Raw genomic sequence first — 900,000 nt, 5'->3', positions numbered from 1 at the left:
TAGTTTTATGCATTTTAGCCAATACCTGCTTCACAACCACTTTGGTGGCAAGGAGGTCTAGGGGGGATAGGGTCATAGCCAGACAGGAACGCCTCCGCAGCCCGCGTGTTACCCACGCTCAGCTTCTCACTGCAGGGTGCAGCAAACGCTCCAGACCTGCTGTGGAAACTGTAGTCCTCTATTTTAATAACTGTCACCTGAGTTAAAAATTATGCTTAGCTTAAAAATGCAAACAATAATACTACTTCTAAATTTATTTGGTTAATGAAGTCGCTATATAATTTTAGCACATTATTTTTTTTGTTATTAATTGCTTACAGTGAAAAGGGCTAAATTCAGAATAACTCTCTGTTTCAAAGACCTAATTGCCAAGGACCTAGCCTTAATATTAACTAGGATAATTATTATGCAAAGCATACCCACCCAGAATGTTTGCATAGCTATCACAAGCGCTTTCATAAATGATGCTTTAATTAGTCTTAATTAGAATTTGTTTAAGTCAGCAGGGAATGCAGAGCCCGTGAAATGATGTATGTAATAAGCATCAGGCTCACTTTTTACTTGGGGAATAGAGCTGACAAAATCACATCACGTTAAATTGATTCAGTCAGAATTAAAATTCTTATGGTATTAATTAAATGGGGGATCTCATTAGCCGGCTGCAGGGTGACAGAGTGACTCTTTGGCGACCAGATGTGAAGAAGCAGCATCGAACAAGAGCGCCATTAGACCAAAAAGTCATCCTATCCGAGTCACAGGAGCAGTGGCGATAGGCTTGGTGCAAAGTACTATAACTCCGGTATCAAGATATCAGAATTTTTGAGTGCTTTTTCACTGATTTGGCTTCTTTCAGCTGGTGCGGCTCCATCAAGCAGGCGTCGCAGCAATTTTGGAGCCCGGCTGTTGGCACGGGGGCCCGTCCTCCCGGCGAGGTGGGTGCTGCTGCCCCGGGCTGGGCCGGGGATCCCTGGCGTTTGCCCCATCTGCACCGCCTGTTTGTAAACCCGCGATGTCAGCAGCGGTTTTGCGCGGGCGCACTTTTTACTATTTATAAGGCAGATCCGACTTTGCGAGTCTCGTCAAGGATAGATGGTATTTACCTCCAATTAGCATATGTTTTGTGAATGGCAAGGGGCACACGCTGCTGCTGTGTACACTTTTGTCACTGTTAACGATGCCGTGTTTTGATTTCTGTTTCCTAAACTTCAGTGTTTAAAAATGAAGCCTGCTCCTTGCTTGTAGCTGAAAGGTGAAGCCTCAGCCCCGCGCTGGGAGGTGCCCAGTGTGTCCTGAACACCTGGATGTCCCCAGCCCCTTGGTAACCCAAGGGACAGGATGGGATTGGATGGGAGGTGATGGGACAGGATGGGATGGGACAGGACAGGATGGGACACGATGGGATAGGACAGGATGGCATGGGACTGGATTAAATGGGACAGGGCCGCTGTGTAACCCCTGGCACCCACCAGCCCCATCAGCAGCTGGCTGGCGCGCTGGGCACCACACTAGGCTTGGTCCAGCATCAGTCTCAGTGGGGGGAGACTCGCTGCCTTGTGCTCGGTTTGCTTTGTGTTGCACACATCCTGCACGGAGCCGGGCGAATGTCCAGGCTTTTCCTGGTGGCAGTCTGGTGGGCACGTGTCTGCGGGAGAAGAGGACTTCTCCTCGTTAGGTAGAGTTGCTCCTCTGCCACCAGGGAGCTCACTGCTCCACTGTCCTGCAGAGGGCTGGCGAGGTGTTTCGGGTGCGCCTCGTGCTGCTGTGCCCGGGGGCTGGGCAGTAGCTGGAGGGGCAGGGCGCTGTGTGAGGGGTTAGAGGGCAAACTACTTGGAAAAAGCACACAAACACAACAAGCAAGAGAACCCAAGTAGCTTTCAAAACCTGAGAACCTGAGCTTTCAAAATCAGGTCTACAATTTCAGTTTTTCCACAACTGCTTTGTCAGTGAATCGCACTAACCGGGTATCTGAAAGGGCTTTGGGGTTGGTTCCTCTACAAACAAAGGACAGAAAGGGAGAGGGTGTTTTTGTAGATCACAGTGCTGGAGGCATGTATGCACACATTTTTTAATTTCGTTCAGCAGTGTTTAGGAAACGTCACTCCAGAGTCAACTCCATAATCCCACAAGAGGATTCTCGGTGATCTCAGATGTCTGGAGCATCGAGACCCAGGTGCCAGGTGCCCTGCTCTAACCGTGGGCAGCAATTTTTGATGGGAGACTACACAAGGGCAAATGGAGTTACACGTGCAGTAAGCATGGCTGCTTGAGATGCTTCACTCCTGGGATTTTTGCAGCAAGGAGTGCAGCAGCACAGCTCGAGGCACAGCAGCTCTGCAGGCGCGGCGTGCAGGCCAGCAGTGGTGGTGCAGGGCGCTCCTGGGCCGTGCTTTCTGCGGACGTTTGGAGCTGTGGCATGGTGCCGCGCCACACCATCAGCACACAGACGTGAGTCCCATTCATGCTGGTGGAGCTGTGAGCTAAAGCATCTTTCCACGGCTCTCGGCTACCAGAAGCAGGTCCCTGTCTGGCACCGCCTGGGAGCTCGGCCCCCCTGCTGTGGGTGGGCTCAGGGAGCAGCAGCTCTCTCTTCACAGCCACGTGCCGCTGCTCTCCAAATCCCCCCTTCTCGTGTGTAGATATACATACAAGTTTTTCTGTTTCTCAAGGAAATCATTCTAAAAATTGGATTGCAAAAATCCCAGAGCTTTTTTTCTCTCTGTGTACGTGACAGGGCTTCCTAACCATCGCCCCGACAGTTATTTAGAGCTCCTGGAGGAGATGGGTGCTGGCCGCGAGGCAGCGGGGGGCCCAGGGGACAGGAGAGGATGCCTGCCTTCCTGGTGCCAGCCCTGCCTCTGCAGGTGGGGCGGTGGCGGCGGTGCCCAGTCCCCGTGCCCACGGCTCCAGCCTCTGCTGGCGGCCGCCCGCGGCACCAGGCTGCTGCTGCATGGGCTGTGATTGCTGTACCCCAACCTGCGCGCCTGGGGGCAAAAATCCTCCAGGCTCATTAGTCCGACTAGCCTCTTGTTCCCAAACCTACTGCCTGGAAATGCTTGGGACTTTACCAGCTTACGTCTCATCAGTATTCAGCTTCCCTGCCAAAGCATGAGAGGGGGGAGGAAAGATAACCATAAGGACAAGAGATAAACCAGAACTCAATAGAAAACAAAAACAAACACTTCTGTGTCTGCACCGTGGACGACTTCTGCCATTTAGATAACCTCTGTGCTGGGCCAGATCTCCTCCCCGCCGCTCCCGGTGAGGCTCGGGGAGCAAGCACGGCCGTGCCATGCCGGTCCTTGCTGCTCCTTTGGGACACCCGCACAGCCCTGCGGTGCCAGGGAGCTCCGGCTTGTGTCCCCACTGCGAGGTGCTGCAGGTCCCAGCCGTGCCGTGACAATGAGGAGGAGCTGATGGTGGGGTGGCAGGAGGAGCGCGTCCCTTGTGTGGGATGGCACCTCGCAAGGTTTCTGAAATTTGAATGAGTCGTCCCTGCAACCAGCTCCCTGCAAACCCGCTGCCCCTCCTTCCTGCTCTCCTCGCCCATACGGAGAGGTGCCCAGAGCTGGCGGGCAGGCAGGGCTGCCTCCTCCTGCTCCTGCACCCATCCTGCCTGCCCCCGCTCCTGCTTCTGGTCCCGGGGAAGCCAGGGTAAGGCCCGTGGTGTGCACGGTCCTGAGCACAGCAGCCGGATCCTAAGCCATGCTTTCTTTTCTCAGCAGATATTTTAGGACTTCTTCAAAATCAAATAGAGTTTTTTTTTAATCTAGTCTAAACCTACTAAAACATTCACTATTCTTACTGCCTAATACATTTATTCATGGCCTATATATATTCTCCACTATAACTAACCTCTTTTTTCATGTCTTCATTTTTAATAATATTGCTTATGTGAAAATTGCTGGATAAATTATTCAATTCTCTCCATAATCTAGTATATCTGCAGTAAAACTGCTAACCCGGCTCTGTAAATACATTCACAATAATTCAGGTTTGTCTCCCCTGCTTATTTGTCTGTGTTTCTTTCCTTCCTCTCCTTCCTCCCCACTCGGGGCCATGCTCAGCCCTCCGTCGGGGCGGTGCGGCGGACACGCGTGTTGTTCCCTGCGTGGTGAAGAGGAGCCGCCACGCCGACGCGCAAGTTAATAGTTACATTTCAGATGAAATTTCATTAGTGTTTATAAGTATGGAAGGAGCACGGGTAATTAATTACTCCCGTAATCAGGAGCCCGCAAAGCTCAGTCACCTGCCACGAACACCTATCCGCAGGGCTGGCAGCCGGCTGCCGAGGAGGGGAGCACTGCGGGGGCCGGGGCAGTGCCCACCCGGGGGACGTGGGCTCCGAGGGGGGACGCGGGGCGCAGGCAAGGGCAGGGGCCCAGGCTGGAAAGCGTTGTGGGGAGGGAAGGCGTCGCGTTGGGGGTGTCCGGAGGGTGCCTGGCAATGGGCTGGAGGAAGCACGGCCGAAGGCTGGAGCAAGGAAAATGGGCCCTGCGGAGGGAAGGGCTGATTTGGGCACTCTGCAACACTACTATGTTTGCCAGGGGTTTACCATGTGTGTGGTCCCTGCTCATTATGGACTGTGCAAATTAAAAATGAAATGGGTCGTTCCCTTCCCTCTCAGCCAGGGCCCCGTGGCTGATGCTCGAGCCCGCCTCCTCGACGCCCAGAAGCCTGTCTCACCTCCTTCCCCACGTCCTCCATCGTTTAAAGATGTCGAACTATAGCGATACGGCCATTTAAATAAAAAAGGGCAAATAAAACGCTGAGAGTCAGTTTGATCTAACTCAACCTTTTCAAATGACTACGCTAATTTTCGACATATGAATTTAACTGTGTGTTTGCCCCCCAATAAACAGGACGAATAAACACTATATCATTTTTACACTTGAACTGTATTATGATTTTAATGCAGGCTCAGGTGAGACGAGGTCAGAGGATACAATTAAATGGATCTGGTACCATCTGGAGATTAGGGTCTCTTTAACCATGCTTGGGTGATTTATCCATCAGCAACTCATGTAGTGCTTCATAAAAATTGGTATCTGTTTAAAAAAAGATGTTCAAATACAGTGTGTTTTTAAAATTAGAGACTAAAATATTGTGCAGCTGCAGGCAAGCGGTTTATTTCTTATCCACTGAAACAGAAATTCCTGTATAGGAATAAAGCTGCTAATTTAAATTGACTGCACTTACTGATATTTATATAAGGCTTCTTTGTGCAGGGCAAAAGAAAAACAACAACAAAATCCCACACCCTTTTCAGTGAATGCCTAATGAGGCAGACTTCAAGGGGTTCAAAATTCCCTGAGTGAAGGATGATTACCTGCTTTCCTAAAGGGGGAGAGGGGTGTCTTCAATACTCGTTATTCCCACCTTCAGCTCGGTGATATCCCTTCTTGAAAACCGTTAAAGAGGGTGTGCCACAAGAACAGTTTTATTATGGCAAACAAAAGTTGTGAGCCTTCTACTACATTTTATTGCAAGGCTGCTAGTAATAGTGGATGGCATTCAACAGAATTTATTTTGTAATAAAACAAAATGGGTGTAAAATCAAATATTTAAACTGTCAAGTTTCAAAGCAAATGAGTAGCTAAAACTCAGTTTAATAATTGATCCATCAATGTGTGGATCAAAAGCTAAGGCCAAAATTAAACAATTATTTTTCTGAAATTATATTTGATTAAAAATTTCCTGAAAGGAAAACAATTCAGCCATTCTTCTGGACAGTAATTTATACAGTTTAGTGATCTTGCTGTCAATAATATACAAATAGCACTAATATATTACTATAATGCTTCATTTTCATTAAGACATCTGCCAAGATCTCAAAAACCTTTTCCATTTGGGACTTGACTTATAATTGCATAATCCCTTGGGGGAGCTTCAATATTATTTTAATCAATTTTAACCACAATACACAATATGGATGATTACATTGCAATGTCATTTCCAAAGTTACTTTCCCCCATTACTCATTTGCAAGAGGAGAGGACACTAGAAATATTTGTGAAACGTAATCCAGTAGGGAAACAAATGACGGGCATGCAGAATGCATTTCTCTGTCTTTCAGAAGGATGACAGAACGAATAAATACAAATGTCCATCTGCCAGGGGATGCAGTGCCCGCTGTGCTCGGTCCCAAGCCTGACCGAGACTGGGGCCGGCCACTTCTCGCCGTTCTCCTGCTTCTCCCGGCCCCGTCCCGCAGCAGCAGCACCGGCGGGCGCCGGCATCAGTAGCCCAAGCAGACGGAGCTCGTCGCTCTTCCTCCTCTGCCTGGGGCTGGCACTGGAGGCCGGAGGGTGGTGGAAGAGGCACCAGGAGGGAGCTGTGCCCGCGGGACTCAGCTCGCAGCCACCGGGGAGGGAAACCAGTGGAGAGGGAGGGTGCTCCAGGGGCACTTCTCCTGCACATATTTAACGTGCCAGCTCCCTCGCAGCCCAAAACCGCCGTCAGACGTGACCTTGGCAATATTACAGTGGTAATATTTTCACAAGCATGACCTCCTCCAAATCTGGGTCTCCAATATATTCTGAGCAAACATACTTTCCTCCCTGTCAGGCATACTGTAGATATCTTCTTTCTCCACCTGTTTTTGCCTGAGTGAGCGTATTCCTTGGATATATTTAGGTCTTTCAGATCAGGTGCATTATGCACACATGTTGTGGATGAAGAAATGACAGCTGTATTTAATCGTCACCACTAGGCTGGATGTGGTTTCTTTATAAATTTTGGTGTTAATCTTGGAGAAAATGTTATTTAAAGTAACAAAAAAGTTATTTAAAGTATTCAAAGATGTTATTTAAGAGTAACTCCTTGTTAGATGATTTTCTCTTAATTTCTGAGGGGTTCCTTGTCAATGTGCTGATTACAGAAGGCGTGGAGCAGCTGCCCGGTGCAGCAGGTGACAAGGGGATGGTTCCTCCTGTTCCTTAGGGAACAGCAGGCTGGTGACACCACCGCTGGGACTGAGGTCCCTCTTGCACAGAAGGATGGAATCGATGTCTTCGCTGTGTGAGCAAACAAAACCAACATGCCCTGAACTGGTTTAAGTATTCATTGAATAATTTATGTAATGATTTGCAATAAATACATTTTTGCTGCTGTGAAGCCATAGGGCACGGAAAGCAATGGCAGAAATATGCTCTCTTCCCCTTGCCCATCAGAGACGGTCACTGGGGTCTTCCGTACGCTCCAGAGAGCTGCACCATCCATTACCAACATAGTTGCCATTAATAGGCAGAAATATCCAATTTGAATGAATCTGTAAAAATCACTTTAATCTAGAGCTCCGGTCCAAAAATCAACCGAGAGTTCTTTGCGTTAAATAATTTCCTGGTATACTTAACAAACTCAGAAGTGTCGTCTGTGGTATAAAGTAAAAACTACAGTGACCCATGTAGCCTAAATTCATCCTCTACAATTGTCTGCCAAAACCTTCAAAAACTGTAAAAAAACACTTAACACTAAAGTTATTAATGGATGTCAACCCAATCCACCACTTTTAAAAACAAGGACTGTTTGTAAAAGTTGCATTGCAGTCTGTAACCAGGAAAAAGTATTGTTCTTTACTTCAAATCATAGATTTAGAGGGCTCTGCAGCCAAGGAGTACTTCATAGGTGAAAAGGAGATATTCTGTGTGAGCCAGCGCTGAATTCAGGTGCTGCCTGTCACCACAAGAAAAATATAAGAATCATTTTTCCATTTTTTTTTTTTAAATCAAGGGAAGACTCAGAATGATCAGAAACTTTCCTCTGTGTAGTGTGTCTAAGCCAAAGCCACGATGCATTGCATCAAGAAGCCCCGCTGCCACCCATCTTATGGGACTGCTGAGCTGGCGTTCAGATAAACCAAAACGCGAGAATGAGGAATCAGTTCCTGATGGGAGAGAGAAAGAGGCTCATCTTTTCTTCAGAACTGGTGGAAAAACAGGACTGGGAACTTAAAAGCAGTCAGAAACTTGCTCATTTGGGGTTTTCCTAAGTGCTTCCAGTTACAGTAGCCTCTGGATCAGGTTTGAACTGATTTTAGGACTTCTCACCTTTGCCAGTATGAAATGTGGCACCTTTTGCATCATTACATCTAGGAGACTGATAGCAGGCTTGTTTTTTCAGTGTGATGACAACATCTAATGCTTCTGTTTTCCTGATGTCAGTGCTGAATCCTGCATATCTCATTAAAACTCCAGCTGAAAGGAACTGAGCTGGCTAAATGCTTATTAGTCTTTTTTGCAAAGTGGAATACCTATTTTTATTTGTGTGTGTGTGAGAAGCTCCCTAAATAAAACATAATACCTTATTATTTAAAACAAGAATGCAAACTGAAAACTTGTGCAGCATCTCCACGATGACATGTGTGGTTTGGTTGCATAAAACATTTCATTCTCAGAGAACAGTTTCATTGATAAAATAATTCAGTTTATAATGGCAGTCAGCACTTAAAAAAAATTAAAAAAAAAATACGAGGAGCTATTTTGCAACATGGAACATGAAAAAAGGAAACTTTCGGTTCCAGCAAAATGCTTTCAGCCCGCTCGGTGCTCCGGGAGCGATGCAGAGCGTGACCACAGCTCCCTGGGGACATTCCCTTTCTCTCCACACCACAGCCCCCTGCCTGCCCTGCTCCTAGGGCTCAGGCTCTCGAAAGGAGAAGTCAGAACTACCGGGTAAACAGGGAGAAGTCTGCGGTGGCCAGGCATAACCACAGAGAAAAATCATTAAAAAGTCATTTCCATCAAATGGAAGTTTTACGAAAACATTTCTAAACCCAACCCATAGCACTTTGCATAATTCCTTCCTGTTTATGAAAATGAAATCCCCGAGAAATCCGTGCTCGAGCCCATATGGTGGCTGATGTGATATTTGGCATAATCGCTGAGGAAAGCACGGTGCTGCTAATTTGCCTTTCTGCCCCTGGGACGGGTCCCCTGGCACCGCCGCCTCTCGCTGTGCGGACGCAGGACTTTGTTCCGCCGAGGCTCGAGGCTCGGGGCGGGGAGGCCCGGAGACGAGCCGCACGCTGTGCTCCCTCTCCTCGCTCCGTCCATCGCCTCGCACCTGCCGGGAGGCGCGGACACGTCCCCAGGGCCGCAGCACCGGGGCGAGGGCAGCAGCAGCCCCGGGCCGTGCCGGGGGTGTTCACGGGGGCTGCGGGGGCCCAGCCCCGCTGCCACGCTGCCGCCGAGCCGCCGCGACAAGGGTTAAGGGAGTTTTGACGATTTTACTGCATGAACACTGTCAGTGAAACGCATTTTGAATCCCTGTTTAAAAGACATGTAATTGCCTCAGATTCTTTATATTATCATAACTCTTCAGAACTGATTGATTTTAGGTTTATGGAAAAATATGCAAATGCGCAGAGAACGACACACATTCCTCATCGCGGGCATAAAAGCAGTTCACAGAGAATCCGTCTGATTGAGTTTGATTACTGAACAAAATCTAATTATTTTAGATACACGTTCAGGCTTTTCTGGAGAGGCATACTGAAGAGAAGAAATATTTGGTATACGTGAGTGCTGTTTGCCCGCTCAGGTTTGTTTATTCACATATATTTTGACAGTCCAGAATTTTAAATAATTGATACTGGCGTTCATTCTTCAGCGTCAAAGAAACAAACCTGATTGCACAAGGCGCGGTGCTGACGTGCTCGTGGGTGCGTGCCCTGCGCCTCCCACTGCAAAAAAACCCGGCGGCGCCTTCGCAGTGCCTTCTGTGTCAGACCGGCCGGGCCTGTCGTGTCGTGTCGTGTCGTGTCGTGTCATGCCGTGCCGTGTCGTGTCGTGTGGTTTCATGTCGTGTCGTGTTGTGCCGTGTCGCTCCTCGTGGCTGCTCCACCACACGGAGGGGAGCGCGGCGAGGCGCTGCTGTCCCGCGTGTGGCTGTGCTGTGCTGGCAGGTGGGGAGCTGCCGAGCCTGGGCCTGCGAGTCTTTTAAAGCAGCTCTGAATAATTAGCAAATCCCTCCTTCTCATAAACAATTATCATCCTCTCCCAATTACCTACTCAATTATGATCTACAAAGTCTCTCGCATTGAATTAAACCATATGTTTTCCACAGTCACTTCTAGTAGGAACACTCCTGTCCGCCTGCTCCCCAATGCACAAACTTTTTCTCCCCCAGCTCCCCCCGACAGACCTGTCCTGCAGCAAGCAGCAGCATGAAGCACCAAAGCCTGTGCTAGGAGGGCCGCATCCACCCGAGCTGTGCTTAGCCAAGTCCTGAACCTCCAGCGCTCTCCTTCTTCCTCCTTCTTTCACCTGCATTGGTTGAATCAGGCGCTAACTTCGGGCGTTTTCTCCAGCTCAATAGGCTGGCATGTCTCTGGGGCGCAGGGAAGGCAGAGATGCTGCTGCAGGTCTCTGTCTCTGGACAGACTTCAACAATTACAATTATTAAGCATCAATATTGTTCCATCAAAACCCCTCATCCTTACATGTGGGCCTCGCTGAGGTCAGCATCGAGAAAGGGCAGGCTCTTCCCCTGTCAAGAACAACAGGAACAGTGTGTTCTTTGGTCACTAACCCTTTTCTTTTCTCGGTAACTGTGAACGTTTATCATCCGCCCAAGTCATTTCCCCTTGTCTTTCAAGAGAATTTTTCCGTGTAGCTGAGTACCGCTATTGGGTGCTGTTGGGACATGAGGGCTGCCCGCCCCTTAAGGAAATTGCTATGTGATAATTAGGTGTAGAGCCCCTCAGATATACCCTGTTATCAAATACAAAAGCATTACTTATGCATTCTGCTGTGAGACCCATCATTAATTAGGAGTTTTACATATTAATTGCAACACAGAAAAAAAAGCAGTTTTCCTCTCTTTGTGAAGCACTGAGGGATGCTGAAGGTGCATGGCTGCACTGAGTAAAGCGGAGTGGAAGTCTCTGGCCTTTGGGTACAGCGGTGAGGCAGCGCTGGGACCGGCCGCGGGCAGGAGCCCCCCCAGACCCCGGCGCTGCCGCGCTCCCCCGGTACCCCGCAGCCCCCTGCACGCTGCCTGCACCCCTCGCTGCAGCCGAGGCAGGCTGGTGCCCGCACCTGAAGCCTACTGCCGAGGAGACAGAGCAAACCACACAGTATGTCAATAAGGATTTGCACTGCATCATCTGTGCCAAAAAACTAACTCCATCTCCTCCACTTCAGTACAAATTAGAATTTATATGCAACTCCCCACTTCAGGTGGGCAATCCAAAGAAATTAACCTCAGGAGAAAATTGCTTTTTTCTGGCTTAACACATAGCTTATTATCATGTCAGGCAGAAGAGACAGTGGGGAAAATGCAAAATCACAGACATGATACAACAGTGCATCCATATATTCACAACTGAAGAACAATTTATTAGGAGAAATGTTTAAAACCAGAAGAGCAGAGTTCATTCTTTATGGCAGCAGGCAGAGACTAGCAGTCAATCCTGTGGGCTAATAAAAGGCAGCAAAACTCCAGCCCAAAATAGTATGTCTAGGGGAGAAGATGTACTTATGCTGCTAGTACTGACTTACAAACATGATGCTGTTTTCTGCAACCATCCCAAAGCACTTTACAGACTTGGCAAAGTTTCCTGCATCAGGAAAAATAAGAATCAGAGTGAGCGAGTGCAAGTCACCTGACGACACGAGTTGCATTTATGCAATCGATCGGGATATCTATCAAGATAAGCCTGATGTCACTGCTAACTAGGAGAAGGCTAACTAGCAAACGAGGCTTGCTGCACAGCTCTGAGGCAGGCAGAGCTGAGGACATGGGATGAGTGGTGAGGAAGTTTGTTCTCCAGGGGCTCAGGGGGGATTTCTCCCCCCCCTCTCCCCGCAGTCTGAATCCAGACATTCCAACAGAAACCATTTCTGTGGTGTATGCCTGGGAAAGGGACAGGGAATGTGGTTACAGAAACGTGCAGTGCCTTTAGGTGGTGCAGGAAGAGTGTCCTGCCTGCCGCCGGAGGGGACAGGTCCAGGGTCGCACGCAGGCCATGGCGAGGGCAGGAAAGCCGCGGTGCCGCCCGCAGCAAGGGGACAAGCCCAAGGCACAGAGGGAAGCGCCGCGGTGAAAGGTGCCCGACCCGCAGCCGGACAGGCTCCTGCAGCCCAGGCTGGCAGCGGGGCACAGCCAGAGGCGATGTCCCTGCTGTGCACGGCATCGTTCCCCGAAATAACAAACCGCGGGTGTTTGGCTTTCCTAACAGCCTAAAAGGGAAAGCTTGACCTCCACGGTGCCGGTGGAGCTCGTTTATCCCCAAACATGTGTTGAGGGCTGGATACTGGCTAAACAAACTTGGCTCTCCTGTGGTTTGCCCGCCGGTAGGGCTGCAGGCACACGGTTGTTTCTTTCCGTAGGCACTTCAGCAAACGGAGCGAACAGCTCACCAGAGAAAAGTTGTCACATTCACTGATTCATCAACACTTCTCTGGCGGCAGCGGTACCTGTGCCATCTGTGTTGAGCACTTACAAAGAAACCTCTCTGCAACTGCCATACAAATCAGGGGCACCATCAAGGTCACCCTGAAGGGAATTTCGGGACACAGAGAAGATGTTCGGCGGCGCGGCGGTAAGCAATAACAGCATCCCCGCGCACGTCCTGCCGCATCCCCGCCTGCTCCGCCCCAGCCTGGAGCAGCCCAGGCCCCGCTGGGAAATGTGTATTATGCCTGGGTTAATTTACTGATTAATCTCTAGTCAGTGGTTTGTGCTTTCCCCAGATGGCCAATTAAAATTTACAACTGGCAGAGCAGTGCCCTGTTGGCAGGCTGCTGCGGGGCCGCGGCTGCAGGCAGCGACAGAAGGCGCGGGCCCGCTTCGCCTCTCCTCCCTCGCTGGTGGGGCAAGCTCGGGGTGCTGGGCAGGCTCGGGGTGCTGGGCAGGCTCGGGGTGTTGAGCAGGCTCGGGGTGGTGGGCGGCATGGCCCCCGCCCGGCCCCAGGACCGAGCACACCAAGCACCCCATGGCCAAGCACCCCAAGCACCCCAAGCACCCCGCTGCGGGCGCGTGGGACGCACACAGCTGGCCGTGCGAATCACACCGCAGCGTGTGGGGCTGGCAGTGAGTAATGCTGCGATGCGTACAAAGGATGGCATACTTTTACAGCAGTAACGGAAGGAAAACTGAGAATTTTGTCATTTGGCATTCTGTACAGACAGTGTTGGAGCATCCAAACACACAAGCATAGCGCAAACCAGAAACAGGCTATTGTCTGAGTCTTTGTTCAAAAGTTACCTGTGTATGGGAGTCACCTAGGCTGGAAAACTCCAAAGCAAATTATTAACTGAGGCCAACTGATTTCCTTAAGAGCCCAAACATAGCCATGATGATGGGTGATATCACGACAATTTGCTATTTTCTATAACTGTCCTCATAACTCAGAGCAACACTGAGAAACACGTTGTGAAAATATATTGTGAAAAAATGCTGCTTCTGCAAGTGCTTCCAGAAGATACCACAGTTCAGTATTTTAGAGCAAAATTTCCCTGCTGCTGCTTTTCTTTTTTTTTTCTTTTTTTTTTTTTTAAGAAGACTTCATGAATATTGATGGTAAACATAATAACAGCAATACTCAGGAGTATAGTCAACTCTTGCTGCACAATTCACATAATTCCCCTTAAATTAATGGCAGTTACATGTGTGCCCTGGATAAAGACTGCACCCCCATGGAAGCAATACCAAACCTTCATCTCAGTCTACAAAAACACAGCAAAATGCCCACTGCCTGTCAGACAGGCAGAACCGCAAGATCGGGCGCGCTTGTAATTGCTTTGAATTTTCCTTTTTTTTTTTTTTATTAAGGTTGAATTTTCTTATGTTGAATTGCAGAATTGCATGTACTTGTATATGTTCCTGCTCCACAAAATCTTTGCCTCCGTGAGGTAAGCACCTGAGCAAAACCCGTTGTTGATTACATTCATAAATTCCCAGACAAACGTCCTCTCCTCTCACCTCTTCAGCAAACCTACCGGTAGGGCGAGGGCAGCCCCTGGACGCCAGCACCCCACCAGGATGGGGCAGGGGTGCGTGAGCAGCCAGCCCTCCACACAGCCCTGTGGGGGCTGCATCCCTGGCCTCGTCCTGCTCCCTTGCACGGCTGCCTGCTGCGGGGCCTGGGGTGTTTATTGATACCCACGGTGTTTTGCCCAGTCTCACCCCGCTGTGAGCTGCCCAGCTGCCGTGAGCTCGTCCATCAGGACGGCACTGGCATCACGAGGGCATCCTGGAGTCCTCCTTCAGCACAGAGGCACTTATGATGCTGTGGAATTGCTCTCCCGGCTCTGACTGTGGATGGTTTACCCCAAATGTCTGATTTTCAGTGTCTAATGGTGGGAACCCCACCACAGAGCTGCTCAACTCATGCGCTGAAAGACACAACAGCACTGAACGGGTTGCTGGTGGTGAGTAGCCTTTGTTAAAGATGTATCTTGTCTTTCTCTCTGCCAAATTTCTTTTGACTTCTTATAAATCTTATTTTTTATTATTTTTTATTTTTATTTAGCTTCTTAATTTTATGGGCTTGTTGAATTGCAGTTGTCAAAATCTTGTATCACTATTTCTCTTCTCTTATAGGATGAGCATAAGCATTCTGGCTGAAATAAGTACGTGAGAATCTCAGATCCACAGCCTCCTCTGAAATGAGCATTGTGACAATATTTTCCTCTGACTTGAGATCACTGGAACAGTGCTGGAAAACAACACGAAAGGGGGATGAACATGGTTTGTGTGAGCATTTGCGATTCAGTATCAGAAGACGTTTTGTACTGGGCTCCCTTTTCCAAGGCTCTCCAAGGAGTAAAGATGGAACTACAAAACGCGAACATCCGACAGCAGGAGTGGCAGCTGAGCAGTGCAGCCTGGCCAAATTCCTAGGCTCTGCAATACCTCTGGTTTTTTCCTTCTTGAGACAGCACACCCTGTGGTGACCAGGCTTTGGCAGTGAGAGGTTTCTGGCTGCAAGGTGCATCCAGGATCGCTGCGTGGCCCCCAGGCTTGGGGCCAGGCTGGTGTGCTCTGTGCAGTTGTGGTGCCTGCTTTGCCACCCCTTAGCCAGAGAAGGCAACTTGCAGAGATGAAAAAGCAATTTTACTGCATATTAATGAGTCGGTTCAGAAGTGCTGTGCTTGTTCCGGTTTCCAACACCTTGACATACAAACACATGCCAGTATTTTGCTGAGCGCATGCCCACAAAGACCTGTGTCTGTCCCAGTGGCTGAGACCCAGCCCTGTGCTCCCAAGTGCTCCTGCAGTGAATGTCAGTGGGGGAATCGGGGCCGGGCACCACCACGGTGCCTGGTTTGAGGACGCCTTTGCCCTTGGGCTGGGCAGGGTGCTGGGGAGCCAGCGGCAGGGCTCAGGAGCCCAGTGGTGCTGCCTCTGCCTCGCCAGCCCCGCACCGAGCCCTGCTGCTGCCTGCGCCGTGCCTGCGCCTCCCGCTGCTGCAGGCGTGCCCTCAATTAGCCTCTGTAATTGCGGTGCGCTGGGTGAGGAAGCAACCTGCTCCCTGCGAGCCCCCGCGAGCATGGCCATCACCCTCACAAAGCACCCGGTGAGGGCTGGAGTGCAGCTGACAGCAAACCCCTGTGCCAGGCATGTCCCTCAGGGGAGAGCGGAGCCTGGAGAAGCAGCAGTGGATCGCCACTGCCGCAGCATCCAGAGCGTGCAACGCTCCTCACGCAGGTCATGCGACAAAAGCACCTGGTAGACAGGTGCTTGATGCTTGAGATACAGACGGTCAAATGACATTAGGGGCTGAGGGGAGCTGGGAGGTCCCTGGGGAACTTGAGCACAGGGTGACTGACCCCACAGGCGACCAACCCTGCAGGCAGGAGCAGGAGGAGAGCTGCTTTGGGTGCAGCTCCACTGCCAGCAGCTCCGCTGCATCCAGCCCGGTGACAGCAGTGTGGGAAGGCAGAGGTACCACGACAGGCAACCACGGAGTGGCTCAAAGACAAGTGAACACCAGGAGGTGGAGTCGAGCAATAAAAAACAGTGGGCTGAAATTCAAAAGACACCTTTGTCTTGTGGAGCGTTCCTAGTGGTCTCCCAAGGGACGTGGTGGAAGCTGCATCACCTGAATAGCTGGAACTGTGCTGAATGGGGCACTGGGCACTTGTTTGATCTCTGGAGAGAACAAACCTGCATGGGCAAGGACAGCAGGAAAGTGGACACAGTAAGTCTATCCTCAGCTAATTTCTGACTGTGGAAGTTTCTGACTTCTCTGTTTGGAAGTGTTTTAGAAATGAGAAGCAGCTCCACGTGGTCCCAGCACCTGCTTCCCTGAAATTCTCATGGAAGAGGCACGACTTCTGCGTGCTGCAACCACACCAACAGCAAAGCCTGGCCGAAGCAGAGGGGCATTGGACGTGTCCTGTGAAATGCTGGATTTCATGGCCCATACGGTGCTTGGTTGTGGCCTTTCTGAAAAAACACATGATTTGATGCCACAACAGGAGCAGCACACGGGCAGCAGTGCCAGCACCAGGTGAGGGCACGATGGGGGCAGGAGGTTGGCTGCTGCCCTGCATTCTGGCAGTCAGAGCAGCTTCCAACTCCATCCCTGGCTGCGGCACAGCCCCTCCGTGCTGCAGATAGGCCTCCCCCAGGCAGGAAAAATGCAGGAATGAGTGTGCTCCTTGCTGTTGGACCTGATCCTACCCGGCCCTGAACATGAGGGAGGAAAGGGAGACAATGCAACAAAACACAGGCTTTCTGTTGTCCTCACATTGTCTCTTTAACACGGTGTAGCTTTCTGAGAGCTAGGAGGGCAGGATTCATCAGTCCTGCAATGGGAATGCCAGGCCTCCTGCCAGGACAGGCAGCTACCCTCCTTTCAGAGAGCCACTCCCCGAAGAGGAGCAGAGCCGAGGTGCCGTGCCCTGCTTCGCCCCGGGGAGCACCTCCAGCTTCGGCAGGAGGGGCTGGTGCTGCCTCCACGTGAGGCTGCGCCTGGCCCGAGTCCCGGCTGCCTCGTGAATCACGGGCTCTGATTTTTCCCTTTTTCTTTACGGCTAAAGAAGATCAGTATTTTGGAAAAATCCAACACATGTTAATATCGTGACCTGCACGGTTACTGTCAATAGAGATGGGCTGGTGATCTTTAAAAGGAGATTTTCTCAGGGTGAAGGACAAACATGACATTAGAGTCATCAAACTCCCTACCTGACAAGGACATATAAATTGTAAATGGTCGGGGGCACAGAGATCAGGTTGTCTTTCTTCCAGATGCTTCTCCATCACAGCAGTGATCTGCCACCTCTCATCTGCATCTCGCGCAGTGCCAGCAGCGGGGAGAGGACCAATTAATGGCAGGTTGCACCCTGGTGCCCACCGCTGCCTGCGGCTTCCAGGCGCTGAAAGGGCAGGCTGTGCCTGACACGCAGACGGGCAGAGGGTGAAGACCGTAGCTGCAAGAGGCAAGAAATCTTAGGGCCTGATCCTGTACCTATTTACATGTTAGGCACCCTCCTGGCCCCTGGTGCAGCTGGAATTCCTTAAAGAGAGAAAAATATTTTATTTTTGTAACCTGTTCATTTATGTGCTTATTTAGGCACACGCTCAGTTGCATTCAATCAAGAATCTTTCAATTTACCTTTTAAGAATTTCCTTCCAGAATAGCACAGTTGGAAAAATTTGGATTTTTGTAGCATCCCCGAGCAACCAGCCCTTGCAGCCCTGACAAGTTCGGCTCTGGCTGGGTTAGATTTATGTGCACAAGATTAAGCGACCCTTTCCTGAGAAGAAAGGAACCAACTAGGTAGGAAACAAAGAGAAAGTGAGGAGAGCAGAAGTTTTATCATCCTGTTCTTACGCACAGTAAGTGGAGGCACGCAGTGCTGTGGAGAGAGGCAAAGCCAAAACATGGACTAAGAGCGAAGCCTGCCTGTCCATCCTCCGGCTGGTACGCAGGGGGGCCGTGAGCTCCGTGCCGGTACCCCTTTGGCCATCCTGCACCCCGCTGTGCCCCGCAGGGGGGTCTCTCCTGCACCTCCCCGAGGAGATGTGCGTCCGGGGGGGGGACACCTTTGGCCTCCAGGGCCAGGGGCCTCCTCCCCCGACACAGCCGGAAGGATCGTCCTGCCACAGGGCTCCGGTTTGGTGAGGAATTAATCCGGGCTTCCAGCCCTCGCAGCAGTGAGCCAAATGTCTTTATCTGCCATGTAAATGCAATAAAAGGAAATACGCACAGGATTACAGAATTTACAGCCTTGAAAGGAACAAAATCGTATAAAGTGTCACTTCTATATAAAAATGTTGCCTCCGTCTTCAACTTATGTAGCCCTCCCCACAAAGATGTGTATCTTATATAAGTCTTGTACATGTCTCATATATATCTATGTATATATATATATACGTATTTTCTAATGAATTACATCAAAGGACATTGTGGTCTTCATTCTCCCAGATCTGGCAACTTATCAATGCTATCCACATTTAATTAGTAGGCATTTCTTTTCCATGAGCATATTTACTTGAATTCCTTGTTCCTACGGCAACCCAGCGAGTGCTACAGCTCCAGGAACAGTCTAGACTAACCTAAAAAAGAATGGAGATTAAAGAGCAAGCTCAATATTAAGATTATGCTGCAAAGCCTGAGCTTGGTGAGAGCAGCATTACAAAGCAGGCTCAGATAAGACTCTTATTTCAAGGAGCCTATTTATAGCATTACAGATTTGTATTTATTCAAGGGTACCTATAGTATACAGGCTGCGAGAGACGACTCATTTAGCACTAAGTTCTCAGTAATTGGCTATCAACTCAGGTAAGGGATTTTTTTTTCCTAATAATTACAATCCATTTTCATTTTAAAATACCTACCAAGGGAATAGCTAAGCAATATTCACACCATTTGTATTTACAGATGCTCTCCTTGCTGATGTAGTTGTAGTTTTAAAGCATACAAAATATCTAAATTATCTAATGGCATTGCAGCTGTTCAGAACAGAAAATATTCTTTAAAAGAAGACACACATTACCACTTCTTATTTACAGTCTTACCATTCTTATATAAGGTTTCCTTACATAGCGTGAGTGCTGAATACAGTTATAAGAAGGCTGATACAAGATAAACATACTACACGTAAGTCCTTTTGTCCTGTCCTTTCCTTTCTTTTTTTTTTTTTTTCAGTTTTTAAATGCCCCTTTTTTAGATTCAAAAAGGAAAATGAAGAATAAATATAAAAAAGAGAAAAGGGCCACTTATCAGTTACAGAGTAAACCATCTCATTTAAAGATTTTTAATATATATGGTATTCTGATTCTTTTAAGTAAAAAAAGTGCATTCTAAATAGTCTCACGTCTTTTGTTTTAAACCCTGTTTGCACAATTTAACTTCAGACAAGATAGATCTGTTACAAGACACCTACAAACCGTTAAAGAAATTTTTACACAGAGACCCAGAATGTATTATGGACTTCAGAGGTTAAAATTTATATATATATATTTATGGGTGAAAGTTTAAGGCATTCGTAGGGGAAGATCTCTCCAATCAGCATAATAAGGACAAAGATGTTAGGAAGCCTCTAAATTACCTGGTGTGGAGGAAGGAAGTGAAACTCTTCCCACCTGACCTTTCAGCACTGTTTTATTAACTCTAGGTTGCAAGCAACAAGTTTAACTGAGGGGTTTCTAGGTGGTGGCTTCCTTTGTGTTCAGACTTTCAGTGTAGAAAATGTTTTAGTGTCAATCATCCAATCTGGAGACATCTGCACCAAACTCTCATTGTGCTTGAGCTTAGCTTTTGTCTCCCTTCCACGATGGTCCTCTCTTTGTGTCAGAGCAAAACATTTAAATCACACCACTCATAACACGTACCTTGTCGGCACTGAGCTGCGAAGTCATCAGAAAAGCAGATGTGAAATATCCCTTTGGTAAGCAATCACTGGGAGGTAATTGACTGTATTTATCCTTTTAATGCCATGAGTTTAGAGTCAAAAAATTACTACTTTTACAAAAATAACTTTCAGGTGCAATCAACTAATGCAAACACATTGAGGAATCTTTTAACTCCCTTTTGCTTGCGAAGTGATGGGAGATAAGAGACTGTATTTCTTACGCATTATTACCAGCTTCCAAGCTTTAGTTTCCCTGCAAATATTAGCCATCAAATGAATTAATTAATCTCCACAACCCAACAATGGCACGCTTTCCTCTGTAGTCTGTGACCTGAACCCAGCAATCCTGGGTGTCCTCCTGCGCTTGTCTGAAGTGCGTTTTAATACCAAAGAACACAACAACTTAAATGCCATTCCCTGGTTTTATGAAAAAGCAATATCAGAGAGTAAATAGGGCAAATACCAACAAGGAGGGACACACAAGTTGAATCGAACAATAAATTCAAATAATATCACTAAATCGAAGAGTAGAGGCAGTGTCGGTAAGCTCCTTTCTCCCAGTGAGTTTTCTGGAAAGTCTGGGAGCCGAGCAAAGGTCTGAGCACCCCGCTCTCCTTCTGCTTTAACAACAACAATCAGGACTGGATTGAACCTCTTCAAATAATTCTCCAAACGGAGATAAAGCATAAAAGAGAGAGAGAAAAAAAAATCCAGCATATTCTTTTGCAACCGGTAATAAGCTTACGCTTGCAATAGACTTGTTAAATAATCAGAGTTGAATTACCTCCTCTCCTACCACCACCTTTCTCAGCTTTTCACTTTGAAGTCGCAGTTTAATGGAGAGGAATCAGTGAAGGAACACACGGGAGAGGGCCGGCCGGAACACCAGCCCTCGCTCACAGCGGATTTGTGCCCTGGTGGCCGCATGTGCAGCCCCGGAGTGCTGCAACTCACCCGCAGCCGCCCCAGCTCCTGGGCACGGCCCCGCACGGGCGCGTGGCTGTGCCTGGCCCTGCCCCAGGCCCCGCACACGCGTGACACACGCACACCTGGCACACGCGTGCACACGCGCACCCCCGGCCCCGGCTCTGAAACAGAAGGCACAGAAAAAGGAATTGAGATTTGCAGATCTGATAATGAGCCAGTTAATGACATAAATGATACCTCAAGAACCTCACTAAACCATCCAGGTCCTACAATTTAATCTGTAATAAATACTCCTGCATCATTGCGAGATGGCTGCTCATAATGGCAAATGAAATATGCTGGTATGATAGGTACAATAAATCTGGATTTTCCTATGGTTCCCTCAGGCTAGAACAATATGTAACCAGAGTGCGCACTGTCAGGATGAGCAGATCTCAAAGCCATCATAAAATCTAAATGGGGACTAATTAGGAGGCCCTTCCCTTCTAGAGTTACTATTTCTATTGACATTTTCCATGCATGAGCCCCTCCATAACATCATAAGTCACCAAGATAAGAACTCCCTAGATTATAGGGAAAAAGCTTTAATGGAGAAGTTGAACTCAAAGGCGATGCATAAATTTTCCTTCTGATACCACGGGAAGTCTGTGTTCAGTACTTTCTTTACAAACTTTCCTCCCCGGCCCCGGCTGTGGCTGCGCCGCCCCCCAGCGCCCCGGGAGGTGCCGCTGTGGTTGGGGTCACCGGCACCCCCAGGGCCCCTGGGTGCTGAGCTGCCCGAGGGACGGGCTGCTGCGGGCAGGGGGCACACACCAGCCCCACTCCGGCCCCAGACCCCACGCGGGGGGTTCGGAGCACCAGGGGCTCCCCCTGGCCCGGCGGAAGACACGCCGCAGAAAGCAAGATTTATTGGCTGTTTACAGCAGACTTTACGTTCAATTTTCCCTTGTCACATTCGCACAAAGTAATTGCCCTTGTGTGTACGTGCATATTCCTGTTTGCTGAAGGCGTGGGCACGTGTCCTTGCCTGCCTCCCTGATGAATTGCCTCAGGCCCAGCCTCCAGCCGGAGGATTTAGGGACCGTCTTGCCACTGCGATGCCCTATCCCATATAAATGATGCGTGCGGGGTCTCCGTCCCTCACTATGACCACCGTGATCTGCAGAAAAGTGCACTGAGAGCAGGAGAGGGCTCTCATGGTGCATGCTTTTCCCCAGAGCGCCCTCAGCAAGCGCGGGGCTTTGTGCTCTGCCTCCTTCGCCAGCACAGACCGCTCCCACCCCGCACCCAGCGCTGCGATGAGGCTGGCCCTACACCTCAGGAACATTCGTTAATACTGAGCTGAAATGTCTGAAGCACTTTGGCAGTCGCTGGACTGAGGGACAAATGTTTTCCCTCTAAAGGACCCGCGGGAGCACAAGCGGAGCGTGGCTGGCAGAGTCCTGCACAGACCCGAGCGCAGAGCGATGCAGTACAGGCAGATAATGCTCAGCAGACCACGTCCAGGCGTGTGCTCTCCTCCTGCTCGGGGTCACCCTCGAAGGAGCTGAACGCGTTTTATTCTGCATTATGACTTGGCTTTCTCACCCTAACGGAGAAGCGTCGAGGAGCCTCCAAACCTGCCGGGAGCGAGCGCACCTCAGCCTCCGGCACACTGCATGGGATGCTCAGCGCCACGTGTCCCTTCTGCCACCACACGGGGCATGGCACAGGGAGCCCGCTTGGCATGGGAAGGGACAGCCTGGACCTCTCAGCGGCAGTGGAAATGGCCCAGGGTCGGGGAGATCATAGAATACCCCGAGCTGGAAGGGACCCACAAAGATCATTGAGTCCAGATCCTGGGTCCCCAAAGGACCACCAATAATAATAATAATAATAATAATAATAATAATAATAATAATAATAATAATAATCAGAACATGTGTCTGAGAACGTTGTCCAAATGCTCCTTGAATTCCAGCAGGCTCAGTGCAGTGACCACTGCCCTGGGGAGCCTGTTCCAGTGCCCACGTATTTGGTATCAGCCTCCATGAATCAGCTGCTCAGGAAAATTGGGTTAAAATTTCATAATGTTTTTCAGAGGGTTTGGTTTTGGAATTCTTTCACATGGGCTTGGTAAATTTTGACTCCTTAGAGGTTGGATTTTCTAATCTCTTTCCTTTATTTAATTTTTAGAATGAATGAATTTATTTTCACTGTGGTGTTGCCACTACTTTTTTAAATGGAAAGCACAGTTTTCATCTGACATGTTCATAGCAGCGGGAGTAGCACAGAATTATTGGCGCAATTCATTGGTACCCATAATCAATAAGGTGCTTGAGCAAATTCAGTAATTCAAACTGACTGTACAATTAGGATATATTTAACAACTCAAAATCTGTGTGCTGGGCAGCTCTGAAAGGCTGCTAAGGGCTCTGGGCGTGTTGGAAGTGCAGTCGGGCAGCCTCTGCCGGCACGGCCACCGCCTTGGTGGCACCTGGGGCATCAGCTTCTGCCTCGCCACCTGCTCTGCATTCACACAAGGCTGATGGAGTTTTGGTATGCAGGAACCAGAGCTGTGATTTGCTTTTTAAGTCTGTCCATTTCTGTGAATTAGGATAAAAACAGAGGAATGCGATGTGTGCCAAGCATATCATCAACGACTTATTCTTCTGTAGCCTCAAAAAATATATTAAGAAAGAATCTGCATGAGCTTCTACAAATATTTTCCCCTTTGCATAAAAAAATAAATAAAATAATTAAAAAATACCCTGAGAAAAAATTGTAGCGAGGTGACTTGCATTGTATAGAATACATAATGGCTCCTACCTTTGATGACATTTATCTTTACTCATGAGGGAAGACCTAATAATATGAATTATCAGGTCCCTCCTCACTCATGAAGAATAATGTCATAAAGGACCGACGCCATCATACATTCAATGTGGTCTGTACTAATCCTTCTATTGTTAGAGCAGGCTGATATCTTATGTTTTCATTGTTTTCATGCTATAAAGTAAGCCTGCATGAAGTGGTGTTAAAAATGCAATTCTGCCGGAGTTTCAACCTGATTGAAATGCTGGAGTTTTCACATGTAATTATCTTTGATCTTCCAATGCACATTATATTTTTGAAAATTACTGACATAGGTAAACAAGCATTTTCTCAAAAACAGCATTCCTGAAGGATGAGTCTAAATACCCTTTTCTCAACTTTGTGTTTACACAGAGTTATACAGGGGAAATGAGCCTTCAGAGAATTATTAGAGGGCAAACGAGAAGCAGCCAAGTTTATGAAAAAATAGCACAAAAATGACTGAGAGGATAGAGATCTATATCCTAAGTCAACTCCAGTTCCATTTCATTTTTTTACAGGAAAATCATTGGTGGGTGCGATTCGCTCTGTATTTTCTACCGGGGCTTGGCTGAGGAGAGAAGCAGTCCCTCCATTGCTCAGAAAGCACCAGCAGGGCCCCACTGCTCCACTGCCTTGTGCTTGGGGGGCTGCTGCGTGGGCATGAGGACGGTCCCCGTGGGGCTGGGCCCCCCGCGGCTGCTCCTGGCACCCCCTGCTCCTGGGGCTGGGGGCGCCCCCCGCCACCCGAGGCGGGTTCCCCGGGATCAGGCAGGGAGCTGGGAGGGGGGTGCTCAGGCACGCAGACTGGCTGCAGAGCAGCAGCAGAAAGGCTGCACATCGGGCTCAAATTCAGATCGTTTTTATAGGAGGGTGGTGGAAAATGGATGCCTCGTTCTCATAACTCTCCCTTTAATGAGTATATTGTTTTATCTGCTCATCACTTTCTAAATACACTTATAGTTAGGCAAGTGGTTAAATTACTGCCAAACACAGCATATTAGCTTGCCAGGACCGTATTTCAATCATTTGTGCTATCGCTAATGTAAGTACTGGGAACAGTTTAGATCTACACACAGACACACTTTTATTGTACCGCCAGGGAAGGGGATTTCCATTATGCAGCAGCGGGACCTCACCTGATCGCAGGCATGGACCGAGCCAAGCTTCAGCCGAAGGACTCCACCGAGGCATGAGAAACTGCTTTGTGTACGTTTCCTAAGAGTCTGTGCAGTGCAACAAAGAGCAAGGTACAACGTGTGTCAAAGAGCTGGAGGGGAATGGCAGGGAGAGAAGGGGGATGTGCCTCACTGCCCGCCCCACCGCTGGCAGCGTAGCCGGGGAGCTGCGCCTGCGGGCTGTTCTCTTCCCGCACGTGGGAAGGAGGACAAGCTTCTCCCCTTCGACACCATCAGCAGGGAGGCAATATGTGTGTTCATCGCCGCTTGCACGTGCTGCATCCACAAGCACCAGCCCCTATTCGTGGTGCCCCCTGGTCCGTGCGGAGCCCACCGCCTGGCTCGGGGCCGGCCAAGCAGCCAGCAGGCTGCCACCCACAGAGCACGCCCTTGGTGGCCTGGCAATAAGCACTGTCTGTTTATCTCGCGCTTCTCCTCTGAGGATGTTGAAGAGACTCTCAAAAAATGGTATTTGTAATTGCATACGAGATTTCCATGGTGGAGCCAGAGCTATTTTTCCAAAGTTGTGCTCAGATACTTTGAAATGACAGTGCATAAATATCAAAGATAAACACCCAGTAGCTTTCCACTGAAAGGGTGTGAATTCAGGGAAACAGAAAATAAATATATTTAGGATTAAATGCAACACAAGTTCTTGGTCAAATAGCTGTTGGGTTTAAATGGATCTGTAACTGCTCACTGGAAGGTACGGCAGCCAGGAACAACACTTTGCTCTCGCTCACCGACCATCCGCTGGTATGGTAGCTCGGGCCTCTTACTTAGGTATTGCAGTCATCAGCTCATATTATACAAATGGGGACGAGTAGGTTTGTTCACCAGAGGGAAGCAATTCAAACCCAACAAAATAAATAGGAAAATTTGTGAGCCATTTCCCCTTCCATAAATTTCCTTCTGGTTTGAGTCTGGTTGCTCCCGAGGCAAGCGAAGGGCCCGCGGGCGGTGTGGGACGGCCCGGGGAGCCAAGCAGCCGGGCGAGCTGGCACAGGGTGGGCTCACACCGTGCCCTGCGGTCCCCGAGGGGCTCGGGCTGCCCTCGGAGCCGTGCCACTGGCTGCAGAGCCCCCTGCCTGTGGCTCGGCCCGGCCCTGTCCCCAGAGCAATCCCCTGCCGGCCTTGCTAACGAAGAGTGATTTTCAACAGATATAAATCAAAATGACTGTTTAGCAGTGCTGATTAGCTTGAAATGAGTACTTCTGGTGGCACAACAGCATCTAAACATGACATATCTATCTCGGCTACCATGGCATGGCACATCTCATTCAGTCAGCGTGCCCATTTGTATGTGCCCTTCAGTGCCTCCAAAGGTTTAAAATGGGAAGAAAAGAATTTTATCTCATACTGAGGATAATCCTATTTCACATGCACCAAATCTATACTCCAGCGAGTGTAATTCAGGATCAGAGCACACGTTCCTGCGGACACAGGCGTACATCATCTCACACCCGAGGCTGCGCGAAGCCGGCACCTAACAGGGCAGCTGACCGGGCATGGCCAGCCTTGTGCTGCCGCGGCTGCCACCGCGCTCCTCTCTGTCCTTCCTGAAGAGTAACTGAGCAAATGAACTCGCTGCACAGTTGCCCTGAAAAAGCGAAAGCATGAATCCTGAAGGCACGGAGCAGAAACAAAGAGGTCACTGCCTTAAAAAACGCAGCTGGTGCTGAGTGAAGCGCGTGGTGCTGGGGTGTCGGGTGTCTGGGCACTACTACCAGCGCGTGGGGCAGCAGCACCCGGCCGGGTCTCTGCACCAGCCTGCTGGCTGTCGGGAGCACTCGGGCTGGCCCCCAGGGAAAGACCAACAGAGACCCCCCTCATGCACAACGCAATTGGAAACAAGTGGGGAAATTGGTGTTGCTTAGCAATTTGCTACAGCACGCTCGAGTACTGGGGAGCAGGCAAAAGCATCGTCAGAAGCTCCAACATTATTATCATTACCATTTAAAGGTATCCCAGATGTGCAGGGCACTTTACAGACAAAAGTAATTGATGGGTCTTGCCCCTGAAGCTGAGATAACACAAGATCCAGCCACAGCTAGCACTGGGCAAGGGCTGCAGAGAGACGGCGTGGAGGAATGGACTGCGCACGGAAGGTGGCTGGCTGCACCTACTGTCACGTTCCAGTTTGCACTTCACCCTGTCCCAGCTGAAGCCATGGGAATTTTTTTCTCCAGTTTTAGTTGAACACGCGAAGGCAAGGAGCAGCTGCTGATTTACATCATTTTGTACCTCCCTACCCGAAGCTGCCGAAGTGCAGGCACGGCTGCCGGTGCGCGGTGCTGCTCTGAGCCAGCAAGCCCTGCCACCGATGTGCACCTAATTACTTTGTTACCCGAGTGGCTGGCAAGTTCTGCCGCTCTCTGTAGGAACGGTGACATGTTCTGAAGGACTAATTAATGGCTCTTGTATTTTGGGATCACCTATTGTGTGAGGGTGTCCTTCTGCAGGCCAGCCGTGCGCGCTGCGAACTGTGCCAGCTGCTCGTTGGAAGAGGTGGATTTTTACCTCCTTGTGCGGACAAATCAGACTGAATTACTTTAGCAATGGTTTAGTATTTATGGTACAAAAGTGGTTTTGAATATTAACGGCACAGTACACTTTCAAATGCAGTGCATCGGGGAAGCTGGGCACTTCTGCCTGATGGCCCCGTCTCTGCTGAGCTGTGCTGCAGAGCCGCAGCGAGGTCTGGGCCAGGCCTGGGCCAAGCAACCCGGAGCCTGTCCCCAAGCGCTCCGGGGCTGGAGCAGCGAGGGTGAGGGTGCTGCAGGCATCTGCCCTGCAGACATCGCCCCTCAGCCCACCGCAGGGTGAGGGCAGGCGTCCCAGCAGGGTGAAAACTGACGAGCCCACCGGGGTTGCAATAGGGGTAGCGACACAAAGGCAGTGTCCTGGGATATCTGGGGCTTGTACGCTGGCCTTACGGCTCTTCGGGGCTCTGCAGTCTGCGCACCGACGCTTTGCTACAAAAGGAATAAACATACCATTGTATTAGAGCAGTCATGGTAGTAAATCGCTGAACTCCTTTAAGTGTCTCCAAGATTGGGACCCAAAAATACAATGCAAGCTTGATCCAGAACACATCTGAGATAATGGAAAGCTTCCTACAGCTTTTATTGAGTTCTGGACTGGCACCCAGGTCGTTGTTGTGCTGTTTTGTGAAATTACTGAGATTTATGTCCGGCTTTCTAATACCAACCTGACCAAAAAAAAAAAAAAAAAGAAAGAAAAAAAGACCCGCCTTTGCTCAGCTCTGTGTCTGGTGACCGCTGCTCCCCAACCAAAGATTTTAATTTTTTATCCTGTTCATTTTTTTTTCCCCTTTGCACAGATATTTTTTCTAATTTGGTGATCTCAGCAAGATGTTTTGGATGCACTTGACAGAGCATAATGTATCACCTGTCGAAAGATCCTGTTTTTTAAGAAGTTAGGAAATTACTGGTGTAATCAGGCAGTAAACACTTGTCCGGGGCCGGGGAGCCGCCCGTTGCTCTCGGGTGGTCTGGGAGTCTGTCCTCCCCGAGCCTGCGCGAGGGCAGGGACCGCGCTCCGGGTGCTGACAGGAGCCTGACAAGCGGTTTATAAACCAGGCCTGCCCTGCTGCTTGGAGAAGCTTTATAACTGATTGTTTTAATACCAAAGTGACACCAAAGGGGGGTCAAGTAAATAAATATGCATGCCTCACCAGTTCAAAATAATAAAATTCCAATGTGTGCAAGCCTGCTTGTTGAACATATGTTTGCGGCACGGCTAAGCCATCTGGCTCAATGTCAAGCATTTACACCAACTGCAGTCTTACACTACCTGACAGCAGAAAAGCTTTATTCCCTTGGTGTTTGGGCACAAATGGAGAAATATTATTGAAATGATTATCTGCATCAAGACTCAGATTTGGTTTGACATTTAGCTGGCTCTGTTTAATCCAAAGGGTTGTCTGAATGAATAAAGAGAAGGGTTCCTCCAGAAGATGCTGCAAGCAGCCAGGGAAAGCCAAATGATTAATGAGACTGAAAGGCTGGGTGGACCCTGCCCACCTCCACCCAGACCTCGGTGCCAAGAACTGCATATGAAATTAGTCTGAGGCTTTCTGCAGCTTGTCAGGAGGATGCTCGCGACCGGAGGGGCTCTATTTTTGGACCTTAAGAAAACAAAAGAAATAGCCACGGTGCCTCAAGCCGGGAAGGAAAGCTCTGTGTTCTAATTAAAAACAATCTCTGGAAAGTCGTAGGTCATCATCATCACACCTCGGCTGAGCAAGACGCACCCAGGGCCTGCCTCCCTCTGCCCCTGCGGCCCAGGGAGATGGGGAGGTGGTCGGCAGAGGAGCCGGCATGGGGAGCAGCGTGCTCCCTGCGTGCCCACTGCGTGCCGTGCACCCCGGCCCCTTGCACCACGGCTTCTGTGTGCTGGCAACACGAAGGCTGCCAGCGGCCATCCTGCGGGGAGCACGGTTTCGTTGCAGGCAGGGTGGCCCAGTTCTCCTCTAACATGGGAGTGGAGAAAAAGAAAGAAAAAAAAACAACTGAGAAGTTTTGAGCGAGTCAATAAAAAAGAGTGTGAGCAGGATCTGTTTGAAGTCAAGGGGTTGCTGAAGGCTCAGTCTGACAAAGACAAATTTATCTGAGAAATCAGACATGCTATATTTTAAAATAAAATAGGATGGAGCTGCAAAGCACAAGATGATGATCAGCGTTACGGTCCAGAAAGTAGTTCTCCTTGGGAGTACTAGAGCGAAAACTCCTTCCCCCTTCCCACAGGAGAATGTACTGTACTGCTTTTTTTTTTTTTTCTTTTTCTTTATATTTCCACTTCTGATTGCTGATTTGGATTTAAAATTAATTTGGTGATTTGAGTTTAATAAGAATGTTAGACATGATTTCCTTCTCACTCTTACTTTTAATTAACTTTTTAATTGAGATTTAAATGAATTCTAATGAACAGAATTGGTACCCTAATTGATTTGTTGCAGCAGCATAGTGAGGGATCAGTATGCTGGCAGCATTTTGATATATTACTCTGTGATGTCAAACAGTTTACAGGTTAATTTTTTGGCAGAGGTTACTTAATGTCAGCAGAAAACAATAATTTATTTTTGATTTATTAGTAAACAGTTCCTCGGAAGTGAATGGTCTATGATTTTTAAACAAACTCATGTTTATGCACAGCTGCCTTTGCCACCTATTAACGTCTCATTAGAAACTTGTTCTGGGTGTTTGTACGAGAACGAACAGGTTTCACCCAGATGTGCCCAGAGACAAACAGGTACGAGATGATTTGTAGTGCAGCCACAGGCAGGCGGGGTAGATGGAGTCTATGTACAGTCGGAAGGAGGTTTTCAGCAGCAGCTTTGGTTTTCCTGAGATACTGGGATCTTAAAAAACTTTGTCCCACAAATGACTTGCTGAGAATTTTAGTTCTTAGGGGATAACCCTTTCATGGTTTTCTCAGATAAATCCCTGAGAAAATACATTCTTTTATCGTGTTAAGAACAATGAGCAGATGAGGACACGCACTGTGACAGAACTGAGCATGGGCTATAATTCCTAACTGCACAAATCTTGTGTTTTCCCCTATTATGATCCAGACAGGCAAACTGAATATTTTTGAAAGAAAATGACCAACGCATGATTAATTGCAAGCTCGCAGATTTTGCAGCTTCAAGAGTAAATCAACTGCTAAGAAGTGCTAACTTGCTAAAATATAAACTAATTTTAGTCCCCAGATATTAAAACATAATCCATCTTCTTCCTCCACTGGGGAAGCTAATTAGAAACCATGACTGGCACAAGGGGAAGAGGCTGAGAAAACTGGGGTTAGGTCCCCCAGTCTGAGCAGAGCCTGGCCAATTTCGTCTACACATTCCAAAGCAGGTGATAGCCCAAAACCGCATCTGGGCACTGGCATCCCCCACGTGCATGGGAACAGGCACAACAGCTGTCCCTGGCTGGGGACAGCTGCTCCAGGATGGGTTATTTCTCCTGGATCTCCTGCCGCTGCCCGGGTGCTGCCTTCTCCCCTGGCTCCAGCCTCTATTCCTGCCTCAGAAAATATCTGTGCCCAGCTCAAAGGGCTCAATTTTCCTCTTGTCCTAGGTGTAAATCAGAATGATGTTGGACCTCTATTGGTGTAAATGCAAAGCTTTAGAGAAATTACTGCAGTCAGAGGATAAAGCAGGATGTATGGAAAAGGAGAATGGGGACAGCGTGAGAAAATAGGATGGAAGAGAGAAATATCACCTGCAGCGTCCAAAATGGTTTGAAATATAAGATGCTACAAAACTTAAAGAATCGAGTTTAAAAGTTTCAATCTATGGTTTGTAAGTAATTTATGTGAAAATAATACTCAAAGACTTGCACTTTTTTTTCCAAAATACCAAGCAGTTGGCTGGTGAGAGCCACCCCTGGAGAACAGTAAAGGCTGCATTCCCCGGTGGGCGCTGGTCCTCGTACAGGCGATGCAGGCAGAAGGCTGACCCTGCTCCGGTGCGCCCCTGGATCGAGGACGGTTTAACAACACTGATGTTCTAGAGGATAACAAATCTCTTAATTACGTGCTTTCAATATATGAGCAAAGTATAAAAAATGCCATGTAGCCCTTCGGTACCCCTGGGTGCAGTGCTGTGCACCCGAGCGAGGCGGGAGCAGCGCGGCTCCTCGGGGCAGGCTTTGTCCTCATTCTTCGTCCGCCCGGCCCGAGGACATGGGGGCTCTGGGGGGCTCTGCCCCGCGGCCGGGCCGGCCTTTCTTAGGGTTCTGACTTCCGTGGGACAGGGGGAGGATAAGTTCACACCCAGCAGAGTCCCACGCTTTGGAGACGTGAAATTTTCAAATCACCCCCAGCAGCACCTTATGTCTGGTGTTATCTAAATAGAATAAATTGGCAAGTTGAAGGAGAAATGAAAATTGTTGATATCCCTTTTCGTTTCTCTCCCAGATACTGTGATTTTTCAAACATAAAATAATGAAACTCATAATTTGCTTCAATATGTTCCATTTGGAGTATTTCATACATCACAAACTTGAGATTAAGGATAGAGCCTTTCTCAAATGCAGCTTAATTTTGTTTTCAACTTCTTAAGCTTCTGTTAACACCTTTTCTGTAATCAGTACAGTATCTTTTGAGTTAATTAGTTCTGGAAAAGAATTACTAGTATAATTTGTGGTGGGACCTCCCCCCCTTTCATTCACCAGACAGAACAGCATCTGATTTAGATAAAAAGAACCACTGGAGGCTTCTTTAGTGAAGAGAGATGGTTAGATATGAGCTCAGATACATCTTCAAACCATTTATCCCTCCTTCAGCTCTGTAAGTGGGGAGAGCCCACGTTTAGCTGGCATGAAACATACATTTTAATAACCGTCGCAGAGTTTCCTTCTGAACTGTTTAGGTTCTGAAACAGGCCGTGTCCAGCCCTCTGACACAGCAAGCACCCGCCGTGCGGTCAGTGCCAGCCTTCTGGCGGCCGCCCGTCCCATGGCACGTCCATGTGGGAGCCCACGTCGCGCATCGGGGCCGCCCCTTCGTTGGTGCCGGTGGGCACCAAAGGCTTGGGTGGCGCCTCAGATTAACTCAGAGAATTCAAGTTATTTTCCATGTCTCGCTACCTGTCATAAAATCCTAACTTCAAATCTGGTATCATTTCTAACTGGAACTGTAGGTTAGCACAGTTCTGTTTGAAATTTGTCTGGAGGCACCTAACAACACGAGTGACGTTTGTTCGATGCTGCAAAAGGCTCCATGAAGCCATCCATGAAACTGAGCTCAGTTTTGGGCTCTCCACAGACCTGCATGGGGCTTAAATGTTTAAAATTAATTGTGTGTGTCATTGGTTTGCTGAAGAAGGCTGGGTGTTAGCAAAGCTAGAAGCCCCACGCTGTACCTTTACACTTAGCTTCAATTTCAGTGGCTAAAGAATCGGTCCTGAGTGAATGACGTCCACCGGTCTTATCAAATTCTCCGTGTGTCCATGTACACCGGTATATTTTAACATACAAGAACTGTCCCCATTGAACTTTCAAAACATCTCTTTGACTCACTGTCAAGCTCAATAACATCAGAGATCAATCGGTAGTGCATAAATTTACCTTCAAAGAGGCCCAAAAGCTAACATGTAAGATGATGAGCATCCCGTTCTGAAGTGTTTCATCTCCTAGCAGGGAACAGAAGGGACAGTTAGAATCTCCTGTGCCTCCCATGCTGATGAAAGCCCGGAGATGAAGCTCTGGTGTTTGGCACAGGTTGCTGATGCCAGCTGTAAGGACGGGGCCGGGGCCAGCAGCAGGCGGCAGGGGCAGGCTCGGGCAGCCAGGTTTTGGCAGGCTCCTGGCGTGCCCTGAGGCTGTGGGGAGGGCCCGGTGTGCTCCTGACGGGCTGGCAGCTCCGGGACCCACCGGCGGCCACCAGTGCCCCTCGTGCATGCTTGCCTGGCTCTAAGACATAGCAGAAATGTGATGGTATTGGCTTCCAATGCTAATACTTTGAATTAAAATGATTAATTAAGTCTCCATGGAAACCATTTATGTAAAAAATAAATTTCTCTCTCCATTTTTCACTATAAAGCCTAGATACAGCGGTGCTTAATCTTTCCTTTTTTACAGAGCTGGTGTTTCTAAGTGCGGTTACACTCAACCTTCCTCCTTTGAATGGAAGGAGGTTTATTCATAATTTGCAATACTCTGGGAAAAGCCTGGGTATTTGGCAAGATACACAATGTAGTTGACTCTGACTTAGTTAAACGGTTATGCTGAATTAGCAAATAAGCTGGGAGAAAGTTTGCAACAACTGGAAAAAATAACTGTATGAAAACTGGCTACTAGCTGTGTCAATGGAAATAAGTTTTGTTAACCCATAATTGAAAGTAAGGATCTAATGTTTTCTTATACCATTGTCTAAGTTTTCAGAACCCTTATAATTTCTGAAATGTTACTGACAATGAATAATGGAGTACACAGATCAGAGCTCGGTTCAGTTTTCAGACAGTTAAGAATTCAGCCCAAATCACTGGTGCTTCCTTAACTTGCGAGGGTCAGGGCTCTGCTGACGTTCGTTGTACAGGGTCAGAGACAAGAAAATGATGAGCAAAAGGAGAAACATCCTCCGAATTCTTGCTGCCCCTTGAGGTAATATAATTTGTTAGAAAGAACGCAACAGCGAGAGCTTGTTCTGCACCCGTTCCCTGCAGGGGGGAAGCAGCCTGTGCTGCCGGGCAGCTCTGCTCGGAGGCAGGTCTGGGGTTTGGGCACCACATGCCTGCCCCGCTGCATCCCTCCTACTCCTCTGCTGCATCCCTTCCACTCCTCCAGGGGACCTGTGCGTTGGGATCCACATTTCTGACCTCAGGCTGTGGATGGCCGTGCTGCTCTGCAAAGCCCATCAAGCACAGCAACTCCATCTCTGTAGGTCCAATAGGTTTTACCTATCTATTTATTGGAAGCTACCTGTTGTGTTTCTGTTGTCTGCTCCTCTGTTTTTTTCCAGGCTGCTTTCTTTTAAGGCTGGATTATTTCGTAGGATGGGCTGTGGTTTTTTTTTTTTTTTTATATTTGATCTTCTTTAATTTTAAAATAGGCACACTCTGCATGTGCTCTTGCAGTTCACTGCTTCATTAACCAAAGCGTATCTTCTGTGACTAGATCCTTCCTATTAGCACCTAAAGTTTGTTTAACAAAGGGCTATTGCAATTTAACTGCCGTGTTCCAAATGGTCCTGCAGCATCTCCCATGGTCCTATTTCAGCACTAAATGCATTAGTAGAGTATTTAAATATGAGAGCATCGTGATAGACCCCTTTCATTCTCAGCAAAAGGCTTACCTTTCTGCTAGCTTTTTTGCTAGCAAACAGCTACAGAAAACCATGTACAGCAGTCAAGTGACTTGTCTGGCTTTCCTTCGAGCTTCCTGGGACAGAGGCATCCCACCTCCCACCATAGTGGCCGTGGAGGGTTCCTTGTCCCTGTACTCCGGTACTGGTGCTGGTGCGGGCGCAGTGCCGGCTTGGCAGCTGGTGCTCCCCGTGCAGGATGTGCATGACCTCCACACCAGCCCACTCATCCCAGCATGGAGCATGATCATTAGAGAGGTGTTATTTAATTTATTTTTTACATACTACAGTTAATTACACCGTCTCTGATTGTGCTGATCATTTCTGCTCCCCCCCAGCCCAGTAATCAACACTTACTCGCAGGTCTTGCGGCAATGCCAACGCGCAGGACACGGCGACTCGATATGCTCCTGGTGTGAAGCCAATTCAGGCAGCCGCTCTGGGATTTTCCTCATGGATCCCCGCTCCCAGTAAAGGGATCTGGCATTTCCATTTGTCCCACATACCCCAGGGTGCCTGGTGCTGGGCACCGGAGGGCTGAGAGGTGGCTGAGTCCCTGCCCGGCTCCTGATGGCCGTCACCACCTGCACCCGCGCGCCTGGGGCTGCCAAGGGCTCAAAGGCAGCCCGGAGGCTGTGCCCATGGGGAGCTCAGCCCGAAAGGGTGGGCGCCTGCGAGGACTGAAGACAGGAAGCTAATGGCCCGAAGCATTTATGGCTCTCCAGTCCTCACACCGCTCCTGTCCCGCTGCGTCCCCACAGCCTCGGTGCCTCGCCAGGAGTGCCCCTGCGCAAAGCCCGCGATTTCGTTTCATGCTCTGCACCGCTCTCAGTCTCAGCGCAGTCACAGCCTCAGCATCCTGTGCTGCAAGTTTTCAAGATTATTTTTTTTAACACGCCTTTTTGCCAAGGCATGAGAGCTAGAAACTGAAAAATGCCAGGAAACAGTGAGGCTGGAAATGAGCAGAGTCACACAGACTATGATTCTTCAGAAAGAATCATTATTCAAAAAGAATAAGAAAAAGGTGTCTATTTTTTCCTTCAGCAGCACAGAAACCAGTAGATGCCTCCAAAATGATTTCAGCTCGCCTTGGTGATACGAGTTTACTTACCAGGAGGGTTTCCTCATGTACGTATCACTTTTTTTTTTTTTCTCTTTCTTTTAAATGATGCTCTGTAACTGCATACATGATATCATCTGCCAAGGTCTTTCGAATTTCTGCTCTGCATTAAAGACAAAGAATTCTCCACAATTAATGTGCTTTGAGGGTTTCCTGTCACAGGAACATAATTAACTCTTTGCTGGCCTAACTAATTTCTGCATTTTAAAAAGTAGCCTGATAATGACAAAAGTGGAGCACTCAATCCACAGGATAGCCATTAACTGCACTCAGTTATTGTGCAGTCTCAGTTCAGACCACAATTACTGTCAGAGAATTGCACTGGAAGCTACTCCGTGTACGCAAACAAGAATACTATTCATTAAAGGCCACTTTCAATAAAATACAATCTGTATTTTTAATGAATATTTGAGAAAGAAAATACGATCTCGGGTTCGGAAATCTGCAATACAGTTATTATTCTTTTAATAACAGACTTTCTCAGGTACAGCTACTGACAGGTGCTGTAGAGGCAGCAGAAATGAGATGGCTGGTGTGAGAGCTTTGGCTGCAGAAATGAAAAGCAGAGCTCGCGCTGTACTAAGCCCATGTTAAATAAGGCTTTCCTAGAGCCACCTACACCACACACAGCTCCCCCCCCTTTCCCCTCAGGGCTTTTATTGACGTCCCCGGCCTAGGACACTCCTCAAGCCTCCCGTGCCCGGCTGCACACCGGAACGCGGAGATGCAGCGCAGCAGTGCCCGGGCACTGCCGGGACAGGAGCGCGGCAGAGCACGCCGCCGCCTCCCCTTTGGCGAAGCGAAAACCCGACGTATCCAGAAAATAAACGAATACGTAAATAACTAAAATCTCGGTTTTTTCCCCGCGGCCCCCGGGCGCTCCTCGGGGCCGCAGCCCGGCAGCGCCAGGCTCCCCCCGCTCCGCGCCCGGGGCCGGCCGCCGGCGGCGGGGCTGGCGGCGGCGGGGCCGGTTCCGCACGGCAACATTGCCCTCTTTTGGCCGCTTCCCGGGAGCGGGCGACGGGCACGGGGGCCCCGCCGGGCCCCGCCGGGCTCCGGGCCCGCTGCAGCGCGTCCCGGGGGCGCCCACGCGGCTCCGGGCTCGTCGGGGCCCGGGGTCGGGGAGAGGGGCCGGGAGAGCCGCGGGTGAGGCGGAGAGACCCGGTAACTGAGAAGCCGGAGCGTTCTGCACGAGTGTCTCCCTGTGATGTTCTCTCCGCGCTGCTCCGTTTTGTTTTATAGATAGGCGAACGCAGCTGGAAATCACCAATCCGTCAGCAGCATTTGCTACGTTTTTATTCTTAAATGTGTAGAAATGTGCATATAAGCAAGGTAAAATTACCACATAATAATGCATTCACTATCTGTAACATTTGGGGTTAAATACATTGCAAGAGGATATATCTGCCTGATCTTATTTAACTCAATCTATTCTTTAAAAAAATGAAATAAAATAAAAATAAAACCAGAAGTAATTAGTGCAGTCGCATGGCCTGGCTCCTGTCCTGCACCCCGCAGCAGCTGGCACCGGCTGTGCCGGGCTGGGCACAGCGCCTCCCCTTCTCCCCTCCCGGCAGCCCGGCGCTGCCCCAGCACGGCCGCGGCCGAGGCTGGGGGCTGCGGGCTCGCACCTTCCAGGGGAGCAGAGAAGGGTCCGCAGCACTTCTTTGTGAACCTGTTGGCACGGAGCAGGCTTTTTCCTTCTCTTCTGCACGTCAGACTTTTAGCCAGCTGACTTTTTAAAAAGGTAAAGCAAGCGAAGTAAAATGCACAGCGTATGCATGCGGGCGAGGGACGGAGCACGTCGGTGCAGAGCTCAGCTCACACCCTGTGCACTGCTTTGTCAGGCCCGGGGTCAAAGGCAGTTTTCACTTGTTTGAGGAGCGCAGTGCCGGAAACAAACAGGGACCTGAGTCAGGACTGCATGCTCTGGGCACACAGTACTGGGGGTTGTTTATAAAAGATGTAACTATATGAATTTGATAGGCTATATTTTAGAAGATGATGCTGGCTGTGTGTAAGTATGTTCAGACATTAGCAGACCAAATGGCTGCTCCTCCCTGCACCCTCGGGTCACTCTCTGACCAGGGCATCATTCAGAGCCATGGGGCTGTGCTGGGCACTGCGGGCTCCAGTTCCATGCGCGGAAACCCACACCTGATACTTCAGGGGACTTCCGAGGCAATTGCGCCGTGTCTCATAACTCAACTGGTACGTGGCCTTCCTGACATCTTTCTTGTCTTAAATATGCTGGGCAGTCTGTGCTTCTGCAGCACAGACTGCCCGGCACAATGTCTGGTGTATGCCCCTGCAGGCAGGAAGGTCTGCAAGGGCTACTGGCAGCACTTTTATTTTTATTATTGTAAAGCAGCCTCAGCGTCGTGCTACTGATTTTGTGGATTTTTAGCCTTTTGGCTAAAGTTGTAAATTGGTTTAGAATTTGTTTCCAACCTTCCCTTCAAAGAACAACCAGAACTGGAGCTCGGCAGCAGTGTGGCTGGGCTGGGCTGCGGCTCAGCCGATGTGAGAGCAGGCGCAGAGCTGCGCCGGGCAGGGGAGCGTCGGTTCTGTGAGCCTCCAGGTCCAGCAGGGCCCCGATCCCCTGCACCCGTCCTGGGCTTGACAATACCCAGGAGAAGAAAGCAAGAGTCCGGTGTCTTTGTCCATCCTGACAAGTAATTAAAGGTGAATGTGTAAAAAACAAGCAAACAAACAAACAAAACAACAGCAAAAAAAAATGGAACTTCTTAATGATTACATGGGGTTACATGGTAGTATTTCTTCTGCACAAGTAAGAATTGATTAAATTATGAAAGAAATCAGTAACGATTCCAGTGTGGCAGTTTATATAGCTGAATATGCAGAGTAGCTAAAGAGGGAAATTTCTGTGACTGCAGAGCAATTACCTCCCGGGGAAGTAAAGAGTGACGTGGAGGGAGGAGGGCTGGAAGGATGGCGAGCCTTTCTCTGCATAAGTGGTCATTTCCAAAATAACTTTTGTTTCCCCAATACCAAAACTGTATTTAGTTAAGAGTTTACAAATGAATATCTTAATAGTCATGAAAAGGAGAAATAAAAATATCATTGTCAGTGTTAAATACTAGCATGGCTATTTAACTTAATATGACGGCACATGCCGATAAATCGTGAGCGATCCCTCCCCCTTTCTCCCTAGTGGGATAAACAGGGTTTGTCACATTGAGAGAATATTCTATAGTGCAGGAATAATCAGAACATATTGTTGGACCCAATTTTCTATCATTTACTTTTTGATAGCAAACAAAAGTAAAGCTCGGTACACAATTTAGTCATGGGTGGAAAGAGAATTAGCCATATAATGTGGACTACTTTTGAAAGTAAAAGTTGAGAGATATGTGGCTTGCACTAATTCACATTGTTCGTTGCCCTTACTAATACGATGAAAGGATTTTGATTTTCATTATTATGTACTTTGCATGTTGCTTGTATCAAATCAATGGGCTACTTACCTCCTTGCTTTTCCTGCAGCAGATCTAAAAGGCTTTCTGAAAGAAAACCGAACTCACAGAGACAAAGACTGATTCTTCATCCGTCTGACATGTCACGCCAACAAATGGGTTTTTGTGCACTCTGTCAGTGTCTTAATCAGAGTGTCACACCAGCCCGCAGCACCTCCGCAGCTCGGAAACCTCTCCCAACACTTAATCCTTCAACTTGTATACGTTGTAAAGACATTCAGATGAGGGCCGATAATACAGGAGATTTACATGTTTCTGTCATCGCTTAGATTTGTCACACATCATAACCGGGCGGCCTCCCCGCCCTGGATCCGGGGAGAGCTGCTGGCTGAGGGGAAGGGGGCAGGAGCAGCTTTGTTCTGTTCTGGCCGGAGCATTTTGCTCCGGCGAAGCACCTCGCCTGATGGGTTTCACATGCCGGCTGCGGAGGGCTGGCGCACGAAGATGGATTGCGCGCAGCCGGTGAGGGGGGAGGCCGGCGCCACGTCCCTCGCCCTCGTACCGCCTGCCCCAGCCCCAGCTCCGCGGTGCCGGTGCCCAGCCCAGGCTGGGGCAGGTGCTGGGGCTCGGGGGGGGGTCTATGGGCCAGCATCACCCCACGCTGCCCCGGACACGAGGAGGGGCCGGCAACGCCTTCTGTGCAGGAGCTTATGAAGGCGGGCGTTAACTCGTTAGAGTGCTCGCACACCCCATCGGCCTGGCAGCAGGGCGGCGCGGTGCTGCCCACAGGGCTCCGGCCACCCCTCACCTTGTGCTCCCTGTTCCCTGTGGCTGGGCGGTCAGGGAGGTGCATTTCCCTCGGCTTGGCTGTTAGGCTGTGCAAATGTAGACGGCTACTGCAGCAGCCTCCAAGTGCTTTAAAGATGCCACAAGCAAAGGCCTGGGTGGATTTGAGTTACACCAGTATAAATATGAAATAATTTGGTGCAAAGGAGCAGTACTGCAGTTCCCAGCATTTCCTCCTGCATTCGGATGAAGGAGACATGCCTGTGACTTCCCGGTTACACTCAAACGTCCACAGATTTCCAGCCGCATTGCTTCTGCCCAGGTTATGCTCATGGCAAATTCCCAGGTTTGCTTGTTGGTGCATTGTGATGAACTCACCTGTTCAAGCAGGCTTCTGCATTTCAGACTTTTTGCTGACAGTGCAGCAATTCCACTCCTAAAAGGAGTCATGGGGGATTGGCAAACCTTACAGCAAGCATCAAAGGTTCAAGGAGCACCACGGGGAAGCATTAGTGCGAGTCATCCCGTTTGTGGCATGTGGGATTTGTGTAGGACTTACAACAGCGAGTGAAAAGTACCAGGTACTGCATCTGTACGCACCTGCTGCTAATGAAAAGGAAGTCACCAGGAAACCAGTCCTCGTGGGCAAGCACATCTGATTCCTTCTGCAGGACTTTCAGTAAGGCTCTGGGCACTCGGTAGAAAAAACAAATGTCTGGAGGGAACACATGAAACCAAACTTTTATTTCCTTTTTCAGAATTCCACCAAAATACCAGTTAGAGCCCCATTTTGCTCTTCCTGTGTGGTGAGTGGCCCCGCCAGCCTTTCAGCATCTACTTTATTGTTGTCTCCTAAAATGTGTAAATACGGCCAGCTCAGTGCACCACACACAATACTTAAATCGAGCTGCTCTTTGTCTGACATCCAGTTTGTCTGGCATCTGACATTAGCATTGCTAAGTACCTAATTGCTAAGTGCTTACCAATTCAGATATTGTACCACCACATCATTCATCCCGTCCAGCAGCCAAAAAAACAAAAAGGGAAAGCCAAGAGAGGCGAAAGACTTCCTAGCCAATGGGGTGCTCCCTGAGAAATAAAATATGCTAATGTAAAGGCTTCAGAAACGGGAACGCCAAGAAGAAAGTATTCTGTACGGGCTCAGATACGGAGCCGACGACTCGGGGCTTCCCAGGGGAGCACGCTGCCTCCGTGCCCCTGGTGCGGGTGATGTCCTCGGGGACACTGATCTCGCGGGGTGCCCTGGCCATCGCTGTGGTATGGGGACATGGCCACGGGTGACCCTGACACTTGTGGGGGAGGCCCAGAGCATCCCTGTGCACCCATGGCCCAAGTGCTGCCAAGCCCCATGGGCTGCCTCCCGTCCCATCCTGTCCCGTCCTGTCCCGTCCCATCCCCAGGGTCACCGGTGTGGTGGCACCAGGCAGACCCGCTGCAGGGGGAGCCCGGCCCTGCTCCAGGCTGCAGCTGTGCTGGGCTTGTGCTGGGTGCCCTAAAAAGTTGTAACGCACGGCAGAATAGAGGGTAACATCTACTCTGTGCAAACGTAATGCTTACATGTAATCACTTGGACACATATTTTAAAGTACATTATGCAATACATAAAAAATAATGATTTTGAGACAAATTAAGCCATAACAGCCTCAAATCAGTTTGCCTACACAGTTAATATGTTGATTAATGTCCTGTTAGGACTGAGACACTCATTTTTATCTCATTATTCAACTCAGTGTTTTCCCATAGCTATTGAATAAAAATGTAATTATTGCTCTAAATTATGTTATTATTAACTTTCACATGGTGTTTCTTGATAAACAGCAGCACAAACAGAGGGCTGCTGGTGGTGAGGAGACAAGAATAAAAATACTTAAACAGAACTGTTTACTAGCAGGATTTTGCATGTTAGCATTACAAAAACTACACGAGTAAGAAGTGGACAGTGTTTTAAAAGCACACAAACACACCACAGGAATGGAGTGCTTCAAAAACCGACATGATGGATCACCACAGTGCTTTTTTTCAATTGAAGTGCTCCTGACGTGAAAAATACTGGGCCACCCTCCAGTGGGCATCAGCCTGGTGCGCCCCGGCCCTGCAGCAGCGCCTGCCCCGTGGTGCTCACGGGCACCGCACTGCTCGCCCGCTGCCCGCCCTGGCATCGCCCCACTGCTCACCCACGGACACAGCAGGGAAACCTAAAATACGGGGAACCCAGCACGGCATTACATAGTCAGTGGGTGCTCCCACAGCGGAGGGCTGCGGAGGCAGAGCCCTTCGTCATCGGACTAACAGATGCATTTTGTTTCCATTCCTGTCTCTTATCCCATATTTATGGGGCAGTGTGTTACCTTGTCAGTGCCAGAGCTCTTCTACCTGTACATGTAAGTCATACGCGCTTGTCCCACGCATCAGTTTTCTTTTTCTTCATTCACTGAAATTGTAGCTTGGCTCTAAAATACACAACTGTTATTCAGAATGATAGCTATTGACATGAAAAATAGCACGATGGTCTGTTTTAGCACTCATTTTCTTTTTAGAGTTACCAGAGTGCAATTTAGTTGACAAGTCGAGAGCTTAAAACCCTTGAAAATGAAAAAGAAAGAAAATTTTCTTTCAGCACTTAAGTTTCACGTGGAAGGAAAACCAAGGTTTTCATGTTTTTTGATCAATTATAAAATATTTTTTTCAGCTTTGTTTGTTTGTTTATTCAGTCAAACAAAGCAAAATTCAAAATAAAGAAAACATCATCCCTGGTTCTTGTTTGATCTCTCTTTCTGGACGGATTTTTTTTTAATGCTGAAGGGCATGGAGACTGCAGTTTCAAACCCACTCCTTGTCTGGATGTTCACTTGAAGTCCTGTAAAAAAGGAAAAATAAAACCGTATTCCTAAAAGAGAATCATATCTACTGGGGGACCTCAGCTCTTCGAGAACCTCTGAGGCACTCAGGCTGTCCCCAGCAATTCCTGAACTAGAGCTGCCCGACGCCTTCGGGCCGTCCCGCTGGTGGCAGCGGGGCCGAGCCCCGCGGTGCGTGGTGCCTGCCTGTCATCCCCCGAAGGAAGAGCCGTGGGTGCACAGCCGTTGTGGAGGAGGTATAAGGGATGCTTAGCTTGATTGAGAAAGGTTAATTACATGTGAAATGAGACTGGGATTCAGACTATGTTTGCTCTAGATTTTGTGTAATGTTATATCAACATTGGGATTCTCTGTTATTCTATTAACAAAATAAACTCATTTTGTTTGGTTTCATTTTACTGTTGTTTTAATCCCACTGAACATTTATACTGTTATTTAATTTTACTAAACATGTGTGGATAGTAAAATACCTACAGAATTAAACTACCCAAGGATATTAAAGTGATCCAGTTCTCATAGAGATTTGATCTGCTAATTAGCCACACCAATTTTATGGATCATTGCAGCGCACTTAAAATGTATTGTTATATGTTCATAATCTTTTCTTAATGAGCTTTTATTGAGAGCATAGGCCAGCCTCAGTGCAATGTTCAACAGAGGGGTTTTTTTTCAAACCCTGTGTGCCTGCGCCTAGTTAATCACAGCACTGTGCCGTACGAGGAGCAACCAGCTCAGATTTATTAAAACGGGCCCTGATGTGCAAAACCCGGGCGGGCGGCAGCCAGGGGGAGGCACGCAGCCCCCGGGGGACTGGCAGTGTCCCCGGGGATGGCGCCCATCCCCGCAGCAGCCCCGCTCCACGGTGCAGTCCTGGGACCATGGGTGGTGGTCCCATAGCACCGTGCTGCTCTGCGTCCTGCTCCAGTTAGGCACAGGAAGGTTTCCAGCCATGTGCAAACCTGCTCGTGTTTATTCAGCGTGTCAGTGCTGATGTTTCTGTACATAAAGGGACAGGTGAGGCTCGTGAGAGGGCTGGGGATGCTTTATGCCTAGGCAGGCGTGCTGTGCGGGCCACGGATCTGCATGCTGGGGTGTGGGCCTTTCTCCATGTCTGGGTTCCTCAGCCTCCAGCCGCAGAGAAGAAATCCATTGCCAGCCCCTCGGCACAAAGAACAGAAATCAAGTTTAAGCTTTCTTACCACCAAATATCATTTCAAGCCTTAGCATGCATGAATTAAATTTGGAGGCTGCTAAACGTTGGCTGTCCCTCAGAAAGGAGGGAGATGAAGGAATGGGGAGGACCTGGTGACCGTGGATGTTCAGATCCGGCGGTTACAGCCCTCAGTACGGGACTTGCTCCCGGCAGAACCGAGGCTGACCCCACATCCAGCAGCACTTGTCCCACAGCGTGGCGCAGCGCAGGGCCCGTGCCCTGGGCTCATTGTGGCCAGGCTGGCAGCCAGCTCCCTGCTCGGGAGTTCTCAGCACCCCACACACCTGCAGACCCGGGGGTGATGTCCCCACGTCCCCCCCTGCACACATGAAGGCGAGGACGGTAGTGTTCTGCAAGCCACCGGCACCGCCCGGCTGCGTGGTGTCGGTCCCTGCCGCCTCCAGCGTGGCCAAGGTTCATCCTGCTGCAAACGCACAGGGTCCCTGGAACTGGACAGCACTTCCTAAAAACCACAGGAAGTTTTGTCTTTTTTTTTGACTCCTGGAGTTCAGAAGTGAGGATTTCTGGGGAAGCACCTCCCGGCAGATGAGCTGTGGCCTCTGGGCCTGTCCCAGCCTGGCGCGGGCACTGGGCACCGGGCACTGGGTACCGGGCACCAGCACGGGGCTGAGCTGGGTGCTGCGGCTGGTCGGGGTGCAGGAGGGTCAGGGTGCCCCCTGTACCACCCTGGGGTTACTGCTTAATTAATTAGGATGAAAGAATCGAGACTTAAGGAGCGCACTGCAGATCACGGAGCGAGCTGTTCGGCGCTGGCGCGGGCTAATTTAACAATTCAAGGGTCACTACCTGCAGAAGTGAGGACACAGCTTACAAGCATGCGGATCCAGCCAGTTACAATGTGCGCATCGGGATAATGAACTTAAAACAATTGCAATTAACAGGCTAAGACAAAGGATTAAAATTAAAAATGAATGGTGCAGTGCGTGCGGCTGGCTTGTAAAACAGCACTAAGCCAACTTAATCCATTTTAATTCCGAGTGGAACCCGCGGTGCCGGTGAAGCGGTGGCGGGGTCGGGTTCAGCTCCTGGGGACGCGCGATACATCCACCTGTGACAGTCCTTCCCAGCGTGATAAAGTAAGGGAAGTCTCTCAAGAAGTGCGCCCGACTGCGGGGCGTCCCCGGGGAGCAGGTGTCAAAGTTGTCCATCAGATGCCTGAAAGGGAAGAAGGGGAGCGCTACTCCGTGCTATTGTGAGACAGTTGTCATTGACTGATCAGGCCTTTTAAGCAAGCTTTCACAGTCAATGAAACCACCTGAATAGATGAAAGCCAGACAGCTTCTGACAAACAAGGGGCTGTGGAATATTCATTGTGCATCTGCGAGGGAAAGATTAATGTATTAGAAATTAAAATGGGGCCGGGACGTATGATCTTGCTCTAACACTTGGCCAGACCTGTGTCACCCATTGCTAGTGCCTGAAGTCGACAGACAATCCTGCCAAGGTAACGGGAATCATTAAGCATCCTGCTATTGTGCACGGTGAATAATAAAACTTTCCCCCTATTCTTTGCCCGGAGCTGACAATGAATAATTCTGGAGCTATTTGCAATGTTAACAGCACCTATCTTGCCCATCCATTCCTTTACGATAAGGATGGAAATATGCATTTCAACAGTCTGTACAGATACTGATTCACAGGCATTTCAAAGGACACCTGTCACTCAAGTGAAGGACCTGTCAGTCTCCAATGTATGACGGTGCCAGGAAAATGGCGAAAAAGATTATCTGTACTTTATTTCTTTTTTCCTCAGATTATAACACTGTTACATTTGCCATCAACTGACAAGTGATTTACACTCGCAACTGTAATGTGTTTAAGCTAGAAAAAGCTATTCTCTTAGGCAGCCCTTATTCTTTCAAGGTTTACAACTGTATCAAATATACTATCGCAAATGTGATCTAGACCATACAGAATGCCATTATGAGAGATATTAGAAGCATTTAATCTGTTTGCTAACATAAAGGTGACATTGATAAAGCCGTATCTTTGACGTCAGGACCAGGCTGGCTAAACCTACCTTTCCAGACCACAGGGTCAGCTGCAGTCCTGGAGGCGTGCCGGAGCGTCCCCAGACTTCTCCGAGCCGGGCACAGGGGGTGCCCGGAGCTCCCTGGGGCCTCCCAAGGAAAAGGGCTGACTGGAGCATGTGGCCAGTCTCCTGCAAGCAGGCAGGTGAAGGACAACTGGAAGTGGAAGCGGGCTTTGGTTTGGAAAAGTGTCTGGTTTGAAGAGGTGTCCTGGTGCAGGACAAGGATGAAGCCCTCCAGCAGGCGAGCTCCCGGTGGCAGCACGCCCCATGGGTGCCACCCGGTGCCACCCGGTGCCTCTGGGAGCGAGGTACCCGCGGCTGCGCCGTGCGAGCAGGTGGAGCCGGAGGTGTAGGAGCTGTCCATGTGTCAGCTTGTGCTGGGGAGCCCCTCACAGTGGGAGAGTTTTGGTCCCATAGCCTTGGGGTAGGGCCAAAAGTGTAGGCACGTCATCCCCGAGAGCTGCTCCTGCACCTGGGGTCCGACCATGGCAGCACCGCATGCACCGACAAGGGATGGACCTGCAGAGAATGTGTGTTCACGAGGGGTTCAGCTCCCGGATTCAGCACCATCATTTCCTGCAGGTCCTGGTCTCACCTCTTACCCAAGAAGCAACCAGAAGGATGAGCCCTGACATCCAGCACTGCCGATCCCAGCGGGGGACACCTGGCTGGGCTATCCAGGTGGCAGAAGATGAGAGCAAGTGGTGAAAGTGAGCGGAAAGCTTTGGGACCCCTCCGAATGCCTCAGTGCAACCTGTGGAGCAGCCCCGTGCACCTCTCCCCTCGCTGCCTTTCAGCAGTGTGGGCTGGAAGGTGTCAGCCTGCCGTCCTTCGCAGCAGGTTGTGCTCGGGATGAGATTTGGTTCAGAAGTGAAAATGAGTTTGCTGCTCCTCTTCTGCTCCCTCAGTCGCACACCTGAGCCATGCAGGCAAAGCCATGCGGGTCACCTCGGTGACATACATGGGGGTGTCCATGGGGCCACGGCCAGGCTGTGCTCCCATGGATGCTGAACACAGATAACACAACCAGCAGTGTGCCTCTAGAGCAGTTACTGCCCCTGAAATACACATGCACACACATAGTTATGTATTTATATTTTTATTTTTCCCCACACATTGCCATCCATGCCGTCAGCACCTTCCCCTGTCGCAGCCCCCCGAGGCCAGCCGTCCCGCAGGTGCCTGCGCCGCGGGGATCCGAGGCTGGCAGTGATCCTCGAGCGGCTCGGCAGCTGCTGCTGCTCTGCTCCGGATTCTCCCAGGGAATAAAAAAATAACACTCTGTTCACATTTATCTTAAATATTTTCCAGATTATTTGCTTCAAATTTTTCCTCGACAATCTTCCTATTGTGGCTTTTAAGTGGACTCTGCAAGCAAAGAGGCTCCACTGGATGAATGTTCACTTTCTTTCGCCATCCAGTAGGCAGAAAATACCGCAACGTGACTCAGAGCTTCTGTGACTGTGTTCGAGTTCTTTCCAGTTTAGAAACAATTTTAGCTCCAGAGGAACAAGCACTGATGTGTTGTGCGTCCCGTCCATGCGGGCAGCAGCCCAGGGACCGGCCATGCCAGGCGCTTGGGGGGGCTGGGGACGTGCTCAGCACCACGGGCGGGCATCAAGGCCCCGCACCAACCTGCCCGGCTCACCCAGCTGCCGTGGCCATGCCGGCAGAGGCAGGACGGGGGGTGCCTTCAGGTGCCCCGGGGGGCTGAGCGTCTCTGGAGCTGCGCTGAGCACCGGGTCCCATGCAGTGACCTGGGCAGTGTGGGTGACACCCAGCCGTGGCTGACCGGGACACGCTAACCAACCTCGTTTGCTCAGGTGGTGAAACACAGATTTATTAACGACTGAATCTGAACCTAAATGGAACAACTTGGAAAGAGGCAAATGCAAGACCCTTGTAGCTTGCAAGAGGGGAGGTTTTGTGCAAGCCCTGGCGCTGCTGCTGGTGCCGTGCTGGTGCAGGGCCCCTGTCCCTTGGCACGTCCCCGCAGACCGCTCCTCCCTGCGAGAGGCACTGTCCTCCCACCAGCCCGAAGATGCCTGTGCCGGACAACGCCAGCCTTTTCCCCGGCTCCCTGAAGCCCTGACTCACAGACGGGGACCTACAGGGGACGTTGCTGCCGCCCTGCAGGTGCACAGTGCCTGCCTGCAGCCTGCCAACGTCCCGCCTGTCACCAGCAGCTCCGCACACGGGTTTTCCCAAGCTTTTTGGTGTCGGATCCAAGCCTCCTCCATCATTAACGTGGGGCCACTTCCTACCCTCTGCTACCTCACTTCTGACACCAAATTAATTGAGTCCGTTCTCCATTTTGCCACAAAACATGGTAACCTGAATTTGTAGGGCCTGCTGAAGCAGAAAGAAGAACAAATTTAGCCACTAGTCATTCGCTTGGGAAGGCATAGCGATTTCTTGATTTACACAGTAAATTTTTAAAACCAAATAAGGGGAGGAAGAATGCCCTGAAATGAATGGCAGGCATGTCTTTGTAAAGGGGCACCAGAAAAGCCTCACCGCCATCAGCAGATCATTTGCTGCCTGATGACAAGGCAAAAATGCTGGTGACAGAAGTGATAGCACCGGTGACAGTGGCACCAGCAGCTACATGAAATGGTTTCCTGGCGTTGACCATCGACTCCCTGGTGACAGGGCCCTGTGTCCCACCTGGGGACTTCCACTGCACACACCATTTCCATTAGTTGCCCAGGATAATTTACATTAATTAGGGGGAGAGCGGAGTTGCCCTCAAAGCAGAACCAAGATGTTTTTAAAATGCCATTGCTCAGGGAAAAAAGCCAATGTGGGAGAGAGGGAGTGGGAGAGAATCTCAAGAGTCAGAGGATGCTGCAGAGTAGGGTGGAAATCTCTCCTGGGAGAAAAAGTTTAAAACTAACCTGGCTCCCCTCCCTCCCTGCAGCTCCTCTTTTGGGATGCGCTGGAACATATCTGCTACTAAATGCCCTCAGCAGCTTGCAGCAGGCTATTCTCTTTGCTGGTGGTAGCTATTTCTAAAGTAGCCAGGTGGACTGGAGGGGAGCTATTAAGGTATTAAGGAAAGCTGGTGAAAATGTGGTGCCTGCTGGACATTTTTTAAGGCAGAGCACAGGTTGACCCTCAGACTTGCAACCTATCTGCAGGCAAAATTTGCACTGAAATCAGAGCACATTTTTGCATGTTGCAGGGATGCCAGATCAGGGTCATGGTTGCAGGGATGGTAAATGGCACCTTAGCATTTCATATTTATTCTCTCTCAGTGACTCCCATATAAAATTTGCTCAGCATAAAAGTCAGAGCCAAAGTTTTATGACTACGAATGCTGCAAACTTGACCTCATACCTGAAAAATCATGCGGTGGTCTTTTTGCTTTGCACATTGCCAGCAGTAAAGATTTGAGAATCAGGACCTGGCAATTTCATTGCTAATTCATGAGAGAAGGAAAAGCAATTTGCTCGCTTCTCTCATGGCCAGATTTTGCTGTTGAGATTCCAGTTTGTGCGAGATGACTCATTTCTCTGCTGAAGCCGGCAGCTTAGGGAGCGTCCCGGCGATTCCTGCAGCACCCTGCAGCACCCTGCCAGACGGCGCAGGCGTCAGGGGCGGCTGCGGGGGGGGGTCAGGCACAGCTCGCACCGCGGGGCTGGGAGCGAGAGGCTCCCTGGGATCCAGAGCAGGACCCCCAGGAATGCCTTCTTCATTTACCTTTGCCTTAACGTGAAACCTCAGTGCTCCCTGACTTAAATATCTTGCAGTTGGTCCTAGCTTGAGGTTCTGATTTAGGTTTTGCCAGAGAGCTTTCAGAAACATTTTTATTATTTTTTTTTTCAGCCCTCAAGGTGAGCACAGAGAGCAGCACAGGAGCCTTAGGACAATTGAGGGCCTTCTTGCGAAGGTCTCTTTCTGGGTCTTCTTGGAAAGCAAGGTTTGATGTTTGGGTTTTTCCCCCGCCGGGTCACAGTCAGCTCCGCAGGAAGGAGCGCTTGGAGCCGTATGAGTGACCAGCAGCTGTGACGATGCTGCGTGTTTGTATTTGTGTTATCACATTTGACGCCAGTCCTTGTGTGTAAGAGGTGCAGCACTGCCTGGCTGCATCCCAGCATGCGAGGGTGCCCCGGGCAGACCCACCTCCCGTGGCACTGGGGCACATCTGCTGCTGCTGAGCCCTTGTCTTCGGCTACGGGTGCAAACCCGTGCGGGGCGGAGGGACTGGACCATGCGCCCCCCATGGCTCTGCCTACGCTTTATTACAGACTCCCTGTATCTGGCTGCGGGATTTATTCACATTCACACTTGTCCCCTCCCTCCTATTTCTGCACGTGGTTGCCTGTTTCGGAGCCAAGGAAGCCCAGGCAGATCACACTCGGCACCAACGCCACGCTCCTCTCTGGTGCAGGGTGAGGACGCGCCGGGTGCACACCCGTGACTGCCACCACGAGGTCACCTGGCAGGCACAGCTCTGCTCTGACCTGGCACGGCAGGGACTGGATTTTGTTTCAAACGCTCCGTGAAATCCTTGTGATGCCAAAATTTAATTTTTCTGATGTTCATTTGTCCAACTTCCTTGAGTGGAGATGAGTCGTGAAAGATCTACTTTCAAGATACAGTGTTTACAAAACAGTTGATATTTGTCCAGCGGCATGAGAGGGTTGAATTGTCTGATGGAAGTGGTACTTTGAAACAAACAATTTTTTTACCTTTAAACATTTTCAGTTAAACAAGGGAGTCGCAACAGTTACAGGCTACACTTCTGTGTTTCATTTAATGTGCTCACTGTCTGCCAAGGTCAGAACAAGTCCCATGCCCCCATTTCTCACGTAGATAACATGCTTTTGGGTGCTGTTGGGGCTGGATCCCAACCTGACTGAAGTCAGTGCATCCCCCCTATGTCCCCACCACACCCACGGGTGCTTCACGCCTACAAATTGTGGTGGAAACACCCACACAGCCCCAGGCATGAGCAGTGCCGCGGGGAGCAGCCCCGCAGTGCTCGGGTTTGGGGCCACCCGCAAAGCCCTGCCCTGGCACCTGCACCCACATTTCGGGCAGAGGGAATGTGTGACAGCAGTGCCGAAGCACCAGCCCGCCCCTGCCAGCACACACGTGGCAGCACGGGGCTGGGTGCCCGAGTCCGTGTCTGGCCCTCGGAGCTCGCCCCCTGCCTCCCTGCAGGCCATAGGTCAGGTCTGACGCCTCTTTTTTGGAAACGGTGACCTGCAATTGTCACCATGGAAGTGTAACCGCTTCGATGAGGCCCCGGCAATAAAGGGCTGCACTGTTGGGCTGCCTGGGTTTTGTTTTTGTGCTCCTTCCAAAAAGCAGCACATAATCGATCTCATTATGCAACAGAACCAAAAAGGAAGAAACGATGAATCAGGTTGGAGCAGTGCCAGTGGGTATGAATAAAGTGGATTTTGTTCTAAGGAAGTGGTATTTTTCAGGCTGTCTCTTTGACCTGCAAGCAGGTTTTGGGGTCCCCACAACGACGTTTGCACAGCGCCTGCCTGTGCCGGCGGCTCTCCCCCGGCCCGCGGCTCCCTGCGGGTGCTGCACAGGACCCGTATCCCTGTCTGCCTCCTGGCAGCATCTGCTTGTACACAAAAGTGCAGAGCAACATGTGTTGTAGGTTAAGAAAACACACAACGATCCCCTTTCCAGCCGATTTATTCTCCTGGATGAGTGTGGAAAGCGATCTCTTTTTATTTCTCTAGATCTTAAGCTTAATAGAACAGTGAATTCAGCCTCTGTCCCACTAAATTATCCGGCAAGGGCTGAACCCTATTTTTCTTTTGAAGAAGAACAAGGGCACTGAAATAATTTGTGGATCTGGGTTCCTAATATTAAATAATTCTTACCATTTAAAACAGTTTTTGTAGGAAATATTTTATAGTTAGAGAAATAGTTTTTGACATTTTGGGGGGGAAAAGAACAATGGACCGTTTACAGGTCTACACAGTAGATTAATGAATCTAATTGAGTCTGTAGGGAAATGCTTCAGTTTAACTACTGGAACTAATTTATACATTCAGTACATCGTAATAAGTCAATTTAAGTTTCTGGAAATAAAACTGGATATCCTGGGTATAGATTTGAACTATAAATTTCTGCAAGAAAGGAGTCTGTGTGTTCATTATACATTGTAAAATTACCATATGGACCTGTCAACACTTCTTAGCACAGCTTTGTAATAATGTCATTTAGTTTAACATTGTAATGTGCCAACTGAATTAATGCGTATGACACAATGAATGCCTCCCAACCGCTGGTTCTGGGGAGGTTTGCAACTTTTAAAAGATGTTTCTTATGCAAAAGAGTTTTGCCTGTATTTACACAGCTAATATCTGGCCTTTGATCAGGTATTATCAGCGTTAATGAGTGTCAAAGAATTGTTTAACTCCCAGCAACTACTTCTGAAGTTTCAGGAATGAGGACCGGTATGTTACAAATACAACAAAATCCTAATCGCCAGTAGCTGGACATGGTGCCCGTGCTCCTCTTGCCAAACTGCATCTAAAATCACACGTTATTTCTCTTGCCATTGCTGCCCGATTTCCCCCTCGCCCTACTGTTATTTATTGCTCTGAAAGCCGCTCTGGTGCTCCTCTGTTAGCCGTACTGCTGATATGAAAGACGCCCATTGTTCTGAATTATTTTATGCTTGCTACACTTCTCATTCCCCACTTTCTATAATTTTGTCATAATACCCTTTTCATTCATTTATTCAAAATAGGAAAAGTCCTCGGCAGTGAGCGGAGTTAGAAACGCGCAGCGTGCTCCGGTCCGCTGCTCCTTACGAGCTATATTAGGCGCTGGTGCGCTGCCGAGGTGGGAGCCTCCAGAACCAAATTTAAACCCGCGGTGCGTCTCGCCAGGGCTGCCTTCCGCACACTGCCAGCCCGAGGCAAGCTTTGCCTGCACCGAGCGGGGACGAGCTCCGCGTGGGAGCCTCAGCGCGCGGCGTCCTGCCCGCGCGGGCTGTGCCACGTCTGGCTCCCAGGCGGCCCTCACTCCAGCAGCGGCCTCAGCCCCGGGGCTGTGGGACAAGAGCTGCCCCGCGGGGCTTTGGGCTCCATGTCCCACTTCTCAGCTCTAGGGCGGCCCAGCACTGCTGCTCGGGGCTGCAGACCAGCCGGCAGCCCGCGGGTGAGTGCCAGCACTCTGAGCGGCGACCTGGCGTGAATGGCACGGGGCAAAAAGCTGAAACACCCCTCCTGAGAGGTGCCTCCAGCCCCTGCAGGGTATTCCCATAGCGGGAGCTGGGATTTAGCGGTCCCACTCACCAGAGCTACCCTGAAGGCAGCAGAGACGGAGGGCGATTGAAGGGAAACTCCCCCTGCACATCTCGGGACAGCCCCTGCCATGCTTACTTCTACCCCCCTGAAGTCAGAGGGAGTTTCTCCTGGGCGTGCTCTACATAACCTGAGTCACACCTTGCCCTTTGTCCTTTATTTGTCTGCTTCTCTTCTTTCATCCCCTCCTCCTTACCTCTACCAGCAGCCTTTCTGAAGGGACACTGGAGACTCACTGCAAAATACTGCAGTGTGTGGCTGGGTGACGGGTGGGGAGTTGGGCTGCTGCTCCAGGGTGGAAAAAAGAACTTCCCAACCCCTGTGCAGCTGGGCCACGGGCACCGAGGTGGGACAGCCCTTCCCTCCCCATGTGCGGCCATCCCGGCTGCCTCGGGCAGGACGACCCTAGTCCCGTCCCAGTGGGGGCTGCCCAATTCCCCCCAGGACACAGTCTTAAGGATTAGTCGAACAGCTAAAACTCCTGCCACCATGAACGAGCTGAACAGGCTAACCCCTGGAAATAGACAGGATCTAGGATTTGGTTCTGGGATTTTCTTACCCAGCAGCACAAACCCTTGCAGAGCTGTCCCGGAGCTGGGGAGCCCCGGGGGGAGGTCCTGGGTCAGTGCCGCAAGCCCGCGGCTCCGCTCCCCTCACCACAGGTCCCCGGGCTGGTGAGCGTGGTGAAACATAACGATTTTTTTGTAATTAAATACTGCAACTAAGGTTTCACATCACTAATTACATATTAAAATCCAGTAGTTATTTACATTTCTGCACTCTGATTTCTACTTAAAGCTATAATGGTTAATGTCACTACTTATGCAAACCTGATGGCATCTGCCTATAAAAGGATGATTATAAAAGATTAGCGCCTTACCTATAAATTCATCTCACTAATAAGCAACATGCTCATGATTGAAAGTCAAAGAGACTTTTTAAAGTAGTTAGATGTTTTATTTCCTTTTAAAAAAATGTGACGACAATGAAACAAGTGCTTGAGAAGAGTGTGTATGTCAGAAGTATTAGTGCCGTGCGTTCAATAATTCTGGAAAGAGTGATAAATAGTGGATCCTCAATTACATCTTTGCTTTATTCCCCAAGTGACTTGTATTTTGGTTGATATACAGTCAATGTGATTGCCATTGTTTCCCAATGCAAGGAAAATGCCCTTCATGAAAACATTATTAATTACATAGAGCTATAATTGTAGGGAATGCTTCAGGAGAGGCAGGCGGCTGACACAGAAGCAGGCCCTGTTTGTGCAGCACTAGACTTTGCCTGGATCCCTCGGCCGGATCTTCATGGCCTGCACCTTGCATCTTCAGTTTCTTTGTGGCCACAGACACAGCTGACACCAGGACAGAGGCAGCACGAGCGGTGTTGCAGTGGCAGGAGGATCGTGGCCTTTATTTCCAGAGGTGTTTCCAAATAAAGCTGTGCCTGTACCGCCCCGGAGTTTTGTGCCAAAGCTATTTCTCTGGTTCATGGTGCTGATCAGGAGCAGCAGGAGCAGCAAAGGTTCCCAGAGGTTTCAGCACAGCGGAGGGGGCTCAGCCCTGTCGGATGCTGGGTGCTGCGTCCTGTGCCATGAGCTCAGAGCTCAGCGGTGCTGGGGGCACGGCCGGGGGTCCCCTTGCTGGGGGCTGGAGCAGCACCACGAACACAGCAGCGTCCCACAGCTCCTCGCAGCCAGCTGCTGGGGCCTCCTCCAGGAAGGGCATCAGTGGCAGTGGAAAGCCACCTGGGAAACTCGGGTAGTCCTCTGGTCCTGCGTGGCTGTGCTGTGACGGTGCCTTTCAGGAAGAAGCCCCAGGCTTTGAGCTGGTCCACAAAACCCAGTGTTATGCAGAGAGCCCTTTCTGTCCCCAGACTCCTCGCTGGGCAGACCTTTAATGCCTCCTTCACACACTGTGTCATCCTCTGCAGTGCACAGGCAAGTATCCGTGCTGCCAAGAGCACAAGACAACAGGTCTGTCTCCATACCTTCATTCCCGGTGGAACATCGTGGCTGGAGCTCCAGAGGTACAACCCCTGCTGAAATTGGTTTGGCTTTGTTTGAAAACTTCCACTCACTGTCCCTTATAAACCATTTTTTTTCCATTTATCATTTGGTCCTTGTTTCCCTTTAATACATTTGTAATTGTACATGCTCAAGGATATTTGCTATGCTTCATGCTTCGACATCTCCTGCGTGAACCTTACCCAGGTTAAGAGAGGTCACTAGTCAGTAATGATTTCCCAAGAGCCCCAAAACAGAATCTGTTGGGGTTTTTTTGGAATGTCTTCTATTTAATTGACCACCGAATCAGGCAGACAGTGTTCTGTGAACAGCCTACTGGTACAAGAAACGTTTCACTGAATTTCCATCCAGGGAGTTTTCCTTCCCACAGAGCAGCCCTGCTGCATGTTTGCGGGCAGTGCCCACAGCACCCGCCTGCTGCTTCCTTTCCCCCCCTCTTTTCCTCTATCTCTTTTTAATTATGAAAATCAAGGAACCCAGAATTCCCATGACAGCTGTGACTACATTCAGACTTAACCATAAACTATGAAGCAAATGCTTGGTTTGTAGAAAATCATGTTCTATAACATATGCTTCTCATTATGGGGTAAATTTGCAAAAGAATAAGGCTCATTTCTTTTGCAGGTGCAAAGCGAATGCATGCATTTCCTACTACCTGGTTTGCACCTGCAGCCCAGCATTTGGAGATGCAAGGACCGAGGCATGGTTGTGTCGGTACGGCAAGGGAGGGGAGCTGCCTCCTGCACCTCCCTCTGAGACCTCGCAGCCACTGCCCAAGGAGGAGGCCCCGCCTCGCAGGTCCTTCAGTGCGGAGCCTTCTGCCCACGCCTGGCCAACGTCTGCCCTGGTGGCACCGCTCAGCACGGTCTGGAGCACCAGGCAGATCTCCTGCTCCTTCACAGCCCACCACGGGAGAGCTGTCCCCGCAAAATTGCAGGAGCAAATTGCTGTGGATAATTCTGTAGAGAAGTGTGTTGAAAAAAGATTTCATTATGATGGCCCCTCTTTGGTTCTTGCAAAATGAGATTACCTCCTCCTGCAGCACCAGCCAGACGAATAAGTCTAACCTAAGTCTACCTTGCAAGAATCTCCTTGGATAGCATATTTGATCCTCAACACTCCATTTTTTTCATTTGAAATCTATGCCAATTGGGATTGGAAATATAGAAAAACAAAGTATTAGATGCACAGAAATATGCTTTCTTATGTACATTACAAAATTGCTTAATTCAGTGTAAGACCAGAGTTGCCATTAGGTATTGACTAGACAGGTGTTAGCAATAGCCTGTGTCTCTTTTTTAAAGGAAATCAATATACAACACAAATGCAAAATCAAAAGGTTCTTCCCCAGATGGCATCATCTTACCAGCGCTGAACAAATAAGCACCACATCACCTTTTACTGCCTTCTGGCCCGTTCATCTTACTTGAATTTCCTGAAAGTTCCAAGCTCACACCCTGGATGTGCAGGGAGGACGGCATCCACGACACGCGTGAGCTTCTGAAGATCACGGTCCTGCCTTCGGCAGAGCCACCCGGAGGCACCTGTGGGGACAGATGTCCCCGGCTGCTGCCATCAGCCGTGCTTGGTGCCTGTGGGTTCCTGGCACACGGGGCAGCGCGAACACCTCAGTCCTGTCATCCTCTGCACAACCACACAAAGGCCAGGAGTATTTTTTGTACAGCACACCTCTGAGGATGAGTGGCTTTCAGACTCTCACAAGGACAAATAGGAGCAGCCTGTTTGTTTCAAGACTTCTCAGATGGATGATGGTGTAATCCCGATAGCCGAAAGAGAAAAGTGTTTTATATGCTGTATCTTCTGTGTCCTCTGTGTGCTCCATGGGCGCAGGAGGACCGACGTCCCCTTGCCTGCCCCAGCTGTGCCGCAGGACTGCCTGCGCACACTGCGCGTGGCTGCGGGCGAGCCTCTGCTCCCCGGGGCCCCGAGCCTCAGCACGGGCAGGGGGCTGCGGGGCTAAGGCCAAGCACTGACCAGCGCGAGCGTCCACCGCCGAGCGGAGTTAAAGCAGATCGGCCGGACGGATACGTAATCTCATTTTAATGACTAAGCCACGGGGGTGTGCTACCTCCCTGGAAACTGTTCCATATGTTTAATTATGCTCACTGCTAAGAAATTACATTTTCTTTCAAGGCTGGATTTGTCTAACCTCAACTTCCAAGCATAATTTTAAATGAAGAATAAAGATTATATTTTTAGGATGTGTGATCATTTGCTCAGAGGAAGAGTATAGAACGCATATCAGGAGATGTTGCCTCATTAGATTAATTAACTTGTGCAGGCAAACCCTTACACGCCAGTTCTAGAAGGATCGCAGAGCCCTCAGCTGCCAGAGCTTTTGGGGAAGCGGGGCGTGCGGGGTCCTGCAGGAACACCCAGACTCCCGCGAGCTCAGAAGGGCAAAGCCCAAAATCCTCAGCACGAAGGAATACGCAGCTTTTCTTTCTGCCCACGCTGCCCCTCAGGAGGTCCTGGCGGCTGAAGACGGGTGTCCCTGCGGGGAGCACCCTTGCCCTGAGAGCTGGAGGGTTTCGGGTCCGGCCGCCCCCACCCCTCTGCCTCCCCCCTTATCGGCTGCCAGAGGAACAAAGGGGACGAGGCTGATAACGTGCGTCCCCTGTCCTGCCTTCCTGCGGCTCGCAGCCCGCTCCCCTCCTATTGTGGGTAATATAATTCAATGTCAAGGGGGCTTATGTAATATTTAGGCGTGTATTACACTAAATTAATCTTAACATGAAAAATCTTTTGATTACATAGTATGTTTTTGTCATTGATTGATTAATTCATTTATTCATATAGTAATGCTATGTCCGACTCCTATTTATATTCAGTTGTAAGAGAAACTTCCTATTCGTGTCAGGGGAGATGAATTAAAATGGTTATCACTGGTATTTTCTAACCTACTTTTTGTAAGGGTCCTTTTGCAGCACCTACTTTCTCTGCTTCCTTTCCCACGCAAACCGCCCGCCATGGGTCCCTGCACTACCAGCCTCTCCGTGCCACCCAAGCGACCAAGCCCACACCGGCGTGCCGAGCTGTGCGCCGGAGCGGGGCAGGCAGGACAGGACGGAGGTGTGAAGCACCGTGTGCCCTCGCCCTGCTTCCCTGCCCCGCCACCTGCACCCTCCCAGGCCGCCGAGCCCACATCCCCGGTGGGGCAGCCACGGACACCCACGCAGCCAGGCTGAAAATTGAGGCCGGCGTGACACCTGGTGGCTCACGGGACCGCGCCACCAGCACCCCGGCGTCTTCGCATCGCCAGCTGTCGGTGCGGCAAGATTTGTTCCCTGGCTGCGATGCTGCGGAGTTGAGCAAGTGAGAAAGGCTTGGTTGCCATGGCATGGAACTGCCCTGACATGGGAGAGATTTTTCTTAATTTAAAAATAATGTTTAATTAATTGTAATTCTTTTACGGGCTTAACCATGCCATTAAGGCAGAGCTGCTGAGGGCCCCGCAGGGAGGAAACGCCAGGGATGTGTGGGCCCCTCGCATCCCCTAGCCCCCCGGCACCCAGCCCCGTGTCCCTTCGCCCAGCCCTTCTGCCGACTGCAAAGCTGCAGCAGCCCAGCCCCAAGCACTGTCCCCTGGTGCGGGGACGGAGCACACAGCTGGGGACCTGCTGCTCCACCAGTGCCCGCCTTCCCTGCACGCTCACTAACAATAAAGCAGGCTAAAATTATCATCAATATGTTATTTTAATTTCACACACAATAATGAAGCCATTGCAAAAGTGGTGTGTACACATGAAATATACCTTCTGCTATTTATATGTGTTTTTCTAAATTAAAGGGAATATAAAACCGGTGAGAAATCAACTTGGAAGCATTCCCCTTTCGGGTAGAACAAAATACATCGAGCCAAGCAGTACTAGCACAGAAAAGAGAGCCCACTGAGTGGCAGCTTCATGTCTTGCCACCATTCGTGCCGGCAGCAGGGAAGGTGAGGCTCTGGGCCCTGCAGCCTTGGGTGCCTGGCAGGCAGAGGCAGCACCGGCCGTGTGGGGACCCTGGCACGGGAGCCCCCCAGAAGCTGTGCCCTGCTCTGCCTGTGCTCAGCCAAGGGGATGGAAAATGAGCAGAGGGTGCACTGCTGAGCTAGAAACCACAGAGGGCTGGAGATTTTTATGAAACTCAAAATAAGCCAATAAGCATCCGAGGTGGTGCCAGAGGTGGCTTCAGCACCTCCAGAAGTCAGAACTCACAGGCAGGCTCACGGGAGCCCAGGTGCCCAGCACGCCGTGTGGTCTGGCTGCAGCAGGCTCACATCGGCCATCAGCTGGGAGACTTGTGGCTGAAGGGGGGTGCCGGGGACACAGGTGACATTGGGGGTGCTGGGGACATCGGGGATGCTGAGGATGCTGCAAGGGCTTGGCCAGCCCTGTGGCGTATGCTGCTGCTCCCTGCGCTGACTGCACTCAGCCAGTCCTTCCTGAACGCGTCCGCAACCGATCCTTTTTGAATACAGAGCAAGAGATAAGCAGTACTTAGTGTGTTTGCAGGCCTAAGTTGGAGCTGACTGACAGATGAGAGCTGTTGCACCTTTCCAGCTGATTTATGCAGCAGGAAATCAAGTCAGCTAACGAGGACTTGGCTACCACCTTCTCATTTCACTCTTAGCCTCCTGAGCGGAGATTTATGTTTAAAACTACTGTGCTTTGCTTTATTTGAAAACTGGTGTTGTGGTTTTTACATACATACAGTTCATTCTGTTCATCAATATTTTACATATGCAGGTGTACATAATCTTCATTTTTATGCAAATCTCTCTGCAGCCAGACAGGTGCGTTTTCTGATCTCTATTCATCATCAAGAAATCCAATAACTTGGCTGTGTACTTACATCTGGTTAGGGGTTGACCCAATGTGCACTTAAGCATGGATTTCAAATATGGGCAGCAGGGAAATAGCTTATTTCCCCCCTGGCCTTTATAAAATTAAATGCAAAACCCCCCAGTGTTAATGCAATGTTAATGTTGCAAGATCAAGCATTTAAAAGTCAGGGAATTCCGTAACTTGTGGTGGCTCCAGCGATGTTGAGCTGATACATCACCCATCCCATGTCTTTTGTGGCATATGATAAAGAGTATTAGAACGTTGCTAGTACTTCAGCTAATACCAAAATAAAGGAAAGCTTAGTAGAAAATGCCATGTCTACTAGGAGGCCCTTCAAGATGCCCTTCCTTGCTATAGATAATGGTCTGACAAAGCGGTTTTGAGGAGGTAAACTGGGTTTTGACAAAGCAGTGTGCTCGGGGCTGAGAAGTGCCCTTTCACCATGGTGATTTTCCAATTTTCTTGCACGAAAACAGCTCAAAGGCAGAGGCCTGGGGAAGGTGCTGGGGTGCTGCTGCCCTCCAGGCAGCCGTGCTGCCTCCCGGCCTCCCCCTGCCCTGCGCGGCGCCGCCTGTGCCACCGCGGGGGGACACCTGCTGCACGGCTGGTTCCAAACACCCTAACTCTCCTTTCTCCCTTTAACGATATAACAAAAAAGAAAACGAAACAACAACCCAAACCAAACTTTGCTATGGGGGAAAAGCCCTGAGCTGTTTTCTCGCCAGCCCCACTGCCGGGCTGTGCCTGAATCTCTTGAAGCCTAGTGCTCGCAGGCGGCAGTGAGGAGTGTATCCACACGGCAGTTCAGTGCTGTTCTCTGAATTGTAATGCTATTGTTAAATCAAATCTGTTCAAATTCAGAGAAAGGCATCTGTCCTCATTGGGGGCTATAATGGAGCATGCCAAACCTCAAGCATGGTAATGATTCTGCTATCGCTGTTTCTTCAAAACACGTCTCTTTGTTTTTGTTTTGTTTAAGTGGGAAGAGTGTGTTTCCTTTATTATCTTGGAAATACATGAAAGAAGATCAAATTAATTCTTTGAAAGAAGAGGAGCAAAAGGCCATGTGGCTTTGGGAATGGGCCAGGTATGAAGCCCTTCAACCTAAAGGGGGAACATTTCCTAAAGACAGGCTTTAAATCCGCGATGGGTTGGCTCCGCTCCTCTCCTGGGGGCTGAGGCTGCGTCGCTCGGTGCGGTACCTGGGCTGGGGCAGCTCTGGGGATACCGGAGGTGCCAGGGATTCTGAGCAGCGGCAGGTGGGCTCCTGCCCCCAGCGGGCACCGAGCGGCCCTTTGCAGACTGCGCCTCGTCAGCCCCGCTCACACCCAGCAGCAGAGCGGGTGCCTGGTTCCGCAAACCTGGGGGGCCTCAGGCAATGATTTTGGCAAAATCGTGCAGAATCATGGCAAAATCGTGCCACGTGGTGACCGTGTCTTCATGTACAAGCCTGCACAGGTCTCAAACGCCGCTCTTTGGCACTCCCAGACGCCGATGTCAGCCGGAGAGCAGCAGGCGCTGGCTGCCAGCTCCGTGGGCCCTGCGCCTCCTGCGGGGAAGGGGAACGGCTCCGGCCCCACCGGCCTCTGAGAGGTGTCAGCAAGGTTTCGGGTTGGTTTTGACTGCAGCTGCTTCAGAGCTGCAGTTCCTATCGGGCTGCCACATACAAAGTACAGGTCGCATGTTACGGCTCTGATATCTTATTAACTTTTACAGGTTCCTTTGAATAACCAAAAAGACAGAACTGCTTTTGTTTCCTGCAATTCAGCAACTCCTCCCCCACCAGAAAAGAAGGGAGGGAAGAAAACCCTTATAACTATACAGTGGTCTACTGCTCGGATTAATTTAGTTCACCAAAACAGTGACCATTGTCAAATGCCTTGCATCTCCATGGAAACAGTTGCCTTGGCCATAGACAAAGGTCTGCCTACAATACAATGCCATAAGAGTTTCTGAGGATGTGGACCCCATGTTTAAATCATAGTGCAAAGGTATAAGGGTATATCTTATATTATTCCTGCCTGTCTGCTGCAGCTGCTACGCCTTCATTCCAAAATAATATTTTTTCAAATGAAGTAGCAGAAAACAGCTTTACATTTTTGTTATCCCTTCAAGCACAAAATAAAAAATGCCTGTGCTGCCACTACCTGATTCAATCAAGTGGAGTACATTGGATACCCACAGGCTACGAGTACTGGAAAAAGCTGACTTGTATTTTAATTAATAATGCGATGCAGTGTCTCAACAACTAGGCCTTTGGCAATATGCTGTGCTTTGTTCATTATTTGCTGTAAACAATTTCCAAGCAATGCGTAGACAACCCTATTTTTTAATTTCTGCTAATTCATAACATTATCAGAATGCAGGATTTTTCTTGTGCAATAAAGCAAGTGATTAAACCTCCTTTCTAGCATGTGAAAGATTTCAGACTGGTTCGCTGCGTGACCAAAAAACGGAGAGCTGCTCAGCCCAGTTCCCAGTACCCTGCAGGGCAGCTGCTTGGCGATGGCCAGAGTGGGGAGCAGGCAGCGGCGAGCGAGCAGTGGCTCTGGCCCCAGCGACAAGCTCAGCCCCAAGCTGGGCAGGTCCGGGGGCTTTGGTGGCCAGGATCTGTGAGCAGGCCCCCAGCCTCCAGCGCCTCCCTGAGCTCTGCCTCTGCCGCACCTCCACGTCACGACCTGCCCGGCGCGGGCACAGCGGGCCATGGGCTCAGCAGGAGAGCCTCTCAGCCACACTGACATTTTCTTGCAGAGAATAACTCATATTTGGAAACAGGCTGCACGCCTCCTAGTCTGCTTTCCCTGCTATTTGGCAGGCAGGGAAGGCCCTTCCAGCTTTTGCTGTTCTGCAAATCCTCGTGAGCACAAATAGCAGGCTCCCTGCGCACGGCAGAGCCCTATTCTTAATTAACGTCTCTTTCCGGGGCCATCTGCTCAGCGAGGATGGGGCTCAGCCCCCCCAGGCCCCACGCATGGCCCAGCCCCCGGGCAGGGTACCGGGGGTCGCACACCACGCGCACCAAGCACACCGCTGCTGCTGCCTGCCCCGTGCGTGCCCCTTGGTGCGGTGCATGCAGGTGTGCGCTCCAGGACAGCACGACACGAGGCCGAGCCGCCCCTGCCTCCCGCGGTCCTGCCCCACACCTCGTGCGGCCCGCTCCGACGCGAGGCACGTCCAGCCCCACGTGCGCTCCGCTCTCCCCAGCGTGAATCAGCCCTTCTGCAGGCTCCCCGCTAACGATTTGGCAGCAGAGTTGCTATCCGATGCTACCAGGTAAGAGGCAATTGGTCAGAGCGCAAAGTAAAATGTCACCCAAATGTCACAGCAATTTCCTAAGTGTCCACAAAATGGCAGATGCTCCCTCTCAGTGGCACATGGGCTTCTTGGAACAGCAGCACCTTGCTGGTACCTGCCGTCCCCGTTGTCATTGCTGCGCACTAGCAGTGGGTGCTGAGGGACAGAGCTGCCACCGTGCTGGAAGGAGAGGCATTATCCCACCAGGAGAGGCCCCTCCTGCTCAGCGGAGCAGCTGTGTCCGTCTCAGCCCCCGCCTCTCCCAGCTTGGCTGGGGAGCCGCTGGTGTCCACTCGGCAGCTGATGCAGACTGTTTCTTCTATCCTTGCTTTTCTTCCCCAGCTTGTTCTGGGCTGCCAACACCCTTCACCCAAGGCTGAACGAAGAAACAAGTCCAAGCTAACTTTAGCAGGGTGAAGCTGAAAGGTAGCACGCTGACACCAGCAGCAAGCATGCACAAACTGGTGCCCGCACTGGCCCCCGTGGGGCTGGGACACTTCACTGCTGTGCACTCTCATGTCCATGAACCTCTCTCATCTCCTAAGCCAAAGGCACTCCTAAGGCACTCCTAAGGCACTGGATTAAACACCGTGGTCACCAAAAACAACCCTGGAGCCTCTTAAGCATTTCTCATGCTCCCTCCAGGATGGTTGCTCCCCAGCCTCTGCCACAGCTGTGGAGATGCTCTCTGAGGTGCACTGGAGTTCAGAGCCACGTGAAGTCCTTCCTGGAGGCTTCCAGGACCTGCTCATGGTCAAGGACCAGGATCTGCTGTACTCGTAGCACCACTGCCCCACACCTTCTTTGGACACCTGAGGTTGCCTGGGCTGCAGGGAGGAATAGGTGGGGAAGAGGGGAATTGCCTCCAACTTACTCTGTTCCCAAGCCCCGAAGGGCTGTGAGCAGGCAGTGAGGTCTCCCTGCCCCGGTCCTCGGATAAGGGGGACATTTTTGTACTTCTGACTGGTGCAGGGCTGGCTTCCACTGAAGATGACTGGGCCAACCCTGTAACAACCAGGGCTCCTGTTAGAGAGCTTGCTCTTCCTTTTGGTGCTGTGCCTCCTGACTAAAGGTTTCCCAAGGCAGCAGCATTCACAGAGTCCAGGTGGTGACCTGGGACAGGGCTCCAGTTCAGTGTCGCCTTCTCCTGTGCCTGGCCACCTTCATACAACCCATTTCTGGTACTGCACTTGCTTCAAAGGACCAAAGATGCACTCCAACAAACGTAGCCATGATAGCATGCTTGTGAGGTGGAATCATCTCTGTAACTGCTACATTCATGGTGTCTTGCTGTGCCTAGCACTCCGGGTACAACACGCACTGCTGATGTCTGAGCTGGAATATTTCTGAAGGCGCTGGCAGAGCCGCCCAGACTGCTCTCTCCTGGCAGCACACTTTCTTGGACATGACCTCATATGACTGAAAACACGTTGCACCAGGAACACCTCTCCTTCTATCCTGCTCATCACCAGAACGTATGCAATACAACACAACGGTGACACATGCTCACAATGTAAGACAAGTGTCAGAAGCAGCGAGCTCTGACTGCTCTGATGAATATGTAAAAATATCACTAAGAGCCACATAGGAAAATGGACCAGAAATAAGAATATGTATTCTGAAATAGCACACCATCTGCTGCATAAAAAATCTTACACAACCACAGCCAATCCATTGGTACGTGGTGATGGAGACAGATCTCCTCTTCCCAAACTTCTCCAGTGGACTACTCTAAAGCCTGGAGGAAAGCTACATCTTCTGCATGAGCAGAAGACCCAGCAGAACGTTCCTGCCATAAACGTTTTGTTCTTTCATCTGAGCCCTGCACTCAGCTGACAATGACCACGCTGTCACTTCCACCGCAGCATCAGCACACAGCTATAGACTTGGTGGAGGTAAAACCCGGGTCCTGTCCAAGTCCTAGCAGAGATCCCATTTATGTGGCTAGGAAGATGCAAATTCTCAAGCCGAGGTTGAGGCCAGCATGTAGAGCTGCAGCTGAGAACCGCAGGCAGTTGTTGTGCTGTTGTCTTGCCTGTGATCACCCCATTACTTTGTGCCATTAATTCATCAGATCCCTTCGTGCTTGTATGTGCATCTAATTCTTGTAACTTCCGGATCAGTTTTCTAAATCTCTCTATAAAGTATGCATAAATAGCTATACTTTCTATTTTGCCTGCTTAGCGTACTAAGGACTCCAAACACTGCTTTAAATGATTTGTCAGACACCTACGAAATGTGCATTGCCATCAGAGCGGGTTTGATGAGCTGCAGTTTGATGAGAGCCCCCACCACCGCAAATACAGGAAATGGTAGTGTTACAGAAGGCACAGCCCTGTGTGGCAGTGCTGTAATTACACAACTCCGAACAATTAAGTGCTTACTGATTATGTGTTGAGAGGAAGCTTAACACCATCAGATCATATCATTGCTGATTTATTGAGTTGTTATTGGACACATCCTGAAGCTCTGACTGTCCTTACTTGATCAAAACTCCTCATTTACCTGAATAAAGATGAAGAATTTTGCCCTACAGTATTTCAGGCAATAGTGTATAATCTCAGAACCTTTTCAAATGCTATTTATAATCCTGAAGCATATTGTTTTATGCTTGTTGAGTTTTATAAACAACTATTCTTCCTGCAAGGATAAAAATAAAGTCAGCCAATGGCTTCTGCATTTAAGTCAGGTCACCACAAAGTGCAATAGGCAGGATTTTAAAAGGTCTGTTTTTAGAATTTATTGAAGACGAAAGAAAGATGTCTCTTGAAAGCCTACTGATTTTGTGTGCACCACAGTACATTATGTATAAAACAAGGTCATGTATGTATTATCTTTATGTCATACATTGGGAATGAAATGAAACAAGGCTGACAAGCCATTTTCTGTGTGTTTCTGTTAATATCACAAACTTAATTTAGGTGCTAGAAGACTCTTTGCTTCGAACTTGTCATTGTCAAAAAAAGGTACTAGACAATTGTAAAGAGAACAAGGTAAGTGATCTTCATTATTATTATTATTTATTCCATCTCTTCTCTTTTTCCCCATTAAGCATTTTACTTGGAAATTCACTGGGGAGAAAATGGGAGGAAATGCATTCTGCTTTCCCATCTGAATATCCTTAAGTCACATATGTTATAATATATTTGCATTTTTAAATAAATACCCCTCACAAAAACAAATTAGAAATGATTATTTATGTCTTATGAAGCTATGTTACCCTGCAGTGCTGTCAAAAGGTCAACCATTGCCTCTAACTTTGCTGTGCATACAATGACCTGGAAGTACCATCGATAATGACCCTATGGCTGCAAGTCTTGAAGACTTAATCATCTGACATACAAGGAGCCCTAAGGCTCTTGTACTTGGCATTTGCCTTATTGAAATGTACACAGACAATATGCATTTTAAACAATTCAAAACTGCGTGCCTAAAATAGTCATTGGGCCACAGATCCCTTTCCGAAGCAGGCTTCTCGCTATTTCAGCTCTCTCACTTTGATGAGCAAGTCAGCTAACGAAACAATCTGATGCATCTGGAGCTAGAAACTAGCTGCATTTATTATTGGCATTTGCTCCATATTGCAAGGGAAAGTTATCATCTGCGTCATCTGGAACTTAATTACTATCTGCCACCAGCCAAATTTGATTTTAAGCCTCTTTAAGAGAGAGTTCATAAAACACAACAACAAAAGAGGGGGGACCAGTGGGGAAGGAATTCTGCGTTAAAGAAGAAACCCAACCAAACCCCAGCAAAAGCAGCCGCCCTGGAAGCCTGCCTTAGCTTTGCTGGGTCAGCGGGTTCTGCCCGCGGGGCTTGTGCCAGGCATTAAAATGGATCAAAAGAAAAAAAAAAAAAAAGGAAGGAAAAAAAAAAAACAACTACAAGGAGGGAGATGAAAACTCCCTTGAATACAAAAGCTAAAGTCAGCATCAGCCATTACGATCACGAAGGACATTATTTAATGATCCCCTGTTTGGGGACACTTTTGCAGGACCACCGTGTGTTGCTCAGTGAGGGCCTGGAAGGAACAATGTCCGAAACACAGCCATGGGCAGGCTTTGCTGGAGAGTGTGACCTCACCTGGAGAGCTGGCAGAGGCACAGGGGGGACTCCCCACCACCTGCTGCAGTTTCAGCCCTCCCACCAGATAACCAAAAGCTTCTACGGCAGAAGCCGGACCCGCAGGCTCCCCTTCTCTGCAGGTCCGTGCCAAGCCCTCCAGGGGCACCTCCGCCATCCTGACGAGGCCGCAGCCCGCACCCAGCAGGGACGAAGCCCCTCCTGGCCGCTCGGGGCTGTGGGAGCTGCCCCCACCCCACCGCCCGCTCCCCACGCCCATCACAATGCGCAGGAGGATGCGGAGATGTGCGGGAAAAGAGGCAGCATATGTCAGCGGAGTGGTGGCTGTGTTCTGTTACGTGTTTACCCTCCTACATATCTTCTCGGAGGCTTGAAGGAATTATTCTTAATGCAGAAAGAGACACGAAAAAAGTCAGAAAGAAATCTTCCCTGTTCTACCTACCCTTGAAAAATATGCCAAAGCGATGTCTCTTTCTGGTATTTCACATCGCTGGGAGTCAGGAAAACTAGCCCATGCACTTGCCATGTCTTCTGTTTTAATAAACTGCACATTAGTTTCATTCAGCAGCTCCAGCCTCTGGCTATCCATTGTACTGTATATTAGTTTTAAATACACATTGCTTGCAATAACACTGGAGCAGGAAGCTGTGCCTCAAGTTAAGAAATGGTTAGGATTGGTTTACATTTGCAGTCTCATTGAAAACATTTATTCAATCAAAGGGAAAAATAAATGTGGTCCCTCCGCTCTGTCAAGTATAAACTGTTATTGATCCCCTAAATGAAATTTGTCCATGCTGATCGATCAAACACATTATCTTTTTTTCCCCAGTCTATTACCAGCAATTGGAAACTCTCGAGCATCAATAGCAGCTTGCCCACACAAACTGCAAACTTAGCCTATCAGCTCCCAAAATGTGAGTTATTCCGGTCCCCCTCCTTTCTCTGCAAACAGCTGGACCCCTGCATGATGACTATATTTTTCCCGAGCTGAAGGTTAGAAAAAATTAAATTTGATAAAGCGCTGGAAATCATTTGTGTCGTGTTAAACTCCAGCCTCATGGTAATGGCTGGGCACCGGCTGCAGGGCTGGCGCACACCCTGGCTCTCTCCTGCAGCCCCTGCTCGGGCTGAGCCGTGCGGGGCTCAGCCTCTGCTCCTGTGGCTCCAGGAAGCCGCTCCTCAGCCGCGGCTGGTTGCATTCCTTCCAGTCCCTGCCCTTGAGCCGGTCCCCTGTGAGTGCCATACGGCTCCCACTCCGCCAGAGAGCAATGGGATGGGGCACATCCAGTGTGTCTGGGCTGAAAATGCAGACACAGAGCATATGGCACTTTAATGGGTCACAATGTTACCTACCAGCCCTCTACGTGGTGCTCCTCATCTTCACAACATAGAGAAAAGCTGGGGAGGAGAGGAAGTTCATACATGCTTTTCTGACTAACGGGCCTTTTTGCCTAAAGGACGGCTGTGCAGACAGCGGTGCTCTCTTGACAAGGAGAAGACCAGGGACAAGGGGTACAAGCTGCACCGGGAGAGGTTTCACCTTGGTGTAAGAAAGGGACGTGGTACAGTCTCCATCACTGGAGGCTGTTAAGATGCGATCGGGCTGGGTGCTGGATAATCTCATCTAGGCTCCCTTTTCCCATGAAAGGTCAGACCCGGTGACCTTTCGAGGTCCCTTCCAGCCTGGGCTGCTCTGTGGTGCTATGATTCCATGATTCTATGAATTAAGTAAGGATGAGGAAATATCGTGCCACGTGAGCTGGTTTATTCCAGGGTTCGACAGATTCCTCTCCCAGCAGCAGCCAGTGCTTTCTGCAGGGGAACCTCCGCCACCCCAGGGTGAGGCGCATCTCACGGTGCTCTCTGCGGGAGGGTGCTCTGGTGGGCAGTGCACACGTGTGCACGTGTATCTGTACCCACGTGCTGCGGGCAGCACTGCTCCCGCGTGTACAGAGAGCACCGGGCCACCCCACTCTGCTGGTGCTCGCAGCACCACCACCACCTCCCGAGGACGCAGCCTCGGTGCACCTTTCTAAATCAATTTGCTTCAGAGACATTTTGAGGTTGTCTGAAGTGAACTCCCAGCAGCTCAGCTGAGCACCGATCTTCAAAAAGAACTTAATTTCAGGTAGGCTGTGAAAAAAAGGTAACTCTTGTCTCTTAATAGCCATCACGAGGGGCTTACTCTCTGCTGCTGTCAATAGCTCATATGTTTGTCTTCTGTCTTGCTGATAGGTAATAATTTTCCAAGCAAGCTTAGGGAGCAGTGACTCTTTATTAAAACTAATAAGGGTGAGAGTCACGGGTTTTTAAAAATCACTCAGGAAATTATTACTGACAACTCTTTCTTGACTCACCATGTAGAAGGAAAGCAATGAGTAGTTAAAATGCCTTTCAAGAGGTAAGCTCATGGTTTTGCTGCCACATACACTCAGGACGTAGAAAACTTTATAATGTAATTCCTTGCAACAGTGGCAAACAAATACATTGTGAACAAAATCATCCTGAAATTTCACCTGGAGTAATAAAAGCTTTGAATGCAAGTTTTGTTGCAAGTGGCTAATTTCAATTAAATGACAGAAACAGCACATTAAGGAAGTAATTAACAGCGAAATATTTGGGGTGCTTTTAGCATCTGCTCAGGTACTGAACATTCAAACACAGAGGAGCAGTAGTGCCAGACGGCACCGACAGCGTGAGGTTGGGCAGAGCCCTCGGCCGGGCACGCAGCGGCTCCTCGCGCCCAGGGGCAGTGGGAAGGGGGCAGCTGCAGGGCCTCGTCCTCCCTCGTCTCCCTGCTCTTAACCCAGCGTCCGGAGCCCGTCTCCTCTCCAGATCCCAGACCAGTGACACCGCAGTGAAAGGACGCCCTGCCCTGCTCACGTGGGGGAAGCTGCCCCCGGCCTGCCCCGTGCAGGATGCTAGCATGCAGTCAGGGCTCTTTTTGCTCCCAGACTGAAAACTTCAGCCAGTGACTCCCAAATCAAGCTCGTATCTCCTGTTTCAGTGTATCTTGCATATCTTTGTAAAAAACAAACAAACACACACTATCTTGCCACAGCACAGGATCGGCTCCGTCCCCAGACAGCCTGACTGTTAATTGCCCTCACAAACCTGGGCTGTGTTTCAGCCCGCACCGACCCAGCTCGCATCCCCCGGCTGCACTCCACCACGCGCTCTGTTCCCCAGGGAGGCACAAAAGCCCTGCCGGGAGGTTGCTGCTCCCCACCCGTGGAGCAAGCCATGGCAAACCTGCCCTGCCATGAGGAGCTTGTCTGGAGCTCTGGCTACTCCCACAGCTGTTTTCTGAGCTCTTTCATGCTTCAAAATCTCCTTCCCGAGGAGCAGAGCCCAGAGCTGGACATCGCCCTGCTGTGACCTCCCCGCCACCCCCGTTCCCCCGGGCGGACGCCCTCACCCCTCACTGAGCTCCCGCTCCCCAGGTGCCCGCCTTGGTGCTGGGCACTCCTTGGGGCAGCATTTAGCCCAAAGCTCCCTGCTGCTCTTTCAGAGCTCAGCAGGAGCCCGTGCGCCAAACCCTTGCCTTCTGCAACTGTACGAGCTGGTCTAATAAAGGCGATGACCTCTGCCTGTGCTTCAGCTGGGAATGTGATCTCAATGAAGTTACTTTTATCAATCAGACTTTTAACCTAATAAAAAAGATGGGGAAATGACATAAAGACCAGTTTCTTGCCAATATTGTTGCATTACATACTATTATAACAATCTTCTGTGAAAAAAAAGAAGATGAACACGTGTGGCAACATCCATTTCTGTCCTGAAGGATGTTGGCCGAGGCGCTGCCTTATTGCCGCCCGGGATCATCCCTCCGGAGGCAGCCATCCTTTGCTGTTACTGGCCGGGGTTCACCTTGGTCACCCACGGGGCTCCTCTGACCAGCCCCACAGCGGGGTTTTCCACCTGTGCCATTTCATAACCGGGCTATCATACAAACAGCGGCTTGATTTCTACTTCATCACTCACAGAGGGAAAAAGAGCCATTTTTTTTAGAATATTTTAAAGTGTTGATGTTGCCCTTGGAACAGCAGAAGCACATGGTGGTTCATGTACATGCTTCTAAGCCACTCATGGTGCCCCCCCAGCATGGAAAATGGATCCCACAAAGCAGCTCAGCCCACTTCTGCCCAAAGGCCGGGCCATGGCACCCCAGCTGCTCCGGGGAAGAGATGGGGGAACACACTCAAACCCGAGGGGATGTTTCTGAACCATCTTTGAAGACCAAAACTTGCTCATTTGTCAGGAGCTGTGAAAGACTGCTGAAATATGGGGAGCAAGAGGCTTTGTGGCAGCAACATCTTCATCCCCAGTCATCAACCTACCAGATTCAATGCTTTCGTGCTCAGTTGTATCTGCAGACTGGGCAAGAGTGCCAGCACCTGACATTAAAACTACTTTATCTGCACCGCATGCTGTCAGGCGCTTCATTTAGAAAAATGCATGGGCTTTTTCTGCTTTCTTATTTTTGCACGCCTAGATGCAATTACTTTGGAGAGACAGCAAGGTGTTCCTGCTGTCAAATGGCTGGGGCAGGCCCCCCTGACAGCGCTGCCTCTGTAAATTATAACTTACCAACCGGAGCCCCATACCAGCTAATTTGCGGTGGGACTGACTGGGAGCGTCTCCAGTGCTGGATTCACAGGAGGAAGGAGGACAACGGAGAGGAGGAATAGGATGCACTCCCTGCATTTCACTCAGGTGTGTCTGCACTTTGGAAGTGAGCAACATGACAGTGCAATCACAGTAATTCGCAGTATCAGCCCCACAATCCTATAAGGGTTTTGCATTAGTATTCCACTTTTCCACTGCCTGCCTTTTGTGTTTCATTTCCAGGCTATGGGAACGTAAGTCCCCCGGGTTGGCGGCAATGCTAGTAGCAGCCCAAAGCAGAGAGGTCAGGGGCATGGGTTGCCACACATCCCCAGAGGGCAAAGAAAAGTGGGCTGGAGCTGCTGGAGGCACTTGGCTCTTTGGGGAAGGAGCCCAAGGCTTGTTCTTGGTGTCATGTAGGTTTAGGGGCACCTTGTGACAAAGTCCCCTATGTCCCACAGATGCTCCGAGTTTCTGCTAACAAAGACAAAAGGAAAACAAAACTCCCACGGGCAAGGTGACACTCGTGGTGATGCTGGCCTCGATTTGCAAACGGGCTTCCCCAGCCCCTGTCTCTCAGGGGGCAGCGGGGACAGCGCTCAGCAGCACGCAGCAGGTCCCGGACCGCTGCGGGTCCCCGCCGCCCCGAGTGACGGCCGTTGGCTCGTTCTTAACCACAAAGCCAAAGTGGCGTGGACTAAGTCCTGAAGCTGGACTTAAAAAACAAAAACTTCTAACTTTTCATATGCCTCTTGCTTTCCTCCAGATTGTCCAGCTATGTAAAACAAAGGGAAGTGATTATGTTCCTGTGCCCTTTTGCTTGTGACTGCTTTGGCTTTTTAACAAATTGTCACAAAATGTGGACCTTCTTCCCCAGAACACCCCCTTTTCTCTTTACCTTTATTTTTGGCCATGTGCCTGTTCCATTTCCCATGCGAGTGCCAAGTCCTTTTACCTTGAAGCATTGCACAGCTCTCAGGATCCAAGGAGCAACAAGAGGAACCTTTCTCCCACCTGCATCATTTTTGCAGGCGGATTTGTGGGGTGCCAGGTGCCCGCAGCAGCTCCAGCAGAGATCCCTGGGTCTGGATTTGCAGAGGTAACATATTTAAACTTTTTTTTAATTCTAAGCAAGAAGAACCATGCAGCATGCCGCGAACTCCTCTCGTGCTGCCAGTTTTGCCATCCGGGTGCGCACCTCTTGCTCCCAGCGCTCCAGCTCTGCCTCCCTCTGACACCCTGGGCTCGGCAGAGGCCTCCCAGCGCTGAGGGCCAGAGCACACCCAAAAGAGACTTGGCGTTACCGGGCTCCCAGCATCTCCTAACTCCATAACTTATAATTATACAAGCTCTATAATTACAGAGTTAGCTTTGGAAAAAAAAAAAAGGAGAGAGAAACCCAGCAAAGTCAGTCAGGTTCTATATATGATATTTGCTGGTAGATAATTCAATTATTGTAAAAAATTATTTTAAACATTAAGATGCACAAAGTTCAGTTTTTCCCCGTTTCTACTACTACTATCATGCAAGCTATTGATAAGATGTCTAAATTTATTGCAGAATAATTCTGCAGGAAAAGAGATAAAAGGTTCCTGAATAAAATATGAGGCGAGAGCTGTAAATTGTAGCAATGCATATCATTTCATTCAAATGTAGGAAGCAATTACCATCTGCTATACTCATCAGTTCCCTCCTTTATGACTTAATTATATGTTTAATGCTATCAGATCAAGGAAAGGGCACAATAGATGAATGAGTGAAAGAAATAGAAAAGATTCAGCAACAAGACAAAAGGCAGATGAAAAGTAACCCAAGAACAGAATTGATTTCATTTGTTGGGAGAGAAGTTAATTTAAATAGTATATTCTATCATCTCCTGTGCTGTGCCGAGATAATATAAATCATGTGTTTGTGAATTTGCTTCATACAATTTTAACAAAAGCATTCAAGTTTCTGAAAACCTAGGGTCTGCAGGTTTTGATTTATTTATGAAACGAGTAACATTTACAAAGAAAGAGCAGTGACTGACAACCAAAGCATTTAAATTATTATTAACAGTACTTTGCTGTACAAGTATCAGATGACAGCGGAAAAGCTGACAAGCCCTTCTTGTTCCCTCCCTCTCCGGGTTAAATACCCAGGGCTCACTGGCGGGCCCCCCCCCATGGGACCTCCTGCAAGTGGCCGGGTGCCGCAGCGGCTCCTCCACGCTGGAGGGGGTGCCCACACCCTGCACCCTGTGCTCCTGCACCCCCTACCCCTGCTCTCCCCACAAGTACAAAGTTGCCCTCGGTACCACCCTTTCCGTCCTGCTCGTTCTTCCCTTCCCCAGGCCCTGGCGCTGCGTTGCGGTCCTGGTCTCCCCAGGTTAAGACAGACCACATCTCCCGCCTTTATCAGCGGAATAACCATTCACACATTGCAGAAACCTCCAGCACCACATGTTTTGCACTTACACACTTGCAAATCATCCTACCTTTGAAGGTCCCGGTAGTTTAAAACGTTTACCAGCAAAGCCCGACAAGGTACGTGCCTGCTAAATGTCCCTGCGCTCAGCAGGCTGCATACGCACTTACAGCCCGGCTCACAGTGCTGCCTGAACGAGGCAGGGTGACCTTGGAGGAGGTGGCGCTGCCCCAAACCCACACCTCCTGTCCTGCAGCAGCCCCCGGAGCACCGGAGAGGCCAGACCCCAAACCCTTGCTCATGGAAAACCTCGCATTTCATGTGCCATGTGCCAGGGTGGGGCAGTGGTCCCACCTGCAACCGGGGCTGCTGATGGGGCTGGCACGAGCAGCAGGTGTGAGTGGGGACCCCACCAACACAGCCCTGACTGCTCCTTCCCCTCCGAAAGCTGAAAGTGCCTTCTCCTGACATTTAGAAAGGATAAATGCTTGATTTAAACTAATCCACTTTAGCCAGACCTAGTCTGTAGGAGATTGTTTTGACAGAACAGCGCGGCACCCACCAAAAGCCCGGTAAAGCGGTCGGAAGGAGAGCGCCTGGCTCCAGCGCCCGGCCTGCCTCACAGGGTGCTCGCTGTGCCCCTGGGCCTTGCAGCACATCCCCTGCGCTCAGGGGAGCGGTTCCCAGCCCCGCAGCCTGCAGGGCCTCTGCCGGGCAAACCCTGCCACGGGCAGGGGCTGGGGAGCAGGGGGAGAGCGGCCGCAGGGGGTGCTCAGGGGGGACTCGATGCCCGAGCCGCTCGCGGAGGGCAGGCGTCTGTTTTCTGGTTATCCCCAGAGCAAGCAGTTGTAAGTGCCTCTGTAAGACAGCTCTCCCCGTGCTGCCGGTCTTCTTGCTGCTTCTGCCAAATTCCAGTCCGGGGGAACTGTGGCTGGTGGTGCTGGAAGAAGACAACCGTGACCAGGTCTGAGGTCCTCTTGTCTCCCTGGTCTTTGTCAGAAAAATTGGTTGCCTTCAGATGCCCTTGTTTTCACACCAGTTATCCTTTGAACCCATCTGAGTACACTTTGAATATCCAAGGCAAGGCAAGGGTACCACAACGGGCAGCCCAGAGCATCCAGAATCCCAGGAGAGCAGCCACCACCGGGCTGGTTATTGTGGTATGCTTCATGCGGACGGAAAGTTAAACAGGTTCTCTACTGCCTGCTATAGATAAACATACAAAGGCAAACCCACGGATGGTTTGAGATGGACAGAGGGGTGGGAACATGGGAAACCCACGAGAAACCCAAGCAGAAGCCATCCATGCGGCACGGGTGAAGGCAGCCCTGTGGGTCCCGCCCGGGCTCCCACCTGCAGCTGGCAGAGATGGGAGCACGGCTGCGACGGCCCCACATGATGCTGCCCCTAGCAGAAGGGCAGCCGCCGCCTGCATTAACTTCATTTCCCCAGGGGTTTTACGGTATAGCCCCACGTTGAGCCTATTGCATTAATCTGTCCTTAATGGCGCTGCACACTCAGGTATTTCATTAAGTGATTTCGCTTTATGTATGTGCTCTCACTGATGCTGATGGGCCTGAGAAACTTGCCATTGATTTCAGTGGGAACAGTCTGCTCCTCTCCGTGTGAAATGCAGTCTCTTTTCCAGCTGCTATTGGAAACAAAAATTGAGGTACGGGTTCTCTCTTCCCACATTTCCAAGCATTTACAGAGCTGTGCTGGGGCGCAGCAGTGAGCTCCGTGAAGGGGAGGCTGTGAGACAGCAGGGCGTTTTTGGAGGGGTGATGTGGAGGGGTGGAGAGAGAAAGGCGTAGTGCTGAGGGATGCGAGGGGGCCCAGGGTGCTGCGGCGGGGATTGGGATGCCACGCACCGCTCAGCTGGAGCCTCGGCCAGCCCATCCCGTCCTCCTGGCTCTGAGCAGCAGTGGCAGCACCTCCTGGCCCTTGCCCCAGGCCCGTGGCTGCGGTCAGCATGGGAGCGAGCAGGCGGCTTGTGCAGTGCTGCCGCCCAGCAGCCTTCCAACCGCAGCCGGCCACAGAGAGAAGCAGTCATGGAATCGTGTCATTTGCTTAAATATCGCGTGGTGGGGTTAAAACACAAAAAAGTGTGTAGTCTTTTAACATACTTTCTGATGCCTTTAATTTCCCTTACTGGTTTCAGTAATGTGCAGGTGGCAATTACACTGCTGTCTAAAATTATGGGGTTGTAGGAAATAAAGCAGTAAGCCCTTTTAGAAAACCCAGGCAGAGCTGGAGTTAGACGCAGTTACAGGCACAGAAGCAGCCCCACGGGCTGTATCTAGAAGTGCTCATCCCAGGAGTTAAACATGATGAGCTCTGAGCGTTCCTTCAAAAGAGTAAAAAAACAAAAAATCAAAGTTTTTTCTAGTTTTTACTTGAAGTTTGAATTCAGGTTGCATTCAGATCATAGCATCACACTGTTCCTTGCAAGCTCTAATGATACGGTGTTTGTCTACACGTGATTTTCTCTCTGGAGTACATGAGGTGTGCATGACATGTACCTTCTTCCAGCAGCTGATGGCCCCCCTGGGGTCTTCCACCCTGACAGACCAGACCTACAAGCAGCCAGGAATGCACTGGGGAGAAATTACGCCTCCCAGGGGATGCGTGGCGGGGCCAGCCCTGCCTCCCTCGCTGTTGGAGCAAGGGGCAGGGCCCGCAGGCGCCGTCCCCAGTGCCTGGCTCCAGGCTTGGCGCCCACGCAGCCGCCCGGGTGTGCGGGACACTGGAGGTTACCCCGGGCCTGGTTCCTTCTCCAGGTTCTGCCCAGGCGAACTCTGACGGCTGCTGACAGACCACATCACGGCGCCAGCACCTCCGGGGTGATTTCCGTGTCTAAAGTCCAGGCTGGCAGGTGCTCTTGACCTTAATCCCCACGTGTCCCACTTCCCCCTCTACAAGGTGCCAATACTACTTTATTCCTGCTGTAAATACTTCGGGTGCTTAGCCCCGTGGCAGACTGCCACGCCAGCCCGCCCTCGGTCCTCCCAGCACTCGACCCCGCTGCGCTGGCAGCACTCTCCTGAGCGCAGGCTTGCGTGCAGGACAATACATCCGTCACAGCTGGCACCAAGGCTGTGTGGTGGTGAACAAAACCCACATGGAGATGCTTTGGCTCCAGAATCAGGTCAGGGCTGGCTGAGCTGGAGGTAGGGGATAACATTTAGTGAAATGGCCTCGGTTTTGGACCTTCCCTCCGCTAGCACTGCTTTACTCTTCTGTATTCCCACGGTACAACAGAGCACTGGTGGGTTTGGCTGCCAGGAAGGGCAAAGGTCCAGAGGACAGCTAAGCACAGACAATCCCGCTCTGCACTTGCGGCTGCGGGGCTGCCCTGATGCTGTGCTCTTGTTCCTACATGGACACATGCAGACCATTGCCTTTGCACAGGATGGCCTTACAGAAAGCACATGCATGCAAATATGCGCTGGGAAGTCTACAAAGAAAGAACGCAGTTTTATACTAATTCCCTTAATTTATTCACACCAAATGTCAGTGCGGTGTCATATAAAAATCTTTAATGATTTTAAAACAAATGGTCCCTGAGGCAGGAAAATAGTTATAGTGTCATTTCTAAAATTAATTTAATTCCTTTGGAATAGAAATAAAAAAGAGTGCCTGCTCAATTTCATATGCATTACAAATAGCATTAGAAAATATCTGAGGACTCACCCAGCCACGACCGAGCAGGGTTTCCCAGCCTTGCTGCTGGTCCCCTCGACACGTGGCCGCCGGCCCCTCGCTCTGCCCGCGGGCACGGGGCCGCGTGCTGCAGGCACTGCTCCCGCTGCCGCTCCGCACGCCATAAAGAGCACCCGGATTAATTAGTACCTGTTATTTTCTTTACACAGTAGCAGAACCTATTTTTATTACATTTCTAAATGACTCATAATTGTGTATCTTCTTGCCATATGTGCACAAGCTCAGGACAGCATTGCACTGATATTCTGGGCCTGGAATCCTTCCTCTCCGAGCTCATGGGATGATCATATATGGTCCCGCTTTGCTGCCCACCACCCCGCTCAGATGCTGCCGTACCTACTCACCATATGCTGTGCTGGTCTCACGCTGGGGCGCTGCTGGCAGCGGCTCCAACGGGCAGCCAGCCCCCTGCCCCGGGGCCGGTTCCCCGTCCTGGCTGCAGGCTGCGCTCAGCCGGTGGCCACGTGCCTTCCCGCAGGCACCAGGGCAATGCAGCAAAGGGAAGATAAGCAAATGTGGTTAGAGCTGAGCTCAACCCAAGAAACCGGTAGCAAAACCACAGTTCCTCAGCTAGAGCTGCCATACAAACCCGAGGTTTAACCGGCTGCATGGCAGCTCTACCGATCAGCTGGGACCTCTGGGGAAACACGTGATAAACACAGCATGGGCACCAAACGTTCAGGTCACATCACCACCCCCAAGCCCATGAGCTTATCTCAGAAATCAAGCACTTTTTTTAAAGATCACACTATGATACTGATTTTTCACCTGCATTTTTAGATGCTTTGTGTGCCTCACCAAGTCAGACCTTGCTGCCAGACCTCCTAAATGCCCTGAAGGAGATGGATTTGGAGCTAATAGTCCTCCACGCTGCTTATCTGTGCCAATTGCCTTCCAGCCTCTACCCAGCCTTCCAGATCCTAACTAGGATCTAGATTTTTCCTCTTCCCCAGCCCTGAAATTAATTACATATGCCTTGGTGGTCCCTCACCGAGAAGCAAAGTAACCCTGATATTTCCTAAATGTAAAGAGTTTGTCTTTGCAACCCAAAAGAACTGATTTTCTAGCTTTTAAAATGATGGTTTTAAATAAAAGCACCATTTATCCTCTGCAGATTGGCCCTCTGAAGTCAGAAGCTCTTCTGTGCTGCCACTGTTGAAGCTGCTGATTCACCTGCTCCTTTCCTCCGCTGCTCCCACGGGCTATCTCCCCTCAGGGAAATGGTTAACAGGAAAACTAGGCGAAGGAAAATTGCACTTCGCCAGATTCTGGACAGAAGCCTAGAAGGGGCAGCGTGAGATGGCACTGCAGAAATCAGCAGCCCCTCCCCGGCAGCAGTTGCGGGGTGGCTCTGCGGGCAGGGACACCTCCCACTAGACCAGGTTGCCCAAAGCCCCATCCAGCCTGGCCTTGAACACCTCCAGGGATGGGGCATCCACAGCTTCTCTGGGCAACCTGTCCCAGTGCCTCACCACCCTCTGAGTAAAGAATTTCTTCATCATATCTAATCTAAATCTTCCCTTTTTTAGTTTAAAACCATTCCCCTTGTCCTATTCCTATATCCCCTGACAGGTGCTCCAGCCCCTTGTACATCTTCATGGGATCAGTCAAGGATATCCCTGCCTGAGATCTGGTCCTTGCAAGACAAGGCAAAGCTGTCTGCTAGGGAAAGCAAAGGGAAGTGTTGGCTGTAGTAATTTTCAGCACATTGAATAAAGAAATGCTTCTGCTGCCTAGGAGGCAGCTTTGCTAAAAGGCTCTGTTAGTAATTCCACAACACCTGTAACTGGAGAGTTTGCTAGGGTTTTCCCACCTGTAGCTGAGATGACAAAAATGTGCAGTGCTTTCTTCCAGGCACAGAACAGTACCGTTATCCATGCTGCTGTTACACGGAGACTGAAGCCTTCATTTCATGTCCTACATGCATGGTTGCAGCATTAGACCACCTGTAAATGCAGACTGATATTAAATATAGCAACCCGCTTAGAGAAAGGTGTCTGTGATTAATAAATTGGATATTTGTTCCATAATTTCACCTTGTAAGTACATTTCTGGGAAAGCACAGGCACAGAGTACTGAAGGGTAAATCTCTTCCCCAGCCTTGCCATCATGGTTGTGATCAACCCATGTATCGGGCCAGGAGAGGAGGTGGGCTGCTGAGTATTTTCTGTAAAAGTATGCTAGTAAAAACAGCAGAGCTAACCCATACCTCCCATTGACGCGAGCATCGTTATGGGCACTGACAGGGAAGCATTAGGAGTAGTACAAAGGTGGGAGATTTCCTGAAAATTGCCAGTGTGGATAATTAAAAAAATACCCAAACACATAAAATTATGTTCAGTGACTCAGTCCACACACTCCCACTCTCTCCTCCCACATGCCTTCTGATGCTCTGGGAGAAATTAAGCGCTTAAGGTTTTTTCATGTTTTGTACTTACAGCCTTGCATTTTCTCTCTCCTTCTCATCTAAGGCTACCTTCAGCATGACAGTGAGTTTGCAAACCTACTGGAGATGCCTTCACCCATCCCAGCTAACCCGAAATGCTTCTGCAGAGAAGACTCACAGCAGCACAGCTGCATTTTTAAGATAATGACTTTACATTGCTTATGGTTTTATTTAAAGTACCCAATTCACAATGGGCTTTTTAAAAAACCGAGCGATCATACAATTACCAGTTCCAAGGTTCTGAACAGGGCTCAAATTTATTGTGAATTATGTTCATTATGATTTTGATGGACTTTTTGCAGAATAATGTGGAATCCTTTTGCTTGTCTCCCACCTGTGTGGTTGAAGTAGTTCACAAATTGTTTGTGTTTTTGCAGTCTGTTGCTGAATGCTTTGTTAGTGGAGATATTTTCCAGAAATGTTCTCATGGTTCTCCTGGAAAACCTGAGAAAATCACACACACCTGACGCGATGCGAGGCTCCTCTAGCTGGCATGCTGGCCTTCGCCCGGAGCCAGCTCTTCCCATAGCATCCAGAGGCTTCTGTATGAGAACAATCACATTAAAGTCAGGAACCTAGAGGGAAAGAAAAAGGGAAAATTGCTCTTAAGTACTTTAGTTTGTTTTTATTTCTTCCAAATCCATTACAATATATGCAGTTTTATTACGGAGGTAACACTATGTTTAAAGAAAAAAAAAATCCAAAAGCATAGAAGGCACAAGGTGCCTACATCTCTTTTGCTTTAATTAAGAAAAAGGTAAACAAATCTGCTTAAATATATATATAAAAGATCTGGTGTCAACAATTCAGTGTCCTTATTTCCAGCATTGCTGTGAAGTAAGTTAAATACCATGACTTTGAATTAGTGGCTGCACTTAAACTGAGGTGCCAGGTTCTAATTATTAACAGATTCGATAGCATCCATATGACAGTAGATTACATTTCAAATGGAGATTTGACATTTTAATTTCAGGTGTGCCTTTAAATTTATTCAGGTGGAAAATAGAACAAATGACCATCTCCAAATATATCATTAAGCCATATGTTCTTAGCCTGACTCTTCTTTCCTTTTAGTTTAAAAACTGGGCTAAAACGCAAGAGTACTCAGAAAAAACTCCAATCCCAGCGAGCTAAAACGCTTGATCTCACCCAAGGTGGCCACTGCACCTGGCTGCTTATCAACAGACAGGAGTTTTTGAGCTTTCGGGAAGCCTGGGGACTGGACAGAGGTGTCTGTATGCGGCAGCACGCCTTGTAGCGAGGGCATGTGTGACATGAGCCGCCGTGGTGCCAGGAGCTGGACATCTCCCACGCGTCAGGCACCTTGCACATCTTCAGCCTTCAAGAAACCTGTCTGCATAGGATGGGGCTTTCCAAGCACTGCCCAGCTCTGAGGCACAACCTCTTCTGACTCACAGAACTCCATCGGCGGTGTCTGCGTACTTGCCTGCTAAGGACAACTGTTCCTCAGTCACAACTGTGTGATTCGCTAGTCCTTGGGACAGGCCTCAACAAGGATTTTCAAGCTCGTCTCCACGCTGCAGTGAATATGCCTTGCAACAGGTCTTGTGTTCCACGATCCTTTAAAGCATTCTTAAAAATCTGTCCCTGGGGTCATCAACTCCTTCCACACTGGCAGACCTCTGTAGGATGGGAATAATTCTTCAGACATGAACATCAGGAAGATTTGAACAAATAGCATGCTGGACAGATGATTGATTATCATTTCCAAAGCCACCAGTTCCATCTACAATATGTGCAATTCAGCAAAATAATGGGGTGATTAACAGGTCAGGGCATTAAGTGCAGGTAGCATATTAGCTGGTGACATGTGGAGGGTCAGTCAAAGACATTTGTCTGTGCATTGGAATAGGCTATTATGGCTCCACACACACAGAAGCACATAGTTTTAGCTCTCAGATCTCTCTTGAAAGTAACTTTTGCAAAAAGTCTGATTCATTTTAAGCCACTGAAAAGTGGTACTAGTACTCACCCAGGAGAGCCCCCCAATCTGTCTCCTGATGGAGCCAGAGGCGTTGTAAAATTAAAACAAATTTATACTAAACTCTTAGAAAAAAAATAAAGCTAGCTAAACTTGGGACACGTGAAAAGAGGAAAGCAGTGTCATTTCCACTCTGTTTAACATTTTTGGACAGAGCAAGCCAACTGTTGGAAGCATGCCCAGCCACGACCTGGGAACTTGTTTTTTGCCGTAGCACAGCCCTTGCTGACCTGGTGTGGGGCTGGCTCAGGGCCGGTGGTCACGGCGGGGAAGGGGCACACCGTGGGGGTCTGCTCCCACCAGGACTTGTCCCTGTGGCCGTGGAGCAGCCAGGCTCTCAGGGAGTCCTTGCACCCTCGTGCTGAGCGAGTCTGAGCTCGGCCACGAGCGGCTCTTGCTCCAGCGCAGCACCGCACGCTGCTGCCAAAGGACACGGCACGGGATTGCTGGGCTTGTGCCTCGGTGCCTGAAACTCCGCTGGAGTTGAATAGGAAATGACAGCGCTGGTGTAGGTACTTCAGTGTCCTGTGGAAAATAAATAGGCAATTAGAGCCGTGTTACAAAACATTCTGGGACATCCAATAACACAAATGGAAAATGTATTTCATTTACGTGTTTGCAGAGCACGGCTCACCTGGGCTGAGTCACTAGGAAATCCCGACAGACTTTCCCACACGGAGCAGGCTGCGAGGATTCGGAGTCGCTTCACTTGTTGTTTACACAGAAAGCCTGCACGGCGGTGACCAGCGCCCCGGTGACCAGCACCCCGTGCCAGGCAGAGTGCGGCCTGCGAGCCCTGCCGAGCCCCGGCCTGCTGGCACGGCCCGGGCAAGTGCCTCGGCCCGGTACCGCACCGCGCGGCGGGGGCTCTGCGGAGCCTAAGGACAACTGCTTTGGTCCCTAACGATTCTTCTAAAATTAAAGACTTTCGTCAACAGTTCCCGAGCTATTTTTGCTGTACTGCCAGGCTATAAAGAGGGCAAAAGCACCACCCTGTGGCTAGAGGAGAAATACTTTTCTCGACGAGGCACTCGGTTGGACAATCGCGTTTGTTCTTGCAGCAGCTGTTTTCTGAAAACACTGCCCATGTTCCTCGCTAAAAAGTGCACGTACCTCCCCCGCCCAGAGCAGCATCAGATGTGCCGGGGGATGCCTGCTGGCTCCTCCAGGCTCCTGATCCTGCAATGGAAACGAGGTAAATGCATCGCGTTACTCTACGATAAACAGTATTTTCAGCGTAAGCCCTTAAATCCGGGCTCTGTTGATAGTCCACCAAAGACGTTCTCCCAGGAAGGCCCAGGGCTGGTGCCAATCTCTCAGGCTGATGCAAGCGGGTGTCCCGTGGGCAGCCCCTGCCCTGAGGCAGCTCACACCAGCACCGACGGGCACGGCTGCCTGTCCCGTCATCAGCCTTGCTGGCTGCCAAAAAAAACTCGTTGCAGTGGTTTTGCATCAGTTTCCCTGCATGTACAGCTATGGAAGATCTCGCTCTGACCACCCTCAGTAGGAAGGACCAGTTTCTCAGTTTACTACCCCTACTGCATTAAAACAACTTTAAAATATCAGGCCCTGGTTATTTGCTTCTTCCTTTCTATGCAGGGTCAGCAGAGGTGGCCTGGTGTCCCAGCTCCTTGCTACAGGCACCCGTGTGCAGTGGGGACACAAGATTTTATTTTGGATGCAGCAGAAACAAGATCAGGAGTGCATTTTCAAATAACCTATGGGCTTTTGAAATTGCTTAGGAAACCATTTTGATTGGCAAGTCTAAACAGTACATTACGTATTACTGATTACTTTCCCCAGCTAGCAATAGATTACTGATTATTTTTACTTTCTTATGCATCATGCATGCGAATCGCTCAGCAAGACAATGACAGACTGCCTTATGGCGATCATGCTGACTATCTTTACATGACATATCGTTTCATGGCCATCAAACTACCAAAACATCGTCACTCATTCTCAGGACAGGACTGTCAAGTACAATGACCGCCTGGTTACCCCGGATTTCATGGCAGGTTTTTTTAGATCGATCCATTCCTGTGACCACTCTCGTTAAAATATTACGTAAGGAACAGGCATTTCCTGCTATTAGCTCTTTTAACATTTAGAATATTTTTAAAATATTAACATATTGCACGAGCAATTGAGGACATGTAGCATGCACTGCCTAGTGTCTTCCAGGACAGATGAAGCTTAGCTCAAAGGAGCCACCGCAGCGGTGCACTGGGGTGACGTGCTGCTATACATATTTAGGGAACAGCTGGGCCTTTCTCTCCCACCTGCAGAAACTTCCAAAAGACTTTACTTCCTAAGTTACTTAAACGATTTTGCAAATTTTATCCAACATCACTCAGAGGACAGGAGAAAAATCAATCGGTGGAAGCAGAACCTCCCAAAGCGAAACTCGGCTCCTGCGGCTCGCCGAGACACAGGGCAGGCAGGAGACGCACGGTGAGGCGGCACCTCCATTCAATTCAGGTCGCTGCCCATGGAATGAAATACAGGAGCGACTTGACGAGGCAGAAGTGTGACTGCAGCCAGACAAACGTCTCCTAAACCGTGTTTGAAGACATTTGTCTCAATTCCCGGTGGCTGCATAGGTCAGCCATGTCCCGGTCCCCCAGTATTTGCTATTCACCAACATGTGTGTGCCCGGTCCTGTTCACGCAAATATTAGAGGAGCGTTGCCTTTGGTGCTAATGTCCACTTCCACATGCAAACAAAGGTATACATGATTGCACACCTATAATTCATCATATATTAGCCAGCACTTGTGATACGTTTATTAACGGTTCTAGCCCTTCAGGCAGGAGGCAGAGAAAATAATGTATAACTTAGGAGAGCAGTCAAGTACCTCAAATATTAAATAATTATTTTGAACAGGCTTTGAACACCCTACCTTGTGAGCTGAGCACATACAGAAGTATATATTTACAAAAATCTGGATCCCTTCATGCATTAATTAGGATCAGAATAAAAGGTTGAGCTCGCCTGCTAATGTATTCATGGTGGGGCTGTCATCCTTGAAATACAGAGCGAGCAGCACCGTGAAGAAATGGCTGGGCTACGCGCTGTGCGCCCCGGCCTGGGGGCTGCCTGCAGCCACGCTGGATTGCAGCAATATTTTGGGGAAGACCATGCAGATTTCAATATTTGGAAGGAAAGAGGGAGAAAAAGATGTGCCAAGTAGGCAGGGGGCTGCTGGCAGCTGCTGGGGAGGGAACAGTGCAGGGAAGTGTTGTGGTGGGTGAGATGGAGGGGTGGGAGCGGGGATGTCAGATGAGGAGTGCCTTCATCGCAGAGCAAAGCTGAGGACAGGGCCTCCGCAGCACTGATGGGTGGAGGTAAGAGGTAGGATGGCCCTGGCAGCAGGGCTTGTCAGAAAGTCTTGGGTGGAAGCTTCTCATCAGAGAGCACCCATTTGCCCCGTCCTCCAGGAACTGCTGCATGTTGCTAAAATTTAATTTAGAGAAAAAAGGAAAACCAGCCCTAATTAAATTAACATGCTTATGCCAATGTTGTTGCACCATTGTTTCTCTTCTAAATTTCCTCCTTTAATAATTCTGAAAATAATTTCTCTTGTATTCTGCTTCATGAAAACGCCTAAAAGTAATAGTTAAATTAATATATTTTGAAGTTATTCTAAATGTTTTGCTTTTTTTTCTGGAATTTTCTTGCAAAGCTGGACACTTTTGATAATAATTTGAGCTCAAAGACATTGAAATCTCAAAATCCTCGGCAAAGGGAAGCCCTCCCCCTCTAGAAAGCTGTGCTCGTTAGGCCAGCCCTGACGCGGGAGATGCACGGGATGGTGATGCCCTGGGTACCACTTCAGCTGCGGGAGGAGAGGAGGGGCACTGACCTGGGCTGTTAGCAGGAGGGCCAGCTGGGCTGAGGACGCAGAAAGGTTGTGTACTCCGTATTTCTTCGGGTTTAGTCAGGTAGACAAGGAAAGATGCAACGCTGCCTGGCACCGGAAGAATGCCCTGAAAGCTGCCCAGCACCGGGAAGGAAAGCACGTGTACCACCAAGCACAGCAAACAATGCTTCCACTCTGGTGTGGTGTTTCTGCTGGCCTCCAAACGTAAGCTCTCCTTGCCGTAGGAAGGCCAGATGTGGAAGCCGAAGTCTTTCTTTCTTAGAATCAGCAAATCGCCCTGCCAGGGCCCTGCCGCTCCCGAAGCAGCTGGTACCTGCACGGTGCTATCTGTCTGGTTTTCTTCACAGAGAGATGTCGGGACAGCAAATCGCCTCTGCCTTCGGTGCCTGCCGCGGGTCGAGCACCGTTTCTCCATCAGGCGTGTTGGCACCTTCCCGAGCTAGGCACCAGCCGTTCCCATCCCTGCTGCTCACGCCTCCTCGCCTCCCCGGCCCAGCAGAGCCAAACGCCGCCGACCACCGACCTGCCCGGGGGGTCCCGCGCCGCGACGGCACCTCCGAGCGTCCCCAGCGCTTCGCCGACAACTTGACAAATTTCCTTTAACTATTTTGATGTAATAACGTAATTAGGTAAAAGGGTTCAGCAACCGATTGCGTTTCACTAATTTCAACCATCTGCTTCAACATTTGTTCCTGTGTGTGCCAGATTTCAGAGTGTCTTTGCTCTAATAGTAATTAATGAAACTGTTAATAAGCTACATATATCATATTATGCTGCAATAATTTATCAAAGGATAATGTTATGAGACAAATTATATATAACAATTATAGAAAACGGCTTACATTACTAAACGTTGCACACTGCTAACTAGTTTCTTTACTCTTCTCTTCTTAATGAATTCCCTAATTAATTTAATGCATACTTTATGCATAATTTGAAATTTAAAAACATCTCTGGGTCAGGTTTTAACCATCCTCTTTTACATGCTGTCTGCTTCTACAAGACACATATTAGCAAAACATGACCTCTATGCAAATTACAGAGACCCGCTGCTATTTCCATTCCCAATCCCGGCGCAGGCGCTGGGGCGCACTCCCTCCCGCGTCGGAGCCCCGACCGCCCTTGCTGGCATCCCGGCATCCACGCTGCACAGCAGCACACGCACCCGTGCGTGGCCCAGGAGAGCCACTGTGAAAGTAGGTCACTATTTATACCAAAAAAATAAAAAAATAAAAAAAAAATAAATGGCTGTTCTAATCTTTTATTACATAACCAGCTCCGTTTTGGGGAAAGCTGTTCTCAGTTATAGTTTGTGCAAACAGACATCTAAAAATAGAGCTTCTCCACCATCATACATCAAAAATCACCCTGTCCCCAGAATAATGGGGTCAGCTTAAACATCAAGACATCTTTAAAAATGGAAATGTAAAGTTTAGTGTCTTAATCTTCGGATGTTTAAGCCTCCAACACATAGTTTTCCAATATTCGCTAGTTCTCTACATCTACAGCTTGGCAGCTTTACTGCAGAACAAGACCATAAACTTTCCTTTCAGAGCCAAAGCTTCTATTCTTGTCTGACTGTAGGACTAACTATTTTGTGTTGGGATTTCAGGAAAATCACCAGCACCCCGGCATTCCACATAAATTACAAGCATACTCCAAGTTTAATGTTTCCTATTTTTTTCTTCCTGAATTTCCTTAATAAGAGATAGAAGATACCGCTGAGCAGGACCTCACTCACCACAGACGTTACAGCGTGGTAACTTACGGACTGGACCACTAGCAAAATCCACAGAGAAGGGTGAAACTCCTTTTTGGCACACACAGGAGAAGCAGAGACTTGGCTCAAGTTTTGACACTTGTCTGTGACTTGCCAACTTACCGTAGGACACATCTGTGTTTAGGTACTGCACATACCTGCTACTTCATTACAGTAACACCATGTTACACTTTATTATATGTTATTTAATAAAGGGCTGTGAATTTTGTCTAGGAGCAGGCTCTCGGCGATGCAGAGGGCAGATGTTTGTTTCTGTAGCACAAACATTTGCTGACGCACGAACCATCCGCTCTGCTCCTCATTCCAGGGCTAACTTGTTCCACTGCTCGCTATGGAAAACTTCACGGGTTCAAGTTTCTGGACGCAGCGACGCTGCGCGGACGGAAAGCAGACGCTGCGCCATGCCGATCGGCGCTCGACGGCTTTGTGCTCTCTGCAGGCTGTGATGCCTGAAGCCTCTCTGCAGGGCTGCCTGTAAATACAGCCCGCGCTTTAATATCGAAAGGAGAGAAGCATTTCCTCCCAGCAGTAACAACTGTTCGGTAAGCAGGAGCACCGACGTGTTTGGGAAGGGCTGCACTACGAGCCACAGACCGCAGGACAAGTATCGCATCGGCCGCCCGTGCCCCGTGCCCGCCTCCCCCGAGCTGGGGGAGCCCCTGCCCCATGCCGCGGGGAGCACGGCCAGGTCAGCTCATCGCCTGCACGTCCCCCGCGTGGATTCCTGCCCCGTTACTCACTGCCTGGAACCCAGTCCGGCGCCCCTGCCAAAACACGCTCAGCGCCTGGCCAGGGAAAGCAGGAAGCAAGGCAAAACAAGTAGCTCCGCCACGTGGTTCTCCCAGCCCCTGTGCTCCCAGATGTCCCGTATCGCACTGAACAAGGTAACAGTCTGCTGCAGCACATCCTGCTGCTGAGCCCTTCCTACCAGCCCTCCAGTGTGGATTCTCTGATGCCTAATAGTGTGGGTGAGCATTCGCCTTTTCGTTCAGCGGGGTGCTGAGCTGGGGCTGTCTGTCCTCCACTTGAGCACCTAAGGTCTTTAAGGTAAGTACTGCTCTGTCAAATTCAGTAAAGGTTAATCAGCAGATGCAAAAGCTAGCAGACCTCAGAGAAGGTGCACGGACACAGAGAAAGATTTATCATACATTCTTAATTAGTATAATTAATAGCTTATGGAACTCAATATCTTAATAAACAAACCATTCACAAATAAAGTTATTACGGTGAGTTGATTATCATTTGGTAGGCACGATTGTATTTCAGAAATGAAAACGTGATTCGTAACTGGGAACACATACGAAGGTACGGCGTGAGCTAGATGGAAAGAGCCAGAGCGCTCAGGTGGCTTTAACGACCGAGATGCCTGGGGTGCCGGGAGGAGAAGGCGGACCCGTCTCATGCACCACCACTGAGAAATGTGTACAAAATTTAACCTTCAAATGTAGCAAAAGTGATGATAGGATACATACACCAATTTCTGAGTAAGATCCTTAAATGCAAAGTTTTCCCTTCTTCTACTGGCATTCATGCTTATGTACATCTAAACTGCTGCTGTCCCCTTCTGTGCACAGAGCAGGGTTTCTTTAAACGAAGGTGGTTCTCAGCATGGCTTGCTTAGTGCAGTGCCCGTGTCCATATCCATGTCAGAAGTGATTAAGTCATCAAGTAATTAAGATATAGCAGATCCTGCCTTATGGCAAGAGGAAGAGCCTGATGGCTTTCTGAGCTATCCATTTGCACTATTTTCTGCTATTTTCAGCCAAAAGGGCCCTTGTATTCTGCATGGTATGATTAACCACAGGGGTCTAGTCTTGCCATTTGTGGACCACAGTGTTGTCTTCAGCTATGTTTGGTCTCTTATGCTCCAGAGCAGAAAGACAAGTTACCAAGCCAGCCTGTCTTTAGTATGGGATCATTCCTCCCCAACTGCTCTTCGGACAGTATTTTTTAATACATTAAGAAAATATTATACAGAGAGCCAGAGCGATGTATTGTAATGTTACCTCACCTTCTGGCACACCTCTGGCTGGAAAAAAATGTAGAGTTTTCATCTTCAAGTTAGCTTGCTTCTGTGCTTTTCAGTCTGACACTTTAGATTATTTTAATGATGGAGTAGCCTTGATTAAATAATTTCTCCCTACAGAAGCAGCTGTCTTGTGTCAAGGAATCTGTTCAAGTATCTGGAACGTTTATATTTGCCAAGGAGGAAAGCCAAGGCGTTGAGCTAACAGTGGGAATGCCTGACCATACCCAACCAGTGACGACTTTGTCGTAACTCAAAAAACTGAAGCTGAAGCTTGGGGAGACATTACAGACCTCCCCTTCCCACGGGTCAGACATCGTGGGGACAAGCCCAGGGGCTAGGGAAGCTTTTCCCTTCCCTTCCCTTCCCTTCCCTTCCCTTCCCTTCCCTTCCCTTCCCTTCCCTTCCCTTCCCTTCCCTTCCCTTCCCTTCCCTTCCCATCACAGAGCACCCCGCAGGGTCAGAGGGGACACGTGGCCCCGCAGGGACATCGCACCACAGCAGGACCCCGAGCACTCCTGCCGCTGGGACACGCAGACAGCAGCAGCAAGGGAAGAAACCAGAATAAAAACAAAGAACTGGTGCCAGCGTGGTAAAGGAAACCACAGTCTGTGGTCTCTCTTAAATCTTTACTTCTAAACTGAAGGTATTATTTGCGTTTAATCTTGACTCAGAGCTATCCTAGTCTCAGACAGCTACTCATTTTTTCCCTTTTAACAATCCCTTTGCAACCTTATCCTTCACTCCCTCTTCCTGAAAGTCCTTAAATGTGTACCACCCGCACAAACAAATCCTGCTGAAATCAGATCTGCCTGGCACGTCTGAGTGAGCTTGCTTTACAAAGAAAAGTCTTGGAAGAACAACAGAATTGCCATTTATTTCAAAAAGGTATGCCTTAGATCTCACAATGTAAACACAGGCTGGGCTTTGAAACTACTATTTTTTCTTAAATATGAATAGGAATGCAATTTTTTTCCACTTATTTATTTCTTTCAGTATTCATATATGCACTACAGTGGGTTGAAGACTTAAAAAATGCTTTAAAAATATGTTGTTTTGTGATTTGGGATACTGTGCATTGCTCTTGAATTTGTTAATACCAGATTTTAAGAGAGCTGCAAAATATTGACTTGAGCTTTTCCCTCTTCCACATCCGTACCCATATCCTGAGTTTTTGCAAGCGGTGCCCATACACCACGAGCGGTGCCCATACACCACGAGCGGTGCTCATACACCACGAGCGGTGCTCATACACCACGAGCGGTCTCAGCTCTTTAAGCTGACCGTGCCTACAGGCTGCACCTGCCATGACAGCGACCGCCCAGCGCCGTCCCCGCTCGCTGGCTGCCCTGTGCATCGATGGATGCACCCCGACCCCACGCGGCACGTCTCCTGAACACCCTGGGCCCACGCAAGCCACCCTACGCGACCATCTCTGCAGAACAGCTTCTGCTGACGATTCAGCAGGCTTTGTCCACACGCAGCCTGGGGGCCTGGGCAGCGGGGGACATGAGGGGACACCGCACCCAGGCGTGCCCACAGCCGTAACCCTGCTGTGCCATAATCCACAGCCACGGCCGTGCAGACCAGCAGCACTGCCCTGGGGGTGTTTACGGAGCTCCAGGAAGCCCACCGTGTCCTCACCCGCTGCCCAGGGCAGGAGCAAGGCAGGTGCTTCCCCAGCCCTTTTCTTAGCCCAGGCTCAGCAAGCACGGCTTCTGTGCCAGCTGCCCGAGCCAGCGCCGTGCACTTGTGGCTCGCGTGCCCCGGAATTAAAGCGGCGTGGGACGAACATCCACATGTTCAGCAGAGGCTTAACCTACACGCTGCGGCGACAACTGCCACGTAAAACACACACCAGCGCTGCTCCGGGACCGGGCCGTGCCACTGCCAGGCAGAGCCCTGGCCACATCCGTGCTCCCCCCCGGGCTGCCCCGTCACCCGCCGAGCACCGGCTGCAGTACCTAAACCAGACACCTTGCATCCTGTTCCTCCTCCTCACCCGCAGAAACCCCGTGGGCTGGCCCGGCAGCGCGAGGGCCGCTTCGTGCCTCCCCCGCGAGCCGCTCCCGTGCGTGCTGCGGGAGCGCTGCGGGGAGCGGGGCTCGGCGGGGGCAGCGCCGTGCGGCCGGGCGGCGGGGGGCGGCGGGGGGCGGCGGGGGCCGCGGGCCGGGAGGAGAGCTCCGGCTCGGGCAAAGCCCTGCCTAAACGGTTAACAGCCGGGAGGACGCGGGAGGTAAGAGCCCGGCAGAAAGTTTGCTGGGTAATGGCCTGAAATAGTTTCCTTATGCGAGGAGGTGTTGAGTTACAGCGCAGGCTTTGAGGGCTGGGTGGAGAGAGGGAAAAAAAAAAAAAAAAGAAATCTGCCCCGCCACCTTCCTTGCTGTCCGGGCAACGTGTGCAGCAGCCGGGCCGGGGCGCGGGGCGCGCTGCGGGGCCGCTCTCCCTGCCCCGGGCCGGCCGCAGGATGCCACGCAGGCAGCGGCCGGCGGGCGGCCGGGGCTGAGGCTCCCCCCGCCGGGCCGGGCCGGGCCGGGCCGAGCCGGGCCGGGCAGGGCAAGGCAGGGCCGGGCCGGGGGCCGCACCGCCCCCCCCACGGGCCAGCGGCCCCGGCGCCGCCCGGGCGGACGGGGATCGCGGTGAGGATGCACAAGCTCCGGAAGCTTTTCCGCGGCAGCGGGAGAGCGCTGGCCTTCGTCTTCGTGGCCTCTGTCGTGTGGCTGCTCTTTGACATGGCAGCGCTCCGGCTCTCCTTCGGCGACGCCGCCGGGCAGCGGGCGCTGGCGGCGGCGGGACGGGGGCAGCGGGAGCGGGGCCGGCTCTGGCGGGGCCCCCCGGGGCCGGCGGGCGGCGGGCGGCGGGACCCCGACCCCTCCCGGGCGGCGGCGCCGCGGGGGCCGGGCGGGGGCCGAGCCGCGGAGAGCGCGACGGCGGCGGCGGCGGCGGGGAGCCCGGCCGGGGGCGCGGCCCGGCGGGCGGCGAGCGGCACGGCGGGGCCCCCCCCGGGCGGTCCGCGGGGCCCGCGGCCCTCCGCTGCGCCGGGCCGGGGAGCGGGGCCGGGGCCGGGGCCGGGCCGGGCGGGGGGCTCCCTCGAGCCGGCCGCGCCCCGACGGGACGGGCGGCCCCCGGCTGCGGCGGCCGCGCGGAGCGACGTGGCACCGGCGGCGAGCAGAGCCCCGGCGCAGGCTGCGAGGGCGGCAGCGGGCACGGCACCGAGCGCCGTTGCGAGCGCGGCCCGGCTGCCCGGGGCACCGCCATCCACGGCAAGCGCCGGGGGACCGTGGGACGAGGCCCGGACCCCGGGCCTGCCGGCGCCTGAGCCCGCGGAGCAAGCCGGGGCTGGGGCGGCCGTGCCGCAGGGAGCCGCGCACGGGAGCCCGGCGCCCCCCGGCAGCCCACCGCGGCCGCCTTCCCGGGCAGCGGGGCGGGGAGCCGCGCCCGGGCACCGGGGAGCCCGAGCGGGAGAGGCAGCGGCGTCCCCTGCGAAACGCTTCGTCCTCATCAGCAAAGCGGGGGCGAAACCCGGCAGCAGCGCAGCGACCCCGAGCCTCGGGTCCGTCGCCGTGGGAAACTCCTCGCGGAGCCCCGAGCCGCGCCGAGCACCGCAGCTCCGAGCCACGAGGCACGGCAGCGCCCTCGCCACCGGCACCACCGGCAGGGCCGCAGCACCGCGCTCCGCAGCCCGCGGCTCCCCTGGGGCGGCAGGGGCAGGGGCAGCGGGAGCTGCCGGGGGGGCAGCCGAGCGGGGCAGGCAGGGGGCGGCGGGCAGCAGGCGCGCAGCCCGGCCGGGGGGCAGCCCCGGGACACACAGGGTCTTGGCCGTGGACGCAACGCTGGCCCCCAGAGACCCCCAGGCTCCCGGGCAGTTTGGGCATCCTGTGGCGGTCCCTGACGACAAGCAAGAAGAAGCTAAAAGCAGGTGGAAGGAAGGAAACTTTAACGTCTACCTCAGCGATCTGATCCCTGTAGACCGAGCCGTGGCGGACACCAGGCCTGCCGGGTAAGACGTGCTTCCCTGCGCAGGGGCTGCGCCGCGCTGCCGGGGGGCTCCCGGGGAGGGCAGCGGGCGCACCGAGGCCTTGGCTGCGGGCATGGCAGCAGTGAGAGGAGCTCGTTGCTAACTTTAAAGCTGGGTAAAATTCCCAGCTCAGCTATTCCCTGCTGTCCAAAGAGGTTGGGGCGCATGAGGGGCTCGGGCCTTTTTGTGCCTTAAAATGTTTTATTTGTCTTATTGCACCGAGCACTGCTTTGTATCGCTCTCCGTGCGTTTGGTTCCTCAACCACTTCTGCACGCCACCAACGTGCCCGGGCAGCTGAAGCCCTCCCTGCCCAGGAGCACTGGTGCTCTCATGCCTGGAGCTGCCGCTGCCTGTCCCTCTCCCCCCGCGGAGCTACCCCGCTGGCCTACCACCTAAAGGGCACGGAGGGGACTCCTGGGCAAAGCCACCTGACGAATGCTGAGACAAGGACTCGGCACGTGGCTGCCTGCAGCTGAGGCAGCGCTGGGATGTCCGTGGGATTGCTCCTTTTTCCCCCCAGCATCGCTGGCTGCTGCATGGCACTTTTATTCTTGTGCTGCCCAGCACCACGTGGGTGTGCGCTGTCTGAGCTCGGGACCCGTGGGCAGAATTGTGATTTGGTAAGCAATTGCTTCACAGCCATCCCCCTGCAATGCGTGGCTGAGTCTGCAAATGTCAGTATTGCACTTTGAAAAACAAACCAACCCCCTGCCGTAGTCCACATACAAAAGCAAAGCAAGATGTGGGCAGTACCTTGCCAACAGAAGGGGCAGACGTTCACAGGGCTCCTTTCTAGAGCAGCTGTGCCTGAATAACTGCAGACAAGGTCTAGAACAGGTGCAAATTCAGGTGAATCCTCCTGCCCCCACCATGGGAGCAGTGGCACGGGCTTTGTGCTGTGACCCGTTCCCCATCACACAGGACAGTACGCAGGTGTTCCTGTGCCGCTGTCGTTACTCGCTTTGTGAGCCAAGGTGGAGTCCTGGAGAGGCAGGAGCAAGGCAGGGAAGGAGCTGCAGCACCTTTCCAGCGTGCAGAAGATGCCAGCTATGGGAGCCAGCTGCATACAGAAAAAGAGCCGACGTGGCTCAAAACCAGACTTGAAAGACGAGCCCTGGAGAGCTGTCGAGCAGAACACCTGCCTTCCAGGAGCACCCACCCGCCTCCGATGAATCAGGCACCTGTCAGGAAGGAAGGCGTAGCCGCTGGGGTATCCGGGATAACACCTTAGCCAAACAGGGGCTGGTCCCAGCACCCTGGCTCCGGGACGTGTGCTGCCACATGGGGTCAGGCTGCACCCTACGGATGGTGACGTGGGGAGAACCCGCGGGCACCCCAGCGCTGGCAGGAGCCGTGCAGGCTCTGAGCACGCAGCCTGTTGGCACAGGGAAAGCCGGATGTGAAGGCCAGCTCACCGCAGTCTGTCTCGATCTTGCTGAGCATTACTGACCAGCACTGGTGCATGCTGAGCGCCGTCTCTCTGCAGCGATGCATGCAGGCAGAGTCCCGCCCACGGAGGGGCAAGATGCAAAAGCCACGCAGCCTGGGTTAAATGTCCCAGGGCAGCCGTGACATTTGCAGGCAGAGCACTCGATGCAGAGCCTGGTTCAGGAGCCCTGCACCCTGCCTCAGCCCAAGTGCTGGCAGCACAGTCCCCTGTATGCCCCAGGCTTCTCCCAGGCTACCACGGTAGTTTCCCTGGAACAATCAATTTATCTGGCTTTAGATAGGGACCCAGATTTCATGGCTTGGCAAAAAAAAAAAAAAAAAAAAAAAAAAAAAAGGGTGCTGCAAGCCACTGTACAGTTCAGTGAGTCAGCCCTGGGTGCCAGCAGGCGTGGCATGCTGGCTGCGCTGGGCAGGTGGGGCAGAGCAGGGCTGCAGTGCCAGGCTGCTGCCGGGCTCGGGAGCAGGAGACCCAACGTAAAGATCTTCCAAAGCAACTTCAGCAACGTAAGAGCCTGCACTTGATTGACTTCAAGGATGAAGTTAGCCAAACATAGAGGCTATGGACTGTTTTTCTTTAGAAGCCTCTCTGGGGGTGGAATTCCAACAGAATTTGACTTCTGCTTAATAGTAGTTATATATATTAAGCATTATACATACATATGTAATATGTGTATTTATGTAATTAGCAAAGAAACAGAGCCCAAACTCATATAGAACATTGTGAAATATCTTTAGCTGTGGGTCAACAGTAATGAACCCACCACTCTGCCTAGAAGGCCTATTTTTTATGTAATGGAGAAAAAGGCACTCCTCACGTTGAGGTTGCCTCAAAGAGCTGCTTCAGCCTGTTGCAGCCACTTCCCTCCACCACGTGCTGCCTTGGCCCCGTCCTGCATCCTGCACGGCTGCCCCTTGGAGGCAAGGGCCCGGTGCTGGGGAAGCTGCCTTGTGAGGGGTCTGTAATTCGGGGTCTATTTTCACTTACCCAGAGCACTCCTGGTTAGCTAACACCTCTGAGTTTTCTTCAAAGCACCGCGCATGCTGGGCTGTGTGGTGCCTTGGTGTCAGCATCTGGGCCGGCACCAGCCGAACCCGAGGGCCCCTTCATCCAGACGAGAGGAAAAAGTCACTTCTCTGTACAGGCCCACATATATATATATGTGTGTATATATATGTATATGGCCCTGTTTGCTGTCCGCTGTTGATAACAGAGTGAACAGGAGCTTTCATTCACCACTGATAAATTCGTTTTCTGCATCCGCAGGCAGGCTGGTGCCTGTCCTGCCTGCAGGAGGTCTGCTCTGGAAGAAAGAGAGGAAAACCTGTTATCAGACCTCAGCTTATGGATGAGAGAAAGCAAGTCCCAGTACGTCATGAATATTCTGGATAAAGCGGCGCATTTGGGGGCGAGCAGCTCTTCCTTGAGGCGTCCCGGGCGCCTCGAGATGCCCTTGGAGATGGATTGCTGCAGGAGCCCAGCTCCCCGCAGGCAGGCAGCGAAGCGGTGCTTGAATTGCAAATAGCGATGAGAAAAGCTGCTCATCGACCTTTTGTTCAAACACTGCAGACACAGGCCTGACCCAGCCGTTGCGTTTTGGGCTGTCACAGAAGAAAATGACAAACTCACAGGCAGGGGAGAGATGTTATCGCTCCCTCAGCCCCCGGGACGTGTGCTGCGGGCGGTTTGCGGGGGACGTGGGTGCTGCTCGCAGCCCCTGGGCAGGGCTGGGGCACGGCCGGCGGCGCTGGGTGTTCCCGGGGAGGTGTGGGTGCTGGGCCATGAGATGCAGGGTGCTGGGGGAGCGGACCCGCCAATACCGGTACACAAGAGGCGGATTTTTGGGCATCTTCCTGTCCTGCACGGCAGTTAGGTGCGGAGGTTGGGCCGGGAGACCCTTCCTCACCATCTGCCGGCTGCACAAGTTGCCCTGCCGAGTGGCCCCTCATGGAAATGGCCATACCCTGCACTCTGAGCGTGCTGCTGACTTTTCCCTGACAAGGCAACCTCCTGAAGCCCGGGGTCCCACGCCTGCAGGTGCTCAGAGCATCACAGCAGGGCACCCTGTGCACAGGGGTCCTTTCCCCGCAGGTGTCCCCAAGACCAGGGTGCAGAGCTGGGAGCGGCCTCGCTCCCCAGCACCTTCCTATTGCTCGTGGGAAGGAGATGTTGTCACCTGGGGGTGGGGAGGAAAAGAGAGGTCCCTGCGGGAAAGAAAGGGTGGGTGCATCCCGTCCCCGCAGGGCTGCCCCCTGCTCTCCCGACCCAGCCCCGTGGCGGGCCGAGCCCCCGTGTTCCACGTTTCCCGCTTCCCCCTCCCTGCGCATTTCGCAGCAGTGCTCAGCCCGGAGGCGTTCAGGGCACAGCAGCTGTGCTGCCGTTGCAGGTGCTCCGAGCAGCGGGTCCATGACGACCTCCCGACCACCACCATCATCATGTGCTTCGTGGACGAGGTGTGGTCCACCCTCCTGCGCTCCGTTCACAGCGTCCTCAGCCGGTCGCCTCCCCACCTGGTCGAGGAAATCATTTTGGTGGACGACTTCAGCACGAAAGGTAGGCGAAGCTGCTTCTACCTTTATGAAACTAATATAACTTGAGGCCAAAATACAATTTGTTCTCCGTAATTCAATTCTGAATTGCAGGAAGAAATCGCATTTTCTTCTTTCGATGTATTGAAGTGCTTACGCAGCCTGCACACACACGAGGTGTCCTGGCTCGAGGGCACGTGCGTTTATAAAGATGTTCTCGGCCTTCTCTGCACAGTTTCCAGATGGGTGCACGTGGTTTTCAGTGCTGGTGGCAGGCGCACACGTCCAGGGTTGCTCAGATGCGGGGGCGGTTGTGATAAAAGCATTCAGGATCTGTCCCTGTCTGCATGCACAGTGACTTCACTTGTGTAGTCACAGACATTTCACATCATATCAAACCTCTGCTGTGTAATACTTTGGCTCCCTGCTGTCTTCAGCCCTTACAATTTTTAAAATGATGTAATTTTTCAACTGCTGGTTCTTCACTGAAGGTGCTGTCTCGACAGCAAGGCTGATGGCAACACATAACGTTTTCCGAAAGAGCCCATAATGCAACAAGGCAATACATGTGAGAGACAAGGAAAAGGGCTCTGTTTGCTCATTTCTTAAATAATTGTTAAACATGTTGATACCATCTCCTCTCCAAAATGTCTCTGCAGTTTTCCTCTCTACTTTCCTCCTGGCTTCCCTAGGTGTCTTCTCATGAGCCAGTGAAGCAGCAGAAACCTCGCTAGCACGAGTGAGTTACGGGGAGCCGTACTCTACATTGCTGTCACCTAATAGCAGCAGCAGTGACCCCCTGCAAACGTGTCTGCAAATGCTTTGCTCGTGGAGCCTTTCGAAACCTGTGGCTGGCAAACGGCTGCGCCCTCCTGCAGACACAAAGCAGGGGTGGGACTGCCCGCGGGGGAGCTGGGCCCTGCCCACACACCGTGTGCCGGGGGCAGACGGAGGCAGCCCCGCGTGCCGGCCCCGTGCCACCTTCCTCACACCCTCTTTGTCCTGAGCGTTTTCCACCAGCTGTCCCCACAGCATGGGAAGCCGTGGCAAATGTGACCTGAAAAGCAGTGATGTGCCACAGCACACCCTCGTGCTGGGTCTTCAGATGTGGTGCGTAATACCAAGAAATTTGTAAAGCACACACACAGAAAGTTGTTTTAGCCAAAGGGAAAAAATTGACAACCAAATTTTAATTGCAGTTATACTGCAATTAAAAATAAAAATATTTTTTGGAGTCTCTGACCCAGTTAAATACCCAGTTAAATACCCATTTTGGATGATGAACTACCCCAGTTTGCGCCCCAAACCTCTGGACTCCCGTATGTCCTGGAGATGCCTCCAGGAGGACTCTGCCCGCGGCTTCCCACACCTGGAAGTAGGCATAGGACAGGTACATCAGCCTCGCTCTCTCCTTCTCCACAGAGTACCTCAAGGAGAAGCTCGACGCATACATGTCACAGTTCCCAAAAGTGAAGATCCTGCATCTCAAAGAGAGGCACGGTCTGATACGGGCCAGGCTGGCGGGAGCGCAGGTTGCCAAAGGTAAGGCGAGGCCCGGCCACAGGCCTGCACAAGCTCCCCGCCGCGCCGCATCCCGGCTGCCCGCACCCCGCTTCGCTGCCCGAGCTGAGCTCGCGTGGCGGGTGGCTGGACACCGTGCTGAGCAGACGGACAGACACCGTGCTGAGCAGGCACCGTTCTGCAGCCCTGCCCTAACGGCACCAGCCTGCAGAGCTGAGGGGCTGGAGGCACACGGGTGGCTGGGAGGAGGGCATTTTGGTGTGCCAAACCCAGCAGCCAGGCAGAGGCTGTCTGGCACCTGAAGGTGTCAGCAAGCGGCCATTCGGATCTGCAGCTCCACTCGCTGTAGCTCTGCTTCCCGGAGAAATTTCGGGAAGTGCCGGGGTGCGGGGCTGTGGCACCGTCAGCCCATGGGGTGCCCGGGATGTGAGAGCCTGATGGTGCCCGTGGCTTCTGCCCACAGGTGACGTCCTGACCTTCCTGGACTCGCACGTGGAGTGCAATGTGGGGTGGCTGGAGCCGCTGCTGGAGAGGGTCCGCCTGAGCCGGGCCAAGGTCGCCTGCCCCGTTATCGAGGTCATCAGCGACAAGGACATGAGGTAACACTCTCACAGCACCGGGAAACCCAGAAATTCCTACCATTGCCCTGAGAAAACCTCTTACCCTGGCCATAAAAATGTTAATTTTAAAAAGACATACGTACAAACATTCTAACCAGCCTTCCACAGTATTTCACAGGAGATATGCAATATAGCTGACTTCTACACAGTCAAATTAACATTAGCAGCAGCCACGGCCACTTTATTTACTGCACACACCTTTTCACTTTTTCATGAATTTTAAGCAGGATTCCTGATGAAATTTGTTAGAATCTTGTTTTAATTATGTACAGATATTCCTCTTTGCTCATTAAGTGTGACATTTCAATCAGGAATGTGACTCAGAATTAGTCATCTCCATCTTTTCTGTGTTTAGCTACATGACCGTGGATAACTTTCAACGTGGGATTTTTACTTGGCCCATGAATTTTGGATGGAGGCAGATTCCACAAGAGGTCATTGAGAAAAATAAAATCAAGGAAACTGATATAATAAGGTAAAGAAAGTGAATCTGAGAGGTTTGTGAACCAGCCTGTTCTGCTGTTACTGATTTAGCAACAGAGGCTTCTTCCAGGCCAAGCATTTTGCTGGTAAGGATGGTGGATGCAGTGGCCCAGCGCAGCAGATCACCTCACCTCACCAAAGCCCACCAAGTGTTTCCTGTTCCTGCAGCCCCGTGGGTGCATCGTGGTGCTGCCGGGACGTACCGTTGCGTGCTGTGCCACCCTGTGTTTCCCTCCCATTCCCATTACAGAGTTCAGGCTCCGAAACACCATCTTTTTAATCTTGCATTTGTCAGGGGGCACTGAAGGGACAAATCCTATGGTCCATGCTGTAAGTGCAAATTTGGGCACCATCCCCGAGCATTCAGTAACTGACATTTTCTTGATGATTCCTTTGTAGAAGCAAGGTGAAAGGGACGGGTATTTTGTGACCGACTGATGTGCCACCTTGCTCGTCTGTTCCCAGGTGCCCGGTCATGGCGGGTGGCCTGTTTTCCATCGACAAGAAGTATTTCTTCGAGCTGGGAACATACGACTCAGGACTGGATGTTTGGGGAGGTGAAAATATGGAGATTTCATTCAAGGTACGTTGCTCTCGGCAGCCTGTCCGTTATCTCAGAATCACAGAATCACAGAATATTAGGGACTGGGAGGGGCCTTGAAAGATCACCTAGTCCAGTCCCCCTGCCGGAGCAGGAACAGCTAGGTCAGGTCACACAGAAAGGGTTTTGAATGTCTCCAGAGGAGACTCCACAACCCCCCTGGGCAGCCTGTTCCAGTGCTCTGTTACCCTCACTATGAAAAAGTTTTCTCATACTTAAGCGGAACCTCCTATGTTCCAGCTTGCACCCATTGCCCCTTGTCCTGTCATTGGGTGTCACCGAGACGAACCTGGCCCCATCTTCCTGCCGCTCACCCTTTACATAGTTATAAACATTAATCAGGTCACCCCTCAGTCTCCTCTTCTCCAAGCTACTGTATGTCTGGTTTGGGTGCTTGGGGGACCCTGTCCCTCCTGGCAGGGCACAGCCCAGCGAGCCCGCTGCTGGCCCCCTCGCTGCTTCTCTCCTGGCGTGCGCAAAGCCAGAGCACAACCCGGGCCCGTGTTTCTCTCAAAGCAACCTCTGCTCCTCAGGTCTGGATGTGCGGAGGAGAGATTGAGATTATTCCGTGCTCCAGAGTTGGGCATATTTTCAGGAATGACAACCCTTACTCCTTCCCGAAAGATCGGATAAGAACAGTGGAGAGGAACTTGGCCCGTGTCGCAGAGGTCTGGCTGGACGAGTACAAGGAGCTGTTCTACGGCCACGCGTACCACCTGGTCCTGAGACGCCTGGATGTGGGCGACCTGACCCAGCAAATCGCGCTGCGAAAGAGGCTTCAGTGCAGAAGTTTCAGGTGGTACCTGGAGAACGTCTACCCGGACCTGGAGGCTCCCCTGGTGAAAGCCAGCGGGCTGGTACGTACCCGAACCACTTGGTGTTCTTCATTTAAAAGTGCTTTCAGCTAGAGATGCGGCAGCATCCTGCTGCGCCTGTCTCTGTACGCCTGGCATGTGGTAGCACTTTTGAGTACCCAGCCTGTCACGGCGGTCGGGATCCCGTAGTGTGTTTGGGAAGAACTAAAAGCCCCAGCTCCAGGGTCTGACTTCCTGCTGGGAACCTGCCCGGGGTCCAGCAGGGCACAGCACGGGGCCGCTGCCACCACCCGGGGCCCTGCATGCCGCGGGGCCGCTTCGGCACAGGCAGGAGGGGAATGACACCGGGACAAAGCGTGGCTGCTGAACCCGGCCCGGGCCTGGCCCCTGGCAGAATATCAGCTGCTGCTTGGAGCATCCTGAAACCTGAAATGTGCTGCTCAGAAAACAGGCTCGATTGCTTGCAATTTATTTATAATTGCAATAATGTACGTTAAATACCTGGTTTGTAAGACAAATTGCAGTGATGCCAGGATTCAAAACCAAAGGGCTTGCTGCCTTCCGTGCCCGCCCCGTGTCTCCGAGTGTAGCCACAGGAGAGGCTCTTGCAGAGAGGAGGTGGCCAGGACCCGGTGACCACGGGGCTGGCAGTGAGAACAAGCACTGCCTGTCCCCTGCCTCCCTGCCAAGGCATGCATCCTCGAACCTCTCCACAGGCTGCTCAGGGAGCCGGGGAAAGCACAGCAGCCCTTTGGCCACGCTTCAGGCTTGTCTGCAGGCCAAGGGCGTAACGTGCAGGCTCCCACTCACGGGCATCCCTCGCAGCCCAGCCAGGCTGCCTGCTGGCCGCGGTCAATGCTGCAGTTCCATGGCCGAACCGTAAAGGCGCTGGGCGGTGGCTCTGCAAGCACGGTGAGACCTCTCACTGCTCATGGAAAAGGCGTAGAAAACCCCTGGGGTTGGGCACGTCAGCACATTATGAGCAGCTCATCCCTTCGGAGGCCACCGTCCGTCCCAGCGTGCCCACAGCCTCGGTCGTTGCCTCCCGCAGCCACGAACACACGTGCTGGGCACTGCCCGCAAGGGCAGCCCGTCGGCCGCTGGTACCTGGCCCCCTATGCTTTCTTTTAGGAAACACCATTTGGGTTAGAACAAAGGTTTCAGTGAAACACCGGCATAGTTGACTTTTTTTTAAAAATGGTGACTTTTTAAAAAAAATGATTAGCAGTAATAATCTTGAGAACGTCAAAAAAAATGAATTTTTGGAAAACATCTACTTTTTCAGCTCTTTCACTCAGAGCAATAAAACCTTATGTCAAATCAGTGCAAAGCAGTCAGACCATGTATAGAGACCTTTGTTTCAATAGAAGCAAAATCTCCACTTTTCAGTTTTGTGTTCATGAAAATGTTCACAACGGTGCCTTGCTTTGTCCTGATTCAGGTCACCTGAATGGCTCTTTTATCTTCATTCTCAGAATTTAATAGGGCAGAAAATCTGTTTTTCAGCTAGCTCTGCAAATTCCAGCTGTGCTGAACTCTAACCAAATTTATTTGAGAACTTTTTTTCTGAATAGCCTACTTATTCACTGGGATTAATTCAGAAATTCTTCAGCAATCTACATTTGCAAGGAATCAAAGACAGGCCTGGCCTAACCACAGCTGCGTTCCCCCTCGGGTGACGGTGCCGGGGCCGCCAGCCTAGGTGACAAACAGGCCGGTGGGGCAGCGAGCGCGTCAGGTGCAGCACTACACGCAGAAATCCCTCTGCTTCCTGCCAGGGGAAGAGGGAAGGCAGGTCCCTGGGGGTGGCAGCAGTAGGGGGGTGGCAGTAGGGGATGGCGTCCCCAGGGGGGCCGCACTCCTTCCCGGGGTGGCAGCGAGACAGGGGTCATGGTGGGCAGCTGGTGCTCGGGGCATCTGCAGAATGGGAACATCAGCTGTGTCCAAAGGAATCCCAGGAAAAAGCCCGTCTCATCCAGCTGTGGATGCTCCCAGAAAGGGATGGTTTCAGGCTTCTCATGCAAGAAAAATGTGTAACAGAGCACGTGTGCACTTACACACCCCACCAAGGACTGTGACACAATGCCTCTGCTTCGCTCCGTTGGCAGTATTAATCAGTGTCTGTATTGTAACAGCCTCTCCTCTTTCTTGACAATTTGTGTCTAAATTTGCATTTTGTTATTTTCTAGCTTGTTAACATAGCCACAGCAAGATGCATCACTGTGGAAAACACCACTCTAGCTTTTCAGACGTGTGATGTTAACAACGAGGTAAGGATGCCCTGCGTACTGAGCACACAACAGCACCTCCCCACACTGACCTCACCTCGCCTGCAGGGCTGATGCTGACCGTGCCGTCCTTCCTGCCCCAGACGCACCAAGCGGAGCTGGGAGCAGCGAGGGGCAGGATTTGCCTGCTTGCAGGGGCTGTAGCCAGGCACAAGCTCCCTGCCCCAGAACTAGCAGGAAGGTCAGATAAATCCATGAGCCTGCACGTGAGAATGGGGACAGACACACACAAACCGTTGCTTAGTGTGCTGCGGTAGCACCAGCTGCACCCCGCTGAGCGCTCGCCCCGGTGCACCAGGGGGAGCGGGCACTGCCAAGGGGCACACAAGTGCTGGGTTCGGGCTGCCCTGGCACGAGCTCTCTCCTGAGCTCTGCCAGTCCCTGAGATGTCCTCTCCCGGGGCACAGCTCCCACGGTGGGTGCTGAGAGCATCGGGCGGGTGGGCTGCGGCAGGGCAGCGCGGGGCGCAGGCTGACAGCTCCCTGCCATCCCTCCCACAGGACCAGAAATTCAACTACACCTGGCTGCGGCTGCTCAGGCACAGAGACCTGTGCGTCGCCCCAGCAGGCACCACGGGAGCGCTGGGGCTGCGGCCATGCGCGGGCTGGGAGAGCAGCCTGGCCTGGCAGCACAGCAGCCTGGCGGCGGCCCGGCCGGAGCTGGTAAGTGGCCTCGGCGGCGGCGGTCCCACCACGCACACGCGGAGCGGCACGAGCCCACCGTGGGGCCCAGAGCCTGGGGGCCCGCTGGTCTCACCAAAGCCAGCTGTCACCCAGAGATGAAGGCAGCCCCTTCGGTCCCCTGCCCACACGGCCTTTCACCGCCTGGCTGTAAACCTGCGCTCTGCTGTAGGTTTCACCACCCAACACGAACCGTAGCCTGATGCTACTGCACAGCACGGCCAGAGAGCGAGATGGAAACTTGCTATGCCAAGGCACTCGCTCCAGCGGGGCTTTGCCATTTGCAGCACAACAATAGCAGAAAGTCCTGGTTTTACATAGAGGCGATCAATAGCACTTACGTGGATATTACTTGATATCGATTGGCATTCAGTTCACAGTGTTGTTTTTCTAACTGAAAACATTTATGAAAAGGAAGAAAATGGGTACTTACATTTATTACCTGCACTGCAAAAAGACAGAAAGTCATGGCTATATCTGTGTCAGCCTTCTGTAAGTGGCATTCTCCCTAAAAAGCTATAAAATGGCATACTTTACAACACTTAATTTAGGAAAGAAAGAGTAGCTGTTAAGTAGCACACTCATCCTATAGACAAGATCCCATTCCTCTTTAGTCTAAAAAGATAATACTTTCAAAGCCAAAACACTGCAGCATCAAGGCTGACAAAACCCATGATATTTTGTGAAAAGTACAAGAAAATTGTCCTCCACTTAGGAGTCCAGAGAGCAGTACAGGTACACAGTCAATCGTTGTCACCTGTTCCAGACTGAGCTGGTGTTAGTCATGTCCGAAGGTCCCAGCCAGCACGGGGAAAGCCGTGGTGCCCCCCGAAGCCCGGCTGCTCCAGAGGGGCTGGGTGCGGGCAGCACCCGGCCGTGCCCGTGCCCCGGCAAGGCTGGCCCATCGCCGGCTGCAGCGGGTCCCCGAGGGCATGGGCACTGCCACTCTCCCCAGGGTCAGTCCTGTCTGCTGGTCCCAGACACCCGGTGCTGCCGCCCTACCTGTGCTGGTGTGCAAGGCACGGCTGGAAATAGGAGCCAAGTGAATGTGCCAGGCTCTGATGTGCTGCAGTTTTACCATCTCTGCACGGTCACTTTATTCATCTCAAGTTGCGGAGCTGGCTGACCTCTGTGCTGGCATTCACGGGACAGTCCCTGCACGAGCAAAGCGGCGGGGCGGTGTCACTGCCACCGAGCCCAGCCCCTGCACGCTGCTGCCCCGGCAGTGACAGAGCCGCAGCCCGGCCGGGTTCACGCCGCGCCTCCTGAGAAGCCCTCCTGAGCTGTGTCCAAGGGTGGCAGCAAGCGAGGGTCAGTGTGTTTGCATCAGCCTTACTGGCCGCAGAGTGGGAAATCTGGAGAAAAGCTCAATTGCTGAGGAATCATAGAATGACGGAATCATTTAGGTTGGAAAATACCATCAAGATAATCAAGTCCCACCACCGACCTGACTTGCCAAGTCCCATCACTACACCATGTCCATTAGTGCCATGTCCACACGTCTCTTAAATCCCTCTGGGGATTGGGAATGTGGGAATTACGATGCTTTACCTTCTGATACTGCAGTGATTGTGTCAGATTAATGATGGGAAGCATATTTGCCACTTATAAAAAGACCCGATTTTTGCCCAGACAACAATTTACTTGTCCTTTCAGGAATATTCCATCTAGGTATTAGCCAAATGATTGTAAGAACCATTGCAATGCTAGGAAGTGAAATGGAGCATCCCTTACCTTCAGCAGCACTGATCGTATTGCCTTGCTGGCCACATGGGTTAAGTAGATAAAGATGAGCAGATGTGAAAACCAAAAGGACTGATATCACTCAAATTCTTCATTCTTTCATAATCCAATTTACTACCCCAGCATTTGAAGTTCACTGCTGAATTACCTAGTGTCCTTTTCATTGCAGTAAATGTGCTTTGAGTTCATTAGCAGAGAAACTCCAAAACACAAAAATCCATCTCCTGCCATACGTTTCCCTATATTGCAAATACCATCTGGAGTGATTTCCTTTGCATGGTAATTGCCACTCGGACAGGGAGAGAACTAATCTTCAATTTCCAGGGAGCTAAAAGCCACGAGGCACAGAAGGTATGGTGTAATCGTAGCTCAGCAACAGGTGTAAGTGCTGGATCCCACCCAAAATTCCTTTGAGTCAGCAAAGAGACCTCGTGTTAGGGAAATGCAGAAAAAAAAAAAAAAAAAAGCATATCATAAAGAATCAAGCTCTCTCAGTAGAAAAGCAGAGCAATGTGCTTTCTTGGGCTTCAAACAGCATTTGCTGCGTGAGTCCAAGGACCTACCGTCCCTCTCCCCTGCAGGCGGACCACCTCGTTTCAGAGCACCTCCAGCCGCCCGCCTGTCTGGAAGTGGATCCGTCTCTCCAGGCCCTGAGGGTGAGCGCCTGCAACTCCGCAAATCCTTATCAGAAGTGGCAGTTTGGCAATTACTATGCAGACTGAAGGGAACACAATCGAACCAGAAACAGCGTGCTTTCATCTTGTGAATTCAGCAATGGCATCTGTGGGACTTGTGACAGCAATTACAGAACTGGAAGTTCATTTCCAAATGGTAATTGAAATCCGTAATTTAAACCGGCATATTGAGAGATCAAAATACCAAGAGTAGCACATCTGGTTTAACAACGTTTGAAATGTGGGTTTCCTTCAACTGTGAGACACTTTGGCAAAAACTCAAATAATTTTTCTGTTACTAAATGGAAACATTTCCTGAAGCCCCCCCCCCCCAGCCTACTCTAAGCAAACGTTCAGTAGTTACCTCCAGACAACGACATAAGCTAACAGAAATAATTCCAGGGCTCTCCAGTCTGTAAACAGTAAATTGGGCCATTTGTTTTTCAACGGCCTGGGGAAATGGAAGCTTATTGAGCAATGCATTACAAAAATCCATCCGACATGCCCATGCTGGGCCTGGTGGCAGGATCCTGCCCAGCAGGACCTGTTGCCTCTGACAGTTAAGCATCAGAGTTCACTTAGGAATTGATTGTGCATTGAAAAAGCCTGTTCTTGATAACGCAAGGCAAGCGTGGGTTGATAGCCAGCTGGGGCAGCGCCCCCCACCCGCAGCCCTCATGGTGACGGTGCAGGTGGCCCCGTGGGGCCTGGGGCAGGCAGCAGCCCCCAGCAGGACGCTTCATAACCCATGGCCGCTCCCTGCCATGATCAGGATGGACAGAGGCACCCACGGGAGCCAGCAGGCACTTCTGGTACACAGGCGGCCGTGAGGGCGCGCAGGCCTTGCACAGGGAGCGTGGCACCGTGGAGTTCGCCCCTCACCGGCCCTCGTGTGGCTGGGCCGTGCCGGGCCGTCAGGCCCCGCACACCACAAGTCCCTCTGAACTTGGTGTCACAGGCAGCTTTTGTTCCTACTGTGAAACTTTCATCTCCAAAAGCTATTCATGTTTTTTTAAAGTCTGGATTAGACAGAACAAATTCAGATGTGACAAGACATGAGCTCTGATATAGGTGACGCTGCAGCGCCACAGAAAGGACATCGCCAGCCCGGTGTCACACAGCTCCCAGGGGCTCGCCACAAGGAGCTGCCACCCGCACACGGCGGTGTCGCCAACAGGAAGGTGGTGCTGCTTCCCCGGGTACCAAACGGGCTTCTCCAAAGACGGGCCTTCTGCTTTGCACCTCGGGATCTGCAGGACTGAGCACTGCCCTGGCTCTGACGCTGCTGCTTACGATGGCCGAGCCTTCACCATCCAGCATTTGCAGGCTGATACAAAGCAACTCACATCTCTCCTTTGATTTTTCAAGTGGCACCAGCATAATGTTACCTCTCACGTCAAGGATCAATGCTGACAGCACTTGACAGGCTGCGTCTGCCAAAATATTGACTGGCCTAACAGATTTTCACAATTGGCTCCTGTTCCAAATGTCTTCCTGATTTTATCTCCCTCCTTTGGTGCTGCTCGCCTGCAGTCACTATCAGAAAAATTACACAGATGTTGTTTGTGCAGTCATGTTTTATCAGGAGCATGAATTTCATTAAATGCTGTTTGCTGACATTCAATCATTTGTCACTGAATAGGCAGCGAGTGTTCTCATGTCATGGTCACATCACATCTCCAGGCTTGTCACTTGCACTTTTATCGCCCGTTGTGTAAATGCTCACTTCGATGCTGGTATCTTTTACTTACAGACCTGAGCATGCCTTCAGGGACTGCTGGCCATGAACTTGGCGGCGCTGTTGCACAACACCCAGAAACACCCAGATCTCCCCATCAACCGGGTTTTCAGAAAGGAGAGCATTTTCCCAGCACGCTCACAGGCGCGTGGGGCACGTGCCTGCCCATCCCCTAACCTAGCACTGCGAAAATAGAGAGGAATTATTTTCAGAACAAGTCTGGGCCTGCTGTTATAGCACCCTAGAGCTGGTCACCCTTCTCACCATCCCCACTCTGTTTTCTGTGCAAAATTTCCCCATGTGGAGCAGGGGCGTTTCCAGGGTCCTGTAGCACACTCTCCCCCCAGCTGCTCACAGCTCCTGCTCCAGCTCTCTGCAGACGTGCTTTGGGCAGAAGCAGCCCCTGCTCTGTGCTGTGCCCTGGGGTGGGCTGGGTGGCAGCACCCATGGGAGAGCATTCAGCTCAGTACTGCTCACTCGCTGCTGTGTGCCCCTTGATTTCCGTTTTCCAGCTCCCCTGAGGGTTTGGCAGGAGGTCTGTCTGTAGAAGAGGCCCTCAGAGCATCCCCAGAGTTTACATTTTACTTTCCAGCCACCAAGCCAAGCAGGAGAGGGGGGTCATTGCTCTCAGATGATCGAATTTGCTTTCCACAGAAGCAAAAAACTCATCCAAGCCTCAGTGGGAGGCCATGCTCAGCTGGAGCCTGACCCTACAGTCAGCACAGCAAGCGTCCCCACCATGCACGGCCCTGGCAGCGCGGGGAGCGGTGCGCTGGCTGGCTCCAGGAGCGCAAGCCGATGTTGCAGACCGGCAGGGACAGACACGGTAACTCCAGAGACGTCTGCCTTTTGTGCTACAGCTGCCCCTGTCTTCCACCCAAGCCCCCACTGCTCCTCCTGCAGACACCTGCATGCACCTCCCCGTGCCATACACATCCAGGCATCAGCCTTACCCTCAGGTTTTTGTTTCACCTGGGGTCTTTGCCGTTTTCTTCCCCATTACACTCTGTAACTGCGGCTGAGCACATCTGCAACTGGCCTGTTGTCCCGGCGAGCAGAGCTGGCCTCGCTGCAGGCCGGGCTGTGTGCCGGGAGGTGACCGTCGGCAGGTCATGGGGAGCTGTCGGCGCGCCCCGTCTCTCCCAGACAGCCCAGTAACAATCTAATCGTTAGGAGAAACGTGTCGTCATCCTTACAGGAATCGCTGAGAGCAGAAGTGGGTGGGGGTGCGGGGCAGCTGTTGGAGAGCAGGCGAACAAACTGGCAGTATAAGTTTATACAAGCAAACCTCTGAATTTTTGCGAGCCAAAGAGCAAATAAACAATTCTGAATAGTACAATGAGGACTGTGTTTTGTTTGTACAATACAGAATTGCCATTTATTATTTTGACGTTGCCAATAAATAATTGCCTTTATGTGGAACAAAAAAAAAAAAAAATCAAAGCAATATTCAGTGCTGCTGGAAATGTAAAACTAATAGTTTAAAAAAGCAATTGTGGCTAAAGGAGGCCTGCAGTTGAAGTCACAGCCTAACCCCCATTCTTACCTCCTCTCCCTTTTCAGCTTCTCTCAACTTTCCCCAGTTCTTTCTGGGATGACATCTGCAAAGCTTAGTTCCAACTCAAGACAAAGCTTTCTGTAAAACAGTTTGAAAGAGACTAAATGAACAGCACTGTAGTTACGCAAAGATTTTTCAAAATGGAGAAAGGCTGTGTTCAGATGACAAAAATAAATCGTGATAAAAATCTGCCCTGCCTTGAAAAAAGTCTTTAAATTTTGCATCTAAACTTACCCTGGAAATTGAGAAGAAATGTATGAAAGCAAAAACTCACCATCCAAACTGCTGGCATTCAGGAGAACAGATTTCTGGTGCCAGCCGGTTTTATTGGATGCCCAGGTGGCATGCGTGAGCTGCACCAGTGTGTGTCCGCGCTGCACCGCGCGGCACCCATGCAGCACCAGAACTGCCCCGGCCTTCCGACAGCCACAGCAGACTTACTGCCTTCTCGGGTGAGAGCTTGCTTAATTCCTGCCCGCTGCACTTACCCAGGAATGCAGCCAGCCCTCCGTCCCACCAGCACAACGTGGAGCTGAAAACGCGTATGGTGGTTTCTAGCACAGCACGAGAGGCACCGGATGGCAGCAAGGACAGACAGCAAAGGAGCGCGCTGCAGTTGCAAACAGTCGTGGCGTTTATTATTCACCCTGTGCTGCCCAGCGCCACTGGGACAGCTGCACTGCCCACTCGTTACCAGCACGGCTGCTGGCATGGATCACCTGTGTGCCTGCAGCTACAGAAGCCCCAGCTCATTCCAGACATACCAGAGTTTGAATATGGTTACAAAAAAAAAAAAAAAGGATAGAAAATAAAGGGTAAACTTCAAATCAAATGGTATTACACTTAGTGAACTGATTATTCTCCTGTTCTACGGATGCCTCTGCCTGCTGGCAAAGTGAAGCACAGAAGTTAACATTTTCACAATGTTTTATGAAATCATACAAAAAGCCAAAAAGCGGTGACTTCATGTTGCATGAAGAAATATGTCGGGGGGCGGGGGGAGGGAGACAAAAACCAAAGTGAACTGTTGTCTCAGTAAGCAATTCTCCACCTCAGTTTATAAGTGCATCATGGATTCAAATTCATCAATTCTTTGTTTGGTATTTCCTTTCCTAATCTTCCGGTAGGAGATGGTGTTGTACCGGGAGTAGCTGTGTCTGGAGATGTCATTTTTTTTCCCCAGGCTGGGCTGCTCCCCAGCTTTCTCCGCCTGGGCGTTGCAGCCGGGGCTGGTGGGGGGCGATACCTCCTTGCCGCTCTCTTGCTGCTGCCGACGGGACGCCTCGCTGGTCTCCTGCATCTCTATCACCTGCACTTCGTCCTCCTCGGTGTCCTCCTCTTCTTCTTCCACCTCCTCCTCCTCCTCCTCCTCAGCATCGTTCCCTCTCTGCTCGGCGGTGCCCGCGGGGGTCCCCGCCACCTCCCCGCTGGGGCCGGCCGCTGTCCCCAGCGCTGGCTGCCCGCCGCCCGGCCCTGCAGCAACACAGAGGTGTGCGGGTGGGGGCTGCCCGCCTGCACGCCCCGTGCCGCCCGCCTGCTGCCTGGCACCGCTCCTCCCGCCTCACCCCTCCAGAGGCCGCCCGCGTTGGGCGTGCGACATCTCCGGGCTGAATCCCACCGTGCCCGCCCCTGTCTCCGCAAGGCTTCGCACGCTCACAGCCACGTCGTTCACGGCCACCTGCCCCTGCATTTTTTAGTGACCGCCCCTCCTGTACCACCTTCCTGGGAGCCCTCCCTGCAGCCCCCTGTTAACGAGAGGCGGTGCGGACCTGCGGGCCGTGCAACGTGCCGCTCCTGCGCCCCAGGACCAGAGGCGTCGCGTCTGTCTGCATGCACTGCATCTCTGCTCACCCTCCTAGAGCTCAGCTGACACGTACCCCCATGTGGGGCCCTGCTACAGTGCCTCCGCATGAGCCGTTTCACTACTTTGGAAGGAAGGGCAGTCCCAAAGCTCTTTGGTTATTGGCCTGGGCAGGTACCAGCCCCTGACGTTTCCATCAGCTGAACTCCCTGTTCTGGAAGGGCATCAGAGGTGTTGCTCAGGTGTTTCATAACCCGCTCCATACCCTGTGCCACCTCCTGGCTGCTGCTAGCACCCCTGACGCCCCAGTCAGGACGTTCGGCCCCACGGGAAGGTTCGGCAGGACGAGCTGCTCCCACCCACCCCAGCTGGGACCAGAGCTACAGCCCCCAGGCAGGCTGCGGTGTCACGGGTGGCACCCCGAGCTGCAGCTCACCCGCCTGCACCCGTCTGCGTGGCCGTGGGGCGGGGACCCCACCGCAGCCTTCCCAGGGACATGGGCACACGCACGTCCCTGCTTCAGAGGTGGCGGGCGACACTTGGATGGCTATCTGGTATTTGTCCTGTTTGGCACATCTCTGCTCCAGTGTCACAACAAACAGTCTATTCAACATTTTGCCTGTGGAGTCCTGAGTATTAATTAGACTAAATTGGTTAGGTACTAAAAAGCTGCCTGCAATTTAGAGATAAAGTGCTTGTGGCTGAGATGGATGGGGGGCTGTGCAAGATCGTTTAATAGGTTTTATTGTGCACTTGTAAAGCAGCACAGCTGGAGTGTAGATGTCAGCTCCGAGTGGGAAAGCCACCATCATGATTCACCTCCTCAAAGCCCATGCAGTTGCTAGGAAATATTATTTTGCCCAGGACAAATGTTCATACATTTTTTTTTCTTTTCTTAATCAAAGCAGCACCAGTTTCTGTTTACAAGGCACGACCATATATCTTTTATAGCTCTGTTCAAATGACTTTAAGCTTTGCCAGCACCACGACAACTCCTCTGAGTTGTTAATCTGCTCTTCCATGAGGAGAGGTTCAATATTTATGCGGCAGCTGACATATAGACACACCAGCTTATCGCAGCCTGGTGGGTGCGCCAATGGAGGGAGAGATGCGGGATGGCTGTGGCCCGAGAGCATCCCTCTGGCATTTGGGACATCTAAGAGGATGTCCCAAATCTTCAAGAGGACTTCACCCTGCACCATCAGTATGCAGGTCTGTCCCCAAGGCCATAAAATACTCCTCCTTTTTCAGTGACCTTTCACATGATATAACTAAATATGCTGATAGACACTGACTGTATTTTGGCGTACCCACAGAGACAGAGAGCGTGCCGTGCCCCCAGCCCTGCTCTGTGCAGGGGCAGGGGGGGGCAGGCTTGGCTGGAGCATGCTTTTCTGTTTCCACCCAGGTGCGAGTGGAAGGACACAGGAACAGCAATTTTCTGGTAGTTACTTAGGGATCAGGGCATTTTAGACACGTCATAAATTGTGAAGGAAAGAGTTTGGGTTCTGAGGATGCAAAATTCAGACTTACAGCCATCCAACAAATCAGCAGGTAAACGTTATCCTGCATGGAGCAGAAGACGAAGCATCTCCCATCCTGACAGGAGGGCTGGAGACCCCGTGTGTCAAGGCCCCAGGGTGCTTCGACCCCACAGTAAAGGTGTCATGCACAGACCGCGGGAGGAGAGGCAGCAGCTGCTGCGATCCTACAGATGGGAGTGAGTCACCCTCCTCTGCAGCACGAGGGTTTGAATGAATTTGAAAAAGATTAACATCTGTATAATATCATCTCTGAAGGCTACTCATTGCTATGCCTCAGAAGAACAAGTCACATCACACGGCATTCTTCATTACCTTCCTCTGACTCCTGGCCACCGGTTCCTGTGTCCTGGAGATCAACTGATCCCTGCTGTAGCGTCGCATCATTTTCCTCTTGCTTTTCTTTAGGAAATATAAAGCATGAGAAATGTACTTATGGGGCAGTTAGTGCCAATAATTAGGTTTTAATGGCTGCAGATTGGCAGCAGAATTCTAGAGCAAAGTGAAAAAATTGCTTTTTTTCTTTGGTCATATACTTTTCATTTCAGCCTCTGTAACCTCTAGCTCAAATCTGTCCCCGACCCTCCATTATTCTGAGCCGTTGTTACTACTAACTGTAGCTTTGGAGTTCTGAATAACACACATAATACATGCCATTATTCATAAGGCTATACATAAAACAGAGGCTTTTCTGTCCAAATACTCAAATAAAGGCAGCATCATACTTTACCTTCGCGTTGCTTCTCTCCGTCAAAATCTCCACACACACTGTCCTCCACCAGCGAGTTTCTACTTTCCTCCTGATTTCCTTTTGCGAGCGGCGCATCAGGGCTGGTGTCTGCATTCGTGTAGGGCCCCGTCCCGACAGACCTCGCGATGTCATTGATGATGCCAATGACCTGGAGCGGTCCCTTCTCAGGAACCACGCTCCCGTTGCACTCGGGCATGCTGGGCACCACCGGCACGTCCTCGCTCATGCTGAGCACCGTGCCCGGGGCACTCAGGCCGTGCACCTGCCGGCCCCGTCCCGCTCCGCTCGCGGGCTGAGCCGCTGCTCCGGGGGTGTCCTCGCGGTCACCGCGTGTCCCCTCTGTGGTGCGGCGGCGAGACGGGGCCGGCGGTGACAGCCACGGGCTGGCGGGGGCTCGTCCGCCGGCACCGCCACCGGGGCCCAATCAGCACCTCGCCCGGCGCTCGGGCTGCTCCGGCCTCACAATTAGATGCGCCGCTGAAATTTACATAAACAAACAATCTGAAGCAAGGCAGCTTTTGTGCTGGCATGTAGAGCGGGTCTTTCAGCATGTCAGCCCGCGGTAATACACAGGGATTTTGTATCCTGCACACAACGGCCCTTTGTGCTTCCCCCTGCGACAGGAGCACCGACTGTTCTCGCCTCCTAATCCGCGGAGGGTGACCTCGCTCCTGCCACCGCCGTGTAACCGGCTTAACGCAGCCCCCGGTTCCTGCCCCGTAAGCCCCATGGGCTGCGGCCGGACAAGGGCCTCAATTCGCGCTGCCAGCGTGGTTTGAGGGGCACGTGTGGCCCACGGCTGGGCCCGGGCACATCCTGCGTGATGCCCAGTGCCTGCAGAATGTAACGTGCCTCCGGGAGGCAGCTTTGGGCCGCGGCAGCTGAAATGCTCCTTAAAGGAACGTGAAAGGGGCAAGGCAAAAGATAAACACGTCGTGAACCAGCAGACGGACCTACAAGCTAGCCGGGGTGCGAGGGTCGCGTGAACAGCGCTGGCCATTTCCTGACCACAGCTGAACTCATCTCAACTCTGCCGAATGAAGCCAGGTTTACATAAGAACGTAATCGCCTGCTCTGAATGATGTTTTGTTTTCATACAATACAACATTTTTGACATCTTTGGGCTTTGGGATTTGGAAATCCTCTTGTTGAGATCAGACCTTGATTAGAAACAGAGCCAAAACGCTTTGACTGTTCTTGTTCATCTGTGAGTTTGCATCTTTTAATCAACAACTTTTCACTGTGCTGTAAACGAGTTTGGTGTAATTGATTTAAAAAATCGATCCTTGGTTGGAAAACTTTGTCCAAGACAAATGGATGATGACATTTGGAAGCAGTTGGCAGCGCCCAGTTGCAGGTGCCCTCATGAGGAGAGGGGTGGGTACGTGGCACAGGCTGACAGCTGGAGGGCAGAAAGATCATTTTCTGTTCTTCCCAAGCTATTTCCACAGCCCTGAAATAATCTGAAGAGCCCTTGCATGTGATTCCTTATTTGCCAGGTCCTGTCCCTAGGGTTCCCGTGGTCTGGAAACACCATTGAGAAAGGTCTGGCGGCTGGGAGGCACCTCAGCACCTCAGCACCGCGCTGCCAAGGGGAGCAGCAAGGCTGATCCACAGCGTGCGGGAGGCAGGGCTGTGAGCACGAGCAGCGCGGGGTCCCACGGGTCGGGGCGGCCCCTGGGAGCCGAGCTGTCCCCCGATCCCGGTGGGGGCAGGACAGGGACAGGTCCTGTCCACCTCTGCCCAGCACCTGCCTTTCTTCCTGTTGCAAAAAGCTCCGGGAACATGTTGAGATACTTCCTGGTGCCATCTATTGGTGACACAATCAGCTCTCACCCATTCACAACGTCCCAAATTAGCGGCTCGTGGTTGAAGCTCCATTTGCATGAATCTATTCTAAACCATTTTCCGAGTGACCTTTTAAGAAGGAAGTTTCCATTCAACAAGTCCTCCTTTTTTCTAAAATTTTGTAAGTAGCACCTGTGATTGCAGAGACACCAGAGCACAGCAGGAATTTGAAAGTAAGTGAGCCTCATTAGGGCCACAGTAACTCAAATTCATATCAGAAATATTAAGAAGCAGGTGCTGCAGGGTATTTGCAGGGTTCTTTAGGCTCATCTATCATTAATCGCCTACCCCCCCGTTTCTGCTCCAGTCACACATTCCTAGGAGCAGCAGTGTCCCCACCTCCCAGCCTGGGAGGAACACGTGCACCGTAGCAGGTCTCTGTAGCAGGTCCACAGCAGAAGCTGCGTAGCCCAGCTTCACCGCTGGGGATGCAGTGCCACCCAAAGGACAGGGCAGGGTGGCTCTGGAGACCAGTGTCCCGCAGCTGCACAAACCAGGAGAGGTTCACCCAGAGACCGAGCGCTGTGCATCCTTTCAACAACCTGCAGCGAGGCATTTCCATTTTGTCAGCTAGATAAATACCTTACGTTTATGAAAAAAGTATCTTGGGATTCCTCTCCCACAGAAGATTTCAAAATCCTAACTTGCCACCCCACCAAGGGATGAAAGGAAACGTAAACGTGTGAGTCGTCCCCAGCCGAGCTGTGTGAGAAGGCACACGCGTGCGTGCTGTCCTCGTGTGCGTGCTGTCCTCGGGGCTGGATGAGGCTGCCTCCTGCCGCTCAGCGCCAGAGGGGACGCCGTAGGAGGAGCAGCTCTTTGCCTCTCTTCCAAACAGGAATGCGTTCAGGAGTGGCAAAGCAGGGGCACACTACCTGCAGGTCATGGGCACAAGCAGAGTAGTTCAAGTGCTGACACCCTGAAAAACAGACCACTGCTGCTTGCTTTCTGGGAAGCCCGGTAAGAAGAGACCGAAGCGGTGGCTGACGGTGGGAGAGCATCCCACCTGGCCACAGGCACCGCCGGCACAGGTCCCGTGCCAGAGCCACGCCAGCAGCAAGGAGCTGCCCGCCCCATCCCCGTCCCCATCCCCGTCCCCATCCCCGTCCCTGTCCCCGGGCTGCCACGGTGGCCAAGGGCCCGGCGCTGCTCAGGCACCGGTGCGGTCCCAGCCGATTTTCACGCAGGCGGAGTTGGAGCTGGACACAAGGGAGAAGCAGCTGCAGGTTCCTCCCACCGCTGGCAGCTCTTTATAAATAGAGCCAGGCAAAAACATGTTTCGAGGCTACACAAACATTTCATTTGCACAAAACGGAAGTCATCACATTTCTGCCTCTTTAACCTTTTAAGAAAAATATTTTTGAATGAACAAGGCGAACCTTACCAAAGCTGTTCCAGCTGCAGATCCCCCGAGGCAGAACACTGTCTGGTGCCACGCTGCCTTGTGGTCCCGGCCACTTCCATCAGGTCTGTCCCCACTTGCTCAGGGCAGTCCCACATTGCCGGCAGCAGCCCCGGGTGCTGCCTTAGCTTTCCTGGCCCAGCCCGGCCGCAGGTTGTGCACCTAGCAGGAACAAGCAGGCACGCGGTGCGGTGCTGAGACACGTGCGGCAGCGCTGGGGAATGCAGCGGGCATGGGGCACGACGCAGAGGGGTGCAGGGGATGCATGGGCACAGGTGGAGACCCCATGGCTGTGCACAGCTCACCCACAGTCAGCCAAAGAAAGGAGATGGGCAGAGCTGGCCTTAGGGGCTGCAAAGAGAACAGGAATTAGTATCTAACATGCTAAAGGCACCACACATAGCAGACACCCTACTTCTTTTTGTGTCAGTTGGGTCCAGATGAATAATTACATCAGATTACAGTGTTAAGAATTGAGTGATATTAACAATGAATTCTTGGCTTTATGCATGTGCAAGGCGTGCTTGCTATTTGAGTTGCAGAGGCAGGCAGGAACATAAGCACGTCCCGTGATCTTCTCACTGCTACAAGAGCTAGGTGCCACCAGCTGCTACGGAACACTTCTAAAACAGCTGCACGAGAAAGGAAATGTCTGGTCTGAAAGCAGAAATTACCAGAGCAGAACCACATGCACGAAGGCAGAAGAAATGCAGCCATCCCTGAAAAACAGTGAACTGGCCACCGAAACGAGAGGTGCCTGCCCCAAGCAGAACTGAAATGGAACAAAACCAAGGGCATGCAGAAACTCGAGTCTGAGACAGGGAAATGCAAAAGCCTCACATCTGTCAGTAGCTTCCAGGACTGGACCTGTAATCTGCGAGGGGTGAGTTTTTGTAGGGCAATACAGCCTTGAAGCCAGCATGCTTTTCCACTGCACTTGAAATTTTCCCAGCAGAAGCCAGAATGCGCTTCATGGCTTTGTAGAAAAAGCTTCAGCAATATGAATTACAGGCCAAGAGAGCCGAGCACAGTAACTGCAAATTGGGAAGGTCACTAAAAAGGGGCACGGTTGACTGGAGAGCTGCAGGAGCGTGGAAGAGGTGAACAGGTCTGAGGAGCAGCAGACGAGGCACTGCCAGGCCCTTGGAAAACCACACTGAGCTGACAACAGCCATTGCCTGAGCAGCAGACACCAACCCATGTAACCAGAGGGAACTTCGCTGCGCCCCGCTCCCGCCGGCTCCCCCCTTAGCACCGCAGCACGGGCAGTGCGGGGCGCGGAGGCGCTGTGCCAGCCCTGCTGCTGGAAATGCCACCGCATGCTCGCTCCCATCACCATCACCTCAGGCAGGACTTCTGCCCATTTACTGCTAAACCAGGGGCTGATAACGTGACCTTGTCCTTCCTGTGGTTTATGCACGATCCGGGGCTCAGGGTCACTCTGACCCGGGCACCGGGCAGGGCAGACTTTAGACTAAAAGAGGGGAGATTTAGATTAGATATAAGGGAGAAATTCTTCACTCAGAGGGTGATGAGGCACTGGCACAGGCTGCCCAGGGAAGCTGAGGATGCCCCATCCCTGGAAGTGTTCAAGGCCAGGTTGGATGGGGCTCTGAGCAACCTGGTCTGGTGGGAGGTTGGCAGGGGGCTGGAACTAGATGGTCTTTAAGGTCCCTTCCAACCCAAACCATTCTGTGATTCTTCACCGAGAGGGTGGCTGGGCACTGGAACAGGTTCCCCAGGGAGCCTGCTAGAGTTCAAGAAGCATTTGGACAACGCCCTCAGACACAGGTTTGATTTTGGGGTGGTGCCGTGTGGACCAGGAGCTGGACTCGATGATCCTTGCGGGTGCCTTCCAACTCACGTTATTCTGATTCTGTGACTCTTTGATTCTTTCTGTTGTCAGCTCGGATTGTCCCCTTTATCCACGGGGGAGAAGAAAAGTCAGTCCCCTGGCTCTCAGGAAACCAGGCAGCCCCATAAGCGCCGTGCTCAGAGCCAGCACGTCCCCAGGAGCTGCGGCTGGCACAAAGGCTTGCAGCGCCGCACGCTCCCCAGCCAGCACGTGCTGCCCCATGCCCCTGGGCGTGCTGGCCCTGGCCTCGCCACAGACCCAGCCCATGCCACTGCAGCATCCCCGTGCACGTCCCGGGAGCACAGCAGGAATTGCTCCCAGCTGCTCCCTGCAAGAAGCAATGCAGTTCTAGAAGCTTTCTCCTTCTTTTTGCTCTCTCTTTAGTTTGCCTGTGTGTTTCTTCTTCCCCTCAAGAGGCTGTGGCACCTTTGATCTCCAGCCACACTGCAGAGCCCCACAGAGCTTGCCGATCGCCCACATCCTGTTTTTGATCAGCCGCGCAGCTCATGGCCCTCAAAACACCGTGTTGCGGTCACACATCATGTTGTAGCAACCCGAGTGTCCTCTCACCACCACTAGAATAGCATCATTTATCTAACTGCCTTTCTTACGCTTGTTGGGTGCCCAGGCTCACTGGGCCTTCCCAATGCTAAAAGCAGGCACGTATCTCCCAAGATAAGGCAAACTAACTTTCCATACCAAAAGGAGTCACTGCTCTGGGCCATACAGCTGCCCTCATTTCCACCAGAGATGCAGCCCTAGGGAGCAGAGTCCATACAGCATTGTAAATACCTTTTATATAAGATGAGGAGAAGGATGCACGAGAGCAGCGCACCCTATCCAGCCCCCGCCTCTGCCATTGCAGTCTTTATAAACCAGCTGCAACCAAGGCAGGAGGCAGCGTTAATGCAGAGCTCATTTCTGAGCAGTTGCAGGAGGCAGAAGGTGAAGCACACCCAGCCTGGCTGCTGCACTGCTGTCAGCCCGCAGAGTCCAGCCAGCCCCGCTCTAGGCGAAGGGCTCTGGCCTGACTTTGAGCAGGCACTGATTTTCACCCCCACGAAAAAGCGTCTGTAGCACAGGTGGGCGAATCTTCAGCCTCCGTTCATACAACCAAGACTAGGAATATTTGCTTCTTCAGACACAAATGCCTACGACAGCCAGGGCCCCGAGTCCTGGGCCAGACGGACAGAGGTGTGCTCTGCTGTGGCAGAGCAGGACCCGCCAGCGGCTCACGGCGACGGGCAGCTGGAAGCACCCCGGCTCTGCAGGCACGCAGGCTCTGGGCAGCTCTCTTCCCTTTCTTTGAGGTCTGATAAAGACCTCAAACAGTATCCTAGGCTTAGGGTAAAAGCAGAGTAACCATGTAAGATACTGTTCTGTGCGGGTCTCTGAGCATTTGCCTCTCTCGGTTTGACCTCGCAAGGGCCCTTTGCTGATGCCTGTGTTTCCCAGGAAGTCCAGCAAATAACAACATACATTTACTTGCAAGTGAAAATTAACACATCTAAGGAATTCCTAGTCTGTTTCTTAGCAACGCTATGCACCAAGGAAGAATCTTGACCCTGTTGAAATATAAGTATTTCAAGCATTTCATTCAGACTCTGATACAGACACAAAACTGCAGGTACAGTTAGCTCAGGCATAACTTAGTAAGAATAAGTAAACAGATTAGCTAAGTTAGACATATTTCCACTAATAAGTTAGGCATGTTACTTGGCATGAGTTACAAAATAATAACATTTGCCTTACCAAATTGCAAAAACATGACTGAGTTTAATGTCTCTTTTTAAGTGTCGGATCTCTTTGTTCTCTTTGGGGTATTAATCAACCTTCGCCAGATTTTCTGGTTACTGTGGCCACGGTTGCTTTCACTTGGACACCCGTACATCTGCCTTTAACTCCAAGTTGTCCCCGTGGAAATAATCTCTGCTTTTCTTTCTTCTCTCTGCCGCCATGACTGGCAAAGCGAAGCTGTTTCTTGAGGCAACAGCTCACAAGCCAAAAACCCGGTGTCCAGAAATGAGCTCCAGTGAGACTCACGGCGACTCCAGGCCCCAGCCCACCCGTCTGACGAGGATCAGCCCCAGGCCCAGCTCCATGCCCAGCTGCCGGGGCTGTGCCTCCCTCGGGGGCTCCCCGCCAGGCCTCCAGCAGCCCGCGGAGCAGTGTTTATCGATTGCAGGAGTACCGGGACAGGCTGTTTTTATCTGGGGTTCGTCTCCACGGAAAGCTATCGGTTTCAGTCTGAGGTTTCTGAAAAGACCAGGAAATCCTGCCACAGCAATATCTGAATTGCGAACAGCTGCACATTCTTCTCGGTCAACAGACAAACGAGGCACACAAGGCATTTAAATTACATTTAAAATTCTTCCAGTTGTACCTGGAAAACACAATTAGGCTGCTTGCTCTGACCTAACAGCCTATTTCTGTGTTGCCTGAGAGGAAAACAAAAGTTCTCTGTTTCTTCACATTTATCTCCATATTTATTATAGCACCTCATACGAGCTGTCAAGTGAGCCCTCACTGCCTGCAGTCTCTGCCTCCGGCCCAGGCGAGCGTGGGCAGGCACCAAGCACAGCCCGCAGGGAGCCCCCCGGCCAGCGCCTGCCTGCACCCCCACCAGAGCCAGCCTCGGTCGTCCCTGGGGGAGATCCTCTGCTCCGCTCACCTTAAAGAGGTCAAATTAACTCAAACTGTGTGCTTAGATCACTGCATGCTGACGAGCATTTTCTCCAACCTGCTAAAAATCCAGTAAGCTGATTTGACCGCAGTAATCTCAAGGGGTGATGGTGACGACACCCGGCACTGAAATGACCTGTCACTGAGCTGACACAGCACAGAGCATGCTGTTTCTAGCAAGCATGATAGGAATTGCACAAAAAAGCTCTGTGGCTTTGACAGGGCTCCACAGAGCCCCACCGTACCCTTCGCGGATTTGGTCATTGTCACCAGCCAGTTTTCATCTCAGAACATCTCCCCTGGGGTCTGCCGTAAGCTCCGGGCTCCATCCTGTTTCTAACGGGACTTTGTCACTGACTTTAGTGGAAGCGCTTGCTTTATTAGACACCTTTGAGGACCCTGACTTCAGTAACAGGAAATAAATAGCTATAAATCTTGCATTCAATTAAAAAACATTATTAACACTAAAGTATGCTGAGGAAGTTCTGCAAAGGTTCTTCACATCTCGGAGTTAGTCGTTTTTCATGTTAATGAAGAAGTCCACAGTGCACTCTGATTAAAAATTAAAATTAAAATAATTAAAAACCCCAGAGCATTTTAAATACCATCAGTCCCACCATAAGGTTGTGTGAGGAGAGGAACAAATGCAGCCTTGAGTTTGACCTGCTGCAAGCCTCCAGGTGAGCTGCCGCGCATGTTCCCTGGCCCTGCTGCGGGCTCCTGAGCAGAGCCCCAGACTTCATGGACAGCACACGCCGTGTCAGACCCGACTTTCTTCCTCTTCCAGCGCCCGGTGAAGGCCTGGGATGAATTTCAGAAGATGCTTTCGTACGCTTGATCTCCTGCTCTTCCGTGGGAGTGTCCCAAAGCTACTCGAGCAGCCGCTTCCCTCCCAGAGGGGGGACATGGACCCGCTGCTGGCCAGGCTGATGCTGCGGTTCCTGCGCAGGGAGGACCTCCCGGCCACGCCGTCGCCGTCCCTGGGGAAGAAGCACTCGTCATCGATGCTGGACTGGCGGCTCAGGCTCTCTGCAGCAGAATCATCGAAGGCGCTGCTCTGGTAGAAGCTGTCCTCACTGTCCACAGTCATGGAGCTCAGCCGGCTTCGGGAGCTGCTCTCACTGGAGAAGCGAGGCTTGATCGGAGAGACAGGTCCCGGTGTGCCACAGCCACCAAATAAGTTGGCCTCTTCCAGCTCCAGCGTGTCCAGCAGAGCATTGTCATTCACCTCTCCTGGAAGCAGAGGTCAAGGAGGAGCATTATTCAAAGGCATCTGCTCAAGGCCAGAGAGCTGGAAGCCTATGCAAGCAGGGATGGCCTCGGGCTCTGCAGCAGCTGTCCCAAAACAGCGCTGCAGGGAGGTCAGCATGGCCATTCCTGTCCCTCTGTTCAGCCGAGGCCATCAGCTGTGTCTCTCATGGGTTTCACCCTTCCCCTCCGCCCTCCCAGCCGGGGCGACCTGAGGGGTGCGGTGGTGTTTCTGCGCCACGAGGGAACGGGGGAGGATCGCGCCCAGCATCCCTTCTCACCCCGCATTTCCCAGCTGTGTGGGGCTCTCTACCCCTGCCTTGCCCCGAAATGCAGAACCAAAGTTGCTCCCAGGGCAACCTGTAAATAAGGGGAGGGCTTTGTTTGTTTGTTTTTAAGTCCAGAAAAAGAGAATGGAAAAGAAACTTTGCAACCCACATGAACTCATTTCCTAGAACTCATGCAAAAGAGCCTTTAGTCTACATCAGCAAAGCAGCATCCAAATTCATTAGACACTGAAAAAAAGGCTTTCCCATGGGCCAGCCCCATGCCCTCATTAACAGGGGAAAAAGCAAGCAAATGAAAATCAGGTTAAAGGAATGCTTGCTAGTGATCAGCCCGAGTTTCCACAGAAGGTCTCAGCAGTGCTGTGGTTTCCGACCCGGAAAAGACGACTTACCATGCAGCAAGCGCTGTTCCCGTAAGTGCAAAGAGCGGAACTCCACCCATTTCTGCTGCAGAGTTTTCTGTGAAGGATAAAGAGGGCTACCTGTCATTCACACACTTCCACAGAGGTTTAAAACACTGCAGAAGAGAGGGTTCTCAGGCAGTACGCTTCACCTACGGGAAGCAGCTGTGTGCCCTCGTCTCACCAGCATGACAACAGTTGTCCTGGAGTTTCGCAAACTTCCCCCACAAAGCACAACTGCCCTCATGCCCTGAGCGCTCTGGCCGAGGCGCTTCACATATGAGATTTGCAAAAGTAGAAGGCTGAAATCTGGAGAGCATGCAGCATGCATTCGGACAGCAAAACTAGAAACCAGTTTCTCAGGGGGGCGGCACTGCCGACCTCTGTCAGAAACCTGCGGCAGCCCAGAGCCGGCTGGCTGCTACCAGGGCCCCGTGTCCCTTGCTCCTGGCTCTGCCAGCAACACAGGCACATCGCAGCCAGCGATGCCCTGATCCTGCAGTTGGGAACACATCACCCCGACTGTCCTTACAGCCTGCAAGTGCTGACATACCATCCTAACAATGAGCAACACTTAATTTTTTTCCTCTGTTGCAGATGATCTTTAGATAAAGAAAATAAAACGCTGCATAACTGATTCAAAACCAGGCAGGTTAACCTCTGCCTGGAGCAGGTGCTTCCTCAGCGACCTGCATGAACTCGGTGCACCTCAAACACGCAGCTAGGCACCCTGACAAGTCATATTTATACATGCAAACTGCCCAGGCTAAGCTTGTGTGGGCCATCTTGCTACTCCTTGCACATTTCTCCCCTGCTCCACACTTCAGAAAAACCAATCAAGCACACACACACCATCCCAAGGGTAAAGCACCGCCACCCATCCAGCACCCAGACAGCCTCCCCTGCAACACAGGAGCAATGACCGCTGTCGAGGAGGGCCTGAGACACCGCCGTGCTCCCCACCTGCCTCTGGGTGACCACGGCGGCAGAGCAGGGCTGGCGGTGCCCGCACCCAGCACCGCGATGCCCCCGCTGTGGGCCAGAGGTGCTGGGGAGTTGTCCAAAGACGTTCTTCACCCCTTTGGGACCCAAGCAAAGCAACCTCCTAATGATGGTTTCTCCCGTCTAATTAGGCCTCATTAGCAGCTCATTAACTGGCACATGGCACATGTACCTACTCGCTGCTGCCAGCTGCCCGTTCGGCCCAGCTGCTGAGCACCTTTACGCAGGGCGTGCTGGTGGAGCGGCCCAGCCCTGCGACGGCACCCACCAGCACGCTGCTCCCTGGCTGCGGTTACATGGCTCCCAGCTGCTGAACACATCCCGTGGTGAGACATCAGACACAGTCACAACCAAAATTAGGTTCTTTCCACTGCCGCCACTCTCCTGATCACGCAAGGGCCAGGCCCACACCCAAATTCTGCACTGCAAGAACTCTCATTGCAGAGATTTGGCACTTCTGGGAAACAACTGTTTTCTAAAACCTGAAAGCAGAGAATATCACAGCAGATTTGGGTTTTATAAATTCTCTGAATGGGGGGTGGGAGGGGCAGCCTGTGTCTTGTGACTGTGCCATTATTTCGTGAAGCTGCCTAAGGGAGAAGCCCGGGCGGCTTCTCACGGCGGTGGGGCTGGGACCAGCAGGCGGGCGGCAGCAGCGGGGCTGAGCGGGACTGGGAGCACCACGGCACAAACCAGGGCTGGCACTGCCGCCACTGCCAGAGCAGTGCCTCCGCTTCAGCCAGCACTTTGTCCTCGCAAACTGCCCCGGGTGTTGCAGCAGGTCCTCTTAGTGCCGGTACCCCTCAGAGGTTTCAGCGGGGCAGCTCCGTCAGGCTGGCAGGCGAATGCTCTGTGGTGGCGCCTGTGACAGCCCACACAGCCTGGTGCCCCCCTCGCACGGGCACAGAGATGAAGTCTCTGGCATGTTCCCCACTCTCTCCAGACTTGGTGTCCAGCCAGGTGGTCTCAGCATCCCTGCTTGCTGCCGTGGCTCCCGCCAGCCCTGGGCACAGGGGATGTGGTCACAGCGCTCCCCATGAGCCCAGCACTGCACCTGGACCTGCGGCACTGCCCCCTGCATCCTGCCCCGCCTGCTGCAGCTGGCAGCCCCTGCCTGCCTCCTGCACCACGCGTGCCACAGCGCAGCTCTGCACCCAGACACCGAGCAGCCCTCCGGGCTAACAAAGGTGTCCCTACCTCCTGGTGGTCCAGACCAGGTTTGAGTATTGCCAGCAGTCCTTTGTCCCCCATCACCCTAAAGCTGAGAGCATCTCACAGCCCATGATTAATTTTACCTCCTTCAGAGAGAAAATAACAGCCAGCTGTGGGGCAGTAGCACCTAAACCCAGCCCAGATATCTCCAGAAGCATCCTCCATAGCCCATCTTAGTTTAATGAGTACTGAAGGGCCTCATCCTTCCTCGTTGTATCCTCGCTGTACAGTCCCCACGTAGCCATTGCATTATCTACATCATAAAAGTCATATACCAAGCTACCGTGCCCTGTGCTATATTCTCATAAATTCAGTGCCAATCAGATCAAGGTTCCTCATCAATCTTACAATTTGATATTTTAGGGGGGAAAGAATACTCCAATATTTCTACGCATAATGTTTTGACATTTTCAAAATGTTGTTTAAACTTAACTGTTTACTTAGAGTACTAGTTAATTTTTAGTCTGACAAAATTTAAGAAGAGGTCGAAGCTATCAGACTTTTTTTTTTTTATATATAATTTTTTCATCATTTGACCTAATTCAAAACAAGGCTATGAAATGCTGTCAAGATGAACATTTTTTTCTTCCCTAAACCAGGGCAGGGAAAGAGCTGGAGAAGCTCAGCACCCCAGGCAGGGAGAGCACTTGAACCCATTCAGAAAATGCCCAGGGACTCAGGGAGGACCCCCAGTGCTGGAGGTGTGTGAGTTGCTGGGATGTTAGGAGGAACCAGACCTCCAGGGCGGTCGTGGCGTGACTGCCTCAGCCAGCACCGCGGTGCCATGGCCTGCGTGGTGCCGCAGCGCGCTCAGTCCAGGCAGTCCTGGCACCGTCCGTCCCCGTGCGCCCGTGGGACCTGGCAGCTGCAGCACCACCCTCGGAGGTGCCGTGGCTGGCGGTGCCAGCACGGAGGACACGCGGGTGCCATCCCCCTGCCACGCCACCCGGCCACCCCCACGAGCAACGGCCCCACAACAGCCCTCTGCTTTGCGCAGCAGAGAAGCGGCTCACTGCGTTACCTTCAGCAGCTGCAGCTTGGTCTCGAGCTCCATCTTCCTCAGGTACATGGCCCCGTTGACAGTCTCCAGCCTGGAAGGAAGAGGCGCTTTGGGTACCGGCGGCCCCACAGCAGCACGTGGTGCCGCGGTGTCCTCGGGGAGGGGATGCACGCAGGACAGGGGAGGCCCCGCGTGCTGTCACCTCTCCTCAACAGCTGACTTCAGCAGCAGTGGTGTTGGTGCCAGATGGGCAAACACACGGTGCGGGCAAGAGACACGCACGTTACAGTCCTACGCGTCTGAGACAGCATGGGGCTGCTGGTTAGCACAAGAAGGTTTCCTGGTTTCCAGTGGGACAGACTATTAAACTCAAAACACTCTGGAGGACAGATGCCTACCTCAAATAGTTCCCCGAAGACTTTATCAAGTCTACTATTTGCTTGTGACTAAACCCATCAGTGTTCACTCCGTTGATATTGGCAAGGATATCACCTGTTAGAGATAAGCAGAGGCTGTAATGAGCATCTTCAGCAGACGTATCCCTTCCACTTTCTCTAAAATAAAACTAATGGGGATAAAAAGCAAAATAGGGCCACCCATAGTGGGAAAAAAACGCTAATAGTTACCAATTTGAAGGCCAGATAAATGAGCAGGACTTTCTTCTTGGATTTTGCAGACACAAGTGCATACCTCCAAGGAGTAATCATTTTGGTTTGGAAATCTAATAGTCTGTAAGTAACAAAGCAACAGTATTACCAATATTAAAGTCATGATAACAATTTAATACTTAAGATACTGTCATACAGCCTAATTTGTTTTCATAGTCTTTTTACACCTTTCTAAAATGGTAAGTCTGTGTTGAGCAGATTATATGATCGTAGAAGTGTGAGCACTAAAATGTTGCAACTTAACGATTAGAAATAGCTTTCTTATGATTAGAGAACAGTAGGCACCTGACAAATGACTGTACATCGTTTTTGCAAAATCTAGTTTTAAAGCAAGTTGATTATTCATTATCAAAAACTCAGTGACTTCAGTCAAGAACATCTATTAGCAGGGATGCAAATTGCTTTCTGGTTTGCCCTACAACTGGAAGGATATTTCATGTTCCCAGTCACAACATGGCAGGGCATGGCCTTGGCTTTTCAAATGATTGACTCCTCCTCATTGTGAATGCCACATTAAGCCAAGTGTTGCCAGACAGACCAGTCAACAATAACAACTGAAAAGATTAACCTACCTTTGCTCTTCTGGTCTCTTAAACTCATTATCTACATATGTCCCTCCCTCCCCTTAAAAAGTGCTTTATATTTTTGACTTATACATTTATATGTATGTTAAATAACTGTAAGCAAAATCCATCATCTGATTATCAACTCTGACATTCATTTAGAAAAATGCTAAACTAAGAGATGTAACCCGAGCAAGTCTTATCATGACAGGAAATGTCTTTTTAGTTACATGCAAATATCACTATTCAGCCACATCCTCTACCAAATTTTAATACTGAAGCTGAAGTTCCTGAAAACCTATGACAGCCAAATCTACCCTAGATATAAGAAGTCATGTTAGATTCTCAAATTTCTCGGTCCACATGGAATGAAGACTGGAATGAGTTCAGAGTTTATCAGGCCAAATTACACCAATTCAGTGCTTTCAGACTTAGACCAACAGTAAAACTTTCAGTTAAACTAAGGACACCATGAGAAACACGAGGATTTTGAAGGCCTTCACATGCAATACAGCAAATACAGCAGGCCAATTATTTTGGAGTAGATACCTAGGTTTTAGGTGGCTGCAGAGCGGGGAGAGACATGGGACTCAGAGTGCCTTCCTGCAAACATCTGGGCACGTACAGACCCATACTGCATCCATCTCGCCTCCAGACTCCAGTTCACGAGTGGGAAGTACTAGTAGAAGCAGCAGCTCGCGAGAAACTCTGGCACTCAGCCACCACTGTAATTCTCATAAATTCCCTGCAGATGGTGGACCTAGAGTTTCACATCATCTTATTCTGGTTTGCTTAAATTTAAATTATAGTAATGGAACTGCAACTTCTAAATAATGGATTATTTTTAGTACCAGACAGATGCTGTCTTTTCAGAGCCTGGACTTTCTAGTGAAATGCTTGCACCGAATGTACGTTCAGGAAGAAATATGCCAAGAACAATTAATTTTAACCAGAATGTCACGTATAATGAAAATCCACCCTGACAATTTATACAAAAGCCCAATAATTGACTCAATTATCTTCACTTCTGAAAGCTCTCTACTGAGCTGAACACTTCCACATTCATCATTCAGAAAATCAAAGCTTAAAAAGTTAGGTTTTTCCTAATGCACTCATTTCACTGAAGTTAGTATTTTCCCTTTGTGTGTAGATAAAGGCAAGTGCTCTGAAGATGCGCTGCAGCAGCAGTAAATGAGACCAAAGGGGCAGCGTGGGAGGTGTTCTCATGCACCGCCGGGACAGAACAGCTCCTGCTCTCACAGAAGAGGCGTGTGGCTCGGCTGAGATGCCTAATGCTTCCTTGAGGGTGCTTCAAAATGCGTTGTTCATATGCTCTGCAGATGTTCCCATGTGGTTTATTTCACACCCTCAGTTGTGCCCCGAGGCAGTAACCACACTGCCTTGTACAGCAAGCACAAGGTGTTTTTTAGGAAAAGAGCTGTTTGATCTCTCTCTTTTTATATAAAAATATTTCCATACAAAATTCTCTGAAAAATATTCAGCTAGGGAGGAAAGAACATGTTACTTGAGGTTTCTCCTGCTCTCAGCGCTCTGACTTCTGGCAGGTCAGAAACTCTTATCTGCGACCTTCGCTATGAAAAAACATCAGAAATGCACCCCATTTCTGCATCACTGCTCTATTAACATAATTTGGAGGATGTGACACTTAAGAGTTTGCACCAGATTTTATTTTTAAATGAATTGACTCGTCATTTAAGGCTTACCTGTATTTCAAACCCAAACGTCTCTTTGTCATCTTTGAATATAGCAACAAGGTGTCTGTAAGAAAAACACTCAGAATTACACACAGCCCCCGGGGTGCACGCCCTTTCTAGCAGGGTCCTGTCCCCGTCGCTGCCCCGCTCCGCGCTGGCAGGGGAACCAGCACGCCTCGCTCCCCGGGCCCCAGCCTGGCCGGCTGCGCTTCTCCCAGCGCACGCGAGTGGCCGTGGCTGTTACAGAAGGGAATCTTCCTACCTCTGTGGCCTGGAGGAGTCGCCCAAGGAGCTGGATCTGGTTAAAGCGAGCTGGAACCAGAAATGGGAGAGGAAAAGGGTCAGGAGGTTCGCAGTTCCGTGGGGCACTCTCTAAAGCAGGTGCTTTGGAGGAGGCGCAGGGCGCGGAGCCGTGCTGAGCTTGCACCAGTCACCATGGGCAGGGCTCAGGAGCCCAGGGGCCGCAGCCCTGCCCCGGGACAAAATCGGGGGCAGGAGAAGCATCTCCCCACTTTGCACAGCCACTGGAGGCTTCCTGAAACGGCCACACATGCGGCACGACGAAACTGTGAGCAAACGGGGCACAACTTCAGATGAAAGCTTGCACTTTAAAATAGAAAACTGCCGTCAGTCAAACGCGAGCATAAATGCTCAGAGCGTCAGGCAGAGCCAAGTGCAGGACTGCAAGAGCGCTCAGCACCGCCCTCAGAGCTCTTTTCAATGCTAGCAGCAAGCTCGGCGAGGCGCAGGTGGCCACAGCACGTTCTGGTGCAAAGCACGGCACTCGCCTGCATGAGGCCATAGTTCAAGGAATTCATTTATTATGTTGGAAATTAAACCCTGGAAAAATGAGCTGTTGCATTTTCTCCAACCTTCTAAATGCAAAATGAAACACTACTGTGGTGCTAACATTACAGAGTAAAAAAAAAAATAAAAAATAAAAATAAAAACACACACACAAAAAAACAGGTACTCTTAGCACATAATAATATTGATTCAGTTGTTCTCCTCCAGTGAAGATCGAGGTATCCTCACTGGGAGACAGTACTGCAGTGCCAGTTCCACATTTATTTGAAAAAAAAAAATCAGTGTAACTACTCAAGACAGTAGAAACTGGAAGAACAAGAGGCACAACCACTAAAGAGAAACGCTGCATTCAGTAGGGCTTCAGAGATGGATCTCCCATCACATTAACTCTAAAAGAGTGAGGCTCCAAGATTAAAAGCCAGGGATTGCCATCACTTCATTAAAACTGTAACGATTACCTATATGGTGCCTAAATCACGTTTCTGTTAGGCTAAGACTTCACCTTTCTTTCACACCTTTCCCCTAAAAAATCTGTGGGCATTTATAAGCTTAACACCTATGAGAAAAAGCAGAAAGCACACACACACGCTAAGAAAACTGCAGCCAGCTCTCAGCAGTTTCTAGTGGTGGCCACATAGCATTTCCAAGCTGATGCATGGCCATGGCAACAAGCACCTGGCATCCCTGCTCCAGGCAAGGCAGACCCATGACTAAAGAGGCCTGGAGAAAAAAAAAAAAGATCAGTGCTAAATATTAATTCTTCCTTTCACTTTTAGTGAACAACAAATAAGGAATTACTTTATCGATATATAAAACATCCCAAGCTTCAATGGCATAAAGTCATGCCACTGTAAGACCACCTATAAAACCTCCATTTCATAAATATGCATTTACTTGGAGAGAGAAAAGGAGAGGAAGGAGAGGTGACATTGTAATAATAAACTGTGCGTAAGGTGGGAGAGTTCACTGCAGGCGTAAACCTGGGCTGCTCAGCCCCACTAGGCGAGGTCTGTGCAGAGCAGTTCCCATGCCTGATGTACGTGCTGTAATTTATCTTTAACACACACACAGTGGTGTCACGGCCATTATCATTTGTTTATCTCTACATCTGGAGCAATCGCCACGCAAAGTGCTCCTGTCACTGCTGGTGGTGGCTGAACCAATGCACTGACAGCGTTCCCAGCATTTGTCTGGTTCTGGCTCTCCTTTATCTTCCCAGGCTTGCACAACGAGATGGATGGAGTGCGTTTCTGTTACTGCGCAAAGCAAAGCCTTAAGTGTACAGACATTGTGTTCCGGTTTTCTGATAATACTTTGAAATTATGTGTTACAAGCGCTTTCTATTTAAGCGTATTCACACTAGACAAATAGACAAGCTAGAATTGCTCAGCTGGCAATTTGCAGCAGCAGCAAAAGAGTTTTTTTCGACTCTGGTTGGAAACTACAGAATTTTACTGTTCTGCACGAAAAACACAGTGAAATAGACAGCCAAAGTAGCTACAATAGTCATAGCAAAATACTCCAAAGTCTGGGAGGAAGCAGCTCACGATACATGAGCTTCCTGCCAGAGATGCAGAACAAAGGAAAGCCCAGACAGGCCACCATGCCGAAGCAAACCCAAATTTAAGGGTACCCCCAGTAGCAGGAGCCTCTGTGCCTTGCAGCACAGCTGCAAATGGAGAAGAAAGGCAGCCTGGGCAGGGTACCAGATGCAGAAGCTCTTCTGGCCCCCAGGCGCCTGTGGGCAGCCTCCTCCCACATCTCCTTGCAAGAGCACCCTGCAAGGTCACTGCAGGCAAGATTTCATTACAGCCCCAAATCCCCTTCGGCCCGCGGCAACCACTCCAGCACAGGGAGACCGCGCAGCAAACCCCAGGGCGGTGGCAGCCCAGCTCGTGCCCCCAGGGCTGCGGCCGGGCTGCGAGGTGCCCTACCTGCTTGCGGCCCCGCGGCAGCGTGCCCACCGTGCTGGCCAGGTGCTGCAGCCGCCTGCTGTCCATCTGCGGCCCCGGCTCCCCGTGGGACGCGCACGCCGGCCCCACGCCGAAGCCCACGGCGGTGGCGTTATGGTTTTGCTGAATGAGCTTTCTTAAAGACATGCCAGCGGAAGGGTGCCTAAAGAGGCATTGCTGAATGCTGGCATGTCCGAGGGAGCTCAGATACGCTCTCTGAGCGATCAACAAGTATGAAAACGGAAAGCGGGCCATGTGACTTGTGGTTTAGGTGCACATTACATAAATCTCTTCTTGCAGATCACCAGGGCTGCTCAGCATGTTTTGTGCTCACAAAAGAGTTAAGAACTAGGCTTGGCAACTACAGAAATCTGCTTAATTTTTCCATTCCTGCACACAGTAATAATTTTCACTGAACAGCTTCTACTTTCTGCAATAATTTGTCCTTAAACAACTGTTTGCTTTAGACACTTGCTTGAATTCAGCTTGCTCATTCTTTCACTTGCTCGGCATCCCTTGCTTTGCTCAAATTACCTTTGGGCAGAGACAGGAAAATAATATTTTTTCTGGACAGCCGTGTCGATGTGTGACTTTCCAGCCACAGGGAGAGAAGCAAGAACTGAAGGCCACAGCCTGAAAGTAGAAGCTGAAACCATTGCTCTGCTCTTGCTCCATAACGTTGTCAGCAGAGCGCTGACAAGGAGAGAGGGTTTGTGAGCAAACAACAACATAAGCACGGGGTCAGAGGACAGGGACATGAGGTGCTGCCCCAGAACCAAGGGACAAGCACGGAGCCAGGATGAGTGCGGCCAGAAGCTCTCCTTGCCACCGCTCCTCACTGGCTGTGACGGTGCTGGCTGGGGGCCGAGGCAGAGCCACGGGAGCTGCGTGCGGGTGAACCGATGGGCAGCAGCAGAAGCACCGTGCCTGCAAGGCTCTGCACACTGAGCAAAAAGGGGGCAATGCCCGCACCCCTCCTTGCGCACGCCTTGTGACGATGCCCCAGCAGGGTGCCGCGTGGGGCAGTGCTGCCGGTCCGCCCTGGAGCAAGGTAGAATGGGCACCTTGGCAATGCCTGCCCCTGCCAGAACATGGTGCAGTAGCTTTAAATTCAAGTTTTGCACAAGATTCCTTTATTTGAAAGGTTTTTATCTCAGCAACAAACGTATCTGGGAGGACTCATGACTGTTGTGGAATTTGAGGCTATTTTGTTTTTTCACTCCAGTGATCCTGCAACCTGTAGTTCATTTCTGCTTGGTTGTTAGCACCCTTGAGGCGCTGATAATCTTCAGGTGGGTTACTTGCTCCTTGGGTGTTACGGACAAGCCTGGGAGGAAACACAGAACAAGGTCTGTCTCAGCTTCCCTTTGGCGATAGGGAAGTGGTTCAAAAGGAGAACTGGAAGCCCGGGAGGACCAGTGCTGCACTCTCGCTCCGCTGGCTGTGCTGGCCACCAGCCCTCCAGGCAGCCCAGGAGCAGCTGGCGGCCACAGGCAGCGAGCCCAGAGGCCGAGCCCAGAGCCCAGAGCCCCCTCTCTGCCCCAGGTAACGACTGCGGGGCCGCTCTGGAGCTGATGGGAGCCCTCTGCCCCTGCCAGCTGCTGGTGGCCAGCACCAGTAGGAGCGGTGCACGTCTGCATGGGATTCACCTGGAAACCTCATTTTTCGGTTGAGAAGGCTGGACAAATATCAGGGAAAATAACTTTACAAAGGAACTGAGTGTGTCACAGTTAACTCTAGCTTGCATTTGAATCTTTGAGGGGAGTTTTGACCCTTAAAACAGGGAAGCAGTACAAACCCAAAAGTGGCACTCCTTTTTCTCGGCAGAGACGTCTCTCGTGCCTCTGGAACACCGCAGTACCGGAGCTCAGGCACCCAGCCTCCCGGGACGAGGCAGGCAGGGGTGCAGCAGCGCGGCGCTGGAGCGAGCTCTGCTTGCTGCTGATGCTGTGGGAGCTGGGTGCAGCCCGGCAGGAGCTGTCACAGCATCTCAGTTCAGAGCGGGTCTTAATGCCTTTATGAGGGCTCTGCCTTCACAAGTGGCTGCGGAGGAGGAGCACGTATGGGTGTCCGGCTGCGGCTGTGAGTGTTCACACACAGAAAAAATAAAACCTTTGAAGTAAAGGATTACGAAAGAAGCAGTATGAGTTCTTAAAATAAGTATCATTTTAAAAAAGAAACCTGTGTCTTCTCTTATGCTGTAAACAAGTTCATTTTTGGACTGTGAAGCACTATAAATCACACCAGGATCTGAGAAGAAACTCAGGGTAAGTAAAACCATGAGCATGGTGGGATGGGCCATTCAAACTCAAAGATAAGTAAAATTTGACTCCTAGCATAGTTTTTTTTCTGGTGTTTTTGTTTGTTTGGTTGTTGTTGTTGTTCTGCTTTGTTTTTTTCCACCAAACAGAACTCTCCCAGAGCCAGGCTGGCAGCAGTAGTTACAGCGTGTGGCTGGGGGACACTGCCAGGGTGCAGCTCCACCACCGCCAGGTGACACCGATGGTTCACCAGCCAAAGCTTGGCCCTGCTGGCCCCCCGCAGCCTGGCAGACCTCCGCCTGCCTGACACACCCTGAATTCTGATCTTGTAATTTATCTTAAGCTTACTGAAGACAATGGCTAGTTTGAAAAGTAAAAGCAAAAGCTGCCATGACCTTAAGCTGCACCAGTCATTTTTGTCAAAATTGGAGCACCTCCCAGGAGATGCAGGGAGGTCTGCCCCTTCCACCAGCCCTGCCAGCTGGAGCAACCTGAGCACGCCTCTTGGCCCAGCAGAAGTTGCATGAATAAGCCCCAGGTAAAACTGAACAATCAAGACTCTTCCTGCCTATGCTCCAAAAACAGAGATGACAAGAAAAGACACAAGTGCATTGATGACGTTTCCTGACATGTCATGCTGCCTCCCAGCCCTGCAGCTTGGATTCCTGGACCATGTGCATGGGCTTCTGCAGCTAAATGGTGCACATATCCTGGCTTTGGGGGTAGGTTGTTATGTCAACCCTGAATGATAAGACTATCAGCACGCCAAAACTTTTGTTTCCCAATACCAAAATTCTAGTCTATCAAAAGCCAGATAAACCCCATATTTTGCAGGTGATGTGTGTGATACAGCAGGCAGGAAAACAATATTTTCCACTTTTAAATAAGTACTGACAATGCTTTGGGATACAATGGTAAATGAAAGGATTTTTATTTTCATTTCATAGAAGTCCTGATTTCTGGAGATGAATGAGCTGCAATGCTCTGTGGAGTTAACCCTCGTGAGTTTGAATGTCTGTGTGAAGGATGGTGCCTACCTGTATCTCCCTGGGGACCTTGACAAACGTCATTTCTTTCTTCAGCCAGTGGTTGAGTTACCATCAGTACTATTAAGTATAACCAGTTTAAAACGCAGCCACTGAATGTTTTTATATTTGGCAGGTATTTACAAACTAATCAAATGCCCTGGAGGGGAAAAAAAACCAAACACCTTTCTGGCCCAAGCTCAAACTATTTCAGTTTGTAATTGCTGTCAAAGTTCTGTGGAAGTTCATGTTTCCAGTCAACATTCCCTCTTTATCCACTCCCTCTTTGTCATCCCAATTTCACCTCACGAGCTACCCCGTGCTCTGCCCTCCACGCCAGCAAGGAAGGGCGCTCACCAGAGCAGAGTGGCTCAGTGTCGGGGGACAGGGGCCCGGGGCTTTCCCCTTCCAGGGGCATGCATTTGTGCCCCTGGAATTTTAAAAATGGTGGAAAGTTCCCATCTTAAGCCTCCATCCCTTGAAAAAAAGAGCATCTTACAGAGCAGGGTGCGGCACTGCTCTGTCCGTGCTGGCAGCGCAGGCATCTCCCACCTCCTCTCCATGGAGCTTGCTCAGGCGAGAGAAAAAAGGAAAAGGAAGAAGGGGGAAAAGGGGAGGGGGAGAGGGAAGAAGGGAAGAAGGGAAAAGGGGGAAAGTATGACAGGAGGAAAGATCTCCCATTTTTCCTGAGCAAAGTGATCTGTGCCCCAGGGATGGCAACAGCTCAGTGCCTAAAGCAGGCTGAGTAATGCAGGGACTGTGGTGACTCAAAGCCTCTTCCTTCTTCGCTGCTCACCCTCACCCCGCTGAGTGCCTTTGAAAACAAACAAAGTGCATTTCAGTTCCTCAGGCAACCCTCTTTTACGTTTCTGAAACCAAGTGACTCATCTCCAAACAAGCCAAGAAGAGAAACAAATTAAATCTCCCATCGGGACAGGGTACGGGGGACCCGCACCAGCAGCCCCACCACCCTGCCCATCATTTGCCGTGAGGACATGGGACACTCTTGTACCTCCGCGTGGCCTGGACAGACACGCGGCACTGGTTCCTCTGTGCTGACAGAAAGGGCAGAGCCAGCGGCTTCTCCGGTGCCATCTCCTCAGGCCTGGCCTGGCTTTCCCAGGCACGCCCAGGCCCGGCCTTTCCCAGCAGACATCTATCCCTCATATTCTTCACCCTGCTTCCTTGGTCTAATTCACTGCAAAGTTCTAGCTGTTGTGAAAAGAAACTAACAAACTCACGTGACGTTAAGGGACTGATTTTGCATTTCGATAATTAGATGGACCACCACGGACTTGGAAAGGGTTTGCATGCATAGCACAAAACCAGAAGTGGTTCTTAAGTGATCTTGCTGAAAAGGCACCAGGAGGGTGTCCCTGTGAGACAGTCTAAGCTGAGTGACTTTACCTGCAGTAGTACAGACTGGTTTGATGAGGGTGTCCCCATCCTGGGGCCTGCATGAAATCTGCTGCGTGGTTTCAAACAAATAGTCTCTCTCTATATTTTTCTAAGACAGTTTTCTATGTTATGTATTTTCACACTTTAAAATACAGAAAAACCACAAAAGCCATTTTGTATAAGTGGCTAATCCTTTGTGCCACCAGATTTTCCACTTGACAAGTAGCTGGCAAGCCATGCAATGACTCAGAATAACGGTTTGCATACCCAAATGAGTATCACCCCATGTGCCTCTCCCCTTAGCTGCTAATCTATCCCATATGCTCTTCTCTGCTTTCCTAACCAACACATGAAATTTGCAGAATACTAACAATACTCATGAAACATAAGGCTGATTTTCAAGAAATCCTGAACAGCCCTCTTGCTGAGTTGAAATTGTCCTGAAAAGCTTAGATTTCTAACCTTCGTTTCCATGGTTTTACATTAGATTTTCAAACACATGCAAAAATGCAAGATAATGATCCTCAGTAATAGTCTTGGTGGCTTTTTTTATAGCCAGTAAATTTCTAGCACCTCTCATCTAATTTATCAATTAAATCAAAAAGGTGTTTTAAAACAGATCTAATTGAATGCAGCTTCAGCTGCATGAGCAGCAGTCCAGAAGTATGCCAAGTATCTATCTGTACAGTTCATTTTTAAGCAAATACATACCAAGTACTTGGCAGTATATTTAATGAAAATAACTAGTTGGAGGAAAACAAAATCCTCATTTTTTTCAATGCAGTATAGAGATTTGTATGGTTCCATCTGATATATGTTAACGTGTATGTGTATAAAAACATAGAGGAAGATTTTTATATTCACACAAGATGACAAATCAAAGATACACAGTTTGTGTGCAACTTTGCACTGACCTTGGTGTCCTCCCCATGAAGGCAACAAGAGCTTTGCCAATCCATGCTAGAGAAATCCTGAAAGACAAATTTGATTGTTTGCTGTCATCTGACCATTGTAATAAACCTCTGGGTACACCAGGATTTCACAATGGCTGTGCACCACTGCGCAGGTGTTTGGGTATCTAAGAACAACACGTTTATGATATCAGGGATAAAATGCAGGTTGATATGTTTCTCAGCAAGGCTGTCATGTAAAAGATTTCTGCTACCTATCACTGGAGTACATCTGGGGGACACAGCTTCACATTTCTACCAGCTCTCAGGGCATTCAGCTGCATGACTATGTAAATAACTGCTTATAACAATGGAAGATCCCCAGACAACTTCAGTACCACTGTATTGTAGCACCCCACCTGGTTTTGTTTTATTAAAATATAATTTTAATGTGTCCACCTTATATACTCTTCAAAATAACCTCAGTGTTTAAAACATTTTTTTTCAGTGTTACATTCCCTACCCCCCCCCCCCCCACTAGCTCAGTTGAGTATCAATTTCATATTAAACTTTCCCATAATTTTGCTAGTACCAAGACATCAAACCAAATGTCTCCTATGGCACAGTTCTGAAAATTCAGCTTCTTAGCTATTGCATTCCACACTAGAGGAGAAGACCTAGGAAAATTATGTAAATCTCATTAAGCCTCAAACCTGCTGTTGTCCTTTATGTTACCACCGCAACAAAATCAGCACAGAGTAGTTTTCAGGGCTTTTATCTACTTGCTTTACTCCCGCTGCAGTGGACTGTTCATCCACGAGAGGGCCTGAAAAGCTAACACACTTATTTTTACCCTATGATTTTTTTATTTTTTTTTCTGTTTCACAGGAAATAAATTTCTAAATGGCAAACATAGCTGCTACTGTTTTGGTAGTCCTATGAAATGAGTGCTTCTCAAGAGTACTCCTCTACCTCTGGAGGCTTCTAGAGTTACAGCAAACGTGCCCAGCACTGAGCAACTTGAAGCAAATCTTTCAGTAAGCTCATAACCATCCCACTCGGAGTGCAGAAATCACCCCTTCCTTCCCCTTAGATGCTTTATGGAAAGGATTAGCACAAAGCAGGAGAATAATGTATTTGTAAGACACATCGTATCAGGTCTGGAACATGAGCTTATTGAATTATTACAGGCATACTTAAAGTCCACTGCAAAGCTTTAGAATGTTATTTGCAAAGAAAAACTTTATAAAAATATTGCAAGGAAAAAATCCAAGCATCTTTCAGTTTCTTTTACATGTACTTTGAACCCAGGTTCCAGTGAGATGCCAGATCCTATTCCCGTTATGGTATTAACGACAGCAATATCTGAAGTGTATTCTTTAATATTAAGTGACAGAACCTTGAAAGAGAGTCCCTTGCTTCCAAAGAGAGCCCTCAAACTGTGAGGCAGATGGATGAAGTAGTGCCCTCCCACCCAGACTGTTGCAGACACAGGACACATGGGCAATGACAAACAGGGAAATGTAATTGCTACCAAACATGTAAGACGTAATCAAACACAATGAGAGAGGAAGAGGTCCTGCCTTCACAATATGATAACACTATGGCCTCTTCACTGGTGATTGTTGGGTTTGGGTTTTGGTTGGTTAGTTGGTTTTGCTTTTGTTTTCTTGCTATTTTTCTTCCTTTTAGTTTTCTTTATGGACCACCTACACATTTCCCTAGCTCTCCTGAACTGACACACTTCCTGTGTTCTCACAGTCCAGCAGGCTCAGGAAAGAATGAAATGAGGTGCTTCAGCTTTCCAAAAGCCCGAGTCATTTGCTGGTGGGACTCTGCCATTCCCATAGCTGTGGGACAACCCCTGCACCCAGCCCCCAGTGCCTGGCAGGGGCTCGGCAGATGTTGTGCAGACATGGACTGCTCCTCCTGTGCGCAGGCATGCGAGTCCCTTACATGAATTAGTGCACATGTACACACTACCCTTCAGCCTCTTAAAGACTGAAATCTTTAAACTTCATTACAGAATCATCTAGGTTGGAAGAGACCTCCAAGATCACCTAGTCCAACCTCCGACCTAACACTAACAAGTCCTCCACTAAACCGTATCACTGAGCTCTACATCTAAACGTCTTTTAAAGACCTCAACCACCTCCCTGGGCAGCCCATTCCAATGCCTAACAACCCCTTCAGTAAAGAAGTTTTTCCTAACATCCAACCTAGACCTCCCCTGGTGAGCTGTTCATTAACAACTTCCATTACAGAACGAAGCCTCTATGCACTGCATGCTGCACCACAGTGATTTCTAGTCAGTCACTGCTGTGCATTCAGCTCAGTGTGTGAGCAACAGGGACAGGAAACACCAGCTACAGATCTTGGAAGAGAGTCACAGCCTCGTGGACACAGAGCAGTGGTTAGCATCTCACCGTGGCTTTGCAGCTGAGTTCACCGTTAATCTAACTGAAACACTCAGAATGCAGGGGGAAGCATTCCCGGGACCAGAGCTCGTGTGAAGCCACCCACTGCTGAAGAGCCCATCCTTCCAGCTCCGAGCTGCCGGCAGGGCTCTGCCTGCACTCTCGTTACCCAGGCAGGAGGAAAGCAAAGGGAGGTATGCTCTGCAGGATGTGGACCTGCAGCTCCATGCATCTGCAGAGCTGGCTCTTCACCTTTGACTCCAGGTGTACACCGATGACTCCATTGCAGTCCATTTACCTGAAGACAAGGACACGGAGCATTAGCATTTTCTCTTTTAGACCCCAAGCACACCAACTAGTTTGTCCTGAACACCTCCCCACATGAAAGCCCACATGTTGCTGACGTGCTGATGTCAAGCCAGACGCCGAGCACAGCTGCAGAGGCTGGGGCGCAGCGCCCACACACGGGAGCGCCCGCTGTCCCATGGGATGCGCTGCGCCTGTCCCATGGGATGAGCATCACCTGTCCCATGGGATGCGCTGCGCCTGTCCCGTGGGATGAGCTGCGCCTGTCCCATGGGATGCGCTGCATCTGTCCCATGGGATGAGCTGCGCCTGCCCTGCGGGATGAGCTGCACCTGTCCCACGGCTGCCCACGGGGCTCTGCTGGCAGGCAGCGGGCTCACACCCGCCTGGTGACAGCGGCCCACACCTGTGAGCAAGCCCTGTGTGGCTGAAGGTGGTTGCTGCTGTGTGCCTCAAAGCAAGCACAACACATGTCACTGACAGCGTCACACTTGAAAAATCCTTGAAACGGGCAGTTACCAAAAAGTAAGAGCACACTTAGCTGAGTTCCTGTCTGTTGCAGGACAGAACTGACAAGCAATTGCCTACAAGACAGTGCTCACTGTAAGAAAGCAACAGAAGTCCACAATACCTTTCAAGAGTCATGAACATCTCGTTACTGCTTTACAGTAGGGTGGTGGATTTTATGCTGATGTGCCTTTAATTGGAACACGGCTGGACTTAAAACCCCAGGTTATGGCTATGTAACAGGGATTTTCAAGCAAGGACTTCAGAACTGAAGAACTTAAACAGCTGGGAGGATGGGGTCCCATGACCTCTGTATTTAGTGAAGCCCAGCCAGCGCTGACGAGCAAAGCGTGCCGTGGTGCAGGAGCACGCACGGCCCAAGGCCATGTCTCCTCCCCGCGGGAGCCAGAAGGCAGCCCCTCATCTCAAGCCGGCTGCTCCGGCATGGAGCAGGCTGCGGCTGGCCAGACTGGAGGCGCCAAGGCACACGCAGCTCACTGGTTCACCACAGGGCTCCCCTGCTGCCCACCTCCTTTACGGAGTAGAGGCTGGTGCGACGCACCGTGCATTGCCACGTGCAGGAGCAGCACGGGCGGGACTGGCGAGCAGCATTCCTGCACCACTGCTGCTGCCCGCTGCCCTCCCAAGTGGGAGCCCCCACGGCACGCGGGTGCCCCTCCAGACAGAGCCAATTCCCCCTTCAGGTGCCGCAGGGAAGGGTGAGCAGCAGGGATTTGGCCTTCCCCAGCTCCTGCAGATGGACAGGAGCACCGTGCTTGGCAGTGGCACCCCCGGCCAGCATGGCCACAGCACAGCAGAGCCGGGGCTGGGGGCACACGCTGCTGCGGGAGAGCTTTGGTCATGCTTGACACCTTCGCTGTCTACAGGCTGCCTGAAACAGCCCTCATAGCCCTCACAAAATGGACATAACAAAGAGAGGTTTATACTTCGTGGGAACACAGCGACAGAGTGTGCTTAATTTATTAAAATCTCCACATCTTTCTGAAAGTATATTGGTATGTAAAATATGCATACAAAATACAACATTTCAACAAATTATTTACATCCAGGGGCAGCTGAGATTTCAAGCAGTAACTTGAGCAATAGTTTTAAAAATAACTTGCTGCAATGTACACTAAATTAGGTATTTCACAATATGTAGACTGAATTTCATCCCTTTACTGCTATACTAAGTTCTAAAATATTACAGTACTTCCAGATAAAATATTAATGCTTCTTTAAAAAAAAAAAAAAAGACGACAAACTGGTTTTTTTTAGATTGACAAAACACTACACATTTCTCTTTGGGGACTGAAAACCACAGCAGATTTAGACACAAATGTGATAGCTACATTCAAAATACATTCAGTCTATTTATGCCAAAAAATACATTCATAGCCTTTGGTTACAATTTATTGCACATTTCTTATATTCTGTAGAAATATATTGTACCTCTTAATGCTTTCACCCTCCTCTGCCCTCCCTCCCCGCTCCCCGTACATTCATAAATTGTGCTGCCTGTTCGAACAGAACACGGATGTCTTTCCCTACAGGTTTACACGTACCGGAGTGCCACAACGCGACACGACGGTCCCCACCGCATGGCTTCAGATGCCAGACACGCCGCTCGCAATGCCCCTTCCCAGGAGCTGCTGCGGGCGGGGGCACGGCGCTCTGCTGGCTGGCCAAGGAGAGCTCTGCGGAACTGATGCTAGACCAGAGAGGGAGCTTTGAGTCTCGGTATTCGTAAACATACGCCACTACACAAAAACGCACGCACGCATTTGTACCTGTTGACTGAGACCCATGCCACAGGGTGTCATCCCACCAGTCCTCTCAAGGAACTCTGCTGCGTCAGCGGGACCACTGCTTGCCCTACCCAAGCAACACCTGCCACAGCAAGGAGCACTGGTGCCAAGCACTTCCATGTCGTGGTGAGGCACTTTGTAGGATACTGTCCTCAACAACGACATGTGAAACAAACAAACAGAAACCTTCCTTCCCATTAGCAAGGACGTGCTGGGGCCTGAGGGCAGCCAGAGCCCATCACCAGTCACCGGAGATCCTGGCAGGTACAGACAGCAAGAAGATATTGTGCTGCCCAACAGCAAGACCTGTTGTAGGGACTAGATATGCTTCTACACAAATTTATTTATAATTCCTGAATGTATACCCCCTCCCCCCCCCCCCCCCCAAAAAAAAAAAGTGACCTAACAATGGCTAAAATATAGGATTACATGAGGGAATGATCTTGGTTAAGTGCAAATGACTATTAAAACAGCAAAGTGCAAAAGAGATTACAGTTTGAATTTCTCGTAAGGTATCTTTGTGGGGGGAAGACTTAAGGGAACAAAAAAAAAGGTTCAAGAGAAAAAGTTCATTAACTAACTTTCCCTTTCAATTCATGTTCCGTGCATTAAGTTTTAGGTTGTTATTACAAGTAAGTTAAAAAAATAGTAATTCCCCCAAACCAGAAGAATCATTTAGGAAGGGCTAAATACGGTCACTAGCCTTGAGCATCATCAAGCTTGAAAAATTCTATGAGCTTCAGAATTTGTGCTTTAACTGGAGATTAGCAGGAAATATACTAATCTCTCTCTTTAGAAACCAAAGGCTCCCTAAAAGAGGAAAGAAATAGCTCAGTATAACCTCTATTTTTAAATTTGAACATGACACATCTACATTGAGAGAAAAGGCAACTAAAACAAAGGTTTTGTTTTGTTTTTAAAAGAAGCACATGGTTTACAAACATTTTAAAGCCCAATACAACAGTATCAGCCACTTGGCTCTGTTATGTTAAACTCTGGTTTACTAAAATATGTATTTACCTCTCGAAAACAAAACAAAACAAAACAAAAACAAAAACCAAGTCAATGCAAAAATATCGAGCAAAATGAAAAGCGAGGAAAAACAGACCATAGCTTCTGGTGCCACGAGATATACACAGGACAAGATTTGAAGTGTTGACAGGCTGGAGCTGCGACCAAGCCAACCTACCATTTAGCCCAGCATTGCTTCCCCTGGCTCCAAAGCAGGCTTTTTCAAATTCCAGGACAGTGATTTGCAGGGACTCTATGGGGAAAACTGAAAAACCATAACATAAAGATCCACTGCCACATCTGACTGAAAAAACAAGAAAGAGTAAGTGGCATTTTCAACTTATAAAAAATTGTATATGTTGGTTATTATATATTATGTTGGTGTCCAAAGCCAGACTGGAATAAACAAGTAGGAGGAGCAGGCTGTGATCCAGGGCAAATGACAGAGGAGAAGCAGAAGCATCTCCTTGCTGTGCCCCACAGCACGTCACCACAGGGGCTGCCCAGCGGCCTGACACCCAAAAGCCCAATATTTAATTTCATGGTGAGACTTCAGTCTAGCACAAGTCCTGACCCAGATGAGCTTCTGCACAGACACCAAATTCTACCAGTGTGCAATGAAATTTACAGGGAAAAAAAGCCCCAGCAACAGTGATCTGATATGCTTCAAGGGCATAGATACTTTCAAAGGATAATATAGGAAAAAAAAAAAAAGTGCATATTAGTGAATTTGAAACGAAGGAAAAGTCCTTACAGAGTATTCTGATCACTATTCCCATGAAGTTCAAAGACTGCCTCCATTTTAGGAAAAAAAAAATGTAAAGGTCATATAAGGTAACCTTAAGGTCTCCCTCGGTCATCTTGCATCGTGTACATTTTGTACAGCAACTGATCAACTTTCCACTCCTGAGTCCTAGCGCCTCAAGGCTGCTGCAGACATCACCAGCACCACTGCTGAGGCGGTTCCTTCACACTGCTCCTCCCTGCCACCACGAGCCCGCTCAGCTGCAAACCACGCCGCCAACGCGAGACCGCATGGCTGCCAATGCAGGGCTGGGTGTGCCTCACACAAAAGGGCTTCTGCTGCATTTTACTTACGGCACTTTTTGTTTTATGATTGCTTCCTTCAGTTATTTCAGTGTTGTTTTAAAGTATTATTTGTGTTTTGTGATTTACAACTTCCATGTTCATAAGCAATGCTGCAATTTGTGCTGCCACACCATGCTGTGAGTAGCAGACGTTCAAAAATACACTGGAGCAATTTTTAAAGTTCCTCGGGGTAATTGTTCACATCCACTGTGTAACATCAGGGGGCCCAGTAAGACGGCTCTGAAACTTCAGTAGCTTTACTCTTTGGTATGTTCTCCTCGCTGTTAATTGTTTGGGCATGCTGTTTGTAGTGCACATTTGAACACACTGCTCTGGCTAGTCACAAATATTTGATTCTCTTTCCTCAGCACAAAAACTAACTGCATCTGTCAGTGTTGAGAGTTTTGGACAGACTGACCATTTCATCCAGGCACCTTCCCGGGTCCTAAAGCAGTTCTGAACAGTTCATCTCACCTGCACAGCTTAAATGCTTTGAAGAAGCAGCCCTACATCAGCATAGTGCTTGCAGTTACTCTATTCCACTGCTATTGATTTCAGACACCCTATTCTACAATTTCAACACAAGCTGATTTCAATCCATGAGAAGTTGCCTTTTCCCACTGTACACACCTGTTGAACTCTCCTGGTGTAGTTCATGCAGTTGAAGCATTTAAGAATTAAAACTATCAGACGACTTCGATTACATCTCAGAAAGCATACCAGAAAAAAAAAATCCACTAGTAATCTGGTAGAAATGTTCTTCGCCATTCAGCTAACAGACCATAACATGAGGCAAAGACTTGCATTGTTTAACACAAGCAGAAGCGAATAAAAGTTATACAAGAAGGTAAGTTTCACTAGAGCCTATTTACGTGGCAACTAACACCCATAAGAGTCCATAATGTCCTAGAGTTTGTGCATCAGGATGAACCATGCGATATTGATGCTACCAACGTCCCACTCGCTGAAAGTTCAAACCATTCTTCCACGTAGAAGCCCCTGTTCAAGAACTTTCATATCAAAACTTGATCTTAAATACCATAATCAGCTAATAGCTTGCTTCCACAGAATTAAGTGGGTGCTACACCAAATTTTTGCAAAGCTTTACTCTGGAGACATCTCTGGGTTTAACTTCCATGGACTGCCTAGATTTAGATACCTAAAGAAACAAAGTACTTGTGAAATATATAATGCTGGCAACAAAAAACACTAGAATAATATATTCAAATGTGTGGACCACAGATTGGGACAGAAGTCACACAATGCCAGAACATGGGGGCATTTTGAAGACACCCTGCTTTTCACAGCTTGCAGTACTATGGAAATAAGATCAGGGACGTTGAAACTTTCCACCAACCTAGTGCTACCACAGAAATTCATAGGAAACTTCTGAATAGGATGCATTGACTTTTTGCAAGCACATCAGCACTTCACATTTACATTTTATCTGGTACCTAGGCTGTGACAGAAAGCAGTGACCCAGTCCAGAGTGCAGGTACCTCGGGAACAGTAGTGTCAGGCATCGAACGCTCAGGTGGCAGGGAGCACACTAACCCCGAAGCCGCAGGACAGCCCAGTGCACGGCCGCACACCCGAGCCCCATGGTGGCGATGGCAGCGTGCCCCGGGGTGAGGTGGGCTCATCGCCCACGTCGCCACCACAGGAAGCGAGCCCTTCTGCCAGGCTTCCGCTGCTTTCCAAGAACCAGCTTTGTTAAAGCTTCCCCCTAAAACATCAAAAGGCACTACAAAACGTTAACAATGATGGATTGGCAAGATGCTGTTTAAAAATATACATTTTCTCAGCTACGGTAAAATTTCTCCCATTCCATCTCTGTGTATCTATCAGAAAATTATTGCCCGCATTTTTTTCCCTACTAACTGTTAAAAAGAAAAATTGGCCCTTGATCAATATGTTCAACTCAGATGAAAAGAACAAAATAATTCCAAATCTTAACTATAACAATATATATGAAATCAAGACAATAAAAATAAAAGTTATTTAAAAAAACAACTAGATACTTTTGTTCATAATATACACGCTTAGTGGAATTTTCATCTTATTCACTTAGGTATTGATAAATACAGTATTTAAAAAAATCATTTTACTTATAGCCCCTTTTCAGATTCCTGCGTAGAAATAAGTAAAAAGCTTGAGTAAATTTGGTCTTTTACTTCATTTGAGGATAAAATGTGTGGTTTTTCTTGCAAACACTTTAACCAATCCTGGCTGTTTGCAGTAAGTTTTGGGTTTTGACTAAGCTAAAAAGCGCAATAGCAAAAGGTATTTTTACACTGTGGTAGTGTTTAAAGCTCCTTTCTGCCATTCGACCTAGTATCTAAAATACTTTTGAAAACCCCCACAAACCAGGGACTTGCTGTACAAAACAAGAACTACAGGTCAAAAGCTGCCCCTGCCAGTGGCCAAATATGAAGCTAGATGTCAGTGCTCTGGTCCGGGCACTTAAATACTGAACCACATTATGTGAGGTAGACCAAAAATGAAAATAATATCACATGTTAAAAGATGAACAGAAGAATGCATTCCCATCTTCCTTCAAGGAGTTCTGTTAGGCTTTGGAGTCTTCCTGCATGCAGAGCTGTGAAATTGTCTTCTTGATGCGGAGCGCAGTCAGCCGGGCAGCTCCGTTAGCGTACCAGCACTCGCGCATTATCCGGCCCATCACTCGCAGTGCCTTCAAATCACAAGTTAGGAAAACAGGTCAGGAACAGAACCATCGCCTGCTGCTTTCAGCTGCTTACATGCAATACTAGAAGATAAAATATAGCTCTCTGAAAAGATAGAACAACAGCAATGCCATAAATCAAGACCTACATACCACAGTCAAAGAAAGAAGTTCAGAATTTGGTGCTAAGACAGTTTCCTACGCATTGATCTGGGAGCTGAAACAAGCCTAGACATCTGAATGCATTTAAACTGAGTGGAGGCTGGGCACGGGCTTCCCTCTGTCTCACTGAAAAATTCTGTCTTTATTTAGGTAGGTTTTATAATAAACTGGATAACTGCTTTTACCTCACAGCTTTGCCACTGGTTTGGGATATTTGGTCTGAGCTTCTGCTCACAAACTACCCTTCTCATATCTTCTATCGACGGATCAGAAGGCACAACATCATAGTAAGGCAGCTGGTATTCCTCAGTGATTCCTAGGAAAGATTTATTGTTTAGGGCACACAAAATGCACAATCGCTGCTCCAGAATAAACTCTGATTGTTTTTATAGGCAATGAGAAGGAACAGGGACATTTGGGGCCACCTTGTTTCTTGGTGCAGAACAAGTGCTCAGCAACAGGTTTCTGCCTCCACATTCTACCAGGGTAATTGAGAGTACGGGGCCAGGAACATGGTTCCTTTAATTGTGTTTGGTTTATTTAGGATGAAAGCAGTCTGGACAGCAAAAAAAAAAAAAAAAAGGGCAGAAAGCTCACCTCCAATGCAACACCTTCGTGCTACCTCCCAGTACACTAGCCCAAGAGAGTAGATGTCTGCACGCTTGAAGGACTCGAATATGTTTGTGTTCATTGCATCATCAAGTATCTCAGGAGCCATATACCTTTAAAGGACACACAGGTCAGTTTGCTAGAGCCAGCTCGCACAGATAACTGCGGCTGCACTGCCAAGTGATGGAGCCAGGTAGCAGCCAGTCCTACTGTAAGAAAAGGGAAAACTGAAAATCCTTTTTACAGTAATTCTGAGTGAAAGCAAGAGTGCTGGACTCAGTGAAAAACTACACTGAGACATTCAGGGAAAGTGATTCACACTGTGCAGCGCAAGTGCTTGCTGCACCCTATGCCACCTGAAGCCCCCCTGACATCCAGAGGGGGGCTACAGCAGAAAACTGGGCAGATCCTCTGCTGCAGGCAGCAAGCCTCGGCCTTGCTCTGCTGACTTCTCACCCTCAGCTGCTAGCAGCATCACTGACAGACATGCAGACGGGAAAGGGGGATGCCATGGCCGCCTCGTGTCATTGCAGCGCTGGGAAGGACGTGTGGGCTGCCCCAGCGGCGCGCGCAGTGGCCTCCTGTGCCCAGTGCCACCAGCCCATGCTGACCACACTGTCCTGGCGGCACTGTGCCCACTGCACCATGCTGCACCCACCGCACCGCACCGCAGCGCGCCCACTGCACTGCACCCACCGCACGGCACAGCACCACCCCGCCAGCGCTGGCAGGGACGTGCCGGGAGCCTGCGGGGAGCTCGTTGTGCTGCCTGCCCGCACCTCCTCGTCCCCACCCGCGGGTTCTGTGGGATGTCGATGGTGTTGAGCACGGAGTCGTGCTTCACAGCCAGCCCCAGGTCTGCGATGGCACAGCTCTCGTTCCTCTTCACCAGGATGTTCTTGGATTTCAGGTCTCTGTGTGCGATCGCTGGCTTGCCTGCTCACAGAAAAGAACTGCTGTCTGTTCTGATGATCGCAGTACAAATTTTAGTATAATGAGCAAGTAAAACAAAAACAGTTTTATTCAGCTTTGGTGCTATACCTTGTAAAAAACATGACAGGCAATTTTGTTCCAAGTAAAGCTCTGATCAATGCTATCAAATTATTTTATTTTATTTTTTTAAAAAAAGGAAGGCATTTTTGTTCAGATATGTCTATTTCAGAAACAAAACTGTAAATTCCCACTCCAAAGTCATTTAGAGAATCATTCATTAGCACACCCCCCTAATAGAGCTGTTCCCACAGATGCTCACTTACAAAGGCTGGAGCAGACAGGCAATGAGTGTTTTTTGAAACAGACACAATTATCTGCAGCACTACCCAAACACAGTGGTTAGCTTTGTGAAGTGGCTGCTTCATTATCACATCAATATCAGAGGAGAGTTTTGTTTATCCGAACAGAGACCGGCCCAATATTCTTTCTGCCTGACTGGCAAGGAAGGGGTGTATTTAGGCTATCCCAAATTACAGCAGAAACAGTGCCAAAGATCAGAAAATCTGCGTTTTAAAAGCTAAAAGGACCACAAACTCAGTTGGGAAGATTGTATCCCTAGTCTCTATTTATCATGTACCATGTATGCTTATGCTAATACCATTTCTGGTGGTGCAATTGTGTAGGATGCCCTGCTGTACCAGCTAAATAATACGTGCTCTACCAGCACCACCGGGTCCCGTAACATACCTGAAGGGCAGAGGGGGAGAAGTGCTTACCCTGCGTGCCCACGATCTCCATGTGCAGGTGTGCCAGGCCACTGGCGATGGACAGCGCCAGTCTCACCATGCCCTCCACTGTCACTGTGCCCCTGTTCAGGTAGTCGAACAGGGACCCTTGTTCGTGGTACTCAGAGACGAGCCACAGCTGGGTCCAGGTCCCGTTATCTGCCAAGAGGATGCGAGATGGTTCAGCTTCATAAGAAATGTCACCAAGAAAAGTCCTCCCCGCCTTTTGGCCAGCACCCACCCCCTCGGCAGATCCGGATGAGGTCCCAGCACGCCCAGAGCGCCGCCCGGCCCTGCCGCCCCTGCCCCGTGCCACTCGTGCCCCGTGCCGGTGGTGGCAGCCCTGGCTGGGGACCTCTGCGGCACTCACTGCAGCTGGGACCGGGGCAGCAGAGCCAAGCCTCAGGCAGACACTGAGCGCCCCGCGGTATGGATATGCTGTTGGCCAGCCAGCTTTAAATTGTGAAACTGAATGAGGAAATGCAATTATACCCTTGTTATCAGCAGCAATAAAGCCCAGGATATTTTCATGTCTCAGCATAACCGTCTGATAAATCTCTGCCTCCCGAAACCACGACCGCTCATCTCTTGAGGAGAAGATTTTCACAGCAACATCTTCCCCACACCACTTTCCACGCCAGACTTCGCCAAAGCGGCCTTTTCCTACGATTTCCTGCAGAACAATAGTCCTTGCAATTGTTCTTTGTACGAGCAGAGGTAAGCCTAGTTTGAAAGGAAAAGATGGGCGTCTGTGAAATAGTTCGGCAATTTCGCAACTTTTGCAACAAGGTGTTTTTTGTTGTTGTTGTTTTTTATAAATAGATGTTGCTAAGTCCCGTATACTGTTTACCGCAGCATTTCTCAAATATATTAAACATAAACTGACTTTTCAGATTTGTATGAAGTTTAGAGCATTTTCTTCCTCTCAGAAAAGGATTATATACCCAGGTGCTAAGGAACATTGAGAACAATACCATCTAACATTGTCCTCACTTGGAATACACATACTCACACTCTCTCCTTGTGGCAGCAGCCTTATCAATGTCAGTTGTGTGCGCAAAAGTTAAACACATACGAATTAATAACACTCAACCTCCACTTGGTTTCTTATGTGTATTCTTTTGAATAGCATTTCATTTTTACACATACATAACTGTACTTATGATCCTAGTTTTCCATCGGACCATGCCTCAGTCAGTACATATCCCAAATAGTGTTCATTTACTGAGCACCTGTCACATTGTTTTGCGTGTGTGTGTGTTTATTTATTTATTTATTTTCCCTGATTATTTGATACGATTTCCCATGCTTCATTTTCAAAATCTTGCTCTAACAAATCTGGAACTTTCTATCATATCTGGAATCTTTTCTATGGTATTTTTGCCTTTGTTTTTTCAAGCCCTGCCTTGTTTGATTTGATACTGTATTTGTCTTAAAGCAAAAATTTTTATTTTTCTTAAATCCAGACAGCCTGACTTTTAACAGAGCAAAGTAATCAGCAAGAAAAATTACAGTTTGAAGGTCAGCTTATTCAAATTTATTCAAATTTCTCCTCTGGTTTCCCAGGCACCTAGTACCCACTGCTGCCTCTGTACAGCCTTGTCCTGGCTGCTGGTGGTCACCCTGCAAGCATCACGGCCGGGCCACAAGGAATGCGCTTGCTATTTGCCCAAAATCAGACTAAACTGCACCAGTGCCGGTAGATTCTTCCTCTGCCTCCACTGCAGGCTGGCACAAAGACAGCCCTGTGGTTAGCTCAGCTGCGTGTGAGCAGTTAAACCCTCAGGGTAAACAAAGTTTACTCATTATATCCACAAAGAAAGATTGGGGAAGTATAATAAATTGAGCCTGGAGGTATGCAGTTCATGGAAGATATAGTCAATTACATTAAGCATCATTTGCACATTTTTCACCTACAAATAAAATTCAGCACAATTTATGTATTTTTCAGATAAATAAAAATTATAGTTACAGCAAATTGGGCCACATACACCAGATGTGCCACCAACACGATGAACTGGAATTTGGGATTTTGTGATTCTTTGATTAGGCAAGTCCTCAATAGCAGTGGGGGCCTCATAGCAGGAAGGATATTACAAATGGGGAAAACATTAAAAATGTTGGCATACTGCTCAAAAGAAGTATGCGGAGTAATTGTATTTTGGCACAGTCGGGAGGAGGTCAGTAGCGGCTTTCTGCTTCATCCAGTTAACGGCAGTACTTTCTGCGCCCGCTATGACCTATTAGCCAGCAATGGCTCTTTTAGCACAGGCAACACACTTCTGAGTCACCTTTTTAACCTTCGCACTGGAGGAAGGAATTGAGCTTTTGCTACCCGACAGAAGAAGAGCAAACAAAGCCCAGTCAGCCCTCCTGGCCTCCCCCCTCGCGCAGCCTGTGCCAGGCATGGGAGCCCGTGGGTGCCCCTGGGGCAGATCCCAGGCGGCCGCGCTCAGAGCACGTCTGCCATCGCTCTGCAGGGCAGGCGAGCGCTTGGCTCAAGGTCACCAGCGTTTGCTCTGAAGCCCCGCAAGGACCCAGAGACAGGGCGAGCATGGCAGCCCCACTCCCCACGGTGCCGGGGGGCACAAGACACAGCACACCCAGCGACACCCACGTACCGGAGCCGGAGCCAGACGTCGTCATGTCGTAAATGAGGTCCTTCAGCGTCTTGCCCGAGTTGACCAGGTTGCACTCGGAGAGCGGCTCCTCCACGTTGGGCTGCTTCTTCCTGCCGTAGGCGCAGCGCCGGCCCTGGCAGGCGCAGGCAGCCAGCACCGCCACGAGGGACAGGACGCAGACGGGCACGGCCACCGTCACCGCCAGCACCACGGGCCCTGCGCTGGCACGGCTGGGGGACTCGGACGCTTTTGGGAGAGACAAGGGAAGGGGTGGGGGAAAACAGACAGCAAGTGAGGGACTGCTGAGCGGATGAGACATCGAGGTTTAATTATTTCCCTGAGTCCTGCTGGCAGCAGGACAGACCAAGGCTCTGCACACATCTTTGCGGGTACCTCAGGCTCAGGCCAACACCACCTTACCGCTGACCAGCGTCACCACAAACACCGCGGATGAGGAGACAGGACCGGCCCGGCAAGCTGGCAGCAGGGCAGACCAAAATGCAGCCAGGCGCCAGGGCTGCCCCGGCACAGGCTGGGTGCGAGGCACCCATGGCGTGGCTGGGACTCGGCCCCGCACCCGGCACGCCCGAGTGGTGCCACACACCCGATCAGCTCTGCCATCGGCGGCACCGGGCCCTTCCCTCTCCTAATGGCTCGTGTACAGATTTCTCAATGCACTGTCCCAGCTCAAACCAAATCCTTGGAAGAGCTGTTTCCCTAACACTTAATGCATAGGGGGATACAAAGGTATAGTAAATGAGGCAACAAAAGGATTTCTAAGACAGAACACTTTGAAACTTGTGTTCACAAAGTTATATTTTACAGGTGTCAAGAAACGGGACTGTTCTACATCACTTTCCAATTTAAAATTACAGGGGTAAAAACATACCAAGATGCTGCAGGAATACATTATTATGGTATTTACTTGCACTTGGTCTCCTTAATGCCCGCAAAATTGTGAATAAGCTAAAAAAAACAACCACTCTGAATCAAAGCACACTGAATCACAAGTTCCAAATTGTGGGCCTAAAGGCTACAGAAGATTCAAGAATCATCAACTTCACACCATACAAAGTCACTCCTGTAGTAGTTCTAGAAAAAAAAAAAAAGGCCCTCTTTCCGTTTCAGAAAGTGCTAGGCAGTGAGTGTGTTGCAGTTTGGGAGCAGGTGAGACACTACACAGAAGCACTCTGGAGCTCAGACAGTGCTCTGGAGTCTCAGAAGCCTGACGAGTTCCCTGGCTCTCAGTACGGACAGTTACTTTCCTCCAGTTAATACTCTGACTGAAGCAGTTTTTCTTCAAAGGACAGTGTCAAGGCATGCACTCCATGATTCAGAAGTGCCAGGATCAGCAGTTAGCTGTGCAAAGTTAATTTGGTCCTTTTTCTTCTCTCCCTTACTTTTTTAACACAATGCACTTGAATAAGAGAAAAGAAAAGAAAAAGTTAACAACAGACCCGTGTCTATTCACAGAATACAATTCAAACCATTCTGAAAGCAAAGTCACTACATCTTGCCCACGGGCTTTTCCTTTAATAGTCTTCAACAGGATGTTCACAGGGTTAGCTGGCAGATTCATAAGAGGATTTGCAAGCAGGATTCCTCCTTGTGGCTGCTGCTCATTAACCGATGCGCTGTGATTTCCTAAGCTGTTTTTGACTGCATCCACATGCCAGAAAGTTCCTCCGGAGGACTGCTGAAGCGCAGAAAGCAGGTATCCTTTATCTCATGAGCTTTGGTGCCGCAGCTGGCTCTGGGCACTGTGGGGCTGTGCCTGCTGTGCAGGCACGCAGGGCTGAGCAACTGCTCGCCGCTCCACGCACCAGCTTTGTGTGTGCCGGGCCCTGGGAAGGGCTGCCCAGCTGCACGGAGAGGTGTGCACCTGGTGCGACGAGCCAGGGCAAGGAGCAGGGGCTTGGGTGGTTGGTGTACCAGCCACAGGACTTCCAGTGCATTGCCCTAATCGATGCCCCCGCACACAGACCTAAGCGGGTTCATTGTGTGTCAGCAGGGGCTGGTAAAGGCAAACATGCACAAGGCACTTCGAGATATCCATTCCTTCCACCAACTGCTGAAAAACAACATAAAATGAGAAAATATACAACTTTACTGTCCTTAGGCCCATGCAAACAAGATCAAAAGGAAAAAAACTCGTGAGGCTTTGAACAGCAACAGTCGAGCAGCAGGAAGAGACACTCAGAAAGGTGCTTCCGTGTGCGGTCTTTGGAGACGGGCACACAAATTCAGTGCCCACGAACTGAAGTGACAATCATCCCTTCCTGCAAGAAGCACTGACAGGTGGTCCTCCTATGAAATATTTGCTCCAGCTGCAAGTGACCTTAGGCACCTGCCATGCTTGTGGGTGCTGCCCCCGTGGAATGGCTATGGGAGGCAAAGCAAGCAGTAGTCCTGATGGGACATTCTTCACCCGCGCCTCCTGCTCCTGTCTGCAAGCCTCCATCGCACGCACACACCTGCTTCTGCCGGACAGACGTTTTACTTCATCACCACGTGGTCTTCTGCAAGCTCACTTCTGCCCCTTCCCATCATGTACATTCACTGCTCTCACGTATCCTCCTCCCGGTCCTTCCCTTTTGTCCACTTTCACAGCATCCTCCATTCTAGAGCACTATTCTTGCCAGAAGCAAACTTCTTCAAAATCTTCCATTTAATTCCTTTTTATTTTTTTTCTTTCAAACCTTGTGAGTTCCTTTGCAAGCTTGGATGTCACAGGTGGCAAACCTGTACAGGCAAAAAGGGTAACAGTTACTGTTGGCTTTCTTTAAATCTTAAAATTATATACTTATCTATGTATATACAAAAAAAAACTTTCCGTGGTTTCCTGAAACTGGGTGATGAATGCAAGCACAAAATACTTTGAGCAATACACAAAACACTCTGAGCAAGGCGAGTGGTGAAATGTGCACTCCCACAACCACTTCTTTCATTGCAGGGCATGCTCCTGACTCACACAATGAACCTAAAAGAAAGCACCAATTTTGATGGGATTTTAATATTAAAGCCATACTATGGCAGTCTCTATGTCTACAATTCTATGTCATACATTCTGCAAATCTAGGTTTGGTGTACAGATTTGCAAACAGAACTAAATGGCACAGCAATCCATCTGGGGCTTCTGGAGTGGGGACATGAAAATTTCTGAACTTTCAGTGCACTGGTTATACATTGTACGAAAGAGGTTTTATGGCAGAATTTTGGAGCACCAAAAAAAAATCACTCAGCATGTCTTTAAGAAAAAAAACAAAACTATTCTTATCAGTAAAAAAAATGTCTCAAATTGTAGCACCAAAGTGACCTGACATTTTTACTGAATATAAAGCATAATTTGTATTGCTAAACAATAGCAGTGCAGGCTGAGAGAACTTTGCATAACTTAATTTTTAAAGATATTTCCCTCTCAGTACGGTGCTTTGGGAGCCAGGCAAGCAGTGGGGCAGGCTGGAGAAGCTGGCAGGTCTAGCAGGGACACAGCGAGTACAGCAGGCCAACAGGCACATTTTGACCTCCTTGGGCACAGAGCAAAAGAAAACTTACCTCACACAGGAGGATGGGCGAGGGGACACAAAGATGCTCACGGCCATCCTGGGGACTCAGAGTGAGACGTCAGTGAGGCAAAAGCAAAACTTAAACACTCTCACATCCACTCAGGAAGGTAACATCCAGAATCAGGAACACAAACAGATGCCAACTTAGGCATGACTTAGGCAGTAACAGTTGTTCAGAATAAAATCAAGCTCAGTGATGCTTACAGGTCTCCTCTGGGATGCTGCTGAAGTTGAGAGCGCTCAAATGCAGGAGGCGAGGTAGCGGTGAGACTGGGAGCTGAGGCATCCAGGGCAGTTTGCACGGGGTCTCCACCAAGTTCCTGGGAAATGAAGAGATCCTGACTGTCTAGAGAAGGTTCTTGGAAGGAGTCAGCTGGAGACCACATTTGTCCTCCCTTAGTCTACTGGCTGTACCAAAGCGTAGATGAAGGCTGCTGGCAACTACTCAAACCCCTTCCAGTTCTTCACAGAGCACACACGGGAGACTTGAGAATTGCCAGCGTTGTGCTTTCTGCTTCACGCTCAGTCGCAGGCCGTCTTCAAGTGCTGACCCCTCGCGGCACGGCGTCCTGCAGGAGGCACCGCCACCGTGCCCTGCAATGTCCCGCTGGTGCTGGGCTGGGACACCGCCATCCCCATCCCCTGCGGCTCCCCACAGCAAAGCCGCATGCCGAAGGAGTGATGAATAGCACAAGCGCAAAATACACAGCGCACAAGGTACAAACAGTAATTTAAGACAAAATCACCAAATAAGTGTGGTAATGTTTACAGCAGTTGTGCAATGTTAAACACTTTGGGAAATAAGAAAATCTCTCATGACTACCTAAAACTATTAAATCAACACCATTAATCAAAATGTTTTGCAATCTTATTTCTAATGTATTATTCAGTGACTTACTGATCAAGAATAGACCCTGAAGACATGTTGCCATGCATGAAACAAAAATAGCACATCTGGCAATCTTTAGCAATTTCACAATATGGTACAATTATATTCCAAGTTGTGTAAATAAAAGAGTGCTTTTAGGCAGAAGAAAAAAAAAAAAGAAAAAAAAAGGTTATTTTTCCTCCAACGGAAAAGACATTCTCACACACAGCAGCATTTTCCTGTTTTTTAACATATAATGGCAACCTTTAGACTTCTAAAAGCCCTAAACTATTCATATTTAAGTTCCTAAACTACTCAGGTGGAAAAAAATATGCATTCTTTCCAATGCTGTAAGAAAATATATTGTATCTAATGCAGAGCTCTAATCAGATGTACAGAGTATTTTTAAACAATTTCAAAAATACATAATTTGGACTAGAGACTAAAATCAAGTTTCCCCAGTCTCCACCATGACTGCAAACTCTACCATCCCTTTTAGGACATTCAGAAATCATCTAGGAAAGGTCTGCTGAAGGATCTGGAGATTCAAGCAAAGCCATCAGGGATACAGCTGCAAGACAAACAGATGCATTACCTAAATTCCTATTTCCCCTACTCCCTGTCCCTTCCCCTGCCTTCTCTTCAAATGGCTGTGTTCTTACAAATTCCTCTGGAGAACATGAACCTGGGACAGCCAAGATGTTCAACAGCATGTGAAATATTTGCCAAATTACACATTCACAGAGCAGCTATGACAGGCTGCAGCTCTGCCTACAGGACCTTTTTCAAGGAGAACTTCAGATCGGTCCAACTGGGAGATTATCCTAAGAATTGCATCAGTGGTACAGCACCAAACTGGATGAACATGGAAAGGGAACAGGTTTAGTGCATCTCATGCGGTTATTTTAATCTCTGAGCAGCTCTGCACCACACTACAATCCATGCTGAGCAGCTGTGCTTTGAGTCACAAGCAGCTAACCTCCTAATGGCCAGGCAGAGAACGTGTATAATTTAGAGGCTAAGGTCTTCAGGACAGCTGCTACTGGATCCAGCGCTCCTAAACAGGTCCCAGCGATCACGGCTGCTCCAGAGCTTCCTGGCCAGCTCAGCCAGACACTAGCAGGCTGCAGGGCCCCGGGGTCCAGGTGGAAGCTGGTCAGCAGCAGCTCTTCCTCCCCCTTCCTTTTCCAGTCCTGACCTCTGTCCTGATGTCCGTGCCACAGCGGACATCATCTTTTTTGTCAAAAACTCAAAACAGAAAACAATCAACTAAATGAAGTTTCTGCTATTGCACTGCAGCAGAGTAGTAACACAAGCTGTTAGTGTTGGCATTGGACTCTGGTGCTGGCTTCCAAACCCATCAGTTCAGAAGAAACAAAGTGGCCTCAAAGAAGAGCAAAAATATATACCAAAATATTTCCCTTCCTCTTTTCTTTTTGCTGCATTCCCCATCCTCCCTGTTTTTATCCATCACTAAACATTTTAGAAAAGTTAGTGAAATAATTGTCTTTTGTCTCTTCGCTCTCTCTGCACCTTCCTTCTAAGCTATTCTTGATGATGTTAGTACTGGGAAAACAAAGAGAAACCTTTACATTGTGTTCAATAACAATGAATGCCAAGAATAAAGAAAAGGGAAAGCCAGAGCTTTGCCCTGAACCCTGACCAGCAGGGCAGCCTGCTCACACATCTGCCCTTCAGGATCCTTTATAGCCATGTTCCTTAATATGGATTTTTTTTTCTCCTTTAAGTTACAGAAAACAGTTACTGCTTTTTCTTACATTTAAACAATTGAACGTATTTCCCTTATAATATATTTTCAAATACTTGATTTCATTCAGAAAGGTATTAGTTGAAGGCTGATTCTCCTAATTTTCTGGATTACTGTGTACCTTATGAACTAGTACAGCAGTATCTGACTTCTTGAATATAAATAAATCTGTGCATTCCATTCACCTAAAAAGGTTTTAATGTCTTTAGGGATTTTCAAAGAGGTAAATATAGTGAAAAGTAATTATTTGTTCATTAAAAAAAAACAAACATGCAGACGATATTAAAAAAAGAGAGAGAAATATTGCCTGGTAATTAGTCTAGCTAGTACAAATCATCTTTCTTATCAATATGAATATGTCCAAGGAATTTTTGTTCTTAGGATTTGTTCTATATTCCACTTTCTTTCATCCTGCTGTGTACCTCTGTAGGTGATATGAGTGCCTTTTGTGACTGCACAGTTTGGGCAATGACAGTAAAGAGAAGAGCTGGCAAGTTACTTATAATGCAGTTTGTTAATTCCACTGGTATCTTAATCTTGTTCCATAAAGCCTCCCCACTCCTCTGACTCATTTTCCATCATATAAATACAGAACAATACATTTTTCATCTCAAAGTCTAGAGATGCTGCACCACCAGGACCCCAGAGTGAGCACAGATATCATTCTAGCAGTGTGGCGCTTTTTGCTGGAACCACAGGGGTAAATTTGAAGAGAGAGGGGAAAAAAAAAAAAAGCTTTAGAATTAAAGCTTTTACAGAGACTTTTTTGTTGTGTTAGCTTTTCCCACCAACTCACAGGTGTGTTATTGTACAGTCTGAACACATCACCAACTTCCTTCTCATAGAGGTCGAGGTTTTCTTTAGGCAGTCACTGAAAGCAGGCTGGTCTGAAAGCCCATAACCCTGTGACAAGTTTGCAAAGCTACCAGTGCCCATCCAGCCTCAGTTTTCAGTATCTGTAAAGACAGAGACTTAATATTCAGCATCACTAGGTGTTTTGAGATCAAGAGTTTAGAATGACAGTCATGTGAACTTTTCCCACGCATCTATAAACAGACAACATGCGAGGTCAAGAAAGCCCTGATTCCTGCACCTGGTAACAAGCCTAAGAAGTCTGAACCTTCAGGCTTGGGTTCAACAGTTATTGAGTCACCGCCTCCACCGAAGGAGGTGACTGAAGCCAACACCAACATTGCTGCTTTGGAGAAGAGATGGGAAACAAGTTCCCCAGCCCGTATGTATTGAGCCATGCTGGGCTCAAACACCGCCCTGCACCATAACCAAATGTAAGCATTGAGTTATGAGAACCTCCAGCCACCTGTCCCAGGGCTGCAGGTAGAGGTCTGTCACCTATAAACAGGCTTGTGAGGGGGCAAAAGCCCTCTCACAAGCTGGGTGGGGACAGATCACAAGGACCATCTCCCTAATTTGAAATACGGTCTGATAGCCCTGTGAGACACCAGTCTACAACTTGAGGAAGTCTTCAAGATCTTATTAGCAAGTCCTTAAAACAGTCTGCAACATGCTGAGGTGAACACAGGCAATTTCTCGTAGACAGACACATTCATCGAAAGAACCAGCAAGGAAGCAGCATGCAGGCCATTTTCTGTAGACCTGATACGACACCCCACTGACAGAGAAAGGTCCTCTCGGGTCACCGGCTTGGGCAGAAAGTGTTGTAGTTTAAATAGAAGAAAACTGGAAATAAATTCAGGGTAACACAGAAAAACCCTAATTATTGAAAACCAGTCCTGCACTTTGAAATATATAACCTGTTAATGCAAAAATATTGCGATGAAATCCATGACAAGTATATAAAAAGCAGATATGAAGGTTGCATCTGCCCTTAGAAATGTTTATTTTCTTACACATGGTAAAAACCCCAACTCGGAACAAGAGCAACCTCCTCTCGCACACGACACAGCAAGGACAGCTCTGCTGCTGAATGAGGCACGCAATGCCACCTGCAGCCTTACCGTGGAAATTCATGCACGGGCAATCAGATAAAAAACAAATTGCTTTCTGCCCCAGAGATCCTCACGGTGCACGTCACTTTATTGTTTCCCAGTCACTCTTGGTATTTCACACCACGAGCCCTTGGTAATTAACACGCAGCCGAGCTGAAGCGGGTGGGCACGAAGAAGAGCTGCTGGAGAGGCCTGGGCCCCCGGGCTGGCGGGGGCTGCAGGAACTGGGTGGGAAGAGCCTGCAGAAGCTCCTGCCTTCTGGCAGGGATGTGCCCTGCCCTGGACCTTCCCAACACTTCTCCTCAGTGAAATTTAATCCTGCCTAATGGCAAATTTTCCATATCCATGTGTTCTACTCTTAAACCAGGATCTGCAGAGTGGAAATACATGTTGATATACATTTAACTCCCATATTAAGATGTCTGTACCAGGCACCAAACTATTACTCTTTTAAAGAGAGGGTGGTTGTAGGCGGGCTGGCCTAAATTAGCATCTTGACAAAGCAGCTATGTGTTAAAGACCAGAGAGCCTGCATGGCCAAGTGAGGCACCAATGGACAGACGCAGTGGCTTGGTTACCTGCCACCGCTGGCAAGGGACAGCCAACACGAGAACAGCCATTCAGGAGGCGTGTGGTGATGTGCCAGAGGATGAAGTGACACTACATGTGGGCTGCTGGACCAACCACTTCTCTCTGGGGACTTAGATGAGCACACCCTGAGCAGAGCCCTTTCACAAGTCCCGGCTGTGTGAATCCTAGCCTGATCCTTACACAGCAGTGGAAATGAAACTTTTACCACTTCAGCAAGATCCTGGACTGATCACTAAACTTAGAACTTCCTCTGGTTTGCTTTATTTTGTTAATCACACCAGCTGATAGTTGCAGTGCCTACTGGTTACTTGCTACGGTGCCCCCATTTTACATTTCTTTCCTCAGTGATGAGTCCAAGACCTCAATTATAATGTCCAAGTATTACATAGGACTGAAACGAAAGAAGAAAAGATGCAAGCTGAGCAAGGAGTAGCCTAAAAGTTGCTTTGGAAACAGAATCTCACTCAGCGAAGGACCCCCCCCACCGAGGCAGCAGAGGTAGCAGCAGCCAAAGCCTTCCCCGCGGCCCGCAGGCCTCCCTCCAGCTCAAGGCCTCCTGCAGCACAGTGGGCCCGACACAACCCCATCTCCTGCGGCCCAGCTCTTTCGCCTACATACTCAGCAATACCCTTAAGAAAGTTTATTCTTGCCTAAATAAAGCTTTCAAATAATGTTAATTATTTGGAAAAGGGCTGTCCAGCAAGACCAGCAAGCAAATAACATTGGTGCTGTAAACTTTTGACTAACGTGAATTCCCCCAAATGTTTAGAGCAAAGGGCTCAGGCTAAAAATTAAGTAACTTTCTCTGGTACTGAAACACGTAACCAGAGGTTTTGCAACTACTAGTTCAAGTGTTAGGAAGACAGACAAGCCTCCACTCCATCTAAAAATTACAGCTTTCTCCCAAGTTTCCAGCATCCCAACCCGAACAGGTACAAGCTTTTGCTTCTCTAGAGCATAACTACTATTAATATCTCCCTTCTGTTGTTGACCAAAAGACATATACCCAAAAAACCCTTACTCCTTAGGTCAGGGTGGACACAGCGGAGCAGCCCCCCAGCCAAGAGGCCGCTACCCAGCCCAGGTGCTCAGGGGATGCTCGTGGGAGCCAACCCCCCTCCGGCAGCGCCCAGCCCCCCAGTCAGCACCAGACACCGACAGTCCCCAGGGCCAGCCCGGCCACACTCCCTTTGGGTGATCCCACAGGCTCTGCAGGCTCCCACCGCTGCTCTCCTCAGGTGCAGGTACCTGGGCCACGCACACATCACCTGCGGCAGGCACAGGCACTGTCCTGCGGGGTCTGCAGGCCCTCAGCCAAAAACATCTTCAGCATGGAGACGACAGCAAGGCAACAATGAACTGAAGAAGAGAAGTAACACAGCATGCGAATGGGCTTGAAAAACCAGAGTGGATTGCATCTCCACGGATAAGAGATTTAAAATGCTCATCCATCCATCTGCACACCACTCAGTCAACTCGTACTACCACTACTTGCATAGTAGCGAGTGTCTCTGCTGACATGGCACTAAGTGTCCCCTAAATGGGTCTCCTCGCACGCCATCACCCCCTCCCCCCCCAGCTGCAGTCTCCCAGCCCTCCCTCCCCAAGCCCATCTCCTTCAGTGCCCCCTCTAGGAATCTGACTTTTCAGGAGTCCTTCCCCTCACTGACAGCTGAGTCTGCCCTCCTGTATCTTAAGTATCAAATGCTCACAGAAACGGATGGTTTTAATTCTGTTAGCTACTCTACAATAGCAGATGAAGTGCAAATTACAACTGTAAATTATGTATTACTTTACATCTTTCTTATCTGTAACATCTCTCACTACTGTAACTATACATATAAAGGTATCGTTTGTTGAAGTAGTAGATTTGACAGCTGATTCAAAAAAGCTTGGATAAAGCACAAGTTTTACTGGAGAGAAAAGTGAAGTATATTATCAATAATTAAATCTAAAAATAGTGTAAATATATGTTTTTAAAATGGACCAAATCAACTTTACCACACAGTTCTGAATCTGACAGACCTGAGTATTGCACCGACTGTGTAATATACAGAGCTCCTGGAAGCATAAATCTTTTTCCTCCCTCTCAGTGGAACCAGGAATCTCACACCTTCCTGTGTCTGCTGGGCAAGAATCAATGATACCGATTTAACACAGAACAAAAGCTGCCCTACAAGCCGCTAAAATGAATTGCAGAAGCCAAAAGCTGAAGACAGACTTACAAAATTGCTGAAACGTAAGTATTTCCCCCAGCAATGACTTTGTATCCTGCGTCTCTCCTCGCCCCCGCCAAGCCAGCCCTAGGTACCACACAAGCCCACGTCACTCCTGTCCCCTGCCCGTCACAACACAGCTGCAGACGCGGCTTCCAACACAGCGACGTGCCCGCACGACCTGCAGCAGCTGCTGGGCGATCCAGGCCAGGAAGGCAGGACGCAGGCTGCGCAAGGGGAACAGGGAGAGCAGCTCCCCACGTGCCGGGGCTGCTTCATCCTGGTGCAGGCTCACCGAGCATCCAGACCCTCATCTGGCCAAAAGCAGGGGCTGGGTTTCCCACATGCCATTCACAAGTGTCTACAATTGCCTTCTTTCCACACCTCCCTAGTCTGAATTCTTACCCAACCTATCTAATGCAGATCTTCTACACTGGCTGCAGAGACGTTTTAAGCTGTATATCTTAGGCTGTAAGGTCCTCATTATCTCCTGGCAAAGCACCAGTTAACACATGATCCGCTTGCTCAGCAACACAGGGTGCTCAGCTCCCCAAAACCACCAATTCGCAGCTGCAGTGAGTTGCTGATCCATGCCACATGAGAAGCCCCTGTATGCCAGCCAAAACCTTCCCAAGATCTAAACTAATGCCAAGTCAAACCACAAACTCACTTAAGATGCCCCAGCCTATAAAGATCTGTAAGGTGATAAGGCTGTTTCCTCCAGACACCTCCTTTTGTCTTCATGGTTAACAGCTCCTGGGATACAAAAGACAGTGTCTGGAACATCTAAGACAATGTGAGAAGTTTCCTTTTCCCCAAACGTAGTCACAATTTAGTTTTTCCTGAGTTGGGAAAAAACAGCTTTTGCTTTTACAGCTAGCCTTTAAAATCCAAATTAGCTGCTCTCACAGCCGTGCTCTCTGCCCAAGGTTTCTGCAGCTCCCATGCCATCACAAAGCACTTGCACATCACTTTGCATTCAGGCAGTACGTACCTATGGGCAGGCGGAGGGTGATGTTGTTGCAGAAGTCTGTGTAGCAGCACTCGGTTTTTGTGATGTTTTTGGAACTGTGGCAGAAGACTTGAGCGTTCAGCTCCGGAAGGGAGACACAGGACTTGACCACTTCTTCCTTCCCGTTGGTCAGCATGACCGAAGCCCAGCACGCTCCCTCTGTTTGGCAGGTGAAGTTTGTGTGCTCGCACAGCTGGCACACACACTTGAGACCTGAAAAATACAATTCCATTTTCCATGAGAAGACTGGGGCCATCTCGCCAAGGCTGGCCCTTTGGTCAGGAGCACCCATGGGCGGCCAGGGCCGGGCACGACCAGCAGGAGCCCACACTGGCCAAGGGGCTTGGGGCGGCAGGAGGCACCCGACAGCAGACATCCCCAGCACCCACTGCTGAGCAGCATTTGAACCGTGTGCCCTCAGTCGCAGGAGAGCTTACAGCATCTCTCACACATGGTGGAGAAGACTGACACCCCTGAACAAACTTCTGGGGAAGCTGTCTTTTGCTTAAATGGGGAGACAGAGATTTGAGTCTTCAGCTCTCACAGACTTGGTGCAACATCTGTAAGTCTCATGACAAGCACATGTGCACACTGCTCAGTGTCAGAACGTATATTTAGCCACAGCATTAGGTACTGAATTTTAAATAATATCAACAGCCGCCATTTATGTGACTGTGGACTTCCCAAAAAAGCATCCATTTCTCATCTGTGCCAGCCAGGCACCTGCAGGCTTCCAACACGCAGCCTTGTGGAGAACCGGCTGGCTCGGAGCAATGGGACTGAGGAAGCACCAAGGCGCGACGGGACGCTCTGGCACACACCTCCCTACAGGCACACACAGGCAGCAGCGACGGCCTTTTCTCCCCCACGTCCTCTGAAACGATGCACTTTTTTCAGACGTGCAAATGGTTGCCCAATTTCTGTTTGTGCAAAAGTCAGGTGTCTGCTAAGTATTACATGCTTTTAACCATATCGTCATGTGCTTTTATCTGATTTTGTAAAACATTTAACCAGTAACTACTACATTTTCAGGCTTTATCAGCTCTTTCTTGGAAGAAGGGCAGTGAACCTAAGCCATATCATCTCAATGAAACACCAGATACTGACAGGTTTTTTGCCTTCCTTGTTTTCTTCACTTGCTCAATAAGAAAAAAATTTTACTTTCTTCATGACAAGTTTAGGAACCCATATTAGCAGTGATATGGTAAGCAACGCATCTTAACATTGGGCTGAATGCAGTTTCTACAGGAAACCCTTCCTTAACTGCACTTTATATGATTATTTTGTTTCTGGTAAAAGAAAAAAAAAAAGAAAAAAAACATTTTAGAGTACAGAGACTTGATCTCTTCTTTTGACTTAGTTCCTACCCTACCACAGGGTTCCCAAAATGCATTCTGCATGCCTTCACCAGGAAGGCCACCACCTTCACTCTGCAAGATCAAACACTTCTCTACCGACAGGAGATAAAGTCTACAAAAAAAAAAAAAAATCCATGCATCCATTCTGTTTCTTTGGGAACTAGGTGGAGGCATGGAACACGTTTTCTTTTACTTAAAGATAACAGACATCTCAGAAAGGAAAGTCATGAGATGACTAGAATCTAGAAGGGCCACCAGGAACAGACGGGCTTTCTCTGATTGCTAACTAGCGCTCAACGAGGCAGTGCAGGCTAACAGATGATGCATTTCTTATTATGTTGCATTTCCCTGTCCAAACTGGGAGCTAAATCAGACTCTGCCATTGCCCCAAGCTGGCAGCCGACAAAAGATTAATTTCCATGAGAGTGCCCCAGCCCTCCATGCAATTTATCGTGTCCCACACCCATGTGTGAGGAAGAATGCGAGGTGACCTACAGCTGCAGCAGGACTAACGGGGACTCGCAGCTCAAGCAGCCTCTTCGGGTGAGCCAAGAAGCCCTGACAGATGTCAGTATGAATCCAATTTTTGTTTCTGTAACACTATTTGTTTTCTTTACAACAATCTTCATCCTATGCTACCCTTCTGAAATAACAGCTTGTAGTGTTTATCTTCATCTCGGGCCCGCAACAAACTTCCTTGGCACCATATGTTCATGTTTATCCTGGATGCAGGATATGCCAGGAACCGTATCACTGCATGTCTGTTTCAGTGTTCTCTGCGCAGGGGAGTGAGCGCAATCACCCAGCAACAGGAACAGGTGAATCTTCGGTACAGACATAGTCCTGGAAGAGATGCCAGGAGCAAGACTCATCAGATCCAAAGAAAAAAGAGACCTGGCAGAAGAGAAACAGACATCGTCATCAATGCTGCAAAATAAAAGGATTACTTGAGGAAATGAAAATAAATGACTGTTGCAAGTGTCTTCAGTGATTCAGATATGCCATTATGCTCTTTTCCCCCACCTTCTCATGGGCTAAAAATAAAATAGGAAATGGTCTTTCCAATGTCATCCACAGTAGATAACTGCTTTATCTATATCCTGACATTTTGTGGATTGCTTGAAAGGAGAGCTAATCAAAACTGTCACTGCAGTTCCTGAACAGCTCCAAGGGCATTCCGCTGAGCACCATGAACACAGGATGAGAAAAGAGTGTGTAAGAGGCTCTGCAACCCCACTCTGACCAAGCTAAGATTGTCTCTTATTTCCCGAATAAAGGGTCTTTATTTCTTCCCCCTCGAGCCTGTCTGCAACCAGGGGTGGCTGGAAGTCACAAGTGCAGACTGGTCTGACGGTCAGCTCGCTTGCAGGAAAAGCAGAGTGCCACCACAAGATCAGTATTTCCTACTGCTGTATTCAGAGACTGCCCGAAAGAAAGAGTCTAAGCCCATTTTTCCTATTTGTTCTGAATATTTTGCTTGAAACTGACTTGTCCAATTTACTGCCCACAACTGAAAGTTCATGAACCTATGGAAATAAGGGCTATTCCCCACAGAGCTGCTTCTGCAAGAAGCCATTATATCAAGTAGAACAAAAAGAAAAAGCTTTTTGGTAAATATTGTCAGTACAGCCCAACCACAATGTCATTGCTTCTGAAAGTGAAAGGAGATGACAAGCTGGGAGGAGCAGGGAAAGGAGCACAGGGAACTCGATACTCCCAGAGAATTTTTTTGCTCTCTGGAGACCACGAAGTCCTGGAGCCCAAGGCGGCTCTACCAGCACTCCTTCTCATTCAGAAATACCAAGGACACAGAAGTCATGAAAGATACACACGAAGTTTTGATGGGAACACTAAGTTCAATTTGGAAGAGGTGGAAGAGCACAGAGAGCAGAACTTGTCCACACCCAAAACATTACATCCTAAAAAAACATTACAACATGTGTGTGTCCTGCCACACGAGCACTGCTGTCTTTTTCAGCACTCCTTTGAAAAAAGCTGTGAACCACTGCTCTAGCAAGAGCAGTCTCCAGCCGGTGCTTCCCAGCCCACTTCCTTCCAGCTCTCTGTTCTGGTCCTGACTCTCAGCCCATGCCCATCCCCACCTCCCCGTCCCTTTTCCCCCTCTCAGGCAGCTGCAGGCCCCCACTGCCATCTCATCACAGGGACCTCGTCACGGGACTGCCTGCAGCTCCCCTTCGTGGCACCCTCTGATCGCCTCTGTTCCTCCCAAGAGGGCTCACGCTCACAATTCACGCCCCACCAGTTCTCAAAGACTCATCGAAGCATCCTCCCTGTCCACACATCTCTTCCTTCACAGTCTCCCAGCTCCTGCTTTATTACTTGCTCTCAGTCACGCTTTCTTTCCTACCAGGTTGCCAGCTGCAGCATTAGCCCCCCTCGACCTGTCAGTCCCCGTTTCATCAGGCCCAGTCCCATCACTCCCCACCACGCGAGGTCTGGCGCTCTCCCTGCGGGGCAGCGCAGCGATGTGCTGGCAGGCACCAGGGAGAGGTTTCCCTGCCCTCAGCAATGCCCTGCCGCTCTGCACCAGCCTGCAGGTCAGCTCCTCCAGCCAAGGCCCCTAAACCGAGGTGCCCCGGGACGGAGCAAGTCTGTGCTGACGGATGTCCAGGAGACACCCGGGTGAGAACTGGAGCAGCAGAGGGGTCAGCAAGAACAAAGGCTCCGCACATTTTTGTTACTGACTAGATGCAAAGGGGCTCTACCGAGGCTTGAAATCTGCACTGCCTGCCCCCTCCTGCCTGCAGTTCAGGTTTTCCTGGTGTTGTCTCTTCTGCCACTGCTCACCCGAGGTTAAATGCTGCCCAGTTTCAAGCCCTTGCTCAAACAACAACCAAACCAACTACATCTATTCGAAGACAAGATTAGAGTCTGAATTGTGGGCAAGATGATACTCTTTCCTCCTAGAAAATATACATAGATCTCTTTTAAATGTAATCCATCCAGAAGCAGGTATCCAACATGGAAAAAACGAACAGAAATTAAGTGTTTGGCAGACATTACAATAAGAAGTGCCTGTCAAGTTTAACAGTCTGAAATTATAGGAAAGTGATAACGTCGCTGATCTCTTGAACAGTCATCCATAACGTTTACAGAAGAAGGAATAAATATCTCAAAAACTGATACATCTAAAGAAAAGAAAGGAGAAAAAAAAAAAAAAACAGACATGCAAGATTTCCCAGATACCTGCCTGTGCTACTTTAGAGCTCAGGATAGAATACCCAAAGCAGATTCAAGTATCTGACCTCATTTCCAACATTTATGTACACCAAGAATCCACTGTTAACAGAGCAGAAAGATCACCTTAAAACATAACCACGGCAGTGCATGGCAGAGCATCCGCCATCAGCTCTCGCCATGTCTGTCACAGCCTTGTGCAGCCTCCTCAGCCTCCCCCCCGCCAACGCTCAGGGACAGGCGACTCGCCGGAACTCGTGACCTATCCATGCTGATCCACTCTGTTTGTGACAGCTTCCTCTATTATCCTTCTCTTTTTATGAGAAGAAAAAAATTTGTCCATATTCAGTTCTACAATCCAGTGGCTACATAAGTCAAGCTCTCTCACTACACATCCAGTTTCTGCCCTCCTTTCCCCCGCGGCTGTCCCAGAGGGGCTGGCAGGACGCTCGGCGCAGCCCCCACGGACCGGGGGCAGCAGACGACAGACCTGCCCTGCCCTGCCCATCGCACCCAGTGCTCGAGCCGACCTCGCTCCTGAGCTGCGCTTCCTCCTCCAAGTCCCCACCTGATGGTGCGGCCGCGCCAGCGCTGCCGAGAAGGCCTGGGGAAGGCGCGCGGCGCTGCTGGGGTGCCGCGCCAGCGAGAGGTAGGACAAGGGGGTGGCGAAGGAGTTAAAGGAAAAGGATCAAAGAGGCAGGAGGAGAATGCGTTCCTAACATTTCAAAATAAGGCACTCAACGCAGTAGCTAACGCGACTCCGTTATTTACTCAAGCGTGACAACATTTCCCTTAAAAGATTGCATTCTCGTGTTGAGAAATTAGGAGAAAGTGGACAACTGAAAGGCTTCCCGGCCTCGCAGAGCTATGCCAGGCATCCAGGCAGGGTTACCAGCGGCTACCGGGAGCTCCCCAGGGCCCCCCCAGACCAACGGTTCCCCCGCGCCCATGGGCAGGGATCCCGACAGCAGCACGTGCTGCTTCCTGCCCTCCGCAGAGAAGCGTGGTGCTTGTCCAGACCCACACCGACGGCAGGACAAACAAACAGCCTGGCAGGGAACAGTCAGGTTGGTTCACAGACCGCCAAGGACACAAGGAAAGAAACTTTTAGATATAGAGACCACACGGAACAGGTGCCCCCTCGTTTTAGAATTTTTAAGCCATCAGTAGTTTTTAAGGATTTTTTTCTCCTGTTGTTGCAATAGGAATTGAGGCTATCCAGTAATTTCTTGGATGTGACCCACTGTGAATCAAAGAATTATTTGCTCATCAGAGCAGAAAGTAACCTACATGACTTATATAAGAAAACAACATTTTTTTAATTTATTTTTAGTTTTCAGGGCAACCTTTAGAAAATGCACAGTACAGGCAAACACCCTGTGAACCTAACTTACGCAGCAGGAAGAACTGAACCAGCACTGGATTCCAAACAAATTAACACAAAGATGCACAAAAGGCTTTTTTCTCTCAAGTGTCAGCTTCAAATACATGAATCACTAGTTATCTGAGGAACAAGAGTGATGTTACATGTAAACAACAGATGGAAGAAAGAGTTTAGGCACCAGCTTAATGAAAGCAGCTAACAACTGAAACAAGTAGATAGATGTAGTGCAACTTCAAAAGTTAAATGGAAAAAATAGAGCATATATTTGGCATAAGCTGACTAATAGTGTGGGGCTAGAAGTATAAGCTAAGAACTACGGGGAAGATGGAACTTGCTACCTCCTCTGGACCACAGGCTTTACATTTAATACTGACTCTTTACTGTAAAGATTAATGCAGCATCAATCTTCCATTAAGTCATAATCTGTCCCTATCCACAAAAGTCAGCAGTTTCACATTGTGATTACAGGGCAGTAGAGCATTCAAAACGAAATTTGAAAACAAACATCAACTACGTGAAAAGAAACTTTGCTGCCATGAGGCAGAGCTGTTTCCATCTTTTAACCAGGGGTTATCCTGTTTATCTTGTAACAGCTAAGATAAAAGGTAGGGAGAAAAGCTGTCAGTTTTCACAGCAAGAGGCCGTTATCTCTGCAGAAATGTGCGGTGCTCAATGTGCTCCAGTGATCTGGAAAGGGGCACCGATAATGAAGCAGTAAGACCTGCTGAGGACAGAAAAATTACACCTGACCTCAGAGCATCACAAAGGAGCCTCACCGCGCCGAGCGACCCGCAGCCAGAGGAGAGTGAAACCAGAGGGGAGAGAACCGGGGCCGTACAGCAGCTCGCTGCTGCCACAGGGAAGGCTTGCCATCAGGAGGTGCCAGCAGACCCACCGCCACCGCCCAGCACACGGGGTCAGCCCCAGCTCCACTCCGAAGGGCACCCGGGAGCTGGGAAGGGGCACTGGGCAGGTGGCAAGGGGGACGAGGAATTTAGAAACTAGGCTCTTCTCTGTAGCTTCATAGAGAAACTTTGCGTTGTATTGAGAAGACGAATGGGATCAGCTGATCGTCATTTCTCATACCTCAAAAGCTCCTGGCACCACAGACATTCTTAACAGCAATTTTACAACGAGCAAGAAGCGCTCCTCCCTTTCATGCTCCCTTGCCCCTTCCCCAAGAGGTCTTATTGCCGACATTTGGGTGGCAGTGTTGGCCTAGTCAAAGAAGTCATTAGACAAATCCACCTCCACAGACAACAGTTTCACAGACACTGCTGTGCACAGCGGTACGGCACTTGCAGTCCTTGACCTGCGAGCCGTGAGGGCTGCGGCGTGCCAGCTGCGAGCGCGTCCCCTCCTCTCCTGCCGCGGCTGCTGCAGGAGCAGCGGTGGCCGGCTGCTGCCTTGGCCCGGCCTGCTGCGACCAACCGGATGCTTCCCACGCACCGCCGTGAGCTCCGGGTGGAGGAGAATTAACTTGCAAATATTGACCGAAATCTGCAAGTCTTTACACGCAGCTTGAAATGCTTATTTCCCTCCCAGAGCACTGCGCCTGCTCTTAAGGGCAGAGTTCTCCATTTCCTACAATAAGCTGCACTGATGGAAACGATAATGTGACGCTGTCAGTATATTTTCTTGAAACTATTTCTTCAGAAGAGGAAAATAGAGCCTTGAAAAAATGACAGTTCTTTAAAAAGTCTTGCTGTTTGGACTGCTATGAAATATATGGAAAAGCGCTCTTTCTGGAGAGAACTCTGGAAAAAAACATATTAGGAGCAATAGCAGATTAAAGGTCCATTATGTAAACATCCGGCAAAAAGGACTGCTATCAGACTAGAAAAAAAAAAAAAGAAAGCTGTTGGAAAAGGAAAAGTAATTTTTCCAGAACAGAGGAAAATGTCCTAGAATTAGGGACATTAAATAGTCCCACCGTTTTCATTTCTGAAAAATAGGTATGGAAGTGATTTTAGTAGTACATGCAAGTATCTTGATTTTCGAAGCAGGATACTGAGTGCTCAAGTCCTCACTCTAGAAAAGCTTAGCAACCATGACAAAACACAGTGGACAGAAACTGAGGGCAGGCATTAAAATTAATATCAGCTGGGCAGGGTGAGGGCAACCCAGTGAAATTATTTGTTGCTGCAATAAACTGTGAAATGACATTCACTCGCTTCTCAGTAGCTTCAAATGGACAAGGCATCCTTTGAAATGTCCTTTGTGAAACACCAGCTATGCGACACAACACTAAGGTAACTGGCGAGATGTGGTGCGATACAGCACAGACCAAAAGCCTCTGCTCAGCCTGCAAGGCGCCGAAGGGCGCTGCGGGGCCGGGGCGAGGCCGCGGGCGGTGCTGCGACAGCAGGCACTGGCAGCCCCAAAGGCTGAGGTGCCGTCCGTAACGGAGAGCTGGTGGCACCGAAAGGCAAACACAGCCAGTACGTGAAAACAGCTTGAAGAGGTATTTTGCATTCAGGAAGTCACACTGATTGCTTTCTATTGCCACACAGCTCCTCTCCAGTCAAATGCAGCCTGCCTTTTCACAAAGAGTAGATCTTGCTGGAGAATGAATGAACGTCCTTAGAAGTCTGACTTTTGAACATGAAAATTTAAATGTTTCAAAGTTGCTGCGAATAAGAAGAGCAAAGTATTTCAAAACAACATTTGGAATACTAGAATGTCTCTTTTACTTAACTGCCATTGGTTTTGCACAATTCCACGTCATTCTGACACGTTTGCTGTTAGAGAAGTAAATGGGATGTGAGTTCTGCACACACTGCTCTGATTACCTAGAATCAGCTTCCTGATAAAAATGGAATCAAGATAACCATCGACTTTTTAATGTACTTTATTTATTCTTGCCATCACCAAACTGAAGATGTACCAACAACAGGAAGATAAAAATGCTGACTGCATAAGAAAAGCATAACTTGCAAAGGCCATTTATTCTGGAAAGAAGTGCTTCAGAAGTTACATCCAGCAGCAAAAGTCAGCTACGTCTGCATGAAGTCTGAGCTGAGCACAGCCGTAGCTACATCCAGCCCTTCAGTGGGAAGGGAACAACCTGCACCTCTGGGAGGCACTGGGATTGCAGCATCACCAACAGCATTCAGGACAGCAGAGGTGTGCTAAAGGGACAAACACTGCCAACTGTACCAAGGCGACGTGCACATGCTCAGATTCATTGGCATATGTCCGAAGTTGTCAGTACGAGCTGTGTTCTTCCTCCCCAAAAGGTATTCATGACATCTAGTTTTAAGCATCTAACTTGGGCTCCAGTTAGGATGCTGCTCTCTGCATGATGAGCAGAGGCAGCGAAGGATAATTCAGAGCCTAATAGCTCTTGAGGTACGAGAGAGGAAATTACATTTTTTAGCTGGGATGGAGTTATTAATCAAGTGTCTCTTTGCTATCATCGGCTCGCTGCCCAACACTTTCATGTCACTGTTTGGTGAACTACCAGGTAGGTTACCAGAACCTCCTCAGCCAGGCGCGAGCTGAACACCTAGCCTACAAAAACCATCATGGAGAAGAGCCCCTACCCCTACACCCTCCAGTACCCAACACGGAGATGACTGTGATACTACCCCACCGCACCACTGGGGTTCGGCACGACATCCAAGACTCCCTTTTCCACAAATTACAGCTGACTTCTCAGTGCCATAACCCAAGAGACCTCGAGGGCCTCGGGCAGCACCCTGGCAGAGCCCCACACCAGCAGCCACGTCCTGCAGCTCAGTGCCCCCCCGATGTGCTGCACAGCACACACGGGGACCACACAGCCCTCGTTCCAGCAATGCTCCCCAAAATGACAAAATATCCCAGCCAGATTAAAGCTTAGAATAATCGTCTGCAAGCAACTGGTAAGGTTCTAAAGCCTACTCCACAGAAAGTAGAACCAAATTACACCCACTCACCCCACATATAGCCTTTTATCTAACGTGCTGCCAGAATTATCAGCAGTCACCCTGGTAGCTTGCAGAGTCAGGATTTATGCTCAAGAAGACCAAACTAGTTGACCATTAAGTACTTGTAGTTCTCATCTGTGCTACTTTATTAAAGCTTTTTTTATTATTAAAGATTTTAACTAAAAGCTACGAAAAAAGAGCTTCTGTAGCCCAGAGAAACAAGAAGAAAGCATCATATTGGTAATTTGTTACAGAGCAGTGAATTAAATCATTTAGTGGAGAAGTACAACTGCTTGCTGTTACAGGGCTTTTTCTGAGGACTTGCTTTTTTTGACACTTGACAACACGCGGGCTTTTTGATATTAGTGGTTAATAAGGAGTAAGCAAACCAAATTCTGCAGCTGGAATGAAGGTGTGTTTTGCAGAATGCAGCTGTCTGGACTTGTCAGTGAGACATCCACACGCATGTGCAGGTGCTGGTCTGCAGCTCTGTGGGTGGGCAAGCGCTATACCTACACGTGTTCGGGACTTCAGGCTTTACACAAAGTTTACGTTCTATAGGAAGCACTGGAATAAACAGACTGTGCTAAAAAATCAGTCTTAAGTTTCACAGGGCATTTGAGCAACTGCTTATCACAATGCAAGTACATTTTACAGGATGGGAAAGACAAGGATGCAACGGTTGTTTGTTTTTTTAGTACAGTACTACTCATGTAGTAAAAGTCCGTGTAGAATAGTTTTATGCTATTTTCATGCATTTATCGTTATCTAGCAGCTTTCAATAGCAATCTGTCTTGCTTCTCATTCTTAAGCAAATAAAAAGTTTGTGTTACACCTGGCCATAAGAAGCAGCTGCTTGTGTGTGCGCGCTCCCTGCTCTGCTTTCAGCTGTGCAAACCGATGTTGCTCCCAGAGTCAGGGCAAAGAGCCGTGCTTGCCCTTTCACACCTAACCGAAGGTACAGGCATCTTCGCTGTGCTACAGGGATAGTTCATGGCATGCGTACTTTGCTTTTGGGAAAAAATTAAAATTCATATAAGTGGGAAACAATCTCTCACAAACTGAGAATACGTCTAAAGAGGCTCCTAAGAAAAGTGAAACAAGGCAATTCAGTGCCAAGCGCTGCCCAAGTCCCACATGCCTGCACCGCGCAGAGTAACACATTTCTTTACTGCAGTCCACACCCTTGACTCTGGTTTATTTAGAAATGCTACAGCACACTGAGCGCTCCTGACTTGCCCCAAAACGATGCCGTGATGAGCACAGAAGAGAGTGCTAAACGTTTAACACAGCACAGATTGAGATGTAGGACAACAGTGTCAGGCGTACGGAGTTAAAATGTAAGAAAAGCAGCACCAGCAGAATGCAAATTTTGAGAGAAAGAATAGGGAAGCAAAAGTTTACCAGCACACACTTAGTAACGTATCTTGATCAGGCAGGTTTGTAGTGAAACGTGGGCAGTGCAGTGTCGATGCAGAGCTGAACACCTGATACAGCCCTGCTGGGGAGACCTGAACACCCTCCCTAGGTACGCGCAACTCCACCTGGTGCCCCTCTAAGGAACTGTGAAGAGGATGCCTGCCTGTCCAGGCCCATACACGTGCATACTAGCCCGGAGCTGGACTCTGAAAAGATAACTAACAGGGCGGGGAAAATGACGGACAAAACCGTTGTGACTTAAGAGATCAAAGCAACGCATGATCGCTGAATATGAACAACCAAAGCCAACGAGGTCTGTTAGCATGGTGGATGGTCACCAGAGGCAGGTGGAAGGGCATGGTGGAGCACTGGTGATGCTTCACTTCAGGTGTACCGGGGGAAAACAAGCGTAGCATGGACTGACTGTTTCTGTGGTTCACTTCCACACTTACATAAATAAATCCAGACAAAGAGAAGATGCGTCAGATTTCATGTCTCTTGGAAGAAACAAGGATTTACTAGATGTACCATACTACACACTAGACAGAACTACTCAAAACCTCAACAACCAAGCCTTGTTACTCCTCCCTTCCCAGAAGAAGGGACTGTACGAGTACTTTGACGTGGGAGCAGCAGCAGCCCTTCCCTTCAGCTGAGTGCTGTGACCACCTCTCTCTGCAACAGCATCACCAACATCTGCCGACTCCTGTGGCAGAAGCGTTGAGAGAAAAGGAAACTGGAGTAAGGCTAAACAGAAAAATTAAGACCTGTTCTGGACGTCCCATGCCACCAAGGGAGAAGAAGCTACGACAGCAGACTCGAGATGCCGCAGGCTCAGCGCCCCTGCCCAGAGCCCTCCAGCCGGCCGTGCACTTTGCCCCACGCGTGGTGTGATGGGATGGGACCTGCGATACCCAGCGTGGGGCACCCACCGGCGCCTCGAGCTGCCCTGAGCCCCCCAGGAACGCTGAGCAGAGCAGGGGGTGCATCCTGAGGTGCTCTCGGGGTGCGACCCGTCAGACACGGCTTGCGAAAAGCCAACCATCGGGAACTTTCGAGACACCGGTACCCAAAGAGCGTGGGCTGGAGCCCGCTCGGGGCCGGTTATTCCCCATAAATCCCAACTGACCTATTTCTCGCGCGCGCACGTTGATCATAATTAAATGCATTAAGCTCCTTAACCTCCCGAGGAACGGCGCTGACCCCGGCCGGGCACGGCGCAGCTGGGAGCGCACCGGCACGGAGGCAGGGCCGGCGGGGGGGTCCCGGGGCACGGAGCAGCCTCGGGACCGCGCATCCCCGCCCGTCCGCGCCCGCTGCGGCTCCGCCACCGCCCCCGGCCCCGGCCCCTACCTGCGCACAGCGACACGGCGGCGCCCAGCAGCGGCAGTGCCCGCAGCGCGGAGCTCGGCGCCCGCCGCATCGCCGCGCATCCGCGCCGGGAGCGGGGCCGGGAGCGGGGCCGGGAGCGGGAGGCAGCGGGAGGCAGCCTGCAGCCGGGCGCCGGCCCCGCCGGGTCCCCGCCTCCGCCGCCCGCCGGGCAGCTATAGCGGGGCTGGGCGGGGAGGGGCCGCACCGGACCGGCCTCGCCCCTCCCGCCCGCCCCCGCCCGCGGAGCCCTGCGGGGCTCGGCGCTGCGGGCAGCAGCCCCCGCACCGCTCCGGCTCCCCCCGCACCGCTCCGGCTCCCCGCGGGGCTCCCCCCGCACCGCTCCGGCTCCCCCCGCACCGCTCCGGCTCCCCGCAGGGCTCCCCCCGCACCGCTCCGGCTCCCCCCGCACCGCTCCGGCTCCCCGCGGGGCTCCCCCCGCACCGCTCCGGCTCCCCCCGCACCGCTCCGGCTCCCCCCGCACCGCTCCGGCTCCCCGCGGGGCTCCCCCCGCACCGCTCCGGCTCCCCCCGCACCGCTCCGGCTCCCCGCGGGGCTCTCCCCGCACGGCGGAGGCGCGGCGCCTTCCCGCAGACGCTGGCAGGCTGCGGCGGCTTTTCCCCGTACACTTGCGTTCTCCAACTTCTGAACTGTTTTCAGCGTTTCTCCACTGCTCCTTTCTCTCTTCCACATCAAAAAATAAATAAAAAAAAGCCTTGCAGCCCCCAAAGCTCTCCACCCCACCACACAGCCCTGTGGGCTTTTAAAAAAGTTCTTAGGGGCACCATCATAAATCAATTACATTTCAGGTATAATCAGGTACGTTCTAAAAAGGCGAGAGGAGCAGACCACATAGTATGGTTTGTCTTTAGGCACTGTACACGTGCCAGGAGCTGTTTTAAGGGGAAGACGCTACCAAGAGCCCCCTTGCCCCTGCGCTGCTACACGCAGCTCCAGACTGTGCGTGTTGCTAGTTAAGCACCACTTTCCCTGTAGTACATTTTTACTACTATTATTATAGATGTTATAATAATGACATCTCTATTAAGCCTTTTGAACACGACATAAATTAGCGTGGTATCAACAGCACAAAATTTAACCTGCTTACAATTTGTTTAAAAAAAATGAAACTGAAGTGAACTCAGGCACCCGAACAGCACTTGCAGCCACTTACTTTGTTTTACCTTCCCTCAACCTCAGTTCCCTCTCTCAATCAGTTTCAGAAGTTCATCAAGTAAAACAAATACGGTGGTATTTTACTTCCTTAACCAATCAACTCATTAGTCGTGCTGTTAAGATGCTTACAACTTCTTTCTTTTCCCAGTTTTTGAATGCTGAAGTTAGTGGCATTGCCATGTTGGCCTGTTGCAGCCTACCTTGTTCTACCTGATTCTTTCAGCTGAGCTGGAAGAGGTTCCACGATGATATTTTTCCCTCTGGGGATTTAAAAGTCTCCATGCATTGATTTTATTCCTGTACTTTCCTTAAGTACTCGTTCAGGGCAACAACACCAGCCATATGCAGAAAGGCCCTTCCCGGCTCCTACTTCCCCGTTTCTCCTCCCAGCTCCTGCTTCCCTGTGCCTCCCTCTGACTTGCTGGCTCAGCCGCTTCCATCCAGCGCCACTGAACAGCTTCTGGAGGCAGTTACAGGAGGAGTTTCGGCAAGGTCCTGGTGCTTTCTGGAGAGAGGAAAAGGAAGAGAACAGCACAACACACAGTAAGAGGAGCATGACTGCCTTCCGCACCGGCTACACTTGCATTCAGACAGACCACGGGGAAATGACCTGGGTTATCAGGTAATGCTGCAGCGGAGCATCCCTTTGTCCCCCCGTGCCTTCGGCTGCAGGGGTGTCTGGCCTTCCCTTCCCTTCCCCTCCCCTCCCCTGTGAACACTGCCCCTTGCCGAACGCGTTGACCTGAAGGACAGGGGCTGTCAGGTCAGACAGGCTGACTTCGGATCCAGTGAAGCAAACTCAACATATTTGTTTGTTTCAGTGCTGTGGGTTTGTTCCCTTTATTTTATCATGTGCTTATCTGAACTAATGTGCTCAAATTAGTGTTATTTGATTGCAGTGCTTCTTCATGATTACTAGCACAAGCAAATATCACTTGACTAAATACTTTTAGAAAGAAAATGAATTAACCTCTACCAACAGAGAATTTAAGATACAGAAAAAGTGAAATCCAAATAGCCTAGAATTACATAGCTGAGTTGCAGAGCCATTGGATAAGACAAAAAAATAGCTGCTGTTCTACCCTTTTTTTTTTTTTTTTTTTTGTAATTGTCATCCAGTTATATCCAGGTAAGGTATCTGGGACTTCCATGGCCCCCATCATCAGTTGAATGCAACGGCAATTACAACAACCTGGTTTTACCAAGTCCAACATCTTGACTGAAAAATTACAGGTAATATCAGATTGAAATACCACACAGCACCATACTACACGCCGTACTGCCTTGTACATAGAAAGCAATTAGAAAACACATGCCAAGGTCTAATTAAAACCAGAATGCAGGCGTGGATGTCAAAGCAATAAAATACTTATTGCGGTTGCCCCCTGGAAGCAGGGAGCTGGTGAGCACTCGCTGACTCCGGCGTGGATGTGTTGAACGACATCCGTGCACGGAGCCCAGGGTCGCGCGGTGCCCCCCGGGACCCCTTTGTCTGGGGCCGCCTGCTGCCCCGCGTGGAGGCATGCGCTCCGTCCGTGGGCGCCGCGAACGCTAATCGTCAGCTCCCAATTAGCACTGCTCTCTCCTCTCCTCTTTTGTTGCTGTTGTTCTTGTTCTTCTGCATTTAAGTCTGGTTTGCTTGCTTTAATTTCTCTTAATTGCAGCACACAATGGAAGAACCATGCTTCATGTTCTAATCAGCCATGCTGAAATCAGACTCCATTTGTCCTAATTAGTTTGTCCTTAGTGCACCATGTTTTTTATTACGTGAAATTTGTGAATGTTAATATTTTTTAGCTTGATTTTCAGAAAGGCAAAGTGCCTGACCTTGCATTGAAGTCAATGGGAGCAGAGGTTATAAATAGCCGAAAACACTTGTCTTGTATGTACCGCGAACAACAAATTACAGAAATTTGAATTGGGTGTACTTCTGTCAGAGATTTTGTTTTGTTAACCCTTGCACTTTCATCACACAAATATGAAGCGGCTATCAAATCTAAAGTAATTTAAATAGAACGATGCAGAACCATAGCTTTAATTTTAAAGTTTATGAAAATATCCCACTTTCTGTTCCTGCCTCCCCCCCAAAACCACCTTTTTTTATTTTTAAGCAGCATCTACATTATTCCTTCAACAGCACAGATACTGAGTTTTTCTAGTATTCTTTTGGCCCACATTATGGCTTTGGGTTTTGTTTTTTGTTCTTTGTTTTTTAAATATCTGCTTTCCCTCTTACACCTGCTATCATAACTACATTTTTTTGAGAATCCAGAATACATAAACATTAAAATATTTAAAGTATCCCGCAGTAAGTCTATTTTAATTATGTATTGTAGCAACCTTAATCCCTTCCTTGTGATTCCTCCTTTCCCCACCATCCCTAGTCACCTAGGAGCATGAGTTTATCTTTACTCGTTGACACCAAGAGGCATCTTAAGGAGATAAGTCCAAAAAGTGACACCTAGAATTAGTACGTTTCTAGAAGTGTCTAATCAAATCCCTACTCCTTCCAAAAAATGAGGAGTGCTCTAGAAGGTTTTCAAGGAAACAATAGGCACCCTAGAAACACATACAGAACCCATTTACATAAATAAGTTATGTGCAACCAGTCAGTACGTTTGGTTATTGCACTGAGATAAGAGTATGATGAAAGTTTCTGGGTTTGGTATGTTATTCTATTGCCAGGTTCTATATGACTTCTCCTTTATAAATCCAATAATGTCATCTATCAGTAACTACTACTTGTTTGGATCAGACCTAACCAAGAGCATCAGATTGAGATGATGCACAAAGATTACAAAGTTTGTTTTCTGAATATCAACGAAAGAGTGTGGTTGCATAGCTTATTACTGTTGAGCCACTGCATGACTAACTCTATATCACACGTGACCACCTATTATAAAACTGAGAATTCAGCTTAAAAGCCAGAATGTTCTTGGTGCTTTCCTTATTCTTCACCAAGATCAAAGATATGACAAACTGAGGCAAGGAAAGCACTGAGAGTTGTTATAGGCAGATTTAAAATCAGTGCTTACCAGGAATAACATTAGCTTTCTGCATTCTGACAGAGTACCTTCTTCAAGTGTAGATGATGGATCTCTCAGGTTTGGTCAAGAACCCAGGGAGTCGGGGGACAGGACACAAGTGACGCTGTCATTTTCTAGCTCCAGTTTGAAATCCAGTTCTCTCTTTTCCTTGTTTGCAAAGAACTTCCGAATTTGTATCCTTGTACTCCTGCCATTCAAAGGCAGTAGCCTACATGGAAATCCCATGGGATTATTTGCACCTAGCAACAGAAAAAAAAAGAGAAAATCACAGTAATATGGACCACATATTAGTTATTTTGCCACAGGCCCAGTAGTTGATGATGATGAAATTAAACAACCAGAGAGCAGCAGAGCTCAAGGAAAAGCTAACTACACATAAGCACAGTTGTTTTAATTTCAGAAGTCCTGTCCCTAACCCGGGATAGCCCTGTCCTCCCGGATACTTATGGGAGGAGCAAACACCACAAGTTTGACCAAAACTAAGGAAGATAAATTGAAATCCTAGCACCTCCAGGCTTCCTATTTTCCAAGACAGTTCTCTCTCTCTTTCTTTTTCCCCCTGCTCCAGCAACCTTTTAATCTTCTAACACCGGTTAGAAGAAAATATTACGTTTTGGGGGTGAGGAGATTCACAGAAAATTCTCTCTCACCTGAATATACTCCATTTCAGAACGTTTTTATTTTCATGACTTGATGAGAACTGGCTGGGCAGATTTGCATCAGGAGCAGCAGCAGACAAGCAGAACTAAATTAATTTTGAAAAGGAAGTACTTACATGAGAAATCCCACTTGCAGTAAAATTAGAACTTTCTGGCATACAAGGAGATTGGGTTTTGTTGGATTTTTTTTGTTTGTTTTTTTAAAGATACATTAATAACCCAGACATGCCACACATGCACCTTGAAGGTCTGAAATACATCAAGTGACAGCATTCCCACGCACTGCTGTGCAGCAGGTTTTTTGGGAGACTGGGGTGGGGGTGGACCTGTTTAAAGAGAAGCTCCTTCCCTGGGCTCCCCACCACCACCATTCACCCTGAAAAAAGAACTTTTCCTTGCTCAGAACTTGCTGGGAGTTAAACGAATGCTGCATTTCCCTTCAAAATGCTCCAGTGTTCATAGAGTGGGTGTTATTTCTAACTACAAACAAGGACGCAAGGAGAATAAATTTTTGCTAGAGAGAATTGTTCACTTGAAATTGTATTTTCTGCCATGATACCAACTTTGTTCCAAGACAACATCTATAAAATCAATGGCACAGAACCCTGCACAAGAGGCGGTAAGTTATTTTTAATACACTGCTGAGAGAAATTACATGGGGGAAAAAAAAAGTAGATAAATTTATGGGTGCAAACCAAACAGTATTTGGTGTTTTTTTGTTTGGTTGGTTTTTTTAGTTGGAATTATGATAGATGACAGATGATGCATTAAGGCAAGAAAGTTTCAGTGAAATATACACTTAAAATCTAGTTCCATTAAAATGTATAGCTAAATTTCCAGCCATATTGAAGAGAATTTCATCATCTGAATGTAGCACCCCGCTGTTTGAACAAGTAGGAGAATATATTGCATCTTTCCAAGCCCACCTATATTATGTGTTATTTTACACAAGTTGTATATATAGCTTTTAAAATGGTGGGTTTATTCATTACATGCATTTTAAGAGTGGAGGAGTGCCATGAACTAATTGATGTACCTGTCTACGATGTACCTGTTTATTAGCAGAACTTGTCCCAAGGGATTTCAAAGCCTTCAGCACTGACCACACTGTCAGAGGCTGGATGCGTTCGGGTCGGTGTTTAGGGACTCGAGCACAGACAGCTTCCTTCTAAAAGAGGTTTGGTGAGCTCAGGAGAAGATGCCAGACGTTTAATAATCAGAAAACATACTTTTGGCAACAAGTAAGGTATGTTTTGTGGGACAAAAGTCCTAGTCATCCGATAGACATGGCATTAAGAGAACAAAGGGATGGAAGAGTCCCCTCTAAACATAGTGACACTATATATATAAGCTCTAGAGAATACTAGTGGGGTGATGGACTAACAGACTGAATAATTCAAACAACTGAAGACTTGTTTATGAAAAGCAGTGTCATAGATACTGGTGTGAGAAGGCTGGAGTATTTTATTTGGGACCTGAATACCTATCTATCAGAAAACAGAAATTCTAAGGCTTGCTGACAAAAACAAACAAAAAACCCACAGTCCATATCACTTAGAACATGGATATTGGCAGTGTATTAATTATCTGACAAGTTTTTCACTTTTTGCCTAGTTTATATTTGTATTTATGAAATAGAAGTAGTATATCAGATTAGTAATAATATTGTTCTATAGTACTAATTAGGCAAAGTGCTCTACCCGGATTTTTCATACATCACATGGCAGTGCTATTGATGTTATCTATTTTAAATAAGGCCCCCTTCAGAAGATCTGATCCTGATAATGTTGTGTGTCTTCGAAACAAATTTCAGACCTTTTGTTTCTCTGTAGGCTATTAAAATTAATTGTCTGGGTACTTAATACACTATTATATTTTGTAGTATAGGATACTTAAATGATCCGGAACAACGCGTTTCAAATTGTCCATTGGGTTTTGAACTCTTATTTCAATTGGCTTCAAGGAAATAAATGTATTAGAATCAGTATAACCACTACTGATACAAAATCACAAGCTGCTCATGTTGCAGAACTGTTTTGAAACTGAATTTTAAGAAGAGCCAGCCCCAAACTCATTGGTATCCTTTCAACCTTCTCTCCTCTTAGTCCTCCATTTTTGTTTGCCTCCAGCACTTAACCTCACCCACAATTTAGGAAGCACCTAGGGTTACTACAATACACAATAAAGTCCATTGCTGAAACAGCAGCAGTACGCATAAATGCCTTTTTACAAAGTTCATGCTCTGAACATTGGCCTTTTCTTGTTTTCCGAAGATTACCAGAACTGCTTTACTCTACAGCCATAAATTTGGTAACTTGTTTGGGATATGATAAACACAGAAAATACAATAACTTGAATTTAAATTGTTAAATTGTGTAGTTTAAAATTGGAGCTCTCTGCTTGTGTCCATGAGCACAGAAGTGGAAACGAGAAGCAGCAAGCGCCCTCCGTCCCCTGCCGCCGCCAGCGCAGACACAGGCAGCGGCTCCTCCACGGACGGCTGAGCTGAGGCAGAAATCTGCATGTGTGGGCCTCTGGCTGAAGCTGCCCAGCACTTCAGGACCTACCAACAAGCTCGTCTGAGGGCCGAGACGGGAGGAGAGCCAGTGACCCACATCTCGTGACGTTTCTGGAGCTTTCGGTGATTTGCAGGTTTGGGTCCCCAGTTACCCGGGACTGCTGATCTTTCACCCTTTGTCCCCAGTCTTCATCAGGCCTTTGACACACCAAATGCCAGTGGAGAAAGAAAAAAAAAAAAGGAAAACAAAGGCATGGAGAATAAAAACAATAAAAAACCACTTTGAGGCAAATGTGTTCCCCAGTTAGATGTTTGCATGGCATGGTTCATAGTAGGACAGAAATAGCATATCCTAGGGATTTAAGAGTCTTTGGAAATGGGTAACACCATAAAAACATCTGCCAACTGGAAGTACTTCTAGGGTTGGCTGGAAAACAAGAATTTTGTTTTGTAATTTGTTTTGTTCCACATCAGGAGCAAACTAAGACCTATTGAAATTTTGTGCAAGCAAAACAGAATAAAATGCATAGACAAGAGCCAGCAGGTCAGTAGTACCACTTACCTTAGCTCTCTACATCCCAGGTCCATGTCCTAACTTCAGAGCAGTCTTGCTGTGTATTTGTCTCCCACTCTGTTCATCCAGTAGTCTGATGAAACCTTCCAAAACTGCCATAAGAATGATACATTTTTGCAAAAATATTACACTGTTGATCAAGGCAACTGAAAAAGAAAAGCCAAAGAATTCCCAAACTGTTCCAGGACCCATTTTAACATTCTCCTGGTGCCTGGTATTTGTAGGGAGTGCACTGAACTGAGCTAGGTAAAATCACCAGCACACGAAACAGCTGTTAAGTTGACAAAGCAGCCAGCGTGACAGCAGCTCAAGTGAAGCAGCTCCACTCCGATTTCACCTTCAGACCACGACGTGGGGCAGGCACACTTTTAGCATCCAAATTCGGTGATCTAGCTCAACCCAGACCCCTGTCAACAGCCCAGACTTCCTTCCGACACAGTCAGTACGGGGTAACGTGAACTCCTCCGGCAGAGGTAGCAGTGACTCAGAAAAACACACCAAAATACTCTTTCTAGGAAAGAAGTTTTACAAGAATAGCAATGGGAAACTCTCTCTTTGCCACCAGACCCCCAAACCCGCGGGACGCCAGAAGTGCCACTTTTACCTCCAGGCCTGCCAAGCCTCCATGAAGCAGTAAAAGAGCACAGCTCCACGAGGGGAAACCCAGCCTCGCTGCCCAGCTGCAGCTCCTACGAAGGGGAAAGCACGTGAACGACAGCAGACACAGCACTCCCACGTTCCTAAAAGAGTGGGGGAGAAGCTGCAGCAGGGTTGCCTGTGGTCATGGCTGGGACTGACTTGTTCAGCTTTGCCAGTGACCAGGAGATGAGTGGCAAACGCACCTCAGGAGAAAACACGAACCGTGCTTACGTGACACGGAACACAGTTGGCAGTCACAGCTCAGGAAGCGAGATCCCCGTGCCATCGCTGTCTTTTCTCCAAAATCATTTGCTCACTGTGCTGCAGCAGCTAAAAATGCCAGCAAAGCGTTGGTCACCACCTCAAATGGCATCGCTAGCAAAACAGCGCTGTTTTACCAGGATATAGCCTTGGTGACTTCACCCGAGGTGTGTATGTCTGCAGTTCTGGTCTCTGTCTGCAAGAACTTTGTGGTGCTAAAGAGCACAGAGAATCACAGAATATCCCTAGGTGGAAGGGACCTGCAACCACCGTCGAGCCCAGCTCCAGGCTCCGCACAGGAGCACCCAAAAATCAAAATTCAAACCATACATCCGAGAGAAAGGCAGCCAAAATATCCAGGGGACAGAGTATCTACCTCATGCAAAAAAAACTAAGTATCTTGCACGACTACAGCCAGAACGTACTTTGTTTTCAAACCCCGGCTGGCCGCACTAGCACCGTGTCACACAGCAGGCCGCGAGACCTCAGGAGGCTGCGGAAGCAGATGGGATCAGCGAATTCAGAGGAGTTAGAGTAACACACGGGCAGCAGGTCCATAAAGAGATATTAAATGGGTATTAAGAAGGCAAGGCAGGAGTGTGACTTAAATTACCTATCCCTAGCACAATAGGGATGCTGGACACGAACGAGGGCATAGAGTGCAGGCACCAGGCACATGCGCGCTCCATCGCGCCTCCTTCGCTGCTTGGGTTACTGGTTTGGACAGCGCCTTGCTCTGACCGGTGAGGCACGTTCCTATTTGTGAGTGACTCACTGAGCTTGTGCATTCCTCTAGGCGAGGATGCGTACAGCCAACTAGCCCGTAACTTAAAGGTATTGCCGGACGCCTGTCCGTCAGTAAACGTCCACAGAAGAGCGCGTGCTCAGCGCTCAGCCCAAACCAGCAGACAGCAGCTGGTTGCTGCTACACACTTCTACCCCCCTCCACCCCCCCGTATCCACCCCCAATGCTGCTTTTTGCAGCTTTGAAATCCTGTTAAAAAATAGCCTTTGAATCTATCGAAGTTTGTATTAACCCGAGTTGGTGTCTTTTTGATGAAGGGAGCCTCTTGGGACATTTTAGCACCATTTAGACGTGGAAAGCAGCTGCTTCATCACTCACACACTTCACATTATAAGCCCTGGTATAAAACCCTTATCTTGCTTCGACACACATGTTGAAACCACAGCACTGGACAACCACCCTCCCTGCAGGAAGGCAAGGGAGAGGCTTTCTCCACCAGTGGCCTCCGCGCTCACCCTGCCTCCCCGCCTGCTGCGACCCCTGCCTTGCCTCAGGGCAGGGAGAAGGCACGAAGGCTGCACAGCATTGTCTACCAAACCCTGAGCATAAGAAGATGGTAACTTCAGTTGAGAACAAGCAAAGGTATTTATTACAGCTGTAGGTATAAATAGAGTCCCGAGGAGCTACGCTGCCCCAGGCCGCGGGTTCGCGTACCAGCGCCGCTCTGCAAGGCTCCGCTCCTCGGTCCCAGCGTGCTCGGACAAACGCCACCACGCGTGGAGCAGCGCACGCAGCGGTGACTGCGGTGAGAAGGCGTACAAACGTATTTATTTATACAAGTCTCTCAAGTCAGATAGCTGGCAGGCACTTTGGTGTATCGCGGTAGACACCATCCCCACGCGGATCGTGTTCCTGGACCACTAAGGCGTCTGACTTGTACAAAACTGGTTTGACCCAGCGAGCAGACGTCCCAAGCCTCTTGGAAGATCCCTTTTGCAGTCTCCTTCTGTGAAGGAAGTTTCACATGGCTTCACTTTCCGCCACACAGGCTCTGGAGGTAGTGACACAAGTCCATAACCAGCGAGGAACTGCACTCTCCAGACGAGGTCGCAGCTCCGGCGCTAGCGGTGCCTCTTGCAGCCTTCTCTTCCATCACGATGGGCCCAGACGGACGTGAACTGTGCACGGCTGCCCTTAGCTTTCCCTGGCATTCTTTGGCGTGTCTTGGCATGGCTTCTTGGTTTAGACACTAAAAAATGTTTTTTCTTCCAACTGGGAATAAAGTGAATGCGTTATTCCCAGGTGAGAGCATCTGTCAACGGTACATAATTAACTCTACATTTGATAAAATGCTTACTTTTTCCACACAAATCTTGGCTTTAAAATATGGAAGTATTCGGTGTTTGAGAAAGATTTAAATTTTCTCTATACAAACAAGCAGCACCTGTAACATCTTTGTTTCCCTTCTCCAATGCCAACACCTGTGCCAAGGCTGATCTTTTTGCTCAGCAAACATTTCTCCCCACAGGGAAGAGAATTCCTCCTTTTCTCTCTCTATCAAAACAGTTTAATCCAGGTAAATAAGAAGTCTGGAAGGCTTGATAGGGATTTTCATGGAAGCTTTCAGCACAGAAGGCCCATAAGAAAAGTTACAAACAATTGAGAGGAAGACTTCAGTCACGTATTCCCAGCACACTAAAACAAGCCTCCGACCACAGGCTTCTTTAGGCAGCTGTCCTGATACACATTTGTCAAAGTGCAAAATAATCCTAACTAGTAATAAACAAATCTACTGCATATGAAAAAGTAGGTTTTTGGGGGTTGCTTTTTTCTTAGAGTACCTCTTTTTTTTGCCTAGCCTCTCCCATATAACCATCAGTGTTACCCATGTGCTGATGCCTCGATGCTTTTTTTTTTTTTTTTATTTTTACATCCATTTACTTCTCTTACGAGAGCTCTGACATACAGCCCGGCCCTGTTTGAATGACAACACCCCAGGTCCGTGCTGGCAGTGTTCAGCGCAAAGTTGCCGGCCACATGAATAATTCAACATCAGCTACGGAACGGCTTGTGCCATCTCCATAGCAATAAATACTGCGACGCCCTGAGAGCAGCAGATTATATATAAGCATTCCAAATCTCTTTAGAAGATTAGATTTTATGGGAGTACTAGAGGACCATCCATTAATAAACATACAGGAAAAATACCATGGGGGGTACAGGGCGGCTGTCTTCCTGTACCTCACTTGGAAACTCTGAAGTGGCTTTCCCCTTGCCCAAGCCGTGACACCTTCAGGGGAAAGCATTTCTCCTGTTACTGTTCAAACAGACCCTTGGAAGTGAGACCAAAGATAACGCCTTGCTCTCACCAAGTTTTTACTTCTCCAATCCTGGGCGCACCACCCTCCAGTTCCCAAGATGAATATTCAGAACACTTTGCTATTTCTGCTGTTTTGAAAGCACAGACGGTGCCACAGCCAGCAGCTGGACGTTAGGAAAGCACAATGCTGAATGACTTGTTGCTAACACTAACAAATTAATTCCTACGGTATTTTTCCCCACTCAGAGGTGTTTTTTTGTTGTTGTAAATTTGAATGTTCACCTAATTAAAAAAAATAGTTAACATTGCCAGTTGTTCAGTCAAAGCCTAGATCAAAACTAGTTCATTTGCAGGGCACAAACATGGATTTTGTTTAAAAGAACCCCCTGGACATCCTGATCTGCTAAAGGAAGCTACCAGCAGCACCACCGATTAAAGTCATCTGCTCTAGGGCACTGAATGTCCAGCACCGAACTACTGAGGTTCTACTGAGGTTTGTGTTCTTCCTTTAGCTGGTCGTCTCTGCTTTACGGACAGGGAAAGATGAGACTGGAGTTCTAACTTACGCTAAAGTTCCTCTATCAAGTCTGTATCCAGACTCAGCAGAAGACAGTGGTTTCCAGAGCCCTGTCCTGGAAGAGCCCCTTGGAAAGCTGTGCGCCTCCTCCCAGCAGGCCTGGCACCCCACAGCATTCCAGCTGGGTCCAACACAGATGACAGGACTGGTGCCCAGCGCTGCACTCAGAACATCCATACTGCCGAAACGGCGGGATAAGATGCTACAGAGTACACGGAGCTGTGTCCAGACTGAACTCATGTCATTCTTCTACATACACAGTACTTTTCAGAAAATGCTGCAGCACAAAGAGATCAAGTATTTGATGTAACCATCTTTCCTAGTATCTGTCAGATGCTGTGATTTGATATTTTACTGTTTGAGAAAGGCACAATGAATTCAGCCAACACCGTCAGTACTGTTAATCATCAATGTGACAGATTGTCTCTCTGCTCCAATACTTTTAGTAGTAAACACAGAGAGGTGAAAACTCCAAGTAAAAAGCCTAGCAAACCCTTTTTAAGCTCACGTTGTTCACTGAACTTTGCCTGAGGCTTTGCCCCGTCTGTCCATAAAGCTACCTCCCTCTCACCTCCACTTCCAGAGGTCCCTGGCTGTCCTCATCTGCGCACTGCGGCAGTCGGGGACCTCTGCGAACAGGCTGCCTCGCGTCCCGTTTGGTTTAAGTACCAGCGCCTGTTCTGTCATACAAATGTATATGGAAGAAACGCATGCGTGCACCAGGCAGCTAGAACCAAGGAACCTCAGGCAATAATCTGTATCAGAAGATTATCGCTAACTTAGCTACTGATTTTGCAGTTGCGACGTTCACTGTTACTTCCACTCACATAACACCTTCAATCCAAGAGATTGATTCATTTGACTCATTTCTGAAATACTCTCCTTCCCAGGCCGCAGCTGTTTAACAGTCAGCCCAGCATGCGTATCCAAAGCAAACCAGAATGCATTCAGGCAACAGAGCCTTTGACCTCCTATTAAAAAACAATATATAATTCTTTTTTGGCAGCACTAGATTTTGTCAGATTCTCGTGAAGTATAATTAAGAGACCTAGCAACTGCTAGCAATTCTGTTTTGCAGAGCTATACTACTATGCAGTCTCTTAAACCCATGAAGTGCCTATCTGCAAGCTAGGCTGCTATTTCTGCACTAGTAGAAATGTAGAAAAAGGCAAGCCACTCGGTCATAGAAGGACAAGGAAAACTGGGACTGAAAAGGAGAAATTAGAGGAAACAGGAGAGCAGAGCCTGGCAGCCATAAAGCCAAGAAAGGAACCTTAAAGCAAATTTTGAATGCAGAGATGAAACATGGCTTAATGGCTCATTACTTTTTAGTTTCTTAGATTACCTGGAGGATTTCAAGCCAACAAGGAGTTTTTTTCAAAAAAGATAAAAGGACACCGTCACTCCATAGTTACTCTTCCATTTGGAGTAACAAATGATATGAAAATATCAAGAGGTACAGGTAGAGAACACAGTCTTCCTTCCAGGTACAAAGCTGAATTCTTCCCCATAAGATTAAGGGACATCACATTCCCTCCTGCAAGACATGCTTTAGGAGGTTTGCATGGACGCAGTTGATGTCATATCCAAAAAGTACACCATTTCCGTGCTGTACTATTTTGGGATACAGTCCAGCACAGGAAAAAACACACCCAGACAAACAACAGTCAACAAGCCTCAGTACCTTGGTTTTAAATTTTTGTTGACCTGAACCAACTCTACCTGGGAGCATGTGACTGGAAATACCCATTGCTGCATTAGTATACATTTGTTACTAATAGACAGTAACAGAACTAAAAACACTCTTTTGTTTGACTTGAAAACATTCTATTTAATTTATACAAATAACTACTAAATAGAAAAAGTAGATTAAAACAAAATAGTTATTTTTTTCTGGCAGAGTTTAAATGCATATTATATAGCTTAGAAGAAATAAAATGCATTCTCCCCACAGCATTCATGACCTAAAATTCTACTTAATTCCTCCACTGCTTTCCTCTTCTAGATCAGTAAGATACTAGACACATTGCCATGTGGGTAACAGCTATATATATGTTCCATATTTGAACTGAAAATTGTTACAGACCACACACCTACAAATGTGAAGCACTTAAAATGTGACTATTGAGTTGTAATATGATAATACAGAAAACAATTATGTTTCAGGTTATAGTGTTACAAAAACATTTGTGTAAGAAATCATGAAAGAGGCCACATAAAAATAAGCTTTAACTTTATGCACTTATTTTACAGTTTAAAAAACTGGCAAGTGCACTAGTAATAAATAATTTGCAAGTTTTGTATAAACGAGAAATTCCTAATGTTCAGCATTATTGTAAACATCAGTACACATGTAAAATGCAGCTAAAATCTGACAGTTACATTTTCAGTTTACCAAATTCATTTCCTATTATTCAGGCATAGATCAATGTAGTATACAGCCAATCATATTTTTGGCAAGTCATGTCATTAAAATTAACAGTGACAGTGCAAGTAAGGAATGCAAAGAATTCCTAGTGCAATAAAGAAGAGAAGCACAGGCAATATTGCTGATTAAAATTTACCACTTCCATGTGTTCACCCTGGGAGTGATTAGGAGAATTAAAAAAAAAAGGGGGGGGGGGGATAGGGGGGAAGTAGCTGTTCAAAGCCATTATTTAATGCCCTGATCTTGTCTTAGGATTTCTCTGTCTTCCTTCAGGCCACTACCTTTGCAACAGTACATCCAGCATGAGTCTTTACAGCTTGACCATTTGTGAAATGCCCATTGTAGTCACTGAGCAAAGTCCATATGGTTCTGATGTCTCCCAAACAGATGGCTTGGTAGAAACTTCTGCCTCTATAAGAAGCCACATGGGGACCAATTATATAAACTGTCTAGCCAGACTACTTCTGAACCAGACAAGTGCCTTCCTGTCAGGAGAGCACCATGAGAAGGTCAACAGTCAGCTTTCAGTTTATCTAAGGAATTATCAATTTTGGTCAAAGTCTTTTTGATTCGCAGGGCTGTTAGTCTTGCTGATGGATTTTGATACCAGCATTCTTTCATCAACTTGGCAAGAGATGTTAATGTCTGGGAAAAGAAGAAGAAACAAGACACGTGTAAGTATATAAATCACGAGTCAGAAAAGCAATAGATTGGGTTGTTAAGCACTAACACAATATGGTTTTATTGCCTCATTATTAGTCAATTTTCAGAGTCTACAGATAACTTACTGCTATTTGGGTATTTGAAATACACGAGTTTCAAGTGTTGAGAAGTAGTTCAATAACAAAAGAAAAAGTAACTAGTAACTAGACAATGGGTTGATTGCAGTGTCAAACTAGCATCATCTTTAAAAAGTCCAAAAAAATTGTTTGAAAAAACACTATAGAATCTCTTTTCAGTGAAACTGATTCCTACAAGATGAATGACGAAAAGCCAGAGAAAGTACAGATTTTTCTGTCTGATTTCATCACATCCAGAGCAGCTTCAGATGGCTGGGATTCAGAGCTGGCTGATGTGGGAGCACAGGTCACGGCTCTACAACCAAAACCTAACATGAGACTTATCAGCAGTGCAGGCCCTAGCCAGATTCAAACCAAGCTCCACAGTTTTAGTAATAAAGAACACAACAGCTGATCAACCTGAGGAGTCCAGACTAATTCTGTTGAAGAAAAATGTTTCAGCAGCAGCCTTTCAAGCAGAACAGTCCCTTATCCTGTAGGCAGGAGAGGGATCAAAATTCTGTTGTAAATCTGCATGCTTACGAGTCACAGGAAGGCCTACACAGGCTACCGTTCCTACTGCAATCTCCTCCTTGGAGAGTGAACAACAACATAGAGAGAGCAGCTTTAAAGCAATTAATTCATGTTACTGAAGGGCCAGTCTGTGAATAGCTCAGATTTAACAATCAAAATTTTGCTCAATGCATTTTCTTCCTTTTCCAACACCAAGGTCCACACATGTAGGCTTCTGAAATCTGTACAGCTAATGCTCCTGGCAAGTAGCATTGAGATCATTTCAATTTCAAGTGATAACCGAAAATAGCTTGCATGACTACAGCTCGGAAGAAGAAAGATCAGCTCATACATTCCGCAAACCATATACAGGCATATCCACTTACAGGGTCTGAGAACCACCTGTTGGGAATGTTCGGCCTTTGCTGATCTACACAGACCACTTTTCTCATGTCTTCAAAACTGGGATCATTTGGGACCAGGTCATAAAATGGAGGTTTATAGTCTTCTACAATACCTAGTGAGATACAAACAGGAGAGGCATTATTTACTGTCAATGAAACAGCATCTCTGAAAAGAGAACACTCATGATCTAACCACCCAAGAAGCACAAAAATATTTTTAAAATAAATCAACACCACCATGTCAAACTGTCACAAAAAAACGGAATAGCACTTACTACTATAGGAAGAGTTTTTCCTACCCAAAACGTTAATCGGCACATACTATAATACTGAAGATTAGAAACCATATCCATTTTGCAGATGCTTGAGCTGAAGTGATGAGAAATAAATTCACTTGCCAGAAGGTCACCTTCTATAATGCACAGAAGTTTAGCAACTACTAGAAAACTGGGATTTCTACTAGCAAAGTACAAAAATTTCCAGGTCTGCATTGCTCGTTTGTTTTTAATAGGCTCATCATACACTTTGCCTTATTTTATGATTCATGACGAAGTCCAGAAAGGATACCAGTATCTACAGACACTCAACACTGGTAATTCCTGGTAATTCACGTACAATTTCTTGTTGTTATATAGTAAAATGCCTAGGGTAATCAGAACATACCATCACAAAACCAACCACCTGGAAGTCTGTGGAAACCAGTATTTGCATTTTCACAGACTCTGCTTTGAAAAGTGAGGAAACAAAAAGCTGATGTGTGTGCTCTCAACTTATCACCCAGGTTACATAAAACTGGCAGGCTAGAAAGCCTTTTGCCTACTCACTGAGGCATGTGCGCAGCACTGCTGTTTTATCAGTGGATTAAGCTCACAAATGATCCAGGGAACTCAACTTTCTTAGGAAGCCAATTTAAAAACTAGTGTTCATAGACAGACATTTGGGCCAGCAGCTCGGAGAAATACTGAGTGAGTGCGGCTCTCTGTGTACAGTAGGAGCATGGGCAGAACAATGCTAGAACTACTTCTTAGCAGATGGCAGCTGTCCTATAATCAGATGCACAAGACATTCAGGGCATTTTCTAAGAACCTTTTTCTACTTTAGTATATCCAAAGCAATAGAAACTTCACTACAGTGGTTGGGATTTAGTTTTCTTGTTCTGTTAAGATGAAGATGAAAATCCCATAGATTCTCTGTAAAAATCAGTAAATCCCTATCTGCGAAGACTAGTCAAAAGAGAACCGCTCTTCAACAAACTGCAAGTCACGTAGAGAACTGTAGGTCAGTTCAGAGATCTGGCTACCCAAGCAAGCTACCAGAACGAACAACGAATAGGCTGCAGGGTTTGCCTTACGGTGTTCTGATATGGATGCATGACAGACTACGTATGCTACATGCTGCATGAAGCAGCATCACCTACATTTTCAAGCAATTCTTAATTGCATATACTGAACATCATCTAGAAGGCTGAAATCTTATTTTTACATTCCTCCTGCTTCCTCCCAGAACACAAAATGAAATTTATTGCAAGAACTTGAAACTACAAAAAAGCTCTTGTGTATCTGCATCATCTGAAATGGTAGAAAAAGTAGTGTTGTTTTTTTTTCTAAACACAATTCAAATGCAAAGCCTCAGAGCTATATCACACTACTCCGAAAGTGATGCCAGGGTCATTAAGACATTAATGGATTACCTTTATCACTAGGAGCGAGTCCGGCTCTATTTTAATTCACTATGTTCATGTGGTCTTTCCAACAGAGTATATGGATGGCTACTTCAGATATGACATATCACATACGAACTGAATTTGGTCTAGCCTTTACTCTAATAGAGTAATTTTGAAGTACTCTGATCTACCACAGCCAAACATCACAGACCCTGTGGGATCACCGCTGGCTCTGCAACAGTTTGTCTGCTATGCCAGCAAGCCACTATAACCTCTAGCCCACACCACTACTCCTAACAAAACTGTCGTTCTGAACTGTGACACGCTTCCCTTTCCCACTTCCAGAGGAAAGAAAACAAGCCTCTTACTACAAGAGACACCCTTGAAGTTGTTCAGCATGACCTATAGCTTGCTATTTTCTGGACAGTTTCAAGATGACTTTTGTCATTGACAATAGGGTGTTGTTTCTTTCCCCGGGGCAGCTGTCTTTTTGCTGTTCAAATCAATTGGAACTCAGAGCAGCATTTTTTCCACCTTTATTCTTTGTGGCTTTAAAGAAAGCTTATCCTATGCACTTTTTAATATACTGCTGGAGCAATGTAAGATCTACCCAAACACCTAAGTAACAGATACAGCCTTGCAGATACAATGCTGATAACATACCAGTGGTGGCTTTGAGCAGCAACCACCTTTCGGTTTGTGGCATTAACATCAAGGTCACGATACTGGAAATGACACTGAAGGTCCACAAGGAACTGAAGTGCGTGTGTCAGAGGCCAGGTAAACAAAGATGCCACAGCACTGTGCACTAGGGAAGGCACACATTCAGCAGCAGTGGACAACCGCTCTGCGGAGAACAAGCACTGCTCACAGAGTAAGAGACGTGTGGGGCTTAAATCACACTTCTGAGTACCGGGAGAGATGCTGAGGGGCCCCTACCCAAGCACAAAGACAATCCACAAGTACTCTTGGTTGCGGAGGAGTTTAATAACACATTTTCCTCCTTATACCAAGCCACAACAGAAAAGTATTAAGAATCACTATCACCTTGCAGATCATTAGAGAAAAAAAACAATCAGACTCACTAGTCAGATTACAGCAACTTAAGAATCTCCAAGAATGGATATGCAAAACCAGGGCGACTCACGGGAACAGACTTTGTCTTTCCACTCGGTACATGATAGACAGCAAGTATCCACCAGCATAGGATAAACAGCAAAAATGTATAGCGCACCTAAATTACAACTGTCTCTTGCCCCTCTAACACATGCTATCACCTGGTTCACACGAGCACACTACCTTGACCTCAGCATGCTCACTCCAAGTGCCAAAGTCTTATTACAGATCAAACAGGGTTATCTGAATGACCACCTGATGAAGTAACGATTTCCACACAGCCAGCCATTCGGATTTTTGAGAGAAAAATGTTTACTTCACCTCAAACCAGTGCAAGGAAATGAAATTACTTCTGGCAACAGCTAGAAATACAAAACAACTGGAAACACGTACGGTTAAATTAGTATTACAGTCGCCTTAAACTTAAGACTTTATTGACATGACTAATGTCATGAAGTAGCCGTATTACTGTTAAAAGTGCTTCCATGGTAGCACCAAGCTCAGTCTGAATTAAATTACTGAAGCCTTTATTTATCTTCTTTGGTAGGTCTGCAGTCCATGCCGAGTTTCATACTATCTTTGTTAAGCTGTAAACACGATCTAAACCTCACTAAATGGCACTATATATTTAAATATTCCCTATATATATGTTGATATATGTGCCCTTTCATGAAATTTTCATTTGAGAGGTAACTAGGTAAGCCTGTGTGTTATCTACCATATACACACACTACACAAAAAAATTAATAGATAAAGAGTAAGACATGTAATATTCCAAAAAGGTTCATTAGCCTCCAAAACAGCACTGTAACAAAACAGATTTCAGATGAGCTCCTTAAAATTTAAGGCTAGCAATAAAAACAAACATATCAAAACCTTACGTATGAAGTTTGGTCATGATGTAGACTGCTAGGTCCAAACAGAAGATACTCTACATGGTGCCCACCTAGGAGCACGTACCCCTTAAGCACTGCTGGTCCCACCCCTCACACCTATGAACACCATCCCTCAGAAGACAGCAGAGGAGCACAGTGCACGCGCTCATCTCATGCACAGGTTTCCATCCTTGTAACAGGGAGTGCTGCCTACTACAGTGAATTCATCAGCCCGTCCTACCATGGCAGCTGGTAGACCACAGATCGCTGAAACAGGCAAAGCACAGAATGCAAAGCTGCACTGAAAACAATGAAGTTATGGTTCAAATCCTCAAGGCACTCCACCTGACGTGAACTGCAACCCAGAGGTTTTCAGACACTGGGAAATGCAATCAGCAACGCTTTATAACTGCCTACAACATACATTTGCCAATGAACAGAGTACAAAAAAATTAACACCATGAATTCACAGGACTTTCCTCCTCTCTCCAGTTAACCACATACACCTTAACGTGAGGTCATCATCCCTCTTTGTGATTCAGCTGACATGTTCTTGTACCTCCTCTTGCTGCATCCCTCTTCAAGGAACTCCTCTGATGGGGCAGTAAGAAAGGTGGCAGGATCACAAGCTATGCTCTGGCCACAGACAGAAATCCTGTGGATGTCCCCTTCTGCTCCTAGTGTCACTCCCAAGGTTACACCCAGGAGCTGCACACCCTGCAAGTTAAACCCCAAAACAGCTGTCCAGCCACACAGATTAGCCTGGTCTTTTGATCTCAGAGGAGAATCCATTTTAGATCTCTTTAGAATTACTGAAGGCTTATAAGGACGCTTCAATTAGTTCCTGAGCCTACCCACTGCATTTTACTACCTTTAAGTCAGCTTTGTTTAAGCACCTTTTAAATATCCTAGAGAAGACAGACAGGTGCTTGGGACAGAGCTCAAGTCCCCAGAGAACTTCCCGGCAAATTTGGAAGGTCCACAGATCTTCTCAGAAGTGCCTCCTTCCAAGGGCCTGCCTTCTCAAAACAAGTCTCACTGCAGTGATGGTGGAGACAACTAGCTGCTTGGTGGCTGCTGTACTGAGAACTACCTTTGGCAAGGAAATAATACTTTATTATTTTTTTTAACTCACGGGTAAATAATTTTAGCCAACAACAAATAACATATGAAATGAAAGGTTCTTGTTTAGAAGTCCTGTATTGTAACAGAATAACACCATCTGTTTGCTACTAGAGAACCTACATGCTCCCTGCAGTCCAATGAAACACCAACTGGACAGGATTTCCACTGCCTTCAGCAAGCAGAGGGCAGATGATGCCCAAGAAACAACATGAAGCGAATAACTTAACTTCCTCTGGCATTGGAGCCAGGCTTTGTTACTCTGCATTAGCTACCGTGAGTCTTCGCTGTCCTGGCTTACGGCAGCCTACCCCCATCCAGTCAGTGCTCGCTCACACCCATCTCTCTCCAGCAAAAATGCTTACTCTGTCCCCTTCGGCTCTTGGCAGGTGCCTCCTGGGAACATCTGCAAAGAAACCTTAATCCTCTCCTCTACAGTCTTCCCTCAAGTTTCTACTTGCAATAGTTCCCTCAAAAAGAAGCCACAAACTACCGCCTGCCATTCTGACCATGCTTCCTTTGTTGGGGTTCATGCTTGGACCAGCTGGCACAGGACATCTGCGCTGTGGGGTCCCAACCGCCAGCATGGCTTCAGACATGCCACAGTAACACAACCGAACAGCCATCTTTCCTGAAGCACATTTTTTGTTTGATGTCGGTAATGGAATCCCAGTTTTGGCTTACATGGGAGTAACAGAAGTAATAAACAAATATGAAGATTCAGAATTTCCTCAGATTTAAACATGTTACAATTAACAACTTGTCGCTGCCAGCATCTGCGCACGTGCCTGACGGACATCTTCTGAGTCCCCAGAGAACAAAACCCAAGGGACAAAAATCAGAAAGGACTTAGACACTGACAAGGACAAGAAAAAACACACCAGCAGATACCCAGCTTCAAGGTTCTTAAATTCAGATTCCCTTGCCAATGAAATAATGCAACACTGTGCATTACAAAACAGAAATTTCAAGACCACTTTTTCAATCAGAATTGTACTTCAACCAAATCCTGCTTTGTGAGTCTGTTTAACTCGGTAAATCAAGAGCATCCCTGAGTTCTGATCACTTCACTTCTTAACTTTCTACATGTTTTCCTTCTCTGTTCCATAGGTACTGTCATGGGAAATAGACGCCTAGGAGCATTCACTATGGTTTAACGGCACACAGAAAAGTTCAGAGATTTCATGGGTCTAAAATTTTAGCTCAACCATTTGACATAAATTGTTTCTCATCGTTATTTCAGATTTAGCAAGGGACCCTCCTTCTCTTCCTTAAAAGAAGTGAGGCAAAAATACTTCATCGTGGTACCCAACTTAAATTCTAAAGAGGCAGCAAAACGTCAGGAATATAAATATTTTGGAGGCCCAGTATTTTGCTGTACATTCTACGTATTTCAGTGGCAGATGTTTTGCAGTGAATTATTTGCTTAATACATTTTAAAAACAGAGACAGGAGTCCTAAATACTTACCATTGCTAACCATGCGTCTAGCTACTTCCCAAAGGACCAGCCCAAAAGCCCAGATGTCGACCCTTTTGTAAGAGTCGAAGCAGTCTGCCTGGATGGTTTCGTCCAAGACTTCTGGAGCCATATAGCGTTTGGTACCCACACGGGGATTGTTCCCCACATCCAACTGATTCGTGCTTTGGGAGTGCATAACCGCAAGGCCTGAGCGACAGAAAGAAACACAGTTAAATTCCCTTCAAAACTACACATTTAAAATCGAATGTGAGCAGTGACACCCACCAGACAGTTTCTTAAAAGGAAGGAACTGAGAGTCCAACCGTCCAAAGATCAACTGGGTCAGCTCCAAACCTGCTGTCAAAAACAGCCACTGTGTCCATAGACTTAGACCAATTATCTCCTAAGGGATTACCATTAAGCATGTTATTGCACTGTTGTAAAACGTTATTATAGGAACTGAGTGTTTTGCAGCCACTGGATGTCACCGGCGCTCTAGGCACATATATGCAGAAGGCCAGGCATCTGTTACTTAGAAGAAAACAATTTTACCCAGCATTCAAATTTATTTATAGAACTTTTGGGTAGGCGGTTATAACCAAACCGTGGGGAAGAGAAGAAAAACACTGCATGACGGATATACACAAGTTAAAAAAAATAAAGCTGAAAAATAAAACCCACCATATTTGTAGTAGCTTGAAAAATAAACATCCTCAAAGTGATCTAGAATGAGTCAGTCAAAACCACTCTACCTGGTTTCTACTAATTACCAAACATTTAAGCAAAGAACATTATGTGAGGGACTAAATTACTGTAAATTTGGAAACACACAAAGTACTCATCTTGCCATGGTAAACAGAGAGCACTGCAAATTGAACAGCAACAGGTGCATGACATAACTAAGCAATAGGGAAGAAACAGACTGTGATTTCCTCAACAACTCTTGCAAGAAGGACATATACTGTTCACATTTAACATGATTTTATTTTAGATGAAACTTAAGAAGCTTTTACTTCAGTCCCACAAAGCACTAACCTATCTACAATACAGATTGTATTTCACAGTAACACAACCTGGAAAACTCTCTCCTGCAATTTAAATGCCCTTCAGGTAATTTCAGGTTGCTAAGAAAATGCTCATATCTTTCTAGAAAGATACCATTCTATTTTTATTTTTTTTTAATCCTCAATAGGTACTTATTATTATTATACATACGTATGTATATTTAATCTTCCACACTGGAAACAGAGGTTAGAAAAAGAGTTCCCGTCAAACTCTGAACATGTCAAGACTCTGGAGAACTTAATTGTTAAAAATCATAATGCTCCATCCAAATTGGGCAAAACAGATCCAATAAACTGACAGGTCAAAGGTTTAGGGCTGAGGGATGCAAGTCAGCATCCTGTACGCTACAAACTAAGAAAGTGTTGCAATAAGGTCAGGGGACAACCATGTTGTAATCAGGTTCTCATCACGGTGGCATCCATGCTGCTTACAAGAGCTAGGAAGCAGATATTGCACTGCTTCATTTTCCTTTCACCTCAGGAGATGTCAATGCACATTTAAATCAAGGGAGCTCTTGAAAGATAAATCTCTGGGGCGGGGGATTGTCAGGGGTACGTATTAAAACACATTGTTTTCAGGATGCCAAACGAATCACCTTTAGCATACCGGAATATCTTCCAGGAACAGAAATTGAGCAAATGCATTTTGTTAGCATTCCTCGTGCTTTCCTTACAAATACGATACAAATACTAGAGCTTGCTTCAACCTGATGTTCATGACTCTAGGGGGGAAAGCGAGGGTGGAGTGGAAGGAGGGAGTAAGAAGAGGGTTGAGTTTATTTTTCTTTTTATACAAGCTTTATTCTGCCATTTCTCAACTAAGACCTGTTACCACACACATTTGCTTTACAAGCAGAATTAACTAACTACAGGGCAGAACTTTTCCAGGTCTATCAGTGGCCACAGATTGAAGTGAGGTTGACATCTATCCTTGGACTTTATCACAGTTTCTGTTTAGCTAGGACATACCTGACACAGACAATTTTGTAACTGCAGCTCTGGATACTTGGGGTGCTGTTCGAGATGCTAGCACCCAGCACGCTTGCTGAAGGACAAGCAAAGCAGCCGATTCACAAAGCTCTTGCATTTACTGCCAGCCAGAAGGACTAAGACTGAATGGCAGCAAACACCAAGCTCCAGAAGTGGAGCATCTGAACTGCAGACAAAACTCATACTCCAAACAATAGACATATGTCAAAGCAATTTTATTCCTCAGTTTTCCAAACCAACACATTCTTATAGTGGGTACATTGCAAATCCAGAACCTGGGGTGACTGACAGAACCAAGTCCAGCTTAGCTCTGGGCAGCTGTAGCGAAACTTTATCTGCTCTAATCAGTCTTTAAGCATGATTTTTTTTACATAGCCCATTTGTTGATACAGAAGAGAAGACCACCGGAGAAGGAAAAAAAAGACAAAGCTATAGAGGAAAAAAGGGCATGAATATATCCCAGAAGCAAGAAAAACCTTCGATAAATCTTCTCCTTACATATAAGTAACAAAGACTGCATCACAAGAGCATACATTAAGTTTTCAAGTTTAAAAAAAATAGATATTTTATCATAAAAACTAAAACAGGAAACATTTATGGCTGTGCTATCCCAGAAAATCTCTCATATTTCTGAGGCTTCTAGATAAATGTAGTAGGAGGGCTACAAAGATGATCAGAGGGCTGGAGCACCTCTCCTATGGAAAAAGGCTGAGAGAGCTGGGGCTGTTCAGCCTGGGGAAGAGAAGGCTCTGGGGTGACCTCACTGCAGCCTTTCAGTACTTAAAGGGATGTTACAAAAAAGATGGAGAAGGACTCTTTACTTGGGTAGATAATGGTAGGACAAGGGGGAATGGGCTTAAACTAAAAGAGGATAGATATAGACTAGACATTAGGAGGAAATTCTTCACTGTACGGGTAGCAAGACACCGGAGCCGGAGCAGGTTGCCCACAGAAGCTGTGGATGCCCCATCCCTGGAGGGTTCAAGGCCGGGCTGGATGGGGCCCTGGGCAACCTGATCTAGGGGGTGGCGTCCCTGCCTATGGCAGGGGGTTGGAGGTAGATAATCTTTAATGTCCCTTCCAACCCGAGCTATTCTATGGTTTCACATGATCAGTGTGGTGATAATCAACGCCAGTATGCTCTAGCCTCTTCTCAAGTGTGAATTATGAACTAAAAGCCAGTCTGTGAAGTTTTGCATTTTTCAACATAAGGCTCCATATTTTTTAATTATTATTTTTTATTTATTTATTTTTTAACTTACTATTCCCTCTGCAAATTTAGATAGGCCAGCCCTCTGTGGCCCAGGTGTGTGGCTTTTATGTATTTCCTGGGTGTACCTCATGACCCACAGGAATTATGCACTGGAATTATCAAAATCCCACTTACTAATACACTTCTCATCTAGCCAGTGACTTCCCTGTACTATTATTCTACCACTATCTTCTCCCATGCGTTTACAAAATAAGTTTTGGCAGACAACCCCCCCCCCCCCCCAATATGAACACACTTGCAACTCATTCTCAGCATCCTACCAGCTAAAAGCCTAAAACCAGCTGGTCAAGGGGAATTCAGTTCTGGACTCCGTGAATTACCTTGGAAAAGGCTCTAGCTAGACAGATGTCAGTAAGACGTACAGAGCTTGGAACAGTGAGTGCACGATTCTTAGACATGAAGCAGGAGGACATTTACTTCAGAAGCAAAGTGAACCCTAACAACTGCTACCTGCAGAAACCTATGAATGGCATTCAGCAACAAAAACCCCAAGAACAAGTCAAAAACAACGGAATTATTTCTGAACTCAGACACTGTACTGAGCCTCTTCAGTAGTGGCAGCAGCAGAGCAGCATCTCTAAGTTGTAAGTGCCATCTAGCGGCTGTTATAGTCCTGCAGGGTAACATCAGAAAATCTTAAGGTTATTTTAAGGTTACTTCAAGGCTTTTCAGGTTGGAGTTATCTAATATATTTATATTTATAATTATATTACTGCAGGAACACAGAGTATATTAGCACTGAAATGAACTCACCTAAATCTGCTATGCAGCACTGTCCATTTTTCTTGACGAGGATATTTTTGCTCTTCAAGTCCCGATGAGAAATGGCAGGCTTCCCCTGGGTTCCAAATATCTCAATGTGCAAATGTGCAAGACCGCTAGCTATGGACAGTACTATTCGCAGGCAGCTGACCGTGTCCAGGGTAGTGAGCTGCAGGTAGTCATACAGAGACCCCATTTCATGGTAGTGGGTAATTAACCACAGCTGGGTACTAGAGTTTCTGGAAGTCATATCAGATGCAATAAAACCTAAAATAAATAAATAAATAAATGAAGGAGAGAGGAAGAAAAAAGATGACAGAGCTCCTTCAAGACTCTCCTGAGAAAAGAATCAATACCACTATGCCTCTCCTGTAATTTAAAACTTAATTTAATTAAAACTTGTCCTCCATCATACTGCACTGAAAACAGACTGCAGGTTATTACCATGATCGAAAAAAGAGATTATTTATTCTGGAACTTTAACTCAAGCCTACACACAAGAATATCCATATCCTATTTTTTTTTCAGACAGTCACACCAAACAATTACTTGCCAGGACCACATACTTGAAAAAAGGTTTTAAAATATATTTGTTTTTTTTTTTGTTGTTGTTGTTTATTTCTACTCTCCCCCCCTTCTCTTCCCTTCCAAAGGACTTGGCAGGTTTAGCTTCCAGTTAAAGAAACCACCAGGTAGTAGCACATCTGCTGTTGTCCACTCAACAGGATTACACTGCAAAGCAGCAATAAAATTTCATTTCTTATTCGAGGACAAGTAGCAGCCAGTGTAAGCTTCTGAGAAAAGGTTTAGAAGTGTTTTCATGTAAGCTTCAGATCTCAGACAGACAATATATGTTGTACCAGCTTCACATTTACATTCAAGGTGAGTCTCTGGAGCACTTCAACAATCAGCCTTCGCATGTCAGAAGCTTACTGTCCCTACACGAAATGTCACACCCTTCAAATCAAACAGATTGAAGAAAGCACATCTCACCACAGCAACAACTTCCACTCCAGTGATCTGATTGTTTAAAAGGCCACACAGGGATGGCTGCAGCCTGACCTCTGAGGCTGCTCCAGCCTCCAAATGCCTGATCTCCTTAACTGCACACCGGCCCACAACGGAGCCGCAGAACACAGAGCGGCAGATGGCTAAGGAGAGCTTGGCAGCGCCAGGAGATTAGCCTACCAAAAATAGCAGGAGCAGCAGCTCTACTTCAAACCGGTGCGCACGTTACTTCCGCAGTGAAGTAAGGCAGCGCACCTTTACACATCACAGCTGTATCTCAGTGATTTTCTAGAAAGGAAGAAAGGAATTTCTTTTGTGAGCCCATGAACCTCAGCACTGTCTTAAAACTGAACCTAATATTCAGGCGCAGCTCCCTTCCTGTTACCTCTGAATTTGAGTAGGCACGCTGTTGGTCTCAACATCTTTAGCTGGGAAGCAGCCGAAGTTTTACTCTCAAGACAGAGAAACAAATCATGTTTATTAAAAGCCCACATATGACATTTGTCAGAAAGAACACCCACTACTTTCTCTTCTAGAAGTCAGATTTCTCCACAATGCGACACTTTTGTAATCTGCGATATTGTTTAATATTGCATCTAAAAAAATTCTATAAAATAGCCAACAAATTTGACAGTTATCAAGAAAGACTGAACACAAACAGAGGAACATGGGAAGTGCGTAACGTAATTTCAGCCAAGTTAGTTGCTCTCTGGGGAAGGAAAGTTCAATAACTCACATTTCAGGAGACCACTAAATTATTTTTGTAGTGACAAAGGAATTGCTTCAGGAACCAGAGAAACATCTAGCAGGGCAAGCTACAGAGCCAAGGAATATTCTCAGTCAGGAAACAAGAAAAAGGAGCCCAAGTAAAACTGACTGAACTAAGACAAATTGTGAGTGAGGTAAAGCCAGTAAATAGAAGACAAGGTGTTACTTTTATTTGTAAGTGTGGCACACCAAAGAAGGCCGTCTCTACCAGGAATCAAAACGGCTATTTAAGTTTCAGCCACAGTTCACACAACAAAAGCAGCCCTTTTCTAAGCTCTTGGAACTGAGCACACAAGGTACGAAGGATGCGGATTAAAAATCATCACGTTATCTTGTTTCCTTGCAAATATATATTGAAGTTTAAACTTCAATTACAGTTTAAATTAAACACCAACGACGACTTACCAGTTTGACCCAATCTCTGAGCAGAACAGTTACATTAAACAGAGAATAATGAATTCATACCACAGTTTATTCAGGCACAAGGAAAAAGATTCAAATATTTAAGTCTCCTTGTAAACTCCTGCCCACTCTTTCTCCCGGTTAAACTAAAGTTACAACAAAATCAGATCCACTAGAACTTTTCCACCTACATACTGCACAACACCCTACTTTGCCATTTTGCTACCCCACAACAAGAGCTGCAAGGCTGAATTCTTAGCATGAGGGTCTGTGGCACCTCCCTTCATCTCTATATCCTATGCTGCCAACAATGAACTGATCTCGTTGATCATCTCTTGCAAGACTATTTCTGCAGAAGAACAATGAATCATGGCTGCTGAGACACTTCCTCGTTATGGGACTCAGATTTTAGCACCTTCCTGGAAGTTTCCCCCCTTAAAAAATTTCCTTCAACCATTTAATGCAAATACAGGAGTCAACTCCTGAAGACTGCGAGGTATGTGACAAATTTGCAGTACTTTACAAGTTAACTGTTCAGTTATATCACCTTTATGAGCAACATAAATATGGTTGTTCTACTCACCTAAAATGTTTTCATGCCGCAGCAATACAGTGTTGTACAATTCAGTTTCCCTGAACCAGGATTTTTCATCCCTAGAAGAGAAGATCTTCACAGCAACATTTTCTCCTTGCCACTGACCCCTCCAGACTTCGCCATAACGTCCCTTTCCTGGTCAGTAAAAATACACAATAATTAACAGTTGTAATAACTTTGTATTCGTTACCGTCCTTTGTCTTCTATAATATTAACGGGACAATATGTAAAGACTTATGCCATTAAACCCAAACAAGTTTCTAACAAGCATGAGCTTGCTGTCAGTATGCATAAATACTTAGGCACACGCACACACACGGAAAATATCGTGTGTGTTATTTGTAGCACAGCTGAATAAGGCCACAGGACACAGCTAAAATTTTATTTTCTCTACAACCCAACATAATTGTCTGTTTGCCTCTAAAATTTTCCACAATGCATTCTGTGCAATAATTCCTTTTCTGCTTTGTCTAGAAAGAAAATAGCAGTTCACATACAATTCCCTGAAGCCAGGTTACCTCAGCCTCATGATGCTGAAAACAGCCAATAAGTTTATACAAATATACCAGGGAATTCTGAAGTCAGGAGGACAGAAGAAACGCATACACACACACACCACAGACCATAACCAAAACATCAGTCAGGCGGGGATCAGTACACACTGTCTGCACGCCAAGCAAATAGTTTAAAATAATATATGAAAGTATTAAATGCCCATCAGCAAAGCAGCATCCCAGAGCAGGCACAATGGAAAAGTTTCTGGTCGTCATCATCTTCATGGCAGCTGGAATACAACAGCCTGAGCGTTCACATGCAGTGCGTTCTGTTGGATTTGACAACTATAAACACCCAAATTCTGCCCATCATCGCTGTGCCATTCAGCGTTCCTTAAAGGCTCATATCAATAAGCAGCAGATAAAACCAAATGAACAGAGATACCCATCACTTGATGTCTCAATGCTGTCAACCCAGAAGAGAATTCCTGCACAGGCACTTTTATCTCCTCCTGCTATATAGGCTAAAACACGTGGTCTCTGGAAATATCGCCAGCCTGAGTTACCTCAGGAGCAGGCATAATTCCAAGGAGAGACAGGCAGACACACACACCTCCATACTGCAGGCTAGATACCTCTTAATTAAGATAATCGTACATATCACATTCTACAGTTTCTGATGAGGAGAAGTTACACAACCACCCAGGATTTAATGCAAGTGTGAACATGTGTGCCTGCTCACTACATACCAGGAGCCAGAAGCAAAGAGACACTGGCAAAACGTAGACCAAGTCTCTACAGACTCACCACAATTCAGTCACTGTAGTCTCAGGCTTAATTTAAGACCCTGACAAGTTCAAACTTCTAGTGACTTACAATAACATCTTAAATGCTTCCAAGTTCAAGTCACTGAAGAAGCAGCATAAAACGTTTAAAATGTGGTGGTTTTTTTCCCCACCTAAAAGAATCAATCATCATCACACCTCCTCCATCTCTCTTGCACCAGTACAGCATCAAGGCTCAATGTCGCTGCCACGGGACACCTTTGACCCAAGTGCTTCCTAAAATTACTAAGTTCAATTTTAACACCATTCAATTAATACATACATGCTGAAGAAAAATGTAATAGACCCTTAAAGTTAATACTAAAGTTCTGCAAAAAAAGTAGACTCAAAAGAGTTTTAGGGAAGAATTACTAGGAATTTATTCATTCTTAATTAAAAAGAGATGAGAAGAAGCTGCGCTCTTTTGGGAGGGACAGAACAGCAACAATACACCATTGCACACTCCCAAAGCAACGCTGCAGAGCAAGTAAGCTACAGAACATATCAGAAAGACAGATATTTTGAGATTAATATTTGACAGTCTCAAAGTCCTTTTGAAACCACTGTTAAGAGTGGAAGGCTGCAGCAAGGAGTATCAGAGACAAGCCAACTCTGTAGCCTGCGTAAAATGAGGGTTTGGTCCCGTGGCTCTAGGATCCTTGCAGGAACTGAAAGTCAGGGCCCCCTGGTGAAGTCAGGATGGTGAAAACTGCCTTTTCCTTGACTCCCTGTTGTCAGAACATTCACAAAGGAGTACAAGACTCCCATGGTAATGCCTTCTTCAGCCTGAGAAGACTTAAACCCACATCGTTTATGTTCCAATTCTAATCACACATTTTCAAAATGCTATTTTAGCTACGTTGCTTGGTACTTCAACTCCAGATCCAAAGTCCAAATGATGTTTTTCCAGTTCTAAAGCTAATTGAACACCATTTAATGATTCAAAAGCGTTTGACACTTTCAGACTACAAATGGATCTTACTTTTCTTAAGTTATGGTTTATATAGCTTATAAAGTGCCCAAACATGCCTGGTTTGTGTTTTCCAGACAAAACTTACTGAACAAATCTCATTTTTTTCCATATAAAGCACAGATTATATTTGCCACTCTCTTCTGCATAGATCTGAAAGGATTTTTTTCACCCCACTTACCAAAAAGAAATATATCCTGTAAGCTGAAGCATGAAAAGTTTCACGTTATACACACAACTGAGAAAATGGTAATTAGGATGCAAGATAATTTTCTACCTGCATTTGTTACCAAGACTCAGCACTAGACACGAACAAGACTTCTACTAACCTACACACTCTACAAGTGTGATCTGGCGAGCCACCGTTCTTTGCACCAAGAAAGGAAGTCCAGAACCACTGCCAGATGTGCAGGAATGGTCCAATAAATCCTGTTCAAAAGGAAAATCAGAAGATGGAAAACAGGGTAGATCATGTTGTAATTTAAATATACAAAGGTAAACCTCTTCACAGGACAGGTTAAGTCAAAGCTTATTGGTATCTCAATGTCTCTGGTGACACTATTTGGCCACTCAGGACCAAGATATACTGTTGCCACCACTGTAAAGATGGGCAGAGAACACTCTTTGCAAGGTTTTACCATCAGAGGGACCATACCCTGCACAAAAAAGAAGAGAAGGGGACCTACAACTTATGCATAACCAGTTTCTCTTGGAAATCTTATGGACAACACAACAAGGAACAGCAAACAAATAAAGCCCTGTCTCATTCTCAGATTTCTTATGTCTCTATCTTATTTTGCATTACAGCACAATTTCTTTCCAAACAAGCTTAGTTTGTTTTAAGAAGAATTAAATAACATTTACTGCCTGTGAACCTGGAAGCTCACTTGCAGTGTACAAGCTATCCCCTATTAGGAGATTCTGCTCACACTTTTTTCAGCACTTTGTCCTTTCACTTAGCTTATGACGATCTCTTGACTCTGTATGTCACTTATCCGCCAAAGAAAAACAGCATTTGCTTTTGAATGTTCATGCAGACTTCTCCCATTCTTCCAGTTCCCTGTGGTTTCTCCCTATTAAAGAGGACTAGAAAGGCACAGCACCACAAACGTGCTCTTACTAATCAGAGCTCAGGTCATGTCCCAGCCCTACTGATCTGGGGCATCGGGGATTCTCAAAGTCTGCTTTATGCATCCCTGTGAATAGACATGCGTTGGAAAGCCACTGAGAACTTTTAACTTTTTTACTAAAAAAACAACCAAACAAAAACCCCTGCCACAGCTAGAAGTTCAGAACCGAAACGTGCAATATGACTTGCTTCTTCCATGCCTTTGTAACATCTGGCCCGCAAACATACACTGGAGCTCAGCTTCCTGCTTGGTTGAAGCACTTGGGCAGGGAGGGCAAGCTTCAGTTTTTAAGCACACATTTAAGGCCGCTGCCTCTAAGAGGCTGAAGGTTTGTCCAACCATTTTGCTCACCCTCAACCAGAGGGCAGCAAAAAGCTTCCAAGCTGGAGCTGCTCCGCCAGGTGGTGGCACCCAGCACCCAAAACTGAAACTCTCCCGGAGTAGAGCTGTCCTCTTCGCTCGCTCCTCACTCTGCCGCCTACCCGGTACCATTACGCTTTCCTAACGGCCTCCTCAGCTCAGCTGCCAGGCACGCGCCCCTCCCTCCTCGCACATGAACTAGCTTTTTAAAATCTTAAGTTTCTGAAGTGGCTCAAAAGAGAGAACTCCAAGCGTGCCTGTGGCACTACAGCAGTTCCTCTGATAAATTTCAAGTCCCCTGCAAACTAAAATTTCTTTTAAAAAAACATAATTCAAGTAGTTTATTGTAATTCTCCTTCATTAAAACAGCTGAACCACAGCAGATGAATACACCCTCAAAAAAACTCATCCTGTAGTAGATAAATCGTGGAAGATTTATCATTAATTTATCAATTAAATCATCATTTATCACTAAATCATTAGGAAGAAATTCCTCACTCAGAGGGCGGTGAGGCCCTGGAGCAGGTTGCCCACAGAAGCTGTGGATGCCCCATCCCTGGAGGGTTCGAGGCCAGGCTGGATGGGGCCCTGGGCAACCTGGTCTAGTGGGTGGTGTCCCTGCCATGGCAGGGGGTTGGAACTGGGTGATCTTCAAGGTCCCTTCCAACCCGAGCCCTTCTGTGATTCTATGGAATGTTTTGGCCCACACTATTCAGGATTTGACATAGCTAAGAACAACTGAGAACAGTTTTGAAATGAACAAGGTGATGGGACTATTACCTGCATCACCTACACAAGACATGCAACTGATACCCCAGAAAACCTTTCATGACTTCTTATGAGTTTTATCACTTTCTGGTATTTTTAGTGCATGGAAACCAGACTTTAAGGTGTAAGCTCAAAAAATATGAAAAAGATTCTGATTGAATGTTAAAATATTATTAACCTTTTAAGTGCTAATACCGAGCTACTTTTATAGCTGGACTTATGTACTAGTTCAAAACATCAATAAGTGGGTGCCCTGTAGTACTGGACTTTTTCTTTAAAAACAAAAATAGGATAGAAACGCATAAGCATAATCAACTGTAATATTCCCAGCAAACTGCACTACGAGGCTTCAGCTAGATCCAGTGAAATCCCATTTCTCTTAACAATTTTTTAATGAGTGCTCAAGAGAAAGATCATTTAAGAGTGACTGGAGACCGTTATTTTGCTTTCTAATATGAACTGAGAGCTCATTTTCCTTCCTGCTTGTATCAGAAAGAGACAAAAACTTATCTACAACAATGACTGTAAAAACAAGATTTCAGGAGGCCCCCACTCTTTCCATTCTCCATTAGGAAGCTGAGGGCTGTATTCATTACACTATGGAGACTAATCCTACACGTAAACGAACCTGATGTGTAACAAAACTAGAGATTTAAAGCACACAATGGAGAAGAAAAATCTTGACCAAAGACTTAGATGATGTTTAGATGAACATTTACAGACAAGGAACTATCAATTTTTTATTTTTTTTAAACACATCAACACCCAAGAGGCACAGCAGTGACACTACAATCATAAAGCTACAAGGGTTTGATAGCTGTGAACAAAACTGCTCTATTAAACAAAACAACTTACAGTTAGCAACTTTTCCTATTTCTTTTGAAAGGAATTTGATTTATTCTTCCCAGGCTTTAATCACTGTTTTCAAGGAACATTAAATGAGAAGTGTGAAAGGCCTGCAAATGGAGTGGAAATGGCCTTGCACTGATAAGAGAGCCAGTAAAAGCTGGAAGTCAGTGCTTAAAGGCAGAATCAGTTGTACGCATGCCTGGTTTGTGGTGAACACATCAAAACTGACTGTTTTAAAACAGAGAATCAAGCCTTTGGGACTAAATAAAGAGAGCCAAAGACATTTTAAAAATTGCCAAGTATAGCTGATATATGGCCAACCTGAAGCAGAACAGCAGGGCAGTAGCATGAAGCTGCTGCAGTTTACAGCGTACTCGATCCTGCAGTTATCAGGGTGGCCACTGTAAGGTCCCTACAGACCAGTATCTTATCTCTGATCATACCCCAAAGCAACGTCCTTTCATTACAGTACTAGTCACGGAGTGAACTGGGTGATTAGATACATCATAAAATCACAGAATGGTTTGGGTTGGAAGGGACGTCAAAGCCCACCCAGTGCCATCCCCTGCCATGGGCAGGGACCTCCCAACAGCCCAGGCTGCCCAAATCCCATCCAGCCTGGCTTTGGGCACCATCAGGGCTGGGACAGCCTCAGCTCCTCTGGGCAGCCTGTGCCAGTGCATAATCACCCTCTGAGTAAAGAATTTCTTCCTAACACCTAATCTAAACCCACCCTCTTTTAGTTTAAAGCCGTTACCCCTTGTCCTATCACCACACTCCCTGACAGAGTCCCTCTCCATATGGAGAAGTACATAGGGACTTTGGGGTATTTGAGTGTTAGGCTATTGTAAGTGAATTAGAAGCAAGTGTGGGAGCACTGTAACATACATGAGATACTTTCCTCTAATGCCCTTCCAACCTCCAAGCACATTAATATCAGGGACAGGACCCCCTCTGCTGGATTTTTGGGGGCTTCTTTCGGTGGTTAGTTTTCTGTCTTAGGTGATCAGCAACATACAGTCTTCTCATCTTGTTTCGTTGAATGTATACAGACCTGCAGCATTCTAGAAAAATCTTCGGTCCAATGGAACTCCTTGCCAGTTACCAGTTTGTCACACCACCTTCTACATTTTTATCCTTGCTTATTTTGATGTCTCCCCCCATCATTATACTGCAGAAAGTGGAAAACTAATTCCTATCCATCTTCTGCAGTGCATCTCTCCATACTACACCCTTTCAGAAGAACCAGGTCCTTCCTGGATGAAACGCTGGTTTACTTGCTCCCTACGCAGACTATTTCAGAAATGCATACTGGGGTCATCCAGATGACTGGGAGTCTGACTACTATCAGTTTTAACTTACTCTTCCTCAAAAAAGAATTTTACCTGCTCCAGTGGTATCCCTTACTGACCGTCTCAGATGTATTTGTCAGGACGTACTATCCTGTGATGAAAGCAATTCTTCTAGCTCTTATTCACAGCAGTATTTTCTAGAAACATCTCTGCCCCAAAAACAGAAACGCAACAAAGTTTCCAGCTCCCCAGAATAGATTTTTTTTAGTGGTCCCATAGATCCATCTTCCTTTTTAGAAATGCCCACAGCTGGGTCTGCAAAGCAGTTGTCAACTTCAGTGTGAGTAGGTGCAGCAGTTTTCTGTGGTATGTTTCTGGACAGTCAAAACTGCTCCCCTACCTGGTGGTAACCAACACTTTCTAGCAAAGACAAAAACTGAATATGGAGTTTACTTAAGTAAGGAATAACCTTCTTTCTCCCACTAAGAGAATTACAGTCCAAAACACAAAGAAAATAGCCATCCAATGTATACAGCAGCATATTGTTAAAAGCATTTGTTTTGGAGTTCTTTTTTTTCCTCCTTTAGCCACTTTTCAACTCTTCGGTGAAGGTATGTTATGGAGTAGAAGCACCAACAAGGGAAATACTTCCGAAACTCTTAATGTTTGAAGAGGCTCTAAAGATTTTATCTGAGAAATATAAAGAGGAGAGAATTTCTCATCTATCCATGAGGGGATAGATGAGAGGGTTTGGAAGCGAAGAAAGGTCATATTTTTACCGTGCATAAAGATTACTTACTGCCAATGTACTGTCCCCAACATTTGATGCAATGAGTCCCTCAATTGTGCCATACTCTGCATCTCTAGAATTTAGCCTCTCCATATGGCTTTTCTGTATTCTCCGGATGATCAGCACAGCTACCGCAGAAAAAAATATCAACACTATCACAGGAGCCAGTATAACGATAATTAGTGTTTCCATGCTGTAACCTGCAGCTTCTCCTTGAAGGGTTTGCCCTTGGAAAGGAAAGAACAAAAAAAAAGTTTGAGAACTCCCAGAGAATGAATGTCTTTTTACAACCAGTAGTGCTGAGAACGTCTGGGTGGCTACCAAGTTAAACTAGAAGAGAGGTTGGTCCTAACACAGCCAAAGTTCTGTTCTGTAGTTCCACTACAGTGACTCCTTGCACAACTGCCAGAACTACCCCTGCCCCTCCAGATCAAATCCCACATATGAAAGGGGAATTAGCAACCACAGCCCGCTCACAGTCTGCAGCTCAGCTCTGCACTTCAAACCCCACCATTCACTCGGCAATACAGATTACTCAACCTATGGACATCAGACGTACGGCAGCAGGCTCCAAGACAGAGAATGAAAGTAGGAAGAGACTCACTGTGTTGTTTAAACCCTGATTTTCACTAGCACAGAAGCCATCTCACTCCCATTACATCAGATCAAAGCTAACCATTTTTCTTTCTCAAAATTCATTATATAAATTAACCTCTCACCTTTAGAAGAGGGCAACTGTGCAGTGATATTCATATTGCACAGGTATCCTTGGCAGCACTCGACTGCTTGGTCAGGAGATGGTGGTGTTTTGCACGTCATTTTCCCTTGTTCGTAGACTTGGAAGCATCCTTTCTGGTAAACCTTAGCACCATCATTAATGCTTAGAGAAGCAAAACATTGCTGGCCTTGGCAACGATCTCCATTCCCACAGGACATGCCCTCACACACACATTCGTAGTGGACCATATTCAGCTTCAGCTCATCGTCTGTAAAAACAGAGAGTTGAGAAAGAAACACCATCATACTCTTTTAGTTTCACATATTTAGTGATAACAGTTATTTGACAATAAAATCTTCTGTTTAAGAGAAGAAATATCAGTTGCAATTAGCACTGAAGAGCCGCCAAGTAGGAGCTAATGATACTGATTTATCTGTTTCAGCAAGACAGAAGTATGAGCTTGCACCATCAAAGAAATACCAATCTTATCTGTCCCACTCCAAGCATTCAAATTTCCAGAGTTCAGTGACATTTAACATTGCCTCACACATGTGCGCATGACTTCGGGTATCCAGTACAGGAGGGTCATCTACACAGGAACATTCAGCAGAGAAAAACTAACAGTGTAAATTTAGAGCAGATTTGCTAAACCACATTGTATGTCTATATGGAAATGTTTTTTCTCAAGTATTCTCGAAATGACTAACTAAACCAAATTAAGGCCATTTAAATTCCCAGTAGACACAGCAACACAGGGCTTGGTGGATTTAATTAGCTTGCCTGAACAGTAAAGTTGGAACAACTCCCCCAAGAAGACAAGCCTTTGAGAAGTAGCTTGCGAACCTGAATAACCATGGACATAAAAAGCAAACAAAAGCAGCACATACTATCAGCAAGTACACTGCATCCCTTCCAACTCTAAATGCTAAGAAAGTGGAAGAACTTTCAAGAAAAAAATAGTATAAAGTTGGAGACTTTTTTCCCAAGTATCATCAGCAAAACGTCCAGAGACCCTCAGCTGTAAAAAAACAGTGCCCCTGCGCAGAGCTGCGCACACGGCTGCTCTCAGGAATGGCACGTGCCTTTAACACACCTCCCAGAACACCTGGTCTTTTCGGTCTTTGACTAAAGGAGAGCACACCTCTCAACCAGTGAATGAGAAACACTGACAACTCTTCAGCACCCCGGAAAACGCAGATGTGCGTCGTGGTATACGGCACAGGGCTGCTGCGCGCTCACAGGTGACTGAGGAGAGGCCTACTGCAGGACAGCACACACGGCACCGCCACACACAGCCCACGTGTACACACGCGTGCAGCGGCTCAACTCACGTTCTTTCTCAGTTCTAACAAAGTTTCCAACCACAAATACGGTGGGTGCTCCTAAAATAGCAGCAACGTACCACCACGTGTTTGACTTTTTCAAACCTATCATTAGAGCCTGCCCACTGGGAATATAACTCAGTTTCTTTTCCTCCCCTCCTCCCACAATGAACAAGTACACAAATACAAATTTTCTATTTTGGAACCACTAACAAAAGCTAAATTAGGGAAAGTGTTCTGAAATCAGGCAGCATCCATCACGTTGATTTCAAGTGCCGTTGATTTCAAGTGCCGGTACACAAAAACCCAGACTTAAACGTCCTGACTAATAACTTGCTAATTTTGTGGAACTTGAAAAAAAAGACGTCAGACAGATTCCTATAATCAACGTTCTGTTCCTTCTCCGCCCGCAGCAGCGGCGGTGTACAAGTGGTGGTGTAAAACCCAAGCCTTTAATCGCAGCTCATCTGCCTGGAATCACTGACGGCATTCACAGCCAGAGGCCTGAGGGATTTTCTCCAGAGGCACGGCCACGATCTGCCAGACAAGAGCTGTGCCTTCAGTAAAGATCTCTGTCTAGCCCTCTAGTAGCGAGGGTTTCAGCGCCGCCCAGCGAGCGAGACATCTCTGCGTTAGCCAGCCAGCAGGCGTGCGGGCCGCAGCAGCCCGCAGGCCGCCGCCAGCCAGCCCTGCTGGTCAGTGACAGCAGAAAGGGCCGCCCCGCAGCGCACACCTACTCGCCTTCACCCGAGACATCCTCAGGCTGCAAGGAAAATTCACCTGGCTTGCAGCCTGCTCCAGCGCAGCGCTTCCCTCGCCTCGTGACCCAAGGACGCTTCAAGACTGAGGGAAACTCGCACAAACCAGAGGAAGAGCTCTGGCGGAAAGCTGCCTCCCCTCACACGCCGCTCTTTGGAGCGGCTCTGGAACCCCAAAATGGTTCAAGAAGCAACCGCACCGGCCAGTTCATCTGCCCACACAGAGCAACCTGACATCCCTTATAGGCAGTGAACTAACGCACTGCAGCCCTGGACACACACCCCATCCTGCGACCAGACTGCTCCAGTCTGAAGGCAGGGGAAGTGGTTCAAAAGACACGCGGAGGTGGTAGGCAGAGCCACGTCGCGCAGCGTGACGGCCCAGTAACGCTGACTGTGCACGTACACGTGCACTGCTACAGATCCCAGCACATCAACGGCCCCATACACATAGTTACCTGCTGCAGAGAGCCCACGCGTACAGATGCTCCTTCGTGACAGTTGTTACTCCTTGTGCCCAAACTGCTCCTGTGTTTACTCAGGTGGTTCTCCAGCTGCATGGTGTATTACCACCTACCAGCTGGTCCTTCCATCGTTAATGCTCCTGCAGCGCCACTTTCCCCTAAGCAGGCTGAGTTTTACTCAGACCAGAGCTGACTCAGGCTGCAGACGCAGCCCCAGCACCGTGCCCCCTGCCGCTGTCTCAGCGGGCTGCCAGCTGCGCCAGGCCTGCAGGTGGGAGCCCGAGACAGTCAGGCACTGCTTCCGTGCATGCTTACTAACTAAACACCGTGCTGCACCAAGATGTTCTCAGCGTGCACAAAGCCAACTCCAAAGCGTTGCTTATTCTAGCAGTATTTTCACAAAGTGAATCCAGCCGTACATGCAAAGCACAGCTTTGCTGGCATACAGCAAATCCACAGAAGAGGCAGTTGTGCTGGATGCTGCCTCTCCACAGCTCTCATAGCTATGCTAGCAAGTCTGTGGGACAGGTGTGACCAGCAAATGCCACGGGCCAGCTGCAAGCCAGAGATGATGGCTGAAACGCCCAGCTCCCCCAGCGCACCCGGTCAGAGGAGCATACCTGCTGCATACCTGCTCCACAACAGCTCCAGGCGCGGACGGCTGTCAGGCCAGCTAGCAGCCAGGCAGTACACGCGGGCAGGAAGCCAAGCTCAGAAATGCTTCCATTACCTGAACGCATGTGCTGCGTATATATTTGTTTCGTAATGCAGAGTCGCACTGCTGCACTTTCAGTCTATGTATATTGCGTACACCTAAAATCTGACTTGCCACACAGATTCACAGGAACTTCACACAGAGCTTTGTATTCAAGTAAATTTCACACACAGTCCATCATTATGGAAGTGTTGCAGCTGAAGTTCCTCTGTTTTGTTTGCTTATTCACTTTGCAAAAGTCAACAGTTAGAGTGCTGACTCTAATCATCTAGGTATTTAAACACCACAAGATACTCCACATTGGAAATTCCATTTTACTGATTACAATGTTTAGCCCTCTTTAAAGAGGTCCTTTTTGTGACTGCACAGAATATGCTATGCTGCACAGTGCTCTTGTGGGCAGGCACAGCCCAGCCTTTCCAATCTGAATCCCCATGACACCAAAACAGGAGATTTTGGGAACTGGGTTAACTATGGAAATGTATACATGCAAGGAAACAAAGATGAGGAGTGTTTACTTCTATGTGAATTTTGTTTCACAAGAACAGTTACTAATCTACGCAGTTTTATTTCATATGTTGTATCCAACTCTCGGATTGTAAACATTTTGGTAACTGTTTGAACATCAAGTTCTACTCTCTAAAGAGAAATACACTATAAAATGTTTCTAGGAATGCACCTTGATTTTGAGATGATCTCTTCACATCTAAAAGAATGCTTTGTGTTCTAACCGAACAGCTAGTAAAATAGGCACTAGGCCACCTTTTCTTACTCTTACTGAAGCAACAGCTTCTTAAAGTTTTTTTGATTTCAGTTAACTGTAATTTGAAATAAACGCTACGTTAGCTATGTGATATGATCAGCAAATAACAAGCTAATACAAACCATACAAAAAGTCAAAACATGCACCATAGTAAGAGTCAGTTTTCTTTCTGAACTCGGTCTCTAATTAAAGTACATACTAAAGAAGGGTTTTACAGTAACAAATCATTTCCTCCCAGCAATGCAGCACCATTGCATATCCTTTCAAAATTTCAACTTGCAGACAGACCCAGTACAACAATAGTACATGCATTAATATTTAGAGAGAACGCAGTCAGGCGAGTGCTTGGAGGGATAACCTACATGCACCCACAAGACCTCCTCATACGTGGCTGGAAAATATAGGCAGGCGACCAAGAACTGAGGGAGGTATGCGAGCCTTGAATCAACCAGGCCGCAGCTGAGACCTGACTGAATGGCCATGCACATTTAAGAGAACGACTCTGGACATTTGCATCATCCATCTCAGGCACGGGGGATCGCTCCTCCCAAAGGGGATGACTTCCAACCAAATTACAGAGGTTACAAATCCTACACCAAGTCGCAGAGCTGCTGAAAGCTCTAGGAGGGTGAAAAAGGCTTCATATTCAAAGGTCAAAATGTTCAAAAGCAGCTGTATTATTTTTCTTCTTAAATGACTAGGATTAGGGGTAGAGGTGGGATCTGCTAGGGCTTCATCCCTTAATTAATTGCAGACAAAGGAAAGCAGACATGCAAAATTTAAAATCACTTGAGTCCATTCAGCTGTACATTAGACAACTTTTTTTTGATGGTTATCTTGCCTTTATGATTCCCTGTGTACGATATTAAGTATAGGCATTACATTATATAGAAAGTACTGTGCTTTAATAGCGGCTTAGTTTGCTGGGAAATGAAAAAAAGCTTATTTCCGTACTTTACAGGGCTAACAAAGTAACACAGAAGTTGGAGCCATAATAAAAACTTTTATTTTATAAGTATTTTCTGGACAATCAAGTAAGGAAAAGACATTTCTGCACTTGGAATTCTACCTAGTTTTGCCTTTTTTAAAAAAAAGTCATATTTATTTCCACCTTCTGAAGCCTGCTAGCAATGCAGGAACAGTCAAGCATCAACACCCAAATGATGCCTGAAGATATGCCCAGACATTTTTGCTCACGGAAAAAGGGTAAAATAACAGTCAAGCCCAACTACGAGTGAAAGGAAAAGAACTGAACTGTGAAAGAATAGATTAAGAAAAACAATGAGGAGGCTTTGCAACTTTGTTATTTTGTGCATATATCAAAGGAAAGACAAAGTAACTGTTCTCCACCAAAACAACCCTCTCTAAACAATTTCAGGAAAGCTCATAGGAAAGCACACAGTGCCTGGTACACAAAACCATGCTTGGGAGCGGGCAGCAGAGGATCGACATCCATCCATCCATTCATTCCCCGGCCCGCCGCAGACCACCACGAACAGGGCTGTGCTCCTGGGCTCAGCCCCGCCACTGGGGCTTGCAAACGCCAAGCAGCACCGAAAGGCATTTGGCAAACAAAGCAGCAAGCTCCTGCATTGCTGTGACGAGGCTTCCTCACCAACCAGGCAAAACCTAGATGAAAAAGCATCAACGAAAGTTTGCTGAGGGGTTCACTAGGTATTTCTGCCTCCCCAAATGCTTCTGTACAACCAGCTTGGAAGTAGGAGACCGCTTCCAAAGAAAATAAAACAGCATTACTACTAGCACACGTGAAGAGGGGGAGCAGCAACATTAATGAAATGCACTAGACAAGTAATTGCTCATAGAAAATTCACCACAGGAAGTCTGGGGGGGAGAAGGGAAGGAATAAAGCAAGGAAAAGGAAAGCAAGACTGTCGCGCCTCTTCTACAAGAACTTTCCCAGGAGCTCTCACCAGGGAGGGAAGCGCAGACCCAGGCGCGCAGTCACTGGAGCTGCTTCCCTCAGCACTGCCGCCTCACACCACGAGCAGGAGGCCGCTCTCCGCAGACGTCCCTCCAGCTGGCACGGGTGGATGGCCACGGGACGACAGCACCTGCACATCTCCTCTCTGCACACACTCCTGCCCCCACGCTACACTTTCCACAGCCCCTTCCAGCAGCACATCTGGTCCAGCTTTGCCTTTGCTCCCAGCGCAGGCACAATCCTATACCTCTGGCTTTAGGATCACAGACGTTGCCAGGAAAGAAGGAACAGAAAAGGAATGTCTCGGCTTGGATTTAGTAACTCTTCTCTTCCTGATCACCTACTTGCATCTTTTCAACACGACAATAAAGTTCTCACCTCTAAAACATACTTTAAAAAAAAAAAGAGAGAGAGAAGTCAGATCAAACAACTAAGATTTTAACACCTGTAGGGCAGCTTTGGAAGGTAGAGTGGTTTACTTATTTTGTCCTATAGGCTGCACTACACAGGCAGTGCAAGCGTGTGATTACACACGCTATACAAGTAAAGTTAACCAGAAATTCCAACAAAATTAGCAGTTTGATTTGTTTTCCACTAACACCTGTCCAATGTTCCTCCCTGTTTAAGTTTTGTCTTAATTGTCTATTCATAGGCATGACTGAAATCAAACACTAAACCTCCGCATATCTATTTTCACCTTTCACTATCCCTTCTAACAATTCCACTTAATATTCTCCGCCTTTTATTCTTTGCATCAGCATTTGAAAGCAAACATATTTCAGCAGAGTATTTCAGAAAGAGGTTTGACAAGGTAAATAAAAAAGAACATCATCTGCCCCATCCCTGTAAATAAACACTTCCAGGCCAGGCTGGGGCTTTGAGCAACCCAGTCCAGTGGAAGGTGTCCCTGCCCATGGCACGGGGGTGGAATCCGATGGACTTTAATGCACTTTCCAACCCAAAGCATTCTGCAATGCTATGATCAATACGCCACAAACACTAGAGTCACGTCACAAGCCACTTGAAATGCATTTACAACTGAGAAAGAACCATCTGCAGAAAACGTTTACTCAGTACTGAAAAAAGGCTGTTTGGAAGCAGCCATCTCACACAACTTCCAGAAGCCTTCAAATGAACCATCACCACCTCTCCGTGGCAGTGGAAATACCCTTCTCCCACGTTGCTGAAGGAAATCTTAAACGCACTGCATGTCTTAAAATCTTTACAAGCACACAGCTGAATACCAATGGATAACCAGCCCCTCTGCATTTCCAAAGACTTTACAAAAGCCGTCATGGAAAAGTTATCAAACCCCATACTAAATGCTCCAAACAGAAGAATCTTCCTCGAGCTTTAACAACCTCGCTTTAAGAATGCAACTGCACCGGGGCCCACAAGCTGCAAAGAGCTGCTCCTTACATACAGCAAAAGTTGGCCACCCAAGTCAAGTTTCCCATTCCACTCCCCAGGCCCTGCTAAGACCTATGCCAATCGTACATACTATAGACTTTATACGTAAACAGGCAACAAGTATCCTCTGAAGCAACTCAAAATGGAGAAGCAAACACAGCTCCAGCAGCAGCAGCTACGGCACCGCCACCACGGCACTCACCTTGCACACTGCGGGGGGGAAACGCCAGCAGCAGCAGCACGGGAAGAATCATAACTCCATCTATCATCGTAGGCCTGGGGAAAGAGAAGAGACTTGAGAGCTGTGTACACTTTCACTATCATCTCAAAACGTAGCCACCCCAAAGTCAGTGTTTCTCAATGTCTCATCAATTCCTTATACAAGACTCAGAACAACCAAGCTTGGTCTTGTTTCCTAAATGAGTTATTTCCTTCATCTACAAACCTTGTAATTTACTGCAATTTCTTAAATGTGATTGGTTTTTTTAAGAGTCAAATATCATTTGCAGCTATAGTGCATATTTAGAGGCGTGCTAACAAAGACGTGAACCCTTACAGAGCCAAGCAGGCACATGAAGTAGAAGATAGGCTCTTTCAACCAGGTTAAATAAGAGTTAAATTACTGTGAACTTAAAAGAAAGTTCTGTAAAACTGTGTATTGTTTGGGCTTTGAGAGAAAACAAAAGATCTGAGCCAGAAGACTCTGAATAACTTTCTTTAACCAGCAGAAACCAGTGCTAGATGGCAAGAAAAAGCAAGCTGTCTTTAAGGGAGAAACCACTCTTGGAAGTTTCCAGCTTCATGCCTCTTTTCCAAGGGCTTCCCTCTCAATGACCTAACTTCATTTCTCTGCTATTGAAGATCGGTAACTACTTCTTTTCTGAAAACTCAGAGTGTTTCCAGCATACCAGCAAAGGCACATGTTCCATCTAAAAAAAGCAAATAAAGGAGTGAATTCTCTTGCATACTTCAAATCTTTTCCAGGATACTTGGTCTTTACAAGAACATGAAAGCTCCTCTTTTCACTTTGAAGTAAGAATTACTTAACAGGCTACTGAAAAGAAACTCTTCTGTCTCTTATATTCTCCACTGAAACGATCACCATTGCAAAGGAACAGAGATTAACTACAATCAGCCTTTGTTGGGACTGAATCCAGCAAGCAGAGCCAGACAACTCAAAGTCCCTCCCGTCCTGCGCTGCTTCGCTCCTACAGAGACACTCCGGCCTAACCACGTGCCGTACGACTGCCACCAAAACAGCGGGAAGCACTACGCTCAAAGCCACTGCTCTTGACCAAGGCACCGAGTCATTACTGTTCCTCTTACAAACAGCATTTACGTTCAGTTACTCAGATTAATTCTAATTAAGCAGATGAAAATTGAAGAAAAAAATTGATTTGCCATTTTTCTTTCCGATATCTTCTGTTGTTGCCTTTTCAAATCATTAGCAGGCTGCCTAAGTGCTTGGCGACTAAAGCCAAGCCATTTACTTCCGTATTTATTTCCTGACATGGATTTGTTTTGTAGAATAAGGGAAAGATTTCGGTAATTGCTTCATCATCAGTTAAGATTGTCAAGAATTTATGAACCCGAGTGCATGGAGCTTTAGTTCTTACGGAGGTTCTTTGCCTAAAGGAAGGACCGAGCAACGCTCACCACCTCACCTCTAGCAAATTTAAACTCTCGCTTTAGCACCCGCTCCCTAGGTAACATCGCCTTCCTCGTTCCTGACGCGTGGCCAACGCGCTCTTAATGTGCATCAACGCATATTATCGGCCTTCAGCAGTCACACTGGAAACAGAGTAAAACAAAGTCCTATGCAGCGTGATCACTGAGCAACCAAGCAGCAGGAGGTTTGAACTGGAAGGAAGCTGTCCCCGAGAGCGGCTAGCCGCTCAGCGCCCTGGGTCAGCTCAGCGGGGCCCCGCCACCCGCGGCCGGTGTGGAGCAGGAGCGACGTCGCGCCCCCCCCACACCTCGCCTAGGCGCTTTTCTCAGCATTGCACCTGGAGAACTTCCTGCAGGCCCAGACGGAGGTGGCTCAGGAGATGCGCCCTCTTTCTTTCAACACGTCGATGGCTCAGAGAGCGGAGGCAGAAGCTTTGATTCCGAGGATGCCGTCCCGCGGGGCCCTCGAGCAGGAGGAGCGGCGCAGGAGGGGGCCTGGCAGCGGGACGCGAACGCGAGGCAGAGGCAGCGCCAGAGACAAAGGAGCTGAGCGAGCGGGGCGACGCTACCAGCAGCACGCTGCTCTGCCAGGAGTGCCGAGCCGCTCCCTGGCGTCCTACCGGTCTGCAGCTCGTGGCTGCATCCTCCAGCGCCTGGTTAAGGACAAGCAGCGCTCACTGTTTCCTCACGGCAGGGCACCGTCACACCGCCCCGTGTGCTCAGAGACCCACACGCGCCGCGGCTTCGCCCACTGCCCCTCTCCTGCAACCATCGGCGCCCGCAGGCCCTCCAACAGCCAGCCACGTCAGCCCGGCGCCCGCCAGGAACAGGGCGCAGCGAAGGGGACAGCGAGGGACTCGGCTGAGCTCTGCTAGGAAATGAGATTAAAGGCACGGAACTGAACTGAAGGCAGGCTGGAAAGAAGGGATTGAAAGCACGGGAAGCAGCCTGCATACTGAAACCAGGAAAAACGCGCACGTATTTGTTTTCAAACAATTTATATCAAAAATGACTGACAAAAAAAAAAAGACAGAAACATCATATGGAAGCCCTGGCCCTTTATTTCCCAGAGGGACGAGGAGGAGGGAAACCCACGCTGCACCCCCGCGAGGTGGCCGCCCACCACCCGCAGCGGCTGCTCTGCATCTCAGCAGGGGAGCAGCAGCACTGGCACAGTGCTACAGCTGGCCCCGCACGCCCCGAACACCACATCCCCCTGCCCACACTCGTGCACCAGGACAGAGCCAGCGTGGGCTGTAGCAGCCAGCAGTTCATCTATCTGCAAGCGTGACAATTTTTAAGCAGACCTTGGCAAACAGATTAAATAAGGAAAAAGGCCACAAAACCACGATGACAGCAGTCGTTCCTGATCCGTTGTCCAAAGCACTGCGAAAGGTTCCTGCGCAGCAGAGCCCAAGGATGACTTCACAGAAGAGCACACCCAGAAGGACACCAGGACTTCTGCTAAACAAGCGCGCGCCGCCGAGGCTGGCACCGGGACCCGCGTGCGGGCAGCACAAGCGGCTGTGACTCAGCCGGCGGAGCCTCGGCCCGACCCCGTGCCCGGCGGAGGCCTGCCGAGCTGCCGGCAGACCACCACTGCTTGTGCCGGCCTCGGCGTTAAACCCTGCTTCTGCAAAGCTCCGGCCCTGTGAGCGCTCCTCTTCCCGGGCGTCTCAGAGCACCCTGTCTGCTTCTGCCGCACGGAGCCGTGCCAGCGCACCCGCTGCATGGCCTCGGCACGGCGCCTGGGGAGCAAGGAGCCGCGAGCGAGCCGCTGGCCTCCACCACACAACTCGCATTTTCCTTCAGAAGTGATCTGAGAGTAAGAGTAACCGCTAAGAATTCAAAAGCGGCCCTTACCTACGTTAAAACCTTGACGGCTCCTTGCCCCCTGCTGCAGGAGAGCAGGACATTTCGGGCGGGATTAGCGGGGGGAACAGGGGCCCGCCACCAGCCCCTGCCAGCACCAGCCCCAGCCTGCGCTGACCGCGCAGCTGAAGCCGTGCCAGGCACCTCGGAGCTGCCGCGGCCCCTCGCTGGCTGCCATTCTGCGCCTGTTCCATCAGCGGTTAAAAATAAGCCCGGGGAGCCGGCCGCACGCGGCAGCCGGGGGCGCAGGGACAGGGGGGGACCCGCGGCTCCCGCCCGCTGCTCCTTCGGAGGAGACCCAAGGCCCGCACGCAGCGCCACGGCCGCGGCCAGGCTTCTGCTCCGCTGCGTTGTCAGGTTATCCCGGTCCCAAACCCAGCAGGGAGAGAGCTTAAGGCTCTGCCTCCACTGCTTTAACAAGAGGCTTATTTTTAAAGCACTTAATGTACATAAGAACAAAAATCTGTCTCAAGTAACACCAGCAAGCATGTCTCTTCCACTTACTATTTGTTTAGAGAAAGAAAATAAATCTGAACATAAAGAACAAAACATTCTTGAATGAATCTCCATAGCAACGTAAGCACACAGACTCAAACACCAGGTGGTGACTAGTCCACGAGAACTTCTTCTCAGGGGAGGGAGGGGGATTTCACCCAGACAAAGGAAGAGGAACTAGAAAGCAACCAGCGAATAATGCACAACGTTTATTTTCCTTTCTAGGCATATCAATCTTCACTGTTACTTGTCTGCAACTCTTCGGCATGTCCTACGCTGAGAGTCATCACAGCTGCAATAACCACTAGATGGCATTCAAAACATGAGTACCTGGGATTCCTGCACGCCGTGCCATGCTTCCTCCCACCCCGATCTCAGAAGCCGTATGGCAGAGCTGGACACAGGATTCTGGAAATTCCTGTCTACGTACAGTGAAAAAAAATATTTCACATTTTCCCCTAGAAAAGCACGTAATTAGAAAATCTGAAACTTGCTACAGGTCCCAATAGGGAACCACTTGTAAAGCGGCAGCGAACAGATCCCCAAACATCTGCGGGACTGCACACAACAGAGCGAACCTAGCTGCAGATCGGGCAGGTATTACTAGAAAGCCAGCTCTGGATTCCTAAGAAAAGATCAAGTGAACTTTTCAGGAGCATAAATAAGCAGGAATATGTCAGAAACCGTGCAGTTAAGAGTACTCAGTTTAACATACAGATGCACAACTAATTCTTGTAGGTTCAAGAACTGACAGAATTCTTGGTTTCTATTCATCAAGTCCCAAAATTTTAAAGGATCTGTTCTGAAAACCCTGCTCCCCACGCCTTTTCCAGTTCCGCGGCAAATACATATCCCTTCCTCTTTTCTTCCTAAGACGACCATTTGTCTCCTCCCCAGACCCTGCTCTGTGGCCCAGTGCGGCAGAGGAGGCAGCCCCAGGACGCAGAGCTGGGGCTGACACCGACACGGGCTGCTGGAGGCTGCGTTTGGTCTCTGACACCACCGCCCTGGTAGAGCGAGGAACACGCCAGATGAGAGAGCAAGTCCAATTAGAGAAGAAATTTCAGATTGCATTTCATCTTAATACGACACAGACATGGGAACACAAACTATTAGAGGAGTTCAGACTTCTCTGATGAGATCAGAAGCACCCACATATCACTGACAGTCCTGGTGGCAACTGGCCAAGAGCCCAAGGGCTGTACATATTTTGCATGTACCTCGCCAGATTTTTATCAAAAGAAAACATCCACAATACCGGGTTGTAATTCTACCATCCACGGTAGCCACACACAAGCTAAGTTCATCAACAGCCATGTCTTTAAAAGGAAAGATGTGCGTTGAAAAGTAATAATTCACGTTTGGTTGACTGAATTGAAGCTCACACGCACGAACAAGCTGCCTCAGAGCAGCACATAAAGGCACTGAGTGTCACAGAGTGGCAGACGTGGGTGCTCCGTCCTTGCCAAAATTCAGCAAGACGAAAACTCAGCCACAAAGCCTGCCTGGTACCCACCTGCAAGCGCACCGGGCACACATCGGTACTTCACAAAGGACTGCCACCTCGAGAGGCTACGTGCTTCAAACGGCCACAAACTGCAGGCCGTGAGCATGCAAGGTGCTGGCTCCCCTATCCCCACCACATGCAAAGCAAAGCCCTGACACTGCTGAACACAAATAAAGTCGCCAGGAGGCGAACAACCCATAGAATGTAAAACATCAATGAAAGTTACAAGTTCCTTCTTACCAAGGTATAGCTCTGAATATCCCCATGCACAGCCAACCCCTAGCGTTTTAAAAGGAAGACGTAACCACGCACGAGAGTAACTTACAGAAATAAAATCCTGCTCAGTCTCCCTCCCGGCATACGTAAGTAAGAATACGTGTGTCACCCACTGCCCTCAGCTGACATACCAATCACAGACATTGTTTCTAACTTGTTCTCCCACGCTGTACATCCACAATGTCTGGGGAAAAGAAAAACAAAAAACATTTATCTAAGAGGAAAAATATCTTACCTAGGCAAAAGCGGGCCAGAAGCAGGGAAGCCTTCACTGCCACTTGGAAAGAGGACAGAAGAGGACAAAGCAGGAGCAGCAGCAGCACCAGCGGCTTGGTGAGCGGCTGATGGAGGCCTGGGTCACACCAGCACCCACTGCTCCTGCGGCAGGGGTGACCCCAGGACGAGCAGGGCAGCCCAAGGCCCAGGGTGCACAAGGGGCACAGAGAGCCCAAGCCCCAGGCCGGGTCCCCACGCGGGTCAGCTGGTGAGCAGCTGGGATCACAACCCTGCGCGCGGGCAGCGAAACCTCTGGGGGGCTGAGGGAGCCATTAGGGAGAAGGGGCCTGTCATCAGAGCAGAAGCCCTGGCGGTAGGCAGACACTGCACCCGTGTGGCTCTCGGGGGCAGCCTGACAGGGAAGGGCTTACTCAGGAGATCACAATCACAGGTGTTTTTATATCGATCTGAAAGTCCCAACGTGTATCACTGCTGACCGCTGCCTCTGAAGTCACACGTGGGTCCTTCCCCACCGCTTACTGCCTTGCAGGTAAGTAAGTTCTCCAGCGGGCAGCTATCAGGATTAACACCGCACCACGGATAAGCCTCCCTCCGCAGGGCCTGCACGCAGGAACATCCCCGGGAACACTCCCTCAGGACGGCGCTGCACCTGGCTCACCCACCACCTCATCGCTGGGAGCACCCTGAAAGTTCGGGACGGTCCCACACGCGCAAAGGGCCAACTGCACGTGGGTTCGTTTATGCAGGCAAACAGCAAGCGGCATTTGCAAGCAATTTCATGAGACAGCCAAGCGTGACGTAGCTTCACCTCCGTGTCTCAGGCATCGGGCAGGTATTGATTTGAGACATGCACGTCAGATACACCTGTTACTGTTGTTTCTCACATATTTCAAAAGCTCATTAAGCACCCTAAGCATTAGACAAAGATGTTGTTTGATTACACTACACACATTTTATTGCTGCACAGGTATTACATGGAACACGGCTGCTGCTAGAGGGGAGCACTGCGCTCTGCAAGCGCCACGAAAAAGGCTATTTTGTAGTGTGCGGTGGAAATTCTCACGGACATTTTCACTGTTAAAAACAATTGAGAATTACAGACAACCTTGGGCACCACTCACTGTGGTGAGGCCGTTCCAAATGCCCACACAAATCGAACAATTTCCATTAACATCTGGCAGCTTAATTTGTGCCAGGACCTTGGGCACAAGAGGCAAAAAAAACACCCACCTTTCCAATCTTGCTACCAAACAGTCCTTTTCCCACCAGAACTGTTCTTTCTCAGTAGCCAGTATCTGCTGTCAGATCTCAGCACAGAACTTTAATAAACTCTCTCCGCCCTAAACACAAAACCTGGATTTATCCACTATAGCTGTGCACAAGATCCAAACAAATATTTTCAACTGACAAGTTATCAGAAGTTGTATGTAAAAACTCTTTCCGTATCATAACATTTCCATTAAAAAAATGCACACTGACAGCTACCTGCTTTTAGCTTATTTGAAGTCAACCTCTTTCAGACTTGGCCTGCTTTCACCCAGCAGGCAACGCTTTGTAACGAAGATTTTATCCATGCAGCATATGACAAGAGTTCAGCAGAAATGCACTTTCGCAGCTTGCAGGCATTTCATACGCACTACCAAACACTGCTTATACCCCATTCTGGGCGTGTTTGCCTTGGCAGATGACAGAAACAAGAGGTATGGGCAGAATCACCAAGCTTAATTCGTATCTGCACAGAAGGGGCATGCGCTTCAACACAAGATCAAAGTCAAGTTTGAGCAGGGTACGGTTTCGCAACCGGCTGGGACCAGCGTAAGGCAGGGGAGCCAAGTCCGGCCCTGCAGCCCTGTCCTCGGCTCGCCGCCGTCACCGACCACACTCCTGCCCTTCCCTCCTGCCTGCAAGGCCGCAGGGTGAGCTGCCCGGGAGCCCTGGTCACCGCTGCGCTCCCCCCGCGCATCTCGCTGCCGAGGGCCCGCGGCCCAGATCCCCACCTCAGCTCGCTGCCAGGGACCTGCCCCCAGATCCCCACCTCAGCTCGCTGCCAGGGACCCGCGGCCCAGATCCCCACCTCAGCTCGCTGCCAGGGACCTGCCCCCAGATCCCCACCTCAGCTCGCTGCCAGGGACCCGCAGCCCAGATCCCCACCTCAGCTCGCTGCCAGGGACCCGCGGCCCAGATCCCCACCTCAGCTCGCTGCCAGGGACCTGCCCCCAGATCCCCACCTCAGCTCGCTGCCAGGGACCCGCAGCCCAGATCCCCACCTCAGCTCGCTGCCAGGGACCCGCGGCCCAGATCCCCACCTCAGCTCGCTGCCAGGGACCCGCGGCCCAGATCCCCACCTCAGCTCGCTGCCAGGGACCCGCAGCCCAGATCCCCACCTCAGCTCGCTGCCAGGGACCCGCGGCCCAGACCCCAGCACAGCTCGCTGCCAGGGACCCGCGGCCCAGATCCCCACCTCAGCTCACTGCCAGGGACCTGCCCCCAGACCCCACCTCAGCTCGCTGCCAGGGACCCGCGGCCCAGACCCCAGCACAGCTCGCTGCCAGGGACCCGCGGCCCAGATCCCCACCTCAGCTCGCTGCCAGGGACCTGCCCCCAGACCCCAGCGCGAGGTGGGGGCAGACAGCTCCCGTGGCAGCGGAGCCGCGGGCTGGTCTGGAGTCACCGTGAAGACGCTCCTCGGGTCCCCGCGAGAGGAGGAGACCGAAGGGAGCTCTCCATCACCACTCCCCAGCTCTCCAAATAAAACAGACTTTGAGCAAAGATAACAATCTGCCAAATAAAGGCACTCAGAACATCTCTCCAGGGCTTTGTTTGTTTCGTGCTGCTTCTAGGCTGAAACCAAGTTCCGTGCCTGCTGCTCACTTTCACTTTCCCTTCACCACCCAGCTGCCTCCCGACGGAGGCCGGATTCAAAGCCCTGCAGCCAGGCTGCTCCGCTGCTGGCAGGCCGCAGCCCCAGAAGGTACAAATACCTGAGAAGGTGCAAACGGCCACCCAGAGGGACCGCGGCAGGCTGGGGCAGGGGGCCCACGTGAACCTAAGGAGGTTCAACAAGTCCCATTCGGGGTGCTGCACGTGGGCCAGGGCAACCCCAGACGTGAGTACAGACCAGAAGAGCTCCCTGAGAGCAGCCCTGCAGAGAAGGCCTTGGGGGTCCTGGGGGACAAAAAGCTCGACACGAGCCAGCAGTGCGCGCCTGCAGCCCAGAGACCAACTGTGTCCTGAGCTGCATCACCAGAGGGGTGGGCGGCAGGGGAGGGAGGGGATTGCGCCCCTCTGCTCTGCCCTCGTGAGGCCCCACCTGGAGTCCTGCGTCCAGCTCTGGGGACCCAGCACCGGAAGGGTGCGGGGCTGTTAGAGCAGGTCCAGAGGAGGCCACAAAGATGCTCAGAGGGCTGGAGCACTTCTCCTTCGAAGAACGGCTGAGAGAGCTGGCGCTGTTCAGCCTAAAGAAATGAAAGCTTCAGGGTGACCTCACTGCAAAAGGGGACTTACAAAAAAGATGGAGGGCTACTCTTTGCTCAATCAGATAACGACAGGACGAGGGGGAATGGTTTTAAACTAAAAGAGTGGAGATTTAGATTAGAGGTTAGGAGGGAATTCTTCGCTGTATAGGTGGTGAGGCCCTGGAGCAGGGTGCCCACAGAAGCTGTGGATGCCCCATCCCTGGAGGTGTTCGAGGCCAGGTTGGATGAGGCCCTGAGCAACCTGATCCAGTGCGTGGCGTCCCTTCTCATGGCAGGGGGCTTGGAACTCCGCGATCTTTGAGGTCCCTTCCAACCCAAGCCATTCTATGATAAACAGGTTCCTTTTAAATGACATTTTGCTCTCGAAAACCTGAACAACCGTGGTCAACTTTGGGAAAGTTTCAAAACATCAGCACGATAGGGTACAGCAAAAATATCTCTGCACTGCAGCTTTACCATATGGTCAAATGCTTCATCACCACGCTGGACTGAAACCAGGCATTAAAACCACCGCGCTTATGTCAAGTTCCTAGCCCTAGAGAAGTCCAAGGCTGTGTCACGGTTTGTGAACTCTGCTGTGATACCAAATATTCCCACACAGCCCTGACCTGCACTTTGTTTTTAAACTCTTCCAGAGAATTACGTTATAATTTCACCAAAAATACATGAATGTTGAAGTTGCAGCATAGATAAAAATCGACAACTATTAAAGTAAGAGCAGGACGTTTAAAGTCTTTTTATTAACTTTTAATATCATCAGATTGCCTATCAAAAGTTTTTCTGAACACCTCAGCCAACATAAAACATTTCTGAAAACAAGTCTTTAGCTCTGGACTCAGCAGGGAAAGTCCTTTCCCCCCCTCAAAGTCACAGCAGTTTGATTTGTTTTCCTCCCTTCCACCCCCACGTTTTAAATACACATCTTAGTCTCGGGCTGTTACCATGTTTTGGTTTATTTTAGTGTAGTGGCTAGGGCCTGATTATATAACATGAACAGTATTTAATGATCACCTCTCACCCTGGCAAGCCCAGCCAGAAGAAAATGCAGTCTGAATCCTCCAGATGTATTAAGCGGTGTCTCACTGCGGGCTAGTTCTGTTTTCACATATGCAGGGACTTTAAAAGGTGCAAATGCCTTTTATTTTCAGCCTCTGATGTTATCAAGCTGGATCATTTAAGAGCCAAACACCAAGTAAGGGAATTCAAGGAATGCACCAGAGCGCTCGGGCACTGTGGTCACTCGGTGACCCCTTATCTATTTCGGTGTTTCACCCCCAGTAAGGAACCTCATCCGCACATCAGTAGTCCCAGCCCGGACTGCCTGCCCGAAAATCTGAACCTCCACGACTACTGTCACATTGTCTGCAATGTCAACACAAGAACACTACTTATGACCCTTAGCCCAAGCATCCTAACCAGAATGAAACTCATGGTATTTTGACACAATTCAGCTGAAAAAAAAAAAATATATATATATATATATATATTTTAATCCATTTAATTGCTCTGGCAGAATAACTGCAGCTAGACCCAGCAAACAGAGCTGTTCACTAACATGAAGCCACCAAACCCAAAAAAACCAGCAGGACAGCGAGCTTCCCACCTCCGGCTCGCCCCGATGGGCTACGCGGCACTAGCACGGCGTTCTTCAGGAGTGATGGGCTGCTGCAAGCAGGGAAGGCTAAGGGACGTGAAAAAGTCAGGTGATTGTTTTGGACACACTTTAAAGCTTAACTACGCCAAGATATCAGCGAGCCAAAGGAAGCCAGATACAAATTAACAAAATATTTTTAGAGCAATCAGACTGAGAACAGAAGTTCCTAACGCTCCATAGGCACGTGTCCCTGAGCAGCCTTTTGTTTCACCAGATTCTTTCATTAACTATTACTTCTGGAGTCCAAAAAGCTGAACGTAATTAGCAGTCCAGAAAGAAGGAAACACCCTGCTACATGAGAAAGCAGAATTCTTCAGAGATTATATTACACCACCACAGAGTTCTAGCAATATTGTTCTACAATTTGGTCTTGCCTGTTCGGACAGGCCAGAGCCATTTTCTTCTGTTCTTCAACACAAAGTACAGAGATCAGATTACACCACAGGCACGGTGGTCCATCTTCCTGCTTCAAAGCAGAGCCATACCAAGGACGTGCACCAGCCCAAAGACCACCTGAGCTTCTGCCCCAGCAACTCTTCTGCTTCCAGGGACATCGTACAAGCAGGACAACACCTCACAGAGGCGTACAGAACTTCGTTACATCTAGAAACATGACACTGGGAGTCAACCATCGCTTCACGATGAAGCGACTCAAAGATGAGTTGAAGGAACTCGTAGCGAACAGCTTTATTCTTCGCCCTGTCTTAGAACTCCAACGAGATCCCTGTCCCTCCCCGAGCAGTGGCACTAACCTGGTTACTAATGATTTTACTGGTGATCTTCACACCACAGCTTTACCCTTTGCTCAGCACGACTCTGCCTCGCTCCTTTCCCCTTGCTCTGCTCCTGCTGCCTCAACGCATCCTGGAAGCTGTCCTCCTTTCTCACCCAAGGTTTCATAAGGCTCTGCAACCTCCACCATGTCTCCATCTCTGTTCCTCTCGAGTCTCACCTGTGCCGGCCTTGCCTACAAACACTGATGCAGCTACCATCCAGACCTGTACGCTGAAAGAGCCTGAGTTGTTCTCCAGCCCAGACCTTTCCTTCTTTCCAAATTACTATCTCCTGACATTCCTTAATTACCATTTTAGCCACACTCTTCTTGATCTTCCAGGCGAAGATCTCTGTCCCTCCTGGTAAAAGGAATTAGGAATTATCTTTTCACAGTCCCAACAGACATTCATTGTTGCCATAGTACACAACCCTCAGTCTAATAATCGGGCACCTTGTCACTGCTCCCTACAACAAATTCTAAATATCTACAGTTCTGACTCTTCTTATCGGAGCTCTGTGCAATGTCTTCCCTTTCTGTGCTATGTCTTCCCTTTTCATCTATTCAGCTATAAGCTTTCAAATTCATGCATCCCACACGGCCTTGCCAAACCTGACTGTACTTGTGTATTTTCAGAAAACTGTTCCATACATTTTAATTGCTGCTAAGAGATGCCAGAAGTAATCGATCAAATTACTATCCACCAGCTAAATTACTGTGACTGCCCTTGCACATACTTCTAGCTGCAAACTGCAAGTCTGGAGTAAAATGCGAGCTAAATTTCTCTTCACAGGCAAGCGCAGCTTTGGATTTCTGAATGAAAGACCATCAAGAAGTCACTCATCCGTGATCACATACAAACTAAGCTGTGCTCTCTTGATCAAAGCGAGCTTGTAACATACATCCACTGGCACTTCCCAAGGCTCAAAATCTCAACACAGAGGATCCATCCGAGATCGTTGTGAATCGTAACAGACTGAATACAAGTCAGGGAGAACCTTCTCCAGCTGCTTCAGAGAGGAAGTGCCCACGTCTGCTCTGAGTCGAGAGCTCACCTCACTAAATGGGACGCAATGGATTAAGAGACCATTCTGAATCCAATACGAGAGAAGCATCTTTCACAGAGAGGGCGACCACAGACCTTTTTTTTTTTCCGGTGTCAAGAAGAATTCAGCATAAATCCATTTTTCTCAGAGATGAGAGTACATGAGTTATATGAGTGAATATAGAAAAACTTCCAAGCAAACTGCTCCCATAAAAAGTGCATTTCCAAAGCTACAGTGAACTAGATTTTGGATGCCCTGGATAGTTACTCTATCAACCCCTCAGTGCAGCTGGTAATATCGATGAAGAGGTCCAACAATCAGTGTCAGAAGGTTTCCTCCTTAGGTCTGTGGAAATGCAAAGGATGGGTCAAGTCAGGGATCAGCAAGGCCAGACCTACCTCCACAGGAACCCACCCACTGTTCACCTATCTCCTGGCCATAAAACAGACTGAGTTTCACAGTGCAAAGCTTCCCACTCAAAGAGAAAACAAAGAAGTCTCGGGTTCCCAGCAGCACGGGTCTAGCCCTGAGAGCTCTGCGGGCTGCAGGAACACGGCTGCGGAGGTGAAGCGTCGCTGCCATGCCTGCCTATGGGCACGCACTTATGCCAGGAACCATCCCAGCCTGGCTGGACTAGACGCTAAGGAAACCACAACAAAATGGACTGAGGGATCTGAAGCTATTCTCAGAAAATAGGCCAGACCGGGCACGAAAACATCTGGGCTTGGCTTGAATCACGAACCACATGAGCGAGACACCCCAGCACTGCCTCCGGGCAGCCAAGCGGAGGAATGCAGAGCCGCACAAAGGTAGACGGCAGAGCCTCCTAGACCCAGGCAGTCTTTCCGCATCTTCCACATCTCCTGCAAACATTTGCAACAGCCTGCTTATTCTGAAGCAATTCCTGCATCCCACTCCTGTAGGGTTTCCAAGGACAGAGCTCCTGTGGCACCAGGCAGTGCTTGCACAGTCACAGCCACTCTGATAACCAGCTCCAGGCACAGACTCCTACTGCTGGGGCAAAACCAAGGCAAAACAGGCTAAATCATTACAATCCTAGCCTGTGTTAACGCATGCATCCAGCTGGCTACGACTGCACGCACACCAGCCGTCTGTAAGGCTTACACCGACACACACCAGTTCCCTCCACACCCACCACCGCACAAAAACAAGCCCTTGTCTCAGCAAAGTACGCCAACTGTGACGTGGACGAGTCATCCCGATCCCAAGCAGCAAACACAGACATGACTTCAGACACCTCCGTAACTTCAGTGAGTCAGCGTAAGCACAAGTAACTTCAGCTTTATGGTACTGAACAGCTTAAGTCACCTAGGATCTCTTACAGTAGCTGCTCACCAAGGTAAAAAAGACTGAAGGACATCTGAACCACATTTGAAGGGGCAGATGACAGGGGAAGCTGCCCACTGACCAGAAACTTCTGTTTTCTAGTCTCAGCAATGGATTTTTTTTTTTCCAAAGGAAGAAATTAGCAGAACTGGAGCAGCCATTTAAAAAACAAACTGCTCGTACATTTTCAAAATAAGCATGATGGGAGGAGCAAGTCAGGAAAAGACAGGGGACGCACATTTATGTACTTACCCTCACAGCACGGAAAGCCAGCAGAGTACGACGCGCAACCTGTAGGCCAGCACGGGAAGCTGCATTCCTGGCCACCGTCTGTACCCAGTAAGCGTCCCAGCAGCTTTGCCCAGCACGTGCTGCTGCTGGGAGCTGCACAGCAAGCAGCCGGCACCTTCGTGCCCCCGGAGGAGCCCAGCACACGCGGGCCCAAACCACCTCGCAGCGAGCAGAGCGCTTCCGAAACCCCACGGGTGCCCCAAGGCGGGCCGGACACCACAGGGGCCATGAGACCATCCGCCCCCAAAACGTCCGCGAAGTCCGGATTTACTGCGGCCGCTCCACCCCAGCCTCCCGCACCCAGGCACGCGCCACCTCGCGCGCTGCAGGTGAGCAGGCAGGACCGAGGCGCGTTGGCAGGGGACAAGGAAGGGGACTAAGAATTAACTTTTAACTGGGGAAAAATGAAAAAAGAGTTGCACACCCTAACAAACCCCACTGCTATCCGAGCAAGTTAACGTTTAGTTTTCCTTTAATACTTCAGTCTCTGCAGCTGTCTCCTCTCGCAGTTGGCACTGATCACTGCCAATCTGGGACTTATTTCCAGTGAAGACAGCATTGTTTTATTGGCTACTTAGGCAGAGCATGCACCATTAATGGAGTTTTTATCTCTCCATTTTCCTGTCAGTACAGAACCAGCCAGTCTGACTCTGTTAACATTAAGAATGCTTATTTTTTTCCCCTCCATTCACTATCTTCAAGCCAAAACAACATCTGGAACTTCAGCTTGCCGTACAAAGAAGGGAGACAGATTAAAACTGGAAAAAGCTACACATCAGTTTCCAGAGCATTACATGTTTCTGCTTTTATCCAAGTTTCCCACATGTACCTTCCAAAACAGCCCTGCTGGGAGGGAAGAAAAAGTCCCTCACACAGACAGCACAATGTAAAACCTTTTCCACTTCAAAATAACCTCAAAAAGGATTATCAGAAAAATAACAGGAACAAAACTGATACGAAAGTTTAGAGTAAGAATTTACCATAGCTCTTTAAACAAAAGAAAGGTGACATACCAGTGACCTAGAGAAGGAAATTAAACAAAGAAATACTACTGGTGTGTGTTGCTTGATAAAGTAATGGAAAAAGTACTGGCGCCATTGCAGCACACATGTATGTCCCACTTAAGTGACACTGGAGACAGCTGCCTGGTAAAGTGCGCTTTCTGCTTAGATCACATCCAGCGGATCATGAAAATCAATATAGAGAAAAAACAGAAAGCCGGGCCGCAGACACGCACAGGAGTCAAGCATGTACCAACTAGCACCAGCCTTCTCTGGAGGAAGACGTGCCAAACAAACACAGACTAGTTTTTCCAACAACATTTATTTAACTCTCAGTAGTTAATTAACAGAAGCCACGGCTGCTGGTTACTCTCTAACCAGCCGGCGCGCCGAGGACCAGGGACTCGCGGCTCGCCGCGGGAGGCGGGTCGGGCCGGGCTCCCCGCAGCAGGCCGCGGGGGCACAGCGCTCGCCCGGCCCGAGCCGGAGGGGCTGTGGCGGCTGCCTCCAGCCACCAGCGGCACCGTCCTGACGGCAGGACCCCGGCAGGACCCCGAAACCCGGCCCCATCGGCGGGAGCGCCGGGCTGCGCTTCCTTCTCTCCCCTTCCTGCTCAGCGGCGGCCGTGAGCGGGGGAGGCCCGCTCATCCCCAGCGGCAGGGCAGGCCCCCCGAGGAACGGGCTGCGGGAGGCTGCCGGGCTGCTGAAGCGCTGCCAAGCCCGGTGCTTTTTTCAGCTGACAATCACGTTAAGTGAATGCGAACCACCAAAGCAGGCCACAGTATGCGGTTTCAGGAACAAACAAAATATATGCTGGGAATTTCTACATCCAGCGGAGTTTTAACGTAACGCTGAGTGGAAACCAATTGAAATAGCTCCTAGCTGATAGCGGCGTGATGGATTCCGTTCAGTAAGGGAAGGACGGAGTGCCGACCGCTGCACCGTACAGCCATTTTAGCAGAATCTCACAGCAATGAGATCAGCTTCAGACAGACATCTCCTGCCAACTTCAGTCAACTTCGGGAAGCAGCAACAGCATGCACTCAAATGCTGATTTGCTACTGAACGCCCACAAAAAAAAACCACCTCTGTGTAACGCTTCAGAAATTAGTACGGGTTTAACAGACCTGTGCTTTACAGCAGCTGTCGGCTGTTCCCGGGGCACCCACTGACTCCGCAGCCATTTTCTCTTTCGAAGGAAGGACGGGGTAACACGGGTACCTCGGGAGCCCCAGCACCGCGAGCAGCAGCGCCACCCGCGTCCGCACACAGCTACACGCTGCTAAGCGCAACAGGCCAGCTACAGCCAAGGGTGCACATTTGTCATCGCTGCCTTAAACATATCAGCCATCTGTATCCATTGTATGAATAGACAAAAATTACTAAAACATCTCCGTAACTCCCAGACTTTCCTGAACAACGTGAACTTATTTGACAGTTGGAGCTCGTAAGAGCAGTCATCCCTGCCCATCTGCGGGTCATTTACCTTGTGTTTGTGCAGCATTTGCCACAGATGTGGATAAGACTGCACTCATTTGGTCAAAGCCCTAGCACATCTTACTCTTCGCTGATGGAAGGGACTTTTTTGTCCTGCCAGCATTTTTCAGAAAAGATCAAGTAATATTTCTCAGAATCCCAGAAGAAAAATAATCAAGACCATGGCTAGCTGAGTTTGAAACTCACAAACCACTACAGCATTAAGTTATTTGTCGGTCAGATTTGTTTTCCATGAATAACCATTTACACAATCAAATAAAACCTCTCTGCCTAGAATTTTCCTGAATAAAAAGAACATTGCACCATTTTCTTAACACCTAGTTTACAGCAGGACATTAAACCAAAATTTAGATGGCTACAAAAACTACATGGCATGAATCATCTAACTAAGAAAAAGCACTTTGATTTCTCTTCTTATTGCATGCTTTGTCACCATGATCATTTGCACTCGCTTGAAGACTTCCATAGGGATCATTTTCACCCCATTTTCTGGAAACTCCCCTATCCTTACCTTTTCATTTGCCTTCCAATGCACAGACACTCTTTTTGGTCACCTCCTGCAGCTACCTTCCACACTACTTGAACTCACACACACGACATAACAGATGATTTTCAGCTTGCTTACAAAAGGTTTAGACTGAACTTGTGTTAACGTCCAAGCAAGAAGTTAATGGAGGTAACACCAACTGGTGCCTGAAACATGTACTCCTCCAGCTGCGTACCGGACAGCAACTTGGGGCCTGGGGTGGGATCTCATTCAGGGCACTTCAGCACAAGACTAATCAGAGACAACTGCCTTCCTCCTCCACCCTCACGCTTTTTTAGGGGGGTTTAAAATAGCTTTTATAACCGAATGCAGTGCACAATCTAACCACTTTTTGTAGCAGAGTTCAACACCCTTTGTTCTTTTTCCTTATCACCTTCTGAAGAGCACAGCCCAGGTGCCAGTCAGTTGTGATCTTTAGCTATGACCCTAAGCGTTTAACAACACAGCATCTGGGTTTTGATGAAGGTAAGTGTTGCTGGACACAGGTTAACACTGGTTTGGAGACTTAAAAAACACTGCTGCAAGAAACATAATTCTTAATAACAGATCTTTAAATAATAGCCCTCTATAAGGGATGACTTCTTACCTGCAGCTGTTTATAGGGACCTGAAACTGTGCGTTACCTTCCCGCTGTCCTTCTCAAGCAGTGATTAAACCATACATCTCATTTCTGCACTTTGTCCGTTTTCTCTCATTAAAGTCCAGCAACTGCCATATCCCTGAACGGCTGGACGTAGACAACCTCGCATTAGGCCCACGCGCGAGCCAGAGCGCATAAGGCAGTTCTTGCCTACAAACCCCAGAGAACACGAGCTCTGAGCGAAGGCTCTGCTCCACAGTCACATCAGCACAGCCTTGGTTCCCCCGGCACCAGCTGCACAGAAAAGGGTTTTAAAAGCTGCCCCAAAGATCCACCTGCCACCCCCCGCAGAAGTCTGAGCTGCCACCGCAGTGCTACGGGGCACCAGCAGCAACGCCAGCTCTGAGCCACGGCACCAAAACCAGCACCACTGAGGCTCCCGTCAGCAGGGCTGCGAAGAAATCAAACAGCTTCAAAGTGCTTTTGTGGTAAGCTTCCTACGGGCAGAGTTGCCAAACTAGCAGTGCTGGGGAGGGGCGATTTGTACAAGCGAGGGATCTTTGCAGGTCTGTACTGCTCCACAGGTAAAAACAATCCCTGGCCACCTGAAAATCCAGCCAGTCTACACGAGCTGCCTCAGGCAAGCAGCGCTGCCCAGAATTATTTTAGCACTGTACAGAGCATTTCCATCCTTCCTAGGCTGTTCCAGCTCTCCGCACCACAACGCCGGGGTGGTGCTATGCCACGCAGGCTTCACAGAAGCTCCCTCCTAGGCTGGTAAAGCTCCCTGTGGTACTGCCACGCTCCCTCAGGACTTCATTCCATTTCATCCCTATCTCCTCCCTCAAACTCAATCTTATTCTTAGAAATGCATAAGTATCGGTAAGACTATTTCACGGCACTTCATAACCCCAGCCCTCCCTCCTCAGCTGACGCGCAGGATAAATCCCCAGACCACCCAGCACTCCCGATAAGCCACACTCCCCCTTTTGCAGCAGCCACTTCACTTGAACAGAGAATTCTGCACTGCGGATGGGTGCACAGGACGGAGGTTTCCTTGGGCTACCACCAGGAAAAAGGCAGCTACAGAAATCCAAACTGAACCATCCTGAGTAACTGCGTTAGCATAATGATTCAAAGAAAAGCTGAGCAAAACTCAAGGTCAGAGAACACTATTTGGAATTTTACTTGGTTTTCTAGAATTCCCCAACTAGCGTGCTCTGTCTGCTGAGATGGACTGTTCATTTCAGGGTTTGGTGTGTATTTACCACTGTTCAGCCTGGAAGTGCTTCAACTGATTTAAGTTACCAAGTTAAGTCACAACTTTAATAATTGATTTTACATCTGGTTTTCCACTTATATTTTGTTCTTCTCTGACAAAATGTTAATTACTGTTCAACATAAGTGAACATATCGATAATACTAACTAAATACGGACATTAAAGGCCATTTCCCATGCAAAAGACAACCTTGTTACTAACAAGAGGGGATAGAAGGTAAGAATACCACTTTTTACTGTTACTGAGAGCATGCTGTGCTGGCGGGCAGTAAGGGGCACGGGCAGCCCCCAGAGGTGCTTACCCCAACCCACAGTTCGAGCAAAAGGGACTCAAAAAGTGCGTGGGGCAAGAGGCAGCAAAAAAGCACGAGCACGTTGCAAAGGAGGTACACAGCACGGGAGGGAGCAGGACCCAAACAGCAGCTCACATGAAAGAGCAGCCCAAGTCACAGCTGTTCGGGGAAGTCTGCTTTTTACTGCCCCGCGTACATCTCACTACACAGCCCGAAACAGCCCCACGCCTCCGCTTTAACGCCCAGGAACTCCAGTTTCTAGGTTTTACAGCTTACATTTTACTGTAATAGGAGGCGATGCAGGAGAATAAGTTATCAAAACAAATGCAACGAAAATGCTTCAAAAATCTGTTCTTTATTGGAAAACGAGTTGTGCAAGCAGAAGATCACCGAGGCTGCCGCCGGTGCACTGGACGCAGGGCGGCACACCAGCAGGAACCGAGCCCGCGATGCTGCTGGCACTGCCCAGGGCACGGGGGCACACCGCAGAGGTGCCCCGCCGCCTTCCCAGCTCCGAACGGCCAGTCTTTGTAACAGGATGGCCTTCCAAGATCAGAACATCAGAGTCTCCCTTTAACATTTAGATACTTAAGTATTTCTTTGGTCGCTCAGGAAATTGATCGAATACTGCGTAAGAAAATCCATTCTACCTTTATTACGAAGAAAAAGCCACAAATCCCGGTTAGCTATACAATCCTCAACTCTTCCCCTTGCTGTTGGCTTGCTTATTGACACAGCAGCTGCCGTAGCCCTCTTGAACAATAATCATTAACCAAAGAAGGACTAACTTTTTTCTTCAGTTCTTTGAACAAAAGATAATTGCAGAATCTGCTGCAACCCTAGGAACAATTTGGGTAAAAACTAGGAGCTGCAGCAACTTGTCAATTAATACATTTAATAGACACCTTGTTTACCCAGTTGTGACCGGTACATTGAGAGCATTAAACCAGACATTTCTGGCTTGCTTGAAATCCATTTTTGGGTTAACATGCCATTGTGAACTGAATTTGGTACATCCTTCCTTGGATGTTTCAGCAGCACCAAAAGAGCGCACACAAGCCATTCAAAGGTGCCAATACCTTCCTGCAGAGCCTGGAGCACAATACAAAGAATGAGAAAACTCCCAGTGTAAAACTAAGCCCAAACACAACTAAAAAATGAACCGAATCTAGGCTCTTGTTATAAGAGGGCACCACCTTCAGAAGGGGAGTTTTAGGGAAACTGCTCCCAAAGCACCTTCAAGAGCTAAGGCTAAGAGGCACGTTTTCAGTATGCAACCTGTTTACACATCAGCTCTTCCAAATACAACACGCTAATTTTCAGGAGAATCCTTTCCTTCACATACAACCAGACACTCGTGAAACCGAAACAAGATCATGGCAGAAGCCCTAACACTTTTTTTTTTTTTTTGGAAAGAATATTTCAGAACTTTTGGGAGAAAAACAAAAATTTCATGCCCTTTTACACTCTTGGCACACCAAAACCTCAAAGGTTTCCATTTGCAGCTAAGCGTTCATGTCTGTCCGGCGCTGTTTTTATTTCTTCCATACCCGCACTGGTGAGCACGTCAGAAGGGACCTTTCCGTGAGCAGCCTCAGGGCCATCGCAGGACCCCCGCCGCTGCTGAGCCCCGGGGAGGCGGGCACGGGGCCTCCCGACTCCTCACAGGCAGAGCCAGGGATTCCCTTGCGCCTCCCGCCAACAAAGAGCTGGTCAGGACAGGCCTTGAGCTGTTTCCCGTGCTGTCAGGGGAACTGCTCGGGTGGGACGATCCCGAACCCAACGTACAATCCCACACCACCACGTTTGTTCTGACTTCCCCCTGAGAAACCTACCGCGGTGTCGTGGCACTGCAGCTCACCAACCGGCGTGCACCAACTCACACGCAGGAACCACGAGGCAAGCGCAAACTGAGAAACGCCACCTGCAGCCTCTAGGAAACGTCTTCAGCTACTGTTCTACCCGTGTCCACAAAACGCAATGTACGTGTATGCACAGAGCTGAATCGCACCAAACCGCAGCTGACAGCTAGCACCTTATTTCTTGAAGGATGCTCAGCCACGTCTGGCCTTCTGCGGTTCACCCCTCTCTCCTGGTTACACACGCAGTCCCACCAACCCTGCTCTGACATCCTTTTCACCACTACCCCACCAGGCATTTACATCCATGAAAAGACAGTCAGAAATTCCAGCTCAGTTCCCCCAAAACTCTCACCTTTAAAGGTCTGACGAGAAGAGACCTCTGCTCCCAGCACGAGGGTTCTTCACCCTGTAAACCCTGCAACCACGGGGCTAGGGCTGCTTTCAGTTCCCAGGCTTTCAAATTTCAGGCTGAAGACCCAACAGAAAGCAGCTTGCATTGGCTCTCCAAGCACCGGGCTGACTCCTGTCCCCCTTCTCCCAGGCAGCTGCCTATGCCCACATCCTGCGGCCCTCTGCCCAATGTTCTTGCAGGTCTCCCCAGCTCCTGCTGAAGGAGGCTCCTCTGCTCACTCAGATTGCCCATGAAGTCCTCCACAACCACCAAACCCTACAGAGAAGTCCGTCTTGTTAAGAGTCTTTCATAAAGGAGCAAAAAGAGCACTAAGGGTGCTCGTTAGGGAAAGAGCTCTCAGCTAGGCACCATCAAGGAAAAAAACCTTCAGCACCCACCCTGAACTGGGAGGCTCCAGCGGCCCTACTCAGATGCATCCAAATCTACGAGTCACACTCCTCCCCTCCCTAGAAAAACTGGAGTTTGCTCACTGGTTTGGCTCTCAGCTGCCTTAAGGCACACACCTGCCTGAAGAAGGGCACTTGCTTCTCCTTCCAGTTTGTCCCATCGCAGCCAAGGCAGACCGTGAATCTGCCTCCTCCCCTCGCCCCGGCCTACGAGGGAACCCACCAATTTCTTCCACCAGGCCTCTGAAGAACCGTCAAGCACCACGAGACTCGGCAGAAGAACATGCACTGGGAACACTTGCCGAAGGTGCACGTTAAAGGCTCGCCTACCCAAGGGAAGAGTTGGGATGCTTCTCACCGTTCCCTGCTCGGCAGCACAGGCGCTGCAGGAAGCCGGCTGAGGCCGCATGAGGGCTCCTGCTGCCGAGCAGAAAGGGCTACGAAAGGGGAGCAGCAGCCTCTGAATTACATCTGCTGCTCAAAACGTCAACAAGCCCTCAAATCCCTTCCTTCTGTCTGGATCGGCCGTGGTGCTGATGGGCTGTGGCTCCATTAACCCAGCCCTGCAGAACCACCTCACGTTATTACCCTGCTCCCATTTGCTTTCCTCCACTCCCCAGAGCTCTATATCCGGCAGACGCTTATTTTAAAGCTAAGCCAAAACTATTCGAATGCTAACATTTCATGGCCTTCAGTACTCTTGTTTACATGCAAGAGGGTCTTTAAGAGCATCTGCATGGGGAGCCAAACCAACGTAACTGTAACGGGTCTACACATCGGAGTTTCACAAGTCCCCAGACCAGAAATAAAGTGAGCTTTTCTCCTAGCGGATCCCTTGTTAAAGGAGGCACAAAACTGCCCCGCAGGCTCACACGTCAACTGCTCGCTACAGACTCCAGGAACTGCGTAAGAAAACTGACTGCTTCTAAAAGTGAGCTTGGGCTTACGGCTCGTAAAGGCACATCGCTTTGCCCGTCCTAATTGGGAAGCAAAATTCCCTCAAAATCATAGACACTGTTTACATTAGAGTCCAATAAATATTTCAGCGTCTGAACTACATCCAGGATCAGAACCTTAACTACGATGAAGACTTTTCCCACTCATAAAAAAGCCACTTTTGCACACGGCATGGGAATACCGTATTTCTTTCAAACAAATGTATTTTAATGGAGCTTAAGTTTATTTCCATAATTTAAAACTAGTCATACTGATGCACTCATTCTTCGAAATATTGCATGTGTGAGAGAGAGGTGAGGAACGCGTATGGGGGAAAGGTCTAAATAGCTTCAGATTTTAGAACAGGTTTCGCAGAACAATTAATGCAAGGTCTGCTTCAGAGGTAAGGACATGAGTCTTACATGTGTGTGAGATGCCTACTCAAAGGCTGAAAAAACACCTTATTGTTTAGGCAAGCTGGAACAAGTTATTCATTTAGGTTATTCTCTGCTAAAGGCTGATGCAAACACACGCAAAAGTGTCTACGTGGCATTTCTGGCACATTTGCAAAGGCTTAATTGACAATCAACTAATTTGAGGTTAAAAGAGATAGCAAAGTAAAGCCAAAGAGGTGTGGAAGAAACGTTGAAGAGCACACGGACGGTCCTGACAACAGGAGCCATGAGAACGGACACGGAGGAGAGACCAGCCCCGACGTCTGGAAGAGGGGAAGCGGCCGGCCATACCACGAGCCGTGCTTCGCCAGCGCCGCGCGTGCGTGACGCGGGGACGGGCTGCGTGCCCCCGGCCCCCTGGCAGGCCTGTGAGAGGAGGTGCTGCTCCCCCGGGGACGTGAAGCAACGTGCGTGTCCCTTCCTGGGCAGGGACGGGCTCGAGTTCCACAAAGCTCCTCTCGTGTCCTTCCACCTCGACCTGGGATGCACACAGGTTCTACCATTCAGTCCAAAAACACCGGTCAAGCAGAATAAAAATTACTTAGATCAGTGTCCAGTAATTAAGAATGAACATCTAGAACAAAATTTTGGACTGTTTTCCAACCATTTACTGTATTTTTCTATTGTAACCACATCTATGAAAAGCACGTCCCTCCCTTTTTTCCTTTCTACAACAAGAGATCAAGTGTCAGCACTGTTTCCATGAGCTACCAGTACATCTACGTTTTTTTAATCACTTAACTTGAGCCAGCAATAAAAAACTCAATTTAAAATTGCTTTTTTAAAATGTAATCTCAATTCCACTCTTAAGTAGATATGATTTAGCTGATTTAATACTCAGACTAGTGCACTGCAATTTGTAACTCCTTTCACTCTGACAGCAGAAAAGAGGGAGTCACGCATTACAGTACCCCGAGATGGACGGCCCCATAAAACACACCGCCAAGTCGTTCCACAGCCCAGGATTTGTCCAGTCCTCGCGATCAAAAGCCGGTGTTTCAGCAGGCTGCTACGCTGAGCTCCAGCTGCGACACCCAAGCACCGGCGAGGAGCAGCTTCCTAGCAGGTAAACAGCAGCAGCAAAGACATCACGCCTAACGAAGTCAAGAGTCTCAACACACAGCCTGGACACGACTCTTACCAATAATAAACAACCTGCAAATACCATCTATCTTCCCTTCAACGTAACACGATACAATTAATTTACCGTCTCTTACACCGAACCATTATCTTTTCATTTTATTTTCTCTTTTAAGATTCCGCCTTAAAATGACTTAATTGTTCCAGTCCACCCACACAAACACAAGAGAGAGCTTTATTGCAGTGGGGAGCCCTAAATAGCACGGTCCGTTTTAGGCTGACACAAACACGCATTTAGTTTAGCTCTACATTTGTTCCTCGGGAGACTGCAATCTCCCCCCTGCTCCCCCCAACTGCCATCGCAGGAGGTCGCCGAGCCCCGCGCCCGGCTCGGCGGGGGGACCCGCGGCCGCGAGCGGAGCCGAGCCGAAGGCAGCCCTGGTGACGACCAGCGGGGCTGCACACGGGGCGCCCACAGGCGCTCCACACGGAGGTGGCAGGCGGTCCTCCCCCTCGCCCCGACCGCTCACGCCGTCAGCGACCCCCCCCTCAGCACCAGCACGCGCACGAACCGACCCCAGCTGGAGCTAATCCGGCAAAGAGATGGAGTTTTACCAAAATTAACGCCCTTACCCAGTTCGTCACGTGGCGCACAAGTGCCGGAATAGGAGACAGAACAGCACGCGGGAGGGACGAGCCAGACTCCTTACCTGCCCAGCAAGAAGGCTTGTGCAACCACAGCGCCAACTGCGCCCAACTGCTCAGCCAGGAACCCCGGGCCATTCGGAGCCGAGGGTTCAAGGGGCCTGCTGAGGCACACACATTCATGAAAGCAGCCATCAGCAGCTTGCAGGACTTCAAAAGGAAGCCACTTCGAGCCTCCAAGCTATCCACCCAGCCAAAGGCTGCTGTCGAAAGGCTGCCAACCTGCTCCTACTGTTACAGGATTCACGCCAGACAAACGGCAGACCTGCAATTAGAAGAGGTGTTTGTTGGACTCTCTTCTGCAGCTTATTAGCGGAGAGGCGAGGTTTGTAGCTTCTTGCTCTCAGAAATGCCTGACCTCCGCCGAGCGCAGCTAGCTGCAGCCGCCCTGCACCAGGCCCTCCTGCGCGCTTCCATTCAGCGGGGTTGGAGCTCTGGCTTCAGCACGCTGCGGAAGAGCACCCCAGGTACGTAGGGCGTGAGGTTCAGAGCTGCGGCACCACCTCTGCTGCTGTAGAGAAGCCTCGGTAACAGCCGTCGGCGCTCTCCCCTCTCCCCTACCTCCAGCTTTGCCCAAGCAGACCTCAGATTCTTCACCTGCCTCATCCACCAGCCGAGGTGTTCCCTGCCCACTGACTCCCCCGACCAGCTGCTGTCCTGCCTTCTCCAGGACGGACGGGAGCTCACTTACAAGGAACACCACAGACGTCCACACGCATCTTTTCAGCGGCACCACAGGTAACAGCGCAGAACCGTGGTCTGCCACTCTCAAAAACGGGGGTAATGCTCACCCACAGAAGTCACTTTTACCGGTGCAGCCACCCAGGTGCCCGTTCGGGTCAGCAGGAAAGAACAGGACAGCAACAAACCAAGCGCCCGGCCCGGCAATAACCTGCCGCCCCCGGAAGAGGCGGGTGGCTGGTGCTTCGGAAGAAGCACGAGGACACACACGCAGAGGTCATCCGTCCTCCCTCCCTCTGCCCCCACGCTTCAGAGACACATTCCCCAGCCTGAAACTGCATCCGGACCACCGCGTTCAGAGGTCCGCCCACAGACCCACGAAGACATCTAATTCCTTTCTCGAAATAAGAAAACCCTCGCCAGCGTCCCACAGCAGCCATTCCACACTCACACAGGCACCGCGCAAACGCTGCATTTTAGAACCGCCGACTATTGCCTGCACGATACTCCCCAGCTCCTGCACCACGAGGAATGACGTACAATCATCACCTCCCGTCTGCTCGCGGTTCAGTCACCAAAGACCTCTGCAGTACTTCCTTTCAGACATTTCCCTCCTCGGCAGAAGTCAGTTGGCTTGGACGCGCTGCAGGCAGCTACGCCACCTCACAGACCCGTAGGGCAAAGCTGAGCAGCCCCACGCAGAACTCCCTGAGTTACCCTAAGAGCTTAGGGAGCTACGCCACCTTTGCACTTGAAAGAAGGGAGCACAATCACTCGAGGCCAGGGACGCTGGTCCTGGGGCTTTAGGGGCGTTTCAGAGGGGGCTGCAGGCTGATTCGCAGGCCCAAGGAACGCACGAGGAGTTCCCATCGGAACCGGGCAGCTCTCGGGGGCCCACCGCCTGGCCTGCCCGCACAGCCGCCAGGCCACAGAGCAATACTCCCGGCCAGCAGTGGCTCGGCAGGCGAGGCGGAGCTCCGCCAAGCAGGATGAATTCAGCACGAAATGAAAGCGCAGATCAAAGGAGCCCTGCTTAAAGGAGGGATCATCTAATAACCGGCTGAGACAACGACGCAGCACCTGATGTTGACTATTCACCAGCGGATGAATCATAAGGTCAGTTCTGGCCTTCCGGGGGAAAGTCAGCGTCTGAACTGCTAATGAAGAACACCATCAGCTTTCTGCAACGCATCGCTCCTCCTCCCACGTTACTGGTACCATCGCTGCGCCGCCACCGCTCCGTCCAGAGAACAGCTAGCACCCCACGGAACGAGCATAAAGGCCGCATTGATGACCCTGGCCTCTATAACCATGGTTCACTGTAGATCTTGTTATTCAAGTAGAGTTTTGAGAGCACCTACTGAACATCAGCAAGGCTTACAAATGCAGATCACTGCGAGACAGAACCCTGCGGACACCGAGCTGCATGCCCCCAAGTGCACGGGGCCACATCTTCAGGCAGGGATCACCCACCAGCTCCGACTGGGTCACACGCTTGCTCGTACTCCAGCCTGGCAAAGAAAACTTTCGGTATAGCTGCTTTGCCATTTGCCTACAGTTCTTACCTACTTTTGAACGCATTACTCTAAAACTGTGTTTTGGCTCCAAACATAGCCAAAGAAGAGAAGAAAAAAGGAGTTCCTTGAAAGCATCTCCACTAAATTCCACACATTTTGTAGTCAGTGGCACTTCCTAAATTAATGATCTCAAAAAAAAATAAAAACCAACAAGAAAACAAACCTTGAACTGTTGTGAATTCAGGTTTCCCAACGCTGCTAAGAAATACTGCCATTCCTCACCTTACAGACGCATACAGTTATGTACAACATCTAAATGACTTTTCAGTTCAGACACATTAAGGACCTGTTTAGAGCAGGATTTAAAAGGTGTGTTCAGACAATGTCAGGTAATGCTGTAACTAACGTGCTCTTAAGCTGTCTCAGTCTCGCCTACCCCCAGGTCTGGAAGCAAATAAGCCGTCCCTGAACACACTCGCACACCCTCATCAAGCCAAGCTACAACAGATCCCGGTGGATCTCCGTGAATTCTCACACACAGAGGCTGGAAGAGAGCAATTATCGTTCAACACCACCGCCGGCATCTTCCGCAGCTGTGTATGCACACAGACCAGTGGGCTAAGTTTTTAACCCGTTTATGCACAGAAGAGATAAAAGATACAAGAGCAGATGCCGGGATCCCCTTTTGAGAGTTCCAATACCTAAGAACGGGAACAAATTCAAATACCTTTTCCCCCTTTTGGCAGGGGTGAGGCGGTTAAAAGGGGGCCTAGTTATTTTAGGACGGCTGTCCCTAGATCCTATTTTAGCATCAGACTTTCGTTATATATTTAAGCATTGCTTCAGAGTACCAGCTGGCAAACAGAAAATACACACCGCCGTGCTGGCATTGCTTCCCTGCCTCTGTCCTCCTACTGCCCCGGGAGCTGCCCTGCTGCTGCTGAGGAGCCCGCTGCCTCGTCCCTCCCAAGAAGCACGCTGCACGTGAAAGAGCGAGGCGAGGCCAGAGCAGGGGCTGAGGGGGGCGGTTAAACCGTTTTTATCCCTCTCCCAGACTCATTTGCATCCCTCCCCAACGAGCCGTTTGATGTGCCTGCCGATGCTGTGTCTGGCAGTTCTGGCAAGGTGACGCAAGGCTCCGTCCTCCCCTTGCCGGGCGCAGAGGGCGGGCAGCCCAGCGCCGCCTGCCTTCCCCTCACCAGCCCCTTGGGCTCCCTGGTGGGTTCCCTCACGCCTGCACTCACCAGCACAGCCGGACCGCCGGCAGGGGCGAAACGGGAAAAGAACCGGCTCCGTACGCTGGAGGACAAACCTTCATGGGAGAGCTAGCCTTACAAATAGATAAGTTTGGCAGGAAATGGTTATATTTAGCCCTTCCCTTTCACCTCGGCTCCTCAGCGCATTCGTGCTCTCCTGCGGAAGGGTCCTTCTGAACGGTGCTAGAGGTCAGCTTTAACGGACCACCTCAGCGGAAAGAAATGCAACCAACTTAATACGTGTTAACAGAGACCAGCGTAAACAATCGTCAGAATATCAAATATCCAGCTACTAAGGCATAAAAAGAAATCTCGTATCTCAATGTGTTACATAGCCAGCTCCAAGACAACGCTGCCAAAATTACTCCACGAGTTAGGTCCGTGGAGGGCGAGGCTCAACTTCTGCAGGCACCAGTAACGTCTTCACCAGCGCTGCTCTAAGTAACGCAGCTGTGGTGTTCTCCACAGGTACAAACCTTAGGTAACGGCCCCGACAGCTACGCAACCAGAACGCTCCCAGCTCCCTCGGTGCGCACATAACATAAGCCAGGAGGAAGGGAGCTAGCAACAGTTGCCGTACAACAGAAGCTCGCAGGAGGCAGCGGGGGGTGGCTCTGGAAACCTCATCTGCGCCAGGCCGGTAGGATTTCCCGTTCCGAGGGGCAACTTTGGTACGTGTAGTGAGAATTAAAGCCGGAGACACAGCGCGCAGCTTCCCCCCCGCAGGCTGCTCCGGTACCGCACGGCCTCACCCTCCGCACCGCCGGCCCCGCCGCGGCGCAGCAGGTAACGGCTGGCCGAGCGAGGGCTGAAGCGGAGGGGGTCAGCGCGGCACCAGCCCCCGGGGCTTGCCTGGAAGCCGGGCCAGCAGCAGGCAACGCGGGCCGGGCCCGGCACGAGCGGGCAGCGGCAGGCTCAGCACCGCCGCGGGTCCCCGTGCCGCGCCCGGGGGCCGCGGCTGCCCTAGGACGCGCCTCCCGCCCCGGGGCGGCCCCGCAGCGCCGCACGGCCGGCAGCCAGGCGGGGCCCCGGCTCCCCGCAGCTCCCCGCAGCTCCCGCCCCGGGCACCCGGGGCCCGCCACGGCCGCGAAGCGGGGCCGGGCCGGGGGGCGCTCGCAGGGCGGCCGCTCCCGGCGCTCCCCGGGTGACAGCGGCAGCCGCCGCTCCGAGCCGCGGCCCGGGGCGGGCCCGCCCCCGCCAGCGCCCTCCGCCGAGGGCCGGGGCGCGCGGCCCGGTGCGGCCCCAGCCGGAACGGGGCCCGGCGGGGCCCGGTGCGGCCGCAGCGCCCCCCCTCCACCCCCCGCGGGCTGCCTCCCGGGCCCGGTGCGGCGGGGCCGGGCCGGAAGCCGCCGCCTCGCCCCCCCGCGGCGCCGCCGGCGCTGCCCGTGCCGGGGGGAGCAGCGCGCACCCGCCCCGGGCCTCCCCCGGCCGCGGGCCCGCAGCGCACGGGGGGCCGCCGGGTCCCGGGGCCGCTCCCGGCCGCGCCCACGCGAGGCCCGCCCCGTGCCCGCGCCCGGCGCCCGCTCCCCCGCTCCCCGCCGCCGGAGGGGCCCCGCGCCGCCCCCCCCCGGCCCCGCCGCGCTCACCTCCCCATGGCGGCGGCGGCAGGCGCAGCTACGGCGGCGGCGGGCTCGCCATGGACGGCGGGCGGCACCGCGCGGCCCTGCCCTGCCCGTCCCGTCCCGGCCCTGCCCCGCCGGTCCCGGCCCGGCCCGGCCCGTCGCGGCGCTGCCCGGCCCCGCGTGCCCCGCGGCGCGGCGCTGACAATGGCGCGGGGCGGGGCGGCGGCGGCGGGCGGGCACGGCCCCGCCCCTCCGGGGGCCGACGGGCGGCGTTGCGTCACTTCCGCCCGGCCGCCGCGCCGCCCCGCCCCGCCCGCCCCCTGCCGGCAGCGCGGGGATGCGGGGGCGGGGCCTCGGCGGGGCGGGGCGGGGCCTCGAGCGGGCGGTACCGCGGGTGGGCGGGGTCTGGAGTGGGCGTGGTCTCTGGTGGGCGTGGTCCCGCGCAGGGGCGGGGCGGGTGTCGCGGGGCCGCCCCCGCAGCAGAAGCCCGTTACCAGCGGTACCGCACCCCGTTACCAGCGGTACCGCACCCCGTTACCAGCGGTACCGCACCCCGTTACCAGCCATGTACCGCACCCCGTTACCAGCGGTACCGCACCCCGTTACCAGCCATGTACCGCACCCCGTTACCAGCCATGTACCGCACCCCGTTACCAGCGGTACCGCACCCCGTTACCAGCCATGTACCGCACCCCGTTACCAGCGGTACCGCACCCCGTTACCAGCGGTACCGCACCCCGTTACCAGCCATGTACCGCACCCCGTTACCAGCGGTACCGCACCCCGTTACCAGCCATGTACCGCACCCCGTTACCAGCCATGTACCGCACCCCATTACCAGCGGTACCGCACCCCGTTACCAGCGGTACCGCACCCCGTTACCAGCCATGTACCGCACCCCGTTACCAGCGGTACCGCACCCCGTTACCAGCCATGTACCGCACCCCGTTACCAGCGGTACCGCACCCCGTTACCAGCCATGTACCGCACCCCGTTACCAGCGGTACCGCACCCCGTTACCAGCCATGTACCGCACCCCGTTACCAGCGGTACCGCACCCCGTTACCAGCGGTACCGCACCCCGTTACCAGCGGTACCGCACCCCGTTACCAGCCATGTACCGCACCCCGTTACCAGCGGTACCGCACCCGGTTACCAGCGGTACCGCACCCCGTTACCAGCCATGTACCGCACCCCGTTACCAGCGGTACCGCACCCCGTTACCAGCGGTACCGCACCCCGTTACCAGCCATGTACCGCACCCCGTTACCAGCGGTACCGCACCCCGTTACCAGCCATGTACCGCACCCCGTTACCAGCCATGTACCGCACCCCGTTACCAGCGGTACCGCACCCCGTTACCAGCCATGTACCGCACCCCGTTACCAGCGGTACCGCACCCCGTTACCAGCGGTACCGCACCCCGTTACCAGCCATGTACCGCACCCCGTTACCAGCGGTACCGCACCCCGTTACCAGCCATGTACCGCACCCCGTTACCAGCGGTACCGCACCCCGTTACCAGCGGTACCGCACCCCGTTACCAGCCATGTACCGCACCCCGTTACCAGCCATGTACCGCACCCCGTTACCAGCGGTACCGCACCCCGTTACCAGCGGTACCGCACCCCGTTACCAGCCATGTACCGCACCCCGTTACCAGCGGTACCGCACCCCGTTACCAGCCATGTACCGCACCCCGTTACCAGCGGTACCGCACCCCGTTACCAGCGGTACCGCACCCCGTTACCAGCCATGTACCGCACCCCGTTACCAGCGGTACCGCACCCCGTTACCAGCCATGTACCGCACCCCGTTACCAGCGGTACCGCACCCCGTTACCAGCCATGTACCGCACCCCGTTACCAGCGGTACCGCACCCCGTTACCAGCGGTACCGCACCCCGTTACCAGCCATGTACCGCACCCCGTTACCAGCGGTACCGCACCCGGTTACCAGCGGTACCGCACCCCGTTACCAGCCATGTACCGCACCCCGTTACCAGCGGTACCGCACCCGGTTACCAGCGGTACCGCACCCCGTTACCAGCCATGTACCGCACCCCGTTACCAGCGGTACCGCACCCCGTTACCAGCCATGTACCGCACCCCGTTACCAGCCATGTACCGCACCCCGTTACCAGCGGTACCGCACCCCGTTACCAGCCATGTACCGCACCCCGTTACCAGCGGTACCGCACCCCGTTACCAGCCATGTACCGCACCCCGTTACCAGCCATGTACCGCACCCCGTTACCAGCGGTACCGCACCCCGTTACCAGCGGTACCGCACCCCGTTACCAGCCATGTACCGCACCCCGTTACCAGCGGTACCGCACCCGGTTACCAGCGGTACCGCACCCCGTTACCAGCCATGTACCGCACCCCGTTACCAGCCATGTACCGCACCCCGTTACCAGCCATGTACCGCACCCTGTTACCAGCGGTACCGCACCCCGTTACCAGCCATGTACCGCACCCCGTTACCAGCGGTACCGCACCCCGTTACCAGCCATGTACCGCACCCCGTTACCAGCGGTACCGCACCCGGTTACCAGCGGTACCGCACCCCGTTACCAGCCATGTACCGCACCCCGTTACCAGCGGTACCGCACCCCGTTACCAGCCATGTACCGCACCCCGTTACCAGCGGTACCGCACCCCGTTACCAGCCATGTACCGCACCCCGTTACCAGCCATGTACCGCACCCCGTTACCAGCAGTACCGCACCCCGTTACCAGCCATGTACCGCACCCTGTTACCAGCCATGTACCGCACCCCGTTACCAGCGGTACCGCACCCCGTTACCAGCGGTACCGCGCCCCGTTACCAGCGGTACCGCACCCCGTTACCAGCCATGTACCGCACCCCGTTACCAGCCATGTACCGCACCCCGTTACCAGCGGTACCGCACCCCGTTACCAGCCATGTACCGCACCCCGTTACCAGCGGTACCGCACCCCGTTACCAGCGGTACCACACCCCGTTACCAGCCATGTACCGCACCCCGTTACCAGCGGTACCGCACCCCGTTACCAGCCATGTACCGCACCCCGTTACCAGCGGTACCGCACCCCGTTACCAGCCATGTACCGCGCCCCGTTACCAGCGGTACCGCACCCCGTTACCAGCGGTACCGCACCCCGTTACCAGCCATGTACCGCACCCCGTTACCAGCGGTACCGCACCCCGTTACCAGCCATGTACCGCACCCCGTTACCAGCCATGTACCGCACCCCGTTACCAGCGGTACCGCACCCCGTTACCAGCCATGTACCGCACCCCGTTACCAGCCATGTACCGCACCCTGTTACCAGCGGTACCGCACCCCGTTACCAGCCATGTACCGCACCCCGTTACCAGCGGTACCGCACCCCGTTACCAGCCATGTACCGCACCCCGTTACCAGCGGTACCGCACCCGGTTACCAGCGGTACCGCACCCCGTTACCAGCCATGTACCGCACCCCGTTACCAGCGGTACCGCACCCCGTTACCAGCCATGTACCGCACCCCGTTACCAGCCATGTACCGCACCCTGTTACCAGCCATGTACCGCACCCCGTTACCAGCGGTACCGCACCCCGTTACCAGCGGTACCGCGCCCCGTTACCAGCGGTACCGCACCCCGTTACCAGCCATGTACCGCACCCCGTTACCAGCCATGTACCGCACCCCGTTACCAGCGGTACCGCACCCCGTTACCAGCCATGTACCGCACCCCGTTACCAGCCATGTACCGCACCCCGTTACCAGCGGTACTGCACCCCGTTACCAGCCATGTACCGCACCCTGTTACCAGCCATGTACCGCACCCCGTTACCAGCGGTACCGCACCCCGTTACCAGCCATGTACCGCACCCCGTTACCAGCGGTACCGCACCCGGTTACCAGCGGTACCGCACCCCGTTACCAGCCATGTACCGCACCCCGTTACCAGCGGTACCGCACCCCGTTACCAGCCATGTACCGCACCCCGTTACCAGCCATGTACCGCACCCTGTTACCAGCCATGTACCGCACCCCGTTACCAGCGGTACCGCACCCCGTTACCAGCGGTACCGCGCCCCGTTACCAGCGGTACCGCACCCCGTTACCAGCCATGTACCGCACCCCGTTACCAGCCATGTACCGCACCCCGTTACCAGCGGTACCGCACCCCGTTACCAGCCATGTACCGCACCCCGTTACCAGCCATGTACCGCACCCCGTTACCAGCGGTACCGCACCCCGTTACCAGCGGTACCGCACCCCGTTACCAGCCATGTACCGCACCCCGTTACCAGCGGTACCGCGCCCCGTTACCAGCCATGTACCGCACCCCGTTACCAGCGGTACCGCACCCCGTTACCAGCGGTACCACACCCCGTTACCAGCCATGTACCACACCCCGTTACCAGCGGTACCGCACCCCGTTACCAGCCATGTACCGCACCCCGTTACCAGCGGTACCGCACCCCGTTACCAGCCATGTACCGCACCCCGTTACCAGCCATGTACCGCACCCCGTTACCAGCGGTACCGCACCCCGTTACCAGCGGTACCGCACCCCGTTACCAGCCATGTACCGCACCCCGTTACCAGCGGTACCGCACCCCGTTACCAGCCATGTACCGCACCCCGTTACCAGCCATGTACCGCACCCCGTTACCAGCGGTACCGCACCCCGTTACCAGCCATGTACCGCACCCCGTTACCAGCCATGTACCGCACCCCGTTACCAGCGGTACCGCACCCCGTTACCAGCCATGTACCGCACCCTGTTACCAGCCATGTACCGCACCCCGTTACCAGCGGTACCGCACCCCGTTACCAGCCATGTACCGCACCCCGTTACCAGCGGTACCGCACCCCGTTACCAGCCATGTACCGCACCCCGTTACCAGCCATGTACCGCACCCCGTTACCAGCGGTACCGCACCCCGTTACCAGCCATGTACCGCACCCCGTTACCAGCCATGTACCGCACCCCGTTACCAGCGGTACCGCACCCCGTTACCAGCCATGTACCGCGCCCCGTTACCAGCGGTACCGCACCCCGTTACCAGCCATGTACCGCACCCCGTTACCAGCGGTACCGCACCCCGTTACCAGCCATGTACCGCACCCTGTTACCAGCGGTACCGCACCCGGTTACCAGCGGTACCGCACCCCGTTACCAGCCATGTACCGCACCCCGTTACCAGCCATGTACCGCACCCCGTTACCAGCAGTACCGCACCCCGTTACCAGCCATGTACCGCACCCTGTTACCAGCGGTACCGCACCCGGTTACCAGCGGTACCGCACCCCGTTACCAGCCATGTACCGCACCCCGTTACCAGCCATGTACCGCACCCCGTTACCAGCGGTACCGCACCCCGTTACCAGCGGTACCGCACCCCGTTACCAGCCATGTACCGCACCCCGTTACCAGCGGTACCGCACCCCGTTACCAGTGGTACCGCACCCCGTTACCAGCCATGTACCGCACCCCGTTACCAGCGGTACCGCACCCCGTTACCAGCGGTACCGCACCCCGTTACCAGCCATGTACCGCACCCCGTTACCAGCGGTACCGCACCCCGTTACCAGCCATGTACCGCGCCCCGTTACCAGCGGTACCGCACCCCATTACCAGCCATGTACCGCACCCCGTTACCAGCCATGTACCGCGCCCCGTTACCAGCGGTACCGCACCCCGTTACCAGCCATGTACCGCACCCCGTTACCAGCGGTACCGCACCCCGTTACCAGCCATGTACCGCACCCCGTTACCAGCCATGTACCGCGCCCCGTTACCAGCCATGTACCGCGCCCCGTTACCAGCGGTACCGCACCCCGTTACCAGCCATGTACCGCACCCCGTTACCAGCCATGTACTGCACCCCGTTACCAGCCATGTACCGCGCCCCGTTACCAGCGGTACCGCACCCCGTTACCAGCGGTACCGCACCCCGTTACCAGCCATGTACCGCACCCCGTTACCAGCGGTACCGCACCCCGTTACCAGCCATGTACCGCACCCCGTTACCAGCGGTACCGCACCCCGTTACCAGCGGTACCGCACCCCGTTACCAGCCATGTACCGCACCCCGTTACCAGCGGTACCGCACCCCGTTACCAGCGGTACCGCACCCCGTTACCAGCCATGTACCGCGCCCCGTTACCAGCGGTACCGCACCCCGTTACCAGCCATGTACCGCGCCCCGTTACCAGCGGTACCGCACCCCGTTACCAGCCATGTACCGCGCCCCGTTACCAGCGGTACCGCACCCCGTTACCAGCGGTACCGCATCCCGTTACCAGCGGTACCGCACCCCGTTACCAGCGGTACCGCACCCCGTTACCAGCCATGTACCGCACCCCGTTACCAGCGGTACCGCACCCCGTTACCAGCCATGTACCGCACCCCGTTACCAGCGGTACCGCACCCCGTTACCAGCCATGTACCGCACCCCGTTACCAGCGGTACCGCACCCCGTTACCAGCCATGTACCGCACCCCGTTACCAGCGGTACCGCACCCCGTTACCAGCCATGTACCGCACCCCGTTACCAGCGGTACCGCACCCCGTTACCAGCGGTACCGCACCCCGTTACCAGCGGTACTGCACCCTGTTACCAGCGGTACCGCACCCCGTTACCAGCCATGTACCGCACCCCGTTACCAGCGGTACCGCACCCCGTTACCAGCCATGTACCGCACCCCGTTACCAGCGGTACCGCACCCCGTTACCAGCAGTACCGCACCCCGTTACCAGCGGTACTGCACCCCGTTACCAGCGGTACCGCACCCCGTTACCAGCGGTACCGCACCCCGTTACCAGCAGTACCGCACCCCGTTACCAGCCATGTACCGCACCCCGTTACCAGCGGTACCGCGCCCCGTTACCAGCCATGTACCGCACCCCGTTACCAGCCATGTACCGCACCCCGTTACCAGCGGTACCGCGCCCCGTTACCAGCGACGCAGCACGCGCCCAGAAGCAGCCCAGCAGCTGCCCCAGCCGCCCCCCCCGCCGCGCAGCAGGTCGCCCCGCAGCCCTCCTCGAGCGCAGAAGCCCGGCCGTGTTTTGGGGCTGTTGCCGTGGGAGCCCGAGCCCCGCGTGCTGCACGCACCCTGCCTCCGCAGCACCTTAACTGCCGAGTAACGCCGCGCCGCGCCGCTCTCTGAGTGTGGAAACAGCTCGAACGCTGTAACGGTGACAGAGAGGAAACTTCTGGAAGACTGAGGAATGGCTGGAGCCCAGGCCAGGCACCTAATTTAGGAAAATGAGTTCCCTTTACACTGCCGTGTCTTTCTAATTGAGCAGGAGCCCTGCCATTCTCATTAGCACGGCCTTGACTTGGCACGTGCAGCAGTTAGCAGGGTTAGTCAGCACTCTCGAAGCAGATCTAATTCAAGGAAATTTGCGGGAAGTTTTCTGTGCCAGCGCAGCTCTGTGTGGCTGCAGTGAGGGGCCGAGGCTGCAGGCGAGGTGCTGGAGCCTTCGCTGACCCTTCCCTTCCCTTCCCTTCCCTTCCCTTCCCTTCCCTTCCCTTCCCAGGCAGGGAGCAGGGACCTGCCCGGCCCCGCACAAAACCCCTGCTTTGTAATTACCTGGAGCATGGTAAAGGTTTTAAACTCTTTTAGCATTATTAAAATCAGTACATAAAAGCTTTGCTTACGTGTCGGAGGTGAGCTGTGGTACAGAAATAATAAGCCAGATGACCTTCCATGCTGCTGCTTGTCATGAATTACTTTCTTTTGCCTTGGGGAAATTTCTAAATAAATACACATATATGTACACGCATGCAAATAGGCAAATCTTTCAGTTGTAATACGGGGACAGTTAGATCACTGCCCTTTCTCAAATACACAGCACAGCGTAATTCTGAGTGCAGCTGCCGAGAAAACCCCGGAAGCCCTTGGTTCTGAAGTGACAGAGCTTGTTTCAGTCCGTGTGTCGCAGCCCTGGGCTGCAGCGCGCCTGCCCCACGGCTGGGTGGCTCAGCCCGCCGAGCCGCAGGCGGAGCAGGCAGCACACGCGGCCTGTCCCAGCAGCTCCGGTGCGTGCGTGCGGAACTCTCATTAACTTCTCCAAGGAAATGTAATTAGCGCGAGGGCAGGGCTGAGGGCAGGGCTGAGGGCAGGGCTGAGGGCAGGGCTGAGGGCAGGGCTGAGGGCAGGGCTGAGGACACGCGCTGCCCCCGCCGTGCCGGTCCCGGACAGCTCCTGTGTCCCTGGCCGGGCCGTTGGGGTCCTTACGCGGCCCGTCCGTGGTCCCGCTGTAAAGCCCCCGTGCTGTGGTGCCAGGCGGGTTTCGGCGTGAGGAGGGAGAGTCCAGTCCGCCCCCAAGCAACGAACAACAACATATAACTGCTACTGACCCAGCGTTACACAGGTTGCACACCATTATGAAATTAAGCGAGCCGCGTCCTTGCCTCTGCGCTTGGCGGCACGCCCGTTCCCGCTCCGTTCCCACCAGCCGCCCTCGCGCTGAGGCCGCTCCGCGCCCGCCCGCGCCGGTCCGGTGTCCCCCGGCACCCGCCCCAACGCGCCCCGGCGCTCTCACGGCGCAGCTCGCTCCGCGCGGCTGGGCGGCGCCTCTGCGCTCCGGGCGCCAGGCGGGCACGGCCGCCCGGGCCTCACGCGACGAAACGCTGCTCTAACAGGCGGTGGCACCGGCGGCACGGAGCGGCCCCGGCGGCTCGGCCCTCCCGGGCCACGCAGCGCTGCTCCCGCCGGGCGCGGGCCGGCTGCGGGCCGGCGGTCACCTGCGGCGCCGCTCCCAGGGCCCGGGGCCGCCGCGCTCCGCTCCCCGCGGGGCTGGCAGCGGGAACGGCTCGGCCCGGCCCGGCTCGCCTCGGCCCGGCTCGCCTCGGCCCGGGGCGCGTCCCCCGCCCCGCAGTGCGCCCCCGGCCCTCTGGGGGTCCCCCTGGCGCCGCGCAGGGCCCGCGGCAGGCCGGGGCGCTGCTCCCGCAGGGGGCTGCCGCCAGGCTCCGCCGTCCGCAGCCGGCCGCCAGCGAGCGGCAGCTTTCCGGGCGGGAGAAGGGACGCGCAAAAGGCGGGGAACGGAGACAAAACGCTCCGGAACGGCCCCGCGCTCCGGGCGGACGCGGGGAGCCCCCGAGTGGCCCCGGCTCGGGGCGCGCCGAGCTCTGCCCGGAGTCCCCGCCCCCGGCCGGCCTGCCCGCGCTGCGGCACGGAGCGTGGGGCTCGGCGCCCCTAGGGCTGAGTCGCAATTAGGGCGTCTCGGAACACATGTTCACACACGGTGCAGACCAGTTATGTAGCTCTGCTGGCGCAGGACACCGGAGGGGCCTGCCTGGCACTACTGGCCTTTCCTTTTGATCCTGACCTTTCCACCCAGAGGAGACACAAAGCATTGCTGCCTGTGAGGAGCACGCGGCGGCTGGGGCAGCCTCCTGCCCGGGCAGCGACCGGGGGCCGGGCTGCTGGCGGCGGTGTCGGGACACCTGCGAAAGTCAGAGCTCGCTGGGGCAGGAGGAGAGCGCTACGATCCAAGCTCAGCTTTTTTAAAACGCCCTTTTCTAATAAGAAGGAAAATATTTTTCAAAGTAATAAAGTTCCTGCGCAGAAATCTAGCCGTCGTGTTCTGGAAGTGTCGGCTGCGGATGGCCCTGACGAACCAGTCGGCGTTCGGCTGTTTTGCCGACGTGGCAGTTCATCACAGTGGGTGAAGAAATGTATTTGCTTTCGGTGAATTGGTCTTTTACAGCGGGAGAATGGTCTGCGCCAAAGTTGCCAGCCAGCCCAGCCAGCAGGGCCCTATCCAGGCCCGTTCCCCTTTGAAATGCAAACGCTGCTGGCTGCAGCACGGCACGCGGCCTCGCCAGTGCGATTGCACGGCCTCTGGTTCCCATGGGTCAGCCCCAAACACCTGGGTTTTAGAGCCGCCCGCTCGGGTGCCAGTTGTTCCAGCAGTTAGCCATTAACTCTCACAGCGACGCCTGCTACCTGCCGCCGCCTGCGCTGCCGACAGCCCGGGTCGTGTCGCGCCGCTCGCGGGGCGCGCTTCGGCCTGACGCGCTTCGGCCTGCTGGTTTCACAACCTGCCCGCGGCCCCACGGCCAGCGCCCGCGGCCCCACGGCCAGCTCCCTCGCTCGGGGCCGCCCCGAGGGCTGGGGCTGGCAGCGCTCCCCCCACGCCTCCGCAGCACCGAGGCTGCGAGGGGCCCGCTTCCACCCTCGCCCGCTGGCCGAGTGCCGCTGCAGGGGGACTGCGCTTGCTTCGGCTGAGCCAGCTGGGATCTCAACCCGTGTAAGTGAGGGCTGGGTCTGCGTCTGAGGAGTAATTTATCAAAGTTTCTGTCCCATGAAATGTAGCAGCCACTAAAAGTCCCATTTCAAAATCATCAGAAAAATCACAGTAGTGCTTACCAAGTGCAGTTCTGCTGCTGCCGCCATAACGAGAACTTTCGTGCTCCTGAGTTGCAGGAAACAGAATTGTGCTGCAAGTGGATGAGAGTACAGAACGAAGAAACTCACAGTCACAGTGCTCCTGCAGCTGCTAAAACAGGTTGGCTTTTATGAGCTTTTTTTTTTTCCTTTTTTTCCCCAGCACATTGCAGCTTACAGAGCCATTGGGTTCCTGTGCTGGCTCACATATTTAACCTACACGCACTCTTTTCAGAACAGCTGGAATGATGGCGTTGAATTGAATTGCTGAAACGTTTGAATACACGGACATGCAGACAGGGGTGGGCTGGTGCGAGGCCTCGCGTTGGCCCTGCGTGCCGGGGGCTGTCCCCACTGCCCTGCTGGGGTCCCGCCGGCCTGGCCGTGCCACGGCCCGGTGCCGCCGGCCCCGCGAGCAGCCGCCGGACGGGCACCGCCACCGCAGTCCCGGGCTGCTGGCCGCGGCTGGCGGTACTGACGCAAGTGCCCTCGGCAGCAAACAGAGGAGTCTAAACAGCTGCCAAGCACTGGCACCTCTGAGGGTTCAGAAAAGAAAAGAAAAGGGGGGAAAAAAAAAAGAAACAGTCACATTGATTCATTCACAAGCTTCCCTTTTTCTGCCTTTTTTTTTTTTTCATGTAAAGCCTCTGTTTTACCCATCCTGGCACATCACATACAGGCTGAGAAAGAGTCAAAGTCACAAAGCTCAGCTCTGTGATTATGAAAAATATATGACCTTCTCTTTTCCTGACTTGTACAGGGCAAATTATTAACCCAGCTCTCTCTGTGCTAACTTCACATGCAGTTCATTCAGTTTTCTAATGAATTTATAGTTTTGAATGGCTAAGAACCTCATCTGTTTAAAATGCTCAATTTTCTAAAAATAGACTATTTAGAGCGCTTCTATTCCACTCTGTTTGGTACAGGAACAGAGGAAAGTAGAGGTTTTCGTGTCTCAAGCTAGAAAAGGACAAGAATTGGAAGGTCAATGTTGTGGATGACTTTCAGGGTGATGAACTTATGCCTACCTGAACTGAACGTTGGCTGAACATCACGCTGCAGGGACCGCAGTCATGGAATCAGGCTTAGCCAATCTGAAATAGGTTTCAGACAAAGTGGGGTTTTCTGGGATAGTTTCATCCTTTATTGTACACGCCTCATCTGCATCCAGTAAGTGGCTGGCAATAACACTTAAAAATGACAAGGGACATGCCAAAAGGGTGCTTTCAGAAGGCTACTGCACTTCCTGAATGGCAAAAGCCCCGTGCCCCTGAGCCCCACATCTCGCACAGCACCGGAGGTGCCGTATGCCCGGAGATCCCTCACCTCGGTCTGCAAATGAGGCACGAACTGTGTCTGGCATCAGCGGCCGCTGGAGATACCAGGTCAGGACACCTCTGTAGGCAGCATTTGGTCTTTTTTTGTGTTTCCATCTCAAAATATTTGGATAATGTGAGGTTTGGACAACTCATTTTGAAAAAATGGAACCAGTGTAAGTTCACCACTGCCTGGAAGCCCCTAATCCTTGGCAGGGTGCAGGAAGCTGCTCAAGCAGCCCCACGGAGAGAAAACTCAAATCCTAACAAAGCCGGCACGCGGAGCAGTGCAGCAGGGGCGGCCAAGCCCAGCCACCCTGCCTGGGGACCTGCTCGTCCCCTGTCCCCGCGGGCACCCCGCCAGCACAGGGCACGTGGGCAGGAGCCGGTGGCACTGGAGAGGACAGGGCTGGGACGCGCTCGGCCAAGCCCCCGTAAGCAGCCTGAAGAAAAGTTATTTCTCATCCAGTTTTTGAGCTGTGATTGGCCTCGACAGGCACAGTGGCTTGGTGAGCTCCACAGAGGCCCCATGCCCTGCGCCTTGTTGCTGTCCAAATCTCCTCCCAGCCCTCCTGCCTCTGCCTGCACCCACAGGCACAGTGCCTGTCACACACACCCGCAGGCCCAGCGAGGGAAGGACGAAGGGATAAAAATATCCCTGAAAAAAAACAAAAAGGCAAAAACCCTAGGCACCATCTGGATTCCAAAGCCTGGAGAGCAGGAAAATACCAGGCTGGAAGGGAGCAGGCGCAGCGCTCGGAGGAGCGCACGTGCCGGCACCGGGCGCCGCAGGGTGCCACAGCCGGTCCTGAGTGGGGCAGCGCCGCGGGCGGCCGGGTCGCAGCACGCCGGGCAGCGCCGTGACCGCTCGCACCGCGCTCCAGCCGCTGTGGGCCCGCAGCGGGCGGCCGGGGAGGTGAGGGCAGAGGGGATGGGGCAAGCCGAGAAGTCAGCGGCGGTGACGTCCCCGTGGGTTGCGAAGGAGCAGAGCAGCTAACTCTGCAAAAGAGAGCTCGGGGTGCAGGCAGCTTGGTGACAGACCTCACGTCCATCTCCGGTCACACGGGGCAGGAACAGCGGCCGGACGCGTAGTGTCCGGGTGAGCGTCCACAGGGCGGCCCTGCGTGGCCGTGCGCGTCAGGCAGCTGCCTTCTGCCTGAAACAAGCGGGTTTGTGACAGTGCGTCACCCCGGGGGGAGACGCGTCCTGACAAGCTCTGGTCACTTGCATGTCCCCAGGATTTGTGGTGTCTCGTTTCTTCTCAGGGTGTTTCACTGACTTCTCCCAAAGCCATGAACAGATTTACAGCAATACTAAACCAGGCAAAGAGAAGAACCAGGCAAGCTGTTGATAAATTCTACATTTTGCCTGCCTTGATTGCTATTCTGGACCTGTACCTTCAACACAGGGACAGGAAGGGGCAAGGGCAGGGAAAGCTGTGTACTGGTGGCACATTGCCTTGTTTTATCAGGTGAAAACGACCCCAAGTGCTTTTCCTGCTCTTCTGTGATGATCGCTAGAAATCAGCACTGGAGGAATGCACCAGACATCTCCTAGACTGGGCATTTTCATAAGCTTTCTGCTAACGAACCGCAACTGATGACTTAAAAGCTGCCATGGACGGGCATCGTGCTCATCGGCCAGTGCTGCAGCATCGCGCGTGTCGGCAGAGCCTGGGCACCGCGTCGCAGAGGAGGTATCACGGGAGAGAAATCAGAAAGGAGCCGACTTGAAGAGAAACTGCTCAGGCTTGTTTGGAGCAGACATCACAGCAGCCTGGGCAGGACGTGGCGGGCAGAGCAGCTCTGATGTGCAAGGGCTGACGTGCAGTGTCTATTTTAAACCAGCATTTAGCAGAGTAGAGGTGTTGGACGTGTGCAGGAGCGCTGGCTCTCCCGAGCTCCTCACTCGCTCAGAGGCTGTCTAGATTACCATATGCTATCCTGCCGTGTACCTCAGCCCGCTTTATTTGTCATCCCTTAACACATATGCTCGCAGCTCTGCTGCCTGGCACTCGGTAAGTCTGAATTTAGCTCTAAACCAGCCACAAACACACACGCGCTCAGGGCTCCGGTCTCTGTTTCTCACCGTCCTCACTTCCCCACCTGCCTTGCAAAGAGAACACAGTCCTGCAGCGTCTGCCACCGCGGGCAGGACTGCCGGGGGCACAGAGACACCACGCGGCGGGGGAGAACGGCCCCACCGAACAACCGAGGGCCTATCTAAGGCATCTCCAACAGCAAGGACAACAGCAAGGACAACAGTCACAACAGAGGAACCCAAGAGTGAGAGGTCTTCATTACTGACCAGAACCTGACCAGGCAGCGAGCCAACCCGCACAAAGACAAGCTCTGAAACTGCCCCAAAACGTACATGGCAGCGGCAACTGCTGTCCCTTCACTTCAGGATCAGTTCTGGGAATCCAAAAGCACAAGTCAACCGTTTCCCTCGGGCTTGTTTACTTACAAAGAACACGCTCGTTCCTTTTACCTTGAACGCGGCAGGGACAAACAACACCAGGAACATTGCTTACTCACAGCTTCTCAGCCTGCCTTCCCAGGCAGAGCTTTGTCCCAAGGGGATTTCTGCCTCTGCTCACTCCACAGGGCTGCTCTCCAAAACCTTGCCTTTTGCCTCTTGGACACCTGTAGCCCTGTGAGGGTGCTGGGTGACCCTGCCCAGACGCAGCGGGGTTGCGCTCAGCCCAGCGGCACTGGGCTCCCGGCAGGGAATATGCGATGCTGTGCTCTGGCACTTCTCCAGTACCTGAGATGTGCTGGTGGCCTCGGCCCCCGGCCCAGCCTGTGGCACAGGGCTGCTCCTGCCCCATGGCAGCACCCAGCGTGGTGCCGGGAAGCCAAGGGCTGGTGGTCACACCACGTCGAGCCCATCACACCACAATGTGCCCGTCACACCACAATGTGCCCATCACACCATGCCGTGCCCATCACAGCACAATGTGCCCATCACACCATGCCGTGCCCATCACACCACACTGTGCCCGTCACACCATGCCGTGCCCATCACAACACAATGTGCCCGTCACACCATGCCGTGCCCATCACACCATGCCGTGCCCATCACACCACACTGTGCCCGTCACACCATGCCGTGCCCATCACAGCACAATGTGCCCGTCACACCATGCCGTGCCCATCACAGCACAATGTGCCCATCACACCATGCCGTGCCCATCACACCACACTGTGCCCGTCACACCATGCCGTGCCCATCACAGCACAATGTGCCCGTCACACCACAATGTGCCCATCACAGCACAATGTGCCTGTCACACCATGCCGTGCCCATCACAGCACAATGTGCCTGTCACACCATGCCGTGCCCATCACAGCACAATGTGCCCATCACACCATGCCGTGCCCATCACACCATGCCGTGCCCATCACACCACAATGTGCCCATCACACCATGCCGTGCCCATCACACCACAATGTGCCCATCACACCATGCCGTGCCCATCACAGCACAATGTGCCTGTCACACCATGCCGTGCCCATCACAGCACAATGTGCCCATCACACCATGCCGTGCCCATCACACCATGCCGTGCCCATCACACCACAATGTGCCCATCACACCATGCCGTGCCCATCACACCATGCCGTGCCCATCACACCACAATGTGCCCATCACACCATGCCGTGCCCATCACACCACAATGTGCCCGTCACACCATGCCGTGCCCATCACACCACAATGTGCCCGTCACACCATGCCGTGCCCATCACACCACACTGTGCACAACCCCATCCACCTCACCTGCTGCAGGAGGCGGTACCAGCAGCAGACCAGCATCTCTGCAGGCAGATCACAAAGTGCCCTTTGGATAGCGAATTCAGGGCAATTTCTTCCTGGGCAAGTGCAGAACCAGTGAAAACCCTGTATTTCCTGAGGTCTGCTCTTCAGCTGATCTCCTCTGAGAGAGGTCTTACATTTTTGGCAAAGGAGAGATGTGCCATGGCTCTGCGAAAGGTGTGGCTGCAGCTGGGTCCGCACTGGCCGTCCGCCCTGCGCACTCCACTGGCAGCAGGCAAGGATATCACGCATTGCAGCTGGGTCCACTGGAATATTATTTTTAGTTCTTAAGTAAATATTTAGCTAAAAAGTCACCTGTGCACTCAGGAAAATTATTTTGTCATGAGACAGTTTACAACAGCGCAAGTGCAGAACTTGCCAGACATGTCCAAAAATACTTGGCTGCAAGTGTGAAGAAGGGGAGGCAAGGAAATCCTGCATTTAACAGACCGAGCCAGCAACCTCTGCCCACAGGATCACGCTGGCTCGGGGCAATACCCACCCTGCTTCACCGCAGGGTCACTGGCATGATGACAGCTGTCTGTCCACCCACCATTCTGCCAGATCCTGCCTTTCCCTCCAGCCCCGCTGAACTTGCTCCCAGCGCGGGCTCTGCCCGGTCGCAGAGTGCCAGCGGCAGGGCTCGGCTCGCTGCAGAGCTGGTGTTGCACCGTGCCGACACCGCCGTGCCACAGCGCGGCCAGCACCCTCCTCCTCTGAACCTCTGCAGGCTGCAAGGCAGTGCTCGAGCAGCTGGGAAGTGATGGAGCGGGGTGAGAGACTTGTGCAATTCCTTCTGCATCAGCTAGGCTCCTGACACAAGTAGATGATTTTTGTGCCCACTCATCCACAGACTCATCTGGGCTCTGAGGCGCAAGCTGTTCTTTCTGCTTTGTGCATCATCAACAGCAATGGGAGCTCTGCAAGCCAAATTAGCCTCAGCAGTGGCTGGGTGACAGCTCCGACTGCAGCACATCTGTGCGGAAGCCGCGGGTCCCCCCCAGCCCCGCTCCTCCAGCAGGGTGGGACCTGCCGGCAGCGGGGATGCTGACTGTGCACCTGGGGCCCAGATCCCGAGCGGGGCGACCTCGCGCCACTTCGCCAAACGAGCACGCGCCAAAGAAAGCGGCAAACCCACGGCAAGCCAAAACTGGCCTCAGCTCCACCACGGTGCTTGCAGCCAGCATTTGCAAGTAGCAAACCTTCCTGTTGTAGTCTCCAAATGGAGTAATGCTAAGTGGACAATACTGTAAAGAGCCGCATGACAGTCCCTATATTAACTGCAACGTGCCGAAACATTTAATGCTACGCTGAGAGCGACGAGCGTCTGTGTGAGTGACACAGTTCAAGACTGCAGGTAGCACTGCATGTGCATCCCCAAGGACACTTTTTCTGCGTACCTCTCATCGCAATCTGATGCACTCTGAAAGGAAAAAGAAAAAGCAAATCCATATTCTTCGGGAGCGCTGTGGAGTGTCAGCAATAAGTCATCTTTGGCAGGAATATGTTAACAGCATCCAGAGAGGAGAGAACTTCATCTGAGCAGAAAAACCATTGCAGCCTGACTTTGGTACAACTCCAGCAAGTCTGAAATGTTCATACGGGCTCTGCTCCAGCCCTCCTCAGATCCTTCCTGATCCCATCTTGGGCAAGACATCCAAGTTACACTTTTCTGTACAACTGGTTTGTAATGCTTATTTGACTTTCCATGGTGTTTTGCAATGTTAAGGGCTTGGACACGTACATGCTTTCAAATGTCAGAGGCATCCCCGCTGCCAGAAGCCCCACCTGCAGATACGCTGGGCCGCTCTGGGGAGCCGATCGCACCGTGCTCAGGCCCAGGATCCATTCCGGGGCCCCTCATGCCCTGGCACGGGAACACGCCACGCCACGCCACGCCACGCCAGTCTCGGAGCCAACACACCGTTTGCACGAAGCCACCACACACGTGTGCCGGCCCCGCAGCCCCGCGCCGGCCAAAGGGCAAGTGGGCGTGCGGCCGGAGCTGCGGGCGAAGGGGAGCCGGGGGTAGGAGCGACACACCTGCAGGAACAGCCAATGCGCGGCTCTGGGACCACAACCGGGGCAAACAGCAGCGCTGGCCCGGAGGAGGAACGTCTCGCACCTACCTGACAAATGGGAGCAGGAGGAGGGAGGTGGTCCTGCTGCCCTCTGGGGTGTTGCACAAAGCGGGGAGAGAGTATTTAACCCCCTGCAGAGCCGCCTCAGATCTCTTCCTAGCTCCAAAAGCTAGCAGCTGAAGAAATAGCAGGGTGTTTTCCTTGCCTTTTCTGCAGGGTATCGCTTTCAGCTGACTCTGGCAGAGCCGTCATGACTGAAACAACAGGTTACTCTGGGTGAGTCATGGGAGAGGCTTTGAATTTGTTTTAATAAGACAAGAAAAATGTTCTCTGGGTTTTCTTTAAGCCTTATTTGTAAAATTGGCCTGTATCGCTATTTAGTTGCTTTACATCTATTAAAGCACTTGGAAAAGCAAGGTAAACCAACCTCCTGCCATCTGCAGAATCTGAATTTAATTTGCACTTATACTGTTAGGCAATTATTTGGGACAATACAAATATAAACTCCTGATTTGCTAAGAGCTTAATAAGCTGTCACATGTGATGCAGCACAGTACATTACCTGTTAGATACCTGCAGCAGCATTATATCAAAGAGCTAAGTTTGACAAAACTGATGACAAATACTGAGAACCCCTTTCTGCCAAGTATGTAGGGACAGTAAAAACGGTGCTGAAGGGGCTCCCAAAAGCAGCAGCTGTGAGGAGGACGAGCACTCGTGAGGCTCCGGCAGGAAGGCAGCTGCCCGCCGCCCGCTCACCCGGCTCTGCCCCTCTCCCCGCAGCGGTGGGCTCGTCCTCATCAAAAACCCGCACCTGGACACGATGGAGGAGGACATTCTGTATCACTTGGACTTGGGAACAAGGACGCACAACCTGCCTGCTATGTTTGGGGACATAAAGGTAAGTAGCAGGGGCAAAAGCGAGGCAGCAGCTCCCAGGCGCAGGGCTCTCCATCCCCTTGTCCCGCGGCGCTGCCGTCCTGTGCCGGGGCCCCGCTGCTGTGGGTGCGCCAGCTGGAGGCAGGATCTGGCCACCTGCAAAGGGTCTCGGTGGCTTGTTTTGGACAGAAGGCCCAGTAGAAAACTCTCCTTTAAAATACCTAACATTCAGTAAAACCTGAGGTTATTTTGGCCTCCCTGTTAGAGGACAGGCAGGAAGCACTTGTCCAAAGCATCCGAGCTGAGCTTTGTGTGCTGGAGACAGGGGAAAGAGGATGTCCTATTTTTAGCTGAGGCCAAAGCACAAAGCTGTCAAGCACAGGCTGTCGGTGCTCCCATCCCACATTAAATCAGAGCAGGGGAAGCGTCATGGAGCCACAGGGCTCGAGGAACCCGGCACAGCCATCACCATGCGTGGGCTCCCCCTTCCCTGCAGGTCGGCAGCGCTGCCCACGCAGCCACACGCCAGCCCCGTCCTATGTTTAGGGAGCGGTTTTTGTTTTAGTATGGAAACTGAGAAAATTTGTCCCTTTCCTCCCTGACTCTGTGGCCTTCGTGTCATCAGCAGTGCTCTCTAATTGCAGTAGACACTGCTGATAGAATAAATAAAATGACAAGCTACTCTAACATCTGGCTTTGCTTTCCTTTGCTGTCAGTAGGAATACTAACAGCTTAAATTGGCCAAATATATTACAGTGAAATTACTTTAGATCTTCTTGACTTGGAGCTGACACCCAGCTCTGTGCAGCTGTATGGCTGTCTCGGCCCAGCGCAGTCACAGCCCCAGAGGAGCACGGCTTGGCTTTCACGGCAGCTCCGGGTGTTGAGACCCCGGTTGCTCTGCTGCCCCTTGGCTGCCCGTGAGGAGGCAGCGCTCGCTGCTCGCGTCTGGTGCAGCTGGACACTGCCACGTTAGGACTGACTCGATACCCATTTTAGTGAAAAATACCCACAAACTCACATTTTACACCTAGTTTGTCTGCGTTGGCGGCAGTCCGAACAGGATGAAGGCGTTTGCCCAGTTCATGCACAAGGAGCTGGGGCTCGAGGGCAGTGGGGAGGACCTGGCTGACATCTGCGCAGGGACGGACCGCTACGCCATGTACCGCACGGGGCCGGTGCTCTCCATCAGCGTAAGTACCGCGAGGCGATGCTCCGCGAGGCTCCGCGAGGCTCCGCGCGCCTTCCAGCCCCGGCACCATGGCCCCGGCCTCCGGCACAGCCTCGGCCCAGCCGCCGCCGGCCTCTCCCCTTGCCTGGTGTTCAGCCATTGCCACCACCACAGTCCCTCAGCCACGGTTGTCCTCTGCTTGCCTGACACTTCCCGCTTAAGAGGCGCAGAGCTCAGGATGAGCAGGCACGCATTTTGCCCATCTCAGCGGTGTGGCAGTTCACCAGGCAAAGAGCAGTTCCCATCACAAATGAGCTATGAAATATTGCCGACAGTACTGCACTGGCATGGGTTCCCAAGTGAAAACCTTGCCCCGTTGTTGGTTCCTCTAGGAACAGTGGTGTTTTTGGCACTGCGCAGGGGAAGGAGCACGGGCTGCAACGGCGGGTGCTGGCGCCCCAGGGCCCGCTGCTGCTGCCGCTTTTTCGGGCATGGGATCAGTCTCGCACCCGGTTCACAGGAGGTGGCACCGCTCAGGTGGGAGGGATCACGTCTGGTTCCTCTGACAGAACCGAACCAAACCTGACTGACGGAGAAGCCTGAGGGACTCGATCTGGCAGGATCCCAGGGAAAAAGCCCTGCAGGCTTTTCTCTGCCCCACCTGGCAGCAGCTGTGCCGGGCAGCAGCCGTGCGGCAGCCACCGCCCTGTCGGCACGAGCCTCCCGAGCGCGGCGCCCAGCGGCTGCCAACACCGCGAGTTTGCGAGTTGCTTGGAAACACGGACGAACTCGAACGTACCGGAGGTAGGAAGACGGCTTCCTGCTTTGAATATTTACAGAGAGAATAAATTTTTTAGACATTGGCAAATAGCTCAGGCTGACGTTCCAGAATAATAACATGCAAAATGTTTTCATATTTAAAACGTGATAGAAGACTGTAGACCATCAGCCTCACAGCCAAAAAGAGACGTTGCAATATGAGAGCTGACTGCCAATGTGCTTCTTCAGATACACTTCCTTCAGGATTTTGAGCATGATGGAGATGGCAAAAAGAAAAAAACAGAGGCCTTTCTCATGAAAAAAAAGGCTGTACTGCCAAATACCTTTTATTTTTAAAGGTGAAACCGAGAAAAGGATGGTGACTGAGCAACAGAGCAGAGACCTGAGATGAGACACGAGGGAGCAGAGAGAAGGGGCAGCCCCAGCAGCCAAGGACTGAGGGGGCGGCACCAGCCCCTGCCCAGGGGGCCGAACCCATCCGTTGTCCTTGTGCCCAGCGACGTGGGAGAGGTGCTGTGGTGTGGGCAGGGACAGCTGGGAGGCACCCAGAGGAGCGGCGGCTCAGGTAGCTTTTGCCAGATCTCACCATTAAGAGCATGATCAGGACATGACGAACAACGAAGGTCAGCACGTGGCATAAGGATGAGCGGTGTGAGGAAGCGCTTGGAGCATTCAGCTGCCGGGGTGCATTTGTGGAGAGCACTTTCCTGAAGGAGAGACACCACCTGTGCCCCACGTAGTGGTCCCTGGGCACAAACACCAGCTCTATGGACAGGAACCTTAAAATCACCAAGGGGAGGAGAGGGCTAGATGCTTTACCTGGGCAGGCTACAAAGACGTGAGAGGTCTCCTGCCTCAGAAGACGCCTGCTGCTGGCCTCATCATCAGGAAGAGGCCACAGTGTAATCCTGAGCTCGCAGTGGTCAGGTACCTGCCACCTACTGTGCTGTCACAAGGAACAACCCTTTTCTTTTTTTTCCTCTCAACAGCACGGGATGGGCATCCCTTCCATTTCCATTATGCTTCATGAACTAATCAAACTGCTGCACCACGCAAAATGCCGAGACGTTACCATTATACGCATCGGTACTTCTGGAGGCTTAGGTAAGCTGCCTACGGCCTTTTTCCAAGCAAAAGGCCATTAATAAAAAAAATTCTCAGCAATGGGTGATGTAGTTATGAGCTTTTGCATTTTGCCAAGTCCTCAGATATCAAACACGAAGATAATATTTTATTTTCAGGTTAAAACCCAGGACACTTCTAGCGACTGCTTTAGCAGATGGCACGTTTTCGTTATGGCTGCCAGGGCAGCAGTGCTGCTCATGCCTGCGCAAGCTGGTGCTGGGGTGTGGTCTCTGCAAGCCAGAAGCAATTAAAATGCTGTCACTCAGCACATTCCCACAGTCACTTACCATGTGCTGATTTTCTGCATTTTACTTATACATCTGTGCCACTGCATAAATTTCAATTATTCTCTCACATCTGTTTTGCTAAAAATAAAAATTAAAAAAAAAAACTCACATAGGTACCTAGTGATATTTTTCTGTCACGCTGAAGTCTTACAACAGGTCACAAGTGCCACGAGCGCTGGCTTAGCCTCAGCCTTTATTTTCACAGGGATCGAGGCCGGCTCCGTTGTGATCACGGACACGGCCGTGGACGCCTCCTTCCAGCCGCGGTTCGAGCAGGTGGTGCTGGGCGACGTGGTGGTGCGGAGCACGGACCTGGACAGGGACCTCGCGGAGGAGCTCCTCGCCTGCAGCAAGGAGGTCCCCGACTTCCCCACGCTCATTGGGCACACCATGTGCACCTACGATTTCTATGAAGGTAAGCGCGCTCCGGCTGTTCCCCTTCCCCGCGGACACCGCGCCGAGTGTTCCTGCCGTTACGCAGGCAGAACCACCCATGCTAACGATCCTACGGGCGGCAGGAACTGCCCCGCTGCTTTGTTCGTTAGTTCGGAGGCCAAGGCGGGCTGCACCTTCAGAACCTGCAGTGCCCACGTCAGCACTTTGCCAGGGCACGGCCTTCCCTGCCAACCGGTCGCCCCGCACTTGGCAGTTCGATCTGTAACATCAACTGCAGGGCCGGTGCTGCTGCGGTCGGGGGGGTCACGAGGACCCATCTGGGCAGCGGTGGCTCCCCGGGGACAGTGCAGGTGCTGGGGACCTCTGCCATGACATGGGGAGCTGCGTGTGGTCAGGAGCCCTCCAAAAGCAGGCCGAGAGCCTCGCCCTGGCAGAGAAACATCCCCTTGCCAGCACCCCTCCCCTTATCCCAGCAGATGGGTTGCGCTCAGCTGTTTCCTATAAGCCTGTAACTTCAGAATCACCAAACACGAGAAAAATGTCAGGAAGTGTGCGATGTTTATGTAAACAAACTTCGCTTACTCTGGAACTGTTTCCTTTGCAAAATGAAATGCTGATTACAGAGTAGATGAAATGTAATAAATGAAGAATTAATAATCTGAGAACTATTTATAAACCTTTGGATCTGCTTGCAAATGCAACCATCTGCATATTGCTCGAGGCCATGTTTTATTTAAATAAAAAGCCGTTAAGAGGATTAACAGTAGGAAGAGCAATAAAATGCAGCACTCTGCCCAGGTTGGCACTGCCGCAGGTGTATGTTTTGCTTGCACAAAGGATGTTGTGTGCTGTGCAAGAGGTGTAGCTGCACAGGCCCACCGCACGGGAAGGCCCACGGTGGGAGCGCCAGCGCCCCAGGGCCCGGCTCCGCAGCCGGTGCCCAAGGGGGGAATGCCACTCGCAAACAGCTCGGGCTGCCTGCACCCACAGCACTCCCTACAAAAATAAATAAATAAATAAACCTAAATTAAAGGGACTTTCCTCTCCCTGATTTTCCCATTTTCACAGCTTGCTATGCTCCTTCCACAACGATCTGGCACTGCTAGGATTTAAGCTGGCAGACCTGCAGCTGATGTGCACTGCAGACCTCAGAGGAGCTGTGAGGATTTGCCCCAGCAGAGTGCGAGACACCCCCTGTACTGAATCTCTGTGGTTAGTCTTCCTTTTTACAAGTGTTAAAACCTGTGTAGTTTTCTCCTCTATACAGAGACATAGCACACTAGCTTTCAAAGTTCAGGTTAATTGGAACATGAATTAAGTAGCTATGCAAAGGGAAACTTGGTCGGCTTCAGACAAAACGTGGGCACTGCAGGGCTTTCCAGCTGAAGCTACCCCCAGGTCACTGTGACAGCAGCCCTGCGAGGACAAGCAATGACAGCCCTTCATTTCCTTTCAAGGTCAGGGGAGATTAGACGGAGCGTTGTGCTCTTTCTCCAGTGAAAAAAAGTTGGAATACTTAAAAAGAGCTCACGAGGCTGGCGTGAAAAACATCGAAATGGAGTCCACGGCGTTCGCTGCCATGTGCGGGCTGTGCGGTTTGAAAGGTGAGTCCCTGCCGCGGGCTGCTTCCCGGCCGTACCTTCACCCAGCGCGGGGCTTGCGTTTGTTATGAGATCCAGATGACCTGAAGGCCAAAAACACATTCCTAACGATTTCCACTAGAAAAAGTACTCTAAAACAAATCCCATGGCTCAGTAAAAAACAGGTTTGTTTTAAAAGGCCTGAGCGTGTGTCAGACAAAAAAAACAGGTAAATCCCCTCACCCCTCCCTGCTGGACACGCTTCTTGGCAGCAGAGGTGCAGCTCTGCCCCCCATCTTGTCTGCCCACGGCCCCCGCAGCGTCCTGGGGCTTCTGCTGCAGGCGAGCGCAGGGAGGGCAGCGCGAGGGGCTCTCCCCGAGGCCTGGCGCCCGCCATAGCACAGGGGCTCCTGTCTGCGCGGTAAAGCAGCACTTGGGCCGCCTTGCAGCTGCTGTTGTCTGCGTGGCGCTCCTGGACCGCCTGGAGGGGGACCAGATCCGGGCACCCCGTGAGGTGCTGCGGGAGTACCAGCAGCGGCCTCAGCGCCTGATCGCCGCCTTCATCCGGAGACGCCTGGGGCTGCACCCACCCGCGGGACCCGCACTCCCCTCCAGCAACTGAGGGCACCACCGACCGGCACGGCCCGTGAGCGATGGCCGGGCCCCGGTGCCGCCAGCACCCGAAGCACACACCGGGGGCACACAGGACCAAGCCCCGGCACACACCGCAGGCGAGCACACCTTTTCTGGGAAGCCAAAAGGAGGGACTCGGTCACAACGCGCTCCCCCAGGGCTGAGCAGGCGCTGCTGCCCGCGAGCAGGGCGGCTGGGTTTCACCAACATCGCAGTGCCAGAGCTGTGGGCCTCAAATAATTTGAACTGCACCAACATCATCGAGCACCCAAGGAGAGCAGCAGCCAAAATTCACTCAGGAGATGAGTGTGTCACCGAGCTGGCTCCTGCTCAAGGAACATGCAGGTCCTGCGGGGGTGGCTCCTGCCCACCCTGCCCCTGGGCAGAGGATGGCTTTGCTTCAGGCACATTGCCGAAAGCTACATAAATGGCATAGCAAAATTAATTTGCACTTGTGAACGTTGCTGTTACACACTGCTGTTACGACAGGCGTTCAGACTCACATTCATGCAATATGGAACGGTGCTTGAACCTCGTGTGGCCCCAGAGCCCAGCAGGGCAGGGAGCACACGCCAACATCTGCACCAACCTGGTGTCACCAGCTGCAGCCACTGGTCCTCCACACCCTCTGCAAACCAGCACACACCCAGGATACAGACAATGATCTCTAAGTATCACCATGAGCTGTAAAAGACCAAAATGCTCCTAGGCAGTGGGTGGAGGGGCTTTCACAGGGGTGTGTGTACAGCCTGGCCAACTTCCTACTGAAATTGCTTCCAGTTTTGAAGGCTCACTTACAAGGTCGCTTGCAAATTAATTTTGACAGCTTTAGAACTATAAGATTTAAGTGTTCTGATAAATACATTTTTTACATATTGAAAAACTTCCAGTTCAGGAGATTCTTCCGAAAGCTCGGTTCTGCCCAACTCGCCCCTTGGCGCACTTAGTAACTCTACACTTAGTGTAGAGTTACTTGATGTGTCAAAAAGGAAGACAATCTGATTTCCGTGCCAGGTGAGGAGGTATGTGGTAGCCAGCAGTAAAATCTCTCTCTTGGTGTTTGCCTTATTTGCACCATGGACTCTGCTGATAATGCTGACAGGCCCTCCTTGATCCTCATCCTCAATTTCTCATTTGGGTAGCGAGGAATTACTGTCTGCTTTGCAAGGCAGTGGTAGGTATGTGATCCATTAACGTTTATAAGGCATTACAACATTATGCTAATGAAGTTCTTTTTAACATCTAGATACTCAGATATGGATGTTCTGATATTTATTGTCCTTTTTAGTTAAGCTGCTAACTGTAACTTGTTTACATACAGAATAAATTTCACAGTCATCTTATGTAAGGCTTGAAAATGTAATCAGTTACAAAATGAAATGACATCAGTTTCCCTTTCATTTAATAGAATCATATTCCATAGTTTCAGCTGCAAAATAAAGATCCCAGATCTGAAAATGGTATTTCTAATTCATAATTTATTCTGAAAGAGTAATCACCAATATGAAATTGCTTGCATGATTGGTTTGCAGTAAATATGATGCAGCAAATTGGTTTCTAAATATAGACAAAGGTTAAGTTTCTTCTTATAGTAACCAAGGAATAATAGGTACATTCATGATAACGAAGATTTTATAATTAAAAGAACCAAGTTCTCAAGCAACCTGGAATGAATTATGTATCATAATTACTACGTATCATAGTGCAATCTAAAGTGACTGTGAAGCTATTTTGGATTTATGCTGTCATTACAAAACAGAATTCCTACCTAAGTTGATATATATCAAATTGGCCAGTAACGTCTGTGGGAGTTTTTCATGTACAGGTGACCAATTTTCCAGTGGAGGGAGACATGGAAAATTCTGCAGGATTATTCTGTAGCAGCCAACACCCACCAGATTTCCATAAAACCTTCACCAAGGCAGGTGTAAAATGGTGTACTGAGCACTGTATAGGAAAGGCACATTGTTTTTTTAAATGATTGTACACAGTGACAACAGAGTAGTTCCACTACACAGTCTATAGGAAATTTATTTAAAGTTTTTGCATAATGGCCCACACTACACCCCTGAAGCTTCTCTGTTCTGATACATGATGTGCTCTACCTTTTAAAAGCCGTAGATTCCATATCTCTTCTTGGAAGTTTCAGTGGAGGAATTTTGGGTAAAATTTCTTTTGCGTAAAGTGTTTTATGAAGTCCAGCTTCTCGAAGAGCTAACTCAACTCGAACTCTAGGGTCAGAAATGATCTGTTAAAACAAACCACAGCAATGACGAATAGAAACAAAACAGTACTTTCCTCATTTGCACAGTGTATCTTACAGGTTATCTGTCAATGTATATATTCAAAAAGTTCTAAAAGGCAATTACAACTGTTATGGTCATAAAATAAAGCCTTTAAAAGCAGAGAAACTCTATAATGAATAAGCGTTATCTCACTGCACAAATTTTGATATAATCCTTTTTAATATCAGTGACAACAACCTATTTTAATAGAGTCCTGGTTTTCCATTCCTCAGCAAAACTCTAAGGGCAGATGAGAAAACTGAGTGACTTTTAATTCAGCCTACTCACTGAATAGATTTTGACTTTTCTGATGTTCCCCATCGGCACAACCCTGCTTTCAGCACACAACTTCTCATCTCTTCCTGTTTGCTTCTATGGGATCTGAGTGCTTCAAATGCATTTATGATTTTTCCACAGCACTGCCTTGTGACTACATGTCAGTACCACTTTCATTTACATAACAACAACTAAGGCCCAGGGAAATTAATGCTAAGATCTGTCAAAAGTTTAGCTGACAACATTTGTAAGCCCCTTTCAATTCTTCCTTACGTGGGTTGCAGCAGGAAGCACAAAACGTACAAGAGTCGCGCAGCTTTCAGTTCCAGCTCCACCAGCGACAGTGCCCAGAGCTGCTGGGAAGACCGACACTGGGGAACGTCACTCACAGCTGCTGTTGCTCTGGGATGGAGCACGCGAACATGCTTAGCAGGAATAGGGACTGCAGTCTGGACAGTATATACGACTGGCTGAGATTGAAACAGGCAGAATACACTGAGAATTCAAGTATTGACCTCAAATATACGTTTGGATAGCATTTTCAAGCTAGGCTTTTCAAAACCTCACAGCATCAATCAGACTGGGGTAAATTTTCATAGCCAAACAAAAACTACATCTCTTGTATTTGAAATGATTCCCTGGAATTTGGAAATTATGCAGACAGAAAGAGAAATGCTATGATGTAGTTCTATGGCATAAAATTTGTCCAGCACTCCCTCTTTTAAGACATTTTAAAGCTTCTCAGTTTCAAATGCATAGATTGAGCAGATGGGAAACGATAAAGGAAACAAAAAAAACCTTCCCTATGTTGCTTCATTACATATGAAATAGAGCTCGCACTATTCTCAGCAGTCTGAGTGACCTGAAAACAGGAGTGCAGTTACCTCAGTTTCCTGGTTCATCTACACCTGGCTGGTTTCTTCTCCTTTAGCCATTGCGTATTACATCCCAATTGGTTTTCAGTTCACCAACAGTGAGAAGACAGTCGAGGTACTAATTTTCAGCTTATGAAGAGATACATAATATGGTTCCAAGGAAAAAAAGTACCCCACAATTAAGTTACCTGTGACATAGCTCTTTCTTACAGTCAGGAGGACTTTCATGCTGAGGCACTTCATTTCAAGTACTTAGTACAACACTAACTGGAACCAGTTAAAAGGAGGCACTTTTTAAAGTAAATTCCTAGAAGTGTAAAACGGGTGAGTTTTGAAACGAAGAAACAGCAAACAGATCACTCAAAACACCCAGTGCACCCAGGAAGTGCCCAGCTGGCTCAGCTCAGTCCATCCATCTAGCCCAGTAGCCTCAATGGACACAAATGTCTATTGTGTACGCTCTTGCTGTGCTCCTCCTGCATCTACAAAGATCTGGTCAGAGAGCTTACTCCACCTATTACTCCTCATGTTTTTACTTTTAGACATATTATACTCTATGTTCTACTGTTAACATCACTATTTCAGCTACAAGATCACTATCATATATTGCTCTCATGACATACTTGCATACAACAAACTGTACAGTACCATTACAATTACCTGCTCTTCACTGAACGTATGCAACTTAAACAGTGGCTTTTGAAGAACAAACTCTTCCTTGGTTCCAATGCCCATCCGAGCTTTAGATGCCACTGTATCAGCCACTACTCTAGCTGGATCTAATTTTGCAACAACAGAAACCTGAAGTACACAATATGAAAATAACAGTTACTTTATCTGTTTAGACATACAGTGAGAAAAGGTCTTATTAATAACACACACCCTTTCAGAACGCTATCATTTACCTGGTTTAGAAATTCCGAGAGTAGACTTAAGCCAACTTGTCTCCATGTATAAATATTGTAAAGCTGACAAGTTGAGTCCAGAGCATGAGTATCCCCTCCAGGGATGCTGAGCTAGGTCTCAAGACCAGCAAATAGCATTCTGCCTCACACTGCATATGCTCAGAGAGCACTCAAATCCTGAATAAGCACATTGCTTTTCCTCAACGTCTGCTGAGGGCCAATGTCCACCAGCAGCTCAGAGGCTCTCTGGATGCCTGCTAGCAGCAGAGCACCCCCGAAGCCACATGCTGTCAGCGATCTCTAAGAAAGTACTGTAGCAATACAGAACAAGAGGGGAAGATGCAGCTCGTGAACACAGTAAAACTTTCTAAGACTGCACGCTGAAAATGGTAGGAAACCCACTCTGACAGAGGCTGGTACTCAGGGAGATTTTTTCCAGCTTCCCAGTGGAGACAATTTAATTGGCTGCACTTAATATAGCAGTGGGCATGCCTGGCAAGTACCGAAATGTTATAATGTGGAGAATTGCCTGTTATGTGGGCAGGCTGAACACACAGTAACCTGCATGCTTGTGAATGCCGATTGTCAGTCCTTAAAAACTGAAAATAAACTTGAAAGCTGAATGGCGGCTTTGTGTTAATATACTCAGATACAGGCTAAAACTACTTGGGAAAATATAGAAAGATGCATGAGCAAACTAATCAGTCAGGACAGCAAATGAATGGCTAAAACAAGAAAAAATATTTAAAATAATCTATAATTATTTTTTCCACATCTCTTTTTAATAAAACGTCATCTTCATATTTACCCTGTAAATATACAAACTTTATGACTTCACTGGAGATCTTATTTTTTTTTCCCACATAAGACAAAGGGGCATATTTTATGAAGAAGTATTTCATCAGTGTGAAACACAAAGAATAAATATTGATTGGAAAAATAATGAAGCAGGAGCTCTTCCATCCTGGTCAAAGGCAATTCTAGTAGCATTTTCTCATTTGATACGAGAATTGGGTCAGTCAGTTCAGATCATGACTCTCAATCAGCCTGCTGTATATATAAATATGCTGTAAAAGGCAATGCAATTCAACCAGTAACTTAGAAAAGACATAAAAGAGTTCTTTTTTAAGAAAATGCACTGACAATCTAAAATCATAGTTAATACGACAAAATATTTAATTGGCCAGATTCTTAATGTATTACTGACTGGAAATTAATTTGAATTTAACAGTTTAAAAAATGACTGAACTAATAGACCAATGGTCCCTCTGGCTTATTTATTCCTGTTATGCTCCCACAGAAGATAGCCTGCAGTATTTGAACTCTTATGTTTTTCTTTCTTCTTGACTTTGTACTCCATAACGCTGAAGTGAAAGCACCTAAAAGGCCACAAACAGTCCACAGGGGACTGAGGAAAAATTTCACTGGCATGCATGCTGCACTGAGATGGTTAAACCTAAAGCCAAAGGACATGCTGAAGGTCATGGCTGCACCACTGTATTTTTAAGTACAGGTAGTCCAGGGTAGAGAGCTGCTGTATTAATTCTGATTAAATTATCCAAAATCAGAAGGGTTTAAAGAGCACCTTTTCTCCTTCCCCTATTTTCCTTTGGCTGCACATCCTGAAGTGCAAAGAATTTGAACTCCGGATTTTTCTTTTTAATTTTTGAAGTAAAAACCAAGGAGATAAGATACAAAAATATATATGAAGGAAACATTACATCTTCAAAAGTCAGCAAGAGAAAAAAAGTAACTTTGTACTTTTACTATAGCAAATGTTAGCAAGCACTTTCTGGGATGTCCTTTTGTTCTTTTCAAGATAAGGTGTAAAAGTTTCACAGCTTTTCATTTAAATTTCATTTAATTTTAAATTAAATTACTCATAAACCTTGCCTGAGACTCAAGGCAGACTTAAGATTTTTTAAAAAAGATAGAAGACATATCCACAACATATCAACAGCTTCTACAGTGTAATTTGACATCTTAATGTTCCTGTTGTCAGAGTTACAAAGCACACATGACAGAACTAATGGCAAACTTAAAGTACATTTTAACTTCATTTATTTGCTTGTGACTATTTTTTTAAAATCTTCAATATGACGGTATGTGTTTGTATCTTTACTGTGTATGAAAATACTATATATAATATAAACACCTTTTGTCGGAGTGCTTCAAGGCATTTCTCTTTTTCTTCTTCTTCACGTGCTTCTTGAAGGGCTTGTTCCTTTTTCTCCAGGAACCGCTTGTCTAGCAATGCTTGTCTAAACTTTACCCTGTAAAACAGCACATATACAAGTAGAAAAACACTTGGCCACTTTTCATTTCAAAATTGTTACTTTCAATTTGAAAACTATCCTGATGTTCTTTGTGTCCACTTAAAAAACAAGATGGTTCATCAAAACACCTGCAAAATGCAAAGAATGCTTTTTCTTTTATATATAGAGACATACAATTTTATTTATTTATTTTAGAAGTTGGCTAACCTTTCAGACTTCATTTCTAAAGCCTAGCTTTTCTCTAGCAAGCTTATAGCACTATTACTCATTTTTTTCCATTTTCTTTGCCAAGTAGAAATGTTCTGACATCTGTGTATGGTAGCAGAACTCTTTCCTATAACCCTTTCCATTAAAAGAAACAAATTGCTCCCAATCTCGTTACTGGAAGAAGCAAGAAAACTTAAGAATTATAAACTTCCTTAGAAAGAAAAAAATGGAGGTTAGCATAAATAAATTTAAAACTTTACCTATTACATTATTTTTGCTGATGAACTTTTTGCAATAGGTTTTTATTGCCTCGATAATATTACTGTGACCATATTTCCTATTAGTTCTCAGTCCACTGCCAAACTCTGTTTCTTATGAAGCTGTAAGGATATTCTTTGTCATATCACTGTTAGTCCTTTGACAGGAATTGCCATTGCCACACTCTGCATACAGAGTTATCCTTCTTTCCCCCTTCAAATTTCAATTTGCCTTTAGAGAACTGGAGAAGAAAACGCTGATTCAACTACAGTAGAACTAGTATATTTTTATAATTCTCAAAACTTTCATAAGTTCAAAGGAGTACGTAATTTTTGCTATGAACAATTTGTCCGAAGAGAATGGTAAAAAGCTGCCTGACGATGCCCAAGAGAGGCTTTCTGTTTATCAGTGTAGCCGTTGTAGTTTAGTCAGATGAACATTTACAACAGTAATCTTCACTGGTAATTTCATTCCAGGGAGAAGGCTTAAGCTGGTTTTCATACAAAGAAAATTTAATAAAAAGAAGAAATACTTTTTTTTTTTCTGAAAAAAAAAAACAAAACCACAAAAATTGTATTATATTGAAAATCTTTCACTGTGCTTGAGCTGACTACTATGATATGAGTTTTAAAATACTCCAGTATTATCAAATATGAAATTCAACAACTTGAGAACTTCTGTAAATTACTAAGAAAGAAAACTGAGGGGGACTCACTGAGGTCTAATTTCAAATACTGCTTCTCTTCTGTAGGAATTTTCATACATGCAGGAGCATAAAACCTTACTAAAGCCAAATGGAAATAATTTATAGTGCTTCCATACGCACTATAAATATGTATAAGTGATAGCAAATGATTAACAAATTAAACAACAGGCAGACGAAGGCAGAGAAAGGACCTACCACCTTGTTGCTCTGTAAAATTAAGTACAACTAATTTTATAGAAAAGCTAAAAAAAATCTTAATACACAATTTTGACTTTAAGTACCACTGTAAGTAACAATTTTAATAAATCATCAGCTGAAAAATGGGCTTAGCTGATTAGGTTTGGTAAAACTACCTTTTAAAGTATTGTGGGCATACACATGTAATTTTTTATAAGCAGAATTTCATTAAAATTATGCTTTAAGACACTGTCTCATAAATATTCAATAGGAAGAATATTCAATAGGAAAAGTTTTTATTATGAAAGCTTTAGCTGGAACTTTAAAAAAATGGGTCATAATATAGATAGCATTTTTGGTCTGTATCACAACTTACCCTGTTCCCTGTCGTCGATTGAATAAATATCTGATAAAAAGTAGAAAGCATTATCCAGTGGTTAGGTTACAGCACGAAGGCTAGGAAGATCTATTTGTTCGTGTTTCTACCTGCAGTAGGCTGGATTGATGCATGATGCTGCCAAGGCTCCCAGCATCTGGGATATGCAGTGCTTTACATACCCATGTGAAGTTTTCAGAAGTAGTCTCAAGTTCCCATGACAAAAACTGATGGGATAGATCCTTTGCTAGTTTATGCTGCAACCCAAGTCAGAGAGCTGTGGTTGTGTCAAGGTACGCAGCCTAACTCAGCCCCGAGCTCTAAAGAAATTCTTAAATGTACGGAAGGGTTTCCAGCACAAGCTTGCGGCGAAGCTGCTGTAAGCATCGGCTCCACCAACAGCATCTCATTTGTCTGATCTTCTGAATGGTCTTAAACATCCAGTTCTCCAACGATTTTCTGGATTCTTTAGGTTCTATGGCCCTTCAACACGGAGCACTGAACAGAGAGAGAGGGAGGACGTCGGGGGTTTCATGAGATCCGTGCTTCTGAAATGGGAAAACCTCGAGAGGCAACAGAAGAAAGGCTGTCTGTCTGCCAGCATTCTCAGGAGGGAACCGCAGCAAACAGCACAAAGTAAAGGAGAGATGCAATAAGAGATGAGCACCTTCACCCCCTGCATGTGATTAACAGAGCAGCACAGCAAGGAGCTGCCAGTGCTCCATTTCTCATGGTTAGTGAGAAAATTCCTGCAAACAGCAATCCTTTCCTCCTGACTCTCCCAGCTCTGCCCCATGAATTCAGGGCTAGGACTCAGCACAGTGACTGTTTTGTTTTTTTTTTAATTTTATATTTTATAAACCTGATTACTTAATTTAAAATTAAATGTAGAAACAATTCAGGATGAGGGCAGAACATTTTTTAATATCTGATTGCACATATTAGAAATTCTACACGTTTATCCAGGCTACATCTTGTATTTGGAATAGTTGGTTAGCTCACGCATCTAAAAATCTTTTCCGTTCCCTGAAAAGCCACAAAACGTATCAGATCAGAATTGCTGTATTAGCCTGTCCCATCTTTTACAATGAGCTCTGCAAAGACCTGAAAATAATTTGTGGTCTGGAACAGGTTAAACATGTAAAAATTACAATTAGTTTCTACAGAACTGCAATTCTGCACTGTGAAATCATTATGCCAACGTGTCTACCTTAGTTCAGTACAATACATGCCTCATACCATACTAGTGGCCCTACAGAACCTAGTAACAGAAACATCTCTGTTCTTCTTTGATTAATGTTTGTGAAGGCTTTGAAGATGAAAAGCACTAAATTATTAAAAGAGAGCATTTTTCTTTAACTGTTTTATTTTGTACGGTATGCCAATTTATGAAAACATAAAACTAAGCACTTACTGATTTTTGATTTGTAATAGCCTGAAGATATGATTACTTCCTTCCTGCTCTCCTCAATGAACTACGCCAATTCCTTATATTTTATTCTGATGTGTTTATTAGAGTAAGAAAAGAATATTCCTCAACTGTATAACATAGTGCAGTACACGAGTTTAAAGAAAAGTCATTTTCTCCTAATCAGTTCTGCTGTAAACTCAGTAATTCAAGTACTTGTGTTTCCTTTGCTACTAGCTATGATCATGCAGGTATGTTTCAGGAAAGGTATAGGTATATTTGTAGCATAAGGACATGTATATTTAAACTCAGCTGTCAGCAAGACATCACAACAAAAGATCAAAGTAGTGTTTCCCAACAAATAATTAAGACCAAGTTTAGTCTTCTCATACCAATGGAACTTTATCCCTATTTTAATTACATTTCTCCATGCAGTCTGGTGGGGCTCTTTCTGTAAAAAAGACAAACTTACGATTTGAGAGCAATTATAACCAGACTACATACAAAAGTCTTTTTATGGTACTTCTTCAGCAAGTCATTAAAGGCCATATTCTGCAACGACTGCTTGGCAAGGATTCAAATGTGAACAGGTTCAGCCTGTTCATCAAATGAGTGAACAGTAGCTACAACTAATGCACGTCTGCATTTTAATTTCACCCTTTGAAACATACTGGTTCTAAAGTATACAGAAGCCATCATGAAAACTTTCTCATTGGCATTCATTAAAATCCTAAATGAAGGTTGCTTGAGAGGAAGAGACCAAACAGTTCTATGGTACAGTACAGTATTAAATATCATATAAATAACTGAGGAGTGCTAATGTGAATAAGAGGCAATAACATTTACTAAGTCTAGGGTCTAAATACTCAAAAGAGAGTAATAATTTGATTGTCTCAAAATTTGGGGGCATAGTTTAAGACTCTCTAAAAGAATAAAAAATATATTTGAGGCTACAAGTGCTCAATGTACTCCTCTCACTTCCCTCTCAAACAAAATCAAACCTGACTACAAATAATTTTGCAAAAAAATAGTAAGGTAGAAGGTCTTACTACACAGCTACAATAGAAACAGCATGAAGGGAGCTGCTTTTAACGCGAGCCCTACTTCGTTTACAACAGTTTATTGCTTACATGATTCTAAAACTTTGGTTGATTTGAATTAATTCAAACTAACAAATAAATTACTTCCAGGATAGAACCATGATACAATCCCCATATATAGACTGGGGTAACTGCCAAACAGGAAGAAAAAAAATCACTTATTTGAATGTGTTTTAATTTAGAAGGTTGGGAGATTAAGACAAATTATATGGTAAAAAGCTCCTATTGATACTATATTCATATTTAATTTCTTTTACCGTTCTCTGTCTTTAATTGCTTGTTTAGCCATTAATTTTCTTAATCCCTTCATACGTTGTAGATCTTTCTCTTCCTGTTCTTGCCACTTGAGCTGTTTCTCAGCCCAGTACTTTTTGACCTGGAGATTGAACACATACAGTAAACAAAATAAGAATCATTCCTAAGCCAAGGTAGTGATATCAAATAAAGTTAGAAAAGTACTAAGTTAAAGAAAACCCAATTTGATTTTTTTTTGAATGAAATTTGTACTTCAAAACAGGCTGTGCTAACAAAAGATATAATAGAATAAAAAGAGGGTACGGATTCCCCCCAACAAATATAGTAAAATTGGACCACAGACACTTTTGTTTGACCACTGCTTTCAGTTCTGCAAATGGAAGGGGCTACCGCTTTCATTTGTTCCTTTCCCTCCTACTATGCCATCAAAACCTTTAGCTACATTGCTTGAAGAAGCGAATGTTGCCTGAGTTAAAATAAAATGCCCCAGGTTAGCTCAAACAACTGTACCCATGCTAGTCCCGTTCATTTTGGCTGAGGTGGAGAGCTTCCTGAGGAACAGAAGGAAGCCTATGAATGTAAGTATGCAGCTTTTCCAAAGCTGGGTGAGAAGGAAAGGCCTCAGCAAGAGGAAAAAAAAAAAAAATCAGAGTAGGGAAGCTTATCTGTAAAGAGAAGGGTTTTTGGATGTAAAAAGAGGAATCGAGATTTGAAGTAAATATCACTCAAGTGAAAATATGAATTCTTCACTTGAATAAATTCCTCAGGATTCCTAAAACCAGTGCAATTCTTCAAAGACAGCTGGTGGAATCTGCAGCAAACTTACGATTACTGACTTGCTGTGACATATGTTACAAATGCTACCTTAAAAACACGAACGGCTGCAGTAGCACACTTCCCAAAGTTCTGAATGATGACTTGAGCTAACATCACAAGCCACTGACCAGCTTGGAAAGCTCCTAAAACAGTTTTTAGACACAGGAACAAGAATCACCTTCTCATCTTTGAAGTGCTGGCTTCAGAGTTTTTTTGTTTGTTTGTTTTTACAATTTTCAAGAACATTTGAATTCCACTGAAATTCAGCAGCATGACTCCAACACTGTGTTCCTAAGCTCGTGTTAGATGAACCTGCTCAGGTACTGGCAACAATGCTGGAGCTGTGCAGTTCAGGGTTTGTAGGGACCTTGGGAGGTCATCTAACCCACGCAGCACGATCGGCATCGATCACACCGCTCCCCTCTGGGTAACATCCCTGGAATACAAGTGTACTTATTTTGCTTCTACCATAATTATTACTATTAATCTTCACCAAGTCTCTCAACTGCCGTAGCTAGACTGCTAGCAGGATACTGCTCAAAGTAAGCATTAAGTTAGATGTGAAGTACAGTATCTATAACATGATACAACATTAGCAGCAACTGTAGTAAAGACATACTCTATCCCCTTTATTTTTCAGCTATATTTACAAGAAGAGGTTGTCTGTCCCCATCACAGAGGTGAGCCCCTCTCACCTCAGACCCTGGCAGAAGCACAGACCTCCAAATTCCCCTCCTGTATGAGCACCCTTCTACGCTGCTCAGCAAGCCGAACGCAGCCCTTGTCTTCGCAGAAACCCCGGCAGCACAGCAAAACTTCCTGAGCATGCTACATGCAGACGAGTGCCCGTGGTTGGTATCAAGCAACGCTCTCAGTTACAAGTAGTTGCATTTACTAAAGCTGATGACTGCACGTAGCCACCTCTGTGAAGGCCAGGCAAGGCCCCTGCACGGGGGAGAGCACAAAGAGCCCTGGCTGCCCCAGCGCTCGGGTGCCATGGTGGGGGCACCTCCACCCCCTCCTGCCACACATCAGTAGTCACTGAAAAGCAAACCAGGCCTGCCTAATGCCCAGAATTATTAAAAAAAAAAAAAAAAAGGAACAGAAAAAAAATATATTTATGTTGTTCTGACCCCATTGTCTCAAAAAGGAACATTTTCATACGTAAAGAGAAGAGAAACAGTAATGATTAAAGGTTCGTTGTGCTTGGACTTATTTTCATACAGGCACTGGTGGAATGGGATGTGGCTTTTCAGATGGAAAAGAGACAGCTTACAGGGAATATGGTAAGAAGCCTACAAATTCACAAGTATCATGAAGATGCTGGATGGGGATCAATTCTGTCTCTTCCAGCATGAAAAGTCAGAGGCTTCAAATGAAATGAGCAAGAGCCAGATTCGGAGGAAATAAAAGACAGTTCTACAGGCAGTGCATGGAAGACTGGCGGAGCTCCTTGCTGACGGATGCAGAAAGCTCACAGGTGTTTCAGGAGAGACCAGGCAAATACCTGGAGAGCGAGCCCCTGCAGAAGGGCTCCTAAATCAACAAAGCACATCACCATCAGGAGGCATAGCCACAGACAGGGCAAATAACTGGGCAGGAAGGAAATTGTCACGTGTGTTTCCTCTATTGTTATGTGCGCTGCTGGAGACAGAACAGAGGGATTGTGTGGTCTTGAGGCTGGTGCCCGTGCCACCCCTCTCCACTTCCAGCACGCAGAACAGGCTGCAGGCACCAGCGCGAGACCTCAGCTGCTTACTGCAAACCCCAGTGCTGGGGGCACGGCTAGCTATCATGGCTCGGTGCAAATGGCGTGGTGCGGCACACTATCCCAGTGCTGACTGAGAAATCCCTTGGCTCCTTAGACCATTAAGACCATTTTTGGAAAGAATTTTGTATGATGAAAGAAGTATGATTTTCGTAAGAACACTGGAATTATTTCAAAATACTATCATCTGTAATTCACTGACAAAAACAACATCATGTTTCTAAAATTTGAAGTGTAGCTGGAAAGATAGAGAATAGAAATTCTGTAAAACATGCAAATATTTAAGAAAATCAGAAATTTTAATAAACATGAAAATGTTAATTATAGGCTTAGTTAAAATTATACCTTAATAATCTGTTGATTTTAAAATTAGATACATAAAATTCCTTTAGAAAGGTTGCAAAGGCCTGAGACCTTATCTCACCTCCATATCCTCTGCATCTATAATACAGATACCTACTTAAAATAAAATTTCCTCAAGGGATCATCTCACATAGGAAAAGAATTGCATAAAATGGCAACAAAAATAACTTATGTATCATCTACTGATCTATACTGAATTTAAACCTCTCCTGAAGATGTCAGTTGGAAATTGGAACAGGGCTATTAAATACTATTTGGAATACTTATATTTATTAAATAAAACACTCTCTATTGCAATTATTCCTGTTTTGTATTCCACATTATCTGAAGGATTTCTCATAATCTCTAAATAGAGACCAATGGATATTTCTGAATTCCGTACTTAAACACATAGGAAAAAAATAATCTGATCTGCAATCTAATTGGGCAAACATAGCATCTGTATCTACGATTCATTGTCATTTTACTCATTCTCAGGTCTGGAAGTATTTCACACACCAACATACCCTGTCTACATTATGAAGTAGGCAGAGCGTGAGCACTTTTTACACAGATCATGGATATTTTACATATTCCTTTTGCTGTCACAGAACGCTCATTAGAGAAGCAGTCACAGTATTATGTTAGCAGCCCTTTTTAAGGATCTAAGATGTAATATACTCAAATGAAACATATGACTACTGACCCCAAACAGCTGCTGTTCCATCTGTGCAAAGGACTGTTCCATATAGACATTGTACGCAGGCAAGAGAAAATTGGAAAATTTGCCCAACTAAAATATTTACACATAAAATTAACATTGCTGGTGGTCAGGTCAACACGGCCTCACAAATCCTCTTCCCTGCCTTGTTGTTTTAGAGCTACCTTCCACTATAAACATTGCCTGAGTAAAGACAAATAAGCAGAACAAGCTGCAACAAAAAGTAGCAGCAAAGTTTCTCACAACCTAAGAAGTAAACTATCATTAAATATGGGCTGCCTTTCTCTCTGTAACTTCATGTCCAGCGCTGGTGGTGAAACCACAAAAGCTCACAATCATACCCTCCAACTGAGGCAACTTGCACATTATCCATCAAATACCAGTCAAAATTAGGTATTTGAGATGTCAAAGACATCTCACCCTAAAAACTCTTATATGGAACATGAATGCAGACAACAAATGCGGAAGTTCTCATAACTTCTGGTTTTTGCTTACCTTATAACTTTAAATCCAGAATCTAAGAACAGTGACAACACCTTAATCAAGAACAATTACAAGGAAACATATGTCAGTGTGGAAAGGTCATATATGCACTACAATTTTGTAACAACATACATTCTTAAATAATAAGGAAAAATAGAATAAGCTTAAGGATAAATAAAAGAAATTAAAATAAGGATAAAGACATGAGCTACCCGGTCAAAACTCATAGCTGACCCCGCTTTGTGCAGGAGGTTGGACTAGAGACCTCTTAAGGTCCCTTCTAATCTTAGTCTTTTATTCCTACAAAAAGTGAGCATTCTGTGTATTTTGAAGGAAAAGAGAAACATCCTTTGAAACTGACTTTTGGGCAATTAGTTGTAATTTTTCTATGTGATTTAGGATAGTTTGACGGGAGGACTGCACTCTGCCAAGAATGTATATTTAGTCTTTAAGATGAATTGTGGAAAAGGAATAAGATAGGTAACCAACACAAGCAGAAACTTCTTCAGTTAGAGGAGAAACTGGATAAATATAAAATGGGAATGTAGCGATGACCAAGAACGATGGACTTACAAATCAAATAAAATCGATTAGACGTTAAGCAGCTTCTCAAATTTCAGCCCTGGACACTTGCAACAGTGAGAATTAATGAGCTGACAGTCTACCTGGAAACAAGAAGGCTTCAGCAGCTTCAGCTTCTTTTCTCCAAGTATCAGTTTAATTCAGGTGCTTCTTTGCAGAACTATTGATACAACCGAATTCAACAGTTATGCAAAACTACTACCAGGAACGCAATAAGCAACAAGAGCTTCTGCTCTTGACCTGTTTGACAGGGCATGAAGACATGCTTATTTGCACAAAGCATGGGAAAGATATTGAAGTGCTATAAAAATAGATAGGGAAATGCCTAGAAGAGTAGATTTTTTTTTTTTTTTCTGCTAAGGCAGTCATTTTCAGCAGCCTGCAAGTCATCTATTTTGGTCTGCTATAATTTCTTTTCTGCTTTTAGTAAGCATTGTAAAGTAAATTGTTTTAGTAACAACTCAAGCAAATTGCCGTAAGAATAGATAGTCCTTGCAGGGAAGACAAACAACAACAAACCTATCACAGCAATAGATAAATCTACTGAAATGAGAATCCATCAGTTTCTAGGGAGTCTAATTGCCCATGTTAGTCCCATCAGTAAACATTTGCTCACATTAAGACATGTTACACAGAAACATGGCAAGTAAATAAAGACGAGAAGGCAGTCTAAAGAGAAAACATGGTAATATATATGAAGATTTCATTTTTCTCTCTCTTTGCCCAGGCTTTCTGCAGTGTGACATAAACTAACGTCACTAAAGCCTTCAACATGCATCATGAAAGTACCCTACTTAGAACAGTTTAGCCTTTTCTTTTTTTTCTGCTTTTAACTGGTATACTATGAGGACACAGTTTTTAGCAACCCTTCTTGCAACCATGCCAGCATTGAGTAATCCCATTAAACTATTCACTCATCAGCATTTGAAAAAAAAAAAAAAACTACAGAAAAAAGAATCCATAATATTCTCCTACTTATTTTTTCCAGAAATAATTTTGCAGTCTTAGCATATATTCCATAAGTGGACTCTAAGCAAGACAGATTTAAGTGTAAAAATAATTAGAACAAAGGGTACAATTTTAATACTAAAAACTCCTGAATTTGTGCCATATCCTTAAAATAAAAAAGTCAGAGATACATAAGTGACAATTTGATTTTCTAAAAGCCTTATATTCACTATAGTGGATTTCTGAATTTCTGTTAAGACAAAGTTTAGACTTTTGCATCAACGCCATTTCCCAAGCAGTCACCATGTAAGTACTTAGAATAACGTTATATTGACTTCTGATATCGTGAAGTGGTTAATACTATCATTGTACTTCAGGCTCACTTTTAAGGTCCTTCTGCTGCAAAGTGCAGTGCGGTATCTTGCAGACAACATACTGTAAGGCTCATTTGCTGCATTGCAGCATACTTAACTGCAGCATTGGAAGCTTTCATAGTCCTTGCCACACTACTAAAAAGCACAGATCTGTAAGAATTAGCCTCTGTGCAAATTTTTTGCAACATCAAGATAGTCACAAACACTGTCCCTGTGTGTGCTTTTTTTTTTTTTTAGGAACATAAAGTAACAGATGTGCAAGTACAGGCAGGCTTTAAGCTGAAATGGACAGAAGCAAGGCTCAAACCATTTGCTAATCTCTACACTAATACTAAATACATTACAAGAACACAAGGTAGTTAGATCAGTCAAAGATTTTAAAAGCAGGTGTACATATTAGCAAATGCAAAAATGCTTAAAAGTTTATCATACTTTTTCTTTCTCCAGAGCTCTGTGAATCATTTCCTGTTCTTTCCGTAGCCTTTCTTTCTCATCTTCCTTTTCTTTTCTTCTAGCAGCTATAGCAGCTTCTACTTTAGCTACCTCCTCCTGTTGCGCTCTCCATTGTAGAACCTGAAAGAAAAGGTTGACAAGACTATGTTTAGACAGTTGTGCAGTAGAATTTGTGCAATATTGTGATCCTGCAAAACTGAGACTGCTACGGAAACCCATGTGATCATTTTCTAAAACAAAATTTGCAATTTTATGAGCAATATAGAACCATTTAGTTAGCACTATCTTTTCATATATTAAAATCTAATTCACAATTGACTGGTGTATTATGCAATAAAACCACGTGCAAAGAGATTAAGTAAAATTGCTAAAAGAATCTCAGTAACATCAGATCTTAAATTCCCTTTTAGCACTTGGACTTTCAATAATATGTTAATTTCTTGATGAACCTGTCATTTTCTTTAAAAGAAGAGATCTAGAATCTATGTCACTGTGGCTGCTAAGGGCGGTAGGGTATCCTGTACTTCTATTTCCCAATGTAGATGTTACTACCAGTTACTGACAGGTACTGCCAGTACAAACTGAATGGGAACAGAGTTACTATTGTTCAAAGCAAAATGCAGCTAATCAGGTCATTGCCATCTCTAACTTAAATTATGGACACGCAATCATGATTAAGCTGCTGCAGTTTGAGAACTGACGAATTATCACCTGAGCCTCTGTAATTATCCTTGGAGTTGGGGTGGCTACGGTAAGCGCATTACTTGCTCACTGCAGTTCAGGTACTTTATCATGCATCAAGTAGGGAAAAGTGAAATCAATCATAAAAACAGCAAACCAGAAAAAAAAGATTGAAATGTGGATTCAGGACAAGTATTAACACTGTGGGTGTAAAGTAGCTGTTTAAAGAGGAAGAGAACTGAGGAGCAAGCTAACAAATCAGCTTCAGGACTAAAAAAGAGCAAAATGCACAAAGACTACCCATCATTTCCATCTCCAGCCCCACAACTTTTCCATCCATTTGCTCAGTTGAATAGCTACAGGCTGACAGACCCCTCAGAAAGGGAGCTCCATGTGACCATCACTGTTAGAAGCAAATAAAGCTTGCTTTCTCTGGCCAGCACAATAGTAAGAGTTCACAGAGCTGTCTCTTGCTGATCACTGTTTCCTTTTTACACTTTGCCCTGTATGCTTATGACTGGTCTTAATGTCTGACTAGAAAGTATACCCCTAGATTGCAACTCTGTTTTGGTACATCCAAGCATCTGTTTCAAAATCCCTTGTGTCTACAACCTGGCATTCTCTAAAAAGTAAAACCTCATTTGCACACTTTTTGTCACCTAGTTGGTAACGTGTGTTGTGGGAATAAAATTCTGGGGGTGATGTCCTTGCAGTCTGGTGACAGACAATGAGCTGTTTAGTTTGGAAGAGCCCATCCTGCCTCACGCTTCCCTAGAACTGCCTGTCACAGAAGCAACAAGCCAAATGAAAAACATGAAGACAATAAAGCAGGACACACAATTACACGTTAGCTTTTCCAAGCATGCACAGATATGTTTTCAGACAACTTGTATGAATGAAGACCAACCCTAACAGACCAGAGGCCATTCACATCCTTCAACTCTGGCATTTCCGTGGCAGCACTTAGCTTCCAACCAGAACGCTGCCGAAAGCAACGGATTCTAAGGAAAGAGCCTTCACCTTTTGTCAGCTTTCAAACTGCGCAAGGCGAATCTAGTATCCCTGGTACCCCCCCCATGATGTGGGGGTATAATCTTATGCCTGACAACTTGCTCTTCCACGGGAGTGGAGGCATGCACTGCTGCACATCTGCCCAGCCACTCCCAGACCCCTCACGAAGCGCACGGAGCAGCCTGTGGTGCTGCACAGCACCCATCTTAACAGGCTGCTGCACGCTACCGACGTTTGTCAGGGGATGGAGCGGACCCCTTAGCTCAACATGCCAAAATCCATTGTTGATATACCCGGACACTATATATTGGCTAAACAAGACACGTCCTCAGTAGCTGTTAATAGGTAGTGACTTACTTGCAGAGTTCTCAAGCATTTGTTCGCAGTCAGCAGGGATCCCTGACTTACCTCAGCCTTGTCACAAGCAGTTACATGCTTATCTGCTATGCGCCGGTTTCAATAGGATTAACAGCATCTCCTTTTGCTGGCTGGCCAGCTCTTTTTGCAATGGATTTCTCAAGTGTTAACAGACCTCCGTATTCCTCAAACAAATGAGCCCTTTCAGACATTTTTCGCCTGGTTTTCTATACTATTGTAAGCACTTTCATTCTGAAATATTTCATACAAATGAAGTATAAGCATCTTTACTGCGTTTCACTAGCTGTATGCGCAGACCATTAATTCTTCCATGCTTGTGGAAGATTTTTCAAATTCCAGTGAGTTTCTCAGCCAGTGGCATCTCTGAGCGATGCCATGTCTGCCTCACTTTGCCTAAATAACACTTCTCGTTCTCCGTAGTGTCCCAACAGCCTTAACATTGATATGGCTTTTCTTATAGGGCAGGCAAGGTAATAACATGAAAGGCCTCGGTGGTTGTAAAATTAAACTCTCTCTCAATTAAAAGATTCAAAGATAACTTGTTAAAGAGATATTCTGCCTGTAATTAATGCACGTGCATAGATTAACAGTCACTTTTGTCCTCCTTAATCTTTAGCAGTACAATGTAGCTTGCTACCATACCCAAATATAAATAGTAACTAGCACGTGTTCATGTTTTAATAAAAACTACTGAATTTGGGGGTGTTCCAAGCAACTTTCCTTTGCATTGTTGTTCCCCCAGAGTACATAGAACATTTTCCAGCTTCAGTTCCATTCCCAAAGTTAGGGATTATAATTCAGGTGAGCGTCTTAAACTTTTAAACTAGTTACAAAAATGGAAGAAAAGTAACTCTCAGTGCTAGCCTGTTAATATCTGTGTTTCACCTTCTGAAATCTCACTTCTCTCCCTGTGGCTAGGAAAATGTAGACAACTCAGTAGAAAAAAAAGCACAAGACCTTGAAAACCCAAATCTCTCTATTTCCCTCCCCTCTACTTTATTTGGGCAACACTACTTATTATTTTATGGGGCACTAGGATAGAAACAGTGATAAGCTGTGTCAACAAGCATTAATAGTACTTCATGAAAAATGTAGTGGGGTGGTTTGCAAGGAGGGAACAGAAATGTGTGCACATGGAAACTGCAGCTGGGTAGGGATGCCTGAAAATATGCAAAATTGATCAATCAGGAAACATAAATGGGGAAAACTGCATATTTTGAGAGTGTGTAGTAACATAGGCAGTCAGCATAGAAATATTTTTTTTTTTAAGCTATTCTTACAAAATTCTTTTGAACTGAAATTCAAAATCGTACACTAAGGAAAGAAAAAATTAAAATATTACTGCTGTATTCCTTAGCACAGATGTTATTCTTCATAAGTGATCTTTCTCCTCAGAATTTTGAAAATGCTATCTTAGCAGAATCTTATATCTTGGGTATATAAGTAAAAAAAAAAATTAATGAAAGACATATTTAGTAGAGCTTCTTTGGTGGTGGTAAAATTAAAGAAAAAAGGCAAATCTTAAAAAATAGTCCTTTAGCCTGTCAGAGACGTAAGTATGTTAAGTTTCTGTAAGATCTGGGGAGCACACTGGACACTTGTGGGATGCACAGAGCGCTCCCCCCCCCAAAGTAAGTCTCTGTTACTGAGAAATACTGTATAAATTGGCCCTTAGACTTAAGTACTGTAATATAAATAGCTCTAAGCATCTGCATTAAATATTTTTTTCCATAAACCAGAACTAAATATGACTGATCCTACTTGAATATATACTGCATATGAATCGTCTACCTAAATTTCCTCAAAACAGGTTATTGAAAAAAGTACTGGGCAAAAATTTTTCCTTAGTTGTATATAGCTTCAACACCCTACTCCACCCCCCAGTAATATCGCACTTTTGGTCATCCAAAATACATTAATGAATTCAAGTAGTATGTTCCAAATAGTTTCTAAATTATTTAAAATTACTTTATTAATAAAGACTGTCGTATCACAAATACTGTGAGCCCTCAGCTGAACGTGGATCTCCCACATCCTAATTCTTTATTCTGCACAAAGAAATATGAAACCATGCCTAAAGTTAAAATTATTCCAGGTTGCAGAAAAAAATAAAAACCAGATTAGCTGATATAGGAAGGAACCTCTCAAAACCATCTAGCCCACCTCCTTGCTCAAGCAGGGTCAGCTACGGCAGGCTGCCCACAATCATGCTGAATCAGAGTTTGAGCATCTCCAAGAACTGAGACTGGACTACCCAGTCTCTCTGGAAACCTGCACCAGTGTTCAACCACCCTCTCTCAGCACAAAAGTGTTTTCTTCTGCTCAGATGGATGTAGTTTCAGGTGTTCTGGTTTGTGCCTTTTGCCTCTCGTCCTGGAAACAGGCACCACTGAGAAGAGCCTGGCTCCACACTCTTCGCACCCTCCCTTCAGGTGGATGAGGTACGTGGATAAGATCCGCTCTGAATATCCTCTTCTTCAGGCTGAACAGTCTCAGCTCTCTCAGCCTCTCCTCATATGAGAAATACTCCAATCACCCCACTGCAGCTGCTCCAGTAGGAAAGAAAGAACAAAACACTTTTTGATTCAAGGACCCGTATCCAGCCATCACAAAAATTAAATGAGCATCCTCATTTTTAGACTTGTTTGAACCACCGTCTTCTCATCCCTTGACACCATAGCTGTTCCGCTTGAAACCACTCTTTCAGCGTTAAAAACATTCACTTGGGAATGTCTTCTCTGTTGCCCACTGTCTTTTCTTTAATATTAGAGAATTGCCCTGGTGTAAGAGGAACACAGTTTCTCTGTAGTTCAGTCTTTACATTGCTTTCCAGCACCAGTTCCCACACTCAGTTCTGAAAGACTCAAGTCTTTCTCTCCTGTCACGAGGCCATTATTTCCTAAGTTTGTTCAAAAGTTGAAACATGAAACAGACAAGTGGATGCTCTAAGATTTATGCTAGTCCCTCTGAACTAAGTGGCGTGAGAAAGGATTGTGTGTTTAGCTATGTTTAGCATAACGGAAGTGTATTTTGTTGAGGAATATGCAAAACAAAGATTACTGTGGTGTAGTTCAGAGTAGGGGCACTACCAAAAAAGCAGGAAAGAAAGCAGGTAAGACAATCCAACACACTTTCTTGGGAGAGTGATGTCTAAGCACTGAAGAGAACCGCGGAAGGGAAGGAACAGCCACGTACTAGGGATAAGACTTATTCAGACATTTATTGCAGGGTTTTCTACAGTTCTGACTAATAACAAATTCAGCCCTAGATGAGGTCTAAACAAATTGCTCAGCATGGCAAAAATGAAAAATGGATAAATGACCTAAACCTCTCTTATATAGCATTTTTTGTTTACCAGATGGATCCCACAGAGGAAGCCAGTGGGTTTTGGGTCTAAATCATGCAGAGGGAATGGCAAACTGATTACAGAATTTCTAAGCTACACACGAATATGAAAACCATTAGGTAGGCAAAGAAATCCATAGCAGTACAATATTCTGAAGCAAGAAAGTACTAAGGGAAGTGCTTTCAAGAGAATGGTCCAGAAGAACTTCACAGAATCACAGAATCATCTAGGCTGGAAGAGACCTCCAAGATCACCGAGTCCAACCTCTGACCTAACACTAACAAGCCTCCACTAAACCATATCACTGAGCTCTACATCTAAACGTCTTTTAAAGACGAAAAGAGCTAATTAAAATTTCAAACCATCCATCTAAACAGAAGTACGGAACAGTGATAGAAATAGCATGAGTTACACGAGACAACCACCTAAGAGACTTTTAGAGGGAAGCTGTCAATTTTCATAAGACCCCATTTTCTGGAGCTTAGCTGCAATATCTGAATGAAACCTCCCACACACTGTGAAACCTGTGCTCCAAGCAAGGTCTTTGCCTAAATGGAAATTTTTGTTTAGCAATTTTGACAGCAGTCTGCTCATGCGTTTTAGCAGCATAAGAATCTAAAATAAAATGCTAAAGTGTTTTTGTTACTACACTAATAAACTTAAGCAGAAATGTTTTGAAAATGAATGTGAAAGAACATACAGTAATTTCCACATCACTTTCAAAACAGATACAAAAATATATTCACAAAGCTTTAAAAGCTAACAACAAAACAAATGAAATCTGCCAGAATGCTACTTAGACTGGAGCTAAAATAAACTGCTGAGGAATTGAAAGGAAATTTAAACTTCTGTAATAATATCACTATTTGAGATATCCTGAACTTAAATGAACTAACAGAGTCAAGTCATCTAACAAAAAATGCTTTAAGCTTACGTTCTCCGACATCGTGCTTCACATTCCTTTTAAGCTCTCTACAATAATGCAGTAAGTGCCAATGTAAGCAGGCTCAAGACACACTGCAGTTTCAGTTTCCTCCAGATCTAAGAATCCTCTTGGTGCTTTACTGATCTTCTCCAGATATTAGTTATCTACTAACCAGAGATCTTTTTTAGTTATTTGATTTCAGCCATTAGTTAGCATGGTGAGCCCATTAAATTGATCTTGCTTTAAGTTAACTGAAACTTCAGGGGAACTTCTGATTTGTAAATAGATGCCGAGACTGGAGTTGTACCAACAGAGTCTGTCACAAAGACAACTGATTAAAGGAAAGCCTCTAACAGTAGAGATACTAAAACTAGTCTAGACACAGCTCAGACTTCCTTATTCATTCATTTTGGTTAGCAGTTATTTCCACGTCACATATGTTACACATATCTTACGACAAGCCATAATCTCTCCCTACCTCTATGCAAATAGCTCGTCTGTTAACGACTTTTGATTCAAGATAGAAATCAATATTAGGGCATAATCTAGATTTTCAACTGGTTTCATACAAACAAGCGAGTATAACCAAGCATCAAATATACAACTTCCCTTAGCTAACAGAACATTAAGCACGTAAAAAGGTTTCTCAGACGGAACTAATATACCACCCTATACCAATAATTCAGTTCATATCTCCACTGCTTTCTACAGTGCTATCTATCTACACTGCCTTAAATCACTACTAAATACACCCATTTACTTAGTGGGTATAATCTGCTTTCCATTTTTATCTAATCTAGTTAATATTTTTCAATGCATAAGCCCATTGCAGATCAAGGAAGTAGGTAATAAGAATGACAGAAGGAAGGAAGGAAAGTTTTGTTATATTATACTTCCCCACGATACGCATTTACTCTTTTCTGGAGGCAGCATGTGATGTTATTTTACATCATCACGGCCCCATCCCACATTCATCCAATCCATGCCTTTTCAGTAAGGTGAAAGAGGAGTCACCTCCTTTAAAAAGTGATTAGCTATTTCAACAAAAAAGGAAGAGCTGGTAACAGCAGAAAAAGGCTGTCTGCAAAATATTTGTAAAATGTTATTCAGTAGGTTGGCACTATGCCATGTATTCCCCACATGAAGCGTTAAAGTAATTTAGGATAAAGCGTTCTTAACAGAGCGGAGACAAATTAATATGTTTTGTTATGAAAGAAATTCCAAAAATTAGGTATCGAACAACTGAGTCCAATGTCAAAGTATTTCAATTTTTAAACCACGTTTGAACATCATCCTTCTGCTAGAGATTAGTTCTAGTCCCACAGCCTCACCTTATTTTGTGGGCCAGACTGACTGTGAAGGGAACTTCTTGGGACAATCACCCGTGGAAGATGGCACAGGCCAGAATGAAAAGATTCCCCTGTTCATATTGTCACAGCTTGAAAAACAAGGAGCTAGACTACTTTCACTTATGACGGACAAAGGATATGGTGGACTGCCTCTTACAGAAACCAAATCTGCATCTGTATTTACCTTGCAAACTAAACTTCACTGCGTGTTTGTAGAACACGGCACTGTGGGAACCCAATCCTATCTGAGAGCCTCTGGGCGCTGCTGCCAAACAGCATCAAAGGGCAGGCACTGAAGCATAGCATAGTAGTTGAGGAATCTCAGTGGCATGCATTTCCACAAATTTAATATTTTTGCTGTTTAAAAGTGACTACCTGACGTTCAATTTCCAGGGTTCCTACAACATAGGCTTGTCAAGAAAACCTACTGTATTAATCTGTTTTTTCCTCCAGAGGTAACATCATGTAGAACATAAGAACAAAAACAATCCTGAACAATAATTCTGATTCCCTAAGGTAGTAATTTTGGACCACAGAATGCACAAAAAAATTCATGTGTTCTTGATTGCATTCTTTCATTCCTACTAGTACAAAATCAGAATGGTAGAGTTTACTGTATCAACAGTAAATGTTTTGTTTAAATACTAAAAAATCCTAGTGGTTAAACTAATACTAAAAATACACTAAAAATGGCATCCCCTATTGCCTGTTTCAAAAAGAAACTTGCATTTTAGCAGTAAAAGTACTGCCAACATTAAGTTTTGAAGGTTTTTAATTACAACCGGCATTTCAAGTACATTTCACAGTTCATATATTATTAGCGGAGCTCTTGCCAAGTGAATTATTAAATTGCTGCACTGAAGAAAATACATATGAATCTATTTTCAGTTCATTATTTCAATATTGCATATTACAATAATGTAAAGTACACTACAAACCACTAAAAATAATTTATTAGTTCTTTCACTCTAAAGTATGAATAGTAATAACATATTTAGCATGTACTTAATACTACAGATATATCTTTTAATGACAAAACTTTGGGAAGATTTTCCTTAAGAATTCCCACTATGTTAACACAAGCTAATGTTACACCATGTAAGGTCTTCTCTTTCAAGAAACATTGGCTTACATTAGAAGCAGGTTAAGTTGCCTTGGATGATACCAAGGCACTTGGCACCAAGCTCCTTCCAGCAGCTAAACTACCTAGAGCTGGACAACTAGGAACAGAGGACAACTGACGGGTGTAAAGACGGCCTGTACAGTGAAGGTCATGCAAGAAATAAAACCATCCTTTGAAAACTGAAGCAAAAATACACTACAAACCAAAAGGCCGCAGAATGACTGGGAGGCAAGGTGACTCAGAATGGCTATGCAGAGCTCCAGCACAGTATTCTGGCAGGCTGCAATGCTACACAGATAAAACAAGCAGATAGGATTCAAATTCTACACAAGGATTCCCGATAAGATTAACATGCATGATAGTCGATACTGGAAGTCATAACTAAAAGGGAAAAAAAATAAAATCCTCTGAAATCCCTCTTAATTGCCAGTTTGGATTCAAATCATGTCGACCTTGACTTTTTTTTTTTTTTTTTTCATATTTTTAAGATAAGGACTGCAGCCTCAGAACAAGCTGGTGACCCAAGGATTTCCATTTACAAAGAAAAGGCCATTTTAGAGCTATCCATTGTGTTCTGAGAAAGAGAAGCAAGCAAAACACATGTAAAAGGTGATTAGGAAAAGTGACAAAAGGCTATAGGCTAAACGAATTGTAGGATTGCAACATCAAGTCTTCAGTAACGATATTCTCAGTTCTGTTTTTACTGGATATATCACCCTATCAATGAAGATGATATATTAAAATTTGACAAACTTCATTTCTCCAAACAAGAGGAGGTCATTACTTTTTTTTTTTTTTAAATCTATTATAGCACTGGCCAGAAAATGAAGTCAAACTGAGACCACTAGAAGATTAACATAGAAAATTCATAAGAAGGTGACTTTCACTACCAGCAGCACAGTCTTTTTACTTGCAATACAGCTTAGTCATTAATACTTCAGATGAAAGTAGCACATGCTGATCTATGTCTCCTGCCTGAGCAACTCCATTCTCAGGTGGGGAAAAAAATAAAATAAAATAAAATAAAGATCTAGTCTACCAAGGATTTACCCAGATAATTTCTATTAAGTTTGATAGAAGTTTAGCACAAACTCCACTTGGGTTAATGACATAATAAATCCCTTGGACTCAAATATTTTCCAAAGGGAACAAGACAGCAGCACTGTGTGCTACAGAACTTTATGTATTTATATATACATATATATATATGTATATTTTTCAGAGGTAACTGATTATAAGGAAACGTATATTCAATGAGTATTGAAAAGCAGTGAATTTCATTAAAAAAAGTATTTTCAGACTTGCTTGCATTCACCCACAATTTCCCATTACAAAACCTACCTTTACCACTCACACTTTTAAGACTTTCTGCTGGGTGCTAGGGAAAACAAAATTAATACATGTTGCAGAACACTTGCATCTCCAGGACAGAATGATTACAGAGACAGAAACACCAAGTTCACAGCACTTGCACAGCAACCCTGACACTCATAGGAACGGATGGTTGGACACACTCTTTATTGATTGTTTGGACTTGCAGAAAAAGTCTGACATCTAGGAATCACTGAACCTACTGGTAACGTTATGCCCATGTGCAGTAGTTTCAACAGCTCTCAGCCATACAGTACTCACAGCATGGGAACTGAAGAGTAAATTTACACTTATGCAGTGGGCATTTCATGGTTCCAGTTAACGACTTGTTTGCCAGGACTCTGGAAGTCACAGGCAAATTCTGCTTCAAAGCTGAAGCCTCCAAGGACACTGGGATGAATTATAGACCTGCTTGTGATGTATAATTGTATCAGAAAAGAAAACAAACCTGCACTAATCAGCTCCGCTCCACACACACACATCGAAATAAAACTGACTGTTATTCTTGGAAATAAAATAAGATTAAAGTGTATGCATATATTCCTAAATGGAAAGATAATGAGACAGGTGCCTTAGGGTGTGAACACTAGAACTCATAAAAGGGAAAAAAATTGAAGTGTATATTAAGAACAATTCCTTGGAGTCTAAAATATTACTCAAGGGCTGAGGAGGGGGAAGCTTATCAAAACAATGTGAAATAGCCATCATTTTTTAAATTTAGAAAGTCCTTTTTTATAAGCATCATACACACCATTTTCCTTTTCTTATATTATCAGTAACCTTATGAACTGACATGAATGTTTAAAAAAAGCAAAAATCTGTCAGTTACTAGCTTGCTAGTAAGCTAGTAGATTATGGTACTAGCTATGGTAAGAAATTCAATTTTAGCAGGGAGGGTTCCACACTAAATAGCATTATGAAGTAGAAATATTTAGAAAGAATCATTGCTGTTGACATATTTTAGTTCAAGTGGTGGTAGCAGTGCAGAAGCCCGCGCTGATGAGTTACTGTCTCACGCCAACAGGTTAAGCAACATGCTGATCAGGCATCCTGCTGTCTGTGCTCTGTGATACAGTGATTAAAATATTTCTGGCCTCTAGCTTCTCAACTAACACCAAGCATTCAAAATCCTTGCTAACATCTACTCCTGGACACCCAGAGGGTTGGCTCCTGTACTGTTGTTTTTCCAGACAGTGAAATACAGATCACCCAGCCTGCTGTGCCAACAGAAGAGCTCACTTTAGGAAGCCAGGTGGTAATAGAAGTAAGGGAATATCCAGGTTATCCTTCTCCTGGCCTGTTGAATATCTTGTCCCATGCTCATGATCTCTTAGCCTTCCCTTATTTACTAATTTTGCCTCATTCATCTCCTCGGTCCCTTCCTCACTTTACTCCTCTGCATGCTTCTGTTCTGCTTCTTTCTGCCTCATACCAGAGAGCTTTCTCTTAAGATAGGTTTGGTGGGTTAGTTTTGTTTTTTGTTTCTTTTTAAACTGCTTCTCACTCTTCACATCACAGAGTCAACACAAGGATGGACCTGGATTCTGTCGCTATCCCATTCATAACATGATTAAATGACCTTGATTCACAGCTAGTTTACAGAAGTTAGAAGGACAAATCAGTATGCAAGACAGTGACAGGTTGTCCTGTAGTTCGCCACTGGGTATAAGATGGCTTCTGTGAAGCTAAACATATTAAAACTGCAAAGCGCTGAGTTATGAAACCTGCTCATCAATGTGCAAGTTGGCCCACACAATTTTGACACATGCTGATGTACAAAACTGCAAAAGAGTAAAATGAAATACAGACTGTACTTTTGACACTTAGCAAAAACAAAACACCGGCCACTCTAACACAGAGCTTATAGGGCAACAAAGACTCTGAAGCAGCAGGTCACTGTCGCAGTGGTTCAGCAGTGAGAGCGCTGCTCCTTTTCCTCAGGGAGGAGACTTCGCGCTACCATCATGGTGAAGGACTCATCTGTATTACTTTCAGAAAGAGGGCATCATCTCCTGAGACCACATAGTTAATACATGAAGTAGTTTACAACATCAATGGTCAATGACAACAGTAGTTGTGAACAACAAGCTATCATGATATTAACAGACAGTGGTCTGAAATCTCCAGTAACTTTCAGCTCTAAACAAAACAAACAAAAAAACCTGTTCCCCCTCCTCTTCTAGAGTGGGAATTCTTTCAAATCTTCTGAAGAAGAACTGAAATTACCTCTAGACTCCATAGGGTCCCTTGAATGACAAACCAGGCAAACGGTACAAGCTAACAGTATTCTGTGCTTCTATCTGGCTTACAAAAAAACTATGAAAAATCCTTGATTAGAGCATTTGGTAATAAGATAATTAAGAAATAATACATTTGCAAGTTTGATTGTTTTTCTAATCACAGAGTGAGTTTTTCTTCTGACATCAACAATGAAAGTTAACACCTCTAGTAAATTTTGACTGGTACTCTTGAGAAGCTTGTGCTCCACAGGCTACCCTCTGCAAGAGGTCTGCAAGAAGTAATGGAGAAAAGCAAAACTGCTGTCATTAGGATTAAATTTTGTCCCACAAAAGTCCATATCCACCACTAGAAAAAAATGTAATTTGAAAATCAGAAAGTGGATAAAAGTAACTTTTCATCATTAATAGAACCATAGACATTTTTTTCAGCTACAAAATGCTTACATCAGAAAAAGGGAAACAGAAGAAAATCATTTGAAAATAATCCTCTGTCAAAGAAAGACTAGTAAAAAGACACTATTTTCAGTTAGGAAATTTAGTCACTAAGGCTGGGATTGGTACCTATAAACCTTGTGATGCTGCAGAGAACCAGTTTCAGTTCCTCAATCAGATGACAGGATGAGGGGGAATGGTTTTAAACAAAAAAAGGGGAGATTTAGATTAGAGGTTAGGAGGAAATTCTTCACTCAGAGGGTGGTGAGGCACTGGAACAGGTTGCCCAGAGAAGCTGGGGATGCCCCATCCCTGGAGGTGTTCAAGGCCAGGTTGGAAAAGGCCCTGAGCAACCTGACCTAGTGGGTGGCATCCTTGCCTATGGCAGGGGGTTGGAACTGGGTGATCTATGAGGTCCCTTTCAGCCTGAGCCGTCCTATGATTCTACGATTCCCTGAAGCTGAAAGTATGTCTTGAGCAAAGATACCGTGACAATACGTCAACGGTTTACTCTTCACAGCTTGTCCTGGTATTTCCTCTCTCCTGTCAGTCAGTATTATTTAGAAATCTTACAGTTCTTGACAACAGGAGTGTCAACATATTATTAGCAAGTTTAAATATTTTGTAGGCTTAAATATTCACTCATACATAACCTTAAACCGCACTTCTATTTACAATTACTTTGTACTGCATATGTAAGGATAGCAAATTAAGCTCACTTCTATTTCTTTATGCAGTGCTATGAACAGTGTCTTTGATATTTTACTACTTCTGGAAAGTACTACTGCATATTATTTTACTTGCCTGAGGTGGTACTTTCCTAGCTGAAGAAGGAAGATTATTCTCCAAAGAATATAAGGTTAGGGTGAGCTGTCTGCTTGTCTTACTATCCATTCCCAAATAATTTGGGGATCATTGGACAATTTCAACTAAACCTGACAGATAAGTGTAAGTCTCAAACATATTTATGATCTTACAAGCTTTGATAAACCGAGCAGCCAGGTGACTGAGACAGATATGTCTCAGCTGAGGCACCATATGCTCCTCTGATTGAAGTTTTGGGGCACAATGGGTTGTTTAAATGGAATTGTGATGGTATTCTCAGAAGAACAGACAGAAACACGTGCAACTGTGTTGCAGTACTGAGCCCTGGGGGACTCCACTAGTGACTGGCCTCCAACTGGATTTAACTCTATTAACCAAGACTTTGGGCCTGGCTGTCCAGCCAGTTTTTAACCCATCGAAGTGTACGCCAGTCCAAGCCATGAGCAGCCAGTTGCAGTACCTTAATGTTGATCTCCTGTAATAGTCAACTCATTCAAATCAGTGATTTGACTATATTTGACTATTAAAAAAAAAAATCACTGTTCTCATTATACAGGAAGGGAGAAGAAGAAAGTCAATCTGCAACATGCTTTGCATAACTTGTAACATTTCCATTAATTCCATCGAACTATCCTTCTTTTGAAATTAATTTATCTTAGTTTCTGTCAGGATAAGGAGAGCAAAAATTGCTCTCCAAAAATTAACAATCTGTTGCAAGAGATTTTAGCACTGGAGTGGGGATTAATCCTGGAACACAAAAGATTTAAAGGAAAAGGGATACATTGTTTTATACGAAGGAAGAAAAAGCACCCTATGCATCATACTCGGGAGATTCAACTCCCGTTTCATCTACTTTTGTAGGTCTTCCTTTGACTGTCCTTTTTAAACTGTTTTATATGAAGGTGAAAATAACTGGATTACAAATATTTTCATAAATTCAATTCAAAAATAATATTCTGAATGCATGCAAACATCAACTGAATTTATAAATGCGGAACAGCAAGTACTTCAAGCCATTAAAAACCAACTGTGAGGCAGCACACTACTAACCCTCTTAGAAGATCACTCCCACTTTATTACTTAACTGCCTTTTGACAAAGAACAATGCACTTCTCTTTACCTTGTTTAGGAAGAGGAATTTCACTAAAACACAGCATAGGGTACAGAATGCTGAACCTGGATAAATCCACGCACTACGAAGTGCACCAAACATAACATGGGCCATTCACCATCACTCGTTTAAGGTGTAGTTCTCCCACAGTTCTCCATGGAGTACTGACTGGAAGCAAAGGGAAAGGTGTCTATTCAGAGCCTAGTCTTCTCACATTCTATCATCAACAGCTGCTTAAACAAGCCATTTTGATTTTCGTGTATTTTTGTACAGTGTATGCAAAATGGATTTAGCAATCCTTTGTATTTCTAGAATTGTTTAGACATGTAGATCTTACAGTGTACGTGCCATAGCTTTGTTTTACAGCTGCTGAAAAAAGGCTTATGCATACTAGGGCTTTCTCTGAAACCTGCTGGTGTAATGAACAAGATCTACATCTCTCACGTTCAGGATACAAACTCTTCACAAGCATACCAAGTTAACTCTACAGCTAAATCATTATAACAACTACATTGTTCCTCCGAGAAAGTGGTTTCAGTAAGATTTCCTTACATTAAACTTACAGAAATGCAAAATGCTAAGACAATTAATGGCAAAAAAGGGGGATAACACTCCTATCCCCTGCTTTCCAGCTCTACATTCCTTCCTTTGCAGAGGGAGATTCACTTTTTTTTAATCTTGTCTTACGGACCCTCAACACGATGGGTTTTTAATTGGTGCACATTTAACTCCCTAGACCAAGAGTTACTTTTTAGCTGATAGTTGCCCACAACCACTTTCAACAGTATGACTTCTGTAGTTGCACACTTCAGAAGTGTGGAAAGAAAAGTCTGAAAAAGGAACTATAACTGGGCAAAGTATAAGTTTTCAAATGCATATATAGCTGCCAAAACAAAAAACATGGATATATTCAGAATAATCTTCTTGAAAAACAGCATGCCCAGTTTCAGCTTCCATCTTCAGCTGCAGAGCTGATCAAAAAAGGGTCACAATGATATCTTTCTTTAACAGCAAAACTGTACTTTTTTATTCCTCTCTTCTGAGAAGCAGATGAATTGATTCTGATCAGGCTTTCAACTTTTATTTTATTTTTTTTTAAAGTCACCTTTGAAAGCATCCCTTGAGATGTGTAGGCCTAATAGGTGTAAGTTTCAAACAGCTCCAGGTTACTGGAAACAAGAGGTCACAATCTAAAGACTGAGGCAATGAATGCAACAGTGAGAATCTTAAGCTACATGGAGATAACATAACACTTCCTTGGTACTTTCATTGGGGGGGGGGGGGGGCGTGTGGGCAGTGACTGGCTGATAAAATTCACAATTCTGGAATAAGTGTCCCTTCCACCTCCTCTAGCGCAGGTAAGAGAAACAGCAATTCCAGAAAGGGAGGCCTGGGGTCAAGACAGAACTCTAGAAAAGCATTCCTCACACCACTTGGCACCAGGCTGGCTATAAAGTCAGGTACCCCCCACTCAGTCAAGCCCAGAGAGCTTCTAACCCTAAACTGTTTGAATTCAAACCTTCCTATGTCAGAAGACTCCAGGAAGAGGGGAGGGCAGTCCTTCGTATTACTATTACAGTGAAAAACTAAACTCAAAATCAAAAATCCTGATTAATCACAGTTCAGGTTTACTGTGATTTTCAGGTCTTTAGTACTTCATGGAAAAGTAGGGGTTCAAAGATAATATTGATCAAGTGAAAATAATACATCATATATGCTTTCATATGATAATTTCTGTGCAAGTGGAAAATCAGGGAACAGTTCAAACAAATGCCTTTCATGCCGAGAAATATGATTCCCCTTATAAATGCCTTAGGCATCAACATAATGCTCTCCTCTTGTGTCCAAGCTCCTCCGATCTTATTTAGAAAAATACCCTTAGAAAAAAACAGGGTTTGTTTGTTTCAAATCTTGTTCACCTCTTCACACAGCAAATCTCCTTTCAGGATACTGTGAAACTTCTATAACAAGGGCAAACACAATATGGGATCAATTTTTAAGAATACTTTCCATGCCTGAAAAGTAAACAGAAATGAAGACAGATACTCATTATTTCTCTGAAAACAGACTACCCTTTATCTAATAGACTGGTGATAGTGATGCTGAATGGAACGTGTTTCACTGCCACTTATGAAGATTCTAGTGTTAAACCCAATTATGACAAACCTCACACAGTACAGGTATTAAGCCCACTTTGCTAAGGATGAAACCAAAACACACAAATATTTTGTGATTTGCTAGAGTAAAAAATGAAAGCAGAGTCTGACACCAGACCTCTACTCGTGGTGGCTTGTTTACAGTCTCTCATTCTAAACAGCGGAACAGATCTTGTTCTTCCAATACAGAAATACCAGTTCAAACTCTTAGATGGTGCTCAAAATCCACCAATAAATGTGATAACAGTTCATGCAGAGATTATAGCCACAGCATGAAACTAAGAGTAAGGCCTAAAACATACTAGGTAATCAAATTCTTAATAAAAAAATACAAACTAAGTTCAAGAGTTGGTAGGAATATGACACTAACAAGGATCCCTATGAGTAATGAAATGGAGAATCTTCAAAACCATACTGTAACTTTTAAAACAGTTTTTGCTTGCATTCATTTTGAATTTGGCAGTACAAAACAGATGTGCTTGTGTTAGATTTATAACTGAACCTACCTTGGCTTTCAGATCAGCACAAATCTCCTGTTGCTTCTGTTTGTTATTAGCAGACGCTACTTCTTCTTCCTGAGCAGCGGAGGCTTCAGTAACAGCCATCACCGCCTTCAATAAAAAGGCTTTCCTAGCTTGAATCCAATTTAACATCAAAACTCTGTGTTGATTTCTAAGGAAATTGTAATGATCCCAAGCTCTCTCATGAACAACCTAAAAAAGTAAAGCATTTCAGAAAGGCTTAACACCATGTATTAATACTGTATTTTGCAAACCTTGAATATCATTCGTATAATTATTACATCACCAACATCCCTATGGAATCCACAATTAGGGCCTGAAAGTATTCTGCCAGGTATTAGGTATACTGCAGTCTCCCAGTGTCAGTAGGCCATGACAGCATTCCAGTATTTCCCTGGTGTCTGCCCCTATCACATGGTATTTCAGTATCCTGATAAACCACTGTTCTTTCCTGAACTATACTTCTGGAATAAGAATAAATGAAACACATTCTTGCCATAGAGTACACACAATGCAAGTTAGATCCTTTCAATACATCTTCAGAGATGCTGAACACTTTTAGCGTGATGCTTTTCATAGAAAGTTATGATCTCCTACAGAAAAACAGACCACCACTTAAAGCAGTTGTACAAGTGTAGTACAGAGGAGAATTAGATTCACTTTTTCTTTCTTAACAGGAAATTTGGAAATTGATTTTTGGCTTGACAAGCAGCATACTGCCACTACCAATATACAGTTTTTAATCTTAAATACACCTCCTTTGGCCTTATTCATTGAGATTCCAGAGGACACTCAAGCTTCACAACACTGACAGAAGTAGTAACAGGTAAGGCTCCATAGTCTGAGGCATTAGAAACTTGGACCTGTCTTACATCCCAAAAAACTACCAAAAACTACCAGTTACAAGGATGAAGATTACAGGGATGAAGATGGCCTTCTGCCCACGAGTCCCAAGGGCAGCATCCTTGGTGCTCACTTCAAGGCCTTTGGCAAGGGCATGCTGACTCACCTGGTGCCTAGCTCATAGGTTTTCCTCTTGGCTCACAGATCGATGAAGGTAAAGTGGTACTGCTACCTCTGGAGATTTTTTTTTTGCTCACGTGTGTAGGCCACTGTATCAGAGGTTCACATTGCCATCACTGGTCTCTGAAACTCAGGTGAGCCTTACCGGCAAGCAGCTAAACCAAGCTAAGAAACTACTGAGCAAGAAATGGGATGCAGAGTTTGTTCTTCTAAAAAGTAGATCTCTCTGATGACCTGCTACCAGATCAAGCACTCAGTCCTAGTCCACTGATCCATTCTTCAGAAAGAAGGAAGAATAGGAGGCTCTAAATTTAGTTATGCTAATGTAACAAACATTTTAAGAACAGATTCTCAGTACTGTTTTAACATTTCTGTATTTGTCATGCTGATATACATACCACATTCAATGCAGAATGATGATTTTTAAATTTTAAGTGACCCTCTGAAGAATTAGGGAGGCCCATTAATAATGGCTATGTTTAAAAGTATGCATACATTATACAAAGCATATAATTCTTTAAACCAGTTCTCACATTCAAAAGTTCTGAAATCCACAAGAACTTTACTTTTGGTGAAATTATGCTATTCATCAGTGTCACTACACTGCCACTCCTTTGCACTAGGCACTCCTCAAACATAAGGAAGTAGATGGTCTAAAAATACATGCAGAGATAAGAAAAGACTCCTACTTTCCCTATGACATCCTGAAATGTTCTGGCCTTGAACTGGGTTTCTCTATTAGCTGCTATGTGCTTATTCACTGTGGAGTGTAAAACGAATCAGTAATCAATTTGAAATGCATTATGAATGTAAAAATAGCCTCTCTCTGAGAGCAGGAGATAAGTTTCCACTCTTCCTGCTATATATGTGCCATAGAGCTATTAAAATTACTATTCCTACACAGTGTGACAATGCTATACATCCTTATAAAAGATAAAAACAACAAGAGAAGCAGAATAGTAAGACATAACTATAAAATTGTATAGCATAAAGCAATGTTCGCAAACTAGTTTTGTGAATTTGGCAGTAAGGGGTTGTGGAACTGTAAAATCTCCACGGTGCTTATTTTGAAGAAGTGAATGTTGTTTGTTTGTTTGTTTTTAAGACAGCAACATCTCTCATCTTCTCTGTACAGAATAAAATCTATAGTTAAGAAGTTACAAAATAAAAACCTTTGATAAACATTCTTTAATATAAATGTTCACTACATGCTTTATACAAGAAAGTATATAGTTGAACTAACAACACTGACCAGATCATGCCTAGATTTGTGAGGAAGGTATCTCTGCAGTACATCAAGGTACAAAGTCCTTCTTCTCTGAAGATCACTTGGATACTGATTGACAACAGTCTGAAAAACCCACTGATCTTCTTCTTTCCATTCACTGTTCCTACAGAAATTCAAATTCAACACAATCAGCTCCAAAGTAATTTAACATTTTAAAAGGAGAAGTTTGATTCTAGGTGTTTGAAAAAAAAAAAAAAAAAGCCTAAACCTTCAGTGGGCTCTATGACACAACCCTATAAACCTGATATTGGATCAAAGCTGGGAAATACAGATTTTCTTTAATGATACAAGCAAACGCAGACTGCCTTTTTAATGTGACCTTTTATTGTTTTTTGTTTTTATTATTTTTTATTAGGGAATGACATTGTGTTTCTCAATGAAGTTACATTAACGAATAGTCATGCAACACGGAAAATACAGTGTGAAAAAGGAAGATGATCGGTTTCTGCCACTGAGCGCTAATTAAAAGATTAAAGTGAATGAAATAATATCTGTATGCAGCTAAATGAGGGATTAGTTAAAAAAAACTTATGACAGCCACAGAATCATGGCAAGACAAAAGATTCCTGTTTCTTTTAAGTAGGAGGTGAAATAATTAGTATGCCTGCATGCATTTCAGAAAATTAGAGTAGCAAGATGTAACAAACATCAAAAAAACTCAAGGACAGTAACACAAGTTTAGAGGTTAGATTTTATCCTCAGTCTGAACACGTTGCCATGTAGGCATTAAATATCAGGCTTTTGTCATCAGCATTAATATCAGAGCAGCAATACTAAGTGTGTCTCTATCCTAGTGATCTCTTCTCAAAAGTGACTACAAGCCCAGGTATAATTAAAAGAAGGTAATTATATGAATCTACGCCCCACACCAAATTCCTGCAGCCTCCAACTGTTTGCAGCTCTCGGACTTCCTGAGCCAGCAGCAGTATATCGATATGTAACGGCCCTGAATTCAGTAAGATGTTAGGACAACTTTATCCTTATGTAGGCAGAAATACCAGGCATTTAGAAAAGACGACCAAGTTGCTGTTTTGTGAAACAATCGTATATAATATTAAACTAGATTTTATGATACGATCTACCATTATCTCTAAAGAGAGAGCAGTAGAGAAAAATATTTTAAAAATCTATTTAATACAGTTTAACACAATTTTTGTTTAAAGAATGCTGTGCAATAAAAACAGCGTATAATCACCACTGTAAAATACTCTGGGAAACTGAGGAAGAATATCCCTAGATCTGCTCATTTAAAGATATGGAATGCTTCACCTACAGACATTCCTCAAGAATGAAGACAAAATAACCCATTTCAATAAACCATTTCCCACGTAATGCACTCTCAGGCAAGGGAACCCAAACTCTTGATGACACTTTTCACATTCTCCCCCATCCCAGCCCAGCACTTTCCACTGTTGCTTGCTTTGCCATGAAGTTGGCATGAATTTGGACTGAGTGCCATTTATTTTCACCTACCTAATAGCATTCATTTTGTAGCTTTTTTCAAGCAGACAGAAGAGTTTTATTTTTACCTTTCTGGTCTTAGAGATGATCGGGTAGGAAAAAAGAAGGATTTGACCTTCACCCACCTTTGTGGAGACACCTAGTGATCAGATCTTCTTCCTTCTCTTCCTTCAATTCCCCATTTCATGAAATCAAAATGTTTCTTAGCTTACTAGACCATTTTCAGCATAGAATCATTATTCCATGATCAAAATGGTGGCAACATATAACCAAATTAAGAAGAACATTAAAAAATTTATTCCATAACTATGAACACCCTGTTTCTTGCCCTCCATGTGTGCTTTCCCTACATTGTTTTTCTTTGAACAAATGTTAAAAGTTACTCTCATCTTTACACAGATGACACAACGAAGATAACTGCATAACGAAAAATCACACCCTACTTCCTTCAATAAATTCCAGCAACGTTATTAATGCCATTAGTGCTACAAACAAAACAAAACAGAGCTCTGCAATGGTAATATGTGTATAGAGAGATTCCACCTTTAACTTTTTGGTTTGTTTGTTTCTTTTGGGGGTGGGGGGGGACACAACATGAAGCGTTAACTCTTAGCTGATCCTCTGTTGTAGTGCGTTTGTGTAACTTATCTGTTTATCAGAGTAAAACGAAAGCAACACATTGAAAATTAACAACCGCGATGACCAAAGTGTCTGCAGGTAACAGTACCACGTCACAGCACAAAGGTAATACACTGATACTTAGATCTTTGCTATTCCAAAGAGAAACATTCACAATCTGCATTTGCTGACAGCTTTAGAGTAATTCACAAAATGTGGCTTGTAATAAAAAAAATAAAAATAAAAATTCAACAGCAGCCTGACTAGAATGAATGAAAAGGGTGCCACCTGCACAGACCCAATGAACTGGCACAGGTAGCGTGGCATACGATGTAACACCCAGCCACACCTCACCTTGCTGCCCACTGACTTCCCCGTTTACCCAGGACTTCAAATATTTCTTCTGTGGGGATGCTTTACAGTCCAGTAGTGCACACTCAGATGGAAAAGCTCCACAGCACTTGTGCAGTTACAGATTTAGGACTAAAAATACTAGAGTAATAAACTGGACTTTGAGACTGATTAATGTTAGAATTAGTACAATTGTGCATGGAGCTATATTTCCCTCAACAACCTTATCTGAGATAATTATATTATTCTTACTCTCCACCCATTTTCTTTTTGCTTCTTATAAACCATGCGGAATATCTGACAAACAATTTGTAGGACACAGCTGTTTGCTATTAAATCCAGCATTATGAGGAGAAATAGAGACTGCTTTGAAATGGGGGAAAGAAAAATATTTAGCTCCTGTAAAAAGTTTATTTGCAGTGACTGACAACTACCAAGTAAGTGCTAGAGACAACATAAAATGTGGAATCACATTAGCAAATGCAGACATTCTCTGGTAATGAAAGTGTTTCTTTGTAGGTGATTGCTTAAATTTCTCATGAAAGACAATGAATATAGATGTCTGAGCAGAGGGTTTTCTCATATGCTAAGAAGAAATAGTGCCCAGGAGAGTAAAATGGGATTAAGGAATCCATTAAACAGGGAATGGTTGCAGTAATAACTTGTAACCTTCAGGTTGTAGGGCTTGAACAGCGGACACAGTTCCCCAAAGATAACGGCTCCTGAGCTTTGATAAAGAAGTGCTACTGGGAAGATGTGTTATTTTTGCAACCTTTACTGCCTCTGCAGAAGATGTCTTGCAACTGATCCTCAGAAATGAGTGCTTTGAAAAGCTCCCTGTAGAGAAAAGGGAGGAGTTTAATGAAATCTGGTCATTTATTAATTTTAGGATCTGTGTGATGTATGGGTTTTCTGAAGAGTAACTTTAATGAAGAAATTAATTATTCTTTGCCATGCACGACTTAAATATCTGACTGCAACTGACGCTGAGTACCATTTCTTTTTCTTAAGATAACACATCATTCTTTCCAAACATTCAAATTCATGAACAAATATAGGTCTTACATCTACAAGAGTGAGGCAGAGTAAGATACATCTCAATCAGGAAACATCACACCACAAACTTGAGAGCAGGGAACAGCACAGGTTCTGTGCTCAGAAGGCTGGTCTTGCGACCTGCTCTGCCTCCAGAGCACATGGGCAGGCGCACCAGTTCCTGCACCAGTCTCCGCCTCAGTTTTCTCATCTCTGCAAGGATCCTTCTGACTTGTATGTTGCTCTAATGGCCAGCTAATGATCTCAATTTCAATACCTCAAGTAGACTTATAAATAAGATGGAGAGACAGATGTCCTCTTCGCTCAGACAGATAATGACAGGACAAGGGGGAATGGTTTTCAACTATCAAAGTGATTTAGATTAGATGTTAGGAAGAAATTCTTCACTCAGAGGGTGGTGAGACACTAGAAGAGGTTGCCCAGAGAGGTTGTGGATGCCCCATCCCTGGAGGTGTTCAACCTGGAGGCCAGGTTGGATGGGGCCCCGGGCAACCTGATCTAGTGGGTGGCGTCCCTGCCCATGGCAGGGGGTTGGAACCAGGTGGTCATTAAGGTCCCTTCCAACCCGAGCCGTTCTGTGATTCTGTGATCTCTGTACTACCTAGGAACAAGATGGAGAAATTGAGAGTGGTGGATACTCTGGGGAGCTAACAGCTACAGCTAGAGCTGCAAGTAGTTTATTGTGAGTAGGAAAACACTGACTGCCAGTGTCTTGATTTGTCAGCTGTGCCAAGCTTTGTCAGCTGTGCTTAGATTTTGTCAGCTGTTCATAGACAAACAGCTAAAAAAAAGCATTGTCCAGCCCAAAACAATCCAGCCCAGCATGATCCATTCCAGCATATTCACAACCATAAAATGGACAGAATTACAAAATATCCTGCCTGATTAAATGCAAGACATTCCCTTACTTAAAACTCTTGTAAAATTCCAGAAAGGAAGACCTCACCTGAAAAGAATCTGAAAAGCACCAGCACATTTTAGACAAATATTTAAGTTAGCGTCATGCTGCTTCAGTGACAGGATATTGACAAACTTATACAAGGCTGAATGTACAACCAAATTTTAAATATACTACTTGCTTTTCTTATATACGTGTATATATATATATATCATTCTGCTACTACAAAACACTTCATTATTTTGTTTCAGAACTGAAGCAGGGCGATTATCTTATATTCAACAGCCCTGAGGCAGCTGTTTCCTTTGAAACACTTACCCAGGGTTAATCCTCAGTTTTACACACCCTGCAAAATACAAACAACTTGGAAGAGAAGTTACCCTCTCTGCCCTATAATCTCCACATATCCTCTGCAATAGTTGGGACAACCTGAACTTGATGCACTGCTGTGTGGTTGAATCTGCAGACAGACTGCAACAATGCCACCAAGAGATATGTTAACTTCTCTATACCAAGTAATATGTTAACTTCTCTATCAATTGAGTCATTGCTGGTTGTTCAGCAGGAACATCCTGTCAATAGACCCAAAAAGAGGGACCAGGTTTACTTGACTTAGTCATAATATTCCTTTCATTTGACGTTGGTGAAGATAGTGCTAAATATGTAGTACTCAATTCATCTTTCAGTTATTCAAATAATTCAGACATCCTTGGAAATTGTGGCAAAAATGTAACAGTGCTTAGAGAATCATTGACTATAACACATTGGTTACAAGTCCACAATTTGTGGGACAATTTCATCCCTGCCCCCCCGGAAAAAAAAAATTGTGTTTCAGCATCAATAAAATAAGTGGATCTGGATCGATCAAACATTCTAATCCTATTTCTTATGTTTCTAAAAGCAATAAACATTGTAGCATGTACTCTAGTAGGACTGAAAAACACACAAAGAACATAGCAGATCAGATTATCTTATTCTCATTTTTCTTCTTTAGATATTCTATGCACATTTCCATTTTTTTTGTTGCAGAAAGCCTGAACAGTTAAACAATGATATATGTATTAACCCAGTGCTTTTTTCTGTACATTCACACATATGATGACAGAGAAAGAATGACAGAAATAATCCTCAGATCCTTGGGGAAAAAGTTACAATTATGTTACTACATAATCATATTGTTCTACTGAGCAACTTCAAATTACAAGAACGAGTGAAAATCTATTGCAATTGTATTGTTATTTTCAGGTAGACAGCAATGAGATAACTGCAAAGATATCACAAGTGCTGCATTAGTCAGTAGGGTACAGTGGATACATAAGGTCAAAAATCTACATCACTCAATTTTTCACAGTATTATCTGTTGGATCAAGGTTACCTTGATGAATTATAGAATCATTAAATCCTGTATCTTTGCAAACTCAAAATATTTCCATGCAAATTTTCCAAAACAAATGTAAAAAGTAAAAAAATTGTGTTTTATAAACCCCGTATCTCAAAAGTAAGCGATTCTACAAGAACAAAGCAAATTTTGCCTTTTGTATTGAAAACATTTTAATGTTGTGGATAAAATCATAGAAATCAAAATGAGCAATATGAGAAATAAAGATTTCAAGAACAGAAGGCAAACAAAAAGATCAAGATTTAGCTTTAAATTCCATACCCAAGACAATTGCTGATGATTCATTTATGATTTTATACCTTCCCATCTAATAATACTAGCATACACAGACCCAAATCAGGTAATTTGTCCCAGGCAGCCTACCTGCACACCCCTCTAGCAGGTTGGTGCCACTGCCATTTCCACCAGCTTTTCTTGAGCCACATTCCTCCCCTCTACCCCCATCTACATAATAATAAACTATTCTGAATCTACATACGGTTTCATATTTATTTGTGATGACAGTTACTGCAATGAACCAACATTCTTGAAGAGATTGGACCTGTTTATCAACTTTATAAATAAATACATTTAAGATCTCCCTCAGAAAGGCTGTACTTTTCTGACTTAAATTTGATAGTGTATCACACAGAAGGAATCACTTCTACCCCTATAAAAGTGTGTGAAGAGGACATTTGACACACATCAGATTGTTGGTTTTTAATTCACAAAACATTTCACTTATTATTTCAGATGAGTTCTTTAGAAAGGACTGCCTCAATCCTCACAGCTGTGCAAACAGTTACTGGCTTTAACCCCACAGAATTGGGCAGTGAGCCAACTATTTTCTGTACTGAATAAAATAGAACCAGCTATCATGGTAAGGGCAACTGCAGGATCAGTAGATTGTAAAATACTTTATAGTTTATTTTTTCCCCAGTAAAAGAAATCTAGAAACAGGTATCATTACCTATATATGACTTTTAGCTGTTGATCAACCTCTTGAAGCTTAGACCAGTATTCATTTGCAAGCTTACAGTACTCCTTGATAATTAAGTTCTTCAAATCTGGATAGGGGAACTCCAAAGATAGTAGAGCTGAAGGAACTTCATGGAAAAGTTTGTTTTTTTCTTCAGAAGAACGCACTAAAGCCTGTGATGAAAAATGCTACTCAGACTACTCTGCATTATATTTTTTCTCAGAAACTGTTAACTAAACTTACAAGGAAAAGCTTACTTTTCTTTTATAGGCTTCAAGCTCTCTTTCCACAGTCAGACTTTCAAGGTTAAGAAATTCCAGAATTGCTTCCTGTTGCTTCTTCACAAGTTCAATCTATTTCATGAAATACATTACTGTTACTTCGTATTGCTAGAATATGAAATTTCTTATTTGGAACAAAAAGCTTGATTTCCAGTTTCACACTGCTATGCTTTTACAGATTTTAGTGAAAAATTTGCAGTACCACAAATGCAAAGCTTACTGAATACTCTGAGTTATATTCTTAAAATATTGCTTTTAAATAAATAAAAATGCTAAAAAGACAATGATTAGAAACTGTTAAGCTAAAATACCAACCTGCTGTAACATGTCAACTGGATTGAACTTATATTTCAGACAAGAGTCTTCTGAGAGGTAATGCTGCATTTCAGACATCCAGAATTTCAATTTCTCTCTTAGTTGCCAGATAGGAGCTACAGTATTTGTTTGGTATGCATCCCATTCCTTTGATAATTTATGCTCTATATCCAAATGAAACATAAAGCTTTCTCAAACACACAGAGTATTATGTAGCACTATACTTCCTAAATCTAAAGCTGTCGTGACAGGCATTTAAAAACACAAACAAGTAATCAAGATAATTTTGACTATAATAAAGAACCAAGACATGAATTGAAAAGTCTTACCCAAGTCCCGTATATCCAAAAAAGAGTCATACTTATGACTTCCTTCATCAAGAACAATCTTTGCTTCTGCTTCTGCTTTTTCCCTGCAAGGTATTAATGAGGTTTTTTTGTTTGTTTGTTTGCTGTAATACAGAAGATTTAATTTCTTATTTATTAAATTGACAAGAACGATAAGCTTCAAATACTCTGATAATTGACTAAAAAGAGATTCTCTGCCTGGGAATCTATTAAGGTCAGGCGTTTTACAGAAAAGTAGTAGGGAAGCCACCCTCTTTTGAGTAAAACATGCTGTTATTGATCTGCTGTACATGCAACACGTAAGCTAGTAGGCCTAGGACAACAAAGCTGTCTGCAGTTTGGTCAGGAAGTTACAAGTATTTCTGGAAAAAACAAAACAAAACATAAAAACACCTGCAGCAGGCCACCAAAAGTATTCTTTCCTGAAAATTCTGAGATAAGGTACATGCTTACATCATTCAAAAGAAGAGAAAACAGCTTCTGCAGCATGAACACAATAGAATAGAATAGTTCTGTCATAAGAGCCCTAGAAGGGTCAAGTCCAACTGCCTGACCACTTCAGGGCCAACCAAAAGTTAAAGTATATTATCAATGATGTTATTCAAATGTCTCTTGAATACTCTGTTCACCTTTAGCAATGAGAGGGTAATTCTGTTCTCATGAACAATATTAACGTTCCCTGTTATAACTGTAAACAACATATCTAGAGACACACTGACACTTAAAAGGATTAAAAAACATCTGAAAACTTCTGATACTCCTACAAATACAGGCTCTTCAGATTCTGATAGGTCAGCTAAACAGCTGGAGATCACGGTATGTGCCACTAAGTACATGCAGAACATCCACCCTGTTCTGCCCTCCTTTCTTCTGTTCTCTTTGCATCTACTGACCCCTTTCAATGCAAGCCACAAACTCTCCTGCCCTGCACAAAGATTTATCTTCGGTTAAGATATTTTAATGTTTATACTCCTAATGTCCCTTTAATCAAGTATGCCACACCAGAATCTCTGTCTGCTGATGTATTCCTTTAATAATAACTAATTAAGATTCCTCAGGTCTTACCTGTTCTCACTCAGTCTTTTATGCTCTTGCCACCACACTTGGCGATGCTGTTTCAGCAGCATTTGCTCTTTGTTAATTTTTGAAATTTGTTCTGTTTTTTTAATCTGCAGGAAAATAAATGCTTATAAGTATTTTCAAGTATTTTCAATACCTTTATCAAATGCCTTCATATCAAAATTTAACTACAGAATGGTGAACCTAAAGGCTCTTTGCACAACTGTTTTTTCTGAAGAACAATGGGTTGAAATGTAATGAATTTCCATGAAAAAAAAATATTCTACTTCAAATCACAATTAAAATGAAAACTAGGAAATGGACTGTATTTTTTTCTTCCTTTTTCTCCTTTTCTTTTCCATCCCTGTTTCTGAGGTGATAGAGGGGAGATTAGTAAGAGAAATAAAAATAAACTCTTACAGGTGGGAAGATGAAAGAGTAAAAATGTTTCTTTCAAGAAAAAGAATTTCAAAAATTGATTACTGAAAACAGGGTGCTTTCCCAAAATCTATCCATTTAAAGATACTCTGAAATTGTCTGATGGCTTCACAAAGACATTGTTTCCAACTTCAGTTAATAATAGGAAGACAAAGATAGATGGAGTTACCTCTTAAACTAGAAGAAAAGCCATAAAGGCTGATGGAATAGCAGCCAGATGATTCTGGCCAATCAACAATGAAGGAAGAAGGAAAAGAAGTCTGTGGCTGCTGTGGCTGCCAGAAGCCCCTGAGCTAGGCCAGTTTTATTTTATCCTCCTGCCATCATGACTGTTTCCTGCCTCTCAGTGACTAATCAGGACAAAGCATGATTTCAGCTCAGCAAACATTTGCTCCTCTCCTGCTACTTTTCTTGCTGCCCAGCCACAGCCTTCCTCTTTACCACCTGACCCCATCCCTCCCCAGCCAACTACTTCTAGTTGCAAAACCCCCCTCTGTTTCCAGAGGCCCCCATAATTTACCACCTATTGTTATTTTTATTATTTTTTAATTCCTCCTCCCCAAACCTTCCTTTATGCTATAACTTTCTACTGCAGAACGGTAGTGAGCAAGGAAAAAAAATTGGAAACTCTTGTCCCAGTTCATAACAAGGAGTAAGGAATAAAGATCTCACTCCACATCTAGCCCAGGAAAGAAACACCATTATGAGACATAACTGCTAATTTTTCATTTGTCTCAGGTGGAACTAATTCACTCTTAAAAATGCTTAGTCAATGTTCCTGCATAGTGAAAGCTGGACAAAGCCACACACTGCCCCCTCTGCCTTCACACGCACAAGAACAAGGACTGCAAAACCCCTGAAAGGCCACATCTCCGCTCCCTCTGCCTGCTGGGTGGGAGACACCAGCAGGCTTCCCAAAGAAGGGAGCTGTGAAGCATTCCCGTACAGCTCTCTTCCACAAGTACTTTTCTTCCTTAAGCGGACAACAATTGATTTGTCATTTGCTTATGTGGTTCCACATCCACGGAGAGGTAACCCAGCACTTCAGAACTTGGATTACCTGAATCAGCACCACCAACAAAAACAAACAGGTGGGAACACATTTTATTCTCTGTGGAGCTTTCAGCACACGTATTTTATTACTTACTCAGTTGGAAAACACTTGAAAAAAGGTGAAATACCAAAAGACAAATGATGAAAAATTAGTTTCAAAGGAACAAACCATTTAGTGAACAGCTGGAGGAGCGCTTGGATGAGCTACAGTCTTCCCATACCTTTGGGTTTGCTATTTAATGAGCTTGTTCACAAAAATATCCCATGTTTCCCCTGTTGAATTGTAGGTAATGGAAGCAATCAGAAGCCCTCCCTCAGAATGGCACAAAATTAAAAAACAAAAATAAAAAAGGAATCCACCAACTCTCCAATCTTTTACATAAGTGACACTGACAAGCCAGGTAATACACATTCATAGAGGAGACACTGGCAAGCAAGACAGAAGGACACTCAAGCACAAATCTCTGAACAGCTCCCTCAAGTTAACAGGACTTTCTAGCTTCTGTTTAGGACCGGTTCTATGCGTGGAGGTCTGATATTTGTCAAAGACGCTGTACGAGCTCCCCACCACCACGAGATCTCAGAGCTCACAACACCCAGACTGCCGGTTGCGTGCCGGCACGCGGCAGCTGGGCAAGCTTACTGGAAGCGCAGCGCAGCCACGCAGCGGGGGCCAGCCGCAGGCCACAGCTGCTGAGATCGGCTCCGCTCCAGGCGCGCACCACAAAGACCTCGGAATGGCTCCACACCGCACCGAGGCCCACCAGGACCCAACAGTTTCATTGTCATGGCACATGAAAGCTAAACCGTTTGTCAAACATGCACTTCTGAGGTAAACGAGCTGTGTTTGTACGCTGAACCTAAGCTAATAAACCAGCCCAAATCCAGCTTCGCTGGCTGCATCAACGGCCCGGCTAAACTACCACCCCGATAAAAGCATTCCCAGGCAACTGGGAGCCGACATGACAGAGTGAGGGGGTCTCATACAGTAATTCTGCTTTGAAATGTGACCCAAAGAAGTGACGCCTTGATCAGCAGACTAACATCCTATCTGATTAAAGTAAAAATCTTCCTTGAAAACGTACTTTGTCACAGTATCATTGTGTCAGTATAAAACCTATAAAGCTTTGGAAGAATAGAATGTCACTTTTATAAAGTCTCTTTTCAAAGCTGTGGCGTACATTACTGATTTTAGTATGATGTTAAAATAAGAATGGGGAAAATTTTGAAGAAAAAAGGGTAAGAATATATGAATATATTCTCCCTATAATTTTTATTATTATTTTTTTTTAGCAGGGAATACAACAAACAAGAAATATGCAGACATAAAACAGCAGTCTGCATTTTTGCATTCACTTTCCCAAAGGTAGTTTAAAGCTCAAGAAATTGCAACTGATTCACGTGTGAGAGGTTTATCTGCTGACAGTTCTGGTATCAAGTTGTCACATTCCATCTACCTGTTACATAGACATATATTAACGTAAGCAAGTTTGATCAATGCTTTCTCTTAAAATACTTGAAGATAGACTCCTTTAGGTTTCCTTATGAGGGTATTATTTCCTGTATTATTCAACTTTTTTTTTTTGTTTTGTTTTGTTTTTTTAGGTACTATAATGATGAAGGTCATATGCAGTATTCAAGAGTTAGCTATATCTTAACCTTTCTAATTTAGTCTTCACATTTTCTCTATTATTTGGTCCTTCTTCTACAAAGGTAGAACTCCGTCATAACCTGTTTGGTATATGCCTAATGTAAAGATTGTAATGAGGCTGTCTGGAGAATTACCAGTGTTCATCCTGTCCTCCCCCATATTTAAAAACTGGCTGCATTTTTAATTTACTTACTCGGTTTTACAAATTCTTTTCTTCACATTTTATTCTAATTAACTTGTACATAACTGAAGACTTTGGGTCTATCATTGTCAAAAATGTTTCCTTCCCTGTAACCCCATTCTTAATACACCAAACCACCTTGCTATTTTCAACTTGTATGGTATCACCCACTGTGGTTTTATTATCCATCACTGATGGATTTATTAAATGTCTCTGAGATCAGACTTACAAAAAAAATTAGCATGTGAAATTACATCACTGGATGAGTGCTTAGTCTTTGGCGCTTACTCTGGATACTGGATTTGGTACTTAGTCTTCTCTCCAGTTTGACAGCACAGAATTTTGTCTTCAGTTCTGCTTGTCACCCTGCTTTGTCAACACATTATAAAACATCATTCCTAACAAAAGCAGCGGTAAAGCTTTCATTGAACTTTATTAGTATTAAATTAAGTTAATTAAATTAAAACTACCTCTTATTTACTATTTGGAACATACTGCAGCTATTTACACCTTTCTGTCCAGCTCTAAATTTACATTATGTGGCTATAAAATTCTTTATTTCCTTCTCAAGCTCTACTTCAGTTTGACTTTTGGAAATCTTCACTTCATGTCTATATTTTTGGTTTAATTTCTTTCCAGAGCAATCCCCCTTCATTCCCATAAGTTCTTCATTATCCCCACTATTTTGAGCTGGTTATCTAATGAGTCTGGATGAATTTCCTCTAAGCACTCAAATATAAATGTCTCCTGTCTTTTTGGGAAGCAGATTCCATGTATTTTGCATCCCTGATTCCAAGAAATTTCATAATTCAACATTGACGTTTCCAAGTCATAGTAATGGTGTTATAAACTTGCATCTTTTGCCCATCGGGAACACTGTTAAAACAATTTGTTATTCCTATTCATTGTCAGATTCTTTGAGGGCAGTGAAAAAATGTGATCATTGTACTTAAAAAAAAAATTGCTATTAGAAATAAAAAAAAAGTACCTTTAATTGAATTTTTGCTGATGCCATTTTTTCTGTTGCAGCAAGTTCATACAGATGTTTGTAGTCAGTGGGTTTATACTTCTGGATGCATAGGCCATTTTTCATAGAAGTCACCAGATTTTCTAGTTATCACAAACATTTACAGTCATGTCAAATTCAAGAAATACTTTAAGTATGAGCCATAAAATGAAAGCATTATGCATAGAATTTAGAAACAGTATAATAAAAACATTAACTGTTTCCATAACAAGGATTTGAGTTGCTGAATAAGAATTTGAAACAAACTTAAGCTAGTAGAAGTCATCAAGGTCTCTTCATGCAAGATTAATTCAATGCAAACTTTACATTTATATTACAGGTAATGTGTTTGATGTGTCTTTTATTTTAAAGATATAAATAAATATTATATATCTTGTATGTATATATTTTTGGGTGTACACATACACATAAATCCATATTAATAAAAAATAAGCTTAGGTAGATATGATTTCAAAATATCTTTTCACTATATTCTGTAACAAAAATTGGCTAAAGCCTAAGATACAATTATATTGGTCAACAAAAATACTTGAACATTTGCCCAAGCACTGTAAGCATACATATCCCCAGTAATATATCATGTAAGCTAGGATGCTTATGGGGACAAAGAATGAGACTTTTCTTTCCATCTCTTTTTAGGTACCTTTAACAGTGAAACTTGCCATTAGATATTAGTTTTTTTTTGTTTGTTTGTTTTTGTTTTTTGTTCTTTCTCCATTCACTAGTAAGCATGTAGTGTCTGGAAGCAGTATGTCTAATAAATGGTTTTGCAGAAGGATCCCATATAAAATGCTAAGGTAAGTCCTGCAAAGCTATCTCATGATCCTCCTTCAAGTCTCTCCTAAGGATTCTCATTTGCCACATACCTGCAGAAAGCTTGACAAAATGATCCTAAAGTTGATGTTTAATTATGGAAAGATTTTTTGTGTTAAACATCAAAATACTACTGCAGCTTCCATATGCAACAATTAATTGCACAAAATATTTCAGAAATAGTTTTATTCTAGCAATCCAAAATAATTACATTTGAACACGATCACATACATACCTACATCACTAATCCTTTGAGGTGTAAACAATGTTCCATGGTCCAGTTCACACATTTTAGTTTTTATTTTTTTTATATCTGTTGAGAAGCAAACAGATATTTTGAGAATACCAACACTGTGAATGCAATCTAAACATACATATACAATGAATATGCATAGTTTTGCTGAGGAGAGAAGATATCTTGCTGAAAATGTGACTGGACGGAAATTCTATAAGTTCACCTTTCATTTTAAGGAAGATTTCACTTTTTTGTACTAAAAAAAAATCTCTTACATTGTTTAGCAGCTGATAAAAGGAAAACGAATTATTATTTCTTTGATGAATCTGCAATGCTGTCACATAGGAGGTCAATTTCCCTTGTGCTATTCACAATGTAACTATCATATTCGCCCAAATGTAAGGTAAGTTTTTTTAGCTGTTCTTTGATTTTTAGAAGTTAAGCCTGAAGAGATCTCTCTTGTTATAGTTACATACTTTGGTTTATATGTGGATCCCTGTATACTCCCTTTAAAAGTCTCTCCATTAGCACTTGGCAACCCAAGCCAGCTGTTTCTTCAACAAGGGCTTAATTCCTCACGAGCAGCCATGACAGGCAGCGTGTATCACGTATCCACAGCATCTTGGGATAAACCTGACATTTAAGGTGTAATAAGATCTACAACGAAGTTAAAAAACAAAACAACCTTAATGTCTGAAAAACATACTTTCACTTAGACACACAAGAGCACCATCACAGGTCTTACAAAGAATACATGCACACAATAGGTGGCCACAAGGTGTTTCCACAGAACTGCGCCAACAGCGGAGGAACGCCAGAAGGGGAGTCGCGTTTGACCGGTCCCCCCGCAGGCCCTCTCTCATTCCCAGCCCGACCTTACCCACGTTTCCTAGGCACAGAGCTCCATCCACTTAGGCACAGCTTTGGCATTTGTCTAGTCCCACAGCAAGTAGCAACATGGCAAATAGCTGACGTGCAAACTCTGTTCATTTGTGTTTTGTGGAGTTATTTTTCTGCTGTTCTAATGAGTTGAACCTGCTTATCCATACAAATCCCAAGGATGGCCCAATGCATCACGAAAAAGGGGAAGAACAGCAGCAGAAGCAACTGAAAGAGAACGACTGACAAAAAGCAATTGGTTTCAGTCAAGCCAAACTGCAAGACTGCAACCAAAGATAGTATCGTATGTTCCTGCGAGCTGTATTTCCTCCTGACAGCATTCTGCATTGCAGGATCGTCAAAAACAGCTAAAGTGTAGAAATCTGATCTAGATGGACAAGTTTCTTTGAAGGAAGTTCCATTATTACTGCAAGAAAATGGTAAAGTGTAGCTGAAACAGTCTGTCATTCCAGTGGCTCAAAGCCAGTGTTTGATGTTTGATCTGTACATGTTTAGTTAACAATGCAAGTTAAAAAGCAAAGAAAAATCATGACCGCCAGGTTCTGTACATTCAATATTCACTGACCACTCCAAGTAGAAAATAATGAACTCACTGATGAAGTGTGACATTTCTCAATGCTTCTTGATTCAAATTCTTCAATGTTATTGAACACTATCCCTTGCACTAAACCAAAATCATCAGTCTAATGCCACCTGTCTTCACCCAAGAGTGACCATTCATCAACAACAACGGAACCTTTTTAAATTTGTTCTGAAAGAAAGCGATGGTATCAGCTGGTCAGAAGCTACACGCAAAGTCATCTGATCACAGAGGCTGGAATTAAAGACAGTTAAAAGTAAGTAAATATGAAAATACATTTGGGAGTTTGCTCCCCTTTTGAAAGATTAATGTGTCCTTTACAATCAGTAGTCAACTGCAAATAAATTTACAGTCCTACCCCAAAGTCTACACACTCCTCAATGAAAAAAGAAAGCAAATAAAATGAGTTGGCACATGCGTTTTTTTGATCTGATTTTCCCTCCTTAAAGCAATTATTTGGTTTTAACTTGTAACAATGTAACACTGCCAAATTCATCCAGACAAACGAGGTAGTTCTCCATAGCAGAAGCAACTTTGTTGGCCTATTTGTCATGATAATTTTTTATCTCTACACCAACTTATCTACATATAATTCTCTATCTGCGTATATGCTTCTGCATATGTACATACGTTGGAATTGATTTTTAAAAAAATCACATTTGCGCTGTCTGTAAATCCTCAAGGTAAAGATATAAAGAACACAGTAACATGGGAGTTGCACCTTCTGGTTTCAAGATGCCAAAGACAGTTTAAATGTTGCTTCCTTACTCTCTAAACAAATATATTGTTCTGCTGCTCCTTACAAAGGCCAACTATGCACAGGTTCATCTTTAATTCTTGGAAGAAATATAACTGGAACAAGAAATGCTCAACCACTAACACACAGATCTTTAAGCTATAGGCAGATCAATTCAAAAAGGCTTTTCAAGAAAATCATTTCCATTGCGGTTGTTTACAAATCTGTATATTATGACAATGGAAGTACTAAATTAAACATAATTCCTTAGATTTCCAGCCTCCAATATTTTCTTCCTGAGAGGAGGAGCAAGTAGACATCATCATCATCTTCACGAAGTTTTGTAATTTTTAAGATGGAACAGGGGGACCTAATTTAAAAAAAAAAAAAAAAAAGTGAAACCCTGGCATAATTTATTGTGAAATTCTGTAATACTCAGCATTTTCTGTAAACTCCAGCAGTTATGTGACACACAATCTTCCACTGAATTTATGGCTGCTAAAGCTGAACAGGAAAACTTAAAACAATAATAAGAGCTCAATAGTTACAAGATGTATAAGAAAACCTGAAGTTTTTTTACTCATCTTTTTAAGGCTTTCAGTGTCAATCACGAAACAAAAACAGTTTTTCTTTGCTTAATTTTACTGTTCCTTTGAAGAAGAAATTAACCACATACCTGACTTTAGAAAAAAAGGAAAAGCATCAAGATATACTGAAATTCTTTATTTTAAACCTGGTACTCCTGCTTTGATTGACCAGTCTAAGACAGACTTTCATATGCTTCTCTCTCAGCAAGATCATAGGTCATCACAGTTCCTAGCCTCATTCATGAGGATACTAATACTCAACAGTGCCTTGATATTACTATAACCCTACGTATATTGATACTGGCATAACAGCGAGGAATAACTGTCCCATGTCTCTTCTAATACCATCAGATGGACACTACATTTGCATAAAACCAAGAAAACAAGGGTGAGTAGTGAGTACCAACGCAAGGATTCTGTAGGAGTATGACCATGGTCGGGCAGAGCCACTTGACCTCCACAGATCAGCAGCATGATTTTGAAACAATGGCAAGCTGTTCAAAACAACGGCAACGTTTAAAAGAACAGCAAGTTCTCTTCAGAGATTTGGCATGCTGTGGCTAATATTGACATGGCAGTGTCGATTTCCTTAAGCAGAGGTATCAGCAAGGATACCATATTCAGAGATTCTGCAAACAGAAATAAATCTGCATTAGACCTGAAACAGATTGTCTGCAGGTGCTTTGTGGAACCGTTCTGACTTTTTAGATTTGTAACAGCCCAGTCACAGCAGCAGCTTTGGCCAAGTTGCCAGAATCCCTCAAATTGAAAGCAGCAAAATGTATCTACAAAGGGAAACACAGCAGGGGATAGTTTTAACTATAGACTAAGACATCGAAGTTCCTTACAACATCAAAATGAAAGATTTGTAACAAAGATTTGTAACAAAGCAAGACAGCTTTTCTTTGCCTGCTAGCTCTTGCAGTCCTCGGCATCCAATGCTTAAGTTAGAGAGGGAACTCAGTGCTATATACAAGTACAGCGGTACCAAACAAACAACCGACCCCAAGGGATTCCCTTACTTGGCTCTTTTCACAAGGTTAGTCCTTATAAAGAGCATTTAAGCCTCGGTCAGCAGTTTTACTGTCTGCAATCATCAGTATTACTGATGCTACTTTCTATTGATATGGGCAAGCTGCTATCAGGCAGCATTCTTACAGCATGCAGTGTCGGTGTCGTGTCGCATCAGTAGTCCGAGGAAATCCCTGCTGATCTCCATCGCCACAGCCAAGTGAAAAGAACTGTGATTCAGCAATTCCAGAGAACAAAATCTACTTCCATTTTTCATTCTTACAAGCATAAGCCATGGACAATCACATGTAGCAGAAACATTTCCTACTTCCCCTGCATTCCCACTCTAGTTCACAAAAGCAATGCAAGTATTCGAGGGGACATTTTGCTTTTTAACAAGTGCTACTGGATTTTGTGTTTCAGCACATCTGACATTGCTGTTAAGCACGCTTCTCCCTTTGCACTTGAGGTGACAATCAGTTTTTTTTTTTTTTTTTTTTTAATTTTTTAACCTTAAAAGAGTAGTTTCCTCTACCAGAACGTCTTCATGAAATTCTGAGATCTGTTAGTATTTTGTCTAGTTAGACTCTGTGTTTAAAAGGGAACGGAAATCAATTCAGAGTAAGGCTTGGTATATTTTCATCATAATAACAGCTTTACCAACACTGAATTATTTGTAGGTTTAAAGATAACAAATGTATTTCATATCTGTGGGTTAATTCTCAGGGTGCTTGCTCCATCCACCTCTACCCTGCAAGCCTCCTATAAGTTTCAGTTCAACTTTTGCACTGATAAACATCACAGATTACCCATACTTTACATTTCATGGTGAAAGTGATTAATTTTAGAGGTTTGCAGCTGCTTGAACAGAAATAATGAGTTAGAGCTAATGAGTAAAAGTATTCCTTATATTTTGTCTGAAAAATAGGTATATGAAAAAAGAGGCAATCTAAAGAATTTAAAGAGTAAAAGTCTCAATTTCAGTAAGAATTCAGTGACTTAAAAATCTTCACCTTCACAGATTATGACAAAATAACTAATTCACATGCTTGTTTTCTAAAGTAGAGTTACTCAATAATTAGTACTTCTTTAAACAAGAGTAACTTCACTTTCCTGCAAGCTTTCTTGCTTGAATACTCAGAATGCATTTTCATTTTGGGAATAGGTTTGTCTCTGTGGGCTTTTTCATCAACCGGATTATTAACATACATAAAATGCAGCTTGGATCAAGAACGCTATCCAGGAACTTGGTTAATCTATTTACTATCTGTGACCAGAAAAATTAAGAAAAGATTCAATAAGGTTGACACCTTACCACTTAGCTGTTGTTCAGAACAGAGCTACAAGGAAATTTGGGTACCACTCACAAACGAGAAAAGAAGTTTCCCTTCCTTTAAACATTGCATCCCAGTGGTGAGGGATAAAAAGGCAGAAAGAAGGAAGGAAACTTAGATTTCTAATGCCTTTTCTGAAGCGCCTCCTAAGCACCGAGCCATAAGGATTCCCACATATCCACACACATTAAGGGATAATGTTTTCTCTGAATGTTTTGGAGTACTGCCTACTGCTCACACCAAATACCCTACAGTAAAATGAAATATATTGTGAGTATTTAATGCAAAACACTTCATCCAATAACTCAAATTCGAAAGAGAAAAAAAAAAGTCCATCTGGGTCGCCTTTCTCAGCTCTGCCCTGGGTTGGTGATGAATCAGAACAAGAAGAACTCCAGAAGTACCCCGGGGGCAGCAGCACTAGGAGGCACTGACTTGGTCTGCAGTGCCCATAAGGCTTTGACCCAAACAGGTAAGGCATGCTGTGCTAGCAAACCGATCCTGAGGGGTACCTACAAAACTGTGAATGCTTTCACAGAAAGCAGGTGTCACGTAACGGTGTCCTGCCGGGAACACGGCCGGGTGGCTGTGCGGCACTGTCCGGCGACCGCATCACTGGCGCCCGCGGAGCTGGCCAGCCCAGGGCGCCGCGCTCCTGCACCACAGACGGGCGCGAGCTCGACCCCAAGCTAGCAGTCGGCACAAGCCAACACCTTCCTCTGCTCGGCCTGTAATCTGCAACGTGCTCCAAAGCCTCCAGTCAAGGGCAAGCTTGCCTCCAAATACCTTAGATGCAATGAAGTTCAAGTGCAGATTTGTTTTCAAGATCACGCAAGGACAGGCTGAAAGCAGAGCAGCTGAGGTGCCCGAGCACCGCCTGGATCACCCACGGCTGACGTCGGCAGGGACCTCTGGGCCCACCTGGCCAGGCACAAGCAGGGGCACCCAGAGCAGGGTGCTTGGGACCACATCCAGGTGGCTTTTAGAGATCTCCAGGAAGGGAGATTACACGTCCCCCCGGGGCAGCTGTGCCAGGGCTCTGCCTCCTGCACAGCAGAGAGGTGCCCTAAGCGCACGTGGAGCTACGCCCTGTCGAGGTGCAAGCGAAAGGACTGGCCAGGAGTCATGAGCATCAGCCGGGTCAGATTATGTTCTCAACGTGTCTCACGGATGACAAGCTTCTCCTAAGAAAAGGAACTATGCCCTTTTTGAAAACTAACAACGGACACTAGTAACCCTAGCAGCAGCATAGCTACCCCTCCGGTTTTATGTATCCCTTAGACCAATTGCCAATATCTCTTCTCTCTACTGAGATGTTTCTGTTTAACAAAACTTCACATACTCGCATTGGCTTCCATTCCTTTGGGAAGAAACAAGGAATGTATGTCTGAGGGAACAGAAGTTATGCAAAAAAAAAAAGTAAACAAAAAAAATCATAATGCTGGCGATTTTTCTGTAATTTTACTGTTTGATTAAATAAGAGCTTATTCCCTTGCAACTTATCTATTCCTCTCTTCTGTAATGATGTCATACAGTTGTATTTGATCTCAGACTTTCAACAGAAATTATTTTCTGATATCACAAATACAATGTTATGACCACTAAAACACTGGAAGTGAATATATTAAAATTATTTCAGAAAGGGCAGGATCTGTTTAAACCTGTATTTAATCTTCAGTAACTAGAAAATATACCAAGGAAAATGATAAAAGCAGTGCAAGTTACATTTATTTCTGCTTTAATGCAGATACATCTAAAAACCTCTTCAATGCTATAAAAGTTCATCTAAGCTTGAATTCAGATGCCCTGCTTCCAGGCTTTGTTCTAACTTCAATACAGCCTCTAGGCTGGAAGCCTTGATGCATCTTAGAAACAAAAAGTACAAAAGATGAAAGAGACATTGAAAAGAAGCCATCAGTACACAGAAAACTGTTCCCCAAGCCTGCCAAATCAGCCATGTCTACAACCAGCCATGACTAAAGCTTTTAGTAACAGCATAAAGCACAGGGTTTACCAATGCTCCGTTTCTGTTCTGGTTGATAATTTAGTATTTCACTACAATTCAGAACTCTCTAAGAGAATATGAATATGTCCTCTAAGAGAGAGATTATGCCTCCAATTCAACTGAACAACTTAAGCACATTCTTATCGTAATGCAAATACTCGCTTGTACCTAAAGTACATGACTTAAGCATATTTTAAAATATGGGAATAGCAAGCATTAAGACAAGATCCTGCTCTCTTTCATTTAAATAGAAATTAAACTCCACAAATGTTAGTCAGCACTTCTGGAGCAAGCAAAGCCTGCACATGCTGCTATTCGTGATGATTCATACTCAGCTAAGGTCCCAATTCCACAAGCATGAATACTCCCAGAGAATTTAACCATTGACTTTAAAGAAGCCGAGACTTCACCACCTCGATTCAACATGCCATTTACACACAGAAGTCTTTGCAGATTCAGACCATGAATGTCGATGTTTCTTATCGGCTAAAGTGCTGCTAATCAACAGAAAAGCAAAATTATTGTGGGGCTGGCATTTCCTGATCTGCACATGCTACTTAAAACAAAACATTTCAAGCGGGTTTTAAATCAGTCATGTTATTAAATGTACCAGTCAATAATAGGAAGCCATATCAACTTGACGCAAAACACAATTTAACAGCATAATCAATAACATTTTAATAGGTACACATTTTGTGTGAATGAAGGCTGCTTCACTTTGCAACAACAGGTGTTAGTATTTCAAGTCAATTACCAGTTAGCATACACAGTTAAAAATAAGACCCAGAAACAAACCGCTGACTTCATTTAAAACCTCGGGAGTCGATGGGAACTGCGGTTATGGACTAGGACAGATGTTTCCTTACAAATTCAGGAAAAAAAAAACAAACACAAGTCCCTTAATTTCAGTGCTCTCTCTTTCAAATGTCTGGTGATCTCTTAAATTCTAGAAAAACACCTCCACATTGCTCGGCTTCTGCATGTTTCCATTCAAAGGTGAGGAACGGTAACATGCAGGTATTTGAACTCTCTGATCCCAATTACTGTTAGGGAAAAGAGGCAGAGAATCACTCTTACTGTACAGGATGGAGTAAAAACCAAAAATAACCAGCTTTATCCTTTAATCAGACCCATTCTCTTCTGCTAGTTGAACTAACTACCTGAAAACGGCACCCATTCACAACGTTTTAATCTTAAAGATCTTGCAGCTGTCGATCCCTTCCCCAGAAAAAAAGCACACCGGACAATACTTTTATCATTCAGTGTCAAAACAGTCGCTAGAGAAGTCACGGAGTTTGACTATCATTCAAATCATCCTTCCCCAAGGAAAGCATTATGGATCTGTATGAAACTGACGCAGAGGACCGTGTCTCTTCTGGGAGTGTACGCTTCTAATACTTGCCTATGGTATAATCTCATCGCTTCCCCATTAAGTCAAAAAGTGCAGAAAAGAAAGATCAGTTTGACTAAAATTTAAAGCAAGCAGCTCTGTGACACTGTAAGACAAAAAAAAAACAAACAACACTTGGTTTGTCAGTTTTTTGAATATCGACACTATTTCCCTTTTATTTCTTGGACTATTTTAATAGATCCAAGATAAAATAAACTTAAAGAACGCTTCATGGGATCCGGGGGAGGGAAGGAGACAACAACAATCATGTAAGAGGAAGTCAAATTTTTAAAAGTTGACAAGGGACATAGGAAGGGTAGGAAATGAAGTCATGTATGCCTGCCAGGCAGCTCGCAATCAAGCATGCCAGGTGGCATTTTGCAATGTTGTTTTGTTGTTTAACACATACAGGCCAAGTGCACCAAGTCAGCCAGCTGCAGACAGCACACCTGTCCGTTTCAAAGCTTAATTGAAAGTGGATTACCTCCACGCATAACGTCAAAGGTGTTAAAAATTAAACCATGTGCTTTAACATATTTAAAGATTTATTGGAAGATGCGAGTTTATCCCTAACAGTAGCCTACACGGTTCTCCATTATTCAGGAAACAACAGCACAGTAAAGGTACCGCAGGATTGACCTGACTCACAAGGCATGTCTGCTCATTCACTACCTGCGCTGGAAAGTAGGGTATTTGCAGTGGCGCGGCGAACAGCTCACCGCTCTGCAGCTCTGGCATTCTTCACATGAAACATGTAAATCCGCATTACTCATTTAGCACAACAGAAGTAGAGACACTGCAATAGAAAACTGTCATCATCGCTCCCAGCACTACAACACAGTGTCTTGGCGCTGCCCGACGCCTTTTTTCTATTAATGAAAAATAAAGTCAAAGCAGCATTTGAGGCACTATAAAGAGACAAATCAGTGAAACAAAATATTGCGATTTCATTATCTCTTAAGACCCATCAGTTTTGGAAACAAGCATTTCAGCCACCCACATGAAACTGATACAGTCTTATTTTTGTCTTAAGCCAGAAAACATTTGAGTCATATGAACAAAGATGTGAAACAGTACAGAGAACTTCAAAGAAAAAGTAACCTTCCTGCTTCGGATTTCTTCGCTTAAGAGCACTAATGGAATGATGTTCCTTGTCCAAAGTTTAACCTGCCTTCTAAGTGCTAAAACAAAGAAAATAAACCCTTTGTGCTTTTATGCAACTAGAACACGTAACTTTATTTCTTATACTTTTTTTTAATCACAATCACCTTGGTAACTTAGCAAAACGCATTCCAACAGTTGGCTCCTAGAGCCAGGCAAGGCACAGCACTTCAAACTGAACCTGTATGAAAACACTGAAGTTTTCAATTTCCACCATTTGAAAGATATTTCAAAACAGAGTCACATTATCCATACAGGTCATTCCAAATTACGCAAGAAAAAAAAATCTGTTTATTTGCATATAAGAGTCTTGGTGCCACTCTTCTTCCCATGCACTTAGATCTTCTCTTAAAGACTGCTCTGCAAGAGAACAATCATTCTAGTTTGGATCCGGAAGATCACATAGCTGCATGCGTAACTTAAACACACCAAAATAAGAGTTTTGTAAAATGTGGATCAGCATTATATGCTCTTGATACCACACAGTTACACGAGAGGCAGTAAACCATATTTCTAAGAGAGCTAGCATACACCAAATGTAGCAGAACAGCGTGTCCTGTAAGTACCGTCACATTTACTAAGCCATCAGATATTAAAATAAATCAACACCAACTAATAGCAGAAGTTCAGCAGGAGACAGCTGAAGTAGCACCAAGTATGCAGAAATCATCAGTTCACTCAGGAAAAAAATTACTGACGACTGGATTTAAAAATTCTGTCCAAAGTATCTGGAGTACTGTGATTAAATCACAGCCCCATTGATCACCAGGTAAACCACCGATGCAATTTTGGCTCCAGTGCTGCAAAACGAACAGTTAGAAAGATACCATTTTCAGAGTCACAACAGTTTTATTTTCATTAACTACCTAAAGCCCAAATTATCGGGAAGGAAACAGGAGTCCAATTCTTTGTTTTACGGAATGAAACAGGTGATTTTAAGTTGTCCTCACCTTTTGCCACATGCTCCTGTCTTTGCTCTTGCCTTTTGTGGAGTATTTTAAGTTTAAGAATTTCCACCTACTCCCTTTTCATGCTAGCTTTGTTACTGCTATTTTTAATTCAAAAAAAAGAAATACGGAAAAGTTCACAGACCCACTGCTGGTGTCTTCCTCCCCACAGCTCTGCTGACAGACCAATCTGTGTAAACATTTCTTAAATGACTTCAGGTAGAAGCCAACTGGCTTCGTTCACACAGCGAGTATAAGGGTACAGCAAGAACATATGGTGTTTGATTAAGTCCCACTCCTCCTTAGGCAGAGATACTTTTTCTTGTACACCAACAGAAACCACAGTTCTCTCAGCTGTGATGATTCACACATTTATGGTCATACTCACAAGCAGTTCAGCAGCAGCCCTCTCCATGTTTAACAGTCTGCTTCACAAGCCAAGCTGAAGGTGAAGACACACAAACAGGGCTAAGAGCCACTGCGGGGAGGAGGGCGAGGAAGCAGGACCTTGCAAGTTAGCGCTGGCACCACAGACGGCATCACCTTACCTTTACCTAGCCTAGCAGATTTTTGCCTGACACTAGGATAGCTCAAGTCAGAGAAGTAGATTTGTCTGCAGCCTAAGAGACAGCAAGACAGAGGGACAGATAATCCATGTGATTTAGAAGCCACTGCAGCTTATTTTGTCAGAAAGATCGGAAACACATTGCGCAGCTTCTGCCATTTCTGCTATGCCAACTTTGCAGAGTTTTGTGCAGGGAAGCATTTGGCACACCCTCACTTTATATTAATGTATAATGTTGTCAGATATCACACAAAAAAACAAACAAACATGTTTTTCAGAAAGGTTCTTATCTACAACCCTTGGAAAAGTAGAGTCCATAAATAAAAATAAATCTTTTTGCATATGTATCTTTTGCTACCCCTTTATTCATAAGGATCTCTACATTGTTTGCCTGAAGTTCTGCATCCCTAGATTGACAAAGTAGATTACAGTTTGGTAAATTTCTCAACACTTTTTCCAGGCCACAAATACAGCCTAGTTCTATCCTGGGCAGCTTGAGAATCGTTGCAGTCAGCAGGAACTGCAAAGTATCTTCGCAGGCCTTCACCTGTCCTTGGGCAGACACTGGTAACTCAGCTCTCCAGAGCTGTTGGTTTTTTGTTTTTCCTTTTGTTGTTGTTGTTTGTTTTTTTAAATAGGTTGCTAGTTTCCACAGAAATTACTTACAAGCTCAGGACATGAAAACGCAGAGAACAGAGTGGCTGCTAATCATTTCCTTTACAAGGCCCCCCCCCAGCTTCTCTTTGCACCCCCTGGCCACATCTTCTGTTGGCTGCGGCTGAGCTGCTGCTCCGTCACGAGCAGCCCCGACTTCCAGGTGCGCGTGCGATGAAGCCCGATCCCCCAGGTTGCTAGCTTCAGCAGCAAAGCTTACGTGAGGACTCCCCTTCACTGGGCACTTCTTCCCCGCTGCCCACTGCCGCGCGCTGCTCCCCCGCAGTGCCATCAGAACCACCCACAGCGCCGGGCTGCGAGCTGGGTCGGTTATGTTCATACAGGAGCCTTCCGTCTTGCCGAGGAAAGGTTACTTTTCCTAAACCTGAATCAACTTGGCAACTGTGTTTATACTGTGGTCCAGCAAGCTGGCGTTCCGCAAACCTCACTTTTGCTGAAAGAGGTGCCCAGGGCAGAAGATCCCGCATCACTGCCAAAGGGCAGGTCCCCGTTCCCTCTGCATATGGCCGCGTGCAGATAGCGCAGTGCGGGCATTAAAGGCAAGAACAGTGAGCTGGATCAGGAAATTGAAGAAAAAAATCTATGTTGTGGGGACGTTTCTGGGAAAACTGGATCAATTTTGTATGCTAGCTCACTGCATAGTTGCACAATCTTCTCTGCTGGCACAAGGAAAGCTGGAGAGGTATCGTGACAGGGTAGCACTGTCCCTTTCCACTGCAGCCAGACTGACTGCAGTCTGGGGCTGTGCACTCAGCAGCTTGGTGATTGTGCTGAGCACTTTGAAGCATCAGGTATGAACATTTGATTCTAGATTCTGCAAAGCCATGAAAGAGGAAAGAAAATAAAAAAGGTAGAAATGCAAATAAACAGGTAGCTTCCAAACAGTTTTCCCTGTTTTTAAAAAATTATTTTTAAACAGGAAGGGTGAAATCTTTACTGACAGTAGAGCAATAATTTTATATGCCACCATCTGAAACAGTATTTTTGTAAAAACTCTCACTGAAACAGCAAAATGTCACTCCACTTCTTCTTCAGAAATACATCTTCTATTAGCTGCCACAGTTCAATAACAAAAAAGCATGGGAACATTTACTGCTTTTTAAACCAAATGAAATTACAGTTTACAAATTACCCAAAGTCAATTGTATCATGATTGACTGAGTTGCTGTGACATCAACACAATGGCTTGCAGTAACTTTTGAAATCAAATTGTAGGTTTTAATGATGGGGGGAAAAACCCACACATCTAAATGATTTCCCTTGTGAATGCTAAACAGCTGCTCATTTGTTCAGTTAGCCTGCCATGAGCATTACTCTCTCCTCCAGTTATTTTCTTCCAAACCTTTGTAATTTCGGCATCTGTAAGAGATTACAGATAAACAGGTTCCAGAAAAAAAAAAAAAGGACAAAGACAACACTGTTTTTGTGAGCGATATTATGTTTATAATCCCACATTTGTAAGGAGCAAGCCTTCTGTGTCAACAGTTCCCACTCTTTAACCACAGACACAGTTCCTGTGTGGTTACATCAAATGAGAAAACCTAGGCAATCTTGCAAACAGTGAAACAATCACTAAAATTAAAGATTGTCACAACAGTGCTTCTGCAAGGACTGAACATCTGCAGAATAAAAAAACCTCCAAGCTGGATTAAGTTCGGGATAGATTAAATGAAGCAGAAAAACATATTCACGACTTGGAAGACTGAAGAAGCACATAAGCAGCAAAATAACCAGCAAATACCCGTTAACTAAGCGGCATGTCTAAAAAGCTGGAAAACAAGTACAATCCTTTTAAGAGATCAGATTTAAGGCTCAGAAAAAAAAAAAGGAAGATTCAGAAGGAAAAGATGCCATTAGACTCTTTATAAGATCTGCAAACATAATGGAATCAGTGCCTTCCAGATGACACTAAGAATGAAAAGAAAAAGATATCTTACTTTCAAGTCACATCCTGAAGAAGATGAATAAAGAGAAACAGTACTTGTTTGTTGTTGATCCCAAAATTGATATAAGAGTTTAAACAAGTATTTGACAAAGCCTACTATTAGCTAATGGAATAGGAAATCAGAAGAATCAGTACACTATGCAGCTCTTTGTGTTGGCAAGATGAAACAGGTTGCCTTTCCACAACACATTTTGTCCCTACTGGGCTTGGGACAGTAATAAATGGGTGGGAATTGATGACCTGTGGTACACAGCAGCCAAGTTAGATAATGTACTGGCTGCTCTGGGTGCCAAAACAAATAAGAAAAGCTATGACTGTATGACTAATACCAGTTAGAATGAAATTGCTGTTCTTCACCGGTAGTCATTTAATGTATTTGCAAATCTGACAGGACCTCAAGATATTATTTTTTAATTCTCCATACTTCTATCATGCCAAAACAAACTGGCTCAAGATCACTTTCTCATTCTTACCATTATTTCTTGCTCCCTCCCATCTTGCCCTAGCCGCTGACTCCCAAACACGGAGAGAGCTTGCAGTGCACTGGCTCTGCGGGGATGCAGGGCGCGTGGAACGGCCTGTTCCGAATAACGCTGATGGTTGCAGCTGTCCACCTGGAGCCACCCAGAAGCTGAAAGGCCAAGAGATGGCATTACGCCACCTTTCATAGCCTGCCAGTGAACTGTGCCTTCCGTATTCACAATAATGCTCAGAAATGGCTCAGTTTGCCAGGGGAGGCCAGTAAGCTTCTTTGTTTTCTACAAGCTGTTACGTGCAGAAGCTAGGCCAACATAGCAACATCCAAATTATGGGTTAAAACCAGTTTAGACTGATTGGAAGATGATTTAATGAATCCAGTACACCTCTGGTACAGGCAGCCTTACAACTAATGTAAGTCATTGCTCCCACAGGTTCTGTGCTTTCTCCTCCCTTTATTCTAGGTCCATTTCTTCTGACCTCACATTTTGTATTTCCTGTTCTCGTGCTCACCCCTCTGCTTTGACCCTTCCTCTCAGCGCTTGCCTTATTTCACCCTCGTTATTCTTTGTTCTACTACATTTTGCCTATTATTCCTTGGGACTCCTGCTCCCCATTCCTAGAAGGAGGCGACTATTCTGGCTTGGTAACTTTTTATATCCATTTAACGCAATGCAAATAACGACGCTTTTCAGGGCAGCAGGGAATCAAGACTTCTGTTTACACATGCCAAGCGTTTTCCCTTTGGCACATGCCCATACTGTAGCAGTACCTGCAGCACGAGCCCACACAAACGACAACCAATATTACAGGGATTAAGAGTTACACCAAACACCTACATAGTTTCCAGGGACAGCAGGTTACATTTCAAACGGGAAACCAGGGGAAATTCTAAGTTCGGCCTGACTTCCCACGTGCGGCCGTCCCCCTGCCTTTTACCTGCGGCTCCCTCCCGAAGAGGGGCCGCGGGCACTGCCCCACACGCAGCACCTGCACGGACTTACACCCCGTGGCAGCACGAAATGGCGCGCACCCCGCCCCCTCCGCAGCCGAGAACGGAGCTGGGTTCAGAAGAGCCCGCAGCGAACGCGCGCTGCCCCGGCTGGCAGGGCTGGTTTCGTGGGGGAGCCCTGCGCGGCCCCTGTCACCTCTGCAGGGCGGGCGCTGAGCAGGCCGGCCCCGGACACCAGGGCAGCCGCCCGAGAATCGCGCCCCAAACCCACGTCCGCCCACCGGGGAGCACGCGGAGCCCCCGGGGCGCTGGGCAAGCACCGGGCGGGGTTAAGGCAAGGCGGCACGGAGCGCCGCGCGGGGCAGGCTGCTGGGAGCGGGCGGCAGCGCTCGGGGCCGGCCGTTACCGCGGCACCGCCGTGCCGCCCGCCGGCGTTGGGGCCGCGCTACGCGAGGCGGCCCGGGGCCTCCGGCCCCCGCAACGCCCCGGGACCGCCCCCGGCGCTCGGTGCCCGGCCGTGCCCCTCAGCCCCCGCCCGCCGCCCCGCTCCCGGCCCTCAGCGGCGCCCCCCGCCCACCCGCAGCCGGCCCCGCCGGCCGCCTCCTCCCCGCGGGCACGGCGGAGGCCATTTTGCAGCGGGGGGCTGCGGCCGCTCGGGGCGGGGGCACTTACCGGAGCGGGCCCGCGGGGGTGCGCGCCCGGCAGCGGCCCGGGCCTCAGCGAGCCCCCGCCGGCAGCTCCCGGCCCGGCCCGGCCCGCCCCTCGCTCCCGCGCCCGCCTCACGGCATCGGTAACCACGGCAACCTCCGCTCCCGCCGCCACTGGCGGGCTCAGCGCGCGGCGGCAGCCAATGGGACGCCGCCGTGCGCCGCGCGGGGCCAATGGGCGCGGCGTGACGCTGCCCGAGGGGCGGGGCGCGGCCAGGCGGAGCGGGCGGCGGCGGCGACGCCGGCGCCACCAGCAGCAGCACGGCCCCGCCGCTCCGCCGCCGCCATGGGCACCCCGGGGTAGGGCCCGCCCGCGCCGCGCGGGGCCGCCCGCGCCCGCCGCCCCCTCCTCCCTCGGCGCGGTGAGCGGGGAACCGGCGGGAGGCCGCGGGGGCGGCGGGGAGGGGGGGGTAGCGCGGGGCAGGTGAGCGCGCACCGGGCCGGGGGGCGCCCGGAGGCGGGGGGGGGGGGAGGCGGAACCCGGGACCGCGGCGGCCGCCGCGGTCCCGGGTTCCGCCTCCCCCCCCCCCCGCCTCCGGGCGCCCCCCCGGCCCGGTTTGGATGCGCAGCCCTCGTCCGCCCCGGAGGGCCGCAGCGGGCGGGCCTCGAGCGCCGGGTCTGGGTTCGGGAAGCGGCTCCTCGCGGCGGCCCGCGGACCTTTGTACCCGCCGGGTTCGGTCTCCTCGCGCGCGGCGATCGGCGTGAGTCACCGCCCCGGGAGGCGGCCGTCGGGAGGGCGAGGTGTGGCCGGGCCCGTAAAAGTAACGCGTTGTTAGCCGGGGGCGCTTTCGGTAAATCGCCCTCGGGAGAGGCGGCGCGGTGGCGTTTTCCCCGCGGGCCGGAGCGCCGTGGTCCAGCACGGGCCCGCCGAGGCGGCGGCACGGCGGGGACCCGCTGCGCGGCTCTGCCCCGTCAGTCAGAGCGGGGGGGGGGGCGGGGCGCCCTGCCCGGTGCGCGGCCGGGCCCGCGCCGCTCGGCGCGGCGGGGGCAGCGCGGGAGCTTCGCCTGCTGCTCGAGCGGCCTGCAGAGCGCCGTCTCGCTGCTGAGGCAGGCTGCTGGCAGCGCTTCGGCGTAGGTAGAGCGGCCGACGGTCCTTTCGTGTAAAAGCGACGCGTTTGTTGTAACTCCCACCTGGTTAGATGCTAAGGATAAATGCCGGTAACGGCAGCAGCGGATCCGCAATGAAACGCGCCTGGAGCAAGTTCTGTCAGAGGGCGTTCTGCCACACGTTGGTAAAATTCGCTGTAATTCTACCTCGATGCTACCTGGGATCCTCGTGGGTCCGTTCCAACTCACGATGCTCTATGATTCTAATTCCTGTTAGAATCTGGTTGTGTTATGTACGATACAACATACTTCTCGGTGTTTCCTTTAACAATACCAGTGCGGGGTCCTTGTACAATGAATGGGTAAATTCAGTCACACGATATAAACAAGGAAAGTGTAGTGATAAATTACTTTGTTCCGAGCAGCTTCATTTGCTAGCAAAATATCATGTAGAACACCCTTTAAGCTATCTTTGATAATGAATGCTAGCATGCGCTTTGCAAAAATAATAGTAACCGTAATTAGTAAGCTGTGTGAGGTATTTGGTAGAGGAGGTCTGCATGTATTGTGGAGGAAACCTCAGTGGAAGAAACACTCTGCATACTAACAGAACAGGAAGCATAAAGAAGAACTTTATGTAATTCTGCTTCGCTTCATGTAGATTATTAACATGTATAACAGGTGGGAGGCTAAAGCAATTTCAAAAGATGGTACTCTGGGAGTACTGTCCAAATCTTGGGTTGGTTTGAGTTTGGCTGTTGAAACTGTGCTGAAAATGAGCGATGTCCGCAAGCGTTTCTCTGGTTATTTTTTTCTTTCTTTATTGTCTGCAGGAAAGCACTGACTGGCTCAAAGATCTCAATGAGCAGAACAGAGTTGTTGTAAGCATAAACGGCGAAGATTGGGTTTATTACCAGAATGCAGTTATTGTAATGTGATGTAGAAGAGTCCCCTAAAAATCAAGCGCAGCTATTGATTCTGGTTTGGAAAAAAATACTTGTGAACCTGCTGTTGGCCATATTTTGCCTTTCTTTCATCTCTCGTTTACTTTCTTAGTGCTTTTAATCCAGTCAGTGACTATGTTAAAATTTCTCTGTATGCGAAGCTGCGCTGCTGTAGTTCCTTGCGAAGCAGCTGGCCGGAGCAGTCCCCGCGAGCAGTGCGCCAAGGTAGCTGTCGTGAGGCGGGACCCTGCTTTGCCTGGCTGTGTGTTCGCTCCCATTCCTCGAGGGCTGCCTGTTGTTGTGTCCACGTGCTACGAACGTGCAGAAACGTGGGGTGACAGGCTGCTAACTGGTGAGCTGGGAACAGTAGCTTCATTTGCTGGCGCTTGATGGGAAGCAGCTTGTAAGAGTTACTGCAGAAAAGTTGTTCTGGTGCCTTGTATAAAAAGCGCACGCACATCTCCGCAAGTAACTCGTGCTGGTGCGGCTCAAGCTTCTGGAAGTTTCACGAATTTTTGGTCTGGTTTCTGGGCTGGTATTTTTCCTCTGGTGAAAGTAAGGTAGCAACTCATTATGAATTTGACATGCGCTGTCCCTCCAAAAGTTATCTGACCCAATTTAAGGTTTACTAACTGGAGGGGGATTGCGGTAGCACAGCTTTACTTATATGGGAATAAGAAGTCAGACTTGGAATTGGAGGTTTTGCAGGCATGGCTTGCAGATATTGCTTGCTGCAGTTCCTGACCTGATCCCAAATATTGCTGACAGCAAGCAGTCCAGGTACCGGCAGAGACGGAGCAGCTCTGTGACCGCAGCTGAGCATAGTGTGGCCGCTGGCCGTCGGCGGCTCTCTGGGCTCGGGTAGCTCTCCTGGCTCCCGGCTGCCTGTCCTGAGGCCCGACGTGCAGCGTAGCTCACTGGGTAACTTGCGGTGTCCCCTTTATTCCAGCAGAATACCCGCTTATTCTTGTTCACACCGAGTTTGCAGAGGGAGGGAGGAGGTGGGTGAGGACAGCCAAGAACTGCCTCTGGTGACCTTCCCAGGGCTTCTGCCTGCACAGAAGAAAATAGCAGCTTCTCGTCAGTTAAAATCTCTGTAGCTGGCTTCAGTTTCCAGACCTTTGCTCCTTTCCTGCTCACTGCCCCTTTCTGTCCTTGGCCTTAGCACCTCGCTCGCCTTCCCTCCAAGGAAGACAAGAGGCGCGTTGCAGGAAGAAGGAAGGACCGCTTTGGTTTCACGGCCCATTGATGTTTTTTCTTTAATAGTGAAGGCCCCAGAACGATCATTTCAAGGGGAGGCTTAAGGTGAAAGTTCAAGGCATCTCGCAGCGTTTCGGTAGCTTCCCAAGCCGCCGAAGCGCAGGAGGACGCTCCTCGGGCGTGTGCCATGGGTTCAGGCAGGTGACGTGCGGCTCGGGCTTGTCGTCCCTGCGGGATCAGCCTCCTGAGTCAGCCCCGGCTTCCTGGAGAGCCCTGTCTGCGCCTCCTCTCGCGGAGGCAGGATTGTACCTCCGAACCAGTTCAGCCAGTTCGCCGCCTGCCTTTGCCTTTCCCTCCTGCCGCAGTTAGCAGGGAACGGTAAATACAGGCGCTTTGGGTGAAGCGGGCTGTGGGGAATTTGTCGGCTGTCTTTAACTTTCCAGTCCTTTTCATTGCATCCCATTCTTACAGGCAAATGAAGACAATACTGCTTTGGGAAAAGTTAAAATGTGAGGGAAGATCTGTTCTTACCGCTTCAGTACTTTTGAACAAGGAGGCTTTTTAACATTTTATTTTTTTTTTTAAATTGGGCACACTTTTGATATACGTGTGTTTTCTCCCTGTTATTGCTTTCTTTCCTCCAAACAGAAGAGCTAAATACTCTTTCCTATCAACTCAAATTTCAAAGTACTATAGTTACAAAAGGAAAAGAAATCGCTGTTTTTCTCCAGAATGTCTCCATGGTCATCTCTCATGGATCTTCCTCCCTCCTCCCCATTTTTTTTAAACTCGCATAGCACTAGAAAGTGAAGACCAGCCAACTTTCTGTATATTGGCTTTTTAAATTGGTGTAACGTTATTTTAGCGCAAAGAATAAAACCGTGAGTTATTACTTTTTGAGAATGATTGATCTGTTCTTCATGGAATAACTGAAATTAAATCTTCCTTTCTCCTTCCCCCATTTAGCAGGTTCCTGTGCTTGTAAAAGACATGTTCTCTAAGTGTCGTAACTGAGAGCTAGTGTGGTTGTTCTTTTTGCGTGAACCCTACATCAAAATTACAGCTAATCTAACGTTCTGATCGGGGTTGTGATTAATTCATTATTAAAGGAAGAAAGAAATCTGTTGTAAATCCTTTGAAGAAGTACAAGCTGAAACTTGTTCTCTGCATCACAGCTCAATGGGGGGATTTTTAATGTATTTACTGTTTATGCAACCATGGGGTAGTAATTATGGGCAGTGAACAAAATTTGCCCTGTAGCTATTGGATCTGCAAAGCAAAAGCTTCATAGATACTGTGTAGGTTGTATAATTGGCCAGCCTTTAATGCTTGTTGAATTTGTAAATAGGAGTTCAGAGCACCCGGTCCCTCTTCCCTTAAGAGTGAGATGCATCACAGCTCTGAGTGGGAAAGCTCTGGTGGGATTCATTTGTCCCGAGAGCACTCGTGTCAGCTGGCAGCAGGACAGAATTCACCTTGGGTGGCTCAGCAGAGCATCCGTCAGGTCCAAAAGTGTCCGGAGCTTAGCTGGAGCCGTCTCCAGAGGCAGTAGGAGCAAGGGGGAGAGTGTCCCGGAGGGCAATGAAGGGGTTGAAGGCAGGAAGGTAGGAACAACTCCTTCAGTGCCAGGTACGGCAGGTAAGAAGTAGCAGAGATCTGGAGAAACAAGCAAGGAAAGGGAGGAGCTGCATTGCGTGGTGCCAGACATTGCTGTTCTCTCGGGTGATGATCAGCTGTAAAGAAACGGGGAAGGAGCTGTTGGAAAAATTCTGCATTTCTGTTTGCTTCTGAGTGCAAAAAACTTTTTCTCTCTGTACAGTCTTAACCAAGCTTCATTATGGGACATGAGTGGTCTGGAAAGCCTTAGGCTACCACCTATGCTATACTTCTTAAAGTATATATAAAGTTTATTTGCTTTTTAAAGTGTATATATAAATGTACTCAAAAGCATTTGCGTTACGTGCATTCAAATAGAAATTATCTAATCCACATCTGAATTTGTTTACGTGGTTTGCTTGTGCCATCTCTGCTAGAAATATAATGGGAGCAGGAGACTTTCCAGTTTGTTGTTGATTTGTCCTCTTCCTGCCAAAAAAAATAGGTTGCAGCAGAGAGTGCTTCCTTAGCATTCCTAAAGGAAATCTTTTCAATTCCGAAAACATGGTCTACGTCATCTTGTATTGGCAGTATGTTTTGTTATTGTATAACACGAATCGAATAGTCGTGTATTTGTGTGTCATGAAGGTAGACCTGATTGGTGAAAACTAATAAGCTTGTAATCCTTTCCGTTAGCCTGTTCCTGTGGAGCAGAGCATACCAACGCCTGCTCGTGTATGGCGCTGAGTGTGGAGACGCAGCGTGTGCACAGCTGGGTCAGCAGGCGGGCACCACGCTTTCTTCCATCTATCCTTCGGAAACTTTCAGCTGCTCTTACAGCGTGAGTGCAGGGTATAAATTCCCAGATAATTCTTCCTGGATCTATTCCTGTGCCTCCAAGGGTAATGCTGGTATATGCTACCTAGTATGCTGAAATTCGGCACAATATATTCCCCTAGAATTAAATCTCTTTGTAATGGCAGGTTTTTAGTAACTCCAGTTTTAAAAAAAAATAAAAATCACCAGTCTCTGAAATAATTTAAGGTAAATGACTTTAGTGTCATTGTGGCATGCTTAAAAATGAAAGTATTTCATATCATTCATAAGAATAAGAGCAAGATGCTGTATGTAATGCCAGGTGATTTTTGAGCGCTTTTGAACAAGCTCTGTGTGCAAACTTATTACATACACGTGATGCTGTTCACTGATCATCTTTTGCAGATACCTACTCAAGTCTTGTATTCAAGTCTAAAGATAAATATGGAGGCAGATCTTAACGATTTAATAGTTTTGCTTTGTTTTTCTTAAAGTCTGACAATTTTGTTTTTAATTAAGAAATAAGGTAACAGTTTCAATATGATAGCGTATTGTAAAAGGAAACTGCGCTTGTACTGTCATAGTGCATAAACTCCAAACGGATGCCCCCTTATAGGGGCTGGAAGGAACTCCGTGCTCCTCGGAGTTTACAAACCAAAAGACAAAGTTAGATAAATGTCATAAGTGGAGGAGAAGATATCAAGAACATGTCTTTTTGTAATAAATGCCTTCATCCAGGGTGCTTGTGTTCCAGTAATAATGCTCAGATGTTGGTCTGTATTATTTGATACAACCTTAGTCTAAGGTACACTAGCAGAATTTGCAGACGCTTCCGTCTGTTTCTGCTGTATATCCTTCATATCAAGCTTTGCCCTGATAACTAATGTAATGAAAATAATCATTGCTACATTTTAGCTGAAATAGAAAATAATGACGCATGAGGTGGTTGGTGTAATACATTCACTTGTCTTTGGGAGCATGTTCATACTTCAAACAAGATGAGAAACCTCGCACCCAGAAATTTCAGGCTGGCGCTCAGACCTGAGATGTGTCCATTTTCCCCATGCTGTTTTGACTACCCAGCAAAGAAACAAAATTAAGTTTCCATGGGTTTTGCTGTTGTTTCTTAGTATAAATCAAGGCGACAGCATACCTTGAGACTTGTGAGATTTCACTGTAATTAAATACCTTCTTTTCCAGAAGGTACTAAAAAAAAAAAAAAAAAGTCGTTGTTTAGAATTCTCCCCGGAACAGTAAGCGGTGCCACGGGGACTAACTGTGGTTCAAAAACTTGAAATTTTAAAACAGGTTCCAAAGTTCTGGTAGAGAACACTGCCTGTTGTGGGATGCTCTTTGGATCAGGCGGGTATAATCAGTCTTCTGGTATTAAGAGAGTTTTTTCACGTAGTTCTGGAACATACAGGTTATTTTTAAGGAACACACAAAATTCACCATGTCAAAGTAATCCAGTAGGTATCCAGTACCTTAACGTGTCGAATTAGCAAGGCAGACTGAATACAGGACTTCAATTTGTCTCATGAGCTCCTGAGTTTTATTTTTGGCCCATCCAGTGTGCTTAGAATGGAGCAGGAAAAATGCTGTCCGTCAGTCAGTTTTTCCTGCACTGATGATGTCTGGAAACGTATTCGTGCAACGTAGGAGGTTAACACTTTTTATTAAACTTATTTGTTGCTATTCATGACTAGATTTTTGATTTCTGCTTTATTGTAATAGGTGTAAAACAAGATGTCTTAAAGTGCAACTTGCTTGCTTTTAGGAAAGGCAGAATTCACTAGGTTTAGAAATCCTTGACTTGAATTTGAGCTGTTTTAGTAATATAGTTAATTACACTATATTATTATCTTGTATTACAAGTACACTGATATATCCTATAATGTAAATATTTATTAATATATATCAGAAGGAGTGAAATTTGAAATAGAGAAGGAAGATGTAGTATTTTTAAAAACTGTTTTTAGGTAGCAAAGATGACCAAAGTGCCATTTTTCCAGACTTTTCCCGTGTCTTCCCTTTATCTCAAAGCAGCACAAACATCAAATTACAGCAGCAAACAATACTTCACTCTGCTAATACTCCAGCTAATTTTTGTTACAAAAAAAATGACAGTAAGGTTTTATGTATAGCATCGGTATAATGTTATTTTAACGTGTTAAAATTTTAACAGTTCCAATAAATAAGATCATCTGTATAAAAGCTCATTTGTTGGTTACTTAGTACTTCACAAATTAAAATGGTTGATGGAAAAAGATCGGGTTGGTAGACAAGTTAACTTACGTGCAGCTTTAATGTCAGAATACATCAATACAAATAAATACTGTCACCACCGGAAGCATTTCTGCAGTAGTCGGGTAGAAGGTTGTTTTTAGATTGCTGTTTTGGTTGCTTTTACGAATGCCTGCAAGTCCTCAGCATCTCAGCGTTGTGTGTCCTGTCCCGTCCTCCCCCCAGTATTTACTGAATAATGTCTTTCTGTATTGATTGTTCTCCAGCTTATGTTATGGTTGTGTTGTGATAACAAAGTATCTTGCCATGCAGACGCTGTGCCTTTAGAGGAATAAAAGTTATCTGTTCCTTGTGAATGGCAGTTTGCATGTGCTGAGATTGATCGCGTTCTAGGAAAAATGTCACTATATGAAAACTTATGACAGCAGCTCTTTCAGCTGCATTTTGTCATCACAATAGCAGTTCAGAAATACTTCATCTTAGGATCCAGCAGCTGAACACTTTCTTTTACTTGTACAGAATTTTCTTATCAAATCAAGAACTACTAACGCTAGGTGGGTAATTTCTTCAGTATTTCTTGCATTTCTTAGAGCTAATAATTGGTTCTGTATGATCCTAAACAAGCTTTTCCCCCCAGGTTCGCTGAAATAAGCAGGCATTTTGCTGAAAGCATATTATTGTTGTCTGTGTAGCAAACAGCATCCTGCCTGTTCAGGATTTTCTTTCAGAATCCTTGACGTGTCAGTCTCCCTTCCAAGTCTTTAGATGGGCAACCTTAAACGTGCTGGAGGGAGGCAGGAGTGATACGCTACTTCGTGAACCTTCTGTCTGCTCTGTGCTCCTTGCCCAGGAGCTCATCTAGGCTGTCATAGGTTCTTCCTCCTAACTTAAAAATGGGCTGTAGCTGACCAAAATGATTTGCTTGTTGCACAGAATTGTATCCAGGCTAGAGATTTTTATCTTGGCAGCAAAATGTCTGTTAATACTAGAACTTGCCCAGGGAGGTGGTGGCGTCACCATCCCTGAGGGTGTTTAAGGAAAGGTTGGATGTGGTGCTTGGGGACGTGGTTTAGTGGGTGACATTGGTGGTAAGGGGATGGTTGGACCAGACGATCTTGGAGGGCTTTTCCAGCCTTAATGATTCTGTGATTCTAAATTAAAGTGTAGCATGTGCTTTTTCCCCCAGTAAGAATAAATGCTGTGATACCTGTGCGATGTCATTCTACTAACGATCATTAACAATCAATTACCAACTCTGAAGCCTCTGCACTGGCAATTTATACAGCCTAGAACAGAACGAGAGCAAAGATGTAGTAAATAATCTTCTTGAATTTTCTATTTTTTACAACTTTTATTTCATTAACACTTCTATTAATGCACTCTTTTTATATTGCCACTTGTCAACAGGCTTCTCAATTCCTGAAAATAAGGCAGCAGGTGAAGATCTGTATGGAATAGTATAGTCTATTGAAGCTCAAAACACTTGAGCTTGCTTGGCCTGTATTTCGGAGTCAAGTTTTGGTCACAGACAACAGATGAATAACTGCTGTTCTTCAGCATCTTTTATTGCAAGAATCTGGCACTTGTTTGTTTAAAGGTTTTAAAAGAAGATTCTTCAGAATATGGAAAAAAAAAGCTCGGAAACAGCTAATAGTCTGTGTGCGTTCGGAATATTTTCCTTCATTTAACTCAGCTTTTAAAAAGGCACTGCAAGTCAGAACTTTTTATCTGCTTTACCATTAAGTTCACATAATTAAGCTGAATCTTATAATTGTTGGTGGCTGGGAGAGAAACCTGGGGATACGGAACTGCTACTTCTCTGGTTCCTTTTTCTGCTGCAGGCCATTTTCAGTCAGGATTATTGTGCTAGATGAACCTCTAGCCTGACGCAATGTCGCTTTCCTTATGTTATTGTAGGTAGCTGGGTTTTCCGCATGCCTTTGATTTTTGGACTTTTTCAGGCTCTGTTTGAAACAAGATAATGCAAGCTGGAGCAATGGCATACCCTCAGATATAAGCACTGTTTGAAATATAATGCTTTCTTATTTTTAATGAATTGAACAATCTCTTATAAGCAGGTGCATTTGCAGTAGCACGGGTGGCTAAGTTTGCCTTTCAAAGGACCTTGCTGATGGACAGGCTAGCATGCTTCAAAGTTCAGACTCCCTGCCTAGTGCTGTGGGTTTTTTTGTTTTTCTGTGATGTTAAACAGTTCGGTGTGGTGGTATCTCATGATGTAATGTGTTAAATTTGTAAGAGTTACAACTTCATGTAGAAACACAAACTGTTTTTTTTTGGTTTTAAGTGTACATTAACTTTCCGCTCTTCTTTTCCTTGCAAGCAGAGCTAGTTCTCAATATAATTAGTCTTGTCTAGTATACTGGAAGTGGACCTCGTAGCACTGAATGATGTAGCACTAACAGCTGACTTTATTTCTGTGTTGCCTGTTTTATCTAGCAGTGTGTACTAGGAGATTCAGCAACTGTGCCTTTCACCTGGCTAACGTCGAGATCACTTCTTCATCTAGATCAAGGAACACATGGGTGTCAGACATTTCACAGTGTAGGATTTATGTGTAGATTTTATCTTCAAATAGAAAGGTGATTTACATGTGCAAATTTACTTGGTAGGGGGCATTCAGTGTCTCCCCAGGTAAGTAATCCTTTATCACGACAAAACTACAGCTGTGTGGTTTTCTTGTGTGCTACTTATTTTGGGTTGCTTAGAACTGTTATGGCCTCAGCCACCTTGACTGGGCACAGAGCAGACAGAATGAGATCCCCATTTTATCCCAGGTGAAATTAAAACGTGAAGTCTTACCGTAAGACTAGTGGAGAGAGACACAGTGGCTTGAACTACTTAATTGTTGTCAGATGTCAACTTGTACCTTTAAACCCGGAGTATTAGTGCACCGTTTGTAAGTCAACTGAAAGTCATGAGTGAAAGAAACCCGGATTGTCTGTTTTACTGATAACTTTGCAGATTTTTTTAAATCTCTTGCGAGGTCTGGGGCCAGGTGCCAAGTTAGGCAGGTTAGCTTCAAACTATTTAGCTAATATTGTGACAGGCCTGGATCCTGCCGAATATGAAGGTTTGGTGTTTGTTTCTGGCTGATGTAGCTTGCCAGCAGGACCCTGTAAGCTACCAGCAGCTGATCTGTGCCTTGGTCCATCTATCTGGATGGTGCATGAATGACATGGGTGCATCACTGTCTCCAGAAGAGTCAGCGAAAATGCTCAGCCTGTGTGTGGAACCTCAGTGTGTGGGTCTAAAAAGTCCTGTGGGTGTCTGGATGTATGTGGCGTTGTTTTAATGCTATGGATGGATGCTAAGTGCAGGCATAACTCTGGTCGTTAATAAGTTCAGCTACTGTGTGAAGCTGTTTGCTTGTATTTTATTCAAGCTCCCTAACTGAAATGGCCCTACCACTTGCCACGGAATGAAAGCTAGCAAATCACCATGCTTTGATCTTAACATTTTCCAGCAGGAAATGAATCTAAGTGATACTGACTGTAAACACATCCCAGAGGAGCTGGCTACTTTCTGCTATTTTAGCTGGTGTGATTCAAGTAGTTTGATTTCCTTTATGGTGGTAGTTATTTTATTTGTATACCAAGGTATCCTTTTGCCATAAGAAAAAGTAAATTGGGTATACCAATGGGATAGCCTGGAGGAGACTGGGGGAGGCCTCATGGCAGCCTGCAGCTCCCTCACGAGGGGAGCGGAGGGGCAGGCGCTGAGCTCTGCTCTCTGGGGACAGCGACAGGACCCGAGGGAACGGCACGGAGCTGGGACAGGGGAGGGTCAGGCTGGGGGTTAGGGAAAGGTTCTGCACCCAGAGGGTGGTCGGGCACTGGGACAGGCTCCCCGTGGCCCTGAGCCTGTCGGAGTTCAAGAAGCATTTGGACAACGCTGTCAGACACAGGGTTTGACTTTTGTGTGGCCCTGTGTGGAGCCAGGAGTTGGACTCGATGATCCTCGTGGGTCACGTCCAACTCAGGGTTTCTATCATTCTATTTTAAGAGTCCGCTCTCAAGATCATAACAGTACCTGCTAGGGTATCACCTGGGCATGTTTTCTGGACAGACAAATGTTTTTGTTACTGACGGAATTTGTGTTGCTTTAGCAAGTCTTTCACTTATTTGTCTATAACTTTCACATCATTATGTTATTATTTGACTTGTAAAACAACAATTCTCAAGCTTCATGGACTTGCAGGTTTCTTCTCTCCCCTTAGAGTGCTCTACTTTTTTCACCTTTATCTGTTTTAAAATAGTTATACACCCCAGATAGCTAATTCTTTGTTGCCTTATGTGTGCATCAGATGCTTGTGTGAATGTCATCCCTTCCACTAGTGTGGACAGCTGTTGAAAAAGTCTGTTTCACTAGCATCAGACCGTTCCCCTCAGCTCAGCTGGAAACCGTGTTGTTTCTTATTTAATAAGTTTTGTTCTTCTCAAGTCAAGTAATTTCAGTTACAGGTTTGCCTGCTTCTATTATCCTTTCATGTTAAATCAGTCGTTAACAATCTGGTCCATGGCTATTTCTGCAACTGAGTTTTTTCTTACATCTTTTAGTCTCAACTTTGTTGAGTAAGTAACCTTTCTGTAGGTTTAGCTGCTCTTTAGTTACCATATCTATGAAATAAATACCTGCGCTCCACCATTATGATGATTATTCATGCATAAATCAGTCTAGAAAAGCTGGATCTTACCAAAGTTTCCAGTGGTATTTGTTTCTGCTATAACCTCCACCCCAAAGTTTTAGAGTGGCTGCAAGCCGCAAGCAGCTTTTTCTTCTCTGCTGTTGGAGATTCACTAAAATGCATTAATGGTTACGCTGTGAGGTTTGCCCTTTCACAATTAAAGGAATGCATTTGTATGACCAGTTACAGATAATAAGTCTCCAGAGAGATGACTTCTCTGTGAAGTTGAAAGCTGATAACAAGGCTATTCCTATCTTTGGAATTTTTCTCTGGCTAGTGTGTCTTAAAATTCACTGCTGGATTAAATTTATACCTAGTAAATTGGAAATATCACGAAAATGTCTTTTGTGGAGACACTGAGTCAGTAGCTTATTAAACAAAACTTTTCCGTTTTGTTTTCTTTTCATTTTGAGCGTGTTATACTTGGCATGGACCCAAGTCTTTCCATACTTTGCAAATAGGCCATCGGTGAAGTTAGGTCATCAGTTCGTCAGAATTCAGAGGGAAACCTGAAGGTCATACTGCTGCCCAAGTAAATAAAAATTTTCACTTTCTTGAAGACTTACTATTGTACAAATCTGCGAAATGTATGGCATTTCTTGTAAATAAAGTATGATGTTCTACAGCAGATTTCCTCTTAGGTTTCTGGCCAATAAGTTAAGAAATAAGGAAATTACATTGCTTCTGAAGTATCTCCCTGTTTACTGGTATGTATCTTTTAATGACTAAGCACTAAGTGTTGGTGCTTTAAGGCTGTGGTAAGAGAAAGCTTGAGGTCTGTAGCACGGTGACTAGTACACATCTGTTGGTCTTAATTTTTCTGATTTGTTTTTGTTTCATTTGTAAACAAAATCTGGATTAAGAATTTGTAGTTCTAAGCTTCAGCTTTGGTGAATCAAAGCAGCAGCATGTGGTGAATGTAAATTGTACTTACCCATTTCACTTGAAGTATTTGAGTGTCTCAGCAGCATACAAAGTTACTTTCATTAGAAGTTGAAATAGCATTTCAGTGTTTGGGGGGGTTGGTTGTTGTTGTTTTTTAAGTTTTCATAGAATGCTTGAGGTTGGAAGGGACCTCTGCATTTGATTTTGTTGCCTACCACATAGTACCTTGTTTAATCTGGCCGTTTGAATTTATCTTTAGTATAGAGCTGTTTATTTGTAGGAGGTGGCTTGCCTGTGGGATGCCTTGGCCAGGACTCGGGAAGTCCTCCGTCAGTGCCCTCGTGGCACTGGGAAGCGGCATCGGCGAGAGCATGGCGGGGCGGCCGGGCCGTTCCGCCTGGAGCAGCTTTCCCGGCGGCCTGAGGTGGGACTCGGGGAGCCAGAGCTGGCCAGGGCGTGAGGACACCCTGTTCCCTCTGCTGCACCTTGAGGCCAGACACGTCCGTTCCTGGCTGTGAGATTTAATATGCCCTGCGCAAATCCCCGTGGTGTATCTGTGAAGCGTATTAGATGTGGATGCTGAGCCTTCCTATTTACTGGGGGATAGCAAGGTCTAATGAGGCGTTAACTGGTGACAGTGAGTATGCAGCGAGTGACTGACCTGGTCTGGCAGTTTTGGCGTGTAGCAGTACCACTAGGTTTTCTTTAATATTAATGCTTTATGCTCCCCATGCCTGTTGAGGATAGGGGTAGCGATGGCGATGACCTCGCATTTGAAAACCTCGTGCCGTCTTCCCCCTCGCCCTGATCCTGCCCCTGGGCTGGGCCAGGCCTCTGGCGGCACCGGCCTGCCTGTGAGGGGTCTCCCACCCCGGGGCTCCCCAGCCAGCTGTGCCCAGGGCAGGGCGGGCACGTGCCCTTCCTTCGGGTGCTGAGTGCTGGCGTAGCTCAGACCCGGCGTCGCTCCGCTGGGCCAAGGACCGAGTCACAGAATCGTCTAGGTTGGAAGAGACCTCCAAGATCATCTAGTCCAACCTCTGACCTAACACTAACAAGTCCTCCACTAAACCGTATCACTGAGCTCTACATCTAAAGGTCTCTTAAAGACCTCCAGGGATGGTCACTCAACCATTTCCCTGAGCAGCCCGTCCCAATGCCTAACAACCCTTTCGGTAAAGAAGTTCTTCCTAACATCCAACCTAAACCTCCCCTGGTGCAACTTTAGCCCATTGCCCCTCGTCCTGTCACCAGGCACGTGGGAGAATAGACCAACCCCCACCTCGCTACAGCCTCCTTTAAGGTACCTGTAGAGAGCGATAAGGTCGCCCCTGAGCCTCCTCTTCTCCAGGCTGAACAAGCCCAGCTCCCTCAGCCGCTCCTCGTAAGCCTTGTTCTCCAGACCCCTCACCAGCTTGGTCGCCCTTCTCTGGACTCTCTCGAGCACCTCCATGTCCTTGTAGCGAGGGGCCCAAAACTGAACAAGCGACGCAGTGAAGTACAGGCGCATTATCCCATCAGTTCAGCTGCGAGCAAACGCTATCCCGAGCTGACTGTAAATTGCAAGTTAAGGGACGTCTGGCTTTTTCCATGTATCTGACAAACCTGTTGGCGCAAATCCTTCCTGTGCCTTAGCAGGAGGATGTTGGCAAGCAGCAGCAGCATCAGTATTAAAACCGGGTAAGAGTGGGACGAGGCGGTGTGAGCGTGCCTATGTTTACCTCTCCGTATTTGGTTATGTTCTTCTGAAGTTTGCATTTATAGCCTTGCTGAAATCTATTTTTAAAATGTATAAAAAAAGATTATAACAGCATTCATCAGAAGGTGTGTTGAGAGCTACTTGGAGTTAACTAGCAGTGTTACTGTAGAGAAAAATGTTATAAAGTGTATTTGCCATTGTGAGTGAGAAACTTCTTAATTATTTCTTCAAATAATGTCTTTTATATGCAGACACATGCAGAGTATATAGTGCAAACAATTTCGTTTTTATTGTGTTTCTGTTTGACAAAAAAAAACACACACACACAAAAAAACAGTGGAACTATGTATACTCCTGTAAAACAAGAGAAGTGTAAAGCAGGTTTCTGAGCCCCTGCTTGTGCCCCTGCTTTGCTGGGCATGTTGAGACAACATTTGCTCTGTCGTTTGCAGCTTTACCTGTCTGGTCCTACGCGAACTTAACTGAGAGAGAGTGAATTAGGTGAGCATTAAAAGAAAAAGGAAAGAGGTTAAACCCTTTGTCGAACCTCTTCTATGCCTTTGCTGAGTGCTTCATTTTAAAAACTTTGGATTTGAAATGATCTCTCTCACAAACAGCAAAGCACAAAATGCAATTAGGTAGATGCTGTTAACATCTGTAATTTCCCCTGCTGCCTGTGATATTGAAAAGATAACTGGTAACTGACACCTGGATGAAATGTTTCCTTTTTTGCCTAGCATAAATGATAAATGTAACACTTTCAGCTCCTGCGGTGTAGTAACATGGGTGTTTCTTGTTTATTTCCCTTTCAAGTAGGAGTGGGTTTAGCACTTTTCTCTGCTGAAGAGTATTCAGAGTTGGTTTGGGTTGGGGTGCTTTCCTGTCAGCCGCTTGCTGTTCCCTTCTTTGCAGTGTTCAGAAAGCTCAGTTCAAGTTTCAGCTATCAGAAGTTGTATATATTTTTTATAAAGCAAAAGTAAGTCATTCTAAAAATGGAAAGATATGCCTCTAACTACAATTACTGCTTTAGCATTATATGAAATAGCAATCTTGCAAGTCTGGAAGTACATTCTTTTCTGCTGTTGTCATCCCTGAGTGCATTTCCTGAGCTATTATATTGATGTTTTCCTGGACTTGCGGAGTGCAAGCAAGAGCAGGCTTTTTCTGTTTTGAAAATGGAAATCCCCTTCACCAGGAATTAGTTGTTGAATTTCAAGACTTAAAATTGTGTAATTTTCCAACTAGTTTGTTATTGAGAGGATTTGTTTTTGATAGCTGTGTTTTAAAACTCTCATTTTGAGCTTCATGTTAAAGCACAGTGTAACTAACTGATTAAGTCTAGCTTTTCTGGAGGTAAATAGATTTGCTAATTGAAATATATCGGTATTAATTATCAGGCTTATCTAAATCATAAGCATGAGCATTTAATTGTTGTGTTACCTGTAGTTATGAAGAAGTGTAAAAATAAAGTTTGTCTCATTCTGGAAAGGAGAAAGAGGCATCCCAGCATCCTATTTAGAAGAGAGAGTAACACAATTATTAATATCATTGGATATGGTATGATACCTGGTCAGAAAATAGTGGTAGCTTTTAAATATTATCCTTGATGGTTGTTTTGCTTTTCCTGCAGTAACTTCAATATTTCAGCTTTTATCACTTTTTTTCCCTTAGTCTCTGCTTTATATCTAAACACAGGCAGCTCCCACAAATTTTTGCATGGCTTCAGTTGGGCTCTTCTGACTTTTCAATCGATTTAACTGGAAATTTGGTGCACAAAACTGGATATGCTTCTTTAGCTAAGCAGACTGCAAAGCATTTCAATGCATCAGGAAATGTAAAAATAAGCAGGAGTGTTAAATGAATCTTTTTTTCCTTTTTTACTTTGTCACAGAAAAATATGCTTTGGTTACAGGCATCCTTACAGTGGCCTTTCAATACCTAAACGTGGCCTACAGGAAAGCCGGGGAAGGGACTCTTTGTCAGGGGGTGTAGGGATAGGACAAGGAGTAACGGTCCCATTTAAAAGAGGGTAGGTTTAGGTTAGATATCAGGAGGAAATTCTCTACTCAGAGGGCGGTGAGGCACTGGGACAGGTTGCCCAGAGAAGTTGTGGATGCCCCATCCCTGGAGGTTTTGAAGGCCAGGTTGGGTGTGGCTTTCGGCAACCTGATCTAGTGGTGGGAGGTGTCCCTGCCCACGGCAGGGGGTTGGAATTAGATGGCCTTTAAGGTCACTTCCAACCCAAACCATTCTATGATTCTGTTGTTCATGATCTCTGAATGCTGACCCTACCATTTAATGACAGATATCCTCCTTTCCCTGGACTGCAGCCATCATCTATAAAGTGTTAATAATGGTGCTGGCTCTCGTTTATTACCCTAGGTAACCACGTCTAGGCGGTACCAGACCTGTGACGGAATGACATTTCATGCCTTTCAATGCAGTTGAACTACTAACTGCTGCTCTGACTACAGCTTTTAACAAGTTACTCTGTTTGCCTGTTTTCCCCCATGGTATGTTCACCTAAGCTATCTAGACTGCTTGTGAGAAGGCCACGTGACAGCGTCAAAAGCTTTATATCCCAGATGTATTTCTTCTAGTGCTCTTGTCAAAAAACAAAATTTGATAGATTTGATATAATTTTCTCTTGATGAATTCACATTATTTCTTACCGCTTGATGTTCTAAATGGCAGTGGATTCAAATACATTGGTAGATCAGGGCAATACAGATTTGGGATGGTCCAAAAGAAAAATTCAGATTTGGGGTCTGTCATTTGTGTGTTCTTTAAGGCACTGGAGCCTTGTAGACTTAACTATTGAAAGGTCGTCTTATTGCCAAATGGCTTCTTCTGTGTTACATGTGTGAAATATGAATGCTCTCCAGACATCCTTTAGATGACAAAGATTCTTCCTTTTTTTTAAGGTGAGCTACAAATGGTGCCTCAGGCCTTGAAGGCTGTGGTCGTAAATATACACTTATTCAAAATGGTTGTCTTGCTATACCTGTTTGATCTCTTCTTTTGAATGGTTAGTTTGAAAACTATAAAAATACTAATCTTGCGAGCATGTTACAACTGGATATTTGTGGATGTAGAATCCTGCCTGTTCACTAGAACGAAGTGAAAGTATGTTGCCATCGGCCAAAAAAAGGGCTGTCTTTTACTAGGAGCTGTAACAAAAATACATTTAGCCAAAAACTAGGGTAATCCTTTTAAACATTTTTAAAAGGATATTGCTCCAGCTGCCTTTTGCACTTGGAGAGGGAAGGAAGGAGGGAAAAACATACTTTGAAAAGAAAAGTGGATGATGAAGAGACCAACTTTCACAATAAGATAGTTAAACCCATCTCCCACATTTCTCAGGCAGTGTGTCAGTTGCACGTAGATTTCTTTTATTACCAAGGAACTCAGTTTGTGCAATTTGTGCAGGTATTTTTTTGTGCTGTCATTTTAGAAGTCAATGTCTTCCACATTTTCATCAGATAGTATATTTACTTCCCTGTTTTCATCAAATAATTAAGTCCATGTGTACAAAGCTTCTGCACTACCCATGTCCATATAGAAAGGTCACATCTTAACAGAATGTTTAGCCTATAGTGTGATATTTGAAGTATCTTGACTCTTCCTGTGTTTGGAAATTTTAAAACTATTTTTTTTTGTGTTAGATCCATATAATCCATTTTTTCATTGCTTGTGTCATCTTTGCAAGTGGATAAGTTGTCATCTGCTGCCTTTTCATCCAAACAAATAACTACTGGCTGGTAGACATAACACAGTTTATTTTAGTTCAGTCACTTGGTTGCACCAAGCTTGAGAATGTAAATCACCGCCTACTTTACAGGCGAGCAGCGCTCCATCCTTGTAGCAGGATGGAGCTAACGTGAACCACTCGTAACTAGAAATGTACTGACATGTCTGTGAAGTAACTCATAAAATCAGATAAAATTTAATTGGGTCTTCATCTAAAAACTGTGGAAATGTAGTAAGCCTAGTTTTGTTTTCAATTTTTACATATACTGCAAAGGATCAAAAGAGAAGAGTCTTTGAGGCTGAAACGTGCCTTGTCACTTAAGTGCAGATTTATATGAATAACTTAATTGTATAATAAATAACATGTCCATGTCCCAGCAAGCTGACTTTGGTTTATTGGAGCTTTTTTCTTCTGTACCAATGAAGTAGCTCTGATGTCCTCCTCTACTCCTGTTGCTTGATTTAAACTTTTAGCTAGACACATAAGGATTTTTAATAAGACGTTGCTTGTTTTTTTTTCCTCATGTTTCTGTCACATGATGTATACTGTCAGACTATCCTACCCTAGTCAACAGTGTTCGTGAGAATTATATTACCTCTTCAGCAGAAATTACTTCAGTGGCTTTTATTACTGGCTTCAGGTCAGTATTGGGAGGCTCAGAACATAAGCAAGGGGAAAAATTGGGAAAATCATCTGCATAAGGAAGGCAAGAGGAATATGAAATGAAGTGAGAAGGAAACTGTGAAAAAGTACCACACTTGATGTCTTGCAGGGAAACTGGAAAGGTCTGTGGTTTCCTGCCCCTGTCTCCTGCCTGGACAGGGGTTACTCAATGCTGGCAAATGCATTGGCTATCACTGTGAAAGTGACAGGAGGAGCAATGAAAGGTGGGGAGTAGAGACTAGCGAGAATGAAGAATTAAAATGTGGTTTCCTCCCCTCAATTTAGTGATTTCTTATATTTCTTCTTTCTCTTCAACTGTGTATTCTGGTTCCTTCATTTAATCAGTGATTACACATGGCTACAAGATCAGCTGGTTCAGAAAAATACCATCCAACTCCCTCCACACACACACACACACAGACACACGCACAGACACAGACACAGACACACACACACACACACACACGGGAGGAAACAAGCATAGCTTTGTGTCAGTTCAACTCACTGAACCTATTTGCTTTGCAGCTGTTTGACCATTCAATCAGACAGAAGAGAAAGGATTACCCATTTTGGCAACTACGACTTCAGTGCATGATTGGAGGACAAGTGGGAATACCAAGACTGGCAAATTACTAAAGAAAACTGGTGAATCTGCGCCATCGTCTATGCTGGAGTGCCAACAAGTCTGCTGCATTTGTACAAAAGAACAACATCTCGGAGGTGTTCAGGAGTTAGTGCTTCTGCATGGTAGGGGTTGATAAGCTAAGCGTGCATGGTGAAGGCAATAGGTGTTCTGTGAAGAGGTAGTTAAAGATTTACTCTAGCAAATCCTTGCAGTTGCCTGAAGAGATGGTCTCTGTCACAAACTGATTGGAATGTTTTTGGTGGCTTGGTTTACATTGATCCAACTCACTTTGTGGTTTCCTTAAACCATTTGAGTGAGCTTTCACAGTAAAGAGGAGGGAAGTGCTGCTCTTCTCAGAATTGGTGTAGGTTATTTCAGACTACAGACTTCAAACTGAACAGGTTTATTCTTCTTGCATGCTTGCTTCTAGATGGAAAACGTAAATGCAGCCAATCCAGCCTAGAGCTAGTGTCACCACTTTTGTTCTTCTGTCTTTTACTGTTAAGTGGAGAATTTCAAAATTTGGAATAGGAGTTGGGAATTTAGGTGATTGCTTTCTTCAAGTAGTGTGCCTGAGGGAGGCGTGGTGGCAGGCACTGTGGGCTGGGCTGCGGGGAGCATCATCCCATTTGTGCACTGCATCACCCGAGCTCAGCAGGCAGCCAGAGTGAATGAGCATACGCCTCGGAGTTAGGTTCAGTGCTTACCCAAGTGTCTGTAGGATCAAAGCCAACAGCTGTCTAATCTTGATACCAAGATTAGAAAATCAGTAACTTTGCCAAGAAATGTGTTAATTGAAAGAACAGCAGTTAAAACAACTGCCTGTCTGGGAAGGTGTAGCTCTCTAAGTACGCCTCTTAACACTGAGACAGATGTACATTTAACATTGACGTCTTCATTAGTAACTAATTTGATTGGTTTTCCTTTGAGTGTTGTTATTAGAGACTCAATATTGGGTATATTTTCTGTTCAGAGAAATGACGATACTTTTCGACTAGTCCAGTTATGCATTTCCTTGACTGGGTTCTACAGAAATTTACTACAGATAAGTTGTAGGGGCTGGAGGGGGCGTAGTTGTACACCAGCAACCTGGTGTAGGTGGTGGGAGGCGTCCCTGCCCATGACAGGGGCTTGGAATTAGATGGCCTTTAAGGTCACTTCCAACCCAAACCATTCTATGATTCTATGAAATCTGCCCCACTGCAGCTCTTCTAGCGAATCATGAATTTCCTTTTTTTTGTTTTGTTTTGTTTTGGAATAAAGAGTAATTTTCAAGACCAAACTGTTCCATGATTCTATGATTTGTTTTGTTTCGCACCTGGAAGTTCTGAACATAATGGACACTCCGCTGGTTCCTTTGCAGGTCAGGACACAATGGGATTCATCCCTCAGTTGTAACTTGTGAGGGCGTTTGAGATTTGACATTTTGATCTCTTAACAAATTTTACCAAGTGAAGGGAAAGCTTGAATGTGTAGTTTTATTACTTAATGATATGCTACCAAATTTAACTGTTTAGAAACCTGAAACACTGAGTTGTTGTCATAAAAGAGTGGTGGAAAGTGATTTAAAAATCCAGGTATGACCCAGGGAATTGAAACATATTCTATGATTCTTTTGCTCATTACGGCTTGATGAAAGAGTTGATTTTTTACAAGAAAAGCCTTTAAAGATTACTATTTTCTTTTCCAAAGCCTTCAAGTTGAGTCTGCCGCTTCAATTCTTCAAACTTACATAACTATTGGAGAAGTTTTTTATTCTGCTTTCTTTAATGCTGTTTAACTTTTTCTTCTAGAAGCAGGGGTCTCTGAAGCTCTAGATGTATGCCAGATTTAAGATTAGCTTAGGAAATCTTAGTTTGGCTGCCATCGTATTGTAAGCTTAAGATGAATGAAAATGTTGTTTCAAAAATAGGTATCACTGGACACTCATTTGGTGATACTTTGCAAGTCAAGCAGTACGCAATATCACACAAAACATACGGCATGCAAACCATGTGCTATCACTCTGTATGTATTCTACAAGTATTCTCCAAGCGTAAGTTTTGCGCTGTTTGAGAGAAAGCCGGCTCGATCTCCCCAGACGTGGCCACAGGCATTTCGACACCGGCTGAGTTCAGCTGAGCGTGATGAGGTGGAAGCAGTGGCTGTTATCCTCGCTGTGGCGGAGAGCAGCCCGGCGGGGCCCGCTGCCAGGAGCTGCCCGCAGCCGTGGGCTGCCGCCTCCCAGGCCTCGGGGCCTGGCGGGAAGGCCGGGAGCTGGGCTGCGCGCCGCTGTGAGGCCCCGGGCAGGCCGGCAGCATGGCGCTGGCCTGGGGCCTCCTCTCCCTCACAGACTGGAGTGGGAGGCGGTGGGGCTGGGCTGGGTCGGCAAGGCTTGGCTGGGGCGTTGAGGGTGCTGGGGTCGTGCTGGGGGAAGAAGAAATACTTAGCCTGGGCTTGCCTGTTTTGGTCTGGGAGGAGGACAGTGCCTGGCATAATCATCTTTATATTGCCTTGTTCGTGGTTTGATCCTTTTGGAAGGTGGTAATGTGAGGGAAGAAAGAAAAGGAGCTAAGCTCGCATGCTTTGATATACAGCCGTGTGGTATTTGCAGCGATTTTTCCTTCTCCGTCCCAGAAGATAGCCTGTGGACTGTTTGCAGAGTAAGCTACTCTTCGTCAAATGAAGAGAAGGAAGCTACTGTTCATATTGTATGCCTTCTCTAAGAATATTGAGCTTCTTTTGAAAATCTAAATTTTTATTACTGTAATGTTAAATCTTGTGAATTTTTTCTTTGCTGAAGGAAGTTAGAGTTTGGTATGTGTGCAGGAGATGCATCAATACCGCCTCTGTGCTATTTTCAAAGTATTAAACACATCATAACAGTCTGTAATATTAATTAATAGCAACTTCTTATTTATTTATTGTATTTTTATTTTTTACATGTACTGGGGTTGTTAGTGTGTGCTGCCTCCACAATAATGAAGGTTGGGATTCTCAAACGTTCATCCTGTCTATCCATTCTGTGCTATCCATAGCCTAGGACAATGGCTGTAACTTTACTGCTTTAATTTCTTTTTTTTTTTTTTTTGGAAAAAGAGCACTAGAAGCATTATTACCATTAACCATAATTAATCTCTTTGGTTTGCTCCCAACAGCAAAACACTCTGCTGTTAGATGTCATTCCTCTATGCATGATGTAAACCTCTATTGATTCTATGTCTTCTTGATGTTTAATACTAGTATTCTTTATGCATCTTGGACTTTGCTACTTTTAGTAATTTCCACAAGATAGTATTTAAAAATAATCTTTAAACATCGTGCTGCTTGGTAACGTCTGCCTGCTCTTTACATTCCGATTTCAGTTTGTGAAGGTGAAGCACAATAATAGGAACATATGCTGATATGTGTAGTATGAAGTTCTCTGCTATTTTGGTTAAGTTTGGAAAGGTGTTAGAAGGAAGATGAAAATTTATAATCCTGAAGATTTGTATTTACTTAAATGTCCCTGACTGAAAATGTAAACTATTTAAAAATATTGTTTATTGCAGGCAAAATGCCAGCCCCTGAGCAGACCCCAGTGGTGGAAGATGGGCTGCCACAGACAGCACAGGAAACTTCCACAGTCCCAGGCATGGAACCAGAGACTACTGCCACTACCATTTTAGCTTCTGTAAAGGAACAGGTATATGCCGTGCTTTTAGCAATTCAGAAATCCAGCATGCATTTCAGAATTAACCATTGTCTTTGATTGCATTGCTGGAAAGAAACATTGTTTCTGAAATTTGTTTTCTACTGTTAGTATAGTGTATTTTGTATGTCAAAATGTGGGTATCGGAAAGGGTTCACTTGACTGCAACAAACAGAAGCATCATTATGGTATTCTGTATCAAATGTAATGTATGCCACCATGTAAATCAGATTTGAGATGTGGGTTTGTTGTTCAAACAAAATATAAAAATCAGTAGTGTAGAACTAATGCAACTTTGAGAATCAGACCTTTTTGTCCATTCTGCAAAGATGTATGCAGTGTTACAGAAATATGCTCATAAAGAGTTTGTATGGTAAGTTAATGTTTTGTTTAAGAATAGGTCTTAATATTTGGGTTTGGGGTTAGGTATTAATGTCCAGGTAACAATATATTTTAAATCTGCAAAACATTTCTGAAATGTATCTTAGCGATTATCTCTATACGGAGGGGGGAAGGGGGAACATGATTGCATCATATGGTCTGAATATAAACAAGTTTCATACCCACGGAACCCTTAGTCTTAAATGAAAAATTACTGCAAGGCAATTAAATTTGGATCTTAATTTCATGACTAAATACTAGTTTGAAAAGTTTTTGAGCTGGTAATAGACTAATGATTTCTCAGTGATTTTAAAACTGAGCTTCCAAAGTTAAGGTTATTAAGGCTGGAGGCTATCAAGATATGAGTAAGCACAGTCAACTTGGTTATAAAGAGCTTGAGCTACCTCATCATCTGAAAGCAGCACTTGGTCTTGCACTGCCTTAGCTTATCACAAATGTCAACTAGAACTCATTTGTTTAAAGTACATTTGTGGTGATTTTACGTTAGTCCATATTATTTTGCAGTTGACAAAGAACATGCTTGTAATGGTAGCTCAAATGATGAGCAGCACTGTAATAAATGACACTGCTATAATTCCTAGTGAAATAAGGAATATTTTCACCAGCCAATAATCTTACCATTGTGATTGCTGTCCAGAAATGCTTTTGTGAAATTTAATGCAATAGTGATTGCTTAAACCGAACATACAATTATGACAGCATTATCTACATTGGATTGATTAAAAAAAATTATATAAAAAAGGCATTCGTTAACATACCCTTTCCTACCCAGGAAACATTTTATCTTGTTCTTACAGGAAAAAATGGATAATGGAATATTTCCTCATTTTAAAAAGGAGGTTAAAACCTCTTCCACTCTTCATTCAAAAAAAGACTCTCAAATTTATGGATATTAAGCAACTCCATTCCGATCAAAGGAAAAAATACAACTAAAATTGTGTTTTAATAGTTGCTGAAACACAAACTTAAACTGTAGATTAGCTCTGTAAAGTGTGTACACATGTTAGAATGAGTGGAATGGGGAGGAAGATAAAAATCATGCTTCGCTCTTGAGAATAATAACTTGAAAGAACCAAACTGTAGCTTTCTGGTATTCTTTCTGTTGATATTAATTATGGACAGACACTGACATATTCAACGCCCTTCCTGTATGGCACAAATCCCAGAACAGAATATTTTCCAGTGCAGTTATTTACTTTATTAAGTTTGAATGGAAACTAATATGCTGTTTACTATGGCTTAACTTTGTTTTATTCAGAAATCTCTCTTTATTTGCAGTGGATCTGTATTTGTACAATAGAGCTGCCACACCTTAAATTCATTACTTTAGACACGCTTAGAGTGGAACCAAAGTTGAGAAAAAAAATGATCATTACTTGTGCAACTATACAAGATTTTAACCTAATAAAAACTATTAAAGTTACTGCAGTAGTTCTGACATAAGTACATAAATTTATTGAATGACTTTGTTAAGCAATGTCTACCATAGTGGCGTAGATAGAGACATATCTATGACGTATCATATGGCATAGATATTTTGAACCTGCTTTGGCAGGGGGGTTGGACCCGATGATCTCTTGAGGTCCCTTCCAACCCCTACAATTCTGTGATTCTGTGATATGTAAAGTTTCAGTAATTAATAAGCCTATTAACTTTACAAGATATTTAAGTAACCTCTCCATTTGTTTCTTTTTCTTGAGATCACAAATCAGTATAAGGCAACCTTGTTATCAAAATAGAGCATGTCCCTTGAACTCTGAACACTCCCCTCATTGAGACAAAACTGTCAGACAGCTGTGTAAATCTCTTGATTATATTCTAGGGAAATGTATCATTTTCACCAAAAGTGATTGAGAAGTGCAAAGAAAATTTGATTACTACTGCGTCACCTGTGCTCTTCTGACAAAGCTTAGTTTTTAAACATGAAAACAAATCCCTAATTAGGATAATCTACGCCACTGCCACCTCTGCTGTCTTAAATGAGGGTAGGGAGGATAGTTCTTTTACCAGGATAAGCTATTCGGTTTGCCTCACTAGTGGACGTACTTTTGGATGAAAATCAAGGGAAGGACTTACTCTTAACACAACTTAAGTTACATTTCTAGTATTGGATTTCCTTTTTGTTACATTTCTAGTATTGGATTTCCTTTTTGAATGCATGGAAATCCGAAGACTAACTGTACTGAAGCTGAAATGTATTTTAGCCTTTTTTCTTCTAATAGTTGCATGTATACGATGGTGTTTTGTTTTGGAAGGGCAACATCATAGCAGTTACTTTTTGGAGAAATATAAAGGCAGCTAGTTGCCAACTACTCTAGGTGAAATTCTAGGTTATTGTGAATCACTGCTGTTTCACAAGCACAGGCCTTACACTACTGAATTTAGAATTAATTGTTGCTGAATTGGCAAGATTGAAGTGGGTGACCAGATCATTGAAAATTGAATTTCCTGCTTGGTGTTGCCTTTCCTTTTCAGTGATTGGGCTGAGGGAGAAAAAGGTCTCACAGGAAGAACCTTCCATTGCTCCAGCTTTGAAAAGTAACGTGAATATACTGCTTCTGATTCGTTTGCCAAGAGAGAAGCAGTTGCAGCAGTGGTAGTTTTATTTATTTCAATTTCTTTGTTCTTTAAGTGTCAACTAGTTCAAAGATGGCCAACTTTTCACTTTTTCCTTTGTAAACAGGTGATAATAGACTGAGAATGATTGGATATGCTTTTGGGTTAATAATCATAAATCTCTTGTGGTTTCCTATGTGCTTTTCTAGAAGTGTTCCCTTTATTTCAACACTTCAGCAAAACTTCTAAATTTTCCATAACAGTATTGAACCATGTACTTAGAAAATGTGCACTTTGCTTTTTTTCCTTCTTTGTTGTTTAAGTACAAAATTATTTTGATGGAAGTTGAGGAATTTTTCTTTATGGGGCTGGTGGGGGGGGAAAAATGAAAACTACAAAAAAACAGCTTTCATATGGAATTGACGGAAAGAATGTGTTCTTCATACAGCAAAGAGTTTTTTATTGCGCATTTAAAACATTTTTGCTCAAATTACTGTATTTTGATATTGTTTGAGAGATTTTTCTACCAATTCAGATATAACTTTGATATAAAGCACTACATAATCCAACCGCATAGGCATGTGGCTTCAACAAAATACCTGAAAAAAGATGTAATAAATGCAATTCTGGTAATTGGGCACAACAATTGAACAGTCTTAGTTTGAAATTCTGATTTGGATTAGTGATGGGTTAGATGGATATATGTATATCTATTCTGAGATGAACTTTATTAAATGGTTGGTACTTTTTAGTAAATGGCTTTCCAAGCTTTGTGTAAGTGAAACAAAATCTTTGCTAAATGACTGGGAGATCTTTTTTCAACTCTCTTAATGTTGATTTCAACTGTATAGATCATTCTTACCCCTTTAAGTACAGAACTTTGAAGTTTGCTACCTCTCTTGTTCACAAATATTTCCAGATTTGGTGAATCAAGTCTGAGAAGTCTGCTTCCCAAGGCTTTAATTTTAAGACAAAATTTTTGGAATTCCTCTCTCAGATGAAACTGCTAACTCATTTCCAGAATCAAAATTCTTTATACTCTGTTTTTCATTTGAAAATTAGATTAGAAATTAGAATTAGAAATTAGTTTTTCCTTCTAGCATTGTATTGTTAAGCTTCTAAGGGGAAAATCCCTTTGAAGAAGAGCCTGCCTAAAACTGTGGGCATCTACAAAATATATTGGAGTATTTATACCTCTTGTAACACTGGTAGCTTACCAGGCTCTACTCTGCAACAACTCAACTCTAATCAGCAGCTGGCAAAACAGTACACTTAGCAATTTAAAATAACCCATCATTGTAACAAACAGTTTTCAAAGAGGATGCTACTCAGCTGAAGTCAGTGAATACCTCAAGTGGCATTCCTCCTTTCTGTCATTGTATGAGAGTACTTTTCTATTAATTGCTGAAATTTTGATCCCTCATCTGCTAGAGCAGCACTAAACTGTTTTACCAGACCAGTGAACAATGCAGGCATAAAAGTATTAAGGGCTTTAATGGTCTACTGCTGTTGAATGCAGAGTAAGTGTGATCAGCCAATAATTGTAGCTGTGTGGTTTCACAATCTGTAATCTGTGATTCTCTTTACCCTGTCCAATTTTTTATCTTTTGTCTTCTGTTTTGGAAGATACTGAGATACTGAAAGCATGAAAATGCAGTTGTGTGTGTGAGTAAACTTTATTTTTACAGAAAACTTTGAGGTTGATCTAATATGGTTAGTTAAAAATTTCGTTTTCTTTCAATAGACTACAGTAGAGAATTCAAATATTGGGTCACTAAAGTACAGTATTCAGGTTGAGAAAATATATTTGATGTGTTTTAGTCAGTTCCTTAATTTGTTTCAGAATTAAAGCAAGTGGAAGCATGTAGGACTGTGCATGGATTAGTGTGGGGGCTGGCATTTGTAATGTGAAGAAGGTATAAATTAATTTTTTCCTCTTGTTTTGCACCTTTGTATCATAGAAATGTCCAAAATATAACTGCCTTTCTTTAGCGCAATGAGAGCTGTGCGTCTCTGCACTGTATGTTGCAGTTGAATGAGAAGCAGTAGCTGACAGGTAAAAGTATTCCTCTCAAATGCTTGCCAGACATTTTTGTCAACTCGGACTACTGGAAGAGGCTTAGCTGAATTGTTCAATGCTCAAAATTTTTATGATTAGGAAAACATTTCAAAGTTAACTTACAATTACTACTTGATTTTTCGCAAAGAGTGACGTTTGGTGATTTAAGCAACTTAGCATATCCCAGTGCTACTACATAGCATCACAGCCCTGTATTCTGCCCCAGCCTGCTTCAGCAACCATTCAGAACTGGTAGAAGCTGACGCTGCTGCAAGATGCTTCCCTTTCTGTGGCATCAATGGCATCATCTCTCCCAGGTGTCCCAGCTGCCTGATCCTGGTGTGGCAAGACAGGCACATGCCATTCAAAAAGAGTTCAAGAGTTGTTTTTGCTACTTGTGACATCACTGCTGATTCTTGGACAATTGTCACTAGAAAGCCTTCAGTTAATCAATTGGACCTTCTACCCTGTATTTAGAGTTTTAAATTACCTGTATTTTGCCAGGTTTCAAATTGCAATAGAGCAAGAAGAACAAAATTTTTATTTTTCAACATTGTAAATCTTGAGTGCTTATTCTCCTCCATATTACTGAGGTAGAAAAGTTCTTGGTTAACAAAAATGAAAATGTTGGATCTCTGTGACATAGTGCTATAATGGGATGCACAGACAGCACGCAATTGCTTCTAAATTTTCTTATGCTATCCAAAGACTTCAATAAGGGAATAATAGTCATTATGGTCTGTCATACAAATTATGTTCCAATTACTTAACTGTTTTCAAGTATTTGTTTTAACTGCCAAGCGTAGTACGTTCACAACTTTTTTTTCCCACTTGTTAGAGAGCCACAAGCCTATAAGAGGTGCTCAGCTCTCGAAAGAAGAGAGCAGCGTGATTTCGTGATTGGTATAACTTGCCTCATCTGTGTCTCCTGGTAGTGAAGACCTTGAAGTATCTTCGTGAGTGAGGTCTCAACATCATTGCAGAAAAATTACTGCCGGGCATTCAGAGCTTCTAGCTCTGTTTGGTCAGTTGTGGTATACACTACAACATTGACACCCCGTGCAGGGCTTTTCTCTGCTCCAGAACCTTCAGCCTCCAAGAGCCTCCACGGTTACAGAGCTCTGAAATTTGAGTTTTGGCTTTTAATCACGGAAGCTTGTCTGCCCGCAGTCTGTATGTTTGCCTTTCCAAAGCAAGTTTTCCTCTTTCTTGAACCGTGTATACGCTGCTTCTCCCTGAAAATAATGAAAAGCTAGTATTTTTTATAGCTTCGTGTTAAGAAATATGGCCTGTGGCTTTGCAATGAAATTTAGCTTATGAGTACAAAATTGTCGTTTTGTGAGGTGATTAAGTAGTTACTGCTAAACAGGTGAGTAGAATTACATTTTTTTTCCTCTATGTATTGAGTAATCTTGGAAAAAAAATAGCTCTGGCCGAAGCATTGTAGTGTATGTGTTTCAGAAGATTTGGTTAGTACCAAATCTTTGGTTAGTATGGCAGTGTATTCGGTAATCTACGTGTATAACTTTACTATGCCCTGCCCACATAGATGATGTTCTGCAAGTGAAAACAAACGTACTAATTATTTTGTTTGACTCCTGTCATATTGTCACAAGCCAGTGCTATAAAAAAAATAGTTAATTGTGTTTTTTTGCTTAGGCTAGCAGCTTCCTGTGTTGCCAGCATTGTGTGGGAGCATCCTGTGTGAGGGGGACGGCTCCCGCTCCTTTCAGAGAAACAAATTCAAATAGCTTCCTGCAACAAATAGTGTGTTATATGATAGATAAACATATTGGTGGTAGGTGTCCATTCAGAGTGGTATCCCTCCCCCCTTCTCCCAAGTTTACTCTTAGCATTTGATGTGTTTTTTTAAATATTTTTTTTTAAAAAAAAGCTTTTTGGTTTTGGGTGCTCATTTTGTTTGTTCATTTTTATGGAACTGACTGTGGGGTCTGAAACAAAGGATAAATGCTGGTTTATTGAGCAATGCAAATAGTATGAAGGAAGTACCGAATTTCTTTAAGGGACTATAAACTATGAAAATGATCAATGCAATGCAGTTACTGAAAACTGATTAGGACTTAGTTTCCTATAACTGTCTGATTTAAACTAAAACAAAAAAGACAGGCTTAAAACATCAGGTATTCCAGCTATAAAGAAGGTAGCACCTCTAAAATCATCCATCTCTTAGGTATTTATGCAGGTATTTAAGACCTGCAATTACTGTTACAGATACCAAATTTAAGAAGAGACATATGTAAGTCAGCATCCATTGCTTCAAAAAGTATGTTAGCTTTGTTACTTCACTGGAATCACAGTCTGAATGCTAAGAACGTTATTCAAATTAAAAAATGAAGCTGATTTTTTTTTTTTCTGCTTTCACAGAGTAAATTAATGTTGCTTTCACTTGCAAAAATAAATTAGGTCCTCATAAGTGTCAGAATGATTTTAAAATGGCAAATTAATCATAAAGGGAGATTCAGGCTGTATATCAGGAAAAGGTTCTTCACCGAGAAGGTAGGCGGACACTGGAACAGGCTCCCCAGGAACGTGGTCACGGCACTGAGCCCGCCGGAGTTCAAGGAGCGCTCTCAGATGCATGGTCTGATGTTTGGGTGGTACTGTATGGAGCCAGGGGTTGGCCTTGATGATCCTGTGAGTCCCTCCCAAATAAGGGTGTTCTTTGATTCTATAAGCCTTTGCAGTTTAGTACACTGTGATGTTTTTTCTTAGCAGCAGATACACACGTCATGAATAATATTGTAAATGGACAACTGAGGGTGTTGGTACAAAATCAACAGTGCTGAATACCTCAGGTGAAATGGCCAAACATGATTTCTTGTCTTTTTCTGTCATGTCTACTTTGCACAGTTTTTCTGATTTAGAATGCTAGCGAGTTTTGCTTTTTAAACATAGCATAAATTAATGAAGTAAAATTTCTTCCTACATTGTCAGTTTGTTACATTCATGTTTTCCACACCCAAGAAAAATAGAAATATGGTTCTTTATGTTTTAACTAGCTTTTGATTTTTTTTGCAGCATGGGGAAAAAATAGCTTTGCTTTTTTGTTGTTGTTTATTTAAATTATTATCTTTTATTTAAATAGACAGTTTGTTAATTTGGGTATTGTGCAGCTTCCTGTACTGATTCTATATCACAGTGTTCTTTCAAGAGAAAAGTTTTCTGTGTTCTGCCAGTCAAAACCAAATCATATGATTTTCTAGACAGGGGTTACACTCTCACTGAGATGTGATGTGAAGTTAGACAGCTGATTTTCAGCAGAAAAAGAAAAGACTTACCTCAGTGCTTTCAGTTAAACCTCACTAATCCTGATCTTTTTAATCACCCGAAATCCTCAAAAACCTCAGGTGATTATTGGTATTGGGTGGAGCTCTGTTCTCCAGATGAAGAATTTGAGTATGCTTTGAGAAGTTATCAGGAAGGGTAGGGGAAGGATGCCTATTAAAACTGTAAAAAAGCAAGCACACTGTGAAATAAGAGATCACCAATTTATCTGATCTTAGTTATCTGGTTCCTCTCTTAAACACCTTTAGGACAGAATCGTGTGACGAATTAGTTTACAAAATGCCATCCTGTAGATGCAAGGTCAGTTGACAACCCCAGAACTTATTTTCCCTCCCATGAGTCTGATTCCTACCATTGTAACTGTTGCACCTGTAGCTTTGTCCTATTTCCTTTGTGCATATTCCTTTTTAATTGATTTACTTTATGTAGGCTTTTAGAATATGTCAGCCTGTTTGATTTGCTAAGTCACTGTATTTTTTTTCCTTCTGGAATGCAAAATGTCAAAGTAAAAAGTTGCCCAGTAATAACATTTTCTTTATAAAGTATTTTGCTGCAGAAATACATATGAACTGGTGTAGATCATAGAATCGTAGATTGTCTTGGGCTGGAAGGGACCTTAATGTCCGTCTAGTTCCAACCCCAGTGCCAGGAGCAGGGATGCCACCCACTTCTGGCCCGCTGCGCTCCGGCCTGTAGGAGGCAGCAAAGCGGGTGAGTACTCAAGTAAATGTGTATATGTAGCATGTATTAAGCTTTCTAGACTAATGTTATTATTAATGCTTCTGCCTGTAATGAAAAGGCAAAGCAGTAGAGATTGGCTGAGTGGAAGCAAATAATAGCTAGCGTATGTTTTATTTTTATTCATCTAATTAAAAGATCAGTAAATAATAAAACTGCAACCTGAGTCTTGTGTTCAATTTCATAGTTTAAATCAATGACGTTACTTTTAAAACTATTTAAACAGCAAGGAATGGGAAAGAGTCTTAGCCGTAGGGTACACTTTTTATATTATCTCAGCAAGTGAGGAATGCAATACTGTTTATTTTAAGCTTGTGACATGCTATATAACACATCATATTTTACTTGGGAAAAAGCTTGCCTTGCCTACACTTTCTTCAAAAGTTACAGAACTTCAGCATCTGAACGTTTTTTTGAAAATCTCTGCATTCCCCACTAATCATGTTAATGGCTGGCTGGTGAATCGTTTTTTGGCTACGTGGCTCATCTATATTAACTGGAAAATAAATTCTCATTTGTAAATTTATTTGCTTTTTTGCTTAATAAACTTTATATATTTTTTTTTTCCTCTCCAAAACACAAACTGTCCAAAAGAACAGAATGCACGTGTACCTCTTTTGTATAACATGAAGTTACCTCATGCTAAGACCTGGTTTCTCAGGCTGGGTCTGTGCTATTCGATGCGGTCCCGTTTTGTACAAACCTTTCAATATTATCCATATTTTCTAGTCCAAATACAGGCCCATAAGATGTGCTGTGGTCCAAAGGTTATCACATTCATGATGCTTTTTGTATCAGGTCACAGGGTTAAAAGGAGTGTTAATTTTCAGATTCTGTTCAGAGGAGGATTTGAATAACATCCAAGTTTAGCACATATGTCCTAAAATGCTTTTTCATGTCTGAGCATTGACTGTGCTAAGTGTTTCTAACGTTGAAGCTTGACAGTAAGTGCCAGCCTAGTGGAAAGAGTTGCTTTCTCTTACGCTATAAATGAGCACTGAATTGCCTCCATCAACTGAAGATCTGGGTGGCCTGGAAAGAGCTGAAAACCACATTTACTTCCCCTGGCCTCCATGGTCTGCATAGTTATTTTCTGAGAGGGGCTTTACTGTAAATATGCAACTATTTCAAAATGAAAAAGCTTTGTGCCAAGAGGAAAGATCGTATGCTGGCATTTAGGGAAAGCTAGATGTCTGTCTGTTTTTAGGTTTCTTTTGCTTATCTGAGCCCAAAACAATCAGAAACCATTTTAAGGTTATAAAATTTTACCCTAATAGATGATCAATCTTAAAATTTTGCTTGATAGAGAAGCCTGAAATCGAGCTTGATCATTGCTGTCCAGTTACACCTTCTCTGCTTTCAGCATGGTGGTATGTTACATTTCAGGACTGCTGTTTCTTGGGCACCCTGAAATCCATCTTAGTGTTTTCAAGTGTAACATTCTTAAAAAAAATAAATTTATATATATATTATGCATGTTCAGACTTCCAAGTATTACTTTGCTGATACTTGATTGTGGGGGGGCAGCATCAAGTGCATGAAGATGTACAGAACTACAGAATATATTGTTCTAGTGAAATTTTCTTAGTAGAGCAATAGAAGAAAAATGCAGTCTTGTAATATGGATGGGCCATGAAGTTGCTCAGAGGGCTGGAGCACCTCTCCTATGAAGAAAGGCTTTTCAGTACTTAAAGGGAACTTACAAAAAAGATGGAGAATGACCCTGCTCAATCAGATAATGACGGGATGAGAGGGAATGGTTTTAAACTAAGAGAGGGGAGATTTAGATTGGAGGTGAGGAGGAAATTCCTCACTCGGAGGGCGGTGAGGCACTGGCACAGGTTGCCCAGAGAGGCTGTGGATGCCCCATCCCTGGAGGTGTTCAAGGCCAGGCTGGACGATGCAGGGTGGCATCCCTGCCCATGGCAGGCGTTGGAACTAGGCGATCTTTAATCTCCCATCCAACCTGATCCCATTCTGTGCCTCTGTCCCATGGCAGTAGTGGGTAAGTTCATCATGCTGGAGGGAAAAAGCCTTGCTGGACAACATTTAGGGTATATAGAAGTATTCAGTTTGGTTATTGAGCAGTGAGAAGTATTTGAAAGTGTCTATGATCACTTGAGCCTTGTGGGAGGGGCAGTAACTTCTGCGACACATCTTTAACTGGCCAGTTTGTTGTATGGAGCTCAAATCACACCTTCAGAAGTAGCTTTTTATTTTTGTTCTATTATTATTATTTAATTATGGAGCAGTTTCAGCAGCATGGCAGCTGCTGTTTGCAATAGTCTTTAGTTGGTTTCCTGACGAAATCAGTGCTAATTAGCCTCCTATTTGGAGGCAATCTCATTGCAGGAGTCAAGAGAAGAAACTTTATCCCTGCTTCTGTAAGGTGAATCTTGGTTTTAGAGTAGTGTTTAGGCACAGTTACTCGGACTTCTCCCCCTGGCTGGAGCTGAGAGGTGCAGAGAGGTCCTTGCAGACTGCTGGGAGCCACAGGTGCATTGCTGAGCTGCGCTTGCTCTTGCTGAACAGCTGCACAAGCTGCAAGAAGTAGAGATCTCTTTCAGGAGCCGTTAAGGAAAATAAAGTATTTAAGCCTTGTTCCATGTAACCTAAGGTATGAAATAATTGTTTGCATTAACTACAGTCTGTGAGTGAAAGTGACTTTTGTGATATGGCAAGGCTTGCAACTGATGTGTAATACAATTACATCAGATACATTTGTGGTGGGGGAAAGCTTATTAGTCATTTACTTTTTGAAATTAAAGGAATGCTTGTGTTGTATTTGACTTCCCTCAAAATCGATCGAATTATTAAATAGTGATGTGCATCTATTTTAAATAATATTAAATAGTTTATTTAACATGATGGGAATGGAGAATATCAAATTGAAAAATAATACGGTTGCTCTGATAGAATACTTTTCTGTCATTAACAAAACCTAACCGTGGAGTAAAACTTCACAAATATCCCCTGATGACAGTACGGGTTTCAGAGTATTATATTCATAAAAAAAATAGATTTCTAGATCTTCATAATACACAAAGATTCTGTGTAGCTCCATGTATTTCCCATGTCTTCCTGGAAGTATTATGTTCCAAAAGCTGTTCCAGATTTTATGCAGGCTGAGGTTTGGTACTTGTGACTGAGAAATATAACAGAAGCTGAAATATGAAATGGTGAAATAACATATCTCTGTCCGCAGCCAGTTTCAAATAACAATTTCTGAGTTTTTGAATATAGAAGTCAGAACGTAGCATAGCTTAGGATTTGAAGTTTTGCAATTGGAAAGGGTAGACTACAATATTTTATAGTATACCTCTGTTATAAGTGAAATTGAGGACCAACTTTATAGGCACCAATTTTGTTAGATTGTGACAACATAAGAAGATACCAAAAATCTTAATTGTGGGAGGAATAAAATCCACAAATGCTTAAATACGCTTTTCTTTTTGTAACAGGTGATTAAATTTGTGTGAACCACTGATTTAAAGAACCATTAAATTCCCCCTTTCATCTAATTCATCTAATAATTTATTCCACTAAGGAAAAGTCAAAACAAGAAACATGATTGTGATGAAACTGACTTTTTTCAGAATTAATCCACACCAATTTTTTAACATCAAGAATGCTTTTCTTTTTTATTTTGAAATTTCAGGAGCTCCAATTTCAAAGACTTACCAGAGAACTGGAAGTGGAAAGGCAAATTGTGGCTAATCAGCTAGAAAGATGTAGGCTTGGAGCAGAATCACCAAGTATCGCCAGCACAAGGTACAAGTCCTGATGACTTTACTTTCATGTGTCCCATGAGTTAAAGGGCTTCTTATGTCCTATATACATATGTTTCCACTGATAGTTGTTCACCTTCCATTAATATCTTAAGTATAAAAAAATGTAGATTTGCTATAAAGAGTTGTGAGACAGTTTTAAAAGACCTCTTTAATCATCGATTACATTCTCAGTATAGGGTGTGTAAAGCTTTAATTGCACTTTAAGTATGTTGAAGTTTGCTTTTAAGATTCAGCCAAAGAGAAATGCAGTAGACTTATAAATATTTGTATCAAACTAACAGTGCTAGTTAAATGCAGTAATCCTTATAATTTCGTTTTTCCTGAATTAGCTGCCTAGTTTCATCTACCTCTTCTGAAATACTTCCCCATTACATTTGTTTTCAGGGAATATCTTGCTGTAATTTTACTGTTAGCATATTTTAAGCACTGTGAAACATACCTGATATATTTAATGTATAATGATAATAACTGTAGCAAAGCATTTCATTTAAGTTTCATTAACATTTTTATAATAAGTATGTTTTTTTTTCAATTCCTTAGAAAACTTTTAAACTCTTAAATGTATTTGGGTGTTTGTTCATTTGAAATACGTTAAGTGATCGGTAGCTCTTGATTCTGAAAGGGCTGATAACAGTGCATTCTCTTATGAAGCACTTACACCTGCATTTCAGGTTGCAGCATACTTCATGTTGACATGTATAGAGAGAACGTGCTCTGAGCATTATATATCTTTTTTTCCTTGATTACTGTTGTTTTTGTATACTTTCAGCAGTAAACTTAGGTGTCATTTTGAAGTATTTCCTTCTGAGGTCATGATGCACATTTCTGCAAATTAAATAGAAAGTTGATCCTACAAAACCTTAAGAAATGGGACATGATTATTTGCAATAAATAAATAATTTTAAAAAATCCTGTGTAGCAGCTAACACAGTTGTTTTAATACATCTTATTACCTTGGCTTAAGGTGTCATTTGACAATGTTGTTCCCAGCATGAGAACTTCTGTTTGAGAAACTTTGAAATATTCAGAAATATTCCTTGGACAAGATGACTATTTTATACCTTTCCTGTTTGCCCATCCTTCCTCCAGATCCAAATATTTCTGCAGTTACAGTTCAGATTTTGGCTTTGAAAGCTTAAAAAAAAAATAAGTTCTTATGGAAGAATAAGTAGAAAGCCCCTATTATTATAATTTATGCCTACAGATACCTCTCATTCAGTCTTGAATCTCCTAATATCCAATTTCAGAGAATTTGCCTGAGCAGTATAGAAGGAAAAATGTTTTCTAAATTTGCTGTATAGGGATGTAGAGAGCAAAGAGCACTAGAATTAGCTTATCCCACAAATAAAATTGTGTAGTTTTTGAAGTAATGTACAATTACCAGCATCTACACAATGAGTTAGATACTATACTTTTATCATTTACCAAGATGAAAAACGTAATTTATAGCTTCTCAGAGTCATTTGGTCTTTTATTTGCTCTTTATGGCTAAGCAACGTTTGTATGAAAAAGCTGATGAAAGTGTAGGGGGAGAAAACATTAGCACATAAGTTGGTTTGTTATATATTTTGGTATGAGAACATCTGTGACTCTAGGTAAACTCTTCAAGCACTTGTTTTCAGGGCCATAAAAATTTTATTAATAACTATGGAAAAATGAAACATTTTAAAATAAAAATTAATTATAATCTTAATTTTTACAGACACCCTTACCTTCTCACCGCTGTTCTACTTTCTCTAATTTTTTCTTATCCCAGCTGAATCTAGTCTCATAAAGATAAGAATGCAATGCTACGCTTTTTTTTTTTTTTTTTTTTTTACTGAGGGACACTGAATTACAACTTGATTTGCTCAAAACTTTGAGATGCGTGTGTCTTTAGTTAATATTTTGGCTTATTCTTTAATGTGGCTGTGCTTTTTAAGAGATGTGTGAGAAGCTGAAAGAAAAATTCCATATTAGAATCAGATGCTTCCATTTCTGCACAAAGCATGGCTTCCAGTGGAGTTAGGGGTGTTGAAAGAATCAAAGTAAAACAGTAGCTTAGAGGAGTGCCATGGCAGACACAAATGCAACTGCAACACTTAAACCTGCATAAAAATAAATAAATAAATACAAATGTGTGGTTCCCCAAACTGGGTGATGTGAATGTCTTGCAAAGGCTGACAACGGATTAAATAAACGTGAAGAGGGCATCTGAGGCATAGAAAAGCTTGGAAACTGAATGCTTTGGGGATGGTGAACAGCCTGCTCAAAGACACACAGAAAAGTTAAGCATCTAGGCAGCAAGATAATGTTTCTCCCAGACAGATACAGGAGTTTTCTAATACGGCCTTATTTGGGAGGGGGGGCGGGACAAAAATGCGTCTTATACTGCACACACTTCTTTATTTTTACCCTTTTTTCAGGTTTTCTGCCCCTGAGCAAATCAACAATGCTTTGTTTCAAAGATAATGCTTTAATCTCCTTTTAATGCGGTTAAAACGTTTGGGAGCATTTGATGTCGGAAGTCCAGCTGAAGGCTTTTTTGACTTCAGTGATGTGGCAATGCCTCTAACTTACCACTTCTAAACTGGTTTCTGGCAAGGCAGCACTGGCCCAGAGGTAGTGCTGCTTGCAAAAGAGACGCTGACCCCAAGTCACAGGTACATCTGTGGCAGTATGCGTCCATCTAGGTTGTTGCCGCTTGGGCTTTAATCTGGTCTGCGCTTCAGTCAAATCATCCCTTGAGCCAGCTCATCACCCAGTTGCACAAGTGCCAGCTCAAGAGAAGTCTCCTAATAGCTGGTGAGAGAATGGGGAAATGCAACATCAGTGGCTTAAACCAAGTTAAATCTCTGCAGCTAGTACACAGCTAGTACCTGTGGCCTCTCATGTGGTCTTTGTGGCTGTGAGCCTAGACGCTCGCACAAGATGGAGCACGCTCCATGCAGATGTAGGCATGGTCTGCAACTGTGCACCTGGATAAATCCATCTGGAGGTAGGCACCGCACCGATGATGAGACTGCAGCTGACCGTGAGCTCGCCTGAGAAGGACTCGTGTTGCTGAGGAATGGTTCATTCTGCTACTGCTAGTCCTTAAGAAATGTGTTTGTTGCTTTGTACACATGAACAAAGCAAAACAAACTGATGGTACTTGCAGTTTATATTTGTTAGGCTGTTGCAAGCCTGTATTACACCTATATTCTAAATGCAAGCAACACATAGGAGTAGTAGTTGGCTGTTTTACTCTCTAAAGGAGTATGAAAGTTGACAACAGCGGCAGATCTGCAGGTACGAAGGAACTGTAATGTGGGTGGAGAAGGAAGCATTAGTTCAACTGCCCTGGATTCCAAAATGTTTTTATTTTTGTGTACGTGTAGGTTATTGCCTGTTAAAATGCTTTCTTCTCATAATATTTATAAATGGGTATTGTCCTCAAGCTTTTCTAAGATCTTTCATGCCATCCCATTGCATGTGAGTATTAAATATTTTTATGCGTTACACGCTCCAAGATTGGAGATGGGAGGCTGGGAAAAACAACGCAAAGTTTCAGTTTTATCTTTTTACTTCTTGTGTTGTGTTATAACATGCACAAGTTTCTATGAGGAAGCCACCAGGCTGTTCAGCCTCCCATACAAGCACAGATGCAGACAGCATTGCAGCTAACTTGCCATCTGCAGTGTTACTCAGTCGGATTCAGTTCTGAGCTGCCAGGTGTGTTGGAGTGCATGCTGATGCAGGTAGATAACAGTATGTGTCAGGGGTCAGCAGTCAGACTTGCTTTACAAAAACGCATTGCCTAACCTCTCAGGTGGGAGTTGGCCAAATGACTCGCACAGAGTCGGTTCATCTTACTCTTTTCATGAGTCACTGTGTGCAGCTCTTGAAAACTGAATGTTTTTGGGAACCAAAAGGTTCAATTTATTATTTTAAGTGCAAAATACTACACTCATAATAGCACCAAAAAAAAGTGGCATAAAAGGCACACTAGACATGATCATTTAAAGAATACAGGTCCTTTTGACAGTGTGGTAAACAGTCAAAAATTAACACTTCAAGTACTGAATATACTGAATTGATCAAATTTGAGTTGTAATGCACCTACCTGAACTCTTTTGCGTTTTGTAAAATGAAATTAATGTTGTAGCTACTAGGATGGTTTATTTTCTCTGCTTTATGTAGCAGATAATTGGTATTGGAAAAAAGGGGTTAAAATACTATGTGCACTTTCTGCGGTACTGTAAAATATTCCACAGTGATTCTGTAAAATAGCGCACTTTCTAATTGAGCACTGATCGTTTTCTTTGAGATGAACATGTATTGCATTTCATGCTCATATGTTCTTTCTTTTTTTCTACAAGTGGGAGAATGCTTATAAAGATTGTAAATAGGGCAAGTGGTTTTGCTTGAAAGTCAGCGCATCATTGTGTTACACTGGGTAACTTTTACTCCACTTGAGGAGCAGTAATGGGTGAGACACTTCCAAATGGTGCACCACCCCCGTGCTCGGGGCGTTCCAGGGCATGCAGCAGCAAGTTTGTCCCAACAGCACTGACCTCTGCTCACTCATTATTCTTACAAAAACCAGTTTGTTCATATTCATGTTCATTTGTTCATATGACACATCAAGTATTTCAGACTTTGCAAAAGGTGTATTTGAAATTGCTTGCGTACATGATGTCACCAAACTTTCATGGCACGTTTTAAGCACCATAAAGTTTACTTTTATAATCAGTATGTGCTTCGAGGGGGTATGGGGACGGGGGTGTTAGGTAGGAATTTCAGTTATTTATTTATATACACTAATTTTACACTTACTGGAATTCGAAAATAAATCAATTGAAGGCCTACATTAAGTTTAAAAGAAATAAAAGATATACTTTAATTTTCTTTGTTGCAGAGCATCAGTGCACAATAATCATAGAATCATAGGAATCACAGAAGGGCTCGGGTTGGAAGGGACCTCACAGATCATCCAGTTCCAACCTCCTGCCATAGGCAGGGATGCCACCCACTAGGTCAGGTTGCCCAGGGCCTCATCTGGTCTTGAACACCTCCAGGGATGGGGCATCCACAATCTGTGCCAGTGCCTCACCACCCTCCGAGTGAAGAATGTCCTCCTAACCTCCAATCTAAATCTCCCCTCTTTTAGTTTAAAACCATTCCCCCTTCTCCTGTCGTTATCTGATTGAGTAAGAGTCGCTCTCCATCTTTTTTATAAGTCCCCTTTAAGTACTGAAAGGCTGCAGTGAGGTCACCCCAGAGCCTTCTCTTCTCCAGGCTGAACAACCCCAGCTCTCAGCCTTTTTTCATAGGAGAGGTCAGTCCAGCCCCTTGGTCAGGATTAAACATATCCAATAGTATTTAGCTAGGTAGTGAATAATTTCAAATCATGATGTCCTAGTTGATCATTGTAGAGCTGTTGAAAGAAAATTTGAGGCACATATAGTAATATTGCATTTATCATAACACTTCAGAAAAGATGATGATAAATTACATCAGTAGTATTTAGCAAGGAACTACTTGTGTTAGGTAAAACAACCAGTTATCAGGTCCCCTCATGGTTGCTGATGTTAAACATTTCGGAGGGAGTAACTGTCTCTGTTGCAGAATGAAGGAATGTCCTTTTATTAGAAGTTGGTCCGTGTCATGATTGTTTTAGACTTCACATTCTTATTCAGTGTATTATCAATCCTTTTATCTACTTGTAAGGTTTCTATTCTCTTTATTACAATAATTTCATATAAAGGTATGGTTTTTATTTTAATACTCTTCAGACTGTAATGATATCTTGTGATTCTGATTTCAGAACGTAAGAATGGATTGTGTTAGTCTTCTTTGTTCTCTTGTAGGTTAAAAAAAATATTGTATGTCTCTTCCTCTGTCGGTATTATTTAATTATACTCTGAAATGTCCTTACTTTAGAATTGTCTCAGGAAATGAACTCATTTTTCTTATCTTCCATTTCAGCTATTTCCCTTGTAGAAAGAATAACAAGACCAGAACCATTAGTTTGTGTAACAACATTAACAATTTTTTCTATATTTTTCATGTTTTCTTCAAAACCTAAATTCTAGTTACTTTTTTACTGTACCCACATCCACTGATATCTCCTGCTTGTACGTTTTCTTACTTGCTACACAAGATTTTAGGTTTTCAGGTCTTCAGGCTGTCCTGAGAATGTAAATATAGCAAAAATCATGTTCATAGGCACTTTCATTAGTGGTTAAGTTGGACATAAAACCTCTGTCGTATATGAGCTGGTCCAAATATTCCCATCTTTGCCTGTAACCATTACATTTCTTCTCATAATGCTTCCCATTCAGTCATCCAGGTGAATTATTCTCAGGTTTTTAATAAACTAATCTCACTTCCAGATTTCAGTAGTGTGTGCAAAGGTTCTTAAACACTGCTGCTAGAAGAAATTCTGGGACTACTCTACAAATATTTTTTGACATTAAAAATAAGTGTTCGGGGTTTTTTTTTGGTATGAGCAATTTTCTAATCCTACGGGTGTTTTGTTTTTTTTTAGTTTTGTTGTTTTTTGAATTTATCTTGGCTAGTCAGTTATCTAAATGAGTTTGTCATAGGCTTTGCAAGAAATTTTTAAAGATTTTAAAGATTTTAAAGTAAATAGATAGGCTTGTTGCTTTTCTTTCTTTTCTGTTCTGTTTTTAGCCAAACAGTTGAAGTAGATTAAAGATGTAGGCTTGTCTTTTCCAAAAGTTGTCTTGGCTTGCTGCTGTCATGGAAGCTGGCATGTTTTTAATTGATTTCAAGTAACTAATTGAAAACTCAAATATTTAATATGTTCAGTATCACCTTCTGCACCTTCTAAAGGTAGCACCAGAAAAATAATTGTTTACAATGAGGGACTGATGTGTTTTACTGGTAGCAACTGAAACACCTCCTTAAGTTCTTTGAGAATTCTTTCCTCTAGGAGTCTATATTTAGTTTTAGCACTACATTTTTAACAGTTGGTCCCTAGTGAGGAACCACTTGGAGTGGTTTGGAGATTTTTCCATCAACCTCTGAGGATGATTGTTTTTAAGTATTCACTTGGATCTTCTGTGGTGTTCTCTGTTTCCCTTATATGTATGCTTTTAGTTCATTGTGAACGAATATGGATTTTCTATGGTTTTTTATCTGATAACCAGAGCAAATAAGGAACTCTTTCTCTTCTTTCTCATGGCGCTTTGCTTAGATACTCTGTTTACCCAAGCAAACAACAAAAAAAGTAGAAAGATAACTGAGATTTATGTATTAAAAGTTTTTAAAATTTATTTTACATTCTTTTACTTTTTACTCAACTTGTAAATAATGTTGCATTATACTTAGGAGCAGAGGTAACAGCAGCCTACATCTCCCTACTTTCACTCTCGTACAAGTTTTTTTGTGCCAAGTATTGGCACACAATATCCAAGTATTCCATGCCCAGGAATTTTGGAAGTCATCACATTCTCTAGCTGTTCTTTCTCAAGTGTAGAGTCTTCCGCAGCATTTCTAGGTCATCAAAAGCTATTAAAATTTTGGACAATGCAATATATTAGATATTTTATAAGTTGTAGTTTACCAAATGACTTCAGGAAGCATTATAGAGTTCCCTACTCTAATGTCTAGGACCTGAAGAGTCACTATATTACCAGTCAATCCATCATTTAATAAGTCTTTTTAAGATGCTTAGCTTAGCGAGTGGGTGAGCACAAAGCAAGTAACTTGAGATACAGAAGGCATCACTTCAGGCCTGGAATGCTGAATACTATGTCTTTCCTTTGGCACTTCAGCAGTGGCACTCAGGCAGCATCAGCTGCTCATTTAAAAGTGCAGAGTATGCTATCACTTGTCTTGAATCCACAGAAATTTAAGAAGGTTGATTTTTGCATGTCTACACTGAAAATAAATGAAAATTGTGAAGTTTCTTGTTACACCTCTGGTGTTCATATTTCGGTTTGTTTTCTGTGTATGCAGACTGTCAGCATTTCTGAAGTTCTGTCAAAGCTTTTGAATGCCAGTAGAACTGAGTAATTTTGCTTTTTATGCATTTTGATTGCTGGTTTTCAAATATTAAAAAAGAAATGCAGTTTACTGGTGAGGTGCTCTGCTGATAAATTGAAGAGTGAGCTGCATATGCGAATATTTACATTTTTATCCAGTGATTGACTGGGCTTTGAAGTAGGATTGTTAGTTTTCTTGCGAACGCTCATCTACCACAGACTGAGACACAGTAAGTGACTGTCTGCCAGCTGAGTCGTGGGAACTGCTCGTGCAAGTGCTCGTGCACACTGACCTGAGCTCTGGTGGGCAGTGGTGATGAGTCAGTAGGACGTATTATCCAGTCAGCCACTGAAAACTTTTTACAGCTGAAGCACTGGAAGGGCGCTGTGTGCTGTGGTAGTTACTACAGTGTGTTGTTCACCTAAAGCAGTGCTTGAAGGACAGTCAAACATGTGAGATCTCTGCGTCTTGAACGAGTGGTGCCCAGCACAGGCAGTGCCCCGCTGCGGGGCCGTTCCCCTGCCCGCCCCAGCAGCTGCAGGGCTGGCCGGGCCGTGTCGCCCCTCTGCAGCGGGATTCAGCCTGGAACAGCGTCCTGGGATAGGTGGCCAAATCTGGGTGTAGCGCCCAAGGGGCAGCTTCCCAAATTCCTACTCAGAGCCCTAGTGCTTGCCTTAATCAGCTGAAGACCTCTCCCTGTGAGTCATAGGACCGCTTGCTCTTCTTGCACTTTGGTAGCAGAGCTGTTCGGTTCTTGTGTGTGGGATGTACGATGCCTATAGTACTCTGTACGGTGACTGGCAGAGCGGGTGCAGGAGTTAGGCGTACTGTGGAAAGCAAGAAGATGCCTATCAGAAAAGCTGAGGACTGGAAATTAGTTTGAAAATTTATCTTTAGTTATAATATTTGTGAAAACTTATGCTAACCTGTGTCATCAAAAATATAGAATCACATTATACTGATTTTGGTGGTTGCTAGTTACTAGTAATGTGTGTTACAGTCTATGGATTTTAATATATGCCCCCCTTTTTATTCTTCAAATCTGCCTCTGCCAAGAATTTACAGTTATCTACATCTTTAAGCCTTCATACTGCTTATAACTGTGAATGTATTCTTGATGTAGATACTTAAAATGGAAGATAAAAAACAGGTAAAACAACACGTTCTGTCTTAACAGATGCTTAAATTTGGACTGGTAGCTCTGGCTAAGCAACAAGCACACATCCGTGTGAATTAACCATCTCCCTTCCCCCCCGCCCCCCCCCCCCAATAGTATAATGCTTAACAAAAATTAGAAATCTACAACTTTCTTAAAGTTTTGTATTTCATTTGTACCATTTTCATCCCATGGATGGGTACTGTAAGAGATGTGGCTGGACCAGCCAGTTCTGCCTTTAAAGTGTGGCCAAGCTGTTAAACTGCCACAGCTGTTTGAGATGAATGTTCATCACCTTATCTAACTTTGAAATCCAAAGCTGGAAAGTGTTTCTCTGAGAGTTATTGCTTGAAGAATGTAAAATGGTGGTAGTGATACTTTGTATGTTTTGTTTCACAATGACTTCATATGAAACCTTTTCCCTTTATCGGATTTTTTTTCCAGACTAGCAGCTAGTTCAGTTTTGTGTCTACGACATAATAAGCTTTGAAATAAAACTGTAAGGTGTCAAAGAAATGATCTGAAATTAAGAAAGGGGTTAAAAAGAAATGCACGTACATAGGAAATAGCAGTAAGAACAACACCAAGAAAGCAAAGGATCCTAAAAATGAATCATGGAATCATAGACTGGTTTGGGTTGGAAGTGATCTTAACTATCATGGGTGGGGACATCTTCCACTAGACCAGGTTGCCCAAAGCTGCATCCAGCATGGCCTTGAACACTTCTAGGGGGATTGGGCATCCACAACTTCTCTGGGCAACCTCACTTACCCTCAGAGTAAAGAATTTCTTCCTAATGTCTAACCTAAATCTATCCTCCTTTAGTTTAAAACCTTTATCCCTTGTCCTATTGTTACATGCCTTGATAAAGAGTTTGTCCCCAGCTTTCCTCTAGGCGCCGTTTAGGTACTGGAAGGTCTATAAGGCTTGCTGCTATAAGGTCTCCCTGGAACCCTTTCTTCTCCAGGCTGAACAACCCCACCTTTCTCCTCCCAGGAGGGGTGCTCCACCCCTCTTAGCTCTGTGGCCCTCTGGACCTGCTCTAACATGTCCTTCTTGTGCTGGGGGCTCCGGAGCTGAACGCAGCCCTGCAAGCAGGGTCACACGAGGGCAGAGCAGAGGGGGACAATCACCTCCCTCGATCTGCTGCCCGTGCTGTTTTTGATGCAGCCCAGGATATGGCTGGCTTTCTGGGCTGCAAGCGCACATTGCTGCCTCGTGTCGAGCTTCCTGTCAACCAACACCCCCAAGTCCTTCTCAGGGCTGCTCTCAATCCATTCTCCACCCAGCCTGGTTTTGTGCTTGGGACTGCCCCAGCCCAGTGCAGGACCTTGCGCTTGGCCTTGTTGAATGTTGTGAAGTTTGCACAGGCCCATCTCTCAAGCCTGTCCAGGCCCCTCTGGATGGCATCCCTTCCCTCCAGTGTTTCAACTGCACCGCACAGCTTCATGTCATCCACAGACTTGCTGAGGGTGCACTCAATCTCTCTGTCCCTGTCACCAATAAAGATGTTAAGTAATACTGGTATCAGTGCCGACCCCTAAGGAACACCAGGGGTTGGAATCTATTGATTTCAGGAAAATGTGTATGCATCTTCCGTCTTCAGTAATATACGTGTCATCTTTATCTAAACTTAAGATATCTGTGCTTCTCTACTCTTCCTTGAGGGTAGAGAAGCCTTGCAGAGAGGTCCTGACTCTACGTTGGATACTCTTCAAGTCTTTCCAGGTCTCTCTTGTACTGGGGTCCCAGATCTGGCCACAGCACTCCAGGTGCAGCCTCACCAGTGCCGAGTAAAGAGATGATGTGAGATGAGCCAGGAGAACCTCAATCTGGAGTTCTTCAGCTGTAACTTTACACACCAAGTTTCCGCCTAGTAAACTATCCTGCTTTATGTGCTTTGTAAAGAGAGAACAAGCGTAGCATCCCAAAAAACTCTAATATTGGCCATTCTCTTCCACCATCTATGATATATAGTAAAAATTTTGATACTACCTAGCTCTGAAGCTGGCTATCAGGTGCTTGAAGCTTGAATTTGAATTCTTCATTTCTTTAAATTTCAGTTTAGTTTGTGCTCGTATGCATGCTTAACACTTCTCTACGCAACTATGTTGTCTCTCAGAAAAGTTCCTTGATGATTATTTTATGTTTACTATTTTACAAAATAAATATCTAGTATTGTTGATGTTGCTGTGCTAAAATATTTTTTGTAATTGGTAGCTGTGGTAGAAAGGCAAAATAAATAATACTAATTCAGTAATAGATGCATCTTATCCAACATCACAGTTGCATGCTGATATATAGACAAAATCTGATGGAGTTGCCCATATTTTCTTCTGAATAGATTTTTGTTTGGAAAATACTAGCTTATAATCATTGCAAAATGATTTAATACTCCAAGTTTGATAATTGATATGTAGAGCAAGGAAAGAGTGTTTTTAACTTTGAAAAAATGTAATATATGGATGAATTTTCTGTCTGCAAAGATAGTCATGCATTAGTAGTGTATCAACATGTGAAAGAATGTCTTGTAGCAGAAACAAAATGGTTAAGATAGTTAAATAATGTTAATAAATGTAAAATAACGATTTGAAAAAGACAATCTTGTAAAATAGTTGTTTCTTAAGACATCTGTTTAACCTTGATAATGGAAATACCTGTTTGCGCTTAGAGGTCGACGTGTTCTGGTATGTCAAATGTGTTCACTTCTTATCATATACAAAGGATCAAAATTCCCTCTGGAAAACTGGGAAGTGAAACAATAGTAATATCTGCAGGTTCCATTTCTGTTCAGTTATTCAAATTGCATTACACGGAAATTCAAAATGCTCTAGAGTTGTAGTTCCCAAACTTTTTTGCTAGACCCTACCATGAGCCGTGAATGCTCCTGTTTTTGAAGTTGTTCGCTTACTGCTAATCATATGCACATGACTGTGAAATTCTACTTTATACTATTTATATCATCACACCTTAAATAAGAAGTGCATATCATAAGACATGCTCTTACCTGTCCTGTTGCAGAGAGGTCACGCTCACTGATAATTTACAATACAGTAAGTTACAGGGAATTTCCCATGATAAATACAAAGTAAAAATCAATAGCCAAAGGTTAAATTGTCAGGTATAAAGAGCTACAGAGTATTATTTACAGGGGCTATTGAAACTTTGTCTGCTGTTTTTTTTTTTTTTTTTTTTTTTTGTACAATTTTATATGCTTTGGTTTAAAAAATATGTAAAAATAAAGAAGAAATTCAAACTAGATACGTGGTTCTTTTTTGTGATAACTTTTTTTCTTTCTGCAGCTCTACTGAGAAGTCATTTCCTTGGAGATCACCAGGTATTATCTTTTATGTGTACATTTTGCTTTAAACCCGCAAACCTGTATTTTCTTGGCATTTATTGCTTGTTTTGATGTGAACTGAACATTAGCAGCAGCACTATGTATCTTTTTCAAATATCTTTTCTAAAGTAATATTAATGTACTTCCTTACATGCAGACTTATGTGTTCCTCTGTTACTGTAAAAGGTTATTTTGGCTTAAATACCGATAGTTGCAGGTATTTTCCTTACATCTTTTTGTGCCTTTTGAATTTTTGTGTGATTTTGTGAACAACAAAAGCCTTGTATATTTACAATTAATTAAAAATTAATTTTGAGTCTTCCTCTTGGCAGGTGAGGATCATGGAAAAAATACTGTTCATTTTAAGCTTGAAGACTTTTTTCCTTTTTACAGATATTATGTAACTGAGAGATGCTCCAATAAAAAATACTCTCAAAAAAAACTTTGCTTCTCTTTTTGTATCTCAGGATATCCTGAACTTTCTTTCCAAAATAAGAAAAATTAGTCTTGTAGTACTTCTACATCTACTCTTGAGTATATTAGATGAAAGGGGATAGGACTGTATCTTTCACGTGGCATTCAACTCTATAAGCCAGAAGGATCAGTTAGAACAATCCGATGTGATCTTGACAGATCAGAGCATTTAACCAGTGAGGTTTCTTGCGTCAGTTAAAATATTTAATGATTGAAGAGTCAATCACTGAACAGTTGGTATTCTTTTCAGAGTGATGAAGTGTATATGCAGAAGTCCACACCACACAGCAGAGCTAGAAATAGGACCTCAACTCTTTCAACTACTTTGCACTAGATTGTGGTTTTTTAATTCAATCGTATACTTTTGAAAGAATGCCATGTTAATCAAAACGAGTTGAATGTAATAAAAACGCAGTTAGAATTTTAGGTAGCTTATTAAAAGTTTATCAGCTAAGCTCTGCACAGTGTTAATATATCTTTCTGTAAGTATGTGTGCAGTTTTAAGAACTATCCAATATTTTGCCTTACAAAGAATAACACATCATAATGATATGCTTGTTCTCTAAAATGTATTTATAATTATGATAATTATGACTACTTTAGATAAATCCATCTCTCACATTATCTCCTTTCCTTTACCCCGTATGTTTTTTGGTTTTATTTAGAGATTAAACTCTTAAACCCCATGTAATTGTATTTGCATGGTTTCAATTGCTGTTACGTTATCATCTCTGTTGATGTGAGGCAGTTGTATTAGTTTTTTTTCCTTTCTTTTAAGCTTGTTTTTTCATGTAATTGAGAAATTACTATTTCTTTATTAATTTTTCTTTCATTCTGAAAATTATTTTTGTGTCCTTTTTCTTATATTATTTCCCTTGGTTCTCTAATGTTCCAGTTCACAACTGGTAAAGATATCTTCTAACAGATCTCAGTCTACATTACTGATTTTTCTAAGCCAATTACATTCCATTTTTTTATTTCCTCCACAGTTTTTCCTGTAGCTTATTCTTAATCTATTGTTTTTTCTCCTTGACTTTCTATTAATTTGTCTTTTTCTTTCTTTCATCTATCCAGTTCTCATTTTTATCTTATCCTTTATCTCCTCCCATTTCTATGTTTCTTTTCCTTAAAAATCTCCTGCACACATCCCTGCTATGAAGTCACTTAACATTTGGCACAATGGCAGTACTTGAGAGAGAAAAGGTCCAAGAAGTCTGGGAATGCACTTATTTTAGAACAGGATTCATAGTCAAAGTATCATAAGTTACGAATATACTTACATCAAATTTCAGTTTAAATAGTGTGTGCATTAATACTAATTGAGATGTATATTACATCTGTGTGTATTTAAAGTAAGGCTTTTCTAGAGTAATTGCTCAGAAGTGGACATGTTAGAAGTATTTTTTTTGATTTTAATTTAAAGTGATACACATTTCATTTAATGTTCACATTTATGTTGTGATTGTAGGATGATGGTTTTACTTACATTTCTTTAACAAAGCTCAAAAGTGAATCTGTGCCTAGATGATGCTTTACCAACTGTGATCTCAAAAATACTGAAGTTAAAGATGAACGAAAACACTTTTTTAAAATCACCAGGGTATTTTCCTGACTTGGAGACATCAGTTGTCAAAAGACGTCAGCGCGTGTTGTGATGTGACTTTAGCTTGAAAGTGCATCAATAGAAGTATACAGAATTTTTAACAGAAATGTAACATGATGTTGTTTCGCAGATGCTTAAAAATAGAATATTAGATCAGCAGCCATTTATAAAAAGGCTATTATTTTATTCAGGGCATTCTCCTCATGATTTATAGTAGCAGAGAGAGAGAAAAACAAGTCATTTTATTGTGCTTTCTTGCTTTTGTTAGAGAGCCTAAACAATCTTTATTTTTTTAGCACTATGAGCATTTGCTTGGTGGCAAATGTATGATGGAAGTGAGATTTCAGTTTAGATCTCTGTCTTAGAAACATCTGTGTGGCATTGAACAATTGAACTTTATTCTTCCTTTGTGTTTCTCCCCACATGGGTTATTTGTCAGTTTGAAATTGATTTTATATTATGTAATAGCCAGTAAGCAAAATAACAGAGCCTTGTGTTACTTAAATGACAAAGACTGAAGATTAAAATATTGAAGTTGAAGATAATTATAAAGTAATTTAAATTACTTCCAGTCCCTACAAGTCTAAAGAACATGTAATACCCACTGATGTCCGTCACGATCTGTTACCGAGTTACTGTAACAAGAGCTGTGAAGAGTTATGTCAGTGTTGGTTCTCCATATCATTTCTAGGGACACTTTTGATGAAATTAATGAACTGTAATAACACTTCTTATTAAATCGTAATTAAATTTGGTCATAATACTCCTATTGCAGTTAATTGATTTAGTGTCAAATTAAACTAGATGGTTTTGACCTAAGAATGTGCTAGTCCCAATTAAGTATGCTGGCTGCCTGTATTTGTAAGATGCATTGATTTCATTTTATTTTTTAAATTTGATATTTGAACAGTGTTCAAGCATTCTTCATAATACCAACAAGTAACATTTTTAGTATGGAAGTTCAATTACTGCACAAATATTGAGACACCAGCATTTTGTGTACGGCTATTGTTACCAGCTATTGGTAAAAATCAGAGTATTTCTTTTTTGGCTTCTTAGGTAGGAATACTCTGTCTATATTTTGGAATTCCATTTTGAAGCATACTGTATAACAGTAGTAATAAAGAATTTCTAATAGCTTATCTGTGTTTTGTTTTGTTTTGTTTTGTTTTGTTTTCCTTTCATGAGTGCAACTAGATTTTATATCAGGTAGAGAGTTTTCATTAGCGATTTTATAGAATTTTTCAGCCCACTTTCCCATTTTCCTCCTCTATCACTAGCATCAAGTCTGCACACTCCTGGTTTTGTAACATGCTGTTATATTCATTTTCAAAGAGCACTTAGCAGGATTCACTGTCTGCAGCTCACAACTTTTGACATGAAACATTTGCAGAAGTTTTTACTAGACCATTGCTTCTTTGCATATTATTTTTGGTTTCTCATCTAGTTGCATTCATGTATTTCTTCAGTAAGAATTTACGTATTTGGTGTTCCAGATGTAATCCATATTTCCTACTGCATCTCTTCTTCATCAGTGTAAGTGTATCATGACAGTTGAATAACAATTGAATATTTCTGTCAATATAACTTTGATTCAGTTTGCTCTTTGGTGTCTTCAGCTTTGCCCTTATATTTGTACTGGATCTGTATTTGTACCACCACAGTATTCCAGACTGTACAACTTTTTCCTTTCTTCATAATACTGTTGTGATGTCTCCTTTGCTTTCTCTTACGAGGCTTTTCTTTGCTATCTGTAAATTTCAGCTAATATTCTTAGAACTGATGTTAGCATAAGAGTGGTTAAAAAAGTAAGCATTCGGATAGTAACACATGAAATAAAGAATTCATAACATTTGCAGCAACTTCTTTTGCTGATACAAAAGTGAGGATGGAATTTAACTCGAACTTTTACTTAACAAAGTTCTCAAGATAGTAGGTGACAAGTGACAAATATTCTCTGTTCCATAATGTTTCTACTCTGCAAAGTATATTTACTAGGTAGCCAATTACATTTTAATTAAAATAAGTTGGAAAGCATATCTAAACACTGAGAATTGTAGAGCTATATCAAAACGTCATGAAACAAGATTCTCAGACATGAATATGAAAGTTCTTTTAGTTTGGTAGATGGGACCTACAGTCTACCAGTAGACTGTATTTGCATTGGAAGTAACCTCTTTGGTAGTATGTGTGAGAATTATTGAGTTTGCAGGAGAATTGCATATGAAGTAGTGCGTTTATCATCCTAATTTGTTCTTTCAGATCCTCCGACCACCAGTGTAAACAAACCCCCAGTGTCAGAGAGCGTTCATACCAATGCCTATCACGTTACGACAGAGCCAGTACAAGGGAACCTTTACTCACCAGAACAGACATCTCTCCATGAAAGTGAGGGTCTGTTGTATGCGTTTTAAATATTAGAATATATTTCTATATTGACTGTATTAAAATGTAATATAGTTATGAATGCAACAAATAGTAATGTTCTGTACTGTTTTATTTTCATACTTTTATGCAGTACTTTTATTCTTATGTTGGCTTCATATCTACAGGGTCTGTAGGTAACTCGAGAAGTTCAACACAAATGAATTCTTATTCTGACAGTGGTTACCAGGAAGTAAGCAGTTTCCATAACAGCCAAAACTTGAACAAATCAGAAAACAGACAACAGCATTCCCTTATCGGAACCACTAATAACCATTTGGTGAGAAGCTCACGAGCTGAAGGGCAGACTTCAGTTCAGGTACACTCAAAATACTACGCCTTATTTTTGTCTATTTTGCCTGTGTATATAACACAGTTTTAAAGACAATAAATATATGGACCTAGCCTTTTTTGCCTTAACACCTTCACTGATTAGAAAGTGGAAATGGCTTACAGCTGAGGTTAAAAAAAAAAACTTCTGAAGACTTCGGAGTGCAGAGTATACTGCTGATGTATAGTATCAGCAAAGCATCACTCATAATTGTTTCAGTTGTGGTGCTTGTGAAAATCTTATAAATTTTGCCAATATGCAAACATGGTGTTTAAAGAAAGATGGTGTTTGTGTTCCTGTACCTTGTACTGTTTCTAGCCTTTTTCCCCCTCCTTTTTCATTAATCAGAATGATATTAAGACAGTTATTGAATAAGCTTTGTTAGCTTATGCTAGAATTTAATACTGTTTCTGAATTTTCAAAGTAGTAACTCCTTTATTAGAATGGTGAGGAAAGGAAGCATTAGTACATATTAACATAGAAAGACAAATAGAAATGAGGAATTTCTTTCGTATATGAAGAAATTCTGTCTAGAAAAAAAAGTTATGTGCAGGGGAACTTGAAGGAATGACTTTAAGGATAAAAGCGATTCTTCAGCTGCTTGTATATATTGTTAAATTGTGTATATTTCTTATTGAATTCCCTGTCTTACAGGAGAAAATTATCTACTATGTGATAAAACTGAAGAATGTTTTGGTTTTGTTTTTCAACAGCCTTCAGTAAATATTGCTACCAACCGAGCCATGAGACGTGTCAGTTCAGTCCCATCCAGAGCACAGTCTCCCTCTTATGTGGTCAGCACAGGTGTTTCCCCTTCAAGGGGGTCACTGCGAACATCTCTGGGTAGTGGGTATGGTTCTCCATCAGTTGCTGAGCAAAGATCCCTTACTTCTCATGCATATTCATCCACTACTCTGCCAGTACAGCGGGCGGCATCCCCATATGCTGCACAGAGACCTGCTTCCCCAGTAGCAGTGCGACGGATTGGTTCTATGACATCTAGACAGACGGCAAATCCCAATGGCGGGACTTCTCAATACCAAACATCAGCGAGAGTTGGTTCTCCTCTTGCACTCGCTGATGTACAAACCAGAGTCGCTTCTCCATCACAAACCCAGCTGGGATCTTCTTCCCCAAAGCGTTCTGGCATGACTGCAGTTCCACAGCATTTGGGAACAACACTGCAAAGAACGATTCATGACGTTGAACAGTTTGGACAGCAGTATGATATATATGAGAGAATGGTCCCTCCACGTCCAGATAGCCTTACAGGTTAGTAAAAAGGTAAAGACAGTTTAAAACTTGTTACAAACCTAAAACTGTAGAAAGCCAGTAATGTGGTAGTAGTTCTAAGGATGAAATGTTGTAGCAGTAGAACATAATTGTGGTGGATTTTGTAAATACTAATGTCAAACGCTATGTATCAATACCATAAGTTCACAGTGAATATCACCTTTCTCTCCAATTACTAGATTGCTAGCCATGCATTAAACTAAATTGTATGTTTTAAGATTTATGTGGCTAAGTGAAATTCTGAGTCTTCCAAACAGTATTTTTGAAGATAAAGTATATTTACATGTATGTGCAGATTATACACACAGTAAAAGATACTAGGCTGGGACTAGTTTTATGTCTATGAGTTTGTTAAAATAGGTAATTTAGTACCATTGAATTTTAGTCTTTTTACCTAATAATTCTAAGTTATCTCAAAGTACATTAACTTTGAGGGTAACAATATAGGGTAACCATTGTAATATTCTCTTAAAATGAAGTCCTAAAAGGTAGAATATATTCATCTGAGAGGCAGTTCTTAATCAGATGCAGTTACTACATGTTTTAAGCTCTGTGTGTGTTGCTGTTTTTGTTCTGACCTTCACCTAAAGAAGCACAAAGGTGATCTTGCGGTTAGGACTGCATGTTCTCTTGAGCAGAGACTGCAATGTCTGTTTTTTCTTCTAAACTATTACACTTCACGCAAACCCAAAATATTATTTCCCAGCAAAGGAAATAAAGTGTATTCTCCCCAACTTTCATTTGCAAGGCTTAATAATCTACCAGTTTACTAAAGGGGAAAAAAATCAGTTTGCCATGAAAGGCAATTTAGTAGTTAATATTGATTCAGTCCAGTGGACTGCATAATTTGTGATGTAACAGCAAACCTGTACTCTTAAAATATTTTTAAGGTACTTTACAAATGTCAGGGTTTGAGAATATCATTTTGTTTAAACAAGTGAACTGATATAGTTTAGGAAAAAAAAGTTACTGGGGCAAATCAGTGATTCAGAAACAGATGTTTTAAGTTTAATGTATCTTTAGTATTAGGAAAGTAATTAGTAACTGTGGTAGTCAAGCTTAGAGAGCATCTTATTTTGTAGCTATTTGCTACAGGAAAGTTGCAGTGGTATGACTTTAGTGTGCTGTATGTTACAAACCAAGTAAGCATCCCTTATTGTTATAAAAAAACTTTTTTTTCCTGGTATAAATTACTTCTCATGTTTCTTTAGGGGAACAGTTTAAGACAACATCTGAAATCTTAAATTTATATTTGAACTCTTTTCTGAGAGGAAATTGGGATCCAGGGGAAAGGTTATTATTGTTGCAGCCTTTAGTTTATCCAAAACTCTTCCCTGCTGCATAAGCTGGAGGAGAGGATGGATCTAGCACTGCAAAAGCTGTAGCAGGAAGTCCACTGCTGAGGAAATTAAGTTAAATGCAGCAGAGGTAAGACAAACAGAACTCAAGATGGACAACTAAAAAACAAGGTGGAAAAAAAAGAGAGTTTCATATAGTTGCCGCAGAACTGTCTGTGTGTATATGTACACATATACATAGATGATATATATCATGATCTATTTAAACTTTTATAAAAAAAAATTCTCCACCTGCTTAAATCTCTGCTGCCACTACCAAGAACGCTTTTGTTCTTACTGCTATATATTATTTCATTTTCAAGAGTATGACCCCACTTGTACCCACTTTCACAACTAGATTTCTGTCAGATTCACAATTTACCTGGTCAGTGCTAATTCTGTGAACTGCATGTGCTGACTTAGCTTTTACTCAGTATGTTTTGGACTTTTAACCGTAAATGCTACCAAAAAGAACGAGTTGGAAAACTTAAAGTTGTCATATTATGGCGAAAACTATTTATCGAGGGAATGCAGCTTTGTTAGTGAACCTTTCAGTATGGATCATTTAACAATGGAAAGAAGTTTGAGGAAGAAATCTTTGTAACTGTAACTATTATACGCTTTTTCTTGGCTAAAATAAGAAAGATACAACCATTGCCTGTTTATTATTTTTAATGGTATGGGCCATGTACATATTTACCTCTTCTTGGTTTCAGGCCTGAGGAGTTCATATGCTAGTCAACACAGTCAACTAGGACAAGAATTACGATCAGCTATATCTCCTGATTTGCACATCACCCCTATATATGAAGGCAGAACTTACTACAGTCCTGTGTACCGTAGTCCAAATCATGGAACAATTGAGCTCCACCAGGGATCCCAGTCAGCATTATATCGGACAGGGTCAGGTAGGTAAAGGGCTTAGAAAGCTCTTCCATGGGCTGTGTACCAAAGTCGTGCTTGATTTCTTAGTGGAGCTTCTCTGGGACCTGTGGCATATAGGAGATATGTAGTTCCAATTGAAAATGAAAAACTATACTATAAATCAATAGAGATAGAAATTAAGTTTGAAGGACTTAAAATAACCAGTAGGAATTAAAAAGCTTTTGTGATGTTTTCAAGAAATACTTGGGGTACATGTCAATGTAAGGTCAGGTTCAAAATATTTTGTTTGATATCATGCACGCAGGTACATCCAAGCAAAGAGTATTTCATGACAAATTGTTTTTGATTCCTCTTGCATTCTCTATGCATCAGTTCTCTTACCAGTTGAGCTCATGCTTTGTTATTTAATTCATCAGTACAGCATGATAGCTTGCACACCTGAACTACCTACTGCATCTTTCACAGTAAAAATACCATTCTTGCCCTACTTCCTAGCAGAGGATAATGTTAAAATACTGCATTTGAAAATATAAGTGAAACTGAAGTATTTCTATAACGTTTGGTAGAATTCCTACTGATATATTATGGAGTGTATAGGCATTAGATTAGTATTAGAACTGATTTTCTGTAAAGAGAAATCGTTGATTAATGATTTGTGTACTGGAGTAATTTCTAAAAATTCTGGAAATAATAGAGTGATTAAACTAAGCAGCTCTCTGGAAATATTTAGAGAAGTGGGGTGCATCAAGTACAGCATTCATAGCCGGTTGAGGGAAGCGATTGTTTCACTCAGCTCTGCATTTTTGTGGCCTCACCTTGAGTGCTGTGTGCTGTTTTGGGTACCACAATGTAAGAAAGACATAAAACTATCAGAGAGCATCCAACAGAGGGCTACGAAGAAAATGAACAGCTTTTGCAATTATCCTACTTTCTCTTCTACAACCTACAGTGGAAAAATTAAGTTTGTCAGTCTGTGCCAATAAGGAAATATAACTAGAAACTTGAATCCTCTGTTTACTTGTCTACCTAATACCGGTTACTTTGGAAGAACAGAAGCTACCACAACAGCTCTGTTAAGTCAGGAAGCTACATGTTCCTGTTTTTGAAACCATCATCTTAATACTTTGAAATCATCACTTACTAGCTTTTTTCAGGGAAAATGTACGCGTAGTTGGGAAAAGTAAGATATAATACAAACTACATAATTTTTTGTTTAATTGTTTTTCCTTTTTATTTTTAGTACTGTTGGCAAGTTGAAGTTACTGTTGGTAATTAAATTTTATTATGCACCTTGAAAGCATTTTGCATCCTAATTTCTCCTTAATGACACAAGACGTGTTTCTTTCTTTGAGTACTCAGGCAAGCTGGGGCATAAGCCTGATTTCACCAAACCTTTATTTCTGCAACCAGCCTCTCTGTCTTCCCTGGGACGTTGAGTAATTATTCCCTTACATCTGGTGGCAGCTTTTAACACTGAGCACTGTACACCTTTTTTAGACTGATTTTTTTTGCTTACACTTTTAAACACATATTGTCTCTTCTCTTCAACAGACATTTGTTACCTAGTTTGTTTTAATGCTGATTTTATACTAGGAGTTGGAAATCTGCAAAGATCATCCAGTCAGCGTAGCACACTCACATACCAAAGAAATAATTATGCTCTGAACACAACAGCTACCTATGCGGAACCCTACAGGTCAATGCAGTATCGACTGTCAGAGTCCAGTTATAACAGGCTGCAGCATGCAACGCCCGCTGATGATGGGACCACACGATCTCCATCCATAGACAGCATTCAGAAAGACCCCAGGCAAGTCCATTTGTGCTTTCAAGAATCATATGTATTTGCCATAATAAGATGTTTAATACATTCCTTAAGTAAATACGGCACCTTTATTGTCCATATTTCAGTTTTACATTGTTTAAATGGTCGTGACTTATTTAGATATAAAGATTTTGTTGAATAGCCAAAGTAATAAATCATTCTACTTTGTTACAGCAAGACGAGTGACTTTTGTGCAGTTTTCTTCCATGTTTATTTTCATTTAAGAGTTCTTATAAAAAGCACTTACAAATTTGATGAAAATTGACTGCATTATTCCAAATATTTTCAGTAACTTTACAGAGCCACTTGTAATATTGTAATAAGCTTTCTTTTTGTGGGAATGGGAAAATGCCAGGTTGTGAAAATTAGAAAGTAAGTACCTAATTTATTTAAATGACTTTTCGAGAGCAGCCTGCTTACATTTCAAACTAATGTAAGTTTAAAAACGTTATATAAATGTACCGCTTTGCAAAGCGAATACACATTCATATTTTTTAATGTAGTTACTGGTTTGAAATTGTAAATGTATATACACAGCATGGGCATGTGACAAATGTAATATTATCATTACAATTCATTAGATACTCCATTCATTGAAATCTTGTGTTTTAACATGGGAATATCAAAACCTAGTCCATGCAAACCTGGAGGGATTTATGGTACTATGTTTGTCTTCAGTATGGGTAAGTGATTGCTAGAAATTCCAGTCTGTCCTCAGATTGCCAGTTCACTGAGGCAGTTACTATACCCTCCCTAGTCGTGAAAGTGCATTATGCATTCTGGTGGTTTAGAAACAACTGAACACAGAACACCTCATACATTGACTACATGGGTACGGACTACAGTGATCTCTCAGGAGTCTTTCAGACAGAAACAGTAGGACAACGGATCTACTTTGCAGAGTAGATATTGAAGAGATAGCTAATACCTATAGTCAGACTAGAATCTTGCACTGAAATCTTTTGTCCTGCTGGGTTACAGAAAGCTTATAACATAGTTCAGTTTTTTTCTAGTTCAGTTTGAGGAAAAGCTGAGAGAGCTGGGGTTGTTCAGCCTGGAGAAGAGAAGGCTCTGGGGTGACTTCATTGCAACCTTTCAGTACTTAAAGGGGACTTTTAAAAAAAAAAAAAGATGGAGAGCGACTCTTACTCAATCAGATAACGACAGGAGAAGGGGGAATGGTTTTAAACTAAAAGAGGGGAGATTTAGATTGGAGTTTAGGAGGACATTCTTCACTCGGAGGGTGGTGAGGCACTGGCACAGGTCGCCTGGAGAGGTTGTGGATGCCCCATCCCTGGAGGTGTTCAAGACCAGATGAGGCCCTGGGCAACCTGATCTAGTGGGTGGCATCCCTGCCCATGGTAGAGTGGTTGGAACTGGATGATCTTTAAGGTCCCTTCCAACCCGAGCCATTCTATGATTCTATGATCTTACCTCTAAGGTACATCTGCTAGCTGCATGCTGCTGCATGCCAGACTTCTTCTGGCATGGCTTACAAAAAGCTACTCTAAAAGTGACTTTACAATATAGATGGTTCCTATTCATAACAAGGAACTTTTAAGAAATTCTGACTCAGTTTTTACTGTTAATACACTTTATCTTTTGATTTCACAGTGGAATAGATGTACCTTACATTTTAATCTGTTTCAGTCTCTAATTTGCATGTCATACCATTGCAGAAGTTAAGTTACTGTGTTATATCCTGAGACCAGGCTTTGGAAAGCATTGCTCTAGAATAGGAGTCAGAGAGCATTCAGAAAGCTACTGTTTTTTTGAGAAAGGCAGTTTTCCCCAAGGTCTTCCAGTCATTACTGAGAGGGAACAGGCTTCCTAGTGTTCGATGGCTGATGCCCCATGCCTGCCAGTGTTCAAGAGACATTTAGATGATGCCTTCAGTAACGTGCTTTTATTTTTGCTAACCCTGAAGCGGTCAGGCAGATAGACTGGATGGTCTTTATAGGTCCCTTTCAACTGAATTATTCTATTCTATCATTAGTAGGGAGAAATAAACCTGTAAGTTGTTGAGCAGTTTGAAGGAAACCCCTAATTGAACTTCTCTTTACTGGTGATTGAATTCTGGGGAGACCTAACATGCCAGGCTAACTTTAGCCTTTGAATAGCTATCTGAATACCCTTTCTGGAACATCAGTTATTTCATGTGCTTAGGTTTTTGAGAACAGGAAAAGCTAAATACTACTTTTTTTTTTTTTTAACCTTCCTTTACAAAAGAAAACGGCACAACAAATATTAATGGCTATTTTTCTAAATCTGAGAATTGGGCATGGATACGTTTAATGGCTTTTCCAGAATATGAGTACACAAAATCACGGTGTTTAAGGAAGGAGGTTTGATGAAAATTGTTTGAGAATTTTTCAAGTTTTTTGTACCCGATGAATTTTTGACACTGCATAGCTTTCGTTCAAGTATAATTGGCTTGAGACTAGGAAGAACACTGAACATTCAGGGAAAAAATGCTGCGTGGAAGAAATGCCCTTGAGCAGCATTGTTAAATGTGTATCTGTTGCACTACATATTTAAGTTTTGGGAGATTCATATAGGTTGCAGTGTTTGAGTTAGTATAATTTTGGTGTGTGTATTTGTTTTGTCAACAAACAAACTAATTGAAGAACATAGAATATAAAGTGTCCTTTTCCAATAAGAAGATTAAAAGTTGATCTGACATAGCTATTCCAATATACCTGTTTTTCTTCCTGTCCCCAATACTCCAGAACAAAAACAAATTGTAAAACACTTACGATGCTCTAGTAATTCCGCTTAGTAAATAAGCATACATTTACAACAAATGTCTTCCCTTGAATGTGTTCACCTAATGAAGGGAGTTTGCTTGGCGAGACCCAGAACTGCCTGAAGTCATTCACATGCTTCAACACCAGTTCCCATCGGTTCAGGCAAATGCAGCCGCCTACCTTCAGCACCTGTGCTTCGGAGATAACAAAGTAAAAACAGAGGTACTGTACTGAGTGTGTTTCTGTTTCTGGGGAAACTATAAGCTAGAAGAGCAACGAAACCTCTCATCTCTGTTTTTGTCTTTTCGTCATACCATGGTATTCTGGATTTTTTGTGTTTCTGTTTATACTAGATGTATGTTTATATCGAAGTGCATAGACGTGTATAATTACACACACACCTTCCCTGTGTGTGATGGAGGTTATGTGAAATTATTTAACATTCAAGTTGTATAGTCTCGCAGAAGTGCATAGTATGTTTCTTGAAGCCTGCGTACATGTAACCTGCTGATGACTGGAGATTGAAGAAAAAGAAGTCTTGAAGGCTTTCCACTGTTTTTGATCAAGACAACTTAAGGCATCACAGAGAATGAGTGAACTGTCAAGCAAAGAAAAGAAATCCGACCCTAGAAATATGCAGAGGATAGTATTTATGTCGATGTGGTGTGAAGGAACGACACACCTGAGTGAAAATGCAGCTTATTGTTGAAATTTCCAGAAACCGTTTGCATTTCACGAGCTGCTTTTTTTGCAGAGCAGCTATGAGCTATTTATCTGAAGGAGTTTGCTTTTTCATTCATATCATATGTGGGTGTTATCTGCTATTTTAATTATAAATACTATTTATGTTCATAAAATGTTGGTGCAACTTTTACAAGAAGCTAACTTAGCGTTACTCACTGTTACTGAAGGGTAGATTAAAAGATGGTGGTTTTGATCTTCTGGTGAAGATCACAATGATCAGCAGATGCAGGCAGATTTATAGGTAGTCTTGCTATTTTTAGGAGATAGGACTGCTCATTTCAGAATTCTTGGGTTATTATTTATCTGTGTATGTTCATCTATATGAGATCTTGTGTTTCTTCACTTTTTCTTTTCATTTTGCATTATGAAAAATCGATTTTGTTATGAAATTGAATTATGAAAAAATATGAAATGTCTGGCTTAATATTTCTTTCCAAAAGTGAACAAAACAAAAGCAATATGCCAAATTTTAAACATAGTGTGATGTTAACTTGTATATTATGTATGAAATAGTGTCTCAATTGTTTGTCCTCCTCAGCACTGGAAATATTTGAGATATCAGGTATTATAGATGTGTGGTACCATACATTCAAGCTCATAAAACCTTATCCAAAGAAAACATTATTCTTCTGATTTAGAAAAGACAAGGTATTACATTAGTCAGAGAGACAGCTGTAAGTGTTGCCTGCCTTCCATTTAGCATGTAGAATTTTGAAAAAGAAAATTTCCCTTTTTCAAATAGAGAGGGTTTCTTTATTGTCACTGTTATTTCCTTTGAAGTAATCAGCTGTTAGAAATTCTTACAATTCTGTGACAGAATGATTCTATGATAGGACAATTGTCTGGCTATGATAGGACGGAAGAATATTTGTGTGCTTTTGGGAAAATGAGGCTTTTGTTAGCGTTTCCTGATGAGTTGGCTCTCAGTCTCTTAAGAAGCTGTATCCTGGGTTCGGATGGTGGATGGCATGTTTTAAAAGCACGATGGTATCTGCGGCAATAGGGAAGCTGCAGTTGCCGAGGAGAATGTTCCCTTTCAAAGCAGAGGCCAGCAGGAGAGTATTTGCAGTAGGAAAGAATTATAATTTCTTTAATGCAAAGTTCAGTAAAGCCTTATTAGAAGACTGCATTAACCTTGTGTTTTTGTTAATTATTTAAATTTATTACTTCATTGCTGTGGTAAAGACCAGACTAATTTGCTAGACAACTAAGAGTATTAAAAGCCTGGCAAAATGAATTAAAACGCTTGCATTGCTAAAACCTGAAGGTAAGCATAAAATACTGTTTATCAGGGAAAAAAAAAAATTTACCATTTAAATTAACTATGAAACTACATAGAACGAATAAATTACACTTCTATGTAATGCATATCTGTCTGAATTTGTTTTTCCATAAATATATTCAGTACTGGTTTGTTAGTTCATGAATGTAACTTTTTTGTGAGTTCTGTTTTTGTTGTTTGTCTAGGTTTTTAATTTATAAATGGAAATCACTGTTTAAACAAGCAACAGCTGCTACATTTCAAGATAGTTAATGACTCAGTAAAATAAAAATCTTAAGAATGATTTTCCAGCTACAGCTTTATTTTTGGATTATGCACATAAAAACTGTATCTCATCAAATTTTGAGTACAGATTGGAAAAATAATACACCTATTGTGTCATTCATAACCTGTGTCTGTATTATGGACGTGTAGTGTAAAGGTAGTGTTTGATGTGCTGCTGTGTTGGCAAATGAGAAAAATTGAACGGAAAATTATAGTTAATTCTTACTTAAATTACTTAGTAACATAGAAATAGGAATTATTTGCCTTAAAAGGGAATGACACTGTAAAAATACTTTATAGTATATCGCATGTAGTCTGTATCAGATAAATAAATTGTAAGATAATGTTCATGGTACTGCAGACTTCCTACCTACAGAAGTCTTGCCAGATGAATAACTTCAAGTGTTAAGCCCACCGTATGCCCTTCAGTACAGGTTACAATAGCGGCTTGGCATGACTGATGAATGCCAAGATTTGTATGTCTGGGTTTTTTAATGTGTGCAGTAGATACACAGGTGTGTAAATACATGTTTGCTTTTGAAAAATAGTCGTTTTTTGAACAGAGATCTAAAAAATTTACAAGTTACTAGTCTTTCATTTTCGTTCTTTTATTCTATTATGTGATTTGACAGGTAAAAACCACATACACTGTTGGATTTCAATTCAACTTGCATTTCAGTTGTTGGTTTGTTTGTTGTTGTTGTTTTGTTTTAAGCCTCTTCAATATGTTTGCTTTTAGGAGTGTAGATAAAGATATTAAGCATTTTGATATCCAATGCCATTTTCTAAGAATGTAACAGAGAGATGGTGCTATTTTTGATAGCATCAAATTAGCGAGATTTGGCTAAATCTCTTTTCACTGAGAGTTACTTTATTTGCCTTGTGTTATGGCCAGTAAGATTGAACTTTTAAAGCCAAAAATCCTTGAAAGCTGGTACACATTAATATATTTCAAATGGCCTTGTGGCTTGCCAAACTAATTAGTATATAGGTTAGAACAGAAAATGAGCATTTTAAAAGTACTTTTATGCTGATCTAGAGAATTCCCTGGACTGTTGTTTTACACCTCTTGTAATTGTTCAGCCCAGAACCACATCCTGGATTAGCAAAGCATTAGGCATGATGGCCTATTTCTTTTCTGCCTGTGACTTCCTTCTAAGGCAGCAGCAGTTTACCTGCTGCAGGTATGTGTTTTATTAAGAGATTGTGTGCCAACTTCATTAGGTGTATTCTGTGGATAGTATGGCATAGAAGTTACTGTGCTGTGCAAAAATAATACCAGGTTATGACAGACCAATCCAATAGCTCAGATAATTGCAAAATAACTCGTATTTTTAGAACAGTTAAAATATTTTAGTAGCCCTTTGATGTTGATTTTTAAAATAATGTTAATCTTAAAAGTAGTGCTACTTAGCTATCTCTTTTAAAAAGGTTTTTAATTTAGTAAATGTTACAGAATTCTGGAATATTTCAATCTTTTATCACTTCTGGAATTGATTTTGAACAAAGAAAAACACTACATAGAAATAAGATCTCAAAAGACTGTTAGAATTTATTTTTAAAATAAAGAATAAATACAACTAAGCTGTTTAAAGCAAACAATATAAATATTTTTGTTTGTTTTAAGAGTGTTTTTTCTACTGTAGTGTAGACTTTTACAAAGAACTTCAGGTATGCCCATAGGACTTCACATATGCTAATTTTAAACTGAATTTATTTATTGTGTGACTAAGTGTAAGAATTGGCATTTAAATCTTTGCAACTCTTCATATATGCTATCCCCTAAAAAGATATTTTGAGTTATAGGAAATTACTTTAAAAACTCGATTACTGGGAAACAGAAATTTAACAGCAACAATCCTCTGAACACAACAAATGATTGAAAATGTCTGTCAACTTTTTCTACAAGGATGTGAGTGATTCACAGATTTTCATTACAGCATCACAGATAAGTTATTAAGATTTACCAGTAATATTTCATTTTGATGTAGAATAGAATATACTGTTCTTATAAAAATAAAAGTCTTCTAAATCTGCAGAGTGAAATGCATGAAATCAACAGGTGCTGATGTTTCCATCGTTCCATTTTTTAGGTATGTAGGCTAGGAGGAATCAAGCACCTGGTTGATCTCCTGGATCACAGAGTCCTGGAAGTTCAGAAGAATGCTTGTGGTGCACTGAGAAATCTTGTTTATGGAAAGTCTACTGATGAAAACAAAATAGCAATGAAGAATGTTGGTGGGATACCTGCACTTTTACGACTGCTAAGAAAATCTGTTGATGCAGAAATAAAAGAGCTTGTAACAGGTAAGTTTTTAATATAGGCCAGTGCAGAACTGTAATACAGACTATGTTTCTGAAGTGGGCGAGACTTTGAAATAATTGGTAAGTGACTGGAATTGTGCCTATTGTCTGGATTTTTCTTTGTGCATTAGTATTTTGTCAATGCGAAATCACTTATTTGGTTACTGACAGTTAAAATCGTAGCACAGAAATGTAAGTTTACTGGGAGAAGTGAATCCAGAGGTTATTGCACCAAAGTTCCACGTAGGGTAAATTTTTCCTCAGTATGATTCTCCCAAATACATAGCTATGTTTTGAATCGATATTTCTTTATTTACTCCTAACCTTAATTTTATTACAGGCCTTTTTTTTATCAGATGCTGAGAACAATTTTAAATAAGATCTTGTAGAACTCAAAAGATGGACCCAAACTGTTTGTGTGTGTTTAAAGTGCAGACAGACAAGTGGAAATACATAAATTTTGTAAGCCTTTCAGTGCCCAGGTTGTTAGTAGAGTCATGCAAGTGACTGTGTGTACACCCTCATCTCTTGATTGTGAGGTAGCAAATTTAGATTATATGCAATGAACCTGCTTGGCACTTAGTGCAGGCAAAAAGTACAGAAATAATAAATGACTTGAATGATCCCTCATTTGATTTTGCAAAGCTACTGTGCTTAACTACTTACTTAAATACTAAGCAAAGCTGCACGAGAGTTTTCAAGTTAAAAGTAAGAGAGATCTTATTCTGGGAACTTGTCCAAGTTGTTTTCTGGCTTAGGAAAGCTATCAAGTAGCAAAAGGTCTCTGTATCCAAATCATTCATATGCAGCCTTTTTTCCTTAAATGAAAAAATAAAAACAAATGTTAAGATAACCTGCAGCTTTTCTATTCTCTGTAGCAGGGTAAAGTCTCTTCTTTAAGAAAAATTATGTAAATGCAATATTTAAAAGTAAAAGTATACATTAGCTGCTTTGTCTGCTCTACAGAATTTATGCTTTATGCATCTAAATTACATGTGCTTGTAAGTTGTTAGGGATGGTTCTGCAGATAAAGACAAAGTAAAATTGTAAAATTCTTAATTATAGAGGGTATTTAGTTAATATCTCAAAACAAAAAACAAACACTACTGTTACCTTTCAAAAAGAAAAGCACATCATCTCTTAGTAAAAAGAAATTTCAAATGTGAATGATATTTAAAGGTGACTTTTTTAGAAATTGACTTAATTTTTGATGCACAGATTTTTATTTTTTTATCCCACTACAGTAAAATTTTAAGTTTTGACCAAATTGTTTTCTGCTTACGTTGGTGGCATTGACTTCTGTTAGAGGTATACCAATGCTGATTGCTTTATAAAAAGCCACAACAGACTTTTTTGTAAATAGCAATATAAAGAATTATAACAGATTCAATGACTATTTGCTTAATAATAATTAGAAAAAAAAATACACGCACCTCCACCTGTGGCAGAACCAAACTAGCAAACCACACCCCAGTTACTATGTTCCCAGTTTAAGATAATGTAAATACAGATAAATGAATATCAGTCTACAGCACTAGAAACATTGTACGTCTGATTTCTAGTTTAAATTTAGCATTATTCATTACAGCTGTAGCTTTTCCAACACTTTCATCAAAAATGGATTTTCCATTGTAGTATTTCTTTCTGAAGGAAAATGCTTTTCTTTCTACTGAGGGTGGTCTTTCTTTCTTAGCAAATTAATTGTATCTTCATTATTACAAGAACCAATTAGTAGACAACCATTGTCTTTTAAACATAACAGAAGAATCTGGTCTCGTTGCATGTGAAATCCATCCAGTTTAGTTTAATATGAAGTTAGATCGATGAAACTTATTATTGTAGATAAGTGAAATTAGAATGACAAATTCCTTACAATCGATATAGATATTTTTCACATTAATGCATTTATATAAGATTTCTGAGAAGCTGTTTGACAAAATTAAGTTTTAACCTAAAATTATTTGGGAACTTATCCTGAAGATTAACTATCTGAATTTTGAAAAGCTGAGAAAGAGGGGTAAGAGAGGGGGGAAGTGGTAAGTGTATAAGCATGTTTTGAGGGGTTAGAAAACAGTAGGAATACCAGGGCCTGTATTTAATTAACAGTAACTGAAATGACAAGATTGAAATTATACATAGAGAGAAAGAAGTGGAAGCTGAATAGAAAAACGTATGAAAAATATAGGAAGTATAATTGCAAAAACACGAGAATTTTAAAAGGAAGGCTAGTTATCTTCTTAATGGCTATAGATTATTTTGAAAATAAAATGTGCAAAATCACTTTTCATAGTCACAAAAATGAAGTAATACTTTTAAAAATACTTTTTTTTTTTTAAGTTGGACTTTGAAATGCTTTGGATCATATTAACTCTTTACTGAGCTTGCTCTATTTGCGTGCAGTTTCCATTGCTGCTGGTGCATGGGAGCCTTGCTCTCCTGTGCTCTGCTGTCAGAGAGCCCTTAGAAGGGAAACAACTCCTTTTTGCTAATTGCCTCATATTTCATTAGATATTCAGCACCAGCTCTTTCTCAAGGCTACTATTTCTCTTGTTCCAGCACAACTTCAGCAGTAGGCAGCAGAAGTATTGTTGGGGCCTTCTTGATTGTGTGCAAGAGCTCCATTCCCTAGAAAGTGACATGAAGGATGTGCACTGATTTATTCTGTCTGGGTATGTTTTTACTTTGCAGTAGGCCAGTGCAGCCTGGAATTAATCTGTGACTCTCAGGAACTCATGTCTTGCAAAAGTTAACAGCAGAAAACTGTGTAAGAGATAGAAAATCAAAATATACATGCTTTGGACCCAGGTGCAATTTCTCATAATTGAGTCTACAATCAGGAGACCCTAGGACGCAGACCTTTAATTTGTTAAAATCTGAGAAACATTGGTGCTCTCCTTTAGTGCAAGTTTTCCAAAGAAAGTGAGTCAAATGCCTATCTTACTAGTAGTTTTTTGATTTTCATCAGATCTTCACCAGCAGAGATGTGCTGTAAACCATTCCCTCCCCAAAGACTTCTGATCCACTCTTCGCAGTGGCTAGTTTTCTGTCAGGCTTTCACCCTGAAAGGTCAAGCAAGCACCAGCACTGACCCTGGGGGAGCAGTAGGATTTCATAGCTGGAAGTAAGGAAGAACGAGCATGAACTCCAGCAGCAGCTGATCACTAGCTTAGCTGTATGGTAAAGGTCTGTCTATATGGCCTGTCCGTAAAGGGGAAAGAGGTTGTTGTTGATGGTCCTGGCAATTCTTCATGGTGTATATTTCATCAAATTAGTGCTGCATCAGCCAGTTCAGTTTAGAAATGCTGTTTTATGTCCAGCAACATGGTCTTTGGTATTCAGCGTCATCCTTCTGAGAGATTGCATTCCTGCAATAGCTGACAACTGTGCATTGTAGCTTGCGTATCTTTGGAAAAGGGACCTCAGGTTCTGCAGTCCAGGCAGCCTGAGGTAACTTTCCAGGAGGTACAGAAATAGCTGAAGTCCCGCACAAGTTTGCAAACTAAGCACTCTGTGAAATGGATATTGTTGACTTTCACAACTTCCATGTTACTGTAATGTTTACCTCTGCTCTGTTCTGTATACCATCAAAAGTACTTGGTGATCAACTGTGTAAAAACTGCAGAGGTAGAAGAATATGATCATCCATGTTCAGCAGTGGACCTTGAAGCCAGTGCAGCTGCTGAAGAACTCTGTTACCTGTTTGGTTAACACTACCTGGTGTGAGCAGCTGCAGTGGAATTCATAGCAGTAAACTCTTCTGGGGTCTTAAAAGTCTGGATTAAAACACCAAGATTCAAAATCTAAATAAAACGTGAAAAAGATGTGGCTGGTTGCAGAGTCAAAACAAAAGTCTTTGCCTCTGGTATTTCCAGGGCCCCACAAATAGTTGAGGTTGCCCCCCACCCAACACCTCAAAAGCCAAAGCTGTTCAAATAGGAACGACCAAACCAGTTTTCTGTCTCCAATTCAGAAATTTCATCTGCAGCTTTTTTTTTCTTAACCACGACTCAAGCTTGACTTTAAACAGCTAATGCTAGACTAGAGACACAGGCATCATTATGCATTGATGTCCTCTAGTCCTAATGAAATAGCAGCTTTAACACATGCCTTTCACATATTCTCTGAATTAGGTAACAAAATAAGCTTTGAAGAGCTACTGCATAGGGAATTTTCTGGACAGAGCAATTATTTTAAAATGCTATTACAGTTGCTGAAGTGACATCAGTAATATAACCAATTCAACGCTGAACCTGTGACCTGTAGATACTGAATCAGAGAGAAAGTTGGGCTTAGTTATGCTGAAAACTTCATTGCTGTCTATTGCAAAAGACAGGTTTGTCACCTGAAAATACTGCCACAGGTCCAAGTCCAGAAGGATTGTGAATAAATATCAAAAGATTGGGGTTTGAATTAAATGATCTTTAAGGTCCCCTCTAACACAAACCATTCTGTGATTCTATGATTTTGTACATCAGAACTGTCCATATACAATTGTCTTAATATTTTTCCCTTAGAAGGAAATATAAAAGGCAAGGGGATGGTGGGAGATATTTCCAATGTATAGAGTTCTCTTAGCTAAGAAGCATTGCTACCATGTCATCCAAGGGAATGCTTTCAGCTAACAGTCATTTGTAGAGAAAGTAAATGAAAAAGCCCTACACTTGTGCTGTTGCAGTGCCAGTCTTTTTCCATACCCTAGTGCAGGAGATGGATTAATGCATGTATTAATCTGAGAGTGGTGTTTCAAATATGATTTAATTATATGGATGGCCATCAGTTTGAATGCTGGAATGTGTTGCTCCAATATGTACACTACTTCTAGTGCTTTCATTGTTGTATTTGTAAAGTTCAGATAGAAAAATGTTTCTTTTTTCATATATATTTATAATATTTCATATATATAATATTTCATAGATATTTTGAGTCTCAGTTTCAGTCTTACTTGATGTGTGATGTAACAGTAGCATTATTAATTTCACATCTGAGATGGCTTAGATTCATTACTGATAAGCATATATTGAATCTCTGGGAGCTTCCATCAGTTTATACTGGGTAGTCACATAACGTCTTGTGCCAGGATTCATAATTGCAATTGAGAACATGAAATTGACTGAAGTAATGATTCTTTTTAATTTTTTTTCTGAAGGAATACTCAAGGTATCAGAAATAATTGTCCGTATAATTTTATTGAAAGGTGTATGACATAGAGGCATATCTTTTAACAGTAACGTAAGATATGCTTCTTTTATGTCAGCATAGTGGAAAAGTGAATGTTAGTGTTGATCTAATTTGCACTGAAATAGAAATTAATAGATTGCTAATATTTGCAAAGAACAACAGCTTTGGGCATGCAACCTTTCCAAACTCAGATTACAGAAGGTATGTGCTATAAGAACACAGATCTGTTCTTTTTCCTTCTGTTACTACAGCTGGTTATAGGCCAAATCTTGACCCTTGAAGGTCTAAATTAGTACACTCTCTCCCATACATTACAGCACCAAGTGAGCCATTTCACAGCTGTTGCTAGGTCATGACTGTCAGTAATATTCTCTTGAGCCCAGTTTAGTAGTCTTCTGCTAATCACAGGTCCATCCTTCTACACATACTTTGCTTACATGCATTCCACCCAAGAGCATTATGTGCAGCAAGCAGCATATAGAGACACACTGTTAATATTTGGTGTGTTGAAAGAACGGTTCTTCAAAAATAATTTCTCCTCAGTTGAAAGTATCTTGTGGAAATTCATGAAAATTCGGGATTTTTTTCAGTATTTCTGTGATCTGTACATGCAACAGGATTTGATTTTCACGTAGATAAGGTTCTCAACTTTATCAGACTACATATTTTCATTTCCTGAGTAGGATTATTTTGGATGATGTTCAAGAAATGTAAATTTAGCACAGTCATCACTGAGAGCTGCAAGGATCAGAATTACAGGCTGCAAAAATAGAGCAGACAATCCCTTTTCAAAAAGGGAAAACAAAAAGCCCCCCATTTCATTAGAACTACAGAAGCTTTTTCATACGGCATTTTAAACTCTCCTGCAAAGCTTTCTGATTTTTTTTCCTGGTACTGTTACTGCTGATTTCCTTCCTCCATTAAGAATTACCCAATACTTAGTGGTGCTGATCTCATGAACTTAAGCCCAGTTTTCTCAGGTTTTCCTCACATCAAGAGAATGTCAAGCACAAATAGTGGCTTGTGATTTTTCTTCTGTGTTTTGTAGTATGTTCACAGACTAAGCAAGAAACACGAGGCCTGCTGAAGCAATCAGTTGAATTACAATCTAAAGTGTAACATAAGTAGCGGCACAAGTCCCTCTCCTTCCAACCCCAGAGATGCTAGGGACAGTAGAGATCCGTTTAGGTAGGTAAGTAGACTTAGCACTCCTTTCGCTACGCAGGATCATTTGTGAATGGGATGTTCACCAGTGTCCCAGAATAATGAAACTTGCAGCTAATAGCTGTTGAAAAATCAATCAAAACAGTTAAATATTTTTCCATGTACCTTCATAACAATGACAAATAAAAAGGCACTGTATTTAAATGACGTACAGAATTTTACTGAAACACTAGAAGTATCTTATACCTTGCCTTAATACAGCATTGTACCAGCTCCCACCACCATCTTTCTTGTGTTTGAATGGAAACTTCCCAAATTATAACTGCCTTTCCTTTCAGGTTTTATTTCTAATAAGACCTAAATTTGGTCCCAAATCTCTTAAAAACAAACATTCTATAATCAGACTGTTCCCGTTATTAAAATGAAGACTCAAAGCCTATATAAGACACATTTTTAGTTTGTAAAATAAATAGCTGAAAACTGCTCCCAAATTATCAAATGGAATGCCCTGATGAGAGCTCTTGCCTTCAGATAATGAACATAGGGATAATAAATTATTAATCATCTGATCAATCTACCTCCTTAAGAGTTAGCTTCTGGGCAAGTTTTAACTTAGTTACTCAGTGGTGCTCTAGTGATTTGCTCTTTGATCAATCCCAGGATAATTCTCATGGAAAAGTTAATATTTGCCAAAGTCTAACAGTCTTCTTGGATGGATAGAGTTTAGGAGGGTCCTTTACTTAGTCTTTAAAGTCTGTGCCAGTGTGTACACATGAAGAAAAGATGATGTTGGCAATTCCCTTCCAATTTCTTAGCAAGCATCTGAGTTGTACTGTTCCTCCAAAGGCAAAGCAGGGTGGATATGCCGTGTCCCTTACGAGTCTGCTGCAGCTGACTGCAGTGGTCCAATGATCACTGGATACGTAGTATATCATCTTCTGTTTCCTTGGTATTTCAAACAGTACTCAGCTGTTCCAGCTTTTTCACAATCTGTGTGTTAGCCAGTAAGTAAGGCAAGTGCCTTACACTTGGCAAGGCTGAGAGATTTACATCTTATTTGAATAACCATACAGTAAGGATGACTTGTAATCCTTGTGACTTGTAAGTAAGTAATGACTTGTAAGTAAGTAATAGTAATAATAACTTAAGTAATAATAATTTTTAAAAAGTACTTATTTGTAAGTAAGTAATGATTTGTAAGTAAGGACACTTAGTGGCCCTTGAGGAGGGCCACTAAGATGATCAGAGGGCTGGAGCACTTCTCCTGTGCGGAAAGGTTGAGGGAACTGGGCTTGTTTAGCTTGGAGAAGAGAAGGCTCTGGGGAGACCTCATTGCGGCCTTCCAGTACTCGAAGGGAGCATATAAACAGGAGGGCATATAAACATATAAACATGCCTGTTTACATGTGTTGGTAGTGATAGGACAAGGGGGAATGGTTTCAAACTAAGACAGGGGAGATTTAGGTTGGAAATTAGGAGGAAGTTTTTCACTCAGAGGGTGGTGAGGCACTGGAACGGGTTGCCCAGAGAGGTTGTGGATGCCCCATCCCTGGAGGCATTCAAGGCCAGGCTGGATGCAGCTCTGGGCAGCCCGCTCTAGTGGTTGGCAACGCTGCCCAGAGCAGGGGGCTGAAACTAGATGATCTTTAAGGTCCTTTTCAACCCAGGCCATTCTACGATTAATATTTTCAAAACTCGGTCACATAAAATCAAGTATGATGTTTTCCCATATGTGTTAGGTAACTAATAGTAGTCTGAGACTCAAAATAAACTTTTTATCTTACATAATTTTCTTTAAGAGCAAATCTTTTGGGGAAACCAAAACTGGGGCTAGTGAGGGGTTTATCTGAGATTTAATTTCTAGTTTGAATCAAGAACTGCATGAAGTATGGCCTCAAAAACTTAAAGCTTTAAGCCAGTGAAGCATTTAGGTTGCTCACTGTTAGTTATCAATTAAGTTCTTTAGTGAGGATAGTGAGGATTTAGTGAGGTCACAGCTTTATGAAATGAAATTTGATGTGTATAGAAATAGCTTGCTTTATGTAAAGTTGAAACTGAAGGATAAGCAATAACTGAAGTAAACTTAAATAACCTAAGCCTATTTTGAGTGTGCAAATGTGATGCAGCACAAACGTCGATGAGGGTCGCTCAAAAGACAACAAAATTACTACAAAAAAAGAACCTTTCATAAAATACCACACAACAAATTCCAGCTCCGAGGGGAGCTGATCACAACAGACCCATTTCAAACACACATTCTGCTTTCCATTGAAGCAACAGCAGTCAAATAAATATGTCTTGGTTTTAGAAAAGGCAGCTGGGAGGTTTTTGAAGATGCTTTGTATGATAAACTCTCACAAGAACCAATCCTAGCCTAACTGCCAAAATGTCTTTCTCCTAGGTAGGTTGAGTTGTTGAAGAAAGTTACGTTATGCAGGAACAGCAAAGTTAGCTTCCATATTTTTCAAACGTTCAAGTTATCTTTGTATGTTGGCTAAACCACAAAGATAGGGATCTCTAGGAATTATGTATTTTGACTGCCTATGTCACAACTAGATACCAAAAGACAGTCATAAATCTCCTCATGAATATATCCACCCCCCTTACATGTTTTTCTGAAGAGAAAAAGGCAGGCTGTTTTACAGAAATACTTTTATTTATTTTGTGTGGCTGTATTAAAAGCTTTTGCTGTTTTGCAGACTTTTGTTTTTGTAAACTTTTATAATTTTTACTGTTTTTTCCTCCCATAATTTATTTCAGAGGAAACTAAATGTTCGAGATCTAGTCAAACTGAAAATTAACCATATGGTTTATAGTAGCAATTTTAGCGGGCTATTGAGAAAATGCTATTTAATGTTTCTGCTGAGTGTACACAGCTATGCTACTTTACAATTAGAAAAATATTGTATGTGAGGAAAATACTGAGAGTTTATCATGAAAGATACCACCTGTACCTGGTGAGAATTTAGATGAATTTTAAGTTGTGTTTCATGATGACAATGAAGATTAAATTATCAGAAATGTATATGCATGTCAGATCTAATACTTTTGTATCTGAATGTCTTATAAGAAGACTGTGTAAAAAGGTAGGAAACTATAGAATTCTGTCTGAGGGTAAAAGATTGATAGTATTCAATTCATTTGGTTAGTTGAATGTGTAACACTAGAGACCTCTTGCTATAGTTTCCAAGAAGAAACTTTCTGTAGGATTTTTATATTAGGCTTTGGAAGTTCAGCTCCACGTCAAGTATCTAATAGCCCAGACGTACAATGCAAGAAAGCAGTAATTCATTGCAGGTCAGCAAAACCATTTTCCCCCTTCCACTGTTCATCTTGCAATCCTTTCTGGATACTATCTTTCCAGGTTCCACCTAATATAGAATAATGTTATGTCACACACTTGGGACCTTGTCTTGAAACTTTACTGGCAACCACCCATCTGCCAATCTACCTTCTCTATCATTTTCTGAGAATTTTTTTCACAAGATCTTATGTTTGCAAGACAGTAATGAGCTTTCAGCCATGATGTCCATAGATTTGGTTTCTTCTCACTTCATTTTTGCTCTTGTATTCCTATGACCTTTCTTTTAGTCGTTACTTCTGCATAGGAATCTGAAGAGATTTCAGTCTTAAACACTCTCTCTTAAGAATATTGCCAAATCTCTCCTATATTCCTTTTTAACTTCAATCTCCCAGTTTCTTATAAATGAGGACAATGATCTGTTTCTTCTCCCTCCCAAACCTCATTCTTAAAGGCTGATTGAAGACTCACCCTTTGGAAATCAGATGTTCATGCCTTTTTTACACAAACTTGTACTGATTTGGCATTTTGCCTGGCCAACTACATAAAGACAAATTTCTCTTCCTATTGCAGATAGTCAGTATAGGACTCCTCTTTAGATAACTAAGAAAGATACTAGCATTAGAAAGAGATAAGCTCAAGGCACATATGTTTCAGGAAGATGGAAAGGTGTTTTGCAAGTGAAATGAGTTTGTATGCTTGTAGGGAATATTCCTCTAGATTTCTGTAGTGCATTGAGGACTTACCCTCTCCTGTCAGGTAGCAGAATGAACTGTACCTAAGGAAAGGAAGGAAGAAGGGAACATCTCCTGTCAATCAGTGTATGTTTCTGTTGGGTATTTTTCCTTAAGAAAAAGGAGAGTATTTATTCATTAATATGCATGTTTTCCTTCTCAGTATAGTGGGAGACCCAGCTGTTGGTCTATTAGGGTTATTCTGATTAGCATCTCACATTCCAACTCTTTCACTGAAGAGTTTACACGCTTGCCAGACAGCTGGAATAAAGGTTGCTGAATACATAATAACCTGAATATGAGGAAATTTTATTTCCGACTGTGAAGTGAATCTTTTAATGGCAGCTTTGCTGACCCCTTATTGACTGTTACTGTTAGAATAACATTAAAATTGCATTGCAGACTAAATGCATAGGTAAATAATCTTTCACCTGTTAAAAGCAAAGTCTTGTAAGTCGTTAATGTTGCTTTATATTTGTTTACCAAGTCTTTTCTAACTTGACAACAATGGAAATCTTTTCTGAAGGGGTTCTCTGGAACTTGTCTTCATGTGATGCCGTAAAGATGACAATCATTAGAGATGCTTTGTCAACACTAACAAACGCTGTGATAGTGCCACATTCTGGATGGAACAGTTCTTCATTTGATGATGATAATAAAATTAAATTTCAGACTTCCCTAGTTCTACGCAATACTACAGGATGCCTGAGGTAATTTGCTGTTATAGAAGAGTATTGCTCTTTTTACAGAGTAATTGTGTTATCCAGCAGGTCATTTTATATTTTAAATTTTAAGACAAAATAGCTGTTGCATTCTATAAATTCCATTCAGGCAGCTGTCATATTTGTATTTTTCTCTGTTAGAAGAATATGAAAAGTACAAAGTTAGTCACTGAAAAATGTTAATTATAATGACTAGTAGTCAAATTTTTGGCTGTTTTCTGTACACATTGCAAACAATCATTGCACTTTTCCCCCGTTACTGCAATTTTTGCATTGTGTGTACGCCTCATGAATTTTATTCAGGAAAAACAGTGTGAATTTGGTGATTCTTTAATACTGTATACATCTAAAAATAGTATATGTATATGTGCGAGTAAAGAAATGTTTGACTAATCCCTTTGTGGATTTCTTAAACAGCAATAAGAATAATAAAATATGAAACTAAAACATATGAAAAGAGAATTCAAAGACCAAGGGTAGTATATGAGCTGTTTCTGTTCGTTTGTAGGTTTGCTTATCATTTCAATATATTACATTTCAAACTGTCTTCCATTAAACAGCACATTAAGGCCATTATGTTTAAATAGAAGCACTAAAATAGTTTTTATTTTCTTGTAACCATTCTATACTCCTGAATATTTTTATAAGCTACTTTTTTATTTGTTGGGTTATTTTTCAAGACCACAAGTTTCACACTGCTTTTGAACATACAGTGATAGTATGATGTCTAGAGAATACAATACCAGCACAATGTCTGGAGAATACACACCTCTACAGACAGGCACAGTGACTTTTTCTTAGCAGTAGTACCAGTTTCAGCGTGCATCTAATCAGCACATAAAGTTCAGGTTTTACAATGTGGTTGCTTTGCAGGCAAATAATTGTCTACACACCCTTTTGCTACTTATTCTAAAGCACAGTGCATTCTTTTCCTTCCCTATACTCTATGCTTCTGTCTATGTATCGGTATTACAAATGTTAAATGACACTGCGCCATGGAACAGCAGATCAGTGAATGGATGCAATTCTAAGAAGTAGTAGCAAAGGGTATTTTTAACAAAGACAAGCTCAACCACCTATACCACAGCATAAAAGCCACAAGTTTGTGTTAGTATGACAGAGAGGGCTTGGAATGGAAGTGTCTGTGAGAAAGGGTTTCTATGCATGGCTTGTTTTGTCAATGAGTCAATTCTGTCTCGAAATTACAGGTTTGAATCATTTTCATCTTTTATAAACATTCAGGTGGGGGGGGTTGCTGCACCCACTAGAGAAGTTAAAAGCAAACATATATTTATTATTATTTTATGTTTAAAAAAAACAAACGCAAGCTTCTGCAAAGTATCTGGTAAAATTATTGCATGTATGTCTATCTGTGAATATACTGTGTTCATTTGTCATTTCAACCCTTTAGGAATCTAAGTTCTGCAGGTGAAGAAGCCCGGAAACAGATGAGGTCGTGTGAAGGGCTGGTTGATTCACTGCTGTATGTGATCCACACTTGTGTGAACACATCAGACTATGACAGCAAGGTGTGTGCACGTTTCATCTAAGTGATTTTTAGTGCTGAACCGTATGTCTGATTTGATCTTTTGAGGTTTTTGTACTGTAATTCCTCACTGTGATGTGTTTCATACAGCTAGTCTTCTCTCCCAACCCTAATTTAATGATGCACTATCAAATTTTGTTGTATAATGCGGTTTAATTTGTTCTGCACTTTTCATTTTTCTCAGTGTTGACATATTCATTCTTTAATAATAAGCTCTTGTGCTTTGTATTTTCAGGATACTTAAAATAAGCCACCATTGTAGAGATGACTGTTACAGTTTTCATTTTCAAGAATATCAGGAGATAAATTGCAGTTTTCCCAAAGAAGCAGATGTGGCAATGCCCAAGGCCCAGAATTAGAATTTGGTGCTTGTGTTTCAAATGCCTGTTCACCTGTACTTAATTTAGTTTGCTTTATCATATATCAGAAAGCAACAGGTTACTTAACATCTTTATGGTTTGGTTTCAGACAGTGGAAAACTGTGTGTGTACCTTGAGAAACCTTTCTTACCGTTTGGAACTGGAGGTGCCTCAGGCACGTCTGCTAGGTATCAATGAATTGGATGACTTGTTAGGAAAAGAATCACCTAGCAAAGATTCAGAGCCAAGTTGCTGGGGGAAAAAGAAGAAGAAGAAAAAAAAAACTACACAGGAGGATCAGGTATGGCCTTTTCTTTGTATTACAAATATATCACCTACTTAGCTAATGCTGGGGGAAAGTACATAGCTTGAAGAAAAACTACCATAAGTTGAATGAAAATATAGAGGTTTCTTGTACTTACAAATTTGTGTTCACTTCTCAGTGGGATGGAGTTGGCCCTATACCAGGATTTTCCAAGTCTCCTAAAGGGGTAGAAATGCTATGGCACCCATCTGTGGTAAAACCATACCTAACGCTTCTAGCAGAAAGCTCCAATCCAGCTACTCTTGAGGGCTCTGCAGGATCTCTCCAGAATCTTTCTGCAGGCAATTGGAAGGTATCTGAATTCCTACTCTTCTTCCTATAGTTAAATTTTCACTGTTCTGTTTTAATAAGGTATTGAATGGGTTGAGGGAGAACCAGGTAATTTTCTAGTACATGCATATCAGTGTTTCTGTCTAACGTGTCATTAGTGCTTATGCACTATGGAAATGTAATTTCCACAGTGAAAAGCAATGTCAAAGATGGTAGGCAGGAAGAGCAATCTGGAAACTGGCCTTGAAATTGGTACCACTTATTTTAAATAAACAGAAGAATCTTTATTCTGGTGCATGTTAGAGCCAAAAAAAACCTTACTGCTGTGAGTTCTGGTGGGAAGGTACTGTCAAAATAAGACCAGTGCCAAATAAATATGTATACTATACAGTAATAACACTTCACAAGATCAGGACTATGGTACTCTATATTAATTGGTTCTGAGCATAAATAAGTTTTTTTCTGTTTTTTTCCATACATTCTTGCTTATGACCTTCATGTACATAACATTAATAGTGTTCTCATGTAGTGCTGTTGTAACATATTGTATTTGTCACAGAGATTAAAAAAATGTTAATTGCTTTCTTTGCTGTAGATAAACAGATAAAACTTTTTCATTTTATGCCTGTTTTAAAGTTGGTCCTAAAAAGAAATAAATACTGTTCCCTCTTTAATAATTTGTCATCTATTAAGTTATTTTTTCTGTTAGATCCCTTTCTTTAAACATTGCTCCGTACCAGGAATGAGTGAAAAAATAGCAGAGAATCAACACTTTTTACTAATAAAAAAGATATGTATTTAACATATCGTTACATTGTTTTTCATTCGAAGACTTTCCCTAAAATACTTAAGAATTACAATTTAATAAGAGATCATTTCAGTTAGAATGTTCTACTAGATATGAGAGTAACTGGAGTTTGATTACAGTTTGCAGCATACATTCGAGCTGCTGTAAGAAAAGAAAAAGGTCTGCCAATCCTTGTGGAACTGCTGAGAATGGATAACGACAGAGTTGTTTCATCTGTGGCAACTGCCTTAAGGAACATGGCATTAGATGTTCGCAATAAGGAACTTATTGGTAAGTACAGAACTGTACTGAATAAAGCACGGTTACCAATACGTCAGACCTTTATTGAAAGAATACTAGGATGAGGTTCTACCAATAGAAATAGCATACTACGTCGTGTTACTTGTCTCACAGAAATAAATCTTTTTGACAACAGTAGCTTTTCAGAGTAGCATTGTCATTTCAGTTTGTCTTTAGCCATCTTGCATGGTGATCTCTTTACAACAGATTGAAGTCACTTCAGCCAAACTAAACTGGACAGGAAACTGGCAGTACAAAGTATGACTGGAAACACAGCTCTACTTCCTTGGAGCTAAATAGTAACTTTCTCAGAGGGCTTCAAGGTCCCTTACGTGTTCTAAGAGAATAGGGCAGCCCCACTGTCGTTACATCAGTAAATACTTGATTTAACAGTATTGGATAGGGAGAGAGGGAGAAAAATTCCTCTCCTGGTGAAGTATTTCTACCAAGTCACGGATATAGAGCAGTATATATGTGCCTATGCTGAATTAAGTAATCAACAAGGGTGCTTCCTAGAAAAACTTAGTTTCCTATTTGTCAGCTTTAATATTTAATACTTTAAACACTTGTCTATGCCTTTCTCATCTAGCATTTTAAAAAAAAAAAAAAAGGCAAATATTTTTCCTGACTTGGTCAGGAATCTGTCTATTAAGGCAAGTGTTGAACATGCCTCACTCAGCTTCAGACTCCTATACCCTAAGTTAACCCTACTAACACATGTCAAGGTATAAAGATGTTTGATTTTTGCTACAGAAGAATTTTCTATGTTTTAGGCTACCAGAGTAAGTACATAAGAGCTATTTATACAGATAAGAGAGAGTTGCTCTCAAAAAGATAGTAAAACTCTTTCAGCTGCATTTATACATTTCTGGAGCTTCACCATCTAGGACGTTTAGGACATGTTTTCTTGCAGAGTAGGTATTATATCCATTAAAAATTGGTGGAAAAATAAATCGGGTCTTTTGTTGCATCGGCCATATAGAGGTAATACTCAGGTGATATACTTTTTTCAGGACTTTCTTCCCCTTCTGGCAGAACTTTACAGTTCAGGAGCCACCTGTTTTCTCCTTCACCTGTCTTCTCTCCCTGTCAAAGCTTTACCTATCAAAGAATTAATGGCTTTCCACATGTAAAATATTTTGAGACATGAAGTGAATCATAAGTTACCCCACGCTGGTACCCTATTTTTTGCAACTTTATCACCATTGGTAGGTGCAGGGCTAATGGTTTTACATGGTCTAAACTCTGGGGAAAAAAATAATGTTATTTTAAAAAGTGGGTACTGCAGCAAGTAAAATATAAATTGGTATATGCAAGTGTGTGTTTGTGAGCTTGCCAAAAGATTGGCTGTGACAGAATACTACTGTATACAACGTAGTTGGTGCTAGTATTCCAGTATGTTTGAAATGGAATTGCTTTTGTTTGCAGAATTTGTTAATTTCTTTGGGGATTTTTTTCCTCAGGCATGTTATGCAAATAGATAGCTAATGGCTTTGAGTAAAGCTTATCCATTGAGCACCATTATGTACAAATACATTTATTCAATAAAATCATTTATTGAATTAATAATCATTTAATTATCAGCATAGCCTAAATAAGAAAAATATTTACGTTAGCTTTAGTTAATTTCCTTTGTTTGCAGTGTGATTATTCCTGTGCATCAGTCAGTAATTGAAATTGAAAGAGCTGAGATCTGATCTCTTGGAGGTAACAAATAAGGTGAACAGAATGTCTGAAAGGAAAGCTGTAAGCTTTGCTGTAAGCAATTGCTGTAAGGATTTCGTTAACCCTCCCATAAATGAAGCTTAGGCATAAACACCACTCCTTGAATCATACAAAATAATGTAATGTTTTCTTTGAATGACTCTGTTTTCTCCAAATAATCACCATTTCCAAACGCTTCAGTTTTAATAAAAATGCAGCTTGTTTCTCATGTTCTTAAGCCAGAGGGGGGAAAAAATCAAAAATTGATCTTTAGTCTCACTTGACCATGTAAAGTGCAAGTTCTTGGAATTTTTCTGTTTTTGATCCTATGTTCCATTTTATTCCTTTCAGATGCAATTTATTAATGAGTCCTAGAATTTCAACTCTTAAGTACCAAAATGTATTTTCTTACTTGATTCTGTTGATGGGTTTTTACAGGTAAATATGCTATGCGAGATCTGGTGAATCGACTTCCAGGAGGCAATGGTCCAACCATATTGTCTGATGAGACTGTAGCAGCAATCTGCTGTGCTTTGCACGAGGTCACTAGTAAAAACATGGAAAATGCCAAAGCCCTTGCTGATACTGGAGGAATAGAAAAACTGGTGAACATAACAAAAGGAAGAGGTGACAGGCAAGTAGGCAACACACTTCATACCTAAATGCTTTCTCTATTCCACTTTGAATGTTTAAGAATGCAGGAAATGGTTTGGGTTTGTTTGTTTGTTTTGTCTTTTTTTAACTCACAAAAAAAAGGGGGAGAGATCTGTTTTTGCAGTCCTGATCTGAGTAGCTATCAGAGTCTGAAGCACACTGGGACAGGAGAGGCAGTTGGTATGGTACCTGCCATTCTTTTACAGTCTATTCTTTAAAGCTTTTGGAGACTTTTACAGTTGCAGACAGCAATCACGTTAATGGCGACTATTCAGGTAGAATGGTATTAAAAAACTTTTCTTCTTTTAAACATCTACATCATTAATGGAATATTTGGAGCCTTTCATAGTCAGAGTATTTTGACACCTTTGTCAGGATGCATCACAGTAACTCCTAATTATATGTAGCATGGCCAGTTGTTAAGTTGTGAGGAAAGCTTGCCCTACCGAGCAGTTTCCCTAGCCAGTGGGATTTTCTGGAATAGGATTGCAAGGCAAGTGTTGATTGATCAGATCTGTCTCTCTGCAGACTGATTCAGGTATAGCTGTGTCATGGAGCCTGGTGTGCTCGGGATTTTGTTAGCTGAGCTCAGCATAGGGCTTTATCAGACATTGTGTTTATGTAATTGTACTAAAAACTTTCAAAACTGGATAGCTGAGGATCAAGGAACAGGAGCATAAATGGCTCCTGAGTTGTGCACCATCAGCACAGCACAGTTAGTGCAGCCTCAGGGGACCCCATCTGGCTCTGGTCAGCATCTCTGATTTGAATTCCTTGGCATACCTGATGGAACTCAGATTAGCAGGACTCTTGTGTAAACCAGAATATCTCAGATCTCCTTTTTATGGATAGCAGAAAACTGATTATGTGTTCAGCCCTGTGTACTATTCCCAGTGTTTCATCAGATGGCAAGGAGGAGGAAAGGATCTCCAGCTATGGAGAAGTTGGTCTGTGTGAATTAAACGTACTGCATTTTTAACAAAATCTGCCTCAAAAAGAGAGTGTGGACTGCATTTTCAGTATCCACAATTTATGATGCTTCATGTTTTCAAAGCACAGATTCAACTGCAGCTGTGACTACAGTGGTCCTTTATATGACTGTTGTTGTGGAGATGACGTGTAAAGTAGCACTTACAACTACAAGGGAACGGGGTACGCTGAACAAATTTAAAACACGGGGAAAACAGCCTCAGGTTGTACCAGGGGAGGTTTAGATTAGATGTCAGGAAGAATTCCTTCACAGAAGGGATGGTTAGGCATTGGGACAGGCTGCCCAGGGAAGTGGTGGAGTTGCCATTTCCTGGAGGTATTTAAGAAAGGTGTGGATGTTTAGTGGTGGACTTGGTAGTGTTAGGTGACGGTTGGACTTGATGATCTTATGGGTCTTTTCCAAGCTAAATGATTCTATGAAAATTTTTCAAGCAGAACTGTCTACTCAATGACTGACACTATAAACTGCAGTTTTTTCAGCATTTTTCAGTCAGGCTTTTCTTTCAGAAAGTGTATTTGGATGAATCTTTACACTGATGGAAAAAGGCGTATGTTTCACATAGGTGTCATGCTGTGGCATTTAATTTCAAATCACTGCTTTGGTACTACTACCATTTCTCTTTAAAAAGATGATGTGATTTTATTTTTAATAATAGCTAGAGCAATTTTCCTAGCCTTGCTTTTGAGAATGGAAAGGTGTTTCCCTGACCAATAAATGTTTTCAGTAGTGCAACACAGAACTAGAAACCAAGTCTCAGTATGAGGTTGTCTGGACACTTTCAATACTAGCTCCCTTTAATTCATTGTTATCCTACAGTTACGAACCTTGTGTAAAGATTTCAAGTATACAATCTCAGTTTTTATGAAATGTACTAAACAATGTTTCTTATCATGGTTTTTTATTTTTGTAGATGATGACAATCTGTATTTTTCACATGGGTGACCTGAAGAGAGAATTTCTAGGCTAGAGAGGGAAATAATTGTCATGCTTTATCTGTCTCTGCACCAGCCTGTTTGTTTAGACTGCTGACACAGCTGTGCTCACGCTGCTGTAATGCAGGCATGCATTACTGAGACCCGGAGAGATGACCTGACTTGCTTCACAGCTGCAAGGTTTAGGCTGTTCCCTAGCTCACAAATATTCTGTTGAAGTGGAGTTTATGCTTTCTACTAATGTAATATTCCTTATTTCCTTAGATCTTCACTGAAAGTTGTCAAGGCAGCTGCCCAGGTACTGAATACGTTATGGCAATACCGAGATCTCCGTAGCATTTATAAAAAGGTAGATTACAAAAATAGCCTCCACTGGAAAACAGTTCTACAAAAACTGTTAATTTAATGCAAAGCAATTTATTTTGTTCTCTTCTTTTTACCACTCCACAGGATGGATGGAATCAGAGTCATTTTATTACACCAGTATCAACACTAGAGCGAGAGAGATTCAAATCGCATCCTTCTTTATCAACAACAAATCAGCAGATGTCACCTGTCATACAGTCAGGTCAGTCAAGACACGAAAAGAGATTTGCCAAAGGGGTACCTTGTGTCTCATTTTCAAACTCCAATAGCCCTTCCGCACCAACATGCGAAAGAAGTTCTTCACGGTGAGGGTGACGGAGCACTGGGACAGGCTGCCCAGGGAGGTTGTGGAGTCTCCTTCTCTGGAGATATTCAAGGCCCATCTGGGCAGCCTGCTCTAGGGAACCTGCTTTGGCAGGGGGGTTGGACCCAACAATCTCTCGAGGTCCCTTCCAACCCCTTCAATTCTGTGATTCTATGATTCTTTTGGTTTATTTGTCATCCTGTCTAAAACATGGAGGCCATGCTGTGTCTCCTCTGTATTTAAACACATAAACAACACCGCACAAATATTTCGTGTTCTCTGAATGTTACCTTAGCTGATATTATTGTCAGGTTCCATATCCCCCACAGTTTGTGAGGTGTCTCTACAACAGCATTTTAGTTTGGATAAGAAGCACTTTGCAGCCAATCTCCCCGTTTACTCCTTAATGCCATTCAAAGTGCAGACAGTCTCAGGATGTGTGAATTGTGTTCCTTTTGGAAGAAACTAAATCAGATGGTGTGCTTCCAGAGCAACGATGTACTCTGTCTGATGACAGACATCCAGTCTGCAGGACAAGATTAGGTTTAGGCCTAAGTAAAATCCTCAGAGTGTACAGTGTAGACATCTGGATTTTGCCACCTTTGCCTTCTACAAAGCCACTCCTTTTGTGCTGCATAACGTGGCAGGGTAGATGTAGCCTCACAGAACAGGCGTACTTAAAAGCATGTAAAGAAAATACATCAGCAAGGAACCTATTTTTGTTCCCTGTAATGTTCCATTAGGATGAGCAAGACAAAATAAAAAATATCTTTCTTTTCTGACTTCTCATTTATCGTAGTAATCTCCCCTTTGTTCCTTTAACTTTTCCAGGAGTAGGATTTAGATGTTGGACAGGGCTGATGTACAAGGCTTCAAGTAGGTTTTGTATACTCTTCATTTAGCATTTTATTTTATCCAATTTTCCTTTCTATTTTTGTGTGAATAGATCTCTCTTAATACTGAGAAATACGTATTTACCATGACTGCTACCACAGACCAGCTCCTATAATACAGTTGTTTAATTACTACTTTTTATAAAAGGAACAGTCCTCACATGCTCCTTCATGACATGGGTGAATGAAAAATAGACTCAGACAGGAATTTATTTTGCTATAAGCAGCACACCTATAGTGACTAAGGGAAAGAAAACATCTTTCATGAGCATAGTTCCCCTCAACCACCAATGTGCAGGACTGATTTCTTTGTCTAATATCATACAACAGCAGACTAGAGTTAACAGTTCCAGGGGATTTTGTAATTCTGATCTTACTGTGTTCCTCATTCAGTTTTCTCCCAGCCCTTTGGGATTCCAAGAAATTGTCCCAAACAAATACCCCTTTGTCATTCTTGAACAATGTGATACCAAAGGCAGTGTTTACCTTTACACCTAGTCACCAAGTTGCACGTACTGGCATCAAAATAACATCTTGAACTTGGAGGACTGTTTAAGCTATGTATCTACAGACAGAGCCAAAAATATCTTCTCAAAATAAGCAATGACAATGAAGCAAATACTGCTTCAGTAAAATCTAGACGGTTCCCTCAGCCTAAGTGTAAAAGGGTATTCCAAATCGTCATCTCAGAGCTTTATCCCCCTAAGATATGCTAATAGAATGACTCTGTTGCTCCAGTTCTGTGAACTACAAGTAGGAAGTCAGAGGAGAAGTTCTAACATAATATTCAGAGGCTTCAAAGAGAACTTAGGGTTTTTTTTGTTTTTTAAATCCTAATAGGAGGTGCCTGTTTTTCTGTTCCAGAGTATGAACAAGCTTAAATTATTATGGTGGAAGTTTGGTGCATAAAACATATACACAATGAGCACTGTGGCAGCAGCCTTGCAGATTACAGCGTACACAGTAGATGCGTGGTAGAACAGTTACACTTGGTCTGTAGCCATTGTTCTTTGTTACAGTCACTTGATTGTATGTGTACCATTATTAATACATACATTATATTGAACAGTTTCAGAATTTTAATAACGCCTCAAAAATTAACCTTTAAAGCTATGAATACACTAGGAAAAATATCAGTAATTAAACTATCCATAATAGCACAAAACTGTGAGATATGATCTAATGGACATGGCTAGTGGAAGAAGATATTAATATTTTGAAGCAAAATTTCTAGAATTTGTTTTTAAGTACGTAAGTCAACAAAACAGTTGTCTGTGAAAGAGAAAAGACTTAGCAGAACAAACTGTTTACACCTGAAGTAGAGATTCAGTTGTTCACTGTAACACCACAAAGTAATCCGTTGTTTTTATCTTACAATGGTTGTCAGCCACCTGGAGCTGACCGAATGGCCAAGATTCACTTCTGCATGCTAATGTAAGAGCAATAACACAAGTCTGCATGTGGATCACTTCAGCCAGGCATACTGTAAAGTTTTCTGTTCCTGTCTCAGGTGATATGGTAGACTTGGAGATTTTATTTAAGTACAGCTTACATAAAATCATAAACTTTAGCAAACAAATGAACAATTACATTTGTATTTGAGTAGCTGTGCTAAAGAAAATTCTCACAATTTCATATGCAAAATGAAATGGGTAAAGTTTCTTGCTTTAGTTGTAAGCGTTATGGAGTAATGACTCACTGTAATACAAAGTTTAAATGATAATTTAATGATATGTTGTTGATAGCTTTCATAATTGGTGTTCTCCATACAGGAAACGCTGTGTAACTAGTTTTGTCCTTTACACACAAGTTTACACACTTCATTTGCTAATCCTTGGGGAAGGAAGGGATGAGGAGAGAAGAGAGAAGGTTAGGTCTGAGAAAGGCTTTTATTGCACATACTGGTAATTTTTATTTTTTCATCAGTTGGCAGCACATCTTCATCACCGGCTTTATTAGGAATTAGAGAACCCCGCTCTGAATATGATAGAACACAACCTTCTATGCAGTATTATAATAACCAAGGCGACGTCATTGCACATAAAGACATATATACTGGTAAGATACTTGTTAGGTGAACTCTTCCCTCGGGGTGTTCAAGGAAAGGTTGGACGTGGTGCTTAGGGACATGGTTTAGTGGGTGACATCGGTAGTAGTGTGATAGTTGGACCAGATGATCTTGACGGGCTTTTCCAACCTTAATGATTCTATGATTCTCTTCCTTATATAAGGAGTTTATACAACCATAATATGGACAGTTGCATTAGCAGGCCTGTTACTACTTAATGTTGTTTTCCATTTTTATTCATTTATATTCACTGCATGAAGAACAGAAGAGGTTTTTCATCTCTCTGCTATTTTCTTTAAAATTGCACACATTACCAGAATAAGAGGAGATCCAGTTTATATACTGGAAGATGAGGTGTTTGGAAATCTCATTTTAGTTTAAAAATCTATTACAGAAAATTGTTTTATTATGCACATTATATTATTATAACCATACATTATATATGTGTGTGTGTATAATGTTATTGTATTATAAAACCATACCAAGATTTCATATTTTCCCTGATTTTACCTTCCCCTTCTTACTATTTGATACAAGTCACAAAATAAGAGATGACAGTAAATAGGGAGAAAGAAATTTTTTGAATTAAAATTAGTCTGATAAGTAAAAACAGCAGCACAAAAAATTCCTCAGTTTTAATTTAGCTACTGCTGAGAGATAAAATTCACTTGTATTTTATTATTATATTATTAGTAGACTCTAAAATCTGAAGACTTGATTGTTTGGGTGCTACATGTTTTTTTCTAGGTAATATAAGAGAGTAAATAGACAAAAGAATAAAGGTGGAAGTTTATGTCATTAAACTATTTTCTCACAGGTTCCAGCAAACCTTCACCAATTTACATCAGTTCCTACTCCTCACCAGCAAGAGAACAAAATAGACGGCTACAGGTAACTCTGAAATTTTATTTTGAAATGATACTGCTAAAAAGACTCAGCCTATGGTGTTTTAATGGAACTTAAAAGAGTTTGAGTATATTTTGTAATATCAGAGTGTTTTGGGTAGAGCGTATCTACACCATTTTTAATCTGTTATTGGGCATTACTGTACTTAAAAGTACATAAGCTATTGCCAGTTTATTATTTTGTTTTCTTTTTATAGTCACATATTTTAGTGACTAACCGTGTTTTGTTATGGTTGGGTCTGAGACCACTCCTCTGACTTGACAGATATGTTTGGTAGCTATGGTCAGGTTCTGTATTTTTTATGGATGCTCTAAAAATACTACTTTTGGAGAGCTACTAGCTTCCTAGTGAATGCAGGAGGAGACATGCAGGTGGACTTAGAAGTTTTTCCTGCATTAGATTCGTTTAAACCTTAGCTACATTCCGTGGAGGTTTGAAACATTTGTTATTGTCATCGCTGGTAGCGCTACACTAAACTTTTTAGGGAAAGGTTGTGTATAATGCATGAAATGTTTGAAAACAAGTATTTTCTCTGTTAAGTAAATTTTTAAAAATTATTTTTCTTCCACTTTGTCAACAGCATCAGCAATTGTATTACAGTCAAGAAGATACCAACAGAAAAAACTACGATGCATACAGGTTATATTTGCAGTCCCCACATAGCTATGAAGACCCATACTTTGATGATCGAGTTCACTTTCCTCCTGCTTCAGATTATACAACACAATATGGACTGAAATCAACCACAAATTATGTAGACTTTTATTCCACCAGACGATCTTCTTATAGAGCAGAACAGTACCCAGGTTCACCTGACTCCTGGGTGTAGCATCAAAGGAAGAAAACAGTATATTTCTCATTTTGCTTGAGAAGAAATGGAATTGCCTCATTTGTTGCTTTGGTTATGAAATGTGAAAGTGAAATAAAAGAAGGAACAAGGAAGTGTTTTGGTTTTGGAGGTTTGGTTTTGTTTTGTTTTTTTGTTTTGTTTTTGTTTTTTTGAGTGAGGAATTGTCAGGAAGAAAAACTGGAAGGGATGGATTTTTTGCTCTGTTTAGATGTTAGGTATAATTACTTGTAGTTCCTGTAGTCTGGTGAGGGTGTGGGCGATGTGATGAGAGGTTTGAGAATTGAGTAAAATGAATTTGGAAAGTGTGTAGGTCAGAGCAAATTAAAGCTGATTTTTTTATGTGAATAAAAGTCTTGTTCTGATAGTTTGTACAGAAAAAATAAAACGGATGCCCTTGTTTTATTGCTATTACTAAATGTCAAGATTGTATGCTATTATGTTGTGTAAATTTCTTTCATTGGTGTAAATATGAAAAATGCCATGTTGGTTCAAAGTGCCATCCATTTGTAATGCAGTGTGTCATTTTAAAAGGAATTTGAAACATCATGCACAAAAAAAAAATCCAAGAAAATGTTATAAATTAAAAAAAAACTTTTTAAAATTAATAGTGTAATTTTGAAGCACAAAGTCTAGTTCAGTATATCTACACCTCTCCCATTCCTTGCCTATTTCATAAAAAAACTTCACTGCCATTTTCTATGCACATGGAAGAATAATAAATATGGAAGTCTCATCCATGGAAAAGTTGTTCCCTGTTCTTTTTATTATTATTTTCTGTGTGGTATTCAAAAACAAATACCATGAATGTGAAGTCTGATCATATGTTTTAAGCAGGTTAAATATATCAAAACCACTTCGGCCATTCAACAGTGCATATATTCCAAATTTGTCAGGCTGGCATACCAAGGTGTGAAACTATGTACTTGCCTCCCTTTAGTCCCTAGACTAGTATTTTTACTTTAGATGCAGGTAATCAAGATATTTCAGAACTTTATCATGTTTTCTTTCCACCACTTCTCTATTCCTCCCCTTCCTACCCCCCAAAAAATTAATATCTTCTTGCTTTCAGAGAAAGTGTAGTCTCCACATTGGCTAAATTCTCCTTGAATTTATTTATAATTCAAATCATTGATTATTTTAAGTAACTACATCATGTACGTTCCTCATTCTGCAGAATCTCTTAACTTCATAGCGTTCATAATTATTGTTCCCCATCGTTGCAATTTTCTTCAGTTTCCAATATTTGCAAATAGCCTGATTGCATCAGTGAAATGATAAAAGGTAAGCAGAACTGCTCCAAGTTTAGATAACAAGGCAATTTTTCTGTACTTGGTTGGGCTACCTCTGCCTCCTGATTGTACAACGGGTAAGAAATTAAGGGGTAAACAGCCCAGTAAAAGTAACAAGTTATAGCTTAACTTTTTACACAGCTATGACATTGCCCAATGATTGCAGTGTGATGTGTTGTTGAGGGTTGGTGCTGTGCAGATTGTGCCCTTTCTTTCCTAGAAGACATTTCTTTTCCTGTTAAGGGAGAAAATAGTTTCTATTTACTTCAGCTTGAGTTTGGCCAAATTACTCCTACAAGAAACACTGATCTTGCATCAAGTTTTAACTAGCTTCAGAGTCATGTACAAGCTTTGCTACACAGATTAATGCAGATCACTGTTGATTATCTGGTATGCCTATTACCTACTAAAGGTGAGCCAAGTATACTTAGTTGGTATTTCATTGTCCCAGGAAGATTTAAATTAGCTGTAGACGACACAACAGTAGACTGACAGGATCATAGTCTGTTCTATACATAGAAAATACATAGCCTGTATTGTCATCTTTGAATCTGCTAATACCTCTCAAAAAAGCAGGTAATCAATGCAATATAGCAAACAGCTGTATGAAGGAATGATTTTTGAGGCTGTTTAATTTAAGATCAAAAGCAACAAGACTTGGGATATCACCTCATCTTCTGTTTCATTACATTTTCTTTTGTTTTTACTAGTCTTACTTGTTTATATATTTTTACACATTGCATCTTGGTGCTATACTCATTAAAATTATTACGTTGGTTAATTTCTCTTTACATGCAGTTTCAGACAATGTGTGAAAGCGGAGAAAAATAGGGCACAATTTAATTTCATTGTTCATTTTCACAGTGCAGTCTGGATTTGGGCCTATTTCAAAATGTCAGGAGCATAAATATAAGGCAAATGTTTTTAAAATCCACTGTATTCACAATTTTGCATTCAGATTGATAAGCCAGTGAGGAAGATAAAAGATTGTTTAACTTTTTAAAAGTCCATGTCTTAAGACAGGGTAATGCTGATTTGGAAGTTAAATAGTCATAGCACCCTGGAGAATGTACTTCTCTATTTCCATACTTAATCTGCAAATGGACTGAAAGAAGAACTAAACTGTATCAAAATGGGGGAGTTAAATAGTTTAATATTAGAACAGATTGAGAAGATGTACAGTGAGACTCAACAGCAGCCTTATACTTGTCCTTTTATGTAAATAACTCCCAAAGGGACAATGAAAAGCAGCACTGACCTCAGTGAGACAGTTATACTCACTAAATGCTGGAGAACAATAGGAAACAAGGGCTTAAATTAACATCTCTGTAATTCCCTACCTTGGATGGGGGAGGAGGGGAGAAGTGTCACAAAATATGCATTAAAAGGAGATTAATCCTAATGCAATTAGGATTATCGTTTAAGTGGCCTCAAAAAAAAAAAAAATCCAGATCCTGGCCTTTACTCCTGCCTGATTAAGAAGTGTCCTCTGTGAACAATGTAGGAAACTTAAGTTATACGTGAGTTCAGAATGCTCAGCTACCATACCTGAAGTTTTAGTGAATCAATATGGTCCCCTTTCCTCGGAGGCTGCATCCGATGTTTTGACCACAGGCATTTGCTCTGGTCAGCTGGGGATCTTGGCTGGTGAGCCACTTCTGCCTGACCGGGGTGTCACTGCTGCACAGAGCTTGCATGTAAGTATGTAAATTGCTGCAGATGAGCTTGCATGTAAGTGCTGCAGTCTTGCAGTGCCTTCTAAAATTTCTCCTGCATGCTCAGACAGATGCATGTTTTGGCAACATATCCTGAGAGAAAAACAGAGCAACTCCACTTACCATAGCACACAGCTTTAGGATATCTCCTAAAACATTAATTCAAGTAATATGCGTACAGCTATTGCAAGAACACCTAGCTGTGGCCTGACAACATCAGAACAACCTGATGAGTACATGTGAATTGCCAAATGAAATGGAACATTTATTTGCCATACCCACATTACTTTATGGGGTAGCCAAAGAAGAGAGACATGGATGAGCCTGATAGGAGCAAGATGAGCTATGCAAAATAAAAGCTTGCCTAAAAGGAGGACCATAATCATTCTAGAAAAAAAAAAAATTGGTCTTCAGACTATCAGTGCTGACAGACACTTGTTTAGTTGAAGAGAAGACATCCAATGACACTAGTCATTTGTACATTCTGTGTTTGAGTTTTCATAAGACTAATAAAAGGTAACAATGTGAACATCAATTAAAAAAAAAAAAGGCAAAAACCTGGGTTTGTGGCCATGGGTAAATTAGGGCAGCTGTGAACAATAATAAAGGGATTAGAAAGAAAGCTGTCATTCTGAGAACACTGGAGACCCGACATCTCTCATAGGTAGCACTAGGCAGAGAACATGGAGGAAGCTTCACACCACGGCACAAAGCAACACGAGGCTGGTGACGGGAGGGGCTGGCCAGGGCCAGCAGGAAATGCTCTTTACCAACACCCAGCCCGTGGTTTCTGGGAGAGGCGTGCATCTCCCGGCGCACAAAGACCACGACAAGAAACATGTAACCCTTATAAAGTTTTGTCACAAAATCATTTATATATAGATATATGATAGCTGTTAATTTGTATCTTCTATGAGGAAAGGCTTCATTTCTGGCTTCACCACTTACTTTACTCCATCAGTCCTTGGAACTGGATGATTACTGAAGTGTGGCTGCACTGCTGCTGTGCGCAATGTTACTTCTAACTCATCAGCACCCGGGGAGGCGCCTTTCCATCCTGCAGATTTAAAAAGACACTAGTCTTCATCAACAAGTAAATGGCCCTTTCTGGCAAAGCAGAGCTTGAGAATAACTAGCATTGAGCCGATGCTGCGCCTGCCTGCCTTCCGAGCAAACCTTGTCCTCTGCAGGCTGTGATCAAGCTGAATGCCAGCACAAACACAGTGGCATTAGGCATGGGCAGACTTCCAAAAGTCTAACGTATACAGGACTATAAACACGCTAAGAGGAGAAACTGCTATGTTCCTCCTATAAACTGGAAGGAGCAACAAAATTATTCATACACTTAAAATATGCAGGTGTGCCGTGTTATACCCTGTAGCATTAATTCAACAAATTAGGAATTAAAACTTGGTTAGGCTAACTGTACTAAAATTAGGTACTCAGAAACTTTTACATTGTAATGTGGTCCCTATTACAGAGATCATGGGAAAAAAAAAGGTAAAGCAAGTAATTTTAAAGATGATCTGAGGTAAGCTAGGAGAAGGTATTACACCTTTTGAGGTTCATGGAGATTGCTGACAGGAATAGCAATATTTTTTTCTGTGCCTTTTTTTCAGACACAAGTAGCTTAAGGTTGCTGGGATTTGAGAATGGAAAAACTGGCTGCTGTTTATGCATAGAATAAAGCTATTTTTTTTTCTTTTGGCAAGTGTGGCATTCATGGTCAGCAATCATGATGTCTTGAAAAATATGTTAGCTACAAAAGCTAATTTCTAAGAAGTTTTAAGATTTTTTGTTTGTTTTAAGTGTACAATGCCTCATTCACTAAGCCTTCTGCTGTTTGGATAGTTCATTGTACATTTTCATTTCTAGCAGTCTTCTTGTCTGTTTATTCAGTGTACTTCCTGATTAAATGTTCATAACCTTGTGAAAGAGTTGATGGTGGCTGGGTGAATTTAACAAGTCATCCAGAATCAACCATATTTCTACATTAGACTGCCCAATGTACATTTAAAAGAAATTGATGTTTCACTGAGTCAAACCAGGTTATATTATTATTATGCATAATTTGGAGATTAGAGAGTTCAAGTAAAAAGTTATATTCCTGTGTGATACTGTTTGCAATTTGAACCTTGCCGATTTCAGCTGATGGCCACGGAAATCCTTTTTTCTAAACTAAATCCATCTCCCTTTTGTCCCTGAAGTGATCTGATTTTTTTAATTCTTCAAATTCTAAAAAAAAAAAAAAAAAAAAAAAGTTTGTCTTTTGTTACAAATTAAATCATTGGTTCTGAGTTCAGTCCCCGGTAATCTCCTTTTTTGCTTTAGTTATTTATAGGTTTAAATCAGCAGCAGCTAATCATTTATGCTTCAGGAAAACTGGAATTATAGGAAGTATGAACACGAGTACAGTTGTGTTGTATTACCACGTAAGGTGCACAAGTTTAACATCAGCCATGAGATTTCCATTCCTCTAGCTCCTGAACAGCTCCTCAAAGGTAATATAGACATAGGTATTTCCCCACCAAAGAATTTAGACTCCCTAGACCTAATATTTCTTCAACTCACACTTAAACAGAGACCGAGTGAAGCTGAGCACCCTTTCTGCAGGCATTACTGCTACTACTAATGCCCAGTGCCTTGCTCCAGACAAAAGGCACATTCCTTCCCCAGGCTCCTTCCAGCTGCTGCCAAAAAGACAGCAGCAAGCAGGGCCTGAGCATATTTGACATACTCCTCAGACTGGTCCACAGGACAACCTCTCTTCATCTCTGCTTGGGAAATTATTTACTGCCATGCTACAGGAATGTAGAAGAGAGCCATGCAACTTGTCCCTTCAACCATTAAACAACAACAAAACCCACAACAGTTTAGCAGAGTTCTAAAAACAGCACCAAGGATACACAAACATCTCAAAGCACTTGTCTGCAGAGGGGACTGTTGCCAGCACAGTTGCAATTACATCACATGCTTGCATGGTGAGCATGATTATAGTAGCCTTTATTGATTATGACTATTAGCAAGCTCATTAGTGACATTCCCAGGTTGTTACTGTAATGTGACAGCCACTCATGTTTTACCTGGACTCATAGTGGCAGTTTAAAAAAAAAAAAAAGAAGCTCACAGCTGGGCTTTGATTTGTGGTCATCCAAAGCAGCAGCTTAGTGCAAATTAACAGGAGTTCCTCTTTTATATATTCTTCCCGGATTGTTACTCTAGGTCCTGAGATGTACTGCTTTAATCATATGGGTTAAACATTTTTACGTCTTTTTTTATCATGTGCTACTACATTACATTAAAAAAGTCCATTAAAATAGGCCTCTTTTGTCTGAAGACTATGTAGTTAAGTCTGCCTGTCTCATCAACACCTTTGTGCATTCTGTCATTAACCTTCAGGAGGGAAGATGATAAAGAAACTGAGTTTGCTAGTGCTTAGGTTAATGACCTAACGTGAAATACAGAGTTACTAGAGATCGTGAAAGCTTAAAAACATCAAGAGAATGAAAACAAATCTTTTGAGATTCTTACTGAGATTTATCTTTTTTATGTAGGACACATTAAGTTTACTCATTAAGCAGATTAAGAATAATTATTGAAATTCCCAGTATGTAGTGGCCATTATGATAAGAAACTGTAACTTTGATGTAAATCACTTTCTCATTTTCTTGCTTTATTTTCATCATTACCATTCGCGAAGCTCTTTGGTTTTTTTTAAGAAAATATCAGAACAGCAATCATATTTATCATCTTTATGAAAAAATGTAATATAAGCACAACCCAAATACCTCTATAGAAGGAGATCTGTCTAGCTTCTGAGCCATGTGTGTTTTACACATTTTATGTTGGGATATTTATTTTATCAATGCATTTTTCTCCTCTTCTTATTTTAATTTGATCATCAGACTACATTTTCATTTTCCTCTGATTAATAAATAGCACAAGGACTGAAAACAAAGGGCTGTGTCAAATGGGCTGTGAACTTCTAGACTTGGTTACATAAAATTATCTCCTGTGGGACAAGGTCAAATTAAGGGAAGAAACCGAACTAAATCTACTGTTTCTGTATTGGTGTATATAAAAAGACTGTCAAAAATTTTATTTTGGCTTTGTTGTTTTTTGTTTGGTTGGTTGGTTTGTTTGTTTTTTAAAAGCAAAGTAGTCTGTGTGTTCTGAATATTTTTACAGGTACAATTAATAACCTGTTTTTAACACGACAAAAACATGCAGCAGTGATTATTTGTTTTAAGCTAAATTAAAATTTGGCCATGCCTTTCCCCATAGGGGCTGAAATATTATGGAAAACGATATTGTTAGCACAGCCTGATTGATAAACATGCATCTTCACTAACTCAATGTGCCAGTTACAATCTAAGGAGGAGGAAAGGGAGATGCCGTTTGAGGAGTATATGGCAAAACAAAATGTGGGTTCTTTTGAACTGCATGGAAAACATAGTGGTTTTTCACCTTTTCAGACAGAAAAAGCTTATCTCCACAGCAGCTGTAAAGAGCATTGGAATACAGCTTCCTGTTTCTGCATAAGGACCAGCAAATACCTCATTTTCAAGCAGATAAAAAGAGGAAGAGAGATCGTGCATAAGCCTTAAAGTAGTATTTGTTCCAGTATAACACTGAGGCTAGTGTTCAGGGACTACTGCATATAGATAGCATTCACATATTTCTAGAAAACTCTTTCCATTGGAACCAGCCTAGTTGTGTCGGTTTTGAGCAACAACTGCAGGCTTCAAATCAAGGCTGATTCATTCAAACTGCCAATTTTCATTTTAAAAGGACCTTTCTAAACACAGGCAGCAAACAAAGAATACACAAACACAGACAGCTCACTGCTTTTCCCATTTCTGTTTTCTCATTGAGACAGAATCAGCTCTCACCAGTCAGAAGTCATGACTTTTTAGCATCCACGTATCAGTCCTTGAAGCCAGGAATTCCCTCATCAGTCCAAAACCGTATGTTCTTCATTTCCTATTTTTTGACTGTCTTCCTACCCCACATTTTCCCTACCGTTGTGCTTATATATTCCTAATATATCACACTTAAAACCAAAAGAAAACAAAAAACGTCTCATGACAAATAAATAGCGCATAAAATACTAAGCATAGCCAGCTTCTGTGTGCTCCACTCCACCCATACAGCTATGATTACGATTTTACATGCAGGATTGAAGAAGTGTTAAGAAACAACACAAACAACTATTTTCCTCATGCAGTAAGTCCCTCTTAAAAGAACTCGTTAACCAAAGCACCTGGAGACTAAACCTTTCAATGTATGCCCCTTTTTCTACACTCAGAATATCAGAAAATGTATGCTCTTTCCATTACCCATTTTGGCACAAAAGAAGCAAGGTCACAGCATAGATTTAATTTCAGGATAACTATGATTTTCCCACTTTAAAAATGTCCATATTCCAAGTTAATGAAAGGACTTGTCTGGTCTAAAATTTCTTCTCGATCCATCAACTGTCTTGTATTTACACCCCAAAACAGTCATCAGATAATTAAATAGGATTTATAGCCAACGGGTTGTAAATTGGTCTCGATACTGATTCATACCTGAGCTTGTAAATGATAAACCATGCCAGCTTTCTTTTTCACTAAAGCTGAGATACCTGCTTTCTTGTTTTTAAAGTGCAAATACTTTTTATGATTAACTTACATTCTTCCCAGCTCTTCTCAGGCAGCATCCTTTTCCTCTAGCTAAAAGGAACAGTGAATCAGTAGACTCCTGGTCTCCTGTTGAGAAAAGACAAACCATCCAAAGCACAACCACTCCAAAGAAAAGCGACCATGCTCAGCGGGATTCCAACATTCTTGCATGCCCTACAACTGGCAGGCAAGTCATGATGAGTTTTGTAAGGTTGATGTTTGCATGTATTTGTATAACCAGCAGCACCTCAAGCAACTCAATTAGTATGACTCATACAAACGCTTGCTCTTGTCCATATGCAATTCTTTACAGACATCCATGGTGTTGTCTAAGAAGAAAGGGCTTCAGTGAGCTCAAAACCAATGACATGCTGCTTCAGGAAAGAATGTTTTCAAAGTGACTTGCTAGCAAAGTCACTATGCTGTATTTTTCTCTAACAAACTAAGCCAAATGAGATAGCCACAGCACCACATCCCCAGGTGCTGGCTGGCCAAGCCCACTCACGATGCAAAGTTTGTTCAGCTGAGCTTGTTGCTCTCGTGGCAGTAGTTCCCAGTACCCAGCGAGCACAGCCAGAGCCATGTCCCAGCTGCTGATGCTGTGCACCCTCATGCACCTTCACCAAGTTGGGGCAGCCCGGCAGGAAATGACGGGGCAGCCCTCACAGCTGTACTGGTCACCAGAAGGTGAGACTGCCAAAATTTCTTCAGTTCGCATGGGATAAACTCCTCCCATTTTGCCAAGCAGACTGCAGAAAGGGAGACTTGAAATGGCTGGGTTTTGTGAGCCTAGACCTACAGCAAGAGGTCTGATGCCTTGTAGGCCAAAACGTCCAGAGGTTCAATTTCTTTCCCAGCCAAGCCCCTAAAATATGGAAGTGTAGTATAAGGCTGGAGTACATAAAACACTGTTTGCAGTATGATACTACTTCCTGTTAGGGAGAAGACCTTGAGCTTTTACCTCAGGCAAGACTAGATTAGGAGTAAGACAATGTTCAGAGCATTCCTGCAGGGGATATGGAGAAACATCTCTTCAAACACATCGTGGAGGTGGGAGGAGTCATAGTCTGCAAAGAAAAATGGAAATCAGCAGCAAGATTCGTCATTTGCTTACAATTACCATCACAGAGGTATTTTTTACAATTTGTTCCTTCATCCAAGGATGCCATTATGTTATTAGAGATTTGAAATACCTTATATTTAGATGAATACAACCTACAGAGCATTCATCAGTTTTAAATGTACATAGTTTCAAAAATATGAAGTTTACTTTTTGCTCTTATTAGGTGTTCCAGGGTATCAAAATAAATAAATAAATAAATATGTTTACTTAGCTTTCTTTATGGCATTTTAATTAACAGGAGGGTTGATAATTATACCATAATTAGACTTGCTCATGCAATCATCCTAGCTATGCTATTTTCATAAAACCTAATCAGAAGTGTTTAAAACTGGAACATTCTAGAGGACGTTCAGATTAACCCAGAAAAACAATTCTGATCAGCTTTTGTGAATATGATGTAGGACAATCAAGTCCATCATCAGTTATATAGCTTCCCACACCAGACATCTATTCTGAAAGCATACTGAAAGGAAAAAAAAAAAAAAGCAGATTTGCAAAATAATGAACAAAACTGACAGACGTAATACAGTAATACACAGAGATAGGTCAGGTACTGTACAGACAGCTTGATCCATTAAGCCCCTCCTCAAGTCTGTGTGGGACTGTGTGTCTGCACAAACCTGGTACAAGTTTCAGTAAAATATCCAGAATAAATTATTGCCCAGGGTAAATGTGACTTTCAAAAGCCTGTCTCCTCAATTTTGAGAATAAAACAGGGAGACCTCTGAGACTTGTCTACTTTAATTTCAATCTGCCGTAAGCATGATTTCATTTATTTAAGCATTTTAAAATAGTTAGTGCCAAAACAAAGCACTCGCAGTGCTGCATCTCTAAGACTTTCTATCTGCTATTTCAGCAGCTAGAGCATATAGGGTAGGTGAAAAGCAATAGCATATATTTTCCCAATGAAAATCAGACATTTAAGTCTTTATAAAACCTGTAAACCACCTACATATTAAGTGTTGAAACACAAGAAACTGAAACACAGTCATACTTTATTTTTCCCTTAACCTTGTATGTTGTCAAGGAAGGTGCTTGAAGGAAAAGAATTCATTCAATTTTTCTAACTTCTGCATATGTTTAGTAAGTTTATTCAAAAAGTAACTCAATGCTTTGTGAGGTTTTAGCATAATTCAATATGATTATTTTACCCCCTCTTACTGAACAGTTACATACTCTGTATAACTTTCTGGTAAGAAGAAAAAAAAAAAAGCTGAAAAACGACATGCTTTCATTCTTCAGTGGCTTAAAGCACTCTCAAGGCTCACGTTTTCCCATGCAATGACTCACATCTGGGCTGAGACCAAATTCAGAGTTCCAATATGGATACAGCACTTTCTAAAAAGATACTGGGCGTATGAAATCAGAAAACTCTACTATATCAGCAAACTCAACTAGAATGCATTGCATTGAATGATATCAATCAGTCTCATATGTAAGTAACAGTGTGGCATTTGACATGTTATTTCTGTACTATACCCTCCACTTAAATGCAAATTCTACAATAGAGCTTATTGCAGTAAATAAGCTTCATGTGCTGCTTAAATCAAGTTTTGATAGTAATTGTTTTGCTATTAAAATGAAGGTTAGTAAAGGCCTATTCATGATAATATACCATCACTCCTCTGTATACAAATGCATGTCAGGTATCCCTCTAGATCAGAGAACAGCAGGCTCTGCTGAATCAAATTTATATAAAACTAAATTCAAATGAAGGAAGCCATAAAATCAAACCTATGAAAAAACATTACGTGTTACATAATCCAACCTAACACAACCTTTCAGAATTTGTCTTCCTATTACTACGTTGGTCGAAATTGGGTCTCATTTGTACTAGCCATAATTATCCTTCAAGGGCAGAAAGGTAAAATCATAGAATCACAAAGTGGTCGGGGTCAGAAGGGACCTCAAACCCACCCAGCCCACCACTGCCATGGGCAGGGATCCCTCCCACCAGCCCACTCAGCCCAAAGCACCACCCAGCCTGGCCCTGGGCACTGCCAGGGATGGAGCAGCCTCAACTTCTCTGGGCAGCCTGGGCCAGTGCCTCCACTCTCTGAGTGAAGAATTTCTTCAACATCTAATCTAAATCTCACCTCTTAGTTTAAAACTGTTCCCCTTGTCCTATCACTAGGACATTCATTTTCAAAATGAAAATAGCCAAAGCATAAACACTGGAAAATAAGCAAGAGTCAGAAAGATAACGTGCAAGATTGAGGATCTGAGCCTGAAAAAAGCACTCTTCTCACGTGAGCAAGTGAAAAGACTGTTACTTAGATGCATCCTTCAGGCCCTTGTCATCTCACCTTGTCACCTACCTGTACAAAAACACCCGCCACAGTGGTAGGTGTGTGTGGAGAAGTTGCCTTGTTTATTGGTCAAAAAAGGGTCACAAAGGTCAGTGGCGAGCTGCAAAATGTGGAATTTCAGATCAGATCAGCACCATCATGCTAGAATAATTACAGTTCATGAGAGAAGGAAAAAACATTTTGGACAACTGCATTCAGTTCAGACTAGTCCTTAATTTACATTGATTTAATTTATCTCATGATATTAGTATGTTGCAACTTTCGCTCAGGAAAGTAATTATCTGGCTGGAGGAGATTACAGAATACAAAGGAGATTTAAAAACAGACTGACACGCTTACACTGGATTGTAGTATGTGTCTTACACTAAAGGAAGGACGGGCAAAACAGGTTACAGTTGTGTTGGTAATTTGTATTGCACATCAATCTGTCTCCTCATATGTGCAACTGGAAATGCTGTAATGACAAAACGCTTTTATAAAACACCGACTATGAATTCAGGGACCCCAGTTTGGGAAATATACCTTTAACCCACTTTGATTCTTGTTAAATATGTAGCTTTTATAGTATGGAACTCAGTGCAGGCTGCAAGCTCTGTCCAAGAAACTGGGTAAATACCCAAGTTGTTAACTGAGCTTCTTGCTACTGCTAGCAGTGCAACTTCTGTATACCCCAGACAGCACATGCATGTCCTGACTGTAACATGCATCTATACAAAAACTTTGTAGGGAAGTTAGGAAACAATAAAAAAGTATTATTGTGGAAAAGAAGATCAACATTTTTATTCCCATTTCTACTGAAATTGAGTACTTTCACACAAGTGATTTTTTTTTTCATTAGTTACTGAAGATTGGGAAAAGAGCATGCCATATGAAAGTTTTACGTGTCATAGCTAATGTGCAGGCTATCTGAAATTTCTAGGGTGGGCTTTCATCAGTTCATCCAATCTGATCACTAACATGGTGATTTTTTTGGACTCAGATATCTATCCGTGTGTTAGCAGAAGGCCTAGTGAAGCACAACAGAACCTTCCAGTAACCAGCAGCAACGCTACCCTAGGAAATTAAATGGCCGAAGTTCATAGCTCCATCAGTGGAACTACTAGGAAGAGGGTTAAGCATATGCACAGAGCAGAAAACCAAACATTTACTCATCCACTGTGAAGTTTGTGGCTCTAAGTATTTTAAAATAGGCTCTTTCCCTATAGCAAAGGGATTTAGTAATTCTAAGAACGGTGATGATTATCTGTTCTAAAACACATTGCCAGTAAGAATAGCAAGAAGCTGCACATTATATCTCAAGTGACACGCTGGCTCATGCAGCCAAACAATTAAGACAACAGTTTCCCTTGTATGTGGAACCTCTCCAGTTAAAAATAAATAATTTAAAAAAAAAAAAAGACCTAGAGCAAAGTTGAAAGAGAAAGTTGAGGATTTTGTCACATCTAAGCAAGCTCTAGAAGGGGCTGTGAGGACAAGAAATACTATCAGAACAGCAGTGCTTTGTGGAGTTTGATAAAGAGAATGCAATGGCTTCTTTAGGATACCATCATATGTAACTGCCCACGCCATTGCTGAACAGGGGCATTCATACACAATGCTAAGGTTTTGGTTCTCTTTATAAGTTCAAAGCATTTCTTTTTGCTCAAACTGCATAAAGAGTTAACATGTCTCCTACGCATTATTTGAAGATCTGGGAAGTGCTGCCACGGGGCCGGGGCAGGTGGGCTAACACGGACAGATGGAATTTCAGGTGCTGATCACTCACTCCTCTTCTGAACAGTGGCCAGGAAAAGTGCACACTAAGGCAGCGTTTACTGGGAAGGTATGCTATTAAATTACAAAAATAGAAAGAAAGCTCTTGCTGCTGTGGTTAGTCTAGGGAATAAAAGTAGTTATAAAAGAATGCAGCCGGTGTGGCAGTAGCTAATAACAAGCAGGGTTGCAAAGCTGTCTGGTACAGCTGCCTGTAGGCAGTTTGCACAAGGAGCACTTACCCACCACAGGAAGAAACAAAGTTTAACTTCTCATGGCAGAAGACATCAACAGTGCTGTAAAAAGCAAAGCAGGCACTGCCCTTGAGAGAGTAGGGCAGTAATGCTTCCACAGACATCCCAAAGGCAGGACAAGTGTGTCAAGTCAGCCAGTGCCCTGGTCTTAGCCATGAAGGCGACCACTCCATGAAAGTGTCCAAGGGCAGGCCAATAATCACAGGCACTCCATCGCCTTACTACTTCAGGGTACCCTAAATACCGGTAAACATCTTTACACATACCATTTCTTTTTCATATTAAATGTCTCCTTGTGGTCTGTTCTACTTTATATGAATTACATGAAAAATAATAGTTCAAGCAGCAGGATACTTAGTGAGATAATTTCTAGCTAATTCTTTAAGGTATACATAGATTCCTTTTTCTTGACTAGGAGGAGTATGAAATGAATTATATCCAAGTGCATCAGCACAAAGCAATTACACGTTATGAGAAGACATTGATCTGCATTAGGACCAAATGCAAAAGACCTCCCGCTAATTACAAAGACTCATAATCAAGTCACAGCACTGAATCACAGCTCATTGACTATGTCCTAAAATTATTCAAATAGTTAGGTATATCCACAACCAGCTGGTGCTTCCCCAGATTGACCAGAGAGGTACAGGAAACTGAGATCATCATAGCACCTGAAATGCTGACTGTTGACAATTTTCCCTCTGCATAAAAATCAGTCCTAATATATGAGTACATAATATGGGAACAAAATATATATTGCTCCAGCCTGGCTGTAAATTCCCTAGCACTCCTATTGATCCAGATCCTGTTTAAAGCTGCTACTCATCCAGAGAGGTTACTAAGATGTTGTGGAAGAGATTTATCTAATTCCAAATATTGTACACAATTATAATCCCAAACAGTGAAACAGGGATAAGGCCATTCACTGACTGTCAAAAAGGCATTTATTGTGAACCTGTCTAGCTTGCTGACATCGTTATACATTCAGACAACAGTAACTAAGAAAGAAAATCTTTTACATTTCATTGGTATGCTAACCTGTAGAGTCCTCTGCTCATGCCTGACATAGGAAGGCCTACAAAGGAAATTCCATTATAACCCAACTGCAATATCCATCCTGTTCTGTTGTTCACCAGTTATGAAGTTTGACAATGAAGCTTGTAAAAAAGACTAAGAAAAGCCACTCTCAGATGTTCTTTTTCAAACTTTTCCCACATAACAAGTAAACTTCTGAGACCATTTGCTTGAACAAGATTGAAAATGACACACATTTGAGAACATACCTTAAACCTAGGAAGGTAGTTCAGCAGAGCCTACTGACGTAACTAATTGCTCAAAAATCTATGTCACTCTGAAAACGCCGTGTCTCCATCTATTATTTTGCAGACTAGGCTGCCACGCATTTTTCTTTGCTTCAGTGATTACCTTCCTAATCTAAGTGGTTTTAAACTAATGTTCAGGATACAGTGTCAGCTAATGATCATGACCATAAAAGCTGTTTGGACCAATGTTTCAGAAGCTGTTGTGCAAGGAGCAACAGGGACAAACATATTAAGATGAAGATTTCTCTGTAAGCAAGCAGCATGAAACTTACCTAGTGATGCACAGGGTTCTAAGCTGTGTACTTTGGAAAGCCTGTCTGTTACAAGGTACGAAGAGCTGGGAAAGCTCTTTTCAGCTTGCCAGCTCTATTGGTCCTACAAACGCTAAAATCCTCAACTTCTTGACCACCACCTAGCGGCAGCTTGTCTATACATAGTTACATCTACGAGCTTATGACATACTTTTGTTTCCCCACCAATATAGTACAAAAAAATCCTTTCCTGCACTTTCCAAGCAAAATGTAAACAAGATCACAAGGAAAATGTGCTTTCCCAAGACTTCCACAGCCTGCAACCCAAACTATTTACGGATTCCACATGACTAGGCCTATACGCATTACTGCTGCATACATGCTGATCCAATTCTACAGTCTGATGGGAAAAAGAGAGGGGTCCCTGCATCTCTGCTTCCTCCTCCTTGCCTTCCGAGTGACTGGCACCTCAGTAGATATACACAACAAGCCACTCTGTACAACAGTGCCTTTGAAAAAGCTAATGGGGTAGCAACTAGAGAGAGACTTGAAATTTACTTGTCCTCAGCCTTGACCCGTTCACTCAAATGAGGCAAGACTGTAATCTAGCTCACAAGGTGAACATCCCCATAATTATCATACTAACAATGGTTATACCAAAACTAATTCTGATTCTTCAACTTTAGCACTGTTGAATAACTTTTATGACATTCTGTGAAGACTATCAATCATAACATTTTCTTTTTGTTAAACTTCTATTTTTATTCCTCTGTGTATGTACAGCAATCACATCTCAATGCCATACTACTACAATGTTACCCCTGCTATAAACTACAACCAGCCAAACCTGAGCAGGGGCAATTCACAATTCCCTTCCTCCATTTTCCAACTTATTAATGTACTTCCAAGGATTATCACATAATCACTACTGTTTCAGAAAGTTGCTCTTCCAGCAGCAATTACTGGAGAATTTGAATCCGTTTTTGCCCCCTGTGAAAAAGGTACGTTTGTTGTTTAGGCTGGGTTGGGTATGAAGTCACATCTGGTAAAGGATTACCATCCAATTGCTGAATATAACGTGCCCTCTAGTGGCTGGTCACGCTAACACTCGAGTTGCTTTTGTGCACTTACTCAAAGTAGATACGAAGACAAGTCATTTGCAGCTGCCTAGCTCCAAGGAGCTCAGTGTCACTTGGTGCATAAACCAATAACGATATTAAAATATTTTGCTTTGCTTTCATTACCTACCATTAAGCTCTGTTTTCAAGGGCAAAGGCCCAAAGCCATGATCAAGGGCAACAAAATACAGGGAATTCTCATGTTTAGCCTTTAAGAACCATGCCAGTATCTAAGGAAAGAAGAGTTACTAATATGATATGTCAGAAATAGCGAAGTCTGTGCAAGGGATCTCATACAGCTCAGTGTGTTGCAATTGAATTATTAGAATTGATTCACTTTTTCCACCACCCAATGATATATATATATGTATACATATGTATGTCTATATATATATATAAACAAGGATATTTAGGTGGATAAATCACATGACGACAAAGTTTAATCTTTCTAGTCATTCTGCCAACAAAGTTATTTTATAACCAAAAACTAGCCAGAAAGGCATACCTTCTCCTTAATGATATTACCCTCCCCCTTCCAGCACTATTATTCAATGACTGGACGCTTCTTTTTCCCCTGTAGTCTATGAAAATCTTGGTATCCAGATCAGAATCAGGACCTGACCTTCTCAGATTTCCTAGACCCACTGGGAAGAAACAGGTAAGCTGTACAGACATGAAGCCAGACTTCCCACAGATTTTGTAGAAGGCATAACATATGCACATGTGAACAATTACAGCAATATAAAAATCACTGAATATATGGCTGCCTTCAGTAATTGGTCTCCTCTACACTTCAGACACTTAACAATAATGTTCTTTACAAAGCTATTCACCTTTACTCCAAACTAATACAAAGAGACAATACAAACACAGGACAGAGAAAAAAATTATTTAAAGCATGTATTAATAAAAAATGAATCATACACCTGCAGCAGAATCATTTTTGTTTCTGTCATGTTCTTGCAGCATCTAAAATAGCTACACTGACTCAACTGAAAAATGTACTACCTATCTGTGACTGAGCTTAAGAAAACTGAAATAATACTTCATCACTCAGTTAACAGATGTGCAAACAGGATTAATTTATATCAGTAGTCACAAGTTAGTAATTCTGACATTTGAAAAGAAGCAATACTGGAGAAAAGGTGGATAAGGAAAAATACTGCAGAGTCATGAGGAATAAATTTAAGAACACAGAGGTATGAATAAAAACCATGATATATCAGGAAGATATTCCATATGCCTATATGCTGAAGTGTCTGTTTTAGACCTGCTCTATGCCCGATGTACAATTTTGCTAGTATCTATTAGCTAGATTAGATCAAGTAATCAGACTGCCTGCTTGGAAAGACGTTGATTCTTAATTCTGCCAAGTAATTTTGTCAGACTTAGCAATCAAGTAGTAACTTGCCTGTGGAGTGCAGATTCTGAAAGAGGAATTGTCATGAAACATGAAAGAGCTCCAAAGCACTGAGAGCACTGCTCAAAGACAATTCCTATAACTCTTGACCCTTTACCACAATTTCAATTCTGTGTCTTCCCTCAGGCATGCCTCCATTCTGAACTAAAAAACAAACAAACAAACACCCAAAAAAAAATACCAATGTAACAACAACAACTAAAAACTTTCCAAAAATGTGTATAACCACTACAACATAAATTCCATTCCTAATTACTACCACTAAAATAATCTATCCTCAGCATCAGCTGAATATCTGTGAAGCCTCATATCTTTGCGATCAGGACTTCAGTGGAAATAGGACTGAGAATGGCAGAAAGAGATTTCGGCTGCACTATCCTGTGGTCACATTCATTCCTCCCACATAGACAAACAAGTCTAATGATCTCCAACAAAATATCTAAATAAAGGAAAGTGTTAAATAAAACCAAATTTACGTATCCATGCTGATGTTGCAGTGTTTTAATAGTGCCAAGTGTTACTTTTCAAGAACAAAGTATTCTGATAAGTATTATGCAGGTATGATTCCCATTCACAGCAGCTTCTGGTTTAAACATATAACAAGAGATGGAGATACTGTAAACATTGGAGATAAATGAAAAGAAAGTGAGTGGAAGAAAAACAGAAAAAAAATGGTGAATCATACCTAGTATCATAAGAAGTCTATGACATCAACTTATTATTTCTTGTTTAAACCAAGTTCCAAAGATTTTCACACAAAAAAAAAAAATCTGGAATGATGTACAATGGCACTAAACTTTTGTAGTATTAGTGCTTTAGGCAACACACCAACTCCGTATTACATGATTGCCCTATCTGATAAGTTATGCACCAGCTCCTCTCCAAACTATATGGTAAAAAACATTTTCTTTTATGTTGGATATATCCTCTGATTAACCCTCATTAGCAGATTGTACAACATGGCTTTCGTTTTTGCATTCACGATTCCCCATTATGTGACTAATACAGCCTGGGTCAATGGTTCAATTTGCCCATATGGGTTTAACACTAAAAGCATAGACTCATGCCAGATGACCCACAGTCTGGATGTTAAGGGCACTGAAGGGGTTGTCTAAGAGACAGCCCTCTGAAAAGCCAAGTTTAAATATCCAAACCAACAGCCCCAAACCTAAACCTCTTCAGAATTGCCTTCTTTTAATCAGTTTTATAGCATTTGAGGAAGATATTTCAGGAAGCATGGATGAGAACTGTGAGGCTCTTATGCCTTATTAGAAATATTGTTTTGCCTTTAACTCAAGCCGAGAAGGACTTGTTTTTTGTATTGAACTGTGCTGGTAGACAAGGGATGGAGATGGTTACCTCAGTAACACCGCTATCTACCATTTTAAGCAGAAGCATGAAGCCAAAGTATATCATTATTAGGTGTCATGGCATCCAAAGAATCCAAACGATTCAACTGTCAAAATCCAAGTCTGAATTGCAGGGACTGAGGGAACACTATAATGGAGAAAAGAGTTTGACGCTGACCTGCATGCAAGCTGCAGCAAGGTAAGCGGGTGCACATGGGTCTTCCAGATTCTTCTGCTCTCCTCACGTTATTTATTTCAATTTTCTCATGGTTGATTTTCTTCTTTATATTGCTAGCAGGTTCAGCAGCACCTTGGAGAAATTCATTTTCCTATGTGAATTCTGGGCTCACTCCCCCAAAAGTAAAAGTAGGCTGCCTCAGCACATCAAAATAACAGCTATTTACAAAAAGTATCCACCAGTGGGGGATATGTCTGATCTGAGTAGATAAGCTCTAATGAGACCTTAAATTTGAAATGAAAGCACCATGGACAGGAATGACTAACACAACTTTCCAAAATATGCCAACAGTGAAATACCCAAGTTCACAGCTCTTTTACAATGCCTGCCTAAGAACGATGCTGCTGTTGGGAGGAGGAATGACATAAGGATTTATTACATTTGCTATTGCATGTGTCAGCTTCTAGGACTGAAACTTATTGACAATATCTAATAGTGATGAGCATGCAAATAGAAAAAAGAAACTTCTGATAATTAACCAGAGTAAAGAGATACTGACTTAGCTTCATTTGTCATTGCTATTAGCAGAATGCAGAAAAAAGAAATGCCGTATTATCTTAAGGAACAGTTCCCAAAACATCTGATTCAGCTCAGATACAAGGAGGGTACCATACCCAAGCACATACAAATACACTGAAAAATCAATATGGCTCTGCTGAGGCAGAGTAACATTACTATGAAAATCCTTAATTACTGAACAAATACTTCTGGGAAAGTTTCTTTTGTTATCTCTCCTTCAGATCATCTGAAATAAGTCAATTTTCCAACCAAAAATGTCATCATCCACTTTAAGGTAAATATTTATTGGCAGAGACATGCAGTACTATTGGCTTCAATATTTGCAAGGTAGGATGCTTTTCTAGGGAGGAAATGGCTGCATACCAAAGCTATTTCCTGCCTCATACAGAAACGAATACGTACAGAACTGAAATATCAAATAGATCTGTTTTAGACAGGATGTCCTTTAACTTTTTCAGCTCTAAGAATCCCAGACAACAGTAGTCATCCATCAGGGTTGCTGTCATGCTGTAAATCCCTACTGTTTTCTTATTCCATGTTCTCTTCTACTTTCTTTTCTACTTAATTTTTCCCTCCTGATTCCACTTACATCTTTCTTTTTTTTACATTCTCACCTTCCTCTTGTTTTTAATTCTTAAAATCCAAGAACAAGACAATCTCCAATAAATCACAAAATTAAAATTTTTTTCTTGTTTGTTTTTAGAATCTCTAAAAGACCTAGTTTTTGTGACAAAATATTTTGGCACAGCAGAGCAGAACATGTTTACAGAGCATGAGAAAAATCTCTGGCATCACATATTATGGTTTCAGCAACTGCATGCAGATAAAATTAACACACTCTCCTCACAAGATACGCAGATTTTGCTCTGACTCAGGCAGGGGTTATACTTACATGGTTCAAGAACTGTTTTTTAAAGCCATGGAATATTGCAGCCCGATAAAACAGGAAGGGTTGGTAGTACTCTAGCATTGCTTCATATTGTCCTTCGCCAGCACACAGAGGCACACCGAGTGGAGTAGGACTCGCCTTCTACTTCAGCTGCCTGCCACCTTGTCTAATGCCCAGAGGCCTGAAGGTCCCATTATCTTAATACAAAAGATTACCATCACTAATGGATTCAAAAAAATGACAAAACGCAATGAAGATGTCTTCATCCACAACAGTTTACACCATAGATGGCAAACATCAGAAAATAATTCCTTAATGGAGTTTTTAATTTTAAATACTGAAAATGAAACCATGAATAAATATATCCCATATAGATAGTTGCAGATTTGGGCATGTCTACTTCCAGCTCTTATATTTCATTGAAAGATTATTATAATTGGACATCTATCTTGGGTGATGTTATTTCTACAGAAGACATCTTTTTGAACAATGCTATTTCTACATTACAAAGTATTATAACGATTCCACTGTTTAAAGGTCTTGATTTTATAAAATTAACTACATCAATGACATCCTCTAGCCTTTTGTGCACTTCTGGCTCCAACTTTGTTGCTGCAATAGATTACTATGAATTATGCAGCAAATGAAATTCATGTGTGGTGCTATCTTGGTAACCCTACCCCAGGAATCTTTTTTTATTATTATTAATCCACTCAAAGCAGCTTCTCTATCAGTTGTTACACTTATTTTTTTTTGTTTGTTTGTTTGTTTTTCCTATAAAACATTGTTTTTATTAAAGAAGTAATTTGCTGTTGACAATATAACTTCTCCAGGATATCTTGCCCTTAGTGGTTCACTAAAAAGTAGTTCTTCGTGCATGTCATTACTGAAACAGAATCCAGCAAATACCATCAGCTCAAACACGTTAGAAATATCTGTACTTTCAGCTAACTGCATAGTAAACCTACGACAATTCACAATGTGTTTCTTCAAATCTTCAGCAATGTTTCCTATATATCTTTCAATTTCTGTCAGTATTTGCTGACAAAGAAATGCATTTTGGTTTGTTGTTGAATTGTTTTCCATGTATTATTTCAGCCATTTTTACCATGGCAGGAAGTGTTTCCCCAGTGGTATGTGATATTTTATTTTATTTTACTTTATTTTTGTTATTAAGTAAGAAATCTTAAAAGAGGCTTCTAAAGATTTATTGTTTAGTGAAATTTTGTAAAGTATTGGATTGAGTATCACATGACTTTAAAAAAACACTGAGAGGCTTGTCTTCTCATTCCAGATGCTTCATTTTTAGAAGCCTGGCCTATCATGATGGCTTCATACTACCATTAGCTAACATTGCATGGCACAACGCACATTCAGGGTGAGGTTTATTGTTAATGATAGCAGATGTAAATCCATATTTAATGATAATTTCAGCTCTTTTTGGCTGACTTCTTGTCAGATCTCATTAGATTGTCATTGCTTTCCCTCATAATGTGTTTGATGAAGAGATTGTGATAGAAGCTGGGGAAGAGTCAGCTTTGCCATTTCCTTGTTCTCTTGCAATTGCATTAGCTGCAATATCTTCAATCTTTGGTCTCTGCAGGAATCTTTTTAAGCCACTTGTCCATTTTGCGAGGGTTAGTTTAGTTAAAACTTGGTAATACAATCCATTGAGCCACTTACCTAGGCACGCACTAACTGCAGTACATCGCAGTGTGCTGAAAGTGCGCCAACAAGCGAGGGAACCATGGAGAGCCCCTCTGTTGTGAGCACCCACGCTTCCCCCAGGACACCGGTACCGTGTGTGACGTGGGACCCTCTGACATACGGAACAAGCAAGAGCACCGATGCCAAGCCATATGTCAAATATTCGTATCAGTGACTTCTTTTCTTATTTCGTAAATAAAAAGTAAAGACGCTCTAAGTGTTTCTTCAGTCACCCCAAGGGATCCACCCTGCACACCCCGCTTTGGAGATCGCTGCCAGGTGCGAGCAGTGAACGACTGCTCTGCTATTAACTTTTTTCCAGGTTAACTGGGTGCCCTGATTTTATAATTAATACGTTGAATCTTTCAAATGTCTTGTTTAAGCTCGCAAATTTCAACCTTCTTTCTCCAAAGGATTTGGAAAACCTGTTGACAGGCTTCGCTGTCTAAATTCGGAGCAGAGAATTAGCCTCTTGCCCTCTGTCGGGTTTCAAAAGCAGCGATAAAAAGCACCGGGGAACAACCGCCACAGAACAAGACAAGCCTGCAGGGCGCGACCCAGGTGTGGCTGACACCGCAGAGAGCCGGGACACCAGCCAGCCTAACGCCCCTTCTATACCCGACTTTCTTCCTTTAGTCGCTCCCTTCCTCCGTTCCGCCCGACTTACGGGATGTCCCCAGGCTGCAGCCTCGCACTCTGTCTGCTTTTTCCGTCGCGGCTTCCCCCGCCACGGGCCGCGTGTCGCCCTGCGGGGCGTTACGCTGACAGAACTGGGCGGCCGCCCCCGCCCCGCCCCGCCCCGCCCCGCCCCCTGCCGGCCCAGCCCCGAGCCGCCTCACGGGCCCGCGCGAAGCCGGTCCCCCCGCCGCCCTCTCGCCCGGCGATGGTGCGCACAGGGCGCGTCTCGCCCTGCCCGACGGCGGCCCGACGGGCTCCTGCAGGTAGGGGCCGGGGCCGGGGCCGCCTGCGCGAGACTCCCCCTCCTCTGTCCCTGCCGCCGCCGCCCCCGCGGGCCGGCAGCTGCGGGAAGCCCGCCCCGCGCCTGCCCTGTGGCGGCGGCCCCGCGGGCGGCGCGGTGGGGTCTCAGCAGCGTCTCAGCGGGGTCTCCGTTGGTCCGGCCGCGGGCGCCAGCCTCCCGGGCGGGCCCAGTCGTAACCGGTGGTCCGCGGCCCCTGGGGCGCGCGGGGCCTGAGGGGCTGCGGGGCGGCACCGGCAGCGCGGAGCCGGTGGGTGCCCGGGGCCGGGGCAGCCCTGCCCTGCCCTGCCCTGCCGTCCCGGCCGCTCCCGCCGGGCTGGACGCGCCCTGGCGTTTGGCGCAGGACTCGCCCGTTTTCCTCCGCCTTCCCCCCTTCGGCCGGCCACCGCGCCTCAGCGCCTGAGGCGTCGGCTGCGCCGCTCGGTTGCACTCGAACTCGCTCCGAATCAGCCGGAGCAGGCTGGCGCGGGGCCGCGCTGCCCTCCTGGCCGGGCGCGCGTCACGGAGCAGCGGGGAGCAGCCGGGTGCCCGCGGAGGGCGCGGCCCCGCCGCCGCAGCAGGACGGCCTCCCCCGGCGGCCGGAGGGGCGCAGGCCGCGGCCACCTGCGGCTCCCCGTGCGAGCCCGCTCCGTAAGCGCGCTCCGGCGGCAGGCGGCCGGCCGGCCGTGCGGGGGAGTAGCTCGGCGCGCGGCCCGCGGCCCGGCCGGGCTGCTCCCCGCGAGCGCCAGCTGCGCGTGCCGCCGTGCTGCGCGGGAGCTCCTGCGAGGGCGGCGGCTGGGATCGCCGCCTGGCGTGCTGGGAGCCCTCGGTGCCTGGGGAGCGAGGCGTGACTCATCGGTCTCATCTTACCCCCGAAACGTCTTCTGTGTTCTCAAAAGCTTAATTTTCAAGCATGCTTTTACATGTTTGTGAAGTAACTTTTTTTCAGTTTCGCTAGCTGACTTCGCTAGTCCTTTTCTGGATTATTATTTTTTTTCCCTCTCAGTGACAGGGGCAGTTGCATTGCACCTGAAATGGCCTTAAAACCACTGCAGTAGTGCCCTAGTGCTTGTTCTGGTATTTCTTAACGTAGATTACAGTAAGCTGCAGAGGTTGCAGAGACCATTTTCAGGAGGCTTCACCTGCGGTCGCTGCCATGCAGTGACTCCTGCAAAGGAATGCCAGGAAGCGAGTTTCAGCTCGGCACCTAGCGAGCGAAGGCAGTGCAAGTGGATACCAGGATAAAGGCACCCTTTATTCTGGCCACAGCATCCATAGTAACCTTGGGATCTCAGAGGTGCTGTGCCTTTGTTTTGTATTCATTTTTGTCACTGTTGTTTTCCCACCTTACATCTTTGAAAGCTGTGGTGTGTTTTAATATGGAAATTGGTAAGGATTTTGGCACTTAATACTGAACTGTTAAGTTAAATGGATTATAGGGTACTTAAAATATGAAAATTGAGCTCCGTATTAAAACTTTCAGACATCTCTTTTAATTGCTTTCAAAAAAAATAATGAACCGGCTTTCTGGCACATTACAGAAGCATCTATATTACACTCTCCCACAACCACGGAATAGCTGCTAGTAGCAACTATTTTCAAGTTAGTGAAAAGATTGAAATAAGTCTCATGTGACTTCCAATCATAAGCAAGTGGGCTTTTTTTCCCAGTGGGCTTGTTGTAGTAGGCAAGACTCTTGATTGGTCACTTAGTGTTTAAATATTTTTTCCCATTTTTGGATATCTCCCTCTTCTTCTCCCACCCTTGTGGTTTTTGTAACGCTTCATAGTGTTAAAAATGTTTCCTTGGCCATGTGTGTCTGATCTCTTCCCCCTGTTAAATTAAAACCATCAAAAGCACTTGTATTTACAAATTGCCAATCCTGCAAATGTGTGCTTAAGTGAAGATCCCACTAAATGAATGATTCCCTTTTGGGGTTTGACACATTCCTAAAAAGTGAATACATCTGCATACCTAACAAGCTGTGGAAGAACAGACCTCCAGCTAAGATCTTGAAATATCCTGGCTTTTTCTTTTTTTTTAATCATTTGTTGTTCTTGTTTAAAGATGCTTCTTATGTTAACTCCCTTTCCAGAGAAGAGTTTCACACCTTGTGAGCTTGAGGGTGTTTGGAATTCCGATGCTCTTTACTAGAAGACAACTGGAAATGGTTGGCATTTTTATTTCAGAGACTTATCATTTTGCAGCTAGATTGCCAACAGAATTTTATTCTAGGTCTCACCTGTATTTGAAGCTGTAAGATTGCTAGGCGATTTATTTGCTGCTTAAACAGTAGCATAATTATCTGTATGTAGGCAATGCTGAAAAGAAAAGACAAGCCTAGATACCGCAGAACTACAGCACTCTAACACTGCTTCAAACATGACTAAAGGACAATTGTTAATTCTAAAACTAAACCTGCAACCAGAAAATACAAGGGGATAAGCCAGAATTGATAGAAAACAGTTGTCAGATAGACAAATGCATGTGCTCAGGAAAAAAAGGAGGAAAAAGACCTATTTCTCATGCTATTTAGCCAAGTAATTTTTGAAGTTTTCCTCAATTCCCTGTCGTCCCTGCCCCCCCAGTATTTAAGTTTGGAAACTCTGGTCCTGATTATTAATAAGAAGAATAGGAACCTTGTTGTAAGAGGAAACAACTTGTTCAAAATAATCAGAATGCGTACTGAGTTTGTTCCTTCTTATGCTGGCAGTTTTAAAACACCTTTGTGAATGGGAAGAAGGTACTTGTTTCAACAAGATGTTTTAGATAACTTCACATGTTCTTTGTTCAGAATTGAATTTTCTGACATGCCTCAGAACTTAAATTGTTATTGTTAGGTCTTCTGTAGCTTAATTAGTGCTAATTGGTTTTGTGATTGGCAGATATCTTAATAAAATATAATTAAACTTGTTAGAACACAAGTGAAAGATAAACATGCATCTGCATTATTAGCTTTATCCTAGAATACCTTGAACAAATCCTGAAACCTTTATTGCTGTTAGTGATGTTGTTTGAAAACTAAGTGTTTAGAGTTGTGGTGTGTGTTTGTTTGTTGGTTGAATTTAAAGTGGGATTTATTACATCTGAGATTTATGGGGGAAGAATTCATACTAACATATTAAGGTGTTAAGATTTAATATAAATTCAAGTGACTGAAAACCCATTGACTTCTTGATTACAGCATTTGGAAGTTGACTTGAATATACTATGACACAGAAGTTTAAAGTCTTTCTTGGAACTCTTTGGCTTACTTCTGTGTATGTGCATGTATACAAGTGAAGTAAAAAATAGAGTTAAATGCCAAAAGATAATTTTGTGATAACAATTAATCTGGGGTACAAGTATTTTTTCTTTTTTGTCTAGCATGCAATCCTGTATGTACTTAAATTGTGTTTTCTTCTTGCAGTCAAAGCTGGAGGTATGAGAGTGTCTAAAAAGCAAGAAAATGGACTTAAGAAAAATGGTAAACCTCCAGGAAAAGACAAGACGAGGTATTGCACTGCAGGGCTGGTTTCCCTGCCCCATAGTTAAAGTTCATAGGCAACAGGCCAAAGGTTGTAAATAAAGACAACTATTCAACTCTGAAGAGTTTAATTCTTAAAATAACTTGTGCAATTAATAAATAAAATGCAACTTTGAGGTAATCTACTACTAAAAAAGGCTTCAAAACCTAAGGAAGATGCCTTGCAATGAAACACAAAGGCTGAATATCTTCTCTGTTTTTATGCTGTGGAACAGAAATGAAAACAATGTCTTGCCTACCTTTCATTAGTAATGTTCAGTCAGTTTCCAATTAAATAAAATTTATTTTAGGCAGTCCATATTCTTAAGGGAATGAAAGGAATGTGTCCCACCCTCCATAAAGAATCTTTTATATCTCCTGTATAGGCCTTATCTCCTATTTCAATCATAAATCTTATTTGTCTTTTTCTATTTTCCACTTCCTAAGGTTGATCAGGCTATTTTGCCCCAAAATGAAGGCATGCTTCTCCTTCTGGATAAGAAGCAGTCAGTGAAAACAAGTGTTTTCTCCTACGGCTTTTTCAAATGAAGACTAGCTATTCCTTACTTTACCACATACCTTTGTTTTTGCACAAAAGTTCCCTCGAAGGTCCTGTGATTCTGCTTGGGCATATCTGGAATTGCAGAGTCATTGCAGGGTACCTCGCTCCCTTCTCATTGCTATGATGTTCAGAAACTAGACGGTGTGACGCTAAGGTGTTGTATCCAGTGATTTGCTCTTGGAATACATCTACTGTGTCCTGATAGAACCTTGCTGTGCAAGGAAGTGGTGTACATGCCCTCCTCCATATAATGATTAGGATATTTGTGAAGGAGTGGAAGACATGAGTTGTAGCCCACTGTCAGCTAGAAAGGGTACGTACCTAATCGTATCCTTTGCCTTCACCAGTGAGCTAGATGCTTCCTGTTGAAGCTGAGCTAATTCATAGAAAAAGACTAGAAATTTGTGAGTATAAGACAAAATGTAGTGGTTAAAGTGCTGAGTTTGGGGGGATGGATCTAAACTTCCACTCCCTGTAACTGGAATGCATTTAATGCTTTTATCCTTTTTGTCAGCTTTCAAAATATGTAATGTGTAAGGTGAGAGTGGAACTTGGAAATCCCTCTCTCTATTGAGTGCTCCTGGTCCTGGCATATGCTTGCTCTTTTTCTAGCCCTCTAAAACTTTAAATTTATTGCTGCACAGTGAATGGCCCAGCTCCACTGAGGAGAGTACAGTTGATCTTGTAGACTCTTGGGAAGAGACGTGGGTTTCGTTTCCTTTAGAATGAGGACAGCCTGGAGCTTGTACTTCCATTGGAAACTGTTTCAAACATCATTAGGGTATGGGTAGACAAAAAACATCTGTTGTTGCTTTAAGTGAATATATCATCTTGTTCTCAAAGAGCATTTTCCACCTGTGGGAGTGGGCTCTGATTTCTGTCTGGATATAGACGCCTCCCACGTTGTGTCGATGTGAGGCTGGTTTTATGCATAAAAATAGACTGAAATGGGTTAAATATTGTGTTGCATCTCACAAGAAGAAAAGAAAGCATTTTGAGCAATCTTTCTATGGCCCTCATGGTAGCTTGTTCTGGGCTTACTGAAGAGACCTGCCCAAACTTGGAGCAGCTCTAGAATCCTGTCTTCTTACAGCATGCCTTGGAATTATCCTGAAAGCTGTGAGTTAGCCCTTCCACCACTAGGGATTTAGAGACTTCAGTTACTTTTAACCTATGAGACAGGTGCCACCTATACTGTGATGTGTCTATAGTACCTAGGTAACAATTCAAAAAGCCTGAAATAGGTAGGATTGCTAAACAGTCTGGCAGGCTTTGGTCTGATTCCTGCTTTTGCTTGTGCGTTTTTACCCCCACTGGGATTTAAGTTGCCTGTATTACTTAAACAGATAAACAGATTTGCATCTGGCATTTCTGAATATCTTTTGCTGCTATCAAGAAGTCTTCCTTTTTAGTTGAATATCTGTGTCTACATTGAGTCATAGTATCAGTGTCTGACAGCCAACACAAAGTACTGTAATCTAGTAGAATCCTTGTGAAATAGATTATTTTACCAGGATTTAAAAGGGAAGCTTGTGACTGGAATGACAGCTGAACTCAGGTTTTGGATGAATGTGATTTTATTTTTACCTCTATTTTTTTTTTCTGGATAGCTTTTAATATTAAAATTAGCTTTGTTTAATTTTATTTAACACTGGCATAGTGACAGTGTTTTGGCAGGCCTACAGAAATCACCACTGTGGGTTTATGTTTGTTTTTCTTTTTCTCAGTGGCTTGGAGGACACTGATCTAAAATAATTTTTTTTGTAACAAAGCTGAGGCAGTAACACTGACTTCCTTCCTGTTTACTTGTTCACTGCTCTGGGATCAATGGTTACTCAATATAGTATACATACCTTGTTGGAATGATGGATTTTGTCAGGTTGCAGTCATACAAGTCACAGGAAAATTGTTAAGTAGTAATCATACAGATTCCCTGTCCCTGTGTTTGTGATTCAGATGAGATTATTTGATAGTCTCAAACAAGTCACTGTTACAGCTCTAAGTGGCTGGTCTGAGCTGAGTTCAGTCTTGGCAGGAGCTGAACTTTGAGATTTAGTTCTAAAAAAGTGTACTTACTCTAGAGGTGCTGTGTAATATATTGCATGATAGAACATAATTCATCATCTTAATGACTAATTAGATGCCTGCATGAGTTTATAGATAATACATAAAAATTGGTTATAGCTCATTATGTAAGAGAAATGGCTTCTGTTTGGGGGTTTTTATTTCTTTAATAACCCTTTTTTTTTTCTGGAGGATTTTAGTTTAGAAGGTTTTTTCACCAATTGTTAGTTGTCTGGGTCCAGTCTTGCTGCTGTCTTTTTCCAGAATATGGTTATCCAATGGCATAAACATGTATTTAATATCTTACATTTGTCATTTTGGCAAACTATCAATTCCTAAATTGAAATTTCAATAGAAAGTTTATCTTGTCTCATCTTCCGAATCATTAGCTTCACTCAAGCAGTATCTGCTTTTTCAAGAGTCACGGTTAAGGTGTTTGGTACCATGTATATGGCTGATACTGACTTTCCTTGACTGCATTTTAAGCTATAGAGGTGTCACTGCAAATAATAATATCATCAGAAGAATGTGTAATCTTCTAATGCTTATCTGAAGTATTTCATACCCACAGCTTGTTTATTTGGAATGTTGGTGATGTGGCTAATTCGCATTGAACTACAAGGAAGTTAATGGGATAATCTTGTACAAAAAGTTCTTGCTTGACAATTTGCTGATGTCAAAGAAAATATTCCCCTGCCAGAGGATGAATGTTTTTCATAGGCCTAGATTAGAACCAAGAAAATAACGAAGTCAAATTTTTTACTTCTGTCTTTCCATGCTAGACTTCGGTGAAGCTACTCCACAGTGTAAAAAATTATAAAATATAGTATTTTCTATAAAACTATGTATAAATAAAAAAGAAAAGCCACAACACAGATTTTCCATTGCTCTATTCTGAGGCAGCATACTTTCCTTTTTATATCATATAGTTAGCTCCAAAACTTAAATTTCCATTTTAGAATGTTTTTTATTAACAAGTTTGAAAAATAAGTGGCAGCGTTTTTGCAAGATGGAGATGCTAAATACTTCTCTTTCTCATGCTTTACAGTGCTGTCGTCAGTATTTCAAAAATTCAGAAGATGAGTGTCATACTGGCAGAAGCACTGGACAAAGTAAGTACATGTGGAAGAACAAGATATGTATTTGTCAAGGCCTCTCCATAAAACTAAACAAGAACAAACAAACAAAAAAAAACAGTGAATTTTCCTTAAATTGCTGTCATCTGACATTTGTAGGCTTATCATCCACTACTAAACATTCCTGATGATAGTCTCTAAAGAAACAGATCGTATGTGGGTGAAATGCTAGATGGCTAAAATGTAACCAGCAGTCTCTTATTCTGCTATTTTTTATTTTTAATTGTTCTGTGCATTTCTACTCCTATGTAGCATTAAATAAGTAGCCACAAAGTGGTTATGTGTATATGTGTTATAGAAAAGTACTATTAGATATTAAAGTGTATTTTTTTTTTTTGTTTTAGTGGTATGTTGATTTCAAATTCACGGAAGATAGAATGGTTTGGGTTGGAAGGGACCTTAAAGTCCATGTAATTCCAACCCATTCCATGGGCAGGGACACCTCCCACTAGACCAGGTTGCCCAAAGCCCCATCCAACCTGGTCTTGAACACTTCCAGGGATGGGGCATCCACAGCTTCTCTGGGCAACCTGTCCCAGTGCCTCACCGCCCTCAGTAAAGAATTTTTTCCTCATCTCTAATCTAAATCTACCCTCTTTTAATGTAAAGCCATTACTCCTTGTCCTGTCACTACACCCCCTGACAAAGAGTCCCTTCCCTGGCTTTCCTTTAGGCCCCTTTGGTACTAGAAATTTTACTGAAATGTGGAGAAAAGCTATCAGTGACATAGTAATTTTTTGGCAGAGCTGGGTTTGCAACCCAGAACAAAACATAGTCTTCAGTACTATCCACCTATGGAAATGGCTTTAACTTCTCTAAGGATCCAGCTCAGAGAAGAAAAAAGATAACTTAAAAAGGAAGTGGGTAGTGTTGCTGACAAGTGCACAGGTGGTAAGCTAATGTCAAACTGTTTTAAGTGATCCTTGAGACAACAGGTACAACATATTCCATTGTTGCTCCATATACAGTTATTTCACCTGAGGACTGATACAAGATAGTCAGACATCTGACTGATTTCTCTCTTGGAAATACAAGATTACTTAAAATTTTATGTCACAAAGCTGCTGATAGACCCTTTTATTCATCATTATGCTTACAGGTCTAGTATCTCTTGCTAGGTTGTTGATGCAGAGTCTTACACTTAAATATTGCAAAAGCTGATTTAACAAGCAGCTTTTTAATTTGCATGCTAATCAGATCTGACTGTTCTCATCTGTTTTTCATACTCATGCAATCTTTAGATTCTGAAGCATACGAAGAGTTCCTCATCCATAGAGCTTTGTAAAACATCAGTCACATTTCAACATAAGCCTTTCATCAACAGATGGGATCAAAGCTTTACTATGTAGATCTTGAAATTTGGCTTAGACTTATTTGTTAAGGTGAAACAGAGATATCTTGTTTTTCCTCTACTTCCCATCTCCTCTGCTCTGATCTACCATTTTCTTCTACAGCTGGTTTCCAGAATCTCATACATAAACCTTCTTTAGAAAGTGATAATTAAATATTACAATGATGGTGGTTTGAATCAGGAAAAGTAAGAATTTGTAACCACTTACTGTTAACTCGGTTACAATTTATTTGTTCTGCTTTCCTTATCTTGTCAGTTCATTCTATGAACTACTGAGAAAGTCAATAATTCACAGAAGGTAGTCAGACTAATTTCAAAACTTTAAACCAGAAATTATTAAATGTACAGAATCACTGAGTTCTCTGGTGATCACTTGAACTCTTTGTAGAGTTAGGTTTAACTACTTTCATGTGATGGAATTTAGGAGGAGAACAACAGAAAAGTTGTATTCTATTACAACTTTCTTCCCTCATTTTAATGTTACAGATGAGCCACAAAATTCCTGCAGCAGCATTACAAGTTGCTCACCAAAAGCCACAGCCTGCCTTGGAGAAGTTCATGCTGCCTAAAAGAATTTACATTATTCAACAGCCACGGAAATGTTAAAATATGCATTTAAAAACTCATGTTTACATAGAAGCAAATTTCTATTCTAAATAGCACTTAGCACACTGTGGTAAAGGATCAAAAACTGTGGAAATAGTTGCCATGTATCTTACTGTGTTTCTGTTAGTGACAATAAAATACTTTATAAAAAGAGTTACTCAGTTACTTGGGTTTTATTAAAATATATAGCTTCTGTCTAATCTGTTTTTACTAGTGTCCAATAATAACTCAATGCCAAGAAGCCTAACAGCTTCACTTCCTGTGCGAGTTTTGACTGAAGTACTGGAATTGTCCATCTTCTTTTCCATAATGTTTTTTTTAAACTTAGTGATAGCAAAGGTGAAGTGAATGTGATCCTAAGAAAGGTCACAACTGAAAGGCATGTTTTCTGAGAGAGTTGGTATGTCAGTTGTAAATGGATTGAAGTGCTTCTTAAAATCCAGAGATGCCTAACACTTTGACCTCAGTGTTCCTTTGGATCTCTTTTTTTTTTTTTTTTCTCTTATGATTTAGGCTGAGGTGTTCCATACCAATGCCTGTCTCAGGCTGATTGCTTGACATGGCAACTTCAGAAGGTCCTGGGAAAGACTTACAGATTTTTCTGGCATTTGTTTCTGTAAGGAAGTCCAGCTTCTTGTGCACTGGAGCATTTCCTAAGGTGAGGAGGAAGGGAAAATGATGGTTGAAACTGACATTGGAAAGTTGGGCAGGTTAGGAACTTTTAAGGCCCTCAGCTAATGGAGGTTTAGTAGAAATTTGTACGACAGCTAAATTATCTGATTTAACTTGTTAATGCTGAATATGTTTGATTCCAGTGATACGTAAGCAAAATTTTCCAAACACTTTTTCCTTGAAGAAAGATGTCTCAAGAATTTAACAGCAAGAAGCCCCTCTTTCCTTTGTCCTTAATGACTCCTCCGCTGGGATCCAGACAGTAGGAAGAGCCAAGTGAGAACAGTCTATGTTAACCCATTTAGGGTTGGGGAGTAGGAATTAAGGAAATACATGACTTGGACTTGAACCTCGGGGATGAGAGGGAAGACATGAAAGCGGAGTCAGGTTGCAAGGAACACAGTGATTTGCATATGGAGTCTAAGGTTGGGATGCTAGAATGGCAGATGAGCCTGAAAAGCGATTAGACTCAGTACAGATGGGAAGTAGTAGGGCCTGAGGGATCAAGCTTGAAAATGGGGAGGAGCAATTGTAAATAAAAGTACAGGAAGTATCCTTGAGCCTTGAATGCTTATACTGTCAGGAAAGACAATAAAAATAGTCAAAGTCCTGCCAGAGAATAATTATGTCCTGCTGCTGGTTGGTTGGGTAGCTCAGCTTTTTTTCTTGCTCTGAATCTAATTTTGCTGGGACTTTTTTTTTTTTTGAGGTAGTAATTGCAGATGAATGTGGCACTAAAATTGCAGTCAAGCACTTGAAGCAGACTTGCTCAATATGAAAAGTGATGCTCAGAAATACATTTATATCATCTGTGAGGTTTCTTTTCATAGTGTGCTGCACATGACTACAGTGGAAATTCATTAAACATATGAAGCCCTCTCCTTAGAGGAGAACCCCAGGTGGGTTACTCAGAATTAGTGTTACCACTTAACATGAATGTCTGCTTCACTTTATTCATCTGTGAAATGTAAATAACTTTATATGTTGATTAAAGATTAAATTATGATCACGGGAGGTGGTGATTAGTAGTATATGCAATAAATAACTTGGTTACACCCTGAACAAATAAGAAAAATTAAAATACCTCTGCTAATACATGTTCACTACAGAATGAATGCCAGAAAAAAATTTATAATTCTGATTTTTACCTTTTTTTTTTTTCCTGAAGAAAACTAATAGCTAGTGAAAATAATGGGGCCTGATTCTGATGGCCTGTATGAATATTTCTTTCTCTGAAGTAATCTGCTTTGGAAAACCTATGCATATTCTTGCCAAGGATGTTACGCCAGATGAGGTTGTGTTAGTAAAAAGGATTATCTTCTTTTGGATTACACCCATCAACCTTCCCCTGGATGCTATGATTATTCTGGCCTGTGCTTAATATATACTTGAGTGAAGAATCAATTCAAGCATCTTTTCCTAATAACTTGAAGGGATGGCACGCTACAGAAATGGATGACTGGTAAATTGCACCCTGCTGCAAGAAGCTATTCAAATAGCTTGGGAGCAGAGAGATACGGGATCCTTGTTTCTATCCTGCACCCCTAGAGTGGCTGAAAACACTACTGTTCTAGCTGTGTGCAAATTACTGTGGGAATCCAGTCACTTATTGCAGTACTTCATTGTTGCAGCTGCATAAACTCCTATATTGTGATCAATATTAACATTGCTGTGACAGTGAGTAAACAGAAGAATCTGACTACCCTTCTACTTGTTCCATATTGAATTTTTGCAGTCTGTTCTCTAATGAATATTATCTAAACAGTTTAAAACAATATGTTCAGGGTAGGGATGGCATGCTCAATACAGAAAGTAACTATAGGGAATGTTTTTATTGACATAAATCAAGTGGTCATACAATCGTTGCTTATGGACCTAATCCAGTTTTAATAGGTCCTCATACAGTGCACCTTTAGCAGCTTCAATACTATATAGTTGAATTAAAAATATTCAGTAACTCAGTTTTCTCCAGTATAGTGACTACTCTATCTGCACTGGGAGCTGTGCAGCATAGGCTCAGTCTACGCTTCTAGAAGCATCAGTCATCCTGGAAAAATGCATCTGCACGTGTTGCAGCAGTGCCTAGGATCTGTAAGTGTACAGTGCATATTTGGAGTGATGGTATGGTAGTTCCAACCGCACTATCACAAAGCCTGCTTTAATGTAAAATATCTCCCATATTCTACCTATATAAAATTTTAATGTAGAGAAAGGGGACCTAACAAGAAGCCAGGGGGCTTAAGTTTGATAAGCTCAGTTTATTGGTTTTACTAAATGTCAAGCAGGTGCAAGTCCCTCTTTTGCTGTAATATGCATCCTGCAGAGGAAGAAATCCTGGCAACTGATCTACTTCATTTCCTGCATTCCCCTGTGGCATTATTACATGTAGCATTTAATGTTTGCTTTCTGTGTCAATAGCACTTGCTATGCTTGGGAGAGAACCTGAAAGTTGGTTTTACTCAGCTGGGCAGCTGAGCTCCACCATAACTGCTTTTTCACTCCCCTCCTCAAAGGGAAAGGGGGAAAAATATGATGGAAAGAGCTCAAGGGTTGAGATGAGGACCGGGAGATCACTCACTAATTATTATTATGGACAAAGTAGACTTGGCATAGGGAGATTTGAGAATTTCATTACCTGTTACTAACAAGCTAGAACAGTGAGAAACAAACAAAAACCAAAAACAAACAAAACAAAAAACTACAACCACCTTCCCCTCCTCCACCCTCTTCTATGCCCTCACCCTGAGCAGCACAGGGGAATGGGGTCTGCAGTCAGTCTGTAATGCTTCATCTCTGCCGCTCCTTCACAGTCACTCTGTGCCCCTGCTCCGTGCGGGGTCCTTCCCGCGGGATGCCGTCCTTCCCAAACTGAGCCTGCGGGGGCTGCCCACAGGCAGCAGCTCTTCAGGAACTGCTCCCACACGGCTCCGTCCCACGGGGTCCATCCCCCAGGAACAAACTGCTCCAGCACGGGTCCCCCACGGGCGGCAGCTCCCCCCAGACCCCCTGCTCCTGCGTGGGCTCCTCTCCACGGGCTGCAGCTCCGGCCCGGGGCCTGCTCCTGCGGGGGCTCTCCATGGGCCGCAGCCTCCTCCAGGCCACATCCACCTGCTCCACCGGGGGCTCCTCCACGGGCTGCAGCGTGGAGATCTGCTCCGTGTGGGACCCGTGGGCTGCAGGGGGACAGCCTGCTCCACCAGGGGCCTCTCCCCAGGCCGCAGGGGAACTGCTGCTGTGAGCCTGGAGCACCTCCTGCCCTCCTGCTGCACTCACCTTGGGGGCTGCAGGGCTGTTTCTCACTTCTCACTCCCCTAGATGCTGTTCCACAGCAGTTTATTTTTTTTCTTTTTTTTTTCTCTTTTATCAAATCTGCTCTCACAGAGACGCAAAGAACATTACTTATTGGCCTGGCTCTGGCCAGCGGCGGGTCCCTGTGGAGCTGGCTGAAAATGGCCCTTATCTGACACGGGGCAGCTGCTGGACACGTCTCACAGAGGCCACTCCTGCAGCCCCCGCTACCAAAACCTTGCCATGTAAACCCAATACAAAAGCGTATACAGAATAAACTCTTCTGCTGAAGTGTTTTATAATTAAGAACACTTCCTTTTCAGCCAAGTCAATCTTTTACTTAACTGTTGTATTCTGACAAATGCATTGTCAGGTGCTCTATTTTCTCAAATTTATATATATTTATTAAGGTGTCCTGCTTATGACAGTATTCTTAATAACAAGAACTAAACAGAAAACAAAAATTGTATTTTAAACTTTTAAAGAATAGACTTGACAGTTTTTCATCCTGTATGTGCCATCAACTCTTTGGCATCCTTTTCGTTTGTGTTTGCATCATTGGTGATGCTACGATGAATCAGTTTTACCTTCTGTTTTAGGGAGTTTTATCTAGTTCTAGTCTTAATTTGTTACTTTGCCTATATTTAAATATGAACTACAGCTAAGTTCAGAACATAAGGAACAAATACAGTTGGTTTGCTGGAAAAGATCAAAGCCTTGCAGGAAGCCTGTTTTTGCAAATGATGGAAGCATTTAACAAGAATGGCATGGTTTCAGGAAACTATTTCTTCTGTTGAACTTCTTGATGGAAATAACATTGCTTAATATGGAGTTGTTTCTTGTCTGTAGACTTTAAAACACCTTACAGAAGTGGGAGTGGCTGAAGACAACTGGCAATGAAAACAGATCTCAGTAAATGCTGGTGGTTACAAGGCCTTCAACATATTCTTAAATTTGATAATGTCACACCTTCTGTTTGAAGGCTTAAATAAGGCCCATGTTTTTCTGGACTTCTCTGCAGGGATGAATTTCTTGAGTGAGGGTGAGTGTCTACCTCTTAGCACCTGACTCTCACATTTTGGGTGGTGCTTGACAAAGCTGTTTGGGAATTTGGCAATGTGTAACTTTAGCTGTTGTGGAATGAATTATGGTATGTGTTGTTATTTAGTGTACAGACTTAAGTCTGAATTGAGAGTACGTGACTTCTGACTTCTGTGTGAAGCCATGAAGCAGGTTAAATGACAAAGGAAATACATGTGGCTAATCTGGAAATCTACAATAAAAGGGAACCATAATGAAAGGCTTAAAAAAATAAAATAAATGTTTAAATCCTTTCTTCCTTCTGAGATGTACTCATTCAGTCTGTCCCTCTCCAAGCAGTATGCACAGATTTGTAAATCATTTCTAGCACAGTAACCTCTCCCTGCTACACAAAATCCAGCTGGTATACACACAAACATGTACATCTACTGAATTCCTCTTCAGCTGCAGTGGTGGAGGAATGTGTTTCTGGAATGTAAAAATTCCTTGGCCTAATCAGTGTCATCTGTGACACTGTTGAGCATAACTCCCAAAACAGGTTCACAGTAAGCAATCCTGTTTTGAAACCCTCGCTGTCCTTGATGACCATGGTTTCAACATGCTGCTGTTCCTTGTGTTCCCTTTCTGCATCTCATAGGCTATCCTTTCTTCCTTAGCACGAGCAGGGCAGATGCTTGCAGCTGATCGGTTTAGCTGATCAATTTAGGAGGAATGCATACTTTTTTCATGCTTTTGAGCCATTTGTGCATTAAATCTTTTTAAAGAGAGTAGATGTGATGGGATTCTTTGCAGATACCCAAGATTGCATTCCTTTTGTCTTGAGACCTTAGAGCTTCCAGACCTAAAGCTTTGACTGCTTCTTGTCTTCCCCACTGTTAGCCGAATGGCTGCTGCTGTTCTGCAGAATACATTATTGAACCAGGCTTGTACCTGGTAACTGTTTTCAGTCTTTCTCAGCTACTGTAAACTGTAAGGCACTTTGCCTTCCCTTTTCACTAGTTATCGTTTTCACCTTATTCAGTGAAACCTTGCAGAGAACAACGATTCAACCTAATAGTGAGAAGCTTTATTCTTCTTGTCAAACCTGGCCATAGACTCCAGTCCTGGCCATTATTCCACTCTTACTGGATTTTAATGGAAAACTTTTAGATAATTCTATTATTAACATGAATTTCTGGCATTTCAGTTGTAACAAATTACCAATTTCTAGTTCGCTCTTCAGATGAAGAGTTTATTAAAATTATGAAACCTGAGTATTTCTTACCCTCCAGCTTTCCTAGTTTGCTAAGTTGCTATACAGGTTTATCAATCACATCAAGCATAATGTAAGAAACCTCAATAGTTCAGTATTATGAGTATACTACTTTTGCCACAAGAGGTAGCTGTACGTCTACAGCTTACTCAGGTTCTGCCAGCTAAGCTAGCCTCTGAAAATGCAGCTATTTTCTTAGAAGGAGGTATACTTAATCTGAAAAACAAATGCTGAAGTAGTTTCAAAGAAGAATAATAGATTAATTTCTGAAATCATTTGGTATTTCACAGGGGACTCTAGCAATTGTAGAGATACACAGAGCATAACGGTTACAAAACAGTTCCTTTTCCTTCTTACATTCTTGATGTTCATGGCTGTGGTCAATTAAACTGAAACATCAAACAGGGAATACAGGAAAGCGCATACTATATTTGTATTAGCCACACTTGCATAGATAATCAGTATTTGCTGATTTTATAGGTGCTTTCATACTATGTATTTAAACTTGTTAATTTAGAAACAATTCATTCGTCCGTGAACCAGGCAACATTGGAAAATTGGATACAGCATTTCATATTCAACTGTTATGTAAAAAGGTATGAAGTTTCTGAAACTGATTTCATTTAATTATTTCAGAAGTTATTTTTATGTAAATGAATAATAAAGCTATCGTAAAGTGTTAGTTTTTATATAATAGCCATCATTTTAGTTGCAAAATATACAGTAAATGCATACTGAAATAGAACAGTCACTAAAATGAATAGTGACTTTAAACTTTAATTCCATCCTACTTTTGTTGCTCATAACTTTCTGCAATTCCTTCTAGTTTAATTTTTCCATATTTGGTATCTTTTTTTTTTTTTTGAAGCTCAAGAGTTAGCAAAAATTCTGAGCTTAATTTAAGCTGCACAAGGCTGAAATATTTGTTCCCTATATGTTACTGTCAAAAAACATCAAAAACAATGAAAAACAAGAATAGTTATTAAAAAAATAGCTGAAATTGAAAGCTTTTAACTTGGTTTGTTCTGTGGACCTCAGCCTTAAAAAGCGAAAACAAGTCAAAAAGCTACATTCAGACTGAGATAATTTTGTTGGAGCTGTTCAAAAATGCCAGGCAACGATGGATAGACATATAATTTTCTCTACAGTGCACATATATTTGAGCTCTGCTATGCAAAAGTTTTTTGAGGTTTCTAAAGACAGTACTTTAAAATATTGTGGATAACCCTCCAATTATGTTTAACTCTAGCCTCTAACCCTTTAGCAAGGCCGATTTTAGGCTGCTACTATCTTGAATTTTATTTTTTTCTAACTGAATTCAACTCACAAAAAGTAAATAAACAAAGGCATTTAAAAATGTTATAGATGTATTTGTCATGATACATTTATAACTCTGACTGTCTTCAAGAACTTAACTGAAGGATAGCTTTGTTCAGAATGCGTTTATTAGCGCGTGCACAGAAAAAAAAGGAGGTGAGGGGTAGTGAGTGGAATGTCCCAAAACTCTGCAGGCTGTGGCTATAAGGCATTTACAAATTTGGCTGGCAAAATTGGAATGCATATATTGTTTTACACGAATAAGATCATGCTTCACAAATTGGAAAAATTTAAGTTTGAAGCTGGTTGGTATAGTAGAATGATAATGAGCTCAGAAATATTTGTCTTTAACCAACGATACTGTTCCTTTCAAATGGAACACGGACTACGAACCTTTGGCTTTTTCCCAGTTTACAGAAAACCTTTCGGTAGCCTGGCATATGCATTGTACCTTTAAACACTTCCACTGAGACACAAAGTGTTCTTCTGCTGTTATGGCTCACCACATGATTAAAAACAAATTCTCATTTTAAAGAACAGTTTGTCATATTTGTAACGAAAATGTGAAGGACCAGTTTTGACTGTGGTTTGGTTCCAGCTGAAGGGCAGGGGGAGGAATACAATCCCTGTTCCTGAGAAGGACCTCAGTAGCACCGGTGTTCTTGACAGTTTTCTGACAGAGTGAACTATAACCTAAGAACAGATCGTCATCTATTTACAGAGAAGAAATTCCATTAAGTCTCTTTTGAGACAGTCTTTCCCAACAGAATCTTCAGAAACATAAATTAATACTGTATGCTAGCCCTATTGCCCTAGAAGTATAAATAAAAAGTATACTAGTGAAACAGAACAAATTACCAGCCATAAGCACAGATCTCCTTACTTTCATGACTGTTTTCATGAGATAGATGTTTCTAGTGCTTCCAGCTTTTCAAGACATTCATGGATTTTTTGTTACATCCTGGGGATTTCTGAAGTATTAGGCATCATTTCTTACGTATCAAAGTAATTTTTTCCCTTGACGATAGGGAATGCAGTACTAGTCTCCACATAGGGATTCATTTCCAGATAAATACTACTAGCATTATTTCAAATATAAAACACTCGTGTCCCTCATTCTATGATATTATTATAGTTTGGAGCAAATAATTCATATACAACAAGCTTCTTCTAAACTTTATGATATGCAAACCTTCTTCTATTTTCTTTAGTGCTTTTTCTGAACTGATGTGCTGTGCTAAATACACTAAAGTAAAAACAACAACAACAACAAAGACTAAACACACCAATAAACCCTACCCTCTGCACCAGTCTACGTTAGTTATTTTGACATGGAACAAAAGGATGGAAGGAAAGGGAGGGAGCCTAAAGAGCAAAGAAGAAATTCTAGCTTTTCTTAAATTGGTCTCCAAGACATATTACTAGTGCCTTCTTCCTACTTCCTACTGCTGTCTTTTGTAGCAATTTTGCTTCCACCATTATATGCTGTCCTCATGTGTTTTTTTTTCGTTGTTTGTTTTTTTTATTATTCAGATGACTCCATAAAGAAATTGGAACATTTGGGTGCCAGTAACGATAGACGAATTGTCATAGCAGGATCGGAGAGACAGATGGGAAATTGTAAGGAGATAAAAGGCCTTAATCATTGATCCAAATTCTTCTTTCAGATAAGTGTATAAAGTTTTCACTTATCTGTTTTATATCTATCTATATAAAAGCTAATTTTGGCACACTCAGTAAGCCCATAGGCAGTCTAGACAAATCATGACTTACTGCTTGAACTGTAATTAAAAATCCACGTGTATCAATCACGTAAAGGAATCTATAGTTCTGACCTTTAAATGTTTCAAATCATTATTTCTAACTTTTTAGCATCTGAATATTTTTGTGCTCAGGGAATGAGTAACTACTCACTCATTTTCAAAGACTGCCTTTAGAACTGCTGAAGTTAAAAGAGGGCTACATGGGACATTCTGAATGAGCAAGAGTTCTCATACGTGTAGGGGTTTGTCTTGTGGTTTCTTGAATTTCAAGCAGGAGGCTACGTAAAGTGTACTGAAATTTTTACCCTATATTTTTTGCTAAATTGCATTGCTTTTTGCTGTTGTTGTTTCCTGTAGTGAAGAGTACTTCTTAAAATGCTGTTACGCTCACTTAAAAGATTCCCCAGTATTAGTTAGTTCTATTTCTGAAAGTAAGGCAGAATGATAGAAACCACCACAGAGACATAACCTCTGTGGGAAGGAGAAAAGAAGAGCCGAAGAATGTCAGTGGCTGAGAGTAAATAAATCATCTGAACAGATGAGTGGAAGGTGCAGAGGGCAGAACAGTAGAGGCCGATAAACAGCTGTGGGCTGAATTGTTCCCAAAAGTACTGGAGAGCAAAAATCCTTATGCAACAGTATTGCTCTGATGAGGCAAATAGGGACGTGTTAAAATCAAGCCCCAGTTAAAAATATCCTGATTCTGAGCTTTCCTGTGGAATAGCAGGTCCTAACTCCAACTAACAGCAAACTGTCTTTCAAAGCTTCTAAGTTCATATACAGAGGAAGAGAGAGCTAGCACTGAGCGTGACTAGGAATAGATCCCACAACAGCAGCATCATAGCTCTGTTTTTTTTTTTTTTGTCTCAGATTTCAGAGACAAAATCATAAAAGGCTGCCAGAGCTAAGACATTTCCTCTGAGACAGAGAAAACTCCTCTCTTCCAGACAGAGGCCTCATCACACATGCAGAATGGAGGGAAGAGAATGTGATTCTCTGCAGGAGGAGGGAAAAGCTGGTGGCTGAGCTGCACACAGTGTTCTGCCCTTGTTTTGGGACTAGTCTCCAGCTACTGAGCTGCTGAAGTCAAAATGAAAGAAGTGTGAGATAACTGACTTTCTGCTGTTGTACCCCTGAGAGCATTTGTCTCCATGTTGCTCTGCTCCTCCAACACCATACAAGGCAATCATGTCAAGTGTTCTTTTGAGGATGCTCTTCTGTGTAAGACTGCAACTTGTTTTTGAACGCATATATGGATTCTCTTCTGTACCCCTCAGAGACCCACTGAAAGATGCTGCGTGAAATGCATGCATAGCATAGAAAATGTCCTGCAGTACTCTGAATCTGTAGTAGTTATTTTGCTGTTAAATTCATATTTAGTTGTTCGTGATGAATTAAACATGAAGATAAATCGTAGTTCGCTCAGCAAATCCTTACTGTTATTTATAGATGTATTTCATACTGTCCCTACATTTTCCTTTTTTGGTGTGAGGAAGATTGGTCTTTTTGTTAATTATATGAAACTGTGATGTAGAAATTATATGTAGGGAAGCCAATCAGCTTGGCCCAAATGCAGGGAACAGCTGGAGTATTGGACGTTTGGGATGGAAAAGGCAAGCCATTCAAGACTGGGAGAGAAAAATACATCATATGAATGTTTCTACTAACATTATCAACTGCTGTGCTCATAATGATGGCATTCAGACCACCACTGCTATATGTGTCTTTACCTACTAAAACAAACAAACAAACAAACCTAACTCTAAAACCATTGACATGAGATGGTTATCTAGATGTAAAAACCACCTAGAGATAATGCTCTGTAGTGGTTACTTTGATACAGCTCATCAGGGTTACCACAGGTAGCAATAACCTCAGTTAGCTACACCAAAGTAAAAATATCTGTACTTCATTTCAAATAGAATTTTATGCCAACAGAACTGTTTCAATTTACCTCTTGTGATATAACAAATCCTCCCTGCTTCTGCAAAAATCTTAAGTGTCAACATTAAAAGCAAGTTAGAATGACTATTGTGCTACTCAGATAATGTTTTAACAAATTCTTTGAGTAATGCTGAGATCTTTGTCACCAGTTATATTCTGCTCATCTATTTGATGTTTGATTTTAAATCTCATATTTTAAAAATCATGAAGTGAGCATAAAGATTTTCAAGTAGAGTTCTGCAACGGGGAACTAAGAGATTACTAAGTACCAGTTACTTAAGTAAGTTACTGTCAAACACAGTTGAACTGTTTATACAGACTAAATGCTCTGAGGGATACACAATGGCAGATTAAAAATAGACACCTGAAATTGTTTTCAACCATCCGCACCACCCTTCCACCTGGGAATATTACCTAGCAATTGCATTTTTCCATCAAACACAATTTGTTTTATTGCTGCAGTTTTCAAACCACTATATTAAGGTAAATGGTCCTCAGATCTCTTTTACCTTATAGGCTGATCAGAAAAAGTGTCAGTTGAGGAGCTGATACATACGTACACATACTTTGCAGACAACAGAAGGGTAGGGAGCATACAAGGGAAGCAGCATCCAGTTTTAAGCCACTGTTGCACATCTACTGATGGTTTCACTAAATACACAGCAGGAGTAGGGTTAGGGTTAAAACCTTCAGAACCCTAAACTTCAGAACTGAATCTTTCATTTTTAAATGAAAAAAATCCTGAAATTAATGTCACTGGTCTACTGTCTATATAAAAATATGGACTAGTTCATTTCTCATTTTGTAACAGAGAAAACACAAATATATATAGGTTTTGATAAAAAGGATTCAGTATTTATCTTAGCCAGCGTTGCTATATGCTTTTGTTAGTGATCTCCACGTGAAAGTAAGCTTCAAATAAATGAATAAAAAAGCAAGTAGGAATGATTCACATCATCTTATGAAAATATGCAAGAGAAAACAAAACAAAACAAACAAAAGAAAACAAGTGCTCAGATTGCAAAGTCAAATCTCAGAAGCCAGAAAATGCCTGAGTTAAGGTCTGTTAAATAAGCTTTTAATGTCAAGTTTTCTTCCATTACAGTAGTTATATATCATAATCAAATTTCCCCAGTTATATTGTCGAAGAACTGAATGCTTTAGGACTGTAACTGCATCATCTTCAGCCTTCATTTATTCAGTTCTCTTCTGCACCCCAATTTTTCAGTATCTTGAAAAATGCGACACAGAAACCAGAAACCATATCCCAGTGCTTGTTTTACCAAGGGTGTATTCAGAAGTGGTATTGCCTCTGCATACGCTCACTAATCCCTTGTTTATATGTGCAAAGAATGCATTAACTTTTTTTGCTGCAGCACCATTCTTGTTGAGTTGCATCACCATTATAGCCCCAAGTCCTTTCAAAGGTGCTGCTTTCGAGCCAGAGCATCTCGCCTTCTGCACTGCGGGCATGGCTCTCGTTCCTTGTTCCCAGATGAGTCAGTGTGAATCTGCCTGTCTCACATGCCTCGCACGGCCCAGTTTACCAAGTAATTTGGATGCCTCTGAGAAATTTTGTCAGTATCAATTACATTCCACCAATCTCTTTGTCCTTTGCAGATCTCGTCTGCAACGATGCAATCATTTTCAGTGTTGTTTCAGCCTTTTTTATCAAGGCCGTGTTGTCTGAAGCGTGATCGCAGTACTCAGGAGGCACCTAGAACCTGCACGTTCCCCGAGCGTGAGGAGGCACTCTCCGGGGACGGGTCGCTCCGAAGTGGTTCGTGCATTCAGAGCAGAAGCACCACAGACCCGAGCCGCGTTCGCAAGTTTTCAACATCCTTAACCTAGCTGAGGCCACTGACGTCCAAGCACGCTGCAAGAAAAAGATGAGGAAAAGATGACGGAATGGGACACGCTCGAAAGGCTGCGCGCATCAGCACGCGTACGCCTGAACCGAGCAGCCTCCGAGGTGCCGGCACCCCGCCGGCCGGAGCCGTCGCGCCCGGCCCTGGGGCCGTCGGGGTTGGCGGCCGCCGCCAGTGCGCCGCCCGCCGGGGGGGCGCTGCCGCGAGGCGGGGCGCGGGGCCGTGGGGCCTGCGGGGCCGTGGGGCCTGCGGGGCCGTGGGGCCTGCGGGCCCTGCGCGCTCGGGCCCGCCGCGGGGCCGGCCCAGGCCTGGCGCCGCCGGCACCCGCCCCGCTGAGCTCTGCTGCGGGCCGTGCCGCGGGCCGCGCCCTGCCGTCCCGCGGGGGCTGTGCCGAGCGGGCCGAGGGACGGGCCGAGCCGAGCCGAGCGGAGCCGAGCCGCGCCGCGCCGCGCCGCGCCGAGCCGAGTCCCGCCGCCCCGCCCCGGGCGCTCCCCGCCCCGCGGAGCCGGTCCTGTGGAGGGGCGGCCGCGGGGTGCGCGGGGCGGGGACTGCGGCCGTCCGCCGGCGGTGAGCTCATCCCGCCGCCGCGCCTGGCTGGCCGCGGAGGAGCCCGGCTGGGGCCGCGCCGCGGGAGCCGTCGGTGAGGCGAGCGGGGTCCGCGCGACGGAGGTGAGCGCTCGGCACCCCCTTCTCCTTCTCTCCCCGTCCCCCGTGCCGGCGGGTGCGGGCAGCGCCCTTCGCCCGCTCCCTCCAGCGGCGCTCGGCGGCGCCGGCGCGAGAGAAACTTCGTGGCCGCGGAGCGCGGCGGGGCCGGGCCGAGGAGGGCGGCGGGGCCGGGGCGGGCGGCGGGGCCGGGGCCGCGCCGCGCGGGTGGGGGCAGGGAAGGGAGAGGCGCGGCGGGCCCGGGGCGGGCCGGGGGCAGCGCCCGCGGGGCGAGGCCCGGGGAGCAGCCCGGCAGGCCGGCCTGTGTGCCCGCCTGCCTGCCGCCTGCCCCGCGTCCCGGCCGGCGGGTTGTCGCGCCGTGGTGGGAGCAGGAGCCCGGCCCCCTGGGAGCGCGGCTGCCGTGCGGCTGCTGCGCCCGGCGGCGAGCCGTGAGGAGGACGCGGGCGCCGGCCGCGCCTGACAGCCGGGTTGTCCCGCGGGCGGGAGCGCCGGGCCGGGCCGGGCCGGGCCGTGTGGGGCCGCGGAGCGGTGCCGGGGCCCCGCCCGGTGCCCGCCCGGGAGGCGCGGACGCCGCGCGGCTGGGCCGGGCCCCGCGACGGAGGGCCCGCGGCGGCGCGGCCCTGCCCGGCCCGGCCCGGCCCTGACCGGGCCCCGGCCCCGGCCCCCGCCCCGCGCCTGCCCTCGCCCCGCCGGGCTGCGCTGAGCGCTCGCACAGCCACGCTGCCGCGGAGTTTCGCAGGATTGCTCGGTCCGTGTTAGTGGCTTGTAAAAATACCGCGTGAGCTCGTGTTTCGGATCGCGGTGGCTTAAGAAAGTACCTCGATGGCTGTGAAATTAAAAAGCGCCAGGAAATGCGGATGGGAAATCAGTGTGATATCTTGCATCCTGCAGAACTTCCTCCCGCGGTTGGTTGATACGCAGCTGCCAGAAATGAGCCTTCTCCTGTTTGTTCTGATCCAACACTTAAGTGATGGGAAAGTAGTATCGTGACATTAAATAATGCTAGTAAACGAGGGAAGCGTGAATACAATTTCTGTTTGTAATTGCTAGTGCAGTGTGTTTAGAGCTTCGTTTATGTGGGCGCTCTAAGGTGCTGGTCGTCTTGCTTTCTGAGCTTAGCTAACCATCGGAATGGTGATAAATGGTATCGGCTGTAGAGCCACAACATATTTGGTGCATTGCCAAAGTCGCTCAGCTTCCCATAACAGTCTGTAGGAAAAAGACGTTTTGTGTGTCTAACCGCAGTCCTGAAGTTGATGCCATAGCAACTTTGTGATCTGAGCATACACTCTGGAAGACAGCTAAGCAGTCTTAGCAGAATTATTCTGTTTTTCTTTAGCTGAACTTCGTACTGTCATCAGGATTAAGTCTTTCTTTGAAGATGGAAGATTAATCGACACGCCTTCAAACTTTCTAGTGTCTAGGAACATCAGCCTGATCTGTTGGTTGTTTGTAATGACACCCATAAACACATCTGCAAATTGAGACTTATAATCATGGCTTTAAACTTAAGATTTGTCTGTAGAGATGCTCTTTTCACTAAATACTAGTATTTCAAGCTCTGTCAGAAGCTAGATCTTCATGCTTTGTAGAAAGACAGAGGAAGGTCAGCTTTAGATTTCATGTATGGCTATGGTTTGAAAAGAATGGGGTCAGTTCATGAAAAGAATGGGGTCAGTTCATGGCTTTTGGCTGCTTCCAGCTCCCTAAGCTATACGTGGGCCCTGGAGAGTTTATTTACCACAAAGCTGTGGCAACAGGAAAAGAAGAAAACTTATGGCCTTAGAAATGCATATGGCCTTATTTTTAAAAAATGTTTGTAGAGGCAGTGCTGTTATAAAACTGACTTTTAGATAATATGTAAGGTATAGTTTAACACATGGAGTGGGGAAAAAAAGAGCAAATATGAAAACAGTGCATGATCTTCCCAGTGCTTTTAGTTTTGTATTTAACAGTAGTTTTAAAAGTGCCTTTTAAAAAAAGTTTGTTTTGGTGGAGCCGTAAAGTCTCATCTTGTCCTGAAGGGAAGTAAGTAAAGGGGTTAGTTGCTCATAAATGCAAAATATCTGGTGCACAGCCTAATATTAATGTGTGAAATTCCTATCCTGTCTCTTATTACCTTCTCCTTTAAAATTATTTAGCATGACTGATTAAATTCTTTAGTATTTGTTGTATTTAGGATATTTTTATAAGGATGTCAGCACACTTACCTGATTAAAGGTACTTATCTAAGTATAAAATATACTGTAGAGATCTTGAGATGCTCCCTGTTCTGTTCTTAGCCTTGCCATCCACTGTCCTGAGGCCAGCACAACGTACCTTGCTGCTCGTGCAAAACGGAGACAGGTTGAAGTGTGGGGTCTGTTGCACAGTCTGAACCAGAATGCAGGTCTTCTGCCATCCGTTGTTGTGCTTCGGCAAAATACTGCGCCTCTGATCTCCTTATTGGAGTGAAAGTTTCCCGTTGCTTTTTGTTATTGTTCTCCTCTTGGCTTCATAAGGAGACTAATCCCGCAGAGTTTGCCTTGTAGTTATTTCAGGCTTCTGTTCTGTGTAGGTGCTGAATAACTGTGTAGACGTCTTTTTCATCCATCCTTATCAAGCGTGCATCTTGAAATATACGCAGTGTAGTTCTCAGTAGTGTAATGACTTCAACTTTTTAATGTCTTGTTTCTTCAGTCGTGTTTTTTCTTTGTTTGTTTTTGTTTCCTCCCCTCCACTCACTGGTAGGAGGCGCACTAAGCCGTAGCCTTAAGCCATAAAGGCACTTTGGAACCAGAATATTAAATTTTGCAATATCTTAATATCTTGGCTTAAGTGCTCAGCCTCCCTGTATAATGTATGGAGATACTCCTGTACCTAAGTGATATTCGTGAGAGTCTGGAAGCAGGAGGCTGGGTAACACAAAGCCTCTGTTAGAGGTGTTTCTCCATTGCTGGGAGAGGAATTGACTGGGAGTAGTTGCTGGAATATGTGTTTTATTTCCTGAGATAGTGCCAAGTCCCAGTCAGCATTTCACTTCTTCTATCTTCTCTTCTCTGTCTGGAATAGTATTTTTTAGCTGGGATGTGGGTCTGAAAGCAGAAGTTCAGCTCAGCTGTTGGGTGAGATGCCTTGAAGATCAGCCAGGTGCCAGCGTCGAAGCATCTCCTTGCTGGTGTCCTGCTGCGTGGGAGGCCAGCACTGACGTGTGCGCAGAGCAGCGTGCTGGGCTGTGCAGCGTGCGCAGCTGGAGATACTCCCGGGGCCTTAACCATGGATCGGTTCAGCCATATCCTGAAGTTCTTTGCATTGCTGTTTACAGAAATTAAAATGTCTTTGAGGTCAAATCAAGAGCTCCTTTTAGCATTTGACACTGTTGAAGTTAGTAGCGATGCTCAACAAGTGACTGAGTAGGTCTGCTCTTCATTGATTTTTTTTTTTAAATGTAATCTAAAGGTCAGATGAGACTTGAAAATTTCACTTAAACGTTTGACTTTTTCTCTAAATAACGTGTCAACAGGTATAGGGGTTGGGTTTTAATGTTTGCATGGTGACTCGTTTGGCGAAGCACTGCTTTGTGAAATACTTCCCAGGCGCTTCTGCAGTCCGGATGGTCAAAATCATTTGGGGAGCATGGCTGATCCTGAGAAACTTCTAGAGTGCCTTGGCAAATTCAGCTATATCTGGAAGTGTATGAAATTGGAAATCTAGGTGCAGCTTTTAGTTTTACTGATCTTAAATATCCCAGCCACAGAAGGTACAAAACTACAGACATGTGTTTTAAATCTTTCTCTGCTTTTTTTTTTTTTATCAGCTTCCTTAAATTCATGGTGCTGCTTTAAAGTTAGGACTCGTGAATTATCAGTAGATGGAGATTTTCATGTTTTAGATTTTTTTTCTGACACTAGTCTGTATTTCAGAGAAGTCTCCCTAGACTCCAGACCTGGCCTGTGATGCCTTCCTTGCCCTCTGATTAGTGATCCAAGTATTGCTCAAAGTCAACTTTTTTTTTCTTGTAATTATGCATCACATTCCAGCATTGTAAGAAATAATGTATCAAAGAAGAGCATGCAAGGTGAGCGTGCAACACGTACCCCCCTGCGTGGGAGGGGGAACAGTTACAGACGTGGCGGGGCTCGAGCAGTGCCCATGCTGGAGGATGCGCCGTGGAACAACGGCGGTGGGTGAATTCGTGACCCAAGTCAGTGGCTTTAATGCTGAACCCTTAACTTCGTTTCTTCCCCTTCCCTTCTGTGTGTTCCCCCTGTCTAGTTCAGACAAATCTTTAATTAACATATTCAAGAATTAGCGCGTTTGTAACAAAATCTGAAGACTTCCTAAGCAGTCTCTTTGGCGTAATCCTAGCTGCCACCATGGTTATTTTTCTAATGCAGAGAGCAAAGCATTCTTGGTCATGTTGAGAAGCCTTGGCTTATAGTTGAACTTCTGACTTCCTCTGTTAAGATCTTTCATTTTTACGTATATTTATAGAACTAGCAAATATTATCAGTGCTTGTGTTATCTGTATCTAGTAGCATATGAGGTGCAATTTCAGAAACGTGTGGGATGAAAAGGTGAGGGTTTGCTGCTTGTTTGCTGCGTATTTCATATATTTGGTAATTAATAGTTTTAAAAACAACAGTGTATGTGAAATGGCTGCTGCCTTGTATCCAGGTTGCATATATGGTCTGGGTGGTTGGTTTTTTGGGGGGGGTCGGGATTGCTTTTTTGTGTGTGTGGTTTTCTTTTAGGGGGGAGGTTGATGGGTTGAGGTTAATTTTTATTTTTTTAAGACTTGATCATAGTCTTGGTTAAATCTAGATCCAGCGGGAGAGAAGCTGCAACTTGTTAGCAACCCAGGAAACGCCCTCAAAGAAAGTTTTTGATGTGTACGTTAGTGCGTAAATGTGAACTCTGCAGCTACATGGCGGGAGGTGGGCAGTGGGGAGCCCTGTTCCACTGAAGCGTGGAATGGTTTTGCTTCTTTCAGTATTGTGTTAGCTTCTGGTGGAACTTTGCTGCTGTGTACTTAATTATATTTAAGTACTAATTATTAAGTATCTATGACTTGTCGAAAGCTGGTAGTTATGAGTCAAATTCAGAGCTGTTGCACTTAAAATAGCTGTGGTGTTTTAATTACTGGAAGAGACAGACACCAGATTAAACTTTTTTTAAAACCAGCTTTGTTTCATCTGGAAAAATGTTAGAATTTGAGTAAAGACTACCTTTCTTCTTTCAGTCACTTAAAATGAAACTAATCAATTTCTTTCTTAACAGCTGTCCTTTCCTCTGAATCTCTGTTTCTCGCCAAACTTTAACAAGTTAGGGTTTGAACAACATGAAAGCAAGAATGAATAGAAGCAGAATATGACCTGTGACTTCTGAAACTTAAGTGAAATTTAAGTTGCTAGAGAGCTTAATGTGTGGATTGGTTCTTTTCTTTGTTACCATGTGGGGGTTTGTTTCTTTTTTTTTTGGTTTTGAACAAGTCACAAAACATAAAAAAAAAAAAAAAAAAATTCTTAATGTGAATTTTGGAGGGGACTGTTTTTGTGGTTTACACCAGAAATGCCTTTGAGTTGAGTTGATCGTTAATGTGCTTCAGGGTCTATTTTACACTGGGCTGGATTCCCATTGAGGTCAGAAAGGGAGTTTTTTTGCTTAAGTAAGGACAGAGTTTCTGGATTTTTCTACAATATTTGCCTGAAACTGAAAGTTTCAAGAGGGAGGAATGTTACTGCCACAAACTATAGACATAGTTTTGCTATGACAAAGTAAAATCTTCAGCACTTTCCAAGTACTGATCTAGAATCTTTGTAGGCATGAAAGAATTACTTTGAAAAGTTTAAGAAACAATGAAAAGACATCGGGAAAATTTCCCTTTATCCTCAGTTAAATTATACTTGGCAAAAGTGGAATGGAATAGGAACATTGTGCCTCCTGGCATGATGTACCTGCCTACTGTCGTGATGTACTACCGAACTAGTGCCCAATTTCAGAGTTCTTGGGTATGCTTAAAACTCTGGGAAGGCAGAGCTGCTTAGTGTAGGGTTTTCACTTCTTCTGTGTCTAAGCTATTGCTTGCTTGTGCCACCATGGTGCATTACCAGATGTATTTTCTGTAAGTTTGCGGCAAGTCAATCAACGGGTGATGGAACGCTTCCTAAAAATAACTTTGCACTCATTCAGTGAAACCAGGTGTGTTTTTGAAATCTTGGGGGGGGGGGGGGGGGATTAATAATGTGGTGTTTTATTTTTCCTGACCGATAATTCTGCACTTTATGACTAAAAGACAATGCAGAAAGGAGGGCAAAAGTGACTTTGTTATTTTGTTCTGTAGAGTTCAAAGTGCTGTAGAAGTCTGCACCAGAGGATTATGCCGCAAGATTTGTTAGAGGGGATTTTTCCTCCTGTGCCTGTACCACGTTCTCCCAGGGCTCTTGCAGCCTCTGCCGTAGCGCGTGCCACCGCAGCCCCGTCTGGGGCTTCTCGAGAGAGCTCCTGGTGTTGGCACAGCGTTCTCCTCAGGTGCGTTGTTTCACAGAGACCTGCTGGCTGTCTCTGAGACATCTAACAGCATCCCTCAATCTGCTAGAAATGACATGCTTCCTGTGTTTTTTATTTTCCTCCTATTTTCACCAGGTCTGCTAACAGGAAAACCAAATGCTTTCTTCCTTGGTGAGACTTGCTTGGTTGAGGGAGAGCTTTAAACGGTCCTTTTCCTTTCTTCAAGTCTTAGTTTTTACCAGGACAAATGATTTTTTTCTTTCCAGTTTCTCTTCTATCCACAGGGTTTCATGCTAAGTGAATTCTTGTTAACTTCAGTCTGCCGCTGTTGCATCTGTTGTCTTTGTAAATCAGTGAACTTGGTTCATTTGATTTAAATGGAATGCTTGCAGCCATCCCAGTAACTGGCCAAGGCAGAGCAGTATATAGTCTCTTGGCAAACTTATGAAGGTTACATAGATCTACGATAGTAACGAATAATTAATTTTAAAGGATACAAGTTTGTATTGTTCCACTACTTAAACTCTAGTTGTGAAGATATTTTTTTTGGGGGGGGGGGGGGGTATGGGACTTGCCTGTGGAGGAAATGCTTCCTGACATTGGCGTTAGAGGCTCTTACTGGTGCTTGTCTATTTAATTACTGGAAGCAATGGGACAGCTGTAAAACTTTATATGGACTTGCCAGGTATTTCATATTTTTGGTAAGAGCGTGTACGATCTTGTCTACGCCAGGGAGTTATTGCAGAATAAGGCAGGGTGTGAATGTGAAGCACTTTTCACCTTGTATAGACAAGCCTTTAATTTTTCTTGCTGGAGCAAACTCTGGGATGTTTTACATATGTTTTTGTCCCTAGTTTGGGCTCTCTTGTGGCCTTACTGCTGACAAGGAATTACATCTAAAGCGTGTACCTCATGTGAGCTCATGCGAGCGGTTTCAGCAGTCTGCTTGTGTGAAGGGAGTACTCTCTCACAAGAAAGCCTCCAGTCTTCTTTCAATCCAGCATGTAAGTCCTTTGTGGTAGATACTGCTTCTCCTCAGTGTTCAAACAGGACTCGTTTTAACATTGTAACAAGGGCTGTTAATCCTACTGCATTATACATTAAAATAAAAAGTGCTTTAAGTGAAGAGGAATTGGCAAAACATGGATGTTTGAGTGTTTCCTTGTAGTTCGCGATACAGAGGAATGTCTGAGTGTTGCTCATAAAAGAGCATAACCAATTAATTCAAAACAGAAGATTTGCACTTCATAAGAGACAGAAAGGGTAGAATCCCAGGATTTGAGACAGGAAGCAGGGAGGGTAATATTTCTGCTTTGCCACATTCCTGTGGGCGAGATTTCAGGAGATAGCTGAGCCAACCTAGCAGTTTGTTGTGATTCAAAGGCGTGGTTCTCCTTCCTGCTGTACCTGCCGTGGGATCCTGCTTTTTCCAATGTCATCTCCGTGGCTCATCCGTCCCCTCAGTGCCGTTCAGAAAACACGAAGAAGGTTACCTTTCCTGCCAGTTAGCGTGTCGAATCACGTTATTGAGTGTTCAGACAGAACTGGCACAGTGCAGCAGGAATGTACAGCTGCCCTCTTTGGCCATTGTGTAAAGACTCACCTGTTATGACCTTCAACAAACTGTTTTTTGCTTCTCTGAAGTAAAACAAAAATAAGACTGCTACCCTCCTTGAAGGATGTTACAAAGCGTAATGTGCTAAAAGATACTGAAGACCAAGATAGTCAGGGGGAAGAGACGGTACATATAAATTCCTAAGATATATATTGATTCATGTATCTCCTGGATTCTGTAACTTAATGTCTAGTCTCTGTGCAGGCTCAAGAATATTAAATTAGCAAACTTGGGAATTTATCTTCTGTGTTACTGCTTTAGACTGTTTATTTTTATAATTTTGTTTTAATTTATTTTGTTTTAATTTATTTTATCTTAGTGGAATTGTGCTATGTTTATGAGCCTTGCATTCATGTTTATTTCCTGGACTTAGGGTCACTTAGTTGTCTTGCCTTTTTTTTTTTTCACGTTTGTTAACAGATCCATTTAAGGCAGTTGCAGTTTCTGAAAGTAATAATCTTCTGAATTTCATTTCTAGTACAGTTTCTAAGTTTTCCTTGTATTATTTGCCCTGCTTGAGCAGGTGGGCTGGACCAGATGACCTCCAGAGGTCCCTTCCAGCCACAGCTACTCTGTGACTCTACCCTACCCAAAGAAGTCTTAGTGAGCGTCATTACTTTTGTCATTGTGTATTTCAAGTCATTGCACAGATACCACTCTACATCAGGTAACTGAGATTAGAAGTTATATATTCTAATGAAAACATCAAAATCTATGTGAAACAAGAGTAATATATTTTAAAAGTCACATTAAAACCTCCAAAAGTATTTACTTAATAATAGATAATGTTGATCACTATTTTTAGTCCTGTGAGGCAGGAAGTGTATAATGTGTCCTTTGTATGCACACTTTGGATGGAGCTTTGCATTTGTTTTCTGGCAAAAGTGAGTAGTTGAAATTCTCATCCATTTCAAGATCAGATATTTTACAATCAGGTTGCAGAAAACATGCTGTCCCAGAATTTCTGAGGGTAGCTGATATGGAGAGGAAAAAAAAATAGATCAGAACGTGCACCTGTATGGGACATAGATGTGCAAGATAAAGACAGACGTGTGGTGTTAGGAGAAAATTATTAATGAAACAGGAGAAAAGGGGCAATTTTTGCTTTTTGAAAGGAAGGAAAAGATGAAAATTCCAGGAAAAAGCAGAGAAAAAATTCTGAAAATAATCTGGTGGTGTGGATGAAGAATATAGGTGATCTGGAACTAGATACGATAAGGAATTGAAATGTAGAAAAAAGCTTTCAGTTGCATCAGCGCCATCTTACTGTCACATTAGCGTGGCTTTTTTCTAAATTTCAAACATACTGGATTCATTGCAAACTTGGAAAGTAGCTTTGGTAAGGAGAAAGCCACCTTTCCTGTATTCTGGGTGTAACACTAACTCTGACAGCAGAGATTTGTCCATTGCCGGGTTTATCAAAGGGATCTTTTATTGCAGTAGCTGGCCAGGGGTAGGTCAGCTCAGGGTCCCCCACTTCACACACGGCGTTTCGTGGGGCTCCGGGCCGGGAAGGAGGCAGGGGAGCGCGGCGGCCGTGTGGCCTGCAGAGCAGGCAGCTGCACCAGCAGGACGGCTGCCTGGCCCCTGGCCTCACCCAGCTGTGGCCGATGTCACCTCATTAATGCCATCAGCAGCTTGCGTGGTGTTGTTTCCGCAATGCGTCAGTAGGAGAATCCAGGAATAGGCTTAGCTTTGGTTTCAGTATGTATGTGAAAGTTAAACGGCTGGCACATAAGAGAAACAATGATGTACCTGCTTGGAGAAACCGAAGGGAGTTGTGCCGCCATCTCCTCCACTTGTAGATTTGCTTCAGTCTTGTTTTCAAAGCACAAGTTGCTTGGGGGGCTGTTTGTAAACTACCTCAATTTTATTCCTCTTCTGAGAGATCTCAGCACCTGTAGGGGTCTGGCCAGCTGCCATGGCTGAAGCCTCTGAAAGGAATAGAAGTGTGGAGCGGTGACCGTTGGCGGGAAGCAGGTATCGGCACACTCAGTTCAGCAGTATTTCGGCTGGACCCTATCCTGTTGTTGCTGTGGATATGCTTTGCAATGGATATAAGGAATGATGGAAGAAGCCTTCATTTCTAGACAGTAAGCATATATTCTCATATGATGTCCTACGATGTTTTCCTCTAACTACATGCATCTAATCATATACTGCCAGCTTTCACCAGTGCCTGTTTTGGCTTGGTATCAAGCAATTTCATGTAGCAGTTGGAGGGAATTTGTCTTCCTTTTTTTAAAGGGTTCATCAGTGAGTCTGTTACAAATCTTTGGAGTTCAGTGATTTTTTTTTTTTTTAACGTAAACAGTGGCACCACTGTCAGACCAGATGTGGCAGGTGGCATTTTAGGTATACAAAAACACTCCACTTCTAGAAGTGCGACTGAAGACAGTCACGCTGCTTGTTTATGTGTAGCGTGGCAGGAGAATCATGTCATTCAGTCTGGAGGTGCTTAATGTTATTTCTTTATTCGTGTTTTGCTTTGCTATTTGGTTATATGCAGCTTTGTAGACAAAAGAAATGAATATGAGAACTAGCATGTTTGTTGGACCACATGCTATCATAATTGTGTCCAGAAGAGCCCCGTGGAGTTAGATTGCTTTGAAGTCACTTTTTTGGGGGGCGGGGGGGGCTGTGTGTCTATTGTCCAGATATCTAGAGTGCTGTTTTGAGAACTGCCTTAGCTTACCAGTGAAATTCTCAACACATTACTTATTTTGGCCAAGTCTAATTTTGGAAAAGATGGTCTCTGATTCTTTTTTTTTTTTTTTTTTTTAAAGATAAATGAGCTTGGTGGTTGGTGTTCTTTGTACTGAAAAAGAAAGTCAGATGTGACTGTTTAGAAGTGGCTCCTTTCCAAGTTCTGAGTTACAAATACACATCTTATATATGAAAAGACTCCATGGTAGCGCACACAGGCACATAGCTTGATAAGTTTATGTGGTATTTTTTCTATAGGATTTTTTATCTGCAGTATTTGACGAGTTGAAAATATGAAGCAAGTTGGAAGTGAAGCATAATAGCTTTATCTCCCTCACTGTTGGTTTATCCAGGTGTTTCCTTCCGATGAAGGTATTCATTCCCTTTACATGGCATAACTTGTTTCCTCCCCTTGAAGTTTAAAATAGCTGAAACAGAGAAACAAAGTGCTATATATGCAAGCTGTAACGTAAAAGCCGCAGTAAACAAGCAGAGGGCTGATCACCTATATCAGCTGCAGTAGTTCATTTGTTAAGTTTATGGATTTTAATGATATTCATTATGCCTAGAAAAGTTAAATCATTAATATTAAACCTCGTTGGGTGGGCTTTTTAGTCTTCTCAATAGACATGAGGGAAACGCAGCCCTTGGCTACTCACCCAGTGACTGGAGAACTTCTCCATTCTTCCTGGGGATGCTGAGTAGAGATGGCATGACTTTAACCAAAATGAATTTCGGTTAAGCCAGTTCTGTCCTGGGTAATGATAGTAGACAGATCTTGTGTATACTAGCTGATGAGGAAGCACTGACTGCCTTAAAGGAATGTCCTGTACCAAAATTTGATAAGAATTCAACTGGCATGACGTCATTTTGCTGTCACCTAAATCAAATTTGGTTTCTTCTTCCTACAAAGGAGAGTTGGATATTGTCTGCAAACAATTGCAGCTACAGAAGACAGCTATGTGAGTTTTTTAAAGTGTAATGACTCCAAATGCCAGGCAGTGCTTCTGAATCAGCTGGTAGGAATCTATTGCCATGCAGAAGTGAAATGGGACATCACTGGGCTGAGAATTTTTGGGTGATGAAGACTTTCTTCTGCTGCTTCCCCCACCTTATTTTCTAGACCGTGGTGATGCCTTAATAGTACTTGTAGCTTAATAGGAAGAGAGAATGTTAGTTAAATACACTTGTGAAGGCTAACCTTTGCAGGCTTTTTTAAGAAATTGGGGGACCCACATCTGTTCTAATGGGTATACTGGAAACTGCATGATGCATGGATAGTCCAGAGAAGATAGTCTGTTCGAATGTTGGAGTCAAGTGATGTAGATACCCATGACAGATCTGTCCCCATCTCTGCTTTGCTAGATCAAGCCTCTCCTCAGTTTTGCAGGTCATGAAACAATGTCTGGAATTGCAACAGTGTGGAGGAGGCGGGTTTAAACTGATACAGTGTGGAAGGTGATTTTTGCCTGCTAAGTTGTTTGAACTGCAGCCTGTATAATGTAAGATGGATACGTTCTGCATTGGATTTACTTTTTGCTGTTTGAAGTGAATGGCTGTGTTGTTTTACAGGCAGATTGTTGATATTCATTTGGAAGTTAGGGCAGTATCTAGGACAGTTGAGAAACTGGAAGCACGTTTTGTTTCCATGCTCTTAATCTTCTGTTCTTTCTGGAGGAAAAGGTGCTGTCATAAAGTAAGCATATGGCTGTTCTGTAAAATAAGACTGGACTAGGATGAGTTGGGTCAAGATTTTAGCATGATTTTTAGAATCGTAGAATGATTTGATATGGAAGGGACTTGTGACTTCTAAGAACTTTGTCTTCCTTTCATTTTCTGTGTACTGTTAAAGCTGAAATGGCAGTTTCTGACCTAGTTTTCATCTAGTTTTAAGCTTCTGATTTTTTGCTGATGTAGTGTGTGCAGGGTGTCTCTTCTGCCAGATGGAAAGTGATGAGTTCTTTCTTGCCTAGCGTTTTGACCTTCTCGTAATTAAAGTAGGGGCTTTGTCACGTTTTCAGTGTTTGACATGGTAGGATGGAGAAAGATAGGATGAAAGTGGCTATTATGACAATAGGAAGAAAAAAAAATCTATGGTTATATTTAATTTTTACTTCTTTGCTCATTCCTGCCCAAGCGTAAGCTGTTTGTGACATCCACTTGTTCCTAGGATTGCTGGCTGGGATTCTTGTACTGGTGTTTCCTCAAGACTTAATATTTTTTTTAACCTTGTGACCTTATTTCTGTCTGGAACACCTCTTCAGGTAGTGGCTTTCCACTTAGAGGAGGGCCATATTTTTCATCTTATCTTTTAACTTTTTTATTGAGGTAAGTATTATTGCTGAAGGCAAGCAGCAGGGAGTCTTTTTCCTCTTATCCACCCTTCATTATTCTACTTGCTCCACACGCCCCCACCTTCTTCTTACCCCGAAGCAAAAACTTACTTTGCTGAATGATCTGTGTATACTGATCTGTCTTGGAAGGCTGGAGGAAAGGAAAGATAATTCATTAAATTTAGAAATAAAAGGCAGTGGGATGATATAGAGGGTAATTTACTTCTGTGGAACGTAACGATACAATTTAAGGGAGAAAACAGCCTGATGAAAGCGGAATTAGTCTAAATGAGATGAGACTAAGAGCACAGTGATCTTTTGATCAATGCCTTTGAAGAAACCGGCAGTATCTTGAAAATGACAAGAGCTTGGAGGTGAGGTTCGGAAGGAGGCTTAAATAGCAAGGTTAAATTTGGTAAATTCAGTAGGGAGGAGAAGCAGGGTTTTGTTTTTTTTTTGCTTGCTTCTGTTTGTTAAGTCATAACTGAAGAAAGACAAAATTCTGTAGGAAATTGTAGATGGTTATGGTCTTGGTATTTTCTATGGAGGAGCTTGACAGAGTGGGAAGGAAAAAGGAAAAATAAATTTATCTATAACTAGTATGTGGTCACATAGATATATATTTTTATTATTTTATTTTTTATTTTCTATGTGAGAAACAGCTGGTGAGCCTTAAAATCTTACAGCTCCTTTGTTGGGAACCAGTGCTCTTTATCCCAGCAGTAGACAGGCAAATGAGCTATCCAATGGTTTTTCATCCACATCATTGCCGAATCTTTCAGGTTAGTTTAAACAGGTGCTTATGACATTGGAAGTTAATATATATTACTTTGTCAGTACTTTTCATCTACTTCAGTGCAAGATCAGTTTCTTCAGTGCTTGAGGATAGTAATGCATTGCTGGGGAACAGTAATCTTTTAAACTGGTAATTTCTGTAGTATCTGGCACCTGACCAAGAATTTTTGGACAGCAGTCAAGTGACGAGACCACACTTTCCCCTGTGGTCACAGTCCTTAGAGACCCTGGCCGAAACAACCAGCAGTAGGGTAAATTAGTAGCGTAGCAGAAAAGTGAGTGATTGCAGGATGGGGTAGGTATGTTGATGAAATCTGGGAAGTCAAATCTAAAACCAAACTGGTGGGAAGTAATCTACTGCAAATGCACATTCTAATAGCTAACATGACGGTGAGGATGTTTTTCTCACGCTTCCTCATCTTTCACCTCTTTCATTGTATGTTAATAGTGCTTCAGGGTGCAGTTCTGCTATTTAGCAACACATTGGAAACCTCAGAAACCTCTGTGTCCTTTTGAGTCTCCTACTAAATTGAGGCACAGCTTTCAGAGGTGTCAGATAAGTCAGGGGGGATGCGGAATATCTCATAGAGGATAACAATAATTAGGATGTTGAGTGAGCAACAAGTGAAACAAGTGCAGTATAGTGTGTCAGCTTTGTATCTGTATTGATCTTCCTGCATGAGAAATATCTAAAAAAAATAATAATAAATAAATAAAAAGAAATGTCATATTGGTTTAGGGTTTCACAGAAAAATCGTTCAATAATACCTGGTTTACTTCAGTGAGTTTGTTTAGTTTTGGCTAAAAGCAACCTGTTAGAAACATTTTTATGCTACTTTACAAGCTTTTTCAGAGACAGACTTCTTCAGCGTATCTGTCATTTTCATTCATACATTTGAGTAATAATAACCCAAATATAGCTCATTAGAGGTTGTGCCTTAAAAAAGACAAGCAAAACCCACTATTCTCTTCTTATCAAATGTTCCTGTTCATTCTTGATTTGGGGGTCTTGTGGATCTGCAAATACACACTGTTTATTATAAAAATGTTAAATACTGATGTCTCAATGTAATTGTTTTAAAGATTTTTACGTACTGTCTTGTCTTGATTTCTGTTACATCACTAACATCTTGCTGCTTTAAGTGATTTTTGTTTTCTTCCTCACTGAAAAATGCAGTTAAGCTAATGGAATTTGAGTTTGCCAGAAAAGGGAAATGTTTAAACTCTGTGTGTAACAAATGATATTCTGACTGCATTTAAAGGCAAAACAGCACTGTCACTAAATTAAGTTTTCTGTAAACCTTAAGATGGAATCTGGATACTTGTACTAAACACACTTTTTCCAATACATCTTGTTTTGAAGTACACATTTAATAAATCCTATGCTGAGAAGTGTAAAGTACTAAGTACTGTTTCGCAAATTGCAGAATGACTAAGATGTTTCACCCTTTACTTCTTTGCAAATACATGCTAACTGTTTTTCAGGATTTAAATATGGAGAGACTGAGCAGCGTGAGCTTGGGAAGTAGGTAAATGTGGAGTTTGTGGGTACTAGCTCTGGTGGTTACGTACTGTGTAGGATCAGTTTATTTGTCCTCTTCAGACATGATGAACTCTTGTGGATAGATCTTTGAAAATAACCCACTATATGCAAGCTATATGAGACATGTATGCCACAAAGCATTAAAGGAAGTGCAACAAAAGCTATTAATCTTTTTGACGCTGATGTTAGTAACTGCTAGTAGTAATTATACTTGCAAAATATTTTCCTGTGAAGAAGTTTGAGTTTTAAGAGATAATTGCAAACAGTGAAAATGTGGAGGAACTTTTTCTGTCTTTTTGCTTTTCAAGGGGTATATTGCCTAGGTTGTGAAGTACGTAATTTATAAAAGATTAGGAATGAAGTTAACAGTATCCATCTACTCCTTACATAACTTAGCATTTCTATTTTATACACCTGATCCTGTTTTGGAATCCCTCATTTAGAAAAAAAAAGATTATGCAAGTTCTTAAATCAAGGGACTTTCTACCCCTTCCCTTCATGCTCTGAGTATGAGGCAATTGTATGAAGTATCTTGTGTATCCCAAAGATGCACGGTGGGATTGGGGGGGGAGGGCAGTACCCGTTTTAATACATTCAACATGAGCTCAGGTGGGAGATCCATTTTTTTTAAGCAGCTAATATTATTTTTGATTGCATAAGCGAAAGAGTGTTGGGGTATCTTCCTACTTATGTGACATTACTAGTAGCATCTCTTGGATAATGAGTCCACATCTGGTATTTGTTTTTAAGAGACCCTCAAGAAGGAGTGAGGGCCATGCATTTTCATGTTAAAAATGCACTGAAGCCTCACCTGGTCACCTAACTCAGGAGGTTTAGTTGACTTCTGTTAATAAGCTCCTGCTTGGGAAGGTTCTGACAATCAAAGTCACTTTTCAAACCAGCAGGCAAAAGGGTTGTGAGATCTAATAGTCAGGAGTCAGACAAGGCATACTTACAAATAGAGGACGGTGCTTACCCAGCAGGGGGGGAGCGTAACAAGTGGCCTGGAGGTTGTGAATGAAGTCTTTGTCATACACGAGCCTGTGCGGGAGTCTCTTTTTCAAGATTCTGTGGTCTTTTTGTGCAGGAGGACAAACTTCAACTGTTAGATAAATGAGCTAGTGACAGATGTAAATTATTTGCCCCTTACCTAAATGCTAACAGTATGTGAAGTTAGTCAAAGTAAAGACCTAACAAATGTGATGAAAAGAGTGATGTCTATTAATAGAAAAGGTCGCTTCAACTGCACGTGTTGGATTTAGAGCAACTGTATGCCATGGCAGCTGTGCAGCTCAATGGAAGCAGTGGCCTTGATGCATGATGTGATGTAAACCTTGAGAGGGTTAATCCATGCAGACTTCTTTCATGTGGCGATTACGTCGTTTGCTAGAAGACAACACCAGAAGTAGCCAGGTATTAAAGCTAGTTTGATATGGATAAGCAAGATGCAGTTGCAGTTATTTCTAAACCTAGCTAGTTGTCTGTTTCTCCAGGTGGGAGAAGGGTTATTTAGTGTTTCTGTACCTATTCTTAATTAGGAGTAACGATTGCTCTACATAAAACTTCAAATAAGTGGTAATATTAAAATCACAAATAAGCTGTTCGTATTTTTAATACACATTAAACATATGCTTTTTATTTTCCATTTTCTTGTTCATATTTTCACTTTTGTCTTTTTTTTTGATTAAGAGTATATTAGCAAGGGAGGAAAATTTGCTGGAAATGTTCGTTGGTTTTTTTTTTGTTTGCTTGTTAGACTATAGGAGGAACACATGTATACATCTTTATTCAAGATAGAGGATATTAAATAACTTACTATTTTGGAGAAAAACTAAAGCTTTAAAGCTCCTGGCCATCTGTGTGGAAAGGGTGGTACCTAAGTGAAGGTTTTCGTGAAATGGTTTCAAGGGTCTCTGCTTTCTTATTATTATAGTGACAAGTATTTCTAACGCTCCTAGAGATCAGATGAATTGGAGAAGACCAAACAAGCAGGGAGAACGATATACCTGAAATTACAGATCATAGTTTAAAAGAGTTTCTAGAGCTACTAGTTATCTAGATCTTTTTGATGTTGGGTCATTTTCCCCAATGTAAAGTAAATGCAGTCAGTTATGGCTTCTGTGAGGGCGTTGGTGGAGAAGGGAGTGGAAGGAAACGTTTGTTTAAATATAATAAATCTGTCCTTCCTTTAAAAGGATGGATAAGGGAAAAAACGGTCAATACAATTGACTGTTGGTATGAGGTGTTTTGTTTTTTTTTTTCCTCTTGTTTCTTTGATTTTTTTTTTCTTGTTGATTTATAGACCTGTCCTTAGTGATCTTCTCACTGGCTAAGTATCACCTTCTAAACTGCCAGCTTTCTTCTTAACTGGAGCTCTTTTCAGCTCTGTGTCAGGGCAGCATCAAGGCTTTAAGCACAATAGTGTGGGTTTTTTTGTTTGTTTGCTTGTTTGTTTTTTCCCCACAAATAGAGAGCTCTGATCTTTTCTTCTTCTGACCTGGATGCCATGTTTTTCTTGTTTGAAAAGTGCAGTGTACAGGGTGCACTTCCTGAGAGTTCTCCCCGGGCTTCTATTAAAAACAAAATGTAGGACATATGAAATAGAAAATGAAATGACGAGGCCTGCATTTTGAATTATATCAGTTTGGGCTTCCAAATTACGTGCTACAAAAGTTTCTGAGATTCCCTCATACTTGCTTGTTACCTTTTAAAATTCAAGTCTGTAACTTAGACTGCATATCTTTTCTGCGGTTGTCCATGTTGATCCATCAGGATCCACTTGATGACTCCTTTATAAAAGCTCACTTAAAATAACTCATTTGATACTCAGCTAAGAAAGGCTATAAGCCTTACTGGAGAACTGCTAGGCTTTCATTAAGTAGTGTGCTTATGCTCATCAGCTCTTTGGGTTATTTAAAAGGAATTATATGTTTATTGGAAAAACACGTTGGATTCAACTAGTTGTTAACAGTGTGTTGAAGTGGTCTTGGGAATCCCCGAATACTGAACTAAGTCTGGATGTAATACCGAAAATACTAAAGTCAACCACAAAATATAGTTCTTTTGTAGTTAGAACTCTCAGGCAGGGACTACACTGTTACAGCTTGGGACAAGTTTTCTTTATCGCCTAGGATCCACTGTCATGCCTGAAAAACCTTATTTATTTCACTGTAAAAGCAAAGATGAATTACAGCTATAAATCAATAGCTCCATAGCTGTGTATATTTACTGCTTTACCAGCTTAGAAGAATATACAGAGTAGCACATTATCTGCTGGCAAAAAAAAAAATTTTTTCCTCCAGTTCTTACTAGACTTTATGATTATAGTAAGAGTAGGGGAGGGGTCTCTGGTAATCTGCATGGAATAATTGGTTTGTATAGCTTCTTTACAAAAGGAGCCCAAAGAACATTTTGTTAGATTTGAAGCCAGACAGAATTCTAAATGCCAATTAAACTATGTTAACAAATAAAACTAGCTTCAGTTTCATGTGAAAGTTGCCCTTAGGAGACAAGGTCATACGTGATGCATGATGAACAAAGACATGAAAGTTTCACCTTTTTTTTAGCCTTCATTGGTGAGCATAGACAACTGCAGATAGATGAGAATTGAAAGAAACTGAGATGGAAGTAGTGAGCATTCTGCATAGGAACGATGGAAGCAGTTTACTCTGTGCTGTGTTCATACTGTAATGATAGAAGAAAAGGAGAAAGAGGTTTGAAACTCATGTAAGCAGTATTTTTACTTATTTGTCAGTTAAAAGGAGAAAGGGAAGAATGTGGGAGACATTTAGTTGCTGTTGGGTTTGATATGGTGATGAAATGGGTTTTTAGGGCTGTCTCACAGTTCTTCAAGTAATATTCTTCTTAAGAGCTGCTTTGGTTATCCTTCTCTAGAAAAAAAAAAAGACTATTAGCATACTGTTATTTCAAACATAAAGTGCTATGCAGCAGATTTTTTTTTTTCCCACTAGGTTATATTCAGTCAACCCACAAGTTTGAAAGTATATTTTTAAAAGGCAACTCACTGACAGCACACATTAATTTTTAGGCAAGTGGACAGTGTGTTTTCTTGCAGTAAAGCATCTATGGATCCGTAAATTCAGTTTTCCTGTCGCACAAGGAACACTTGTACTAATGTTAATGACATTAATAGGTCTTGCCAGACTCTACAGATGAACTGTATGCTATATCGGATTTTAGAAGCCACGAGCTTGCCCAGGTTACATGTTTTTTTTTAATTACCTGTATATATACAACAAGTTCAGCCAGTTTATGCTGCCAAATTAAACATTCTCTTCCAGTTCTACAGTCTAAACCATTAAACCAGGATATAAGCACTTAGAGCTTAACAGTTTTTCAATTTGTTTTTAACTTCATTTATTTTTTCATACAACTTAAAGGAATTTAAGATGATACAGCATCACAGGACAAGACAGTGATGCTTGTATTAGAAGTTCTATATTTGAAATCCAGGAGGTATGGAAGCCTGTAAAGCAAAATAGCTTTATTTTTGCTTAAGATTATGCACAGTGTTCAGACAATCTATTCTGATGTTCGTGATAGGCAACATTTTGCTCAGAAGCGAACTTGAAAATGAATTGCTTTCCAGCTGACAGGTAGGAAGGCAACAAAATTAAGGTCCTCCCTTTCCTTGCAGAGGGCCAGTTCTGTGTAGGAATCTAATATATGTCTGTAGAAATTGTTTATTATATCCTTAGTACGGGATGAGTATATTTCCTTCATTGTGAATCTAGGCCAAAATCAGTTTTTTTTTTTTTTTTTAAATTATTATTACTCTTCCACCTTCTCTCCCCCCACCCCCAAGTCATTAACTTTCTCTCCTAAACTATGAACTGTTGGGATTTGCTAGGTTTTAGTATTTCTGTTTTAAATCTGTTGTGGGAGCTCTATAATGGGAATCAGCTGGAATATTTGGCTCACCAGTGAGCTGACTTAAGAAAACACCTATGGTCTCAATGAAGTGAGACTAATATAATTAGAAAAAAACAGGTGATCACTAGCCACAGTCAGTAAAGCAGACAAGAGTTTGATGCTTTCACATCATTTGTCCATTGGATTCCTCTTTGTGCCCAATATAATTTCCACGGACTTTTTTTTTAAGGTCACATTTCTTCTGTCTTTGAGCTGCTTCTGGAGGCTTCTTTTAGCATTGAACCTGTTTACAATTCTGTAAAAGTTGTTTTATTATTACTTTTTTTTTGGAGGCTCAGCTCTGTGAAACCAAACATATTTACCCTCTCGTATTCTTTGTATTCTTTGGTTCTGGTTGCATTACAGTACTGAGCTGTATCACTTCTTTGCGGGGGGCGGGAGGAGGGGGAGTGCATCCAGTGTTCTCTTTAAGGCAGAACTAGATTAGATATGCTCTTTGAGCTTTAGCAAGATATCAGGAAAACTATTTCTGTGTTCATAAGATGATACTAGCCAAATTTTAGTAAAATCTGTTGTTCTGCGAGATTTATGATGTTTTAAAGTGTTTGTATGTAAAATTTGTCATATAACATACCAGCAATATGTAACACTGAACAATTTTAGAGGAAACATGAAACTTTCAAAGCCAGGCATAGGTTAGAGAATAACAAATTAAAAATGTCTCCGCAAATCTACCTAGACTTCCCACTCTTCTACATCTGCGTTATGTTTCAGCCCTGAATTACATGACTGAACACTGTTATCTTCACTAAACGCTTTAACTATATCTGCAAACACCTGCTTACGGGTTGTAAAGATTTTTTTTTTAAATTAAAAGCTATAATACTCTTGAGTATAATTACCTCAATTGTGACCTACTATAATGAGCTGGGAAAATTTTCATTTTAAGGAGCTGTCCAATTGCATGTAGAAATGAGTTCCAAAGAACTTATGACCTTCAAACTGTAATAGTAAGGTCAAATTTATATATCTGGGTTTCTGGAACAAATGACCAGTGTCTAAACATTAAGCACAGACTCTGTGTTTGTTCCAAACTCACACATGTAGCAGTATCTTAAGTTGCGTGGTGTGAAGTGGCTGGAAGGATTCAAGAAGAGCCAGAACAATTTACCTCTTTTTTTTTTTTTTTTTAAAGAGTTTTGTGCTAAAATTTGCAAGATCCTTTCTGAAATGGTGTTCAAGATCATGGAGAGGAGAACAATGGAGTTGGAATCTACTTTTTGTCAGAGGAAATATCAACAATATTCAGTTTGGCTGATAGGTATGAAATATATAACACAGCTGTCCTCTACAGTACTGTGCTTTACCCAGTTCTGTGAAAACATCAGAGAAGACTTGTCTTTGTGCAAATAACATTCACTACAGCATTTTCAGTCTGTCATTTTGTAGATATAATGCATAGCTTTCCTGGGTCCCAGTCAGTGTGCTGTAGATGAAAAAGGGCATTATTTTCTTTGTAGACATCCTTTGGAATATTTGAATGAATAGGACACAATTACATAATTAAAGATTTTAGCACAGTTTATGTACAAAAGAACAAATTTGGATTGTACAGTCCAGCTTTTAAATTTCTAATTTCATAACTTTTTAATGCTTGCCGTCGTAGTTTTGGCATTGTTAATGTATGTAAGGACCTTTTGTTTAGTCTGCAAGTTTGAATCTGGTGCTGTTTAAAAAAGATAAGCAAAGAAAAATGTGGTTTGAAATACTAATAAAGATAAGTGTTTCATACAGATACTGGGAAGTTAGCTCTGTAATATTAAAGAACATCTGTAATAATTCAAACATGCTTTTATACATAGTTCTCAATGCAAAATCATTCTTCTTTCTCCCTCATACCTATTTCAAGCTAGGGGAGATGTTTGATTTTTAAGTGCTATTTTAGGACTTGTTGGTTTTCCACAAATATAAAATGTTTATTTGACTCTGTAAAAACAAACAACAAAAAACAGGCTCTATTTAACCAAAATAATATTATATTCTTCCTCATTCAGTATATTTCTGTAAGGTATCCCAACTTAAAACATTCAGTCTAGCACGGGACATTGGTTACTTAAAGCAAGGCTACTTAGAGCTTCAGAGTTTGAACCATTTTCAGTATTGGAAAAAAAAAAAAAAGCCATTTCACAGAATCACAGAATCATCTAGGTTGGATGAGACCTCCAAGATCACCGAGTCCAACCTCTGACCTAACACTTAACAAGTCCTCCGCTAAACCATATCCCTGAGCTCTACATCTAAACGTCTTTTGAAGACCTCCAGGGATGGTGACTCAACCACTTCCCTGGGCAGCCCATTGCAATGCCTAACAACCCTTTCAGTAATTTTTCCTTCTTATCTATAGTTCCTTGACTAAGTGTTTGCTATGGCATTCTAGTGCCCATGTTTATTTCGGGGCTCTTGACTTGCCTCTGACAGCACAGAGCAGAGGTGTGGGAGGCACTTTGGAAAGGGCGCTGGGCTGGCCCTTAAGGGTCTCATCCATCTGGAAGATTTCTGTCGTTAATCTACTTTTCATAGAGCTGGAATGAAGATGAGCTTTAAAGCTTACCAACTTTTTTTCATGCCTAAACCATAAGCTTGTGAGGCTTACAGCTTGTCTTGCCGTTTTTGTTTTGTTTTTGTCCCTGTGCCCAGCACTGTGGTCAGGCAGATGAGCACATTAACTGGTGCAGATCTTTTATCCTCAGCCCAACACTTCTTACTCAAAAACCACAGCTGAATGTCTTTTCTTGCAGATGTCTGTCTGAGCTGTTTCAGAGATAAGTATTCTACTCTTTCCTTATGGGCATGCTCTTTTCCTGTCCTTCTCCGTCCTTACTGGTCTATTCAGAGTAGATCTGAAATATAGGCCGTTCCCTTCTGTGTAACAGTCTTGAAATACCTAGCAGGCTAATGTAATTACGTCTCACCGAATTGTCTGTTCTCTACAGTAAGCAACCTGTTACCTGAGTTTGGGCGCTGGCACTCCAGGCCTCTCAGTGCCCTGTCCCAGGCCCAGGCCTGAGCTCTGAGCACTGTGGAGCGAGGGCTCCTCCAGAGGCGTGGTAGCACCCTGTGGCGAGGAATGGTGGCTTTGGTTGTTCGGAAGGCAGCGCTGCTCCTTGTACGACTTAGTAAGTGGCTTGTTGTCTGTGTCATCTGGCTGTTTCCAGCTGATCGTGTCTGAGTCTCTCAGAAAATTCAAAGGAAATTTTTTCTTCTGTATAACAGTGGACCTGAGGACATTACTTGTTGTACATTCATGTTGCATATCATGTGCTAAACTGAGGTAGCTTTGCAGTTTTTCAATGGAGAGAAAAAAATAAATAACCTAGAATTTATAGATGCTTTAGAAAGGTTTCTGAGAAAGAACTGCTCTTCACCGTTCCTTGCATTGTTTTCCCTGTAATGGAAGATAGTTACCTGAAACATCTAAACTGTCTTCCAATTTTATAACCTAGATATATTTTTCTTATACTTGTAATTCTCTGAAATCTGCAACTGCTGCTTGCTTGAAGTTGACTGTTAAATTTGAGACTTTGAGCGCAGATCAGGAGACCAAAATGCATGTGCTCACAGGCATGAATACGTGGACGCATATGTCTGTACATAGCCGTGATATGGACTGCAGTGATATAATTTGCTGTGCTGTTCTTGTGTTGGTCAAGAGTGTGTTGTATAGGTGAAAAACATTGGTGTGGTGATACCATGTCCCATTGTCCACTATCAGTTCTGTACTTCCACAGTTTGGAGTCTCCAGCTCATCCAGCCACCTCACCAGTTCCTTCAGCTGCGCTGATGAGCTCAAGTCAGGAGTTGGGCTTTTACTCTTTTCTGGTTTTGACAGAGTGTCCTACAGTAACTTACACAGGTTTAGCCTTATAACCTTAATTACACATGGAATGTGGAGAATGCTGTATTATTTTTCTTTATAAAAAGGCAGCGAACTCTAATTACTTAGTTCAAGTATTAAAAATTCCTTCTGCTTTAGGACTTTGCTTAACAAAGCTACATTGAACTAAAAATAAAGCCTGCCAATAAGTTTCTTCTAATTACCTCACTGTTTTATTTATACTGATCCTACCTTTGTTTTGTTTGGTTTTGTTTGAGTGGCCATTATTAATGTTGCATTTAATTGTGTTTCTCTTTGTTATCCTTTAGGAACAACATTTAAAATGTTAAAGGCAGTTTTAAAAAAGAGCCGAGAGGGTGGAAAAGGGAACAAGAAAGAATCAGGTATGAGTATTAATAAAATATTTTATAACGTAGATGAGTTGTGCATTATAAGTTCAGCGATTAAATTTATTCTGTTGCAGCAGTGATGCCCAGTCTTCAGGGCAGAGGGTGACCAATATTGCTTACGCTAAGTGTGGGGAGGTTTGTGTGCCATAGGCCCTCTGCTTTGACTAGAGTCTTTACATGCAGAGCACTCATTTTGTGCGTAAGTAGGAGGTCTGAAGCTTCCTGGAAGTGCATATCCAGTGCACTCATTCTGGAGCTGCTGCCAGGAGGAAGGGCAGATGAGAGCAGCTTGCTCACTTTTCTTATCATAGAAATACCGCGAGCAGGATGCATGTATTGTCTTGTCAGCTTTAACATGGTCCAAGGTCAGAGGTTCAGAACCATGAACTATAAAAACCTATTTTAAACTACTTTTTCAACTATGTTATAGCAAAAGGTTTATTATGTGTTACAGGAGATATATATGTATTGTTAGTCATGTATTTAGGAAAAAATACATTGAAATTAAGTGAAAATTTTTAAAGTTGGTTATCAAGCTTCCATCAAGTTCTGATTTTTCTTTTAACTGCAGGGGTTTTTGAAAGTAAAATTAATCATTAATAATTTTTAATTAATAGCAGAATAAGTTTTATTTTCTATTAATCTTAAGTTTAGTAGGCCACTACCTAATTGTATTGTATTTAAGGGAGAAAGTAATTAAGAACGCTAATTCCTGTTTTCATGGGCAGACAAGGACCAGCAATGCTCTTTGAGAATAAGTAATAGTCAAAGAAATGCAGGTGTTGGTGGCTGAGTATTAAACCTGCCTGCTTTGTGCAGGGTATGCTGAAGCCTATGTGAAGCTCTAATGCCTAGAAACTTAAAGGATCTCCATGACAGTTACCTTTTCCCTCACAGTTCTATCTTTAACTGGGAACTATTAATGTAGATTAATATATCTGATTTTCTGGTTAGTTTAGATCCTAAATTATCTGTAAGAGTGAATTTATGCTTTTTGGCAACACAAATTTGTTACTCCCAGAATAATAATAATAAAACAAAGAAGTAAAAGATTTAAAAAAATAGTCCTTTAATGCACTAAATAAGTACTGTGCACTACAGTACATAGACTACCACATTCAAACTGTCAAAACCTTTAAAACAATTAATCACTATATTTGCATTGAAAAAGAAGTTTAATACGTATATTGCCATGCTACTTTTAAAGCTGTACTGAGTTAAAGTCCTACAGGGAAGGGTTTTTAAGTGTTGTTTTGCAAAAAGCAGTTCTGTGTTCAACTGGCGGGTAACTCAGAAAATTCTTGGGGTATTCTGAAGTTTACACTTCACCACATCATCTTTCGAAGTGACTGAATGATGAGAACTGTTCTAGAAAGAAAAAACCCTGAAACTAGAACAAAAATGCACAGAAGTGATCTCAGAGCAAGATGAAAGGCATCCTGTTAATATTGTATGTACCACTAACTTGAAGTTAACAGCTGGAATTGTTTAAACATAGTAGGCTAAAGATTTCACTAGTGAGGCTTTCCTTGGTACATTTTTCTTTAAAATACTAAATGGAAATTGCTTTAACCTCAAAAGGAAAATTAGCTTGTTTGGAACGGAGCTTGGACCACACTTTAATCAAAGTCTGAAGCTTGAAAAGCCTTTCTCCTCTAGGTCAGAAGATCAGTATTTTCTGTTTTGGGATCTGATCACATCTATCTAGAGTAACATCTGCAAAAGAAAGGGTTTCCTCACTTTGTTTTAAAAAAAATACAGTATTGCTATATCCTTGAATGGAAGGGGTGCTAGGGTATATAGTTTTTACTGTTTCTTTTTTGTTTTGTTTCTCTTTGCTTTAAAAGCAGAAATCTAGTTTGATGTATAAATTGAACGATGTGGAAATGAAATACTGGGAAAAATCAGTGAATAATTCCTGGCTGATGAATGCTAGAGTAAGTAGGAGTGCAGGAGCTGCTTTTTAAAATGAAGTGATTAATTTATGCAGTGGTTTCCAGAGGTTTGGGCATATTTTGTATTTGAAGATATTTAGAAAAGTTTGGGAAAAAAAAAAGGTGTGCATTCTGTTCTGTGTTACATCCACCACTTCTCGTGAAGCTGTGTTCAGTTTCATAGTTCTGTCTGTTTTATTTCAAATGACTTTCCAATTCTTTCAACTGTAAGACATTTCTGAGTTTATTTTGGGGAAGGTATGAAGCAAGGCAAAGAACATTGTTCAGCCTGTAGAACTTATTTTTTTGCTCACTCCTCTCCATGACCCCTAAAATCCAGACAGGGAGAAACAGAAATTGTTTGAATTGCAAAGTTGTCCCATTTCATGGCCCTTCACATTCTTGATGACAACATCTTTTTAAAATTTATTAACTCTTCAAAGAACTATGAAGAGACTGAAAAGGTATGCTAATGATGGAAGTTGACTTGAGAGTTGGTGTAGAAACATCCATCCTTTCAGCCACCACATATGAGGGTAGTGCAATAGTATATTTAGATTTTTCTTTGAAGTTCATGGTTGCATAAGTTTGATTTTTTTTATGTTGATGAAGTTTTGAAAAAGTTTTCAAGTATTTCAAAGCTTTGGAATGTAGCAGGAAGTAGACGAGACAGAAAAGCTCAGTAGTGTCAAACTGAATCTGGTTAGGAAGACTTCTGTGACCTTCTTTGAGTATAACTTGTTTAGGAATAATAGCTAACAGCTAAAAAGGTAGTAAAATATTAGGTTGCCACAGCTGTGTCACATTTGGCTGTATGAACAAGCTTGCAAGCTTGTGCTGAGGTGCACAGGTAAATCTATCTTTCTTTGCATCCTAGTAGAAAGAGGTGAAACATTGACATACAGAATTGCAGGGGAGGAGCTGTAACTTCTGAGAGCTTTGTCTTGACTATTCATAATTGCCTTGTTTTAACTGAAGTCAAAAGGGGAAGAGGTTGAGGCTAAACTGCAATAGGTGACTCTTAAATAGAAGTAACCCCGGTTGTCCCACAGTTTCACTTGTGTATAAAAAAAAAATAGCCTGAAGTTGGCATAACTTAAAGCTGGGTGGGATGACTCCCGTTTTACTGAACATAAGTTAATGTTTGTGTGTTAACTATATCTTACTGTTTTTGTATCTGTCAGCCCTGAAGAACCACTGCAAGTAGGAAAGAGGAGAATGTACCTGAATTGAAGGCACAACTGTAGTATGAAACAGTCTGGGAAGGGGTTAAAAAATGGAAAGAAATTAAGACTGTCAGTGCAGAAATAGCCTGTGTGGATTTTAATGTTGAAATTGGCTCTTTTGCCCTGACATAAGGTCTTAAGAGCTGAAGATGTGCACAACATTTTTGAACCCTAACTGCTAAGTATATTTCAATTTTTAATAGCTTCTTCAATTCAGGGTTATACTGAAAAGGAGGGTCACAAGAATGAGAGCTGATGCTTTTAGGAGAGAGGCTACCTTATGTGTTATACTAAAGACTAATAGAGGGCTCTTATATACACATTACCTTCTGCTCTAATCAGGTGGGAGTCGGTGTTGTGGGACTGTCACTTGTGAATGGAGAAATGGCGCCTGGTGCTACTCCAATAGCAGCACACTAGCAGTGTGTAGTAGGGCTTGGATCTTGTAATCACTTCCATTACAATTCTTCTTTCCTACAATTGTTTAATTACTATGGGTTTATCTAGATGTGTCTGGGAGGCATTGATAAGTAAGTGAGTATTGTAGGATTAGGTAAAATCTGAGTGAAGCAAAACTTGTGTGTGTGTAAATGTGCATGTACTTACGTACAGCATGAGTGTGGTATGTGTACATGTACGTGAAAGAGACCAGCGTTGACAGCACTTTCCATAACAAAACTTAGTGAACTTATTTCTAATTGTGAATTCAAAGACAAGGTAGTTGGTATCATATTTAGGTAAATTGATGTGCCAAGGAAGCAAACTTTTTAACAAAGCAATTTTTTTGATCTGAGCGTCCAACTTCTGCACTTAGATTTTCCTTTGTTTTCTGCAGTAGAATTTTCTGTCTGAATGGGTATTCAGACAGTCATTTCTATGCAATGGAAGTTGATTTCAGCGTTGTCTTGTACTCCTTCCTTCCACTAAAATGATGTACATACTTGATGAAGCACAAACTTGGGGTAGGGGAAACCACACAGTCTACACCCTTCACATGAAACTAACAGGAAACTATTTTATGATTGTTGCGAATCAATCAGAAAAAGGGTGAGTGTATTAAAGTGAGTCCAGAGGTGGACCACAAAGATGATCAAGGGGCTGGAGCACCTCTCCTACAAAGACAGGCTGAGAGAGTTGGGGTTCTTCAGCCTGAAGAAAAGAAGGCTGTGGGGAGACCTTGTAGTGGCCCTCCAGTACCTAAAAGGTGCCTACAGGAAAGCTGGGGAGGGACTCTTTGTCAGGGGGTGTAGTGACAGGACAAGGAGTAATGGCTTTACATTAAAAGAGGGTAGATTTAGATTAGAGATGAGGGAAATTCTTTACTGAGGGCGGTGAGGCACTGGGACAGGTTGCCCAGAGAAGCTGTGGATGCCCCATCCCTGGAAGTGTTCAAGACCAGGTTGGATGGGGCTTTGGGCAGCCTGGTCTAGTGGGAGGTGTCCCAGCCCATGGAATGGGGTGGAATTACATGGACAAGGTCCCTTCCAATCCAAACCATTCTACAAACAGAAACGTTTATTTTTGTGTCCTGGGAAGTAATCCATGGTTTTCTAATGTACACTGGGCTGCAAATATACAAGAGTTACTCTCTCAATTTACCTTTGTTTCTTAAGGTTTTCATTCAGTCTTAGAAACAACATAAAAACGATATTTTCTCCTTTCTGTAAGGTTATTGTCATAAAATAAATATACTCTCTTTAAACTCTGAAAGAGGTTCTGAGTCTTTGAAGATCACTTAGGAGTTGTCTTTTCTAGTGACAAGTGACAGACTTAGGCTTTTTAACTGGGAGTCTGTTAGTGTAACTCTTGCCAGTTATTATGACATCTCCTTAGGGCATGAATTTTCTTTCATTATTCTTTGCTTTTTGTCTTTTTTTTTTTGTTTGTTAATGGACTTTATTTTCTAGATGTAAGATGATCTAATCTCTGTCTTCACTTCTACCCTATGTTTCTTTCTAAATCCCCTGGGTATTTCTCTGCTACTTGTTGTCCTCTTTTCATAGTTGACTGTGGATTGTATGTTTTCCAGTTTCTTTCCTTGAGGTTTTGAAATTGACTTCTGTAGCAACTGGGAGATGTTCAGCCTCTGGCCTCTCTTGCAAGGAGTTGACCTTTGTTATTTTAGTATAGCACACAAACTTCATACCTTTGTGTCATAATCCAAGAAATCAGAGTCAGAAGACTGTTTTCTAACTCAAATTCTACAGGGTTTCTTTTAAGTCCCCTTGTCTGTCTCCATGATATGATGATTTTATAAAGAACATGTTAATAAGTCTCAGAATGTAAACCAAAACTACTTTTAAATTATGATTGTTTTAGTAGAAGTTATACTCAGCAACACTTTCTTAAATGCTTAAAAATGCTTCAGAGGGAGATTTGTATTATTTCCTGTTGGTTTTATATGCTGCCAGTTACTGTGCAGTAAACATTTATGTTTGTTTTCTTTAACTGTCCTAAGTTGGCAAACTGCCTGCATGGGAATCTGTTTTTTTTTCTACCAAATAATCAAAAGATCAGTAGATATATAATAATTATAATGGATTTTAACTTAAAAAGAGATGAAAATCCCCTATATTATTTATCTACAGAACATGCTCAATTATTTCCGTTGACTTTTTAGTAACATGAGCATTGTCATTCTGTTGACCCAATATCAAGCCTGAAGGAACATGAATAATGGAAGTATTGTGCTTAGTTTGCAGTGTTTTTTCTGCACTAAATCCCATCAGACTTTTAACATCAAATGTAGTACACAGCGTGCATGAAAACTTCATTGATTTCAGTAGAAATTAATGTGGCAAGTAGTTGGGATTTTTGTGTTTTCTAGTTTAAAGGATTGTTTGACTTCCATGTAGTGCTCAAATAACAAGGGGCAAATTATTATATCAACAAAAAGGTAATATTTAGAACATAATACTGCAGTGCTGTAGAGGTAGAGAATCTGGAGAAATAAGAATGAGATCAGCGTTTGTGATTTCTGGATGATGAAGTAAAGGGTATGGAAGTACTTATTTAATGTTATGCATCATATTCAGTGGTCGTCTTCATGTTCCAATTTTTTAATTGGGGTAACAAAGTTCCATTATCAATATTCTTTCCTTGGATCTTTTTCAATTCTCCTGTAGATCAGACTTAATTTTTTACTTTAATCTTTTGAGGCTAAGTTTCCTTTGTTTTTTTCCTTCTTGTATTCTGATATCTGTATATAAATATCTTTGACTTAAGTATGGTAGTATAGATGCTTTTATTTCTGCATTATGTTCTAGTTCTAGACTGACATACTCTTAATCTTTTTTCATATCTTTAGTCTTTGTATTGGTGTTTTATACTAAATGACTTGGATGAAAACTCAGAATTTCAAATTTATTTCTCTTTTTGTATATGTTCAGATTTAGTTAGGAGATGGATTACAGTCTGTGTTCTTACAGAGATATAAAATGGCTTTCAAAGGCATGTAACTTACACTGAGTTGTGATCACTTGTATAATATTCTGCCATTCTTGTTTCTTTCTGCCATTCCTGTTAGCATAGGCCACTGTTACAAGCCTGACCAACAGTGCTAGTGCAGCACTTTGAATGATAAACCTAAATGTGTTTAAATTTCCTGATTTTTTTTTTAATGGCAACTAAATTGCTACTTTAAAAGTGAAGTTCCTATGCAAGAAGGCATAATCTTTTATTAAGATCCATATTTATTTAATCATTAATTAAAATTCAGTGTTTTCAGGGTTATTTGCCTGTGTAGAACTTGCTTAGTTGGAATGGATTTTTGATCCCCACTTTTTATGCATTATGTCTCATTAAACATTGGTATCTGACTAAATATACTTGTAACTAAGCTGAGAGCAGTGACACCTTCAGACACCCTTTTAGCAAATTCAAAGGCTTGAAATAATTAAATAAAATAGTTTAAAGTTTTGAAGTTTTATTTAGTTTTAATAGTTTTAAAACTAAATATGCAAATTGAATTGGCATTTTCTGTCCAAACTCTTTATGATGTTAGGCTTTGAATTTTAAGTGCAAAGGTAAAGTACGTATTCACTAGCTGGAGCATTGAACTTTTACTGGAATACTTTCAAGCTTCAGTGTGACTTTTGGCTGTTGCTCTAAAAATATCTTGCAACAGAAGAGGCATTGTTTCATGCTTAAAATACGGAGCTGTTTTTGATTATTCTATGTTGCTTTGCTTTGCCCATTTTCTGTGTCTGCTGACAGTTATTTAAGAATTTAAACTCATTTTTTGCTGAGCAGTGAGTATTTTATGTGGGGAATGTCTTTTCCCAGAAGCTAATTCCAGTGGTAAATCCCGCATAGATATGAAGGGGGGCAGGGGGGAACACACCATGATCCTGCTCTTGAAACACATGTATAGAAATAACATCAGTGGTCCTATTAACCTCTATTTATTTCCCTGTTTTAAAACTGTTTCTTTTTTTTATTCTCTTAACACTAAAAGAGAACATGAGTATTTTGTATGCTGAAACAGTAATCCAGAGTTCAGACAAATGCTTGAAAGTGAGCAAATAATTTCAAGTACAAGCATAATCACAGAAGAATCACAGGATCACCTAGGTTGGAAGAGACCTCCAAGACCACCTAGTCCAACCTCTGACCTAACACTAACAAGTCCTCCACTAAACCATATCACTGAGCTCTACATCTAAAGGTCTCTTAAAGACCTCCAGGGATGGTCACTCAACCATTTCCCTGAGCAGCCCATCCCAATGCCTAACAACCCTTTCAGTAGAGAAGTTCTTCCTAACATCCAACCTAGACCTCCCCTGGTGCAACTTTAGCCCATTCCCTCTCGTCCTGTCAGCGGGCACGTGGGAGAATAGACCAACCCCCACCTCGCTACAGCCTCCTTTAAGGTACCTGTAGAGAGCGATAAGGTAGCCCCTGAGCCTCCTCTTCTCCAGGCTGAACAAGCCCAGCTCCCTCAGCCGCTGCTCGTAAGACTTGTTCTCCAGAACATCTCCGTCTTTTAGTTCAATGCCATTCCCCTTCCACTTTCTAGTCTCCTGCCCCAAAAGTGTTAGGAAAGTGTGAAGTTTGCAACTGTTGCATAGTAACATTTGCTTATAGCTTCTTTGCTGTCCACTTTATACCAGAGTCCTACCTAGTCAGATCTGGGCAGTTCTAGTCAAGTTCTTGTTTATTTGAAAAGTGCTTTTGGTGCTCTTTACCCTGTGGTGCATGCTAGGAAGCTTTATAAGCAATAGGGTGCTTTTTTTAAGGCATCTTTAAGCAGAACTTAAGTTTACTTCTGGTATAGCACAGTTTTTTATCAGAAATATTTTTAAATGGGCCAGGACTCTTTTATTTCACTTAAGCATGTAGATTAAGGGAGTAGAGGACAAATTGTCTATCTCAGAGTTAAATACTGAGAGATAACTGTAGAATATTGTCTGTCCTGCAGTTGCTGTCAATATTTAGACCTAGTGAGGGAACCTGTGTTTTGGTTGTTTTAGCTTTCACTGTTTTGAAGATTGAGATCCTGCTCCTTTATGATAAAATAACTTGAATTCTAGCATCAGCACGATACTCTAGTTTTCATGCATTCTGGTAAAGTAGTTTCCATTCTTCTGGTTTCTAAGCAACTTTTATTGAATGAAAAATGTGTTTTATTATGTTTAATAGTGGCATATATATTGTAAAGGTTTTCATTTTATTTATACTCTCCATTCAATATGAGGTTTAGTTCAATCGTAAAGTTCAAGTTTTATTTTAAGGATATTAGGCTCTACCAAATCAGTGGTACTTTAGTCAGCCATCCTTGTATCTTTTTGTATCTTTAAAAAAATAATAATAAAAAATTTTGTTAGTCTGATTAAGCCTTTCAGTTGCATCCCTAGGTACAACTAAACTGGGATTTGGTTTTCATTCTCAAAGCTTTTGCTGTGTGGTTTTTAAAGCTATTAAGTTTTTTCTATGGTTACTTTGACCACTGAATAAGACCTCTGGTTGTCTGTTGTTTATGAAACTTTGTTGTCCAGGCAGTGGAACATATGCAGCTCAGAGGGTTTCAAAAATAGTAACTGGGACTTCACAGGATCTTTCTTTATGTTTTAATTTGACATCAGTAGAAAACTTGTGAGGTGTCATCTTCCGCCTATTCCAGAACTGATGCTTGTCTCTTTGACACTGGCGTAGAGACCAAGAAATGTAATGTAAATTTAAAGCAATAAACAGCATTGTTCTGGTGGCTAAAATGTTTAAAATTATTAACCTTTCAGTTAGTAACAAATAGCTTAAGTCAGTAACATCTGATTACATTCTGCCATTATTACAAAAGAAGTGTAATTTGACAGCTATTTCTCGTGTGTTTTTCTAGTACTGTTTCGTTAATATCAAGTTGTTCTGTGGAAAGCATAAAGTATTATTACCTTGTGGATTTGTCAGGCTTGGTAATTTTGGGTCGGTTTTGTCATTTATGTAGAGCCAAGTATCTTATGGGAATTTTCATGTAAGTTGGATAAAATGTGTAGGTTTGGTCATCATCCCAATTTATACAAAATAGAAAATACGTGATTAGGATAAATTAAGTATAAAGAATAGATTCTGAGACTTAAGAAAGGATGTTATAAGTATATAAAATGAAGTTTGCCAGCCCACATAAGCAGAAAAGTAATAGAGCTATAGCCAGCCATAAATGACATTACCTATGTGCATATAGAACATGCCTTCATTCTGTACTGCTAGAATAACAAAATCTGTAGGTTGGTTTAGGAGATCCCATAGGACCAAGACATTGAGGAAGTGATCTGCTGCATCCAAAGATCTTTGCCTCTGATTTTTCTCCTGCAGCTCTCACCGTGATACAGACCCACAAGCCTATATAAAGTTGCTTCCTCTGAGGCAGGTACTGCACTGGGCTGTCTCCATGGGAACTCAGCATCTCACGGGCTTACCTTGGTGCGAAGCCACAGTTCTGCTGCTGTGACCCCACTCTGCGGTGACAGGGGTGAGCCTCCTGCTAGTACCAGCTAGAGGCAGGATGTATTTCCAAATAATCTGCACCATTTCCCCTGGCACATTTACTTCTTTGTGGCTCCCCACTCCCTCCCACCCGCTCCCCTGCTTTCTTTATCCCTTGCTTCCTCTGGGGGGGGCAGAGCATGTGTATGGTTGTGAGGGAGAGAGCCAATGGGAAGGCCAGCCGTAAGAAGATGCTTGGGGAAGAGAGAGAACAGCAAGCTGCTGTGCTGCGCACCCTCATGCCAGCCTCCGCCTGTTGGGGGTCTTGAGGGCTTCCTTAACTGCAGGTCGCTTTTAGTTGCATCAACAGGTTACTTCCTTGTGTACAGCCCTTTGAATCCATGTAAGGTTTTAGCATTTAAACGATAAAGGTTTCCATTTATTATTACTGAGAGTCCTTTTTGAATTGCTAAGACAATAGTATATATAGACAGTAAAACGTTTCAAATTATTGTCATGATCAAATAATATAAATTTATTGTTTAGAGATATGCTACAGAACTGTATTCAGCCCTGTGTTACTAAATTTTGTAGGGCTTTTCCATGGTGTGTAACATTTCGTATACAATAGAGAAGGATAAATTAAAATTCATGCATTTTATTAAGAAGACAATGAGTTAAACACTGCCTGCTTCCTTCACAGTAAAAGGGAGTTGTAGGTGGACTTATTAACCCTGAAGGGGGAGGAAGTAATTTCCGCTCTTTGTTCTCTTGTCTCTTGCACACTCTCTAGAGGAATACTTACACAAAATACAGCTGGAATACTTACACAAATTCCAAATTACACCTGTGGCAACATATCCAGTTAAAAAAAAAACAAAAAAAAAAACAGTATTTTCTCATTGTAGTCACCTGTATGACTGCTACTTCCTTGCTTTTTGTTTGCATCCAAAGGAAAAACTGAAATGAGCATCATAAGGTTTCTTTGTGTTCTTCAACAATTTAGGAGGCAAACTTGCGTGTACTGTATTGCATAATCAATAACGTACTTAACATGAAGTCTGTGTTTAAAAACAGCTATTGTCAAAGTTTAATTCTAAAAGAACACAGAAAAAAAAATCCTTAGCTTCTTGATTTCACTGAAAGTATAATGGGAACCCAGTGATGTAGATAGGAGATTTTAAAATGCTGAGATGTGTAATTACAGCCTCTAAATTTTTTTAGCTTTTTATTTTAGTTATATACTTGGCTAGTACTTGTTTTTCTTTTAAGATTGGTGTTTTACAGCTAGTTTGCTCAAATGTTGAAGCTGTTTTTCTAGTTCCCAGGACTTTAAACCAATAGTTACACTCCTGTAATTGTTGCAAAGAAATCTAAAAAAGAATATAAAGTTAGTTATTTAGTTTTTAATTTCTGTCCTGACTTGGTTAAACTTACTTGCTGTTTCCTTGAAATCATTACCTGATTACCTGTTGCTATGAATTTTGTTTGAACAAAGAGAACCTTTGGAAGGTGATTTTTAAGTTGGCTTCAGTGGAGTAAGAGAGTAAGTTTCACATATATAAATTAAAAAAAAAAAAGTTTGAATCTAGCATAGCATTCTTCAAGGTCATTTATCTTACAAATACGTGTACATAGCCATCATGTATGGTTCTTGTGAGGAAAATAGTATGTCTAGAAAAAAAAACACAGCTTAAATATTTGCAGCTTTAGAAATACAGAATTAGTCTGTAAACTTCAGGCCTGTTTGGTTTTCTCATCCTCCATGTGTACTTCTGAAAAAGAGAGTGGTAGTTAAATTGGCAAAAATATTTTTACTTTTCTCAAAGGGCTAGGTTTGGGTTTTGCCTTCTGTCACAGTGGGGAAATCTATTGTATGCACTTAAGGATGCCTATAGTAGACTGTGGTAGGAGAAGAGCTCTTACAAACTGAAGGCAACAACAGCTGAATGACAACGGAATCAACAAGAAAGGCTGTGAGAAAAATCTCAATTTTCTTCAGACAGGATCTTCTGTGAAGCCATTTTATTTGCGATTGCAACGGCGGGTATCCCGCAAGCAGGAGCGCACAGTAAAAGTTTATCGTAACCTCATATTCCCTATTACCCGACACCTGATTTCTCCACTGTTTCCTCGTTGGCTGAGTACTACAGGTTCACAGCCTACTCGACGCAATTCTATACCCTATATGTACAATTTTATTTGACTAACCGTTAATTTCTCCTTTTCCTTTTTTTTTTCTTTTTCCTTCTTCTCTCTTGATTAGAGGGGCTGTGATTTGTTTTTACTGATTTCATACTGCTCATCCTGTTTTTGTTAGCTATCTCCTTATTTTGGGACAGCGGGACCTTCCCCTTATCTGCTTAACATACTCCCCGCTGCTATGCTACTGTCATGCCTGCACAGTCACTTCTGAATATGCAAGGTTAGTGGAATTTTCCACTGCAAAAACACCTTCTATTGCAAAAACACAACTTTGTTTCTCACAAGGCAGATCTTATAGAGGCACATCTATCTGAAATTTTTCCTTATTGTAAGAAAATAAACATATGGAAAGTTCATATTTGAAAATAAATTGCTTTTCCTTTGTTTGTCTGTTCTTGTACTTTGGATCCCATACTTCAACTGTGCTGCTTGTTGCTGCACAGATTAATCTAAAAAAAATACTCTGTGTACTGTCTCTCCTCTTTGCATCAATTCGGTTTTGCTTTTTTACCTTTGGTCACACCGATTCAATTTTGACAGCAATTTGTGTAAATTATTGAGCAATACCCTAATTTGAGTATAAAAAAAGCTGTGGTTAGTTGACTTTTATTTTCAGCTGTTTTTGTCATCTGACTAGGAAAAACTGAGCACTTTCAATATCTATTTCTGCTGTCTTTGCTCTCAATAATGATGCAATATATTTTTTCTGTTGTTTCAAAAACATTTTTGATTTAGCTGAACTTGCATTTTCTGCACTAGCAGGATATGTCTATTTTCAGTGCATTTCCCTATTTTGATCTGCTACTTAGTATGTTGTGAACTAATACTTTGCTTCTGAGACTTAAAAAATAAATAAATAAAAAATAAAAGAAGCTATCAAATTGCACATAACTGGACTTCTGTTTTGCAACAAAAATAAAAAGGCTAAACTGTCTATGAGTGTACTTTTTTGTGAGACCCTTTTAAATTAAGTGTAGGGCGGTCACCCAATGAAATTTATCTTCTAACTACTTTTCAGTAAAAAAAAAAAAATATTTTCAGATAGTCATTGAATTTGAGGATGTCATGGTAATCCTAATATACCTTTAATCTGTAGAGAAAATTTTGTCTTCGTAAGAACTGTAGTTTTGCCTCTGAGAATGAAATCTGAAAAATTGTTTTGTTGAAAGTGAGTTTTTTTTTCTTCCCTCTTGCTATCTTTACTACAGTAAAATAAAATTTTGCTTGGTTTTGTATTTTAAATTTTTCTAGTGGATTAAATTTTTCTAGTGGATTTTCTATCTGGATTCTACAGTGGAGGGTACACAGTGAGAAGTCTGATCATGCTGACTTGGTGCTGGCAAATGTATATTTTTCTGTGTTAAATACTTCTGTTTCAATGAAACTGCCTGACTCTTGTGTTGGTATATCACATAACAGATGACAACATTTTATTTTTAGCAGGTGACTCCTGCCCAGAGAATGCCTTGCAGATTGTTGCAACATCCGGCCACAGTGCAGATTTCCCCATTGGCAATCAGCCTGTCTCTGAGGATACTTACAGAATGAACTTGGCTAAAGGAGTTTCAATGTCTCTTCCATCTTCACCTCTGCTGCCACGCCAGTCTTATTTGATGCAGTCAAGATCAAACAAAAAGTCCCCAGGTAACATGAAACCAATGAGCAACTCAAATCTTTGTAGTATTTTGATTCAGATTTGACACAATATAAAAGTAACACTTTCTGACGCTTTATATAAAGTAACACAGTAAAGTCATGTTAATCCTTTGCAATGAGAACAAGAGCAGTGAAGGCTTTTTGCATGTTCTCAGGTAAAAAAAAAAAAAAAAAGAGAGAAAAGATAGTTGATGATTAAATGGAATGTATTATTTCATATGGCAAATGATCATTCTAATTTGTGTAGTAGATACCTTTATTGAAATGTCTGAATATGTTTAAAACTGATAATTTATGATTAGTAACTCAGTTAAGACAGCTGCAAAACCCCATGTTCATATATATGTTAACAGCAGTGTAAGAGTGACCTGTTATTACTAATGATTGTAAGTATTTGGCATACCTATTAAGTATGCAATATTAAGGCAGTATTGTTTCAGGAAGTTGTTTATGGTTTAAAGCTAATTTATTTTGCTTATATCTACACATATTAATGTATTCATAGTTAAATAACTGCTGAAGTTGTGGCAAGAAACTTACTAATTTGTAGAGGTTGCATCGTTAGTAATGACCATGTACTTATGTGTGAGCCTTACTAAATAAGGTACTCCATCTGGTTTCCCTTTTTATCAGCATTCTGCACATATAGATCATTCCAGCACAACAGCATCAGTTGAGTTCACTCAGGTCAAAGCTTGAGCGTCAGGTGAAATTGTCCATATTCCTACTACTTGTGCAAACACTCAACAGTTTTAAAGTTCTTTGTTGTAAAATTTATGAAGTTTAAGAACAAAGACTGGCAAAAGTTTTTTGTCAGCACTGAGAAAGGTCTTGATTAACAACCCATTTTACATAAAATTAAAGAAAAAATCTTGCTCAAAGTATTACCAGAGGATAGTAAATACAATTTGTTAAGTGTTCTCAGTTTAAGTTGTCTGTCAGTATTTGATAGTTTAGGTAAAATTTTGAGTCACAGAAAGTATTTTGATGTTTTGTCTCTTGTTGCAATTGATTTGCATAATAAACAGCTTCAAAGGACTTTATCCTGCCTTTTAATGTAGAAGGAAATGGGATTTTTGCCAAAGGCTTGAAGGAAGGTCAGGATCTAACTCCTAGTTTTGTTACTGTTGGGAAAACCTAACTGCATTGTAGCTAGCGTCAAGATACTATCTGACCAACCTCGTAACTCCATTTGGATTAGTGAGGCACTTTTATAAGCAAAGTAGAGGCTTCTGTTTCTCTTGCAGGAAATGTATAAGAGTCTAAATTTTAAATGGAAATTTGTATTCAGAACACCTTTAAAAACATCTCACTGTGATGTATAGACAAAAAAAGGGGGGGGGGGGAGATTTCTTAGGTTTATGAAGTGTTTTGAATACATTGGCATTTGTGTTGTTGTTTTGTACAAATACCTAACCAGGTGATGGGGTGCAGGTAGAAACATTCTGTGATATTCCTTTGAGTTTCAACAAATTAAAGCTGATGGAAGATGCTTTAATATAAATGACCTAGCTAGCATCTGGGAGTAATAGAAAGCAAGAGAATACTGGCTGTACAGATTGCAGAGGACTATGTTCAGTAGCATATGAATAGCAGGTTGAGTTTTTTTCAGGATATGGTGGATAAAAGCATCAATGATTACATGGAAAGTTAAAGAAATGTTGCAAAGTTAAGATGTAGTTATTCTAACCTGTGGTAGAATAAAAAGATGTGGTAGAATAATAGATGTAAGTTATTCTAACCTGTGGTAGAATAAAATTCTAACGTCGATCCTTCCAGTTTACGGATGTATATTTCAATGTGAACAATACTGTTAATTCCTTTTAATGTCTTTGCTCTATTGCATTGCATATTTTCAAAGGAAAAAAATGTCCCTTGAAATACCATCATTTGTTCTACCTTTGTTTCTGTTCTGTAGTTCTACTTCTTATAAACCAAGCATGCTGATGGTCATATGTATATCACAGAAACATAGAATGGTTTGGGTTGGAAGGGACTATAACGTGATACACTTGCAGAACTTATTTCCTTGAATAGAAGTTCTATTTAGTATCTGTTAGACTGAAGCAATATACTGCATATTCAAGGGTAATAATGAAAGAGTATATCACTAAATGCCAACTGTTTTTTAATGAAGAGTTTTTCCTAAGTTTTTATTGAGTCTGAAAAATTTATTTAAAAATTTTGGTCCGTAAATTAAAATCAGTCAGATTTTCCGGACTTTGTGTTTTGGAGTTATTAATTCAAAAATAGAAGCTGTAATTAACCGATAGTTATTTGTACTAATGTTCATGAAAACATCTAATTTTGAGGGCTTCATAATTAATACATTTCCACTTTTCTAGCAAATGTGACTACAGTCTAGGCTGTATTTATCCAGTCCTGCACCTGTGGTAGTTGATTTAAAAATAAGTATTTAATCAAGCTTATATGAACAGTGAATAACAATATTCCTGGTTAAAATATTTTAAAATAATACGTGGAGGAATGTTTTTCAGTAAGAAATGCACTGTAAAATGTTTCATGTTTTTGTGTAACTGGTGTTAATATTCAAACTCTTTCACAGAATTAGATTCTAGTTTGTGATGTGTAGAAGAGTAAAAACTTCAATGTAAAATAATTAACAACTTGCGTTTACTGCTTCTCCTTTCCTTGCTCTTTCTGCATATTTCCAAGTGGGTGTTAATCTGCAAATTCTGAGGGATATATTTTGATTTGTTGTTTATGATTTAATTTCTTCTCTTTGCTTATATTCTCTACTATCTGAACAGCAAGAGTTACCATGCTTTGTCATTTCTTCAGTGTGTTATCATTTAGAGTAGGATGTGGACAAACCTTTTCCTTCCATAACTGCTTCATCCACTCACAGTCTGATTATCCACGGCATAAAACTGTTGAAAAAAATAGCATTTCCATCAAAAGTGATTCAGTTAATGATGGAAGTATGTTCTATATTTCATTCCCTGTCTTTTTAGAAAGTTTCATGCTCATAGATAGATGGTGCTTGAAAGAAAACAAATTATCTGTATCCTGTTAAGCAAAAGGTATTGCAAACATTCGGAACATCTTAGTAAATTTTGGTAATATACCGTGTCATTATCACAGCAGTACTATGAGGGGGAGAAAGAAAACAGCAGAATGCATTCAAGCAGCGTGTATATCCAAACAAACAGTTTAATTCATAATTCAAAACTATGTAAAAATACTTTTTGCCTCATTGCTGGCAGGCATGTTATCCTTACTCAAGTGAACATTTGCTAGTTTTGAAGGATTATTTTACCTTATAGGCTGTTTCAGTTTTCTGCTTAGTTTATGTAATATGCAATGGTAGGAAAAGGTGTTCTACTGTAAATGTGCCCCCCTTTGAACGTTGTATACCTCCAGGTAGTTTTCTACTCCAGATGATTTAGAGGATAGAATGGTTTTGCCGGAATGTATTAGCTGCGGAAGTACTGTGGGTAATGTGTTAGTTTTGTTCTGTCCCTTTAAACTAAGAAGATTTTTTTTCCATCATTTAGTCTATCTGTTCCATGAATAATGTAATTATCAATTCTCAGGTTTGGACTGATCTCGCTGAGAAAAGCTCTTGGGGACCTTAGTATTTAGCAAGCTTAGAGGTATCTGTTCAGAACAGGTTTGGAAATTGCTAGTCTGGGGGCCCCCTGAGCTAACACAGAACTTGGGTTTAGTGTCTTTTTTTGAATCTGTTATTCTGATTGCTGGCATCCCACTTTTCATTCCCCTTCTCTTGTTCACTACCCCTCTGGGTAGTTCAGGCTTGAACTGATCAGTCTGAAGTCAGTCTCCATATGTTAAGAGATCAGTATGTTAGCTATTTTATTGTTTCTATTCTAGTGGACGGGCGTGCTGACAAATGTGCCCAACTGACAGAGACATCTTTGCTGCAGCGCATGTGTGGTAATAGCTGCCATTTTGCCCATCAATCTTCAAGTAGCTCAGCCCCTAGAATCTCATAACCCATGGGCAGGCAAAATTGTGGAGAGCAAGCTGAGCTTCTTCCCTGGAACACAGAAAGCTGTACAGTCCTGTTTGCACAACCTTGTGTGAGTGACATTGTGTTTTAATTATTTGCATAGGAGGTGGGGGAGTTTTTTGTTTGAAGAGCTTGGAAGAGTACCAGTGCTTCTGGCTCCAGTTCAATCTTCAACTGTAACTATAAAAGGAGGGAAGAGAGAAACTATATCTTAAGTTACTAAAGAGCCAAAAATTATTGGCAGAACTAAAGCTACTGGTTTGTTTGGAGTCAAAAGCTTCCTTAATGAAACAGTCCATTGAGGAGGTGGATAAAGGAGCAGAAAAAAAACAGGACAAGGAAAAAAGGTTTTCAGCAGGAGGACTTTGTTTGGGAAGGGGAGCAGTAAATGAAAAAATGCCACAGTAATTTGAGTTTCTTCTCCTATAAAGCTAGAATGAACATTGCTTGAATTGGTAAACTTAGAGCCGTGTAACTAAAAAATATTCACGTTCTTACAGAGATGATAGTTGATTGCACTCTAATTTAGGAGGGTCAATTAAAAGAAAGAAAATACTGGTTTATAAAGGAGATTCCAAAAAATGGTTGTTGGACTTTATGGTGTGAATTAAAGAGACTGCTGTTGCCTTTGAAGTAAATGTTTACTGAGCTAAATTGTTTGTACTACCATGCTTGAACAGAGATAGGAAGCAACTTCTGTTTTTAAAGGCATTAGTGAATGCAGAGGATGACTGCAGGAAGAGACTTCCATAAATGCACAGTGGAACTTTTAGTTAGTTTTAAATTAAGCATAAATTAAGAGTTTTAATCAATAAACGAATTAATCAGCATGCCTGACACTTGAGAATAGACTAGGTAAGAGAACTAGTTTCAACTAAGGCTTCAGGTTTGTGCTCCAGTCTTGAGATCATTTGGAAGCAGTTCCTTTTTGCTATTTGCATGAACCTAAGCAGAGAAAAGTGGGTTTCTTAGGGTTCCTGGGATAACTCAAGTTGAAAGGGATCTCAGGAGGTCACTAAGCCAACCTCGTGTTCACAAAGCAGGATCAGCTATGAGGTAAGGCTCAGGACTTTATCCAGACTGGTCTTGAAAACTTTTCAATGGTGTAGAGTACACAGCCTGTCTAGGTAACTGGTTTCAGTGCTTGACAGACTAAGTACACCAGCCTCCAACCCAACTATTCTGGTGTTTCTCCAGTGAACTACTTCTAATTATAACAGCTCTTTTTCATGTCCTCGACTTCTCTGGCCAGTTCCACATCTGGGCAACCTTTTGTTTTTGTAGCGTCATCCCAGCATGCCCAGCAACGTTTCTGAATTCCTCCTTTGCTCCTGCTACTAGCTCCTGTATACCATCTTTTTGTATTGAAGCTGAGTCATGAGCCAAGTCAATCTCCTGTTACATATATTTGTTCATCGTAGTATCAGGACGGACTGGTTTTGTGCTTGGAAAGAGTCTATTATTCATAAAGACCCGCCAATTTCCTGAGTTCTTTCAACCTTCAGAGCCATCTCCCGTGGGATCAGACCTACCATTTCCTTGAGTAAGCCGAAGGCAGCTCTCCTAAAGTTCAGGCTTTGTCTGCACTCTGCCATTTGTGTTCCTCACTCCTACCTTTCTTGAAACCCACTAGCTGATGATCACTACAGCTAAGGCTGCCTTTGATTATCATATCCTGACCCTGTTTGTAAATAGCAATTGCAGCTGCACATTATCCTTGGTAAATCAATCTGGTATATGTATCAAGTACATGTATATCCTTGACACCCTCCCGAAATCTCGATAGTTTGTGTCCTGTCACGATGCCCTTCCAGCAGACTTCAGGAAGATTACAGTATCCCATAAGAGCCAGGCAGCGTCTGTGACCCAGAGACTTCCTGGAGTTCTTTAAAGAAAATTTTGTCAGGTTCTAGTTGTGCTCTAAGGAACTAGAGAAAGAAGTAGTTTTTCTGTCCATAGCAGGGAAACTGATTCCACTGTAAGAAAGAATAGTTAGTGGGGATATTGGCAAACATAGCATAATGGGAAACAATCATTATTGACTTCTTAAAGGAAAGTCATGGGCCCCCAAAATTGTTGGAATTCTTTGAAGGAAATCATGTAGACAAGTGACATCTTAGGTGGTGAAGTCTCCCTGGATTTCTACAGGGACCTCCGCAAAGAAGAAATTGAAGAAATTTTACCATTATGAGGTAAGACAAAATACCTTAATTTTTATATTTAAATAGTTACACAGAGGATCATACGCATGCTGGAGGGAACATGCCAACAGTTACAGAACTCTGCTGAGATTTAAACTGTTTAATGTATTTATCAACTGAAAAAGGAATGCATAGTAAAGTTGTGAAGTGTGCTGGCATTGCTAAGTTATTCATGGTGAATGAATACATAGGTGACAGAATAGCAGGTTAAGTTCAGTCAAGGTGAATATAAATGTTAATGGGGGGGGGGGGGGGAATCCTGCAAATTTCACATAATGTTGATGAGAAAGAAAGCCAGTTCAGAGGATTAGGAAGGAGATGGCCATGTTGCAATAATGCTGTGGAAAGATCAGCTCTTCAGCAGTCAAAAAACAATCCTAACAGTAAAAAAGGAAAGAAATAGATCATAAGACGAAGAGAGTATTGTTATACTATTGTATCAGTCTGTTGTTCTACCTCAGGAAGATTCTGGTGATAACAACTTTAAAAATCTATAGTTCCACTAGGAAAGAGCTAGAGTAGGGCAGCAGGAATGACTAAAGTTGTGGAATGGCTCTGAATGAGAAATGATTTAAATTGATTTGACTGGCATTTTTCTGCCTGGAAGAAAGGCAAGTGGTGGGAAAAGGAGACTCTGATTACTGTTTCATGTATATTTCAATATTGTGTTAACTTGTAAATTTTGTGGATGCTGCAGATTGGTAAAGAAATGACTGGGTAAGTTCGTGGAAAGAAAGTCCATCTAGCTCTTAAATAGAAAGGGACCACTTCTGATTCAGGAAACTATAAGCTTCTAAACAGAAGTCAAGAAAAGTGTACCGGGACAGTATGTTTTCCATAATGTAGATTATCATAGAATCATTTAGGTTGGAAAAGACCCATAAGATCATCAAGTCCAACCATTACCTAACACGACCAAATCCACCACTAAACCGTGTTCCCATGCTGTGGGATTCTTCTCTGGTGTTTGATGCTGATAAAATAGTGTCCCAGATGAACCCTTTATCAGACTCAATACAATTATTCTACACTTCCGGAAAACAGCTTCCATTTTGCAGATACATTTTGTCCTTTTGGTACAAAAAGGAACTTTTTTTCCTTTTTTCATGCATTAGTATGTGTGTCCTCTTCTAGATTAGTGCATGAAAATGGACTTAACTGTAAATTTTCCTACATGTAATGTTGTGTATCAGACTTGAAAGTACTCTAAGTCACTACTAAATCAATTTGTGAGGAAAATTCAACTAAGCATCTGCTCCACAGCCTAAAATGTGAGTAGTAAAAATACATCCTGAAGATACTTTAATTTTAATCTGTTATATGACTACATGTTGTTCTGGTTCTTTTAGAGTGGTTGTTTGTTTGTTGTTCAACTTTTGATACATTTAACTATGCTCCTGCTTACAAATAATAGGTTTGGACTATTGTCTCCTTAAAGAATGTGGTTTTGTTCCAAAGGAATGTATTTTTAGCTGTTTTCACTAAGGCAAATACCCCTTGTTTTTGTTATGAAATAGTGCTGAAAGGGCACCCTCTGGTGATAGTTGGTAACTAAGGTTTCTTTTGGTTAGAAAAATGTTACCATCTCATAGTGTCTAGGTAGAGGTATAAACGTATGTTTACATATGCCTTAAATTCCATGCCCTGTATTCCTTAGCTAAGAAATTAGGTTAGCACCATACTCACATATTCCACCTCCAGGTGGAAGTCTGAAAGAAAAGGTAGTCCGATAATGAAATTCCTCAGTGTTGTAGAACCAAATCATCTACCTGGGGAACAATGTATGTAGGCCTGTGATGTAGCAGGTCACATATTTTTCTGGTCCATTGGAGTGTGATGGGAAAACGTGTTACCCTGGGGAGCCTGAGGCCAAGATGTAGAGAATTACAACTTTTCTTAAAAGTGGACATTGGCCTTAAACTACCCTTGGAAACGAGCAAGAAATCAATGCAGATTTCGGAGACCTATTGTAGTGTCTGAAGCTACTGCCAAAATGAATCATAGAATCATTTAGATTGGAAAGGACCCTTAATATCATCGAAAGTCCAACCACCAACCTAACACTATCAAATCCACCACTAAGCCATGTCCTTAAGTGCCACATCCACACGCCTTAAATACCTCTGGGGATGGCGACTCTCTGGGCAGCCTATTCCAATGCCTAGCTACCCTTTCCATGAAGGAATTCTTTCTGATATCTAATCTAAACCTCCCTTGGCACAACTTGAGGCTGTTTGTCAAGGTATGGGACACTTGGTATGGCTACAAGTGTCATAGCTTGAATATGCTGTGTTTCACGATAAAATATGGGTTGTCTCAGAGAACTTTGGGATGCTCTTGAATTTTGAGCCAAGTAGAAGATGACTATCTGAGGACTTAAATTGTAGCCAAGAAAACCACATTATCAAAAGCTGTGTGGTATAGTTAACACCAATCCTGCAGTCTTTCCCTAGTGCTTTCCATATGGTATTTGCTTTGTTTGTGAGGGAGATCTGCTGACCAGAAAAAGGGGGAAAAACTGAAAAACAGAAGTGCAGTCCAGAGTTGTACTCTAGCATTAAGGAGGATAAGAGGAGGGAAGCAAGCTTGCTGGAGTTGTTTTTGCACGGTGTTCACCTTGCACACCACATACTAAGAATAATTATCAAGAGACAGTTCTATTTTATCCAGCACTTTGAAGTATTAGACTCTGTGAGAGTAATTACTCATCCTTCTGTTACTGGTGGGAGAGGAAGAAGCTGAGACCTAAAGGAGTGAAGCAACAAAGAAGCAATTGGGATGGTGGTAGTAGCACAGTGAGGTGGTTGTCCCCTAGGACTGAAATTCAGTTTGCTTCTTTTGTTGTTTGGAGCTTTTTTTGATCATTTTCCTCTGAATCCAATACGTTATAGGCTATTTTATTTTAAAACTATCGGAGTATCGTGAACTGCACTTGGTTTACAAGCAACTATCTCTAGCTTTCTTGAAGCTTTCTGGCTTTCGTGAGAGGCACCAGTCAGTGCTTAAATCCAGAGTTCTGGCACTGCATTACAGCGTAGACAGGGAAGTAACTGGGACTCAGGTCCTGAATGGGAGTGTTTCCTGGCCTACTGCTGTATCACTTCTCATTAACAGTAAGTTCAAGTGTTTGCAAAAGGCCTTCCATTATCCAGTCCTTAGTTCTGCAACTGGCAGAGGCAGGAAGTGAAACTACTTGGAAACTGCAGAGTTTAATAATAATAAAATCCACGTTCTGCCGCAGTGTTATAGCTTGCTTCTTACAAGGCTTATTGGGTTTGAGTACTATGTATTATTTTACTGATTATTTCCTGTTTGAAACAAACACTACCCCCCCAAGACAACGAAGACAAAAACCACCAAGTAGCCTTGTCAGTAGTTTGTTATGGAGAAATATAAGAAATATATTTGTACTTGAATATCACCTTCTATCAGCATGGGATTGTTGCTGATGAAGGGGGTTTCTTGGAAATACATCTGTGGAACTTGATTCTAGAGCTTCAGTTGCTTAATGCTTGTCAGTGCAAACTTAACCAGTTTGACCAGAGAAGACGCTTGACTTGAGATCTTGGATTTTGTTTTGCTTTCAAGTGTATCATAAATTTGACTAAATAAAAAATCTGACAGGAATGTTTGTTGAAAGCCAAAGGTTGCCATGACTTGAAAGCTGAGTCACTGTAGCCTTTGATTTTCTCTTTGGTAAGTGCTTTCAAAAAAGACTTCTGAATGTAGTTTTAATTCTGGCTTATAAACATCATCAGTAATGTGGAAACTGTAATGCATGTATGTGAAAGATCTGGGAAACAAGGCATGTGTAGTATGCTGTTGATAATTGTTAGTGCTTAAGAATTTTAGTAATAATTACATGCTCCTGATGAAGATTGAGATCCTGCTGTGCTGTAGATTTGTCGAAGTCTGGTGTCTCTTCCACTGAACCTAAACTACAGAGTGAAATGTAGTGGGAAACCAAGAGTGGAATACAGTAGGAAGTCAGAGAAGAAGAGCTTTATCAGAGAACAGAAATAAAGTAGGGAAATAAGAGAAAGTGAGCCTGGCTGGGGAATGGAGTTGCACTGAGATGATGCGAGGGAGTACGCTTCCGACAGTGAGCTGGGCTGGGACTTGGAGTCCTGTTCAAACGATAGTTTGGAATGGGTAGGGTGGAACAAAAGCTTGTGGGGAGCCCTATCATTTCAGGATCCGGAAGACCACCAAAGAGCATGGCAGTCCTGGGAGCCAGTACTTCCTCTGCTGTCAGACAGTATTTGAAACTGTCAAAGGTTCCCTTTGCAGTGCTTAAATGCTCTTTAAATACATTTACATGAATACTTCTGTTCAACTCTGGCTTCTTTTAGTTAGATGGGGACAAATGGGGCTCAAAAGAAGGGTAAATCATTATCTGTTGTCAGAGCTGGGGAAATTCTCGAAATACCTCTATTTCAGATTTTTTAAGTATAGTAACTGACTGTGTTTCTAGGGACTTCTAGCTAATACTTAGTTTGCTCTGAATGAAACATTAGAATCACAAACTACACCTCCAGCTCACTAAAACTTTGAAAGTTTCAAGTGGCTTTATTAGACACATTACAAAAAAAAAAAAAAAAAAAAGGATTGTACTAGTGAAAATTTAAGACAAAAATTCAGGTTTAGTACCTTCAGTTTTCGGTACCACAGATGATGATATTTCCACTCCCTATTCCATTTAAATATCTTAGCTTTCCAATGTGTAACTTTGCAAATTTCCCTGTTTATACTTTTCCAAAACTCTCAGTGTTGCAAATGCTTTTATTGTTATAAAATTCTACTGACGTATTTTTTCAGGATGTGGATAAATACATGGTAGAGTTTCAGTTCTATGACGTATCAATGTAGCAGCTTACCTTCCAGTACTATCAATTGCTAAATTAAGATGAAAATTTCTCCTTTGCGTTTGTAGTGCAAGCAGATGTTGATGTAATAGTACCAGTATGCTTTTTCTGTTAAACCTTTAGAGGGCAGCATCGTTCCCTTTCAGTTAGATACTTTGCTGACCAGAAGCACAGTTGTGTAGTTAACATTTCCTGCAGTTGCTACTAACCTACTAACCCATGTTCGGCAAAAACCAGGTTCATAAACAGCCTGAAACCAAAGCATGAAGCTGAAAGGGAGAGCAAAGAGGGAATCAATTTAATTTTTTAAAAGTGGGTTTGTGTGTGTGTGAATGCACCGCTCTTTTTAATAGTAGAGGTTGTGTATTTAAACTTAATATAAACTGGGAATGCTATTGTTTTATGAAAGCAGAAATTTTTAGTGTGATTTTTAGTGCACTAATTTTGCAAACTGTCTGCCTGTAGGATTTCTCGCTTAGTTTCAGAGATACTCCTAACAATATTATCTTCTTGTTATAATGGAAAGTGAAAGCTCTACAAAGGAGGCCCACTGGAAGTTACCTGAGTTTGAACATGATAAAGTCACTCACTTTATATATACTGGAAACTTTCAGGATTGTCACAGCAAGCAGACTGGTTTGATTTTCTGGTGGGCTTTATGTTCCCAGAAGCCCGAACAGAGCATTTCTTTCTCACTAGTGCGGAAGTACAACAGCTCTTGAGTTCTTACAGTAGCAGCTCTGCGTGTAAGAACTAGTTCCTCTACTTTATTTCTCTCTGAGGATAGACACTTTACATTTGAAACTTCTGGTCCATCAGGAAAAATTTGATACTCAGCTCTTTCCTGTGGCAGGTCCGATCAGGAAGCCCAAGTATGTGGAAAGTCCTAGAGTGCCAGGTGAGGCAGGTCTACTGCTGAGAAAAGGAGCAGAGCAAGGAGAACCCAGTCAAACTGGTAAGAATCTGTTCAATGATACTTGGTTTAGAAGAACAGCTGTTCATTTCAGAGTGATACAAAGGATCCTGCATTATAGTGAAATTTTGTTTCTCTGTTTGTAAGAGTTTGGCAAATTCCATGTGCTTGTTGTAAGGAGGAAATGCTTTCCATTATACTTACATGATCTTTATAACTGTCTCAATTCGTGGAATTGTATGTGTACTGCAGGTAAAGCAATGTTGACTGTTGCTGATTACTACGTATTGCAAAGGCCAACTAGAATTTTTTTTAATTTTCTTTTCAATGTAAACTGATTCCAAGTGTGTATCTCTGCACTGGATACAGTGCTTCATTTTAGAAATTTTGTAAAAGCTTGCTAAATAAGAAGTCAGTAACAGCAGACTTCTGTGCTGGCAAAGCTGGTAAAAGCTAATTCTCTAAAGTTAATTGGAATTTTTGAAAAGTTTCATGTCCGTTAAATTGACTAGCATGTAACAGAGTGTAGCTTTGACAGTGAATGTCATAGCCAAAGCAAAATTACCAATAACTTGGTATAAGACTATATGCACCATAGCATGGATTTCACGTGTCTTATATTATTTTATATTATTTTTTGCAGTTTATCAGGCCACATTAAAGTCATTGCATGTAGCTGGTCAGGTTCCAGCTGAAAAATTTTTGTTTTAGCTTTTGCTTCAATTCTACAGTATAAAAGCTACACTTTTAAAAACAAATAGTTCCTTTAGGAGAAAAACAAAACAAACAAAAAACCCACTTATTTTTAATAATTAATAGTGAAAATAGAGCTCACTGTAAATTTTTTCACAATCTGCTCTTTTATGCCGTATTTGATATGTTACAGTCAGCCTGGGCACTCTTATGCCTTCATCTTAATAGCCATGTTGGTGCAGGCATTAAAGTTTTACACACATCCTGGACAGCTTGTAGACCTTATTTCCATCTAAAGATCATCTCATAATAATCCTCCTCTTGACAGAGTTGTATTCCCAGACAGAGAGAATGCTAAAGGTCAAAACTGAATTCTAGTGTTTAAGGATTAAACAATGATTGGTGGGCTGAACTCCTTTGACTCTTGGATTTTATCTTTGCTGCTGAGCTGACATTCTTACTATGCATAACATTTGCTCAATCCTGTAAAAGGTTAAAATTTGAATATAATATTTATTTTTAACTGTTCATAGGAATGAAATAGTTAAAGCTTTTGCATCTCAGAATGTTTTGCAAATTGCCATGTCTTGGAATACTTGACTGGAAAATGCGTTTTCTTTATAATAATTGTCATTTTGATTATTACAGTTATCTTTAAAATGGTAATACTGGCAATTAAAGTGTTTGTGAAATCAGCTGACTTCAAAAAAAAAAAAAACAAACCATTTTGTAGATTTCCTCCTTTTAACGTTATTGAAGAAGTCATAGAATTAGATCTTCCAGAATAAAAACTTACACTGTCGACAAAATTAAGAAATATGTATATTTAAGTAGGCACTGAGCTAAAGTGAAATAAATAAGGATGTTCAACTAGTGAAATGTTCATGTTTGGAAGCTGAGTTTTGCATCACTCAGGGAAATTGAAACACTGAAGTAATGCTTACTGGGTAAACTGTTCAGTTCAGTTAAAATTACTGTTTTCTCTGTTTTTCTTACAATCTGCAACTGGGGGAAGAAAGTGTCATTTCTTGCAAATCCCACTGAACATCAGTGGTTAGATATCATATGTTTTTTTGGTAAAAAAAAAAAAAAAAAAAAATAATAATAATAAAATAAAAAAATCCTGTTCAGCCATGTATTTAGCTTAGTGAAGCCATAAAGGAAAAACAAAAGTAAAGGAACAGATTAGTCATAGTTTTTCTGCTCTGCTTTTTGGTATTGTAGAAGGTAATGCAACTTAAACAATTGCACTTTAACCATTTCTGTTTTGATTGGTGGGCGTAGGGGTGGTGTTTGGTTGGCTTGTTTGTTTTGTTTTGTTTTTTTGTTTTTTTTTTCATCCCCTAGATTTGTGCAAATATGCAGAGAATCCAAGAACCACCAACAATTTTAAGTCTAAAAGGCAAAAAGTTTAAATGGCATTAGCTTCTCTGTTAGATATACTGCTGAGAGAAGATCCAGTGTTTACATTTGATTGTATTTTTTCTGCCTCTTGTAACATTTTCCAAATACGAGACTAATTTTAACCAACTTCCCCCCCACACCCTGTCTCCAAAGCAAAACCTGATAAAGACTCGAGCTGTTCTCCTGCAGCACAAGAATTGATGACAAGATTGGGGTTTTTACTGGGAGAAGGAATCCCAACTTCTGCTCATATAGAAGAGAAAAATGAAGCCATGGTAGGATAACAGAAAACAACATATTTATGTTCATCTTGCTTCTGAACGGACTCATGTTATTTCCTTATTTTCTCTGTTTGCTAATTGCAGTTACTTGATAATTACCAAAATATAATCTATGTTAATAGGCATACGGTAATGGAATTGTAAATGAATTATAACAATCAAGTTACACGTTTTGTTTTCTTTTAATTGTGGGTTGATCTTGCATTCTTTCCTAAAAAAAAAAAAAGCTGAAAAAAAGAATAGACTCATCAGTCTTGGAGGCTAAGTCTAAGCTACTATGAATCTGAAGAGCAGCTAGGGTTCTTTCTGCATTATTTCAGTATTTAGGATTTTTTCCTGGTATTCTCAGTGATTTATGAGAATGGAAAATTTCAGTGGTTTGCTAAAATGGTTGCATGTTTTGGGGACATCCTTTCCTTTCCAAGAAGTTCACTTCTGATTGAAGGTTTTTATTGTCATGTAGGAGTAGAACTGGGGAGAATCGAGTAGCTCGTAACTGTATGAAACTCATCTGCTAACCTAAACTGCTTACTACCAATCTCTTTCTCTTCCCTTTCTTCACTTACTGTTCCAGGCCTCAAAATTCTTAGTGCATTGGATTCCAGTGATAGGAAAGGGTGAATAAGATTGCAGTACCAGTGTTTTTAACACAAATATAGACTGGGTAGATGATGGATTGAGATCCACCCTGAGAAGGACCTGGGGGTGTGGCATGTTGGTGGATGAGGAGCTCGATATGAGCTGGCGATGTGCACTTGGAGCCCAGAAAGCCAACTGTATCCTGGGCTGCATCAAAAGCAGCGTGGGGCAGCAGATCAAGGGAGGTAATTGTCCCCCTCTGCTCTGCCCTCATGAGACCCTGGTTGGAGTGCTGTGTTCAGCTCTGGGGCCCCCAATGTAATAGGAAGGATGTGGAAGTATTAGAACGAGTCCAGAGGAGGACCGCAAAGATGATCAAGGGGCTGGAGCACCTCTCCTACAAAGGCTGAGAGAGTTGGGGTTCTTCAGCCTGGAGAAGAGAAAGCTGTGGGGAGACCTTGTAGTGGCCCTCCAGTACCTGAAAGGGGCCTACAGAAAAGCTGGGGAGGGACTCTTTGTTGGGGATTGCAGTGATAGGACAAGAGGGAATGTAATTAAACTGAAATAGGGTAGGTTTAGATTAGATGTAAGGAGGAAATTCTTTACTCTGAGGGTGTAAACTGGAACTGGTTGCTCAGAGAAGCTGTGGATGTCCCATCCCTGGAAGTGTTCAAGGCCAAGTTGGATGGGGCTTTGGGCAACCTGGTCTAGTGGGAGGTGCCCATGGCAGGGGGTTGGAATTAGATGGTGTTTAAGGTCTCTTCCAACCCAAGCCGTTCTATGATTCTATGAAATCTGCCTCACTGCAGCTCTTCGAGTTAATCATGAATTTCCCTTTTTTGTTTGGGAATAACGAGCAATATTTTAGACTTCTAAGACACATTATAAGAGTTATCTGAAAACATGTCAATAAGGCTCCCAATCAAGATAAGCATTCGTTTCTTGAGGTTTTTCCTTGGAAAATGGTTTCTTTGCTTTGTTTAACCTTGTTGCTTCTAATTTTCAGCACAGTATTTTACTGCCTTCTGTGCAATAACTATTCATTTTTCTTCACACTGCAGTGTACAATAACCAGTCAAGGAGTCAGTCCATGTTCTACCCTCACAAGCAGCACTACATCACCTAGCACTGATAGCCCATGCTCAACTCTCAATAGCTGTGCTGGCAAAACAGCAGCCAACAAAGGTAGTCCCTGTGGAACCATTAGCAGCCCTAGCTCCACCCTGGAGAGCAAGGACAGTGGAATTATAGGTAAGCATCCTAATTAGTAATGCAATTAATAGAAATTAACCTTCTCTTAATACTGCAGGTTTGAATAGCTGCTTCATGACAGTGTTTGATTTTTATGCCATAGCTGGATCCCATTCCATGTCCTCTGTACTTGAAAATTGAAATCCTATTTCTTGCCTGTAACAGTCGCTGTTGTTAGATGTGCGTTTCTCTTCTTTTGCTTTCATGGTGCAGTTCTAATTTCTGCATGTTTTCCTTTTAAAATAATTTCCTCTGTTGTGCTCCAATTACTATTTTTACTTCTTCCATTGTATTTGCCTCTACAATGCATTTCCTAATAGTGAAGGACAGAATACGTTGAAGCTGGTTGGATTTTCAGTGGAGGAAAAATTAATTAATGCTAGCTGTTGCGAGGATAATCCAAATAAAGCTGTTTAGAAACAGTTCAGACATCAGAGTAACTGGCATGAAAGCGAAGTGTAAATGGGGCATCAAGGAAGAGGTGAAATCGTGGGATCCTCTGCAAATTGGATGACTGAACTGAGGCTATATACGCATATCCAATTTGGTGTCAGCTATCATTAGATAACTTTAGCAAGTCTTTTCTGTATAAAGAAAAGCTATGAATTCTTTGCTGCCTTGTTTGTACCATCTTCTCTATTTCTGCTCCCTTCCCTAGTGAGTCCTTATCAGTAAAGCTATCTTCCTATAGCTTCCTATCTTCCTATAAAGCTTTGAGTGTTCAAATGGCTGCTTTGATATTCTCTGGACGGCCAGAGTAAGATGTAAAAAGCATAATTTTAGAGTTGTTATAAACTGTTGTAAGAAGATTTATCCTTTGTTGATTTAGTCAGTTTTTTAGAAGAGGCCAATTGGTTGAGGAGTTGGTATTTAAAATTGATTTTGTAACAGCTGTTAAGCTTAAAAAAAAAAAAAAAAAGTGGGGGGACAGGGGGAGGGGGAAGGAAGGACACAGTGTGCCCCCTAACCTGAAGCTTTCTCAATCTACAAAAGCAAACTTCCAGTTTTATTTAGCTCTAGCAGTTTGAAAAAATTTAGGGATGCTGTAAAAGAAAGCAATTCTAAATCTTAAATGCCTCGATTTAACAATATAAACTTAAGTCATGTTATTGTCTTTGTGAACTTACTAATTTTTTAATTGCAACTTTTGTTAATAGAAGGAGTTGCAAGTGAAAGTGGTATCTGCCAGCCTGCCTGCCTGCTGTTATGTATAGTAACTTGATTGTTGTTGTAGTACTTGCCACATACTGATAATATACGTTTCCTTAACACAGTTAAGAACGTATTATCAGTACTTCTTGGCTAGTACTAATACACTTCACTCTGGCTTTATAGATGTTCCTGAATTTAATTATAAAGTGAAGTAATTAATAGTAGTCATATGTTATGGCATAACATCGTTTTTACTGGTCATTTACCCTAAGAGAGATGGTTATCATGGGTCAAAAGTCTCATTTATGTAACACCTTAGAATATCCCAAGTTGAAAGGGATCTACAGGGATCATCGAGTCCAACTTCTGTATTTGTATAACATTTAAGTACTTTGTTTTTAGGAAATTATTTTGTGAACTTCTTCCATAGCAGATTTGCTGCTCGTGGATTCACAGATCTGTAATTGCTTGACTTGAGAATAGAATCCGTTAGTTTTAAGCTTTGTCAGACTTAAGGGATTCCTGCTTCAATTACACTAGTGCAAGTATAAAACAAACTGAAATGATTGTACAAGTGTGTATATTGCTATAAAAATACAGCAGTGTATGACTACAAGAGACAGTAATGTCTTCTGTTTCAAAAAATATTTATCTGTTAGTATATTTCAGTCATTTCCTTGTTTAATGTTTTATAGCGACTTTGCTTTTTTTTAATAGAATAGTTCAAATCAGTTCTGTGAATGACAGATTTGTGAGAGCTGTACAATTACAGCAAAACAGGTTTCACAGATAGGACATGGTTACAAAGACAGTTCTACCTTCATAACTACACCAGTGCTTTACTAACACTGTGATATGTAAATATGTAGATATTAGGCAATTCTACTTGGATATGTTTCATAAAAATTTAGGATTTCCGCTTCATTGGTGATGTGGTCAGCCCAATGTAGAGTTGTCACATACATACCTGTAACACTTAAAATCTTAGCCTGTGGGGAGTCCACAGTTCACATAGATATTATTTGAACAAGCATCGACTGACTGTTATTTTTTCCCTTGGTGCCCATTCATCCAATGTTATATTTTTCTCTGTTGCATACATTCATATATAAGCTAGCAGTTATAATGAAATACTTTGTAGAAGCTGGGTCAAGGTAAGAAGTGTATAATGTGATGATCTTTAACTTTAGTTGAAGTTAAGTTGTGAACTTTTGATAATACACTATTTTCTTTCCTCTCCCCGGTTCAAAGAATGAAATAAATACAAAAAATCTCCCAAATCAAACCAAAACAGGGGAAAAAAAAAACCACAACACTTTTCCTGCCTTATCAAGCTTCTTCTTTTTTTCATGTTTTATTTCCCCTTATTAATAGTTGTTTGATTGTTAGTCTAGACCTAACTTTTTTTCCAAGATAATTTTGAATGATTAGGTGTTCTGTCATACAGACATGCTGTTCTCATTGATTTAGGTGAACTTTCAAGCATTCAAAATACAGAGTGATCGCTTAAATATTTGTTGTTCAAATATTTTGTGAAACTGCAATGTAAATATTGAAAAAAAATTAAATTAAACAGTAATTTCACTATTAAACATACAATAAGCAGTATATATTTGCAAAGCATTCTTATGCAAATATATTAGTGGAGTTTTAATAAACATCAGTACAGTAGATTCTAGAAGTATAAATTCTTCACGCTTTCAGATGTTGTAGGAGACCTCTATTAGTTACAGTTGTGCCCCCAACCAACAAACTGGATTATCTGGAGCATTCTAGATAATGCAGTTAAAATTGGTTCAGCTTTCATTGAGCAAATTGCTACAGCAGTGGAAAACTACTATTCTGTAATGCAGCATCCAAAAAACCTGTGTAGTCCACAGTTGTCATTTAGCTAAGGATCTGTATAGCACTGTGTTGTATATTTTGTGGCATCTGGTACTTCTACAGCAAAGAAAACCACAATGGTACATCTTACTGCTAAAGAGTTTCACATAGTACTGAGAAATTATTTGTAAATGTTTCCTGATTTGTTTATAATAAACAGAAAAAACCTTTTTGAGCCTCGTATTTACTGTATACAGTAGTACATTGAAATACTTTAAAAACCGAAATCAGAGTGTTTAATCTAAAATTTCATTCATATACTCTACTGGGCCTGATCAAACGTGCATCTAGCCTTGTACTCTTTCTGCCAGTGAAATGTAGCAGGTACTTAGGAAATCTTGTATAAATCTCAGTTGCAGGAAGTGTTTTGCCAGAATTAGTTAGTGAGGTATGTGAGAGTCCAGGCTAACTGTCATCCTAATGCAGCTAAGCTGTTAGGTGAGCTATATCTCTGAACAGTATTGAGGTTTTTATCATTTATACAGTATACAGGATGTTACACTATGAACAATACTGTTGGTCACAAGTAGGCTTGGGGCAAGCCTTCTGACTTACGATAGAATGGCCTGGGTTGGAAGGAACCTCAAAGATCATGTAGTTCCAACCCCCCTGCCATGGGCAGGGTCGCCACCCACTAGATCAGGTTGCTCAGGGCCTCATCCGTCCTGGTCTTGAACACCTCCAGGGATGGGGCATCCACAGCCTCTCTTTTCTGACTTCAGAAAAACTGTGCAAATGTTTTCAATGAATTGAATTTTGAATTCTGTTTGTAAAACATTTGACTTTAAATGTATTATTTTGATAATTCACATTTTTAGTTTTTGTTCTTGCTCTAGAAGCGCTATTCTTATTTCTTACAGAGCTTTTGTTGTTTCTGTGTTTGCAGAATGGTTTGAATATTTCCAGATATTATATAGATTTTTAAATTTTAAAAGAAATTGAGACATATTTTGGGAAAGTAATAGATCTGTCATACAAGATCATAAATGTTTTGGTGGTTTTTTTTTCCACTCAGCACAGATTACACAGATCTAAAGACATACCCAGATTCATCTGAACATTTTTTTTTGTCTGCTTTCTGGAGTGTTTTTTCCAATTTGAATTTTTCTAAGCTGTGTTGTTTGGCTTTAATTAATATTACTCAAATTAAACGAAATATCCAGTGGAGAACTACTTGACTGTTATCTGCAGGCCCCAAATGCCATTGGAGTATGAAAATTATAATGCACAGGTGGGCTGTTTTCCTCTGCTGTGTACTTCAATTTCTTTCAATTTCTCAGCAACGATAACAAGTTCGTCAGAAAATGATGATCGTAGTGGATCCAGTTTGGAATGGAGTAAGGACGGGAGTCTCAGAGCTGGAGCACATCAAGGGATTAGTCATGATCGAAGAACAGATAATTGTTCACCGGTTGCAGAAGAGGAGGCTATTGGATCTGCTGAGAATTTGGCAAAAGAAGTACCAATGGGAGAGGGTCCTGTTCCTTATACTCAAAGTTCTGGATCTTTGATAATGCCTCGTCCAAACTCTGTTGCAGGTAAAGTCCTGAAATAGAAAAATGGATGTTTTTGTTAATGATGTGATATTTCTGCTTGATCTTAAAATTGAAGTTATATTGTTAGTTTGAAAGTGTTTTCATAGGACACACACAGGAAAAAAAAAAGCGTAGTTTCTAAACTGAATGGATAAGTATTACTTAAATTGTTTAAAATTATCATACAGTGTTCATCTTGTGTTTAGTAGGTATTGGTTAAGGCAGAACTTTGGGGACGCTTTAAAATCCATCAGTCGTCCTAGGACTCTGTATGGTATCCAAAAACACCTCAAGTTTGTTGCTTTTTCTGTGTTCACATTCGCTAGAGCTGTAAATCTGATTAACACTAAGACCAAAATGATACTTTGGTCTGTGAACAAGTAACGCATATTACTTTTTTATTATTATTATTTAAATAGCTACGTGAAATTCTGCTTTCTAGTTGAATCATTCCATTCAGAAAATGTTAGTCTGTTTAGTTATGATAGACACATATGCAACCTCACCCCTACTTTTTATAAGTCTTGTAAAATCCAAAAATCCCTGAAAAAGCACATCTGACTTGAGCTGTACTAGTAGAACACATCAAATTCCGTTTGCTTACAGAAATATAACTCTGCAAGCAAAATGATCTGACAAAGTGCTCTCCTGAGCATGGGTGCCATATATGAGACAGTAGATGTAGCTAACAAGTTAGAAGATAACTACTAAATGCAAAGTGAAGTAAACTTCAATAAACAGGTTAGAGCTTGGGTGTTGGTGATTCCTAGAAGGAAGAGGGGAAGACATACTTAATTGCAGCTAGAAAATGTTGCTAATAACAGGGAGTATTCTAAGTTTAAAAGATGAAAAAAAAATGCTGCATAGAATTTTCTTAGTATGATAAGTTTCATGGGGGAAGTACTGTTAGTAAACCAGCTTTTGATGTTATCAAGAGCAATCTTTTGGCATATAATCTGCTAGCAACATTGAGAATTTTTAAGTTCTGACAATACCACTTTAAGTTTTGGACCTGTAAAGTTATAGATTATGAATAAGCACTAGTTCTGTGTTCTCATTGTGAATGTACAAACATGTTGGTTTGCTGAAAAAAGAGAAACACTCTCCTTTTCATTTTTGAAGGACATTATATATAGAGTGTTAGTTTCTGAAAAGTCCAGGAAATTGTAATATACTGGAACTGCAAAAGAAAAAGATGCTAATTGGCAGTTCAGTGTTATCAATAACTTAATACTTGTCAGTAATAGCCAAAATCCAGTGCTAATACAAAATAGTCTTACATTTAGAATGGTTCATGAAGTGTCATGAAAGATACTGAAAGCCACACACTGCAGTCTTGACAAATGTAATTTGAGGTTTTAAAATACCGTAAAAATGCACAGTGTTTCAAAATCAATTAAAATTATACTGTTGAAGGATTATTTTGCAGCAACATATAGTGATATGAATACAATGATGACCAGGTTCACAGCAGGAGAGTTACCAAGATTTTTAGTTTAATTGCTATGTTTTCTTTTGTGTTTATTCATCAGAATCATGCTGTTCACAGAAGTGAATTTCTCAGAGGGAGCACTAGCAAAGAATTGCAATGAATTAAGCATGCCTATAGCTATTTATATAGTTGTACAATTACAAATGTTAGAAACAATATTTGAGTCTGCTTTGAAAATGGCTTGATTTAGCTGTAATTTGCCTGTTGAGTGAGCTGACCTATAGCTTTTATAGTGCAGATAAGTTAATGCTCTGTGCAAAACTGTCAAAAGAACTGTAACATCCTTTTCTAAGTTGTTCTAGTATCTGGCGTTGTAGAGATTTTTGTGAAATCTAGTGTGCTCTAAGCTGTAGATGACTATAGCCAGACTGTTTTATGGCTTTTGAGTGCCAATGCTAAATATCCCTTTTTAAAAACTGGACAATTTTGCTACATGTGCAAGAAAAATAATTGATTTTCAGTACCCTTGCAGATAAGAGACTGATGAAGCTGGTCTCTTTCTTTATGAACATGAGATTGGAAGTTGTCACACCTCCAATCCCTGCTCAGACAAGTAGGTGTCTTGTTCTAGGAATCACTGATTGTGACTTCCTGTTACTGCATTCCCAGTTACTATGTCTGACTTATTCTGGGGGCCTTTTCCAGAGTTCTGAGATGGACCATAAACCATACTGTGCTTTTGCTTTCTCTTTTTATCTTATGTTATCCTCTTCCTAAAGAAAACTTTTGAGTTCATGATCTTGACAAAGTAGATATTCTAACTCCTGTATCATATGTTAAGTTCATGTACTCTGGTTATGATTTGGAGCATGTGTGCTGCTTGTGTGTGATTTATGTTCTCTCCAAGTACTTGATCTGCATGTCAGTTTAAAACTGGTGCCTTTTGGACATGGGTAATGCTGATTCTGGGACATGGCTGGGTAAGAAGCAGGCAACCACTTTCTTTTCATGGATGTTGTAGCAGTACTGCATAAATTTTGGGAAATGTGACTGTTATAACTGTCTGAAATACAGATTCTCAGATTTTAGCTTTGGCTGCTCTTAGACTTAAAAGTGCGTGAGTTTTGTAAATGCTATAACATGAATGACTTCAACCACTGCAGCAGATGGTGGCTGAGCAAATATTTGTGAAGTGATGCACACAAATTCTGTTACTGTTCTCAGAGTGACTTACGCAGCAGAAGTATTGCTGTATTGCATGAGTACGGTGTGAAATCAACTACTGTTGCAGATGGTTTCTCAACAAGAGCTTTTGTATGGTTTAGAGTTCTGTTTATCTATGCAAAGGAGTATGGGGAAGCTTAGAGAGTTAATGCAATATTGCTGATGTCCTGAATGTGGTGGAGTAATGCAGTGTCTGCTAGGCTAATTGCATGGTACAGATCGATGGCAACTCGGAAGGAAATTGAGATGAAAGAATCAGGTAGTTCCTGTGTTTCTGTGCAGAAGTAAGAAGTTTTACTGAATAATTTGTACCCTCTGTCTCTTTGTTTGTTTGGTCTTTAGCTTCTTTTCAGGAATTTTAGTGTCAGTTTAGATTTTGATGTTAATATTTTTCATTAAATACATAAATCAATAAAACTCCAATCTGACTAAAGAACACCACTCTTCAAATGGATATTTCAAGGAGATAGTGTAGTAAGAAAAGATCTCTAGAGAGAAATTGCCAGCTTTTTTTTTTTTTTTTAAGTAAAAGTTAGCTAAAATCATTTAGAAAACATGTGTAAGTACTATGTTGAGGAAAGAAATATAGTAAATAACAACGGTCATTGTAAGTTATACTGTAAGAAAAATAAGCTTCAATTCTTTAATACTTCAGCAACAAGTTCTACCAAACTGGAAGATCTGAGTTATTTGGATGGACAAAGACATACTCCTTTACGCACTTCAGTTCGCTTGCCTTGGCACAACACTGCTGGTGGAAGAGTGCAGCAGGAAAGTAAAGGTAAACATTTACATCTGCATCTGTCTTGGCACGGTCACACAGTTGTTAAGTAGTTTCATAACATAGACGTTCTGAGATCTTTGTAAACACCACTATCCTACAAAATGATATTGTATTGTGCACTTCACAGATCACTCAATATGTCTGAAAATAACGTTTGTTCACACTTTTTGCTGTTTAGAAATTGAATGTGTGGCTTTTAATCAGTGTATTGTTTAACTAAGTGTGTATAAGCAGTGCTGTGCAGATCATGTGAATGTCCGAACTGAAGTTGTGTAATACCAGTGTTTAGGAAAGACTGATTTTCATGGTTGCCAGATTTTATTATCTGCAATACTTTGGTAATAGCGTACTACAATTTGAGAGACTACACTGGATTAAAAATCTTCAGACACTGTCATTAGAATTGTGTTTTAGGAAGAAAACTGATCTAATACCATTAGATGTGTTAATGACAAAAATATTCTTTAATATTTCTGGTCTTTGAGTCTGAAAATAGCAAGGTTATGTTAAATGCAAGTGAGGTGGGGAATATTTTCTTTTCTTCTCTTAACTAGCTTAGTCATCTGCAGGTTCTGTTAACTGATCAATAGCAATTAAAAGCAGGAAAAGGTTATCCTGTCGTCTTTCACTTACGTTTTTTCACGTTTGTCGATCAATGCTGATGTGTACCATTAGATTTAGTTAATGAATCCTCATACCATTATATTAGTGAACATTATGTTTCTGTAAATTTTAATGTATTTAATGCAACTAAAACCAAATTCTTCTTCTCTCCTATATATCTTGTCATGTGTTCAGCAAATGTTTAGATTCAAGTAATCAAATGCGACCACACTTTTAGCTGTGCTGAGTACTTTCTGTTCTTATGGCTTCAAAAGTACTGAAAAAGAGGATAGTAATTTTTTTATATTACTTCAAAAATATTTTTTCTGGTTTAACAAAGAATTCTTCTCTGTACGTGTATTTACAGCTTCGAAGACATGCTACTGAAATGTTCAGCAGTGTAACTCGTTAAATTGAAAAATGTTTGAAACTTATCAATTTATGGAATTATTGATGCGCTTTAAGAAAACTCAAATTCAGTTGTAAAAAATATCCTGAAATTATACTTGTAACTTATTTATAATTTAATTCACATAGGAGTTATGGAGGTGACCCAAACCGAGCAGATCAGCTTTTATTATTTTCATGGTGGAAGCTCTAAAAAGTCTGATTATGAACATGATCAACAAGTCGCTGAACAAAATTGTCTTCTGAAGCAGTGCTGTTCTATTGCACAACTAGTTTCTAATAAACTTTTCTCCCTGCCACCTCTTCTCAGCACGTTTCGTTCCCTATAAGCCTCAAGATATTTTGCTGAAGCCACTGTTGTTTGAAGTGCCAAGCATAACAACAGACTCGGTGTTTGTTGGAAGAGAATGGCTGTTTCAAGCAATTGAAGAAAAAATGAAGAATACAGATCCGGCAGAGAACCAGGGAGCAGTCATTACTGGAAGTGTGGGATTCGGGAAAACTGCTATTATTTCACGGCTGGTGGCACTTAGCTGCCATGGAGGTCGCATGAGGCAAATAGCTTCAAACAGTCCTAATTCATCCCCCCAGAGTAAGTCTCTTCTCTGAATAATTGTTCGGGTTATTGTACTGATAACGAGTCAGTATGTTTGCTTTTCTGACTTAAGTTACTAGGACTTCACCAACTCCTCCACAAATGTTTTGACACATACCTTCCACATAATGTACCTACCATGGGCTTAGCCCATCAAAAAGCAAGGTAAAATGGAGACAATGTAGAATCTCTTCATTCTATCATGCAGTGCATACCCCAAAGTATTGGCAGTATGAGAGAAGAATTCAGGCTGCTCAGGGAACTAATTAGTAAGCTCCCCTGGGAATCTGCTTTAGAAGCCATTAGGGTCCCTCAATGCTGGTCACTTTTGAAGTACCACCTCTTAAGAGCACAGGAGCAGGCGATTTTTCTACTAGCGGTAAAGAGATTCTGTAATGCTTTCGTATAAAACAGTCTGTTTTCAGCAAATTTGGTCTTGTTTGCATTTGTTGCCTTTTAAAAATAGGTGGTGACTCCTGTCAGGAGATTCCTTTAAGTCAGTTACCTCTGTCTATTCCTCCAACAAGTGGTACATACACAATGAAGACTCTGAACTGTCCCGGTAGTCCTGAATACCAAAATCAAACAGGTGATTCTGTGAGGCGACTTGCTTCAAAGGTGAGTTTTCCATTACTAATGGATTTTTTCTTTCAGCATATTAGAAAACATATAGCCTGGGTGGAGACAGTCTGATTTGCAAAGCCTTCTGTATATTTCAAATAGTCAGTGATGGGAGAACAGGCGGTAACATTGAACACTTAAAAAAGACGTGCAAGTTTCATGGCTGGTGAAACCAGCTATCTACCTTTCAAGTTACTAATTGAATTCTTTAATTAAATTAATAGAATTAAATTCAATTAAAAACTTCTAGTCTGTTCTATGTGTATGAGAAGGTTGGGATCCTTAACTTGAAAAAGAGGCCATGTGTTCTCTTCAAGTAGTTGCTCAGTATGCTTTCCACAGGCAAAATTCTGGAAGGAAAAAGACAATAAAATATTTGGACTGTGTATAATGCATCTATATTCCATGATACAAGTTTTTTTTGGAAACTGTTTTCTGAAAAGCACTGAAGTGCAATTATTTTCTTTCCTACAGACAGTGTTCTTCGTGTTGCACGCTAGGCTACCATTGTCTTTCTTGGCAGCAAGGGCACATTGCTGGCTCACGGATCTGGGGGTTTTGGTCAACGGCAAGTTGAATAGCGGTCAGCAGCGTGCCCTGGTGGCAAAGGGGGTTGACCGTGCCCTGGGGTACCTCTGGCACAGTACTGCTAGCTGGTCGGGGGGGGGGGAATGACACCATCCCACCCTGCTCTGCCTGGTGCAGCCTTACTTTGGGCACTGTGTGCAGTTTTGAGTGCCAGTTTTGGGCATAAAACAGTTAGTGCCCGAGGAAGGGTTATGAAGGTGGTGAAGGGTCTGGAGGACAAGATGCGCCAGGAGCAGCTGAAGTCCCTTGGTTCTCTCAGTCCAGAGAGGAGGAGACTCAGGGAAGGCCTCATGGCGGCCTACAGCTTCCTCCCAAGGGGAGCAGAGGGAGGGGCAGGGGGCAGGCACTGATCTCTGCTCTCTGGGGCCAGCGACGGGACTCGAGAGAACAGCATAGAGCCTCCAGGGGAGGCTCAGGCTGGGTGTTAAGAAAAGGTTCTGCACCAAGAGGGTAGTCAGGCACTGGAATAGGCTTCCCAGGGCAGCAGTCATGGCATCAAGCCTGCTGGAGTTTAAGCAGCATTTGGACAGCATTCTCAGACGTGGGGTCTGATTTTTGGGTGGTCCTGTGTGGAGCCAGGAGTTGCACTCAAGGATCCTTGTGGATCCCTTCCAACTCGGGATATTCTATTGTATGTTTCTGCATTAAAGGTTGACTGTTGTGCTGCTAGACTTTGGCTGTCTACTGTAAACAGAGTATTTTTCTTGTTATTTCCTTTTTCAAAGGAATACAATCTATATTATGTTTTATTATTAAGTAGTACATACCTTTGCACTAATCATAATGAAGCCAGTTGTCCTTTTGCCTCTATGAGGATGTCTTCAGTAGCTGTTTGTCATTTGCTTTTGTCTAATCATGATCAAGTTAGTCCTGGGTTGTTTTAGCTAATAGCTTGCTTAGTGGAGACTCAAATTATTTTTTTTGCCTTTACTACTCTAGTTTCTTAGAGATTAGATATTCATCCCCCTGTATTCAAGTGGGATGAACTCAAATTACTATATTTTCCTGCCAGAATCTGACATTTTGAATTCTTTTCCGTTTTGCATGGCCTACAATATCAAAATCTATTTCACGATCTAACTTCTTGTGCCTTTATACCTCTTTGCATAAGCCATCTGACAACAATTATGGAATTAGATAATTATTCTAACACTGAAAAATACTCTGTAGCTGAAAGAGAAATTTGGTAAACCTTTATTGTAATTGGACTAACAAGTGCCATCTTAAGTATTAAATGGGTAAGCCTTTTGTTTTTTCTTTTTTCTCCAGGTCGTTGCTTATCATTATTGTCAAGCTGACAACACATACACCTGTCTTGTCCCAGAATTTGTGCACAGTATTGCAGCCTTACTTTGCCGTTCCAACCAATTAACAGCATACAGAGATCTTCTAATAAAAGAGCCTCATCTACAAAGCATGCTTAGCCTGAGATCTTGTGTCCAAGATCCAGCAGCAGCTTTTAAAAGGGGAGTGCTGGAACCACTTTCAAACCTCAGGAAAGGTAAATCAAACAAGAAGTGATTTGGAAACTGAATCTAAATTTCATAAATATTGTTGGGGGGAAGAACTTAGAAACATCTATTTTAATGCCGAAAGAGAAATAAGTAAAGCAGAACGTTCCTGGAGAAGGGATTCCTTAACTGTGGTAATTGTTTGTAACAATAATAGTTTTTAAACAGTTCTTTTGCATTTTAAAGTAGAATTCTACGAAACATTAAAAACTATGGAAACTTTACATTTACTTTTTGCCAGAAAACTCAAGGATAACTTTGTGGCTTGAAGCTAAGGGTGCTATATCTTGTATTAAAAGATTTTGTTTTCAGATGCTGTTGACTTTAGTCACTGTTTTTTTGCTTAGTAATTTTCTGTGCCTAAACATCTGCAAATTGGATGAATTTTTTACTTGCTTTTAAAATTGAAATGTGATATGACAGTTTTCCAAGAAAGCATGTGACAACATGATTTTGTATTTAAGAAAAAAAAAATCTTGAAAAATATTCCCTGAAAATAGATAGCTTCACAGTCTATATGCCAGCTGGGGATGTACTTCATATATAGTAGGTTGAGGGAGGAGATTTTTCTGTGTCTGAACAGAGTTCATTCATTTCTATGAAAATTGGTCTGCAGTTCTTGATTTTTTTTTTTTGTCTGTTAACAAATACCTGTGAAATGCATCATCGAATCTGATATTTACCCCAGGATTTTCATTCTTAACCAGTGCTCAAAATGAACAATGTTAGTTTATCAAGCTGTTACAGCTTTTCTTCTCAAATTTAAAAGTACAAACCAATGCTTTCAAGATTTTTGTAAATTGCATGCTTTTCTTTGTATGGTAAATCCAGTAAAGTATAAGTTTTAAGTAAATGGTTAATAGTTAAAAGTGGTGTCAATTAATAGCCTAAACAGTATGTGTATGCATTCGTCCCATATCCATGCATCTCATCCCTGTTAACATGCTAACAGCCTTGTTTAATCTCTTACTCTTTTTAAAGCGGTTGTAAAATAGATCCATAATCACAGTTGAAAACACTGTATTGTAAGTGATTGCTTCCATTTCTTAGCGCTCTGTGTCAATGTTGAATTATAGTTACGATACTTCAACCGATTTTTTTTTTTTTGTTTTAATTATCTGACCAGTATCATTAAGTATAAAGGGTGGGCTGGTTTAAATGATGATAGTACCGTTTTTCAGTTGTTTAAATGTTCAATGTCTAAAATAATGTCTAAATGCAATAAAATGTATTGCTGTGCATAAAAATACATTGTTCATAAAATCATAGAATCCTTGATGTTTAAAATTTGGGAATAAAAATATGCCACATAATGGGAGAACTTAAAATCACTTTTTTTTTTATTTTCATATTTCAGAGCAGAAAATTCCTGACGATGATTACATAATTTTGGTAGATGGTCTAAATGATGCTGAATTTCATAAACCTGATTATGGTGACACAATTTCATCATTTATCACAAATATAATTTGTCAGTTTCCTCCATGGCTGAAGCTCATTGTGACTGTAAGAACTAACTTCAAGGTAAGAACACCTTTTAACTTTTTTCTTACTTTCAAAGACAAAGTGATCTTTTATATTTGTGTAGCTGCATTATTTTGAAAAGCACTGGTTTTAGAGGAATTCAAAGTCAAGTCTTTGGTGTGGTTTTTTTTTCCTTCTATGTTGTTGCATGTTTCTTTATGGTGAAAAATTATGATATCAGGAGTATGCTTTTTTTTGAATCACTTTCTTGAGTATGTTAGTAGAATTGCTAATACAAGTAGTGGTGAAATCAGAGTGTTTCCTTGGCCTTCAAGAGAGAAATGAACAAATGAATGAGTGAAAGATTTAATAATAATAATAATAATTAGAAGCACATAGTGATCTTGTGTTTGAGAACTTCCTGTGCAGAAATGCTGTTATGCTGTTATCAGTGAACAGTATTTGCAAAACCAGAGTAGAGATAGCAAGCTTGTTTTTAATCTGCCTAATACTCATTACAGAAGACAGGTATAGGAAAGACGCATTAGTGAGTGTTCAGTGCTGGAATGCTATAATGCTTGTGTGTTTTTTCTTTCTTCCCCCTCTTCAGGAAGTAGCAAGTTCACTTCCCTTTATCACAATATCCCTGGACAGTTTTCCAGACAACAAAGAAATTCATGATGACTTGAATGCTTACATTCAGTACAGAATTAATAGCAGTCAGGAAATTATAAACAACATATCTTTAAATGGAAAAGCTGATGCAGCTATTATTGGGAAAGTGAGTAACCACCTGATCATGAGAAGCCTGGGATCTTATCTCTACTTGAAACTGACTTTGGATCTTTTCCAAAAAGGTCATTTAGTAATCAAAAGTGCAAGCTATAAGGTAGTTCCAGTGTCTCTATCAGAACTGTACTTACTTCAGTGTAACATGAAGTTCATGACAAACTCTGCTTTTGAGCGAGCCCTCCCAATATTAAATGTGGCACTGGCATCCCTACATCCCATGACAGATGACCAGATTTTCCAAGCTATTAATGCAGGCCAAATAAATGGTGAACAACAATGGGAAGACTTCAGCCAAAGGATGGAGGCCCTTTCATGTTTTCTGATAAAAAGACGTGACAAAACACGTATGTTCTGCCATCCTTCCTTCAGGGAATGGCTTGTTTGGAGAGCAGATGGTGAAAATACTGACTTCTTGTGTGAGCCAAGGTAAATGAAACTTGCAGTAAATCATATTCAAATAACTGCAGTTATGTTTTACATAATTGTTTTCAACAATTGGTGAGAGGAGAGAGTAATGGTAAAACAAAAGCACGGCTAACTTTTTCCAAATGAAAACTTTTGCATATTTGAAAGTAAACTTGAGCAGTTGCCAGAAGTTACAAGGAATGATCAAGGTAAACTTGACCAGAAACAGTATTGTCATCAGAACTGACAAAAATAATTGACTTTGCAGAATTTGCATTTGACTTCGCTATAATCCTTGAGAATTGAGAGTATTATGTTGTTATTAATATAGTAAAATAGTTGACAATTATGTGCAGCATCACCATGTCTGTTCAGAGTGCAGGAACAGAAAGAAAAACAGTTCATTTGGGCTCAGTTTCCATATTTTTTTGTTTCTACAAAAGAAAAATTGACGCTGATTTATAAAATTATTACAGACCCAAGACTTCTCTGTGCTTTAGAGAGTGGGCTTAACAAAAAACATTTCAGTAGGCAGAATTATCAGGTTTGCAGACTGTTTGGCCCATACTGTCTTTTGACATTGCTAGGTGCACTCTGGGCCAGCTGAACACGTGATGCACAACACATGCTCTTAACAGAAGGACTTGTTTCCAAGTTTTACTTAAAGCTGCCCTTTATGAAAAATTCTGTTCAGAAATGTGTGAAGATGATATGAGAAGCCCTGCCCCAGCTTCATCAGCAAAACAGTTTCTGAATTAGCATGTGGTCAATTGTCCTATTGTAGTATATGATCTGATTAATGTATGGTATGTGGCATACTTCAGGGTTTTGCCATTTCCACACTTTGCTAGAACACCAACTACTGTAGATGTAGAATAACCAAGTACACAATTTATATCAAATTTTGAAAGGATTTGAGTTTTTCACTTCTAAAAAGATTGGATTTTATCTGAGGTACCTGCAGTTTGTGACTGTAAGATTAAACGTACAAAAGGGGGAGCAGTATGTAAGTCAGTGTCCACAGCTTCATCAAATCTGATAATAGGTTTCATGTTAGGTAACAATAGAGAAGTAATAAGAGTATATTTCAAATCTGAAATCTCCCTTTTTTCTCTGTTAAATCTTTGTGAAAATAATTTCTCATAGACGTGATGATGAAAGCAACAAACAAACAAACAAGACAGAAGCAACTCCTATCTTTTGATAAATTACGACAACCGTTGCAGATATTTCCAGACGTTGTGTGTTACTTGGAAAGCTGCAACAGTCAAGATAGCTGTGATATCGTTTGGTTTCGTGTATGCCATCTGCAAACTACCAGTCTTGCAGGCTTCAGTGAAGTTTCATGATTTGATAGGTTTTTTTTTTAATGATCAGTTTTTTAAATTTAGGTTGCTATTCAATTTGTTTGAATAAGTGAACTAGCTATACTTAACATAGTTGCTTTCTACACTGGTGAAGGTTTGGATAGCCATTAGAAAATTTGCCTTTCATGATATTTGAACATCTAATTATTTAAATCAAGTTATAAGGATGTTTCAGTAGTCTGATAAAGAAAGTCAAAGTGTGCATGTTAGGATATTTACTGGAAGTGTACTTATAAAAACAGTTCTTTTTCAATCCCGTTCTTTTTACTAGGAGTGGACATGCTCTACTGGCTTTCATGTTTTCTCGACAAGAGGGAAAGTTAAACCGCCAACAAACTATGGAACTTGGTCATCATATACTTAAAGCTCACATATTTAAGGTAAAGCTGATAGCTTAATAGCTTTCATGATCTTAATGAATTGATGTGTCTTAGAGATTCTCATCTGAGTTACTTTAATAATTTGTTAGAATCTTATACAAAATACTTGAGATTGTTACCAGGGTTAACAAATATATGTTAGTTCTCTTTATATTGATGAGATATAGCTATAAATAGTATTTGTAATACTATAGAGAGATTTTCTGTTATATCATTTCTGCTAGGGTCTCAGTAAAAGGACTGGAATTTCTTCCAGTCAACTTCAAGCCTTGTGGATTGGTTATAGTACTGATGGACTTTCTGCAGCCCTTGCTTCTCTGAGGAACATTTATACACCCAATGTGAAGGTAAGAAAATAAGCATTAATGTATAATCACTGCTCCATCTGCCAATGTTGCTGTAACTCTGTTAATGTTGAAATTAATGTAACAGATAAGAAGAAAACAAAAATACCATGTATCTGTAAAAGAACTCCTTTATAATGAGTCTGCATGTACTTTGTGAAGTCGTCGTTAATATCCAGTTCATTTTTCTTTAGTAGTTTTGATGGAAAGAAGGATTTCACCTTGATTTTGGTGTAGCCATGTTTTGTTACATAAGTAAGCAAGTGGATGCATTTTCAGGATGTCAAAGGCACCACCTAATTTGCTGGGCAGAGTTCAGACACATTTTCTTGTATGGGGAAGTACTGTGAGAGTAAAAAGATGTAAAATGCTAGAGTTTTGCTTTATTTGAATGCTTGGATCATGGATAGGGAAAGCCAAGCTTACAAGTTGCAATTTTAGCCAACTGGTAAGTGTTTTGATTATAAATTTGCTTGTGTGCACATGTGCATGCACTCCCAGTATTTTTGAAATATTTTTTATGCAATTTGATTCTACATAAATGGAGTCAGTTACATAAATTTGCATAGTAACCCAAATAAAAGCTTCAAAAATAATACTGTTACAACGGATGAATTTGTGGTGACAGTGTGGTGAGTTTCAGGGGATAGGTAGATCTTATATTAAGAATACGTAGTTAAGTGGTACAATAATTAATTGGTTAGCAAATGATTTATAATTTTTGTTGTTGCCATATATGTGGTAATGCCAATGTCTGCCAATAAAATCTGCAGGAAAATTAAGGAGTAACATATAAGGATCTGAACGAAGACTTCAAAGTCATTTAACAATTCAAGCCAAATCTGAGGTAAAAATGGTTTTGTTTAAATTAAATTTTAGGTGAGTCGGCTGCTGATTTTGGCAGGAGCAAATGTGAATTATAGGACCGAAGTACTAAATAATGCTCCAGTGCTGTGTGTTCAGTCACACCTTGGACATGAAGAAGTGGTCACTCTTCTACTAGAATTTGGAGCTGCTATTGATGGAACATCAGAAAATGGAATGACTCCGCTTAGTTATGCAGCAGCTGCAGGTCACATGAATATAGTTTCACTGCTGTGCAAAAAGGGCGCAAAGGTAAGCTGATGCGCAAAGATTGCAATGCTTGCAGGAAAAAAAAAAAAGCAAGGGCCTAAGAAAATTACTGTCGATTACATAATTATATACTAATATAATTAATACAGACTGTCAGAGCATTTAAAAAAAATCCAGAACACGTACACAGACTTTTTCTTTTCAACAGAGCATTTTCGTTCTGATCATCTCCATGCCTAATTTTTCATGCATTAGTAATTCCTCTGAAGTTAATAGGACTACACATATACCAGATGTCAAAACATTTGCATTACTATTGCTTAGAAATCCAATTATGAAATGCCAACATTTATCATCAAAACGTAGCCAAAAATACTACAAGTGTTGTTATGGCAGTGGGCAAGAGTAGCAAAGGGGAGCATTTACAAAGGCTGACTTTGCCTTGTGAAAGTAATTGTCTGCTCAGTTGAGGCAAGTGTATCTGTTCAGAAGGGATTTCACGGCAACTATATGTAGCTAAGCTTCTACCCTTATCCCTTACTAATTAAACAAGGGACACTAGTCTCCAAATCAGGCTTTGTGAGTAGCAGTAATGAGAAAGGAAGATGTATTAACTGGAAACCATGCTGTTTTGATATTAGGAGTCGTAGAATCATAGGATCATTAAGGTTGGAGAAGACCTCCAAGATCTAGTCCAACTGTCCTCCTACAGACAATATCACCTACTAAACCATGTCCACCAGTACAACATCCAACCTTTCCTTAAACACCCCCAGGGATGGTGACACCACCACCTCCTTGGGCAACCCGTTCCCATGCATAACCACTCTTTCTGAGAAGAAATTTCTACTAATTTCCAACCTGAACCTCCTCTGGCACAACTTGAGGCTGTTTCCTCTTGTCCTATTAGTGATGTGTGAGAAGAGGCTGACCCCCAGCTCCCCACAACTTCCTTTCAGGTAGCTGGAGAGAGCAATAAGGTCTCCCCTGAGCATCCTCTTCTACAGACTAGAAGAGTCGTGGAGTAGTATTTTTCATTATTTAGTATTTTTATTTCTCAGTGTTGAGTGGTAGCCAACAAATAGGAGATTCCAGCTAGAAAGTTACAGGAGAAATGAGGAAGCAAGCCAAACTACATGAAAAGAGTATGAAAGAGAATTGTTCTTGTTAATTGAAGTGCAAGAGGAAGGACAAGATGAGATCATTTGAGACAGGAGTAACATAGTGAAGACATGGAATGGAAGAAGAAGCAAAGACTGTCACCACTTAGAAAAAGGTGCTATCCAAGAGCAAAGAATGTATGAGTTTAAAGTTTGAAATGGAGATGTTTCAGAGCTTACAAGACCAGTGAGAAGTAGCATCTATTTTTTAAAGATATTTTTGTTCCTTTTTTTATCCCCTTGCTATTACTGTGTTAAATTCTGAGCAAGTAGGTAAAAATGATAGGATTTTCTTGATGTAAGTTGTAGTTTTGCAAATATGGATAACTTAAAACCTAGTTGCTGGCTATATTTAAAAGAGGGTGGGGGAAGGTCTTTTAACAGGTATCTGCACCGTTTTTAAAAGTAGGGAGTCCCTAACTTTGCATCATTTTGGGAACAGTCTTCAAATTATTTTTTGTCTTCTTGAAATAACGTTAGAAAATATTTTGTAAACTAACTAAATAAATAAATCAGCCCTGTTCGTATAGCATGTTTTGCCCTGATAGATTGCAACAGACCATCAGACTTCCCACATGACAGTTATCTACTGCTGTGAAATGAGTACCAGCGTAGTACAGTTTGCAATGAAATCATAGAATAGTTACAGTTTTGGAGATCATCTAGTCCAACATAGGGCCAGCTAGTGCAAGTTTCCCAGGACTGTGTCCCGCCAGCTTTTGAATATCTGCAACGATGAGGGCCACACAACCACTTGCAACAACCTGTGCTAGCGTTTGACTGCTCTTCAGTAAAACAAAGTATTTGTGTGTGCGTTTAGGTGGAATTTTATGTTTTTAATTTGTGACCATTGCCTGTTTTCCTGCCACTGGCCACTACTACTAACTACTCACTCTCTGAGCCATCTCTTCCCCCCAGGCTAAGCGATTCTGTCTCTCTCTGCCTCTCCTTATGTGACAGATGCTCCAGTTCCTTAAACATCTTAGTGGCCCTTTGTGTACTTGCCCCAGTATGTCCATACCGTTCTTATACTGGAGAGCCCAGGAATGTACACAGTCCTGCAGATGTGGACTCAGTGTTGAGTAGAGAAGGATTGCTTCCCTCTACTGCTGCTCATAACACTCTTCCCCATGCAGCCAGTCAGCCCCCACTGTGTACTGATGCCTAGGGTTATTCCTTCCCAGCTGGCAGATTTTTTTACGCTTCCCTTTGTTGAACTTCAAGATTCCTCCCAGCCCAGTTCTCTGGCCTGTTGAGATCTATCAGAATGGCAGCACAATCATTTGCCGCATTAACCACACCTCCCAATTTTTTTTATCATCTGCCCACATGGTGAAGTTGCACTCTGTCCTATCATATAGGTCACTGATGAAGATGCTAAACTGAATTGGACCCAGTGTGTGGATTGCTGGAGTATTCCACTAATGAGTTGCCTCTAGGTGGACTTTGTGCTGCTGATTACAACTCTCTAGGCCCATCCATTCAGCCAGTTTTAGGTCCACCTCACTGTGAGCTTTATGTAACCTGTAACCATCAGCTTGTTCATGAGTGTTATGGGAAACGATGTCAGAAGGCTTACTAAAGTTGAGGTAGACAACGTACACAGCTCTGCCCTCATCCACCAAGCTAGTACTTCATTGTAGAGGACAATCAGATAGATTAAGCATGATTTCCCCTTCATAAATCCGTGCTGACTGTTCCCAATCACCATTTTGTCCCGCGTGCATATGGAGTGATTTCCAGGATTAGTTTCTTCATCACCTTCCCAGTGATTGAGGTGAGGCTGTTTGGCCAGTAATTCCCTAGATCTTCATTCTTTCTTTGCTTGAAAATAGGATTGACATTTGTTTTCTTCCAGTGCTCGGGAACTTCTCCTGTCAATGACCTTTCAATATACTTTTTAACTTTGAACATTATTTTTTCCAATGCAGGCTGACTATCTAGATAAGAAAGGGCAGTGTGCTTTGGTCCACAGTGCATTGAGAGGGCACTGTGATATCCTTAAATATCTGCTTGATGTTGTTTGGATAGCTTCCTCTCAAGAACAAAATTCACTGAGAAAAAAACAGGCGCTGCAGCAAGCGCTGACAGCAGCTTCCAGTATGGGACACTGTCAGGTAGGTTGATAACTGGGATATTTCCAATCTGTTTGAATTTATCAGAATTAAACAACAGTGTTTGTGACTATTTAAAAAAAAAAAAAGTTTGGAAAACAGAATTGTTGAAACTTTAGATGTTTTTAGAAGTATGTGTTCTTAGCAACTGTTTTAAATGCTGTGGTTAATTACCCAATAAAATGAATTACTTGAAGATTTTGTCAGTGTGTAATTTTGTCTTTGTTCCTGACTGTTCTTGAAGTTGTACTAAATCTTTAGTGGTAATGATAATATGCTGTATCAGTGATGCACTGTAGTATGTTTCTACCCTAGGCAGAATCTTTGCATGAAATAAAAAAAATATGCTGAAAGAACTGGATTATTTAACTTTGCAGAGAGTATAATAAATTGTGTTGTTATAGTATTGATTGTAGAGTATAACAAATCGTATTTTGCACATGCATGCTTAACTTTTTACCCTGGTGCACACCTCAAGTTACAAATCAGATTAATTTAGCTTAATATTAATTATGCACAGAAATCCAGATTTCTATCTTGCATATGACTAAAGAAGTGATCCTCAGCATTGAGGTATTATTCAGCAATAGGAACACTAGAAGTAAACATATGAGAAAATACTAAAATGATGTAGATATTCAGATCTTCTGTTTATTGGGAAAATAAATCTTAACCTTGAGATATAAGTAATCAGTAAGTATAGATACATAAATAAAGATCACACTAGGTTGATGTAATTGTCTGTGAATAACTTACGTGATGTGCCAAATGTGGAAGCTTAAAATCTCTTAAATAAAACCATGTTGATACTTTTAAAAAAAAAATCTAATTTACAAAAATGATGTAGGATCAAGATTCTTATATTTGAAGTTGTTTATATGATTCAAACAGAAATGTCTCAGTACAATTAATTTGTCATATAAGCCATGCGGTCTCAGTATAAATTTAAGGATTCTGAACTATGATTAACTTGAATTAGTGATTAATTCTTTCACTTCTGTAAAATTTGTTTGCTATCCACTGATGAAAGTGAAAGCAGCCAAATCCTGAATTGTTAGCAAAATTGATTATATTCATCATAAACACTTCCTCATATCTAAAAATGGCTATCTATTTTTTAGGACAAAAAGATGAGTTGTTCTTAGCTAGAAAAAAGGCGTTTCATTAATTTTGAATAAATTATGGCATTTCAAATGTTAGTGTTTTCCATTCATTCTGTATAATGCTTCTCATGCTTTGAGTTCTACTAAAAATCATACTGAACTTGCTTTGATAGATTATGAGCAATATTAATTTTCTTTGATTCATATGCATAAAGAGGTAAGCACTCTTTTGCTTATTGGTATAGGTTGCAAGTGACAAAGTGATGATTTTTCTGTGACTAACTGAATCTGATTTTGACAGGTGGTTTGTTTCATCTTGACTATTGTAAAGGAGCATGAAATTGACATCAATGACACTGATGCCTTGTGGGGAGAAACAGGTATTTCCCTTCTAATTTTTTCTCAAATTGGAGTTCATTTAAGACAAGGGTTGTTTGGTTTTTATTTTCTGTGGTAAAAGTCATGGGAACATATCAGTTTTCACAATTAAATGAAGTTTGGAAGTGTAAGTGCAGACCTACTTACCTCACAGATTGAAAGGAGTTATTTTGTATTAAACTTACCATAAGTTAGTGACTTTCTAATTAAACTGAAAATTGTCCTTGGAACTACAGTGCCTCTAGTTTCAGGGTAGTGTTTCATACAGTTATCTGTATGCAAACTTCTATTTTTTTTATCTTATTTGTTTGCAGGAAATGCTAGGCAATTGCCTCCTTCATTGTAGGTAGGCAGCGAATGAAAAGATATGCCTCAAAACAGCCTCTTTTAATGATTCCAAGCAGCCTCCTCATTTATTGGAGAAGCAAATGTTCTTTGCTTTTGTGCATACACCAAATGCAAATACAGTGAGTTCCAAAAAAAAAAAAAAAAAAAAGTACAGTTTCTTAAAGACTTTCTAAATTCATCTTCCCTTAATATTTTCTTTTCAAAGTTTTGTATTGAGATTCTTTCTTAATGGACTGGGAATCCTTACTCATTAAGTTAGTGCTTCCTTATGCAGTCCTAACTTTTGATGGAGGTGAAGATCTGAGTCCAAACAGCTATGAGCAATTCCCTGTGGCACTTCTGTGCTGAGATAGAAAATAGTAAGTTTGGGCCAAGCAAAACATGTAGAATCAAAATAGCCACAGGATTAGCTTTACTTGAAATATCACTCTTCACTTATTGAATGTAAGAAATTTATGTGAAAAGGGTGCTAGTTTATATGCTGTTGGAATCATCACATTTTTGCATGTGTGGTCGAGCTTGTGTATGCATTGTAGTGTTTGGTTCTTTAGCTGTTAATTTTAAAAAATGTTATTGTGGTATGGAACTGGATGGGACAAAACTTTGGAAGTACATGGCAGATGGAGTGAAGAGCAGTGTGTTTTGTGAGTGTCTGTATTAAAGGGGGAAAATCTATCACGCCTTGAAAAAGCATTCATGTCGTAACATGTTCAGGAACAGCTTAATCCCTGTTCATGTATTTGTACTGCTGTTATCTATTCAATTGAATCCTGAGTTGTTTCAGCTCATTGTAGAGGCTGTTTCAATAATGTTTTATATTGTGAGTCTTTCTGAGCAGAAAATAGCAAGAGATCATGGTGTCCATTCCCAGTATTTTATCACATTAGTGCAGCTGAAGGGCATGTCTGCATGGAATAAAGGTTTGAGGCAAGTTCCATAGAAAATTACCAACTACACCAAAAACAAATGACAAAAATACGTCCTGGGAAAAGCTTGTGTCATTAAAAGTATCATGGAAACAAAGCATGAATGAAAATACAATTCAGTAAGTGGATGAATAAGGCTGGCATAATTGGCAAGGTATATAGGGTATGTATATCAACGGAATAATAGGGAAGGTATGAATAAAATGTAACATAATTTGGAAAGAGGTGTAGTACAGCATAAAATTTTCAAGTTAGAATAGAGCTCTTAATTTAAAACAGTGATGGCTTGCAGAGGGGAGTTGTTGCATGCAAGGATACTAAGTCATGCTAAGTCATGATACAAGCTTGACGTTATAAAGGAATTACAAAGGAAATGAAAGAAAGCTTTCTACAAGCATTGCTAATGCAAATGTCATGCTATAGAACATTGAAGGTAGTCAGTTAAACACACAAGTTTTAGTTATAAAGCGTTCTTTTTGTAGACTGTATGAAATTTAATGTGTCAGCTTATTAAAAAAATAATACTTCAGAAACGCACTGATACTCAAAAAAAAAAATCCAGGGTTAACCTCTACAAGGTGTTTTTAATGCTCAATTAAGTACAGTTTAATGATTTTTCTATTGCACTTGTTGGATTCTGCAAACTGCTGTCTCTAATTTACAGTCTTGTTTACAAATAGCTTTCCAAATTGTCTTATTTCAGACACAAAAACATCTGGTTTTTTTTTTACTAATTACAGTTTCTCTCCGACGTTGGCTACAGATCAAAAATTCGTCAAAGTTAACTCTTTTTCTTTCAGCTTAATTGGCTGCTCTTACAGCTTCTGTTCTACATGAGCTGCTTGTTTAGCTCTTCATTTAAATTCTTTCCTTCTTTATCAGGGCAGAGTGGGCCGTGCTTTTGTAGAATACCACTTGGCAGATCAGAGGTGATTTCTTCTAGTAGAATAGTCTGAATTCCTGAGCAGGGTTCAATCATGATGTTCTTTAAACTGTCTGTAAGAATTCTTTACTTTTCTTATACCTGAGTAAGGTATAGGGTAGTTATATTGTTGGTCTAATGTTAGTTACGCTGTAAGCTGAAAAGCTGGATTGGTCTCTTCTCCCAAGCATCAAGTGATAAAAGAAGGGGAAATGGCCTTAAGTTGAGACAGGGAAGGTTGGGGTTGGATGTTAGGAAATATTTCTTCACTGAAAAGGTTGTGAAGTATTGGAACAGGCTGCCCAGGGAAGTGGTTGTGTCACCATTCCTGGAGGTCTTCAAAAAACATGTAGATGTAGAACATAGTGACATGGTTTAGTGGTCAACTTGGTAGTGTTAGGTTAAAGTTGGGACTAGATGATCTTAGAGGTCTTTTCCAACCTAAGTGATTCTATGATTAGTGAGCCAAGACTGGATGAGCTAGGTATTCATAGAATCATGTAATGCTTTGGGTTGGAAAGAACCCTAAAGATTCAACCTTCATGCTGTGGGCAATGACACCTTCCAATAGATCAGGTTGCCCAATCTAGACATGTTCTTGAACACTTCCAGGAATCAGCAACTTCTGTGGTTTTTTTGTTTGTTTGTTTTTGTTTTTTTCTTTTCTTTTTTATTGTTGCTTAAAAAAAAAAAATTTACTACTTCTTGAAGTGTCGGTAATTTCATTTACTTTCAGTATCCATTGGAATTTTAAAATCTAATTTACCATATTTCTAAATTCTAAAATTGATTTATTGTAAATTCTAAAAATGATTTATTAGAAATTCAGAATTTGACCCACCTTTTATTTAAAAATGCTGTCTTAGGATTTAGAAAATGGAGAGGTGAATCCTTTGCTGATTCTTGCAGAAGCTAGCACATGAACCCATTTTCAAAACAGTGTTAACGTTACTGATGAGGCTGATGGAAAAAATCAAACATCATATGGCTACTACACTTTATATAGAGATCAAGAACAGAGTCACTCTTGTTAACATCCACTGTCCAGCTCAAAAACAGGTCTCAAAGGCAAATGAGAATATTTGTCTTTTGAGTGCTGTAAAATGTGCAGTAATACCTTGAAGGCTAAAACAAGGACTAACATGTAGGAAGCAGAAGTATTGATTGATTACTTACTGTATTTTTCCTGATGAAAAACAGGGAAAACAATTTTAACTAGTGCAGAATTAAGCTAAATCATCTGAGTAACAGACTTTCTGCATAAATCTAAATATCTGCTGTTTGGTAATACGTCACTGCCTGGTATTGAGTAAACATTGCTTTAGTTAGTCCCTTTGCTAAATCCCAGAACTGTTGTCATCTTCACCTTTGGGAAGGGCCTGATGGAAAGAGAAGCAGCTTTCTTCTCATGAAGAAAAAAAAATAATGAAAAAGGAACTATAACTGTCTTAAATCTTAAAGACAGACTGGTAGGCTTCTCCTAAATTTTCATAATGAATCTCTTTAACCTACAAGGTATGCACATGTTGTATTCGTTATCTTTGAGAATTACCTTTTTATTTAAGAGAATGTCTTTGGCTTTTTGACTTAACCTGATTGTGACTAACACATCTATAGTCTGAGAGTAGATATGAAATATCTTGTGGAACAGCTGAGTTGAAAAAAATTGGGGATTCCTTAACACTCATATAATGTGCATGTAAAAAAGGAAGTGTTAAAACAGCTAAGAGATGTTGATGAAAATGCTTTCTTTAGCCCTGACAGCTGCTGCAGGAAGAGGAAAACTGGAAGTCTGCGAATTGCTTCTTGAACATGGAGCGGTTGTGACAAGAGCTAATAGGAGGGGCATTCCTCCACTCTTCTGTGCTGTACGGCAGGGTCACTGGCAGGTCTGATGCGTCTTCACAAACTAATGGACTGATATGGGAAACTGTCTTTGATTTCCCCTATCTCTAGTCCTGTAATAAGTCAGTGTAAATTTTGTAATGTGCATTTGCATCAACTTCTAAGGGACATATTCAGAAGTTTATTTTTTAATTTACCAGTTCAAGAGTATATTGGCGGTATGCCAATCTTAATTGTGATATACCTTAAAAATAATATATGGAATTTAAAATACTTTATTTCCTGGGCCAAGAACAGAGACAATTTCAGATCCACTAGACTGCTTCTGTATTTAATGGAGAGAGACCCTTAGAGCCTTCTTCATACTTGCCACTCCCATCAAGAGAAAGTCCTGATTTGCAAACAGTTAAGAGTTGAGTGAGATTTCTAAATTATTGCTATAAATAACACCTTAGTCTTCTCCCGTAGATGTTTATTATGGCAAAAATTTAAATCTACCAATTTATTTTCAATAGTTTTTTTCCTATTTCAGATTGCTAAACTTCTTCTGAAGCACGGGTCTGATGTAAATTTAAGTGACAAACAAGGCAGAACTCCACTTATGGTGGCTTCTTGTGAAGGACATTTGAGCACTGTGGAATTTCTCCTTTCTGAAGGTAGAAAATAACTGTTTCAATGCTGCATGGCTGTACCAGAGACTGCATCCATGTGAGTTGGGTAATTTTGCATATTAAACAGGACATCTTCATTACAAAGTTGATTTTCATTTTTAGGTGCAGCTATTTCATCTCTGGACAAAGAAGGACTGTCAGCTTTGAGCTGGGCATGTCTAAAAGGCCACAGGGAAGTGGTTCAGTATTTAGTTGAGAAAGGCGCAACAACTGATCAGACAGACAAAAATGGACGAACACCTTTAGACCTGGCAGCTTTTTATGGAGATGCTGATATTGTAAGTAGAGCTTAATAGTAGAAAAACTAAGCACGTATTGAATTTTCATAATACGAAACAAAATTAAAAAAAAAAAAATTGCCAACCACAATAGAAAGGAAACCTGTGCGAGTAGTTAAGATGGTGGCACCACTAATGTCCTGACTGTAGTAGGAGTGTTTACTCTGAAGAGCATTTTCTAGATAAGGCTTTAGTACCAAGGTAGTTGTGATGTAAAGTCCAGCATTATGCATGTATAATTGATGTTTTAAATCTTAATAAAAAGTAGCATATATAATTTCTATGTTGGATGAACTGGAATTAAAAAAAAAAAAAAAAAGACCGGGGGATGTGATGTGAAAGGAAAATTTTCTTCTGCCTTTGCTAATCAGTCAAGGTAACCAGACAGGGTCCCAGTCAGTTGGTTACCTTAGTGGAACATAGACACCAAGAGAGACACAGAAAGAAGAATAATACTGCCAGAAAGGATTAAAGGTTTTACTTCTCCATTATAATGTAGTATTACTTGTCCATGATAATAATCTTACAAGCTGTTGCGTGACAGTGAGAGAACTGTTAGAAATCCATACAGTTTTCATCTTAGGAATCTCATGGCACTAAACACATTCCAACATTACTATCCAGACTATAAATGTGGAAATACAAGGCCTGAGATGTTGAATCAGTTTTTCTTAGTTTCTTCCGTAGGTCTTTTCAGAAACAGGACAACTGAAGTTCCTTTTTCTGTCTAGTAACTTTCTCACAAACTATCTTCTTTCTCTAAATTATACAGTAAGTTAAAAGTCTGTGATTCCTGTAAATCTTTAAAATCACAGACTTGGAAGTTATTGTATATTTTTGTTTTCATGCTTCAAAACTCAGCAGTAGAGCACAGTTCAGAATTCTGTCCAGATAGGATTGTAATTTCAGCATGCTACACGGAAGAACATGTTCAGTCTGCAAGCACTGTAAACAGATCCTACAGTTACCAGGGGAAGAGAAACAATAGCATATGCAGCCTCTCAAACTCACCAGTATCTGTTTTTCTAGAGTTTGCATATACAAAATCCTGTTTCATAACAGCAGTTCTCGAATGAAAATGCTACCATATGGTGTAGTTTGCTTTAAGTTCCATTCTGCCTTTGTTAGAGTTAACTTAAAATTATAAATAAGTCCTTAGATTCTGAACTAGCTTTAACAAATTTTGGAAGTCACATCACAGAACTCTTCCTGCCCCTGCAAGTGTTCTTCAGTAACACAGGTACATGAAGGGGTTTTTTCTTCCTGCTTGGAAATGAGGGGTATCAAGAGCCCTGTACATACCCTACTGTGGTTTATCACACTGGAGTAGAAGCTGTGCCAAGGGTTCATATTGCTGAACAGCCTGATCTTTGTGCTAAGGCAGAGATTACTCACAAGGCCAGCACGTTATTGGTCTCGGGGGCCTGTCAATGGGAAGGATTGTTAAAATCTCTCTCTGTGCTAGATTACTGCCAATCACATTTAAGTAAGCGGTGGTTCCACAAAAGGACTGTTGTTTACATCAAACCTGTCATTGCTGTAATTTCCTATATATTGCACTTTTAATTGCTGTTACTGATGAACAATTACTAGAATTACCTCATTGCTCTGAATACTTGGAAGCTGATGGTATACGACATTTATATTGGTTTCCTAAACTTTCTTTTTTGTCCATGCTGCATTTTATATTTGTTATGTTTATGTCTGAAACTGCAGTGCTAGATTGTTGGGATAAATGGTTGAGAAATTAACAAAATAACAAATGTTCTGTTTTTTTCTTGGTATAGAACAAGAAGCAGTTCCTCAGCACCATAACTTGTATTTAAAATGTTAACTAGAATGTTTTAAAATATCTCACACAAAAATAGTTTGTGTATTTTCTTTTTATTTTATTTAAACAGCACTTTGTCCTATACTAGGAGCATATGCTGGTACTGCACTTTGTTTGTGACCATAGTCTTACAGAGTGTTTGAAGCCTCTCCTAATTGGCTGAAACCACAGGTCCTACACTGCTACTGTTTTCATTTGAACTTTACTGCCTTTTTGCTTAAGTAGCTCTCTGCATATCAGCATGCAGAACATGAACAAAGCAGCGAACAAGCATAATGTGTTGTTTTTCTGACACAGGTACTTAAGTGTCAGAATTTGGGTGTTTTTTTGTTGTTTTTTTTAATTCCTTAACTAGGAAAATGCTGCTCTTAGGTATAGTTTGACAGTATAGCCATGCTCTGTTGTCTTCAATGGATTCAGTTCAATGGATTTTAAGTGGCTTTATCATACTCAAGATATATTGAATATACTTCAAGGAAGATTAGGTGGTAGATTAAACATTTCACTGTTCTGTATCTCCTACCAAGAATAATGTTACAAGGCTTGTCTTATTTCTTTTTACAGGTGCAGTATTTGGTAGAGAGAGGAGCGATGATTGAGCACGTTGACCACAGTGGCATGCGGCCACTGGACAGAGCTATTGGATGTCGTAATACATCAGTAGTGGTTATGCTCCTGAGAAAAGGAGCTAAATTAGGTTAGTAAACCTATCCATACTCAAGGGGAAGAACTGATTATCTGCTCTGCTAGAATTGCTGTCACTTCTGTAAAGTAGATTTAATAAATAAATCTTGAAGTACGTGCTAGATTTTTGTGGGTAGTATGGTTTGCAGATGCCCACTCAAGAGAAACGAATCTCTTTCCTTCTTTTAGAGGTAGGCACTCAAGTCCTCAAGTCTCCACTTCAGAAGTGAGGAAATGAAAGTAATCTTATTCTGCTCCTTTCTTTAACATATGATGATCGAGAGCCTGAGGAGTCTGTCTTTACATGGTTACTCTGTCATGATATACTTAAACAAGAAAAGAATTATTATGCTATTAATGATCCTTAATTCTGCCACTATTAATGATTTAGGTGAAGAAGTTTTACATTTAAATAACGTTCTCTAAATATATTTTAGAATCACATTTTTGCAAGTAGTAGGCAAAAAGTATGTCTGTGTCTTGTATTATAGTGGGCAAGTACATGTGCATCTGTGTACGTAATGACTACTAAATCTGTTATATGTTTAAATCGTTATTTGGTTACTAAATATGATTAAATGCAGATCGTTATCTAGGCCTGTGCTTCACCATGGACTTTCATCCTTTCCTATACTGGCTTTAGAGCAAGGGAAAAATGAATCGGACCCTTTCATGTTTGTCTGCTATCTATGTGGGGTGGTAGGGGACAAGTATGGATATGAATGTATGTTAAATATACATGTGCACACACACTTAAAATATAATAATAGTTGTTTCATGAAGGTGGAATATCCACTAAAGTAGGATTAGGCTTTCCAGTGCAAATAGTTATAAAAAACAATTTTTTTCCCCTTTGTCAGAGATCCTTAAAATTTAATTTTCAGGAAACGCAGCATGGGCAATGGCCACCTCAAAACCCGATATTCTCCTTATTCTGCTGCAGAAACTGATGGAAGAAGGAAATATACTGTACAAAGTAGGTAGACTTTTTCCTCATCGGCTGAGTACTACAGGTTCACAAACTACTTGATGCTTATTACTATACCCTATATGTACAATTTTATTTGACTAACTGTTAATTTCTCCTTTTCCTTTTCTTTTTCCTTCTTCTCACTTGACTAGAGGGCCTGTGATTTGTTTTTACTGATTTCGCACTGCTCATCCTGTTTTTCTTAGCTATCCTCTTCATTTTGGGACAGCAGGATCCTCCCCTTACCTGCTTAACATACTCCCCGCTGCTATGCTACTGTCATGCCTGCACAATCTCTTTTAAATATGCAAGGTTAGTGGAATTTTCCACTGCAAAAACAAGTTCTACTGCAAAACACAACTTTGTTTCTCACAATATCAAGAAACATTAAGAAAACCTTGAGGAATAATAATTTAAAACTAGTATGTTAATTAAAAGAACAACAACAATGGTTAATGGATAAGTATATTTTCTTTCAGTTGAGCAAGTTGCTCTGTGGACGTGTGTCAGTCGTTTGCTTCTTAGAAGCAACTCAGAATATAAGGTGCTCATTTGAAAGTGGCTTGTTGAATTAAGTAGTGTACAGGCATATCCTTTACTTCAGGGTAATGTTCTTTTGTATGCTATTTAAATATAGAATGAGGAAAGTGACAGCTCTTTTGATACATTCTCTTTACTAGTGGTGATGTCTTGCTCAGAAGAGTGGAATTGTTTTTTGTACACTCTGCAATACACCTCCTTTATTTCACTAGTGCAACACAGCAGAATGACTTATATGCACATCATTCAAAGTGTGTTCTAGCTATAAGATTTGGAATTTGCAGTTGCTTTTTTGTTTTTAATAAGGATCTTCAAATATCTGCCACCTTATCTCTGATTTTTGATCTGAATCTCATGGCCTTGCATAACATAGGAGAGATACCTTTGAGACTTTACTATCGTGAATCAGGGTGGACCTGTTTAGATTCATCCAAATTCTGTCTTAAGAATACATCTGATTAATTTATCAAGTTTATTGGTCCTGAAATGGGGTTAGAGCTTTACATACAAGCATGTACCTTAAAAAAAAAAATAAAAATCACAGCATCATGGAATGGTTTGGGTTGGAAGAGACCTTAAACACCATCTAATTTCAATCCCCTGCCATGGGCAGGGACACCTCCCACTAGACCAGGTTGACCAAAGCTCCATCCAGCCTGGTCTTGAACACTTCCAGGGATGGGGCTGCTTCCACAGCTTCTCTGGGCAGCCTGTCCCAGTGCCTTACCACCCTCAGAGCAAAGAATTTCCTCCTTACGTCTAATCTAAATGTACCCTCTTTTAGTTTAAAGCCATTACTCCTTGTCCTATCACTGCAATCCCCAACAAAGAGTCCCTCCCCAGCTTTTCTGTAGGCCCCTTTTAGGTACTGGAGGGCCACTACAAGGTCTCCCCACAGCTTTCTCTTCTCCAGGCTGAAGAACCCCAACTCTCTCAGCCTTTGTAGGAGAGGTGCTCCAGCCCCTTGATCATCTTTGCGGTCCTCCTCTGGACTCGTTCTAATACTTCCACATCCTTCCTATTACATTGGGGGCCCCAGAGCTGAACACAGCACTCCAGCCAGGGTCTTATGAGAAGGTGGGACATCTTTCAACCTAAAGGATAACAGTTAATACAGCAAAGGCAATTCTGTTGTCCCTGGGAGGCCTCTCCTGTGCCACGCTAATCTAGTGGTGTATTAAATATGACTCACGGGTTGTTAAAGGAGAAGGTGTCACCCACAGTGTCACCAGCACCAACTTGTTTTGTTTCAGTTTCTCCTCACATTGCTCTGCAGCTTGGACGCAGCCTGGACTTTGAGACCAGAGATTAACACGGCAGGGCTTGTTACTAATATGTTTTACAATTTCTTACAAGAGGTTGTATCCCCTGCTGATACCTTTTTTTAGACCATTTAGTTTTGAGTAGACTTGCTAGAGCTAATGGTATGTTATTTAGCTTATTAAACTTTTTCTAATACCCTTTGATATATTTGTTTGCCAAAGTATCTGCAAGATAACTATCCATTAGAGTAGCACGTATTTGAGTGTATTCACAGTACACAGTAACTACTTCTCAGCTTTCTGGTTGAATAACATAAGCAAGACAAATCTTAAATATTTTATATGTCAGTTTCAACAGTAAATTATGACTACTTTGAATGTTTAATTAAATGAAAAGAAACAATGTTTATGAAAATAAACTAACTCCTACAATATCCATTAAGAGAAAAAAAATCTTCTGTCAGCTGAAAGATCTGCTATCTTTTCATAGTAGGAGGATTTCAGTGGTTTTAGCAGAACTGCCTCAAATCTTCAGCTTGTTGTAGAGATGTTCTCCAAGCATCTTTTGGAGAGTCTGAACATAATGCAACCATGGATCATCCGAGTAGTCCTGAGGGATGGCTTAGCTTTCTTATTCAACCTTTGTTAAAAAGTAGGAGACTGATCCTTCACTGCTTTAAATTTATACATTCAGCCATCCAATTAACCATGGCTGAGACACCTAAGCGAAGCTGGGAGTAGCTGGACTGCACGTGTGAATGTTGTACCGGCTCTTTCTCCCTCTCCCCATCCTCCTTTCGCCAGAGCTTCTACTGCAGTAGCACCACCTGATTAAAGGGTACACCATTCCTGATTTAAGGACATGATCTATTAGAAGCATCTTAGAGCTATAATAAAGGATGGTTGACTGCCCCCTTTAATAAATAAATAAATAAAATTAAGAACTTTATCATGCAGTATTATAGATATACCAGAACAATTCTTCAGGTACATGTATTATGTATTAATGCAAGTACTACCTTGGTGAAATACCATTAAAGGCATGACTTTAGAAAGAAAGACAAACTCTAGTTAACTCTCAAGTTCTCTCTTTGTGTGTAAAAGTGTAATAATATATATTTATTATTTTTTTAAATATATGTGTCTGGTTTATATAAGCCAGACACACACATATATAACAATAATATATAAATATTTGTATGTAAAATATGATAATGAATATTATATATTATATATAATATATAGGTGTATATATATATATATTAAAAAATGTCTGGCTGTGTTTTCTACTTGAAGCGCACCAATTGGTAGATGTCAAATATAAATGTGGTTACATTGATCTTAAAATGACTTTAGTGATTTATATCCAAGCAGGTACTTCTGAAGGTAAGATATCTTTTAGCCTAAAGGATAATAGAGTTATCTGAATCTGTAATATTCTTTATTGTAATATTGAGAGTTTCTGAAAAGCCTCTTCTTCCCTAAATCTGTAGAAAGGTAAGATGAAGGAAGCAGCACAGCGCTATCAGTATGCTTTGAGGAAGTTTCCGAGGGAAGGCTTTGGAGAAGAAATGAAAGCGTTCAATGAGCTGAGAGTTTCATTGTACTTAAATTTATCACGATGTCGACGAAAAACAAATGTAAGCTCTTGCTTTTAATCTGTTGCTTCTCTAGCACTGGGAATCCTAGACCTCTGTTCTACTCCATTATTGACAGCTTGTGTTGTTACATGTTGATGCGACTGTGCTCCTGTGGTTGGTTTTTGGTTATCCTGATGTGCTGAAAGGGCAGAAACGGGGGAGGGTGTGCAGAATCTTTCAAACCATTATCATCAAGGGAAAGATTTGGACATGGCCAAAATATTAGGATTTCTCTTTTACTAAACATTGGTACGTTGTCCAAGCACTGTGCATGTATTTTTACTATTCTAGAATTCTTTTCACTGTATGCTGATTTGGGGCTTTGTTGTGTCAACAGATGGGGACAGTTCATAAGATGAATGCATGTTGCCATGTGGGAACTATCACAGCTATTCTTATGTAATCAGTTATTTTGGAATAACAAACTGCTGGATGTTTTTAGTACTTTTAAAAGACTAAATGGAAAATGCTGCCACAGCCACCACCCTTTGTTATCAACCAGCATAACCTACCACTACAGCTTTATTCTGTGTGCTGGCTGTTTCTTTTCTACCTTCATCAGTGTATCAGATGGCTGGTAAGAACCTGAATGACCATCAGAGCAAAAACTTGTAATTTGCTAAATACACTTTACACTAGGCCTTCTTTTGAAACATTAACTTATTTCCCATGTCATTTAAGTTGTTCTTTGCATCTGTTTCAATTCAAAGAACGTATAAACATGGGTGTCCAGGAGTTTACATAGGCGGTTCTGCTGCTGCCTTGCACAGCAGCACTATCACTTTGCCTTTTCTGGTACAACTACCATCTTGTGAGGCCCCACCTCTCCTGATGCCTTCCTAGATCAGACTGCACTTCTCAGTTTCATAAAACCAGTACTTGAAAGTGACTCTGTGACCAACGAGAGGGAGGGAGGGAGGGAGGGAGGGAGGGAGGGAAGGAGTGAGGTTCTCATTGTATTCAAATGATAAACTCTTATTTACATTTTGCTAATCCTACAGTGCATCACCTTGCATTTACAGCTTAAGTTCATCATGTTACTCTGCTCTTGCATGACACCATCATACCATGGTTAGGGTTGGAAGGGACCTTAAAAATCATCTAACTCCAATTTCCCTGCCATAGGCAGGGACGCCACCCCCTAGATCAGGTTGGCCAAGGCCCCATCCAGCCCGGCCTTGAACCCTCCAGGGATGGGGCATCCACAGCTTCTCTGGGCAACCTGCTCATGGCTATCTCAGGATGTAGGACTTCTATTATTTTTTTCATGATAATCTTTTCCAGTTTCCTGCACTGTCATGCTCAGTATCATTTGGTATCATGAAGACCGTGTGCTGTGCAGGGGTACTATTAAAATTAGACTGGCTTCTGCTTTCATTTTTTCCATGGCCATCGTTGTCCCAACTTCAATCCTGCTTTGTTAATTCCAGCCTTTGGCTTAACCATGAATTTAGCTGAACTATTATATGTTGTTCTTATTAAATTAAGACCAACTATATTAGATCTACTATAGTTCTTTTCTAAAACTGTCACATACCTTATCAAACAAACCTGGACTAGTACAACATATTTTCCTTTTTTTTTCTATATTCCTAGGTTTTTAACTAGTCATTTTTAAAAAGACATTTTAGAGCCTTTTTATCTGAGGTGCTCACTTATCCCGTTAAACATGCAGTCTCGTCTAGCATTTTAACATCTGTGGGTTGAAAATAACCGTATTTTATCTATATTAACACTGCTTTTTAGCTACCTTGGAGTCAGTTTCACTTGGACATAAGAGGAGAGGTTACCAAGATGAGGTCTGGTTTTGGTCTTTTTGAAAATGTCTGTTCTTCTTAACCGATAAATGTGACTTTCTATACTGGATCTGCACTTTTGAAACAGTACCATGAACGAAGAGCATGCAGCTTTCTTTTATTGCCAATGTGTAAGGAGTACATTTGTTTAAATTCTTAGGACTTTGGTATGGCTGAAGAATTTGCTACCAAAGCATTGGACCTGAAACCCAAGTCTTACGAAGCTTATTATGCTAGAGCAAGAGCCAAGAGGAACAGCCGGTAATGTTTGATTCTGTTCATCTATCCACCCAGATTTTTTTTAACGTTGTAACACTTTCACTAGCTGTTTTTTCCACTAGTTCTGGTTGGAATTTACAAAGAAAAAATTATTTTCTTTGTGCATTTTCCATCTGTATTACGTCTCTGTATCAACTAAAACTGACCAAGCCCAAAAAGCAATATTGAATACTCATTTAGGTAATTATTAGACAGTCCAGGAAGTAGAAAGTAACAAATTGTTAATGATATGAGCTATATTAATTGTAAGGGTTAAAATTGTAAGTCCTAAGTGGTTAGGACTGCTACTCCACCTTACTCAGCAGAATGTTGTCAATAGTCTACCACCAAACTCCAGCACTGCATTATTTATCACCAAGAATAACCAGGTGTTATTATAGGACAGAATATGTTGAATCATTAGCAGTTCAAGATAAAAAACCAACAGGAGAGAGGAGAAACCATCTTTTTAAATTGGAAGAATACCAAAGTCAAAAAAAAAAATCAAAGCCTAGGGAGAGGTGTGCCTACTTGCTTCACTTTTCTGAAGACTGTTGGGATTCAAGGGGAAGGGTTTAAGTCTGGATCTGTGCTTCTACTGTACAACTTCCTGGGTTGGATAACATCCAATTTTTCTTGTCACCTCATCTAGCAGATGACAAATCAGAACATCATTTTGTAAGTGGTGGAGGTGGATAAGTAGTAGGCAATGCTGAGACTCAAATTCATCCCCCAGGCTTTTACTAACAAATCTTGTTTTTTTTTTCTTTAATATAGAAAGCTACTTGCTGCTCTTGCTGATTTACGTGAAGCCACAAAACTGTGTCCTAGCAATCAAGAAATTAAACGTCTCCTGGCTCGAGTGGAAGAGGAATGCAAGCAGTTCCAGAGAACACAGCAACAGAAGCACCAGTCTCCACAGTCAGTACAGCAAGCTAACAACTCTGATAATGAGGGGGAGGAGGTTATACAAGGTGCAAATAACTTTAGTCCTCAAGAAAGGGAGGAAGAACTGCCACACCCTGATGAATCTGTTTCATCTTCACAAAGGTTGCAACGTTCCTTAGCTACTTCATCATACACAAGAACCCTTCAAGACGGTGCTCAGCAGAAAGCTAGATCTTTGTCCCCTCAAGGCAGAACAGGCAATAAATATTTGAGAGAGCCAGGCTTGATCGTGCAACCAACAAAACAAGCACAGATTGTAAAAACTAATCAGCACCTGAGCTCCATCCAGCCTGGATCAAAAATGGGAAGTAGTCAATGTAGTACAAAGACAACGCCATCAAATTTTCAGCATCTTTCCCAAAGTCCTTTGCCAGTCCGCCACTCTAAAATTCAGCATTTGGATGGAACAAACACATTATCATCTGGAAGTATTTCCACAGGTCCTAGTTCTGAGCTGTACAATGAGAAGTTTATGTCCAGCCAGTGTTCCCATTCACAGCATAATGAGAATTTCTCTTCTCGTTCTTTTGCAAGTAAAGCTAAGACCACTGACATGTCAACAGGCCCTACTATGACTTTCAGTGAAGCAAGACAGCAAAGTCCTGTAACCAGTGGTGTCTCTTCTTGTTCTCCATCCAGCAGTATGCTTCTTGCCAGCTCAACCAGCAGCTTAACTTCAGCTAGCAGTTTTTCAGATAGTATTAAGGGGATAGGGCCAGATGTTCGAATCAAGGAGAATAAAGTTAATCAAGTTCAGGGTACTGCTGCTGAATACAGACCTCGCAATACTCCATTTATGGGCATTATGGATAAGACTGCAAGGTTTCAGCAGCAGAATAATCAATCCAGTCGCCCATGGCACTCTCAAGCATCAGATGGATTACCAACAAATGTTGCATCTGGGAGCATTCAGTCCTCAAATTTTGACCAGTTCTCAGTCAAACACTATCAAACTAAAACTTCTACTGTTATTGCCCCAGGAGACAGCAACCAGAATGGTATGCAAGCTAAAGAACAGGAGCAGATTAAGTGTCAAACATCTGCCTGCTGTCAAGACAACAGACCATCTAGGCAAGTTTTGCATTTATACCCAGATGCTCTAGCACACCAACACTCTCACATCAGTAAGGAAGGCCATCTAAGTCATGTCACATCTACAAAACCAAAGCGATCCTTCATCGAATCAAATGTGTAAATATTATGTTGTACATTATGTAGTTGTAAAACTTTGCTCATAACATCATAGGGTATTATGTCGATACAAAATAGTGATTGGCTGGCCATTTTCGAGTTTGAGTACATAGTCCAAGTTGGCCAGTATATCATGGGTACAACCACTTTTAAGCTGTTCATACCATCACAGAACAGTCATAGTAACTGGAACAGCAAATTTCTGTAGGAAGCATCACCTAGGATCATCAGTCATCCAAACTAGGACCTCAAGCAAAGAAATTCTTTCCATTACACTTTACCCTGAACATACAAATTTACTTTTACATAGGGCTTTAATCTTGGCTTTTAGTTGTATTACATCTCATCACGTACATCATAATCGTGCCTCTATAATGCGTAAGTGCTTCTCGGAACAGTGTTAAGAAAATTCAGATCTGTATATGTATGGGTTTTTTAAATCAAAGATAGTATTTTATCACTTTTCTAGTGGGCTCTAATTCGGGTTGCATGATGTACATTTAGGAAGCATAAATAATTTGTGTATGAGTAAGCTTAAAGCAGCCATGTTTTGACATGTAAATATAGCTATTTTTAGTAACAAGAAGCAATCAAGTAAACTAAACAGTGACAGCTGCATGTGTATTGAAAGGCTTTGACCATATTGGTTATTGCACTGAGTAACGCAATATTATGGCATGTTAACAATAACCGCACTTTATATAGTTTACTTAATCACCTCTGGGTGCTATTTTACAGCAAAATTATATATTGTTTGTTTAGTCAGGTAAAGAGGTACAACAATGACATGTTTAGTAAGTGTTGTGATAGGAAACTCAAGAAATGGATGGAGTGAAGATGAAAGTTGAAGGAAAAGTGTATGTGCAGTTGCTCTATTGGATGAAGTTGTGAAGTTTTTTTCCAGAGGAAATAAGGTTTTATATTGGCACAGTTCTGAAAATGAACAGCTGCAGTGACATTCCTATGATTGTACTTTGGTTGGAGTGGTCAACTTGAGGTAGTCACTTTCAGGTCTTGTTTGTGTACAGTGTTGTATGTACATTGTAAACACCCGTATGCATTTTTACAAATTCTTTTCTAAGTTCACATTATTATGCTTTAGCTTATTTATTGCTCACTGTTTCTTTGGCATTTTGTACAAGTCTTATATTCTTGTCCTGTAGTTCTATTTTTGCACAGCTACTGTATTTTTTCCGTACAAAATAAAAGTTACTAATATAGCTGTGTCACTGACAGTTACAGGAAAATCTCTCTCCCAGCCTTTCCAAATGCATGTTCAGTAATAGGGAACAGAGATGACACTTCTTTTTTATTAGAAAAAGAAATACAAATTACATACTTTGGTATTTCTTAACTTTTGGAAGAGACTAACTTTGCAAAATGAAGACTCAAAACCTCATAAATGTAGTGAAAATTTTAAGAAAACTTTATTTGAAAAACTGTGAATCTGAATGTTTGATTTCTTAAACAGAAATATTACAAAGTAAAATTATCAGTAACTTAAAAAAAAATCAGTAATTTTTTAGCAGCTTCCACCAATAAAGACACTCTTTTCTTAGCATAAAGATTGAAATGACAGCTAGAGTAAAACAGAATTAAACTTTATTTCCCATTGTTTCTGATGCAATTAGTTGTTAGCTACATACAATTTCATTTCATTTTAATAAACAACTTCAAAACTTAAGTGGTTTCACCATATTTTTGCTGAGTCTCTAGCCAGCGACTGATAGCCATTTTCAGTGTCCTATTTGGTGTAAGCATAAGAGAGTGAAGAGGAAGATTTGTCATGGGACTAGATCGTCTTTTATTACTGATCCAATTTTCCATTGCCTCCTTTTCATAGGAATAGCCATCTGCAAAGAATCCATCATCAAAAGTTTATATTACAGGTGCTTGGGTGCTGTGTTACACCATACATATTTTACATATTTAAGTAAGTGATGGAAGTGAACCAGTATGTCCAAACAGGAAAATTGAGGTGTAGAACAATCATATGGTTAAGTTTATTAAAGTAACACTTTTTATACAGCCGTACCGAGTTACTTACAGGAAGTATAGGGTGGGGATGACCCAGGACACATGAAATATAGATAGCTCTCTTTTAGTTAGCTCTACCTGTACGCTTATGTTTTGCTACTTTCAAATTTCAGTTCACATGGAGCTTTGCCTCACATCTACTATCAGCAGAGGCATGCCAGCAACAGGTATTTGTACTAGGTCTCCAGAGTTGATATTTATTTACTTATTTTACTATAGGCAGTCAGCTTTAAATATTACCTATTAAATCAACTTTTAAAATCCTAGCTTAAAACTACATGATTCTGTAAGTAATTCTAGAATAATAAGCATTATTTTGTAGTGATAAGTTATATATACCTGTGAGGTTTTGATAACTGAAGAAACCAAGACGTCTCAGCTGAATTATTCCCATCACTAATTACACCTTAAAATATGCTTTAGAAGTGTTTTACAAAATTAATCACAAGGCTGTCAAAAGGAATCATCAGAGCTCTTAGCCAAGTCCCCTGTGCCTGTAGCCTTTCATGTATAAAAAGCATTGAAACAGTGACATTACTTAATAATTAAAAATAAATAAATAAGCTGTGCTTTACCAAATTGCATAAATGGCACAATGGTATTAAAATTACTGCGCTCCTTTGGATAATAAAACTGTTAGATTTAATCACAATTTAAATACTTCCAATTAGCTGGCTCTAAAGCTCTTGGGTAACTTCTTTACAAATGCTTTTCATTTAAGGAATCCTTTCTAGAAAAAAAGAGAAAGCTGAGAGTGAATAGAAACAGTTCAGTCTGAAATTGAAATCAGTTTCTGTCTATGCTTCTGCATAGCACCAAAATACATTCTGAAAGTATTAGAATTTATTTTCAGCTTAAGTGATAGGTAATGTTAAATAAAAGCTCAGTAATATCTAATAACTAACCCAACCAAGGACTGCTGCTGCTGTGCAATGCTCAGCAGTGAACGCCAATCATTAGCCCTCAGCCAGACCCAAGCCCTACAGCCCTGAGCTGGGTCCCCACTTAGCCCTGGGCACCTGTCTGGCTTCAGGCCTTCAGCTCTTCCTGTCAGTACCTAAACAAGCCTAACTTACAGCTACACGTGTACTCCCTTACGGAGCGGGGAGCTTACTCCCTAACACTAGGCTACACCATAGTCTTTCCTTCCTTTTTACCAAATATGAGCCACTTACTACGGAAAAATCTTACTTAGGCTGGTCAATTTGGTAAAGCACGATGTAGGTTGGAATACTGCCTTTTATTTTTCTTTAAATTTTACATCGAGCAGAAGCATAAAAGAAGTTTTACTTAACTCTTAGCTTACTGAACTAAATAAAACTCCTAACTCACTGCACTTACTTTCTAATCTCAGAAATGGCTAAATTCCTCTAAATTAATTTGAACCTGCAAATGTGCCCACATCTCTAAAGTCAGCTGTGTTTATACTAGTAAAACTTCAGTTTGATAATGTAGGACCATGAAGCAGCTAGTGAATACGGACATTCCTAACACCAAATCCTATACTTTCCTTCACCTGTCATCTTGCCACAAAGTGTCATTTTTCCTGCTGCAAAGTGGAACGCTTCTGGAATTCCTCATTTTTTTAACTTCTATAACAGAGCAGTGTGAGGAACCCTCAGTATATGCCTGCCCTGTGTTCTAAAATGCACAGGAATACCACTTTTCAGGACAGCAGTGTAATACACAAATACTGAATGGTAGCAAGGCAATATTTATTAGTAACGTATTATAATGGATTACGTACACTGTGAACATTTTATTTTGAAAGGTCAGTGACTTCTCTTAAAAATGCCTATTTGATTTTGTAATAAGCCTGTGAATAGTCACTGGCGGTGTTTTTTCAGCTAAACTGTCCTACTCTAAAACGATACAGCCTTATTTCAAAATGACAGAAGACTATCCTCCTACTGCTACTGCTTTGAGGCTCAAGCCCTAGTAAGTGCAATGCTTCTCACTCTAGTAATCAGCAAACATTTTCAGGTACTGAATGATTAGACGCTGACAAGTCTGGCCTGGTATCTCAAAGCTATGAAGTTACTGTTTACAGATCATCAAAAATATAATGGTCTTTTGATGATACTCCTCTCCTCCACCCCAAGATTAGAACTACAAAACATTAGCTTTTCATAACTATGTAACATATGCTGCTTCTTGCAACTCTCACTCCAGAATCTTGTCGCACCTAAACGAACCTCCTTCTGTACAAACTTCTAAGTGCTATATACATGGTGTGCTAAGTTAGTAATGAGCCAATTTTTTGTTGTTGTTCCACCCCCCCCCACCCCCCCCATGCACAATTCCATTGTGCATTTACCAAGATGACTCTGTAATTCGGCTTTTAACTATAAACTTGCAGAGGCACAAAAAGAAAGGACCATAAAAAAAATGTATACTGCTTCATCAGTAAAGTTGATACTACGGGAACTGCACAACAAATTTTTTCCTCTGTATTAGTGATGCAATTTTATCATTTACCATAGTCCTATTTTTGTTGTAATAGGTACTTAGACCAATTTATCTTTCTACAACTGATCAGACAGGCCTATTTTTTTGTGTTCCCACATCCGTATTCATTTTGTTCAATATTCGTCAAAGACATACCTGCTGCAATGACAGGTTCCTTCATAAGCTCCCGAGTTATAGGACATAAGAACTCATCAGGGATAGCAACAGAAGCAGAGACCATTTTCATCCTCAGTTCTTCAGTTTTCTGAAGGATTTTACTGCGCAGGCCTAGAGACTCTGAAAAGTTGTATGTACATGAAGTGAACACACTGCAATGTCAGGCAAAGAGGTCAGGTCTTGCACTTGGTGGCTGTTGTGCCACAAGAGACGCAGCTCCTCCCCACCCCCCCATATGGGAAAGTCCGCAGACACCCAGACACCCTACAACCAGCTTAACAGCAGCCTGCTGCTCGCCTGCAACAATTCTGTGGAGCAATGAAAACAAATGGTAGAACAAATGCGAATGCAACACTGCTGCAAAGCCACAGTTACCTGGCAGAACAGTATCTTCGCTGATGCATAGTAGGATCACATATTCACCTTTATTATAAGTGATAGCCATGAGTGCCGATTTATGAAATGAAAGCATGCAGCACCAAGAATAAAACCAAATAGCATCTGTAGGTGTTCCGTTCTTTATTTTCATAAACAGTTTGTGTCTGCAAAATTACCCTTCTGACAACCCCTTTGTTCCCAGATATTCTGTCAGTCTCCTAGCTAAGCTTATTTCTGCTGCATGACAAGTATCACCCATTCACTACTTAGCTGTCTTCGCCTACTGTACCATGCCAGAATGAGCGTGTACTTTCCAAAGGTACCAGATAAAAAAAACATCACCAACAAAACACCTTGCCAGAAGAGCCCTGAAAAAGATTCGTAAAAAAAAAAATAATCTTAAAATAACTTTTACTTTAGAAAAAATCTTTTAGAGTATCAACACAGCTTTAAAAGCTTAAAACATTTAAACTGATATAAATATTGTTTTAAATTTAACACAAGTCACATAATGGAAAGATCCAAAATAAAAGTAGCCAGCACAGTGTAAAGAATGAATTAGAAGCCACAAATGACAGTCATCTCTCTAAATGCCTGATGTGCTGCAAAGCAACACTATTGGTAAAGTGACTGTGTTTGCAGGGATTAAAAAAATAATTACAGATTAAAAAACTGAATACAATTAACATTACAGGAACTGATTGCTTTTTTCTTGAGTTCACAAGACTGGTGTGCTCTTGCAGTCAAGCTAAATGTAAGGACATACAATTTCAGAACAACTATAATCAATAGGATTTTCTTTAGCCTTTGTCATAAAAAGTCATTTACATCTCTCCATTACAATACCCTAAACCTGCTGTACAGTATTGTTGTCCTATGTCTTACAAAGGGACAACTGAAGAATGCCTGAGCTTGTGTTTGTTAAGATTTTTTTTTAATTACATTGCAGCTTTTTCCATCTTTCTCTAATCTAAAAATACAACTAAAAGCACAATTACAGTTGTGCTGTGCTGCCTTGTTTTCTTTCAGACTGATTAGTTCAAAGGCACTCATTTGTGAATGAGCAGATAGAATAAAGATACATCAGTGTCTCTAATCAGCATTATCTGATTAGCCTCAGCTGGTGATTGGTGCAACAGAATTTTAAGCTACTCCGATGTTAAGGAAAATGTATACAGAAACGAAGAGCTACATGTCTTTCATGGGTGGCAATTCATGACAGATTCCCAGAATCTCTATTGATTTCTCTAATTTACAAGGCTAGTTGATGCACAGAAATACTATGATCAGATACATAACAACACCACGCACATGCACACACAAAACAATTAATAAAGGAGGGGAGCAGTCTGCCTACGAGGAAGAATGCTAACTTGTAAAAATAAAAATGTATTTTTAAAAATGTTTCTTGTCTCATTCAGCCTTTTGTTATACTTGATTTCACTTTGGCAAACACGCCAACATCTAATTTACACCTAAATCTAGCTACAGTGAATAGAGAACTTACATTTTGAAAGTTCCTGTGTAGTTCACCATACCGAAGTTTCTTATTTCAGAATATGGCATTTCCCTGTGATTCCTTCTAAGATTTAACTACAGTTTTGCAATAGTGACAGCACAACATATTAAATAAAAGGATGCCTGATGAATTACAAAGTGTCTGAGCTTGGAAAGCTTTGCTCAATCCTTACTAAATGTGAACATCTAATGCTTTATCTCCATAGTAAGTAAAAACTAAACATACCATGTATTTTTCTATTATGCTAACTGTACTCTGAAGAATTTCACTGTTAAATTCAAGGTAGTTGACCACATAGTATTATAAACATAGCACTTTTACCGACTGACCGTAAAAACCATGGAGAACCCTATTTACCAAAGTCAGAATCATTAAGTGTGTACAAAACCTGGAATTACTTTCCCACAGCTTGATACAGAGTCTAAAAATTAGAAACAAAAGCAGGTAAGACCACTTAACATGGCATTGTTGGTGGATGTGCTTTTTTTTTTCTCTAGGAATAAGCAAACACAAAGAAAGAGTACTTTGAATAATGTGACATTAGGTTTGTTTTTTGTTTTTGATTAGCTACGGTAATAAAAAAAAAACGCATTTCAGGGAAAACATATCCATGCATGGAACACATAACTCACTTTCACTCCATAATTTCATACATACTCACAAGATTACAAATTACTTGAATTTCCACATTCTTACCAATTTTTAATTCATTAGTCAGACTTTCCTTTGTAAGATGCAGGAGTTCTTTGCCATCAATGTTATTCCGTTTGAAAAGCCCAACAAGGTCTGTTAAGCCCTGTGCACAAAGCCAGGCTGAAACATCATCCTCTGACCAGTTCTGAACAGCCACCTCAGATTCATTTTCTACAGTATTTCCTTTGTAAAGGAAAGATAAAAGATGGTAAACAAAACAACAATTAAAAAAACAGTGCTAGGAACTATGGCAGTAATGAACATTTTTCAAGTGCTCTCACTACTATACATTCTCCAGCATTTGATAAAAGAGATGCTCAATAGACATTCTTTCAATGGGGGACAATCACTTGGGTTTATCTTCCATCATTGACTTTCAAAGTTTAGAGGATTGTGAACTCACATGTGCTTACATTTCTGTCGAAGTTGAACTAAAAATATTGAAAAGCATCAGCAATCACAGAAATTAAATCTCATACCTCCTTATAAAAGCAGACCAAACTCCAGACTTTTGTGTATCTATGGATCTTTGCCCCACATACTTCAGGTGCTCATCTATTTTGTAACATTAGTTAGTTATCGTGTATTTTCATCTGTAACAACTGGCAAGCTGTACTTGTTGACAAGTATGCTTGCAATTAGCATATTTTCTCTTTAACTTACTGTCAATTATACTTGCCCAAGAAGTCTTTCAGTCTCTGTGAATAACACCCATGTCTTAAATACTGTCATTTAAGAGAGTAAGAAATGGAGAGTATCAGAAAAGATGAATGAAGATAATATACTTCCAACATATGAGAGAGAGAGAAAGAGAGAGAATATACCGTGTATATTAATAAGATCAATTCAGAGAAAAAATAAATATTGTGCCATGTAGTTCTTAGGTTACACACTAACTGCATGTAAGTAAAAGTGGGATCTTTGCATCTTCAGGAGATGTTCACCAATACTTTGCTTTAAGTTTAAAGAACATATTAAAGATACTCCAAACACTAACCTGCACAGGGTTGCTTACTGTCAAATTGCCATATGTTCACGGTTTTATCCATTGAACCTGTGGCAAGTAAGGCAGTACATGGTGCAAAAACACAAGTTGTAACATATCTACAAATAAAAAACAAATGTGTGAAAATTAACATGAAAATGATTTAATTTCTTTTATTTATTAATAGTAAAACAGAATAATCATACTGAATTCATACCTGGTATGCTGAGACAAAGTATGAAGTATATTGCCAGTATTCTGCAAAAAAAAAGAATATCTGTGATTTTAAATCTTGAAGATTAAAAAAAAAATCACTCATTTGTATAAATACTTTCAAATACTCCAAAAAGAAATATTATTCTTGTAATATGACAGAAGTTACCTTCAGAGAAGTTATACAACCTTGCCAAAGCTGATTGGCAGCAAAGTCAGATATGTAACCTGACTTTCCTGTTCCTACTCCCCTGTTCAATTCACTGGAAAAAGGCCACCCTTCAAAAACCCTAATTGAAAAATTATATCAATACAACAGAAAATGCAGAGCAAGCTGAAGAAGCTTAAAGTTTGTTCTAAAGTAAACTAAACTAGTACTTTACTAAAGTACTTTTAGTAAAGTACTATATGTAAATACCACTTACAGGTGAACTTCAAAGGATGTAATAACAGCATTACACAAAATACCTGAAGAGTATATTTTTAAGAAAGGACATTAGTATTTAATGTATTTTTTCTTGAATTCTTTATCATGCTTCTGTTTGATGTGTGCTTTATATATAATTAATTAAAGGATTTCAGTGATCACTATTCCTGATTTTAGGTCAAAAGGTACTGTCATTCTTGCTTTGGATGAAATTTGAGATTAACAAACCCCCGTCTACCTCAACATGAAGAACAAATAAGCATGGAGTCCACTGAACAATATTGTCTTGTAGAGCACTGTAGAGAAATAAAATAATAAAACCCTCAAAGAGATATAAATAAAGAATGAGAGAGATTGATCAATTCAAGATCCTCAAACTTACTTTTCTCAAAAACAAACAAAAAAAACAACACAACACAGTAAATACTTTGGGTTTATATAATTCCTATTCTTTAACATTCTTTATCTTAGTAAGACATTGGAGAAACAGTACTGATATTTCAAGACGACACAACAAAGAATGATCTTGCACTATGCTATACTTACAGTTTCATATATTATGACACACTTGTCCACAGACCTTTTAAAAAAAAAAAACACATCGACATTACAGTGGTGCATGGAGCCATAAAGAAACAAACTGCCTAATTAAGAAGGGAAAAAACAAAGAAAAGAAAAGAAGGGAAAAAAACAAAAAAAACTCTTCCACAAGTAAAATAAGAACAGTGAACAGAGCTCTTAACAGAGCTCATAACAGAAATTTATGGAAAGCTAAGCTACTTAAACCCTTTCCACCCATGTCCAGCTTAAGACAATGACATTGGTTAGCTACACCTACAGCATGATATAAAAATTAATACATAAACCACAAAACTTCACACTTCCATAAGAATTTCTGCTGCAGAGGGCTTGTACAAGGTTTATGTGAACTGGCCAACAATACTGGCTCTACAAACAAAATTATGTTGGTATGTAAGGTACAAATAGGCCTTTGCAAGAAGTATCTGTAATGCAGACATTTCTCTGCATCACGCACAGAATCTGGCTACCCATTACCTACTCTCAGCACTTCTATTTAAATTTGAAACCTTTTCATTTCCAAATCAAACTAGAGGAAGTACTGCAGTGTGATCCATAAAATATAGTTATGCAATGCAATCAATCATAAAATATTTAATGAAATACAAATTGCATAGTTATTTACCACGACAGCAGTATTCACTTAAAGGCTGAATGGGATAGATATTTCAGTTATGACAATGTAATCTAAAGCAGTAATCCACATATCTAATGGAAAATAAAATAACTTAAGGCCATAAGCATTCAGGATGACCTTCAAATACTGAAAAAGACCCCATATTCAAGCTATTGTCTTCTGTGTTTTGCACAGTTTTCCGTTTATTTGCTGTTGTGGTCCTTTCTTTTTCCTTCACAAGACATCAGCTTCCCCGTTTCAGTTTAAAATATCTTCATAAAATAAAGATGATTAAAATTTACAGAAGAATCCTTTGATTTGTTAGATTAAGTTGCCAGTGGGACAGTTTAGAAGTGATCAAGCACTTTTCTTCATAGAGCGCAGAATAAAAGTATGCGGTCATTAATACTCATAAAACCATAAATGATGATATCTACCTTATTTAAAATTCCTTCTTTCAACAGCTTGATCCCTGAGGAAAACCACTAGCAACCAGCTGCCAGTTTCACTTTGCACTGCTCACCATCACAACTGTTTCAGCCTGACAGTCCAGTAACTTTTCCGCTCATCCTACCATCCACTTACCTGACCTACACGTCCCCAGTCTGGGTGTAAGACTTCGATGGGAGACCACGTCGAAGGGCTTGATAAAGCCAAGGCGTACAGCACAGCTGTTCTCTCCTTGGCCATGCAGCCAGTCGCCTCATCGCAGAAAGTGGTCAGGTCAGTCAGGATCAGTTTGCCCTCGATCAGCTCCTGCTGCTTTTCCCAAGCATTTGCACCTGGAAGCAGCTTCCAAGCCACTGCCAGGATTTGCTCCACAACCTCCCCAGAGACTGGAAGTAGGCTGACTGGCTTGTAGCTCTCTGGGTCCTCTGCCTTGTCCTCCTCAGAGGTGAGCATGACATTTTCATTTTTTAACTCATCAGGAATCTTCCCCTCACCTCCACCACCCTGGGTCTTTCAAACACAACAGCAACTGACCATGCAATGAGATTGGCAACTCCCTTATCACCCTCTGACAAAGACTAATAATCATATTAGTCCCTAGCTGATGGTTCACGATTAATCTAGGTCTTAACCATTATTCTGTACAGGGCTGGCAGCAAAAAAAACAGGTCTACAGATACCTTGATCATGCACTTTTTAGGGAAAAAGGCCTATGTTGCCATACTATGAATATGGATCAATTAATACCTTTTTAACAATGGCTACTTTCAATCAAATCTGTCAAAGACAAAAATTTCAAGGTATTTAAGTTTCTAAAAATTTCCTGAAAAACGTGAGTGAGAAGGAAAAGAAAAACCGTAAATGGTGTCCCAAAGACAGGGTAAGGTTGCAATGTAAATTCGTATTTTTTAATAGATGTTAGAGTATCCGCATACAAGAAAAGCCACGTAAACACAGAAAAAATGAATTTCATTATAATACTCAGAGAACAGAGCTTGCAACATCTTAGATTTCAAACTCAATCACCCACAAGATGCAAACCAATTGGAAAGACACCTCATTAGTTCTGGAGGTCAAAGAACGATGCCATAATTACTGGAAATATATTTTGAAATCTGCAACATGTTTGAACTTTGTTTTACAATATTTAAGTGTAGACTGGACAGCCACCTACATGAAATTTCAAAAAGTACAAGATACTGCTTACCCTGAAACCAACATCTGTCCATCATAAGAAAATGCACAAGCCAGAACTGGGGCAGAATGTCCACTCAATGTACATTTGTATCTTAATTCAACACCTGAAAATACAAGAAGTAAATTATTACATACGGACATATTTGACAAGGCATTAAAACAACATACTTTTAGGAGTGTAAAGTTGCCTCAAAAGATCTGACTCTGTGACATACTGCCTACAGAGAAGGGGATAAAGGATCACAGAGAGAACTTAAGTTCATCCTCTCTGACCTCTTCACTCTGTAGTCTTACCATGTCTAACAGTATTTTAGATAATTGTGTATCCCTACATACAACATTCATCCTTACAGACTTCTATATAGAAGAGATGACAAGAAATTCTCACTGGAGATGGTTTTGCCCATATGCTTGGTCTCTACGTAACAGTCACACATTTACATTGCAGTTTTAGAAGAGCCAACACCATTTTCATTCCTTCAGCTCTTGCTCAAAAGGCCAAGATGTACTGAACAATGAAATGAAACCTTTCTCTGGCCTGGCAGATTAAGAGGTTTCAAACTACCAACCTGCCCGATGGTCACAGCAGAAATTATACTGGTTACCAAAGGTGAAAATACTAACCAAAACCAAACATTTATCAAGACGTTAAGGTTGAAAGGATTGGACGATTTTTTTTTTAACCTTTACTTTTATAATTATTGCTAAAGAGATTACTAAATAAAAAGCTATAGGGCCCAATCTCACAAACCACAGCATGCATTAGCTGTTTTCCAGCAAAACAATCAAAAAAAAACTTTCAACGTGTGGTTAGTTTGGCTGTGAATCCATGGCAGCAGTATAAATTTGATCTTAGATGTAAATTGTCACTAAAGAGCTGACATTTGATTATGAAAAAAAAAAAAAAAAGCCACAATACAAACCTAAGGAGTCTGCAAACAAAATAAGCCAGACTTTGACCTTATTATCTTGACCACAAGAAGCCATCTGGAAGTATCTGGATCCATGTTCACCATCTGATAAAATTCAAATATATTAATGGGAATCAGAAGCAACAAAAATCAAAGTGTATCAGTAAATTACACCAGCATTCATACACAATTTGGTAAATCTCCTTAATCTCAGTACTACTTTAAAAAGTGTTGATAAAAATAATTGCAGAGGTTCTAAAAACATTTGCAAGTAAGAAACAGATATCACTGTTACACTGTTTCCTGAACAAGTAGATAAAGCCCAGAACTGCACTACTGTCTTCCTATTTCACATGTTCTGGATGGTGTGTGTTTGGTTCCTCTGTCTGCTGAGTGTTTCAGTTTTTATAAAGTGTTTCATGACTGCAGTCTAGCTAACCAGTCTTGAGAAATACTTGCATTAGTATGATGATGAGATGAAATACAACAGTCGCAATAGTTTCATAGCTTTCCCCTCTCTATTCAATGGATATGAACCTTTCTGAATTATCATCAAGTTCCATTCTAAAGGTGTTGTTTCTGTCTGTTAACATTTTTTTATTATTATTCTTAGCCAAATTCTTTCTGCTCTTCTACTCCAGTGAGCTGGCATACCAGCCTGACACAAGTCACCACAACATTCCTTCAATGGTGTTACCTCTGCCAGTAGCAGTCTTAAAACTCCTACAAGAATCATCAGGTTTAAGGCTGAAAATCAGAAAACTCTATCAGATGCTAACATAATAATGTAAGTATAATACAGGTACCTTAAATAAGTGCTCATCTTTCCAGCTTTGTAGTTACTGGAAATATCAAAATAGTTACAGTGAAGCATCTTACAAAATTACCCCTGAGATTTCACCTCTGTTTTCCACCACATAAAGCATAGTTTGAGTTTCATCTGGTTATCAACAGAAAATTCTCTTATACATACTTGTAGTTCACAGGAACGATCAGAGCTACTTCAGCTGTGGCAGATTTTAGGGCTGGCTTGAAATCTGTCAAACATCAAAATGCCTCCTTTTTGCTAGGATTTTACAGTGCAAGAGCTTGTTCATACTGAGATGAGTAGCATGCCTTAGCTATCATACTGTAAAAGCACATCTCTTGGTAAAATGGACAGAATGAGAATTCTGTCACAATGCACAGAGTTGGCCACATTTTACATGTTGCCAAGTTGTTAATAGGGTATTACAGTGCTGTACATGCAGAGCTCTTTGAATACCGTAGAAGAAGAATACACTGTCTTCCACTAAGGTACGCTAAACATTTTTAGCAAGATCTGCTTTTTTTTTTTTTTTTTTTTAACCCAGAATCACTAGGCAATTTCACTGAAGTTTGCTCATTCAGGAGGAGGGCAGCACTGACACTCTGCATACAGACACTCTGGCTCCAATTTTGCTCCAAATTAAGCATGTAAAGAGAGTCTCGATCTGAAGTCACATTTTATTGTGCTGGATAAGCACTACTTGTATTGTATAATGTGTTAAATCTGCCAGTAGTCCCAGAAGTTTCACTCCTTGATGATTAAACAAAAAAAAAAAAAGGAAAAATGTTGTTTTTCAATAACATATGGTTTAAATGAAACTAAAAATGATTATGCTTTCTTCCCTATTTCTCTCTATCTTGGTGCATATAGGCTGAAGCATGAAGGGCCAGTGACAGACTTTTTTAAGCCTCAAGAATAATTTCACCAGGAAACGGAGCATTGGAAATTACACTACGATCTGTTTCATTGTTTTCCTTTGTTCTCAGATACAACTCTTAGTCCACAATGAAAGATTTTTGGTAGTGTTTTCACCAAGAAAGATGGAGACATTATTTCAACATTAAATGTTTCTGTCCTGTCTTCTTCCTACTGCTTCTCCTGCCTTCTCCCTGCTATGTACTATTTTGTTATTGCTGTGTTTAGCACTTAAACACACAGTGTCTGCTCAGTTGTAACTGTAACTCTCAGTACCTTTGAAAGAGCAGCTCACCTGCACTCTGTAAACAGAAGTCTACATACCTTTACACAGACCACGCTGTCTCCATAATCGACATGGAAAGCACAAAGGTATACCTACAAGGCTGTTAAGACAAGTTACATCACTTCTTGCTAAGTCAGACAGTGAGACCTCTGTGTAATTTCCCCACCTCCAATAAAAGCAGTTGACTATGAGATCTCATAACTCTGTATTAAAAACTTTTTCCAGATAAAAATTATACAAATTAACCTTACAGTTTTCCATACACTTGTAAATTTCAGAATTTCCAAAAATTTCCAAGTTGCCAATATTTGATTGCTTGATTATGACACTTTCCTGTACTGCACTTAATTCTACAGGATGTTTCAAATAGAGGTTCTTCTTGTTTGTACAAATGTTTCTTCCCACTATACTAGCTAGGGACATAGGCACGCAACTCCTTAGGATTCCCACACAATCATGCAGTAAGCTGGGGTCACTATGTATATTTAAAAGCCTGTGTCCACAAATGCAAAGCTTTCCCTGAGGTAGCCAGTAGTTTAAAGTGAAATTTTAGTATCTATATTTTCATATATAAAGAGGTCTAAGTTTTAATTATTTCAGTCCCACAGAAAGCCCTACAGATGTGACATGAATGAAAAATGCACATATTATGCACTGCAGCCCTGAGAAAGACCTGCACTACCCATGCTTTATGATTTTGATCTCAATACCCAAGTACATACTAGAATATCAGATTTCATTCTCAAAAGACAAAACTAAGTTCTTGCCCATCACAATGGTGGAGAAGCACATAAAGAAAAAAAATGAAATGCAGCTGATAAAACAAGGTCAGCTAAAACAGCTGTAAGACACCTGAACAGTACTGCGTCTTAGTGGGACACATGAGATCCTGGGCTCACTTCTCCCCCAGACTCCTCCAAGTCAGGTGAAGGAAAACAATCTATTCACACACCACAGCTCATGCATTCGGCTTATTGCTTTTACAGTTCTTTGCACTGCTTTAACCTTGGGGGTGCATGCTAAGAACAAGTAAAGTGGTAATGGTGATCAAGCACTGCATCTTCTAACACCTTTGTCAGCCCTGATAGATAGGCTTCTCTTACAGATGTTGCCCAAACATTTTTCAAAACTCTGACAGCATAATTAGCTACTGAAAGCTAACATAAGCAAGCTAATCACTTTGTTGACCTAGTACATTCCTTGTCATCAGCCTCACAACTACTTTTACTTAAGAGTACTCAGAATATTGTGAAACATCAGCTCCTCCCAATGTCATCTGTTATCTCAAGCACTAATGAAAATAAGAGCTAGAGAGAAATAGAATCACTCTTTCTTTCCCATGTTCCTCCCCTGAAGAGTCAAGTGACTAACCAGAAATTGGCTGTGAAGAAATATCACAGCAGGTAACACCAAGATCATGTGCTTTTTCATTATAAAGGCATCTCATTGTATCATCCCAAACGGTTATATCACCCCATGATGATCCAGTGACAAAGCAATTTCCATTCGGAGAAAACGCACAGGCCACCAAAGAACCATCTTTAACACTCCCAGATCTGAAAAGCAAGAGTATATGGTATTTGAGTTTAGAAGAAGTAACGCTCTGAAGAACTGATCTCTAAAATGCAATCTGATGCAATACACCAAACTGTTCTAAGCCCTGCGTTTTAGAACCTGGTAACGGAGGGCAGAGAAACTCTCTCCAGCTCTGCAATGAGATGCACAATAAGGAGAGTTGCAGGAACCAGGGCCTGCTCTTTGACTACAGGAGGAAAAACATGAGATGACACTCCAAGGTAAAATAGTTTTACTTGAGTGATAAAATGAGCTTCAAACTAAAGACAATTATAATGGACTTACCACTTGACAGGCAAAATACACTGTTAAAAATCTATGGCAGAATAAAGTTTCAAAGTCTATGATAAATATACAGCAGTCATAATATGGACTCACATCTGTAAAACCAGGGGGGAAACAACTCCCACAATTCTTCTGTTGTTTTTAAAGCCAAAACAGAAAACCTACTAACATTTATGATTAGCTGTAGCTGAGTAGAATACTTTGTGATTTATGATATAGGGTTAATTCAAATCACTCATAGACAAGAGAAGGTAAATTTAAAAATATGATTTCTGTACTTTAACTAAGTCAGCCAAAGTACTTTGTAAAAATTGATCATATACAAAAATTCCTAGCAGATATGCAAATGTATCAGGAAGGAAGCAGGGTCAATCTAACATCCTCTGGGTTATCAGACGGTAATGTCAAGTCAATTGAAAGTGTCTCACTCCTTTTAATAGATACTAGATCAGACCCAGTGTGCATAGCTGAATCTTTAAGCCTAGGAAAAAAGTCACAGACATAAGCAACAGTCATACAGCAAGAAATCTCAGTCCTATTTACTCTGTCATGGTATTTCGTAGAACACCTGCACGTTCTCTTTTGCTCATAGAAATTTTATTTACTGCCAGAGGTGTCAAACTTAATGCTACAGAAGAGAAGTCCATAAACTTGCCTGAGGTTCTCTCTAACCAGACTTAGGACAACCAAAAAATTATTGACTCCCTTAGTTTGATCATTAAGCATACTAGCAAATACACTACACTGCTTGCCCTTTTCATATATACAATTCTGTTTCCTTAGCCCAGATTTTAAAACTTTCATTCTTTCACAAAGAAAAAGCTACAGATGCCGCTCTGAAAACTTAACAGTAAAATAAAGTGAATTATACAAATGTGTATGCTTTTATGACTTTCAGGTCAGGTATCAGTATTCTTGCTACTGAACAGGAAATGGCAAACACTTTAAGCAGCATACATAAATTAACTTGCTTAGAGTTTGTTCACACCCTTCATAAAGATGATTTAACTTGCCATTTTCTTCACAATTTGGAGAGTCAATTACAACAGTCCAGCTAATAAGGACTAACTGGTTATCTTGTATCTACCATCCATATATTTAGTAAAATGACACCATAGTGTGGTAAAGGCTCTCATTTAGCATCAACATACTCAAATGTTGCAAAAGAAGCAGAGGACCACAGAGTGACATTTGATGGGTAACTAAAACCCTTGATGTAATTTTTAAGCACATTGATAATTTCTAAGTAAAATTGATCTCAACTTTAAGAGAAAAAGCAGGACAGGCGCACTTTTGTACCTGCAATTACAAATGCAAATAATCATTCAGGGAATTTATCAACTGAAAAAAAAATAAATATATATATATATATATATATGTACACACATCCCCAAAATATATACAATTAAAACTAAGTTGCCCACTGTTGGCATGTTAGCACTTTGAAATGAACTTGTAAAAGTAAAGTGAGGCGAACAGGAAAGCAATGTTCACGTTCTTTGTTGTTCTCTTACAATGTAAACACCAAATCAGAATAATTTAAGCTCAAAACAACAATATAGTTTCTACATTGTCACTATACATCAATCATCCAGTGAGGAGGAAATTTAGGCTATACGTCTAAAACATGCATCATTGCACATATTAAAAGAATATAATTATAAGGAAGTTACTTTTTAATTTTTTTCCCCCTCAGTAACAAGCATTCTGTATAAAAAAGTTCTTCACTAGTAATACCTCAAAATAGATAAACCCTTAGAATGATAACAAATGACATTCCCAATATTTCTTAAAGATAAAAAAATATGTAATCAAAAACTAGTTTCCAAAATTAAAGAAACTCTTCCAGTTCCAGAGGTGGCAAGAATCCATTAGAATTCTTGTTTATAGACATGTTTCTAGATTTACAGGATATCAGAAAACAACAACCAATCATTCTGGAAAAAAAAATAAAAATCAGTTGACATCTAAATCCTTGCTGTAGAAGGCAGACAGAAGCCACAAAAGCATAACATGCCTGACCGAGGTTTAACATAAAACAAAAAAAGTGGCTGCTCCCTTATCCTGAGGACCAGAGTGGAACATCTCATAAATTCTTTTAAATTCTTAACTTCTTTTCTATTTCAGAGAGATACTGAGCGATTGATGCTCTACAACTTAAATAATGTCTTGCCTAAGTGTAAATCACAATAACTGGCCTTAAGACTTTACCGACAAAGAGGAAGATTATGAAGATCACCCAAAGGTTCATGCCCTTAACTGTGCAACATCACTACAAATGCTCATCAGCTTTGTTTCAAACAGTTATGTTCTGGAAACCCAGGTGAAATGTTGATTCTAATACTTAACTCAATGAACTCTAATACGCCTCTCTGTTGCCATTAACTTCTCAACCTGAAATAATATAGGTTATGGTAATACCTTCCAGCCTCTTTGGTTGCTGGATCAACATCAAGCTTCTAAGACCTTCTTAGACTTCAAACAGCCACATCATTAAATACTTAAATTAAAAAGACTGTGTATAACGCAATTTAAGGCACACAACACAGTCAGGCTCCACTGACCAACTGTGTATTACATACCACATTTTGCTGATCAACTGCTTAGAAACCAGATGCATGCAATATGCAATGCATCCTGATTTCATGTTAAATCAATGGATTTAAAAAGACAAAACACAACAGGATTTAGATGAAAAATAACAACTAATTCAACCTTCTTGAGTTTGCATTGTTCAACTTAAAAAAAAACACAAAACTTGGCACTTCTCCTATTTATAATCTTTTGGTCTTCAACATCCTATTCCCTTTTCTTTGTCACGTAAATCAGAGGTGTGAAGTCTGCAAGTCTGTACACATTACAGCATACTACTAAAAGAATAGCACTTATAATGTATTTCTGTCATTGAGAAAAAGGTCGTGAAAAGGTATTTGGCACTCACCTGTACATTTTCAATGACTGCACATTCCAAAGAACTACACTCCCATCCGCTGCACCTGACACCAGATACGTGGACTCCGGGGAAAATCGGCAGACTCTAACCGGGCTGCCACTGGGCTGCCCAAGCACTGCCAGCACCTGACCACCGCGAGTGTCCCAAACCATGGTAGTACCATCCGTTGAACACGAAGCTAAAATGTGTCCCGACGGGGAGAAGCAGCAGCAGTGGACAGCATATGTATGACCTTTCAAAGGTGAGTATGAAAGCTCAGTAAAGTCATTTAAAGAATAAATACGAACTGTTTTGTCCAAGGAACAAGTAGCCAAGAGCGATGGTGAGAAGGCACAGCAGTTGACATCATCACTGTGATCTGCTAAAGTGTGAATTAATGTCGCCATTTTATCTACTTTCAAAAAAAAAATCTGAAAAAAAAGTTAAAAGTTAGTCTCTCCTATTTCATAAATCATACATACTTCCTTAAACAAGATACTTTCTCCAGGAAAAAACATGTTTTGCAGAGACCAATTTCTCATTTAAGCATTCCTTTTATCTTCAACTTAAAGCATAGAATATCCACAGCAACAAGATGAGGAGTTTGTGAATCAGTTAGAATTAACATATATGAACTTTTATTTAAGTCAATTTGCAATTTTGCAATACAATGTGTGAGCTCACATAATAACTATTTAGTCTGGGGGCACTGGCGATAGAGCTTATTCCAGAACTTTTATTTACGTTAAGATGTTTGCTGTTCAAAGTTGTTAGCTGTTGCATCTACACTAGACACAATGGAGTAAGCAGGCATTGCAGAGGCCAGTCACCAAGTGAAAAACTTATAAACCACTTGCTACAAACAAATATATCTTTCTACATGGGATTGGGATATATATATGATCTGAATTTTAAAAGTTTTTTTTTAAAAAATATTTAATGTCTACATACTACAGCACACAAAGGACACAACCAGGATGAGGCACCGCTGTGCTGGGTGTAACAGAGGCAAAACGGTAAGCCTTGTACTAACAAACTTAAAAGGTTACCTAAACAGATGCAAGTAGAGACAACAAAAACAAAATAACAGAGCACAGAATCAAGGGTTGCCTATTCAGAATGTTCTATAGTAAAATGTAAATATCAGGACAGTCCTACAGAGGCAAACAGTGAAAGACACTGGTCACTCTTTATTCATGTTAATTCATTATTATGAGACACATCCTCCACTATCCTTTGCAATAACAGAAGGTAAGTACAGTACAGACCCAAGACTAATACTTCCACTATACCAAAAGCATGGAAAAAATTATCTTATGCTTTTATATAAAGATTTTATGCAACTAAACCCACGTGTATTCACCATTCTTCCTCCTCCCACTTATACCTCCACAAAAGTAGGTTTGCAAGTCATCAGTGACCAAAAAAAATATATTAATCATGATGCAGTACCAAAGAGGTTCTGGGAAATTATTCAAATAATAATAAGTTTGCTGAAATGTTCTAATGAGTTGTATCTTACAAAAGGGTTAGCAGTTGATTTATTCCTTTCAAGAATACAGCATTGAGAGCACTTGTTTATTACAGTACTATTGAGTAGAGATTTGCGTAACCATTAAAATAAAACCAGATTAAATAAATTCCTGTCTGCAGGCCTAACATAGGTGAGCAGTAAGGTTCGATGACCAGTCCAAGATAAATTTTCCTTTCCAGGCCTGAATCTCTTATTTGAATTCAGACTGCTGATACCTTTCACGCTTAGGCAGTAACACCAGTGATGGCAACACATCGGGGTAATACTAACAACAGGCTTGCATCGCCAATGAAAGATTTGAGCTGATTTTCATGTAAAACAAACACTGCATACTGAGTAACACATTTAAGTCAAAGTGGGAATATTAAGAGGGAGATCAGAATCTGCACCACTCCTGAAATTGCGTTTGCTTCTCCTTACAACAACCAAAGAAAAGAGGCACCCCATGTATGTTTTCCAAGTACTTAAGACTGCTGGGACCAGCTTAGATCTCAGCATCAGCCAAGCAGTTGTGCCCGAGGTCAGGGAAAGCCCCTAAAACATACATTCCAGCCAGTGCCCCCCCATGCTAGGGGACCGTGGTCAGCCCTCTGGAGAAAAAGGCAGCGCAGAGCCAAAAGGAAGTGCCTACAATGCCTGAAAGTTGTTTATGCTGGATAAAGGCAGCAATGCCATTTAAACGGAGTTAGCATCTAAACCGTCAGACTGTCATTTGACTGCTTCAGTCTGAACAATTTCACATCTAAGAGGCAACCACAAACAGGAAAGTGGGGTTTTATATATATATACCCACGTATATAGACACGTTTAGTTCTATATATGCCTCCTCATACATATGCATACAAACACACGTACACATAAATGTATGTACGTACACATGCGTATCTATATATAAACACACACGTACACATAAAGGCAAAGTAACTGCCCCCTTCAGGCAGCATACGGCACGCTGCTGTAGTTACGGGTGAGGTCTTCAAATACTAGCTATTTTAACTTCAGGATCCTCCCAGTTTTATTACCGTTCTCTTTAAAGCTGTTAAGGGGACTAAGCAGCAGCAAATCATCTCTTGACTGTACAGAGAAAAGCTGCCTACTTCCTTCCACTACGAGAAGCTGAGGAGCCTCGCCGCACCACCCCCGCGCAGCAAGGACAGGGCGCAGGAGTCGGGAGTTTCCAGCGGCCGAGGGCGCAGCGCGGCCCGCTGTCCCCGCGCACAGCGCTGCAGAACCGCCTTCCCCGGCAGCCGCCATTTCCTCCGTAACTCCCGAGCCACCCGCTGTCGCTTACAGACAAAGCTGCGGCGCTTTCGGGCGCTACCGACGGCCCCTGCCCGGCGCCGCCGCGCCGGAGCCGCTCAGAGGGAAGGCCCGCGCCTCACCTTGCGCCCTGCTGACGGCTTTCAGGAGAGCGCTCGGGGGAGGCCCTCCCTCGGCTGCCCGGAGCGCCGCGGGCCGGCCGCAGAGCCCCGCCTCGACCACCGCCGCCGCTGGGCACCGCAGTGTCGCGGGACGGCGGAGGCGGTCCGCACGGCACCGCACCGCCCCGCCAGCCCCGGCCGAGCCCCCCCGCGGCGGGAGGGCTCGCACCGCCCTCCCGGGAGCGCCCTCCGCCCCGCCGCCTCACGGCCGTGCCGCTGCGCACGCGCACCCCGCGCCGCCTGGGTCGCCGGGCTGGAGCCCGCGCCGGCCTCGGGCCTGCCGCGCCGCTGCGCCGCCCAGCGTCTGCCCCCGCGCTCCCCGCACGGAAGCAACGTCGGTGTCGGCGCGGGCGTTCGGCCGCTTCTTGCTTTTTCCCCCGCCGCTTCGCCTGCGACGCTTTCCCAAGCGCCTTCGTTTGCCGGTGCGGTGGCCTGCATCCGTGTAACGCTGCAGTCTCCTTCCTTATCGGCGAAGGATCGCTGCGGTGCGGCCACACGGGCGCCCCCAGGGCGAGGCGGCGGGCGGGAGCAGCGCGGTACGGCCGGCTCTCAGCGGGCGGCGCGAGGAGAGCCCTCAGCGCCGAGGCGCTCCCCGCTGCCGCCGAGCCGTCGCCACCCTTCCCTTCAGCTCGTGGCAGCTCACGAAGCCCACGGCTTCCACTTAAAGAGTGGTCCATAAATAGCACCTGGGAAATTCGAAATTGTTCACTCGATAACAAATTGCGAAACAACAGCATGCACAGAAGTGTAGCCTCTATAAGCCATGGTTACTTTGGACAATACAGTCAACAGAAATTTGTGTGATAAAAGATGCCCGTTTTTCTAAGTGTACATATTAAAGAAAAAGAGAGCTTGCATTTTTAGATCTACCTTGAACTCAGAACTACAGAGTTGCAAAATCAAACAATCAAACAGCATAGTTATGTTGTTCTCGATTTCCATCTTTAGTGCTCAGTTTGCAGGCACACTGTGGTAGATCTAGAACATCTAGGGATAATATGATGCAAACCTAATGAACAAGGTCCCCTAGACCACCAGTTCAGCGCGTTCATGGTGCTTCCTCAGATGTCTGTGCCCATTCATAGGGTACAGCTGCTCAGTTAACAAACTGTCATTAGGAAATTAAGTCATATAAAAAGACTTAAGAAAAAGCAATAGATCTCTTTTTAAACATACATATTTTGTTTACGACAACTATAACTTTTAATTTGCACCTGCTTCTGTGCCAGCCAATTTGTTTTCAAAGAGATGCCAAGAGACAAAATAGAATCCAAAGTGACAGCCAGAAAACTCTTCACTGACCTTCTCTATTAATGGTATTTTAAAATAAAGAGTTCAAAAGTTTGTCAAGAAATTCTCCAAATTTAGATAAGCCTACATCATTCAGAAAGGAAGAGAGCACACTGGACTTTTTCTCTACAAAAACAGACGGATGGGAACATTAACAGGAGAGAAGGTTAGCAAGTAAGAAAAAATTAAGCACATTTTTTCCAGTAGTTAAAACCCTGATCTTATCTAAGAAGACATATAATGGCATGTTTATGATTCAGGCTCACTTTTCAAATATAATTCTGTAAATTTAATTTTATTTAAATTGGAATGAAAATACTGGCTGATAGCGAGGAAAGCAATACATTGGTAACATAAAGTTAGTGAGACAAGCTTCACCTCTCTTATCATAGCTGCAAGCTCCTTAACTGTCCTAGCTGTACAGTCGAATCAGGATACAAGCTGAAAAATGCAAATATGTATGTAATGTGGCTGTAATGTATGTAATGTTCTATTCTAACCTTCCAGAAAACTATGAGATTTACTATGGGGGATAAAACATTAACCAGTACAGAATCTGATAAAATAAAAACAATTGTTTTGCATCGAATAAATGCTTTTGCCAATAATCTAAGCATACTTATAACACTCTTACAAGCCTACTGTTATATGTTCTAAATGCAGATTACTCTTCATATCTCTGAAACATACCAGCAGACCTTTTAATTGAAATCTTCCAAAATGTGATGAAGAGGAAAGCCATGAAGCAGTCAGTGGTGGAGCTACTGTTAGAATGCAAGGATGCTTTAATATCCAGATGTGAATTTTTTTTTATTTTATGTAACACCGGTTCTTCTAACAAGACTTCAGAAAAGAAAAATAACATTCAACAAGATGTTCTGGAGAGGGCAACAGAAACAAACAAAAATTTTATTAAAAAACAGACACTCAGCAGAGGGAGAAAATATAATGGCAAAGGGGTATAAAAAACAAGACTAAAGCTCAAACTTGGCAGGCCTAATTTAAAATATAAAAAAATTACTTGTCAAGGGAGCTTTAGGTATTGGGGCTCCGCAGCACTCATCTACAATTCTACTTTCTTTAGTCAGAACAATGATTATGACTCATGCCCTTCTACAGACCAAAAAAACCCAAACCATATAATCATCATTGTTTTTAAGAAACATTACATGTGGTACGTATTTACATTACTGTTGTTACAGCGTGAATGCACGTGATAAGCGGGACTGGCAGAAAGAGGTCAAACACTAGGCAGCCAACTGGTTACACCTAAAGGCCGCGTCATCTATGCTCATTCAAGTAGGTGGTAGAACCGCTACTCTGCCTGGCAATTGCTTCAAGTTACCATTAAAAGGCCAGGAGAATTAGATGCATCAAACAAACTTAATGTTAAATGCAAGACTCCCAAGATATTATTAAAAACATTCCTGTATACGCAGGATTTGAAATATTAAAATCGCCAAGAAAATCTGGTTTGCAAAACAGTCGTTTATTGTATCCGTGCCACACATACTAGTGTAAAATAACACTCCTAAAAAAAGGGAAAAAATGAAAAAAAGAAAAGAAAAGGAATGCTACCTTTCCACAACATTTCTTTTAAATAAAACTTCAAGTACTCTTACATTAGTACAAAAAAAAAAAAAATTCTATCTGCCCCAACAGGCCACCACAACACACAGTAGATAAAACACAGTGGTTACGAATGTCTTTTTTGTTATTTATGGGGCAAGGCAAATGGAGGGGATTGTTTCTATGAAAAAATACTGTGTGCGTAGGAAATCGTCACAATTTTATTCCACACGAATACAAATGATTATACTTGAAATTGAGGCTGTGGTGGCTTGAAATTATGTAACAAAATAGAAAAATGGAAAACTAATATCCCCTACACCCTGTTTTGAAGGCAGGCACTACCAAGATTAAGGAGACTCCACAGTGTTGGTAGAGGATAATTACTGTACAAGCCATATAGCTGTAATTATCTTAAGACTAAAATAAAATGCTACTGTCCTCCTAAGGCATAAACAATAATGTCTGCAAACAATATGTACACATCATACATATTTAAAACAAGACTTAATATAAACAATAATGAACAGTATATACATGTCTCAATTTTTTCTTCACTGTCTTGAAATACAATTTAACTACACAAGTGATGCAGCAACATATATATAAATGTACTTGTAACTCTACAGTAAAGTTTAATTTTTAGTGCTTTTACAGCACATCAGTGTAAACAGTTTCACTTGGCTTTGTTTTATATTTTAAAACATTCCTTGTTGTATTTTCAAGATTTAAAGCAATTTTCTAATTCTTCCTTTTCACAGAAAACGAAGATTCTGGATGTTGTATAATCATAAATAATTCATAAAATTAAATACATTCACTAAAAAATAAACTACAAAGTAAAAAAATGAAAAATAGATATTTATTGAAAGGGAAAAAGAACCATTTCCCCAAGTAGAGCTCTGGTGGTTGAATATTCAGTGCGTTTTGATATATTTTTAATTGCTATTGCACTATAACACCCCTTTCTTTGAAATTCTTTGGGTGTGCTTCCCTGTTCTACCTAAATTAGTTTGTTAAAACATACAAACCAATAACCAAGGGGCCATGGTTGCTGTAGGAGTGAAGCCTTCAGAACTAGTATCACTCTTCTGTGACATTTTTAAGGAAAGAGAACAGTCATTAGTTATGCACGTGCCTTGCACTTTCATGTAACTACAGTTCACATTGCTGGTCTTATCAGTCCTCATTTAAAGGAGAAAAATTAGTTCTGGTAACTTCAGCTCAATTTGAAAATCTCTGTCCATTTTTTTTCAAAATATTTCCTCATGTTGTGGCCAGCCCTGCCTATGTCAGAATCGTCTTCATTAAAGGTTTCACAGTTGTCAAAAACAAGCCTGACATCTAGCGAAAATGCCTCAAGATTAGGGTACCTGAAAGAAGAAAAAGGTAAATGATTTTTGGAACAGTGACAGCCAAAGGAGAAAAATACTTCAACTACATGAAAAAGAACTCTTATCATCAGTGAATTTATAATCAGTCACAGAATGCTAAATGAATAAATTATACCTTTAACTTTTTAAATTCAAATTTAAATATTTTCAGGAAACTGAACACCATTGTAAGCAAATTCTCTTTCACTGTTGTTTTTGTTACTGTACTAAAAAAAATTGTAAGGTAGAATTTCAAGTCTATATTGGAAAACAAACTTTTTTTTTTTAATTAGCTTCCATTTTCCCTTTAACAGTTTTCTAGTTAAAATACTATGGGTATTTTCCACTTATTCATCTTTTTCTTGGGTTTAAGCCCTTTCAAAGGAAGTGTTGAGTACAGCTGCATTTACCTAAAAGAGGAACATTCAGGTATATTGGATGATTGGGCTGCCTGGATTAATCCTGTAACATTGTCTTTTTTTTTTTTTTCTTATCCTGAACACACACAGTCCAAATAGCATTCCAGTATTCAGAGCAATTGTTAAAAAAGAAATACAGTAGAAGTCTCAAGTCTACCAATAGGCATGTGGAATATATTACGCTCTCAGGCATAAGGGAGGAAAAATCTCAAGAGGTTAAAAAGCCCTTTGTGTCATCCTAGGAAACTTGCTTTGCGTGGTGCTGACAGATGCTGAAAAGGGTTCATCGTTTTCTTTATGGATGACAAAGTTTTCTTTGGTGTTGGGGAGTCATAAGAGCACCGGGATGTAATAAGGAAGGAAGGAGAATAGGAATATTAGAAGTGTAAAGGTAGTATCATCATCTTTGTAAGAAGTTGTGCAGTCTAATTCTAGGACTAGAAAATGATCAACTGCCATTACTGGAATGTCTGGAATGTTACCCCACACCAGTGGTACCAATTCACTCCAACACACTACAACATTATTTAAACGGACTCCATTAGCTTAAAGCCCACACAATTAGAAAAGTTATTCCTGTTGACTGATTTTGTGCATTTAACGTGGCAATTCTATTCTTTTTCTTGTGAAGTCAGTTCCACAGGTCCTCCCACCTCACATGTTATTTCAGCTTAGATACGGCAAAGACAGACCTTAACAGTTATGAATTTTTGAAAGTAGAGAGGTGCCAGAGAAGGCACATAAAAATAGTTGACTTGATTTTTTTTTTTTAATGTACCGTATTTCAAGTTGGCATAGCCTTTTTAAAGTTTTGCTGAATATTTAAACATTTTCTTAAAATGTAAAGTAAAATTTAAAATACTTTTACTTACTGCCCACTAGTTAGCTTGTCTCTAATGGTAGAAAAGTCCATAGGTTTTTTAATAACTTTCTTATAACCAGGAACAAGTTTCAAGTTTACAGGAAGTAAGAAAGGCCAGGCATCTTCATGAGTTTCCAATTCTGAGAGAATCATGCTGAATAAAATAAGGATTTAAATCAATATTTTTAAACTGTTCACATATTCACAAAGGTTGTTCACTGTTCCATAAATTCATCATATACTGTGAATAGGTTCATTCTACAAAAGGAAAACACTTGTATTCTATGCCCTCTGCAAGGCACAAAACAGTCAGGCAGATAACTGACAATTCAGGGTAGCAGTTAGTTCTCTCCAACAAACTGATGCAAGAGGAATTATCTGTGCAATGTTAATAGTTTGAACCTCAATAAATGATTTGCAACTTAATTAAACAGATACTAATACTAGCTTTCCAAAACCATGGAGAGGCTAAACTACATCACTTTATACTGACCAGAAACACTAAAAAAAGATGCTTTTCTATTACTATCTCATCCTCTGTAAAATGCAACAATGCTTTTCAGACATGGTGGATAATCACCTTCAAAACAATTAAGAAAGCTGTCAGTACCACAGCTCTCAGGGTTCTTCCCATTCTTGGAAGGGCAAGGAGGAATAAATTTCATAGACCACACTCTACCATTAAGTACTTTCCTCTTGGGCTTCATTGCCAAACACAGCATTTACTCCAGCAAGCAAGCAAAATCCTTTACATCTGCAGTCAAATCATCACAACATGGGTGGAGATGCATGACAGAATAGGGTTTTTGTTCCCCAAAACACAGGTAAGCGTAACAAGGCGTTACTGGCTTCAACAACACGTACCATACTTTAGAATTTGTAACTTTATAAATAAGCAGATCATACCTGCATACAGCCAGGTCCTTGGAATCATCTCTTTTAGGTTTCTTAATAGCAGTGAAATTTTCTTGCTTTAGTTGGCTTACAGAAACATTTTCATCCATTTTCCTTTTTTTAGGATCTGTTTTTCCTCTTTTTAAGGAGATGCTTGTAGTTGCAGAGTCTTCATCCTCTGTATCTCCTGCTAAAGATAATTTCCTGCCTTTCTTTTGCTCATTACTTTTTTTCCCTTTCATTTGAAGTTTTTTTATTTTTAGAGTTTGACCACTTGCCTATAATAGAAAAAAACAGGAATAAGCAATAGCCAAGAAATTACAGTAACCTTTGTACCCAAATTGTGACAGTATAAAAGCACCTGACTTTCAGGATGGTAAGACAATACCTCCTAACAAACAAACCAGGCTGACCAAGTTTTAGGAAAAGTATTTGTCTATTCTTAAAAGACTGATATAACCATAGCTGAGATTCTACATTCATTTTCAAGTAACGACATTATTTTTAGGATATGCAAAAAGAGCTTTGAAAAAAGTCAGTGGAGTGGAGGGATCAATTGATTTAAAGATTAGAAGATAGATAGGAAAAATGTAATTAGCTTGACTGTAAGATAACTACAGGAGAACCTAAAAGGAGTGTGAAAATAAAAGAATGGTACAAACAAGTTGAAATAAGGATTATTATTTAATCAAATATAAAAATATTTACAGACCATGAGGTGAAACTAAGAAAGGGTATATTTTTGGCATTGATTGTAACTGGCAAGGCAAAAAATGTGGTCAGTTTGTAATTAATTTGTCATCTGATCTGTAACGTGGAAAATGTATGTTGTGCGTAGAATTACTTTTCCTCAATAGAGAACACTAGAAAGTTTTATAAATAACAGCACTCAATTAATGCCATTCTGTATCATGTCTATGTTCTTGGTCCAAGGACAGAAAAACAGTCAAGCATGTCTGTTTATACAGAAATTGAAAAGGAATTCTTATTTTCAGCCATTTGGATAAAAATGCAATGTAAAGCAATGAGAACAAATCAATTGTGAATATCTAAAAGCCTGACTTGGAAATATTCTCTATTAACTCCTAATAGGTGGGAATGGAAGGTGGTTAATGGCCACCTCATTTTAGACAAGAAAAAAATCTAAAATGAATTCAATTAGAACAGCAAACTTTATATCTAATCTTATGCAAAACTGTTTCAATGTTTTGCAGAATCTTGAATCAATATTCGATATACTTTTAAGTTCTCCTGAAGATTCACTTTAGATATCTTATACCTTTAAATCTCCAACTTTCATCCAAATTTGTGACAGAAAAAAAAAATGAGAAAAAAGTTACTTTGTCATACTAAAAATGGTAATTATTTTAAGGAAAAAAATCCCATGTGTTCCATCCCATAGCATGATAGGATAATGTATATCCTTATAACAAGATAAATTGCAATATGATCCCATGATAACTACAGGAAAAAGCTACAGAATGAGTTTAGCTCAATACAATCAACCATGAGCTGTTTTCATTATTTGGGTTGCACAAAATTATTTCAAAAACAATCTGTCTTCCTTATTACTTAGTGAAAGATGCATAAAAAAAGGGCCACATTGACAATAATTGGAGAACACAGAAAATTGAATACGATAGTGAAAAGCTCTTTCTTCAGTTACAGTATTCACAGGTCATGGCAGAAACATAAGAATGAATGAATTTAGCAAAAACTGCATTTAATTTCAGGACTAGGTACAGATGGGAAAGACTGTGGATATTTAACAATACTACCTGCTAATTCAGTCATTCTGATACAACTATCTTAAAGTTCTATTTAGACTGTTTTTATTGGAGGAAAAGAACACACACATGAAACATACACAGCCTCTCTCTTAAATGCACTATGGTGTATCAAAAAAGTAAAACTATTCTTTGCTGTAAAAAAGGCTGATTTACTAGGTGTTTTTTCTATGGTTGGTCTTTTCAAATACAAAGACGTTGGTCTGTCAGCTCTTCACAACGAAGCTCTAAAGACAAATGCCGAAAAGTATTACAAAAGAAAAAAAGCTGGCATTGAATCGGCAAGAAAATTCTGTATGTACTTGCATCAAAATCTAAAATCTAAGACAAACTGTAGCAACTTTTGTTGCCATTGAAATCCTAGTTAAATAAAACTATGTCTCATATTAGTTGCAGCCCAATACAAAACATATAGATAATTATTTTTGTTGAAAAAAGCACTGGTAGACATACAAACTCTAGCATCTATAAAAAGGGTGCTATACGTCACTTCACCTTTATGGTTAGTGTTACCTTTGCTATGCATGCAGGACAAAACCAGTCACCATCTGGTATTGTAGTGATCTTGGGTCTGTGGCAGTAAGTATGACAGCCTTTATCACAACCATCACAAAGCAGCAGCAGCTCCTCATTATCTCCCTTTCGACATATTTGGCAGTACTACAACACACAGAAAATTGCTTCAGTTTAATTTTTAAATTTTGAAATGCAGGACTGGTACCTAAATTGCACTTCCCCTTCTAACACACAAATTCACTCCGAAAATTATTTTCATTTTACCACAGAGTCTGGTAATAATCACATTTGTAAAGGAATATATATAGTGTGTGAGGAACTAATCTAAAAGCTACATGGAAACACATTTGAAAATTCATTGTAAGTTTGGTGTCCTCCAGTATAAAAAACTCTGAATACTTTTTATATTCAACTTATGTTGATGGGAAATAAAGGTGTCTTATACCTATCAAAATTACTTGGTCCACACATACTTTCCCAGTCTCTTCATTTATGCCCATGCTGCACACGTAAGTTACTCAATGCATTGCATTAATTTATATTTTACATTTAAGAAGTATTTTCAGTTAATAATTGGTAAGGATCTTATCCAAAGACACCATGAGCAAACTCAGTAATGCAAACCCATTGTGATCTGAACACTCTCTGAAATTCACATTAATAACTAAAAATATCTAACGTGTCATCATTTTCCTTACAAGCATCGTGTGGTTTTGACACTCTTCTATACCTGGACTTCTTTTTCAGGAACTTAAAGATCTCCATGTTTTCACCAAGTATTTACATTTACTATGCAATTCATTGCCTAGAACATTTCAATCAAATTGAGAATGATATTGTACATTTTTTCTGGTTAATAAATTACTACACCTTGAAACATTCAACTGCCTTTCACCTGCTCTTAAATTGATAAACTTTGTTCTAAAGATACAGCCTTAAAGCTGAAAATACATAAAATTAAAGAGACACCCCTACACGATAATTTTTACTTAAATCATCCTTTAATTGTCCAGATGTAATTCACATCAATATAGAACTTGCAGAAGTTAAAAATATATAGAACTTGCAGAAATTTAAAAAATTAGGGCAAAGACCAATAATGAAAGAATCACTTTTGCCAGAACCCACTGTGTAGCACTGGCCATACTTAATTATATCACAAAGCTGGTTCTTTATCATAGAACCACAGAATGGTTCTTAAGTCCATCTTAATTCCAACCTTAAAGATCATCTAATTCCAACCCTCCTAGACACAGACACATTCCTCTATACCAGGTTGCTCAAAGCCCCATCCAACCTGGCCTTAAACACTTCCAGGGATAGGGTTTATATAGCAAATGAAGCTCAGATTCAACAATAGTGCAATAACTGGAGAAATATCTTTACATAATACCATTTCAACAGCAATTGATTTTAATTATGAAAATTCTTCCTATCACCTTTGCTGTAGTAATATTACATTTTTGCTTTCAGAAATTTGAGGTTCAAAGGTCCATGCAAATTTTGATACATGCATTTTGCATGCCTTCTCTGTATATGCGATTTAACACGGATCTACTTGTTAAATGGGCATGCGTACAAGGAAACAGGTATCTCAGGCTGTTTGCTCAGACACTTGCCCAATTTGTATGTCCAGTTGTTAAAGTGTACATGCAAAGCAGCCACACATTTGGAGCATCTCAACTTCCTGAAAAAGGAAGTCCTTAATTGGGATATGTGACTGTGAACCACCATAAAGTTTATGCCATGGATGAGATTGGAAATCTTTCATCGGATAGATTATCTTCCATGAGATGAAGCCACAAACAACTCTTTTTACCTAAATGTTAATTACAAGGAACAATTACTATCTTACATGTAACAAACTATTACAAAAGCTTTTCATCTTAAGAATTTAATGTTATTAGTTTGGAAAGAAGGAGAAAATCCTTTCTGGTATATTTATATTCACCTGTGCACAATGTACAGTTTAAGTGTACTAAGTTTTACAGACTGTAATAAGAAATACATTATTAATCATGGTATCTTGAAATACCTAAGATGGGAAACCATTATACAGCAAAATTAGTTCAGTTACAGTATTTTTTTTTTAAATGAAAAACACTTACAACTTTCATAATAGATTTTTCCCATGCTATCGATTTCTGTAACTGCTGAATGCACAGAGCTACTTGTGCAGCACTGCGCGCTTCTGACAATGCCCTTCTCCACACCCTTAGCCCTGGAGCAATATCCTCTTCAGCTCTGCATTGAAATATAGAGAAATTAAGTTGGTCACATCTGTGTTTGCTTATGTTTAAACGTGGAACAATCATTATCACACTGAAAGCCAAGCAATGACAAAACATACACAGCCAATAAGTATAAGGCTTAAGCAACTAAATTTGATGTAGTGCACAGACTGTGGCTACGTGCCTCAAAGCTTAATAACAACCAGTTAAATGTAAGATAACTTTGCAAGATTATCAACAAACGTAACAAAAAATATCTTTACAAAGCACCATGCAGAATAGCATGATCCATACGGATCACAGACATACAAGAAAGTACATAGATAACAGGCAATAGAAAATAGGCTCCAATTAGCAAAGAAGCACAATAATTTTTCAAGTTAATCTCAAAAACCTACCCGTCACCATCACCACTAATGGATGGTGCAGGAGCAGGGACAGTAACTGTGCCCACATTATCCAGTTTGATCTGAATGGTGGTACTTAAGGGGCTCTTCAGATACCTTCGCTCAATGTTCCGCTCCAAGTCAGCAAGCCTGGTTACAGCTATATCTAGAGGGTTGTCACTCTTCCGCTCTAGAGAGCTGGTACTGCCTTCTCCGCCTCCAGCACAATCCCCATCGTGCTTCTTGTGCAATCTAGTAATTGACTTATGTTCATGATATACCAAGTCTTCTCTTTCTGATGCAGGTTCAGGACACAGCCAGCCCTATGTTAACAGAAAGGTTTGTGCATTTATTGGTTGCTATTAACTTTGTGTAAATAGAGGAACTGTTTTACAGATTCAGACTAAATAATTGAAGAGTTGTTTCCAGTATATCTTGGTTACTTGTAATCCATCTGCAGAGAAACTTTCCAAAATCTTCAGAGAACTAAAATAATTAATCAAAAACATACAAGCATTACCAGACTTCCCGAAGGTACTTTCCTGCAATGGTCTGCATTCTTATCTCCATTCGAAGTATCCTGTTCTACTAGTCAAAACATCGCAATAGGTCTATCTGTTCAGTAGTCTCAGAAGAGAGTTATCAATTGGTCACATAGAACTAGCATCTACTCACAGAACATACTACATCCAAAACACACCTGTACTTCTACCAAACATACTCAGTCTGGTATCATCGACATTGGAAAAATTCCAAGTTGTAATGACAGGCAGTCAATTCTTAACGCTTTTACACTAACCCATTTATTGCATTCTCCATGACTCTACAATACTCAGGCAAGGTATTATGATGTATTTGCAGGCTTTTCTGAAATCAATAACAGCAACAATAACCCCAAAACAGACAGAACAGTGGCAAAACCCGCTATAATTAAAATTATCTAAATGCAATGAAATCTTGGCAATCAGAAAAGGTTATCATAAAAGGAACACTGTCAAAGAACACTCTGCAGGGGCAGCGACTCTGACCCATCTTCTTCAGCTGAAGATTTAACTGCAATGAAATGTCTGAAACGCAAATATCCATGACACTGCTGCAGCGTATTTTACTTGCAATTACAGATGAACAAGAAGGCACTTACCAACAATAAAAGGATTGCTACTACCTACTTTAAATCCTTACCACTTCAGTAATGTTATTTTAAAGAGACATTTTACTAAAAGTTGGTTTTACCTTAACTTGCAAACTAGCTGATTGAACTCTCCTCTCTAGATCTTCCACCTGCTGAAGAATAGCCAGATCCATCTCCATTGCTTGTTCTTCTACTGACCAGTTTTCCACAACATCTCGAGTTACCTGGTTATCTTCATTTTCATTGATATCAATAATTGCAACTGCATTTGAGAATCATATTTTATTAAATTATTAACATAAATTCCCCTGAGTAAATTCAAACTTATTTACCTGTCAGTCCAATTAAATATTGAAGAACTGTTATAAAAGTGCATGACTTAAAATATCCAGTATGATAACCAAATTCAGCACATTGTCAAGCTTGCAGTTTAAAGACAAGGGTAAGGGAAGGCTGAGGTATATTTTTACAGAGACAAAAAAAAAGCTTGAAGTGATTACCAGTACTTAGGCCACTAGAGGAATTTATATTAAATGGGATTTCTCCAACACTGCAACTTTCCAGAACAAGGCTGGTAAAAAGGCAACTATAATGAGACCTTTACATTTTTTCTGGCTGCTACTCTGCCTTTGTATCTAAACACATCTTGGAGAGATTTCTGCAAGTTTTCTTATCTGGGACCCCAACACCATATGTAAGATAAATACCAATTACATACCATCCTTATTTTTTATGCAGGCCATAGTGATATAATCCATGTGTTTCTGTATTTGCTTTTGTAAGGCCTTTTCTCTTATTCCCCTGAGATGCAGCACTTTATGCAAAGATTTTAGTTCCTCGGGATCGGTAATCCTCCACCACCCATACTGCATTTCTAAATCAAGAGAAGTATATATATAAGTATTTATATACTTTACAGGTGTTTTTAATGTGATAATAATCAGATTTGAGAAATTCAGTAGGGAAATTATAAAAAATAAACTGTAACAGCACAGTAGCACTAGAAATTATCCTTCAGACGATTCCATTTAATTGTTCATACTTACCTTCTGGTATGGGTTTTGGGTTTGGGTAATCTACCGGCTTGGCTACTTCCACTGCTGTACAGGGAGCAGAAGCTATTTTTTCAGTCTGTAGTGCTGGTGATTCATTTTTACTTGTAGGAACACTAGACGTCAAGAATGGGTTACCATTTCCTTCTGATAATCCCAACCCTGATCCAATAGCAGGTAAAGGAGATGAAAATGGAACATTTGAAGTGAGAACTCCTGTAGACCATCCACAAAACTGAAGTCCCATTATAGGTAGTCCACTCTTCATCTGCTACACAGAAAATATTTTTAACACAATCACAACCGGTATTTTTCAGTATTATCCAGAAACCTGCTTTATGATCAGGATGCTAATTTTCAAGCAGTAATTAAAACATAAAGGAGGCCTTTACTCAGTACTTTGAGTAGTTTAGGAAAAAAACACAGCAGTAACGTAATAATTCTTGTTAGGATCCTGTGAATGCTTCAGGAAGAGCAGCTTTTGAAGGGGGCAGGGTCAAATTTCTGAAATCTGTTTTTCATTTAATACCATGGCCAATCCCTAAAACCAAAATCAAATTTCTGAAATATACACACAAAATATCAGACATCGGTTTACGTCATCTTATCTTTTTTTTTCAGTAAAAAAACTTCTATTATAAAGCATCTGTAACATGGAACGACCTATTAACATTTAGAAACAAGCAAAAAGAGAAGAAATGAAGACATAATACCACTTCTGTGAAATAATTCAGCTCAGCAGAAATTCTGCAAAATAAACAAAGCAAATTCACACTACTTAAAACATAATTGTTTATTTACCTGCAGTGGTGGCAATGCAAAAGGACTTAATCCTGCTGGACTCTGTGCAGCTGTTGAGCCCAGAAGAGGTGATGGAACAGGTGAAGGTGACTTTGATGGTGGATGTGACTGAGGAGTAAGGGAAGTTGTAGTAGCTGGTGTATCTATATGGGTGACTGACATGTCATCACAGGGTATTCTCGGTAAAAGGCTGAACCACTGTCTGCTCTTTTCAGTAAGAGTCTTTAACAACTGATCACTTGGAATTAGTGGAGAATTGTAAAACTTTCCTGTCCCGCTTGGAATGGGACTGAAAAGATTATTAGAATCGGACTTCTCATTGCCACTTTGTGATACACTGGGCTGAAGACTGCACAGAGAGTTTTGGGAGGAACTCTGATAGGATAACGTGCATCCATTTGCTGCACTGCCAGTAGGTTTTTGGGAAATAACGTCAGATTCAGGTGGCATTTTTGCTACCTCTAAGAGTTTGCTCAGTTTTGAAAATGATCCTGGCTTTTGTAAAAACAAATTGGTGTTGTCCTTTTCTTTCATATCTTCCTTTTGCTCACAGTGAGTTGTATTTAAACAGTGTAATTTTTCTTCAGAGGTCTCAAATACCTCTTCTTTGATATGAATGCTTTCTACTTTTTTTAACTTCTCTTTTTCTTTTGCAATTTCTTCTAGACCTAAAATTGTACAAAAACACATACAAAATACAACAGACCAAATAATTTAGACCATTTTTATCAACTTTGTTATATAAGCAATGATTTTATTTTTTACCTCCCTGCATGCTAAATTGACTTTGGTGGTTTTTTTGTTTGTTTGTTTGTTTTTTTTCCTTCTTTAAAGGAAAACATTTCTGACTTTACCCAAGGAAGTAAATTCCAAAGCACATGCAGGTTCTCTTTGGCACCTGCTGTGCAGTTAAGTACCACACAAACATTCACTCACTTTGCTTCCCCCAGTGGTATGGGGAGAATTGGAAAGGCAAAAGTTAGAAAAGTTGTGGGATAAGACAAAAACAGTTTAATAAGGAAAAACAAACAAACAAAAAAACAACTAAACAACCAAAGGAAATAATGCTATTGCTCACCACCAGCTGACAGATGCCCAGCCAGTCCACAAAAAAAGGCAGTCCCCACACCAACTCCACCCCCCCCCCCCCCCATTTTATTGCTTAGCATTATATCATATGATACAGAATATGCCTTTGGCCTGTTCGGGTTTGGGGTCAGCTGTCCTGGTTGTGTACCACCCAACTTACTGGCAGGCAGCTTGAGAAACAGAATAGGCCTTAACTGTGTAAGCAGTGCTTAGCAAGAACTAAAACATTGGTGTTATCAGCACTACTTTCATTACAAATCCAAAACGTACCACCATCTGAGCTGCTACGAAGAAAATTAACTCTGTCCAAACCAAACCAGCACACAGATACATATCAAATCTTTAAACATGGAATATTCTGTGTATTTGTACCCAAAAAAAATATCTACTGAAAATGACAGAAAGAAATGAATATCCATATATTCTGTGGTTGTCCTAGCTTTCATATGCAGAGTTCACTGCCACAGAGAAATAACTAGAATCATGGAATCATTCAGTTGGAAAAGACCTCTAAGATTATATATAGCCCAACTTTACCCTGGTACTGACAAGTCCACCACTAAACCACGCTACTAAGTTCTACATCTACACGTTTCTTGAAGACCTCCAGTGATGGTGATGACAACCTGGGTAGTCTATTCCAATGCTTCACAACCCCTTCAGTAAAGAAAATTCTCCTAATATCCAACCTAAACCTCCCCTGGCACAACTTGAGTCCATTTCCCCTCATCTTATCACTTAGTGCCTGGGAGAAAACAATTCAGAAAGAAAAAAAGAAGAAAAAAAAGAAGTATGTAAATATGAAAACTTTATTAATTGACAAATGATTAACACTCATTTTGAAAGAAATATTAACTGTCTCACAACCAGAAAGGTAGTATCAGAAAGCGCCAAATGAGTACAAGAGGTTTACTGACAGTTACTTCTTTAGCCTCTGGTTGGAGGTAAAGCCTAAAGACCTCACTACACAAAAGTATTGCCTACAGACACTGGCAGCATGTCTTGGCAAGGTAAGCCCTGACATGACATTATTCTTTAATGCTTCTTACCTTCACCACTTTCCATGCCTTCTACAAAAACACCACCACACTGGGGGAGAATCCAATACCGGCGCCTGTAACGATCTTGACCAAACATCATTGAACGCAAACAGTGTGAAGCTTCAAATAATTTCTTTCTATACTGGCTTTGTTGCTGTTTTAAAAAAAGGAAATCATCATGATTGAATAGATAAAAAAACAACACACAACACAAAACATCAACAACCTTTACAACAAAACATCTTCTAACTGTCCGACTGAACAGAAGTTCAAGAGTCACATAAGTAGGCTCTTTTAGAGAAGATCTTTTTGCGTGCTATGTGATATTCCACTCACGGTTGCTGCCTTCATTATTTTACTTAGAGAGAGGCCTTTAAAAAAGGCAATCGTATTCTGATTCACCTTACGTTTATCAGCTTTCCTCTAAAAACACATTTTTTTAACGCTAGAGCCTGACTTTTAAACACAGACTCACAGAACAAAAGGATCAATGACAACATTGCTCAAGAACAACTCAAATCCAATCAATTAAGCAATAACAGCAAATACAGAGCACTTGAACATAGCCAACCAGGGTGTGCTACTGCAGCCACTGATGGGAAATTAATGAGATATTTTAACTGGTTCATTAAAGAATATTCAAACAAACAGTTCTACGAGGGAAGACAACAAGAATTTCAGTTCATTTATTCACTTTTTTCACCACTAAATTAACACTGTTGGAAGTCAGGTGTAATTCTGGACTGCTAATTTTTTTGCAAATTGGCACATGAGAGAAGCCAGCAGACAATGCTTTAAACATCATATTTTCTGATAGAAAGAATAAACTTGTTAATAAAATACATGGTCCATGAGTAGCCCAATCTACAACACTTTTTCTTCAGAATTTATGTTTCTCTTTCTATTCCGTTATTTCTTTAAAAATCTGAAGCAAAGATAGCTCTCTTTATTGGCCTGGAACATAGCTGTAGCAATTAGCTAACTATAGGAAGAAATGAGAACTGCAGTCATTTGCATAATGAAAAACATCATTGCTTGTTGTACACAAAGCTTTACGATCACTTTCTAAAATCAGAAGTTACGTATGGCTAACAAAGATTTGAGATGTGCACAGATATCAATAACAGCTTTCTAAGCTTCTCTTGAGTCAAATCCACTAGTGCAACAGACAATCATTCTTTGGATTAAACTCACAATTCGGGTGTCATAAACAGCATCGTCATTCACATTTTTATTAAATGAAAGCTGATCCTGAGTTCAATTTATATTAAGGCAGAGGGTGACGAAGGTGACGGCTTATAGTCCAACTCTTGATATCCAGCAATCAAATCTGAATTATAACTAAGATAGATGATCTCTCACCTTTGTCAGTTTTTCAATCTGCTTCTCTAGTTCTTCAACACTTGCTGTCTGGTCTCCATCATCCTATAATCACCAAATATACTGTCACATCAAATCTATTTCATGATAAAATCATACTAACTCTATCTTACCAACATTACAGTAGAAAAGATGTAACAGAAAATGAGACATCAAATGTGACAGGCAAATCCTAAGGGTAAAAATGTTCAAATATTTTACATGTTGGATATATTTGACAAGAAACAACATAACTGGAAAAAGACCCGTCTTTCTGAGTAGCATTAACTACTGCATATGCAGGAGAAAGCTGGTGGCCAAACGTTTGCTGAAAACATTCTTTTACTGGAAGAGATAATTCAGTTTGTGCATAAACACTTAAAACTATAGAATTTAATCTTATTTCCTATGAAGTTTTTTGGATATTCAAGTTCACTTAAGAGTTTTTCATACATGAAATAATGTAACCTGTCAAAATCTTATCAGTCAGTCTTTGGTGAGAGCAAACTTGCATCTTATTTAAAATGTCTACAAGAAATTGTAGAGTCACATAAATAGCAAATCTGCTGTAACATTTCCAGTATTAATCGTCTTAATTTTTGAAGAGGAATGCACCTGTGATTAAGCCTATTAGCCTATAAGCCTATTTCCCCCTCTTTCTTGTCACAGTTTAAAAGATTAGTCGTTTACATAACAAGAATTTTAATTTAGTTCCAGAAAGTCTTTGGGGATAACAGTGAGTTTAAAAAAAATCCTAGGAGCTCCAAATTACTTGCAACATAGGACACTGGTCTTCTATTTCATGGCTTTGTAAAAGAGTACCAGAGTGAAGCCATCTGAAATACCACATACAGCACAAATGCAATGGAAATCTTTTTTTTTAGAGGTGTTATAGGACTTCTGTTTGTAAGATGTGCAGTGCACCAAACTGTAAGATTGCATTTAAAAGAAACAGATTAGGAGAAGAATGTGAGATTAGATATGCAAATATTATCTATTTTAAATTCTAAAATATTAGTTTGTAAGAACATTGTGCTATACCTCTCAGGTGGTCTCTTTGATTCATACAAATTAGTTATACTTGTAATAAATTCTCAATAGTGGCAAAAAGGACTGTTCCTACACTAGAAACTAGCTGGATTTCTAACGAAGAGTGTTTCCAAAGATTTGAGTTTCCACATTAGCGTTACACGCATGCACTCTTTGAACAGACATATTCACAGCACTCTTAAAACTTTAATGTGAATTTTAAAAACCGTACACAAATATATCAAAAATATGTCATTTTCTGGCAAAGTGCAACACCCAGTGCTACAAGTTAGTATTTGGTATTGCTTGTCTCCTTTATCAGGTTTCACGCAATACTACAGTGAAATTTGTGGACTTGTGGCACTTGTACCAAAAATTCACTTTGTCAGCAGTAGAAAGAGTTCAGCTCAAAAAACTAAAAATGTTTCAGTGATCCTTACTGCATCTGATATTGGCTAGTAAAAATTTTATCATCTTGTGATCAAATAAGTTGGGGAATGAAATTCACTTTCTCCAATACTCATTAACCTAGAAAAGTTAGGAAGAAGCACACAGTAAAATCACAGGCAAGTTTTATAACAGATAATGTTAAATTTAAGGTTACAATTCTTTACTATTATGTTAATTAAAAAAAAGACCTTTATTTTCCACTAATGGAAACTTCAGTTATGCACGTTTGCTAAAAAATCTACAGCTCTCAGGATCTTGTACAATCTCGCAGAATTTCAGGAAAATTAAAATGAAGTCAAAACAAGCAGGAAGCTATCAATATATACATACACACACACTCTGGAAAATAAACTTATTCAAAAAATTTAAAAACAATGGATGTAAACTATTTTTCCTTCATTCTTATTTTAAGATTTTGGGGAAATAGTACCATGTTGCAGAGAAACAGAAAGGAAACAATTTTTAATTTACCAGTTAATTCTGTTTAAGTATATTTAAAATCCCTCACCTCATCCTCACAAACTTCTGCCTTCTTTCCTTTCTTATCTTCTTTGTCCTCTTCATCTTCCTCATCCTCATCTGCCTGATCATCACTATCATCGTCGTCATCATCATCATCATCACTGTCCCCACCCTTTCGTCTGCGTTTGCGGCCTGGTGTTGGTGTTTCCAAAGACTGCTGTTCCTCTCCTATGTCACCACCTCCTGTAGCATCTCTTTTGCCAGTTTTTTTGGCATGAATTATTCTAAGCCTTTGAAAACATGACAAGGAGTGAAATTATGAAGCTTGTTTGTAGCATAAACATATCTTTCTTCCTGTGTGATTGAAAGTGAACCATACATTTTAGATTCAAATTAGTTCTTCTGTTCTACAATGATACTGTATTACCTGTTTATTGTCATTAACCAACAGGAAAAAAAAATCGGACTGCAGAAAGCCTTTCAACTAATTCAGTCCTGCAGAGAATCTGTTTCTCCCAGGACTGCTGTATTGCATAACCATTTAAAGGAAATGCAACATAAAAGTGGTTTTGAGAAGTCAGAAAGGACAACTAGAAGAACTATTTCAATTTCTTTATCTTCTGTTTTATGCATTTAAGAGTATGATCACATAAAATACCTGCCCCATCCACCACCCACAACCCCTGCGAAAGAAAAATTCCTAAGTTGGAAGTATGAAATTACTTACATTTGCATAGCAACAGCATGGTTAGAGTATTTTTTTTTTTAATTTCAGATTTTTATGTTTTTGTTGGTGGTGTGTTTGTTATTGTTTTTTTAATTTATATATTATTTCACTTCAGTACGGTCCTTTGATTCTTCCATTTTTGGATACAGTTTCTCTTCTGAGAAACATTAGCTACCTAAACTACTAGATCACTCCATCAAACCCTCATTTTTCCTTTTATGAAAGAAAAAGGAAACTTACATACCAGTAATTATGGTTGTTGTAGACCTTCTTCTTCTATAAAAACCCTATAAGACAAGATTCCACACAGCAAAAATTATAGTTCCACCTATCAGGAAGCTAGCAGGCAAACATGCTGAATCGCAGGAGGTATAAATAGCCAGGCCTAACCAGTCACTTATAATGCAGACCAAAAATGCAACTGTCTTAGAAGAGATTCATAAACGTGTAGAAAAGACAAAGATTTTATAAGAGATGGTTGGAAGAAGGTAGGATGGGAAAAGTAGAACGGTAACGACAAACACAATTACCAGTACGTAATTTTCCCTTGTCGCACTTCTCTCTCTTCCCATCCTACAACACAATATTCCATACAGCAAGTGGCTACAAATACAATGAGTGTTGTAGAAGTACTGGCTTCTTAGTCAATGTACACTGACAAATGTATCAGCTTTCTAAAATGCTGATAAAACCATGCCAGTACTCAACAGCACAGATTTTAATGAAGCTGTCACTGCTCAACTGACAGTAGCAGTTTTTAAAAAGCAAGAAATCATCAAGGGGACTGCTATTTGCCTTAGAAATGTTTTGGATTTGTTTTTAATGCAGTGGCTTATCCACTGAAGAATTTATAAAGTTTTATGATTTTATTTTGCAATCAGTAATGGATTTTTAGCAACTTAGAATATTTTGGACAAAAAAATTGAAGCCTTCCAGTGACTTTGGAAGCAAGTACTATTTTTTCAGCTGTGGTGCAAAAAGCTTTAGTCTTACCAAATATCAACATTACTCAGGCTTGCACTGAATTAATTTTTATTTATTTATTTTTTTTTTTAGAAAAAGATCTACTTTTACTAGGGTAACTTCAGACCATCAAATCCTCTTCAACTGGACTGGAAATTCCTGCCTATGCACAGAAATAAACTATCAAACAAAGCAACGTTGAATGCTGTGTGACTGAACAACTTTAGAGACAAATTAGATGAAGATAATCTGGGAAACAACTCAATAAAAAAAGCTGGCAGATGAGTTCAATGATCAACAAACACCCTCATTTATATACCTAAAAGAAATGAGAACAAGTGAAGAAGGCTACTTTCACTGAAAGCAAAAATAGAGATAAAATGCTGGAAAGCACCAAAGGAAGCCTGCATGACACTACAAATAAAGATGGAAATGAATCAAAGATGCCCTCCTTTTATAGCAGTACAAGCTCCCAAGGCAGCTGTCTGTATCCAAAGTAGCACAGAGGAAGAAATCAATGAGAACGTAACTTCAAATAATGTTCAGATTTGTCAAGAGGTGGCACAATTTTCTTCCTACTACCTACAAATATGGCTGAGAGAAGAAAACCTTCACTCAGAAAACTCTTTCATTTCCAACTCTCACATACAGACTAAAAGGACTTCTGTAACCTATGAAGGAATTACTAAGTCCATTGGCCTATAGAGAAGAACGGGTGACCCACCAAATACTCAGATATGTGACTTAAGCCGACGCTTTCCTAATCTGTAATGTTTACTAGATCATGGAAATAAAATTCCCCTTTTGAAAGCCTCCCCCGTAATTTTGTACATGACATAAATATTAACAAATAGCAAGGAAAAAAAAAATACTAAACATCACATTCTCTTAAGACACTTGGGGTCTCAAAAATTGAAAGTTTTCCAAATCAGAATTACCTCCTACCCAAATTCAAGGTGTAATTCCTACCCCTGTCTAACACTGTTTTTGGTTTACCGTTATCATTTACAACTGAGATGGCCTCATTGGAAAGAAATTAACTTACAAGGAGTATGCCATAACACTGGAATGTTAAAAACAACATCGTTGTTGTAAAAAAACTTGTTCTGCAGTATTTCAAAATTTCAAAGCTTTGTGAAGAAATAGGTATTATCTAATCCTTCAAGAAGCCACATTTCATTTTTATTGCCTTTTACATCGATCAAGCTACAAAAGAGATGTCAAGAAGACATGTAATGGAAAAGAAGACACTGAAGTTATGATTATCTAGCAGTAAAAACACCTGGTTCATCTCAGGGAGACAGTCTTCTGACAATAGCTGTGATACAAAATACAGATGACAAAGAAAGATTAATTGAACTGATGAGACAGATACCTTCACAAAAATGGTGATTAGTATCAAGATTCACACCTAAATGTGAAGGCAATAGATGTGACCTCTCACTGACCATCAGCCCTGTAGAAAGTGTAGTCTAGGCAGCTCAGAATTCAGTTTCAGACCATAAATAATCTAATTCTCAAGGAAATCTGTTCAACAGCCATAAGAAAAAAACAACAACAACAGTCTCTCTACCAGCTTTTTCCTTTTTGAAGCCTGGGATTCTAATGGGCTTTTTTTGTTTTGTCTTACATCTTACCAACATAGGTTTTCATATCTCCCCCCCCCCCCCCCGAATATCCGGTTGATAAACTAATCTGAACAACAGTAGGAGCATATGTAAAAACATCTTCTGACACAAGCAGAATCTCTTCTTGTCCCACTTGTATATACTTCAAGACAATCTGGACATCATCCTATGATGATTTACACGACACATATGCTCAAATCCGGTACCAGGCTGAGCTGAAATAAAACTCATTCCTCAGAATCCTTTATTCTATCACTACACACTTTCCACATACAAAGAGCTTTTGTTTTCAGGTTTATGTGCATGTAAAAAGTGTACAGGTATCTGTCAATCACATGGCAAGTATTCAAGAGACCAGATATTCCTAAAACTGTCTGGGACTGGGATATTTAAAAACTAGCCTGAGCTCTAAAATGGATGGGGAAAATAACATGCATAAGAATGAAGCTTAGAAGCTGAAGAAAGACCAAACAGAAGGCTTAAATGAACAGGTTTCTTTTCAGAGAAGCCCCACAACAGTTGTAAGATTCTATGAAAATCACCAACTGACAGAAGAGGACAGCATTGTTTTTAACCGGTCAATGAAATCTCTTCTTTAAAGCTTCTGAGAGTTCATCAGAAAAAAAGTGAAAAATTCAAAGATTTTGAACCACAGATGAGAGAGATGAGTCAAGTCCAGTGACTTCAAAGAAGCACAAGAAGAATTTCTCAGAGTACTCCCATAATACTTACACTTTAAAGTAGGAAAAGCACTATTGAAACCTCACATCCACACAGGAGAAGAAAACACAAGAAAAAGAGAAATGATTGTAGAAAGAAAGAGCGGCTTAGGGCTTCAGGGTATTACGCCCACTATTTGAAGGGAAAGAAAAGAACGATCATGAGAGAAAATGGAGGATCCTACATCTACAAGTACTTACAGTTTGATGGAGGGAGAGAAAGACTAAGGAGTCCCTTAGGCGACAAGAACAGGCAAGGGTCCCATTCCACTAACAAATAATTGTCTACATCAGAACTTCAGCGACACTTTTTAAACTATATCCCCTAGAAGAAATACAGATGAAGACAGAAAAAGGTATTTGGACTGTCCTAAGGGATAAAATGTATTAACCCTATACAGACTGATATCTACAGTATTAGTAGAGAGTTATTTTTACTGGTCTTATTTTTTCCTCTACCTCCCTCTTGTCCTTCTTCTTTACTTCTTCCTTCTTCCTTCGCAGATACATTAAAGGGAAAAAAGGGAGAAACAAGATTAGAAACACAAGTACCTAAAGCAAAGACTAAGAAAGGATTCACCATTCCTGGTAAGAAGTAAAGATGACCAAGAAAAAAGAAAGAGTCTGGCTATGCATTTTTACCCCCTGTGATTCATGAAATTTATGCCTTCTAGCTTCCTGGTAGTTGGAGCCATTATGCTTGCTGTATGGAATTTTGTCTTGTAGGATGGGAGAACAGTGGGTATGATGCTGAACAGTCTTAAAACGTTCCAATTTTACCTTAAATGAAAACATTAAAACATCCCAATGTTTGCATGCTACAGACAATATCTAACTATAGGGAATGATGCAACATACACAAAATGGAAACGTTAATATTATGTAATATAAATAGGCAAAATTTAATGGGTGACTGTTGTATGAAAACCATGTTTTCTTAAAATGCCTTTCAGAATGAACATTACTAAGTATGGTAGGTCCAAAATAAACTTTGATAATGTCAATCACAATTTGACTGCTCATGTAACATTCCAATAAAAAATATATAATTTTTTTTTTTAACCAAATAACACAAAATGGACTTAACTTAGTTCCAGTTATGAGGGACACTAACACTCTGAATCTCATGCTTCTTTAGCGTATGGTAAAAGACTGGTGCTGGGACACTCTAAATTAACTTTTTGGAAAATCTGTAATTGCATCAGATAATTTTTAACTAAGAACCAATTGCCTATATAGTAGCGTATCTGAGCAAACGCAAAAAAGCAATACGTGGTAACATTTAAGGAAATGAAACTTACTTTCGAAGTTTGCCTTCAACCATCCATTTATCTCTCCTTAAGTTCGACATATAATCAATGTTTTTGTCAATTTCACTGTCAAAGACAAAATAATCCAAAGTAGTCAAGGAAACACCATTAACTGTGATCTTACATATCTTTTTCCGACAGACATTTATGCAGAGATTCGTTGTCTCAAAGAGCTACCTTGAAGAAATGCTTAAAGTACAAAATAATTTTAAAGCTAGGAAGTTTCAATACTTGGAATGTCCATGCAGTGTACTACTGTACATGAATCATGCAATCTTTATTTAGAATACAATGTAAGCTTTCAGAAGTATGTCATTCAAAATATTTGACACTTCTTTTCATAGTTCCCATTCAATGTGAAGCCTCCAGCTGTATGTACCACAAAGGAGCTAGCCTTACACAGAATACAAAATTATCACAAATACAGCTATAGTATTCTCTCGAGGATCCATGTGATCTACAAACTAACATCTATTTTCCAATACAGACATTGAAGAACAAAAGTAGTGGTTCAGTTGTCAATTATCTGGGAACCCACACCTGAGGAATTCCAGCATCAACAATTTAGCAGCTTATACTTGTTTCAATTACGAAATTAATAATAATTACGAAAATGAAGCTCAACTTGTTTTTGAATTATTTTTATAAATCTGGTTTTACAGTTCGTCATCTGTAATATACATAAGTGAAACAATTCCTTGCTGTGATGAATTTGATTAATACACATGAACTCTCTTGAAAAGTACTTACACAGCACTTGCTCTAGCCAATTCTCTTGCAATGTTCCAGCCTTTTTTAAAACATGAAACATCTCTTTCGTTGAGCAACCCTGGTTAACTACTCCAACACATTGTACCAAGACAGACAGAATTGGCAAGACACAAAAACCTACTCAATTTGGTCATAGAAGACTATCACAGTAAGCAAGCATACGGAGGTGAAGGTATCCCAAAGACTGGCATTTCCTAACTTTTTATTGCATGTTTCTGGATTTTTCAATGTTGTATATCATAGCTTTTTTTTTAATTACAAAATGCTATTCATCACCAACAACAACTGAAGTACACACTTTCTTGAATTACTACACCATGATAAATCAAGCCTGCTACTTCAGCTTACAATTGACTTAAAAGTATTGATGTATTAAAGTACTGATATAGTAAAAAAAATAAATAAATAAATAAAAAGGAAAAGAGTACTACAGACGATTTACACAGCACTTCTACACTGTTCCCCACAATACCTAGTAAATTTCTTTGTATTCAACCACATTTTTTACTCCCAGAATAGTGGATTTTACTTCAAGGCTTAAAAAAACAAAGCCAAAAAACTTGGCAGAAAAATGGCTAATCTTCTGTAATATCAGAAGTACATAAAAGCAAGCAGCAGTAACAGCAGATTTCAGCTTTCATTTCGAGAACATCAAGAAGTCTCCTGTAACAAAGTAGTGTATACTGCATTTTTAAACTATAACATTTTAATAATTTTATTTTTACACATCTGTTCGAGAAACATCTTACCTGACCACACTTTTACTGCAAGCTAACTCATTGACAAGGAAAGCAAGAACTGCTGCTTTCTGAGCTGGAGTATGTGCCTGAAAAGCTTTTGTCTTCAAGCTCTCTGTAAGCTCAGTTTGCCCACAGTGAGCCTCCATAAATATCTGCAAAATCTCAGATACATTATCTCGATTGATGCCAACGTTCAGTAAGTGCTCCCCAAGAATAGTCTTAGCCTAAAAATAAAGATATTTCAATTAATCACATTTGAAAATATTCTTTTCACTGCAGACCATATTATTGTTTATAAAACAGTGATGTGGTTTTGCTTGCTTTTTACCACAAGAACTTCAATCGAGATTTTTTAGTAACAAATTAGAATGTCTTCACCCTGTAAGTTTTTAAGAATAGAGATAATACTAATATTAATGGCATAAGATAAAGAGAATAAGAAAATGTGTGTTCCAACTGGACTATTTTTGTATACTATGAAGAATGCATTTATAAGTATACTTTTTTTACTATGGATTTTTTTTTTACTTTTTAGATTTTTTTTTTTTTTTTTTTTTTTTTACCTTGTATCCTGTAACAAGTCCTGGATCACAAACAGCTGCAGAGACTAGCTTTACAAGCAAGTCTTGTATTTCTCCCATGCTGTCCCCTATGTTTAGCAAACCCTCTTGAAGAATACTCAGAGAAGGGACTTCCGTATTCACATCAAAGCCAAGAACTTTACCAAAGTTACGCAAGAACTGCACTACCATGAGACAATCTGAAAATGTGCTTCCAGCAAGAACAAGGCCTGGAATGCGAGGCAGCTCTGGCAAAGGCTGAAAAGTAAGGAAAAATAATTAAAGATTCAGTAGTATATTTCAGAGGATAACTTTTTTTGATACTAGCTAGGGAAATTGGCTGATACAATCATATAACTTACAGTATATTAACAATAGAAGGTGAAGGCACTAGAAGAGCTGCCCCCCACCCCATCCATAAATCATTATTGTTTATGAACTCATCATTACTGTTTAACTTTTTCACTTAGTATTAATTAGACTGTGGCCTCCTATAATTACTTTTTGGCCAGGAGAGGTTCTCAGGCTGTATTTTGAGCCAAAGTACCATAAAAGGTGGCATAAAAATATTTCAGGGACACAGAAGGGGAAAATTCTCCAGAATTCTCTGGAAAACTTGGGCCTTGAGCTTGAGATAAGTACAGTCCTGAAGGACAAGAACTGACAACACAGAAGCTTGGAAGAGTAATTTTTTTTTTTTTTTTTTGAATAATGGCTTAGAAGAGTTGCACATATGAACAAAGCTCTATTTAGTGCCTATGTACTGAGAGAAAGTGCATGTTCCTGCTATAAAAACAACTGAGACTACGGAATTTTTATTAAAGCAATCATGCAAATGGTTTTTGGGAAGCAGTCCACTTTTAAACAACATGTTTTTAACTAAATATATCAATACCCACTTCAGTGTTTCTCATATACTGTATTTATAGATTTTAAATATAGTTCTTTCATTATCTAGACCAAAACTTGAACGCTTGATGAGTGACTGCAAGAAAAATAGTTATTGTCACAACAGCAGAAGACAGAGACATGAGGCAAGGAAATACATTTTATGTTATTACAATTACCTTCTGATCTGCTAAGCACATATCTTCATTAGGCTTCTTTAGCTCCTTTGCCATTTCCAATTCCAATCTTCGCTGTTCTAGTTTACGTTCTTTATTTAATCTTTTTTCATCACGTTTTTCTTGCTTTAACCGCTCTTTTTCCTTCAATAGATTTAAAAGGGCAGAAAATAAAACCTGTGTACTATACTTACAGTGTAACAGTCTAAGAATTTGAAAAGTACTACTTAAGTAATCTTAGTACTTACTACGGCAATTAAGGAACCTGCATTCAAGTAAAAGGAAGGTAGAAACTACACAAACAGAACAAAATAAATGAATAGCAAATCTAAGATCCACTTAGATTTCTCTTAGATTCCAATTTAGAATCTGCACACACTACTCTATTACATGGACATGTGAGAGTCAATATTTTTAATTTCACCAGTATTGTACAGGTACAACACACTGAAATATTTTCAGCCACAACAATATATGTGGAATACAGAATCAATGATTTTTTCACAACAGTTGTTTTAATTTAAATTCCACCCAGCTGTGTAAAAATTAGATCTACTCCTTATTTTAGTGCTGCTGTGGAAAATGATCTTCATAATATTCAGCTCTTAGTAGCTTTATTTGCATGGTTATCAATATAATATGAAACATTATCTGGGCTATTACATTTTACACGTTCACTTCTCCAGGATCAATTTCTCTATAGGACATTAAACTAAAAGACAGTTCAAGTAAAATTGCAGTTGCACATGATATTTTCTCCCTTAAGTGACAAAACAAAAATCCTACTGAATAATGCATCTTTGTAATCATTTGGATGCTATGAATTATATGTTGCTTCCAAACAGCTGACTGGACAGCTCCTAGAACCTCTCCCGTTACAGTTAAGTGCACAAAACTCTTGATAAAGCCAACTGGTGATAAATGCATGTTTAAAAACTATTTGTTGTTCATTGATCCTCAGTTAATTACAGGGAAAATGCTCATATACTCATGGTAGCTTGCTACCCTGTTGGCATAAATGAAGTGATTTTACCATTGTTTGATATTGCTAGCCTGAAGTACACAGAACTCCAGAATAAGTAAAACCCTCATACTGTTAGAGATGCATTCAAGCCTCAAGGTAAATATATGATGTGTTATCTCCATACCACCAAAGTCTTGGTCCTAAATTCTTAGGAAAACCTTCTATTACATACATTTAAAGTGAAATGTTTCATGTGAGTAAAAAGTAAAAATTGGTTTTCCGTGAATGAGAAAAAGCCAAACTGACTGTTTATCTATAAAGAGAATCTGAATGAGAATTTTATTTTGCTCCTTTTCACAGAAAGTCTTTAACTCTGCTATTTATATTAGAACTAAATTTTTATTACTAGTATAAATTGAAGCAGGTGGCAAAAAACAACCTAGAACAAAAAGCAAAAATTTCTATCTTAGCATTAGATGAACTCATTTTGATGGGTTTTGGATTAGGTTGTGCAGGTTCACACTACCAGCATCTAATAAATGGTCCTGGTCTTCTACAGATGACTGCAGAATGAGCAAATGAAAACTTCAAAGTTTCACTGGTTAATTACTCACTTCTGCTTTTTTACGTGCTTCCATGGCTTTCATAAGCATCATATGTTGTCTTCTCCTTTCTCGTTCCTATTGAAACAGATAGGATTAGAACAAAACTAATCCACATGTTAATATCGATAAAAAAGCTAAGTACAAGTTTAGCATTAATAGACAAGTCACAGTAAATACTAAATATAGAACAAGAATGGCCAAGTCTGTGCATGTTTTAGTTCAGGTTTAGAAAGCAAATACAAGAACAATCAAAAGCAAAACAGGTAAAGCAATGAATATGGAGACAGTGTAAAAAAAAAGAAGCATACAGATTTACTTGTGGTCAGTTGTGATGCTCCTTCATAAGCTGGCAGAACAAAAAGCATAATGGTTGGCTGGAACAGGTCAGTTACCTTACATCTGCTATCAGGGAACTTGCAATTTACTTCCTCAATAGCCAATTCAATAGAAATTTGTAAACTGGTCATTTTGAACATTGCAAATATTAACATTTCTGTGATCGAGCAACAAATTAGTATGATGAATTTTCTCAACTCTAGATCAAGCTAATGCTGGCGCAGCACATATACATACGCACTGACACTTGAATTTACTGATGCCTGTCCTCCAATAAGTTACATCAATAACTTCAAATGCATTAAGGAGCTGTATTCTAGAGTGGTATGTATGTTTTTTTCTGCCTTAAAAACTGTAGAATAAGCCTTGGCTCCAGTAAAAGCAAAAGGTATTTTACCATCTAGTTCAATGAGAGTAGGATTATAGGCTAATGTTTCACTGTATAATTATAATGTTATGTATTTACACTGACTGAAAGCTGATTTGCTCAGTATTTTGCAGACTTGGGAGAGACACGATCCTAACTTCTAAAGCAGGTTAATTCAAATCATATTTAAAAACTTCTAGATCCACTCCCAATGAATGGGACAAGGTTTAGAAAAAGTATCCATGTGACAACCTATTAATTTTTGTATTAATTAATCCCTGATCTTACACAGTTGTCCAATTTATGTTGGGACATCAGCAACAAAGATTTCTGTTTAAGAACTTATTTACAGATTGCCACGTTCAATTTATATACTTTTGAGATGTCTTTTTTTCCCTTAACAGACAAGACAAGCAGATGTATGCAATGCACTGTGCTGTAAAGCCATGCAGCAGTATGTAATATGACAGCAGCCAGTGCTACATTTTATGCATTGCTATGACAACCATATCACAACCAAATCACAATGCGGTGTTAGATGTACAAAAATAAACATACCCATACCATATCTAGTCTATGCCTCTCCAACTCCTGGTAGAAAGAGTTGGCACAACATTATGAAACAGAAATCACAAAGTCATAAAACCACTTTTAAATCCCCCAAAAGACCCCAATACCAAAGCAAAGCAACAAATCATAAGATGAAAGAAAAATTGTGCAGGAATCAAACCCAGGAATTTAAAAAGGGTATATTTTGAAGATTTTTCCCCCACATTACTTAAGTAGTAGTTCACAATTGGCATTCTGCCTGCTTGGTCAACCAAATGTATACCAACCTGGTGCTTGAGAAGAACAGCTTGCTGCCTTCGCATCTCTTTTTCCTTAAGCAAAACAACAGAAATGTATCTTATCAAACTGTACTTACTAAGATGAACATATTTGCTATACTAAAACAGCACATCTAATTAAGTTTTCTTAGTTTTATTTCCCCATAAACCAACCACAGAACAGTAATAGTATATATGAAAGCAAATCTACCGAGTTGGGAGTTCAATGTTAAAACACACCAACACCACCAAAGCAGTAATAGAACTACTAATATAAACTACTTTTTTTCCGGTGTCTGCAGAAGAGTTCTCTAGTCTTGTATACATCTAGCCTATACAAGAATATTAGTTGGGAAGCAACAAAGTATTTTAATAGTGTGCTTTAAAAAACATTGTGAATAATGCTATTGCAAAAGCATTTGAAGCTATGTAAACCAAGCATCATGTAAGCAAAACTCCTGGTAATGGCGTAAAAAATTAGTCTCTATGTCAATATATTCATGCATGCATGCATGAATGTTTCTGTGTTTCTATATGACACACGTGTAAAAAGTTCCGTATGTGTTACATACCTACAAAACATATGCACACTCAGATTTATTCACATGCCATACCTATTCAGTTGAATACTCTTCCTAAAAATTGCTCTTCTGCATCAACACATATTATGCATAACAACACACTTATTTTTCAAACTCTTATAAACTAACCTTGATTCGCTTTTCAGCTTCCAATAATTTGGCATTTGCTGCTTCTTCCTTCTTTTTCTTTTTTGCCTGTGCATGCAAAATAGGTCACTCAACAGCAACTTCACAACTTAAAAATAATCTGACTAGAAATAAAGCTATACACCATAAAAAGCTGAAAATGACATCACATATTAAGTGTACATTCCAAGTAATTTCTTCCTCAATGTATGTCACATAGTCAATCCATTCACTATGTCTTTATTTAAATTAAGACAGAATAACAAGTCCTACGCAAAATTGCTTCACTTGGATATTATAACCAAAAATAAATAAATAAAATAACGAAACAATAAAATATAAATGGCAAAGAGATTAAAAAATTAGTATTTGCATGATAGGAAACTTGAATACTAGTGATCTATCCTTGCTGCTACACTAGCAAAGTAGTACATTAGAACAGCATACTAGTATTGTATACTACTTTATTATAGCTTATATATTCATAAAATTAGTATTTTAATACTACTGCATTTCATACAAAGTAGAACATATTGCTTTAGCATCCAAATATTGCAAAATTGTACTTGGAAATTTTTGAACTGGCTTCTTTAAGTCCATATTGTTAGAACTGCTGTATTTGGTAACATTCTTACTTCATGTGTGACTATTAAAGGACAACATTCTCACAAATGCAAACACAGAAATACTTGAGCCGTTATGTCTACCTCTAAAATTTGTTGAGCTCGAAGCTCTTTCTCCATTCTGATTTGCTGGATACGCTTAATTTTCTCCTAGAAGGGGAAGAAAGTTAATTCTGTTTCTTGAAAACAATATTAAGGAAAATTACTTCAGAAAAAAAAAAGAGCAAGTTTATACACATATACCTTCTGTTATTGAGTCTCACAAGCATTACAGTCAATTGTTCCCTTACAGTAATGCATGTTTAGAATTTTTACTAGCATTAGAAGATGCCTGATATATCCCTGAAAAACCAACATTCACAGTTATGCATAAGTGTTCATGTTTAGGAAGTCACAGTATTATTATTTTATTTCTTTAACAGTCTTAAGATTGCCAGATAATGACACTATAAGTAAACTTGCAGTGTTCAAATTCTAGCAGGCAATGGTGGAGCTATTCAGGAATGAATGGAAATGGGAGTTTAAACACAAAAAAGGGCAGTGATTTGATGTAATCTCCCTGAAGAAGAGATACAGGGGTATGTCAAACCATCATTTTCTGCCTTAGTTCTAGGAGCCTTTCAGTTGTGGCAACATGCAAAATCTGAGTACTGTGAAACCCAAAGCACTTGATCTGTCAGCCAGTAACAGTCGCCCACATGCAACCTGGTTAATGTATTCACAGTTAAGTGGACTTCAGTATCTTTAGATTTTTAAAACATTCAGATAATTAATGATTAGTTTGGATGCCTTAATAACAAAAATTTTAAAAAGGAACTGACCCTACAGCCACAGACAACATGATGTTATTTCTTTTTGAAAGCTTTCATATTCCCAACATAAATAACATCTCACTATTTTGTTAAAATTCTGTTGTTAAAATAATGAAAAGCCTGATACCATAAGTAGCTTCACGTGGTAATGTTTATACAGGCACATTCTCACTTTTGGTAGAAGCATTTGCTATAACAGTATTTGACAATACCTGTATGTATAAAAACATATTAATTCATTGGCATACTGAGATATAACCCTTCACACACAATCTAAAACCACTGAGAGATAGCCAGAATCCATGAAGAAGCTAACTACACTATTCTGGTATGTACAGAAAGAGATACATCATTACTTGTTTTCACGGATCTAGTTAAAGGATGACCACATCACCACACTGGAGCAGCAGTTTCTGAATTTCTTACCAATGTTGGCAAGCAGCTACATGTATGCACAGCTTAGATCAACACAGACAAATCTGGGATGTCCTGACAGCATGAACTGGCATGACAACAGAATTTACATTTTTCAATAATATACAGTGTGCTCTGTAGAACTAGATTTAAAACATTCACTTTGTAACAAGCAGACTTAACTTACTAAATAATTTAAAAACCAAAACTCGGTAATTCAAAACAAGAAGAGCTTAATCAGCAACCACAAAGGTTACCTGCTGCTTCATTATCTTTATCTGCTCTTTTTGCTTTCTCTTTTCTTCAGCTGCCATAATAGCTATAAGAAAGGCAAAATAAATAAATAAATAAATAAATTAGTATCAGCAGAAAATGATGAAAAGCATACAACTTCACGTCAACAGTTCTCAAACTAATCTTCCAGCAGGCACAAGCTTTCACAAGTCTGATACTTGCCTTGCTGTTTTTTTGCTTCTTTGGCAGCTCGAGCTTGTTCCTGCTTCTGGAGTTTTCTTAGTAGCTTTATTTGTGCTGCTTGTCTAGCTATTTCTGTTATAAAAAAGGAATTGAGTTCATAAAAACAGTGCTGTCCAACAATAAAGACATAGCTCACATTTCCAGATGCTTGTTTGAGGTAAACAAATGGAGAAAACAGTCCATTTCTTGTGCACGTTTATCTTGAAAACATTCAAGTACCAACTACTTTGGGGTATTTCCAATATATATATAAACACAGACACAAGCACAGATACATATTTTTATGTATATATATGTATGCATCAGAAAAACTGTGGATAGCTTCTACATTAAGAAATGTTTTATTTTTGGAGGAGAAATGTCTCCGTAAAGTACGTGATAGTATCCCGCTAACAATGCTGCTTTGCTTAAAGCCAGATTTCTTCTTTCTTTTTAAAGCAGAATATATTTGTCTCAAAGTACCCGATCATCATTTCTTTCAGAAAGCATGAAATTACTCTCTTCCTTATTTGTTACTTCAAATAATCACCTAATCCTTCTTGAACAATGTAGTAGAAGCAGACTCAACTGGGACAGAGCATTCTTTAACCATGGCTACGTACAGACAGCTACCACTCTTTTGCTAATTAGTAACTTCCTGACTCGTTCTAATATTACAAGTGAGAACAGTATGAAATTTGGGTGAACTGTGCATGGACCCAATGATGTAGACAGTTATAGGAAGGATTTTTCTGGAGGCTAAATTCAGCTTGCTATTCAAAGTACTGAAGCCCAATACCTCCCTTATAGAATTCTTCAAAATAGTGCCAGCTTCCTGTCCAACGACCAAGAGGCAGGCAGACACATGGAATGCCCATGTGTAGATCAGACAACGTTGTAGATAGTTAAGAACATTACAAATAGGTACACTACAACTGGGAAACCTTCAGGGCCAAGGGGAAACAATACATAAGAAGCAGCTAAACATGAACTGCAACAGAACTAGAAGCTAGAAATTTAACTTCTCCTCTATGTCCTAAATTCTAACTGTGATCTATGGAAAAGCCAACAGATGCAGAAGACTATTGAGTCTAAACTGGGACGATCCAAGAGGAGGATGTAGTTAATGTGCAGCATGTCTTTGAAAAAACAAAACACAAGCAAACAAACAAACAAAAAAAAACAGAAGGTTAAAATCTACAAAAAACCAGGCACAGCAAATCAGACCCACCTGCAATCCCATTCAACTGCTGTGTGCTTTATTAAGAAAAAATTTTGAGTACTTCTAAATCAAGGCAAGGAAAAAAAAAAAAAACAGGAAGAATAGAAACTAGAATTCTTGGCATCGAATGATAGTCTAGATGTAACGGACATCTCACATACATGTTACAATGTTCTTTAATAAGATATGGCATCGATGGGAATTACAGGAATATCAGCTGACCGGCCTTCTATGTAAAGTATGGCATCAAGACATAACAAAAACATTAAAGGAAGAGACGCTTGTAATCCACTTGGTGGAACATTAAAAGAAGGTGTAAAAAGCAGTCTTCAAGTGTGCAATCTTAAAGTGAACAACCTCGAAGCAGTTAAAGAACAAAAACCATTTACTGATCTAGGTAAATAAACACTGTGCGACATTTCAAAAAGGAAAAAGGTAGTTCAATAAAAAAAAGACACATGGCTCTTCAGAAAAGGAGGCTGTCATAAGAAAACAGTGAGCACTTAAAAATAATAATTTTGTTTGAATAAAAACAGGAAAGCCTATGACATTAAAATTAAGGAGGGTGTTAGAAGGGCTAGAAAAAAATTTGAAGAGCTCCTTGCATAGGGTGCCTGAACAGACAGTGAAAGATCTTTACACATATCAAAACAAGAAGCCAGAAATGCAATCAGGGGGACCTAATGACAGACGGAGTATAGTGACAGAACAAGGGTTAACAATTGTAAATTAAAAAAGGGTAGGTTTAAATTAGATGTAAGGAAGAAATTCTTTACTATGAGGGTGGTGAGGCACTCTGGGAGGTTGCCCAGACAAGTTTTGGATGCCTCATCCCTGGAAGTGTTTAAGGCCAGGCTGGACGGTGCTCTGGGAGATGGGTTGGAACTTTAAGGTCCTTTCCAACCCAAACCACTCTGTGATTCTATTATTCTATGAAACAGGAAGAAAAAATGGCTTAGCAAAGAATATTAGTGAATTGTTTGTGCTAGTCTCTATGGCTGAAGATGTTGGGGATATTCCCCTACACAATGTATCGTCTACAACAGGTCAAAAGAGCTAGATGAACTTAAGGTAAATATACAATAAGATGCTAACTGCACACCAGGATTGGACAGAGTAAGCTGAGAAATCTGAAGGAACACTAACTTGGAACCAGAGGGGCATTGGTCTGGATGTTTATTGTATTAATAACAGCCACTTTTCACCTGTTAATAGGACTAGTGACTCCCATCAACAAAACAGGCTCTAGAGGAAGTCTTATAACATGCTCATCTGCTATTTCCATTTTCTATTCCTCTTGAGCTTGAGAGGCTTCATTGAGTACATTGTAAAACACGATCTGTTGAGACAGTCAGCATGGCTTCTGTAGAGGGAAATTCTTCCTAATTTCAGAATTTTACAAGCATGTCAGTAACAGGTTGATGAAGGGAATGTAATGGACAGAGCACGTTTAGAATTTCAAAAAATCTTTGACAAGTTTCCAGGTCAAACATTTATTAATAAAACTAAGCAGTTATGTCACCAAAGAAAAGCTCCTTTACAGACTGAAAGCTCATTAAGTGGTTGCAGGCAAAAGGTAGGGATCATCAGTCACCTTTTGTCATAGAGAAAAGTTAGTGGAGGGTATCCTCAAGTATCAGTACAAGAACCACCTTTATTTAATCTCTCTTCATCAATGACCTGTAAAGGGTACAGAAAAGTTAATCCCCAAATACGCAGATGATATTAAGCATTCTGGAAAATCCAAAGCTGTGCTGACACCAAAGGACTATGGAAGAGCCCTGCAAAGCAGTAGGTAAAGGCAGTAGAGAAGCTTCATCATAGAAAAATGTAAAGTAAAACATCTAGAAAAATACCAAAATCAGACACAAAAGAAGATAAAAGGGATGGAACAACTATATTCTGAGAAAAGACTAAGAATACTTGGGCTCTTCAGTTTGGAGTGGACAAGATGAATGACAGAAAGAAGCAAGGTTTGCAAAGTCAAAGGACACAAACTGGAGAACTGTTATTCTCCAAATCCCACAATCACAGAACTATGGAACACCACCAAAAACCCAAGATTTTTTTTTTGAAAATTAGCAAAACTTCTTTATCGGTATTTATCAGACTCCAAAAACTTCTTGTCGCAGGATGCTGTTAGAGCAAACATCAAGTTAAAAAGAGAGCGAAAAGGCTAATTCATGGGAAACAGTTTCATAAACAGAAAACAAAAGATTCAAGAAAACTTGCATTTCTTATATTCTCAGAAGAGGAACAAAAAGAAGCAAGATAGGTTTGAACATACGTAACATCAAATACACATTCTGAATCTTATTTTATATGTGGACCATATGCTTCTGTCCATTTTACTAAATGCTCTAAATGCTGCGTGTGGTGGCAAAACAGACATGGGAGAGCATTGTCTCCCCCCTTGCAGTGATCAATATGGGGAAAAGGAAGATACTAAATAAAGCAAAACATCTTATGATTAGTGACTGAGACTTATCTTTTCCCACTAAGAAAAGAGTTCTTTGAATAATATCCTGTACCTCCACAATAAACAGACAGCCTCTCAGCAAATGTTGTGGTGCTTCAGCAGTTGACACTTCACTTATAAATAGCTTCCCAACTCTCACACTGGGCAAAGCATGGTGGTGACCTTAACACTCGGGTAGAACAGCTGCAAAACACTTAAAAATACTTTGGGTGTCCTGAGAGTTGTTTTCTCTCTGTCCTTCTGTCTAAAGCATTACCATCGAATCTCTTAAACGTTTTCACACAGAACAACACTCTGCAGACACAAACAAGAAAGACGCAAAGAACTGCACCAAGGAAATATTCAATGCACACACAAGGAAAACTTGCAAAATACTAGATAGATACCCCAAAATGTGTCTACAGCAAGCACATGAAAGAGCAGTTCTGAAGCCCAAGTTAAAACATCCCAGCCCCTGGAGGTAAGAATTTTTCATTAGCTCCATTTGGAAAATATGATACAGTTATGGACTAAAGAATTGAAATTCGAAGGTCACATGCCCGATGTTTATTTAAAATAAGGCCTTCATACCCTTGATATCTAGTAGTATTCCCTAACATTAAAGTGCTACTGTATACATTAGTACTGTGAACATGTAACAGTATTCAACGTTATGGGTCTTAAGATCTCATCACTATAAATGATTTCACAAGAGCGTTTTCCCTGGAACAGCCAAAAGCTTCACAGAAACGCTAACTTCAATGGTTCTAAATTTCAGATGTGGTAGAAATAGCTCCGAAGTTTTATCCATCCAGATTGTTTGAATTTATATAGCATTGCCATTTTTTTAAAGCAACATTTTTTTTTCATTTTTAATAAGGCAAAGGTGTGTTGTTGGTTTTTTTGGTTTTTTTTTTTTTTTTGAAAAAAGAGAAATCTACAAATGTAATTCCAAAAGTAGAAACAAACAAGTTAAGCTGATTTACGTAAAAAAGATCAACTTCTGAAAAAGTGAAACAAAAAAGGGCCTTTCTAGTTTCAATTTTTGTTTTTTTTTCTTTTTTTTAAATAAATCACTGCTCTCTACAACTTAAATCATAACATTGTTCTCTGCCTAGTGAGATCAATTCTCTTTCATTCAGTCATAAACACATTGTAGAGGCTGAGGGAAAAATTAGATTCTAAAGAGGGTGAAAAAGCTAATCAGTTTCAATTTCTTGTTCTGATGTTGTTTGAGCTGCTATCAGGGACCACAGAGATCTGATCAGTTTTGCCAATTTAAAGGAATATCAATAGCAGCAAAAATATCGTATGCCTGCTTTTTTAATCTATATAACTAAATGTACGTAAACTACAGAATAAGCTCTTAGACATACACCTGTGCACACATGCATCTTCCCTTGAATCATACATATATTTCCTGATCTCGAGACAGAAAAGGGCTTCAATAAAAACATTTGACGAAGTTCCAAAGTAAGATGTACATTACTTCTCTTTAGAAAAACATTAATCCTCCATGTACATCAGTACATGTCTTTGTTTGTGAAAGCAGTAATATATTTCTTACCTTGAGCCTGTAGCTTTCTTAAAAGCTTTGCATCAGTGTTGTCTAGAAATTCAGTGCCGCCAACATTTGGAGGTCGGCCTTTGCGTCGTCTCATTCTTGATTCCTCTCTTGAATGCTGTCTGTCTGGATTTGGTGGTCGTCCTCTACGCCCCTCCATAGCCCTGATACGGGGAATGACCTCCTCTTCCTTCAGAAGACACCACTGAACGCCCTTTTGATTGACACATTTCACAAACAGGTATTATAAACGTAAATTAAAAAAAAAGAAAAATAAGACATTTGAGAACATGACCAGTGCATGTGTTTTATATATATATTTACTAAAAACCTATATGCACACAGATATATACTCAAATGAAATATATATATATGTATACATAACATACAAGAGTTGTGATGGACTGTTTGTGTAGTACGTTTCAATGATGCACAGAAGCTATATATTGACAGCTTATCACTACAAAGCATTTGTTAACTGTACTAATATGCAAGATACTAAAGTCTATTCAGTGGCATACAGAGTTATTACAAAGCAACCATGCCACTAATCTTTTAGTTTTAATGATTTCAGACAAAACCACTTAATACTCAGCACGTTTTAAAGCAGAAACACAGATTTTTCCTTATCATATAAACTGAAAAATAACTTCACTGCTTTCACAGAAACCACTGCTCAATGTAAATGAAAAAAATGCCAAGTTATGGGTCACTGTCTTCCAACTGTTAGTGTTTATAGTAACTCTGGCATACAGAAGCAGCAAATGCAGTGGTCTATTTTCAAATACTGCCTCTTGGGTGTTGTATATCTTGGTTTTGTAACAACTAAACTGAAAAGCCCCAGGCTCATTGCTCATTTTAATCTTGAAGTTTTGTTTAGTACAATTTAGTTCTTCACCCCTCCCACAGAAAGGAATTAATTTCTGTGCCAACTTGAATTGAAAGAAATGAGAAATTTGTAGCTTTTTACAATACATGTTAACTAAAAGCTACAGAAACTATATTCTTTAAATAAACAAAGCAACACAGCAATGCACTGAAACCTTTCTTTCACTATTGTTACTATTTCTTAATGGAATCTCAAAAACAAATAATAAAATACTTTGTTAGAAATAGCGGTCATTTAACTGATGAGAAGTTTACTGTTTCTACTGAACAGAACAGTAGCTTAGCCAATCTGATCCTGATTAAAGCTATTTCAAAATTGTAACATCTTAAACAATATTCACAATCATTTGAAAACAATGGGGAAAAAAATGGAAGCTAAGAATCCTTTAGACTTCTCCATAATTTGCCTTATAAATGTTCGTAAAGGATTTTGAAAATGCCTGCTAGATCAAGAATGAAAGTTGGTAACTTATAAAACCCATTATATATATATATGTTCACAATAAATATATATTTGCATTACAAGTGTACCATAAAATAATGTTTGCTTGTTTCGTCATTTTATTATTAATTTTCTGCTCATTCTTCACAATTCATTAGAATGATTAATACAACGTGCAATTCTTTTTAAAAAGGCGTTTAAGTAAACATTCAGATCCCAAGAAGCTATCAGTATCTGCAATGATACCTTTTTTGAAGTCTGTACGACTCTCAATTAGGACCATCACAAGAGTACATCATCTCAGCTGCCAGACATTCCAAAGCACTATGGTATTAAGTTATGTTCTTAAAATACAAGCTGCTCAGAATCACCACCATATCTCTATATGTAGAATATATCATTGCTAAGGACTTTTTAATCCAAAATTAATTACCTCTACAATTTAAACAGAAGTCCATTTGTTTTCTATCTTTAAGAGTACTGTTTAAGCATACATCGTCATTTCACTGTCTAGTACGTAACTTAAAATTTATTACAGGTTTAGTTTGTATTGTTGAGCAAGGTAAGCTGGATTTCATACCACACTTATTTATATAACACTCCAACCTATGAAATCATCTCATAAATTTTGTGTCCGATAAATAAATAAATAAATCAAGGAACATAAGGAGAAGCAGCCATGGCTCAAGTGGCACCTTAAGTCCTGCAATGGAGATTTCTCTTGGTCTCTATTTTCTATGGTCAATGATACTAATGATAACAAATGTGCAGAACTCTATCTGCAAAAGTAAGACAGATCTCTACAAGGCTGCTAGTACCACAGAGACTATGGATGGATATTACAGTTGCCTAATTCTCCCAGAAGAGAAACTAGAGGCCATTATATGAAGCTCACAGGAGAATGGTTCAATAAGCAGTAAGAGCTGGCATTTCAAGAAATGGGAATAAGACTACTTCACATGTTGTCAGAAGACACTGTGGATACGGTAAGTTTCCACAAGTTAAATACTACACAAAAACAGTCTAAAAATAGATCCACTGAGAGACACTAAATAGAAAAAACACAACAGGTTCAGGACATCCCCACAGCTTAAAATACCTGGATACTGGGATAACTGGAGGTGTTATCCTACAGGTTTGCCGCCCTAGGCATCCACTGATAGCTACTGCTAAAGAAAAAACACACAACACAAAGGACTCTTGTTCTGAATCAGTTTGGCTGTTCTTATAAATTTATATTGCACTTATAGAGGAACAAAATAAATATGACAAACTTCATATTATTGGTTTTCAGTTATCTATTTTTTTGTTAACAAAAACACTGCAAGTTGATGAATATCACTCAAACATAAATCTTTGATAAAATTCGTGATGCTGGGGGAGGGGCACACAGCGTGGAGCACATGGAGGCACACACAATATTCTCTGCCTTCATGTTGCATTAGGGGAGGAGAATTTTATACCAGCATAAATGTACATTTATTCACTGTCAAGTGTTGATTTCTGCCAGTCAAGAATCTGGTGATAATCTGTCCAATCCCTGACGTATGTTTCTATCTTTCATGAACCATTACAAAAGGCTGTCCAAGGAAGCTGCCTTGTTGACAATCTAGCTGGTGTTTTGATTTGGTTTTAAATACAGTTTATTCTCTAAACAACTGCGGAATCTGATTGTTGCATTTAAGCTTGCAGTTACCACCAACTTTTGTGAAGGGTTCACTATTAGTGTAGCTCAAATGTCATGGAAGGACAAACCTTGCGATAAGAGAAGGCAGAAAGATGACCTTTCAACCAAAATTTTATTTCTTATTACCCATTTTTTAATGTGAGAAAATAAATGCTACTTTGAATTCGCTTGATATTCTTCTAAGAAAATATACTTGAATAATCTACGTTCTCATACATCTCACTACTGTGAAGTTTCCACTACAATCAAGTTAATAACTTAAATAAAACTTGTATTTTACAATTTATAGTAATATTAGCAACTTACTACACTATACTTAGTATGTTATTTTATTAAAGCAGTTCTGGAGTTAGAACATACAAAAACAGAAAAACAAGAAACAAATACAATTTCCAAGTCTGCACATAAGTGCTCCTCCAGCTGCATGCATCAAGGGCAAGCACTCTACACCGAACTTGAACAACATGGTCAAACCAGTATGACGATGTCTGTAAAAATAGGCGTTAACTGACCATCTATATTTTGGGCTCAGACAGCTTTCAAAAATCTGACCCAGAATACATTTCTATCAAAAGAACAAACAACCAGATATTCTTTGAATTCTCTATATGCCAAAGGAGAAAAAAAAAAAAATGGGGCATGTGCCCCAACATAGGAGATACAGTGGCTTCAACATAAGCTAGGCCTCACTGCACAACCATTAGAGGAAGACTGAAGTGCTATTATGGTGAAATGTTGTGCTTTATTGTTGAAACTAAACAAAACAAGAATACAGTTTCTCTCCTTCAGGTATCTATGATCTGTTGCAATACTCTACTGTGCTCAGCACATTTGCACAGGCCTAGCAACTGTGACAGACAGAAGAGATGCTGGCCTCTGGAAAACACAGCCTACAATAACCCTTCTGGCCTCAAGCTACCTTGAATGGTACAAGATAAGTATGCATAGAAGTAGAACCAAGTCCAAAGCCTGTAAACCAAAATAATGAACAAAATCATGGGCACCTTAGAAAAAGCAGACATCATCATTAATTTCAGTTTAGATTTGTCAGACAAAGTGAAGAACAAAGCTTTCCAAATTGAAATATGGAATTCAGAATAGGAAAAACATTTTAAAGTTTAGTTTCAAGCAAAGAAAGCAATTACTTTACAAACGTACACAACAACTGCTTTTAAAGTTGGCTGTTCTACATAGCTTTTTTTTTTTTGCCTGTGATAAACATTTTAGACTTCTAAATATTTATTCACAGAATAAAAAAATTAACAGACTAAGTAAATAATAGTAAGCTTAAGAACTGGCTTAAAAGTGGCAAACCTCATGCCTTATGAAGATAGATTGCATTTGTTCTGAACGGCATCATAGTAAGAAACTCTTGTGAAAGTCTCTAATGTACATACATGTTATATGACACTAAAGAGGTAAGAATTAAGATATCTGTAAGCATTTTTTCCTTTCCTGTTCATGCGTTCAACTGCCCTTCTAGGCAAGCATTAAGACTCGAAGAAAAAATAAATATTTCCCCACCTTTATGCAAAATTCTACGGGGAAAAATGTGCATGTCATGTTTACTATTACCCACCAGGCTAATCCCAAGTTTTCTCTAACTACATAATGACCCTACAAAGGTTATCAACTCTGTGTTACAACTAGTACATAGCAGAGGATTATCGAAGGATAAACCACATCCTACATGAACCTAACAACCCCACAACAATCCATATGTAAAACTAATCCTCCTCAGTCTTGTCTGATGTATGTAAGGGACAGAAATAAACGTCTTATCTCCCTGTTCTGTATTCAGATCACTAGCAGTTTGATCAACATTTAAAAAAATAAGTACAGCAGAAGGCTTATTCACATGCAGTGGTTAGAATTGTTGAGACACATTTAAGGTTTAACTAAAAGTCCATACTTCTAGATGAGAAAAAAGTGTTAGTCTAGAATACAGTCTTACATCAACTACGTTGCTATCTTTCTCATTTCTCTAAAAATACACACATACCTTCTGACTTTCTTTATTACAGATTTAGAGTGAAAGCTTCAAAAACAAGGATGTAAAAAGGAAAAGGTTAGTTTTTTTCATCCTCTACCTCAATTTCTTCTTAAGAACTAATTTAAAATACTTACTGATAGTTACATGTGCTTACTTCTCTTAAATTCGTTTTTTAATTATTCTTTAAAAATATTATCAGTTTAAAAATGCAGTGTAGCCGTCAAATACATCAGCTTCTTAAAATTCTTACACTGCTTCCAATAGAAATTGTTTCCAAGGAGAGGGGGAAAATGAGAGAACTACACAAAAAAAATCAGTGTTATCTTGCTGTTATCAGAGGACCTAATTGCACTTCAAAAAGCTAATGTGAACTACTAGAAGACAATTAGATAAGTTTCCGACTGTAAGACAATGGAGTCCTATAGTTCACCAAAACACCCTCTAAATTTCAGGCCACACGTATATATATATATATGTATATATATATATATGTACATACACCCTATATTTAACTGGTGTTGTAACTTAAATTTATTTTTGTTATGAAAATAACTGAGCACCAGATACATCTAAGAAAACTTCAAAACACAAAGTTTTTCACCTAAGCGTAAAAATAAACATTCTGGTTTCCATGACCTCACCTCCAAAAACTAAGAAGTAAAAATTCCACTGTGTCATATACACAATGAATCAAACTGTTCAAACTTTCTGGGCTGGAGCCAAATACATTGCTCATGATGTTAGAGGCTGGAAAAGTGGGCTGGCAGAAACTTCATGGAGTTCAAAAGGAAGTGCAAAGTCCTGCATGTGGGGAGGAAAAGGACCTGGGGGTCTCGGTAGACACCAAGTCGAACATGAGCCAATAACGTGCCCTTGCCACAAAGAAGGCTAACAGTATCCTGGGCTGCACTAGGCAAAGCACTGCCAGCAGGCCAAGGGAGGTGATCCTTCCCCTCTGCTCAGCACTGGTGAGGCCACATCAGGTGTCCAGTTCTGTGTCCAGTTCTGGCCTTCCCAGTACAAGAGAGGCATGCAGAGTAAAACAAATGGCAATGTAGATGAAGGGACTGGAACATCCCTACTGTGGGAGAAAGACTGAAAGAGCTGGGAGTCTTCATCCTGGAGAAGGGAAGGCTCAGGGGACATCCTACTGATACCTGTAAATACCAGAAGAGAGGCTGAAAAGACGACAGAGACAGACTCTTTTCAGGGGTGCTCAGTGATAGGACCAGAGGCAGTGGACAGAGTATGAAATACAGGAGGTTCCATCTGAACGTCAGGAAAGACTTTTTTACAGTGAGGGTGACTAAGCATTGCAACAGGTTGCCAAATGAGGTTGTGGAATCTCCCTCCTTGGATATATTCAAACGCTGTTTGGGCATAAACAAGTAGTTTGGACCAGGTGACCTCCCGGAGTTCCTTCCAACTGAGCCATTCTGTGATTCTATGATGGATACTCTTGCTGTTATTCATTAATCAAAGACAGTAAGAAACAAACTTAGGGCACAGCTCAGTACGGCTCCAAAATACAGCCCTCCACCTACTACATGAATGCAGCATTCATATCCATATTACTCCAACTGATAAGGACCCATGCCCTCTCCATCTCTCCATCACTACACACACACATCACTAAAACACAGCAGTATTAAGCCTCCAGGTCTTTCCACTATATTTCCAACTATATTTCCACTTTTGAGAAACTTTAAGCGTTCCTCTAGAGCCTACTATTTCAGGGTCCACTTCTGCCAGATATGTTGCTCTGTTAAAGCAGTTGCACAGTCACTGCACAACTGCACTGATCTGAATAACCCGTAGTATCAGGTTACTTGTGCCCCATGACAAAGAAACACTGGCACCATCAGAAACAGGTAACCCCTGTATTTTTGGCTTGCTAAAGGCAATTCTTCAGTATAGGTAATTTAGTCCACAGAGAATTTTATTTGTATCTCGTTCCATACATGAGCATTATGAAAATCACTTTGGATGCATGCTGTACATCTCAGAAGATGACAAATATAAAATAAAAGAAGGGAAAGTTAACAGTGAATCAATAATAAAAAACACTCAGAATAATCAAAATTGGAACATAAGCACTAATCAAACTACTTGAAATGATTCTAGACATCAATAAAGATATGATTATCACATATTGTTTGCAGGTGAACAATTAAAAAATATCTGTAAAAAGGATGCACACTATGAAATACCGGTATCACATATCATACCTATCACGTACTAAGTGTGAATTATCAGCTTGAGTGTAGCTCAACTGATCACGTTACAATCTACTCAGTCAACAGCTGATACTTAAAATATAAATACATCTCAGCACATCTGAAATAGCTGTCCCGTTTGAGTCTCTTTTTACAATAAACTTTTTCCTTGCCTAATAAAGTCTAAGCACAACCTACCACAAACTATCCAAAAGTAGAAACTACAGTCAGATGTACAATAACTTAATGTTGCATATTGCCAGTCTTGCCTACAGGAATGTGCTCTTCCAACATTCCTTCTTTCTGAAATTGTATCGTCCCAAATCTGAATATTATCCCATGAATTAAAGGGCAGAAGAAAGAGAACTAAAGAAGGGAATAAGTTTAATGAAAGAATATGAGAAACACAAGAAAAAGTTAACAGGGTAAAACGAGAACAGATATCCTGACGTTACGCTGTGTTCACAGTATAAAGAATTGTTCAGAATAAGCTGTTCAGGTACATAACATAATGCAGTTCACACCTACATGAACTTGTAATTTTTGATTTATGAAGGATAAACATGAAGAGGTTTAAACAATGTTCTGCTCTGTAAGTCAGGAATCAGCACGCACTACCTCGAAGTAGCTGCTTACCATGAACTCAGCCTATACTATCCTTTCAAATTTTTACTATGTAAATATTATGCATTTCCACAGGATATAGAGCCCACATAAGGGAAAACTACAGCCTGAATCCAGGATTGCTCAGAGCGTGGCATCTGTCCACATTCCCATACCACATAAAGTTACTTATCTTTTAAAGAAGAAAACATATTTACTGACAAAGTTCAAAATTTTTTGCACACGTCCTAAAGAAATAGTAACATGACTAAACTAGAGAAATATAGTATGGATCAAAAATAGTATTAATTTCTCCAAAATTCTAACTTAATCTACACAACATCTAATAGTTCAACCATGGTAAAACATAACTGGTATACCAAGCATTCCCTCCCGTAACTATCTACTATTTTAAGAACGGAGTCTGAGATCCCTGATCCAGCCAACATTTGTATTTAAATATGTATTTCAGATATATTATGAAGGTGAATACATGAAAAGAGTGTAATTTAATGCATACACATAAATTGCTATCAATATTAGGTTTATACAAGACAGGAAGACCAGTTTCAGTCAAAAACAGCTGAACATTGACTCAGATAAAATACGTAGCTCTGAGTTCCTTCTTACTAGACAAAACCAGGCTCAGAGATGATTGTGAGGCATGCTGAACTCCTGGTGTCTCCTAGTGAAATCACTAAGAGGAGTGTTTTTCAGCACTGACAGTGATCAAGCTCTCAGCATCTCACAATAACTATCATAAAGAAATATGCACATTTTTTAGAAAGAATCAGCTAAAAACAGTTAATGCTTCAGATTGTAGCAAAAACTACTTCACCTAAACTTATGTTAATTTCCTTGGATCAAAGACTTTACTTTTTAAAAAGCAGATACCTGCGGTCCATCTCTGGCTTCATAGAAGTCACCCACTCCTATTTTTGCACTGAAGCTGAAATTGTCCCTTGAGATATCCATTATTCCATTTCTGCTGAGATACTGAAAAAATCACATATTTTTCCACTTCAGCTTGTAAATAATTACAACCCAGCTTTGATGTACAGCTAACCGTGAGTGCAATGTTTTGCATATTCTATCAAGGGGATATATAGGAGATCAGATCGGTAATAGGCTGAGATACATTACCCATCAGATCACGTATTTTGAAATAAGGATCTTTATTGGAAGAAAAAATGAAATTTTTTTATTGCAAGCATGCTTAGTAGCATTAGAACACAGAAGTTAAGAAAAGGAACATACCTTTACTACTTCAGGATACTGTCTCAACTTCTTTCCACAAGGTGCAAAATATGCTACTTCTCCTTGAAGACGACCACCAAAGTTTCTTATACGGGTTTCTCTTTGCCAGCTAGATTAACATGAAATAGTTGTATATAACAACACTTTTTTTTTTTTAAGCAAATAACATAAATCTCAGAATAGGTGTATATAAGAATATTTTTTTCAACAAATAAAGACAATTTCAGAACTTCACATAAAGTGAAAAGGTCACATATCTTAATTTGACAAACTATCAAAAAAATCAAATAGGCAAAAAGATAAATTATTATTTAGATTGTCAAATTTCTTGTTATACATGAATTTATTTAGATCAAGCTACTCACATATTAGCAGATTTTAGAACTATACTTTAAGGAGTTATTTGGCATCTCTACCGGCTCAGAACAAGCCCAAAGTACTTATTTTCCAGCAGCACAACTGCTAAAAGGCAGGTCATGTTCACAAAAAAGTAACTCTGATGAACAAATGAATACTTGAAATATGCTGGTACTTTTAAAGAGATCCACAGACACTGAGTTGAACATCTAAACCCTTGAAACCCTTCCTTTTCTTATATTTCAGCCCCAAAAATCTTTAAAACATTTCTTTACCAACTCATTTTTGAAGATATTAATTCCCCTCTGGGAAACAGCAAGTATATATGTAAACCTACCCATATTCTAGAGGAACACGCAGCTCCCGTTCATCTGTTACTCTTCGCCTTTTTGAAATGCCTAAAAAAGAATTTCTAATTAACACGTAAGAGAGTTTAAAAAAAAAAAAAGGTAACACGTTCCTAGAATATACCTTTAATACTTATATCCTCAAAAGAAAAGATAAGTCATTTTTCATTACAGCCATTATATATCTCAACTACCAAGAAACTAGAGTAACTTATTCTCCTTTAGAGATACTTTTTCCACTAGCTTTCCTTTAACCTCTTCTTCTAGAATTGTAACCAGAAGAAAAATCTGATCATGCCGTACTGAGCTGCTTGTCTTGGTTAGCCCTCTCAGATGGAGATACGCAGATGCGCTGTAATAATTCCATGAACACCTGTGTTTCTATACCAGAACATATTTAATATTTTTCATTACAGAAGATGAAAAGGGAAAAACCCTTTACTTTAAAAATCCGTATATGACTAGACTCTGTCTTCAAAAGTACTGCATAGACTGCCATCAACTATGACATGCAGAAATTTTTTCAGGATTATTCCAGCTATTCAGAATTCAAACAGCTGTTGATATGTTTGGTGCTATTTAAGAGACTGAATCCAAAAAAAATAGAAAAAATTATCAAATGTGAGGCTTTAAAGAGTGCTGAAGGTTGGTTCTTTTCACAGGCTTTTTTGAGAGAACAGTAAGCTATCAACTACGTGCAGAGACTAACTTTTAGGAAGATTTGTCTAGACCTTGTGATAAGAGTGTGATATAACTCTTCCTAAGTGGACATGAGAGAGTATCCTTATCAAACCACATCTTTGAAATTTGCTCCAACCTATTACAGTTAGAAGGAGTACCGTATGGTGTAATGGCACAGGTTTCCAATGGAGAAGACTGAATGATCTGGAAACAACTGCTGATTAGAATCCTCGACAGAAAACAGCGTGGAGCTGCCCATGCCTGAATGCCAAACTGCTTGGACACATATCTGCAGTCTTAAGCTAACATGATCATTACATTACTTCTAACACTCATGGTAGAGGGAGGAACGTTGTTTGTCCAAATACAACTGAACTGAAAAAATGAGTTCTCCAATGCAAACCAGATATAGAGAAGAGACTCTAAACCTCTTCAGCAATAAATTACCTTTAGGTAAGATGAACACAAAAATATTTTAATAGATTTATAGCCATTCTTAGTAGGAAAAAAGTATTAGGCCTAAAACAAGGAGACAAAATCAATGTATTGTATCTCTTACCTCAACACACTAACAAAAATCCACTAACAGCCTTTTAGAAGTATCATATATCATCCCAGATTTCTAAGAAATAAAGTAACTTTGTACTTTAAGAATTCTGATTACTCCCAATACGTGTAAAATCTTCCACAAACTGCGTAATTCATATGTTTGTTTCTGGGAAAAACATGAGGTAGATCACAATATATTCCTTCAAAATTAATGCGCTTCATGACATGGCATCTAACACCTATTCCACTGAATCCAAGTACAAAAAACAATTATGAGTGGATGTCACCATTAAAAAACTACTTACTTGTACGTTAATTAAATATCAAGTTGCTAATTCAAAGCAGTAAATATGAAACTTGATTTGATACTGTACAAACTGAGGAGTGTGACTGACTTTCAAAAACGCAGCCCTTTCTGCAGCAGCTGTAATTACTTAATCATTCAAATTAGTAACCAGATAAAGAATTATAAACACTACAAAAGTATCAGGAAACTGCTAAATGGTTCCTTCCATGAAACTTTCAAAAATAATTCTGTGGGCATGATCCATACATTCTTATTGAGAATTTCAAAACAAATAATGAATAAAGATATATTTTAACAAAACACAGTCACTAGCTTTGTTGAAGAAGGTGCAGAAATAGAAGGCTGTGTGCAAGCTATGATACATAGAAGTTAGAAGTAAGCAAAAAATTACTAGTTTGGAATAAAATGGTAAATAAAGACCAAACAATAGTTTTAGTGTAATCATCATGAAATCTGGTTAATACATCTTACTTTCTCTCAAATAATTACATGGACTAAGACGTCCTAGGCTAAGTGTAATGTTCAGATTCCAGGTATTTGCAATTCTGCTGAATGATTTTAAGGTCTGTTGCAAACACTCATGAAAAAAATCACCTGATATCAGTGCCTAAACTACTTTTTATAAGTAGTTTTGCAACACATGCCACTTAGGTGTATAACTGAATTATATAAAAAGACATTCAGATACCACAGTGTGTACTTGGTGTAAGAGTAGATGGTGCTGTCCCAAGAAAAACTGCAGGCTGGGACTCTGGACATAAAGCAGCTGGTGCAGAGCTTGGGGTCTTTGCTGCTTGGAGATTAAGCGGGGTGGAATGAGCTGCAGGACCAATGGAAGAGCTCTTCATGGAGGAAGCAGTTTTATTCAGTTTCAGTGGAGTTTTTTCTCCCTCAGTGTCTGTATCTGATTCATCTTGATCCTTATCATCCTCATCATCTTCATCTTCAGACCCTTCGGTATCCGATTCAGAATTACTGTCGGACTCTTTAAAAAAACGTAGCAAAAGGCACATTATGACCAAGTTACTAATAGCAAACACTTAAGTTTTAACACTTGCAAAGTCTTTGGTCTTATTAAGTAAGGTGTTTTGAATTCAAAATTTTTAAAACATTTCCTGAGTAGCAATTGAAGGTTATAACGAATTACCTAAACTTTTAAACGACTAAAATAATGACAGCATAAAGTAATCCTCCACTATAATGCACCGCTGTTTGGAACTGAATTCCTTGTTTTTCCCATGAGGAGAAGATCGACAGAAACTGAAGTGTTTTAAGAGGGGGGCAGGAGTGTCGGAACTAGATGATCTTTAAGGTCCCTTCCAACCCGAGCCATTCTATGATTCTGTGAAGAGATTGTTTACTATGGCTACAGCTAAGTAAGACTCCTCTGTGAGCCTGGCAGTGGCCAAGCACTTGCACATGAATGGCACTTCACAGGCTGTGAAATCTAGCATAAAGAGGAAGAAGCAAATGGTGGAACTGGGTAGAGGGAAAGAGATGTCAGAACTGGAGGTGTCACAATCTGGAAAAAGGAAGAGTTAGAGATAGGGTAAAGGGTAGACAGGATAAGGAATGGAAGACTGGCTACAGTTCTGAAGACAAAAAAAGGATTAGTATAGGGTATGTGGATAAAAGGAGGAGAGAGAATAACAAAGGTGGAGCTGAACACAAGGGACGTGGGCTCACAGGGGGAGGGAGTAGCTGGGAATATAATCAAGTCTTCAAAACAGGTCTAGCCTTTCTGAACTGATTCAAAGACTTAAAAAAGCAACCTGAAAGATATCTGTGAACATTGCAGCCTTTACAACTGTCCTGGTACCTTCCTGTAATCTTGCTCACTCACTACCATGCTCCTGAATGAAGCCTAGAAATACATTTTTCTTGCCAGTCTTGAAAACTTGAAAGCAATTTGCCTTACTTTCTCTCTGGATGGGGAAGCCTGCTCTGCAAATGGGCTCTGCCTAACAGAATAATTAACCGTTAACAGCCTACTGTCTCCAACACTCTTCTGAGCACACTGCCATCCAAACAGTACATGAACTGTAGGCTGGGTGATTTATCTGGATGTCAGGTCTCCAACAGCCTTTCCAGAAGGCCCTCAGACCCCCTTTACTAGGCAGCTGAAAGTATACCTGCCATGTGACCAAGTATCAGAATACTCAAAACATGATTTTGGATTTAACATAAGGAAGGACTTGGAGGCATGCGCTACTTTCCATGGTATCCTGAAGACACTGGGTGGACCATGCTGCCTCAACGTTGCCTTCATTTTGAAATACAGTGGGGATAATGCATGTTTTCAACACACACACAAAAAAGTTTGTTTTTCCTATTAAAAAGATTAAACCACCTGATTGGCTATCATCAGAATCATCATCTTCATCATCCTCATCTTCATCTTCATCGTCGTCATCATCATCATTTGAATCGTCAGAGTCCTTACTGCTGGGGGCATCTGAGTCTACCCCTCTGAACTGCTCCACCACCAGTTTTGGAGAATGAAGGCGGTGTTGCGTTTTTACTGCATTTACTGCGTTATTGCTGACTGCTTTGTCCTTTCCTGAACCAGGTAACACAGGAGAGGTAGAGGGCATAACAGGTGTCCGGTTACCAGTTGGTTTTTTCCCACATGCACTCAAGTTCACTGGCAAAGAAAAGGGGGTACTGCTAGAAATGGCTACACTTTCATTGATCTTGGTGTGGGATTTCGGTTTCGTAGTAAGTGCAAGAGGAGCCTCCTGGATGACGCTCTGAATAACTCCATTGGGTTGGTGATTACCTAGAAGTGCATTTGTCAGGAATGGATTAGAATGGTTGTTTTCCAAAGATGTGAGTTTTTGATGAGCTGGTGAACTAGATGTTGGTTTGGAGCTTGACAAAGCTGCAATAACCTTCTTCAGGTTCTTAGATGATTCTTGTTTCTTTAGATGTGCTGCTGGGAATGTCTGTTTATATTGTTCCTAAAGAAATAAGAAGACAGAGGAATAAAATCTGGATTTTCTTTTCTTTTTTTTTTTTTTCAGCCAGATGAACTCTATTAAATCTTTAAAATGTGCTTTCAGAAAAACTATTTTTAGTAGGTCAAAAGTAGGTGCTAGTGACAACAGAAGAGATGAGTAGCTACAAGTTAAGTCTTTAAATCCTGGGATTTTCAGTGTAAATCAAGTAAGAAAAGATGAACTGAACGCAAAACAAAGCTGATCTAAATAATGCAGGGAAGATTGCTGCATTGCTCTGGACAACAGTTTTCATGAAGAAATTAAGCATGATCTTAAAAAAAAAGAAAAATAGATTACCTTTATGTACCTACATAAAGATAAACACACTTTTTACTCATTTCAGTATATTAAATTACATTACTGAATTTAAACTATCTTTAGGAATTTGTCTATTTTAAAGTACACAGTAAATACAAACATACTAATGGCTATAAAACAGAAAAAAACAAGAGGACTCTTGGCACAGAAACGTTTTATCCAGAAAATCATCAGAAAAATGTTATTACCCAAAAGCACTGTGTTAAGCTAGGCTTTAATCTCTGAAAAAATAGTACTTTATATTTCTTCAGATAAAACTTAAAATGACATAGTAGTCATTAGTGCTTCAGAAATACATATAAAGCTCTTGTCTCAAGACTATTCCAAGGATAAAGAAAATTCATCTTCCTTGATTAAAAAAGAAGAATTAATATGGTGCATCTAAAATCAATTTTTAAATATTAAGTCAAATACAATACATCTTGAAGTCACTACCATTTAAAACTGACTATCAAACAAAACCCATAAAAATATTTACATAGTGCTTGTTTCCAGTAACAAAGAAATCAAAACACTAAATGGAAAATGGACCACCACCTAAAGACTCTCAACCTAAATTTGACAACAGAAGCCTCTTCCGATGGCAAAGACACGTGTTGTCATAATTATAATTTATTTACAAATTCTAGTTAAATGATTAGCTTATTTAAATGTTAAGAAGCAACTGGGAGTTGAAAGAAGTAGTGTTTCTTTTCCAGACTAGGAATAAAAATTGCGTTAAAACTTTAAAATCCTTAGATGGTGAGCTAGCTGTGAATCAGACTTCATTTTACTTTTCATCTACACTACTTATAATGAGGTGTTTAAAAAAAAAAAGAAACATCTTCATAAACATATTTATACATATATATATCCAGCTTCAACATTTTTAAAATATTACATTTTTATCTTCCAATCTCCATTACAAATAAACAGACCAGAAATTATGAAAAGTCATCACAAGTCAACAAAAACAATTCTGCCTTAATCAACAATAAAAAAAAGTATATAATCTACAAAGAATAAGTTACAGTACTGTTAAGTTAGATACGTGTAAACATATTGTAGAACCATGAAAGGAAAAAGGAAATAAAAATTTTATTGCAAAGGCCATACTGAGTGTTAATAGCTATCAATCCATGAACACCCCCTGTCTATGAGAAAAAAAAAAAAAGTAAATTGACATTTTTGAGGATTCCAGCTCTCTGGTTTTAAAACACGATTTTAAAAGGTAGCTTTAATTACTCTGACTTAAAAATAACCAACTTGAAACAAAGAATAGTCTCGCTTATATGACTAGATATTGAAAGTATTAGACTAGCATTTTGATTAAAACTATGAGAAGCAAAGCTAAAACGTCCAAGCCCATAAAATTTCTCAGGAGTATTTTTCTCATTTTGATGTTGATTTTAGTTGCTCAAATTTCTTTAAGAGGTGCACAAAAAGTCCTTTCCTTTCTTTGTCAGCATCTAAACAGAGTAGTTTATAACCTTCATAAACCACCACACTGAAGCCCTTCCAAATGCAGTTACATTTTTAGTTATCCCTTGTGTCCAAGTATTACAGGGCTTACTGTATTTACAATAGTATGATACCAAAGTTACTAGGTGACCTTCAAAGAAAAGGTTCAAATTTAACAACAAACTGCAGACCACTTTAAATTATATTTTAACATTATATTGAAAGTTTGATAACACACTATTAAGTCTTGATAACAACTTGTTAAGCAGACAGTACAGGTTATAAATAGTTAGAAAAACAGTGTTTTTTCACTCACTCGTTTTGATCGTATATCGCTGGTCAAAGGGACAGAGTCTTCAGAGGTATTCTTATTCCCTGCTTTGAGTAGATCAGAGGACGGAACTATGAGTTTTAAATAGGTTTCCTTTTTGGCTTGATGTACCAAAGACAAAGGTTTCACATTGGGAACCAATCCTGTAGACTGTATTACGCTAGTGTGTTTGTTCACAGATTCCTCCTTTGCCTGAGAGCTTTGGAAAATAAATGGAAGCTGCTGTGACAAAACCTGAGGCTGCTTCTGCTGGGACTGGAACGATGAGTGAGTCTGGGAATCAGACACAAGAGGTATCTGCTGGTGTGTTCTTTTTTCTTGGGGCTTTTCAAGTGTTTTTTGTCCATCAGTTTTCGTATCTGTTACACCACTATGCATTAGCACCTGCAAAACATACATTTATGACTGTTCATATTACATCAGTTAAAGATGCTGAAAAAAAAATTATATTATCCATCCTCGAAGAATGATTATACTCTTCTTTGCTGAAGACGAAAAATAAATTTAAAAAAATCTTGTTACATATTTAGGCTTTTTTTTCTTTCCAAGATAGCTTCAGCGTATGAATACAATGCTAATAGTAGAGAAAGAGTACTAAAACGTGATCATTTTAAAATGTACTGTCAACTGTAAACCTAACAGGATTCCTAGTAGATTCAAATCTTTCTCTTCTATTGGTTATCAGGAAAAGTAACTATCCTACTAGAAAAAAGGCAACTGCCCTGCCAAAATGCAATATTTAGGCAAAGGTATACTTCCAATACACTATAAATGCACAGCACATCATTTCTTGGTGTTCAGTGTGGGGCTTTTTTTGTTTGTTTTTGAATTTATTTCCCACCTGACAATAAAACAATCTACCACTTGTTACCCCCTAGCCCCTCAGGAACAAGAAAAAGATACCAAAAAAAGGGAAAGTGAAAAAAAAAAAAAAAGTAAACCAAACCAAACCCAGCATTCCTAACATTTGTAAATGTTAAATAATTATTCTATGGTACAAACATTGTATCTTTTTTTTTTTTTACCAACAGCTTTCAGTGACAAAACTGCAAACATCAAAGTGAGATGTCATACCTTGTTCTTGGTTTTGTGATGTGTTTCATTTTCAGAATCAGATTCATCATCTTCACTTTCTTCAGCACTCTGGTCCTCCTCCTCCTCTTCTTCATCCTCCTCTAGATCATCAGAGTCGCTACTACTTATGCCTTCACTTGATGTGTCTGAAGAAGAGCCTGAATCACTGTCGCTATTACTGGAGCTTTCCACTGCTTTTTTTCTGGGCTTCTAACAGGAAGATGAATGCTCTATTAATGGTTCAGCTTTAATCTGTTGAATCACCTTTTAGTATGCATAATATTCAAAACAAAAAACACTAAGACTTCGGAGTAAAGGGGCCTGCAATCCTCGAACACAACTAAGGTAGCCTTAGCAAGAAACTAAGAAGCATTTCACAAGGTGATGAAAACGACACAGGTCACAAGGTCCTGCCAAAATGTTTTTTGGGGCACACTGGCAGGACTGTAGTTGGCAACCTACATTTCAAAGCAAGAAATCGAATTAGAGCCTAGAAAACTGGTCTGGAATTCAGGTCTAGAAAACATCCACAGAATATATTGCTTCCAAAAATTCAAAAACCGAAAGATTTTTGGCAAAAGTAACACAGAAAGAGCAACATGTATTAAATTCACCAATCTATTTAAGAAGCATATTCATTTAAAGTACATTATTTGTAATTTCACAGTATGTGTTATTCAGCGGTATAAGTTTTTGGCGACTGAAAACAATCAAATTGCTTCTGGGAATTGCTTCTAGAAAAAGGACCAAAACCTGCTGAAATATTCTGACAACGTTATATTTAAATTCTTCTTGGAAAGAATCAATTTGCAGACCAGAGCAGGAAAGCAAATGAAGAAACAGAAGAATGGAGAAGCAATGTCAGAAAAAAACAAACTAACCTCTGAGATGTTTACACTGCAAGACCAGATTTGAAAATGCAAGATATGGGGAAAATTAGCTTTTTAAAGAAGCTAATTAAAAGAAATACATTTTATAAACGTATGTGAAGGAGCTTCATTGAGACTTGAGTATTATAATGGTAGATATGTGAGAGAGACATGAAAGTATGTATTACTGCATCAGGGTGCATTTAAAGTAGAGTTGGCAGAAAGATGCTGGAAGGTAGAGAATCACATGAAACAAAATTACAGATACTAACATTCTGCTTCTGATGCCTATGTAGCATCTGAACAGGGCACATAAAGTCACTAACAGAAATTGTAAAAACAGTCAAAAGGAAGATAGATGGACAGCAAAAATGGTGCATAGAGGTTAAAAAAAGATGCAGCAATTCAATACAAATGGGAACATCAGAGAAACTGTGCTTTAAAAATAAATGATTTGTTAAGAAAAAAATAAACCTCTTGGAATAGTTAATGCCAACAAAATAGTTACCTATTTTGTTCATGGTTTGTGTATAATAAATCAAGGTACTAAAAAGAAAGCAATTTTATGTCAATAATCTTTGTCTTGTTAAGAAGGAATTCAATTATATTAGTAGAAGAACATAAACTTCTTTTAAGTGGGACTGAATTTACATCACGAAACATCCATGAAATGTAGAAGCTGTAAGTGGATTGAGTCTCAGTTACTTGTCAATTGGCTGGTAACTGTATGTTCTTTTAAACTACATTTTCTTTATTGATTCTTGTGATGAACACAGTAAAACTTCTCTAAACATGCCTTATGCATAACACCACATGCATTGGTTTGTTGTTGAGATATCTTAAAAATTTATATTTATTTGGATTTACTGTTTCACTGCTCAATTCAGAAAAGTGTCAGCTGGTATTTCATGTAAGGGACTGTGATCTGAATGTATGCAGACAAAAAAGCAGTTCTAAAAAACTGTACCTGTCTACAGTAGGTCCTAAATGTTTTGTTGCTGACCTCTTTGACATCATATTTAAGTATCTTTCTGTTTAATATTTTTCACAGATGCAGAGCATTTTTTCATGAAGGTCATAAAATAAAGAACAAATCATGATCTGAAGTAATAAAAGTAACAATGCATCCTGGAGCTACATAAATAGGATCCTATCCTAGTTTTTGCCCTTCATCCCCCGTAGAGAGAGATCTGAGGGTTATGGTTGATAGCAAGCTGAATACGAGCCAGCAGTGTGTCCTGGCAGCCAGGAGGGCCAACCATATCTTGGGGTGCATCAAGCACAGCATTGCTAGTCGGTCAAGGGAAGTTACTGTCCCGCTCTACTCTGCGTTGGTGCGGCCTCATCTCGAGTACTGTGTGCAGTTCTGGGCACCACAGTACAAAAAGGCCTGCACGCCACCAGCACAGATTAGAGTGGGAGACTAGCAAGAGACATAAAGTCACTTGCTAGTGACTTTATGGTCACGTTCAGCGTGGGCAAAGCTACAGACTGTGAAACAGCCCACTACCCAGACAGAAGGTGGTTTGATCTAACCCAAAGAAAATGGGTTTGCTCTGACGAGTGCACATACATTTTATGAACTACCTTAAGCCTTTAAGTAATTTGCAACTTTAGGGAACAAGAGAACCAGTATACATTAGGATGAAACTTAAGGCATATTATCCCAGAAAACTAACATGCTGACAACCCCGAAAGAAAATTGCAACTACAGACAAGATCAAAGAAATCAGAGGAACATTAAAAATTAAAACCCTGAAGAAGCCTTAAAGAAAAGAACACACAAAAGTATAAGGAACTAAAAGTCTTACAAAATAAGCTACACAATAAAATCTCCTATAGAGAGTAGAAAATAGGAAAAGATGTAAATGATGTTACACCTTCACATTTAAGAGCAAAACATCTTTCTACAGAAATCGCAGCACAAAATATTGTCTTCCTACTGACTACTTTTCCCCTGCTTTAGAGACTCAGTTCCACCTGTGGATTCTTTCTTGTGGGAAAGGAATTCGCAGGTGGCTTTGCGCTGTTTCACACGTCCCTGAATTAGAGATAACGAGGAAACAAGCGGTAGAAACAGAAACTTGAGCAAGGTCAAGATAAAGTAAATTGACTACGGTGTTAAAGATGAGCTTTGGGCAGTGGCCAAATGCTGGCTGGCTCGAGGCGCGTGTCTGAGGGTTTCTAATCAACTGTATGACAGATTCAGGGGCATGGACAGCGCATGGGGCTACGGGGAAAGTATATGTAATAGTGAAAAATGGCAATAAACGTCTCCTGTTCAAGAGCCATCAGAAGCCCATGTCTTTCATCCCTTCACTTTCTAACATACTGAAACAAAAAAAAAAAATTAAATCAAATCTTCTGATCCACTTCTCTTCTATAGCATCCTGTATGTTTTGATTGGAAAGTTTGTTCAAATAACTCCATTGACAAACACCAACCACATCTAAGTGTTTCACAGAAAAGGAAGAAAATTCATACTTACAGACAAAAGATAATACAAAGGAGAAGAAAATAATGCTGACAAACATCCTGACTGAAATTTGAGGAAAAGGAAAAAAAAGGTGAAACTTCCAGTGATACTCATGTTAACAAGTAACTAACTTAACCAGCTCAGTTTTCTGAATAGGGCAAACAGCCAAACAGAGAACAGTTTTCTTATTTATTTACTTACAATATAACCTTTTGAGAAATTATTTGGAGGTATTAAGAGAGAATTTTATCCAGCATTCTGCCTAACTACAGTATCAGTCAGACATGTCATTTACATATACAGATATATCCACAGACATTATCTGGAAAAAAGCTTTACTTCTGAACTGTAGAAACAAAGCTTACATTTTGCACAGATATCCACAATGAAAGAATTTCAAAAAGGAAAGAGATATATCTAATATTTAAGAGAGGAAAAGGTCAAATTCCTCTATCTTAATACCTTCAAAAGTTGCTGATGGTTTAAAAAATGAGTAAGGTATGAGGGAAAATGTTCTTTAGTATGTCATCCATTTCCCTAATTTTAGTATATTAAAAGCTATATCACTAGACAAATACAATTAATAATATTACTGCTATTTTTAACAGCTTTTTTTTTCTTTTTTTTTAATGTAGATACATGCAAACACCAGTCCATTGAAAATGCCAAACCTCAGAACACCCAGATCTTGTATCTGAACATAATGCAGCAAGAGAAAGGAAGCAACAGGGTCAACTTTCTCACCCGAAAAAAAAAATAATCAAGATTTATTTTAATCTAGAATTCCTTAGCTTCTAATGCAACAGCAGTTGATACCCCAAGTAAAAACACGGGAAATGGGACAGTAAGTAATCTAGTAATTTTGGTTTCAAGAGGAGCAAAGAACTTCAAAAACGTGTAGTTTAACTCTATGAAACTACTCATGTCTTCAATATCAGATGGCTGCACAAGCTCTTTGCTGAATCACAGTCAATGATATTACTCAGTTCTTCTGATTTATACTACAAGAAAATATAATTTTATATATTTATATGTTGTAGCTTGATTATAATATTCTACAGAATCATAAAAAAAGGGACCTCAAAGATCATCTAGTTCCAACCCCCCTGCCATAAGAAGGCATGCCACACACAAGATGAGGTTGCTCAGGGCCTCATCCAACCTGGCCTTGAACACCTCCAGGGATGGGGTATCCACAACCTCTCTGGGCAACCTGTTCCAGTGCCTCACCACCCTCTGAGCGAAGAATTCCCTCCTAACCTCTAATCTAAATCTCCACTCTTTTAGTTTAAAACCATTCCCCCTCGTCCTGTCGTTATCTGATTGAGCAAAGAGTAGCCCTCCATCTTTTTTGTAAGTCCCTTTTAAGTACTGAAAGGCCTCAATGAAGTCACACCGGAGCCTTCATGTCTTTAGGCTGAACAGCCCCAGCTCTCTCAGCCTTTCTTCGAAGGAGAAGTGCTCCAGCCCCTTGATCATCTTTGTAGCCCTCCTCTGGACTCGCTCTAACAGATCATACTCCAGGTGGGGCCTCACAAGGGCAGAGTAGAGTGGGACAATCGCCTCCCTTGACCTGCTGGTCACGCCTCTCTTGATGCAGCCCAGGATGCAGTTGGCCTTCTGGGCTGCACATGCACACTGCTCGCTTATGTCAAGCCTTTCGTCCACTATGCTAATATATAATGTCAATATATATTGTGATTATATATTATATTATATTTTATATGTATACATATATATATAACATAAATTATATATCAATATATATTTTATAGTATGTTCTTGAATATTTGTGTTTAAAATATACTTGGATTTTATAATTGCATAAATGAAAATGTTAAAAATTATAGATGTTATCTAGTGAAGTTAGTGCTAATAGTTCATAAACATGTAAAAAGTTTAAAACTAAAAAAAAAAGCAACAAAACATTTTGTATTGACATAAAACACTTAAAAAGGCAACTGTTCGCACAAATCTGAACACTTACCATCTCAATTTTTTCAGTTGAATCTTAAGTTGTTTATGCATATTTACCTTATCTTTGATTTTGTCACCTCTGGTGTCCAAAAGCTGAGCTTTGCTTTGCTCCTGGTTGTATTTGCGACCTCCTGCTCCTGAGGTTATAGTTTTCAGTTGTCCTGCAGATGCTGCAATGCTAGTGGATAGTACAGATGTGCTGATACCACATACTGCAGTGGTACTGTTCCCATTCAGTGATCCATTTATACCTTAAAATGACAGATTTTACAAAGTGACACTTAAAAAAAACAAACACTAAAATAGCATGCCCTTTCTTTGTGATGCCCCAGTCACACTAACCTAGCTTCAAATAAACCCTTAACATGACACTAGACTACTCCCAGTTAACTCCTATCATAATCTCAGTTTTTCCATCTAAGAATCACTTTGAATTGCTCATGGACTTACTTGAACAAAAACATGCAGACCACCCATCACCTGAAGGGCAAACAAATCTAATGCTGTAAGGTTAAAAAAAATAAATAAAAGATCTGAAATCCAAGCTATCCTAGAGTTTAATCAGGGACAGAAAAACAAGATTCTCCAAAAAAAAAAAATACAAAAACATATACAATCCAGTAAGTATCTCACAGAACAATCTGCTTCAGATTTTGAAATATCAAGACTCCAAAGAAAACCACAATAAACCAAACAAGTGTTTTCTAAGAAAATATCCCTATAACCACATGAACTTGTTGCTCTGCAATCCCACAACTATCATCAGATTGACTTTGAAATACCTATCAGGTCTCCTAAAAGCTACTAAAACTATAACAAAAAAGCTGCTTGTGCCTCAAACAAATGCATGTTGTATCTTCAAAAGACATGAAGTACCACTACAGAAAATACTAGTTTGAATTGTAAAAAAAATGTTCTAACAGGCTGGTTTTGCAGAGATCATAGGCCTATCCCTCCCCCTCCATATCTTCCTGCACGCAACTACCTTGCTATCTGCTTTTTATATGCAGAACTGTATTCAGTATGGAAGTACAGGCTCACAAATAAACCCATAAACATCAAAAGAAAAAAAAAAATCTTCCCCAGTATTCAGTCCCAGATAAATTCTCAAAGGTAGAAGGGTAAAAAATAGTATTAGTAAGGGCATTTTTGTTATTGAAAACCCATACTTGTATGTTACACACTTTGCTGACAGAATAACTTCACGGTGAACTTTTAAGGAATGGGAAGAACAATAAGAATTAGAGCTCAAATTCCACATCTTTCTGCACATGCACGAGTTTAATACATTCATTCACTGTATAGTTTTAGCCATTACCTTTTTCTGTACTGCCCCGACTATTTTTTCCTGTAGCTCTTGAGTGGAATGGAGTAGAATCGTGATTTTGGGCAGGAGGTGCAAACAATGGTGGAATTCCCAAGAGCGGTGGGAAGAAAGATGCCCCAGAACGAGAGTGTGTATCCGCTGTCCGCCACCATTCTGCACCACAAAGCAAACGAAAAACAAACTTCAGCTTTTCCAATGATATACTTAAGTATTTCTGTAAGAGTGTTCCAGTACATAGTTTAGAACATTATTTATTAAATTGTGATGAAGAGTAAAAAGAAAATAGAACACTTAAGAAAACACCAAACATGTTAAATCACATGAATTTCCTGTGGCAATTCTGGCTGTAAATCATTTAAGTCACTCTGATAAAGGTTTCAATTCAGTGTTGCTTATATGCATTCTGATAACAAATACATAACAGAAAGCTACATGAGAGTGATCACAACAACATGAAAATGCTAGTCTTATAAAGAGAATAACATTCACAGGCTGTTACTGAATACTCATTATCACCTCACCAACCTTCCTAAAGCAGAACTATGAAAAAAAAAAAAAAACAGAACAGATTTAAAGTCACCACTGCAATCTCAGTCCTTGAATGCTCTGGGGTCTCAAAAAAACCCCCAACAACAACAACAACAAACACACCACACAAAACCACAACCATAGATCTGAAACAGTTCCCCAAGAAATTACTTATTTAATCTCAAAAATTCTAGCTACTCTACTGGAGCTCTATAGTCATTCTTAAAGTTTATACCCTTCGATTTGAAAACAGCCAACTGTTTGTTTTTTCTCTGATGACCCTATTTATTTTTTCACAAGTAGCAATGAAGCCACTTTGTGACATGCTGCTCATAAAATAAATTCATCTTGTTGAGTAAGAAATATTTCAAAATAAAAATTCAATGCTCTAATGTTTTGGTGTTTCTGCTGTTTAAAATTTTTATCTTAAATCATTACTTACTTTTGTTTTCCAGTAAAATGAACTTTTAAGTGAGTTGCTACAGACCGTACAACTTTTTTTAAGTTCCTTAATACAGCAACAACTATTTAGAATACTTATCTAGCCCTTTTTGCAGGTTTTTTAAATTCCACAAGACCAAACTGACCACAGCCATTCCGTGTAAAAAAAAAAAAAAGAAAAATCAGCCATTTAAGAGGTAAATATCTCCTGCATGGCTCTTGCCACAGAAACATGGGTTCCTGTGCTTTAAATAGGAGCCCAAAAGGAGTGTGCAGATTTGTTTAAAGGAATTTTTTTTATATGTCAGAGTCTTATTTTATAGTAACTGCTGCAATAGCTAAAACAACATTTTGTAATAAACACCAGAATATTGGTTAACAATAAAACAAAATGCAAGCATAATTAAATAACTGCCTGTCCAAATCTTTCTGAAGGAAAAAAAAATCACTACAGAAGCAGCTTTGCATAATTTCTGCATAAACAGCTGAGAAGGCACAAAAGTATTGAGTTCTGTACACCATGAGGATGACAACTGTCAAAAGTATAGAAATTGTTAATTTACACATAGACGTTACAAGTTTGATTAAAAGACTTGCACCACATAGTGGAGCAAGATTTAGTCCAATGCATTAAGACGTTTATTTTATTGTAATATAAAAAAAGAGCACCAAGAAAGTAAATAAAGTGAGCAATACCTATAGAAGTGTAAGGATCTTACACACAGTAATTAAGACCCTTATGAATACATAAAATGAAGAACATTTTCTGTAGTATTTTAGTATTAGTATTTAGTAACTTAGTATTCATTTTTTAGTATTTGTAAGTATTCAGCACCAGTATTTTGTGAATATATAAAATGCTAATAAACTTTAACCTGACAGTATCAATGGACACTGAAATTTTCTAATCACTAGAAAATAAATGAATAAATAAATATGGCTACAACACCAGCAATGAAAACAGAAGACTGGGCACCCTAGATCAACAACTCCAAAACTTTATTCATAGTCATGATAAGCAGGCTATAACTGGTCTGCAGAAAACTTAGCACTGCTCCATTACCTTAAATTTGGAAACTGAAGATTGTGAACTGAGTGGTCACACAAACTTACAGAATCACTGCCCTAGAACATGCTAACCAAGAATCAAAAATAATGGACACTGGAATATATATATATATATATGTACATGCATGTACATATATATATAATATATATATGTACACACACACAATAGTGCATGCAGACCAACTGCTACCAAATTCAGTTAACAGTCTACAGCAAGGTTATAACAGCTACATACAACTAGACTGCCTGACGTAACTACCTATATTAGCTATTTATTGTATTAACAAAATCTATGGAAAAGACTGCCTTTCAATGAGATAGCAAACCAAAATCCTATGATTCTTTTTTTTATCCCCTACACCTATTTAACCAGATACATAAATTTGAAAAAAGCATGACGTGAGTCTCTCAGTTGTGAACTGGAACTCTTAAAAACATCACAGAAAGCCAGATAATTGTTTAGGGTCATATGCAGAGAGAGCTTTTATTCCTACTTCAGAAAAAAAAATACAATTTACTCAGTGGAAAAAGCTCTTGCAAAATGGAATGAAGTCACAGGGAAGCTACGGGTATTTACCACCCCTTAGAAAAAAAAAATTAAAGAATGAGTGTCTGTTACTTTACTGCACTAACACAGGATAGCTGGTACAATTGAAGGAACTTTTAATGTAAAAAAAAAAAAATCTCACAATGAAAACGTTACAAATGTATCAGTACTGTATCAGCTTTTTGAAGCTAATTTACCACTCCTTAAGAGCTTTTGGTTTTTGCAGGTTATACACATAGTATCTCATCTGACATTTGTAACTGAAGAAGTCTGTGGCTTACATGAAAATAAATTTTAAGATACTAGCAGAACTCTTTGCTGTATTTGCTTTAGGCTTTTGCCAGTCCCTGACCTCACACTTCTCCAAACTCTACTGAAGGGGGAGATTGGGAGGGACCACAGGAACAGCAGAGGTCTCTCTAGGAACCTCACTTCCTGGTAGGGATTTCTCTCCTTGAAGCTACAGAAAAGTAATTTAAGAAAGCATCTTGACTTACTATGTACTTTGGAGAATGTTCTACAAAACCTATATACATTAGAAAGCTTGGTTCTCAGACATACGATATAAAAAGTATACAATATTTTTACAGAGGAAAAATATCCCTTTACCCAAAGAATAACCCGTAACACAGCACCCTCCCTGAGCTACAGCATCCCAAGAGCAGAACATTCACACTGAGGCAGGATGGCATACAAGTTAAGACCACGTATTTCAGTAGGATCAGTCCAGGCAGGCACACTTCCACACCAATGAATGCTTCTGGCCTTAAACCACCCTGTTTTCAAAAGTTAAACTCATCTCCCTATCACAGCACAATACGGATGTAAACTGGGGGTGTGGAGAAGAAAACATTGACAGAGCTCACAAGAAGTCAAATTCAATTTCCTTTTTCAGGTTTGGATACAACTTCTGCCATTAAGTGTAACAGACAAAAAGCATGTTTACAGAGGAAAACAATTCTATCTTGTTATTGGCTGAGTACTTTCAAATATTGTCATTATGCAATCAACGCAACAGGTAACGATCAAGGATGCTGCATTGTGATGGAAAGAATAAAAAAGATCACACAGTACTTGGATTCAAATGGTTCTTAGAAGACCATTGTGAGAACATCCTTCCTGAGAAACTCAGCCAATATACAACAACGTATTTTCTTCTCATCAGTGTTGCCTAGGACTTAAAGCCCACAGTCTGAAGTATTCTACAAAGTTTGCTTAGTGGATGAGGACAGTTAGCCTTCTTCTCTAGTTTGATATTCTTTGCAACAATGTTTACCTGGAAAACGTGCTAGCTGGGGATGTGCTGCTAAGACTGTGGGTGTACCAAGTATTCCCAAGCCACCAAACTCTGAATACCCTGAGCTGGCTGTATGCAGGCCAAAGACTGGGTGGCTGACCACTGGCAAGGCACTCGACACAGTGGACAGGTTACACGGCTGTTCCCCAGCTGTTCTGAATATATATTCTGAGGGGAAAAAACAACACTTGAAATTGCACTATCAGAACAGATGCAACATCATGTGAAGTCCAACCTCAATCATTAGAATTTTTTTTTTTTAATTTTAAAAGCTGTCGTTAAATTTCACGTATTGTATCTTCTAGCACTGTCGTTCTATTTCTCCACACAAAGTATCTGAAAACTTTTGCATCTCTAACAAAAGGTCTGTAAGTAAAAATGAAAAAGTGGCATTGTATTTGCCACAGCAAATTCTGTTAGCAGTGGGAAAGGGTCTGTTCCTTTAACATAACAGGGTTAGAAATGGAGGGAGATCATTTTGTTAGCAGAACTATACGATGCACCTATCCTTAATAGACATGAAATCTGCTTCAGGGGCCTACAGTACACAAGCTAATAATGAAGTACGCAAAATAACAGATGCATTGTGCACATTTTAGAAATTATAAAAATCATTTCCAAAATCCTAATAACTCCAGTCATTTTTGAGGTTTAAAATGAAATCTATGTAAGCCAACTTTAAAAAAACAATTTACAGAAACTTTATTTATCACGAGAAAATTATCCATTCTAATGTGCTTTTAGATACAGTTTCTAACTGTATCAAGCATGAAAAATAGAATTTCTAGGGAAGCCATTAGCTTTGCCTTGTAGAAGTTGTGAAACTGCTTTTATACTGTACGAGCATTATATTTCACATTTTTAGCTACAGTTGTAGATTACTTGCATTGAATTAAACATAGCTCAATTTCCGAAGAGGATGCAAAAAATTAGTTTTAAATGGCAAATGTACATTTTTTCCTAATTCTTTTCCCACAGAGGTTAATTCTAATCTGACACTATTTATTCTTTCAACTCCATTTATAACGCTTAGAATACTAACTTGCAATCACACAATCAAACAGGAAACATTTGTCTGACTTCTATCAGAAGTTATGCTGTCTGATTTTACCAGTCTGTTTAAAATTACAAGCTTCCATGTATGTGCCTTCCATTTTGGCAAGACTATTCTTTTCTTGACTGCCTAGTGAAAGTCTTAAAGCTCTGCCTTAAAGCAAAATACCCTTTTCAGAAAACTGCTTTTTGTAGGATATATTTCACCTAACTTGATTTCAATAACATTGTATGAAACGTCTATAAAGAGCGACATTTTTAAACAACTTCTTAAGTGGTGTACTGAAGTGTTTTATCCTGACATCTATCCTGTTTAACTTTATCAATGACCTGGAAGAAGGAACTGGGTGCCTTCTCATTAAGTTTGGGGAAGGCACCAAACTGGGTGGGACAAATCAACCCACTTGAAGACAGGGCTGTCATTCAGGGAGACCTGGATACATTGGCAGAATGGACTGGCAAGAACCATACAGAACTCAGTAAGGACAAAAGCAGTCTTGCACATAGGAAGGAACAATTCCTTAAAATAATACAGGCTGCAAACTAACTGGTTGGGAAGTAGCTCTACAGAAAGACCCAATGGGTTTTGGTAGACACCAAGCTGAAAATCAGCCAGCAGCATGTTGGAAGTTATTACCCCTTAACTCAGTGCTCTACAGACTTAATTTAAAATACTGCATGATGTATTAGATCGCCAATACATCAAAAACATCAACCTTAGAGCTGACCATTTTTTGGTTTAGAGGACAGACTAGATGACCTGCTGAAGTCCCGTCCAAGCTGAACTTTAAAGTGATCTATGTCTACAGATATGCATATACTTTACATAGTTCCAAATAAACAAGTAGCAACTGCTAGAAGCACTCTAGCTATGGAGATTGAAGTTCCAGTAAGGCCCATTTACTGTACTTTTCTACAGGATTTTAATTAGCCTATTGAATCACCAGCAGAGTGCTATCACTTGCTACAGCCTAAGCAGCTTGAACTTCTCTTTGTTTTACTATGTGAATAAGATTACCTCCAATATACAGAAAAAGGGTCTCAATGTAAGGACCTTAAACGTCCAATGACATAGTAAGATCGAGCGCACCCTCGGCAAATTTGCAGATGACACCAAACGGAGTGGTGCGGTTCATACAATAAAACGAAGGGATGCCGGACAAACTTGATAAGTGGGCCCACGTGAACCTAAGGAGGTTCAACAAGTCCCATTCGGGGTGCTGCACGTGGGCCAGGGCAACCCCAGACGTGAGTACAGACCAGAAGAGCTCCCTGAGAGCAGCCCTGCAGAGAAGGCCTTGGGGGTCCTGGGGGACAAAAAGCTCGACACGAGCCAGCAGTGCGCGCCTGCAGCCCAGAGACCAACTGTGTCCTGAGCTGCATCACCAGAGGGGTGGGCGGCAGGGGAGGGAGGGGATTGCGCCCCTCTGCTCTGCCCTCGTGAGGCCCCACCTGGAGTCCTGCGTCCAGCTCTGGGGACCCAGCACCGGAAGGGTGCGGGGCTGTTAGAGCAGGTCCAGAGGAGGGCTACAAAGATGCTCAGAGGGCTGGAGCACTTCTCCTTCCAAGAAAGGCTGAGAGAGCTGGGGCTGTTCAGCCTAAAGAAATGAAGGCTCCGGTGTGACTTCATTGAGGCCTTTCAGTACTTAAAAGGGACTTACAAAAAAGATGGAGGGCTACTCTTTGCTCAATCAGATAACGACAGGACGAGGGGGAATGGTTTTAAACTAAAAGAGTGGAGATTTAGATTAGAGGTTAGGAGGGAATTCTTCGCTCAGAGGGTGGTGAGGCACTGGAACAGGTTGCCCAGAGAGGTTGTGGATACCCCATCCCTGGAGGTGTTCAAGGCCAGGTTGGATGAGGCCCTGAGCAACCTCATCTTGTGTGTGGCATGCCTTCTTATGGCGGGGGGTTGGAACTAGATGATCTTTGAGGTCCCTACCAATCCAAGACATTCTGTTCTATGATTAAAAATTTACCCATTTGCCCTAACAGCAAAATAGCACAGTTTCCAGAAAGCACGTTTCTTGAAGAGGGGTAGACAATAACCTCTACTCCCTAGGCACTGTTCACTGCGGGAGGGCAGCATATGTTATTATTTTGCTCCTAGATAACATGTGACAGTATAGGGAGTATGTTCCAAGACTTGTTTTTTACATGGTGACTGTAACACGTTTTTTGAAAAGATCATTTCAGAAGTGTTTGTACTTTTCCTTCAAACCTCCCGCCAGAAGCCCTGGAATTTTCTTTTGTGCCACCAGGTCCTACCACCATCTTTATTTTAAAATTTCTAAAGCAGGTTCTGATCCAAGTCAATACCCTCTAGTAACCAGTTTTAGAACACAACTGTTCAGTTGGAATGAATCTATAAAGACTGAGTCCAACTGCCTGACCACTTCAGGGCTAACCAAAAGTTAAAGCATATTGTGAGGGAATTAACCAAATGCCTCTTGAACATGGACAGGCATGGAGCATCAATCACCATGCTAGGAAGTCTGTTCCAGTGTGTAATTACACACATGGTAAAGAAATTTTATCTAATTTTAATAGCCCGTTTCACAAAGAAACAAATTCATTCTAGAAAACCCGTTCTACCGTCATGACAATGTGATAAACTTGTAAATTTCAAAATGTAAACAATGAGCACATGACATCAGCTTGTGAAGTTCATCATCCTTATCACACATAAAAATTAGATGGCTTTATACTATACTATATACAAAAAAGCATTACAGGTATGGCCTTAAAAAAAATACAGCACTGTGTGCTACCTAAGCCAACATCTGATGTGTCCAGAAAACAGAGGCCATCAATGTCTAAAAATGCATTCAGAAATATAGAAGAAATAAAACAATTGTTTGCTTGTAACAATAAACCAGATTGTAATGACACTTCTCTATTTCATAGAACATCAGTCTGTCCAGCAATGAATTCTAGCTTTTTTTTTTCCTTCAAGTTACTAACCTACTATAGACACATTCTGCATCCCGAAGTTTAACATGGAATTGCACTCCTTAACATTCGTGACTTTCTTCAAAATAGGTTAAATTTTTTTGATCACAGTTTTTGAAATTTTACTAGCCACTACAAAGATAAATGATTGAAAGCACTACTCCAAAGGGCAATATCCATTTCAACAATGCTGGTCTCTCAGTAACGAGGAATGATAACTGTGAATGCCTTTGTTAATATAAATGAACTTCATGGTACAATATATTGAGGTATCCAAACCTCAGAAAGGTATAAACACTTAACTAATGCCTAAAAATATAAAGCATCAATGCATCAACCAGTAGAAATAAAAAAATAATTTGGTATTTCTAACCACGCCAAGGGCACTCCAACTTATACCACAAATCTAGAGAACTACTTAGAGTGACAGAAATTAATTTGTTTTCACCTTGTGTTGTTTATTAATCATTACAGTGCTATCAAAGTTTGTCTTCTACATGCTTTCCAACACCAGACTCTAGATCCTCCAAGCATTCTGTTTGGAGGACATACATAATTTCATAGTACTGGTGAACGTCCCGCAGTGTAAAACTTGAAAACATGGAAAAGGCTGGAAAATGGTTTATATGTATACACAGTAACAATCCTCCAATCTCAAAATAATAATAATTTAAAACGTCTTCATTCAGACCAGAGAAATGTCCAAAATATCTGCTATTTTAAATGAAAGCAAAGCACTGGCTATCTCTTTAAAAGACCCACTCAAAGAGGGGGAGGCAGTGGGGGTTGTATCATTTTAATAGCCTCTGTCTACGCTCACAAGGAAACAACTACACAGATAAAAAAACATGAACGCAACTGCAAGGACTCCACCCTTAACTTGTCTTCATAAATCACAAGCAAAAAAGAAACTAGTCAAACTAATTTTCTGAGAAAAAAAATGAAATTTTCAAAATGGACCAATAAAACTACTCCGCCGACAAAGCCAATACAGAATTCAGGCACAAACACTGCAGATAAACTTATAAACTTTAAAGAGTGAAATATATATAGAACATACAAAAGAGTACCAACCTACTAAGCCATATTTTAAAAAGTATCAATCACACATTAAAAGCCTCAATGGGAGTGCCGTAAGAACTACCACGTGCTTAATGTTGTTTTAAAATTAAATGATTTAGATGCTCAAATACAACAGTCACCTTCAGCCTCCAGCATCCAAAAAGCACTACGCTGAAATTTATTAGAAACAACATTGAAAGAGATAGATCCCATCCCAACCTCATGGTTGGGAACAACAATCAAAACTAACCATTAACCTGTATAGTCTTAATAGCAAGCATCAGATGAAAGAGAATTGTAAAACTCTTAAATACTTGAGGTAACCCTAAAGAACTCTGAAAGAAGTTCTGAAAATATCAAAATGCTAAGACCAAACTGTTCAGCTTTAAACAGTTTTACATGCTGCTATAATCACACCTCTTAAAGATAAAACACTACATTATGATAACATTTACTCCTGTAAGAAAGGGCTATTGACTTGTACTCTTCCGAAGCTGCTAACACTAGGAAATATGCCTATTCATTTTTTATCTGAAGTAATACTGACTCTTTTAAAAATTAAAACAAAAGACTTTCAACTGGGACTTAAGTTCATGGTAATCCACTACTGTTCAGAACAAACTTGGGTTCTTGGAGTGAGCAAGAATGTATTCTCCAAGCTGAGAAACCCTTCTGCGCTGGTATAGTATAACCAGTAAATTCTGAGTGTCCTCTACAGCTTAAGTGTGTTCATCTGCAACTTCCTAAAGAAGACAACTAGAAACCAGATACGTGTACCTGGAATTATGCTTCATATATTTAATTACTATAAAACCAGCCAGAAAAGATGGTTAAGCTAAAATTGATCCAGAATAACAATGTTTTTAATTTTCAGTAGTCCACTACAAACTCACCTTGAGAAGACACATTGTGTTCAGTAGCATGTGCCATTAGAAACGGTTCTCTGTGGTAGTTCTCAGAATGTACTGCAAGTTAATTTACATATGACTATAAACATGCAATCCCAAAGTGAAGATTTATGAGACTCAATTACCCCTCCTCACTGTATTTACTTTGTAGGTATTACAACATCTAATTGTGTGTCTTCTGTAGTGCTGTGCATATAGAGGATTTATAGTTAAACAAGATGAACAAAATAAAACTCATCTGAAAGAAGGTGAAAAATGTAGTAATGATACTAGGCTGTCAGTTTTTGTCCTCACTAGAAAATTCAGTTAGCCCTTTGCTTAGGTACCCTTTTCATTTTAACCTCAACCTAAAAAAAAAAAGTTTCATCCTTCTCCATACTTAAGGAGACTGATAGCAACTATCTGTATTCATGAGTTCTTTCCTTTAGCTTTTTTTAAATGGTTAAACCCTTGCCTGCTGCATCTGATCTTTTGTATATATTCTCTAAGGACACTTTGTATTCCTAAAAAGAAGTTGGAATGTAGTTTACTATCAGTACTGTCCCATCAGTTTTATTTAGGAGTATATTCATTCCTCTACCTGACACAACAGTACGCTGTGGTTACTGTTGCATACACTCTGATAAGGTATACATTGTTCTAGAGGAATTTTGCAGAAGTGTTCATGCTGTCAACCAGCCAAACACTGTTTTCTCATGAGTGATCCATACTAGAACGGTAATTTCATTAAGTCAAAACTCTTCTGACTGTATAGGATATTCTGTAGACAAGATACATTAGTATCCTAGTCTGTTTCCAAACTGTGTTATCCACTTCTGTGATCTTACATTATTTATATAAAAATATGAGTATGTCCATCAGTCTCATTCTGATAATCAAAGTATGTTAGCTTTTAAAAATCTTTTTTTTTTTCACATTTAATAATCACTTAAGAACGATCAACCATTCCTTCTAAGAGAAGGTTAAAGGCATCTTAATCTGTCCATTAGAATAGAAGGGTCCCTTTTTATTCCAATTCCTTCTACTAATTTTCGTTGCAATAATCAAGTCTTTTAAGTAGCCTCTTGTTATAAACTTGATTGCGTACCCTGTCAGTTGCCAGAATGCATGGTGAGTTAGGACTCTCTATGCTTTGCCAAGGAGATTACACTGCAATAAAAGGTTACTCCAGCATATTTCAAGGTTTTATATTTATATGTGTATATATTTAAAATTCACTCCCCAAAAAGAAGAAAGAAACAGTAAGGACGAGCTAGTTAATTCACCATTTCTTGCTTTGTTGATAACTTACATGACTCAGAAGTTGAAAGGAGAGTTTAATTTACAAAAATGATATCCTTGCACGGAGAAATCTTCCATATCAACTTCCAATTCAATCCAAGATGTTTGACTAGTCAAGTTTATGTAAGACTATGTATGGAATTTTGAAGTTCAGCTTTTCCATCACAACTTCCATTAGAAGAAACTATTTCTCCAGATATAAAAACAGAGTAGAGGCTAGGCTTGAATGCTGAGAACATGATGCATACTCAAGAAGTTTATATCTGAACCTGAAAAGTGGCAGCAAGTCTGCTAAATCAATTTGTAAAACAATCCCCACTACTGAGGCAGTTCTGCAAACTGTGAAGTTCTTTCACATTTAAAATGCATAAATCATTTTAATCCTTTAACACATAAGCACTATGCAAAATATATACATATATGAATTTCCATCCTAAAAATAACCAAAAATGAACATTTTATTTTGATGCATCTGTGAAACCTTACTATATTTGACCATGTATTAATAATTCCAAGTATTTGCAAACACTAAAATCACATTGCAATATATACTTGAGTTATTCTTACCGCATGTGCTGATTGTGGAACTCAGTGATGCAGCTCCAGTGGTAAGGCCACCCTTGGAAACTGCAGAAGGAACAGAAGGTGTAGAAGACACTGGAGATGAAGTAGCTGCACTAGATGAGATTGACGAGGACGTTAACCGCTCTCCAGACTCCATATCTGTAAAAGAGAAGAAAAACATCTACTTTCTGCAGCAGGAAATGAAATCACAAGGGGGCCTACAGGATTGCCTGTGCTGACCACGTTGCAGGAACTGCACTTGACTCAAGCAGTTTCCTGAGAGACCTTCAGGTGAGAGCTACACCACATGAAGAGCACTCAGTTATCAGGGGAATCCAGCGTACTGCAGCAGTAAGGGAATTAGGTACTTCTGTTGAGAGCAACGTAACATTTGAACTTGAATGCTGCACAATGGAACCTATGACATTAACTGCTCTCTCCAATGCCCACCAGTAGCCTTGTCAGGGCCTTAGGGGCACTAACAAGCCTTAACTGCCCCAAGGAGCCTCACCTAAGACAATCATCCCACACCCTCTGCCCAGAAGTTTCATTTGGGTTCAGGCCTGCACCTTCAGCCCTCACCTGAGTCAGGTCATATAGGCCTCTCTGCAACCTGGTCTGTACCCACACCTCATGGCTAGATCCCTTGTTATGTGTTGTAGCTTCCCTCCAGTCCTGTATCAGCCCCTATCTTCTGCTACTCCTGACCAGATTACCTAGGCCCAACCAATTCCTTTATTTTATCTGGATCCTACGCTATCTATGCTAGTATCCAAATACTACTAAACATTCTAAATCTTTTTTTTTTTTTTTTTTAATTCCAGGACACCTAAATACATACTTTACTCCAATTAAAACTTACTATCTACAGTTAAAGAAGAAATACTTTTAATAAAGAACAAATTAACTACTGTATGCTTTAAATATTATAACATGTTCATTAAATTTTATATTTTTTCCTATTTTTAAAATTAATAAAAAAAATTCATAGTTTAAGTCTGTAGCATTCACATGCATTATTTCACACTACAAAAAATCATTTTTAGTATACATACAGAAATCAAAAAAAAAAAGATATAAATGAAAATAAAGTACACTTCTAAGACTCTATGGAACGACCAAATTCAGGTGAGGCCAACAAGTTGTCTTTGTACAGAAACCTACAGTCTTGTTGTCTTTTGGTATTCACTGTTTTAAGTATGGCTATAGTGAATTTATTATATATACACAAATGGCTTAAGAGAAATCAGAAACACACCATAATGGCATTATTACAGTAATCACTTGTAAAAGGAAAGTTGTTTCTAAGCTTCGGTGCACTACATTCAGAATTCAGGATTCAGACTTGGTATTTCACTCGTGTTTCCTAACAAAGACATCCAAAGCTCTCTAATTTCTGCATTGTTGCTCTCATGTTGCATGTTATAATTCATTATTAAAATATTTACCATCTAATGTATTTTATAAATAAGAACAGTTAGAAACCACCCATTAGCAATCAGCATTTCTGCTACAAATGGGAAGACATGCTCAGTAAATTAAGATATTTTTTTTCTTTCAAATACAGAAATGGATGTCTTTATAGTTGGCAGGCTTTTAACCAACATAAGCTACCTCTCTGAACTGGCAATACAGCACCAATTAAGATTGGAGAACAAAAATAATAAAAACTGTTCTTTTAATGTTTGGTATTAGTTTGTAGGGTTTTGGTTTTTTATACTGTTGTGTTTTTTTTGGATTTGGGGTGGAGGGAGACTCTCTTGTTTGATGGGGAGGTGTTTTCTTTAGGGATTGCAATTTCAACCTTTAATTCAGCTACGTTTCTGTTTTAAGTTCAAATAGAATAAATAGAATACTGGTATTTGTTAAATTTTGAGATGAAGAAATGAAACTCTTCCTAGATACACGTATTTTTGCTTTCACATTAAGTCAAATCTTATTTATGTTTAGTTAGTTTATTACTCTAAACCACAGCAGATGGTTGAAACCAAAAAAGATAATCCCTGAGAGTCATTAATCAGGATCAGCAATAATTACACTGTAGACCTAATATGTTCTATGGCTAAAGAGCTCATACCAGCTGCAACAGATCTGTATTCTTTTTAAGCTTGAGAGCATATATTAAACATTTATTACATTTTAGTGTATTTTGCCAGTCAATACTTATGGTAAAGTTTCATGACTGCTTTTTAAACCCTTATATTTGTAAACGAGAAACTAAGTAAAACTGGATTTTTTTTTTTTATTATTCTCTTCCACATGTAGTGATTTGTGTCAGTCCTTCTAAATGCCTTGCTTGAAATTCCAGTTATTTTCCCAAAGTTCACCATGGTGAATAATACTTATGAATGCAACTTTACTCAGTGAAAACAGAAGACAATCTCTCTAAAGAAAGGAACAAAAAAGGAAGGAAGCATGTGCAGCTTTTCACTAGAAAAAACAAATCTGATTAAAAAAAGGAACAGGAAAAACATTACAGATAAATACAACGTTTCATAAACACGGAATACTAAACATAGCTGAAGTTCTACTATGGGAAGCACCAACTAAATAATTTTCATATTTAATGAGCTGAAATTTTTCAAAACTGAATTATCTACCAATTCTATGCTCAAGACCTCTGCTGAAATGTACACTAGCATAGGAAAAAATATATAGTCTCTTAAGTATGTATTAAGAAGTAACTTCCTTGAATGGATGTGATCATCGATATAATAGTATCCTGTCAACATTAGTTGGGATGCCCAAATACTATGAATCTAGTCTTGAAAAACATCCAAAAAGTAGATGCACACACCTAAAACTTCCGGTTTAGCCTCTACACACTTATATATTACTTCGTTATTTTAACTATTACCTTGAACACAGTCAAGAAGGTGAAGGTGCAAAAGTGAAAATATCCTTTGGACTTCTTCAACGTCCAAGTGAAATTCATAACAACTATTTGACAGCAACCAGGAGCAGACTCCCACAGCATTCAGTGTTATCTTGCCAACAGAGCAAGGTATTTGGTTATTTTGCAGTCCATGGCTATTTCTAGAGCCAAGATATGTGCTTTAATGCTTAAAGATTTTACAGCTGTTTAAGGGAAGCACATCAGTGTCTTTCAGAACAGACACTCCAGCACAGCCAAGTTCATCACAAATTTGAAATGTAGCTCCATTTTATGAACTAAAATTGAAAATCTAACTCTTACCCTTTGTAGTTGGGCATTGTCCTAACAGGTCAGCGCAAAGAGGGTCAATGCAGAGTCAGAGTGCTGGCCAGAGGGTGAACAAGCATGCCAAGCAGCACCTGTGGGTTCTGCACTACCATGTCACAAAGGACACAGAACCAAAGACAAGCAAAAATATAAAAGCAGTGGTATGCCAAAAAATACAACAAAGTACCACCCTGACCGAAGACGCTCAGAGAAGGAAGAGTAGCGGCTACAGGAATGGGTGCAGTGCATTATATACAAGCTGCAGATGCAGAAGGCACCCAGTGATGCTCCCAGTTCTAATGACAAGGTCTAGTCACAAAACTCGTAATGTGCAGTCTACTACTACTACTACTGTGTTTTAGACACCTGAGGTCTTTAAACTCAAATGAAACTGCTGATAAAATTAATGAGATTCACTTCACGTCTTGAATGCTGTACAAATCTTAAAGACATCTTCAGTGTAATTACGTGACTTTTGATAATTTTCTTTATGCAATTCACATAAAACTAAGGGCAGAAAACACTGTAACAATTTTATCTTTAGTGAACTAACAGCAAGTTTGGCTTATGTTTCTTCAGTAGCATATCAACCACAAAGAAACTCCATAAATAACCTTAATGTATTATTGTTAGATAGCTACGCTGTGCAAGGCACATGCTGCATTTCTGTATTATGCTCTGAAGCCTTTACAGCTCCCCCCTAGTATCAGGCCAAATTCGATCACTGATGTAACAACTCACTGTTTACAGCATAAGAATCCACAGCAGCAATGATAATTGTAATAACACAAATATACCACATCACAATTCTGCAAACATTTGTTTTAACAGCCCTTATCCACCTAAGTCAACATACTAAAAACAACCTAAATGCAAATGCAGCTCCCTCAGATTGGCCTAAATGAGTGAGATCTGGCTCAGTGAAAATGGAAACTTAACAGGGAATCAGCGGCCATTCCATTATTTTGGTAACATACAATGGGCATTTAAAATAGATTCTGAATAAAATATGTCATTTCAAAAATGCATTTGTTTTTACTCCATCTTTTATACATTTAGACTATGACAAGGTAAACTCAATCAGGTGACAAGAAAAGGACTCATCATATAATTTACTTCTGCCAAATGAGCAGCTGTACAACCTTTCCAGCTTAGGAAAATTCGCACTCATGCTTTAGATACTAGGAGGAGGATGATACGTGGAAGTTCTGAGGAGACAACGTTTAGGATCACAGAGAAGAAATAGAGATGATAGGCATTGACACGTTTGTATTTCAACATTGCTATGCAGATTTGAAAAAGCAAGTAAATATTGGCACCACCTTAACTGGATGCAGAATCTCAACCTTGTCAGGACTGCAGAAGCTGTCATAAAAATAAAAAAGAAATCCATCATTTCAGAACTGATGTTCCACAAACCTCTTTGTTCCAAGGAGGGAAAAAAAAAAAAACAAAAAAAAGGAACCACAGCAGTATTTCAGCATTTTATACTGACTTGGGATGAACATCACTTTTTAAGGACTGTATTTTTGTGTAAGACAGTTCACCTTAAGCAGATTAAAATCACATTTTCAGGTTATGTGTAAAGAAGGCAATGTTCCATTCCTCACATAACCTTTTTTTTTAATCCTGATTGTGAGACTTAGATAATCTGTTCTTCTGCATTAGATTCTAGTGTTATGGTATCTTGTTTTGCAGAAGAGAAGTTGATAGCGTTTTATACTAAAGTCTGTGAAGGCATTGAGCAAACTGTATATGTAACTAATTTTCAAAATTAAACTATTATTCAATATTTCTGAACTGATACACATTACATTTTCTAAATATATAACAAAAGATTCTTTCTCAGGATAGACCTGAAATAGAGAGCTAACAGGTATCAACATCAAAAATCCTATGTCTAGAGTAGTGTGAACAACAGAAAGTAAGTGTTGAAGAACCACAGAAAATAAATTCCAAGTGAGCAAGTTCGCTAAGCATGGTCTGGTCTGTTTTTTTTTGTGGTTTTGTGTTTTGGTTTTGTTTTCTTAAAAATAAAAAGTTATTAATTAGCTCTACCCAACAAAAATTGTGTTTCTGGGGATCACTGCAGAAATCAGAATGTTAAGATGAACAAGCATAAAGATCACTTGTAGCATTTCAGGCATTTGTAAGCCTGTTTTTTACTCCTTTTTATTGTATGCATTAAAAAATATGGTATCAAGTATAGTAGTTCCTCTAATTTTGAACTAAACAATAAATGTGTGCCCAATTTATCCAGTAACATGAAAATCAGGTGATTTTGGAAACTAAGCTTAAAAAAACAATGCATTACTTCTCTTCTTGGCAAGACCTATAGACAACACTTGTTTCATTGCTTTTTACAAACCAGGTAACTTTGATTTAAATCTATGAATATGCATGTATTCCTATGGGCTTCCTTCCTAGAGGAAGCCTGCTTCTCCGTAAAGTAACTCTGACACGGGGGAATTTACAAGGCATTCCTTGACACGGTATCATAATTTATGGTAGGGACTCAAAGAATTACATTTCATCTCTTACAAATTCAACTGTGTGTTGCTCCCAGTACTATGAACGCGAAGGTCTCAGGTTAAAAAATATTAATAGAAGCAGAGAAACAGGACTGATGAGTAGTATTTTGCAGACGCCTAACGAAAAAGTTCATCTTTCCTCTACATCCTGCATTCTGATATTTCCTCCAATATTTTACACTTCAGTAGAGAAAACCTGAATACAGTTTATACTGCAAAAAACAGAGGAATCACTCTTCCCATCCAAGTCCCTACTCCTGATTTTAAGTGAGAATGAATACCATACTTCCAAAGTCACCTAATCCATTCATGGGGCATTCCAACGAGTTTTGTTCAGGACTGATGAAATAAGAGTATCCTGCAGCCAGTATTTTTAGCCGGTAAATGCTATCATTGAGTGTGGTTAGAGGGAAGGACGACAATTAACTTTTAACTATTAACACCTAACAGTAGCTGACATACCAGGGTTTTAGGACAGCGCTGCCTTATGACTTTGTCCACTGTATCTTTCCGGACAAGGCAGAAAGAAATAAAGGAGGAAATAACAGTTTAAAAATGAAAATTGTATCTCGGTTAGAATAAAGTAGAATTTCTTGCGTGTAACAGTAGATAAGTAATAAGTGGAAGGAGCACTAATTACAAAATAACCCATTTTTAAATGAAATTGAAGAGAAGTGAAAAAATCACATACATAATTGGACTCCATAAAGCCTATTACAGCTTTTTGACCATTGCCTATGACAGAATGCAGCAAACAGGGACAGCTGACAGATGCACAGGAGTTGTTGCAGCAGTTAACCAGGTTTCTTTAGAGAACTTCTGGGAGAGATTTCTTTGGGAATCATTCTTCAGCAACTTCTGGTGGCTTGCTGCTGGCAACAACGGCTAACATCTGGAGCCTTTTGCCTGGATCAGCTATAGCAGTCAGTGTCTACTACTTGTCTCCTGCCTACACGTGCCTACACCTGTTGTCTACAGTGAGAGGAGCACCAACCACACTCAGCCAGAGCTAGAGCAGCAGCTACAGAAAAGGAAGGTCATAGCCCAGCTAGTGCGGGGCGGGGGGGGGGGGGGGGGGGGGCAGGCAAGGGGGTCCACAAGCCCGAATGATGACTGTGCAGGGCTTGTGATCACCCACCATATGGCATGACCTGAGAGGGCCTGAGCAACTCTCCATAGCTCATCACAGAGCTCAACCCATAAAAATCTTTCCTGGATTTGCTTGGCTTTTTATCCATATGTTCGATTTATCAAGATGAAGCAAACTTGAATAAGCAATGATAGTTTCCTGCAGTTTCAGCTGCTAAGGCAGATTATTAGTAGCCATTTCATATTTGACTACTAAAGACAAAACAGCTTGGAAAAGAAGAAAAAGAAAAAATTATTCAATTTTATCTGACAATATTCACACAGAAGCTGTCCAAGGACTGTGACGATAAAACAACTGGCTCTTCTTTCTCCAAAGAACTTCAAATTAACCTGATTGTCTTAGAACAAAAAAACTTCTCGAATAAACAAGGAATTGACTCACTGAAGCCTAGAGACTTAATTCTAAATGTTATAGACACTTGACCAAAACTAAGTATTTTGTAACTTTTCATGCAAGTAGAAATGAGTTTAAACTATCGCCCAGTTAGAATATCCAAATTTTGCATCGTTATGCTCAGCTGAATGCAGTTCAAATAACGGCTAATTTAAGCACACCTTCAAGAGATTAAGCAAATTTAGAATTCTTGCAATGAGTCCTGAAAGCCTATTATCAAATGATTACAGTAGTATTTTACATTTACATTTTAAAAATGCCTGCCCTCACAACTGTACAAAGTGTTTTCCATTGTCAGCTCTGTGAACAAAAAAAGGCATGAAGGGGTAGGAAACACAAGAGAATTTTGGAGAGCTTTCCACTTTCTTCATGAATTCAATTGAACTCAGTTATTGAAAACCATTAGATGCCCATGTGTGTTTATATGGCTATGATTTTTGGTTATTTTTGACAGTCATTTTTTAGAACTTGTCGGTTCTCTCACATTTTGCACAGCAAAATGTCTCTGTCCTCATCGTTAAAAGAGCAATGTACTTCTTTTGCAAAATAAAATTCCAAGTCTCAACAATTATGAGACCATGTCTTACCATTCAGTTGCACTGCTTATCACACCACAATGTTCAATTATCCTTACACACAGGATGATTCCACACATCTATATCCTGAGATATCTTTCCTTATTTGTTACATTAGTTTTAGAGACAAAAAGATGCAATGTTTTGAGCTTCGATACCAGAAAATATTTGGATCTGGAACTTTTAGACTAACACTCCAAAACAAGTTCTAGATATCAGGAGAAAAGGGGAGAGCTGGCAAACACTACCTTCTCAAAATATTATTTTGAATAAACATGAATGAGACATTAGTTTTTGTTTCCTAAAAATTATTAGAAGAGAGTTAAGCTTGTAAGTCCTAGAACTGTAAAAAACAAAAACAAAAAAACACCTTTCAGTTCAATTGTGTTTAAATAAATCCTCTTAACAACTACCTATTAGCACCAAATGAGCAGGATAAAAGACAGAAAAGCAATCTATGCAGGCTGGAAGTTAATCTGCTTTTTAAATCAATTAATAATCAACAGTTATATACATAAGCCATTGATTAGAGAATATTACTCTAAACTTGAACTTTCTTTAGTGTATATATATATATATACACACTATATATATATATTCCCCTAACTGAACCTTGCTTATCATCTCTGAAGAATGATAAAAGACACTAACACAAAGGATAACTTCATGAAAACTACGCATCTGCTCTAACACACACATACAGAAAAGCTTTCAAAAAAACTCACCACAAGCACCATATTTTGCCCACCTGGTATTCTTCTGCTTCATGTTTGGAAAATGAGTGGGCAGAGAAATCCAAATACATAACGTAAGGAAAAGAAGTCCCCACAACTCAATACTTCTGGGAAGAAATAATGCTTTGCACTGCAAACTCAGGTATCTATTAGTGTATGTGAACTCCACAGAAGTCAAAGTAAACAAAACGGATAAATTTGTCGATGCTTCTCCGTAAATCTTTCAAAGAATAAAGACACAGAACAGGATACCTTTTGTCCTGCAGTCCAAAACTTACAGACTACACAATACATCATGTAGTCAAACAAACAGGAAGGGCAAGATACTTTATCCCTTAAAAACTGCTAAAACTAAAACAACCAGCATTCTCTGATGAGTTCTCATATACCAAGTCAGAGTTGCAGAAACACAATCAAATCTTTTGAACAGCCTTAGGCCTTGCAACGGCTTTGACTTTGTTTTAGAATATCACCAAATTTCATTACTAAGAGAGCATGCAAGCACAAAATTCAAAATTGTACCTTCAGTTCTGCAATGCAAGTTACAGAATAATTTTACCCCTTTTCCACATGACAGTGATGAAATGTATACGCTTCTCATGTCATCAGGTGAGTTTTGGCACCTTGACTAATAAAATTATCACTGAGGCATGCTAATTCCTCAAATTTGCACACTTAAAGCACCTTTGGTGTCATCTAACAGGAATGCAAAGGTTCCCACTAACAGACTGAGGCAGCAAGGCTGAGACGCAGAGAAATGGTATCTGCATTTACATGTTGTTCCGTGCACGTAGTTCTTCAGGATTCCAGAACCAGTTTTAGAAGGAAGTACTCTGTAATACAAATTCATATATATATTTAAATACACTTCATCATTGGTATCCACCCTCATTTCCAAAATGTCACCCTTTGGTTATTTTTTCACCGTTTCTTCCACTTTTAAGGCACTAAGATCTTGAAATGCATTTAAACATTTAAGCAAAAACAAGCCCACTCAAGTTTACCTAAACAGAATAACTAGAAGGAGTAATAACGGGTTCTTAAAGTACAAAGAAACAAAAACAAGCCTCAACAGAAGCCACAGCAGCTATTACCATGTCAGTGGACTACCCTTACCAGCCCCAATCACAACACTATTCCTACAAATTATGCAGATGCAAATCTGACATTTTCATGCTATTTACACACTTAAAGGAAGTGGCTAGAAACAAAAACCCTGACAGATCACATTTTTGTCTCTACATACCGGAGAAGACGGTAAACCACCTATATTGCCATCTACAAAAAGAAAAGTACTAGATTTCAGGCACCTAACAAATACGAATGCTAAACATTCAATTTTCCTCCATTATTAAAGAGTTAAAATACAGAAGACCATTTGAGCTGTATCAGCTGTTGTTTCTTGGCAAAGCTTGGCAATCACTTAAAGATAAATAATGATACACAGTATTCCCATAAACCATTCTTTCACAATTTGAAGGCACACTGTAAATGTAAGCCAGGACATCATGGACACATCGGAATAACAGGTAAGACTGCAGCTCTTTTTCAGGGATAGGGCAGAACGCAGCCAAAGCAGCACCAACTCCTGCCACACAGCACTCACTTCAATAGGATGGCAACAAAAGGTGGCCAGGGCCTATGGCTGCAGCCCAGATCAGGATCTGTCCTTCCACACATAGCACGAGCAACTCTATCCCTGTCTGAGAGTGTCTGTTCCCTGTACTTCCCTCTACACAGAAAGGCAGCCCACGAGCCAGCAGCTCCAGCAGCCATCAGGGCTGTCCCTCCTGTCCCACAGGAATCCAGTTTTGTCCAGAAAGGAAGCATGAAGCTTTGAGCCAACAAATTCAGCCATGAGACACCATGCTTTACATTTACGAGGCTCTATAGTCACAGAGAACGCTAAGAGATTAGGAAAAACAAGGGAGATGGTTTTGCGACAACAGAATTGTAGGACATCGGAAGAACTGTCCAGGGGTACAAAAAAAAAAAGCTGTCTAGGCACCACAGGAGTGCAAACCCTATGGAGGATGATATGGCATGTTTTGATGGACAAGAAATCTTTAGTATCGAGAGCGCAATATTATTTTGGATCGTATTCTGCAACTGCAAAATTTGCCTTAGCGCCCTTCTAAACTTTGATGAAAAAAAACAAAAACAGGAATTCATATTTTTAATATAGAACTTCAGAATGTTTACCACAGTACCTACAACTCTGTGAAAACTTCTATGCCATTAACACTAGTATAAAATAAGACCGGCCCTAAAATCATTTTGACCCACTTAACAAAGCAGAATAACACAAGTGTACTGTAACTATCACTTTACAATATGAAGTCTCTTAGACAAATACTCCAAAGCAAAATAAAACCAGACCTGTACACTGAGTGAAAGCTGTCACACACCCACCTAGTCCTCATCAGCAAAAAAAAGAGGAATTACTTGAAGGAAAAAGAACCCGTCAGTTCTAATAAATGCAGAACAGTAAAACATTTCTTATACAATCGAAAAAGGAGACCAAAAGGTTGTTTTATTCAAAAACTAGGTTTATGTTAGACATGAAACACTTCTGCAGATGATAAAAATAAACTATGAACATGCATGACACATACGCGTTTTATGTCTCTGTCCAATGAATGTTGGGATTTTTCAAAGTTAATGCCGGTTATTTTTCCAACACCTAAACAGACTTTAATGCTTTTTCTTTTTAAAATCTCATGCAAACGAGGTGTATTTTCTCATCGCTACTGTCAGATAAGCATTACAAAACAGCAGTAGTTGTCTTATACTGAAAATTTTTAAGTTACAACTCTAAATATTCTTTCTTCAATCTATAAAAATTTCAAACTAGTAACTTGGGGGGGGGGGGGGGAGCACAGAAGAAAAGCACTGAAAACTTGGCATTACAGAAGAACAGATACAGAATATTAACAGCTTACTGTGGAGAGTGATTTAATCAGGAAGTAGCCATTATCCTGTCGCTACAGAGCAATGACAGCACTCCAAAACAAGCCGTAGGTTTTTTTGTTGTTGTTTTATTTTCCCCTCGGTCACGGAAGGAAGAAAGAACACAAGCTATTGTGCTCTTTGCTATTGTGCAGCTTTGCTGAGCCCAAAGGTTGTCAGATGTCTATTGTCAAAAGCTACCCTGAAAACAAAATGCAAGCAAGCATTTACAAAGCTGTACTTCAAGAAGCATCTATAATCTACCACAACCTCCCTCTGTGTTGCACACAAAACATGGCTGTCTCACTCAGAGATTAGCAATTATTGTAATGAGATACTGTCGGAGAGGGTCAAATAGTACTTCCTGCAGTTTACACATCTTGATTTCCTGGTAAACAAACTGAAAGGCAGGTGGAGCACTTGGATCAACAGTAAACACGCATGCTCACAGAAGCAAAAATCAGCCTAGGTGAAATATACAGTTTTAATAAAATGTGCGTCTGTATTTTAATTACATGAGTTGACACGGCATCAGAAAATGTAAAAATAACTCTGAATCACGAAACAATGTTTTTCTGCAATATTAGATAGCTGTCAATGCTGTACTTCATTGTTTTCTTTTCTAAGCCAAGCCAAAGTTGCAATTTATTTTCCCTTAAATTGTCCTTATGTACACATATGCATGCAATAAAACCTCCTCACAAAGTTGTTTCGGTATGAGAAAATGCTCTGAAATGATAACCCGAATCACAACTAGAAAAATCTGAAACTGAGAAAAACAAATGCGAATCACTGTGTAAGCACTTAAGCACTGATCTCCAAAAAAAATGTAAAGTAAAATCTGCTAATAATATTGAGAAATTATCAAAATTAACTTACTGAATACAATTTTGAAAGAAAAGTAACTTAATGCCTTTTTTTCTAAGCTGCCTCCCCCCAAAAATTCAGCACACATGGACTACGCATATTACAATGATCGGGGGGGTTCCCTACCCAGAATCTTTCAAAAAAAAGTAACTTCAAGAATCTTCAGTTTAAAAAAAAAAAAAAAAAAGATTTTCACAGTGGAACTGAAGTGGGCCTAGGATACTAGGGAAAATAAATAAATAAAAAACACAGCTCCACCCCAAACAAACAAACGACACCCACCCACCCAAAACCACCTTGACTAATGAAAGAAATGGAAGAAATGGCTTGTTATCCCTCAGCAACTGGAATAAACTATTGGGCCAACTGACAGGAGACAGAACTTATTTAAGGGATAAATCGAGTCAATTTATTGTACAGCAGGTGGATGCAACTAAAACTGCTGAAGTGCCCTAGAACAACAGCACAAGGGCCTGAATGGTAGCATGCTGTAAGATAGAAGATTATTTATATACCTGAGGAAATGCACAAAACTGAAAATTAATTATTTTTCCCTCTTTGCAGCATGAACGAAAAACTAGGGGAAACAGCAATGTAACATGTCTGAGGAAACAAAGCCAGGAACAGAACAAGCAAGAAGTTTCTAATAATGATGTTAAAAATACGCTCAAGAAAAGATCAAAGAAAAGCTATGAAAAGAAAAGCCGACAAAAAGCATTTCTGGGAAGATCATCAACTATGAAAGAGTGCAACTGTAACAGCAAATACTGCTGCTGAATGTAACTTGAGCCAATGAAGCAGTTATTCTGCCATCACAACCTCCCAAAGTAAGACATATTAACAACACGGATCTCTTCAACCAAAACAATATCTAATGCAGGACTTCCGTGAGCCATACTTGTTACAGACTTAATGATCACAGACATTATTTCCTACTTAAATAATTCATTCCCTTAAGTGAAACACTACAGCAAAACATCAGTTTAACAGTCTCCTACTGTTATCCACGTTGCAAAAAAGTGGTCTTGTCAAACAGTGTACAGCATTTCTGAAGGAAGAGTAAAAATCCAAGAGAGAAAAGCCTTCTGTAAAGACAAGGAGTACGAGTACCAACAGAACTCTTACCAGTAGTCTTAAAATACTTTTAAAAAGCAATATATATTGTATTTAATTGAGGTACGTTTGGTACTAATATCACAGCAAGCAGGCTCTCACAGCAAGACTTAAGAGATACTGATTTGAAGTCCCAGTCAGGGATTTATTATCCACTCCAGAAAAACAGCCTCAGTGAATTTGAGTCTCGCATGACTCAGTGAGAATCACGTAGGTTCTGCATGTTCAAACACTACCTTACAGAAGATCATTTTTCTAAAATTGTATCAACCCGAATTGCTCATCACGTGAAAAATATTTAGTATGGAACAGCTGTTTTGCTTTGAGATAACAATGGAGGAAAGAGAGACAAAATATAACATTGAAATCAGCTAAACGGAAGGTCTGTATTTATTTTCTGAACTCCAGTTTTAATTAGACTCATAGAAATTATAGCAGAAACTACAGGTAGAAACTACATATACAGAACAACAACCACTAGCCCCATTAGTCAGAAATAGAGCAAGAATGACAACTCAGCAGTGTCCTCAAGAATTCTATGGGCTACTAAAATACTTGTCCACACTTCGACTCCAAAACCAAACTATCAGGTTTATTGAAGAGCAGAACAGGATACTGAAACGTAGCTATGTCTTAAATATGCATTAGTGCCTGACTTTGTAAAATGGCACATCATCACTCTGTGGAGCTCAACTGAAGAGCTACTGTCTTCCTGGGAAATTTAAAAAATATTATTATTTTTTATGCAGCACATTCTAGCTACAAATACAAAATACAAATACAAAATACAAATATTTTTTTTTTCTTATATATATATATACACACACACACACAGAACAGGAATTAATTCTATGGTCATAAAGAGAATACAAAATCCTGTTGCTGTTTTTTGTTTGTTTGGGTATTTTGTTTGTTTTAATAAGTACTATTAAGAACTTCTTGCAGAACCATGTCTCCTTTCATGGAAGCTATGTCTCCTGTCAAAGAGACTTCAAAAAGTTAGAAATTGTACTGCTACAAACTACAAGAATCATCTCAAAACTGTATCAAACAAATATCAACTCCAAAAGAAATATGAGTCTATCTATAACTACCTGTATCATTCTAGTAGCAGTATTTCAACACAAGTTTTGATTTAAAACACCATAGTTTACCCTTTGATAATGAAAAGTAAAAACAGTTATGCCATTAATGTTGCTTACGCTCACCTGAAAGAAGAACAGGTAATCTCTACACAACCTATACTGAATGCCAACAAAGCCAGAGACCTGCATTTTGCATCATACCCTGGATACCAAAATCACTGCAAAAATTACAGATAACTTTACAACAAAAGCATATTTAAAACAGTGGATGTTTATCAACATAGAAACAACACCTAAATTCAGTATCATCTGTGAATTCAACCTGCAGCAATAGCTTTGGAGAACAGGAACTCCCTGCAGTCATCTTTGTAATGCACTAAATCTATAAATTAATTTCTGAAAGTTCCACATACAGTATTGGTCTATGTTTTGCTTCTGGCAATTTTAGCCAGAATCCTTTGACAGTAGCATGGATGAGTAATACACACAACAGGGCAAACAGGACAATTCATACTTTCAGAAATCGCTTTCTGGGGCGTGGCACCAGAACTTCTAAATCATCTTCCTCCTCAAGAAAACATAATGAGCTAATGAAAGTAATCTCCAACTAAGCTACAGAAAGAAGGGAGACGAAACCTTTCCTCATCCTACCTGTCCTGTGCCAAGTCTCAACCACATTTTACACCAAAGAGCCATTCACATTATCGCATACCAAAGCAAGTCCTAGGAGTTAGATTCTGACCGCATTCACAAGCCTCCACATCATTGTTCCCCACCTATGCTACTGCAGAAAAGTACACTTGGGTGCCGTTATTACACAGGGTAACACCAGACGTTGACATTGTTCTCTACAATGGCAAACATCAAGATGCAGCAGGAGACGGATCATCATCTCATTTCAATTAGTTTCTTACCACCAAGAAAAAACACACCAAACGATCTTTTAAAACCCATCAGCTGATGCATTCTTACGCTGGTTACAGCCCTACCAAGGCAAAGGGTCAGGAAGAGGTTCCCCTTCCCAAGGGGAAAGGAAGGGTAGCAACTTTCTCTTTGTTCTACACCTCCTCCATATTCCGGTCACACACAGTCTATTGCTCATGATTTTGCTTCATTTAAAGTACCATTCCATTCTCATTATTTACTGAACACGCAGACACTTCATCTAGCAATCTGATTTCTAAAACTGTATCTTGGAATTGGAATAAACACAGTGGTTACTGAACTACCACTGAGAAAGAGCCAGCCATATTATATCATTATTAAATATCTCTTAAATAAATAAATAAATAAGAACAGAATTGCTCAAATGCATATAAAAGGCACTCAAAAAAAAAAAAAAGGCAAACAGGAAACTGCAGTCTATTCTTTACATTACTACGGTGCCCAAAAGCCTTCTTCATGATAGTTCGTTACCCAGAACTAGTCACAAAACTATTCAAAATTCCCCAATTCTAATTCAGTAGCATTTCATAGATTTTCTGCTAAACTTTGACCCCACAAAGCTACATACAGAATAAATTCTGTAAGCACATAAATACCTGAATTAAATTATCTCAGTGTATTTTAATTTTCCTGCGCCAATGCCTTCTCACCTGCTTCCTCCTTTTGCATAGTGTGTATCAAAAGGTCTTATTAAAGATACAGAGTAGCTTGTTCACTACCAAAAGAAACTAAAGCATACATCTTAAGGATCCTGTTGTCCTCCAGTATACTAAACCATGTCATTTCATATTACAGCTGATTCATCTTATGATAAGCACAGTTTTTCATTTTAATATTTTTATGGAATATACTGAAAAATATTAAGAATCATGTCTGCTGAGATTTTACCGAGATTATGTTTATTTCAATGTTCCATATGTTACTATCAGATACTTTAAAAAAGCAGTACAGAGAACAACAGTTAAACTTTTTCTTTTTTTGACATGGTAAGCTTAGTATTAACTGTTATTTAGTTATTTTCAGGAAAAGATCACATAGGTTACAAACATGGCAAAGAAACGCACAGAGAAAGGGGAGGGGAGAGAACACTGCTATTCTCCATTAAAATAACCATTATCGGGTTATTGGAAAACTGAAATATAAAACTACTTTAAAATATAAGGGTGTTTTTTGTAAATTTTAATAGATTGGAATAACTAAAAATACATATTCTTTAATTTATCTATCACCACAGCATCACACACACACACACACACAAAGCCTCTGAGAATACAATATTCATTTTGCTGCAGAAGAACAGACATTGCATAACAATGAGATTTGCTAATGAAATCAGCCATCAACCTGGAATACATATGTATTAAACCAAGACCTCAGCGTCATTTTCTTTTTGCATCGTTTGTTCGTCCTCTCGTTTTTCCTCGACCTTTCACTACCTTGTCCTCCCGGTTTCGCTGCTCAACTACAGCAATACTGTAAAACATTTTGTTACCATTATGGGCAAAACTTTCCATTTTACAAAATTTATTTCTTAACTTATTGCATGGGTTCTCTCAACATTGATTTTTCTTTCAAGGGTGCATTAACAATGAGTGCTAAGGAGACAAAGGAGTTTTACTTCTCTGTAGAACTGTTGGAGTATCTAATGAAAATTGGGTGTCACTTGGAACATAAACTATACTTCCACGTCTAGAGTTGTATACCAGTTAATACAAGGAATAACACACATTATTAAAAAATCTTTTCTGTATTGATCTAATGGATAAACATGAACAGAAGTTAGAATTCTGACATGAATAGAGATTCGATTCTTTTGCATCAACATGAAAAATTATCACAAAACGAAGTAAAACAATCCAGCAAAATCAATAGCAGTACATATAAGCATAAACTGTACATATCTGTTATGCAAAACATGTTAGTGCATAAAAACATGAATGGTGAATGCAATTACTTATTCAGTGCTGACCACAAAAAGACTAAAACATTACAAAAGGTATTTTTCTCTATATGTATCTAAATGCTATCATATTTTGGTTTTGTGGGATACAAGCTGCCCTATACTTCATAGGTAAAAAGCAATCTGTTTACACCACTAGCTCCATCATTATCAAGACTGTTTTGAGTTCAACTAAAAACTACTGAAATCAATAATATGCTCCAGTGTTTTTTTTTTCCCACTTCTCTCAGTTGTTGTTTTTTAACTGAAATGCTATAAATAAAATACTGTTCCCATACTGCCACTATAAAGTTAGCTCCAATGTCATATCAACACGCAGTAAAAAAACAAAAACAAAACCAGTTTGCTGCTTTGTTTGGTAGGTAGTTGAAAAAATATGAAAAACAAAATACAAACATTCCAAAACTCTAATTCCATAAAGACAAACAGCCAACTATAGTCATTTTTAGTATACCAAAACTGCTCCTTTGGAATAAATGAAAGTAACTTGTAATTTATTTTCTTGTTTTATCTTGAGAGCATTAAACAAATCATTTTATACATAAGCTGGCCATCAAAACACCAAAAACAAACAAAAATGCACAAGACACCACTAAAAAATTGAGAAGAAATAATGAAGTGTCTGAAAACGGACTTAACCATCCCTGGAGCTAGTCATATCAAATCATCATCATGCATTCCAAGAAGAACAGCTTCAGGACAGCTGACGTAATGAACACGGTAAGTAGCTGAAAACATAGAAGTTTAAGCACTCTACTCTTCACATGGGCTCCAGTTCTTTAAAAGTTAACAAGCATTTATGTCATTGAGAGCTTTGTGAGCAGAAAGAATATAAAACGTAGCATTACTTTTCCTTCCATTTCTCTCACTTCTGAAGATACACAGCTCTACAAGATAAATACTGAAACACAGCATCACAGAATAGTTAGGCTTGGAAAGAACTTGAAAGATAATGTAATTCCGATCCCCCCTTGCCATGGACAGGGACACCTCCCCACTAGACCAGGTTGCCCAAAGCCCCATCCAACCTGGCCTTGAACTCTTCTGGCATGGGACATCCACAGCTTCTCTGGGCAACCTGTCCCAGTGCCTCACTACCCTCAGAGTAAAGAACTTCTTTCTCATGTCTAATCTAAATTTCTTTCAGTTTAAAACCATTCCCCCTAGTCCTATCACTACACTCTTTGATTAAGAATCCCTCCCAAGCTTTCCTGTAGGCCCCCTTTAGGTATTGAAAAGACACTGTAAGGTCTCCCCGGCACCTTCTCTTCTCCAGGCTGAAGAACCCCAACTCTCTCAGCCTGTCTTTGTAGGAGAGGTGCTCCAGCCCCTTGATCATCTTCATGGCCCTCCTCTGGACTCATTCTAAGAATTCTTCTTATATTGCGGGTCCCAGAGCTGAATGCTGTACTCGACGTGTGGCCTCAGAGCTGACAGGTGGGAAAATCAATTCCCTAGTCCTGCCGACCACACTATTCCTGATACAAGCCAGAACGATATTTGCCTTCTTGGCCACCTGAGCATACTGTTGGCTCATATTGAACTATTTTCCACCGATACCCCACGTCCCTTTTCGACTGGCAGCTTTCCAGCCACTCTTCAGTCTGTAGCGTGCATGGGACTGTTGTGCCCCAGGTGCAAAAAAAAAAAAAAAAAAACGGCACTTGGCCTTGTTGAACTTCGTACAGCTGGCCTCGGTCCATCGGTGCAGCCTATCCAGATCCCTCTGCAGAGCCTTCCTACCCTTGAGCATATCAACACTCACTCCTAACTTGGCGCTGTCTGCAAACCGACTGAGGGTGCGCTCAAACTCCTCATCCAGATCATTGGTGTAGACACTGAAGAGAATTGGCCCCAGTACCGAGCCCTGGGGGACACCACTAGCTACCAGCCTCTGACTGGATTTGGCTCCATTCACCATGACTCTTTGGGCCCGGCCACCTAACCATTTTTTAACCCAACGAAGCATACATAAATATATATTAGATATATTTATCATTTATCTAATATAAACTTCCAGGCATATATAGTATGAGGCTGTCTTACTCTCATTTGTGCATGATCATGTTCTAATAAAAAGACGTATGAAGACTATTTTGGATCACACACTACCAAAAGTACTTCAATTTCAATTACAAAGCATCTGTCTTTCTGCAAAAATGCCGAATATGCTCTGTCTCAAAATGACTGGAATTGAATAGATAGAAACACAGTTAACTACAGTGGGCTTATCTTCAGGAGCAAAGGCTGCACAACCTTCAGGGGTTGAAAGAAAGACTTGAATAGAATAACCTTAACCCTTACAAGTGCTAGGTCACTTTCTTCCGTTATGAACAGTGACGGCTTTCTATAATTTTAACAATTGTCCCGTAGGCTAAAGAGTACTGCTGGCAGGTTATAGTTGTGTAATGCCTGCACTTTTAACAGTAACGTACTACCCTATAATACAGGTTCGCTGTCCAATTGAGCATTTCCTCTACAAGATGTTACAGGCTCTCAAGACTATATACTACTTCAACTGAGATCAGTAGATTTATTAGTATCTACCCAGCGCATATGGATGCTAAGATTATAGAGAAGTGTTAAAAACCAATCTTAATCCAAGTGATTGACTGAGAGAACAGATTCTAAGACATCCACATCTATTGTACATACGAAATATATGATTCTGGTATATAACTGTTTACATTAGACAAATGTGCATGTATCTTAAGTATAGGATATCAAAACCTAACTTTCACTATTTGGCACATTTTTAATTAATTACTCTACAGATAAAGGTGAGCCCTCATTCTGTAGGTACTGACGCAACCCCACACATTTAAGCGAAGCAGATTAGAATATGGACAAAACCATAACAGCAGTATACAGAGAATCAGATGCTGACGACTGCTAAAAATACCTGTTTTTTTTTTTAATCAAAGAAGAAAAGCATGAACTCACAAATGAGATGGAATTTATCAACCGTATTTGTCTTCTCTAAACTAACCAGAAAGAGCTTCTCCAATACATCTTAAAATTCTGTATTTTACTGAAGAAAATCATAGATACAGACACTACAAACAGAATGTAAAAACTAAAAATGTTGAGTTTACTGTTTCTCTTTGTGGTTTAAAAACATATTACAACAAATTCGCAGTTTGTATATTATTTTAACATTGAGTGCTGTACTAGCAGTTGTATATACACACACACAGATACATGTGCCTTTAATTATTAACACACATGTGTAGTTAAAAGCTGTTTTGGGGACTTCAAGGAGAATTGGCATGCAACCTTCAAACATTACTTAAAATCTTGTAATAAAGCAAGCTTATGGAATATCCCAAATTGTACTGAATTACGACTACTATTTATCTGCTTGTAGTGAATAAAAGTAGAAGACAATTTACTAAAGCACACCAGGAACTCCTGAACACTAGAAGGTCACAGCCTGTGTGCTGAGCCGCTCAGCAAAAACATCTATGATGTTCCAGAGCTGCCATTTTTCTTCCTTGACAAAGACTCCATCTGTCACAGTGCCATTTACAGCCTCAGAGTCAGAATATCAATGATTTCCAACCATTCCGTAAGTCTGTTTTCACCTTGATATCACCTCTGTAATACGTCTAAACCAGATCATATATAACCCCTCTACAAGCTCTAAACTCACGCTTTATTAAACCGATAGCGTTTAAGCTGTGCTCTAATGTACCATTTTTACTTGCTCTGAACTGTACAACAAAATTAAAACTCCAAATTGTCTTTTCTGTTGCTGTACTTGTTTTTTAAATAATTTTTTGAAAAAAAAAATCCTTCAAGTATTAAAAAAATTAAAAAGCAGTTAAAAATCTGATTTTAAAATGTCTGCTTTTATAACATACATAAAATCTAAATTTATTTATTTTTTAAAATAAAACATGCCTAGTAAGATCTTTTTTTTAAACAAGACCACCGTGCAGAATAAACTATCAGTTTCACTGAAATCAACAAAATTACATTTGTCTGTTTCAGTTCTACATCTCTTTAACCTATACACAAACTGGTATTTAAAAAAAAAAAAAAAAAAAAGAATAAAAACCCAGGTTAGAGTTAGGACATAATAAGGAAAGATAATCTTGCCTTACTCATACAAAAATCAGGTACTCAGACAAAACAGTTTTTTATTTAGTTATTTATACACACTACTCCCACACAAACATTCCTGAAGTATAATATACATTCTACCAGCTGACCTGTCAGAAGACTACTTTAGTGAATGTATTCCTTCATCGCAACTTTTGGAGTCTTCAGGAAATTCAGTTAAATGTTGCTTCTCCAAGAGTTATTTTTAAACCTCCAAATTCACAACTTGATTTTACAGTGAAACTGGACCACAGGAGTAACATGCACACACAAAATCTCACAGCTAAATGTCCACTACTGCCATACAAACCCTGAATGTATTAAATACAAGGGAGCAAAATATTTGAGCACTAGACAAAACTTGCAAGCATCTTTATAAAAATTTATATCACAATCTCTGTAAAGTGTGTATTATACAAGCTCAACGTTAACTCTTATCCTTTTTCCTCATTGCCTATGCCTTTACCTCTTCCTATCCTATCAGTAATAGCATCAGATACTTCATAAATTGTATTAGTTGTATTTCTCTGCCAATCTACCTGCACTCTGCCCACCATTTACTGTTGTTCAAGCTGCTTTTAATACTCAAAGCATATCCTCAATTTAAGCCAAGAATATTTTTCAAAACCCATATAGAAAAAAATGTCTCTTCATCAGCCAAATATACTACCGCCCTAGAATTTCCCTAGCTAAATCACACTAGGACTCAGGTAGACTGCAGTATAAAGGTGAACCAATTCAGGCATTACCTTTGTGCTTGCCTTGCAAACGCTAGGAACATCAGATACTCATGGATACATAGCCAGAATGTTTATTTTATGACTTACGGCAATTCACCTGATGCTCTAATATCACATCTCTCACCCCCCAAAAATTTTGTTCTATTCTACATCTGCCAGCAATATACATTTCAGGTGTTTCTTATCTTATCTACCATTCAACTTCCCCCACTTATCTCATTATCACTAGCTAATCAGTCAGTTTTTCTAGTGGTGGTAAAGTGGGCTGGCAAGCTATACAATACAAGGAGGCAACTGCATGGAACAGACTTAGCTCAAAAACGGAGTGAAGTGCTGCTCTGTGTTTGAGACAAGAATCAAATCTGAATAAGGGCACCACACTGCATCCAAATTTAAGACAGGTTCTAAACCAGGGAACATGAAACCCAACGGAAAACCAGAGGAACACATCTTTGAGACAATGTGCTACAAAGACGCCAATGCAGAAGAGCTAAGGGGGCAGATAAAATAATGTACTTAAATACTGCCAAATCTGGGAGATAGCACTGCACTAAGAAAGTGTACTGGGTTTATGTGGAAAGGTTTTGGTAGCAAGGTGGCTGCAGGAGTGGCCTCTGTGAGAAGAATCCAGAAGTCTCTGACAAGTCCTGACTGGCCCCATGTCAGAAAAGGGCCAGTTCCAGCCATCTCCAAAGGGAGCCACCAATGCTCAGAGCTGAGCCAGTGAGCAATGTTGTCTGCACCTCGTTGAGAGCAAGTTTAAGAAAGGGGAAAAAAAAAAAAAAAAACCACTCCAAATTTGTTCTAATTCACCCTCATACTCCTAGCTAACAACTCAAAGACAATATCTACATCCTTATCATGAAAAGAAACTGGGTGGTTTTCAAAACCTACCAAGTGCTTACTTCTACCTACTTTAGATAGCATCATTTAGGAATCGTTTAACATCTTCTTCGATCCTTTTTTTTCTTTCACTCCCCCCAAAAAACACCAAAACGTTAGATATCACCCATAATGACCCTTCTACTAACTGCTGCATTCACCATCTCTAATACTTCCATAACGACAATATAAACATAACCCATGAAAATAACTCGTCATCATGATACTGTTCAGATTGAGGACTCTTCTTTCCTTCCCATTTACTCTAAACATTACACTGCCTTCTGTTCAGCAGATTTTTTTTTTACTCTTAAACCACTTGTTTAGTTATAGTCTTTAATTGTTTACTTAAAACTATAAAGAGAATTAATAGTGTTATCCATATCATATCTCAAGTACTGTATCAACATTCTCCATTATTTCTGTTCCTACAAATAAAGTGGAACTGTGAGAATTCTTTTATTTTTTTCCATTCAAAGCTCCAATAAAGTAAGCCATCGTTAGGGATGAAAAGAATTCAACAAGTGGGGACAGAAATTAGTATCCTCAAGAACTTTTAATATGGCCTAAGAGGAAAAACAAGCTTACAATGTACATGGAAATACTACTTGAATTTTTCTCCAATCTTTTCAAGCTCTCCCTCAAGCAACTTATTTCTTGCAATAGTATACACACTGAAGTTCAAAAATACACCATTTCTTTGTTTGAATGTCACTGTTGTTACTGTATTACTTCGTACAAAGAAAGTATATTCTGCAAGCCAAAGAACTGACTGCACTCATAAAAATGTTAGAGATTACTAAAGATACGCTTTTTCTTCTTTACAGATTTTATGTTCTTCATTCTTCACAAAAGGATTAAGTAACTTACAGTTAAGCATAAAAAGACAAGCAGAATAAGCTGGTACACTGAGTTAGTACAAATGATCAGCCTTCAAAATAAGCTTGTTTAGAGAAACAGATCTACATGTGGCTATTATTTCCCGAGCATTTTTAAGGCCTACAGGAAAATTGATCAAAGTAAAAATTCCTCCTCTACTTATCCAATTGCGTCTTTAAAGAAAAAAAGAAAAAAAGAGAAAAAAAACCTTACTCATGTCAACTTCACCATTTATGGTGCATTCTTCTCATTCTACTACGGCATTTTTTATTATTATTTAGTATTCATCTCAACAGTTTCACAGTGTAATAGAGCTCAGCTGCAGCCATCTAGCAGATCTCATTCCATGGGTGTCCCTCTAAGCAGGGTCTACACTTGTGTGTAACAACTTCCAAATTATTAGGGCCCTAATAACACTTCAATGTTCAACAAGTCAGAGATAAATTTTCAACTCAAACAATGGTCATGTGTATCTGTACTTTCAATGGGGATGAATCTCCTTCTCAAGGAAAAGTATCATATTCTTTTTTAAAATAAGACAGAAAGCTAGCCATTTCAGAATTTTAAATCCCAAGAAAACAGTAGTTTTAAGAACTAATTAGATCCTACTTCTTCCCCAAACCCAAACATGCAAAACTGGAAGCTTCTTCTAGGAAGTTCCACAGCTTTCTTCAGACACAGGGTAGCTGAGAACATAATAGTCTTTCGTTTGAGATTTGTGGCTTCGAGTTAAGTGCCATCTTCAGTACACCTCAGTAAAGAAGTTCTCATTAACAAAGAAACCACAGGTTTCAGCTTTTTGTGAAGATAAAGCTTTTTCATTACAACTAGCTTACTCTACAAGAGCAGGCAGTATACTACTGTATTGTAGCAAGTTTCATGTCTTTTTTTTCCCACCTTTAATAACACGTTTCTTCCTATTTAACAGATCTACTCTCTCCAAATGAATTTACTGATTCTCTGAAGTCTTCAGATGCTGTATTCTCCTCAATACAGTATCAAGTCACATATAGTGCCTTTAGTATCTTCTTTCTGAAGCATGAAGTACAGAAGGCATGAAACTTGAAGTAGTTTGAAAGCCTGAGCCTTTTAAATTTAATCCTAAAAATTATTTTAATCTGTATTTAAAAATTATTGATTGAGCCTTTTTTTCTTACCTTGTTGTCAGTGCAAATTTAAAAATTATTGATCATAGTTGCCTCTAGGATGGGTGCCTGAAGGTCTCTAATGAAATGTAAGACTCCACAGTACTGTACAACATTGTCTGGGATCTAGTGACATACCTCATCATTGAACATAACTTACAATATTTTTTTTACAATGTTAATTACCTTCTTTTCAATTTTCAGGGTGTATTACCACAGACATGTACGAAGAATTGATGGTTAATTGAGGAGCACCAAAACTATAAACCTAAAAAAACATTTCAAAGCTATACAGATTTCCTTCTCTTATTTTGTATGTCTGACAGTAAGTACAATTAAAGTAAAAAGATGTGCCTGGAAGTTGCACTTCAGCATTGCTAGTTGGGCTTTCTGTCTTTTTATCTATTTTAGTTTTCACCATTACCTTTGCCTAAAGCACAGGACTGGAGTACGGAAACAAAGTGCTTATGTCTAATCATGAAAAAAAAAAAAAAAGTAAATTGATATGAATGCAAAATTCTTCATTTCCTAAAAGTCCAATAAACTATCTATTGATAAAACAAGATAATTCATACTCGCTATGTTGCAAATTATTATACTAGATCTCTGAGCATTCGAAATAATTTCTTTAGGTTGTTAAAATCGATTTTGGAATGAAAACTCTTAGCAAAATCTCTCAATTCATTTTAAATGTTCTCTACACCGCATAAAGTCAGACATCGAAAATTGCACTCTACCAAATTTATATTTCATTCCTACCTAAAAGTGATCACTTGCTATTAAAGTGCAACCATGCACTGATTAAAGACCTACCCAGTGGTTAAGACTGAAGTCACAAACGTAATTACACATGTGAACTAAAAATCTAAAAGACTTGCTGAATCAGGACCCGGATGCAGAATCTGGCACTAAACCACAGAGTATATAACATTTTTACTTTTTTCAGTATGATTTGTGCTTTTCAGAAAATTATCAGAATGCTTACTGCTATGGCATACTTACTGTGATGCATTCAGTTCTGTGACATTGCTGTTTTGCAAGCTGCAAACAGAAGACAATTAATGATCAACTGAATCATACTTTCATCAAGTAACTTTTACAAGGACAAAGACACATCCAACAGAACATTACAATTTCTCAAAAAAACAGGTCTATAAAATATTTTGAGTACACTGAAAACTCTGTAATTATCTCACATACCCAAATATGAAGCCATTAAAACAAGAATACTTTAAGGCAAATGTTATGTAATCACACTCTTTGGTTAAAATCAGTTGTTTAAGTATGTGCATTGATTTCACCCTTACTAAACTGTGGGTATATTACAATATGTTCCCCTTTGATGTACACAATAAGTCAAAGGAATCTTTCTGTTAAAATGCAAATAGAATTCCATCCTCACTGAAATCAATGGGCCTTTTCAATTTCATTTATACAGACACTTATTTCATTCCGTTACTGACGCTCTTTCGCACAAGCATTTCAAATTCTATTCATGCAATGAGAATTCAGAAGCATCTCCATTTAAACACAAAATCAATACATGTCACTGAAAAATTAAAACTAAAAATAGTTTTTCAGCACTTGGATTGCCTTCTTCCCTGAATTTTTTTCCCATGTAAACACACAGCTGATATTTTTTCTATTTGCTATACAGCGTGTAACAGATGCAATCTGTGGAATACAAACATTTGAGGAGAACACTACTTGCCACACCAGCAAGTATCTGACATTGCCTTGGTTTTCCAATACACCCCACACCAACACCCCCCCCGGAAGACCTCCTGGAAGAACCAGTGAAATTTTGCAAGTACAGCTTTTAAAAATATCTTCTCTAGAATTAAACATATACTGAATACAAAGCTTGTGGATATTTTCTTCAGATACACTGATAGACAAATTTAGTTGACCAAATATGTATAATTTCCCACATATTAAAAAAAGCTACAGTCAAATGTTTTGGTTTTTTTCTTTTCCTTTTTAGGCATCAAAGCCTTTCTTCTCTTAAGAAAAAAATACATAAAAATAGACCTCCTTACTCTTTTTTCTACAGCATCCCACTGACAGGAGCATAAAGCTGGCCTATCTCACAACGACACAAAGTCAAGAAAATATACTAATATACATACACAAAACTTCAGCCATCTACATCAGCAAGAACTTCTCTCAGACAGTTACAAAAAACTAGGTAATCATTTAAATCTAGTAGACAATTATATCAACAGCTGCATTTTTTTTGATTTTCATTTGTAATTACAAGTCGTAAGCATGTGGGCATTGATACCAATTGCTTATTTCATTCAGAAAGGAGGAAAAGAGTCTTATTTTTTCTTTTAAGTTCGAAACATGTTATTTCTGTTAGAAGTTGAAGCCCAAGTACTTTCTGTCTGTTATAATTTTGCATGTGTGTTAGCATTGGGTTTACACTGAAACATTTTTGAAGCAGAAGGCTGCAGGCCTCTCTGAGAAGAGTCCAGAAGCTGCCCCATGTCAGAAAAGGGCCAGTTCCAGCCGGCTCCAAAGGGAGCCACCAATGCCCAGAGCAGAGCCAGCGAGCAACATTGTCTGCACCTCTGTGAGAGCAAATTTAAGAAAGGGAAAAAAAAAAAAAAACAAACATTAAAAAAAACTGCACAACGGCAGCTGGGAGAGCGAGGAGTGAGAAGCAGCCCTACAACCACCAAGGTCAGTGCAGCAGGAGGGCAGGAGGTGCTCCAGGCTCACAGCAGCAGTTCCCCTGCGGCCTGGGGAGAGGACCCTGGTGGAGCAGGCTGTCCCCCTGCACCCACGGGTCCCACACGGAGCAGATCTCCACGCTGCAGCCCGTCGAGGAGCCCCCGGTGGAGCAGGTGGATGTGGCCTGGAGGAGGCTGCGGCCCATGGAGAGCCCCCGCAGGAGCAGGCCCCGGGCCGGAGCTGCAGCCCATGGACAGGAGCCCACGCAGGAGCAGGGGGTCTGGGGGGAGCTGCCGCCCACCCATGGGGGACCTGTGCTGGAGCAGTTTGCTCCTGGGGGAGGGACCCCGTGGTACGGAGCCGTGTGGGAGCAGTTCCTGAAGAGCTGCTGCCTGCGGGCAGCCCCCGCAGGCTCAGGAAGGACGGCATCCCGCGGGAAGGACCCCACATGGAGCAGGGGAACAGAGTGACCGTGAAGGAGCGGCAGAAACAAAGCGCTATAGACTGACCACAGCCCCCATTCCCCCGCGTCGCTTGCAGGGAGGACATAGAAGAAGGTGGAGGGAAGGAACGCGGTTTAAGTCTCGTTGTAGTTTCTCACTGCTCTAGCCTGTTAGTGATAGGCAATAAATTGTATTAATCTCCCTGTGCTGAGTCTGTTTTGCCCATGATAGGTACTAGTGATCTAGTGAGTGATCTCCCCATCCTTTTCTCAACCCTTGAGCCCTCGCCACCATATTTTCTTCCCCTTTTCCTTTGAGGAGAGGGAATGAGAGAGTGGTTGTGGTGGAGTTCAACTGCCCAGCTGAGTAAATCTACCACAATGTTCTACTCCTGACTACCTCTTTAATCCTTGCACAGGTAGAAGTTTTGGTTTTGCCATCAGTCCTGAAGGTACTGAAGAGCCCACCAAAACCCAAACTCTCAGACAAGCATTAGACATTCTACAAATCAGAGGCTAGTGAAAATAAATGTTTAAAACTCCAGCTTGCCATCTGCAAGAGGGTGTTACCAGCTACCTTACTGAGAATACAATGTACAGTAACAGCCTCCACAGTCCTGAACACTGTCCAATGCAAAGAAAAGCTTTCTTGTATAGGAACGTTATCCAGATGCCTAGGGATCCAACTACATCGGAAAATAGCCTACTTATTTACCCATGGTAACAAAAGTTCCAAAACAGAAGAACAGACTAGTAGGAAATCTTGACTAGTAGATCCAGCCTAATGCCCATAGACTGTTGCTCCAATACATCTCCTCTACCAGTTGCTGACTTCGTTACATTTTGTCTGCTCTGAACATATTCAAGTACGCAAAGCAAAGAGAAATGCTTTTTCCACCTCTTCCCTATGCTCAATCTAGAGCAATACTTAGCATAGGAAAATAGTCGCTACTGGCAAAATCCCCTACAACTGTGCTATCAGCAGAGAAGACAGACCTAGACATACTGGAAGGAGTCCAACAGAAGGCCACCAAGATGCTGAAGTGCCTGGAGCACCTCTGCTGTGAGGAGAGGCTGAGAGAGCCAGGACTCTTCAGCCTGGAGAAGAGAAGGCTCAGGGAGGGTCCCATCAATCCTGGTGAGATGGTGCAAAGATCACAGAGCCAGGCTCCTTTCAGTGGTGCCCACTGCCAGGACAATAGGCAACGGGCACAAACATGAACACAGGAGGTGCCAGCAAAATATCAGGAAACACTTTGTTACTGTGTAGGTGACTAGAGCACCAGAATGGGTTGCCCAGTGGAGGTGATGGTAGAGTCTCCCTCCTTGGAGATCTTCAGAAGCCACAGGGACATGTCCTGGGCACCCTGCTCTGCGTGTCCCTGCTTGGGACCAGATGGACCAAGAGGTCCCTGCTGACCTTAACCATTCTGTGAAGCAAAGAAAAAACTGTAAACGAAGAAAATTCTGCAAGAAATTGGAATCAGCACTTAAGAAATTGCAATACAGAAGACTGCATGACTGCAAGTAAAACCAGGTAAATTTTTCTTTAAGAAAAAAAGGCTTTATTAGGGCTCCAATACTTCAAGTTTTGCACAGCTTAAGAAGCGTTCTCATAGAAAAAAAAATTCAACATAAATCCTGTGCTTAAGCAAAATAACTTTTTACTGTCTGAAGTCTATCTTACAGTTTCCTACTTCACAAACTACTGCAGCGGGTAATGTTATATTTCAGCAAAGTACATTCACATTTTCTTAGCCTTCTTCCACTAAAGGTCTCCTAAAGTTGGTATTCAATCTCAAATGGTGTGATATACTTTCTACCCCACCTGCAGGAATTATAGAAGAAACAAGCATCCGCTGCCTGTTTAAATGCAGTTCACAGAATCACGGAAACATTTAGGTTGGAAAAGATCATCGAGTCCAACCATCAGCCTGATGTTCGAAGTCCCATCCCTACACCGTGACCAGCAGCATCACGTCCACACATCTCTTAAATACCTCCAGGAATGAGGACGCCACCACCTCACTGGGCAGCCCATTCCAATGTTTGACCAGCATGGTTACCTGTGGAGGCAGGCTGAGCTAATGAGCCACAGTGTGTGCAAGCACTGCTGAGGGCCTGAAGCAAAACCAAAACAGGATCCAGGGCCCTGGGGCCTCAGAGGGAGACTTGCAGCAGGGTGATGTAACGTCAGCAGCATTAGCCTGGACTTCCAAACTGTGAACCTCCTAATAGTTACAGATTGAAGATTAGATCAGAAGAAGAGATTGTCAGGAATAGCATGATAATTTTTGGTTAACATTCCAAGACCTAATCAGACATTTGCATATTATATGCAAAGACATGAAGAAATGGTGGAGAAAAGGTAGAGGACTAATATCACAAAGGACATCAAATAAGACAATATAAGAAACACACATGAGGGCAAGGAAGGAGACACCGTGAAATCCGCGCCGTCCGTATGCTCTATGATCTTAAACTGGGCTACCATAAACACAATGTTCAGGCTACTCCATATAAACTGTAATTATAGCAAGACACGTAGCTTCTCGTAAAATCAAGGTTGAAAACAAAATAGATCACACCGCTTGATAAACTCTCAGAGAAGTCTCCCATAAATAGGCTATATTCACACTACAATCACTACTTACTGTTCAGCTTATTTTTAGCCAATGTTAAGCTAAGCTTAACAGTACTTAACCATCTTCTTGCAGCACATAACACAGCTCAAGGAGAATATTCAATTACTTACTGCTTTTTCCTTCAGCCCCTGAGCAGTTGCGTACTGCCACCTCTACACTGATGGCGACCCTTACACAAGCCAATTCAAAGCTAGTTCAGGATTCTGCACAAGATGCATCAATTGCAAACACCAGCGTTAGCTGCCCCAAGTTTTGTACACATTTTCAGGAACCAGATTCTACATCTTCTGGAAGTATTCCTTTACCCAGTTGTGAATTTTAACTGACAGCATTTCAGTTTAAAATACTCCTTTCATGTTATTACTTCTGACCAATGCTCTGTTCTGACAGTATCAAAATCCATCTGATTATATTGGTCACGCTCTCAGGAATTCAGTAACACTTCTCTTTAACATCCAGTTATAACGGAGATTGAGATGTACTGCAATAAAGCAGTCTGTAGCCTATTTACACACAGAGAGACATCTTCCATCTGATCAATTCACCTCACTCTTCACTTGGCAGTTGAACAAGTTTCCAAGCCAATGCAGAAGAGAGGAAGGACGCAGCCACGGCAGTGTTGCAGCTCCTTTTAGGACGTAACAGACCTGACTCAAAATTAATTTAAACTCCTACTAGAAAATGCAAGAAGTTTGATCATCCCAAATAGAATGGATTAGATAACTTAATTCGAGTTAAGTATTTGAGGTAGAAATAACAGCGCATCTTTTTGATAAGGGTTTTGATAAGCTCTGGGTTTTACCTCAGTATTTTATAGCTGCCTATCACATTGCTATCATTCAGTTTAAAACTTACTGCCAGTACTTTTAGAACACTGTGCAACTTGATCGCCAGCATACATATGCTATAATAACTAAATGCCACACCAATCGTCGCAAACACGTTTGTGGTCGTTACTTCCTTCCTCTAGAGGCCATCCTCATGGTTTGCTTCACTCAAAACTGAATTTGCATTAGCTGACCAAGTAAGAGTTTGCACTAGTGGGATAAAATGAAAATATGAGAACTATTTAGTAGCAACCACAAGGAAGAACCCGAATTTCTGCTTACTGAGGTTTTTTAGACAAACCATAAAAAAAAAAAGCTGTAAATTATCAAGAAAAGAGCCTCATCTTTTATTTATAAAGCAAGCTCTTGAAAACATGACTACAATTAACTACGAGCACTGAAACTCACACTAAGCTCATATACACCAAGACTGAAGCTTTAAATTTAACATTTTGACACAAAAGAAGCATCTATCTTTATAAATAGCAATTGAACACTAAGTATTTCAAAATTTTTCTTTTCCCTGATTAAAAGAATACAGACTTGTTTTGGTCCTACTGTCCAAAGTACAGAGTAAATAGCTGACTTAGGTATACAAATACTATACCAAGTGGAAAATTGAGCTAAAATTAAACAGTGAATATGTGATCTGGCACGAACTTAAGGAAGTTACAAAACACTACCATTTCTGTGCAAAAAGGAAGTATTAAGGAGGACCAAAGAATATTGTTTCAGACTAAATATTTTCTTCTGAGACAAGTATGCATACACACGAACATGGAAATCTCATGTTGTACCACTTAACTCTGCAGTAATATAACTCCTAGCAACTAGTTTTTTCTTCTCCATGTTATTACTTATTTTATTCCACTTACTGTAGGCCCATCAGAAAATCTTTTGATTTATTTTTCAGATTTCATTTTAAAACTGATTACAAAGCGGAAAGCAAACTATACTTAAAGGCAAATACAATGCTACTGCAAATTTAAAAATAAACTACTAAAGGTACAAAAAACAGAAAGTCAACATTCCACACTCAGTAGAGATAAGTCGAATATTTAAAAGAAAGAACAGAAATGTAAAGAACGCCTGAAGAAGCAGACTGTAAACTTCATCTTTTATGTTTGTATTTCCCATTATCAACCCAGCTCAATCAAAGTGTTTCATAGACTTCACAGACACACAGGTGTACAAATTGTTTATCACTGCAGGGACAGTTAAAGTGGATAGGCAATTTTTTTCCTTAATTTGACTATTAACTACGCAACTTGAATGTCACCTAATCCTTTTTTCTGCATTATTACCTCAATGTTTACAAAGTAAAGAAAAAACTTCCTGTGCTTAATATTAGCATATAAATGGAGGTAATTAAGGTTTGAATTAAGTGGGAAGACAGGGTAGAGTGAATTCCCACCTTTGTTACTTATCACTTTGCATTATTTTTTTTTTAATGGAAGAGTAGGATAACTGGTTTACATTCTGGCAATGGCATCTTCTCAACTAAATCAAAACTTAGATTCCCAAACACTGCAAAATGCTGCAAAAAGTGCACCATACAGCTTTGAGGTGAGAAGTTTTCCTTTGTGACTGCAACTTTCTTCTTTCTCCAATATAAACATGCTACAAAAGACGTTTTTTTCTTTTAAAAATTGACTTTGTACTCTTTCTAGTTACATTGTAAACAAAGGTTCACGGAACCTGAGCTTTTACGTTTTATTTTTTCCTGGTTTTCATCAGTTATTCAAGACTTGTCTACTCTGGAAGTTTAGACAACTGACAGAGTATCAGAAACAGAACATTTTTAAAGCCATCTTCCACTCGCCTACTGCCTGCATCCCCAAATCACAAGGGACTCTATCTGGGATTTCAGTGGTATACAGAAAGACATGGGCAAGTTCACCACAGAAAACACTGGACTCGCCTCAATTGATTAGTAAGATATATGAAAATCATGACGTGATAAGAAAAACAACACGGAACAGTAAACAGTACTGACCAAGTTAATACAGACAATGTAGAGAACCGATGATGATGTTTCAAAAATACCAATTATTTCAGCTCAATATGTATCAACCTTTGAAACAGCCTTTTGTTATAAAGAAGCTATCTGCCAAAGCAAAAATATTCTTTGTGATTTTGGAATCTGGTAGTTCAACAGGAGTTCAGTAATATTCCAGTAGCAGATTTCAGCAATATGCCTATTAGTGCTAGTGAAGATTGGGCATTAGCAGGCATGAGGAATATTTAAGTACTAGAAACCAAATACTTTCTCTTATAGCTTAGATTCTGGGTAAAATTTCTTTTAAAAACTTATATAGTTGGGATCTACCTGTTTGCAATTCCTCCAACCTCCCCAGCGTTATAAAGCAGCGTACTAGCATTAAGCATCAGGACTGGAAAGGACTTCCTAGATCAAATCAAATTCCGATTCCACATCACGCAATCTTTTTCGTAAGTGATCAAACACCATCTTGAAATTCAGCCTCCTCCTTTCATCTTCATGTACTCCAGGTTTTCAGCCTGAAAGTATTCATCAGCTTAACTCCATTTGTTTGACTCCAACAATTTTCATTCAGTCTACTTACTGCAGAATGAAAGTACACATTGCTGTTTTTCTTTTAGTTTGTGGGCTAGATGGCAGGAGCATGCAAGCTCTCAATTTTTAGTCATGTTAAACTTAAAACTAGTTAAGTTCTTCCAACTCCTGTAAGTTTCTGAATTCCTTACAGTCTGTTCTTGTCACCTATTTTAGTTTTGTTTACCTTGAACATTAATAATCCTGGAACAAAAGAAGTAGAAAGATGCTGTATTCCAGATGAAGATTTATCAGGACGTTCATAAAGGTTTGAAGAAGAAAAATCAACCAAACATCTCTTCACACAGAATGCCCTCTTTTCTCACTAAAACTATTCTTGTATCACATACTAAGCACTCTTCACCTACATTTGACAAACTACTAGAAGCAGCAGGGACCGAAGGCATTTACCTAAATCCTAACTTTGGAAAAACTGAGAGAACATGAAAGGAATGAATTCAACTGCAGTGAAATTCCAGTAGTCTGGGAGACTTAAGGAAAACACACGCATGCAGTCAACTCTGAAGTTTCTATTAACATGAGTACACAAAACAAGTAAGTTTTGTTAACTGACAACTAAATACAAACTTCTAATTAATTCATGCAAGGAGGGAGTCATTGTACGTCTTTTTGGTTTTGGTGTTTTTCTGTTTCTTTTGGTTGTTTTGTTGTTAGGTTTCCTTTGAAACACTTGGAACTGAAGGGATGAAAAAGACCAATGAGTAGCCAGTCACCTTGCAAAGCTATTGTTCACACCAACGGCAATTCGGAATATAGTTGCAAGTAAATCAAGAGAAGTTACTGTTGGTTGCAAGGCTAAATACAACCATGCTGGTAAGCAAATTCCATGAAAATAAATCAGAAGGAAAGTTCCTCTGCACTAAACATGAAAATCTCTTGTTTTAGTTTGATACAGTTAAACATCACTCATCTACTCTGCTACCTTTTCTTGGATAAGGTATCATTAGACCATAACACAGAAAACAAAACTGCTCCACAATTATGTCTCAAATCTGTAGAACTCATAAATGACACAAAAAAAAAATTCCTGGGCAATTAATGATTAAAAATATCAAATAAAGAGGGGAGAAGAAACAATAGCATAAAAAGTTAGATAAAACAAAGGACAAAGAAACTAAGGGGAAAATTTGAAAAGACCAACATTTGGAAAAAGGAAAGCAAAGCGCAGATGGAAGAAAAAAAAAAAAAAGCATGACACTGGTCAGGCCAGTTACACAGAACGGTTGAGGTCGGAGGGAACATCTGGGTCCATCTGGTCACACTTCAGCTCAAGCAGGGACATGCAGAGCAGAGTGCCCAGGACCACGTCCATGCAGCTTCCAAAGATCTCCATGGAAGCAGACTGCATACATAACCTCTCTAGTTTTCATCAGGAAATCACTTTGTGAGCAGAAAAATATGGAGGTTGCCCATTTTTATGATTGTCCTAGTCTCAAAAAGCCACATTTGTATTGGGAATACGCTAGCACTACTTTATTAAATCAGAAGCCACAGAAACCCTTTGACCCCTGCTTTCTTCAGCAGGCAGACTATACCTGTGACATAGAGGAAACACACAAGTCAGACCGTCAGGTGGTAGAACACTGCACACAGAGGCTATAAACTGGGACACAGAGACTATAAACACTGCACACAGAGACTATAAACTTATCAATTGTAAGACTGAGGCTTTTAGAACACAGTTCCTTATTCTTTTACTAAAGTAATTTGATCTATATAGCTGGAGACATCTCTCATATTCAGTTCTCTAGGCACAGGGATCCACTTGCGTAGACATAGATAAGACTGTCTAATAATGGTCAAGTAAACACCTTCTACAGATATTCCTTACTAGTCTTTGAATTGTTATCTATCCCCCTAAACCTTTGTGAATTTAAATCGATTTCTTTGAGCATTTTCAAATATTTTTAAAATGTTATTAATAATTCTCATACTGGTACTGGAACAATTACACATTATCTGATTTCCGAATGCTGAAAATCTATATAAAAACTATGTGAAGAACAAGCTTAGTTGTCTTTCAGTGCAAGAAGCCACAAAAGCTTAACTCCAAATTTGAGACTTTATTTATCAAAGCTCTGTCAGCACATCAGAAATTGTTAGGCCATGAACCTTTCTACATCAGGACGTTTCACTGTTATGATAGATGAAAGCAACGATGTCAGCAGTAACAAGAAGGTCTACATCATGATTAGGAATTTTGATAGAGACTCAAGACTTGAAAAAAAATGATCTTTTGGCAAAACCCATCTAAAAATGCTGAAAGGCTTTTGCATCTCTTAATTAGTTTTCATTGACTCCCACATTGCACAGACATGACAGAATGCTTCTGACTCGGCACTTACAGAGATAAGCCAGCCACACTTATGAGTAAAAAGTGCTGGCCATTCCGTATAACCTCCCATGCGTGTCACTTCCATACATGTGACATATAAGAAGAATGATGTCAAGGCCATTCTCTAGCCAGTGGGGATGTGTTGATTAACAACTCCAGCTGCCATGCCAATACAAATTGAAGAGAGGAACAGTCAGAAAAATACAGCAATGTTCCTCCTCCTGCCATCGTGATCAATGGAAGATAAAAAGGTGAAAAGAATTACGAAATTCTTCTTCTGGTAAAGGAATTACCATTTCATAGTTATTTTATCATCAGCTTTGAGTTGAATGACAAAGAAGCCGAAGTTTTTATGCATTAGGAGGGACTTGATTTTTCTCCTCTGCTTAAAAATTGACTGTTATATTGAGATTGCATATTTGTTCTACAATCTCATCAACTGCAACAAACAGGGATGGAACAGGAAGACTCAACTTCAGTATTAACATAGACACTCACGTCTGCCGAAAATATAAAGTAATTATTTTGCATATCGCACCACTAGCCAGAAACTCCAGTGATAAACCAAACTTTACTGCATTTTGCATTAATCACGTAAAATATGCCCAGTTATTAAAAAACAGTAAGCACACAGACATAAACATAGCCAGGGAAAATAGAAAAAACAAGGATAAAAAAGCCAGTTCAAGGAAGGAGGAAAAGATAAAATTATACATATGTTTTATGTATATATGAAAGAAAGGGAGGAAATACTTTTTTTTTTTTTTTTTTAACTGAGAATAAATTTGGCTACATAAGGGAAACTAAAACATGTTGCATGTGAAAAGGGGAAGAAGTGTACGGGAATGCAGTGAGACTACTCTTTGCAGTGTTATTATTATAGCTCTTAGAACTGTAAATAGAAATAGTTTGATATTATTTCATTTTTTTCAAATTCTCACTGCTAATGTATGTAACTTTATTGTTAGACATGTTTAATATCACAACCAGCCCAAAGTTGAGACATCATAGTTGGAAGACTGGTAAGTCACTTTTATAAAGTCTCCCAGTGCTGAAATTTTCTGATAACACAGTTGGATGAGGTGTCAAATACAGATTTGATTCCTGATTAAATTAAGCACATAAGCAAACATTAGAGTCCTACTCCGAAAATTGGAATTAGAAGCTACTTCTTTTCACATAAAGATCTTATTCTCAAGTCCTTAACAAAGAAAATGGTTTTATCTCTAAAATTTTAAATTTATGCTCCCTCTGATGTGAGGAACAGAAACAGCCTGCATCCTCCCTAATGAGATCAATTACCAAATGCGAGAAAAAGCATTTTAACCAACTGAAATTGGAAGTTTATTGATTATCAAGTAGAGCCACATTTAAACATCTTTGGACCAGATCTCATCTCTCCATATTTCCACATCAATGACAAAAACAATGATGCCCTGACTGTTAGGGAATCCAACTAATTAAAAACAAACAACCAACAACAAAAAACACACTACTACACAGCTCCCTCAGTCTTAAAAATTAACCACTGGGGATGGAGACACATGTTTTTTCTGAAACACAAATGTGGACATGGTGCTTTGGGACATGGTTTAGTGGTGGACTCGACAGCGTTAGGTTGATGGTTGGACTTGATGATCCTATGGGTCTTTTCCAACCTAAATGTGTCTATGATTCTCAATATTTCATTGAAAGCACATATATGATCAGCTGCCACTTAGAGCCTAAAGTATCTTACGAGGAAAAAGATCACCCTCATTGTGTCCCACACTAGAGAGTCAATCTAAATCTAACAGAGAAGCAGTGTTTTTAAGACAGAAACACAGATACTTTTTTTTTTTTTTTTTTTACAGGTACTTGTAACTTGTAATTGTTCTCTTGATGCCTGATACATACAAAAAAAATAACATTTTTCAGATGAAATACATAAGTTACATGATCTGAAGCAGGAAGCACACAATGTATTTTCATAAATCTCAAAAACAGAAGTCACAACAGAAACGTTTAAAAAAAAAGTGGTGCAAAATATTTAAAGACCTACTCGTCAGAGGACTATTAGGAAAAAAGAAACTGTCTTCAAAAGAAACAGTCTTATATACTGTCAATATGATGCTATATACTATGTATCATTACACACATTTTTACAGGCACAGCAGGAAAAAAACGTGAATTGACTTAACCATAAGATCATTTTAGAAATTGAAAGACAGGTTTTGCCTACAAATACAGGTTAAAGATCACAATCTATTATGACTCTGTACTCCCTCACCCAAGATATTATCTTCTTTAGGTACAAGAGTGTACTACTTTAGGGACTGGAATATTCTGCTATCACCACAAAATAAGTCAGCACAGTACCAAGTTCAGCAAACACACATATTCTTTGGCGGGCCAACCAACAGAGAATTGAAACTGTTTAACACTAGAGATTACAGCTCTTGCTTTTCCTTTCCAGGTAACAAACATAGGCTCCTGCACTGCCATCTGTCACACAAAACAGAACAGACCACAATACTTCTTTTACATACTGCATAATCCTTAGAACATACTGCCAGATTCCCTCTTCTGTATTTCACGATATATAGTCTCCAGTTCTGTCCTCAAGAACCATGTAGTCTGCCGGTTTTACTACAGAAGAAACACATTCACATCTGAGTGAGACAGGGAGTTGTGATTAACAAATACCTACTAATATGAGCTAAACACTAGTAATACTTAAGAAAAATATAACAGGACATGAAGAAGCTGACAATAAAATAACCCTTTTGCAATTCAAATATTCCATCTTCATTCCCATTTTATAGTGCTTAGTAAAATATTTTAAGTAACAAATATTGTAGCAAACTGTACTGGTTTATGTCTCTACTACATTTAGATTGGAAGGCTGCACTTATTAATCACAGTGAAAATTACAAGATAATGAATCATACAGTACATTTCCTAGTTACATGTGTAATGAAGGCAGCGTTACTTTTTGAAACAACCAAAGATGTAAAAATGAGGTGTTATTACTGACAGACTGCAGTTTTATTTCTTTGTATATTTAGTTTCTGAACTTCACTGCATGACCAAAAAGAGGTACTGAAGCTGGAAGACTAACTTGAATGTTACCTTTGTTCCCTACCTTGTTAAACACTCATTTTCCTTATTTTCAAAATCACTGTATGCTTACATATCGCTTTGTATGTTCCTTATATATGAAGAAATAGAGATTGATTATTAAAAGGTGGAATTACAACCATCAAAAATGAAACTAGTAAACATGTTTTTATCAAACTAGAACACCAACTCTGAACTAACAATTACACTTTGGAGAAAAATAAAAAGTTTCACACAGGTCAATGCATGATCCATCAATCTTATCAAATGCAAAATACAAGCTCGTATCACTGAAAAAAAATGATAGCACAAACGGACACCTTCATTTGTTTAGCCCCCAACTGCCAAGAAACATAACAAGAGCCCTGAGGCATACTTAGCTGATTTATCAGATCACATGATAAACACAGGTGTAAGATACATGACCTGAGAAAACCCACGCTGGTGGGTGAAATCCGGTTCAGGGGGCTTCCTAGCCACAAAACCCTGCTAGAGTTAAGTAGCTGAGCCTACTACGCAACACCGTGGAACAGAGAACTTCATCCCCTGACAGCAAGCAAAATACAGGCACTGAGAAAACCAAGAAGCAAACATGCAACCGGAGTCAGATGCATGAATCTGCATGCTACACAAGTATCAACAGACACGCAACAACTGTATTTCTGATAAGAAAAGACTTCCCTTCTCTTAAATAGCCCTCACGTACTGTATTAACTTAAGCCAATACTGTCATTCACACCGTGGCTCTGTAATACCAGGTTAGGAAGATATTACACGTACAACTGATTCATTCTTAGTTGGACTCATTTAGCCTACTTTTCCTCACAGAATGCGTTGGGGTCGGTAGGGACCTCCGGCTCCGTTGGGTCCAACCCCAGCTCAAGCAGGGCCACCCAGAGCAGGGCACCCAGGACCACATTCCAGATGGGTGTTTTAAGATCTCCAAGGAGGAGACTCCACAACCTCCCCATGCACCCTGTGTCAGTGCTCCGTCACCCACACAGTGAAAATGAACAGGTGTTTCCTGATCATCAAACGGAGCCTCCTGTTCCACTCTGTCCCCACTGCCTCTTGTCCTGTCACTGGACACCACTGAAAAGCGCCCGATCCTGCCTTCTTTGCTGCCTCCTTCCTATGAAGAACTCGCACTCTGATAAGACCCCCCCTTGAGCCTTCTCCTCTCCAGGCTAACCAGTCCCTCCTCTCTCAGCCTTTCCTCATAGCAGAGGTGCTCCAGTCCCTCTTCTTTGTCGTTGTGGCCTTCACTGGACTTTCTTCAGTAGCTCCGCATCTTCCTCGTACCTGGGAGCCCAGAACGGGTCACAGAACTCCACATTCTGACAAATTTTAATTCTGTCTTTCAACACATATTTAACTATATTTAAAATAGTGTTAGGATTTTCCCACAGCAAAAGGAATTATAGTAACCACTAACTCAAAGAAACAGAAACTGCATACGGATGTTTCTCCATGCTATTGGAAAACTTCTTCTGCTGTACTATTGAACAGAAACCATTGACAGCGTTGTAGAACCAAAACAGACTACAAGACTTCATGGAAGTTGGAAGTGTAAAGCAAATTAGTCATTTAGTCTTGTACTAGTCGAAAGAAATTGAGAATTACACAAGAGCGATGATGGTCTCAGCTGACAGGAGTGAGAATGTGTTGCTTTTTTTTTCCCCATACGCCCCCTTCTCCTTTCCCAGCAGCCACGTCTTGATGAAGTGATGATGTGATTCTTGGCCACAAGAGAACTGCCCTCTTGGAATGGCAAGTTAAAAAAAAAAAAAAAAAAGTGGTGAACTATGTATGCACAAAGTAAGTCTAAAAATAAAGAGCTAGTGGTAGCCACAAATTTTAACTTCAAACTGCTCATGTATTAACTTCATTTCTTAATTTCACTACTCTAGTGCAACAGCAATGGACTGGCCTCTGATAACAGGAAGCAAAGTACAGCATGGGTTACAGCAAGTCTGAAGACTTCATGAACGATCACTTGATGAAAAGAACTATAGCTTTGTGTTTCAGACAATTGTAATGATTTTCTCTCTGCTCCCCTACTCTTTCTGGGCAAAAATATGCTTACAAGTACTTTCTCCTGGTCTGCAAGTTTTCAGGTTCAGAGTAACAACAGAGTTTTGACTCAAGTTTCTGCGAAGGATGACAAGATAATCTGTGAACCTGTAAAAGAAAGTTGTCTGCCCAGCAACAGAAAGAGAAAATATTGCAAAGAAAGGGCACTAAAAGCGTTGGAAGGGATCACTGTAGAACACAATGGAGCGCAAGTCGCAAGCTGGGGGTATTCTGAACATATCCAATGTTTCTTGTTAGAATATCTTTGTTTTTTCACTTCTTAAAGGCTGGAGCTTGAACTAAAGGATGAAACTTCTACCACTGTTTAGCACTGATTTAATTCTGCTGTTAAAGGAGTTCAAAGGACTTCTAACATGAACGAACACCAGTAGAAACGGTAAACATTTCTTAAATCTCATCCTAGTCATCACTTAACATCTGAGTATCTGGATACACACAAAAAAAAATGTCGCTATTTTATAATAATCCATTCTGGAATAATTTTGTCACAGAATCATAGAATATCCTGAATTGGAAGAGCCCCTTAAGGATCATCGAGCCTAAATCCCGGCACCACACGAGTCTACCCAAAAATTCACACCATATGACTAAGCGCACAGCCCAAATGTTTCTTAAACTCCGACAGGCTTGGTGCAGTGACTCCTTCCCTGGGGAGCCTGCTCCAGTGCACGAGAACCCTCTCAGTGAAGAACCTCTTTCCTGATATCCAGCCTGATATAAACAAAGTTTCTTTCACAAACAAACTAGTTTTATTCTAGAAGTAAAGATGTTCAAGATTTACATTTGTTTAAAACTTAACTCACCTGCTTTCAGTTTATCTACAAACCCCTTATGATCTGACCCCTGGTGTTTCTCGGTGTCCCATAAAGAACAACTCAGAAAGCAAACCACAGGAAATTTGAAAATGTATCAGACCATACTCTTTAAACAATGCTACGTCTGATTATTTCATTGGCTGCTATTAATAAAAAAAAAAGGGGGGGGGTAATTTAAATGACTTGTTAAAAAAAACAAAGTCCTGTAAAGTTGAAGTCTTTTTCTTTCATACTTACACTGTTAGAAACTAGTTAAATATACCAGTCTAATTGCATCTAACTTTTGTAATCTAAATACTGAAACCTGTTTTTCAGCAATGGTATGACGACTCCTTCTCTAACATCAACAGCAGTTAGTCATTGCCACATGCATGAACCAGTGTAATTTATATTGTAATAAAGCTGCTACTCACACAGGCATTTTAATGTCTGACAAACAGGTCTGAATCTTGCTAATCAGGTTTACAGTTTAGAACTTGGAAATGAATCAATTATGACCTATCGCTCCACTGAAACCCAGTCCAGGATACTTAAAAAAAGAAAAAAAAACCTTCACTTGCATTAAATAATTGCTACATGACTTTTTAAACCCTGTGATTTTCATTTACATTTAACTAAATTAAAGTAATAATAATAAATCCTGCTTTTATTGATGAAACCACAATCAGCTGTCCATATACTAACCACACAGTCAGTTTTACAGGTAGTTGCTAAGCACACAAACTGTGGTTCTGAAAAATCCTCAACTGAAATGAAAGCTATGGAAAACTGTGTACACATGTCATATAAAGGCAAGTTTGTGTTTTACACATCAATGCAAATGTTTGTTCTCTTATGTACAACTGGAATGAAAAGATAACAAATCAATGTGATTCACATTAGCGTATCTGTGCCCACAGTAAGAAATACACATGAACTTATATAACAATGATTCTAAGGAAATTTCACCAACAGAAATATTTGATTGCTTATTATTTGTAGTTACATATGTAACTATCATTCTAATCACGTTACTTAAAAGTCAGCTACATGTTTTAATTAAAAAATCACAACAAATTAAAGGTAATCTGAAAAAAGTATTTTGATCCAAAAAGTAAACCTTAATACCTAGTATCCACATTCTCTATTATACACATAACACACGTAAAAAGGTATAAAGCAAAAGCCACAGACAATAAATTTGCAGTTACTACAGGTTTTGTTAAAGGCATACAACTTTTGAGGTGTGAGGAAAAAAAAATCTCCTATGAGCAAAGTGTTCCTTTGATGGTCCTTCGTACTTTCGTACTGCCATAAACCAGACCCTGCCCAAGAAAGACAAGCCACCTGGCAAGGACAGTGATCACAGAGTAGATACACACGCAGGACAGCACGCAGATGCTGATGAATCAGAACTGCTTTGGGCAGAGCAGAAGTAGCACCAATCCTGCCTACCATTTCCTCAGCTGGCAGGTTTAAAAGCTCCACGTCTTTCTACAAGACTGTAGAAATATATCTTTGAACGTCCAGCCCACTTTCAATTATGGTTGAAAATGAATTGCAAACTGAAGTTACCACATGGAATGAACAAGCACATGGACAAAAGGGTGAACAGACAGTGTGATCATATCATCGTACATGTACTGGCAACAAGCACTTAAAAGGGGAAAGGGCCACAGAGGAATCTCCTGTGTAAATAGCAAGCCACTGGATTTTATCAGAAATTACTTGTCCCATTTCATAAAAAAAAAAAAAAAAATCTGAAATCAACCTGTTTATAGTAAAGTGTATAAACACAAGTTAATCTACAGCTCCAAGGCTCTGCATCCAAGACAAAAATTTTTAAAGATTTTCAAAAGTCTACATTATGTAGAATCAGCATTCCAGAGTGTTTCATTTTTTAACTAACACCATTTTAATGCATCAAAATTAGCTTTTTAATTGGGATGGTACCTGACATCATTAAGAACTACAATGCGACTACTGTGCACACAAAGCCAAACTTTTACATATAAAACAATTCAAGTATTATATTCACTGGATAAGCAGACACGTATGATTACTTTCCTGCTTTCTCTAACAATTTTTCTCTGGGAAAGGTTGGGCTTTGTTTGTTTGTAGGAGTGTGCTAAACTTGGCATCTGCCTAGAATATGAAGGGAAAAAGAAAAAAGAAAATTTAATCTCAGGTTTCTCTGACTACTGTTATTCACTGTAAGTGGGGCAAAACATTTTTCATAGTAACAAAAATACCAGTTAATTAGAAGATAGTTTAAATCCAGTAGTTTTTGCTGTTCGCTTTTATTTTTTTTATTTTAAATGGGTAAAGATGCAATAGGCCTTCTCTAAAGTAGATGCAAACTCCGTGCCTCAGCTACTGCAAGCCCCACAGGACATAAGTAGCTTCATCATTTTTATTTCTTACTTCAGCCAAACATTCATTTAACTGAACTTAACTGCCACTTACTTGCAATACTCTAAGTCTTTAGGATAACAGCTTTTTCCATTTAATATGATGTCAACAACCTAGTCCTCAAGATGACTACCATTTTTTAAGTCATAATTCACAGGAAATTGGTACTATTCATATAACAGTTGGGATTACTGCACTGCTAACAATTACTTCCCAAAGAAGTGAAAGAACTTGTATTGGCTAACTAACTAACCCATTTTTGCACCTTAAACACTTTTGCTAGTAGTTTCACAGCATGACCATTTCTAAAATTCTGCACTACATTGAAGAAAGTTTCTCTTAAAGTTGCTAAAAGTGTCTTTAAATACATCCAAGACAAATCTTTATTTAAAGAGGAGCTATGCGTTCACAAAAAATAAAACTCCTTTTTTAACAAAGTTTTAACAACATGCTTGCAAAACCTTGCTCAAACATTTTCTTCCTCTATAAAACATTTCATGTCAGCACCTTTGACATTGTTTCAGACAGTTTGGGACTTAAAAACCTGTTATGCAAATACAGAATTCCAATTTTAAAATGTAGAAAGCATATACAGAAAAATAATTTTTTGTGTTGGTTTTTTTTTTTTTGAGATGTGCTTCAATTTTTTCATCTAATATGTAAATCATTGTATTTTAGCTATAATATATATGATGCATACTAAAAAATTGCTTTTTGCAACTGTGGTCCCAATATTTAAATATGCTAATACACACAAACACCTTCTACACACTATCCAAAGTTTAAATACATTTTCTAAAACTGAGGAAGAATCAGCTCCAGTTGTCAAACAAACATTCAAATACAACAGTAACTATCCAAAGTCATCACAGCAAATAGTCTATGGTGTCAAACGTTCTCTTAAACCCCTATAATTTTTTTAAGCAGTTATAGAATTGTAGAACATTGTCAGTGCTCTAGGAATTTGTAAAACTCCTCTAGGAGTGATTTAACAGTTGAGGCCTAGAAGAATACAGTCCATGGTCCAAACATTTGTTCACACAAAGTTTCAACAGAAATTGCTTTGACTGCATGTCACTGTTTTTTATAATCTTGTATTTGGCTAAAGCACATGTTGTTTTGCTTATAAGACACCTCTGTAGTTTGGTCTAAATTTTACTTACATCTACCAAAAGTTACCTAAATCCATGCCTGAGAGATATTTTTGGAGACATGCAGCATAGTCCAAAATGTTTGGGCTTAGGATTTAATGGAAAGGCATACAATCTTTTTTAAGAGAACACATTTATATATCAAATCCTGAAATCATTTCCCAGAAGCTAAAATGAAGCTGCTTTTCAACATTTTCTATTGACACATTAATCTGACTACTCACGGCCTTGCCCTGACGTTCAGAATGAAAACATCGTTCTTAAGTGCTCTTTTTCCATGTCAGATGATTCACAAAAGGTAAGTGAGAGTTGCCAGAGTGATTTAAGTATTTATGTTATCCTCCCTTCTAAAACATCTGCTCCCATGGAAAGAGAAGGAGAAACTAAGCCAGAATCCTCCCAACTTCAGTTGCTGGCTGCTGCTGGTTCCCAGTTCGGCTTTTGCTCCCATGGCAACTCACATGGCAGCAGGAAAAACAAGCAGAGAGGATAAACAACAGCTTAGGTAGAAGTGCTACTCACAAAAAAAAAAAAAAAAAAGACCTCTGTACTCCAAAACACTAATAAACTACAAAATTATAAGCAGAAGGAGAGAAGTCAAAAAATAGGTCTGCAAAAATAACTACAGAAGTATGATCTGGAGCATCAAACTCTTAATTTATACAAGAATCTGCACAGCATGAAAATTCATCACCCAGCAAAAATCCTTCACACACACCCCATATAAGAACACACGTACTGTGCCATACGCATAGTCCTCATTCATTTGCTCATGCAAATCTGGCACCGTAATCGATGGGCTTGTCCCAAGCTCCTATTTTAGAACAGAAATTGCTTTTGTTCTCTCTCCATTTTTCTCCTTCTGAGCAGCTCAGTCTCGAGTTGCCACAGGCAGCGGAGATTACATCTACAATACTCTCGGCAAGTACTACACCCAGTCACTGCTAAACCTGGCCACTGGCTCAAGACAAAAAAGAAATGAGGCTTCTGATTGAACAAAACTGCAATCACATCTCTGCCAGTACAATACTGCAAAACATAAAGGATTCCTTTGGTCTGTTTATTTTTTAACTGCCTTTTCATGGGCTTATTTTTTTTCTGAGCACCTTTCTCCTTTGATCCTCAAGTTCAACAAAGTTCAACAAAGGCAAGTCCTGCACCTAGGAAGAATAACCCCAAGCACCAGTCCAGGCTGGGTGCTGACCTGCTGGAGTGCAGCTCTGCAGAGAGGGACCTGGCAGCCCTCGTGGACAGCAGGCTGACCGGGAGGGAGGCAACAATGTGCCCTTGTGGCCAAGAAGGCCGAGGGGATGCTGGGCTTTATTTAAGGGTGTTGCCAGCGGGTCAGGGGAGGTGATCCTCCCCAGCCGCTCGGCCCTGCATGAGGCCACACGTGGAGTATTGTGCCCAGTTCTGGGCACCCCAGTACCAGAGGGACATACAACTACTGGAGCGAGTTCAGAGGAGGGCTGCCAGGATGATGAGGGGACTGGAGCACCTGTCACACAAGGACAGGCCGAGAGAGCTGGGCCTGTTTAGCCTGGAGAAGAGAAGACTGAGGGAAGCCCTCATCCATGGGTATAAATATCTGAGGGGAGGGTGTCAAGAGGGTGGAGCCAGTTTCTTTTCAGTTGTGCCCAGCAAGAGGATGAGAGGCAACAGGCACAAACTGAAGCACAGGAGGCTCCATCTCAATATGACAGGGCACCTCTTTACCGGAAGGGTGACCGAGCACTGGCAAAGGTTGCCCAGAGAGGTTGTGGAGTCTCCCTCTTTGGAGATATTCAGAACCCGCCTGGATGCCATCCTGCGCAACGTGCTCTGGGTGATCCTGCTTGGCAGGGGGGGTTGGACCCGATGATCTTCAGAGGTGCCTTCCAACCTCAGCCATTCTCGGATTCTGTGGAGCTATCAGTATAGAACAGTTCAGTCAGAAGGGGCCTTCAAAGATCATCTTGTCCAATTCTCTCGAAGGTAAACAAATACTGGAATGTCCTGGGTGGGGACTAAGCTCACAAGTGTTGCAAACCTCTTAATGACCTCACATGTGATATACCTAAGACACAGACACACATGGGTATAGAGAAGAAAAGGAATATCGGAAAAATCTGTAAGGTTTGAAGTTACATTACTTAAAATTATTCTGTACCATGTTAATGGAAGAATGCACGTTAACAAACTCAGTGCAAAAGAGTACAGTAAGGAACCAAAACTGAAGGACAGGACAATTAGAGATGACTGAAGAAACCTGGTAAACGATCACAAGCCAAAGATGTTTACAGTTCAATCCCTCACAAAAAATAAATAAAATTAAATTAAAAATAAAAATTAAAATTAAAATCTCTGTAGTTATTAGGATCATATATGTATTTTTATATTTTGGCATCTATTAATTCATCTACACAAGTTACCAAAGACCACACTAACATTTATAAGAACAATATAAACAGCAACAGTAATTCTGAATGAAGAAGGTACAGATCCTCCACTCCGAAATCACAAGTATAATGATTTCACAAATGTAACATGACATTTGAATCACTGTTCAGCAGCCACTGACAGACACCTTATATTAACTTACCTGATCATTCTAAGTACATTGCAATTTTCATCACTACAGCATCCAAGGATGATCCTGCAATTTAACCAGTCATCACGTGGAAAGCACTAGCTCTTGTTTTATGTTAACCAGCTATCGGGTTTTGTTTCACCAGGTGATTTTAGTTAAAATAATTTATTTCAGTCATACTTGAAATGTCCAGAATTTGTTTTTTATTTACTTCCTCTATGCCAAGTATGAGTTTATAGCAATTGGTCACATAGCCCAAGATGAAGACAACTGTTTACTCTCATCTTATATGGAAAACATTCCATAACTGATGATTCCTTTCGGTATTATTTGCTTTTTCTTCTCCTACTTGACACAAGGTGACCTGAAGTAATGCAGTAGCTTACATGTTTTCCATTCCGTTCTTTATTCTTTTCCCAGCAACATGTCACATTTGCATTTTGACTGCTGTTCAACCGGTACTTTTAACCGAACAATGCACCAACTCCAATATTGCTATGTGATTTCAGGTAATTATTTTAGAATGCATCACTGTGCGTGTTTAGTTAGTGATGGCCGCTTCTCTCTGCTCCATGTATATCACCCCATATTAACCTGTGATGAATTTCAGGCAGCCACTTTGTATCCTGGGACTCTTCGAGTTCATTCTGACCTCTCCATAAGCATAGTGCTTCTTCACCACGGTAAAACTTTCTTTTGTCAACAGAAAAACTCAGCCCAGAGTATAACTATAATAGTTTCAAATTACCTCACTAGAAGAAAAATCACGCATTTTAAACAAGCCATCAAAAATTCTGACATCACTTATTGTAAAGACAGGCAACCCAATAAAAGAAATCAATATGGATCTCATGGATTTTAAGTATGTGGTTTGAAAACACATTCTGGAAGGTCTTAATTTACTCTTGATCTGCACGTGGCTGTTATCTTTTCAGAGTAAAACTTTATGAATAAATCAGAATTTAAATCAAACTCCATAAAGCATTTAGTGACATCACACTAAACCCAACATTTTCTTACAAAATTGAGCAACCTGATCAAGTGGGTGGCATCCCAACTTCAGCCTGCCAGATGTCAACTGGGAATATCACATAGCTGAGACAAGCAAATCCAGGAAATTCCTGAAGCACCCTGACGATAACTTCTTGTTACAGGTACTAAGAGAGCCAACTAGAAGGTGCCCCTCTGGACCTCTTGCTTGTAAACTTGGAGGGTGTGGTGGGTGAAGTGGTGACAGGGGGCTGTCTTGGCCATAGCGACCATGAGGTAGTTGAATTCAAAATCTTTGGTGACAGGAAGCAAACTGCCACCAAAACTTCAACTCTGAATTAGAGGAGAGCAGACTTCAGACTGCTCAGGGAACTAGTCAGTAAGGTCCCCTGGGAAACTGCTTTTAAAGACACTGGGGTCCATCAATGCTGGTCGGTTTTTAAGCACCACCTCTTAAGAGCACAGGAACAGGCAATTCCAAAATCTCAGAAGTCAATCGGGAGGGGCAGAAGGATGGCTTGGCTGAGCAGGGATCTTCTTCAAGAGCTTAGGCAGAAAGTGTATGGCCACTGGAAGCAAGGTCGGGTGACATGGGAGGACTACAGGGATACTGCTCGCCTTTGTAGAGAGAGAATTCGGGTGGCCAAAGCTCAATTAGAGTTGAAGCTGGCCAGCAGTGTCGGGGACAATAAAAAAGGCTTTTTTAAGTATGTTAATGGGAAAAGGAAGACCAGGGCAAACATTGGTCTGATACTTGATGAGGACGCTCGCCTCAAAAACAGGGATATCGACAAAGCACAGATGTTTAATGCATTTTTCGTCTCGTCAACACCAGTGACGGGCTCTGGGACCCCACCCCAGCCCATGAGTTGAAGAACCGTGACTGTAGGAACGATAAACTCCCAGTTAACCCCAACCTTGTGCAGGATTTGCTGCTCCACCTGGATGCATACAAGTCCATGGGGCCTGATGGGATTCATCCCAGAGTACTCACTGACCTGCCTGATGTCATTGTGGGGCCTCTCTCAATTACTTTTCAACCGTCTTGGGAATCTGGAGAGGTCCCAGTTGTCTGGAAGCTGGGACAGGGGAGGGTCAGGCTGGGGGTTAGGGAAAGGTTCTGCACCCAGAGGGTGGTTGGGCACTGGGACAGGCAGTGGTCATGGCACTCAGACACATGGTCTGATTTTTTTTATTTGGGGGGGGGGGGGGGGGGATCGTTTGGGGACCCAGGAGTTGGATTCAATGATCCTTGTGGGTCCCTTCCAACTCAGATATTCTATGGCCCCTGCCCGTGGCAGGGGGATGGAACTACATGATCTTTAAGGTTCCCTCCAACCCTAACCACACTATGATTCTATGATATATATATATATATATATACACACACACATACATGAAGCAATCTGATGCCCCTTACTCTTTTTAACACAAGATTTTAGAGTCAATTTGGCATCTTTTTGTCCAGTAGCACCATAACTGTAAGTATGGATCTTCAAGAAACAAGTAGTATCTAACTTCAATTATGATACTGCAGAGTAATAAGTCACAGCCAGTGGGCTCAGGGCTAGACAGGCCCAATCACCACGCCAACCGCAAAAGAAACTAACTTCTTGAAAAGATGGTTAAAGAGACACAAAATGAAAGAACCCTTTTCCCCCTTTTTTGAGGGGAACACTTTAGTTTCGACAAAAAAAAAAAAAAAAGGCATTATCTGATTCTGTCAATGTCCTTCCACAGCTACATTCAACAACTCAGGTACCAATCATTTACTGATCATCCTTTTTTCTCCAAGTAAACTATCACAAACCTTAGAATTAAAAAATACGCATGAAAAATTTGAAGATTAGCCATACAAACAAATATCCCCTCTTACCAAGCCAGAGAAACCTTTCAACACAGTAGTACACCACCATACATCCAAAACGATACATGAATCTTCCTTTCTACCTTAACATTCTGACCTCCTAAGTAACATAAGACAATATAGGTAACTGCTCCACACTGTTCCTTTGTTAGGCTGGTAGGAACTCTACCAGATCTACCCATCTGTCCAATGCTGTATTTACACAGTGCTCACAATGCGTATCTTGAGTCTGACTGAATCTTAACATAAAAATGCAACTTTTGCTCAGAAAGATCTATTCTGTATAGTTCGAAAATTCTTCTGAAACAACTCTGAAAAAAACATTTGTTGGTCACTGCTTTCCACAAGCAGCAGAATTCACGCTAAGCAACATACTACAACTTGCAGTGACATTTTCAACCAAAAATACTGATTTACTATTTCTGTATTACCTTCTGTGCTGGGTCACCCACAGAAATTTGCAAGGGTTTTTTTTCCTAAAAAGTTCTTAAGTCACTGTTATAAAGAAACATTTGAAATTTGGCACCAAAATACCTCTTTAAAATTTACTCAAACTTCTGCAGTAAACCATAAGGGATTTATTGAGTTATGAATCACTCAAATTACGTATGGAAATTTTGTAGGGGCTGCTAAAGAATAAAATTCTTGTATGTAAATAAAACACGATGAAGATCTACATACATTACCAAACTAAACTAGCACTCAAGTATTATCGCCTATGCTGCTGGAAGCAACAGGGAAAACAAACACTGAAGAATGTACCCTTCTCCCAGTCCAAGTTTTATAAAAATGAATAGAATGCAGGCCAGTTCCGTTGAGGTCAACGTATGAAGCAAATTAAGTCACTCAGCCTTCCTAACTGTGTTAGAGATCCCACTAAACTGCATTTTAAACTTCTCCTAAAACAGACAAAACAGATCACTGCACTAGGTGACTGCTCCTGTATTTATACTAGGCACTCTACAAGATACCAAAACTACAATAAATTATATAAATAAAGCACTTACAGCCAAAGAAATAAAAAAGGGCAGTTGCCCCCCTTACGCGCCTGTTTGGATGATACAGGCTTTACGTTACTAACAGATGTCTCAAAATATACTATTAATTTATACAACTGAAAAAAAAAAGTCTACACTTAATTGTATCTCTGGCTAAACCACTTATATCAACATAGTAAACTTTGCAATATGCTGTATATCCACAACAACATAACAATTAACGCCAAAAGTTTACTGGGATCTGCAAGAATTGTCAACACATCACCAATATATCTTAATAGGAATCAGGAACAGGTTGACATACAGAAAACCTCTCCAAAAATTCAAGGAAGTATTCCAAGCTGCCATATACACCATTAAAAAAAGAAGTTACTAGCATAATATATTCCTTTTAGTTCCTTACACCAGGGAAAATAGCGCATTTTTACAAGCAATTACTTGTAACAATTGCAGTTACTAGTTAGTGCCCTTCACATTAGTTTTATCTTACAAGTTCCCTCCCTTCCCAGCATGCTGTTTGACTACTCCATTCCATGATCAACAGACTTCATACAGTCATAAGAAACAGCTCATGAAAACTAACCCTATGGACAATACTAACTATGGAATCAATACTTACCACTCTTGTTCAAAAATGCATTTGTCTTAGTGAAGATGACACTGAAGTCTTAGGAATAAAAATTTGAAAGCACTTCTTAAAAAGACAGCAATTGCTGTCCCATCCACCCACTTTTCTTAAACCCCATGTTCCAAATCTTTCTCCACTACATTCAAGGTACGATTGCCAATCTGAGAGTTTTCTCTACTAAGGCGTCAGAACGATGGAGAATTGCTGGAATGTATCGCTGTAATTTTTTCAAATTATTCAGTACTCCTAATACACAAATGCTTTGAACACAAGAAGAAAATCCGTTATCTTTATGCCATTCGACAGTACAATAATCTACACCCTTTCATTGTTTTTATACAGGAAAATGGATCTCAACTTTCTTCCCACTTCTCAGACAATTGTTTCAATCACGCTTTCCTTGGGACAGTATCCTTTCAGCACTGCCTTATACCCACAAAACGGTGAGAACATTTCAGTTACTGTCCACTGTTTTCTGATTGTCAACAATTACTAAGTAGACTACTCCCATTCAGTGTTTCCACTAAAAAAAAAAAAAAAAAGAAAAAAAAGAGCAAAGCATCCATTTCACTTCTTTAGAGCCCTACTTAAAGTAATTTCCCTTAAAGAGAAAAAATGGGCACCCTATTGTTTCTAATATTAGACTAGCTAAGTAAGAAGATAGACAAATTCTCTTTGCTTTGAAAGCTCTTAAAACTGTGCTTTATAATGGAACTATGGAGCACTCTGCTCTTCTGCCTCACTGTTCTCCTAAACCACACAGATGTAGTCTTAACTATTATCTCTGATCTAGCTCTTTCATCAACATCGAAAAGAAGCAATGAGAAGCTTTAGGGTAAATCCAAGGATGAAAAACGATCAGTGCTGCAATGGAAAAACACTACTTGACATTTCTTATGGTTAGACTTTTTTAAAGTGCTATAACTACTTAAAAGAGAAAAAAAAAACCACAGCTGTAGGGAGAGATGGTATCTTTTAAAAAATCAACTAATACAGCTTGAAAAACCAGACCATCTTTCAGGCTTGTATGTCCTCCTCCAGTTATTTTTAACTGACTGTCTAACACATTAAGGAACCTTCCTTAATGGCTTCCCATCTTCCTGGTTCCACACATACAAAGTAAGAATTTATTTACATCTTTCCTCAGCAACCATTTCTGCCTACGGAAGATACTGGATCAAAATATGTATGGAAGTGAGCATTTGGGGCGCCCTCTTATTCCCACAGGAACTAAGGATGTTCAGAAATATTTTTATTTTTTTTTTTTTACAGCCATTCAGAAATATAATTTCCCCTTCAGAAGACCCAATCACAAAGGTAACAAAAGATACCAAAAAGTTATAAACCTAAGCATAAAAACTAGTGGTAATGCCTCACTATTTCTAAACAGGAATACCAAAAGTGGAATTAAAACAGCAGCAGCAACAGCAAATCACACTTACTAACACAGACAGCTTATATGTCACCACTGGCAATTGTTTCTAAGTACTTATATTTAACATTAAAACAGAGAATCCTACCCATGTAAACAGTATTGTCAGTTTTAATATATCCACTAATTTTTCTGTGTGATACTCCACAGGCTGCGCTTATTACACCACCATTTTGCGCAATATAATCACATTTCATATTTCTGGTTTTCCCTCCAAAAGCACTGGGCACACAATGCATTAAAACCGCATATTTCAGCTATTAGTTTTACCAGTGTAACCTTGGATAAGTCTAATGATTTCTTATTTGGAAAACTGAAAGAAATCAAAGGACTACAGCAGTTGGTTGATGTTATTTTTTTAGGCTGCTTTACATAAACAATTGTTATTTAAGACGCGCGTCACTGCTGACCCTTACATTTTGTTTCTCTAAAGCTCACATTTTATCATTTTATTCAGCATTTTCTTAGAATTTAATATTTAATATTGAGGCTGTTCTGTGTTGCAAGCTTGGCTGAAATGAAAGGCCTCTGTGGCTGCAGTGACCAGATTTCAAATGCAGGTAGATCAATAAAAAAACCTCAATCACAGCCTCCATGTGTGACTGGAATGGTTTATAATAGCTTGCAAATGACTATGTGCTTGCTCTAACCAGCTGTTCTTAAATTATGAATATGAAAGCAGTCCATGTTAAAGCCAAACCCCAGCACTATTTCTACAGAGAAATCCCAGTAGTTTTGGCTTGTTCTACACGTTAGCTCCGTTAAGGATACAAACGGCAGTAAGCTTCAGAACAAATAGGACAACGCTACTGGCATTTCATGCACTAAGTCCATTATCACAGCAGGGGTTGTCAATCTCTAGAACTTTCCTGTAACAGCTCAGGCAATACAACAATTATCTCCCAGCAAAAAGTAAGGAAAGGAAAAAAAAAAAAAAGAAAAAAGAAAACCTCTGCAGCACACACGAAGTCTCAGCCAAGCTGACACTTCTTTGCTTCAGCCAACCACATTGTCAGCCCTGACCTCCTAGGCTCGCATCATGCTTCAAACATTTTAAAACATCAATCATAAAAACAAAGACAGGACATTGAATTATACAGTATTAACCTCCAGGGTTTGCATACAAAGACCTTAGATTTATTTATGTCCCAGCACATTAAGAGCTTCACTACACCGTTCTTTACACCAAACTGGCTGCCAATTTGATGAACCTCTCTGCCCTCAGCAGGAGTGCAGCATCTTTGATTAATGAGTGCATCCTTGTGGAAAAGTGTAAGAACAGAAAATGGGGCAAAATCCACACAATTACGTCACTACACATCAGATGGACCGCTGCAATAATCATCATCAAACTGGATTTCTCTCGTGCAAGAAAACACTGAGGACTGAGGAGGAGGTTATGGGGGTTTTTTTGCTGATTATATTTGGATACCCCCCAACAACCACTGTTTTAAAATAATAATCTGATAAAATGCAATACACTGTTTAATAGAATATTTCAGCATTGAAAACGCGTAAGTTTCTCAATACAGATTGATTAATAATGTCACAATCAAGATTTGTTAGTTACATATTCTAAGTGAAGGGGAAAAAAAAAAAAACTCCCTAGAAGATTTCAAAGTTTTAGCTTCTCATCCAAGACTGAATCTTCATAGATTCCAAATCAACAACAGCTAGGCAGAGTGCTTTGTACCACTGTATCATCATATTTAATAAACATTCTGAAGAAAATCTAGCTTACGCTGCCTCTAATTTGCAAGAGCACACTAGTAAGGGTTTCTGTTCATAAAAGAAAATTCCTTGCTATCCCTTGCAACAGCTCCAGAGTTGAAGTTCTGAGGCTCCAAGATGATGACATGGTCTGACAGTCACGATATTATCTCTGAACCTACTTGCTCTTCCAGTGACGAGTCCTTACACTCAGTCCTTACACTCAGCAGTCCCATCGGTTTCAATGGGACTATTCACAATAGTAAACACTCCATCAGGTAGATAACGTTTTCAGGTGGTGCCTTTACATGTTTACTTGTTTAAGGTTTTGTGTGATGCCCCCCTCAGGGTCTAGCTAAATCTCCGCAATCTCTTCTTGCAAACTACCAAGGCTTAACTCGTTCAGTTCCTTACAATGCCTGACCTACATCAAGTGAAAAGAGCCATGTGTCCTTTAAACACAGCAAAGGACGTTCAGGAGGCCCTGATGGGCGTGAGTAGGAAGGCAATGGGGGAAGATTTCGTGTCAATGACAACAAGCATCACCCTTTGGAAAGGACAGGGACGCTGACAAGCCCAATCTATCTTTTTTCCAAGTCCACACTTTTCAGAGACTCATCTGAGATATCACCTGCCATTAGATAAGTTTTAGAACGGGTACTTTCTTTGATATTTGTCTTTTCCCCTCCGATCTGAAAAACATCCACATAAACATAAAAGATTTTTTTTTATTAGGTATTATGTCAAATGCATAAATTGATTCTTTTAAAGTAAGCAGGGAAAACCTCCTTTCCTTACTGCTACATTATAAAACTGCAAACAAGACGACTTCCTCACCAGGAGCGTTTCTTTCACCTGGTGGTCTCACTAAATGCTACTGCAGCAATATAGTCACTATTTCTCGAGGAAAGGAAAGAAATTACACTGTAAAATCAGGTATTTTTTGGTTTATTTTCTTTCTAGAAAGGAAAAGTCTGTACTTTAAAAAGAACACTGAGTATTTTTATTAGTTATTTGGTAAAGAATGTCTGAAGACCAGGGCATTATGTAGGTGTAAATTTAGGGCAGAGAAAAGGTTAAAAAAAGCAAGTAAAGACAAACTCATCTATTATATGAAGTGGTGTGCTATTTGTATTAGATGTTCTGCGTTACTACTTGGGCTCTTAATCATACATTTTTAAGGTAAAAACTATTTTTAAGGTTAAAAATACATCATCATTCTGCAGAGACCAGATGAAAATACGGTCCCATTTTTTTGAACAGTCAACTTAAGCAATCAAGTAGCAACTTCTCAAACTAACAAACCATGGGCATTTCAGTTTTCGCGAAGTACCTACCAGTCACGCTACAGAGTAGTCAGTGAAGACAGTTTATCTTTCACCTCTACCATCAACTTCTTATGATGGTGGTAAAAGACTAAATCCATACGTACATCAGAGTCTAACTGTGAAACCAATACTTTCTCACCTTCACAAAAATACTAAGAAACTCGAATGAGAAGTGGTGACTCACCCCTGGCCGATTCTTTTTAAAGCAGGTAAAATTGGCTGGGGAGTATTTACTTTCTCTAATTTTTCTAATACAGTACCCTTGATCCCATTCCTCGTCCCAAAGAGTAAGCAGGAAATGACTTCAGCCCCCCCAACAAAGATGCACTTTTTCATTCAACCATTGTACAGTAAAAACACAGTAAAATGACTTTTAATCCGAAATGTAGCAGCATAAAAAAAAAAACATACATCTCTCTTACAACACAGGATGTTTCATTTACTTTTTTTTGTGAAATGGGAAAGATCAACTCTACCTATATCTTGAATTCCGCATAATGCAACCCTCATCAGAAATATCTGATTTCTTTAAAATACTTGACTGATACATTTATTCCACTTTGTCAATGTTTAGGATGATCTAGAGTAAACAATCACAAAAAACACTGCTGTCCTTGATGCCTGCCATTAGAAGAAATACTGACATCATTATGAACACGAACTAGCTTAAAACATGGCATGACATGTTGCTCATTTTTCAAAAAAAGATGCTCAATACTGTTACATCTTTATCCCAAGTCTCTATTACATTTTTCTCTGAGAAAAACAACTACATTCTAGAGGTTTACTTTATTTTTCCCCCTCCTGTTTAGCACCAAGAAGAAAGTAAAAGGCCTTGAAAGAAACCTGTATTAGGGACAAAAATATAACCATGAAGTAACTTGAACTGAGGGATGCTCTTAATATATCAGTGTGTGTCCATAGAAGACATTGCATTTTTGGTTGTGTTAACTATGCCTCACAACACATCAGATCTTAGCCCTCAGTATTGCATATGCCATGGTAAGCACCTTATAAAACTAAAAGCAGTCAAGTACTACTGATACCTCCCTACCACTAATTCAGGGAGACGAGACAGAGCATGAACCTCCCCTTCTTTGCAACTGTGATATTCCACATCTTGTGTAAGAACACTGAAGTTGCAAAGACACTAACAACTGCAGTTCGAGCTGGGAGTGACTGTTTCTGTTTCAATTCAATGACGCCACTAATGGCTTCTTAGCAGCTCCATGAAATCAACCAGCTGTCAAGTCGATGCATCAGAAGGAACAGTTATACACTCCCATAAGAAAAAGCAACACATCAGGATGTTTTCCAAAGCATCTGCTCCTTTACACTGCAGTTCTATAATAAATACACAAACAAAATGAGAAAAAGGGCAACAGGCCCTAGAAGGACTTCCATTACTTTCTTATTGGCATTTTCAGCGTCTCACAAGACAAAAATGAGTCTTGTAGCAATTTCTTCTCACCGTAAGGTCAGTATAAAGATTAAATAATTACTGAAAATAAGGACTAACCACTGAAATGACAAACCACTGCTTATTCCCTGCATAATGTAAAAAATAGTGATAATTTATCCTTTGAAAATTCAAAGCACCTTAGCTGATTTTCATAAACATCTTTCTCCCCAGAATCACAAAGCATCTATTGTCTTTCCCCTAACACTGTTCAAATAAATTTACAATGTTATTGACAACCTGCAACGGTCTACAAAAATGACTTACAAGTATTTTTTCTGAAAACACTGAACTGAAAGGAAACCAATACATCGGGATTTAGTTTTATTTATAATAATAATTAAAAAAAAGTAGAGTGATAAATACCAGCAGTGCAGTTCTAGTCTACTACTGCTATACATTAGTCACAAAACTTTGTGCCGTTCAGTAATAACTTTGAGTCGCTACTGAAAAGGCTGCATTGACAGATTCTCTAAAGAAAGTTGTTTTTTTTTTTTTTACTATCCAAAGGGTTCCATTTATGAAGAACTTCAACACAACACAATATTAATCCTCCACCGCTTACAAGGAACTGCTACAATTAAAAAAAAAAACTGCTTGAAGAGAACAACAATTCTTTATCATCAGAGATCCCTTAACAATTCTTAGTGTTTCCTCTATATACACTTTACAAAAATTACCTCAGCTACCATTTTCTTATGTAGTTTATTGCTTTTGCAGCACTGTGACAAAAGTATGCACATAGTTTATTACAGGTACAAGACATCACATATAGTAACTATCATTTTCTGAAACTGCTTATCCTCTGTTGCTCACCATTTCTAACCTGCCACAACGTCTAAGACCTTTGCTGCATGTATAATTTAGAGCCATCTGTTCTACGTGCTTTTAACTATTTCAACGTTTCCATCTACCTAAGGTTCATGGTTCACGTTGCTGGCAAACAAGCCAATTCTGCCATTCTTTCTAATGCATTAAAAAAAAAAAAAGGCACACACTGCGGTAAATATCTGACATTTCTTCCAACATGACCTTTAGGATACCTTAAATACATCATTCAATACCGACTTGGTTAAAAAAGTCTTTATGTACTAACAGCTATTCCTCTTTCTTTCTAGGTTAACTGTTGTCAATGCTTTTCCCACCCTTGAAGACAAAGGAAATGCAAATGAAATACAGGCAGTTTCATGTTCCCATTAGTGTTACTGTAAATATGCAGCAAGTAAGACGAGTACAGGAAAAAGAATGAAAAAATGGAACTTTACCTACAACAGGTTTTCCTTATCAATTATGCAGTGTTTCACCCAGAATTACCATGTGACCATGGAAACTTTTATGAAATGTTAAAAAAAAGTGTAACTGAGAAGTAAATTATAACAACGCTACCTTTTGTTGTTTCCCTTTTCTCAACAGTTGACACAGTCCTGATAGCCAGCAGTGAAAGAGATTTTTTTTGTATTGAATTCAGCAGCGTAACTACACTTTACCGTCCACGTTATATAGCATAAGCAACATAAACCCAAACTACGTGTAATACGTATATAGAGAGATATTTTCCAAGAAGAACCTTTTAACAATACAGTTTAAAATATCTGTTGCTTCCAAATATGCCCCCAAAATGTGTCACATCAAAATGAAAAAACCGCGTATTTCCACGTTCCTCATCCCAGCTAGAAACTCTTTATTCCTCAGGGAAGATTCTGGACCAAGCTTTTCACCTTCGATAAATAATTTCCATAAATATAAATAAGTCTCCGGATTATTTTATTATTATTATTTCACATAACTTTGGATTCACTTTTTCTTTTAACAACCAAACAGTTAAGTAAGAATTAGAAATTCAATACTGAAAACCCGGGACAAAAAAAAGGGGGGGGGGGGGAGGGAATAATCAAAATCATAATTTTTTCTCTACCTGTTACAAAGGTAGTGAAGGAACGCACTATTACTGTTCCCTGGACGTGCAGGCTCAGCTAGGAACCCTTCTCTTTAAAGTGTGGTTGAGATCAGGAGGAATTCCGGGGAAAAGTGCACACTGTTGGAAAAATTCTCCTTAAACTTTACATGACGTCACTGTCTGTCCCTGCAACATTTCCTAAACTTCGAGTCTCATCCTGAAAGACTTTCAGGGTTTCCACGTATTCCCCCTAAAAGAGACAGACAGGACAGACTCGGGAATAACAAAACTGCCCAAGATGGCGAGAGGCTCGTTGTTTAGAGGGCAGGAAAAATGGAGGATATTGTAATATACACAAAGGGATAAATTTCAACAACTCGGTCCAGGGCCGCAGCTGCCCGTCTCCCTCCGTCAGGGACCGAGGCGCACAAAGGAAGGCGGCGGCGGCGGCGGAGCCCGCTCCCGCTCCCGGCCGGTCCCGGTCCCGGTCCCGGCCCCGCTGCCGCCCGGCCGGCCCCGCGCCCCGCGGCCTCGGCCGCGCTGGGAGCACAGGGGAGGCGGGGGCCCGGCGCCGCCCGTGCCGGGGCGGTGATCGCGCCCGCCGCCGGCTCCCCGCCGCCCACCTCACGGCGTTCCCCGCACGGCCGGGGTCGGGCCTGACAGCCGCGGCCAGCGGGGCCGGGGCACACGGGGCAGCGCCGGGGGGTAGGGGCGGCGGGCGCCGCGCCGCGCCACACAAAGGGCCGCCGGCAGCCGCCCGTCAGGGAGGTGACCGGGGCGGCCCGGCCGGACACCGGCTGCCAAGTTGGAAGCCGCGCGGGACCCCGCCGCCCCCGCCCCGTCGCGGGACGCCCGGCGCCGGCCGCCTCCACCGGGGCTCGGTCCCAGCGGCCCGGCCCGGGCAGGGCCCCGCGGGGCCGCACGGCCGCGGCCGGCCCCGCTCAACAAAGGCGCGACCCGCTCCGCGGGGCCGGGCGGCGAGGCGGCCGGGGGCCGGCCGAGGCTCCCCGCGCGAAGCCCCCGCGGCTCGACCCCGCAGCGCGCCGCGGCCCGGCTCCTCCCGAGAACCCCCAACACGCACACGCGCACCCCCCCCGCGCCGCCTCACCTCCGCGGCCGGGAGAGCTCTGCCCGGCGCCGGGCTGCGCGTGCCGGAAGGCGTCCCCTGCCCAGCGCTGCCGGGAGCCGCGCGCGGCCCCGCGGAGCGGGCGGGGGCGCGCGCGGCGCCGGGCGAGGCCGGCGGCTCGGCGAGGTTGGCTGGGGCCCTACGGCCGGGAGTGACGTCACGCCGCGGCTCCCCCACCGCCCGCCAAAGTCGCGCGCGGCCGCGGCCGGCAGCGGGAGGCGCGGGGCGCGTCACGGCGCCGGGCCGGGGCTGTCGGGGCCGCGGGGCAGCGAGCTGCGGGCCGGCCGCCAGGCGCAGCCCCCGCGCCGCTCTCGTCGCTGAGGCGAAGTTGCACGCGGCCGTCGCTCGCCGAAGCGCGACAAAAGGACGCCCGCCCGCATCTGGTCCGATTTTGGCGACGGACTGCCTGCCCGGGGCACGCGCGCGGCAGTCCGCCCCGAGTACCACCGCGGCATCTCGCGCTGCAGACTAAGTGCAGGCTTTAAGAAAATCAAAGGTGCTCCGCTACAAACAATGGCCATCGACTGGCAAACAGGCGACCCGTCTCCCCCAAGGGGAGACATTTCCAAGAAGCCGAGCAAATCGGGGATTGCGTGCGGAAGCAACGCTCACCGTTCTTACTTCATGAGAACTACGTAAATTAAATTTACGTTAAACTAAGCTAAGAAGGGCAGGAGATTAAGTTCGCGTTATGTTGAGCTTAAAATTCACCAGCTATTGACACAACCTGTTCTGTTTTTTGTTTTTTTTTTTTTTAACGCCAGTTTTTTGTTAAGCAACCGCCTAGCCAGGGTTATTTATGAAAGAGGAGAAGCCTGTGCTTCCCTCTAACACGGCTTCCATTTACACACGTGGTATCCTCTTTTTTCTTTCTTTGGCACAGTCTCAAACTCAGTCAGGGTTAAAGTACGCTTCAAGAGCCAAGGCATTGCTCTCCATAAACCATAACAGCACAGACTTAAAGTTATACCACAGTGCAATGAGTACATTTTCTCAGTAGGAGCTACTTAAAATTGCATTTGCAGAACTCAAAAATACGTTCGGCTCGTTTGCCTGGTTAAATGCTGCATACGAGCATTTTTGAAATTAACATTATTTCTAAATAAAGCTGATCTCAGCACAAAGAAATATGTATATGCAGAAAGATGCCATTGTTTTCTGTTTCCTCTTCAGCCTCTGGCTGCGATTTTAATTGTGCTGGAGGATCTTCATTAGTATTAACACATGGGGAGATTTCACAAAGCTGCTTCATTAGGGGGAAAAAAGCTTGGCAGACTAGCTCTTTTTGCATGCAATGAGAATGTCAGCCTTACCTCGGTCATTTGTAACATAATAAGTGCAAGCACAATGATTGCGATGCAGGGACACTGGGGGAAGGGCAAAAATGCTGCCTAATACAGATAGGAGAAAAGAAAGCTTCCCATTACACAGTACAATGTATGCTAAAAATTAGCAAAGATGATGTCTCATGAGACTCATGCTAAATAAATTAATGTGCTGGTATGTTTTTAATTGTTATTTTTGTAGTAGTTTATTTCATTCCCAGGATTCACATCAGGCACCACAGGTTTGCTAACATTTATTGATTTTTTTTTCTCTGCCACGTTCCCGGAATACAGATTTTAATCATTTCACTACACCACACTCGGTAATTTCATTAAAAACTGGAACCTTCCATCCTCAGAAAGGCATTTAATTTCGATGACACAATTTCTCTTAGGAGCAAACTGTCTCAACAGTAAAAGCTGGCCTAAGGTTCAAATGCATAATTTAGTCCTGAGTTCTCCATGCTCTGCATTCCTTTGAAGCTATAATTTGACTAACTACCTAATAACTGTAATAAGGACAATGATTTCCTTATAATATATTATTAACCCATATTTAATTAACTCAGAGGCCAAGCTCGGTACGTGTTTGATTGGGTCAGTACCTCTCTAACCTCAAAATTTGCTAATAATGTTCTTCGGAAAAAAAATGTGGGTTAAGAATGAATACAATAAATAGCTGTTTTGCTCAGATTGTTATGAATCAAGAACTCATACATTTTCCAAGACGGCAATATTGTCATTTAGGAGATAACAGGATTTTATAAAAAGGGAAAATAAACAATGGGTTTAGATAACTTGCTATCAAATTTACTGGTTTATCTATCTATCTATATATATATATATATACACACACAGAAACACACTTATTATCTCTGCCTGTAATGTTTCAAATAAATTCTAATATCTACTCTTATTACCACTACTCAAAATAACCATTCTAAACATATTTTCTATCAATAAGCCAAACCATAGTATCTTTTGAAAAGCAGACGTATGTTTGGACAGTGTTCTGTAATCTCGGTTTTCCGTAATGCTCAGCAGGACAGAATTTAATCTACTTGAATACAGATCCACAGAGCTCAAGACGTACTACTTCTCTTCACAAAGTGAAGTCAGCAATCCAAATTAAAACCACTGTGACGTATCTGATGTCAAATTAAAAGATACGAGCAATGTCCTTCTCATTGCACTGAATATTAATTTTGCCCTCAAACAGAACAGCTTTAGGTCACTACAAAGTATCTTATAGCCTACACCACAAAATGGTTAAAGATGTTTTTTCCATTGGTTACAATGGAAAGAACTGTTTTAGTACTGCAAAACTCATTATTATTTTACAATTCTTATTTTACAAAAAGAAATTTACTTTTTTTTTTCCAGTTATTCCATAGAATTTGTTGTTAGTGGATGCTACCAATGTATTTAAACTGAGTAACTATTACATCAGAAGCGTTCCTAGACTCCAAATTTGGCTGTTCTCTCCCTGGCAATACTAAGAGCTGTAATTCTCAATTAAAAAAAGAAAAAAAAAAGATAGAAATTCAAACTGCAGCATATATACTGTATTAAAAAAAAAGTGTTCTTGTTTCTTTTTATTTCTTTGTATGACAAATTAATTGCAAACATACTTAGACTTGGAATTCTTTTTAGGCTTCCAGTGTAAGTGCCATAAATATATATATATATATAATATCAGAGTACGGTTTTGTAGTTTCAGTTGTCTTTTCTTATGCTTATTGACCTTATCATTACTATTTCTTTAGCTACTTGTACCCACCAATGCATTCATAAATTTGATTGGTGAACTGGGAGAAAAATTTAAAAAAGGAGGCTTTGTATTTACAGGCATATAACCTTATACATTTGAATAATTATACTGATACCACTAGGATCATTTATGTGCTAAAAGATTATCACATACGTACACGTCTGGAAGGACAAGCCCAAAATTCCTATGGGACTATGTAGATGGAGTTCACTGTTGCGATCTCCCCAAAGGCAAAGCCGGTTTAAGAGGTTCCTCTCTTCCCCACCCCCTACTCACATGCTGGCAGCACAGTTTTACAACCCTCCATCTGTGACAGTTCATCTGCTTGCACGGCTGTGCGCTAAGGTCAGCGAAGTAAAGGTAAGCCTGACAAAAACATTCACACGTATCTGAGCCTCTAAGATACCCTGTTCCAGTCAGACCTTCTCATCCACCTGAAGAAAATAACAGTCTTGGAAAGAGTTTTAAAAAGCCATCCAGTACTCTCTGAAGGTTAGAAACTCTACAATACGCTTTCTCTAACAGCTGTCCTGGGGAAGGGTTCACCAAGCACATATTTTATTATTATAAAATGTTATATTATAAAATACGTTAGGACAGACTTGACATTCACTTAGGATCAGTAGAAAGTTACCATCAAAGAAAAAGTTTTTGCAAGGTTAGTATGACTAGCTATTCCTCTCATGAAGGGTAGAAGCGTTTAACATTCCAAGTATGCTGTTAATCAAAAAAATGAAGGTCAATTTTCTTAAAAAATCTTAATAAATCATTCAATTCTGATGGGCAATTTGTGTTTAAAAACTACATTCAAAAGCTTTAACAGTGTAAACCAGTTAAAAGCACATCCTTTGTGCTTAATTTACTCTATGTTTAGGGGGTTTACTCTCATCACAGATACTTTTGGCACCACAGCTACTACGCTATCACTCTCCAAGGGCTATGTATACAGGTTAATACACCTAAATACTCCTGGCCTTATGCTCTTACTCCCCCGGTTTTAAGACATCATCCCAGCATGGTCAAATGAGGATGTAACTCTCCTCACTGTAATGATGAGGTCAGAAAGACAAAGGGCCCCCCAAACCTTTAAAAGCACAAATATGTTTACATAGTACATAAAACAAATGTAATAGCTTTTCAGCTGGACTGATGTGATCGCTACTCTAAGTAGCATCCATTAGGAAATCCTGTTTTAATTGCAGAAAATCAGTACGCAGGCAGTTTTTCTAAAGCTTTGCAAAAGTGCTGAGGCAAAGGAATCCACAGAAAAGCGACTGTAAATATTTGCAGAGAATATCGATTTGAAGTCAGATGATCTGAACAAGGGACAACAGAAGAAATTCCAGAGGATCCGCAACTCAACACACACTCGCAATCAATGCCTAAAAATCCTTCCTATGGAGCTTCTGCATCAGCCCATACTACACACAACTTACCAAACACACTTATTAATAAGTGCACTCCTCCAATCAGTGGAGATAATAGCAGCTACAAGTTGTTTTTACTTCATTTTACTTCATTACTCGACTATTAAAGACTATTTCTGCTCTTCTAAGAAGATAGAGAAATCAATGATTCATTCTGCCAACTCCATTTTAGCAGTGTCTCATACACAAGCCTTGCCTTCCATAACTGCTCCAGAGTCTTTCACATCTTTTCTCATCTACAAGGTTGGAGCATAAATAAAAATAATATTTTCATAATTCTATTTATGCAATAACAATGTCAGTTTAATCTCAATAATTATACTAATAACCTTCTAAAAGAAGTTTTTGGTGGTATTGTTTTGTTTTTTTAATCATCTTCAATACATCCCCTTTATACTGGTATTCTCATTTTCTAAGTATTTTACAACGAATAAGACAGGGAAATATTAGCTTACAAATCCAGACCTTTATCTTCTTCCCAAAAATCAGGCGCCTTTCCTCCCATCTTCTCTTCTGTATTTAGAGATGTGTAGCATTTCCCCTTCCCTACGCACCTCTATTAAATTTCTTACAAAACAGCTTAGGTAATTTTCTTTACCCGAAGCTCTCTTTGTTCTGAACCAAAATCAAAGCTGAATTTTCTCCGACCAAAGCAGTATTTTCCTCTCCTCCTGTTGTTTCTTTAACCACGTGAGTTCAAAAAAGCCCACCTCAAAATTCTGCGCATCTGTGGTTAATTACACCAACCAGTGAAAAGTGGCACTTTCAGGGCAGAGTGCAACAGCTGATAGAGAACAGACATCAAAACTGCGCAATAGTTTAGGACAGGAAGTGATGGCATCTCTCATGTAACTAAGGCTAAACAGGAAATAACCTTATGTAATTAGCCAACTTGGAATCTGGCCAGGTCACAAGGATTAAGAACTCTTGCAAAAATTTCAGCTTGCTTTGTTAATTGTTCATGAACTTAATTTCAAAGCACAGCACGTTACATACTACAGACATATAACATACACTGAAACAAACTATTCTGAATACCTGTTTACTGACAAAATAATTTAGGCAGCACTTGAACTATTAAAGATACGTTAGCTTAAGTTTTAAGATTTGAACAGTTTTATCCATAGCATAACAGTTTGCAGTTGGCTACCTTTGAAGTTACGCTTAATTTATCCATATTGTCCAGCTAATTTTTAGTTTATTAAAACAGAACACAGTATTTCTTTTCAACACACTCCAATACAGCGTTGGAAATGTATCTGTTTTTTTTTTTTTTTTTAACAGATTCAAGTTAACCAAATGTGCTTTAATCAAGATCTGTTTTCTACAGAACCTTTAGTTTTGACACACAAACTATGCCTGCTTATGCAGTTCAGATTATTAGGCTTCGAAATCTTCTCTAAGTGTATCCTAAGTGCATTTGCAAATAACATTGCTAAAGACGCTGTATACACACTTACCTTTTAAGAACCCCGTGAACTATCCATAAAATGGAAAATATATAACACAAAATAACTACTTCTAGAAAGCTAACCTAGATAAGAAACTGAATTACTTTATTTAAGCATATTTTTAAATATGCTTATGAAGAGAGAAAGAAAGGAAAAAACAGCCTAAGACACCATTCATCTAGGATATACAAGTAGTTTGATCAAATTAACTCCTGGTACCTTTCACTACAAAAGCCACTGTTTGCTGCTACTTCTCAGAAAATTATTTAACATAACATGGTACTACACTGCTGCAGATAACTTCACTGATTTGATTAAATGTGGCAGCTACAATAGGTGGTGAAGTAGTTTAAGAAAGACTACCGAATACATCAAAGGGCTCTGACTCATCTATTAAGCCACTGGGATAACGGCTTTTCCAACTGTATCAGTAAGTAAAAAGAAATACATAAGACAGGGGTCTGATCTCCAAAGAATGTCCTTAGCACGACAACATCAACCAGTTAATATCTTTCAGTTTTCCTCTAAACCAGAAATGCTATTCTTGACAAAAAAAAAAAAAAAAACAGATCTAAAGATAAGTGAAACGATGACCCTTAGAAGTTACACCTTCTCTTTTTTCACAGCATCACCAACAGTAACCCCTAAAGTAAGTTTTAAGCACTTTGTCTTAGAGTTCAACATCAAATCCCACTTAAATATGAATATCACCGCACGACAGATAGAAGGTTGCACGCGTTCACAAAACGCCGAAGTTAAAATCAACCTCCGTGGTTCCCATGAGACTCGAATAACCCAGGCACACTGCGCTCGGTCTCCTTTACTGCTACGCTCCAGCGGTTTACCAAGCTAACAACAGTCATCAAAGGTACACCACACGGGGGAACAGCCACGGAGCTCACTGCTAGACCCAGCGGCCTCCCTGCGACTTTCAGCCCCTCGGCGGCCTCCGGCCCACCTTCGGCCTCGTCCCTGGCTTCTGACCGCCCGTGTCGGCGCACAGGGCGAGGCCTACCGGGGCTCCCGCCGTCCCGCGCCGGGAGGCGCCTCAGCACCTTTCTCGCCGCCGAGGCCTCGCGGGCTCTCGCCCAGCCGCCCGCCGCTGCCCTTCCCCGAGGCTCCCCGAGGCTCCCCGAGGCCAGGCAGCCCAGCCATAAGCTCGGAAGGGGCCTCGCCCCGGCCTCGCCGTTACCGGCCGTCGCCGCTCGCTCCCACGCGCCGCGGCGCAAACGGCCGGCGCGGCGGGGCGGGGCCGCCCACAGCTGTCTGGTGATTGGCCGTCCAGTAACGCCCGCGGCGATTGGCCAAGCTCGGTTTAACCTCGGGCAGCCACGTGAGGCAGCCCCTCACCGGTCCCGTGCCGAGCACCCGAAGAGGTGCGGGGTGCAGGCCGCGCTCCCGCCTCGGTTACGGGATCGTGGCGCTCATGGCCCTGCCCCGGAGGTAGGGCCCGGAGGTAGGGCCTTGCGGGTGTCAGAGCAGCTGCAGGTGACCTCGTGCTCGAGTGGCTCGCTGCGCGCTTGCGTTTCCTCATCTGCTCGCTTATTGGCAAGAGTTCTTTGAAGTACGGTGAAATCCAACTTAGGCTCCTTGTTTAAAGGGTGTGCGGGCGTCAGGCAGCGCGGAGCTTTTGAATGAGTCAGTTATCCACGTAAGAACCACGGGGCAACAGCAAGTTAAATGCTTATGGCAAACCAGGTGCACGTTTGGAACGGCGAGTGGCGTGCACATGCCCGGAGAGAGCAGGGCAGGCTGCTGAGGAAAGGAGTAGCCATCAACGCGCCGCCTAGAGGGAAAAGGGGAATCGGTTCTTTCATTCTTCAAAGCGGTGTTACGCGCTTGTTTTTTAAGAGACTGCATGATTTAAAATAAGACTATGAAAAGCCAGAGTAGGCATATTTATTAACCTTCGTTGCTGGGCATAGCTCAGGTGGGGTGCTACAGTGAAAGCGCTGAGGGTAATGGCAAAAATTTCCCCGTCCCCATTAGTAGTATGTGAACGAGAGGCTAGAGAAGTATTTTTTGAATATTGTGGGGGCAACATAAAAGATTCAACTTCAGTTGGGTGTAGATGCCATCCGAACTGTGAAACGGAGAACCCCAAGCGTTAACAGGATCAATGTAAAGATAATAATGGAGTAATCATTAATGCGAGTCTTAAATTTTACAGGGGCAGGGGGGAGGCCGTTTTGGATCTTTTTATCTCAATACATACAGAAAGAGAGGAACAATTCCTCCCATGAGGTACCGATGCGGAAATTCAATGTGGTATTCCGAAAAGAATTATAAAAAAAGACATGATCTCTATTAGACATATCTGTTGTCAATAACTGGTGTTGGTAGTAGAGGCAGTTCAACAAGTTTGTCCAGTGTTGCACATTGTTTAAGACGAAAGATTAACTGCCAACAACAGGCAATTTTCCCATTGCTGACTAACCTCAAATCACTTGATTCCACATTCTTCAGTGCACAAAGAAGACAGCTAGCCAAGAAATCTGTGGATACTGATGACTGCAAGGGAAAAGATCGAGGTTAAGTCTCAAGCAACCTCAGTATCTAACCTTAACAGTATCATTACAGTGATACAATCTATCAATAGATCTAGATGCTGCCAAGGAAACAGCTAGCAAATAATTCCTGTAGTTATATTTGAAATGTATAAATAAGCAAGTCCACAAGTCTTTCTCTTCCTTCATGGGACATGTATTAAGGAAATGTTAACAAAAGAAACACTGAACTCATTCTTACCAGCCATGATTTTTCCATCTTACAGGTTACAAAAGGATATGCTTCTGCTCTAAGACCCTGGGCTGCTCTTTGTTTTCTACTAATATTTTTCATTTAGCATACCGAGCAGTTCAGATAAAAATAAATTTTTTGTTTTCCCTAGTATCAAATATATTAAGTCAGTTCTCTGAGTCATCCTAATTTTCACCAGTTTGTCTTGGATGGAATTAGGAATTACTGCTTGTCTGGGAATTTAAAAATCCTAGCTTCAAATCCAGCTACAGAGAGCAGAAGTGTCTGACAAAAAGAAAGCCAATATCCTTTTTTTTTGTTTGTTTGTTTATAACTGTCTACTTCTGTTTACTGAACAGACTTGTAATATCCTCATGCTAATACATTTATGTTCCTGTGATTACACTGATATAATTAAATTTAGAATCTTGACAGAAGTAATCTCATTTTTGTTTTTCCATACTTTTGCTGCATAATATTAATGGTATTGATCAGTATTATCTCCCTCCATGAAATTCTGAGTTCTATAAGCACACCGGCAAGTATTTGCTATCAGCTATTAAGTTAGCTATTCAGGTTGTCTGAGACTTGATCTTTCCTCTTGCAGTCATCATTATCTACAGATTTATTGGCTCTCTTCTATGTGAGCAGAAGTATATGGAATTGGAAGAAATTGAGGAGCAGGTTCCTTGGCCTTCCTTACAATCTAAGGAAGTTGAAAAATGAGACTTCGTGCTCTCGAGTCCAGGCACTAGTTAGATTTCAAACAGGGGCTAGCTTGAAATCAAAGCACAACTACTGCACTATTAACAGCTTTGGTTTTGAGGGTCTTGCTTGATACAGCCTGCCGTGGAAATGACTTCTTTCATATCTGCCCATGTGCTCTTAATTAGAGTGGACTGCAAATGGCGGTGATGAGGCTCCTTCCAGCCTGATTTATTCTAAGCGTCATTACGCTGCCTTCGCTTTCTATACTGTCCTTCGCATATTTATACATTAAATATATGCACAAAGAGCATGTGTCTACCAGTTCTTGTTTTGTGGGTTGGTTAGTTGGTTTTTTTACCTAAGAAGGTCAAAATGCTAAATACTGCTCTTTCTTGGATGCTTTTAAATCCACACCAGAGGACATCACTGGGGTTGCTCATGTGCACAAGAGCTTCATGGCAGAAGACAGCTGTATACTTGTGGGTGGGTATGTAATAACACTCTAGTGCAACGGAGGTTGGCTGGCCAAGGACAACTGTCTGGATTCCCAGATCCTGGGTGGCAGCTGTAAAAGAGGAAAGAACGGATTCTTGGAGAGGAGCAGTGAGAACAGAGAACTTTGATTTCTATTCCGTTAGTTTACATTTTTCAGTAAGCTACATGGGCAAAGATAACAGATCTAGCTTCCTGTCAAGGTCTACAGAGTTGAATGTCAGAGTTAAATGTCAGTCATCATAAGCAGGCCTAAGGACCACAAAGTTACATTTATTACAGAGAAGGTCCCATAACTCTTCATTGTCCTCGCATTTTATTGCTATATGAAAAAAAAAAAAAAAAGACTGCAAAGTCAAACTCCCTGAGTTAAGAACACACAGAACTGAAGCTGCATGTGTCACATCAGTTTGGCCTCCTTGTGCTTCTGAGCTTATTAATCTCGACTGGTTTGGGGGAGTATCAGGGTTGTACATGAGGGGGGCAGTTGTCTACTGAATTCCTGACTCGTTTGCTGCATAAGTTAGAGCACAGAATTAATGAAATATTGAACTGTTGGTCTTTAATCTAACGAAAATGAACACCACAAAGGAGAATAGGCTTCTATCTCTACCTCTGACATGAAATATGTTTTCCTAAAACTGAATTTTCAGAGATGGTCAGTAATTAATCTTCATTAACTAAGTATGCAGCTTGAGCACCTGGTTTCTGGACATATAGGGTATTCAGAACTGCGATTGACATAAATCTAGAGCTGTTATTTGAGCAAAGATCTTCACGAAACACAAGTGCTTGATCTGCATATTCAAACTGGCCAAAGTTAGCAGATATGTATTCCAACATGCCACATATGAAAAATGAGAAAATCAGTTAGAATATATATGACTGATATGCCAAATACGGACTACATATTCCAGAATAAACTGCCATGTAAACAAGTTCTAATGCATGGCCTATTCACCATATTACAAGTAATGAAAAAAATAATACTGAATGTTTTAATCTACTTTACATTAATGTCTCCTCTTGTTCAAGATTGATTTTCACCTGTGAAAATCATCACTTATAGCCTAGTTCTTGCCTCAGAATTAATAAATTCTTCATGGGCCTTCCTAGTGTACACACTGCTACAGTACAAGATAAAGCAGCTTGTTGTGTTCTCTTCACCTTGTGCAGACAAACAATCGCCAACATACTCTGGCTTTTTAGTTCGACTTCAGTAGCTTTTAAACAGGGCAATTGATTTACAGTCAGTACAGTAACAAGAAAATGAACAAAGAAGAAACACTGGTAAGCAAAATATGTATCAAAAATAAAAACAAATGTAGGTAGCCTAAACCTTCTGATTCCACTTTGATGTCTGTGAAAAATTTTGATTGATGAAACGCAAAATTATTTACATATTGAACTCAAAATTCTGATGACTGCCAGCTCAACCTCTGTCTGGCTTCTGAGAACACCACAAACACATGAAGACTTGTTTACAATATCTCCTTGTTATCTGATGTGTATTGTCATTGCTAAAATTACATGTTATGGCAGCAATCTGAGAACTATGACTGGAGAGGTAGTTTCATTACAGATCGCTGCATTCAGAATGCTGGTACTCTTGACAGAATGATTTTACTCATGCTTTGCAATCCGAAGTTGATTTTGTTGCTATTGCTTTGTAAGTGTGGCAAATGAAATTTACAGCATTTTCTCCCAAGTCTTCATTTTGAAAAAAGGTGGGGGGGAACCTAATTTTTTGTCACTAATTTCAAGAGCATTTTGTTTTTTCCATGAATGAAACATTCAGTTTTCTGTAAGCTTAGTTCTCATTTAGAAATCCAACTCCTTAAAAGGAAACTGAATTTTAAAACAGTGATTTTAGTATAAAAACTGGGTAATGACCCATACATTGATTCCCTATCCTATCTGCTATTAACTACAGAAAAAGCTGTAACATGACCTTCTGGGAGATTGAAAGGAAGCTATGCCTTGCCAGTTCCACTAGTCATGGAGCTATTCTAATTCGTGTCTGTTGGTGTCCTTAAAGCAAAAATGATCACCCGAAAAATTACGTGTCCACAACACACAAGTTTTCAGTGCACAGAAATGTCAACAGAGCACTATTACTATGGTTTTCCATCCTTTGACTCCTTTACTACGGTAGTCCAGTTTATCCCAGGATCCCTTTGACATCCTTTCCAGGTAAGGAGGCAGCACATGATATGCTAATGTAAATTCATATGAGCTTTGACTGGACAGGTTGGTTTGTGCAAAACAACATACAGCATATGCATCCGGGCATTCCTTTCCTCACTGAGAGTATTAATTAATATTACTGTCCTTCACACCTGGAAAGAGCTATGGGAGCCATGGCCTCCTGATGTCCCCAGAAGATAATGCTCATTGTGAACAGAGGCATGCCAGGAAAATCTTGACGTCTAAAATGTGTGGAGGGAAAAATCAATGACTTACGGTTCTGAGAAGGAACCTCTATCAACATTTGTTTCAAATATAACTTTAACATTGACTCTGATCTATGTTTAAAGTTAGGCTTCTAAGCAGGAGCAGAAGCCTGCCAAGATATACTTTGACTCAGTGCATTCAAACCAAAAGATGGGTTCAGTATTTAAAACTAAGCAGGTACATTGTCTTTATACAAGACTCAAATTTAAGACTTTTGGGAGTCTTCTAGATGAAGCAAACAATGGTCATATACGCATTTGTTAGTTGCTTCAGAAAGACTTAATTTTAAGGAAATAAATGGTGAGAAGAATGCAGTTGATTCCTGGTATAAGCACGTTTTGCAGCAGTATGGGGCTGGCTGTTTTGCTACGTCCTTCGTGGATGCATGTAGTCAACTGCAGACTCCTACAAGAATCTGTATATATTGCTCCCTGTATCTTGTTTTATTGCAGAGGATGCGAGAAGATGCTGGGATAGATCTAATATTTTAGTAAAATATTTTTAGTAGAAAATGGAGGAATTTTCATCAAAATAATACAACTGGTTTTCAGTTGTTTTTTTTTCACTATTGCTATACTTTCTCCTATTAGCTACGTATCCACGTGATAAACAAAAAAAAGTTTTTCTTTTTTTGCTTTGACAATAATCACAGTCTTTGTCTCATGAGCCTTGGTTTGTTGGCTTTAACAGGTTACTCCTTTTTCCCATTACAATGTACCGCTAGAAAGAAGCATATATTTGACAGAAATGGACAAAAAAGTAAAATGAATAGTTGGTCAAATATAATGATAAAAAATCTGCCCAACTTCAGACTTCCAAATTGATCACACATAATACATCAATATACACAATACAGAGGAAGCAAAGAACACAGAGAACAATTTTAATAACTTCAGGAATAGATGTGCAACAGAAGTTGGGTAGAATAAGTAGGCTTTCATTAAATTAATTGCTGTATTAGTAGTTAATTTTCCCCTTGACATATGTCACCTTTTCTTCCATCATTCAGAAGCAATCCTGACAGACAGTGAACATCATAAGCATTAGCCTTCTACAGGCAGTGGACTTACGTCATGCTGCAGGACTTTGTTCCGAATGCTGTGTATCAGCCGAAACTGCCATGTCTTCGTTTGTAATGACAGTTGAAGGTGAGCCCAGGAAACCACCCTGACAGCTAAGGGATCACTGTCAACAATATCTCAGGCCGGGCTAATAACCGCCCATCTGGTGAAAAGACACTACAGAAAGCACCAAGCTTATTAGTAAACAAATCTTTGGAGACCCAGTGTAGCTTTTATTTTAGTCTTAGAAAACACACTTCAGAGTCTTGTAAAGCATTTAATGTTATCTCAATTAAATAGGCACTTGTGAGTCCAAGGCTTTGAACATCAGTTGTAGCTGGACTGTAGGCATTTTTAAAAATCCTGTGTGAATCTTCAGATAGCTCTCCTGTCCCCTCCCCTTCCCTCCCCTCCCTTCCTTCCCCCTTCAGTAAGTATTTGGATTCAGGACCATAACCAAAGTTAATTGCATATGTTTGTTTTGGATAATTGCTTGGATGACTGTTTATCACAAAGTAAACGTCATGCTTAACTAGTTATTTTAGAGCTGACAATGATAAATGCAGGCTGACTTTTAAAGCAGTACTATATTTATTTTCACCTCTCACTTGGAGCTCATGCAGCTTGGTGAACATGGAAGTAAAGTACTATGTTCTCTTTTCTCCTGCATTCTCTTTTCATATGAAAATGCCAGTTGTTCTTGTTTATTAAGACAAACAACATAATTTAGTGTTTTGATATCATATACAAGATATTAAGTGATTTAACTAATTCCATGAATGTGCTTTAAATGATGAGAACATAGTATTTCTTACCATATTTGTTCTTTATCTTATTAAGTGACGATAATGCAGACAGTGAATGGCACCTTCCACACAAAACACATTCTAAATTTAATTATGTCAGTGTAATCACAGGAACATAAATATATTAGCATGAGGATATTACAAGTCTGTTCAGTAAACAGAAGTAGACAGAGTTGTAACAAAAAAAAAGATACAAAAAAAGGCTTTCTTTTTGTCAGACCCTTCTGCTCTCTGTAGCTAGATTTGAATCTAGGATTTTTAACTTCCCAGACAAACAGTAATTCATAATTCCATCCACTCTTCCTCAAATGCAAATATTTTTCTTACTGAATCTACATTATTTAAATTCCAGACAATATTACTTGTTCAGCGATATGCAAAACTCTTATTATAGCCCGAGCTAAGAAGACCGATGATCTTGAAGATGAAGTAGTAGACAGTTCAAAAACCCATGACTGATTTCAAAGCCAACCAGTACTTAATTAACGGAGAGACCCAGAAGGCAAAATGAAAATAAAATCAACCTTTATGATTGTAACTGGATAAAAAGTCTCTATTATATTGTAAAAAGTATCTTTACCATTGATAATGACATACAAACAAACAAGACTGGTGTTTTTGCCTGCAGCTACGTGGATGCAAGCCTTACTTCCCAGGCAAACAAAGAGTGAATTTATTAAAAAATGCAGTGGACACACTCAAAAATTAAAGAGGATAACCTACCCCCAGAATATACATTCAGCTATTTCATTGATACAAAAAGTGACCTTGTCCTTTTCACATTACGTTCAAAAAGAGGGCAGAAATTACACAACAAAGCAGTATGATATCTAGCAACACAGCAATTTCTCAAAACGTATTTAAAAGCAGTGTGAGAGTATTAGCATTGGGGTAGTACAGTTTGTCTTGCTGTGTGGTCTTGCCCCTCCTTACACATCATTGGGATACAGTTAATCAATAAGAATTCAGTTATAGAATTGCTTCAATGTATAGCTTTTCAGAGCAAGGTCTACTCATGGGAATGGTTTTCATCAGGAGAGGAAGAAGAAATGAAGAGTTCACCAAAATCAGTTTTAATGTAGCACGAGGTTTCTGATTTCACCAGTTGGTGTTGCTGTGTTAACTGGTGCTAATAAACTGTTACAACAAAGGAGAAAAAAAAAAAAAAAAAAAAAAACCAACACGTTGTATTGATGAGGGAGATGAATACTGAAATACAAAAAGAAAAAAAAAGTGTGATTACACAATAGACTCATTGAACATTGAGTATATTAGAAATAGAAACCTTTTTCTCTCTATGTATGGGATTTGGTACTTTAAGGTACATAAATTATTGAGAGCCTTACTTCTACTTTCTTAGCGTACTATTGCTTTCTTTCTCTCCCAGAGATTACATTTCTGGTAATGTATATTTTCAGTAAAGCTTAAGAAATGACACCAATACAATATTGTTTACAACCCCACCTAGCAGTCTTACAACTTTCCAGGATATTTATGTAGTTGATAGCCTGTACATTTAGAACTCTCTCTTTACTTGTTTCTGGCTACATTCTTCTAATTTTTATACATGAAAATCCAATTAAAAACTAAATGCATTTTACCCAGGCTTTGCAATTAAATATATCTACTACAGTAGTAATTATTTTACAGATACTTAGCAATTTTCATTCTGAAGAGCCAAAATATTTTATAACTGCAATATAACAAGCCACAAGGCAAGCTGTATATACGGATCTTGTCATTCGGTGCTAACAATCCATTTCAGAAGAGGAAGTCAGCATCTGTTTGACAACGTAGGACAACATGAGAGACCATTTAAAACAAAGAGAAATAGTTTTAACTCTGAAACTGCAGAAAGTAAGATACCCGTATTTCCCAAATGAGTGTATAAGGAGTACATGAGTATCAATATTTTAGGTCTTGCACATACAATCCAGAATATATAATTACAAGTGCTGAGGACCTTGATTATACATCCAAACTGAGAAACAAATAGCCTATCATCTGCAAAAGAACACTGCCTCCCATTACAGTACAGGACATTGGTACACAAGGTACTCAGAGGAAAGAGTGCCATCTGCTGAATTGCTACCATACAGAAGCAATTTGTTTCCCGGGATAACTTGACTAAGAGAATTTTGCTTTTAGAAATTTTTAAATACTTGCTTCTTAACCATCTTTACACTGCTCTTCTATACAGATAAATTAGGATTCAGTCATTAAATAAATGATGACCTTTTGCTGAGACCAGTTTCTATCATAATGGGAAATATGCTCTCATTCTCTAGTGTCCTGTCTCCTGCCTACCTACCTTACAAGGTATGGGGTTTGAGACCCCCTTTTTTGTTGTTCTTTATTAGAACAGCAGCTATTTTAGAAATATCCCATGGGTCATTACAGCTTATGTGTGTTTACTGATACAAATAATAACCAGAAACTCGCTTCTCACTTTTTAATTCTTAGAAAAGGAAAGAAATAGTAAACTGGCAGAAGAAAAACATATATTTGCAAGAAACAATTGCTCTAAGTAGGTTTTGCATGAGGCATTCATCAATGTATTTATCCTCATTAACATTCCAATATGCCCTTAATTTTTAAATAACCTGTTGGATGTGAAAATCTGTATGTTCACAGTTACCTCTTCATAAAGTCATATAATCACAGAATGGTTTGGGTTGAAAGGGACCTTAAAGTCCACCCAGTTCCAACCCCCTGCCATGGGCAGGGACGCCTCCCACTAGACTAGGCTGCCCAAAGCCCCATCCAGCCTGCCCTGTTGTTTTCACCAGAAAAGTGATATAAATTCACACACAAAAAAATCACAGAGAGGGAGAATCAGTGTCAGGGAAGGTCATGGCCTGTGAATATCCATTAGTGGAGTGACAGCAGCTAAGGAGGAGAGGGCAAGGGGATGGGTGAGGACGATTGGGTGGAAAAGACAATGAACCCATGTTTTGGTAGTCGTGGCCCATTAGATGAGCTCCACTGCTCATGAAAGCAGCCTAAGTATAGAAAGGTAACACACTGAATAGTAAAAAGCTCATGGCCTGATCTAAGCCTTGCATCAGAACATCATTTGGTTTCACAACTACATGTGCCCTTGAACAGGCTTCTGGCTAGGCGGGAAGAAAGGACTGTGCCAATGCTAAGTAGTACGGATCAGTCTGTGGTACCATTAAGCAACACCCTGAAGACAGCTGGAAGAAGACGGAAGCTAAATTACTGGAATTCAACTGTGTATCAGCTGACCTGTCCTGAATGCCCATGAATGCGCCATTCCCATAGCAAATGTGAGGTTAATTTGACCTACCTTGAAAAGGAAGAGGCTTAAATTAGGATACATTACCTAATACTTGTCATGGTCTAAAGCTGTGCCCTTTGTCAGAGTGCATGTGGCTCAGCAGACAAGCAGGAGCTTGTTTAGCTCCAGGAACACAATCCTGTGGTGAAGCCCTGCCTCACTGCATTGCCAGTCTCCAACTCATAGAATCATAGAATCGTTCAGGTTGGAAAAAACCTCTAAGATCATCTAGTCCAACCTTTAACCTAGCACTGACCTAGTACTGATGCCAGCACTCCTAGCGTCCAGCCCACAAGCACAGCTGTCATCCTGAGAAACATTAAAAGGGGGCGTAGGTTGCATTGTCAAAGCAGCTGTTGGTATTGCTTCATGTAGTCACAGAACTCATTCGTTCTTACTCCCTGCCACTGCAGGTCATGCTTTTGTATAGTTATACTACTGCTTATGTATGACAAGCGATACACTACACAAGTATTATGAATCAATCAGTATTTAATTATAATAACTCTAGTAACAGTCCGTTGTTTTGATTCAGACATTCTTTGATGAGTTAGTAAATTATTCTGCATGTTTGCATAGGTCCTTGTACGTTGCATTAGCATACGTTACTTCAAAATTTCTGCAGAAACAAGCATGTATCTATACCTATACCTAAACACACCTTAGCACACAATCCACTTCTATAGGCAGTCATAAGATTTCTTGAAAACAAAGCTGCATTCCTATTTGGTGAATGCAGTTCAACACATCCATAGACACAGGATGTTGCCATTTTAATCACATTTCATGTTCTTGACACGGCATTTAGCAAATACTAGCTTGTATGATAGTCATTCATTTCCAGAAGTTTTTCTGAGATTCTATATTTAATCAGGGTGAAGAATAGACGAAAAATCACATGCACGGAAGATGATGTTTAGCAGTACTCATATACAAGCAGATCATTCACAGCTCCACAAACAAATGCACTCCAAGCAGAATTTTAATTGTGCTGTGATTCCAGGGAAGAAGTGAGATGCTAGTAGCCACTAGCTTGACAAGTAAACTTGTAAAAATGTTTATGTCTTCTCTGGTTGAAAATTGAGTCTCTGGAGAAAAATATAAAGAAAGCTTTGCAGTTATGTCTTCATTGTTTTTTGTTAGTTTGTTTAAATCTATTTGTAGGTGGATACAGAGAAGGCCATAAAACATTGAGTCATGTCGTGTTTGCAGATTTTGTACAGTCTGAGGATTCTGTAACTTCATTGAGAAATAAGAATACAAACTACAAAAGAAACAGGCATTATAATAAGTGCAATGAGTGTTTGAGAAGCATGTGGACTCTGACCTGATTACAATGATACTTAGTTCTCAAGTTTATACTTTAATCTTGTTTGCTTCCCACACAATGGAAAAATATTTCCTGAAGGAAGATTGCTTTTGGAATTAGCTCATTGCAAACTCACATCTAGCTCTGAAGGAAATTTCACTAGCAAACCATCCTTACTCCGTTCAAGATCACTTTGATTCTCAAGGCTATTAAAAGCATCAGGCTCAAGTCCTTTTTCACTAATAAAACAAACAAACTGCAATTTTTTGGTTGGAGAGGGGCTATGTACATAGAAAGACAACCCTGAGGGGAAGAATACAAAAACCCTGCACAACGCTTTAAAGAGATGTGCTCAAAGGAAACAGATTGTGAGTTTTCATGCAACAAATGAATATTTTTCAGTATATATTAGTAATGAAAAAGTTTGGTTTGTCAAAATTAAATCCAGAACAAAACTTTATCTGCCTGAATATCAGTTTTAAACACATCATTTTGTAATACTTCGATTAAAGAAGTTTTAAGGATCTTGATGTGGGCAAAAGCTGGAATGATTCCAGAACGAGTATGGTCCAGAAATGAGATTTAATATCTTGGAAAAACTTCTGCAAATTGCAGGAGTGTCAAGTCAGTCAAAAATGGAACTTAGTAAATAAGCAAAACTGCATCAGCTGCCATGAACTGATATTCTTTTCTTTTTTTTTCTAGGGCAAAATATGTTATCATCAAATCTTGAAAATTACCTCAAAGTAAGACTAAGCAGAGGGGTGCAAATTTGTAGCTTGCTAAAAGTTTTTATTTTCTCTAGTTCTTTTGTTGAGTAGTTGCCTTGAAACCAGAGAAGCTCCACTGGCATAAAACATTTGTGGATTAAGAATTATCTTTCCTTCTGCCTATTTCAATTCATGTCATAGCCCAGTATGTTGCAGGTGCAGGGAGCTTCACACCAAAGAGAAACATGAAACAGAAACGTAACTTGCTATAATGTAGATGAAAAAAAAAAGTGTAATAGCTAGACTCCCTCTGTACTAAACCATATCTATTCTGAAACAACTTACATGAGGAATCCTGAAACCCAGAATAAATTATGTTAATTTTGCTACCTGTAAACGTAACTGGTCGTATGTACTGAATAATCCATTTACTGTGTTCTGCAGGCAAGGAATATAAGGAGAAATATTTGTGTGTCCATACATGCCCATGCATACATAAAGTCATTTTTATGTAAATTTTCCATTTAAAAAATGATTTAAATTACCATCATAATCATGAGTTAATCCTATGCAGTTTGACTTTATTTGAATAAATGCTTCTTTGAAAACATTAATATGGCTTGTAATCATTAGTTATATTTTTGTTAATCATAAATATACTAAATACGTATTAATTAGAACTGTTATGTTGCATTTATACAAAACCATTAAGACTATGTACATTTGAAAACGGAAATTAACTGCTTTCTAATTTTGTGCAGGTCTCACTGGACAAAAGAAACCCTGCATATGTTATATAAGAGACCTCACTGTAAACTTCTCAATCTTTTCAAGACGAAGGAGGCTACTGGAGTATACCCAGTAGAACAGCAAGATCTCAAGGTAATTAGTAAGTGAAAACAAGGCTACATTTCCAAATGAGTTAAAACAGCTATTTCAAAATTGCTTCCAGAGAAAACTAGTAAATTTTAAATTATAAAACATGCTTTCTTCATTGGTGGTAATGGTGTCCAAGCCCAAGACCCTACTACAAACTTAAGAACACACTGCTGCTACAGCCAGTGTGTTCCTTTCAATAGTTTTATATTTTGCTACACTTACCTCTAGCATTACAAAGATTGATGAGTATGCTAACCTTTATGGTTCGTGAGAATTCCCATAACCCACACAGCATATAATAGCAGCTGCTTGATAATCAGGCTGGAGATCTAAGTATGCATCACACAGGCTGTCATAGAGGATGTCAACAAGTTTGTTCCTATCTACCCAACAAACATTTACAAAGGGAGCAGATACTTTTTGCTAATTTCTTATTTTCATAGGTTGTAGCAAAGCCCTCCCCAGACTACGTTAGTAAGCAGTAGCTTTGTTAGTAGTCTTAAGCTCCAATAATGAAAAGATTAAGAAGCACTAAATCAGTATATTAAGAATACTATTAACAATGTAATTTATAAGATCAGATTATTCTTACTCTATTTTATGAATGTTATATTTATATTATCAAGACTACATAGATTGTATAAAAAAGTTACTAGCTACAAAACCAAAAAATGTACAAAACATCTAAATAGAAGCCTTTTATGTTGTGTTTTCTAAAAGGAAGAAAACGTTTTCACCTTGCTGCACTGAAATCTCCAATACCCACATAATCTCAGACAGTGAAAACAGCAAAGATATTTTACTGCTATGTGTTGTTCTTCTCTGTCAAGCATCTACTCCCAGTCTCATTAACAGACCTCTCTCCTCAGGCTGATGGATAGTCATCGTGCCAGTACAACTAGTAAACTCACGCTGCAGGAAAGAAACTACTCAGTAATTGCCAGAGATTTAGTCTCACACCTTTCCTATTTATAGGACTTCCAGAGAAGATGTATAAACACACGTCTGACTACATTGAAGCAGAGAATGAGTATATTCAGCCAACTTCCGTGTTTCCAACAGCAGATATGTGGTGGGTTCACCTGGCCTGGTTGCTGAATAACCACCCTGGGAAGCAGCATCAAACTACTTCAGGCTGAGCCTGTTTACATGTGTTGGTAGTGATAGGACAAGGGGGAATGGTTTCAAACTAAGACAGGGGAGATTTAGGTTAGATATTAGGAGGAAGTTTTTCACTCAGAGGGTGGTGAGGCACTGGAACAGGTTGCCCAGAGAGGTTGGGGATGCCCCATCCCTGGAAGGTTCAAGGCCAGGCTGGATGCAGCTCTGGGCAGCCCGCTCTAGTGGTTGGCAACCCTGCCCAGAGCAGGGGGGTTGAAACTAGATGATCTTTAAGGTGCTTTTCAACCCAGGCCATTCTCTGATTCTATGATTAAACTGTGGGGTGCCTACATTCTGAATAATCAGTTCTGTTCCAGCTACTTCTCTCAGAAAAGACACATTAGGACCAGGAAAAAAAAAAAAAAAAAGGATGTTCAAAATTATAATAAGAACTTGTGAACTGAAAAACAGATTAGAATCTTTTAATTCAGAAAAGATAAAACATAGTCAACATGATAGGCATCTGTAAAGTCAGAACTTGAAACAATTATTTGCTGTTTCTCTTCATGCAAGAATTAGGAAGTATCAAATCATAAGACAGCAAGTTCTAAACAAACAAAAAGAGGATGCTTTTGCACACACCCCAAATCTAAATTATGGAATTACTACTACAGTACATATAAAAATGTTCAAAAAATTCCAAAAAAATAGTTAAGTAAAATTATGATCCACGAAAGGCTGCTGAAAACGTGTATAATGTACAAATTGATGAAAATTGGTATTGACAAAATGGAGGAAAGTCTCACAGTATGCTTTGTAGTGTTCTTACACTCTTTGCTAGATCTACAAGCCATTATTTGAGATAAGATACCACACCAGCTGGACCTTTCATCAACCTTATGTTCTAACAAGGGAGTGTGTTCAGCTCAACCTTGTCCCCTGGCTTTGCTGCATTCAAATTCCTTTCTCACTATGGCTCCCCACAAACTAGGTTCGCTCTATTTCAGATCGAGATTCCTTGCTTTTTAGCAAGATCCACACTGACTTCAAGGACAAATCGATGATAACATCTCCTGCCTATATAAAACGAAGAGTGAGAAGACATTGCTTGTAATGTGTATATATGTACAATCATAAAGATACATGTGTGTGTATATATAATTATGTGTGTATCACTAGTTTTCCACCCACCTTCATATAGTAGCCACTTCCTACTCTTGGAGCCATAATAGAAACTATATATAGGGAGTCACGTGGTTGCAGAGCTCCCAGAACAATCCTAAGTAATAAGAAGAAGAGGAAGAAGTTTTGGGAGGTACCACTCACAAAATGTGTCTTCTGCAATCTCACCTGAAACTTTCCTATTGTCAGTCTCTTGGCTATCAGCATGACAGCCACGCTCAAAGTTCAAGGTCTCGTACTAATTAAATGACAAGATACACTTGATTCTGTTTCAAAATTCAGGACACTGATGTGTGTGTAACGGTGCTTACCAATAATGCTCTAATTGTTTACTCTTGGCAAGCAAGTTGTGGCCTTTTCTTTCTGACACAATTCTTCCCCGGTGGTTTTTATGGCATTGTATATTTGTAGTTGCAGGGATGAGCATCTGAGTAGCACAAGCTGGAATTACTTTCAAAATTCATCCAAAAGCTTGCCAGTAGTAGAGCAAAGATACCTAACTATCCTTGTGTAACATTAAATCCAGAGATGATGCTAATACAGAAGAGCAAAGCCTCTTTTTTCTAAGACCGCATCTTATTTAGAAGTCAGTGGGCATGATGGGCTGTGATGAACTGTGGTAGTAATTCCATTATTACAGTATGCATGTGGGAACATGTGCTGGATGCTGTTTCTGTTCAAAACTATCAGGTCAGCAGTGCAGCGTGGTACGCCTAATTGTACCAGGTCTTGGATACACTTTGCGTTTTTATTTCAGTAATACGCATTCTGAGAAACAGATGAAACAATAGCTCTGCTCCCATGCAGAGCATACTGGGCTTTACCAGTCATGACAGGCAATGTGGAATGCAATTGTACACAAATGCTGTCCTTTAGTGTTTCCCATTCATTAGCCACCATACTTATTAACACCCATGTCACTTATTTATAAAATGTCCCTTCCAGAATAAACTCTCTTCCTGACATTTATTTTAATAGTCATGCAATAGTGCACTGCTTTGGGCTCTGATGAGGGAGAGTGTGGGTTGTGAAAAGGAACAGCAAAGCTGAGCACGTTCCCAAGCAGAGATGAGTGTGGAAAGCATGTATTATAGCATATAAAAATATTTTAGGGTTGTCTAGTATGAAGCTATTTTTGCTGCTGCCAAATACAAGCAAATTACATTGACTGCACATAGAGTACGGGCAAAAAGCAGACCTTGAAAGTCAGCTTATAATAGCTGTATGCTATGGACTGCCTGTTCCATTGGGAGACATAAACATAAATGAGAACGTTTATATGGAGGTCAGAACAACCTAGTGTGATTCAGCACACAAAGAGCAAGAGAGTGCATATCGAAAGGCTGGACCTGATTACTGGGACTGCTTGTGGCACTCGAGTCTGTGACAAGAAGCCCTGTGTGCTGTCTGGGGTTCCTCTGAGTTCATTCGAATTAGATGAACCCAGAAGCCTGCTTTGGGTTACTTGCCTATAACACTTTCTCAGAAGAAGACACGAAGCATTGAAAACATGTTCTTGCTTTAGTGGCAACTGAGAAAGAAAAGAAATTTTGTAACATCAATCTGTACCTGTGTGGTAAGATAATCAATCGTCATAAAAATGAAGACGGAAGACGTGTCACCATGCACATTTTTCCTTTTATTGTTAAATTTCTTTCTCTTAAGCTCAAATAAAATGGACACAGAAGAAAACATGGTTTGTTTTTTTAGTGCAAATCACTTGCTTGTCATCAGGTAAATTCTAAGTAGGCTTTTGTTATATTTGTGTGCATACTTATTAATTTTAATTCAATAATTATATATCCTTAAAGAATTACATTACCCTTATTTACTACATCTACAGTGTAAAGCAGAAGAGAGTCAGGCAGACAGAGAATAGCTAAGCAGCTTTTCCACCGGCAAGATGCACTTCTGATACATAAAACAGTAGAAGCCAGGACAATGTTCCTAATCCTACACTTGATTTATTACATCAAATCTTCTTGATATTTACTTCCTCATTTATGTTAGGCACAAGAAGAAGATATTTAATACGATCTTACTTTCTTAAATGCACAACAAAACAAGTTTGTTCATTTTGACTTGTTCTTGGCTGGTTGAAGATCAAGAAAAGGATTTTGTCTGTATAGCAAGGGTAACAGAGAGGTGCCGTTTCACTGACAGTTGAAAATGCCTTCTGTTTTAATCATAGTCATTTGTCCCTACCCAGAAAAATGATGGACATAATAAAAACAAAGGAAAATCAATGAATAAATTACATCCTGCGGGGGGAGTGGGGGTGGGGGTGGACAATACAGGGGGAAGGCAGAGAATGAGAGCACTCTACTGCCTGTATTTCAATTACAGGAAAAGCACAATGGTCCCCTTGCGTGTACGTGCAACTAATAATTCCTGATGCTTTGCTCCTCCCACTTCCTCTTCTGCTTTAATACTAATTTGGTCACAATAACACAACAACAGTAATTATCTCTTTCCTGGATTCCAGTCCATTCTCACCAACACATTAGTAAAGCATCTCATACTCCCTGCCCTATTTACATGCTACTCTCAGTAATAGGGCTCAGACAGATTTCAGTAAAATCTTACACTGCTATTATGCTAGTTCAAAATCTTTTTTACGTCCTTGTGTTTATGTATGTACGTGTGTTGCTTTTATGCAAATACTTCATTCTTATAACTTAGGCACATAGAAGAAGGTACATATTAAGGCTATACAAGTTTTCTTAAGTTTTCAGTAGCAAAATTTTCTTCCTGAATGACAAGACATTTTCATCTTCAAAGGAGTAATTTCCACTCCTCTAGCCTGGACTAAGTAACAGAAGTTAACCTCCACCTGGGTTTTTCTCCAGCTGCAGAGATTAGGTATTATCTCAAATCTGCAAACAGTGTCCCTCATTGAAGCCATCATGCTGGATAGTAAGATTAATGAGAATACTCATATCTAAACTTCTTATTTCTTCTGTGATGTTACATGACTTTCTACTGTTACCCTCGTATATTAAAAAATAAATGAGAACCAATCTGTATGTGTGGTTTCAGATGAAGAATTTCTTCTAATAGGATATTTGTATACAAGGTGTGGATCTGCATAAAGTTTGTTTTTCTTTTACAGCATATAATAAAAGTTTTAGAAAATGAGAAAGGTAGGTGTGTTTCCTGTTATCTGCTGAAAAATATTAGTACTGATTTTTTTTGATTTGTTTTAAGATTATGTGTCTCTGCCTTATGTTGTGAGAAAAGACTAGATGCTCCACAGAAATTAATGAAAGAGAATACAAGCATAAAGAGAAGACAAACTAGTAGAAGCATTTTGATCAATGTTTTTAATTCAAATCAGCTGTAAGAGCTCTTTAGTGAACAAAACACTACTAGAAGTTAAATTCTATGCCTCATGTAGCTTTAGGCTTCCTCATGGCATGGAATGTTCAGTTGAAGGAAGTAGACTTTAAACAAAGATTTCTAAAACATTCACACTTTCTACAATATTAAAAATCCAGAAATAGTAATTATGGTCAAAAAACCCCAACAACAACAACAAAAAACAACAGACTATCTTTACAGAAAAAAAAAAAAATTAAAAAAAAATCTAACCAATCTAAAAATGTTTTGTAATTTTAAGAGACATTCTTTTAGATTGAAATTAAAAGAATCTCTGGAAAATATATGTGTAATCTAAAATGAAAATTTTAGAACAAGATATAGGTACGCTTTGTCCTTCTACACAAGGTACTATTACCTGACAAATTTCATCTACTAATATCCTTTAATTGCCCTCAACGGTACACACTTTTAAAGCAAGAACAGATGTTATTCAAAGAGCATATAAACCCTTCTTGATTAAAATGCGTTGGTAGCAGAAGGAAGTAAATATTTTTATGCTTAAAAAATAAGATTAATTATCAGGAACATTGGACAACATTGTTTTCTGGATACCACAGAGGAAGTATAGATTTATAAGGTAGAGAAACAAGAAAAAAAATGTTTCTAACATGGGTGTGAACTGCAGTGTTTTATCTCACAGAACACTGGGCCAAAATTATTTCAGTTTGATTATAATAAAGTTTAAAAGTCTTCTAGTTTCAAAGCTTTTCATATGAAAATTAGTCTTTACTTAAACCAGTTTCCCATAACAAAAACCTTAAAAGCAGTGATTGTGACCTTGCCTTACAAAAACAACTATGTTCAAAATGCCTGCATTGTAAAGGCAGATGTTTTTTGGTTAACTATTTGTTTCTATTAGAATTATGTGATGCTTCGCACTGGCAGTATTACAGTTTCTTTAAGGCTCTATCAGTTCTGAATTCTTTTGTCTCTTCAATAAACCTGGAATTGTTTTTTCTCATATCACCGCAGTGTATGCTGCAGTTTGGATGCTTAGAACAAACCCTTGACAGTCACCACCCTTACAAGGTTTGCTTAAGCTGTGAGCTCTGATTTGGATCTAGCCTCTGAGGACAACTTTCCAGTTCACTGTCAACTTTCAAAAGTCTTTTCTGTGCAGTGTTTACTGTAGGCAGTCTACATGGACTCTGCTTCTTCTTGCATCCCAGTTTTCCCTCCTCTGTAACATATTTTGTACTTAAACTGTGCGGCCCTGTGTTTCAGCAAGTGAATCAGGAGCAACCCCCAACTCCTGGCAGGCTGGAAGCAGCAGACGTTTTGCATCGTGCTCAAAAACTGCAGTGCACATGGCAGCCTGCTGGTAAAGCACAACACAAAGAAGAAAAGACAAGGCTCAAGCTAACTGAAGGTAGCCCTTGGGAGGTGTCTGTAGGGACTATTTCTACAGTACTTGTTTTAGCTGATAAAGAGAACAAATCCACATATAACCTAATGCAAGTCTTTTGTGCAGACAAAAAGAAAACAAAACACGGTAAAAGGATGATTTCAGACTTCACTGGTTTTGTCTGTCTGCAAATTCTTTACCCTATTCCTTTTCTGTAGTCTCTTTCGATGCTACACATACATAGCAGGCAGTGCATTCCAAACCCTGCATTTCATAGAAAGTGCTGAATGGACTGACTCAAGAATGCATTTTTTCCTTTTTCTTGGGACATAATGTTTGCTGCCCATGGAGGTCTTCCGCCTGTGCCCAGCTTTACAAACGTGAACCATTAATAATAGTTAATAGTTGGGACCATGTATGTGAACACATGTCACATCTGAAAACCCATTTATTGATTTGGGACCTCGTTGCTGGCGTTTCTCACTGAAAGGAGAGGGCCAAAATTCTTAGGATTTTGGCTGAAGTCCTCCATACCAAATGAATATTCAAGATGCAGTCTAAACTGCATACAAATCATTGAGGTTAGCACTCTCTAATAAAATTCTCCCTGGTCAGAAATGTTATGAAAATGCTTTGCAAAGTGTCTATCTCCAGATGGTTAGTAGAAGTGGATTTTATTTAATAGCCATCTACTAACGTGTAGATTAAAAATACACCAACTAGAAGACTCCAATTCCAGGTCATCTTCAAATTTCTTTCTATGATCTACTGAAGTTAAGCACTACCCCTGCAAAAAGTTCAGCCATTTGTGGGAAAACAGGCTTTGTCAGAGAACGCAAGCATGGGCAGTTAGGGATAGTTAACTCTGTTAATAATTATCTGACTCGAATTTGCTCATTTGCATATGCACGATACAGTTAAAGAACATGATTAAACAGAAACACCCTAAACCTGCTACTTAGCCATTTACAAGCACATTATTACGCAGGCTGTTATGACTCCAGTCGGTAAAACCGCATACTTTTGACATTTTCCTTAAGACAAACCCCAGCCTATATTCCAATCTCATGAGAGGTCCCAGTTTTAGTAATGATTCACAATGTAACAAAGTCTTTGTGCAATATGGTAATATCAATCATTATGTCTTACCCTTTACTGAGATTATGTATTTATGATTAAACCAATTCACTTGTGCAATGCAGCAATATTACAGGAAGGTCTTTGATTCCTTATGCAGATTTACGAAAATGCAACCCTCTGAGTTCAGGAAATTGCATGAATTTTTAATTCTAAGAAGAGGAAAAAAGTTTTGACAAGAGTGGGGCCAACAAATGGCTCAAAGATTGCTAATAAAAGGGTATTGCATCATCCCCCCTGTCATAGAACCATAGAATGGCTTGGGTTGGAAGGGACCTTAAAGATCATCTGACTCCATGTCACACAGCTTGCGCATTGCATTGGGCAGAGCTAATGTAGTGAATGGCATAACGTTTTTCTTTAGCACCCTAGTAAATCCTCTTCTGACGATAGTGAGACTGGGTTGAAGAGCTCTCAGGTTCTTCATTGCCTTTAAAAAGAAAAGCCTAATTGCTTAGTGGTGGCCATGATCTATTCTGGCTGCAGGAGGATTTTACGTTCTATCCTCTACATTCACACGATGGTTTTACTTGATCTGTGAATTACAACTGATTTGTGCATGACTAAAAGGCAGAACCCCTTTCTAAGGATCAAATTTACTATAAGCTTAACACTTTCTATAAGTGTTCTTGTTTGCTAACCAAGAAAAAGGGCATCCACTGCTGCTAGAATGATTTTTGAAGTCCATTCCCATCTGTCCTCTTTCCCTTGAGAGAGTTATGCCAAATAAAAGGTACTAGAAGGAGCAGGAGCCTGCTTCTGGCTGCTGTAGACAATATTTTCCAAATCAAATAAGCATATATATGTTGGCATGCTGGTAAAAGGCAGCAGGCCTATCAGCAACAACAAAGAAAAGAGCAGCCTTCTCTCCCAGGAGTTTCAGTCAAGCTGCTTTTCCCACTCTTCCCAGCCCTTTGTCCCGTCTCCAGTTCAGTAGTACTTTGCCCAACATTTGTGTATGGAAGAGAATCAGCAAACAAAACCAGTCACAGTCCAAACATACGCAAAAACACAGTTAAGAGCACGAGTGGGAAACAGAATCAAGGTAGCTGCTAAACGTAGGACTGTCCCCGCCATTCTGAGAGGCCGGCTGGCTAGATTCTGACCAGCCTGGCTGGTCTTCCGCGTCCCAGATCTGTCAGAGCTATGAGGCACGCAGACGTTGCCTCTGTATGCGCTGTATCCCTGTGCCAGGGCAGACGGCTTTGGGTTTGGGGTGGTTTTCTGCTTCCCGACAGACCGGCCAGCCCGCCGCTCTTTCACGCCCCTTCATCTGCCGGGCACCACTGCGACCTCGGGCACCCACCGCAACGCCCGGGGAAGCCCTGCCGCAGGCCGGTGCCGGGCGGGGTTGCCCGGCGAAGCGGCAGGGCCCCGGCCGGCGCAGCACTGCCGCGGAAGGTCCTTCTCGGAACCGGGCTCGCAGCGCCGCGGGGCGCGGGGCCGCCGGCGGCGGGGCTCGGTCACCGCCCGGCTCGCCCAGTGACGCCAGCTGGGGGCCGGGCCGCCCCGCCCCGCCCCTCCTCGCCGCCGGCCCCGCGGGGAGCGGCGTCAAGGTGAGGCCGCGGGCGGCCGCCGGCACCACGGCACGGCCGACACCGGGCGGCGCGCGGCGCGGGCGGCCCGCTCGTACCTCCCCGCACCCGCCCGCACCACGGGCCGGCAGCCGAACGGGGAGGCTGGTTCGGACGGCGCCCGTCCGGGGGCTCCCCGCGGGCAGCAACTCCGCCTTCCGCCGGGGGGCGGCTCGGACCGGCCGCGGCTGGCCGAGCGCCACCCCCCCGCCCCGCCCCACGCGGGCCAGCCCGGGCTGGGCTGAGCCGGGCCGCACCGGGCCGCACCGCCCTGCACCGCGCACTCCCGGCGCCCCCCGCGGCACCGCAGGCGCAGGGCGGGTCGGCCTCCCTCGCCCGCCCCCGGGTGCTGCCGCGGCCGCTCTCGCGAGAGCCGGGCGCGGGCGGGGCGCGGGCGGTGACTGACAGCCGTGGGGGCTCGGCGCCGTCGCCATTGTGCTGCGGGGAGAGGCGGCTGGCTCGGCGCGGCCGCCTGCGGGCCCGGCTCCTCCGCTGACCCTGGGTGTGCGCGCCCGCGGCAGTGAGTACGGGCCGGCCGCGGCCTCGGGGTGGGGGGGGGGGGGGGGGGGGGATGGCCGTGCCCTGGGGGCTCGGCTCGGGCCCTGCGCGCCGCCCGGAGCCCGCGGCTCGGGGCCAGGGAACCATTTTGTTTCGGGGCTGGCCCTCAGCTCCCTCGTCCCCGGCCCCGCAGAGCGCTTCGAGAGCTACGCCGCCTCGCCCGGGGCCCCCGCGCCCCTCGTCTCCTGGGGGCGCCCCTGCCTCGCGGGGTGGGGGTAGAGCGCTCGGCGTCGCCCTCGGGGCCAGGCCGGGCGCGGCCGCAGGCCCCCGGCCTCCCCCCGCCGGCCGCGGGGCGGCGCCGTGCCGCTGCGCGGGGCCCCGGCTCCGGGGCGGGCGCGGCGGGGGTGCTGGCACCCGCCGCGGCGGCGCGGGGAGGCGGTCGGCTCCGGCAGGTGTCTTTCTTGATCCCGGGAGGCTGACGAGGTGCTGCCGGTCTTGCGGCTGCAGGTTGGGAAAAAATTGTGAGCAACGAGTCGCGCGGCCGCAGGAAATTGCCCCCGAGGTCTGCTTGGCTTGTCGATAAGACATATTTCGTGAGTAAAGGTGGAGGAAGGCCGTGCGATCAGGAATTGGGCGACAGTCCAGTCCTGCGAGCGGTTGTGTATTGCGTCAAAGGATACAGAAGCCTGTAGCCATAAAAGTTCAAGTTTTAGCTAGTAGCATCACCACGTAGTTCAAAGGTAGAAAGCCTCCGTTTATGGGCTGGGAGCGAGGCGTGTACAGCGCTCTGAGCGAGGATACAAGAAAGCTTTAAGCTGTTAGCAGAAGGCGTGGTAGCTAGTAAGGGCCTCCCTTGCTGGTAGACAGAATACATCAAATTTCTCCCTCTTTTCTCAGTAGAGGGGGTTAGGCCACCAGAGAAGAAGTGAGAAGTCCCAATTTTAAACGTTTGGTGTTACTTTTACCTTTTGAAATTACTCAGCTTTCCTGTGAAGAGCTATCAATTTTGGTTTTAATCTGTTAATGTCTGTGGCTACGTTAGATCTAGTTGATCTAGTAGTTGGAGGAATCACAGCCTAAGAAGGGCAGGGTGTTAGAGCAAAATAGGCAGTTCAGCTCCGCCTCCCAGATAAAACATGGTCATCTCTTTTCCATGTACAACTGAAATTTAAAGTTTGACTTCAGAAGTTGCGTTTTTACCCAGTCTCGAGATGCATCGTGTAGTGCCTTGCTCCTGAAAACACAGGAGTCCAGATTCTTCCGTGGTGTTTTGTGTGCAGAGTTGAATACCACTGTATGAGCTGATGTAATATTACGCTTTGATGAGGAGTGTTTCTCACACCCTACTCCATTTCCTATTTCTCTGCTGTATAGCCGCTCCACAAATTGTTGGATAGCAGCGTGAGTAGTATCAAAATATGGACGTCACAGAGAAGCCAGAAATGTGGTTTGTCAAGATAGTGAGTTGAGGTTGCACAATGAAGGATGTGGCAGGTGTTGTATCTGAGTAAGGTGTTGTTTTCCTTTCTGGCAACAACAGCCTTTTAAACCAGTTCAGGTTCTAAAGCTATTTTTTCTTATTTGTTCCTTAAAAAAGTTGTTTAAGCACTTTTCAGTCTCAGTGCCTTCTGTGTAAATTCAAATGACTACTTCATCATTATAGAACTTGTGACAGCATGTTAATCATCAGTTGGGGTTTGGTGAATTTCTTTGCACGTAAACAAAATACTTGAGGTTTTAAATTTGAGTGCCATTGCGTTCGTTCAAAACAAAAACAGACAAAAAAAACCACACCTCAAGGTACTGTGATATTGTAAAAGGGAACCATTTTAATGCCGAAATACCCTCTAAAACTGATGTTTCCCCTTTCAGGCGAGTATTCTTGTGACTTAAATAATGATTTTTTTAAATGGTGAGATCACAGAATCACAGAATGTTAGGGATTAGAAGGGACCTTGAAAGATCACCTAGTCCAGTCCCCCTGCCGGAGGAGGAACACCCGGATCAGGTCACACAGGAACGCGGCCAGGCGGGTTTTGAATGTCTCCGGAGAAGGAGACTCCACAGCCCCCCTGGGCAGCCTGTTCCAGTGCTCTGGCACCCTCACCGTGAAAAAGTTTTGTGTCATACTTAAGCGGAACCTCCTGTGTTCCAGCTTGCACCCATTGCCCCTTGTCCTGTCACTGGGTGTCACCAAGAAGAGCCTGGCTACGTCTTCCTGACACTCGCCCTTTACGTATTTATAAATACAAATAAGGTCACCCCTCAGTCTCTTCTTCTCCAAGCTAAAGAGACCCAGCTCCCTCAGCCTTCCCCCGTAAGGGAGATGCTTCACTCCCTTAATCATCCTCGTGGCTCTGCATGGGACTCTCCCAAGAAGTTCCCTGTCCTTCCTGAGCTGAGGGGCCCAGAACTTCACTTTTAGCCAAGTACTTCATCGTACAAAGTTGGATCCCTTAATTGACGTGCATGTCCCTTAGAGTCTGCCACTTTTACTTTGCGTTAAGGTAAAATATAGACAAGCACTATTTTGGATGTCAAATCTCATCAAGACCTACAGCTGTCTTGTCTTACCCACACCCTAGTCTATATTACTATGACATGGGATTAATTTAGCTTCAGAGTTTGCAACTTGAATGATCGCTTCTTCGCACCTAGTGCAGCTTCAGGCAAGTACTAGACCTGCAGTGCGCGTTATGACAGATAACTCTAGAGCTTAAAGTAACGACAATCTTAGTGTCTTCTTTAATGTTACAGACGTTACAAAGAAATGTGATTGTTTTATTACACAGATAATCTATAGAATGTGGTGTGGTTTAGATTATTAGATTTGTTGTTAGTGAATTTCATTAAATTCATGTGATTGACAGAGCTCTTCTATGCTGTGCAATGCTGCTCAGAACTTTATTATCAATACAACTGTATTTACAAGTTTGAGAGTTATATACTATTGCCCAGTACTTACTTAGGGGTTTAAATGTGACTTGGGAAGCTTAACCATTGCATGATTTTTTAGGTTCATAATCCAAGGCTAGGCAAATGAGAAGTTCAGATTCCTAAATTGACCTTGCTAAATTGATCAGATATCATCTCTGGCAAAAGTAAGCATATGGGTTGCTAATGTCTGAAATATGGTCTAGTAACTGGCATGTCTCTCCCTAATACAAGCAAGTAGCTCTTCTGTACCGTCTGAGAATCCACCTAGATCTATTGGTTTAAATGTTTGCTTAAACTTGTTATGTTTGCTATACTTTAAGTTACACGTTTTCTTTTTTCTCTCTTTTTTTTTTTTTTACAAAAAGTTCTACTAGCAACATTAAGCGTTTAGACTACTTCATGTCGTGTCCTCTGTTGTAAAGCTAATGACTGAACATGTACCGGAGCAGTGGCTAAAAAACCTTCCTTTGAGGAAATCAGTAGTAGGATTTTTCAGTTGTTCAACAGTTAGATCAATGGACATCTGTACAAACTAACTTTTACCAGGAGAGTATTGAGTAGTCCTGGGTACGTGAACTCAACTTGTAACTGCAGCCAGGCATTGGGAATGTCAGGATTGCTGCAGAAGCTTTTCAGAGACTGTTATGGATGAACGTAGCTGAATATGAGGAAATAACTGTACTGTATTGATTTTTTTTTCCCCTAATACATCTTTTTCCCATTGCTACTCTCAGAAGGCAAGGTCAGAATTAAAAGTCGTGAAATAAAACAGATTGTACCACTTCTGCAAATGACCTGCACTGATGCAGTTCTCAGCCGTCTAAGAGCCGTTAGCTGTCATGCACCTCTTCCTGCACCACACAACTGTGGATGCTGTAATGCTGTGAAATTTATTTAAGAGCTGTTTTTTGTGGTGTAATTCTTTCTGTACTGTCCTGAGGAGGAAGAATATTAGAAAAACAGTTATCTATCTATCTAGAGTTCTTAAGCAATGTTAAGTTGAAATATCCTTTAAAGGACAGGAATGACAGGATCACTTCTCATGTGGAAAAGGCACCAGCATTTGTTTTAAAATACCTAGAAATACCAACAGAGCAAATACTTACTCAAAAATAAATTTGTATATATATGTGAGACCACATACTGTGGTTTTATAAATGAATTTTCATGGTAGTTGTCTTGGAGAAGTGAAATATTAGTTCGAGGCGGGTAGAGTAGTTTAACAGGAAAGTGAAGTTTCGCAGTTCTGACCCTGAAGAATAAGCCTGAGTGTAGTTTCTGCAAGTAGTTAGTTGATCTTCCCATGTTGTAGATGCGGCACATTAACAGAAAAGTTACTTCTGACTTTAAGAAATCAGAGGATTCTTTCTGTGACTCCTGGTTCATTTTTGTGCTAACGTTACTGCTGCAGAGTTCTTAAGGGAGTCCCACTTACAGTATAAGAGTAAGAATATAAGTAATATAATAACAAGAATATCAACAGCAGCTATGTTCATAGTTTTCTAACAGTGAATGGGAGGGGGTGTATGGAAGAGGTACAGAAACCTGAGAAAGAATTCATTTCCCCGTCTTACTGACCAGACCAAAGCTCTGTGTAAATATGTGTCTGTGTGTGAGTAATACTTACGTTACACTTGAAAACACTTGCGCATGTTTTGTGTGTAGGTCCCTGCTTTTGAAAGAAAAAGTAATAAGCGTGTCCTTCTACAGGGTACAAAAAATGGAATCGAAACCCTCAAGAATTCCTCGGAGGATCTCTCTTCAGGCCTCCGGCACTCCAATAGGATCCCGACCATTAACTGGAAACAGTTTAGCTGGGGCATATAGTGCAAGAGAATCTTCACGGAGATTAGACTCTGGATACCAGGTAATGTGTTTTGATTCTTTCTATGAACCATACATTCATTTAATGTTTGTTTCTCACAGAGAAAAACCCTAGAGTCCCTGCCCCCCTCCCCCCCAGGGGGGAATTGAAAGGATAAGTCTCAGCCAAGGTCTTGCGTTTGTGAACAAAAAACATAATTAATCATACAAGGCAATGATTTGATGATCAGGCCAGTGACAGTTTTCACAGAATCCGAGAATGGCTGAGGTTGGAAGGCACCTCTGAAGATCATCGGGCCCAACCCCCCCTGCCAAGCAGGATCACCCAGAGCACGTTGCGCAGGATGGCATCCAGGCGGGTTCTGAATATCTCCAAAGAGGGAGACTCCACAACCTCTCTGGGCAACCTGTGCCGATGCTCGGTCACTCCTACAGTAAATAAACATTTTTGTCATATTCAGCTGGAACTTCCTGTGTTTCAGTTTGTGCCTGTTGCCTCTTGTCCTTTTGCTGGGCACCACTGAAGAGTCCAGCCCCATCCTCTTGACACCCTCCCTTCAGATATTTGTATACGTTGATAAGATCCCCTCTGTCTTCTCTTTTCCAGGCTAAACAGGCCCAGCTCTCTCAGCCTGTCCTCGTCTGAGAAATGCTTCAGTCCCCTAATCTAGTGAACTAGTGAACCCGTGAACTAGTAGTTCTAGGTTTGACATCTTTACCTACTTTTGCTTGTAGCTCCACCTTTAAAAATCAGCTGATTGATTGAGAAAAGGGCATCCTGATACCCTTTTGCTTTAAACTAAAAGAGGGGAGGTTTAGATTGGAGATTAGGAGGAAATTCCTCACTCAGAGGGCGGTGAGGCACTGGCACAGGTTGCCCAGAGAGGCTGTGGATGCCCCATCCCTGGAGGTGTTCAAGACCAGGTTGGACAAGGCCCTGAGCAACCTGACCTAGTGGGTAGTGTCCCTGCCCATGGCAAGGGGGGTTCGAACTATGTGATCTGTAAGGTCCCCTTCAACCCCAGCTGTTCTGTGATTCTATGATATGATTTTATGATACTACGGATCTGTTTTGACAGTAGTCACTGCTGTCCTAAACTTGGGTAAATGGGTGTTTCTGGTGAGGGAGTGTGAGGATTTTACTGGAATGTTATGTCAATAGGGCATTTTACTTCATGTGTGGACAGTGATGCATGTGTAGGGATACGTTGCGGTTCTAAGAGTTGACAGTAGGATGTACTACTCTGCAGCAAGTACTCACTTTGCTTTCTGTGAGAAAAGGTAAGAAGAAAACTTTCAGGTTTACATCATACTGTCCTGTCAGTGTGTTAGTACAGCTACACCTGGCAATGGATAGGGCTGTGGCAGAGAGCTTTGCTGTTTCATGCCAACCAAATTGGTTTTTCACGGGGTGAAGGTATGCTCAAGAGTAAGAATTCGTACTTTGGAGATGCTTTCACTTTGAAAGAGTATTGTGGTAAGTATAGATTAAACTAATACAGAAATTATTTTGGGACATTTAGAAGTAACCAGAGGGCTGTTGGGTTCGATTATCTTGTTTCTGCTCCTGTCAGCAGTTCCCACCTAAAATTTTGGGACTAGAAATGTAAGTGCGTTTTGGACTTTGAAATTGCAGAATTTTAACTTGATGACTAAATGTTTATATTTATTGTATAAAATGGTAATGAATTTGGTCCCTGCTAACAAGCGATCTGGGGCGTTGTGTTGTATAATGCCTTTACCAGAAATAGTTTCACAAGTAACGCATCTAATTATCTTTAGCATGACGTATGTATAGCCACATGTTACACTTTGTTATATCTAGCCTGCATGTGTTTGTTAATATGTAGGCTACAAAGAATGTCTAAGGGTAGTCTTCAGACAGATTTGATCTATTTTTTTTTGGTATTCCTACCTATTTTTTGTAGACCGATTGCTCGGTAAAACCATCTGAATAAAAAAAAAATAAAAAAATCTAATAGTCTTGCTCTTTCATAGGGTTTATGGACCCATCCAGTCTAGACAGGATGACACTGAAAGCTTTTGGTCAGAAGATTAGTCTCAAGCTGTGAAGCTAGATAAGTTACCAAACTATTTTTCCACTGTTAAGGAATCAGGAGGGTTACGTACTTGATTTAATTTATTACATGAACTGCAGCATTTACACTGTGCAGTGCATTATCATTTGGCTGTTTTGTGCTGAGCAACGTGCTTCTACTCCGAGGAATGACCTTTACAATACTTTCCAGGTAAAACAGACGTAAAATAACAGCAGAGAGTATCGAGTTTAATCACTTTTTTCCACTCCAATTTATAGAAGATAGCCTGAGAGCTTGTTATATGAGACTAGTGCCCAGCAGTTAAATAAATAAAACATACGCAAGCATGCTTTAATGGAAGAAGATGGTAACTCGTAATGTTGAAAGTTGAGGTCCTTAACTCTGTCCTGTTTCTGGAGCAAGTTGGGGTAACACCCCAAAAACCCTATTGTCCACAATCAAATGAGAGGACAGATAAAGGAGGTAATTAATAGAAAAATGTCTTTCCTTTTGCCAGCGGTTCTCTTGTAAACCTGCCTCATTTCTTATTGGGTATACCTTGAGGTTTTTCATGGACGTTTCCCAATTTATTAGTACCCCACCCTTTCCTGCATTTTCGATATTCAGATCAGATATACATTTTGAGTTAGAAGATGTATATGACAAGCATGTTATTCTTCAGGAATCCGCTGTATTGAATACTTCTGGTAGAGACTGGGGAATTGGAGAAAGAGAGACTCATGAAACCGCTTGGAAGCTTACAGCGTCCTCTCCAACTCACTACTCAGGGACACTTGATCATCCACGGTCTGGAAGATTCTGGGGAAGCAGAAACAGACTGGTAATAATTTTTAATGTGTAATGACTTTTTAAGAAAAGAGGGTTTTACTGTAGCCTTGCCAATCTGAAAAAATGCTAGCAGAACCTCGCTGTAATGTTTTTAGATAAGAAGATCTTACCAAGTCGAAATGGAGGGAAAATAAGATGGCAGTGTTAAGAAATTATTCAGAGGATGAAAATAATAATGTATATTAATTTGACTACTAGTAGAGCCACTCACTTCAAATTAATTTCTTAAGAAGTAACCAATCAAAAAGAAAAAAGGGCATGCATGCTTGAAGTCTTTTACATGCTGTAGTCCTACAAATGACAATTAACATTGTTTATACTCAGATTGTTTTACTGGATTTTTCTAGGGCACGGTGGTTTTTTTGGACCGTACCAGCTTTGTGACTTGAGAACAAAGCTCGTAGTTTGGAGGATCTGTTTTAGAAAACTTAACTTTAGATATACTTACAGGTAACATAACAGTTAGTTACATGCTGCTTGCAGCATACTGTGGAAGAAAATGGAGGCCAAACTCTCACCTGAGATCCAGGTGAGATCCAAACTGAGATCCAAGGCTCAGGCCTAAACAGCTTGCCTTAAGTGGCCTCCATAATCATAGAACTGAACCACAGAATGTCCCTTAACAACTCTAAAGTAGTTTGTTTCTTTGAATTGCTTATGCACTGCAGAGTCAAAATAAAACGCTTTCAGTTGCATTAGAAGTAATAAAAATAGAACTGATAGTCCTTTCCAACTGAACTATTCTGAGATCTAGTCCAACTGCCTGATGATTTCCCGCTTTAAGAGGGGTAAAGCAGACAACTACGAAGACCCTTGGGGGTAGATAGCAAACTTGAAAGTTCTGTTCACTTGAAAACTGAGAGGGCTTTTGGGTACCTAAGGATACTTGAACCATAAGTAGGTGTCCATTTTCGTACAGTTACTTAAAAGGTGAATGCATGGTCAGAAAAGTGAGGAGTGTAGAAAACTGTGGGGACGGTGGCCTACAGGAGTAATCCTAGTAAATGGCTATAGATATAGTCGGAGCCTCTGGTTGTAGTTGGCCCACGTATATCCAGTTAAGCTACTGCTGTTGGCTTTTCGAAGTGAGAGGGGTTTTTTTTCCTTTTAAGATAAATTTTTCTCTTAAATTATGTTCTGATGCGGGTGAACATTGCAGAAGGCTTGAACTTCCACTTGTCAAATAGCAAGCAATTAAAAGATAAATTATGTTAAACATATAATTTGAGGGAAAATTAACCTATTTTCATACTTGGTTTGTGATGTTAGATTCTGTGTCTGACCCTCTTGTCTTTTACGATGGGGAAAGAGAAATAATTAGATATTAATTTCAAAAAATGAAAAGCATTGGCATAAGCTCAGAAAAAACATTAAAATAAAACACAAGTAAACAGTTAATTTGTTTGGCCAATTAAGAAGCTTGGTTTCAAATACTTTCTGATAGAAGAACGAACAGTTGGATCTAAGTCAAGTTTTTGGCTGTGAGTAACCAGACTAACTTAATGGGCTAACACATTTTCCTTTCTTTTTCTATCTTTTTTTCCCGTCAGTACTAGGAAGGCTATATACTGCAAAAATTGTTTTTTACTTTTTAAACTATTTCAGTTGAGCTTAAGCTTAATAAAAAAGCTTGTACTTTGCCGGTACAAAAAAGACAGGGATCTCTTGGAAAGAGCCCAGTGGAGGGCCACAAAGATGATACGGGGCCTGGAGCATCTCCCCTATGAGGAAAGGCCTAGAGACTTGTGTCTGCTCAGCCTTGAGAAAAGAAGACGGAGAGAGGATCTTATTAATGTTTATAAATACCTTAAGTGTGAGAGACAGAGGGATTTGGCCAACCTCTTTTCAGTGGTTTGTGGGGACAGGACCAGGGGCAGTGGTCACAAAATGGATCACAAAGTTGCGCACCAACAAGCGAAAGAACTTCTTCACAGTGAGGGTGACGGAGCACTGGAACAGGCTGCCTGGGGAAGTTGTGGAGTCTCCTTCTCTGGAGATACTCAAGGCCCATCTGGATGCCTACCTGGGCAACCAGCTCTAGGGAACCTGCTTTGGCAGGGGCGTTGGACCCGATGATCTCATGAGGTCCCTTCCAACCCCTACGATTCTGTGATTAATGTAATCAAAATACATCTGGTCTAAACACCTTAATAGAAACTAGAGCTACCTCCTAGCTAAGTATATTTTAGGTTGTTAAAAGATGAGCAGGGTTTGTTAAACTACTAAATAATAAAGGTAATCAGTTACAGCCATTTCTGAAATACAAAATTATCTTTGTTTTATGATCTATAAACCTATGTTTGGGCATTTTTATGATATCTTAAGAGTCAGGATTATCTTTCTGCTCTTTAAATGTCATCCATCTAAAAAAGAAAAGGTGCAGATTGTAGTAGAAACCAGCTTTAGATGTGGAACTGCCTTGAATAAACCTGATAATGCTGTCAAGAGCACAAGCATAAATTCTATAATATTTTTAAATAAAAAAAGACTTTGCGTCTTCAAGTTATTCTTTGCTGGTCTTGTGGGGTTTATGTTATGTATGCTATTTTTCAGTATTGTAGGCTGTGGAAGGTACACCTGAAATACTGTATCGATAATTATATATTTTTTTTGTGTTATTTCAGTCTACATCTTCCTCCTCTCATTTTACATCTGGGTGTTATGGTGAGACTGAGAGAACTCAGGGAGCATATTCAAGACTGCATAGCCAGCAGCGAGATAGTGATTCAAAGAGACCTAAGCTGTCCTGTACGTCTACCTCTTCTGTGAGAAATAATGGCTTGACTGCCTTTTCAGGTGAGAGGCTGATTACTAGACCTGAGCTACATGAGAGTTGTCTGAGAGTAAGATCAGGTCTTACTGAGTTGGAAACAACTTGCTTTGAAATACTATGTTTCTGTTATTCTTCAATATTAGAAACTTCATGGTCAATAGAAGAGCAATTTCACATTGACAGTAGTATATGAAATAGTGAGAATGCTGTTACTGTGTGCGAAAACTCATTAGTACTCATGGAACTTCAACATTAGCTGTACCTATTCCATTTGCAGTGAAGTTGGACTTCATGTTTCAAATAGATCTGAAGTGGTTAAGATTTCTAGGAAAGAATGAGTGCACTTGTTACGTATGATTTCAGGAGACTAATTGTGTTAGTAAACCTACATGTGTCAGACAGCAGAAAGAAAATCTTTATGTACTTAGCTCTGCATTTCAAGAAGCATAGTGCCATAGCTGGTTAGAATGTTGTTGGTAGGGGGTCAGGCCCTACTGAAAAATAACTTTCTTTCCTAAACTATTTCTACAAGCCAGGCAAAAATTAACATTCTACATGAGGAACTCTTCCAGGAAAAACTGAGATTCTCATTAAAGCTGTAAATAACGGTGATATTTGGTTAGATGTAATTTAAGCAAATACTTGGATAACTGTAATTTAAGCAATATACTAACAATGGTCTAAAGGCCAGGAAATAATGACAAGCTTCTACTGAAAGCATTTCTAGAATGTTTTGAAACAGACCCTTAGAGCCATTCAGATTACCTTGTGTGTATAGACCTTGTGTGTTGTTATAGAATTACATGGCTATCCAAATAAAACTTAAGACGTTCTTACTTAAAACCCTGTACTGTAGATACTTTCTTACTCTTGTGTTAATGGCAGCCATATTATTAACATTATTGTTATGATCTGGGACATGTCTGTCCACTTCTGGATTGGTCATCACCCTGTTGACCAATGAATGCCTAAATATGGATTTAGAAGTTAACAGTATAATAAATTCATGGTGGATTTTTCAGAGCCATTGAAGGAATTTTTTTTTTTTTTTGGAACGAGTTCTGTTCACAGCTTAAGCATGTATAGTTCCTGATTTAGGTGTTGGAGCTATTATTGAAAAACAAGATCTCTTCAAATTGAGCATTTCCCTTCTGTCTCTGTAATATGAGCAAGAACAGTATTTGTCACTGTTCTAAAGAGTTGTGTTTAAAACGCTCTTAAGCTTCAGATGTCTTTTTGGAAAGTCAATCTTAGGAATGCTGAAGAAGTTTCATAAGAATGGCAGCATTTATTAAACCTCAAGTTGCTGTTTTGCCTAACGTGAAGCTACCTAGTAATTAGCTGTCACTGGAAGACAAGACCCTACTTCCCTTCTCCTGTCCTGTATGACTGTTACAGGGTCCGACTCTTCACAAAAGTATTACTGCTTTTTTTCCTGGGTTAGCTTTCAGAACCAACATGGTTAAGTGAGTTGCCATCAGCAGCGGAGTGGTGCTGTATTCTTAGGTTTTTGTTGGTAACTGGCCACTTGATCAGCTTAGTGGTATTGCTAAACTCCCCCTTAATACAATATAACCAGAATGCATGCCGAAGTACCAGCTTTAATGGATTTTAAAAGTATTATAAAAACATGGCATATTTTCTTTTCCTAGATGCCTCTTGGAGGTATAGTAGGATTCCTAGATCTTCATCTGTGATGCTCGGTTCTCTGGGAACTGAGCTGGTGAGAGAGCGAAGAGAGTTAGAAAGAAGAACAGATATGTCCATTACTGATCTGGTGGATCACAGTTACAGAAGCAATGACTTCTCATCTTCAACATGTATGTATTGTAAAAATGATAGCTTGTAAACACGTAGGCTGCATGCCTGTTAGTTTCTTCCCATGTGCTTTTCATGTTTTCTGCAAAACACCAAGGCAAAAGATCGATTTAATTTAAAGGTATTCTTTTAAATCTGTTTGGCCGCTCTTCACATGTTCACTAAAACCACCAAAAGATAAATGAATGGTCTAGCTTATATAGATGCAATCAGTCATAAGAAAATGGTATCAGCGTTTGCCACGGTAACAGTGTGAATATTCATTAAGCCTCCTTTCTCCTTGTGTATTTTAAGATTTCTTTTGATTTAGCCACACGGAAATAAATTCAAGTTATTTGACTCAAAGAATTTCCACCAAGGCACTCACCCATATCTCTTTCCGTTGTGTTTTTTGAGTGTTTATTAGGGAGAACTGCTAGATCATAGACAACACAAGTGAATAAATACATATACTATAGAAAGTGAAAGATCTGTTCAATGGTATCTACTAGGACTAGTATGAATTTCTGCATTGTTACTTACATTTTCTCTCTCTTTGGATTGTTGTGGTCTGAGGGGGTAGCTAGTCATTGGTCTTCATCGATACCCTTTTTGCAGATGCAGTAGTGGTATTTTATATGCAGAAGTTAAAAGAACAACAATCCTTTTTACATATATGGAAGACGAGTAGAAAAAATTAAAAACCAGTTTCAGATCTCATCCTGCAGTTTTGCCTTGCCAGAAGAGCATGTTTTGATGTTGTCCTACTCTACATGACTTTAAATGAGTGGAAAATGGGGAGTGTACCTGGTAGAGCCTAATGGGAGAAAAGGATAGGTGGGAAGGCTTGCTTTGTATTGTCTGTGCTGCCTTTCTAGCTGTAGTGCCCCCGTAAAGCGCTATAAAAGTAACTCCTGACTGTGTTCTCTGCTTTGTCGTCAAAACCATATAGCAAATGCTTAGCATCTATGTAGATGGTTCCTTCCTTAGGATATGCCAGATGCATAAACCTCACCTTCAATAATAAAATAATATGATTGCAGTGCAGAACCTGTAAAAAAAAAAAAAAAAAAAAAAAAAAAAACGCATGAAAGGTTAGGAAGAACTTGTTTACCGAAAGGGTTGTTAGGCATTGCAGTGGGCTGCCCAGGGAAGTGGTTGAGTCACCATCCCTGGAGGTGCTTAAAAGATGTTCAGATGTAGAGCTTAGTGATATGGTTTAGTGGAGGACTTGTTAGTGTTAGGTCAGAAGTTGGAAGAGGTGGTTTTGGAGGTCTCTTCGAACCTAGATGATTCTGTTTCAATCTCAGAATAACTGAAGAAAACTTCTACCTCCTACCTTAATCTACCAATGCCTGTTAAGTATTTAGAATGTTAAAGGAAATTAAAAGTGATTTTCCTTCCTATGAGGTTAGTGTGCATCTGCTGTCCACTTTCCAGCCAAGTCTAGCTATTCTGCAAGAAAGAAGACTATCCTTCTCAGCTGCTTCACTTAATGTCACCTAGACTTGAGCTACAGTAGAATTCTGCGTTGAGGTATATACGTAGTAATGACAAAAATTATGGTTATAAGAAACGATAATGTAAATAAACATAAAAGCAGTGGAGGGGACAGCTGTGTGGTAATAGTTATCTAACTGGCTATATGTGATTAAGGTAATTGAGAGAGCAGCTATGATTATTAATACGGGCTGATTATTAGTAATTTGATCCTGCTTAAGCTGCTTGCATAGCTGAATCTGCAACTGAAGTTGTTGTATTTCTTTGAGAGACGCAGTAGCTAGTTGATAGAATTGTAGAATCATTTAAGTTGGAAAAGACCCGTAAGATTATCAAGTCTAACCATCACCTAATGCTACTCTATCCAACACTAAACCATGTTCCTAAATGCTACATCCACATGTCTTAAATACCTCCAGGGAGGATGACTCCACCACATCACTGGGCAGCCTGTTCCAATGCCTAATCACAGTTTCCATGAAGAAATACTTCCTGATATCTTATTAAAAACCTCCTGTTGCACGTTGAGGCTGCTTCCTGACGGTCCTATCACTTCTTGTCTGAGAGCAGAGACTGACACCCACCTTGCTTACAACCTCCTTTCATGTAGTTGGAGAGAACAATGAGGTCTTCCCTCAGTCTCGTTTTCTACAGACTAAACTGCCCCAGTTCCGTCAGCCACTCCTCATAGGTCTTGTTTTCTAGTCTCTTCATTAGCTTTGTTGCTATTTTCTAAACATGTTGCAGCAACTCAACATCTTTCTTGCAGTGAGGGGCTCAAAACTGACCATGGTACTCAAGGTGTAGGCTCACCACTGTTGAGTACAGAGGGACAGTCACTTCCCTAGTCCTGCTGGCCACACCATTTCTGATGCAGGCCAGAATGGGTGCAATATTGGCTCATTTGCAGCCGGCTGTCAACCAGCATCCCCAGGTCCTTTTCTGAAGGGCAACTGTCTAACCACTCTCTATCAAGCCTATATATATACATACACACACACACATCTGTACATATATATATATATGTATGTACGTATGTATATGTATACATATGGCTGCATGGGGTTGTTGTGACAACCTAAGCAGGGCAATTGGCATTTACTCTTGTTGAGTGCGATACAATGGGATGCAGCCTATTGATCCAGCCTATCCAGATCAGTCTACAGAGTCTTCCTGCCCTCAAACAGATGAATGCTCCTGCCCGGCTTAGTGTCATCTGCAAACTTAACCGAGGGTGCAGTTGATCCCCTCATCCAGATGGTTGATAAAATTATTAAGCAAAACTGGCCCTAATACTGAGCCCTGGGTAACACAGCTTATGACTGACATCCAACCAGATTTAATTTCATTCACAATGACCCTTTGTGTCTGGACATCCTTCCAGATTTTAACCCAGTGAACAGTACATCCGTGCCCTGAGAGTTAGTGGGAGACAGTATCAAGTGCTTTGGTAAAAGTCCAAGTAAACAGTATCACAGCCTTTCCTTTGTCTGCTAAGTGTGTCATCTCTCCGTAGAAGGAGATTGTACCTTCATACCTTTGGGTGAATCCTTTGTGGCCCAATAAATCTGTGTGAGTTCAAGAGGTGTAGTAGATCGCTAACAATTTCCTGTTGGTTTATAATGGCTTCATTCTGTTCTGTGTGTCTTCCAGCTTAGGCTGGGTACCCCGAGAAAAATTAGTCTTACTAAAGACCGAGGCAAAGAAGGCATTAAGTACTTGAGCTCAGCCTCATCTCTCATCACTGTTTTCCCTCGCATCCACTAAGGGATTGAGACTTTCCTTAGTCCTCTGAAGTTTTGTTGCTCATGTATTTATAAAAACATTTTTAATTAACTCATTTTAGCCAAACTAGTGCAGTTGCAGTATTCTTAGGTTACTATTTTTATGTTTCAGTTCTTTTTTAAAAGAAATATAATAACCCCCCCCCTAAAATCTTCTGACTAGCAAGGTTTGACTTGCTAGAGGTAGAATACTGTGATTCTAAGATGTACGTTTAATTTAGATACTTCTAGTATCTAAATTTTAGTTCAATTTCTGTTATCCAAAGTCATTAATTTTATGCTACCTTTAAGCAGTGTTTTTGACTGCAGTTCCTGATGTTCTTCTGCAGAGAGTAGCTTGTAATAGATGGAGAATATACTTGATGTTTCCTATGCATTTTTTTTTCAGATGATTTGGTGTCTGCTACATTGCTGATGTTTATTAATGTTAATTAACCTGTCTTTCTCAGTATACAGGCAGAATGGACCATTAAGTTATTAAATAGTACTGTATATGGACTTTTTTTTTCAATGTAAGTGTTCTTATATAACTTCTAACAGATGGTTAGTGTTCACTGTTTTCATATTGGTATAAGACAGTGAGTCATACCTTGATAGACTGAAGATTTTAGGGGGGGGTTAGATTCCAGACAGTTATCAGACTGAAAATGGGCTTGGTTTCAGTTTAACATCAGAATTATGAGAAGTAAGTTTAAACTTAATATTGCTCTGGAGTTTACCTGCCAAATTTGAAACAATTTTGTGAAAGGATCACAAAATCCTGAACTTTTGCATTGACATTTAAGAGTTATCCATCTGGTATGTAAGAATTAGACCACATCTTGTTATAGTTTTCCTCTGCTTTCCTGCAACAGATCTTCAGGATAGGCCTGCCTCTTCGTACGCAGAGGGAGCAAGACCAAAAGAGAATTCATTAAGCGCTTTGAGGCTGAATGCATCCATGAACCAACAGTTGCCTTCTGATCGTCAGCCATCTTTTTTCAACAGAGACTCTAACATCAGCTCTTCAAGATCGAGCTATTCTTCAAGACAAAGGAGAAATGAAATGGAATCTCCCCAGAGGAGCATGCAGCCAGCATTCTCTCATACTGCCATTAGAGAAGAAATTCCTTCCTCAAGTGGTTCTGAAAGGGTTTTGTCTTCTCAGAGGTCGTTAAATGAGGCTGCTGCTGACAGCGAAGGGAGGCGCACAACCAGACAGCTGCTGTCTCGTTTAGCATCTAGTATGTCATCTACATTTTTCTCTCGAAGATCTAGCCAGGATTCATTGCATACAAGGTCATTAGGTTCTGAAGAGTCATCTGTCGTCCCAAGAGTTCAAGCTTCTGCCATGTCTAGTGCTAATGGAGCTGCAACTCCAGAAACGCCAGGACTTCAGACATCTGAAGCTTCTCAGGGATTTAGTTTTCTTAGACGAAGATGGGGTTTATCAGGAATTTCACAGAATCCTAACTCTGATTCAGACGGGGAAAGCTACAGACCAGACTCTGAAAGCAGGAGCACAGGATCCTGGTTGTCATCATCTTTGAGGAACAGATGTACACCTCTCTTCTCCAGAAGAAGGAGAGAAGGAAGAGATGAGTCTGCAAGGATCTCTACCTCTGATACAACTGCTAGATCGCAACATGTCTTCAGAAGAAGAGAGTCAGGTGAGGAGACCTCTCTTGAAGCATCAGATAGCCCGCCTAGGGCTTCTGTTAGCAGACCATCAACACCTGCAGTATCTGGTATTCCTACAGCTACTGCCTCCCCACCAGATTCAACCCACAGCAGGAGAAGTTCTGGAATTCTGCCTGGTTCTCTCTTTCGCTTTGCAGTGCCTCCAGCATTAGGAAGCAGTCTGTCTGACAATCTTATGATAACTGTAGATATTATTCCCTCTGGCTGGAATCAGTCTGAAGGACAAGAAAGTGATAAGTCTAAAATACCACCTTCAAGAGATCCAGAAAGACTCCAGAAAATTAAAGAGAGGTAAATTAGTATGTTCTTTTGAGATAATTAAATGTACTTGACTTAGCATGAGAGGGTTTTATGCAACCTTGATGTTAAAAGGTACTTTCCTTCAGAGAAGGATACAACTCACAGCTGTCACCTACAGGCTCACTTTTGTCTTTAGAGAAACTTGTATTAATCCTCGCAGGTTTGAGAACAGCTGGAGGACAGAAATTGTTGTCATAAAAAATCGTACATGAAACGTGTCACAGTGTTTTGTTGATATTCCTTCCTGTTCAGTCTGCTTTTAGAAGATTCTGAAGATGAAGAGGGTGACTTATGTAGAATCTGTCAGATGTCGTCTGCAAGTTCTGACAACCTTTTAATAGAGCCATGCAAATGCACTGGAAGTCTGCAGTATGTTCACCAGGAGTGCATGAAAAAATGGCTGCAGTCCAAGATTAATTCAGGTAAAGGAGACAACAGACTGTGGTAAATGTCTGGGTATGGTGGGAGACTTACCAGTACGATTGCTCTTAATAATATTAAGACATATTTTTGAAAAAGCAACAGTTGGGGAGAAAAAAGTGTGTATATATATATATGTATATATATATATATATATATATATTAAAAAAAATAAGCAAAAAAACCCCAACAAACATTATGGCACTTCAAGGCTTTTTTGGTGTGTGTATGTGTGTACGCATGCACATATGTGTGCACATTTTCTCCTGTGAGTTATTTCCAAGAACGGTATCTGTCATTTATAGAACTACACTATTTGTAATGCCTACTAAGATGTTAAACAGAATATAACATTGCAGAGGTCTGGGGCATGAGAAGATACTTTTAAGAGCTACCCTACCAATTCGGGCAAGTGTGTTCCCAGGAACTCCCTGTGCATGCGGTTCTAATTATTAAGTCTCTGATAGCCAGTCTGACTTTAGCAGAGCGACAGGAATTTTAAAATCAAAAAATGTTTTTCTATTGCAACAGTTCTTGAATGCATTGTCTTTTTTATTTTTATTTTTTAACATATCTTAACTCCTGTTCGAGGTAGTTGAACAGGAATATAGATTTTTTTTTAAGATACACTTCAGAAACTGCACGCTGTACAGATGTTTTTGTATTACTTATAAATTGTTCAATGAACTTAAGTTCAGGATTCTTCAGACTTAAAATACATGGCCTGGTAGAGACATGAAGATCATGAAATACTTCTTACAAAAGGAAGGTGCAGTTTGTTTACTCGGCATAAGATGACCTGCATCAGAGAAAGGACATATTAAAAGCCTCAGCATGTAGGGGAACTTCATTTGAAGTGTGCAACTTTGTAGATAGAAATCAACAAATTTAAGACACAAATCCATCATAATCTTGGTTTTTTGTTTTGTTTCTTATGAAACAACTAGTTTCAGACCTGGAACTTCAAGACAAAATCTTACTCCAATAATAACTTTAAACTATTCTAGTGCGTTTTACTTTTGTGTATAACCAGATTACAGTGTAGAATTCAAACAGCCCAAACAGCAATGATTTTATGTCAGGCTTTCAAGAAGTACGGCGTCCAGACTGAACATGAAGCAAAATACATGCAGCCTGATAGAGAATAAACATTCTGTAGCATTTAAATTCTGATGGTTGTAGATGGTCACTACATTTATACCAGAGACCATCTTTTCATCTAACCTTGCTTTGGGAAATAAAACCAAGAAATAGTTACAGTCTCTAATGCTTATATAATTGTGTCCTGTATTTTAGATTGTTGCAACTTGACACTGATTTCTTACCTTCCCCCTGCACTTCCCAACCAGGTTCTTCTTTGGAAGCAGTAACTACTTGTGAACTGTGTAAGGAGAAGTTACATCTGAATCTGGAAGACTTTGATATTCATGAACTCTATAGGGCACATGCAAATGAACAAGTTAGTATATTTTGCTTGGTTTGGTAAGTGTTGATTTTGTGCTGGGAGGGCACTCCTCTTTAGAGAAGGAAAATGTTTCCCCTTTTCAGGAGGACTGATGTGCACGTAAAGTAACAAAACCATGGAACAGATATATCCCCTCAGTATTCAAATTCTATCCTCCTTCTTTTTCCTATTGCTAAGCCTCCAGTAAAGGTACTATATCTCTTATCCTTAAGTGCAGATCTGCAGGTCTTTCGTCTGTCTTTGCAGTCTAGTGTCTTTGACGCATAGGTGCAGTGGAAATCCTGCATTCACATTTATTAAATCATGATGTGTCTTTCCTTTTGGCTTTTTTGTTTGTTTGTTTGAGAACATTTTAAACAATTGTTTTAAACATACCATTAAAACGATTACTTTATTCCTTTAATTAAAGTGTAAAAACCAACTTCTTTTATAGGAGAGCTTCTTGCTGCTCCTTCAAGTGCTTTTCTAAATCAAAAAAAATAATAATAATAATTAAAGGTCCATTGATATTACTGTCTTTATATAAAATGCATCATCTTATAACCACTGGATTGTGTAGTATTTTACAATGAATACGTATTAGAAAGCTGGCATTGATATATTGAACTATTCAGGGGGTTTTCCGTGTTCTCTGGGTTGACTTCTGTGAATGCAGGAAGACTAATGAAATTTGCCTACCTGAGAAGTTAAAAGAAAATACAGAAAAATAACTCCAACTTTGAAATGTGTGAACTTGGCGAAACATCAGCCTCTGATTTTCTTACTGTTTAGAGTAAGCTAACTTACTCTGGTACTCTAGCTCCTTTCACCTGGGCCACATCGTGAACAGTCCATAAGAGTGCTGTCATCTTACATTTTAGCACTACAGAGTGTTGGTTACTGTCACTGTACTTCAATAGAAGTAAGGCCTTTAAAGCTTTTTTCTAAAGAATTAACTCTAAATAATCAATTCAGCAGTAGTAGCATTTCGAAAATTTTCCTTTATTGCAGTGAAAATAATTTCTTGAAATATTTATTAACACCCACGGACAACACTTTTTCTTTCTGTAAAGTATTGGGAACACTGAAAAGAAGCCAGCAAAGTGTTTTGTTTTTTTCAAATGGTACAATTCTCTGCTCCTTAGATTCTTACCTGTGAACTAGTCATACTGACTTAAATAGAAAGAGTTCCACAAATAAAATCCATCTTCAAGGATAACAGGTTAGATCTGTGGTGAGTGGGAGGAACTACAGGTATAATAGCATTTTAGTAATTAATTTGTTTTTTGCTATTACATTTCCCTAGTTTCCTTGGAACAACTAGAGATCAAATATGTAGTGCTTCCAATAAAATCTAATTCTTGTTCTGCCTCTTGAATCGCACGTAAATGTACTGCTAACATTCTGAATGTTTCTTTTGATCTCCTTTAAGGCAGACTATGAATTTATCAGCTCTGGTCTCTACCTTGTAGTGTTGTTACACTTATGTGAACAGCGCTTTTCTGATATGCTAGGAACTGCAAGTGAGGCCAGCACACGTGTCAGAGTAAGTATGAATTAATTTTATGTCAGGAATTGCTCATACAGTGAACTTAGAACTATATTGTTGTCTTGAATGACTTAGGAGCTAGATACCCAAGAAGTACTACTGTTAATTAAGAGATTTTGATGTAAAATGGTCTAGATTTGTCTAATGTAGTAACACTATGTTTGATTTGAAACTGAAGGGTACTACGTTATTTCAGTTACTGTGTTGCAGAATTAATTTTGTCAAGGTTATCAGTAACTGATTGCTTTGCGTGTATCTTACCGTAATTGCTGGGTATTTATCCAAAACTGGAGGGTTTATATTCCTCTGTATACAACGTTCAGTTTAGAACATTGGACCATCTGACTTGACAAACCTTTCTCATTATGCCAGTCTGCATTACAGAGGTCTGGACCTTGCATTGTCCGTCTGCTGGATTGAGCCTTAAATAAGTACTTGAAACTGCTGAGCTATAGTATGATTTTCTGGCATTAGTCAAAACTTTTAATAATTGGGTTTGACTGGATTCTTGTCACTTAAACGCCTTGACTTAGAAGTGCAGTAAGTGCACCTTGGACCAGTAAGAGATCATCATACAAAATCATTTCTGCATAGTGACTCTTTCAAAAATCTGTATTCTACATGTTAATTTGATACTGGATAGTGAATCTCTGTGCTCTTCGACAACTGATCCCCTGAAAGGTATATTCTTTAGAAATTGCTTAAAAAGAATTGGCGATATAAAGCTTGTCTAAAGCTTGTTTGAATATTTGCATAGCAGGTAGTAGGCCTTTGGAGTAGAAGCAGGGCTGTGCTCAAATCTTTTACTGTATTAGAACAGTGGTCCCCTTTCTGTACATGCCCAGTTATATAGCTTATTTTCTGTGGTTCACAAATGAAATGTCCATTAGGAAGAAATTCTTTACTCTGAGGGTGGTGAGGCACTGGAACAGGTTGCCCGGAGAAGCTGTGGATGCTCCATCCCTCGAGCTGTTTAATGGGGCTTTGGGCAGCCTGGTCTGGTGGGAGGTGTCCCTGCCCACGGCATGGGGTTGGAATTAAATGGTTTTAAGGTCCCTTCCAACCCAAACCATTTTATGACTCTGATTTTCCAAAAGACACAATCTAACTGTAGCCAGCATCCAGTACAGTTTATTACCTTGAGGATATTGCAGAAGTAAGATGTTCTTAATGTTTCTGATCAGGCGCAGCATTACATAGTTGTGTGATGCTACATTTTAAACCAGTAAAGATCACTCTTATGCGTTTGATACTGAAACCACAACTGGGCTATGGAAACCTCTTAGGTTATTCTTGTTTCCTTTTTATTTGCTGTGTCAGCATCTGTCCTATCATTTAAACAGTGATGTAGGTTGTCACTGTTCTTCTAACATTTAGCTGCCACTATTGCCTAATAGTTACCCTGATTTTAAACTTTATATTTACGGATATAATCTTCAGTGGATTTATGCTTTTTTTCAATAGCCTCGTTCAGCCAGAGGGCTCTGTTTTGCCATGTAAATAGTGAAATAAATGAAGTGGATTCAACTAATGAAGTCCTTGTGGGTTACGGTTTTGTGCATTGGAATTTGTAGGAACGGTTTTCACAAAACTGCCAATTTCTTACATGTGTGCAACTCTCAAAATAGATGTGTTTTACAGACTGTAGGACATGAAGATGGGGAGGCACTAACTGCTAACAGAAGCATTTGACATAGTGTGGAAGCTGAAAAAACTGTGCAGTAGCAATTTGAGGTCTAATATGTGGGACTTTATATTAAATTTTGTATTGATTTTGTAAGTTGAGTAAGTGGGTTAGGATAACCAACACCTGGAATGAAGCTTTGGGATATAAAAAGTGAAGAAAAGGTGAAGAAAACTTCTTTGCTAACGTGTTGCAAATTACTGCGCATAAACTTTGCAACTTTTAAACTACTTTCTCTCTGCCTTGTTTCTAGTTTATTAACCTTGCAAGAACTCTTCAGGCACATATGGAAGATATTGAAAGTAGGTGCTTCCCCTCTCCTCCTCCTTCCCCCCCCATTAGATCTACTCAAAGTTAAATGAGTACAATCCTCCTTTGCCAAGATGATTCATACTACCAAACTTAATTACTGAAAAATTGACTTTACCCAGTGCTTTTTCCAGTATCAGTAGAATTATTCTGGGTGAGAGCTGATTTTAATTCTCCATGATGGATTTCCCAATAGCATCATGACTATGCAAGACTATGCAAGTGTTTCCTGCCACTGATACCAAGATTCTTTGCGAGTTTATTCTAGTAGTACCTAATTACGGAAATGGTGGTGACCTTTAGGCTGTAGCCTTTTCATGAGTTCTGGTAGAAAAGAAGCACTTCAGGCTAAATTTGACTGTGCTTAAATTACCATACTTTTCTTGCCCTTTTTGTTTACCTCGTTTTCCCCGCTTTTTGGATGTACATATACTTTGATCAGCACTGTCCACTTCTGGAATGAATTTAACAGTTCTCAACTAAGGTAGAGGACTAGCCTACTTTTCACCTAGTCGTTCTTCAGTGCGATGAAGTGAGAAAAATGTGTGCTGACCTGTGGTAAATGTAGCCTGAATCTGAGTATTATTTCTGGGCATTGTGAATAGGCAGTGGAAAGGTAATCGGTTTATCTTTTTTCTAGTGTCTGTTTGTCTGTCAACATGCAAATTTTGTATATGCATTGAGCTTTCAGTGAATAGGACATGTTTGGAGTATGATATAAGGAATGCTGGGGGGGGGGATTGTTTAGTTCAAGAAGCGGAGGATAATTTCTGCGTTCAGAGCACTACGTAAGTAATACTTTCTATAACAGAGAAGGATTGGAATTCAGGATTTATTCTTAAGTTATGTGTATTCTTATTATAGTAGAAATTAATCTTAGTAAGTGGCATTCCACACAGCAATTTAATCTGTATTTGACCTAGACTTTAACTTGCAGGTGAGGAATACTGATTTGAAATTTATTATTGACACCATTTGAGTTATGTTTCTCTTCTCAGAAATGTTTTTGGGAGGCTGGAGAAGTGATGAGAAAAACGTTGCTTCCCTCTTTATGTTCAGAGAGAGAACAAATTACGTGATTTAAATAATTTCAAGACTGCAGAGCTTGCTTAGGAGGACATATTAATTCCTGTTAGGCACAAGCTAACTTTACAAACCTATTGTAGATGTTTGTACTTCGTTTTTGTCACAGCTGACAAGCATGCGTTTGTGCTTTAATTCACGTTTCAGTAGCAGAATCCTATGCATATGGGGACTTTATCTTACTTAGACTGAAAGAATGGGGGTGGAGATAGGAGCTGCTTCCAAGTAGGACTCACTTAATTGTGTTAAGCAACAGATATATATATATATATATATATATATATACACACACAAAACATATGTGTATAAATATATAAACGTAAACGTCAGAAATTTCTGTTTGCTTAGACTAATGAACTTTTCTAGGTATTTTAGTGTAAAGATAGTTTAACTGTGGGAGTAATTTCTTCCCGTATGTTGAGTGCAGCTGTCATAGCTTGAACATACTCTCTCTCCTCTTACTACAGTTGGAATTAGCCACTGTGAACTTTATATAAAAGTTGAATCTCTGGCATAATCATATTTTCTTCCTTTTATTTTGAGGAGGAACAGCAGGAGGACACTGCAGTTTGTAATGTGGAATTTAGATTTAAAAATGCTACGTTTTTTCAGATGTGAGATGCGTTTAAAAATTAAGCTATGAAATTATACAAGGTTTGGGGCCGGTATTACAGTCAGCTATTTATATTATGAAATCACCTTTATTTCCACTACTCATTTCAAACTAAAAGTGCTCTAGTTCTAAATTTAACAGACCTTTATGAAGGCTTCTGATTATACTGTGTTGTTCCAACAGCTTCTGAGGATGATTCTGAAGACTGATGCTGGTGGAACTGTGTTGCAAGAGACAAACGGATGTGCTGCAGAAGTGCTGAACTGGCAAGAACAACATGAACATGCATTTGTTTTTTGCTCTCCTTAGTAAAAAGTGCATTGAATATTACTGTAGTTTTTGAAGCACTGTTAAATTCAAAATCAACTGCTGCACTGTGGAACTCAGTGGATTTGAGAACTACTCAGCATGTGCAAAGATTAGATATATGTGTGTATATGTGTATATATATAAGGCAACTTCACTTTTTAAATGATGGGGATGTGCTTCGTTTTGGGAGACATCAGATTTTGAATATTTAAGAAAGCTATATCTCTCTTTATTTCCTTCTTACTGTAGTCACATTTCTGGTTTTGTCTATCCAGTTTTGCTCCTCTACTGGCACTAAGTGGTTATTGTGGGTTTTGGGGTAAGGGCGGGCAGGGAGGGTGGGGATGTCTATGTACCTAAGTAGCTTTTGTTTCTTTTCTTTTTTTTTAAATGCCTCTTTTGCGGCCTCATATAGTAACTGATTGCTTCCAGTGTTAATGAATGAGCAGGAGGATGAGCAAGGTACAGTAGAGACTGTTTGGTTTTCAGTTTATTTGAAGGGTATTAACTCAAAAAGCAATAAGAACTTGCAGTGGTCTTCTAATACATAGTGTTAATGATGGTTTTTTTTATTTACCGGTTTGGAAGTTGGAGACTATATTTGATATTATGTGGGTATTCCATTATGGAATATTGCAGGTGTAAACTCTTGCATTTCAGCATTCCTGGCAGATATGCAACTCGATAAAGACCTAAGTTTGTGTTAGTTCAATCAGACTTTTTATGTCCCACCTTCACTGTTCAAAGCACTGGTTATCGATGTGTTTTCTAGTGTTGTCACTTCTTTATAAATAAAGTAAAAATGAGGTATGCATCTTCACTGGTATTGTCCATTTTATTTATACATGGATATCTACCAGAACTTATATTTGAAAACTTGGAAAGCTGTTGTCTGTGGTTTATCTTTACTAATGTTTGTAAATTCTTACACAAATATTTAAGATTGTTTCTCAACATTTTAAATTGAAATGCTTTATATGAATGGTGGTACAATAAATTGTCATACGTGTATCAGAATCGTATTTGCTATAAATATTTCTCTTGGCCTTTTAATGACTAGTAAGAATGTATCTGCAAGGAGTTCTTTATGTTGAAATACCTTGAGTTTATGTACAAGCGAACTTGTGAGGAAGAAAGAACATACCTTGACAGCAGAAATGAACTCATGATTTTAGGAGTTACCCTAAAACTTAGTTTAGTATTATACGAGATGGCCTGTCAGCTGTAAGCCTTGAAAGAAACGGGGATACTGAAGAAGTCGAACGTTTCTGTGCTCATCCTGATAACCTTAAGCCATTGGTTATTCACCGACAATACCTGTAATTCTGGCAATTAGGTGAAATACAGCTTTCCTTCAGCTATTCATTTGAAGGGTGGAGGCCTAGGCATACGTGAAATTTTTTCTAAATCATTTCTGAAGAAAGTGAATTAACGTGAATAGTAAAAGATAAATGGTCGATCGTTTCTGTGTTGATGTAGCTTAGGAAAACATTACCGAAGTAAACGGCGTTTCATGCGTGCTCGGTGCAGGCAGAGGCACAGGCATGGGTTTGGGTAGCCTAGCAACGTGGTGACGGGAAGGCTATTTTTAATTTGTTTCTGTCCTTCCGTATAACAAATGGCGTTCCTGGGGGGTGAGCAATTTAAGCAGCCGCAGCCCCAAGCACCAGCGCGGTTCAGAGGGCAGGGTGGAGCCGGGGGAAAGCAGAGGGGGGCCGAGCGGCGTCGGCTGGGGAGGCTGCGGCCGCACGCCCCCCCGCCCCCCCCCGCAACTTGCCCGTGGCGCACGGCGCCTTGCGGCAGGGCCTCGGCCCGGGAGCCCGGGCGGGCCCCGCGGCGAGGCGGGCGCGGGGCGCGGGGCCCGGGGCGGGCGGGCGGCTGACGGGCGGGGCCGGGCCTGGTTGGGCCGGCGGAGCTGCCCCGCCCCCGCGCCGGAAGAGGCCCCGGGGCGGCGGGAGCGTTTCCGGGGCAGGGCTGGAGGCGGAGGCGGCCCGGCAGCGCCATGACGTCGCTCCGCGCCTTCACCTGCGACGACCTGTTCCGCTTCAACAACATGTGAGCCCCCCCCCCCCCCCCCGCCCTTTCCCCTGGCTGGGGCCGGCTCCGCAGCCCGGCAGGGCCCGCGCTGAGCGTTGCTCTTTGTCCGCAGCAACCTGGACCCGCTGACGGAGACCGTATCCTTCCGCTGCCGCCGGCCGCCCGGCAGGAGGCCTCGGGGGGCGCCGCGCCGGTGTCGCTGTGCTCCTTAACTGACGGCCGCAGTACGGGATCCCCTTCTACCTGCAGTACCTGGCGCACTGGCCCGAGTACTTCATCGTGGCGGAGGCGCCCGGCGGGGAGCTGATGGGTTACAGTGAGTGCCGCGGCCCCGGCTCCCGCTGCTCCGGGGCTCCGGCTGCCCTCGGGCCGCGGGGCGGGCGCGCTGCGAGCGCTGGTCGCGACGCTGAGCTCCGGGCTCGGGCTTCGGCTTCCCTTTGCCCGCCGAGAGCCAGCCCCGGGCCGGGGAGCCGCGCGTGCCTTGCCGCGGCGCGGTGGCGTTCCCCGGCGGTACCCGCTGCTGGGGCTGTCTGCCTGTTCGCCCTCCTCGTTACCCGTGCCCCAGCATCCCGGGAGGCCTTCGCAGAGACTCGGGAAATGACCTGCTCGATGTGTTGAAGCCTAAAGCGCGTGTGCTGTGGGTGACGGGTGTTTCTGAAGTACCGTGTGCGATAGGAAGTTTGAGTGGTTGTTCGCAATCTAATGCTTGCGTGGCGCTATGTAGAAACAAACTCCAAAGACACCCCTACTCCCCACTCAACTCCCCCCCCCCCCCAAAAAAAAAAAAACAAAAAAAAAAACACCTTTTTTGGCTACATGTAACGTGTTGGCAGGCAGGGCCTAAGCTTTCTTTTGCCAGGTTAGCGAAGCTTCCCAAGTTCTCCCCCCTCAGAGCGACCAGAAATTTCCATTAGCTGCTAGGATGATGAGCCAGTTTTTGGCTTGTAGCCCTCTGTTCTTCCATTATTCCAGTCAGACCCGGAATTCTGCTTATTTAAAGACTTGTGAGAATTGCTTAAGACTTTTATTTAGAAGTCACTCCTCAGAAAACAAGTTTTGAAAAACGATTTAACTTTTTTAATGCTAATCAAGAGAGTAGCATTTACTAGCGTGAAACGAGCAAAATGATGTGTGATGTAATGAAGCAGAACTGTGTGAGAACCGTTTGCATTGTCTGCGGTAGGTGAATTTGGGTGTCAGAATAGGTTAGCGCGCAGTTGGTGAAATCAGGAACTAGCATCTGGGGGTCTTTCCAAGAGAGCTTGGAATCCAGATGGAAATGTGACCTTCAAGGGCCTTGTCTGCCTTTCTCTGAAGCTCTGATATTTGACCTGCAACCGTACAGAGTTGCTAAGTCGTAGAGTGATAACACAGACGTGCCTTGTTCAGCTTTTTGCCACACTCATTGCAGCGTGTGTTTATATACTCTTCTGTAAAGATGTGTATCTGGGGTGCGTTATCCCAAAGGCGCTGCTGTGCTGATAACTCTGTATGTCCACAGTAATGGGTAAAGCAGAAGGCTCTGTGGCTAGGGAAGAATGGCACGGACATGTTACTGCTCTCTCTGTTGCACCAGAATTTCGACGGCTGGGTTTGGCTGCCAAGTTGATGGAACTATTGGAAGAAATCTCAGAAAAGTGAGTATTACCCTTCTCTTTAAGTTGATCTTTTAAAGTATTCTTTCTGTAGACTTCTGTCTGTGATTTAGGTATTTGTTTTACATGAAACATACCCAGGCTCCCAGACTTCTCTATTAAATAGTGCCCCAACTGACTGAAATTCCCTGTAGTTAGAGAACAAGAACTAAAAACTTCGCCTGGCATTTTAAAATCTCTTGATTTCTATGAAAGCTCACTTGCCATGATGAATGGGAAGTAGTCTAAATTTCAGCAAAGACACTGTATAAAGGATCCTTTTCTTGACATTTTGTGAAGTTCTTTTCCTACCAACTGTGTTTTCCATAGTGCCCCCAACATACTTGTTTAGCACTTGTGGACTTTGTGCGGGTTCCCTTGGACACAATATTACACCAGTGTGGTGCTGCAGACAGTAACTTAGCTTACTTTCCATCTCATGCTGGGTTACTCATACCTGCAGAAAATAAACACATAGGGAAACGTCCCTAGCTCATGCCAGTAGGGCAACCCTGTTGTGGTTGGTAAAATCCAAAAACTGCGTGATTCTTTGAAGAACTTGCGTATTGAGGGCCATCTCCTGTTAGGCAGCTGGATTGTGGGACTGATTTTTTTTCTTCCCCTGTTCATTTTGAAGGGGGCAGTCCCTAAGCTAGTCCAATGTAAATGCATCCAAAATATAGATTATAATTAAAAATATATGTATATGAAAATGAGGCTTGTGTGGGTATTTGGCTTGCCCTGTTCTTTTTGTTAATAATTCTGAATGCACTGGATGGTTTAGAAGATTGTTCACGTGACCAAAAAATGACTTCTGCCAATACTGGGCTTGTCCCTTGGTAAAAGGAGTGCATCTGTTATTACAGCGTGAAACACACCCGATTAGTGTACCGCCACATCAGACCTGTTCTTGGTTACATGTTGTAGGTTCTTAATTGGAAATACATTCATCTGCTCGTTCTTACTGTGTTTTGTTTATTTTTTCAAAGAAAGGGCGGATTTTTCGTTGATCTCTTTGTGAGAGTATCAAATCAGGTTGCAGTAAATATGTATAAGCAACTAGGCTACAGTGTGTACCGGACAGTGTTAGAGTACTATTCTGCTAGCAATGGAGAGCCGGATGAGGATGCTTATGGTAAGTTCTTGTTCTACCCCAAGTTGAATGGAAAGATTGTCTAGTTGTGTGTCCCAGGGTTGTTTGTATGTTTTGTTTATATGGAAAAAGTTAAGGTGGTTGTTGTGTAATGGGATTTTACTTCTTCCTTTAGATAGCTTTTCCTGCTGAGGATTAACATCTGTTATAAAACGTAATCTTGCAGTTTGCACATTGCGTTGTATCCATGGTAAAATAAAATGCCAGATGAGTAAACTATCAAGTACAAAGACATGTTATTCTCTGAGTAAGGATAAATAACATGCAGTTACTTATCTAATGGAAAGAATGCCCCTGGCAAGTGCCTGGACTTATTCCTGATGCCACTGGGAAGAGGAATGGCTGTGCTTTCCTTCTTCCTTTCTCTTCCCTCCTTTTCTGTGACGGCCTTCCCACCCCCACCCTTTTGTTTTGTCCCTTGATTATACGGACTTGAGGCATTGTTTTTCTCAGCCAATTAAAATTCGACGAAGGCTAATGGTCCACGGTGACAGAGAATTGGGTGGCCTTTTCAATTTAAAGGATAAAGGACATGGAAATTTCGAGTACTATGTTAACAAAACAGGAGTACTAGGTGCTTGTTATTGCAACATATTTTTTCCTGTAAGTGTCCCCCACGAAAGCTTTTTTGGGCTTGCTGTGTACCTCTTCTGTTCATCCATTCATCGTTTGAGATGAAAGTAACATGAAATACAAAGGCTGTGGACAGACAACTACAGTTGTTGCAGATGACTTAAGTCATGTTTGGCCTTTCAGCCTGCCATTTTCTTGACATTCAGTTGAATTTGGTGCTGTACTAACGATTTGAATCGTTCACTTTGCTACCGAAATGTGCTTGATTAAAAGTGATCTTACTGTAATAGGGAATTCGCTTAGTATGGCTTTGTGCAACGACTCTTGTCACAACAACATTTTTTTCTCTTGCTACAGATATGAGAAAAGCTCTTTCCAGAGATATGGAGAAGAAATCTATTATACCTCTTCCTCATCCTGTGAGACCAGAAGACATTGAGTAACTGTAAACTGTGATTCTCAGGCAACATGCTAAGAATTTTGGGTTCCCTCTCTGCCTGCCCCCCAAAACCTTACGGATGAGAAAACATAGCCTCAGTGTTTTTTCCCATGAAATACCGAAAGCAATATTGAGAAGTTTACGTACACTGCCTTTACTGGTAATAGCTGCATACTTTTGCACTTCCTCTAGTGAGTTTTCTTTTCAAATATTGGTAATGCAGAGACTATTAAATGGAATCACCTGGTGACATGGTACATGGTGTGTTTTTTTCTCAGATCAAAAATAACTGGTCAGTAATAGTAAAACTCCTAAAAATGCCATTATTCATGACCAATGAAAATATGATTGTACAATACCCAGGAAAAGGAGCAAGGGGAGGTAGTATATTAATATTTTCATAGAAGAGATACCTGTTACAGATAATTTGGACGTTTTCTTTCAATTTTCGTGGCACAGGGATCGGCTGAACTTAGGTTCACGCTCAATTTGGAAAAGTCAGGCAAATAAAGAAGTCAAGGCTTTGCATCTACTGTGGACCTGATTCAAGACCAGTTCTGGGTACCATACATAACCTTAACATGCTGCATCCACTGAAGTAAGCCACAGTAAGGGTTTCTTGCATTCTCATACTCTACTGCTTGTATTTAAGGCCAGGTTGGAGAGGGCTTTGAACAACCTTGTCAAGAGGAACTGCCCATGGTAGGGGGTTGTTGGAATTAGACGGTCTCTTAAGGTCCCAAACCATTCTATGATGTTTTTCTTGCTCAGGTTCAAAGTTGATGTAGGATTTCCAGATGAGGAGAGACTTCGGATTTGTAGGCTACGTTTATAGCATCTGCAACTAGCCTTATATTTAATACTGAAATAATACTTTTTAAGTATTTTTAATGGGGGAACAGGGATGAAGATGAAATTTGTAGAAATTTCAGGTGCCTGAGTATTAATTGACTGTATGAGCTAGGATTAAGATGAAGTAGTATCAGCGCACATAATCCGGTTAGTTTATTCCTGTAAGCGTGCTTCTTCCTCCATGTTTCTGCATACCCTGCTAGAAGCGGATGCTAACTTTGATGGGATGTAGGCTGAGCCGTGATAAGCTGGGGGGCGGGAGTGCCGCGGGCGGGCGGGCAGCAAGGCACGGGGTGGGCGGTGCCACAGGTGGCGCTGGGGGAAATCGCCCTGGGGCGGGGTGGGTGCCCCGCTGCCACAAAGCATTGGCCGGGCCCCCTGGCAGCGGGCCCCTCCCGGCACTCGTGCCCCGGGGCCCCACCAGCCCTGCTCTCCCCAGCCCGCCTCCTGCCTGAGGGGCTCTGCAGGTCCCCCCGGCCGGGCCGCGCTGCCCTCAGCCCTGCTACCAAGGAAAGGAATGGCTGTGCTTCTTCCCCCCTCACCCATCTCTTTTTTTTTCCTCTCCTCTTCTCCCTCGATGGCAGGGACTCGAAATGTTTTTCTCGGATGTCCACGTGAAAATTAAAAAAAAGAAGAAAAAAAAGGTGACGAACACTGACAGAAGTCAGTGGCTTTTTCAAGGTAGAGGCTAAAGAACGTGGAAATTTCTAGTTAGTTAGTGTTACTCTGTTAACAAAACCGATGTGCGAGCCACTTGCTGGTTTTATTTTTTTGTTTTTCTTTACAGTGGTCTCCCCAAAAGCTTTTGTGGGCACGATGTGTATTATGTGCACGATGTACCATTTGGCGGGGCCAAATGGTATATGAGCCCCAGGCAAGCCATGAGGGAGCTCGTTCTGCCTGGGCTGCTCTTTGGGGTAAGTGCTTTGTTTTTCCTTCAGTCAGTTGCAGGGGTCTTTGGGTGGGTCGGAGTCTATGGACTGACGCATTTCCAAGTAGAGAGCGGTACGCCCATCTTTGTGAGGTAACAACTAGTAGGATCTCTTAGAGGAAAGCAATCTATATAGTAGTAGTAAGTGCCTGTATTGCATGCAGCTCTTCTTCAGGTGAGTAATTGTTATAGAATGTTTATGGATAGGATGACAGCGGTACTGTGTGTGTTTGCTTTGTCGCTCTAGATCCCTTATGATGTTTGCAGAATTACAGGGCAGATGCTATGTAGAATGCTAAATGCATATTTCTATACATTTATGGCCGTTTGGCATTTTTGGACTGCGGGCGGCGGCCAGGACTACGCGTTTTTTTTTTTTTATTTTCGGGCGGCCGCCAGGTCTACCCGGCGGAGGGTACCTCTGCTACCGAGGGCGGAACTGCCTACGTGACTGGCAGGGAACCGAGGGCGGAACTGACGTCAGGGCGTGCCTTCACTGAGGGCCAAAACGGCTCCGTGATTGGCTGGACCGTGAGGGCGGGTGTGGTGTCCGAGCGAGCCGTCGTTGAGGGCAGAAGCGCTCCATGATTGGCTGGGAACCCAGGGGGGAAGTGGCGTCACGGCTAGCCTTAACTCAGGGCGGAAGCGCTCCGTGATTGGCTCGGAGGAACGCAGGGCGGAGGTGCCGTGCAGGGCTTGCCGGCACTATGGGCGGAAGCTGTCGGGCCGGGCCGGGCCGGGCTCGGGCCGGGCCGGGCCGCCGAGGCGCGGTGCCGACACGAGGTTGGTGGTCGGTGCCGCCCCGGGCCGGGCCGGGAGGGGGCGAGGCGGCGGGCGGTTGGGGCGCCACGCGGTCGGCAGCTTCTGCGGAAACGGCCCTTGTGCGGGGCGGGGCGGCGCCGCGCCGGAGCGGAGCGGACCGGGCGTGCGGCGGGGTCTGCACTGCGCGGGGCTTCGGAGGGCTGGGGGAGAGGGGGGCGGGCGGGCGCAGAGAGGGCGGCGGGGGGGGGGGGGGGGGGCGGTTGCGTGCGCTTGGCCGACTCCCCTCTGGGTCGGATGGACTGCTCCGTCCCGCGGCATGCTGGGAGCTGTAGTTCTGTGGTGCGCGGCCGGTCTTTCCCCGGGCCGGGGCCGGGGCCGGGGCCGGGCCGTGCGCGCCGGGAGGCGCAGGTTGCCGCTGGCTGCGAGCGCGGCTGCCGGCGGTGAGGCGAGCGAGAGCCTTCGGGGGCGCTTCCCCGGAGCGTCGGGCCGGGAGGGGTGGGGGCTGCGGCGGCCGGGCGCGGGTCCTCGCTGCGCTCGATCGTCGGGCTGCGCCTCAGAGATTTTTCTCCCCCCGCGTGCTGACGGCCGGCTCTCTCCTTTCCCTGCGGCTCACCAGGGCAGAAGCAGCTCCCCGCCGCTGGGACCCCTGCGGGGTTTGTCGCCGAGCGAAGGTGGCGCAGCAGCTGAAGGGAGGAAAGCTGCAGCTGGCGTGCTGCAGTCGCAGGTTTCCCAGGAGAAAGAGCAGCCCGTCTGTCCCAGCTGTCCGGGTAAGTCGCAGCGACCTCCGGGTGAAACCGAGGCGTGCTCGTAAACTTCCTGCAGCCCAGGCTCAAAGGCTGAATCGAATTTGCAGAAGCACGAACCACTCGGCGCGGGGAAGCGCAAAGGAAAGCCGCGTAGTGCCTGCCAAGCTGTAGTAGCTTCTTAGACCTAGAACGAATTGGCCTGTCGACCTCTGTCTCTTTGTTGCTCAGTCTGTGGTACGAGAGGCTAACCTTTGTCCCGCCTCAGCTTTCAGAGTTGTCGTAGAAATAAACCGGTGCTTGCGGGGCTTTCCAGAACGCTGGTTGTGGTCGGTCAAGACAGACGTGAGAGGTAATTTCTGCCTGTCTGTCTGTCTATTGGTTATGTCCCGAGAGTTTTGCTTGAACTGTGTGCAACAAAAGAAGCCTTGGGCCCGTACTGAGCAGCGAGAGAAAGCAAAACTCCAGGTAAGTGCTGGCCGTGGCAAAGTTGCTTGGGAATTGAGCGGCTGGGGGCTTTCCAGCAGAACTCGATACGCAGACAGAAATGTGACCTTCGAGGTCTGCCTTGCGTTGAAGCTGTGGTGTTTGACCCATAACTGTATGGAGTTGCTAAATCCTAGAGGGAATGATAGAGACGTCCCTGGTGCAGCCTTTTTTGCCACAGTCATTGCAGAAATGTTGGAAAAGTGAGTATCATCCCTCTCTTTAAATTCACCTTTTAAAGCATTCTTTCTGCAGACTCCTGTCTGTGGTTTAGGTACTTGATTTGCGTGAAACAGAGCCAGACGTTCCTATTAACTAGCGCCCCGATTGAAATTGCCTGTCGTCAGAGAACAGGAGCTATCAATGGTGCTTGGCAGTTTAAAATCTCTTGGCTTCTATGGAGGCTAACTTGCCAAAGCGAATAGGAAGTAGCCTAAAGTTCAGTAAAGACGCTGAATAGAAAAGGTCCTCTTCTTGACGGGAAAAGAGCTTCGCAGAACATGAGCTCTGTTTCCCGTAGGGCTCCCTACTTACCCACCCGTTCAGCGATTATTGCAGGCTTTGACTGGTCCCCTCAGGTCCAATATCGCACAAGCATTGTGCCGCAGACGGTACCTTAGCTTACTTTCCATCTCGTGCTGCGTTACTTATACCCGCAGAAGACTTACTTCAGCGTCAAATAAACCCTGTGCGAAGCGTCCCCGACTCATGCTAGTGGGACCATCCCGTCGTGGCTGGTAAAATCCAGGAACAGGACGATGCTTGGAGGAACGTAACCTATGGAGGAGCTGGCAACAGTCTCCTGTTAGGCAACAGGTTTTCGAGACTGGTTTTCCCACCCCCCCGCGCATTTTGAAGGAGGCAGTCCCTAAGCTGATGCAATCCAACTGCATCTAAGCTGTAGGTTGTTACTTCCATAAGTTATAAAGGAACTTGATTTTTGTTTGTTTTTGTTTTTTTTTTTAAATCGAGGCTCGTGTGCATGCGTTTGGCTTGTTCCGATGGCCGGTGTAGATGATCGCTCACGTGCCCCAAGGCTCCCTGTGCTGATGTTGGATCTGCCCCTCGGTAAAGGACGGCATCCCGTGTGTTCAGCTTTTCTTCCTTACTGTGTCATATGTATGTATGTCTTTATTTACTTTTCTGAAAGAAAGGGTGGATTTTTCATGGGTCTCTCTGTGAGCGTATCGAACCAGGCCGCAGTAAATACGTGTAAGCGAGTAGGCTGCAGCGTGTACTGGGCAGTATCGGAGTGCTACCCTGCTAGCAGTGGAGAGCCAGGTGAAGGTGTCTAGGGTAAGGGCTTGTTCTGCCTCAGGTTGAACGGAAAGTTTCTGAAGTTGAGCATCCCGGGGGATGTTTGTAGGACTATTGTTAGACGATAAAAGTTCAGATGGCTGTCGACAAAGGGGATTTTGTTGGCTCTTTTAGATAGCTATTCCTACCAAAGATCGGATCGGTTACAAAAGGTTGTAGTAACCTCGCAGTCTCTATGTTCTGTAGCGTCTGTAGCAAAATAAACTGGCAGATGAATAAATGAGCAGGTACAAATACACGTGACTCTACAGCTGAGATAAAATAACATGCAGTTTCTTCTGTGTTTTGTCTTTCAAAGCACATTGTTGCTGAGCGCCTGAGCTTTTTGCTCGCGTTACCGAGGCAAGGAATGACTGCGCTTCTTCCCCCCTCATCCCTCTCTTTTTTTTTTTTTCTCTTCCTCTCCCTTGATGACAGGGACTCGAAATGTTTTCCTCAGATGTCCACGTGAAAATTAAAAAAAAAAAAAAAAAAAAAAGGCGATGGTGAACACTGACAGAATTGGGTGACTTTTTCAAGGTAGAGGGCAAAGAACGTGGAAATTTCTAGTACGTTAGCGTTACTCTGTTAACAGAACCAACGTACATGCCGCTTGCTGTTCCTAGTTTTTTGGTTTGGTTTTCCTTTCAGTAGTCTCCCCAAAGGCTCCACAAAGGACACCTTGTGTATCTTTTCTGTTCTTCCAGGATTCATTCGTCAGGAAAGACGACCGTGAAATCTGAGGGCTGTGGACGAGGGCTGTGGAACCATCTGGTAGATGGTTGTTGCAGTTGCCTTTGGTCACGTCATTCGTCCTTTTAGCTTGCCCTTTACTTTACCTTGAGTGGAATTTTTCTTGCCACGCTATGTTTGCAGTGGTAACATTGCTGCCAAGGTGTTTTTTGACTAAAAATGATCTTAACTGTAGTAGTGAATTCACAGCGTGTGGCTTTGTGTACTGACTCCCATGATCACAACTTTTTTTTTTTTTCCTTTGTCATAGATAGGAGAAAAGCTCTTTCCAGAGAGATGGAGAAGGAATTGATTATACCTCTGCCTCATCCTGTGAGACCGGAAGACGGTGAGTGACTAACTGTAAGCTGCAATTCTCAGGAGTCGCATGGCTAAGAGTCTCGGGTTCCTTCTCTGCCTGACCCCCAGGGCCTTAGGCATGGGAAATCTTAGGCTTAATGTTTTTCTCTATGAAATACTGTCACACTAAGGGGCGTAGCTGACTAACTGTTACGGGTCTGGTCGGATTCAGGTTACTGAACTATCACGGTCACGGATTCACCAATAACGTAGCACGCCCTCGCTCTAGTCGCGTTCAATGAGAACTGTCACGGCTAGGAACAATGCAACGAAGGGCAGTTTATTACAGCAACAAGGACACAGGTTCTTTGGATCGCCGGCGATAAATTCACTGTCCGCGAAAGCAAGCGAGCACGCATGAAATACACAGGTACTCGTCCTGGCTGTTAATGCATTAAAAGGCACAAAGGCTCTAGAGATTCCTAAGTTTCCAGGGAGACACCTGGTACAACCAAGCGTTCAAATATTACCCCACAGCATCCCAGTGCGGGGGGAAGAGAGGCTCAGCCCGTCGACTGATCCTGGAAGTCAGAAAGGTATCCTTGGTGATGGTATCTTCCCTAACACCCCCTTTCACTTAAGACAGTTTACATCTATTTTCTCTCCTTTAGGTGGGGCTTGAGTGACTCTAGTCAGGCATACCTTGGTTATGTTTGGTGTAAAGTTTTCTTGCTTTCGTTTAAAGGTAGAGGGGTCTGAGAAACTCAGAGCATGCCCTCAGTGAGGGGTGGTCGCACCTTGGAGACACGGAGCTTTTGGGATGGAGGTGTGTTTTGGTATTATGATGATACTAGAATGAGCAAAAGTTCCCTAGAGTGCAGTGTTTTGTTAAAAACATGACAGGTCGTTGGCTCAGGGTAGCAAACGTGCAGCTTATCGGTCTCAGTGTGCACAAGAGCATCTGGTCCCCATCTGGTCGCAGAGCCTATCCGTGGTGTTTCCACTCCGCTTTACGCTCCGTCCCCTTCCTTAGAGTCAGCACGCCAAGTTCCCCTAGTGCGATAGCACGTAAAGTTGGAGGCCTAGGGAACGCTTAGGTAGCGCAGCTGCCCTCCACCCTGAAAGCTTCTTCGATGCTGTACGCTTTCTTTAAAAGGTGAATATGAGTTTAATTTGCCTTGTTACTTAAGGCAATTACTCCGCAACTGCCCAAAGCAGTGACAGTGAGAAGCCCCCTTCCAGCATCCGCTCCCCACGCAGGGAGGGACGGACGGACAGACGGACGCCGCTCTTTGCCTTGCCTGCCAGGGGAAGGGGAGAACGACCGGGCAGGGAGCCCCACCGCAGCCCCCCTCCTGGGAGTCCTGCACAGCAGTTTAATAAAGTTTGCTTTCCGGCCCGTGCCCCCTTTGGTGGTTGCCATCGGGGGAAGTGGCTGTCGCCGTCTGTGTGTGGGTGCAGGTTCCGTAGCGGGGAGGGTGTGGAGGGGGGGGGTGGCCCCGTGTCCACCGGCCGCTGGATGCTGATGACCCCTCGGAATGCGGGGCCAGCCCTGCCGTTTGGGGGGGCAGCTTGCTGCTGTCTTTGCTCCCCGGGCTGGGGGGACTGCCCTGTGTGGCGGGGGCTGCTTGCAGAGGCGCAAGTGGGGAGGGGGCTGGGGGTTCCCGGCAGGACCCCCAGGGCAGGGGATGGCGTTGTGGAGGCCAGGTCCCGGGGGATTGGCGGCTGGGGCAAGGAAAGCCCAGGTGGGGGTGGCATGGGGTGGCAGGCACAGGTCTGCGGGTGCTGGGCTGCAGGTGGGGAAGCCTGGGGCTGGCTCCATGGTGTCTGCAGTGTCAAGCCGCCAGGAGCACCATTCCCCCAGCAAGCCGGGAGTTGTGGTCGTTGGGCTCAGAGCATCCCCTTGCCCATGTTGGGTTCGTTGTTATTATCTCCCTGCCTTTTTTGTCCCGATAAAAAATGTACTGTTTCAGCTTGCTGCCGCTCAGCTTCCCAGCCGTGAGCGGCACGTTGCTCAAGGCAGACACTTCCTCCCTGAGGCGGCGTGGGGTGCAAATTTCTGCTGTTTTCGTTTGTGCTTTCTCTGAGAAAATAGTCTGGGAAGCCGTCCCTGCTGCCCTCAGGACGCATCCTGCCGCAGAGAAGCGGGTACTGCAGGCGGCGGGGCCACGCATGCGCGGTGGCGCTTTTGAATGCCCCCTTCCGCCACCTGCTGGTGAAAATCCGGTACTGCAGGCGCCTTGGGTCAGTGCATACGCTGTGGCGCCCCCTACCGCCGCCTGGTGGCGAAAAGTGGGTACTGCAGCCGCCGCGGGGCCGCGCATACGCTGTGGCACCCTCTGCGCCACCAGGTGGCGAAAAGTGGGTACTGCAGGCGCCTCGGGACACCGCATACGCTGTGGCGCCCTCTGCCGCCGCCTGCTGGCGAAAAGAGGGTACTGCAGGCGCCTCGGGGCTGCGCATATGCTGTGGCGCCCTCTGCGCCACCAGGTGGCAAAAAGTGGGAACTGCAGGCGTCTCGGGACCGCGCATACGCTGTGGCGCCCTCTGCCGCCGCCTGCTGGCCAAAAGTGGGCACTGCAGGCGCAACCGGGGCCGCGCATGCGCGGTGGCGCCCCCCGGCGCCCTCTGCCGCCGCCTGGTGGCCAAAAGTGGGTACTGCAGGCGGCCCCGGGGCCGCGCATGCGCGGTGGCGCCCCCCGGCGCCCTCTGCCGCCGCCTGCTGGCCAAAAGTGGGTACTGCAGGCGCCCCCGGGGCCGCGCATGCGCGGTGGCGCCCCCCGGCGCCCTCTGCCGCAGCCTGCTGGCCAAAAGTGGGTACTGCAGGCGCCTCGGGGCACTGCATACGCTGTGGCGCCCTCTGCCGCCGCCCGGTGGCCAAAAGTGGGTACTGCAGGCGGCCCCGGGGACGCGCATGCGCGGTGGCGCCCCCCGGCGCCCTCTGCCGCCGCCTGGTGGCCAAAAGTGGGTACTGCAGGCGCCCCGGGGCCGCGCATACGCTGTGGCACCCTCTGCTGCCGCCTGGTGGCCAAAAGTGGGTACTGCAGGCGGCGGGGCCACGCTTGCGCGGTGGCGCCCCCCGGCGCCCTCTGCCGCCGCCCGGTGGCCAAAAGTGGGTACTGCAGGCGCCCCCGGGGCTGCGCATGCGCGGTGGCGCCCCCCGGCGCCCTCTGCCGCCGCCCGGTGGCCAAAAGTGGGTACTGCAGGCGCCCCCGGGGCCGCGCATGCGCGGTGGCGCCCCCCGGCGCCCTCTGCCGCCGCCTGCTGGCCAAAAGTGGGTACTGCAGGCGCCCCCGGGGCCGCGCATGCGCGTTGGCGCCCCCCGGCGCCCTCTGCCGCCGCCGGGTGGCCAAAAGTGGGTACTGCAGGCGGCGGGGCCACGCATGCGCGGTGGCGCCCCCCGGCGCCCTCTGCCGCCGCCTGCTGGCCAAAAGCGGGTACTGCAGGCGCCCCCGGGGCCGCGCATGCGCGGTGGCGCCCCCCGGCGCCCTCTGCCGCCGCCTGGTGGCCAAAAGTGGGTACTGCAGGCGCCCCGGGGCCGCGCATACGCTGTGGCACCCTCTGCTGCCGCCTGGTGGCCAAAAGTGGGTACTGCAGGCGGCGGGGCCACGCTTGCGCGGTGGCGCCCCCCGGCGCCCTCTGCCGCCGCCCGGTGGCCAAAAGTGGGTACTGCAGGCGCCCCCGGGGCTGCGCATGCGCGGTGGCGCCCCCCGGCGCCCTCTGCCGCCGCCCGGTGGCCAAAAGTGGGTACTGCAGGCGCCCCCGGGGCCGCGCATGCGCGGTGGCGCCCCCCGCCGCCCTCTGCCGCCGCCTGCTGGCCAAAAGTGGGTACTGCAGGCGCCCCCGGGGTCGCGCATGCGCGGTGGCGCCCCCCGGCGCCCTCTGCCGCCGCCTGGTGGCCAAAAGTGGGTACTGCAGGCGGCGGGGCCACGCATGCGCGGTGGCGCCCCCCGGCGCCCTCTGCCGCCGCCTGCTGGCCAAAAGCGGGTACTGCAGGCGCCCCCGGGGCCGCGCATGCGCGGTGGCGCCCCCCGGCGCCCTCTGCCGCCGCCCGGTGGCCAAAAGTGGGTACTGCAGGCGCCCCCGGGGCCGCGCATGTGCGGTGGCGCCCCCCGGCGCCCTCTGCCGCCGCCCGGTGGCCAAAAGTGGGTACTGCAGGCGGCCCCGGGGCCGCGCATGCGCGGTGGCGCCCCCCGGCGCCCTCTGCCGCCGCCTGCTGGCCAAAAGTGGGTACTGCAGGCGCCCCCGGGGCCGCGCATGCGCGGTGGCGCCCCCCGGCGCCCTCTGCCGCCGCCTGCTGGCCAAAAGTGGGTACTGCAGGCGGCCCCGGGGCCGCGCATGCGCGGTGTCGCCCCCCGGCGCCCTCTGCTGCCGCCTGCTGGCCAAAAGTGGGTACTGCAGGCGCCCCCGGGGCCGCGCATGCGCGGTGGCGCCCCCGGCGCCCTCTGCCGCCGCCTGGTGGCCAAAAGTGGGTACTGCAGGCGGCGGGGCCGCGCATGCGCGGTGTCGCCCCCCGGCGCCCTCTGCCGCCGCCTGCTGGCCAAAAGTGGGTACTGCAGGCGGCCCCGGGGCCGCGCATGCGCGGTGGCGCCCCCCGGCGCCCTCTGCCGCCGCCTGCTGGCCAAAAGTGGGTACTGCAGGCGGCCCCGGGGCCGCGCATGCGCGGTGGCGCCCCCCGGCGCCCTCTGCCGCCGCCTGCTGGCCAAAAGTGGGTACTGCAGGCGGCCCCGGGGCCGCGCATGCGCGGTGGCGCCCCCCGGCGCCCTCTGCCGCCGCCAGGTGGCCAAAAGTGGGTACTGCAGGCGGCCCCGGGGCCGCGCATGCGCGGTGGCGCCCCCCGGCGCCCTCTGCCGCCGCCTGCTGGCCAAAAGTGGGTACTGCAGGCGGCCCCGGGGCCGCGCATGCGCGGTGGCGACCCCGGTGACCTCTGCCGCCGCCCGGTGGCCAAAAGTGGGTACTGCAGGCGCCCCGGGGACGCGCATGCGCGGTGGCGCCCCCCGGCGCCCTCTGCCGCCGCCCGGTGGCCAAAAGTGGGTACTGCAGGCGGCCCCGGGGCCGCGCATGTGCGGTGGCGCCCCCCGGCGCCCTCTGCCGCCGCCCGGTGGCCAAAAGTGGGTACTGCAGGCGGCCCCGGGGCCGCGCATGCGCGGTGTCGCCCCCCGGCGCCCTCTGCCGCCGCCTGCTGGCCAAAAGTGGGTACTGCAGGCGGCCCCGGGGCCGCGCATGCGCGGTGGCGCCCCCGGCGCCCTCTGCCGCCGCCTGCTGGCCAAAAGTGGGTACTGCAGGCGGCCCCCGGGGCCGCGCATGCGCGGTGTCGCCCCCCCGGCGCCCTCTGCCGCCGCCTGCTGGCCAAAAGTGGGTACTGCAGGCGCCCCCGGGGCCGCGCATGCGCGGTGGCGCCCCCCGGCGCCCTCTGCCGCCGCCTGCTGGCCAAAAGTGGGTACTGCAGGCGCCTCGGGGCACCGCATACGCTGTGGCACCCTCTGCCGCCGCCTGGTGGCCAAAAGTGGGTACTGCAGGCGGCGGGGCCACGCATGCGCGGTGGCGCCCCCCGGCGCCCTCTGCCGCCGCCTGCTGGCCAAAAGTGGGTACTGCAGGCGGCCCCGGGGCCGCGCATGCGCGGTGGCGCCCCCCGGCGCCCTCTGCCGCCGCCCGGTGGCCAAAAGTGGGTACTGCAGGCGGCCCCGGGGCCGCGCATGCGCGGTGGCGCCCCCCGGCGCCCTCTGCCGCCGCCTGCTGGCCAAAAGTGGGTACTGCAGGCGGCCCCGGGGCCGCGCATGCGCGGTGGCGCCCCCCGGCGCCCTCTGCCGCCGCCTGCTGGCCAAAAGTGGGTACTGCAGGCGCCCCCGGGGTCGCGCATGCGCGGTGGCGCCCCCCGGCGCCCTCTGCCGCCGCCCGGTGGCCAAAAGTGGGTACTGCAGGCGCCCCCGGGGCCGCGCATGCGCGGTGGCGCCCCCCGCCGCCCTCTGCCGCCGCCTGCTGGCCAAAAGTGGGTACTGCAGGCGCCCCCGGGGTCGCGCATGCGCGGTGGCGCCCCCCGGCGCCCTCTGCCGCCGCCTGGTGGCCAAAAGTGGGTACTGCAGGCGGCGGGGCCACGCATGCGCGGTGGCGCCCCCCGGCGCCCTCTGCCGCCGCCTGCTGGCCAAAAGCGGGTACTGCAGGCGCCCCCGGGGCCGCGCATGCGCGGTGGCGCCCCCCGGCGCCCTCTGCCGCCGCCCGGTGGCCAAAAGTGGGTACTGCAGGCGCCCCCGGGGCCGCGCATGCGCGGTGGCGCCCCCCGGCGCCCTCTGCCGCCGCCTGCTGGCCAAAAGTGGGTACTGCAGGCGCCCCCGGGGCCGCGCATGCGCGGTGGCGCCCCCCGGCGCCCTCTGCCGCCGCCTGCTGGCCAAAAGTGGGTACTGCAGGCGCCCCCGGGTCCGCGCATGCGCGGTGTCGCCCCCGGCGCCCTCTGCCGCCGCCTGCTGGCCAAAAGTGGGTACTGCAGGCGGCCCCGGGGCCGCGCATGCGCGGTGGCGCCCCCCGGCGCCCTCTGCCGCCGCCTGCTGGCCAAAAGTGGGTACTGCAGGCGGCCCCGGGGCCGCGCATGCGCGGTGGCGCCCCCCGGCGCCCTCTGCCGCCGCCTGCTGGCCAAAAGTGGGTACTGCAGGCGGCCCCGGGGCCGCGCATGCGCGGTGGCGCCCCCGGCGCCCTCTGCCGCCGCCTGCTGGCCAAAAGTGGGTACTGCAGGCGGCCCCGGGGCCGCGCATGCGCGGTGGCGCCCCCCGGTGACCTCTGCCGCCGCCCGGTGGCCAAAAGTGGGTACTGCAGGCGCCCCGGGGACGCGCATGCGCGGTGGCGCCCCCCGGCGCCCTCTGCCGCCGCCCGGTGGCCAAAAGTGGGTACTGCAGGCGCCCCCGGGGCCGCGCATGTGCGGTGGCGCCCCCCGGCGCCCTCTGCCGCCGCCCGGTGGCCAAAAGTGGGTACTGCAGGCGGCCCCGGGGCCGCGCATGCGCGGTGTCGCCCCCCGGCGCCCTCTGCCGCCGCCTGCTGGCCAAAAGTGGGTACTGCAGGCGGCCCCGGGGCCGCGCATGCGCGGTGGCGCCCCCGGCGCCCTCTGCCGCCGCCTGCTGGCCAAAAGTGGGTACTGCAGGCGGCCCCCGGGGCCGCGCATGCGCGGTGTCGCCCCCCCGGCGCCCTCTGCCGCCGCCTGCTGGCCAAAAGTGGGTACTGCAGGCGCCCCCGGGGCCGCGCATGCGCGGTGGCGCCCCCCGGCGCCCTCTGCCGCCGCCTGCTGGCCAAAAGTGGGTACTGCAGGCGCCTCGGGGCACCGCATACGCTGTGGCACCCTCTGCCGCCGCCTGGTGGCCAAAAGTGGGTACTGCAGGCGGCCCCGGGGCCGCGCATGCGCGGTGGCGCCCCCCGGCGCCCTCTGCCGCCGCCCGGTGGCCAAAAGTGGGTACTGCAGGCGCCCCCGGGGCCGCGCATGCGCGGTGGCGCCCCCCGGCGCCCTCTGCCGCCGCCTGCTCGCCAAAAGTGGGTACTGCAGGCGCCCCCGGGGCCGCGCATGCGCGGTGGCGCCCCCCGGCGCCCTCTGCCGCCCCCCGGTGGCCAAAAGTGGGTACTGCTGGCGCCCCCGGGGCCGCGCATGTGCGGTGGCGCCCCCCGGCGCCCTCTGCCGCCGCCCGGTGGCCAAAAGTGGGTACTGCAGGCGCCCCCGGGGCCGCGCATGCGCGGTGTCGCCCCCCGGCGCCCTCTGCCGCCGCCTGCTGGCCAAAAGTGGGTACTGCAGGCGGCCCCGGGGCCGCGCATGCGCGGTGGCGCCCCCCGGCGCCCTCTGCCGCCGCCTGCTGGCCAAAAGTGGGTACTGCAGGCGCCCCCGGGGCCGCGCATGCGCGGTGGCGCCCCCCGGCGCCCTCTGCCGCCGCCCGGTGGCCAAAAGTGGGTACTGCAGGCGCCCCGGGGCCGCGCATGCGCGGTGGCGCCCCCCGGCGCCCTCTGCCGCCGCCTGCTGGCCAAAAGTGGGTACTGCAGGCGCCCCCGGGGCCGCGCATGCGCGGTGGCGCCCCCCGGCGCCCTCTGCCGCCGCCTGGTGGCCAAAAGTGGGTACTGCAGGCGCCCCCGGGTCCGCGCATGCGCGGTGTCGCCCCCGGCGCCCTCTGCCGCCTCCTGGTGGCCAAAAGTGGGTACTGCAGGCGCCCCGGGGCCGCGCATGCGCGGTGGCGCCCCCTGGCGCCCTCTGCCGCCGCCTGGTGGCCAAAAGTGGGTACTGCAGGCGCCCCGGGGCCGCGCATGCGCGGTGGCGCCCCCTGGCGCCCTCTGCCGCCGGCTGGTGGCCAAAAGTGGGTACTGCAGGCGCCCCGGGGCCGCGCATGCGCGGTGGCGCCCCCTGGCGCCCTCTGCCGCCGCCCGGTGGCCAAAAGTGGGTACTGCAGGCGCCCCGGGGCCGCGCATGCGCGGTGGCGCCCCCTGGCGCCCCCTGCCGCCGCCTGGTGGCCAAAAGTGGGTACTGCAGGCGCCGCGGGGCCGCGCATGCGCGGTGGCGCCCCCTGGCGCCCTCTGCCGCCGCCTGGTGGCCAAAAGTGGGTACTGCAGGCGCCCCGGGGCCGCGCATGCGCGGTGGCGCCCCCTGGCGCCCTCTGCCGCCGCCTGGTGGCCAAAAGTGGGTACTGCAGGCGCCCCGGGGCCGCGCATGCGCGGTGGCGCCCCCTGGCGCCCTCTGCCGCCGCCTGTTGGCCAAAAGTGGGTACTGCAGGCGCCCCGGGGCCGCGCATGCGCGGTGGCGCCCCCTGGCGCCCTCTGCCGCCGCCTGGTGGCCAAAAGTGGGTACTGCAGGCGCCCCGGGGCCGCGAGTGATGTTACTACATCATTTACTACATTTTTTCCTGCGAGCGATGTTACTACATTGATTTTGGTTTTGGGGTGTAATATGTTATGCTGCTAAATTTTTCTTCCTGTGCAGAAGAAAAGTTGAGCTAATTCCAGTTAGCTTCAGTAACTTGCTTTCTCATATTGTCATTTCAATATTCAAAGCTGAAGCAAAAGCATTGGTATTGTTGCTTCTAGAGAGACGCCAGTTTTCCGGTCTGCACTCTGCATGCTGTTCAGATAAGCTAGAAAAAAATAAAGGAAAAGAAAAACAGCTGCTGCTTCTCCTGCTCTCTTTCTGCTTTCTACTTTCTTGTGCTTTGCCCCTCCCCTTTCCCAGGTGATTGGCTTTGGGTTCCAGGCAGGGCCTAATGGTAACTGAGTCACAGGCATCCCATCAGAGAGCTCATTCTGCCTGGGCTGCAGTTTGGGGTAAGTGCTTTGTTTTTGCTTCAGTCAGTTGCAGAGGTCTTTAGGTGGGTCAGAGTCTACGGACTGATGCGTTTCCAAGTAGAGATAGGTACATCCTTCTTTGTGAGGTAACAACTAGTAGGATCCTTGCTGATCCTGGCTGGAATAATAATAATGCACAACACAGAAATCATATGAGAAATATCATATACAATATACCGCGTTATCGAAGGTGCCTTTTAAACAACATTGATAGAAACTCAGGGGGCGATAGTACTGACCCTGGGTGTGGAACTATCCACGCAGGGAATAACCCACGCTGCACCAAATATGGTAGCCACAGGAACGCTAATATACATAGCGCACGCCAGATGCAACGTGAGAATCCTGCAACTGGATGGCCTGTCCCAAATGGCGAGAGGTGGTACTGGCTACGTGGCAATAAAGCCAGGAAGGTGTTGCCCCTGGGATGGAAGGGAGCTTGCACCCTGGAGGCAATAATTCCAAACGTAACTATTATTGAAGACCCACAAAGCCAAAGGCCCCTTGAGACCACACGCAGGATTAAGCGGACTCCAGACAATTCTCTAGTAAAATTCTCTAGTATTTCACAGCTTTGCAAGGTGGTTTTTACCTTGGTTAGGGGTGGGTGAATTAGAAAAAGCGATTGTAAATATCTCCGCTATAACTGAAGAACTAGAAAATAAGTTTGATAAGTTTGCAAAAATAGGACTGTAGAATCGAATAGTATTCGATTCATTAATAACCTCATAAGGAGGAGCGTGCACTGTAATTAATGCTAGTTGCTGTATAGATGTAGATCAAACGGGACGAATTTGACTGATATTTGGGGGGAAAAAAAAGTATACTGGGGGGGCGTGGGGGGGAAAGATCCTACATAGAGTAGCTCAAGATGACAGTTCCTGGGCATTTAGAAACATTTGGGAGAAACTAACTTCGTGGTTACCTGAACAGAATTGGCTCAAACAACTATTTGTTGGTATTGTAAAAATAATGGCATTGTACGCCTACCATCCCCCGTGACATCCGAAGAAGACTATTGCGCCTTAACGTTGGAGAAACTCAAGAGCGCGGTACGTGAAGAGGTGCAAAAACAACAGTAGGAGTAAGGAAAGAAGAGGAGGGAACTGTGAGAAACTAAGTTGTGTTTTTGCAGTAGAGAACTAATTTTCTGTATTCCGAGGTAGTTGTGCAGTCATAATGAGGAGAAACGCTACGTGGGTAAGCGGACAGTAGGCGGCCTCACTGTTCCGAAATAAGGCAGAAGCTTGAGGAAAAACAGGCTGAGCAGCATGGGAACAGTAAAACAAAGATCACAGGTTCCTGAAACATAAGAAAGGGGAAAAAAAAAAGGAAGTAAGAAGGGAGCAATTAAAGGGTTGAAAAAGAAGTAAAATTGTACATACATGGGACAGAGGAGCGTCGAGCAGCTTGTGAACCTGCAGTACTCGGCCAATGAGGACACAGGGGAGGGGATCAGGCGTCGGGGAATAGGGAATAAAAGTTGATGCTGTGCTTACTGCAATGCGCTCCTGATCGGCAGGACGCCCGCCACTGCAACCGCGAATAAAATAGCCTCAGAGAAGATCGTTTGTCAAGAAAATTATTTGAGATGTTTCTCGCAGATATACTTGACGAGGGAGGACCAAGAACACCCCGCCCTTCTTTAAAAAAAAAATAAAATAAAAAAATAAAAAAAAGGCATCACGGGCAGCCTCAGGGTCGCCTTCCCACAGGGAAGCGGCGCCGTGATTGGCTGGACCGTGAGGGCGGAAGTGGCGTCACGGCTAGCCTTAACTCAGGGCGGAAGCGCTCCGTGATTGGCTCGGAGGAACGCAGGGCGGAGGTGCCGTGCAGGGCTTGCCGGCACTATGGGCGGAAGCTGTCGGGCCGGGCCGCGCTGGGCTCAGCTCGGGCCGGGCCGCCGAGGCGCGGTGCCGCAACGAGGTTGGTGGTCGGTGCCGCCCCGGGCCGGGCCGGGCCGGGAGGGGACGAGGCGGCGGGCGGTTGGGGCGCCACGCGGTCGGCAGCTTCTGCGGAAACGGCCCTTGTGCGGGGCGGGGGCGGCGCCGCGCCGGAGCGGAGCGGACCGGGCGTGCGGCGGGGTCTGCACTGCGCGGGGCTTCGGAGGGCTGGGGGAGAGGGGGGCGAAGCGGCGCGGGGGGGGGGGGCGGGCGGGCGGGCGGGCTCAGAGAGTGCGGCGGGGGCGGGGGTTGTGTGCGCTTGGCCGACTCCCCTCTGCGTCGGATGGACTGCTCCGTCCCGCGGCATGCTGGGAGCTGTAGTTCTGTGGTGCGCGGCCGGTCTTTCCCCGAGCTGGGGCTGGGGCCGGGCCGTGCGCGCCGGGAGGCGCAGGTTGCCGCTGGCTGCGAGCGCGGCTGCAGGCGGTGAGGCGAGCGAGAGCCTTCGGGGGCGCTTCCCCGGAGCGTCGGGCCGGGAGGGGTGGGGGGCTGCGGCGGCCGGGCGCGGGTCCTCGCTGCGCTCGATCGTCGGGCTGCGCCTCGGAGGTTTTCCTCCCCCCGCGTGCTGACGGCCGGCTCTCTCCTTTCCCTGCGGCTCACCAGGGCAGAAGCAGCTCCCCGCCGCTGGGACCCCCGCGGGGTTTGTCGCCGAGCGAAGGTGGCGCGGCAGCTGAAGGGAGGAAAGCTGCAGCTGGCGTGCTGCAGTCGCAGGTGTCCCAGGAGAAAGAGCAGCCCGTCTGTCCCAGCTGTCCGGGTAAGTCGCAGCGACCTCCGGGTGAAATCCAGGCGTGAAGGGGATTTTGGTGGCTCTCTTACACAGCTAGTCCTACCAAAGATCGCATCGGTTACGAAAAGTAGTAGTAACCTTGTAGTTTGCGTGTTCTGTAACATCTGTAGCACAATAAACTGGCAGGTGAAGAAATGAGCGGGTACAAATACACGTGACTCCATCGCTGAGATTAAATAACGTGCAGGTTCTTCTGCGTTTTGTCTTTCAAAGCGCGTTGTTTGACTCGGTGATCCTTAACGATGATCCTCGGTGGTCCCTTCCAACTCAGGATATTCTATGATTCTGTTGTTGCCGAGCGCCTGAGCTTTTTGCTCACATTACTGAGGAAAGGAATGGCTGTGCTTCTTCCCCACCCCCCTCTCTTTTTCCTTTTTTTTCCTCTCCTCTTCTCCCTCGATGACGGGGACTCGAAATGTTTTTCTCAGATGTCCATGCGAAAATTTAAAAAAAAAAAAGAAGCTGATGGTGAACACTGACAGAATTGGGTGACACTTTCAAGGTAGAGGGCAAAGAACGTGGAAATTTCTAGTACGTTAGTGTTACTCTGTTAGCAAAACCGACGTACACGCCGCTTGCTGTTCCTAGTTTTTTGGTTTGGCCTGGTTTTCCTTTCAGAAGTCTCCCCGAAGGCCTTTGTGGACAAAACTTGTCCCACTTCAGCTTTAAGAATTATCCTAGAAATAATGAACAAGTGCTTGCAGGGCTTTCCGGAACGCTAGTTGTGGTCAGTCAAGAACGAATTGGGAGGCAATTCCTTTCGTGGAATTGCAGAGTGATCGAGAGATCAAGGCCAGCGTTGTGAAGAAATAGTGCCAGGTTATAGTCACAGGTGACTGCCTTCTGAAGGGAACAGAGGCTCCCATCTGCAGACCAGACCATCTTTATCGAGAGCTTTTCTACCAGCCTGGGGCTTGGATCAGGGACATTGCTAGCGAGCTTACGAGCTTAGTTCAAACTTCAGATTATTCCCTACTCCTGCTCTTTCACGTGGGTACCAACAAATTTGCAGCAAGAAGTCTGTGTTCAATCAAAATAAATTTCAGGGCCCTGGGAAGATAGCTAAAGGATTCAGAAGCACAGGTTATCGTCTAGCATTTTGGGATATATTAAACACAGCGTAGCCAGCTGGTCAAAAGAGGTGATTCTCCCACTGTATTTAGCGTTGGCGAAGCCTTTCCTTCAATATTGTGTGCGATTCTGGGCTCTACAATATAAAAAGAACGTTAAGATCCCTGAAAGCGTACAGAGGAGGGCAACCAAGCCGGTAAAAGGATTGGAAGGCACACCCTGTGTGGACGCTATGGTACTTCTGCTAGCTCCTCAGGATTGTATATAGTCATGAGTAACGCTCCTGATTCTAAATACATAGTCTTTCCCTGCATATAAGCCGAACGCTATTCTACAATCGTTTGCTTCTTCCGGCAGTGGATTCTGTCTTTCAGTGATTTATGGGTACTTTACATGTCCTGGATATTGCTTTCCAGATACCTGGAGCTTGCTAGCTTTTCTGTCTCCCAGACGTGTGGCTGATAGCAGTCTAGTCTTGTGAGCTGTGCTGCCGTGAAGTCTGTCACCTGTTGATGCTGAAGGTACTTTTCTAGAAAGAGGAAGGTGGTAGGTACAGTTTCACACCAGGACATCAACAAAATCACGTACTCTTTTTATTATCTCCAGACGTGTTTCCTTCGGTGGCTTCTGGACTTTGGTCCATATTGTAGGCCCCGAGAAGGAAGGAGGTTGGCTTTTCATAACCACAGTTTCTTCCAGCTGTTTCAGATGGATTTCATGGTTGATTCTAGTTGAAATGACTGCCTCAGGAAAAAAAAATAACAAAAATTATAGTCCAAACAACTTAAAAAAAATAAAAATAAAAAACAAACGAAAACACCGCTCCCATTTCCTCACAGCTTCTTCATTTGCTGTGGTATCTTCTTTATGGAAAGAAGTGTCCTTTCCTTCCCAAGCTGTAAAGGAAGAGTTCAGGTACTCTTCACTTGTGCGCTTTAATCTGTGACGTATTTGTTCGCATAGAACTTCTGGGAAGTTTGGCGGTAGAGTTTAGGGTTTACATGTTAGGTAAACAGAAGTATCGATCAACTCAGAACATAGTTAAATAAAAGTACAATATTTATTTAAAATGAATAAGTGTGTGTATAGTCTTGTGTCCTTTCTTTGCAGAACTCAATAGTTAGCCGTTATACATATTTCTAAGTTGCCCGGTTTATCAGTGTACAACACAGCATTCGGGAATATCATCTGAGATTTTAGGTGAAGAGGACTGTCCTTTGTTCAGTTGTGCACTCTTGTGTGTCAGCCCTGATTCTGAACCGTATAAAAGCTGGAAACTTCTTTCCGGTTTTCTCTCTAACCTCACTGAAGTGTGGGTACTTCCCAGCGTACGTGATGCTATTCAGCATGTGGATATTCTGTTTCCTCACACTAGCTACAATTCCGGTGAAGTTACGCATCTTGAGCCTGCATGTTAGTGTTTCATCCTTTCAGTTCCACAAAAGGAGGGTTCAGTGGAAGTTTTGAATCCTGTAGAGTGGAATACAGGTTTTTAGCCTCAAAGGCTTTAGTTCTTTTTCCCTGGTGAGCTTTGGAACAGAAGATATGTAACATTAACAGTTTTTTAGTATTCATTTCAGGACTCTTTGACAGCCCTCCAGGATCCGATGATGCAAAGCTCACTGACATATCCTACCCAGGAGACCAACAATCTGTGACATTTGGAACCAAATCCCAGGTGGGAAACGTAAGCGATCAAAGTGGAGCAAGAATTCGTGTTGAGCATGGGGATTCAAATAACAAGTGCATTTTTGGGAACTGGCTCTATCCTTCATCGCAGGTGAAAGCAGCTCTGCGGGCCCTCCAAGGAGGCACCTCTGCAGTGATTGCAAGTGGAACCCACCCAAAGATCTCGGGTCATGTCATCACAGATGTTGTGGAAGGGAAGAAAGTTGGAACTTTTTTTTCAGAGGTAAAACCTGCAGGTGAGTACGGAAGTAACATGTACATTGGGAGCTGTAGAGATTTCCTGGAAGTTTAGGGTCGAAATTTGGCTAGGCCTGCCTGTTCAACAAATGGGAAACTACGCTCTGCTTGACAAACGGCTTTTGAAAGGTAATTTTTAATGTTGGAATAGAACATCTTGAATCCTCTGCTCGGGTTCCTTCCAGCTGATGACTTGCTGCATCAGACTTGCATTCAAAGAACTAGGTAGAATTTGTATTGCTTTTAGTCTTAGAGGTTATCATCTATTATTGAAGATTTCAGGGTGAAAGCGTGCATATAGAATGTACGGCTGAACTAAGATAGTGTGTAGTTTGGGTTTTTGTCGTAAGTTCTTTTAATGACTCGGTCTTTTGTTACCGTATGTAGGAATGTTTTCCTGCCTCTGTGTTGCTGTGACAATGTAACAAGGGCCGCAGAAAGTCAGACCAAAGATCAGTGATCTTAGCAGAATGGAACGAGTATAGAGCGATACTTGTGACTTGCACTTTAAGACAAGCCAATGCCTTTGAGTTTAAAAACGCTTAATGTGTTTCTTGTAAAAATCGGCCATATCCTTTGAACCCATGTAAACACTTAGCACCCGTGGGTCACAGCAGTCACGAGCCTTAACTAGGTATTGTGCGTAAACTCTGGAGCTAGCACTATGTGGAGAACTGCTTCCTTTATTTTGTGTGTGTTTGTGGGCAGGAGGAGCGTTGAAGTTTGCTTCCTGCTAGCTTTTGATGCCCCCGCCTTCTGTATGGAAAGAGAACATGGGTGATCGATCTCTGTTCAACTTCTATGATATGAGACATCGTCTTTTCCCTCATCGTCTCTTTGTCACATGAAAAAGGTTTTTTCTTAGTCCTTTTCTACAGAAACTGTTCCAAAAGTTTGGTGATCCCTGTTTCTCTTGGCTGAAACTGTTTTTATTCTACTGTGACCTTTTTAAGATAGGCAAAAATAAAATTCTGTGTAGCATCCAAGATGCAAATGAACCCTCAGTTTATGAGATAGCAAGGCTAACTTTGAGTTTTGATTAGACTGGTGATGTTTCTTGTTGCCTTTCCTAGGCCTTTTCCAAAAGCTTAAACGTGTAAGTTGCTCTTCGATGCTGATGAGCATTGAGGTGATGTTTTCATAGGATTATGTGCAGTACCAAGGCCTGATTTCCCCTTTTGCCTCTGCATTTCTTCACGTTTATCTGCTTTGAATTGTACTTGCTATTTGGTTGCATAGTGGCTGCAAAGGAATCACAGGCTGGTTGAGGTCGGAAGGACCTCCAGAGGTCACCTAGTCCAACACCCCTGCTCAAGCAGAGCCACCCAGATCTGGTTTTCCAGGACCACGTCCAAACAGGTTTTGAAACCTCACAAAGACTGTGACTCCACGACCTCCCTGGGCAGCCTACGCTAGTGCTCAGTCACCCTCACAGCGAAAAAGTATTTACTGATGTTCAGGAAACCACAGGAGGGGAACATCCTATGTTTCGGCCTGTGTCTGTTGCCTCCTTTTTTGTTCCTTGGGTACCAGTTAGAAAAGTCTGGCTTTGTCTTCCTTCCACCCTCCCTTCGTGTATTTACAGACATCGATGAGATCCCCTCCAAGCCTCCTCTTCTCCAGGCCGAACGGTCCCAGCTCTCCCAGCCTGTCCTCATAGGAAAGGTGCTTCAGTCCCTTACCGTCCTCGTGGCCCTCCGTTGGACTCTTTGCAGTGTGTCCAGGTCTCTCTTGTACTGGGAGGCCCAGGCCCAGCACTCCAGGTGCGGCCTCACCGTTCCTGAGCAGAGGGGGAGGATCGCCTTTCTTGACCTGCTGGCAATACTTTGCCTAATGCCACCCAGGATACCCTCAGCTGCTTTTGCAGCAAAGGCACATTGCGGTTTCGTGTTCAAGTTGGCGTCCACCAGGAAACTTAGCTCCTTTTCCGAGAAGTTCCTTTCTGGGAAAAAGTGCGATATCAGCGCTTTTCACTTTGTCCTACTGCAATAAATTTGTATCAGCTATAAAGCTTTTCATCTTGTAACCCCACGTCTCAGACAATTACAAATATGGTGAACAGCAAAAGTAAAGGTGAAATCTTACTGCGACCCTTCCTCTACCATGGAACGTGGTTACTCCCATTCTTTCTTTTGTCTTCTGTCTTCCAAAACACACTTTAAATACTCAGGTAACTTTTTAAAATGAACTCTTATCTCCTCGCGTGTGTCACTCTTTTTCAAAGAACACGAAAATACGCTCTACTTTATAAAGTATGACCTCGCTTTAAAAAGCTGTTTTAACACTCCTTAATTAAGTCTTCTTAATCAAGTGTCCGCTAGTTCTTTTCTTAACTCCTGTTATTTTCCTTAACGTGGGAATTCCTGCTCTGGCAATTTCTGTAGGACGCTTCTGAAATAGAAGTCCGGGCCTATTAGTCACATTTCAAGTCATCTGTCCTACAGACAATTTCAAGAGAGTTAAAAATGAAAATGTAGCTTATCTGTGAGCTACTTGAGAACTCCTTAGTGAAATGCTGCGTGAGCCTTTTGACTTGTTACTTCTGCTTCTGTTTCAAAACTTGTTCTGTATCGTTTCAGTTTGAGACAGGTTCTTTGATATCCATGCCACGAAGAAAACCTTTCTTCTGTAAGAACCCTTCAGTGTGCACAGGGAGAGGCGTGGAGAGAGCAGCTATTCTGCAAGCTGTTACGCAGGCCGCTTTTGGCTTCCAGTGCTGTTTGTACATTCCCGTGTTGTTTTGCAATCTTTTCTCTTTTCGTTAGTTGTCTAACTAAACTTTTTCAAAGGATGCCTCCCTGTTTTCAGTTTTCTCCTACGCCCTGAGATTTAGCCGTCCTTCTATTCTTTTGCTCAGCTTTGATACAAGCTTGTTTGTCCCCTATGACCTGGATGATCTTGCTGAATCTCCGTGATGCCTTGAAAAGGGCTGTGCTCAGGGACCGTGGCAGCATTTTGGTATCTGATACAGATTTTCCTGTTCTGGCATACAGTGAATTTCTTTGATATGTCTATTAGGACCGTACCTGTTTTCCTGCTTTGAGTAAGGAGTTGGAAGATGAAAGGTTAGCGTTCCTTTCCTCCCACATGGGCTGTAACCTTTGTCTGCATGTCTTGTGGTTGTGTTTTTGTTTGTTTGTTTGTTTGTTTTGGCAGGCCCTCCAGCAGAGCAGCAGGGTGAAAGGTCTCGAGCTGGTGGCAGGACCCTGGCAGCTCTGCAGCCTGAGCAGGTGAGAGAACAGTATGTGCTCACTCTATAAGGTTGGGAACACGTGGCAAGTCTTAAAATACAGGTTTATAACACAAATGGGTCCTGGAAAAAATCAGCTGGCTCCAAGCATTCAGGGAGTCAAGACAGTGAGAAGATGTGTCAGCAGAAATGAGCTGAAGTGAGCCAGATGTCAAACACCATGGACTTCATATAAGGATGCAGTTCAGAAGCTTTTCTCTTTCGGAGAGCGGAGATTATTTATCGTCTTGCTGACTTATTACCTGATCACAGAGAAGAAATTCTCTTGGCAAACGAGAAGGACTTAGAAGAAGCTGAAAATAAAGGTAATATTATGGGTCCTTTCATGGTACTCCTGTTGTCATGAGCTTTTCTGGGCCTCAAAGGAAATGAGCAGAACTAGAATATTCTGTCACCTGCAATTGGATATTATGGCTGTCACAGGTTAGTGAGCCCAGGACTTTGAGAGCTTGTCAGTGGAAACAGCTGCAGCTTCCATAATTACATGAGAGATGTCTTCATCAGAGAAGACAGAGAGGCCTTTGAAAACAGCAACCCACGGCATTGTTTAAAAAAAAATAAAAATCTAAATAAATAAATAAATAGCGTTTTCTTTTGCCAAAGGAGGCTCGCTTTAGAAATTGAATATAGAAAGTATCTGCCCTGTTATCGTCATGTATGAAATAGCATGAGTATCTCCTGGGCTGGTTAACGTAATGTTTGGCCCCTGTGGGGAAGGTTGTTACTTAAAAATGATGCTTTCCAGAACGAACCATATTACCTTCTGACCGAGGAAAGTACAGTTCAGGCAGCATAGACTAAATCCGTTCTTTTGTGTTCGAGTGGTGCATCGAGAAGCTGGTCTTGGGTTAGAAAATGTGTGAAACTGGCACGTCACAAACTGTAATGCAGAGAGATCTTTGATAACAAAAGCGTATTTCTGTTGGTGAGTTACTGGAAGGCTGCAAGAAGTCTTGCCTCAAAAGACTCTTCTGAAATGAATTCTGTTGCCATCCCAATTTTTTTTTTCTACGGGCACATTCTTGGGACTTGCTTCTGCAATGTCGAGAGTTATGCAGGGTTGGTTTTTGATACCCAGCGTAGAGAAGGAGTTAGCTTACATTCAGGTGCTGCGGTTTCTGCACGTGTCTTATAACGTAGGTTCCCTGCTTAACTTGCAATTTATGAGGTTCCTACCAATGAGCACTTTCCTGTCCATGCTGAACGCAGCTGAGTTGCAGGCTGCCATTAAACATCAAATGTTTAATATAGATTGTTAATAACAAATCGCAACTGTTAAGAATATATGCTAAAAAAAATAAGCACAGAAAGTAGAAGCTCTAGGCTGTGAGTGGTCTGTCCCATACTGATACTGCATGTTTGCACTGAGGCAGAATGATTGCTTTTACTCACTTGTGGAGCGATGAGTCTAGGCTCTCACTGCTAGTATTTTTAGCAAGACTGATTGAGAATTTCTCTAACATATGAGCAAGTGTTTGAGGAGCAAGTGATGGGTATGGGCACTTAGAAAGAGGCTGCCAAAGGGCAGCTTCCTATTTTATAACTGAATTTTGTGAGCGTTGGTCCTCGTTTCATACTGAAGGGGAGTATGCTCTAGTGAAGGGAGTATGTTCACGTGAAAGGAAAAGGCACTAGTCTCCCTCGTCTGCCATTATTACTTCCTTGCTGCTAGCTTCCTTGCTGCTAGCTTTCTTCATAGAAAGCCAGTATGTTTCCTCGTCACATTCTAGTCTGCCTTCCTAGACTTCAGCCTTTGCCTCCTGGGTCTCTTGCCTTGCATAGACAATCTCTCCCCTTCTCCTCTTCTTCATCTCATTTGTAAACCTTTTATCAGGCTGATTCTTACTGGCTTCCCACCCCCACCCCCCGACCTTTTTCTATTTTTTCCTTTTTTTCTATTTTTTTTTTTTTACAGACTTAGGATGGCTTGTCTTGTTAGTTACTTTTCTTCCTGCCAGCCCCCAGCCTCAAGTTCTCCGATGCGACTTCAGAGGATCATCTTTGATACCTCCGCATCTGAATAATACGGTTTCTGTCCCATGCTGTAGCTGACGGCAGGACGGACTCTGAGTGCAGAGGAGAGGTTGCTTCCTCCCTAGTTTCCTATTGCGTCTCATACTGGTTTGGGTAAGCAATTTCAGAGGAAATTTGACTTCTCCGTGGAGCAGTGTGTGCCTGACAGCTAGCTGGAGACAGCACATATGGCATTGAGTCAGTGCTCCGAGTGCAGTCCTGAGTCGCAGTAAAGGTAAAACAATTGCAGACTGACAGTTTAGCTTCTAAGGAGCATATACAAATAGCACGTTTGCCTCTGATGCTTAAAAGGCGAGGTTCCGAGATCATATTTCACGGACTGCTTCCTATAGATTTCAAGAAATGCAATTGTTCTGAAGCACAGCCGCGCTTTAAGGGAACAAACTGCCTTGAGACCCATTACGTGGGAGGGAAGCGGGGGCGTAAGTGACGTCAGGGCGTGCCCTCACCGAGGGCCAAAACGGCTCCGTGATTGGCTGGACCGTGAGGGCGGATGCGGTGTCCGAGCGAGCCGTCATTGAGGGCAGGAGCATTCCATGATTGGCTGGGAACCCAGGACGGAAGTGGCGTCACGGCTAGCCTTCACTCAGGGCGGAAACGCTCCGTGATTGGCTCGGAGGAACCCAGGGCGGAGGTGCCGTGCAGGGCTTGCCGGCACTGTGGGCGGCAGCGGCCGGGTCGGGGCGCCGAGGCGCACTGCCGCAACGAAGTTGGTGGTCGGTGCCGCCCCGGGCACGGAGTAGCGTGCACCCCGGGCACACGGCGCTTGCCAGCTTTACGGGAGCAGGTTATGTAGCGGGGCTACATAACACATAACAGCTTCAGCTGTCGGGGGAGGGGAAGGCGACGGGGTCTGGCCGCGATGCCGGGACAGCGGGAGCCTCTCCGGCTGCCGAGCTTCAACCTGCCGCACAGCTCAGCGCCGCGCAGCCGCTTCCTCGCTGCCTCAGTCCCCCCCCTCCGGGAAAGGCGAGAGAATAGGGGGTGGGGTGGGGTGGGGTGGGTAAAGCGTGCGGGTTGAGATAAAGACAGTTTAATAGGACAGCAAATTAAGAGAAAGTAACGACACCAACGTGTACGCACACGCAAAGCTACCGCCGCACGCCGCAAGTGCTCGCCGCACGCGTGTCCGGTTGCCCGGCCGGTTCCTGAGCAGCAGCCGCCCCCCGGCCGTCCTTCCCGGTTCCGGACACCCCTTCGCGGCCAGCTCGGGTCGCCGTCCCGGTCGCGCCTCCTCCCGGCTCCCGGAGCAGACAAAGCGTCTCCCCTCCGGCTCGAGCGCGCTCAGCGCTCGCAGCCCCTCCTCGTGCGGCGGCTCCGCTCCCCCGGTCGCCGCGCCGGGCCGAGCCCCGCGGCCCCGTGCCTCGCTCCGGAGGCGTCCGCAGGCGCTGAACGGAGGGTCGGAGGACCCCCGCCGGCGGCAGCCTTCTGCCGGGCCTTCCTTGCCGGCGAGAGCCCCCCGGCCTGGCCCGGCCCGGCCGGCCGCGCGCAGGTCCCGCGGCGCTGCTCGGTGCCGCCGGGGCGGGCGGCCCGGGGCCCCGGCCAATGAGGCGGCGGGCGGCGGCGCGGCTCCGGGGAGGTGGGCGGGGCATGCAAATCACGCCGGAGGGGAGGGGAGGGAGGGCGGGCGAAGGGGCGGGGCGACCGCTCAGAGGGGGCCGAGCTGCGCCAATCAGCGCGGAGCGGAGGTCGGGCGCAGGGGCTCGGTGGGCGGGGCACGCGGGCGGCGAGCCGCGGGGAGGGAGAGGCGGTGCCGGGGGCGGGGCATGCAAATTTCGCGCGGGGCCGAGCGAATCGGGCGCGCGGGGGCCCGAAGGGGCCGCTGGGTGGCCCCGGCGACGCGGCGGCGGGGCGCTCGGGGGTCGCGGCTGCGACCGGAGCGCCCGAGAGTGGGCGAGGGCGGCGAGTTGAGCCCCGGGAGGGCGGGGACGAGCGGTGGAGCAGCGGCCGTGAGGTAGGGGTGGTGGGCGCGGGAGGGGGTGTGTGTGTGGGAGGCTGGGCCGTCGTTAGCTGCACTTTAATGCCCAGCACTAGTGGTTTGGAGGGTGGGGCTGTAAGTGGAGCGTTGCAGGAGCTTCCCGCCTCTGCCAGTGAATTGGCAGAGTAATTAGGAACCGGCTGTTGCTTCGTGGGATGTTCAGAATTTTGGTCTGGTAAATGGAAAAGGATCCTGGCGTGCGTATCTGCATCCTTGATCGTAGCAGCAGGAGTTTTGACGACCCTTGGTTGTTGCATTATCCCCTGTGTAAAAGGACTAGTACAGCGGTTCACTGAAACTGCGCTATTGAAACAAATGACCGTGGAGCCACCACCTTACTCCCGTAAGGTGATGATATTAGAGGGGATGGAAAGCAAAGAAGGTGAAGAAGAGGAAGAGATCTACCAAATTACACCGCAGAGAAAAGTTTTGCAAAAATCAACAATTTATAAAGAAGAAAAGGGGGGAATTGTGGGAATAAAAATGTTGTTTTTGCAGAGTTACGTTGTTTAGAGGGAAGTAATGCAGTGTTGAGGCTCGCAGTGATAAGAAAGCTTAACGGACAACCTTGTAAAATGCAGACAACCGGACTCCTCAGAGCAGCTAGATGAAAATCACGGTGTCAAGTCAGATCAGTGAAGAAACATTACCACTTCAAACAGTAAAAAAGTCAAAAGAGATTTGAAATTGAACAGGCCGGCAACTGAAGGCCACGTAGTGTCTGTGAAGCGTCGGATAGGTTGTGAACCCGGAATACCCAGTCAATGGGGAAACAGGGGAGGGTCCCGGTCGTCAAGAAAGAAAGTACATAAACCGTACTGTGTGACTAGTAGGCGCGCTCCTGCTTGTGGGACGCGTGCCATTGCGATCGCGAATAAATTACTGCTTCACTGAGACCCTCGCCTGAGCCTAAGCTACTGGCTACGGAGTGTTTCTCACACTCCCTGCGCGTAATCCTGGCTACAATATACCGCGTTATCGAAGGTGCCTTTTAAACAACATTGATAGAAACTCAGGGGGCGATAGTACTGACCCTGGGTGTGGAACTATCCACGCAGGGAATAATCCACGCTGCACCAAATATGGTAGCCACAGGAACGCTAATATACATAGCGCACGCCAGATGCAACGTGAGAATCCTGCAACTGGATGGCCTGTCCCAAATGGCGAGAGGTGGTACTGGCTACGTGGCAATAAAGCCAGGAAGGTGTTGCCCCTGGGATGGAAGGGAGCTTGCACCCTGGAGGCAATAATTCCAAACGTAACTATTATTGAAGACCCACAAAGCCAAAGGCCCCTTGAGACCACACGCAGGATTAAGCGGACTCCAGACAATTCTCTAGTAAAATTCTCTAGTATTTCACAGCTTTGCAAGGTGGTTTTTACCTTGGTTAGGGGTGGGTGAATTAGAAAAAGCTATTGTAAATATCTCCGCTATAACTGAAGAACTAGAAAATAAGTTTGATAAGTTTGCAAAAATAGGACTGTAGAATCGAATAGTATTCGATTCATTAATAACCTCATAAGGAGGAGCGTGCACTGTAATTAATGCTAGTTGCTGTATAGATGTAGATCAAATGGGACGGATTTGACTGATATTTGGGGGGAAAAAAGTATACTGGGGGGGCGTGGGGAGGAAAGATCCTACATAGAGTAGCTCAAGATGACAGTTCCTGGGCATTTAGAAACATTTGGGAGAAACTAACTTCGTGGTTACCTGAACAGAATTGGCTCAAACCACTATTTGTTGGTATTGTAAAAATAATGGCATTGTACGCCTACCATCCCCCGTGACATCCGAAGAAGACTATTGCGCCTTAACGTTGGAGAAACTCAAGAGCGCGGTACGTGAAGAGGTGCAAAAACAACAGTAGGAGTAAGGAAAGGAGAGGAGGGAACTGTGAGAAACTAAGTTGTGTTTTTGCAGTAGAGAACTAATTTTCTGTATTCCGAGGTAGTTGTGCAGTCATAATGAGGAGAAACGCCACGTGGGTAAGCGGACAGTAGGCGGCCTCACTGTTCCGAAATAAGGCAGAAGCTTGAGGAAAAACAGGTTGAGCAGCGTGGGCACGGTAAAACAAAGATCACAGGTTCCTGAAACATAAGAAAGGGGAAAAAAAAAAGGAAAAGAAGGGAGAAATTAAAGGGTTGAAAAAGAAGTAAGATTGTACATACATGGGACAGAGGAGCGTCGAGTAGCTTGTGAACCTGCAGTACTCGGCCAATGAGGACACAGGGGAGGGGATCAGGCGTCGGGGAATAGGGAATAAAAGTTGATGCTGTGCTTACTGCAATGCGCTCCTGATCGGCAGGACGCCCGCCACTGCAACCGCGAATAAAATAGCCTCAGAGAAGATCGTGTGTCAAGAAAATTATTTGAGACGTTTCTCGCAGATATACTTGACGAGGGAGGACCAAGAACACCCGCGCCTTCTTTAAAAATAAATAAATAAATAAATAAATAAATAAATAAAAGGCATCACGGGCAGCCTCAGGGTCGCCTTCCCACAGGGAAGCGGCGCCGTGATTGGCTGGACCGTGAGGGCGGAAGTGGCGTCACGGCTAGCCTTAACTCAGGGCGGAAACGCTCCGTGATTGGCTCGGAGGAACGCAGGGCGGAGGTGCCGTGCAGGGCTTGCCGGAGCTATGGGCGGAAGCTGTCGGGCCGGGCCGCGCTGGGCTCAGCTCGGGCCGGGCCGCCGAGGCGCGGTGCCGCAACGAGGTTGGTGGTCGGTGCCGCCCCGGGCCGGGCCGGGCCGGGAGGGGACGAGGCGGCGGGCGGTTGGGGCGCCACGCGGTCGGCAGCTTCTGCGGAAACGGCCCTTGTGCGGGGCGGGGGCGGCGCCGCGCCGGAGCGGAGCGGACCGGGCGTGCGGCGGCGTCTGCACTGCGCGGGGCTTCGGAGGGCTGGGGGGGGAAGGGGGCGAAGCGGCGGGGGGGGGGCGGTTGCGTGCGCTTGGCCGACTCCCCTCTGCGTCGGATGGACTGCTCCGTCCCGCGGCATGCTGGGAGCTGTAGTTCTGTGGTGCGCGGCCGGTCTTTCCCCGAGCCGGGGCCGGGGCCGGGCCGTGCGCGCCGGGAGGCGCAGGTTGCCGCTGGCTGCGAGCGCGGCTGCCGGCGGTGAGGCGAGCGAGAGCCTTCGGGGGCGCTTCCCCGGAGCGTCGGGCCGGGAGGGGTGGGGGCTGCGGCGGCCGGGCGCGGGTCCTCGCTGCGCTCGATCGTCGGGCTGCGCCTCGGAGGCTTTCCTCCCCCCGCGTGCTGACGGCCGGCTCTCTCCTTTCCCTGCGGCTCACCAGGGCAGAAGCAGCTCCCCGCCGCTGGGACCCCTGCGGGGTTTGTCGCCGAGCGAAGGTGGCGCAGCAGCTGAAGGGAGGAAAGCTGCAGCTGGCGTGCTGCAGTCGCAGGTTTCCCAGGAGAAAGAGCAGCCCGTCTGTCCCAGCTGTCCGGGTAAGTCGCAGCGACCTCCGGGTGAAATCCAGGTGTGCTTTAGTAATTTTCCTGCACCTCAGGCTCAAAGGCCTGATTGAATTTGCATAACTGTGAACGGATGAACAGATTGGAGGATTTTTTTTTTTTTGGAAGGAGGCAGTCCCTAAACCGATGCAGTCTAACTGCATCTAAGATGTAGGTTGTTACTTCCATAAGCTATAAAGGAACTTTACATGTTTTTTAAATGGAGTCTCATGTGTGTGCGTTTGGCTTGTCCTGATGGCTGGTGTAGGTGATTGCTCACATGACCAAAAACTCCTTGTGCTGATGTTGGATCTGCCCGTTGGTAAAGGACCGCATGTTCAGCTTTTTTTCCTTACCGTGTCGTAGTTATTTTATTATTTTTTTTCTGAAAGAAAGGGCGGATTTTTCATTAGTTTCTCTGTGAGCATATCGAACCAGATTGCAGTAAATACACGTAAGCGAGTAGGCTGCAGCACGTACTGGTCAGTATCAGAGTACTACTCTGCTAGCAGAGGAGAGCCAGATGAAGATGTTCAGGGTAAGGGCTTGTTCTGCCTCAAGTTGAATGGAAAGAAGTTTCTGAAGTTGAGCATCCCGGGGAATGTTTGTAGGACTATTTTTAGACGACGAAAGTTCAAATGGCTGTCGATGAAGGGGATTTTGTTGGCTCTTTTAGACAGCTATTCCTACCGAAGATCCCATCGGTTACAAAAGGTGGTAACCTTGCAGTTTCTACGGTCTGTAGCAAAATAAACTGGCAGATGAATAAATGAGCAGGCACAAATACATGTGACTCTATAGCCATGTTGTGGTTTAACGTAGCTGGCAGCTAAGCACCACATAGCCGTTGGCTTGTCCTCCCCTCTCCCTCTCTGGGATGGGGGAGAGAAATGGGAAAGTGAAGCCTGTGGGTTGAGATAAAGACAGCTTATAAAAACAGGAAAATAATAATAATAATGATAATAGTACTACTAATAATAATGTGCACAAACAAGTGATGCGCAATGCAATTGCTCACCACCTGCTGACCGATGCCCAGCCTATCCGCAAGCAGCTGGTCCCCCCAGTCCTGCTAGCCACCCCTATATATTGTTTAGCATGACGCCAGATGGTATGGAATACCCCTTTGGCCAGTTTGGGTCAGCTGCCCTGGGTCTATCCCCTCCCAGCTCCTGCTGCACCCCCAGCCTGCCCACTGGCAGGACAGAAAGAGAAGCTGGAAAGTCCTTGGCCTGGTGTAAACACTGCTCTGCAACAATTAAAACATCAGCATGTTATCAACACTTTTCTCAGCCTAATCCAAAACATAGCACCCTACCAGCTACTAGGAGGAAAATTAACTCTATATTAGCTGAAACCAGGACAAGCTGAGGTTAAATAACCTGCAGTTTCTTCTGTTTTATCTTTCAAAGAATGTTCTTGCTGAGCGCCTGAGCTTTTTGCTCACCTTACCGAGGAAAGGAATGGCTGTGCTTCTTCCCCCCTCATCCCTATTTTTTTTCCTCTTCTCCCTCGATGACAGGGACTTGAAATGTTTTTCTCAGATGTCCATGTGAAAGTTTTAAAGAATGCTAATGGTGAACACTGACAGAATTGGGTGACTTTTTAAAGGTGGAGGGTAAAGAACGTGGAAATTCCTAGTACGTTAATGTTACTTTGTTAACAAAACTGATGTAATAGCCACTTGCTGTTTCTGTTTTTTTGGTTTGGCTTGGTTTTCCTTTCAGTAGTCTCCCGAAAGGCTTTTGTTGACAAAACTTTGGTCTGCTTCAGCTTTAAGAATTACCCTAGAAATAATGAACAAGTGCTTGCAGGGCTTTCCAGAATGCTAATTGTAGTCAGTCAAGAATGACTTGGGAGGCAATTCCTTTCACGTAATCGTAGAGTGGTTTGGGTTGGAAGGGACGCTTAAAGATAATCTAGTCCATCCCCCCTGCCTCGATCAGTGGCGTCTTGCACTAGGTCAGGTTGCTCAAAGCCCCATCCAGCCCAGCTTTGAGTACCTCCAGTAATGAGGCCTCTACAACTTCTCTGGGCAGCCTGTTTCAGTGTCTTACTACCCTCATTGAGAAGAACTTCTTCCTTTTGTTCAATCTAAATCTATCTTCCTTCAGTTTAAAACTTGTCTTGCCTTGTCGCTACAGGCCCTGGTAACAAGTCCTTGCCTGTCTCTTTTGTAAGTCCACTATACGTGTTTAAAGGTAGTAATGAGGTCTCCCCAGAGCCTTCTCTTCTCCGGGCTGAAGTGTGACACAGCCCTTCTCCTGGTGCTGGCTTGCAGGTCAGTGCCGAGCTACCGGAAGGAGGTTTTTATGTACTTTGCTACTTCCTTCAAAGGGAAGTTGAAGTACAGACAAGCTGACTGAGAACACTCCAAAGTGGTAGACGCGAGACGTTTTGTAGGACGCCAGCTCTTTTCCTCTGTGAGCGGAAGGAAAGCTTGTTCGGACACAGGTATCTATCACAGAGTGATGCAGCTCTCGTTACCACTTCTGCTGACTCCTGAAGTGTTCCTATGCGCTGGTCTGATATCCCTGCCCATCTGTGGCAGAAGAGTTTGTCCCTCAGATTGCAGAAGCAGCATTGTGGAATTTAGGTTTTGGAATGTATTGAGATTGTACTCCTGAAATCTGATCTATTTCAAGATACTACCTATCCTTTCAAACCTTGCTTCTCTGAAATCCAAGTCGTTGTCATTACCCCAGAAATACCGAAGGGAGAAATGCTCCATTGAGCAAATTATCAGAAAGACAGAATCAATTTAGGCAAGCCTCTCTCCCGTGGAATTTGTGGATTCCTTAAACTGGCCTGGCAGGAGTATTTGAAGTAAATACTATCCAAGAAAAAATTATTCTCACGTGTCCCCTCAAGACTAGGAGATGGTTACCCAGCAAAATGCTTGCTCGAGGCACGGGCTCAACAGCTGATTAAGTAATTGGAGTGTGTGGGATAAAATACTGCAGACAGCACAGTCCACGCATTTGGTTGTTTAATGCCACTGAGATATGCTTTTATAGCAGAAATGTGTCAGAATTAACAGTAATACAAGGAAACGATGCAAACCTGGAGGTAGGCAGTGAGCTTTGTGAGCAGGGAGTGCTGGTGTGGCCCTGTTCCTCTGACTACACCTGTGCGAATCAAGTAGGGGAAGTGAGTGTGGATGTGGTATTTCAGCCCTTTCAGGGAGCTGAACGTCACCTGAAAAGATGACGACATCCCTGCCCTGAAGGACCTGCCCACCACAGTCTGTAGCATTGTGTGCATTTGTAGATTGCTGGGCCTGAGAGTAGGGGACTATGGGATGTTGGGGCTGGGATTTGATTTGGGGATTCCCCCCAGCCCCACAAGCTTAGCTTTTAAGTTAAAGCTTGGAAATAGAAGAGGGAGTGAGGGAAGAAAAAAGCAAAGCCTTACGGAGCCTCAGCTCCATTGAGGAACGAATAACAGTCTGTCTGCTTCTGGAAGAACTTCCCACTGCTGAGGATAGATGGGGTGGACCCCAAAAACTAGGTGGGATTCTGTGTGAGCTGGTAATACTGCCAGCAGGACTCCATAGCTGACGAGAGACGTTATTTGTTTTGATGTCTGTCACAATGAAAAATGCTTGTTTCATCCAACCTGGGGAAGTAGTATCAAACTCACAGACAGAAACAATATTAGTAAGACTCTATTATACAGTCATTGTGAAAGTTTAGCATAGCGAAGAAACTGTGTGTATAAGGTGAAAAATGGAGTCATACCTCTGAGAAGTCCCAGTTTGTGGTCTTTAATCTTTTTTCTTGTTTTTTTTTTGGGGGGGGGGGAGGGGAGGGAAGGGGGGTAATGAGGGAGAGAGACGAACATTACCCAAAAAGGTGACAAAATCCGTGCCTAAAAAGCTCACCTGCTACAGCTTTTATAAATGATCTTTGCACTGCAAGTTTCAGTTTTCATGAAGCCAAATTGACATAAATCTGAAAATTCCCATGGGTTTAAAAGAACGCTTACTGAAATATTCTTGTCATTCACAGTAATAATGGAGTGAGTGAACTTGTTCCGCATAGTGACCTTACTTTATTGGTTTTGTATTCCAGCAAACCTGTGCAATCCCAGGAGTGTAAGTACAGTCTTGTGTAGCATTGTCATTCTGCCCCACCACTCTGATATCTAACAAGGTAATACTTTCTGGATGTTGTCTACAAATTCTTTCCTTTCTTATGTAAGAGGTAGATGCATGTATTGCCTAGTTTGTCATAGATTGTTGCTGAAGTACTGTTTTATTTGTATTTGTGAAGACAGCAGAATCAAAGATAGCAGCTCAGCGACTTCCACCGAGATGGTCATTAATATAAAACAGTGAAGTTTCTAGCATATATTAAAAAGCCTGGAGGAGTTAGCATAGCTTGCAGGAAATTGTGCTGGAAAGAGATGATATTTGACAGCAAACATGAAAATGTTGTCTTTTTACCAAGAATGATGAGAACTGCTGCGTCCGCCCTGTGTTTGGATGGGTAAGTGGGGTGAGTGAGTTAAGAGGAGCTGAGCGTGGAGTTTGTGGCGGAATTGAGAAACGAATGAGATAATTTAACCTCTTTTCCGTGCATGTCTTTTTTTTTTAAATCCCATACTTTTGTTATTATCAAGAATTTTTAATGTAACTCTCTATTTTAACTGGTTTGGTTTTGTGGATAGCAGCTAACTATAGAAAGAACTAAGATCCTGAAGTGTCCTTGGAGCCGCTAACTCTACTTCTTTATCTCTTCCCTAAGAAGACGTCCTGGATTTAAAGACGGTGTGTATTAAATGAAGTATGAGAAGAAACAGCTTCTTCGGACACTGGCGCTCCTCTTCTTCAGCTCGTGCAGAAGGCTGACAGCCTGTCTCACTCTTGTCAGTGCTATCCCACCAGCTCCTGTAGGAGCTCAGCACCGCGTTTGGCCTGTTGCGATCTTCCCGCTCCCCTCATTTCTGTGCTGCAACGCCACCATGCACGAGAAGTCAGGTAGGATCTGAAGACCTTTGAAATTGCTAAAGAATCAAACCTCAGCTGTCAGTTTTAGCCCATTGTATTCCAGACGTTTGCTTTGCTGGATGATAGTTTCGTTTTTGATTTTGTAATACGTTCTTTGTAGAGGTTATTTTAAGCAGACAAGTAGGTAGCCTCCTTCTTTTGGTGGATTTGTGCAGGTTTTAGCTGAGCTTTGCACATCTGAGCGATTGCCCAGTGGCTGTTCTGGTCTTGACGCGTCCCTAAAACCTTTGTCCGCCTCACCCCTCCTCTTTGTGTATTAAGATGCATGTTTGCGTAAAAATTATGTACACCGTGCCTAAGCCCCCCAGTGGTTATGGGGCATTTTCAGCATTTCACAGATAAGACTCTGTGTTTACTTAATCACTTAGGCATAGTCCTGGCTTTCAGCGTAGGCATAGCTAATGATTGTTATTCAAGTGGTTATGAAGTTCCCAACGTTTGTTTGTTTATATATATATATATATATATGTAGAGAGAGAGAGAGAGAGAGATACATACACATATGTATATGTATGTATATACATAAATGAAACTGAGTCTGTGGAGTAAAAGACTTGTCTGCTTGCTGTATATACTCATGTATCAGCAGACTCATACACAAGCTGATCCAAACTGGGTGCCAAGCTGTGCCTTTTTTGTCGCATGGAATATGCAATCTGTGCACCTCAGGTGTACCTTGTCTATTAACTATCTCTTACATTGTGCCACCCCATTAATATCAGTGGATGTACCCAGCACCACCTTGGGGCTACATAGAATGTGGAAATTTCTAGTATGTTAATGTTACTCTGTTAACAAAACTGACGTACTAGCTGCATGCTGTTTCTATTTTTTTGTTTTTCTTTTCAGTAGCCTCCCCAAAAGTTTTTGTGGACATGTTGTGTATCTTTTCTTGTTCTTCCAGGATTCACTTGGCAGGGAAGACAACCATGGAATCCAAGGGCTGTGGACAACCATCTACCAGATGGTTGTTGAAGATGCCTTCGGTCACGTCATTTGTCCTTTTAGCTCGCCCTTTCCTTTATCTTGAGTTGAATTTTTGTGCAGCGCTATGTTTGCAGTGGTAACACTGCTGCTGAGGTGTTTTCGATTAAAAACGATCTTAACTGTAATAGTGAATTCACTGAGTGTGGCTTTGTATAACGACTTCCACGACCATAACATTTTTCTCCTTTGTCACAGATAGGAGGAAAACTCTTTAGAGAGAGATGGAGAAGGAATTAATTATACCTCTGCCTCATCCCATGAGACCAGAAGACGTGTAGTAACTGTAAGCTGCGATTCTCAGGAGACATACTAAGCATCTCTGGTTCCTTCTCGGCCTGCCCCCCTAAGGCCTTAGGGATGAGAAATCTTAGGCTTAATGTTTTTCTCTATGAAATACTGTCGTGTTAAGGGGCGTAGCTGACTAACTGTTACGGGTCTGGTCGGATTCGGGGTACTGAACTACCAGGGTCACGGATTCACCAATAACGTAGGACACCCTCGCTCTAGTTGTGTTCAATGAGAACTGTCACAGCTAGGAACAATGCAACGAAGGGCAGTTTATTACAGCAACAGGGACACAGGTTCTTTGGAATTGCCGGCGATAAATTCACTGTCCGCAAAAGCAAGCGAGCACGCATGAAATACACGGGTACTCGTCCTGGCTATTAACGCATTAAAAGGCACAAAGGCTCTAGAGATTTCTGAGTTTCTACGGAGACGCCTGGTACAACCAAGCATTCAGATCTTACCCCACGACATCCCAGTGCGGGGGGAAGAGAGGCTCAGCCTGTCGACTGATCCCGGAAGTCAGAAAGGTATCCTTCGTGATGGTATCTTCCCTAACATCCCCTTTCACTTAAGCCAATTTACATTATCCACCAATCTGTTCTCTTTAGAGACCAGTGATAGGACCCGTGGGAATGGTGTCAACCTGCAGCAGGAGAGGTTCAGGCTAGACATCAGGAAGAGGTTCTTCACTGAGAGGGTTGTTGAGCACTGGAACAGTCTCCCCAGGCCGGTAGTCGCTTCACCAAGTCTGCCGGAGTTTAAGAAGCATTTGGACTGTGCACTTAGTCATATGGTCTGAATTTTTGGGTTGACCTGTGTGATGCCGGGAGTTGGGCTCGATGATCCTTGTGGATCCCTTCCAATTCGGGATATTCTATGACTCTGTGATTATTTTCTGTCCCTTTTAGGTGGAGCTTGAGTGACTCTAGTCAGGCATATCTTGGTTATGATTTGTAAAGTTTTCTTGCTTTCGTTTAAAGCTATAGGGGTCTGAGAAATTCAGAGCGTGTGCTCAGTGAGGGGCGGTCGCAGCTTGGAGGCATGGAGCTTTTGGGATGGAGGTGTGGTTTGGTATTATAGTGATGATATAATGAGCAAAAGTTCACTAGAGTACAACGTTCTGTCAAAACCATGACAGGTGGTTGGCTCAGGGTGTGAGAAACAAAGTTGTGTTTTTGCAGTAGAGAATTACTTTTCTGTATTCCAAGGTAATCGTGTAGTCATAATAAGGAGAAATGCTAAGTAGATAAGTGAAGGGAATGAGGACACAGACTCCAAAATAGTCGAGAAATGGAGACCCTTTATTGTTCCAATGCCAGATATTATATAGCTTTCTGAACCAGCTACATGCACTGCACACAGCTAGCGTGCGTAGTTACAGACTTCTGATTAGTGCATTCCTTTTGATCATGCATAGCCCTCTATAGGCCCGTCCGAGCCTAGCAACTTCTTACTGGTTCCCACTTTCTCTTATTCTAGCCTGGTTACCACTCTATGCCTGTGAGTAACCTTCTTCTTAACCCTTAGTGCACCGCTGTATCAATCAGCTCCAGTTTATCACCGAATGGGTCACCTGTAGATAAGTGGACAGTAGAAGGCCTCACTGTTCCAAAATAAGGTAGAAGCTTGAGAAAAACAAGATGAGCAGTGTGAGAACAGTAAAACAAAGATCACAAAGTTCTCAAAACATAAGAAAGGAGAAATTAAAGGGTTGAAAAAACACAAAAATTGTACATACGTGGTATAGAGGAGCGTCGAGTAGCTTGTGAACCTGTAGTACTTAGCCAATGAGGAAACAGGGGAGGTGATCAGGTGTCAGGTAATAGGGAATAAAAGGTTATGATTTGTTTACTAAAATGCGTTCCTGATTGACAGGATGCCCGCCATTGCAATCACGAATAAAATAGCTTCACAGAAGATCCTGTCTGAAGAAAATTATTTGAGATTTTTCTCACAAGGATGGTAAACATGCAGCTTATCAGTCTTGGTGCGCATAAGAGCATCAGGTCCCCGTCTCATCACAGAGCCTATCCGTGGTGTCTCCACTCTGCTCTACGCTCTGTACTGTTCCTTAGAGTCAGCACACCAAGTTCCCCTAGTGCAATAGCATGTAAAGTTGGAGGCCTAGGGAACACTTAGGTAGCGCAGCTACCCTCCACCCTGAAAGCTTTTTCAATGCTGCACATTTTCTTTAAAATGTGAATATTAGTTTAATTTGCCTAGTTACTTAAGGCAATTACTCCACAAGTACCAGAAGCGATATTGAGAAGCCTACTTCCAGCATCTCTGTTGGTAATAATAGCTTCATACTTGTGTGCTTATCCTCATGCCTTTTCCTTTCAAATACTGGAAAGGCAGAGACTGTTCAACAGAGTCATCTCTGATCCAAAAACCAAAACTCTGATTTCATCCCAAACTAATGCTGTCTGATGTCAGTAAAACTGCTATTACTCTCGGTCATCCTGGCTGTCGCAATTGTGCCTCTGTTGGACTCTCTGTCCAACCCCGTTGATCACCCCTGTCCCGCTCCCTGCCCCCCCGGTGGTTCTTCTGTCCCTCTGCCCTGCTGTCTGTCTGTCCACCCAGTTCCTCTCTTGCTGCTTGTATCCCACTTGTGCCCTTTTCCTTTTTCTTCCTCCTTCTGTGCCTCACAGCCCATTTCTGCAGGAGGCAGCTGTTCCCCAGGGCATGGATGCTGAGACGGACGGATGGACCTGCTGGATGCCTGAGCCCCGCAGCCCCCCAGGGGAAGGGGAGAATGTCTGGGCAGGGAGTTCTGCCGCAGTCTCCCTCCCAGGAGTCCTGTGTAAGAGTTTAATAAAGTTTGCTTTCTGGCTTGTGCTGCCCTCTGTGTTTGTGGACACTGTAAGTGGCTGTGGCCGTGCTGCTAGGTGCAGGTTCCTGGGTGTGGAGGGGGCAGGGGCTGGGGTGTTGGCCCCGTGTTTATTGTCCATGGGGGAGCCAATGGACACAGACAAGCGACCTGGGTGTGGGGGCCACCCTGCTGGGGAGGCTGCAGGCGGGGGGGGGGCAAGGGCAGCAATGGTGGGGGTAGGCCTGTGCTGTGTTTGCTCCCTGGGCCAGGTGTGCTGGGACTGGTCTGCGCAGAGGGAGTGATTGGCGAGCGTGACCTAGGCTGTGGCTGCTGCGGAGCAGCAGGTGAGGGAGGGCCTGGGCGTCCGTGGCAGAGGGGAGGGAAGGGTGTTGGGGCGGCTGGGTCCTGCAGGATCCGTGGCTGGGGTAGTAGGCGGCGGATCAGAAAGCACGGGTTTGACTCTGGGGCGGGGCGTCAGCTGGGTCAGGTGGCTGGGAGCGTCTTGCCCCACAGCATGCCGGGAGTTGTGGTCTTTGGGCTCCGGGCTTTTGATCGGCCACATTGGTTTCCAGAGCATGCTGCGAACTGTAGTTTCACGTTGCGGCTCAGCACGGGGCCTTTTAGGATGGGCAGTTACTTCCCCAGTGCCCGTGGAGCGGGATGCTTTTTCTTGCCGTTCTTGTGTGGTGTTCCACGCGGCTCCCGCCGCTTCCCTTAACGAGCAGACGGCCTGGGAAGCCGTGCCTGCCGTTCTGTTTCCGCCCATGCATGGAGCAGGGTGGCGCGGCGGCGCCTGGTGTCACCTGGTGGCCGAACAGCGAGCGGTGCTGTAGGCGAAGAGGCGCTGCGGTGACGCGTGGCTCTCTGCTCCCACCTGCTGGCGAAAGGGAGGTACTGCAGACGGAGGAGATGCGCATGCGCTGTAGCAACTGCCAGGCTTCGTGCCCCGCAGCATGCCGGGAGTTGTGGTCTTTGGGTTTTGAGCTTCCTGCCGGCCATGTTGGTTTCCGTGGCATGCCGGGAAATGTAGTTTTTCACATTGCCGCTCAGCTTCCTAGTGGGTAAGGGCACGTTGCTCAGGGTAGTTACTTCCTCCCTGAGACGACATGTAAAAGTAATTCTTGAAAAAGTAATTCATGAAAAGTAATTCTTTTCCTATGTTTTGTTCATGATGTTTGTAGTGTGCCTTTTTATGTGTGTGTTTGGCCTGGAGCTGTCCTGCCTGGCAATTAGTGATGGTAGCTAACATGGTGGTCCAACAGTGCAATAATACATTGTCCTGACTCTTTTGGGAAAGACATCTGGTCTGTCTCTGGGCGAATACTCAAGCTCTGGGTGAGTACTTAAGGGCAGCTGGCACAGTCTTTTTTTCTTTTTTTCCAGCAGTAGGTAAACCTTAGGAGGAGCCGGTCAAAGGAAACAGCACTTTCTGGAACTGTCAAGTTCTTGTTCGGCAACTTGGTGATTGGTTTGATCTGCCTTTTCAGATGTAAAGGCAAGCGGACTGCTGTTTTGAAATGATAAAATTAAAAACATGAAGTTTGTCAAATGTGGCAGTGCCTGTTTGCAGTCTGTTTATTGCTTTTGCTAGTGGTAGGTAACACTTCTGAGGAATCGGTCGAATGAAAGAGCACCTTCTGGAACTGTGAAGCTCTGCGTTGGCAACTCGGTGACTGGCTTGACCTACTGTCCATTTCCAGAGGGAAGCGGAAAGCTGTTTTGAAGGGAAGCTGTTCTGAAATTAAAAAAGAAAAAAAATAATGGCGCTGCTCTATGGCACCTGGAGGACCACCGCTCTGCGTGACAGTTAAAAGAATGTGATTTGGAGATGGAGAGCAGCAGAGGTAAAGCAGCTGGGAAGAGAGGTATAAGTATTGCAGAGGTATTGCAGTAGGTAGGTAGGCTGTGGTTATGAGGTGCCTCAGGGTGTGCTTTGTCTTGTTTCTGCAGTTCCCTCGTGCAGCCGTGGAGAGGTGAATTCCCCATGTTGTGGAGTGGTGCAAAAAGGTGAGAGGGTTGTCAGCCCGGTCAGTTTCCTTCACCAAAGCTAAGGTAAGTCTTTCAGGAGAAACAGGCTGATTGCCTGTGCTGCACTCTGCACCCTGTTGACCTAAGCCAGACCAAAACCAGGGCTGCTGTTCCTCCTGCTCTCTTTATCTCTTCTCATGCACGGCCCCTCCCATTTTCCACATGATTAGGGCAGGCATTCTGCCTGGGCTGCTCCTTGGCGGTAGGGGCTTTGTTTTTCCTTCAGTCAGTTGCAGGGTTCTTTAGGTGGGTCAGAGCCTATGGACTGATGCATTTCAAATTGAGACCGGTAAGCCCATCTTTTTGAGGTAACTAGTAGGGTCTGTTAGAGCAAAGCTGCCAGGTGCCCCCCCACCTTGCAGGTGGCTGCCAAATGCCCCCCCCCCCGGCCTTGCAGGTGGCCACGTTTGAGCTTGGATCTACTTTCCAGGTACAGAGGCAAGTGGACTGCTCTTTTGAAATGATAAAATTAAATATAGGGTCACCTGTGGTGTTGAAGGGTGGGTGGTAATGCTGGCAGCTGAATGTTTATCTTTTGACCGTGTTTTCCTTTGTTCAAGCTGAAATGCAGTGCGCAATACAGGACGTTGCGACCTGAGCTACCTCAGGCAAGGTGAGCAATGAACAGAGGTAGCAGTTATTTTTGGGGTGCGGTTGTCACTGCAGTTAAGTTATTACAAAAAGTAGAATAAAAATCCATTTTGCCTTTTAGAGGTGCTCTAGGTGGCTTGAGAGCAGATGGAAACATCTGCCTCGGGGGTTAGGTGAGTGGGTGAAGTAAAAGAGCGGTTGAGAGTAACTGTCCTAGGGGTGCTGTGGCTTTTGCTGCTGTGGTTGCTTTCTCTTCTGCTTATCAGGTGCCACAGGCAAGGTGGGCTGTGATAGTCTTTAGAATAGGAGCAAAGCAGGTCACTGGAATGCTGTTTGGTTCCTGAGAAAGGTGTTTCAGAGGAAAAAGGTGGTCTGGCGTGGCAGATCCCGATGGTGGTCTTCTTCAGTAGGTGAAGCGGTGCCTGAAGCCCCATCCCGTGTGTCTGTGTTTGGGTTGGGGTTGCACCTTGGTGAGTGTAGGGATAGGATTTAAGCTGGTGCAGCAGAGGGCCAGGCTCCATTGTCCTGTAGTGTGTTTTGACCTATCAGCATAGCCTTTTGGTTTTCAGATAGCCTACTCAAGTACGTGATTTATGCTGCGAGTGATGTTATTACATGGAATTGATCTTTTTTTCTGGTGTGTAATCTGTTATGCTCCTAGATTTTTCTTCCTGTTTAAAAACAACGGTTTGAGCTGCTTGCAGTTGAAAAAAACTTCAGTTACTTGCTTGGTCATATTGTCCTTTCAATATTCAAAGCTGCAGCAAAAGCATGGGGATTGTTGCTTCTAGAAACACCCCAGTTCTCTTGTCTGCAGTCTGCATGCTATTGAGCTAGGCCAGAAAAAACAAACAAACAAACAAAAACATAGCTGCTGCTGCTTGTGCTCTCTTTCTACTTTCTTGTGCTTTGCCCCTCCCCTTTCCCAGGTGATTGGGTTTGGGTGCTGGGCGGGGCCAAATGGTATATGAGCCCCAGGTATGCCATTAGAGAGTTCATTGTGCCTGGGCTGCTCTTTGGGGCAAGTGCTTTGTTTTTCCTTCAGTCAGTTGCAGGGTTCTTTGGGCAGGTTGGAGTCTATGGATTTCTAGATTTTAAGTGCTTGGAAATCACTTACTAGAGGGATATTTAGCAGAGGTTGCTGGCTCACTTGTTTTTGGGATGGTGGGATCCACTTGTGTTTTTGGGTTATATTTGAATCTCTAGACGTATGAAGGCACTTGCATAACTCTCCAGAGGACTAAAAAGAGCTTGATTACACACTGCAAGAGGCTTGACCACGTAGGTGCAGTATTACCAAGAGACTGAGCAGGGTTGTATCAGAGTTACCTTTTTCATCTGTAAAGGGTAAGTCTGTGAATACCCCTGCAGGGGCTGCTGTGTGTACATGGCTTTTTGGCATTTGTGGAGCTCAGTTGTTTTTTTTGTGTGTGTATGTTCTTTTTTTTTTTCTTTTGAGAGCCAAATAGTGTGTGTGCTGAGCGTGGTTGGCAGGAGGAGGTGGGGAATTGTCTGGCAGGGGAGCTGTTCAGGACTGGTAGGTTTGGTTTCTAGGAGTGTGCGGCATCCTTCCTGTGCGATGCCGCTGATTGTTGGGCAGGAATGTTCCAGCTCGTGTGTCTTAAACAATGTAGCTTGTGCAGTGTGTGTTGTGTGGCCCGGGCAGAGTTTGCCGCGGCGCTGTGAGCGAAGAATCTCAGTTCGAGCTGGTGAGCAGCTGAAGCAAAGGATCTGGGAAGAGAGAGGTATTGCAGCAGGTACGCTGTGGCTGTGAGGTGCCTCAGGGTGTGCTTTTCTCTTGTCTCTGCAGGGGCTTTGTGAAGTCTTGGACAGGGAAATGCCCGTGTCTCAGAACAATGAGGGAAGGTGAGAGTTCTATCAGCCTGGTCATCCCTGATCTGAAGCGAAGGGAAGACATTCAGGTGTTTCCCTCTGAGGGTCTGAGGTGAGGCTGGCTGGGACAGAGGAGCAGTGTGGCAGGTGGTTGCTTGCAAGCACAGTGGTCATTTTGTCCTTCTGTGTTCCCAGGTGGCATGGGTGATGGTGGCCGTTCCTTTCGAGCTTGGGTCTAACTTGCAGGTACAGAGGCAAGTGGACTGCTGTTTTGAAACGAAAACATTAAATATGGGGTCACTTCTGTTGTTGAGGGATGGGTGCTAATGCTGTCAGCTGAATGTTCATGGTCTGACTGTGTTTTCCTTTGTTCAGGCTGAAACGCAGTGTGCAGTACAGGACGTCACGACCCGAGCTACCTCTGGAGTGACTCTGGTGAGTGATGAACAGAGGTAGCTGTTATTTTTGGGGTGCGGTTGTCGCTGCAGTTTTTTTAACTATATCAAATAGAGTAAAATTCCAGTTTCTCTTTTGGAGGTGCTCTAGGTGGCTTCAGAGAACGGGTGGAAGCATCTGCCATGTGGGGTAGGTAAGCAGCTGAGGTAAAGGAGGGGATGAGAGTAACTGTCCTGAGGGTGCAGTGGCTTTTGCTGCTGTGGTTGCTTTCTCTTCTGCTTATCAGGTGCCACAGGCAAGGTGGGCTGTGATAGTCTTTGGAATAGGAGCAAAGCAGGTCACTGGAATGCTGTTTGGTTCCTGAGACAGGAGTTGTAGAGGAGAAAAGCTTTCAATAATCAAAGCTGAAGCAAAAAAAAAATAAACCACAGCTGCTGCTTCTCCTCTTTCTCCTTTCTTGTGTTTTGCCCCTCCCCTTTCCCAGGTGATTGGCTTTGGGTTCCAGGGAGGGCCTAGTGGTCATTGAGTCACAGGCATCCCATCAGAGAGCTCATTCTGCCTGGGCTGCCCTTTAGAGTAGATGCTTTGTTTTTCCTTCAGTGAGTTGGAGGTTTCTTTAGGTGGTTAAGAGTCTATGGACTGATGCGTTTCCAAGTAGAGACCGGTACGCCCATCTTTGTGAGGTAACAACTGGTAGGATCTGTTAGAGTAAACCAATCCAGTAATAGGTGCCTGTATTGCATGCAGCTCTTCTTCAGGTGAGTAATTGTTATAGCATGTTTACGGGTAGGATGGCAGTGCTACTTTGTGTGTTTGCTTTTGGTTCTGGGTCCCTTATGATTTTTGCCGAATTGCGGGGCTTACTTGTGAGTCTTTGCCTGTATGTCAAATATTATACGTCAAATATTATCAAAGTTACAACCTTGGTGGCAAAGTGATGGAGCAGGGTTTAGGAGATAAGTATCATCGAAGCTCCCTGTGTAAGCATGTGTCTGAAAAGAGCAGCAGTAGGCGTGTAAGGGGTAGTCTTTTTCAGGGTTAGGGACAGTTTGTTATAGTTTTGGAGCTTTTGCCTGTGGTTTGTGTGGCTGTAGAGTCTTTAGACGTTGCAGCCTTCTAGATTTTCAGTGCTTGGAATTCAGGTAATAGAGGCGTGCTTAGGAGGTGTTGCCGGCTAACCCGTTTTTAAGAAATGGTGGGGTACGGTTCCTCGACCGCATAAGCACGGTAGTATTACCAAGAGACTGAGCAGGGTCCCCTTTTTCATCTGTAAAGGGTAAGTCTGTGATTGCTGCCATCTGGGCACATTTTCGTGCCCATCACTGCAGTTAGTGTACTACATCAATTAGAGTAAAATTCCAGTTTCTCTTTTGGAGGTGCTCTAGGTGGCTTCAGAGAATGGGTGGAAGCATCTGCCATGTGGGGTAGGTAAGCAGCTGAGGTAAAGGAGGGGATGAGAGTAACTGTCCTGAGGGTGCTGTGGCTTGTGCTGCTGTGGTTTCTTTCTCTTCTGCTTATCAGGTGCCAGAGGCAAGGCGGACTGTGGTAGTCCTTGGAAAAGGAGCAAAGCAGGTCACTGGAATGCTGTTTGGTTCCTGAGAAAGGTGTTGCAGAGGAAAAAGGTGGTCTGGCGTGGCAGCTCCTGATGGTGGTCTTCTTCAGTAGGTGAAGCGGTGCCTGAAGCCCCATCCCGTATAGCCTGAAATGGTGTGTCTGTGTTTGGGTTGGGGTTGCACCTTGGTGAGTGTAGGGATAGGATTTAAGCTGGTGCAGCAGAGGGCCAGGCTCCATTGTCCTGTAGTGTGTTTTGACCCATCAGCATAGCCTTTTGGTTTTCAGATAGCCTACTCAAGTACGTGATTTATGCTGCGAGTGATGTTATTACATGGAATTGATTTTTTTTTGGCATGTAATCTGTTATGCTCCCAGATTTTTCTTTGTATATAAATAAAGGTTTGAGCTAATTCTAGGTGAAAAAATTTCAGTTACTTGCTTGGTCATATTGTCCTTTCAATATTCAAAGCTGCAGCAAAAGCATGGGGATTGTTGCTTCTAGAATCACCCCAGTTCTCTTGTCTGCAGTCTGCATGCTATTGAGCTAAACCAGATTAAAGAAAAAAAAAAGAAAAACAAAAAACAAACAAACAAAATACAAAACTAAAAAAAACACCAAAAAAACCCCCACAGCTGCTGTGCTGCTTGTGCTCTTTTTACTTTCTTGTGCTTTGCCCCTCCCCTTTCCCAGGTGATTGGGTTTGGGTGCTGGGCAGGGCCAAATGGTATATGAGCCCCAGGTATGCCATTAGGGAGTTCATTGTGCCTGGGCTGCTCTTTAGGGTAAGTGCTTTGTTTTTCCTTCAGTCAGTTGCAGGGTTCTTTGGGCAGGTTGGAGTCCATGGATTTCTAGATTTTAAGTGCTTGGAAATCACTTACTAGAGGGATATTTAGCAGAGGTTGCTGGCTCACTTGTTTTTGGGATGGTGGGATCCACTTGTGGTTTTGGGTTATATTTGAATCTCTACACACTTGTGTAACTCTCCAGAGGACTAAAAAGAGCTTGATTACACACTGCAAGAGGCTTGACCACATAGGCGCAGTATTACCAAGAGACTGAGCAGGGTCGTATCAGAGTTACCTTTTTCATCTGTAAAGGGTAAGTCTGTGAATACCCCTGCAGGGGCTGCTGTGTGTGCATGGCTTTTTGGCATTTGTGGAGCTCAGTAGTTTTTTTTGTGTGTGTATGTTATTACTTTTTTTTTTTTACGGCCAAGTAGTGTGTGTGCTGAGCATGGTTGGCAGGAGGAGGTGGGGAATTGTCTGGCAGGGGAGCTGTTCAGGACTGGTAGGTTTGGTTTCTAGGAGCGTGCGGCATCCTTCCTGTGCGATGCCACTGGTTGTTGGGCAGGAATGTTCTAGCTCGTGTGTCTTAAACAACGTAGCTTGTGCAGTGTGTGTTGCGTGGCCCGGGCAGAGTTTGCCGCGGCGCTGTGAGCGAAGAATCTCAGTTCGAGCTGGTGAGCAGCTGAAGTAAAGGAGCTGGGAAGAGAGAGGTATTGCAGCAGGTACGCTGTGGCTGTGAGGTGCCTCAGGGTGTGCTTTTCTCTTGTCTCTGCAGGGGCTTTGTGAAGTCTTGGATAGGGAAATCCCCGTGTCACGGAGCAGTGAGGGAAGGTGAGAGTTCTATCAGCCTGGTGATCCCTGATCTGAAGCAAAGGGAAGACATTCAGGTGTTTCCCTCTGAGGGTCTGAGGTGAGGCTGGCTGGGACAGAGGAGCAGCGTGGCAGGTGGAGGCTTGCAAGCACAGCGGTCATTTTGTCCTTCTGTGTTCCCAGGTGGCATGGGTGATGGTGGCCGTTCCTTTCGAGCTTGGATCTAACTTGCAGGTACAGAGGCAAGTGGACTGTTGTTTTGAAACGAAAACATTAAATATGGGGTCACTTCTGTTGTTGAGGGATGGGTGCTAATGCTGTCAGCTGAATGTTTGTCTTCTGATTGTGTTTTCCTTTGTTCAGGCTGAAACGCAGTGTGCAGTACAGGACGTCACGACCCGAGCTACCTCTGGAGTGACGCTGGTGAGTGATGAACAGAGGTAGGTGTTATTTTTGCGGTGTGGTTGTCGCTGCACTTACTTTACTACATCAAATAGAGTAAATTCCAGTTTTCTCTTTTAGAGGTGCTCTAGGTAGCTTCAGAGAACGGGTGGAAGCATCTGCCGTGTGGGGTAGGTAAGCGGCTGAGGTAAAGGAGGGGATGAGAGTAACTGTCCTGAGGGTGCAGTGGCTTTTATTGCTGTGGTTGCTTTCTCTTCTGCTTATCTGGTGCCCCAGGGAAGGTAGTAAACCTTCCCGTTAGTAAATGGGAAAACTTTTGAGATAGTGCAATCTGGACCTTTGAGTCCTAGCTGGTACACCCAAACTTGCGAGCTATATGCCATATTGCGGGCCCTAAAATTGCTGAAAAATAAAAGCGGTACAATATATACAGATTCAAAATATGCTTATGGGGTAGTACATACATTTGTGTAAAATATGGGAAGAAAGGGGGCTCATCAATTCACAAGGAAAGGGTTTAATACATCAGGAATTGATTACCCAGGTTTTACAAGCTATCAGAGAGCCCAAAGAAATTGCCGTAGTACATATAAAAGGGCATCAAAAAGGCCTCACCCCTCAGGTTAGGGGTAATAATCTAGCAGATCAGGAGGCAAAAAGGGCAGCATTAATGAGTAGAAGAATTATAAGAACGAAGGAAGATTGCCCAGAGTGTGGGAAATAATACTTATACTTAATAGTTAATATATAATAATTAATATAATAATTAATAACATAATATATAATAGTGCTTAATATAATACTTAATACTGTGGGAAAGACTTAAAGGAATTTCCATGTTATGATTGTGGAGTGAATGGGGAGTTGATGGGATTGAATGCAATTGTTCTGAGGAAGAAAGCCCGCCTTATAAAAACTGCTACAAGTGCAGGCCGACTAACTCCCTGTGGTCGAATGGACCCATTCCCCTCCCCTTACTCTGTTTCACTATTACAGAAGAAGACAAGATGACACAAATGGGGGTTCCAAAAAAAAAAAAACAAACGATAAAGGGAAATGGGTACTGCCTGATGGACGGGAAGTGTTACCAAAATCAGTAGCTATGAGGGTGCTACGGAGATTTCATGAACAGACGCACTGGGGTACTCAGGTGTTGGTGGATCAATTTGCCACATATTATATGTGTATAGGGATTTATAATATAGCAAAGAGGATCGTAAATGATTGCGTAACTTGTTGGAGGGTAAATGCTCAACACATGAGAAAAAGGGTCCCGGGAGGAGGACGAGAATTGGCACATCGACCTTTTGCAAAGATTCAATTAGATTTTACTGAACTTCCGAAAACGGGGCGATATAGATACTTATTAGTTATTGTAGGCCACCTCACAAACTTTGTTGAAGCATTCCCTACGGCAAGGGCCACAGCTCAAACCATGGTAAAGATATTATTAGAAAGCATCATACCCAGATACGGGGTAATAGAAGCAATTGACTCTGATCGAGGCCCACACTTTGTGTCAAAGGTATCCCGAGACATGATGAAGGCTCTGGGAATTAAATGGGAATATCACACTCCCTGGCATCCTCAGAGTTCGGGAAAGGTAGAACGAATGAATGGTGAAATTAAAAAGCAACTAACAAAGCTTATGATAGAGACTAAAACCTCCTGGGTGAAATGTTTACCGCTTGCACTATTGAATATCCGGACATAGCCCCGAGCCGATGTCAGAATGTCACCTTTTGAAAGGCTGTATGGTATGCCTTATGATTTAGAGATGCCATCTGATCCCCAGGTACAGGATATCCAATTAAAACCTTATTTAATACAGCTTATGAACCGACGGAGGGAGTTGCAAGCGAAAGGCTTGGTGGCTAGATATAGCAATCCATAGGATACCACCTGGAGATAGGGTTCTAATTAAGACATGGAAAGAAATGTCTTTAACACCACGGTGGGGAGGCCCCTATGTTGTTTTACTTATCACAGAGACGGCTATCCGGACGGCTGAGAAGGGGTGAACGCATGCCAGTGGCGTGAAAGGACCGATCCAGAAAAGCGAATGGGAAGTGGTCGCAGGCCCTGATGACTTAAAGCTCACGTTGAAACGAACTCGATAAGTATGGTCTAACTGTCTATGTATCGTAAAAAGGAGGAGAGGGGACCCTGTTTGATCAGAAAAAGGTCGCGGTTACCTGAAAAACTCCCCTGAAGAACACTGCTGCTGCCGAGAAGAACCTGCACCTTGTAGTTCGCTGCAACCGAACCGACAAGCGAGGCAGAGAGTGAAACGGTGGGGAATTACGTGGCCAGGTAAAGAACTCTGGAAAATGGGCCCTAGCCATTTTTTTTTTTTTTTTGCGATACATAGTAATGGGTACGATTGTTTACACTGTTCCTGGATCTGCGCACCCTCACAAACCTTTTAAATGGAGCCTGATTAGATGGGAAGATCACCATGTTGTTCAGCAGATAACTACTGCTGGGGGACTGATAGGGGAGGCATCATCTATATAAAGAAGGAAGAGACGAAGAGTCCCCAACGGGTGGGACGAAATCAGAACCTGTCGGGGAGTGTTTTGAGGATTCAGCCTACACAAGCTTTTAGAATGCTAACTCCTTGTTGTGGTTTAACCCGGCTGGCAGCTAAACACCACACAGCCGTTCGCTCACCCTCCCCCCTCCCTCTCTGGGATGGGGGAGAGAAACGGGAAAGTGAAGCCTGTGAGTTGAGATAAAGACAGTTTATTAAGACAGGAATATAATAATAACAATAGTAATAATAGTGATAATGATAATAGTATTAATAATAATAATGTGTAAGAAACAAGTGATGCACAATGCAATTGCTCACCACCCGCTGACCGATGCCCAGCCTATCCCCGAGCAGCCGGCCCCCCACCCCGGCCAGCCACCCCTATATATTGTTTAGCATGACGTCAGATGGTATGGAATACCCCTTTGGCCAGTTTGGGTCAGCTGTCCTGGGTCTGTCCCCTCCCAGCTCCTGCTGCACCCCTAGCCTGCTCGCTGGCAGGACAGAGCGAGAAGCCGAAAAGTCCTTGGCCTGGTGTAAACACTGCTCTGCAACAATTAAAACATCAGCATGTTATCAGCGCTCTTCTCATCCTAATCCAAAACATAGCACCCTACCAGCTACTATGAGGAAAAATTAACTCTGTCCTAACTGGAACCAGGACACTCCTAATAGCCCTAAACCACTGGAGGTTGCTAATAAATCAGTAAACCCGGAGTACAGGATTAGAAATGAAGGGGTGACCGGGAATAACATATGGAGAATCGTGAATGCTAGTTATCAGTTGTTGAATCAAACAAATCCAGACGTGCCTAGACCTTGCTGGTTATGTCTTGATATAAGGCCCCCATATTACGATGCCATTGGGGATCTGGGAGAGACCACCCGTTCAAACGAAACCGATCCCCCTCAATGCAATTGGGGAAGGGATGTAGCAATAACGTTAACGGAAGTAACTGGGAATGGCAGATGCGTAGGCACGGTCCCTGGTGAGAAGTTCCATCTATGCAATATTACAGAAAATGTTACACAATTAGACAAAGAAAAATGGTTAATACCAGCAGATAACACCAGATGGGTATGTTCGTCTCTGGGGGTGACTCCATGTTATCTTTGAAATTGTTCAACTCGTCTCATGATTTCTGTGTACAGGTAGTAATTATCCCAAGGATTCTTTACCATTCTGAGGAGTATATGTACATCCAACATGCTATGGCAAAAAACCACTTAAGGAAGAGAGAGCCTATTACGGCTCTTACTTTAGCCACTCTGATGATTCTGGGGGCTGCAGGAGCCGGAACTGGAATTACCTCTCTGGTAAAACAAAGCCAAGAATTTACCTCGTTACGCATTGCTGTAGATGAGGATTTGGCCCGTATCGAGCAATCTATATAAGCTTTAGAGAAATCTGTGCGATCCTTATCAAAATCGTAGGGGATTAGATCTGATTTTTCTACAATAAGGAGCATTGTGTGCAGCCCTACGAGAGGAGTGTTGTGTATATGCTGATCATACTGGAGTGGTGAGGGATACAATGACTAAATTGAGAGAAGGGCTAGAAAAACGAAAAAGGGAGAATGAAGCCCACCGAAACTGGTACGAATCCTGGTTTAATTACTCACCTTGGCTCACTACACTGCTATCAGCTATAGCAGGACCTTTGTTGCTGCTCATATTTACACTAACTTTTGGACCACGTATATTCAATCAAATAATCACAATTGTAAAAAACCGATTAGAGGCAGCTCAACTTATGCTTGTGTGTGCGAAATATGAATCTCTTGAACAGGAGGAGGATGACGCAGCAACTTTAATATTGAGCAAACAAGTGCTTCAAAAATTCATCAATGAACAAAATATGTTAGAAAAAGAAAAAGGAGGGATTGTGATAAATTAGCAGGTGTTTGTTCATTGTCTTTAAAAAGAATTCAGAGAATCTGCTGAGAAGACAAGGTTTTGCAATTTACGACCTTGTTGAGGGGGAAGACTAAGCAAGTAGATAGTGGGGAGGGGGTGTTGGATAAACGTCCTTGGTAAAACAAAGACTCTGTGAAATACTGTTTGCTGCTTTACTACCCTTGAACACGAGCACAACGCATGATCATTGAAAGAAACAGAACGAACTGCACAGCTTCAGAAGATTCAACAAGTCCTGACAAGCCGAACTTGGATGCTATAAAACGGCGACACTGAAAAGGGAAAGTTGCGTGCTGTGATGGAGTGGAGACTCCCCAGCCGCCCAGCGCTGTTTTGCTTGTACCTGCTTACTTAATAAATAAATTATCTTCGATAGACCAGAAAATTGCGTGGTCTCGCTTATAACATTAAACAATGTAGCTTGTGCCGTGTGTGTTGTGTGGCCCGGGCAGAGTTTGCCACGGCGCTGTGAGCGAAGAATCTCAGTTCGAGCTGGTGAGCAGCTGAAGTAAAGGAGCTGGGAAGAGAGAGGTATTGCAGCAGGTACGCTGTGGCTGTGAGGTGCCTCAGGGTGTGCTTTTCTCTTGTCTCTGCAGGGGCTTCATGAAGTCTTGGACAGGGAAATGCCCGTGTCACAGAACAATGAGGGAAGGTGAGAGTTTTATCAGCCTGGTGATCCCTGATCTGAAGCAAAGGGAAGACATTCAGGTGTTTCCCTCTGAGGGTCTGAGGTGAGGCTGTTTGGGACAGAGGAGCAGAGTGGCAGGTGGTGGCTTGCAAGCACAGTGGTCATTTTGTCCTTCTGTGTTCCCAGGTGGCATGGGTGATGGTGGCCGTTCCTTTCGAGCTTGGATCTAACTTGCAGGTACAGAGGCAAGTGGACTGCTGTTTTGAAATGAAAATATTAAATATGGGGTCACTTCTGTTGTTGAGGGATGGGTGCTAATGCTGTCAGCTGAATGTTTATCTTCTGACTGTGTTTTCCTTTGTTCAGGCTGAAACGCAGTGTGCAGTACAGGACGTCACGACCCGAGCTACCTCTGGAGTGACTCTGGTGAGTGATGAACAGAGGTAGGTGTTATTTTTGGGGTGCGGTTGTCGCTGCACTTATTTTACTACATCAAATAGAGTAAATTCCAGTTTCTCTTTTAGAGGTGCTGTAGGTAGCTTCAGAGAACGGGTGGAAGCATCTGCCGTGTGGGGTAGGTAAGCGGCTGAGGTAAAGGAGGGGATGAGAGTAACTGTCCTGAGGGTGCAGTGGCTTTTATTGCTGTGGTTGCTTTCTCTTGTGCTTATCAGGTGCCACAGGCAAGGTGGGCTGTGATAGTCTTTAGAATAGGAGCGAAGCAGGTCACTGGAATGCTGTTTGGTTCCTGAGAAAGGTGTTTCAGAGGAAAAAGGTCGTCTGGCGTGGCAGCTCCTGATGGTGGTCTTCTTCAGTAGGTGAAGCGGTGCCTGAAGCCCCATCCCGTGTAGCCTGAGCACGCCTCGCTGAGGTTGAAGCCTGCTTTCCAGCAGTTTCCAAAACTGTGTTGAGGCTGAAATGGTGTGTCTGTGTTTGGGCTGGGGTTGCACCTTGGTGAGTGTAGGGATGAGTTTTAAGTTGGTGCAGCAGAGGGCCAGGCTCCATTGTCCTGTAGTGTGTTTTGACCCATCAGCATAGCCTTTTGGTTTTCAGATAGCCTACTCAAGTACGTGATTTTTCCTGCGAGTGATGTTATTACATGGAATTGATTTTTTTTTTGCATGTAATCTGTTATGCTCCCAGATTTTTCTTTCTATATAAATAAAGGTTTGAGCTAATTCTAGGTGAAAAAATTTCAGTTACTTGCTTGGTCATATTGTCCTTTCAATATTCAAAGCTGCAGCAAAAGCATGGGTATTGTTGCTTCTAGAATCACCCCAGTTCTCTTGTCTGTAGTCTGCATGCTATTGAGCTAAACCAGATTAAAGAAAAAAAAAAGAAAAACAAAAAACAAACAAACAAAATACAAAACTAAAAAAAAACACCAAAAAAAACCCCATAGCTGCTGTGCTGCTTGTGCTCTTTTTACTTTCTTGTGCTTTACCACCTCCCCTTTCCCAGGTGATTGGGTTTGGGTGCTGGGCGGGGCCAAATGGTATATGAGCCCCAGGTATGCCATTAGAGAGTTCATTGTGCCTGGGCTCCTCTTTGGGGTAAGTGCTTTGTTTTTCCTTCAGTCAGTTGCAGGGTTCTTTGGGCAGGTTGGAGTCTATGGATTTTTAGATTTTAAGTGCTTGGAAATCACTTACTAGAGGGATATTTAGCAGAGGCTGCTGGCTCAGTTGTTTTTGGGATGGTGGGATCCACTTGTGTTTTTGGGTTATATTTGAATCTCTAGACGTATGAAGGCACTTGTGTAACTCTCCAGAGGACTAAAAAGAGCTTGATTACACACTACAAGAGGTTTGACCACGTAGGCGCAGTATTACCAAGAGACTGAGCAGGGTTGGATCAGATTTACCTTTTTCATCTGTAAAGGGTAGGTCTGTGATCGGCGCCGCCCGGGCACATTTTGGCGCGGCGCCGCCCGGGCACATTTTGGCGCGGCGCCGCCCGGGCACATTTTGGCGCGGCGCCGCCCGGGCACATTTTGGCGCGGCGCCGCCCGGGCACATTTTGGCGCGGCGCCGCCCGGGCACATTTTGGCGCGGCGCCGCCCGGGCACATTTTGGCGCGGCGCCGCCCGGGCACATTTTGGCGCGGCGCCGCCCGGGCACATTTTGGCGCGGCGCCGCCCGGGCACATTTTGGCGCGGCGCCGCCCGGGCACATTTTGGCGCGGCGCCGCCCGGGCACATTTTGGCGCGGCGCCGCCCGGGCACATTTTGGCGCGGCGCCGCCCGGGCACATTTTGGCGCGGCGCCGCCCGGGCACATTTTGGCGCGGCGCCGCCCGGGCACATTTTGGCGCGGCGCCGCCCGGGCACATTTTGGCGCGGCGCCGCCCGGGCACATTTTGGCGCGGCGCCGCCCGGGCACATTTTGGCGCGGCGCCGCCCGGGCACATTTTGGCGCGGCGCCGCCCGGGCACATTTTGGCGCGGCGCCGCCCGGGCACATTTTGGCGCGGCGCCGCCCGGGCACATTTTGGCGCGGCGCCGCCCGGGCACATTTTGGCGCGGCGCCGCCCGGGCACATTTTGGCGCGGCGCCGCCCGGGCACATTTTGGCGCGGCGCCGCCCGGGCACATTTTGGCGCGGCGCCGCCCGGGCACATTTTGGCGCGGCGCCGCCCGGGCACATTTTGGCGCGGCGCCGCCCGGGCACATTTTGGCGCGGCGCCGCCCGGGCACATTTTGGCGCGGCGCCGCCCGGGCACATTTTGGCGCGGCGCCGCCCGGGCACATTTTGGCGCGGCGCCGCCCGGGCACATTTTGGCGCGGCGCCGCCCGGGCACATTTTGGCGCGGCGCCGCCCGGGCACATTTTGGCGCGGCGCCGCCCGGGCACATTTTGGCGCGGCGCCGCCCGGGCACATTTTGGCGCGGCGCCGCCCGGGCACATTTTGGCGCGGCGCCGCCCGGGCACATTTTGGCGCGGCGCCGCCCGGGCACATTTTGGCGCGGCGCCGCCCGGGCACATTTTGGCGCGGCGCCGCCCGGGCACATTTTGGCGCGGCGCCGCCCGGGCACATTTTGGCGCGGCGCCGCCCGGGCACATTTTGGCGCGGCGCCGCCCGGGCACATTTTGGCGCGGCGCCGCCCGGGCACATTTTGGCGCGGCGCCGCCCGGGCACATTTTGGCGCGGCGCCGCCCGGGCACATTTTGGCGCGGCGCCGCCCGGGCACATTTTGGCGCGGCGCCGCCCGGGCACATTTTGGCGCGGCGCCGCCCGGGCACATTTTGGCGCGGCGCCGCCCGGGCACATTTTGGCGCGGCGCCGCCCGGGCACATTTTGGCGCGGCGCCGCCCGGGCACATTTTGGCGCGGCGCCGCCCGGGCACATTTTGGCGCGGCGCCGCCCGGGCACATTTATCTTAGATCGAGCTAACGAGCAGCTGAAGTAAAGCAACTGGGAAGAGAGAGGTATTGCAGCAGGTACGCTGTGGCTGTGAGGTGCCTCAGGGTGTGCTTTTCTCTCGTCTCTGCAGGTGCTTGGTGCAGTCTTGGACAGGGAAATCCCCGTGTCACGGAGCAGTGAGGGAAGGCGAGCGTGTTGTCAGCCTGGTCGTCCCTTAACCGAAGTGAAGGGACGTGGGGGGTTTATGTGGCAAGGTTTTGGTAGCAGGGAGCTCTAGGGGCGGCTTCTGTGCGAAGAATCTAGAAGCTGCCCCATGTTAGGTAAGGGCCCCGCTGCTGAGCGGAGCCAATAAGTGATGTTGTTTGCGCGTCTGTGAGAGCATATTTAAGACAGGAAAAAAAAAAAAACCACGCTGGTCCATGCAGCAGCTGGGAGAGCAAGAGGAGTGAGGAACAGCCTTGCAGGCGCCAAGGTCAGTGAAGAAGGAGGGGGAGAGGTACTCCAGGTGCCGGAGCAGAAGTCCCCTGCGGCCTGTGGCGAGAACCATGGTGAAGCAGGCTGTCCCCCTGCAGCCCACGGAGTACCACGGTGGAGCAGGGTTCCATGCTGCAGCTGGTGGAGGAGGCCACGGTGGAGCAGGTGGACCTGCACTGATGGAGGCTGCGGCCTGTGGAAGACCCTTGCCGGAGCAGATTCCGGGCCGGACCTGTAGACCGTGGAGAGGGGACCATGCAGGAGCAGGTGAGCTGGCAGGAGCTGCTGCCCGTGGGGGACCCAGGTTGGAGCAGTTTGCTCCTGAGGGATGGACCCCGTGGTATGGACCTACATCTGGAACAGTTCTGGAAGAGCTGCTGCCTGTGGGAAGGCCATGCCAGATCAGTTGACCAAGGACTGCATCCTGTGGGAGGAACCCCACAGCACAGGGGATGAGGGCGTCCGAGAAGGAGTGGTGGCAAAGAAGCGCTATAGACTGACCATAAACACCGATCACCTGTACCGCTGGGGGGGAGAAGGTGGAAGAGGGTGGTTGGGGGGGAAGGTGCTTTTGGTTGCTTTCGTTTGTTTCTCGCTTCTCTACATTGTGTAGTAATAAGCAATAAATCTTTCTATCTTTCTATGCTGAGTGTGTTTTGCCTATCACGATATTTACTGTGTAATCTCCTCGTCCTTATCTCAACCCTTGAGCCCTTTTTCCTTGTATTTTCTCCTTGTCCTTCTCTGAGGAGGGAGAGTGAGAGAGCGGTTTTGGTGGAGCTCGGTCGCCTACCCCTGTAAAACCACCACAGGGGAAGATGTTCAGGTGTTTCCCTCTGAGGGTCTGAGGTGAGGCTGGCTGGGACAGAGGAGCAGTGTGGCAGGTGGAGGCTTGCAAGCACAGTGGTCATTTTGTCCTTCTGTGTTCCCAGGTGGCATGGGTGATGGTAGCCGTTCCTTTCGAGCTTGGATCTAACTTGCAGGTACAGAGGCAAGTGGACTGCTATTTGAAACGAAAACATTAAATATGGGGTCACTTCTGTTGTTGAGGGATGGGTGCTAATGCTGTCAGCTGAATGTTTATCGTCTGACTGTGTTTTCCTTTGTTCAGGCTGAAACGCAGTGTGCAGTACAGGACGTCACGACCCGAGCTACCTCTGGAGTGACTCTGGTGAGTGATGAACAGAGGTAGCTGTTATTTTTGGGGTGCGGTTGTCGCTGCAGTTTTTTTAACTATATCAAATAGAGTAAAATTCCAGTTTCTCTTTTGGAGGTGCTCTAGGTGGCTTCAGAGAACGGGTGGAAGCATCTGCCATGTGGGGTAGGTAAGCAGCTGAGGTAAAGGAGGGGATGAGAGTAACTGTCCTAAGGGTGCCGTGGCTTTTGCTGCTGTGGTTGCTTTCTCTTCTGCTTATCAGGTGCCACAGGCAAGGTGGGCTGTGATAGTCTTTGGAAAAGGAGCAAAGCAGGTCACTGGAATGCTGTTTGGTTCCTGAGACAGGAGTTGTAGAGGAGAAAAGCTTTCAATATTTAAAGCTGAAGCAAAAATAAATAAACCACAGCTGCTGCTTCTCTTTCTACTTGTGCTTTGCCCCTCCCCTTTCCCAGGTGATTGCCTTTGGGTTCCAGGGAGGGCCTAGTGGTCATTGAGTCACAGGCATCCCTTCAGAGAGCTCATTATGCCTGGGCTGCACTTTGGGGTAAGTGCTTTGTTTTTCCTTCAGTGAGTTGGAGGTTTCTTTAGGTGGTTAAGAGTCTATGGACTGATGCGTTTCCAAGTAGAGACTGGTACGCCCATCTTTGTGAGGTAACAACTGGTAGGATCTGTTAGAGTAAACCAATCCAGTAATAGGTGCCTGTATTGCATGCAGCTCTTCTTCAGGTGAGTAATTGTTATAGCATGTTTACGGATAGGATGGCAGTGTTACTTTGTGTGTTTACTTTGTGGTTCTGGGTCCGTTATGATTTTTGCCGAATTGCGGGGCTTACTTGTGAGTCTTTGCCTGTATGTCAAATATTATCAAAGTTACAACCTTGGTGGCAAAGTGATGGAGCAGGGTTTAGGAGATAAGTATCATCGAGGCTCCCTGTGTAAGCATGTGTCTGAAAAGAACAGCAGTAGGCGTGTAAGGGGTAGTCTTTTTCAGGGTTAGGGACAGTTTGTTGTAGTCTTGGAGCTTTTGCCTGTGGTTTGTGTGGCTGTAGAGTCTTTAGACGTTGCAGCCTTCTAGATTTTCAGTGCTTGGAATTCACGTAATAGAGGCGTGCTTAGGAGGTGTTGCCGGCTAACTCGTTTTTAAGAAATGGTGGGGTACGGTTCCTCGACCGCATAAGCACGGTAGTATTACCAAGAGACTGAGCAGGGTCCCCTTTTTCATCTGTAAAGGGTAAGTCTGTGATTGCTGCCATCTGGGCACATTTTCGTGCCCATCACTGCAGTTAGTTTACTACATCAATTAGAGTAAAATTCCAGTTTCTCTTTTGGAGGTGCTCTAGGTGGCTTCAGAGAACGGGTGGAAGCATCTGCCCTGTGGGGTAGGTAAGCGGCTGAGGTAAAGGAGGGGATGAGAGTAACTGTCCTGAGGGTGCTGTGGCTTGTGCTGCTGTGGTTTCTTTCTCTTCTGCTTATCAGGTGCCACAGGCAAGGTGGGCTGTGATAGTCTTTAGAATAGGAGCAAAGCAGGTCACTGGAATGCTGTTTGGTTCCTGAGAAAGGTGTTGCAGAGGAAAAAGGTGGTCTGGCGTGGCAGCTCCTGATGGTGGTCTTCTTCAGTAGGTGAAGCGGTGCCTGAAGCCCCATGCCGTGGAGCCTGAGCACGCCTCGCTGAGGATGAAGCCTGCTTTCCAGCAGTTTCCAAAACTGTGTTGAGGCTGAAATGGTGTGTCTGTGTTTGGGCTGGGGTTGCACCTTGCTGAGTGTAGGGATAGGATTTAAGCTGGTGCAGCAGAGGGCCAGGCTCCATTGTCCTGTAGTGTGTTTTGACCCATCAGCATAGCCTTTTGGTTTTCAGATAGCCTACTCAAGTACGTGAATTTTTCTGCGAGTGATGTTATTACATGGAATTGGTGGTTTTTTTTTTGATGAGTGATCTGTTATGCTCCTAGATTTTTCTTTCTATGTAAAGAAAGGTTTGAGCTAATTCCAGCTGAAAAAAAATCAGTTGATTGGTCGTATTGTCCTTTCAATATTCAAAGCTGCAGCAAAAGCATGGGGATTGTTGCTTCTAGAATCACCCCAGTTCTCTTGTCTGCAGTCTGCATGCTGTTGAGCTAAACCAGATTTAAAAAAAAAAAAAAAAAAACACAGCTGCTGCTGCTTGTGCTCTTTTTACTTTCTTGTGCTTTGCCCCTCCCCTTTCCCAGGTGATTGGGTTTGGGTGCTGGGCGGGGCCAAATGGTATATGAGCCCCAGGTATGCCATTAGGGAGTTCATTGTGCCTGGGCTGCTCTTTAGGGTAAGTGCTTTGTTTTTCCTTCAGTCAGTTGCAGGCTTCTTTGGGCAGGTTGGAGTCCATGGATTTCTAGATTTTAAGTGCTTGGAAATCACTTACTAGAGGGATATTTAGCAGAGGTTGCTGGCTCACTTGTTTTTGGGATGGTGGGATCCACTTGTGGTTTTGGGTTATATTTGAATCTCTACACACTTGTGTAACTCTCCAGAGGACTAAAAAGAGCTTGATTACACACTGCAAGAGGCTTGACCACGTAGGCGCAGTATTACCAAGAGACTGAGCAGGGTTGTATCAGAGTTACCTTTTTCATCTGTAAAGGCTAGGTCTGTGATTACCCCTGCAGGGGCTGCTGTGTGTGCATGGCTTTTTGGCATTTGTGGAGGTCAGTTGTTTTTTTTGTGTGTGTATGTTATTACTTTTTTTTTTTTTTTAAGGCCAAGTAGTGTGTGTGCTGAGCATGGTTGGCAGGAGGAGGTGGGGAATTGTCTGGCAGGGGAGCTGTTCAGGACTGGTAGGTTTGGTTTCTAGGAGCGTGCGGCATCCTTCCTGTGCGATGCCACTGATTGTTGGGCAGGAACGTTCCAGCTCGTGTGTCTTAAACAATGTAGCTTGTGCAGTGTGTGTTGCGTGGCCCGGGCAGAGTTTGCCGCGGCGCTGTGAGCGAAGAATCTCAGTTCGAGCTGGTGAGCAGCTGAAGCAAAGGATCTGGGAAGAGATAGGTATTGCAGCAGGTACGCTGTGGCTGTGAGGTGCCTCAGGGTGTGCTTTTCTCTTGTCTCTGCAGGGGCTTTGTGAAGTCTTGGACAGGGAAATGCCCGTGTCTCAGAACAATGAGGGAAGGTGAGAGTTCTATCAGCCTGGTCATCCCTTATCTGAAGCGAAGGGAAGACATTCAGGTGTTTCCCTCTGAGGGTCTGAGGTGAGGCTGTTTGGGACAGAGGAGCACTGTGGCAGGTGGAGGCTTGTAAGCACAGTGGTCATTTTGTCCTTCTGTGTTCCCAGGTGGCATGGGTGATGGTGGCCGTTCCTTTCGAGCTTGGATCTAACTTGCAGGTACAGAGGCAAGTGGACTGCTGTTTTAAACGAAAACATTAAATATGGGGTCACTTCTGTTGTTGAGGGATGGGTGCTAATGCTGTCAGCTGAATGTTTATCGTCTGACTGTGTTTTCCTTTGTTCAGGCTGAAACGCAGTGTGCAGTACAGGACGTCACGACCCGAGCTACCTCTGGAGTGACGCTGGTGAGTGATGAACAGAGGTAGGTGTTATTTTTGGGGTGCGGTTGTCGCTGCAGTTTTTTTAACTACATCAAATAGAGTAAAATTCCAGTTTCTCTTTTAGAGCTGCTGTAGGTAGCTTCAGAGAACGGGTGGAAGCATCTGCCATGTGGGGTAGGTAAGCGGCTGAGGTAAAGGAGGGGATGAGAGTAACTGTCCTGAGGGTGCAGTGGCTTTTATTGCTGTGGTTGCTTTCTCTTCTGCTTATCAGGTGCCCCAGGCAAGGTGGGCTGTGATAGTCTTTGGAAAAGGAGCAAAGCAGGTCACTGGAATGCTGTTTGGTTCCTGAGAAAGGTGTTGCAGAGGAAAAAGGTGGTCTGGCGTGGCAGCTCCTGATGGTGGTCTTCTTCAGTAGGTGAAGCGGTGCCTGAAGCCCCATGCCGTGGAGCCTGAGGATGAAGCCTGCTTTCCAGCAGTTTCCAAAACTGTGTTGAGGCTGAAATGGTGTGTCTGTGTTTGGGCTGGGGTTGCACCTTGGTGAGTGTAGGGATGAGTTTTAAGTTGGTGCAGCAGAGGGCCAGGCTCCATTGTCCTGTAGTGTGTTTTGACCCATCAGCATAGCCTTTTGGTTTTCAGATAGCCTACTCAAGTATGTGATTTTTCCTGCAAGTGATGTTATTACATGGAATTGATTTTTTTTTTTTTTTGCATGTAATCTGTTATGCTCCCAGATTTTTCTTTCTGTATAAAGAAAGGTTTGAGCTAATTCCAGCAGAAAAAAATTCAGTTACTTGCTTGGTCATATTGTCCTTTCAATATTCAAAGCTGCAGCAAAAGCATGGGGATTGTTGCTTCTAGAAACACCCCAGTTCTCTTGTCTGCAGTCTGCATGCTATTGAGCTAAACCAGATTTAAAAAAAAAAAACAAAAAACAAAAAAACCCACAGCTGCTGCTGCTTGTGCTCTTTCTACTTTCTTGTGCTTTGCCCCTCCCCTTTCCCAGGTGATTGGGTTTGGGTGCTGGGCGGGGCCAAATGGTATATGAGCCCCAGGTATGCCATTAGGGAGTTCATTGTGCCTGGGCTGCTCTTTAGGGTAAGTGCTTTGTTTTTCCTTCAGTCAGTTGCAGGCTTCTTTGGGCAGGTTGGAGTCCATGGATTTCTAGATTTTAAGTGCTTGGAAATCACTTACTAGAGGGATATTTAGCAGAGGTTGCTGGCTCACTTGTTTTTGGGATGGTGGGATCCACTTGTGGTTTTGGGTTATATTTGAATCTCTACACACTTGTGTAACTCTCCAGAGGACTAAAAAGAGCTTGATTACACACTGCAAGAGGCTTGACCACGTAGGCGCAGTATTACCAAGAGACTGAGCAGGGTTGTATCAGAGTTACCTTTTTCATCTGTAAAGGGTAAGTCTGTGAATACCCCTGCAGGGGCTGCTGTGTGTGCATGGCTTTTCGGCATTTGTGGAGCTCAGTAGTTTTTTTTGTGTGTGTATGTTATTACTTTTTTTTTTTTTACGGCCAAGTAGTGTGTCTGCTGAGCATGGTTGGCAGGAGGAGGTGGGGAATTGTCTGGCAGGGGAGCTGTTCAGGACTGGTAGGTTTGGTTTCTAGGAGCGTGCGGCATCCTTCCTGTGCGATGCCACTGATTGTTGGGCAGGAACATTCCAGCTCGTGTGTCTTAAACAATGTAGCTTGTGCAGTGTGTGTTGTGTGGCCCGGGCAGAGTTTGCCGCGGCGCTGTGAGCGAAGAATCTCAGTTCGAGCTGGTGAGCAGCTGAAGCAAAGGATCTGGGAAGAGATAGGTATTGCAGCAGGTACGCTGTGGCTGTGAGGTGCCTCAGGGTGTGCTTTTCTCTTGTCTCTGCAGGGGCTTTGTGAAGTCTTGGACAGGGAAATGCCCGTGTCTCAGAACAATGAGGGAAGGTGAGAGTTCTATCAGCCTGGTCATCCCTTATCTGAAGCGAAGGGAAGACATTCAGGTGTTTCCCTCTGAGGGTCTGAGGTGAGGCTGTTTGGGACAGAGGAGCAATGTGGCAGGTGGAGGCTTGCAAGCAGAGCGATCATTTTGTCCTTCTGTGTTCCCAGGTGGCACATGGGTGATGGTGGCCGTTCCTTTCGAGCTTGGATCTAACTTGCAGGTACAGAGGCAAGTGGACTGCTGTTTTGAAACGAAAACATTAAATATGGGGTGACTTCTGTTGTTGAGGGATGGGTGCTAATGCTGTCAGCTGAATGTTTGTCTTCTGACTGTGTTTTCCTTTGTTCAGGCTGAAACGCAGTGTGCAGTACAGGACGTCACGACCCGAGCTACCTCTGGAGTGACTCTGGTGAGTGATGAACAGAGGTAGGTGTTATTTTTGGGGTGCGGTTGTCGCTGCACTTATTTTACTACATCAAATAGAGTAAATTCCAGTTTCTCTTTTAGAGGTGCTGTAGGTAGCTTCAGAGAACGGGTGGAAGCATCTGCCGTGTGGGGTAGGTAAGCGGCTGAGGTAAAGGAGGGGATGAGAGTAACTGTCCTGAGGGTGCAGTGTCTTTTATTGCTGTGGTTGCTTTCTCTTGTGCTTATCAGGTGCCACAGGCAAGGTGGGCTGTGATAGTCTTTAGAATAGGAGCGAAGCAGGTCACTGGAATGCTGTTTGGTTCCTGAGAAAGGTGTTTCAGAGGAAAAAGGTCGTCTGGCGTGGCAGCTCCTGATGGTGGTCTTCTTCAGTAGGTGAAGCGGTGCCTGAAGCCCCATCCCGTATAGCCTGAAATGGTGTGTCTGTGTTTGGGCTGGGGTTGCACCTTGGTGAGTGTAGGGATAGGATTTAAGCTGGTGCAGCAGAGGGCCAGGCTCCATTGTCCTGTAGTGTGTTTTGACCCATCAGCATAGCCTTTTGGTTTTCAGATAGCCTACTCAAGTACGTGATTTTTCCTGCGAGTGATGTTATTACATGGAATTGATTTTTTTTTTTGGCATGTAATCTGTTATGCTCCCAGATTTTTCTTTCTATATAAATAAAGGTTTGAGCTAATTCTAGGTGAAAAAATTTCAGTTACTTGCTTGGTCATATTGTCCTTTCAATATTCAAAGCTGCAGCAAAAGCATGGGGATTGTTGCTTCTAGAATCACCCCAGTTCTCTTGTCTGCAGTCTGCATGCTATTGAGCTAAACCAGATTAAAGAAAAAAAAAAGAAAAACAAAAAACAAACAAACAAAATACAAAACTAAAAAAAAAACACCAAAAAAAAACCCCACAGCTGCTGTGCTGCTTGTGCTCTTTTTACTTTCTTGTGCTTTACCACCTCCCCTTTCCCAGGTGATGGGTTTGGGTGCTGGGCGGGGCCAAATGGTATATGAGCCCCAGGTATGCCATTAGAGAGTTCATTGTGCCTGGGCTGCTCTTTGGGGTAAGTGCTTTGTTTTTCCTTCAGTCAGTTGCAGGGTTCTTTGGGCAGGTTGGAATCTATGGATTTTTAGATTTTAAGTGCTTGGAAATCACTTACTAGAGGGATATTTAGCAGAGGTTGCTGGCTCACTTGTTTTTGGGGTGGTGGGATCCACTTGTGTTTTTGGGTCATATTTGAATCTCTAGACGTATGAAGCCACCTGTGTAACTCTCCAGAGGACTAAAAAGAGCTTGATTACACACTACAAGAGGCTTGACCACGTAGGCGCAGTATTACCAAGAGACTGAGCAGGGTCGTATCAGAGTTACCTTTTTCATCTGTAAAGGGTAGGTCTGTGATCGGCGCCGCCCGGGCACATTTTGGCGCGGCGCCGCCCGGGCACATTTTGGCGCGGCGCCGCCCGGGCACATTTTGGCGCGGCGCCGCCCGGGCACATTTTGGCGCGGCGCCGCCCGGGCACATTTTGGCGCGGCGCCGCCCGGGCACATTTTGGCGCGGCGCCGCCCGGGCACATTTTGGCGCGGCGCCGCCCGGGCACATTTTGGCGCGGCGCCGCCCGGGCACATTTTGGCGCGGCGCCGCCCGGGCACATTTTGGCGCGGCGCCGCCCGGGCACATTTTGGCGCGGCGCCGCCCGGGCACATTTTGGCGCGGCGCCGCCCGGGCACATTTTGGCGCGGCGCCGCCCGGGCACATTTTGGCGCGGCGCCGCCCGGGCACATTTTGGCGCGGCGCCGCCCGGGCACATTTTGGCGCGGCGCCGCCCGGGCACATTTTGGCGCGGCGCCGCCCGGGCACATTTTGGCGCGGCGCCGCCCGGGCACATTTTGGCGCGGCGCCGCCCGGGCACATTTTGGCGCGGCGCCGCCCGGGCACATTTTGGCGCGGCGCCGCCCGGGCACATTTTGGCGCGGCGCCGCCCGGGCACATTTTGGCGCGGCGCCGCCCGGGCACATTTTGGCGCGGCGCCGCCCGGGCACATTTTGGCGCGGCGCCGCCCGGGCACATTTTGGCGCGGCGCCGCCCGGGCACATTTTGGCGCGGCGCCGCCCGGGCACATTTTGGCGCGGCGCCGCCCGGGCACATTTTGGCGCGGCGCCGCCCGGGCACATTTTGGCGCGGCGCCGCCCGGGCACATTTTGGCGCGGCGCCGCCCGGGCACATTTTGGCGCGGCGCCGCCCGGGCACATTTTGGCGCGGCGCCGCCCGGGCACATTTTGGCGCGGCGCCGCCCGGGCACATTTTGGCGCGGCGCCGCCCGGGCACATTTTGGCGCGGCGCCGCCCGGGCACATTTTGGCGCGGCGCCGCCCGGGCACATTTTGGCGCGGCGCCGCCCGGGCACATTTTGGCGCGGCGCCGCCCGGGCACATTTTGGCGCGGCGCCGCCCGGGCACATTTTGGCGCGGCGCCGCCCGGGCACATTTTGGCGCGGCGCCGCCCGGGCACATTTTGGCGCGGCGCCGCCCGGGCACATTTTGGCGCGGCGCCGCCCGGGCACATTTTGGCGCGGCGCCGCCCGGGCACATTTTGGCGCGGCGCCGCCCGGGCACATTTATCTTAGATCGAGCTAACGAGCAGCTGAAGTAAAGCAACTGGGAAGAGAGAGGTATTGCAACAGGTACGCTGTGGCTGTGAGGTGCCTCAGGGTGTGCTTTTCTCTCGTCTCTGCAGGTGCTTGGTTCAGTCTTGGACAGGGAAATCCCCGTGTCACGGAGCAGTGGGGGAAGGTGAGCGTGTTGTCAGCCTGGTCGTCCCTTAACCAAAGTGAAGGGACGTAGTGGGTTTATGTGGCAAGGTTTTGGTAGCAGGGGGCTCTAGGGGTGGCTTCTGTGCGAAGAATCTAGAAGCTGCCCCATGTTAGGTAAGGGCCCCGCTGCTGAGCGGAGCCAATAAGTGATGTTGTTTGCGCGTCTGTGAGAGCATATTTAAGGCAGGAAAAAAAAAACAAAAACACGCTGGTCCATGCAGCAGCTGGGAGAGCAAGAGGAGTGAGGAACAGCCTTGCAGGCGCCAAGGTCAGTGAAGAAGGAGGGGGAGAGGTACTCCAGGTGCCGAAGCAGAAGTCCCCTGCGGCCTGTGGCGAGGACCATGGTGAAGCAGGCTGTCCTCCTGCAGCCCACGGAGTACCACGGTGGAGCAGGGTTCCATGCTGCAGCTGGTGGAGGAGGCCACGGTGGAGCAGTTGGACCTGCACTGATGGAGGCTGCGGCCTGTGGAAGACCCTTGCCAGAGCAGATTCCAGGCCGGACCTGTAGACCGTGGAGAGGGGACCACGCAGGAGCAGGTGAGCTGGCAGGAGCTGCTGCCCGTGGGGGACCCAGGTTGGAGCAGTTTGCTCCTGAGGGATGGACCCCGTGGTATGGACCTACATCTGGAACAGTTCTGGAAGAGCTGCTGCCTGTGGGAAGGCCACGCCAGATCAGTTGACCAAGGACTGCATCCTGTGGGAGGAACCCCACAGCACAGGGGATGAGGGCGTCCGAGAAGGAGTGGTGGCAAAGAAGCGCTATAGACTGACCATAAACACCGGTCACCTGCACCGCTGGGGGGGAGAAGGTGGAAGAGGGTGGTTGGGGGGGGAAGGTGCTTTTGGTTGCTTTCGTTTGTTTCTCGCTTCTCTACATTGTGTAGTAATAAGCAATAAATCTTTCTATCTTTCTATGCTGAGTGTGTTTTGCCTATCACGATATCTACTGTGTAATCTCCTTGTCCTTATCTCAACCCTTGGGCCCTTTTTCCTTGTATTTTCTCCCTGTCCTTCTTAGAGGAGGGAGAGTGAGAGAGCGGTTTTGGTGGAGCTCGGTCGCCTACCCCTGTAAAACCACCACAGGGGAAGATGTTCAGGTGTTTCCCTCTGAGGATCTGAGGTGAGGCTGTTTGGGACAGAGCAGCAGTGTGGCAGGTGGAGGCTTGCAAGCACAGTGGTCATTTTGTCCTTCTGTGTTCCCAGGTGGCACATGGGTGATGGTGGCCGTTCCTTTCGAGCTTGGATCTAACTTGCAGGTACAGAGGCAAGTGGACTGCTGTTTTGAAATGAAAACATTAAATATGGGGTGACTTCTGTTGTTGAGGGATGGGTGCTAATGCTGTCAGCTGAATGTTTATCTTCTGACTGTGTTTTCCTTTGTTCAGGCTGAAACGCAGTGTGCAGTACAGGACGTCACGACCCGAGCTACCTCTGGAGTGACGCTGGTGAGTGATGAACAGAGGTAGCTGTTATTTTTGGGGTGCGGTTGTCGCTGCACTTACTTTACTACATCAAATAGAGTAAAATTCCAGTTTCTCTTTTAGAGGTGCTCTAGGTGGCTTCAGAGAACGGGTGGAAGCATCTGCCGTGTGGGGTAGGTAAGCGGCTGAGGTAAAGGAGGGGATGAGAGTAACTGTCCTGAAGGTGCAGTGGCTTTTATTGCTGTGGTTGCCTTCTCTTCTGCTTATCAGGTGCCACAGGCAAGGTGGGCTGTGATAGTCTTTAGAATAGGAGCAAAGCAGGTCACTGGAATGCTGTTTGGTTCCTGAGACAAGAGTTGTAGAGGAGAAAAGCTTTCAATAATCAAAGCTGAAGCAAAAAAAAAAATAAACCACAGCTGCTGCTTCTCCTCTTTCTCCTTTCTTGTGTTTTGCCCCTCCCCTTTCCCAGGTGATTGGCTTTGGGTTCCAGAGAGGGCCTAGTGGTCATTGAGTCACAGGCATCCCATCAGAGAGCTCATTCTGCTTGGGCTGCACTTTAGAGTAGATGCTTTGTTTTTCCTTCAGTGAGTTGGAGGTTTCTTTAGGTGGTTAAGAGTCTATGGGCTGATGCGTTTCCAAGTAGAGACCCGTACGCCCATCTTTGTGAGGTAACAACTAGTAGGATCTGTTAGAGTAAACCAATCCAGTAATAGGTGCCTGTATTGCATGCAGCTCTTCTTCAGGTGAGTAATTGTTATAGCGTGTTTACGGATAGGATGGCAGTGTTACTTTGTGTGTTTACTTTGTGGTTCTGGGTCCCTTATGATTTTTGCCGAATTGCGGGGCTTACTTGTGAGTCTTTGCCTGTATGTCAAATATTATACGTCAAATATTATCAAAGTTACAACCTTGGTGGCAAAGTGATGGAGCAGGGTTTAGGAGATAAGTATCATCGAAGCTCCCTGTGTAAGCATGTGTCTGAAAAGAGCAGCAGTAGGCCTGTAAGGGGTAGTCTTTTTCAGGGTTAGGGACAGTTTGTTATAGTTTTGGAGCTTTTGCCTGTGGTTTGTGACGTTGCAGCCTTCTAGATTTTTAAGTGCTTGGAATTCACGTAATAGAGGTGTGCTTAGGAGGTGTTGCTGGCCAACTTGTTTTTGGGAATTGGTGGGGTACGGTTCCTTTTTTTTTGAGTTATCTTTTAATCTCTAGGTATATCAAGCCATTTGCATAACTGTCCAGAGGCTTCACAAGGAGCCTCAGAACGCACCAGAAGGGGCTTGACCGCATAAGTGCAGTATTACGGAGAGACTGAGCAGGGTCACCGTTCTCATCTGTAAAGGGTAAGTCTGTGATTACCCCTGTTGGGGCTGCTGTGCATTCATGGCCTTTTGGTATTTGTGGACCTGAGGGTGGTTTTTTTTTTTTCTGGCTCTCGTCTCTGTGTTTGAGTCCTCTGCAAGGAGCTGTACTGTTTGTGTGTCCATCACGGATATGACCTCCTCTTTTTGTTTCTTGTAGCCCAGGGCATGGGCACGGACACTTGAATGAGGCACGAGGGTGAGTGGACAGCAGTGTGGGCCCTGAGTTGGTCAGTGGATTGTGTTGGTCTGCTTTGCCTGTTATGCAGGCCTTGGAAGCACCTTGTGACAGCAGAGTACATCTCCTGCTACGTTCCTGAGGCGCGCCAGGCGTCAGCGGTTCCAGTTCCTGAAATGCTGGAGATGCTCGGAGCACAAGAGGAGCTGGGAGCGTGATGCATCTCCTTGGGATGTTAGATGAGCGAAGCGGTGGTACTGGGTTGGGGAACGTGGGTCTGGGGCTTCTTGGCTGTTGGGGTAGGGGAAGAAAGAAGAGGAGTGGGTATAGACTGTTTTGTGATTTGTCATTTTTGTTTGTTCTTTCTCCTTGGTCTAAGCTACGTGACCTTGGCTCAGCACAGTAAATGGAAGCGCTAAGCCTGGATCGGGAAGGTGAGTGGAGAAAAGTTGGGAAAAGGGCATTGGTTTTGGTTTGGTAGTCTATTGGTCCCACCTCTGGGTGACTCCTCTTTTCCGGGGACGAAGAAGATAGTGGGAACATCCTAGTTGACCTCTGTGGTCCACCTTGAGGATGGATTGTGACCCCTGAGAATTAAGTCCAGGGGCAAATACTGTGTGTTTGGGGGTGGTTGGCAGGGGAAGGCGGGCAGTTGTCTCGAGTTGGTCTACCTGACTTCAGTAGCAGAGCAGGCCAGTGGACTACTGTTTTGTTTTTGAGGTGGGTGTTTCACTAGAAGAAGTTTGGCTGGTGTGCCAGTGCCCGATGGCACTTTATTTCTGCAGGTGAAGAGGAGCCTCGTGCTGGAAGCAATGTCCTGGCTAGCCTTCGTGTTCCTTGATGAGGATGGAATCTGCCTCCCGTCATTCCCAAGCTAAGTTGGGGTGCAAGTGCTATGTTTGCTTTCGGGTTTTGAATGCACACATAGGGCGAGGGTCTGTGCTTTTAAGTCATTGCTGTGGATGGGGCCTTTTAGGATTGATCACGGTCAGACAGTGTGTGGGGGCGTGGGATTCTGTCAGGTACGGCTTGAGCACGTGCCAGGCAGGGCAGTTCCAGCTTGGTGCCTGTGTTCTGTGTTGTCTGTGCTGTGCTGTTGCTCCTGGTGCTTGGCAGGCCCTGGGGAAGCCTTCCTGAGGGTGTTGAACACTTGACCTCACTGGAATAATGCTGATGCTCAGTCGGAAGCTGAGCATTTCTTGTCTTGCAGTGGGAGCTTAAAGAGATCATTTCTTCTGTGCGTGTAATTTTTTTGTATCAAATGTTTCTTGATGCGATCATCATATGTTATGCGCTCCTCAGGTCTTGATATCCTCATTGCCTTTTTCCACTGGACGGATTAGATGGGCAACTTGTTAGCCACACCAAAGGTCCTAAATGCTTGTTTTGTCATCATGGGTCTGATCCGAGCACTTCTTGTATTGCAGTCGCAGCTTAAAGCGCAGATGTGTTTCAGGTCTTGTGCATCATATTCGGTTTCAGATGGCATCTGTTTCCATCCTCGCTCTTGCAGAAGTCATCTGGGTCGCATCAGGAGCTCTTGCTTGGGAATTCATTTCCTAAGAGATTTCTTCTGGGGTTTGCACTCCCCATCCTTCTGGTCTCTTGTCTTGAAGGCAGGCTTTTTATGCCTCCATCATCCCAGTTCTGGCAGTTGCTTCCAGTCGCATGTCGTGACATTTGAGTCTCTCCTTGGGTCTGCTGCAGAGCACCTGTTCTGACTTGCTGTCGCTGTAGGGCTTCCCTCTGGGAGTCCTCTTTTTTTTTTTGCGCCTTGTGTTCTGTGTTTTGTTCGTAATGTTTGTAGCGTGCCTGTGTGTGTGTGTGTTTGGCCTGGAGCTGTCCTGCCTGGCAGTTAGTGATGGTAGCTAACGTGGCGGTGTACTAATACATTGTCCGGACTGTTTTGGCAAAGACATCTGGTCTGCCTCTGGGCACGTACTGAAGGGCAGCTGGCACAGTCTCATCTCTGTGGTGTTTGGCAAATGTGGAGGGGGAGACTTGAGCTGCTTGCGAGCAGCTGTTTGCATAGTGCTTGAATAGTGCTAGAGGAGAGGTCTGTCATTGAATCTTGAAAGCTCGCAGATATGGAGTTTTGATTTTTTGTTTGTATTTCGTTCCCCCCCGCAGTAGGAGGGGTAAACCTTAGGAGGAACTGGTCACAGGAAAGAGCTCCTTTTGGAACTGTCAAGGACTCGGTAGGCAACCCGGTGACTGGCTTGATCTACTTTCCAGGTGCTGAGGCAAGGGGGCTGCTGTTTTGAAATGATAAAATTAGCCATGGGGTCCCTTGTGTTGTTGAGGGATGGGTGCTAATGCTGGCAGCTGAATGATTATCTTCTGACTGTTTTCATTTGTTAAAGCTGAAACACAGCGTACAACCTGGGACTTCACGACCAGAGCTGGTTTTGGCAAGGTGAGCGATGAACAGATGCAGCAGTTATTTTAGGGGTGCGGTTGTCACTGCAGTTACTTAACTACACAAAATGCAGTTAAAGTCCTGTTTATATTCCAGAGGTGTTGTAGCTGGCTTAAGAGAGCAGATGGAAGCATCTGCCTCGAGGGCAGGTGAGGAGGCAGAGTAAGGGAGCAGGTGAGAGTACCTGTCCTAGCTGCGCTGCGGCTTTGGATGCTGCCGCGGCCTATGCTTTTCTTTTTCTTTTGCAGGTGCCTTGCACAGACTCAGAGGGGCCAAGCTGCACTCTGAAGAGCAGCACGAGAAGGGCAGGCTGGTCGTGAGTGGGGTTGGAGCAGAATGGCCAAGTTGCGCAAGGTGACTGCGAAGGGTTTCCATCTTGCTTTGCAGGTGCCATGGCAGGCTCTACACAGAAGTGGCTGAGGATTTGAGAAGAGGTTACAGAGCATCAAGGAGCGGCACGTGCAGTGACGGTTTCCAAACGGTATGGTTGCTTTCTCTTCTGTTGGTCAGGTGCCACAGGCAAGGTGGGCTGTGACACTAGTCTTTAGAATCGGAGCAAAGCAGGTCACTTGAATGCCGCGGGGCATCTGAGAAGGGTGTTTTAACAGAAAAAGCTTGTCTGGCATGGCAGTGCCTGATGGCAGTGTGTTTCCACAGGTGAAGAGGTGCCTGAAGCCCCATCCTGTCTAGCCTGCGCACACCTCGCTGAGAACGAAAGCCGCTTTCCAGTAATTCAGAAAGCCAAGTTACGTCTCGACCTCGAGCATCTGGGGCTCGTGCCTGTGCTTTTGGGCCTGTCTGTAGCGTTTGGCACCTGCATTAGTAGTTTCTTGGCGTATCTTTAGGCTTTTGGGGCCTGTGTCTTGGGGGGGGGTGTGGAGCTGCTTGTACACCTTTGGGGCTTGCATCTGGGGGGGGGGGGGGAGTTGCTTGAACACCTTTGGGGACTGTGTCTGGGGGAGGGGTCAGGGCCTGCATCTGGGGGGGTTGGAAGCTGCTCCTACAATGTAGGGATCTGTATCTGTGGTGGTTGGGAGCTGCTTGTACACAGTACGGGCTTGCGTTTGGGGGTGGGTGTTGGGAGCTGGAGCTGCTTGTACAATTCAGGGATCTGCATCTGGAGGGGGTAGGGAGCTGCTTGTCCACCTTTGGGACTTGCATCTGGGGGGGGGTGGGAGCTGCTTGTCCACCTTTGGGACTTGCATCTGGGGGGGGTTGGGAGCTGCTTGTACATCTTTGGGACTTGTATCTGGGGGGGGGGGTTGGGAGCTGCTTGTACATTGCAGGGTCCTGCCTTGGGCATGGTTTGTAGCTGCTTGTACAGCTTTGGGGTCTGCAGCTGGGGGGTGGTTGAGAGGTGCTTGTCCACTGTAGGTGCCCACGTTTGGGGAGTTGGGAGCTGCTTGTACACTTTTGGGGCCTGCAGCTGGGAGGGGTTGTGAGATGCTTGTACATGCTAGGGGCTTCCCTCTACGGGGCTTTGGGGCCTGCCTCTGGGGGGGGGGTTGTTGTGAGCTGCTTGCACACCCTTGGGGCCTGCCTCTGCGGGGGCTTGGTGCCTGTGTCTGGGGAGTGGGGGGGTTCAGAGCTGGTTGTACAGTATAGGAGCCTGCGTTGGGGGGGGGGTTGGGAGCTGCTCGTACACTGGACGCCTGGGTTGGGGGGGGGAGGTTTGGAGCTGCCTTGTGCACCTTTGGGGCTTGCAGCTGGGAGGGGGTTGGGAGCTGCTTGTACACCTCTGGGACTTGCATCTGGGGGGGGTTGGGAGCTGCTTGTACACTGTTAGGGCCTGCCTTGGGGGTGGGGTTGGGAGCTGCTTCTACGCTGTAGGGGTCTGGGTCTTGGGGGGTTGGGGCTGTTTTTACACCTTTGGGGCGTGCCTCTGGGGAGGGTGGGGAGTTGCTTGTACACGCTAGGGGCTTCCCTCTATGGGGCTTTGGGGCCTGCCTCGGGGGGGGGGAGGGGTTGGAAGCTGCTTGCACACCCTTGGGGCCTGCCTCTGCGGGGGCTTGGTGCCTGCGTCTGGTGAGTGGGGGGGGGGGTTCAGAGCTGGTTGTAGTGTAGGAGCCTGCGTTGAGGGGGGGTTGGGAGCTGCTTGTACACTGGAAGCCTGGGTTGGGGGGGGGGAGGTTTGGAGCTGCTTGTGCACCTTTGGGGCTTGCATCTGGGGGGGGTTGGGGCCTGCCTCTGGGGGGGGTGGGTGGTTGTGAGCTGCTTGCACACCCTTGGGGCCTGCCTCTGTGGGGGCTTGGTGCCTGTGTCTGGGGAGTGGGGGGGTTCAGAGCTGGTTGTACAGTATAGGAACCTGCGTTGGGGTGAGGGGGGTTGGGAGCTGCTCGTGCACTGGACGCCTGGGATGGGGGGGAGGTTTGGAGCTTCTTGTGCAGCTTTGGGACTTGTATGTGTGGGGGGGTCGGGTGCTGGTTGTATCCCTTTGGGGCCTGCCTCTGGGGAGGGAGGGTGGGGAATTGCTTGTACACCTTTGGGGCCTGTGTCTGGAGGGGCTTGGGGCCTGCGTCTGGGGGGGCGGGTTGGAGCTGGTTGTACACCTTTTGGGCTTGCATCTGGAGGGGGTTGGGGCCTGCCTCTGGGGGGGTGGTTGTGAGCTGCTTGTACACCTTTGGGGCCTGCGCCTGGGGGGGGGGTGGGAGCTGCTTGTACACTGTTAGGGCCTGCCTTGGGGGGGGGGGGGGGTTGGGGCATGTGCCTTGGGGGGGTGGGGTTGGGAGCTGCTTCTATGCTGTAGGGGTCTGGGTCTTGGGGGGTTGGGGCTGTTTGTATACCTTTGGGGCGTGCCTCTGGGGAGGGTGTCTGGTGTTTGGGGGCTTTTCTGTAGCGTTTGGGGCTTGCATTTTGGCTTTGGGATGTGTCTTGAGCTTCTGGGGCCTAGCTGTAGTGCTTGGGGCCTGCGTCTGGGGCTTTTCTGTAGCATATTGGTTGCGTGTTTGTGATTTGGGGTCTGTATCCAGGGTTTTGCCTTTTTTTGTAGTTTTCAGCTTTGTGTCAGTTTCTTTGTGGGTTGCCTGGGGTTGGGGCAGTTTGGGGTTTGGATCATTAGTCAGTGTCATTAGCGTCGGGGGGTTGATATGAAGGGTTAGGGTTGTGGTTAGAGTTGTTAGGGCTAAAGGGAATAAGGATTTTAGGGTAAGGGGATCAAGGTTGTGGGAATAAAAATGTTTTTGCACAGAGTTACATCGTTTAGAGGTGATTCAAAGATCATAAATCCAATTTCTTTAAGTGATTTATTCTTTATTGACGGCGCCGGATGCACGGGGGATCTTTCCGCCTATCGTGCATCCCGAAGTGAAAAGCCGTCCCAAATTTATACAGCACAGTGATTAATATTTTATTAACGCCTATACATATTCATTATCTAACCCCGCCTACTCTCGCTTCTCATGCTAATCAGTTTTTTGTGTCCTGCGCCTGCGCAGATCCTCTCAGTGGTCTTGGGCAGGGGTCGTCGAGCTGTGGTCGGTGGTCTCAGAGAGGAAGGCCATAAGTCTTCCTCACAGTGTACTTTTCACCCTTGGTCAGGATTCTGCTGAATTAGCTTTCTTCCTAACCGCAAGGACTGTTTTTTCTTCGAATCTTCTGCTCATTATTTTCTTATCTTGGATTCCAATGTCTTGTTCGAGATATATTGCCTGTATATGTCCTATTTCGAGATACATTGTCCGTACATCTGTTTCCTGCCCTACACCTAATGTTCTGTTCTCCTTTAATAGTTACATTCTTAACCCTTTCTTATCTGGAATCGCCTCAGCTTCCCTAATCAATCCCCCCTTTTCTTTTCCCCATGCAAATTCTTTTGCATTGCATGCCCTTATCATTAGCAGTATCGCAGTAACATACATACAAATATTCCTACTACCAATAACATAACCAGATCAGTAAAAACTTGTTCTAACTATTGAAAGTTGGGTAACCATGAGGTTAACTTATTCCATATTTCCTCAAAGCCCCATGAAATGTTATCCTTACTAATCTTATACAGAACCTTTGTTTGTTTCTATATTTCCTCTATGTCGGTAGAGACCTTTCCGAATACAAAAATTCTTCTTCCCAGCCTCTACGATATGTATCCCTCAATACCTTGCCATGTACTTTCGTCAGGGAAGCTAATATTGCCATTCGTTGTAACAATTTCCAATTCCAAACAAGTATTACAAAAGACAATATTAAACTTATACCAACTAACATCAATAGAACAATAATTGGGTGACACAATGTGTTCAAAATCCCAGTTGCAGTTGGCGACCATCCAAAGAGTTTGTCCCACCAGCTATGATCTGTGTCTTGTTTTACTCTTTGCAAAACTCTGTTTATTTCTTTTGTATCATGGTGGACAGTGATTAAAGTCTTCTCTCCATCTTCCTGAATGCCTTTTAAAATTTTGATCAGGTCTTGGTGTTTAAGTAATTGCTTCACTAGCGTGAGGTTCATCCCAATAGGTGTGGGTAATAACTTGTGATACATTGTGTGGTTGGACTTGATCAACTGGTGGGATACCACTGGTGCTGAATATAAAAAATCACACCCGATGATTCTAACAAAGTTACAAATACAAAAGTTAGAGTGATTTTTGCTAGGTAGAGTTATGTTTTCCTTATCTACTTCTACAAAAGCACAAGCAGTTCTTAAACACACACAGCCTTGACCAATATATACAAGCACAGTCTTTTGACTAGTATTTGGATGAATTTCAAAGTGGCAAACACCTTGCTCAGTGTCAAGACAGACATCCTGAGCATCAATTGTGTTGCTCTCACAAATAAATCCTTGTTGTTCCCGGGTAACACATGATTCTAGATTCACAGACTGCCATTTCCCGTTCTTCATCCGGGCCCAGGTTCTATGCTCCGAAGGATAGAGCACTGTTTCCTCATGATTTAACCCTAGTGCAACAATGGGGTGGATAACATAAACTGTAGCATTACGTATAGAAAGCACAAAGGCAGTAGCCATGTTAATAATGGGATCATAGGTAAAATTTACCAGAGTCCACCAAGATTGGAACTTCTTTTCAAAATCATTGGCATTGTCCCAAACAATCTTTCGGACTTCAGCCGGAAAAATGCCTTCACTTCCTTCCCTAATGATCAAGGCAGCCGTTGCCTGCATCCATAACTGTACCTGTATACAACTAAGAGCTAAGGATACATTATCTTGGGCCATACTAAGTGCATCTATTATTAGTCTGTGGTCCTGGTCTTCAGCCTTTTCCCATATTGGTAACACCTTTGAAACTTGCCATTGGCTAGTTCCCAATGCCAGTAAGGATGATTGCAGGGGCTGTTTTAGTTTTGTCTGTGGCTAGCTTATTCATGGGCCTGTTTCATAAATTTTGGGTTCCAGCTTGACTGGGGCTTGGGCATAGGTTGTAGGGGAAGGAAGTGCAATAGGGGGTCTCACTGTCCAAAAACAGTTAACTGTTAATATAAAATTATACCAACAATCTAATTTACCTGGGCGGATACAACCTTCTTGTTGGCCACTTTTGGAAGTCGGTTTTACTAAAATCCCAGTTGCTTTCTCGTGGGCTGTTCCATTAATCATTCGGCACCCTATTTCAATTTCGTCCCCTACAGTTCTTTGGTGTATCCACCCTTCCCCTAAATTTTGCCATTCTGATAATGCATGTAAATGATCACCATTTGTTCGCCAAATAACCACAACAGCTAACTTTCCATTAATGCTCTTATCCTCTGTGGTTACGGCTTCAGACCAAGGCCACCCACCATTCTCTATCATCATAGAAGCACCTTCCAATTCTTGAATCACAATTACAACTATAAGCCACAGAAATAAAACAATTCTGTTAACTAAATTTCTGCTAACTACATTACTAAATACTCCTGACCATAGTGTCTTCATTTCGCTTGACTGAACTTTAGTTTCAGTTCACCGTCACCCAGCGTTACTTTCCAGGGGGCTTTTGGAGCTTTCTTCACTCTCGAATAATGGATCCAGGCCGTCTGCTCCTTAATCTTGATGGCGGTATGTGTTGTCAGCAGCACCTGGTATGGTCCCGTCCACTTTTCTTCCAAAGGTCGACCTGCAAATGCTTTTACATACACATAATCCCCAGGTTTAAAGGGGTGGATTGGTTGGTCCAGCCCTCTAGCCCTGGTTCCTGAGACAACTTTAGATATTTGATCCAACTGTTTTTGGAGTCCTATTAAATAATTATACAAGTATCCCGACCCCAGTTGCGTCAGGTCCTCCCCGCTGAACAAAAACTGATAGGGTCTTCCGTATAATATTTCAAAAGGGCTTAGATTTTCCTTTGTCCGTGGTTTTACTCTAATTCTAAGTAAAGCCAAAGGGAGAGACTGAGGTCATGATAAATTAGTCTTTTGTCCTATTTTGGCTATTTGTTGTTTGATTAGATGATTCATCTTTTCCACTTGTCCGCTTGCCTGTGGTCTGTAAGGGGTATGGAGTTGCCAGTCTACCCCTAAGACCTTACTTACTTCTTGAACTATTTGCACACAAAAATGAGAGCCTCTATCCGAGGACATTGCTGCCGGAATTCCGAAACGCGGTATTATCTCATTCAGTAAAACCTTAACCACTTCTCTTGCCTTGTTGGTTCGACAGGGAAAAGCCTCCGGCCACCCGGAAAAAGTATCTGTCAAAACCAACAAGTATCGATACCCCCCTTTTCTTGGCAGTTCTGAAAAATCTATCTGCCATTGTTGTCCTGGATAGTTTCCTTTACTGATTATTCCGAACTTTACCCTATTTTCTGTATTAGGGTTATGATGCAAACAAATACTGCATTGCTGGGTTACTTGTTTTACCGTAGTATACAGATTTCTTCCCACCAAGACTCGACTCAGATTTTTATATAAGGTGTCTGCTCCCCAATGAGTCTTATTATGTTCTGCCATGACCATAGGCCATATTAAATTAGAGGGTAGTACAACCCTATTATCTTTCAGGTATACCCATCCATCACTCCTTGCTTTTCCTCCCAGGTCCCCAATTAACTTTTGATCTTCCTGTGTGTACCTAGGTTCCTGTCCTTCACCTAAAGTTTGTATTTTACCGTCTGGTATTAAAGTGAGCGCTTCTGCCTCAGCCAATCCGGCCACCCTTTTTGCTTCTTGGTCAGCCAATCGGTTCCCTACCTTGAAGTCAGCGGTTCCTTTTTGGTGTCCCCGGCAATGTATAACAGCCACCTTCTCTGGGTGCTTTACCGCTTCCAACAACTTCAAAATCTCCTCAGCATATTTTATTTGTTTTCCTTGGGCCGTTAATAATCCTCGTTCCTTCCAGATAGCCCCATGTGCATGCACCACACCAAATGCATACTTAGAGTCTGTCCAGATATTTACTTTCTTTCGTGCTGCTAGTTCCAATGCCTGCGTAAGGGCAACTATTTCTGCTTTCTGAGCAGACGTCCCAGGGGGTAATGGTTTCGACTCAATTACCTGTTGAGTGGTCGTCACCGCATACCCTGCTTTGCGTTGTCCTTGTTTCACAAAGCTGCTTCCATCAGTATACCATGATTCGTCCGCGTCTTCCAAGGGCTCCTCCTTGAGATCTGGTCGGCTAGAATACACAGTTTCCATAGTTTCGATACAATCGTGGACCACTGGCTCGTCAGGAGCGTTACTAAGGAAAGAAGCTGGGTTCACAATGTTAGTAACCACAATTTCTACGTCATCTTGCTCCACCAGTATTGCTTGGTATTTTAAAAATCTTTGAGGGGATAACCAGTGTGCCCCTTTCTGCTCCAAGACTGCCGAGACAGTGTGTGATACCAGCACGGTTATCTTCTGTCCCATAGTGAACTTCCGAGCCTCCTGTATATTCATGATGACAGCGGCCACCGCTCGAAGGCAACCCGGCCAACCTTTACTTACTTCATCCAGTTGTTTAGAGAAGTAGGCCACAGCTCTCCTGTAGGGGCCCAGCTTCTGTGCCAGCACCCCCAGAGCCATCCCTTGTCTCTCATAGGAGTACAACCAAAAGGGTTTAGACAAGTCCGGTAGACCCAAAGCTGGTGCTCGCATTAACTCCAATTTAAGCTTCTTAAAGGCAGCCCGTGCTTCCCCTGTCCAGACCAATTTTGATTCGTTATTCTTGATGAGGTCATATAGGGGTTTTACGATTAGTCCATAATTATTAATCCATAGACGGCACCAACCTGTCATCCCTAGAAAAGTTCGTAATTCCTTAATGGTCTGTGGTTCTGGAGTACGGCAGATAGTTTCTTTCCGTTCTGTTCCTAACTCCCTTTGTCCCCCTGAAATCTCAAACCCCAAGTAAGTTACACGTGACTGAATCAGCTGAGCCTTCTGTTGAGAGACTCGATACCCATTCAAACCCAGAAAATTAAGGAGACTTATCGTCCATTGCATGCAGCTGCTCCTATTCTCAGTGGCTATCAAAAGGTCATCAACGTATTGCAGCAGAACTCCTTCGGTGTTTGGGGCCTCCCAAAACTCAAGCTCTTTTGCTAGTTGATTCCCAAAAATCGTGGGGCTGTTTTTGAATCCCTGCGGCAATACGGTCCAGGTCAATTGAGCCTTTCGTCCTGAGTCTGGATTTTCCCATTCAAAAGCAAAAAGCTTCTGACTTTCTGGGGCTAAAGTCAGGCAGAAGAAGGCATCTTTTAAATCCAGTACGGTAAACCAAACTAAATTATCTTTTAATTTAGTCAGTAATGTGTACGGGTTGGCTACCACAGGGTGTATATCTTCAGTGATCTTATTTATAGCTCTTAAATCCTGCACTGATCTATAGTTCTTCCCATCTGGCTTCTTAATTGGTAGTATAGGAGTATTATATTCAGATTCACACTCAACCAGCAGTCCATGTTTTAAAAACTTATCCACTATCCCCTTAATTCCTTTCCTGTCTTCTAATCTTAGGGGATATTGCTTAATCTTAACTGGCCTTTCCCCTGGCTTTAATCTCACCACTATCGGGGCTGCATTTTTGGCTCGCCCAGGGATGTCAGTAGCCCAGACTCCTGGGTAAACTTGGTCTAAAATCTCCGAAGGTACTTTACCGATGGGGTCTGCTTGTATCAGCGTTAAGCTTAGCGCGGTTATCAGCTTTTCTTCTCTCACCTTTAACCCCACCTTCCCTTTTTCAAAGACAATTTCCGCTTCTAATTGTTCTAGTAAATCTCGCCCCAGCAAAGACTTCGGGGATCCTGGTAAATATAAAAACCTATGTATTCCCATCTGTTTCCCTAACTTATATTTTAAAGGCCTTAGGAAAAAGGCTTTCTCGTGCTGGCCTGTAGCTCCTATCGCCGTCACAAAATCCTCATCCTCTGGTATCAATTTCTGGTTTAACACAGAATAAGTCGCTCCTGTGTCAATTAAAAACTCCACTTCCTGTCCTGATTTCCCTAGCTTAATTTTAACCAGCGGATCTGCTAGGGTAGAATCCCCCGGTCCACTTCATTGGTCGGGAGATACACTAGCTACCATCAACCTGTTCTTCTCCCGTTGTTTCGGACATTCCCTTTTCCAATGACCCACTTCCCTACAATATGCACACTGATTCGGTCTCAGGGGAGGCTTTACTGACCTTCCCCTTATCCCATTCCCTCTTCCTTTTCCCCGAAAAGGTTCTTCTTGCCTCTGTAAGGCCGCAACAGTTGCCGCAGCAATAGCCCTACCCAGCCTTTGTTTCTCATTCCCTTCTCGATTCCTAAATACCCTCCATGCCTCTTCCACCAGCCTTTCTAAATCTCTCACATCCGGCTCTTTCATTTTCTGAAGCTTCCGCCTTATATCGTCCGCAGACTGACCCAAGAACAATGATACTAGCTGGACTTTACCTTCCTCAGAAGAGGGGTCTATCGTTGTAAATTTTTGCATTGCTGTCCTTAGTCGATCGAGAAATTCTGACGGGGTCTCAGTTTGCCCCTGTTTTATGGTATATAACCTAGACCAGTTTACAGACTTTGGTATTGCACTTTCCAAGGCGATCCTAATCCATTCCTGATATCTTTTTAATAACCTATAATCACCCTCATCATTATAGTCCCAGTTTGGGTCCACTCTGGGCACATATACCTCCACAGTTCCAGGTAAAACTCCTGACGTTACCTGGGTCTGTACTTGAGTTTGTGCATTCTTAATTACCAGTTGCTTTTCCGTTTCCGATAATGCTGCCAGCATTATCTCTATATCTTTCCAATCGGGATCTAAATTCTTTCCAATCAGCTCAAACCTCCGGGCCACTGATTCTGGATCATCCTGGTATCCTTTCACAGCTTCCTTCCGTGAATCTAACTCAGCAGTTGTGAAAGGTACTTTTATCCGAGCTGGTCCGTTAGCCCCCATAGCCTGTCATAACGGGGCTTGAATAACGGGCCCGACCTTACTTCGGGTTCGAGCCGTGATCGGGGTAAAGTCTCCATTCCCCCAACTCTCATTTTTCTTATCTATTCTGCCGTTTCCTGGTCTCGCCCCCACGCCTTGTTCTATTATCTGGGGCGGGAGGACATAATCCTCCGTTCTCTCCTCTGACTCATTCAATTTCAAACATCTCTGCCCGATACTGCACGCCGAACAACATCTTTTCATTTTTCCTGCCCCTTCCTTCTTCATATCCTTTTCTATTGCCAGGATCAAAGGATCCTGTGGGGCTAAGTTAATTCCACACTCCTTCTGCCATTCTGGGTGGTTTCTCAAAGTGAAAAACATATCTGCGTATGACACCTCATCCCACTTTCCTTCTCTCCTTAGAAACAACATTAACTGTAGTAAAGTATTATAATTTAAGGTTCCATTCAGTGGCCATTTCCCTCACAATCCAACTTATAAAGTAGCCACCATTGATTACAATATTTTATCAACGTTTTCTTATTTTCAATTCTACCAGGGGATCCCCCTATATTTTTCCAATGACTCAAGATACATCCCAACGGGCTTTTCTTCGGAATCCCACTACTCTGCTGCCCCCCCATGTTACAGTTCAGAATGTTTCTTGTTACACAATACAAGCCGGCAGCTTTCCACAATAACACCAAGATCCTAGTAACGTTATAAAGAGTACAATCAGAATCACAAAGACAATAGCCAAGGTCAAGTTCCACATTTAAACACAACGTAATACCAACCTCGCATGCAAAGGTTATTTGTTTCCCAACAGCAACTGAGTGCTTTCCAAAAAACCAAATGCCGTCCTGCAGAAAACTTTTACTTTCCGACTTACAGACGACCCCAATTGACCGGTCAACCAAATAAACCAAAATAAAGAATATAATCACTTACAATGATGGGGTCCGTGTCTGCCTCCGCAGTGATCCGTTGAGTCGAGGAGTCCCTCCGGGAAATCCCGGGGGTACCCTAGGGAGTCCTGTTCCCAGCGGGTCCTGCGGTCCGACAGAGAAGAAGTCCCATCTGGGGTGCCAGATTGATTCAAAGATCATAAATCCAATTTCTTTAAGTGATTTATTCTTTATTGACGGCGCCGGATGCACGGGGGATCTTTCCGCCTATCGTGCATCCCGAAGTGAAAAGCCGTCCCAAATTTATACAGCACAGTGATTAATATTTTATTAACGCCTATACATATTCATTATCTAACCCCGCCTACTCTCGCTTCTCATGCTAATCAGTTTTTTGTGTCCTGCGCCTGCGCAGATCCTCTCAGTGGTCTTGGGCAGGGGTCGTCGAGCTGTGGTCGGTGGTCTCAGAGAGGAAGGCCATAAGTCTTCCTCACAGTGTACTTTTCACCCTTGGTCAGGATTCTGCTGAATTAGCTTTCTTCCTAACCGCAAGGACTGTTTTTTCTTCGAATCTTCTGCTCATTATTTTCTTATCTTGGATTCCAATGTCTTGTTCGAGATATATTGCCTGTATATGTCCTATTTCGAGATACATTGTCCGTACATCTGTTTCCTGCCCTACACCTAATGTTCTGTTCTCCTTTAATAGTTACATTCTTAACCCTTTCTTATCTGGAATCGCCTCAGCTTCCCTAATCAGAGGGAAGGAAGGTGGTATTGAGATATGCTTGCAGTGAGAAGAAAGCTTACCAGACAACCTTGTGAAATGCAGACAACCAGAATCCTTAGAGCAATTGGGTGGAAATCACGGTGTAAGAAACATTACCACCTCAAAGAGGAAAACAGTCAAGGAAAAAAGAAAATTGACTTGTAACAGGCCAGCAGCTGTGTATTTTCAGTGAAGCACCGGATAGATCGTGAACCTGGATTACCCAGTCAATGGGGAAACTGAAGCAAAGAATCTCAGAGCTGGTGAGGAGCTGAAGTAAAGGAGTTGGGAAGAGAGAGGTATTGCAGCAGGTACGCTGTGGCTGTGAGGTGCCTCATGGTGTGCTTTTCTCTCGTCTCTGCAGGGGCTTCGTGCAGTCTTGGACAGGGAAATCCCCGTGTCACGGAGCAGTGAGGGAAGGTGAGAGTTTTATCAGCCTGGTGATCCCTTATCTGAAGCGAAGGGAAGACATTCAGGTGTTTCCCTCTGAGGGTCTGAGGTGAGGCTGTTTGGGACAGAGGAGCAGCGTGGCAGGTGGGGGCTTGCAAGCACAGTGGTCATTTTGTCCTTCTGTGTTCCCAGGTGGCATGGGTGATGGTGGCTGTTCCTTTCGAGCTTGGATCTAACTTGCAGGTACAGAGGCAAGTGGACTGCTGTTTTGAAACGAAAACATTAAATATGGGGTGACTTCTGTTGTTGAGGGATGGGTGCTAATGCTGTCAGCTGACTGTTTGTCTTCTGACTGTGTTTTCCTTTGTTCAGGCTGAAACGCAGTGTGCAGTACAGGACGTCACGACCCGAGCTACCTCTGGAGTGACTCTGGTGAGTGATGAACAGAGGTAGGTGTTATTTTTGGGGTGCGGCTGTCGCTGCAATTTTTTTAACTACATCAAATAGAGTAAAATTCCAGTTTCTCTTTTGGAGGTGCTCTAGGAGGCTTCAGAGAACGGGTGGAAGCATCTGCCACGTGGGGTAGGTAAGCAGCTGAGGTAAAGGAGGGGATGAGGGTAACTGTCCTGAGGGTGCAGTGGCTTTTGCTGCTGTGGTTGCTTTCTGTTCTGTTTATCAGGTGCCACAGGCAAGGTGGGCTGTGATAGTCCTTGGAATAGGAGCAAAGCAGGTCACTGGAATGCTGTTTGGTTCCTGAGACAGGAGTTGTAGAGGAGAAAAGCTTTCAATATTCAAAGCTGAAGCCAAAACATGGGGATTGTTGCTTCTAGAAACAACCCAGTTCTCTTGTCTGCACCCTGCATGCTGTTGAGCTAAGCCATATAAATAGATACATAAACCACAGGTGTTGCTTCTCCTCTTTCTACTTTGTGCTTTGCCCCTCCCCTTTCCCAGGTGATTGGCTTTGGGTTCCAGGCAGGGCCTGGTGGTCACTGAGTCACAGGCATCCCATCAGAGAGCTCATTCTGCCTGGGCTGCACTTTGGGGTAAGTGCTTTGTTTTTCCTTCAGTGAGTTGCAGGTTTCTTTAGGTGGGTCAGAGTCTATGGACTGATGCGTTTCCAAGTAGAGACCGGTACGCCCATCTTTGTGAGGTAACAGCTAGTAGGATCTGTTAGAGTAAACCAATCTAGTAATAGGTGCCTGTATTGCATGCAGCTCTTCTTCAGGTGAGTAATTGTTATAGCGTCTTTACGGATAGGATGGCAGTGTTACTTTGTGTGTTTACTTTGTGGTTCTGGGTCCGTTATGATTTCTGCAGAATTAAGGCAAATATTATGAAAGTTATAACCTTGGTGGCAAAGTGATGGAGCAGGGTTTAGGAGATAAGTATCATCGAAGCTCCCTGTGTAAGCATGTGTCTGAAAAGAGCAGCAGTAGGCGTGTAAGGGGTAGTCTTTTTCAGGGTTAGGGACAGTTTGTTTTATTTTTGGAGCTTTTGCCTGTGGTTTGTGTGGCTGTGGAGTCTTTAGACGTTGCAGCCTTCTAGTTTTTAAGTGCTTGGAATTCACGTAATAGAGGTGTGCTTAGGAGGTGTTGCTGGTTAACTTGTTTTTGGGAAATGGTGGGGTACGGTTCCTTTTTTTTTGAGTTATCTTTTAATCTCTAGGTATATCAAGTCATTTGCATAACTGTCCAGAGGCTTCACAAGGAGCTTCAGTATGCATCAGAAGGGGATTGACCGCATAAGTGCAGTATTACGGAGAGACTGAGCAGGGTCACCGTTCTCATCTGTAAAGGAGAAGTCTGTGATTACCCCTGTTGGGGCTGCTGTGCATTCATGGCCTTTTGGTATTTGTGGACCTGAGGGTGTGTTTTTTTTTTTCTGGCTCTCGTCTCTGTGTTTGAGTCCTCTGCAAGGAGCAGTACTGTTTGCGTGTCCATCACGGATATGACCTCCTCTTTTTGTTTTTTGTAGCCCAGGGCATGGGCACGGACACTTGAATGAGGCACGAGGGTGATGCATCTCCTTGGGATGTTAGGTGAGCGAAGCGGTGGTACTGGGTTGGGGAACGTGGGTCTGGGGCTTCTTGGCTGTTGGGGTAGGGGAGGAAAGAAGAGGAGTGGGTATAGACTGTTTTGTGGATTGTCATTTTTGTTTGTTTTTTCTCCTTGGTCTAAGCCACGTGACCTTGGCTCAGCACAGTAAATGGAAGTGCTGAGCCTGGATCGGGAAGGTGAGTGGAGAAAAGTTGGGAAAAGGGCATTGGTTTTGGTTTGGTAGTCTATTGGTCCCACCTCTGGGTGACTCCTCTTTTCCAGGGACGAAGAAGATACTGGGAACATCCTAGTTGGCCTCTGTGGTCCACCTTGAGGATGGATTGTGACCCCTGAGAATTAAGTCCAGGGGCAAATACTGTGTGTTTGGGGGTGGTTGGCAGGGGAAGGAGGGCAGTTGTCTGGAGTTGGTCTATCTGACTTCAGTAGCAGAGCAGGTCAGTGGACTACTGTTTTGTTTTTGAGGTGGGTGTTTCACTGGAAGAAGTTTGGCTGGTGTGCCAGTGCCCGATGGCACTTTATTTCTGCAGGTGAAGAGGAGCCTCGTGCCGGAAGCAATGTCCTGGCTAGCCTTCGTGTTCCTTGATGAGGATGGAACCTGCCTCCCATCATTCCCAAGCTAAGTTGCGGGGCAAGTGCTATGTTTGCTTTCGGGTTTTGAATGCACACATAGGGCGAGGGTCTGTGCTTTTAAGTCATTGCTGTGGATGGGGCTTTTTAGGATTGATCACGGTCAGACAGTGTGTGGGGGCGTGGGATTCTGTCAGGTAGGGCTTGAGCACGTGCCAGGCAGGGCAGTTCCAGCTTGGTGTCTGTGTTCTGTGTTGTCTGTGCTGTGCTGTTGCTCCTGGTGCTTGGCAGGCCCTGGGGAAGCCATCCTGAGGGTGTTGAACACTTGACCTCACTGGAATAATGCTGATGCTCAAACGGAAGCTGGGCATTTCTTGTCTTGCAGTGGGAGCCTAAAGAGATCATTTCTTCTGTGCGTGTAATTTTTTTGTATCAAATGTTTCTTGATGCGATTATCATATGTTACACGCTCCTCAGGTCTTGATATCCTCATTGCCTTTTTCCACTGGACGGATTAGATGGGCAACTTGTTAGCCACACCAAAGGTCCTAAATGCTTGTTTCATCATCGTAGGGCTGATCTGAGCACTTCTTGACTTGCAGTCGCAGCTTAAAGCGCAGATGTGTTTCAGGTCTTGTGCATCATATTCTGTTTCAGATGGCATCTGTTTCCATCCTCGCTGTTGCGGAAGTCATGTGGGCTTCATCAGGAGCTCTGTCTTGGGAGTTCATTTCCGAAGCATTTTTCTTCTGGGGTTTGCACTCCCCATCCTTCTGGTCTCTTGCCTTGAAGGCAGGCTTTTTATGCCTCCATCATCCCAGTTCTGGCAGTTGCTTCCAGTCGCATGTCGTGACATTTGAGTCTCTCCTTGGGTCTGCTGCAGAGCACCTGTTCTGACTTGCTGTCGCTGTATGGCTTCCCTCTGGGAGTCCTCTTTTTTTTTGCGCCTTGTGTTGTGTGTTTTGTTCGTAATGTTTGTAGCGTGCCTGTGTGTGTGTGTTTGGCCTGGAGCTGTCCTGCCTGGCAGTTAGTGATGGTAGCTAACGTGGCGGTGTACTAATACATTGTCCGGACTGTTTTGGCAAAGACATCCGGTCTGCCTCTGGGCACGTACTGAAGGGCAGCTGGCACAGAGTCATCTCCGTGGTGTTTGGCAAATGTGGAGGGGGAGACTTGAGCTGCTTGCGAGCAGCTGTTTGCATAGTGCTTGAATAGTGCTAGAGGAGAGGTCTGTCATTGAATCTTGAAAGCTCGCAGATGTGGGGTTTTGATTTTTTGTATGTATTTCGTTCCCCTCCCCAGTAGAGGGGTAAACCTTAGGAGGAACTGGTCACAGGAAAGAGCTCCTTTTGGAACTGTCAAGGACTCGGTAGGCAACCCGGTGACTGGCTTGATCTACTTTCCAGGTGCTGAGGTAAGGGGGCTGCTGTTTTGAAATGATAAAATTAGCCATGGGGTCCCTTGTGTTGTTGAGGGATGGGTGCTAATGCTGGCATCTGAATGATTATCTTCTGACTGTTTTCATTTGTTAAAGCTGAAACACAGCGTACAACCTGGGACTTCACGACCAGAGCTGGTTTTGGCAAGGTGAGCGATGAACAGATGTAGCAGTTATTTTAGGGGTGCGGTTGTCACTGCAGTTACTTAACTACACAAAATACAGTTAAAGTCCTGTTTATATTCCAGAGGTGTTGTAGCTGGCTTAAGAGAGCAGATGGAAGCATCTGCCTCGAGGGCAGGTGAGGGGGCAGAGTAAGGGAGCAGGTGAGAGTACCTGTCCTAGCTGTGCTGCGGCTTTGGATGCTGCCGCGGCCTATGCTTTTCTTTTTTTTTCGCAGGTGCCTCGCACAGACTCAGAGGGGCCAAGCTGCACTCTGAAGAGCAGCACGAGAAGGGCAGGCTGGTCGTGAGTGGAGCAGTGGAGCAGAATGGCCAAGTTGCGCAAGGTGACTGCGAAGGGTATCCATCTTGCTTTGCAGGTGTCATGGCAGGCTCTCCACAGAAGTGGCTGAGGATTTGAGAAGAGGTTACAGAGCATCAAGGAGCGGCACGTGCAGTGACGGTTTCCAAACGGTATGGTTGCTTTCTCTTCTGTTGGTCACGTGCCACAGGCAAGGTGGGCTGTGACACTAGTCTTTAGAATCGGAGCAAAGCAGGTCACTTGAATGCCGCGGGGCATCTGAGAAGGGTGTTTTAACAGAAAAAGCTTGTCTGGCATGGCAGTGCCTGATGGCAGTGTGTTTCCACAGGTGAAGAGGTGCCTGAAGCCCCATCCTGTCTAGCCTGCGCACACCTCGCTGAGAAGGAAAGCCGCTTTCCAGTAATTCAGAAAGCCAAGTTACGTCTCGGCCTCGAGCATCTGGGGCGTGTGCCTGTGCTTTTGGGCCTGTCTGTAGCGTTTGGCACCTGCATTAGTACTTTCTTGGCATATGTTTAGGCTTTTGGGGCCTGTGTCTTGGGGGTGTGTGGAGCTGCTTGTACACCTTTGGGGACTGTGTTTTGGGGGTGGGGTCAGGGCCTGCATCTGGGGGGGTTGGAAGCTGCTCCTACAATGTAGGGATCTGTATCTGTGGGGGTTGGGAGCTGCTTGTACAATGTAGGGATCTACATCTGAAGTGGGTTGGGAGCTGCTTGTACATCTTTGGGACTTGCATCTGGAGGGGGTTGGGAGCTGCTTGTCCACCTTTGGGACTTGTATCTGGGGTGGGGGGGGAGCTGCTTGTACACTGCAGGGTCCTGCCTTGGGCATGGTTTGTAGCTGCTTGTACAGCTTTGGGGTCTGCAGCTGGGGGGTGGTTGAGAGGTGCTTGTCCACTGTAGGTGCGTACGTTTGGGGAGTTGGGAGCTGCTTCTACGCTTTTGGGGCCTGCAGTTGGGAGGGGTTGTGAGTTGCTTGTACACGCTAGGGGCTTCCCTGTATGCGGCTTTGGGGCTTGCCTCGGGGGGGGTGGTTGGGAGCTGCTTGCACACCCTTGGGGCCTTCTCTGCGGGGTCTTGGTGCCTGTGTCTGGGGAGCGGGGGGGTTCAGAGCTGGTTGTACAGTATAGGAGCCTGCGTTGGGGAGGGGTTGAGAGCTGCTCGTACACTGGACTCCTGGGTTGGGGGGGAGGTTTGGAGCTGCCTTGTGCACCTTTGGGGCTTGCATCTGGGGGGGGGTCGGGTGCTGGTTGTACACCTTTGGGGCCTGCCTCTGGGGAGGGAGCGTGGGGAGGGAGTTGCTTGTACACCTTTGGGGCCTGCCTTGGGGGGGGTTGGGGCATGTGCCTTGGGGGATGGGGTTGGGAGCTGCTTCTATGCTGTAGGGGTCTGGGTCTTGGGGGTTTGGGGCTGTTTGTACACCTTTGGGGTGTGCCTCTGGGGAGGGCGGGGAGTTGCTTGTACACCTTTGGGGCCTGCGTCTGGGGGTGGGTCGTGACCCGCTTGTAGACTTCTGCAGCCTGCGTCTGGTGTTTGGGGGCTTTTCTGTAGCATTTGGGGCTTGCATTTTGGCTTTGGGATGTGTCTTGAGCTTCTGGGGCCTAGCTGTAGTGCTTGGGGCCTGCATCTGGGGCTTTTCTGTAGCATTTTGGTCGCGTGTTTGTGATTTGGGGTCTGTATCCAGGGTTTTGCCTTTTTTGTAGTTTTCAGCTTCATGTCAGTTTCTTTGTCGGTTTCCTGGGGTTGGGGCAGTTTGGGGTTTGGATCATTAGTCAGTGTCATTAGCGTCGGGGGGTTGATATGAAGGGTTAGGGTTGTGGTTAGAGTTATTAGGGTTAAAGGGAATAAGGATTTTAGGGTAAGGGGATCAAGGTTGTGGGAATAAAAATGTTTTTGCACAGAGTTACATTGTTTAGAGGGAAGGAAGGTGGTATCGAGATATGCTTGCAGTGAGAAGAAAGCTTACCAGACAACCTTGTGAAATGCAGACAACCAGAATCCTTAGAGCAATTGGTTGGAAATCACGGTGTAAGAAACATTACCACCTCAAAGAGGAAAACAGTCAAGGAAAAAAGAAAATTGACTTGTAACAGGCCAGCAGCTGTGTATTTTCAGTGAAGCACCGGGTAGATCGTGAACTTGGATTACCCAGTCAGTGGGGAAACTGGGGAGGGTCCTGGTCACCGAGAGGAAAAAAAAATTTATATAAACTGTGTTATGGAACTAGTAGGTAGTTTGTGGGACGCCTGCCATTGCAATCGTGAATAAAAATGCTACTTCACTGAGATTCTTGCCTGAGCCTATGTTATTGGTTACAGAGTGTTTCTAACAAGGTGTTAGGGTTTTAAGGTTTCAGGGCTAAGGCACTAGGGTTGGGTTTCAGGGTTAGGGTTTTCAGGGTTTAGGGTTAGGATTTTAAGGTTGTTAGGGCTGGAGGTATAAGGGTTAGGGTTTGGGGGTTAGTGTGTTAAGGTTTTAAAGTATTTTGTGGTTTTAGTGTTGATAGGGTTTTTAGGGTTAGGGTCTTAGGGTTTTAGTTATGGTCAGGTATTTAGGGTTAGGGTTTTAAGGTCTTAATGTTTTTTTTAAGGTTAGGGTCTCCAGGGATAGGGCTTTGAGAATCTTTACTTTTTTGGGTTAGGGTTTAGAGGGTCTTAATTTTTAGGGTTAGGGCTTTTAGGTGTAGGTCTAGTGTGGTAAATTTTATCGGGTTAGGACTGTAAGGGTTTTTAGGGTTAGGGTTTCTAGGGTTTTTTGGGGTAGGGGTTAGGGTTAGATCCGTGGGAGCCGTAGTGTTAGGGGTCAGGGTTCTTAGGGGTTAGGCCCAATATTAGGGTGGAAGGCCAAACTAAGAGGGTGGGAGCCCCCCAAAATTGAAGGGTTGAAGCCCCAAGTTAGGGGAAGGAACGTCAAAATTGTGGGGTCCCCCAAAATTGGGCGGAAGAACTGTTAATATTAGGGGGGAACCCAAAAGAGGAGGGTGGGGGACTCTAAAATCGGTTGTGTCCCCCCCAAAATCGGTTGTGTCCCCCCCAAAATCGGTTGTGTCCCCCCCAATTAGGGGAGGAACCCCCAGAATTGGGTGGGCGAACCCCCAAATTGGGGGGAAGAAGACTTAAATGGAAGTGTGAAATTCCAGAATTGGATGTGGACCCCCCAGAGCAGTCTTCAGGGGTTTAGTGTGGTAAATTTTATCGGGTTAGGGTTTCTAGGGTTTGTTGGGGTAGGGGTTAGGGTTAGATCCGTGGTTGCCGTAGGGTCAGGGGTCAAGGTTCTTAGGGGTTAGGCCTAATATTAGGGAGGAAGGCCAAAATAAGAGGGGGGGAGCTCCCCCCAAAATTGAAGGGTTGAAGCCCCAAGTTAGGGGAAGGAACGTCAAAATTGTGGGGTCCCCCAAAACTGGGCGGAAGAACTTTTAATATTAGGGGAGAACCCAAAAGAGGAGGGTAGGGGGACTCTAAAATTGGTTGTGTCCCCCCCAAAATCGGTTGTGTCCCCCCCAAAATTGGTTGTGTCCCCCCCAATTAGGGGAGGAAGCCCCAAAATTGGGTGGGCGGACCCCCAAGTTGGGGGGGAAGAAGACTTAAATGGAAGTGTGAAATTCCAGAATTGAATGTGGACCCCCTAGAGCAGTCTTCAGGGGTTTAGTGTGGTAAATTTTATCGGGTTAGGGCTGTAAGGGTTTTTAGGGTTAGGGTTTCTAGGGTTTGTTGGGGTAGGGGTTAGGGTTAGATCCGTGGTTGCCATAGCGTTGGGGGTCAGGGTTCTTAGGGGTTAGGCCCAATATTAGGGCGGAAGGCCAAAATAAGAGGGGGGGAGCCCCCCCCAAAATTGAAGGGTTGAAGCCCCAAGTTAGGGGAAGGAACGTCAAAATTGTGGGGTCCCCCAAAATTGGGCGGAAGAACTTTTAATATTAGGGGGGAACCCAAAAGAGGAGGGTGGGGGACTCTAAAATCGGTTGTGTCCCCCCCAAAATCGGTTGTGTCCCCCCCAAAATCGGTTGTGTCCCCCCCAATTAGGGGAGGAACCCCCAAAATTGGGTGGGCGAACCCCCAAGTTGGGGGGGAAGAAGACTTAAATGGAAGTGTGAAATTCCAGAATTGAATGTGGACCCCCTAGAGCAGTCTTCAGGGGTTTAGTGTGGTAAATTTTATCAGGTTAGGACTGTAAGGGTTTTTAGGGTTAGGGTTTCTAGGGTTTGTTGGGGTAGGGGTTAGGGTTAGATCCGTGGTTGCCGTAGGGTTAGGGGTCAAGGTTCTTAGGGGTGAGGCCTAATATTAGGGTGGAAGGCCAAACTAATAGGGTGGCAGACCCCCAAAATTGAAGGGGTGAAGCCCAAAGTTAGGGGAAGGAACGTCAAAATTGTGGGGTCCCCCAAAAGTGGGCGGAAGAACTCTTGATATTAGGGTGGAACCCAAAAAAGGAGGGTGGGGGACTCCACAATTGGGGGGGACCTCCAAAATTGGTTGGGTCCCCCCAAATTAGGGGAGGAACCCCCAAAATTGGGTGGGCGAACCCCCAAATTGGGGGGGAAGAAGACTTAAATGGAAGTGTGAAATTCCAGAATTGGATGTGGACCCCCCCCAGACCTGGGGAGGAATCCCCAAACTTGGGGGGGACCCCCAAAATTGGGGTTGAAGCCCCAGATCCCGGGGAGCTAAGCCCCAAATTAAGGGAAGGAACCTCAAAAATGTGGTGAGAACCCCAACATTGGGGGAAAGAACCTTAATATTAGGGTGGCAGGCCAAGAAAGGATGGTGGGGGGGCTCCAAAATTGTGGGGGGCTTGGATTTGGGGGGAATCCCCAAAATGGAGGGGGAACCCCAAAACTGGGGGGGGGGGGGGGGGGGGCGAAGCACCAAATTGGGGGAAGGAACCCCAAAATTGCGGGGAAGAACTCTGAAATGGAGAGGTGAAACCCCGAAATTGAGGGGAAACCCCCAAAACGGCGGGAAAACCCTCCGTAAACACAAAACGAAACCGGTAATGTAACAGAGCAAAAAATGGCGTCCTACGGCAAGCTGCGAGGCTCAATTTTCTGGGGAGTGCTGGGAAATGTAGTTCTTGGGCACCGGGTTTCCGGGAATCCATATTGTTTTCCCAGAGCATGCCGGGAGATGTAGTTCTCGGACACTGGGCTTCCGGTAGGCCATGTTGGTTTCCCAGAGCTTGCCGGGAGATGTAGTCTTCCGGCACCGGGCTTCCGGGAGGCCATATTGGTTTCCCAGAGCATGCCGGGATATGTAGTTCCCGGGGCACTGGACTTCCGGGCGGCCATGTTGGGATTCCTGTGCATGCCGGGAGATGTAGTTTTCCGGCACTGGACTTCCGGGCGGCCATGTTTTTTGCCCATAGCATGCCGGGAGATGTAGTTTTCCGGCACTGGACTTCCGGGCGGCCATGTTGGTTGCCCGTAGCATGCCGGGAGATGTAGTTCTCGGGCACTGGACTTCCGGGCGGCCATGTTGGATGCCCAGAGCATGCCGGGAGATGTAGTTCTCGGGTACTGGACGTCCGGGCGGCCATATTGAATTAGGGTTAGGGTTAGGGTTAGGGTTAGGGTTAGGGTTAGAGGGTTAGGGTTAGGGTTAGGGTTAGGGTTAGAGGGTTAGGGTTAGGGTTAGGGTTAGGGTTAGGGTTAGGGTTAGGGTTAGGGTTAGGGTTAGGGTTAGGGTTAGGGTTAGGGTTAGGGTTAGGGTTAGGGTTAGGGTTAGGGTTAGGGTTAGGGTTAGGGTTAGGGTTAGGGTTAGGGTTAGGGTTAGGGTTAGGGTTAGGGTTAGGGTTAGGGTTAGGGTTAGGGTTAGGGTTAGGGTTAGGGTTAGGGGTTAGGGTTAGGGGTTAGGGTTAGGGTTAGGGTTAGGGTTAGGGTTAGGGTTAGGGTTAGGGTTAGGGTTAGGGTTAGGGTTAGGGTTAGGGTTAGGGTTAGGGTTAGGGTTAGGGTTAGGGTTAGGGTTAGGGTTAGGGTTAGGGTTAGGGTTAGGGTTAGGGTTAGGGTTAGGGTTAGGGTTAGGGTTAGGGTTAGGGTTAGGGTTAGGGTTAGGGTTAGGGTTAGGGTTAGGGTTAGGGTTAGGGTTAGGGTTAGGGTTAGGGTTAGGGTTAGGGTTAGGGTTAGGGTTAGGGTTAGGGTTAGGGTTAGGGTTAGGGTTAGGGTTAGGGTTAGGGTTAGGGTTAGGGTTAGGGTTAGGGTTAGGGTTAGGGTTAGGGTTAGGGTTAGGGTTAGGGTTAGGGTTAGGGTTAGGGTTAGGGTTAGGGTTAGGGTTAGGGTTAGGGTTAGGGTTAGGGTTAGGGTTAGGGTTAGGGTTAGGGTTAGGGTTAGGGTTAGGGTTAGGGTTAGGGTTAGGGTTAGGGTTAGGGTTAGGGTTAGGGTTAGGGTTAGGGTTAGGGTTAGGGTTAGGGTTAGGGTTAGGGTTAGGGTTAGGGTTAGGGTTAGGGTTAGGGTTAGGGTTAGGGTTAGGGTTAGGGTTAGGGTTAGGGTTAGGGTTAGGGTTAGGGTTAGGGTTAGGGTTAGGGTTAGGGTTAGGGTTAGGGTTAGGGTTAGGGTTAGGGTTAGGGTTAGGGTTAGGGTTAGGGTTAGGGTTAGGGTTAGGGTTAGGGTTAGGGTTAGGGTTAGGGTTAGGGTTAGGGTTAGGGTTAGGGTTAGGGTTAGGGTTAGGGTTAGGGTTAGGGTTAGGGTTAGGGTTAGGGTTAGGGTTAGGGTTAGGGTTAGGGTTAGGGTTAGGGTTAGGGTTAGGGTTAGGGTTAGGGTTAGGGTTAGGGTTAGGGTTAGGGTTAGGGTTAGGGTTAGGGTTAGGGTTAGGGTTAGGGTTAGGGTTAGGGTTAGGGTTAGGGTTAGGGTTAGGGTTAGGGTTAGGGTTAGGGTTAGGGTTAGGGTTAGGGTTAGGGTTAGGGTTAGGGTTAGGGTTAGGGTTAGGGTTAGGGTTAGGGTTAGGGTTAGGGTTAGGGTTAGGGTTAGGGTTAGGGTTAGGGTTAGGGTTAGGGTTAGGGTTAGGGTTAGGGTTAGGGTTAGGGTTAGGGTTAGGGTTAGGGTTAGGGTTAGGGTTAGGGTTAGGGTTAGGGTTAGGGTTAGGGTTAGGGTTAGGGTTAGGGTTAGGGTTAGGGTTAGGGTTAGGGTTAGGGTTAGGGTTAGGGTTAGGGTTAGGGTTAGGGTTAGGGTTAGGGTTAGGGTTAGGGTTAGGGTTAGGGTTAGGGTTAGGGTTAGGGTTAGGGTTAGGGTTAGGGTTAGGGTTAGGGTTAGGGTTAGGGTTAGGGTTAGGGTTAGGGTTAGGGTTAGGGTTAGGGTTAGGGTTAGGGTTAGGGTTAGGGTTAGGGTTAGGGTTAGGGTTAGGGTTAGGGTTAGGGTTAGGGTTAGGGTTAGGGTTAGGGTTAGGGTTAGGGTTAGGGTTAGGGTTAGGGTTAGGGTTAGGGTTAGGGTTAGGGTTAGGGTTAGGGTTAGGGTTAGGGTTAGGGTTAGGGTTAGGGTTAGGGTTAGGGTTAGGGTTAGGGTTAGGGTTAGGGTTAGGGTTAGGGTTAGGGTTAGGGTTAGGGTTAGGGTTAGGGTTAGGGTTAGGGTTAGGGTTAGGGTTAGGGTTAGGGTTAGGGTTAGGGTTAGGGTTAGGGTTAGGGTTAGGGTTAGGGTTAGGGTTAGGTTAGGGTTAGGGTTAGGGTTAGGGTTAGGGTTAGGGTTAGGGTTAGGGTTAGGGTTAGGGTTAGGGTTAGGGTTAGGGTTAGGGTTAGGGTTAGGGTTAGGGTTAGGGTTAGGGTTAGGGTTAGGGTTAGGGTTAGGGTTAGGGTTAGGGTTAGGGTTAGGGTTAGGGTTAGGGTTAGGGTTAGGGTTAGGGTTAGGGTTAGGGTTAGGGTTAGGGTTAGGGTTAGGGTTAGGGTTAGGGTTAGGGTTAGGGTTAGGGTTAGGGTTAGGGTTAGGGTTAGGGTTAGGGTTAGGGTTAGGGTTAGGGTTAGGGTTAGGGTTAGGGTTAGGGTTAGGGTTAGGGTTAGGGTTAGGGTTAGGGTTAGGGTTAGGGTTAGGGTTAGGGTTAGGGTTAGGGTTAGGGTTAGGGTTAGGGTTAGGGTTAGGGTTAGGGTTAGGGTTAGGGTTAGGGTTAGGGTTAGGGTTAGGGTTAGGGTTAGGGTTAGGGTTAGGGTTAGGGTTAGGGTTAGGGTTAGGGTTAGGGTTAGGGTTAGGGTTAGGGTTAGGGTTAGGGTTAGGGTTAGGGTTAGGGTTAGGGTTAGGGTTAGGGTTAGGGTTAGGGTTAGGGTTAGGGTTAGGGTTAGGGTTAGGGTTAGGGTTAGGGTTAGGGTTAGGGTTAGGGTTAGGGTTAGGGGTTAGGGTTAGGGTTAGGGTTAGGGTTAGGGTTAGGGTTAGGGTTAGGGTTAGGGTTAGGGTTAGGGTTAGGGTTAGGGTTAGGGTTAGGGTTAGGGTTAGGGTTAGGGTTAGGGTTAGGGTTAGGGTTAGGGTTAGGGTTAGGGTTAGGGTTAGGGTTAGGGTTAGGGTTAGGGTTAGGGTTAGGGTTAGGGTTAGGGTTAGGGTTAGGGTTAGGGTTAGGGTTAGGGTTAGGGTTAGGGTTAGGGTTAGGGTTAGGGTTAGGGTTAGGGTTAGGGTTAGGGTTAGGGTTAGGGTTAGGGTTAGGGTTAGGGTTAGGGTTAGGGTTAGGGTTAGGGTTAGGGTTAGGGTTAGGGTTAGGGTTAGGGTTAGGTTAGGGTTAGGGTTAGGGTTAGGGTTAGGGTTAGGGTTAGGGTTAGGGTTAGGGTTAGGGTTAGGGTTAGGGTTAGGGTTAGGGTTAGGGTTAGGGTTAGGGTTAGGGTTAGGGTTAGGGTTAGGGTTAGGGTTAGGGTTAGGGTTAGGGTTAGGGTTAGGGTTAGGGTTAGGGTTAGGGTTAGGGTTAGGGTTAGGGTTAGGGTTAGGGTTAGGGTTAGGGTTAGGGTTAGGGTTAGGGTTAGGGTTAGGGTTAGGGTTAGGGTTAGGGTTAGGGTTAGGGTTAGGGTTAGGGTTAGGGTTAGGGTTAGGGTTAGGGTTAGGGTTAGGGTTAGGGTTAGGGTTAGGGTTAGGGTTAGGGTTAGGGTTAGGGTTAGGGTTAGGGTTAGGGTTAGGGTTAGGGTTAGGGTTAGGGTTAGGGTTAGGGTTAGGGTTAGGGTTAGGGTTAGGGTTAGGGTTAGGGTTAGGGTTAGGGTTAGGGTTAGGGTTAGGGTTAGGGTTAGGGTTAGGGTTAGGGTTAGGGTTAGGGTTAGGGTTAGGGTTAGGGTTAGGGTTAGGGTAGGGTTAGGGTTAGGGTTAGGGTTAGGGTTAGGGTTAGGGTTAGGGTTAGGGTTAGGGTTAGGGTTAGGGTTAGGGTTTGGGTTAGGGTTAGGGTTAGGGTTAGGGTTAGGGTTAGGGTTAGGGTTAGGGTTAGGGTTAGGGTTAGGGTTAGGGTTAGGGTTAGGGTTAGGGTTAGGGTTAG

General features: G+C 43.5%; 16 protein-coding genes and 7 long non-coding RNA genes across 191 annotated transcripts; 9 read left to right on the top strand and 14 right to left on the bottom strand.

Annotated features, from left to right (window-relative positions):
- Positions 1–17,873: 17,873 nt before the first annotated feature.
- On the bottom strand, positions 17,874–21,955 carry LOC310901615. 2 transcript variants are annotated; one of them, XR_014585951.1, is made up of 4 exons: positions 19,342–19,455; positions 18,970–19,026; positions 18,444–18,507; positions 17,874–18,124 (listed from the first exon to the last, which is right to left on the bottom strand). It is a non-coding gene; the product is annotated as an uncharacterized lncRNA (long non-coding RNA). The 2 variants fall into 2 exon arrangements; XR_014585950.1 differs by lacking the exons at positions 18,970–19,026; positions 19,342–19,455 and adding an exon at positions 19,786–21,955.
- Positions 21,956–76,990: 55,035 nt separating this feature from the next.
- On the bottom strand, positions 76,991–90,602 carry LOC310901682. 6 transcript variants are annotated; one of them, XR_014586027.1, is made up of 7 exons: positions 89,189–90,602; positions 83,420–88,920; positions 83,016–83,310; positions 82,231–82,426; positions 81,247–81,358; positions 78,682–80,283; positions 76,991–78,428 (listed from the first exon to the last, which is right to left on the bottom strand). It is a non-coding gene; the product is annotated as an uncharacterized lncRNA (long non-coding RNA). The 6 variants fall into 6 exon arrangements; XR_014586028.1 differs by having other exon boundaries at positions 76,991–77,778; XR_014586029.1 differs by having other exon boundaries at positions 76,991–78,805; positions 80,151–80,283.
- Positions 90,603–92,784: 2,182 nt separating this feature from the next.
- GALNT5 (polypeptide N-acetylgalactosaminyltransferase 5) lies at positions 92,785–109,517 on the top strand. The gene is made up of 10 exons (XM_083840625.1): positions 92,785–94,474; positions 98,327–98,493; positions 99,891–100,010; positions 100,453–100,588; positions 100,965–101,084; positions 101,558–101,675; positions 102,227–102,550; positions 104,698–104,778; positions 105,297–105,458; positions 107,801–109,517. The coding sequence occupies exons 1-10, from the start codon at positions 93,120–93,122 to the stop codon at positions 107,939–107,941; spliced, it is 2,724 nt and encodes a 907-aa protein (XP_083696751.1). The 5' UTR covers positions 92,785–93,119; the 3' UTR covers positions 107,942–109,517.
- A 2,288-nt stretch (positions 109,518–111,805) lies between these two features.
- ERMN (ermin) lies at positions 111,806–123,819 on the bottom strand. The gene is made up of 5 exons (XM_083841766.1): positions 122,140–123,819; positions 118,515–118,883; positions 115,262–118,049; positions 114,847–114,933; positions 111,806–112,662 (listed from the first exon to the last, which is right to left on the bottom strand). The coding sequence occupies exons 3-5, from the start codon at positions 115,506–115,508 to the stop codon at positions 112,247–112,249; spliced, it is 750 nt and encodes a 249-aa protein (XP_083697892.1). The 5' UTR covers positions 115,509–118,049; positions 118,515–118,883; positions 122,140–123,819; the 3' UTR covers positions 111,806–112,246.
- On the bottom strand, positions 120,494–134,207 carry CYTIP (cytohesin 1 interacting protein). The gene is made up of 8 exons (XM_083841757.1): positions 133,907–134,207; positions 131,428–131,477; positions 131,175–131,229; positions 128,846–128,948; positions 128,618–128,711; positions 128,241–128,310; positions 124,997–125,063; positions 120,494–124,302 (listed from the first exon to the last, which is right to left on the bottom strand). Exons 1-8 carry the CDS (start codon positions 134,177–134,179, stop codon positions 123,830–123,832), a joined length of 1,185 nt encoding a protein of 394 aa, XP_083697883.1. The 5' UTR covers positions 134,180–134,207; the 3' UTR covers positions 120,494–123,829.
- A 2,885-nt stretch (positions 134,208–137,092) lies between these two features.
- ACVR1C (activin A receptor type 1C) lies at positions 137,093–183,925 on the bottom strand. Of its 14 annotated transcripts, none has more exons than XR_014585985.1 (13): positions 168,274–168,672; positions 167,144–167,340; positions 166,403–166,633; positions 154,433–154,678; positions 152,304–152,534; positions 151,803–151,970; positions 150,873–151,029; positions 150,082–150,206; positions 149,670–149,800; positions 144,294–149,331; positions 141,925–142,213; positions 139,523–139,579; positions 137,093–138,024 (listed from the first exon to the last, which is right to left on the bottom strand). XR_014585985.1 is itself a non-coding variant. In XM_083841712.1 (11 exons), the coding sequence occupies exons 2-11, from the start codon at positions 168,405–168,407 to the stop codon at positions 149,206–149,208; spliced, it is 1,746 nt and encodes a 581-aa protein (XP_083697838.1). In that variant the 5' UTR covers positions 168,408–168,672; positions 179,044–179,163; the 3' UTR covers positions 143,693–149,205. The 14 variants fall into 14 exon arrangements, 8 of the variants coding, with proteins under 8 accessions (XP_083697838.1, XP_083697840.1, XP_083697845.1 ...); XR_014585987.1 differs by having other exon boundaries at positions 142,168–142,213; XR_014585983.1 differs by having other exon boundaries at positions 139,523–142,213.
- A 5,378-nt stretch (positions 183,926–189,303) lies between these two features.
- Positions 189,304–263,124, bottom strand: ACVR1 (activin A receptor type 1). Of its 5 annotated transcripts, none has more exons than XM_083841723.1 (10): positions 262,704–263,124; positions 224,568–224,641; positions 216,993–217,259; positions 216,283–216,500; positions 211,414–211,513; positions 208,785–208,931; positions 206,015–206,290; positions 201,944–202,141; positions 195,681–195,811; positions 189,304–194,647 (listed from the first exon to the last, which is right to left on the bottom strand). In XM_083841723.1, exons 2-10 carry the CDS (start codon positions 224,632–224,634, stop codon positions 194,513–194,515), a joined length of 1,539 nt encoding a protein of 512 aa, XP_083697849.1. In that variant the 5' UTR covers positions 224,635–224,641; positions 262,704–263,124; the 3' UTR covers positions 189,304–194,512. The 5 variants fall into 5 exon arrangements, with proteins under 5 accessions (XP_083697849.1, XP_083697848.1, XP_083697852.1 ...); XM_083841722.1 differs by lacking the exon at positions 262,704–263,124 and adding an exon at positions 255,080–255,266; XM_083841726.1 differs by lacking the exon at positions 262,704–263,124 and adding an exon at positions 238,968–239,253.
- On the bottom strand, positions 218,504–224,559 carry LOC310901684. Its single transcript, XR_014586033.1, has 2 exons — positions 222,945–224,559; positions 218,504–222,642 (listed from the first exon to the last, which is right to left on the bottom strand). It is a non-coding gene; the product is annotated as an uncharacterized lncRNA (long non-coding RNA).
- A 7,410-nt stretch (positions 263,125–270,534) lies between the features above and the next one.
- UPP2 (uridine phosphorylase 2) lies at positions 270,535–294,735 on the top strand (the record flags this gene model as incomplete). 7 transcript variants are annotated; one of them, XR_014586011.1, is made up of 8 exons in its annotated part: positions 270,535–272,926; positions 273,434–273,551; positions 274,564–274,722; positions 276,470–276,584; positions 277,098–277,307; positions 278,746–278,892; positions 292,062–292,272; positions 292,648–294,735. XR_014586011.1 is itself a non-coding variant. In XM_083841765.1 (7 exons), exons 1-7 carry the CDS (start codon positions 272,901–272,903, stop codon positions 292,103–292,105), a joined length of 819 nt encoding a protein of 272 aa, XP_083697891.1. In that variant the 5' UTR covers positions 270,535–272,900. The 7 variants fall into 7 exon arrangements, 6 of the variants coding, with proteins under 6 accessions (XP_083697891.1, XP_083697890.1, XP_083697887.1 ...); XM_083841765.1 differs by having other exon boundaries at positions 292,062–294,735; XM_083841764.1 differs by lacking the exons at positions 292,062–292,272; positions 292,648–294,735 and adding an exon at positions 288,315–288,419.
- Positions 278,794–347,073, bottom strand: CCDC148 (coiled-coil domain containing 148). Of its 13 annotated transcripts, none has more exons than XM_083841693.1 (18): positions 346,951–347,024; positions 331,894–333,599; positions 331,490–331,670; positions 331,014–331,091; positions 329,927–330,048; positions 325,622–325,725; positions 324,539–324,660; positions 324,210–324,373; positions 323,871–323,966; positions 323,605–323,786; positions 316,837–316,975; positions 314,547–314,753; positions 297,072–297,212; positions 290,608–290,726; positions 285,998–286,115; positions 283,598–283,738; positions 281,607–281,749; positions 278,794–278,972 (listed from the first exon to the last, which is right to left on the bottom strand). In XM_083841693.1, exons 3-18 carry the CDS (start codon positions 331,536–331,538, stop codon positions 278,930–278,932), a joined length of 1,968 nt encoding a protein of 655 aa, XP_083697819.1. In that variant the 5' UTR covers positions 331,539–331,670; positions 331,894–333,599; positions 346,951–347,024; the 3' UTR covers positions 278,794–278,929. The 13 variants fall into 13 exon arrangements, 12 of the variants coding, with proteins under 12 accessions (XP_083697819.1, XP_083697826.1, XP_083697824.1 ...); XM_083841700.1 differs by having other exon boundaries at positions 324,539–324,621; positions 346,951–347,022; XM_083841699.1 differs by lacking the exon at positions 278,794–278,972 and adding an exon at positions 281,311–281,448.
- Positions 347,074–347,184: 111 nt separating this feature from the next.
- Positions 347,185–438,760, top strand: PKP4 (plakophilin 4). Of its 27 annotated transcripts, none has more exons than XM_083841655.1 (23): positions 347,208–347,347; positions 367,058–367,279; positions 370,688–370,821; positions 383,547–383,659; positions 396,112–396,146; positions 400,489–400,614; positions 400,779–400,969; positions 401,695–402,253; positions 404,328–404,519; positions 406,090–406,306; positions 409,158–409,290; positions 413,452–413,665; positions 424,566–424,749; positions 426,173–426,290; positions 426,776–426,967; positions 427,110–427,283; positions 428,189–428,339; positions 430,491–430,686; positions 432,894–432,978; positions 433,080–433,197; positions 436,119–436,250; positions 437,078–437,151; positions 437,747–438,760. In XM_083841655.1, exons 2-23 carry the CDS (start codon positions 367,198–367,200, stop codon positions 437,993–437,995), a joined length of 3,669 nt encoding a protein of 1,222 aa, XP_083697781.1. In that variant the 5' UTR covers positions 347,208–347,347; positions 367,058–367,197; the 3' UTR covers positions 437,996–438,760. The 27 variants fall into 27 exon arrangements, with proteins under 27 accessions (XP_083697789.1, XP_083697790.1, XP_083697786.1 ...); XM_083841680.1 differs by having other exon boundaries at positions 400,489–400,620; XM_083841679.1 differs by having other exon boundaries at positions 400,489–400,620; positions 406,048–406,306.
- LOC310901681 lies at positions 438,334–461,713 on the bottom strand. 6 transcript variants are annotated; one of them, XR_014586022.1, is made up of 9 exons: positions 461,602–461,705; positions 459,231–459,424; positions 457,760–457,891; positions 450,125–450,215; positions 447,645–447,750; positions 446,694–446,770; positions 441,969–442,077; positions 440,854–441,113; positions 438,334–439,540 (listed from the first exon to the last, which is right to left on the bottom strand). It is a non-coding gene; the product is annotated as an uncharacterized lncRNA (long non-coding RNA). The 6 variants fall into 6 exon arrangements; XR_014586023.1 differs by lacking the exon at positions 450,125–450,215; XR_014586024.1 differs by lacking the exon at positions 457,760–457,891.
- On the top strand, positions 461,604–481,862 carry DAPL1 (death associated protein like 1). Of its 6 annotated transcripts, none has more exons than XR_014586015.1 (6): positions 461,604–461,875; positions 465,299–465,383; positions 469,069–469,132; positions 471,627–471,771; positions 475,923–477,962; positions 480,217–481,862. XR_014586015.1 is itself a non-coding variant. In XM_083841767.1 (4 exons), exons 1-4 carry the CDS (start codon positions 461,605–461,607, stop codon positions 471,111–471,113), a joined length of 540 nt encoding a protein of 179 aa, XP_083697893.1. In that variant the 5' UTR covers position 461,604; the 3' UTR covers positions 471,114–471,266. The 6 variants fall into 6 exon arrangements, 1 of the variants encoding a protein (XP_083697893.1); XR_014586016.1 differs by having other exon boundaries at positions 472,616–477,962; XR_014586017.1 differs by having other exon boundaries at positions 472,499–477,962.
- Positions 481,863–484,736: 2,874 nt separating this feature from the next.
- Positions 484,737–580,411, top strand: TANC1 (tetratricopeptide repeat, ankyrin repeat and coiled-coil containing 1; the record flags this gene model as incomplete). 10 transcript variants are annotated; one of them, XM_083841645.1, is made up of 28 exons in its annotated part: positions 484,737–484,927; positions 506,491–506,616; positions 508,289–508,471; positions 509,499–509,573; positions 523,306–523,506; positions 535,432–535,533; positions 537,742–537,863; positions 539,510–539,699; positions 544,016–544,273; positions 547,582–547,707; positions 549,032–549,313; positions 549,783–549,934; positions 551,795–552,026; positions 553,394–553,560; positions 554,111–554,718; positions 556,336–556,444; positions 556,669–556,791; positions 557,668–557,904; positions 560,954–561,139; positions 562,541–562,619; positions 566,569–566,702; positions 567,191–567,314; positions 567,432–567,607; positions 570,003–570,135; positions 571,007–571,098; positions 574,388–574,534; positions 576,491–576,591; positions 577,366–580,411. In XM_083841645.1, the coding sequence occupies exons 3-28, from the start codon at positions 508,423–508,425 to the stop codon at positions 578,729–578,731; spliced, it is 5,571 nt and encodes a 1,856-aa protein (XP_083697771.1). In that variant the 5' UTR covers positions 484,737–484,927; positions 506,491–506,616; positions 508,289–508,422. The 10 variants fall into 10 exon arrangements, with proteins under 10 accessions (XP_083697771.1, XP_083697777.1, XP_083697773.1 ...); XM_083841642.1 differs by having other exon boundaries at positions 484,738–484,927; positions 523,303–523,506; XM_083841644.1 differs by lacking the exon at positions 484,737–484,927 and adding an exon at positions 493,777–495,118 and having other exon boundaries at positions 523,303–523,506.
- WDSUB1 (WD repeat, sterile alpha motif and U-box domain containing 1) lies at positions 580,133–603,026 on the bottom strand. 7 transcript variants are annotated; one of them, XM_083841711.1, is made up of 11 exons: positions 601,075–601,320; positions 598,168–598,589; positions 594,738–594,922; positions 591,370–591,462; positions 590,457–590,550; positions 588,151–588,184; positions 587,182–587,222; positions 586,977–587,083; positions 585,983–586,162; positions 583,369–583,509; positions 580,133–580,580 (listed from the first exon to the last, which is right to left on the bottom strand). In XM_083841711.1, the coding sequence occupies exons 2-11, from the start codon at positions 598,563–598,565 to the stop codon at positions 580,408–580,410; spliced, it is 1,446 nt and encodes a 481-aa protein (XP_083697837.1). In that variant the 5' UTR covers positions 598,566–598,589; positions 601,075–601,320; the 3' UTR covers positions 580,133–580,407. The 7 variants fall into 7 exon arrangements, with proteins under 7 accessions (XP_083697837.1, XP_083697835.1, XP_083697832.1 ...); XM_083841709.1 differs by lacking the exon at positions 588,151–588,184 and adding an exon at positions 587,843–587,900; XM_083841706.1 differs by lacking the exon at positions 598,168–598,589 and having other exon boundaries at positions 601,075–603,026.
- Positions 603,027–603,279: 253 nt separating this feature from the next.
- BAZ2B (bromodomain adjacent to zinc finger domain 2B) lies at positions 603,280–746,064 on the bottom strand. 19 transcript variants are annotated; one of them, XM_083841639.1, is made up of 37 exons: positions 738,842–738,962; positions 702,787–702,825; positions 676,534–676,689; positions 664,821–664,982; positions 663,560–663,753; positions 658,181–658,390; positions 657,092–657,490; positions 654,369–654,978; positions 652,707–653,003; positions 650,472–650,532; positions 649,778–649,886; positions 649,415–649,516; positions 640,695–640,905; positions 635,448–635,540; positions 635,249–635,310; positions 633,850–633,915; positions 633,146–633,211; positions 632,445–632,489; positions 632,167–632,199; positions 630,915–630,980; positions 629,340–629,480; positions 628,276–628,530; positions 627,722–627,936; positions 626,193–626,267; positions 620,901–621,144; positions 618,917–618,979; positions 617,564–617,708; positions 615,426–616,093; positions 614,619–614,895; positions 614,291–614,446; positions 613,674–613,834; positions 612,453–612,763; positions 611,932–612,067; positions 609,821–609,967; positions 607,533–607,798; positions 606,637–606,780; positions 603,280–605,345 (listed from the first exon to the last, which is right to left on the bottom strand). In XM_083841639.1, the coding sequence occupies exons 2-37, from the start codon at positions 702,794–702,796 to the stop codon at positions 605,192–605,194; spliced, it is 6,510 nt and encodes a 2,169-aa protein (XP_083697765.1). In that variant the 5' UTR covers positions 702,797–702,825; positions 738,842–738,962; the 3' UTR covers positions 603,280–605,191. The 19 variants fall into 19 exon arrangements, with proteins under 19 accessions (XP_083697765.1, XP_083697751.1, XP_083697760.1 ...); XM_083841625.1 differs by lacking the exon at positions 738,842–738,962 and adding an exon at positions 681,055–681,097 and having other exon boundaries at positions 702,787–702,803; XM_083841634.1 differs by lacking the exons at positions 702,787–702,825; positions 738,842–738,962 and adding an exon at positions 745,889–746,064 and having other exon boundaries at positions 614,619–614,892.
- On the bottom strand, positions 714,090–723,073 carry LOC310901686. The gene is made up of 2 exons (XR_014586034.1): positions 716,430–723,073; positions 714,090–715,933 (listed from the first exon to the last, which is right to left on the bottom strand). It is a non-coding gene; the product is annotated as an uncharacterized lncRNA (long non-coding RNA).
- Positions 746,065–746,136: 72 nt separating the features above from the next.
- On the top strand, positions 746,137–760,155 carry LOC310901680. Its single transcript, XR_014586019.1, has 5 exons — positions 746,137–746,289; positions 752,236–752,374; positions 758,409–758,449; positions 759,175–759,295; positions 760,013–760,155. It is a non-coding gene; the product is annotated as an uncharacterized lncRNA (long non-coding RNA).
- A 4,736-nt stretch (positions 760,156–764,891) lies between these two features.
- Positions 764,892–795,421, top strand: MARCHF7 (membrane associated ring-CH-type finger 7). Of its 9 annotated transcripts, none has more exons than XM_083841687.1 (11): positions 764,892–768,994; positions 774,158–774,314; positions 776,993–777,151; positions 779,784–779,955; positions 781,585–781,752; positions 785,868–786,662; positions 786,831–786,984; positions 787,246–787,415; positions 788,763–788,872; positions 790,290–790,403; positions 794,279–795,421. In XM_083841687.1, exons 1-11 carry the CDS (start codon positions 768,585–768,587, stop codon positions 794,402–794,404), a joined length of 2,535 nt encoding a protein of 844 aa, XP_083697813.1. In that variant the 5' UTR covers positions 764,892–768,584; the 3' UTR covers positions 794,405–795,421. The 9 variants fall into 9 exon arrangements, with proteins under 9 accessions (XP_083697813.1, XP_083697811.1, XP_083697812.1 ...); XM_083841685.1 differs by adding an exon at positions 792,344–792,392 and having other exon boundaries at positions 785,868–786,984; XM_083841686.1 differs by having other exon boundaries at positions 785,844–786,662.
- Positions 795,422–796,324: 903 nt separating this feature from the next.
- NAA20 (N-alpha-acetyltransferase 20, NatB catalytic subunit) lies at positions 796,325–800,497 on the top strand. The gene is made up of 6 exons (XM_083841768.1): positions 796,325–796,459; positions 796,554–796,578; positions 796,667–796,757; positions 797,943–798,078; positions 799,065–799,210; positions 800,159–800,497. The coding sequence occupies exons 1-6, from the start codon at positions 796,407–796,409 to the stop codon at positions 800,242–800,244; spliced, it is 537 nt and encodes a 178-aa protein (XP_083697894.1). The 5' UTR covers positions 796,325–796,406; the 3' UTR covers positions 800,245–800,497.
- A 95-nt stretch (positions 800,498–800,592) lies between these two features.
- LOC310901669 (uncharacterized protein) lies at positions 800,593–838,201 on the top strand. 50 transcript variants are annotated; one of them, XR_014585997.1, is made up of 10 exons: positions 800,646–800,838; positions 801,880–802,009; positions 803,402–803,552; positions 803,797–803,880; positions 804,987–805,133; positions 806,314–806,391; positions 806,692–806,772; positions 806,880–806,938; positions 807,376–807,498; positions 807,603–807,746. XR_014585997.1 is itself a non-coding variant. In XM_083841750.1 (10 exons), exons 6-10 carry the CDS (start codon positions 805,016–805,018, stop codon positions 807,866–807,868), a joined length of 672 nt encoding a protein of 223 aa, XP_083697876.1. In that variant the 5' UTR covers positions 800,646–800,838; positions 801,880–802,009; positions 803,402–803,552; positions 803,797–804,217; positions 804,674–804,830; positions 804,987–805,015; the 3' UTR covers positions 807,869–808,005. The 50 variants fall into 50 exon arrangements, 28 of the variants coding, with proteins under 28 accessions (XP_083697872.1, XP_083697876.1, XP_083697857.1 ...); XR_014586000.1 differs by lacking the exon at positions 807,376–807,498 and adding an exon at positions 804,674–804,830 and having other exon boundaries at positions 803,797–804,217; positions 806,575–806,772; positions 807,510–807,746; XR_014586001.1 differs by lacking the exon at positions 807,376–807,498 and adding an exon at positions 804,674–804,830 and having other exon boundaries at positions 803,797–804,217; positions 806,575–806,772; positions 806,880–807,168.
- Positions 830,525–831,096, bottom strand: LOC310901683. Its single transcript, XR_014586032.1, has 2 exons — positions 830,801–831,096; positions 830,525–830,719 (listed from the first exon to the last, which is right to left on the bottom strand). It is a non-coding gene; the product is annotated as an uncharacterized lncRNA (long non-coding RNA).
- Positions 838,202–876,904: 38,703 nt separating the features above from the next.
- On the bottom strand, positions 876,905–885,641 carry LOC310901673 (uncharacterized protein). Of its 2 annotated transcripts, none has more exons than XM_083841758.1 (2): positions 884,777–885,641; positions 876,905–879,748 (listed from the first exon to the last, which is right to left on the bottom strand). In XM_083841758.1, the coding sequence occupies exon 2, from the start codon at positions 878,857–878,859 to the stop codon at positions 877,705–877,707; it is 1,155 nt and encodes a 384-aa protein (XP_083697884.1). In that variant the 5' UTR covers positions 878,860–879,748; positions 884,777–885,641; the 3' UTR covers positions 876,905–877,704. The 2 variants fall into 2 exon arrangements, with proteins under 2 accessions (XP_083697884.1, XP_083697885.1); XM_083841759.1 differs by having other exon boundaries at positions 884,931–885,641.
- Positions 885,642–900,000: the final 14,359 nt, after the last annotated feature.

Source organism: Anser anser (genome assembly GCF_964211835.1).
Source record: "Anser anser genome assembly, chromosome: 6".
NCBI lineage: Eukaryota > Metazoa > Chordata > Aves > Anseriformes > Anatidae > Anser > Anser anser.
Note: the sequence above shows the minus strand (reverse complement) of the source record. Positions and strands in the feature narration are given on the sequence as shown.

Coding starts and splice junctions, on each gene's coding strand:
- GALNT5 (XM_083840625.1), top strand. CDS start 93,120: ATGCACAAGCTCCGGAAGCTTTTCCGCGGCAGCGGGAGAGCGCTGGCC. Junction 101,085..101,557: donor AAGGAAACTGATATAATAAG/GTAAAGAAAGTG, acceptor GTCTGTTCCCAG/GTGCCCGGTCATGGCGGGTG. Junction 102,551..104,697: donor TGGTGAAAGCCAGCGGGCTG/GTACGTACCCGA, acceptor GTTATTTTCTAG/CTTGTTAACATAGCCACAGC.
- ERMN (XM_083841766.1), bottom strand. CDS start 115,508: ATGAGCGAGGACGTGCCGGTGGTGCCCAGCATGCCCGAGTGCAACGGG. Junction 114,934..115,261: donor CGGAGAGAAGCAACGCGAAG/GTAAAGTATGAT, acceptor TATTTCCTAAAG/AAAAGCAAGAGGAAAATGAT. Junction 112,663..114,846: donor TGGCCAGGAGTCAGAGGAAG/GTAATGAAGAAT, acceptor GTGTTGCTGCAG/GGCCGGGCGGCGGGCAGCCA.
- CYTIP (XM_083841757.1), bottom strand. CDS start 134,179: ATGGCCCGCTTTCCGTTTTCATACTTGTTGATCGCTCAGAGAGCGTAT. Junction 131,478..133,906: donor TGCCGCGGGGCCGCAAGCAG/GTAGGGCACCTC, acceptor TTCTGGTTCCAG/CTCGCTTTAACCAGATCCAG. Junction 131,230..131,427: donor GACTCCTCCAGGCCACAGAG/GTAGGAAGATTC, acceptor TTTTTCTTACAG/ACACCTTGTTGCTATATTCA.
- ACVR1C (XM_083841712.1), bottom strand. CDS start 168,407: ATGAAGATTGTTGTAAAGAAAACAAATAGTGTTACAGAAACAAAAATT. Junction 151,971..152,303: donor TATTGCTGCTGATAACAAGG/GTATAATTGCAT, acceptor TCCTCTTGGCAG/ATAACGGGACCTGGACCCAG. Junction 149,801..150,081: donor ACGAAGGTGTTGCATTGGAG/GTGAGCTTTCTG, acceptor AATCTTTCCTAG/GAATCACTGAGGAATACCAG.
- ACVR1 (XM_083841722.1), bottom strand. Junction 202,142..206,014: donor GTGCTGCATAGCAGATTTAG/GTGAGTTCATTT, acceptor TCTGTCGCTCAG/GCCTTGCGGTTATGCACTCC. Junction 195,812..201,943: donor TAGACGCATGGTTAGCAATG/GTAAGTATTTAG, acceptor GTATCTCACTAG/GTATTGTAGAAGACTATAAA.
- CCDC148 (XM_083841698.1), bottom strand. CDS start 331,538: ATGGAGAGACTTTTAAAGGGAGTATACAGGGATCCACATATAAACCAA. Junction 324,661..325,621: donor AAAAGACTGAGTGAGAACAG/GTAAGACCTGAG, acceptor TCTGTATTACAG/CAAACAAACAAACAAAAAAA. Junction 314,754..316,836: donor ACAAATCTAGGCATGATCTG/GTCAGTGTTGTT, acceptor TTACTTTTTTAG/GTTGTTCATGAGAGAGCTTG.
- PKP4 (XM_083841679.1), top strand. CDS start 367,198: ATGCTGGAGTGCCAACAAGTCTGCTGCATTTGTACAAAAGAACAACAT. Junction 400,970..401,694: donor AAGGGCAGACTTCAGTTCAG/GTACACTCAAAA, acceptor GTTTTTCAACAG/CCTTCAGTAAATATTGCTAC. Junction 437,152..437,746: donor AACAAAATAGACGGCTACAG/GTAACTCTGAAA, acceptor CTTTGTCAACAG/CATCAGCAATTGTATTACAG.
- DAPL1 (XM_083841767.1), top strand. CDS start 461,605: ATGTCCCCAGGCTGCAGCCTCGCACTCTGTCTGCTTTTTCCGTCGCGG. Junction 465,384..469,068: donor CCAGGAAAAGACAAGACGAG/GTATTGCACTGC, acceptor CATGCTTTACAG/TGCTGTCGTCAGTATTTCAA. Junction 469,133..470,993: donor TGGCAGAAGCACTGGACAAA/GTAAGTACATGT, acceptor TTAATGTTACAG/ATGAGCCACAAAATTCCTGC.
- WDSUB1 (XM_083841705.1), bottom strand. CDS start 601,850: ATGCTGTTGTTTCGCAATTTGTTATCGAGTGAACAATTTCGAATTTCC. Junction 594,923..601,074: donor AGCCGTCAGCAGGGCGCAAG/GTGAGGCGCGGG, acceptor CTTGCTTTTCAG/ATCTGGGAGTGTTAAAGATG. Junction 587,084..587,181: donor ACTTTGTCTCAGCATACCAG/GTATGAATTCAG, acceptor TTTTATTTGTAG/ATATGTTACAACTTGTGTTT.
- BAZ2B (XM_083841623.1), bottom strand. CDS start 745,988: ATGGCTGGGCTGCCTGGCCTCGGGGAGCCTCGGGGAGCCTCGGGGAAG. Junction 633,212..633,849: donor GAGCTCAACAAATTTTAGAG/GTAGACATAACG, acceptor TTGCATGCACAG/GCAAAAAAGAAAAAGAAGGA. Junction 605,346..606,636: donor GACAAGCTAACTAGTGGGCA/GTAAGTAAAAGT, acceptor TTCTTCTTTCAG/GTACCCTAATCTTGAGGCAT.
- MARCHF7 (XM_083841682.1), top strand. CDS start 768,585: ATGAGGCACGCAGACGTTGCCTCTGTATGCGCTGTATCCCTGTGCCAG. Junction 779,956..781,584: donor TGGCTTGACTGCCTTTTCAG/GTGAGAGGCTGA, acceptor TTCTTTTCCTAG/ATGCCTCTTGGAGGTATAGT. Junction 790,404..794,278: donor AGGCCAGCACACGTGTCAGA/GTAAGTATGAAT, acceptor TTGTTCCAACAG/CTTCTGAGGATGATTCTGAA.
- NAA20 (XM_083841768.1), top strand. CDS start 796,407: ATGACGTCGCTCCGCGCCTTCACCTGCGACGACCTGTTCCGCTTCAAC. Junction 796,460..796,553: donor CTGTTCCGCTTCAACAACAT/GTGAGCCCCCCC, acceptor CTTTGTCCGCAG/CAACCTGGACCCGCTGACGG. Junction 796,758..797,942: donor CGGGGAGCTGATGGGTTACA/GTGAGTGCCGCG, acceptor GTATGTCCACAG/TAATGGGTAAAGCAGAAGGC.
- LOC310901669 (XM_083841753.1), top strand. Junction 802,010..803,401: donor TGCCTGGGCTGCTCTTTGGG/GTAAGTGCTTTG, acceptor GCGGCTCACCAG/GGCAGAAGCAGCTCCCCGCC. Junction 803,553..803,796: donor CGTCTGTCCCAGCTGTCCGG/GTAAGTCGCAGC, acceptor GTCCCGCCTCAG/CTTTCAGAGTTGTCGTAGAA.
- LOC310901673 (XM_083841758.1), bottom strand. CDS start 878,859: ATGGCCCAAGATAATGTATCCTTAGCTCTTAGTTGTATACAGGTACAG.